Source organism: Lissotriton helveticus, chromosome 1_1, assembly GCF_964261635.1.
Source record: "Lissotriton helveticus chromosome 1_1, aLisHel1.1, whole genome shotgun sequence".
In the NCBI taxonomy this organism is placed as follows: domain Eukaryota; kingdom Metazoa; phylum Chordata; class Amphibia; order Caudata; family Salamandridae; genus Lissotriton; species Lissotriton helveticus.
The window spans coordinates 2,006,042,809-2,007,196,241 of NC_136057.1; the positions used below are offsets into that span (position 1 = coordinate 2,006,042,809).

General features: G+C 43.3%; 1 protein-coding gene across 2 annotated transcripts; it reads right to left on the minus strand.

Annotated features, from left to right (window-relative positions):
• Positions 1-90,313: 90,313 nt before the first annotated feature.
• On the minus strand, positions 90,314-714,342 carry OLFM3 (olfactomedin 3). Of its 2 annotated transcripts, none has more exons than XM_078659258.1 (6): positions 714,076-714,342; positions 368,095-368,241; positions 289,493-289,648; positions 207,704-207,923; positions 109,126-109,232; positions 90,314-91,764 (listed from the first exon to the last, which is right to left on the minus strand). In XM_078659258.1, the coding sequence occupies exons 1-6, from the start codon at positions 714,136-714,138 to the stop codon at positions 91,087-91,089; spliced, it is 1,371 nt and encodes a 456-aa protein (XP_078515384.1). In that variant the 5' UTR covers positions 714,139-714,342; the 3' UTR covers positions 90,314-91,086. The 2 variants fall into 2 exon arrangements, with proteins under 2 accessions (XP_078515384.1, XP_078515383.1); XM_078659257.1 differs by lacking the exon at positions 714,076-714,342 and adding an exon at positions 432,134-432,259.
• Positions 714,343-1,153,433: the final 439,091 nt, after the last annotated feature.

Here is a 1,153,433-nt window from a genome sequence, read left to right on the forward strand (position 1 = left end):
ACTTTGGTGTGTGTGTATGTTTGGAATGTATTATCATCCGCATTTACTGCAGGAAACGTAACCCAAGAGTCGAAAAGCTCAAAGGGGAAAGCTGCATCGGCACTCACTACAAAGATTACCGCCATACCATCATCAGGCACTTCAAATTGCATCAGACGATGCCGGAGCGGTGCGCGACTATGCTGAGCTATGTCAATATCACACTTTCTGTGTCCTCAAGCACAGTGGCTCCACCTCCGGGCTTCCGGGCTTCTGCTGTCTCCGCCGGCCTCCCAGTAAACAACTCCATCAAGGTAGGCTGCCGCAGTGTGGTTTCCCTGGTTCTGCCCGCATCTTGTCCGAATGGCGCCGGCAGAGTCTTTTTTACCGCCAGTCACAGCGATCCCGCTTCAGCCTTATGGCTCATCCAGCTTTTTAGTGATCACCCTGCTCGACTGCCCTGTGCCTCGCAAAGACGAGACCTGGACCATCGCTGCCGTGTCCTTCGGCGTTTCTGAATCCTTCTTGTCTTTCTGTTCTTTCAATTGTTTGGGACCCCTCAGCGCCATACTACCCTTGGCTCTCCACCGCTGTACCAGTCCCAATGCACGGCCAAGATTATAGTGCACAAAAATCACCAGTGAAGCAATCGAGTGAGGAAACCGCCACAGTACATCGTATTCCTGTGCCTGACCAGACGATCAGTAAATACGAGTAGGGACTAGCATCATTCTTTATTTCACCATCAGAACGTAGAAAGGGGGGAGGAGAGATCAGCGACTTCTCGCTATGGCCGGTCAGTGGCCATCTTGCCCCCAGCTCATTTTGGATCTTCAGCATTTAAACTTCTAATGCGCTTATGCTAACATAGCAATGTGTGCAGTCAGACCTCTGTCTTCACTACAGCCTATGTGGTGAGTTTGCTGCCCCTGGTCATTTTTGCTTGACCTCAGCAGTCAGCTTGTTGCTGTTGCCTCCTGCCCTACATTGCCGATCTTTGTGCCTCTGCCCCTCCCTCCTGCCTTCCATGGCATGTTGCCTATCTTTGTGCCCCTTCCCATGCAGGCCTGCCCCCCATAGGCAGCTTGCTGCCCCTATCGTTCACCCCTCTCCCGACCCTCCTTTCTCAATGTGTGTGCCCTTAATCCCTGCCTCCTGTCCTCTGTGATCCATTGTGCTTTCCCTGCCTATGCTGGCCAATTCTCCCTATTTACCGTTCTGCCCTGTATCCCTTCACCTGCCCACCATTCTCTATTTGCCCCTCCCACCTTCGGTCTTGCTGTCTGTGGTCAGCTTGCAGCCCTTGTTCTTGCAAGCTTTGCTTCTTTGGTCAGTCTGTTGACCCTGCTCTTTCCCTCCCGTCTGCCCTTCCATCTCCAATGCATGCCCCATCCCCTTCTGCCTGCCCCCAAAGCTTGTTGGCCCTGCTGATACCAGACTGCCCTTTGTGGTCAGTAAGCTGCCCCTTCCCCATCCCTGTGGACTCCATTCTCTACATGTTATGTTAAAGTAGTTGTATAGCGCATGGCTGCCCCAGCATCGGGGCATCCCAGCCCTAAAGTTGAACACAGAGTGAGGAGACAAAAATAAAAAAATTAACAGTGGGAGAAAAGGTAGGTCTTCACTAGCATTGTGAAGGTAAGGTGATGAAGGTTGCTACGGATGTGGAGAGGGAGGGAGTTCTAAAGGGTAGGAGCCAACAGCTTGAATGATCGACCACCCTCTCTGGCCCTCCGTATCCATGGGACTCTGGCCATGAGCAGATCTGCTGAGCGCGCGCTCGATTGGGTACATTGTAAGAACATAAATCACTCAAGATTCTTGGGCCGATGCCCAAGAGAATCTTATGAGTGATACACAGTGTTTTGAAATGCACTCTTTGTTCTAGAGGTAGCCAATGTAGGTGGCAGAGGAGTTTGGAGATATGACAGTGTTTAGGAAGAGAGAAGATAGCACAGGCAGCAGCATTCTGAATGCACTGCAACCTTTTGATCACAAATGTGTTGGCACCCAGAAATAGCATGTTGCAATAGTCCAATCTGGCCAGGATGGATGATTGAATGATCAGCTGCGGAGTTTGAGAATCAAAGAGACCTAGTATTGACTTTTGGCCACTCAACAGTCCAAAACATTTCCCTGCCACTGATTTGGCATGGGCCTCAAAGTTGAGATCTTTATCCATCATTCCTCTTAAATTCTTCACCACAGGTTTGGGTATGGAGGGCATTCCAATAGCAGGAGGCCACCACTAATTGCCCCAGAGATGGGAATCCCTGCCTACCAGAAGGATCTTGGATTTGGCTGAGTATAGCTGCAAATAATTAGCAGCCATCCACCCCGAGATGGCTGTTGGGTCCTCTTTACATTTTGCTGAGTCCTTGCTGAGATTGTTGAAAAAGGCGATCACCAGCTGGGTGTCATCTGCATATGACACCAGGGAGATGCCCCAGGCTTTGGCCAGCAGAGCCAACAGAGTCACATAAACATTGAATAAGGTAGCGCTCAATGCTGACCCCTGGGGCACCCCACAGCATAATGGGTGAGTACTGGAGAAGAAAAAGAGTCAGTAACTCGAAAGGTCCGACCGTTTAGAAAGGACAAAAGCAGGAGAGGGCTTTGTCATTGACACCAATCTCCTCCAGATGCTGTAGCAGGATCACATGGCAGACTGTGTCAAAGGTCGCGCTGAGATCCAGCAGAATTAATGCTGTAGTTCAACCTGCATCCAAGGAGGACCTTAGCTGTTCTATGACCACCAGCTAAGTGGACTCGGTACTATGCCGAGGCCGGAACCCGTTTTGAGATGTATCTAGTATTGAGTTTTCTTCCAGGTAATGTTATTCTGTGATTTTTGATAGGAACGGGAGCAGTGAGATTGGTCGGAAGTTTTCTGGCTTGGACACGTCTAAGTTTGTTCAGTAGGGAAACTACCTTGGCGTGCCTCCAGGGCTTAGGGACCACCACCAAGGATAGGGATAAGCATTAAGGCAGGAGACACTGTTGGAATTTCAAAAAGCATTGGGTTTAGAGGGGTAATTTGGAGACCCTGATTTTACTTTGACAAACAGTGATTCCATAGCTTTAAGGGAGATAGGGGCAGCGAGGTGAGTGAGTAGGTCTCAGAGCCCACAGACGCATTCCTCCCAGTGCCACGGGAGCTTTCACCAGGGTCTAAGTTACTATTGATGCGTTCCACCTTCTCCAGAAAGAGTTTTGCCAGTACTTTGCACTGCAGACTAGAGGATGTGAGACTGTCCCAAGCAGAGGGGGGCTTTACTACATCCCTCAAAAGAGAGAATATGGTTTTAGTAGGGTTAGTACTTGTGGTGATCAGGCTGGGGTAGTGTGCTGCTCTAGTCTTGCGGCCCTTTTTGTGGTAAGCCGCAACTTTTATGATGCGTCGAGCGGCCCCCGGCCATCCAACGTCACGGTGGAGGACTAGCCCCAAAGATGCACTGACTGCAATGAGTAGGGCAAACCGCCGGGGCCCACCTGTGTTCCCCACATGCCGCCTCACCTTGCAGAGCGACCAAAGCTTTACAGGAATAAACTCGTCTTTGAGAAAAGGGTGGAGCAGAATGCCTGGCTCCTGGCAACGTTCCGGCACGGTTAGACACTCACCTGCAGACATGCATGCGCCTCCCTCTAGCGTTCAAAGGTCCAATATACTGCTACTGCCCATGTCGGCCGGCCCTCCATGGACTGCTTGCAACTTCTCACCTCTGTTCTGCCCTCAGTTCTCTTTTTGCATGCCCCTGTCCCTTCACCTCCTACCCTCCATGGTACATTTTACTGCCCTTGCCATTGAAGTCCTACCCTGTGTAGTCAGCATAATGTCCCTGCCCCACTCTTGCCTGCCCTATGTTCAGCGTCAGTATTGTAGTGTAGCTCCTATTTTCCCAATAGGCTCTGCGCATTGGAATAGTACCTACAGCAGTAAAGGCCTAGGCCAGACGTTAACTAGGTCTACTACTGTCGATACTAGACTTAATTTTTGGGTTTGCCAGCTAAGCTCAGAGTTCGCTAGAAACTTTCTCGAATGTTCAAGGAAGGAATTAACTCCCCTGATTAGACAAGAAGGGATTTAGTTTCTGACAACCATAGAACATGACAACTTTGCTCTCCCCTAATCAAGAGTCAATCTCGAGAGTCGTGTGAGCACAAGGCAATTATTTTACTCAGTCAGTACGTGCATTCTTAGTCTTCATCAGAATGTAGAGAAAAGGAAGAGACGGGCGTGTTCAATAAAAAGGTGTTATTTATTGATCAGTCTCTTTTCTCATACATGAGAAATGGATCGATATTATTGCAATACTTATAGTTAAGTAAAGTGCATACATTAAAAGCAATAGTATAAAATAATACTGTAAAAACATTGATATGGTTTCTGAGCCATATGATGTTTGAAAATGATTAAAATATATTTACATACACATATACATTTGACTAAACGTACTCAACTGGTGTTTCTAAATACGCCTACCCCGTGTACCTGACCTAAGTCTAATGCGTGGGCGGGAATAGAAAGTTACAGTTTAAGTTAAGTTTGTTTTTGCCAAGTGAATAACTAAAGAATTCTCTGTGAGGGGTTATTCAGTTCTGTACCTGGAAGTTAGGATGAATGAGGAATGGTATCTCTTTCTCTGCTCTCGATATTCCAGGCTGCCTGCGAGGGCTGCCCAGAAACGCCGGTGCTGGGTCTCTCGGCTTGAGATAGCAGCGCGTCTCTCAGCGCGTCAGGAAGGCGGGGCTGCTGCCAGCGGGGTCTGCTTCTGCTCTCGGCTTCGGCAAGTATGGCTGCTCCGTCTTGTCACCACGCGTGTGTTTGCATAGGGCAAGATCGGCAATATTTATACCTTAAAGGTGCCGAGATTGACGTAAGGATGGACATAGATACGTCAATAAAGATGTCATACGACTTGCTCGTTAGCACATTCTTTACTAAAGTTCTCTGTGAAATCAAAACAATGGCCGCACGGATTTTCCAGGTTGTCATAGGTTTGATTTGTTATGAGAACGTCGTATGCCTTATCAGGGGCTGGAGGAATGTCGCTTGTCTAATTAGATCTCAAGCGTTATGACCTAATCAGATAACACGTTCCTGTGCCGTAGTGTGACTGCGTCAGATAACGGTATCTGCATCATGGGGGCTTTTCTTGCCTCATGGGCTGATTGTTAGTTAACTTGATAGTTAGTTTAACCAGAATAGGGTCAGGAATAGGGGGACTGATTCAGAACCTATAGAAATACACGACACCCACTCCACGCTAACTATGGTCATATCTACTAATCTATGCATAGTATAACATAGTACAACATACTATAGAGTATAGTGTATACCTTACCACCCCAAAATACATAAATGCATTTTGAAATTTTCAAATATACTGAAAAATTGCAGTCATATATATTGTATGCACTTAAGCTATGGTTTAAATGCAAAAGTAAACACGCATTTGTATGCATTATTGCTTATTGGTATATGAGAAATACACATGAAATGGCTCTTAATATGGCTATACAGAAAGGAAGTTCGAGACCATTTCATCACATAATAAAATATTTGTGAACATCCCAGTGGGCAACTAAAGTTTATAAAGTATCTAAAAATAGAAATCTTAGTTCTCTAGGAATAGTTTCTTACTTTAAGCAGAAGATAAGTGTCCCGAAAAATTTGTGAAAAATAATTTGGGGCTGCTAAAAAATTGTTGTCCGTGAACTGGTGGGAAGAATTGTTCATGTGACTTTATTTTTAAAGTTGAAGGCCGAATTCAGGGAACGCCGTGTGCGAGTTTACTCAAAAAGTCTCTATTTCTGTTCTGGAGAGAACATCATATCATTCAGGCTTTCGAAAAAACTGTCAACAGCTTCATGGGAAAGTCCCACTAAGTCGGAAATAGGTGTAACCATGCATTCGTGCGCATGATTGTCTGCATTGACATTCTGTATCGCATTGCTGACAGAAGGTCGTACCTGTTCGATGCTGCTTTCATCTTGAACTTCACTACTCTTCAATCGCAGTGGTGAAGATTCCAGGAATGCCGTCATCAGGATTGGCAGCCTTTGAGGGCAGCACAAAGCGTGAACCTTGGTAGGAACCAACAGTGTATCTGCATCCACTGGCGCATCCGATTGTAGCGTCAGACAGGTGTCTAACACGCATTCTTCTCCGCATAGCAGACACCTTAGTACAGGTAAAACACACCTTTGCCACATTGGTCGAAATGATAGAAACCAAGTCATGTTTAGGTCTCTAAGCCGGGAGAGTCCCAGGATTTTTGATATCCGGTCCCGGTATCCAATGGCTAGGATCGTATCTTCCATTGTCGCGAGAGTTTGATCTGTGACATGGGTTGCCATAACGAAAAATAAGGACTAGGAATAGGATTCCTGCAATTAGTCCCAGGATCAGGGGAAGTCCGCCAAAAATCGAATGGACGAAATCTGGAAAAATACCCAGTATGGCTTTGAATGGTGTTAATGCCATCGAAAATACTGTCTTAAATACCCCTGAGATCCCATTGGTATCAGAAATATTTAAGATTTCGCTCAGGATTTCCGCGAAATGTACGGGGGAATTAGTTGATAATAATGTATGTATCTCTGCAGTCGTCCTTGCGACTTGTAGATCATACGTTTCTTTTGATGACGTGAGCCTTGTAGGCGTCTGAAGAAGCACTGTTTTCATTCTGCTTAAAGTATCTATTCGAATAGAAGTAATTTTCAAATTGGGCCATGCCCTTGCCTCCCTGTCTGGAAAGGAGCTGGGGAATAAAGAACGTCCACAGCACTTGACCTTCGCCGTTGTAGTTACTAGATAAGGAGTCCCGGGCATAAGACTACAACATCTGTGGTCTACAATAAGAATGTAACTCCCATTATAGAGTCTTTGAAAGAATGGTTCTATTTCAGTTGCAGGTGCGCCTTGCTGGTGACATGAAAGGTTGTATGAATTCCCTTCACAGGCTCCATGCAAACTAATTCCGTTACACAGAAGCGTGCCGCTTAGTGACATAGCACAATTGTTGCCACTAAGAAACACTTTCTGTCCTTTATTACTGACACATGCATGTGAATAGGGCAGGTTCCAAGTTGTTTTAAGGTACCCCTTTCCCAATTTCTCGTACATGCCAGCCTGTATATATTTTTGGCAGTATTGAAACCTGAAGGTTGAGATTGGAATATTTATGATTCCGTGGATTATCCATTCACTGACAGGTCGTTCTGACATTGTCATTGGTAATCTTTCTAGTTTTTCAATGCTCAAGATTGTATAATCAGCACCCTTTTGCGCCATACCGATTCGTCTATCAGTAAGGTTAAAGATTTGGAATAGTGACGTTGTGTTGATTAAACGCCAAGGCACGTAGCCTGAACGCAGATTTTGTAACGTCCAGCCAAGCTGTACAATGGAACGCAATTGTGACTGACCATGTTGTAATACCAGTAAGTCTTGCAATAATATATCGATTGCTGAAGACACAATGCTGTCCAATGAAAAAATTCAGGAGGACAGAGTCATTAACCCATTGTCCACTACAGAAAGTGATTTTTCCAAATTGATACGGTCAATTTCCCGTATTCTTTCTGCTGTCTCAATTTGAGTAACCTTCCAGGCCTCATTGTATGCTGCATATACAGAGGCTGCTATGAAACGCTTTTGACGCTGTTTGCGTGGTCCCAGTATGAAGTCACGCAAGTCAGCACCATCAGTAAGTAAAGTTAGGTGTTGCTTAATTTCAGGCAGTGTGGAAGTTTGTAGCCATTGAAGGCATAATTTGCCCACACTGTAGGTTGTTATTATCCCTGGGTGATGTCTTTGGGGATATCTAGGGTCTGGCCTGGTCATTTTGAAACCCTGTGTTTTATTCAGGAATCTATCTTGACAGTAATTTGTATCTGTGGGCCAGATCAACCATTGTTTCCAATCAGGATGTGTTCTGTTTTGGTTTAATATATGGTTTACGTCTATTTCTTCATCTGTATCAGAGCTATTGCTAAACATTGTTGGCTTTGGAATAGACGGTTTAATTAAATCTTTGATTTTGGCTAAGCCAAGACAGGTGGTTTGTTGAACAGTGTAATTTAAAAATATCATTTGTTCTGGGATCATGCAGGCTCTAAACAAAGCTTCTATACCCTGTACTTGCCATTCTTTTGTACCCCAAACACTTTTCAGATCAACATTTTTGTCCCAATAATCAAATCCAAATGTATTCATTTTTTCAAAGAATGAATCTGAATATATCAATTTTGTGTTGGTTATCATGGTTTTCATCCCTGTCTTGTTTGACAATTTAAAATAAAATGTTTCAGCATTACTTATGTTAAAACCTGAAAAATATGAATATTTGTCATAAACGGTTCTTGAGCTCCCTTTTGGAGGTGTAGCACAATGTTCCCATTGATTATAATTTAAAACATTTCTAGGTTGTGCAGATTTATGCAAAAAATGGTTACCATAATGGTTATAGCAATACATACTATCATAATTTGTAGAACCTTGCAAATAATCATGTTTTGTAAATTTAGCAGACATTACTAAGTCAGACATCATGTTGTTAATACTTTCGAAGTCCCAATCATCAGCAAATGAGTTCGGTTTTGCAAAGTCACTCAAGGAGATCTTGATTTGGTGTGGATATTTCAGGATCTCGACCGGACCATAAATTTCATAGTCAGTGTTGTCCCAGGCTACCCCACCAGGTATAGGATTGGCTGTGAAGTTGGCTGAAGAAAGTTCTGAAGAAAGTTCTCTTTTCTTGACGTGTGAAGATGTGTGTGGTTTGAGGACCAGGTTGATGTTCTGACTTGCTGTGTCCATTTTAGCATATTTTCCCTCAATGAAGCGTCCCAAAGTAAATACCATGATGAGCCAAAGTATGAGGATAAATGCACCAAAACCCACCCAAAATTCAATCCATGGAGAAACCAGATATGTTTCTTTCAGTTGTTTCAAAAGTTCCTTAGCTTTGTCTTTAAAGGATTTTGATGATGGCTGTGTCTTTGATTCACTGAAGCCGTCAGAGGAATCATCGAAGTTGATGAAGTAACCGGATGCAGTTCTGTCAATTGTTCCAATTGGTTCATGATTTCTGTTTTTTGCATTTTCACTTGGTACTTCAGTATAGATTGGTGTGTCTCTGCTAAATGTCTTTATTTGGGTTTTCAGAGGTCTGAGTTCTATTGCATTGTTGCATAGTCCTTCTTGTTCTTCTTTAGGCGTTTCGAATGTGATGAGCCTTTTTGTTAGGACCTCTGTGCTGGTAGCAAACCTTGGTGTTCTGCTACTTATTGGGAGTCCACTTGGCCTACTGTTTGTTATCGGCCACATGTTGTGGTTTTACCAGGTCGATGGATACAACTCGGTTCTCCTTTTTACCAGCAAGTGGCGGTAGTACAACTGATCTTGTCCCGTTGACAGACAAGACAGGAACTGCTTTTCTGTAAGAAGGCCCAAATTCCTTCTTTTCCGCGATCTTCTCCCTGACTAGATCCCCGACTTTTGGAATCCAGACAGGTCTTGCTGGGACAGGTGGTGATTCTTCAGTGGTCGTTGGCTGTTGTTTCAACTGTATGTTGCTCAGGTCTTTTCTTGTTTTGTTTAAGTCCTGCAAAATAGCCAAACGGTCTTTGACATCAAAGGTTTTTTCTATTACCACTGAAGTCTGACTATCAAGGTCAGAGATCAACATCCTAGTTCCGAATAATAATTCGTACGGACTGAATCCCTTCAGAGAATTTCTTGGCAAGTTATTTAGACTACGTTGGACACTTATTAGATGTTTGACCCACCCAGCTCCCGAACCTAATACCTTTGCCGTTATAGATTGCTTTATGTCACGTTTTTTTCTTTCAACAATTCCGTTCCCCTCAGGGTGAAATGGACAAGAGTACCGCAATTGCACGCCCATGCTGACCATGGCCTCCTTATAAGCCCGAGAGCTAAAAGTAGGACCATTGTCCGAATGAGGCATGCCAATTGCGTATGTGCCGATAAAGACTCGCAAATCTTTTATAACAGTTCTGGCGTCAGCCGTTCGCTGGGGCCACATCCATATGAATCTCGTGCATGAATCCACTGTGACCAAGATATATTTATAGTTACTATCCCTTTGTAAGGGACCGCAGTGGTCTAGATAAACACAGGCTAATGGTTTATCCGAGATTAGAAGGGGCGTCTGTGCTGGACGTCTCACCGTTGATACTTTCATTTTTTGACATATTTCACATGCTAGAACATAGTTCCTTGTTTGTCTTCTCATTTGTGGCCACCAGTATCTTTGTTTTAATAATGATACTGTGGCTGAGACGCCAGCATGGATAGAAGCAAGCCCTTCGTGTGCCGCTATTATTAGTCCCAACCTATGTTCCATTGTTGGAATTGCCCTATCCCCCACTCCAGGGATTCGAGCAAAAGGAACATTGTTTGCATCAGTTATGTATGAGTATTTTACTGGAAAGCCTTTAGGGAGTGGTTCTATCGAATCCTTTTCTGAAGCGCTGACAGCTTGTAATATTTCGCTGTCTATTTTTGTTTTTGACCGGGTGACGGCAGCTACGGAAGCCGTTTGCACAGCTGCCTTCGCGGCCTCATCAGCCAATGAATTCCCTGCAACGTGAACGCCATCACGTTGATGACTCAGTGTATGTATCACGTGAGTCTTTGGTAGTTCTTTTTGTAAAAGAGCTACTTGTTCCCAGAGCATTTTATGCTTGATTGTGCCACCTTTCGCATCCTTGAAACCGTTCTGAAGCCAGATCTGCAAGTATTCATTATAAGACTGAACGCAATAATACGAATCGCACACTATGAGTGTGGGGAATTCTCGATCGGTATTTTCAAGCGCCATCTTGAATGCTAGTAGTTCAGCTCGCTGAGCTGTACAATCTCCTAGGGATTGTGTTTTAGTGAGGGTTGGTTTAAATTTCCCTTCGTGCCAACGACCTTTAACAATCGCGCACGCAGCACTGTAAGCTTGTTTACCCCCTACTGCGGGTTGTGCTGATCCGTCTGTATATATTATACAGCCGTAGTGATCTAGAGGCAGAATTTCGGTTGGCGGAGGACATTCAAATTCATATTGGAGATTGATTGTTATGTTTTAGGGCGCCATCAAATAAGAGCAAATGCTCTTGGAATTTGAGTGGTACTTCCACCTCCTCGAAAGGAGTGTATGTTTCAGGAGGTTCCTCTACTTTGTAATAGTGGAAGTACTTTGTTACAGCATTTGCTGCCGGAAAATGTATCCATGAATAGTATACCTCTGTCTGCCGATATTCGTGTGCCTCAATTACGAATATGACTGTGCCACCTCTAGGTGTCAGTCCATTTTCTATAAGTTTTAAGGTTATAGATCTCCTTTTAATGACCGGAATGAGTGTTATATTCGGGTCTGCTGCTTGCATGGTAGCATCAGCATCTGCGAGTTCAGTTGCTAATCTAACTGCCTCTCTTTCTTCATCACTGTCTCCCATTTTACAGACAGGATGGTATTATGTCTATTTGCAGATCAGGTTTCTTTATGGAACAAAGATTAGATGCACAATATTTTGGAACTGTTTATCCTTCAACGTTGACTATACCAAGAACCATACATAGGAGTTCCCTCCTGCGAGGTTTTGGAGGATATAACCTTTCACCCACTCCAGACGTCTTTGGAGTATTTGGGAAAAGGGGTCTGAGTGAGAAAGCACGACTGAGTTACTCTAAATGTCTTACGTTAGTTTTATCGCCCTTTCCAAACGCGTTGGGCGCCATGTAGTGTAGCTCCTATTTTCCCAATAGGCTCTGCGCATTGGAATAGTACCTACAGCAGTAAAGGCCTAGGCCAGACGTTAACTAGGTCTACTACTGTCGATACTAGACTTAATTTTTGGGTTTGCCAGCTAAGCTCAGAGTTCGCTAGAAACTTTCTCGAATGTTCAAGGAAGGAATTAACTCCCCTGATTAGACAAGAAGGGATTTAGTTTCTGACAACCATAGAACATGACAACTTTGCTCTCCCCTAATCAAGAGTCAATCTCGAGAGTCGTGTGAGCACAAGGCAATTATTTTACTCAGTCAGTACGTGCATTCTTAGTCTTCATCAGAATGTAGAGAAAAGGAAGAGACGGGCGTGTTCAATAAAAAGGTGTTATTTATTGATCAGTCTCTTTTCTCATACATGAGAAATGGATCGATATTATTGCAATACTTATAGTTAAGTAAAGTGCATACATTAAAAGCAATAGTATAAAATAATACTGTAAAAACATTGATATGGTTTCTGAGCCATATGATGTTTGAAAATGATTAAAATATATTTACATACACATATACATTTGACTAAACGTACTCAACTGGTGTTTCTAAATACGCCTACCCCGTGTACCTGACCTAAGTCTAATGCGTGGGCGGGAATAGAAAGTTACAGTTTAAGTTAAGTTTGTTTTTGCCAAGTGAATAACTAAAGAATTCTCTGTGAGGGGTTATTCAGTTCTGTACCTGGAAGTTAGGATGAATGAGGAATGGTATCTCTTTCTCTGCTCTCGATATTCCAGGCTGCCTGCGAGGGCTGCCCAGAAACGCCGGTGCTGGGTCTCTCGGCTTGAGATAGCAGCGCGTCTCTCAGCGCGTCAGGAAGGCGGGGCTGCTGCCAGCGCGGTCTGCTTCTGCTCTCGGCTTCGGCAAGTATGGCTGCTCCGTCTTGTCACCACGCGTGTGTTTGCATAGGGCAAGATCGGCAATATTTATACCTTAAAGGTGCCGAGATTGACGTAAGGATGGACATAGATACGTCAATAAAGATGTCATACGACTTGCTCGTTAGCACATTCTTTACTAAAGTTCTCTGTGAAATCAAAACAATGGCCGCACGGATTTTCCAGGTTGTCATAGGTTTGATTTGTTATGAGAACGTCGTATGCCTTATCAGGGGCTGGAGGAATGTCGCTTGTCTAATTAGATCTCAAGCGTTATGACCTAATCAGATAACACGTTCCTGTGCCGTAGTGTGATTGCGTCAGATAACGGTATCTGCATCATGGGGGCTTTTCTTGCCTCATGGGCTGATTGTTAGTTAACTTGATAGTTAGTTTAACCAGAATAGGGTCAGGAATAGGGGGACTGATTCAGAACCTATAGAAATACACGACAGTATGCCCCCGCACCTTCTATCCTGCCCTTCGTGATCAGCTAACTGCCCCAGCCAGCCTGCCCTCCATGGTCAAATTGCTACCCTTGCCCCCTCCCTATTGCCCTCCATTCTCTGTGCACCTACCTATGTTCCCTCCATTCAGCCCTCTGTGGTCCATTGTGCTGCTGTTTCCCATGCTGGCCGACCCCCTTGGTTAGCTTGCTAAGCCTGCCCCATGCACCCTGTGCTCTCTTCTATGTATGCGTGCCCCTGGTTCCTTCTGCCTGCCCTTTATGGTCAGCTTGATACCTGTGCCCATGCCGGCCTGCCCCTGCACCCTTCCCTACCCTGGCTCGGGTGTAAATGTGTCGCTGCTTCATCCAATCTGCTCTCTGCGGTCTATTGTTCTGCCACTGACTCATCCATGGGCCCTGCTTGGTAGGCATGCTGCCCTTACTCTCTTCCCCCCTATCCTCTATTATCCATGTATGTGCCCTTGCCCCCTTCCACCTGCCCCCTTGCTAAGCCAGCCCCATGCACACTGTGTTCTCTTCTATGTCTGGGTGCCCCTGTTCTCTTCTGCCTGCCCTTTACAATCAGCTTGCTACATGTGCCCATGACGGCCTGCCTTCTGTGGCCAGATTGCTGCACCAGCAGCCTTCCACCCTTCTCTTCATTGGCAGCATTGTCCATGTACATGCCCCTGCCTCATCCTTACTGCCATCTGCTTTCTGTTTTACTGACATTGTTCCTCTAGCCTGCCCTGTATGATCATCTTGCAGCCATGACCCTCACCCTAACCCCTGTTGTCCCTATGTGAGCCCCTGCCCCCTCCATCCTGCTCTCTCTGGTCTGTTATGCTCCCACTGCACTGTGCCCTGCAATGTCAGCTTTTTGCCCCTGCAACCTTCTGTTGCCTCTGTGCATGCCCCTGCCATCTCCCTCCTACCCTTAATGGTACGCTGTGCTGCCACTGCTCCTGTTGACTGCTGTGCCTGGTTGGCTTGCTGCCCCAGCTCATTCCCCATGCCATTTGTTGTCTCTGTGCATGCCTGCTTGCTCCTGTCCTATTCCTCTTGCCTTCTGTGGTCCTTTGTACTGCCATTGCCCCTGATGCCTGCGCTGCCTATTCATCTTGCATCCGCTGTCCCTCTCCATCCTGTCATCCATGTATTTGCCCTTGCCCTCTCTCTCATGGTCTCCACAGTACAGTGTGCTTCTACTGCCACGTCTGCCTAGCCTTCCTTTTCAGTGTGCTGTCCCTGCTCCTTTATCCACCCCACAACCTTAGTTATGTCATCAAGCATTTAATTTGAGCTATCATCAGGGATCTCATCAATGATGTCATTGACGTTATCAGTGATGTAAAATGTGAGGTCATAAGAAGTGCAATATGGGAGGGGGTGCATGTTATAGTTAGGTCACTGAACTATAACTGGCATATTTCAGTGTTTGTTCTGGTTTGAAATGCAGCAATATGACTGACATTGGCACCTAACTACAATGTCTCCTTAACCTGAGTTTTTTCAGCACATTTCTGTGTTTATTTTTTAATGTAGTTTAATGCAATTGTGGTGGGACCTCTGTACAGCAGTTTCTCCTTGCAGGGGTTCCGCCACAGGTGTGAGACCTACCGCTACTGAGAGGCCTCTGCAGTGGCTGGGGAGGCCGTTTGTGAATCAGGCTCAATGTCTTTTTTTAATACTTAACTATATTGCCACTTTGAGCTTTGTTTTTTTGTGAATTTCAAGTTTTTTTTAAAATGTAAAGTAAGATCCTATTACAAATATTAAGTCCACAGTTGTCTCCTTAGTGAGAACCAAACACCCACTGTATCACTTAGACTCCTAGGGCAGTGAAACAGAGCAGTCCAAGGCTACTCATGGTAGGTGGTGAGGGCTAGCTATTCTAAGACATGGAACTGCCTTTGGTGGCCCCCTCAAATCACATTAGATGTGAAGTGGATAATGACTCCCATAATAAAAAAAATCCCCAACTATATCAGACTCAACATCACAATATAAAAGGTATCATTTAAAAAAAGCCAGACCTACTGTCTTTGTCAAGGGATCAGGGTATCAATATATAAAAAGCAGGAACATTGACTTTATCAAGTAATCCCACATTAACATTTATAAATCAGACCTCTTGTATTTGTCAAAGGGTCACAAAATTAATTAATTATTCATCTACATGTCATAATGTACCATTAAAACCAATTAAATCATTATTAGGGCTCCTAGTTGAAAAGTATTTTTTTTTAACATTTCGGTCTGTATTTATCCATATTTATTTTTTACTAATTTTATCTGTATTTAGCCATATTTGTTTTGGGTTTTATGGAACAATGAAGCTGAAATTAGTGTATTTCCATATTTTTACCTAACCATTAAATATGCACTCTTGCTTTAATGTTATGTTATGTTATGTTATGTTATTTATTCTTTTGTATAGCGCAACGGTTACTCAAAAAGAGTGTCCCGGCGCTTTAGGTAAGGAGAACTACTTCACCATAACATAACACAGTAAAAGAAGGGAATACAAAAACAAACACAGTAAAAAGGGACTACTGAGAGGCCTACTGGGTAAACAACCAGGTTTTAAGACCTCTCCTAAAATCAAGAAGACTAGTGGCCCCGCGGAGTGGGAGCGGAAGCGAGTTCCACATCTGTGGAGCCAACAAGCCGAAGGAACGGCCACCCAGGCGCGCTCTCTTCACACGGGGAACAACCGCCAAGAATAAAGATTCTGACCTCAAAGAGCGAGCCGGATGGTAAAAGGCAAGTCTCTTTTGGAGGTACTTTGCTCCCACCGCATGGAGAGCCTTATAGGCCAGCGTCATAGCCTTAAAGGCAATCCGTTTGCGGATGGGTAGCCAGTGCAGCGTCAGCAATAGACCCGAAGCGCTGGCCCGTCTATTTAGACCAAAGATGGCCCTGGCCGCCGCATTCTGCGCGACTTGGAGCCGCTGCAACAGGTACTCTGGCAAGCCCAGGTAAAGAATGTTGGCGTAATCTAACCTGGAGCCTATCAGAGCCTGCACGGTCAGCTTCCTGTGTTCCTCCGACAACAGAGGTAAGAACCTCCGCAGCATCTTTAATACCCGAAACAGGTACCCGTCACCCCAAGGATCTGGGCTTTCATCGTCAGCCCCTTGTCCATCTTGACCCCCAAGTTTTTAGCCATTGGGGAGTAACAAGACGGAGGGAACATATCGATGGGCCACCAGGCCTGCCAGCTGGGCTCCGTGTCGCACCCAAAGAAGAGTACCTCGGACTTATCGGAATTGCACTTGAGGCTGTTCAGTTGGAACCATTTAAAAACAGCCCCAAGGCAATCCCGGATACTCTCCCCGTCAAAGTCTGCCTCTCTCTTACAAGAAAAGAGGAGCTGAGTGTCGTCGGCATAAGATACGATCCGGGCACCAAACGACTCCGCCACCGCCGCCAAGGGGGTCATGAAGATGTTAAAGAGGGTCGGGCTCAATATAGAGCCCTGAGGGACCCCAACTCCCAAAGGCGGCATCACGGCGGTGTCAGGAGATGTCCAGACCGTTTGCCGGCGGCCAGCTAGAAAGGAAGAAAACCAGCTGAGCACCGTCCCCCGAAGGCCAATCTCATAGAGTCTTGCGAGAAGGCCATCATGGGGGACGGTGTCAAAAGCCGCCGACAAGTCCAACAACACCAGCATGACTTTGCCCCCGGTATCCAACACCCCTTTGATGGTTTCAGAAACCTCAAGGAGCGCGGTCTCGGTGCTGAGATTTGAACGGAAGCCAGACTGGGTGTCATGCAGGATCTCGTGGGTCTCCAAAAAGTTGGAGAGCACCGACTGAACGTGCTTCTCCAAAATTTTTACGAGAGCCGGCAGCAAAGAAATCGGCCTGTAGTTGGCTGGGACCTTCGGGTCAAGACCCGGTTTTTTAAGCAGCGGGATGACCATTGCCTGCTTCCAGGCTGGCGGAACCACTCCCTGACTCAAAGAGAGATTCAGAAGAGGGTTCGCCAGTGGATTGATCACTTCCGCGATCTTACCCAACAGCTTGGCTGGGCAAGGGTCCAGTGGCGACCCTGATTTCAAGTTGCCCATAAGCACTAAGGAGGCAGGGGCTGACAGGGATGGAAACACAGCCAACGTGGTGCCATGCGAGGCCAGAGGGAACATGTCAACCTCAGATTTAAACGGCCTAGCAGATGCTCCGGATGGAAAGGAGTCCTGTATGAGTTTTATCTTGCTTGTAAAAAAACAAGCGAGGTCCGCCGCCCAGGATTCTGAGGGCACCTCTTCCGATGTAATGGTCCGAGGAGAGATAAATTCTCTCACTATGGTGAAAATCTCCTTGCAGGAGTTGGAGGCCGCTTCAATCCTCCCTGCAAGATAGGCTTTTTTTCCAAGGCGAATGTCCCGGTGGTAAGCCTTAACCACCGCCTTGTAGGTCAACCTGTCCACGCTATCATAGTGTGCCCGCCAGACCCTTTCGGCTACCTTACACTGCTGCCGCTTAGCCCACAGTGCAGTGGTGAACCAGGGGGCCGAAACCCGCTTAGATGTCAAGCGGGGGGGCAACACCGGGGCAAGGTCGTTAAGCCTATCGGAAAGCCATGCTTTCAAGGACTCCAAATCTCTCTCCAGCTCACCGGAGAGAGGACAGGGATGATCCAAGGCAGCCTGAGCCAACATCTCCGGAGTCACTCTGTTGAACGCTCTGAATGCTCGTCCCCGTTGCTGTGGCGCAGAGATGGACGACCTGGCAATGCCACTGATCGCAAATTTGGCAAGCCGGTGATCAGACCACAGGACCGGGAGAATCTCGTTCACCACAAGGACGGATGTAGAAAAGACCTGGTCAAGAGTGTGCCCCTTAACATGAGTCGGCCCCTGCAAATAAGGGATAAGACCCAGCGGGGTCATAGCCTCGGAGAGCTTAATAGCAGCCGGGTCAGACGGATCATCCATCCGAAAGTTGAAGTCCCCCGCTACTATACAATGTTCTGCTCTCAGGGCCAGTCCCAACAAGACCGAGTCAAGATCTTCAAAGAACGTTCCAGGCGGGCCGGGAGGTCGATAGACTAGTAATCCCTTCACTGATTGGTGCGGCGCTAGGGTGATCGAAAAAGCAAGCGATTCAGAGCCGCGGATATCCTCCGCCGGCAGAATGGTACACTTCGTGCCCTTCTTCACCACCAGTGCGACCCCTCCGCCCCTTCCCTTGGCTCTATCCTTCCTGAAGATGTTATAATCAGGCGGGATTGCCATCGCCACGTCAGGGTTAGAGGAATCTCCCCACCAAGTCTCAGTCAACATTAAACAGAGTGGCCTCTCTGTGTCGAGAAGCTCAAAAATATCTTGCGCATGACTGCACGCCGATCTGGTGTTTAACAGCATTCAGGAATATTCTGCGCCAGCGATGTTACTAATGGAGACTGATGACAGTGCACGGTTGGGACGCCAGCCACAACAGGGGCAGCGAGACTTACCTCTGTGACGGCCGGGGAAGACAGAGCAACAGCGGCTCTCACAAAAATTAAGAGAGCACAGCTCCTCAGACGTGTAGCGCAGCATCGGTGCACCAGCTTTGCACATGCTGGAAAGCAGAGCCCCACCCGCCGACCCGAACGCCGCCGGGAGGCTGAGGGGCGCAGACGGGCAGGACTCTGGCTTGACTCAGGCGCGAGTCAGGCGCCACCGCTGCGCGTCTCCGCTGCGCGAGGGGAGCGAGCTTTAAGTACAGCCTCCTCGTTCTCCACACGGAGCACTAGAGCGCTGAGTCAGGTGGCGCGCTGCAAGGCAGCAGCCCCAATATGGCGGCCCGACTTCCTAACCACAATGATGCCGGTAACAGCACTCCGCTCTACTAGCGGTTGGGGGGCACAATTATGGTGCGAGTTTGTGGGCACAACAGCGATATTAAAATTGAGGTGAAAAATAAAATTTACACAAACATGCAAAACGAAGGTTATTTTAAAATTAAGAGCGCTGCGCGCCTACTGCAGCATAGAGGAGAGGCGCCGTAGCAAATGCAGGTAACTCCTTACCGAAATGCGTACCAAGTTTTAATGCTGTAAGCGCCCACAGCAGACAAATCAGTGTGGTTATAAAAAAATATGCAAATTTCAGTATTAACCTTGTGCATATCTACTGCTATTAAAGCCTCTTTACAAAAATTAATTTCTTTTTTAGCCCCCTTACCTATCAATCCACACAGCTATTGGCACCGGCAATCATGGCAGACAGTATTTAGAATTACTCAAAAAGCAACCCAATTTCCATTTTTATCCACATTTAAAAATAAATTCAGACAAAAAAATGGTTTCTGTCTGTATTTATGTGTAAAAATCAGTAAAAACGGAAAACAGGGAGTCTTAATCATTATACATAATCCAATGCATGTATTATTAACAGACATATTGCAATGTTTATTAATAGTAACTTTTATAAAAAATATTTCAAATAAAGACCTCTTAATAAAAAAAACATAAACATGTTTTCTGTCTTTCTTTAACACCCCTCAGGCCACATTATACAACCATAGAACCAACCACAAGGTGTCCCAGCAATCCAGCTAAAGATCATAGAGCTGCAGCTAGAAATCCTTCAGAAATGATGTAAAGCTCTCCTGGAGGCATGCATTCCATGACAGAGGAGAGTTGCTGAATATTTTCTTAAAATGTTCCTGAGGGTGCTATTCCTCACCCCACAGACCTCCAAAAACAATTAAATTAATGGTTGGGGGAGCCCCTGCCCCTCCTTGGGGCAAAGCGAGGAAGAAGAAAATACATAAACAAGACCTTACAGGGCATTATGGGGTGTTGCTCTCTGGAGCAGTGCTTAATTAATGAGAGGCTGTGCTCTCTTTCCCTGCAGCTTTGCATCACTGTCTTTCTTTTTTTCAATTAATTTTCTGAATGCTCCGCTCCCACTGAGGCACCCAAAACTGAGGCCCAATTGGGTATGTGGAAGGAAGACCAAGGCACCCTAAGACCCACCAGCTCTCCAGCCAAGTTCCATCCACATGTACTGTTGTGGGACTTGGCAACAGGTTTTATATATTTTTAATTTTTTGTTGGTGCCCCTGTCCCAACCAGACCACAACGGAGGGTATGTTTGAAGGTTGTGGGGGGAGGCCCGCTGCCCCAGGGCCCCACCAATTCCTCACTCATGACCCTACCTTGGGGGCTGGTGTGGGAGCCGACCACACTTGAATGTGTCCTGCCTGGCAGCAGCAGCCTATCTTTGCGTATTTGGCCACAGCAGAAGCAAACCAGTGTTCAGCAGGGAGGAAATAGGCCTGCCTCCCTGCGTGTCTCAGGGAATCGAGTACCAAGGGCCAATACTTTGCTCAGGATTCAGGCTACGTTCATGCCCCCTTTCCCAAGAAAATACAACCACCTCACCAATTTTGTCTCGTTCTGCTGTACTACCACAGGATAGAGTGCAGGCTTATCATTTTCATTTTGGATCCTGGGGTCCCTCTGGCACCTCACTGCAATGGGAAAGGGATGAAGATGCCCCAACCCCGCCTCTTATGTCCATTTAAAAAAAACTTTTTCAGGACAAAGGTACCAAGTTCAAGAGTCCCGTAATGGCAGTCGCAAAATTTCTATTCATATACGGCCAGCCAATCAGAGCACTTGCTCCAAAAAGCTCCCTCTTCCAATCAGAACGCTTGCATTTTGTAGTTCAAGCCCAACTGTCAACATAACTATATTTTTTTAACCTTCATTTCTCAAAAATGGATTTGCACCTGATCACAAAAAGAACACTTTCTGGGTAAAGATCTAACTTCCTGGCAATTTGGGATAATTCAGTCTGTGGGTTTGCCTGTTGGGGTGCTCAAAATTCTCTATGGAAATTGCATGCAGAAATTGTGTTTTGGGACTCCCCCTTTTTCTCTGTCCCCTTTAACCGATCATCCTGAATTTTTCCAAATAGAAGTTGAGCTGCACAGTGTTGTCAACAGCAATGTCATTTCATATCTCATCAGTGATCAATCAATCGATGACGTTATAGAACATGCCATGAATGTTGTAATATGTGAGGTCATAAGCAGTGCATGGTGAGGGTGTGAGTTATAGTTACTTCAGTTCAATATAACTGGTAAAGTTTGGTGTTTTTGTGAGTTTAAAATGTGACATTTTATTTGGCATGTTTACCTAATTTAACATCACTTTAACTTTTAAAGTTTTTTCTGTGAATTATAGAGGTTTGTTGATGCACTGAGTCCTAAAGGCACACTGTCTTCCGTTTATCTGCATCATTCATATTAGTGTACAATTTACTGAAATGGGCCTTCCAGTCCTGAGTTTGTACGCAAAAATCTAGTGCAGTTTTGTGGCCATTTAGAGAAACCGTGGATGTCCTCCAGAAGTTCCTATTATATTTGGTAGTCAGTACTTCATTTAGGGACATCCACATTGATATCTCCCAATCCCTTTTTGCTTGAGTCAGTACCTGCCGATAAAGAGACCTACGTCTTGCCATCTTTAATTAAGCATTTTATTTAATTGGCACTAGGAGCTCGCTTTTAGCTAATCTGCATGCTCCATTGTACCAAGCATCAGGTTTGGTTACTGGCATTCCCTTACATTTAGTTTGACCTATCAGCTTCCTTTTCTCAATAATATTCCAGTCCTACACTCAAGAGGTAGCTGAGATAATGATTCGACCTCCAGATTTACTCTTAGTTTTACTACCTCTAGGGCTGCAGGATATTTTCCACCCAATACCATCTGATGAATTTCCAGTTTTTCATATGCGAAAGGTCTCCCAGGTCCTTATTTCCCCAGCATACAGGTATTGGGACTGGATTATCAGAAGTGTCAGGCTAAGGGTGTTACGGTCCCTTTCTACTTAATCCTCCACTTCCATGTCCAGTATAAAAGGCCAGAGCTTGAAGCCAAGAAAGAGTAAATTCTACTAATACAACCAGGCCTGTTGTAGGTCATCTTGCTCTGATGATCAGAGCGGGTTCAACTGTTTGTAGCTCTAAGATCAAGATTCATTGTTAGTGCCAATACCTGGGCAGTTCTGGATGTCCATCTCACAGTCAGTAGATCAATGTGTGGGATTTCCCACTGTCTGTCCCAATCCTCAGTTAATTCAAGAAGGGTGTCAGCTAGTGGTTCGAAAGGTGAGTTAAAGTCTCCTGCCCCCAACAGTAAACCATTCCCTGAATGTTCGGAAAGAGCATGTTCTAGCACATTAGGTACCCTCGACTCAGCATTGCAAATTCCCTCTCAATTGAAGACATTAAAAATTGTTAGCGATAGAACAGAAGGGAGCACCAGCCGAACTGCTAATATATCAGGAGAGTCAATGGGAAAAATATTGATTTTACACCCGAGTGCAGTTTTGACTCAGATTCCAAGCCCTCCCAAAGGTCTGCCCCTTCCAGACTAGGTTGCATTCACAGAAAAAGATGGAAACCCACTCCTGTTAAAAGGGGTTAGGGACCATGCCTCCTGAAACAGGCAATTGAAGAATGTATAAATGAACTGGACCCATTTCATCTTAGATAACAACTTGGAAACCCCGGCTACATTCCAGGATGCAATTTCTATCAATGACTGATGAGGCAAACTAGTTTCTTTAGATATTGGTGGGAGTCAATGCCACCATTATGACTCCCCTCCATTGCACCGGCAAACGTTCACAGTTAAACCCTAGATAATTTCCCCATGCCTTGCACGAGGAACTAGACAACACTTGAGATGAAGTTACATGAGTTTGCCTGCCCTTCCCAAGAAACCTTTTGTCCTTGTCACAGCATGGAGGATCCTCTGGATTCAGTCAAGGGAAAACTCTACTAGTTCTGCTCCCATCTTCCTCCACCTTCTCACTAGCTCCACATTTGCTCAGCCCAGGTGATATAGTCAGGGACTGATATTTTAACAGTTTTCCAATATTTCAAAGGAAATAGTTTGGGAGTCAATCGCCATAAGGCTGTCTACCAGATCCTAATGTAAGAAAGAGACTCACACCCTATCATGTGATTTATCTGACAAGGTATCCCTTTTGCACTTGCAATGTCACTCCTGATGATTGAGTAGCAGTGCCTGACCTCTCGAAACTAGTGGATGACTTTATTGATTAGCGCGTCTTTAACTTCCCTAGTTCCCAGGGTCAGCATAGGGAAATGCGTGAGGTAAACCAGAGCTGGGATATCCCCCGCCTTTCTGGGGATATAGAGGCCATTATGAATTATCCTTCTGGTATATGACATGCGGTGTCTCTCTGTAGGGAGACTGCATGAACCCAGTTATCCCCTCCCTCATCCTGAACCTGCACTTGCAGCCTTCTCCAGCAAACCCCCACCTAGTGATGCTACCTTGAAAACATACCTGCCCTGCATTGATGCCTGAGCAGTGACAGGAAACAGGTGAAGCATGGGTAGTTTGAGTAGAGTTAACCAATAGTGGATGCTTTGGGGGGGGGGTTGTTGGGTAAAGAGAATTAGTGTACCCATATGTAATAAAGGACCCTGCACTGTCCCCTCCCACCCCTCAGGTCAATTAGATACCTGCCCTCTGCTGTTGCTCCGCTTGAAATGTTCCATTACATAAAGGATTTCCTTGATCTGCCAGATCCCTCTGCTCCCTAATTCTTGCCAACAAATTCTGCAGCATTAGTCCCTGATTTAGAAAGACTAGACGTTTCAACTTGGGGCATCTCTGTCAGAACATCTTCTGCAGCAAGAGCAGAATAACAGTTACAATTTTGTCCATGACCTGAATGGTTGATGATTTATCAGGGCTGGTGGTGAGGGGTAGTTTAGGCATTTTCCTCAAAGAGGGAGTGCAGATACAAGACTGGCATTTCTCAAACATTCTAGGATTACGCTTTGCAAGGTCAACTGAAGTGTGATTGGTGCTAATACTGCCCGGATGGGGGTTAAAATTGATAATATCTGCACATTCTGAAATAATCTTTCTATAACAAAGTTATCTCTTGTCTTAATTAAGATTTATTGGCTTTTGAAGCACCTGATGCCCCGTTCACAGCCTTTCTTTTGCCCATTTCTTTGACTTATCAATGTATATCAAGTAAAAAATAAAATGTTTGAGCACCCGGATGAACAATGTCATAAGGTTGTAATCAAACCAACCAGGTGCCTGTGGCAGCTAGAGGGTACAATTGTCCTGCCAGCTTTAGTCTACCACTCCAGAAGATGGTCTATATGTAGTCACCACTTATGTAAGAATAAAGTCCTTGCCTTCCCAGACACATGATCATAACTGAAGCAGAGAGAGTTCCAAATCTTCCTCCACACTCTGGCAGAAGCTGAACGAATTGATCACACAATGCCATCACAGTAATCCCACTTAGACTCTCCACACTTTAGAGCTTGGCATTAAAAATAGGAGCAAAGTAGAGAACTAAATTAACCAAAATAGGACTGGCCAAGATATCAGTGCAGGTCAGACCTGTGCAGAGCTAGTTGCAAGTCTTTCAGCATCCCCTCTCATAAGGAATATTAGCACAAATAAAGAAATTACAGTTGGAAAAAAACCAGGGGGCACCTCACACAGTCAAATCAGTTGCTTAAAAAGTAGCTGATTATGGATCCAGATGGAGGAAGCCTTTTATGTCCTTGTGGCTCTGAACAGGAAGCCAGCAAACTAGCCCTTGTGAGTTACTCTGGGGTCCTGGGATAGTTAAAGATTGAGTGCTTGTCCTCAAGTAGAAGGTAGCAGAGCAGCAGGACTAACAGGGTGCAATTGAGTCAGGTCAGCAGTCTTCTATAGCAGCCGTATAGCAGAGTGGCACTCTTCTCAGCTGCACAGCAGTACTTGTTTCTGGCAGGGTATCCACAGGTCCAGAAGTTTACTAAAGAGTTGGTGCCTGAGGTCCTACTTTTATACCCTGGTGGCCTGGTTCGGGGAGGAAGGAGAAGCTTCTTGACAGTGGATTTAGAGTGCATGGAATTTCCTGACAGGGCTGGGTTCTTTGGCCCTTTGTGTGAAGGCAAAGCACAGGCTATTCAGTTGCAAGTGGGGCTGCACTGAGCTCGGCCCTCCCATCCTGCCAACAGATGGCATATTGAGGCACACCTAATCCCTTTATTGGGGGATTGTTTCAGAGGAATTCACAAAGTATAACTGATAAATGTAAACAGACTGGTTAAAAAACGTCAAGTCTGTCATCCATTTCTATCCCCTGTTGCTCACACTTGAAAAGTAGAGGAAATGAATCCCCCTCCACTTCCGGGGATCGAGAGGGAGAGACAGCACAAGTTGTACGCATGCTGCACACGAGGTAGACGCGTCTTCTGAATGGAGTCTTCACGTCAAAACCGTAATGTACCAAGCAAATGCCGAATGTGACGTTTGTAATATATATTTGTTACCTTTTCCAGCAGGCATACCCACCTGTGATCACCCGACGAAGTCAGAAATTACTGACTAAAAGGTACGCTTTAGAGGGATAACAGGGGAGACCAACACATTACTATGGATCTCCTTTTGAGAACCACGCATCCACATTAAAACCGTTTGCCCACACTAGAATACCCAGATGCCGCAGATCTGTAGCGGCCATTGTTATATACCATTAAATTGATGGGGTTGCTTCGGAGGTTCCCCGTAAAGAGAATCCCCTGAGGCCACATACCGAAACCCTAGATCGAGTGAGTTACACTATCTTTTAGCGGCAATACAGCACCCAGGGCTATTTAACTAATAATTTCCATAGTCTCGTATGAGATCTCCCGTTAAGTACCATGCATCCACAGTTAATCCGGTTGCCTAACCTAAAACAACTAGATGCCGCAGTACAGCATAATTTCAAAAAATGCCCCGACATGTGAACTTCGTAATAACAGCCACTGTGATACATCACTTTATCGATGGGGTTGTATCGGAGGTTCCACGCTATAAAAGATTCCTCTTATAGCAGATACTAAACATGAAAATTAATGAGTTAAACCATCGATTTGCAGCAATACAGCACTCCAAGCATTTTACCGAATAAAGTCTAAAGTATTTTACGAGATATGACTACGGGGGCACATGATAACCATAGAACACAATCAGTTCGATTGTATATAATACTCATCACATATACAATTGAATATTACCAAATGTATAATGAGAGAATTTTTGCCATTAGGAATGAGTGAAATGTTGTCATGCCGAATATGTAGAGAATTGCCATTTTAAGTTTCTTTCTTTGTGCAGAATTTACCACTTACCGGTACAAATGCAGGACCTTACTAAAGGTACAACATTCTGACACCATCTATATATGTTTGAACGTCTTGTTTTCCTCCCCCTTATTACAGGTACTTACAGACCTAACCAAAAGAAAGGTTAATATACATGTTCAAAATAGAAATTCTAAAGGTCATTTTTTATACTTTTCACTAGCTCTTGGTCCTGATGAAAGCCTAACTGACCCCTCCTAGGTAAGCATGGGCGTAAAATCCGTTACGCTCGCGGATTTTTCGTATTTTCGGAGAATCCGCAATCCATGAACTCTCGCGGATGTGGCGAGAATACGCAAATCCGCGCGAAGCGGATTTTTTGTTTGTGTTCGCACTGCTCGCGGTCAATCTCGCAACAATCTCGCACTCGCGAAAGTACAAAAATTACAAGGGGAGGGGTAAAGGAAGTGGCCCAGTCTCCAACTTCCTGTTCCTGTCCAGCAAGCTCCTCCCATAGGGGTGGGGTGAAGGAAGTGCCCCAGTCTCCAACTTCCTGTTCCTGTCCAGCAAGCTCCTCCATTTCCTGGCCACTTTGATTTCGATCTTGACTGGGAAGGATTACTTTTTGTGGTTGCTGCTGGATATTTGGATTTGAGGCCTTTTGCATTACTTTTGGATTCGAAATTTGATTTCACAAACAAGTAAGTTGATGTTGTTTGTTTGTGGTGATTTTTGAGTGTGTTGCTTTTTTTTCGACTTTTTTGGGGGGAAAATCTGCTAGTTCGCGAGCTGAGGATGTTTTTGCTTGTGTTCGCACTGCTCGTGTCCCGCGCAGCAACAATCTCGCACTCGCGAAATTGTAACTAAAAATTACAATTCTGCACATGAATTGAAAACCACCAGGCTTAGTTATGGGTGCATGCATGATACAACTGTTTTGTTGAATTTTTTTTTTAACATGATTCTGGCCAGGGCATGGTGGCATTGGATTGTGGTGTTCTTTGTGTGTTTTACGACTTTTTGGGATGGTGTTGGGGGCTTGCTATGTGGGTGGGACCCATTTTATTGCCTGGTCCCGTGTGGGTGGGGGTCTAGGGGCCATTTTTAAGCCAGTTTGTGTGCTTTGTGCCATAGGCCTGCACCCAGTGTGCTCTGATGTCATCCATTATGCCCAGGGGGCCCAGAATCGGTCTGTTCGCGGATTTTGCAGTTTTTTCGCCACGTTCGCGCCGTGAAGCAACAATCTCGCACTCGCGAAATTGTAAAAATTGCAATTTTGCACCGGAAAACCACCAGCAGGCAGCATAAGCCTTCTGAAACTTGATGGATGGCATTGGATTGTGGTGATTTGATTTGTGTTGTGTTTTTTCACTTTTTGGAGTAGGGGTTGGGGGCTGGCTATGTTAGTGGTGGCCATTTTGAGGCATGGTCCTGGCCATGTGGATGGGGGGGTCAAGCGGCCATTTTGAAGGCAGGCAGTGAGCTTTGAGACATAGGCCTGCACCCATTGTGCCTTGCTTTCACCCATTGTGCCCAGGCGGAGTCAGGGGTACATGAAAGTACAACCCTCTCTGTGTGTGCTCTCTTGGATCAATGTTAAATTCCTGTTTCCCAAAAATTTAGCAAATCCTAATTTTGAAATTTCCATATTGTGTGGTGTGCACGTGTGTATTCATAAATGCCTACTTGCAAACTGTTTATTGAAGCGCTACATATGCAACATATATTTACTGATGTTCCTCTGTCTTCGTTTGCTTTTAGGTGCACAAAACTCCGCATCATCGTTGAGCATCAGTGCCAGGAAGAAGTCCTGCTGCGGCCTGTTGTTCCGACATCTGAAGAAGATGGCTCCAAAAAAAGGTGCCCGTAGGTCCTCTTGCAAGAAAGATGTCTCTACTAAGGAGAAGAAGAAGCAAGTGGCACCACTTACCAAGGAGACTGGTGGCTCAACCAATACATTTTTTGGGGAAAAACAACAAAAAAAAACAAAGGCCCACCATGAGTGCTGCACAGGTAACCTGTTTAGTTGTTGAATCACCAACGACCAGTGATGTTGGTTCATCGCAAGAAAGTAGCAGCACACCATCAACACAGGTTGTAACTCATCTCACAAGTACTATTCAACAACCAAAGCCGCAACAACAACTGCATGGGCTACTAGTACAAGCAGAAGTACATGCGCAAGGAGCTGTCCGAGAAGGAGCTGTCCGAGAAGGAGCTGTCCGAGAAGGAGCTGGCTGTGAAGGAGCTGGCTGTGAAGGAGCTGGCCGAGAAGGAGCTGGCCGAGAAGGAGAAGGCCGAGAAGGAGAAGGCCGAGAAGGAGAAGGAGAAGGCCGAGAAGGAGAAGGACGAGAAGGAGATGGCCGAGAAGGAGAAGGCCGAGAAGGAGAAGACCGAGAAGGAGAGGTCCGTGGAGACTTGCAAGTAGAGGTCAGTGAAGATGCCCATGTAGCGGCGCATGGAGCGGTGCAAGTGCCCACAATGGTTGTTCTTCCAGAAGTAGGGGCACAGGAGGAAATTGACTTTGGAGCCGGGGTATCATGTCAGGAAGACGAAGCCACTCCTCCTGATGATTCATTTTCTCCCAGCTTCCCAGCAAGGAAAAGATCAAGGAGGGTGTGTAGAAGTTCCTCTTCAAGCCCCGCTCCATCAGATGATGATCTGGATCTAGATTGGCAACCATCTCTGACGTCTGAGAGGGAGGCACACCATGAGCTGCGAAAGGTATCAAATGTTAAAAGGAAGGGCCCCGGAAAGCTCATACTTATGGATCCGAACGTCGGACTTGATGAAGTGGTGCATTCTGATGTTGTTGAACAGGATGACAGCAATGACCTAGTCATCACACATGTCAGTCCAGCCACACCGGCCATGCAGCAGACAGACATTTATACCCTATCCCGACGTCATGCTGAGCGTGACCCTGGCGACGTGCCACTGGTAGCACCACCAACGCAGTCAAGTAGTACAACAAGTTCAACAAAACCTACAGCTCCCATATTTTCTCCCCAGAGGGGGACTCCATCCAGCTCGACTCCCTCAAGTAAGGTTGCTGCAATAATTGCACAACCCAGTAGATGTCTGCAAGGCTCATCCACCACTGCTTCATCTGGCATTGGCAGCAGTATCACCTCGTGCGGCAAAACCAGAAGTTTCCAGTCCCCAGTTTGGAACTTTTTTAGTGTCCATGAAAAGTATGATAACATAGCCGTTTGTTGCATTGTAAGACTAGCGTTAGCCGTGGTAAGACTGGTACCAACTATGGAACCGGAGGCCAGATAGGTCATCTTGAAAGAAAGCACGCTGTCGAAAGGTTTCCGCACCTAGCAAACGTCAAGGGAAAGCGATCCCAAAGGGCAAGTGGCCAAAATATACCCATACTAGGTGTTTCATCTGAAGATGACGGGGAGGTAGAAGAAGCGACAGACATGTGTCCGGTTGCACCCAGCACCCCTGGCAGCACCACACCCTCCGGAACACATAGAAGGCACACTGAGAGTCTGGGAGACACACCAATGCGGAAAATGTCAACACTGATCAGAAGTGGGTCGAAGAAGGCATCAGCATCATCCCGTAAATTTGTCCAGCGCACCATTTCAGCCATGTTCTCCTCAGATGTGCAATTTCAACGCAACCACCCAACTGTACGCCTGTATAACACTAAGCTGGCTAAAATGCTAGCGGTGGACCTTCTCCCTTTTTCGTTTGTCGAAGGTGTGGGTTTCCTTGAACTCGTGGCAACACTGGCCCCTAAATGGAAGGTTCCTAGCCGGTTCTATTTTGCCAGGGTTGCTGTTCCAGCACTACATAAAGAGGTGCTTGAGTTGGTGGGGGCAGCTTTGCAGAAGAGTGCTGTTCACACTATACACCTGACAACAGACATGTGGACCAGTTGCCAAGCCCTTGATTACATGTGCATCACTGCACACTGGGTCTCTTTTTCAGGGGTTATAAAACAGATAAATGCAGGTGGTGACTTGGTCGAGATTTTTAAGGGTGCTCGTAAACATGCAACATTAGCCATGTTTGGCATGGAGAAAAGTCATACTGTAGTCAACATTTTGGCTGACTTTAACAAAAAGGTCACGCAATGGCTGCCCCCAAGAAATTGCAAGGTTGGTTATGTTTCTACAGATAATGGCAGCAATGTAGTTAGGGCCATGGAGGACGGTTTCTATTTCAGAGTGCCGTGTTTGGCGCACTGTATCAACCTTGTTGTGCAAAATTTTTTGAAAAAAGAACTTGCAGTCGACAAAACACTGACCATCTGCAGAAGAATATGCACACATTTCAACCATTCTTTTAAGGCCCGGAAGGAGCTGAGGCGCAAGCAAAATGAACGTAGAATGCCAGTGAAAGCACTTATCCAGGAGGTGGCAACACGTTGGAACTCAACCTTCTACATGCTTGAGCGTCTGCATGAGCTGTTTCCAGTAGTCAATGAGTATTTCTACAACCTGGGTGGTGATACGACAGAAATGATGCTAGCGGTGGAGCAATGGCAGCTAGTTAAAAGCCTGACAGACATGCTTCGTCCTTTTGAGGTCTTCACGCGTGACGTCAGCAGGGAGGACTGTTCTTTGAGCAAAGCTATCCCATTGTTGCTGAAGCTCGAGCACCAAGTCAAGGTGGTGTCTTCACAATTAAAGGACGTTGGAAAGAACGAAGCACATGAGTTGGCGCAGAGATTATTACAACGCCTAGTTAGCAATGAACGGCTTGTAAAAATCAAGAAACAACAGCACTACATTTGTGCTACTATTCTGGATCCACGTTACAAAAAGCCATTGTTTGGCAAAGTAATAATTCCTTTTGAAACATCGGATGTTACAGAGTACAAAGGTTGGCTAGCTCAGTCAGCCATTCGTTTTGAAAGAGAGCGGAAGGAAACTGTAGGAGAAGACAGTACTACTAGTGAATCAGCAGGCCATCAGGCGTCCCAAAAAAGCACTTCTGCATCTGTGCCTGTGGCAGAAGTGAGTGTCTTTTCCTCTGAGCCGTTAACCACACCAGCAACCGTATCATCTGCACCAGGCCCAGGCGATATGTCTGAAGCGGGTTGGCTAACTCAGCTAGGGTTTCCTTGTCCTAGAAAGGACACAGAAGTGCAAAGTACAGGAATCCGGGAGGACATTCTTTCAATGGTGCAGGCCTATCTGGATGACTCAACAGAGGTCAATATTACTGAAGACCCATTGGCGTATTGGCATGGGAAAAGAAAAATATGGCGAGAGCTCACCAACCTGGCTATCAATTACTTGTCTTGCCCACTCGCAAGCGTGTCCTCAGAACGTGTTTTTAGTTCTGCTGGTGGCATTGTGACTTCCAAAAGGTCCCGCCTCTTGCCCGCAAATGTGGAGCGGCTCACCTTGATAAAGATGAACCAGCACTTCATACCACCAGATTACAGAGTACGAGAATCCACGCAGGAAGAAGAGGACACCGACCTACCTGAGGAAAGTTCTCCTCAGTTACCAGAAGTAACCCCGACTGATGATTTAGCAGAGTATGAGGACGAGTTCTGCTTCCCTGACAGCGAGTTCTGAAAATGAGTCAATCATTCATTAATTGTAAATTTAGTCCTCCTTATTCACTTTTATTCCTGTGTGTCTGTCTTTCTTTAGCAAGTGCTTCATCACATTCCCAACAAAACTGTAATCAACCAATAATACAACAAGCCCATCAACAGAACTGTCTTGATTTTGATGCCGCAGCATTCCTCAGGTTCACAACAGTTAGTTGACAAGAACTCAGTCCTGGTCGTCTATCCTGAGTCCTCCTCCTCCAGACTCACCCTATCCATTACCCATAATGCTGATGCCTGGATTCTGCACAATGAAGAAACTTACGTTGACGAGTCCCCTAACGCCTTAGGACACTGTGAGTTCCAGGTGGAGGCAACCCTCAAACACAAATTACAGGTAAGATAAGCGTTTGGATGGGAGGTAGTATAATGGAGTGTTCGGAGAGGCGAGAGAGTGACAGTGGTACTAGCAGTAAAGTCAGAGGGCTCTTGAATTAACAAACTCTGTGACAGGCATTTACTTTAGAAAACATTTGGCCTATTACACGTGAACATTTAGGCGTTATTATTGCTCGCTTGCCTGTCTCAGGGGTGCTGTCTGTGGGGCTTCTAGGTTTTTGGGTTGTGTGAGCACCGCTGCCACATTTCTAATGTTGATTGCTTTTGTTTTGCAGAAAATCCACGCCGGGAAACTCCAGTTGGGGCCCTGCTGCAGAACGCCTTAGGACACTGTGAATTCCAGGTGGAGCCAGCCCTCAAACACAAATTACAGGTAAGATAAGCGTTTGGATGGGAGGTAGTATAATGGAGTATTAGGAGAGGCGAGAGAGTGACAGTGGTACTAGCAGTAAAGTCCTAGGGCTCTTGAATTAACAAACTCTGTGACAGGCATTTACTTTGGAAAACATTTGGCCTATTACACGTGAACGTTTAGGCGTTATTATTGCTCGCTTGCCTGTCTCAGGGGTGCTGTCTGTGGGGCTTCTAGGTTTTTGGGTTGTGTGAGCACCGCTGCCACATTTCTAATGTTGATTGCTTTTGTTTTGCAGAAAATCCACGCCGGGAAACTCCAGTTGGGGCCCTGCTGCAGAACGCCTTAGGACACTGTGAATTCCAGGTGGAGCCAGCCCTCAAACACAAATTACAGGTAAGATAAGCGTTTGGATGGGAGGTAGTATAATGGAGTATTAGGAGAGGCGAGAGAGTGACAGTGGTACTAGCAGTAAAGTCCTAGGGCTCTTGAATTAACAAACTCTGTGACAGGCATTTACTTTGGAAAACATTTGGCCTATTACACGTGAACGTTTAGGCGTTATTATTGCTCGCTTGCCTGTCTCAGGGGTGCTGTCTGTGGGGCTTCTAGGTTTTTGGGTTATGTGAGCACCGCTGCCACATTTCTAATGTTGATTGCTTTTGTTTTGCAGAAAATCCACGCCGGGAAACTCCAGTTGGGGCCCTGCTGCAGAACGCCTTAGGACACTGTGAATTCCAGGTGGAGCCAGCCCTCAAACACAAATTACAGGTAAGATAAGCGTTTGGATGGGAGGTAGTATAATGGAGTATTAGGAGAGGCGAGAGAGTGACAGTGGTACTAGCAGTAAAGTCCTAGGGCTCTTGAATTAACAAACTCTGTGACAGGCATTTACTTTGGAAAACATTTGGCCTATTACACGTGAACGTTTAGGCGTTATTATTGCTCGCTTGCCTGTCTCAGGGGTGCTGTCTGTGGGGCTTCTAGGTTTTTGGGTTGTGTGAGCACCGCTGCCACATTTCTAATGTTGATTGCTTTTGTTTTGCAGAAAATCCACGCCGGGAAACTCCAGTTGGGGCCCTGCTGCAGAACGCCTTAGGACACTGTGAATTCCAGGTGGAGCCAGCCCTCAAACACAAATTACAGGTAAGATAAGCGTTTGGATGGGAGGTAGTATAATGGAGTATTAGGAGAGGCGAGAGAGTGACAGTGGTACTAGCAGTAAAGTCCTAGGGCTCTTGAATTAACAAACTCTGTGACAGGCATTTACTTTGGAAAACATTTGGCCTATTACACGTGAACGTTTAGGCGTTATTATTGCTCGCTTGCCTGTCTCAGGGGTGCTGTCTGTGGGGCTTCTAGGTTTTTGGGTTGTGTGAGCACCGCTGCTACATTTCTAATGTTGATTGCTTTTGTTTTGCAGAAAATCCACGCCGGGAAACTCCAGTTGGGGCCCTGCTGCAGAACGCCTTAGGACACTGTGAATTCCAGGTGGAGCCAGCCCTCAAACACAAATTACAGGTAAGATAAGCGTTTGGATGGGAGGTAGTATAATGGAGTATTAGGAGAGGCGAGAGAGTGACAGTGGTACTAGCAGTAAAGTCCTAGGGCTCTTGAATTAACAAACTCTGTGACAGGCATTTACTTTGGAAAACATTTGGCCTATTACACGTGAACGTTTAGGCGTTATTATTGCTCGCTTGCCTGTCTCAGGGGTGCTGTCTGTGGGGCTTCTAGGTTTTTGGGTTGTGTGAGCACCGCTGCCACATTTCTAATGTTGATTGCTTTTGTTTTGCAAAAAATCCACGCCGGGAAACTCCAGTTGGGGCCCTGCTGCAGAACGCCTTAGGACACTGTGAATTCCAGGTGGAGCCAGCCCTCAAACACAAATTACAGGTAAGATAAGCGTTTGGATGGGAGGTAGTATAATGGAGTATTAGGAGAGGCGAGAGAGTGACAGTGGTACTAGCAGTAAAGTCCTAGGGCTCTTGAATTAACAAACTCTGTGACAGGCATTTACTTTGGAAAACATTTGGCCTATTACACGTGAACGTTTAGGCGTTATTATTGCTCGCTTGCCTGTCTCAGGGGTGCTGTCTGTGGGGCTTCTAGGTTTTTGGGTTGTGTGAGCACCGCTGCCACATTTCTAATGTTGATTGCTTTTGTTTTGCAGAAAATCCACGCCGGGAAACTCCAGTTGGGGCCCTGCTGCAGAACGCCTTAGGACACTGTGAATTCCAGGTGGAGCCAGCCCTCAAACACAAATTACAGGTAAGATAAGCGTTTGGATGGGAGGTAGTATAATGGAGTGTTCGGAGAGGCGAGAGAGTGACAGTGGTACTAGCAGTAAAGTCCTAGGGCTCTTGAATTAACAAACTCTGTGACAGGCATTTACTTTGGAAAACATTTGGCCTATTACACGTGAACCAACACGATGACAGTTTTCAGTAAAACGAACTTACTGCAAAACCACCACCCACCAGGCTCAAAAGTAGTAAAAAACAGGTATGCTCAGATAAAGTTTGAAAAAGTATATTTATATCCCTAACAAAATAATCTCCCGCAAGACCCTCCCTAACCCCAAATAAATAGTCCATCAAAAGTCCCCCAAAAACCCAACTCCCAATTCCCACCCCCCAAAAGTCTCTAAAAAAGGGACAAGGGACACTCTATGGATGCAGGTTGTTCACTTTGGCCTCCAGGGCATCATGCCTTAGGGCCAGGGCATCGTACTCCTCCCGGAGCATGGCGTGATCTAAGCGGAGGCCCTCCATCACCTTTTTGTACTCCTCCCATTTCTTGACCTCCGCCTCCAGGTTGGACACTCTGCGGAGTGCACGGCACAAGCGAGCCTTTACAGTACTGTGAGGAGGTGCAGCCTTTGCTGCTCGGCGGTGGCGTCTTCCAGCACGGCTCTGGTTGGCTGGAGCACTGCGCTTACCGGCAGAACGTGGGGTCACGGAGGAGGATGCAGAAGATGTAACATTTGATGCACTTGAGTGCGTGTCGTCCCCCTCCATTTCCACCAGCCGGCGATATTGCGCAACAGTGGCATCCAGCCTCCGTTGCCGGGCCAGTACAGCCAGCATACTCCTGCTCGGTTTTGCAGTTTTAGTATTACCAACTATATGAAGAAAGAAAGACATAATCTGTAACAAATGCTCTTTAAAAATATGATTAACACAAAATGATTCAGCAGGAAGTTGTGTCACAGTACAACTAGCAACTAGCCAGCGCAGTACAAATCTATTCAGGCCAGTATCATGGGCGTCTGCATGGAGGGGCAAGGTGGGGCGCTTATGGTTTGGTGCTCTTTCATATGAAAGAGATCTGGCAGAAGTGAGTGACTTTTCCTCTGAGCCGTTAACCACACCAGCAACCGTATCATCTGCACCAGGCCCAGGCGATATGTCTGTTTCCCTCTCTCTCTCTCGCTCTCTCTGTCTCCCTCTTTCTGTCTCCCTGTGTCTCCCTCTACCTCGCTGTCTCTCTCTCTCTGTCTCCCTTCCTCACCCTCCCTCTGGCTTCCTCCCTCTCTCTCTCTCTCCTTCTGTCTTCCTCTCTCTCTGCCTCTATCTGTCTGTCGGTCCCAGCCTGCTGTAATTACCATATTGTAATTTGTCACTGGGCCAGCACTGGATACACATCATATGCTATCTAAGAGTCAGATAGTACCATGATCCAGCTTACCTGTACTCACCACCACCACTGCCTGCTTCCTCACAGTCTGATTGTCCGCTGGCGCCGCATCCTCCACAGAGTAGTCCTCAGACTCGGAGTCGATCACGATCACGTCCGAGCTGGCCCCGCCACCAGATGTTCCACCTTAAAAATATATTTAAGACTGTTAGATTACACCACTCACTAGTATTTGGTTTAGGAAGGAAGAAATTTGAAAACAACAGAAAAAATAATTGACTGTCTACTCTAGTCTAAAGTAAAAATGTCCCTCCTTCCAGGGAAGGCTGTTGTCTTGCTGCTTTTTTTTGTCACAATTGATGAATGCTTGCTTAATTTTAACACACACCATTTTTCTCTGAACAGACAGACGCTGGACTTCTACGGACAAGAGCAACATCAACTAAACCAGGTGAAAGCTCGGCTCGACCACAAGAAATGTGTTCCAACTTCCATTACTCATCAACTCAGCACCAAGCACTTTTCCTTTTCCAGCTAACTTTATTTTAATATATGTGTTTACTTTTACTTTTAATAAAGCTTTTAAACTTGAATAGACTCTGTGGTTTTTGGTCCTCCAGACTAGAGTGACTGAGCGAAAGGTTTTGTAATTTTTGCAAGGAGGAGTCCATGCCGCTGACACTACCAGGTTTATACAGTGTGCCAAACACACCACTCTGAAATATTATGACTCTGGTCTTTGGTGTCCATAGTTTGGTTTGTGGAGAATTGTCCCTGCAACAGTAGTATTATTGATTTTGCTCCTATCTAAACACTGTTTCGAAAAAATTAAATTAGGAACGCTTGGACAACAATAGGTCCTCTATATTTAAATGAAAACTTACTGGGGCCAGCAAAGGAGCACTCGCCGCCCTGGCCTGCATCCTCCTCCTCCTTTGGAGCCACTGCATCCACTGTTTCTGTCCGCTTGCCCCTGGGCGGACCTGACGTACAACAAGAAAGAAAGAACAGAAAAAATTGATGATTGCTGCGTGTCGATGTCCTTGTCAACCAAATCAAACATTTAGAAAGAACAAGAACCAACTATTTCAGCCAAAAAGAGGGCTACAAAGGAAGGACTGCACCTGAGCCTCTACTCTAGGGGCAGATTTACAAGCCCCTTGCAGCTCTTTTGCTCCGTTCTTGCGTCACTTTTGTGACGCAGCGCCACAACAAGAGAGGCGCCATGGTGTGGCGTATATTAACAACGTGACGCATATGGGAGTTGCATCCCATTCTAAAGCCCTGCGCCATAAGGGAGCGTTCCAGCGCAAGGGAGGGCGTTCCTGCGCAGGAACGCATGCTAAAAGTGGCTATGGGGAATATATAAAATTTCAATCAGTCATTTAGGACAATGATGCGTCACTGAAACCCTGCGCCTGCATGAAGCAGACTTACGGCTTGACGCAGCATTGCTGGAGCTGCGCCATCGTTGCAACGCAACTCCATCAATGAGCCGCCTTTACGGCACCGATGCATAACGCTTCGGTGACGTTTTGGCACCATGGCGTGCCGCATTGAAAATACGGCGCACCATGGGTGGTGCTGGCATGCCTCACACTTTGCAGGGATGCGCAGGTAATTGCTAATCTGACACTTAGGGGCATACTTACGAGTTCTGAGCTGGACACCTCCAGATGTGCACCAGAACAAATGCGTAACGCAAAACTAACCGCAGATGCACCGCAATTACAATGCGGCAAACCCTGGCGCAAGGGTAGGCAGATGCGTGACGCATCTCGTGACGAAAGAGGGGTGCATCTCTAGAGTCGCGTCGCAGGCGCGATGCAACTATAGCAATGCTCAGGGCTGCCCAATACTCAACATACCGCATCAGTCCTTACGCCTGCTTCAAGCAAGCAGGCATAAAGAATTGACGTAGCAGCGTCGCGGAAGTGCCTGCGTTAAATCTTGTAGATTTCACGCAGGCACTTTTGCGAGGCACACATCTGCCTGACCGCCACCCCCCCTCCCCCTGCGTGGGAACGCTCCCATTGTGGCGCAGGCCCAGGTCTTAACGTGGCGCATCTCCCTAGATGCATCACGTACATGACTCGCAGGGATGCGCCACGTTTACGTCGCTGTGCGTCAGGTAAGGCAGCGTAAACGTGGCGCAAGGGGCTTGTAAATCTGCCCCTTTGTGTCTAGCATTACGCAGTTCTGTAAAGTACACTCATACATTACTCAGCCCAAATAAATGAACACAAAATAGAAAACAAATAAGCAGTGGCACCGCCACAGAGAAGGAGAGCAGTGCACCTGAAATGCACAGAAGATTTTGAAATATTAATTTACCTCTCCTATCAATGTAATCAGCAGCATTATTGCTCTTTGTAAAAAAGTTAAAGCAAACATTTGCAATATTATATAACACACAGAGCAGGAGAAAAAACAGAGTAGTGACGAGTGATGAAAAAATTGCTACTACTACTCACCAAGCCCGGGGACCTCCACTCCCAGCAGGTCGAGCAGGTCGTGCTCCCGGTCCAGGATATCGGTCCTGCGGTGGGTCACCTGATTATAGGTGCGCTGGACCCCCGTGATGTTAAAAAGGGCCCGGCACACCTGCCCCCACCGCTTCCGTCGCTCCTGGCTGTTGGTGTAACCGGCAGCGATCCTGCCGCCTGCCGCGATGGTCCTGGGGAGACGGCGCTGCACATAATAAACCAGTGAGCCCACCTCCTCAGGACTGAAGATCTCCCGGGGCACCACCATTTCCGCCCTCAAGCGGCCACACGGGAGCCGGGCACGGGCTGCAGCGCCCGTCTTGGGCAGCTTGACTGCTGTCTTCACCATGTTCTGGGCAGGTAAGGAGACAAAATGAAAAAGAATAAGAGTAGAAAAGAAGGAAATAAAAGTTTAAAAAAGTAGTTGAAAAGTAAACAAAAGTAGACTAAAACACAAAAATATAGACCTAGAAAACAAGAGGGATAGAAAAAAAGTTTAATAGATCAAAAAAAAAATAAAACAAGCAAAGGATGGCAGAGATATACAGAGGATAGAAACACCATGCCCAGACATATAGGAATGAATGAAAAACAAGATGGCCGCCCGAACACGTGCGTGTAAGTAAGTTCGCACGCGATTTCTCTCGCGAACTCGTGCGAACTTGTATTCGCAAGGCGCTTATCGCGCGAGATTACACATAGCGGGCGGAAACGGAAATACGTCACGCAAACAAAATGGCGGCGCCCATACTCAACCTTGGGGTAACTCGCACGAGTTCGCGGCTTCCACGGTCGATTTCGCACGACGCCGCGCCTCGCGAATAGGGCGAAATTACAGAAAAACGAGTTTTGCAAAAGCAAAACCAACGAGCAGGTGCAAAAGTTCGAGCTCATCATTTGTAACCATTTACCTGTAGTGCTTCCTGAAGGGGCCCTCCAGAATCCGGTTGCCTACTTGCAACTATTGTGTGACCCTGCTCTGACAGTCACAGAATAGTTACAAGTATGCCATTGCATCCTGTTAAAAAAAATGTACATTGCAACAAAAAGGAAAGGGAGCAGACAAGCAGGTGCCAGCCTTCATTAATGTCAGTTGTGGCAGGGTAGGTGTTGTTGTTTGCAAAACTTAAAGCACTTAGCAGGTGTGCTTTGCTTTGCCTCAATAATGTACACTCACTGGTCAATCAGAGGGTGTTGTGATGACACCGAGGGTGGCATGGGTGTGCCAGCCAGAGGGTGGCATGGGTGAACCAGAGTGCCAGTGTTGACAGAGGATGGCAGTGCTTTGCTTTGCCCCAATAATGTACAGAGGGTGCTGTGATGACACAGAGGGTAACATGGGTGAGCCAGAGGGTGGCATGGGTGACCAAAGAGAGTGCCAGTGGTGACAGAGGGTGGCAGTGATGAAGAAAGCCTTGCAAACAGGCTGGGCACGTAGAAACAACAAGTTCGCAAAACTGGCAACCCGACAAGTAAGTTCGCAATTTGCGAAATTGTACAAAACCCTCGCGAACTTGCAGAAACCCGTGCGAACACACCCCCTCCCAAAAAATACGCAAATCCGCGAGAATTCGTGGAATTTGCGAATTTTCGCAATCCGCAAATACGCAAATCCGCAAATTCGCGGATTGCGAATCCGCGAAATCCGCCCATGCTTACTCCTAGGCAACCACAGGCTGAAACATGTCAACCTTTTTTATGGACTAATACCAGTGCAGGAAGACCCCTAACCCCTCTTTCATTGCACGAATACAGCCTGAACCCAGACACAATAAATTCTCTTCCTAATCTGGCCACTCAGGCTTTTTAAAAATGTTTTCACTCACTTGTAATTCACTGTTTTTGATATCTGATCACTACTGGTTCAACCAGTGGTTAACCTCCGGGTGGATGAAGCATAACCACTAACCCAATGATGACGCTGCCACGTACCTTTTAAGGCGGAGAACCAAGATATACCGCATCCGAACCCTGGCACGTGATTGAGGGTTTTTTATCAGTACCGTGTAACGAAAGAACAAAGAAACCCTGATGACCCAGGACAAGTGATCCGTTCCCCACTCTTGATTTTTTGTAACTGTCAGTTACACCTAGTCATGTGACCCAGGCCAGGCTATAGGCGCAAAAGGTTTAAGGGCAGAACAATGGCAGCTTTATAATTGTGATCAAAAACCTGACTTTACCATTAAATATGGCTCTTCACCACAACTACAAAGACACAAAACATGACATAGCTACCAGCTCAAAATAGGAAATTACAGTTCATTAAATGTAATAAAGAATCCCAAATGTTTTTCTGTAGGAGGGGTAGGCCTCACAGTAGTGAAAAAGGAATTTAGGAGGTTTTCATTACCAGGACATGTCCATCCTTTTAATAACACAGCACGCTACCCTATGGTCTGCCCAGGGCCTACCTTAGGGTGACTTAGATGTACTAAAAGAAGAGTTTAAGGCTTGCCAAGTTGACATGGCAGTTTAAAACTGCATTGAGGCTGCCATGGCAGGCTTGGGACATGCTTCAAATGCTACCTTAGTGGTTGGAACAATACGTGCTGAAAGCCCACCGGTAGCATTTGATTTGCAGGCCCTGGGTATATGGCATACCACTCTACAAGGGACTTACAAGTAAAGTAGGTATGTCAATTTAAAAAGCCAGTGTAACCATGTTAAGGCGAGTAAGCACAAGCACTTCACCATTTGTTAGCAGTGATAAAGTGCACAGAGTCCTAAGACCAACAAAAATAAGTCCAGCAAAAAATGCAGGAGGTGAGGAAAAAAGTTTGGGAGAAGACCACCCTAAGGCAGACAGGTCTAACAACAACACTGAAATTAATGTATCCTTATTATATATGTTGAGATAAAATGTAGTTATAACATAATTGTTTCGCAATTGAATAGGCCTCCAATGTGCTCTTTCATGAAAATACTGCGTTGTCTGCTTATTTGCCACCACCTCTTCTTCTGTTACAGCCATTGCACTGATGTATGCCCTAGCCACTGATACCTTATGGGTGGCAGAGCCTAGTAGGTCTTCAGCAAGATCGATTGCAGTACATATTGGTGCATTCATTTTAGTATAATTATCAAATTATTCAATAGCTTAATAAACACCATGTTCAGCATGTGTCTATCAAATTAATTAGTGGGTAAAGTTCTATGTTCAATCTCTCAGTCCTTTAGTGGCTAGGTTATATCCTGTCTTTGAGCAACTTTATTGACAAGTATATATCGCTTATCATCAACACTGTGAACCGACATGCCCACTGCACACTATGATTGAGTGGTATGTTGTTTATCACAATACCTACCACTCTCTCACATCACATCAGCCTATGTTACATATAACAACTTCATTCCTTTAGCTGTAACCAAGGATACCTTAATGACAATGTATTAAATGGCCATCTTATGAGTAGTTTACCCCCTGGCCTTATTTCATTTTGCTGGTTCTAAAATTCTGTACACTTTACCCCTGTTAACCAGAGGTAAAGTGCCTGTGCTCCACCTTTTGTCAAGACAAAACTAGTACACTCCCAATTGGCACATATAACGTGTCTACAAGTCTCTTGTAAAAGGTACAAAGTGAACCTTACACCTGGAAGTTAGATGCCAACAGTGAACTGCAGCACCTATTTTGTCATCCACTGCAATGGCAGTACATAAATGACTTGAAACCTACCAGTGCAGCTTGATTGCCACACACAAATAACTGTAGTTTGACCTCTCAAAATAAACCCTTTTGATGGGATTAAACTTGCCTTCAAATATTACTAATTCATCACTATGTAGATGTTGTAGCCCATAAAGCAGGGTGCATAGTATTTCTCACGAATGACACGTAGAAGTGCAATGCTTACATTTTCTTATAGTTGCTAGCCCTCAAAAGCTATTTCACTATAGGACAACTTGCTGGTCAGGGCCGGACTGGCTACCAGGCAGTTTGGCATGCTGCTGAGCTGGGGGCTTATTTCGTTCATGAAGACCTGCGTATGCTAAATGAAATTTGTTTTGTTTTAATTATTTCAAAGCACACGCAGGTCTCCATGAACGAAATCAGCCACAACCGGAGTAAAATCAGCCCCCAGCTCGGCAGCATTCCCAACTGCCTGGTAGTCTGTCCGGCCCTGTTGCTGGTAAGCAACATTACATATTCATTCTGCAATATTAGGGCAGGAACTAGCTAGACATTTTATTCAACAACTATTTTTTCATATTTATCAAAACACAATTTATTGAAATGAGATAAATGTGAAGGAAAAAACTTTCAGAAGGCTATTCTTTTCATGTCCAGAGTCTCTGGAGGGTAATTGCAATAGCCTTCAGCTGCAGTCCTCCATGTGCTCAAGCCCTGAATGGGGTGGGAAAACTGCTCATAGAGCATTGTCAAAGGTGGGGATGTGTTGTTGTTCCTCTGGCATGATGATCATGTGGGCTTTTCCCAGGAACTTAAGTTACTTCAAAGGGCCCTCACCTTCCATGGGCAGATGAGGGTGATACCTGGGCAAGCTCCTTCTTTTATTCCCCCATGTCAGACTGGTACCAGTCCCAGTGGAAATGTGGCTCCCATCAGAACTAGTTTGAAGTGACCATACAGAGGAGAGGCTGTTCATTGCCCTAACCATGTCTATGGGTGGGTACACAGATCTTTCTGGGGAGAAAGGTTGTACAAACCTACATTTAGGGAGAGAGGGACACTGTGGTATTATTTGCAATAGGGCACACAGACACTGCTGCAAAAGTGGGCTGGGTAACCCCAGGGACAATTTACCCAATTAGTTAAGGAGATGCCAGGATTGATTCCCTACCCACAGGCCAGGCAAAAATGTGTCATCCACTGGCTCCCTCTTCAGAACACTTTTTGGGCCTGCTGAAGATCAAAAGAGGACTGAGTCTGCTATCAGAGGAGCCTTGAAGGACTGGACCTGCTCCATTTTGTACCCAGGACAAGGATCCACAGTTGACCTCCTCTAGCTACAGGAATACAACAAGTTACAGGAGGCCTTTTCCACAACTGCCCAGCTAACCAATGCCATTTGGACCTGCCCTGGACCCTGTGTTGGCATCCGCTAGAGTGAGTCCTGACCCCAATTGCTGTTCCTGAGGTCCTGGAACTCTTGGTCCTGGAGCCCTTGGCAGTGTCTGGCTCGACTTCCCCTATCCTCCCTGAAATCCTAAGAATGAACACTTTTTAAACTTCAGGGCCTCAAGAGGACCGAGATACACCTGGCAAGCTGGTCCGACTGAGATGTTTTGCTGTTGGGCTTTTAGATTCACGTTTTCCCGCTTGGCACTTCTCCACAGCAGCAAATCGAACACGCTGAGTAGGTATCTGGCCAAGTGAAGCCCATTTTTTACTACAGCCTGCAGACTTGACCCGCTGAAGGATTTTGAGTTCTGAAATGTGACTGAGTGTGAAAGACGAAATTCTTACTAGGCGAAGGAGCCAAATGTATCTGACCGGTGAGGTACCTTCCCTTGGTGCAACATTCAAATTTCTCCTGCTCAAAGCTTATGTGCCAAAAGCCAACAACTTCATCAGGCCCAGCATACCTCCTTGGTCACAGCCTGCTGTCTTGCTGTGCTGATGATTTTCAACTTCCATTTTTTAGACTGAGTTTCAAGGTAACCCCTCTCCCCCAATCGAACTTAGGACCTGATTTAGACATTGACGGATGGGTTGCTCCATCACAAACATGACAGATATCCCTTCCGTCATATTACAAGTGCTATTGGATGTTTTAATGTCATTTTATTTATATGCTGTTGTGATTTGACTTTGTTACAGTTTTGATACTGCAGAAATACTTTACATATTAGTGTAAATTAAGCCTGACTTCTCTGTGCCAAAGCTAGAAGGGGTTTGAGCTCTGGTTAATTTAGTGTCTTTGGGAATTCACCCTGACAAAGATTGTGATCATTTCTCAAAGTGGGCAGCCACCGCTCTCTTTACTAACAACCTAATGTCTTACAGTTGTGTTATGTTATCTTATGGTATGCTACTGTACGTTACGTTACACTACGCCACGTTACTTTATGTTATATTGTGTTAAATTGTGCATTCGCCTCTTTGTGCTGAGAATTGTCTTTATTACGTTAGTATGATGACAGCAACACTTAACTTTACATGCCTTTTATTCAACAATCATTCATTGTAAAGGTCTATGCAGTGTCAAAAAAGTTCTTTAGGTCGGCCTCAAAAGTTATTTAGGCGTTTCGCTATTATCGATATCAGCAACACATTTGAGTTTCATCCCTAATACCTAGGATAGTAGGACTTTACCAGTTAACTTCCAAATAACAGATGGATTGCCAATTGAGTTTTACTCTGCCCTTCATGCTATTTTTGTGCCTAAATTACTACAACTGTTTAATTCCTTCATTGCTGATGCTAAGGCCTCTGGCTCTTTCTTGGATGCCCTCATCGTCATAATTCCCAAACCGGATAAAGATCATTCCCAATGTAAAAATTATCGCCCTATTTCCTTGATCAATTATGATTGTAAAATTTTTGCCAAAATCCTCGCGTCCCGCCTTGATTCTATCATCCCACTTTTAATTAAAACAGACCAAGTTGGTTTTGTTAAAGGCCGACTTGCTGCTGACAACACCCGTATGTTTGCTAATGTCATTTCCCATAGTAAACACTTTAAAGCCCCTCTAGCTGCATTATCCTTAGATGCGGAAAAAGCTTTTGACCGCATTAACTGGCAATGTATGTTTCGCACCCTGCAATGGTTTGGTTTTGGTCCCTCTTTTATTTCTTTGGTCAAACTCCTATACTCAGCTCCCCGTGCCAGCATTTTTGTTAATAACCAATTTTCTAGATTCTTTCTCTTAGGTAGAGGAACGAGACAAGGATGTCCCCTATCCCCGTTACTTTTTATTCTCTGCCTTGAACCCTTTCTTGAGCGAATTCGCTCTAATCCCCAAATAACCGGATTTAGACTTTCCTCTGTTGAAACTAAATTATCTGCCTATGCTGATGATATTTTAGTCTACATGTCCAATCCTGTTACATCACTCCCCCCTTTCTTAGACGAAGTCCTCCTTTATTCCTCAATTTCTGGGTATAAACTCAATTTATCTAAAATTGAAGTACTACCTTTAAACTCTACTTGCTACCAATACATGTTTTCCTCCACTGACTTTGCATGGTGTCCCTCCAAAATTAAATACTTGGGCATTTGGTTCTCTCCCTCCCTTGTTGACACTCTTAAAGCCACATTTGCATCTCTCACTCAGAAAGTTCAATCCCTTCTCCAAAGTTGGTCCCCTTTATTTTTATCTTGGTGGGGCAGGCTTGATACCATCAAAATGATGATTACACCTCACATATTGTATACCGTTTCAATGCTCCCCATGAAAATTCCGAACTTTTATTCTACTCGTTTAAATTCCATTTGCTCTAAATTCCTGTGGAATAACAAGCACCCTCGTATTGCTTTACATAAACTCATACGCCCTAAAATGGAAGGCGGGGTTCGTTTTCCACATTTCAAGCTTTATCACTCCGCATTTCTCATTAAGCAATCCTTTTCGCTAGCATTTGATTTCCATGAATCCCCGATTCCTAAATGGATTGTCTTCGAACGGTCACTGTTACAAGGTTTTCCATTTCAACATACTGTTTTTATGTCTAACTGCTCGTTTTTATCTAAGCATACAGTTTTGAAATACTCACAAACTCTACTGCATGATATTTTTGCTAAAGATTTATCTCCACTCCAATGTTTTTTATCGTCCTGTGTCTGGTATAACAAATTTCTGAAATATAAGGGCAGATCTTTCTACTACAAATACTGGAAAGAAAAGGACATTATCTTTGTACATCAGATTTTCGCCAATAATGCCAATATTTCTTTTTCTGAACTGCAAGTTTTATATAACCTACCCATGTCTTTTCTCAAGGATTATATGATCATTACTAATGCTATAACTTCATACTTATCAACCTTTCCTCCCTCGGATTCTCTACCTTCATTTTCTCCTTCCTCCCCCTGTATCCTTTATTTTCCCTACATCAACCTAAAGCTGCCCTTGTCTATAAATTATTATATGCAAATGTTTTGGAACGGTCTAAGTCAGTAACTGAGCTTGCTTGGGAATCTGACTTGTCAGTTTCTCTTTCTGTAGATGAATGGAATTGTATATGGAGCAAATTGTTTAAGACTTCTGTTGCAGCCCGCATTACTCAATCATTATATTTTATCTATCATAGATCCATTCTCACCCCTCTCAGTATTGCCAAGTTCTCTCCGTCTTCTAATACTCTATGTTGGTCATGCTCTTCACTCACTGGTACACTCAAACATCAATTATATGAATGTCCCTTTGTTTTAGCTTTTTGGAACTCTGTATGGGTTATCTGCATGCGTATATTTCATTGTTCTGTTCCCTTATCATTCTTAAATGTGTTTTTAGGATCTGCTTCAGTTGATATTGATATTGCTCCTTCTAGTGTTAGTTAATGGATCTTTTTATTGCTATTGCGTTTAAAGTAATTTTATCTTGTTGGAAGGATAATTCCAAATTATCTGTTCATACTTGGTGGAACTTTGTATGTGATGAACATAGGATTTCTATTGCTTCCTCCTCTTCTGTCTCCTCTAAAATTAAATCTGATCTTCTTTGGCTCCCCTTCTCCAACTATCTTTCATCACCCCCTTCTCTGTGATTGCTGGGCCTGTATATCCACTGTTTCTCTTCCCCCCTTCTTCTTTCTTTCTCCTTTCTCCTTTCTTTTCCTCTATTTCCCTTCTCTTTTCTCTCTCTCCTTCTCTCTCTTGTTTCTCCCTATCTTTTCATTTTCTCTCTTTTACAAATGAACCATTATTTTATAGCTTTTTCGTTGTATCACATTGTATTACTTGGTTCTACTGTATTATTATGTTATCTTTGCTTTGTACTTTCTTTTAACAAAATAAAAATTTCTTAAACTGAAAAAAAACTTCCAAATAATATTTAAATACGGGCAAAGCTTTCTAGATGTACAGTGTTCCCGAAAGCACTTCTGTAATTGACATAAAGGACACATAAACATCATGCATTTAGAGAATACATAGAATTGTTTCACTTTCAGAATGATGTAATGCCCCCATTTTTTGTAATATGTTTTTTATTGCCTCTTAGGTTTCTGTTGTGAATATTGTTATGGGCTTTCAATGTTCCAAAATGGCAATAAAACAAGCTAGAAATAATAAAACATATGCATTAACAAGCATCACGCTACTTTCACTACAGAAAGGCTCATAAAGACATTTTATGATTCTCAGTTGAACTACAGTGCACAAATACACCCCCATTTACGGTAATAAAAACATTCTTGCTTTTCCCAAAATGTGAATTTATACTGACAAATGTGAGGTATTCACAAAGTTTTAGAAGACACATTTTAATTTTAGAAAAGTTATGAAATGTATTCCGGGTCAGGAGTGTAGTAAATCCTATCAAGGTTATGAAAGGGTAGAAAATGCCCGAAATATTTGTGTGCAGGGCTGGGGAAAACATTTTCCCTGTGGAGGAATGAAACAATAAATGTGTACACTTGTTAACTACTATTACATGTGGTCAAATTTAGAGAAAGATTTCTACCTTGAAGTAACCAGGAATTAAAAAAGAAATCCGAAACTTTACTGGGCATCTGTGGATCTCACTGCTTCACAAAATTACTCCTGAAATTTGCTGCTATTTCCCCCCCCAAAATCTAAAATTTACTCAAAATCTAAGCACAACCATGCAGCAGTAAATGTTCAGTATATATTTGAATGAATTGAATTGAGACATGGCAAAATAGTGGTCTCATATTCAAAATAACAAATCGGAAATTGCGATAAATACCGAGTTGCAATTTGGCGTTTCTTATTTGGAATGCATTATAATGAATTTGGTAGAAGTGTTCAGAATTTGAGCACGGACTGCACCAGTATTATGCAAAGCAACCAATGTATTTGGTTTAGAGGTTAGTCGCAAATTGTGACTGACTACAATTGGCAAGAGTCACAAGCATGGTGGCCGGCTGAAGTCAGCAGACGATCATGTTTGCAATTGCTTTTAAATAAAGCATTATTTTTTCAGTGCAGGTATCATTTTGCAACCATTTTCTAAGAGAAGACAGTCCTAGGGTCCACTGCCTGCTCCGATTTTTAATGCCCTAATTCTCAAAGAGTAAGAGATCCCATCCCATTTGCAAATGTTTAGCACCTCCTTTGACTTGTTGGTAAAACATTAATGTGTTGTGGTCAGGTTTCAGTCACATGACATTAATCCATAAATTGTGAAAATCGGTGACTGGAATGGACTCTTTTTCCACCACCCCTTCTAAATACCAATTCATGATGTACTTGCTGACCTAAATTGCTATTTGGTACAGTGTTAGCGAACTGCAATTCAATGCATTGAGCTGTTGGATGGTATGAACCAAACTCCTTGGAATAGAGAATGCAAAATAAACTCTCAAAAATATCTAAACACCGAAAGCTTCTGTTGGAAAGTTTAATTTCCAGTTTCTGATTATCCTGTGAATTTCATTTGCCAGAAGGGCCCTTATTGACTGTACCGTGATCCACACTTCTACCTGACACTTAGGGGCTCATTAGGATGGCGGACGGACCTGCGTCCGTCCGCCACCCTAGAGGAGGAGGGACCATCCGCAGGGGCAGCGGCGGTCCCTCCAGTGCAATTAGGATGTGACCACCAGCCTGGGGGTCACATCCTCAATATTTAACATTGCGGTGGGTGCTGCTTGAAGCAGCACCCGCCGCAAGGTTAAATATGCATGCTTAGCATTTGCATGCACAAAGCGGCAGGCACCGCCCACCCCCCCACTCACCCTGGGGGCCCGCAACCGTATGCCTTTCCACGGCGGAGAATCGGAAGGCGACGCGGCGGAAAATCTGCGGACCGATTTTAAGACCCACCGCCATCCTAATTTGGCGGTGGGTCTTTTGTGCCTCCCCAGCGGTTTTCCCACATCCTCTGGGCCGGCGGTGGCTTCCGCCGGCCCGGAGGATGCGGGAAAACCGCTATCCTAATCGGCTCCTTAGTTAGAGATGGCTGTTCATCTGAGATTGGAAAGCAACCATAATCCTTTGAAGAGGCATATATGTATTGCTTAAATCCAAACCCATCCACCCACCTGAGCCAATAATTGCAGATAGTATGAATTGAAGTAAACTTGGATTTCTGAAATGGTGCAGATTGGATACGCTACATACAGCCTTTATTGATCTTGAAAAGAATGCTCACCTAACTAGAAGTCTTCTCGAAATCTAGTAATTCCTTACGATGAGGTACATAAAACCTTTAGAGATTTAAAGGTTCATAAATTGTTAAAAAAAATTAATTAATCCCAGTACTGAGTAGAAAGTCCAAATATGCTCTTCTTCATATGAAAAGGCAAAAAAGAGAATCACAAATTATTAAAGGTAGAATCGGGAGCAAATGCCAATTAAATGAAATTTGCTACTGGACAAAAGAGGGTAAGAAAGGACACACATTGTTGATTACACAAAATAACTGATTATCCAGAGAAAGAGCTCTAAATGGCTTTTGGTATGCTACTGACAATAATAGTAATGGATTTTTGAATTAATTTTGATTGAGTAATAAATGAAAATGTTGCATGCTTTGATACTATGGGACCCACCTATCAATAATGCAGCTGGGGCAGCAAAACTAGAGCTCAGGAGTGAGAAGCATAACACCAACTCCTGCCATGCATACTCCAATAGGAGCGCTGTTGGGTGCAACATGAACTGGCTACAAAGCAACACAGATGTGCAGGATCCAGGGTGCAGAGCTCCTTGGCAAACAAAGAACAGGCCTCCAATTTGCCATTATTTGAATCTTTTGATATCAAAGGAGGAGGGATGTCTCTGTAACCAGATCATGCAGCTACCTGCGTTCTCACACTGGCATTCTGAACAGAAAGTATTTATTCATCAGATGTTTAAGGGCCTTATTATGAGTTTGGCGATCCGTTGAGATTAGCTTTGCGAAAACCTTGGCTGGGGTCGTGGTCATGGATGCCCGCTACCTTGGGCAGTAAACAGGCACCACACCATCTTTCGTATTCCGGGTTGACTTCCCAACGACCCGACTGCAGTGGTTAGACCGTCGCCTAAAAGCGGAAACAAAGGATATGAGGTGCATACTCACCCCTTTCCAGTTCTTCCCAGCAGGTTTCGACATTGGTCTCTTTCTCCCGGTCCCCTATACACAAGCATCTTCAGCCCAAAGAACACAACCCCGTTTTAGGTGAAATACAGGTAAGTGCTTTGGTACCATGTTATCATCAACGGGCCCGCCCACTTATGAGCGGACTCTTGCAATTGGTAGGTGGCATTTTTCCACATATATCATGCATATGTGTGCATTCAACACATATGCAGTCAGAATGTACACACAGGCAACAATATATATAGAAATACCTTGCCCACTGCCGGTCCGCCTCCAGAGCCACACCATCAGCCCATCGGTAAGTATGTAATTTCGGCGGTCGGAAGGCCACAGGCGCACCGGTCTCCTAGCGGTCGTGTACATGGTCCTTTGTTGGTCAGAACATCAGACTAGTATTAAGGCTCTTAGCATTTTCAGTGGCCATGTGCTAATGAGCATGGCAAGTGGATGTGCTCTTGATTAAAGTCTTCCAATAACTGGGCTGATAATTGTAAAACATGAATAGCTGAGGTGTTCGCCAGTTGCACATGGGTGCTAAATACATTACTAACTATGCTGGAGCCAAAGTCAAACCACAAACTGAGAGAGTTCATAATGGCAAGTGGCACCCAGCAGAGCCCAAGGTAAGTCACACACAAGGGATGCCCATGCCCGTGATTTGGGTCGCAAGCTTAGGCAGAGTTAAAATTATAAATGGTGGTCACGAAAATTATTTAGTGGCCTCCTTCACCTGCTCATAGCTCTTTGCCCACGCTTAGCCTCTATTGAAAACCTGCAGGAATGAGAATTTGAGACACATCTTGAAAATGTCAATGTCAATAGTTCAGTACAGTCATCACTTCACCACAAATTGATGGATGAGTGTGAAAGAAAAATGGAGAGCACAATAGTAAACAGAACAACATGTCCTCAGTGCACAGTGGAAAAGAATCCCGGAGAGAAAGGCAAATGGAAGAGCATACTGACACAAGATAAAATAAAGTAGCAAAACATGTTAAATAAAACTGCCATGAAAGAGCTGAGCAAAAACGGAGATAAAAAAATTGGTAAAGCCAATAGATCTTGATCTAAAATTGGAATTGCTAATGCTTGATGCCCCGAAACCAGTCCCAGGATGCTTGCTTCTAGCCCATGGAGGACATGTATTTGCAGTTTGGACTGGACTGTTCCCATCAGAGGCAGCATCAAGACTGATTTGCATATGACTGGCACCAAACTGGGGTGGCTTAGTGAGCAGAAGAACAATAGATTAAACCCACTACCTTGTGAGTGGGGTGAATGTTTGCTTTGTTCAGCATTATGTCCATCATTTGTTCATTTTGCTTTCAGCCAATGCAGTGCAGCAGCCAAAAATTCTGAGCTGTGTTGCATGACACAAAGGCAGCAGTGAAGCGCCATTTCTAAAGAGTTATGACTCTCTCTCCCCTCTCCCTAGTGACAGCAAAGAATGTTGCTGTCATGCACACACCTTTACACCATAGGGCAAGGATGTGTGCAAGAGTCTAGCATAGGTTTTGAACTGGGAGAGTTCTCTTTCAGTACAAAATACTATGCCTAGACAACATTTAAATCTTGTCCCACTTTGTTTGTGTGCTGTTCAGTGCAGCAGACATGGAAAGTCAGAAACGAAGGAAGAAATGAAAACATTTCTCCTTTGAACGCCAGGTTTCAAAAGCAGTTATTTTTTATGCAAAACCCTGTCTCACATTCTTGGTAGATAGGATTTTGTGTCAAAAGTTGTGGGTAGTTTTATGGGAATGTCCATGTAACACCCCCTTGAAGCTAACTATTTGCGCTGTGTTTTATTTAAAAAATAGTTTAAAAAATAGATGTTTAGGTAATTCCTAGTGCAAAACAAGTTTTGCGCTGGAAAGTAAATAATAGAAAAACATTTTATGCTGAATTACGTCACTTTTCTGATGCAAAGACATTACAAAATGCTAGTAAATCACCTCTCAATGTTTTGACCTTCAAAGGATGACATGTCGAGTTTGCGTCTATATATTTTTTATATGTGGGTTTAATATGGGGTAGCATATCTTCATAAAAATCTGCATGAACATGAAGAGTACCTGAACTGCTATACTGGGATATGCACGCATCACTATGCAAAGCTTCATACAGTACACTTTTCTGCTTATTGCACTGGCCATAGCTGTGAATAATTTAATAATTCTCCCTGGGGCTTTTATTTATTTTTTAAAAGTTTGTATATTCTATTAGTTCCCTTGAGGAGTTTAAACTGCTCTATGGCTCACATCACACTAGGTAGCAATCTTCCAGCTCTCCACAATTTTTCTTTAATTCACAAATCATGGCAGTGTCTTCTTGGGAATCAGACACATTTTAAGTAGGGGTAGTCAGTAAAGTCCACTCCTTCAGCAGAGTTCATGGAGTTTTGCCCACTCCATGCTCCTCTTGGAGTGCTCAGGTTCAAAAAGACTCTGACAACCACCATGTAATGGAGTTTTTTCTCGTTTTGCGGATCCCCAAATTTGGCAAGCACAAGCAAGAAAATCATGTGCTAGAATGCCTCCCAGCTAGATTTCTCAGTGTGGGCGGTTGCGGCAGGTCACTACCATTCACGTTGGGAAAGCTGCTGCTTGCATTGAGAAAAACTACTGTTCAAGTAGGAAATCTACTTTAGCGGCCGAAAGAAGTAGTGTCCTCTGGTGCACCAAGGGATGTTGTTCTCGGGACAAACTCCCAGTACTAAAAATCAGCACAAGCAGCGTGACATACTGAAATCCACCGCTTGCAAAACTCTGTGGAATCTCGCTGAGTTTTTAGGTAACTCTAAGGAATTCAATGGAGTGGAATTCAGAGAGTTACACCCACATCTAATTTTAAGGCATGGCTAATGTGGTAAAGTACCCAGACACACAAGCTTCCAGAGGTACTCCTGGCAAAGTGATAAGGTGTGCATGGAAACAAATTCATTTTTAATTTGACAGCTGGGCTACCAGGCTTGCTAACCATACCATCACTTTCCAAAGCAGTTGGCACAATTACATTAAAACAACCTCTCTGTCTCTTATTTCACCTTTGGCCTAACCCCTCTATATCTATCTCATTCTGTCACTACATCTCTACTCTCTATCTTAATTCTCTCTACCTCACATGTGTCTCCTAATTCCTCTCTCTCACAAAACACCTCTAACAACCCTGCAGTTCTCCAACACTCTCATGACATTACCTCTCTCCCCCACTGTCTGTGCACACCTATAAATCTCTACTTCTGTACTCAGTCTCTTTAACTCAAATCTCTCTCATCCTCATTGCTTAATTGTCTCCATCTTATGTTTGCATCTCTCCTATGTCTACATCACCACTCTCTCAAACTCTTACTGCTTTTTACATTAGCTCACTTTATCTACAACTCACCTCTCTCTTTCTATTGTCCTGGCTTCTCTAAACCTCAGGACTCTCTAGCTCAACTCTGTCAGCCTCATTTGTATCTCCATCTCATATGCAACCTCTTTTGTGCTTACTCTCTCTCTCATTACCTAGCCTCAAGATGGGCCTCATCATTCACTCACTATCACTTCTCTTCTACTTTTCTCTAAAGGTATATCACTGTTATGTCTGCCTCATCTATGTATCTTAGACTTTTCTCACTATCTCCTTTTCTGCCTACCTTTGCTTTCTGTAGCTTCCATCTACTTCTCAATTTCAATCTACTCTCTCCACTTCACCTTCTCTCTAGCTCACATCCACCCCACTCTCTCTATCTAATTATATCTGTATCAACCCAACTTCTCTTGCTCTGCATAGTTTCTGTACCTCTACTTCCCATCTTCTCTCTCTATGGGCCAGATGTACAAAGGCATTTTGAGGTCATGAATGTTGCGATTCACAGAATAGGTCCATTTGCGATCCCAAAAACGCTTATTTGAATGTGCAAAAGGCATTTCTGTACCTTGTTTACCGAATCCCAATTTGCAATAGCTATTCAGTATTTTGAAGGGGCGTGTTTTTGACTGTCCTTAAAAAAAATACTGATCACTAATAGTATGTATTAAAGTTTTGCTTCTAAATTCTGGTTGCAAACCATTAATACTTTACCACCAGTTGAAAAGTGGTTGTAACTCATTTGCAAATAGTAAGGGGCCCCCAGAGGATCCCTTTCCTTTTGAGAACATTAAAAAAATATTTTTTAGAGTAGGTAATGGTCCCATGGACCACTGCCTACTCTTAAAACATAACAGTAACATTTTTCTTTTTTGAAAGCATCCTGTGTTTCTGTAAGGAAAACAGGTTGCAGTTTAAAAAAAAAAGGGTTACGCCATTTAAAAAGCAATCACAGTTGGTCTGCTGACCACAGCAAGCCACATCCCTGTTATGGTTGTCGTTCCTAATGGATCACAAATTGTGACCTACCTAATTAATATTAATGAGGTAGGTTGATTTGTGACCCACTAGGAATCATATAGGAAATTCAAATTCCATTGATTTAGAATAGCAACTACAAAAATGTCGATTTGGAGAAAAATGCTACTTGGGAATTGCGATTCTAATGTCATGTATATCTGGCCATGAATCTCTTTTTTTGTACCCTTCAGCCCTTTACCTCTTTACCTTTCTCCGTGTCTCACTACTCTTTACCTGAGATATCTTTCCATGGCTCATCTCTTTGTACCTGTCTATCTATACTTAACCATTAATCCTATCTTGCATCTATCTTTACTTCTCTAACTGCCTCATCTCTCTACTTCTACCTACTTTTAACTCACCTCTCTTTCTACACTACCACTCTATATCTCTCTCTTCTTCCTTTCAATATACCTCGCCCATTTCCATTTCTCCACATTGCCTTCACCCAAACTATGAATCACTCTTCCTCACCCTAAAACCTTACCTATCCCTCTCCCTTTCTCTAGCTGCCATTTTGCTCATTCTGGTGTCTTTCTTTCTGGTGACCTCAACTTTCTCTGTTTACCTCACCTCTCCCTTAAACTCACCTATTTCTCTACCTATTCTCTAGCTCCGCCTACTTTCTGACTCTAATTCACTCCTCCCATTTTATAAGTTTGTATACCTCCATCCTTTTCCTGACTCCACCACTTCCATTCTGAAGTGACTGAGAGTGCAATGTCTATCAAGAGAAATGTAGTAGAGAGGTGGCCATTGTATGGGAAGAGAATTTAAGAGAAAAATATCTGATTTCATGTGATAGAATGGTGAACATTCTCAGACAAGAATTCAGATTTTTCACTGTGTATATGTCGTATGTTAATATTATAAATTAGTTCATTAACTATCCACCAAGTCACCCTTACTGTGGATTTCCTATTATGGGAGATATAGGTAGGTTAGACAAAGAATTTCACACTAAGCACTTTTGTTGCAAGGCAAAATTGATATTTAATTCCAAGTTGGTTTGAACTAGATGCTGCAAAGTATTTCTTGTCTGTGCCACCAACCTAAGATGGCACTGTTAGGGCTGGCAAGGCCATGTGCCCATGAATAGCCCCAAAGTGAATGAAGTCATTGCTACATTCTGTAAGACTACGAAATACAGCTTTACTGAAAGGCTCACCTCCACAGAAGTGTAGTAAAAGTTTTCTTACAACTGTAATTTCCTCTTGCAACTAGAGTAGGAAGGAATTAGAGCAGTTAAAAGACTTCCATTAGAAATTGGTGTATCAACAGAATATCGAGTTTTAAATATCGACATACACAAATATGAGTTAGAAATATCGTGATGCAGAAATATCAACAGCAAGAATACTTCGGTCAAGAATAAGGACTTTAAGAAAAGAAATATCGTTTTTGAAAATATCAAGTATTGCTCTTTTTTAAAATACATGTGTTACATTTTTAGTAGTTATTTATTTTATGTTAATTGTAGTGTAGTTCCTATATTCCCAATAGGCTCTGCGCATTGGAATAATATTTTCAGTAGTATAGACGTAGGACAGAGGTTAACTATGTCTTTTACTGACTATATTAGACTTAAGATTTGTGTGCCAGCTAGCTCAGAGTTCACTAGAAACTTTCTCGAATAGGCGAGGAGGAGTTTAACCTCCCTGGATAGACAAGAAGGGATTTAGTTTCTGACAACCATAAAACATGACAACTTTGCTCTCCCTGAATAAGAGTATATCTCTAGAGTTGTGTGAAAACAAAAGACAGCTATTTTACTCAGTCAATAAGTGCGTACTTAGTTTCACCAGATTGCAGAAAAAAAGAGAGACGGGCGTTTGCAATAAAAGGTGTTATTTATTGAGCAGTCTCTTTTCTCATACAAGAGAAATGAATTGCTACAATTGCAATACTTATAGTTAAGTAAAGTGCATACAGTAAAAGCAGGATTATGAAATAATACTGTAAAAGCATGGATATGGTTTCTTAGCCATATGATACTTTAAAATGGATAAAATAGATACATACATTTATACATTGACTAATCGTACTCAACTGGTGCTTCTAACTACGCCTACACCGGTGTACCTGACCTAAGCCTAATACATGGGAAGGAGTAAGTAAGTAGCAGTTTAAGTTAAGTTTGGTTTGCCAAGAACCTGACTCAAGAATTCTCTGTAAGGGTTTAGTCAGTTTAGTACCTGGGATTTAGAAGGCAGGAGGGCTGGTATCTCTTTCTCAGGACTCGGTATCCTAGTCACCCGCAAAGGTGGGCTGGAAACGCTGGAAGCTGGATTTCTCGGCAGGAGAAAAGACAGCGTCTCTTTCAGCACGTCAAAGGGGAGGGGCAGCGTCCGTGGGCTCTCGCATCAGCTGGGCTCTCCGGCAAGTAGTCGCTGCTCCAGGTTCATCACCACCGTGTGTTTGCTTAAGGCAACGTTGGTATATTTATACCTGAAAGGTGCCGGGTTCGACGTAAGGATGGACATAAGACGTCAATAAAGATGTCACTAAGAACTGGTTGTTCTTACAGTGCTCTACAGGAGTTCTCGAACGGAATCAAAACAATCGCAGGCGGGGATTTCCCAGGTTACTCGAGGTTTGGATTTGTTTAAGAACTCGGTGTGCTTCCTAGGGGGCTGGAGGAATAGTGCTTGCTTAATGTGACAGCATGCGCTATGACTAATATATGAAACGGGTTTCTGTGCCGTTGTAGGGATATTATTGATTTATAACCGGACAAGGGCCAAGAATAGGAATATCGATACAGGTACCTAGATAAACACACTACACCCACTCCACGAATTCATGTCCATAATTACTAATCTAAGCAATAGTAAACATATCTAATAATGCATGTGTATACCGATCCACCCCAAAATACATTATTTTGCATCAGAAATGGTATATGCGAGATACATGGAAAAAAACGAGTATAGGTACTGTATGCTTTCAAGCAGTGTAATCATTCATTAGAAGGATGCACATATATATCAGCATGAATGATTTGCGAAAATTACACATGAAACGCCTCTTAATACAGAAAAAAAATGCGAGACCGCTTCATCACATATAAATACAGTTATGTGTAAATATGCAAGAGGCTGAGGTAATGTATTGTCACTAAAGTTCCTAAAAATAGAAGCTCTGTTCGCTAAGAATAGTTCTACTTTAAGCAGAGGATGAGTGCCAAAAAAAGAGTAAATATTTTGGAATCGGGAAAAAAGTTTTTGTTTTCAGGGGAAGAAGAAAAAATAGTTCCAAATAGTCTCAGTAGCTTTGTTTTACGAAGCTGAAGGCCAAATTCAGAGTTCAGGGAACGCTGTGTGCTCGTTTGCTTAAAGTTATTCTTTCTGTTCGGGGGAAAACATCATTTCAGACAGATTTTCAAAAAAACAGTCTACTGCCTCAGGTGAAAGTTCTACCAAGTTGGAAAATGTCGCTACCATACAGTCGCGAGCATGATCGCTTTCATCGATGTTTTGATCAGCATTGCTTACAGAAGGTCGTACCTGGTTGATGCTGCTCTCGTCTTGTACTTCACTACCCTTTAATCGTAGAGGTGAAGTTTCCACGAATGCCGTCATCAGGATAGGTAACCGCTGGGGACAACACGATGCATGAGCCTTTACTGGACTTAGCAAAGTATCTGTATCCAATGGTACTTCTGATTGTAGTGAAAGACAGGTGTCGAACACGCATTCTTCTCCGCATAGCATACATCTTAACACAGGTAAGATACAATTCTGCAGATAGGTCGGAATGAAAGAAACCAGGTCATATTCAGATCTCTTAGCCGGGCTAAACCAAAGACTTTAGTTATGCGGTCCCGATAGCGTATAGCTAGGATTGTTTCTTCCATTGATGCTGGAGTCTTGCCTGTGACATAGCTTGCCATAACGAAGCAGGAGTAGCAAAAATAAGATGCCTGCTACGAGTCCCAACAGGAGTGGAAGTCCGCCAAAGACAGAATGGACAAAATTAGGAAAAATACACAGGACTGCTTTGAAGGGTGTTAACAGTCCCGAAAAAACGGTCTTAAATATACTAGCGATACCATTCGTATCAGAAATGTTTAAGATTTCGTTTAGCATTTCTGCGAAGTGTAGGGGGCAATTTGTTGATAATAATGCATGTATCTCTGTCGTTGTCCTTGCAACTTGGAGATCATACGTTTCTTTTGATGACGTCAAGTGCACTGGCGTCTTTAGAAGCACAGTCTTCATTCTGCTTAAAGTATCAATTCGAATAGAAGAGATATTCAAACTGGGCCAAATAATTCCCTCCCTGTCTGGAGTGTCGTTTGGGAACAATACTCGCTCACAGCAAGTGACCATGGAACTCACGCATACTAGATAAGTATTTCCTGGCAGCAGGCCACAACTTCTGTGATCCACAATTAGAATGTAGCTCCCGTTAGAAAGCCGTCTAAAGAATGGCTCTATTCGAGTTGCAGGTGTGCCAAGCTGGTGACATGAAAGGTTATTTGAAGTCCCCTCACAGGCCCCATGCAAATTAATACCCTGACACAGAAGTATACCACTTAGTGATTTTTTCTCAAGTATTACCACTAAGAAATACACTCTGTCCTTTTTCACTATAACATGTGTGTGTGTAAGGTAATTTCCATGTTGACTTAATGTATCCTTTACCCAACCTTTCATACTGGTCTGCCTGTATATACTTTTGGCAGTATCGAAATTGGAAAGTTGTTATCGGAATAGTTATGATTCCGTGTATTATCCATTCAATGACAGGTCGTTCTGACATTGTCAATGGTAATCTCTCAAGTTTTTCAATGCTCAGAATTGTATATTCTGCTCCCTTTTGTGCCAAGCTGATTTGTGTATCAGTAAGGTTAAAGATAGTGAATAATGACGTTGTGTTGATTAAACGCCAAGGCACATAGCCTGAACGCAGATTTTGTAACGTCTAGCCAAGCTGTACAATAGAACGCAATTGAGACTGACCATGTTGGAACATTAGTAAGTCCTGCTCTGTTATCTATTGCAGATGATACAATACTGTCCAGTGAATATATTCTGGAAGACAGAGTCATTAACCCATTGTCCACAACAGAAAGTGATTTTTCCAAATTAATACGGTCAATTTCCCGTATTTTCTCTGCTGTCTCAATTTGAGTTACTTTCCAAGCTTCGTTGTAAGCTGCATATATAGAGGCCGCTATGAAACGTTTTTGACGCTGTTTGCGTGGTCCCATAATGAAATCACGCAAGTCAGCACCCTCTTTAAGTAAAGTCAAGTGTTGCTTAATTTCTGCCAGTGTGGATGTTCGTAGCCATTCGAGGCAGAGTTTCCCTACACTGTATGCAGTTACAATCCCTGGATGTTGTCTCTGGGAGTATCTAGGGTCTGGCCTGGTCAATTTGAATCCCTATATTTTGTTCAGGAATCTGTTTTGACAGTTATTTGTGTCTGTGGGCCAGATCAACCATTTCTTCCAATCAGGATGTGTTCTGTTTTGGTTTAAAATATGGGATACGTCTATCTCAACATCTGTAGTGCTATCACTTTCATATGCTGGCTTTGGAATAGACGGTTTGTTTAAGTCTTTAATTTTGGCTAGGTCAAGACAGGTTGTCTGTTGAATTGTGTCATTCAGAAATATAATTCATCATGCAGGCTCTGAATAATGATTCTATACCTTGGACCTGCCAATCTCTTGTACCCCAGATGGTTTTTGTTTCAATATTATTGTTCCAGAAATCAAAACCAAATGTATTCATTTTTTCAAAAAATTTTACTGAATAGATTCATTTTGTGTTTGTCAGCATGGTTTTCATTCCTGTCTTATTTAACAGTTCGAAATAAAACGTTTCTGCATCACTTGTGTTAAACCCTGAGAAGTATGAAAATGTATCATAAAATGTTTTTGAACTGCCTTTTGGTGGAGTTGCACAATGTTCCCATTGATTATAATTAAAAACATTTCTAGGTTGAGCAGATTTATGCAAATAATGGTTAGCATAGTGGTTGTAACAGTACATCTGGTCATAATTAGTTGAACCCTGCAAATAATCATGTTCTGTAAATTTAGCTGACATAACTAGGTCTGAAATCATATCATTAATACTTTCAAAGTCCCAATCATCAGAAAATGTGCTCGATTTTACAAAGTCACTTAATGAAATCTTAAATTGGTGTGGATACTTCAGGAGCTCGACCGGGCCATATATATCGTAATCAGTATTGTCCCATGCTACCCCACCGGGTATAGGATCGGCTGTGAAGTTTACTGAAGAAAATTCTCTTTTCTCGATGTGTGAAGACTTGTGTGGTTTTAGGACTAAGTTGATTTTCTGACTTGCTGTGTCCATTGCAACATATTAACCTTCAATGAAATGTCCCAAGCATTGTACCATGATGAGCCAAAGTAGGAGGAAAAATACACCTAGTACCACCCAAAATTCAATCCATGGAGAAATCAGATAGGTTGCTTTTAGTTGATGAAAGAGTTCTTTGGCTTTGTCTTTAAAAGTCTTTTTTGCTGTCGGCTGTTCCTCAGGTTCGCTCGGATCCTCAGAAAAGTCATCGAAGTTGATGAAGTAGCCTGATGCACTTCTGTCAATTGTTGGAATCGCTTCTGGATTTCTTTGTGCTTTTGGAATTTTCTTTGTTTCATTAGCATAGTCTGTAGCTACATCATTGTAGATTGGTGTTTCTTGACGAATTGTAGTAATTTGGGTTTCAAGAGGCATAAGTTCCATAGCTTGGTTGCTTAGTCCTTGTCGATTCACTGTAGGTTTATAAAATGTGATTAGTCTCTCAGTTTGAACCTCTTGATTTGTAGCAAACTTTGGTGTTCTGCTATTTCTTGGGAGTCCACTTGGCCTACTACTTATTATCGGCCACATGATTGTGGTTTAACCAGGTCGATGGATACAACTCGGTTCTCCTTTTTACCAGCAAGGGGCGGTAGTACAACTGACCTTGTTCCGTTGACAGCTAAGACAGGTACTGCTTTTCTGTAAGAAGGCCCAAATTCCTTCTTCACCGCGATTTTCTCTCTGACCAGATCCCCAATCTTTGGAATCCAGACAGGCCTTGCTGGGACAGGTGGTTTCTCTTCAGTGGCTGTTGGCTGTTGTTTCAACTTTATGTTGCTCAGGTCTTTTCTTGTTTCATTTAAGTCCTGTAAAATAGCCAAATGATCTTTGATATCAAAGCATTTTCCTTTTACCACTGAAATTTAACTTTCGAGGTCCTGGGTTAGCATTCTAGTCCCGAACAATAGCTCGTACGGACTGAAACCTTTTAGAGAATTTCTTGGCAGATTATTAAGACTACGTTGGACACTTATTAAATGTTTGACCCACCCAGCCCCCGAACCTAATACCTTTACCGTTATAGATTGCTTTATGTCACGGTTTTTTCTTTCCACAAGCCCGTTTCCCTCAGGATGGAAGGGACAAGAGTACCGCAATGCAATGCCCATGCTGGTCATGGCCTCCTTATAAGCTTGAGAGCTAAAAGCAGGACCTTGGTCAGAATGTAACATGCCAATTGCGTATGTGCCGATAAAGACTCGCAAATCTTTTATAACAGTTCTGGCGTCAGCCGAACGCTGGGGCCACATCCAAATGAATCTCGTGCAGGAATCCACTGCGACCATGATATATTTATAGTTTCCATCCCTTTGTAAGGGACCGCAGTGGTCCAGGTAAACACACGCTAATGGTTTATCTGAGATTAGAAGGGGCGTCTGTGCTGGTCGTTTCACTGTTGATACCTTCATTCTTTTGCATATTTCACATTCTAGAACATAGTTCCTAGTTTGTCTTCTCATGTGTGGCCACCAGTATCTCTGTTTTAATAACAATACTGTGGCTGAAACACCAGCGTGTGCAGAAGCGAGCCCTTCGTGTGCCGCTATAATTAGTCCTAACCTATGTTCCATGTTTGGAATTGCCCTTTCCCCCACTCCAGGGATTCGAGCAAATGGAACGTTATTTTCATCAGTTATGTATGAGTACTTTACTGGAAAGCCTTTCGGCAGTGTTTCTATCGCATCTTTTACTGTAGCGCTGACAGCTTGTAATATTTCGCTATCTATTTTTGTTTTTGACTGGGTGATAGCAGCTACGGAAGCAGTTTGCACAGCTGCCTTCGCGGCCTCATCAGCCAATGAATTCCCTGCAACGTGAACGCCATCACGTTGATGACTCAGTGTATGTATCACATGAGTTTTTTGTAGTTCTTTTTGTAAAAGAACTACTTGTTCCCAAAGCGTTTTATGCTTGATTGTGCCACCTTTTGCATCTTTGAAACCGTTTAGAACCCAGTTCTGCAAGTATTTATTATAAGACTGAACGCAATAATATGAATCGCACACTATGAGTGTGGGGAATTCGCGATCGGTATTTTCAAGCGCTATCTTAAATGCTAGTAGTTCAGCTCGCTGAGCTGTACAATCTTATAGAGATTGTGTTTTAGTGACCAGTGGTCTAAATTTTCCTTCGTGCCAACGACCTTTAACAATCGCGCACGCAGCACTGTATGCTTATTTACCCCCAACTGCGGGCTGTGCTGATCCGTCTGTATATATTATACAGCCGTAGTGTTCTAGAGGCAGGATTTCGGTCGGCAGAGGACATTCAAATTCATATTGGAGAAATTCCTGTGTTTTTAAATTAGGATCAAATTCGTAGACCACGTCTGTTGCAGCAAGAGAATTAACCCATTGTATCCATCTCGGATGTAGTGCTTTAGCATTCGGAATGCTTGCCTTTGTTACCGCTTCTAGTGCTGGTACTGGCGTCACGATAATTATTCGTTTACCTTGTGCTAGGGCTCTTTCTTTTTCTACCGCAGTCTGAACCGCGGTTAGAATCTTTTCAGTTGAGCTAAATTTCATTTCAGCTTTTGTGTACAAATATGATTTGTATGCTATTGGTACCGTTTCTCCCTCATTAGAGGATATGTATGTGAATCCGCATCTTCCTGGGATGACCCGGATCACAAGGTTGCGTGTGTTATCGCGTGTTTGCAATTTTGTTTTAGCTAACATGTCTGTTTGCAATGATCTCAACATTTCTGTGTGTTTTGAGTCCAATTGATTGTTTTAAAATCTGGTTTTATTAGTTCATAGAGGGGTTTAACCCTCTCTGCATAATTTAGAATGTAAGTTCTTCCGAAATTCAGGAAGCCTAGAATTGATTGTAAGTTTTTCAGCGTTCTTGGTGCTTGGATTACAGCGCATTTCTCTAAGAAATTGTCTGCCAGGCTTTTGCCTTCACTTGATAATTCATATCCTAAAAACAGGACAGTTAGATGGGCAATTCGTGACTTTTTAAAGTTGAATTTGTAACCCTCTGCTGCGAACCCAAGTATTATGGTGTTCACTCTTTTCAAGTGAGTATCCAAGTCATCATCTGTTAGATAGATGTCATCGACATAAGATAATGCCTCATCATCATACATTTGTAGTAACTCTGTTACTCTCGCTGAGAATAATCCTGGGCTATTCTTGAACCCCTGTGGCAGCCGACAGAAATTTTCTGCGAGCCATTTATTGAGAAAGCGGTCAAATATCTGCTTTCAGGTGCTATATTTTGACAAAAGAATCCATTAGAGATGTCTAATGATGTTTTGTATTTTTTGCGCACGATGTTATTCATTAGTGCTGCACTGTGTGAGTTTTGTACTGCTAAAGTTTTGCAACATGAGTTTAGATGTCTGTAGTCCAAAAATAGACGATATGAATTGTCTGGCTTGGAGACAGGAAACAAAGGATTGTTCATTTGTGAGGTGCATGTTTCAATCACCCCCTGGTATTCAAGTTGATCTAAGATCTCCCTGACCTGTTTATTAGCTTCTTGCTTAATTGGGTACTGCCTTTGTGCAGTCGGTTGAGATTTTAACTGGATTTTGTAAGGAGAAGAGTCCTCATCCCATCCCACATGGTTTTTATATAATGCAGGAGCATGGGCTACTGCCCACTTTCTTCCAAGTGTATATTTTTTATGAATTGGAATGTGATTTGAGAAGGCAGGCATAATCATTTCTTCGCCATGAGGGCACTCCCTGACAAACTCCGGTGGCCAGTCTTTTTCAGCTAAAAGGATGTCATAGCCTTTGGAGAGGTTATCCCAAAATGGACCCCTTATTTTCCTAGTCTTATCCCCCTCTATACATAATGTTATTTCGTATATTGTATGAGGTTTGCTAACTCTGGTATCTGCAGTTTCCACCTGAATGTATTCATTCGTGTCCACTGTCTCCAGATGATTCATCAGGATCTTGTGAGCTATGCTCACTTCTGCTGCGCTGTCTAGCATTGTCTGAGCCCACTCTCCATTTTTCAGCTGTGTCCTCAGTATCCTCGGCATGTTTGATTATTTTAATACTGGCTACCTTCTTTTTCGGAAATTGTAATTTTTTACTTTGATGAGCAGGTTCCTTGTCTTTGGACTTGACATGCTCTTCCCTTTGTTCTGACAGTCCTCTTCTTTCCGATTTCTGCGAGGAAGTCTGAAAAGATCGAGAGGGACGTGTATCAATATCTTGATATCAATCAGGTTTCTTTAAATTATCCCTATTTCTAAGGTTGTATCTTTTCTCAGAGGGCTCCCTCTGGGGAGACTTGTGTCCTTGGTCCGGAGATCTTTCTCTCCGCCGAGGAGACATTCCTCTGGACTGGAATCTTTTTTCTTTGGGAGTGTATTGTTTATTTCCATCCCAGCTCTTTTTTGGAGTGTTTAGATTATTTTTAATAAATACTTTTTCAGGATTTTCAGTTAGTTGGGGTTTCACTGGTTTCCCACCCAAACTGTCTCTTCCTAATTCTTCATAGGATTTTTCTATGATTCTGGCAAGTTCAAATGGTTGTTCTGCTATATCTGTTTCTTTCAACTTCTGGCGGATCCCACAGATGCTGCTTCCCCTTTTATGTTGGCTAGTAATATAGCCGAGACCTGCTTGAAGTCTTTTAGTAGTTCCATACCCAGAGTTAAAGCAGGTTCTGGACCGTATTCATTTTGAATATGTCTTAGCACATCTGGTATTACCGCCATGGACGGAACACCATGTGTTTTTGTGTAGATGGAAGCAAAGACTGTGCCCCAAGTGTCACAGTCCTCCACATGTGGTGCGATCCCCATTGGAAGACAGATAGTCAGAATTCTGTGTTTCTCAACAGGTGTAGTATCCGGAAATACTGCCTCTATTTGAGTGATTTTTTGTGCTAACCAGAATGGAATTTGTTCCCGTTTTGCGGGTACTTTACCCAGACATGACTGTATGTTCTGTGGTGTAATTTTATTTGTGTTCCCTTGCTGAGGGGTCTGCTGTGGAATTTTAATCGCTGGTTGGACTGTTGAAGTCCGCATTACATATTGGACTAATTGTCTATGAATTTTAATCAGTTGTTTTAGTTGTGCTAAAAGTTCTGGTATTGAAATTTTTTCAATGTCTGGATGTGGTGTGTAGCTGGCTAGAACCGGCCACGTTGCTCCTGGTCTACCTAGAGGACCGAGCCTGGTGATGTGATTATTATGTTTTAGGGCGCCTTTAAACCAGAGCAGGTGCTCTTGGTAAGTTTAAGGAGTGTAGTCATCCGGAGGTTCCTCTATTTTATAATAGTGGAACTCTTTTGTGACAGCGTTTGCTGCTGGAAAGTTTATCCATGAATAGAATACCTCTGTCTGCCGATATTCGTGTGCCTCAATTATGAATATGACTGTACCACCTCTCGATGTCAGTCCATTTTCTATAAGTTTGAGTGTTATAGTTTTTCTTATGTTGACCGGGATGAGTATTGCACCCGGGTCAGTCTGCAGGAGACTTGTGTCATCCACTAGGAGTTGAGCTGCTATTCTAGCTGCCTCCTTTTCTCCTTCGCTGTCTGACATTTTACTGACAGGAAGGTTTTTTGTTGCAGATCAAGTTTCAAGGAAACAAAGATTAGGTGCACAATATTTTGGAACACTGTATCCTTCAACGTTGAATAAACCAAAAACTATACATAGAAATCTCTTTCTACTAAGTTCCGGCGGATTTTAACCTTTTACCCACTCCAGACGTCTTTGGAGTATTTACGGGAGAAAGGGTCTGTGTGAAAAAGCACGACTGAGTTACTCTAATGCCTTGCGTTAGATTTATCGCCTTACCAAACCGTTGGGCGCCATGTAGTGTAGTTCCTATATTCCCAATAGGCTCTGCGCATTGGAATAATATTTTCAGTAGTATAGACGTAGGACAGAGGTTAACTAGGTCTTTTACTGACTATATTAGACTTAAGTTTTGTGTGCCAGCTAGCTCAGAGTTCACTAGAAACTTTCTCTAATAGGCGAGGAGGAGTTTAACCTCCCTGGATAGACAAGAAGGGATTTAGTTTCTGACAACCATAAAACATGACAACTTTGCTCTCCCTGAATAGGAGTATATCTCTAGAGTCGTGTGAAAACAAAAGACAGCTATTTTACTCAGTCAATAAGTGCGTACTTAGTTTCACCAGATTGCAGAGAAAAAGAGAGACGGGCGTTTTCAATAAAAGGTGTTATTTATTGAGCAGTCTCTTTTCTCATACAAGAGAAATGAATTGCTACAATTGCAATACTTATAGTTAAGTAAAGTGCATACAGTAAAAGCAGGATTATGAAATAATACTGTAAAACCATGGATATGGTTTCTTAGCCATATGATACTTTAAAATGGATAAAATAGATACATACATTCATACATTGACTAATCGTACTCAACTGGTGCTTCTAACTACGCCTACACCGGTGTACCTGACCTAAGCCTAATACATGGGAAGGAGTAAGTAAGTAGCAGTTTAAGTTAAGTTTGGTTTGCCAAGAATCTGACTCAAGAATTCTCTGTAAGGGTTTAGTCAGTTTAGTACCTGGGATTTAGAAGGCAGGAGGGCTGGTATCTCTTTCTCAGGACTCGGTATCCCAGTCACCCGCAAAGGTGGGCTGGAAACGCTGGAAGCTGGATTTCTCGGCAGGAGAAAAGACAGCGTCTCTTTCAGCGCGTCAAAGGGGAGGGGCAGCGTCCGTGGCCTCTCGCATCAGCTGGGCTCTCCGGCAAGTAGTCGCTGCTCCAAGTTCATCACCACCGTGTGTTTGCTTAAGGCAACGTTGGTATATTTATACCTGAAAGGTGCCGGGTTTGACGTAAGGATGGACATAAGACGTCAATAAAGATGTCACTAAGAACTGGTCGTTCTTACAGTGCTCTACAGGAGTTCTCGAACGGAATCAAAACAAACGCAGGCGGGACTCGGTGTGCTTTCTACGGGGCTGGAGGAATAGTGCTTGCTTAATGTGACAGCATGCGCTATGACTAATATATGAAATGGGTTTCTGTGCCGTTGTAGGGATATTATTGATTTATAACCGGACAAGGGCCAAGAATAGGAATATCGATACAGGTACCTAGATAAACACACTACATAATAACATTTTGCGTTTTTTAGTTTTGTAGCAGGTTGTGGGTTTATAGGGGAATAGGGTGGGAAGTAATTTAATTTTAATAAAGACATTTATATTTTGTATTTATTATTACTTATTTAATTTAGATTTTATAGTGTTAATTGTGGGAATACATTTATTATTAGTTCACTATTAATTGGTTGGTAATTTTTACAAATTATTTCATTGGTAATTATGTTGATTTGTTTTTTAGGAGCGATTGTGGGTTTACAGGGGAATAGGATGGGGAGTAATTTAATCATAATTAAATTAATAATATTTTTAATGTATTAATAATTGTTTAATTTATATTTTACAATGTTACCTGTGGGAATTAATTTATTATTGAATATTTATTAATTGGTTGTTAATTATTAATTATTAATTGGTAATTATGTAAAATGTGTCATTTTTGTAGGAGCAGGTTGTGGATTTATAGGGGAATAGGGTGGAAGAAATGTATTTATAATTAATTGTTAATTAATGGTGAATAATTCATTAAAACATAAATTTGGCAATTGTGTAATTAATTTGAGATATGAGTTGTGGGGTTTATAGCGGTAAAGGTTGGGAAGTATATTATTTTTAATGAGTTGTTGTTAATGGATATTCATTTAATAATGTAAAACTTGTTATGGAAATTTTGTAATGATTTTTAGATGTGTTTTGGTGTTTATCAGGGTAGAGGGTGGAAAGTATTTTAGTTTTCATTAATTAATAATTAGGTGCTAATTAATATTCTTCATTAATTGATAATTATTTATGGTAATTTTTCTTTATTTTTTTTAGTGTGGATTTTTTTATAAACGGGTAACGTTTGATGAGAAAATTAATTTGTATCTGTTTTAGTTTGTTTTTATGAATATTTGTTTATTTGATAAATAATTATGTTAATTATTGAGGTACCATTTTTTAGTAATTTAGAAGTGTGTTGTGAATTGTGTGGTTTTATAGGGTAGGAAATCAAAAATATTGATTTCATGTAACAATTCATGTTTTTGTTTATAATTTATTTCTATTAAATATAGTTGTTTGTAAATACAAATTAAAGTAGTATTTGTAGGTATTATTTTTCACATTACAATATGCTTCTATCTTTTGTCATTTTAAATATTTTTATATATGTTTTCTTTTTTGTTTTTTAACATCTTTTGTATTGAAGTTGATATTTTGTTTGTTTTTAATTTTGAAATGACTTCAGTGGGAATATTAACTTTTACCCCTCCGCTATCCAACACTTTCCCTACTGTTGCACTCACTGGAATAGGAATAGGAATTTGTACCCCTCTACTATCCAAAACTTTACCTACTGTTGCACTCACTGTAGTGGGAATAGTAATTTTTACCCCACCACTATCCAACACTTTCCCTACTGTTGCAATCACTGGAGTGGGAATAGTAATTTGTACCCATCTGATATCCAGCACTTTCCCTACTGTTGCAGTCACTGGAGTGGGAATAGTAATTTTTTCCCCTCTGCTATTCAACACTTTCCCTACTGTTGCACTCACTGAACTGGGAACAGTAATTTTCATTATAAAGTCTGTTTATTGAAAAGAAAGCAAAAGCAAACAAATTGAGGATGCATGTCCCTGTGAGAGAAGTGTAAAAAATAAAGGCATATTCCATGGTTCACAGTGAATTACCATAATAGGAAGTCACAAAGAGCGTAGTCTAAACTATGCAAAACATCATCAAGTCTTCCATTATGTGATATATCAAAATTAGAGGAAAACAACGCATATTGCAACCCTCAAAAACAAGCAGCTTAAAAGAATATTTACTTCCAGGGGAGTACATAGAGAGAGAACTGGCAAAACAAAAGTTATTGTTAGACTGTTAGAACAATAGAGAACTATCAACAGTTTTATAAAAATAAAAAGACAAAAAAGATGAAAGATGAAAAGGAACGTCCTTCGAGGAAGGGGAAGGGAAAAAGGACGGTTGCGCAGTAAGGACCCATATCCCAGGTAGGCGACTAAAGGTACGTCGAGGGTACAGATGATAGGCCTGTTGATTCAGATGAGCCGTTCTAGAGAGTTCTGTTTCCGACCCAAAGAGAAAGGCTCCAGGGAATCTTCGAACAGTTGTAAGGCCCGTAATCTGGGGGGGGACCAACTGTGAGTGTCTTGTCATAGTAAAATAGTGGATATGTAGCTGCCATATATAGTCAAATTGGGCATCTGTGTGGTTGATGCGAGCTGTAAGCAGTTCTAGGGCTAAGACATCCCACAACTGAAGAAACCAGGTGGCTATACGGGTGGGGGGTGGTTCCTTCCAATATAGGTCAATTGACTGCCTAGAGGCTCCTAACAAATGGAGGATAAGTGCCATTCGTGTGTCATGGCAGTTAGTGTTGAGGGTTTAATGCCTAAAATTATAACTAGCGGGCAGGAAGGAATAGGGAAACCAACCACCTCTTTGATGTGATTAAGAACCTCCTTCCAGAACATTTTAGACTGGGGGACGCACACTAACTGTGAATGAAGTCCCCTCTATCCCTCTGACACCTCCAACAAGTTGGGGGGAGTTTGGGAACATCTGATGCAGACTAGTTGGTGTATAGTACCACCGTGTCATCACTTTGTATGCTGACTTGCATTGCGGTGTGCTCCGGAATACCCTTGGGATATCCCTCCACAATCGAGCCCACCCATCCAGAGGTATATCCTCTTCCAAGTCTATGGCCCACTGTGTCTGGTACCCGTGAGGCCTTACGAACTTACGAACCAGGGATTCAAAGGCGGTAAGCTGTTGGGTGGCTTCCTGAGTGTAAGTCTGAGAACTAAGCTAGTGCTGTAGCTGGTAGTATTGCATATGTGCTCCCTCCGAGAGATGGAATGTTTGCTTACATTGGTCAAACGTACGGAAGTCGTTGGTCTGAAAAAGATCTTGAATAACCTGCCATTCTCCCTCCAACCATGCACCTAATGCCTGATGTTGCAGGGCAGGGTGAAACAAGAGGTTACACGCTATAGGAGTGTTAGGAGAGGGAAACATTGTTAGGCCCAGTGAAATTGCCAACTTATCCCAGAACTCTAGTACCGTTCTCGTAGAGGTAGCTATGTAAGCACTATGGCACGAGCTCCTAGCTGCAACCAAGCCAGGTCCTACAGGAGTCTACAGGATACCGCCCGGACTAAATGGAACCAGTGATTTTCACTTTTGCGGAGTACCCATTTCCGATATAAACCAAAGGCAACAAGCCCAATAGTATTCCAGAAAGATGGGGTACACAAGCCCACTCGTGGCCCGGGGCAACATTAGGATCTTGTTAGAGAAGCATTGACGGGAATTCCCCCATATAAATTTAGTAAAGTTCCGCTGTAGGGTGAGAATATCAGCCTGTGGAATTGGGGTGGGGAGGGTTTGAAAAAGAATATAGGACTTTAGGGAGAAGGGACATTTTAATGGTATTGATGCATCCCAGCCATGCAAGAGGAAGGCCTTTTCATCTATGCAGTTCCTCCTGGATGGCTTTCCTATACCTAGGCCAATTGAATGACATCCAGGTCGAGAGTGTGTGGTCAAGTCAAGGCCCAGGTACCAAACCGACACGTCAGTCCGCTGTAGAGGGATCGGATCCTGCAATCCCTGAATGTCCAAGGCATGAAGAATAAGATTGAGAGGATGAGATTTAGTGAGACTGATCCAATAACCCATAGTGTCTTCAAAGGATCTTAGGAGCGTAACCACTGCTAGGAGGGAAGTAGATGGAGCGGACAGAGAAAGAAAGAAGTTATCAGCAAAGAGGAACGCTTTATGTTAATATCCACGCATAGGTATACCCTTTATAACCTGATCCCGATGAATGGCAATGGCCAGGGGGTCCCACCACTAGGGAGAATAGTAGAGGGGACAATTTAGATTTTTCACAGCCTAGTGGGCAGAAAATCTGGATTTTATTAAAGACACGGAGGCAATATTATGCGGCCATTTTAGAGAACTGGGATAAGTTAAGTATTTAGCATACAGCAGACATCTTAAAGCGTTGGGATATCACGAGCAAGTTATACTTGACAGTTTATTCACAAACAGCCGATCTATCGAACAAGCGACATAAGTTTCACGATCAGGTGACAGCTTTTTTCCTCATTTAGTACATTGTAGGGTTTTATTTATATAAACGATATTAACTAATATTTACCAAAATATAATTATTATTATTATTATTAAATCAGAACAAAATGTCTGAACCTCAAGTCAATATTGAGGATAAACTGGAAAATGTAATTAATAAAGCCCTTGAGAAGGCACTAGGCTCTCTTGATGAGACCATCAATACAAAAATAGAAGCCTTCTCCCTCAAATCCCCACGCCCTTCCACCAGTACCCACACCTTCTGAGGGACATTCTAAGGAAAGGGGACTGGCTAACAAGGCTAGATCTAAAAGATGCCTACCTAACAATCCCAATATGGGGACCTCACCAAAAATACTTCCAATATACCTGGCAGGGAAAACTTTATCAGTTCTGCAGCCTCCCCTTCGGTCTGTCATCCTCCCCTTGGTGTTTCACCAAAGTACTCCGACCCATAACTACCTGGCTCTGAGAAAGGGGCGTGAGGTTAATTATATACCTCGACGACATCCTTTTAATGGCCCAATCAAAAAATACGGTGTCTCTTCACACCGACCTCACAATCCAACTCTTAGAGCATCTCGGGTTCATCATAAACACAAAGAAATCTTGTATAATTCTGAGTCAACAGACTCAATTTCTGGTTTTCCTGGTAGATACTGTGAAAACAGAATTAAGACTTCCATCAGACAAAGTCAGGAAAGTCAGGAAGGAAATCCGAAAATTACTCAGTCTACACCTCTTCGCCTTGAGGCTTCTGGCAAAGATCCTAGGTTTACTCTCTTCAACAATTCAAGCAATATTTCCGGGACCCTTACATTACCGGGCACTTCAGAGACTGAAGGCCAGATCCCTGAGATTGAATCATTCTTACTCTCATCTGATCTCCCTAGATCTAGACTCGAAGACAGAACTCCTGTGGTGGTTGAAGAATATGCAAGTATGGAATGGCAGGGCCATTTTCGGGGAGACACCAGATCTAATAATAGAATCTGACGCGAGTTTACAAGGATGGGGAGCGAGATGTGGGAACTTATCTGCAGGAGGTCAATAGACTCCTTAAGAGAAGAGATTGCACATCAACTGTTTGGAGTTATTAGCCGGTTCATTTGCAATACGCTGTTTCACTCACAATTCAGCCAAATGCTGTGTAACACTTCGGATGGACAATGTCTCTGCAGTACGTTACGTCAGCAAACTAGGAGGTCCACATTCCAAGGGTTTATCGGACCTTGCAATAGGTTTCTGGGATTTCTATTTGAGCAAAGGAATTTCCGTAGTGGCGGAAAACATTCCTGGGTTGAACAATGGCGTAGCAGATTGGTTCTCGAGGAACTTCAGGGACTCCAGCAATTGGAAACTAGACAGACAAATTTTCTTAATTGTCCAATCTCATTGGGGTCCCTTTCAGATAGATCTATTTGCAGATCGTTTGAATACACAACGAACCAAATTTTTCAGCTGGAGACCGGACCCTCAAGCTCTCGCAGTGGACGCCTTTCTCCAAGATTGGACCGGTCTAGCCCCTAATGCCTTCCCGCCTTTTGCACTAATTCCACGCCTACTCTTTCATGCTTGTCGCTACAAACAGAGCATGGTCGTCATAACACCACTTTGGAGATCCCAAGCTTGATTTCCCATAATTCTCGAAATGGCTGTAGACTTCCCCATCCTGATCCCTCCCTTCAGGGAGATACTTCGGGGTCCAATAGGAGAGATCCATCCCCTGGTAGAGCAAGGTCTTCTTGTTCTGAAGGCATGGAAGATTTCAGGAGACAATGGCGGATCCCAGGACTTTTGTCAAATGCTCTCACTCTCATTTCAGAATCGTGGGCTTCCGGTACAAAGAAAGCTTATCGATCGGCATGGAGCAAATGGGTTCGCTGGTGCTTTCAACAACACTATGATCCCGTTTAAACTGATTTAGTTCACGTAGTTAATTACCTATTTGATCTCTTCACATCTGGTCTATCTTATAGAACAGTTAACGTTCATAGATCCGCAATTCATGCTGGCCACTCTCTTATTAATGGAATCTCTGTTGGTCAAACCTTACTAACTAAAAAGATTATGAGGAGCATGAGAGTCATCAACCCTCCTTCTGCTAAATACTCCGCCTTATGGGATGTCACCCTTGTTCTTAGAACTCTCTCCCCTTGGGGTGATAATTTCTCTCTTTCACTTAAACGCATCTCGTACAAACTTACTGTTTTGTTATGTTTGGTGTCTTTTAGAAGAACTTCTGATGTTAAAGCTTTGGATATCTTTAGTCCTGATGAAGGCATAGTGTGTATGTCGAAACGCGTCGACAGGAAACCGTCAACTTCTTACATATTAATTTTTATCGTGACTACATATGTATTAATACAATGTTATTTTATCAATTAGGATCAATGTATTGATTTTTATTATATGTCTGTACCATATTAAACATGTATATTTTTTCATATTGAATTGGTTGTGTGTTTGCCATTTGTCTATTGTGCCACTCTTTGATATTGTATGCCTGGGATTGTTATCTCACATATATGATATCTTTAGTAGGGCCTTCCAACCCGAGGGTGTTTGCTTCTACCTCAAGAAAAGAACTAAAACAATGTCTTCCTCTATCTTTTACCCTTTCTTTCCCCAGAATGAAAGACTATGTGTAGTTAAATGTTTGAAAGAGTATGAAAAGAAAACGAAAAATTTAAGAATGAATGAATGTCAACTTATGATTTCACATAGATTGCCTCACAAAGGTGTCTCTTCTCAGACCTTGGCAAGATGGGTTAAAGAGGTTATGCATGAAAGTGGTGTAGATATCTCTGTCTTTGGAGCTTCTTCCCACTATAAAGTCCACATTTGTAAAGCGCACAATCACCCGTAAGGGTCTCTAGGCGCTGGGGGCCGTCGGGAAGATTAAGTGAGCTAATGCCCAGAGTCACATGGTGCTGGGCTAACCTGCCGCCGGAGCCGGGGATCGAACCGTGGTCCCCAGATTGCAGTGTCAGTCGCCCTGGCCGCGGCGCCACACCTCTCAGAGGTGCTTCGGCTTCTAAGGCCTTTTTTATGGGAGGAAGTCAACAAGATATCCTTAGGGCAGCTGACTGGTCGAATGATAGCATGTTCAGGACTTGTTATTTCAGACCAATTTCGAATCCGATTGATAATGTTAATAATGCACTTTGAACTTGCATAATATGGCCTCCGTGCCGTGCCATAAAATTTTGATTTTTCACCGCCTGGTGGGTAGAAAATCTGGATTTTATTAAAGACACGGAGGCTAATATTATCCCTCCACTTATTATCCCTCCCATTGTGCATAAGATACTTGATAAGATACTGATCCCGATGAATGGCAATGGCCAGGGGGTACCACCACTAGGGAGAATAGTAGAGGGGACAATTGGCACCCCTGTCTGGTACAGCAGTAAATAAGAATAGGGGCTGTGAGACGACCATTAAAACAAATGCATGTCATGGGTTTTGAATAAGTTGCATTTAGTTTGGAGATCAACCCCGGACCCAGCCCTACTTTCAGTAAGACTTCTTCGAGAAAACCCCAGTCTACTTGATCCAATGCTTTCTCTGTGTCGAGAGACACCAGAAAGGCAGGAATAGTTCTGTAACACGTTTTTTCCACAAGGTGGGCTATCCAACAAATGTTGTCTGCTCCTTGACGATGGCGGATAAACCCCACTTGATCGGGGTCACCCAGAAGGTGAGGTTCCAAGCGGTTTGCTAAGATTTTTGTGTAAATCTTGGTGTCAGTGTTTAACAAGGCTATGGGGCGAAATGACGAGGGCAGGGTAAGGTCTTTCCCTGGCTTGGGAATCAGCACTATTTCTACCTCATTCATTGTTAGGGTGACTCCCGATCTGTCGGTGAAATTATTAAATAGATGGAGCATGTGGTCGCAAAGTTGCAGAAAAAAACACAGTAAAAAGTAACTGGCAAACTGCCAGGTCACGGGGTTTTACCAATTGGGAGTTGCTTCAGAGCTTTGGCAATTTCACCTTGAGTAATGGATTCATCCAACAATTTCGTAAAATGAGAATCAATCGGGTCCCAAAGGCAGGAATTAAGAAAAGCAGAGACAGCTTCTTGTTTACAGGGGATGCTTGCATAGAGATCCCTATAGAAATTCTCCAGCGCAAGTTTTGTATCTGCCTCCGAGATGACCCAGGTGTCTTCCGGGCGCTTGAGCTTAGCAATATGGGCTTGTGCAGTATGCGCTCGGAGTCATCATGCAAGACATGCCCCAACCTTGTCCCCCCATGTAGAATTTCTGCTTGAGGGTGAGTAGAAGTTTCTCCGCTTTATTAATGCGCTGTAAGTTCAACCGACCCTGTAGTTCAGCTAGGAGCCACTGATTGCTGAGGGATGGTCGCAAATAGTCCTTACGTTCTAAGGTTTTGATGTCTCTAGAAGGATTAGCTTCAACCAGCTGATCCTCACAGGTTTTGGTGATCAATATAGATGTGATGACCCCATGGATAGTAGTTTGAAGGCGCCCCTCCTAATGTCCTCAGAAGTATCAGAGAGGGTATTAGTAAGGAAGAAGTCCTTGATCACCTTTTGGATATCGGCCAGATCCACAGGGTTCCAGACTAAATTAAAATCCCCCCCCAAGGATAATAGGGGTTGTGGTTGCCTGCAGGAGTTTCATGAGATGTATACAAAGAAAAGCATCCTGATTTTGATTAGAAGCATATATGTTAATAAAGGTGTAGGACCCCTAACCCCAGGCCATGTGTGCTTTAATTAATGTCCCACCTTTGTATGTCATGGTTTTGGGAGTCACAGCTCACCAGCCTGGTTTGAAAAAGATAGCAACTCCCCTCGTTTTAGTAGAGGAGCAGGCCCAGTATTGAGTGGGGTATCTGGGGTGTGACATGAGGTGGGTGTCAGTAGGAAGCAAGCGAGTCTCCTGAATAAAAATCACATCAGGGTCATGGGGAAGCAAATATCGCTACACCTGATGTCGCTTGTTAGGGGAGTTCAAGCCTTTTACATTAAGGGAAAGAAACTTAATAGTGTTAGTCATAATACCTCAAAGAATGCATGTCCCCCGTAACCCTCACACAGCGTTGCAAGCCTTCCATCCCATCCCCACACTCACCCATCTCATCGGAAGGACAAGGTAGCCCTCACAAGACTCCAAACCAACAGAACATATTTGATCAGCCTCCAGCGAAACGTCCATGACTATTTGCATTTCCCCAGCCACCAAAATCAGCGCATCCGTGAGAGAAGAACAACCTGATATGAAAGACGGGAAAATAAAAAAGAAATGTAAGAACGGGTGGCCAACCTGGCCAAACAGTGTCAGAGTCTAACAGGAACAGCCCAGAGTCACTTAGGCGGGCCATATCGGAAAAGTCACTCTCCTGAGGGACTATAAGGAGGGCGGATGGGCGGCAGACACACAAGAATTCCAGGGTCTCCACCACCTGTGTCCCGTGGCAATACCGGATAAAGTAATGGTTGCTCTGACTGCCGGGCCACCCAAGGAGAACTGCTTAGATACCAAGGGAGACTCCCCCCGCTAGCGCAGGCACTCCGACAAGGAGGGCCTAGAGTACCCTCTCAAGCAACCAGTGGCCCAACACATAGACAGTACACATCCAAAGTCAGGTCCCATACCAGATAAGTGGGCGAGCACACAGTCCAGACTAGATGCAGTGGAATTCAGGACTAGCGCGAAGGGTGACATATCCAGTGTAGTGTTAATCCACATGATTTGTGGAATGCACTGGAAAAGAAGAGCCACTTAGTGAGCAAATGTGGCTGATAATGTCTTGTTTAGTTTGTGAGGATTCAAAATCCTGGATATAGGAGGCATAACAGTGGACCATAGTGGGCGGAGAGGATGTCACGTCCCTCCTATGAAGAAGGAAGGCCCTCTTCTTAGGCTCCAAAGGGAGTTGTAGAAGCTGTTTCATGCCCGCAGCAAACAAAGGACCCGCCTCTTGCCCTCCCAGGTGAACATCAGGGCAAAGGGATTGCCCCACTGAAACTTGATATTGAGATCACTCAGTTTGTGTATGACAGGCTTGAAATCTTTCTTCCGTCGAAGTGTAGCTGGCGCCAAGTCTTGAAAAACTTGCATCGAGAGGCCATTGTATGAAATGGCCTTGATCCCTCGCACTTTTTTTCAAAATGGCCTCTTTGTCTGCAAAGTGATGGAGTCTAGTAAGAATGTCAGGTATAAAGTCCGGCTGATTGCATGGCCCGAAGACCTGGTGGGCTCTGTCCAGCATAGGTGGTGAGGCTTCCTCATTCTCCCGATTGACCTGCAGGAGATCTGCTGTGTAAGCCAGAATGTCTTTACCCTCCGCTCCCAAGGGATTCCCCCTGATACAGTGATTGTTTCGCTTACTGCAATTTTTCAAGTCTTCTTGTTTCAATTGTAGGGTGATGTTCTGCTCTTCAATTTCCATCACTCTTTTCCAAAGGTTTTCATGATCTTCTGCCCTATTGTCCATAGTGCGTTCAAGATCATCAACCCTTCCAATGATTTTAGTGACCTCTTTACTTATGTCTTGGAGTCCAGCCTTGAAGTCTTGTCAAAGAGGTCTGGTCTCATCTTTAACTTCTTGCCATGAACGCCTGGGTGACTGGCGCTTCTGGCCTGGACTTCCCAGCCGCTGCTGCTTAAGAGTTAGAATCCTCCCGAAGCTTGGTTTTAGACCAGAGAGATGTGACCGGGTCTGTCCGTTAATACAGGTGTACAAAGCAGTGTGGGGTCAGACAAAGAAGCTCATAATATTTTGTCAGCATGGAGGCCAAAAGGAGGAGTGCAACAGCCACTCCAGCAAAAGTGCAGGGCAATCTGGGTCCTAGCCGGAGAAGCGAGAGAATATGAATCGGAGAGCCTGCTACCTCCCAATGAACGAGTGGTCCACACCAGAGAAGCTCCTTCTCAGGCCACAGTCTGTCTTTGCGAGCTCCACAAGTGAAGAGATGAACGATGAGATCACCCCAGCGCAGACCTCCATGCAGGGCACAATGGGGTGTGCAAGAGGGAGGGCATTCACCACATATTTGGAGTGGTCAAGATGACAAGCATTCAGGCGGATTCAGTCCTCTTCTCTGCGCGCCTCAGGACAGAGCAGTGCACTTCTCCTATTCTCTTTGCCCAACGTGGGGATGGTCAGAACAAATGTGCACTCTGCAGGTATCCCTCTCCAGGGCCACAAACCCACCATGTGCAAAAACAACAGTTGATGGACAGAATGCAGAACAATGTCATACATTCACCCCAGTACTGAGATCTGGGCCTAAATCCATCGTTTTTTTGCTCACCATGCCATTCCAGTTTGAACCCAGCCATATGCAAATCAGTCTTGACCCTGTGCCCCATGGGAACAGTCCAGCCCGAACTGCCAAGCCAGGTTCTCCCTCGACTGGAAACAAGCATCCTAAGACCAGTTTCGGGCTTTCAGCCCTCATCAGCCAGGGTAGCTTGATTCCAGTGGCATGTAGAGGACGGGACTCACGTCTGAGCATACCCATCCCACTCAGGTTGACAAATGTAACAACAACAGTTGATTGACAGAATGCAGAACAATGTCATACATTCACCTTAGTACAGAGATCTGGGCCTAAATCCATCGCTTTTCAGCTCACCATGCCATTCCAGAGTTAACCCAGCCATATGCAAATCAGTCTTGACCCTGTGCCCCATGGGAACAGTCGAGCCCGAACTGCCAAGCCAGGTCCTCACCGGACTGGAAACAAGCATCCTAGGACTGGTTTCGGGCTTTCAGCCCTCATCAGCCAGGATAGCTTGATTCCAGTGGCATGGAGAGCACGGGACTCACGTCTGAGCATACCCGTCCCACTCGGGGTGACAAATGCAAAAACAACAGTTGATTGGCAGAATGCAGAACAATGTCATATATTCACCCTAGTACAGAGATCTGGGCCTAAATCCATCGTTATTTTTGCTCACCATGCTATTCCAGTCTGAACCCAGCCATATGCAAATCAGTCTTGACCCTGTGCCCCATGGGAACAGTCCGGCCTGAACTGCCAGGCCAGGTCCTCCCTGGACTGGAAGCAAGCATCCTAGGACCAGTTTCGGGCTTTCAGTCAGTCAAACAGTTTGGGGGGAAATCCACCTCCCCTCCTGCGGGTTGATATAGCATCCAGCATGCCAGAGGGACCCCTGACTGGCAACAGGCAGCCACACTTTGAAGGGCCCTGGCACAGAGTGAGAACTCTCCTCCTTCCCACAGGGACCTGGAGGCAAAGCACTATTCCCCCACTCACCACAATCCTGGTGGCCAGCCATTGCCACCTGGGCAGACAGGTCTGGTTACTTGATTCAGGGCCAAATCATCTGCAAGCATCTATGGGGTGCGGGCCACCTTTGTAAACCAGGAGCAGTCTCAATGAGAGTGTAGGCCGGGCCTCCTCCAGCAGTCAACAATGATCCGGGGTTCAGGCATCAGCACAAGTATGCAACTCCCACGCGCCCGGTCACCAGGCCCGCAGATGCTGCGGCAGGATCCGGACCTCAAAGTGGGCACTAGGGAAGCCCCTTGAGCGAGCACCGGTGATCCCGGAGGACCCGAAGCCGCAGGGCGAGCTCCCCCAGGCTGGAGGATCACTGGGAATCATCAACACTGGTGCCTAGGGAAGGCGTCTCACTCTGGTCTTCCTCGGTCGCCACAGTCTCCACCGAGCTACTACATCTGTGGCCGCTGCGCTCCGCCGACTTGGTTCACTCCAACGGCACTCCCAGTGCAGAGTGGCCGGGCCAGCAGGCGACACCTCTGGGCAATGTTGGAACTCAAGTGGCCTATACAGGCTCTCCAGAAGCGTCACTTCCACGGGGGTCTAATGCTACTACGGGTTTGCAGCCACGCAGCCACTCAGCACTTTGCTTCTGGGGCCGCAGACCGCGGCCAGTGGCCTCTCCACCACTGAATTCATCTCCCCAAATGGCGGCTAAGGGAATCCTCGCGAAGGCTGTCGGAGTGTTCGGGCACTCAGGGGCCACAAAGCCGCTTTGCACCGGCCAGCATATCACCTCTGACGCCCTGGAAACACAACAGTCACCCTGCCCCAGTCAGCGGGCTTAGTGGCAGGGAGCAACAGCAATTATGGGACACGGCGGAGCGAAGACACGAAGAGACACGTCTCACTCCATTCGCGTCCTAGCCACGCCCCCAGGATAGTAATTTTTGCCTCTCCGCTATCCAACACTTTCCCTACTGTTTCACTCACTGGAGTGGGAATAGTAAATGTTTTCCCTTCCACTAGCCAAAACTTTCCCTACTGTTGCAGTAATTGGAGTGGGAATAGTAATTGTTACCCCTCCCCTACCCAACACTTTCCCTACTGTTGCACTCACTGGAGTGGGAATAGTAACTTTTACCCCTACGCTATCAAAAGGTTTCCCTACTGTTGCACTCAATGGAGTGCAAAATGTGTGTTAAAAAATCATTACATATTGTAATGTTTTAATTTATAATATAATTTTTTTATTAGATTTTATGTTATAGGTGTATATATATGGACTTGTTCACCATGCACAAAAATGCGCGAGTGCACTCCCTCCAAAGTAACACCAACTCCGGAATTAAGTTAGAATAGGATTTATTCAAAATCGCATTAAGCCAAGAAAAAAACACACTACACGTTTCGGCGAGAACCGCCTTGCTCAAGGGTAATTTGATGTTGGAACAAATCAAACATAAAAACAAACATAAAAGGTTACGTGCAACGTAATGTGCATAGACATAGGCAGTGGACTACAGTTACAAAAAAGCGTCGGCCATCGTGTAATGGTTTAAACTAATGTTGACAATTGTACAATCACCATTACTATCCAAAACAAATTATATATATATTTATATCGCACAGCAGTGGCCGTGTCTCATCACAAAAAACATTGTTTTCTCCCAAAGACAATTTTATAGTCATAACAACTTCAATATAAGCTCCGTTATCGCGGGCATCTCATTGTTGGACTGAGGTAGGCTATTTATTGTCCCGCCCATCGGACTGGGTAAATCGGCAAAATGCTGCACAGTAGCTTAGTTCATTGCACCCCCCCATGAAAAAATTCATATTTCAACAGGTAGTGGAAACACATACAAATCATAAGGAGTTGAATCTAAACACCTATACATATTTTGGATGTACATTTGGCACGTCTTGATTATTATTATGAGCTATCCACATAAGCCTGTAAAATAAATTAAAATCCCAAGTGGGTTAAACAATCTATTCCACATGAATCAAAAAACAACCTTCATCTTATGCCCCAGTGAGCACCCATAAAGTTCTTGAATAACAAAATTCACTGGTCTAAAGGAAAGCTCAATTCATAACTTCGCCCAAGTGGGCTTAGGTTCCATCTTCTCTCTCGTACCACAGACGATGAATATTTATGAGAGTATCAGCTCCATTTGTGACACCACCTAAATAGAAAAAGATGGGGGGAATGGGTAAATGAGGATGCTCTAAAGGCCAACCACACTCTTGGAACAAATAAGTAACTCATTGTGTGTGAATTAAAAAAGTGTAAAAATGGTACAGAGATATTACATAAGAGACTCATCAAAGGATCATTGCACAAGTAAACATTGTTCAGCTATAAACATAGCAAGGAAGGTAAACGGAAAAGCGGGAAAAGGGGGAAAAAAATTGGAAAGCTTGATAATCAAAGTACCCAAATGGCGCAGATACGCCCCATACACATAATGCCCTGTGATGTGAGGCTGGCAACAGCAGAACTGCTGCTTCCTCGCAGGCCGAACTCCAGGACACCAGGGAGAATGAGGTAACCAGTCCATTTGATAAGTGCTTATGTTTGTAGATTGGATTAACAGAGATAGAAGAGAGAAAGTATACTAAAAACATGGGCTAGACCCATGCTGCAACCATGCTTGCTGCTCACTGCAAGAATCTGTGGACAATCTAGGGGAAGAAGTATTGAGTGAAGCAACACAGAAAGCTAGGGGTGGGAGATAAGTGAAGAGTGAAGCAAAACATGGGAATGGGCAAGATGACACATGCTTACCCATGGAGTGCTTTAAGTACAAGAGATAAACTAAGCTCCTCAATTCAAGCAACAGCAGCGATGGAAGAATACAAGTCAACTGTGATAAGACATCTCTTTTTGCGTGGGCACTTTATTTTTTGTGGACTGATGCTACCTGTATACACTAAGGGCATCACTGTCCAGGTCACCGTCTAGGTGCTCTAACACTGGGGAAAGGAAGCCTTTATTAACTGGGTAATCTGTAGCCAACTTAGCACCAACCCAGTGGGAGGGGGAGCTGGTCACAGAACCAGTTTGGTGTAGTTGCAGAGGAAGGGACTGCTCTTTTCGCCAAACATACTCTTTGCTGGCACACCAAAAGCCTCCAAGAGTAAAATGATGCGGACATTTGCGATTTGCCTCAGAATAGTGCACTGTGGGGTATGCTGCACTAAGGCAAATAGGGTGTGCTCAAAAGTGGGAAGGGTTGCCTTTGGGAACATTTCATTATTGGTTAGTGAGTGTCCAGGAACCATCTCTCTCCACTGGCTTGTGAATCCTACAAACGTGGCACCACATTCACTCCTCATCAGAACACATCTTGACATGACTGGACATGTTGTCTGTGACTTGTGTGGAGACTTGACTGGCTGGACCAGCTTCCACTTGCACCCAGGTCCAAGAAGTGGACTCCATTGGTCAGTTGTCTGACCTGCTGCATGACTACAGGTATGCCAAAAACTGGGAGTGTCCCGCCGACCAGTAGAAGCAGGACCTGGACCTGACCCTTCTAGTCACCTCTGCTTGACTGAATCCCCATCACTAAGGGATGTCCCTTAAGTTCTCAGATCCTTAATAGGAACAAAGGCAAACTGCTCCAGAAAGTCACAAATGTTGGGAATTAGAATATATTTTGATTCTGAAGATCATTAGCTGGACCTCTCAGGCTTGCTCCATTGAGTTTGAGCTTCAAAAAAGAGACGATGGGTATGATTTATATTTAGGTAGATGCCTGCCATTTCAACATGGGGTTCGAGTAAATTACTCCATCTCCATGGTGGAGAGGCCATCCACCTAATTCATTTATAAGTGACCACCGAGCAGGCGGTCAATTATAAAGGCATTGGCTGGAACAGCCATCATGGTGGTTCCTGTTAATGCATTTCATGGCTATGTCAGAAGGACACAGCCCTGCAGCAAACAGTGTACTTTTTTTTTTTTCAAAAAGAAAATCCTGAAAAAAATTAATTCTCTCCTCGCCGTGAGAGGCTTTCCCCATGGTGAGGGGAAACATAGAATCATTTTACTTTTGCTTATTCCAGGTTATAACCAGTGGTAAAAAACAGTAAAAAATGACTACATGTCCACCCATCTAAATTGGGTGGGCAGACAAGTGGCAATTTCTCTGACAGCCTTTACCCAAAGGGCCATCGGAGAAGTGTGGCCAAACTTTAGGTCCACAAGCAAATATATTTGGTGGTCAGACAACTACTTTGGTTAGGAGTGAACTTCATCATCACTGCAATGAAATACCCTCTCCATCAATATATAAATCAGGTCCTGTCTGAAGTTAAAACTCTTAACCAGGCAAAGACGCATGAAATCTCCACCTCGAGAGAGAACTTAGTAAGCTGCAAAATTTGAATTTTCCTGATGGGTGCTGTTCCCGCCAAAACCATCTGCTTCTGTGGTGCCTCATCCACTGACTATAACTCCAAGCTTATCAGCTTCTGGAAGATTTCTGCAATGCCCTTTGTCACAGGGAAATGACAGGAATGCACAGTATTTATCAAATGTGCCACATTCCTGCACGTTTCCCTTGTGCTGGGTGCCTGTATTGTAGGCAAGATGTTTTTTGTGCATGAAGGGACACATTTCTGCACAAAACAATCCCGAAAAGCTTTTTTATCTTTCTGTGTGTGCTGAAGAATGCGGCACACAGAAGAAAAAAACAAGAAAAAAATGTATTCTCTTCTTTACTCCTCTTTTGAGGAAGCATATCTTTTTGGCATATTCCTATGTTTACAACTTATTGGAAATCTGGGAATGCATCAAAATCCATTGATGTTGTATGGGAACACCCAAACGACTCCCATGAAAAAGCCGCCTTGGTGCAGAGTAACGCAGTGATTTGCACTTTGTTACATTACTTGAGATTTATGAAGCCACTCAGGGCCACAAAAGGTAGCCGCATGGAATCTAATTTTTCATTTGTGTCTCACTTGCACCACGTTGCGTGTTGCAAGTACCTTGTTGCATGGTGTAAGACTGATGCAAAAGGGGCATGAATATACCGCAAAGTCTAGTCTGGAGGTAAAACGTTCATCTGCTTGGGTATCCAAACACTGCTCTATTACGGTTTCTTGACCAAAGTTGCACCAAAGTCCAGGTGAACCATCACGAGTGACCTCTAATTGGCTCTTTAGTTTTTCATGCTCTAAAACATTAGAAATTCATATCATCATTTCCACTCATTGAATTTCTATTTATTTTGGTGTCATTTGCCTTCTAAAATGTTTCTCTATGTTTGAAATCTGTTGTGGGGTTTGTATTTTGTTTTGTTTTGACTTTCCTAATTGTTTTTGTGTTGCTAAATACTTTTCCAATTTTTACTCAAGTTAAGTCTATCTGCTTTGTGCTAAAGCGCAGGTGTATTTATTGAACTTGAATGTTGGACCTCACATGATGTTAGACTTACTACAGGGGGAGGATTCACATCCTCCTGAACTAACAACCACATTTTTACATTAGTGTTTAGTGGTCTCATCCAGAACTTGTGTTTAGAAATGCTACTCAGTTTAAAATGTTGAAATTAAAAATTCCTAGACACGCTTAACAGCAGAAATAGATATTTTATTTTTCAGTGGAATAAGGCCTTAAATTGGGTAATTTTAGAATTGTTAACATATTCATTTTGAATCCAATTTTTCCACCTAACATTTTCCCGAACATTAAGGTATATCTGTGCAATACAGAGAGCTACTGCATTGGGGAGCTGAAACCCTGGGCAAGCTGATAGGGTTAAGCTATTTACCCATTTGCTTACCTCAACTAATCAGACCATTGTAACGCTGAAATTCTCCTTGATGGGACCAACACTAGAATAGGGAGAAAAGTTACTGACTCAAGAGGAATCATTTGAAGTCGACAGCAAAGCCATACAGTCATGAGTGACCCAAACTCCACTGTATGTCTAAGAGCTAAAGCTGTTTGTATCGTAGTTCTTCAAAGAGCAATTGATGAGACAACAACATGATAATGAAAATGTTAGAAAATATGCAACGATTCAGATAGAAAAGGAAGGAGGCACATTTTGGAATATAAAGGGGGTAGAGCTAGACCATTGGAACACAAAAATAATACAATACAATAATACAATAAAGGTGAAAAATTATAAAGGGAGACACATTGACAAGACCCAAATGAAAAATGCACAGAGAATGAAAGACATGGAAAAGAAAGAAAATACGTTAAGAGACAATGAACACATTCTTCATGCTGCATCTTGCAGGTTAAAATGTGAGTGAGAGCTCATGAGATTAGTATTCTTTCCTACTCTAAATTGTTTTATGTGGCATGTGGGTCACCCGCTCCGGTCCTTGTGTAATAGCTTAGAGGGTTTATATACTCTCTGTAGAGATATATTTGTAATCTATGGGTCACAGGATTTATCCCTAGTCAAAGAACTGTGAGCGCAGGCACTTATTACAGTTGTGTGTATGTGTGCGTGCGTGCATGTGTGCGTGCGTGCATGTGTGCGTGCGTGCATGTATGCGTGCGTGTCTGTGTGTGTACACGTGCCATGCAGATCAAGAATTCTAATTCCAGTCAGAAAGAAGGTCAGTGGGTCAATGTTTCCACTACACAGATGTGTGTGTAACATGTTGTTCACAGGTTTCAAGCATAGCAATATCAAACAGTCGGATGATGCAACTACTAAGGCAATTTGTGTTTACCATATGTATGTGTGACGTTTCTCATTCTTCGTGAAATAGATCCCATTCAACAGTGCACTGACATTACGAGCCTCTACATCAGGTGAGTTTTAGGCTTTAAAAGGAAACTTTAAAAAGACACTTAAACATTTACACGAAGAGCCCAAGGGTCACTCACAAGAACACCTTAAACTCCGACCACCATAAGATCCACCCAAAGTTCATCATGCCCCTTTGGGGGATCTATGACATTTGGCATTGTTATTTCCTTAATTCTGCCTCTGGGGAGACAGAGAAATATGACCTGAGGAATAACAGTTAGGTCAAAAGAGGTGGGAGATGACAGAAATAAAGGACTGCCACAGAAAAAAAAGCAAAAGGATAAAAGATTCAATTGAGAGAATGAGAAATAGAACAATGAAAGGTGGTCAAAGTACGCGAATGGAATTAAGGAGTGCAAGAGATGTTTGGGAAAGGGAAGACAATTTAAACAGGATAGAGATCCAGTAAGATAGGATGGAGCTGTTGGAGAGAGATGGAGTGGATTTTAAAGAGAGGAGGAAGGTAGATGTTAGAGCATATAATATTGCAAGAAAGAATGATTTTGGGGGAAAAACGCAATGTTAATGTAAGAAATGTGATACAACTGAGAAGATCGATATTGGAAAAGTAGGAATTTAATTTGTGCTGAGTGGTCCCAGTGTCACTGCATTAGCTCATTTTGAGCACTGTAGTAATTTTCAGGGAAACGCACAGGTTTGTTTTCACTTTCAGTGCCCCTAGAAAGCTTGGACTCCTTTCTCCTGGTCGCAGTCTACTTACTCTTTTTATCCTCTGCTCAGTTCAGAGAGAGGCAGCATCCAATATGTTGGTCAAATATGTGATGAAGTGCAGCGTTATAACATTGAGGAAATTAGACACATATGAGTTTTAAAGGGTCATTAGGCAGATATGTGTCGACTTGATCAGTAAATGCTTTACTGGATCATGTTCAAACAATGTGCATTACTGCAGCAATATGCAACCTAGACACTCATTGCTGGGGCATTGTTAAAATATGGTAAATGGTTGTTTTAACACAGCTTTAAAAAAAATAGATACATATATGCATTTCTGTCTGAATGTGGAGAATAAGCGAAAATTCCCGTAACTGCAGTAGTGCGGAAGCTAAATTAATATGACTGTGACTGAATCATGTCTGCACTCCCCCCAGATTGTGCATTACACCCATTACAAAGAATCGCACAAATGTCCGTTACTGTGTCAGTTGTGTAAATTGGGAAAATATGTGGAATCCATGGTATTCTTAGGATTTGGAAATAGTTTTTACGATCAGTCCTATGGCCTGCGGTGATACTCTCCCGGGTCGTTACTAGAGGGTCTCTGCAGCCTTGCTTGCACCCTTCTAGAGAGGACCCAGAAGTGGTGTGTTAATATATGCACCACCATCTGGTGGTGGCATACATTTTGTGTCCTCCCTGGGATTGTATACCGGTGGGCTTTGCTGGTGCAGCGCAGGGATGACCACCTGTTGTGTGCCCCCGCAGTGAATAGAGTGAACTCTTTTAACCTGATATTTGTCTGGGTTAATGATTCCTTATCAGAAAGTACAGCTCAGAGACATCGAGCAATGTTAGTCTCTCCTTTCTTTGAGCTGTACTGAATATCCTTCAATGCAGCAAACATCAATGAAGGGTAACCAGAGGCAGCAGTTGCTACACTTTACTTTCTGTTAACTAGCTCCCATACTGCCATAGCTGACCCTGATGTTAGTGATGAAAACTGTGCTGGGAGCAGAAACCAGAAATCAAGGTTTGAATAGAGTTGTTTACGCTCTGTGGTTTCTCCTCCATGCCATCCCCTTAGTTAGCACCTAAATGACAAAATGGAGGCTGTTGAGAGGCTCAGCGTGGAGCAAGATTTCAGTCCTATGATTTCATTAAAGGTTAAACATACAATACAAAGTGTCACTCCTGCTATCATGATATTTTGTCGAAAGCAAAATCCAAGCTCAACACTGTGGGGCATATTAACAAGGGCCTTCTCTCCGTTTTTTTGGCTTCAAAAGCCAAAAAGTGGAGATAATATTGCCCTATCTACAAGGGGATGCTAACATGCATTAGCGCATGTTAGCACCCGTATTCCTGATGCCTCGCTTTGCATCTCTAATGAGATGCAAAGTGGGCATCACTGGGCAGTACTGCTTATAAATTGTCGTTGATGTGCACATCGCCATTTTTACAAGGAGGCACACGCATTTTAGCTGATGTTAGTATTTGGGGGAAAACCGCAGTTTTCGCCAAAAACTGAGGTCTGTTCAAATGCTGACTTAGGTATACTTACCATTGGGGGTGGATTAAGCTGATACAACCACAGGGTCGTATCAGCAAGGTTGTTGCTGTTTTCCATGGAAAACATCGCTATCGCTGGAATAATTATCGCCATTGCGCTATGCGTTGTTAATACATCGCTAGCATGGAGATAATTATCAGCGATAGCCGATGATAAACATTTTCACGCTGAGGGCGGCCAGTGATAATTATCGCTGCTGCTTGATTATATGCCCCTGTGTTTAGATTCAATTTCCATGATCATCCTTCTGAAGGTACACTGCCATCCACTGGTCAAGAGTCATTCATTTATTATATAATAAGTAAGCAACACATAAAAAATAACAATTTAGATGACGCGATTAGCTTAAAAAAGTTACTATGAAGTTTATTTTTTTACACCTTCTCACTGCTTACTGTATTTTTTTCAGAATATCCTGCAAGTAATCGTGACACAGTACTGTCCCACTCATGATCTAACCCCACTTTAAAAGCCAATCCCAAACATGAGTGATATTTAATCTCTGATATATTTTATAAAAAATAGTACTTGGTTTACTTTCACAAAAGTGAAGCGATACAATTGAGCACTGGTGATTACAATGGTAGAAATACATATTATTGATAAACATGTGGGCTAGAGAATTAGAAACATGTTGTACTGCTTCCCTTTATATAATAGTGCTTTTGAAGTATGCAATGTGTAGGATATAGATACATCTTATTGAACTCAACATGTCAAAGTCTTTTTTTTCTTCAGAAAATGAACACATATGAAGCACAAAAGGCTAAATAACTGCAATCTGATTCTTCAAAAAACTGACAAAAGGCTAAAAAAGACATTCATGCATTAGAACTTGGTAAATCAGATTGTAAAATAAGGCAGGTCATATGTCTTTTTTTCGGGCCAGTTATTTTTTCTTGATACGATTGTGGCAGTCCATGGAGGTCAAAGACTAGTGATGTGGTTGTGATCCTAAAATGCTCTGGCTGATAGTTCCATTTCAATTAGGAAAACCTTGTAAAAAATTCTTATTTCTGACAAACAGATCAGAAAAAATTCCGAATGTGCCATAAAACAAAACCACAGGATGCAATCGAGTTTTTTGGGAGCAACTGATTTTCTTGAACTAGAAAAGGCATCTTATGCGTCATCATCAGTCTTAATAATGTGAAAAAGTGTAATATTGAACATGACTTGATGACCATTGTTCCAGGCATAAAGGGCGCGGTCTCTTGCGTTGTAGTCAAGCATGGATATATGGAAATATTGGTTATGAAAGGGAATGTCTGTGTATTCATATGTTGAAGATTTTGTTGAGTACGAGTAATATACCTTGGCTCCCGTTAAATGTGAGTTGGTGACGTATAAAGTGCCACAGATCATGAAGGATTCTCCGGCACTTCTTTTTGGGTAGCCTGTGGTCCAGCTCTTTGTTACTTCCAGGGTGTCTGGCTTCAGCTGACTGATAACGATGTTGCCTGCATTCTGGTTAGTAGCGTAGACGGCCCAGAGGCCAATTTCATCAGCCATTAGATCAATGTCTGAGAACCCACCCCATGTGTAAGGGTACACATTGTGGAACCCAGCGTTCTCAAGACTACGCTGAGCAAGCACGCGCCCCGTTTCAAAGTTGTATTTGCTAATGATGTTGCTTTGATACTTGTTGAAATAAAGAGAGCCATTGTAGACAACGTGATTGGTCCCAGCCCACTTGAAAGGCAAATTGTATGTCCTTGACTCAGCCCCACTGACAAAGTCAGCCATAGATTTGTATTCACGAACAATTTTATTGTTGGTATAGCTGTCCATGTACCATACCTAGGAAACAGAAGGCAACATAATATAGATCAGTAGGGCTCCTTAGAATGCATACATCAGATATGTTAAATGATAAACATAATTTTATAAAGGTAATGAAACACAGCTACAAAATTATTTAAAAAATACTTTGCTGTGAGTAGAAATGACTTTCTCTTGCAATATTCCTCTCTTACTCCTGATCTCCAGCAGGAAAGGAGTAGTGCTATAGTAGTAAATCACACTAAAACTTTGAGATCAGTACCAATGTAGCCTGGTTCAAACAGTAAAATAGAGTATCAGTGTCCCTAGGAATTACAGCCTGACTTCGGATCAGATTTACACCTTTTGGCAATTCATAAAAAACATTTGTGAATTGACGCATTAGTCTGTGTTTCAGCGTTGCTAATCCCATATTAACACTAATGTGCAATTAGGCTTGCTGCCAGCCGCGGCCGGTGGTGGGAATACCTGCGGGCGGTGACGTGGGGAGAGGAAGGGGCAGGGTGGGGGTTACTAATGTATGGATTACGGAGTTTAACAGGTAAGTAAACATATAAATAAATTAAACAAAATTTGTTGCGTGCACTGCATCGCATTTGGTGATGCAGTGCACGCAACGAAATTCGTTTTATTCATATATATATGTTAACTTACCTGTTAAACTCCGTAATCCATACATTACTACACTCCCCCTCCCTAGGTCACTGCCCACAGGTACTCCCACCACCGGCCGCGCCTGCTTGCTGCCATGCCATCACCTTTGTGCAATCATACCTTTTTTAATGCGGATTAAAGTCCCCTTCCTCTTACACCCTGAACATGACAGAAGCAAATACCCAACCATTTTAAGAGTGGGGAGAGGCTAGAGTGTTGTTTGTCAATGCCCCACAAATTGGGCCAAGTTCACAAAGATTTTGCTGTGACTTACACGTGTGCTGGCTATCTCCAAGAGTGACCTAGGAGTAAGCAAGGAGTACTGCTACCTTATTCCAGGAACTCAGGTGCAAGCCACCACTTCTACAATAATGACACCTACCCACAGCAAAACCATTTTGCAGAAGGCCCGTGCTGTTCTTACATATTCTTTGTGCCAACTGCTCTACTCCCTTTCTCAGACAGGCACATCTAGTAGTCAAACAGACTGAAAGAAAAGTGAGCCGCTTTACTGCCACAACTTCTCTCACAGTATTTGGGCACATCAATGTCAACAAATGGGACTCAATGCACCAATATCTATATATATAAAAACGAATGTATGTCTGTCTGTCTGTCTGTCTGTCTGTCTGTCCTTTATGCATTACTACGTCATTCATCAGATCGCCATGAAACTTTGGGAAGTTGTTGAGTACGCTCCCGTAAAGGTTTCTGGCATAATTATTTTTTAAATATCAGCCCCCCAGGGCCCTCATATTCTTTCGAATACTGATGTACGCACAAGACGGAAAAACAAAAAATCATGTATCCACAAGCACTCGAATAAATAAATGGAATTAAAACAGCATTCATCCGATCGCCAGTAAACTGTGGGAAGTTGTTGTGTACACTCCCGCGAAGGTTTCTTGCATACATTTTTTTTAAATATCGGCCCCCAGGGCTCTCATAATCTTTCGACTACTGATGTACACACCAGACCAAAAAACAAAAAATCGTGTATCCACAAACACTCAAATAAATAAATACAATTGAAACAACACTTTGAAATGATTTCCATATTAAAATGAATAAGTTTCAATAAAAATGACACAATGTAAATTGAATGTTATCATAACGAGATTCCTTGAATTTCCTTTCTTCGGAGATCGCAGCAACGCGCGACGGGTAAGCTAGTAATTCTATAAATAGTTTAGATTTACACTAGTAGTACCTCTAACTTACTCCTAATTTCCAAGAGTAATGCAGGGGTACACCTGATATATTACTGACTTACTTCTGGATTTCAGAATTAAGACAGGAAGAATCCAGTAATACACCAGGAGTAATTTGAGAGTATATCACAGCATAATTCTTTGAGTATGGCCCTTATAATTGACGTTATTCCTAAAGGTACATAGTGCAAACTTTCAGTCATAAAGAATCTGAAGTACTACACACATTTTGCTATGAGCAGGTGTGACTTATTCTAGTAATACCTTTAGCTAACTCCTGATTTCCTGGAGTGAAGCAAGTAAACTCCTGCCTTATTATTAGATCATTGGGGTTCAAAAATAAACTGCTAGTCTGCTGATGGTTTCTGGCTCAAACCAATGAAGTAATAATTTTCACTTTAGGAAATTAATTTCCTATCTCAGTGTAAGAAATTGGGTTACTGGTTGAGGGGGTGAAATTCTTCTCAGCAGCAATTCAATTCTTTTCAGGGTGAAGTCACAAGCAAACCCTAAACTAACCTGTGCTCAACCCTCGGTTAGCTTGGCACTGAGTTGTGAGACTTAAGTCAAAGGCAATGTGTAAAGTATTTGTGCAACACTTCAAACAGTAACACAGGGAAAATGCACCAAAAAGGGATCCTACAACAGGTTTAGAAACATAGAGTAATTTTTAATAAATAAAACAAGACCAAAAAAACAAAAATCCAATCAGTGGAACCAGAGATACTCAATGTTATAGATTTCGTCAACAAATAGTGCTAAAAGACGTAAATTGCCAACTGAGGGTATCTGGTAGCACCAGACTGGGACAAAGTCATACGTTTTAGGCTGACCGCGATGGAGCACAGGCCTGTTAGAGGGACCTAGTTAGGCCTTGTTAGAACTGGGGGTCTCTAGTTGGCAGAGGTAGGTACCACTGTCAAATAGGGACCCTTGCTTCTAGTCAGGGTAAGGAGGAACCACTCTTTAGATAACCCCTGCTCACCCCCTTGGTAGCTTGGCGCGAGCAGTCAGGCTTATCAAAGGCAATGTGTGACGTATTTTTACCAACACTCACAGTAACACAGTGAAAACACCACAAACTGACTCCACAACAGTTTAGAAAAATAAAGATATTTAATCTAAACTACACAAGACCAAAACAACAAAAATCCAAAATACACAGTTCATGAATATGGTTTCAAAAGTGTTCTTAAGGTTGCAGTAAAATAATCCACAGTTGCGTCACGTCTTAGACAACAGTACCTTTAGATGCAACAAAAGTTCCAAGTGAAAGCTGTAGCATTGAAAAGCAAGCGATGCGTCACTCCTGAGACCCTGGGGAGGCGATGCGACAACCCCGCGGGGCGCAGCGGGTGTGTTGCGGTGACTCCGGCCTGTATGGGGAGGGATGCGATACCTTGTGTGGATTCCGGTACACAAGTTTTGGTGGAAGCGGCTTGCAAAAGGTACGATGCGACGATCTTCGGGGCGGCGACGATCTCTGGTGAGGCGACGATGCGCGGCTCAGCAGCTCTCGCAGCGATGTGATGCGGTCTGCAAGCAAGTGGTGTGACAATCTCACCCAGTGACAACAGGCTCTGCAACGATACTCGAAGCAATGGTAATCTTCCCGCACCGGACTGGTGCGTCCTGCAAACGAAGGATGCGACGACTCTGATAGCGGCAACAGGCGCTGTGACGATCTCTGCCTTAGTAGGGGCGGGAATTTCCTCGCACTGACGGGGATGCGCTCCGCAAGCGAGAGATGCATTAAAACTTGCAGAAAGTCTTTAAAATCTTGGTTTCCAGCTTCCCAACACAGGTACAACTTCCAGAGGCACCACAACTGGCCCAAGCACTCTAGGAAGGACAGAACTCTCTCAGCAGAGTTAAGGGAAGCTGGGGGTGAAGTCCTTTTGTTCTTGGGACTTCTTAACAGGAAGTCAGCTCTTCTCAGGCCCTTGGAGATTCCTTCAAGCAAGGGGACACAGCACAAAGCAAAGTCCTTCCCCTCTTCTTGCCAGCAAAGCAACAGCAGGTCAGTCCAGCAGAGCAACAGCAGGACAGTCTTCCTTCTTCAGTTTAAGCTTTCTCCTTGGCAGAGGTTCCTTCTTGATTCCAGGATGATCTAATTTTCTGTAGTCAGGAATCCTGTATGTGTACCCCTAAAAGTCTTTGTTCCCTTTGTGCAGGAGAGCTCTAAGCCCGGTCTGAACCAGTTCTGGGTGTTCCATGAGCACTTTGTTTTCCTGTCCTCTCCTTTCCTTTCAGAGAGAGGGGTAGGGTCGTCAGCCGCCCAGCAGGAGGTGGAGCCAGCATTGTGGAAGGCAGGCACAACCCTATTCAGGCCCAGGTGCTACCCCCTCCCACCACTCTAGATGCATATGGAGCTATTCAGCCCAGGGATGACCCACTCAGCCTCTGGAAGCCACCCAGACCCTGTCACTCACAAACCAGACAGTCAATTCACAAACAGGCCAAGCCACACAGAAAGGTCAGACAAGAGAACAGCAACTTTCTAAAAGTGATGTTCTCAAACACAGGATTTAAAAACAACCTTTCCTAAAAGATGTGTTATTATATTCTGAGTTCAGGGGTACCAGACTTTTATGTCCTACCTTGCTCCTATGGGAAGATATGGCCACTGTAGCCAGCATTCCCCATGACAGCCTATGGGCAAGGTAGCCTTGCAATAGTGAAAAATGAAAATGGCTGTCATTCACTACCGGAGCATGTCACCTGCACTAGTGTACATGATCTACCTTTCATATACACTGCACCCTGCCCAAGGGGGTACCTTGGGCCTTCCATAGGGGTGACCAATGTGTACAGAAAAGTAAGGGTTAGGCCTGGTTAGTGGGGACATTGACCAGAAGCACATGGCAGTTCACAGACTGCACACAGGCACTGCGGTGGCAGGCCAGAGACACCATTTTAGGGCTACTCATGTGGGTGGCACAATCAGTGCTGCAGGCCCACTAGTAGCATTTGAATCACCTAGCCCTGGCACACCCAGTGCACTTTACTAGGGACTTCTTGGTGATACAAATATGCTAATCATGGATAATCAATTACAATAACAATTTACACAGGGAGCACTTGCACTTTGGCACTGATAAGTAGTGGCAAAGTGCCCAAAGCATCTAAACCAGCAAAAACGAAATCCAGCACAGCATCACAAATAAGGGAGGTAGAGGCAAAAAGACAGGGGAAACTGCGCCAAAGATGCCAGGTCTAACAGGCCTGCTGTACAGAGTACCTTAAATCCCTGTTTGCAGAGTGTTGTAAGGATCTTAGTTGAAGATGCGTTGCACATTCAAAGAGATGAGGAAGGGGTTGCCGTTCGAGGTCCTGATGTGTTGTTGTCAAAGATCCCATCAACGAGGTGTTGGCTGTGAAGACTGGAGTCGAGGATGCATCGACCAGTCTGGATGACACATTTTTTCTAAGGAGTTATGAGGCTGCGATGCGGAATCTGCTGTCAAGGCTGTCATCAAAGAGGGATGCAAGGGCCTGCACCAAGATGCATTGCGCAGTAGTGATTCTGATGTGGCAATGGGCTGCAATGCAATGCAGGTCTCTGCACCAGTCAAGATCCACTCAGCAATGGCGCTGCATCTGTTGTGATCGGGATTGCACAATGCAGCAGAGGATATTCATTGGTTCTGCTGGCTCTGGGGTGGCATCACTTGGCAGTCTAGACTCACAGATGGCAGAGTCAAAGATCTTGGTCAAGGTTGTTCAAACCTTCTGTCCCTAAGGCTTAAGTCAGGAGGCCAGCCTACTAGCCCTAGCATCGCTTTGGGGTCCATGTTCAAGGGATGCAGGTTCAGTACCTTTCACCCAAGCAAGAGGACAGCAGGCAGCAAGTCAGAAAAGCAAGGTAGCAGTCCAGCAGGGCAGCAGTCCAGCAAAGTGGAAGCCCTTCAGCAGCACAGCAGTCCTTCCTTTTGGCAGAGTATCAACACGTCCAGAAGAGTACTGAAGTATTGGTGTCTGAGGTGCAGTAGTTATTCTCAGTTCTGCCTTTTAAGTGGGGAGACGCTTCTAGATGTTTCCCTTTGAAGTCCCCAGGCATTCTGCCCTCCCTGTCCCTGCTCCAGACAAACTACAGGGGGTATGTGTCTCTCTGTGTGGAGGCAGGGTACCACCTATTCACATGTAAGTGGGGCTGTGCCTAGCTCCTCCCTCCCATCTTGCCAGTGAGGTCCACCCTGGAAGACCTAATCCCCCTGTTGTGACTGACTGTCTAGTAGGAATACATAAGGCCCAACTGGAAATGACACCCAGCCATTTGACCTAGGTACAGGCTACAGGCACTAAATGAGCTAAGGCAGGAAAATGCCAACTTTCTAAAACTTGATGCGTAATATGTGGCACACTGTATTTCTCTGTGTTTTGCTTCTTGTTTAACAAGTTAATATAATATGATTTACGTTTTTCGGGTGCCAGTGGTTAGCTCCCTCTGACCTTGGGGAGTTTGAAACTTAAGATAGCAAAGATGCAATGTCAACTGAATGACACTGTGCCCAGTTGGCACTCCTTTGGAGACGTGGCCTCACAGTAGTTCACCAATTTTTAATTCCACTTGTGAGAATAATAATGATACAGGAAACTCGTTTTTGTCCTCGTTTTGATTCAAATGTTCATCTTTAATTATATCAATTCCATTGTTGCTTCACAATGTTAATGATTTGGTCATATTTTTCTTTCTCTGCACAAATTATATCTCCTTTATGTGCATTGGTCTAATCCCAAAGAATACATCCCATCCCTATGCATTTCGGGACGACGCCCTTCATCAGGGAATTTACACTGAATCTGAAAAAATGAAAAAAAAAAGAGGACACTATGTTGTAACCAGGTCTGTCTACTCTTCCACAACACAGTACAAAACTGGGAAGTCACAATCTTGCGTATTGGTAGTGATTTTACATTTGACATTGCATCTTTGCTATTTTAACTTTCTAAAACTGCCATTTTCATAATTGTAATTTCATATCTGACTTAACTAAGTTAGGATTTTTCATTACAATTTCAAAGACAACAAACATGAAGTGGTTACCTACCCCATTTGGAAATTCAAGCTTATCAAATGTAATAAGGTAACTCCAATGTTATTCTGTGGAAGAGCTAGTCTTTGCAGTAGTAAAAAAGAATTGAAGAGTTTTTTGCTGTCAAGACATATAAAACTTAAAAGCACATGTCCTACCTTCTAAATACACTGCACCCTGCCCGCTGGTGTGTCAGGGCCTACCTTAGGGGTGACTTATATGTGTAAAAAGCAAAGGTTTGGGCCTGGCAAAAGGTGTAGTTTTCCAGTTTGACATGGCCATTTAAAACTGCGCAAACAGGCTGCAATGGCAGGCCTGAGACATGTTTAAAGTCTACTTAAGTGGGTGGCACAATCAGTGCTGCAGGCCACTGGTAGCATTTAATTTACAGGCCCTGGGCACATTTGTGCCACTTTACTAGGGAATTAAAAGCAAAATAAATATGCCAATTGTGCATAAGCCTTTAATACCATGTTTTAAGGAGTGAGCACATGCACTTTAGCACTGGTTAGCAACGGTATGGTGTGCTGAGTTCTAAGGCCAGGAAAAAGGAAATCACCAAAAATGGAGCAGGAGGGCAACATTTTTGCGGGGAACCCCACCCTAAGGATGACAGGTGTAGCACTCAACTACTATGATATCGATAAAAATAACATGTTTATAGTGCAAAGTACAATGCTAAAAGATTAACATTGTTCATTGAATAGTCAGTTATTGGCTAAACGAAGACAAAATCCCTCTAAGAAGAGACACATTGGACCTCTATTCTTAACCTATGGTGGATATGGTAATCTTTCAACTGAAAGCTCCAACTAACATAACCTGGAAGGGAGCCTCTGCTTATCGTCTTCCGGAAGGGAAAATATTTCAGTACCAAGGTGATCGAACATCTTGAACCCCATATTTTAGGGGCAGATAACTTTCTGCTGCTAGTAGACTTCAACTATCACATAGACAACCAAATGAATACTGACACTATGCAGCTATTAGCAGATATGGAGTCTCTCGGTCTCCATCAATGGGTATCCAGCCCTACCCATAGAGGAGGGCACACATTAGATCTAATCTTCACTGATGCAATGAACTTAGCAGGAGACACTCCCACTGAGCAGATATGGACTGACCACTTCCCTATTAACTTTTACTTGGATATCAAGTCCCATAACGATATTCGCAGCCATGGAACCAAGCTCATAAGACATTGGAGGAAGGTGGTACCTTCTGCCCTTCTCCCAGTCTTTATTCCTCCCTCCATCACTGGCCACAAAGATAATATTCTGATCCTGACTGACTTTAAAGCCTCACTCATAAATGCATTAGACTACCTAAAAAGTTACAGCAGGCCCACAGAATTTGACAAACTACAGACCTATCTCCCTTCTTTCTTTTGTCTCCAAAATTATAGAGTCCTCAGTAAATGCCCAACTAGTATCATACCTGGAATCTAACCATCTACTGGACCCCTCGCAATGAGGCTTTCGTGCCTTATATAGCACAAAGGCTGCACTAGTGGAAGTCATAGACACTATTAAACTGGCGTTATACCAGGGATCTTCAGCCATGTTGGTACTTCTAGACCTTTCAGCCACATTCAATACAATCTCCCATCAGATCTTAGCACAAAGACTTTGGGAATTTGGTATCAGAGGTAAAGCCCTCGAATGGCTGAATAACTTCTTGTCAGACCATACTAACTTGGTCCAGTTGGGCAAGCACACATTGGTACCCTCAATTCTAGATAAAGGGGTACCACAGGGCTCAATCTTGATCCCCACTCTATTTATTGTATATATGGCCCCCCTGGCACGACTCGTAAGATCATATGGCTTTGAAACCATTTCCTACGCCGATGACACACAACTGATCATCACTATTGACCATGACCATCTTTTGACCAAAGCGAGATTGAAAACATGCCTACTGACAATAGTCACATGGATGTCCAACAACTGTCTTCAACTGAACATGACCAAAACGGAGATCCTTCTGTTCATTAAAGCAAATGCAGCCTAGTTAGCCAACTGGTGGCCATCGGAGCTGGCCCCTTCACCTATTTCCAACAAAGGGAACCTAGAAATATTGATGGACGACAAGCTCACTATGAGTGAGCATGTCAAAACAGTCACTGGAACCTGTTTTGGCCTCATGCAAACCCTTAAAAAGGTCTTTCAATTGACTCTTCTCCATTCCAGGAAGTCTCTGGTACAAGCACTGATAATGAGCTGCCTGGACAACGGCAATGCCCTTCTGGTGGGTAGCAATGAAGGCCTCTTGTCAGATTTCAAGGTGGTGTAGAACTTGACTGCTTCTCTGATCCTTACCATTCCTCACGCTCCTCATTGGAGCCCTTTCTCCTCTCCTTTCACTGGCTCCCAATTAAAAAGCGTGCCCTCTTCACACTTCTCTGCCTGGAGTGTAAGAGCCTGCCTGGGAAGAATCCACTCTACCGTAGGCAGAAATTGTGGCCTAATATCCCGGCACATCAGCTTAGATTGAGTGATCTATTGAGTTCTATGCTCCAAACATATTAGAATGACTACGTTCGGAAGCTGCTCCTTTTTGTCATTGGAATCAGCTACCTTTATCCATTCGAGCACGCTCTGACTTCACCACATTAAAAAACTCTTGAAAACATCGCTTTTCACTCAGTAAGCTCTCACTTACAGTCTGCTCCCACACTGCAAAGGCACCTAGAGATCCCTTCGGGGATGATTTGTGTGCTTAACAAGTGGAATAAATAAATAAATCTATATATATATATAAACGAATGTATGTCTGTCTGTCTGTCTCTCTGTCTGTCTGTTTGTCCTTTATGCATTACTACACCATTCATCTGATCGCCATGAAACTTTGGGAAGTTGTTGAGTACACTCCCGCGAAGGTTTCTGGCATAATTTTCTTTTAAATATCGGCCCCCAGGGCCCTCATAATCTTTCGAATACTGATGTACGCACAAGACGGAAAAACAAAAAATCATGTATCCACAAGCACTCGAATAAATAAATGGAATTAAAACAGCATTCATCCGATCGCCAGGAAACTTTGGGAAGTTGTTGAATACACTCCCGCGAGGGTTTCTGGCATACATTTTTTGTAAATATCGGCCCCCAGGGCCCTCATAATCTTTAGAATACTGATGTACGCACCAGATGGAAAAACAACAAATCGTGCACCCACAAGCACTCGAATAAATAAATAAAATTAAAACACCATTCATCCGATCGATATGAAACTTTTGGAAGTTGTTGAGTACACTCCCGCGAAGGTTTCTGGCATAATATAGTTTTTAAATATCGGCATCCCAGGGCCCTCATAATCTTTCGAATACTGATGTACGCGCAAGACAGAAAAACAAAAAATTGTGTATCCACAAGCGCTCGAATAAATAAATAGAATTAAAACAGCATTCATCCGATCGCCAGGAAACTTTGCAAAGTTGTTGAGTACACTCCCGCGAAGGTTTCTGGCATAATTCTTTTTTAAATATCGGCCCCCCATGGCCCTCATAATCTTTCGAATACTGATGTACGCACCAGATGGAAAAACAAAAAATCGTGTATCGACAAGGACTCGAATAAATAAATAGAATTAAAACAACACTTTGAAATGTTTTCCATATTAAAATGAATAAGTTTCAATAAAAATGAGACAATGTAAATTGAATGTTATCATAATGAGTTTCCTTTAATTTCCTTTGTTCGGAGATCGCAGCAACGCGCGACGGGTAAGCTAGTTAATACATAAATAAATTAGTTATTGTTGGGAGAGCATGTGTTACCATAGAAAAATATTTGCTTTGTTTAAAAATGTTAAAACATAGCTTTTGCGTAAAGCTGCCTGTTTGGTGCTGTAACGATTTCCCTTGAGCATCGTGACTTGGTTGACATGGGGAACATTGGTGCTTAAGATAGGGCCATAGCTGGTGGTTCCTTGAATCTAAAAATATCTGCGCCACTCAGTTTTGCCCTTTTACTTAGGAATGTTGTTAGGGTATGTATATTGCGAAGGACAACCTACTGTGGTGCAGATTTACAAAGGTTTTTGTATGATGTTTTCTCCTAGTACTCTTGGCTTACCACTGGAGCAATATAACTTAGTGCCCATCCTTTTCACATGTAACGTATATACTCAACATATCCTTACCTGTATCAAATGTGTGTATTTTATTAATATTTGTAGTAAGTGGTTGTATAGTTCTTTTAGTGAGAGCTACTTGTATATATTGCTGAATTATAAATGTAATTTTTAAATTGCATTTGATATAACAACTTATGTAACCAGGCCTTAGTGCACGCATCACGTTTATAATACGTTTTGAAAAAGCCTCGTTTTCCCTTACTTTGCAGGTGTCTTATCTATGTTCTCGTTAGCTTAGAATAGGGTCATTGTTAGGGTCATTGTTCTTTGAATTAGACAAGCTGACTACTGGTTCTTTTATTAAATATTGGCCCAAGGTATGAAGACTGAGGCGGTGAGAGACACTAATCTGTTGAGGTGAATGAAACTGATTTTACTTCCAAGGTCGCCTGCACGATTGATGATGAGTTGAAGCCTTGTGGAAACTTCCTTAATGCTTTAATTGTGGTTTCTTTAAAATAGTAGATCAGACCCTATTTTGACTTTTGCTGAGAGAAGACTTCTTCTCACTGCGCTTATTTGCCGCTCCCAGAGCATTAAGGTTCATGCTTGAATACACTGACTGGATCTTTATATATTAAGCACATAGCACCCTGTTGTATTTGTGTATAGTGCATGATGGTTGTTGTAGGCTGGGACATTTATGATGTATTAGATTCTCCACGACTCTGATGGGCTTTCATTACGTACTCAAGTAGAATGGCAGTACAATTTGAAGCTGGTGCGTGACGATGCACCAGACAGTTTTAACCTACTATAAGTGACACTTTCAGATTTGTGATAGAAAATCAGACTTTACCATTAAAGAAGGTTTTTAATTGCAAATCTTTACAAACCAATATCAACTTGTCTACTTACTCCCAAAAGGAAATTAGAGCTTATTAAATGTAATAAAGTAACTCCAATGTACTCATGTGGGAGAGGTAGGCCCTGCAGTAGTAAAAGAAGCCTTAACAGGTTTTTCACTACCAGGACATGTAAAACGTATGAGTTCTTGTCGTACTCTTTTAAATACACTGGGCCCTAGCCTCTGAGCTGATCAGAGCCTACCCTATGGGAAACTTAAATGCATTGAAAAGGAAGGCTTAGGCCTGGCAAAAGGTTTATTTTGCAAGGTCAAAATGGCAGTCTGAAAACTGCACACACAGGCTGCAATAGTAGACCTAAGACAGGATTAAAGGGCTACTTAAGTAGGTGGCACAATAACTCCTTCCATGCTCATGACAAGATCAGCTCATCATGCAGTACACTGCTTGTATGCTTATGACGAGCTGAGCTCGTCATGAACAATGGGATTTAAGAGAGACCAGCACCCAGCGAAAATTGTTGTAGCATTCAAGGTGTTAATTACTGCAGGCCTAGTAGTAGCATTTAATTTACAGGTCCTGGGCACATGTAGTACTACTTTACTAGGAACTTAAAATAAAATTAAATAAGGCAAATGGGTGTAACTCAAATCTGCCATGACTAGAGGTTAGATAACAAGCACTTTAGCACTAGTAATCAGTGGTGAAGTTCAAAAAGTCCTAAGGCCAACTAAAGTGAATTCAGAAAAAAACAGAGGGCAAAGGCAAAACATCTTAAAACACAGGACAGAGAGACCCTAAAAACCATGTAAGGGGTCTGCTTAGAATGTTTGAGACAGGTATGAAGTGTGAGTAATTAGTCAGTCAATCAATCAATCAATCAATATTTAGCTTTATTCGACCATAATATTCACAGTCATAAAAGCAGATAAAACAATCAGTAAAATTTAAGTTAAAAAGGATTGTTACAATACATAAATTAAGAGGAATAAAATACAAGGCTCACGTTTAAAAGTTACATCAAATAGTATCCAACAGCATTTCATCTCACTATTCCACCTAGAAAGGGGCCTCCAAGGCCTCAAATAACATACTTTTCCTATGCCACAGGACCTTTTTCAAGAACTTGGAGACCCTCCAAGCCACATGCTCATTCTCTAGTAATTGTAGGCGAACAAGAGCTGGGCGGCATTGCCTAAGGCCTTGCTGTCTTAGTAGAGGTAGTAACCATACTTTCCTTAATACATAGAACAGCTTACAAAAAAGGAATAAGTGAATAGTGGACTGCTCTGAGTGGTAGAGGTCTTGACCAGTCATTCATCTTGGGTGTAGTCACTAGTCTGTGTACAGTGCCTAGTCTAAATCTGGTCAAAAGCATTCTATCATATCACTAGGGACAAAGCTTAAATAAGGTTCCATAGCCAGAGAAGTGAGTATTAGCTGATGTTGCATAACTGTCAGTTTAACGGCTTCATCGGCTACTCTTAATAATCCCAACATAGCAAGGCCCTCTTTCTTCAAAGTTTTTCTTGAGATTCCAGCCATAGAGCTAGGGTTTGTATAATAATCTGGGTGGCCAAGATCTATCATAAACCTGTGAACGAACCTGAGCCAGGGGATCTCATGCGCCCCATCCAACCCAATACAATCGCGCAGGATATCTCGATTTAAATGGGTCTGTTCGCTAACCCATATCCTGTGCCAAAGGAGGATAGGCTCCAGTTTAATGAGGTCCGTTAAGTACGGTAGGCCCAGGTCCTCATGACACACATATGAGGACGTGCCAGGAGGAACTGAAAGAATATACCTGAGGAAGGCGTTTTCCACGCTCTGTAGAGGGAAAGAATTAGCTAAACCCCAGACCCCGGTCCCATAAATCACCACGGATATACACTGCGCCTTATATATTTGCAGGAATTCGCCCGGTAGCTTCCTGCCCAACTTCTTTGCAAAGATGGCAAGGGCACTAGTGGATCTACTAAAGTCAAGTTTTTTCGACTCCATTGCACGGGTACAAGTATCGTTCTGATTGAAAAGGACACCAAGGTACGAGAAAGTTCTTGTTGATGCTAACTTCCTACCATCCAGACAAATGTCCCTGCCCTTATTCCTGCGTGTCCCTATACCACAACTCAATATAAAAGTCTTTGAGAAATCGATACATGAACCCAAATCAAGCATAAAAGCGTTAAAACTTTCCAGGACCCTTTGCAAGCCATTTTGCGTACGCGCCATTAGGACCGCGTCATCAGCATAAAGCAAGGCCGGATTCGGTCGCCCGCCCGCTTGAGGGATATCTTGTCCACTCTTTAGGAGTGCCTTGGCCAGCCTATTAGTGTATAGATTAAAAAGGAAGGGGGCCAGGACACACTCTTGCCTAACCTCTATACTTATAGGGAATATTTGTGTGCACTGACCCTCCAACCCATATCTGACCCTGGGCGACGCTCCCTCATAGAGTCGCTGCAGGAAGGTGATAATATAGGGGTCCACCCCTAAGTCTACAAAGATCTCCCAAAGCCTGACATGGATTACGGAATCGAACGCTGCTGGCAGATCCACAAAAACTAAATAGAGCCTCCCTTTTTTAGTTCTTGTGTATTTCCCTACGAAGATAGCCAGGTTTAAACTCTGTTCAGTTGTACCCAGCCCCTCCCGGAAACCATACTGAAAGTCTGACAGCACCTGATTTTCAGCTGTCCGTTCCTGTAAACGCTGTAGAACAACTCATCCTGCCACCTTCACCATAGAATCAAGGAGGGAAATTGGTCTGCAGCAGCCAGGATCTTGACGATTTCCCTTCTTGAATATCGCGACAATGATGGACTCTGTCCAAGTCTTTAAGAAGGTATTGGAATCGCTAGCGTTAACCAATTGAGTCAGGAGTTGGCCCCATAGCGCAACATTTGACTTGAATGTGACCCCATCAGGCCGAGGGCCTTACCCCCTGGTTACAAGCAAGAGCTCAGTGCTGCATCCCAGTCCATAGTTTTTTTTAGCCCAGATGCCTCCTCAGACACATATGAGTCCCTTTTCAAAACTTTTTGTTTTGAAGCCCTGAGTGCAATAGGTGTTCTGGCTGGTTCCTATGTGAGGTGGCATGGCATAGTGGGCAAACCAACGATGGACTGGAATGCGTCCCAGTGGCTGAGATTAAATAAAGCATTCCATTGAGAACTTTTTTGTGTAGCTCATTTCAGCAAATAATTTGCCATCCATTAGGAACGCAGTTACATCCCACCCTTTGCACTTTTAAAAGGCCTGTTCCTGTCATCACCTTTACACAGCCTGTGTGAAACATGGAGATGAAGTGACTTATAAAATGAAGTGATGCGTGAATTTCACGATATTAAAGTAGAACTTGTGCTAAATATGATGCTCGTAAATTAATCATGAGCATGTCCAATGTTTTGGACTAAACCATTGACCTTGACACATTATCACTGCTGAAGAAGGTACTTAATCCATGTAATACATAAACCTTTTACTGCTCCAAACTTTAAGGTTTTTCTAAACACCTATCTGATTCGTAAATCGTTTAAAGATGTATGTTTCAGGTGAAAATCTGGGTCTGATCTAAAATTTGGAAGTTCTGAAATATTCTACCCTTGACCCTTACAATTCCATTAGCAGATGCTTAAGCCTCATATAGACACATTTCATTGCTCCCATCACACATATTTTAAGAAGAATCTTTAGTCTTCAGACATGGTAGTGCGTCATCTTTGCAAGTCTTGAGCAACATTTCGAGTTTACTATTGTTCTAGAAATTTGAAATGATGAGAGGTACATTGAGGGCAAAGGAGTTTCACAGACCAATAATGTCTGGTAAGGAACTGTGTGCTCTAAGATTCTGGTGTTTTTTATTATGTTTGTACCTTTTTAATTTAGAAAATTCCAACACTCAATGGGTGGAATGTTCAAATAGTATTGTAGCACTTCTGCCTCGGGCACTGCTGTTCGTTTCCATTGTTATTCGCCCTTGCCTGAGCTCAGGCCATTACTCAATTTCACATCCTTTTCCAAATAGTATAGCTCTTGGTAGTGGGCTATAATACTAGATTATAGACTGCACTAATTCATTTTCTTGATATTATTGTAACACGTTCATGATGTAATACCAACAATTTCAGTGAAGTAAAGATTATTCTTTCCTGTGACTATCATATCATTCACATACAGGGGTGTGATGGGATGTTGCCTGTTAGCAGCAGAAGTAAGGCCTCTCTAACCTGATTGTACTCTTTCTTTTAGGACTCACTGACATTTAATGTGTGACACAAGTGCAACATGCAGCTGTCAGAAACTTTCACACTAACTTCTACAAAATAATGAATCTCCGTTAAATGTAATTGAAAAAGTGATTGGGACTCGGAGCTTGGCCAAATCAGTTCACTGAGCACTAAAATATTTTTTCTTTATCAGTCAAGTTGTGCTTATGATAGCAGGGCATAGTAATTTTAGAATGATCCGGCCATTAGCACACTTGACTGACAGTGATTTGGAAATCAAATGCACATGAAATATTCAGAAAGGTTTGGATTTTTTTGATTTTATAAGTCTTTATTAGGAATGTACATAACAGACGGTTGGCAGATAACCATGAGCTGAGAGTATTCTATACATAATGTGTGCACATAAAGATGCCTGTTTGTAGGTATAGATGATATTACATAGATAACATAGACCTGAACAATGAGTTATTGCCTCTGATGCACAACTGTAAGAAACAGAGTGGCAAGAATAGAAAGAAAATAGGAAAAATAGTGGGAGAGAAGACGAAAAGAAAAAAGGCCAGAGAGGTGATTACCCAGCGGTAGTTTGGAGACAGGGAACGGCGCCTGTCAAGATGCATGCAATGGTGCTGGTGATATAGCGCAGTAAGATGAGATACATACAGATAGGGACATGCGTGGTGATTTGTAAATGAGTTGGACAGGACAGTGTATACAAGTCTTCTCATGTGGGGTTGATTACCTCTAGGTAGCAGTCAGGTGGGCAACTAGACCCAAATTTCAGGTGGGGCTGAAAAATATTTGGGGGGGGAGGGCTAATTCTCCCAACCATAGACAGAGTGGCTGTAAGAAGGGGTGAACACACAACAAACGCTTCATTTACAAATAAATGGTCTTTTAAAGACCTGTTAAGTACTCGGGTGCGGCTGCAATTAGATGCTCGCCAGCCAACGACGCTGTCTCCGCCCGGGCTGACACACACGACGAGGGGGGCTGAAGCCCCGTGAGCCTAATGGGTGTTGCGTGCCTGGTAGCAGTCAACTTTGGCTCATAGGGCCTTGTGGGCCGAGATCCAGGGGTAATGTGTGGAGATAATAGAATGTGCGCCTCTAATATATCTCAACTATTCCCACCATGTGTTATAGGAGACATTACCCCATGATTTCGAAGAAGAGCGGACCAGAAAGGTTTGGATTTAAACGCTTAAATGAGTAAATCCCGTTTGGCAAAACCTATTTTTTTAAGCATTACATACAAACAGAAGTTAATATATACAAATATAGATAGTAAATAAACATACTCTGTTATTTTTTTCAGATGCTACAGGATCTGTCATCCAGGCTCCGAATCTAGTTCCAGACGTCTTGATGGTAATTGGGCCTGTAATTTTCATCAATTTCCCACACGCTGAAATTAGAAACAAAATGTTTATTGAAAATTACCCGCGATCTCAAAGAAATAGGGTACTATTCAGACTGTTATTGAAATAGTCATAACTTTCTCTGCTATGTATTAACTGTGAGGCATAATTTTGAACTGCACCAAATTAAGCAAATTAATGAATCATTTTATTGGAAAATATAACCAAGAAGCATAATGAAGACAGAAACATAAAAAGCTAATTCTTTCAAGCAGGACATCTAGCTACAGATTTCTTAACTTTTATAGTTCATTTTTGCCCAAATATTTTATGAAACTATATAAAAAACCTGCTCTTGCATCCTGCCCTCTATTTACGCATTGATAACAGAAAGGACAGTAATATCTGTATTACTGTCTGTAAGTCAGACACATATTGCACAGTGTGTTTGACAATTAGATCATACCGATGTAAATTATGTTGCACATATCAAGGAATAAATGTACTCAGAACAGAGGACCAATGTGGGCATCTCCAGCACATCTAGAATAGTATTCAAGCCCTTTGAAGCTTTGAGTGTATAATAAACTTCAATCACAAGTTAAAGGGGAAGACCCTGTACTGATCCAGGACCACCAACGTTTTTTGGTTGTTTTTTTTGCCATGTGAGTTTTTGACTCTGGTAAGCATTAGTAGGCTGAGTGAAGGCATATATTGAAGTATACTGCGTTGTCATTTCTTTAATACAAGTATGATCAATTTAAGTATATAATATTAAATGCCTTTAGTAAATTACGTTGAGATTCTTAAATAAGATGTGTAAGTTAATTAGTTTATTCCTAAAAGTGATTTCCAGTTTAGCTTCACTTTTGCTTAAGTATTTTTTTAATCATATTGTGAGATCATTTCCAATGATGTATTAGTGGATTCCGAAAATTGATTTGTGTATTGACCAGAAGAGGGTGGATATCTCTCCGCTAAGGATTATCAGTCCCCCCATTTTAGTAGCCGGACATGTGGCACCCCACACCCTTTTAAATTGCACATAGCTGTTGATACTTGTATGCAATGTGACAAAGATAACTACCACTTCATAAGGTCCTGTTGTGGAGAGAAGAATTCAACTAGTAACCAGGAGTGTTCAATATTTTCACAGACAAAGTTTGGCAAATCTACTGATTTTCATCCTTTTGCGAGTTTTCTAAGATTTCCAGTTTAGCTTCACTTTTGCTTAAGCAATGTTTTTTTCATTATTAAATCACATTGTGAGATCACTTTCAATGTAAGGCGAGATAATGTTCACTTTAATCATGCCTAATCCAGCTGGGAAATATTTACAGATTTTGTTTCTGAAAGTTTACTGTTTTGGTGATTTTTCCATGGACAATGCCATAAATGTGTACAGCAAAGTGTATCTTTTGCAAAACCATTTTGCTAGATTTACAAAAGGATATGTGTAAAATAAGTTGTTGAATAAGCTAAAATGTACATGCCGAAGTGGTGATGCTAACAAATTTCACAACTTTGTGAAGTTGGAAAACATTTTATAGACTTACTCAGGGGTTGGAAACCCACATTTTTCAACTTTGCACAACTTTGCACACAATTGGCTACAATGTTATACAGGGCAAATTGAAGGTAATTGATAGATCTATGATTTGAAGAAGTCTTACTAAAACACTGTCTCCCTCTAAGTTTCAGTTATCAAATTGACATTCAAAATCACCCAAAATTCGATACTTTTTGGGCATTCGCTTGCCTATCATCTGGAAAGCAGAATTGTACAAAAAACGGTCAGATCCCATGACAGGGAACACTATGAGTACTTCATTCTTACAATCGTATAAAATCTATTTGCTAATGCTTTCATGATACACAATCAGTTGCAGACTTTTAAACTCAGTGGCAAAAGTCTCTTCCTTTCCTCTAACCTGCAGACAATTCTGCATGTCATGTGCCTCTGAATAACATCCTAAGAAAAAATCTGATGTTTTGCTGATCCAGTTGGACTTCAGAGAAGTACTCGGAACTCATCAGAACAATGGTTGTGGATTAACTGTTCTTTCATTAAATGTAGTCGAGAAAGGACACACAGAAAGGAAAAGCTCCAAATCATGGATGATAATGTATCTCTTTCAAAACAAAACACTACAGTTGATACGTGATGTCATCTCAACCTAGCTAGCACCTTCTATCTAATGTTGAGCTGCTGACATTGTAACATGGGGACCAAGGTTCATATCCCAGCTTCTGTGGTGGAACATCATATGATTCTGGGCAAATCACTTAGGTACTGATTTAGAATTTGGTCGAGTACTCCATTGTACCCGCAACAAACCCCCGACCTCCTACCTAATTTACAGGCAGGCATTGGTGGAGCCTACTCCAGCTCTTCTGCTGCATACTCCTCTGGCGGCCCGATGGAGTACAGTCCATCGCAGGTTTACATTTAACACCATACATATGAATTAGATGATGAAAATGACTTGTATCGTGCACAGCTACTCCGAGGAGTGTCCCGGTACCCAGCACAGGTCAGTTGTGATTGAAGGTTCTGACGTCTTAATCCTGCACAAAAGGTTTTCAGCCTTTTTTTAAACACTTCAACTTAGTCTATTGAGTAGAGCTCGAGAGGGAGCTTATTCCAAGCTGCTGGTCCTACGTGGGCAAGTGACCGACCTCCCACTCTAACATATTAAATTCTGGAAGTCAAATTAGTTGGCAGACCTCAGGTTTCTTGAAGTTGCATAGAAACTGAACCTTGTTCTGAGGTAGACTGCAGCGGTCTGGTAAAGTGCCCCGTAAACAAGCACTAGAGCAGAACCACCACCGGAGGAAGATCCTTCACCTACCTTGCGGCCAAGACCTGGAACACCCTCCCCACCCACCTAAGACTCACCCAGGACCATCTCTCCTTCAGGAAGCAACTCAAGACCGGGCTTTTCGAGCAGTTGCAGCCCCCCCTCCCTCCCCGCCAGCGCCTTGAGACCCTAGCGGGTGAGTAGCGCGCTTTACAAATGTTCTTGATTGATTGATTGATTGATTGAACAATATTATTTTGCATATAGGAAGCCAGTGAAGAGTGCACTAATGAGGGGAAATACGCATTCTAACTGGCAGATTCAGAAGGAAATGAGCTGCCTCATTCTGGAATACCTGTGGCCTATCCAACAGGTGTTCAGGTAGACAAAAATAGAGGGCATCACCGTAGTCCAACCTTAAGGGTATCAGTTGGCAGTGAAGGACAGGCAGTGTAGGAACGTTTGTAGGGAGTGCAGTATACCAAAGCAGGCTAATTTGTGGCTTAAAGGACAGTCCACCACCACATTTGATCCCTAAGTTCTTGACTATGGCTCCTTGAGGGCCTTGAGGGTGGGGACATCTTCACGCCATAAAGTCTGCCAAGTTTCTGAAGAAGTATTGCCAAAGAAAACAAATGTCTGTTTTGTCAGCATTGCACTTAAGCTGGTGCATGGCCACCCAATGGAAGACTGCAGTCAAGCAGGTTTTAATCAGCATCCCTTGAATCGCTCCTCCCTTGCCACATGAGAACAACAGCTGAGTATTGTCAGTTTAGATATAACTGTTAAACCCAGGGCTTCTGCTATCTTAACAAGAGAAGTGAGATATGTATTAAATAGTGTTGGGCTCAAAGCAGAGCCCTGGGGAACTCCCACTATCAACTCATGCAGTTTTGAGGAGAAAGAAGGAGTCCAAACTTGTTGACTTCTGCCTTCCAAAAAAAGAGGCGAGCCAGTCCAAAGCTTGACCCACTATACAAATGGACTAAAGGTGCACCAGAAGTCTGGAGTGGGGCCTGTATCAAAGGCTGCTGATAGGTCTAACATGATCAGCATAACCTTTGCCCCATTATTTAAATTGCCTTTGTTGTATTCAGTTACCTCCACAAGCACTCGGTACTAAAGTAGGGGCTAAAGTCAGACTGGCTAAGATGGAGCAGGTTATTGGATTCAAGATATAAAGAGAGCTACTGATTCACGTGCTTCTTCAATACTTTGAATAGTGCCGGTAGCAAGGAGATAGGCCTGTAATTAGACTGTACTCCGGGGTCTGCAGATGGTTTTCTAACAGGAGCAGAATGGTGGCTTGTTTCCAAGAACTTGCTACCCTAGCTGTCGCTTGCTATGTATTAAGAACCTGGTTCACAAGAAGGTTGAGTACAAAGGCCCCTAAAGCTAAGAAGTTAGGGAGGCACAGGTCAGATGAAGAGCCTGATTTGATCTCTCCAGTGAAATAGATTTAAAATTGGAGAGCATGACATTGGCTGGGTAGACCAAACTGGCCTGCATGATGTCCAGTAGATCATGATTGGGCCGCGAGCTGGATGACAGACTGGCTTGAAGGGTCAAGATCTTAGTGAGGAAGTAAGTTGCCTGCTGTTCACACCATATCCTCTAAAATACTCTTGTTTAGCAATTTTAATTTCAACGTGATATTTCTTTAGAGCCGACTTGTATATTTTCTTATCAATAGTTTTATATTCTTTTCTCCACTGTCTTTCTAAGGCTTTGCACCGTTTCTTCTCTATCTTAAGGCTATCAGAAAACCAAGGAGTGGAGGGCCTAATTATTCTTTATCTTCGTAGAACAAGAAGCACCAATTTATCAGTACAGTCTCTAATCCAGTTGTAGAGCAGCATAACATCATTCTCGATTTGGTACCAGTAAACCTACTTGAAAAGCAGTTCTTTGACTGAAGCCGCTTGTGAGCACCCGCAACTGCCCTCGTTATAAAATGGTGCTGAGGACGCCAAATCTTGATTTTGTCCATAATTCTGGATCCTCAAGGGAAAGAATTCCGCCATGCAGCGACTGGCAGAATGGGAACCGACTGACCTCACGTTGGCAGTTCTGATGGCATCATTTAGATACAACCACACACAGTGTGGTCAAAAACATAAATTTTTCTATAGGAGCTTGTGCGGCAGGCAGAAAACACCTGCAGCATAAGCTCCCATAGAAAAATGGATGTTCCCACGTGGTGCACTGATGTTTAGGGGGTCACCATGCAGTGGGCCCTGCTAGGGGCCACCAACATCGCATTCCAATAGCCAATCAATGTGGCAAAGGCCAACATGGATTGGCTGTCTGAAACTGACATCATAATACCTATGGCGGAAACGCAGTCCTTAAGGGATAATGAGGCGTTTCCGAATGGCCGGTGGGCTCCTTGAGCCTGTTGGAACTGCGTCAGATTTCTGAGGTACTGGGTTTTTCAGAACCGGTACTGAACCGGTAACCCAGCGGTGCCAGGGACAACACCCAAAGACCTCGAGTACTTTCCTGATTCAGACACAGAAACTCAGAGTCTTCTAGGTGAAGTCAAAGATCGAATTTATTGGCTGCAACCAAGTAACAGGCGTCCTAGAAGTACGACAACACGGTGTGTATATTCTCAGGAGACAGCTCAATCTTACAAAGCCAGGCTTCTCTTTTTATACAAAATATTAAGCTTTAGGCAAACATTCTCTACATTTCATTAGACCATTCACATGTTTTCACTACAAAGAAAAAGCAGAGTCATGATGACAAGCCCACATTTCAGTTCGTCCACCCCACAATAAATTACTCGGCAAGGCCCAACATTCTCATCAGATATCGGTGGACCCCCAATAAAAACGGGCACCTCCTCCTCGTAAAGCAAGACATATGTGAAGAAACAGGGACAGGTGTGAGCAAGATTAGGCAGGGTGTGTGTGCGATGAAAAGGGTTTATGGCATGTTGTGCCTTGATGCTATCTTGCTCGGCCACTGGGAAAGGAATTGGCCGGGCAGGTTCGGCCTGGGGCAATGGTTTCAGCTTGCCCAGGTCACAGAGAAGTCAATTAAGGTGTACATGTCCTTTGGAATCGAATTTGGCTGTATTATAAGCCTATGTGAGGGCAACTCATAAAATGGCTGCCGTACACAAAATGGAAGCCAAGGGTTCAGGACGAAAATGACGATTTCGAGGTGAAATCGTTACTGGAATATGACGAAAATGCTTGTACATAGTGTACTAGCCATTCTCGGTCTTTTGATATAAAAATCGTCATGCTACGACAAAGTTTATTACACGAGTCCAGATTTTTCAGAACCACAAACCCTCCTTTTGCCCTTACATAGGCAATTAACCTATCCTCATGCTAATCTGAGTCCAGGTCTATATTCCTAAAGTCATTGAGATGTTGCTGTAACATCATCCTAGTACTTAGCTCGTCTCTTGATACAGGTTTCCTTACACATGATGTAGCACAGAGGCCACATATTGCAGGAGCACACTGCACGCACAGACAGAACAGGAAAAGAATGGCTAAGACCATCCCAATGACCATCAGAATTTTCCACCCCCAGGCGGATATCAGTTCCCAGAACCATCCCATTAACGACCAATCTCCTTTATCCACATGAATAGATACGGAAATCTTATGTAGTTTGGAGATGGCCTGGTACACTGTTGGAGCGTTATCTGGAATGAAAACACAGCAACTCGATTGGATCAATTTACATACCCCACCTCGGTCTGCAAGTATGACATCTAATGCGACCCTGTTCTGAAGGGTCATAAGACGATCCGACTGGAGCTCAGCAGTCAAGTTACTAAGGGCACCGGCAGTTTCAACTACGGTGGATTCAACCACCCTTGTCAATTGCCTTATGTTCCTGCTGTTAACCATTGGTTCCCAGAACGGCAGAAAACCCTTTACGAAGTCCCCAAATTCTTGTCCTGCAGTGTCTTCTTTACTCAAGACACCTCTAACTATCCTTGTCTTGTGGTAGTCTGCCGCTGCTGTGTAGGTGGGAGGCAGCAGGAACGAAACAAAACATGTGCCCGAAAAGTCAGGGGGCAACCATGTATAGGCTCTATCATGGCAGATGAAATAGGTACCCTTAGCTGCTAAAAACGAAGGGGAAGTCTGAGATGCAAAAACATACGTTTCAGTACAGACACTCTTCCCTAACTGAGCTCTGGGATTCTTGCCATTACCTTGCAGACACAGGTGACCCTGATGGGGTACAATCCAAATCGGGGAAGATCTCTTAGCTTGCTGTTTCTCACTCAGAGTAGCTCCATATCCAGTTACGTTCCATCCTATGTATACTAGTGTCTCATCTCTCGGGATAGTTTCATAGGAAATATCTTCCTTAATCATGTCTACTATACCCTTAACTAGAGCACTATTCTTAGGATTGTCTGTTACAGAACGCAGGGGGTAGATTTCATGTGCATATATGAACATTGTTCTGTATGCCCACACAGAACCATTATGGCTGAAAGGCAGGACCAGATAAGGGATACCTTTATCCGTTGTGTGAGGCATAAGACCACACACCCAACAGTTAGTCGTGTTCATTACTAGTTGGTGTTGGTGCAAAAGCTGAACAAAGGAGTTATTAATAAACTCTAATCTCCTAGCAAATTCATGTTCAGGAAGGGGCTGAAAAGAATGAGAGCAAACAGTAGAAAGAGGAGGTGTAGGCGATGTAGTGGGTGCAAATGTTACTCAAAAAGTGAATAAAACATATCCTATAAAAAACATCATCACACTGAATAACATGAAAATGCACAGTATCAAAAAGCTTTTCTTTGTCATCATTTTACATATTCTGCTTTTAAAGTTCGTTTCTTTGGCAGGTCTCTCCATCTCGAAAAACTCCATCCTCTCTAAAGTGCTGCTCGCGATGGTAGGTTGTTTCTGCTAAGGAATGCTTCTGTCAGTCTAGGGCAACTCCCTTAGACCAACCAGAACTGTCGACCTAACGTCGTCAGCTGCACCCCAAAGACTTTGGGCAATCGCGACCCTAGCAGCGGAACCCGGATGGCGGTTCGAAAAACAAAAATAAGCAAGTTTCTCAGATGGGAGAGCTGCGCTGTCAAAAATAGAGGAAAAAAAACGTTATTTGTCCATAGGTCTCGGCCTCAAATTATAGCGCTTCTTCCAGGTACTGTCTGGTCTCGGAACAAGAGTTCAGGCTCTGTAGTGTCCAATCGAACTGACGGTGATACAGCTGGTTGCAAAATATTGTCACTCTCTTTTTCAGTACTTGTTCCTTTCACACGTGCATCACTGAAAGGCAGAAAACGTGGCACAGTTTCAGTCTCTGAGTCGGCGACACCCTCCTGGACCCACCGGTCGTATGGCAGAGGCAAAGGGATCCGTTTGCAGTGGATCCCGTGGATCCAGTTTTTCTTCCCCTCCACTCGAACAGCTGATCTTGTTGAGAGAAGAACGAGATGCGGTCCGGTCCACCTGGGCTGATCGTTCTTTGTTCGCTGGAAGTTCTTTACTAGAACCCAGGATCCAGGGTCGATGGGATGACCTGGAGTTTCAGAGACCGGAGGCAGGGTGTCGTAGACCTGTTGGTGTAAAACACGCAATTAAGCCGTCAATTCGTACAAATAGTCAAGCAAAACAGGGTATTCGATTTCACTGAACTTTGTGGGCCTTGGCACTCCCCATATGTTGGCCGGTCGGCCGAAAACGATCTCGTAAGGACTAAGTCCCACTCGCGAATGCACAGTCATTCTGGTGGATAGGAGTGCTAAGGGCAGAGCGTCAGGCCATTTAAGACCAGTGCTCGGTTGAATTTTGATCAGTTTAAGTTTTAACGTGCCTTTGTAGCATTCTACTAGTCCAGCTGATTGGGGGTGATTTGCAGCGTGAAACTTCTGATGAATGCCTAGCCCTTCACATACTTTCTTCATCACTCGACCCACAAATTCACTCCCATTGTCGCTCCAGACTATTCTCGGCATTCCAAATCTAGGGAAGAACTCTTTCACAAGGGCTTTCGCTGTGGACAAGGCAGTATTGTCCTTTAGGGGATATGCTTCTACCCATCTTGAAAAGGCACAAACAACAACGAGTACGTATTTTAAATTGTTGCACCTCTCCATGTGGATGAAATCTAGCTGCAAAACCTCGAACGGATACCTAGGAGGTGCAAAATGGCCAGCTGGAGTTGGGGTTCCCCTACCAGGGTTGTATTTCAGACACACCATGCAATTCTTGACCACATTTTCTGCACACTTAGGAATTCCAGCATTTTACCATACTGGAGCCAACAACTTACAAATCCCTTTCACACTGATGTGAGCCATTCCATGGGCCATTGTAACCACTGCAAGCACATACGCATCGGGTAGCAACCATCTCTGATGCTCTGACAATTCAATCCAACAACCATTTGCATCCATTCTACCCGTACTTTCTCTCCACACACTCAACTCTTTCTCTGTAGCTTCAGCTTGGATCGATTTCACACTCTCTATCGTGTCTTCACACATTCCAACGTCACCAATCCATCTTGCAGGGCCTGCAACATACATTCGGCTCATCACATTCCTCGCTGTTTCTTTTGCGATTTCGTCAGCAAATGCATTTCCACGACCAACATCATCAGTCACCTTCTTGTGTGCACTACATTTCACAATCGCAACTTGCAACGGCAAGGTCAGTGACTCAAGAAGCTCATTCACCAACTGACCATGCTGTATCTTAGCTCCATGCGAAGTCAGGAACCCACGTTCTTTCCACAATCGTCCAAAACTGTGAGCCACTCCAAACGCATACTGGCTGTCGGTGTAGATGGTCACTTTCATTCCTTTCGACAACACACATGCTCGTGTAAGTGCAATCAACTCTGCTGCTTGAGCTGAATTATGTGGGATACGTGCAGCTTCAACAATCGTATGCAAAGTTGTGACAGCATATGCTGCAGTCGTATCACCATGCGGAAGCTTGAAGCATGAACCATCAACCCATAAGGTACCTTCACACTTTCCAAGAGGAGTGTCCCTAAGATCTATTCTCCCTTTTGTTTCTTCTTCTGTTCTAAGAAAACAATCATGCTGTTCTGAAGCATCTAATTCCTTTACACTCGGCAACAACGTAGCTGGGTTAAGAGTGTTGCATCTTTTTATGTGCACATGACTCGCTAACAATGTCAACTCATAACCCGACAGTCGAGCACTAGTTAAGTGCTGTGTCTTGGTTCTGTTTAACAACGTGTCCACTGCATGTGGAACCATCACAATTAACGTGTTATTCATCACTAAACCAGCAGACTGTCGAATAGAAACAGCTGCTGCCGCTGTTGCTCTTAAACAACTCAGCAATGCTTTAGCTACCGGATCCAAAGTCGACGAAAAATACGCACATGGACGCTGCTTGTCTCCAAACAACTGTGTCAACACTGATAATGCACAACCTCCTTTCTCATGGACATATAATGTAAAGAGCTTACTGTAGTCAGGGGTACCCAACACAGGAGCCGAACATAATGCTGTGCGCAATTCAGAAAAACTTTTCTGACACTCTTCAGACCAAGGAACGGGATTCGGTGTATCTTTACAAGTTAATGCCACCAAGGGCTTGGCCAGCAAGGAAAAATTTGGTATCCACTGTCTACAGTACGATGTAATGCCCAAGAAAGCACGCACTTCTCTCTGTGTTCTTGGCACACTCAATTTTGCTATTGCCTGAATTCTTTCTGGGGTCAGTTTCCTTCCCTCCTTCGATAAGAGATGACCTAAGTAGGTCACTTCTTGTCGACAATATTGCAATTTTGAGAGAGACACTTTGTGATGCAACTCACACAAATGACGCAACAATGACAATGTGGCTTCTTTACAGATTTCCTCAGTATCTGCAGCAACAAGCAAATCATCAACATACTGAATGAGGGTAGCACCATCAGGTAAAACAATTGTATCAAGCTGTGTTTTTAAAGCTTGACTATATATTGATGGGCTTTCACAGTAGCCCTGGGGAGCGCGTTTAAAGCAGAAGCTTCGACCTCCTAAACTGAAGCCAAAAATATCCCTACTCTCCTCGGCAATCGGGATGCTGAAGAAAGCATTCTTCAAGTCAATCACCGAAAACCAGGTTGCAGAAGCTGGAATCAAAATCAATAGGGCAGTAATGTCAGGAACAACTGGAAATTGTGGCACAACGATCTTATTGACCTCTCTAAGATCAATCACAAATCTGTAAACAGGTGGCTGGGAAGGGTCAGTTCGTTTCAAAACAGGCAGAACAGGACTATTGCAAACGTTTCCTCTTGTCTCTTCAATCACATCTTTTTCAATCAGATCGTAAATGATCGCTAACAACGCTTTTTCACCTTCACTAGAGATTTTGTATTGGGGAATTCGTGGCATTTTAACATTGGCTTTCAATGTCACAACATATGGTGGTATTTCCAAAAGACCCACATCATTAGGACCCGTAGCCCAAGGAATATCAGGAAGAAACGACAATTCTGTCGGAAGTTTATCCCTTGACAAATACATTGGAGAAACCACTTTTTTTACCCAGTGTAAGTTGTACTCCAGAGGGAGAACAGTACAAAGTCGCATACAATCTTTTTAACAGATCCAATCCCAATACGTTTTCACCACAACCTGTTGTCAGAATAAGGGGTGCTTCGAATTCACAAGGACCAACAGAAAGAGATATAGGACTAGAAACTGGGTTTCTAACCGGGGCGCCAGAAAAACCTACTGATACATTCGTTTCTCCAGACAAAGGTGCGCCAGGGAGTTTGGAGTGCATAATAGAACTCTTTGTAGCACCAGTATCCAACAGAAAAGGTTCTGACACACCTGATGTAATCACCTCAACGTAAGGTCCACTCTGATCTACTGGAACTGAAACAACTCCCTCTCTTTGTCTATGGCTGTCCTAGCAATCATTACCTTCCATATGTCCATCTTCTGCATAGTAATCATCAGCATAGTACTGAGCCGTCCTACCAGACGCGTTATTCTGCTGATCAAAACTATTCATTGAATTTTGAGACGGGAAGGAACGAGCGTTCTGGGGGAAATTTCCACGTCCTCTACCTCTAGGTGCTTGTTGAACACCTCGACCTCTTGAGCCAGAAACACCATTTGCGCGCTGTAACAGGATAGGGCAACTATACTTAAAATGACCCTCTTCCTTACAATATGAACACTGATTGGGACCTACAGGGACACGTGGTTGAGTATACTCGACTCTTTGCGAGTTTCTCTGATACTGTTGAGGCTGCTGATAAGTATTCTGATAGTTACTCTGACCACCATTATTTTGACCACCACGTGGCGGGTACACTTGCTGTAATAGAACCTTCGTTTTCAACTCTTTCGTTTTCTTCTCTGCTCTATCTTTCTCGTCCTTGTCCCTATTTTCGTAGTACTGGGCAGTAGCCAAAATCTGTGCTGAAGAGGAAACTGCCCAAGAACTCTCTGAATCTTTCAACTTTTTACACAACTCGGGAAGTAAATTGTGCACGAACTTATCGACGAATAACCGTTGACCACCTTCTGTACTCATATCTTGACCACTGTGGTCGACAAACGTCTCTTCAAACCTGCTGAAGAAATCTGACACTGTTTCATCTTTCTTCTGCTTACACGCAGACAATTTATCCCAATTTACTCGCATGGCAGGCATTAAAGTCTTCATTTAATCAATGATCTTACCAGGAAGTTCTGCTACTAAAGGCTCAGGTTTAGCACCACCAACTTGTCGGGCATCGACGGCAGTAATATTAGCCCATGAGTCACCTAACTCCTGATCATGGTCTGCATGACGAATCTTACCCCATAAAGGCTGTGGAACAACATTCCCAAACAACATGTCTATATCTGCTAAATTCATAATGCAAGACCCAGCAGTCTGTGACAACTCCTTGTAATACCCTGCAGGATTTTTACGGGGATCAGGCAATGTCTGCTTAAGGGCCAAAACTTCAGCTCGCTTCCAAGGAACATGTACCCACACATGCTGGAAATGAGCTGGCACAGCATCAACGTGATTAGCTAGATCAGCCGCAACAGCGTCTTTCCATACCGGAGGAACTTCTCTCATGGGATATTGTCTCGCCTTCTTCTTAACAGAAGAATCAGACTCAAACAATGACTTAGAAACACCTTCAGTCCTAAGCGACAACAATGTCGCAACTGCTTTCTTAACATCTGAACCCACAATCGCGCCTTTTGAAAACTCGAACCGTACATGGCTCAACTCGGGCGGATTAGAGTCCAAGTCATTGTCCTCCAAATCTTCACACAGAAAAGTACAAAAACGTATCTCTGCTTCGGTGCTTCCTACTGATGGAAGACATCCATAACACATTCTAAATCATATTTTTCCGGGTCAGTAACCCATTTATGTGCCAAACAATTCAACGTTTCCTTCTCCCTAGAATCAGGCAGTTGACTACGCAACTGCTTACGCTCAGAGGCAAGGGTTGCACTTGTTGCTCCAAAGAAAGGATGTAGGAGACTACTGACAGTGCTAGCCACTCTTTGTCGAACAGAAGGAGAAGTCGATGTAAAGACAAGCGGAAAAGCAGGGTGAGGCAAGGCAGATGCAGAAGCAGTGTCAGGAGGAATACCAGAAGTGGGAGTCGATATAGTAGTCAAAGTTGTAGGAAGTACAGGCAGAGCAGATGTCAAAGCCGGTGGCCCTTGAGGAGGCTGCACCGTAGAAGCAGGTGCCAACTGGAGAACAGCTGGTGGGTACTGTAGAGGAGCAGGAGGCAATGCAATCACAGGTTGCGCAGCTAAAGGCTGCGGAGGTGCCGTAGCATTTTGCTCATAAGGGGGTGGCGAACTCAACAAATGCGACATTAGGGGATCTTTTCCATGGTCTTTTGTTGCATCTTGCTGAAGAGGCGGCAAAACTGGATAGCATTTATCTATTACCATTTTACGTTGCCTGTGCAACTGCTCACTCATCTGTTCCTCTTCGTTATCTTTAAACTGCATAGCAGCTTGCATTATCGAAATACCCCTTTCTCTCTTATTTTTCTTCGCTAATTTAATTTCCTTCTGTTTGGCTTCCTTACGCCATAGGCGGAAAGAGTCAAGCATCGCCGGCCAGGCTTTCTTCTTAAAAAGTTTGACTTCAAGGTTATCTAAGATTTCCGTGTCAAAGCTACCATATTGGGGCCATTTTAAAACACCATCTTTTCTGGTGTATTTGATCCATACTTCATTATATGTGATGGGGCCTACTCCATGTTTCACATACAGTTCATACGTTGGAGTTCCAATCTGAGGAACCGGACACGAGTCCTCCAATCGGGAATCCCTATTACTACCACAACAAAACAAATTTCCAAGTCTGCTAAGACCAGGCATCTTCGCTCTCTAGTCTAGCTTCAAACTTCAAAGGATTATCGATTACGATATTCTTGTGAATACACGAGTCCTTCGGCTTTGGTACTTGCAAGTTCCAAATCAAAGATCCCGAAGGGATACCCAAAACTAAGAACCAACTCAGGACTGGGAGACGCTCCACTTATACTTAACTGAGATATCGATGACGTCACCAGAAGACTCGTCTATCGTTTCGCTCTACCAAACATCAAGGGTCCAAATCAGGGCGATAGCCAGGGCAGCAGTCCTTTCGTAGCCGTCGGGAAGCGGGGAACCTCGCAGCAAAGACTTTTGGATGACGTCGACATGCAGGGGTCGATGAAGTGGCGGCCTTCCTCCAGAATTTTCACACGAAGCTCCTCACGAACCTCTGGCTTGGACCAGTACCGTTGGTATCGACCCACATTGGGCGCCAGCTGAGGTACTGGGTTTTTCAGAACCGGTACTGAACCGGTAACCCAGCGGTGCCAGGGACAACACCCAAAGACCTCGAGTACTTTCCTGATTCAGACACAGAAACTCAGAGTCTTCTAGGTGAAGTCAAAGATCGACTTTATTGGCTGCAACCAAGTAACAGGCGTCCTAGAAGTACGACAACACGGTGTGTATATTCTCAGGAGACTGCTCAATCTTACAAAGCCAGGCTTCTCTTTTTATACAAAATATTAAGCTTTAGGCAAACATTCTCTACATTTCATTAGACCATTCACATGTTTTCACTACAAAGAAAAAGCAGAGTCATGATGACAAGCCCACATTGCAGTTCGTCCAGCCCACAATAAATTACTCGGCAAGGCCAACATTCTCATCAGATATCGGTGGACCCCCAATAAAAACGGGCACCTCCTCCTCGTAAAGCAAGACATATGTGAAGAAACAGGGACAGGTGTGAGCAAGATTAGGCAGGGTGTGTGTGGGATGAAAAGGGTTTATGGCATGTTATGCCTTGATGCTATCTTGTTCGGCCACTGGGAAAGGAACTGGCTGGGCAGGTTCGGCCTGGGGCAATGGTTTCAGCTTGCCCAGGTCACAGAGAAGTCAATTAAGGTGTACGTGTCCTTTGGAATCGAATTTGGCTGTATTAAAAGCCTATGTGAGGGCAACTCATAAAATGGCTGCCGTACACAAAATGGAAGCCAAGGGTTCAGGACGAAAATGACGATTTCGAGGTGAAATCGTTACGGGAATATGACGAAAATGCTTGTACATAGTGTACTAGCCATTCTCGGTCTTTTGATATAAAAATCGTCATGCTACGACAAAGTTTATTACACGAGTCCAGAATTTTCAGAACCACATTTCCCGGCTGGTTTAAACTCTGACCGCTGTCATCATAATAAGGCCGTCGGACTGTGTTTCATTCCAACTTCATCAAAAATATCGAGTAGTAGAACCTCCAAAAGCAAAGACTATTACTGCACCCTATGGTTTTTTCAAAAAGTGGGTTTAAGTACCAATTTAATTTGTTCAGATTAGAATTAGAGATTGTATTTGGCAAAAAGTTTGACCTCAGAGTAAAATGACATAATTTTCCTCACTCCTCCCAGTTTTTACTACACAGGTCTCTCTTAGTAATAGCGGGACGCATTTGCACAAGAAGCACACAGAGGCAGTCCATAATTTGCTCTGGACTCATGAACCAATATCGACCCAAAAACAATTTGCATCTATGTACTATTCACTGGCAGTAATGCTACTGGGGCGCACCTCATTAGACAATACAATCAGATTAGGCCATATATTTAGGGATTTGAAAAGTATAAATCATCACCAAAATTACATTTGGGGTTGGTGCCTCTCGGGAAAAAACACCCTACTACCTAGGTGCATACATATAGAGGGATATCAAAGATAGTCCCTAAGTAAGTCAAACAATATATTCCAATATCCCGGCACTCAGCTGTAACAATTTGATTCCTTAATTATTAAAGATTAAGACTTGTTCTCTACAAAAAATCCCAAGTATTTCATCCACAAGTAACAATTTTGATTCTTATCGATAACAAGATTTTATTAACACAGATTGGTAAGCATAATCAAAATGATACAAACATCAGACAAAGGATAATACAAAACTGATCAGGAAAGGATGGTAAACAAGGTGTACGGGACAATAGGTATTTAATGTGTCCTCCTTTTCCTGATCCACAAAAGACAACAGCCGACACTTGTTTCGTCACGTCATGTGACTTCCTCAAGGCTTCTGAATATTTACTTGGACGTGGTTGGCTGTATATGTCTTTGTACTTCTCGATGAACTTCAAGGTTTCAAAGTTCGTTTGATGAATGACTTTATCCAAATATTTGTGAAGTTCCTATTTACTGTGGTTCCTACGTCAGGCCCATATTCTACGTATTGATAATCTCAAAAGCACGGGTCCAAGGTTGCGCAAAAAATTATAATAATATTTTTATCAGAGTGCGTGAAGCAGACCACTGTAGGGTATTGGCAACTTAGGTCTAGATTCACCAGTAAAAAATATTTTCATATGCGATCGTTAACCCTGAGACCGGCTCTCATATTACTTCATTGTAATCCTTATTTTCTCTTTTCTTTGTTACATGAAATGATAACTTCAAACTCTTTATTCAGTTATGGGCTTGTATACTCCTTCAATGTTGGGAATATTTTCAATCATACGGCGTGGGAAAAGGGCTCTGATAAGCCGCGTATCTGAGCGTCCTCTCTGGAAGGATACCCGGTCCGCCTTGTTTACCATCCTTTCCTGATCAGTTTTGTATTATCCTTTGTCTGATGTTTGTATCATTTTGATTATGCTTACCAATCTGTGTTAATAAAATCTTGTTATCGATAAGAATCGAAATTGTTACTTGTGGATGAAATACTTGGGATTTTTTGTAGAGAACAAGTCTTAATCTTTAATAATTAAGGAATCAAACAATTTGCATCTGATTAATATAACCTACAACTCAGAATGAAGGCCTAAGTTAAATACTTAATTTGCCCCCTCCAATTAGTTAGCAACAGTATTTTATTACATAATCCACCTATGTATTATTTAAGCTCTTTCCCCTGATCATGACTCTTCATGGCTCTACTACTGTTGCCCGCAAGCATATGAATAATTTAAATGTTGTGTGGGTACCCGACTCTGCCATGCATTTAATGTAACATTGAATTGGTTTATTGTAGTGTGCAAAAATCACTAAAAGCCTTGCAGCTAGGCTTTGTGCATACAAGTGTTTATAAATAAAAATAAATATAAATTCATAAAATATAGCGATGAGACAATTATTCAAAGAAGGGCCTTGGCTTTGTATACCTGCAATGCTGGTTTTATTGGTTTGGTCATAGATTTTCTATGCTCTGCACCAAGAGCGCCAGCCATTTGTCTATGCCTTAATACAGCAATGTTGATGTGCTGGGTCCATCTGAGATCATTAGATACATGGATCCCCAAATACGTAAAGGCGTTTACTACCTCTAGAGGACGACCGTTCGTAGTTAATTTGGATCTAAAGCTACGATGGGGGTTCAAAACTATAAGTTTCGTTTTGGCCACATTGACTTCTAGGCCATGCTCCCCACAGAATTGGTCAAAGGTGGATAAAGCATGCTGTAGAGAACTCGGAGTCTTTGATAAAATCAACGTGTCGTCTGCAAACATTAAAATAGGTATTTTGGTACCAGCTAATGAAGGAGCGTCCACATTTGCAGACAACATGCGAGCAACAACCCCGTTAATATATAGTGGAAAAAGTATAGGAGCCATCGAACACCCTTGCCGGACACCCCGCTCCACCGGGAAGTCTGCAGTCGCAGTTCCCTGCCCACCCCACTGGATCTTAGCAAAATTTGCTTCATGAAGCCTCATTATCATTGTCAATAATTCTTCTTGTAGGTCCAGGTTCCTCAGTACCAGCCACAGCTTTGACCTTGGAACTAGGTCAAAGGCAGCCCGCAAGTCGACAAAAGCCGCATACAGGCTGCCCTTGCCCAGCAACACGGTCCTCCACTGTAGCAAAGTAAAGCGGAACACCTAATCCACCGTGCTAGTAGATTTTCGAAATCCCGCTTGGAATGGGGACAGAGCGTTGTTCTCCTCTGCCCAATCAAGGAGCCTGTTTACAACCATTCGCCCAACTACCTTTTGGATGGTGTCAATAAGGCTTATGGGCCTGTAGTTGCCCGGTTGAGATTGGTCTCCTTTCTTAAATACAGGTATTATGACTGCGCCTTGCCAGGATGTCGGTACAGTTGCACCCCATGCAATTGCATTGGCAAGAAGATGGATATACTTACATCAACGCTCTTTATCATTAATAAAGACGTCTGCCGGCACACCATCTAATCCGGGGCTCTGCCACTGGACACTGTACTAAGGGTCATCATTACTTCTTTGATACTAAAAGAGTTATCTTTATAATAAGCGGGCCGTAAGCCGACTGTCAGGGTGGCATGCTGTGTTTCGGCATACTGGGGCTTAAAATAGTTAACCCACTCCTCCTCAGGTACATTGTTATTGGGAGGGTCAGGTAATCCCTCTCTGCCCCACTTTACGATGTTCCAAAAGTACCTAGAATCTTTCCTATCGCTAGCTTCCTTTAACTCTTGCCAGTGGAGCTCATCCCATAATTTCTTTGCCTTAATTACACTTTCCTTATATTCTTTTCTGGCAGTACGAATGGTCATAGGTTATCTCCCCTTAATCGCAGTGCCTAGAGCTAATCGGGCATTCCTGCACTGGGTGTTATACCATTTTGCCTGCTTAATGGATCCCCCTCCACTATTCTTCACTGGTTTCAAGAAAGAGTTCTTGATGACAGAAAATAGGGTGTCATGAATTTCAGTCACGTTACTCGTTCCTGAGTTAGACGGGTTGATTTGCTCAATGGCCATTAATGCTTTGTCCGCTTCGGCATTTATATTATCAATGGCCTGTTGATTGGACACAACATGTGCCCATTTTAACCTGCGCATGTCATTGGGTAGGGACAATCGCGGGGGAGCTGGCCCCCTCGTAGTTTGGGGTCGCATTAGCAGATGTCCACCATTTGTCCTCTACGCACAGTGGATTGTGGTCGCTTTCGATCCTCCATTTAACCTCCATGTCACAAACCAGGGTCCATAGTTTCATGCTACATAAAACGTAATCAATTCTACTCCTATGGCGCCCATTATCGAAAGTGCAGGCCCCAACATTGTCACTCAGAGTCCTCCCATTTAGTGCTCTTAGACCCCTTTCGTAGCATATGGCATTCAGACAGATAACATCCTCGGACCAGCGAGAAACAGGTTTCAGATCTAATTTGGGGACACCCCATTGCCTATCCTCTTCATCCCCAGGGAAAATCCTCGTCAATAGCCAGGGGTTCGAAGAAGCAGTGCTTAAAGTAGTGGACTATTATTGTTACATATGTTGGAGGTATATCAGCTAGATTACTATATGGGAGGATGTTTTTTTTTATCCGAGGCTCCTTATTAATTCAGAAAAAATGCAAACTCATAATGCGGGGTGGAATCGAGAACTAAAGCACAATGTCAACTACCCTGTCTCAAGCGAGGCTAACATTAAATTCAATGTTGACCACACAAGGACTTTATATCTTTAATTGGAGCAATGATTGAAGCATAAGGTGAAGTCAGTGGCAGTTTTTTTTAGATGAAACGTACTACTGGATATTCTAGTACTATGAGTCATTTAACCTTTAATTGAAATAAGAGAGATGCATCAATGGCACATTCGTATTAAAGCCTTTCTCATATTGAAGAAGACCTGTGTGTGTTTTAGACTAGAGTTGCAGTTGAAACATTAACGGTTTTAAGTTTGGATTGCACTACGGGAGATGCATTTCTACTGCCTTAAAACAGAGTATATTTTTCAATGGCTTTCCCTTTCAATCCATTTTTATAGCAGCCAATCAATGTGTGATGTTCTATATCACATAGAGATTACTAACAATTAGAATAATAGTAAATGTTTATGGGTAAGTTAATAAAAAGAATTCCAAAACTAAGAATGCAATTTATTCAATTCCAATATAAAACTGTAGCGTTCAATTATTTAAAACAATGACATAATGATACTGCTGCATTTTCATCTGACAGTGTCCAATAACAAAGTAAATACTTTGAATAAAATACAAGCTAAATCTTTATTCCAGCGTAAATCAACAGCTGTTTTACAGGTCGGAATTATAAATATAGAGGCATAGAAGTCTCAACCACAATTGCTATGTTTCAGAAACTTACACAGATACTCTTTTTGTGAGGGATTCTAAAGATTTTAAACTAAATTTACATTGCTCAGAATTGTCAAGGAAATTATCAAATTATCTCACTGCCTTATAATTTGCCCTAAATGGTGTGAGTAAACTTAATTTTTCTACAACTTAATGCATGCCAAATCAGCACTTCCAAGTATTTCTGAGCCATTCTAGCCTTGTATGGTATATCAGGAAATATTTCTCTCTAGAAGTGCGTTATAGTTAGTCAAACTGGATTTTAAAATGCTTTGATTTGACAAATAGACTTTGACACAAGATAGTGTTTGTGGGCTACTCCAGGGCCTTTAGATCTTCAAAACATTTAATGCCAGTATCAGGTTTCTTTTTTTTTTGTTGAATTTTTTTATTGTTCATCATCAGATAATACAGTTCTAACAATTATTCCATTCCATATATATATATATATATATATATATATATATATCATACAGCCAATGCTCATCATAAACATTTACATTTCTCAAAACACATAATACAATGCAAAATATGACCAGAAAAGATATACCAAAGAAAAGAGGGGAGGAGTTAGAAGGACTAGCAACCGAAAAAAACAATTTATAATGCTGGATACATACCCAATTTAAACAATACAGGCGAATTTCCTATCTTTATGAAAGTGTCTTTTTCCCCGTTTTAACCCTCTACTTTTAGTTTCCATTGCTCTACCGGTGCCCAGACCCGTTTACCGATCTGCATCGCTTTACTCCCTTTTTTTTCATATAAAGCTTTCTCCAGAGTATACATAGCTAACATTTTTGAAAGCCATTGATGAAATGACGGAGGATTAGGGACCTTCCATAGAGTTGCTATGCAGAGTCTAATTAAAGCCATTGCGATAAATATAAATTCTTGATGCTGTATGTCCTGTCCATCACTTCCTACCCCCAAAATCATAACCTCATTTGTTAACCTAACAGAAATCCCCAATTCATCATTAAGAAATGTTACAATCGCCTGTTTAAGAGGGTCTAACTTTGGACAAGATGCAAACATATGAATTGTATCAGCCTGCAGGCTTTGGCATCTCGGGCAGGATATCCCACTCGTTCCCCCCCAATGTGCTATTCTGTGCGGTGTATAATACAATTCATAAAAAGTTTGATAACATTGTGCCTGTAGGTTTGCAACTTTAACAATAGAATTTGTAAGTTTTATTGATTTTTCCCCCTCATTTCCAACTAAATTTAATTTTATTCTCCATTTATCAAAACATTTTATCCTATCATCATCATTATGTTGACACAATACCCCATACAGTTGTGAGATTGAGCAACCCTTCTCGTATTGAATATATTCAAATCCACTCTTTTAAAATTACACTTCCCTGCCAGTTTCCTTTGCTTTACTGACCTTATCTGCAAGTATTTAAAAAAATCTCTACGATCTAACGTATATAATTGACATGCCCTTTCAAAAGAAATTAAACCAGAATCATCCGTGATATCTCCTATTGTGCCCACTCCAGAGTTATCCCATCGCTTCATCACTTGATCATGGAACACCTCCGGGAGAAGTTCATTCTTATATAAAGGGGTGTAGAAATTCATTCGCCCTAACTTAATTTTTTTCCGGACAGTGTACCAAACTGATATAGCAGCGCCGAGAACCTTAAACTTTGTTCTCTTATAATAGTTTAGCTCCTTAAATGTGAGCAATCCCTTATTAGAATCCCGAACCAATAAATCATATATGTTCGGAATAGCGCCCCCATCCCTCCAGTGTCAGGTTTCTAGCCAATTGATTGTCAATACTAGCCTATTCTTGGCATAAATAGTTCCATTTAAATGACTTTAAAAAATAGGCTCAACAATCAACATATATTTGTAAAGATTAATAAATGAATCCACCATTACAACATCTTGCATCATTAACCTGTAGTCAAGCCTCAGCTGTACTTGGATGGCTGAAAATCTTTCCATACATTTCACGCGGAACAGTATATAAACACAACCTCAACTTTTTATTTTTTTTAATTTTATTTATTTCGTCCAGTTGACATGTAATTTCGCAGTGGCATTTCAAAGAGTTACATCATATGTTATATAAATAGACACTTGATCTTCACATTTTACATCAGGTATTTCTCGGTGAGCACATAGGAGCATACAGTGTTATAATGATTATCGGTAATGCACATTAGGGTTCTCCATGATATATACATTCCAGCTTACCCACCGAGGCTTGGCCTGCATACAGAGACATAGATCAATGCAGCACTTACATTGTACATTTTGTTCCCTCTCTCTGAGACCCATCCCTCGGTCAGCTTTCCCCAACCATCTTCACGCATGATCCCTTTGCTTTAATCCTCAGTTGCTATGCTTAAGAGATATTGTTTTAGCGGGTCCCAGAAATCTTTGGGTCTCGATGCTTGCGGCAGTTCCTCCGCATAGACCTCCATAGTTTCCCTACAGTAGGACATGTCCACCAGTCAATCCTTGAATCTTGGGTGACGCTTGCTACCCCACCTGATACCTACTCTCCTCTTAGCCAGCAACAGGGACACCGCAAGGAATTAAACACAACCTCAACTTTGCAGTAAAGGCCTTAAGTCCTTATTTTGTTTACTTTGATTACTTTTGTAACAAAAGTTGCAGAGTAACTGTAAAATTTCACAGACAACCTGCAAATAGCAACAAGCAATGTCAAAGCCAATAGGCCTCCCCTTTTAGCTTTGCTAACACAAACCTGTTGACTCATCTCCTCTGTGGTGTGGCACAACCCTGAGTAGAACCAACACATCAACTTTGCTACAAAGTTTACTCACAATACAATGACTCCACATTGACCAATAAGCCCTTATCCAAACAGCCACTGTGTGAAGCTTACTGGAGCAGGTCCTCGCATCTCAAATTTGATGGCAGACTTGATGCCGATATAGGTTATTGAAGTGCAGTCTCACCATTATTCTGAACCGAGGCATCGCCCCACTGTAAGATGCATTCTCTACGCTGGACTTGCACAAGCATTCATCAACAGGATCCTCAATGAGGTAACAGAACCCCACATCGCTGCTTCACAGAGCCTCAGAACTAATGGATTATTCTAGCGACCTATGACCCTGCTCGCAGGCAGGTTGCTCCCCACGCTGCTGCACGGCTCTGCCTGCATTGTTTTTGCCTAATCTTGTATTTTTCCCCTGTGCCTAACTTGCTTTCTTGCCCAGACTTGTTTTATTCCCCTGTGCCTGTACTTGCTTTCTTGCCCAGACTTGTTTTTATTCCTCTGTGCCTGTACTTGTTTTCTTGCCTAATCTTGTTTTTCCTTCCTGTGCCCAGTTCTCCCGCAGCCCCCGCCCATTTTTCCCACCGCTGCGTCCGTGCGGCCCCGCCCACCTGCAATCCCATTCGCCGCCCCGCTCCCGCCTCCCAGCTGTTCCTCCCTCCCACATCCCCTCATATGGAAGCCGCTACGTGGCCGCACTCGGCAGGCACACCGCTGGTGTACCTAAGGCAAGCCCATCTGTGCCCGTCCATGCCTGGACCGCGCCCAGCGTCAGGACCCCTGGACACCACCAAAGCCACGACGCCCGACACCGCTACGATGCCAGAACCCTCCATGCGCTCAACACCGGACGATCACACACCTGCTCCCAGGCCGCCCCAAGGCGCACCCACTGTGCTTTCACCTGCCGGAACTGCAGCTTCACAAGCATCCGCCCCACCATGCTGCCGACCAAGAACCCAACCACCTCAGATGCATCCTTCTCAACACCCGCTCCACCCGAAAACATGCCGTTGAACTCTGGGACCTACTCGACTCAACCTCCCCAGAGGTTGCCTTCCTGACGGAGACCTGGCTGAACCCCGCCTCGGCACCCGACATAGCCACAGCCGTCCCGGAAGGCTACAAGATCACCCGCAAGGACCGCACCAACAGATCGGGAGGAAGAATCGCCATCGTCCTCAGGAACACTCTCAGAGTCTCGACCAACACCAACGACACCCTCAGCACCGCCGAACACCTGCACTTCCAGATCCACACCGACCCCAACACCACCCTCAAAGAAACCCTCATCTACATACCGCCTTGACCCCGACCACAGTTCAGCGACTCCATTGCCGACTTCGTCAGCATACACGCCCCCGCCTCCACGGACTACATCCTCCTCGGGGACCTGAACTTCCACCTCGAGAACAATGACGACACCAACTCCACCACCCTGATCGACAACCTAGCCAACCTCGGACAACTTGTCACAACACCCACCCACTCTGCCAGTCACATGCTTGACCCCATCTTCTTCGCAAGCCCCCATGTCTCCTTCACCCATACCACCGAACTCCACTGGACCGTCCACCGCTGCATCCACTTCACATTCAAGAAACCCACCACGCACCACCGCACCCAACAGATGCCTCACCGCTGCTGGAGCAAAGTCACCGAAGACCAGCTAACCACCACCCTCGCCCAGAGTCCACCCTCCGACCATACCGACACCGACGCCACACGCAACCTCAGACAGTGGATCAACAACTGCGCCAACACCCTCCCCTCGATCAAGAAACCCTACAACAATCATACCAACAAGAAAGCCAGCTGGTTCACTGAAGACCTCCGGGCCTCCAAGCAAACCTGCCGATAGCTGGAGAAGATCTGGCTCCGTGAACGAACACCGGACAGGTACGCCGCCCACAAGAATCCCACCCACAGACACCATCACCTCATCAGATCCGCCAAAAGGGCCTCCTTCAAAGACCGCACAACAGCAAAGAGCTCTTCAACATCGTGAAGGAACTCTCCAACCCCATCTCCAACACCAACAACCTCCCACCCTCGCAAGACCTGTTCGACTCGCTTTACACCTTCTTCCACCGCAAGATCACAGACATCCATGACAGTTTCAATGCCACGATCGCCCCGACAACCACTGAGACCACCGCCCCCATGACCACCATCCGCACCAACCGCCTGCTCTACTGGACCAACATCAACGACGATGACACCATCAAGATCATGAACACCATGCACTCCGGATCTCCGTCAGATCCATGCCCACACCACATCTTCAACAAAGCCAGCACATCCATTGCACCCCATCTCCGGAAAGTCATCAACACCTCCTTCGAGACGGCAACCTTCCCGGAGAGCTGGAAGCACGCCGGGATCAACGCCTTACTCAAGAAACCCAAGGCGGACCCCAAGGACCTCAAGAACTTCCAGCCCATCTCCCTGCTCCCGTTCCCAGCATAGGTCATCGAGAAGACCGTCAACGAACAACTGACCCGCTACCTCGAGGAGAACAACATCCTGGACCCTTCCCAGTCTGGGTTCCGCAGCACCCACAGCACCGAGACTGCCCTCATCGCCGCCACCGATGATATCAAGTCCCTGCAGGACAACGGAGAAACGGCGGCCCTCATCCTCCTGGACCTGTCAGCTGCCTTCGACACGGTCTGTCACCACACACTACGAACACGCCTCCACAACGCTGGTATCCAAGAGAAAGCCCTGGACTGGACCACCTCCTTCCTCTCTGGCAGAACACAGAGCGTCCGCCTTCCCCCTTTCCGCTCCGAAGCCACAGAGATCATCTGTGGCATACCCCAGGGCTCATCCCTCACCCCAACTCTGTTTAACATCTACATGGCACCGCTCGCCCACGTCGCCCTCGGCACGACCTCAACATCCTCTCCTACGCCGATGACACCCAGCTGATACTCTCCCTCACCAAGGACCCCCACACCGCCAAACCCAACCTTCACGAAGGAATGAAGGCCGTTGCTGAATGGATGAGGAACAGCCTACTGAAGCTGAACTCGGACAAGACGGAGGTCCTCATCCTCGGATCCAACCCTTCGGCCTGGGACGACTCCTGGTAGCCGACCGCACTGGGAACCGCTCCAACACCCACCGGCCACGCACACAACCTAGGGGTCATCCTCGACTCCACCCTCTCCATGACCAAACAGGTCAACGCTGTCTCCTCCTCCTGCTTCTACACCCTCTGCTTGCTCCGTAGAATCTACAAGTGGATCCCCACTGAAACGAGAAGAACAGTCACCCAGGCCCTTGTCAGCAGCAGGTTGGACTATGGAAACGCCCTCTACGCAGGAGCCTCGGCCAAACTCCTGAGACGGCTCCAACGCATCCAGAACACCTCTGCACGCCTGATCCTCGACATGCCTCGCCGCAGCCACATCACACCCCACCTGAGAGACCTGCACTGGCTCCCGGTCAACAAGAGGATAACCTTCAAGCTCCTCACCCATGCACACAAGGCACTCCACAACACCGGACTAACGTACCTCAACAGACGACTCAGCTTCTACACCCCCACCCGCCAACATCGCTCCACCGACCTCGCCCTCGCTACAGTCCCCCGCTTGCGAAGAGCGACCGCAGGCGGCATATCATTCTCCCACCTCGCCGCCAAGACCTGGAACACCCTCCCCATCCACCTATGGCAGACCCAAGACCTGCTGACCTTCAGAAAACTGCTCTTTACAAATGATATGATTGATTTATTGATTGATTGGCTGCACAAGGCATCCTCTGTAAAGTATCTCACAACACTCTGAACCCAGGATTTAAGGTACTCTTGCTCAGCAGGTCTACCTGGTTCCCTGTAGCTGGCTCACACTCCATTGTGGTCAGCCTGTACTTGTGAGTTTATCCCAGCCTGGCGCAACCAGGTGTGCTTTTTGGAGCTTTTTTCACAGTAATCTTAAAACCTGCATGTCTCCAGTTCTACTGATTGAATTTTTGTTTTTGTTTTATTTATTAAACAATACTCTATTTTTCTAATCTAATGTGGGATCATTTTCGTGGTGTTTTTCACTGTGTTACTGTTTGAAGTGTTGCACAAATACTTTACTCATTGCCTCTAAGTTACGCTCTGTGCCTAGCTACCAGAGGGGTGAGCATAGGTTAATTTGAGGTTTGGGTGTGCCTCACTCTGACAAGGATTGTGGTTGTTGCTTGAGTAGGGTTTTATCTGCCTCAACCAGGAACCCAATTTATTACAAAGGGCATTACCGGAATTTGGGAACCCCTAGTACTATATGCATGGGTTTCAAGTTTATTATAAAAATTTTATGAATAATTTCTACAATTGACAGGAACCATCATCACAGCAGTTCCTGCCAATGCATTGTAAGTTTGACTGATAGCTCTGCCAACACGATGGGTTGTACGTCAAACTTACAATGTTTTTCAATTTCTAAAAAGAAAAACCCAAATCAGGAACTTCTTTTTTTTAAAGAAAAAAACAAGCCCCATTTGCCAAGGGAGTTGTTGACAATGGGGAGGGGGGCATTTAGCACTTTTCAATGCTCCTTAGTGCCAGGTTTTTTTATGGGGGTGATGGGTGCTGAAAATCAGCTATATGTCTGCCCATCTAAATTAGGTGGCAACACATGCAGCCTAGTCCCTGATGGACTGATAGAGTAAAGGGTTTGACCATGGCAGATATGGAGTAGTCTCTGCCCTCGTCAAACCTACATCGGCTTGATTTTAAATTGGTAGGCAAACCATAATGATGTTGGGGAGGGAGTTCCATCACCACTGCCATGGAGCTCCCGCTTCACCAACATTTAAATCAGGCCCTAAGTCCCAAAGTAAAATCTCTGTCTGGAATGAATCTGCTTGGTGTAAACTACTCAAGCACCATCATTGTCAATGGCGACAATGGCCTATCGTTAGCACTTTACGTTTCCTTTCCGCCCTTTACATAAAATCTTCTAAAATTCATATCTCAGGTCCCCCTTATTGCATTTTATACATTTGGTGTAATTTGCTTTATAAAATGTTGCTTTATGTGAAGAATTGGGTTATTGATTGTGGGGGAATGAAACTCTACTCCAGCAACAACTACAATCCTTTCAGGGTCAAACCATAAATGGTCACTAAGTTATCCTATGCTTAACCTCTGGTAGCTTGGCACAAAAGTAGTCAGGGGCAATGTATAAAGTATTTACGGAACACTAAATCAGTAAAAAGTGAAAACACAAGACAAATAGCACACCAATCTAGAAAAATACATTTTAATAAATACAATTATACCAGAACAACAAACATCCAATCAGTAAAAGTGGAGATATGCAATTTCAAAGTCTTAGGTAAAAGTAGCGACAAAAAGTAAAAATCACCAATTGGGTTTATCTGTTCATGCCAGACTGTCTCAAAATCAAAAATTAAAGCCGACCACGGTAAAGGGCAGGCTTGGTACAGGATTGAGTTTGGCCCTTAGGTTTGTACTTGGACTGAGACGCAAGTTCTTGTGTCGCCCTGTGTCGAGTTGCATCGGTCTAGTTGGGCCTGCAGTCAGGAGCTGTGAGCTGCTGCGTGGAGTTGCACAGCATTGTGAGAGTTACGGTGAGGCTGCAGATCAGAGGCTGTGAGATGCTGTGCTGCAAGGTCCTACGTCAAGATTCATCATGATTAAGCCGCTGTTCAGGAGCTGCAAGGTGCTGTGATGCGCGGTCGTACATAGCACTGCGCTGAATAGCTTTGCGCTGCATCAGGTCTCTCTGAGGATAGCCAAGGGTCCAGGAACTGCGAGGAATCTCTTAGGGATCAAGACTCACTCCAGCAAAGCCCAGCTTCTGGGTACAGCAGTTGCGGCCCGATGAAGGAGTTCCTTGGGGCAGAAAGGCTGGGCAGGTGAGGGGCAGGGTGGGAGGTAGTAAACACCGGAATATGGATGATTGGAGGTGAGTAAACAATTAAATAAATAAAATGAATTTCATAGCGCCCGCTGCATCGCATTTTGCGATGCAGGGCGTACAATGAAATTCGTTTTATTTATGTAATTGTTTACTTTCCTCCAATCATCCATTTTCAAGTGTTTACAACCCCCCACCCTGCACCTCCCCCGCCCCGCCTTTCCGCCGCATGGAACTTCCTCCACGGGCCGCAACTGGGGTACAGGCAGGTCGATTTGAGTGTGGGCAGCTGGGCAGATGCAGGACAGGACTCCGGAACTTATTATGTCCTGGTAGCTCAGAACAGAAGACCTGTCAGCTATCGCTTGGAGTCACTGGGTTAAAGAGCAGAGCAGTCCTTCCAACAGCAGGGCAGCAGAACAGTCCTTCCTCTGAGTCTTACAGGGCCAGAAGTTATAATAAGAGTTGATCTGGGGTCCAATATTATAACTATAGACTAGCGTGAAGTCCTTTGTGAGTGTGCTAAGGCAGCCCTTTTGAAATGCAACATGGTAAGTGACAGCTCCACCCGCCCACTAGGTCTGGGTGGCCCATCCTGCCACCACCCAGTCCCCCTTTGTTATGCAGTCTGGGAGAAATGCAAAAATGCCAACTGACAATTGAATCAAGTCTTGCGAACCAGGACAAAGGCTGGAGGCACCTTGGGGCATATTCATCAAAGAGTTGCATTGTCCTAGCGTACCGCAACAGGTTGCAAGGGTGATGCAACAACTAAGTTAGATTTATCGAGCCATGCAAGGCCACCTTGCCTGGCCCTGTGTGGCTTAATAAATCTAGAGTAACGCAACACTTTTATGCTGTGTTGTGTTACTCTACCTCAGGGAGTCATTCCATGAGTGGAGTGTGGGTGTTCCCACACATCGACCCATGGATTTTGCAGCATGCCAAGTTTTACCAACACTTGTATTTATTTATTTATTTATTTTTCACATTTGTAAAGCGCACTGTTACCAGACGGTGTCCTGGCGCTGACTGACCACTCCTTAGCCTGACCTGAAGCTTATTGTTTAAAGAGCCAAGGCCCTCCGAAAGGACATCAGATCCGGTGCTAGTCTGAGGACCATTAGCAGGGCGGTCCAGGCTTTCGCTGCTCCCAGGGAGAAACTCCTTCCCCCCCAACGGGCTTTCCTGCCTCTTGGAACCATAATTGTCCCCTGGTCGGCTGATCTCAGCGATCTAGCTGGTTTTACCACTGGAGGAGCTGGGTCATACAATGATGGCCCACTCCTTTGAGTGCCTTAAATACTACACAGAGCGCTTTGAATATGATTCTTTTGCGCACAGGTAGCCAGTGTAGTTTCACCAGATCCCAGGCGACCGAGGCATATTTCGGTGTACCCGTAATCAGGCGGGCTGCCGCGCTTTGCAGGATTTGAAGTTTGTTGAGCAGCCCTTGTTGAGCATTAAGCAGCAAGCTGTTGCAGTAATCCAAGCGGGACATAATCAGTCCCGTCACCACTGTCTTCCTGCACTCGTCCGGAAGAAAAGGCAAGACTTTACGGACTGTTTTCAGAACGTAGTGGATTGCAGAGGACAGCGCATTTACTTGAGGCCTGAATGACAATGTTTCGTCCATCAGGATCCCAAGGTTTTTAACCTTAGCAACTGGGGTAGGTGGGATGCCCATTTGTAGACCTGAGAATGCATGAAAAGGCTATGCCTCCCTAAGTGTGGAGTAACAAGGAGAAATATCTTGATTTCTCTTCACTTTTTAAATTCCCAGAGGATTGCTTTTGTGCAGGAAGATTCCTGCACAAAACAATCCTGCTTACAACACAGACACGCTTGCCCCATAGTGCAAGGGTCCATGTATTGGCTCCAGGCAGCCATGAGTTCGCCAGTGCAAGGAACATATAGGAATGCACTGAATATTGTTAAATATGGCGCATTCCTGCCCTTTCCACATCATGCAGCACAGAAAGATGGCTTGCTGTGCTGCATGATTTCTTGATAAACATGCCCCCATATGTTTCTGACAGGAAAATACCAACTTTCTAAACGAGGCATTTTCAGAACTGTGAAAATTCAACTTTACAATTAAAGAGGGCTTTACATCAGAATTCATTTAGGACCCAACTTGGAATACCTACGTGATCCCAATCAAACGTTTATTTATTTATTTATTTATTTAACCACTTGGATGCTAGGGTCCCTGGAGGTTCTACATGTAAATTCCATTGAAATCAATGGAAACTCCATGACGAGTTACCCTTGTCATTAGCATCCAAGTGGTTAAAGAGTTTTATATAGCACTGGCTAGACCCGAAGGTATCAGAGTGCTTTACATGAGACTTAACAATGTAACAGAAAAAAAGATCAACAATTACACAATACATCAAAGAATAGGCAATACATTGGGAGAGGAGAGAAAGGAGAGAGAAAAGTAGTGGGGGGGGGGCAGGGGAGGTGAGAAGGGAGGATAAGGGAAGAGACAACAGGGAGAGACAAAAAGAAGTCTGTCTAAAGACCGACTGGGTAGGCGATGACCAAGGAGGGAATCCACGGCCTATCTCCCCTATAGCTAAGCCAGGTAGCTCCATCCGGCATCGGACAAAATAGTTCAGTCTCAGTACATTGAGAGAGGAGATAAGGAGAGGCATAAATAGAGGGTGGATGCGGGAAGAGACGACAAGAGAGACAAAAGGAAGTCTGTCTAAAAACCGACTGGGTAGGTGACATCCAAGGAGGGAATCCCCGGCCTGTCTCACCTATAGCTAAACCAGGTAGCTCCATCGGGCATCAGACAAAATAGTTAGATCTCAATTGACGTAGGAAAATTCACAGAATAAACAGGGTGGGGACTAAGTGCCAGGATAGGTGAGGTCAAAGGTCGGTAGTAGGAAAGTGGAGAAGAGTAGAGCGGAAAGGGCTAGGAAAAGGGAGGATAAGGGAAGAGACAACAAGGAGAGACGAAAGGAAGTCTGTCTAAAGACGACTGGGTAGGTGATGACCAAGGAGGGAATCCAAGGCCCATCTCCCCTATAGCTAAACCAGGTAGCTCCATCGTGCATCAGACAAAATAGTTCAGTCTCAGTACATTGAGAGAGGAGATAAGGAGAGACATCAATAGTGGGAGGATGCGGGAAGAGATGACCAGAGAGACGAAAAGAAGTCTGTCTAAAAACCGACTGGGTAGGTGACGTCCAAGGAGGGAATCCCCGGTCTGTCTCCCCTATAGCTAAACCATTAAAAGTTATCACTTAATGATTGTAATTATGTAACTCAATGTTATCCTATGGCAGAGGTAGGCCTTGCAGTAATGAAAATCAAATTGGGGTGTGTTATATGTCTTAAAAAGGACCGTTTAGGCCTCACAAAACGTTTATTTTGCAGATAGAAATGGCAGTTTAAAATTGTCCATGGGCTGCAATGTCAGGACTGAAACATGTTTAAACAGTATACCTGAGTGGGTGGTCCAATATGTGCTACAGGCCTACTAGAAGCATTCAATTTACAGGCCCTGTGTATAAGTAGTACCACTCTACTGGGGACTAAAACTAAGTTATATTTTTCATTTGGATGCAAGACAATACTGCCATGTTTTAGGGAGAGAGCACAAGCACTTTAGTACTGGTTAGCAGGTGTAAAGTCCACAGACTTCTAAAGCCAACAAATAGAAATTCAGCAAAACAGGAGAGATGAGGGCAAAAAGTTTGTGGGTCACGCTGCAAAGAGGGCCAGGTCCAACACTATATTATTCCAAACTGGCAATAAGAGAGTATAAGTGTGCCACATGTACAGTGATTCTTTTTTGAGTTATCAATTTCACTTCTTGCTGTATTTTGTGTAAACCATGTGTCAACACTCTGAATAAGAGCATGACAATTAGACATTCTGCATCCAGGTATTTATGCTGTAAAATTCTTGAAATTTCCGAATTTTCATGTTGCCAAAAAACCACCACATATTTCATAATTTTGCACTAGATGATTTCACATAACTTCTTTACCTTGTGGTAAAAAGGGTTGTGGGTTGGCAGCAGGAGACAGTTTGGCACAAAATGTCTTGCAAAAACACAGATAGGACAAACTTTTATATGGTAACAGATCAACTAACAATGCTGGATAAAGATTGCATAGACTTACCTTCCCATTTGCCAAGCTGTTGAACTCATAAATGTGTGAATGGTTGATGAATGCTTGGATTCAGGCCTAACATTAGATATCTCTCAGGTGTAAGAGATTTATAATATCCTAAGAGTAAACACGTATATTTAAATTTTCCAGTCATTTTGTGATCACCTGATATCCCACTTACAAATGCTTATAATCTTGCAAGAACCCCCAAAACTCCATTTATTTTACAATGACATTTCCCAGATGGATTCTAAATTACATGGCTCTAAGGAACACAGTGAACTATAATTACTCTGGCCAGCAACCAAATTGTGATGTTCCAAATTATTCCTGCTAAAGTATTTCGAGGACTGCTGAGAATACAGTGGAGGTAACACAAAGCTGTTAAATCCATTCACTCGGAGACAGCAAGAATACCTAATTTCAAACGCAATTGAGTGTGGTAAGTAGCTGTGCTTAATTAGAACAGAACACTTGTCAGGGGTTGATCAAAATCCAGTCAGAGGAACAAAAAAAAGCCAGAGATCAAAGAACACTGTAAAAGCTATTTGGGCCTCTTATACTTTTAACAGAGGTTTGAAAGTTCCACCTAAAAAAAATAATATTAAGCCTTCTGAGCCCTGAATATGTGTGAATAATTCAGATTCATTTGAAGAAATTTTATATAAGGATTCCAATTTAGGGTGGAATAATGGCAAGATATTTATTATACTTAATGCTATATTTTGCTCGATACCTTATGAGATACCATTATTTTTAAGTGTTCATTTTTAACATGTTAGTGGTATTATGTTCGGTCAATGAAGCCATTTGGAGTCCTATTGGAACTGGAATGTGATGCAGGGGGGTGGGGGGGCAGATCATGTACAAACGGATATATATATTTTTTTTTTTACGTACTTGGATATGGAGTTGTTTCTATAGTATATATATATTAAAAAACGACTGTTACAGGGATGTTACAGTTAGGAAGCAGAATTTAGAATTAATTCGAAATTCACTGAAAGAGACAAAGGTTACAGATACGTTATAGTTAGGGTCGAATATCACTCGTACAAAAACAATAGAAATTCAGCAGTTATAGTTACCTGAGTTAACTGCAACTTAATCCTCCGCAATATACTGCTTATGACATCACATATTACATCAATCATGACATGGTCAGTGCTATCACTGATAACATCCCTGATGACTTTGCAGATGATATAACTAATGACATCACTGATATCATCCATGGATTGTGAGTGCTTTCTAAATGTTTAACATATATACTAATGTATCACAAAAGTTAAAATAGTTTATTTTGTGTACTGTGTAACTGTGTGTCTCCATGCCTGAGTGGGTGTTTGTGGTGCTGTATGGGTAAATAGACTCTAATGATGAATGAGTGGTTTTGTGAGATTTTGTATGGGTGAGTGAATGGCTGTGTCACTGGCTGCATGAATGAGTGGCTGTGTGAGTCGCTGCATGGTTGACTGAGGGTGTGTGTAGGGGACTGTAAATGGAGAATGAGATGGTACATGAGTGACTTATGGGTGAGTGAGTGGGTGTGTGAGTAGCTGTAAATGGTGAATGAGAGTACATGAGTGGCTGTATGGGCGACTGAGCAGGTGAATGAGTGTCCTTATGGGTGAGTGTGTAGATGGGTGAGTGCCTGTATGGGTGAGTAAGTGAGTGTGAGGGAGGCTCTTTGGGAGACTATGTGGTTGTCTCAGTGATTGTTTGTGTGACTCGCAAAATAGGGTTAGTAAATAGAGCAGACCTATTTTGCGGTCGTAAATGGGCCAATTTCCCATTTGTGAGCACAAAAAATGTTCTTACATCTGCCCCTAAGTATGCCCCTAAGTATGTCAGTTTGAGCCACACTGTTGATCTGTCCACCATGGTGAAGCTGAACTAAAATGAACAAAGCAGCAGTATAGGCATTGGCTCTTCTTAGAAAAGGTGAACGTTGCCAACAAAGTCAATGCCACTATATGGTCAAAAATGAATTCATTTCTTCTAAAACCAGTCTGAATTCAAGTTACTAAGACATGCTAATCAATTATATATTCCAGTTCGTACAGACCCACCATTGCAAACAGCTTTCTTTCTGCTTCTTAGTGCAAAATGAATCTATAATTTGATCCTATATTCATTTTGTGGATAGGGATTAAACACACCCTTGCCATAACAAAGGAAAAACATATTTTGATATATATGTGTAGAGCAACTGCGTGCCACTAAAGCCGGATTTACATTAAATAAAGATTTTGGGGGTCCCACTTTGACCCAGAGAACAAGATTTTGTTCCACTCTAATCAGCCTAACTACACTTGTGATCTCATCTTGCTTTCTTCCCTCTGGGTTAAGCAACAGGTTCCGGTATTGCCAGGTGAATTATCTTTGTGAGCATTTGAAGCCTTGAATAAACATTAGTTCTAGGTAGACTCCATGTTATAATAAAGTTGCATTTTTAATGCATGGCCTATGCTGGTTCCCACCTCTGTGAAACTGTCAGTAGGCAGTTTGGTAATAACCCTGCTGTTCGAGTGGTGCTGGAACAATTTTCAGAGTGGGGGTGTTGCCATCAATGTTCTAAAGTCATAGGGATTGTGAAAAATCCAAGTGTCATACAACAAACAAGTGTAGCAAATATGTCACACCCATTCACCAAGAGAGTGTTAAGTGGTAGCAGAAGTGACATCACATGCCCTTTCACCTTCACTTTCACTCACACACATATGCTTGCATATACACATACATCCACACTTACACACAATCTCTCCCATGTAAACACACGCTCACCTGCAAGAACGCTTACAATATACATTTAAAAGCATTATTTTTACCTCACCTGCTAGGGAGCATCATATTCCAGGTAATTGTACTCCATGTTTTAGTACACTAATAGTAAATAATATACCTTTATTCACTATTAGTGTAATAAAATATTACAGAAAACAAAGAGGGTGGTTTCCCTACTGATGTCCTTAAAGATAAGCTGCCACTGTGTTCCTGGCACTGATTTTGCCACCTCTAAGCACAAAGTTGTCTGCAGTGTGACAGCATCAGTAGGCACCTGGGCACCTAGCTTGCCACTAGTCAGTGGCCTCCAGTTCCTGTGTATTCCAGCCTGATCCAGTTGCTGCCTTTTGACCGAATGTCACTGCTGCTGCCTGGGTGTTCCCGCCCAGGTTTTTTTGGGCTCACCATTCTTCCTGCCAAAAGAAACCACTCCCACCCTAGAACCTACTTAATGCAGGCATGCACAACCACATAAATATGCAACTGGGCACCTAGCTTGCCACTTACCAGTGGCCTACAGTTTCTGCTTGCTCCAGTCTGATCCAGTTGCCACTTCTAGACCAAATGACAACGCCAAGGCCCAGGCTGTCCCAAATGGGTTTTTCCTGCTCACCATTCTTCCCACCAACAGAAGCCCCGCCCACCCCAGGAGCTACTTAATGCAGGCTGCAGCATTGCAGAGCAGCATGCAAGCCACTGGCGTGCCGAAGACATGCCTAAGACAGGCCCGACCATGACCATCCAATGCAAAACCACAACCACAGTTGCCACCGGAGCCATCCATTGTGACCTCAATGACACAAACAAGCAAATATGCTGCTGACTCACATCCCCAGCACCATGGTAGGACCTTTCTCAGGCACCAATTGTGATTTCACCTGCAACACCTCAGACGCCAACACCACCTCCAACAAGTAACACATGCCACCGTACCAATTGTCATTCATGCTCCACAGCATCTGATCCCTTGACAAAAACTCCACTGAAATATGGGACCTACTCAACAGCAACACATCCAACCTCATCTTCCTGGCCGAAACATGACCCAACCCAGCCTCCAACCCGGAAATTGCCTTAGGCTTCCCTCTCCTCTACAAATTCATATACCAGGACCAATCCCACAAGCCAGGTGGAGAACTTGTGGCCATCTGCACAAACACGATTGACTGCTCCACAAACTTAGACACCAACCTCAAGGAACACCTCCACTTCAAACTGTGAACATATTACAGTGCCACCTTTAAGGAAACCCCCACCTACTGTCCCCTGGGTCCCCAGGTGGATTTTTGCAACCACATCTCAGACCTCATCGTTCAACTCTCCATCAAATCAACAAACTATATCCTGCTCTGGGACTTAAATTTAACTTGGAAGATACTACAGACCCTAACTTCACGTCCCTCGTCAACAGCTTCAGCAACCTCAAACTCACTCAGCTCATCCAAGGACCAACCCACACAGCAGGCATGCCCCAACCAACACAGCAGGCATGCCCTCAACCCTATTTTCTCCTCCAAAAACAGGATCACCACCACCGTTTATTACTCCTTAGCACACGTTTCGTTATTAAATGAAAATGTTAAATACACGTGTTTCCACAATACAGATCATCCATCAACAAAATAACATGTCTTAATCCTTTTGTTCAGGGTTTGTTGCTGTTTATTGAAGAAGACGTCACAGCCAACACGTGTTTCGTCGTACTGGGGAATGTAACCCCCGACTTTTTCAAGGCTGTTCAAAGAAAATGGTAATGTTGTAGCACATTACTTTAGGTCAAAACATTTGGTCTGTTATTTAAACATAACATTTAGGTGGTTCTTTACTTTTTTACAATTTAGGTGGTAGTGCCGTTTTCCATTTGCATTCTTAGTAAGCATGCTTGTACTGTGACATTATCCGTTCCCACTTTTAATACAAGCTTCATGATATTTGATAACGGTTCATTTGCAGTGTGATTATTCTTAACAACCTAGAAATTATGAGCCCATTATAAGGTATGGAGAGACCGGTGATGGTGTTCTTATCACTATTTTGGGGGTGACATGCAAGGTTCTCCTAATTGTGATTGTTTTTTGTGAAGTAAAAATGTGGGTTCATGCGTAACTAGGAACCATGCATTTTTGTACCTATCTTCTGTTGCTGTTTCACGTTCTGTGTGAGGAAATACGGAAGCATAATGTAAATCCTGTTTGGAACTTCTAGTACCATACCAGTGCTATTTGTTAGGGGATTTTGAACTTTTACTCACGTTAGTTGAGGTGATACTTCCAACCCTCAAGGGGTTCTGGTGTGGATATCGTGGGTGTTATTCCAGCTTTGATGAAATGAAGACCAAAATAATGGTTCTCTATCTGTAAATTATAATTCATATATCAGAATTATGCCTGTCCGGATCACCACCACCCACATGACCTCGCTCAAATTGTCCCACCACTACATCATACATTTCAAGATGCCTGCCCACCAAGGCATCCCACCAGAAAAAACTCAGAGCACTATCAAGACACTCAGGCAAAATATCCAAAGAAAACTGGACCAAGACCTTACAGGAGCACACACTCAACCGGGACCTCGATGTTGACACCAAGTTCTTCAATAAAAGGCTCACTGACTGTGCTCACTGCACCACTCTTAACAGAAACAAGACTTACAAAAACAATAAATGACCCAGCTAGTACACAAATGTCATCAGCGAGTGGAAGCGCCACTCCAAACCATGTGAGAGATAATAGATACTCGAAAGAAACACCGCCACAAGATCCGCATACAAAGCCATACTCAATCTCTACCACCAACAATTATCTGATGCAAAGAAAAGGCCCTAACTCTCAGCCCTAAAGACAGCTCCAACACTGGCAAATGACTCTTCACCATTGTTAAGGAGTTCTCAAGTTCCCCAGCTGCCAACAACATAATCCCATCCCAAGCACTCTGCAATGACCTCTCAAACTTATTCGAACAGAAGATTGCCAAGATTGACAACTCATTCAACCTACAGCATACTGAAACAAACTCCCCTGACCAGCTGGACACCTCCTTCATCACCAAACAGCAGCTAAGTAACTAAAAGTCCCCCTCAAAAGAAGAAACCACCATTCTGATGAATACTTCCCACTCAGGAGCCCCCTACTTCAAATACAACCTTGGAAAATCCATCATCTCCCCCACACTCATCACTATCATAAACCCCTCCATAACCACCTCCACCTTCCTGGCTAGGTGGAAAAATGCAGCAGTAAACACCTGTCAGACAATTGGGGTTTCTGTTTGGCAGAGGTATGCACCCTGTTCAAACAGGAACCACAATCCTATTCAGGGTAGGTCATACCACAACCTAAATTATGATGTGCTCACCGTTTGAGAGCTTGGCACAGAGCAGTCAGACAATGTGTAAAGTATTTGTGCACACTTCTTACAATGACGCAGTGAAAACACTACAAAGGAATCAACACCAGGCTAGAAAAATAGATTTTTTTATTAATAAAACAAGACCAAAATGACAAGATTCCATCCAGTAGAAGTTGAGATATGATATTTTTTTATTAAATGCAAAATAAAGCACTTAGAATCAAGTAGTGCCTAAAGAGTTAACTGGTTGCACTGGACTGGGACAAAATCAAGAGATCAGGCCGACCATGATGCAACGTGGGCTGGATACAGGACCCATGCAGGTCCCAGAGCAAAAGTACCTTGATCTTGGATGCAGTTGTGGGATTCATCGTTGATTCCCATGCATGTGAGGTGTTCTGCAGGACTTCTCCATGCAACTGCAGTGGTATGTCCGTTCCCTGAGCAAAGCATCAGTTCCAAAATGTGGTGGCTCCAAATGCAATGCGCCAGGTTTCGCCACGCTGTAGAGGTGAAGCTTCTATCTTCTCCACACAGTGGCGGCAATGTGTTAGTTCCAAAGAGGTGGTTCTGAGGGCAATACTGGGGGTGCGATGTGCCAGTTTTGTTCCCGCAAAAGCAGCGATGCATTGGTTCTGCTCTTGCATCAGAAGAAGCGTTGGTTCCATTGGAGCAAACCCCTAAATTGACTTCCAAGGGTCTTGGCCCCACTTGGTAGGATAGCCTAAAGGTTAGAACATGAGGGGTCCGTGTCTTTTTTGTGTCCCTGGGACAAATAGGCAGCAGGAGACAAGCCAGAAAGCCCTTGGAGTCACTCTGGATTCATGTGATGCAGGTCCAGTAAGGCTCACCCAGGCAGAGAAAGAGCAGCAGGCAGCAGAGCAAAACTGCAAGGCAAGAGTTCAGCAAACAGCAGTTCCAGCAGAATGGCAGTCCTTGAGCAGCACAGCAGATCCTTTTCTTCCTGGCAAAGTGGTCACAGGAACAGAAGTAGTGGCAGAGTTCCAGTACTAATACCCAGTGGTGCCTTTAAAGTGTGGTAGACTTCAAAGAAATATTTGAATTGCATAGAGGCACTCCCTTTCTGCCCTGGCTCCAAACACTTTACATGGGGTAGGCAATCCTTTGTTTGGGGAAAGGACAGAGTTAGCTCATCCCTCCCATCCTGTTTAGAATGGCCCATCTGCAGGCAGATGACCACTCAGGCACGCCTACCATCCTTTGTTTGTGACTGCCTACAGGGAATGCAGGAAGGTAGGTGTCACCCACCCCAGACATGTATTCCAGAGACAGGCAAAAGGCACTGAATAGCTAAAGTAAGTGAATGCCAACTTTCTAAAAGTGTCATTTTCTAAACAGGAGTTTAAATTCCAACTTCACCAAACGTTCAGTGACACTAAACTTGAAAAGTCCATCTCTTCACGATTGAGAGTTACACATTTAATGATGTAATAAGGTAATCCCAAAATTATCCTATGGAAGAGATAGGCCTTGCAGTAGTGAAAAACGAAATTAGGAGGTTTTCACTGCCAAGACATGTAAAGTTTTAAAGTGCATGCCCTGCCTTTTAAATACACAGCACACTGCCCTGTGAGTTATACAGGGCCTAACTTAGGGATGACTTATAAGCATAAAAAGGGAAGGTTTAGGTCTAGAAAGCGGGTTCACTTGCCAGGATGAAACTCTCCACGCAGGTTCTGAGGTGGTAGGCCTGAAACATGGTTAAGGTGCTACTTATGTGGGTAGCACAATCAGTTCTGCACGCCCACTAGTCGCAGTTAATTTACAGGCGCTGGGCACATGTAGTGAACTTTACTGGGGACTTTTAAGTGAATTAAATAATCCAATTGAGGATAAATTAATATTACCATATTGAGGGGAGAGAGCACAAGCACTTTAGCACTGGTTAGCGGTCCTAAAGCCAGCAAAAACATGGTCAGAAAATTGGAGGACGGTAGCCAGGAATTTGGAGGAAGACCACCATAAGGTTGTCAGGTCTAACAATTCCTATTGAAGAGACCAGCAGCGAATCCCAATACCCTCAGCAGCTACACACCCACCTCGCTCCTACCTCTTCCAGCTAAACTTATTGAGAAAGCTATCAATACCCAACTCGCAGACCACCTAGAACTCCATCACTCCTAGACAGCTCTCAACCAAGCTTTCACACTAACCACAGCATGGAGAAAGCCCTCATTGAGGCAACCAATGACATCAGAAGCCTCCTCGACTAATGATAAATGCCCCACGTATCCTCCTCAACCTCTCAGCAGCTTTCAATATGGTCTCTCACAAATCACTCATCACAAAGCTTCAGCACTTGGGTACCTGTGAGCCATCCCTCAAGTGGATATCCACATTCCTCATGGACATAACTCAACAAGTTAGACTTCTCCCCTATACCTCAGAACCCAAGAAACTCATCTGTGGAGTTCCTCATGGATCATCGCTCAGCCCATCCCTCTTCAATGTGTACAAGATGCCCCTTCCATACATATTTAATCTCTATGGCATCAACGTAGTATCCTACGCCAATGATGCACAGCTCGTCCCCTTCCTTACTGACTCAACCAGCACTGCCAAAGCAAACTTTGCCAACAGCATGAGAAATGTTGCTGCTTGGAAGAAAAACAACTGCTTCCAGCTCAAAACAGACAAAACCGAAGTCCTAATCTTCTGCAACAACCACTCCCTCAGGAACATCTCTTGGTGGCCCTTCAATCCTGGCCCCACTCCCATCCCTGGGGACCATGCCAAGAACCACAGAATCATCCTGGAATACAAACTTTTATTTTGCAGACAGATCAACGCTGTCTCCTCATCATGTTCCCACATCCTGCGCATGCTATGCAATATTTTCAAGTGGATCAGACTGAACATCAGACGAATGGACACTCAGGCTCTTATCACAAATAGACTTTATTACAGAAATGCCCTCTACATCGGAGTCCTACGCTACTCCAAACCACCCAGAACGCCACCACCAGTCTCATCCTGAACATCCTGCGAAATAACTACATCTCTCCATACCTCAACAATCCCCAATGACCCCCAGTCCAGGAAAGTTGTAAGTACAAGCTACTCACGTACGCCTACAAAGGTCTCCACAACCATGGTCCAGTTTACCTCAACCACGCCTCAACTTCTGCCACCCACCAGACACTGTAGATCTGGGTACCGCGCAAGAACACACCTCCCTCACGTCAAGAAAACAAGAAGCAGAGGATGCTCCTGCTTATACCTCACAGCCAAGACCTGGAACGACTTCCCATAATACCTCAGAACCTCCCTCTTCCTCATGGACTTCGAAGGATTCTCAAGACATGACTTCCAGAAAAAACAGGCATGATTTATTCCTCCCCCTCAGGCCTGCCCTACTCAGCACTTGGATACCCTCACGGGTGTTTATCTGAGCTCTACGAATTCGCATAACTTGACAGGAGACACAAAGATCAAGCCAGGGGTTGCAGCTGCGACCCCAGGTGACTCCGAAATTACATCCATGTGGTATGGTTATAGTATGAAGCCTCTGCTGCATTTTGGAGCATTGGTGTTGTAGTACACTTTCTTTTCAGACAGCAAGGTTTGCGTTGAAATGCATAGAAAGGCAAAATACTTGTAAAACTATATAGCGCGCAAACGATAATGTCTGGCAATTCCATGTAAGTAAATATTTATGGATTGCACTTCACCATGACAAGTTGCTTGATTTTTTTTTTATCCTAATAAAATCTTTGTTTTCATCACTACAGAATTACAAAAAAATATCTTTATTTGATCTTTCCTAATTGCTGATATATTTTGAAATATGTATATAGTTCATTTATAGCTATTTACAAGTATTTAAACGCAGTTGTGTGTTTAAAAAAACCAACAACAGCCTTCGTATCTCTTCCAGTAACAAACAACATTTTCATCTAGGTTTCTTTTACAAAACCCTCTCACTTTGAAGTCAGAGAAATAAAAGTAAACGCCAGTTTCCGAATAAGCAGCAATTTGTCAGAAGGCAAAGCCTGCCCTGTGACCTCAGTCTTTGAACTAACAGCAAATGTTACAAGATAAACATAACATTTAAAGACATCTTTATTGCTCATTCACCTTCTGAATTCCAGCATGATTAATTTTTGGGGTGGTGCAGCACCACACTCCTAATTCCAGTACTTTTGTCTTGTTCACAATGAAAGTTGCTGAACCGCAGGTAGTCTTTAACACACAACATCAAAGTGGATGAAAAAGGAAGGCTCTAGTGTGACTGATTTTATGGCCCTCACAGCGAGTGTCTCTCGTAACAGAGAGGGAGTTCAGAGCTATGGAAAAGCATATACAGACTCTGCCTAATTCCACTGCCTCTGCATTCCTCAAAGTCCTTTACAGTAAGTCACACACTGCAAATGTTTTTCAAATGTTCACCAAATCAACAAAAAAAAAAGATTCATGAGGGACCAGGCAGTAGCATTTGGACAGGGTTCAGTGCAAGTTAAGCTCGCTACGTCTAGTTTAATTGCTAGTATCATCCTTTTAGCAGCATCTCAGGAAGATCGAGAAAGACTAAAAACCACTACTTCATATTATAATTTTCAAAAAAAATGAGAAAGACTCATGTTTATGGTCAGTTTGCTTATTTTCTCCTGCATTTATATATAAATTGGCTATGTAGGGAAATGTGGGCCATGTACCAACCTTATCATACCACACATCTGGATCCAATGTCCATTTAGTAAAGAAAATGAAGGAAAGAGGTGCCAAATTATAGTAGTACAAATGCATGCGTTTTTTGCAGAATTTCGTTAAAAGTAGTTTTCCATTTCCCGTTTTGTAGCAAAATGAGGGTTGATGCTATCACATATCACTATTCCTACTTGAGCACACACCTGACATAAAATAATCTTGTCATATTTCATGGGGAGATTGGTTCGAGAAGTTATTTCAATAAATATGTGCCACGAAGACCTATTTTTCTTTTTAAAAGAGGAAACAAATTGCATCCATCCTACAACACTTATAGTATGATAGAATCAAGGACCATAATGCAAGTTAAACCACTTGTGTGACTCTGTAAATCATAGTTTACTCAACCCTGTGAGTACAGATTATTGCTATGATGACTACTCACTTTTGAGCTTGAGTTATCAGTAGGACCCAGGGTCAATAATCAAAAATGTGCGCATGGCTATGTTAATAAATTATTCTAATATGTTGCTGAAGTGATTTCAGTAACGATAGGCCTAAATACATTGTACTTACGACTACTAGCCTCAACACCTTTCAGAAGAAATCTTTAGCAAAGTTTCTAGCGTAGTATGCTTTAAAAATATGAATTCCAGTAATTTAAATTAATGAGTACGAATGAAAGGTTTTAATAGTGGTGAGGGTATAAGGTACATACTTTACATGTCAAAGGTTGAGAAGTTTATTAATTCCAACATTTGGGAACTGACAAGAGGGAAATTTAAAAAAACATTTAGAATGGAATTTAATTTTCCCATTTACCTGCTTGGAATTAGAGGAGAATGTTAGGGGTAGAAAGTTGAAAAAAATCAATTTTTGGTTCAAGAAACTGCTGTGTGGTCCTCCTGGATCCACAGTAGACATTTCTCATCTATCATGTGTCATTGTGATTAAGGCCAAGACTGGCAAAATAATTGCCAAACATTTTAGTCAGCAGCTTTTCTACTTTATGTTTCTCTGTATTTCCTGTGCTATTTTTAAGACTGGTATGCAAACCCATTGTACTAAAATGTCCCACACATTGTGATATCATTTCAGTTTCCATCTCTCACTTTTTTTTGTTCTGTGCTAGCTGTGGGCTTTGATTTGCTGGTTTGGTTTCTTGCAGCTTATTTTGACAAAACCCCCGGAAGACTGCCTTGGTGGAATCGTGAAAAAATGATATACACGTACTGATATAAACCTCTAAATTTAAAAGCTGCACCGAAATTATCAAGGCTGCTTGCGGTAGAGTAATGCGGCTCTGTCACTGCCAAAAGTAAATCGTCCTCTGCAAGGGGATTGTTGTCTCCTATACTAAAATCAATTTCAACAAGGAAGGAAAGATCCCTTAAAATGTTCTTGAAACTGAAGAGCTGGTGACATTGCAACAGATAAGATAGGATTCTGCTTGGCTCACCAGTGTTTGTTTGCTTTTTACCCAAAAATGTACTTGAAGATCTGACCACCCACAAATGTACTTGAAGATTGTCTAGATTAAAACTAGAGATGTTTTGTACCCCATTGAAACAGGATTGTAGAAGAGGATGTTCATCATGCACAGCATGACAGCAGATGTACACCTGACCAGTAAGTACATCTTTGAACAGGAGAATGGTGCTACTGCACAGTGTATTCATTGACTTCTCAGAGGTCTTTCCCTTCTGTCAAGAAATGGTCTGATTGTGCATGTTCCACTTAACCTAATTATCATCCTAGGGAAACTAACTAGTGCTAATTGCTTCTTGGTCTGCTCAATGGGCGACGACCCTATAACTATAAACACCTTGACTACATCTTTGGTCATTCAAGAATGTGTATTATCTCCCACATTATTCAACTTGTTTATGTGTAGCTTGGATCATTTGTAAGGTGCCATGCAGAATTTCTCCCTGAAATTTTAGATCAATACTACAACATATTTTATTACGTTGATGAAAGTCATCCTTAACACCCTCAAACACTATAACTCTCTGACACAAATGAAGATTAATAACCTACAAAATCTAAAATTATACTTTTTTGACACTCATGAATGCAAGGGGAAGTGGTTTACTGCTTATATCAAGTTAAACGTGTAGATAGCCAAAAGGAAGGTTTTTAGTACAAAAGAAGGGTTGGCGCTCAGCACATTTATGTACTGTGTATATGTGTGAACTGGGGAATGTGGTGCTAACCAGGAAGGTGAGACCCTTGCAACCCCTCAATGTGTGTACAGCAAAACAGTTTAGCAAGATCCTGGGCACACATACATGATAAAACAAGTTTATACAAGAGTAGACATAAACATATGTTATTTAAAACGGTCAAACGAAGGTAATGTGGGTGCTGAACACGTGTGTGTGTTCACATTCGCGTCCTGGCGGCACCGATTTTCCAGCTTAATTTCACATTTTCAAGGACATACAATTGGGCCCGAACTGCAAAGCCATGTCTTTCCTGGACCAGGAACAGGCATCCTGGCCTGGCAGGTCGGGTTGGACTGTTCCCATGAGGCATAGGGTCAAGACTGATTTGCATATAGCTGGGTCTGAACTGAGGTGGCAAAGTGAGCTAAAGAACGATGATGGCTTCAACCCAGATCTATGACTGGGGATGAGTGTCTGAAAAGTTTCACCACTCCGTCTATCATTTCCTTGTGTTTGCTTTGTTTGCCTTAAGTTGGCAGGGTATGCCCAGACGTGGGTCCCTTGCTCACTTTGCCACTGGATTAAAGCTAGCCGGGCTGATGAGTGGTGTTACTCTGAAACTGGTGCCAGGATGCTTGTTTCAGGTTCATGGAAGACCTGGCTTGGCAGTTTGGGCTGGACTGTTCCCATGAGGCTCAGGGTCAAGACTGATTTGCATATAACTGGGTCTCAACTGAAATGGCAAAGTGAGCTAAAGAACAGTGATGGATTCAACCCATATCTGTGACTGGAGGTGAGTGTCTGAAAAGTTGCTGTATTCCGTCCATCCTCTCCTTGTGTTTGCTGTATTAATTTGACTACCATATTTAAAGTCTTGTGAGTGACTGACAAATTCTTATTAGTGGACCCCTATGTAAAACATATACCTTATTGTACAGCCATCATCTATATTGGATAAAGTACTACTGAAATTCCCTTTAGTGATTAGGACATTTCTACAACCAAGACTTGGTTAAAGCTAATACCCCAGTTACTTTCTGGTAATCTTCATTACTCCAAGTCCTAGTCTTCCTCGCCACAGTAATTAACAGTGAGCATTCTGCTCCGACAGAAACTACAAGGAAAAAGCTAAATACTAGTCTCACTATCCCTCCAATATGGCCCCCAGTGGCAACCACCAATCAGATAAAAGGACACAAAAGCCCCAACACAACCTGAAAGACAGAGCTGTAGACATGAAGCCACTAAGAGGGCCGGGAGGGAAGGGAAACTATACAGTGGCGAGGAAGACTAGGACTCAGAGTAATGAAGTAACCGTGGCATTACCTCCTCGTCTGTCTTCCTCCCCACAGTAATGAACAGTGAGCCGATACCAAAGCAAGAACAGCTTCATGTAAGAAACACAACCCACACAAGTAATGCATTAGAAAAACACATACTTTAATGACAATAAGGGAAAGAGATACACATCTCACGAAGTCACAGAATGAAGGACTGAAGTAGCAAAGGCCAAGGAAGTCCCACCCCCAACCTCAAGCTGGTAATGAGACATGAAGGTACGAGGCGAAGACGAAGTGGCCGCCCTGTAGATATCCTCCATGGAAACACATTTAAATGCGGCCCAAGAAACAGCAACAGATCTAGTAGAACACCCCTGAACCGGATAAGAAGGAACCACAGAGAGAATCAAACGCCAAAAGAATTGTCTCAATAATCCACCAACTGAGAGTGGAAAGAGACGGCCCCTGCCCCTGTCTAGCCAAACCAAAAGCCACAAATAAGTTATCCACCTTACAAAAGGAAGAGGTGCGGGCCAAACAAATGACCAATGCACCTAATATCCAAAAGATGTAACAGAGATTCCTCCGGGGATGAAGGAATAGGAAAGAACACAGGGAGGACAACTGCAGCAGAACGATGAAAGAAAGATGCCACCTTAGGGACAAGAGTAGGATGAGCACGTAAAACCTCCCTACCAACCAGAATACATAAAAAAAGGAGCAGATCGTAGGAAGGCACCCAACACCCAAACACGCCTGGCAGAAGCAACGGCTACCAGAAACACCACTTTGAGGGTCAAATAGTGCAACTCCACCGACCCCAAAGGCTCAAAAGGAACCGACTGCAATGCCCCAAAACCAACAGGAGGTCCCACAGGGGAGGAGAAAGCATTGGGCGAGGATGCTGAAGGGCAAGAGACCAAAAAAGAAGAGCCACCAAGGGCCCCAGAGACACAGAAGGGAGCCCATGAAAAGCCCGAATGGCAGCCCACTGTGCACGGAGGGTAGAAAGGGCCAAGCCCAAATCAAAACCCTCCTTAAAAAAATCCAGCACACGAGCAGGATCCAAAGAGTCAACAGACCAACCATGGTGAAGACACCAATCAGCAAAGTTGACCCAATGTTTAGCATACGACTTTGAAGTCGAGGGACGCCTAGACCGTTGAATAAGTCCAGCAACCTCCACAGAACCACCACAATGAAACAGGGATTCCCTGCAGGCTCATGGATCTGAACACCGGAAGAGGAACCTGAGGACCCATCAAGGAGGTGGCTCGAACGGTAACAACCAACCCAGATGGACCGGCAACTTAAACAAGAGAGGAAACCACAGGCGGTGGCACAACCCGGGACCACCAGAAGAACCAACACCCTCACCCTCCTGAGCAACTGCCACACAGCCAGAATCAGGAGAACGGGCCAAAAAGCATACAACAGGCTCCATGGCCACAGAAAGGACATTGCATCAATCATCCATGCAGCTGGACAAGGTATAATCATGCAGAAAGAACAGATCATGGCAATGCCATAGACTCAAACAAGTCCACCACCGGACAGTCAAACATCCTCTGCAAAGTCCGGAACAGCAATTGGGTCAGAGACAAAAATCTCATGGAGGGAAAGACCCTGCCCAGACAGTCAGCAACAACATACCCCCGTCCCGGGAGATTAATTGCTGACAGAGACGCCAAGCTCGACCCAGCCCAAGAGCAATACAGGCGAACGAGGCAACAGAAGGAACGAACACTGCAACCCCACAATGATTGATATAAGATATGACCACCAGGTTGTCCGTCCGGAGCATAACATGAAGACTCCCCCAGCAGAGCAGAAAAATCCAAGATACCCAACCGAACAGCCTTCAGTACCCGGTAATTGGAGGAACAAGACACCAGAGCCCGCGATCACTTGCCCTGCACAGAAGAACTACCAGAGTAGCACCCTGCCCAAACGGCTGGCATAAGTAGTGATCACACGAGAGGGAACAATCAGAAACGGATGATTCCAGGACAGAAGACCAGTCACCAACCCATACCTGGGTGGACACAGGAACCCCCTGAACAAAACCGACCACTGGGGCGCCAATGAGACAAAATATGGATCACCGTAGGAGACAAATGGAGACGAGCCCAAGGAGCCATCAAAGGAAGATGACAACAGACCCTGGACTCCCAACCAAAGTCACATAGGAGGGAGAGACCCCGACAACAGTGACGGGATCAACGACATCAGAGACAACAACCGTGCATGAGGCACGAACATAAAACCCAATGGAGTCCTGAAGTGAGCCCCAATGTACATCAGAACCAGAGAAGGAACCAGGCAGTACATCCACTGAGTCAGCAGAAATCTGTGACCCACCAGGACCCAGCAAACCTCCTGGACATGGAGCATTGTCAAAGAGAAAGAAGAGGATGCCCAACTACTGAATTCAGAAGAGAACAGGCGCCTTCAGGACGGAATGGCCATAGGCCAGAAGCCAACAAATCATCCAGGAAGGAAAGAACTCAATCCCTTCCCATGTAAATGCCCAATCAGAGGGGCCAGTTGAAACCTCTTCAATACCCAAAGTAAAGACATGATGGGAGGAACACAGATCAATGGGTAACATCTGGAACTGAAAATGAAAACCCATCATACAGAGGCAGAGAAACATCAGAAAGATCAGAAAGACAGGGACACGTAGAGAAGCATACAGCAAGCCAAAGGAATCCAGAAAACCCAAAGACTGAACAGAGGCAGGTACATCCGCAAGGAAACCAACATGAACTGGACAGGAGCAACTAACTAAAACAACTAGTTCAGAACCACAACCGGTCAGAGGACCTCGGTGCGATACTCCACTAGGAATATAATATAGTACACTCCCAGCCTCTGCTGATCCACAGTCACCGAATGACAGTGCCATATCCCATAAAGGAACGGAGCGCACACAAAAGAGCCCCCAATCATAGAGCGTCCCTGGGATAAGGAGCGACGCAAACAGACAGGGGAGACTGGACGAACCCATGGCAAATCCAGTTGACCACAAGGAGAGACAGTCAAACCCTCACAGGACCCACTCCCGGATTAACCCTGACAAAAACAGGAGGGAGTAGAATAGGAGGAAGAGGAGGCAGGGAACCGGGATTCGACAGAGGAAGAAGCACCCCGGTCACGTCCACAAAGGGACGGATGAGCCTGCCATTGAAGAGCAGGACCAAGTGTAGAATCACTGACCATATCCTCCAAGGGAGTACTAGAAGGCATAACACCAGAAAAAAAAGGAACACACAGTAGCAAATACGTCAGTGCAGCAACCGTCCCTCAGAACGCCACCACAACATGCGATGAGCCTAAACAGAAGACCCCGCCGCAGATGCGGCAGCCGGCGAAGAAGTAAAAGAAATGGCAGAAAGGGGTCGCACCCGTAGAACCATCAGGGCGAGAGCGGGAGATACGTCCACACCCTGGACCGACAACTCAGTCACGGGCTGGAAGACCCATACAATGATCGTTAGGCAAGGAAATAGGTAGCAGTACCAAATAGAAAAAGCGGCATCAGCAAAGTGCGAATACACTGCTGCACCAACCCCAATATCAGCCGGGTCCGACAGGGAACATGTCACAGAATCCATCTCGACCAAGGCCTTAAATACAACAGTAAGACCCTTGTCATGAAAAACCTGGAAAAATTATTCCAATCAACAACATTTCATACAGATGTTAACACCAACAAGACAGAGGAGTGGAGCGGCAAGACCCCGGCTCATTTAACTGAGATGGGCAAAAGAAAAATGTGGCCACTACAGCAACCACAGAACCCGGAAACAATAGGCCAAAGCGAATGTGCAGAAGGACAACTCCAAGAACTGACCCCTGCACAAAAACGACCATAAGTCCCACTCCCCAGATCCAACAGAGGTATGGGAGGGACGAGGGACACATCTGACCCACCTAAGAGGGAGGAACAGAGTCCCCATCAGGCAAAGCCACAGACACAGCAGCCTGAACCATATGTGGGATGAAGTGTAGGGAAGGAACATCGTCGATCAAGCCAGAAGAAACCACAGTGGAAGAGGAATCCAACATAGCACCAGTACCCAGAATTGCCCAAACAAGAATGAACATCCAGGCTCCAGAGCGCGTCAAAAGTGTTACATCACCATGGGAACCACACAAAATGATTCAGGACGGCCATCTGCACACCTATAACAAAACGTCACCATCAGGGTTCCCCATAACATGTGTAGTAAACAACGCGTTGAATCATATGGTAAAGGAATAAGCCACGCCCCCATGTCGTCCGAACAACATGTACGCAGCCCAGCAGGATGAAGGATGAACCGGACACCACGAGAAAGAAGGGGGACCTCCGAACATTGCCGGAGCCCTGGAGCCACTGCAAGCATCTACCAAACATCCACCAAGCAAAGTAAGTGAAGCAGAGTCTGCTAAAGCAGGACTCGGCTAAAACCGAATGAGACAGGGCCTTCAGAAGGAATCACAAACCATTAAGGTCCACTAGAGCAGGACCCCGAGTCCGCCAAGCAGTACTCGACAGGAGCGCAACTACATTGCCCTGGAAGAAAATATAGGAGCACGGCAACTCCCGAAGTCCGCTAGAGCAGGACAAGGAGGACATCTAAAAAGTGGGCAAGAAGTGGGGGAAAAACAAGTCAGGATGGCCATCGGCCAAACACAAATGTACAAACAATAAATGTACAAACAACAACTCCCCCTTCATGAAACGGGGCAGCAGAGTCCGCTAAAGTAGGACCGATGCCCCCAACGTACCTGAACAACAGGAACATGAACAGCACTCGGAGTAGTGCAGAAACAAAAAAACAGGTCGTGTTGGGACTTTTGTGTCCTTTTATCTGACTGGTGGTTGCCACTGGGGGCCATATTGGAGGGATAGGGAGACTAGTATGTAGCTTTTTACTTAGAGTTTCTGTTGGAGCAGAATGCTCACTGTTAATTACTGTGGCGAGGAAGACGGACAAGGAGGTAATGTACATCACAACTGTAGGACTGGCAAATACTCCAGTTGGGTGTAGATACTATAGCAGTGAGAGTTGATAATGGAATATTTGAACACATTTTATTATAGTACCTATTCGTTTTTTTAAATGTAATATTACTTTTAAAAAGGATAATCACTTGGAAATCATGTACAGAATTATGAACAGTGATAATTTGAGCAATTCAATAGATATGGTATTTTGGGCACTTCGTTGTGAATATTTTATATTCCATTCAAGTTTATATTTAATACATTCAAAAGGCTGTCATCAACAGAAAAGTAAATATCACATTAAGGAAAGAAAGAAACATTAAATGTCTGCCTGTGTTGTGTATGGGGATTACATTCACAAAAAATACTCCAATTACACTCTTTTCGAGACCAGTTCTCGAACAGGGTATTTTGTAAGGATGAACATCTATTGTGGTATGGAATACGCACCTAACCACTTAGGGAGATGGGATCATGCTAATCATGTCCCTGCTGTATAAGGGTAAAAATCTAGTACTTTTTAGTTAGCCTCACACACCCTAGTGATGTCATGCTTCATCATCGGGTCTCCCCGACCCCTAAAAGTCGAGGTGGGCTCAACCACAGTGTTGGGTAGCTCTTAATTAGATGAAGGCAGGGGGACTTAAATAGAAGAAAACTAAATCTGACCCCTGGTTTCCCTTTATTCTTGGGTCAGATCGGGTTATTAAAAATTATAAAAAACGGGTCTCTTTGGATTTCGATGGTCCTAAGACCCTAGTGTAAGTGCCGATATATTTCAGTCCACGAGGGCCGTAAAGGTCCAGGACTTTCTTCAGGGCAGTTGTAGAATCCCCCTCTATGTGTAGGGAATATTAGGAAGGAAGTCCCTATCCAATTTGTCTTTCAAGGGAAGAGTAGCTTCTCCTTATTGGTGTATGAGTGTGTCTCTGTATTGCCAGGCTCCATCCAAATTTTGGGTGGCTTTGTGCCACTCAAAGGACCGAGGGTAGCGGTGTAGTGGTCTCAGTTCGAGGCCATACCGTCCTAGTAACCTTCGTTCCTCCCGGTCCCCGGCTGTGAGATGTATGGGGATTACCATCTTGAACACATAATCTTGAAAAAAAACATCAAAAGGCAAAAATATAATATAGATTTTTCATTCAATTTTCTAATCAGTTGAAAAAAACACCCTCTTCCTCGAATCTCACACCTCTCCTCTCTTTTTTCTTAATACTTTGACTATATTTGTCATGAGAAGTTATCCCTCATAAGGAAAAGGATCCAGTGATGATAGTACCTCCAATCCTAACGTAAGAGTGGCTCCTCAGTTACCCATAACTCAACAAGAGCTGCATTCGTTTTAGCAATTGTTTCCAGGTAGCAAATCCAGTTTTGAATATCGCTACACTCAATTAGAGATGCTAATTTAATTAGAATTGGAAGGAGCTCTCATTGGATCTTTTTCCATATGGATTCCTAACTAAGCCCGGGCAGTGAACTCTGCACCGTTCGCCGAGTTTTCCGCACTCGACGCTCTGCGGCGCCTTCAGAGTTCTGAAAAACATTGCTTGCTATGTTTTTTCCCTGGCTTGCGCTCCCCAACATTTGACGATTCTCTGATATCCCGTCCCCTAATTTACGCTTTGTATTTATGTATTTATGAAGAGATTCCTCACTTCAGTCATTCCTGACAGGCAACTTTCAGAAAAAAAAAAGATAACCCCCTTTCACTACTAAAGCGGAGCAAAACACCCAGTCCTCCTATTCTTTTCAGCTCGAGCATTCAAGACCTCTAGTATATATTTTAGTATAAACTTATGTGTGTATGTACTTTGTGGGCTCTGGAGATCAGCCCTAGGACTTGTCTGCTTCCGCTTAGGGACTTTTTTTCTGTTCAACTGCCTCTATTTAACAGTCTTGATATAAAACAACCAGCCGAGGTCAGTAAAATGCCAAAATCACTTTAGCATTCTCTAGATTCCAGTCCATAGAACTTGTCTTCAACGAGCACCCGTAGACAAAAATATTTTTTTCAAATCTTCTATTTTTAGTGATGTGACCACCGAAGGCCCTGATTTTATATTAAAAACAGAGCTTTAGACTATACTATTTCCCACTGAAAGGCAATATTTCTCTCCATGTGTTCGAACACCTGGCGTGTCACAAAGTTTGGTACTTACTTTCCCTCCATGTTAAAGAACAGTAGATGTTTTCAGCACCCAGGCTAATGTGCTGCATAGCTAAATACATATAAGGTCCCAAAGGCATGACAGATTGCATTGCAAATGCTTGTTTGTGTTTACTCCACGAGTACATGCTTCACATTGCTGAGACCTGTGCTTTACATTCTGTATTACGTTTCTCTTTATTAATTCTGGTCAAGCTCATATCGGGAAGAAATCTTTGCTTTCTACTTTGTCCTTTTGGAAAAAAAGGTAATTTCCATCTTTTATTCCAAAACCGATCTTGTGCCTCTAGGTTTTTTCCAGGTTTGGTAAATGCGTGGCTCGTGTTGCTGCAATCTGGGCCCCTTGGCCTAACATTATTGAGAATTGTAGGTTGAATTTAGCCCAGAATTAGATTTTGGTACAGTAGTTCTTAGTTTTAAATCTGGTCTACAGCTACAGTTGTTTTGGTAGAGGCGTGCTAGTTCTTTTTTGTTTATTGAATATTAAACAGATATATGTGTTGTGAATTCTGTCATAGGTAATTCATTTATGCCTGCTTGGGTTTTCCTGCATAGAGTAAGTAATGGGAAAAGGAATGGATGAGGTGGGATTATTTGGAGTACTTGCCGGTAATCTTGATTTCTTCAAATCCTTATTTCTCATCTCATTACTTGCATTCCCTCTGTCTATACCTTCTGATTTGGGGGTGTTTGTGGACGCTTGGTATCAGCAGGAGGACTGGAAGTCTTCTACCCCTTTGTGGATAAAGTCGGCGAGGTTTAGTTTCTTTTTTGGTTTGTTTTCTGAGAGTTGCTTGTTAGGGGGTGACTAAAGTGAGGATTCTCCTCAAAAATCCACAGGGTAAGTAATGGGACGAAGTATAAGGGGTCAGAGTAATGAAGATTACCAGTAGGTAATCCTACCCATCCTGTTGTTTTTAACCCATAACACAAGCTCTTGATTCTTCACATCGAATTTCTATGTTTGATCAAAGAATACCACGGTGGATAATAATCATGGCATCCTTTTTTGGATGAATTATGCTTCATTTCCAATAAGACATCTGGAATCGGACCGTAAGAATTATATAACGCATTCTGAAATATTCATTGTCAAGGAACCAGCATTTCACTCTCTGTCCCACTTGTGCACTTATGAAATGATGCACGTGTTTTCCACCAGACGGAGAGCACACACGGCCAGAAGATTGCATACAAGCGTCCCTTAGAGTTGGATGTTCAAGATAGCTGAATACAATTGTAAAGGTGAGACACCGAGCAGAGGCAACCCCCATCGCCACTGTGCAACAATGCCTGCTCTTTCAAAATGGAGCAAATTTTCACCAATATTTCCACGGAAAGTTGCACCGACATTTGAACCACCTGACATAGCAAAAATGACATCTGCACCATTTGACAATGTATACATCCTGGCCTCATACTCTTGCAAAATTGCAAAATGGCAAGCTAACTAATCAGGGACGATCATTACAAAGTTGCACGGCGACCATTCTCTTCTACATTTTCCGAGGTATTAGTCTGTCTTTGAATTGATTTCTGTTACATCAAGTAAAGCACAGTTGTTCGTACAAGGATGTGTTCGCTAATCGAGTAGTTATAGTATTCCTATATCTGAAAATATTTCTACAGTGAAGCATTGCCTAATAACCTTGAACAAGTAATTGACGTACTAAATCTGTTTAGATTGCTTTAAAAATCCTTCAAAACTAATCTTGTATTCTGGCACGGTCGTTTCATTTTAGCAGTAGAACAACATCTGAAAATTGTTATAACTCTCTAAGGATTGACACTTGATGTCAAAATATATTTGCTGCGCAAACCTTCAATTATAATTTAAGACATAAGTAAATTCCGTCAGTTGTCAAAAAAGTAAGTTATTCAATAGTTCCTGCAAAATTATTCCCTTAGGCTGTGAAAAACGTGTTAAGTGACACTCTACAAAACAGCTTGTTTTTGCACTGGAAATTAAAAATACAGTAAGAGTTCTGCAAACTTCAAGCTAGTTTTAAAAGGTGGAAAGAAAGCAAGGATTGTTTTCTTTCCATGTGCAGAGAGAGTTTTGGAGACTAGTGTTTGGGTTGCTGGTGACTGCTACTATGAGATTCATTGGTATGGTAGAGATAAGGATGCGAGGATGAAGAACGAGTGGACCAAAAATAGAGTTGAGCAAATATATAGTGGGGTGTTTCCTTGGGCCAAAGCTGTTCACAGCCCAAAAACTGTCGATTAATATGTCTTTCAATAAAGTGGTCCATAAATAAAGTTAAGCAAATATATATTGGGGTGTTTACTTGGACTAAAGCTGTTCACAACCCAGAGGCTGTCGAGGAATTTGTCTTTCAATAAAGCTCTTAAAAATCCTGTTGTGGCCGAAGTGGATTTTTAAGCCCCAATAAGAAATTCATTGATGACACAAACATAATATATTTGTTTGTGAATAGAATGGATTCATGACAAAAAGAGGGAACTTGATTAGAGGACAAAGACTAGGATTTCACAAGAATGAAGTTTGATTGTCGTGTACTATAAACCAATAAGACATTGCTGTAGCTCATGCAGGACATGCAGCATGTTAAGTGTATAGCAATAGCAACATTAAGTGACCACTTAGAATTACATTATTTCACATAAAGAAGGAAGGCAGTGATGAAAAAAGTACAAAAAAGATTTATTGAGAAGCCTCCAATCACTAACTGGTACATCGTAGAGAAAACATGGGTGGACAATGTATTTTTGCTTTATTCCCCACCAAAAATTAAAATAAAAGTAGCTTGATTAGAATGTACTGAGATTGTTTTAGCTATGGAAATGTTGGAAGGTGGGTTATTTCGAGGGGTAGGTAGTCACCTAACACGAGCTTCAAGGCCACCAACATGGTACTGGGTCCAAAATAGGGTCTCTATAAATGAGTCCCTTGCTCAACCCTTGGGAGTTGACAAATGGTCTTAGAGCAACTTTGTAGGACAGGTCAGTCATAAAAAATGTATTTTGCCAGGGCTCCGAAAACAGTTGAATCAGAGCTGCCTCCTGTTTAATGCTTACCATGACTGGTAGGCTTCCTGCTTGAAAGAAATTTTCTCTTTTTTCAGGTTTATTCCGATTTTACTCCACAAATACAACCCATCCGTTTCTAAAATAGGACCTTGCACATAAAGCAAACACAATAATATACTAAAAGTAATTTTCTTTTTTTAGGTTTATTACCATTTTGTCCACAATTACAATTCAGCAATATTTCAAATAAATCGTTGTACATCAAGCAAAAATAACAATGTTCTCATATCCCATCTGACTACCTTGCCATTCCAGTACCAACTTTTACACATTAGCATTTTGTTTTGTAGGTTTAAACTACTGACATTCTATAGTAGTTACTAGTATACTAGTGAAACAACGAGGACCGCTCGATGACTCTGAGACTGCTGATCCAGACCCGACTTTTGTTTTCGCTCGCAGCTGCTCAGCCGCTCCAGTCGAGGTAGCGAGGCAACGAGGGAGGACGTGAACGAGGCGACCAGGAGGAGCGAGCGTGGAGCGTGGTGCGCGGCGCGGCCGATAGGCGGGTGAGCCTGTACTGCCCGCAGCCCCCGGCACACCTCTCAGCCAGCCCGCGGCAGCCGGCTCCTTGCTGCCTCTTGCCGGTGCCCTACAGCTCCCGTCCCCCGTGACAAGCCGGCGCGGCTACCGGGACCTGAGCTGCTCTTCATCAGAGGGGGCAGTGGAGCCTTCCAGTCATCCAGTCTTCCAGCCTTCTAGCCTCCCAATTGGCACCGGCCAGGACTGGGATCCAGTGAGCAAGGTAGGCTGGGCGAGCACGGCCGTCATTAGTTGGCGGCCGGTAAGTGTGTGCCCGTGGCAGGTTCTGCTGAGGCGGCCCGACTAGGTCGGGAGTAGCCTGCGTTCTCCCATGCGTGCCCCACTCGTCTTCACTGCAGAAAAGACAGAATCCACATTCCCAGGAGCATATACCTCAGTGCGGCCTTCTGTGTGGTCACTTCCCCCTCTGAATCTGCATTGATAGCAGTGGGGGGCAGTTTCAGAGCATCGGGCACTTGGACATTGGGAATTTGGGGCAGCATTGGCTGCCAGACAATAGCTGGCCTGTGCTACGATCTAAAAAGAACAACAAGAACAATAAGCATTGCTTACCTTGTACAACATTACACCCCTTACCTCACCTGACAAGGCAGTCTATCTGCTTGCTCACCATGAGGTCAGGTCGGGTTCGGGTGAGCAGTCGCCCGAAGCCCGCAGCTCGGAGTAAAAAGGGCAAAGCAGGCCTCTCTTTGGACTCCTCCGATCGAAGCAGTGAGGAACCAGCTTTAATCTCGATAGAAAGCAACCCAAGTGCAGGAGAGACACAAAGAGCGAAGCCTAAAGCACCACTGGTTCAACCAAAAATATTTACAAAATTCAATTTCATAAAGGACGTAGGGGCCGCCCTGTACTCCAGTATTTACATGGAGAAAGGTCTTCAGACACCCTTATTTCCAGACCAAGCACCAGATCTTGTACCACCGCAAGGGCAGCTAAGCCAGTCAACTCTACAAATCCAGCAGAAGCAGCAAATTACTGCACAAGTGCACAATCAAGTTCATAATTACGCCGTGCCAGACAAATTGGAGACCCCCGCATTTCATTTAACAACTGTTCTGCACACTAATACAAACTCAGCTGTAAGGATGGTTTCTACAAATGAAGGGTCACCAGCCAAAATCAATACTGAGAAATTTTCAAAACAACATAAAACTGGAACCCTTGCAACCAACTCTTTAGCCAGTTCTTCAGTGCATCGCACTGCACAGTTTATACAATCTACAGGAGACGCAAAACCTATTGGTCCAACCCTAAGTGACCCTGAGGCATTAAAAAAGGCACTAGAACCCAAGGAGCCTCAGCCACCACTACAACTAGTAGTACAACACTCACTATCAGTAACCAGCGTCACACTGGCAACGACTTCACTGTTAACAGCAGAAACTCCTGAATCCATTCAGGCACGAAGCCCTCAATTGAAGAAGGTCAGCAACTGCCAATGGAAATAAACTTACAGGCTAACCAGAGAAAGCAGCCGGGTTGAGCACCTTTCAGTCTAGAAAACAAGCTGACTAAACAGGACACCCCTGTGGCCACTGAAGGGGTGGCCTCCTGCCACAAGGACTCCAAGGATCACAATAACGAAAGGAACTTTACAATCAGTGGCGACATCAGAACTACCACTGAAACTACCCAGAAGCCCACACCCCCGCCAGTCAACTCAAAACCTTTAATGCAGGAGGAAGATGCGGCCGCTTTGTCATACCTAGGAACTCAGGAATGGGAGGATATGCTGGCAGCATACTTCCCAGTCCAACACCAGGACCCTCTCTCGACGAAGCTGAAGCTGAACCACCCTCAGATTCGACTAGCAGACTCTCGGTCACCGGGGAGACGAGGGCTTTGAGGAGCGGGGGGGGCCCAAATGCGCAAAATGGAGGGGCTTGAGCCTCCCTCCTAAAAACTATGCAATTGTCAGTGGAGGCACTACAATATCAATCTGATAAGATGGACATACAGCTCACATTATTAAACACACTGGCAGTGTTTACATCAGGGATTGATGAAAAACTGGCGGATCTCAACTCATTAATAAGAAGGGCACAAACAGCATCATATCTCCAATACGGGTGCAGCCAATTTGTGGACAAGCTATCAACCCTTCTGGCAATGCTCTCTACCGTGCTCAATGAGCTGAAGGAAAAACCATCCGACACTGTTAGGGATAATAATGGCCCCACTAACGACAGCAACGCATTCCCGATAAAAATCGAGAAACCCTGCAAACGAATCGCTACTGGCTCACTGCAAAGGGTAAGCACTCTGAACAGCAGCGGCGACTCGCCAAAGGTGGCAACGGCAACTACGGGAGTGACTACATTGAACGTAAAACAACGCCGTCAGCTAAAAAGAAAAGGTCACAATCAGAAATTACTGCCACTCAAGCAAGCACAGACTTACCCAATCTCTACCACACAGACTTACCCAATCTTCACTAAACAGAGCCCACAATTAATTACAGCTTGCAAAGAGGACGGCAGGCAAGAAAAAACGACCCTCAGAGGTCTCCATCCTTACACAGCAGCATCCATTAACCAAGCCACCAAGCCAATGGGAACAAAGGAAGACCCTCCTAACCAAGAAGACACAGACCTAGGCTCAGCAAATGAAAAAACATCCAATTCAACTGGTTTTGGACCTCCGCTTCCTAACACCAGCTTCGAGATACATAGCCAAGCGGGTCTGCCTAGGCAAGTTGAACTAACACCCCAAGATGAGGAGTCTCCTCATATAAGCACCTGGCAAACAACTAGGCAAAAAATAATTCACTACCCAGTGGGCAATGAAGCAATGGGAGAGAAGAAGACTGGCACATTCCAGAGAGTGGCACCCGTATCAGAAGGGAACCAAGCAAGGACAACCTCAGATCTGCCGATTCAGCCCCCTTTCCTCATGCATGATCAGACTCAGCCGGGCACAACATCCGTACCAGCCGGAAACAATGAATCGGCAAAGAGAAAGCCCCGGATATCCCAAGCAGTGGCACTTCTTCCGGATGGGTTCCAAGCGAGGATAGACCCCGATCGACTATTACCGCCTGCTCTCCTTGGGCAAGCTCAGATACCTCTGGGAATTCCAACCTTGACAACATTCATAAGAAAAGGGCCCAATGACAAATGAGTAGCTGTGCATCAAGACCAGAAAGTGTATTACCATCCATCGCAGCTAAAAATCGCTGCCAACCAACCAGGGACACGGGAAAGTATAGTTTATACATTAAATGACCAGATGCTGTATCTGAGTTATTTATTGCTCAAACCAGAGTACACCACAAAAGGTCACCATGATTCCCTGAATCGTGGGAATATTTTAAAACTACTTCGGGCTATTCCCACCTTGAATGACTTAAATACTTCTGATCTGCTTGCAATTGCGTTCCTCCCTGCAGACAATCCAGCAAACCCAGAAACAACAAGGGCACTATGGAAATCAGCAGCTATAGCGCAAAGAGTATTAAACCACTATACCACCTTTAAAGACTGGGGCATCCAAATCAGTCCCTATCATTTGCCAGCTTAACCAGCACCACTACTAACCATGAACCCAAGACAAGCATCACAAAAATGCTCTCGTCCCTCCACTTCGGTACTAAAAGGGGCTCTCAGTTGTTCAGAGTCTAGAAGGGCGTTTAACTAAGCCAAACAATTTGCGCCTCTAAGGGCGGAACTTTCAAGCAGCCGGAACTCCGGGTTTGCCGATCAATGTGTAAGAACAATAACTCTTGAAACAGCGACCCAATGACACAATAACTACATAGCCCAGGATAAAGTTGCGTCGAAAGAAGCAATGATACGCCTTTGTTCGTGGAACGTAAATGGTTTGGCAACAAAAACCCAGGATGCAGACTTCCTTCAATATCTTAACAACTTTGACATCATCATGTTACAGGAAACATGGCTCACGGAACCACGGTACATCCACGGATTTCGCTTCTTCGTCCGCCCCGCCACCAAGGGCAGCAAAATGTGCCACGCTTTAGGAGGGCTGGCGACCTACATTTCAATAACATCCTTACCAACAGCGGAAGTGACGGGACCGGAAATGGATGTAGCACTAGCAGTTAAACTCACTCTCCCATGGGCAGAGGTAAAGATCGAAGTAATCCTGTTCAATGTCTACATCCATCCGAAACGTACAACAACTGACACAGCAATAATAATTGAACTAGTAACTTTGTATGCAGACTGCTCGGAAGCCTCAAACTTTATTCTATCAGGGGACATGAACCTATTCCTAATGGGGACATCCGAGTCAAAGGAAGTCTGTCTCCAATCAACACACTACAATCTACCTCAGCAAGGTTCCTTTATGCATGGGAGGCCGAACAAGCTAAACCGCTGCTTCCTGGAAGATCTGGAACACCTAAACCTGAGGGTCCTCAACGGAAGAACAGTCAATGACACTCCTGCAGCGGCAAGTTACCACACTGAGCTAGCAAGCTCACTTATAGACTATATGTTTGTCAGTCTTTCACTGCTGCAACACGTAACAGGCTTCAAAATGTGTGATATAGGGGATAGTGATCACCACCAACAGGAGGCTACTCTAGCAGGTACAGCTACGCATAGCATCTTTCCTGCTGTACAATTAGGCACAAGCTACACAACAAACTATAAGAGGATTAAGTTCTCAACAGAATCTATAAAGACCTTGACAGATACAGCAATCAATCTCATATCTGTCCAATTGCCTGGCAAGAACCAGATACATTCCTGGGAACGTTTTATAACCAATCTCAGCACCCAAAAGGCAACAGTTATAAAACCTAGGTCCTCTCTCGGACAGTCACAACAGAATAACCTATCTGCAGGTCAAAGAACACAACTCAAAGGACTTAAAAAATCAATAAATGGCTCGCTAAGATCCTTACGCCATAACAGAGGCAACTTATTGCTTATTTCTAATGTGCAGGAACAGAGAACCAAATTGAAGAGGTTGAAATGGACTTTTAACAACAACAATGAACAGGATCTCTGGGCTAAACTATTGCACAACATCAAGCATATTGCCAGTGACCGATTCTGGAAAACAGTAAACAAGATAATACATCCGAATCATGGGGGCCTCACATCCTTCATACTAGAGGAAACATGGGCAAGCTATCTAAAATCCCACTTTAATAGCCAAAGTGTCACTGACTCAATGCAGGGAGGAAGGTGATACCATCAATTGGAGCAGGGAAAGCAGTAGCTTCCCTCCTGTAACTCCCGAAACAGGTCTACGTTCAAAGGCAATCAGCACATCTCAACATGCCAGAGGAAAGCCACACAGCGACAAATGTTCACCCGCCACTGAACAGCTCTTAATCAAAAAACAGATCAAGAAGGGAAAAAAGGAGGGAGCACCACGGCCGAACGGAATTCCACCTGCAGTGTTTAAGGAAAAGCCGGAGGACTGGGCAAAAATACACTACTCACTATTTCTGGAAGTACGACATCTGGGCATAATTCCAGATTCATGGAAAGGGTCGATTATCGTCCCAATCCATAAAACGGGCAGCAAGAACTTACCAGCCAATTACCGGTTAATAGCCCTGATTGACAATGAAGCCAAATACTTCACAGGCACATTGTTGGAGGAGCTGTCAAGCGGGCAGAAAACAACAAAATAATTCCTCTAAACCAGACAGGATTCAGAAAAAGCTGCGGCACAATAAGCAATATCATGGCAATCTCAATGTTAATGGACTTGGCAAAACGCAGGAAAATTCAGCTCCATGCCTGTTTCATTGACTATAGCGCCGCGTTTGACAATGTGGAGAGGCCCAAACTATGGTCTAAGCTAGCCGGATGGGGCATCCCCAACAACCTTTTAACAATGATCATGCTCCTACATTCCGATACATGGGTTCAAGACAAACTGGGCTCAGGAACGCACCTCTCAAGAAAAATTAAAACATCGAAAGCTCTCAAACAGGGGTGCGTCCTGGCCCCCATGTTATTCAATCTATTCATGGCAGAGCTAACCCTGGCACTCAATAACTGCAATTTGCATGCACCTAGTTTAGGGGGAACCCCAATATCTAATTTACTTTACGCGGACAATGTTGTCCTACTCAGCCACACGGCAGTGGGCCTGCAACATCTCCTGAACTGCCTAGAGGTCTATGTAGAAGAAAACAGTCTCTCAATAAACTTAAGCAAAACGAGGACTATGACAATCAATAATAAACGAAAAAAGATCCACCACTGGTACCTGGGTAATAAATGCATCGAAACCGCAGAGGCTTACAAGTACCTGGGAATTTACATAGACAAACAAGGTTTATTCAGTCGCCAGCAAGAGGAGATCAAAAGGAAAGGGATGATCCTTGCACTTTCTTTGAACGGTTTATCTGCTAAACTGTGTTCACTCTTGATGGTAGCCCGGGCTAAAATACTACCTTCTATTACTTACGGTACTGAGGCACTATGTGGGAGAGCTAGCATACTCCTGGATAAAACACTTGCCAAAGCATATAGATCAATGTTCATCCTCCCTACCTACACCTCACCGGCACAAATTCGATTGAAGTTTGGTTTCATAAAGCAAACCTGGGCCAGCCATGGAACTTTTATCAACTGCTGGCATAAGATTAGATCAGCAAACCACAACACACTAAACCATCTTCTCTGGCAAGAAATCCAACAGAGGCAGAACTCAACCGCAGGTCAATATCTCCAGGAGGCTCTGACAACCACAGGCCTTTCCCCTCTATGGGACACACACTGCCTCCATTCAGCGTTTAAAAAAACAGTATGGAAGACGCTGAAGATACACTCTCTGCTAGAGGATAAGGCAACCTTTTCTGCCAGAGCGCACGCCTGGATGACCTTGGCCACATATAAATCCCTAGCCCCTCAACGCTACTTCAACTTGGGATACTCAAAAATACTGAAATTAAAATTCTTAAAGTTCCGGTTAAGAGTGTTACCAACTACGCAGCAGCTCCCTCCCTGGAAAAGGGCACAGGCTTTTAATCTATGCGGCCTCTGCAAAAAGGATCAGGGCGACATCACACACATCATCTGCACTGGCACGGAGATGTGTCAAGAAAGGAGGCAGCTGCTAAAAATTCCCCTTAATCAAAGAGGGATCAGGTCAAGGAGACAAGCAGTTTTGGCATGCTTTGATCCCTCAGCGCCACAATTGAACACAAGGCTAGTCAAATTCCTTGAAGCAGCTCGGGCAAAAATGCCAAATTGATCCTTAAGGTGCAGGGCATCTGCTCATGGGGGTAATCTTATTACAAGGTCGACTAATTGTGACAATGGATTGCATTTTCCTTAAAGGTTGCAAAGGCACAATCAGCTGGGACGCTATAACTGTAATTACACACAGAAGTGTTTTAGCCACTCATGCTGCGATGCTAATGAGGGAGCCCGAACATTTTAAACACGGTTTTTATTTTTTGTATGTATTGCAATGGTTTTAAACAACTATGCAAATAAAGTTTTACTTACTTACTGACATTCTATAATGATGATTCAGTATGTAAATTTAGAATGAAGGTAATTTCTTTGCAAAATTGCTAATCAGTTGTCTGACCACTTTTACAGTCGATAGATGGAGCTTCCCTCATAAATCTTTGGACAGAATGGCATTTGAGTGATTACTACATTTTATTCAAGACTTTTAACAGGTATACAATGTGGCACCTCTGACCTAGAGAAACACAAAGCAATTTTAATTTGCTGGAGGGAAAATATTTACTGAAAGATTTCAAGGTTTGGAAATCCAAAACCTCCTCTGCAGCAACTGGTCTTCTTGTGTTTTTTTCTAAGGAAAGCTTAACCTTCACATGTTTGTGAAGAAATAAATGGAGAATCCTTTAGAATTGTTTTAACTAAGTCTTAGGTATATCACTCAATTTAATTCGAACAGGATTTGTGAAAAGTGGCTGATCAACTGTGACGGTATCCAGGCACTGAGGTTATTGCTGCTTTAGTTGGGTTCGATTGAACAGCCAAGTCTTGCGTGCCTTTCGGAATTCCGTGAGAGAGACAGAGGTCCAAAGGTGCAGGGGGGTCATCCCAGGATTTTTCCATGAGGAAAGAGAAGCGTCCTCCACTGTAACTTCCACGGATATCGAGGGTGTGCGTAAGGAAGAAGGAGGTGGAGCACACTGGTCTGGATGGTTGGTAGAAGTTCAGTCGGGGGTTAATGTAGGCTGGTCCTTGGTTGTGCAGGGCCTTGAAGGTGTGGATAAGTCTGGCCATGGAGTTCTGTATGGTTTGCAGTCTCTTCAGGAGGTTAGGTGGGTTTCCTGTGTAGAGTGTATTGGTATAGTCCAGGTGGCTGGCGACTATGGGTTGAGTGACAGTACAACTGGTGTTGAAGGGGAGCCATTTCAGGATTTTCCAGAGCATGCGAAGAGTGGGGAAGCAGATGAGACTGTATTGATCTGGGTTTTCAAGGTGAATCTGCTGTCCAGGATGTAACAGAGATTCCAAACATTGTCTGTTGGAGTGGGAGAGGGTTCTAGCACTGTGGACCACCAGGAGTTGTTCAACAGGGATGTGATGTTACCAAAGACCAACACTTCTGTCTTGTCTGTGCTGACTTTCAGGAAGTTGTCTTTCATCCAGTAAGCGATGCTCGTCATATACCTGCGGAAGTTTGATCTTGTGGTGTTGGGTTCCTTTGAGGCCGAGAGGATGAGTTGGGTGTTGTCTGCATAGGGCATGTTTAATCTGTGGGCTCTGATGATGTTGGCCAAGGGGGCATGTAAGTGTTGAACAGAGTGGAGCTGAGGGATGAGCCTTGAGGCCACAGATGATGTTCTTGGGTTACGAGGTAAATGGATGTAGCCAGACTCTCTGGGCTCCCCAGGTGAGGAAGGAGGCAACCCACTTGAAGGTGTATCCTTTGATTCCAATGTGGTGATGGTATGGTGGGACAGAGTCTGAAACACTGCAGAGAGACCAGGGCTGCCACCTCTCCTGGACAAGGTGTGTTCTGAAGTCATCAGTGGCAGAGATTAGGGTAGTTTCAGTGCTGTGGTGGTGCGAAATTTGGCTTGGGATGTGTTGAGGGGATGGTTGTTCTCTAGGTGTTCAGGGGGTTGGCGGATGATGGCTTTTTCAAGTACTTTGATGGGGAAGGGGAGCAGAGAGATGGGATGGTAGTTTTTGAATACTCGGGGATCGGTGGATGGTTTCTTGAGAAGTGGCTTGACTTCTGTGCATTTCTATTCTTCAGGGAAGGTGGCAGTGGTGACGGAGGCATTAAAGAGGGTGGTGAGCTTGCAGCTATCTTCTTCCTCCATAGGTTGAAGATGTGGGGAGGACAGCGGTCGTTGGGGCTCCTGAGTGGATGGAGTTCATAATCCCTATGGTGTTCTGTGCGATAAGCTGATTACAGGTGGTGAGTGTGTAGTTGAGTCTTGCTTCAGTGGGTGTGAGATGGCTAAAGAGGTCCGAGTGGGGTGCTTGGCTTCAATTTTTTGTAGATAGTGGATATCTTGTTGTGGAGGAAGTCCGCTAGGGTGTTGCAAAGTTTCTGGGAATGGGTGTGTTGGACTTGGCCCTTTTGGCAGGTTCACCCTGAAACTTATTGCATTTGCCTAGTCTGTTTCTGTAACCTGGTGTTGGTGATTTTAGGCCTCTGCACACTTTTTCACTGTGGTCCAGTGTAAAGTGCGTGCACTCTCTGTGTATGTGTGGTGAGAGTGGCCTGCACTCCCGTAGTAATGCATGGGGATGTGTGTGTCCATGGTAGTTCCTGATGTGTGGGGAGTGCAGGGTCGAGTTTGATATGTGCGAACTCGTGAGATTAAATGCTGCGTGATGATGTGTGCAGATTTATTGTGTCTAGTGGACAAGTGCCAATTTTAGAAGTTGGCATGTCTGTGCAGTGAATGTGAATTGATTGTCTGGCTTGTGCTGGAGCTGGCTGCTGTGCCTGGCTCCAGGAGTCAGAATGGGTCTGCCCAGTGGAGAATGGGAGATCTGCATGATGATGGCAGGGAGGAGTTGCACCGGGGACCTGAATAGGGCGAGGACTTCCCTCCACAATGCTGGCTCCACCCCCTGTGGTTTGTCTGATGTCCCTGGCCTGTCCTGTGAATAGGGAGAGGGGCTGAGCAAAACAAAGTGCTCCAGAACCAGTTGCTTTTGGTTCGCCCCTTGCCTGTACCTTTGGAAACAAAGGAAATCTGTGTATAAAAGGAGGGGCTGTGACCCCATGAAAATGTTCTTGTGTTCAACTCGAATCTACCAGGGGAGTGCTGCTGCTGGGGCCCAGGGGAAGGCTTGCCTCCCTGGGCCATGCCCTGCCCCTGGATTCCTGATGGACTCTTTTGGACCTTTTTGCTCTTCATTTGCCTTGGCCCCAGGACTGTGGCTTCCTCTAGCACCTGGAAGTGCTATATTTTACTTGCCCTGCCAAGGAGGGGCGTGGGCTGCGCAGCGCGATGCTGCTGACCCTTGAGAGAGGCTTCCCCGGCGAGGTATTCCCCTGGGAGGCCGTGATCGAGCGGGTGCAGACCCCGCTGATTTGTTTAAACTTTGTGCGCAGGTCCCCACCCTGCGTCTTCAGTTTCCTTTGTTAAATTAATGTGGGTGCCCACCCCGCGTATCGAAGCCCTAGCGGGTGCCCAACCTGCATGTCAGCGTTATTTTTTATGTCGAGGGTGCCTAACCCTCATTTTAATGCGGCCGAAATTGCCCTGGGAGATTGCCGCCGTCGCCCGCGGCCCGCCTGTTTGTGGGCGGGGCTGCAGGACGGAAGCAGAAGGGCAGCCGGACGAAAAGGAGGAAGCTGGGCTGTGTGCGAGGAGGACGGGAGCCTACCCCGACTCCTCGAGTGCCAGTAGGAAGTCCCGAGGCTCCACGGAGGGGAGCCCGGGTGAAGAAGCGGGAGAGCCCCGCTCGCTGCCGCGCCGCCTCGAGAGAAGCGCGGCTGCTGCAGGAACAGGCGAGACCGGTCTACTGGGCTCTCGTGCTGCAGAGAGAGCCCTGGGTTGTGAGGACGGACGAGGAGTCCCCACCGGCGAAGGAAGAGCCGCCCCGACCAGAGCCGGTGAGTAGGGCTCAGTGGGGGCGGCGGCTCTTGAGTGTGATGGTGCCCGTGGGGGCACAGAGTCAGAGCGGCCCCGGCTGCCCAGTGGGCCGCTGCAACGTGGAGATGGCTACCCAGAGGGCCCCCTGCGGAGGTCCCAGTGTCCATGGACATATCGAGGCGCATGGTCCGTGCCAGGGTGGCCACGCTGACGAGAGGGCCTCCCCAACGACAGGGGGCACGTTTGTTTTAGGAGTCTAGGTGGCTCTCCCGCCCCCATTATTTTCGAGAGCCTAGAGGGCTCCCATGTTTGGTGCAGGTTTAGTTGATGGGCCTAGTGGGGTCCTCAGGGGCCCGTGTCCCCCCAGATCCAGCGCGCTCCGACCTTGGGGGCATATGATTATCTTTAGAGCCGGATGGCTTCAACGATTGGGCAAATTATTTTTAGAGTCAAGGGGCTCTTTGGGGGACATCTTTATTCACAGAGCCCCGTGTGGCTCCAGCCTTCACATATTTGTTCCTAGAGCCTAGGTGGCTCCAACGCTCCCCATGTTCGTATTCCAGAGCCAGATGGTTCCACCATGAGGCAAAATTCAGGAGAGAGGGCCAGAGGTGGCACAGAGGTGCCAGGCCTTATACAGCTGCGCAGCACTTAGTGCCAACTGCAGCGTTTAGGCCCCATGGGATGGTTCTCAGCTGCCCAGCAAGTAGTGGGCAGCTGCAACGTTTAGGTTTGCGCAGATGGCGCACCCATGACTGGCGCTGCCTAGGCAGCGCGCCCTGACATTCTGGACAGAGGGCCTTTGAGCCCCTTCTTGAGATGGCCAGTTGGCCAGGGGGACTGGTAGATGTATAGGGCGCAAGGCCCTAATGTGATTTATGTGCTGACGTGATTGTGGTGCTAGGCAATGTAATGCATTTAGTATGTTTTACACACCCTGTGTTTGATACTTCTAGATATGGTTTAGGCTTATGAGTTTGTTTTACCTATTTAGGTTTGTGTAAGTGAGTATGTTTCACTCTGTGATTTACGCCCCTAATGTGAGTTATACTCAGGAGGTAGGGTCTAAGGTGTTTAGACTAGTGAGGAGATTGCATAATGTGTTTATGCTGGTGAGGTTGGCGCAGGATGTAATTTGTGCCTGAGGTGACTGTGCATAATGTACTTTATGTTACAGGTTGAGGTGGAGTACAGTAATTACCAGTGGTTACTGGCTGAATGTTTATGACCTATGTTACTGTTACCAATTTCTGCTAAGTGCTAATCATGACAGTGTCCCACGTGGCCCTGTCCCTTGTAAATAATCCCTTGTGAATATTGCCCGTGCCAGTTGGCACAATGTATATTGTGTGATTACTGTCTAATGTGTTTTGAAAATACAAAGGCTATTTTTACATAACCTTGTGTGGAGTTCCTTTTGTTGTTTGCCTGGGATGTTGTTGCTGCGTGCGTGCGCAAATGCTTTACACATTGCCTCCTGGATAAACCTGACTGGCCGTGCCAAGCTTCCAAGGGGGTGAGCAGGGTTATCTTTGGCGTGTAACTCCCTTGCCCTGACTAGAGTGGTGATTTCTGCCTGGCTTTGGCGCACCCCTTAGCCAACCAGAAATCCCATTTCTAACATTAGTAATCAGCGGTGAGGATTTGGACTTGTGTTTGCACAGTACCACAGTGACAACTGGCTACATTACAAATCTCTGCATTTTAGATAGTGATATGTTGGGGATTATTGTTTATGATTTTGTGTTCTCCTCAAGAGTATCATTTTTAAATGGTGTTTCCTGCGCTTTATGTTTAGTGGCAGAAGACAGAAAATGACAGGGCGGGATGCCAGTAGGTGTGGAAGGTTCCCATAGACAGGGAGTCCCTTGCTGGGTCCAGTGCCCAATCCCTGAAGACTACCCTGTTCTAAGCCTCCCGCTCTCTGCTGATGATGCACTGCCCAGGGCTGAGATACCCCTTTGGGGGTGATTCAAGCGCTATACAAATAATTAATCGAATCTAATCTAATTAATCGTCTGTTCCTCTCTCCAGAGGTGTGGGTAGATAGGAGAGGGGGAGTGTGGAGGAGAAATAGCTAGCTCGGGAGGGTGGTTATCCCCAGAGGGTAGTGTGTATGTCTGGATTCCCCAGTGTGGTAGGATCCAGTGGTGGCAGCTAAAGTGTGTCCAGTGCGTGAATTCCCATTCCTAGTTCCCAGTGTATGGTGCCTGGTGCTCAGTAAGAGGGGTACAGGTTGAGAGTCAGGGGCAGTGAGGAGCTGTCTCTCCAGTCTGGAGGGGGCGTGTGTGAATGAGTGGTGTGTTGAACTGGAGGAGTTGGTGTGAATTCTTTTGGTGATAAAAGGAGCTTGCATGGGCGGGAGGTGTACCTCTGGTGGTGTGCAGGAGGTCCTGCAGATGCACTGGACGAGAAGGTGGACCACTGGCGGTGTGCTAGAAGTCTTGCAGAGGCATTGGGGAGTGATTCCAAAAGGAGTGGCTTGTGTATCTTCTGGTCCTGTGTGGGGGAAGAGGTTCATGTGTAGCCCAGCTAGGTCCCAGAAGAATGGGAAGGGTGTAGGGGCCCACGTCCTGTCTCTGAGGAGAAGAAGTGGGAGGAACTGTGTGTCTCCCTGTGCCCGAAACCCTGTCTCAGGGCCTGGAGGGTTCCCTAACGGAGCGCCAGGTCGGGGGCCTTAGGCTGTACTGGCAGGTCATTTGAGGAAGATCTTCCTGTGTCTAGAGGACAGGGAGTGTCTGTAACCAGAACTCCGGTGGTCCTGGTGTTGGGCAGTACCGCTCCTAAGTGGAGCGTGCAGAAGTCCTGCTAGAGGGGTGAGAGGGGGACAACCAACCCCAGTGGAAAAGCCAGTGGGTCAGGGGCCAGCCAGAAGGGCTGAGCCATCTGTGAGTGAGCATGGTGACGCCACTTCTGTTCTGAGAGACAGGCAGACTGTCACACGACACATTAGTAATGTGTCACCCTCGAGGGGGGCATGCGTGCTCCCTGTGAAGTCCTGGTTTGCTGGCCATTTGACCGCCCGGAGTGCTTGACTATTTGTGGGGCCTCTGGAGGTCGTTCCCCGAGGAGGGGAAGGCCAGGTTCGGGTTGTAGCCTGACCTGGAAGGCAGGGCATCTGTAACCAGTGTCCTGGCCGGGTTGCCTTCTAGGGGTACCCCTGTGAACACAGGAAGGACCCATCTGAAAGGAGAGGGAACCTGTGTTTCCCAGAAGGGGTGGTGCAGGCCTCGCCGGGATCCTTGGGTCCCTGGCTGACTATGGTAGTACTACCCTGAGAGCAGGTGCGGCCCATCTTAAAGGAGGGGGCCCGTGCTCTACAGTGGGAGGGTGCAGAACACTGGAAGGGAGCGCAGAGGGAGGGAGTCCTCACTCCTGACCCCGGAGCATCCGGTGAATGTAGATCCCAGGCGGTAGACCAGTGATGGAGAGAGGTCCTGAACTGGTGGGAGAGTTGTGTTCTGGAGGGTGCTCCCCTGGGAGGGTGAGGAACCCCAGAAGTTGAGGTAGGGTGGGGCATTCTTGCCCATGACCTCTGGTCAGACTGAGGGTGCGGACCCTAGGTTGAAGGATCAGTGGTAGTTTGGAACTACACTGAGAAGGAGAGTGGAGAATGGCTATTGTGTGCCAGGGGTTACTGCCCCCCTCTCTGTGGATTGGTCAGGACCCGTGACATCGGATGGCCTAGGGCCTGGTCCTGGCCGAGGACAACTAGAGAGTACCAGTGGGGTATCCTAGTTGGGCCGGAGAGTTCTTGTTGAGAGGAAACCATGTGGGTTCAGAGTGGCGTAGAACTAGAGGGTGTCCCTGCTGTGCAGGCCAGCATCCTTGTTCTATCGCCCAAAGCAGGATAGCCCATCAAGGGAATGATCGGTCTGCCCTGCGTTTTGGCTGGAAGGGGGTTGTGTTTGACTTGGCCGTTTTGGCAGGTTCACCCTGAAACTTTTTGCATTTGCCTAGCCTGTTTCTGTAACCTGGTGTTGGTAATTTTAGGCCTCTGCACACTTTTTTCACTGTGGTCCAGTGTAAAGTGTGTGCGCTCTCTGTGTATGTGTGGTGAGAGTGGCCTGCCCTCCCATAGGAATGCATGGGGATATGAAGTAGGGATTAATTACATTACAGACTTAGCGGCTTTGCGCCCTTTAACATTATGGCGATCCATCTGGGCAAAATCAGAAATGTTGTTCACACAACAAATAATACGAGATTGTTTAAAACTTGATTACTTTCTCCTCATACCATGGTTGAAATATATACACCACTGGTATCGTATTTTATTTAACAATGATATTCTACTACATCCAGACTTTGCCGCCTCTATCTCTAAGAAGGAATTAAAGGAGAAATTTCTATATTATAAGAAAGAGAATAGAGTGAGGGAATCTAGGACGCTACCATCGGTTGTTTTTTACCAAGAGCTTGATTTAAATAAAGGCTTCCAGTCTTATCTATCTGAGGTTACATTGAACTCACATCGATTTGTTTTAACGCGTCTTAGATTGGGTACTGTACATCACTTGGTGGCATTTCCTGTTATGAGAACTGGTTCAAAGTCTGTATGCCCCTGTGATGGAATCTCAAGACAAAGCTGCCGCCACTTTTTATTGTTCTGTAAATATTATCATTTTTTTTTAATTTGTTTTATTGATTTCATAAACAACAATAAGCATTACAGCATACAAGAAGCAGAGCAGACAAGGGAAGACATTGAGGCAGTTAGGTGCATGGATTCTGCAAAACAGGCAGACATCAGGTGATGCTCGATGTAACAATGGTGTGTTGCCAAGCTCGTAGATGTCCCTTGTAATGAGGTACTGAGATTGTATACGTAAACATCCCAACCAACTATTCCGCCCCAACCCCCAACCCCCTCCCCCTTTCCCGCCCAGTGTGCCAGATCCATGAAACTAACATAGCTGTGATCATATAACAGAGGGTGCCATCACCCAGATGTACTTGAGGAGTCATGCGTGTGCTCTGTGAGTCGCAGTATGCGGAGGTATCTAGGACATGTGTCCTCGTTGAATTCCCTGGATAATAGAGACAGCAATGGAAGCCATACCTTCCGATAAGCAGCCGTGGAATGTGTGAGCGTGGCCTGGATGCGCTCCTTCCCCAAAGTAAACCATATTTTATGCAGCCACCCCGTGTGAGTTGGTTTGGTATTGGAACCCCAGAGGGACAGAATGTGTTGCGTAGCTGCCTGCATGGCGATCCCCGTCTGGCGGCCTCTGGGGGATTTTAGGGGGAAAGTGAGTGCGTTGGGCAGACCCAAGACGGCGTAAGCTGGGAACCTAGGGATTTCAGTGTCAAATGTTGAGTCTATGTCGTCTAGGACTGCCTTCCAGTATTCCTGGATCTCCCTGCATTCCCAGAGGAGGTGAGTTAAGGTGCCAGGTTCTCCGCATCCTCTCCAGCATAGCGCGCAACGTGTGGGGTTACTTTTATGGAGCCGGGCTGGGGTAAGGTGCCAGTAGATAGCTAGCTTCGTCGCCGCTTCCCTGCTTGCAGTGTTTCGTGTAGTGTGAGAGGCTCTATAGTACACAGCGCTCCATTCCTTGGGTGATAGGGTCCGCCCCAGTTCCGCCTCCCACCTTTTTTGACCTGTCGTCTTGCCAGAGGGTGCGGGAGGTGTGAGCATCTTGTAAATTTCTGTGATAAGATGTTTGTCCGACTCTTTTGTTACGAGCCACTTTTCAAAGACAGTCATGGGCCTGCTGACCAGGGGAGTGACGTCGGGGTGTGTGAGCCAGTGTCTAATTTGGAAATATTGAAATAAGTGTGGGGAGGCAACGTCGTAGCCCTGAATTATGTCTGGTAGGGTAAGGAAACCTTGCAAGTCAAAGAAATGGCCGGCAGAGAGGCAACTGAAGCCGCGCCATTGCAAGAACGCCCGGGGGTGATTACCAGGCAGAAATTCAGGATTGTCCAAAATGGGGGTGAGTGGAGAGGGGAAAGTGGTAAGCCCTCTTTTGACCGCCACCGCATCCCAGATCCGCATGACAGTTCGAGTGATGGGGGATCGCAAGAGATATCGTGGTCTGTGCCGTCGGGACATGAATGGAACCTTCCAAAGGGATGTGCGGGCCATTGCTCTGTCTTTCTCGGACTCTGGTCGAAACCACTCCACCAGGTATCGAAGCTGAGCAGCCTGAAAGTATTGGAAAAGGTTAGGGATTCCAAGGCCTCCCTCGTCTGCGCTTCTGTAGGACAATTGTTTGTGTAAGCGCGCTCTCTTGCCCCCCCATATGAAATGGTGGAAGGCCGCCTGTAGAGTCGCGATGGTACCAGCTGGTGGGAGCACTGGGAGAGTCTGAAAAACGTACAGTATTTTAGGTAGGGCTGACATTTTTACTGCTGTGATGCGTCCCAGCAGAGAGAGAGGCTGCTTGGACCAGCGTGTGAGGTCTGACTGGATCTGGGAGGAGAGGGCCGCATAATTGAGAGTCAGTGTAGATTCTGTGGACGCGGTGAGAGTCACGCCTAGGTATGGGAGGCGCGCGGTCGATGACAGCCCCCCCCTGTAGGTGGGTGTAGGTGAATGTCGTTGGGCATTACTGCCCAGAGGCAGGATGAGGGATTTCCCTTTGTTTATCTTGAACCCTGAGACAACCTCAAAGGAATCTAGCTCTGCCAAAAAGGCTGGAATGGAGCGGTCCGGATGGTCTAACGCGGCTAGGATGTCATCGGCATATAAGCCTATCACATGAGGTTCCCGGCCAAAGGACATGCCGTGAATGACAGGGTTGTCGCGGATTTTTTGCGCCAGGGGTTCCACATAGAGGGCAAATAGGAGGGGCGATAAAGGGCATCTCTGCCTTGTGCCCCGTTGGATCTCAAAGGGGTTTGAACACAGACCGCCCAAGCGGACACGAGCTTGAGGGTGGTGATAGCAGCTCGCAATCCAGGCCTGGAATCGTTCGCCAACCCGGAAGCGCCGCAAGACCTGCTGGAGGTAGGTCCAATCTACCCGATCGAACGCTTTCTCCGCGTCGATCGCTAAGAGTGCAGAGTCCGAGCCCTGGAAGTGGGCCTTGTCAATCAGATGAAGTATCCTCTTAGTATTGTCGCTACATTGGCGGTTTGGAACGAAGCCCGACTGGTCAGGTTCCAGAATCCCAGGAAGGCATGGGCCTAGGCGCGTCGCCAGGACACCTGTGAAGATCTTCAAATCCAGGTTAAGTAGGGATATAGGCCGAAATGCTGAGCAACATGTGGGTTTTTTGCCCGGTTTGGGCAGCACAACTATCTCAGCTGCCAGCATGTCCGGGGGGATGGAGCTCGGACCCTCGAAGGAGTTGAAAAGCCGAGTGAGGATTGGGGCGAGCACCTGACCAAAGACCTTATAGAAACCGGCTGAAAAGCCATCAGGTCCCGGGGACTTAAGGGGGCGAAGGCGAGAAATAGCGGCGAGTACCTCATCCACGCGGATAGGGGCATCAAGAGTGTCCGCGTTGTCCTGCGACAACTCTATGACGTTCGATGAGTCCAGGTAAGCGTGGGCCTCCTCCGGTGAGACTGAGTCGGCTTTGTACAGGGTGGCATAAAATGTCTTAAATGCGTCTGCGATCTGGGGGTCGCCTGTGTTGTCCAGGCCATTGTCGTCAGTGAGGCTAGTGATTTTGGAACGCTGAATCTTCGCCTTCAGGGCGCTAGCAAGTAAGCGGCCCGTTTTGTTGCCACCCGTGTAGTATGAGTGACGCAAACGTAGTGCGGCAAGTTCGGCACGGTCCGTGTCTAAGCTAGCTAGTTGGGCCCTGGCAGCTTTGAGTTGCCTCCAAATTCGTGGGGCGCCTGTTCGGCTATGGGCCCTTTCTAATTCAGAGACCTGGGCAGTGAGGTCATCCCTCTTTGCCTTACGGTCCTTTGCCTCTGCTGACGCAATGGCAATAAGCTCGCCACGGACCACCGCCTTCAAGGCCCCCCATAGGGCAGACAGCGAGGTCCCGGGGACGTCATTAATGGCCAGGTAATTGGTGAGGCAGGCGCGGACCTGTTCGGTGACCTCCGGGCGCTGCAGGAGAGTCTCCCTCAGCCGCCACGTCCCCGGGGTCCGGACAGACGTAGGAACCTGTAGCGTCAGTTCTACTGCATCGTGGTCAGACAACGCCGCTGGAACAATGCTTACGTCTTTGAGAGTGGCTAGCAGCTCAGTAGAGCCTAGATAGTGGTCCAGCCTGGCGTATGTGTGATGAACATGTGAGTAGAATGTAAAGTGTGTCGTGTTGGGATGGGCGACTCTCCACAGATCTACCAGCCCCCTCTCTTGCAGCCATTCCCTACCGGCAGCAGTCATGGCACTGGTGTCCCCGTATCTGTGACCCGACCTATCCGCGTTCGTATCCATTACCAGGTTAAGGTCCCCCCCAAGGAGTAGGAGAGGGGCAGGGGATTGAAGCGATTCTGAGATGGCTTTTTTCAAAAACATTTCCTGCCCTGAGTTCGGGGCGTAGAGGTAAACAATCGTGAAGCGCTAGTTCCCCATAAGGAAGGTGTATGCTAGTAGTCTACCCTTGATCTCCCCCGCCTTGTCGCCTATGCTGCTGCGGAAGCGCCTGGAAACCAGAATAGCCACCCCGCTTTTTTTGTGGGTAATGAGGAGAAAAACTGCTGGGGAAAGGTGCGCACGCGCATCCTATGCCAATCTTTAGGTAGGAGGTGGGTCTCTTGTAAGAGGCATATGTCCGCCTCTGAATTCTCCAAGTATGAAAGCACGGTCCTACGCTTAATTGGATTGTTCAGGCCCTTCACATTGAGGGTTAGTACCTTTAAACTAGACTCCATCCCAAGAAGGTAAACGCGCCACAAGCCATAGGGATGCATAGCAAGGCAAACCTGCCTCCAGCAGCAAAAGTACATACCCCTGGTGCTTCTGACACTGAGTCAAAAAGCAGTACAGTCCCACAGGACCCCCTGGCACACTGAGCCCCTCCCTCAGTCCCTCCCCCCTGCCCCCCCAACAGTCCCCCTGTGAACCTCCCCAACTCCCCCAGCTCACCCCCCCCTCCCCCAAGGGACCAATCCGACACCCCAACTGTGGTCCCCCTCCCATCCCCTCCCCCCACCCCCCACCCCCACCCCCACCCCCATCCCCAACATCAACAGGAGCCCCAACCGTACCATAGTCCTGGGCCTACCCAGCCGTAGTTCAGGCCCACAGAGTCTTCTCCGCGTGGAGTGTGTGGTGATTTTGATCCCATCGCCCCTCCCTTCCCCCTCTGACCTGCTCATCCAGAAGCAAATGAACCCCCATGCACAATTGTGGCGAAGACCGGTGCTCCAGAGCAACATACGTGTCCTGCAGAATCATTCCGCTGTTGCCGTGTCTTTGGACACCTCTTGAATAGCCGCCGCTTGTTCCTGTGCCATAAGTTGGGGATCTGGTTTCAGGGACCTCTTAGGTCCTCTGCGACCTCTTACTCGTTGCCAGCCATCGTCCCAGGCCCGTGAGGGAGATCTGGGCGAGGACCGCCCCCGGTGCTCTCCCCCTCAGCGCTGCCAACCAGGGCGATCCCCAAAAGTGTACATGTGTCCTGCAGGGACCGAAGTTGCTGCAAGGCACCGTTCCATTTAAAGATTATCCGAAACGGGTGGCCCCACGAGTACGGGACCTCTTTGTCCCGCAGAAAGGCGGTTACTGGTCTGAAGGTTTTCCTCTTCTGTAGAGTGATGGCCGAGAGGTCTTGGAACAGTGACATCGAGTGGCCCCGATATTGGAGGGGCTGTATCTTACGGGCCGTCAACAAGATGCGTTCCTTCAGCTGGAAGTCTGGGAGGAATGCTAGGATGTCTGGTGGGGGGGCAGACGCACGTCTCGCCAGACCCACCCTGTGCGCCCTGTCAATGCGCACCTCGAAGTCCTCTTCCTCGTCCAGAACGTCCCTGAAGAGGCCTTGCAGGAAGAGAGTGACATCGTTTCCCTCCATTTTGAGTGGCACGCCCCGGACCCTTATGTTATTTCTTCGTGACCTGTTTTCCATGTCCTCTGCGTGGGCCTGGAGATCTACCTGTTGCTCTTTGAGGTGTACCACTTCTTGCTGCAGTTGCGCTATTTCCTCGCCCTTGGATAGGTCAGCTTCTTCCACTGCGGCCACTCGCTCCCCTAGGCTATCCACATCCCTGCGTATTTCTCTGACTTCCCCAGCCACATCTTGCTTCAAAGTTTGGAAGTCCTCCCTTAGGGTGTTGACGAGAGTCTCCAGGAAGGACTTATTGATGGGGGCGCCCTCCTCGTCTTGTCCCTTGGCAACCCTCGGGGGCACCGAGGGCGCCGGGATTTTGTCTCCCTTGGGGGCACCCTTCCCCAACATGTCCGGGATTGTGCGTCCCGCCCTGCGCTGCCTCGTCACCATAACGTCCAAGGGGGCATCCGCAGGGTGTCGAGAGTTCTCCCCGCTGGTGGGGGGTGGGGGTGGGGGGCAGGGGAGGGGGGCAGAGTCGAGGTGTCGCCCCACTGCGTTGGTGTAGGTCAGCCCACGAGTCCGGGCGCCAGATGCTGTGTAGGCTGCTGTGGTCGTCGATCCGTGCAAATGTACAATATCAAAGCCCACAGCACCGTGGTAATTGGGGCTTCACACTCGACCCCCCGGGCACCCAGCCGGCGTCTCCCGGATCCACGCATCTCCCCGTATTGTTCCCTGAGGCCGCACCTCAAGCGTCGCCGGTGCCAAGGGCCTTTGCCGGGCAACGTGTCACAGCGTAGTTCCTATAAAGTGGACATCCCCGGGACGCAGTCGCCAGCAGGAGGGGGCACCGTCATGCAGTGTCGCCAGTAGATTGCGCGGGTCTGCTGTCGTATCCCCTCGCAGCCGCAACACCAGGCCCAGACCAGCTTTCACTCACCGGGTCCTGCAGCCTGCTTCGCGCCACCGCTCAGGCCACCGCGCCACATAGGTAGATAGGGCTCCCTCGCCCCGGGGAATGTCGCCGCTCCGAGGTAGATTTGCTGTAGGCCGGCGTGTGTGTAGCCCACCGGCGGTCACCCCTCTCGGCGGCCGGAAAGCTGCAGGACACACCAAAGAAGGCTCACACCAAAGAAGGCTCTTCCGGGACAATCGTGGGATCGCGGCGTCTCGGCTAGCGTCGGGGCCCCAGGCCCAGACCCAGCAGCCGGGGGCTCGATTTCACTGGCGAGCCGGCGCCTGCACGGCTCGCTCGCGGAAGCTCCCACAGTGGCCGGAGAGCCGCGGGAAGCCGGGCACCTCTGCACAGCCTCGAAGCCGTCCACCGGCTGGCCGCCACACGCCAGGGTCCGTCGCCGCACCCACAGGGCTCCGGTCGCCTCCAGCGACCCCCACTCCTCCAGTGCAGGAAAATGGCGGGCCGAGCCCGTCACGGAGGAAGTCCCGCGTAAGGCAGCGGGATCACACCGGCTCCGGAGGCAGCGGGATTCGGCTGCTGAGGCCCTGGGCAGCAAGCGACCACTTTTCTGGGGTACCAACTGGGGTAGAGGCTATTAGGTGGTCAGGTAGGGGATTCGTGCTGGGAGCCTCACTCAGGAACGTCGGTCCCGGTCGCCATCTTGGCCACGCCCCCAATATTATAATTTTTTAAGGCTTTTTTACCTCAAACCAATATTTTTAAAATTCAACGCTCGATCCATAAACATTGCAATGAAGTTAATTATGCGTCTGGAAAATTCAGATATCTGCTTTGCTGTAGCTATATATATAATGAAATGTATCGATGCCAGGAAATCTATTATTGTCTAAACTGGTAAACCAGTACATAGTCAAAATACATGAACTGTGCATCCATCCTGCTGGAACACCGTTCCTTTTAAAAAAAATAATTTTTATATTTGTATATAGTTGATTGTTTTTAACATTTCTACTAAAACGTATTTAGGCCTTATACCCCTGAATTATATGTAGCACTTTTGTACTTTATGTATGCATTTATTGCACACGGAACTCAAGCAACCTTCGGGGGAGTTTGGTTTTGTACATATGTATTATACGTAAGTGAAATGTATTGGCTACCCTGTGTATCATTTTTACAAATTTTTTTGTTAGCCATAATGTGTTGTTGTGATTAATAACTATTGTAACTTGCTGTTTTGTTTTGTTTGTGCTTTCATGGATTGTTATGACAACCCGAATAAAAGCTTTTGAAATTGAAATTAAAATTGCATGGGGATATGTGTGTCCATGGTAGTTCCTGATGAGTGGGGAGTGCAGGGTGGAGTTTGGTATGTGCAAACTCGTGAGATTAAATGCTGCGCTATGATGTGCGCAGATTTATTGTGTCAAGTGGAGAAGTGCCACTTTTAGAAGTTGGCATGTCTGTGCAGTGAATCTGAATTGACTGTCTGGCTTGTGCTGGAGCTGGCTGGTGTGCCTGGCTCCAGGAGTCAGGATGGGTCTGCCCGGTGGAGAATGGGAGATCTGCATAATGATGGCAGAGAGGAGTTGCAGCTGGGACCTGAATAGGGCTAGGCCTTCCCTCCACAATGCTGGCTCCACCCCCTGTGGTTTGTCTGATGTCCCTGTCCTGTCCTGTGAATAGGGAGAGGGGCTGAGCAAAACAAAGTGCTCCAGAACCAGTTGCATCTGGTTGGCCCCTTGCCTGCACCTTTGGAAACAGAGGAAATCTGTGTATAAAAGAAGGGGCTGTGACCCCATGAAAATGTTCTTGTGTTCAACTCAAATCTACCCGGGGCGTGCTGCTGCTGGGACCCAGGGAAAGGCTTGCCTCCCTGGGCCCTGTCCTGCCCTTGGATACCTGATGGGCTTTGTCTTGGCCCCAGGACTGTGGCTTCCTCTAGCGCCTGGAAGTGCTATCTTTTACTTGCCCAGCCAAGGAGGGGCGTGGGCTGCGCTGCACGATGCTGCTGAACCTTGAGAGAGGCTTCCCCAGGGAGGGATTCACCTGGGATGCCGTGATCGAGCGGGTGCCCACCCCACTGATTTGTTTATACTTGGTGCGCAGGTGCCCACCCTGCATCTTCGGTTTCCTTTGTTAAATTATTGCGGGGGCCCACCCGGCGTATCGAAGCCCTAGTGGGTACCCACCCCGCATGCCAACGTTATTTTTTATGTCGAGGCTGCCTACCCCTCATTTTAATGCAGCTGAAATTGCCCCGGGAGATTGCCGTCACCGCTGCCCGCGGCCCGCCTAGTTGTGGGTGGGGCCGCAGGACGGAAATGGAAGTGTAGCCGTACGCAAAGGAGGAAGCTGGGCTGGGTGCGAGGAGGACAGGAACCTACCCTGCCTTTTCGAGTGCCGGTATGAAGTCCAGAGGCTCGGGTGAAGAAGTGGGAGAGCCCCACCCGCTGCTGCGCTGCCTCGAGAGAAGCACTGCTGCCGCAGGAAGAAGCAAGACCGGTCTACGGGGCTCTCATGCTGCAGAGAGAGACCCAGGTTGTGAGGACAGATGAGGAGCCCCCCGGCGAAGGAAGAGCCGCCCCGACCAGAGCCGTTGAGTAGGGCTCAGTGGGGGGTGGCGGCTCTTGAGTGTGATGGTGCACGTTGGGCACAGAATCAGAGCGGCTCCGGTTGCCCAGTGGGCCGCTCCCACGTGGAGATGGCTACCTAGAGGGCCCCCGCGGGGGACCCAGGGTGCATGGCCATATTGAGGCACATTGTCGGCTCCTGGGTGGCCCCGCTGGTGAGAGGGCCGCCCCAACGACAGGGGACATGTTTGTTTTAGGAGTCTAGGTGGCTCCCCCACCCCCATTATTTTCCAGAGCCTAGAGAGCTCCCATGTTTGGCGCAGGTTTAGTTAACGGGCCCAGTGGGGTCCTCAGGGGCCCGTGTCCCCCCAGATGCAGCGTGCTCCGACCTTTGGAGCATATGATTATCTTTAGATCCGGATGGCTCCAATGATTGGGCAGATTATTTTTAGAGCCAGGTTGCTCTTTGGGGGACATGTTTATTCACAGAGGCCCATGTGGCTCCAGCCTTCACATATTTGTTCCTAGAGCCTAGGTGGCTCCAACGCTCCCCATGTTTGTATTCCAGAGCCAGATGGCTCCATCGGGAGGCGAAATTCAGGAGAGAGCCCCTGAGAGGTCCAGAGGTGGCACAGAGGTGCCAGGCCTTACACAGCTGCGCAGCACTTAGTGCCAGCTACAGCTTTTAGGCCCCATGGGATGGTTCTCAACTGCCCAGCAAGTAGTGGGCAGCTGCAACGTTTAGGTTTGCGCAGATGGCGCACCCATGACTGCCACTGCCTAAGAAGCACGCCCCGACATTCTGGACACAAGGCATTTGAGCCCCTTCTTGAGATGGCGAGTTGGCCAGGAGGACAGGTAGATGTATAGGGCGCAAGGCCCTAATGTGATTTATGTGCTGAAGTGATTGTAGTGCTAGGCAATGTAATGCATTTAGTATGTTTTACGCACCCTGTGTTTGATAGCTATAGATATGGTTTAGGCTTATGAGGTTGTTTTACCTATTTAGGTTTGTGTAAGTGAGATTATGTTTCACTATGTGATTTATGCCCCTAATGTTAGTTATACTTAGGAGGTAGAATCTAAGATGTTTAGACTAGTGAGGAGATTCCATAATGTGTTCATGCTGGTGAGGTTGGCGCAGGATGTAATTCGCGCCTGAGGTGACTGTGCATAATGTAGATTATGTTACAGGTTGAGGTGGAATACAGTAATTACCAGTGGTTACTGTTTGGATGTTTATGACCTATGTTACTGTTACCAATTTCTGCTAAGTGCTGATCCTGACAGTGGCCATCGTGGCTCTGTCCTGTGTAAATAATCCCTTGTGAATTTTGCCCATGCCAGTTGGCACAATGTATATTGTGTTTACTATCTGATGTGTTTTGAGAATACAAAGGCTATTTTTACATAACCTTCTGTGGAGTTAGTTGTGTAGTGTGCCTGGGATGTTGTTACTGTGTGTGTGCGCAAATTCTTTACACATTTCCTCCGGGATAAGCCTGACTGCTCGTGCCAAGCTACCAAGGGGGTGAGCAGGGGTTATCTTTGGCGTGTATCTCCCTTGCCCTGACTAAAGTGGTGGTTCCTGCCTGGCTTTGGCGCAAGCCTTAGCAAACCAGAAATCCCATTTGTAACAGGGTGAGGATGTTTTCCAAGATTGAGGGGTTGGGGAACTCTTTGGTGATGTTAGAGAGTTCCTTGCTGTGGTTGGAGCTTCTTTGATGTGGTCCGCAAGTGCATTCTTTTCCATCTCCTTCAGGAGCTAGTGGTCGTGGTAGCGAGTTGTCTTGAAGGTGGCTCTGTCTGAGGATTCCTTGCTGGTGCGCCATTTTCTTTCTAGTTACCTGCACATGCGTTTTGCAATTCTGAGCTCTGTGGTGTACCATCAGGCCTGTTTGGTAGATCTTTTGCATTTGCTGGGCTTGAAGGCGGTGACTCTGTCAGAGCAGTTGGTGATCTATGCGGGAAATTCTTGACAGCTTGTTCTAGGTTGGATGTGTAGTCAGGGTGGGAAGTGTTGAGGGTTTCAGTCAACTGACTTTCTGACATTTTGTTCAAGCTGAGGTGGGGGACACTGGGTGGCTTAAGGGATGGTGCCAGCACAGGCTGGTGATGACAAAGTGGACAATGGAGTGGTCTGTCTAGTTGAGTTCAGTGACATGACTGTACTTCACTCTGTCACTGAACGTGAAGATGGGGTGAAGCGTGTGTCCTGCGTTGTGTTGGGCCTTGTGACTAGTTGTGAGAGGTCGATGCCGTTCATGTTTTTGAAGAGGTTGGCGGTGTTGGTGTTGTTGAGGTTGTCGAGGTGGAAATTGTGAACATCGAGGAAGATGCAGTCCTTGGAGTCAGGGGGGAGTGTGGAACTGAAGTTGGGAATGGTGTTGCAGAAGCTGGGACAAGGCCCAGGGTGTTTGAAATGAGGGTGCCACGATGGTGGAATTGCCATTTGTTTGGAGTTTGAAATTGACGTGTTCCTTGATGAGGTGTTGTCATCTGTTGTGGTGGTGGAGGGGATATTTTCCTTGTAGATGAAAGTCCAATTGGTCGCACACTGCTTGTCCTACCAGCGTGTTGCCCCAAAGCATTGTGGTCGATGAAGTAAGCATCAGCGGGTGTGCCTCTGCCAGAGTCTTGAACAAAAATTACTGTCGCATTGGACATCCCTGGACACGTGTTTCGAGGTTGTTACCTCTCGTCAGCAGGGAATAGGCATATATGTAGGGGTGCTGCGTAGGCTGCCAAAAAATATTCTCAGGTTCGGTACCGCTCGTGGCACGCAGGTGCGTAACCCGGGCTCGTCAGCCCCACCAGCTCAAGGGAGCTTGAATAAGACTCTGGCAGAGGCGCACCCGCTGATGCTTACTTCCTGGACCACAATGCTTTGGGGCAACATGCTGGTAGGACAAGCAGTGTGCGACCAATTGGACTTTCTTTTATATTCAAGCTCCCTTGAGCTGGTGGGGCTGACGAGCCCGGGTTACGCACCTGCGTGCCACGAGCGGTACCGGACCTGAGCTTATTTTTTGGCAGCCTACGCAGCACCCCTACATATATGCCTATTCCCTGCTGACGAGAGGTAACAACCTCGAAACACGTGTCCAGGGATGGCCAACGCGACAGTGATTTTTGCTCAAGACTCTGGCAGAGGCGCACCCGCTGATGCTTACTTCATGGACCACAATGCTTTGGGGCAACACGCTGGTAGGACAAGCATTGTGCGACCAATTGGACTTTCTTTTATATTCAAGCTCCCTTGAGCTGGTGGGGCTGACGAGCCCGGGTTACGCACCTGCGTGCCACGAGCGGTACCGGACCTGAGCTTATTTTTTGGCAGCCTACGCAGCACCCCTACATATATGCCTATTCCCTGCTGACGAGAGGTAACAACCTCGAAACACGTGTCCAGGGATGGCCAACGCGACAGTGATTTTTGCTCAAGACTCTGGCAGAGGCGCACCCGCTGATGCTTACTTCATGGACCACAATGCTTTGGGGCAACACACTGGTAGGACAAGCAGTGTGCGACCAATTGGAATTTCTTTTATATTCAAGCTCCCTTGAGCTGGTGGGGTTGACGAGCCCGGGTTACGCACCTGCGTGCCACGCGCGGTACCGGACCGGAGAATATTTTTTGGCAGCCTATGCAGAACCCCTACATATATGCCTATTCCCTGCTGACGAGAGGTAACAACCTCGAAACACGTGTCCAGGTATGGCCAACGCGACAGTGATTTTTGCTCAAGACTCTGGCAGAGGCGCACCCGCTGATGCTTACTTCATGGACCACAATGCTTTGGGGCAACACGCTGGTAGGACAAGCAGTGTGCGACCAATTGGACTTTCTTTTATATTCAGGCTCCCTTGAGCTGGTGGGGCTGACGAGCCCGGGTTACGCACCTGCATGCCACGAGCGGTACCGGACCTGACAATATTTTTTGGCAGCCTACGCAGCACCCCTACATATATACCTATTCCCTGCTGACGAGAGGTAACAACCTCGAAACACGTGTCCAGGTATGGTCAACGCGACAGTGATTTTTGCTCAAGACTCTGGCAGAGGCGCACCCGCTGATGCTTACTTCATGGACCACAATGCTTTGGGGCAACACGCTGGTAGGACAAGCAGTGTGCGACCAATTGGACTTTCTTTTATATTCAAGCTCCCTTGAGCTGGTGGGGCTGACGAGCCCGGGTTACGCACCTGCGTGCCACGAGCAGTACCGGACCTGAGAATAATTTTTGGCAGCCTACGCAGCACCCCTACATATATGCCTATTCCCTGCTGACGAGAGGTAACAACCTCGAAACACGTGTCCAGGGATGGCCAATGCGACAGTGATTTTTGCTCAAGACTCTGGCAGAGGCGTACCCGCTGATGCTTACTTTATGGACCACAATGCTTTGGGGCAACACGCTGGTAGGACAAGCAGTGTGCGACCAATTGGACTTTCTTTTATATTCAAGCTCCCTTGAGCTGGTGGGGCTGAGGAGCCCGGGTTATGCACCTGCGTGCCACGAGCGGTACCGGACCTGAGAATATTTTTTGGCGGCCTACACAGCACCCCTACATATATGCCTATTCCCTGCTGACGAGAGGTAACAACCTCGAAACACGTGTCCAGGGATGGCCAACGCGACAGTGATTTTTGCTCAAGACTCTGGCAGAGGCGCACCAGCTGATGCTTACTTCATGGACCACAATGCTTTGGGGCAACATGCTGGTAGGACAAGCAGTGTGAGACCAATTGGACTTTCTTTTATATTCAAGCTCCCTTGAGCTGGTGGGGCTGACGAGCCCGGGTTACGCACCTGCATGCTACGAGCGGTACCGGACCTGAGAATATTTTTTGGCAGCCTACGCAGCACCGCTACAAATATGCCTATTCCCTGCTGACGAGAGGAAAGAACCTCGAAACACGTGTCCAGGGATGGCCAACGGGACAGTGATTTTTGCTCAAGACTCTGGCAGAGGCGCACCCGCTGATGCTTACTTCATGGACCACAATGCTTTGGGGCAACACGCTGGTAGGACAAGCAGTGTGCGACCAATTGGACTTCCTTTTATATTCAAGCTCCCTTGAGCTGGTGGGGCTGACGAGCCCGGGTTACGCACCTGCATGCCACGAGGGCTACCGGACCTGAGAATATTTTTGGGTAGCCTACGCAGCACCCCTACATATATGCCTTTTCCCTGCTGACGAGAGGTATCAACCTCGAAACACGTGTCCACCGATGGCCAACGCGACAGTGATTTTTGCTCAAGACTCTGGCAGAGGCGCACCCGCTGATGCTAACTTAATGGACCACAATGCTTTGGGGCAACACGCTGGTAGGACAAGCAGTGTGCGACCAATTGGACTGTCTTTTATATTCAAGCTCCCTTGAGCTGGTGGGGCTGATGAGCCCGGGTTACGCACCTGCGTGCCACGAGCGGTAACGGACCTGAGAATATTTTTTGGCAGCCTACGCAGCACCGCTACATATATGCCTATTCCCTGCTGACGAGAGGTAACAACCTCGAAACACGTGTCCAGGGATGGCCAACGCGACAGTGATTTTTGCTCTAGACTCTGGCATAGGCGCACCCGCTGATGCTTACTTCATGGACCACAATGCTTTGTGGCAACACGCTGGTAGGACAAGCAGTGTGTGACCAATTGGACTATATTTTATATTCAAGCTCCCTTGAGCTGGTGGGGCTGACGAGCCCGGGTTACGCACCTGCGTGCCACGAGCGGTACCGGACCTGATAATATTTTTTGGCAGCCTACGCAGCACCCCTACATATATGCCTATTCCCTGCTGACGAGAGGTAACAACCTCGAAACACGTGTCCAGGGATGGCCAACGCGACAGTGATTTTTGCTCAAGACTCTGGCAGAGGCGCACCCGCTGATGCTTACTTCATGGACCACAATGCTTTGGGGCAACACGCTGGTAGGACAAGCAGTGTGAGACCAATTGGACTTTCTTTTATATTCAAGCTCCCTTGAGCTGGTGGGGCTGACGAGCCCGGGTTACGCACCTGCATGCTACGAGCGGTACCGGACCTGAGAATATTTTTTGGCAGCCTACGCAGCACCGCTACAAATATGCCTATTCCCTGCTGACGAGAGGAAAGAACCTCGAAACACGTGTCCAGAGATGGCCAACGGGACAGTGATTTTTGCTCAAGACTCTGGCAGAGGCGCACCCGCTGATGCTTACTTCATGGACCACAATGCTTTGGGGCAACACGCTGGTAGGACAAGCAGTGTGCGACCAATTGGACTTCCTTTTATATTCAAGCTCCCTTGAGCTGGTGGGGCTGACGAGCCCGGGTTACGCACCTGCATGCCACGAGGGCTACCGGACCTGAGAATATTTTTGGGTAGCCTACGCAGCACCCCTACATATATGCCTTTTCCCTGCTGACGAGAGGTATCAACCTCGAAACACGTGTCCAGCGATGGCCAACGCGACAGTGATTTTTGCTCAAGACTCTGGCAGAGGCGCACCCGCTGATGCTAACTTAATGGACCACAATGCTTTGGGGCAACACGCTGGTAGGACAAGCAGTGTGCGACCAATTGGACTGTCTTTTATATTCAAGCTCCCTTGAGCTGGTGGGGCTGATGAGCCCGGGTTACGCACCTGCGTGCCACGAGCGGTAACGGACCTGAGAATATTTTTTGGCAGCCTACGCAGCACCGCTACATATATGCCTATTTCCTGCTGACGAGAGGTAACAACCTCGAAACACGTGTCCAGGGATGGCCAACGCGACAGTGATTTTTGCTCAAGACTCTGGCATAGGCGCACCCGCTGATGCTTACTTCATGGACCACAATGCTTTGGGGCAACACGCTGGTAGGACAAGCAGTGTGTGACCAATTGGACTATATTTTATATTCAAGCTCCCTTGAGCTGGTGGGGCTGACGAGCCCGGGTTACGCACCTGCGTGCCACGAGCGGTACCGGACCTGATAATATTTTTTGGCAGCCTACGCAGCACCCCTACATATATGCCTATTCCCTGCTGACGAGAGGTAACAACCTCGAAACACGTGTCCAGGGATGGCCAACGCGACAGTGATTTTTGCTCAAGACTCTGACAGAGGCGCAACCGCTGATGCTTACTTCATGGACCACAATGCTTTGGGGCAACACGCTGGTAGGACAAGCAGTGTGCGACCAATTGGACTTTCTTTTATATTCAAGCTCCCTTGAGCTGGTGGGCTGACGAGCCCGGGTTACGCACCTGCGTGCCACGAGCGGTACCGGACCTGAGAATATTTTTTGGCGGCCTACGCAGCACCGCTACATATATGCCTATTCCCTGCTGACGAGAGGTAACAACCTCGAAACACGTGTCCAGGGATGGCCAACGCGACAGTGATTTTTGCTCAAGACTCTGGCAGAGGCGCACCCGCTGATGCTTACTTCATGGACTACAATGCTTTGGGGCAACACGCTGGTAGGACAAGCAGTGTGCGACCAATTGGACTTTCTATTTTGCTATTAGATTATGGCAATTCCTCCTACGTGTTTGTTTACATGGTCTTGGTGTGCTACCTTGTAACCATCAGGTTTTGCTTTTACAGAGTCGAGAGCAGATGCATGTGTGAGCTGGGCCTTGGTGAGGAAGTTAACATGGAGGTTGAGGGTGGTGATGATGTCCCAGATTTTGATGGCGTGGATGCTGAGTGATAGTGTGTGGAGGAGAAGGCATCTGAGTTGCTCAGACACAGTCGTGGTCGGCGTAGTGGTGGTCGTTGTGCATGCAGGTGCTCTGGTGTTGCAGGAGAAGAGAAAGTGCAGGTAGCGGAAACGTCCTACCATTGATCGAGAAGAGGTGTGGCAGCAGTTGTTGTTGTGGAGTCTGAGCTCATAGCTCAGCAGTGATGTATCTGCAGTGGGCGGGAGAGCCAAGGGTAATTTCACTGGGCACTGTACAAGCATGTATGGGTACGGACAGGCTTGCCTTTGCCGGGCTACGGCCTCCATTAAGTATGTTGTTGGAGGAGGGAGGGGTGCTGGGTGATGATGGCCAGGGGTGATGGAGGTGAGAAGTGGGAGCACATTGAGGGAGCAAACTGGGTGGGAGAAGCGGAAAAATAGAGAGGAAAAGATATAACAACCAGAAGAAAAACATGGCAAAAGGAGGAATTAAAGCAGAATCAAACCAGTACAAACGATCAGAGGGACACAATGATGCAAAAGCAGTGAAAGCAGTAGAAGGAGTCAAGAGGCTGAGCCAAAATTCAGACTCAAAGCAGAATCAAAGCAGTGGACAAATGATGAGACTGATAAAAGAAACAGGGCAAAAGCAGTGAAAAAAGCAGTAGTAGATGAAAGGACAGTGTAAAGGCAATGAATAAACGAGACAGGAGGCAGTGGAAAAGAAGCAATAGCAGCAGGAAATGCAGCGAAGGTGGGAGAATGAGGCAGAGGGATGAAGGCTCTCATACATGGGTTGGCGCGGGGCTAGAGTAGACCTGCTACTTGGGGCAGGAAGGGGGCACTGGGTCAAGGATTTACCCAGTTTTGGAAAAAATATAAATATTTTGGAAGGATCTTCATTTTAATAGGATTTGTTTTTCCTGTAATCAAGAATCAATTTTTACCATCTTGCAATGTCTAATTTGGTTAATTCCATAAATGAATACAATTTAGTGAATGTAGTTCTTGTAGATTTTGGTGCATGTTGTTCCCCAAATATCTTATAAAATCATCCTTTCACATCATGTCATAATAGTGAAGTCTTGTCAAGTCGAAACATAAGATTTGCTCCAGTTTATTTTATACCTAAATAAAGCAAGTCATGTTGATTTGAGCACAGACAGAGCTGGAATTGAGTTCTGAGGATCAGATAATATCAGTATCCTGTTTTCTCCATAACAGCAGTTAAATATGTATATATGCAAATGTGATTCCTAGGATCCTGTCGTACTTTTGTAATTGTAATTGCCAGAAGTTCCAGTGCTAGATCAAAGTGCAGTGGGGAGAAGTGACAATGTACCTTTGTTGTTTTATACTGAAATATATTTTCCTACAACATCTATTGATGCAAACTCCATTGAACCTTCTATGCTTCTCTAATGTTTTTTTCCAAAATTCATGTGATGAAGGGTGGCCCACACTTTTCAAAATGTCGCTCTGAGAACTTTAATTCTGGTCAGTGAGAAACATGTAATACATCTGACCATACAACAGCAATGGAGGGGGAAGAAGTGGCAATTTGCATTTTTTTGGAACTAATATGTTGATACCATATATTACACATATTTCAAAGACATCACTGTCCTTTTTTTTAAGGTGTAATAATTTCATTCTGAGTGGACATTTAATATTGCTGTTGCTGCACATTTAACAATGTTGTTTGTGCTTTCTGTGCTACAGCAAGGTCTTCTTGGGAAATGGTCCACTACGATCAACCTTCATTCTTGCACAAATTCCTAATCTTTCATTTGAGTGCTCTTATGCCCTCTAATGAAGTCCTCTCTGTTTTTATTGACACAAAAACGTATTATTGTTACGTCCTCAATTAATCACTTTTGGGGGCATAAAACTTCACTTTGGCCACAGAAGGATTTTTAACAGCTTTATTGAAAGATGCATTGTGTCAGGAGCGGCCCTTGCAGGCAAGGGCAGTGGCGTGGGGTGGGGGGATTCGACAGATGACGCAGAGGGAAAATTAAATAAATAATTAATTTTCCCTCATCGACGTCTGTCGAATTCCCCCCCGCACCCGTTCACACCCCTCTTACCTGGATGAGCAGCACCCATTAACTGTTTCTGGATTGTGAACGGCTCTGGGCCAAGGAAACACTTCACTATATACTACCACAACTCTATGTTTAGTGCATTCGTTCTTTATCCTTTTATCTTCGGAGGCTGATTGTTTTGGATCACACCTACTTGGGGCTTGAATTTAACCATACAAGATTACGGGGGTGGAGAATCTGGTTTAAATGGAGGTCACCAGTGAGATCACTTCTGTTCTAGTTACATTTAACGATCTTAGTACAATTTGTCCATTTGGTACGGGAGCGATGTACTAAGTATTTCTTTTTTTGGGGGGTGGGAAGTATGTCATTTTGTGTTTGCAGTAAATATGTTCTGAATAAGCTGAATGGAAAGCTTGGCTAGGTTTCCTAATGATGCTGTTGGTTGTGTGAGAAATGATTTATACAAGACCAAAAAGGAAGAACAAGCAATTAAATTGAGCAAAGTATACAAGAACAAAGAAACATGATGCCACTATTATTTAGTTGGTTTAGTTTAATGGCTGCATATTGTACGTGGAAATCTATTTCAAGCTATTTTGCAATATGTATAACCTCTGTACTTTGTATCCTGCGAGCATGCTGGACTAGACATCATAACATATTGCCAACACGTAAGGTAAGATAAATTCCTGTTTAGATGTCTTTTTACATCAAGAAGTCTAAATGCGATCTTCAAAGCCTTTTATATGGTTATCATGGAATTATGGCCCTGGGTAGCATATGTAGCCCGAGCATTTTCTGATTGAGAGATGAGAGGTTTTGTGATAACACTAAATGAAAATGGACTGATTTTTCCTGAATGAGACAATTAATTAATAGACCCTTTTCCAAGAATCGGGGCCACTGGAATTATGCAATTGTGTGGCTGTGGCGGTTTTTGCATAATTATGGATTTGCCGCATCTGCCACATAATCCATCATCTGCTGCAGGCAGATTTCACCAAATTATTGTTTTAACTCAAACGATTCAAAAGTTACTAAAACGCATGTTGCTGTGCAATGGATGGACTTTTGCAAAAGGTTGAACGGTCACCTTTATGTTGTTTATTGCTATGTCTGGGTGTTAGACTGGAACTAATGAGGTGCACGCCATGCCACACTGTGTTAACAAGTGTAAAAATGAGAAAATAATGAAGTAATACTATCACAGAATGTGCCGTGTTACAACGCATATTTTGCCCATTTCTTCCTGCATAATTTTAAAAAACCCTGCCACATAATTTGTCCTTCCCCTGCTGCATAATTCCAGTGGCCCTGACATTAATTGACATGTCTGGGTGAAGTTCACTTGGACTTTGAGAACACACAAACCCATGTGAACAGGGACAATGTACAAACACTGAGCTCAAGGTTTACACCACAAAAGTAGGATTCTACTGTGACACTATGAGACTGCTGAAGAGCAGATCTGTGGTTCCAAACATCCGACCAAGAAGCAGATCATTCCAGTTGATGACTGAATCTTTTTTCAGCGCCAGTTTACCCAGGGCCATTGCAGTAAACATTATCGCTGAAAGAGTCATTACCGGTAAAAAAAACATAAGCAATCTATCAGCACTGATTATTTACAGAATGCATAACTACTTGGAATATGTGTATTGTTTTGCAATGCTTAAGTACACCTGTATCTGCTGGCAATAAATGCAATCGGAAAATTACATGTAAATATTCCTGATTGAGTTGCCTTGTTGCACACAATTCTTTCTTTTATCCAGCACAAGTCACTGGATTAAGACAATGATTATGAGAGAAACATTATGGTTCTATTGAGGTGGGCAAATACGTCCAAACTACTCACCTAATTAGTAAGTCTTCACCTGTGTGGCAGGAGGGAAAAACAACGGCATTTGGTAACATCCTTTGGTAGATCCTGGAGAACCATTCCTAACCGTCCTGACTCTAATGACTTTTACATAATACTGGAGGGCATTAGCCAGATGGGTTCTAGATTCACTACAGAATCTAGTATATTAAGAATTTCAGATGCAATTGGAATTCATCAAACAATAAAGTGAAAAGAGGTCTCTAATTTGTGGCACAGATGGGTTAGAATCTGATGAAAATGGTGCAAGCCAGAAGTATACCTGCCTTGTTCTACAAACCTCCTACAAACTCCCAATTAGGTCGACACGAGTGGTACAATATGTTTCCTTTAGTGTTGAGATCTTTAAATGATGATCATCTTTGAAGCCACTGTTTATTTCCATTGAAAATGAAATTATCGTGAAATAGGCAAATCCATGTTTTACTGCTCCTCCATCATGTCTCAAGCAATCAAAATTAGGAATACCCTATAAGTGGGGTAAAACGTTGCTTCAGGTTTCAAACTGAACCCTAATTTAAAATACCTTTAGTGAGTTTTTCTACCAGGTGTAGACCCTTAGTGACACTTATTGAGGTGCAGTTAGCACAAAGGTTTAAGGAACTAGTCTCGGTTTAACAAATGGGTAAAGTACACTCTGTGACAGAAGTAAGATACCGGCATAACAATGAGTGTAACAACTTGTCCCATGATCCAAAATTCTATAATAGAACATGAACGATTTATCCAATCAGTATGTTAAACAATTTGCTGGTATGAGTGGTGATTGGTTCACTAATTGGATCAATTTTTTAGGCAAAACTCTTTTTGTTATACTTCCATTCACTTTCTTGAGTGATATATACGGTGATACAGGTGAAATATTTAAAGAAATCTATGCACAACCAATGATTTCTGGGAAAAAACTGCCTTCAAAACGCATTAGGCGCAAACCAAGCCCTGATATGTTTTTGAACTACAAAGATTAAGGAGAAATGAAAATTTGATTGAGGCAGCAAATTCCCAATTAAGTGTTGGCTCTCTATTTGAAAAATGGGAGAACAAGTGTTCTGATCGGAAGGAGCCGCTGCCTCATGAATGGATTCATCACTTTTATTTCACTTCCTCAAAATAGTATTTTATTCATAAATAAGCAGAATTTTGACTGAGCTTTCAATTGATTTTGCTGTTTTTCAAAACGAAATCTTTGCTGGAGGGAAGTGGCTATATTATTGTCACTTATATTTAATAGATTACTTGTAAATTTACCATTCTGCATTTTATATTCAAATTTATGGTTGGCAAAACAGATTCTGAATTTCTAAGTGGATCATTTATAACAGTCAAATATATAATATAACACATTTCTTTAAACTCTAACCCCATGTCTTAAGTTATATATGTTCTGTACAAAATGACACATGCAGTCCTGTCAAAACATGCAGATCTTAATTAAATAAATAATTGAAGATCTGTTCGTCCACTAGCCTAATCAATGAAATTCCTTTTAAACCGGGAACCCAGTGGGAACACTATTTGTCCATATTTCTGAATTACTCAGAATCCCGAGGGAAATACATAGAAGTCCTATATTATGCTGACACATTTCTTGAGAACAGTCAAAAGCTAAAACAGAATAAAGCACATAATTGCTCTATTACTTATTGGTACTCTTCATTTCTCCTGGTTCCATTGTCCCTGTCCCATTCATGACAAGTGAGATAATCCTATCTCACGTATAGAAAAAAAGAAAAAAGGAATGCTGGACCATACCCCATCCCACCTTCCACCAGGAGTAAATAAATGTACTTACCCAGCATTCCTCCTGAACTTCCAAGTACCCCACAAGAAGGCTGGCCGACAGGGAGGGAGGGAGGGGAGTCATGAATGGGATGCGGACAACAGGACCAGGAGTAATGAAGATTGTGGGTAAGTAATAGGGCATTACCCCCAGGTCCCTCCAGTCCCCGTCCCATTCAGGATAAGTGAGAAAACCCAAGCAGCACACCAGCATTCATCCACAACAAACCACCAGGAGACATAGAAACAGCAACAGTCAGGGATTTATTGGAATACGGAGACATGAAGTCAGGAGCACACAGCCTGCTATACTCCCAACCCAAAATTAGCATCATCACCAAGCAAATTCTGGATTCGATAATGCCTCACAAATATGTTAGAGGATGCCCAAGTAGCCGCTCTACAGATCTCAGACAGGGAAACCCGTTTCACATCAGCCCAGGAGGCCGCCATCTCACAAGTAGAATGACCTTGCACCCCAACAGGAGGAGGCGAACTGGACAGGAAGTAAGCCAACTCAATGACCTGCCACAACCAACGACCAATGGATGAAAAAGAAGCCTTCCTGCCTTGAGAGGCAACCCTAAAGGAAACAAACAGGGAGTCCAACTTCCAGAAATGACAATTCTGATCCAGGTAGATCCTCAAGGCACGACTGACATCCAACAAGGACCAAGAAAGATTACTATCAGACAACACCAACTCCTGAGAATAATAGAACTGGGAAGAAACCTTTGGAACAAAAGATGAATCTAAATGCAGGACCACCCAATTATCAGAACACAACAGGAAAGGCTCCCTTGCCATCAGAGCCCCCAATTCACTAGGGCATCTGGCCGAAATGATAGCCACCAAAAAAAAATACAACTTGAAGGTGACAAACTTAAGATCCACCTCAGCCAAAGGCTGAAATGGAGCAGCCACCAATGCACGAAACACAAGCGGAAGGTCCCACAAAAAGAATAAGGGCTTCACTACAGGACGGGACAATGAAAATCTCTGCAGCAATGGGAAACCAAGTCATCCCCATCCAGCAAATTCCCCCAAGGGGAATGAAATGCCTGAATGGCCGCCCACTGAGCCCACAAAGTGGGCACAGTCAAATGCTTCTCGGCCCTCTCCCAAAGAAATTGCTGTATCGCTGGCAGGGAACACTCGAGAGGAGACAATCCCAGAGCCTGACACCAACGCTGGAAATTCCCCCAATGTCTACCATAGGACTTCAGAGTCGAAGGCCAACGAGACTGTGAACAGCCATGCACCGTCCGACAAGCCCAGCAACCCAGGAGGCATGTTATGAGAAACCAGGAATCAACGATGCGGCCTGAGGGTAAACTGCAAAGTCTCCTTCCAAGCTCAGCATGGAGAGAGACAAGAACAGCAGCCAAGCCCCCACCCCTGGCAGCGGAGACGTCCCATCAGAAGCTCCCCGCTTCTGACTTGTTCCATTCTGACGAAGACATAAAAAAATAACAGGAGGAATGCTGGGTAAGTATGTTAATGTACTCCCAGTGGGAGGGGGGAAGGGGTAGGGTCCAGCATTCCTTATTTCTGTACATGAGATAGCATTATTTCACTTGTCGGGACAGGAGGGACCTGGGGGTAATGAGCTCTTGTTGTTGTAAATAACTGAATTATTGGAGAGAAATTTATTTTCCATTTTTAACCACATGAATTGTCAAAAATAACTGTTTCTCACTAAAAACACTTTTGTGACAACTTAGGGGTCCATTAGGATGGCGGGCGGACATCCCATCGGTAATCGGGACCCCCCGCCATAAGGGCGGGGGTCCCGCAGGGGGTATTAGGATACGTCCGCCACTGTGGCGGGCGCATCCTGTATTTTTAGCATTGTGGCATTGTGGCCGGCGGAGCTCTCAGCACCGCCCGCCACAATGCTAAAAATGCACTTTTACATTTGCATAAACAAAGCGGCAGCCACCGCGCGGTGCCTGCCGCTTTGTTTATGCAAATGCCCGTGTGCACCCCCCACCTCTCCTTCACTCTGGGGGCCCGCAGAGTGAAGACCCCATGCATCTCCCTAAGCCCATTGTAATATGTCGTGGAGTCCTGGGAAGGGGGTCGCAGATTCTGCAGAGTGCAGTTCCTGGCATTGGGCTGATCAAGGGTGTTCACGGTGGAGGCCTAATTCACACCGAGGTGTGAAAAACATCAACGCCTCATTAACAAGTAAAATGTCTTTTAAAGACCTGTCAAGTACTCGGGTGTGGCTGTGTGTGTGTCCCTGAAGCTGTTTCAGCCAGGCTCACATACACGAGCTGGGGGGGGGGCTGAGGGAGCAGGCTGTAGTGTAGCCCTTTGAGTTCAAAATATATATTTGTTGGGTGTCTCTTTAATGATTAAAGAGACACCCAACAAATATATATTTTCTGGACATTGAACAGCTAACGTTTTTGACATAAAGTATATATCTGTGCATCACTGTATTTATTTTATATTGTGGGTGAATATCAGTGTTATTTCTGTAGGTTATGTGCTGCATATTTTCCAGCAACATATGTTATAAAAATGCATAATAATTAGCAAGTAGGAAGGCCTTTCACAGAACATCAATGTCAATGGAGTATTAATAGGGAGCTTTCTTACTTAGCTTTTTCATGCAGTCCCTTAATCTGGTTTCCAAACCGAGCACCCTCTGATGGAGTTCCTCGTAGTCGTAGATCCCAATTTCCTCCTGAATGGCAGTGAGGACTGCAGATAGGTTTCGTATTTCCTCTTTGAACTCGGTTATTATCTTAGCATCCGTTTTGTACTGCTCCAGAACGGGGATCAATGGCAGAAGTTCATCCATCTTGTCCTTGAGGTCCTACAGAGAGCAAAGAAGTTCCACAATACATCACCCAAAGGTCACTAGCTTTTTGACAATAGCATGTCTTTTTATTAATGTTCAACCTGCCATCTAGTAAGGTCTCATTTAAAATGTGTATGTCTTAACAGTAAAGACTGACACCATGCTGAGATATTTAATTAGCTTTTTACTGGTACACACAGTAAGGTAACCTAGTACCAATGTATATAAATGTATCTAAAACGTTAACATCGTTCTTTGCAGAGATGGAAAAACCGCCATATAAAATTCACAGGTAAAAACATTTCTTCTGAGACAATTTACCTTGTATTACCTCCAGTGCAAGCCCTTATTTAGTTGATTAATCTTCTTTTACTATTGCTGTGACATTTCAACACTCACTCGGCTCAGAAGAATGTAAATTAGCCCCCCCAGCAAACTTGCTTGGGACAAGGAAGAGAATAAGACATTCCTGAAAGTTTGTTTTTATTTTAAGTGTCTTGATCCTGACTGCTCTACCAATCAATGAGACCACTAAGCAAACCAGGATCAGGTCTGTTACAGATCTTGGGCCCAGATGCATGAAGCTAAAAACCGCTCGCAAACGGTATTTTTCTATTTGGGATGCATCAATTGCAAATTGAGAATTCGCTAAATTGCGATTACTTGCATTTAAGGAATCTCAAATTGAGATTCCTTAAATGCAATGCATTAAAGTTTAAAAAATAGCGATTTCGCTAATAGGGCTCTCAAATTACCATGAAGTACAACTTTATGGTAATTTGCATGTGTGTGCGCAACATATGTTCACAGATCAATTTGAGGGGTCCAACAGGGTGCCCTTTGGACACCCCTGCACTCTTGAAATCGCAATCTCATTTTGCGATTCGCTAATTGCGATTCGCAAATTGAAAATCCTTCCCATTCATTCCTATGGGCCTCTAGGCCCATAGGAATGAATGGGAATTGCGAATCGCAATTAAGGAATTTAAAAAAATCGCTATTTTTAAAGTGATTTCTTCTTGCATACCATTTTGCTATTCCTTATTAGCGATTCCTTATTTTTCGCTAATAAGGAATTGCAAAATGGATGCTTGATGCATCTGGGGGTAAGTTCTCTATCTCGGGAGCCAACTACCAGCTTTTCTGTATCCTGAGAAAGTTAAATATTCCCCCCTCCCTCTGGTAGTAATGACCACCATGATTCCTCAACTTCTCTTTTAAATATAATTTCTGTTTCATTGACTCTAAATTCACCTGATTGTGTAACCAGGTGCATTGTTATTGAAGTATCCCATGAGTGCAGTAAACATTTAATCTACCCAAAGCACCTCAGTTCATTGTTGTTTACAAAGGGCCACATGCACTTGAATAGCACGCCAACAGCACCCATTCCATTGGTTTTAATTTACAGTTGTTCAGTGTTAAGTGGGAATTTGCATGTTAGCATAAGGCCATAGATCTCTGCATGGAGGCCTCATATTTCTTGTGCACTTGTATCAGGTTCCAGATGCAGGTACACAGTCAAAATGGCCATAAACGATGTGCTGTATACCACACTGAAAGTGTCACTCAATTGGTGCACCTCTAATAGCCCTAATTGGTAGAAGGCCACTCCTTAGGACCACTCGCAGAAGAGAATAATCACAGACTAGGAGACCGCTTGGAGAGTGGGGAGGACGGGAATTCGTTCTCCCTCTCCAGAGGCGGGCAACAGTTGTCCTTTCAAAATATGGACAGTGCAGCAAAAGGCACGGTAGTGTTGTTAGGCCGGAACATACGATACCAACACAATAAGTATTTTGGTGGGAGCTTGATTCTTACACCTCTTCCTTCTTACCCTCCCTGCTCCTTACTGTCCCCCTGACTCCACCTTCTTCTCCTCCCTGTGTCCTTCCCATATTACACGGGCTGGGTCGGCCCTAGTGCTCACCATATCTCACAACATTACATCTCCCCATTTCTTACGCAATTTGAAAACACCCATGAGATGTCTGTCCATATCAAGATAAACACCAAAAAAAAGAAAACATCATAGTTACAGTTCTTCAATGAGTCGAACAGGTCTTCGATGAAATTGTTGGGGTCGGGGAGCCACCTCTTGCTTCGCCATCTCCTATTCACCAGAAAACGTGGAAGGCCGATGCTCACTTCCTATCTCGGGTGCAGTCTCTATCAATGCACTATCAGGCACAATCAACCTTTCTCTAACAGTGGGCACGCATTTCTGAGAGTGCAACACATTCCTTGTGATCCTTTTATCCTCTGATTCAGCTGTGACCATAGTTACTTTTTGTTTGTTCACCAGCAGTGGGCAAGCATGATATCGACAGTCAGCTTTTCTTGATTGTTCTTGCCATAACAGCACCCAATCTCCTTCCTGAACAGATGGCTGTGCAGCTTTCCTCCGAATGTCCACATATTCTTTCATCTTCTCCTTTTTCAGTTGGTCTCTTGCGACTAACCCTTGGTGATCAGAATCTCTATGAGTACCACTAACTATGTCTTCCCAGGCTGGTATTCTTGTGCACACTGTACAACCCAACATTAAGGTTGCGGGACATCTGTCTGTGGTAGTATGTGGTGTGGTTCGATATGCTCATAACACATTTAAAGCCACTTGAACATCACACTTTGAAAGTTCTGATTGCTGGATGGATTTTTTTAGAGTGGAAATAAATGTTTCTCCCATCCCATTGGCCTGCGGCAACAGGGGAGTGATCTTCCGGTGCTTAAAGTTTAAATGACTGGCAAATGCAGCAAAGTCCTGTCCATTGAATTGCAGGCCATTATCTGTTTTCACCACCTTTGGTATGCCCCATGCTGCGAAGACTTCATCCAACAGAGGGATGGTGATGGCAGCTTTGGTTGACGAAATGAGGTGTGCAATTGGGAACAATGAGTACTCATCCATTATGACTAAGATGTATTTGCCAGATTGCATCCGGCCAAAGAAGTCTAGTGCGACATGTTGCCATACGCCATCGGTCAGTTCTGACATTTGTAAGGGCGCAGGTGGTTCCTCTCGACTTACTAGCTGACACTGCGGGCAATCTTTTAGTGTGATTTCAACCATTTGATCAAGCATAGGACACGCAGCGCACTCTTCATAGCTATGAAATTCCTCTATTCCCTTCATGCGCCAAGTTGATAACTCCTTGATGCAGCTGTTGTGGAATGATGATTCGGTTGTCTCGTAGTAATAGAGCATCTGAGGTGACGGACAGTTCATCCTTCACATGTCTAAAAGAGGACGGTTTGTGACTGTCAATTTGTTTGCTTTGTCCAGGCTCTTCCAGATGTCTACAGCTATTTGTCTGAATACGATGTTTGACATTTTGTAAGGTGGTATCCTCATTGGTGGCTTCATGAATGGCCTCTAGAGGGACTGCGGGTGATTTGGCTTGTGCCACTACATAGTGAATGTATTCCTCCCCTACTGACGTACTTGATTGGGCCGTTGACTTAGGATGCCTTGCTATGTAGTCAGCAGGATTTGCAGCTTTTCCAGGTTTATAGACAATGGTATAAGTATACTCTTGAAGACGGATGCCCCAACGCTCTATCCTGGTTGGCATTTTAGCTCGGGGATTTCCAAAGATGGTTAACATGGCCTGGTGGTCCGTGATTAGCAAAAAGTATTTGCCGTAGATGAAAATGTGAAAATGTTCACAGGCCCAGACTACCGCCAAGCTTTCCTTCTCAGGTTGAAAGTGCGCTCTCTCTTTGTATCAGTTAGGCTCCGGATAGCATATGCTATGATGTAACGTTTATCACCCTCTCTGTCATATTGAGCTTGTATAGCTCCAAGTCCCACGGGACTCACATCCACCGTGATTTCAGTTTTTCGCCTAGGGTTGAAATAAGCAAGGGTTTTGGCAGACTCAACAGAAGCTTTAATCAAGAGGAAGGCTTGATCACATCTCGTGGTCCACTGGAATGGGTGACCTTGTTTGGTCAGCTTTCTTAGAGGGTAACTGATAGCGGTGTAGTCCTTGATATAACATGCACAGTAGCTTGCCAAGCCTAGAAATGAGTGCACATCCCCAGCATCTCGAGGTCTGGGGGTATCATTCAATGCTGTGATCTTTTCAGGATCAGGTCTCATGCCTGCGCCTGAGAAAATGTGTCCAAAGAACTTCAATGTGGATTTGTGGAATTTGCATTTGTCTTTATTTAATGTGAGGTTGGCATCCAAAAGTGCGTGACACACCCGGTCCAGCGCTTTGTCATGTTCTTGTAATGTTGCTCCATACACGAGAATGTCATCACTGTAATTGAGAGTGTTGGGAATGTGATAAATTACTCATCTGATTGCCTCTTTAAAGATCTCCACAGCAGAAAAAACCCCAAAACTGAACCTTTTGTATCTGAACAGTCCTTGGTGAGCCGAATATGTGGTGATATATCTCGATTTTTAGTGAAGTTCAAGCTGATGATAGCCTTTATTGAGGTTTAATTTGGAGAATATTTTTGCCCCATTGAGATACGCAATCATGTCCCTGATATGTGGTCCTGGGTGTCTCTCTCTTTCGATCGCTGTATTGATTGCTCTCATATCAACACAGAGACGCACTTTGCCAGGGGAGCCTTTTTTCGGTACTACAACCCTGGAAAAACCGAGGGAGTGAGCCCTGATGTTCTCTCTATGATGTCAGACCGGATAGGATCCTGCAATTCGTCCTCTACGGACTGTTGAAGATGAAATGGAATTTTCCTGTGATGTTGCACTATGGGTGGCACACGTTCATTTATGTGCAAACAAACTTGACAATGAGCCATTTTTCCGAGCCCGGTGAATATTTTGGAAATTTGTGAACTATGTCAGGTTCGTCATCTACTCGGTACAATATTTCTACTAGTTGAAGTTGTTCCGCTGTGGACAGGCTGAGAATACAATCTGCTTCAGGACCATCAATGACATGAATGCAGGCTGGAATGGTCCTATCATTGTATGTAAGGTTAGTTTGGAATTGTCCTAGGGTTCCTTTGACATCCATTTGTATACTCGCATGGTAGCTTTGTGCAGGTTCGGTTGTAGCTCCATTTTATTGTATTCTGCAACTGAGATATAATTGAGGGATGCCCCACAGTCCAGTACAAATTTGGCCATGTGTGTGTCCATTTGTAGATGGGGTCGCAGGTATTTCTTCAGCCTATCAGGATCTGCGACCATGCATACATATTTTTCACTGTCTTGCGATACTGGTGATGGTGATCTCGACTCTCGAAATTGTGATTGTCGTGATTTGTATGTGCCATGAGAATGAACGCTGGATCCTGAGGAGCCAGAGGACGGATCTCTGCGGTCCCACACCACCTTGGCATGATGGCGAGTGTTGAATTGTCTGGATTGTCTGTACTTATTTCTGTGAGTGTCTTTGCGAAGTGCTTTGCAGATATTCTCAAAATGATTGTCCCTGCCACACTTCCAACATCTTTGGCCTAGCGCGGGGCAAGTGTCTGTGTGAGGCAAGTCATATCCACAGCGATAGCATTTAAGTTGGCGCTCCCGTCGCTTGTCAGTCCGACTGTGACTGCGACGACATTTGTACAGTGAGACTAACCCCCAGATGCATCAAGCATCCATTTTGCGATTCCTTATTAGAGAAAAATAAGGAATCGCTAATAAGGAATAGCAAAATGATATGCAAGAAGAAATCACTTTAAAAATAGCGATATCTTGAAATTCCTTAATTGCGATTCGCAAATTGCGAGTCTCAATTAAGCAATACCTCCCCATTCATTCCTATGGGTCTAGAGGCCCAAAGGAAAGAATGGGAAGAATCTTCAATTTGCGAATCTCAATTAGCGATTCGCAAAATGAGAATGCGATTTCAAGGGTGCAGGGGTGTCCAAAGGACACCCTGTTGCACCCCTGAAATTGATCTGTGCACATATGTTGCACACACACATGGCCTTAGGGCATGTGTGTGCGCAACATGAAACTTTGAAAAATGCAATTTAGTGCATTTTTCAACGTTTTTGCAAATTACCATGAAGTTGTATTTCATGGTAATTTGCGTGCCCTATTAGCGAAATCGCTATTTTTTAAACTTTAATGCATTGCATTTAAGGAATCTCAATTTGAGATTCCTTAAATGCAAGTAATCGCAATTTAGCGAATTATCAATTTGCGATTTTTGCATTTGGGATGATGCATTCCAGATGCAAAAATACCGGTCGCAAAGGGGCAGATTCTGAGAATCTGGCCCTTTGCGACCTGTTTTTTGCTTGATGCATCTGGGCCTTAAGTTTTGGATCTTGAGGATCATTGTTTTGCAGGGGAGTGCCTGTCTGTGTCAGGAGATTGGAGCCGGAAAGCCTGTTCTTGTTTTTTGCCTCTTCCAGCTTGCATTCGCTTCGCATGTTCTTCAGCCTGATCGTGGACTCGCGTCATTTCTTCAATCTCGTCAAGAGAATAACTTTTCTTTAAGAGGCATATTCGTAATGATTCGCATACTTCTATGATTCGTAGACAAAGAGCGTCTTCCGTTGTGAAAGAATCAGACTCACAGTAGCGAGCCAAAGTTCTGAAGCACGTGATGAATGTACTCATGGACTCATCCTTTTCTTGAGATGCCAGATTGAATGTGTACCTTTCATAATCGATGTTCTTCTTGTGAAGAGATTTCCTGTTTAGAGCATCAAACACATCTGCATAAGACGACGCACTCTCAGTCGGAAGTTCCTTTAAAATCTGACCAACCTCTTTCCCAATTAAATTGCATAGGGCAATGAGCTGCTGACCCTCATCAGTCACATATGAACCTTTCATGAAGTCCTCAAAATCTTCAAGCCAGTCTTGCTAGCGAAGGGCCATGCCACCCTCAGAGATGAGAACTAGGGATTCCGGCGGGCACAGAAATGGGACTCCGATCATGGCTAGTCTGATGCCTCCTGTCTGGGATGTTGATGTAGGGGACTCCGGCCTGGTGCTGGCGCCAGCAGAGGCATGACGCTGTCTCGACTGTGCAGACCCAGACATGCTGTATAGATGGGCAGTGCGCAGGTATGTATCTAATGAGCAAAGATATGTCTGACCACTGTAAACTGTGCAGCTCCTTGTCACTTGGTGCAGATGCGGTGAATTTTGTAATGTCAATATTTGGAGGAACATGTAGAAGCAGCAGAGAGAGACCTAGTAAATCATTGGTCGCAACAATTAGGAAAAACATGGATCTGGCATTATTAATATGAATGATCTTCAGATGGCTGCATCAAAACTGTGTAGCCCTCTCCATTATTTTAAATCAGTCTTTGTTTGCAGGCAAAGTATGCAAATGTTACTTCAGTGTGATTTTCGGCACTGGCCTGACTTCAATATGGTCACCGTACCCTCCTAGCAGTGGATTGGTGGAGGCCACTGACCTCAAGATTGCTGCCGGGGGAAATCTTGCTCCTCGTGAGATTATAGGCCAGAATTGGAGCGCCGGCAATGCGGGAACAGGCAGACACCGGGGACTCACTGGGATGTAGACAACAGGCTGCCTAGTCCACCACACATATCCCACAGGGCCCTTGGAAGCATATGCAGTCACAGGGCCCCAATACGGGCACTGAACAGGCAAAATCCTACGTGACCGGGGTGGGCTTCCGGCCGCGACTAGCAAGCAGCACTGCAGGAGGCACGCACAACCGGGGTGGGCTCCCGGTCACGTCTTTCAGTCAGTACCGCTAGAGGCACACACAACCGGGGTGAGCTCCCGGGTCGAGATATCGCAGAATAGCACCGGGGCCGCAAGGCACTCACCAGGCCAGCAGGGCAGGAGCAGCAGAAACAGACCGGGATGGGCTCCTGAATTGGAGGACAACGCAGTAGCTCCAGGACAGAGGAGAGCTCAGCGGGACACCCTGCCACCAGTCACTCACAGCCAGGGTCCACGAACACCTTCGTCGCCAGATGTAGTGTTGTTAGGCCGGAACAGACGACACCAACACAACAGGTATTTTGGTGGGAGCTTTATTCTTACACCTCTGTCTTCTTACTCTTCCTGCTTCTTACTATCCCCCTGACTCCTCCTCTTTTCTCCTCCCTGTGCCCTTCCCACATTACACGGGCTGGGCCGGTCCTAGTGATTGTCATATCCCACAACATTACAGTCACATTGTTGGTGTCTCTGCAAGTTGAATCAGCAGACAAGACTCTGCTGGGGGATCTTCCAGCTCTCATGATTGTTGAGGGTTGATGGAATCTGTGACTACACCCATATTGTGGGGGCCTTCAGGGACCCCAACACGGATTTTTCAATTCGAACCGCTGTCCCATGATTCTTTGCTGTATTCTCTCCAATGTATGCATTAACTTATAGGGTTAGTGCATATCAATGAAAATATTACATTTATTTTTCACGTTACATAATTGCTCCCTATCTGTGCTATACACACCTAGTGAGGATGAGCACAAGCACAGAGACTGTGCAACGAGCTCAGTAGTCTGTCCCACATCCCTGATTCTGGCAACCTATTTTCCTTGTGCTCTTCATTTCTTCTCTTTCTTAGGGTGTCATTACATGTTCCCAGTTAAAACCCTCAGTACTGCCACATATAGTAAATACCTAATCCATGGGGTGCAGTATTTACAGTGCAGTATCACAATGTCAACCTGATTTCTCCACATCACAGTGGGAGAAAGCACAATAATTGTGCATGGGTTCGCTGTTTTAAGGTGCGGAAGCTCAGAAAATGTGCGTTTGCCTGAATCGTGCCATGATTTCCTTGATGTAAATCATGCTGCAAAAAAAACTTGTGATTTGCAAACAAAGTTCCATTTTCACCCAAACTGAGCAAACTGTAACAAAAGGAATGATGCACTAAATGACATCCTCTTCTTCATTCTCCTTTCCTGTTCTGTGGCAATTCTAGTGGTTGTAAAAGGTCTTCTAGAATACTGCTTCCTACATTTCTTATTTCCAGAACCATATGTGGGTCCACGTCATCTATCCTCTTTACATCTAAACCACCATTGCATCCTATGTGATAAAGGCTTTGTCCATGTTCAGTACTGTTGCCACTTCCTTTGTATCCTCTTTGAGTTTCCTTATTGTTGCAAGATCGATTATCTGTCTTCTTCTGAGACACAGACGCTGATCTGGCAGAGTTGCAGCACCCCTTCCTATGGCTGCCCTTCTGTACGAGAAGTGGCGTTGCACCTTCTGCTCCCTGGATATAGATGAGTCCAGCACATTTCAAAAATGCACTTTGCACTTCCTCACTGCCAGTGTGTTCATCTCTGTGAACCATACTGAATTCCCTGTGCTAGGTCGACACCTCTGCTCACTGCACAAAGACTGCCCCATGTCCAGTTTGGGCTCATAACCATCTTCCACAATACCTTCTGCTCCCCTGGTTTAATCTTCATTCTTCCTACCTGGTGCCACTTCCTGCTCAGAATAAGGATACTAAAGAACATGATTACTGAAGACCACTAGCTAGAGAGAAAAGAAGATATTCTGTTGTGGTTGCACAGCTTTCAAGATTTATTTAGACCACGACTCTGTTCTCCCTCAGTTGCGAGTGTGCACTACATCCTGTCAAGACCGTTTTCAACACCTTTTGCGTCAAAAAGACCAAAAGCCTCATGGGAGAGGAAATAAATGTGAATATCGTCTCCCCCTTTTTTGTCTACATTTTATTAGTATATTCTGAAAAGAAAAGTGGTACACAAGAAGATAACAAAGAAATTACCCTAAACATAACATTGTTAGTCATTTATTCGGAAGCAGTCAGTGCCATAAAGGTATGTATTACCCATGTACTGACTACGCATTTGGGATCAGGTACCTCTGATGTACATTGTTTTGATTGTTCTGGTCACTGAGCAGTTATAAAACCCTTCAGAGACACAAGTCTTAAATTATATAAGCATTGGTAGTAGTGTTTTCCCTAAAAAAGGGAAAATCACGTTGAGGAATATACTCAGTCCCTCTATTGTTAAAAATAACAAGATGGGACAAATACAAAGTTGGTTGCCCAAAGAACCGTTAGGTTTCTTCAGGTGTAATACATATAACATTTGTCAGTTTTCCATGAATAAAACAAATAGTTTCAATTATAATACCGGGCTAACACACCAAATTTGCCACTTAATGAACTGCAACACTAAATTAAAAATGTACTGTATTATTTGCCTATGTGGCTTCTCCTGCCTTGGCAGCACAATCCGGCCTCTTAAGAAACTTGTTCAAAAACACATTAGGGCAATTCATAATAATAACATCAACTACCCAATAGCGGTACACTATCAGTGTGCACAACCCCTCAGAAATACTAAATATTAGATTTCATGGCCTTGCGCTAGCAGAGGAGAATCCCAGGGGTGGCAATCGAACTTTAGCTCCAAGCAAACGAGAAACTAGGTGGTTGTTTAAACTTAGGTCTGTAAACTTGGGTTTGAATATAGACAGAGAGCTTCATGTCTTTTTACAGGACTGAGAATGATTAGATGTACATCTCTACTGATGAAGCAAATATTGAAAAACAGATACAAAATACACCATACGAGAAGGAGTATATTTTGTTTCCTTGTTTCATTCTTAACTGTTTTTTACAGTATGTTTGCCTGGGCAGTAAAAATATGTTTTTTCGGATGCAATGAGATGGTATGACAAGATATGTTCTATTTAATGTTTCTGTTATGTCAGTTTGGCAAGATATGTAGAGTTTTTGGGGACTCATCTATCACTGGGCTTTCATAATGCTTACCTTTTGAATCATTATACTTTGCTGATTCATTTCATGGTTACAGAACAACAAGACATATGTACCTTATGGCGTGTTTTTCTGTCTGATAAATCTCAGGCATTAATGACTGTTACATAACTTTGAGCCATATAACATCGTATGTGCTCTTTCTTCTGTTTCATGTTTTCTTTTTTCTCACTCGCCTTTTTATATATCTTGTCTCTTTTTGGTGATGGGTTTGATGACAAAAAATGAAAAAGTAAATTTTTGTTTGTTTCCCTTACAGCAACAATATGACATTTTCAGATTATGTTTTAATCGTAACGCACAACTATATACTGCTTCAAAATGGCGTCACAAATCCATTTTCTGATATGCAGTATTTTGTCATTCTATGTACCTATGATTAACATTTTTTCACTTATCGAGTTAGGATATGTTGAATATAATTACAGGTTTTCGATTTTTTAGATAAACGACTTGATTCGCTAAGATATTAAGGTTTTAAAAGTTCTTTCTGGGTTTCCGTGTACTAGCACTTGCATTATTCTTTATTTCCAAGATAGCGACTGCTTTACAAACAATACAGATGATCGTAATGCCGGGGCAGACCAGATCACGTGACAAGTCATCTGGTCCCTTACGTTTTTAGACGTGTACATCATGTCTTGTATTTAAATTGTTAAAATGGCCGCAGCATTTTTGAACACGCCACAGCAAAGAGAACGTGAACTAGGTAGAGGACATATTTCGATCAAACTGCAGTGAGTCCCCATTTTCTACTATTCGGCCAGACATTTTTGCGGTCTCCAGTCCAGGTTATTTGTTCATATACTATGAACAAGGGAGTAAGTGGGGCACTGTTTTTACTTTCATTTAGGAGTGGAACTTATCAGGGTTTCTCATCTGCATTTTATTTAGTCACCTTTACAGATAGGAGAAGGACGAGGATTACCTCCTACCTAGGTTAGGTTCACATCAGGGTTTTCGGTTTTGTGAGCAGGCAGTGACGTATATTTACTGCTGTGTCCAACATGGTGTCGGACATATCAAAGGGAAAAAAATACTTTTTCTTTTTTCAGGACATTAACACACAGTCTTATTATATGATGGGTGCGCCTTCCTTACCAGAAGAGGGTTATGATATCCTTGGATGAAAAACAATCTCATGTTAAGGTATTCTTTGGCATGATTTATGCGTTTTCTTGCACATTTTGTTCTTAATAAGCATTACCCATTACTGATATAACTTATGCATTTTAATTTAGGGATGGAATTTGTTTGTTATTAGTTGCAAGGCTTTCTAATGATTTATTAATAACACTCACCTGATGGAAAGGGAGTGGTATATTTCTGTATCAATACATGTGTGCAATACAGGTACAGCAACCACAGATACTTCCTGTATGATTTCAATCTGTTTGACATTTGGCGAATTTTGTTTGGATTAGGTTGTTACCTAAACACTTGTGCAGTTTAAGATCAGGGTATCTTTTTATTTTATTTTCTTGCTTTATGTTTTTGGCTCCTCACCGATTGTGAGGGTTCTTAAAGATTTTTTGTATTACTCACCTGAAAGAAATTGTGTGTTTTTATCGTGTGAGTCTATATGCACCATACGAGTATAGAATTTGTATACAGCATACGTATGTTCTTGCCAGAATATAGGTTCCTTGATAATAATCCACGAGCATGTAGAATTAAGGTGTCAATAATTTCTTTTGTTAGATGGGACCTTTTCATATGTTTCGTGTTTTTCATCCATACAGCTTTGGATGCATACTTGACCGGGAGTGACATGCAACTTTGGTCCACATTTAATACGTTTGGATTACAAGCATTTTGCCAATCGGTGGGTTGATTGACTCTTTAGTCATTAGGCACAAAAAAAAATGTTGTTGGGCTAATGGAATTCATCACGCCTTTCTGGGTGCCCATTTCTGAGACACTGGGTGACTATTATGCTTTTTAGTATCTTTCAGAATAACTTTTAGAGGACCTTTTTAATTCTTTGTTTCTATTGTTATCTTTTCCTCTCTTCTTTCTTATAGATAAGTAGGGACACTTGGGAAAATCGTAATTTTGGGATTTTTCTTCTTTTTTTGGGCTCGCAAATGATTAAGTTTAAAACTGCATGAACAGTTCAATCATGACTTTGGTTGACTTTTTTGGTTGCAATGTTGGTTTAAAGTTGTTGAAAACCACTAGTGATATCTGTCAGGAATGTAACTACAACAATGTCCTGAAAGGTTTTGTTCCAGCCTTGATATAGTCTAAGGGGAGGTGAAACACGTGTTGGCATAGTGGCAGTCTTTTGTGCAGGATGTAACAACAACAAGAAAACAAAAAATTGCCAAATTGATGAATCTGAACAGTGTGGACTCTGTATATTTCGTGTGACTCAGGACATAGAATGATTTCTTTGAATAATACCACTGGTTAAGTGACATTATTCTGGTATTTGCGATCTAGAGCAATTTTACGTGTTCAATACTTGGGGTGACTTTAATTGCTGTAGGGTGTGCTTAAGTAGACTAGATCAATGTAGCTGGTTAGTGTTCTTGTGTGAAATGATCTATAATTTCTTTAAAGGAGCAGACCGAGTTCATTGAGATAGCTTGCGTTGTGTGAGGATATTTGCTTAGAGGAAGTACGTGCTCAAAGGATTGTGAAGGAGGGGTAGCCTCTGCAAGGGGTGATACTGACATCACAGTGTACCGCACTGGTATTGGTCAGTTGGTGTAACGCTGCGATGACATAGTTTGATTACATCATACTGTGCCACGCATAAATTAGTTGCGAAAGGCAAACAAGGAAGTGTAGGAGAACTTGATTTGTGGGAAATCATATATGAAACACAAAATGTATTTAAACAAAAATGAGAAGGCTGATGAATTTGAAAAGCTTGATGCAGGGAGGTGTGCCCGTACCTATAGGAGGGGGAGTACTAATACCACCTAAGGGTACACCAGCATTGCATATGTCATAAGAAAGAGGATATCATATATGTACATGCCTTGAAATTTGAATGAAATTCACTGAGAATGATGGTACCTTAGCCTTTCCACAATATGGAACCTTCCATGTTAGGATTCTTGAACGTTTGAGGAGACAAATGTATGAATTATTGCAACATCATCCACCACCTTATATTGAGGGTTAGCCCCCAAATTTGACTAGCTCATTTTTGGGAAAACATCCTGATGCACCTACTGTACCTATATACTGTACCTTTAGATCCCTTTCCATATACCCCTTCTACATCAATGGGAGGTAATACCAAAATGCCAAAAGCTATTAACCATTCTTTTCATAATGCGCCAGATGAAATAACTGTTCTAGGGACCATAGGTCCTGTAGTCCCTTTATACCAGTCGGGTAGAGGACGAGGCCAGGTACACACATTAGCTGTACGCTACTGGGATAAATGGTCCAACCTCTACTCCTGTTAATTGGAGTTTGAAGCAGTCTACACTGTTGGTTCCAACTCCAGTTGATGTTTCTAATGGAACAAATGCTGGTTCAAATGTACATTTGATCCATCTTAATTCCTCTACAAGGAGGTCAGAGCAAGCTCAACCTTTCTACCTACCTGAGAAAGGCAACTCCATGAGTAACTTCGAGTGTCATGGGAAATTCACATGGAAACGCTAGATTCTGATATGTCTCTTTTACATTCAACACCTATTGCAATGAAAGAGGATTGTCATTGGGACTTGTTTCTGAATACGCCAAAAGAACAACCAGGCCCATCTTCTCAAGAACTTGATGATTGTCTAATAGAGAAAATACTTCTGGATTGAATAAAACTAGATTCCTTGATGTAGCTAGACTCAAGATATAGTCGGATAAAATGATTATACGGACAATAAGCCTGGCCAGAATAGTTGCTTAGCAGAATGATAAGTTACTGTTCATCTGCAAAGACATTCCAGACATGCTCAGAGTACACATGAAAAATTATCTGACTTGGCCCAGAAGTACAGAGTGAACGTACAAAAGTCAAAACATTACAGAAACCCTACACATGAGATTTCAGTGTTAAAGATATTGAAAACATGAGACCTTCAGGAAAGAGATTGTAAATTAAGGAATTGTTAGCTGTCTTTACGAAATGGGAATAGTTAGAAAAATGGAAAGGCTGATGAAGAAAAAGGTTGCAAAAAGAGTCACGATGCAGATGCTCCTACCTTTCAAAGACGATGGGTGTGAGGAAATACGTTTTCTCCCTTTGAGAGAGGTGTTTGGGGCAGGATAAGTACACTTTCCCTGGACTATGCCAGATATATTATCATTTACAAATGAATTTCCGAAATTATGAGAGAATCATTTTTAAGGGTACAAGCAGGTCAAATGGTTTGTGAATGTTTCAAAGGTCTTGCTGACAGATTTTGACACTTTAATTGACATTGTAGTCCCAAGTGACTTGTGGGAAGTGTGTAAAATAGCGGTTGATTGGCCCGAAACAGAACAAGCTAGACATTCTCGTACAGGTGCACCATCCACAGAGGTGATGAAGAAATATAAATAAGCCATCCCCTATTTGAAAGGGAACATTTCCCCTAAGGGAATTGATTGGATGGAAAAAGATCAAACAACCCAAGAATTGAAAGAAACAGTGTACATCTACAATGAGAGATTGTTGCAGGCATTCAAGCAATACAGTGGCTGAGGAAGATATGGGGCAAACGGTTTATCAAATTCAGAATGTAGGACATGCACAATCAAAGGAAAATGGTATGGCACAGACACAATATGGTTATAGACATGGAAATCAAGTTCGAAATGTGCCACCAGCCTCAATGCCTCAAATGAATGGACTAGTTCAAATGTACAGTTCGAGTCACGGGTTTAACACAGAAAACCTTGTGAATCAAAATTTGTATCACCAATATTCTCTGATTCAGATAGATGATGTGAACTCAGACTTGTACCAATGACAGTGCCTGAGTGGGCAGGAGGAATGCATGCTTGGCGCATCTTTAGATTTAGACCGGAGTGGTCCCTATGTTGATGGCAAAGTAAATGGGACTCCCATCTCATTTTTTTGTGACAAACTGCTACCCGTTCTAATGTAAGAACAGTAGAAGTTCAAAACCTACCCCTCTCCTGAGAAAGAATCCAAGTTGTAGAAGAGGCAAACAAACAAATGTCAAATCCAGTTACAAAAAATGTGCCTGTAAAGAGACTTGCTATGCAAACTCAACTGTTCAATCTACTATACTCCAGTATACCAGTGATGAGGATGTTGTTTTTTAATTGGCTAAGCAGAACACAGAACCTGAAGGACTGTTCCCCTTGTTAACACATGATGACTTACCTCTGGAACTGAGAGATACTGCTTTACCAGAAGGGTTGGACTTTACAGTAAAAGATACTGGTTTGATCAAAGGTGTGGCTCCAGTAAAAATCACTGTAAATCCTTATGCTTATTTCCCACAAATTCTACAATATAATTTGAGTCCAGAAACCATTGCAGGAATTATTTTCTTGATTAATTTGATGATTGAGGATCCTGAAAGAAACAATGGGAAGTCCATGCAACTCTCCTATTATGGATTTACAGAAACCAAATGGTAAATACGGGTATGTTCAGGATTCGTACCCGATTAGTCAGATTGTGGTTTCATGTAGTCCTGTGGTACCGAATCCAGCTGTGATATTGTTTGAAATTCCTTGTGAGGATGAATAGTTTTCTGTCATTAATTTGTGCTAAGCCTTCTTTTCTAATACGTTGCACGTGGATAGCCTATATCTTTTTGATTTGTGTTTCGGCAGTCGTGTCTTAGCATGATGCAGAGTCCCACTAAGGTATATGGGAAGCCCCTCGATATTTAATCAGATATTGAAGAAAATTTTAGAGTCCCTAGTGATGCCAAATCATTCTGTCTTTGTCCAGTACTGTTGGTAGCGTCAAGTTCTCAAGAGGCTTGTACACGCAATACCATTGCTTTACTGAACCATTTGGCTAAGAATGGACATAAGTTGTTCCTGTATTAATTGCATTTTTGCTAAAAAGGCATCTGTTTCTGGAAATGGTTGGCTATTGTTGCCATTGGATTCCAAATTTTTCTCTAACTGCCAAATCTCTTCAGTGGTTGACACACAAAGATGTGTCTGAGAGGTACCTTTGGATGGTGATTGTATATACTCTTTTACTGAACTTCGAGAGAATCTTTGTCAAGCACCAGCCTCGGGAATGCCTGAATACATTCGGTTTACTCCTTTCTAGAGTGAGCGCAAAGGTTGTGCAATTCATTTTTAGGTTGTGCAATTCATTTTTAGCTCAAATGCATAGTACTGCATGCAGTCCAGTGGCTTATTTTTCAGCTAGTCTTGATCCTATAGACGCCGCATTGCCTGGATGTTTGAAAGCCTTTGTTGTAACATGTGTGAGTTTGGAACAGAGTGAGAGCATTGTCATGGAGGTGTTGCTTACTTGTACTCAAACGAAACATCTTACTAGCGGCTGTCTCACAAAGTATTAACAAATCATTTTGGTAGCTGAGAATGTTCATGGATCATGTTTGAGAGTTGGGGAAGGAGATTTGAAAGCTGCATATGACATTTGTGCAGGTGTGGTTGAAACGTCATGGTTACAAGGAGTATTTTGTGCACAGGTGGCCTAGTTGGTGGCTTTGAGACAAGCTTGTAACATCTCTGACCAAATGATCTCACTATCTTCACTGACAGTCTACATGGATTTGGCGTAGTACATGACTTCGGGCTATTGGGGTCACAGAGGTGGTTCATGACCTCATCTGATACCCCTTTCTGGAATGGAGAGAGTGTGCTGTTGTTGCAATTGCCTGGCAGAATTGCTGTGGTGAAGTGTGCTGCCCACTGGCAGTGCAAGGATTACATCACAGTCGGCAACTGCTATGTGGATGACTGCACACCTTTGACTCTATGGGGCAGATTTACAAGCCCCCTGTGCCACCGGTATGTCTCTTTTGGTGGCGCATTTTACTGCTCCACATTTGCAAGGGCAGGAAAAGCCACCCTGCGTGACTTTTCCTGTCCTCGTAAATACAGCCCCTTTACATGCAGCACTTTGCAGAAAAGGAGCGTTCCATGGGTGTTGCTGTGGGTGTTCCCACGTAACACCCATGGAACCAGACACATTTCCAGATTTACAAGGAATCGTAAATATGGAAATATGGAAATGCGTGCTAATGCTATGCCTCGCCAAGGAGATGTAGTGAGGTGCCACAAGGAGAAATCTTGATTTTTCCTCTTTCAATGCATGCTACATTCTACAGCATGCATTGAAAGAGGAAAATGCCTGTAGTGATTGTTTTTGTGCAGGAAGGTACCCCTTCCTGCACAAAAGCAATCTCCTGATGACACAGGCATCCTTACACCATGGTGCAAGGGTGCATGCTCCAGCGCATGGCAGCTGTTTGTGCACCAGCGCAAGAGAGAGCACAGGAATGCAACAAAATATTGTAAATATGTCTCATTCCTGTGCTTTGAATGTGCTGCAATGTGGTGCAGCCAAAGGGCTTGCGTTGTCGCGCTATAGTACATTCTTGTAAATCTGTCCATAAATTCTTACGTCTTCCCTCGAGATCCAATAGTCTGCAATCTGATGTCACAGATTGCAGACTGTTGTTATCCACTGCAGATAATGGTAGGAGGTAAAAGCATTGCAAACGGAGGTACCAGAGGTGGAGAACAGGGATGGATCAGAGCAGGTTGCATTAGGAAACAGGAGGATGAGGTATGGGTGTACACTGATGGAAGACATGTGTTGCTAGATAGGTTTCTGCCACCTAGCGCGCAATACAATCATGGTTCTGCACATATCGGGAGAGATGCTATGATGCGTGTCTTTCTTCAAACATGGTTTCTTCCAAAATTCAGATCATTTGCAGAAACGCCGTGTCAGTATGGTGTGTCAACAATAAAAGGCAGGTAAAAGGACACCAGTCACAATGAGTCATGCAGGGAGGTCAGGAGGTGCTTTTAATTGCATGCAGCTTGATTTAATTGAGATGCCCATCTGTAATGGTCTGAAAGATGTTCTTGTGATTGTGTGTATCTTATCACATTGATGGAAGCTTATCCGACAAGACAAAATGATAGTCTAACTTGTACAAAGCTATTGTTGATGGAGCTAATATCATGTTTCAGATTCCTGACTACTTTTGAATCAGACCGAGGAACTCCTTTTAATAATGATGTTAGCTGCAGCATTACAAATTGACCAAAACCTCCATTGTGCTAACCGCCCAGAGGTTTCTGGAATAGTGGAGCAAATAAAAGGGACACTCAATTCCAGGCTGGCGAAAGAGTGTCCTTCAAATTCTCAGAAATGGCCTGATGCATTGCCCCTTGTATTGATGAGTTTGAGAAATACCCCAGACAGAAGACCTGGACTATCCCTACACAAAATAATTATGGATAGGTCTATGAGAAAGCCTGCAGTCCCTGCCAATGCATTTGTGAATATTACAATTGACTTGGTACTCAATTACTATAAAGAACTGTCTGACGTGTTGCATTCTGTATCTCAGCAGATTGGGGAATCTGCAACATAACCTCAACAGGAGCAGTGCCATGACCTTAGTCCCGGTGACTGGGTCTTGGTGTAGAAGCATGTGCACAAATCATGCTTGGAGCCTCATTGGCGTTGGCTGTTCCAAGTGATTCTGGTAACCACAACTGCTGTTAAGTGTGATGGTCTCCATAACTGGGTGCACGTTGCACATACTAGCAGAGTCCCATGTTCTCTTGAAGATACAGCACCTGTTTTTTATGTACTTACTGGTGGTTGTAGAGAGACAATTGACTCAGATCAGCCAAGCTGTTGAGGGCATATATACTACTGGGATTCTGTACTCTGGTTCCGAGGGGGATCCATGAGAGTCAGCTCTTGTGGGTACCAAAGGGTCACAAGAGAAAGACCTGAATAGGTGAGAATTCAACCCCGTCTAAGGGAATAGTGCACTTGAACTGCGAGTAGTACCCGAAGACAGTTGGCCCAAAGGACCAGAAAAATTGGGATGCATTTTGATGGATGGAGAGAAAGTCTCCACAAACAATTGTAGAGGTCTCTAGTCAGTCTGTCCAAAGTGACAATGATGGTAAAGGACCTTCAGTAAGAAGGTTCAAAAGAGCTAGTATACCAAATCAAAGATACTCTGCACCTGAATGGACCTACTTGGTATTATGAATGACTGGGAAAATGCATATCATGCCTTGTGCTCCAAAAATTCAAGTTTTTAGAAAATGCTATGTTCTTGTTGAAACTTTAGACTGATCTATGGATAAAAATGGCATGAGTCAATTTGTGTTGGAGGGATTCAACAGCAAACAAGAACTGTGCAATTGTTAAGAAAATTCATTTACAAGGCTATAAGAAACATGAACTATGCCATAAAGAGTCTATATTGAAAGCCTCGCAAGGAAGTGTTTTGAACTTTACATATGTCTATGTATACTTTCTATTCTTTCCAATAATGCTTGTTATACCTCATATGGTTGTGAATATACCGCATCATCTGTACACAATAAAATCTGAGACTGCTTTTGTGTCTAGAATTCCATCATCCAACCAAGAAAGTCTAAGTGTTTCAGATGAGGAACTGTTACAGAGATATCTTTCTACTGGTGATTTTTCAATTCATGTTTTTTCTAAACTTTTATACGTAGAGACTATGGATGCTAGTAATTGCTATGTGTGCATACAGCTGCTTACATCAGTATCTGAAGATGTAACTTATCACAACCTTCCTGTGATCTATGGAATTTCCTGTAGTTTATTAACTGGTTTATTTTATGGCAAAGGACAAGTTCTGTATTATTAATCTAAATATAACCGAATATTTTCTGAAGTACCTGTGAGAAAACATTTGAATTCTGTGTGTAATAATAAAACAGCAGAAATGATTAGAGACCTTTTCAATCCTGCACAAAGAATAGATACAGCATTTGCATATTGACATAACTTAACATGTATTTTACACAAAGTAGAAAAAGAATTTGTAGAATCAGTAGAAGATAGACATAGAGAAATTATGAGCAAAGCTGCAAACCATTCTAAACTCCCTTCTTGGCGCTTAAAGAACCAGCAGTTTAAAGCAATGGGAAACCAAGCTGCTATAGCTTTAGACTGGTAACGTAAAGGAAAGCTGTGTATATTGTGACGCAAAACTGAAGCTAAAGTTACATTTGTTGGTTCCAGCGAATTTGACCGTAAGGCTTGGGTGGTGAACTCCACTGTGTTTGCCGAGTTTGCAGAGTTTTCAGCACTTCGCGCTCCATATAGCTCGTGGAATGGAGACAACTCCACTCCACATAATGAGGTGGAGTTTTTTACCCACTCGCGCTTGCCAACGGTAAGTTTGTGAATGCAAGCTGCCGTCCGGCTACAATTTTTACTTGAGTGGCAGGAAGATCAGTGTGAGTGTCAGTTAGTGCTGCACTCTGCCACTTGCAAATCTTTGCAGTTTTTTAGTCATTTCGCGGAGTTCAGCGTAGCAGAACTCTGCGAAGTCTGCCCACGCCTAGTGACCATACATTTCAAGTTTTGGGAAATTGTGGTTCGTTTCTGGGAGGTATAGATGCAGTGTTCCCTGGAAATTATTACATTTGTGGGGAAAATGCCTATTACAGGCAGCCTAAAAAATGATATGGATCCTGTTACATGGGATCATATTTTCTGAAAACGTATCATGTGCGTCAATCTGATGAATTTGATGAAACAAACAACAAAGTGATGCACAAAATAGTTAAGAGAGGTGCAACTATTAGTGAAGTAGTGGGAAATATTTTTGGAGCTTATATTATCATCTGCTGGAGTGATAGTAAATTCTCACAAGATCTGCAAGCTTTCTGCAGTTGTATACAAATTATCTACTGACACTGCTGCTGAATTCCTGTTGTAGTCCTGGTAATAGACACTGAAATGATTGTTATGAGATCTATGGGCTGTCAAAACCATCTTGCTTTAGGAGTCCTTCTCACAAAAGAAGCCGGAGTTTGAGATGTTGAAAGTGCAAAATTGTTGCACTTACATTCAAGACAAAAGTAAAGACGTGAAATGGTATAAGAAAAGCACACACTTTGAAAGAGAGTTGAAAAATGTAAAGGCTGATGGTGCCTGAACATCGATAGGGAAAGGAGTTTCCTCTATACGTAGATAGTTCGCCAATCTAGGAAATGGATTGTTGGGAAAAATCGTGTAGCCTATCTTGTGAATTTCTATCTGTATAGTTGTTTTTATTATCGTCTTTAAGATCTATAGGCATATGAAAACAAAAAAAGAAACAAGGAATAAAAACGAAAAGAGCTGACATAGAATTAGGGGATTGACAAAGTGGATAATATGATGAAATGAAGAGTCTAGATTAAAAATTATCAAAATTACAGAACTGTAATATATGACATCAGATTAGATAATTATGTGATTACTTAATTCTCCATCAGATGGGGGACTGATGTAGTTGATAAGCAGCTAGATCCTTTGATACATATCTAACCCAATTTTCAGACATCTTGGGTAGGAGACGAATAAAAATGCAGTAATAAAACACTTTAAACACTGGCTTCACATGGATTGACAAATGACAGGTGGGACCATTTGGGATCTCTTGTAGTTAAAGAAGCAACAAAGGGCCCCAAACACGTTCAGAAGCACCCCACGGCCACCACCCTGAGGGTTTGGGACCTACTCACAAAAACACTCACTTTGACAACTTTTCCCTCACCTTACACCCCCATACAATTCAATCCAGAATTCCCCCCAGCAATGCAAGGGGGGCCTTTCTTGCAATGGAGACGGGTGGCTGCCTCATGATTTGTGATGTGTGGAGTGGTGTGGCTCACTGGTTAGAGGCGGCAGACCCGTAAGCAGAGAACGGCCCGGGACCAGGGTTCAATTCCCGACGCGGCAGGTTCGTGGACCAGGGTCAAAACGGACTCGATAATTCTCACCTCGGTGCCTACTCTAACCAGGGAACACACTCGGCAACTCTGGGCATTAATCTTGCCTCATCTCTACAACGGCCCCCCACAGATGCCGGGGATGCCTGGTTTCACCTTGGAGATACCCAGAAAGGGACCATCTCACAGGGAAAACCAGGATGGGTTCCCCAGCGGTCTTCAGCGTCCGGATACTCCATGGAGTCGCAGTGCGCTTTACAAGTACACCCACATTTACATTTACATTTCACATCTATTTGACTAAGGGGAACTCCTAACCTTTGAGGAGTGCACCAAAGCTTTCAACCTGCAGCCAGCAAAGAGCTTCAACTACACTCAGCTTAAACATAGGGTGCAGTAACCCCGGGTGCGGTTGGCCGCAACCAGGGACCTGCTCCCAATCGAGATATTCGCTCAATCGGGATCAGCCTCCAAGGGGACCATCTCCTTTTTATACTCCCTTTTTATAGTAATGAGTCCTCAGTCGACTACAAGGCACAGGGCGTTCTGGGAGGCTGCTCTCGATAGACAAGTGGAGGAGAGACAATAGGTTCGCTTGTACAAGGATATCTCTAAACATAACCAATCTATGCACCTGCAAGAGGCACATTATGAAATAATGTAAGACTGGTACCTGCACCCCCAGAAATCACATAATATATTTTCCACCTTGACATATGTTGGAGGGTTTGCGGTTTGTTATGAGACTTCCAACACATCTGGTGGCACTGCTCCTCCATCCAGTCATTCTGGAATGAAATACTCTCACAGATAAAAATGATGTTAGGATACCCAATCCTGGATACCATTGAACATATCCTCCTGGGGCTTCGGGACCCAATTCTGAAGAGGTAAACGTATGGTGACCACTCCATCATGTGGCTATGCCTAGGAGCCGCTAAGATGGCTATCGCAGTGGCCTGGAAAAAGACAGAGGCCCCGTCCATTACGCAGTGGCATGCCAGACTGTGGCAAACATTAGTGCTTGAGTGCCTGATAGACATCACGGAGGACTCTAGAAAGGGGTTTAAATACATCAGGTATCCACATATTTGTCCTTATTTGCTTGTAGCCCCAGACTGCTGGCACTCCACCTGCTCCATATCTAACTGAAGGAGGAAGAGCCTTGGGAATATACATTGGCCCTGGCCCCCGCCCGTAGGCACCCCCTCACCTTGGAGCCCGAATTGGAGCTTGTTCACCATGATACACCTGTTTGGTTTACACCCAGTTTTTCTTTTCTTCTTTGTTACTTGTTGGTTCCTAGGACTTCTCTTCTGGCACACCCAACTTAGGGTTTACAGGCTGGGTGGGACACACGAGTACACCCGAGAACGGGTTCCACATCAAGGCAGTTTGTTAAAGGCAGCCTTATATGACACTAATGGTGGGTGATGGGACGTAGAAGCACAGATAACTATGAGGGTGAATACTTGTTAACACGCTGTGTGTACCTGGTAGAGAACTGTAACACTTAGCCTGAAAGATGTACTTGCTGTGACTGCCCTATTCTTTATTTTTAATTGATATAAACTCAATAAAAAGATTTAAAATAATCACACAGTAAAGAGTCATGAAATTTGAAATGTGAGAAAACGTAGTTACTGCATCATAAAAGCATGCAGATACATTGTAGTACAGATGAAATCATATATATGATATAATATAGTTCATAGTTATAACCAGCTTTAGTTGCTATTTAAATGTGTATTTAAAAGTTATTGTGTTGTACTCACATGTTATCAGATTCCTAACCATTCTTATTGAACAAATGATGGTCATGAAGAATTAATGAAGCCTAACACGATTTAGATATTTTTATGTGTGATATTAAAGGGTTTCATTCTGAATTTCGTCATTGCATATGTGAAAATGTCCACCAAAGTGACAAGAGAGAGGTGCTGCATACTCATATCTAGTGTTATTGTTCTGAAACCTTCAAGTTATGATCTTTATATATGTACTAATGTAAATCACTTGAAACAGTATTAATAGTTTATGATTTGATTTTTTTTTACAGGTTAGTACTTTGAACATGCAGTAATATGCCATACTTACATATGATCCCTGCAATCCAACAAATAACAATAATCTATGTGCCTTTCACCATCTTTCTACCAATTGTTTCTTCTTTATGTCTTGCGACATTCATCCTACATAAATTGACCAATGGGACTGAGTGGTCCGATACGAGTGGTGACTAAGGCTGTGTCATCAATGAAACTAGATGGTTGTAATATACATTGATGGAAGGTGAGTAGGGCAGATGATCTTGTGGATTATGAAAGGAACTCTCCTGGCCAGATACTGTCTTTGGGAACTTTGCAGACTCTATGTGCTTACTTTTCAGACTCACACACACGCTGAGTGCGCCATTTGTGGACTCCTTCTCCATTGGACCCTGCTTTGAGCTGTTCTGGCTCATGGCCTTGCTGAACTTTCCTAAACTTTTATCATCCTATTGCAACTCTAACTAATTAAATTGACTGGCACTCCTTAGATCGTATGTTCATTAATGATGTACTACTTTTGAATATCTTTGATAAATTTTACGTTCAACTAAATCTTAGACTTTGAGTTTTGTCATGACTCGTCTCCTAAAAGTTGATTGAGCATTCCAATTATTGATTAATGACAGTGAAAGATCAATATAGGGAGATCTCTAATCATGAGGTACTAATGTTAATTTTTTGTATTCCCCTAATCAAGCTATTGGTTTGAATAATTTTTGTCAGGCTAAATTTCTTTAGAAAATTCAGACATGCAGTTATAATTCTATATTTATTTAGTTGGTATTGAGAGTCTTATACATGAATGTAATTGTTAATTTGTGAGTCGCATATCCAATTCCTGATCCTCATTGGCTATTAGGATGCTAGATCTCCTATTTTCAACAACTCAGTGGCACAATACTGGATCCATCGAAGGATCAAATGAGTGTCCTAAGAATTTAAATAGATGATTAGAATTGAGAAAACATATTAGGCCCAAAAACAAAAATTCAGCTGCAACATGCTTACTCAACTGAAGAATGTATTTGTAACAAGAAAATAATTCACAGGGTATTACTTATGAGAAAAGTACCCTCTTCAGTATATTATAAGGATATTGAAAGACACTGAAGAGTTCTGAGACCATATAGAGGAATAAGTTTGACAGCCAAGCTGCTTTATAAGGTCATGGAGCTCCAAAGTCTGGTAACCACTTAAATCCTTGGTGTTCTAGTCTTTCATATTAACACCTTCCATGCTCATGACGTGCTAAGCTCGTCATGCAGCACAGTGCTCCTGTGCTCATGACGAGCTGAGCTTGTCATGACCACACCCGTATTTATTGCTGTCCAGCACAGCAGGGTATCTCTCTACCAGTGATGCGGTTAAAGAGAAACTATGGTTGCAGACATGAAAAATAAAAGGGAATCTAGTGTCAGCATTAAATGCATCACAAAACAGTTAGTAATTTGCGGCACATCAGTTTAATGTAAGACAGATCAATAACGTTTTGAGGATCACAATGTGTAGAAAAAACACAGAGTGGTTCTATTTTATTTTTCCTTTAATAACATTTAGTGTGCAAAAATTACAATCCATTTTTGTTTAGACTACAGCCGCAAGTATGCTCTGTGGCCTGCCTTTCACTTTAGCTGCTGACTCTAACAGCAAGCATTGTGATATCACAACTTAATATCTTATTACAGTAGAGTAGCTATGTCATTTCATTATTACAGGTGACTAGAAACGTCAGAAGTAATAAAGAAATCAGAGCTGGGCTTTTATACCGGAGTTTCCTTCTCCCATGTAACTACATTATGGTATCCCTATTATACTGTTTTTGAAGTTGTAAATGTATCCCCCTAGTATTTCTTCATATGAGAGACAACAACAATTATTAAAGTGAAAATAAGCTACCCTTTGTACAATCAGTACAGGAAGTTGAATATTTGTGTGGTATTGCCAGATTCATATGTTACCAGAGCAAAACATTTCAGATAGAGCAGAACTGAGGCTGGGTTTCAGGTTACCCTTATCTACTCACATGTATGTGTCCTTTACTGCTGAGGTTTTGGTTGCTGAAAATATGGCACATATCAGGTACTAACACAAACCAGTTTTGGTGTGTCTAGCATTATGTTTTCCAGTGTTATTCGGTACCCTTTTAATTTTCTGTTTTGCTAAAGTTATCATAGAATTAGTCAATACAGTCACGCATGAACCAGGATGTGAATGATGGGAACAATAAATGTTGGAAAACATGCAGTGTACTAGTTATCTTTCCCCACACATGGGTGGAGTGCATTTCTACTTACACCTGGGTACCGCATTGAGGTTATATTATTGTTTAATGCAGGAAGTATCTCCTCCTTTCCTTTTGGGGTTCACACAGTAGCATCTTTGAAGAACAGTGGAATAAATTAGGAGAGAGGACCACAAGGTTCGCAAAGAGGGTACTCTATCATCATCACTCTAGGTGAAGGAGTACTATCTCCACCAAACTCCAATCAGTGCTTTAATTTGAAAATGAATAAAGCCCTGGACTCAAAGATTTGCTCAGAAGACCACAGCCTGCGCTCTCAATGTCGGAGTGCTGAATATCACAGTTGTGTAGTCTTGATTCTCCCTCATACCTTTTAATCCACCACCAGCCACTCTCTGTCTCTTTATCTCACTTCTGCAGGATAGTTCAACCCTGCCTTCTGCCTTTGCCCTTGTTTTCTTTCTCTTCGTCCTGCTTTCCTTCTTTTGTGTTTTTCTCTCACATGCACTGGACAATGTTTGTTGAGGAAAAATATATGCTGGTCCCAAATTATCAGTGCTGCTGAGCTTAACCTGCGACCGCTGGCTCAAAGTAATCACTGGACAAGACACAAAGATCAAGGGAAGTGATGCTCCAATGTTTGGCTCTATGAAAATATTAGAGAGGATGTCTGGCATAAGAGTGCATAGACCACCGGTTGGTCAGGGGTCAAAAATGCACCATTCACAAAAATATTCACCTCCAGCATTTCACAAGCGTGCAGGGTACTTAGGGACTTGGATGTTGTAATCGTCATGAATTATTCTTACTTACAATTTGTCATAACTGCAAGCACACCCGCTTAAAGGTGATGGTAAGCAACAACTACCTCCTACCAAGGTAGAGAAATTAGCACTTAGCATTCAGCTGTATCATCTTTAAGGGCATTGAGAGAGCGCCATGTTATCTTAAATTTTTTAGGGGTGCATTATAATCGTGAGTAGTCAGCACCCGCATATTTAGAGGACTTACTAATGTGCGCTTTTAGAAATCTAACAGTAGGCCGGGGATCAGTGCAATATGTAAAAGTGTATTCATAGCGTTTGTAGATTAATGTAGAGCCTTAGCAGGAGTGTGATGCTTTATATAATGTAGAAATTTTATTAAACGTGTGTATTGCTAAATTAGTAAACATGCCATATTAAGAGTTGCACGTGTAGGAGACAGAATGTGACGCTTTAACATGGAAAAGAGCTACGTCTAGAGTTGAAATGTAATGTTGTTTTGTAATGGAATAAAGTGCATTGCTTATAATGTAGAATCATTTAGAAATGCATTTAAACGTGTAAAGGCCTGGGACATAGAGAAGCAAGTAGAGGCCTAACTGCGATTTCTTTACTTAGCTTTGGTTATCCTTGTGAAATAATTTCTTGATGGAAAGGGTGCTGTTCTCAGAGAATATTGAATTGTAACTTTGAATGCGCACAAGATTGCTTCTCACGTATTTCAGTTGCATGTGCAAGGCCACAGACCTTGTTAGGTAGAATGATCCATTGTTTAGAAGTTAGGCCGGTAGGAGTGTGGACGAGTAATTGCCAGAGTAATGTCCATCTGCAACATTTGGCAGGGAAGGTGCCTGGGATCCAAGGATACCTCAACATATGCTGGATGGAAGAATGCCATGCTGGAAAAATCCGAAAACTGATACCTGACAAGAGGGGTGTGCCTTGGGGCGTACCTACAATTTTGGGAGTTTTGTATTAGTGACAGTACCTAAGGGTGGAGAGCAAAATGTCTTAGAAGGTTGCCAGAGCAGGATGTAGGCAATCCTAGATAGCACTTGAGGGAACTTATGGCAGAGTGGGGTGAAGGAATGAGCAACTTAGAACGAGCTCAGTAGTTTAGACTACTTACCTAAGAAACGTGAATGTACTTCTTAGGAAGTCTTCACGGATGACACCTTTACTCTTGCATGAAGGGAATTGTTAAGTAGGGATGTCACCTTAGAGTTAGTGTAGGGACAGATTAATCTTTTCCTGTTCTTTTTGTAAATGCTGTCCAGACTTCAAGTAGGGACTGTTATTGGATGCCTGATGTTTCTTGAACTGACTTTGCTTTTTATTCTGAGTCGTCTGAGACTCCTTTGTAGGATTATATTTGTATTGGTTCCAGTTTACCTTTTGAACCTCTTGCTGAGGTGTCTGTATGTCCAATTATTTTTGGCTTTGTAATACATTCTTAAACTTCAGTTCGTAGTCAGTGGTACTTTAAATTTACAAAGTTGTTTTAATCATGTCGTTTGGAAACGTCCCCTCTACACTTCTTAGCAATCAAATAGGTCCAGTTGACCTGTCCGGGGATTCTGGAGAATTGATAAGGTAAAAATCTAGATAAGAATCCCAGCTCCTTCAGCATCAAAGTCTCCTTGTAACATTGTGCGTACCAGGAGCTGCAGAACCAGTGGTCTCCATGATCTGATCTGCAAATAAAGCTGATGTGATCTCCAGGTTTACCCTCTTGCCATCCCAGCCCCTGCAGAGGTACATGTGGTAATACAGAGCTGTGTACCACATACACCAATCACAATAGGGGAACTGATGCTGTGCGTCCCTCCCTTGGAGTATTTGTGCCCAGAATGGCTCTTGCAAAAGTTTTCTCTGTCATTGCACCCGAAGTCCAACCACTGTGAGACCAGGTGCTGGGTTGGTAGACGGGTGCCCAGGAGCAGCATGGGCACCATTCCTAGCACTGCTAACAACCTGTTCAGACAGTCAGGAGGAAGGGTACCTGCAGACCTCTGAGGAGTGACTGTCCCATCAGGACCCCAAGAGATGTGGCATGATGATAATGACGGAAAAGTCATCGTCTGACAGCACAGAGCCCATTTTTCATGCCACACTATAAAACTAAGCAATATTAAATGTGGCCACCATGAGCACTCATACCATTAGCACCAGACCAACTATAAGCAGAGTATAACTTCAGCCTGGCAAAGACAGTGCTCATATTGAATGCTTTTTAATAACTAAAAGAGAACACAAGGTAGCCAAGCGACGCCATCTTGAAAGCTGTAGCCACTTTATCATATTATAGCCTTTTGTCAGCACCAGGCACGTTGTAGCTGCGGCATCCTGAATGCTGATGAACTCTTCTCTTTTATACCTCACCACAGCATCGCTCTGAGAAAGTCTTTGCATAAAATCTTCAGTCCTCCACTCTGCGTGATCCAGCAGCAGCATCTTATGGGTTATTTTCAGTCAGAATGTTCCTACTTATTCGAAGCCGCACTGAAACTTAACAAAGGCATTCGATATCTTCATCTTTTTTGCACATTTGAAAAGTATCAAGAACAGCACTGCCACTACAGCATCTCCTGGAAGTCAGGGGTCTACCCGAACTTGTTCTCTTTTGTGCCTGTCATGGAACAAGTATAAAGCGCTGCGGTGCCATTTTCCGCAGACCAGCGACATTGAGAACCTATTGCCATTTATTGCCTCCATACAACAGAGAGAACATTTTTCTGACAGCAAACCGGTCTTTCGCTACTTCAGCATAATTAAGAAGGGTGCTTTCCTGGGTCTCATCATCCAGATAATAAAACATTTTAAATTGTACCTTTATCCATCACTATCATTCGCCACATGCAAGCCAAAAAGGTATTTTTACAAAAACTTGGCACATGTCCACTTATGTACCTGTGCATGATCATGCATTGCACCCCAGAACAATCCGAAGCATGATCTTTGTCTTATAACTGTCCATTTCCCATCCAGATCACAATGCTGACACCTTTTCCCAGATAAACAAGGTACACTGACTAGCACTTACAGGTCAATGCAAGGGGAAGCAGTAGCACTTTACTCGCTTCTGGCAGGAAGCTGGGAGACCTTTATATGGGAGGCAGTCCGTGAGCCTATCACTCTGGAGTCTATCCATCCTGAGACTATCTCACGTCTATCCAGGCGACACTTAAGGACTGAAATTCTAAATAGCACAAAACTAAAACAAATGTGAGGGTGGTCTTAAGATTGTACTGCACGGGTAGGCAGGCACAGAATGCTTGTGGTTCCATTGCTCCACTTAAACTCTGCTACACGAGTGCCATGATCTAACCAATTCAATACAATTCACAATCGTTGATACAATGGCAGGCTATGTCTTTGCACATTAGGGACATGGGTAGCAGGAATATTAGGGACCGGGCTCGATTTCGTCCCGTAGCCTACTGGTGCCGACTCTGGACGACTCCCGAGCTGGCACAGTATGCAGAGGCCTTGAGCAAAGTGAAGTCTTTGAACACCTCTGATAAGGTCCCGTGGTTCAGGGAGCTCAAGTCAACCTTAGTAGCCATGGGCATGAGGAGCTTGTGGGATTCTCCATCCTCAGTGGTCTTCCCCTTCGAGAAGATACTAAAAGAAGCTTATTGGAACCTAATAGAGCAACGGCGACTATCCCAGAGTAATAATTCCCTAACCACTGAATTCTTAGAGTTCAAGATGACCTCGACCCTAGAGCCATATTGGGATACTATTACCAGCACTCTGGAAAGAAAACTGTAACATCAGTTTAGGGTGGGTTCCCTACCTTTAGAGTTCCATATGCTTAGTTGGAAACGGGGATGTGGAGGCCACTGTCGGTTCTGTCCAGAGGTGTTGGAAACAACTGCACACTTCTTTTTTATATGCCCCTCCTACAGAAACCCCAGACTAAAATGATTGAACCCTATATGTACAAATTTGGGTTTCAGGGTAGCCATGGCAGCTCTGAGGGTTCTTAGGACTGACACGGAACAAGCTATTGTGATAGCAGTGGCAAAGTTCTTGGGATGGGCCTGGGTGATAAGAGCTAATAAGCTGAGACTTTCCCATTAGCTCTTTTCTTGAAAAGTCCCTCTTACCCCTTCCTCTAGGAAACCTGCTGTCTTGTATATATTTTAAATTCTGTTTTTCGGTTTTTAATGGTTTTTATCTTGCATAAATATTGCTGGCTCATTCTGTTTCAAATGTTGTCACGAACTGTCTTTTTATACTGATGTCTTTTATGATTTTTCTAAAAATCGAAATAAAGACTTTGAAATTTGAATTTGACACAAGAAAGTAGTCTCTACATACCCTTGGTATACACAATCTATTCCCTCCACATAGCACACCTCAGAAACACTATCAGCACAGTTACAAAACAGGCACAGCACACTAAATGTTACCCTGCAAAATTAGTAATGTTAGATCAACCACCAAACAAAGCCATGGCATACACAATCACTGACAACAACCTCATTCTCCTTTTCATGGCGACCTTGTTTACAAACGTATCCACCCCAGATATTTTAGATCATGGTACCCCCTTAATCACTGTTTGTTTCCTCTGTATGTAGCAATGAATGGTACTTGTCGAACCACGTGCCCCCATGATATGCAGCAACTTACTATGTGTGTGGGGGCATCATCAAGGCTACCAAAATAAGTGGCTACTTCAAGGGTTAATTATTTTTTTAATGAAAAATTTGATTTTGGTTTACATTTGTATGCATGTAGTCATCTCTACTCGTCTCTTTTGAGCAGCTTCATCTTTCCCATTCACTGTCTTGGATCCTAATCCTTTCAAAGTGGCATGACAAAACCTGTAATTCAGAGAAGCGGGCACCCACCCAGCACCACTGTAAGTAAAAGACCCGAGGCAACAATGACACTTATCTTCCTTCATTCATATGTGCCTTAATTAGCTGCTAATTAGTGCTCGTTGTTGGCCATCTGATGGGCACCAAAGACTGCTTTTATAAAGAATTCCAAACCTCCCTTTGTGCCTTCTCAAGCACTGATCTGTGCCCTTCTTTGATAAGAGGATTAGAGATGGTTTTGGGTGCCTGCGAAATTAACAAACACACCAGCATCCCATCTCACAACTACTAACAAGTATTAATTTTGATTGTATTTTATCTTTAAATCAATTACATTCTTGTTTCATGTGACAAGCGAGTTTACCACAGTAGCGACCGATTGGTTAATATAGTTATTTCAGATGATTGACATGCAGCATTTGTGTGTTTGGGTGGGAGAGGCCTATAATGCATTGTCCATCGGCTGGGTGAAGCCTACAGACTAGGAGCCACATGCAGGTAGGTAGCTATGGATTTGCTTTTAGGAAATTGCAAACAGCTATGTACTACAGTGTGTTTCACAAATGACCGAACTCATTATCATTCATGAGGTAGGTCGCAATTTGTGACCCATTGGGAATAGCTAAAAAACACAGGGATGGTGGCCTGCTCGGGTCAGCAGACCACCATGTCTGTGTTTGCTTTTAAATAATCAACTTTTTTTTAAATGCATCCCGTTTTCCAAACAAATAAAAATAAAACGTATTCATTTCATTTTTTAGGAGTAGGCAGTGGTCGGTGGGACCACTACCTGCTCTTAAAAAAAGATTGGCATGCATTCACAAAGAGAAATGGGTCCCTGGGTCACCTTACCGTTTGCGAATGACTTAGCACCATATTGAATCTTGTGTTAAAAAGCGAATGTTTTGCGACCGCATTTAAATCGCAAAACATTTATACATAGCACTACAAGTCGTTGTTAGGAAGGGATCCCCTTAACACACCCCTTCTTATACAGAATCGCGAACCCATTTTGTGACTTGGTAATAGGTTACTGAATCACAAAATAGGGTTTTGTACATACAAAGGAAAATGCTTTTTTGTCACAAACAGCCCAATTCTGAGAACCGTGCCACTTGCGACCAAGAAAAAGCTACGTACATGTGGACCAAAGTGCACAATGAAATGAAAACCTTGGGCCCATCATCTGCTCGTGGCACACAGGTAGCATCTCCTCTGGTGTGAAACACTGTGGAAAGGTGAATACGAACTGTAAATCCTACATTGGCACTGCAGCATGGCTACATCAGAGCTAAGAATGTGTCTACGCCGAACTACCATTTCATCATGAGCAGAAAAAAGCTACGTACTTACGAGGGAGATAAGGAAACACTAAAGTTGTGTCCAACCTTCACATCACTCCCCCTGCCCCCCCACCCCCCCCGCACTTTTTTGTTTTTTGTTTTTGCTACTGCCCCAGCAAAGCAAAGGTAGCCTCTGGAAAGGCATCTGTTAACCGAGTTCTCATCAGAGCAGAAACGATAAGGTTACTGTCTGTCTAGAATTACAAATTGTACATTATTTCACCGTGGCGCTCTTCTTTGGCGACTTATCAAATAGATGTGATGAGAGGCTGCTGGTCCTCAGCTACATATTTCTGGAAAAAATCCATTTGATAACAAAAGCGGCACACATCTCTGTAATGTTGCTCTCACTGTGGGATCGACAGCTAATTATTCATTCCCGCAGACCCTCGTGCCCAGGAGCAGAGAAAGTGCCAGAAAGGGCTTGTGGAGTAGATGCAGTAAGTGGTTCACGATATAACACTTGTACATGCCTTGCAGTGCAGACAATTGGATTTGGGAGTAATCATGGAGAAATTGGACATGATTTAGAGAGCTTCCCGCTCTGTACTTGTGCTGGACCACACCATATAATACTAAACTTCCCCTCATCAGTCAGCTTCTTCAGGTGTCTTTTACCCTCCCAGACATCATCCGGCCATAGAAATACAGATATAACACAAAGTGCTTTTGGCATCATAAAAATAAATTGCAAGAAACTTTCCAACTACTCTTCCGGCAATTTCCCAAAAACGAGGTCCGCAGAGCTTTCAGAAAACACTTCCCTAGCTCTCAAAACAAAGTTAAGCGTCCGCATGACGTACATTTCATCTAATTCTGTTTTATTAATTCTGTAGTGCCGGATACATTTTAGGGCCCTACAGCATCTTCAAAAGGGATGGAGAGTATTTTATGGGGGCTTTTAGTAAGTATAATAATTGAGTTACCGAAAATGCAGTAGTGCAGTAAAAAACAGGTGCACTACCTCACCCAAATCTCTAATACACAGAATAGTAATAAACTACTTATAGAACCAAGATGCTGTTGTTTGTCTGCACACTGAGGACTGAGGTACATTAAAGAACAAACTACAGATCCGCACGTCTACTAATCACTATTGCAAGGACAACCTCGCAACAATAACTTTTTCTGTTGTAGGGCAAGGAGATTAAACAAACTATAAACAATATCAAGGCGCAGACCACATAAATTGGTCTTTCACGTGTCCTGTGGTTACTCCTGAAATTAATCTCGCTTTACGTATGACGACCTTGTTTCCGTATATGATTATACCACGATTTCAGTTACCACGCATGGCTTTACCACGCGAATTTTACCTCGCAAGTGGCTTTACCACGCTGGTATTTACAACGTAGCATTTTACTACGCGTTGCAACGTCTTACCTTCACGTCTTTCTCCACGAGCCCTTACTTCCATCCTCCTTTGAAACAAGCGTCAAAACACGTATACCAAAATAAAAAAAGGACTGCTTTTTTGACGTACACGGCACGTCTTTGGGGGAGGCTCTTTCCTCTTTCTTTTAAATTTATGTTCGTTTTTTTGTTAAAGTAACCTGCTTGTTATTTTTGGGGGGGGGAGACCCCCCCAGCCCCCCTCCGAGCCCCCCCCTCCCTCTGCCCCCCCATGCCCACGCAGATCGACTTGAAGGAATACCACGTCTCCCCCCTAGCCCGTGGTAAAGACGTCGTGGAAGGTACCCTGCGTGGAAGGCACCCTGCGTGGTAAGTGTCACGTGGTAAACGTGAGTAGTGGTAATGCCTTCGTGGTAAATGATGTTTCCCATCATGCACTACTAATACCACAAAATTGTGCAGCCACCAGCCATAAACTAATCAGAATGGCGAGCTGCAGAAACACGGCATACGTATGCAACCATTATGCACTTACCCCAGGATAATATAGAGGAAACTCCATGGCATTGTCAGCCCCTGTCAATGTCACTCAAACCTGCAACTGTCACAATCAAGACATGAAAGATACTTGTACCACGGCCCATAAACAGGACAGCATCTGAGACGTTCAATATATTATTGTACATTCAATTCTTAGACGGTTAATAATAATAATAATAATAATAATAATCCACATTTGTAAAGCGCACAATCACCCGTAAGGGTCTCTAGGCGCTGGGGGGCCGTCGGGAAGATTAAGCAAGCTATTGCCCAGAGTCACATGGTGCTGGGCTAACCTGCCGCCGGAGCCGGGGATCGAACTCTGATACCCAGATTCCAGCGTCAGTCGCCCTGGCCGCGGCGCCACACCTTCTAATAAATGTAAACATCTCTAAAATCTGACCACCGCAACAATGGCAGTAATAGCAAAAGCTAGCCAATACTCAAACCATTTCAGTAACTTATTTTCTGATAGAAGAATGGCAACACGTTCATATACAATCAGTGGCGGCTCGCCGAGAGAGTACTGTGGGCCAGTGGCGCAGGGCAGGGGTGGGGCAGGGTGGGAGGCAGTGGAGTCCGACATACGACGGATAGGATTAAGATAAATAATTAAATAAATAAAACAATCTACCTTTTGCGAGCTGCATCACTAACTCGGCGCAGCTGCGCGCACAAGGTAAATTGTTTTATTTTTTTAATTACTTACCGTACTTCTGTCTGTCGTATGTCAGACTCCACTATCCCCCCACCCTGTCCCTCACCCGCTCCACTGCCCCACAGCACTCCCTCGGCGAGCCGCCACTGCATACAATGCAACAATTCACCACCCAGTTGCACGATGTCATAGGTGATCAAGACTATGACAATGGTCTCCGCTTGCGACCCCGTTCATCAAACAGTGACAACCGGATGGCTGTACCTACGAAGAGCATGATAATGAGATGGGGTCTACATGTGCACAAGTCTGGTTCTTCATTATCAATGGTTGTGATATTAGGGGTGTATGCAGGTATTGCTGCACTGCTTCCTTCGTTTATGTTTGTTTCTGTTGTTTGCAATGTTCATGTATGCAATATATATATTTATTTTCATGTGTGCTCTGTTCAGAATAAGCCATTTTTAATGTTAAAGCCTACCAGACAGTGCAGCTGTCTGGTTTGCTAAGACATCTTGGGGACATTCGGAAAGCTTCTCTGGGAATGCATTGCCTACAATTTTCTTGGTGGTTTGCAACTCATATTTGCCTGCCTTCTATACCCGGGGTCTATTTGTTTTAGGCTGTCCAGCTTGAGTTTGTCCCTTCCACAAACCTTATTTACTGTATTCTTCCACCTGCCATGGATTTCTGAAAACAGGTCTTTAAATCTTGTACTTATCTTGTCACATTTGCTGTGCATTCAAAGACAGAGATCAAATATCAGTCTCTGTATTCCAGGGAGCTTGGTGTTTACTTTTCTTTCACAGAGTTTAAAGGGAGAGGATTTATGTGATAATCATACTGGCTACTGGGGGTGTGCTTGAGGATTTCTCTACGATGTAATTTTGCTTTCTAGCACTCCACAAAATTTGAAGGTCTGTAAATGAACTGTACCAATATTTCAGAATATGTCTGAAAAAGAAAAGCATAAATGAAGCACATTTTTTGATAATTGTCAAGTGTGGTGGAAACAAAATTCTGATATGATCAAAACAAATCAATACACTAGGTGATTGCATTTCCACACATTATATTTTGTGAGCTGTATGCTTTGATCAGTAAGACTGTGTGTCTCTGCATATGTCATTTCAATTGATGATGTGCTGTCTCTAATGGCAGTGCACTACCACATCATGCATTGTTCACTTTACCCCACTCGTTTACTCTGCACAACTCCACACTACACCACTCCACGCCAGGCCACTCCAGACTGCATCACGGCACTCTACTCTGTGCCACTCCACTCTGCGCCACTTCACTTTATGAATCTCTACTATACACCGCTGTACTCTATGCCAATGTACTCCACTACAAACTATTCTACTATGCAACACAGGGCTCTTCGCTAATGCAGTCTCTGCCACTTCACTCTGCAATACTCCACTCTAAGCCACCGTACTCCTCGCCACTCTACTCTGCAACATTTCACTCTATGCCACTTCACTTTGCACCAATGCACTGTACTCTATTCCTCTCCACACCAATGCCTCCATGCCAATCCACTCTATGCCACTTTAATCCAATCTGCACTCTACGCCACTGTACTCTACCATGCAACACTCCACTCTACATTACTTCACTCGGCTCGACTTGACTCTAAATCTCTTTATTCTGTGCCACTGCACTCTATGCCACTGCTCTCTTCACCGCTGAGCTCTACACTGTACCACTCCACTCTACTCTGCACCACTCCACTCTTTGCCAGTTCACTCTACACCATTCGCTCTGCAACACTGCACTCCCTGCCACTTAACTCTATGCCACTCTTCTGTGCACCACTGTACACTATGCCACTGCACTCTACTCTACACCACTCTACTGTACTGTATGCCACTGCACTGTATGCCACTACACTCTCTGCCACTCTACTCTGCAGTGCTCCATTCTACAACACTCTAATCTGCTTCATGCCACTGCACTCTATGATATTGCACTCTACAACACTGCTGTCTACTCTGAAACAATCTACTCTACGACAATGCACTCTACAGCACTCTATTCCACTCTGTGCCATTCCACTCTATGCCACCCATCTCCATGCTACTGAAATCTACTCTATGCTGCTCTACTCTATTTTACACCACTGCACTCTACTTCTCTGCACTCAAAGCCAATGCACTCTACACCACTTTACTCAAAACCAATACACTCTTCGCCACTGCGCTCTATGCTAATCTACTCTGAACCATTGCACTGTACGCCGCTATACTCTACTCTGCACCACTCTGCTCTATGTCACTGGTCTCTATGCCACTCTGCACCACATTATTCTATGTCACTTTACTCTACACCATTGCACTGTTCAACACTCTACTCTGTAACTCTGCACTTTCTGCCACTCTATTCTTCCCTACCCTACCCTACTCGGCATCGCTGCACTCTATGCCACTGCACTCTACTTTATGCCACTCTACTGTACTCTAATTCAATGCACTCTACACCGATACACTCTATGTCAGTACACTCTACCCTACTCTACTGTGCATCACTGCACTCAATGACACTGTACTTCACTCTATGAGTCTTTACTTTACTCTGCACCATTCTATTCTATGCCAGTGCACTCTACCCCACTCTACTATGCACCACTGCATTCTTCTCCACTACACTCTGCACCACTCTAGTCTAGGCCATTCCACTTTGTTCTGCACCACTCCACTCAACACCAATCTACTCAATGCCACTCTACTCTGCAACACAGCACTATATACCACTGCACTGTAGGCCGATGCACTCTACTCTATGCCATTTCACTCTACCCTGAAACAATCTGCTCTATGTTAATACACGCTATGCCACTGTTTTCTACGCCACTCTACTCCACTCTGCAGCACTCCATGCCACTGCACTTTATGCTGTGCCAACCAATGCCACTATACTCGTCTCTGCACCACTCTACTCTATGCTAATGCCCTCTACACCTTTCTATTCTAAACCACGACCCTCTACGCCATTCTACTATAAACCATTGTACACTATCCCAATGTACTCAACAGCACTTTACTCAGAATCAACACACTCTATGCCATTGCACTCTTTGCCAACTACTCTGCACCACTGTACTCTATGCCACTATATCTAATCCACAACACTCTGCATCACTAAAACACTACACTATTGTACGCTATCCCACTCTATTTTCCTCTGAACCACTGTACTCTATGTCACTGCTCTCCACACCACTCTCCTCAGCGACACTACTCTGTGTGACTCTATTCTGCACCACTGCACTCTGCACCACTGCACTCTACGCGACTCTACTCTGCAAGACTGTACTTTCTGCTACTCAACTCAACTCCACTCTACTGTGCACCACTACACTCCACACCACTGCACACTGCGCCACTGCATGCCACACCACTCTACACCATTGCACTCTATATCACTGCACTCTTCACCAGTGCTCCCTGCGCCACTCTACTCTATGCTGATTTAATCTGTGGCACTCTACTCTGAGCAACTCTAATCTGCACCACTTCACTTTAGGACATGCTATGCAGCAAGACTGCACTCTCTGCCAATCAACTCAACGCTACTCAGCTCTGCACCACTGCACTGTATGCCACTGCATGCTACACCACTCTACTTCATTGCACTGTATGTCACTGCATTCTACGATGCTCTATTCTACTCTGCACCACATACCCCTAGTTGAGCAAACAAGGCGATCGTGTGGCAGGATGTGCTCTATCGGGCATAGAGATACACAGAGTGAGGGATATGAAAACTAATAGGAAAGACAATATGAGTTTGTGTTATACATTGATATTAAAAAGTCACATTCAGCAAAGTATTGCACAGAGCATCCTTTAGCCAAGGCCCAGTATTTTAGTTGCTCGTTGAGAAATCCTGATCAAAAAGCTTTACTTTTCAACAAATAAAAGCACTAAATCTAATAAATGATTGCACAAAGAGGATTAGAGAATGTACGGTGACTTTATTTTATAAGTTATCGGAATATATAAAACAGCAGTTACAATGCCATTCCATTGTACCATAAAAATAAATACATCAAAAAACAAAACCTGTGTCTCCTAAATTCAAGCTACAAATAATGGTGCATCTGTAGTTTAGAAAAATGTCTACTTGGTCCTATTACCAAAATCTAATGAAGTTACAAATGAGAGGATAGAAGCATCCTTAAAATGGCATGATCTTGCCCTCGCCTGGATTGAGTCCTTCCTGAGTGACAGGGCTCAGGCGGTCCACCTAGCTGGTTTCAGGGCCCCCCCCCCGTAAGGTTGCTTGCGGGGTCCCCCAAGGTTCTTCACTTTCCCCTCTTTTGTTTAATTTATACATCTACCCCCTCATTTTTATGTTACAGCAGCTCGAGGTCACGGTGTTTAACTACGCCGATGACCTCCAGCTAATCTTTAACCTTTCTCACTCCCCTTCATCCTCCCAGAATGTCCAGTCTGTTATGCTGTTCATACAAGATTGGATGAACTGCAACCACCTCAAACTCAATCCGGACAAGACGGAGTTAGTCTTGACCGGAGGTGGTTGCAGTCCCTGGTCCCCTTCCCACTGGCCATCTTCACTCGGTGTTCCCCCGCTTCCCGTTCCTAAGGTCAAAACCCTTGGTATCTTTCTTAATTCTTCACTTTCTGTTTACTCACAGGTGAATTCGGTTGTTTCTTCTTGCTTTTTTTCTCTTAGAACTATCAGGAAGATCTCTCGCTTTTTCTCCCTACCTGCCTTAAAGATCATAGTGATGGCCATGGTGCTCTCGCGCCTTGATTATGGCAATATCATCTATAACGGCGCTCCGGCCTATGCCATCCACCGGCTGCAGCTAGTGCAGAACCAGGCTGCCCGCCTGATTCACGGCCTGCCTAAATATCACCGCTCCACCCCTCTATTGCAGGCACTGCAATGGCTGCCAGTGAGAAAGCTAGCCTTATTTAAGCTTGGTTGTCTTACCTTCCAGGCTAAAATGGGCACTGCCCCGGAGTTTATCTGCTCCGCTGTTAAACCCTATGTACCGGGCAGAGAGCTTCGCTCTACCCATCAGGCACTCCTCACCACTCACCGGTTTAGGAAAAAAAAGGCGGGTGGAACCAAATTTGCAGTCCTTGCCCCTATGTTTTGGAACTCCCTCCCCGCGGAACTTCGCATGACATCCCTTAACACTGAGTTCCGTAAAGGCCTCAAAACTCTGCTTTTTTCCCGAGCCCACGTTGTTTAAAACCTTCTCCGCTCCTGCTGCCTTCTCGCAATCTAAAAGCGCCAAGAAACCGCGTGGTAAATGTGCGCTATATAAATGTTTTTAAATTCAAATTCAAATTCAAATGATCTTGCAGATAACCCATTCAAGCTACAGCTAATCAGGACCGAAACAAAAAAAAAAAAATGACTGAAAAGGGCTCTGAGCTGAAGCCTGATCTCTATATACTTCTTTATTTTTCTTTTTATATCAATTGATGACAGGATCTGTCACAAATCTGTCTGTAGTGAGATCTAAAAAAGGGACAGAAACTGAATCGTGTTCACTTGGACATTCCTTTGGTAATCTACTTTTTATTACAGGTTTGAGACCTATTAATGAATACCTAGAATAAAGAGCTCATTCACAAACATATTTAAATTTAAGAGCGCATGAAATAAAACTCTAGTAGAGAACATTTCGTATAGCCTCTGTTCGTTTCTATTTTTTGGGCGTTTTATAGAGTGCAAACTAGACCCGAAAATATTGGAGCGCATTACATGTGCACCAGTTGCATTACACAAGGAAACATTCATTTTGTTAATTTTTAGGAGCGGACGATTAAGTCATTTTCCCAGAATCACAAGCTATTAAACCGACGCCGAGACTCGAACCTTATTCCACAGTTTCAAAGCCGTCAGCTTCGATGTAGGGCCGCATCCCCTCAAAATGGGAAACAGCTCTAGCAATCAAACCTGGATATCGATTCTGAAACATTGCACCGGGGCAGAGCCGTATTGCAGTATCGTTTGCACCGGAAAAGCAACATATTGCATTTTGGCACCAACAGGTATTTGTAAAACAGAAGACCAATTGCACCAGTCCAATTTTATGTGTACTTCCATGCAACTTTTTTTATGGCAGTAATGAAGTGTGTGACACTTGGCAGTTCAAGACGCGTCTCGCTCAATTGTCACTTTGCCATCCTCTCTTTGGCTACCTACCAGCTTTGAGATTCCCCTCACAAAAAATATTTTAGACGAAAGTGAAGGGGGAGACGATATACTTAAAAGATAATTTTCCTACGAGAGCAGTGACTGGAAAAGGCATTTGCTACCTTACTCATTGTTCGGGGCTGGAAACACAGCATCCGGCCCTAAAACTTAATAGCTTTATAATGCCAACTCCTCTGCTGTCCCTGTGCGCCTTACCCTGAAAATGCCTCCGATGAAGAGCTCTCAGTCACACCCTGGTGTGTGCGCGAGCTCATCTTCGTGGCTTAAGAAGCACGTGCAAGCGTTTGAGATTCATCAAGATGTTCCGGCGTCTGAGTGATGGCGCATTACAACTCCCCAGTGTTTGCACGCGCTTTCCTGTGGTCCTTAGGCCTTCCGTGAGTGCTTATAACTCATCCAGCCGCTCTGAGCCTTAAGCGAGTCTCATTACAGAGAGAACGCCGACACTGACATGATGGATGCGTGGTATTACAGTTGTTTAACTCTCACAATCCTTTGTCAAAGCTGCCTGCCTCCAGATAGCCGCCAGCCCATGGTAAGTGGTAACTCGGTTCCATACAAGTTACAGGAGGTGGGTAACTAGAGTGGGTAATACCAACAGATGCCATGCCATCTGGGTAGATTCATGGAACCACCGGACTGTGGTGTAAGACAAAGTGAAGGGCGTCCCATGCAGGTTATGAATAGGGGCCCTTGAATATACCATTTCTCACAAGTATTGATTGGACTTTGGCATCATGGAGGCACCCTTTAAGACTGGGGACCCCCTGCGCCATATGGGCCGCAGGGGCCTGCGTAATGCCCCTTCCACTCCTTGAACTTCAGAGCAGATCGTTAATAAGGAACCTGTATCTCTCCAGATCCCCAACACCATACCTGTATCTGAACAACAATCATAAAACATCAAAAGTTAATAACATCAGTAATGATCATCATGTTGCAGGTAGCATAAAATAGACAGCTTGTGCTAATTTACAAACTAGCAGTCTTGAACACCCAGGTAAACATCGTCTAGATGTACAACAATGCTTTATTTCTCCTTTTGGTAGTCACTGATGTTTTGCTGCAATAAATATCAACATTATGCACATTGATTTATGCTGCTGGAAAACATCACTGACCCTCACAAAACACTTGAGGCCAAAGGTGCTCATTTTAACACCCTGCAACTTGAACATAGGTACAAATTAGAATCCCACAGGCAGAGTATGTAGTGCCATCAGAGACACTATGGGCTCGATTCTGATGCGGTTTGGAAATCTTCCTGAATGAATGGGTTTGGGAATGGTTTCAGACCGACTCGGATCAGGAGAGTTCGACCGACCAAGTATGATGCATCCGGATGCTTCTAGACACAATTTGGTCAGACTCCCACTCACTTCAATGGGAGCCTATGTTCCCCCCAAATGTATAGGCTCCCATTGAAGAAAGGGGTGGCTGAGGAAACTCGGGCATCCTGTGGCGGACACCCACTGATGCCTGCTACACTGTGCATGGCTGGTAAGGAGGGACCCATGGGTACCCCCACATGCCTGATTGGGAAGGCTCTGGATGCAGGGAGCCCTATATGGGCCCCCAAAGTCTGATTCCGACTGCCAATTTGATTCAGACAGCACAATTCGGAAAAGCTGTTCTAATCCAGCACCGCACTCGGTCAATCTGATACGTGGCCCATAGAGACGTACGATTCTGCTCTGCATGGCTCGGTCATTCTGAATAGTCGGGTTCGGATTTAACTCCCATTGTACTCAGTCGGTCAGAAAGCTCTTTCAGTCGGTTGGAAAGACAAATTCCTGATCCGATTTGGACGGAGCAAATGCTGTTAGGAGGCCTTCATAACATCATCGGAATCCGGCCCTTCTTGTAGAAGTCACAGAATTTTACTGAAATAAGGAGAACAATGATCAGCTGGGGATAATTTTCAAGATACCCTCTACAGATCTGAGAACAAATTACTTAATACGACTTTTCATTAATTTTTCAGTTTTTTCCTTTCTCGAGAGGCCCATATCTTGCTTCCTTGCAGAGCCAGTGGACCACAAAGTCAGAGAATTACTGCAGAGTATACTAAGCACTATAGACCTGATTCTAAAAGAATGTTAACCATTGTTTGTAAATGTCTGCATGGACTCACTGTTGTGCTTTTTCGGATATTAGAAAACGACAAGGCTGGGCTTGGAAAATCGCACCAGTCAGTTTTCCATGCGTAACTGTGTAAGCGGTTTGACTACTTTGTGCGATACAATTCCCAGATGTTGAGTTGCGTGCACAGCACAATCCCATATTTTATAAAGGCAATGTTTGGGGCTAAATGCACATTTCTTTTTAAATCCATGAGAAAAATAAATTTTAGTGAAGACACCCCTTCCAAACAACCCTAAAGTTTAGGAGTGTTCCTTTACTTTCCCACATTGGAAAGGAATTTACTTTAGCCCTGGCTCGTACAAATCCCTATCCATTTTCATGGCGGGGGAGATAGGTAGGAGTGGATGTTGCGAATTTTTAAAATTGGATGTCTTGTCGGCTTTCAAAAACTTTTAGGGCAAAACATACTTTGAGCAGCCCATTACCGACCATTGTGTGGGATTTTTTGCTGCATAATATTGACTGAACATGGGGTAATATTAGTGCTAATAAATGGATCTATGCAAGATCAACTTTTGTAAATGCCCTGTTGCCGTAGAACTGACCAAATGTGCAAATGATTGTATTCTATGTGCAAAACTATCTCTTCTCTTCATCTGCCTGGACAAGAAGCATACTTTCCTACCTTGAAACAGTTTGCAGCTATTTTATAAATGTGCTGCTGCTCAAGGTGTTCCGCAAATATATATCTTTACAGTGCTATCAGCATAATTTACATTAATCTGATTTCATCATTTGTGCGACAAGTCACTTTAGAAGCACCACCTGTGTCATCTCTGCAGCTATTCATTTCAGAAACATCATCTGAATCATCTCTCCAGTGATACACTTCAGAAATATCACCTGAATCAAATGTGTCTCAAAATACAGTGAATCCTTCTCTCAGTACTTAAAGGTCACTATAATTCTAGGGTAGTCACACATTTTTTTCCGCGGTCCAAAAGGTTTGGGCTATAGTCTGACTAAGGGCCGCACTGAGACCAAGAGGGTAGTGTATGGGTAGGGGCAGGGAGTTCAGGGGGTGGAGATGAGGAGGGTGAGCGTAGGGGAAGCAAAGCATGTACGTCTACTGGCTGAATTGAATTAAACAATGTAGAACCAGAAAACCTTGGATCAATCCCGGCTTACCCACTTTACTAGAGTGTGTGATCCCAGGCAATTGTTTTATTTCACTTTCCCTCTTTTTTCTTCATTATCACATAAAAGATGACCTCAAAATATGTGGTTGCAGGATGTATGCTATACAAAGTCTTCCCCTGTGTTTGATTTAATAAACTATAATGTTGTCCATGTATAATATCAACCCCGGCCACCCAAGGGTGCACATAACAACTGATTTGTCTCTTAGTTCATTTTTGGCATTGCTGTCATGGGGGGAGCACAAACATTTCTAAATTAATGTTTTTGAAAACTATCACTTTTAAAAGACTACTTCTAATGCACTGTCTTAATCTGATTTATTAATGTGAAAGTGTTCTTCATGTTAATAAAATACACTTTTGGGATTTTGTAGTAACTTTTTCATATTTTTACAAGTTTGCTGCAAGATTTCTTTGAAAATTAAGGTGTTCCTACAGTTAAGAGGTGCATGTGACCCTTGTTATTTCGTTCTGTCGATTCAAATAATCTCTAAATAAATGTATGCCTATGTTATTAACATCTTTTTAATGCTAGTGCTGAGTTGAGAAAACAACAGCTAAGTGCTGCTGTTGACTAAAAGCCCCATGAAAAGGTCTAAAGCAGGGACTTCATTGTCTCAAAATAGGATTGATGGTGCTTTGGGATATACTTGATGACTCCTGTTTCATTTCACACCTGTCAATTGAAGTAATATTTCATCAGGGAAGACCATTAATATTTAATTGAAGTCCTTTTAACACGTTTTTCCACATTTAGGGTCTAAATATTTTAAACTACAACTTGGGGATAATATAAAGTTTGGAAATCCATTGACAGTAATTACAGTATATTTCTCGATCTAAAATATGAGCCCAATGGTGCATTGCAAATGAATGCAATGGTGCTGGAGAATTATGGGTAGTTAATCTTAATGCAAACGAGCTCCGACCAGAGCAATAATACATCAGAACAATCTTGCCCCAACAACTCATTTTGTATCACAATGGTCTTGATAAATGTTAAAGTGCATGATGGAAAAAACTCCTTTTTGCTTGGTCATCCCAACGTTTTGCTATGTTTTATTGTTGTTTATTGGACTCCGAACACTGGGTCACTGACTCACTGTTCTGACTTTTTCCGGATTCGCCGAAGCATGAGAGGCAGAGCTGCACGCAGCAAGTGAGAGAGCTTTCTCCTGGAGCCGCAAGAGCCACCCAACGCGGTAGGAGCCGCTAGAGCCGTCCATCGTGCCTAAACACCGGTCAAGGCTTGACACGCTGTTCTGTCAATCTGCTGCTATTCTACTAAGAGCGGGTGTCGAACGGGTGCCGAGAGTGCGGAGGGTGCAGAGGTTGCCGCGGGTGCGACCCGGTATTGACGAGGCAGCCTACGTAGCCCACTCCCGGCGGTCCGATACACCCAATTACCGGAAGCAGTAGGGGAGGCTGCGACATGGGTGCCTTGGTGCCGCGGGTTCCAGGAGTGCCGCGAGTGCCGCAGGTGGCCACCATACAGCGGAAAAATATCGGAAAAATCGTGAATTTGCAATTTGAGTGCATGCCAGCACAGTGGGAAACAGTGGAAAACAGCGGAGTGGTTGCAAAGATTGCTGTGAGAGCCTGGGAGCTTGAGAACAGAGCTTGACAGCCTGAGAGCCCGAGAGCAGGGAAGAAGAGGCTCCACTCCTGTGCTGCCCCGTGCTTCGAGGAAGCTTTGGTACTGGTACCCCTGCAGGACGGACGAAGCAAACCGAGAGGTTGCACATTGGATAATTGTGTGCCTGAACCACTTAATCTGTGGAAACTGTAAGTACCACTAGCCCTGTGTGGGAGCCGTGGAAGCGGGCATGGTGCTACGAGCGTGCTTCTGATCTCCAGGTCTGTCAGTCAACTAAGCAGCCAGCTAAGCTCGCCCAGCCAAAAAATTTAACAAGCATATACTCATTCTGAGGTGCAGGGGAGAGGACAGGAGTTCCCCCGCGGTTGCCATAGCTTTTGCAGGGGTACTAAGGATTTGAAGCAAGGCAACATAAGGCAAGGAAGCCTAAAGCAGTGTGATTTATGCAGCTAGCTAGCGTGACTGTGAGCAACCCAGGAGCAGGAGAGCGAGGCACGACAGGCACAACAGCCGCAAAACTTTAAGTTAAAAGCGGGAGTCGCAGCAATTTAAAACATCAGAAGCTCGGAAAAGCTATAACAAAAGTAGCAAAAATCGCTAATATTAATATTAAGGCAGAAGGAGCCGCTAACATAAATTAACACCAATCTTAAAGCGGCGGATGCAGCAGAGACCCAGGTTAAGTTAGTGGCAGGAGCCAATAATTCTACCAGAGGCATTTGAGAGCCAGACTATTTTTGTGACGGTGGGGAACTAGTAGTCTGCAGCCATAAGCAGTAGTCTTCAACTAGTATTATCACCTAGTAACAGCAAGCACCAGAGGCATTTGGGGTGGGAGCCCAAATCAGTGGGGAACTAGTAGCCTGCAGCTACAAGTAGTAGTCACCAACTAGTATCAGCAAGCACCAGAGATTTGGTGTGGGCGACCAATTGGAAAAAAAAAAAGAGGTCCGGGAGAACCAGAAAGCAATTAACACAAAAAGGGGGCAAGCAAGGTGGGAAGAAAGCCAAGGAGATGGACGAGTCACCAGAGATAACAATGCAAGAAAAGACAAGCCCATAGATTCCACTTCAATATTCAATATTTGGGAAACCGGTTACCAATAGGAAATTCATGTTTCTAAAAGACCCCGTGACAGCTATCTTCTCAGAAACAGGCAAATTGGAGGGCCTCCCGAACCCTCTAACACCTAAAAAAAATCATTTAATATCGGAGGACAATAACTTGGAGATCAATAATACACAGAACAAAAGTCACATAGTCATCCAAGCTCAAGTACATGTCCCTGATCACCCTGACTACGCACATTCTACACCAAAATCAGCATTGAATCTAGCACCTTTTAAACAAATGCCAGAAGAGATACAGCGGGAAACTTCAGTTAATCTCAATTCTGCAAACATTAAACAAAATAACTCATGGTTGCACTCAATTTCATTACCAAACAATACAGATCTCCTGCAGGATCTGGAAGCCGAGAATTACAACATTCCAGAGTATAGAAAGAACAGAAAATCAATAGGAAAAAGGATAGACTCCACGCATCCTATAATCGATATATCAAGTACATTGGAGGAGCCCCTTCAATCCCTGAAGCCCATTAAGCTTCAATATGGAAAAAAGCAATCATGATCTGACGGGACGGCCGCAACAAAGTGCCAACAGGACAAATCCTGTTCAGAATAACAGACTGATAGCAGATAAAGATTTGGAACAAGATAACAATGGAGATAGTAGCGGAGGAATGCCCGTATTGGAAATAAAAGATGGCATCCAGCAATCAGCATATGCGTCACTATTAAAAGTGCTAGAAACAACAATAACAGTACTCAATATGCAGTCAGACAAGCTAGATACCCAGATAGACCTGATGAATATAATCGCCTCATACATCGTAGGAATCAATACAAAATTGGAAACGCTAGCGGATCTGACCATTAAGGAGCATGAAAGAAATGTAGCAGTAGGCAAAGATTGTGTTTGTGGCCCAATAATTGACAAGCTAAGCAACGCTCCAGCAATTTTATTAAGTATTCTAAATGAAAGGAAAATGATCAATGATGGTGGGCAAATAAAACACAAATCGTATGAGTAAGACCTCAAAACTAATCTTACCAAGTCTCATAACTGGCGACACAAATGTATCATTTATGGCAGAAACATCAATAATCTCCGCTAAAGCCGAAAGTCTCAATAAGAAAAACAGTAATTCCGGGAAGGATCAGCCAATGAATAACAGTGAAGGGATAAGGATCTTAGACAAAAACCTGATCCATGAAAATGCAGAGCAGGCCTTACAAGATGGCTAAACCAAAACAGAGATATGTCGGCAAACAAAGAGGCAGAGAAAAAGAGCGAGGAAATCTAGGAAGAATAAGCCCATCGCAATCCAAGATACAAATACCAGTAGGAAATGGTTCCATATCTTTGAAACAAAAAATAAGACCAAAGGTCCACATTAGAGGAAGAATGTCAACAAGGAGACCACACCCTGCTGACTTCATTAAGTCATAATATACAAGCAGACGAATCACTTAATATCATGCAAAAAAATCAAAAACTAAGCCAACGTCCATTGGAAATGACTCTCGCAAAACGATCACCCGCTAGCAGGAATAATCCTGTACAATCAATGGGTTGCCCAGAGCTGGAGCAAGTATACCACCCACATGAGGTGGAAAAAAAGGTAAACCACACAATGAAAAGCAATAAATCAACATCTCAGGAAAGAAACAAAGAGAAGTATTAAACCCGATTCAAGAGAAGAGATCATTGGACATCAGGAGAAACGTAGTGGAAGGAAAGGGCATTACTGAGACGGGGTCAAGAAATTTCCCAATCCCAAAAGAAGAGGGGTTGAAAGAAAAATTGGTCATTAAAATTAATACACAAATAGGTGACAGTCATGGAAGCATTCAAAGAGAGATATCAGAATGTTCTCCAGTCAAGCAATCAGCTGATGACAGGATCAACCCAGCTCTAATAAAGGGCATCACAGAGAGGGAGCTCACAAAATCTTCAGCAGATGACGCACCCAAGGAAAAACTAACAATCAAAATTAATAAGCGACCAGGTGACAGACATAGAATCAGTCAAAGGGAGGTAGTTCCATGTTCAGCACCTTAAACCTTAAACCAACGGGAAACAATATAGAAAATATATTTGAACAAACAGATCATACTGACCCCCCACTATATCTCACAGGGGCGAAAAGTTCTACTCTATAGAGGTAACATATTAAGATTAATAGCTGAAATCTCCACCTTAAAGCATTTGACTACATCTGACCTGTTGTCAATCGAATTCATTGAGAAAGAAGAAAATAGTAGCATGGAAAAAACAATATCGACCTGGAAAAACGAGAAAATAGTAGCTATAATAATGAATGCCAGACAAGAGTTCGAAAGCTGGGGTATCACAATGAAAAGACCAACAATGAGACGTTACCCATCACCTCTACTAACGGTGCTAAAGAATTCTAAAGAAGAACGATGGAACGTCGCAGTATATCCAGTACTGCAAAATACTATAGAAAAAACAAACCCCGTCAAAGAGTCTACGGGGTGCACCATCAAACAGCAAGATGATAATGAATGGAATTGGATAGCAACAGCCTTAAATGTTCGGAAAGTGGAATGACTTCCCACAAGGGGTAAATGCGCCAATAATAGTACCGTAAAATTCCTCTCTTGGAATATTGCGGGTGCGAAAAAGGAAGTAGAGGAAGAGAATACACCAGCATATTGGGAACATTATGACATCATCGCACTCCAAGAAACATGGATGATGGAGTGTAAGGATGTGGCTAACTATACACTTCATCAAGTAAAGGCAACTAGAACACACAAATATGGAAGGCCGAAGGGTGGCTTAGCAATTAACTTTTCAAATGCTCTAAATCTAAAAACAGAACAACTACCGAGTACGACAGCAGCAGAAGTAATTAAAATGGTCCAGGGGATAAAAAATCAAACAACAGTAATACTAATAAATCTCTACCTTCATCCAAACGCGAGGAAAAAAGAGATTCAATCTGAACAACTGATGCAATTAGTCACGTCCATCAGATTTGAAAACCCAGTGTGGGAGATAATATTAAACGGGGACTTTAATTCAAATCTAATTTATAACCAGATGATGACGGCCAGCTCACAGCGGACAACGAGGAATGGTCTGTTCCCCCACAATCCTCCTCACTACTAAAGAGGCATGACTTAAATGGGCAAAAGATGGTCCTGACACTAGAACATCTAGGCTTGCGAGTCTTAAATGGGGGAACCGAAGACGATACTCCTCCGCGCTGGACCTATCAGGGTGCCCACGCGCAGTCAATCTTAGATTATACAATTTTAACGCTTCCTCTACTCGCTCGCGTGACGAAGTATCAGATCAAATATTACACCCGAAGTGATCACTCATATCAGGTATTCAAACTGGATACAGGACATAAAAAACATCATCTAGCTCCCATCGAGATGGATCAATTGACCACAATGAATTTGAAAAGAATAAGATGGTCAGCAGAAACCTTTCCAAAGCTAACAGCATTTGCAAAAGAAATATTTGAAGCTAAGATTACATCGGGTAAAAATCTAGTAGAGAGCTGGCCCATATTTGTTAACGCACTTTTGATTCATGCACCCAAAGTTAATTATGACCAGACTAGAAGGATCAAGCCCGATATTAAAATGTCCAGGAAGGCCTATGCGCTAAGAAAAGAGCTGAGAAAGATGGTGAGGAAAAACAACACACAGAAAGTCCCAAATCATATATGGCGGGATATAAAGACCATCAAGAAGCGGTATAAAAATCAAATCTGGAAGGATCCGGAAAGCGCAGCAGGAGACCGTCTGGACGAAGCTACTCTTTAGTAGCAATAAGATTAAAAAAAGTGATCAACAATGCCTCGGTATCAGAGAATGTATGGGCAGTCCATCTAAATAAAATATTTGAAGATCACACATCGTCCACGAAAGGTGCATTCAATGTTAATAGCAAAACCCTTATTACAGAACTATTAGGGAAGAAGCACCCACGATCCCAAGATGCCGGAACTATTATAGCCCTGGAAAGGCAATGCCACACAGTAGAAGATACTGCCAGAATAATAAGAAAGGGTCGTAACGACGGGGCCTCAGGCCCAAATGGCATCCCCCAGGCCATATTCAAGGCTAATCCCGACTATTGGGTAAAATTGTTCTCAGGTCTCTATAACGAAATCAGTTTAACAACGACCATCCCCACAGGGTGGGAAGGATCAATCATAAATCTGATCTTCAAGGGAGGTGATAGAGCTGATCCGGCAAATTATCGGTTAATTGCACTTATGGACGTGGAAGCGAAATATTTTGCCTCATTAATCCTGGAGGACCTGGTAGAATGGTCAAATACAAACGGGCTGATTCCATTAAATCAAACCGGATTCCGTAAAGGAAATTGGGAGAAAATATGCTGTGATTAAAACTTGATATAAACTGTGGCAGAATCGGTCCAATTTATTAAATGACGCCTTGTGGCAAGCCCAGGACGACCCAAACTCAAGTTATGGCTAATTTTTTTAAATAGCATTGAACGACACCTAGACGATGGATCTATGGGCGAAAAACCCTTCCTTCCAAGTCTTCCGTAGATTAACAAAAAAGGCAGCAAAACTACAATCACTACTGGAAGATAAAGGTACCCTAGCAAAAAGATCCCACGCCTTGATGGTTCTGCAATCTTACACATCACTCCGACCGGCGGAATATCTCGGCTCAACATACTCGCCCCACTTGAAACGCAAACTAATGGCAACTAGATTTGGGGTATTACCAAGCCTGGCTGAACAACCATCATGGAAGCATACCAGCGTCAAATCGTGTAGCCTATGTGGTGTAGCAAGGCAAGCTATCATCCATCTAATATGTATCTGCCCCTGCCCTAAAAATGAAACGCATTGCTCTACTGAACAAGGCTTTTAATGATAGAGGTATTCAAACTTGTAGATCTGCAATCATTGGAGGACTTGGCACTACAGACCCACAGCTGACTTGTAAATTGATGAAATTCATATTGTTTTATGAGAAAAATAATGTCACACTACAAGTAATCTAAAGGAACATAATAACAATGATCTTCAATTGCAATTTTATAAAAATGTTTAAAATGTTTTATACGTCATTTAGCAGCAAAAACCATAATTTGACAATAATATGATGTTGTAGAATTTTTAAACACATTTTTAAAGTGCCTCATGATAAGGACACTGCTATCGGTTTTTAGGTTTAAAATAATTAATACGTTTTTTAAACTTGTGTATACAGTTGATATGGATTCCATATTTGTACTATGATATTGTTATGGTTTTAAATAACTTAAACATTAAAGATTACTATCACTATCACTGGGTCACTGCTGTCCAGTGGCCAGAGTATGTTCCCTGAACCCTAAAAACATGTAACATTAGTATGCACCTAATTTGCATAACTAATTTACTTGTAGGTTTCTAGTATAAGGATCTATGTGTGGCCAGGGCATGTAAGTTAAATACCACTAGTGGACTGCAGCACTTATTGTGCCACTAAAGAGACATGGTAAAACATGTCTCTAGGCCTACCCCTGCAGCCTGAGGGTGCACTTTAAAACTTCCCTTTTGACCTGTCAAAGGGTGGGGGCGAGCCTCTTCCAGGGCTTCAAAAAATGCCTACACTGTCGCTGACAGAAGTACCTCACCCTGGTCCCCTGCCCGCCACCGCTATGACCCCAACACTCTCCTTGCACTTAAACCTGTACTGAACAACAACTGCCAGCTCTCGGCGCTGGGCAACACCCAAGGCCCAATCTCCCGCCGACACCACCACCACACCTTCACCCACCTCTAGACCCCAGCAGCAACCCCCAAGTACCGGACGCCCCTGCACACAAACCACTGAGCTGCATCCTCCTCAATATGCGCTCCCTGCACCGACATGTAGTGGAAATCTGGGACCCCAAACTCCTTCACCAACGTCATCTCTGACCTCATCACAACCAATGCCCTTTCCTCTACAGACTACATACTACTGGGAGGCCTGAACTTCCACCTAGACAACCACAGCAACCCCAACACCACCGCCCTCCTAGAGAACCTCACCAAGATAGGACTGAAACAGCTTGTCTCCACCCCTACTCACACAGCAGGACATACACTCGACCTCATTTTTGCCAGAGGAAACAACATTCAATTCAGCCACACCACGGAACTGCTCGGGACTGACCACCACTGCATCCATTTCTTTTTCACGAAACCCACCGCACACAAGCACACTCACCACCCCCATGCAGGAGCTAAAACAAAGTCTCCAAAGAACACCTCACCTCTACCCTCATCTGCACTCCACCCCAATTATGGCAGACACCAACACAGTAGCAAGAAACCTTCACCAATGGATCACCAACTGCACCAACACTCTTGCACCCCTCCAGAACACCACAAAACAACACAACAAGAAAGCCAACTGGTTCACCATGGATCTCCGAGAATCCAAGCTCTCCTGCCGATGACAGGATAAGAAGTGGAGAAACAGCAAAACTGAAGCATGCTCCCCCTACAAAACAACCATCACAGTACACCACCAACTTATCAAATCAACAAAGAAAATCTTTATCCAAGACAGAATCCTCAACAAAGCCCACAACTCCAAGGAACTCTTCACCATCATACGGGACTTTGCCAAACCCAACAGCGAAGCAACTGACATACCTCCCTCCCAAGACCTCTGCAACAAACTCAGTTCCTTCTTTCACTTCAAGGTAAAGATGCTTTCGATAACTTCAATGACCAAGACCACTGTACCGCCCCTTCCCCACCCCAGTGATGTCACCCAGCAGACCCTTCTCACATCGACCCCTGTCACCACAGAAGACACCTTAAAGACAATTAATAGCATCCACTCTAGAGCACCTTCTGACCCCTGTCTGCCACACATCTTCCACAGAGCCGTCACTACCATCACACCAGAGCTATGCAAATTTTCAACTGCTCTCTCGAGACAGCCACATTCCTTGACAACTGGAAGTGCTCTAAAGTCAACCCCCTCCTAAGGACGCCCTCTACAGACCCAACAGACCTCATGAACTTCAGGTACATTTCACTGTTTCCTTTTGCAGTCAAAGTCATCAAAAAGCCAACAAAAGCCACCAAGGGCACTTCATAGAAACCAGCAATACCCTAGACAGCTTCAATTTGATTCCACAGCAACCACAGCAAGAGACCACCCTCCTAGCTGCCACCAACAACATCTGCACCCTCCTTGACCAAGGCCATATGGCAGCCCTCATCCTACTGGACCTTTCAGCAGCCTTCAACACCATCTCCCACCGCACACTAGCCACCAGGCTCCATGACGCGGGCATTCAAAGAAATCCCTTACACTGGATACGAGCATTCCTCTCAGGCAAAACACAGAGAATAAGACCCCCGCCTTTCCTCTCAGAACTGACAGAGATCAGATGCGGAGTACCCCAAGGATCCTACCTCAGCCCAACACTCTTCAGCATCTACATGGCCCCCCTCACAAAACTCGTCAGAAACCATGGGTTCAACATCATCTCCTATGCCAGTGACACCCAGCCCATCCTCTCCCTCACCAAGGAACCCAACATCACTAGGCACAACTTCCAATAAGGGACGAAAGCTATTGCGACCTGGATGTGGAACAGTTGCCTGAAGCTGAACTCAGAGAAAACGGAAGTCCTCTTCCCCAGCTCCACCCCCTCTGCATGGGACAACACCTGGTTGCCCCCCACCCTTTGGCAACCCACTGGCCTCTACGGATCATGCATGCAACCTCAGCATCATACTCGACTCATCACTCACCATGAGACATCAACGCCCTATACTCCGCATGCTTCAACACCCTCCGCATACTTCGAAAGACCTTCAAGTGGATCCCTTCTGACTCCATGAAAACCGTCACTCATGCACTCATCACCAGCAGACTTGACTAGGCAATGTCCTCTATGCCAGAATCAGCTGAAAACTCCTCTGCAAACTCCGGACCATCCACAACATCACAGCCAGACTTATCCTTGATATCCCATGGCACAAAAACATGCACATGCTTATGCACACCTACAAGACCCTCCACAACACCGGACCCCAATACCTCAACGACCAAATCTCCATCTACGCCCCCAAAAGAAACTTCGCTCAGCCAGTCTCTCCCTAACCAACATCCCATGTTTCCTCAGGACCAGATCACGGGGAAGATCCTTCTCCTACCTCACAGCCAAGACCTGAAATTAACTCCCCCTTTACCTCTGAAGGAGCCCAACACTGCACCAATTCAGGAAGAACCTCAAGACCTGGCTTTTTGAATGACCCCAACGGAGCTGCTCACACTCACCCCCAGTGCCTGAGCCCATCATGGGTGAGTAGTGCGCACTAAAAAATCCTGATTGATTGATTGATCCCCCTTAAGGCAAGATTGTGCTTACATTACAATTTATAGCCAGTGATATAGCACAGCAAGTTAAGTGATCATGCCAGCTAACTTCCCTTTAACAACTGCAGTGCCGGCAAATAATGGCCAACACACCCACTGAACTGTATAGTTTTAAATTGGGGCCACTACCAACACCTGCAAATGAACAGCATAGCTGGAAACAAAGCGTTTTGTTAAATCTGAAATTAGTTGGTTACATATTGTGACTGTTGGACTTGGCCCTTTTTGCAGGGTCATCCCTAAACTTTTGCCTTTCTCCTACTTTTTTTCTGACATGGTGTTGGTGGGTTTAAAGGCCCTGGGTACTTTAGCACTGCTGTTCAGTGTAAAGTGAATGTACTCTCTTTGTTTAAGATGGTGAGATTGGTCTATACCTGTTTGGCCTATTTAATTTACCCGTCAGTCCCTTGTAAAGTGGTATCTCATATACCCTAGGCTGGTGAATTAAATTTCTACTGGTGGACTTGCAGGGCGGATTGCGCCAGCCACCAAAGTAGACTTTCAAACTTATTCAGACCTCTGCCATTGCAGGGCCTGGGCGCCCAATGTTACTGCCGCTGTGACTTGGCACCTAAAGTGTGTGTGACCCCCATTTAATGCAAGTCAGTCACCCCTAAGGTAGGCCTGCGCAAGCCCTACGGGAAGGGTGCATTGTAGGTAAAAGATAGGACATGTACCTTAAGTGTGTGACATGTCCTGGTAGTGACAAACATCCATTTTTGTTTCTCACTACTGTGGGGCTGCCCTCCCATAGGAAAGCATTGGGCTTTCCCTGATAAGCGTTTAAGTGGTAAGTCCTGATATGAGAGGTGCAGCATGGTCAAGTTTGGTATATTTGGAATAGTGATAATAAATGCTGGGCAATGGTGTGCGCAGATTTAGTATAACTATTTTTGAAATGCCCCTTTTAGAAGTTGTCATTTCTGTGTGCTATGTGTCTGCCTGCCTGATGTGAATTGCATGTCTGGCTTTTGAGTGAGAGGGGCTGGTGAGGTGTGTGTGGCTTCAGGAGGGGTAGGGTGAGGCATCACTAGGCTGAAGGGAACATCTGCATTTGGAGTAGTGGGAGGGGTAGTCCCTGGTCCCTGAATAGGCCTGTGCCTAGCCTGTACAATGCTGGCTCCAATTCTCCCCTGAACCAGTTTTAGCTGGTTCCCCCAAGCCCTGTTCCAGGGCAGGCAAAGGAATGTGGCTGTGACCCCATGAAAGGGTTGTGCTGTGCTTACTGGGACAGGAGGGGACGCCCTACCAGGAGACGACGACGGCGGGAGCCTAACCCACTGTATTTGTATTAGGGGAAAGTGCAGTGTCCGCACCCCCAAGTGTATTGTGGGCACTTCTCCATATCGTTTTTCTGCCTGCGAGTGGACTGGGGCCGATGGACAGCAAGAAGCAGCTGCCATCGCCAAGACGAAACCGGAAGTCAGGCATTGAAGGCCTGGTTGAGGGCGGGGCCTAAGGGCCTGATGTCAGGCAGGAGGGAACCCTGCGGCCGGCGAGGGAAACAGGCAACACGGTGCTGGATGCAAGGTGGGCTCCCGTATCAGTGAGGGAAGCCTCCCGTGCCACACGAAGACGAGAGCGGAGAATGAGGGTAGCAGCCTGTGTCCACCCAATCCTGAAGGGCCAGCCGGGTAAGTGTCATTTCCCCCCTGCACCGGTAGGAAGGTGCGTACCGAGAGGCAGCCCCATTGTGGATCCCCGCTAATTTTTGTTTGGTCTCCCGTGGTGGAGGGACCTGAGGGTCAGGTTTTGAGGAAACTCAGCAGGGATTACCCTGATACAGGAAGCACAAGACCAGGAGACGTCTTCAAGCATATTTGGTGCCTGCCTGTCCGGGAATGACGGCAAGTGCCAGTTGGGTGCCGGTGAAGGACTTCTTCTTGAAAGGGGCATTGCGGGGACACCCAAAACGGGCCTCCGAGAATAAGATTAGACGACCTGGGGTTAGCGCCTATGTGTAAGGTGGAACATAAAGCCAGGAGGTGCAGTATGTACCCCGCCAGTGACTACGGTGCCTCATGGGTGTGATGTATGCCTAATGCTTTTTCCTAAGGTGTGCCCTGACAATATTTTGTGCTGCTGGGCCAAAAACGTCCATTTGTCAGGAAGGAGCACCTGGGTGTGTTTATACTGCTGTTATAAGGTGTGCCCTCTAAGTGGGTACGTGGGTGCCCTGTTGCTAATGCTGTGTATGTGCAACAGTACCACGCCCAGTGTCTTTATTGGGGTTATGCCTAACGTGTGGGTGCTAAGTGAGCCCTTACTAGTAGCTACTGGTTACTTTGCTAGCAGGCACTGATGATGTAGGATGATGCCCGATGTGACTTAGGCCTAAGGTGATATTGCATAATGTGTTTATGCTCCTGAATCCTATTGCGTAATGTGTTTATGCTAAAAAGGTTTGGGCCTAATATATTTTATGCCTAATGTGTTATGCCTAAAGTCATGCTATGGTATGCTAGGATGGTGTCTAATGTGACTGTGATAATGCTTAGGTCATTATTGAACCAGTAGTTACTGGTTTTGGTTTATATTCACTTACCTGCTCTGATGGTTCTGACTGCGGCCTGATTGGCCTGGTCCTGTATATAATCAACAAGAACAAGCAAAGGTGGCTGGGTGATAATTGTGCTGGGTTATTTTCATAACAATAGTAATGTGACTCATACAAAAAGCTCAAAGGATAAGGTCTAGGCCACCCATCTATAACCAAATAGGCTTGATCAAGTCAATGCCTTACAAACATCAATACAATATATATCCTGAGCTATTAGAAACAAAAAGGTGTAAATAAACAGTTGACAAGTCGTATGTATCTTCTCTTCTTCTTTTTTATTACTTGTCACCTGTATATAATCCCCTGTGAATATTGTCTAGTGCCAGTTGTCACAGTGTAAATGTGTGATTATGTTTCTAATGTGTACAAAGGCTATTTTTGATATAACCTTGTGTGGAGTTTCTTTTGTGGGGTGCCTAGTGTGTTGCTGCTGTGTGTTTGTTGCGCAAACACTTTACACATTGCCTCTGAGATAAGCCTGACTGCTCGTGCCAAGCTACCAAGGGGGTGAGCAGGGGTTATCTTCAGCATGTAACTCCCTTGCCCTGACTAGAGTGGTGGTTTCTACCTGGCTTTGGCGCAAGCCTTAGCCAACCAGAAATCCAATTTCTAATAGTGACAAATGCATTATAATAATGATAATATGATAAATGCTGCTGTCACAGAATCACATTAATTTCATGACCCTCACTCCGGTCATTTCTTTCATCATTGATTTGTTCATGAAAGATAAACTTTATTATTGTATTTGCAATCCATGCCTAATACTGGCTGCAAATTGAAGAAAACAGCCCTTTCAAGTCAAATGACCCGGAATTAATATATTCATGTTGGTATCATAATAATAATAATGATGATGATGATGACGACGATAACATCAACAACAACAATAATAATAATAATAATCATCATAATACTAATAATAATATTTATTATTATCATAATTATTATAGCCATTATATTATGACCATGCCCCAGGCACCAGATCAAATATAACTTAAAGGAAAACGTACCCAACAATCACAATTGTATGTGAGCAACCTTAGCCCCTTACATGCGCTGCAAAATGTTCGCGCTATGCGGGCGATGTTAAAAGTGGTCGGGATTTGGACGGCCCCCGTCCATCATCAGCACACGCCCACCATGACGCATGACGTCCGGGGGCTGTCATGAGCATGCAAGGGGTTAAAACTGAAATTGATCATTATGATATAACCTTATACTTAAATGGAATGTTATACAGTTTTTATTGGGATTACATCTTTATGATGGCTCTGGCATAAAACCCTATGAGAGAATAAAATAGAATAAATCATTATAGAATAAAATGCAAATGTGCATGTGCGAACAAACATTTGAATGCTTGAACGCACAACATACACCGTAGAATGTTCTCCTAAAACTGACTATTGCAAAGGTTTGTATTTATGGCCTTGCTGCTCAGAGCTACTGGTCAGGTCTTGTTTAATAATCCTGTCAGAAATTTAGCTGGAGTGATATGCTACAGTATTTCCACAATCTGGTCGAGGCTAATCTGGTATTCAAACAAGGAAGCTGGACCCCAATAACAAGCCTTTTCTGTTTTCTGCTGATTAGGTGATGACCACGCCATGGTATATAACAGGAAAAATCCTGCTTGTACCCCTTTATACCAGTAATAATACCCAAAATGCCCCCTAGCGCCAGGGTAAATGCAAGATACATGCAATCTTACGTATGAATACTTATTTTGGTTAAGAAAGCGCAAGGTTTGGCTATTTATCCTACTGTCTGAGTTTATATACTAAAACCATCAGTGGAGATTGTATATGGTTTAATCTTTGGAAAAACTAAAATGTTGGTATGCATCTTCCAGGCAGATCTATCTAGCCCATTAACTCAGATAGATGTTACATTGCTCATTTGGGCGTTCTTATGACACACTTATGTCCTCATCTATTCTAGTGAGGCCATAAGTAGAGGTGTGAAAAATTTGCACATTTTGCTTTTGCTTAATAATGCAAAATGTTGGCAAATTTTGGGGAACTGTGCATAGTTATGCAAAAGCCAAATCCATCATTTTGAGGTATATTGTAGCTCGAAACGTATCCCTGTGTCAATTTTTGATACGAGGACATATTTTACACAACAAAGGTAAGTGAAAACAAAAGCAGCAAAAACAACAGCTGCTTGTATTATGTTGTTCCTTTGTGTTTGTGGTCAATTCATGCTGCAAATGGAGCATTTGCAGAAAGGGTTTACAGCAAAAGGCACGTAATTACACAAAGTGGAACAATGGAGCAATTTCATGAATGTTGTGCAAAAAGAATAATGTGAAGTTTTGAAAATTATGCTAATTTTCAAAGCACATATCACAACCAGATTTACTTTATGCAGAACCGTTGTATACAGACCACCAGGAACCAGTGCCAACTTCGCCAGAGGCATCAGAGATTTTGCTGCACCCCTCAACATTGACTCCAGCACCTTCCTCATCTGCACTGATCCAAATTCGATCTCCCTACTGGAAAATCTCAGGAACCTCCGTCTCACTCAGTACATTATTGGACCCACTCAATCAGTCAGACGCCTCCTGGACTCAGTTTTCACCTTCAAAATCATAGCTGACAGACCATACCCTTGTCAGCTATTCCCGTCTCAAGTCACAGGAGACCCACCACCTCTGGACCTGGCTGCCACCGCTGGAAAAACATCCCAGAGATAGACTGGGCTTCTGCCTTCTTCGCACTCTGACCCAAACACACCAGCAACCTGTTAGAAGAGTTCATCAATTTTAACAACTGGATCACCATGTGTGCCAACCCCATTGCCCCCCTCCATTGTGGCAAAACATTAGGAACACAAACACAAGTCAGCTGATACGCAGGGAAACTAGGTCTTGGTGAAATTATAATTATGCCGGTGTAATTGACATAATGTTGGTAATTGTTATGTAACAACATGTATGTAAAATTACCAAGATAATGCAATTACAACAAATTGGGCAATGTGGAAATACATTTTAACACAAGACATACAGCTTGGGTAATTTTTGAATGGCATTTCAAGTAGAATTTTTAATCCAAGTAAACCATTCAAGTTATTTTTGAGCAAGTACTAATGTTTTAAATGATGGCAGCAGTTCCTTTAAAATGGGTGGTTAACAAACAGTTCAGGCAAATTTTTTGCCCGAGTGAACCATTTGGGTAATTTTTGACTGAAAACTCCAAATCCGAATGTGAGCAACAAGAAGTCAACTCCAATTTACATTTTTGAGCTGTATTTTTACCTGAACCGTCCATTCAAGTTATTGTTTCAGTGCTAGATGCATGTCAGCATAATTGATGCATACTTTTGCATTATTTAGTGCTAATTTCATGTAATTATGCTCCAGCAAATTGCACAAGTTTCACACACCCCTGAGAAGAACTTAAGCTAATGAAAAAGCCCTGTAATCCACCGGAGTACAAGTACAGAACGAGCCAAGACTGCGCAGGCAAAGGTATGTTGGAATCCACCCTGAAAAGCTTCCACCAGCATATCTAGAAGATGAAGTGCACAGTTCTCACAGACTGCATCAACGCAGGGCCAAGAAACAACAAGGACAAATTCACCATCGTTAAAGAGTTCACTGTGCCTGCAGTCATTGCATTTCAAGATCTCTGTAATAATCTATCTGACTTTTTATGCAACATAATCACATCCCTATATGGCAGCATTGCCCTGCAACAGACTCCTTTGACCTAGCGGCAAGTATCCCCATCTCAGACAAAGAACAGACCCTAATTATTTGCCCCCCTCCATCGCTATAGATGAAACCATGAAGTCCGTCTACTCTGGAGCCCAGTTAGACCCCTAACACCACCTTGCCTTCAACAGGGGATTCATGTTATGTTATGTTAAGTTATGTTAAATGAATTTATATGGCTCAACGTATACCTGAGGGTGTCTTGGCGCGGTGTGTATCACTTACAACGCAACTTTTACGTCGTAATGCTGTTACAACGCAGCTATTACAACGCAGGATCCATTACATCGGATGCCATTACAACGCATGGCATTACATCGCAGATGCTATTACAACGCATACCATTACATCGTAAGTATTGGTAAGTATATACTTTTTTTTATTTTATTTAATATTATATAATTGATTTAATTATTATTAATTATAAATAAAAATAAATAAAAATATTTATTTATGTTTTTAAATATTATAAATTAAATTTATTAATTTAAGTAATTTTTTTAATAAGTATGAGTATAGGAGTATATGTTTTGGTGTACTGAGGTATATGTTTTGGGGTGTTTGGGTATTTTTATGTTTTAGGGCAGGGTTTGGGTTTTGGGGTACAGGGGTGTTTTTAGGTTTCAGGGCTAGGTTTGGGTTTTGGGGTACAGGGGTGTTTTTAGGTTTCAGGGTAGGGTTTGGGTTTTGGGGTACAGGGGTGTTTTTAGGTTTCAGGGTAGGGTTTGGGTTTTGAGGTACAGGGGTGTTTTTAGGTTTCAGGGTAGGGTTTGGGTTTTGGGGTACAGGGGTGTTTTTAGGTTTCAGGGTAGGGTTTGGGTTTTGGGGTACAGGGGTGTTTTTAGGTTTCAGGGTAGGGTTTGGGTTTTGGGGTACAGGGGTGTTTTTAGGTTTCAGGGTAGGGTTTGGGTTTTGGGGTACAGGGGTGTTTTTAAGTTTCAGGGTAGGGTTTGGGTTTTGGGGTACAGGGGTGTTTTTAGGGTTCAGGGTTGGGTTTGTGCTTAGGGCTAATTAAATTATATTTACCATTTATAAATTAATTAAAATATATTTATTAAATTAAATTAATTAAATTATATTAATTACATTTTTAATTAAATTAATTAAATTAAATAAATTATTTTAATTAATTTAATTTCATTACAATTTTAAACATATTTAAATTAAAATAATTTCATTATATTAATTAATTAAAATTAATTACAATTTGTATTAAAATTAAATTAAATAAATAGATTTAAATTTATTAAATTAAATTAATTACTATTTTAAAATGTATTTTAATTAAATTAAATAAATTAAATTAATTAAATTAACTTAATTACATTTTTTTTAAAAGTATACTTACCTATACTTACGATGTAATGCCATGCGTTGTAATAGCATCTGCGATGTAATGCCATGCGTTGTAATGGCATCCGATGTAATGGATCCTGCGTTGTAAAAATTCCGATGTAACGGAATGCGTTGTAAAAATCAGCGTTATAGTGACACCAATCCCTTGGCGCTGATAGCTAGGCATAGTATGGGAGCACGGGGTAAGAGACAAATTACAAGATAAAAAGCCAGGCTTTGAGAAGCTTTCTAAAAGCCAGCAGTGAAGATGTGGATCTGCTATGGTGGGGCAGAGTGTTCCAAAGTCTGGTGGCTCCTGCATGGAAGCTGCTGCCGCCACATCTAGTTTTCTTAAATCTAGATGGTGTGACTGTATTCAGAGATCTAAGGTTCCTGTTAGGAGTATACCATGATGTGGTATTTCTCAGAAATTCTGGACCTATGCCATACAGGGCCTTGAAAGTAAGACAGAGTTTTAAATGTTATGCGATTACTAACAGTAAGCCAGTGTAATTTTTTTATGGCCAGGGATACAGACTGATGTTTGGAATTTGAGCAGTGCCTCGGTGACTGAGTTCTGGAAAACCTGCAATTTATTGAGGTATTGTTTCGGCAGATTGATGTACAGACCATTACAGTAGTCTATTTTAGATAAAATGATGGAGGAGATTTCCAGGCGCTCACTGGAATATAAAGAAGAATCTTTCTTATGATTCCTAATGTATCATAAGAAGTGGATAGGGTGGAATTAACTTGTTTACTGAAATTAAGTTTGTCCTCCAGAATCCCATCTCTAGTGGCCAACAGTCGGGAGTCCAAAAGCAAGAATTATTTCCAAAGAACATCACCTCCGTCTTCTCTGAATTTAGCTAAAGGCAATGCGTGTCCATCCAGGTGCGGATTTCTTTCATGCACATGTGAAGCCTAAACCCCGTATTATTGGCCTTCTTTGCCACAGAGACCGCAATTTGTTTGTCATCTGTGTGTGACGTGGAAGAGAGACCAAACGATTGAATCAGCTGGACAAGCTTTGCCACATATAGGTTGAATAGAGAGGGGATTAGGCTTATAAATTTGAGCTCTGAGGGAGGGCATGGATTGCTCGAGGATCCTGTTTTAGTAGACAGAATATGATGTTCTACTTGAGTTGGAGAGACTGAACTAAAACTGGTCATATCAGAGTGGGAGTCCTTAATAACTAAAGCTTGCTGCGACAGATGGTAATGATTCCCCAGTGCACAGAACATATTATAAATATGCTCCACCTTATTCCTGAAATAATGGGCGATGTTATTACAGGAGGTTTGACTACTGGTACATCCTCTGGCTACCGAGACTTTAGTGAGTTTGTTAATAACTTTAAAGAGTTCCCTGAGTTCATTATTGGACAATTCTATTAGCGCTTTAAGAGAGCTTGTTTTTTCTTTGACCAATAGGCTTTTATATTTGGCCAGAGAGTGTTTATACATTTCCTTTTCCGTTGTTTCATAGTTAAGCCTCCATCTTCTTTCCTGTTGTCTGCATTTTTGTTTTTCAAGTCTGAGCACCTTTGAGCACCAGGGCTCCAAGGGCTTGGTTCTCTTATGTTTGTTAAGTTTCCAAGGGGTGAATTTTGAGAGGGCTTGGTTAAGCCAGGTTAAATAGTCCTGAGTAGCCATTTTGGGATCAGGTGAAAGTGAAGGTAAGTCCTCCGAGAGTTGAGCTTGGAGTTGATTGAAGTTCATGCTGTTCCATGCTCGAAAGAGGGTATGACCATCTAGCGAGCTGGTAGTTGGGATTTCCTTGGTGTCTCTAAGCTCGAAGACAATGGCAGAGTGGTTGGACCAAGGGAGAAGTAAAACCTGGACTTGCAATCAGGTCATGGTTGCTAAAGATGGCATCCAGTGTGTGGCCAGTAATATGGGCAGGAGTCTGTATCAACTGGGTAAGCCCAAAGGTATTCATAGTCTCCAAAAGGTCCCTAGAGTCTATTAGTCTATTTCTTCATTTTGGTCAAGATGGAAGTGCAGGTCTTCCAAAATAGTCGATTCAGAGCTACAAATCAATCCTTTAAACCTTCAAGTAGTTCACTAATGGAATTGATAAAATCTATTTCTCGGACCAGGTGGGCGATAAATAAGTAGACCTCTATGGAATTATTTTTGGTTACTTCAAGCCAGTAAGAGGGCTTCACAGTCTTCATTTGATGAGGCGACTAATCTGGTTTTGATCTGGTCCCTGTAAACAACTCCATGTCCCCCTCCTCTTTTTAATGGTCAATCAAGTCTAAAGATGGTAAAGCCAGGAGGGACTGTGGATATATGATCAGGCATCGATGAGCAGTTAACCCAGCTTTCAGTAATAAACAAGATGTCAAGCTTCTGAGAATCAATAAGAATGGCCATTTCTGTGGCATGTTTGACCAAGGATTGGGCATTCACTAGTGCACAACGGTATAGCGGAGAAAAAAGGCATGGAGAATATTTAGTGTGAGAGTATAATGATCGGCCGAGTGTTAACGGAGAATAGCCACATACTTCACCACAAGCCATGTTACCCATCCAGCGAGACGACATATAAAAACTAGGGCACCCTTTGGTGCAATCCTTAAGGTCATGTAACTCCATACTTGTATAGATGATGTTCTTCTGCTGTTCTGAGCTAAAACTTTGGCATGCCAGCGGTGCACCCGCTGCGCATGTCGGCTGCATGACCGGCAGAGCATTCCAACTTTATAGCCAGGGTCGAAAGAAACACTGGACTGCAATCCAACTGAATGCCATCAGTGAAACCTTCACTCCAATCCACAACTTCTCCATCATCTCAGCCGCCTTCCTGGAAGTTTACAAACACGCTAGAGTCACCACCATGTTCAAGAAACCCTTAGTAGACGCAACCAAGCTCATCAACTACAGGTCAAACTCCCTCTAGTGGATCAGGGCCTTTTTTGATGTAAGGAACTCAAACAGTCAGACCAACACCATATACCTAGGAAGCCAGTAAACACATCTGCAGAGTGCCTCTGGGTTCATCCCTCATCCATAACCTCTTCAAAACATATGCAACTCCACTAGACAAAGACATCAACATTCTCTCATATGCTGAAGACACACAACTCATACTGTGCTTCTCAGACCAAACCCCCAACACAAGAAATAAGTTATGAAAAAACTCCTCATCCTGGGGATGTACGTTGTTACAATGCATGCTTTTACTACGCATGCCTTTACAACGCAGGTTTTTCAACGCAAGTCGTTACAACGACTTGCGTTGGGGGGTGCTGGATAGTGAATAGTTTAATTTACTATTTCAACTCCAGTCCACGTGGATATTAGGGAAGGTGTTGGATAGTAAATTAAACTATTACCTATCCTAGAGCGCCCCCCAGCGCAATTCGTTGTAATGACTTGCGTTGAAAAACCTGCGTTGTAAAGGCACTGCATGGTAAAAGTTGCGTCGTAAAGGATGTTTCCCATCCTGGGACTCCTCCTGAAGGCTGGCCAACTTTGGATGCATAGCTACCGCCACCTCCATCCCGGGAACCTCAAGATCATCACTAACATCAAGCTGGACATATCTGCACATGTCAACAACATCATAGCTTCCTGCTTCCACAACAATTGGATACTGCGGAAGATGTTCAAATGGCTCTTGAGCAATACCAGAACATTCATTAAACATATTCATCACCAGCAGGCTGGACTATTGAAAACTCTCTATGCCAGAATCACTAAGCAACTCACCTGAAGACTACAAGACATCCACAACTTGGCAGCAAGACTCATCCTCAATCTTCTCCTCAAGACTCACATCACACTACACCTTAGGGAGCACCACTCAGTCCCAATACACAGGCACGCTCAGTTCAAACTCCTCAGGTACACATTAAAAGCACTATGCAACACAGGCCTAGATTATTAGAACAGTTGCATCGCCTTCCATAAACTAGCCAAACACCTTCCCTCAGCCAAACTCCTACTTACACACATCCCATGCATCCACAGAAATAGATACAAAGGTCAAACCTTCGCATATGCCACTCCTAAACCTTGAAATGATCTGCCACTACACACCAGATCCTCCTCCTCTCAGCTTGAGTTTCGCAAGAAGCAAATGGCTTTGCTGTTCGAGAAGCACCTACCCTTGAGACGAGTCCCATACACCAGGTCAGCACTCGAATACCCTCATGAGTGAGTGAGGGTTTTTCAAATGACCACATTATAACACAACATTCAGAGCCCAAGCTCACCACAGGGTGATACTTATGCACCTGTTGCTTCCTTGTATTCCCTACATGCCTCATGACCAAGATGAACACAGTACTCCATATAAAAGCTTCCCACATTTTGGTACCTTAAATGCACACAGTAAATGTCTGGCAGACCTCTTATGCTTCATATGGTTTACAAGGTATGTGTAAGGCAGTTTGCAGAGCATGCAGCAATCCACATTTGTTGATTGTATGTACAATGCTACATTATCTCCTTGTATTTCCTTTAAAAAAGGAGATTTGACATTCTAATAGTTTTGTGGAAATGCTATCAACAATGTGCAGCACTTTCTAAAATTGTTGCATTTAGACCATTTCTAACAGTTATAGTTTCTGATGGCGTTAAACAGCTCGGGTACTAGGGAATGTCAACACAACGCATTTACATCACTTGTAGCGACATTGATACTACCTGCAAGAGAACATTTCAGCGGGAGACAGTGATTAATAGCAGTCTATACTGGGAGATGGCATCCACTGCAAATCTCGCTTGCTTTATCTTTGTATTTTGCTTTTCTTTTGTTAGTTGTTTGATGGCACCACAAGGCCCACTCTTGTGATTGTAGGTTGGCTGCCTGCAGGCATTTGACTAACTACCCTGCTAATACAAAGCTAACCAAACTAGAAGTTGACACTCATATACAATTGTTCTCCCCTCTGTGTATTGTGCTTTTGGCATGCAGTTAAAGTGCAGGATTAGTTGTGTACTTGTGTGAATGGAGAGTGAGCAAGGCGCCGATGAGTGTGAAGTGAGTGGTGTGCCTCTGTCATTCCAGAGAGTGTGAAGTGAGTGTAGGATGAGCGGTGTACCCAGGTGGGTGTAGGGTGAAAGTTTGCTTGAGGAAATAAAGGAGGAATGGAACACCTGTGTGAGTGCAGTGTGAAACGTGTATCCAAGTGAGTGCAGGGTACATTGCTCCAAATGTTTAGATAAGATTCATTTTCAAAGAGACCACTTTCTTGTCTAGTGTGATACATATGAGCGTTGTCATATATGCCTTTAAAATGTAGGACAGCGTGTGACCAAGTCACAAAAATGTTTATGAGAATGGGAGATCATATTTCAGGAGTAATCTTTTGTATATTAGCCTTTGTGTTTCATCCCCGACACATCCACCTCTCTATTATTAAAAGTGCAAAGAGGTCACAGTGCTCTCTATTTGTACTAAATGTATTCTCATTTTATTCCTGTGTTGAATGTTTTGGGGCCAAGGTATGAAAGAGTACTTGGAAGAATACTGTATCAGTACCATAATAGTACTCTAAAATGTCTCTGTGAGTAAATCCTAAATGTTATGATTCGCCATTTTTCCTGGCATCCCAGCAATCTCCTCAGTTCTGTGATGCTTTTGACAATTCAGTGTCTGCTAAAGTCATCTTCCACATAAAAGAGAAAGTGAGTGTTGGAGGATTTGCCACTCGCTCTTGTGAAAACATGATGCATGGTTGAATTAAATATAGAAATAGTATCAAATGATAAAACTCATATTCCTCATCTATGTTTAACACATGAAGATAGTAACAAGACTTGTGGAATTGAAGTATTCCATTTGAAAACAGTCAAAACCCTTAGAGCACATATTCTAGTCCCTACATTTTGAAAAGGGACCAGGTTCACTTTTATGGTCTTAATTATCAATAAAAAACGTACTCAAATAGGAAATTATGCTTCTGGTGAAGTAAGTCTATTTAACAGGAAGACAGCAAGACAGCACCACTTAAGTGCTTCAGTTCTGCTAAAATGTAGAACTTTAATAGTAACAAGAATTTGCAATACAATTAGTCTAGCATTTGTGAATGCTAGAGCTTTTGGCGTAGTAAATGCTTTTTACTTTTCTTATTTTATTTGGTTTAGTTGGGGGATCAGGTGGGCTTTGTCTTTCAACTGCAGATACTGTGTTATAAATGTGATGACGGTATAATAATGGGTAAAAGAAATCCTCCCTGGGGCCAGTCCTCTCAGTACGCCTGTGGTGTTGAGGGAGAGTATGATTAGTTCAAAGTAGGAGAACCAAGAATAAAAAGCAGTATTAGTTGCTCTCAATACTGCAACTTTCTTAGTATTGCACATCTCAGCTACTAGATTGTGAGACTGAGTACTGTCTCCCCAAAGGAAATATACAATTTTTTTTGCAGTCTGACTTTTTAATACACAAATACTAACAATGATTAGGCCTGATTTCAAGTATTAACAAACTTGACAAAAATTGGCAGCAGATGAAGAAGTCCGAAGAGGTAAGGCACTAGAGTACCAAACGTGACTGCTCAGAGAGGCCGAGATCAAATCCCATGTTTTCGGGTTACAGTTTCCATCTGTCAACTAGACCACAAAGTAGGCTGGGTGGTAATGAATGCGAAGCTGTGATGTTGAACCTTATAGGGAAATACCACTCTGTTAGGGGAGGGGTCTAAACACACTCTTAATTCAATGTTTATTACATGAACATTGTGTTAAAGATGTGCAGCCAAGCTTAGATGTCATGTCTTGGAGGTCCATAGCTAAAGCATATCCATCAAACCAAATATATTAGCGTTGCTGATGAACTGCCCACGTAGTTTGCGAACTGTCAATGTCTTTTAAGCACTCACAACCTGAAAATAGCCATTTCAAGGCACTTCAAATGCCTGCAATAAAGGAATAATAAAAACGAAATGTATATGACATTTTCTTGGGTCCTGGGAAGTAGGTGGATGCTCTGCAGTGGCCATGGAGGATATTGTTGGCCAGTGGTGTCCCAGACCCCAAGATACAATGTGATTCCAACAGAATAGCTGAGTTATTCATTCTGTACACTTTTGTCTTGGGTGGAGGATGCCTCATTATTTGCTTTTTTAACTCATAGTTATAATCAACAACAATGGCTGCTCACAAGCAGTCAAAGGTTATTCCAGGAGATAGAGGGGCTGAACCTAAATACAGTATGACCCATTAATCATGCCTGATAAAACTCAATATCAGAACAATATTTCGTGAAAATAATATAGGACTGATTTAAATAAGTGCATTATGCAATTAAATTCTAAAAATGTGTTTCTGGTAATTTACTTCTCAAAGTAATGCTTTTGATGTCTCTGTACGAACAAAGGGGCACATTAGGATGGCGGGCGGATTGCCCCCGCCAGACCAGCGGTAGCCACCGCCGGCCTGGCGGGGGCGATCCTCCAGCCATCTGTGCCCGAATGACCCCCCCGCCATATTAGTATGGCTGGGGGGTCCGCGGCAGACGGAAACAGCGTCCGCCGCTTTTGGTGGCGGTGTCTATCAGACACCGCCTGCCATATTAGGATGGACATTTAGCAATGCCTTTCTGTGGCGGCAATACCGCCACAGAAAGGCATGCAGAGTCCACTTTGGGGGCCCATTGCGGGCCCCCAAGGACTCCGGGGGGGTGCACATGGGGGGTACCTATGGTACCCCCAGAAGTTCCATGGACAACATGGCAGGCACCATGCGGTGCCTGCCATGTTGTGCATGGAAGTGCACAGCATGCCTTCCTGTCATTGTGGCGGGCGGTGCTGAGTGCACCGCCATCCACAATGGTAGGAATGCTGGATGCACCCGCCACTGTGGCGGGCGCATCCTAATGCCACCATTGGGACCCCCGCCCTTATGGCGGGCGGTCCCTTTTTCCAATGGGATGGCGGGCGGACTTTGTCCACCCGTCATCCTAATGGGGGCCAAAGTGTTTCCCAGGAGTAACATGCCAAGTACAGTGGCAAAGAAAGGCTACCCACTCTTGCCCCTATGCATAAGTGTCCTACTACTGTTTATTGCTCCTCTTACCATGGTTTGCCCCTCGTCTTCCTATCCATTCTCCAGGTCCTTATATCAATCTGATGCTAAGACTACTGGTCATCATATGGTATCCATGATTAGCAGCAGAATACCCCTGGTTCGGGTACTTGTGCTTTCCCCTGCCTCCTAATTCTCAGTATGAGACCACCAATGCTTCTTTTGGTCTTTTTACCTTAAGAAGCCACATTCCTGTATTATATTTGCCTCGAGTAAGGTTCACTTCCCAGCTTTTCTCTGCCATGGTCATAGTGTTATGTGGTAGGTGGGTTGTTGTTCCAGGAAAGCACACATTCAGACAGGTTTCTGTTCTCCAGGTAGGTGTTACGATGTTGTCTGAGTGAGTCTCTCAAGCACCAGCACTTGAGTATGCGACTTAAAGATAAAGTTTTTTTTTAATTTAGGAAAGAACCTAAAGAAAGAAGAATACAGAGGCTAGCTATATTCCACATTACCCATGTACCTTGCATATTGAAGAAACAAAAAGTGTATTCAAATCCCTAGTGAAGGAAAAGTCCAGCCTAACTGATATGGAGTATTTGAGACAAAAAGAGTCTGTGCAATTTTTGATTAATAGTTGGAGGAATGAAAAATGGTATCCTTACCTAGATACCCTACCAAATCAATGGCTCAGAATGGAACATTTAAGAATGAGAGTAGGCATTAACCCCGCTCGAGCCAATGATAAAATAAAAGGAATACTGGTGGGCCATGATGGCAGGTGTAAATGTGGGATGGGTATGAAATGTAATTGCTTACACATTCTGATAGATTGCAAAAAATTGCTAGACAAACGAAAATTGTTCCTACGTCCAGTATTTTTAAAGTATGGGATTGGGTCACGGATGCAAGCAATTGAGCTCCTCATGGACATGCAGTTCCTTGATATCGCAATAGCAGTGGCGAAGTATATCAAGGCTGTTAAAAGGTTACTTATGGCATAGGGAATGGAGGAGTTGTCCGTGCATTGACAAAAATAACTTATAAATAGGGCAATTTTAATTGGTTTAAATAAAAAATTAAAATGTTTAGATTATATAGGTGTTTTAGATTGTGCTCATAAATTGAGCATGTATTTGTTTTAACAAAACTAAGGGTGATGATAGGATAATTATGTTATCTGTTGTAAGAAGACAATGAATTTGTAATAATCCCTTTGTATTTTAATAATGGCTCTTTTACAATTTTAATCAAAGGTTGTGTTTTAATGTTTTTATGCTGTTTAATGACTGATGGTCAAAATAAACTTACCTTTTGAACTGAACTGAACTACCCATGTACCAATACGTGGTATAAAATAACTCGTATTTAATATTAGTTAAACAAAAAACATATTACACACATTAATAGTGGCACCAATACAGTTACACAAACAATGTTATAATTATAAACAATTACAAGTGTAAACTAATGGGTAGTGGCTGAAGAAAGATACATACAACAGGTTTCAAAATAAAACACAAATACACAATACAATAATTGTGTCCTCTTTTATTTATGCCACATTACTGGTGTCGCCGACGTTTCGACCCAAGGGTACTTTAAGGGTCATCATCAGGACAAAAGCATCATATCTGGGAGCGTCCAATGTTTCAAATAAATCTAAGAATAAAATATATGTACATTGGTTCAAAAGATTAATATAGAATTTTAGTTAGCACCAAAAACGTGACAAAGATCAAAGACAGAGACTCAAACAGAAAAAGACCAACTAAATAAGACTATTTAAAATAATGCCCAAGAGAAAAGAGAAGGAGAAGTCAAGAGAAAGGACTAAATAAATCTATAAGGTAAATGATAATCACCTCAATGAACACGGGCAATAATTCAACGTAAGTTGTGCATCAGGCACTAGAACTTGAGATAGAATCTTTTTTTTTTATAACCAAATGTAAACAACTGCACTCCTTAATCTCGCCCCTAATCGATGAAAGAGACTCAAAGCAGACACACACCTGTCGGTATGTATGAAAAAATTCTCAGAAATATCCTCCATTTCAATCTTGTGAGGATATATGCCAGAAATGGCTGTCAAATCCAGGTCAGTGTCCAACTGTTGAAGGTCCCAAGCGGCAAGTAAATTCAAGGGATCACGATCAGTAATTATGCTGCTGAAAATTAAAAAAATAAACAAAATAATAAAATTCCCAAACATAACAATAGGCCAGGGCCATAAAGAAAAGCCGCAAAGTGCTCGACATTCGCTAATTAGTAGGTGCAAAAACAATTTTATATCACCATCGTCCAGTAACACGAATAAGGTACATAACAGACAGGTGAGGGGAAGGTAATGAATTATATCCCTACCCAACTTCAGAATATATTGTAAGGAAGGCAGCATAACCATAGTGAAAGAGAGCCGCTATACCCAAATTATCACTAGTCGCCGTCGTAAGAACGTGTCAACAAATATAAATTTAGCGGAATTTCGCTACTGTTGGCCCATGGCCAAATGCCGTATTTAAAGACATCTACGTGGCAGAACAAAATAAACATTATATCAATGATTAATGGTCGGCCGCTTAACTCCAAAACCGACCTCCATAAAAATGGCACATAAGCCTATGGAAAGGGCAGGTTAAGCTAACAGCAATTACTTTTACAGTGATTGTTAAGTATGACTCGGCATACCGGCTCCGGAAAAAATCACCCTGATGTAGCAAATGTGGAGCAACGGCATGCTCATCTTATAGCGTGCCGTTCAAAGAACTGGAAATAGGACTGGTCTGGTGAAAGTTATCGACCTTCCAAAACATTAACTATTGAGGCAATCTCAGACACTCTTTCATCACACTATCAGTAGTCCCGTTCTACACTTACTGGGACTGTGAAAAATAATTTTTTGTATTTACAATCACCCGAATTAAATCAGTTAAAAAACAATCTGGGATCACGGTGGCCATGTTGGAATGGTAAAAAATTCAGAAGAAATTAAAGGAAAGAACCCCATTACTGAAAATCAAAGAAAATTCAATAAATGCAAAGGAAGACCAGATCCCACGGGATCAGAATTTATACATAATCTATCTTAAAGTTACTTTATATTCTATTTTATAGACAATACCATCGTCAGCAATTGTGAATGGCTATTTTCACAATGTATAGTTAACAAACAGTCAACATCACAATTGTAATCTCAAATCCAAGTCAGTGCAGGACATTTACATATTTAGAAAATAGTCAATGTTGTATGTTCAATCAATCAATCAATCAATCAATCAAGGCATTTATAGAGCGCACTACTCACCCGGAGGGTCTCAAGGCGCTTGGGGGGGGGGGGGGTGCCGCTACTGCTCGAACAGCCAGGTCTTGAGCTTCTTCCTGAAGGAGAGGAAGTCTTGGGTCAGGCGAAGGTCGGCAGGGAGGGTGTTCCAGGTCTTGGCGGCCAGGTAGGAGAAGGACCTACCTCCTGTTGTCGCTCTTCGGATGCGGGGGACGGCGGCGAGGGCGTGAGTGGTCGATCAGAGGTGGCGTTTGGGAGCGTAGAAGTTGAGGCGGTTGTTGAGGTAGCTCGGGCCTTGGTCGTGTAGGGCTTTGTGTGCATGGGTGAGGAGACGGAAGGTGATTCTCTTGTTGACGGGGAGCCAGTGCAGGTCTCTCAGATGCCCGGAGATGTGGCTGCGTCTCGGGACGTCGAGGATGAGTCTGGCTGAGGCGTTCTGGATTCGCTGGAGTCTCTTCTGGAGCTTGGCGGTGGTTCCGGCGTAGAGGGCGCTGCCGTAGTCCAGTCGGCTGGTGACGAGGGCCTGGGTGACCGTCTTCCTGGTCTTGGTGGGGATCCACCAGAAGATCTTCCGTAGCATGTGCAGGATGTTGAAACAGGACGAGGAGACGGCGTTGACTTGTCTGGTCATGGAGAGGGAGGTGTCCAGGATGAAGCCCAGGTTGCGTGCGTGGTCTGTCGGTTTGGGTGCGGTGCCCAGGGCGGAGGGCCACCAGGAGTTGTCCCAGGCGGATGGTGAGGAGCCCAGGATGAGGACTTCCTTCTTGTCTGAGTTCAGTTTCAGGCGGCTGGTCGTCATCCACTCGGCTACGGCTTTCATCCCTTCGTGGAGGTTGGTTCTGGCGGCGGCGGGGTCGTTGGTCAGGGAGAGGATCAGCTGGGTGTCGTCGGCGTAGGAGATGATGTTGAGGTTGTGTTGGCGTGCGATGGCCGCAAGGGGGCTCATGTAGATGTTGAAGAGGGTGGGGCTGAGCGAGGAGCCCTGAGGAACGCCGCAGATGACTTTCGTGGCTGCAGATCTGAACGGTGGAAGGCGGACTCTCTGTGTCCTTCCAGCGAGGAAGGAGATGATCCACTCCAGTGCCTTCTCCTGGATTCCGATGTTGCTGAGACGCTGCACTAGGGTACGGTGGCAGACAGTGTCGAACGCCGCGGAGAGGTCTAGGAGGATGAGGGCCGCTGTTTCTCCGTTGTCCAGCAGGGCTCGGATGTCATCGGTGGCAGCGATGAGGGCGGTCTCGGTGCTGTGGTTGGCTCGGAAGCCAGACTGTGAGGGGTCGAGGGATCCATTCGTCTCGAGGAAGGCGGCAAGCTGCTTGTTGACGGTCTTCTCAATGACCTTGGCTGGAAACGGGAGGAGCGAGATGGGGCGGTAATTCTTGAGTTCGGTGGGGTCCGCTGTTGGTTTCTTTAGCAGGGCGCTGAGTTCGGTGTGCTTCCAGCTCTCAGGGAAGGTGGCGGTGTCGAAGGAGGTGTTGCATGTACAGCATCATCATTAACACTTGTAAATGGCTATTTCCACAGTGTATATTTCACAAACAATCAGCATCATGATAATATTATCGAATACAAGTCATTGTAAATGTTTTATTACCAATAATTATAATTACATTTTTTTTCCAACAGAGAACATATGGCAGTGTTTTCTGGAAGCATTAATGGTTACTGACCTATATGAAGAGTCATAGTACAAGATGTACTACTACAAGATGAAGACCTGTAACAAGTTCAAAAGCATTCCACTGAGCTCTAAATCAAAAAGATAGCATCAAACACATTACTATATGTGGATTTTGGTACACACCTATTTCATACAGATGCCGTCATTACAGTAACAAACTTATGATCACTTTGATAAAGGGAGATTCAGACAGATTGAGACAACATAGATTGAAAAAGTGCCACAGTCCGAATACCAAAAGATAAATCATATTGGAGTATTGAACACCAATCAACTGAACAATACATCTGTGCATTCTTCCAAACTGTTAAGCTCATTGTTGATGCTATCAAAACAGAATATCCAATGGCATTCGGTTCGGTTTAGAAGATTCGCAATGAACTCACCCCGCCGTGGATTTTTTACCAAGTTGATCACTTGCCATTTCAAATCAGAGGGTCTGTGATTGGGTTCCACAAAGTGGGTAACCAGAGGTGTGTGCTCATTTCTACACCTAATTCGGCTTTTATGCTGGGAGAGACAATTTTTTATGCGTTGTGTCGTCTGTCTCACATAAATGAGATTGCAAGGACACCAAATGGCGTAAACCACGTTCTGAGAGTTGTAGTTGGTATGGTCACGTAAGTCATATTTTATGTTGCCATGTATAAACTGTTAGGTATTCAGAGTAGAGTCACACATAACGTAATTTACAGATCGAAAATGGCCTACAATTTTGTTAAGGCCCCATACAGTAGTCAGATCAGGTGAACTCTTGGCAGGCAAAGCAGCACGGACTAGATGGTCACGTATATTTTTCCCCCGTTTAAAGGAGAAAAGAGGCAGCTCCTTTGTAATCCCAATGGCCCGCACCAATCGTCGATGTCATTTATTAATCTTAATGATCTGATTACTTTGCGTGCCAAAGGTAGTGACACAAGGTACAGGTACAGATGTCTTGGGGCACAAGGGGTCGATAAAAACCAAGGCCACATCAATGAGCGTTTGATTAATTGCTTTGGATAACCATGATGTTCTAATTTTTTGACGAGCACATCAGCCTCTAGGAAGTAGTCCTCCCGAAATTGGCAGTTCCTGCGAATACACAAGAATTGACCAAAAGGGAGGCCATCTTTGATGCCCCTTGGGTGGTAGCTTGTGTATTCCCAAAGAGTATTTCGTGCTGTGGGTTTTGTGTAGAGCTTGGTGGCTAACTTCCCATCATATGGGATACTTGTCAAGTCAAGAAAGTGAGCACTCTCACTGCTGGCTTGTGAAGTAAAATTAAGATCCTGGGAACAGGTACTCAATCACTTTAGAAAATCATTCAAAATAGCGGTGTCCCCAGTCAAAATAAATGGAAAGAAATTTCATCAATATATCGGCGCCAATTGCGCACATTCTGGAAGTAAGGGTTATTGACCTGTTCATAGATATACGTCTGTTCAAAGTTGTCATCATACAGAATCGCAAGATTGGGGGCATAAGAAGCCCCCATTAATGTCATCTTAATTTGTAGTTAGAAAACTCCATCAAACTCAAAATAATTTCGAGTCAGGTAGATCATTAATAACTAAAAAATAAAGTCAGTGGGTACCGTTACTGGACCCGGTCGAGTCTCCAATGCATGTCTGATGACCTCTATGCCTTCCAGTTGCAGTATATTAGTTTATAAGGACTCAATGTCCAAACACAATAATAACTCATATTGTGGGTCAAATTCCATCTGTTCTAACTGCTAGATGATATTGCCACTGTCTTGTGCATACCTCCTAGTCAGAAGGGCCAGATCTTTGATGAATACATCAACGTATTTCCACAGAGGCTCCAAGACCAACCCACAGCCAGAGACTATGGGTTGGCCAGGATACAAATATTGGTGCTTGGGTAATGTGGAATATAGCTAGTCTCTGTCCTTTTTCTTTCTTTAGGTTCTTTCCTAAATTTAAAAATAACAAACTTTATCTTTAAGTTTGGCTCACGAACCATTGTTTGGATTATAGGGTCTATTACCCCAGGTTCTTGTTCTAGGGTTGCCCTTATTGTTTGAAAATAGATTTTGAGTACAGCCTCTGTGGCCCTAGACATTGAAGAAGGATGAGTATGAATGTACTCAAATGTATTTCAAGTGTAAAAGTAGAATTGGAATAAAACCACCCAATGCTATATTATTCTCCTCAAATTAAGGATGAATAAAGCTCATGTATACATATATTTAAATATTTTTGGGAACTGATGCAATCACAAATGATGACCTTAAGAGTTTGAATCTTTAGTGATCCTATTGTTGTGTCTAAAATGAGGAATAATTATAACATTTTAAACAGTTGCACAATTTTAATTGTTGCAAAAACATTGACATATGTATATGTCTATTGGTTTTTCTTGAACATTTGAACAGACCTAATCAGTTGCCATCCCAAGATGGCAGTCCCATTTACATGCTGCAAATGACAGTACGAATAGCATTTTAAGTTTTAAAGTGGTGTGCAGCTGTACAGTGGTCCAAAGAACAGCAAGTCTTCCAAAAGAAAGGATCGTCATACGATCCGAAACATACTTTGTGATTGTATGGTATTATTATTTGTATAGCGATTTCTTACCTCTTGCGAGGCCCAAAATGCTGTTCAGTTTTTATAATGCACTATTCATTGGCAACTATGCGAGTGACCAGCCGCAATCCGTTCAGGTAAGAGCGGTGGTGTGGCGGGGCCAAGTGTGGGGGGATTTCAAGAGACAACCACAAAGGAAAATACATTATTTATGTAAGTTTCCCTCGTAGTCATCTGTCGAAATCCCCCCAACCCAGCCCCCCTCTCTTACCTGCACAGACCGCGGCTGGAAGTGACGCTTTACATGAAACAATCTTAATGATGTGCTGTTTGTTTTTAAATTGAAACATGAGGATTTAATAAAATGGTTATACAAAAGAATGTCAGCCACATGGGAGGAACTGGGAGAGTAGAATGCTGCAATGAAATGTAAGCAGCTACAGGCCTGAGCACCCACATTGTAACACAAGGTGAAAAAAATAAAGAAATAGTCCCCTCTCAAACTGATATACACAACAAAGTGTAATGATATTGTGCTTAGTCCTTTCTCCTGGGAGGAATAAGGAGGGACAAAGAGGCAGGACTAGCCAATAGCACGCAAGGACATTGAAAAATGAGAAGTAGAAGGATGGCTTTAAGCACACAGAGATGTATACTAAAGTATACTAGAGGTCGTACGCTTACGCTCGAGCTAAAAAAGAGACTCTGTTATAAAGATTTGAAAAGTATGCGAATACTGGAGCATTACCATTCATACATGTTACGCTGTTAACACATGATAAGTGCATGCATGTACATTATAGACTAAGGTATCAGAAGTATGAACATTGTGTGCATTCACAAATACTCCAATTTGGTTTTGCGGCAGGAAAAATTGGTTTCAGTAAAAGAAGCTCATTTTAGAACGTGGTAATTACTGACTCCCACAATGTATTTCCTGAAATGTATTACTTGAAATTTAGTTACTGAATCGCAAACTGTAAGGGACATGCTGTTTACTTTACTTCCAAATTGCTATTCAGTACCATATATATCAGTGGTTTGCGACCGGAATTCTGTTTACAAACCATTATAACGTTATGGACTCCCAAGCTGGAGTGGTAGCCTATTGGCAAACTGGAAGGGGTCCCCATTAGACTCTTTCTTTGTTTGTGAAATGAGGTAAAACATTTAGGGGGAGGAGGCAGTGGTCCAGAAGACAAGTGCAAACTCTTGCCAAAATGTTTCAAAAAAAGTTTTTGTTTAAAGCAACTCCAATTCCTTTAAGAAAATTGGACTGCTGAAAACAAGTTACTTTTTTAAAGTTAATCACAGACATAATGGTCTGATGACCCTGGCATACCACTATGTCTATGATACTGACCAATGGAAGTGAAGTGAGTCACAACTTGGGGTCTACCTAATGTTTCCAACTTGGTTCGAGCCCTTATTTTGTAAACCATCCAATTAGTACATATATCGGTTTCCAAAAATAGGATCTGGTTGCAAAAGACTAGTCGCAATTTGCAACCACTTTTTGAGACCAGAAGTGTAGTACATAATGGTCTCGATTGTCCACTGTTAGTGTTGAAACAAAATCCTACCTGAAAGTGCTTTGTCATTAAAGTCTTTCGATCATCCTCAATCTGTCGAAACTTGGCTTTCAACCCTTTCATTTGTGTTTCCATTTTTAAGACATACTGGAAATCTCGTTGTGTCCGGAGATTCAAGACCTCAATGGACTGAGACATATTCTGGACCTGCGAAGGAAGAAACATGTCTTCATTAGCTTTTTTTGCTGCAAGAAAATGCTCAGTTTGAACTTTGCTTGTCCCTTTCAAGGCAGAGTTTGTAAGCATAACTGCTCAACAGGACAACTTTCTCCGGACACATAAACCTGGTCATAAATTCGGATAAAGCCATAAATGTTAACTAATACTTTTATAGACGTTTAAAAACGTTCTGGGAAAAGTAATAACGCTTTACCGATCAACTTTGCAATTTTTATTTCATACTTTCAGCTTATTTGTATTTCCAGAGTTAAAGCAAAACATTAACACATAATTAAGAAGACGAAATTCGAGTGCTATAACAAAAGGTATATTAACATTGCAGAATATTTTATGGCATCATCATTTGCTCAATACCACGCTGAATTGTTAAATATGGAGTTGTGTGGCAAAAGTGAACACCTCAGAATGGGCGTAGTCTGAATCAGTACATTTTCAAAACCAAACACGTGTACTTCCATATTGAGAACTTTTCAAAGGCATACAACACCATTAATGTCCCTTATAAAATAGGGAACTAGTTGAGGAGGTCGTACAATTACATATCCCTTATTTCAATAACATAAATAATATTTTTCAAGACTAATACCATTTTAGAACACTGACTTTTCCTGCTTGGCAGTCAATACCTCAAGGTTGGTATTGCATCTTGCATTCTCAGGGGAAAGTGCAGATTCCCAGAGTTGGTTCCTAGTCAGAGTAGAACTAAGAGTGCTAATCAAAAGGTGCTCAAGATTCGAGGACAGGTGCAACACCATAAAGTCAAACTTCCCCCAAAGGGCATCAATCTCCATATCATCTGGTGGACACGCAAGCGTACACCTTGTGTGTCTTATTTCATTGATTCAGGTACTTTGATTGATGGGAGTCTGGAGACGATTTAGTAACTGTACCATTTCAGGTTCCTTTGGAGATATTGTGAAAGGGATAATCAATCAATCAATCAATCACAGCATTTATATAGCGCACTACTCACCCGGAGGGTCTCAAGGCGCTGGGGGAGGGGGGGGTCCGCTACTGCTCGAACAGCCAGGTCTTGAGCTGCTTCCTGAAGGCGAGGTGGTCCTGGGTCAGGCGGAGGTGGGTGGGGAGGGAGTTCCAAGTCTTGGCGGCCAGGTAGGAGAAGGACCTTCCTCCTGTGGTGGCTCTTCGGATCCGGGGGACGGCGGCGAGGGCGTGGCTGGTTGATCGCAGATGGCGTGTGGGGGCATAGAAGTTGAGGCGGCTGTTGAGGTATGCTGGTCCTTGGTTGTGCAGGGCTTTGTGTGCGTGGGTGAGGAGACGGAAGGTGATTCTTTTGTTGACCGGGAGCCAGTGCAGATCTCTTAGGTGTCCGGAGAGGTGGCTGCGGCGGGGGATGTCCAGGATGAGTCTTGCTGAGGCGTTCTGGATCCGCTGGAGTCTCTTCTGCAGTTTGGCGGTGGTTCCGGCGTAGAGGGAGTTGCCGTAGTCCAGCCGGCTGGTGACGAGGGCCTGGGTGACCGTCTTCCTGGTCTCGGTGGGGATCCACCGGAAGATCTTACGTAGCATGCGCAGGATGTTGAAGCACGACGAGGAGACGGGGTTGACTTGTCTGGTCATGGAGAGGGAGGAGTCCAGGATGAAGCCTAGGTTGCGTGCGTGGTCTGTTGGTTTGGGTGCGCTGCCCAGGGCGGGGGGCCACCAGGAGTCGTCCCAGGCGGAGGGTGAAGATCCCAGGATGAGGACTTCCGTCTTGTCCGAGTTCAGTTTCAGGCGGCTGCTCATCATCCACTTGGCTACGTCTGTCATCCCTTCATGTAGGTTCGTTCTGGCGGTGGCGGGGTCGTTGGTGAGGGAGAGGATCAGCTGGGTGTCGTCGGCGTAGGAGATGATGTTGAGGTTGTGTTGGCGTGCGATGTCTCCGAGGGGGCTCATGTAGGCGTTGAAGAGGGTTGGGCTGAGCGAGGCGCCTTGAGGGACACCGCAGATGACTTCGGTGGCTTCTGATCTGAACGGGGGGAGGCGGACTCTCTGTGTCCTTCCGGCGAGGAACGAGGTGATCCATTCCAGTGCCTTCTCCTGGATTCCGACGTTGCTGAGGCGCTGTACTAGGGTACGGTGGCAGACAGTGTTGAAGGCCGCGGAGAGGTCTAGGAGGATGAGGGCCGCTGTTTCTCCGTTGTCGAGCAGGGCTCGAATGTCATCGGTGGCTGCGATCAGGGCGGTCTCGGTGCTGTGGTTGGCCCGAAAGCCAGACTGCGAGGGGTCGAGGGATCCATTCGTCTCGAGGAAGGCAGCCAGCTGCTTGTTGACGGTCTTCTCGATGACTTTGGCAGGAAACGGGAGCAGCGAGATGGGGCGGTAGTTCTTGAGGTCGGTGGGGTCGGCTGATGGCTTCTTTAGTAGAGCGGTGAGTTCGGCGTGCTTCCAGCTCTCCGGGAAGGTGGCGGTGTCGAAGGAGGTGTTGATGATGTCCCGCAGGTGGGGTGCGATGACAGCGTCGGCCTTGTTGAATACGTGGTGAGGGCAGGGGTCGGTCGGAGATCCGGAGTGGATGGAGTTCATCGTGCGGATGGTGTCTTCGGTGCTGATCGGGGTCCAGGCGCGGAGGGTGGTGGTGGGGGCGGTGGTTCAGTCGTGGCATGCGTCGGATGAGAGCTGAAGCTGTTGTGTATGTCCGCGATCTTGTTGTGGAAGTAGGAGGCGAGGGAGTTGCAGAGGTCTTGTGAGGGGGTGATGTCGTTGTTTCCGGCATTGGGGTTGGAGAGCTCTTTCACGATGTTGAAGAGTTCCTTGCTGTTGTGAGCGTTGTTGTCCAGTCGTTCCTTGAATGCCATTTTCTTGGTGGCGTGGATCAGTTGGTGGTGTTTTCGGGTGGCGAGCTTGAGGGCAGTCATGTTGTTTGGTGTTGGGTCTCTGCGCCAGGCTTTTTCGAGGGCTCGGCAGTTCTTCTTGGAGCTCTTGAGTTCGTCGGTGAACCATGGGGCTTTCTTGCTGCCGGGTCTGCTAGGCGGGGTCTTCAGGGGGGCGAGGTCGTCTGCGCAGTTGCTGATCCACTTCGCGAGGTTGGTGGCCGCCTGGCTTGGGTTCGTTGCGCTGGTGGGAGGGTTCATGCTCAGGGAGGTCGCGAGCTGGTCGGCTGTGATCTTGTTCCAGCTTCTGCGTGCAACCTGTTGCTGGTGGTGGTGGATCGTGGTCCTACTGAAGCTGAAGTGGACGCAGCTGTGGTCCGTCCAGTGGAGTCCGGTGGCGTGGCTGAAGGCGATGTCCTTGCTGGATGAGAAGACGGGGTCGAGTGTGTGTCCGGCGTAGTGGGTGGGGGTGGTCACCCTTGCCCTCTGCCCTTGATGAAAATTACATTGTAATAGGCACTGTTATACGATCTCCTAGAGGAGCCCTTACGTGGGAATTATTCAGTTATATTGTTCATCCATTCATACATTGTGGTGACTTTAGCAGCCCATCCACGTTCAAGGGGTGGGAATTTTAAGGCTCACAGTGTAGGGCAGCTGGGAGGGGGGTGTTATTGGGGTTACTAAGAACATTTTTGTTTGTTTTTTGCTACAAGGATGCATCAATACAGAAAGATACATTTGGGAAAAATGGAAGTGGAGGGATGTCCCTCTTGGGGTCCCTGTGATCAGGACTGCTTATGGGTGCTCTCGGGGAGACACGATTTTCACCTATACAACATCTATGTCGTAATGGACAGCACTCACAAAGATATCTGAATATATGGGTGTTTAATGGCAATGGGTTGGGACACAAGATTAAACGAACATAAGTCCTACAAATATTGCTACAGCAAACCCCTGATGTGGTTCTGATCTAGGGAATGTACCTTAAAGCCATGGAAAATTGGGCCCTTGATAGCTTTAGTTACACATTGATGCCATATTCATGCTACACCACTGATTCAAGGGGGGTGGAAATATTGCTCAAGAATTCAGTGCACTTTACCAAACAGTGTTTATGGAATGATCTGCAAGGTAGATATGTGTCAGTTACTGGTATGTGGGAGGGCTACACGTTTAACCTATGATCCCTTTACATCCCGCTTCATCCTCATGCTGGGACCCTTCCAGACAGAAGCACTCTTCTACTAGCCTTGCCTATCGGAACGCTAGTGAATGATGTTATGGATCCAAAGAACGATAAAATTAGCAGGGCTGCAGCTACGGGTGGAAGGAGCCCACCGTCCTCCTTTGCAGAAGCAATGGGGCTAACAGATATTTGGAGGCAACATAACCCAGCTACAAGCCAGTATACAGGACACACACCTGTCAAAAACCTGGTTCGGGGGATTACAACTACTCCTAAATCGATTTCAAAACTTCTGACATCCTGGGCCCGAGATACACACATAGAAAACAAAATGTATGACCCTACATCCCCACAAATCATATAGGGGTAGGCCTCCTCTGGGAGGGGCACCACTGGAAAAAGTAAGCACATTTGACTATTTAGGTGTTAAATATCTGAGAAAATGTACTGGAATTGTCACTTGACAAAGATGGCACTTAAATACAAGCAAATAACTGGGGCCTTATGGAAAGAAAACTGTTCCTCCTTCAGTAGACCGGTAGCCACAGTATTGCGAAACTATGACGCAAAAGCAGTTAGTTCTGCCTTGTATGGGTTATAATTGTGAACCTTCAACCAAATAGAGGAGCTCATTAGATCAGAGCACACATGTTTAAGAAATCTAGTCATGTTGCCCCAGATCACTCCACTTCATACCCTAATGGTAGATATGGGACAACAATCCATTACTGACATAGCCAAGCTCCGCCCACTTTTAATCTAGGCCGGAATTAGGATGACCCCAGAACTGGCACCATATGCCAAAGCCATGACGGAAGTAAACTGCCTAGATAACTGCATATGATTGGTTGGTTTAGCAATATGAGGAGGGGAGGCTTTTTTCGGATATAGGGCTTCGGGAAGCCTGGGAAAGCTCCAATCGATCCCTGCTCCAAGAAAATACAGTAAAGAGGCACTATTGAGATTGGGTTACACAAATTGACTACTGCAGGACCAATTGGGGGAAACTAACAACATAATTCATGCTCCACAAACAGGCTAGCTCCCTCGAGCCTTATCTTGATCTTGTTCAAATTCATGTTAGAAAGCTGTACATACAGTTTGGGTTTGGTACTCTCCCCTTGAATGACCTTCTTGGTAAATGGCATAGTAAAGTACAAACACCAAATATTTTCCCCTGCTAAAAGGCACTTACGGAATCTGTAGCCCATGTTATGTTAGCCTGTCCAGCTTATGCATGCCCCTGATCAAAATGGATAAACCAATCTGTAAACAAATGGGAACAAGTAACTTTCAGGATGCAAAGTCTTAAATCAGATAACAGACCAGTTTTTGTGTGTGCAGTTTCCAAGTCCCTTGGCCACATGTGGAGCATCAGGATAAAGGCACAGGAAGGGGGCTGGTTCTTCTTGTTTATAAAGTCCTTTTGCCTCAATGTGGTTCTGTAACAATTTTGCACCAATTATAAGTAACAGAACTAGGAGGAGGCAAACAAGAGCCCTCCATCGAGCAACAGGTAGCATTGACTAAATTTGAGTATTGACAACATGATGAGGGTTTGGGCCATCAGTTGTGACTTGAATAGGATGCGGAGCACAGAGTGAGAATTAATGCACTGGAGATACAGCATCGCGATTATGATGTAGGCGATAATGTCAGCAAGTTGTTGGCCTGATTAGAAAGAAGAGACGAGGCCAATTCGTGGGTCCTTGAGGGAGTTGATGAAATGTGAATGCTGCAGAAGGCCATCGCAGCATTTGCTATCTATCACAAGGATATATACTCCTCCGTAACACCTAGGACTGACACTAACTGTACTGATTTTTAATATTGACCTGCTGACACTCATGCAGGAAGAAAGGGATACGTTGGACTCTGATCTAATTGAAGAGGAAGTGACGCTGCCCTTCAGGACTTGCAATTTAGTTATATGAAATATGTGTGGCCGTGGAGGCTAAGCCTATATTAGACATGTTTCTGGCTGTGCACAAGGAGTGCTGACTGTCAAGAGACCAGTAACTTGTGTCACTGTGGTTCTCCACAAGATGGGCTAATCTACAACATAATCTAGTGACTATAGACCCTTGTCTCTCCTCAATATTGAAGGCCCTGACAACTAGATTACAAGGGGTGATCACCTCACTGGTGCACCCAGACGAGTCTGGCTTCATCCTGCACAGGAGCACTCGTCTGAACTTAAGGTGCTTATATGGGATGCTAGAGTGGCTTTTGATAGTATAACATGGAATTTTATTTTTGACGTATTGGCCAGGATGGGCTTTGACCTGAATTATTGTAGATGGGTCAGGCTCCTATATCAAGCTTCCCTGCCGAGAGCCAGAGTTAATGGAGTGGAGTCCCAGGTAATCTCCCTGCATAACGGGACACAAAAAGGTTGGCCCCTTTCAGCAATGATTTTTGCACTGGCGCTCAAATGTGGGTACGCCAGGACCCACTAATAAAGGGGTTGAGGACAGCCAGAGGTGGGGAGGAATGCAAATCTCTTTATGCAGATGATGTTCTCTTGTACATAATTCCACCATACTGCAAGTATTTAATGAGTTTTGTTACTCTAGTTACTTGATTAGTTGGTTCAAGTCAGTAGTTTTCCCTCTAGCAGGAGGGATGCCTCAGCTTCCCTCAAACTGTGCAGCGCCAGTGGTGCTGGGCAGTTTTATGTGTGTTGGTGTACATACCACCCAGGACTCAAAGGAAATTCTCCATATGAATGTGCCTCCCCAGATGGAGAGACTACAGGGAGATGTGGGATATTGGTGGAGCTTGTCACTTTTGCTGATGGGAAGGGTACCTGTATATAAAATACTGACCCTCCCACAATTATTATATGTATCGCAAAAACCTCCCATACACTCATTTTGAATGGCTATACCCCCCAGAATTGCGCTGTGTAAACTACAGAGGGAAGTTCATGAGGGACCTCTGGGAGTCCTGGACAATCAAATGTATTACTGGGTGACACATTTAATAGTGGTTAATTATTGGGTCTTCTCAGACCAACAGAAACCTGCCTACCGCACAGATAGGTATGCGATGGGTCAGGGGCAATACAAAGCTATCCTCTACCAGTGAAAAAGAGCAAGGAGTCTGCCCTCTCACACACAGGCTGCCATTATTGCCTGGAGGGAGGTCACACACATTTTAGGATAGTGAGACAGATCGGACCCCCCTGTGGCACAGTGACCTGCTGAGGGAGGGTGGGGGCCTAACAGTTTTCTCAAGATGGAAGCTAATTGGGATAGAACAATTGGATGGTGTATGGAGGGCATAGGCATTGATATCCTTTACTGAGCTATGTCTGGAATAAGACAGGGCTGAAATAGACCGCTGCACATATATGCAATTTGGCCATGCCATTAGAGGCCATCTAATGAAAGGAGACAGGTTACCTGAGACATATCCCCTTGAAGATCAACTTTTAGCAGATTCTATGCTTAACAAATGCATTGCTTGCTTTAGTATTTAGGAAGCTACTTAATAACTCCCCAGATTTGTTGATGAAATTAAGAGACAAATTGTCGGGTGATCTGGGGGACATAGATGATGATGATAGGACTGAAGTGATACAAATCCCCAGAGAAATTACTATCAGGACTAGATTTCATCTGGTCCCATTGCAGATCTTGCATAGATTGTATTATTCCAGGACAGTTATGTTTAGGATTGGGAGAGCAGCAGCGCTTCTATGGGTCAGAGGATGTGGCCCAGAGGGCACCTTTTTACATATACTTTGGTACTGTTAAAATATCAACCAACAATCTCCTGGACTAACATTCATCAGACATTGGAAAGGAATGTAGCACAGAAACAGCTACACTAAATATAGCAGAGGACTTTTACAAATCTCTGGATTCTGGACAATACTGCCTGCTCATCCTTCTATATATATCAGCGGCATTCGACACGGTCGACCACAAGCTTCTTCTAAAATCCATTAAAACAACGGTTTGTAGCTGACAGCCTGGTTCTACAATGGTTCACATCATTTCTTCATAACCACTCTCAACAAATATAAATAAACAACTCAACGTCGATACCTCTGCAATAACCAGAGTTTTTCCCCAAGGCTCTATTCTCTCACCTATACTCTTCAAAATATACATGGAGCTCCTCTCTACCATACTCAAACAAGCAAACATTCTCTTACACCTCTATGCAGATGACATCTAGCTCTACCTGGAAATATCCTTTCTAAATGACATATGCCAATTAAATGATATGCTAACAAAAACCCCAAACTGCCTATGACACAACCACCTGAAACTCAACCAAGAAAAGATGGAAATTATTCTCCTTTTCAACAATGGACAGGCCAACCAGGTCCAAGAGTGGCTAAAGCTTATCAACTCTCTAAAAGGCAATCTCTTCTTGGCTGGTTCCACCAAATCACTGGGAAATCACACTGGACCCAAGCCTGAGCATGAGCTCATACATAAAGGATTCCACGAGGAGTGCCTTCTACAATCTAATACTCCTTAATAATATCAAGTCCTCCCTCCCTCTGAATGATCTCAAAAACTCAGCACATGCCCTGGTTCTGTCCAGACTAGACTACGGGAATGCTACCCTTACAGGCACAGCGAAGTCCCGCTTAGCTCCCCTGAGAACCACTCTGAATGCAGCTGCATGGATCGTCACTGGAGTCAAAAGACACAATCACATCTTCCACTCCCTGAAAGATCAGAAGTGTCTCCCAATTGAAGATTGCTGTCACATCGAAACTGCTTGTCTCACTCACAAAGTCCTTTACACTGGTAAACCAGCCTACCTGGTGGCCAAACTCACCAAGTCAGGCACTTTGAGTAGCCGTATGAAGCACCAACCTCCTGCTTCTCATCCCCCCCAAAAGAAACATAAACAAAAAGCCCTGGCTTGCTCCTTCTCAGGCAATGCCCCCAAAATCTCGAGCTCCCTCCCATTAGATCTCAGGACCAATGCATCCTTCATGATCTTTAAAAGACTACTGAAGGATCTCCTCCTCAACTGGCACCTTAACCCTCTGGACACTAAAGAATAGTGCCTATTTGTAATCTGCTCTCTGACTAGATTGTTGTGTTTCTCTCTCCACCAATCTGGATCCAATGCTCAACTCTGTTATTTTCTTTTACTTATTGCTGTCTGATATTCTTACCTGTGTCAATGTTGTAAAGCACCAGCGCTATATAAAACTCTCTAAACAAAAAAATAAAATAAAGATCCAATCAATCAATGAATCAGTCAATCATTTGTAAAGCGCACTACATACCTGCGAGCTCTCAAGGCGCTGAGCCTATAGGAAGCAGATAGCGGGAGTGTTGGCCCGAGTGATGTCCAGCACTGTTCTGCTGGGCGCAAAAGTCCTTATGCTAAATATATTGGGGGGGGCCTAGGCCTAGATATCAAGGCATTTGGATGGCACTAGCGGCCAGAGTAGCCAAGCGAAAAATAGCCAGAGCATGGGGAAAGACGGAACCCTCGAGCTTAGAGGAGTGGATGTCAGAGAGCAGAACAGGTGGTGTATCAAGGAAGAGGATGCCCTTAAAAATGGGAGATGGTATGGGAGCTTTGCAGAATTTCTGGGGGTTCTAAAGAGCAGCCTTGGAGTGAGAGGTAGGGGGTAAGTATACCACATGGAGGTTTCTTCACCTAAGGATAATGTATTGATATATATAATGAGCCATAAATGTGTTGATCAATTGAAAACTCATTGATACCTTGCAGATGACATTCAGAACTGTTCCTATTACTATGTGTATCTACCAACTGTGTATGCTGTATGATGCAAAAGGTAATAAAAAGATTTGCAAAAAAACCTCTGGATTGGGAGCAGATGGAAATATATTTTTAACACTAAAATGAATTGTAATTTAAAATCCTCGTTAGTCAGATTTTAGGTCACAATTCTAAAAATTCCACTTTCAGAAAGTTGCCATTTTCTTTTCCTAACCATATGTTTCTTCTGCCAGTGTCCTGAGTCACATAACTGTGAATGGCTCTGCTGCTGGAGTTTGTGTATTGCTTCCAGACAGTAACACAAAGGGGGCTTAGCTGTTGACAGGATGAGCAATCCTGGCTCGTTGATTGGGAGGGGCTGTATCCATCCCCACTTATATTTCAAAGGGCTTTGCCACCTACACAAATAAAGGAATCTGACAGTAGGCCTACTCAGTCCTTTGCCACATCAGACAGTTTTAAGCCTTGACAGGGGAAGGTTAATAGGTTTCCAGAATCAGATATGGGGTGGGATGGGGAATCCTCCCATCCAAAGGATTACCCTGCTATATGAAGGAATTACTCAATGTCCAAGAAAGAAGACTGGACCTGCTTGTCTTCATCCCAAGCCAACCAAAGTGACTTCATGGGTCAGTTGGCTGAATCCCTGTGTGAACTACAGGGACACAACAAGCTCCAAAGGCCTCACTGCAGCTGCGCAGCCAACCACTGGACCTGACTGGACCTGTAAATGGACCTCCCTGAGCCCTGCTGCTGGCCTCTGCCTAGAGTGAGTCCTGAGCCCTAACAGGTACACCCCGGTCCTGAACTCTTGGCTAGAATTGGAGTGTACTCCTTCCTGCCTAACTGTGGGCTAGATCAAATCCAGCGCAATGTGATGCAGCTTATTGCTGGATCTTGCATCACTGTATCGTGCAGCTCAGCTTGATGGCCTTATCAGAGCCAACACAGCGTGACCTACCTCAAAGCAGCACTTCATATCATAGCAATGACAAATGACGCAAAGCCTTGCATCAAGGACATAAGATACAGCTCTGAGTGGGACTAACCTGGTCCCTGTATCCGGTCCACAGTACATCGCTGTCAGTCCGAACTTGTAACATTGTCCCTTTCCAGCATGACCAGAAAACTACAGTCGGCGCTTTGTGCTTATTGGTGGTATTTCTACTTAAGATGTTAAAATTGAATATCTCTAGTCTTACTGATTGGAGTTTTGCTGTTTTAGTACCGTTTTATATAATACAGTTTAATCTATTTTTCACAATTTGTGTGGAATTTTCTTGTGTTGTGTTTTCACGTTATTTCTGTTGCATAAAGACTTTACACATTGCCTCTAGGTTAAGCCTGACTGCTTTATGTCAAGCAACCAGAGGGCTAAGCAAAGGTTAATTTAGCGAATTTTGGGGTCATCCTGACTAAGATTGTGCTTCCCTGGGATATTGGCATTATTGGTATTACTGATATAGCCACATTTGATGTGTGGGTCTGGTTTACACTAGGTAAACATGGCCTACAATCACAAACGATACCAATAGAGAACAGTTTAAAGCAAACGTATGTGTTGGCTCAGTTCAGACTGTATACTGAAGACTTCTGCAAGGCCCTTGAGGATGTGTTAGCCTTGTCAGGCATAGGGTGATCTTCCTCCCAACTTTTTGACCTCTTCCTTAATTCTTTCTGATATCTTTTTGCTGGCCTTAGGACTCTGTGCTCTTTCCACTGCTAACCACTGTTGAAGTGCTTGTTCTCTCAATCCTGACCATGGTAATATTAGCTTAACCCCAATTGGCATATTTAATTTACTTCTAAGTCCATAGTAAATTGGTACTACGTTTAGCCAGTGTCTGTAAATGAAATGCTACTAGTGGACTTGCAGCACTGAGAGCACCACCCACTTAAGTAAGCCTTTAAAACATCAGGCTTGCCATTGAATCCTGTATGTGCAGTTTCTAACTGCACATACAGTGGCAAAATAAATAGTTCAAAGGCACAATCCTTCCCTTTAAATACATATAGGCCACCCCTAGGGTAGGCCCTGGACATCCCAGAGGGCAGGGTGCACTGTATTTAACAGGTTATACATGTACTCTAAGTTTTACATGTACTGTTAGTGAAAACACATTTTTCACTTCTGCAAGGCCTACCTGCCTCATAGGCTAACATTGAAGTTAAATTATTACATTTTATAAGCTAATGTTTAAATGGGAACTGGGAACAGGTAACCAGTTCAGTTAATATTTGGTGTATCTGGAATTGGAATTAAAAATCCTAACTTATGGTGAAGTTGGATTTTAAATTACAATTAACATGTTGTCATTTTCCTGCATTATCCATTTAGTGCCTGTAGCCTGTCTCTAGTCACATGACTGGGTGCAGCTGACAGTTGGGCTTTGGTGTGCTTGTATGGCCATCACTGACGGGATGAGAGGGAGGAGTTGGGCACAGCCCTAGTTACACCTGAATAAGCTATGTCCGGGATCCATACAAAGGGCTGCATGTTCCCCGCAAGTTAGTCTAGATTCATAGCAGGGAAGGACTTCAAAGGGAAGCTTCTCCCCCACTTCAAATGCACAACTGGGTATGCATACTAGACGTCAGGCACCACCACTTCTGTACACTTCAGGACCTGTGGATACTCTGCTGTGCTGCTGAAGGATTGACACTCTGATGAACTGCACTCTGCTGGACTACTGCCTTGTGGTTCTGCTGCTTTGCTGTGCTCACCTGCTGCCTGCCCCCCTGCCTGGGTGATAAGGACCAGTCCTACTGCTCTTGAACCCAGACCCTAGAGGGACTCCAAGGGAAGGATGACTGGCCTCCTAATGTGAAACCTCAGGGACATAACAGGTTTCCAAGAACCTTACATAGCAAACGCAAAGAAATGATGGACGGAGCGCTGAAACTTTTCAGATTCTCACCCACAGTCATAGATCTGGGTTGAATCCATCATTGTTCTTTCCCAACAACCTTGCATCTGCACTTGGACTCTGCCCTCTGTGAGTCAACCATGCCAATTTGTGCCACCCCAGTTCTCACCCCTTAAAAGGGGGCTTAATATGCTTTGCTAGTCTCTGTGGATCTAGCAGAACAACGCATCTCCTCTGCAGCATGGTGCAACACCGAGCAGTACCAATGCATCTCTCCTGCTGCATGAATTGGACCCTTCGCAAAGACTTGCATCATTTCCACAGCCTACATCACATTTGGGACTACCACTGCTCAACGCATCATCGACTTCAGCCCTCACCTCTCTCATCGACAGTAGCCTCCACAATGACGTCAGACTTCTCATCGCAGCCTTGCAGCTCCTCGAAAACAATGCATTGCTTCGAATGCTGGATGCATTCCCAATTTTGGACTTCCCATTGCATGCTCTTTCCAACAAGATCTTTGACGATGACCCAACAGGACAGCAAACTACAGCCTCACAGCATCTCGGTACTGATGCACTGCTTCGGATGCGTGGCACATCTTCGACGTGGATCCACGCAATGCTCCATAAACCAGGATTGAAGGGACTTTGTTCAGTGGACCTACCTGGGTCTCTATAGCTAGCCCGTGCTTCATCGTGGTCGGCTTGAACTTGCGACTTTGTCCCGGTCTGGACGACCAGATATTCACAGTGGCACTTTATGCCTTTTGGAGCTATTTTTACTAAAATCTTTAAAATTGAATATCTCCGGTTTTACTGATTATTTTTTTTTTATCATTTTGGCCCTGTTTTATTGATTAAAAAGCACACAATTTTTCTGTGTTGGGCTTCTTTTGTAGCGTGTTTTCACTGTGGTACAGTTTGAGGCTTTGCACAGATATTTTAGTAATTACCTTTGAGTTAAGTCTGACTGCTCTGTGCCAAGGGGTTAAGCACAGGTCGATGTAAAGTTTGCTTGTGACTTCACCCTGAGAAAATCTGTGGTTGCTGCTTGAGAATGGTTTCACCACCCCCTGAACCAGTAACCCAAATGTGTACAGGATACCTTTAGCTCCTTCCTAAAGTATTGAACAGCTCAAAGGGTATTTATTCAAAAGCAGAAGACAACCATATTGTGCAATGATGTTTTTCAGTAATACATTCCTACAAATCATTATTGAAGATCAAAACATCTAAAACGGTGGTGATGACTTCAAGGCACAACAAATATTATTTCTCTGGCCTATTTCAAGGCAGCTTTAGTCAGCATGTAAAAGAGTGTCTGTACCTGAGCACTTACTTTAGCACAAAGATAGAACGGAGGGTTTGTTTCAAACATCAACAAGTCTGAGTTAAGAAAAGATACTGGGCAATTTAACATGTTTATGCAGAATGTGAAGGTATTTTAACTATCTTCTGAAAAATATTTTAATTCTAATTTATGGAGCTGGACAATGGGTAACGGGCAAACACAACACTAGCTATTAGTGTCATACATTAGTTGCTGCACCAGGCACCTGACACAACACGCCCGCTGTTCACGGATTCTGTGTGAATACAGTTGGGTCCTTGCATAAAAAGACACAATGGCTGCAATAATTTGCATGATTTCAAAATAGATATACTGTGTGTAGGTGTGCCTGCTAATCGAGACATTTCTGCCTTCCTGACACCGGGTGTTTTCCTTGCCGTCTTGCAACCCACGCCTCACGGCCCCCGCTTCGCGGGAGCCGTTCGAGGCTCTGTCATCACCGGATTGCCTGAATCGAGAGGTGACCGCCTAGGGAACAGCGCAGGAATAGGGACTGCGAGGACCAGCGGGCGTTGCGGTAACAAACTCGCCTCAGCTGGCCCTCTTCCCGCCCCCTCCCTCCGGACTTCAAGAGTGGAGGATTGTTCTTACCTTGTGTGCCTGCTAATCGAGACATTTCTGCCTTCCTGACACCGGGTGTTTTCCTTGCCGTCTTGCAACCCACGCCTCACGGCCCCCGCTTCGCGGGATCCGTTCGAGGCTCTGTCATCACCGGATTGCCTGAATCGAGAGGTGACCGCCGAGGGAACAGCGCAGGAATAGGGACTGCGAGGACCAGCGTGCGTTGCGGTAACAAACTCGCCTCAGCTGGCCCTCTTCCCGCCCCCTCGTAATATAATCAGACAGACAAAGACGCGCTAGCGGGACGCGCGCGGAGCGAAGCCCGGGCAAAGGGCGGGCCCTCTGAGGCCCTCAGAGAACTGAGGAGAACTGGACTGGACATTACCCCCTGGTATTTTATTTTCATAGTATAAGTATTGGTTAAATTTTGTTGGGCTTTTGTAATCCTTGTTTCGTACCAACAGATTAGAACATTCATCATGTCTGACAAGCAGGGAGGGTTGTTAAACAAAACTCTTGATGACTACTTTACCAAGGCTTCCTCAGACATCCCTCTGGAAATTGCCTTAGCAGAGCGCAGAGCTGAACGCCGTCGCTCTGTGGAAAGCATGAAAAATTGCCCACTCTCACCATTATTCTTAGACCCTGCCTGCACTAATGAAAATCCTCAGTTAGGTAACATTATTGTACACATATCAGACAGTCAGCCACTAGAAGCAATTAATATTACACCGTCCTTAATTGCTTCCCCTGAACTGGTTACAAATGGCATTCCTTCAACTATCCATATGAGCACCCCTAATGTCACAAAGCCATCTGCCCTTATACCAACCAAAATAATGCGTAATAGGGGAAATAAACCCATGCCAGTTCCAAGGATTCATGGACCCCCTCCTTGCAAGAGGAGGCGTAAAGGGGGGAACGCACAACAACCTAAGTTAAGTCATGCTGACTTTGGGAAAAAGGCGAAGAATCCTGTTAATAACACTGATAATCCATCAGTAGCTACAGTAGGGGTTACTATTACACCACCGCTACCACCTAATATGTCTATAGATATAGAGGGCGACATGGAAGCCTCTATGATGGACCAAGTGCCTCAAGTAAATCGTGACCCTGTTACCTTAGATACTCTAGAAAGTTTAATTAAAACCTACTCTGCTTCAATTCTAGAGAGGCTGATTGAAGTGGAACTTAGACTAAGTACAATCGAGCGGGCACTGGGAAACAAGGCTGTTGATAACATCTTAACTCCCAATATAGCAAAGCATAAGATCGTTACTCAAGCTGAATCTATCCCAGTAGCTCCAGCTCCTACAGTTAATTCTACCTCGTTGGCAAAACCTTCCACTTCTATGTCTAAAGGGAACAAAACTACTGTTCAGTTAATTCCATCATCTAATAATCCACACAATAAACCAGATTCTATGCCGGTTAACTTAATGACTAAGGTGCCAAATGGTACGGTTAACATTACCCAGGAAAAAACTACGGCAGAGGCGGGGGGCCCGAAGCCCAGTTGGGGGAGACCCAAACAGGCTCCCATTCCTGAATTACCACCAGAGGCAGTGCCCTTTGTGGTAGTTCTAACAGGGGTCCCTGTGTTACAACCCAACAGACGGGAGGGTTTTGCACAATTAAAAAATAAGATCATGCATTGGCTAAGTCTTTATAGGCCAATAGCAAACCATATAAATGGCGAAATTGTGCATGTTCGTCGTCTTCAATGGCTGGGAGGTAGACCCAAAAACATTGAGGGCGACGTGGTGGTTGTGAATTTTAGGGACCCCAATGCTGTACAATTTATACTAAACTGGCCGCCAGGCACTACCAGCAATTGCATAATCCCTAGACCACTGACATATTTTTATCCTAGGTCAGTGGTATTCCCTCTCCAACACCAACCACCCCCGCATATAGCACCCCAAACCCAGCTCAGCTGTTATCCACCATTTATACAGAGGGCTGGTAACACTCAACATACACTGCAACCGCCAATTAGACAAAATCCTGGGGACTTCTACTACCCGCTAAACCCCGTGTCCGTACCTGATCCCCTTGGTTGGAATTGTGTTCCTTACAGACCCTTCAAACCTAACAGCAGAAGAATGGACCATCTGAAGCCTTTCACACCTCTAGAAACCACTAATAGATTCGATATATTTAGTGGACTAGATGATTGTGATTGATGCCATATGTCCTTTGGGAGTGGGGGAAATGCATTTGAAATTGTCAACTTGGGTGGGGAGGGGGTTGTGGGAAAAGAACTTAGTATCTTGAGAGTTGGTGGTATCGCTAATGAAACTGAACCTATGGTGATTACAGGATCCCTACCCATGGCTGTACTAACAATTGGGGATAGTTATACATCAAATGAAAGTGTTATTCACCCAAATGATCTATTGCCTCCCCAGGATGATTTGATCAGACCAGAAGGGTCTTTAGTTGAGCAACTTGAGATTTTCCACAATTGCAATGAGGTGGAAAAAGTTTCCTTGGTAAAGGCACCAGAAATAAGACAACCATTTAAACTGGTCTCTTGGAACATAGCAGGGGTCTTAAAAAATCTAAGGGACCCAGAATGGGCAAGTTTTATTGATTCCTTTGACTTCTGCATGTTGCAAGAGACCTGGTCAGTCGAAATCAAACATAGACTAGGGTACAAATCATATGGAATCGGTGCTATTCCATCCAGGTGCGGAAGACCATCGGGCGGGCTGATAACCTGGGTGAAAGTTAGCTTAAGGGTGAATATCGAGGTAGTGGATGTTAACTCACCAGATATACTGGTCTTAAAAATTACTGTACGAGAAGGGAAAAAACTTTTCCTAGTAAACATCTACAATAGGCCATCACCCATAACAAGAGAATCCGCAACACTTTCTTATCTAGATACCCTCTTGAGTAAGCTGGATATCAGGGAGGACCTTATTATCGTGGCTGGCGATTTTAATAGCAATTACGAGCCAGTCGTGGGACTTAGTGATATCTTTTTAGAAGAAGATGAGGCTAATAAAATCCCTGCTTTAGGCAATATCAAACCAGTTAAATGTTGTACTATGGCCCTCCAAATGACGAAAATATGTACAGAATATTGCCTTAGGGCCTGTAATGGACGTTTACCGTCGGATACCTTGAAGAAGCCTACCTTCTTTAGGGGGAACTACAAAAGTAATATAGACTTTGTCATTGCCTCCATACCAACTTGGGCATACCTCCTTGACATGGAGATAATAGAAAGATTAGAAAGCGATCACTTCCCTCTAGACCTCAAAATAGAGGCCTCGCTGTTAGAAGCTACAGCTTCCTTCAGGTCTTATGAAGGAACTAATGGTGACGACAACGAAACCCACATTAGCAACAACAGACGATCTTTAAAATGGCCGTTTATATTGGACAATGGCGAAATTGTCGCAGAAATATATACTCTTTTCGCATGTACTTTTGGCCCATACTTAAATCACTCATTAGACGAGGAAAATAATAGCCACTTCAAGGTGTTACACCAAAAATTCTTTGATGCTTTAAAGTTGCTAGTCACCAAGATGCCCAAGAAAAGTCAGCAGAAGACACACAATTTGTCTCATAGCAAACCCTGGTACAACAAAGCTTGTAGGGAGTCCAAAAGGGCACTTATAACTGCGATCAAATCCAAGGCACTTTTAGATATTAAATCAGCTAGGAATAATTATAAGTTGGTTCAAAAGACATCCAAATTAGTTTGGGAAGAAGAGAAATGGGCTGATTTGCTCCATGCAGCAAAATCACGTGACAACGTAGCTTTCTGGAGGCTAGTAGCGAATGGAAATCACAAAGGGAGAGTGGCCAAGGACGTCTATTTGGACGAACAGACCTGGGTAAACCACTTCACTAGCCTTTATAAAAGATATGAAGAACTCCCCACTGATATGGTTGTCTTAAGCAATACTCTTCCAACAGATTATCTGAACTTTACGCTAGGAGAGACAGAACTGGCAATAAGCCAAATTAAACCTGGCAAAGCCCCTGGGTTAGACAAGATTCCGGGAGACTTGTACAAACACGATCTAAAAATATGGGCACCCTACATTAATTATTTGTGCAATGAGTTAACCCGAAATCTAGACTTCCCAGAGAGCTGGAAGGGAGCTGAAATTGTTTTAATTTTTAAAAAAGGAGACAGGATGGACCCCTCAAATTACCGGCCAATAAGTTTAATGGACATACTCCAGAAAATCTATGCACGACATATTTTATTTCGTGTTAATGACTGGCTGGATGAAAAGGCAATTTTGACTAGATATCAAGCGGGATTCAGACCCAAAGTAAGCACAATAGATCAAATCTTCCGATTCTGTTGCCTCTACTGGAAATATATTAAGATCAAAAAGGGCCAAATATATGTTGCGTTTGTCGATCTAAGGGCAGCATTCGATTTAGTGCCGCGCAAATTACTATGGGAAGCATTGAGTGTAGCAGGGATGCCAACCACCCTAATAGTGCAAATTAAAGAGCTCCATAGAAACAACTTTGCGAGAATTCGTTGGGGCGCAAACGGAGAACTAACCCCAAAAATTCCTATCGAGCGTGGTGTGCGACAGGGGTGTGTCCTGGCCCCTACACTCTTTTCCCTTTTCGTGAATGATATTCCATCATATTTAGAGGGATGTAAAAATGATTCCCCCAAGCTTAATGGAGAAAAGGTAACTTCCCTATTATTCGCTGACGACACTATTCTGATTTCCCAGACAAAAAAAGGTCTTCAAGCTCTCCTAAATTCCTTCAGCGAGTATTGTAGCATGAAAGGATTGGAGATAAATGGGAAAAAGACTAAGGGCCAGATGTAGGTAGGCATTTACCGGTCGGTAACGGCCGAATTCGGCCGTTACCAACCGGTAAATGCAATTTGAGATGTAGGGCCCTGTATTTTACAGACTCGGTAAATTTACCGATAGGTAAATTTACCGAATATGTAAAATACCGAGTCGGTATTTTTACGGAATAGGGAAAATTGATATGTAGGTGGGACTCTTCTGAGTCCCACAAGCATTAAAAAATCAGTATTTTACCATCAAATACTATTTGATGGTAAAATACCGATTCTGGTGTGCTTGCACATGTGTGCATGCACACCTATGCCATATGACAGGCAGACCTGCCCTTAGGGCAGGTATGCCTGCCACATGGCACCCGAGCCTCTTTTGGGGGTGCCAGAGGGTGTCAAAGTGACACCCCCTGCACCCTTGTGATAAATCGGTATTTACCAATGCGGTAAATACCGACCGGTAAATGCCCAATCATTCCTATGGGCTTCAAAGCCCATAGGAATGCATGGGCATTTACCGGTCGGTATTTACCGCATCGGTAAATACCGATTGTTTCCGAATCGGTAAATGCACATCTGTATTTACCTATATCTCGGTACTTTTATTTTACCACTTCTTAAATACCGAGTCGGTATGATGCGGTATTTAAGAGGTGGTAAAATAAAATTTACCTACATCTGGCCCTAAGTGTATGGCCCTAAATCCAACTAAAACAGACAAAGGCTGTTTAACCCTTAATGGTTTAAAATTAGAATCGGTTCCTTACTTTGCTTATTTAGGGGTGACACTGGATTCCAAATTTTCTTGGAAGGCCCAATTGGAAAAAAGCAAGATGACATTTTACCAGAATGTAAAACCCATTCTCAGGGAACAAAGTCTGAGTACCAGCAAAGCCGTGTCTCCTGCGGTTGAACTTTTTAAATTCAAAGTCCAGCCAGCAGTGCTTTACGGCTCAGAAATCTGGGGCCCCGGGTTGAAAGGCACTTTTAGTGTCCTAGATAACAACTTTCTGAGAAGTCTGGTCAGGGTTCCTAGAAGTACCCCCCTGGTGCCTCTTCAATTGGACCTACATTTTCGAAGAACGGACCACCATATTATTTTACGCCCTCTACTGCTATGGATAAGGCTATGGCAGGTACCAGAATTACAAGACTACAGAAATGGGCTTAAAGAAATTATGGAGCTCGATAACTTCAAAGTAATACCGTGGTTCAAACATGTCAAAACTTGGATTCACAATTTAGGCCTGAAACACTATTGGGAAAACCCGGACCTATTACCACCTAACTCAAAAAAATAGCAAAAAGGGCTTTCTGGTCATACATCATAGACATGACCAAAAGTGTTTCATCTAGTGGGACACTAGTAACAAAGTTCCTCACCTTTAAAGATGAACCAACTTTCGAGACCTTTTTGGATGAAATAGAACCACCGCTTGCAAAAACTCTATTTTTAAAATTTAGATATGGTAACCTCCAAATAGGCTCCACATTGGCTCGTTGGACCGGTGGTACAAATACCCCAAATCAAGTGGTAGATGAATTCTGCCCCATGTGTGGAAGTCACCAAAAAGAAAACGAGCAACATATCCTCTTTTTCTGCCCACTATATGCCCAGGCCAGGAAAAGATGGATTAGACCAATATGCCTAGTGTTAGGTGTGAGATCATGTACTCAGGCTTTGAGAATCCTTTCTACCAACACAAGCCAACCCATAATATTTAGTGTCAGTAGATTTTTGCATTCTATCTTTTTCCAAAGAAAAAAATTGGGCTATCAATTGTAAATAGGTAGAAATGTCAAAATTCCCTTTCAATTAATTAATTAGGGGCCAACTGCAGAATCATAATGCTGTTGTCTACAATTGTCTCCTATACAAATGAATTGTTCTTAATAAATGGTTTTATGTTCCACGCTGTACAGTTTTTAATATGCTTTTGTTGTATGCATTTGAATTGCTTCTTTTATGGCATTTATGCCGAAATAAAGATTCTTTGAATTGAATTGAATTCATCGAGTAGTACTTGTAAGAACTTCATCCCGCAAGACAGCGACACTGGAGTTGCAGAGTACCAGACTAATATTGACGGTCTGATATCAAAATACAATAAAACTGCAGTGTGGTACAATGGCGAGGGCTCACAGAGTCCATCCAAGGCTGGCGTTACAAACTTCACTGCATTTCACAAGGACCTTATTAGACAGCAAACTAGGTGCCAGTGGTACCACAGTGCATTTTTAGTGCTAGCCCTTCAGGGATGGAAGGCAGGCGTGCAACGTCCATTTCAATAAAAGGGCTTCAGTCCCCCTGTCGTGTGCTGCAGCCTGGGCTCAGTTTAGTTGGGTAGCGGGTGTCAGGGAAAAAAATGTTTCTTTGGGGAGTCACGTTCAGCTTCTCGTGGCACTAGACAGTGTCATCAAAGAAAGAGTGGAGGTCACTGGCGATTCTAAATATTCTAATTCACAGATCCATGGTCCATGTGCTGTACCATGTGCTTCAGCATTCCTCATTGTTTTAAAGGTGATACAACGGTTGTCCATTATAATGCAAGACTGAGACAGCATCTGCAATTGGAAGGCAATTTCTGCCCTGTTTCCTACCAGACTGTTAACCTGATTCCATCCAAGCAAAAAAGACACTAAGCACAAATTACATATATGTAATTGCATTAATATAGGACTTACTACCCATGGCAAGGAGTAGCAAGTGCTATATACCTCCAAAGCTTTTTTTTTCTTTTTGTAAATGGAAATAGTGTTGCAGTGATTCAGTGTCCATCAAGCAGTCCAGCATTTATTACTAACAGCATTTCGCATTTGTGGGTCAGGTTTGGGGGCGGTTTTGCTTCTAAAAATTCCAATACTGTCTAAAAACTAAGACGCAGATGTAATATTATTTCATGCAATGCAATGAAGAAATGCAGCTTGCTGCATAGAGTGTAAGGGAGAGAGCCAAAATCCGCCATATTTACAAAGATATGATATGGTGCATGTTGGAACTGGCCCTTTTTGCAGGGTCATCCTCAAACTTTTTGCTTCTTCCTCCCTTATTTTTCCTGACCCGTGGCTGTTGGCAATAGGACTCTGCGCACTTTACCACTGCTGATCAGTGCTAAAGTGCATATGCTCTCTGTGTAAATTGTTATTCTGATTGGATATACATGTTTGGCATATTTGTATCACCATGAAGTCCCTAGTAAAGTGCACTGGGAGTGCCAGGGCTGGTGATGACAAATGCTACTAGTCGGCCTACAGCACTGATTGTGCCACCCACATGAGTAGCCCTACAATGGTGTCTCAGGCCTGCCACTGCAGTGCCTATGGGCAGTTTAGAACTGCCATGTCCTCCTGGTCAGTGTCCCCACTGACCAGGCCTAACCCTTCCCTTTTAGTGCACATCAGTCACCCCTATGGAAGGCCCAAGGTACCCCCCTGGGCAGGGTGCAGTGTATGTGAAAGGTAGAACATGTACTGGTGCAGGTACCATGTTCTGGTAGTGAATTACAGCCATTTTCGTTTTTCAATATTGTAAGGCTATCTTGCTCCAAAGATTAACATGGGGGATGCTGGCTACAGTGGTTAACAGCATTTCTTCCCATAGGAACAAGATAGGACATAAGTATCTAGTATTCCTGAACTCAGAATTTAATAACACATCTTTTAGGAAAGGTTGTTTTTAAATCCTGTGTTTGAGGACAGCACTTTTAGAAAGTTGCTGTTCTCTTGTCTGACCCTTCCGTGTGCCTGGGCCTGTTTGTGTATTGACTGTCTGGTTTGTGAGTGACAGGGGCTGGGGAATTCCCCAGCAGGATGGATGAGTCAGCACTAGGCTGAATGACTGCAGTTGCAACTGGAGTGGTGGGAGGAGTTAGCACCTGGGCTGAATAGGGCTGTGCCTGCCTTCCACAATGCTGGCTCCACCCCCCTGCTGGGCGGCTGAGGACCCTGCTCCTCACTCTGAAAGGAAAGATGCAGCCAGCAAAACAAAGTGCTCAGGATCCACCCAGAACTGGTTCAGACCGGGCACAGGGCCCACATGCACCAAGAGAACAAAGACTTTAGGGGTATAAGTACAGGACCCCTGACAACAGAAAATTAGATCATCCTGGAAATCAAGAAGGAACCTCTGCCAAGGAGAAAGCTGAAACTGAAGAAGGAAGATTGTCCTGCTGTTGCTCTGCTGGACTGACCTGTTGCTTTGCTGCCAAGGAGAGGGGAAGGACTTTGCTGTGTGCTGTGTCCCCTGTCTTGAAGGAATCTCCAAGGGCCTGAGAAGAGCTGGCTCCCTGTTTTGAAGTCCCAGGAACAAAAGGACTTCACCCCCAGCTTCCCTGAACTCTGCTGAGAGAGTTCTGTCCCTCCTAGAGTGCTTGATCCAGTTGTGGGGCCTCTGGAGGTTGTACCTGTGCTGGGAAGCTTGAAACTAAGCCTGAGTGACTTTTGAAACTGAAAAGTGTCGCATCGCTCGCTTGCGGAGCGCATCCCCGACAGTGCGAGAAGTTTCCCGCTGCTACGGAGGTCGAGATCGTCGCAGCGCCTGACGCCGTTGCCAGAGACGTCGCATCCTTCGTTTGCGGGACGCACCAGAACGGTGCGGGAGAATCGAACATCGCTGCGAATATCGTCGCAGAGCCTGTCGTCGCTGGGTGAGAACGCCGCACCGCTTGCTTGCGGACCGCATCACGTCGTTGCGAGTGTCGTCGCAGAATCATCGCATCGAGGAGCTGCGAGAGAAAGGATCGCCGCTGGACCGCGCATCGTCGCCCCGGAGATCGTCGCAGCACCTACGAGATCGTCGCATCGTGCCTTTGCGAGAACAGACTTCCTACGGAACCTACGCACCGGAATCCATACAAGTGGCCTTCCTCCCCATACAGACCGGACTCGTCGCAACACGCCCGCTGCTGCAGCGGGGCTGTCGCATCGCCTCCCCAGGGTCTCAGGTGCAACGCATCGCTTGTTTTCCACCGCACCAGCTTCTGCTTTTGGAACTTTGTTGCAACTAAAGGTACTGTGAGTAAACGTGACGCAACTGTGAACTTTTCACGCATCTGTGGTTTATTTTACCGCAACTTGAAGAATTTTAACGCAACCTTAAGAACTCATTTTGAAACCATATTTGAACTGTGTATGTTGGATTTTTATCGTTTTGGTCTTGTGTAGTTTTAGATTAAATACCTTTATTTTTCTAAACTGTTGTGGAATCAGTTTGTGGTGTTTTCACTGTGTTACTGTGAGTGTTGGTACAAATACTTTACGCATTGCCTCTGGTTAGCCTAGACTGCTCGTGCCAAGCTACCTAGAGGGTGAGCGGAGGTTATCTCAGAGGGTCATCTCCTTGCCCTGACTAGAAGCAAGGGTCCCTATTTGGACAGTGGTACCTACCTCTGCCAACTAGAGACCCCCAGATCTAAAATTGGTGGTCAGGCGGTGGGATTTGAACTTGTATTTGTACTTGACCCACAGTAATGGGTGTACATCACTAGTGAGTGCAGACCATTACGCCACCGCATACTACTGGTTTTTGGTTTTGATTTTTTCTATTTTTGAGTAACTCTTCCAAGCATCATGTCTGTGAAAGGAAAGGCACCCAGTCAGGAGGCAGAAGAAGAATTAGAGTTTTGCATTGAAGATTTGTGTTCATACAAAGTTGAGCAACTTAGGAAATTCTGCCTTGAGTTTGAGTGCCCCATAAAAAGCGCCTACAGAAAGGAGGAGCTGCAGAAAATCTTGAGGGCCCATTGGGAGGCTCAAGAGGGAGATGATGTTGTGGATGTGGAAAACAGTTTTCACAGCAAGGATCTGCCAGTGGGCAGAGTAGGCTCAGGAGCTGGCAGCAACCACTCCGGTAGGGGCCTCACCCCAGAAGAGTTACAAGAAAATCAGAGAATGAGAGAATATGACTTGGAAGTCATGAAAATAGAAAGGGCGGCGGAGGAGAGCAAACATGCCCGTGCCCTAGAGGAATTGAAATTTACCTTGGCCCATGAATTAAGAATGAGGAAACTTGAGTTGGAGCTCAAGAGGCGTGAGGCCATTAGGGTCTCAGCTGCAGAAGAAACATGGGTAGCTCAAGAGGTGAGCTTTGCTGAGTTGGAGGTGGAGTCCAGCTCAGATGGTGGCAGCATGTTTATGATATCTAGTGCTGAGAGAAAGGTACAAACACCCAGAGATGTGGCGCCTGACTTGAGGGAGGGGGTCGACATACACCAGGGGGTTCAGGTTTATGATGTAGTTCCAGTGGAGTGCAGTGTCCCTTAAGTAGATTGGGGGAATGGCACAGGGGACCATATTCCTAGTGGTGGGAGGGACACTCTACTGACTCTAGATGAGAGGTACAGGGAGAGGGGTTCCCCCATGGTAGAAACCTTGGTGTGTGTGTGTGAAGACCAGCCAGAAGAGTGTGGGTTGTGTGACAGAGGCAGTCAGATACTGTCTTGCCAGTCTCAAGAGAGTGGTGTGGGGTACTTGTGTGAGGCACTGGAGGGTGAGGCAAAGGGTAGCGTGGTTAACAACTGTGGGGGGCTGTGTGATTCATTTGTTGGAGAGCATATTTTAAGTCCCTGTTTTCCAGAGCTATGCCAACACCCGGTGGAGTGTGAGTTCTCTGACCCCAGAGAGCTTGCGTTGGAGGCAGACCTCTTGGTGGATTCCAGAGAGTCTGAGGAGGCATTGGGGAGTGATCCCAAAAGGAGTGGCTTGGATATCTTCCAGACCTGTGAGGTGGAAGAGGTTCAGTGTATCCCGGTTAGGTCCCAGTGTAGTGGGAGGGGTGTAGGGGCTCATGTCCAGTCTCAGTGGAGAAGGAATGAGTGTGGGACGGTTTGTCTCACGGTGCCCGAAACCCAGTCTCAGGGCTTGGAGGGTTCCTCGAGGGAACACCAGGTTGGGGGCCTAGACTGTACTTGTAGGCCATTTGAGGAAGATTTCCTAGTGTCTGGTGAACGGGGAGTGCCTGTAACCAGGCCTCCATCAGTTCTGGTGTCTGGCAGTGCCGCTCCATTTGGGAGGGTACAGAAGTCCAGACTGAGGGGTGAGAGGGGGAAGGAGTCCCCCGTGGGAGAACCAGTGGGTCAGGGACCAGTCGGAAGGGCTGAGTCCCCAGTGAATGACCATGGTGACCTCACTTCTGTCCTGGGGGATCTTCCCGCGCTGTCAGGTGGACAGGGGTCGGGAGATCTGCGCCAGGCAGACTGTCACAGGACACATGAGTTGTGTGTCACCCTCAAGGGCGTACTATGCGAGTCCCCAGAAGTCCTGGCGTGCCAGGCAAATGCACAACCGCAGGTTTTGGTCCCTGGGTTGGGAGACCAGGTTCAGGATTTGCCTGACCTGGAAGGAAGGACATCTGTAACCAGTGTCCTGACCAATATGGTTCCCAGGGGTACCCCTCCAGTAGGGAGGGTGCAGCGCTCTGGAAGGGGGTGCAGAGGGAGGGAGTCCTCGCCCCTGACCCCGGTACAACCTGAGGGGTTAAACCCTAGGTTGGGAGACCAGTTGCTGGAGGGAGGTCCTGAACTGGTAGGAAAGTTGTGTTCTTGGTTATCTTGGTGGACAGGGTTTCCCCTGGAAGGAGGGCAGGAGTCTCACCCTGGGGGTGGACTGGGCCATACCGTTGTGTTGGCCAGGTGGGTACTGTCTACCAGTATAGGCACCTCAGTGAGTGAAGTCCTGATGCACCAGGCAAGTGTTCTACTGCAGGGGTTAGTCCCTGGGTGGGGAAGCCAGGTTCAGGGGGTGTCTGACCTGGAGGCTTTGGAGCCTAGGTTTGAGGGCCAGGTCTGGGGTGTCCCCCTGACCTGGAATACCAGTTGCTGGATAGCACTCCTGACCTGGTGGGTGAATGGTGCAGGACACCTGCCACAGGTGCCCTGGCTATTCTAGAAGGGGGTACCGTTCCAGGTGGGAGGGTACAGAGCCCCAAGGAAGAGGAGGACCTGGTGTGGGGAAGCCCACCCCAGCCTCCTGTCCAGCAGGCGGATACAGGTCCGGGACTGGTGGGTCAGTGCCAGGATGTTAGGCCTGACATGACAAGAGAGGGAGTGGACAAAGGGTGCCAAGCACCTGGGGCTACTGCCCCCCACCGTCTGATGCCACAGGGGTTGGAGAGCCATGAGAGGCATGAGGCCTGGGTCTCATCCCTGAGCACTGTTGGTGGTCACTGTGGCTTGCTGTCTGTCTATTGGGACACACCTGTGAGTAAATTAAGGTTAGGTGCTGCACAAGTGGTGTCCACAGGTGAGAAGAAGGGTTCCACATGGATTGGCATGGTGGACCCTGAGAGTATGGATAGAGTGATCCAACTGGGTTTAGGACGGCGTAGAACAGGACTGCCCTGCTGTGTGGGCCAGTTTCCGTGTTCTATCGCCTTAAGCAGGGAATACCATTGAGGTATCGTTTGGTCTACCCTGGCTTTAGGCTGGAAGGGGGTTGTGTTGGAACTGGCCCTTTTTGCAGGGTCATCCTCAAACTTTTTGCTTCTTCCTCCCTTATTTTTCCTGACCCGTGGCTGTTGGCAATAGGACTCTGCGCACTTTACCACTGCTGATCAGTGCTAAAGTGCATATGCTCTCTGTGTAAATTGTTATTCTGATTGGATATACATGTTTGGCATATTTGTTTAACCATGAAGTCCCTAGTAAAGTGTACTGGGAGTGCCAGGGCTGGTAATGACAAATGCTACTAGTGGGCCTGCAGCACTGATTGTGCCACCCACATGAGTAGCCCTACAATGGTCTCTCAGGCCTGCCACTGCAGTGCCTATGGGCAGTTTAGAACTACCATGTCCTCCTGGTCAGTTTCCCCACTGACCAGGCCTATCCCTTCCCTTTTAGTGCACATCAGTCACCCCTATGGAAGGCCCAAGGTACCCCCCTGGGCAGGGTGCAGTGTATGTGAAAGGTAGAACATGTACTGGTGCAGGTACCATGTTCTGGTAGTGAATTACAGCCATTTTCGTTTTTCACTATTGTAAGGCTATCTTGCTCCATAGATTAACATGGGGGATGCTGGCTACAGTGGTTAACAGCATTTCTTCCCATAGGAACAAGATAGGACATAAGTATCTAGTATCCCTGAACTCAGAATTTAATAACACATCTTTTAGGAAAGGTTGTTTTTAAATCCTGTGTTTGAGAACAGCACTTTTAGAAAGTTGCTGTTCTCTTGTCTGACCCTTCTGTGTGCCTGGGCCTGTTTGTGTATTGACTGTCTGGTTTGTGAGTGACAGGGGCTGGGGAATTCCCCAGCAGGATGGATGAGTCAGCACTAGGCTGAATGACTGCAGTTGCAACTGGAGTGGTGGGAGGAGTTAGCACCTGGGCTGAATAGGGCTGTGCCTGCCTTCCACAATGCTTGCTCCACCCCCCTGCTGGGCGGCTGAGGACCCTGCCCCTCACTCTGAAAGGAAAGATGCAGCCAGCAAAACAAAGTGCTCAGGATCCACCCAGAACTGGTTCAGACCGGGCACAGGGCCCACATGCACCAAGAGAACAAAGACTTTAGGGGTATAAGTACAGGACCCCTGACAACAGAAAATTAGATCATCCTGGAAATCAAGAAGAAACCTCTGCCAAGGAGAAAGCTGAAACTGAAGAAGGAAGATTGTCCTGCTGTTGCTCTTCTGGACTGACCTGTTGCTTTGCTGCCAAGGAGAGGGGAAGGACTTTGCTGTGTGCTGTGTCCCCTGTCTTGAAGGAATCTCCAAGGGCCTGAGAAGAGCTGGCTCCCTGTTTTGAAGTCCCAGGAACAAAAGGACTTCACCCCCAGCTTCCCTGAACTCTGCTGAGAGAGTTCTGTCCCTCATAGAGTGCTTGATCCAGTTGTGGGGCCTCTGGAGGTTGTACCTGTGCTGAGAAGCTTGAAACTAAGCTTGAGTGACTTTTGAAACTGAAAAGTGTCGCATCGCTCGCTTGCGGAGCGCATCCCCGACAGTGCGAGAAGTTTCCCGCCGCTACGGAGGTCGAGATCGTCGCAGCGCCTGACGCCGTTGCCAGAGACGTCGCATCCTTCGTTTGCGGGACGCACCAGAACGGTGCGGGAGAATCGAACATCGCTGCGAATATCGTCGCAGAGCCTGTCGTCGCTGGGTGAGAACGCCGCACCGCTTGCTTGCGGACCGCATCACGTCGCTGCGAGTGTCGTCGCAGAATCATCGCATCGAGGAGCTGCGAGAGAAAGGATCGCCGCTGGACCGCGCATCATCGCCCCGGAGATCGTCGCAGCACCTACGAGATCGTCGCATCGTGCCTTTGCGAGAACAGACTTCCTACGGAACCTACGCACCGGAATCCATACAAGTGGCCTTCCTCCCCATACAGACCGGACTCGTCGCAACACGCCCGCTGCTGCAGCGGGGCTGTCGCATCGCCTCCCCAGGGTCTCAGGAGCAACGCATCGCTTGTTTTCCACCGCACCAGCTTCTGCTTTTGGAACTTTGTTGCAACTAAAGGTACTGTGAGTAAACGTGACGCAACTGTGAACTTTTCACGCATCTGTGGTTTATTTTACCGCAACTTGAAGAATTTTAACGCAACCTTAAGAACTCTTTTTGAAACCATATTTGAACTGTGTATGTTGGATTTTTATCGTTTTGGTCTTGTGTAGTTTTAGATTAAATACCTTTATTTTTCTAAACTGTTGTGGAATCAGTTTGTGGTGTTTTCACTGTGTTACTGTGAGTGTTGGTACAAATACTTTACGCATTGCCTCTGGTTAGCCTAGACTGCTCGCGCCAAGCTACCTAGAGGGTGAGCGGAGGTTATCTCAGAGGGTCATCTCCTTGCCCTGACTAGAAGCAAGGGTCCCTATTTAGACAGTGGTACCTACCTCTGCCAACTAGAGACCCCCAGATCTAACATTGGTGGTCAGGCGGTGGGATTTGAACTTGTATTTGTACTTGACCCACAGTAACGGGTGTACATCACTAGTGAGTGCAGACCACTACGCCACCGCATACTACTGGTTTTTGGTTTTGATTTTTTCTATTTTTGAGTAACTCTTCCAAGCATCATGTCTGTGAAAGGAAAGGCACCCAGTCAGGAGGCAGAAGAAGAATTAGAGTTTTGCATTGAAGATTTGTGTTCATACAAAGTTGAGCAACTTAGGAAATTCTGCCTTGAGTTTGAGTGCCCCATAAAAAGCGCCTACAGAAAGGAGGAGCTGCAGAAAATCTTGAGGGCCCATTGGGAGGCTCAAGAGGGAGATGATGTTGTGGATGTGGAAAACAGTTTTCACAGCAAGGATCTGCCAGTGGGCAGAGTAGGCTCAGGAGCTGGCAGCAACCACTCCGGTAGGGGCCTCACCCCAGAAGAGTTACAAGAAAATCAGAGAATGAGAGAATATGACTTGGAAGTCATGAAAATAGAAAGGGCGGCGGAGGAGAGCAAACATGCCCGTGCCCTAGAGGAATTGAAATTTACCTTGGCCCATGAATTAAGAATGAGGAAACTTGAGTTGGAGCTCAAGAGGCGTGAGGCCATGAGGGTCTCAGCTGCAGAAGAAACATGGGTAGCTCAAGAGGTGAGCTTTGCTGAGTTGGAGGTGGAGTCCAGCTCAGATGGTGGCAGCATGTTTATGATATCTAGTGCTGAGAGAAAGGTACAAACACCCAGAGATGTGGGGCCTGACTTGAGGGAGGGGGTCGACATACACCAGGGGGTTCAGGTTTATGATGTAGTTCCAGTGGAGTGCAGTGTCCCTGAAGTAGATTGGGGGACTGGCACAGGGGACCATATTCCTACTGGTGGGAGGGACACTCTACTGACTCTAGATGAGAGGTACAGGGAGAGGGGTTCCCCCATGGTAGAAACCTTGGTGTGTGTGTGTGAAGACCAGCCAGAAGAGTGTGGGTTGTGTGACAGAGGCAGTCAGATACTGTCTTGCCAGTCTCAAGAGAGTGGTGTTGGGTACTTGTGTGAGGCACTGGAGGGTGAGGCAAAGGGTAGCGTGGTTAACAACTGTGGGGGGCTGTGTGATTCATTTGTTGGAGAGCATATTTTAAGTCCCTGTTTTCCAGAGCTATGCCAACACCCGGTGGAGTGTGAGTTCTCTGACCCCAGAGAGCTTGCGTTGGAGGCAGACCTCTTGGTGGATTCCAGAGAGTCTGAGGAGGCATTGGGGAGTGATCCCAAAAGGAGTGGCTTGGATATCTTCCAGACCTGTGAGGTGGAAGAGGTTCAGTGTATCCCGGTTAGGTCCCAGTGTAGTGGGAGGGGTGTAGGGGCTCATGTCCAGTCTCAGTGGAGAAGGAATGAGTGTGGAACGGTGTGTCTCACGGTGCCCGAAACCCAGTCTCAGGGCTTGGAGGGTTCCTCGAGGGAACACCAGGTTGGGGGCCTAGACTGTACTTGTAGGCCATTTGAGGAAGATCTCCTAGTGTCTGGTGAACGGGGAGTGCCTGTAACCAGGCCTCCATCAGTTCTGGTGTCTGGCAGTGCCGCTCCATTTGGGAGGGTACAGAAGTCCAGACTGAGGGGTGAGAGGGGGAAGGAGTCCCCCGTGGGAGAACCAGTGGGTCAGGGACCAGTCGGAAGGGCTGAGTCCCCAGTGAATGACCATGGTGACCTCACTTCTGTCCTGGGGGATCTTCCCGCGCTGTCAGGTGGACAGGGGTCGGGAGATCTGCGCCAGGCAGACTGTCACAGGACACATGAGTTGTGTGTCACCCTCAAGGGCGTACTATGCGAGTCCCCAGAAGTCCTGGCGTGCCAGGCAAATGCACAACCGAAGGTTTTGGTCCCTGGGTTGGGAGACCAGGTTCAGGATTTGCCTGACCTGGAAGGAAGGACATCTGTAACCAGTGTCCTGACCAATATGGTTCCCAGGGGTACCCCTCCAGTAGGGAGGGCGCAGCGCTCTGGAAGGGGGTGCAGAGGGAGGGAGTCCTCGCCCCTGACCCCGGTACAACCTGAGGGGTTAAACCCTAGGTTGGGAGAGCAGTTGCTGGAGGGAGGTCCTAAACTGGTAGGAAAGTTGTGTTCTTGGTTATCTTGGTGGACAGGGTTTCCCCTGGAAGGAGGGCAGGAGTCTCACCCTGGGGGTGGACTGGGCCATACCGTTGTGTTGGCCAGGTGGGTACTGTCTACCAGTATAGGCACCTCAGTGAGTGAAGTCCTGATGCACCAGGCAAGTGTTCCACTGCAGGGGTTAGTCCCTGGGTGGGGAAGCCAGGTTCAGGGGGTGTCTGACCTGGAGGCTTTGGAGCCTAGGTTTGAGGGCCAGGTCTGGGGTGTCCCCCCTGACCTGGAATACCAGTTGCAGGATAGCACCCCTGACCTGGTGGGTGAATGGTGCAGGACACCTGCCACAGGTGCCCTGGCTATTCTAGAAGGGGGTACCGCTCCAGGTGGGAGGGTACAGAGCCCCAAGGAAGAGGAGGACCTGGTGTGGGGAAGCCCACCCCAGCCTCCTGTCCAGCCGCCGGATACAGGTCCGGGACTGGTGGGTCAGTGCCAGGATGTTAGGCCTGACATGACAAGAGAGGGAGTGGACAAAGGGTGCCAAGCACCTGGGGCTACTGCCCCCCACCGTCTGATGCCACAGGGGTTGGAGAGCCATGAGAGGCATGAGGCCTGGGTCTCATCCCTGAGCACTGTTGGTGGTCACTGTGGCTTGCTGTCTGTCTATTGGGACACACCTGTGAGTAAATTAAGGTTAGGTGCTGCACAAGTGGTGTCCACAGGTGAGAAGAAGGGTTCCACATGGATTGGCATGGTGGACCCTGAAAGTATGGATAGAGTGATCCAACTAGGTTTAGGACGGCGTAGAACAGGACTGCCCTGCTGTGTGGGCCAGTTTCCGTGTTCTATCGCCTTAAGCAGGGAATACCATCGAGGTATCGTTTGGTCTACCCTGGCTTTAGGCTGGAAGGGGTTGTGTTGGAACTGGCCCTTTTTGCAGGGTCATCCTCAAACTTTTTGCTTCTTCCTCCCTTATTTTTCCTGACCCGTGGCTGTTGGCAATAGGACTCTGCGCACTTTACCACTGCTGATCAGTGCTAAAGTGCATATGCTCTCTGTGTAAATTGTTATTCTGATTGGATATACATGTTTGGCATATTTGTATCACCATGAAGTCCCTAGTAAAGTGCACTGGGAGTGCCAGGGCTGGTGATGACAAATGCTACTAGTGGGCCTGCAGCACTGATTGTGCCACCCACATGAGTAGCCCTACAATGGTGTCTCAGGCCTGCCACTGCAGTGCCTATGGGCAGTTTAGAACTGCCATGTCCTCCTGGTCAGTGTCCCCACTGACCAGGCCTAACCCTTCCCTTTTAGTGCACATCAGTCACCCCTATGGAAGGCCCAAGGTACCCCCCTGGGCAGGGTGCAGTGTATGTGAAAGGTAGAACATGTACTGGTGCAGGTACCATGTTCTGGTAGTGAATTACAGCCATTTTCGTTTTTCACTATTGTAAGGATATCTTGCTCCATAGATTAACATGGGGGATGCTGGCTACAGTGGTTAACAGCATTTCTTCCCATAGGAACAAGATAGGACATAAGTATCTAGTATCCCTGAACTCAGAATTTAATAACACATCTTTTAGGAAAGGTTGTTTTTTAAATCCTGTGTTTGAGAACAGCACTTTTAGAAAGTTGCTGTTCTCTTGTCTGACCCTTCTGTGTGCCTGGGCCTGTTTGTGTATTGACTGTCTGGTTTGTGAGTGACAGGGGCTGGGGAATTCACCAGCAGGATGGATGAGTCAGCACTAGGCTGAATGACTGCAGTTGCAACTGGAGTGGTGGGAGGAGTTAGCACCTGGCCTGAATAGGGCTGTGCCTGCCTTCCACAATGCTGGCTCCACCCCCCTGCTGGGCGGCTGAGGACCCTGCCCCTCACTCTGAAAGGAAAGATGCAGCCAGCAAAACAAAGTGCTCAGGATCCACCCAGAACTGGTTCAGACCGGGCACAGGGCCCACATGCACCAAGAGAACAAAGACTTTAGGGGTATAAGTACAGGACCCCTGACAACAGAAAATTAGATCATCCTGGAAATCAAGAAGGAACCTCTGCCAAGGAGAAAGCTGAAACTGAAGAAGGAAGATTGTCCTGCTGTTGCTCTGCTGGACTGACCTGTTGCTTTGCTGCCAAGGAGAGGGGAAGGACTTTGCTGTGTGCTGTGTCCCCTGTCTTGAAGGAATCTCCAAGGGCCTGAGAAGAGCTGGCTCCCTGTTTTGAAGTCCCAGGAACAAAAGGACTTCACCCCCAGCTTCCCTGAACTCTGCTGAGAGAGTTCTGTCCCTCCTAGAGTGCTTGATCCAGTTGTGGGGCCTCTGGAGGTTGTACCTGTGCTGGGAAGCTTGAAACTAAGCTTGAGTGACTTTTGAAACTGAAAAGTGTCGCATCGCTCGCTTGTGGAGCGCATCCCCGACAGTGCGAGAAGTTTCCCGCCGCTACGGAGGTCGAGATCGTCGCAGCGCCTGACGCCGTTGCCAGAGACGTCGCATCCTTCGTTTGCGGGACGCACCAGAACGGTGCGGGAGAATCGAACATCGCTGCGAATATCGTCGCAGAGCCTGTCGTCGCTGGGTGAGAACGCCGCACCGCTTGCTTGCGGACCGCATCACGTCGCTGCGAGTGTCGTCGCAGAATCATCGCATCGAGGAGCTGCGAGAGAAAGGATCGCCGCTGGACCGCGCATCGTCGCCCCGGAGATCGTCGCAGCACCTACGAGATCGTCGCATCGTGCCTCTGCGAGAACAGACTTCCTACAGAACCTACGCACCGGAATCCATACAAGTGGCCTTCCTCCCCATACAGACCGGACTCGTCGCAACACGCCCGCTGCTGCAGCGGGGCTGTCGCATCGCCTCCCCAGGGTCTCAGGAGCAACGCATCGCTTGTTTTCCACCGCACCAGCTTCTGCTTTTGGAACTTTGTTGCAACTAAAGGTACTGTGAGTAAACGTGACGCAACTGTGAACTTTTCACGCATCTGTGGTTTATTTTACCGCAACTTGAAGAATTTAAACGTAACCTTAAGGTTGGCAGGTACATGGCGACTTTCAGAATGTAATAAAAAGTTATATTAGAGGTGATGACACATTTGAGGGTAGAATTAACAACATCTGAGATGCTCTAAAATTATTCCTCTGGGGTCACATGATAGCAACATTTTCAGAGGGCAAACAACTGAGGAAAAAACATGACTGAACTTTGAGGCACCGCTTAAAGACATTGAGGAAATTCACAGTAGAACTGGTTTGTGAAATGCTGGAGCTGCATACTCACATTGAGGCCACAACTTCGAGCCCTAGATAGGTATTAAGACAGAATATCGAGTTGGAAATGTTGTGACACAGAAATAGGTCCTAGGATGCTTGATTCCGGTCCAGGAAAGACATGGCTTGGCAGTTCGGACTGGACTGTTCCCATGAGGCACAGGGTCAAGACTGATTTGCATATGGCCCTGTCTGAACTGGGGTGGCTTGGTCAGGAAAATAACGATGGATTAAACCCAGATCTGTGACTGGGGGTGAATGTTTTGCCGTTGTGCAACATTCCGTCCATCATCTTGTGTGTTTTGCTCTTCACCCTATGTGGAAAGGGTATGCCCAGACGTGGGTCCCGTGCTCACTACGCCACTGGAGTCAGGCTATCCTGGCTGAAGACGGCTGATAGCCAGAACCGGTCCTAGGATGCTTGATTCCGGTCCAGGAAAGACATGGCTTGGCAGTTCGGGCTGGACTGTTCCCCTGAGGCACAGGGTCGAGACTGATTTGCATATGGCCCTGTCTGAACTGGGGTGGCTTGGTCAGCAAAATAACAATGGATTAAACCCAGATCTGTGACTGGGGGTGAATGTTTTGCCATTGTGCAACATTCCGTCCATCATCTTGTGTGTTTTGCTGTTCACCCTATGTGGAAAGGGTTTGCCCAGACGTGGGTCCCGTGCTCACTACGCCCCTGGAGTCAGGCTATCCTGGCTGAAGACGGCTGATAGCCAGAAACCGGTCCTAGGATGCTTGATTCCGGTCCAGGAAAGACATGGCTTGGCAGTTCGGGCTGGACTGTTCCCATGAGGCATAGGGTCAAGACTGATTTGAATATGGCCATGTCTGAACTTGGGTGGCTTGGTCAGCAAAATAACGATGGATTAAACCCACATCTGTGACTGGGGGTGAATGTTTTGCCATTGTGCAACATTCCATCCATCATCTTGTGTGTTTTGCTGTTCACCCTATGTGGAAAGGGTATGCCCAGACGTGGGCCCCGTGCTCACTACGCCACTGTAGTCAGGCTATCCTGGCTGAAGACAGCTGATAGCCAGAAACCGGTCCTAGGATGCTTGATTCCGGTCTAGCAAAGACATGGCTTGGCAGTTCGGGCTGGACTGTTCCCATGAGGCACAGGGTAAAGACTGATTTGCATTTGGCCCTGTCTGAACTGGGGTGGCTTGGTCAGCAAAATAACGATGGATTAAACCCAGATCTATGACTGATGGTGAATGTTTTGCCATTGTGCAACATTCTGTCCATCATCTTGTGTGTTTTGCTGTTCACCCTATGTGGAAAGGGTATGCCCAGACGTGGGTCCCGTGCTCACTACGCCACTGGAGTCAGGCTATCCTGGCTGAAGACGGCTGATAGCCAGAAACCGGTCCTAGGATGCTTGATTCCGGTCCAGGAAATACATGGCTTGGCAGTTCGGGCTGGACTGTTCCCATGAGGCACAGTGTCAAGACTGATTTGCATATGGCCCTGTCTGAACTGGGGTGGCTTGGTCAGCAAAATAACAATGGATTAAACCCAGATCTGTGACTGGGGGTGAATGTTTTGCCGTTGTGCAACATTCCGTCCATCATCTTGTGTGTTTTGCTGTTCACCCTATGTGTAAAGGATATGCCCAGACGTGGGTCCCGTGCTCACTACGCCACTGGAGTCAGGCTATCCTGGCTGAAGACGGCTGATAGCCAGAAACCGGATGTATGGCGTTACGACGCATACTTTTACAACGCCTACCTTTACAACGCAATTTTTACAACGCAGGATCCATTACAACGAACTACCATTACAACGCATGTTTTTACATCGCAGATGCCTTTACAACGCATGCCATTACAACGTAAGTATTGGTAAGTATATAATATTTTTTTAATGTAAATTAATTAAAATTAATATAATTTAATTTAATTTAATTTAATTGAATTGAATTTAATTTAATTTAAATTTAATTATACTTTATTTTTACCCTGTACCCCTGTACCCCAAAACCTAAACCTAGCTCTAAACCCTAAAAATACCCCTGTACCCAAAAACCCAAACCTAGCCCTGAACCCTAAAAATACCCCTGTACCCAAAAACACTAACCTAGACCTAAACCCTAAAAATACCCCTGTACCCAAAAACCCAAACCTAGCCCTGAACCCTAAAAATACCCCTGTACCCCAAAACCCAAACCTAGCCCTGAACCCTAAAAATACCCCTGTACCCAAAAACCCAAACCAAGCCCTAAACCCTAAAAATACCCCTGTACCCAAAAACCCAAACCTAGCCCTGAACCCTAAAAAATACCCCTGTACCCCAAAATCCAAACCTAGCCCTGAACCCTAAAAATACCCCTGTACCCAAAAACCCAAACCTAGCCCTGAACCCTAAAAATACCCCTGTACCCAAACACCCAAACCTAGCCCTGAACCCTAAAAATACCCCTGTACCCAAAAACCCAAACCTAGCCCTGAACCCTAAAAATACCCCTGTAACCCAAAACCCAAACCTAGCCCTGAACCCTAAAAATACCCCTGTACCCAAAAACCCAAACCTAGCCCTGAACCCTAAAAATACCCCTGTACCCAAAAACCCAAACCTAGCCCTGAACCCTAAAAATACCCCTGTACCCAAAAACCGAAACCTAGCCCTGAACCCTAAAAATACCCCTGTACCCAAAAACCCAAACCTAGCCCTAAACCCTAAAAATACCCCTGTACCCAAAAACCCAAACCTAGCCCTGAACCCTAAAAATACCCCTGTACCCCAAAACCAAAACCTAGCCCTGAACCCTAAAAATACCCCTGTACCCAAAAACACTAACCTACACCTAAACCCTAAAAATACCCCTGTACCCAAAAACCCAAACCTAGCCCTGAACCCTAAAAATACCCCTGTACCCCAAAACCCAAACCTAGCCCTGAACCCTAAAAATACCCCTGTACCCAAAAACCCAAACCAAGCCCTAAACCCTAAAAATACCCCTGTACCCAAAAACCCAAACCTAGCCCTGAACCCTAAAAAATACCCCTGTACCCCAAAACCCAAACCTAGCCCTGAACCCTAAAAATACCCCTGTACCCAAAAACCCAAACCTAGCCCTGAACCCTAAAAATACCCATGTACCCAAAAACCCAAACCTAGCCCTGAACTCTAAAAATACCCCTGTACCCAAACACCCAAACCCAAACCTAGCCCTGAACCCTAAAAATACCCCTGTACCCAAAAACCCAAACCTAGCCCTGAACCCTAAAAATACCCCTGTAACCCAAAACCCAAACCTAGCCCTGAACCCTAAAAATACCCCTGTACCCAAAAACCCAAACCTAGCCCTGAACCCTAAAAATACCCCTGTACCCAAAAACCCAAACCTAGCCCTGAACCCTAAAAATACCCCTGTACCCAAAAACCCAAACCTAGCCCTGAACCCTAAAAATACCCCTGTACCTAAAAACCCAAACCTAGCCCTGAACCCTAAAAATACCCCTTTACCCAAAAACCCAATCCTATAACATTTTTACTATAATTATATACTTACCTATATTTACGTTGTAATGGTATGCGTTGTAAAAAAATGCGTTGTAATGGTACTTCGTTGTAATGGATCCTGCGTTGTAAAAGTTGCGTTGTAAAAGTAGTCCGTTGTAAAAGTTGCGTTGTAACGGTTACATACCCCAGAAACCAGTCCTAGGATGCTTGGTTCCGGTCCAGGAAAGACATGGCTTGGCATTTCGGGCTGGACTGTTCCCATGAGGCACAGGGTCAAGACTGATTTGCATTTGGCCATGTCTGAACTGGGGTGGCTTGGTCAGCAAAATAACGATGGATTAAACCCAGATCTTAGACTGGGGGTGAATGTTTTGCCATTGTGCAACATTCCGTCCATCATCTTGTGTGTTTTGCTGTTCACCCTATGTGGAAAGGGTATGCCCAGACGTGGGTCCCGTGCTCACTACGCCACTGGAGTCAGGCTTTCCTGGCTGAAGATGGCTGATAGCCAGAAACCGGTCCTAGGGTGCTTGATTCCGGTCCAGGAAAGACATGGCTTGGCAGTTCGGGCTGGACTGTTCCCATGAGGCACAGGGTCAAGACTGATTTGCAAATGGCCATGTCTGAACTGGGGTGGCTTGGTCAGCAAAATAACAATGGATTAAACCCAGATCTGTGACTGGGGGTGAATGTTTTGCCATTGTGCAACATTCCGTCCATCATCTTGTGTGTTTTGCTGTTCACCCTATGTGGAAAGGGTATGCCCAGACGTGGGTCCCGTGCTCACTACGCCACTGGAGTCAGGCTATCCTGGCTGAAGACGGCTGATAGCCAGAAACCGGTCCCAGGATGCTTGATTCCGGTCCAGGAAAGACATGGCTTGGCAGTTCGGGCTGGACTGTTCCCATGAGGCACAGGGTCAAGACTGATTTGCATATGGCCATGTCTGAACTCGGGTGGCTTGGTCAGCAAAATAAAGATGGATTAAACCCAGATCTGTGACTGGGGGTGAATGTTTTGACATTGTGCAACATTCCGTCCATCATCTTGTGTGTTTTGCTGTTCACCCTATGTGGAAAGGGTATGCCCAGACGTGGATCCCGTGCTCACTACGCCACTGGAGTCAGGCTATCCTGGCTGAAGACGGCTGATAGCCAGAAACCGGTCCTAGGATGCTTGATTCCGGTCCGGGTAAGACATGGCTTGGCAGTTCCGGCTGGACTGTTCCCATGAGGCACAGGGTCAAGACTGATTTGCATATGGCCATGTCTGAACTGGGGTGGCTTGGTCAGCAAAATAACGATGGATTAAACCCAGATCTGTGACTGGGGTGAATGTTTTGCCATTGTGCAACATTCCGTCCATCATCTTGTGTGTTTTGCTGTTCACCCTATGTGGAAAGGGTATGCCCAGACGTGGGTCCCGTGCTCACTACGCCACTGGAGTCAGGCTATCCTGGCTGAAGATGGCTGATAGCCAGAAACCGGTCCTAGGATGCTTGAATCCGGTACAGGAAAGACATGGCTTGGCAGTTCGGGCTGGACTGTTCCCATGAGGCACAGGGTCAACACTGATTTGCATATGGCCCTGTCTGAACTGGTGTGGCTTGGTCAGCAAAATAATGATGGATTAAACCCAGATCTGTGACTGGGGGTGAATGTTTTGCCATTGTGCAACATTCCGTCCATCATCTTGTGTGTTTTGCTGTTCACTCTATGTGGAAAGGGAATGCCCAGACGTGGGTCCCGTGCTCACTACGCCACTGGAGTAAGGCTATCCTGGCTGAAGACGGCTGATAGCCAGAAACCAGTCCTAGGATGTTTGATTCCGGTCGAGGAAAGACATGGCTTGCCAGTTCGGGATGGACTGTTCCCATGAGGCACAGGGTCAAGACTGATTTGCATATGGCCCTGTCTGAACTGGGGTGGCTTGGTCAGCAAAATAACAATGGATTAAACCCAGATATGTGACTGGGGGTGAATGTTTTGCCATTGTGCAACATTCCGTCCATCATCTTGTGTGTTTTGCTGTTCACCCATGTGGAAAGGGTATGCCCAGACGTGGGTCCCGTGCTCACTACGCCACTGGAGTCAGGCTATCCTGGCTGAAGACGGCTGATAGCCAGAAACCGGTCCTAGGATGCTTGATTCCGGTCCAGGAAAGACATGGCTTGGCAGTTCGGGCTTGACTGTTCCCATGAGGCACAGGGTCAAGACTGATTTGCATATGGCCATGTCTGAACTGGGGTGGCTTGGTCAGCAAAATAACGATGGATTAAACACAGATCTGTGACTGGGGGTGAATGTTTTGCCATTGTGTAACATTCCGTCCATCATCTTGTGTGTTTTGCTGTTCACCCTATGTGGAAAGGGTATGCCCAGACGTGGGTCCCGTGCTCACTACACCACTGGAGTCAAGCTATCCTGGCTGAAGACGGCTGATAGCCAGAAACCGGTCCTAGGATGCTTGATTCCGGTCCAGGAAAGACATGGCTTGGCAGTTCGGGCTGGACTGTTCCCATGAGGCACAGGGTCAAGACTGATTTGCATATGACCATGTCTGAACTGGGGTGGCTTGGTCAGCAAAATAACAATGGATTAAACCCAGATCTGTAACTGGGGGTGAATGTTTTGCCATTGTGCAACATTCCGTCCATCATCTTGTGTGTTTTGCTGTTCACCCTATGTGGAAAGGGTATGCCCAGACGTGGGTCCCGTGCTCACTACGCCACTGGAGTCAGGCTATCCTTTCTGAAGACGGCTGATAGCCAGAAACCGGTCCTAGGATGCTTGATTCCTTTCCAGGAAAGACATGGCTTGGCAGTTCGGGCTTGACTGTTCCCATGAGGCACAGGGTCAAGACTGATTTGCATATGGCCATGTCTGAACTGGGGTGGCTTGGTCAGCAAAATAATGATGGATTAAACCCAGATCTGTGACTGGGGGTGAATGTTTTGCCATTGTACAACATTCCGTCCATCATCTTGTGTGTTTTGCATGTACACCCTATGTGGAAAGGGTATGCCCAGACGTGGGTCCCGTGCTCACTACTCCACTGGAGTCAGGCTATCCTGGCTGAAGACGGCTGATAGCCAGAAACCGGTCCTAGGATGCTTGATTCTGGTCCAGAAAAGACATGGCTTGGCAGTTCGGGCTGGACTGTTCCCACGAGGCACAGGGTCAAGACTGATTTGCATATGGCCATGTCTGAACTGGGGTGGCTTGGTCAGCAAAATAACAATGGATTAAACCCAGATCTGTAACTGGGGGTGAATGTTTTGCCATTGTGCAACATTCTGTCCATCATCTTGTGTGTTTTGCTGTTCACCCTATGTGGAAAGGGTATGCCCAGACGTGGGTCCCGTGCTCACTACGCCACTGGAGTCAGGCTATCCTGGCTGAAGACGGCTGATAGCCAGAAACCGGTCCTAGGATGCTTGATTCCGGTCCAGGAAATACATGGCTTGGCAGTTCGGGCTGGACTGTTCCCATGAGGCACAGTGTCAAGACTGATTTGCATATGGCCCTGTCTGAACTGGGGTGGCTTGGTCAGCAAAATAACAATGGATTAAACCCAAATCTGTGACTGGTGGTGAATTTTCTGCCATTGTGCAACATTCCCTCCATCATCTTGTGTGTTTTGCTGTTCACCCTATGTGGAAAGGGTATGCCCAGACGTGGGTCCCGTGCTCACTACGCCACTGGAGTCAGGCTATCCTGGCTGAAGACGGCTGATAGCCAGAAACCGGTCCTAGGATGCTTGATTCCGGTCCAGGAAAGACATGGCTTGGCAGTTCGGGCTGGACTGTTCCCATGAGGCACAGGGTCAAGACTGATTTGCATATGGCCATGTCTGAACTGGGGTGGCTTGGTCAGCAAAATAACAATGGATTAAACCCAGATCTGTGACTGGGGGTGAATGTTTTGTCATTGTGTAACATTCCGTCCATCATCTTGTGTGTTTTGCTGTTCACCCTATGTGGAAAGGATATGCCCAGACGTGGGTCCCGTGCTCACTACGCCACTGGAGTTAGGCTATCCTGGCTGAAGACGGCTGATAGCCAGAAACCGGATGTATGGCGTTACGACGCATACTTTTACAACGCCTACCTTTACAACGCAATTTTTACAACGCAGGATCCATTACAACGAACTACCATTACAACGCATGTTTTTACATCGCAGATGCCTTTACAACGCATGCCATTACAACGTAAGTATTGGTAAGTATATAATATTTTTTTAATGTAAATTAATTAAAATTAATATAATTTAATTTAATTTAATTTAAATTTAATTATACTTTATTTTTACCCTGTACCCCTGTACCCCAAAACCTAAACCTAGCTCTAAACCCTAAAAATACCCCTGTACCCAAAAACCCAAACCTAGCCCTGAACCCTAAAAATACCCCTGTACCCAAAAACACTAACCTAGACCTAAACCCTAAAAATACCCCTGTACCCAAAAACCCAAACCTAGCCCTGAACCCTAAAAATACCCCTGTACCCCAAAACCCAAACCTAGCCCTGAACCCTAAAAATACCCCTGTACCCAAAAACCCAAACCAAGCCCTAAACCCTAAAAATACCCCTGTACCCAAAAACCCAAACCTAGCCCTGAACCCTAAAAAATACCCCTGTACCCCAAAACCCAAACCTAGCCCTGAACCCTAAAAATACCCCTGTACCCAAAAACCCAAACCTAGCCCTGAACCCTAAAAATACCCCTGTACCCAAACACCCAAACCTAGCCCTGAACCCTAAAAATACCCCTGTACCCAAAAACCCAAACCTAGCCCTGAACCCTAAAAATACCCCTGTAACCCAAAACCCAAACCTAGCCCTGAACCCTAAAAATACCCCTGTACCCAAAAACCCAAACCTAGCCCTGAACCCTAAAAATACCCCTGTACCCAAAAACCCAAACCTAGCCCTGAACCCTAAAAATACCCCTGTACCCAAAAACCGAAACCTAGCCCTGAACCCTAAAAATACCCCTGTACCCAAAAACCCAAACCTAGCCCTAAACCCTAAAAATACCCCTGTACCCAAAAACCCAAACCTAGCCCTGAACCCTAAAAATACCCCTGTACCCCAAAACCAAAACCTAGTCCTGAACCCTAAAAATACCCCTGTACCCAAAAACACTAACCTAGACCTAAACCCTAAAAATACCCCTGTACCCAAAAACCCAAACCTAGCCCTGAACCCTAAAAATACCCCTGTACCCCAAAACCCAAACCTAGCCCTGAACCCTAAAAATACCCCTGTACCCAAAAACCCAAACCAAGCCCTAAACCCTAAAAATACCCCTGTACCCAAAAACCCAAACCTAGCCCTGAACCCTAAAAAATACCCCTGTACCCCAAAACCCAAACCTAGCCCTGAACCCTAAAAATACCCCTGTACCCAAAAACCCAAACCTAGCCCTGAACCCTAAAAATACCCCTGTACCCAAAAACCCAAACCTAGCCCTGAACTCTAAAAATACCCCTGTACCCAAACACCCAAACCTAGCCCTGAACCCTAAAAATACCCCTGTACCCAAAAACCCAAACCTAGCCCTGAACCCTAAAAATACCCCTGTACCCAAAAACCCAAACCTAGCCCTGAACCCTAAAAATACCCCTGTACCCAAAAACCCAAACCTAGCCCTGAACCCTAAAAATACCCCTGTACCTAAAAACCCAAACCTAGCCCTGAACCCTAAAAATACCCCTTTACCCAAAAACCCAATCCTATAACATTTTTACTATAATTATATACTTACCTATATTTACGTTGTAATGGTATGCGTTGTAAAAAAATGCGTTGTAATGGTACTTCGTTGTAATGGATCCTGCGTTGTAAAAGTTGCGTTGTAAAAGTAGTCCGTTGTAAAAGTTGTGTTGTAACGGTTACATACCCCAGAAACCAGTCCTAGGATGCTTGGTTCCGGTCCAGGAAAGACATGGCTTGGCATTTCGGGCTGGACTGTTCCCATGAGGCACAGGGTCAAGACTGATTTGCATATGGCCATGTCTGAACTGGGGTGGCTTGGTCAGCAAAATAACGATGGATTAAACCCAGATCTTAGACTGGGGTGAAAGTTTTGCCATTGTGCAACATTCCGTCCATCATCTTGTGTGTTTTGCTGTTCACCCTATGTGGAAAGGGTATGCCCAGACGTGGGTCCCGTGCTCACTACGCCACTGGAGTCAGGCTTTCCTGGCTGAAGATGGCTGATAGCCAGAAACCGGTCCTAGGGTGCTTGATTCCGGTCCAGGAAAGACATGGCTTGGCAGTTCGGGCTGGACTGTTCCCATGAGGCACAGGGTCAAGACTGATTTGCATATGGCCATGTCTGAACTGGGGTGGCTTGGTCAGCAAAATAACAATGGATTAAACCCAGATCTGTGACTGAGGGTGAATGTTTTGCCATTGTGCAACATTCCGTCCATCATCTTGTGTGTTTTGCTGTTCACCCTATGTGGAAAGGGTATGCCCAGACGTGGGTCCCGTGCTCACTACGCCACTGGAGTCAGGCTATCCTGGCTGAAGACGGCTGATAGCCAGAAACCGGTCCCAGGATGCTTGATTCCGGTCCAGGAAAGACATGGCTTGGCAGTTTGGGCTGGACTGTTCCCATGAGGCACAGGGTCAAGACTGATTTGATTATGGCCATGTCTGAACTCGGGTGGCTTGGTCAGCAAAATAAAGATGGATTAAACCCAGATCTGTGACTGGGGGTGAATGTTTTGACATTGTGCAACATTCCGTCCATCATCTTGTGTGTTTTGCTGTTCACCCTATGTGGAAAGGGTATGCCCAGACGTGGATCCCGTGCTCACTACGCCACTGGAGTCAGGCTATCCTGGCTGAAGACGGCTGATAGCCAGAAACCGGTCCTAGGATGCTTGATTCCGGTCCGGGTAAGACATGGCTTGGCAGTTCCGGCTGGACTGTTCCCATGAGGCACAGGGTCAAGACTGATTTGCATATGGCCATGTCTTAACTGGGGTGGCTTGGTCAGCAAAATAACGATGGATTAAACCCAGATCTGTGACTGGGGTGAATGTTTTGCCATTGTGCAACATTCCGTCCATCATCTTGTGTGTTTTGCTGTTCACCCTATGTGGAAAGGGTATGCCCAGACGTGGGTCCCGTGCTCACTACGCCACTGGAGTCAGGCTATCCTGGCTGAAGATGGCTGATAGCCAGAAACCGGTCCTAGGATGCTTGAATCCGGTACAGGAAAGACATGGCTTGGCAGTTCGGGCTGGACTGTTCCCATGAGGCACAGGGTCAACACTGATTTGCATATGGCCCTGTCTGAACTGGTGTGGCTTGGTCAGCAAAATAATGATGGATTAAACCCAGATCTGTGACTGGGGGTGAATGTTTTGCCATTGTGCAACATTCCGTCCATCATCTTGTGTGTTTTGCTGTTCACTCTATGTGGAAAGGGAATGCCCAGACGTGGGTCCCATGCTCACTACGCCACTGGAGTAAGGCTATCCTGGCTGAAGACGGCTGATAGCCAGAAACCAGTCCTAGGATGTTTGATTCCGGTCGAGGAAAGACATGGCTTGCCAGTTCGAGATGGACTGTTCCCATGAGGCACAGGGTCAAGACTGATTTGCATATGGCCCTGTCTGAACTGGGGTGGCTTGGTCAGCAAAATGACAATGGATTAAACCCAGATATGTGACTGGGGGTGAATGTTTTGCCATTGTGCAACATTCCGTCCATCATCTTGTGTGTTTTGCTGTTCACCCATGTGGAAAGGGTATGCCCAGACGTGGGTCCCGTGCTCACTACGCCACTGGAGTCAGGCTATCCTGGCTGAAGACGGCTGATAGCCAGAAACCGGTCCTAGGATGCTTGATTCCGGTCCAGGAAAGACATGGCTTGGCAGTTCGGGCTTGACTGTTCACATGAGGCACAGGGTCAAGACTGATTTGCATATGGCCATGTCTGAACTGGGGTGGCTTGGTCAGCAAAATAACGATGGATTAAACACAGATCTGTGACTGGGGGTGAATGTTTTGCCATTGTGTAACATTCCGTCCATCATCTTGTGTGTTTTGCTGTTCACCCTATGTGGAAAGGGTATGCCCAGACGTGGGTCCCGTGCTCACTACACCACTGGAGTCAAGCTATCCTGGCTGAAGACGGCTGATAGCCAGAAACCGGTCCTAGGATGCTTGATTCCGGTCCAGGAAAGACATGGCTTGGCAGTTCGGGCTGGACTGTTCCCATGAGGCACAGGGTCAAGACTGATTTGCATATGACCATGTCTGAACTGGGGTGGCTTGGTCAGCAAAATAACAATGGATTAAACCCAGATCTGTAACTGGGGGTGAATGTTTTGCCATTGTGCAACATTCCGTCCATCATCTTGTGTGTTTTGATGTTCACCCTATGTGGAAAGGGTATGCCCAGACGTGGGTCCCGTGCTCACTACGCCACTGGAGTCAGGCTATCCTTTCTGAAGACGGCTGATAGCCAGAAACCGGTCCTAGGATGCTTGATTCCTTTCCAGGAAAGACATGGCTTGGCAGTTCGGGCTGGACTGTTCCCATGAGGCACAGGGTCAAGACTGATTTGCATATGGCCATGTCTGAACTGGGGTGGCTTGGTCAGCAAAATAATGATGGATTAAACCCAGATCTGTGACTGGGGGTGAATGTTTTGCCATTGTACAACATTCCGTCCATCATCTTGTGTGTTTTGCTGTTCACCCTATGTGGAAAGGGTATGCCCAGACGTGGGTCCCGTGCTCACTACTCCACTGGAGTCAGGCTATCCTGGCTGAAGACGGCTGATAGCCAGAAACCGGTCCTAGGATGCTTGATTCTGGTCCAGAAAAGACATGGCTTGGCAGTTCGGGCTGGACTGTTCCCACGAGGCACAGGGTCAAGACTGATTTGCATATGGTATGTCTGAACTGGGGTGGCTTGGTCAGCAAAATAACAATGGATTAAACCCAGATCTGTAACTGGGGGTGAATGTTTTGCCATTGTGCAACATTCCGTCCATCATCTTGTGTGTTTTGCTGTTCACCCTATGTGGAAAGGGTATGCCCAGACGTGGGTCCCGTGCTCACTACTCCACTGGAGTCAGGCTATCCTGGCTGAAGAGGGCTGATAGCCAGAAACCGGTCCTAGGATGCTTGATTCTGGTCCAGGAAAGACATGGCTTGGCAGTTCGGGCTGGACTGTTCCCATGAGGCACAGGGTCAAGACTGATTTGCATATGGCCATGTCTGAACTGGGGTGGCTTGGTCAGCAAAATAACAATGGATTAAACCCAGATCTGTAACTGGGGTTGAATATTTTGCCATTGTGCAACATTCCGTCCATCATCTTGTGTGTTTTGCTGTTCACCCTATGTGGAAAGGGTATGCCCAGACGTGGGTCCCGTGCTCACTACGCCACTGGAGTTAGGCCATCCTGGCTGAAGACGGCTGATAGCCAGAAACCGGTCCTAGGATGCTTCATTCCGGTCCAGGAAAGACATGGCTTGGCAGTTCGGGCTGTACCGTTCCCATGAGGCACAGGGTCAAGACTGATTTGCATATGGCCATGTCTGAACTGGGGTGGCTTGGTCAGCAAAATAACAATGGATTAAACCCAGATCTGTCACTGGGGGTGAATGTTTTGCCATTGTGCAACATTCCGTCCATCATCTTGTGTGTTTTGCTGTTCACCCATGTGGAAAGGGTATGCCCAGACGTGGGTCCCGTGCTCACTACGCCACTGGAGTCAGGCTATCCTGGCTGAAGACGGCTGATAGCCAGAAACCGGTCCTAGGATGCTTGATTCCGGTCCAGGAAAGACATGGCTTGGCAGTTCGGGCTGCACTGTTCCCATGAGGCACAGGGTCAAGACTGATTTGCATATGGCCATGTCTGAACTGGGGTGGCTTGGTCAGCAAAATAACGAAGGATTAAACCCAGATCTGTGACTGGGGCTGAATGTTTTGCCATTGTGTAACATTCCGTCCATCATCTTGTATGTTTTGCTGTTCACCCTATGTGGAAAGGGTATGCCCAGACGTGGGCCCCGTGCTCACTACACCACTGGAGTCAGGCTATCCTGGCTGAAGACGGCTGATAGCCAGAAACCGGTCCTAGGATGCTTGATTCTGGTCCAGAAAAGACATGGCTTGGCAGTTCGGGCTGGACTGTTCCCACGAGGCACAGGGTCAAGACTGATTTGCATATGGCCATGTCTGAACTGGGGTGGCTTGGTCAGCAAAATAACAATGGATTAAACCCAGATCTGTAACTGGGGGTGAATGTTTTGCCATTGTGCAACATTCCGTCCATCATCTTGTGTGTTTTGCTGTTCACCCTATGTGGAAAGGGTATGCCCAGACGTGGGTCCCGTGCTCACTACTCCACTGGAGTCAGGCTATCCTGGCTGAAGAGGGCTGATAGCCAGAAACCGGTCCTAGGATGCTTGATTCTGGTCCAGGAAAGACATGGCTTGGCAGTTCGGGCTGGACTGTTCCCATGAGGCACAGGGTCAAGACTGATTTGCATATGGCCATGTCTGAACTGGGGTGGCTTGGTCAGCAAAATAACAATGGATTAAACCCAGATCTGTAACTCGGGTTGAATGTTTTGCCATTGTGCAACATTCCGTCCATCATCTTGTGTGTTTTGCTGTTCACCCTATGTGGAAAGGGTATGCCCAGACGTGGGTCCCGTGCTCACTACGCCACTGGAGTTAGGCCATCCTGGCTGAAGACGGCTGATAGCCAGAAACCGGTCCTAGGATGCTTCATTCCGGTCCAGGAAAGACATGGCTTGGCAGTTCGGGCTGTACCGTTCCCATGAGGCACAGGGTCAAGACTGATTTGCATATGGCCATGTCTGAACTGGGGTGGCTTGGTCAGCAAAATAACAATGGATTAAACCCAGATCTGTCACTGGGGGTGAATGTTTTGCCATTGTGCAACATTCCGTCCATCATCTTGTGTGTTTTGCTGTTCACCCATGTGTAAAGGGTATGCCCAGACGTGGGTCCCGTGCTCACTACGCCACTGGAGTCAGGCTATCCTGGCTGAAGACGGCTGATAGCCTGAAACCGGTCCTAGGATGCTTGATTCCGGTCCAGGAAAGACATGGCTTGGCAGTTCGGGCTGGACTGTTCCCATGAGGCACAGGGTCAAGACTGATTTGCATATGGCCATGTCTGAACTGGGGTGGCTTGGTCAGCAAAATAACGAAGGATTAAACCCAGATCTGTGACTGGGGCTGAATGTTTTGCCATTGTGTAACATTCCGTCCATCATCTTGTATGATTTGCTGTTCACCCTATGTGGAAAGGGTATGCCCAGACGTGGGCCCCGTGCTCACTAAACCACTGGAGTCAGGCTATCCTGGCTGAAGACGGCTGATAGCCAGAAACCGGTCCTAGGATGCTTGATTCCGGTCCAGGAAAGACATGGCTTGGCAGTTCGGGCTGGACTGTTCCCATGAGGCACAGGGTCAAGACTGATTTGCATATGGCCATGTCTGAACTGGGGTGGCTTGGTCAGCAAAATAACAATGGATTAAACCCAGATCTGTAACTGGGGGTGAATGTTTTGCCATTTTGCAACATTCCGTCCATCATCTTGTGTGTTTTGCTGTTCACCCTATGTGGAAAGGGTATGCCCAGACGTGGGTCCCGTGCTCACTACGCCACTGGAGTTAGGCCATCCTGGCTGAAGACGGCTGATAGCCAGAAATCGGTCCTAGGATGCTTGATTCCGGTCCAGGAAAGACATGGCTTGGCAGTTCGGGCTGTACCGTTCCCATGAGGCACAGGGTCAAGACTGATTTGCATATGGCCATGTCTGAACTGGGGTGGCTTGGTCAGCAAAATAACGATGGATTAAACCCAGATCTGTGACTGGGGGTGAATGTTTTGCCATTGTGCAACATTCCGTCCATCATCTTGTGTGTTTTGCTGTTCACCCTATTTGGAAAGGGTATGCCCAGACGTGGGTCCCTTGCTCACTACGCCACTGGAGTCAGGCTATCCTTTCTGAAGACGGCTGATAGCCAGAAACCGGTCCTAGGATGCTTGATTCCTTTCCAGGAAAGACATGGCTTGGCAGTTCGGGCTGGACTGTTCCCATGAGGCACAGGGTCAAGACTGATTTGCATATGGCCATGTCTGAACTGGGGTCGCTTGGTCAGCAAAATAATGATGGATTAAACCCAGATCTGTGACTGGGGGTGAATGTTTTGCCATTGTACAACATTCCGTCCATCATCTTGTGTGTTTTGCTGTTCACCCTATGTGGAAAGGGTATGCCCAGACGTGGGTCCCGTGCTCACTACTCCACTGGAGTCAGGCTATCCGGGCTGAAGACGGCTGATAGCCAGAAACCGGTCCTAGGATGCTTGATTCTGGTCCAGGAAAGACATGGCTTGGCAGTTCGGGCTGGACTGTTCCCATGAGGCACAGGGTCAAGACTGATTTGCATATGGCCATGTCTGAACTGGGGTGGCTTGGTCAGCAAAATAACGATGGATTAAACCCAGATCTGTGACTGGGGGTGAATGTTTTGCCATTGTGCAACATTCCGTCCATCATCTTGTGTGTTTTGCTGTTCACAGAAATATCGACAGCACGAATATCATGGTCAATAATATCGAATTTAAGGTAAGAAATAATGTTTTTAAAAATATAGAAGTCTTTATAATCCTATGCAAAAAAATAGTTGTTTAAAATATCGATTTTTAATTAGTGTTATGTATTTTAGTTTATATTTGAAATGTATGTAATGTATGCTTTTTGTATAAGTATTGTTTATGATTTTTTAATATATGTATTATATTTTCAGTAGTTTTCAATTTTATTTTAATACATTTTGCGTTTTCTAGTTCTGTAGCAGGTTGTGGCTTTATAGGGGAACAGGGTGGGAAGTAATTTCAATATAATAAATTAATGAATATTTTGTATGTATTCATATTTATTTAATTGATTTATTTAATGAGATTTACCATTAATTGGGGGAAGTAATGTATTTGTAATGAATTATTAATTGGTGGTTAATTAATATTATTATTAATTGACAATTAATTATGATAATTGTTTAATTTTAATTAGATGTGGTTTGTGGGGTTCATAGGGGTAAAGGGTGGGAAGCCATTTATTTTTGAATACCTAATATTCATTATTTATTTATATTAATTCATTGATTGTAAATTAAATATGGAAATTGTGTAAGTAATTTTAGGTGCCGGTTGTGGGGTTTATAGGGGTAAAGAGTGGGAAGTTATTTATATTTAATTATTTTATAATTAGTTGATCATAAATACTAATTAATTCATTCATATATATTTAGGGTTATTGTTTATATTTTTTTTGTGTGGGTTTTACTTTTATAGGGGCAAATGGTGAGGAGTAAATTACTTTTACTTACTTTACAATTAGTTGTTAAATACTGTTAGTTTTTTAATGGCAAATACGTTTTACTTGCGTAATTAATTATTTTACAGTTTGATCTTAGCTGTGGTTTGTGGGGATCATAGGAGTAAAGTCTGGGAAGTTTATTCATTTTTATGAATTTTAATTTGTTTTTTTAATTAATAATATTTCTTTCATTGGTAATTAAGATGTGGGTTGTGAATTGTGTGGTGTTAGAATGCAGGAAATATAAAATAATGTTATATGTAATAATTAAAGTTTTTTTCTAAATAATGAAACATATGTATTTGTTTGAAAATAATGTTTTATTTTATTTAATATAAAATGTGTAGTTATTTGTCCTATGTATTTAACATTAAGATATGTTTTTCAATTTTGTTTATATTAAATATATTTGTATTTTAATTGTTAACATATTTATATCTTATTTTATATATTTTGTTTTTTAAATATTGTTATTGATAATTTTTGTTTGTTTTAAATTTTGAACTGACTGGAGTGAGAATATGACATTTATACCTCTGCTATCTAACACTTCCCCTACCTTCGCACTCACTGGAGTGGGAATAGTCATTATGACCCCTTTGCTATCCAACACTTCCCCTATTGTTGCAATCAATGCAGTGGGAATGGTAATTTGTACCCCTCTGCTATCTAAAACTTTCCCTACTGTTGCATTGACTGGAGTGGGAATAGTGAATTGTACCCCTCCGATATCCAACACTTTCTCTGCTTGCATTCACAGCAGTGGGAATAGTATTTATTTCCCTCCATTATCCAACACTTTCCCTATTGTTGCACTCACTGCAGTGGGAATAGTAATTTTTACCCCTCTGCTATCTAACAATTTCCTTACTGTTGTACTAACTGAGGTGGGAATATTAAATGTTATCCCTCCACTATCCAAAGCTTTCCCTACTGTTATACTCACTGGAGTCGGAATAGTAATTTTTACCCCTCTGCTATCCAACACTTTCCTTATTGTTGCACTCACTGGAGTGGTACATTTAAGTTTACAGAGTTTTAAATAATGTTTGTATTTATAACAGAATGTTTTTTTCTAGATTTATATATGTATATATATGTACATTTTTATATAATTTTAAAATTAAAAAATAAATTAAAATTATTAGTTTATTGTTTTAAAGTAAATATATACATTAACTATGTGTGTGTGTTTAACTTTTTAAAATTAGGTTTATTTGTAATATTTGTTATAATGTATATTACATCTGCTTTATTTAAAAAAAAAGCATTTTAATATGTAATATCTTTAACATGTATTATTTTTGATATATATACACACATTTCTAACAGCAATATTTTTCTCTGATATTTGTGTACTTACCTCTCTAAGCTTAGGAAGTCGATATTTTTGCATTCTATATTTTTTCATTGATATTTTTTACATTAATGTTATGTCAGTGAACCCCCTAGATTGTGTCACAGCATAATACTCCCTTCTGAAAACCGAGCAGAAAAATTACACTGGGAAGACAAAGTGGAGCAGCAACTGGCCTCTAAGCTAAGAACTAAAATCAAAACTGATATGGTAAATGAGGTTATGGACCAAGAGAGCATATTCAAGAAGAAGACAAAGCTAAAATGCTTTTTCCCTTTTTATGAACATCTTTTTTCGGCAGAGGGCTATCTTCGTCATTATGTAACATAATACCTGGATACCTCCGCTCTCAAGAATAGGTTGTCTATCTCTACTGTCTGAATGTGGTGGAAGAAGTCATACTAAGTATAAAGAAAATGAAGATAGAGAAGGCCTCTGGCCCAGACAGTTTTATCTCAAGATTCTTCCAAAATGTTTGCAAAATACTGATGCCCATTGTAATGAAGACATAACTCCTTTTCCTCCACATGCCAGAAACCTCATTGATAAAAAAGGACATGATAACAGTCATCTTGACCTAGATAAGGAGCAAATAATTTGCATTTCTTTTAGACACAACCTGATCCTAAACATTGACACAAAGATGCTCGTGCTATAGTGGCAGCCTTGTTGAATTCTATAATACTCAGGCTGAGAGAGCCCAACCTATTGGGCTTTATTCAAGGAAAAAGCAGAGGTGGTCACCAAGAAAATTAGCATATCATTGATAGATCTGCCTTGCACAGAACCAAGAAGCAGTCCATTGATTGCATTAAATGCTGATAAGGTGTCCAGCTGGGTGAGTTGGTGATTCATCGGTCAGATCCTGGAGGCTTTTGGTTTTAACATAGAACTTCAGAAGTAGAAAATGGTGGATAACAGGAAACTGACAGTGTTCATTAGAGGTTTAATGCCCTCTATTCAGTAGCCTTCCAGTTATAGAAAGACACTATTTAGGGTGTCCACTCTCCACCCCACTATTTTCCTTGACGGTGGAAACACTTGCGGACCTGTGTAACTGGTTTCTGAAGATGGGCACATCTGGATGTTGTGGAGTGGGTATTGATTTGTCTTTTCATTGTTATACGTTGGACATCAATATTGTGCAGTGTAATTGACACCCTCCTTCTCCCCGCTGGATATAAGAAAAGTAAATGAGCAATGACAACGCTAACTAAAAGAATTGATTCTAAAAAAAAGCGATTTACTTGAACGAAAAATGAAATTCAGAAACATTACATATTTAATGAAAATATATATAAAAATTCATGTACGGAAATGTTAGGAGCAAATGAAAAACATTCACACCGAATTTAGAATTCTATTACGGAGGCAAAAGTTTAGTAAAAGTGATAACAGTTTCACAGTTTACAAGGACAATTTGTCAATATAACTTTATTATGATACAGAACTCCTACCACAGTCCACAATATCTACAGCAGATAATAAACCAGTTAAGCTTTTTCAGTGCCTTTTTGTAATGCTTTTTTTAAACATTGGAAAAATCTCTAACTTAGCTTTCCAGGAGAGGAGCACTGGTCCAAATACCCAAACAACATATTTAGACATAGCTCTTCATTTACAAAATTGCAAGCATTTTCTGGGTGAGGATACTGATGTAGTGGTATGCTAGCTTGGACAGAAGCATCTCCAGACCCCGCTAACAGCATAATCTTCTTCGAATTGTGTCTCACAAAATTAACCTTAAAGGAATTTACTGCTGACTTTTTCTTGGAAAGGCCAATCTTGTTTGTATTCTGCACTTGAAATTAAATTGGAGTCATAATTTCCAATACATGGTCTGAACTTAACACAGTAAAATCCAATAAAGACAACAAAGAGAATAAGATCTTTTGATGCAAAATATAATATCTTATGAGGCACCCTCCTTTCAATTGACATTATGAACTGCGTGCTCAGAAGAAAAACGGCATGATCTAACTAAGAAGGTGAACCCTCCAAGCGAGTTAAACTGCAATATGGAAGAGCATAGATGGATGCTGAGAGGGGGAATTAAATTAAGCACACTCACTTTTTCCAATGTTTTCAGCAAGGCATCACAAGTGTGGGGGCCTCACCTACCCTCCATGTGCCTATCAATGCCAATGTATGGGAGAGTGAAATATTCCCCAATCATCGCCTATTTATGAGCAGATGTGACGATGTGAACACTGGTTTAATTTCACAAAAGTTCATCCAAAACAGAGCCTATGCAAATCCCCCATGAGCACCCTCCATAATTTTTGGGGGGAGAACATCAGTCTTTCAAAGTCCTATCGAAGAGATTGTGGGGCATTGCCAGAGTAGCAGTGGATAATTTCACAACCGTTGCTGAAAAGACAGTGGAAGATAGATGGACCAATCCCTAATGAGCACCTCCAAACATCAGACCCCCTTCCCCAGGGACAGCATAGTCCCTCTTAAGACATTCATAGCCCAGAGTAAAGGAGATAGCTAAACGTGATGAAACAGCAAAATCATGACTAGAATCGTCTGTCACTACTTCAGAGGCAGTTCTGAACAAGAACACAGTAATAGGTTGATTGAATGCAAAATATTGTTGCCGAGAGCTTCTAGCACTGAGAAATAGTTTCCTTACTTTCTGGTTTTGCCTAAGAGGAGTATAAATTACTCGCCCACAGCACAATTTCTGCAAAGTCATCATAATCACATGCCACTTGCACAAACAGGGCCTCTGACTGAGAGTTTGATGACAGCTGAACAGTCCAAGGAAATACTGCTCTCAAGCACACTACTCGAGGGCCTATACAGTTAACTGCACCCCAGTGCCACTGAGGCCACTAGATGACCTGCTTCAGCTGTACCACTGCCTAGGCTTCAGAAAATGAAGAAAGACAACCAAGAGAAAAGCAGTTGACAAGCAGTGGGCAAACAATGAATGAACAGTTGAATATGTGTGCACAAAGCAGGCTCTCCTATAGGAGCACAAGCTGTACCGACCCAATGATGGCTGCCTCTACCAAATGAGCCATGCTGTTCTGCTCTGAGCCAGGCTCCATACTCCGCTTGACTTGGTGTGGCCAGAAGAGTTCAAAAAGCCGGGCCTGGGCAAAAACAGGAGGCCAATGCTTATAGCCACTGGCAAGAGCCAAAGCGGCAGCACCTCGCCGGAATTTAGAATGTGTGATGCCAGTATGTCAGCATCAAATGCAGTTATAAGGCAAATAATCCAGGAAAAGCTCTTAAATGTTTCCCAAAAATGCATACTGTACTGAATCTCAAAATATGCTTATATTCGGAAGCACAACAGTACATTTCATGTAAGCACTGGCTGACGAACAATTGTGTGTCCACATTTTCAGGAGCAGTTCTTTTCCATCCAACAGAGATTTCTCTGCCAAGGCTGTTTAGAGATGAATTGCGTGCACTGAAGAAGACGTATTCAGGATAATAACGCTTTTATTATGAATTAGCAATAAGCTAAAATAATATTCACGTACACAGAACATCCTTCCACCTAGAAGAATGAATAGTCAATTGAGAAAAAATGAGCATAGAATTCTCCAGTACTCTAGCATTTCAACCAATGTTTGAACTTGTTTCTTCCAGTGGAGGCATCCCAACAAGATTTCACTATAACTTGATCCATTTGAGGAAACCAGCATTCAGGGGTATAACACTATCCATAAATTTGATTGTCATCAATGTGGGCGTCATGAGTTGAGGTAGCAATGTTATAGATCATTATTGGTTTAAGAATGTGAATGTATGTAGTGATTTCGTGCAGCCTTTTGGCATGTGCAGGGTGTGAAGCATCATCAATAAATTGCAACGGCAATGTAGCGGAATGAAGACCTAATTCAAAACTCTGTTTTTGAATCCTAAAAAAAGATGCTCAAATGGAAACAAGCTCCATGTTCACTTATGTTCAACAGTATTTGAAGGAACTGTATGGACGGCGAAAATGTTTTGTATACATTAACAACATTTCACAACGGTACAAGGTAAGGAAGCTAAAGTTTCACTTACTATAAGACAACAAACTTGCTTTTCTAAAACAGCAATGAGAAGTCATAAATATGTTTTTTTTTGCCAAAATATGCAGCGAAAAAGGAACATGGTTTAAAAGTCTTTGTTTTCAAATTAAAATGTTAGGATAGTAAAAAAAATGCATATTTACTATTGTACAAATTTTAACCCAACTGTTTATATGGCATACATTTTCTTTAAATGAACTTTAAGATATCCTTATGGCACTTTTTAATGTCTTGATATCAAATAAAGAATTGTCAGACCTAATGGTTTTGCCAGTGGTTGTTGATTCATTGCACCATGGTGCGAGATTTCCCGGTTTTTATGTAAGTTGTGACGGAGTTCCCCCACTGTACCTTTGGCAACTTGGACTGAGCATTCAAGTTAACGAAATAACATCTTAAGATACACGCAAGGTTTTCATAAATGGATGTAAATATTAAAAAGAACTCAAAACCAAAATAAAGAAAATCAAAGAAGGTATTAAAAAGTATGCAAAATTTAAATTGTTCGGTTTTTAGTTTTAGTTACTTTAGCAATCATTGGGAATTTGTTAAAGTGGCAATATTGCTGGAGGCTCGGGGCTTGATAGGGAGCAAATGCTTAAAGGGGTTGTATGGAAATCCATTGGGAAATGGAGAAATAATTACACATGCCTAAGTTTCATACACTAAGCTCATCAATTCCATTGTTTATCAACTGACTGAAGATGCTGATTGAGCTGAGTAAATATTTCTAAGTTTGCATTTACAAAATATCTCTAAGGTTGCATTTATAAATATTTTAGCTGCAAGAAAATTTTAAGTGTGATGATACCTAACCTCCAGATTAATTGAATACACAGTGTAGACAGGGCTCCAGAAGAGGGGGTTACAAAATGTAGGAGCCTTCAATAAATACTGGTATTTATGTAGAAAGCCTCAGAGTGGCAAAAGGAGACCAAGGGATGTTGATCAGCAAGTACATACAGAAAAAGTGGATGTAGATGTTTACTGTGCACACATATGTAAATAAAACTAACTTAATAAAAAAACAAATGAAGAAAAATGTAAAGAGAGTCAAAGATTATGAGAAAGTGGACCAGGCGACTATTGGAGATAAATGGGAAAAACCATTGCACTAAAAGTTATTGGAAAATAGAAAAATACTGTAAATATGACTATGTCCTCCAGAGGTTTGATTAGGACCTAATCACACTAAGGGATTGATTCATAAGTGCAGACAGTTAAATTGAACTAGGTTGTTTGACTAAAGGAATGTTTTTACTTTTAGATACAAACAAAATAATAAAGCAAAAAAATACATTTCAATCAAGTTAGCTTGGTAGCTCTATCTTACTAGTGCTCCAGTATCTTGTGGGATTCATCATCTACCCAGAAAGTATAGTTTAAAAATTCCTGACAAGATACAGGAACAAAGTGAAGTTAATCAAAGAGTGTATGAACTATTTAGATTTGGTGATACCCTTGATGTATATTTAATTTTCTTTCAAACCTTGAAACGTTTATAAAACCTGAACCTATTAAATCATACAATATAAGTGGTGAGTGCCCCAGGAGATCTGATTGGCTTCACAGAAGAATATTGCAAAATGCTTTTGCGGGACTACCATAAACTTTGAGCACGAAGAGGTTGTGTGGCCATTCTAACAAGTTGCATCTATGTCTAAAATAGGCTAGTAGTTGATCTATGTCATCAACCTAAAAAACAGGCACAATAACCCATGATTGTGGTTTTCAGTTTTAATAACCAATTTATTTTGATTTATTCCCAGCAATCTTCAGTTCAAGGGTCAGTGACCTAAGTAATCATGGCTAAAATTCTTCAGGGTCCTTCCTCCACTGGACATATTTCCACATAGTCCTCCCAGTACAACTATTAACAGGTATTTATCAATATGAGCCAAGTGACTCCTCTATTAAAGTGCTTTCCCAAATGTTGCAATTTTGGAAGCAAGTGTCAAAGGAAGTCCCAGCAGTTCACAGCAGACCCAATGCCCCCACATGATACGTACACGAGTTTAACATCCACCCACTAACAAACCAGTTACAGGAGTATTCTTCCAAAGGGTGAGCAACTGCCTATGGAAAAACATTTTAAGTGTAAGTACCCAGATACCCAGGAGTAAAGTTTGACTACTGGCGGATAATCTGAATTCAGTAGACCTGTACCTATTTTGCCCCATGAATCAGCTTGGAGTATGTCTACCTTTGGTCTGAAACAGATCACTAGTGGAAGCATTCAAGCCATACTTGATCTCTTACAGTTGTGCTTTAAAAGGTAAATCCTAAGGGGCATATTATCAAGGGGGTTTATCTCCGCTTTTTTGGCTTTAAAAGCCAAGAAAGCGGAGATAAAATTATCTCCCTATTACCTAGCTGTCGCTAACACCAGTTAGCGACAGCTAGTAGGAGATAGCGACCATCTTGGGCCCCACTTTGCATGTCAGTGATATTTATCACTAATGACATGCAAAGTGGGCGTGCCAAGATGTTAGCGACTGGAAACAGTCGCTAACATCGCTATCTCCTATTACCAACTTTTGGAGATATTCGCGCTAAGCGCGAATATCTCCAAAAGCTAACACCTGCCCTGAGCAGTTCTTAGCCATGTTACCAATGGGAGGTGTATAACATGGCTAAGAGCATTAGCTCGGTAATGCATGAATATCGCGGACTTTTCAGCGATATTCATGAATTGCGGCCGTTTTTTATCGCATTTGCGATAAACCTTGATAATAGCAAGGTTTATCTGCGATAATTTCTGGCGATGCTTAGCGTTAAAAAATTTGTTGCTAAGCTTCGTTAGCGATAAATATCGCTTTACGTTGGTAATATGCCCCTAAGTTTTATCATACGTGGCAGGTTTCAAGTAAGTCCTTATCATCTTTTCCTATTCAATATTTTTTCTTCAATGAAAGTCTGCTTAACTGGTACTCTTAAAGTGAAATTTTAAAATGCTGTTGCTGTGGGTCCCTAGCCAAATCACAAGCATGATTCCAAGTCCATTCTCTCACTTTTTCTACAGTATGAATCCTTCTCAACAGGCCAGGGTTCTCCCTATGCTATAGAACCTCCCCTTAAAAACCAAACCAATGCTTTTCCAAAATAACTAAGCCATTTCTTACTTCTGTGGGAAAACTCAAAGCAGACAATTTTACAGAGAGCTGAAGACACACAGCCTGGAAAGGCAGCAACCCTGTGTATGGTGGATGATAGAAATCAATTCAATATTGCTTGTCGAGAATATGAAATAGGTTTGAATTAATATCACAGAAAGGGATCAAAGGAATCATAATGGGAGAATATAGGTAATGCAGGATAAAGAGACAGTTCATACTACAGCTCCTAGAGACATCCGCATGGAACAGCTCGCAGGTTTATATGGCTGTTTGGAAGTAGTAGAGAATTGGTCCATGATATTTAAGCCCACCACATCCTCTAAACCAAAAGGCAATCTGGAAACTATTTATGCAGTACAAAAACAGTAATAACGTCAACATGCGAAGAAAGTTACAAAATAAAGTAACCTTGAAACGTTTATAAAACCTGAACCTACTAAATCACACAATATGAGTGGTGAGTGCCCCAGGAGATCTGATTGGCTTCACAGAAGAAAATTGCAAAATGCTTTTGCGGGACAACCATAAACTTGGAGCACGAAGAGGCTGTGTGGCCATTCTATCAAGTTGCACCTATGTCTAAAATAGGCTAGTAGTTCATCTAGGTCATCAACCTAAAAAACAGGCACAATAACCCATGATTGAGTTTTTTTTTAGTTTTAATAACCAATTTATTATGATTTATTCCCAGCAATCTTCAGTTCAAGGGTCAGTGACCCAAGTAATCATGGCTAAAATTCTTCAGGGTCCTTCCTCCACTGGACATATTTCCACATAGTCCTCCCAGTACAACTATTAACAGGTATTTATCAATATGAGCCAAGTGACTCCTCTATTAAAGTGCTTTCTCAAATGTTGCAATTTTGGAAGCAAGTGTCAAAGGAAGTCCCAGCAGTTCACAGCAGACCCAATGACCCCACATGATAGGTACATGAGTTTAACATCCACCCACTAACAAACCAGTTACAGGAGTATTCTTCCAAATGGTGAGCAACTGCCTATGGAAAAACATTTTAAGTGTAAGTACCCAGATACCCAGGAGTAAAGTTTGACTACTGGCGGATAATCTGAATTCAGTAGACCTGTACCTAATATGAATCAGCTAGGAGTATGTCTACCATTGGTCTGAAACAGATCGCTAGTTGAAGCATTCAAGCCATACTTGATCTCCTACAGTTGTGCTTTAAAAGGTAAATCCTAAGTTTTTTCATACTTGGCAGGTTTCAAGTAAGTCCTTATCATCTTTTCCAATTCAATATTTTTTCTTCAATGAAAGTCTGCTCAACAGGTACTCTTAAAGTGAAATTTTAAAATGCTGCTGCTGTTGGTCCCTAGCCAAATCACAAGCATGATTCCAAGTCCGATCTCTCACTTTTTCTATAGTATGAATCCTTCAGGTCAGGGCTCTCCCTATGCTATAGAATCTCCCCTTAAAACCAAACCAATGCTTTTCCAAAAGAACTACGCCATTTCTTACTTCTGTGGGAAAACTCTAAGCAGACACTTTTACAGAGAGCTGAAGACACACAGCCTGGAAAGGCAGCAACCCTGTGTATGGTGATGATAGAAATCAATTCAATGTTGCTTGTCGAGAATATGAAATAGGTTTGAATTAATATCACAGAAAGGGATCAAAGGAATCATAATGGGAGAATATAGGTAATGCAGGATAAAGAGACAGTTCATACTACAGCTCCTAGAGACACCCGCATGGAACAGCTTGCAGGTTTATATCGCTATTTTGAAGTAATAGAGAATTGGTCTATGAAATTTAAGCCCACCACATCCTCTAAACCTAAAGGCAATCTGGAAACTATTTATGCAGTACTAAAACAGTAATAACGTCAACATGCGAAGAAAGTTACAAAATAAAGTAACATTTTATAAATAAAATGACAACAAAATGATAAAAATGCAATAAGGGGAGTATGAGACATGAATAGTTAAGGTTTTAAGTTCAAATAGCGCCAAGAAGAACAAAGTGTCAATGATAGTCAATTGCTTCGGTAGAACAGGACCTAGAGACAATTTGATGCTAACCAGGAATTAGCACTGGTCAGATACATCAACAAGTTGCATCCTAGGCAAAAAATTTACATTCTGACTTTATTAATATATTTTTTTTTTACAGAGTTTTATATAGAGCAAACTTGACCCAAATCGGGTCTAAGAGCGCTTTACATTGCACCAGTTGCATTACATGAAGACACATTCATTTTTTGTTAGGCATCGGGAGACTAAGCGATTTGCCCAGAATCACAGGATGTTCAGCATCACTGCTTAGACTCGAACCCAGTTCCTCAGATTCGAGGTTGACAGCCCCAGCCGTTAGGTGAACTCCTCTTACCACTTTAGTCCTTTAAGTCCCCATCCACCACAGGAGTACACTTCTGAGGCCCCCAGGACCAAAGAGTAGGCATTTAGAGATGAAATGCTAATCTTTGAAAAACATGACCTGCCAAGTTTCTTAGTACCTTTGTTCTGACTAGCAAGGGAAAGTATGCAGAGTTCTATGGCCAACAAAATAATCAAGACAAAAATCTTGGGGAACACCACGCAAAAGATAGAAGTTTTAAACAGGGATGCTTTATCATGCAAATGGCAAAGTAGATGAACTTTCAGGAGCAAGAACTATTTTTCAATGTAATTAACTTGTTGCACGAATTGCACCTAAATAAAAATGTGCATTGAAGAACCCTCTATCATCTATGCACAAGGGACATAACTGTGGAGGAGCTGTGTAAATCACCTGGAGTGCAATCGTGCTCCGATAATCATGAATAGTCTGCACCCCTATATATAGTCCTTTGTTGTGTTGACATTTGACCATAAGAAGTGTTCAGTATTAACATGTGAAAATGTAAATGGAAGGAAAAAGTGTTGTGCCATGTAAAAGAGACAACATAGCATTCATGTTCAATGTTGTAATCCACAGTATTTGATATAATTTGCCTAACAAAATTGTTTGTATGATTTAAACGTACACCGTATTAAAGTTGCACATAGAAGTGACTAATTGCATTTAACATGTAGGATTTCATAAGCTGATTGCAATAGAAAAACATTGATGTGCTTTTGTAGTGTAATGTTAAAAAAAGGCCTAAGTGAAAATGTTCACTAATGTGTGTATTTGAAAGGCCTATGCATTTTACTCTTATGTTGTCCGATATCTGTTCGCCTGAAATATATTTTCCCAGGGGGCTCTGGAGTAGGGTAGTTAGAAACTCCATCTGCACGTAGAATTTGGTCTGTTCTCACATTTCTGTTACAGGCCGAGCAAGTCATCTTTGTTAGTTAGAATAACGTCTTTTGTTTAAGAGGGTTAGGCTCCGGAGGATGTGATACAAATGTGCGTGGACCACTGATAATTGGGAGACGATGTTCTTTCTCATTCTGGCAGGCCTGGGAATCAAGATCATCGAGTCAGGAGCTGGAAGCTCCGAGATCACGTGAAAAATCACCTAGGGGAAGTGTCCAGCAGGATGAGGTGATTGTGGGCATGTTCTACGTTTCTGTGTTTTGTATTAGGGATAGTGTCCCGGGGTGGATACAGGAGAAGGGGTGAGGAGAGAGAGAGAGAAGAAGCATCTTAGAACGAGCTCTGTAGCTTTGGCTACTTGACCCATACAATGTAACTGTACTTCTTAACAAGTCTTCTCGTGCTGACATCTCTTTCTGGTCTTGCCTGGGAAATACAAAGTAGGGATGTCACAGTAGTGGTAGTGTAGGGAAAGACTAATGCTTTTTTATTCATTCAGTGCAGATGAAGACCGAACTTGACGTGGGGGTAATCATTGCCTGTGTTCTGCCTATGGAGATCGTCATTCTCGTTATTATTCATTGTATGAAGCTAGCCTGTAGGTTTGGATTTGTATTAGTTCCCATGTACTGAGATGCTTGTACATTCAGTTGTTTTTGGCTTTGTAATAAACCCCCTAAATTGGAGTTCTGAGTCTGTAGTTCTTTAGAGTCATGTCCTTATAGACTTTGGAATCGCTTTGATGTTTTATTTCTCTTCTCTACACTTCTCAGCAGGTAACAAAAGTTCTGTTGACCCAGAGTTCCAAAGTAAATTTTGTAGGGAGGAACTCAACCCTATCATACCTCTACATAAGGGGCAGATTTATCAAAATGTCACACAACACAGCACAGCAAGACACCTTGCTGCGGTGTGTTGCGTGACAGGGAGAGGTGCAAGGATGCCTGCTTTGCAAGAGTTATGCAGTAAGGGACACCTTCCTACACAAAAACAATCTTCAGAGGAATTTTCCTTTTTCTATTTGTGCCACAGAATGTAAAAAAATACATACTTTTTCTTGTTACGCCTCTCCTGGAAAGGTGTAGCATTTTGATGCATTTCCAGGTCTAATACTCATGGTAAATTTGGGAATGCGGCAAATCCATGGGTGGACGTTTGGGAACACTCACCCTCCACCCATGGAATGTCTCCCTGGGGCAGAGTAACAGAAAATATAGAGGGACCCACTTGTTTGCAGTGAATTACCAAGACAAATGCTTTCTTTGCACAGTTACTGGCTCGCTATTCCAAATCATGTCAGAGTTATGGGTGAGGCTATGATTTAATTATGTATACATTTAAAACACATGATAAAGTTGCCCAACAGTTTCTTTGATTTTCGTATCATTTGACAATGACATGAATTAAAGGATACAAGTTGCAAGAAGCCACTTTCTTTAAAACTTATTTTATTTTAGCTTTAAACTGTGGGAATTTGAGCCAATTATAATTGATGCCAATTAAGTCTGCCAATCAATGCACTGACTATTTTGAAAATACCAATAGAACAAAAGGTGTTTACTTGTAGATAAAGAAAGCATGCTATGCTTGGATGAATAATGAGCAGTGTACTGTGAAGGAAACAGGTCTTTTTTCACTTTGATTTATCCCCCCTCTTGCAATCCCCACTGGCCGCCCCACATTTCTTTCTGAATATCAATAATAAACACTGCCTTGTGCCCTGAATCTTATATTCTCTCCCAGATTGTTATTTCCTCACCCACTTCATCAAAAATGTACCATTCATGTCATTCATTCACATTAACACATATTTTCAATTTAACTGTAACACTTTGATGACCCTACAGCTCTGGAATAGTCAATTTCAGGTCAAAGATATGAATATGCAGCCCCGGTCCGTACAGGTAACAGCGGTGGGGCGGTGAGGCCGGGTAGCGGGGATTTCGAGGGACGATGCAGAGGGAAAACTAATTATTTATTTAATTTTCCCTCTGCATCGTCCCTCGAAATCTCCCCTTGCCCGGCCCCACCGCTCCACCGCTGTTACTTACATGGAGCGCAGCTTTGAATATGTACATTACCACTGGAATGTGGGTGACTTTACTACTCGAGATATGCATGTACGAATTATAAGGAAACTGTTTGATTGGAATAATTATAGTTGGGTAAGTAATTCATTAAATAACTATTATTAATAGAAATTTTAAATTATCAATTGCATAGTGCTAGACCTGTCAGCCTATGCGTGACCTTCCCGCTTACTTTTTGGGGAGATATTTGTAACACGGGATGTCGTGGGCGGTCAGAAGGCTGACGCTCAAGTCGAAGATGTACTCGAGCGGCAACAAAATCAACTCAAGTAGCTGTGCCGTCTGGCGTGCCTCGTGGTACCGTTCACACTGACTTTTCAGCGCAAAATGCACGCCCGGCACTAAATCACAGCTCGAGCAAGGTCTATTGGCAGAACACAGTTTTTATGCAGCTCTGAAGAATTCCGCACAGTCAAATTCCGTGAGTTCCACCTGCCCCTACAATTTAGTGCCTTCCCTTGGTGTCACATATTTGTATTATAAAGGAAGGGTTACACCTGGCAAAAGGTTGATTTTGAAAGGGCGAAGTGGCAGTTTAACTCTGCACACAGGCTGCAATGGATGGCATGAGACATGTTTAAAGGGCTACTTAAGGTGGTGGCACAATAAAAGCAGACCCACTATCAGTGTTTAATTTACAAGCCCTGGCTACATGTAGCACCACTTTACAACGAACGTTAACGTAAATGAAATATGCAAATTGCGTGGAAGCCAATTTTACCATTTTTAGCGGGAGCACTCACACTTTAGCACTGATTAGCAGAGGTAAAGTGCACAGATTTCTTATGCCCCATAAAACGGGATCAGCAAAAGGCCACAACCACCTCGGTCGGGCACAGTAACCCATGCATGCCCTGGGGTCCTCTGAACGGGGTTATAACACAGTCATACACTGTTAATTCTCTCTTTGGAAATGACATGGTGATTATGCCTGTGTTTGGAGGAAATCTGGGAATAAAGAAATAGTAGTGCATGCATGTCAAAGCCAATGAGATATTACTGGAATAGAAAATACACAAAGAATACCCATAGTCCATAAAACACGTTCTAATTTTCTCTTTAATTGAGTCCAATTGAGATCATGAAATTCTGCGAGGTGCCTTTAGAACACAGCACTCACTGCACAGTGCTGCAAGGGTAGTGCATGCTTTAAAGTCTGGAGTCATTGGTTAAGCCATCATATAAAAGTCCCTGAATGAGGGGAGACTGTCTACATCCTCATGATAGCACAATGTACACATTTAGGAAAGGGAGACATCTGGAAGGGAGGAATGAGAGAATCATGTAACATTAGCTGCAGATCAATGATGTATTGTGGCAGCTTTAACGATTAGTGCAAAAAAGGCTCGGCGGCATGTGGGATTTGGAATTAAGAATGTATGAGTAAAAATCTCCCCTACAAACCCTAAATGGAATGCAGTATTTCCGTTGGTTGGGTTATTCATAGAGACGTTACCTCCAACGCTGCCATTAGTTGCTACATTAAATCACTTATAATCGGAAAGCAACCACTAGAGCATTAATGCCCTGGGAAAACAGTGCTAGTAGAATCATGTTAATAAATAATGCTATTAAATTTAAACAGACATATTTGTTTTCAGCTGACCGGTGTCTCTCGCACATCAGTTATTAAACAAATGATTGCATCAGTATTATGCATACACACCTGCCAGCTTTCTCACTGAAAATCTCCTTGCATTAATGATCTGCGTGTTATGATTGGTAAATTTCAACCGATAACATTTTAATTTGGTCCTTCCATGAAAAAAAGTTTCCATCTCTCAGAAACCTAGGCTTGTGTGCATGTGGTTAAAAACTGTTTCTTTTTATTACTTTTCGATTACTTACGTATTAAAAAAGTGGTAGGATTTGGTACACTATATATTGATACATTTGTACTGGTTTACATTGTATCCGACTTTTTCACTCTGGCTCTAATCTAGAGTTCTTTGGAAGTGAAAAATTTGTGGAAAGTGGATTTCCGTGCATTTGAGGTAATTTTCTATTTACAAAAACATGGTGTTACTTCATCAGAAAATACATTAACCCAACCTCTCTTCCTCTGCACCTTATGATAACACTACAATTTGCCTGAACTACATACATACCGGACGTTAGAGGTGTGTTGAGGCAGTGCAAGGTAAATTGATATTAAATTGCCACAAATAATCAAGGGTAGGGGCCAAGAGATCAGTTTGCTACTTAGCCATAGGAACAAAGCAGGGTCATCCAGCACCAGGCCATATATTGAACAGAGAGTAAAGCAATTGGAGCTAGGCCTAAATTCCGCAATGACCCAGCACCTGAGATTATCTGAGCAGGACTGAGGAAAATCACTGATTCCGTTTCTGCACAGAATGGCTACCCCATTGGTGCGAGTTCCCTGCATTGTGGAACAAACCAGCTGATACCCAAGGCCGTCACAAACATGTTTACGAGAGCTCTCGATATGGGTATCTTGTAAGCATAGTATATCAGATTTCAACATTTTTAAGTCAATAGCAATCTTTGCTGCTCCCGATAATCATGAAGCCAACAAATGTTCATAGGAGCAATGCAGACTTTACTCCTTTAAAAAGGAGAAGAAAAGTCAGAAAAAAGCAAACTGCGAATGATAAGTTCGGAAAAAATCAGTTACTAAAGCATGGGATTTAGATCCTGCAATACAATTACATTTTTTGCTAATTTTACATTTCCAACAAGTTCTGTTTTGTTCTCCATTCCTCCTACTCCCCATTGCCCCCTGGTCACCATCCCTCAACGAAGAACCCAGACCCCCACCCCAACCCTGATCCCCCAACTGGAGCAGCGGGTCACCAAGGACCCCAATGATGGCTCCTACAAAATCGGACCAACCTACCCCGTCAGGCACCGTAGAAAAGAAACCAGACCTGGAAAGAGGGAGAGAAGAAAAGAGCAAGGAAAAGAAAAAAAACAACCCCCCCCCCCCCCCGGGCGAATGAGAAAAAAGAACAAAGAGGCATCTTGACCAGTATATTCCCTATATGAGACCCAAAACACGGGCATTGACAATAACAATGAGAAAAAGAAACAGAGAGAACAGCAACAGCTATATTAAGGGCAGCCCTCTGTTTTCAGCTCATTTGTTTTTTAACCAATGTGTCCCCCTTTAGAATCCCTTGGATGAGCACGGTCTGCACAGATTTCGTCCAGGAATTCTTGTCATTTTACTTTGGATCTGAAGGAGCATGTCCTGCCCTTAAAGAAGACTTTCAGTCTGGCTGGATTAAGGAGAAACATCTGACAGCCAAGATTCTGCAATGGGGTAAAAATCTGCTGGGGGCGCCATCTCCTTTCCACAGTCGTGTGGCTGAAGTCAGGCCTCACAAAAAAGGAGTGGCCCTCGAATGAGCGTCTTGCGTGGCGGCAAGCTTTTTCAAAAATAGCTTGATGCAGCAAAAAATTCCCCCAAAACACCAAAATTGCTCTTGGCTTATCCAGTAGGCCCCCCTGTACATTCTGTATGGTAAGAGGCAATCTGTGTGCCCTTTAAATCTCAGTCCAGTTCTAGTCAACCAAATTGGGGAACGCACCTTTAAGTATCCTGATGATGAATACAGTGACATCGTGGCCCTCAGCGTTTTCCACAATGCCAAGAAAACGTAAGTTATTCTGCCCCTGGCGGTTTTCAAACTTGCAAAGCACATCAATCAACTGTGAGTTCTGGCTCTCCACCTGAGTTTCCAGTGCGCAAGTGGACTCTCGACGGACACTGTACGATTTTCCAAAGCCACTAGCCTCTCTGTCATATCTGAGCAGCTTTTAGTAACCTGAATATTTTTTGCAGCCAAGTGAGCCTTATGAATCTCGGCTCGAACTCCCCCTGTAGCTGTATTAACGTAGAGTAAATCAAACTCATAGTGGGAGCTTCAGGAGATGCAGGGCCCGGAGTAGCTTGGGCTCCTGTGTCTTCATAAAACTGTTGGGTCATCCAGTAATCCCATGTCAATTGAGAAGGAGCTGCCATGGCAACATAATTAGTATGCATAAGTGGGGGGCATATTCTGGGAAGGCTATTCTGGTCTTCCTACTTTTTGTAAGGCTTTTTTGGGTACTAGGGAAGGAAAGGGCATCAAGTCTGCTTCTGTTAGAGACCCCAGAGTGAGCCCCATCCTTGGAGGGATACTCCTTGATAGCTGAGCCATCCAAGTCATCGTGAGTGAGAAAAGCTTATACCCCTGGTCTGGGGAGGGCAGCTCATTCAATGTAAGACTGTCTTGTGGCAAGGACAATGCTGAAGCAGAATTGCCTACTGGGTACACCACCTGGCCAGGCAGGGCCGGGGTGGGGGTAGTAGCAATATCTACAGTTATTTGAGTCTTGACCAGCAGCCCCCCTTCAGCTCCCGGGTTCCCTTTTATCATATGCCCCCCAGCCTGTTTACATTTCCTTCCCACAGAAATAGGATTGGGGATGGGCCCCGTGTTGTGCCCAACAACATAGAGATGTCAATTGCCTCAGTTCTCACAGGCAGGCAGCTCGCAGTAACCTGAATACCTTCTCCTGCTCTAGCTCCAACATTTCCCTCAGCGTGAGCAGGGCAACGAGTGGAGGAACTGAAATTGGAAGGAATAACTGCCTGTTTCCACTCGACCTTTGTGAGTCTGCCCTCGATGACCCGGAACTCCTTTGTTGCCCTGGAGGACTCAGTTGGATTAGCAGAAAGGGAGCCAGCTTTTCATGTCCCTCTACCTTCTGTTTCAAACTCGTACCCCTTCTTCTTAATTTCCGTAGCACTGCGAGCAGTAGATGGAGGAGGCGGGCCCCTCCTGTTGCTCCTTCTCCTTTTCTTAACCTGCTTGGTGCGAGGAGGCATTGTGGAGTCCCGAGAAGCAGTGCTATTTCAGGACGGGTACCCTGTCAGCTGGGTAAGTAGGAATGTGATTGTTCTCTGCACTTCCCTTGTCTGTGCTAGGAGTCCTAGAAGCAAATGAAGCCTCACCCAGGCATATCTAGTCACTCCTCTCCGCCATCAAATAAAAAGAAACTGTATTTGCCTGTGCGAGACACGGGTAAGTGTTGTGGCGTTCTAGGCCATCTTGCTCCTGAACTCCGAGCCCTTTCCAAAAATAACCTTTGAAAACAATGCATTAAAGACACTTTTTTAAATTAACAGTACATCTTTATATGAAATATAATTGTTTAAGTCTAAATTAAAATGAACTTATAATTTAAAATAAAACTATACTTAATGTTAAAATAATCTATTTTTTTCTACATATTTTCCTTTTAATATACATAGCCAATAATATACATACAGTAATGTAATATAGACATAAAATGAAATAAAGATTAATTTATTTTTTATAAAATGTTAGAAATATGGTACTTTAAAACAAAAATGTGTAACTTAATTCATTAAATTATTAGCAGTAACTACAAACACTAGAAAAACATGTTTTAACTTTAGATGTATATTTAACATTTTACATTTCTAAATTTTAACATTTATAAATCCAACTTTAAAAAAAATTACTTCAATAAATACAATATTCACTCGTACTCTAAGAATCTCCTACACTTTTCCTCTATAAACCCACATGTCTAAAGCATATTTGTATGTAAAGAGTTTAAATTAAAAACAATAAAACTTGCAATAACTTTTTAATATACATATGCATATCAAACAATTTTTAAACTAAAAACTTAGCATAAACTTTACAAGTAACACAGAAAATAATCAAAAATAATGTGAAAATATTATAAACATAGCAATTAATACAACAATATTTTAGAAACTATACTTTATAACATTCTCAAAAACAAGACTAAAATCTATATAGTTACCAAGGTTTATGGTACACTACTTTAGACATCGCGATATTCCTATGACAATATCATTTTCATTTTGTTATTTGTTTCTGATATTCCGTTCAAACACCCCCTGGAAGGATAGTTCTTTCATCTTCTGTTTAGTGGTAGTTGAAACTCAAGTCCTCATTCTTTGTATTAACAGATAATGTCAAGAATAGGGAGGAAGAAAGAGTAATGCCAGGAATATTACATGGAATATGCCCAAAAAAATATGTATAGAATATATTGGGTTCTTTTTCATAGGACAAGCTAATTTTTCAGCAAATGAAATTATCCCCAATAAAGCAAAAAATAACGGATGGAAGTCTCTTTAACTATACACTAGAATCACTTCACCATAGAATGTGTGTTTGTCAACTATTGAACAACAAGGGCAATAAGTTGATAATGGTCTAATAGTAAGGGAATGTGAATATGTTGTAGTGCAGTATTGCACTATTTAAAGCGGCTGTGGTGCCACTATGTTACATGATCTGAATAGCCACCTGCAAAAATATACTATGTCTTCCAAAGTAAGTAGATATGGAGTTAATAATAGTATACCTATATTTCTATATATTTAATTATGATTTGGTGATAGTTAATAATAAGGCTCTAATATTTTTATAGGTCAGTAGCTCCAACCGGAATCCAGTGCCAACATTTGCTCATCAAGGGCAGTATTACGGTATGGGCTAATTTCCCTTTTTAGGGCTTGGTGCACCTTTCACAAGGAGGATTAGAGATCCCCTTCCAGACTTGTGCAGTGAGTGATTGCACATGCCTGCAAGGGGATGTCTGGGGGGGGGGATGTCCATGGGAACCCCTGTCCCACCTCCACGGGGCTGCTATCAGGGGGCACATTGAAAGTGCACAACGCCTCCTGACAGCTTCCTTGCCTCAGCGACCACGTCTGTAATATGGTGTGGGCACAGAGGCAAAGGAATTCCATCATTTGCATGGGGGCACGCCCCCATGTAAATGAGGGAACACCTTCTGATGATAGCATTGGCCTATTATATGCACCATCGCTGTCGTTATTACTGAAGGGGACACACGAGCATCTACGGCCCCTTCTGTAATACCAAAGTGCCCAGGGGGCTGGCAAAGTAGGCGCAAATGCCTGTTGCACCCCCAGGGCACTCCAATAATGAGGCTCAAGGTTTATTATACTTTTGGAGGTAACAATGAGTCTACATCTATGTATCTGATTAACCCTGCTTAAGACCAAGTGGTGGGTATTATGTGATGACTAAGGTAGTTTCAATAATATTATATCAAGGACAAGGTTGAGAATAAGGTTATAGGAATACTTTTATCTGCATTGCTCTGCATTATCCAATTGACTAATGATTTTCTTTGCTTTTGTTAACAGAGTCTGAACATTGGAAATAATGTGCTTTGTTACGCTTTTAAATCAATGTTTGTTTTGTAATGGTTTAATTAACCAACATACAAAATATGTATTTACTTACAGTTATTGAATGACTGACGAATGAATCAGCCTACTAAACTGAGAAAATTCAGTTCATCTGCAAAATGATACTTTACATTTCAGAAATAACCTTGCAGAGCTCTCTAGGAAATTAGCAACACTGGATTAAACAGTTTTTAAGTAGAATAGAAATGATACAGTGATAGACATGACAGGAAAACACAATACGTTAAAGTAATACTTCCTCTTTATATCTAACTGGGGAAATACAAACATTTGAAGATGTCATGTTGTTAGCTTTAGAGAAGATTGAAAATAAACCGGATTATAGCTGCTATAACATCGCCACTTTTCTAATTCAAATCCTGAAGGAACTTTCTTTCAATAGTCAGATTTTAGTCTAACCATGTGAGAGGTATATAGTCACTACAAATGAGGATTATGAGGCAGGGTTCAAATAGTAACTGTACATACCCAGTTACTACATGGTGTTACAACAATGCACAGTAAGAAATTGCAAACATAAACACCGCTCTTAACCCCTTCCTCGCTCATGACGAGCTCAGCTCGTCATGAGTTACGCCTGTCGTACACTCATGACGAGCTGAGCTCGTCATGCAACGCGGTTTTCCGCAAAAGTCAGCGCACAGCGGGAAAACCGCTAGCGCGCATGCGGTTAAACAATCAGGTCAGGGAAAATATTGTGTCAGAAAAATTAGAACAAAAGTCAAACTCCCTGTACCAAAACCACCTGGTTCACAGATAAAATCTTCTGATGGGCTGTGGTCTTTCAATTAGTGGAAATGTATCTATATTTATATTTATTTATTTGACCATTTTGAAAAGAACAGAAAAATATTTGAGAGATAGCTCAGCAATGATCACCACTCTTTGTGGTTTTATTAGTGAATCCTCAAAGTGATGTACTAGTGATGGAGAACACTGTTTCATTGTTTACGAACATTACAAAGAAGGGTCTGCTAATTATCATTAATAACACTTTAGAAAAACATATACATCCCATATCAGTTCTGGCTGCAGAGTAGGATCTAAAAAGAACAATTTCTATTGTCAAATTAAAGAATTGTAATGGGCGCTATTTCTGCTCTATGACAGTCAATACTTCTCTCTTTTGAAAACAAATGTGTTTGTACTTTGAGAAAATGTCCCTTTTTGCTTGCCTGTCCCCATTTTGAACTCATTTGCTGCTGTGTTTTTGACTCTGTGATCTAGGGCACTGCTGTCCAGTGTCTAACGTATGTCCTCTGAGCCCTAAAATATGCAAAAATTGACTAATCCCTGTTTGGCATACTTAACTTGACTGTAAGGCCATACTATATAACTATGCCTATGGCATAGAACAGTGTTTCCCAATCTGTGGGTCGCAACCAACAGGTGGGTCCCGGGCCTATTTTTGGTGGGTTGAGAATTTCCAAGCAATAAATGAGGATGCCTTTAAATTCTGTGTTTATCTTGTCACATTTGCTGCTCTTCAAAGAGTGAAAGGCTATGTCTTTCCGACAAATTGTTTCTTATTTCTTTAACACAGGGATTGGCATTTACAAATTCCTCTCACTTTGTAGTCACAGTAAGGAAAGGTAATTTGTTGACAATCATGCTGGTTTACACAGAGTCTGAAAGGAAAGGCTGTAGGATCGGGATGATATATTTTGTAACACACAAAAAATTGTTGCCCGTAAATGAACTCTACACATTCAAAAGTTAGGAAGAAAAAATTAAGCACATGTTTTTGCAGTTCCGAAGTGTGATTGAACCAAAGATTTTACTAGAATCAATACAGATCAATGAACTTTACTTGGTGATGCGCTAATGACAAATATAGGTCTGTACAAATTTAGAGGCTATTTTAATGGAAAATGTGCTATCTGTAAACGAGTGTGCTAGAACACAAGGCTTTCGTTACATAAGAGAATCACTCACTGTATGTCCTTTAAAGCTAGGTTGGTGACAAAAGTTTGTCGATCTCAAACTTGGATTGTGCTTCTAAAAATGTTGGCATGCACTAGTATACAAATGTAAATATCACTTGTGGACTGCACTGTGCCATCTACTTGTGCCGCACTAGTGGGTGACCGGACTGCTCCCAGGGGATTAGGACCAACCACCCAAGCCAATCCACCCAAGGAGTGACTACTCTGGGCTGAAGAAACACATTTCTCTCTAATCTAAGTGCATCCAGGTCAAATGGTTTTTCCATGGAAATTTGCTATCCTGGTGCTAATCAGAGGCCAATGTGCTTAAGGTGATTTCCTGAATATCACAGATTCCAGAATGCATTTCCATTTATTCTAGAGAAGGGTTTGTAACAGAGATCTTTAAAATCAGTTCTACGGTAATTAACCAAAAGGCTTAAGGTAGAAGGTTCCCTTGGCAGAGGTGCATAATGTAATATTCTAAATCGCCAGATATAGATTTACTGCACGTCCAAAGAAAAATACTTGGTACTAAATGGGAGAGTTTTACTTAACACTATCCAAATAGTATGACATGCAATAGAAAAGTGTGTCCTCCCAGTCTTAATACTTCTCAGAATCTTTCCCAAATTAAGAAATATTCATTCAAGTGCATTGGCACCTATGTATCGTGTATTCTTAGCAGTGATGTAAACCACAGATAATTCACTGCTGCTGATTGAGACTGCAGCTATTATTTTAACATGCAAGGAGACCTGTCAAAATAATCCTTTTTCACGGGGTAAAAACTCCCATTTTAACATTAATAAGTCATCCATAGTTAGGCAATGTAGCACACAAGGATACATGGTATTTAAAAGTGGGACATGCAGAAATGTACTGTTACCATTTCCTTAAAGTGACAAGGCCCCAAATGCTAGCTGCACTGTAAGAAGGAACAGATAGAAAAATAGTTCAGCCCCTCATTTGGAATGTTCAATAAAAGTTATATGTTTACTATATTTTAATGTAGGTAACTTTAGTAAAAGTTCATGTTTTCCTTCCTGAAACCCCTGGAGAATAAGTTGCATTAGCCTCCTAGCAGCTGGCATGTTAGTGCCTGACCTCACTGAGTTGTGAACACTACTCCTAGATCGGGGACAATGACCTTGATGTGGGGAGGTGTTTTTCTTCCCGTGCTGGAAGACCAGTTAGGGTGGCTCTAGGAACTTTATTAACTTGTAAGAGGGTCTGCTTTTTATCAGTGAATCTAAGGTGAGACCAGTAGAAGGCAATCCTTTGTTCCCCACAGCCAGATAGGCACCAAGCCCAGTGGGAGGGTATCTACCTGAGAACTGAAGTTAAGTTACCACAGAGGAAGGGACTTCCTATTTCCTTGGCCACATCTTTGGGTAGGTATGCAGGATCAGTAGAAAGGAAGAAGGGGCCCCCCATTTTGAATTTTCGAAATAGATTGCACTGTAGGATTGTCTCCAGTAGGGAAAACGGGAACTGCTACAAATGTGAGTGGAGTTGCACCTGGGAACTTTTACCTAATTGTTTAGGGAAGAACCAGGAGTAACCCCACTCACTAGCTGGTGCCAACCATAATTGTGGCTCCTCAAGGACCCTTCTCAGAACACTCTCTGAACCTGAGGAAGAACAGAAGATGGGCTGCATCTACTGATTATACCTGTGAGTAGACTTGTGGGACAAAACTGCCTTCCACAAATCAATTTCCTTGCTCTATGTGGCCTTAATCATACTCATTGCGTCTAGTTATATTTCATGAGTGGGATGCAGTGGGAAGGCTGCTGGTTGTTTATATTGGTGTGAACTCTGCACATTATTTCTCATACTGCTCTTCACAACCTATTAGTGGCTTTAGTAGAGTGTGAAGCCGACTATATCTCTATTGCTTTTTTTGGTCCTGTCTGTCAACTGCTATTAGTACATGACTTTAATATTTTTAATATTGTCCCATTTGTTCTCTCCTCTTCAACTGCGACTATCTTGTTTTGGGACAACATCTTTAGGTCTGGCCAATAGACACATTTAACTGCCTCACTTGGACCTGTTCCCACCTGTGCTTAGGACAAAGAAATGGACTCCAGGGTCAGTTGGACTTCCTGTGTAAACTAAAGGGCCACAACACACTGCAAACAGCCTTTTTCCTGAAGTGTCCAGCAGACCAATAGCAAGTGGACCTGAAATACACCCTGCTGGTGGTCTTTGGCAGAGTGAGCATTGATCGCAAAGTGCTGTTACTGAGGTTCTAGGACCCTTGGCTGTGTCTAACTGGATTTCACACAACAGCTCTGAAACATTGGAACTTAGAAGTTGTTGCAAGGTCCAGATTTCCAGGGGATTAGGACCAACCACTCAAGCCACTCCGCCCAAGGAGCGACTTCCCTGGGCTGAAGAAAAACATTTCTCCCTAATACATGCATCCACATCAAATGACTTTTCCAAGATAATATGCCATCCTGGTGCTAAAGTGATTACGGTGATTTATTGAATATCACAGATTCCAGTATGCAATACCATTCATTCTAGAGACTGGATTTTAATTGAGGCATTTTAAAATCAGCTCCATAATAATTAAATAATACATTTAAAAAGAATGTTCCCATGGCAGAGGAGCATAATGTAATATACTAAACCTCTGGATATGCCTGTACTGCATAAACAAAGATTAAACAAAAACGTTTAAGATTACACTTGGTAAAAAATGGGACCCACGTAGTACGAGATTCAATACAAGGTGCTTCTTCTCAGCATTGATACTTCTTAGAACCTTTCGAGTTAAGACATTTTCATGTAAGTGCATTGGCATCCATGTATCATGTACTCTTAGCAGAGATGTAAATCACAAATACCTCACTGTGGCTGATTGAACATACAATATAACTATTATGTATTTATGAATACAATTGGCGAAATATAACAAAACTGGAGTTCAAGATTAGCAAAATTACCTTCTCTAATAATTGCTTCAGCTGCTTGCTTTTGGCATCCCTGGAGCATAGATTTTGTTCTGGTGCAACCACGGTGCAAATACATCTCCCATCCGAATCTTGTGCAGAACTGTAAACTTGCCACCCCTCCTTTGGACTCACTTGTGCCTGTTTGAGAAAAACAAAAATGTGTCAAATCTGCACACCTTGTATGGTATGATTTATTTTCTGCATTCGTTCCATGATATATATATATTTTAAATCTACTACGCATATTCCTGAAGTCATATGTGTATACAACCTGATAAGGAACTCCAAGCACATTTAGGGACATGTTAGGGGCAGTCGACTACACAATGATGAATGTTAATGTGGGTGAGTTCCCCCAAAAGGAATCCACCATGGTGCAACAGCACTACCTGTCACTGTCAGCACTATGCTCACTGTGGAACAAATGAGGCTCACTTAATTCCCTACCTGGTACAAACACAAAGCTTGAGACATAGTTATGAGCCCTCTTGCGCTGCTAGTGCACTACTCAATGTGGTGCAAGAGCGACACAACTCAAAAAAGATATTGATGAAGGCATGCAAGGCCACCTTGCGTGGCCCTGGGTGGCTTCAGGTAAAGCCTTGCAGAGCAAATAGCTGCCTTTTTCTTACTCTGTGCCAGGGATGCATTATATGGGCATTGCGTGTTTCCATGCAACTCACATGGTTTTTGATGCATTCCCAGATTGACCAGAACTGGCAACCCTGGGAATGCATCAAAAAGGTACACCTCCCTAGGTGAGGCATAACAAGGAGAAATATCTTTATTTTTCCTAGTTACTTCCTCTTTCTATGTATGCAGCACACATAAAAAGATGAATTTGCCTCTCAGGATTGCTTTTGTGCAGGAAGGGGTTCCTCCCTGCACAAAATCATCCCTGAATGCAATGCAGGCACCCCTACACCATGGTGCAAGGGTGCCTGCGTTGGTGCTAGGCAGCCAAACAGCGTCAGCGCAGGGATAAGGGCAGCAATGCATCGTATTCTTTTAAATACATTGCATTCCTGCCCTTTGCCTGTAATGCAGCGCAGTAAGAAGGCTTGCCGTGCTGTGTTGAGTTACTTTGCCATAAATATGGCCCTTTGTATTTAGAGATGGGCTGCGGATGAAGAAAAAGGCATATCAACATTTAGCTAGTCTATCTTAGGTCGATCTTCAGATGCTTTCAGCCATAAAGAGAGGACTGGACAGGCCCATTTTTCCTGCCATCGTTTTCATTATGAAATCCATTTCTACTTATGATTTAAGACCAGACAGAACCACCTACAGCTCTAATTGACGGAGGTGAATATATAACATAATCAGGGCGTGGAACCTATATGTAAAATTCGTAAAGCAACATAACATTGGTCGACGTTTCGAATTTTCACTATGTTCACCATGTGGTGGCCTATTAATAGATATTTAATTTTTTGACAGCATATTTTATTAGCACCATCTGCAACACCCTCACAGCAGTTTCCTTAGAAACAACTGGTAAGTGCCTAATTAGGCTTTAGAATTTATCTGATGAAGCACTGTAAAAATGTAGCAAAATGAAAGTAACGAGTAAAATGCCAGGTGTTATTAGTTTGCTACAAATCCTTTATGGAAATCTTTTGGTGCTGCGCTTAGAAACCGAATTAATGAGGTTTATTGTAGGAATAAAGTACTTGTACTTAAGAATAATTTAGAATATAGTGAGCACCTTACAAATAGCGGAATTTCATTGGAAAAAGGCTTCTGGAAGTTGTTGCGGCCCTGTTCCGGGTTAGGGTATCACTCATGGCTGATTGGCTGCGATTGAGTACTCACTCTGGGTGGGGTGCCACCCTAATGCACACGAGGTCAGTTAACTTATGACCAGATATAAAAAGAATAGAAAAATGAAGACATCTTTTCCTTTGCATAACCAGGCCCTGCCAACATTTTCAAATATAAATCCAGACTTTCCAAATGACACTGTGCTAACAAGTGGACAACATGATGATTATGCTATCCGACTTAATTAAAATGTCGGTCTAGTACAGAGCATTCTTTTATAATGGCTGTTGTGGAAAATGTTTCGCTGTGTTTCCCAATTATGTTGGTTAAACTTACATTTGATTGGACATTCCTATTTTCCAAATCACTTCCAAAAGAAGATATACAACCACATTGGCAGCCTGAACCTTTAATTTGGACAACATTGGCAACTTCAAAATAACCACCAACAGCACATTGTCTTAATTATCCTCATCTCGTCTAGTTATAATTTATGAGTGGGATGCAGTGGGAAGGCTGATGGTGCTACCATATATGTTCTTGAAACTATCCTGTATTTCTTACACTGCTCTCTACATCATGTTCCCGGTTCTTGTAGAGTTTGAAGCGCACTACATCTCTATTTCTTGTTTTGGTACAATTTGCCAATTATTCTTAATTCCTGTCATAAGTGTTTTGAAGATTGTCCCATTTCTTCTGTGCTCTTCAATTGGTACTCTCTTGTTTAGGGATATCAATTTTAGGTCTGGCCTACAGACAGTTTTAACTATGTTGCATGCCTTGTACATTAAAAATTAATAACTAGAAATGCATTAAAACATATTTTCATATGGAGTTAGGGCGAGCCTTTATATCTGTATGTTAAATTGCCATTTACAGTGTGCTTCCTCTCACCAGTACCTACAACTTGCGACAATGGGTCAGCCCACTTCAGTCGTCGTCTCTCCTGCACTACAAGTGAAGACATTTAGCTTGATTGCATGTGCACTTATGATAGTCTTCCGAGAGTAGTGTGATGCCACCTCGCAGGGACGATATTAAAAATCCTATAAAAGAAGAAAACTCAAAGGAGTGGACCTGGATGCCATACTTTCCTTTTTCATGTGTGAGAGGACGCTATGCTAATTGACTTCTTAACTATCCTTTGCATTTGAAGCTACAGTCAGAAGCTGATGGACTGATACTACTCTTAAGATCATTTTTTATTTCTTTTCCCATTCTAATAGACCTGCCCTTAATGGACGTTAATTGTTAACCCTATCCCCATCTTCATAGTATTCGAGCTGTTGGACAATGAACTATGCATCTGCCTGAATGGTGGTAGGACTCCTAACTCTGTGGTACTGATTCTAAGAATAACCATCTAAGAAAGCCTGCTTAAATGTTTGGCATTGTGATGCAAGCTGTTATACTGTTAACTGAACTCCTGAACAAAATACTTATGGCAATTAATTTTGAATGTTTAATACAATAACCAAATTAATCAATTATATGTCTGAGTTTATTGAGTCATGTTGATTTTCTATTCAATCTGTGCCATTTGACTTAATTTGTTGTAGGGAGAATCATCTAGGACTGACAGAACATCAAGTGTTAGTTATTTTGCATTGCAGAGCTTTTGGTCTGCATTATCCTAACTCGACTTCTTTAGGTGATTGGGTCTTCCTGTTGCAATTCTTTATTTCTAAAGCATAGTTTGGAGAGCAGTGTATCTAAATCTGATCTCTAATTTGTGTAGTCGCTTGTCAATTAATGGTCCCCATTAGAAAGCTAATGTGGAGTTTGGTCACTCTAATTTCCACTCTTCCTATCGGCGGAGAAATATTCATCAGAGGATCATTGCCTCTGTGGGAAATGGAAACGCCTCAGATTGCCTAACTGTAAAGGGCCCAGTACAGTTAGAGTAGAAAGGAGTGTAATCATATAATAAATATTTTTACCACGATTTACGCTGCACCATACATAAAACACCTTACATCCCTCAACCTCTATCCATCTACCACCCTTAACCCTAATCAATCCTTCCCCCTTTAGCCTTACACTCTTTACATCTACCTACTCATAAACCCTAAAACGCCCCTTTTCCCTTACTCACCCCTTCACTCCTTAATCCTAAAATAATCTTTACCACCTTTATCTCTACCCACTCCTCAACCCTAAATTCCCTCCTACCTGTATAGTAAAGTCTGTGAAGTGAAGACATACAGGCAGGTGATTTAAACATTAGGTTAGATCTTCATTTAGACCAATCTTTTTTGCAACAATCAAGTCAAAAGGCAAAACTATTCTATGAAGTAGCTTAGTGTTTGCTTAAGGTGATAATTCTGTAATTTGAGCTAAAAGACTTATGGCATAAGTGATATACCCTTCCTGGGAAGTATTTTATTATCGAAATAAACTTAGAGACTATTCACTAATTATTTTAGGCTTCTGGTGCCATTTTTGATGCAAATAATTAAAGTATGAATCCTACTGATGTTTTGGACATACCTAACATCAATTGCAAAGCCATGGAAGATGGTGCTAGGCCTTTCATTGGATAGCAGTTTCACAGAAGATATTAAATATCGGCCTGCTGAATGAAGAACAAACGCTTCAATAAAGAAGGTTTACTGAATTTGCCAGGCATGTAGAAGGAACTTACTGGATAGTATACCAAAGTGAATGACGCGAGTATACCTTTAAGCTTTTGGATGTTTGTGATTAAAAAGCATAAAATGCTACTATTTCACACCCACCAAACCTACGGCACATTTAACCAGGCAGGGTGGTCTGTAAATGACAGCCAATTTATAATGAACTATTCGTTATCATTTAGGCATGTGCTACTCATAGGCTACTTATCTGGCAGAATACCAATATTTACCCATGTAAACAATGTCTTGAAAAAGAAACACATTTCAGAAAAGCATATAGTAGTTGAGGCAAATTTAGGGGCCGATTAGGATGGCGGACGGACTTGCGTCCGTCCGCCACCCCTGAGTAGGAGGGACCGTCCGCATGGGCAGCGGCGGTCCCTCCATGGCAATTAGGATGTGACCGCCAGGGTGGCGGTCACATCCTCTATTTTTAACATTGCGGCGGGTGCAGCTTCAAGCTGCACCCGCCGCAATGTTAAAAATGCATGTGTTGCATTTACATGCACAAAGCGGCAGGCACCGCACGGTGCCTGCTGCTTTGTGTACGCAAATGCAGGGGGGTACCATAGGTACCCCCCATGTGCACCCCCCACCCCCCATTCACCCAGGGGGCCCGCAACGGGCCCCCAAAGTGAATGTCCGTATGCTTTTCCATGGCGGAAAAGCCGCCGTGGAAAAGCATATTTACACCAACATCATAATATGGCGGACGGTGTCTCATAGACACCGCCTGCCATGTTATAGCTTTTCCGCCGCGGTCGGAAGCCGACCGCGGCGGAAAAGCGGCGGACGGAATTCCAGACCCACCAGCCATCCTAATTTGGCGGTGGGTCTTTGGAGTCTCCGCCGCGGTTTTTCCGCATCCTCCAGGCCGGCGGACACTTCCGCCGGCCCGGAGGATGCGGAAAAACCGCCATCCTAATCGGCCCCATAGTACGCCCTGGACTATATCAAAAGTAGAACAACAGTGTGTCTAAAGGAAACAACTCTGGAGAATACAGTGGAAATATGGAATTTCTAGTTGATAATGTTTGTGTTCTGCCCATAACGTGCTAAAGTGAACAAAAATGTGATAGGATTGGTGTGTTGCTTTAGCACTAGTAATAAGTGAATCTGGAACTATTGTAGAACAATTTCCCACCAAGTGAGTTAGGAATCCTGAGCTCACGCACCTATGCAGGCTGAATTGGAATTATTTCCAAAATACTACCGGCTGCATCGACTACTTACTATCACTGTAAGAAAAAGCTTAGCTGATTATGAGTTCTGAATTATGCTTCTCTCCACCATGCACAATCAATTCATCCGAAGAGAGTACATAATAAACGTCTACTGTATATTAACACTATTTAAATATCTATTAAAAAAATTGTGACTTAATTGACCCCAGTGGAGTGCCCATGACCAACAAGTGAATAAAGCTAAAGTGACTTTTTTTTACTAAACAAAGGGTTGGTTATTGGAGTTAAAAGGATGTTTTTTTAGGTTTCAGAATAAATCATGGCTCCCAGAGTGTGTTTAAGTGTTCTTCGGACTACCCTTTATCAATTGCCGACGATGTTTCAACCCTCTACCGTTATCGGTTCTCTTCAGGACAGAGATTCTGGGGACTACAGCACTCTTACCATATACTGTAGTTGCAATTAAAAAGCACTTGCTTTGGCTGAAGTGAGTGCTGAATAAGAATTTCTTTTGGGGTGCTTTCTCTCCAGTCACATGTTTCTCTCTAAAGTCATAAACTAAATAGAGCTTAAAAGAAAGTTATATGTGTTTGAACATATTGACTGTATCAATTGCTAACTTCACTTAAATCGTTGCAAGATATTAGGAACGTGCTCAAAATATCAAATTTTGATTGAAATGAGTTTCTTGTGAACAATTGTGCTGAAGCTGACTCTCTCCACCATGCAGCTTCAGTTGTCTCAGAATGCATGCGTTCTGAAGCTGTCATTGTGCAACATTGTAAGAAATATCAGGGTGGGAAAAGTCAACTTGAAAATAACTAATACCACCATTAGGTGTCACGTACATCACTGTCCCTAGGGCATCCTTCATTAACTAATAGCACAAGTAGGTGTCAAATACCCCACTGTCCCTAGGGCATCCCTCTTTAACTAATAGCACCAGTGGGTGTCAAATACCCCACTGTCCCTAGGGCATCCTTCTTTAACTAATAGCACCAGTGGGTGTTAGATACACCACTGTCCCTGGGGTATCCCTCTTTAACTAAAAGCACCAGTGGGTGTCAGATACACCACTGACCCTAGGGAATCCTTCTTTAACTAATAGCACTAATGGGTGTCAGATACACCACTGATCCTAGGGAATCCTTCTTTAACTAATAGCACCAATGGGTGTCAGATACACCACTGACCCTAGGGAATCCTTCTTTAACTAATAGCACCAATGGGTGTCAGATACACCACTGTCCCTAAGGCATCCCTCTAATAGCCCCAATGGGTGTCAGATACACCACTGACCCTAGGGAATCCTTCTTTAAATAATAGCACCAATGGGTGTCAGATACACCACGGTCCCTAAGGCATCCCTCTAATAGCACAAATGGGTGTCAGATACACCACTGTCACAAGGACATCTCTCTTTAACAAATAGTACCAATGGGTGTCAGATACACCACTGACCCTAGGGTATCGCTCTTTAACTAATAGCACCAATGGGTGTCAGATACACCACGGTCCCTAAGGCATCCCTCTAATAGCACCAATGGGTGTCAGATACACCACTGTCACAAGGACATCTCTTTTTAACAAATAGTACCAATGGGTGTCAGATACACCACTGACCCTAGGGAATCCTTCTTTAAATAATAGCACCAATGGGTGTCAGATACACCACGGTCCCTAAGGCATCCCTCTAATAGCACAAATGGGTGTCAGATACACCACTGTCACAAGGACATCTCTCTTTAACAAATAGCACCAATGGGTGTCAGATACACCACGGTCCCTAAGGCATCCCTCTAATAGCACCAATGGGTGTCAGATACACCACTGTCACAAGGACATCTCTCTTTAATAAATAGTACCAATGGGTGTCAGATACACCACTGACCCTAGGGCATCCCTCTTCAACTAATAGCACCAGTGGGTGTCAAATACCCCACTGTCCCTAGGGCATCCTTCTTTAACAAACAGCCCCAGTGGGTGTCACATACACCACTGTCCCTAGGGCATCCTTCTGTAACGAGTAGCACCAATGGCTGTCGGATACACCACTGACGCCAGGGAATCTCTCTTTAACTAACAGCACCAATGGGTGTCAGATACACCACAGTCCCTAAGGCATCCCTCATTAACTAATAGCACCAATGGGTGTCAGATACACCACTGTCTCGAGGACATCTCGCTTTAACAAATAGCACCAATGGGTGTCAGATACACCACTGACCCTAGGGCATCCCTCTTTATTGAATAGCCCAAGTGGGTGTCAGATACACCATCGTCACTTGAACATGCCTCTTTAACAAATAGCACCAGTGGGTGTCAGATACCCTAGGGAATCCCTCTGTCACGAGTAGCACCAGTGGGTTTCATATACACAACTATCCCTAGGCATCCCTCTTTAACTAATAGCGCCAATGGGTGCCAAATATATCACTGTCCCTAGGGCATCCCTCGTTAACTAATAGCATCAATGGGTGCCAGATAAACCACTGGCCCCAGGGCATCCCTTTTTAATGAATAGCACCTTGTGGGGGTCTGTTACAGCACTGTCCCTGGGCCATCCCTCTTTGACGAATAGCATCAGTGGGTGTCAGATACTCCACTGTCCCTAGGGCACCCCTCTCTGAGTCCCAGGTAGCTGCTGTCAATGAATAACTGCTGCAGCACTGAGACCTTTGCATGCTGGAGTGCATGTGAAGAACACACAAATGCTCTGGAAATTGATAGACCGTTACCATCAATTACAGCCCATTTCTGCATCACAAATATTTATATATTTCACAATTCAATGCAACTCAGTCAATGATGTCAGCCACGAATTGGGAAACCATTCAACTAAATTGATCTTTAGTATGAAATTTCAGTAGGGCTATTTTCCAGGACCTATGCCTTTCATATACCTTTGCATATGTTTCCATTGCACTGGTAATAATAAATCACATTTTTATTCGGAAACTATACAATACAAATAAAATGCATGTAAAACCGACTGGTATTTTTAATTTGTATTGCACAATAAAGTAATGTAGAGAACAACCTTCACGCTACCCATAGATTGCCCCCATATCTGAAATGGCATGGTCCTTACTTAACAAATTAATTAACAAATAGATATTTTTAAAATCAACATAAGAATAAATAAATAATGCATTTTTATTGCCTAAGTAAGGCTAAATATCATAGTACAGAACATCTCACCAAAGCTACAAATTAGTGACTTTTCCTGGTACGATTTATTAAATATGATGCATGCATTAAACAAGTTTAATAACATATCCTGTTTTTGCCAGGCAGCCAAATACAGCTTATGATAAACGAGGTAAAGAGAAACAAGTACAAATAAATGTAGCATAATTTATATTCATAAACATTGGGTTTCTATTAATAATGATCAGAGTCTTAGCAACCTTTTGGTCCTTTCTAGTACAATAATCACTGGCCGTTAGTCTTCCAAGGCTTAGAAGCAAATGAATGACACTGTAGTGATTCAGATTTTGCAGGATAAGGAAAGCACTAATTATGTCATAACTATGTATTTAAGGGTTTTATAAAAGCCCACAGAAGGGCCTCGTGATTACTGATCTTCCTAAGCATTTATTGCATTGCAGAAAGGATAAGTAAGAAGATAAGTAATGTTTATAATAGGAATGAGCACAATATGCATATAATCTCCTACTCTGTTGTACTTTAATGTGTTTATATTTTAATCGAAGCCATGGTGTCCTTGGGCAGTTAGTATATGCATATATTTCCATAAAAGTTTAACAATACATATTGTAATTATAATAATTTCCACAACAGCAACCGTAATACAATTGTTTAAGGCGTCCATTGGGAAAATGTATCTGTAAGTTGTATTTATATAGCGCGAACTTCCCCATACAAGGCCTTGAAGCACCTTGTGGGGAGTAACAATGGCACAGAATGCTGGATCGATAACCTGGGTATTCGCTGCTGCAACGTAACAGCAGTCAGAAATGAGCTTTGCTTTCCATTGCTTTAGCATGCAATGATCAGGCAAGCTCTAAATGAACTGCCGCACCATCATTCTGTGGACTCAAAGGAGGCGAGTACCAGCCAATGGCAGTCTGCCATATAATCCTTCTACTTGCTAGGAATGCCAGAGACTTGAGGGAGGTGGTGGAAGGCACCAGGAGCTCTGATTTTGCCAACTGATGGCATACAGTAGTTCTTCATGTGCATTTGCTCTCTGCTCTTACACTGAAATCAGACAACATGGCCCTCACTTCAGGAGGTGTGGGACATCTTATAAGCAGTTGTGTTAGAATATCATGTATGATTTTCTCTTTTATAAGTGGGCACCGAGTGAGGATGGGGTGGATGGCAGGATACCTAAAGGATTTGTCAAGTCACAAATGTGGAATTCCATGGGTAATATAACCTGATATGACATTAACTGTCAATATTTTGGCCCAGATCCAGTTATCGGATTGCCAAGTAAAAGTAAAACATCTTTATTGCCTGATTACCTAAAATCTTTTACAAGAGGCAATATCATAAAAAGAGACCAAATATCAAAATATAAAGGAAGATGTAATCAGATTGGATCATATCATATTGGTTCATAAGGATCAAACAGGATTTGAGGGAAGCCTTCACTGAACCGATAACCGGCATCGTCATTTTGATGTCAAACACTTTGGTTCAAAGAAAATTGCCATAATTATATGTTATAAAGGCGTTCATTAAAGTCAGATGGAAGTTTCTGTTCAGTAAGTTAGAATAATTCAATAAGTTTTGTCTAGTCCAGTTAATGTTTCACCTCCTATATAGAGAAACTAACATCAAATACCTCACCAATGGTTTTAGATCAGCACTATGCATCTGGCACTCGAAGATAAGACTAAGCTTTCCAATTGCCTCTGTTTTTTATGCATTGGTTGTTGAGCCTGTCCATGCAATGAGAGGGTAGTAACCATACATATGGAATCACTAATGTATGCCAGATAATTCACTATCCAATGGTGTTTCATTGATTCCATTGTTTTCTACAGTTCAGGAATCACATGAAACTGTGCCAGGGAATGAAGTGAATCTAGCTAAAAAAGAATAGTTTCCTTTTTAGTGGTTTTCTATTGCATATGAAGTTAATGTCTAATGCCAAGGATGGGCTGACAGTGTTCCACAATATGTAGGCCTTTTGCTTCCATAGACCCCATGTTCCAGCCATTTACCGCTGTTGGTTTAGTTTTCCATCAAACAAGCAGAGTGTGTAGTGTGCTGATATTTTGAACCTTTTTCCCAGTAGATTTATAGGGCCTTGAATTTGATAATGAGCTCAGGTGGTAGCTGGGTGAATGTTTTCAGCAGCCAGGGGGAGCAATCGTGCATCAAAACGCATGCCCTAGTTTCCCAAGTTTCTGGCTTGAAGAGTTGTTTATGATAAGGTTTCAAAGCCTGAAGGCCTGTCAAAGGCTAGTGAGAAGGACTAACATCACAGGGATCTCAGTCTTGGTTCCATTCATCTTATCTCTCCTTCATTCACTGCAGAAAGTTCTCTAGAATCGAAGCTGTCAAGTTTCACAGGTCCGTGCGTGATGTGCTGCTCCAGGCCAGGTTTTTTCCTTTAAATTCTGAGAATTGCAGTCCTGTTTTATAATTAAATAAACAAGATTACATGTCTTAGAAATGAAAGAAAAGAACTGGACTGCAGCAGCACATCACGCCTAGTCCTGGGAAACATGGTAGGGCTGTAGAGAGGAGGCAATGGTATTAGACTTATTTAGATTGCTGGAAGTGATTTTGAGCCAATATAGGGCAGTGTCCGATGTTTTCACCTACTTTTGTAACACTTGAAAAAGAACGATTAGGTCAATGATTGTACACAGCTGTAAAAAAATTGATAAAAATAAAAAAAAGTCTTTACAAGCACTCCCAACTACCTACAAAATGTTCACTTACTTATTCGGGGAGTTCACTTGCACTCCAAAATAGTCAGACAGGTCTGGTGCCCTACTACTTTCAAAATCCACCAGCTGCCACTTCATGGGACATTACTGCCAATAGCTACATCCATATATCATTCATCACCCACCTCGTTCATCGGATCGGTCGAGAGCCCAGGTTTAGTGTATATGTGCATTAAGGGACTATAGCCATTATTATTATTATGTTTTTAACGGGCAAAATGTAAAACCAAGAACGAATTCATATCACTGTACATACAGCAGGAAATTAAAAGACATGTTGACAAGACAAGAACCTGAAAAGGATTTTGGAAAGAAAAAAAATAACGATGCAAGCATTTTTAATTCACAAGGTATGAAATATCCGCATAGAAGGCTAAACTATAATCCCAAATTTAAGTTAATAAATAGGCACAAAAAAAGGGATAGTGTGGGAGGGGTGCAGAGCGCATAAAGGGAAGTACACCCATTGTGAGGTGGAAAGCCGGGAGCCTTTTCTTTTAAATCGGTGTGTTTTTACCTAAATTGCTTTTAACCTTGCACTTTCATTTGGGCTGACATCACATACCTTCTCAGTCGATCAGGCACTGAGCAGGGATACTGGGAACACCTGGGACCACCGCCGCCATCTTAGAGGTAGCGGAGCGGGTAGCGTTCTAGTTGTAGGACACAGGGAGGCTTAAAAGACGTCCCTCGTGTGTTGCGCGTACTTTTGCTCACCAGTTCGTGACTCCTGAGGCGGAAAGCCGGGAGCCTTTTCTTTTAAATCTGTGTCTTTTCGCCTAAATTGCTTTTAACCTTGCACTTTCATTTGGGCTGACATCACATTTCTTCTCAGTCGATCAGGCACTGAGCAGGGACACTGAGAACACCCGGGACCACCGCCGCCATCTTAGAGGTAGCGAAGCGGGTAGCGTTCTAGTTGTTGGACACAGGGAGGCTTAAAAGACGCCCCTCTGTGTGTTGCGCATACTTTTGCTCACCAGTTCGTGACTCCTGAGGCGGAAAGCCGGGAGCCTTTTCTTTTAAATCTGTGTGTTTTTGCCTAAATTGCTTTTAACCTGTCACTTTCATTTGGGCTGACATCACATACCTTCTCAGTCGATCAGGCACTGAGCAGGGACACTGGGAACACCCGGGACCACCACCGCCATCTTAGAGGTAGCAGAGCGGGTAGCGTTCTAGTTGTTGGACACAGGGAGGATTAAAATGGTGCCCTTAGAAAGGACGCGCAGCGGACGAGCGCAGCGGACGAGCGCAGCGGGCGCGCCGACGGCTAGCCGAAGGCGCGCCAAAGGCAAGCCCGTCTGCGCCCGTCCGCGCCTGTACGTCGCCTCTCGCCAAGACCCCTGGGCGGAAACAGACTGGTCCGCTATGCTATAGCAGGGAGGACCTCCTGGCACTGAACCCAGGAACTAGGGTATGTGGTAAGTGTTAGAAGCGGATGTCTCTAGTTGGCAGAGGTATACACTTTTGACAAATAGGGACACACCTTTCCTAGTCAGGGCAAGGGGATCACACACTTAGATAACTCCTGCTCACCCCCTTGGTAGCTTGGCAAAGCAGACAGGCTTATCTCAGAGGCAGTGCGTTAAGCATTTATGACCACATACAGTAATAAAGTGAATACACTACAAATGGTCACGACACAGTAGTATTATAAAAATAAGGTTGTTTATATAAGGCTTAGCACGAGACCAAATAACGACAAAAATATACCACAATCTTAATAAATATTCTTGGAAGGAAAGATAATAGTTCAACTGTAGTTTCTTCTTAGCCCAAACTCTTTAGTTACAAAAGCAACTCTTCTTCTTTAAATCACAATTCTTGGCAACAATGTAACCCCCACATTAGTCACACGACGTCGAGGCAAAGTTAATCCAAAGGTTCGGCGTCGACTGCGAGGAGCGCTACGTCGAGCCCGGAGTTGAAACAGACCCCCCACAACATAGTACCTTGGAAAAGTGAAGCGCACGATGATCAGCGGCGACGAGATGTCCGGCATCGCATCTTCGGCGTCGATCGGGCCTCGGAGCCGGGGGGATCTGCAGCGGCGTCGACAGATGTCAGGCAGGAGCAGCGCTCACGAGGCGAAGCAGGATACGGCGTCGTCGTAGATGTCGATGATGATGTTGCAAGAGTGAGCAGCGGTCACGGCGTCGAGAGGGCTCGTTGTCGAGGCGTCCTTAGCGGCGTCGCTACTAGCGTCGATCGGGCCCGGCGGCCGGTGTCGAAGGTGCAGGACACGGGAGCTGCACTCACGATGTCGAGCTGGATTCGGCGGCGTCCGTCGGCGTCGAGATTGCTGGATTCTTCAGAGGTGCTGGATTTTCAGGTTCCAGCAACAAGCACTTTCAGCAAATGATGAAGTCCTTTAACCCTGTGACTTCAACAGGAGGCTGGCACTCTTCCAACCCTTGGAGATTTCCTTGGCAAAGCTTGAGAGTACACACTCAGTTCCTCTTTCCTGGTGTCTTGGCAAAAATAAAGAAGAAACTGCAGGATTCCCCAACAAACAGCACACTGGCAGAAGGGGTAGGCAAGTCCTTGGATCAGCAGGCTTCTTGTCCTTGGTTCAGGTTTCCTTGTCAGAAGTGTTCTAAATTCTTAGTTCAGGGGTCCTTCTCTTATACCCCTTTTCTGCTTTGATCCCTTTGTCCATGCAGGGGAATTTCCCCCCATCCTGGGTTTGTTGTGGGTGTTGCCAGACCGAGGCACCTGGGCTATTCACTGTGCAGGGCAGAGTCTTCAGCCGCCCAGCAGGAAGTGGAGCCAGCATTGTCACTGGCAGGGGCAGGGCCATCAGTCGCCCTGTAGGAGGTGGGGCCAGGATTGTCCCTGGCAGGCATAGAGCCATCAGTCGCCTGGCAGGAGGTGGAGCCAGCATTGTGTCAGGCAGGGCAGGCTATCAGGAGCTACTCTTCCCCTACTCTCAATGCAAATGCCTCACTCACCCCACACTGACTCATTCAGACCTCTGGAGCCACCCAGCTCCTGTCACACGCACACCAAACCAGTAGAGACCAGTAGACAGTCAGACAAGAAAATGGCCACTTTCTAAAAGTGCTATTTTCAAACACAGAGTCCAAAAACCATCCACCCAAACGGATGCGTTATTAAACTCTGAGTTCAGGGATACCAAACTCGACATTGCACCATGTTCCCCGAGCCCGCTAGGATTATACCATTAATAATCCTGGCAGCCCATTCTAACTTATGGAGAGCAGGTAACCTTACAATAGTGAAAAACGAATATGGCTGTAATTCACTATTAGGACATGCCAACCTCATCAGGCTTGTCCTACCTTATGCTTACAATGCACCCTGCCCTTGGGCCTACCATAGGGGTGACTAACATGAAGTTAAGGGAAGGTTTAGGGACTGGCAAGTAGGTGTACTTGCGCAGCCTGCGTGACAGTACCAGACTGCACGTAGGTCTAGCAATGGCAGACCTTTAGACATATTTTAACAGGCTGCTTCTGTGGGTGGCACAACACGTGCTGCAAGCCCACTAGCAGCATTTGTATTTACAAGCCCTGGCACTCCTGGTGCACTCTACTAGGGACTGACAGTAAACCAAATAAGCCAAACATGGAATCCAATTAATACATCAATTTCACATAGGGAGCACTTGCACTGTGGCACTGGTCAGCAGTGGCACAGTGCCCAAAGCAATATACCAGCAAAAACATCGTAAACAGAGGAGGCAAACAGAAAAAATAGAGGAGAGACTCATGCCAATGATGCCAGGTCTAACACGTGTCCCCTTCAGCTGAAATGTGGGGAGAACTACCCTTACCCTAGGGAGTCCTCATCACTAAGGCGGAAAAATCTGGACAGACCATCAGCATTGGCGTGATCTGTACCAGGGCGCTGTTCCACTGTGAAGTCCATCCCCTGTAGGGAAATGGACCACCTCAACAGCTTTGGATTCTCACCCCTCATCTGCATCAACCATCTGAGGGGCTTGTGGTCTGTCTGAACCCGGAAGTGAGTCCCAAACAGGTAGGGTCTTAGCTTCTTCAGCGCCCAGACCACAGCAAATGCTTCTCGCTCTATCGCACTCCACCTCTGTTCCCTGGGAAGTAACCTCCTACTGATGAAGGCTACAGGTAAGTCTCGTCCCTCTTCATTCACCTGGGCTAGAACAGCCCCCACGCCATGTTCTGAAGCGTCCGTCTGGACAACAAATTCTTTTGAAAAGTCGGGTGCTGTGCACATTGCAGTTTTCAGGGTGTCAAAGGCCGTCTGACAGGCGTCAGGCCAGATCACAAGTCTTGGCTGCTTCCTGGAAGTCAGCGAAGTCAAGGGGTGCACAATGTTCCCATAATCCTTGACAAACCTCCTGTAGTAACCCGTGAGACCTAAGAAGGCTCTCACCTGAGTCTGGGTTTTGGGCGGTGCCCAAGCCAGGATGGTATCAATCTTGGGTTGCAGGGGGGCCACCATGCCGCTCCCTACTTGGTGCCCCAAGTACACCACTGAACCCTGCCCAATCTGGCACTTACTGGCTTTGATTGTGAGGCCTGCTCTGTGCAGGGCCAACAACACTTCCTGGAGGTGGCGCAAGTGTTCCTCCCAGCTGGCGCTGAACACTGCTATGTCGTCCAGGTAGGCGGCACTGAAATCCTCCAGTCCAGCCAATACCTGGTTGACCAACCTCTGGAAGGTGGCAGGGGCATTCTTCATCCCAAAGGGCATAACCCGGAACTGGTAGTGCCCATCTGGTGTGGAGAATGCTGACCTCTCTTTTGCCCCATCAGTCAAGGCGATCTGCCAGTACCCGGATGTTAGATCAAACGTACTAAGGTACCGGGCAGCCCCTAACCGATCTATGAGCTCATCAGCTCTGGGGATGGGGTGCGCGTCAGTCTTGTTGACTGAATTGAGTCCTCGGTAATCCACACAGAACCGAAGTTCTGGTGAAGCACCAGGCGCAGCAGCCTTCGGGGCCAAGACCACTGGGCTGGCCCAAGGACTGCTAGAGGACTCAACCAGAACGATCCAGGCCTCCTTCTCTGCAGAGTCTGTGGATGGGGCTGTTGGCATCGGGGGGGACGTGCTCCATCGGCTACGTCAGAGGTACTTCTGGCTGAGTTTCCGCCGGTCTCCCCAGATGCTTCCCTTGCACTTCTGGCCACGCTCAAGTCTGGGTCGCCACTCGATCCCTGCCCGGCCAAATTTTTGGCCAGGATGGAGCCGTTGATGAACCCCTTGGTGAATCCTCTCCTGAACTCATCTTTGAAAGAGGGCCGGCTCCCTCTGTCCTGGAAAAGGGCGATGGTGATCCCCCTCCTCAAAAAGCCGGGATTGGATCCCGGGGTTCCGGCTAATTACCGGCCAATCTCTCTTCTGCCGGCTCTTGCGAAGCTCACGGAGAAGCATGTGCATGGCGTGCTCTCGGGTTTCCTCGAGTCAAATGATCTCCTGCATCCCTCGCAATCCGGCTTTCGGCCTAACCTGAGTACGGAGACGGCACTTCTTGAGGTGTCAGAGATCATCCGCGAGACTCTGGATGCAGGGGGGAAGGCTGTGCTGGTCATGTTGGACTTGTCGGCGGCCTTCGACACCGTCCCCCATGAGGCTTTACTCACCAGACTCTATGACATCTTCTGAGGGGGACGGTGCTCAAATGGTTTACATCGTTTTTGGAGGACCGTCGACAAACGGTCTGGGCTTCCTCGAGCTCCGCTGAGATGCCGCCACTGGGAGTCGGGGTCCCACAGGGCTCTGTGTTGAGCCCGACCCTTTTTAACATCTTTATGACCCCTCTGGCGGCACTCGTGGAGACTTCGGGGCCCAGATCGTGTCCTATGCGGACGACACGCAGCTTCTCTTCACTTGCAGGAAAGATCAGTCATTTGACGGGGAGATCATCCAGGGATGTCTGAAGAGGGTCTTTGACTGGTTTCAGCAGAATGGTCTTAAGGCCAACTCTAGTAAATCTGAGGTTCTGCTATTTGGGTGTGCTTCGGAACCGGAATGGCGTGACTGGTGGCCGGTTGATATGTGCCCCCCCGCCCAGCCATCTGTGGCGGCCAAAAATCTGGGTGTCAAGGTCGATAATGACCTCACGTTCAGATCGCACATTCTTGGTCTGACGGGCACCTGTTTTGGCATCCTCAAGATGCTCCGGAAGTTCCTACCCCTGCTTACAGAGGAGCACAGGAAGATCATTGTCCAAGCTCTCATAGGATCTAGACTGGACTACGCGAATGCACTTTATTTAGGGCTTCCGGAGTATCTGATCCAAAGGCTGCAAGTGGCGCAGAACTCTGCGGCTCACGCCATATACGGCCTTCATAGGCGGGCAAGAACATCTGGGGTGCTACAGTCACTTCACTGGTTCCCTATCCGAAAGCTGATAATGTTTAAAACGCTCACGCTGGTGCATAAGGCACTTTCTGGCTCCGGTGCTAAGTATCTGCAGCGCAGACTGGCCTTTTACCGCCCGGCCCGCTCCCTGCGGTCGGAATCTTTGTTCATGGCCGTGGTGCCCCGTGTGAGGAAGGCTCGCATCGGGGGTCGTTCTTTCAGCTTTAAGGCCCCCCAGCTGTGGAACTCTTTGCCCCTCGCTTTACGCAGCATTCGTAGTTTGCTCCTGTTTAGGAAAAACCTGAAGACCTGGCTTTTTAATCTTTAGGCTGTTTCTTTTACTTCACTCTTTCTTCTCTGTTTGTTGACTGTTATGTTTTTTAACTGCTGAGTCGCCCCTGAAAGCGCCGGGACACTCTTGTTGAGTAGCCGTGCGCTATACAAATAAAACCTTAACATAACATAACATAACATAACATAACCCCCCCTAAGGCAAACATTTTGGAGACCTCCTCCTTGATGTATGCTCTGACCTGTCAGTCACTCTGTAGGCCTTGTGCTTCACAGGAGTGCTGTCCCCGGTGTCCACATCATGGACACACCACTGAGTGACACGAGGAATCAAGGAGAACAGATCAGGGAATTGTCCCAACAGTTGGTGACAATTTTGCTGCATCTTGCTCTTTTGCATACAGGAGGTCAGGAAGAGGCTCGTTCTCCTCCTCCATTCCAGCATCTGTAGCTAGGAGCATGCCCACTTCGGACCTTTCTAAGTGGGGCTTTAAACGGTTGACATGCAGGACCCGCAAGGGGTTCCTGGGAGATTTCAAGTCCACCATGTAGGTGACATCGCTCTTTTTCTCCACAACCTCAAACGGTCCAGTCCACCTGTCCTTGAGCGCACAAGGTTCCACAGGGGACATGACCCAAACTTTCTGACCAGGCTGAAGCTCCACCAGAGTGGCATTCCGGTCGTACCACCGCTTCATCTCTTCCTGGCTGGCCTCCAGATTTGCCTGAACAAGATCTCTGAAGCGCCGAGTCTGATTCCTAAAGGCCAGCATGTAACTGTATACATCCCGGGGAGGTTTCCTGGGAGATTGCTCCCAGCCTTCTTTGACCAGACTCAAAGGTCCTCTTACCGGGTGTCCATACAAAAGCTCAAAGGGGCTGTACCCTAGAGACTTCTGTGACACCTCACGGTAAGCAAACAGCAGGCATGGCAAGAGGACGTCCCATTTACGCCTCATTGGTTCTTCAAGACCCATAATCATGCCTTTAAGGGTACGATTGAATTTCTCAACCAACCCATTACCTCGAGGGTGGTAAGGAGTGGGGATCTTGTAATTTACCCCACACTCCTTCCACAGAGACTTCATATAATTGGAAATGAAGTTGGTGCCCCGGTCTGACACCACCTCTCTGGGGAACCCCATACGGGAGAAAACACCCATCAGTGCCCGTCCCACCACGGGGGGCGTCACTGTTCTGAGAGGGATGGCTTCCGGGTACCGTGTGGCATGGTCCACCAAGACCAGGATGAACTTGTTGCCCAGGGCTGTCTTGGGGTCCAGGGGCCCAACAATGTCAATCCCCACCCGGTCAAAGGGGGTACTGACCACGGGAAAAGGTTGGAGGGGAGCCTTCTGCTTCCGCCCGCTTTTCCCACTTGCCTGGCAAGTTTGAAAGGTTTTGCAATGGATATCTGTATCCCTTCTCATCTGAGGCCAATAATAAAAATGTGTGACAAGCCTGTCATAGGTCTTGTCCTGCCCCAGATGTCCAGCTAACGGAACGTCATGAGCAGCCGCGGGCCGTGGAGGGAGTTACGGTGGGGCAGGGAGGCGGGGAGGGGGAGGGGCAGGGTACAGAGAGCTAAAATCCGGCACCTGGATAATTACAGGTAAGTAAACAATTTAATTAATATAACGAATTTCATAGCGCGCACTGCATCGCATTTTGCAATGCAGGGCGCGCTACGAAATTCGTTTTATTATTGAAATTGTTTACGTACCTGAAATTATCCATATACCGGTTTTTAGCCCTCTCCACCCTGCCCCTCCCCCTCCCCGCCTCCCTGCCCCACCGTAACTCCCTCCACGGCCCGTGGCTGGTCATGAGCCAAACCCAGTAGGAAGGCTCTGAAGCGCTGGGGTACCACCAGCACACGGGCTGACCCAGGCTCGCTATACAGGAGATCGTTCTCCCAGTAGACCAAATGTGACCCTGACTGATCACCTGTTGTCTGGGCTGAGGCCTGCTGCCTCATACCCACAAGAGAAGGGCACGCTTTTTGTTCTGCACAAAATTCTTCCCTGGAGGGACCACCATCCTGCTGCCAGTGGGTCAGCTCGGGCAGGTCTCCCAGTTTAGCTACTTGTTCCCCTGTGGGTTTCAGGGCATCCCCCTCAAGGTCTGCCTCCTCCTGGACCACGGGGACTATGGTGGCCGGTTTCCCGCGCCTCCTGCCTCTTCTCTTCACAGCTGGGTCCTGGGCCATACTTTCAGGCTCCTGGACCCCATCAACACCCTTACTTGCTGTCATCGATCGAGTGGTTGCACACACCCACTCTGGCACACCCAACATTTTCAAATGTGTCTCCCTCTCCACCCTAGTCCAGGGGGAGTTCTCCAAATCATTGCCCAGGAGACAATCAATAGGCATGGCGGGCCTTACAGCAACCTGAAGAGTACCTGAAACCCCCCCATTCAAAGGGAACCTGAGCTACCTCACACTCTCTCTGGGAGTTGTCAGCAGCTATAACGGGGTAGAATGCATGAGGGACCACCTGCTCTCTGGACACCAAGTGACACTTGACAGCTGTCACACTCGCTCCGGTGTCTCTGAGAGATTCGACCCTATGGCCATTAATGGTCACCCACTGCCTATATTTCTTAGTGTTACTAGGCAGAGGGGGTGGAGGGACCATTTCCATGTCTCCTAAAGAGACCAGGGACCTCTCTGCGGGACCCTCCCCACCAGGGGCAACCATCTCCTCCCCTCCCAAGGCTACACTTGCCAACTGACGGGGGTGCACGTGGTGGTGCATTAGAGTTCTTCAGGGGACACTGAGGATCATAAAAACGGTGTCGCACTTGCTTACAAGCGTAGCAGGTCATTGGGCCCCTATGAACATATTTACCTGTCTTGGCCTCTGACTTCTTCCCTGGGTGAGGCTGAGAACCCTTCCCTTGGTTCCCTTGGGGATTACTTTGGGGCCCTTTCTGGAACTCCCTCTGTTTACCCTTGTCCCCCCCACTCTTCTGCTGGGGACCCTGCCCACCTTTGGCTGAGTCTCCCACTGGACCCTTGTGGACCCTGGTACTGACCCAGCGGTCCGCCTCCTCAGCAAATTTTCTAGGGCTAGATTCTTGCTATCAATAAGGTGCTGGTGCAGCTCTGGAAAACAGTTATTAGACAAGTGCTCCCAAGCAAACAAATCATAAAGAGCATCCTAACTTTCCACTTTGCTGCCCTTTACCCAACCATCCATGGGTCTGCAAAAGAATGACACATATTCAACCCACGTAGTACCAGACAATTTCTTACAATCTCTAAAGGCTTGTCTGTACTTTTCTGGGGTTAGGCCATACCTTAACATTAAAGCGTCTTTCATATGAGCATAAGACATCCTATCCTCAACAGGCATGTCCAACAGGGTATCTCTTCCCTCATTCCCCACAAAGCGACCCCACAACCCCGCTCCCCAATCCTTCTCAGGGACCCGGTGGGCCAACAATGCTAACTCATATGCTTTAAACCATTGGCCAATATCTTCATTCTTATGAAAATCTTTGATAACATCTTTGGGAAAATAAAACCTACTTTCTGCAGGCACAGATGGGATGCTGCCACCAGAGGGATTCAATTCTAAATTCTTAGCTTTGAGCTCCATTTCCCTCACCATTTTCTCACGCTCAAAAGCTAACTTTTCTCTTTCAAAATCTAACCTTTTGCTCTCCATTTCAGCTTCTCTCCTGCTTCTTGCATTCTCAAACTCCAACTGCCCTCCTAATTTAAGTTTTGCCATTTCTAGCTGGTGCTCTCGTTCCTTTGCCCTGTCTTCTAATTCTTCAGGAGAAAGACCCTTGGAGGAAACACTGCTGACGGGAGAGGCCCCAGGCCCATTCACGGGCTCTGCCTCTTCCCCTTCCTCTGGCGGTACCACCACCACATCAGAGGGATCTCTGGCCTCTAACCAGGCCTCTAATGCTTTGCGAAATTCTTCCTTATATTTGAGGCCTGTTGTAGGAACTTTAAACTGCTTGCAAAGTTTTTCCAGCTGCTTTTTCTTGTAATCCTTTAGCAAATTTTCATCAAATTCCTCCACAACAACAGGGGTAGTGACTCCGGCATCACTCATGGTCAAAACTGGCAGTGTTAAAAAATCAAGCTTCAGGAAAGCGGAGAACAAAAAGAGAATATCCAACCAAAATAGATTGTGGCTGCGCTATGGTCTGCTTTCACTATGTAGCGCACACTAATCACTGCACATGGGTCATAAATGCAAAGTTCAAATCCTCACCGCTGACCTACCAATGTTAGAAGCGGCTGTCTCTAGTTGGCAGAGGTATACACTTCTGACAAATAGGGACACACCTTTTCTAGTCAGGGCAAGGGGATCACACACTTAGATAACCCCTGCTCACCCCCTTGGTAGCTTGGCAAAGCAGAAAGGCTTATCTCAGAGGCAGTGCGTTAAGCATTTATGACCACATACAGTAATAAAGTGAATACACTACAAATGGACACAACACAGTAGTATTATAAAAATAAGGTTGTTTATATAAGGCTTAGCACAAGACCAAATAACGACAAAAATATACCACAATCTTAATAAATACTCTTGGAAGGAAAAATAAAAGTTCAAGTGTAGTTTCTTCTTAGCCCAAAGTCTTTAGTAACAAAAGCAACTCTTCTTCTTTAAATCACAGTTCTTGGCAACAATGTAACCCCCACAGGAGTCACACGACGCCGAGGGAAAGTTAATCCAAAGGTTCGGCGTCGACCGCGAGGTGCGCTACGTCGAGCCCGGAGTCGAAACAGACCCCCCACAACACAGTACCTTGGAAAAGTGAAGCGCACAATGATCAGCGGCGTCGAGATGTCCGGCGTCGCGTCTTCGGCGTCCATCGGGCCTCGGAATCGGGGCGATCTGCAGCGGCGTCGACAGATGTCAGGCAGGAGCAGCGCTCACGAGGCGAAGAAGGATACGGCGTCGTCGTCGATGATGATGTTGCAAGAGTGAGCAGCGCTCACGGCGTCGAGAGGGCTCGGTGTCGAGTCCTCGGTAGCGGCGTCGCTACTAGCGTCAATCGGGCCCGGCGGCCGGCGTCGAAGGTGCGGGACACGGGAGCTGCACTCACGATGTCGAGCTGGATTCGGCGGCGTCCGTCGGCATCGAGATTGCTGGATTCTTCAGAGGTGCTGGATTTTCCGGTTCCAGCAACAAGCACTTTCAGCAAATGATGAAGTCCTTTAACCCTGTGACTTCAACAGGAGGCTGGCACTCTTCTAACACTTGGAGATTTCCTTGGCAAAGCTTGAGAGTACACACTCAGTTCCTCTCTCCTGGTTCCTTGGCAAAAATAAAGAAGCAACTGCAGGATTCCCCCAACAAACAGCACACTGGCAGAAGGGGTAGGCAAGTCCTTGGATCAGCAGGCTTCTTGTCCTTGGTTCAGGTTTCCTTGTCAGAAGTGATCTAAATTCTTAGTTCAGGGGTCCTTCTCTTATACCCCTTTTCTGCTTTGATCCCTTTGTCCATGCAGAGGAATTTCCCCCCATCCTGGGTTTTTTGTGGGTGTTGCCAGGCCGAGGCAACTGGCCTATTCACTGTGCAGGGCAGGGTCTTCAGCCGCCCAGCAGGTAGTGGAGCCAGCATTATCACTGGTAGGGGCAGGGCACTCAGTCGCCCGGTAGGAGGTGGGGCCAGGATCGTCCCTGGCAGGCATAGAGCCATCAGTCGCCTGGCAGGAGGTAGAGCCAGCATTGTGTCAGGCAGGGCAGGCTATCAGGAGCTACTCTTCCCCTACTCTCAATGCAAATGCCTCACTCACCCCACACTGACTCATTCAGACCTCTGGAGCCACCCAACTCCTGTCACATGCACACCAAACCAGCAGAGACAGGTAGACAGTCAGACAAGAAAATAGCCACTTTCTAAAAGTGCTATTTTCAAACACAGAGTCCAAAAACCATCCACCCAAACGGATGCGTTATTAAACTCTGAGTTCAGGGATACCAAACTCGACATTGCACCATGCTCCCCGAGCCCGCTAGGATTATACCATTAATAATCCTGGCAGCCCATTCTAACTTATGGAGAGCAGGGAACCTTACAATAGTGAAAAACGAATATGGCTGTAATTCACTATTAGGACATGCCAACCTCACCAGGCTTGTCTACCTATGCTTACAATGCACCCTGCCCTTGGGCCTACCATAGGGGTGACTAACATGAAGTTACGGGAAGGTTTAGGGACTGGCTAGTAGGTATACTTGCGCAGCCTGCGTGACAGTACCAGACTGCACGTAGGTCTAGCAATGGCAGACCTTTATACATATTTTAACAGGCTGCTTCTGTGGGTGGCACAACACGTGCTGAAAGCCCACTAGCAGCATTTGTATTTACAAGCCCTGGCACTCCTGGTGCACTCTACTAGGGACTGACAGTAAACCAAATATGCCAAACATGGAATCCAATCAATACATCAATTTCACATAGGGAGCACTTGCACAGTGGCACTGATCAGCAGTGGCACAGTGCCCAAAGCAATATACCAGCAAAAACATCGTAAACAGAGGAGGCAAACAGAAATAATGGAGGAGAGACTTATGCCAATGATGCCAGGTCTAACAGTAAGCCACCTTTTATCGCGGGGTGCACAAAACTGAAATGTTCAGCGTGTAGTTTGAGCATTCCTGCCCCCGGCCTCTCTCGGTTAGTAATGGATAAGCATTCTCAAGTCCAGCTTAAAATATTTCAACTGAATGTGAGGTCACTGGTCAAACATTATACGGAAATCTATGACCTCGTCTCAGAGGAGTGCCCGGACATATTTTTTCTATGTGAAACTTGGCTGAGGGATGATATGACAGCAGTTTCTACTCTCTCTCTCGGGTTATTCTATTTGTACTATAAATAGGGACTCCAGGGGTGGGGGCATTGCGATAATCTATACATCTCAATATTCCTGCGTACTCATTAAGGAAGATATGGCGGACTGTGAATGCGCCCGCTTTACGATGACTATAGGCCCGCACTTGACTCTCTCTGGACTTTTTGTCTATCGCCCTCCAGGGCCTGCTTCCAAGTTTATAGATGCTTTTCTTGAGACTGTTAGCGCACTTGTTGTAGGATCCGCGAATTTTACTATCTTGGGAGACCTTAATCTCCACTTTGATCTTACTCATCACAGTGCCATTTGCAGTCTATTAGCTGACCTGAATGCTCTACAGCTGGAGCAACTAGTGTCTGGTCCCACGCACGTAGCCGGCATTTACTAGACCCTGTTTTTTCTAACTTACAATCCATGAAGATCAAAATGCCTAAACCCATGGGATGGACCGATCATTCCTTAATAGAAATGTCGCTACTGGTCTCAGAACCTCGCAAATTAGATACAGGCAAACCGATCTTTAGACGTCCATGGCATAAATTGAGGCTAGAAGATCTTCGTGCCTTCTTTATTGCCAACCCCCTGGGAGACTTGTCGGATCCCGAGGTGGCCTATAATGCATTTTGCGACTGGATCTTAAAGGGCTTGGACACCTTTATTACTGCAAAATGGATCAAGGGGCGCACCTCTAACACCAGTCCCTGGTATAGTGATTCGCTGAGAATTCTTAGGAAAGCTTTAAGAAAGCGGAACGTGACTGGAGAAGGGACTATGCATGTGAGAAAAAAGTAATTTATCTCTCTCAAATCAAGCTCTACCACAAATGTATCTGCTCTGCTCGCGCAGCCTTTTATGCAAATTGAAATAAGGTCAAGTTCTAATCCAGCAAAATGCATTTTTAAAATCTTTAAAGATCTTAGGAGTAAAAAAGCGGCTATGCCTAGTGTAGTGTCCGCGCAGCAATGTGGTGAGCTTGCGACTTTTTTTGTGGAAAAAGTCCAAATGACTTATCAATCCTTTCCACATACTTCTTCTTATCCTATCCCCTCGTCCTTTTGCGATGAGACTCGTCCGATCTTATCGGTAATCCCGGACATCTCCGAGGATGAATTTACCAGATTGAGTGGTAGAATTAAATCAGGCTCACCTTCCGATCCTCTGAGACCCTCCCAATTTATTGAGTCGCTCCCAATTTCCGGCAGCCGGTTTGTCAAATACTAAACTCATAATTCTCTACTGCTACCGTTCCGGGCGCTTGGAAACAGGCCTCGGTGTCACCTATTATTAAGAAGCCCACGCTAGACTCTTCCAAACCCGAGAATTATAGAGCTATATCTCTTCTCCCTTGGGTGGCCAAGATTGCAGAAGCCCATGTTAATAATGTTCTATCTCAATTCCTGAGCTCCAATAACATTCTGGACCCATGGCAGAATGGATTCCGACCGGGCCATAGCACGGAAACAGCTCTGTTGGCTACCACTGAACATCTTCGGTCAATTCTTGATGCCGGTCAAAGTGCAGCACTGTTTCTGTTAGATCTGAGTGCTGACTTTGTTATGGTGTCACATGACATCCTTCTCCATCGATTAGAGGTAGCGGGGGTCACTGGGGCGGCACTAGAATGGTTCAGATCGTTCTTGACAGAGAGATCTTTTTGTGTGTCCGCCCTCCCGTTCCTCTCCCAGTCCCACTCCATCGGACAGGGGTCCCGCATGGCTCAGCATTGAGCCTGTCGCTGTTTAACCTCTATTTCCAACCTCTAGCTCCTGTCGCTAAACAGTGGGACCTTACTATGGTCTCTTATGCTGACGACACGCAGCTTGTTGTCACCTTAGCTGAGGGGCCCTCTACAACGGCTACCAGATTCAGAGATGGGATGACGGCGGTGGCCGAATGGATGGCCAATAATTGTTTGCAATTAAATGCAAGCAAAACAGAGGTTCTCCTGGTGGGAAAAAATGCTGCTCTGTGGAAGGAACACTGGTGGCCATCGCTCTTCGGAGTTATGCCCATGCCCAAGACAGTGGTAAAGAACCTTGGGGTTTGGATGAATTCTACTCTTAGTTTCCAGACCTACACAAAGAAAGTTGCTTCTCCTTGTGTCGGCCTGTTACAAGGCCGTAAACCTCTTGAAATTTTTTGACCCGTCAGTACGACAGTTAATTGTGCAGACAACTATACTATCGCGCTTGGATTATGCTAGCTCCCTGCTCCTAGGGTAAAATAAAGCAGAGATACTTTGGCTACAACGGGTTCAAAACTCTGCAGCTAGAATACTGGTGGGTCTCCCTCGCTCTTGTCATGTGGGGGTGAAAGGGCGAGATTTTGATCGATACCTTATATCTATTGATCCAAACCTCGTTCTGGTCGACTGAACCTTTATTGCCTGTCTTGGAAGGAAACAGTACACCTATCTGCAAATTAGTTCACCCAAGAAAGGACTCTACTCTCAAAGATCACGGACAACTTCTAGGTTTCAAAAGTTTATTGTAAAGATATAATGAGCTGCAAATACAAGCATCTCAGAATGAGATTCACGAGATACACAGGTCCAATTACATACATGTGCTCTCGGAAAGCCCTCAGACGAGCAACAGAAATCACTAACACAAGTTCTAAAAATAGCAAAGCTATAAGCATAGACGCATATCTCTCCTTCATTTAGGTTGGAGGAAAACAAACACAGGTTAGGCGTCCCTACCCTGTTCTAGATGGTATCCCTACTTAACCAAATCCCAACCTAACAAAGGTGTCAGCAATGAATGACCCCCAAGGGAAGTCACCCACTCTAAGTCTCTTGGTGAAAACCTAAAGTTCTCCAGTCATGACCCCTCACTGCCTACCCATCCGCTCTCTAAAGGGTCCTCAGGTCTCTGCTCTAACTCCACCCAGGGGTGCTGTCCCTAATACAAACAGTCAACAACATTTGAGACGCCCCTTGCGAAACGCCTCTCACGTGGTGCAACTTCAGGCTTTTTCCATGATGCTTTGTATTGGGCCTCAGACGTTAGAGTTGACCTTGCTTCTCAGTCTCTTCTCCGGCCCGCTGATACCCCTTAAACATTCCAGAACCCTCCTCCATGTCTGGGCCGTCTACTGAACAGACCTCTATTCATTCACTTATAATTGGATCCCCCCTTTCCTGTTGCAGACAGATATCTGCCGCCAAGAACCCAACTCTCATAGACTTCTAAAAAGGCTTGCAACATTTCTCAGCCCAGACATGCACGTGTAAATCACTGCTAAAACATTTCAGGCCTACAATATTTCACATTATGATTATAGCATTCTATTTCTTCATTTAATTAAAGCATGTTAAAACTCTTATTCTATTATTTAGAAAACATTACTCTAAATCATAGCCCATTAATGCAATGACCAAAAACGTTAAACAATCTGTGTCGTGAAAAGAAACACCTTCCCTTTTAGCTCCAGCTCTGGCCCTGAGGCCTACCACGTTCTGCGTTTTACCACAGACCATCTTATATGTTAACAGCTACACGACATAGATTCAAAATAATCACGTCTAATAAAATCATATAATGTCACACATTTCTGTATTAGTTCCACTTCTACTTAAATCTCTATATTAGCTATACATTTAGAATATAATTTCAGATACTATTAGCACTCATGGCATTTCTCATCATGACTTGTGCTTACTATAGGTAAGTGTGATGTACTCATACATTTATATCAGTTTGCGCTCTCTCAGTTCCCCCCTTTGATGACCTCTCGGGGTCATCACTAACATTTAAACTGCAGTTATTGCTGGCATTCTCTGCGCTTCCAGAGCTCTCAGGCTCCTGTACTGATTATCTTGTATGGCAGCCAATCTCTGCAACTGTTCTCTTTGGGCCCTTTCTGACCTTCTTGCTCTGTACCATTTGAATACCCTCACCAATCCCCACAATATTATCCCACAGATCAATATTATGATGATAGGCTTTAGGATATACCAAATAAAGCTTTTGCCTAAGGTGGAAAACCACCCTCCAACTGTACTCATTCCATGGCCCACCTTTTCCCAGACATTTTCTCTACTCAAGTCTTCGATCTCTTTGTGTATATTAGTTATGTTCTTAATAACTTTCTCAAGGGGTTTTGAAAGGTCTGGAATGTAAGTGCAACATTCCTGAACCTTCAAAGCCTTACAGACTCCGCCCTCTTTCGCTAATAAGACATCTAATGCAAGCCGATTTTGAAGAACCATAGCCCTTATCGATTGCATCTCTCCTTCTACCAGCATTAAGGACTGAGCAGTGCTGGCAGACAACCTGTCGACAACTGTTGCCAGTCGTCTAATTTTAACATCATTAAGGATTATTCCCAGAAGAGGGAACATAGCTCCAAAGACATCTCCAACCATTTCTGCATCGCCTAAATCTCTCCTTCCCCTCGATGATGTCTGGCCCTCAATGATCAATAAGTCTTGTGCATGATATATTTTGGGGAAGACAATTGCCAAGTAACATGATCCATACCAGTTGTCAGGTAGTCTCACGTAAGCATTTCTTCCACATACAAAATACACATTTGGAATTACTTGCATTCCCTTCAGGAAATCCTTAGTGTAGTACTCTAAATTAAAAGCATGTTCACAGTCAACTTCACCCACGTATACATTTTCATAATACGTTTTGGCTCGGTGAAGACATAACTTTCCTTTCTGCGCTTTATCTAAAGCTATTGGACCACTACTACCCTTTCTCTTTGCAAAAAAAGTTCTTTTCCTTTCGTTCCTTTACAGTCTCTTTCAATCCTCTTTTGTCTTTAGAATCCACACAGCTGGAGACTGACAGCCTTTTTCGCAAAAAGTCCTTTCACAGTTCAAAAAGACAACCCTAGCCCTTCTCCATCCACTCAAGGTGTTCCCTATAATTCTCTGCTTCCTGGGCGCTAGGTAATCTTCTTTTCTTCTGCTTGCTTTATTTACAAAGTCCTTTAACAATCGACTATTAGATTTGTGGTTGCAGCTTCAATAGCATAGTTCAATATTTCCATGCGAAGAGTATGCTCTTCATGTGCTGTTATCGTGGTACCAAAGTCGGGGAATTTCAATTCTGTAAGAAACATGTGTTTTAACTTGCTGAGGCGGGGAGGTCTGGGGAGCACGAATGTTAGTGACCCTTCTTGTTCGACACCGGGTACCAACAGTTGTATTTCCACGGTGATAATGGGCTCAGAACTGGACACCACCACCGCTCGGATCCTCCCTGTCTCCGGTTTCACAGACATTTGTCGCCAGATATGTCCACTCAGGTGTGGAGTATCTTCTGTTAGGCACACGCACTCTTCTTGACCTCCTTCGGTCTGGTGCTTCAGCGCCCTGAGCACCTTCTTCTGGGTCTGAGTCTTCTGATATCGGAGGAAGGGTTGCTTCTGGAGTTGACCTCAGGCTAGAACTTCTTCTTTGCGGCCAATTTGCTTCTCCACGTGCCCTTCTACTCCTTCTCCTTCTGGTCTGTTCTCGCTCTCTTTCAGACCTGTCAGGGTCAGACTCGTACTCCCAGCTGTCTTCTCCTTCTGTAGCGTCTTCTGTTTCGCTGTTGTACTGACCGTCCTCAGCTTGGTCAGACTCGTTCCCTGCTTCCACTGGCACCTCTACAGCTTGGCTAGCCCCCTCTATGGCTTCTTGGTCCTCAGCTGGACGTCCATCCGAGAGAGGAGCTGTTTCCAGAGGTGCTGGAACCCTTTTCGTATGCGACGCGTGTATCCAGTTGGGCAGGCCTCCCACCTTTACAGCTGTACTTGTGATCAGGATAACCTGGTAGGGCCCACGCCAACGAATATCCAAGCAGCTTCTTCTCACATGTTTCTTCACCAGGACCCAGTCCCCAGGATACAGGTCATGGCAAGGGCCCTGGCACGCTGGAACCTCTGCAGCCTGCACCTGAAGGGACACAGAACGCATGGCGTCAGACAGCCCCTTACAATAGTCCAGGATCATATCATCTGTGATATTTAACAGTGCAGTAGCTGGAATAGATGGCAGTCTCATTGCTCTCCCCATTAACACCTCATGTGGTGACAACCCTGTTCTTCTGTCTGGGGTACTACGAAGGCTCATGAGTACCAACGGCAGGGCATCAGGCCAACTCAGGGTCGTTGAGGAGCAAACTTTCGCTATTCTGGACTTGATCGTGCCATTAATTTGTTCCACAATTCCTGAGGCTTCTGGTCGGTAACTGCAATGGAGCTTCTGGTCTATATTCAGTGCAACACAAATCATCTTCACAAGCTCGCTGTTAAAATGTGTTCCCCTATCTGATTCCAAAAAGGCCGGCACCCCGAACCGAGGGATAAGTTCTCTAAGCAGTAACTTAGCCACTGTGAGGGTGTCGCACCTACGTGTAGGGTATGCCTCAACCCACCTGGAGAACACACAAACAACCACCAGGACATAGCGGAGGCGGTTGCATCTTGGCATTTCAATGAAATCTATCTGCATTCTGTTGAATGGACCTCCAGACCTTCCTATGTGACTTAGTGCAACTGGTGTTCTTTTCCCTACATTCAGCTGCTGGCAGGTCACACAACGCTGGCACACTGCTTCTGCTGCTATTCTAAACTTAGGATTGTACCAAGTCTGTCTAAACACTCTCAGCATAGCATCTCTCCCTAAGTGTACGGGACCATGTATGAGTCTAGCCATTGGACTCACCATCTCATTGGGCAACACTGCTCTGCCGTCTGCTGAGACCCAAAAATGAGTCTCACCCATTACACATCCTGCCTTTTCCCATGTTTCCTTTTCTGAATCAGGAGCATTTTCTTGCATGGTTGACAGTTCATCCCAAGTATCAACAGTTTCCAGTATCATGGCTAATTCAGTTCTCACATTTATTCCACCCACATCCACCTCTGTGAAAGAGTAACCTTGTTCTGCGCAATACCGCGCAACTTCATCAGCATATCTATTGCCTTTCGAAACAAAGTCCTCATTTTTGCTATGTGCGATGCACTTTACAACTGCGATACTTGCTGGACATTGCAATGCTTCTAACAACAAGCGCACAAACTCTCCATTGCGAATGGGAGAGCCTGAAGAAGTCATGAACCCTCTTTGAGACCATAACTGCCCGTAATCATGAACTACCCCAAACCCGTATTGGCTGTCGGTGTAGATGGTGACTCGAATTTGATTGCCTGCTAAGCAAGCACGTGTTAGGGCAATAATCTCGGCTACCTGAGCGGAGTGTACTCCTTCCAGGCACCCAGCTTCCACAACTCCTTCAATTGTACAAACAGCATAAGCTGCTCTCAACTGCCCAACTTCGTCTCTTACACATGAGCCATCGACAAAGAAAACTTCATCTGGGTCCGTCAGTGGCTCATCCACAATGTCGGGTCTGGGTTTGGTGCATAGTTCAGTCACATCGAGACAGTCATGGTCTGTATATTCATCATCATCATCAATATCATTTGGAAGTGGCATTAAGGTAGCAGGGTTCAAAACAGAGCATCTCTTGAGGGTCACGTTCTCTGCAGCAAGAATAACTTGCTCATAGCGCGTGAGCCTGCTATTGGTCAGATGCTGTGTTTTGGTCCTGGTCATCAACAGTTCAACAGAATGTGGCACGCACACCTCTAACGGGTGCCCCATAACAATATTTTCACATCTCTCAATGCTGACACCCGTTGCAGCAACGGATTTGAGACATCCGGGCAACGCTGCGGCTACTGGGTCTAAAGTAGCCGAGAAATAAGCAACTGGTCTACGGGCATTCCCATGGATTTGGACCAACACAGACAACGCACAACCTTCTCTCTCACAACAGTAAAGAAAGAATTGTTTATTGTAATCAGGCATTCCCAATGCCGGAGCACGACACAGGTCCTCTCGCAACTGTAGGAACGCCATCAAACAGTCTTTGTCCCATGGTACCGGATCACTCACCTCTTTGTGCGTCAGTTTTTGCAAGGGCTTTGCTTTCAGTGAAAAGTTCACGATCCACTGTCGGCAATAACCCACCATCCCTAGGAACATCCTGACCTCTCTCTGTGTCTGAGGCGCGTTCATTTTCATGATCGCCTCTATCCTGTCTGGTGACACCTTTCGTTTGCCTTTCTCAATTCTGTGTCCCAAGTACTGCACTTCTGTCAGGCAGTACTGCAATTTTCCCGGGGATACCTTATGCCCATTGGCAGCTAGGTGATTTAACAAAGCAATGGAATCTTCCCTGCAAGCTTCTTCTGTTTCTGACGCCACAAGGAGGTCGTCTATGTACTGGACCAGAACTGACTTCTGGGGCAGCACTAGACTTTCAAGATTTTTCTTCAGAAGCTGGTTAAAGATCGATGGACTCTCTGTATACCCCTGAGGGATACGACACCATGTTAGGACGCGATTTTCCAGCTTAAATGCGAAAAGAAAATGGCTATCTTCGTCCAAAGGGATCGAAAAGAAAGCCTGACAAAGATCTATCACAGTGAACCACTCAGCTTGGAATGGAATCTGAAACAGTATCACTGATGGATTCGGTACCACTGGACAACATGAAACGACTATGTTATTAATCTTTCGAAGGTCCTGCACTATCCGAAATTTCCCATTTGGTTTCTGCAGACCCATAATCGGGGAGTTACATGGACTACCCACGATTTCTTTCAGTATTCCCTGTTTAATCATGGACTCGATCACGGGTTTTATGCCTGCAATCGTTTCTGGAGTCAATTTATACTGGGGTGTTCTTGGGAACTCAGCATGCGGTTTCACTACAATTTTCACTGGGTCCACCCCTTTGACTAATCCAATCTCTTCCCCAGTGAAATCCCATACCTCTGATGCCACTGTCTCTCTCAAATCCCAGGGAAGCTCGTCTACTGTCAAAGTAGGGTACAGCTCCACACATATTCTTGAGTTTGCAACTTTGAAATCTGCATCATCATCATTAGTCAATACCTCCACTCCCTGGGGTGTACAATATATAGTACAATTCAATTTGCACAACAGGTCTCTTCCTAGCAGACACACAGGGCTTGAATCGCAAACTACAAATTGGTGCTCATCGCTGTACTTCCCTATTTTCACCTGTACCGGTTCTGTCAATTGGCTGGTTATTCTCCTGTTTGCGACCCCTACCACCTGTATGGTCTCTCCAGACATGGGCAGGTCTGGAACTGCAGCTGATCTGATCGTGGATCTAGTGGCTCCTGTGTCCACCAGAAATGTCGTAGGGCACCCTGCTACTTCTGCTTCAACATAGGGTCCCCTCTGATCTACCTCTAAGGCTGCCCCAAGGGTGCAGTCTTCTCTTTCCACTCTCTGTCCGGTTAATGGGTCCACATAATAGCACTCTTCACCTTCCACAAACAGGGGCATTTGTCTATAGGTCTTACCCATACTCCCTACTCGAGGAGGTTGCGGGAACTGGGCTCGGGGAGGAGCCCCCCCCCCTTTGAGCACCTTTCCTTGGTATGGCGTCGCCCCTCTCATAGGTGCGCTCTGGACCTCTTCCTCCTCTATCTCTTGCTCTCCGATCTCTACATTGTAAGGGCACTCGCGTTTCCAATGCCCCAACTCGTTGCACTGGTGGCACCTAGTCGTTTTCTTCAAGGTAGCTATGTCTACTCTGGGTCTGAAGGTAGTACTCTCCTCATTACCCTTGTTCTGACTGTACTGCTTCTTACCTCCTGTACCTGTCCCTTGCTGCTGTTGTTGCGGTCCCCCCTTTCCTGCTGCCTGCAATTGTACCACCATCAGCTTCTCTTTTAGTTTCTTAGCCTTGGAGTCTACCTCATCGCAGCAGTACCTGGCATATCTCAGTATTTCATCTAGGGGTCTACTTTGCCAACAAATCGAGTGTTGCTGAATCATTAAACTAATATCCGGTCTCAGTCCCAGGACGAACTTGGACACGAATTGCCCTATGTCCTTTGGATCCATTACATCCAAGCCGCTATACTGTTTAAACGCCTTCAGCAATCTCTCGTAATATTCATGGACTGTCTCTTTGGGTTCTTGTCTCGTTCTGTCTATTCTGACCCAATCTATGTCTTGCATTGGCACCTTCTCTTTCAGCCAAGTCATCACTCTCTCGAATTTTGCCATCACGATCTCGGACGGCCCATTAGTCCTAGCATCTCTCTCTGGCTCCGTTGTGGGCCACTCAGCGCTAACCTTGCATGCTGTCCACAGATCTCCTGGTACTACAATGTCAAACAGCGTGTTCAGATCTATCCATAGGACTTTTGAGATCTTTACAAACCTCTCGACTTGCTTGTACCACTCCACGGGGCTCTCTCGTAACTTGGGGAAAGATGTGGTAAAAGCAGCTAAATCTCCCCTACTCCAAGGGACATGTACATAGCTCCCATTGGCAACTTCACGCAAAGGGTAAGCTTCTATTCCCTGCTGTCCTGGTGTTATACCAATCATGCTTCTTCTGCCGGTCCCTTTCTTGGACCACCTCTCTTCCCATTTATCTAGTGCCCTCCATGTCCTTATTCCAGTAATCAGTTCCCTTATGTGTGTTTTCAGCCCAATCGTTCTCCTCTCATCTAGATCTCGATCTGAGTAATGTAGCCTGTGGTTACCCTGTAATGCTTTGGTTCTTGACAAGTCCACCATATATTTGCCTGCTAGTTCGACTAACTTCTCATGGACTGCTCTCGCCTTTCGTGTGATGTCCTTTGCCATATACAGTATTTCATCCTGTTCATACATTTCCATTCTTTCTAAAGGCAGGGTACCATCTACCATGTCATCCAGATCTGACCTTAAGCTGGAGACATCAAGTCTCTTGGCTTTTATCTCAGCTCGCAATATGTCTTTTGAAGGGGGCTCACTGGTCTCCCTCCCATCCCAACTTCGAGCTCTGCGTTTGGGCTCAGGAGAATTAATGGGTGGCCTCCCTTGCTCCCATCTCTCCAGGTCCCATGCTCGGCCATCCAATCTTGGAAGGTGATGGAACACGGGCCTTTTATCCCTACTCTCTCTCTGCCCACTCTCTTCTTCTTCTCTCCTCTCACCGCACATCTCTCTGTTATTTTCCCTCTGGTCGGTACACTCCCTTTGCCTCGTATCGCTCAGTATCCGATACGATCCTTCCTGGTTCCCCATATTCCCTGGGCTGCGCTCATTTCTGTCATCACAGGGACTATGGTGCGACCTCTCACAACTCCCATTCTGTTCTCTGGTGGCAGGCACACAGTGTGGACACTTAAAGCTGTTCCTGTACTCTTGCGCTCTCCTCTCCCCTTCACTGAGTATTGGGCACGCCACCCCTTCACTCCCGGGGCCCCCGTTTTCCAGGTCTGTTCTACCTCCATTCCGGGCCCAATGGGTGACTCCCCTACTCCCTCTACAGTCCCACTCCGGGCTACTCTCCCCAGCCCCGCAGTGAGTTCGTGCTCTGCTGTCCTGACTTTCCCTTTCTGCTTCTGCAGCATTGATGCACTTTTGAGCCTTCACTGCCTCATCCCACTGCTTCATGTACTCATTTAGCTCTTGAAAGGATTTTCGTCCAGATCCCCTCAGATCCATTGGCCATCTAGGGCCCCCAGGATCTCCTCCTGGGTCCCCTGCTGTGTGCATCGGGGTGCTCCACTCTCTGGGTATCGGCATCTGACTTGGGGAATTAGTGGTATCGTTCCTCCTTGCCTGCTCTGCTCTTTCTCTGTCTTTCCGTTTCCGTTCTTCCCCTTTTGCTCTCTCTTGGTCATATATCGATATTATAGGACCTATGGTAACAGGTACCTGTAGTGCATCTGGTAATGGGTAGGATGTGGCGCTTTCCGTTTCCGGCGCTCTTTGTACCACAAACCTACCGACCACCTGTTGCACCTGACTAGGCTGGAGCAACTCTTTCTTTGGCTCAGGATCCCACTCTGAACTGGGAAGCGGTCTATGCTCTCCTGCATTGCCCCCCTTTCCTCCTTCAGTATTCTCGACCTCTCCCCCTGCTCTATTATACGGGGGTGGCCTGTCTGTCAGTAATCTGTTTATCAGGCTGTCCTCTGTTTCGCTCTCGTCATCTTCTTCTATGGGGCTTTTATTTACTGGCGCCTCTAACACTGGGTACAGTTTATTTATTTCCAAATTATGCACTCTCCATCTTTTAGCATCCGCATCCCACCTGGCATCCTGTACTGCCCTTACCGAGCGTTTCACCCTTTCTTGCCGTCTGTTCATATTCCTTTCATGCGCTGCCCTAAGCCATGCTTCAAGGGCTTCAAACTGGGTTGGTCTAGGCAAGGGTCTCTTTGAGGTCATGACTGATTTCAATCGATGTAACACCTCTAATCTGAACGTCCCGTACTTCGGGAACGTCAGTTCCTCATTTCCTTCAGTAATCTTACTCCACTCTGATATCCAAAGGATCGTATGCAACCCAACATTTACTGCCATATAACGAGCTGGCGTACCCTCCGGCGGGGCTTCTTCCCCTTCATACGATCCTCGCCTCTCTTTCTTAAACAGTGCTTTCAACCATTTAAAACACTTCATAATTATGCGCACAAAATCCAGCCTCGCTACTCTGTTTACTTCCTGATGACAATCCACCAATCCTGTCGCGGCTTTGCTAGCTTGGCCTATCACAGCGCGGTCTTTCTCCTGTTGGCCAATCACGTCGCGACCCTGTATGACGTGTTCGCTAGCTGGCCTATCACAGCGCGGTCTTTCTCCTGTCAGCCAATCGCTGCGCGACACCACCTGACGTCTCTTTTCTCCGCTTCGCAGCAGCACCCCTCCTTTCTCAACTCGTCTCCCGGTTATGCATGCGTCCCATTCATACACTGAAAAATGACTACTTCCGACCAAGCGGTCACTTCTCTCGACTGTACGTCCACAGTCTATCTGTAATTGTCAACACAACTGACGAGATGTCTATCGTCTTTCTGATAGGTTACTTACACACACAGTAACTTCCGACCAGCGTCCGTTACTCACGCACTCACTCTTACGTTCCCCCTATCTCGGTCTCTCGGGTGATCAATGGTACCTCATGACCCCCTTCACACTAGTTGACAATTACTCTGGGTGTCCGATACACCCGAACCACTTAAGCTCTCCTTGAACTTAAGATTTCCACCGGTTGCGCGCGCTCACAACCTGTTCCACAGTCACTCTACAGACATTCAACTCCGCCAAACATTACAACATAGATACAATACAAAAACACCGCAATCTAACACGCATAACCCTTTATACTCACTCTCTCTGATACTGCTGCTTTTTCTGTCTCACGTCATCCGGATCTTCATCTGCGGGCTGTTCTTCCGATCATCGATTTCTAGGGGCCTTGGGGTAAGCTAACCTGGCCTAGGTCACCGTCCTCAAGAAGGCAACCATCCTCTATAGCTACCAACTGAAAGGGCGAGATTTTGATCGATACCTTATATCTATTGATCCAAACCTCGTTCTGGTCGACTGAACCTTTATTGCCTGTCTTGGAAGGAAACAGTACACCTATCTGCAAATTAGTTCACCCAAGAAAGGACTCTACTCTCAAAGATCACGGACAACTTCTAGGTTTCAAAAGTTTATTGTAAAGATATAATGAGCTGCAAATACAAGCATCTCAGAATGAGATTCACGAGATACACAGGTCCAATTACATACATGTGCTCTCGGAAAGCCCTCAGACGAGCAACAGAAATCACTAACACAAGTTCTAAAAATAGCAAAGCTATAAGCATAGACGCATATCTCTCCTTCATTTAGGTTGGAGGAAAACAAACACAGGTTAGGCGTCCCTACCCTGTTCTAGATGGTATCCCTACTTAACCAAATCCCAACCTAACAAAGGTGTCAGCAATGAATGACCCCCAAGGGAAGTCACCCACTCTAAGTCTCTTGGTGAAAACCTAAAGTTCTCCAGTCATGACCCCTCACTGCCTACCCATCCGCTCTCTAAAGGGTCCTCAGGTCTCTGCTCTAACTCCACCCAGGGGTGCTGTCCCTAATACAAACAGTCAACAACATTTGAGACGCCCCTTGCGAAACGCCTCTCACGTGGTGCAACTTCAGGCTTTTTCCATGATGCTTTGTATTGGGCCTCAGACGTTAGAGTTGACCTTGCTTCTCAGTCTCTTCTCCGGCCCGCTGATACCCCTTAAACATTCCAGAACCCTCCTCCATGTCTGGGCCGTCTACTGAACAGACCTCTATTCATTCACTTATAATTGGATCCCCCCTTTCCTGTTGCAGACAGATATCTGCCGCCAAGAACCCAACTCTCATAGACTTCTAAAAAGGCTTGCAACATTTCTCAGCCCAGACATGCACGTGTAAATCACTGCTAAAACATTTCAGGCCTACAATATTTCACATTATGATTATAGCATTCTATTTCTTCATTTAATTAAAGCATGTTAAAACTCTTATTCTATTATTTAGAAAACATTACTCTAAATCATAGCCCATTAATGCAATGACCAAAAACGTTAAACAATCTGTGTCGTGAAAAGAAACACCTTCCCTTTTAGCTCCAGCTCTGGCCCTGAGGCCTACCACGTTCTGCGTTTTACCACAGACCATCTTATATGTTAACAGCTACACGACATAGATTCAAAATAATCACGTCTAATAAAATCATATAATGTCACACATTTCTGTATTAGTTCCACTTCTACTTAAATCTCTATATTAGCTATACATTTAGAATATAATTTCAGATACTATTAGCACTCATGGCATTTCTCATCATGACTTGTGCTTACTATAGGTAAGTGTGATGTACTCATACATTTATATCAGTTTGCGCTCTCTCAGGGGCTACTATTCGAGGGCTACACTGTCTTCCGATGGAGAAGTGGATCCATTTTAAAGCACTATGTATATCCTTTAAGATCTTAAAAGCTGCCAGCCAGGCGCTTTTGGGAGACCTCTTGATCCCGTATGTCCCCCCTCGACAGCTGCATTCGCTGGGGCAACACTTGGTGATTGTCCCTCGGATCAAACTTTTCCGGGCAGGAGGGCGTTCATTTCGCTGTCTGGCCCCCAAGTTATGGAATTCGATGCCTGTACATATTCGTGCTATGAACGGCCAGCTCTCCTTCAGGAAAGCCATCAAAACTTTCCTCTTCCCCTCAGTGTAGTGATTGGTCTTGTGACTCCTGTTACGACCTTTGCTGCAGTGTGTGCTATTCGATCCTTTGCAGCGCCGGGACGCCCCTTTGCTGGGGCAGCTGTGCGCTAGAAAAATGGGTAACATAACATAACATAACATTTGGCAGAGGAAAGTGACCGAGAGAAACCCTCAGAGTAGAGATTCGTCCACAGAGTTCTATAAATTCTTCACAGATAGATTTGTATCCGTCTAATTTTACCTTTTGACACATCAGAGCATTGGCAGGTACGGTATTTTTGTGGCCCTGTGCAAGACATGTTTCTGGAAGCCCTTGTACGGAACAAATTTAAACGTATTACCCATTTCCTGCTAATTCAAGCGGACCTGATGCCAAACAATTCTGAAATATATGTTAAACTTTAATAGGGTCACACAAAACAGCTACACATCAAGAGACTCCAACATTATGCCAGAGACCCCCTAAAATTTTTGGGATGACACGGGAGAGCTACAGGGAGACAGGGGTACATTTAGGCAGAGATGGAGAGTTTTGGTGGCAGAAATAGAATTGACAGAGGTTTAATAAAAAATAATATTTACTTCACTGGGAGGCCCCTTGGGAGGTGGGGCCCTGGGCAATGGCACGCTTTGACCATGCCTTAGAACTACCATTACCCCGTCTTCCATTACTGACGGGTTCTAAGGTCACTAATGGTATTGTATACGAATATATCTGCCATGTTATTCCTTCATTTGCTGCTCCCGCCATCTCTCACTCGCTCTGTAAGATATTCCATCTCATTCCTTTGCCGGCTTATCATTGCCACATCCCAGCAGTGCCAGTACTTTTTATTACTTGTGCGAAAAGAGAAAAAAAAAATGAAATGAGGGCTCTGAGAGAACATTATATACAGGATCTTCGCTAGTAGTCGTGAATTGCATTTTAAGTATAGTTATCTCACTTACACAAAATGTAAAAAATGTCCTAAGGGTTATTATTTCAAGAGCAGACCAAGATAGGGGACCTACTGGTAGCAAATAAAAAGGAGACATGCCAAGCGCTGGCCCCTGTTATATATATGCGGTTAAGCAGATCCTACTTTGGCAGACCTCCAAGTTTCAATAAATGAAAAAGCGAACCTAGTAAAAATGGTAATATTTCCCTAAAGGTTGCACTAATAAATATTTTTCACAAGCTACTATTTCCTATTATTTTTTACCTGCTAGATCTTGTCATATAGTTCTGTTTTTTTAAAGAAATTCTTCCATATCCTGGGAAAATATTGGCATGCGTGTAAAGGAGTGGATAGAAGCCTTTGCATTACTGACTAAATATTTCAGCCTGATGTGCTGATTGGTTTTGAATTTGGAAAGCTTTTATTTCTACATCAAACGCAGAACGAAAAAAGACAGAACACACTCATGGTGTGCACCTGTTTCACTATAGGGCCATGACTGTGACCCGTGTGGGGATGATTTTGCCTCCAATAAAAAGTCTGACTCCCAAGAGTTCTGAATTTGTTTGATGCGATAATATTTCTTATTTTGTCTTATGGGGGAATAATATGGGGGCATATTACCAAGGGCCTTATCGCCGCTTTAGCGGGAATTTTTCCCGCTAAAGCGGCGATAATTTTATCGCCCTATTACCGAGCTGTCGCTAACACCAGTTAGCGACAGCTAGCAGGAGATAGCGATCATCTTGGGGCCCAATTTGCATGTCAGCGATAATTATCGCTAATGACATGCAAAGTGGGCGTGCCAAGATGTTAGCGACTGGAAACAGTCGCTAACATCGCTATCTCCTATTACCTACTTTTGGAAAAAATCGCGCTAAGCGCGATTATCTCCAAAAGCTAACGCCTGCCCAGAGCCGTTCTTAGCCAGTTATCCAATTAAAGGTGGATAACATGGCTAAGAGCATTGTCATGGTAATGCATGAATATCGCTGATTTTCAAGCGATATTCATGCATTTCGCAGGTTTTTTACCGCTTTTGAGATAAACCTTGATAATATCAAGGTATCTCAGCGGTAAAAATCGTCTGAGCACGGCGATAATATTATAGCCGCTAACCATGCATAGCGATAATTTTCGCTATTGCTTGGTTATATGCCCCATGGACTTTGGCGTTGCCGCATCTAAAGCCACATGTCACAGTACACACCACTCATGTTTCCCCTTTTAAATTGTGGAAGCTTTCGCCTGCAAAAATGTAAGGCTGGGCTTTATCTAACCAGGTAATTACCAGGGTTGGTAATACTGCACAATGTTAGAATTCAGAGCCCTGCGCCAACAAGGTTTTGCGCACCAGTCTCAGAAACATCTAAACCACTCATAATTAGGGCCTAAAACTTAATTCAGATTAAGTGAACTGCACGTCCATGCAGAATAGTGCAAGACATTCTACAAAAGAAGTTGGTTGTAATATTTATTTTTTTGTGCACGCAAAATGTTAAGCTTTTGCGAGCACTGGTGATCTGCTCATTATGGGAAGTTGGAACTTTGTGGATATGTGTACATTGATAGGGAAAATGTTCACTACTGTAAGATACGGCTTCTGCATTCTACAGTTCTGATGTTCTCTTTGTTTTGGGATTTCTGGGATTAGATCTTAAATGATGTGCATTTATTCTGCTTTGCTGGACATGTTAGTCTAGGACTGGCATGGCTGCCTGTGGCTCCCTTTCAGATGTTCTGACTGAAACTTCTGAACACGTTGATACCTAGGCCATTATACTGAAACAGTAAAAGTGCAGGATATCTTGCCTTTTACACCTGCCCTGTACAGTATATTTAGTCCCATATTTCAAAATGGATGTCATACGGCTTAGAAAGCTCAACTGAAACCAAACATCTATGTTGCAGGCTCCTAAAGACGCATATACATTATGTTTTTATTTGAATGTTGACAGATGGTATGGATGTTTGTATGTGGTATTTTTTATAGTGCAAACCTAGCTGAAAGGCAGCAAAGTGCTGTAGAGGTTCCAAGTCAAAGACAAAGTCAACTGTGACTAGGGAGTTAGCCCCGTTCTAAGAGTGAATGTGCATTGTAATAGGATCATATTATGTCATGCTAGCATCACTCAATATAGCTCAGCTAATCATACGCGGGCGGAATATCTTGGCACTTATCAAAACTACGTAAAACAACCATGTTTCCATGCTTTGTACACAAACTGATTTGTAGAGGAAGTTTGTTTCAGTAGAGGGGGGGGCAAGATAAGAAAAAAAAAAATACTGCCACATTTAGAGGTACAGATCTGCATTCTGATCGAGTGATAGTGTTAGCCTTTTTTGGAAGGAAGATGGAGTGCTGCCACTTAGGGATTCATGGGTAAGGCAACACAGCTTGAAAATTAGCCTTTTCCTGCTAGGTAGCCAATGCAGAGTTTAGAATTGAAGCAGAAAAAGAGCCAGATGGAAGCTTGCAAACTAATCTGGCTGCGTCCTTCTGCACCACATGCAGTTTAGATAGCAAAGTGTCATTGGCAGCTACAAGTAAAGCATTTCTGTAATCAAGGAGACCCGTGATTGGCTTGAACTAGGATTTTTTTAGAAGTAGGTGGAAGAAGAGAAAATACTTTTTTCAGTAATTGCATAGTGGTAAGACAGGTTCCACAGATAGCCGAGATGTGTTCCTTCATGGATAAATCAGCATTTACCTTGACAGCAATGTTTTTTACCACTTTTTTGCGGGACAGGCTGGTCCCAGTACAGATGGCCGGGCTTTCGTCTGATCCCCCTCGGCTCAGGATCAGTCCAGGGGTACCGACGGACAGAGCGGGGCCTCCAACCCTGAGCAGTGGCCAGGAAGAGGTGAGGCTTTCTCCCAAGAATTTTTGGGAAAGAATCCTAAATACTTTATGAAACAGACATCCCCCGTCTGGAAAATCCAATGTACGGTAGGATGTTTGGTATCATTTATTTGTGTTAATTTTTGTTTTTTTCACTAAGCTTAGGTTAAGTTTATTTGTAGTAGTGTTCAAGAGGTCCTGACGAAAGCCCGGTAGGCTTAACTTTCCTACAATGTCTGAAACATGTTGACCAAATACCATCCTTAATAGACAGTTATTGTGTCAAACTGTCTCACACTCATTTTAATTTTGACACCATGATTTTCCCTAATAAAGTTTTCCTTAAATCATGGTAGCCAATTTTACATCTCACTTTTTGATTCTTTTTGCACACATTTTTTCTCACTGCAATTTAACATCCCACACCATTCCAAACTGATTTGATTTTTGGTATGATCCATCACTGGTGGTTCCTTGGGATTGGAGAAGCACATAATTCCAACAGGTTTGTGGCTCCCTAACCGGACCATCTTTGGTTCTATCCCAGATGATGAAGCTCTGCCATATGGGTGGGCTGATGGGATTCATTTCCTTTTTGTTGTACACACTTTACAGGTAGACACAGAGTCTGTCACATTTTTCTTTGCCCCCATAAGGTGTACAGACCATTGACAGTCCTTTTGTGTTGTTACACAAAATCATACTCAATTCTGGTAACTCTTGAGCCTAATTCACATCTGTTGCAGTACTAGAAAACCCACAAACTCTACAACCTCTCTTTTTATATTGAGAAAATTAGATAGATGGTGCAGTCTAGAACATACTTTATTAACGATGTATGTTAACTAAAGAATCAATTGCCACTATTACCAATGGATATTGTTGTTGAAAAGAAAATAGTAGGGTAGGTCACAACATGTGTCTCTCTTAAGTGTGTGCTGCCTAACAAAGCTCTGTCAATGTTCTCTGTGAAACAGATAATTGTTTTGAAAAATACGGGTAGCCTACAAATCACATCTCGGTTTATGTTTCTGCTTTTGACAACATATTATTTTGTGCTAGCAAAGGGCTCTCTTTTTAACAGGATGCCCTCAAAAAGCACACTCTGAAGATTGAATTATCCAATGCATTACTCGCTAATTTAAAAAGGCAACTGAATGTTTTTTCATTTAAATTGGTAAGCATCTGGGTGTATCTCTTTCAAACTTGAACTTGCATCCTTGCCCCTGGCTACTAACTCTGGGAAATCATCATCTTGCTTGCATAATGCAGCATTAATGCTACAATATATACTTTCCTAATTTCTTTACAGTAAAGCTGAGCCTCAGCCACTGGGTAAAACTAAGCCATTCACCTACAACCACACATATACATGAATAATTTCTTTCCTTAAATAGGTCTTCTCAATTGTTTTTCTAAAAGATAACAAGCCACCATTCTTTCTTTGAAATGGCACTGGCCACAAGGCAGACAAGCAGCCTTTTATAGTATCAGAAATTACCAAATAATGATGAAGCTTACGACCATTATATATCATGCAACTGTTTTTACGGTCTTTATATCTCTTTATTTTAAATGTATTCCAGTTTAATAGTTGTGTAGAAGATTGGAACTACTGCATTAAATGATACAGGTTTCAGTCTAAAACAAGTGTAATCATTTATGACAATACAGATTATACAAGAGGCTGTGAGTCTGTTATCATATTTAGTAATCAAAGTAATGTGCAGGATGACACTGTATTAAAAGTGTTCATTTTTTATTTGTTTGGTGTTTTTGAGTTTTGTTGGGGCATGACAACACTGGCAATTTGGAGAGGGGCATACCTGTGAATAATTGTTATATGCTGCATTGATTAAAGTACACCACACATTACATGTGATCAGGTAATTGAAAATGTCTCAATATATATTCACAATATGAAGTCTTCTATCTCTACAATGTCATGGTACTTATCAGTGAAGCTCAATTTTATATTTATATGTCTTTGATGTAGTTGCTAATTTTACTTGCACACAGAGACGACATTCAACATACACTCCTGATACTGACTATGGTTCCGTAATGCAGAGATGTGATTGGTCCACATGGAATCTATTTGTGTTCTTCATAAACACCCAGTTGCATGATTAGTAAATATGAGGCTTTGTTCTGAGCATTTCTTGGGTGCCAGACAGGGGTGTTCCTTTTCACACCTGTTTTTTGCACTTTAGTTGGTGCAACTTCACTTCCATCTAAATAGAGATCAGGATATCTCTCTCATAATGTTTATTGACAGCAAGAGAAGGACATCTGCTGACATCCCCAGGATGACCATGCTAGGATATATGATGATGATATCAACAATAATATTGCATCCAGTGCATCGCCTTTCCGATACATCATTGTGTTAAATATAGTTTTATTTATTCATTGAAAAAAAAACCACAAAGTTTAAAGTGACTGTATACTTAGGTATGGGAGCTAGGTAAAGTACTAAGAGTGTAGCTTACATATTAAAATAAACCGTAGAACATCATAGAAAAAACAAGCATTAAAATGACATAATAATTAGGCTGTGTGACAAATTAAAAAGTATTGTAAAAAAAAACATTGCAATTCAACTGTTATAATTTACTGAGCAAACTATAGCTTGCATGCTGGCATGCACTGCTTTTGACCTCACGTATTACATCCTGACACATAACTGATAAATATCAGTGTTTTTTTGTTTAAAAACAATTGCTTTTATATTATCATAAGGTCTAACTATAGCGTCACATTAACCTTGGTATTTTTCAGTGATTTTCTAGAGCTTTTTTTATGTAAGGTGAAATCTTAGTAGCTTTCATAACTATAATGTCACTTTAACCTTTGCTGTTTTAAGTGAATTTCTGAAGTTTTTTTTATCATAATGTAAGTTATCCTTACCACTCAACTAACAGTTACATCCAAATCATAAGTAATGGCTCTTATGGCTATTTTAATCACTAAACTTAGGGCCTGATTTAGATTTTGGCAGACAAGTTACTCTGTCACAACGGTGATGGATATCCTATCTGCCAAAATATAAATCCCACAGGATATTATGGGATTTTCATTTTGATAGACGAGATATCCGTCACCATTGTGACAGAGTAACCTCTGTGCTAAAATCTAAATCAGGCCCTTTGTATTGCCAAATGTGGACTGGACAAAGTGTTGTAACAGAAAACAATGATAGTTTCTTAGGTTTGCAGGGTCAAATACTGGTAGGATATGATTAGGGATGTCACCGGTAGTGATTAATTTTTTTATTTGGATGGATGTGTATAGCTAACCCTGGTCAGAGAAGGTATATTTAAACTCCTTTTTCTATCGTGTTTATTTTAATTTGCCTACTGCTTATAAAGGATTACTAATATGTATTGCTTTTTTACTGCTTTGTCCAACAAAATAAATGACTAACGGCCACATGCATCATTGTAGGATTTTGCGATTCCTAAATTGCGAAAATTAAGGAATGGCAATTTAGGAATTGCAAAATCCTATGCATCAAGAAATCTTAAAAGTTTTTGGGATTTCTTAATTTTCGGTATTTGCGATTCCTTAATTGCGAATCGCAATTAAGGAATGGCATTACATTGATTCCTATGGGCCTAGAGGCCCATAGGAATCAATGCCTTTTTGCAATTTTTTTTTGCGAATCTTAATTTGTTGATGCATTTCAAGGGTGCTGAGGGGGGTCCAAAGGACCCCCCCTGCACCCTTGAAATGTTTTTTTAAGTGCAAGTTTCAAACAAACATGTCCAAAGAACAAGTGTGTGTGTAACAGGACACTTTCAAAAATGCGATTCCCTAAATGCAATCGCATTTTTAGGAATTGCAAAAAATTGCGGTTTGTTTCATGCATACCAAAAAGTGGTTTTGGAATCGCAAACGGCCAAAATTTCCGATTCGCACCGTTTGCGACTCCAAAATCGTTTGATGCATGTGGCCGTTAGTATCATTGACTTTAAATTACCACTTATATATGCCTATATATTGCACTTAAAAGCCTCAGAATGTGTGCATTATGCCCTTGAAAATAACACAATCTGAATAAGAATTGTCACATAGAGCAAGCTAAGAAATGTATATGTTACATAGATCCTATATTATTTACATACCAACATGTTTATTAGGAATGAGTGAAATGTTAACTTTGCAGGTGAAAATCACCATGGGCCACATGCATCACACATTTTACTGGTAGCAAACTGGCTGATTTGCAGAATCGTCCGGTTTGCTACTGGTAAAATGCCTTTTCAGATGCATCAAAGGCATTGCATTTGCAAAATAGGTAATCGCAATTAATTGTGATTACCTAAATTGCGAATGATTTTAGGGAATCGCAAATTGCGATTGTCTATTTGGGATGCAACAAGCCTTTCCTAAATGCAACTTCACATTTAGGAAAAGCTAATTACCATCAACTGCAAGTTGATGGAAATTTGCAAAAAAAGTGCCATGTGGAGCACACGCAAGACCTTGGGGCATATGTGTGCGCCACATGTGCACACACACCAATTTTGGGGGTACATCAGGGTGCCTTCTGCCCCCCTGGCACCCATGCGCAATTTTTTGATTACACCTTGGGACCATCCATGCCGTTACTTTGATGCGGACGAGGAAACTCTATTAGGTTCACTACTTTTGAACCAATACTTGAATGTGGAAGAAGGAATGAATAAGGTTTCCTTCACCGGAATCTCAATCATCGGAGCGTGACACGTCACCAATAGGGGATTTTTCACAATTATACTGTGAGGTTCTGCTGAGGTCCACGAACAATTTAAGGTGGAATTTAAGTACTTATACACAGCACTACCGAACCAACAGGATAACTAGGGATCCAAGCAAGGAGGCAAGGAACTTTCTTTACGACTATTGAGGATCTGAGCATGCGCTACCAGTTTAAACATTACTCACCCTGAAGAAACTCCTTGGTAGGGAGTGAAACGCGTTGGCTGATTCTGTTGCAAATTGCACTGTGACTGCTTTTAAAAGAATGAATAATACCAAATAAAGAAACTTTTCATATATTCAAAATTAACAGTTTTTTCTTGGACTTCTTTTCTGTGTGCCCCCATACGAGCCTAACAAAGTACCTGTGATCTGGATAACACAGCGACGCCAATTAGCAGCTGACGTCGAGGGTAGCTGCACAGAAACTTACAAAAAACTCTTTGGAACTGGGTTTTAGGTGCAGCACTGCAAGGTCCGCTGCTACATCTTTTGTGCATTGCAATTTTTTGATTACCTATGGTAATGGCAAATTGCCTCTAGGTCCATAGGAATGGAAATGCCTTCTATAATAGCGAATCACAATTTGCTATTCACTAAAAGGGAACGTGTAGGAATCACAATTTCTTTAGCATTTCCTACATGCATAAGGAATTACAAGTCCTTAATAGCAATTCCTTAAAATTCGCTATTTAGGAAATGCAATTCCTTGCTTTGGTGCATGGGCTCTCATATTTCCAAAAGTAAGGTTACATATAATCTTAAAAACGTACGTTTTCCTTTACTTAATCTCTTATGATGTGCAACATGTTGCATGTACCATTTTTGCATTATTGACACTCTTGGACATATAGGTTGTTTTTGTCTATAACTAGAGGCTTTGGAACAGATTCAAGTCCTCCACAACCCCTTTTCTACAGGTCTCTTGCTTTGGAATGCCGGTCTAAATTTTAACTCATTGTTGGACTTGGCCCTTTTTGCAGGGTCATCCCTGAACTTTCTGCCTTCCTCCTGTATTTGTCTGACCTGTTTTTTTTGGTTTTCTGACTCTGGGCACTTTGCCACTGCTGATCAGTGCTAAAGAGCATATGCTCTCCCTATTGTAAATTGATGTATGGATTAGTGCTTCCATGATTGGCTTGTTTGGTTTACTTGTCAGACCCCTGAGTGTGCCCGGGGCTTGTAAACCAAATGCTACTAGTGGGCTGTGCCACCCACAGAAGCAACCTGTAAAAGAGCGTCTAAGGCCTGCAATTGCAGAGCCTTTGTGCAGTCTGGTACTGCCATGCTGACTAGGCAAGTGCACCCACTTGCCAGTCCCTAAACCTTCCCTTTTCTTCATATCAGACACCCCTATGGTAGGCGCAAGGGCAGTGTGCATTTTAAGTATAAGGTAGGACATGCCCTGGTGTGTGTCGCATGTCCTAATAGTGAATTACAGCCATTTTCGTTTTTCACTATTGCAAGGCTACCTGTTCTCCATAGGCCAGAATGGGCAGTTAGATTATTAGATTTTATAATCCTAACTGACTCAGAGAACATGGTAGAAATTCGAGTTCAGTATGCCTGAACCTAGAATGATAAAATACATAGTTTAGTGAAGTTGATTTTAACATTCTGTGTTTGAAAATACCACTTTTAGAAAGTATGTATTTTCTTGTCTAACTATCCAGGCCTGCCTCTGCTAGGTTGTGTATTCCTTGTCTGGAGTTTGAGTGACAGGGCTTGGGGATTCCAGGAGACAGAATGAGTCAGCCCAGTGGTGAATAGACAGATCTGCATCTAGATGGGTGGGAGGAGTTGCACCTGGGACCTGAATAGGACTGTGCATGCCCCCCACAGTGCTGGCTCCACCCCCTGTGGTGCGTCTGATGTCTCTGTCCTGCACTGTGAAAGGAGAAAGGGAGTCATGTCCACAGAGTGCTCCAGGGCTGTGCCTTCCCTCCACAATGCCGGCTCCATCTCCTGGGGTACTGCTGATGTCTCTGCCCTGCACTGTGAAATAAGAGAAGAAATCATGTCAACAAAGTGCCCCAGGGCTGTGCTTTCCCTCCACAATGCTGGCTCCACTTCCTGTGGTGTGTCTTATGTTTCTGCCCTGCACTGTGAAAGGAAAGAAGGAGTCATGTACACAGAGTGTTCCAGAACTGGTTTGGACTGGGCAAAGGCCCCTCTGCCCTCAGAGGACAAAGGATTTTGGGGTTTAAATAATGGGTTCCTGATCCCAAGAATTTAGATCCCTTTTGGACTACAAGAAGAAACCTTTGCTGAGGAGAGGAACCTAAAGAACTGAGGAGAGACTATCCCTAAGCTGAAGTGCTGCCTGGGGGATTGGCCTGCAGTGGTTGCCTGACTTCCAAAGAAAGGTGAGAGGAACTTTGTGTGTACTTTCATCAACTTGTGTAAGGATCTCCAAGGGCTTGGAACAGAGCATGCCTCCTGGTGAAGTCTCAGGGACAACAGACTTCACCCACCAGCTCCTCAAGAGACCTCCTGAAGTGCCTACAGTTGTGTTGGACTTTTTGGGGACTTGCGTGTCGCAAGGAGCTGGAAGCGCGACTCAAGATCGAGAAGTGTGTCGCAGAACCGCCACTGCCGATTCGCAGCACGAAGCGTGTTGCATCGCCGGAGGAGAGGATCGACGTCACTGCAGATGCCGGCGCATCACCGTGAAGCATGTAACAGGAGTAGAGGATTGATGACGCATCAGATGCCGCAGCATCTCCGAGAAGCGTGTCGCAGGGCCTGTCACGGCTCATCGCCGGAGAAGAGGATCGACGTCCCCGCAGACTCCGCCGTATCACCGGGAGGAGTGTCACAGGGCCTGTCGTGGCTCGCATTGTTGTGGAAGCAACTTGCATCTCCAGGAGAGAGAATCGACGTTACCCCAGAGGCTGACGCATCACTGGGAAGCGTGCTGCAGGGCCTGTCACGGCTCGCATCGTGTCAAGCATCTCGCATCGCTGGGGGAGAGGATCAACGTTGCTGCAGACACCACCCCCTCAGCGGGAAGCATGTCGCATCAAGGAGAAAGTGCCATCTTTATTTCTTTGCGCCACATCTTTGCCGCATTTCCATCGTTGCAACACTTTCGTTGCCATGCTTGTTGCATCTTAGAGTACATTGACTCAAAGTGTTGCATTTTAAGAACTAAAGAGAACTAAGCTAAAACTACCATCTTAAGTATAGTATTGTGTAATGTTGTTGTTTGTGGTCTTGTGATAAGTCTACATAAAGAATACTTATTTTTGATATAAAACCTGTGTGGTGTCAATCTGTAGTGTTGTCACTTGATTATTGTATGTGTTCACAAATGCTTTACACACTGCCTCTGAGATAACCCTGTCTGCTCATGCCAAACTACCAAGGGGATGAGCAGGGGTTATTTTAGGAGTGTACCCCCTTTCCCTGACTAGAAGCAAGGGTCCCTGTGTGTCACAAGTACCTACCTGTGCCAACTAGAGACCCCCAAATCTAACAATCATCTATAGATGTTTTCTTTTGTTTGCACAATATTTTTGAAGTGAAGATCACCTAATTTCAAACAGAAATTCAATACCTGAAGGTATGCACCGCTAACAGTCACATCATTTATCAATGTCTGGCAAAATTGCTTCAGTATGAATACCAGGGGATGGAAAGGATATGAGTTCTGCATATTGCTACCTTTGGAAAGGATAATAATGTGTCATTTCTACATTCCACGCTGATCATAGCTTGTGAAAAATGATTGACTACAGATTCTCCTTAGCAAGTGATAAAAAAAAACAAATGCAAGAATCTATTTCTAAGTCGGATTGTTAACGTTGAGGAGCTACATCTCCAAGGTGTTAGAGTAACTCACCTTTACAATCTGACACAAGCCCAATTCAAACAATAATATACAATTTGATTTTGCTTTGAGCCTAAACTAGCAACCAAATTTCAACTGTGCTTTGATTATCCATATTTTTCTTTTTCCTCGTTTATCAAAGCAGCTTCATAACTCATTCACACTTTCCCTTTTGTGATGTTTCGACATCTTTTCAGCTCCTGCTATGATCTAATTAGGAACAGCATTGTAATTGCATCTAATTGTACTCAATGCTACTCAATGAAAATCGAATTGAAACCTTCCTGATGTATGACATGTTGCATGTGCTTGAATCATTACTCTGTGATGCTAGCTTCTGGAATAAGCCTCTGCAAAGATACAATATTAAACTAAGGATGACATTTACGATAATTTAGGCACTAACATGCAGAATCGTTTTGACTATAAACAAGGAGAGCCGCTTTACCTTGAATTTAACAGCCAAACCTTACAAATGACCTTAATTAATTAATTAGTTATCCAAAGTAAATATGTATCCCACATAAAACGTAAATTACAAAAATAGTATTACTTTGCTGAAGATAATAATGTAAAATCTAAGACCAGTCAGGCAACATTTTATAAATGCTATTTGGGACACAATAATATGTCAAACGATCTTTCTGTAGAAGGTGTTCTGACATCCAACCAATTAGCATCACATCTTACATAAAGAAATAGATATGACTTGGAACAATTTGGGATAATAACATTATATAAATATATTAGAACCAAGAGTATTGCAACAACATGGCTTGAGCCCATATTAGCAGTGGGAAAATAAGCAAAATGTTACTGCAATCAAATATTGCACATCTAGGCAAAGAGCAAACACGATTTTGCAGTCTCGCTGCAGACAGCATCAATCTGTCCCAGACAGCACCGTAACCATACGTTAACTTTTACTTTCAATGGGTTTTCGCTTGAAAGGCATTCCAATCTACTCTTGTATTTGTTCTGCCCCTGGAGCATTTAGATCTCACTCTGATTTTTGACTGTATCCTTCCACTGTTGATGGAACGAGGGAACTATTATTCTTTTTGCTTTTTTGAGTGGCAGTTGTGATTTACCACTTGATTGGAGAGTATGCCCTGCTCATTCCTCTCTCCCTCCTTCTCTGTTAACCCCTTCGCTGCGGGGGTAATTCCCCCGCTGTGCTGGGGGGCGGGGGGCACGCACAGCGCCCCCATGTCCATGACAAGCTCAGCTCGTCATGAGGCACAGTGCTCCTGTGCTCATGACGAGCTAAGCTCGTCACGGCCGCACCCGTTTTCGTGGAACGTTGAGCTCGTCATGAACATGCAAGGTGTTAACTGCCCACTCTCGTCCCTTTCCCCTAACCACCAATATCTCTCTCTCTACGCACCACTACAGTCATCTGTGGTTTTCCAGTTGCCCCTTAATACCTAATTTTTTACTCCTTCTGTGTGTGTATGTATATACATTAAATGTGTATATATAGTCATGTACATTATGCACACAGAAATAAAGTTCAATTAAATTACAGATAACTTGGCATGAAACTAGAACTTTACTCAGAGTAGTGCTTTGCTTGGTTTTCTTTTAATCTGTTTAGTAGTTTTTAAGAAATTAGCATTACAAAAAGGTGCTACATGGGCTTCTAAAGTGGCTGGCTGCAAAAGAAGAAATTATGTTAAGGCCAACATTGGAGGATGCTGAGCACTTAAGGGGACACCATGCGCACACCCTGACCACTAGTCATTTTTGGTGAGGCCCCAATTAGAAAATTAAAGAAAGAATACGTTTAATTTGTTATTTTCTTGACTTTAAAATGTTTGCTTTTGCTTGACCTTAGCACACATTGCTGTTGGGTATTGCATTCACAAATGACATAGCTACCATCCTGGGAGCAGGCTTTCTCATTGAACAGTGTTGTGACCTTACCAGAGTGTATTTATTGAGCTAAATATTAATCTACTTTTTGGCACCCTGGGATGCTGATTAGGGCCACAATTATATGCTGCAGGCATAAACTGTCACATATTTCTATGAAAGGTATAACATTCAATATCTGTTCTTCCTTTTCAACTAGTGTCATAAAACAATGCTTATGTTTCAAGAAGATGACACTGAGGAAGCATGTTTTGTGGTTGATTGGAGTTTAGGGAATTTGCACCTTTAATCTGCTGTAATCCTACATACCATCACCTTCTAAGATTCTTCACAGTCAGCTATTGCAAGTGCTGAGTCTTTACACCTCACCTGTTTTTCTACAATAATTTAGATTCCTAAACGTGGATAACCACACAAGGAGACCAACAAGGTGACACAACAAACCTTCAGTCACGTGTCTATCATTTTAATAGATAGGGGGTTCATCCACTTGATGCATGTGTCCACACATATAGAGAAGCATGGAGTTGATGTCATAATTTTCAACTACAACCTTCATTTTCAATTACTTAGCTCACTCTCAATGATCATTTCTGTAAATGAGTATTTCTGCACCAACTAAAGATCATGCCACACCATTCTAAGTAACTTAGGGGTATATTATCAACAACTAGCGATAATTTTTGTCTCTAACTTGTTTAGAGACAAAAATTATCGCCGCACATCGGCGATTTTTATCGCAGATAAACCTTGCTATTAGCAAGGTTTATCGCAAATGCGATAAAAAACGCCCGCAATGCATGAATATCGCTGAAAAGTCAGCGATATTCATGCATTATCGAGCAAATGCTCTTAGCCATGTTATCCACCTCCCATTGGATAACATGGCTAAGAACTGCTCAGGGCAGGTGTTAGCTTTTGGAGATATTCGCCCTTAGCGCAAATATCTCCAAAAGTTGGTAATAGGAGATAGCGATGTTAGCGACTGTTTCCAGTCGCTAACATCTTGGCACGCCCACTTTACATATCATTAGTGATAAATATCACTGACATGCAAAGTGGGGCCCATGATGGTCGCTATCTCCTATTAGCTGTCGCTAACTGGTGTTAGCGACAGCTTGGTAATAGGGAGATAATTTTATCTCCGCTTGCTTGGCTTTTAAAGCCAAAAAAGCGGAGATAAAACCCCTTGATAATATACCCCTTAGATTTTATCTCATTCTTTTTATTGGCGTTTCTCTTGCATGCCCACAAATGCAGCACTGCTGTAAACAATCAATCTGTTGCTCTCATAACCAGAAAGACCAGAGTGCAGCCCCACAACACACCCTAGAATACCCTGAAAATATGAAGCTAAACAGACTAACTAGATGTGAATATAGCAAGAGAAATAAAAAACAAATGTCCCACGACAAAGAATTCTATAGTCTCCTTCAAAAAATCCAAGAAAGCCATTGATACATCTACAAATCAATATTCAACCAATGGAGTGTGATAGCACAAAGACCCACTAAGAAATAGATACACTCACATAAACACTGTCACCATGATGGTGTGTCAACGAAATAAAGAGTTGAAATATAAGAGAAACCCAATTAATAGACGTGTATGCCTTACCAACTATTTCTTAGCCACACTGTTTGCATACAGATTGAGTTCAATGCTCATCCTTATCCTACGTTTAAAATGCATAATTATTGTTTGTCTTTTATGCTAAAACAAATCAGGTTGAATATTTTCTCTTTATCGTAATATTTGGGTCATGGTATAGCCAATCTAATGTTTCACACAACCTCCTTTGAGTTAGATTTCAACTGCTTGAGCAAGGTACCAGGAGACATGAAGAGTATTTGAAGGCCATCACCTCCCTCCCCCCCCTCCTGCAAACCAAGTATCTAGTGTCCTGGTTAGAAGGAGACACTAGCAATCTCACTTTTGACATTATTTCTGCAACCTAAAGGATCATGAAAAAAGCCTCATAACTGATATCTCTATGCTAAAAGTTCTGATGAGTCTTCAATGATGTACCTGCCAATGAGTGACTCTAGAAGAGATCTGCCCTCTCTCCCATATATCACACAAATATCCCAGGTGTGCCACAACACACCACCTTGTAGGAGGTGGCTCAAGTGGCATGGACTGGGCTGACCAATGTGTCAAAATAAGTTGATCAGAATCTCAAAGCATCAAATGTAAATACCTGTCATATAGAATCTCTTTCCACAATGTTGCATGTGCACTAAATAAAGTTTGAAAGTTTATGTCACAAATGGAATTAATTAAATTAAGTTCAAACTCCCCAATGAAGTCAATATTTTACATGAAAAACAGACTGAACATACCAAAACAAATGTTCTAATTTTAACTGCATTCTGTGTTATTTCCCACCCTACATAATTACATGAAGAGAAGAAGGAAACATTAACATCTTGTGAGTTTTAGGTAAATAATATGTGCAAACCTCCATATCTACTTATATATTATCACACTGATACAAATAAACAGAATGTGCTCTTAATCTACCCCAAACCTGTCACTGAACACAAAAACACTGCTGGTGCCTCTAAGATGCACTCATGTACATAACTGTTTTCTAGGTACATTTCCATGAATGAGGCTTTGGTAAATGTTTGTTTGAAACATAACTGGGAAAATGTAGCTTTAATTGAATTTCACATGCTAAGACGTGTACTTCTTAACCATAATACCACAATCTGACAATGTGACGTTGGGAGCCCCATCAGACAATTAGCCAGATGCAACACAGGTTTGAAGACTCTGTCCCCTCCCCCATGTAGCTGCAGGAAAACAGCTTAGCTGGTTTCTCCTTCCACCAACACATGCAACACATCAAACTGGATGGGGTCTCCATACATATGTCACAAATTGATCTATTTAAGTTCAAGTGGGCATCCCCTACATCAGTATTCTGCAGGAGTTATTGATATTCAAGACCCTCAGGCCGAAAGGGCAGTATACGCTCTCATGCCTCACACTGAACTACAACAAGGAAGGGTGAATGGTATCCAGAAAGCTCATTTAAAAAACTTGCTACATGTACTTAGAGATGGTCATACCACTTTCAACTAAAGACATACCTCTGCTATTGAAAAGTGTGTGTTAAAAGTAATCAAATAACAAACACTATAACTTATTAAAGATACATTGCATATCACTCACTCCCAACACCAAAAGAAAAGACAAATGCTGCAAGCACATCTAATTCATATCTAGATGGTGTTCGGCCTTGCTGGTCTTTTTCCATCAGAATGATGTTGCAAATCCTCTACTATCAAATAAAAGACAGAATACATGTGTTTCAGCTACAGACTTATAATTAGATACGCTCACATTTGGTTTTATTTCTAAAAGCATTTTTTGTCCGAATCAACCTTTATGAAAACTAATATTTGCAGAAAAATGTTTGCTACCAACTAATTTGGAAAATTCAGCACTAGCACTCCATTCACTGCCCAGTCTGCCAACAATTATTATTTATATCACTACATGTCTCTCTAACTCTAGTTTCCAACCCAAACTTCTTAAGCCAAAATTGTCAAAACGTTAAAAAAAATGTGCCCCTGATTCAGATTAGGAAAAGTTTGAAAGAAGTTGGGTGCTAAGAATCAAACAAGTAGAGTAACAATGGGAAAAAAAAACAAATATTATTCTGCAGTGATCCATTTTGTGAAGGCGAAACATGAAAAAACAGGTAAAAAAAAGATATTTCTACTTGTTACACCTCTCCTAGGAAGGTGTGGCATTTTGAAAAATTCCAAGGTCTACCACTCATGGTAAATTTGGCAATGTGGCAATATTCATAGGTGGATGAGTGGGAACATTCATACTCACAATGGAATGCCTCCATGGGGCAGAGTAACATAAAATCTAGAGGGAAAATCCAGAGAGGAACCCACTGGGTTGCAGTGGCCTACCAAGACAAATGCTTTCTTTACACTGCTACTGGTTGGCTGTTCCAAATCAAGTCATTCTTATTGGTCAGGATATTGCGTTAGCTGTCGTGGTGTAGCAGCTCAACTTCTATTCTTGTTTCTGCATCCGTGTTTGGTTGAATTATGTACACATTTTAACAAACATGATACACTTGACTGACTGATTTCTTGGTTTTTCTTATAATTTGACGACAACGTGAATAAAAGGATGCAAGTTGCAGGCCGCTAATATATTTTAGACTTACAGTGTGGGAATTTATACCAATTATAATGTATACCAATTAAGTCTGCCGATCAATGCACTGAACATTTTGAAAATACCAATGGAACTAAAGGTTTCTACTAGTAGAACAAGAAAGCATGCTATACATAGATGAATATTGTGCAGCACACTGTAACTGAAACTGGGCTTTTTTCACTTTGAATAATCCCCCCTTGTTTTCCCCACCGCCCGCCAGCATTTCTTTCTTGAATATTAATAATGAACACTGCCTGGTACGGTGTCCTGAATGTTAGGTTTTGTTTACTTCTAAAGTCTTCCGACATGTTTTTTTGCCCAGAAGGAAGTCTGGGGAGACTATACAACTAGGGATCAGTATCAGTGATCCCTGGTCACATTTAGTAACCCCAAATTAAACCCTGGCTTATAGCCAGAAGGATGCTTTTCCTGACCTACAATGGTCCCCAATGGTGGTGCTTTTTGACTTGTTTACTCTAATGGATAGTAACCATGGATTTATTAATGTGATTATATATTATTTCTAGTTTTATACTGTGCTGTACTCCGCCTTGTGGCTACTTTAGTATGCTTTATGTAAGAGTCTGAGTGTTGTGTTGATGATGAATCCATTCAGTGTTGAGAGCCTCCTTGCAGAGTCATATTTTATGCTTTCTGGTTCAATACCGTTGTGAGGCCTTTTATCAATCACATGTAATCAGGTGTTGCCCTCACTCTTGGATTCATTGACTTCTACAGTTGGGACTCAGGATTTCCAATGATCTCCTATGTTTTTGGCGTTTTGAATGACTGATGGTGGTTTTTTTTTTGTAAAGTGGAGGATTCTGTGAAAGGATTTGTTACTGTCCTGGTCTTTTCTACAAGTCTTGTAGAACGTTCAGAGGACTTACAACGTTATCCTCGCATCCACAAGGGAATAATATAGCTTGTTCAAGGCTGTTTAAAAGGTTTATGTGTTCGTAATATCAGGTACCTTCTGGCTGCCTAATTTTTCAGAATCTGCTGCCAGACTATGTAGCCTTCCAGTCTTCTCTGATGGACATTTCATAGAAGATCGAGTATCCTTCATCGGGCACAGTGGATGGGGTAGATTATGGCAGCTTTATAATCTCTGATTTAGACAATTCTTAGAAATTTCAGAAAGTATATCTGGTGAATCATATTGTAATCCGGGCATAGCAGTATGAAAAGCAGCGTTCCTTTCGCGAACATGCTTCTCACACAAGAACTCATTGCTTTTCTAGTTCCACCTCATTGAATGTTTCTACTGAGGAAATGATCACATCTGGCCATTACTGGAAAACGGCTATCTGGGGATAATTTTATGAGAAGAAATGTGGCTTATAATGAAGCTATTATTCAAATATTCTGATATAAGGCAGGTGGCGTATTTTTTTACTCGTTTCCTTCCAAATTAATTTTAGTTATGGTTCACAGGAATTTTTCAGCAGGGATACTTTACAATGGGCAAAGAGGTCATTAGCCAATAATTCAATGAGAAGACATAAAATGCCATCTTTTTTGGTTTTGTTTGAGAAGATTTAAAGCCTTGATGGACTTTATTTTTCCAAAGCACTTGTCCATGCTTTTCCTGCAGGGTAATAGGCTGCTCTGACTCTTTTTGCAAAGTATGTGTGCTCAGTCTCTTTCTGATAATGCAGTTATGTAGCTTGTAGGAACCACAGTGTAACGCCCAGTAGATGTATCTGTGGCTCGAAACCAAAGGCCTGTTCAGTGTAGGTTTGCTGTGAGTTGGAATAAATTACTCTGGTCGTGTATACCTGCTTGCTCCTCAAATTCAGAATTAAGCGCTTGATTTAGTGGACGACATTGAATCAGGGCCTAACTCATGAATAATCACTACTTCAAAGCAATCATAGACTAGAATGCTACTGACAAAGGTTGGGTTAATTGAGCAACCCTATATTAAAGTTTAGACAGGCCTTCGGTATAATCACTAAGTTTATGTTTGAGGACAAATAATATACAATGAAGTTCAGTGTGAACTATGCGCGTGCTTATTGGTATTTCTGAAATCCCAGAAGAATGGTAATATTTCGTGTCTGTTCAAGTCCAAGTAACATCAACCTTTGCTTGCAATTTATTATTTATCTAAGGAGAAAGGTGGCAGCACGGTTGAGAAAGTTAACAAAAATGTGGTTTAAGCGAATCTCTCTTCCCTAGGAGAAACTAATATATGTTCAAGTTTCTCATTGTTCTCATAGAAGGGAGTCACCTGCTATCTGCATGATTGTCAGCCGAAATTCGCAGGTTTGCCTTGCGTTTACTTAAGTATTTTGGCTAACACCCATATAGGTACCCTCCTTGAGACCAGTGGGATTCAACTGAAAACATCTTTTGGAGCATCTAAAACTGTTCCTACAACGAACACATTAACACAGGTCTCCTACAGAACTAAATTATGCGTGTTTCATCCCAGTAGAGCACTCTGGATAACTCAAGAGCTAATTTTCTAGAGAGGGAGTCAGTTACAATCTGGCACACAACAACCAACCTACTAATTTCAAAACCTCTTTCTGTATTCATTGTGAATGAAAATAACACAGTCTAGACACAATGCTGAAGTTTCTGCTTTCTCAGAAAAAAATACAACATTGTCAAACTGTTAACTAACTGCTCAAGCGTCACTCAAGCATAAATACATACATACATTAGTGTGTGGCTTTACTCTGTGGCAGCAAGCGAGTAATCTTATCCTCTTTGTACACAACCTCATCTGCACGTCCTTCCAGAACGCAGAACTTTCAAAAAAGTTAATTCTGGTTCAATATAATTATATGATATCGACCCCACCGTACACAAAAGAAATTGTGGTAAAAAAAGACTTTTGAAAGGCTGCACTATTTGCTATAGCACCTGGAAACATGTCATAGGTAACCCATGAATAAATTAGAGAATGTTTTTTATTCAGATGTCTATGGAAAGCAACTCAGTCAAATAATGTATTTGTTCTCCTGAAAGACACTGAGCTGGCGGAAACCCATAAGTGGGTGTCTTCAGAGAAAACATGGCTGCCTGACTGTACAATGTTGATACAATTCCACAATTTAGTAACCTCTTAATCAGCAGCGGTCGGTAGTAGGTGTTCCTGCAGGGCGGTGACGTGGGGAGGGGGAGAGGCAGGGTGGGGGGTAGTAATCTATGGATTACGGAGCTTTACAGGTAAGTAGACATATAAATAAATAAAACGAATTTCATTGTGTACACTGCATCGCATTTTGTAATGCAGTGCACGCAATTAAATTCGTTTTATTTATTTTTATGTTTACTTACCTGTTAAAGTCCGTAATCCATAGATTACTACCCCCACCCTGCCCCTCCACCTCCCCACGTCACCGCCCTGCAGGAACACCTACTACCGACCGCTCCTTCTCTTAATTCCTATCTCACTCTGCGTGTGAAAGTAGAAATAGCATACACTGGTATCTCTACAGGAGGACCAGGTGGGGCCCGTGCCCAAGCTCCATTTGTCTTAGTTGCCCCATGGGCACCAACACCACAGCCATTAAATGTGCCAGGAGGTGACTGGGGATCGGTATAAATGGTGTTATTGTCTCTAGCGTAATTACTCATAATTACAGCAAAATTACTTGTAATTATGCTAATTATGTGAAAAGAGTAATTTAGCATTTCACACAATTTTCTTAGTGCATAATGCACTGTTTGTATCCATAATGGGCATAAGGGTGCATTTTGTGCTAAGAAAATAGCACTGAGGGGCTGATTACGAGTTGAGGCATTATTTAGCACCCCTGACAGATAACAATACCATGGGGTATGTTACTTATTGGCTGAGATACATAGCACCTAATATGAGTATATGCGAAATAATTTGCAGATTTCGGTATTTAACACACCAAAAACCGTGTGATATGGTAAATACTGTATATTTTCCCCTGTTAAATTCCAGCAGGTTTGACCTGTCAACATTAAATGAATGTTAGTTTATTAAATGCATCCGTTGCGTTAAATAAAACCAAACTCGTAATTAAGCTTCATGCACAAAGCGTAATTTTCGTACTTTCATATCACAAGAGTAATGCTTAATTACTAAAATTACTCTAATTACTCTGCCGTAATTTAAATTTCGCCCAGGCCTAGGGTGACCCAGAAAATGAAACATCACACTTTGCTGCACTCATTCAAATGCCCAGCTGCCTTTAACTCCAAAGCAGCGTTATTTTGCTTAAAATGGCTAAATCTGACTTTGTATTCATGTATATCTCTGTAAAGGTATATTTAGAAATACAAGTACACATATACAAGTCAGATTCAAAAATGTTAAACAAACATATATACACATGCACACAAACACGCACTTTATGATTTACTTTTGTAGGCGGCCCCACCAGTTATATCTATGGTCCTTTGTATGCCCCCAAAAATTATATTCTACAGACTCAACTGGCAGCATATGCACACCATCTTTATTGTGAACAAGAGGCACCTGAAAGCTCGCCGCCTATAGAAACTATGTTGTTGCATTACATTCAACTGGTCAATCTGTGCAGAAAGTAGGACATGGTTCATGACTATAAATGCAACAAAAAAACTTGATGGATCAGTTGCAGGCATAGACAAAGGTACGACAGATTCACAATAAATGGAAACTATACAGCAACAAGCAATGTACTGCCAGCATCGAAGATACTCCAACACGTCAAACGTGCTTAGTATTTACTGCTTTGAATATAAGGCAATTTATCAGGGGCCTCTCTATTATTTTTTGTCAAAAGCAAGCAACAATTTGAGGCTGATCTCTTCTCCTTACCCTACATCACCAAAGGCATCACTTGTTCATACCTGACTGATGCCTGCTGCTCGAGCACTGCGTGGGTCTCTTCGTGAAGTTCACCATAAAGTGTGAATTTCTAAGGTAGTTATAGTTTAGCTGTGCCACTGCGTCTACGTCGTTGAGTAAAGTTTAGGATTCTGTCCGCACTTAAAGAACGATAGAAAAGAACAATATTTTCCTGTCATAATACAGCATTTAACCGTCAATTTTTAAAAACTGGGATGAGTCTCCAGGTTTTGGGGTTTTTGGAATTGTGACAGAAATCCATAACAGAATTGACTAATAAAGGTGACCCGTGGCTCATTTCTGGACGACTCCATAAGGGCAATGAAGACAAAGTTCACCTGCCTGTTGTCGACGACTTAATTCAGTCTTGCTGAATACACTGTACTGATTCGCATACTTAAATGCCGATACGTTTCCTCCAACTTTACATTTTATTTTCAAACGTCACAATGATATGTTAATTAATTTCGGAAAAAAATAAGCACACCAGGGAGGGAAGCCAGTTTAGAATACCATCTTCTAGCGAAAACTAGTTCTCAGAAGCAGCACATCTGCCTGCCGTTTGGGTAAATGGCACTGAAAAATGCATGACTCTTAAGAGAAACATCCCTGACATATTTTATGAAAATCTGTGCCTCTTTGTCCCTCCAGACAATTGCCAGTTTTTGTACAAAACAGACACATGCAATTAGAAAGTTTGCGCAAGCGTGACGATATTGTACCTGCACTGCAGATTAACAGAACGACAACTAAAACTAGGTCAAGCTGTGAGAGGAGGAAAGACAACATCTACTTACAAGAGACTCGGAGGAAGACAGCCGGGTGCGGTTGAGTCCCACCAGTGAAGGGAGAGTTTGGGACATCCAGTTGGAGATCATGGCCATGGTACTCAGGACAGCACCCAGCTTGAGCAGCGGACTCATTGCTGTGCAGCTAATGATGTCTCATCATGACTGATTATCGTCCGAGCGCGCGCTGGCAGCGGGAGGCGTGACTGCAGCACGCGAGCAGAGCTGCCTCCCCAGATTCAATCATCCATACACAGACTCACTGCTTCCCACCCTCCTTGGAATAAAGTACATTAGGCTGGCCGCAGCATAAGTGATCCGCTTTACTTCCGTAATTGTAAGCACTTTTTTTTTCTAAATGAAATTTGACATGTTTCAGGGATTGCACAGGAGGGTAATTTGGCATCCGCCGGATGTATTCCCCGTGGTTCTCAGAATAGTTCCACTCAAGTGTTTGCTATTATGTAAAATCACATTTGTTAGGGATAAATACGAGTGTCTGTGTATGGCTTTATGTCCTAATTACCTTCGGTAAATGAGAAATAGGATTAGCGGGCAGGACATAAAATATGTAAAGCGGCTGGTATTTTCTTGGATTGTTACCAGCTACTGAATGGGCATTGATTAGTTCCCAGGAAGACAGGCACCAAGATTGGGAATAACTGCTATCTCCATTTTGTGAAGGTTATGAGCTACAATTGATTTAAGACTATTATTTTACATTGTGCACTGAGCATAGGTAGTTCACTGCAGATCAAATGCAATGCGTCATCTTTCTTGTTAGCAGAATTACATTGCTTGACAAAAGGCAATATGCAAGTCGTACATTGATGCACAATGACATAGGACCACTTTTTAGGCAGATGTTTTAATAGGCCATAAAGTGGTTGTCAAACGTAATTATTTCGGTCAGGTTTCAGATTTGCTTTTGATTGTTGAAATCAGTTTCTACTGAATAGAGGTATTTTATCTTAGGGAACATCAACAGCTGGCCATTTAAAAGATTACAACTTCATTCACAAATTCAAACAGTGTGTGACACAATGCTTGTCTGAATTTAATTTTCAAGACCAGTGAAAGGAAAATATAAAAAGTAAAATGTTTGTGATGTACCTTATCATTTGCACCGTGTGTCAGACTTACTGTCTATTTGCTCATTACCATGTTGGAGAGAATGCACTGCTTTTTGCATTTTACCTGAAAAAGTAATATCAAGAAAACATATCCTCAAGCAAAGGAATGATTCACGGTCACCATGAGAAGTGGCCGGGTAATGGGGTGGGGCAGGGTGGCGGGCTGAGAGACAAAGGGGTTGGATAAAGCTGTGCTGAGAAATCCCTGCTGGACTTTCCATGCAGATTTGTGGCTACCATTAGTGCACAGGTGCAGTGGCACGGGGCAAGGAGCCCGAAAGACCCTATTGACTCCAGACAATGCTGCATTTTACCCTCAATAGCAGTAAAATAGGACATTTCCTTTGCTAGCACCAGGTTCCATAGCATCATTGCAATGCTATTGTTTCCATGAAAGGAGCAGGACGCATCTAAAGGGGCACTTCTGAGGTGAGCTGTTTTTGATGGCAGACCCCTATAGAGTATAATACCTCTCAGCCGAGCACCTACAGAGGAACTTCCGGGTGCTACTTTCATAACCTCTGTGCATGTGGAAAAGGGAGGCTCTTTCCCTCTGGTCTAGTGGGCTCCATGATGTTTCTTCATCCCTGTGGGGTTGCTCTGAAGTTGTTGCCAATCGATTAAACACGGAAATAGCAGTTTCAGCTTAGCTCATCTTGACAGTAAAGATTCAACTGTTCACAACTTTTGAATCCTGGCATACCCAGTCTCATTGCATACCTCAGAACTAAAGAAAAGACCTGCGTTTAACAGGTTATTCCCACATTCCGAGGAGTGAAACTCAGAATGGTATGGTAATTGCACACCTAGTAAATAACGCACTCAGCAGAACGGCTATGTATTAGTTCCACAATTAAGACATACACTTACGAAGCTCTGAGAATGATCCCTTCCACATATATCTATATACACACACACATACACACGGACACCCATGGACACACACACATATATTATCTACTTCGCCAGTAGGTAGTAATAGTTAGGACCATGTTTCCCTAGAAAATGCATTTTTTGACCTGCCTATATCTTTGGCACCATTTCACGAATCTCCACAAAACATTCCCCAAAAAATGTGTGCCGGTGATTCTTGTTGTGCATAGAAAGTTTCGGGGCAATTTGTCAAGCAGGAACCAAGAAAAAGGGTATGTCAAAAAAGAGTTTATCCAATGTTAACTTCCATAGAGATTTTAGACACAACTACAACCCGAACTGCTCGACTGTATTACACCAAATTTGGCAGAAAGGTAGTTCTTGGTCAAGAACAAACCCTTTTTGTCCTTTGATGTAAATTGATTTCATAGTTTTTGAGATATTAAAGGAAAACCAAATGTGTCTATATAGGGACACGATGTTCCCATTAACCATCTCAATCTCACGCTGAGATCTGATTTGTTGCCAGTATTTTATCCAGAAAGTGTTGGCAGCCATCTTAGGATTCAGCTTCAGCTGACTCTCAGAAAAAATATTGAAAAAAAAGAGAAGGGGCCAGGGTAGCAATACCCTGTCCCCTAACGGTGGTCCTGGGTCCCCCGTGACCCTGACAGAGCCAAAAATAACTTTAAAAACAAAATGTTGCAGCAAAAATGCAACTGAAAATACGAATCCATGGCAAACTTTAAAAAAAACAAGCACAGGCTCCATCACTTGTTTTGAATAGAGCCCGGGGTGGGACAGGTCCTGGGGAATTTTTCTTTAAAAGGAGGGAGGTGCACGGGCCCCCTCCTTAGTCTCTTAGAGCCTCACTCCATAAAAGGAGCCTCAAATGGGACAGAAGGAAGAAGAACAGCACATAAAATAGTCAATCCCATCATTAATTTGAGCCTGAACATTTGCGGGCTCTAGTCCCTTAATGGCAGTGCAGCCCTACAATTATACCGGTAGATCAGCCCTAGCGCCACAGCAAAACGTGCCAGGATCAGCTGAGTGAATAAAAAAATAAAGCACCGATTCCAATTACAATGGATTCACAGTGCCACCTGCTACCGAAATACAGTAAAACCTCCCAAAAATTCAGACAATTTCGGCAATTATCCTGTGCGCTCATTGCCTGTGCAGATAAAAGCAGAATACTACAAAATTGCACCCTGTAAAAGAAGCATTGGCCCATGGCCCTCCCACTCAAAATCGTCCAAATACTGGGTGAAGCACCATGCCTGCTTCCTAGGACCGCCACAACTTACTTTGCTTCCTTGCACAGCAGCCGCACACTTGAGGATACAACGATGGGACTAGCTGTGCACTCAGATCCCCCTGCAAATTATGGGCAGGGGAGGTGCCACCAACACCACTACTGGAGTCCCCAGGTGGAGGCAACAGTCCTGCAAATCCACCAGTGCAAGGCAAAAAATTATAGTGAGGGCAAGAGAGTCCCAGGGGAGAGCAGGTGATGGGCAAAGCTACGAAGCAGTTCAAGCAAATAAAAATCTCCTTTAATATTAGGCCAAAGGAACATTTCCTACCCAATCGTCCTCGCTTTATTAGCCTATCCTATTTGAATTTTCATTTATTCTCAGCATTACAGAACTGTGTTTCCGCACTACGGTGTCTACCTATCGTTTGTGTGATGTCACCATAAAATATTTTATGTTTTTTCCCTTTCACTTCCATAGGGTTTCCACTCACGTGAGGTAGTTTTCTGCGCTATTCACTTTGGGATAGATAATGCCTTATGTATTTATATTTTTCAATACTGTACCATGTCTTTTTTTCTACCCCCAGCCCTGAAGAGTCACGGGCGCCTCGCCTGCATGACGAAACATGTTTCGGCTGGTTGTTTTCTTTGATGTTACACTTCCAGAAAGAAAGGTCCAATACAATTTTGAGAAAGAACCATTTATTTGTGTCTACCTTGTTTCATTTTTACAAATAGTTTTTCGCCTATTTACGATATTGATATATACCTTACATAACGTGTGCCCAGGACTTTTGTTGTATTACTGAGTGGGCTTTTGCCACTCTCTGCAGAGGTTTTGGGGTCTCATCTGATCTTGTAGCACCGTTCAATTACTGTTGCTTTTCACTTAAGACCTACCGTTACCAGTTAAGGTGCCGTACTTCCTGCACACGTGAAAACCCTCAACAGAACCCACAATGATAGGAAAAGAATGCCCCTTTTTGACCTGTACTGCTGCCCCTGTTGACTGGCCAGGTGACCCTTTGCCTCCAGGCAACCAATTGTTGCTGCCCGCTTGAAACCTGTAAAAATAAAAATGTTGCAGGCACTGTTGGGCCACTGACCTTGACTGGTCCGATCCAGCACCCACCTGTCTTTAGGGCACTTTGAGGGTGCGATGCCACCCCTTGTCCAATCTTGAAACACATGTCAATAGGGAACTTGCTGGCAAGCTTGATTGCTTTTTAATAAAATTTAAATTATGAAAGAAATATATTAGATGAAATGTCACCTTCAGTGCATTATTGATTAACCACTCTGAATTGTGATTCTCCAAAGAGGAATGTAGTTTCTATTTGCTGAGGGGCTCTGCTTTCACCTTTGTATGGATTGATATTTAACTGTTGCTGGCAACCGCTGTTTATGCAAGCACCACAGTCTTGAATTGTTTGCTGCCGTGACAAGCGTCACTCAATGGGGGTTAAAGTAATGCATATGTACAGTTGTCACCGCACTGAAATAAATGTCACCGAAATGTAAAATCACCCCTGATCTCACCCTAAAGTTGTTTGCTATATGCCGGACCAAGTTTCTTTCTTTTGGCACCATTTAGTTGCTCCCCCCTGTTGTATCTTTTCTGGGATTGACAAGAGGTTGCCGATTTGATTTGATTTGACGTTTGTAAAGCACCCAAATCACCCCATGAGGATTCTCTCTACGCTAGGTCTTTGCTTTTGTCGGCCAGGGAAGGGACCCACTTAAAACAGTGCCGTTTTAAGAAGCCTCCGGAACTGCAGGTGATAGGTGCACTCCCACAACCGGATGGGTAGTTGGTTCCAGTAGGTCGGGGCTAAATAAAAGAATGCTTTACCTCCCTGCTGGGATTTTTTGCAGTGAGGAACTACAAGAAGAGATTTGGAACCAGAGTGCCCTGGGACGCTGGCATTTTGGGAATTTGTCTGTCAGATAGCTGGTTGTGGAGGGTTACTAGATATATGCAAATGGGCCTAGTCCCCTACTTCCATCCTGATCTCTGACACATTATTGGACCAGGCCATATGATGCAAATTGAGTTAGGAACTAGTCACTTACTACCAACTATGAATCACTGTATCTGATAGGCTGGCTTTTCAAAAACATTCAGTAAAATAAACAAAAAAAACAAAATCAAGTTCTTGAAACTCAGTACCGTCCATGATTTATCTGCCAGCAGTTACAGTTTTAAACTGAATGAAGTGATAGCCACCATTCATCTTGCTCATCATCACCTGTGACGCCACACAGTTTAATGAGCCTTGAAGCATATATGCACTGTTTGTGTACGGGAAAGCTGGGTACTACGAGCTCACCACTTTGCACAGCTGCTGCTAGTAAATCATGAAAAAGCCCAGTCCCAGCTGCGTGACTTTGTTTTTTGCAATGTGACATTCAACCAATGCCCCATCTTCTATAGACATTTTCCCCCCTAAGTTTCCTTCTCATTTTCTTACATCCTCATTATCATGTCAGGCGCTAGATTACGTCTGACAGGGTGAGTGACAATCTAAAGCTTCTTCAAACAGCTGAAATTCAGTTTTAATAGGAAAGATTGGAATCCGAATATTTCTTAGACTGGATTTGTATCCTTCATCATCGGTTCAAGGAGCCTCCAGAGTGCTTTAGAGAACAACAGTATTTGATATTTCTCACTCTGTGATAACAGACATGATTTAATTTTCTATTTTTTTATGTATATTGCTATCTAAAATTAGTGGTGTCAGGGCTTTGTACAACAGGAAAGGAGACTGACAAAAATAGCAACACATGCTCTTTACAGTGCCTATAGGAACAGTTACTTAAGCGTGAGTAGCCATAGGTCAAAAAACACTTTTCCTTTGGGAACATGGTCCTATCTATAACTACCTACAATTGACCGGCAGTAGGTAATATATATATATAAAAAGTATACATATAAATATATATATTTATATAGTTTATACATCAGTACATTCATAATCATCAATCAATCAATCTCTCTCTCTCTCTCTCTCTCTCCCTCTCTCTCTCTCTCTTATATATATATATATATATATATATATATATATATATAGATATATATATATATATACATATATATATATATCTATATATATATATATATATATATATAGATATATATAGATATATTTCAGAAACCAATGTCAGACGACAAAGAAGCTGCGCACTAGGGCTTAATGCATGGATTTCATTTATTCCAGCGTACGCCCGGAATCAGAAAGCGCTAATACACGCGTTCCGGCCACCTGGCCTTCGCCAGTGTTAGTTTTTACACAATTCATCAACCTTTACATAACGCTCGATTTCTTTCATTAAAACATGTTTACCAAAAACAAACAGAGGACTTCAAAAGTGAATGTTCATCAACGTTATTGCAGCAGCCATTTTAGCCTGTCTTGATGCTCCTATTGCCTACTGTCTACATTCAATAAAGTAAATTTTAAATGGACTATTTCCACATTTACCACCAAGGAGCCATGGAAGTATTTCTATACACAGACAGCGTGTTCTATACCAGACATTCTCTTATATTCACCACCCACTTATTTAATTGTGAAATTGAAAAGATGGGTGAATTGTTTTTTGGGAAAAAAATGGTTAGTCCATAGATAGAAGACATTGTGTTGTGCTTAAAATATTGGAACGACTTGATGAAGTTGAATGAAAAATCACACAAAATATTTTTACTTTCATTACTACCTAGAAGTTTCTGTTCAAGTAATGAGTGGTACCCAACATGTGATTTCTCCGTTTTAACAGTAGTAGGACCCTGATTGGCCGTTTATTGTTTCTGGGGACTTGATAGAGGTTGGGGGGGAGGTGAACATTACTCAATGCAAGGGAAGTGGGGGATTTCCAGAGAGGTAAAGGATATTCTTCCCCATCTCCATCCAGAAAAGGCTTTACTTAGCTAAAGTTGCTGTAGGTAAAAATGCACTGTTTTCTTGTTAAGCAAAACAAATAGTATTGGGACAATGTAGGTAAGATCCTCTCCGAGCTCCTCAAACAGGAAATACAGGTAAGCGCCCAGTTGATATTATTTGGGGTGAAAATAGATGATACCGGGGGTTCTAGACTTAATAAAAGACTCAGAAATCTGTTATTTAGGTTGGTCCTAGTGGCCAGACGTGAGATCTGCATAAAGTGGGTTAACCCCAACACCCCTACAGTAGAAGAATGGTCGAACTCAGTCATCAGAATAAATAAATTGGATAAGGCTGGACCTTATAGCAAAAGGCTGGAATTTTGGAATAATTGGGAACAGTACTGGGTAGAAAGGGAATAAGTATCTTTGAGTTGGCATTTCACAAGGTCCTATGATTAAGCGCACCAACAGTTTTGGAGTATTGGTTACAGAATACAATCTCTGAGGAGTGGGCAAGCTGCTTAAGAGACGCCTAATAAGCCGCAGGATACCCATACGAAGATTAGGAAGCAATCTAAGTGCCGGGGAAGGGCTACGGAAAGTATAGTTAGCCAAAAAGGCTCTTATCAGGTGGCCAATTTTCTAAAACACTCTAATACTCAAAACTTTGCGTGATGAGGACTAAAATAAAAAAAAAATTAAAAAAATAGTGAAATTAAGGTATTTCAATAGCTTAAACCTAAACATCACACAGACCTAAACCATACACTAGTGTGTGCTGCCCACAGGGTTTGTACCAATCTTTAACACCACTTAGTATAGTTGCATGCTGGTATTAGATATAGCTGTATAAGATAATAAAATGCATTTGCTAGATTACTTAAAACTTTAGCCTCCACTATTGATTCAATACAGCCTTTCTGTTAGGTACCGCAGTACTTCCGTGGGAATTGTACAACAGGACCGTGCAAGCTTCACTGGGTGTATATAGCAAATACAGCTTCAAGCAGGCCCTATGGACAGTGCTCCATTGTTGAGTAAAATGTACTGAACACATTCTTGAGATGGGCATAAGTGCATCAACTTTACAGCTGTACTTAAAACAGCAGTATACGATAAATCACCTTTAAGTGGGACACCTTTACATTGTACAATATTCAAGTCTGCAATGCATCAAAATCCAACATTCTGAAAATTAACATGCAGTTTATACAAGTTTGAAACATCACTCAATTGCAACTCTAAATCTAAATGGGCAAATGCCTAGATATCCACTGGTGGATAATGTATCATTAGGGACAGCGTTGGCCGTTCTCACAGATTTGTTAGAACAGACTTTAGCTTTAAGCCACAACCTAGTTTCAAACAAACCCCTACAACCCACATCAGTAGCGCTTCTTTTTTACCTTGTTTAGCACAGAAAACATCGTCCAACCCAAAGTTGAGTGATATGTAAACGATGAACCATATATCTTTTTAAATTTGCAATTTATGGTTGTCTCAAGGGCTTACACTAGTCCCATGCTATCAATCAACAGGTGTATATACAGTAACTCTATGCTGTATATGACTATGGTGTTGTCAGTAATGTCATCAGTGATGCCACCAATGATGTCATTTGAGATTTCACTGATGTCATCAATGATGCCATTTAATAACATATCATGAGTGATATATTATGTGAGGTCATAAGCGGTGCAAGGCAGCAACACACATTTTAGTTAACTTAGTAAATTATACAGGGTGAATTTCAGTGGATTTTTGGTATAAACATAACTATAACATCACCTTAACCTTTGCTTTTTTAGTGAATATAGATATATATCTATATATAGTACCCAGTGGCAGTTGCCACTGGGTAGTTATAGTTAGGAGTCACTCTACATAGACAGGAAGTGTTATCATTTGGTAATTATTTTGGCGCATTTCAACAAATCTTCACAAAATTTTCCCAAACAAATAAAATCACCTCAGCGCCTTCCTGGAAAGTTCTGATTGATCGGTCAAGCAGGGGCTGAGAAAAAGTAGAGTCGCAAAAGCAAATTTCCACATGCATTTTCCATAGACTTCTTTAGACAATGTTCCTGAAAAACTGCTGAATGGAATTACCCTTAATTTGGTAGGAAGCTAGATAGTTGGTTGCAGATTGGGCCTTTTGTGATTTGGTTTAAATCCGCTTAGTAGTTTTTATCCGTTTAGTAGTTTTGAGAAATTAAGGCTAAAACATAATTGTATATCTGGAAAAATAGAGCTTTCTGATTGGCCGAGGGAGCTTTGTTTTGCTTGAGACAATTTGCTCCCAGGGGAGTTAGCGTTCAGTGGAAGGAAGCATTCTAATTGGCCACCAGCAATGTGAGACATTTGTTGCTGGCAGCCATTACAGGATTTGGGGACTTAGTAGTGGACTCTAAGGACCAGTTTGCTGACCTCCTTTGTGGCTACCTGCTACAAAATCTGCACAAGGCTTTTTCCTGAAGCTCTGAGCTACTGAATTGAGTCTTGATCCCCAAGTGCGGTTCGTGAAGTATTGGGACCCTTGGTTGTGCCTAAATGAACTTCTCCTACCACCTTTGAAAACCTGAGATTTGCAAACCTCCAGAGTACTTGGACAAACTACCCCATCCTGTTTGATCAAGGTTCAACTTTGCTGGGCTAAGAGTCAGTATTGTCCAACTCAGAGCTTTTCTGCAGCAGCAAATCTGGTTCAGAAAACCCAATTAAGAAGGTATACGGCCTAGCCGAACCCATCATCAGATATAGCTGTAGGCTTGCCCGGTATAGGGTTTCCGCACTCAAAAAAGATAGTAATTTCAGAGTAAAACTTTTAACTGTACAAAAGCACCTAAACTAGTTGACAATTGGGAGGACTTCCATGGGCACAAATTTTGAATTTCTCCTGCTAAGAGTTTTTCCTTTTAAAAACCAGTGGCTTCAGCGATAGCTTGCCCAATTCTTTATCTGTCTATGTGAAGACTTAGAACACTGAATTACTCTGCTGATGGATTTTGACTTCTACAAAAAAAGTTGAAGTCCCAACCGTCAAACCTGGTTGATGTACCCAACCCAGACTCCCATGTGGTCTGGCTTAAATCGTGCCTTGGTCCCGATTCACCGCAACCATTGACTACCATTCCTGCAATGTGATTTTTGATAATATTGCAGTTTAAATCTCTAAAAAATGATATATCTGGTTTCCCCTTATTAGATGTTTGTCATTTTGGTGAAATTGTATTTTCTAAATTGTACTTGATTTTTCAACTTTAGTCTGGGATTTTTCTTGCTTGGTGTTTTTGCTTTATTACTAACTGTCTAAAATATTTTAAATATTGCCCTACATTAATCCTGTCTACTCTGAGTCATATTTACCACAGGGCTGAGCTAGGGTTAATTTATAAACTAAGGGGGATCACCATGAGAAGGGTGGTTATCATTACTTAAAGTGGGCAGAAGCCCACACTAAGGGGCTCATTATGATCGCGGACGGACTTGAGTCCGTCCGCGACCATCGAGGAGGAGGGAACCTCCGCATGGCCTGCGGAGTTCCCTCCTCTCCAATTAGGATGTGACCGCCACCCTGGCGGTCACATCCTCTATTTTTAACATTGCGGCGGGTGCAGCTTCAAGCTGCACCCGACGCAATGTTAAAAATGCATACATTGCATTTGTATTCAGAAAGCGGCAGGCACCGCGCGGTGCCTGCCGATTACTGCATACAAATGCAGGGGGGTACCATAGGTACCCCCCATGTACACCCCCAACCCCCCCTTCACCCAGGGGGCCCGCATCGGGCCCCCGCAGTGAAGCTCCGTATGCTTTTCCACGGCGGAAAGCCCGCCGTAGAAAAGCATTTTTTTTGGGCATCCTAATATGGCTGGCGGTGTCTGAAAGACACCGCCACCATATTAGGGCTTTTCCGCCGCGGTTGTAAGCCAACCGCGGTCGAAAAGCTGCAGACGTAAACCTAGACCCACCAGCCATCCTAATGTGGCGGTGGGACTTTGGTGGGTCCGCTGCGGTTTTTCCGTATCCTCCGGGCCGGCGGAGGCTTCCGCCGGCCCGGAGGATACGGAAAAACCGGTATCCTAATCTGCCCCTTAGTATTAATCCAATATTTCACAGTGACATTATAGTTAGTTATGGTGATAAGACACTAGCTTATCTAAAAAACAACATAGAAATTCACTGAAAAACACAATGGTTGAAGGGATGGTATAATTAAGTTTGAAATGAGATACAAACTACTGTTCAAAAAACAAACACACTATTACATTTCACTAGTTATAGTTTATTGAGAAAACTATTATGTGTGCCCCTGCCATGCCTCAAATTTGACATCATCCATGGCATTCTAAATTACATCATTCATGACATCACTGTTGACATCTCAAATGACATATAGTGATTAAACAAAGAGCTTGCAATACATAGAAACATTGATGAATTGAGAAAAAATAAGGCACCTTGTTGCTAAGAAAGAAACAGGAAGTAATTAAAAAGCACAGGCAAGAAAGAGAGAGTAATTAACGGCCTGGGAAAGGGATAAAGAAAGATGGAAGTAAAGATGCAAGGAAGAGATTTATTTTTCTAATGCCAAATAAGTCAGAAATAGAAATATTAAGGAATGAATTCCCTCATCACCACTGAGCAAGCACAAGAATGAGATCAAATGTTTGCGACCTACTCTTAAAACCACACCCAGTTTCTGGCCAGCAGGTGGAGAAAATCAGACCACAAGGAAATCAGTCTTTCTCTCACTAAAGCTGATTTGACCAACACTCACTCCGATCCAGACAAAGCCTGAAAATGTGTAGTTATGTGCACAAATTTGGGTTTAAAACAGATGCTTTGTGGCATATGCAAAACTAGATGAAATTTTGATGGTGACTTTGCACTTATAAATGCTTGACTTGCTAACAGCACTCCCAACCACTGAGTAAGCACTGACCCAATTTTAGTTTAGACCCCATCAATGTGATACAAAAAAGGCTAAGCTGTTCCTCAGAACAAAAAGGAATGTACTGGTCGTGCCGGTATGTGAGGATGGTGTAGAATCTCAATGGGAACTACAGTTGGGCATCCATAGTGTTGGATGTAATGCCCTCACACACCCTTGCGAGTGTCATGCTTCATCATCTGGGCTGCTCCTCGTTGGGTCGGCGGTGCAATACCCAACGGGGGACACCTCAAAGAGGGGCACTTTGGAGGAAATCTTTTATCCAATTGCCATATGATGAAGTGGTGGTGTGGGGCCAGAATTACGTAGACTTGGTCTGTGAGTTTAAAATAGGGCAAGGAGTACCAAAATCAGGTTTCAGTCTCTTGGCTGAGTGTAGGAAGGAACATGGGAAATCATGCTAGCTGTGGTCTTACGTTAGGTAGATTGTCTAAGGATCTTTGCTAGTATAAAATGCATGTATCAGTGTGCAGAACCAGTTGTAACTGGTTCTGCACAGTCTTTATCCGATGTAAAGATCACCAGGTACTGTTGTTGCCTAGGTTCTCTAACCATTAGGTGAGTGTTCCAGTTACAACCACCTTCGAATAACTGCTGCTACTGCTTTTTAATTGTGTTTTTATAGAATGTGAGCTTGACTGAACCACCACACAGGCACGCTCACCACGCTGTTTCACATTGGTTTTAGTTCACATACGATTAGCGCTACACTTGGAATGTACAAGGTCACCCTGGTCAAGAGTTTCATACCTGTTGCATTGCTTTCTTTTCTCCCCATCCAGGTAGATGACGCGTAACACAGGTATAGACATTGTACTACACTCACTTTATTTGTTTAAATAGTCAAGGAACAATAGATCCTAGAACAGATCTCACCAACGTAGACAGTAATTAAAAAGAAAATATATTACTTAATATTCGGGGTCCTGAATAATCGCCAGTCACTAGACATAGGCGAGAAACATGTCGACCAACCAGAGCACATACTAAACCTAGACTCGAACAGGAAACATAATATTCCAACGAGTAACGGTTAGTTTTCCTTTTAATTAGAGCAGGGGACCCCCAGAATAAACCTGATCCTGGCACTCCTAGCCCTATTTTAAACTCACAGTCCAAGTCTACGTTATTCTGGCCCCACACCCCCACTTCATCATACGGCAGTTGGATAAAAGATCTCCGCCAAAGTGTCCCTCTTTGAGGTGTCGCCCGTTGGGTATTGCACCGCCGACCCAACAAGGAGCAGCCCAGATGATGAAGCATGACACCCGCAAGGGTGTGTGAGGGCATTACATTCAACACTATGGATGCCCAACTGTACTTCCCATTTAGATTTTACAACCTCCTCACATACCGGCACAACCAGTACATTCCTTTTTGTTCTGAGGAACAGCTCAGCCTTTTTTGTATCACATACATTTCAGGGCATACGCTGTAGCTGGACCTTCTACTCCTTCTGAGTAGTAACCGCCCTTACCTAATAATCTTTCTCCCTATTGTTGGAAAACTAGACCCCATCAATATCATGTCCATCAACTTCACAATATATAACAATACTAACATTCCAACACCAAATATCCTGTGTCATGTCCTCTTCTGACATTATTATTCATTAAACAATAATTTCCCACTACCTGAAGTTAATAAAAACTCTGAGAAGTAACTCTAGTCATTTACTTGTGAGATACGGGTCAGAAATGAACTTTGGTCAATTTGTAGGACAGTTAGTCACTAAATGGCTATAGTGACCAACCTGAATAGAAGAAATCATTACTTTTGCTAAGATGTACAAACCATTTTAACAGTTGCAAACAGTACATTGGGCCGTTTGCAACTGATAAAATGCATTTTGCCATGTTCAGAAGGCAAAATGTGACTCTGTAACTTGTTACCGAATCGCATTTTGCTTTTATGATTCGATTTTAGGAAGGTGCATTCCTTCCTAATACCAAATAGCACTGGTATGCATGAATGTTTTGCGACCGGGAATGTGGTGACAAAACATTTGCAGTTACCACCAACTTCAAGTGGGCCAACTGCCTGCTCTTAAAAAGGAAAAGGTAGCTTTTCATTTTTATTTTTAAAATACATCCTGTTTCCCTTTCTGGAAAACTGGTTGCCTTACAAAATAAATGTTGCTTTATTTAAAAAGCAATCACAGACATGGTGGTCTGCTGATCCCAGCAGGCCACCATCCCTGTCATTGTAGCCATTCACAATGGGTTGCGAATTGCGACCTGCCTCATGAATATTGCTGACGCAGGTCCAACCTACTGCAAATCCCTCACAGTGTCAAACACACTTTTGCATATGGCAGTTTTAGATTTCCTAATAGCAAATTACTAAAATTTGCTATTAGGAAAGCGTAAACACGTGATTTCATACATCTGCCCCAAAAAGACTTATCAAACAAAACAGAAACAATGATGGTTCCATGGATTTTAGGGTTTGTCTCATAGATCTCTGCATTTAGAATTCTACCCAGTATAACCATTTATTTAAGTTTAATACCTCAAAACCTGACATAGCCTACTTTCAGTCTCATGTCAGAGATTTTCTTTCCGGATAAAGTGCCACTTTTCTAGAAAATCTAGGCAATAGCATTTTAGATATTTTCCTTTTATCAGTGCTCGTTACTTCACATTTTCCTGCCAGGGAAGACATTATTTTATCTGATTAAAGCACTTACAAATATACAGAGTTAATAAAGCACACGGCATCCACCTAAACATTTGTGGTTTACTTCTCAGTATGGAATTTACTTCTATCACCTGTGGGGGTGACCAGTGTGTCCCCACAAGAGTGAGGTGGGTGCGATAGTCATCAAATGTATCCAACCTTGAGAGAGTCTGAAAAGTTTGTATCACAGAAATGGGAGGGCACAAAGATTTATGACTGTTCAGTATTCAATGTCCCATGTAATGGAACAAATCCAAAGGAGTATACTGTCCAGATGAAGGCTACAAGGTAATATATTGAAACCCCAGAACACCAAATGGCACTAGATGCATCTGCTCATAGAGAAAAAAGCCCCCTCCCAGGCAAAGGTGGCATGCTTCATCATTGGGCCTGCTCCTTATTGGGGTGGCACTGCAATGCAAGGTGGGCTCCTCGAGGGGCCACCTTGCCAGAGATCTTATGATTAACCTATAAAGAGCTGGGTATATAGGTGAGTCTCAGTGTCAATGTAGAAAGAATGGAATTAAGTGAGTAAAAATAACTATATACATTTTGTAGTCTGTAATTAGAGGATAAAAAGTCTTATGCCAAGATTAAAATGTGTGAGAAACTAGAAAGAATTATTCTTCCTGTTTCTACTATGAATAACCAGTCAGTGGTACTATACAAATGTGAGATTAAATCAGTAAAGGTGTAGGATCAACAGGTTTATGATCTTCATGCCTCTGCTCTCCTAAATGATCAAGTGGCATTTTATCAGGACCTATCAAAAAATACCAAATCTTCTCTGTGTATGGGGATCCTAATTGTGTGATGTAACGTGCCCCCACCTCTGTGAAGAACACTAGAAAAATTGCCACTGGGTTGATATTTCAGTGCTGGGACCTTCTTCCTAAATAAAGGAATGGCCCCTTGGAGTGCGTTGATGGCCCGGTTTCAGTATATTTTCTGAGAGCGATCAGGCGGCTGATTCACCTTGCCCTCATCTGTATCCCCAGAAATATAGGCAAATCAAAAGAACTCTGGCAAAGTGCCCTCTTAAATGGCCCGTTGGGCATTGCAAATCCAGCCCAATGAGGAGGAGGCCCTATGATGAAGCATGCTACCTTCAAATGCAAACTAATTCTAAAACCTACAAAACTAAAAAGACAAAGATGATATAATCAGTGTGGCACGTGAAAAGCATACACATTCACAGTTTACAAAAGTGCACACCAACATTTTCATCTTTTTAATATGCTGGGAGTGTGCAAACACCTAATCGTTAGCCACGGCAGCAACAGTGGAATTATATGGCATGTCATACCATACTGTGAGAAGTTTGGGCTTTACAAGTATTCACTTTACAGCCATAGAAAAGAAGGTTTTAAATTGGAATTCTCAAGAGAAAATTCAATTCAGGTCAAATGGTTTATCACATATTTGGCATGTTCTGTTTTTTAAATAGAGTAAGCATTAAGTCTGGGAAAATTATTTCTTCTAAAGGTGACACAAGATAGATATGTATTGGTTTAGACAATCACATTGACTTTAACATGAGCTAAATGGATAATGGTACTGCATTTGAAGCCAAGGTTAGTGTGCAACACACCTGTGGTGTTCCATACTGGAGAGGGTGTTCTGCTAACAGGGTAGGATTCTGTACCATCAGAGTAGTACGATGCTATGCTATCAGAGCTCCATCAGAATTGCCATAGCTGATCAACCAGCCCACCAACTGCCGCCATGCTTCACAGAGTACATCGAGGCCATTTCACAAAGCCTTTATCATCAATCACTACTTGTAATGTCTTTTTAAACACTTAATTGGTTTTCATTGACAATCAATTAACACAAAATAAACAACAACAATGTAATTACTGTGTGTAAAAATCATTTAGGCCATGCATTAATCATATGTTCAGGGAACCATATTACACTGTGTCCTTAATCAAAGCTTTGAGGCAAGTGAAAAAGCATTAACTAAGGCATGTTTAATTACTAGAGCAAAATAAACAATGTAGGTGAATAGCATTCAATTGATTATCAAAACTCTGGTGTTGAATGGGCAGAGTGAAATTCAAGTATTTAAAAAGATTTGCTTATTTTGAATCTGTATTCATAATTTTAAATGTTATTACTGATACATCTTAAGTAACCATTATAAAAAGACTGACGTCAAGTCAAGTCAAACTTTATTTTGCATTAATTAAAATACAAAAAGTACACATCAAATAATCAATATAATGAATAAAGTACATGATCTTCAATAAAAATCAATAATTTATCACATCCTTGGTACAAATCTATAAATGGTTTCACATCGCTCCCCTACCACCCACCTTATTCATCTATCTTGAGCTCCATATTTAACAATTTTTCCTAACTCCACTCTAGTTGGTTATTTAAAATAAGTACACAGAACTAAAAAAACACCAGGGATCTTGAAACCTTGAAATTCATATTTAGTTTTGAAAATGTAAAAGAATAACTATATCTAACCTCTAAAATCCAATTTGCAGCTATAATTGTGTTCCAAATCTGGGTCCCTGTACAGTTTATGTACATGTGCTTAGGCGATTAAAATATGAACAATCTAAATTAGTAAGTATGATAGGGGATTTGGCATTACTCTTCATCCTCTCCTTCCTCTTACTAAAACTATCGCTTTGATTCATGTGGTGCAACGGACTTTCAGTGCTGCCCATAGAAAAGATGCAAGTGTATAACATACAAAGGGATTTTCCAGTCACTGGAAAAATGTCAAAGCAATAACATACTGTCTAAAATTATATTTCGGTAGTAATGGAAACAAAAACGTTTTCTTCGGACTAATGTACAAAGAACAAAAAAACAATATATATGAGATGGACTGGGTGGACTGTACATCACATGGGCAAGGGGATAGATAACTGCTTATTTGAGTAAACATTTGCAGGATAACTTATCATTAGTGGGATGTACTTTAACCAAAACTTTGACAAGATAAACCTGCGCTGTTAATTCTCTACAAAAAGCAGATAAGAAGCGTCATATGAGGTAGGGACTGGTATACTCCTATTGCACTGTTAGCATTTGTTTAAAAACCATCTACCTGTTTTTGCTTTAATCACAAAAATATCCTTAAGCTTGGCCTTTTCGAATCTGGCACACAATTGAGGATTGTAATAAAGCTAATTTAGAGATGTTAGAGTAGTCTTTTCATAAAATAAACAAGGGATTCTGGGTGCATAGTCTAACTTCAAGATGTCACTCAATATTAACTGATTCAGTTTGACTGTCTCCGTCTTCCATATTGAGTGTCATAACAATATGGAGCCATTTTGATACATTCACCAATATACGGTAATTCCATTTCCTCATGACTAATTTAGTTTGAGCACGCTTGGGGTACTGCTAATAATCTTTTACAGAACAAGCCCTTAATACGGTGTAACACCTCGGTGTCTGCCAAATCCTAAATTGCAGCCCCATATGTAGCGATTCATTTGACCTTGGCTAGATACATCTTCACCATTTCGTGGATGGGTATAGAGCCTAGTTTTTTAGCAAATCTAAATGAAGCTGTTATGTTCTTTTCCAATTGATTGGTTCTGTTAAGATCCATTGCCTTCCAGTTTAGTTTATTGTCAAAAAGAACCCTCAGATATACATATTTCTCCACTACTTCTATCCTTTAATGTTTTTCTAGTATATCTTTTCGTATTTTTATTATGTCCCCCAGTGATGAGTGCAAATGTTTTAGTCTCATTAACAGGTAGATTCAAGCTGGCCATAAAAGACGTGTACTTCTCAAATGCAGACTCTGCAGAGCCAAAGGCGTTCTGGCCAATAGGACTGCATCATCTGCATAAAGAAGGATTGGAAGGGATCATGACTCAAAATACAGGGGGTCTTTTACATTTTCAGTCAATACATTCTCTAATTGGTTTGTGAAGAGGGCAAATAAAAAGGGGCGAGCACACAATCTTGTCTTACCCCCTTTTCAGTTTTAAAAGACTTAGAACATTCTCCTTGCATTCCATATTGCACACTTACCATTGCCCCAATGCATAATTGCTCAATAAAAACTTCTATCTCAAGTTCTACTCCCTTGGTCTCCTTTATGGCCCACAGCTCACTGTGGGACACATAGTCAAAGGCCGCCCATGAATCCCTAAATGCTATTCACAATTCGCCTTTCTAGACCAGTTAATATTTTGCTGCAATTAACATTAAACTGAGACATTGGTCAATTATTCCTTTGCCCTGTCTAAAACCATACTGTACATCTGAGAGGGTCTTCTTTTCTTCTACCCACTCTACAAGCCTATTCAATACCAGGCAGCCCCTTAGCTTAGCTGTTGAGTCAATTAGGGAAGTGGCTCTATAGTTGTTTGGATTAGAGCCATCCTCTTTTTAAAAACTGGGATAATTATGGAGTGATTCCAAGAAGTTGAGGGTCCAACTCTGGCTATGGAATTGAAGACGATTGTTAGCAGGGGAGCCCACAATTTATTGTTAGATAGGAAAATATTAACAGGCACCCTGTCTGGCCCAGGGGCCTTCTGGGAGGATGCCTGTTCAAGGGCTTGTTCTATCTCCAGAATAACGAAAGTCTGGTAAGGTTGAACTGTCAATGCCTGACTAGTCTCCTGCAGACAAGCTCCCGCGTTCGATTGGAAGATATTACCAGAATGTATGACCCAACGTCACAATATGCACATCTAAGGAAGGTTTCAAGTGCCTTTCATAAAAGGGGCGTTTACCACTTTGAAAAATTCTTTACTGTCATTTCTGACAGATGCTTGCTTTAAGTCCTCTCATGCACTATCTTTTAGCTACTTCTGCCTGTCTTTTCTGGCTTTTTTATACTGAATGCGTAAGGTCTGTATCAATCATTTATCACGCAGGGCTTCCTTCAAAGCTTTGCACAGTCTTCCTAATTAATTAGTGCATTTTTTATCAAACCAGGATATTATCCGGTGCTCCTTAGCCAATTCTGTGGTGTTAGATGTTGCTTATTATCAATTGGAATTTTTACAAAAGCCCCCAATACCTGAGAAGGGTTAGCAAGGTCATCCAAGCTCCACATGATTTCAGTATTTTTAGATAAAATAAAAGTCGTTATTAGATCACTCTCATCTCTATTCCATTTTAGGGTGTATATATTTTTCCTGGCTAGAATAGACTTTGGAATTATGTTCCTCCCCTGTTTGGTATTCCCTTCCCAACATAGATCATAGGTCAGTAGGGCATGGTCACTGAAATCTGTTGTTCGTACTTGCATGTTTTTAATACTATGTTACATGTTTTCTCATATGATGAGAAAATCAATAGTGGAACCACTACCTGACCTTTCAAATGTTTTATCCATTGCGCATGTCTGGGGATTTAGTTTGTTACTAATTGCTAAGCTCAGGTTACCAATAGTCTATTTAAGACATTCCCATAAGCGTTGTGAGTAAAGTGTGTGATAGGTTCCCCAACACAGTCTGTGACCTCACAAACTGAGACTTCTAGTATCTGACAGTTTGAAATATTGAAATCACCCATCCTGGTAATTTGTAATGGTTTACGGTTTCAACGTCTTCAGCCACTAGCACCATATTGCTGAACCAATTATTATTATTATAAAAATGTATAATTCCTAGATTCCTGCCCATTACGGATCACAATGTGAATATTGGGAGAACAGTCAATGAATTTTAAAATGGTAAAATTAGCATTTTTTGCTGCTAGGGTTAATAGGCAGTGCTGGAGTTTGATAAGATCGATACCCTGTTCTTCAAGGGGTTCTGAACCTCTCTCTTTGGAGTTGCACAGTTCCTTTATCTTGGAAACACTTAGTTGTAAAACCTCTACTGACAAAAATCATTTTTTGGCTACCTTGTTAGCAGAAAACTACCTGTCCATTTCCTTGATTTCTAGCCTGGGAAAGATCTTGGTGAGGCATGTGAATTAACAACTATCAGCATTGTTGGAGAGGAATGATTTGTTTCATCTATCACAATCTGGGTTCCATCCTGGTCACAGCACTGAGAACACTCTCTTTCTAGTCGTGGATGACCTCAAAATTACTTTGGACCAAAGTGGTTCAGCAGCTGCTATTCTGCTGATTCTGAGTGGATCATTCAATACTGTATCTCATGCAATTTTGTTGAAGAGATTATGGAGCTCAGGAGTAACTGATTTGGCATTAAAGTGGTGATCATTGTTTTTGGAGGATCGGAGCTTATAGGTTTATGACAAACGTTTTTATTCAGCCTCTTTTCCTCTTAAGTGTGGGATGTCACATGACTCCTCATTGAGCCCCACGCTGTTTAATCTGTATGTACGTCGGGTTGCAGAGATAGTTTCATTTGATTAGTTTCTGATGCAAACGACACTCAGATTGTAATCTCTTGTGCTCATGAAAAACATTCAAAAGCATCTCAACTTCAATCATGCTTGATGGAAGTTGTAAATTGGAAATGATTGGAAATATTATGACCCGCTTGCTGCCTGGCCTGATGAACTGGGATCACCACCTAACGTATTGAAGAAAGTAAAAACCTCAGAATGCCCATGGACACCAAGCTATCGATGAATGCCCAAGTGAATAAACTTGCAAGATCAAGCTTTGTTACTATAAACACTGTGTGACGAATCTTCCCCCATTTGGGATTTCCACACAAGGTCCAAGCTACCATCGCCCTTGTTTTGTCCGAACTTGATTAGGCCAATAGCCTCTGCCACAGATCACTTTTAACGACAATGAAAAGACTACAACGGATTCGGCTGCCAGACTACTCTTGCATATCAAACCGCAAGACCACATCTCCACTGTCTTGAAAGCCCTGCATTGGTTGCCAGTTGCCAGAAGATCCACGTTCAAGCTGCTTTGTATCACCCACAAAGCGATACATGGAATGGGAGCGTATTTCATCAGGAATAAAATCATCAAACACATTCATCATAGGAACCTCTGCTCTAGAGTGGCACCTCGCCTCAAAATCCCAAGATACAAGAAAAAAACCATGGGTGGCACATTCTTCTCTATTGAAGCAGCCAACATATGTAACTCTTTACCCCCAACATAAGATCCACAGACAACCACCTTATCTTCAGAAACCTACTCAAGAATTGGCTCTTCCCCACATAAGCATCATACGCAAACAGAAATATATTGCATAGCCTTCTGTATATAAACATGTATTTGTACTATAGATATGTACCTATATATGTGTATTGCTTTGTATAAACATATTGAATAATTATGTTGAAAAAAATTAATACATAAACATTTAAGTACAACACTTGCAAATCAGAAATTATTGAATGCATCTTGAATCTACTTGTACTTACTTCCTTTCTACATCTATCTACCTCCCATGTACTTGGATCTATGTATTTATAACATTCATCCATTAAAAAAAAGAAAAACAACATATTCAATGCACTACCCTATTTGTCACCCTATATCTCTATCAATATCTTTAATCTACATATACTTACTTCCTGTATGCATCTCTAAACAATCCATGTACTTATGGATCTATATATTTATTACTTTCTTCTAATTCAGCATATGCAATTCACTACCCTATTTCTCACCCTATACCTCCCTCAATATATCTTCTACCTCAACTCTCTGACTCATCTCAAACCTCCTTCTACTACTCTTTCCAATGCACCACCCTATTTCCCACCCTATACCCCTATCAATATATCCTTTACATCCACTCTCTCATTCATCTCAAACCTTATATAACTACTATGACCCCCAAAATAGCCATTTCTAGACTCTCCCCTACTCCACCCCTCCTTGCACCATCTGACACCTCTTTTACTATAGTGATCCTCCAAATCAAGCCTTTCTAAACTCTTCCCTCTGACTCTTCCCCTCCACATCCCTTTTTACTCACCCCAAGCCTCCCACTACTGCTATGACGCCCCTCCAAAAAGGTCCAAATCCTTCACTCTTCTGTTCCTCCCCTATCCTTTTTAATCAAAATAAGAAACTAACATATCCACTTCCCAAATTTCATATTTCAGCATACTAATTCACTGCTAATCCTTTATGGTATCCGAGTAGCGTGCTACTCGCCGAGAAAAAAGCACTTCAACATCTCAATAAGCGTAGCAAGCACTATATAAATGCAAACCTTGTTTCCCTCTTCTATCCCTCCAGTAGCCTTCTCAATCCAAATAACTGACTAATATTCACCACTCAAATTACTTTCATATTTCACTATACTAATACACCACTAATCCTTTAATGGGTTCCGGAGTAGCGTGCTACTCGCCTAAAAAGCGCTGAAACACCCCATCCGGGATAACAAGCGCTTTATATATATATATGCAAACCTCTGTCCCTCTTCTATCCCTCTGCTACCCTTCTCAATCCAAATAACTGCCTAACACATCATCCACCACTCAAATTACTTTCATATGTCACTATACTAATTCAAAAGTTATCCTTTAATGGGTTCCGGAGTAGCGTGCTACTCGCCAAAAAAGCCCTTCCACACCCCATCAGGGGTAACAAGCGCTATATAAATGCAAACCTTTTTCCCTCGTCTATCCCTCTGCTATCCTTCTCAATCCAATTAACTGATTAATATCAACCTCTCAAATTACTTTCATATTTCACTTAGTAATTCACCACTAATCCTTTATGGGTTCTGGAGTAGCATGCTACTCGACAAAAAAAGCGCTTCAACACCCCATCAGGGGTAACAAGCGCTATATAAATGCAAACCTTTTTCCCTCTTCTATCCTTCCGCTATCCTTCTGAATCCTAAGAACTGACTAATCTATCCACCACTCTAATTACTTTCATATTTCACTGTACTAATTCATCATTAATCCTTCTTGGGTTCCGGAGTAGAGAGCTACTTGCCTAAAAAGCAATTTGATGCCTTGTCAAGGGTAGTAAGTGCTATATTAATGCAATTACAATACAATACAAATTGAATGGCCTCTTGTTGTCTGAAGCTTAATGAGAAAAAACAGAAGTTATGGCTCAATTGTTGGTCACCAGTCTGTTGGCCAGAATCCTCATGTAGGCACACCTAAATGTAAGTGAGGGTAAAGAATTTAGGCATATGTCTGGATAATAATTCTGTTTTAGACCAAACTAGCTGCTTTGGTATTTTGAGAATGCTTAGAAATATTTAGAATATCATGCATAACTCAACAAGGAGGCCCATTGTCCAGGCCTTAGTTCTCTATTACCTGGAATAGGGGAACGCTCTCTATCTGGGATGTCTGCAAGATGTATGAAATGAATGCAGGTGATGCCAAATGCAGCAGCGTGTCTTCTCCAAAGAATAATTAGACATCATTCAGTTTCAGGGTCCTTGCCACTCTTCAACTGCTACCCATTAAACAGAGGATTCAAGTTAAAGTGCATCATATTGCCCATTGAGTTTATCATAAAAACGGCCCCAATCTTTTTTTTTTTTTTTTTTTTAAACCTTTATTTGTACAAAAAGGATATACAAATCTGGGCCTACAACCAGACCGGCCGGCCACGACACAATAGAGCTGTCAAGAAATACAGAAGAAAAATATACAGAAACAATCAGGATGATGTGCAATCAATACAGTTCAAAAAAGGAGAGGGGGGGAGAATCTGGACGGCCCACAAACAGGAATAAAGAAGGTTAATTTTATAATATTACAATAAGGAGTATAACAGGCTCGGATACAGCATAAATGAATCCAGGTTCCCAGAGCAAACCATTGGCCATAAGAAAACTAAAGGGCAGCAATGCGGAGAAGTGTCACTACAGCATATATCAGTACGAAAGCAGAGGCGGTTAACCCAAATCAACATACAATTAGACTCATCTTACGCACATCTACCACCCAGTAGTACATCGGAAACAGAACGAAGGAACCGGAATATTAACATCACTAGAGCTAACCCGTCATACTAACCTTTGGGAGAGAAAGAAGGAGAAGGGGAGGGGAAGGAAGAGGGGAAAAAGAAAAATACAGACTGAAAGAGAAGAGCGCCGCGCCGAAACAAGCATCCTGTAGCAAGGACACAGAAAAGAGCAGGAGTATTAGCAACAAGGAGGGGATGGGAGTCGTCATTGAAATGCAGCATAGCCACCAGAAGGAGAGCAGCGACGATACAGACCCCATCCCAATCATACCACCGGAGGCAGGGACAGTCGCGGCGCTCCTATAAAGAGACACAAAAGGGCCATAGAACTAAGGAAAATAAACCAGCAAATAAGACCCATCCCACCCATCCCACCCAGCACCCCTGCAGAAGGCTACGGCCTACCCCCCCAGCAGCGTGCCTGTCGCCCTAATCCCGAACCCGAAATGTAGTAGAGACAAGAAAGAGAAGAGGAATAAGGAGACAAAAAGAAGGGCATGAAGACAAAAGAAGTAGGAGGGAGGAGTAAAGGAGCAAAGACAAAACGGTCGGCCTCAGCCCTCCGCCCAACCAGTCAATCGTAATACGTGTAAACGAAAACGACACAATCCCGAGCGTCATAAAACTTACAAGGGGGTCACCCACCGCACTATGTATACGGGAAATCTCGCCACGGATATGTACACCAGCAATCCACCGGGAGCAATGTATCTCACCCCAGGCCTTTCTTAGCCACAATTAACTCCCACCATATGACAGCGAGAAGTGAGCAACTCGGTGCGGGGCAATCACACGAATGAAAAGTAGTCCGATGAAGACGTAGGCCAGGGAGGTCAATCCATAAGCAGGAGAACAAAAGTCCGGGTATGCAGTTCAAGTGTCCCAACAATGTTAACAAGGGCAGGAAAAGACAGGAGTTCAGTCTCGCCGTTCGGGAAAGCGAGGGTTCCCCTGCAGAACAGAAACACGACCTCATCAAGGCAAAGATATGTAGCAAGCCACCATGCTTCTCGGACACTCGAGTAGGATCGGACCCCAGCACGACATCCAGGCCCCCAAACTCCAAACATTGAAGCGCAGGAGGTTCCAAAGCCACTTGCTTGCATACCTGTCGACGGACAGCGGCAGTAGCCCTCATCGCGGCCGAGGGGGGTGAGGCAGAGGCATCACCGAGACGAGAGGAGACCGTGAGGAACCGGCCATCTAAGATGGCGGCGGACCGCACCGATCCCCCAGGGGCATCGGGGGTCAAGGCCGCATGCAAGGACCGCAGTGCTTCTAGAACGTCGCCAATTGTAGGCTCACGCACACATGTCCAGGCCCCCGTGCAGTCCGGCAATCCAGGTCCGCCGTCTGGAGGATATCCACGGCCTAGCTCGACGGCCGCCATTTTGTAGATTCAGCCTCGTCACCACCCCCTGTGACTCCCGGATCAGGCTCACAGATGCGGACCCCCTCAGAAACCAAGGGGGTCCCACTAATGCAGCCTTGGTGCAGAAAGGAGAGCCACCAAAGTCGGGGTTCAGCCTGCAATATCGTTGGCGTGTCCGATGAACAGATCCCGGGCGCGAGGCTCCAGGGTGGACGGACGGAGCAGCGGCAGGGGGACCCCTTCACACGATCAGCCCTCGGTGCACCGCGCCCCACACCAGCTTCACGGCCTCCAAGGCAAGCCCGGATCAGGACCACCGGGATGTTCGCACAACGGTCTCTCGCCAGCGGCTCACTCTCTCGGCCGGGGCCGACGTGTACATCAACGCCAGGCTGGGTCCAATAGGCGAGGCCCCGGTTTCATCACCGCGGAGGCCCCGGTTCCTCAGGGGGCACAACTTCGGAACCGCGGCACGCAGGAGCCTCCTGGTCAGACGGTGAGTAAGAGCAACACGTTGCGTTTCAATTTCTGCTCGAGTGTGTCGTCCCGGGGCAGGATATGCGGCAGGATATGCGAGTCAGGCCGGAAGGCTGACGGAGCCGAGCTACAGAGCGACCATTACGATCGCGAGCTTGGCTCCTCCCACGGCCCCAATCTTTTAAAGCATTTTATACAAGCCTATAATCTAACAAGAACTTTGAGATCCTCTACGTCCCATCGAGCAGTGATCCCTGTGATGCAGAAAATCAGAAAGGGCGGGCAACACTTTTTCTATCTAGTTTCATAATATGGAACTCCCTGCCTATTAGGCTACTGAAAATGGAAGATAAGATCAGTTATAGGAAGCATCGTAAGATCTGGCTATTTGTATGACTTGGTGAGTTCTGTGCCTGAACTTTTCCAGCACTGGGAGACCTGATTCGGGTAGCCAAGAGCTTTATAAGTTTCATAAAATAGAGTAGACTAGAATAGTATGGGTGTTAAATTTGCAACTTTATTTTTGATAATACCAATCTAACTGTTTTGTTAAGTATTGCTTTTCACACTGCAATGGCTGGTTGAAGTGCTCATTCAAGCAGGGTGTTGACATAGTCCATTCCAGAGTGCAGTAGAGCATGCGCTGATGATTTCAGTTTTTTTGTGAGGAAGTTTATTATTTGGAGCAGAGGAAGTTAATTGTTGATTCGGTGATTTTGTTAACATGAGCCTATAGGGAGAGTATGAACAGTAGCGAATATACTTCAAGAATTAGATTTCAAGGAAAATAATTTAACTTTAGGTCAAAGTGTAAAGCAGGGCCGAAGTTGCTATTGGGCTTTTACGATAAAAAGAGTAATTCTGCGCTTTGTACATTTCCTGACTTTCATTGTTGTATTTTTGTGGGATAGGATCGTAGAGTTTGGTTGCCATCTACAGATGTTTACTTTAGATAAAGCTATGTGTTGTTTTCATATGTATCATTGTATCTTTATCTTTCAATGTATCTTTAATACTCAATTTTACCGCGATCAATTGAGTAGTTTCAGATAAGTGTTAATTAAGTTTGGGAACAAGAATAGAGCCCTGAGGAAAATGACATAGCATATAAGATGCTTCAGATTTGTGCAACTCAACCTTGGCTATTTGTTTCCAAGCAGTCATGAATGATGTGAACTAGTTTAGCATTTGATTTCTAAAGCCCATTTTGCATTTTAGTACAATTCAAAACCAGTTGCAGTCGATGGCATTGAAAGAAGCTGAGAAGAGTAAAAAGACCAAAGAACAAGAGTTTACTTCATCTAGTGTCTGAGACGACGTCTAGGACTTCCAAGGGCATATTTTTAAAATATTCGCACATCGCAATGTAGCCAGTCACCATTCTGGGCTGCACTGCATAAAAGGGAGAGGCAGGAATGCACCATATTTTACATTATTCAGAACGTTCCTTCTCTCTGCCTGCACTGGCGCACACAGTGCTGCCCAGTGCCAACACAGGGTGCCTGCGTTGTAGGCAAGATTGTTTTTTGTGCTGTAAGAGACACCTTCCTGCACACAAAAATCCTCAGAGGCATTTCGCATTTTTGTTTGTGCTGCACACTGCAGCACACACAGAAAGATGAAAAAATGAGGAGAAATAAACATATTTATCCTCTTTACGCCTCCTTGGGGAGGCATAGCATTTTGACACAATTCCAGGTCTATCGTTAATGGTAAATGTAGGAATACGCCAAAACACTGGGTAGATGGGTAAGAACACCCAAGGTCCATCCATATAAGGTCTCCCTGCGGCAGAGCAACACAAAGCAGCGACTTGTGCTCCATTGTGTTACTCCTCATTACATGGCAGAAGGGCAACACAATCCCATGATAAATGCAGACCTCAGTGTTTCGCATTCAGTGCTAAAACCCGCTCGGCACTGTGAGTCATTTGGTAGTACGCTATTAGACTTTTTTCCTTGGCGTAGTTTAGTCAAATGGAGTCCCGCCCCCTTGAACTTGATATAGTTATTTAGTTGAATGGAGCCAGGCACCCAAAACCAGCATAAATTACTGGACCCATCAATGCAATAGGATCAAGCAAAGATTATCAAAGCAAACAAACATGCAGACTTTGAAACAAATAGAGAGGAATTTAAAAAGGAATTCTCTGAATGAGAGATAACATTGAATTTTAAAGGGAATTGAAGTCCTGGAATCTGATCAAACTGATAAAAACATTTACAATATAACCTAGAGTTGAAAAGTGGCTTTCTGAATCCAAAGAATATAGCACTTTCATAACAATTTTGGTGGAAAACGTGGCAATAAAAAAGAACAATATTTACACCAAATAACGTAGACTTCCAGGACAGGCTAACTTAAAGCTCACATTTTTGAAGCACCATGATTGTTATAGTTATTGTTGTTATAAATATTATTATTATTATTATTTGATTGTAGAGCACCATTAACCCATAAAGGCATCTCAGCTCTACAGGACAGGAATTCACATCTCAATGAACCCATCTGAAAGAGATAGATTTTCATCCGATCTCTAAACGGCCTTTGTGATTTGATAGGGGTTAATTACCCCCACAGATAGGTTGTTCTGTTTACAGGGAACATGCCTGGTAGGGAAATAATCTGCCTCTTCCCCAACTTTTTTTGATGCATAACATAATTGTTTTCCATTTTGTTGTAATAGTTAGATCATAATTGAACTGAACAAAAAAACAACTACAAAGAATCATATCATAATCTGAGAGTGTTTATTTTTTAGAAAAAGATACAATTCGCCAAAAAGGAACTCACTGAACAGACATTGTAGAATATGTTCTGTTCCAGGTCATGCCATGAGTCCTGCAGAGGTACACATTAGAAGAATGTAAATTAAAAACACAATGAACCGGGATTCATGGTATTATAATTGTTAACATGACAAACTGTGCAATGTAACCAAGAAAAAAACAGGCCGCTAAACAACATAGTCATGTCCAGAAATAGTTAAAGAGCGGAACAAAAAGTCTCTAATCAGAAATGTGATGAACTTTATAAAGGTCCATGAAAAAAATCAGAAGATTTTTTAACCGTTAGAAAAATAAGCACTAAGCCCAACAAATTCATAAGACTTAACCGCAATCACATACCCCCCAAAAAGTCGCATTGACAGTCAGATCAAACAAATTAAGCTAGTGGAAATACGAGATGGGCTGCAAAGTTGTGACTACGATTTGGCAATCCTTGCAGGCCCCTTCAGTTGAAGCAGGAGTCAGCTCCAAGGCAAGCAACCAGGTTACGAAGCCCATATTCTGCAGGGAACGTGACCAAAACACACATTGGAGTTGAAGGGTAACTAGGCAATCAGCTCTTGAGCCACATTAACAGTGATTTAAAAAAGAGCTGCATAATGGAAAACATTCTCAAAGTAGACACACCTCTCAATTGAAACCTAACCCAGACGTACACGTTCCCACCAGACCAATCCATGGAATTTTTTTAATGAGACTAGAAAGCCATTAACCCATGGACAAGTTGTGAACAATGGCTTATTAGTAAACCTAGCTGAAATGTAAGAAAGGCCTAGAGAACATAATATGGGAGGTTCCTTTGTTCCCAATTATCTTGCTTTTTTGATAAATCCAGAGGACACAATGGCCAGGTAACATGCAATATGAACAGTACTGTGATTCAGCAAGACACAAGGAAATTCTGCAAGAGAGTAAACGTTTTCCAGGGAATTCTTAGGAACATTAACAGCCTCTCAATAGTGAGTATTCGGCAAGGAACTGCTGATTGCAGAGACGATGAGCTAAGCTAAAAAAACTAGTACCAAAATCTGGAGCAGCACTATCATTGGATAAGGAAGATCTTAATCTAAAACAACATTTTGATATTTAAAAAAAAGAAAGTGTGACCTGCATTTGAACAGGTTAGTCTCTGTTTGAAGAAGCACAGGTAGACTTTCAAAAGATGTAACCACTAGACATCTGAGGCAGGTATTTACAAAGAAGTGGCACAATGCAGAGCAGCAAACAAAGTTACTGCACTGTGTTGCATTACTTGGACAGAGAACAACTGCACCATATCTTCAAAGAAATGGTGCAGCTCTCTGCTCTTCATGTGCTGGCACAGCATGGGCTGCCTAGCACGAACACCAGCATTCTTGTGCCATAGTGCAAGGGTGTCTGAATTGGGATGAGGATAGTCATTGTGCAGAAACCTTCCTGCACAATAACTAACTTTGAGACTATTTCTTATTTGTACGAGTTCAGCAGAATGCAGCACACATCCAAAGAGGAAAGAGGGAAGGGAAATAAAGATATTTCTCTTTGTAATGCCTGCCTCAAGTAGGTATGATCCTTTTATTATTACATACATACAATCTAGACCACAACAACAAAAATCCACTAAGTAGAAGTCAAGATATGAATTTTTAAAGAATAAAACTATAAAAAGCTCTTAGAAGCAATCAGTGCCTATGGGGGTTATCTGGTCATGCTGAACCAGGGCAATTTTAAGTGTAAAGGCCGACGGCAATGTAGCGCAGTCCGAGTATAGGAGCCACATAATGCTTGCTGAACAAAAGTACCTTGATACTGGTCGCAACAGCGAGATGAGTGGTGCAGCCTAGTGAGGCTTTGGTGTTGATCTCTCAGTTGAGGTGATGTGTCGATTTTCTCCACACAATGATGACGGTACACTGGTATCGAAGATAAGCTCCGGTTCTGAGTGCGATGTGCTGGATTTCTCCACAAAGTCGAGGGGATGTGTTGATCGTCTCTTATTGCAGTGGTGTACGATGCAGTAATTCTGATGTGATGGTTCCGATGGCAAAGCGCTGGTTCTAAGTGAGATGCACCAGTTCTGTTCTTGTAACAGTGGTGATGCATTAATTCTGCCTCACGCAGCAGAGGATGCATTGGTTCCACTGAAGCTAGCACCTGGATCCACTTCCAATGGACCAGGCACAGGAGCAGGGGGTAAGACTTTGTTATCCCTGAGTCTTAGAACAGGAGGCAAGCCAGCATGCCCTTGGAGATCACTCTGAGTTCAAGAAACAGTCCAGTTCTTCCTCATTGTATCAAAGGGTATCATACAGCAGGGCAGCAAAGAAGACAAAAAGTTCTACCAGAGCTGCAGTCCAGCAGAGTGGCAGTCCTTGTAGCAGCACCACAGTCCTTCCTCCTGGCAGAGTTTTTTCACAGGTCCAATAGTGCAGGGGTGGCTTGCATGGTTCACGGGTGGGGAGGGGCAGGCATGGGGGGGCACCGGCTGCTTTAAAAATAATAAAATAAAAGCGTACCTTGCCGCCAGGTCCCGTGTCTTCTCTCCTGCTCACCTGTGTCTGACTCAATGTTGGAACACGAAGCAGGCAGGCAGCCAGGCTACCACCCATAAGCCAATCACAATGCTCCAATGGATTGTGTTGTGATTGGTCTGAGTGCCGTGACACAGCATTCAGCCAGGGGCTGGAGGGGTGGGCATGTTCTCCATGCAGGCTGTAATGCAGCCTGCATGTAGAACAGGGGAGTGCCCATGACTATTTTGAGTCATTGCGCACAGTAACAGTAGTGTTCTACCACTCCTCCCCTGCAGCTCCACCCAGCCCTCTCACTCACTGCGACAGCAGAAGGAAAAAAGCAGAAGGAAAAAATAAAATGATAATAACATTCAGTTATTATCATTTTATATTTTCTTTTCTTTGCTGCTCCTGGCAGTTGGGTGAAGCTCCTCCTCCTTATCTGAGGAGCCGCTACGGGAATAGTGTCTGATTTGGTGCGGGTCAGAGACCAAGTACTTTTACTCAGATGTGCTTTTGAAGTAGAGGTGACTTCAAAGAGGGGCTTTGACGTGCTTATAGGTCCTTCCTCCCAGCTGTGGCTCCAGACTAACTACAGACCTTTGTGTGGGGACAGGGCACTACCTATTCAGGTGTAAGTGTTAGCTCCTTCCTCCCATCCAGCCCCGGATAACCCATTAGGGTGTGGTGGACGCTTCATCACACCTAACCTTCCTTTATGTGTGGCTTACTATAAGGAATGCACAAAGTCAAGCTGTAATCCACTTCAGATGGGTATTGGAGACAGGCTGCAGGCACACAGAGTGCAGAACAGAGAAATGCCATATTTCTAAAAGAGGCATTTCTAGTAATGATAAATTTAACTTTTCCAGCAGAGATGATTTATCATTACCATTTCAATTATATGAAACATGACAAAGCGGCTCCTTCTCAATCCTACCATTTCACCTTTTACATTGAGGAAAACAGTAGTTGGAGCCCTGGTATTGTCCCGCATTGACTATTGTAATGCTATGTATTTAGGAACTGGCGAAAAACAGATTGCAAAACTTCAGTCACTACAAAATGCGTCAGCCAGAGTGTTGCTAGATCTCCCCAAGTGTCAGCCGACATCTCACCCCATTCAACAACTCCATTGGCTCCCTGTTAGGTGAAGGGTGCAATTCAATGCCCTTTGTCTAGTCCATAAATCCCTCAATGGAAGGGGGCGGAGGACATGACAAACCTTTTTTCTCGTTATGTGCCATTAAGATCGGGTAGTCTGGGCCTGATTTGCTTGCCTAGAACAAAAAGAGTCCGATGGGGTGGCAAGTCTTTTTCCTACCAGGCAGCAAAACTATGGAACACCGTGCCCTCTGTGCTACGCTTTGATACAAACAAGACCCGATTTAGGAAAGCTCTGAAAACCTGGCTTTTTTCCATGGTCTAATTGGTAGTCCCGTCATCTTCCTCCTACAGCGCCAAGACACCCTTGGCATAAGTGCGCTTAATAAATAATTCAGTCAGTCAGTCAGTCAGTCAGGGAAGTGTTGATGGAACTGCGTAAGGCAGGCCTCATAATCAAGGTGAGTAAGTTCCAGATTGGGCAGGGATGCGTGGTGTACTTGGGGCACAAGGTAGGGAGTGGCCAGGTGGCGCCCCTGCAACCCAAGATTGATACGATCCTGGCAAGGGAACCCCCTAAGACTCAGACGCAGGTGAGAGCCTTTTTAGGACTCACAGGGTACTACAGGAGGTTTGTCAAGGGGTATGGCAACATTGTTGCACCCTTGATCGAGCTGAATTTCAGGAAGCAGCCCAAGAAAGTGAACTGGACAGACAGCTGTCAGAAGGCTTTTGATGCCCTGAAGACTGCCATGTGCTCAGCACCCGTGCTTTAGGCGTCCACCTTCTCCAAGGTATTCATTGTTCAAACAGACGCTTCTGAGCATGGTGTGGGGGCCGTTCTCTCACAGATTAATGGAGAGGGCCTAGACCAACATGTATCCTTCATCAGTAAGAGGTTACTTCCACAGGAACAGAGGTGGAGTGCAATTGAGCGTGAGGCATTTGCTGAGGTCTGGGCACTGAAGAAGTTGGGACCATACTTGTTTGGGACTCACTTCCTGGTTCACACCGACCACAGGCCCCTCAGATGGTTAATGCAAATGAGGGATGAGAACTCAAAGTTGTTGAGGTGGTCTATTTCCCTACAGGGGTTGGACTTTATGGTGGAACACCGCCTTGGTATAGACACGCCAATGCTGATGGTCTGTCGAGATTTTTCCACCTTAGTGAAGAGAACTCCCAAGGGGAAGGGTAGTTTTCCCCACATTTCAGCTGGAGGAGACATGTGTTAGACCTGGTATCATTGGCGTGAGTCTCCCTTCCATTTTTTAGTGATTGCCTCGTCTGTTTTTTATATGTTTTGCTGGTTATATACTTTGGGCACTGCCACTGCTATTCAATGCCACAGTGCAAGTGCTCCCTATGTTAAATTATTGTAGTAATTAGTGACTCCATGATTAGGTTATTTGATTTACTTGTCAGACCCTAGTACAGTGCACAATGTGTGCCCAGGGCTTGTAAATCAAATGCTGCCGGTGGGCTTCCATCACTGGTTGGGCCACCCACAGAAGCAGCTTGTAAAGTATGTGTCAGGCCTGCCTTTGCAGAGACTCTGTGTGCAGTCTGTGACTGCCGTTTCGACTTGACAACTGCTCCCACTTGCCAGTCCATAAACGTTCCCTTTTCTTCATATCAGACACCCCTAAGGTAGGCCCATGGGCAGGGTGCATTGTAAGTATAAGGTAGGACATGCATGGTGTATGTGGCATGTCCTAATAGTGTATCACAGCCATTTTCGTTTTTTCACTATTGCAAGGCTACCTGCTCCCCATAGGCCGGAATGGGCAGTTTGATTATTACATCTGATAATCCTAACTGACTCAGGGAACATGGTAGAATTTCGAGTTTAGTATGCCTGTACTCAGAATTATAAAATACATCTTTTAGTAAAGTTGGTTTTAACATTCTGTGTTTGAAAATCCCCTTTTAGAAAGTAGGTATTTTCTTGACTAACTATCCAAGCCTACCTCTGCTAGGTTGTGTATTCCTTGTCTGGAGTTTGAATGACAGCGGCTGGGGGATTCCAGGAGACAGGATAAGTCAGCACAGTGCTGAATAGAGAGATCTGCATCTAGATGGGTGGGAGGAGTTGCACCTGGGAACTGAATAGGGCTAGGCATTCCCTATACAATGCTGGCTCCACCTCCTGTGGTGTGTCGGATGTCCCTGGCCTACACTGTGAAAGGAAAGATGGAGACTTGTCAACAAAGTGCTCCAGGACTGCCCAGGACTGGTTTGGACTAGGCAGAGGCCTCTCTGCCTTCAGAGGACAAAGACATAAGTAGTATAAATATGGGGACCCAGGTCCCAAGACTTTAGATCACTTCTGGGAACAAGACAAACCTTTTGCCAAGGAGAAGAACCAAGGAAGCTTCAGGGGTTTGGACTGCCCCTTTGCCAGTGTGCTGTTTGTTGGGTTGGCCTGCAGTGGCCTCTTCATTGCCAAGGAAAGGAGAAGTAACTTTTAAAGAACTTCATCATCTTGCAAAATATTACTTCAAGTGCTTGATTTGAGCTTGCCTCCTGACTGAAGTCTCAGGGATACCAGACGTCACCCCCTTCTGTTTGCCTGCATCTAGAACTTGCTGCTCTAGTACTACAGAGGAAATCTGCAACACGGATGCCGACCAGGGAAGCCATAATCTGCAACTAAGTCGAGAGCGCTGCTCCGACTTGCGACGTGGACCTGACACAGGCCACCATGCCACATCGACGCCAGCGATAACTTCGTAAGCCTGCAATAGCTGTGAGCGCTGCTCCGACTTGCGACATCGCCCAACGCCGGCTGCTGTGCCGTATCGACTCCGAAGATGACATAATCGCGGAACCGATCGTCGAGGTGGGTATCCAAGAGTCCATCGACATTGTGACATCGTACGGAACCTTGGTTTTGGCGCCACCGTGAGGTCACCTCATCTCCGGCCTGGAACCGATGCCTCCCCTGCCTGCGCAGACATCCAGGTCCTGACACCTCATCTCCCCGACGCAAGGAACAGACGCCGCAATGCGCCAATGACGCCTCATCTCCCCGACGCCGTGAGGTGTCTTTGTTTTTGCTCTTTCAAGGTACTGTTATTCGTGGGTCTGTCTCGACTCCGGGCCCCACGCCGGGCACCTCGCTTTCGGCACCGTACTTTCAGATTTCTTTGACCTTGGCATCGTGTTAACTCCAGTTGGGGTTATTTGTTGCTAAAGACTGCTTTTAAGTGAATAACCTATTTTTGAACTATTCCTACCATTTTGAAGAATTCTTATTGAGTACAGTATTGTGGATTTTTGTCATTTATGGTCTTGTGATAAGTCTATATAAAGAATACTTATTTTTATAAAACCTGTGTTGTGTCGATCTGTAGTATTTTCACTGTAGTGCTGTATGTAGTCACAAATGTTTACACACTGCCTCTGAGATAAGCCTGACTGCTTGTGCCCTACTACCAAGGGGGTGAGCAGGGGTTATATAGGAGTGTAATTCCCTTATACTGACTTAGAAGCAAGGGTCCCTATTTGGACAAAGGCGCAAGCCATTACCAACTAGAGACCCCCAGTTCTAACACTTCCCAACTGCTTATGGGAGACCTTGGCCGTACTTACCTAACCTGTGTCACCAGCTTATTCTTTCCCCTTGTCTAGGCTGATACCCACGCCAACTATACCAACCTTCAATATTTTCTTCTCCCCACCATCAGTCCCTCATTTCTCATAACCTTGAAACTCTCCCTAACTGGCTGCAAGGTCTGTGTGGGAACCTGCCCCAAAGTCTCCAATAGATTCCTTTGTCTCCTTTTCTTGCAAATACAAAGCACAGGTCTCTGCCTTTTGTTGGATGAAATCCCATGCCTCCGCGGTGTAACCTCCTATGACGTCACCTCCAAACTTCTGCATTCAGTCATCCGCAATCTCAGCTTTTTCCACTGAAACATCATCCTTCAAATCCAACTCCATGCACAATATTTCTACCATGCACTGTCACTACTTCCTTGCTCGTACTTGCAATTACCCTATCAACAATGTCCAAAGAGTCCATTTGAAACATTTCTTGTGCCTTACTGGTCAGAGAGGACACTCCTGACTCCTTCTTCTCTTCAGCCCAGTGCCCACAAATTGATCCAGTTATGACTGGTGACAGGACCCTATTGCTGACCTCTTGCCCCAGCATTACTGATGCCTTTCAACTCAGTTATCCCGACCAAGTGTCATGTCACATCATTTGGCCTCACCAGCCCCTTGAAGCCATTTGTGACCATATATTTACTGACATCCACAATCTATACCCACTTGCCTGCCCTATGTTCTTTGCTGTGACTTGTCAAATGTTCTTGTTTATCTGGTAGTTGACCAATAACCTCAGTTGGAGTATTTACCCTATTCTCAACGTCCCACCTCCTCACTTTATTTCACATGAAACGCGGGAGCGCAGTGGACGCGCCGTTGGCGTGCCGCTGGCGCTACGAAGGCAAGCCCGTCTGCGCCCGTCCGTGCCTGGACGCTGCCGGCTGCCAGGAAGTGCTACCCGGGTGCAAAGACAGGATGACTACAGTCTCCTACACCAGAGAACAACTTCTGGCATTAAGGCAAGGATGTAGGTTAAGGAGCTTACAGACACTATAGGTCAGTGGGGGAGGCGTGGGAACAGGAGGGGTCGGAATCTCGGGGAAAGCCTGTAACCCATACGCCCTTAATCTTCCAGTCATTGAGGGAGGGAGGCTCCCCTTTGCCAGACAAGCATTTAGGTAAAGGAATGTTTCAGAGGTTATATGCGAATGTTAGATCGGTCTCCAAACATGCGGGAGAACTATGGGAACTTCTGTAAGAAGGGCAGCCCGACCTATGTCTTCTGATGGAGACCTGGTTTCATGACCACTCCTCCTCTGTGTTAGCAGTGGCATTCCCGGAAGAATATAAGGTTACTAGACTGGATAGAGTGTGTAAACGGGAAGGTGGGGTAGCAGTAGCTACGAGGCCGCCCCATCATATCAAGGTGATAGACTCAGTGCTTACATCTTTTTATGGAATTACTAGTGTTTCAGCTAAACTCTCTTAAAGACACCAGATGGATGGGGGCAGTAGTATACCATCCCCCAGGGGAAAGCAAGCAATTGTTCTGTGCCTCCCTTCTGGAAACACTCGCCCCTTATATTTTACAATCAGACTATTTTACATTAGTGGGGGACTTCAACCATCATCTGGAAGATCCCTCAAATATAGAAGCAAGGGCCCTTCTCTCAGCAATGGAATCATTGGGGCTACAATCTAGAGTACAGGATCCGACGAACATCCTGGACTGACCATTGGGACTTAAGGTTCTCCTTTACGCATCCAGAAAGGGAAATGAAGAACCGGGAAAGGAAGGGCGTGCGGAGGGCTTGGAGGAAAGTTACTCCTGAGGCATTTAGGGAGGCCTTCATAGCCCCGCCGCTAGAGGACAGGGACAGCAATAGAGCTTTGGAGAGGTAGGAAGGGGCGGTGGTAAAAGCCTTGGATAGTATTGCGCCGCAAAAACGGTGAAACTAAAGGAAAAGCAAGCACCTGCTCCATGGTACTCAGTGGAGCTGAAGGAGGAGAAAGCTCAGTGTAGAGGGCGGGAAAGAAAATGGATAAGAACTAAATGTGCAGTGGATAAGCAGGCATATACCGAGGCGCACAGAGCCTATTTGGGCCATTTTAAATCTGCTAGAAGGAAACACTTGAGCAGGAGGATTGGGGAAGCAAATAACTCCTCTAAGGAACTGTTTGCAATACTAATAGAATTTATGAACCCTTCTGTAAGCAGGTCAACGGTCCCACATATGCAGCGCGAGGATCCCCTCTCTACCTAAGCTGGACTCCTTTTCCACTATTACAACGGAGCAAATAAGAGTAGCCCTGGAAGCAATCAAGTCAGGAGCTGAATTAGATTGTGCTCCCCCTTTTGTTATGGCAGCCTTGGCCACTTCCTTGGCTCCTTCATTGAGGGATGTTTGTAACATTTCCCTATCTACAGCCATCTTCCCAGATAAGTGGAAGCACGCTCTGGTGAGACCGCTTTTAAAAAAGCCATCAGCTAACCCCTTGGAAATGAAGAACTGCAGGCCAATATCCCTGTTGCCATGTGGGGCTAAGGTGACGGAAAAGTTGATCAACCAACAACTAACAAGCCACCTGGAGCAGAGCAAACTATTAGATTCCACCCAATCTGGCTTCCGAGCCGGACATAGTACGGAGGCTGCCCTGATGGAAGTGACGGACATAATCAGAATGTCACTGGATAAAGGGACTCCTACTATGTTGGTCTTATTAGATCTATCGGCGGCTTTCAACACCATCTCCCATTCCATCCTGCTTTGCAGATTACAGGAGATTGTTGTCGAGGGGCAAGCTCTGGCATGATTGGAAAGCTTTTTGTTAAAGAGATCTCAGCAGGTCAAACTGGAGCAATTTTTCTCAGCACGCAACCTAGTGGACAAGGGGGTCCTGCAGGGTTCCATTTTGAGCCCAACGTTGTTCAAAATTTATGTGTCTCCATTGTCTGCAATTATAAAGGCATCTGGATTCGAGACGATTTCATACGCAGACGACACACAGGTGATTATCCCATTCGATCTGGATCCCGAGGTCACCAAAATAAAATTCAAGACCTGTATGTTGAACATTGCGGCTTGGATGAGGGACAATTTCCTCCAGTTGAACTCTAATAAGACTGAGATCCTCCTGTTCGGGAAGGCGGATGAACTATGGACTCCAGAGTGGTGGCCGGCGGAAGTGGGGGAGGGTCCCGTCCCAATGAGCAGGCCAGGAATCTGGGAATCCTGCTGGACAGCAACCAGTAGCGGTCCGTGGAGGGAGTTCCGTGGGGCGGTGAGGCGGGGCGGGGGAGGGGAAGGGTGGTGGGTAGTAAACACTGGAATATGGATGCACGGAGGTAAGTAAACATTTAAATGAATAAAACGAATTTCGTTGCGCGCGCTGCTTCGCAAAATGCAAAGCAGCGCGCGCAACAACATTTGTTTTATTCATTTAAATGTTTACTTACCTCCGTGCATCCAAATTCCAGTGTTTACTAACCCCCACCCTGCCCCTCCCCCGCCCTGCCACACCGCCCCACGGACCTCCCGCCACAAACCGCTACTGACAGCAACCTTTCTTCTGAAGAGCATGTAAAATCACTCTCTAGGTCTTGTTTTGGCATTTTTAAAATGTTAAGGAAAGTCTTTACTTGGATCCCTGTGGAGGAAAGAAAAACTCTCCCACAGGCGTAAATTGTGAGTAGGCTGGACTACGGAAATTCCCTACTAGTCGGGCCAGAGAAGATCTGTTCTCTAGGCTACAGGTACTGCAGAATACTGCAGCCAGAATGGTTTTGAATAAAGTGAGACGCACTCCATCTCGTCTTTTGCTCCAGTCTCTGCATTGGTTACCTGTGAAGAAGAGAGCCGTCTTTAAACTTTTGATCTTGGTGTTTAAGGCTAGGCAGGGCCTGGACCCGGCTTACCTAAAAAAGAAGGTAAGAGCATATGTGCCAGGACGTAAACTAAGATCCAGCAACCAAAATCTGTTGGCCCCGTGCAAAATCAAGAAAGTGAGAATAGGCAGGCGGGCTTTTTCTTATCTAGCCTAGACCTGGATGTTTTAGTATGCCTTGGCCGTCCAACGGGCCTGCTTTTCTGTATTGCCGGGCGCCGAGAGATCCCCTTGGGGATGATTCGTTGCGCCATAAAAATGTTAAATAAATAAATAAATAAAGTCCCCAGTCCCTTCTTCAGCATGTACCTCTCCTGAATCTGACATAGGAATCAGTACTTATTTCATGTAGCGGGGGGCAACATTTTGGTCCCTGCCAATGGACTTTCCTATAATACATGATGCACTGTCCCAGCTATTGGCAGTGCACCTGCCTTCTTATGATCATCACACCTCACCTCGCTCAAGCACGAGGGAGTAAGGCTAATCCCCACCCTTTCTCACTGATGTTTTCTCTAATGGACCTAGACCTCCTCTTTGGAAACACGCGCTGTACCGCATTGGCCCAGATCAAAGGCAGAGACCATTGAAGGTAAGGCCTCTGCATTGCACACACCCCTCAATTTGCTAATGGAGTACATTCCTGCCTCTCTTCGCTGTTAGGACCGGGGAATTCGTTTTTGCTCTGTATTTCTCAGATTTGAGTCATGACTGTGAACAAGCAATGCCCACTGCTGCAATCTCTTCAGCTGACGCCCATTTTGGGCAACGCGAATGTACCCAAGTTTGGTCCAGAACACCAACCTTCAATTGGTCTTCCAGTTCCATAGCATGAAGTACTTTTATTGCTGTGACCACCCTACTGACACTAACCATGAATCTAAAAGAACCATGTGAATTAGTGAAATAATGTAGTTGTAGAACCAATGGCGGCTCCTCCACTAAAGCAGGGGAGCATCGTCTCATTGCTGCTTTCTTTTCAATTGTACAGGGTTTCCGCTGGACGCACCACTCGCCCACAATTGCATGGTGGGGACCAGGCATGCCCAACTCCCCCGGACCCTCAATGATGTGGGCTTGCCTAAAGTTAATTGAATTCTGGTAAAGTGCATTTTCACATTTGGGTCCCCTATCTGAACTAGAAGTCATCAGGCATCCTTTTGAGGCCTTATTGTGCTTGAATCCAGGTCTGACTTGCCTCTGCAACAAAGTCTATGCATGGTTCCTTTGTAGCAGGAACATTGGTTACTCTGCTTTGGAAGGTGGATTCAACATCAATCCTTAGCTCGTGTATGAACTAGATGAAATATTATTTGACAAGGAAGGAGATGTACTTGAAGCCAACATTTTTTATTGAAATGTTATAAAACATCGCATCATTTATATAGCAATTATCATTAGCTTTGACTCTGAAAGTATTTGTCCTTTGGTTTCAAACCTCTCAACTGTAATTGTTCTTCCCATGGTTCATCGGTAGTATTCACGGAGGGTTGCCACTATTATTGACTAATAATCCATCCAGGAATAAAGGTGGATTGAGTATATGACAGAGTGTATATATAAATATAGAGATATATAGATAGGAAGGAGCCATGATTCACAAGAGGCAACAACTCGAATGGATCCCTGATGCCCCTCCCTCTATAATTCTAATAAATCACATAGTAAAACGCGCACATAAAATATATACCATTGAAAGCTGTGTTTGTGTGAGTGCAGACTTTATAACAAATGTATGTAAACAAAGCTAGTATACAAGGGTGAAATGTGGGCAGTGATCTGAAAGCAGAATAGCTCTACCTTGAGAGTATGGCCACAATGCATTATTTTGTAAAGCCATTCTAGAATGGAACATGTGAAGCACTAAGCACTGTTTTCTCATGGGGCACACAGGCAATCGTAAATCCGCACCAACAGAAGTACTATTCCTCAGGAGAGATTTATGAGTTTCCATTATTTACAAAAGTAGCAGAAATGGTTCTTGAAAACTGCACCAGGCTTCACTTTCCAAGCCAGGGATACTGCTGAAACTGTCATGTGATTTTTTTAAAGGCTGCTCTTTTCTTAATGTGTATTTTTCCACAGTGCAAAGGCACAGTATTTTCTTTTTTTCTCCAGGGGAAAAATAATTTCACCATGGAAAAACTCCATCCACTGCACCCCATCAGGACTGGTAGTTATTCATTCTCACTCTCACCGTAGAAGGGGAGTTAATTCAGCCCATTGTTGTTGTGAAGATCCAACCAATTCCCGAGTAGTAAGGAGTAGCATAGGAGTTTGAGAATGCTCACAAATTGACCCGTTTGTGGGTGATCACATGATGTTTAGTTCTACCCACTCCTGACTACTTGCATGGGACTTACTGCTACATAACTCTAATAGACAATTACCCAGTAGTTCAACCATGTGCAGCTGGCAGGTATCCTTTTGGGTAAGTCACTAAGGCTGTAAATGCTGGTTTACAGACATATATAGCTTTATGAATTGAGCCTCATAAGCCTAAATCAATTTATATTCCCATTCAGGGAAATGAACATGACCTTTAAATCCAAGCAAAATTTACACAGACTGCATTAATTTCCTTATGAAGGAAAAATCTTAAACTCCAACTGTACACGTAAGTGGTTAGTGAAAAAGGTAAGAGATGTAGACGGCTACTTTACAGTGCATTTAACAAAAAAAGTCCTTTTCTTTCCAAGCTGGTGGCAAGGCAACTATTGCACTATATTATGTCCTTTCATTACTCGCAAACTAAATTTAGTTGTGCGTTTCCCTTTTAGTGGCTTGAGAGGAATGCTCACAAATCGATGCAATGCTACACCTAATTATTTCTAAAGCAGCCCCTCCTATTTCTACTCTATGACCTGTGTTTTGAAACATGCTCTGACTCAGGGCTGTTGAATGAATTCCTTGGTTTTGAACTGCTGTGCCTTCCCCTTTCAGCTCTACTTGCACCAGCCCATATTGTTTTGCACTGGTTTTGGACAGGTCCATCGGTCACTCTGGCACTGCTAGTATGTTTAGCCTTTTTTTTGTTCTCATTGGTCGTGCCATGGCCAATTATAAATGCCCGCGCACTGGCCCTTTCTAGACGGCCCATCTGACAGTGCCAGAGTTTCTGGGTGCCTGGTAGGCCAGTCTAACACTGCTTCGCACCATGGTTGTAATAAACTCTTGATGTTGCACTATTTACCTTTTTTCCCCACGATGCTATCTTTTTGTATTCTAACGGCTAGCAACCTATTTAATCTGTCTGCTTTAAACCCTTTCCTACGGTAGACTCTGGCGTCCTTATTCAGCTGATATCTAACAAAGCTTTATTCCAAATTTATTTTTTTGCCACACTTTCTGGAAAAATAGGCAGGTGCTAAGAACCGAGGGGCATAATATCAAGCAAAGGCGATAAAATTATCGCCGCTTTAGTCCAGAACCTGGGCTGCTATGGGAATTCACAAGGACATATTATCAAGGCATTTATCGTCGCTTTAGCGGCAGTTTCCTGCCGATAAAGCAGCGATAATTTTATCGCCTTTGCTTGATAATATGCCCCCGAATTTCCACAATCTGCTAGTTGTAGGGACTTCACAAGCCCCTAAATAATGTCCCCCATGATAGCACTACGAAGCAGCTTCAGTCGCAAGGTAGCACTTTACAAAACAGTTATATAAATAAAGAGAGATGAAAGCAGAAGCTCGATGGGAGTACCTCGACATTTGCCTAGCATCCTGCCTGAAGTATGCTGCCCTACCACAGACGCAAGCAGGGAAGTGATTTGAAAGCACCGCAAATATAATGGGAAAAAAATCAGTTTGTAGCTAATGGAAACATAATTCAAAAGGGTGCATCAGAGATTGCCTGCAGTGACCTGCACTGAGTGAAATACAGCCCTCGGTTTCAATTAACTCTCGCAGCTTCATGTCCGCAGCTCACATTTAAAGTCAAGCTAGAATCTAGATGAGCCCTTTAATTATATGGTACTTTACCACACAGCGAACAAAATCAAATCAAGAAATGGCTGACCATTTTTTTGTTTAATTAGAAAATGTACGTTGTGGAATTACACCCTTCATTATTAGGCCGCGGAATATTACACTCCGTGAAAAACTCCTACGTGCAAATAACATTGCTGAATCTGGAAGAAATCATGTTCAGATAGAGGGCATTTGCCTCATAAATAAGAAGATTTGTTCTAGGTACCTTTGTTTGACACAGTACACGAAATAGAAACACCAGAAGCATTACCGGTGACAGTATCAGCCAATACATGTTAGGTAGCATCAGGGTTTTAAGAGAGATGAAAAAAGTGGGGGGGTCTCTCAAAGGGGCGTGGCCGATATAATTAGTACGTTGCTTAAAACACCTACCCCAAAAATCTGTGCTTAGCATAGTGTGCCGCCTGACTGATAATTTGCTTATGGCTGAGATACCCGCCACCCCCTCTCGACACAATCCCCAAAGGATGGGAAACCGAAACGGTTCTGAACTTTTGGAAGGCGGGAGGGAGTGACCCTCCCGGCCGTATTTATTAAAATATGAAACAAAATCAAAACATTAAAATAACAGTTTCATATTATGTACAATTTCATTTCCACATTACGATGTTTGGCTAACCTTAACAGATCTCTAATACAAAGATTCTCCTAGCCGATCCAACATCCTACAAAACATTTGACTTGAAATTGTACATCCTAACGTTAAGGGCCAACGGCAAGGTCGTAACCGGTGTCAGATCCCTAAACCATAAATACAACCCTCACTTGTGAGAGGACCAACCGCACAGAGGCGTACCTCAAGTGCATCTACCAATTTCCCTTGGACTTGACGGGGGCCCCAATAACTCGACGCCATTTAACGGTCGTCCGAGGACTCGTGTGAGGTGTCTAAGAGGTAGCGTAAACCCCCTCCCGAACCCCACACAACTTACCCATCTGCCGTCGCAGATGTCCTGGCCCCGGGAAATTCCCCAGGAGGGCCCGTAGCCCCTCCTATCCAGGAAGGGGCCTTGACCACCTTTCCTTTCCTTCCGGCGGCCTATCCTTAGACGGGACCGCCTCCCCGTTGAGGGGCCAATGGCCACCTCCCCCGAGCGCTCCCATCCGTAATGGGTGACGCCCCCCCATAGGGATCTTCCAATTACTGCTCACCGATCATGACCTTACCGCCACAGGCCGGATAGTTGACCGGCTATCCGGACCCCCCACAACAACTCCTGCCTAAAGGTCATGTTATAAACTCTTTAACCAAGCTATGAGGTCTCCTATGAGTAACTCATTCCCCACCCGGGACAAATGAACACCGTCCCCCAAATACATACTGTCCCCTCTGATACAACCATGCGAGATAGAATGCAGAGAACTTGAACGAAACAATCTACTCACTTTGTTATTTATTTTCCTTACCGAATGATTCAGAGCAGAAACAGAAATAGCCCCCCGCCACAATTTTCGTGGGATCATGTGGGACCATGCAATTGTGGACCCTGGAACTCTCCTTGCCAACCAACTTACTGTGGAAAGCATTGCCTCAAGAAGAAGTCGTCTACCAGTGGCCACCAAATCGTTGCCCCCAAGATGAACTATGATTATAGACGGCGGTGACCTTGTCCGCCCTAACAAACCCTCGAAAAAGGATTGAAACTGGTCAATACAGAGCCCGCCCTTTCCGTAGAAGGACACCCTGTACCCGTATTCCCCAGCCACGTGAATCATGTCACCTGCTTTGAATACGTCCGCGGCACGCCTCACGTATGAGTGGCCCACGACCCACACCTCCTTTTTCCCAGCCGGTGATGTCTGACCGCTGGTCCCCATGTGTCGGGTCGACTGCACAGTCCGCCCCGCCTCGTAGGCTTGCGCAACTGAAAACCAAACAAAACAAGAAGCGTGAGTACATCATTACAGCTTCATAACATGTGCAAGCGCACATACCTTTTATAACAGTTCGAGGACCAACGCCCTACACGTTTTACTTCTTCTACACTCAGACCCCTGGCTGTAGCCTCTGTAGCAGCCCCTATCCGAAAAGAATGGGTCCCAAACTCGCCGGGGTTCAAGCCCGCGGCCGAAATCGACATCGCAAGCACCCGCTGGAACTGAAACCTTGTCAGTGGGGTGGTGTCAGCGTGTCTCAAAAAGGTCCCCCCCCATGATGCCGCTCTCAGCGCTAAATATTCCTCTACGCAAACCACAGGGCACATGGGGGACCCGGGAATCCTCTGTATGATTATGCAGTCCCCAAACGCACCCTGATCGGTTTTGGACCTGACAAACGAGACGGTCATTGTCTCCCCCTTGACCTGAACGTGCTCTTGGCACAATCCCCCCATCGTATCCCGCTTGTTCCTCGCCACTAGTTCGCTTACCCGCATAGCCCCATGGAATGCTAGCGCAAAAGCGGCTCGGAATAACACTGTCTCATACTGTGATGAACAAGTTGCCGGGAGTACGGAAAATAACAGGGCCAACCTATCCAGACCTATCGGGCGCCTCTCATCTGCTTTGCGACCCTCTAGGCGTTGCCACCCCCGTAGCGCTTTCTGGACTACGAAAGACGCTGTCGGGTCCTGGATCCCATGAGCTCTTGCCATAAAGGAAATGGCGGCCCGATGCCTCTGGGCCGTAGCTACTGATTTGCCTGCCTGATGTAAAGACAGCAAAAATTTAACGACAAGCTCCTCCTGGCCCCAAAGCTCCCCCCTAGCAGAACCCAAAAAGGACCAATAGGAACGGAACGCCCCTTCGTATGCCTTCCTTGTCCTGGGCGCTAAACTCTCTCCCACGAGGTTTTGTAGTTCGGGGCACCGAGAGACCAGAGAGCTTCGGGAAAGGGTGCTGCCACCGGGTCCGCTGCGGGCAGGAAACCCCAGAAGGCCTGCATACGGAAACGAGAAAGCGCATCAGCCGCTTGATTCAATACCCCCGGGACATGTCTTGCCCTAAAGAGCACATTCAACTGCATGCACAACAACACAACTTCTTTAAGCAGTCTCAGCATCCATTTGCAACGTGCTGCCTGACCATTGATACACTCTACCACGGTCATGTTGTCAGACCAAAACACCACAGACTGATCCCGGAACCCCTCAGGCCAAGTTTTCAGGGCCACCAAAATAGGGAAAAGTTCGAGAAAAGCAATATTCCTCGTCAATCCGCACTCATGCCACCATGACGGCCATTTTTGAGCCGTCCATTGTGTGCCGAATATGGCGCCAAAACCTATACTCCCCGCCGAATCTGTCCACAGCCCCAGCTCCTCAGAGGACACCGCCGGTTTTATCCAGACAATTCGACCATTGAAATCCGCAAGAAATGCCAACCAAATGCGTATGTCCTGGCGAACCTCTGCCGAGAGCCTCGTGCGGTGATGACCCTCCTTCAGGCCGACCATGGCTTGTGCAATCGAGCGGGAAAAGGGGCGGGCCATCGGCATTACTCTCAGGGCAAAATTCAACTGGCCCACCACTTGTTGTAATTGATGCAGTTTTACTTTAGTCTCACTGATACATGTTTCAAGGGATGCCCTGAATTTCAAAACCTTTTCTCTTGGTAGTCGAAAACAACCCTCTACCGAGTCGAGCTCGATCCCCAGAAACTCGAGGGAAGTCGAGGGACCCACGGTCTTACCTGGCGCCAATGGCACACCAAATTGGTTCATCAAGACACAAAATTCATTTAAAGCCTGTCCACATTCTGGATCCCCGGCTGCCCCCAAGAACAAAAAATCATCGAGATAATGCATAACATGTTGAAAACCCGTCTTCTTTGTGAAGACCCATTGCAGAAAACAACTGAACATTTCAAAATAGGCACAAGATATAGAACATCCCATTGGCATACATCTATCCATGTAATAGCGACCCTGAAACCTAAAACCAAGGAGACGCTGATCGTCTGGGTGTACCGGGAGCAATCGGAACGCTGACTCGATATCTGATTTTGCCATCAGCGCCCCGGGCCCCAGGCGATGCAACATGGCGACGGCCTCATCGAAAGATGCGTACCGCACCGAACACACCTCCGGGTCTATCGCATCATTCACGGAAAGACCACGTGGGGCTGACAAGTTATGTATCAGCCGAAACTCACCCGGGTCCTTCTTGGGGACCACCCCTAGAGGGGAACAAACAAAATTATTAACCGGTGGCCAGTCAAATGGACCGGCGACGCGACCTCGAGTCACCTCCTTCCCAGTCTTTGCCTGTACCACAGCCGAATGCTGTAAGACCGATAGTTGATTCGTACAGTTAGCTACACCCTGAAAATCCCCCACTGGGATGCGGAAACCATATGAAAACCCATTCCGCAACACCCCAGCGGAAGCATGATCCGGGTATTCACTGAGCCAAGGAATCATTGCCATGGTATCAATCGGAGTAGGTAAAGTCGCCCCTCGGACTATTTCAGACCTGTTTGGCGCTTCCCTTACCACCGTTATCACCCGTTTTGGCTCTGCACATGGACTCAGGATGGGATGGCTGCCCACACCCCCCACATTCATGTCTGAACTTGCATGACCCCTGGGGCCTCGTACATTTACCTCTGTTAAAATTCCAACAAATCCCCCTTTTACCTGCGTTGCCACTCGTCTTTGAGTGGTACTCGCTACCTGCACCCGTCCGAAAGGACGTCCCAGAGTATTGGCGGGAAGATTCACCCCCGCTACTCCCTGACAATGGTACTTTTAACATTCCCGTACTCTCCATTTTTTGCCATGACACGGAGTCGTAACAATCCCAAGTCAAAACTGGGTCATGTTCCTTGGCTTTTCTAAAAATATTGTCATAGCAGAACCACTGATTGCCCCCATACGCTACGGAGTACTCCATGATACGTGATTGATAAATAGGCAACTCGGTCAGCAACTCGGGCCTGCGCTCACCCATGATGGAGGTAAAAATGCCCCACGCTCTGCCCCAAGTACCAATGTTTTCGTCAACCTTAAAGGCGGCCATTTTTGCGCGCCAAACACTCGGATGCATGAGCTCCTTTTGGCTCTTAACATGCTCCATCTCGTAATGGTCGGTAAGCAAAGAAAAAATATTAACATACTTATTCGCCCAAATCTTTTCCTTAATTTCCAGTGGAACATGCTGAGCCACCTTCTCCCTTCGTGAAGGTACGGACCCTTCCCCCGCGATCGGCAATGGCCGCTTACCTGAACAAGAAGCTGCATTTGCCGCCGAAACTGGCGGGGTAACAGAAGCTGGTGTCTTCGCAGCCTCCCTAGATTCCCGCAGTTGTCTCATTACTGCCCGGGCATCGTCAGCCGTGGTGCCCTCGTTATCTTTTCCCAGCCACGCTGCCAATTGTGCCGCCAACTCAGGAGGCATATCTTCCCTGGTCACGGGGGTGACCACCACGGGGATCGGATTCCCCCCCTTCGGCACCGGGGTTGGCTGCTCAAGTGGGGTATCAGGGACCGGAGTTTCACCCCCAAGCGCCCCCTTTCTGGACCTCTTGCCTCTCCCACCGGGGACTACTCCCGGCAAAGGCCGTTTCGGTCCTCCCTCCCCGTTCTTAGCCGCCATCTGCTTCTTCAAATCGATTTCCGACTTTCTTAGGCATTCCCGGACGGGATATCTGTAAGACAAAAAGAAAGATTACAACGCTCAAAATTGGCTCTTCGTTCCGTCCTGAGCTCACGTGCAGTGGGGAGGTGCAGCTTCAGAGCACAGGAACAAGAGGATGTTTTCCTGGCTTGTTGCTTCTTTTATCCGTCTTCGGGGCGGGCGTCAACCCGCCCCCGCCCGCCACTGAGGGCGTGGCCGAGTGCGTCAGTGTCTAGGACAACCCACTCCAGGGCGGGAAAAGGCGCGCCCCGGCTACGCCGCTTCGGGCATACCAGCCGAGACTCGCCTCCCGCCCAAGATGGCTTCCCGGGGGGATCGTGGTACTCCACCATACGTTCGGGGGGACCGAATGGTCGCCCCTTTCCAATTTCTGTCATTGCATCCAGATATATATTACAACAAGTAACATTACACCTACAACAAGCCAGGACTATTGACTTTGCAGATGGTTGCTAGTTGCATAAGATAAATAAGCAACAACTATGGCTTCGTTGTATAGAATATTGAGAAATGCTTTAATTCTGAAATGATGAGACTGAAAGAAGTATAAAGAGTCTCCTTGAAGATACTTCAAAGGCAGTAAAGAGTGGTACTGCTAAAGAATTTAAAAAAAATGTCATCCTGAGGATGAGGGCAAAAATGTAGAGCCTGATAGGGTCCCGTCTCAGCGCCTGATTTTTAGGCACCGGCAGGGCCGGACCCACCTAAAGGGGTAGAATAATATCATGTATGCTGGGATCAACCTTATTCAAGAGGTGAGCACTACCAGGTCAAGAATATCCAGCATATGGCAAGACTTTTCACCACAATGCTCTGGTCCCATTAGTCAGTAATGTGCATTCTCATGCAACGAATGTCTAGACTACGTCAGGAGTACATACCATTATGTCAGCTCCAGCTTTAGCCGGCAGGTGTTGTTAGATGAAGTTGACAGGACACGGTAAGGACCGTCAGAGAAAACATTTTTTTCGCCGTTCCTTAACTGTCACCGTAATTTGGAGTTTGTCAGATTGAGACGCTTAACAAATTATCCATTGCCTGTTTCTATTAAACAGTATTGGGAGATACATTCAGGACATTACCTTACAATTGAATACCGCTTGTATTGGGGAACAACGCTCATTTATGTGAATGTGGCCCTGCTGCTCAATCTTACTTCTTATCAAGTTATCTTAGGATCACCGTTTTCTTTAATATATTGACCTTGACGGGGAACAACGATCAGTAAGAAATTACACGCGCTACTGAAAACAACTGGATGGGCCTTTCCCACTTTATTCTTCTGGAACAATAACAAAGAAAAAAGAAATACAAGAAATATCAAAGAACTGTTGAATATGTACATTTGATTTGTCTTTGCTGTTAGAACCCCTGGGTGGTGCACCTTTGCTTTGTTTGAAAATTGACTGTGGTCCCGTTTGGGAACTAGTACTGTGGCGGTGGGTACTATACAGTGTGCACACCACTCCCACCAGAAATAGTGGGTAATTACCAATAGAGTAGACAATCCGGGTTAGGTGCTATTAGATAAGAGTTTCCATTGTCTGCACTTCTTTCTCTCCCTATGGAAGGAAATACATCCACTTCCCCTACAGATTAATTTCTGCAAAATTTAGAGATCACCAATGTCCCAGCTGTGACTTCTGTACATTGACAGGTACCACCATTAAGTAGGTTGCTGTCAAGAAAAAAGATGCCTGATTTACAAAGGAAAACTTAAACTTTCATGCATGTTTAAGATTGTTTGCAAGTCACAGAGTTATTTTACTTGTAGTATATTTACAACTCATGCTGATTCTACACAAATACTAATATAGGGCAGTCCTATATTTTTGCTGTAAAGAGACTCCGAACTTCCAAACATACTACTTGTAAAATACCTTTGTGAATAGCAAACAATCCTTAATTTACACAAAAGGGTAGGTTTACCTTTGTGAATCAGGCCTAAAACGTTTGGCGGATGGCTGCTATCAGGCTGTGATGGCCATTCACCAAATGTTTGCACACTTATTGGCAGGGCAGGTCGGGAGTTTGTAATTGAAAACACAAAAAATGAGCCACCTGCACACCCATTAAGTTTTTATCTGGGTTTGAGTCAATTATTTTGTTTTTGTTGGCCCCTCACTGCCAGGTTTAAACTGGAGGGGAAGGACATAAAAAAGGGCATCACAATGTTCCCCAAAGTAGGCGGGGGCTATAATGCCCTTCCTCTGATTGCCCCCACACCATCTGATGAAGCTTTCCCCCGACTGAGCACTTCTTTCAGGTGCTTTTTCAATCAAAAGCTAATTGCCTACGGGCCAAAATTAGGCTGTTCCCATTCAATGGTAACTGGCCCACTTGTCACTCAAGGAAATGACTCTTGGCCCTGTAGCCACACAGGTGGTCAACCAATTGACCACTGGAGTCCACGTCTTAGCCCTGGGTACAAGTGGGAGAAGGTCCAGTCCTTCAGGTCTCTAAAGAGGTTCTGCCACAGGTCCAGAAAGTGTTCTGAAGAGTTGAGTGTGAGTTGCTACTTTTGTCAATTCACTAGCCAGTGGGTAAGGGTTACTCAAGGACCTTACCTGACTAATAAGACATAATAATAGCACATCCTCTTTATCTCGCTGCAAACTATCCCACAACGCACAGTTCTCAGTAAAATCCAACAAGACAGAATCTATCTGCCCCTGAAGGAAGCTTGTGCCACACTAAGAGATTTGACTAAGGTATTAAGAGATTTGACTAAGGTAATGAGCAATGGTCTCCCATGTTGCAAGCTCCTCCACATATTTTTTAAATATTTAATCAAAAGGCCAACTTACAGGGGAAGTCAGATTTTTGGTAAATATTAAAGAAAATACACTTTTAGAAAGTTACCCAGGAGTCACTGTGGCCCACAAACTGGCGCCAGGCATAACTATGGCATCCCAGTACCCTCTTCAGAACATTACTGGACCTGAGGAAGATCAGAGGAGGACTGAACCTGCTGTCTGAGACCTGAGAGGTGCCCTGATGGACTGGACATGCTCCATTTGTACCCAGGACCAAGAAGTAGACGTCAAGGGTCATAAGGCTGACTTCTTTGTCGAGCTAAAGGGGCATGATATGCTTCAAGAGGTCTTTACCCACAACTGCCAAGCTAATTGGTTCCAACTACAACTACCATGGACCCTGTAGGTGACCTCTGCTGAAGTCAGTGGAGAAGTGCTGTGCTTCAAGTCCTGGAATCCTAGGTTGTATCTGGCTAGACTCTTCCTACCACCCCTGAAAACTCTGTATTCTTAAAGTTTTGAACTCCTAATACCTTCAGAGGACCCAGGATAAACTTGCAAGGCTGATCCACCGCATGTGTGTTGTCTCTGAGCTCAGGATTCTGGCCTCGCCCATTCTGATCTTTTTTCATGACGGCAATCCTCTGCAGCAGGACCCCACTGAGAGGGTATATGTCCACTGCTGGAGGAATATGAGCTCCAAAAAAGTGACAAGGGCTTTATTTAGTACTCTGGGTCTACTTTGTCACAACAGTGACGGATATCCCTTCTGCTGAAATATAAATCCCATTATTTCCTATGGGATTATGTCCAAAATGTCACAACCAGACTAGTCCTTCACATCCCTCACCACAGTCACATAACACAATACCTCCAACAACTCCACTGGCTCCCAATCAACAAGAGAATCCCCCTCAAGCCTCTCACACATGCCCACAAAGCTCACCACGATGCAGAACCCGAGTATAAAACTATACAGAAACCTTACACATTTCCTTACAATTCAACCTGCGCGGATTACTCAAGCCGGTCAACCTCAAATGACTACGACATATATCAGCCCACAAACGCTGAACGTGATTATGGGAAGAATGCTCACCGAACGTGAGGAAAATCCATTCTGGATAACACAGAAAATAGCCCAGCTTGAAGCAGTATTTCCCCATACTGGCCCACAGAAAAAATACAGACTACTGACAATGTGCTTTCCAATAGGGATAACTCCCCCGATAAAGGATAGTACCACTTGGGGTACAGTTTTCGTTGCAGTGTATACCGGGAATTCATGGTACCCCCTCAATAGCAGTTATATCAGATGTATTGAAACAAATACAGAATGAGTACGGGGCAGAACCTGCCCTGGACTTGGTGATTAAACTGATGGGCTTTTTTGCCCAGGTATCAGCAATTATGTTTGGTAACATAAAAGGGGAGGCAGAAGTGGTGGCTATACACCAACACCTGAGGGAAGTCACTCCTGCACAACAGGACCGAGAACTACTTAAGTATATCAAAAAAACTTATGCTTCGCTGGGTAGAGATAACTTGGGAGCTAGAACTTGGAAACCACTAATATGGGGTAATCCTGAAAAGTATAACTTGAAGCAAGCACCCGATTCTTCAAAAATAAATGGAATAACAATCAAAAAATAATAATCAAAATGCATCACAATCACAGGGTGGGTGTCCCTAAAAGGAGCCCTCCGAAAAAAGATATATTCTTAGAAACTGTGATAATATTAAAAAACATGACTGTTATCAGGATACTGAAACATGTTCCTCTTGTTCGCACTTCAGCCCACATTATCAAACAAGTAGATAAACTCAAAATGAAACCTCAATTTAAAAAGAAGAAGGTAGCTGGCCTTAAAATAAGAAATACCCAGGCTACAAAGGACTCTGCTTGTGAATGAGAAATGGGATCTGATTATGCTAGACAATGCAGCAGAAGTAACAATAGCTCAACAGAACCTGATGGAATTTCTGGTGACAGAAGCTTTAAATGAAGTGTCCCACATCGTTTATATGAAATTAGGCAGTAACCAATAAAACATGATGCAAAGAAACAAGTCAGGGAGATCTTAGATCAACTTGAGTATCAAGGTGTGGTTAAAAACTGCACCTCTTCCATGAATAATGCATTTTTTCCGATAATGAAACCTGACTATTCATACCATCTAGTTTTAGACTACAGGCATTTGAACACATGCACACGAACATTTGCACTACAAATGCACACAGTGCTGCATTAATGAATAACATTGTGCAGAACAAATTCAAAACAACACTATATATCTCAAATAGATACTTCTACCAAAATATAGTGCATGGAAGCAGGTATTTGACAGCATTCTCGACCCTCGGCTCTCCCTGCCAAATTTGCAGACTCCCCAAGGGTATGAGCATAGCCCTAGGTTGGACTCAGTAACAGTAACAGAGTTACTTCAAAATGGTGATGAGGAGGCATTATCCTATGTAGATGATATTTATCGGATGAACAATGAATTATTGGAACACTTGAATAGGGTGAACAACATAATTCTGGGTTTTGCCAATTTGGGCTGCAAATTTAACTTTAAAAAAATCAAAAATTACCCACTGCGATGTCCTATTTTTGGGCTATGAGCTATCAAGTGAAGGGAAAAGCCTGATAGCTAATCTTGTAGAAAAATGTGCTCTGCTCCAACCTCCAAAGACTCTGAAAGGTTTACAATCCATTTTAGGATGCCTAAATTTGGGCAGAACATACATTTTGGATTAAGCGGGAAGGGTTAAACCTTCCTAATCAGACCTGATATTTCAGTCCAATATTGGACACTGGAACACATAGAATTTCCCCGTTCCGTACAAGCTGACATGATAGCTTCCAAACACTTACACACACATAAAAATACCACTAATATAGTAATCCGTGTAGTTGCGGGTCAATCAGGGTACACTGACGGTACCCATAACATACAAATCAGATTTATACATGAGAGCTGAAATGCATTTTTCATCCACAGAAAAGATACTGACAGCAGTGCAAACTACTATAGTGAGAAAAAGCGCACTAGTACAGGTGAAATGCATAATTGCTGTGTACCAATCTTAGAGGCTGTTACCAAAGCAAGCATTCCAAATGCAAAAGCACTACATCCGCAATGGATACAATGGGCAAATTCTCTCATCGAAACAGATGTAGGCTACAAATTTTATTCAACATTAAAAACACATGCATTCCTGTAGTATGAACAACAAGAATATCCTCTCTTGAATTAAATCCTGCCTCTAGATCAGTATGAATACACTATTTATACTGACAGTTCTGCCCAGCCTGCTGTAGCAATACAGCACAACATTTGCGATTGTAAAGGGACGTATGCTATATAGCAGGTACACAGACAAAATATCGAAAATAAAATATCGGAAAGACAAAATATCGAAGTTTAAATATCGAGATACAAAAATATCGAAGGTAAGTAATATCGACAGTCTAAATATCGATATTGGCATGATATCAGTAATATCGAAGTTGTAAATATCGATGTTAATAATATCGAAATTAATAACTTTGATGTTACTAATATCAAGTTTTAAATAAATTTAGTGTATATTATATTGTATTTATTATGTTTTATTATTTATTTTTAATGTTATTTTATTAAATATTGTCTTTTACTACTGTAGCGGGTTGTGGGTTTATAGGGGAATAGGGTGGGAAGTAATTTAATTATGTTAAATTAATTATTAATTAGTAGGAATTATTAATTAATTAATTGAGAATTAATTTTTAATTATTTTTAATTAATTTATTAATAGATAAATATGTTCTGTAGCGGGTTATGGGTTTATAGGGGAATAGGGTGGGAAGTAATTTAATAATAATTAATTAATTGATATATGTTTGTACATATTTTAATTAATAATTAATTGGTCATTAATTTCTATTAATTAGTTAATTAATTATTATAATTTTTACATATTTATAATTATTAATTAGTTGGTAATTAATTATTATTAATTATTTAATTACATTAATTATAGTAATTTTTTATATATAATTTATTGTTATTCTTAATTAATTAATTGTGCAAAATAATATTAATTATTAAATTAAATTAATTACAGCAAATGTGATAATATATTTACTTTATTGTTATTGTTAATTAATAATTAATTGGTAATTAAATAATATTAATTAATTTTGGGTACAGGGGTATTTTTAGGGTTCAGGGTCAGTTTTCAGTTCATGGGTACAGGGGTATTTTTAGGGTTCTGGGTCAGTTTTCAGTTCATGGGTAAAGGGGTATTTTTAGGGTTCAGGGTCAGTTTTCAGTTTTTGGGTAAAGGTGTATTTTTAGGGTTTAGGGTCAGTTTTCAGTTTTTGGGTAAAGGGGTATTTTTAGGGTTCAGGGTCAGTTTTCAGTTCATGGGTAAAGGGGTATTTTTAGGGTTCAGGGTCAGTTTTCAGTTTTTGGGTAAAGGTGTATTTTTAGGGTTTAGGGTCAGTTTTCAGTTTTTGGGTAAAGGGGTATTTTTAGGGTTCAGGGTCAGTTTTCAGTTTTTGGGTAAAGGGGTATTTTTAGGGTTATGGGTCAGTTTGCAGTTCATGGGTAAAGGGGTATTTTTAGGGTTCAGGGTCAGTTTTCAGTTTTTGGGTAAAGGGGTATTTTTAGGGTTCTGGGTCAGTTTTCAGTTCATGGGTAAAGGGGTATTTTTAGGGTTCAGGGTCAGTTTTCAGTTCATGGGTGAAGGGGTATTTTTAGGGTTCAGGGTCAGTTTTGGGTTTTTGGGTAAAGGGGTATTTTTAGGGTTCAGGGTCAGTTTTGGGTTTTTGGGGTACAGTCGTACAGGGTAAAAATAAAATTAATTTAAATTAAATCAATTAAATGAAATTAAAAAATATAAAATTACATTACATTATTAAGTTTTTAATTTATTTTAAATGTATATGTATTAGTTTTAAATTTTTAATTATGTTTTAATATTTTTATTTAATATTTGTAACATTATATGTATTTTATAATTATTTTTACATTATTATTAATACATTTAAAAAAACGATATTTTTAAATACGATATTTTTGTACTACGATATTATTTTTTCGATATTTTTGTACTTACCTTGTTAGGGATAGGATTCCTATATTTTTGACTTCGATATTTTTGTCCCGATATTTTTGTATTTCGATATTTTTGATTTCGATATTTTGTCAGACATTCATATAGCAAGTTCCGTCCTAGCAATACACAGACGCAGTCGCTCGGAGATTGCATGGCACAGCTGGTAGAACTGAAAGCACTGATACTGGCAATAAGACATATGGATCGGGTATTCCCCACACTCATTGTGTGTGATTTGTTTTATTGTGTCCAGTCATACAATTAATATCTTCACTAATGGGGCCAAAATGGGTTTCGCATTTCCAAAGTTTGCACAATAAAGCACAAGCTGCTTTGGGAAAAGGTGGCAAAGCTGAAAAAATGCTTGCCACGGGCTCATGTAATTCACACATTGAGTCATCAGCGTGTTGGCGTGCACGTTGAAATGAATTCATTGGCTGATGAAGCCACCAAGGTGACAGTAGGAACTGCTGATATTGCTGCAATCACTCATTCCAGTTCCAGGACCGGCGGACAGATAATGATAGCTGTAAACTCTATGCTCAACAGCTCATCCTTGCCAAACATTTTTCCACTCAAATACGCATGCAAGTTAGATGCCGAAACATTCCATATGCTCAAATTCCAGGAGTGGGGGAATGAGTAATACCAAACATGGATCGCAGATTATGATTCATTCTAGCTGAACAAGAGGGCCTGGGTTCAGCACATGCAAATATCGTTCTGACTTTTTTTACTACTAAAGCAGCGTTATTGGTTGCCAGGTTTTACTAAGCAGACCAGTGCAGCATTGCGGTACTCCTCTCTGTATCATTATGAGGGAACTTTGATTGTGGAGAGAAAAAAACAGGACTTAAAGCAATCCTTAACAGCTAGGGTATTAGGTTTGGGTGGCAGTTGGGTCAATCACCTATATTGGGTCCACCAGAGGGCACTTAACTAGATGGCAAGAAAATTTCTGGGGGAGCCATAGTTCATATGAAGTCCTGTTCGGGATAAGAAAGTGGGTACCAGACCTCAATTGTGGCAGCACAGTGGCGGATGAAAAACAATTGAACATCACTGATTGTTTGGCTGTTTTACAGGAACTCACTGAATACTGGACATTAAAAAAGCAACGTCCAAGTAAAACGCAACGCCAATGGAGAAGTGAAAGCTGTTACCACAAGACCTGCCTGGGTCCCAAAGATTGGGGACCTGGTCAGAGAAAAGATAATAATAATACATGTACATTATTAAGAGAAGATATTGACCAGGCCTTGACATTATATAGTACCACTGAAGGTATTTTTGCAACATAAGCCGTTGAAAGAGATTGCACATCTCTCTTACCTTGTGCATTAGTAAAGTTAAGGTTGACCAAAATGTATAGACTCATTATAGAGAACTGAAGTAAACCATGAATATTCCAAGAGAGATTGTTAGTACAATTCACTCCCAGGCATGTGTAATATTTTACTACCTCATATCTTTCTCCATTATAGGACCAGGACCATGGTAAGTCAGGATCTCTTACACCCATTATCATATTTTTACTTTTCCTCTTATTAACTGAGAGTTTATGGGCTAGTGTGAATAAGGCTGAAATGTCAATCTGTTTCTGCAAACCTATGGAGTAAGGGAACATACAACAGCGTTGATACTTCCTTCATACCTAATTTTGGCAGATAAGTGATGACTTTTCCTAGTAAAGTGGGAAAATAAGATCCACATATAGAAAATAATGATAGAGCTAATATACAGCCTTGTTTTAATCCATTATTAACTCTAATTTTAAAAGAATAGTAATTCCCAGCACTGAGTAGAACTTTTAGCCAAGTTTGTGCCATAAACTTGCTCTATCTACAGAGTCAAAGAAGGTTCTGCCAAAATCTACATATGCACATATTTCTCAATCACCATAGTCAGACACATAAAATAATCTATTGTAGAGCTGGTCTTATAAAATCTAGATTTTTCAACTGGGAAAAGCTCTGATGAATTTGCTCAAGCAGTTAAACTATTTATTAAACATTTAGCAAAAGACTTTACAGTTACATCCAAGGCTGCAATTAGAGGAAAACTTTGAATCTGTATCCAGCAAACTTCTCTTGAAGCTGGAAAGCCAGCGGACGAGGTCCTGCTGAGGTCATTCTGAAGCTGTTAGTTTTGGAAAATGTCTGAGTGGGAAAATTCAAATTTTGTGGCCACCAAAGTCCTCTCATTGGGCAGATACTTTTTACACCTTCAACGGCCCAAGATCTTTACCTTCGGATTTAGGGCCAGATCTACAGTTTGGCAGACGGTACTCCAGCTGTCAGGGTATGGAAGGAAATACATCCACTTCCCCAACAGATTAATTTCTGCCAAATTTAGAGATCACCAATGGCCCAGCTGTGATTTCTGTACCTTGACAGGAACCACCATTGAGTAGGTTGCTGTCAAGAAAAAAGATGCCTGATTTACAAAGGTAAATTTAAACTTTCATGCATGAAGTGAAAGCTGTTACGGCAAGACCTGCCTGGGTCCCAAAGATTGGGGACCTGGTCAGAGAAAAGATAGTGGACAAAAAAGAATTTTGTCCATCTTACAGAGTAACTGTACCTGTCCAGACTGTCGAAGGAAGAAGAACAGTACTTCTCCTGCCCCTTGCCAGTTGCAAAGACTAGACATTTGTCTCAATTGAATTTGGTCCTGAAACCTTATGCATCATCACACTGTGAACAGAGGGACCTGTCTTTAGTAAACATTACAGCAGTTCCATTTCTGAAGGAATAGCTTGGGACAGAGTTTCATATGATGAGTATGGTCCTATTGAAGTTTTAAGAATACCTAATTTGTTAAACATTCTATTAGATGTATCATCATCTCTAGTCCTCTCTCTGATGATTGGGACATTGAAACTGTGCATGCTATGCTGTCTGATTGAGAACAATCTGCTGCATTTTCAAATGATGAATTCTATGATGATACATCTAATTTTAGCGACACGTTCTTTTATGACTATGGTCACCATTTTTTGCACAAAGAAAGTATATCACATAAGGTTTTCACTAACCATCAATGGAAACATTGCCCAACACTGCTGAAAGGTAGTTCAACAACATTTACACAGAGGTTTGCCTATTCGTCTTGGTTTAACACTTCGGACCCGGCCATGTATTACTGTATGCTTGCACCTACATCTACAATATGGAATATGCTTACTAACACTAAGCTAATGTATTCTGCTTCCTTTATTTCCCATATGTCTTTCCAGGGTTTCGACTTTTGGAGTGACACTGTAGACAAAAAAATCTGTCTTGGGGACTAAAGATTGGCAGGTTCAGGGAAGTGAGGCCCTTATTATAGCATGCCTCACACCACATCAAAGACTTTCAGTCTTGGGCTAGCCAAGATTAAGGATTGAACACACCTTGGATTCCCTCACTTACACACTTTGAGGGTTGGCAAAACTATACACTGCACAGTGAGAATACATTAGATGCCATGCTACACAATGGTTCTTACAGTTCATCAGACCCCAATTGGAAGGGATGGTTGGTTTGGCCTATTTACACAAATAGGTGTCAGTCAAGATTCAGGGGTACCACAGAAGGGTTCAGTATCCATAGGCCTGATCAGTGCTATGTGCAATCAGAACACTCGGGTGGTGTTATCTTACAGTGTTGGGAAATTATGCCTAGAGTAGCTAAAGACCTCAACACTGTCCCAAGTGAAGCAACACTTATTCCTTCTCTCAGATGATATGGATCTTAGGGATTCTTTGTTAGGTCCCCAGGGCCACATCAAAAGCACGTCTTGTATGCTATTTACAATGAGCTATGGAAAATCTCCTAACAAAAGACTCCTGAGAGGCTATGGGATATAGATAGGGTTGACCTTCAAAAGGCCCTGGCTGTGGTTGACAATGGTATGACAATACTATCATATAGAATGTATTCCCTGGGCAAAATTGTGTCTTCTGCAATAGATCGAATGGAACAGGATTTGTCTATTCTACAACATAGACAATTGAAAATTGCGGTTCATTATATTATTAAGCTAGATACTACATTCTTTGTATCCTGGCCACGTGCCCTGGTGTTACATCAACAGTATGACTCTGTTCTCTGTATACAATCTAGTGGAAAGACAGATGGTTATGGCATGCATAGATGTCAAATATACCATGATGCACATTGAAAAATTTGACTTTTCACCATGACTGAGTCACCTTCCATAGAATGATTAATCCATGGCTATATTACACTGCCAGTCACGACAATTTTAATACTGTCTCAAATACCATCAGGTAGGCAGATATGAAGCGCTAGGCAAAAGGTACATACAAAAGTACTGGGAATTACTGTACAGATTTAGATGTAGGAATGGGGAACCGGAAGCTTTTTCTCAGCAGTTCAAACTGTGAATGTGCTTTAAGTGGGTCCTTAGTTTGCAAGGACATTTCACTTCATGGGGCCTGTACTGCTTTGGTTACAAACTTTTCCTGTTACTTGAAGGGTTCCCCAGCTGCGGTGATTCATCCGGTGTTCGAGCTGCTCATGAATGGGAGCTATTTGATGCTGAATGATCAGGGCATTTGTGGGATGTTACTAGGCAACGCATATTTTGTCACAGTAAGTTCCAGGGTTACTTGTTGTATTGTTTCCGCCGGCCCACACAGTTAGGGGGGCAACGCTATGGCCTACATTAAATGTTTCCTCTATACTGTTTGATTCACTGAGCAGACTGAAAGCCAAGCATTTTAAGAAAGATGTGGCCTTAACCTCAGCCCAAGAGACATTTGATCTCCAGGTTGCAAGGTCTTCCTCTGAGATACATGCACTAGTCAGCACGAACTTCCAGCTCCATTTTGGAGAAATGGTTCATCGTATCTTTAACATGTCTGATACGAGGGGAATAGTGCACCTATTTAAACGTATAGATTCTGAACTGTTGAGCACCTTTCAGACACTCTTCGGAGTCATTTCAGCATTCATACACTTTGTATTGGGAAGCGTTTTTGGAGACCTTCCGCTGGTCCTACTACTTGTAGTGGGTATACTGGTTTTAGTTTTACTGCTTCTCAATGGATATCCCAGTTCATCAAGAGATGAAAAAAGCAATGCTAGAGCGATGTTGGTGCGAAGGCATGCTGCTCCATCTGGGTGCATCTCGGCTTCGGGAGCTAAGCTAGCATTGGCTCCTATCATTCAGACCAGTCCAGTCTGGTTTGGCTGCATCTTGCCTGTGTTCCGCTGCCTATTCTGCAGAAACAAATGTGCGTTGGACCTGTGTCTGACCCTTCCATCGATTGCACCACCGGACATAGACTTACTAGTAGACACCTTAAAGGACCACAAGTATCAGTGTCCTCAGCATATTCCCATGATAATGATGGCATTCTTAGAGCCTCCACAGAATGCTTCAGCTCCTGGCAGAACGGACAATGGCTCTACTACAGACTCACAGGTGTCGAGTGCTGTCTCAGTGGCTGCTGTGGCAACCGGAGGAGATCACCTCCTCCGGTTGCCACAGCAGATCAGGAGATAGGAGGAGGGGGGAGGGACAGTGCTAAGAGCTGTCTGTGTGGGGGTGTGGTGATGGGTTGTTGGCAGCCACTGGGTCTGGCCCTTCGGGTGTTTGGGCCCGTTGCACACCCTCCCGAGTATCCTCAGGGTCTGCAAGAGCCATTGGGGTACCACCCCCGCGTTTCCACCCCTGTCGCCATTTCTTGTGCAAAGGAGTGAAGTAGCATGGCCCAAGGCATGGAGAACGGATGTTTTCGGAGTCCCTGGACTTCCTCCCCCGTAGTATTCCCTCTTCCACTGCACCCCATTTCATGACCGCACCCACCCAGGCCGCCAGAGGAGGGCCGCCTCCTGTCTTCCAGTGCATAGTTATAGACCGTTTGGCCAGGAGGAGCACTAGGGAAGCAAAGCACATTTCTACTTTCATGTGCTTGTGACGCTTACAGATACTAAGGGTAGTATGGACAGTACACTAGTAGCTGTAGAGGGATGGACAGTTCCATAGCATGTGGGAAAATGAGGCGGCAGGCACCTGACATCTAGGGCAGGTGAAGGAGCCATCAGGGAAATACTTCTGGAGTTTTTCAGGACTGAGATATGCCTGATGCAGGATATGCAATTCCATGTGTTTGAAGCTGTAGTTTCGGGATTCCTTATTAGTGTATGCTAGTGCTTTGACCCATTCCCCATCATGTAAAGGCCTGCTAAAGTTGGTTTCCCATTGTTCCCTGAGGGATGCTAGTGTGGGCTACTTAAGGGATCACATGGCTAACTAGGTGTCACCCAGGGCCCATCTGGAGGATTGCGTGGAGGACCGGGTGTGTAGGGGGCTCCTCATTAATTGTGTGCCAATGTTGATGGCATTCATTTAAGAGCTTCCTGTGCAGCAAGAACTGTCCCCTAGGGAGCTCAAAGTCATTCATATGTGCCTCAAATGCCTGCAATTGTCTGTCAAAATAGATCGCCCCAACGTCCGTCAGGGCGTGTTCTGTCCATATGTGCAACATTCTCTTTGTGCACTGTGTGTGACCATTGGGAAGCCCTACTAGCAGCAGGAGAGGGGAGTATGGATGCGCCGCTCGATGCGTACTGTGGATGCATGCGATACAGGCACGTGCCATCATCAGCTGGAGTGGCATGGTTGGGGGGTGCAGCTCTTGGTAGTAGCAAATGGTGCATGGCGGGAGTTTGAAGTTGTCCTGCCGTGGTGGTCAGTTCTCTCTGCGCCCGGCCCGCTGTTCAGCGGGACACCCATTGTAGTTGGGCGGCTAGGAAATAGGCCTCGACGGATGGTGCAGCTAGTCCTCCTTGCTCAGGAGGCAGCTGCAATTTTGCCAGTGCGATTCGCCTGCAGCCAGATCCCAGATAAGGGTCCCAAGCAGGGTATCTAGTTCACTGAAAAACCAACGGGGGGAACCACTGGGAGGCTGGAGAAGAGGTATAAGAGTCTTGGGACTAGGATCATTTTGGCATTTGCTATCTTGTCTGTGACTATTAGTGGGAGATCTTTCCAGAAGTGTATGGATTATCTGATGCCCGCCATCAGCTTTCGATAGTTGCCTTCATAGATATCCTGCGGCGTATGATACATGCGGACTCCCAGGTACCGCACTGCCTGGCGGCTCCATGAGAGGTCAACGTTACTTAGCCTCAGCTGGCACTGGTGCATTGCCTGTACCAAGGGGTACACTGTGAATTTGGAACAGTTAACTCTGAGTCCAGCCACTTCCTCAAAGTCTTGCAAAATTCGCAGTACAGTGGTGAGGTCCGCCGCAATGTCCCGGACATATACGAGGACTTCATCGGCATAGAGTGACACCGCATTGGTGGAATTGGCAATAGGGATTCCCCACTCCCCACCCGTGGCACGGAGGCAGGCTGCCAAGGGTTCCAATGCCATGGCAAAAAGTAGGGGTGAGAGCGGGCAGCCCTGTCGAGTACCGCGGCGGACCGAAAAGGGGGCAGAGATGAGGGGGCCTATTCTCACTCTGGAGGTGGGCGTGAAGTATATGAGCCTAGTATGTGCCTGGAGGCGAGGTCCTATTCCCATATGTTGCAAGACCCGAAATAAGTATGCCCATGAGAGGGTATCAAAGGCTTTTTCAAGATCCAGGACCAGACACGCCGGACATGGGAAACAGTCACGGATCAGGTCCTGCGCGTGGAACAGCCGCCGGATATTGTAGGAAGTGTTCCTGCCTGGCACAAATCCATTTTGAAGGAGATGGATCAACTGCGGAAGGCATATCTGTCCGCCAGTATTTTCCCGTAGATTTTATAGGCCGCAGGCAGTAGGGCTATGGGCAGGTAAGAGCCCAGTTGATGGGGATCCCTGTCCGGTTTGAGAAGAGACACTATAAATGATTCACACATAGACTGGGGTAAGGTGCCCTCGTCAAGTGCAGCTCAGAATTGCCTCTCTAGTTGGGGGACTGATTGGGAGGCCAAAGTGCGGTAGAATTCTAGTGGAAGACCGTCTCTTCCAGGGGCTTTGTGGGTAACTAACGCCTTCATGGCGTGTCTGATTTTCGTCACTCGGATGGAGTCATCAAGGTCTCGGCGGGTGTCGCAGTCTATCTGGGGCAGCTGGTGGTGAGCCAAGAATTGGGAGAGGGCCACCTCAGACATCTGAGCAGGACTAGCGTATAAGGATGTGTGATGCTCTCGAAAGGCGTGCAGGATTGCGTCTTGGGAATATAATATGATACCTTGAGCATTGCGAATGTCCATAATTGGCAAGAGGGTTGAATCTTTCTTGACCAACCACGCCAGTAATGTGCCCGCCCTGTCACCTTCTTTGGGAACAAGTGCTGAGTGTGCCGCGAAGTTATACCTACGCAAGCTGATTAAAGCTTCTTCATATGCTGTTTTTGCTGCAGCAATTTGGGCCAGGGTGGCTTTTTCTGGGTTAGTCTCTTGTAAGATCGGCCAGTGCTTGCTCTGTGCGTTTTATGTCACGCTCCAAGATGCGACGGACTCCTGTGATGTGTCGAATACATTCGCCCCGTTTAACTATTTTAAAGGTGTTCCATTCTGTCGCAAACGTGGTGGCAGTGTCAGTGTTCTCTTGGAAGTACTGGCTAATATAGTACGCCTGAGTTTGTTTGAAAACTGGGTCGTCAAGGCATTCTCTGGGGAGACGCCATGTAGGGACATCATGAGCGTATGTGCTTCATGGTCTGATATGGTTCTGCCCAGGTAGTCCATATCTGAAATGAGAGGCATGATAGCGGAGGAGCAAAGGAAACTGTCCAAGCGCACTCTACGGTCATGTGGCACTGAGTGGAATCAATAAAGTCTAGTGGTGGGGTGCCTAGCGTGCCAGGCATCCATGAGGGACCAATGATGTGTCCATGTCCCAAATCACAGTGTTATCTTTTGGACGCAGTTGTAGTCCCTTCCAAAATTCCAGGGGACATGTGTGTATGTGTTCGGTGGGGTGGAAAGTGCATCCCAGAATTTACTTTGGTCAACATTGGGCCCATATATACTCCCCAATATTACTGCTTAGTCGTCCAGTCTTCCCTGTAAGAAACCGTATCAGCCTTCTGGGTCAACGGTGTGGTACTGTTCCTGGAATGGAACACCGGGGCGTACCCATATGAGGGTGCCTCGAGCAAAGGCTGAATATGTAGTAGCGCATATGATTCCCCTCCAACGCTTACACAGCTTCACCTCCCCCGCCGACAGGTGCGTTTCTTGCAAGAATGCAATCTGTGCGTGATGTCGCTCAATGTAAGCATAGACTGAATACCGTTTACGTGCAGTGTGCATTCTACGCACATTCAGGGTAAGGATGGTGAGGGTGCCGGTTTGTACCATCAGTAAATATGTATGAATCATTGGGTTTTGGAGGTCCCCAGGGGCGGCGCGCTGGGACACAATGGGCCTACTCGATGGAGAAGAACGCTGACCGCTCTGTGTCTGGTGTGAATGACTTGGTCCAGAACTCCATGTACTCCACTGCTGCCGCCTTTTCAAATCCTTCTGGCAGGCCAAGAACGCATATGTTGCAGCGTCTCAAGCGCCCTTCCAAGTCGTCGATTCGTTCTTCCATGGTGGACATACGGCCTATCAACGTTTGTATTGAGTCCTGATGAGCCTGTATCATAGGCTGGATTGAAGTGACTGCTTTTTCATTATCCGAGACCTTGTCAGATAATTTTCGGTGGTCATCGCAGAGAAGGCTAATGTCCCTTGTCAGAGTGCCCAGTTGCTGCTCCATAGAGAGCCTGGATTGCTCTATTTCCATTAGAACTCTATCCAGCTTGTCCGAGAGGGAGACATCCGTCGTTGTGGCATCATCCTTGGGGGGGCCCTGTGAAGTGATTATGGGTAGTGTCTGAGGTAGCCCCTTGGCCCGTTGTCGTCGCTCTTGGTTTGCCCATTCCTTCAGCTGGGACCACGCAAGCCCAACAGGCATTGGCGCCTGAGCAAATCGTTGGCTTGACCAACCGTGCATCTCCCGACGCCCGGAGTGGGCTATTGACAGGTGGCTGGGGTGGAGCTCTGTGGTAGGCAGTAGCGAATGTTCGAGCTCAGTGTGACTGATTCTGATTGGTGCCTGTCGTGGGTCTACCACCGCCCTGACTGTGGAGAAACTCACAGCGCCCCTTCGCCTGGTCGGTAACTTGGTAGTTGGCCCCTCCTGGTTTTGGGGACGTTGGCACAGAGTCTGTCACCCGGGACCTGCCGTGGTACGCCTCTGCAAGTACCGGTGGCATCAGCTGTCAACAGTTCCACCTTTGCTTGTCACAGCAGCGGGCTGTAATCAGGGCAATAGTCTCTTGAATTCAAACTGCCCCCAGGGAGCCTATGGATAACCCTCCCTGGTGCACTCAGGCTGGTGCTTTCTCTAATGTTGCTTGTGTGAAAAACCAGTTCTCACCAAGCATTAAGCTCTGGCAAACCCTGCTATGGACGCTGGCTGAGAGCGCTGGAGGGGGGGTCTCACTGCACACCGCGCTTCAGTGTGTCTCGGCAGTGCATGTCACATATGGCCGCCATTTTGAAGTCAGGCAGGCGGCCTAACAGTCGCGGCCTGCAGCATTGTCCTCAAGGTGCACAGGGCCTCCCACCAGCCCTTCAGCATCGTCCAACAGGCTCACCTGGGTGTCACCAGCAACCAAGGATTACAGGAAGGCTGCTGCATGGGTCTGCCACTCGGCCTGTCACCGGGGGACGTCCTGAACCGGTCGGATCGGCAGCGGCGTCCGCAAGTCCCCCACTTCTACCGGACCACCCGCGGTTTTATCCAGGCACTTCCCCTCGGCGACTACGGGCAGCAGGGATATCCACTCCCTTCTCAGGTGGGATATAGGTGAGGTCTGGGAGGCACTTCTCCTTGGTGACAGCGGGCACACAGGGAACCCAACTGGCTTCTTTGGTGGGAGATTGGTGAGGTCCGGGTGACGGGAGGCAGTCACTTCTGGGCCCTCAGCATTGGCGCCATACGAGCGCGCGGCGCTCTTACATTCTCTTTGGAAGGTCAATTCCCCCTCTTGTGGCCGCTGCTCAGTGGGTTCGATTTTATGGTGCCAGGACTTCTTCTGCGGGGCCTCGGGATTGCTGCAGGCTCCCTACAGCTTTCTCACCTCGGCGGGGGTCGTCCGAGAAGACGATCGCCAACTTGTGCTCCTCGCCTCTCCTCTGCCCCAAGGCCAAATTCCTGCCACAACAAGGCACCTCGGCAGTTGGAGGTGCCTGCATTGGATGCCCGGTGTGCTCCGGTGCCGCTGGACATCGCGGCGACCAACTGCGCTGCATGAAGAGGGTTGAGGTGAAAGCCCTCATGCAGAGCCTCAGCTAGGCACGTCTGCCGTGGTGGCCATCTCGACCACGCCCCCCTCAGTCAGTCTAATCATATATTGAATCATTAAATCATTAAATTAGTGGACTTGTAGAGCTCTTTTGGATTTTAATAGCATTCCTTTTACACATAACGTTTTTAGATGTTTTAATAATGCTTTTTAGTGGGCTTATTTTAGCATTAGTTGACCTTGTTGACCTTTAGATGAGGAGTGGGTGTTATGTTCCCTAACCTAGGACAAAGTAGCAAAGTGACCTTTTACCTACATTTGTCCTACCTTGCTCTGCATAACGGTTCTAGCACTGACCCCAGTTACCCAGTTATGTGCTGAATTGGTTTCCTTGAAACTAGCCTCATTTATTCTGCATGAAGATTCTTAGTAAAATCACCTGCAATTGACGAACATAACAGGATTAACATACTCTGTACAAAAGTCATTCCTATCTTCATCCAAGGGCGACAGGGCTACTTTGCATAGTTGCAATTATTGATTTAGGCTCCTCGACATATTTGTACTAACAACATATCGATTGTGGGAGAAGCCCAAGACTACCTTTTTGGTATAAAAGAATCACACCTTCACTAGGTGACTAGGGAAGATGCTTTCATGCTGACACAAGACAAGGAGGTCCCTGCATGCTGAAGCTTCAGCAAGCAGTGGTCAGACATCCCTTGCAGGCTGTCCAACTCGTGACCAAGGCAGGGACCTTCATTCTCTCTCATCAGGTAATTGGGTTGGCTCTTCCCTATGGGATTCTTGGCTTCACACCTACATATATGCAAGGTACACTTAGGTACAATTAGGTAGGGTTCATATCGTAGGAGTTCGCTTGATTACTGTCATGTTTATACGCCTGCATATATTCACTGTTTTAGCACCATGCTAGAATTCTACCTTTTATTCACTCTGTTGGTGCTTGCAATCTCTTTCGTTAGGTTCTGTCTATTGAATGTTGCAGAACACATTTTTTATACTAGAATGGCGCGGGTTCAATAAATGCTTATTGAAAACATCCTCAAAGTTTATTCTGAATATCTCTCTGAGACTAAGTGAGCAAGATTGACTGAGCAAAAGTACTGTACTGTTTCCATGATCAATGAAGGGTCAAGGTTTGTCATTTTCAATGGTTGCCAGAAACTATTCGCTCCTTTGTATGGTTCGGGGGCTTATAGTTGCACTGTGAGCTAGCTGGTCTATAGGCTGACATATCCTGTGGGGAGGGGGTCCAGAGTCAGTTTAGACACCATTCATTTAGTTTATGTTGTCCAACAAACGCTCAGATCCAATGTATTTTTAGTAACTGCACAACACTAGGGAGTGTGTGTGTTTGTGCTGCAGACCATTTTCGACTTTTCTTGTAGGAAACTGAATTTGTTTATTAGAATGGACTGATATTCCCTAGTGAAGGTATGAATCACAGAACAGTTAATAAAAGCTTGTCCTTGTATTACAAACGTTTCCTTCCAATTACAGGATCACATTTTACAGTGCCGTATCTACCCGGAATGAAAAATCACATTGCTAATAGAATAGGTTGCTATTATCTCTAAATAATTTAACGGTTGATGTGTGACAGGATCTCCAAGCTGCATGGGTAGATAAATATCCCTTAAATGCCATTAGTAAAGAAGAATGGGAAAAAGCATATGATGAGGATCTAATTTTCCAGAGTGTCAAATGTTTTCAGAAGGAAGGATAGACTGAGAAAAGGAACTAGGAGGATGGTTTGAAAGTTTTGGGAAGGTTGGTTTTGATAAAAATAATTGTAGAGTTATGCCAGGATTGATATCCAGAAGAATCAAAATATTGAATTGATGGCCAGGAATGGATCTCAAAATTGTCATTTAAATAAGGGATTGTTTTGAAAGCAATATTTCAGACAATACTAAATGTATTGTCTGTTCTCCTGATAAACGTCCCACTTTTCCATGGAATACTGATGGTGTTGATATCATGTGCCCACTCTAAGGGGAGTGGATTAGTGTAATAATGCGATTGTGTTAGTTGCTACTTTTCTAAACTAGTGAACATGTGTGTGATTAAGAAACCCGATTCAAATAAAATGTTGCAATTTGTGGATGATGTTTTTGTGAGGGAATGATTTTCTAAGACAGTAATTTTTGGTAATGTTACAAGATGGTCAAGGAATAGTTTACAATGAATGATATTCTGCATCAATCCATTTCTGCATATCATGCTGCCACCATATGGAAAGTGGAAAAATGTCATTTGATTGAAGGAATCATGATGCTAGCTTGGAAAATCATAAAATTGGATCCTAGAGGTGAAGAAGTTGTTATGGACCCACTGTACGATTCCATCATTGACCGGTTAAAGTACTTTTGTCATTGTGAGTGGTAACAAACCATTTACTAAAGATAATGTGTTATGAAAAGCAGTGAACAATGAAAGGGAATGGTCTCCTAAAGTGGTTTGGAAGAATATAAAAAAAGCTCAGTCCACTTACAAACAATATTATGGCAAGATTCGTGGATTTAGGAATCTTCAATTAGAAGTGGGACGGATAGTGTGGGTGGACATATTTCTGAGTGAGAGACAGCAAATTAATTGGATGCATGAGATCCAGAATGGAGAACATTTTGAAAAACACTGCCTGATGTGGTTATGGGATACTATGGAATATGAGTTGTTTAGCAACTGGCAATAGTGAAACTGTTGGGAAAGTTAGATCTTGTAGTCTTTGTTTTGATGATGATGATAATGAGTATGTAGACTATAGGGGTGGTGCACCATCAGAGTTTAATTTCAGATGTGTTTGTAGTGAGGACAATGGTTTTCAAAGGGAACGATTTTTATCATGAACCGTGAGAACATATCTGCAAGTAGTGGCATGAGTGAAGGATATGTCAGTGAATGTATTGCAGAAGAATTGAGAGAAATTATTGCAGAGGCCCTATGAGGGGGTAATCGAGTTGAAGAAGGTCATTGATGAGGTGAAATCCTTCCCAATCGAAAAATGTTCTTCGCCTCTGTTTGTGCTGTTATCAATGCTGTCTGGCAGAGAATTAGTTGGCTGTATCATTTGGTGGTATAGTCCTAGGCAGATTTGATTGTGCTCCTGTCTACACTGTCCTGTTCTGTTCTCAATTTGTGCTACAGTTGCTTGAAGTGGTGTTTCATCAGTTTGAGTTCCTCCATGTACCAATTGGCCCTGGGTCTACACCTTGTTGCATTGCTGTGCTTGTGCGAGGTGGCAGAGAGGCAACCCAATTGTTAGAATTCTTGATGGCATTGGGGAGGCTGTTGTTATGTTCAGGTAAATTGGTGCTGAAAGGGGTGTTTTAGTTCTTGTCAGTGATGCTCTTCCAGTTTTGCGTGCTATTCTAGTGGTGCTGCATGTATGTTAGACTGGGATGTGGATCCTGAACTTGATGAGGACATGGTCTGTCAAGGAGAGTGGCTTTGGCTTATCAACTTAGATGTTGTAGATGATGGTGAAAATAGGGTCTAGGAGGTCAGGCCCAGGAAAGGTCTTCAATTAGTATTTTTGAGTTGGGGTTGGCATGATCTTCCAGGTGAAAGTTAGGTTCTCACTTGGATGTAATTGCTAGCATCAATCGCGGTGACGTTGATGTATGGTCTCAGTGGTTTGTAGATGACAGTGTCACTTGGGGAGTTATTGACTGGGTCTTGTAGCTTGCACAACAGGAGTTCAGTGCTGGAGGATGACACGTCCATGGAGGTGATGCAGGTGATGGAGTTTTTTACATGATGGTGATTTCACCTCCAGGATTGTGAAGTCTGTCTTGCCTGGTGACCTTGTAGTCCAGGGGATGGCTGCGGTGATGCCAGGTACTGATACAGGCTTCAGCTAGGTATCCTGTCGGGTCATTGTAGTGCAGGAGGCCATTTAGCAGTTGTTACTACCCATTGAAAGCTGAAATTAACTACTGCTAACTCCCTGAGTAGAGGGCAGAAATGCTCATATGGCATTAATGTGTTCAATGCTGATTTATTGTCTGATGAGTTGGGACTCAGACTCTTACTCTACGTCAGTGGTATTACTAAATACAGATCTAAGGGCCTTATTATGATGGTGGTCGGTCAGACCGCCGACTGCCATCGTATCGGGCAGTAGACTGTCCCACAATGAGTTTGCTGTCCCACCCGCCCAATTTTGATGAGATCGCCAGCACGGCAGTCAGAAAGTGATTTTTCCTACTGCAGCATGTGCTGCGGCCCAGGAAGAGGGTGGCAGCACAAGCCACAGCAAGAAGAAGCACTTTGTGCACATTTGTGCACTGTGCACCAGGCATCAAGCACCTTGTGGCATGGTTGTGTGGGGGCAGTACATGTGTCCCCAAGGCCACTTTGTAGTAGCCCACGGGTGACGGGCCCTGCTTGTGTCCCCACAGTCTGTTTCCATCTTCCTTTTCATGGCGGTTAAACTGCCACGAAAGGGCAGTCAGAAAAGGACATCCTAATCCCTGAGGCACCACCACCATTGGAGGGATTGGATTCCGACCGCTGCCCCAATGGGATCCTTGAACCTGTTAGAGGTGGTGATCTTTCGCCCTGACTGCTGCGGTCCAAACATCTGCATTGTAATGCTGTGGTCAGACCGATGGCCTGTTTGTCGGTGGACCTCTACTGATGGCCTGTCGGTGGCGGTCCAGCCGACATCTCAATGAGGCCCTAAGTCTCCACTAATCACAGTGAGTCACTGCCTGAGATTGCAGTACTATAACTTCCAACTCATCTGTATTGGCTAGCTTTGGTCATTATTTTCGAATGGAATCTGTGACACAATGCACACCCTGTCTTCTCATAAATAATCCTAAAATGTCCTATCATTGCAGCACTGAATGAGGATATGATTTTTTCTATCTTTCCAATCATGGGGCTCTAAAATAAGAGAGATTTGCTTAACTCTACACTACCTGAGAGTAAATGAGTCTGTATTATATATAATGGGCACTATGATGTTAAATGTCGCTTCTGTTGCCACACCAGTGAAATATAAATTGTTACAAAAACAAAAAAATTAATTTCCTAACTAATATCACAGTGGATTACAGCATTTCTAATTAAATAAAGGAGGCTTTATAAGCTAATAACATTCCAATTTTCATTTCAGGCTGTAAAAAGCATTCATATTTGTTTTTGAATTAATATGCTTCAGCTACTGTTCTTTACCAAATAACAGCAATGTGGTAGAAAGAACACTTATGAATAAAAATACATCTGTAGCTTAGGCACTATTGAGTAATTCTCTGACTAGATACATCTATACAGAGGGATATTACTCATGTGAACAACCTGCATTATCTGAAGAGTGTACTGCATCAGACCTCATATAAGTTCCTGGTACAAAAAAGACAGGTTCCTCTAGGCCATAGGTTAGATAATTTTGACTGATACAGTAAGACTCCTTCGTTATTGCAATACAAGATATCACCTAGACCATTTTATTAGAGAACAGTCAGCCTTAGTTATCATAATTAGCTGCTCTGGTATTCAAGGATGGATGGATACATTTTTCAGCTTTAAAATGTGAAATAGCTCAGAAGGATGAGTGCACCTCTCACCAAATGAAAGTCCATAATTGTGATACACACTTTCATAATATGGGCCAAATGCAACAGCTCTCAGCTTTTAAAATGTATTGGCATCTGTGTGACTGTACTGGGACTTATAATACATGTTTCAAACCTTGCACACTGGGGCTCTACTGTTCCATTCCCACTTTATTTACTCTGACCCCTAAATTATAATAAAATGGACTAATCCTGAATTGGCACATTTAGCTTTCCATTAAGGCCATAGTATGTGGTGCAGGAAAATAGAACAATGGCTGAGAAGTTAAATATCATCTGTAGAATGCAGCACATCTTGTGCAATCTACTAAGCTGACAGAGAAAACATGGACTCAAGCCTACTGTGTAGGATGACTGCTGAAGATTTTTAAACTGCAAGCCAACCTGTCAAAATAACTCTTTTTGACAGTAAGAACTCTACATTTACATACAAAATAAGTCACCAATAAAGAGGCCTATATCTCACAAGGTTGGGTGTTTTGTATTTAAAAGGGGAACAGGTAAGAATCTTATGTTGGCATTTTCTATTGTGGCTAACCCAAAACCTCTTTTTCATTACAAAGGGCAGTAGTTGAACCTGCTCAAAGCTCAAAGAAAATACTATTTCTGCTAAATTTGATTTGGGATATTCTACAGACATGATACAGACACTACTTTTAGTATTTAACTATCCAATTCAATTGTAAAATTGAATTTTAATAAATACACAGCAAAATATCTTTGAAAAGTTAGACTTTGTCTTCCTGAAGCTCACATTGGCCAATTAGCATTAGCCTGGAAGCAACTGCCCCCTGTCAGAGCTTTCCCCTTAATTATGTATGAAAACTACTACAAGAGCAGAAATATTGGCTCAGGCTTTTTGTCTCCTCTCAGGAAGTACTGTTGGGAAGGGTTCTGTTTAGGAGCCTGAAAGGTACCAGGCTTGCCCATTCATAGTTGTATGAAAAGGGAGACCTGGGGAAAAGTAGCCCTTTGATTCCAGGGCCATCTGTAGCCATCTTGGCACAAGACTAGTGGAAGGGGGTGCTGATCTCAGAACCCATTTAGTGTGGCTGAGGAGGAGTGGATTGCTCATTTCCCTAGTAAACCCCTTGCTGGGACACCTACCACCTCCAAAGGCAGGAGGGTTCTGACACAGATTTATCTCAAAATAGTTCACTGTGGAATAGTTTGAAGTAAGGCAAATAGAGTATGCTGTAAAAAGTGGCAAGCTTTGCCATTGGGAACATTTTTTTCATTCATAAGGGAGTCACCATTCGTCACCCTGATGCAGTAACTAGTGAAAACCTCAAAAGCGGCACCTCAGCCCAAACTCATCAAAACACAACTGAAACTCAGGAAAAACAGAAGAGGATTATATCTGATTTCCCTCGCCTGTGTGGAGACCTGAAGGGCTGTTCCTGCTTCCATTTTTACCCTAGGCTGAGAAATAGGCTCCAAGAGTCTGTTTGCTCACAACGTGTGTGTCTACAAGGATACAACAAGCTGAAAGAGGCCTTTCTCATGTAGTGACAAGTAGCAACTGAACCAGTTGGTGACCTCTGCTACAGCGTGTCCTGACCCTAAGTGGCACCCCTGTGGTCTTGGGAGCTTTAGAAGAGACCCAGAGGAACTGCTCCAAAAAATCTAGAAAGTTACGTCTTGGAACATTTTAGGATTTCCAAGACTTTCTGAGCCTCAGCAAAACCTCATTCAATAGCCATGCAACTTGAACAGGATTGTACTGGATACAACCTTTATTCTTTCTTCAGCGAAGGAAAATGAGCACCAAAAAATTACTAATGACATGATTTAAACTTTGGTGGTGTGGGTTGCGATGGAGGATCTCCTCTTCCAAAGGGAAATTCTTCATGTCTCATTTAGAGTCGAGCATAACTTCCATATGTAGACAGCAGAGTTCACTCTGTGCCCACTCTTACTCTTTCCGTAGACACCTACATACTTGTCCTTTGGCCCAAAGGAGTAAAGGCCACCGGAGTTTTGGCCATGTGTTTGTCCACCCTATTTAGAGTGGGCAAACACATGCCAGTTTTAACTGTTCATCACTTCCAGATAAAACCGGGCAGTGAAAGCTGCAAAATGACCCCATGCCATCGGAGGAATCTTCCATGGCGAGCAGGTCATTGTTTTTTTTATTTAAAAGGGAAAAGCCTGCCTTGGGATTTTGTTTTTAAAAGATGAACGTTTGATGTACGGTGTTGGTGGAGCCATTCATAAAACTTTCAATGCATTTACCAGAATCTTAGTGATGGCGGTTTCTATAAATGCAGGAGGTGGCGAGTCAGTGAGTGGGTAGCCCCTCAGGGAGGCAGAGTATTTTACTATGTCACCCTGATGGAATAAATTCCTGTCTGCCAAACTCTAAACCAGACACTAAGTCCAAAGGTAGAATTCTTGACTGGCCCGAACCACATGGCATATTGGACATCCACTACACCATGATTAGCCTGTTGTTGCACCTGGGCCCTGGTCAACTATGAACTGTGTCTTCCCACTGGCACTTTACTTTTTATATTTTATTGTGGGAATCATATTTCTTGCACCCCTTATTGAATTTAATGTTTTTTGTGTAAATTTCTAAACACAATGTTCTTTGTTTTTAGAAATATGTGGATTTTTATTTAGTTGCTTTTAGACTTTGTAATTGTTTTAGTACTCTTAAATGTTTTACACGCTTTTCCTTAAGCTAAGCCTCTTTGCTCTGTGCCATAACTATCAAGGGTTGAATCCAGTTTCATTTTACTGAACTTGTGTGTTGAACCTGACCTATTAATAGTCCATTGTATTACAGTTGCCTAAAACTGTGAATAAAAAACACACACAAGATTGAGTCATTTGTTACAGTTCAGTTTCCATTAACGTCTGTTTTAAGAATATTTCACAGTAGAAGAGAGTTGTATAAAATATTTGCCGGTATCCCTGAAGCAAAGATTTCAGCGAAACATGTATTATATGTCTATTATAATACATAATATTTTGACGAAAAGGAATATTTTTAGAAAAATATGACCTCATTTAAAACACTGCTGGCTGCATTATTAAAAGTACCCAAGCCACAGGAGGGGAGTGATACTTCTTGTGTTCGCTATTCCCTCCTTAGTCACAAAAATTGCAACAGTTATCTGTGGAAGACAATGTTTGAAATGGACCACATGTGGTGACCTCTAGCTGACAGGTAAAAGCTGCACAGTTCAGCTTGGTAAATCATTGCCTCTTACTTTTTATTGACTAGCGATGGCAGGTTATACATATAACAAAAACACAATCATAACATGAACCGGGAACACAAGAAGTTTATGTTTTTTTAATAAATGAAGATGAATGTCTCAAATATTAAACAAAACAAGCTGACCACCCAGTGCATTGGTTTCGATCGCAAGTTGTTATATTCCCAGTAGATTTAATTGAAGGCGACAAAATAAGATATTGTGGATAATTTTAGAAGGGGATCTATCCAATAATGACTATCCAAAAATAAGATGAGAGATTGTAATTCATTTAGTGCTACAGAGGAGGAATCCTGCTTGGAAATTTAGCACCATATCCTTTGACACTTTCGATAAAAACTGTGAGCCAGATTTATAAAATTGTCACTCAGTGCAGAACAGAAAATCACCTTGCTTAGCTGCACTGCTAGACAGGGAAAGGGCAGGAATGTACATTGTTTATTCGAATACGGTGCATTCCTGCCTTCTTCCCTCTGCTGGTGTCATTTTGGCTGCCTAGGAGCAACGCAGATACCCTTGCACCATGGTACAAATGTGTCTGCATTGTAGTATGAATATTTTTTGCGCAGGAAGGGGCACCTTCCTGCACAAACTCAATCCCCTGAGGCACTTTCCTCTTTCTATGTCTGCTGCAGGTTTTTGGCACATTCCCAGCTCTACCACTTCTGGTAAATCTAGGAATCCATCAAGATGCTTGTATGTTCTGTAGGAATACTCATGCAACACCAATGGAACAACACCCTGGCGCAGAGTAAGGCAGCACAGCAATTTGTGCTACATTGCTTTCCTCAAGATTTATGAAGACACTCTGGGCCAACAAAGGGGGCATTGCGTGGATTTATTAATCTCATTTTGGAGTTGGCTTACTCTTGCACCCTGTTGCGTGGTGCAAGAGCTACATGAAGGGGTTTGTAAATATGCCCGCGAGTGTTTAGGAGAGAGGTAGTGTTTCAGGACCAAATGCACAACTCTTTACCAGGTTTGTTACCAATAACAATATCTACACTTCTTGTGGTAAATATGTTAACGGTGTACCGCAGGAGACACGTTGTCGAGAATAAGGGCCTAATATTTACCTCTTAACAATGTTTTCTTCAATGCATGTAAACAAGCTTAAATCCGGAGCAGTTAATGAGAGTTGCATTAAAAGATACCTCATGACTTCAGAACTATTGGATAGGTGCTCTTCTCATATCAATGAGCAAAAGCAGCATACATTAGCTAATAGCAAATCTGTGAATAGCTACACATGGAATACATAGTCATAAGCTTTGTTTGAATTAATAATTAAACTTATGCTCAAACATTGCTAGTCACAAGGTAAAAAAGGTGCATAGATATTTGAACTATTTGGAGTTCCGTGTAAAAATCATACAATGAGAGCATTGTTTCTGCCTGATCAGGCATGGTATGTATTAGCCCAAACCACAACCTAAGGCCTGCAAGAATGGAGGTAAATCCCAGGCATGCAGAGAATGGAACTCTATGGCAGCCAAAACGTATCTATAAGAAATTGCATCTTCCTAAAGAGCACCTGTGTAACTTGTTTTTTCTTTTCAAATCTTACATTTTTAACCTCTAGTGTAGTGTTAACTGACGGTCATGCCATAGTCAAATATGGCCAATTTCAACAGCATCCTATCCTGCACTGAGTATATACTGTCTCTAGTAACATGAGTCTGAGAAAATGAGGCTGTTTCTGACGCATGTCAAATATTAATATCTAGCACAGTGAAAGTTAAATGTAGGACCATTTAGAAAAACAAGGTAATTTAAATGTTTCCTTAAGTCCCTCTGGATGAATATTCTGCAGAACATAATACATAATAAAACAAATACAGCAACATACTTTTGGCAAACGTTCACAGATTTCTACTCTCAAGAGTAATTCAACTAGTTCACCAACCTCATCTCACAATTTTGTTGACATCATAGTCATTTAAAAAATTCTCATCATACTGGCACAATCTGATATTAAAATTTTGTTCATTAATTATTTTACTATGGGCCTTACAATGTGACGCTTCCATGGATTTCCACAAGTACATTTTGAGACGTACATGATGTGTTGCAATTGAAGTCCCTTGTATCATAATATCTGTTACTGATGTTTTAAAACCAATCAATGGATGGAGGAATTACAATCTGAACAGTTAAACATGGATAATTACCTATTGGCTGAAGTCCCTTGGTCAATGCTATTAATGCCACCAGTGTTTTAGCTATACAAACCAGCATGGTTTTAGATTATTACTATTGCGTTTATCAATTAATCAATCAGAGTTTAAGGGTCTCAAGGCGCTGGGGGGAGGAAGGGGAGACAACATCGGATAAGTGGAAGAGCCAAGTCTTGAGGTCCTTCCTGAACGTGTGCAGGGTCGGGGAGCATCTGATGTTCACAGGGAGCTCATTCCAGGTCTTGGCTACGCTGTGGGAGAAGGCTCTCCCACCAGTTCTGTTTCTGTGGATTTCGGGAGACCTCTGCCAGGGCGTGGTCAGCAGATCGGAGGTTCCTCTTGGGTATGTGGAACAATAATCTCTCTTTGAGGTATTTGGATCCAATGTTGTTGAGTGATTTGTAGGCGTGGGTTAGGAATTTGTAGGTGACCCTCTTCTCGACAGGGAGTCAGTGGAGGTCTCTTAGGTGTTGGGTCATGTGTTTGTGACGTGGTGTCCCGAGGATGAGTCTGGCTGCGGCGTTCTGCATGGTTTGGGGTTTGTGTAGAAGGGTTCTGTTGATACCGGTGTATAGGGCATTGGCGTAGTCCAGTCTGCTGGTTATGGGTTATGTTATGTTATGTTATGTTATGTTACTGTGACTTATAGAGCACCACAGCTGCCCCACAAAGGAGCGTCCCAGCTCTGACACCAAGAAAAACTTACACATGCAGATGGAACAGACAAAAGGACTTTGGTGCAGGGAAAAGGTGAGTCTTGATGACTTTCCTGAATTCTACGTAATTACTAAAGCCACGGATATGCGCAGGAAGTGCGTTCCGAAGGATGGGCACTCTACTGCGAAAAGAGTGACCTCCAGCACAAACTCTTCTTGTCCGGGGGACCACCACCAGTTGCTGACCCTGTGAGCGGCAATGTCATGAGGGGACATATGGCGAAATTAGATTTGCCTGAATAGTGGGGGTCGTCAGTTTCAAGACCTTGAAGGAGATACATAGGGCTTTAAATTTAATTCGCCTGGCCACCTGCAACCATTGAAGACGACGGATGGCCTTGGACACCGGAAAACACCTGCTCAAACTTAAAAGGGTTCTTGCTGCCGCGTTCTGTGCCCTTTGCAGCCTCAGAACCTCCGCCTTATTGGACCCCAGATATAAAGAGCAGGCATAAACTAGTCTAGACAATACAGACGCCTGAATGATAACCTGATGCGTGGGTGCATCAAAGAAGCCCAATAGGGGTCTACGCCCCGTAGAAGTCCAAAACAGGTAAATACTTTTTGGTTTGAACTCTTCTGCAGTCAGGGGGGATCCATATGAAGATCTTGCAGAGGATGCGTAGACAGTTAAAGCTGGTAGAAGCAACATCATTGATCTGGCGTTTCATGGAGGAGGATGATGCCATGGTTTTGTCTGTGGTCTGTGGGGCTGAGTGGGCTCCCGAGGGTGGGGGGCCACCATGTGTTGTCCCAGGCGGACGTGCAGGGTTCGAGGATGAGAACCTCGGTCTTCTCAGAGTTGAGCTTCAAACAGCTGTCTTTCATCCAGGCCGCCATAGTCTTCATTCCTTCCTGGGAACAGAGTCTGGTGTATTCGGGCTTCTTCGTGAGTGAGAGGATGAGCTGGGTGCTGTTGGCGTAGGATACAATGCTGAGCCCATGCTGACTGACGATGGTGGAGAGGGGGGCCATGGAGATGTTGAAGAGCGAGGGGCTGAGTGATGATCCTTCGGGTACACCACAGATGAGGTTGGTGGGTTCGCAGAGGAAGGAAGGGAGTCTGATCCTCTGGGTTCAGCCGAAAAGGAAGGATTGTATCCAGTCGAGGGTGGTTCGTTGTATCCCCGCTTCGTGAAGTCCGGCTGTGAGTGTGCGATGTGAGATGGTGTAGAAGGCTGCAGGAAGGTCCAGAAGAATGAGCACCGCGGTGTGTCCCTGGTCGAGTAGCATGCGTATGGCATCAGTTGCGGCGAGGAGGGCAGTCGCTGGTGCTGTAGAATCCAGACTGGGAGGTGTCAAGGATGGAGTTCTCTTCGATGAAGGTGGTCAGTTGGGTGTTTACGAGCCTCTTGGTGACTCTGGCAGCAAAGGGGAGGAGAGAGATGGGCCGGTAGTTTTTCAGGTCCATTGGGTCGGCCGTTGGTTTCTTGAGGAGGGTTTTAATCTCCGCCTGCTTTTAGTTGTCTGCGAAGATGCCAGACCTGAAGAAGGTTTTGATGGTCCGCCTAGTTCGGTTGCGATGGCAGCGTTGGCCCTGTGGGATATGTGCAGTGGGTAGGGGTCTATTGGGGCTCCTGAATGGGTTTTCTCCATGGTCGCTGTGATGTGTTCTATGGTGGCGGCATTACTTATTTTTTACCAATTCCTTTAAATCGTTCATCATTTTCTAAAATGTTCGAATGTTTTAAAACATTTCTTGTTTTGTAAATTCTTTTACTTTGCCTCCTGAACGGGACAAATTGATAAATTCTTTCAATGAATGTAATTTTTCTTACTTAATTCGTGTAGCTGACCCATTGATCTTATCAAGTGAAGTTGTGGTGCTGAAAAAATACATAAGAAAAAAAACTTCTTGCTTGAAATTACCTTGATAATTGATCCCATCTTTGCTTGTTGATGCCTTATTTTGTACCATTCTTTGAACTCACAGCAGTTAGCTATTCAGAAGAGTGTCGACAATTAACTGTTGCTCAAAGCTCATTGAAAGGAAAACATTACTTCTACCAGTACTTCTCAAAGATAAATCAGTTAAAATGTTCTTATAAAATATGTGCAATTTATTGTAATCAGACAAATGCTATGTTTGCAAAGTAGTGACAACTTTTCCAGTGAGCATCACTAGGGGGCACATGCATCACAACACAGTCAGCTGCCTGCACAAGCTTGCCATTCTTTTTTAACTTTTAAAACAATTAGAAAAATTGTATTTTGTTTATCGTTTATTGTTATTACATTTTCGCCGATTTTTAAAAACTTGATTGGGGCAGACTTGGGGGAGTTTTGAGATTGCTACCTTATGTTGTGACTAACCTCTTTCTCTGCTGGGCATAAGGGGCGCTTGTTTGAGACTGCTAAAGACGGGGCTCCACGAAATACATTAGGGCCTCCAGCGTATGCTCCCCGGTCCACCACAGCGGTTGCTGATTGAGTGGAGGGAGCGCCACGCCACAGTCTACCCACTTCCGGTGGGACAGTTTAGGCCGCCATCTTAGCGGAAGAGACGGTCTAGTCTTTAGTTGCACTCGTAATAAATGGGGGAGTGGATGCGGAGGCGCAGCGGACACGCGCAGCGCCAAAGCAAAGCCCGTCTGCGCCCGTCCGTGCTCCTGCCGCGATCAGCGCCAGCCACCATGCCTGTTTAGATTCAGGTATGAGATTCTCTACTGGACAGCTACTCGATTTAAACTCTGGAATTGGGTGCAACCACTCTCAGGATGTGGGTAGGATCTTGGGCCCATGGACATGCTTGAAATGTAGGACTCAGATTCCTTTCAAGGCTACAAAGGAGAGAGTTGAAACAGCTATAGGAGAAGGTTCCCAAAATATTATTAAAGGTGGTCTGATAAACGCGCGTTCATTAGGCAGCCATGCCCTCGATGTCAGGGATTTGATTATGGAGCACGACTTGGACTTCTTGGGCATAACGGAATCGTGGTTAACTGAAGACTCAAACCCGGATATTGCAGTTGCCCTGGCGCCAGATTTCACCATATGTAGGGTGGATAGGGAAAGTGGAAGAGGGGGGGGGTCACGGTGTTTCATAAGAAAATATTGCCTTGGAAAACTTTTTCGCTCCCAGGGATTAGTGGAGCTGAACATATGGGATTCTGCTGTAGCATTACTCATACTTTCTCCCTATCAGGAGTTTTGGTGTACAGACCTCCAGGTAACAGTAAAGCCTTCCTGGACTCCCTCAGTGAATCACTTAGCGAGGCGATGCTTAGGTACGCAAATCTCACCCTCTTAGGTGATGTCAACTTTCAAGTGGAATCAAGGAATAGTCCTGGTGTCCTTTCTTTTGTAGAAACAATCCAACTGCTAGGGATGGAACAAATGGTCCAAGGGCCTACCCATAGGGCAGGTCACACACTGGACGTAGTCTGTACCAATCTCAGTACTCTTCAGACTGGAAAGCCACTCCCACAGATTTGGACTGATCACAGTTTCATCCCACTATATATCCCAATTCCACGGAAGGCGCTTAGACAGGGGAAGCTAGTGGCAGGGCCTCCCAGGAAAGAGTGGCAGCGTTTGTACACAAATAACCAGCTACATACAGTGGCTAAAGAAAAGGTTCCCATCCTTACTGGAGACCCTATGGAGGATTCCAGTAGGTTTCAGGCCTGGATGATGGAGATTGGGGAGGAACTGGTCCCAGCCGGTCCAATGGGATTAAAACAAAGTAAAAGGAAAACACATAAAGACCCCTGGTTTTCTAAAGAACTAGAGAAACTCCACCTGCAATCCAAGAAATTGGAGCGCAGATGGAGAAGAGGGTATGATGATTCCAACCGTCTGATTTTTAAAAAGTTCAGGAAAACCTATCACGTGGCCATTAAGTCAGCAAAAAAGACTTATTTGTTTGAAAAAATCGCTACGGCAAAACACAATCAAAAAGACATCTTTGCGATTGTAAAATCATTTATTGATCCAAATGGACTGCACGTTGAAATTCCTTGTTCTCAAAAATTATGTGATGATATTGCAGTCCACTTCGATCAAAAAATTAAAATGATTCAAAAGAACTTTGTGAATCATGACCATTTGGACTCCTTGGAGGCACAGGGGACCTTTAATAGGCCCATAGGAATCAATGTAATGCGATTCCTTAATTGCGATTCGCACCTTTGAAATTGCATTCTCATTTTGCGATTCCTTAATTGCGAATCGCAAAATGAGAATGCCTTCCAATTGATTCCTATGGGCCTCTAGGCCCATAGGAATCAATGTAAAGGGATTCCTTATTTGCGATTCGCAAAATTGGGAATCGCAAATAAGGAAAAATAATGAATCGCAAAAAGAAATGCGAATTTTTAATGCATAGGTATTTGCGATTCCTAAATTGCGATTCCTTAATTTTCGCAATTTAGGAATCGCAAATACCAACAATGATGCATGTGGGGGTATGTGCTTATAGGACGAGTTGTTATACTACTACAGTGGGACACTATCTGGCATGAAGGAAATCTATTATACTCGACAACAATTCAAAGTATCAGAAGTAACAGACTACGTGATTGGGTGTAGGCCTGTGTGAACTGATTCAGAGGAACACTGGGCCTTTTACTGCTATGGCCAATTTCGAGATTCATAGAGAATGACAAGATTTTGAAGATTCATCAAAAGGACTGATGTCGGCAATATAAGAAAACAAGAGCTGCAGCATTTCAAGAGTCTATGAAAGTTTGTTGATGTGGGAAGCTTACTGGAGAATCCAGGGGTGTAAAACAGAGACAGTCTTTGAAGTATGCAGGAGGCAGAGTAGTATTTTTAAATGAATTCGAAAGAATTAATGGAAAGCTTTGATAAATAACTAGACAACCTTTAATAGGACATAGCGAGAGAGCTTTTTACGTGAGTTTTACCAGCATAGTCTAAAACCGTTTTTATATATTTATAATTGATCAATTGTGGGTCTCGCGTGACTTGCATTAAATCGTAATGTCTAATGTGTCTAAAAATAAAACAGAATAATGTCCTCGAGACACAGCTGCACTTATTGACATCGCACAAATAGTCAATGTACACTTATATTATACTGTCAGAAACATAAAACAATATGAGCCCTGCAGTTGCTCTGTTCTGCCTCTAATGCAATTCATACACACATGAAAGAAATCATTTTCTGAGAGAATGAGATGAAAGGCATAGAAAAGGGCGCCTTGCGTCTGGGCGACAACATTGTGTAGCTACACAAATGTTTAGCTTAGATGCGTGCCTATGCATAATTTGATCTAAAGCAATGAAAATGCAAAAGTCGGAAAGAGGTCAAAATAGTGAAATCACACATGCCTTTCAGGGCAAATATTTGCTGGCCAGTGTGAGTGAAGGAAGCTCGTGGTGCATTGCGAGTTTGTAAATTCACATAGGTATTTATTATTTATTTATTGATAGAAGGAGGATGCTGCTCTCACCAGGGCTTTCTGGCACAGAGTCTCCCGTCCAAGATAGGGATAGCAGAAAGGGATTAGCGTTAAGAGATTTCCCTAAAAAGGGGGAGCTCTTTAAATGTAGGAGCATGAAGATTTTAGTGTTTGGCATAGGGTATGATAGAACCAAAGTGCAGGTCTTCTTTTAACAGTCTAATCTTCAATCTCAGCTCAGGCGGTCGGTAGGTAATTGGGATAGTAAAAATATACTTAAGGTGTTTACCAAAGATTTTTCTAACATTTTGCTCACCAGGTCTTCAAAACAAAGTGTTAATTCTAAAAGTAAGAGCGTTGCAGGCCCGGACTGGTGAGTCTGGGCACCGGGCAATCCCTCGGTCAGCTGGAGGGGTTGGGGGGCCGGTTTTCGAAAAGGGGGCTGGATTTGTGGCTGGGGGCCGATTTTCAGTCCGACCGTCACAGCCTGTGTTTAGGGACATCACCAGACTTCCAAGTTACGACTGAGGCAGTTCCTGAGCAGAATAGCAGTAGCGCCAGCAAGCCTGATTGACCGGTGCACGTGCATTGCTGAATGATGTTTTGTATTGTGCAAGTGCAACCTAACCCCAACGACGGAGGAGGAGGTGCCTCTGCGCGCAGTGCGATGATTTGTCTTCTCCTCTACCGCATCTCTGCGCGCCTCCGGGGTGCGGCCGGGGGGGGGGGGTGTAATTCCCGCATGCGCATTGCAATTACTGTGCGCGTGACTGCCGGGAGTGACGAGAGCGAGGAGCGGTGAGTCGGCCACATAAGTTATAGCAACATAATTGTGTAGGCTAGCGCCGCCTAGCCCGACCCCTCTTGTGTCTGTAGTATAGTCAGCAGGCCTGAGGTGAGTCCGTTTTTCCGCCCCCACCCCCCAGACTCTGTAAGCAAGCAGCGCGACGGACCGCGACGTGACTATGTACCCCTGATAAGTTATAACCTGACCAGGCCTGGTTAAAACCTCCCGGCCCGAGAGGTTATAACTTATCATCAGGTACATAGTCAGCTGCAGGCAGCTGAATGATGTTATGTGCAAGTGCAACCTAACCCGTCCGCAACGACGGAGGAGGAGTAGCCCGACCCCCCCTGTGTCTAGTAGTCACTACTAGTCAGCAGGCCCGCCTGAGAAGGTAGTCGTGCACAGTCAGTTACCGTAGCTCCAAGAAGATACGGGTGTGCATCTATCTGCACTTAGACATTAGGCAGCAGGAGGCGGTCCTTGATGGGCTGCCCCTGGAGCTGGGGGAGACACCGAGGGCAGGGAGCGGCTGTTCGTTGAACGGGGAAAACAGTTTGCGATGCTAGAGCGATTGCAGTAATGTTACTACAGGGCTTATATAGCAAGGGCTCACGTGGAGAGGGCTAAGTCGGGGAGCATGTTAGCCTGGCTTCTCCAGGACAAAACGAGGGGGCACACTGTTTTTCATATTCGTGATTCAGTTGGCCAGGAGGAGGAAATTAATATTACATTTATGCACTACTATTGCCAGTTCTACTCTGTGGGCACTGAAGTTAGTTCAAGTTCAAGTTCAGAAATTTGTATAGCGCCTACTCACCCGTAGGGTCTCAAGGCGCTTGTGGGAGGGGGAGCATTATTTATCGAAAAGCCAGGTTTTAAGTTCCTTTCTGAAGGAAATATGGTTCTGTGTGAGGCGGAGTTGAGTGGGGAGAGAGTTCCAGGTCTTGGCCGCCAAGTAGGAGAAGGATCTTCCTCCCATGGTGGATCTGTGGATGCGCGGAACTGCGGCAAGCGCTTGGTTGGAGGATCTTAGTTGGTGGGTGGGTGTGTAGAAGGACAGTCGTGTGTTGAGGCATTCGGGTCCTAGTTTGTAGAGGGCCTTGTGAGCGTGGGTGAGGAGACGGAATGTTATTCTCTTGTTGACGGGAAGCCAGTGGAGGTCTTTTAGGTGGCCGGTAATGTGAGCTTGGCGAGGGATGTCCAATATGAGTCTGGCCGATGCATTTTGGATGCGTTGGAGTTTTTTCTGTAGTTTGGCTGTGGTTCCGGCGTAAAGGGTGTTTCCATAGTCCAGTCGGCTAGTGACCAGTGCGTGGGTGACCGTCTTTCTTGTTTCGGTGGGGATCCAACGGAAGATTTTTTTGAGCATACGGAGTACGTTGAAGCAAGAGGATGAGACGGCGTTAACTTGTCTGGTCATCGAGAGGGAGGAGTCTAGGATGAAGCCCAGGTTGCGTGCGTGGTCTGTGGGTATAGGTGCTGTGCCCAGGGCCAATGGCCACCAAGAGTCGTCCCAGGCAGAGGGGGATGATCCTAAGATGAGGACTTCCGTTTTGTCTGAGTTGAGTTTTAGGCGGCTGTTTTTCATCCATTCGGCTACTTCCTTCATGCCTTCATGAAGATTGGTTTTGGCGGTGTTAGGGTCTTTAGTGAGGGAGAGGATCAGCTGGGTGTCGTCTGCGTAGGAGATGATGTTGAGGTTGTGTTGTCGTGCGATGGATGCTAGGGGGCTCATGTACACATTGAAGAGGGTGGGACTGAGTGATGATCCTTGTGGGACTCCGCAGATGGCTTCGGTGGCCTCTGATTTGAAAGGGGGGAGTCGGACTCTCTGGGTTCTCCCCGCGAGGAACGAGATGATCCAATCTAATGCTTTTCCTTGTATTCCGACGTTGCTGAGGCGTTGTATGAGGGTGCTATGACAGACTGTGTCGAAGGCGGCGGAGAGGTCGAGTAGGATGAGGGCAGCTGTTTCTCCGTTGTCCAGTAGCATTCGGATGTCGTCTGTCGCTGCAATGAGGGCGGTTTCGGTGCTATGGTTGGTTCGAAAGCCGGACTGTGAGGGGGTCGAGGGAGTTGATGGATTCAAGGAAGGCGGCGAGCTGGCTATTGACGGCTTTCTCAATGACTTTGGCCGGGAAAGGGAGGAGGGAAATGGGGCGGTAGCTCTTAAGTTCAGAGGGGTCAGCTGTGGGCTTCTTCAGGAGGGCAGTGAGTTCGGCGTGTTTCCAGCTTTCTGGGAAGGTAGCGGAGTTGAAGGAGCAGTTGATGGCGTCACGGAGATGGGGTGCGATGATGGAGTCTGCTTTGTTGAAGATGTGGTGGGGACAGGGGTCGGTTGGCGAACCTGAATGGATGGAGTTCATTAGGCGGATGGTGTCTTCAGTGGTGATTGGGTTCCAGGCGTTAAGGTTGTTAGAGAGCGGTTTGGTTTTGGAAGTGGGTGGGGTGGGCTGTTCTTTCTAAATGTTCTTAAAGCTGTTGTGTATGTCGGCGATTTTGTTGTAGAAGAAAGAGGATAATGAGTCGCAGAGGTCTTGGGAGGGAGTGATGTCGTTTGTGGCTGCAGTGGGGTTGGTAAATTCTTTGGCGATGTTGAATAGTTCCTTGCTGTTATGGGCGCTGTTGTTTAGTCGATCCTTGAATGCTGATTTCTTGGTGGCGCGGATCAATTGGTGGTGTTTGCGGGTGGCTACCTTGAAGGTGGTCAGGTTGTCAGTGGTTGTTTTTTTTTTCCATGTTTTTTCGAGAGTACGGCATAGTTTCTTGGAAGTCTTAAGGTCATCGTTGAACCAGGGGGACTTTTTGCTACCTTGTTTGATCTGGTGGTTTTTCAGAGGTGCTAGTTCGTCAGCGCTGTGAGTGATCCATTGTTTGAGTTTGGTGGCAGCTTCGTTTGGGTCTGATGAGAGGGCGGGAGTGTTATGGTTGAGCGATGTGAGGAGTTGGTCGGTGGTGATTTTGTTCCAGTTTCTTCGAGGAATAGGTTGTGGGGGGTTGTGACTTGTGGTAGTTTTGTAGTTGAAGTGAACACAGCTGTGGTCCGTCCAATGGAGAGCTGTGGTATGATTGAAGGAGATGTGTTTGCTGGAGGTGAAGATAGGGTCAAGCGTGTGTCCGGCTAAGTGGGTGGGGGTGTCAACAAGTTGTTTGAGTCCGAGATTGGCCATGTTGTCCAGAAGGGTGGTGGTGTTGCAGTCATTTTTCTTTTCCAGGTGGAAGTTGAAGTCTCCCAGTAGAATGTAGTTTTCGGAGGGGAGGGCATGTGGGCTGATGAAGTCAGTGATGTCTTCGCAGAATTGTTTACGGGTTCCTGGTGATCTGTAGATGAGGGTGCCTCTAAGTGTGGTCCTGGGGTCGGTGTGGATCTGGAAGTGGAGGTGTTCGGCGGGTGTAAGGTTATCGTCGAAGCTGGTCGTGATTCTGATGGTGTTCTTATGAACGATGGCGATGCCGCCTCCTGTTTGGTTGGTGCGGTCTTTTCGGATGATCTTGTACGCGTCCGGGATGGCTATGGCGATGTCGGGTGCTGATGATGCGTTCATCCACGTTTCTGTAAGGAAGGCGATGTCCGGTGAAGTAGTGTTGAGTAGGTCCCAGAGTTCTGTGGCGTGTTTGTGGATCGAGCGGGTGTTTAGCAGGATGCATTTTAGGTGGTTAGAGTCGGAGCTGTGTTTGGAGGTCGTGGATTTGGTGTGGGTCTTGATGCGGGCGAACTTGCAGGAGTGGCAGGCGAAGGGACCGTGGGTACGTCCTGGGGCAGCTTCGTAGCATTGTGGTGTGCGTCCGGGGTGAAGGGCTAGGAGGGTGGCGGCGTCATACGTAATGCGGGTGTAGTGGGTTTTTGCGAGGGCCAGGGGGTCTGGCGCTGGGCGCGGTCCAGGCGCGGACGGGCATAGACGGGCTTACCTTTGGCGCACCTTCAGCGCGCATGGGGCGCGACCGCTGCGCGTGAATGCTGTGCGGAAAGAGCATCTGTCATATGTGGACAGTGAAAGGGGAGGGGCGAGGGAGGGGCAGCTGGGAGGCGGGAGGCGGGGTGGAGAGCCGGGGAGGGCAAAAACAACAACAAACAAAGTAAAATGGCAGACAGCCAAAAGCGATGCAGGGTTGGGAGACAAGAGGGTGAAAACGCTAATGTAATGACACAGGCAGGCACACAGTGAAAATAAAGGCAGCACAGATTACAGGAGCGTTGCAGCGCGCTATGGGCGACTCGCGCTACGGTGATATGCTAATTAGTCAAATGTAACACGTTTAAGGCGATGTCTGGCGATCTGGCGTATGATGCGGAATACAATATTATAATATGCGTCTACAATGCAGGCGGAGGGCTTGTAATTACGATACCAGTCTGGAGTCAGGTCAGGGAGCAGCGTGAGGAGGAGCGACCGTGTCTGGGGCAAGCAGGACGGTCACAGAGGACTCGTGGGAGAGCGGAGCCTGATGATCTGTGGGAGGGAGGGGCAGCTGGGAGGCGGGAGGCGGGGTGGAGAGCCGGGGAGGGCAAAAACAACAACCAACAAAGTAAAATGGCAGACAGCCAAAAGCGATGCAGGGTTGGGAGACAAGATGGTGAAAACGCTAATGTAATGACACAGACAGGCACACAGTGAAAATAAAGGCAGCACAGATTACAGGAGCGTTGCAGCGCGCTATGGGCGACTCGCGCTACGGTGATATGCTAATTAGTCAAATGTAACACGTTTAAGGCGATGTCTGGCGATCTGGCGTATGATGCTGAATACAATATTATAATATGCGTCTACAATGCAGGCGGAGGGCTTGTAATTACGATACCAGTCTGGAGTCAGGTCAGGGAGCAGCGTGAGGAGGAGCGACCGTGTCTGGGGCAAGCAGGACGGTCACAGAGGACTCGTGGGAGAGCGAAGCCTGATGATCTGTGGGAGGGAGGGGCAGCTGGGAGGCGGGAGGCGGGGTGGAGAGCCGGGGAGGGCAAAAACAACAACAAACAAAGTAAAATGGCAGACAGCCAAAAGCGATGCAGGGTTGGGAGACAAGATGGTGAAAACGCTAATGTAATGACACAGGCAGGCACACAGTGAAAATAAAGGCAGCACAGATTACAGGAGCGTTGCAGCGTGCTATGGGCGACTCGCGCTACGGTGATATGCTAATTCGTCAAATGTAACACGTTTAAGGCGATTTCTGGCGATCTGGCGTATGATGCTGAATACAATATTATAATATGCGTCTACAATGCAGGCGGAGGGCTTGTAATTACGATACCAGTCTGGAGTCAGGTCAGGGAGCAGCGTGAGGAGGAGCGACCGTGTCTGGGGCAAGCAGGACGGTCACAGAGGACTCGTGGGAGAGCGGAGCCTGATGATCTGTGGGAGGGAGGGGCAGCTGGGAGGCAGGCGGGGCGGAGAGCCGGGGAGGGCAAAAACAACAACAAACAAAGTAAAATGGCAGACAGCCAAAAGCGATGCAGGGTTGGGAGACAAGATGGTGAAAACGCTAATGTAATGACACAGGCAGGCACACAGTGAAAATAAAGGCAGCACAGATTACAGGAGCGTTGCAGCGTGCTATGGGCGACTCGCGCTACGGTGATATGCTAATTAGTCAAATGTAACACGTTTAAGGCGATTTCTGGCGATCTGGCGTATGATGCTGAATACAATATTATAATATGCGTCTACAATGCAGGCGGAGGGCTTGTAATTACGATACCAGTCTGGAGTCAGGTCAGGGAGCAGCGTGAGGAGGAGCGACCGTGTCTGGGGCAAGCAGGACGGTCAAATTAGTGAGTTAAACGTACTGCGTTTCATCACATGTTCCTCCCTGTCGGTCCTAGATCCCTCTGTAGCGAAGCAACTGGGTGCTGATATTACTGTGCAGGGCGTGTGATGAGCGTTTAAGGAGATGTCTTGGGGCAAGGTCCCCGGTTTCGATGGGTTGCTCACAGGAATTCTACTCCACTTTCTCTGCTGCCGTTGTCCCTAAGCTTGTGTACTTTTTTAATGGAGCACGGCAGCAAGGACTTCTGCCCTCTCTGTGTAAGATTCAAAAAAGAACAATTTATGGACAGAATGCAGAACAATGTCCTACATTCACCCCAGTACAGAGATCTGGGCCTAAATCCATTGTTTTTTTGCTCACCATGCCATTCCAGGTTGGACCCAGTAATATGCAAATCAGTCTTGACCCTGCGCCCAATGGGAACAGTCCAGCCCGAACTGCCAGGCAAGGTCAGTCCATCAGTTGTGTGTCTTTTGCACTCTGTGTAAGGCCACAATTGTGTCACTGCCCAAGAAGAGCAATGCCCTGGTGTTAATTGATTCCTACTGCCCTCTCTCTATGCTTAACCTGGATTATAAAATCCTGAGTAAGAATCTGGCAAACATGGTTTTGACTCATATGAACAATTTGATTCACCCCAACCAGACAGGTTTCATACCTACCTGTAGTACCTTGCCTAATATCCGCCAGCGGATTCATATCTTGGGCATGCAGGAAGCCTCCCATCGGACTCGCTAGCATTATCTGTTGATCTCCGGAAAGCATTTGTCTCCCATTGCTGGGAGTTCTTGTATGCCACCCTTCTCAGGATGCAGGAGAGTCTCCCACCAGACTCGCTAGCATTATCTGTTGATATCCGTAAAGCATTTTATTCCCTTTGCTGGCAGTTCTTGTATGCCACCCTTCTCAGGATGATGTTTTGGGTAGCCTCCGTCAAATAGACCCAGGCGTTGTATACCAACTGGTGGCAAGGGTTAAAATTGGGTCTGTAATATCAGATGCGTGCGAGGTGGGGTGGGGCCCCTTGTCCCCTCTATTGTTTGCTCTAGCTTAAGAGACCTTTGTTCTTACTATATGGCAGGGTGGGACTATGGCGCACTGCAGTTATTGGGAGGCTGCCTATATATTTCTTTGTATGCGGACAACATGCTGCTGTATATGCGTGACAAGCCCTCTGACTTGGAGGGAGTGGTGGTGGCTTTGTCAACTTTCAGGCAACTGCCTGGCCTGGAGGTTAACTGGCACAAGTCCTGCACCTACCCACTTCGACCTGCTCAGGGCCGTGTCGGCGCTGTGCTGGGAGTCAGTTACCATTCTCTACTTGGGGGTAGATGTCTATAAATCTGCTAGGCTGCTCTTTGAAGGTAACTTTGCCCGGGCCCTGTCTGCCATCAACAGTTGGTGTCCTTTTCGAGTACCATGCCTATATCAGTCAGTGGTTGGATAGTCATTTCTAATATGATATTTCTATTGCAGATTCCCTATCTGTATGCAGCTTGCTGGTGGAACTAGCTAAAGCGTTCTACCAGAAACCGGATAGCATCCTTCTTACATTATATTAGGGTACCTCGAGGCGCAGGGTGGCTTTTCAGAAATTACTATTGATGGTGGACGAGGATGGTGTGGCTGCTCTCGATATTGAGCTTTATTATCTCACCGCCCAGTTATTGTGGGTGGCATGGTAGTGTTCGGTGCTTTGGGATACTGAGTCCGTTCCCCCCCCCGAGACTCTGTAAGAAGCAAGCAGCGGCAGCGCGACCGCGACGTGACTATGTACCCCTGATAAGTTATAACCTGACCAGGCCTGGTTAAAAACCTCCCGGCCCGAGAGGTTATAACTTATCATCAGGTACATAGTCAGCGCTGCTTGCTTGCTTCTTTGAAATAGAACTGTGCAATTAGGTTCGCACTCGTCTCGCAACTCGCAAGCTGCCTAAGTTATAACCTGACCAGGCCTGGTTAAAAAACCTCCTGCCGGTTACACGGTGTCCTGCCGCGGCGTGACTATAGATTAGTCTCTAGGTCTAGGAGGATATATGCAAACAGGGGTTTCTGGTTATGGTAATTGCTGTGACAGAAGTTAAATGAAATGGACGTCAAAGTGTTGCTGTGTGGAGGTTCTGATGTGTTTTAAGAAGCTCGTGTTTGGTATAAACCATTTAAGTTGGATTGAATTAATGTAACTACTTTGTATGATGGTCATTATTATTGTGTGTTTCTTAATAAATATCCCAAACAGTAAATGTAGGAACATTAGGTCTTAAATACTGGAAATGGAACTGAGGTGGGGGTAGGGGGGAGGGGGTGGCAGCGACAGAGCGGGAAAGCCAGTCCTGAAAGGTGGATGCAGTCTCAGCCTATGGTGTCCCAGGACATATTTATTCTTTTTTTTCACAAGCTCTGCCCTCATGTCAATTCACAGGTCTACCTTTGTTAGTAGGTAGGACTTTACATCAAAACCCTTGGGTGGTTGCTTGGGGACTTGCTCCGACATCTCATCTGCGAAACACTCTCTTGACACAAATGAAGGCAAAGTGCAATTGAATATAACACTTGTTTGAGAAGAAGCATGTTGTTATGTTTTATAGTATATAATATCATATTAAGGATTTGCTACTACAGGCAGGTCATGTTAGCTGTCTACAATGTCAATATACCTAGTCCTAATGTTGTGCACTGTTGCACTTTACATGAGATCCTTTATTTAAGCACTGTTTACAAAACTCAGGATATAAAAATCATTTAATGTTTGCACATTGTCTTGTACACTTTTTACTCTGAACATTTGCACACTTGTTTGAAGTTCAGTGTGTTTTTAAATGTCTTTATGCTATTTTATATGAAGAATGAATTGGTTATATTTAAATTCATGTTTCATGCTTGACATTTCATTTTTTAGTGTTCACTGTAGCAATGTCTGTGATTTATGATTGGGTATCCTGGTGCTCTATAAGGTAATCATTTACTATGCTTTAAAAGTTAATACATTCTAATATGTAATGAAAAATGTGTTGAACAATGCTTTGTTTTAGCCTTTCTCTCTCCCAAATTTTCTTGGGCGGTAGAAGTTCAACCCCCCCAAACTCCCCCTAGTCGTTGCTCACAACGCTTGCTCGCTACACACCATGTGGGGGTTGGTCTCACTTTTACTTTGTTCTCTCTGATTCACTACTTGTGTCTATTTTTGGTGCTCTCTGAAAGAATGCCCATGAATACATATGACTGGGTGGGTAACCTGATGTTCTTTAAGGTCATCATCTACTGTTTACTGTGCTTTGAAAGTTGATACAATTTGAATATGTAATGAAAAATGTGCTGTAAAATTCACCATTTTGGTCTGTCGTTTTTCAAAATTTTCTAGGGGGGAGACCCCTCCAAACCCCCCTAGTGGCTGTCGGGCTCGCTCGCTGCGCTCACTCGCTATGCGCTGGACAGTGGGCTGGATCGCTACGCACCGGGCGTGGGCTGGTCTGCCAAAATTTGCCAGGGCTGCTTTCAGTTCCCAGTCCGGCCCTGGAGCGTTGCATTCAGTATCAATAATATAGACTTCGCGGGTTTCAAGTATAACTTTCCTTACTGAATACTGCAAGCACGTTGCTAATATTTTCTCTACATTCTACTGAGTTTTGGATATAGCTTGCTAAACTTGCAAGACTCCCAGATAATTTTAGGAGGTAATTGTAGCTATTTTCTCACGTCCCAGGTTTCAGTTAAAGGCACTATTCAATCGACCATAAGCTATTATTCTGATTATATTGATATTCATCATTAGATTGTTTACTTGGTTATATTAATTTACTTCAGTCAACTCTCTTTGTAAGCATATCAAATTTGTATCCAAAATCAAAGAGTCATAGGTGTATTGTAACAGGGATATGTACCCGTCACTCAGTATGGAGACGTAGATTTCTAATTTCTTGTAGGGAATCCCTAACATAGTATATAGACTGAAAAGTAATACATTTCTTTTTAGTGCTTTTGTACACTTCTTTGTGTTGCCCTAAGTGAGACGGTTATGCCCAGATGTTGGTCACGTGCACACTGTACCACTGGAACCAAGCTATACCTGCTGCCAAGCTGTAATAGAAGCAAAAAGGGTCTTGGATTGCTTGTGTTCTGGTTCAAGGAGGATCTGATCTGGCAGTTCATGCTGGACGTTTCCCACTGAAGCAGGGTCAAGACTGATTTGATTACATCTGGGTCCAAAATTATATGGTATGGTGTCCAAAATAAAGATGGCTAGGATGAGGCCCTCAGTAATCGCCAGTGACTGAGATTAATTCAATAACACAATAGAAAAATGTTCCTGAAGGAATCATTCAATGTTATTTTTTCAATTTTCAAATTTGTCACAACAGTGAACATAAATTTCACAATGCTCAAGAGAAATATATACAATGCATAAATTATTTTATTGAATCATATTCTTTTTCATTTGCATGAGTGTAAATCATATGTCCATCCATATACGGCAACCTAAATATGTACTGCTACTCAGTTTCTTAACATGTGCAGTACCTTATGACACTTTTGTGCAAAATATGGACAATATTTAGATATCTACCATATATGCATCATTCGGCAATTCTATACACAATTACGATTCAATAATTGATGATACTATTTACAAAGAAGTGTCGTATCGTCGACGTTTCGGTCTCATATAGTACAATTCATCGAGACCGTCATCAGGACACGTGTTGCGCCATGAACTTATCACAAAACAATATACATGCAATCAAAGCTCTGTATATAAACACTCTTGATAACATGATCTCAATCGTCTGCCCACACCAAACTAAGTGGTGTGATCTAGTGTATTAATAAACCAATTGTGCCAAAATATTAAAACCTTCATATTTACACCTATATATACATATTGTGGTCATGCCCCAAATTGACATGCACCCACACCTCAAGTGTCAATGTGAAATACATCCAAAAAAGTACTCACAACAATTACCATTGTAACTTATTTATTCCTACATGGAACAGAGGTAGGAAACCATTAGCTAAAAGAATGTCCAAGTCACTATACAACAAACATAGAAGCACCCACCGGTGATTTTATCTTACCTTCTGCCTCTTTTAATTGAAACTCCTAAATAAATAGTGGAATATATTTAGTCCACTACTCGTTCACATCCAGTGTATTCATTAATCCATTGCACAGGAAATCGTACTTACTTAAAGTTCAAGGGCAATCACAGAAGTACAATCAATCTGCTTCTTCGGGTCTGTATAAAGACAGAACAACGAAGTAACATTAGGAAGCTGCTTCCATGTATATTAGCTGGTAGCGCCTTCCAATCTATTACTAGCGTAAAGCACAAGGGTTACTTGTAGGGGAATAAATCACCGCTCCGTAAACCTCACTCGTCGGGAAACCGCAAGCCGCTGGCGGCATTATCCCGTCATTCTAAGTTCTCAATCGCGATCACGTGAGCATCCGTACGACGTGATGCATCGGCCATCATCTTGGGATACAAGATACAGCCTGACTATTCATTCACTTGTGAGTAACAAGGAGAGAGGTAGGGAGAGTACACTGACACTCTTGTTCCCCGGTCAGTAATCAATAATCAAAAGAAGAGTGTCTATGGAGAGGGCTAAGCCGTTCTAGGGAGCACAAAAAACAACCACACTGGGATGTTGAAGAAAGCCCTCACTCACCACCTAGTGATGACATGCTTCATCATCGGGCCCCACCAAAGAGACCGAGTGTCTCTTTGGTGTGCTGCAACGCCAGGATTACTGCGGAGCGGGATGGTGAGTTTAGGGCGTGTTGAGAGCAAATGTGAACTAGTGAATGATGGGGGTATTTAAAATGGTCAGTAGTGTATCTGAGGTAATAATTTTATTAAATGATCACTAAAGACAAGAGATATTAAAAATATGTGAGGGAACAGTCCACTTTAATTGAGTGGTGGGTTCCTAAAGGGTAGTCGACATGTTTCTTGCCATCGAAACGGTGTTAATTTACCCGGCAATTCATCAAGACTGTGTGTGATAAACCCTGGCGGTATGGGCACTCTAAGGCCCACCCTTACCTAGGGACGTGAGTGTGAAAATGTAAATAAAAGTGAAAAAGGGCAAAAAAATTAGGAATGATTGAACTATTCCTAATTACTCCTGGTTTAGGAGGCTTCTACTTATCGTTTCTGCACCTGGAAGATAAAAGGACAGAGACATACAAGTAGGACAGAACAAACACTTAGAATGTCTCCTGGTTGTTACTGGTTGTTGTTGTAAATACCGTAAATATCGTGCTCCAAAGGTGAAAATCATTCTAGCTGTGGTCGAATAGCGTTATGGTTAACACCACCTATTAGCCCCGGGTTCAGATGAGCTATGAGAGGTGCGGTGTACTAATCGTGGTACAGACTAGTAGTGACTAAGGAATAAAAAGGTGAAAATCTTCACAGAAGATCGTCAACTAAGCGATCAATATAAATGTTAAAAAAGATCGCAATCAAGTTAAAAATGTCTCACTTTGTAGGTGTTAGGGATGAACACCATGGGTCTCAGGAGGGGGGTGGAAGCGTATTCGGCACACCCTGTCGAATGGCAAATCATGGGAGAAAGGAAAAAGGCATAAAAACAATGTAAGGCCCCTTAGTAAAACGGAGCGAGATCTGTACTTAGCTTGGGACTGGTAGCTGGTTTCCACTTACGCCCTTGACGCTCAGCACCCGCAGTCTACCTACGTCGCCCTCGAACCGGACCCCGACGATGCTGAAGCGGGCTCGGTTTACTGATTAAAAGCAAAGTAGCGAGACGGTGCTTGCTTCCGGGTGGGCGTGGTTTCGTGACCCGGCACGCCGTCAGACTCGCGCTGCCAATCGGAGCGCTCTGGAGGAAATGACGATCGGTCACAAGGGATGTTGGTTGCCTAGTGACCTCAACAAACATTCTGCGCACTGAACGCGGAAGTGTTGGTTAGCGCGGCAAAGACGCATTACAAATTAGAGCATTCGGGGAAAAGACGATTCATCTCAAGAAATGTTAATTGCTTAGTGAGGTATATAGTATTAACACTGAAGTGTTTGAGAAGCACAAGCAGCCGTTTTGGGATCTCAACTGTTAGTGCTTTTTATAGATATCTGTTGACAGTAAATAGAAGACTGTGGGATCTCAACTGTTAGTGCTTTTTTATGGATATCTATTGACAGATGGTAAATAGAAGACTCCAACTAAAAGGGGTGGAAGAAGAGAAGGTTGCCATATGGTTATGGTAGTAAGGGGTAATTAGCCATAGGTAAACAACCCAGGGTACCGCCAGTCACCTGTCAGGGGCTTACATTGTAGAGAGCCTATAGTTAAAATAATCATATTGATTCATAGAGTAGGAAAACGTTTGACTCCATTCTGGTTCACTTCATCACAATTACAGGCCTTTCTAGTTTGGATTAATACACTAGACACCAACCTGAAATTCACCTCTGAACTGAGTAAAACAGAGGTCACTTTTTTGGACGTGAGGATCCAGGTCTCTGAGACCAAACTAACAACAAAAACTTACCAAAAACCCACCGCTCGCAATAACCTACTTGAATTCACAAGTTTCCACCTTAGGCCCCTCAAAGAAAACCTTCCTTACGGACAATATTTGCGAATAAGACGCAATTGTTCTGATCTCCAAGATTTCAAGATCCAGTCTGCTGATTTAACCGATAAACTCAAATCTCGAGGCTACCCTACCCAGATATTGAATAAAGGTTACAAGAGGGCTCGTAACCAACCACGAGAATCTCTCCTTGAGGACAGGTTTACCGATAACAAGACCATACCACTGACCTGTGTAACCATGTACAGTACAATGTCTAACTACATGAAAAAATCAATCAATAAAAATTGGCGCATTGTATCCAGTATAAAAACAGATTGGGAAAAACCTTTGTTCTCTTTTAAAAAAGGACGCAGCCTGAGGGACTCCCTCGTGCATACCCGACCCAGAATTGAGGCATCTACCATGGAAAGATCGATCACAGAAAGTTGGGGTCTTCCGAAAATTATTGGACATTTTCCTTGCACCAACTGCAGTGTGTGTCACCTCACGACACACACCAAAACCCTTGAGCTTGAGCCAGGCAAAGTATGGACACAGAAAGGTCATACAAATTGTAACACCCAAAATGTCATTTACCTGATCACCTGTCCCTGCGACCTACGTTATGCAGGAATGACGACCCGCAAAGTTAAGCAGAGGATAGGTGAACACCGCTCCAATATCAGGTGTAAGAAACTGACCACCAAATTGAGCCGCCATTACTTGGACCAAAACCACACTCCCAATGACATGCGATGGACTGTCATCGAGCAAGTGATTGGTGGCACGAACATCTCTAACCTTCTTTTTGAAAAAGAACAAAGGTGGGTATACAGGCTGGCTACCCACCTTTTAAGTCTTAACGATGATATTCCTTGGAATACTGTGATGAAGTGAACCAGAATGGAGTCAAACGTTTTCCTACTCTATGAATCAATATGATTATTTTAACTATAGGCTCTCTACAATGTAAGCCCCTGACAGGTGACTGGCGGTACCCTGGGTTGTTTACCTATGGCTAATTACCCCTTACTACCAAAACCATATGGCAACCTTCTCTTCTTCCACCCCTTTTAGTTGGAGTCTTCTATTTACCATCTGTCAATAGATATCCATAAAAAAGCACTAACAGTTGAGATCCCACAGTCTTCTATTTACTGTCAACAGATATCTATAAAAAGCACTAACAGTTGAGATCCCAAAACGGCTGCTTGTGCTTCTCAAACACTTCCGTGTTAATACTATATACCTCACTAAGCAATTAACATTTCTTGAGATGAATCGTCTTTTCCCCGAATGCTCTAATTTGTAATGCGTCTTTGCCGCGCTAACCAACACTTCCGCGTTCAGTGCGCAGAATGTTTGTTGAGGTCACTAGGCAACCAACATCCCTTGTGACCGATCGTCATTGCCTCCAGAGCGCTCCGATTGGCAGCGCGAGTCTGACGGCGTGCCGGGTCACGAAACCACGCCCACCCGGAAGCAAGCACTGTCTCGCTACTTTGCTTTTAATCAGTAAACCGAGCCCGCTTCAGCATCGTCGGGGTCCGGTTCGAGGGCGACGTAGGTAGACTGCGGGTGCTGAGCATCAAGGGCGTAAGTGGAAACCAGCTACCAGTCCCAAGCTAAGTACAGATCTCGCTCCGTTTTACTAAGGGGCCTTACATTGTTTTTATGCCTTTTTCCTTTCTCCCATGATTTGCCATTCGACAGGGTGTGCCGAATACGCTTCCACCCCCCTCCTGAGACCCATGGTGTTCATCCCTAACACCTACAAAGTGAGACATTTTTAACTTGATTGCGATCTTTTTTAACATTTATATTGATCGCTTAGTTGACGATCTTCTGTGAAGATTTTCACCTTTTTATTCCTTAGTCACTACTAGTCTGTACCACGAATAGTACACCGCACCTCTCATAGCTCATCTGAACCCGGGGCTAATAGGTGGTGTTAACCATAACGCTATTCGACCACAGCTAGAATGATTTTCACCTTTGGAGCACGATATTTACGATATTTACAACAACAACCAGTAACAACCAGGAGAAATTCTAAGTGTTTGTTCTGTCCTACTTGTATGTCTCTGTCCTTTTATCTTCCAGGTGCAGAAACGATAAGTAGAAGCCTCCTAAACCAGGAGTAATTAGGAATAGTTCAATCATTCCTAATTTTTTTACACTTTTTCACTTTTATTTAAATTTTCACACTCACGTCCCTAGGTAAGGGTGGGCCTTAGAGTGCCCATACCGCCAGGGTTTATCACACACAGTCCTGATGAATTGCCGGGTAAATTAACACCGTTTCGATGGCAAGAAACATGTCGACTACCCTTTAGGAACCCACCACTCAATTAAAGTGGACTGTTCCCTCACATATTTTTAATATCTCTTGTCTTTAGTGATCATTTAATAAAATTATTACCTCAGATACACTACTGACCATTTTAAATACCCCCATCATTCACTAGTTCACATTTGCTCTCAACACGCCCTAAACTCACCATCCCGCTCCGCAGTAATCCTGGCGTTGCAGCACACCAAAGAGACACTCGGTCTCTTTGGTGGGGCCCGATGATGAAGCATGTCATCACTAGGTGGTGAGTGAGGGCTTTCTTCAACATCCCAGTGTGGTTGTTTTTTGTGCTCCCTAGAACGGCTTAGCCTTCTCCATAGACACTCTTCTTTTGATTATTGTATTCATTCACTTGACCATATGGGTCAGACAACCAAAACGAAAAATGGAACATAGTGAGTCCTTAGTGAAATGAAACTGACTACAAAATCTTATCAAGGATAACTTACAGTGAATTCAAAACGCGTACTCAACAGTCAGCCAAGGGATTGGTTTACACCATAGACAAACCCAGATTGATATCAAAAGGTCGGCAGACATAGGCTGAGCTTACCCCTTCTCTGCCAGCACTGTGGAGCCTTGGTGGGCTTAGGTACTCCATCAGGTTGTGAATCTGGATGCTGCTGTGCCGTGATTTCACTGTCAAAGTGCACTGCGCTGGGCTCTCCAGGAGTACGAAGCTGATCCTTGTGGTGCAGGGGGTGCACAAACTGCGAGCTGGGCAGCCCATCCACGGTCCCCCCCCAGGTAATATAATGGACCATTTTGTGGGGCGGCACTATCCTAGAGGATCTGGACCTCCCATCGGACGAGTGGACCACCATTGCTGGTAATCGTTGGCAGCCTATTATACATGTTGGAGGTGCACCGGACAGCCACGCACGATTCACACAACCCACTTTTGGTAGCTGCTCCGGGCCTGCAGCCCTACCCACGAAACCGGATGCTACTCCACACCAATTATGGGTAAGGCAGACACCAGGCAACCCCAGCTGACTTTTGAAGCTATAAGGTTGGTCGCACTGAGCGGGGGGAACGGAGAGGATGCCCTCACAGAAATGTGCCCCCCAAAGGAGGATGATATGAAATATTTGCTTATAGAGGTGCGCCAGAGCCTCACCACCATTGCAGAAAAAATGGATGCCATGACTAATCATATGGATGCCATCATCCACAAGTTGGATGGACACGATGAACGCATTAAAGAAACTGAGCGCCACGTTTCGGACGTAGAGGACAGTGCCTCCAGTATGCAGACCCATGTGGCCCAAATGGATAAGTTGCTCAAGATAATTGCAGCAAAATAATGAGGACCTGGAGGAGCGCAGTCGTAGAAATAATATACACGTCCTGGTATTCCGGAGAGTACCAACACGGGAAGAATGGAGTACATTGAGAGGCTACTGACAGACACCATTGGCGCTAAATCCTTCTCCTCATCGAACCAGGCCGCTACTGGGAGGCACGCCGCACCCTATAATAGCGCGCCTTCTAAATTATCGCAACAGCGATGTCGCCCTCAAGATAGCACGGAAAAAGCGCCAACTTGTTTATGAAGGCAAAAAATTTGTTATCTACCCAGATTTTATGAGTGCAGTGCAGGAGGAACGACGCAAGTTTAACCCCGCCAAAGGGAAGTTGTGCCAGGCCCAGATAGAATACGCTCTTCTCTACCCTTCAAAAAGCTGAGTCACACACCAGAGCAAACAATCCTTTTTCACCAACCCCCAGCAGGTAGATGACTTCCTGAAATTATTGAAACAACCAAATAACATTTCCTCTACCTGGACATATATCCTAGTAAAAAGGACACAGACTAACTGGCGGGAGTGTAAGTAGGGGTATGGATTTTCCCGCAAACTCTCGGATTTATTTGCAATTAGCACTGGAGTACTTTCTACTGGCTAATCAAGTAAGTGCTACCTTGTTGGGTAAATGTATAGTGCTTTTCCTACACTGCAGCCGCGTAAAGGGCCAGATGATTTGTCTCAACTGACCATGTGTGCCTGTAACTTTGCCACCATGTCAAAAGGCGCCGAGGTCCCTTGAGAGAGCTGTCCATCATAGTTGGGAAAGGGCGGGAAGACATTTGATACCACTAGTGTGTGGTGCTGGGCCAAACGGGGGGCTTCTATGCGTGTCAACATGCCTCTTGTGTATAAAGGGTCAGAGAGTGAGCAGGGCAGCAGGTGAGGAGAAAGCAGCCTCCTGGTTACAGGAACTACACGGGGATTGCGCTCGAGAAACTCATGGATTCAAAGACCTCCCTCGAGTATTACAGTTAATTTTCTACGGCAGATATGGGGTTAAAGCACACTTGCCCAGCCTCGACCATGCTTACTAATGTTTTGGGCTTATTAAAACGTTACTGAATTTGAGCTTCAACTCGGGTACCTGCTTTATTTATATCTGTAAGTGCTGCCTGTTGAGGTTTAATTTTTGTGACAGGAGCCTCAGGCCAGAATGAATCCTACCCTGCATAGTTATCCACGAAGATGCCACCGTTTTGTCATGTTCAATACCTCTTCTCAACTGGAGTACTTTCTACTGGGTAATCAGTAAGTGCTTCCTCGTTGGGTAAATGTATAGTACTTTTCCTACACTGCAGCAGCGTAAAGGGCCAGAAGATTTGCCTCCAGTGACCTTTTGTGCCTGTAACTTTGGTCCCTTGAGTGAGCTGGCCATAAAAAAAAGAAGGAAATCCGCCCGCGAGCGAATTTGCGAATTTTGCGGCAATTCCGCGAGATTCGCGGATCGCGAAATTGCCGAAAATTCGCAAATTTCGCAAGCCGAACGGATTTTGTGCCCATACTTACGGGAGTGACACATAACCAAAGTCCTCATGTCCTGGGGAAATGTATCCCTATTTTATCTGATGAACCGGATGAACTGCTCAGGACGAATTGGTTGCCTGATGGGACTTATCAGGTTAATATGGTACAAGAGCAAGCTACTTCACATACCAAACCCTCCACATCGAGAGACATGATAGCTCCACCGTCCCATCACTCTGAGCGCGGGGAGGAACCATGCTTGCCCCTAGAAGTTCCCCTCAAAGGGTGTACCCCCCTTGGCTCTTGTTGCAGATTAATCTGCAGAGGTTACTTGCTGGTTATGGGGTGTTGGGAGGGGGAGGGAATGCACTTACTGGCATGTTTTGGATGCTTCAGTGGGAGTGGGGAATAGGGTTGTTAATGGGGTTATTTTAGTACATAAGACATGCTATATCAGACAGACAAGGTTTAGATTCTCAACACAACGAACAATAATTTTTACGTTCTCATCTTCAAAGTCTAAATGTCTTCACCTGGAATGTTAGGGGGCTGGGTGACCTGAGAAAAAGATGGAGGGTTTTGTCATACTTAGATTGCCATCAGACACAAATTGTGATGTTTTAAGAAACCCATCTCAACCCTCACCCCAACAACACATTTGCATCCAAATGGGTGGATCGTTGAACATTTTCATCCTATTCATCATACTCTAGAGGGACGGCCATACTCATAAAAAAGAACACCCCCTTTGTGGTCGCTGGCACAGCAAGTGATCAGCAGGGTTGCTACTGCATGTTATGGGCAAGACTGGGCCCCGAATCGGTCACCCTGACGTGCTGTTATGGCCCTAACATTGATGCCCCAGAGTTCTTTGCCATGCTGTGGGGAAAAATACTAGAAATTGGCTCCACCCACATAATAAGGGGTGGAGATTTCAACTTTGCTCTGAATCTGAAAAGGGAAGTTTTGCAAAACAAAGAGATACATCAGTTCCTGAGTCCTTGGAGAGGTGATGCAACTGTTCTACTGCATGCAGGAGAAGTGATGTGTCAGATCCGGACTGTAGGGGGTAGTGATGTGTCAACTCCATGATGGTGCTGGTCTGCAGGTGACACTTTGGGAAAACTTGCTGCACTGTTGCGCTGCGTGGAAATACGGAATGTATCAGTAATAGATGGTACTGGGTCGGTCTTTTCAGTACGATCACACAATGCGCCAGTTCCTGCAGTCGCAACAGGGGCTGCATCATCTCTGCAGTGGTGGTATGTAGAGATTATTGTCGCACGGCAGTGCTACATCAGGAAAAACATCCACAAGAAGGGTGATGAGCTAATTTTCTCAGTTCTTTATGTTTCTTCCAGCTCCCAATAGCAGGAACAACCTCCAGAGGCCCAGATTTGGAAAAGGCACCTTCTGGCAGGTCAGAACTCTTAGCAGCAGCATCCAGGGGAAGCTGGGTGTTAAGTCTTTGTGTCCCTGAGACTTCAGAACTGGAGGCCAGCACACACAGGCCCTTGGAGATTCTTCTTTAAGCAAGGTTCACAGCAAAGTTCCAGTCTTTGTCTTTTCCTTGGCAGAAACAGCAGCAGCAGGCCAACCCCACACAGCACATAGAAAAGGAGCAGCACTCCTCCTCACAGCTCTTCATCTCTTCTCCTGGGCAAAGGTTCCTATTGAGTCTAGACGTTATATAAAGTTCTGGGGTTTAAGGTCTATTACTTACACCCCATTTTGTCTTTATTCTCTTTTACAAGGGTCTCTGAGCTCAGTCCAAGGTTTGTCCTTACTGGTGCAGTACAACCACAGGGGATGGAGACAGCATTGTGCAGGAGAGACAGGTCCTATTTAGGTGCAAGTAAATCTCCTCCCACTACTCCAAATGCAGCCAAGCCCCATTTAACTCAGCTCCGATTCATCCAGGAAAGGCCATGCACACCTGATCCCTCCCACCAGTGGCTGTCTACATTGAATGCACATCCCCAGCCCCTGTCACTCCAAAATCAGACAGTATATCCACAAACAGACAGAGGTACACCAAATGGTTAAACAAGAAAATGGCTACTTTCTAAAAGTGCCATTTTCAAAAACACAATTTAAAAGGCATGTTTACTACAAGATGTGTTATTACATTCTTAGTTCAGAGAGGCTAACCTTTATTTCTCCATCCTATCCCAGTGGGAAGTTATACTTGTAAGATGTTACAACATATCTCACATTCTATCCTAAGGGGCAGGTTGCCATTCAATAGTGAAAAACAAAATTGGCAGCATATCACCATCAGGAAATGTCACACACACCAGTACATGTCCTTCATTTCACATGCACTGCACCCTGCCCATGGGGGTACCTTGGGCCTACCATAAGGGTGCCTTAAGGGTAAGAAAGGGAAAGTTAGGGCCTTGAAAGTGGGTGCACATACCATGTCAACAGGCTAGTTTAAAACTGCGCACAGACACTGCAGCGGCAGGTCTGAGATATCTTTATAGGGCTACTTAGGTGGGTGGCACAATCAGTGCTGCCGGTCCACTTGTAGGATTTGATTTACAAGCCCTGGCACACTCAGTGCACATTACTAGGGTTTTACCAGTAAATCAAATATGCTAATCAGGGAGAACCAATTGTAATAACAATTTACACAGGCAGCACTTGCACTTTGACACTGATCAGCTGTGACAAAGTGCCCAAAGCACCTAAGCCAACAAAAATAAAATCCAGCACAGCATCATAAATACAGGAGGTAGAGGCAAACATTCAGTGGAAACCACGCCAAAGATACCAAATCTAACATGTGTCCACTCCAGCTGAATGGTGTGAAGAACTACTCACCCTCTGAGTTCTCATCACTAAGGTCGTAGAATCTGGACAGGACAACAGCATTGGCGATGTAGGAAGATGGACCATCTCAACAGTTTTGGCTTCTCACCCATCTTTTGCATCAATGATCTCTGCGGCCTGTGCTCTGCCTGACCCTAGAAGTGAGTCCCTAACCTCTGGGATTATTTCAAACATTCCATGTATCACTTTTTGTACACTTGAAAATTCCTGTTACAACATAAAAAAGTTTGAACATATGCTGCCTTTCAGGTGCCATCTACCACTTTAATGCTAACTCACACATTCCAAAATTCCAATTGTATGGATCTCAGCAAAGTAGGAGAACTCTGACATATGGAGGGTTCCTTCATACTTCAGCATTGTGGACCCAATCAGATTATGCAGAATAGTTTAGGAAGCAGGTATAAAGCCTGTTTCCCTGCACATTCACTGTGCGATATTTCACAAAAATGGTAATGAGAATTTCACAGCCTTTTGTAAAACTCACAAGAGAGAATGATAAAGTCTAGTTCCTTACACGCAAAATTACAATTCTTTGACTGGATTTGTTTCACAGTGCTTTGTCTCTGGATTTAACTGCAATCAGAGACAACATATCGTAGATACTCAGTATCTATCAGTGAAATGAGCCTATGATCTCACAGCTCACTAGGCTCCCCTTTCTTGAAAATTGGACATAACATTGAGCCAACCCATGAGTGAAGAATCACGTCACAATGTCAAAAGATTCCTTTTTTTTTAAATCATTTTTTATTTGCCAGAACCAGAGAAAACAGGTACAAACAGAAAAAGGAGTCCAAATACAATAATATTGTACAATAAACAATTACTTTCATGTATGATTCGTTTTCATTCTCATATTGAGAGGGTGAGTGAAATAAAAAAAATGGAAAAGAAAAGAAAAAGGGGCAATGAATAAACATATAAAAATAAATATTAGAGTAATTCATTATCACACTATCACACTGGGCTAAGCCTCCGCCTCCAATTAGTGATGGGTTGCCAGATCGCCATGCCACGCTTAGCGGATCTTAGCCCTCTGGTGGCATAAATGGCACTCTCCTGATTAAAGACCCCGAGCAGGCGTGCTAACCACATTTGAAAGCTCGGTGGATCTGAGTCTTTCCACCGTGCTGCTAGTATTACCCGGAGGACTGCCGAGCTTATAAAGAGCATGTCCTCTTCTTCCCTGCTCAGGTTTAGTGTATTATCAGTGCCTAGCAGATATAATGTAGGGGAGTCGGGTATTTTATGGCCAAACACTTCTTCCCAGAATTCAATCAATCAATCAATCAATCAATGACACTTGTAAAGCGCGCTACATACCCGTAGGGTCTCAAGGCGCTGGGGGGGGGGGGGGGGGGGGGGGGTGCCGCTACTGCTCGAACAGCCAGGTCTTCAGCTTCCTCCTGAAGGAGAGGTGGTCTTGGGTCAGGCGCAGGTCGGGAGGGAGGGAGTTCCAGGTCTTGGCAGCCAGGTAGGAGAAGGACCTTCCTCCTGTAGTCGCTCTTCGGATGCGGGGGACGGCGGCGAGGGCGTGGTTGGCTGATCGGAGGTGGCGTTTGGGAGCGTAGAAGTTGACTCGGCTGTTGAGGTAGCTCGGGCCTTGGTCGTGTAGGGCTTTGTGTGCGTGGGTGAGGAGGCGGAAGGTGATTCTTTTGCTGACGGGGAGCCAGTGAAGGTCTCTGAGATGTCCGGAGATGTGACTGGTTCGTGGGATGTCGAGGATGAGTCTGGCTGAGGCGTTCTGGATCCGCTGGAGTCTCTTCTGGAGCTTGGCGGTGGTACCGGCGTAGAGGGCGTTGCCGTAGTCCAGTCGGCTGGTGACGAGGGCCTGGGTGACGGTCCTCCTGGTCTCGGTGGGGATCCACCAGAAGATCTTCCGTAGCATGCGTAGGGTGTTGAAGCACGCCGAGGAGACGTTGTTGACTTGCCTGGTCATGGAGAGGGAGGAGTCCAGGATGAAGCCCAGGTTGCGTGCATGGTCTGTTGGTTTGGGTGCGGAGCCCAGGGCGGGAGGCCACCAGGAGTCGTCCCAGGCGGAGGGTGAGGGTCCCAGGATGAGGACCTCCGTCTTGTCCGAGTTCAGTTTTAGGCGGCTGGTCGTCATCCACTCGGCTACCTCCTTCATCCCTTCGTGCAGGTTGGCTCTGGCGGCGGCGGGGTCGTTGGTCAGGGAGAGGATCAGCTGGGTGTCGTCGGCGTAGGAGATTATGCTGAGGTTGTGTTTGCGTACGATGGCCGCGAGGGGGCTCATGTAGACGTTGAAGAGGGTGGGGCTCAGAGATGATCCTTGAGGGACGCCGCAGATGACTTCGGAGGCCTCTGACTTGTACGGTGGTAGGCGGACTCTCTGTGTTCTTCCGTCGAGGAAGGAGATGATCCATTCCAGCGCCTTGTCCTGGATTCCGATGTTGCTGAGGCGCCGTACTAGGGTGCGGTGGCAGACCGTGTCGAATGCCGCGGAGAGGTCTAGGAGGATGAGGGCCGCTGTTTCTCCATTGTCCATCAGGGCTCGGATGTCATCGGTGGCGGCGATGAGGGCGGTCTCGGTGCTGTGGTTGGCTCGGAAGCCGGACTGTGAGGGGTCGAGGGATCCGTTCGTCTCGAGGAAGGCGGCCATCTGCTTGTTGACGGTCTTCTCGATGACTTTGGCTGGAAACGGGAGGAGCGAGATGGGGCGGTAGTTCTTGAGGTCGGTGGGGTCCGCTGTTGGTTTCTTGAGTAGAGCGCTGAGTTCGGCGTGTTTCCAGCTCTCAGGGAAGATGGTGGTGTCGAAGGATGTGTTGATGATGTCTCGCAGGTGGGGTGCGATGACAGCGTCGGCCTTGTTGAAGACGTGGTGAGGGCAGGGGTCGGTCGGAGATCCGGAGTGGATGGAGTTCATCGTGCGGATGGTGTCTTCGGTGCTGATCGGGGTCCAGGCGTGGAGGGTGGTAGTGGGGGGTGGTTGTTCGGTCATGGTGTGCGTTGGTTGGTTGTTGAAGCTGTTGTGTATGTCCGCGATCTTGTTGTGGAAGTATGAGGCGAGGGAGTTGCAGAGGTCTTGCGATGGGGTGATGTCGTTGTTTCCTGCGCTGGGGTTGGAGAGCTCTTTCACGATGTTGAAGAGTTCCTTGCTGTTGTGTGCGTTGTTGTCCAGCCTGTCCTTGAATGCTGTTTTCTTGGCGGCGCGGATCAGCTGGTGGTGTTTCCGGGTGGCAAGCTTGAAGGAGGTCCTGTTGTCCGGTGTCGGATCCCTTCTCCAGACTTTCTCGAGGGCTCGGCAGTTCTTCTTGGAGCTCTTGAGTTCGTCGGTGAACCAAAGGGCCTTCTTGCTGCCGGGTCTGCTGGGCGGGGTCCTCAGTGGGGCGAGTTCGTCCGCGCAGTTGCTGATCCACTTCGTGAGGTTGTCGGCGGCCTGGCTGGGGTCTGCTGAGCTGGCAGGAGGGTGCTGGCTCAGGGAGGTGGCGAGCTGGTCTGCTGTGATCTTGTTCCAGCTTCTGCGGGCGGCCTGTTGTTGGTGGTGGTGGGTCGTCGTTTTCTTGAAGGTGAAGTGGACGCAGCTGTGGTCCGTCCATTGAAGTTCTGTGGCGTGGCTGAAGTCGATGTCTGCGCTGGAGGAGAAGACTGCGTCGAGTGTGTGTCCGGCGAGGTGGGTGGGGGTGGACACCAGTTGCTTGAGTCCCAGGTTGGCGAGGTTGTCGAGCAGGGTGCTGGTGTTGCGGTCGTTGTTGTACTCCAGATGGAAGTTGAGGTCTCCCAGGAGGATGTAGTCAGCGGAGGGGAGGGCATGCGGGCTGACGAAGTCGGCGATGTCCTCGCTGAATTGTGTGCGTGGTCCAGGGGGTCGGTAGATCAGGGTGCCTCTGAGGGTGGTGTTCGGGTTGGTGTGGATCTGGAAATGCAGGTGTTCGGCGCTGGTCAGGGTGTTGTCGGTGCTGGTCGTGAGACGGATGGTGTTCCTGTGGATGATGGCAATGCCTCCTCCCATCTGGTTGGCGTTTCGGTCCCTCCGGACGATCTTGTAGCCCTCTGGGATGGCGATGGCGATGTCGGGCGCTGAGGAGGCGTTCATCCAGGTCTCCGTGAGGAAGGCAACGTCAGGGGCTGTGGCGTCTAGGAGGTTCCAGAGTTCGATGGCGTGTCTGTGGACGGAGCGGGTGTTGAGCAGGATGCACTTGAGGTGGGTGCTGCTGGTGTTCGACTTGGCGGGTGCTGGTGCGAGGCTGGTCCGGATGCAGGAGAACTTGCAGGCGTGGCAGCTGAAAGGTCCGTGGGTACGTCGTGGAGTGGCTTGATGGCATTCTGGGAGTCGGCCGGTGTTGAGAGCGGTGAGGGTGGCGGCGGAGTACGTCAGGCGGGTCGGTCGGGCTCTTCGGGGGCCAGGGGTCCTGGCACTGGGCGCGGTCCAGGCGCGGACGGGCGCAGACGGGCTTACCTTTGGCGCGCCTTCGGCGCACAATCGGCGCACCCGCTGCGCGTGACCGCTGCGCGTTCGCACGGTCGCCATTTAAGGCAAAGTGCGCGGGTGGGCGGAGCAGCTGGGAGGCGGGAGCGGGGAGGGAAACAGAAGAGAAAAGGGGCGGGGCTAATGGCGGTGGCGGGAAGCGGGAGCGGAGGGCGGCGAGGTAGGCGGGGAAGCAGGAAGGAGACAGGCACAATGTACAGAGGAGTTCAAAACACGACGAGAAAACGGCACATACAAAAAACAGGCAACAATTCAAGTCAAAAACGGGGGAAAAAACAGTAAGCACACGATCTTGGGCACAGGAAGAAACAAGCACAAATTACTGACAAAAACGGGCGAAAACCAAAGGAGAGCGCTCAGGGCGGCAGCGAGGCCGGCGCTGAGGCAGAGGCAGGCACTGGGGGCACACGCAGCAGCTGGTGGCCGTGCGGCGCGGGGGTGTCCCACAAGTGGGTCACACTCACCTGCGTCGCACGGTCGCCATTTAAGGCCAAGTGCGCGGGTGGGCGGAGCAGCTGGGAGGCGGGAGCGGGGAGGGAAACAGAAGAGAAAAGGGGCGGGGCTAATGGCGGTGGCGGGAAGCGGGAGCGGAGGGCGGCGAGGTAGGCGGGGAAGCAGGAAGGAGACAGGCACAATGTACAGAGGAGTTCAAAACACGACGAGAAAACGGCACATACAAAAAACAGGCAACAATTCAAGTCAAAAACGGGGGAAAAAACAGTAAGCACACGATCTTGGGCACAGGAAGAAACAAGCACAAATTACTGACAAAAACGGGCGAAAACCAAAGGAGAGCGCTCAGGGCGGCAGCGAGGCCGGCGCTGAGGCAGAGGCAGGCACTGGGGGCACACGCAGCAGCTGGTGGCCGTGCGGCGCGGGGGTGTCCCACAAGTGGGTCACACTCACCTGCGTCGCACGGTCGCCATTTAAGGCCAAGTGCGCGGGTGGGCGGAGCAGCTGGGAGGCGGGAGCGGGGAGGGAAACAGAAGAGAAAAGGGGCGGGGCTAATGGCGGTGGCGGGAAGCGGGAGCGGAGGGCGGCGAGGTAGGCGGGGAAGCAGGAAGGAGACAGGCACAATGTACAGAGGAGTTCAAAACACGACGAGAAAACGGCACATACAAAAAACAGGCAACAATTCAAGTCAAAAACGGGGGAAAAAACAGTAAGCACACGATCTTGGGCACAGGAAGAAACAAGCACAAATTACTGACAAAAACGGGCGAAAACCAAAGGAGAGCGCTCAGGGCGGCAGCGAGGCCGGCGCTGAGGCAGAGGCAGGCACTGGGGGCACACGCAGCAGCTGGTGGCCGTGCGGCGCGGGGGTGTCCCACAAGTGGGTCACACTCACCTGCGTCGCACGGTCGCCATTTAAGGCCAAGTGCGCGGGTGGGCGGAGCAGCTGGGAGGCGGGAGCGGGGAGGGAAACAGAAGAGAAAAGGGGCGGGGCTAATGGCGGTGGCGGGAAGCGGGAGCGGAGGGCGGCGAGGTAGGCGGGGAAGCAGGAAGGAGACAGGCACAATGTACAGAGGAGTTCAAAACACGACGAGAAAACGGCACATACAAAAAACAGGCAACAATTCAAGTCAAAAACGGGGGAAAAAACAGTAAGCACACGATCTTGGGCACAGGAAGAAACAAGCACAAATTACTGACAAAAACGGGCGAAAACCAAAGGAGAGCGCTCAGGGCGGCAGCGAGGCCGGCGCTGAGGCAGAGGCAGGCACTGGGGGCACACGCAGCAGCTGGTGGCCGTGCGGCGCGGGGGTGTCCCACAAGTGGGTCACACTCACCTGCGTCGCACGGTCGCCATTTAAGGCCAAGTGCGCGGGTGGGCGGAGCAGCTGGGAGGCGGGAGCGGGGAGGGAAACAGAAGAGAAAAGGGGCGGGGCTAATGGCGGTGGCGGGAAGCGGGAGCGGAGGGCGGCGAGGTAGGCGGGGAAGCAGGAAGGAGACAGGCACAATGTACAGAGGAGTTCAAAACACGACGAGAAAACGGCACATACAAAAAACAGGCAACAATTCAAGTCAAAAACGGGGGAAAAAACAGTAAGCACACGATCTTGGGCACAGGAAGAAACAAGCACAAATTACTGACAAAAACGGGCGAAAACCAAAGGAGAGCGCTCAGGGCGGCAGCGAGGCCGGCGCTGAGGCAGAGGCAGGCACTGGGGGCACACGCAGCAGCTGGTGGCCGTGCGGCGCGGGGGTGTCCCACAAGTGGGTCACACTCACCTGCGTCGCACGGTCGCCATTTAAGGCCAAGTGCGCGGGTGGGCGGAGCAGCTGGGAGGCGGGAGCGGGGAGGGAAACAGAAGAGAAAAGGGGCGGGGCTAATGGCGGTGGCGGGAAGCGGGAGCGGAGGGCGGCGAGGTAGGCGGGGAAGCAGGAAGGAGACAGGCACAATGTACAGAGGAGTTCAAAACACGACGAGAAAACGGCACATACAAAAAACAGGCAACAATTCAAGTCAAAAACGGGGGAAAAAACAGTAAGCACACGATCTTGGGCACAGGAAGAAACAAGCACAAATTACTGACAAAAACGGGCGAAAACCAAAGGAGAGCGCTCAGGGCGGCAGCGAGGCCGGCGCTGAGGCAGAGGCAGGCACTGGGGGCACACGCAGCAGCTGGTGGCCGTGCGGCGCGGGGGTGTCACAGATAATTTTTTTAATAAGTGTTAATTGGTCGCATTCACAGAACATGTGAATAAGCGTTGCCGGGCCTTTAAGACATCTGGGACAGTGATCGTTCTCTCTTTTCCCCAGGCATATAATTTGGCCGGAGTATAGTATAGATTATAGATAGTTTTATAGGTCTGGGCTTTTAAACTAGCTGACATAAGTAGTCGTGATGATAGGCAGAGACTCATGTCAATATCTACATTCGGATTGTCAAGTCTGTCTGCCCACGCTGTTTCTGTATGTTCTAAATCATCTTGTACTTTATCCAATAGTTGATCATAGATTGTACCTATTCTTGCTGTTTTTTTAGCGATGGTATCGATAATTTCAATTTTCTCTGAGTTAATATTAGGGTCCTTATGTTTGAGCATAGTATGAATCTGCAAATATTTAAAGTAGTCCCCATGTGAAAGATGACATTTTTGTTGTAGATCTGTAAAGGTATAAGCCTCATTCGCACCCAAAAGGTCGCCAACTGAGGTAATTCCTACAGAACGCCATTTCTTTGCGATGACATCGCTCCCTAGTTCGGGAAAAAGGTTAGAATGCCATAGTGGCGAATACCTATTAACCTTTGGGATGTGCATATACTTCGTTGTCCTTAACCAGATTGTCCAGGCACTCGTGATAACTTTAAATTTGTTTTTCTTGTAATAACTTCTCTCAACTTGTCTCAGAAAAAGACCTTTAGCTTTTTCCCCAATGGATAACTCGTATATAGATGGAATAGGTGCATTCTCCATGGTCTCTAAGCTGGGTTTCTCATAAAGAAGAGGGGCCATCTGTTGGAGGAATGAAGCCCAGAGATATAGCAGAATGTTTGGAACTGCTAGTCCACCTTTGATCTGTGGTAGTGACAGAAGCTTCAAGGATCTTCTAGTTTTGCCCTGTTGCCACATACATTTGGACATAAGAGAGTCTAGTATTTTGAGGACCTTTTCCTCAGGCATCAATAGAATAGCCCGAAAAAGATAAAGCACCCTTGGCAAGATATTCATTTTTAAAAAGTTTCCTCTGCCAATTATCGACAACTGTAAACTATTAACCCGATCTAGGTCTTTCTTTACAGTGTTTAGTAATGGCTCATAATTGAGTTGAGAGATTTGTATGACATCCGGGCTTATGCTAACACCTAGGTATGTAGCAATATTAGTTTTCCTATGATCATTACAAATAATGTTATCCGTACATAGGATGATCGTTTTCTCTTTATTCAGAGAATATCCAGAGCAGCGTCCATAGGCTTGTGTTACTGCCTCTATTTCTGATATTGCCACGGAAGGATTAGGTGTTAGTACCGCAATGTCATCGGCATAGGCCAATACTTTAGTTTCAAATTTATTAACAACTATAGGTGTGATTAGTGGGTTCTCTAAAAGTTTCAAAATTAAAGGATTTATATACAGGGCAAATAATATTGGAGAACAGGGACAGCCTTGGCGTGTGCCTCTGGATATTCTAATTATACTTGATTCAGAGCCCATTATTTGTAATTTTGCTATTGGTGTAGAATACATAGCCATTATAGATTTGACAAATTTGGGGCCGAAATTATACTGCGTCAGGGCAGCCCATAAGAAATTCCAGGTCACCCGGTCAAAGGCCTTCTCGGCATCCAGAAGGATCATCGACATCTGGCCTCCTGTTGCAGACATTACATCAAGCAGGGAAATTGCTCTCCGAGTATGGTCGGTCGTACCTTTGCCGGGAATAAACCCGTGCTGCCATGGGGAGACCAGATGTTCGGCGACCCGTCCGAGCCGGGTGGCCATTATTTTAGCATATAATTTGGAGTCAGAATTGATTAGGGAAATCGGGCGATATGATGATAATTGATCCTGAGGTTTGCCCTATTTTGAAAAGATAATTATATTTGTTTCTCTCCATGAGGTGGGTGGGATACCACTCCATTGGATCCCTAAAAATAAATCGTATAATAGTGGGCCCAGGATATGACTGAGAATTGTATATAGTTCCAGAGGTATTTTATCGGGACCTGCCGCTTTCCCAGAAGCCAGTGAAGACAATGCAAGTTGGACTTCTATAACGGTAATTTCTTTCTCAAGCTCTTCTCTGGTATTATCATCTAAAGTCTTGTTTACCTCTGGTTGCTCAAGAAGATCTTTTAAAAACAAATCTGCATCTACTCTGCTGGTTTTGTTATCATCCTGGTAGAGGGTCTGATAGTATTGTTGAAATGCATCAATTATTTCTGGTGTTTGTGTGAACGTCTGCCCTCGTGATTGTATCTTTGTGATGGCATTATGGGACATTTGTTGGCGTGTATGTAATGCGAGATGTTTGCCAACTTTTTCCCCGTTCTCGTACACTTCTTTCCGATGTGCTTTATATGTCTCAGCAGCTTTCTGAGTCAAGCCAGAGTTAAGCTCGGTTTTTAACACTAGCAGGCGGTGCATAGCTAGTTTCCCATTCTCGCGTTGAGCTATTTGTGCAATGTGCTCTTCCTCGGCTCTAGTCAGATCAGCCAATTGTTGATGATATCCCAAATTGTTTTGCTTCCGTATTCTAGCTTGATAGCTCGTAGTTTCGCCTCTTAGAGCCACTTTAAAGCTATCCCATACAACAACCCTAGAGGCACTATATCTGTTTATATCAAAAAACTCTTGGGCCCAGCTAGTAATGTGGGTAATGTAATCTTTGTTAGCTAACAACTTCCTATCAAATGTCCAAATTCTACGTTCCCTCTTAATGGATCTAAGAATTGTTCTGGGTGCAGTGGTTGTCGTAGGAACATGGCGTCGGAGTGAGAGGACGTACCGGCGGCTTGCTCCGTGAGCTCTGATCTACATCTGCATCATGAAATCTCTCCTAACAGTGCTGGAATAAGCTCTGCCAGTTGCCGCTTTGGTCATCGTACTGATTTTCCTGCTGGCAGTTGCTGACGAGTCTGATGGAAATGAAAAGATGGAAATGAAAAGACTCTGATACTGCGGGTACTGGCACTGAGAGTAATATGCAGTACGGTTGGAATGCAGCAGTGATGGTGGTGATAGCGCTTTGAGATTCTAAACTGTGAAAAAATAAAGAAAAGAAAAGATAGAAAATATCCTTTCCTTCGCCTTTCATCTGGCTTTCTTTCCGGGGGTCTGCAGAGGTGCTGCATGGCGAGGAAGGTGCAGTATTGCGGAGTTCGATCATGATAAGTGGAAAGTGGAAAGTGGGAAGATAAAGATTAACCGGATACTAATGACCCTGCCTTGAACTCTCACAACTCTCAAACTCGGACTTGGCTGGGATTTGGTTTGGGCTTGGACGAGGCTGTGGATGTAGGTATCGGGATCGAGAGGGGCTGAGACACTCCAGGACACCTCAGAGCCGGTGTAAGTATAGCTGCATGTAAAACCCTGCACCCTCCATCGTGCTCTTTTCCGGCCGAGCGAGGCTTGCTCCCGCTGTCCCTGCTCCTCCTAGCGCTTCATATTCCACCTACCTACTTGCTTTCACCCAACTTTCACAAACTTTTCTTGTCTGCGGAGCAGCCTGAAGGGCGGCCTGAAGGATCACGGCAAGTCTGAGAGTCACGGCATCTAGCGTGGGGCTTTGCGAGGAATCAAGCTCTCATTGAATCTCCAGTTAAGCATTTGTAGCTCCGTGGCTCCCTGCTCCCTGCGTACGCACTGAGGAGCTGATTAACCTCTCGAGTGTCCCAGGCAGATTGTTCACGTCATCTGCGGAGTCTGAGATGCTATGCTTTAAAGGCTTTAAGGATTAAAGGGCCCCTGACTCTTTTGCTTATGCAGTACAAAATTTCGAAAGACTTAGTGGTATTCAGGGGGGATTCAGAGCCATTCAGTGGCTTTCAGTGGCAATCCGTGACATCTCCACTCTCACCCTCACCCTCAGTAACTGTTCTTTAATTTTTCTTTAATTTTCATCGTTAATTAGCCTAGGCCTACGTGACAAAAAGCTGGAAAAAGCCGGGGAGGATAAAAACTGAGACCACACAGGTCACACAGACTGGGCAGATCGACAGACAAGAGCAAAAAACAAAGGCAAAGCAAAACCGATACAAAATTAAGTAAAGTAACAAAAATAGAACCGAGGCCAGTTAAGGGGAAAAAAATAGCAAAAGTATAACCACTGCATGCACTCTTCAATACTATCGATGCTATTCTGCTGTTCTCGTTACTGTGCTATATATGTGCTGTATATGTGCTGTATATCTGCCAGTATATGTGCCAATGTGCCACTACCTCTGAGCTACTTCTGCACTACTTCTGAGCTATTCTGAGGGTCTACAGTGCTGCTGCTCTGCTCTGCTCTGCTGATTGATTATCTGACTGGGTACTGCTCTAGGCATTTGAGACTTGGCAAAGAGGCAAGAAAGACCACCCTAAAAATAACTTAAAAACAATCAAGGCTGGTAGACTGAGCAACCAACTAAGCAACCAAAACAACCAAACGCCCAAAAACGAAAAACTAAGAAACTAAGCAACTAACTCCACCCCACACCAGAATTACTGGTGGATGACTTTTTGAAGGATTGTTGAGGCTTGTTGAGGTAGAGTGCAGGTTCATTTCGATAAACTGGGGGGGACAGCTTGGCTCAAAGAACAGGCACTCGGGAGTCTGTGAAGTTTAAAAGACAGACGGTTCAGCCGAACGCTTATGCCAAACTCCAACCAGTTAGGTGTGCACCGTATTACCACCGCCGAATGCCAAGTGACAGAAACACCATAAGAGGGTGGTCTGCGCGAGATCCACAATCACTTCTAAATCATAAGGGAGGGGCATCAGCGGCATTAGTGGTCTTGGAGGCAGTGGTAGCAAAGGGGTCAAAATTCTTTAAATTCCCCACTATAACCATTATAGCTTCTATAACACTTGCCCTAAGAACACAAAAACGAACTCAGGCACAGCTGAGCGGGCAAGCTGCAGGCCAAAGCCTGACTCAGGCACAGAGGATATACAACATGGCAGATTTTGCTCGGGCAGAGGGACAGGCATCTGAGCAAATATTCAAAAAAATATCTGAACATTTAACCGAATCAAACACCCACCTAAGTGAGCCAGAAGAGCCAGAAGGGCCAGAAGTTCCAGAAGAACCTAGAAAAGCCACTTTAGAGACACAAAACACCAACAATGTCCAAAAAGCAAAAGATGGGCAACGACGACCTGAAACCAGAGTTTCCAAGGCTAAAGAAAACCCAGATGAGAAAAGCAACGCTAGCAGCGGTAATGTGGAGAAAAATAAAAACTAGGACAAAAACAAAAATAAAACGACGGGAAAAAACACAGACAAGGCCTTGGATATAAAACCGGAAAAAAACACTGATAAAGATAACGACAAAGACAAGAACAAAAATGAAGGCAATGATAAAGTAAAGGAAGAGGATAGAGTAATCCTAACTAAAGAACAAAGCAACGACAATGAGAATCTAGAGTTGATAGCCAAAAAGGCAAGGAGGTTGCAAACTATAAAGAACCTGAAAGCGGCAGCCAAAAATACAGGCCAACAGGTAGACTCCAAGCCCAGGATCTCTAATATTTTTACGCCATTATCCAAGGAAGGGCAGAACAAACTTACAGCAAACTCAAACGCAAATACGAGTAAAAATATTATCTCTTCCGCAAATACAAGTGATGCGACTGACCTTTTGCCTATACTCTCAGTTGAACCCCTGAGACTTGAACACTCTTCGGCCATGGCCATGGTACAAACATCGACTGATGGTGGTGAACTATTCCCCGAGCCTAAAGTACCCGCCGTAGACGTAGACTCTGACTCTGACATCTATGAGAGAGGAGTATCTATTTCTAGCGCGACAAGTGATTCAAGCGAGGCAGGTGAGGAAGATAATCCAAAAGAAAGAAGCTCAAGCCTCAAATTGGTAGAAACAACGCTGGAGGTCTCTGATATCAGAGGCGAAGGGAAATCAGGAGCAGCGTGTCAAAATCCCACTCCCAAAAAGAAGCTGGAAAAAAAATAAATAGACATAGAAGACACCGCAAACTATCATATGATGAAACCACTGACCCCGGGAGCAATACGGAACATGCTAAAGAAAGACCTAACCACACCCAGAACGACTCATCATTTAAAAACCCCGGAGAACCCGAATCAGACATGTGCTCTAATGGGGTTCCATTGAAAATGGCCTCGGCACAAAATGGAAAGTACAACGACAGACATGAAAATACAAATGAACCATCTCTGAGCGAAGTACTCAACTCCATCAAACTTTTCCATAAGGATGTCAAAATGGACAGCAACAGGAATCATGCGGCTATACAAAAACTTCAAGATGCTGTACAAAAAGTAGACCGAACTTGCTCCGAAATATCTAATCGAATGGCCTCGGTCGAAACCCGCACTGAAAATCTCGAGCTCGATGTCACAAAACTCCAAACCCAGGAAAAAGAACATGACGGTGTTATTAAAGACTTGATGCAAAAGGTTGAAGACCTTGAGAACCGAGGTAGGAGAAACAATCTGCGCTTTCTCGGCATCCCCGAGGGAAATGATCCAAGGGGCTTCATGGCTAATCTTCTGAAAACATCTTTTCCCGAACTCCAAACTTGGAACCTGAATAACGAGATCCAACGCGCACATCGCTTCCCCTTGGTACTCCCCAAACATAACCACCAAACCCCACAGTACCCGAGAGCCATGTTGGTTTACTTCGGAAACTTCATCTTAAGGGAAAAAATCTATGATATTGCCAGGCCCTCAAATAAAAAAGAATTCAAGGGATTTACTTTTTTTGCACGCCCTGATTTCGCTCACGTGACAGCAGAACGCAGATGGCGAATGAGGCAACTGTTCGCACCATTTGAACAAACTGGAGCAACAGTGTACCTACAAAACCCGGCGCGTCTTAAAATCATCTACAAAGTGACAACTAAAAATGTCACAAGTGAGATCCAGGCAGAAGCCTATCTAAGAGAAATTACTGAGAAAAACAAGCAGAACACTGGAAAATAATCAAAAGGCATCCTGTAACAGTCTTAACCATTAAAGTATTACACTTTATTGAACATATACGCCAGCGGATCACACACCGGCAGCTCATTGGGGGGGGGGGGAAGAAAGGACTGAGATAAAGAAGGAGAGCATCTCAATTTTGTCAAAATTTGGGTTGGGAAGACAACAAAGTGAAGTAACTTATATGTATTTTATGTACCCAAAATGGATACATTTTTGATCAGGCCACGGTGCGTGAGTGCTGGGGCGTTCTGTCCCTGACGACGGCCACACCTGGGCGCCCTATGACCCAGGACGTCTCGCAGGGAGGGGGGGGTTAGGGGGAGGGGAGGGGAGGCTGGGGGAGGGAAGTGGGGGATGGGGGAGCATCTAAAAGAAATTTAAAAAACAGAACCAGAGTCAATCCAAGTTTTACTTTTTATTCAATATTACTCTCATGGACTAGGGCAATCGAAATCAAGTCAGATCAAACACACTATCAATATGAGCTGATGGCATTGGCAGATAATGGCTCGCTAAACATAGGACCATGGGGAAGTTAACTGTACGAACTTGGAATGTTTCAGGACTCTTAAATAGTGATAAACGCCAACGGCTGGGAGAGATAATTTACCGAAACCCAGCAGATATCATCTGCCTTCAAGAGACGCACCTGCCCTGGCTGAAAAGACACCTTCTCAAAATCAGGGGATGTAATCTATTAGCATGTACCACACAAACCTCCAATATTAGGGGGGTAGCAGTGCTTGCTAAAACTTTTCTGGGACGGGCCACCCATAAAATAGTAGATACTCATGGCAGATAGGTAATTATCAAACTGGGCATTGGTATCACTATTTGCTCTATCTACGGATCTAATCAGGAGGATCCAACTATATTTGAGACACTTGAGCTCGAGCTAGCACCTATACAGGGCCCAGTTATATTATGTGGTGATCTAAACATATCGTTGGGCCCTCGATTCAGTAGTCATACATACCCTCACTATATTGGCCGTAAGCCACAAGTCTTTAAAGCTCTTAGTAAACTTTGCGATAGCTTTGGGTTAGGCGATGTATGGGACCTAAAAAACTATCCGGACCCTGGCTACACTTATTATTCCTTCCCCCATAGCAAATATGTCAGGATTGACTATATATTTGCTACTAGTGATTTGGCTGACAATGCTACAATTATAAAGGAATCTAAAATTATCTCGGACCATAGTGCTCTAACTCTCACTATTAAACTTAGATCCATTAAGAGGGAACGTCAAAAGATTCCTAATGTCATTTTCTTCTAAGATTTGTTTAATTCCTGCTGCATTCCATTAAATTAAGAAGAAGGTTAATCACTTGAAACTCATGGGCATCTGGGACAGTTACTATTTTATGTACCTAATCCATTGGACAGTCAAGACCAGTCCTGCACCAACTTTAGCTGTGAATCAGTGTTCTGGGTAACAATGTTACATCGCATCTTGAAAAAACGTGGATTATTTTGTCTTCAGTGATAGTGTAAGTTCTATATGCTAATAGTAGCTGTCTCACTCTTGGAGCCTCATTTATGAGGTTTTAAAGTAGGGCAGCACAGCAGGATTACTGCTACACTGATCTACGGTAAAAGAAAAGGGCAGGAATGCACTGTATCTATCAGATATGGTGCATTCCTGTCCTTTCCTCTTGTCCCAGCGCACAATGGGCTGTTGTGAGCCAATAATAACAATAAGATGAAGAAAGGGTCACAGGGGAGTTTAAAGACCTAGCCTAGGTTAAACCCCCTAGTCAATAACTTTTATCACAAAGAAACCTAGGGGTCTAGTGCAGAGGGATATATGAAAACCTCAGTCCATAACAAGCTGAATGGATATAACAAACATTAGGAGTGAGATAAGCAATAACCTGAACCGGAGGAAGTGTCAGTGGTTGTGAACAGAACCCGCTCGGTTCTTAGGATACCCATCAAACTATTGCATGATCAATTTTATCATCTGGTCATCCTACAGTGGTAATACGTCTCTAGATCATTGAGACCAAATCTTACCCTGTTGGAGAGCGGGATCACTGCCCACAAGCACTAGGTGACCAGTGAAAAACAAAAGATGGGTAAAAGTGCAGTGCAAAAAAGTCGTGTGGTGAATATAAAATAGGATAGAGGACAGAGCAGTCATTTTATTAGGAATATACCCTCTTCCTAATTAAAAACAAAACGAACAGTGCAAGGATGCAGTATGGAAACAAATCACTGCATTAATGGCCAACATGTTTCAGCCTCTATGGGAATGACCCAAGGCTTTCATCAGGACCTCTGTTCATAACATTGCTACTGCCAAGTGAATATACAAAAAAATGATGAAAAATTTGTAATACAAATAAAAGGATACAATGTATTAGTTACAGCTCCTCCAAGTAGATAGATCCATTGCGTGATCTATAAAAACACAAACACAAACCACCATGTTCAAGAAACAGGCGAAAGAAAGAGGTAATTAATCACTCCATGTTTACAAAGTATAAAGGCAAATAACCCACTCACCCAGCTCTACCGGGGAGAAGACCTCACCTCGCCTGGACTCAAACTCAGGGAAAAATGAGGCCACGCTCTAGGGGAAATAAGGAGAACACACACTAGAAAGCCAGCTTTTGAGCACCATGTTATCAATACTAGCATTCTATAACAATGAATATGTGATCCTTAATTCGGTTGCACTTCACAAACGCGCAACTCAAAATACACCCAATTCTACCTTAAGAAACAATCTTAACTCTAGACTCTTTGGTATAGTCATATTACAAATAATGAGAATGTTTATATATTAAAAACTAAGCCACTCAATCATGTTATCAGAGCGGAGATTAGTCAGTCAATGGCGAACGTTTTGAACAAAGGGCGCTGCTTAGCTCTAAAAAAACGCTGTTTAAATGCTCCCACTAACCTCTCCGTCGTTGCCTCAAGCAGTACCCGAGAAAGGGGGAGGCAACGAATTCGGCGGGTGAGGGATATTTATGCTTCAAACTTAGACACACCCTATCAAGCGTAAACGTTACTCGGCTCGAAAGGGAGTGTCTAACTAAGGACTTAAGCGTCTTATAGTTGAGAAACCCCTCTGAAACAAACAATATGTGCCCCTACTTAGTAGTTAATAGTCGATGATGATATGTTAATCGACTCACCTAATCATACGATTATCTTGCTATCAGGGAACGTAAGCATTGACTTCAAGCAAACGCGTAATACAAGCGCTGATGCAAAATCTTGCGATGTCTATTGGAAACTACATAATGACGTAAGTCACGTTCGAATTGGAGTTCATTATGGGTAGTGATGCACCCATCAAGCGTGAGGATCGGTTTATGCTCGTAAATGTAGTGACGATCTAAAAACCCTCCTGGTAAAAGGTGGAAATTTAAGAAAATAGTCACGCTATAAGGAGGCACGTTAAACCTCAGTAGTGCGTGCCTTATTCTCCATGTAAAATACTAGCTCTGCAGTAGTAAAAATGGGTAACTGTTACGGATCAAGGTGGTGAGTGATAGAGCTGTTAATACCCATTTGATACTTCAACTTTTGGCACCGCCTGAGGAAAAAGGCAAAGATTGCAAAACTTGCAATGTCATAAGTATGTACATATTCATACTTCCACGCTATCATTTGAACATTTTGGAAAAAAGACATACAATGTTCATAACAATGCCCGGGTCACAGGACACTGCCACTCCCTCAAAGAGTGGTCCAGGGTATTTCGTCGTTGAGTCCTTGGCTGTCCAACCGTAAACGGTAAATCCATTTCTGTACTTTCTGGAAAAGGAACTTAGTCAGATCCCTAACAAAATCCGGAATGTGTGGTTTCTCCAATACGGTCCAACTGAACTCAGTCTCTTTGTGATTATGTTCCAAGAAGTGTTTCGTCAATTTAGACACACTTTTTTACACTTAAAAGAGCTCTTATGTTCTAACATGCGGGTCCGGACCTTCCGGGTTGTCATCCCGACATACCTTTCGTTGCATGGGCAGGTCATTATGTATATAACATTCGAACTATTGCAGTTCGAAAAATGTTTAAGTATCCATGGGCGACCTGTCCCTATGTCTATTTGTGTAGTTTTACGAGTTAGTGCACACATAGAGCATCCACCACATGGGTGATGTCCCTGTACTTGTGGTAAATCCCATAAAGTCTCATTAGTCTCTTTGGAACCCTCTTTCGGACGGGTGTGTATCAAACAGTCCTTCAAGTTCCTAGAGCGCTTAAAGGCAAACAGTGGTTGCTCTATCTTATCATTAGTGCAATTGAGGATTCGCCAATGACGTCTTACAATTTTCTGAACTAAATTCGATTTCGTACTGAAAGTACTTACAAAAGTCAATCTTGTGAGGGGTGGCTTCTCCACAGATACTTCTAAGAGGGCATCGCGGTTGTTGTTACTAGCTCGTTTCAGGGAGCGTTTGATCAAACGTTTCGGGTAATGTCTGGCTTGTAATGGATTAGAGAGATTCACAGAATGTTTAATGTAAGTTTCTTTGGTAGAACAGTTTCTGCGAACCCGAAGGAATTGCCCATACGGTAAATTCTCCCGAAGTGACTTAGGATGTTGGCTCTCAAATAACAAGAGAGAGTTCCTTGCCATGGGTTTGCGAAAAAGTTCACTTTGAAGTCCATCAGGAGTGACAAATATAGAGAGGTCCAAAAGCGCTCTAGGAACTTGAAGGACTGTTTGATACACACCCGTCCGAAAGAGGGTTCCAAAGAGACTAATGAGACTTTATGGGATTTACCACAAGTACAGGGACATCACCCATGTGGTGGATGCTCTATGTGTGCACTAACTCGTAAAACTACACAAATAGACATAGGGACAGGTCGCCCATGGATACTTAAACATTTTTCGTACTGCAATAGTTCGAATGTTATATACATAATGACCTGCCCATGCAACGAAAGGTATGTCGGGATGACAACCCGGAAGGTCCGGACCCGCATGTTAGAACATAAGAGCTCTTTTAAGTGTAAAAAAAGTGTGTCTAAATTGACGAAGCACTTCTTGGAACATAATCACAAAGAGACTGAGTTCAGTAGGGCCGTGTTGGAGAAACCACACATTCCGGATTTTGTTGGGGATCTGACTAAGTTCCTTTTCCAGAAAGAACAGAAATGGATTTACCGTTTACGGTTGGACAGCCAAGGACTCAACGACGAAATACCCTGGACCACTCTTTGAGGGAGTGGGAGTGTCCTGTGACCCGGGCATTGTTATGAACATTATATCTCTTTTTTCCAAAATGTTCAAATGATAGCGTGGAAGTATGAATATGCACATACTTATGACATTGCAAGTTTTGCAATCTTTGCCTTTTTCCTCAGGCGGTGCCAAAAGTTGAAGTATCAAATGGGTATTAACAGCTCTATCACTCACCACCTTGGTCCGTAACAGTTGCCCATTTTTACTACTGCAGAGCTAGTATTTTACATGGAGAATTAGGCACGCACTACTGAGGTTTAACGTGCCTCCTTATAGCGTGACTATTTTCTTAAATTCCCACCTTTTATCAGGAGGGTTTATAGATCGTCACTACATTTACGAGCATAAACCGATCCTCACGCTTGATGGGTGCATCACTACCCATAATGAACTACAATTCGAACGTGACTTGCCTCCCCCTTTCTCGGGTACTGCTTGAGGCAAAGACGGAGAGGTGAGTGGGAGCATTTAAACAGCGTTTTTTAGAGCTAAGCAGCGCCCTTTGTTCAAAACGTTCGCCATTGACTGACTAATCTCCGCTCTGATAACATGATTGAGTTGCTTAGTTTTTAATATATAAACATTCTCATTATTTGTAATATGACTATACCAAAGAGTCTAGAGTTAAGATTGTTTCTTAAGGTAGAATTGGGTGTATTTTGAGTTGCGCGTTTGTGAAGTGCAACCAAATTAAGGATCACATATTCATTGTTATAGAATGCAAGTATTGATAACATGGTGCTCAAAAGCTGGCTTTCTAGTGTGTGTTCTCCTTATTTCCCCTAGAGCGTGGCCTCTTTTTTCCCTGAGTTTGAGTCCAGGCGAGGGGAGGTCTTCTCCCCGGTAGAGCTGGGTGAGTGGGTTATTTGCCTTTATACTTTGTAAACATGGAGTGATTAATTACCTCTTTCTTTCGTCCATTTCTTGAACATGGTGGTTTGTGTTTGTGTTTTTATAGATCACGCAATGGATCTATCTACTTGGAGGAGCTGTAACTAATACATTGTATCCTTTTATTTGTATCACAAATTTTTCATCATTTTTTTGTATATTCACTTGGCAGTAGCAATGTTATGAACAGAGGTCCTGATGAAAGCCTTGGGTCATTCCCATAGAGGCTGAAACATGTTGGCCATTAATGCAGTGATTTGTTTCCATACTGCATCCTTGCACTGTTCATTTTGTTTTTAATTAGGAAGAGGGTATATTCCTAATAAAATGACTGCTCTGTCCTCTAGCCTATTTTATATTCACCAGACAACTTTTTTGCACTGCACTTTTACCCATCTTTTGTTTTTCACTGGTCACCTAGTGCTTGTGGGCAGTGATCCCGCTCTCCAACAGGGTAAGATTTGGTCTCAATGATCTAGAGATGTATTACCACTGTAGGATGACCAGATGATAAAATTGATCATGCAATAGTTTGATGGGTATCCTAAGAACCGAGCAGGTTCTATTCACAACCACTGACACTTCCTCCGGTTCAGGTTATTGCTTATCTCACTCCTAATGTTTGGTATATCCATTCAGCTTGTTATGGACTGAGGTTTTCATATATCCCTTTGCACTAGACCCCTAGGTTTCTTTGTGATAAAAAAAAAACTGTTATAAGCCAATGCAGGCACCTTTGCACCATGGTGCCTGCGTTGCAGGGATGAATATTTCTGTGCTGGAAGAGAAACCTTCTTACGCAGAAACACTCAGAAGAGGCTTTTCCTCTTTCTATTCTGTAGAACACATAGAAAAAGGAAAAACGAGGAGCCATAAAGGAATTTCTCCTCTTTCAGCCTCCTCTACACCTTCCCTTGGAAGGCATACTTTTTTGGCGCTGCATCAGATTTACGTTTTCTCGTAAATCTGGGGCACTGTCAAAAAGCTGTGGATGTTGCTGGGAACGCCCCCAGTAACACACGTTGCACGACCCTTTAACACAAAAACTGTGTTAAAAGGGGCATATTTACATGACAGCATTAAGCCCAAAAAAGTGGCTTAGTGCTGCCACGTAAATATGGAGCAGGTTCCTGTGCAACAGAACGTCACAAAAGGTGAAGTTCCAGTTATTTATTTATTTATTTATTTATGCATTTTTATATAGCGCAGACTTTACCCGAAGGTGTCAGAGCGCTTCACAATAGGAACAGAACTGATACATGAGAACATTACAAGTGAACAAAATACAAAAGCCAACGTTACATTAAATGAAGCAAAAATGACAATTGTGAGCCAACAAAATACAAGAGGTAAAAATGACAATCGTGTGCCAGCAAAATACAAGAGGTAGCAAATGGTGCATTACAAAAGTGATAATCGTGAGCCAACAAAATACAAGAGATAGCAAACGGTGCATTAGAGGAGGAAAAAGTGACGTGTGCCGGTTACAAAAGCGTACAAAATAAACATAGAGGTATAACACTGCAATATAAGGAGGACACTCAAGCACAAGAACAAACGTTACGTAGGCACTGGTGGCACTTGTGCAGGTATTGAAAACAACCAAATGTAAGAGGTAGAAAACAGTGTGTTACAAGAGAAAGTGACGGGTGCATGTTACACACGAGTACAAAACATAGGTAGAAGGATAATACTGCAAAATATGGCAGACTCTCAGACCACAGGAACACACTGGGAAGACACTTCCATAGTCAAGTTAGTAGATTTTCTAAATGGAAGGGTTTCCTTCAGATAATAGAGAGGGCATGGATTGCGGCGTGGACAGTGGCGCAAGAGGCCTCATAAATGAGGTATTTCGTTTCTACAGAGACTAGGTTTTTTAAGCTCGTTTTTCAAATTTGAGTCTTTCAACTAATTGACTTTGGGGTTGTTACCAGCCCCCAAACATCACCAGTAACGTAGTGTGTAAAGAGCCCAATTAATTATTTGGGGTAGTGAAGGAGCAGTGACCATTGGGACCCATGTCCACAGGACTGGTGAATGATTAACCAAATTATTTGTCAAACAATTCACCAGATCAAAAGCTGTCCCTCCCTTGGAGTATTTCTGATTGTTTCTCCAACTTTCCTAATTGAAATTGCAAGGTATTAATTTTAGCAAATATGACATTCTGATAAGGGTTAAGAGAGAGCATAATTCTATTGAAACTACCAGACCAGGAACCCAACTTAAAACCATATTCAGGAAATCTAGTTGCTCGGGAAAAAATCGTTTTCCCTCGTTATTAGATTTCTGATACTGCCGCTTTAAACATGTTTAGGCCAGTATTTGGTGCCTGAGTTTCCAACAAAATTCTCGCAAGAGGGATTTAAGGCCTAGAAATACAAAATGGAGTCGACAGAAAGATGTGTCTGTCTTCTTTTAATCGGAGAGATATGCGCTTTTTAACAAAGACGATGTCTTTGCAAATCTTAAAATATATTTATCATTACATAAAAACAAGGTAAACTACGGTAGGTCGGTGTGATCCATCCAAATGGTGGCCTAGTAGAGCCAAAATAACGCACGTATTCATGCGTTTCCCAACACTGATGGGAACATTTTGCCACTTACAGCATATCAATCAAAATGCATTTGCTATAATAACGTTATCATACTTTACAGCACTTGAGGCTTTTTTAATCTTCTGTAGGAGAGTTGCAAAATGTTGACTTGCCAAAGGCTGCCATTTTATGGCTAATATTGGGACCAGCCAATGTATGTATGTATAATTTAGAATTCCTTAATATAATGATTATACACTGCATTTATCATTATGAGAGACACAGAACCTCCAGGTGTTATTTTGAAGCAGGATTTGCCATCAATAAGGTTTATATTTATACGATATGGGACAGTTCTTCGTATTTGATAATTTTACAATGTCACTGCGCCGGCGAAGTTGAATATGGCATGCAGTGATTTGTGGGAACATTTCACGCAAATACTCACAGATGGAATGACGCTTTTATCATCTCTTGTAATTGCACATAACATTATTTAGGCAAATAATGATAAATATGTCATAAGCACATTCTTCATTTCTCCTAATAGTTCATTTGGTAGAGTAATGAGGACCTGTCACACTATGCGTCTACAATTCAACACAACTGTTTTTGGTTCCTCTTTGTGCCCTTCATTGCAGTTTGGAGGTTTTGAAATGTAAAGCCTGTTAGTGTGACTACTGGGCTTAAAACCACAATATAGCCAACTAGGCTCAAAAGTACAGAGGACTTTAAAACCACAATATCGCCAACAACTGAAGTGAATAATAATTCGTCAAGTGTGATAGGTCAGCTAACAGGCAGCATTTATCAATGGATCGGTGGCCACTTGCAACCCAGTGTCCCGTTCAAATGAATTGGAAAGCAGTAAACTAAAATAATAATGACATGAAAACTATCGATGATACAATATTTAAACTAAGAAGTCTAAAAGGAGCTATTTCACACAACTGTATATAAAATACAACACATTTTGTTGAACAAGAAAAAACAAAATCACAAATATGACACATGGAAAATGGTAACAGGGCTCAAAGCTTCAACAAAATTGTTCTCCCAATGTGAAATTGTTGCCAGTCTGATTCATATTGTTCTTTAGAATTGTTTAGCCTCATACCATTTCATTCACCACGCCTCTCGGTTTTTGAGCTTCAAAACCCTATTAGTATTCCACCATTTTATTGAACCTGCTTTCACAGTAGGCATGGAAACCTCCTCTGTTTTCTATAGACCATAATACCACCGCGTATTCACACATGTTTTCCTCTTGACTTGGACCGGGCTTTTCATCCAGCTCCTTATCACGTGCAACTTGCACTATTTCAACTTGATTTTCATTTAGTACACTCATTGCACTTTCTTCTCAAATTTGTCATGGGTAACTAATTCAGATTCGGCACTGTATGGGCTCTGTGGCCTGTCAGAGCCTTAGAGGTGCCGCCCACTGAATGTATGTGGTGTAGATTCACCCACAGCCACTCCCTTATAGAATCTTTCAATACCAAACCAGTGCTGCTGCCACTCATATACAGCTTCCCACTGATTTGCCACCTCTTGCAATCATGGAATTCCCTGGGGATGATACAAGCTGGGACTTGAGATTGTACCCATTAGTTCAGAAAATATCCATTTTGATAGACAAGATATACAATGGTCTGAAATTAACCCTGGGCAAAGCACTATGCTACGCTTGCGTAGTTTGTGAAGTTTGCGCTACTTCGCAGTACGTAACCTGCACGTAGCACAGTGCAAACATGCGTAGCATAGCGTAGTGCAGTGGTCATTTTTTGCTTGTTCGCAGTCCTCAACGTCAAGTTGGTGACTGCGAGCAAGCAAATTGACATCCCGGAGAGACTTTTTCCTCTTTTGCGATCAGCAACATCAAGTTGCCAATCGAGAGGGTGGAAAATAAACCTCCCTGCGAGATTTTCAACCCTGGGAGGTAAGGTTTCTCATTGCGAGTGGTTACTTATACTCACAACCGCCCGCAATGAGAAACTACCAGTCTGCGTTGAGAAAGCTGTCGCTCGAGAAAAAATCTACTTGAGCGGCAGAAAACTACAGCTCGCACTGTACAAGATGGCATTTTCAATGATTGCACAGTGTTGGATGGTTGTCCGCAATATGCAATCATTGAAAATGGCATCTTGCACAGTGCGAACAGGGTACTATGCAGTGTGCGTAGTGCTACGCATAGGTCGCTTAGTGCGAAGTGCACTCTGCGTAGCTTCGCGTAGCGCTACTTCGCAAACTACTCCCAGCCCTATCTGAAATGATGTTTTCAGAGATACCCTCTAGAGAGAAACACATCATTAAGAAATGTAATCCCTGCTTTGGTGTTTGATGCTCTGAAAAATGTTCCTTCTCTCCCTCTAAAAGGAATAATCCATCAAAACTAGTGCGCAACAAATATCTCTCATAACATCTTGTATGGGACTTAGGAAGTCAATCCTCAAATTCGCAAAAAGGTTATGTGGAAGTTCATTCCCACCATCAATGTCTTACTCCAACTCATTATTTTCTGATAAATAATACATTTCACACCTCTTAATTTTTGTATTCTACTTCTCTAATTATTATAGCCATAAATACACCCACTGCTCGATGTCGTGCCCCAAAGACTATGATGCAATAACTCCACTAACTTGCCTACAAACTGGGATGCAAATTTGCCCCCTTCATTGATGATTCCCAATCCAAACTTAACTCAAACAACACTTTGATGTAGGAAAAAAATCACATTTGATAAACATATCTCCTGTATTGTGATGTATTCCTATAGGTTCTGGGTCGATCCCCCTATTCCTGACCCTATTCTGGTTAACAAACTAACAAGTTAACTAGCAGCCATCCCATGAGGCAGAAAACCCCCATGATGCAGGAACCGTTATCTGATAAAGCCACACTACGGCACAGGAGCGTGTTATCTGATTAGGTCATAACGCTTGCCATCTAATTAGACAAGCGATATTCCTCCAGACCCTGATAAGGCATACGGAGTTCTCAAAACAAATCAAACCTATGACAACCTGGGAAAAACCCTGCGGCCATTGTTTTGATTTCACCGAGAACTTCAGCAAAAGAATGTGCTAACGACCTGGTCGTATGACATCCTTATTGACGTATCTATGTCCATCCTTACGTCAATCTCGCCACCTTAAAGGTATAAATATTACCGATATTGCCCTATGCAAACACACGCGGTGGTGACGAGATCGGAGCAGCCAGACTTGCCGAAGCCCAGAGCAGAGCAGACCCCGCTGGCGCAGCCCCGCCTTTCCTGACGCGCTGAGAACGAGACGCTGCTTTCTCCTGCCGAGAAATCCAGCTCCGGCGCTTCCGGGTAGCCCTCGCAGGCAGCCTGGAATATCGAGACCAGAGACGAGAGATACCATCCCTCATCCATCCTCGATTCCAGGTACAGAACTGAATAACCCCTCACAGAGAATTCTTTAGTCAGTCACTTGGCAAAACAAACTTAACTTAAACTGTAACTTTCTATTCCCGCCCACGCATTAGACTTAGGTCAGGTACACGGGGTAGGCGTAGTTAGAAACACCAGTTGCGTACGATTAGTCAAATGTATATGTGTATGTAATATATCTTAATCATTTTAAACCTTCATATGGCTTAGAAACCATATCAATGTTTTTACAGTATTATTTTATACTTCTGCTTTTAATGTATGCACTTTACTTAACCATAAGTATTGCAATAATATCGATCCATTTCTCTTGTATGAGAAAAGAGACTGATCAATAAATAACATCTTTTATTGAACACGCCCGTCTCTTCCTTTTCTCTACAATCTGATGAGACTAAGAATGCACGTACTGACTGAGTAAAATAAATTGCCTTTTGTTTTCACACGACTCTCGAGATACACTCTTGATTAGGGGAGAGCAAAGTTGTCATGTTCTATGGTTGTCAGAAACTAAATCCCTTCTTGTCTATCCAGGGAGGTTCAACTCCTCCTTGCCTATTCGAGAAAGTTTCTAGTGAACTCTGAGCTAGCTGGCAAACCCAAAACTTTAAGTCTAATATCGACAGTAGTAGACCTAGTTAACGTCTGGTCTAGGACTATACTATTGAAGGTATTATTCCAATGCGCAGAGCCTATTGGGATAATAGGAACTACACTACAGTATCCCTCCTGACGTAATATAACCAAGTATATATAGTTATATTGTCCCTCATACTTGGCGATGCGTCAATTCCACGGAGCTGCGAGGTCATGCATCATTGTCAAGGATCCCGTTGATGAGGGATTTAGAAGCTTCGAGTGGTTTCCCATTGAAGTCCACAGACTTCCTGCCTTACCTGCCCTGACGTCGGACTAGCTATGGGGGTATTCTTCCCTTTTTTGGAGGCAGGACACAGCCTACTAAAGTGTAAGTGGGTCTGTGCTCAGCCCCACGCATATCCTTACAGTTTAGGCACACCAAAGCTCTCTATTGTGTGTGGCTGTCTAGGAGGAATACATAAAGCCCTAACTGTCAGCTACATGCAATCATGCGACCCAGAGACAGGCTGCTGGCACTAAATGGCTGAAATGGCATTTTCAAAATTGGAATGTGAAAATCAACATTACCATGAGAGAGGCTTTTTCATTACAAATCCAAAGACACCAAACAAGCATTTGATTAATTTGTAGGTATCATGGTGAATTAATTTTTTGGTGGAGGGGTTACATGCCAAAATTTAGGAGGCGCACATTATCCATGTGAAATTAACATAATGAAGTGTTCAATCGATTTTTATTCATCGAAGATATGTTGGTGTTTGGTGGTTCTGTCTTTTTTATATATTCTAGTAACCACTTACGAAGGGCCTAGCCCAAAATGCATTAGATTTATACCATTGTGGTTACTCATATTGAATTGTGAACTGCTACATGCTGCAGAGATAAGCATGGTTTGCTATTTCTTGTGTGTTTTGTTTAGTGGAATCTCTATGGAGAGGATTACGATTCTGATCGAATCAACTGTCTGACCGCCGTGGCTGGATTCCGATCACTGACGCTGCGGTTTCACCCCGCCATATTATGATGCATGCAAGGTGACTCTGCATGGATCACAATGGTCAGAAAGGGTGCCGATACAGACTCCGATGCTGCCCTGGCTGTGGTTCCACCGGTGAGAAGATTATGATACATCCAATACCTTGGTGGTTTCATGTCAGTTGTTACACCTCATTGCAAGACGGCCACAAAGCACCACAACACTAACCATTGTATGGATAGAAAACACTACACTGCTGATGTAATTTGGCAAAGGGGACACACCTATAATTCAAAATATAAAACCCATTCCATCCCAGACAATAACAAACTTCACCAGTTAAAGTTAGCAGGACTTACTATAAGTTCCGCCCCTGCCTTGCACTGCTTATGACCTCACAAATGACATCACTCGTGACATGCTCTATGATGTCATTCATGACATCACTGATGACATCTCAAATGACATCATTCATTACATCACTGATGACATCACCCAATGAGTGTGTAAGTTTGTTTTATAATTTACATAGTGGAGGGTAACTACTGTATTACTTTTTTGCCTAATTTTGTGCAGCCTCTATCCAGCTAATAGGTATGTGTTTACAAAACACATATGCTCCCAATGCACCATAAATGTGTAGAGGTAGTGGACATGTTATAAATATTTGTTTTGAAAGGTATTTCTGCATGCAGGTGAGAATTGAATGGTGTTCACTGTGTTCTACACAAGTTTTTTTGCACTGCAGAAAAAGTTTCTAGCAGGGAAAACATTCTACATATTATATACTACAGTTACTGGACAGAACTGTCACATCATGACAATTTCTACTTAACATAGAAATCTGTGTGCACCAGTTAGAAACCTATGTATATGTGCTTGTTTTGCTTCAGAAAATGGGTATTCGGTACCATTTTCACCATCATATGAAGGCTGCAGATAGTATGATCTTTACCACCTTCAGATGATTGTTATTTTAATGGAATAGTTGCTCTTTGTCTGGATTTTGCATAGTGTACACTACTTCTAGTGGATACTTTTAATACTCTGTGCTGTATTTCTCAGTTTTACTGTTTGCAAACATTGTCGTGCAGAGCAAACTCTAGCCATAGAGTAAACATTGTTAGCAGTACCCACTTTTCAATTCATATCCACTTTATTTCTCAATGTAGGTTTAGTGACTAGCATGGGTTTGATGCAGGTAAAGAGGGTCTGTAGTAGTAGCGCCTCCTGACAGCCTCTTTGCCTCTGCACCCACATCTATTATATGGCATGTGGGCAGAGGCAAAGGGATTCCCTCATTTGCATTGGGGCCATGTCCATATGCAAGTCAGGGAATGCCCTCTGATGATAGCTCCGGCGCATTATGTGCTCGAGCGCAATCAGTATTACAGAAGGGGACACACAAGCATCTGCAGCCCCTTCTGTAATACCAAAGTGCACCGGGGGTAAGCAAAGTGGGCCCTAACCTTGTTGTGCCCCCAGAGCACTTCCGTAATATGGCACCAAATAGGCAAAGTTAGAGCAACTTCATGTTTTGTGTATAGATGGTTGTATCTCACAAACTACTGTTGCACCGTCCTCATTCAACCATAAAACTTTTGAAAAATCCTTTGAAATATTTATTCCACCTTCTTCTACCTCATCAGTTTGGAAGGATCTTTCTCTTCTCCTTTGGCTACTCTGGGGCACGTAGTAGAAATTTCATCATGACTTGTACTCACTGTCTACAAAAAGTCTAATAGTTTTTACCAAAAGGATAAAAAAGTGATGAAGTAATAAAACGACAATCTGAAATATATATGTGTTAGGGCAGTCCAAGATTTCCACCGCTGTATCAAATCTAAACCCCCTGTGAGGATGTTCATGCCACAACTGTGTGCCCTCTTTTGAGCAATGACTTTTCTGAAATATTTTGGAAATGTCTATACTATTTCTGGGACGTTAGACTTTTGAAGTGTTCTTAACGTTTCAAGTTGAATCTATATACTTTTTCATTATTATTTTAACCCATTTATTAGTGGAAATGAGCGCATTTTTATTTACCTGCACTCGGCAGCCGAAAGTGGGGTTCCAGATGCACTAAAAAGGAAGGTTTTGTGCAAGGTCTGATTGTGTCCCATTCATGTTTGAGAGAGCAGTGCCTGCTAAACCTGATTAACATAATCATGTGTGAGCGCTTCCTTTTTCGTTTAAGATGAGAGGGAGTAGAAATACTCTACAAACAAAAACGTGAAAAATTAAATATAAATTAATAATCAGCTACTGAGGCTCATTAATGAAATGATTCACCAACTGCCTTACGGTATTGAGACAGAGCAGACATATTAATATTGCTGAACAGGAAGATAGAAATTACCATCTGTTTTTACTGGAAAAATGCCACATTGCCACAATATCTATGCAAATTTAAACTGTAACCAATATAATTACTTCTAGATTTAGTTCACTTATATAAAAACCATATGGCTGTTTTGTCTATTCTCGCGAAATGTACAATAATATTACAGGGAATAAAAATTGAAAAGCCCCATGCATGTAATGCACAAATCACTTTCAATAATTTGGGTCTGTCCGATGTCCATAAACACAGCACACCACAGCCATTTATTTATGAAATATATGCAAAATGTTACAGCAATTGTACTTATACTTTAGTCACATTTCTGCTTTCATGAAACAACTCATTACGACAGTCAAAACATTTCCTTGGCAGTCAAAACATTTCATCTATGCTGCTTGCATCCATCTCTTTTCTTTGGCACATATAAAACCACTTATTCGAGGCACCAGCTATATTCTTTCATTACCATGGTTACATTTTAGTCAAGGTGAACAACCTACAGTTTTCAACCAGAAAATCTCTAGACTTGTAACTGTGTTTTCTTTATTGTTTTACCATTTCCAGTGATTACATTCTTCTTGATTGAATCGTTTGTTGATATTTACCTCTTATGATTGAACTGATGGTTTAATTGATGTTATATTGACTCTAAGAATACCTAAGCTGTATGTAAATTATTTTTTGCAGAAACATCAGGTTAAACTCATAAATAGTCCAATGAGCAAGTGCATGCTTATCACAGGACTGTGAAATATTTTATATAAGGGACAGGCATAAACACTCACTACTTCCTCTGTTTTTTATGATTCCTAAGCATCATCATGACCATCTTCGAGGCAGAAGTCCATATTTATTAAAAATTTACAGAGTGACTCAAACTGATGCAAACTGTTTTTTTGGGATTTATCTTCCAGCACAAAACTAAGGTGCAAAGGTGTGAGTGCGGAAGGTGCAAGTTAACCAAAACTGTGAAAGAGTTAGGTCAGAGAGCAGCAGCACTATGGGCCATATGTATCAAGCAAATTCGCATTCGCAGAATGCAAATTTGCTAAATGGAATGTATTAAGCAAAATGTGGTGCAAAATAAGGAATCACAAAATTGGGGATTCCTTATTTTGCGATTGCATTTAAGGAATCGCAAAATTTGCGATTCCTTAAATGCAATGTATGATGAAAAAAAAATTGCTAATTGTCCCTAAGGAATCGCAAATTACCACCAACTTCAAGTTGGTGGTAATTTGCGAATTTCTTGAAAAATGCCAATATTTGCATTTTTTAAATTGCCATGTGATGCACATACATGCCCTTAGGGCATGTATGTGCACCACATGTGTACCCATGCTTATTTCAGGGGTGCAACAGGGTGTCCTTTGGATACCCCTGCACCCTTGAAATTATTCTCAATTTGCGATTAGCAAATTGTGAATCGCAAATTGAGAATAATTTCACATTCATTCCTATTTGCCTCCTGGCCCATAGAACTGAATGGGAAATAATTCCTTAATTGTGATTAGCAATTTGCTAATCTCAATTAAGGAATTTTAAGAAATCGCAAAAAAAAGCGATTTTCTACATACATACCATTTTGCGATTTCTAAATAGCGATTCCTTAAAAATCGCTTTTAAGAAATCGCAAAAGGGTATGTTGATACATATGGCCCTATATCTTTTATTTCACATAATGCGTGACTTCTTACTTACCTTGCCCAACATTGTCAGTGTCAGGAAATAATAAAATCTCCTGACCTGATCAATCCACCTCCATCAGATTGCTAAAATTCCAAATCTACCATCACAAATTTACGCAAATTGTTCCAGTCAAACTTGATATCTGGTAAAGAAAATCTAATGCTCAAATCTTTCTCTCCTAAAGATATCTATTAGAATTCTTGTAAATGATCCTCTTCTTGAAACACACAGATATCTTGAGAATAGAATAAAAGTAAAAACAAACCTTCTCATCTTTTCACTTGGCTAATTCAGATCCTCAGGATTTGCCAAACATTTGTACCAATAATGATTAGCATCAGGAAAAAGAAAATATGGGTATTATTGATGCTGATTTGCACTGGCAAAAAAGTGTGATGATGTGTAAGTGCGCACACATTATCACTAATACGCGTGTATGCATTATGAAGCTGTCGTAGGCCAGCATGATGAAGTATTTGCGTGCATGCACCTCCACACATGCGCATCCATATATCATGATATGGGCGTAATTTTTTTTGTTATTGCCCAAGACAGTGAACGCCCACATCCGAGCAGTAAAATAAAAACAAAAAACAAGGATTAGACAGCAGCAAAGTGCAGCTACTTCGCCATTCAAAAAAAAAAAAAGAAATTAAATGCACAGTGACGTGTGCAATAGTCAGGTGGGAGGGAATTAAAGAATACATAGCAGCAAAAGCAACAGGGATCTAGGGTGGAGTGAGAGAAGGATGAGGGGAGGATTAAAAAACAGAGAAAAGGTAGCAAGCCAATGAGGGGCGTGGCAGTTAGAGGAATTAGCTTGGGGACAACGGTGAGAGCAAAGGATGGAGATGTGAGGGGAGAGTGTGCAAGAAAACACTGTCAAAACCAAAAGAAAGAAGTACTTCTTTGAATGTGAGCAGTGGAACAATAGATGAGACCAACCAAATAGATGGTAAAGAAGCTATTCTCTATTGGAGGGAGGAACACTGTTGGAAGTAGAGGTCCCTGTCGCTTACCCCCGCCACCAAATGCTGGAGGTGTGCGCCCCTGACCCCTCGCTTCAACGTTTAGCTATCCTATGGACCAAATCTATTCCTTGGGTCATCCTCATCCACCTCACCATCACCTGTCTCTTGGGCCTCTTTGACTTCCCACCAGGCCCTAAAGGCCACCTGCAGCTCCTCCTTCTTGGCCCTACTCTTCATGGGACATCCCAAGCCCTGCAGAATTTCCTCAACTGATCAACCTTGTAGGTACACAGTGCCTCAATGTCAAACTCTAATTCTGCAATCTCAGCCTCGCCGGCTATTTGGCTCTCTCCCTGAGACATGATGTGTGAATTAAAGGATACACAACACTAGAACCACCAAATCAAAAACCATATGTTGTTGTGTCGTGGTCTGCACTCAATTTATGATGAACACCAATTACTGTGAGTGATTAGAATCAAATCCCACCGCTCTGCACCAACTGTTGGAAGTGGAAGTCCCTGTCGGTTACTGCCGCCACCAAATGCTGAAGGCGTGTGTCTCTGACCTCTCGCTTTAATGTTAGGCCAAGTAAGGACACCGTCTGAGATAGCCCTGCTCACCCCCTTAGTAGATTTGCACAAGAAGCCAGGCTTATCTCTAAGGCATGAGTGTTCAAAATGTGCCACGCTCACAGTAGCCCCATGATGTCATCACAAATAGACTCCACACGAGTATTGTGAAAAATGAGTATAATCTTTATATGAGCAATTATATGCTCCAATCACACAATACAAAATCAACATATAAGAATGGGTAGTTTTCTTTCCGGTGGGTTGGTAGGTTCAAATCCCAACCACCACTTCTTAACCAACAGTTAAGCTCACTTCTAACCGTTTCCCAAAAGGCTAGGCAAGTCGTATTACTAGAATCACACATGTTGCAAAAGGAAACAATACTGCAATGTGTAACGATATTCTCTTATACTGCGCGACAGAAGAACAATGCCATATGTAGCGTAACACTATCAGCATGCTTTGTACCAGGAAGAAACAAAGCAATGCGCCATGCTACAATCCTGTGTGGTGCAATAAGAAATCATACACTGTGCCATTTTATACTCAGATACTGTGCACTGAAGAAATAATGCAACGGGCCACGTTACAGTCAAGTAATATGTAAGGGAAAAATAACATAGTGCGTAGCGCACCAAGCACAAAGTTCGGAAGGCACAAATGTGGTCAGGCATCATATGACAGTTCAATAGTTCATTTGCAGCAATTATGCATAGTGTAATCCAACAGTTTTACATGCTCTGTTAACAGTGCACTCGTTATGGATCAAATGTTGACACACAAAAAGTAACGCTTCTCACTCCTGAACGAGTACTGCCCCGTCCTGGGTCTTCACGGGCTGGGATCCGAGCTGAAGCATCGGCTCACGCCGCTGACAGAAGCCGGAGGCCGAGAGAGTGTCCCTCCGGGACCGCAACCCACCCCAGGTGTTGATCCATGTTACCTGGGGGGAAACGATAACACTTTCCTCTCTGACGTTAGTGACTTGGGCCTTGATCTAGAACTCCGTCATGGGTTGCGGCAGACTCGGGCCAGTGGCTCAGTTCATCTGTGGCTGCTAGTCCAGGCTGCTGCTGAGTGACTCCGAGGACCGAATGACTTGGCCCTCACTCCAGCGGTCTCAGTCCACACCAAGACCCACCCTCAGCACTGTGGAGACTTCACTTCAATTCTGTACACACCCGAACCCGGCACTAATCACCAGCACCTTCAGGTTGCACTTCAGCACGCACACCGCACGTCCGAGACTCCCCTCTTCTTTGGCGCTCTTCACCAACACTCCGCTCACACCTCCACACGCACCCTGCGTGTTTGAGCCTCTCCTCTTCTCCCGGTGCACAAGATGTCCAGGCGCTCTTCCCCAACCCCCTGGCTGCACCATGACACGCACTCCTGCATGTCTGAGTCTCTTCTCCTCTCCCGGTGCACACGATATCCTGGCGCTCTTCCCTAATGCCCTGGCTGCACCACGACATCCACTCCTGCACGTCGAAGACTCACTTCTTCTTTCGGTGCCTACGAGGCCCCAGCGCTCTTCAAGAACACCCAGGCTGCAACCGGACACGCACCCAGTACGTCCGAGACTCACTTCTTCCGGTGGTGCACACGATGTGCAGGCGCTCTTCACCAATGCCGTGGCTGCACCACGACACGCACACTGCACGTCCGAGTCTCGCTTCTTCCTTGCTGCACACGAGGCCCAGGCGCTCCTCACCAAGAATCGGGCTGCACCATGGCACTCTCCCAGTCCGGGTTTTCCTTGATACTCCAGGTCCCCAAGATCCCAGGGCACAACTTGCGAAGGTCTCAGGCTAGACAGAGCACACGCACCCACGGCGTATCTGAGAGTCTTCACTGGAAACTTTTATATTACTCTGTTTCCAAAACAAGGAGCCAGCTCACCTCGGGCCCTTGGGGTTACAAGACACAGCACAAAGCACAGTATTCTTCAAGCAGGGGGACCCTGCGCCTCCAAGCACATTCCCAACAGCCTCTTCCTTAATTAGAACAGCAAACTCCAGACCCCCCCCAGATAACAAAGCAAAGATTGGTCTATCTGCAGCAGTCTCTTCAGTTGCTTCTTCTTTAGCAGAGGCTTCTCTTGACCACAGAATGGGGCTAAGCCTTTTCAGTCTCAATCCATATCTGTTTTATGCCAACATTCAGGAGTTTCAGCTCTCATAATTATACCCCTTATTGTCTTTGAAGTTTGTGTGTGCTCATGGGTCCCTGACCCCTCCCTAAATCAGTTCCGTGTGTCTACCTCCCAGTTAGCAATGGTAAGCCTCTATTATCCTAAAACTTTTAGTCTCATATATTTTGCTGAGCCAGGATCACATTACATCAGATATTTTAATATGATTAGACACTAGTGGGCATATTTACAGGGGCTTGTCCCAAAGTTCCAGGGGCGATAAGCCTGTCACCTTATTTACAAGGCGGCATTGAGTCACTTAACGTGGCTTAACACTGCCTTGTGAATAGGACCCCCTTCATGCAGCACTTAGCTTGAAAGGGGTGGGCAATAGTTGTTGCGGTGGACAATCTGTCTCAACACCCTTTGCTTTTTGACACTGCACCCTATTTACAAGGATGGCATAAATATGGGGCAGCAGTAAAAATAAGATCAGGGAAAACCTGGTCTTACCCTGGTGAAACGAGGAGACATGATTAATTTCTCCTCGCTTTTGCTGTTTTTATTTGTGCTGCGGAATGCAGCACACATAGAAACAGCAAATCGCCATTAGTGATTGTTCATGTGCAGGATGGTGTCCCTTCCTTTACATGAACAATCATTATTAAATGACGAGTTGCAACTTCTATATGTGCTTCATTCCGCAGCACACATAGACATTACAATTTGCCATTAGTGATTGTTTATGTGCAGGAAGGGATACGTTCCTGCACATAAACAATCATTCCCTGCAATGCAAGCACCCTTAGACTATGGTGCAAGTGTCCCAGCTTTAGCGCTAGACACCTGAATTTTGCGCCAGTGCTAGGAAAAACACAGTGGTGTGCCGTATTATTGTAAATATGGTGCATACCTGCATTTCCACACTGGTGGAACGTGGCATTAGCCACAGGCGGGTTTGAAGTGCACACGCACTTAGCAGGATTAGCGGTTACATGGATAGTAGGGGTATCCTGGGCAGGGGGGCAATTATATTCTGACAGTCTAATCAGCCACTAGGAAGAGCAATATATAGGAAGCAGGGGGAGCCTCAACACAATGTAAGTATCACCCATCCAGACGTTAATATGGCAAATAGTAACTAATGCTTCGAAGTTGTTATAAACTGCATTTCAAGTAAATTAATATTTTCCTCCAAGGATCAAATGAAATTCATTTCAATTAAAAGTCTGTTCAGTGGGTGGACTGCATGGATTATTCAGAAAAAGTGAGAAACAAGCTGTAAAAACTAGCAAGTCTGAATCAAATGCTTGAGAAGAATGAACTGTAATCTCATAATGTCGAACTTTTGAAAGTGCAGTGAGTTAGTTTAATTTAAAAAGGAATTTGTGTTAGTTTTTGATATTAACAGTTTCTTTTCTTTAGTAACATGACCAATGAAACTGGAGAGCCTGTGGTGAGGACACTTGACCAAGTGTGTTTAAAATAGAGGATCGCCTAACACTCAAAGTAACCTGCTTTAAGATTGTGATGGCTAATGAAAAGTAAACTATTTATGTAAAAGCACTGAAGGTTATCTAATTGACACCCCACTGTTCAGTGAGGAGAAGGCTTGCAACCAGCAGCGGTCGGTAGTAGGTGTTTCTGCAGGGCGGTGACATTAACAGGGGGAGGGGCAGGGTGGGGGGTAGTAATCTGTGGATTACAGAGCTTTACAGGTAAGTAAACATATAAATAAATAAAACGAATTTCGTTGCGTGCACTGCATCGCATTTTGTAATGCAGTGCAATCAACGAAATTCGTTTTATTTATTTTTATGTTTACTTACCTGTTAAAGGCCGTAATCCATAGATTACTACCCCCCACCCTGCCCCTCCCCCTCCCAACGTCACCGCCCTGCAGGAACACCTACTACCGGCCGCTGCTGCTTGCAACTTACATATAAAGAGATCTGAAAGGTCACGAGTTGCATCTGGCACAGCAGGATCAGCCTTTCAACCTTCAGTTGATAAATGGAGTATCATCGCTTGATTAATAATATCATCTGTTGTTTACTAGCTCATTTACAAATTTGGATTAAAGAGCTGTTGCAGATCCAAGTTCGACCGTTTTACAGCAATAATCCCTTGCTAAATCAAAATCTCAACACATCTTTTCAGCGAGACAAAATATTGAGGGCCTTTTTGATGGGGCCTTACAGCAGTTTTGCACCATCTGTGTGTCACTTTTTGTGACGTATCCATGGCTTAAAAGATGCGCCATGTTGCGCACTATTCACAAAGTGGCGCATCTAGGCAGATGCCTCACTTTGCAAACCCCTGCGCCACAATAATGATTGCAGGGTGGGCGTTCCCCCGCCTAATGCCTCTTAGAAGTGGTGCATCAAAATCTATGAGATGTCAGTTTGCCAATTCTAGGACGCTATTAAGTCAATATCTGACGCCTGTCTCACAGCAGGCGTAAGACGGATGCAGTGCTATAATCATAGCGCTCTGCCCTGCATTGCTGGAGTTTTGTTATAGTTCCGACACAACTCAAGCAAAAGCTCAGTTTTGTGCCAATAGATGTGTCAGTAAACTGATGTATCTGTCATTCCTTGCAACATGATTCCTCATACAGTAAATATGATGCATCCATCATGTCGCAAGGAGGGTGCAGTGAAAACTATTGCATTGCTGTTTTCACGCAGCAATGTAATACTTTTCATAAATAAGCCACTTATTTTTTAGACTACTGAAGTCATAGGTGCCCATTTAGAATTTGAAGAGTGGCTGAACTCCGCTAACGTGATGGTTCGACCACCCTACCTAACTTGCAGTAGCCTACCTCATATAGTGCAAGATTTTGAAGAGTTTCTAAAGGCAGAGCCTCAGATGCCTATTCTTGGGTCAGTTGAAACTACTGATCTGTAAGGCCATCTGCCGCAAGGCGTCCAGGTTATGGAGATGGTTTCATCACCCTAAAGGGCCGGCAACCATCACAAGTCTCCCTTGCAGGAAACAACTATGAAAACCATGACCGTCCTGGGCACTAAAATCAAACAACGACACTGATGCACAGTGAGAAGCTCCATGTACCAAAGCCATTTTTTCAACTTGCCACAGCCTCCACCGACAAAGTGGAATGGCACACCACAAGCTTGTATCAAAAAAAGTCAAAGTCATTCTGAAGACAAGCTCATTTTGGCAATTCCTAAATACTATGCTTTTTGTCAATATTCTGCAATAAAAGTAGCACAGCAATTATTTTTCTTACTCTGGTGGCAGCTAGTCACAAGCGAAACTAGTAATATCTAAAAAAAAACTCATTCTTGAAACAATGGTTAACTTGTGGTGTCTAGTGTTAGTGTAGTGTGGCAGTGTCAGAAGCAAATCTGGAAGGAAGCATCAGAGAAACAACGTTAACTGGGTGGTAATCATCCTGTCCAGAAAACCCATTTCAAGCACTCAATGTATTTGAACAAAAATAGGGGTTTTTGAAAAATGTATTCTCTAATATATCTAAAGTAAAGACAGATGGGACCACCCAGTGGCAGTTGCATACGTGGAACGAATTTCAGACATTAGCCAAGTACTTGACATCAGTGTTTATCCTCTTAATGCACCACAGCTGGTCTTTGTGCCCATTTAAGAAGAGTTGCGTACCACAAGACAACATGAAAATGACAATTGTTAATTCACTTGCTGTGTTTGTGTCCCTTGTCATTGCTGTAAAAGATCACGGATTACAGGATTACAACATCATTAGAAAGCAATTTTATTTCTGGCGTGTGCACTTAGTTGGTACTTACTGCAACTACCACCAATGTATCAGTGTTTCATACTTCCCTGCTAGATCATCTCACCTCAGCGAGAGGAGAATCAGGAACAACTCTTCAGCTCTTTAGTACTATTGTAAAAAAAGAATCGAAGCAAAAGACTGCTCTTTAATTTACTTTCCCTAGTGATGTCCTTCTGGGTAATCCCTTTCATCATCTGATTTACATCTTAATTCCTTGATTGAATTCATCAAGTGCCATAATTTTGCTTACCACTCTGAAAATGAGACCAAGAACTTTATTTAATCAATAGTGTGGACAAACAACCCTTGTGCATGCAGCATTAGTAAAACAGCATTGTATGGAAAGTAGAAATTCAAGGCCCATTGCTGGGCCCCTGGGCTAGTTTTGATGCGAAATAGTTAAATATTTTGGAAAACATCAGTCTAAAAATATTCTTAAATAATTGTCAATTGAAACAACAAATTGTAGAACAGTAGGGCAAAGGAAGTATCTACTTTTCAAAGACTAAAGCATTTGCTATGTTGCCAGAAAAAGTTAGTCACCTTGCAAACAAAATTACTCAGGATGACGATATATTTTGAGTTCAGTCTTGCACAAAACTTCACGAATTAAGCTCAAGGGTGTCTAAAGTCGCAGGATACAACAGCAAAGGTATCTGGATAAAAGATAGAAATAGTAAGGTGGCGTGAAAGCAAGCAATGTGATCTCCTTTTAAAGGCACTTTCCCTCTCCATCATTTTTCAGATGTCCTGTCACCACCAGAGCCCCTTCCCCTAGAACATTACCACAATTCACTGTGAAGATTATTTTACCACTATTAAAAAATATTCACTTTAAAGTGATCTGCTGCTCATACAGCTTGATGCACACTAGAACAGACACCTGAAAAAATATGCCATACTTCGATTAAATATTAAAATATTCGATTGGAATTCTATAACGCATATTAGCAAGCCCATTATTGCCATTTTAGCGGTAGTATCCTGCCGCTAAAATGGCGATAATTTTAACGAGGTTCTTGCTAACATGCCCCTTAGTTCACTCTTGTGGCACAATGCATTTAAAACACGCACACTAACATAGCTATTTCTAGGAATAGCTATAAACTCAAATTGGGATGTGTTCATTTAGTTCCAAATTATGAAATGTATAATCACCCTCCCTTTTAGAGAGTGCATTGTCTCTTTGTTATGTTATGTTATGTTATTTTAATTTATATAGCACACAGCTACTCGGAAGTGTCCCGGCGCTTACAACAAAAAGGCAGAACAAATGCACAATTATCCAATTAAAACAGCCGGGTTTTTAAGGTTTTCCTGAACAGAAGAGGATCCTGGATGGCCCTCAAAGCCAAGGGCAGCGTATTCCAGGCCAGACAAGCTTTGCGCGCAAAGGAGTTTCCCCCCAGTCGCTGACGCTTAAACTTAGGAGTCTGCATCAGCAGCTGAGAAGACGAACGCAGTTGTTTCCTGCCGCTAAAACGACGATAATTTTAACAAGGTTCTTGCTAATATGCCCCTAAATTCTATAAGATACATGCTTCTTCTTCTTTGGCTCATGATATTGTTGCCGGAAGGCCAAAAGCAATGTCCTCATATATATCATCTAGTCCTACCTCTATATTGTTAATTTTATAAATCACTCCGTTCTTGACCAAACAATGTATGATTATTTTGTATAGTTCAGCCACCATCTTAGAATGGAAATTTAACACAGCCTAATGATATAGAATGCATACAGCAATAAAACGCACATATCTGGATTCGAATTTCATATATTGATAAAAAGAACAATGTCTTTCATTATAACCATGTCGGTTAGAACTATTCAATAAGGAAATCTGCCATTGTAAAAAAAAAATTCTAGATGTCACTACCATTTTTGTAATTTAGAAAGCACTTCACCATTATTCAAGCGAATTTGAAGCGTGTTATAATCTTTCCCTAGATAGTGTTTGGCCACATACAATTTCTTATCCCTTTTTTTAATAATTGATTTATGTTTGTTAGAACTAACCTTTCATGATATCAAGCACGTATACCACGATAAGCTATGTCTGCAGAGCCCCGTATTATTTTGATGCATATAAAAAATTGTACCATTTCCTAGTCAGCTTATTAATTCTTGTTTATGTCTCTTTTACCTTGATATATATTGCTCTGTGTGTTATGTATATTTAACATTGACTTGCCCAAACAAAAAATATCATTTAAACAATAATCAACCCATGAAACACAATTTCTGTGGGGGAGTCTAGCAAAAGCTTGCATGGCATCGGGGAATGCGACCTACAATGGGGTAAGTTAAAATAAATGACAAATAAAATAAAACCACTTACCTTGCACTCAGCGCATCACCAACTCAACGATGTGGCAAGTGCAAGGTAATTGGTTTTATAAAAAAATGTTTTATTTAACTTATCCTGTCATATGACGATTTCCCGGACCCCATGCCGCCCCATCCCCTCCCTGCACCCGCCCCGCCCCAACTCACTGCTTCACCACTCTTAACTGTGCTGGCCCCCACTTCCCTTAGGTATAGTTTGTCACCATCCCTTACATTATCAACCTTGCAAACATCTGTTAGTGGCCTCAGTGATGGTTCTTCAACCTTTAAGTGCTCTTCACTTTGACAATGACATTGGCTAGTTGTCCGGGGGTTCTGAGTGTGTTGCTGTACAAATCCTCTTTCCTCAGTTTCCTCAAAGACATCAAGTTCTTTCCATGCAACTGTTTTATTTCCAAATCCTTTTAGGTCATCAGTAAAATAGTACAGTATCAATGAACGAATCAACAAGACTCCATATTAGACTCAGGCGGGAATTAAATAATGTGGTTGTTGTATTAAAGATTCAAAATTCATAACAATAAGCAATCTTTGAGAATTCCAGTTAGGAATATCACAGCTTGCATTAAAGCATCAAACATGTTGGCGCAGCTTTATTGGATGATTATTATTAACATTAGTTTACATAGTTAAAAGTCCCACTTCTGTTAAACACAGAAGGATAGTTACTTTGTCTCACAGCTCGAATGCAGAAGGGGAAAGGGTTCAGAATTAAAGGCCATTGGGGTGAGTCAATTAGCATAGAACGAAAGAATTAAAGGAAAATGAAATGGTTCAGCAAAATGATTTTGGTCCATAGGCTATCGACTGTAGCATCAGCAAAGTAGTCCAAAAGTAAGAGGATAGTTCTTAGTAATCATCAAAATTTGATAAGCTTAGCAATCAGTTCTTAGAGTTGAACAAATCTGATTGGCATTTCCCCTCCTTTGGGGTTAAATTCTCTAACAAAGTCCCAGTGACGACTTTCACATAATATCACCTAGGACACTCACAACTGTAAGATTCTAACCCATGCTGGTCATGAGACAGAACAGATTCAAAAGTCCACGTAGGTCTAACATCGGTGCAAAAGAAATACAAAGTATCAGTCTGCAGTAACAGCTGATATCCTGCTCACACAGGAATTTTTCAGTGTTTACATTAAAGAAACATTTAGGAATGTCGAAAGTTACACATGTCCTGAACAAATAAAACAACATTTCACTATTTGAAAAAAAGGACCATTGTATTGGGTCAGGTCAAAAAATCAGTATTTCAGAAAGAGCATTTTCAGAAAAGCCTTTAAAATGGCATTATACAGTTCAAATGAATTTAACTCTAAAACATTATCAAATAGGGAATATATAAACCCTTCACCAGACATTGTTACATGGAAATAAATAAATGTTAGAAAAACCCTATTACCACAACTTTTCTCATTATTCATATAAATATGTCATTTTCTAAAATTATTTTTTCACTTTTTGTAAACTATGGAATCTTTAGTATTATTATGTGAAATTTCAAAATCGTACCTAGTTTCTACACATTTTTGTGTCAACTTTTCTAAATGATGCATTTTAACAGTAGGCATTAGAAACACCAGGCCACTGTATTAATAGCACAATTTTCATCAGTAAATGATAATAGTCAACATTTTCAGACAAAAATCTCATTAGTGTAACTCATTTATATGTATCAGTAGTATGTTTTTTATATCTTACTCCGTAGGAAAATCCTCCTCATCTGCATCGTCCCCAGGTTTCTTTTCACCTATTACTGTTGATCATTTTGTTGTTTTTTAACTTTCTATACGTTACACCTGCTAAACAGGAGATCCCCTTTAATCATCGGTTAATTAGCTTACTCCCTGATCTACATATTTAACTTGCCTATAAGTCCATAGTATAAAGTGTAGGAAATGCACCCCTTTAAAATATATTTAGTAAAATAAAGTTTTTTACCTTTATTTTGCATCCCAGAAGTTCCTGGAAGCGAATGTCTATTAGGCGTTCTACCGCTGCCCAGCAAGTGTGTGGCTTTAATGAGGTGAGGAAACTACTCCCAGAGCAGAACAATGGGTTAGGTCTGGTGGCATGATTGAATGCCTGTGGGTCATGTGATCCCTATCAACAACAACAACAATTCTGGTGGACCATGGAACTTCATTAACTTGAAAGTGACTGAGGTGAGGCCTGCCTATTCATATCTTAGTTTAAGGGACGATCTGAAGAAGGAAAGGGCTAGGCCCTCACTAGCTAGGCTAGATCTTAACCCAGTGGGAGGGAAGCTACTGGCTGAACTGGTTCGGGGTGCGCCCAGGAGAGAGGACTGCTCATTTTCCTGGCAGCACCTTTAGGTAGACATAAGAGCTCTGCATTAGTTAGAAAGGGTTTCCTGTTCTTCAATTTCAGAAGTGAGGGGTACAATGGGACTGTTTGCAGTAGAACTTAAAAGAACTGCTCAAAATGTGAATAGGGATACCAATAGATTATTTATCCCATTGGTTAGGAGTCATCCACCCTATTTCTAGTGCCAGACAAGAATGCAGCGTCCTCCTCTGAACACTATCTGGAATTGTCGAATATCAGAAGAGGATTGCATCTGCTGTCTTTGACCTAGGTAGAGCCCTGAAGAGATGGATCTGTTCACTATTGTACCCAGGACAAAGGGTGGATTCTAAGGGCCAGTTGGATGACCTCCTATGCGGCTGCCGGGACTCAACAAGCTGCAAGAAACCTTTCTCCAGAGGTGACTGGCTGACTAGTATTATCTCAATCTGGACCGCACCTTCCTGGTAGTCTCTACTTGAGTGAGTCCTGGCCCCTATTTGCTGTCTCTGAGGTGCTGTGAGGTTGAGCAGATACCCAGAGAGGCTACACCAGAAAACCTTTGGTAAAAAGTTTGGGACTACCAAAACATATGGAGCTGTCAAGGGAAACCCATAGCAAAGGTGTCTGATTTTGAGATAATTTGATTGGATACAGCTCAAGGGTTGCCTCACTGAAGGATTCAAGCTCCACAAAAAAAGATGCTTGGTGCACCCTAACTGTGCTTCATTGCAGCTGGCCTCAAATTGCGCCTAGGTCCAGAATGCACAAAGTGCCTTAAATCGTGTTTGCATAGCTTTGAAAAGAGGAGAAGCTTCTAGAGGCAGGTCTTTGATGTGTGCCTTCTTGGCCCTGGCTCCTGACTAACTACAGGGGGTATATAGCCCTTTGTGTGGAGGCAGGGCAAAGCCAATTCAAAGTGTAAGTGAGGCTTTAGCCAGCTCCTCCAACCCAACCTGCCAGTGATTACCTAGCCAGGCACACCTAGGCTCCCTGTTGCATGTGGCTGTCCATGAGGACTACACAAAACCCAACTATTAACTATACCCTATCATATGACCCAAATTGAGGCTGCTGCCACCAAATGGCTATGGCAGGGAAGATGCCAACTTTCTAAAAGTGGTATTTTCCAAATTTGAATTTAAAGGCGGACTTTACTAAACAATAGGATTTTCTATTACAGTTTTAAAGAGACCAAACATGTACTGCTTACCTGCTCCCACTTGGAAAAACAGCATATGCAATATAATAAGGTAACACCAATGTTATCCTAAGGGAGAGGTAGGCCTTACAGAAATGACAAAAAAATGCAAAAGTTTGACACTACCAGTCCTACCATCTAAATACATTGCACCCTTTACTCTGGACTGTCCAGGGCCTACCCTGGGAGTGAAATATTCATTAAAAAGGAATGTTTGGGCCTGGCAAAAGGTTTGTTTAGACAGGTCAAAATGGCACTCACAGGCTGCAAAGGCAGGCCTGAGAAATGTTTAAAGTGCTATTTAAATGAGTGGAACAACCAAGAGCTGCAGGCCCTCAGGTAGCTTTTTAATTTACAGGCTCCGGGCACAGGTAAAATAAATATGCCAATTGGATGTAAACTGATTTATCCATGTTTTAAGGAGAGAGCACAAGCACTTAAGCATGGTTAGCAGAGGTAAAGTGTGCAGAGTCCTAAAAGCCAATATAAAGGGTTAAAAAAACAAGAGTGAAGGCCAAGTTCAACATTTTGTTTATTACATTTTACTCTATTTATCTAAACTGGATTGGGATTTTTATTGATTGATGTTTTAATGTTACCTAAATACTTTACACATTGCCCTAAATTAAGCCTGCCGTCTCTGTGCCATATCTACAAGGGAGTTGACCTCAGGTTAATTTAGTGCAGTTCACCCTGACTGTTGTTACTCCTTGAGGTGGGTAACCGCCCACTCCAAATAGTAATCCCATTTCTTGCACCCTCTGTAGGTACTAAGGGGCATTCACATTATAACTTCATCGGTAGCTGTAATTGCCCATCAACACTTTGGTGATCATTGAAAGTTTGAAGCTACTCATACTGTTTATTTCACTGAGAATGTTATCACTCATATGAAGTAGATCAACCACTGCATCTCCGTGCTTAGTTTGATCTATAAATAGATTTTTTTTAACATTTCTAATGTATTTATTTTATTATTTACCACACTAGAGGGCATGAGTTGCAACTTCAATGTATATGTGTTTTAATGGCCTGATAATTCATCAACGACTTCTTAATTAGCTCAATGATATAACACTGTTTGCAGAGACATTCCTGAATTAAAAAAGGTGCAATAGTAATAATGTTTACATTGACAGTCTCTCTTCAGGGCGGTATTTTATTTTGTTTTCCAGCATACTCATTGTTTACCATCCTCCAACATTATTCATATTTTACATCGTAAAAGTATGAATTCAAATATTGGTGATCTGAGACGCAATCCCATGACGTTTGCAAGTACAATTGTATATTTCTTCTTTTTCTTTCCAATTCTGCAGTGTTAATAAGAAGTTCCTTTCTATGTACTTCTTCAGCAGTGTTAATAAGAAATCACTCATAGCTCCCACTCTACACATTATAAGCTGAAAGGCAACACCCTGAAGAATATTAAACATTAATAGTTTTTTATACAATCTTAAAACTGTCACTCTAAATCACAAAACACTATCAGATCTTAGATGCCCAAAGGGTACAAACACAGAAATGCTAGCCAGCTCTTGAGTGATCTAAACAGAATGCCGATAACATCAATATTTCTTCAGCATAACTGTTTCAAGATCACTTTTCTGGGCTTTTCTGCTGTCAAACGCTAAAATAAAATTGAGAAATGCTTAAATTGTACTGCTTTGCAGAGTTTGCAATTAGTTCATTGATTTGCCAACGTGCTTATTTGTTATCACTGTGAGAGGCTGGCTCAAAGGAATGAGTTTTAAAACAAGAGGTATGCTGCTACTTCAGAGGGAGAGGAGGTATGGTCCTGACCGTGGGGGCAACCGCTGGGAAAGCTCCTATAAGGAGCTAGACCCTAATACACCTCGAGGGATGTCATGCTTCATCATCGAGCAGCTCTTTGTAGGGCCGGAGCTGCATGACCAATGGGACCCGCATGGGGGCTCTTTGCCAGAGATCTTTTACCTGTGATCTTGGCCAATGATGAAGCAGATGTATATGGTGTGGTGGTATCTTTAACTCTTTCTAGCTGTGCCGTGGAATGGAGGAAAAGAGAATAATTTTTTTGTAGGAAGATGTTCCTTCCTGCACAAACACAATATTGTTTGCAGCGCAGACATCCATGCACCACAGCGCAAGGGTGCCTGCATTGGTGCTAGGCAGCCAAAAGGGCACCAATGCAAGGAAGGACAGGAATGTGTTGTATTATATTATATACAGCATATTCCTACACTTTACCTTTCACGCAGTGCAGCAACATGTTTGCTATGCTAGGCTTTACTGTGCTGCACTGCGTGAAAGCTTCACTAATATGCCCTTGATTTACAAAGACATGGGGACATGGTATTGGGACAAAACATAGAGTTAAAAATATCGTGTGCAAAAATATAGTAGAAAAAACGATCGATCCTGAAGAAACCTACAGCGGACCACACCGATCTCAAAAACTTCCGCCCCATCTCGCTCCTCCCTTTTCCTGCTAAAGTCATCGAGAAGATCGTCAACAGACAGCTGACCGCCTTCCTCGAGACGAACGGATCCCTCGACCCCTCGCAGTCCGGCTTCAGAGCCAACCACAGCACCGAGACCGCCCTCATCGCAGCCACCGACGACATCTGGACCCTGCTCGGCAAGGGGGAAACAGTGGCCCTCATCCTCATGGACCTCTCCGCTGCGTTCGACACGGTCTGCCACCGCACCCTAGTCCAGCGCCTCAGCAACATCGGTATCCAAGAGAAGGCACTGGAGTGGATCATCTCGTTCCTCGCCGGAAGAACACAAAGAGTCCGCCTCCCCCCGTTTCGCTCCGAGGCCACCGAAGTCATCTGCGGCGTCCCGCAAGGATCTTCACTCAGCCCCACCCTCTTCAACATCTACATGAAACCTCTGGCAGCCATCGCACGCCAGCACAACCTCAACATCATCTCTTACGCCGATGACACCCAGCTGATCCTCTCCCTCACCAGAAACCCCGACACCGCCAGAACCTGCCTACACAAAGGGATGAAAGACGTCGCCGAGAGGATGAAGGACAGCCGCCTGAAACTGAACTCGGACAAGACGGAAGTCCTCATCCTGGGATCTTCGCCCTCCGCCTGGGACAACTCCTGGTGGCCCCCAGCCCTGGGCACCGCACCCAAGCCAACCGACCACGCACGCAACCTGGGCTTCATCCTGGACCCCTCCCTCTCGATGACCGGACAAGTCAACGCCGTCTCCTCATCGTGCTTCAACACCCTGCGTATGCTTCGCAAGATCTTTCGCTGGATCCCGACCGAGACCAGGAAGACTGTCACCCAGGCACTCGTCACCAGCCGACTGGACTACGGAAACGCCCTCTACGCCAGAACCACAGCCAAGCTACAGAAAAGACTCCAGCGCATCCAGAACGCCTCCGCCCGACTCATCCTGGATGTCCCCAGACGCAGCCACATCTCCAGCCACCTGAGGAACCTGCACTGGCTCCCCGTCGACAAGAGGATCACGTTCCGGCTCCTCACCCACGCACACAAGTCTCTCCACGACCTGGGCCCCAAGTACCTCAACGACCGCCTGACCTTCTACACGCCCACCCGCCAGCTACGGTCCACCAGCCTCGCCCTCGCAGCCGTACCATGCATCCGAAGAGCCACCGCCGGAGGAAGATCCTTCTCTTACCTGGCTGCCAAGACTTGGAACTCCCTCCCCATCCACCTTCGGCTGACCCAGGACCATCTGGCCTTCAGGAAACAACTCAAGACCTGGCTGTTCGAGCAGTAGCAAACCCCTCCCCCCAAGCGCCTTGAGACCCTCCCGGGTGAGTAGTGCGCTATACAAATGGCATGATTGATTGAAGGTAAGAATTGTTGCTTTTAAGTTTCTTTATGTCTTTAAATAATATTTTAATTGTATATGTTTTATATTGTTTGTGTAATTGTTGGTAATGTTTTTAAATATAGTTTATAGTTGTAGGTTATTTATCATTTTAAATATATAATTGTAAAATAGTAATTTATAGTGTTGAAGCGGGTTGTTGTAACGGGACAGTGTTGAAAGTTAATTAAGTATAATTATGATAAATAATTATGCAAATTATGTAATTAGTATTATTTAAGTTATAATTTAGGTGCAGGTTGTTGGGTTTGTAGGGGTATAGGGTGGGAAGTTAATAAAATAATAAATGATTCATTATTAAGTTATTCATTGTTAATAAATTATTTAAATTGTGCAATTATAACTGTTCTAATTATATTCTAAGGGTGAATTATTGGGTTTGTAGGGGCATAAGGTGGGAAGTTAATTAAGTAATAATTGTTTGTAATTAATTATTTATTTGTAAGTTTTTATTTGATAATTATGCAAACTGTGTTATTAATATTTAATACATTATATTTTAGGAGTAGGTTGTTGAGTTTGTAGGGGCATAGGGGGGAGTTAATTAAGTAATAATGTATTTGTAATTAATTACTTATTTATTGGTCATTATTTAATTGGTAATCATGAAAATTGTGTAATAATTAAAAAAAAATTATGTTTTAGATGTGGGTTGTTGGGTTTGTAGGGGCATTGGGTGGGAATTCAAGTAATAATTTATTATATATATATATATATATATATATATATATATATATATATATATATATATATATATATATATATATATATATATATATATATATATATATATATCCACTCGATCCTCCCGCTGAACGAAGGGACGACAAGCCACACCAGCCAGGTACGATTTAGAATTTCTTTATTGGGCACAAAAACAGACGCGTTTCGAGCACACGGGCTCTTGGTCACATCTGTATATATATATGTATATATTTTTAATGGGTAATTAATTATGTCAATTTTGTATTTAATATATTTATTTATAAAGTTTTTTATAGCGCGAACAAGATCACAAGGGATATCATAGCTCTTTACAATATGATGGGAGGAAGGACAAAATGCAATAACCATATCAAGTAGGAGAGAGACAAAAAAGCCACAGGAATGGTTGTAGATTACAGTTCAATTGCACCCAGGAGGGTAATACAATAAACACTTGTAAGCAGGCAACAAGGGGGGTCACTGTATGCAGTAAAGAAGAGCTGTATCATATGGAAGTACAATGGTAGTAGGAACAATGTCAACAGGCACTTGAGCCTATTCCTGTTAGGGTAAGAATTTGTTAATTAGGAATCTTTTGGCTTCCAATTTCGGTGAAGAGTTCTGCATACTTCCTGTGGAAGAGAGTTCCATGACTTTGGGGCAGCACCGGAGAAGGCTCTGTGACAACTTCTCTTTTTGTTAAGGATGAGTGGTTTCAAGAGGAGGGAAGAGGCGCTTCTTGAGGCTTGACGCACTTACACCGGTACGTACCAAGGTGTGAAAGTGAAGGACTTTGTGCGTCAGAAAAGCAATCATTAAGTGAATTCATGCTTCGTAGGGCAGCTATTTGAGGGATTTTAGGACTGGGTAAACTTGTTAGTTTCGTTTGGTGTTTGTAACCAGTCCAGCTGCAGCATACAGTGATGCCCTTAGTCGAGCCATGGCGTATTTGGCAAGGCCACAGAGGGTAGCACCGCCGTAGTCTAGCATTGACAAGACAAGCGCTTGGACCACCTGCTTGAAATTATTTAGAGGAAGGAAAGGTTTGATATTTCTGAGAAACCTCATCAAGTGGTTTGCTACTCTACATACGTTGCTGTTATGGCTTTTCATATTCAGGTGCCTGTCCATGCTGACTCCAAGAGACTTGGCTGAGTGTACGATGAGAGGACTGCAGTTGAAAACAGTGAGGTGACTCAGCCAGAGGTCTAGCTTGGGGATGTGGTTCGGAGAGGAGATGAGCAAGAATTCTGTTTTGGAAGTGTTCAGCAGGAGATGGTTCTCCGTTATCCAGTTTTGAGTAAACAATAGGGTAGTGTTAAGTGAGATGAAGTTTTCCGGGGGAAACATCCTTTACGACGCAACTTTTACCACGCAGTGCCTTTACAACGCAGGATTTACAACGCAAGTCATTACAATGAATTGCGCTGGGGGCGCTCTAGGATAGGTAATAGTTTAATTTACTATCCAACACCTTCCCTACTATCCACGGGGACTGGAGTTGGAATAGTAAATTAAACTATTCACTATCCAGCACCCCCAACGCAAGTCGTTGTAACGACTTGCGTTGTAAATCCTGCATTGTAAAGGCATGCATAGTAAAAGCATTCGTTGTAACAACGTACATCCGTTTTCCGGGGATGAGATTTTCAGATATAGATGTGTGTCGTCCGCATACATGTGGAAGTGAATGTCCATGGAATTTAGTGAGTTAGCAAGAGGTTCTAAGAAAAGGTTGAAGATGATAGGAGATAGAGCGGACCCTTGGGGGACACCCATGTGTACAGGAGAGGGCTGGGTGATAGAGTTGTTTGCCTTGACTCTTTGTGATCTGTGATGTGTGAAGGATGAAATCTATTGAAATACCTGATCAGAAAAACCCATTCTGTTTTGCAGGATGGATAGGAGGTTGTCATGATTAACCGTGTGGAATGCGGTGGAAAGGTCAAGGAGGATCAGGAGGCAGGATTCGTTTTGGTTAAGCATTTGTAAAATGTCTTCTATAACGTGAGTGAGAGCTGATTCGGTGCTCTGCCCCTTCCTAAAGCCTGAGTGATGCTGGCATAGGAGGTCATTCTCTATGTGAGCACAAAGTTGGGATTGCACACATTTTTCTAGGAGTTTCACTAAGGTGGGGATGTTGGAAATGTTGGAAATGGGGCGGAAGGTATTGAGTTCAGATTTGTCAGTGTTTTTTTAGTATAGGTGTTCCCTAGCAGCTTTTAGGCAGTCGGGGATCATGCCTTGTGATAGGGAAGCATTTACAATCCTTGTCCTTGAGTGCATTCTTGATTTATTTGAAGATGGAGGGGGTAACGGGTCACTGAAGGAGTTGGAATGGTTGATATTCTGAAGAATCTTGTTGATGTCATTTTCACTAAATGGGGTAAAGGTGCCCCATGATGCATTGTTTTTGCTGTTCGTGGAGGTTGATTTACGCTTTTCAAAGAAATCAATGGGTGAGGCGGCGCTGGAAGAAGGTAATAGGCCTTCTTAGAGGCGAGTTCAGTGGAGATGAGTCTTGATTTCTCAGTGAAGAAAGCGACCAGCTCATTACATTCGGGTGGGTTGCCACCAGGATCAGAGTAGTTAGAACCAATGACTAATTGTTGTTTGACCAATTCAAAACATTTCTTTGGGCGGTTTGCCACTTGATCCAGTTGGTATCTGAAGTAGGCAGCCTTAGTACTCTTGATCTGTTTGTTGCAGAGGCTTCTGGCATCTCAAAGGAGTTTTAGTTGGTCTGAGGAGGGATTTGCTCACCAGGAACGTTCAACTGTCCTAGGTTTGTGGCGCTCCGTGTTTAAGTTTTCGTTATACCACGGTTTGGATATTTTTGTTGAAGAGTTTTTTGAGTGGAGCAGTAATATCCATGATGTTGGAGATGGTAGAATTGTAGGCATCTGTGACTGAATGTACCTCGACCAGGTCAACTTGGGAGGAGAGGGGCGAATTACAGTGGGCAGCTAGTTCGTCAATTTATTGATCTGAGGTCCCTTTTCCATATCTTTGATTTCAATGGTTGAGCCCTTTAGAAATGATGAGGTCTAAAGTTTCTCCTTTAATATGAGTTAGTTGGTCAAAGTGCTGAGTCAGCTCTTGATCATTTGAGAAGGATTTAAGGCAAGACTCAGCGGGGTCGTTGTTGTTAGATCAGTGAAGGTTGAAATCACCAAGGAAGATTTGGGACACCGATGAGTCGACATTGCTAGAGATCATTTCAATTAGTTGCTCAATGAAAAGGAGATTGTCTCCCGGGGTGGTAAAAGCTGTGAAGTTTGCAAACTGGTAGGTTCATACTTGATATGCTGATGCAGAGGTATTCACAGGAGGAGGGCGATGAGGACTCTAACAGAGAAATCGAGAGTGTGCTCCTGTGAATACAGCCTAGGCCACCACCCAACTTCAAAGCTCTGTCTAGCCTAATTTTGTCACAAGTGGGAGGTACTAGTAGGTCTATGATAGGAGTGGAGGCAGGATTTAGCCAAGTTTCAGTGAGGATGATAATGTCTAAATCTTTGTGTTGGATGAGGTCGAAGATATAGGAGGCATATTTTCTGGCTGATCTGCAATTAAGTAGTACGCATTTAAGTCTGAGTGATGTTCAAATGGGTGAGGTTGTCAGCAGTGCTGCATCTAAGATTGTGAGGTTCTCAGTGCTTTAAGTTTTATTTTAGGAGTGTGTTGTTTTGGAAGGGTAGGATGGAAAGCTATTTAAGTGATAATTAATAAAAAATCATTATTAGTTTATTAGTAATTAATTTTTGTATTACTTAATATGTTACTGGCGGTATGTTTTTGCAATTTGAATATATGTTAAATGTGGGCTGCTTGGTATGTGGGAGTATGGTGTGGGAATATAATGAAAAAAGTAGTAAACATCATTTTTTTAATTCATTATTTTAAAAGATTATAAATATTTAAATTGTTTAATTGTTTTTCTAGATTTTACATTTTATGTTAATAGTTTTATAATTTAAAAAAAACTATACATGTGGTAAAATATGGTATGTGTTTCAATTTAAGTAATTTCCCAACTGTTGAGCTGACTAGAGTAGGAGTAGTAAAGCTTGCCCCTCCTAAGTCCAACACTTTCCCTGCTGTTGCACAGAATGAAGTGGGAATAGTTCATTTTACCCCTCCTGAGTGCAATGCTTTCCCTACTGTTGCACTGACTGCAGTGGGAATAATACATTTTCCCCATCTGAGTCCAATGTCTTCCCTGCTGTTACACCAACTGGAGTGGGAATTGTATATTTTACCCCTCCTGAGTCCAACACTTTCCCTACTGTCACACAGATTGGACTGGGATTAGTACATATTATTCCTCCTGAGTCTAACGCTTTCCCTACTGTTGCATAAACTAGAGTGGGAATAGTAGATTTTACCCATCCTTAGTACACTGCTTTCCCCACTGTTGCACTAAGTGGAGTGGAAATAGTAAATGTTACCCATTCATAGTCTAACACTTTCCCTACTGTTGCACAGACGGAAGAGGGAATAGTTAATTTGACCCCTCCTGAGTCCAATATGTTCCCTACTGTTTTAACTGACTGGAGAGGGAATAATACATTTTCCCCATCTGAGTCCAATGTCTTCCCTGCTGTTACACCAACTAGAGTGGGAATTGTATATTTTACCCCTTCTGAGTCCAGCATTTTCCCTACTGATTCACCGACTGAAGTGGCAATTGTAAATGTTATCCCTAAAAGTTCAACACTTTCCCTACTGTTGCACAGACTGGAGTGGGATTAGTAAATCTTACCCTTCCTGAGTTCCATGCTTTCTCTACTGTTGAACAGACCGGAGTATTAATAGTATATTTATTATTCCTAGAATGTAATAGTTTTGTTATTATTCTTTAAAATTATAATATTAATATGTTTTAGTGTATTTAAAATAATATTTTTTATACAGTAAATGTTGTAATATATAATATATTTTGTAGTAAAATGGATTTTGTTATATGGTTTAGGTTATATGTCTGATTAAATTGTGATTTCTTTAGAAATGTTCCAGCTAATTTTCTATTTTTTTCATTTATTTTGTATATATATATATATATATATATATATATATATATATATATATATATATATATATATATATTCACTGAAAAAACCATAGGTTATAGACCATATATAGTTAGGAATTAGCATTTAAAAAACCTTATTTTACTCACACAAAACCATTGAAATTCCATATATAGTTAGTTGCACTAACTATATATCGCGCACCCGCAATCCACTGCTGATCATGTCACATATTACATCATTCATGACATGGTCAGTGACATCACTGATGACATCACTGATGACATCTCAAATGACATCACTGATGAGATCACTGATGACGTCATCCAGTGACTGTGTGTTTCTGTAAAGTTTAAATATGTTTTACATATTGAAGAATGAGTAGATGTATAAGTGTCTGGACGAAGGATTTAGTAGGTGCATGACTGAATGTATGAGTGAGTGATTAAATGTGTCTCACTGAGTGCATGGGTTAGTGACTAAACTGTCTTAATTTGTGCATCATTATGTCTGTTGTTCTGTAAACTGCTGCATGTGTTGATCAGTAGCTATATGATTAACTATATGGGTTATTGATTGATTGTCCAAGTATTTGTATGGGAGACTGAGTGTGTGTGTGGCTGGCTGGGAGGTGTGTGACTCTGTGCAGATCAATGTGTACTTGTATCAATGATTGTATAAGAAAGTAAGTATGTGTTAGTATATGTTTGAAAATGTAAGGTGCTCTATGTTTAACTGTATAGACAAGAAAATGGAAGTGTGATTGATTCTTTACAGGACTGACTAGGTGTGTGATTAACTCCATGGATGAGTGGCAGAGTGTGAGTGTCTGTATAGGTGTATGAGTGCACATGATAGTGTTGTAAAGATGAGTGATTGTATGTATGAATGATTGTATGGGTGAATGAGTGAATGTGTGTGTAGACGTAGGAATCAGTGAGTACGTATGTAGTAACTAGTATTGGTGTGTCAATGGTTTCAAAAATTATACTCTGTATTTAACACTGGGTGAAACAGAGGTTATATTAAAATGTGAGGAGATGCATTGTATTGTCACATGAATGATATCATCAGTGATGTGGTCATTGATGTCAAATGAGATGTCATCAGTGATGTCATCAGTGATGTCATTTGAGATGTCATCAGTGATGTCATCAGTGATGTCACTGACCATGTCATGAATGATGTAATATGTGACATGATCAGCAGTGGATTGCGGGTGCGCGATATATAGTTAGTGCAACTAACTATATATGGAATTTCAATGGTTTTGTGTGAGTAAAATAAGGTTTTTTAAATGCTAATTCCTAACTATATATGGTCTATAACCTATGGTTTTTTCAGTGAATTTTCAAGGTTTTGTAAATGCTAATTCCTAACTATATATGGTCTATAACCTATGGTTTTTTCAGAGAATTTCAATGGTTTTTTAATAGCAAATATCATAAGCTGTCGAATGTCAAGTACGTGGTAAGTGAAAACATTTTCGTGTTTATGCACACTGATCTGCTTTGAATGGTGCCCCCCCCCCTCATTTCTATTAGGAGTACTCTCTCTTTGCAGATAGTGAAAGGTAGTTAACGCAGGCCTTTGCCCCCGTTGTAATCCGTCGTGTCTGCTTCTCTCTCCATTTGATTGATTGTTATCCAAGTATTTACTGTTTTAGAATTAGTTCTCTTTGGTTCATTCTCTATTTACAAACAAACACAGAGTCGCAATACTCTGTTTAGTCTTTGCAGATAACGAAAAATCGTGTAAAAAAAAAGAAAAGGAATCGAGCAAAATCAGTAGGCCACTAATGGGATCTCTTTTTGACCTCGCTAAAATAGAAACATTAGGAACAACCCCTCATGACAAATACAAAACTAGTGAGATGAACTGAACTCCACACAATGATGGCTGCAAAACAGCTCGGCTCCGCCACCCACCCCGCCCAAAATAACGATAAAGAGCGGCTGCCATGATTGGTTGCGGAATGGCCACAACGGAGCTACGAAATGGTGCTGCTCTCATGCTAACCCCAGCTTCGGTCTGAAACATCCAGAAACACTGTAGACTACCAATTCGATCAGTTCCGGTAGCGCCCCAATGTAACCCGGTAGAGAAGAACTAGCCCTCCCCTCTTTGACTGATGGTTCTTGTTGCCTGTCCCTTCTGTTGTCATTTAACAGAACTATTTAGCCTGCTGAAAGGGGTTGTGTTTCGACCGCTGGTTGGTGGAGACATTTTGACTATATTCTGGACCTGCGTTGTCGCGTAATGCGTCATATGACGCACCGCGTTAGCGCATCCGGAAGTCATCCGGGGCGCGCAGCGCGTAACGTAAGCATAACAAGTCATGTGACTTGTTAATAAAACTTTTCATTGGTTCATTTTACTTTTCTTATTCTAATGATGAAAGCCTTGGTCATATCACCTAAAAATTACGCTTTTAATTACTTCCGAACATTATTTTCTCTTAAATATATGTTATAATGTTCCAGGCTAATGTACTTTCCCGGAAATTTTACAACTGTCCTGCAAGTAAAATATATTCTTTTTTCGAGAAAAAGAGCTTTTCTTCGTCCCATGACGGAGCCGTTGAGCAAAAGAGGGTCGACCTGCTGTCTTAGTCGCCGATACGCCTGAATATGAGATTCTTATCGATCACTTTATGTTGCAGGAATAGAAAACACAACAGCCCTTGACCATTTATCTTTACTGCGTTCCTTCGTATTATACCTTTTACCCTTCATGTAATTGGTCTGCTTTATTTCACTTGCCTTTTAATGATTCTAAAACAGTGACTATTATTAAAAACTTTACCAATGTATACACTACTACCATGTTTTCTTTTAAAAACCTTTATTGTGAAAATTTCATTATACAAATACGAGCCTATAACCACGTGGGCCTGCCACGGAGCAAACTGTAATCGTATATGATGAATAGACATTTACACTGTAGAGGAACGTAACGGGCGGGCCATTAGGTTGCAAAAACTAAGGTGTCTAACAGTTACGGAATCGGTGGACGTACATTTTATAATTAAAATACGACAGGGCCAGTTACAATAAAATTATCTAGATATACATTTGCGGGCAAGTACCATGGGTGACGTTAATTCGAATTTTCAACAGTACAGTAATCAATAACACATCAGAACTTAATATCAATAGGGATGTCGAAATATTCAATCAATTCTCGTCCCCGCCCGCCATGTGCTTCAAAACTGCATACGTATCTCGTGATTTCAAGGTTCTGCAACCAGTACACAACAAGGAGTTACGAGTCCCATTTATTCCGGCGCCATTTTGGGCGAGGACGGGCAGGTCCAGGATATAGTCAAAATGTCTCTACCAACCATCGACTATGATGATGTTCATATGCTGTATTTATTAGAGTAACACTCATCTGCCCACATGAAATTAATTTACCACAATCTAAACATGTAATTTTAATCTTTCCAAAGTTCTTCTAAATATTTGGGACCGTTTCCCTTGCCTCTGAAGCTCTCAGTGCCACTTCTTTGATGAATGTACTAGCAGGTCAGGGGTTCTCCTCCAAATCTCTCTTTTATGCAGCACTATAATTAATTGGTGCCACCTCTCCATATGACGATGCATGGTATAGTTACCACAACTATATTTTTTTTCGGTTCCTCTGGAGAGTTCATCGTGGCAGATGAAGCGTGTAACATACCGGGCATTTATCTTTTTTTTCATGTACAGGAAAGGAAAAAAAAATCGAGCGTCCGAGTTCTAAGGTGTCCCAGGGCCATTTTAGTGGACCAGGCCCAAATCCAAAGAACAGGCCGCCATTTTGAGAGTCCTCTTGCAGCCGCCTGTCGCTGTAGCATCAAGAGCAGCCGAAACTCAGCTGAATGGCAACTGAAACGGTAAATGGGCGCCCCACTACATTTCAGCATTGTAGGATGACCACACCAGTACAGCAACTTGCTAGACATCACCTCGGTGCCATCCGGATCTCGGCGCCCCACTGCAGATGAAGTGCCTCTCAACTATGAAACCACCAAGGTGACATCCGGATCTTGGCGCGTTGTGCTGCCTTCGGCCTATTCGCACATCGGTCCGCTACTGACGCCATCTCACAGGCTAATGGGGTGACCCACGCCGAGTTTCAGCATTGTAGGATGACCACACCAACTTGCTAGACATCACCTCGGTGCCATCCGAATCTTGGCATCTCAACGCCTAGTGGTATCTTCCATACAGAAAATATTGTTACGCTGCCTTTGGCCCCATTCGCACATCAGTCCGCAACTTAGACATCACCTCGATGCCATCCGGATCTTGGCATCTCAGCGCCTTGTGGTGTCAGTCAGAAAATATTGTTGCGCTGCCTTTGGCCCCATTCGCACATCAGTCCGCTACTGACACCATCTCACAGGCCAATAGGGCGCCCCACGCCGACTTTTACCATTGTACGATGGCCACACCAGTGGCACAACTTGCTAGACATCACCTCGGTGCCATCCGAATCTTGGCATCTCAACGCCTAGTGGTATCTTCCATACAGAAAATCTTGTTACGCTACCTTTGGCCCCATTCGCACATCGGTCCGCAACTTAGACATCACCTCGGTGCCATCCGGATCTTGGCATCTCAGCGCCTTGGGGTGTATTCTCTTCAGAAAATATTGTTGAGCTGCCTTTGGCCCCATTCGCACATCGGTCCGCAACTTACACATCACCTCGGTGCCATCCGGATCTTGGCATCTCAGCGCCTTGTGGTGTCTTCTACTCCGAAAATATAGTAGAAAATATTGTTGCGCTGCCTTTGGCCCCATTCACACATCAGTCCGCTACTGACACCATCTCACAGGCCAACAGGGCGCCCCACGCCGACTTTTACCATTGTACGATGGCCACACCAGTGCCACAACTTGCTAGACACCACCTCGGTGCCATCCGGATCTTGGCATCTCAGCGCCTTGTGGTGTCTTCAAATCAGAAAATATTGTTGCGCTGCCTTTGGCCCCATTCGCACATCGGTCCGCTACTGACGCCATCTCACAGGCCAACGGGGCGCCCCACGCCGACTTTCAGCATTGTAGGATGGCCACACCAGTGCGGCAACTTACTAGACACCACCTCGGTGCCATCCGGATCTTGGGGCGTTGTGCTGCCTTCGGCCTATTCGCACATCGGTCCGCTACTGACGCAAACTCACAGGCCAACGGGGCGCCCCACGCCGACTTTCAGCATTGTAGGATGGCCACACCAGTGCGGCAACTTACTAGACACCACCTCGGTGCCATCCGGATCTTGGCGCGTTGTGCTGCCTTCGGCCTATTCGCACATCGGTCCGCTACTGACGCAAACTCACAGGCCAACGGGGCGCCCCACGCCGACTTTCAGCATTGTTGGATGGCCACACCAGTGCGGCAACTTACTAGACACCACCTCGGTGCCATCCGGATCTTGGCGCGTTGTGCTGCCTTCGGCCTATTCGCACATCGGTCCGCTACTGACGCAAACTCACAGGCCAACGGGGCGCCCCACGCCGACTTTCAGCATTGTTGGATAGCCACACCAGTGCGGCAACTTACTAGACACCACCTCGGTGCCATCCGGATCTTGGCGCGTTGTGCTGCCTTCGGCCTATTCGCACATCGGTCCGCTACTGACGCAAAATCACAGGCCAACGGGGCGCCCCACGCCGACTTTCAGCATTGTAGGATGGCCACACCAGTGCTGCAACTTGCTGGACACCACCTCGGTGCCATCCGGATCTTGGCGCGTTGTGTTGCCTTCGGCCTATTCGCACATCGGTCCGCTACTGACGCCGCCTCACGTGCCAACGTATTTTCTCCGCATTTTACACCCTATGCCGCATAACAGGTCATGTGACTTGTTTATAAAACTTTTCATTGGTTCATTTTACTTTTGGTTTCCTAATGATGGAAGGCTTGATCATGTGACCTAAAAACAACACTTTTCATAGGATGAAAACTTTTTTTTTTTCCCAAACGATGAAAGCCCCACCTTGTTTCTGGATGTTTCAGACTGAAGCTGGCGTCAGCATGAAAGCACCACCATCTCGTAGCTCAGTCGTGGTCATTCCGCGAGCAATCATGGCAGCCGCTCCCCACCAGAAGCCTGCAGGAGTCGGAGCCCCCAAACCTTTTGATGAATTCTCAAGGCGGAGGGGACGCTTTCGAGAATGGGGTCCAAGACCTAGCAGACAAGCGTCCGATTTCCAAGGTGTCCCAGGGCCATTTCAGTGGACCAGGCCCAAAAAGGAAACAGCCTGCCGCCATTTTGAGAGTCCTGTGACAGCCGCCTATCGCTGCACCGCAAGAGTGGGCGCAACTCAGCTGAATTGCGGCTTTTGACACAGTGGACCAAAAACGGACGGAATGGCAACTGAAACGGTAAAGGGGCGCCCCACTACAACAGATGACACTCCACCTGGAGAGGCCCGTTCACGCCGCCTCCCCCGGGGCGCTCCACGCCGTTATTCGGAGCAGCATTGTAGGATACCAAAACCAGTGCGGCAACTTACTGGACATCACCTTGGTGCCATCGTTCTGCTGCCTTGGAACTATTCGCGCAACAGTTTGCTACTGATGACCCACCCCCCGCGACGCCCCATGCCGTTATTTGCTGGGTGGCAACTTACTAGACATCACTTTCGTGTCATCTAGATTTCGGCGCGTTCTGCTGCCTTGGAACTATTCGCACAACAGTTTGCTACTGATGACCCACCCCCCGCGACACCCCACGCCGGAAATCTGGACGTTGTGCTGCGTTGGGACTATTCGCACAGCCGACCGCTACTTCGTTGTTTTTCCCTAAAAATGTTTATATGTTATTACTATTTTTGTTTTCTTGTATATATTTATAAATTATTAAAGTTTTATAATCTTACTACTTTGTCGGAGTGCTATATATTTTTAATGTGACACATAATTGTAAAAACTTTGATGTACAAACAGTCATCCCTGGAATCTTCCGCTTCAGGCTCGGTCCCCTCCCCAATCACAATACAGGATGGTTTTCAGATAATAGCAACGCTTCTGCTGTGACGGATCTCATCGAGTGTGGGCCTTGATCTACTATAACTCCTTTGAAGAGGGGTGATTCTTTACAGCTGTGGCCATAAACTACATCTGCAGGGCTAGCTGATACCCTAGGACCAGCCTGGACAATCGGACACAGAGGAAAAGGAGTGTCAGAGGGTGCGGTAGTGAATAGGGCGAAAGGGAGGTGTCGGGCGGGCACAGGGTGTGATTCTCAGGGAACAGCAGCGCAGATGGGGGAGGTTTATTACCCATGCATAAGACAGAGAGCGGGGGTGACTACTGCCTGGGGGAGATGCTTGCGAGGGTGGGGAGCCATGCTAAGGATCGACAGCGTGCACAGAGTGGGTCTGGTCAAGGCATCTAAAATGGCTGCCGTGCATGACAAAAGTGTGGCATTTGAAAAAAGACAAGATGGCGCAGACAATGTTTTTCAACACTTCCTGATTTCCTTCGAATCGAACGTTAACAGACGTTGGGGCATATTACCAAAGTTAAGCGATATTTATCCCTAACAATGCTTAGCAACGATTTTTTTACCGTCAGAAATTATCGCAGATAAACCTTGCTATTATCAAGGTTTATCGGAAATACGATAAAAAACGACCGCAATGCATTAATATCGCTGAAAACTCAGCGATATTCATGCATTACCGAGCTAATGCTCTTAGCCATGTTATCCACCTCCCATTGGATAACATGGCTAAGAACTGCTCAGGGCAGGTGGTAGCTTTTGGAGATATTCGCCCTTATCTCGAATATTTCCAAAAGTTGATAATAGGAGATAGCGATGTTAGCGACTGTTTCCAGTCGCTAACATCTTGGCATGCCCACTTTGCATGTCATTAGTGATAAATATCACTCACATGCAAAGTGGGGCCCAAGATGGTCGCTATCTTCTACTAGCCGTCGCTAACTGGTGTTAGCAACAGCTAGGTAATACACATATAATTTTATCTCCGCGAAGCGGAGCGCTGTTACAGATATATATCTTGTTTCTGAACGTTAATTTCTCAAAATGCACTGAAGCACATATATTGAGACCTAGCAAAGGCACATCGGGCTACCAGTCCCTACAATTTTGCCAAGTTTCGTGCAAATCCATTCAGCTGTTCGATCCTACCGAGAGACAAGATGGCGGCCGCTACGGACTGTTTGGAATGTTTACAGACACCGGAGAGCCAATCAGCTTCGCTTCGCAAAGCTCCGTAACGCGAAAAGTACGCGAAGCGGTGCGCTGTTACAGATATATACCTTTTTTTGAACGTTAATTTCTCAAAATCCACTGGAGCACATATATTGAGATCTAGCAAAGGCACATCGGGCTACCAGTCCCTACAATTTTGCCAAGTTTCGCGCAAATCCATTCAGCTGTTCGATTATTATTATTTTTATTTTTTTTTGCCCCGCGGGGCCCATTTAAAACCTCCACATCAAACCTAGGGGGTGAGCGACAATGTACTATGCCCCCTTATGGTCATTTGCCCCTTCGCTTTGGCCTCCTCTTGTCTCTCGATCCTACCGAGAGACAAGATGGCGGCCGCTACGGACTGTTTGGAATGTTGACAGACGCCGGAGAACCAATCAGCTTCGCTTCACAAAGCTCCGTTGCGCGAAAAGTACGCGTAGCGGAGCGCTGCCCAGTCCGCTGTTACAGATATATATCTTTTTTTGAACATTAATTTCTCAAAATCCACTGAAGCACATATATTGAGACCTACAAAAGGCACATCGGGCTACCAGTCCCTACAATTTTGCCAAGTTTCGTGCAAATCCATTCAGCCGTTCGGGCTAAAAGTGAGGCCAACCGCCCTATGGAAATTAACATGGGAAAAACGCGTTTTGGGACCCCCCTTTTTTCTCGGCCCCCCCTTGACGAACCCCCCCAAAATTTTCAGGGGCTGCTCAGAAACAAAATGTGCCATTTTCCTGAAAATTTCAGCCAATTCCGTCCACAAACGCCAAAGTTATTAGACATAGAATTTTCAAAAAACCCATAGAGAAAAAATCCTAACTATATATACCTACTGGCGACCGCCAGTAGGTAATATCTATATAGATATATATGTATATCTATATAGATATATATATATCTATATAGATATATATATATATATATACAAAATAAATGAGCTCTTTGGTCCTTCTGGAACTCAAGGACCCATGGGAATTGGTGCGCATGCCTGCAGAGCACACCGGCTATCACAACATCCACAAAGTTCAGTACACGCACTCTCAGGATACAGCACAATCAACACCAAGTTGTTGCGGGAAACTGTTTAATTACACTACGTGTTTCGGCTGTCCAGCAGCCTTGGTCACAAGTGCTATAACCACCACTATGGTGTCGTTAAAAATGCACGATCAGGGGGTCATAAGAGGATCAAATGTGTCGGCCCCATTGGAATGAAGTCAAAACTACTAAAAAAGTAGGTATTTATCCACTCGGTAGTGCATACATAACTATTACAAAAACAAACCTTCGCGATTGCCACATATGAACATAGAATGATTATGTAACACCAAAATCGTGGTGTGACTGTGGCATCTGAAAGAATGAATGAATGAATGAGTGCGATTCTTATATAGCGCAGACTGTCACCCTACGGGTATCCTGGCGCTTTAGACTGAAAAACAATGACCAGAGTGTAGATAGTCAGTGTAGCGAAAAAGGAAGGTAAGAACCTGGGAAAGAGCCAAGTTTTAAGACTCTTTCGGAACTCAACCAGAGAATTAGCTTGTCTAATATTCTGGAGTAACTCGTTCCATAGACGGGCACCAACCACATTAAGTGCCCTTCCTCCCATCCTAGAACGTTTGAATCTAGGAATCAACAGTAAGCTAGCACTTGAGGAGCAAAGCTGCCTCTTGGGCTGGTAGCAGGTAAATGTTCCCTGTAGTGGGACTGGACCCAGCTCATGCACCGCTTTGAACACCAGGCAGAGTGATTTAAAATGGACCCGTTCCCTGACAGGCAGCCAGTGTAAATCTCTCAAGGCCAGGGTGGTAGTTGGACGATGCTGCCTATTTAGCACCAGTTTTGCTGCTGCAGATTAAACCCTCTGCAACCCCTGAAAGATGTACTGTGGTGCTCCCAGATACAGGGAGTTGCAATAGTCCAGCATGTTTATCTCTGTGCTTCTCACTACCAGAGAGCGAGACTCTTTTGGTAATAGTGGAAGTATCTGGCGGAGCATGCGCATTAGGGAGAAGCACACACTGGCGGTCTTATTTGCCTGTGACTCCATCTGAAGATTGTCATCAATCAGAACCCCCAAATTGCGCACCTTGCTGACAGGAGTCAGCGGTTCCTCCTCCGGGGTAAGCCAAAACTCCACTGGTACATGTTTAAACATCCTGACAGAGGAGCAATACACCACCTCCGTCTTCCCACCATTTAACTGTAGGGAATTTCTTCGGAGCCAGCCAGCCATCGAACACATACACTGCTGGAAGATGTCCAAGGAGACTGCATGTTCTCCTTCAAAGGAGAACGCCAGCTGTGTATCGTCGGCATAATTGACCAGGTCGACTCCAAATTAATTAATGATGGGGAACAAGGGCTGCAGATAGACATTGAAGAGAACAGGCACCCAATGAACTACCGGGGTTTTGCTGGAGGAAAACGGTACCAAGGTTACCACCTGCTGTCTCCCCGATAGATAAGAATGTAGCCATTGCAGCGCCCGTCCCTTTCCCCCTATCTTTTCCAGTCTCTCAACTAAGATTGAATGGCTCACCATGTCGAACGCGGCCAACATATCGAGAAGCACTAAAACAGTGGCATTCCCATTGTTGGCTCACATACGTACTATGTCCATCATGGTGGCCAAAGCTGTTTCAGTCCCATGACCTGGGCGGAACTCAAATTGATCTCTGTCAAGTAGATGATTATCCTGTAAACAGCACGATAGAGTCCTGCTAACTGCCTTTTTCAGGATTTTAACCGGATATGGCAGAAGAGAGATGGGTCTAAAGCTTGCAGGGATTGTCGGGTCCAGTGAGGGCTTTTTAATCAGTGGTGTTACCACCGCCTGCTTCCAACCCTCTGGAACAGTTCCCTCCTCTAAGGACTGATTACAGATCTGCTGCAGCCAGGGGAGAGTCTCTTGGCCAGAAGTCTTCCAGATTTTATGGGTAAGGGAGTCCAGGGGGGAGCCTGAGGACACACTATGCGTCAGACTGTTAAAAGCGGCATCAGTGAGGGTCTGAAATGTATCCAGAGTCGCTGGCTGTTGTAAGTCTTCATTCATCATCTGATCAGAATGATCTTGATCATCGATATTATTAGGATGGAGAGCACCGACAATTTTGGCAATCTCGTCTTGAAAATGAAAGGCAATGTCGTCACACAGTTTTTGCGATGCCGCCACTTCATTACTCAGACAAGTAGGGGAGGAGAGATCCTTGACGATCCTAAAAAGGGCTTTTGTCCGATTAGGCGCTTGTGTAATAGATTTTGCATAGAAGTCAGCCTTAGACCTGAGGATGAGCTCCTTGTATTTCTTATCGTCCTCAAGGTATCTCTTTCTCCACTTCCTCTCTGCCTTCTTGCAGAGCATGCACAGCTGTTTCATTTCTCTGTTGTACCAGGGGGCCATAGTTTTGTTCCTATTTTTTAGCTTCTTTACCAGGACTACCTGATCGAGGATGTCAGTTGTATAGGTATAGTAGATTTTATAATTTTCCTCTACTGACGCAGTGGGTACAAAATGATTAGCATTTGGGAGGGTCACCTGAGTTCTAGTTTTACCTAATTTTGCCCATTCCCTGCCTCTCCGATAGGTTGCTACGTAACTGGTATTAACCTCTGGACAAGGTAACCTGATATTAAAATGAATTAGATGATGATCAGTCCAGTTCTGTGATATTATATTTAACACTGTAGTTGTAGATTGATTAGCAAACAGCAAGTCAAGAATATGTCCCCGCTGATGGGTAGGATGTTCCACCAATTGTGATAGGTTGAGATTTGCACATGTGTGCCTCAATTCTCTCAGATGGCTACTTGAACTCCCATCCTCCCTCATATTAAAGTCTCCCAATATAATTGTTCTGGAGTGTGCCAAAGTTAGGTTAGTGATAGTGTCTAAGAAGGTTTGATATTGCGTAGTACATCCTGGGGGTCTATAGAATACCAATCCTGAAAGTAAGCTGCCTCTGGGTGCCTGCAGCGAGAAGCCCATAAGTTCTATCCCCACAACCTCATCTATCGCCAGGGACACAAAATTCAGCTCCTCCTTGAAAATCACTCCCACTCCTCCTCCCCTACCCGTTGCTCTTGGTTTGTGAAGGATTTATATCCATTGGGACAGGCCAGGCCTATTTCCACCACAGACACCACACTAGTCCATGTCTCTGTTAAAAACAGTGCATCCAGCTTCAGATCTTCAATCAGACCCGATGCCTCTGCATAATGTTTAACTAGTGACCGGCAATCCACAGATAAGGAACTTTTCCACCATTCCCTTAATAGCCAGCGGGTAAATATCTTTACATTCTTTCTTACCAATATTCATCAGCTGTTCCCTGGAATAGGTTATGCGCCCTTGGTCGCCGTTAAAACGGGCAGCATGGCTGGCGCTGAGCGCGTTCGGGGCGCGGACAGGCGCAGATGGGCTTGCCTCTGGCGCGCCTCCGGCGCACCATCGGCGTACATGCTGCGCGCTTGCATTTTCCTGCTTAAATATACAGGCAGGTTCAGTCAGCCCAACCCCTAGAGCGCCTCGCAACATGGCGCAGAGAAATGGCAAGTAGTCTTGCACTCCCTCACCCACTATGGCGCTAGAAAGTAGAAATGAGTGATTTAAGCCCCACTCGAGCAGCGGGTGAAGAGCGGGGCTTATGAGGTGTGAGGTTATGTGGATAAGGGCATTACACAGGCAACCCATGAAGGCAGAGGCATATTGCCCATTCAATACTGTGTAACTGACTCATAACACTAGTGTTCGGCAAGTGCCCGGGCTTAGTCTGACTCAGGTTATGGCATGATGTGCAAGGGTCCTCAAATGATAATCAAAATCATGCACAGTTTGTCTTACCTGTGATGACATCCCAGGAGTGACAATGAAGAAAAGGGTAGGGAACCCGTGATGGTGAGTGACGTGATGATGGGTCACTACTTTTCCTCCTGTAAAGAAGAAACACAAAAGAAAGACTACATCTGGGCACATGCCCAACACTAGTGGTGTTGCTACACTGAGTATTCCCTTTCTTTCAATCCAGGCAGTATAGTATTTTAGCCTGGACGTCCTACAACGTAAGAGCCTATGAGTACGTTCATATGTGGCAATCTCAAATGTTTGTTTTTTGTAAAGATTATGTAGGCACAACTGTGTGGATTTGTACATAGTTTCTGACTAGATTTTAAACCATTCCAATATGGCCGACACGTTAGATTTTCCTATGTCCCCCTTCTCTATGTTTACCATGCATTTTTAAGGACACCTTGGTGGTGGTTATAGCCCATGTAACCAAGGCTGCCAGGCAGCCGAAACGCGTTGTGTGATTAAACAGTTTCCTGCAACAGCTTGGTGTTGATTGTGCTTCATGCTGAGGGCACGCATACTGAAATTGTGGATATACATATATCATGTGATCAAGGCCGGTCACAGTCGAAACGCGTTATGGCGGATTTGTGTGAGCAATAAACATTTGCACAGAATTTGGGTCTGCACTCGTTATTCTTCTCAGAGGAGATTGAAGTGGCGAGGTCTTTGGATATATCTATATATATACACGTGTTATATTATTAACCCAAAAATATTAGAAAATTATAATACAAATTAAGATCATTATTTCAAAAAATTATATTATATGTGTACTTAATCATACATTCATACATATATGTGTGTGTGTTTGTTTGAATACGTATATATTGATATATATTTATATATTATTTAAATATATTTAATTTACATTATATTACCATTACATGTTAATATATTTAGACCCTAATTCCAAGTCGATCGGAAGCAAAGGACAGAAGAGAAAGAGTACACACTCCTGTGAAGTTCCAAACAACCTCGGAACATCATCCAGCTGCCCCCAAAAAATGAATTTTTAAACATTGCATCCACCAAGTGAGGTCAAAACAATTTCTTTTGGGAGCTGCAACACAAGCGAAGCCTATATAACGGACAAAATTAAACAGCAAGTTCAACTTTTCTGTCTTTCAGAAAATGTGAATTCCTTTAAAGCAAGCCAAAAGCAGTATTTCAGAATAGCTGGCTCATGCCCTGCTCCTTCATTGCTTATTGAACTATTAGCACACTGATACACTCGGAAATGGAAAAAGCTGTAATGCCACAATAAACACACAGCTGGAGAGCTCAAAAGGTTCAATAGGAAGCACTAGAAACACATGAAACACTAAAACAGGTCAAACTAAATAAAGAAACTCTTGAACAATAAGTAAAGGCTCAGATTACACTGAGACAATTTGCCCTGAACAAAATTCCTAGATAAAACAGGGATAGGAAACGCGTTGGCACCTTTTTTTAAACACCGTGAGGGTAGCTTATGTAATATAGCCCTAGAGGCAAGATAGGGATTATTACCTGATAATATATCCTGCACAGTCCTAGAGCTTAGCCCCATGGTTAAGGAACTCCAAGTAAATTAATGAAAAAAAATATTTTTGTATGGAGTTCCTATGAGTTATGAACTTTGACAAATTGTGGTATAATGTGATTATTGCACAGTATACATTTTTGTGATTTATGTATTTTTCCAATTAAATATTCTTTTTTTTATGTAATGATTGCTTATGAGTATGAACTGTACCGTTTTATGTTTTTGCACGTATTTAATGTTATAAACAATTTCTAAAAATGCTTAATAATTCGCCATGAGATAGCCAGGACCGAGACAAAGTGTTTCCATTGGTCCTTAATCTGCTAAATAAATAGCAAGAATTGAAATAGGGTGGTCAGATCTTCTTTTTCGTAAAGCATTCTCTATGCCCTATCTAGCCATCAAAATTGGGCGTAATCCCTAATCATTAAACTAATTCCAAGTTTGGCAGTCCGACTGCCAGACCACTGTTGCGGTGGTCGAGAGAGCCAAGCTGGCAGTGTTGCGTCAGCGGTACCACGGCAGTGGCATGTTTTGCCTCATATGAGCCTCAAGCATATGCCGCCACCATGGAAGCACAACTTGCACGTCAGTGCACTGTGTACCATGCACCATGTTGTGCGTGGCACATAGTGCACACCCGACAGTGCAAGCGGAGGGGGCACAACATGTGCCCTCATGCACAGCCCCTTGGGCTAGAACACTGGCAGGCCCTGTTTGGGGACCCTGACCTGCCTTTCCGCCGACCTTATCAGGCCGGGGTCACTGCCATGAAAAGGTCAGCGGTAAGGGAGGTGCCTAATACCTCTGAGATTTGGCAAGATGACCCTCGCAATCCTTCAGTGTGCGGATGACAAAGTGATCATGGATCATACCAGGATGGGACTCCAAAGAGCTCTAAAGAGTCTAGAACTGTATAATAAGGAAAACAGCCTGCAAATTAATGAGAATAAGACAAAGATAATAATCTTTGGCAGATATCCTCACAAAAAGCAAGCATCCTGTTCGCTGGGTGACCACAGATTCAGGACAGCCACATCCTAACACTATTTGGGGGTATGGTTAACAGAGAGGGTAACAGCAGCTAAACACATAAAGGAGCTAACTCTGAAAATCAATAGAATAATTCTCTCACTTTGACATCTGAGCCATCGCCTAGCGAGTCCTTCTCCAGAGTCCATGTTGACAGTTCTCAGGGCAAAATTAATTCCAGCAATTACTTAAGGCCACTTAGCCTTCCAAAGTGCACTAGAATAATCCATCACTGCAGCCCAGGTAAAAGCTTACAAGATCGTGCTACAGGTGCCCAGACAAGCAAGGAACACCAGTTTAAGGTTGGATATAGGACTAAATAGACTGGACTTGACACTACAGGGGGGCCAAAAAAAGTATGATTTCACTGTGCTTAAAACCCCTGAAACTACGCTCAAACACTTTCTGAAAATGATTTTCAGGGCAGCGGGATGCCCATGGCACTCTTAGCTGGAACAAGCAACACTCTCACTGAAAAAAGAGGCAGAGAGCATGTCCTTACATGAAATTCCATACACTGCCAGGGCTAATGCTGTGAAGCACCAAGTCCAGACTATCTCGTTTGCACTGGATCGTTCCTCACTCCGTGAACGAGCAAAAAATGCCACCTACGCTATGTGTTTTTGCACTGTGCTACGTGCAATTCCCGTAGCATGTAGTTGCGCAAACTATACAAACTACTCGAGCGTAGCTTAGTTTTCCGCCCAGGCCTAATGCTGACCAGTGATCGCCATCGCTTGCTATGCCCGGTCCTAAGGGAGAAGGGCTTTAGAACCTGCAGGGAAGCTTCAGATAGGTGCTTCTCAAAAACTACTAACTGCTTACTTACAAGAGCAGGCAAGTTTATTCATCAAATCTCAATCGCAATTGACTTCCAGCAACAGGCAGCAGATCCCAGGGTCGCATTTAAATAGCAATTAACCCAGCCAGCGCTCTAGCTTTGACAGACATTTTTCAATCCAGGGGCTCTCTCACATGGACAACAGGATCATAAAGAATGAGTGGGGACCAGTAGGAAGCATAACAAGAATTTCTATTAAAGACAACCTATGAACCTAACAGGACTGAGCAAAAACTGGCACAAACGACCATTATAAAGGAGTGGATCCCTCATGTTTAATCATTTTTAAATCTGCAGTCTTAAAAGGCCACAGAGTAGCAAAAGAGCATATGCAAGCATGGTGCATTTTTATTTGATTGCTGGGAAGCCCGAAAGGGGAGGGTGGTTTCTAATGTGTTTTAAACTGTAAGGATTTTAAGTAATCGTACGGTTAGTACAGAAATTAATTCTGGTGAATCTCAGAACAGACACATCGCTTCAGCTGCTCACCACATCGTTGACTTGGATCCAATCAACGTTCTGCAAACCAGGATTGAAGGTACTTTTATTCAGTGGACCTAACTGGGTCCCTGAAGCCAGCCCATGCTTCATTGCTGGCGGCCTGAACTTCTGACTTTGTCCTGGTCTGGCACGATCAAATATCCATAATTGATGCTTTACGCCTTTTGGCGCTATTTTCTCTAAACAATTTAAAATGTAATATTTCCTATTCTACAAATCTAGGTCCTTTTGGTCTTGTTTTATTTATTAAAACTAAGTTCTATTTTTCTAACTTGGTGTGGGGTCCTTTTTTCCGTGGTGTTTTTCACTTTATTACTGTTTGTAGTGTTGCACAAGTACATTAAACATTGCCTCTAAGCTATGCCTGACTGTTCTGTGCCAAGCTATCAGGGGGTTGAGCACAGGTTCATTTGGGAGTTACTTGTGCCTCACCCTAAAAAGGATTGTGGTTGCTGCTTGACCAGGACTCACATCCCAGCTAACCATTAACCCAATTTCTTACAATGCAGAACAAAACCTTAGAAGATAAAATCATGAATTTGCAGTCTACTTATTGGGGATGCTGAGGAAAGATGAGATAAAGGAATTCAGTATATACGTTATCTCCAGAGAACAGCAGTTCAAATGGGCTTAAGGGACTAATCACGAAATAGGCAGAATAGATGTGCTTTCAGGTGTTTGTAGAATGTGAGGAAGGTAGTTGAGGTTCTGCCATTTATAGGCAGTGGATTCCAGGCCGATACTGCAACTCCAGACAAACAATTGTTCTGGGCAAAGGAGTTTCTGACTTTAGGAATTTCATTCTGAGGTTAGTTCCATTGAGTAGGTGCCTCTGTCCCTTAGACATGCACAGTAGACTAGAAAGATAGGGATTGCTGGCATGTAAGGCATTGTACCAAGATTGAAGTTTATTCTAGCTCTTAGCGGTAGCCAGTGTAATTCATGTAGGATTAAACAAATTTGGTCAAGTTTCCTCAATTATGTAACTAGCCTGTTTGAGAAGTGGACTGTGGCTTTTATGGGGTTAGGTGAGATTAGGAAAGTCCTGTTAGGATGGAGTTGCAGAGGTCCAGATACAAAATTATAAGAGTGTGAACTGCTGTTTTCGTTTGAACTTTGAATATGATCACAAGTGTGGGGAGAATCAAGGACGTTGAGGAATCCAACGTAAAGTCAAGAGATATTTGGTTGGTCTGATTGTGGGAGTAAAGCCATTGAGGTTTAGCTACTCACAAAGGCTAGACTTAGATTTGCTTATTCATGATGGAAAGAAGAGTAGAAATTCTTTCTTATTTGTATTTAGTAGAAAAATAATGTGTTATCATCCAACTCTACATCATGAGTAGGCAGTTTCTGAGAAGGCTGATTTCCGTGATGATGGATGTTTTTATTCTGTATGCCCTAGGGTGATAGGCCAACCCCATGCATATCTCCTCTACATACTTCTGCATAATCTATTGTGCATGTTGCTTCAAGTGTTTCAAAGCTATGCTAACAATTACATCCCAAATTCTCCCCTTTCACTCGACCATTATCCCTTCCAAATTAGATGACTTACAGACAGGGAGACGCAGTGACCATCCTAACAATAGTTAGTACTGGTCGCAAAGTGGCAGCAGCTTCCCAATTAAAACACTGAACTGTGGCGTTTCTGTTTTTATTATAAATTAAGCACTGGCACAAATCTCATAAAAGTTCAACTTTGGTGCACCAAAAATACCATGAGAATATGTAATCAATCCCTAAATGTGGAAAATCGCTGAAAAAGCCCTAGGTTATCGAACTACTTCGGATCATCATTGCATAGCAGTGGCCTGTCCCTGTAACTTCAGGGCACCTGTCACTTAGTCCTGATGTTTAGGCAACAACAACTCTGCAGAGACATGTAGGGTTGTATGGCAATATACGTCAAGGTCAACAATATTCGCCTACAAAGATATTGCATCCACTACATGGCCTACCATGGCTTACCACTATATTGTCAAGGTATGTATATATTTACTATTCTTTATTCCATACCTACTTATCTTGATGTAGTTGTGGTTCAGAAAGCGGATCCGATATTTTTGTAATGTCATATCTAATGATATTTTTTTTTTAAAGAAAAGAAAACCACATCGGCTTTCCACCAGTGGCGCTGCCTATTTTTACCACTGATGCCTTTCAAGGATGAGCTGAGCGCTCTCTCAACATCCTCAACAGGGATCATCAGAGCATGTTTAGAAAATATGGTCTAATTTAGGAAAATGGGCCTTATCTCGTAGACAGCGTTAGTGGGGAGTGGGACATTCATGCCCCTGCATATGTGTACCACTGTCCATGCGGAACTAATGACAGCTAAATCACTAATTTTGTATGCTAGGTAATCTGGCACCACTGTTGTACCTGTTGAGTGTCTATTTAAATTCGCACAGTTGTTTTCTATGCTTTATTTGTTGACAGTGCTTCAAGTAAGAATAGGTTATCTGTACAAATCCAGAAAATGACTACAATTCATTTCTTGGCGTTATAGAAAACATGGTTTTACTGATTCCTCTTTTGATAGCCACAGCAAGAATTGGGAAATCAGATAAGACTAGAAAGAGACAGTGTTGTTACTGACACATTTTGAACACTTCAGTGACCTTTGTCATTCTGCTCCATTTATTTCAGCCTCTGCTTTGTATTTCCAAAAGCAGTGGCTGAAATAATCGGAGCAGGGCGACAAAGATCTACGAACTCTAATAGGAACTGTCATTAGCAGCACGTCCTCTCCAACTCTCGTATTTATTCAGAGCAATTGTCTCTATCTTTTTTTTTAAATGTGATACTAAATGAGTTCTGGTCACATCAATTAAGGGCAGGTGGGGCCCACCAGCAGCCGCCTGTAGCAATTCAGGAGAGATGTATCATTATTTCATGCAACGCCGCATCGAAGGCTAAGGGCAGGAATGTGTCATATTTACCATTATACATCACAATTCTTTCCTTTCCTTGTAATGACACACAATGTGCAGAATGCAGAACACACGGAAAGAGGAAAAAATGAGGAGAAATAAAGAAATTTTCCTCGTTGCTCCTCACCTGGGAAGGCACAGCATTTTGACGCATTCCCAAGTCTACCAGTAATGGCAAATCTAGGAATGCGTCAAAAACCATGAGTGGATGCATGGGAGCGCATGCTCCACCCAGAGAACACCTCTTTGGGGCAGAGTAACTCAATGCAGTGACTTGGACTGCGTTGTGTTACTCTAGATTTATCAAGCCAGACAAGGACAATCAAGGTGCCCTTGCTTGGGTTGATAAATCTGACTTAATAGTGAGTCGCCCTTGTGCCCCCTTGCATAGAGCAAGGGCGAAGGAATGCAGTGATAAATGTGGCTGTAAGTACTGCTTCTATGCAATCGGACATGTGTAGTTCCCAATCTATAATGGGCAGTCCTAGACCATTAGTATTCCCACCATTGTAAAAAAAAACTAGACCAGTTGATTTGACATTATGGAAAATGGAAAAATGAGAGCTAAGAGAATAGGTTTAATTTCTTTGTTAATTGACAATTCCTAAATTGTCATGGTTCTCTGTTCAGTTCAAAGATGTTTGTAACTCTGGGAGGATGTCACTTGTAGGTGCAACTAAATGGCATGGCTGGGATTAATAACAAAAACATGTTTCTCAATTTAGGAGTCTACTTCACATAACCATCTGAAAGGAAAATTATTTCAAGGTGTTTATACCACAATATAAAAGGTATTGTTTTTAAATAAGTTCAGCAAATTACATAGTAAACGTCCGTACGATTTGTATCCATCCATCTGAGTCGCGAATTACGATCCGTATTCCGTGAATCCGTCTGAATCGTCGGAATCCGTACGTATTGCAAGGCTGAAACCGTGAACTGTACGACTCGTACACATGCCGTACGACTCGTACACATGCCGTATGACCCGACGAGTATGATCCGGACTGGGGTATGATGACACAATTCATACGGTCCACGTCAGGTAAGGGTGAGTCGTATGGAAAAGCACACAAACACATACACACCGTACTGTCCGTACACCCCATGATCGCAGGGGTACGGTGCATACCCCTGCGATCATGGGGTGTACGTACCCTACCCCATGTACGCAGGGTGTACGCACCATACCCCAGGCACGTTGGGTGTACGCACCATACCCCATGTACTCTGGGTGTACAGTGCGTACACCCAGCGTACATTGGGTACTGTGCGTACACCGGGCGTACATGGGGTACGGTGCGTACACCCAGCATACATGGGGTATGGTGCGTACCCCTGCGATCATGGGGTACGGTGCGTACCCCTGCAATCATGGGGTACGGTGCGTACACCTGCGATCATGGGGTACGGTGCGTACCCCTGCGATCATGGGGTACGGTGTGTACACCTGCGATCATGGGGTACGGTGCGTACCCCTGCGATCATGGGGGGTACGCACCGTACCAGGGGGGGCGTTCCGTACCTGTTCTGGCGCGAACTCTGCTTTTACAGCTGTTTTCAGCTCCCATAGAAAAAGGGTCGTACGGAGTGTATCCGACACGTATCGTACTTGCTGGGTTGTAAAAACCAGCTGCGAACCGTACAGATGTCGCGCACAGCGGGTGCCGAGGGAGATTCGGACGGGGATTTGATTCGTACGGTCTCTGTACGACTCGTACGGAGTACGGCTCCTGGTACGAATCGTACTTCGTCGTACGTACGGGGGATGTTGCAGGGTACGATTCGTACGGGAAAACCGCTCCGAACGGCTATTCGGAGCATTTTTTCCCAAATTGGAATTGGCCCCTTTGTGTTTTGTAGACCACCATTGAAATATTATTGGAAGCAGGGGACCCTAGCCTAAATACTTTCTGCTATTTGAATCTCAAAGCAGTATATAAAAATAAAGAAACAAGTATACATCCAGCCGCGGTCGGCAGTAGGAGTTCCTGTCGGGCGGTGACGTAGGGAAGGGTAAGTGCAGGGTGGGGAGTAGTAATGTATGGATTAAAGAGTTTAACAGGTAAGTAAACATATAAATAAATAAAATGAATTTCGTTGCATGCACTGCATCGCATTTGATGATACAGTGCACACAACAAAATTAGTTTTATTTATTTATATGTTTACTTACCTGTTAAACTCCGTAATCCATACATTACTACCCCCCACCCTACCCCTCCCCCTCCCCACGTCACCGCCCTGCAGAAACTCCTACAGCCGACCGCGGCTGTATACATCCAAGAAATACACATATTATGAACTATATATTTTATACAAAATATTGAAAAATCTAAATTGTAAGTTTGATGGAAATGTTGAAGCGTTTCTGAATTTATTTTATTTTTGAAAGTTGAAGCAATGTGATATACTAAAATATCACGATATGTTTTTGCTCCTAAAGCATGCTCTGAATTGCATATGGCTACGTCCGAACTGAGGTGGCATGTAGAGCAAAAGAAAAATGGGTTGGAATGCTACCAGAGCTATTGCCAGTGGTTAGACTTTTTGCAAGCAGCCTCCCATCACCTTTTGTGTGCTACATGAACTGTCCTAAGTGGGATGGGTATGCCCAGACGTGGGCATCATGCTCACTGTGTCACTGGAAGCAAGCTGTACCCTGCTGATGAGCCAGTAACTAGGGGGATACATGTAATGCGTTGCTTGTGTGCTGGTTCAGGGAGAACCTGACTTGGCAGTTAAGGCTTGACTGTTCATGTTAGAAATTGGGCCCACTTGATTACAGAGGAGTGCACCCTATCCAAGCAGGAACCACAATCCTAGTCAGGGTAGGTCACAATCATACCATAACTTAACCTCTGCTCACCCTCTGGTAGAATGGCACACAGTGGTCAGGGCTAAGTCGGGAGGTAATGTGTAAAGTATGTTTACAATACATCAAGCAGCAGCACAGTGAAAACACCACAACAAGACTGTACACCAGTTTACAAAATAGAGAATAATTTTGGAAATGAAACAAGACCAACACCACAGAAATTCAATAAATAGAAGTCGAGAGCTGCATTTTTAAAGAATAAATGTAAAAATAGCACTCAGAAGCAGTTAGAGCTTAAAGCGATAATTGGTCACACTTGACTGGTGAAAAGTCAAGAGTTGAGGCAGAGAGTACCTTGGTCCTGGTCACAAACAGCGAGCTGCGGGGTACAGCCAAGCGATGCATCAGTGATCCCACACATTTGGGTTGAAGTACTGGATTTCTTCACATAATGGTAGTCATGCATCAGTTCCAAGCCAGTTCTGAGGTGTGGCGTTCCAAATACAACCCATCAATCGGATTCCTGCAATGGTGGCCAAGCAGCAGTTCCAATCGGCATAATGGTGTTGATGCGTAGGTTTTGGCAGGTGCACACTTTGTACTCACTTCCAAGGGCCCAGGACTGGGTTGGCACCACTTGGCAGAACAAGAGTTGAAGAGAAGTCTTTGATATACCTTGGGGACAGTTAGGTTCTGGGATGTAGAGATGCAGGGCCAGTCCTTTTCACTCCCAGGCAAGAGAGCAGCAGGCCTGAACAACAAAGCAGTCCGGCAGAATGGCAGCCCCTTCAGCAGCACAGCAGTCCTTCTTTCTGGAAGAATGTCCTTGGTTCCAGAAGTGTTCTGTGTTGGTAGTGTCACAGGTCCAGTACTTATACCCATTTGGGTCTTTGAAGAGGGGGACTTCAAAGAGATGCCTTTGAAGTGCACAAGTCCCTGCCTTTATTGCCCTGGCTACAGACTCACCAAAATGAGTGGGGGGGGGACAGAACACAGCCTTTTTAGGTGTAAGTGTCAGCTCATCCCTTCCATCCTACCCAGGATGGCTTATCAGGATGTGGATGGTCCATTAGTCACACCTAAGCTCCCTTTGTATGTGGCTGTCAAGCGTGAATGCACCCAGCCAGCTGTCACCCTCCCCAAACGTGTATTCAGAGACAAGCAGAAGGCAGCAAATGGTTCCAGGAAGAAAATGCCAACTTTCTAAAAGAGGCATTTTCAGAATTGCAATTTAAAATCCAACTTCCTCTTAAGATGTATTTTCAAATTGTGATTCCAGCGACACCAAATGTGAGGGTTCCATCTCCTCTCAAATAGAAGTTACACTAGAAAACATAAAAAGGCAATTACAATATTATCTATAGGGGAGATAGGCCTCGCAGTAGTCAAAAACAAATTAAATATTATTTCACTACCAGGACATATAAAACGTAAAAAGTCCACACCCTCATTTTTAAATACACTGCACCCTTTCCATTGGCTGTCCAGATCCTACCTTAGGGGTGACTTAGATGTAATAAAAAAGGAGGTTAGGGCCTGGCAAGTTCTTTTACTTAACTTTGAAATGGTGTGTACAAACCCTGTCACACTCTTCAAAGTGCACACCACATGTCCCTAAGGTTCAACGATTAAGTAAACTTTCATAGCCAATATTTCAAGACTTTTTTTTACAATTTATTGGGTTTTTTGATTCTCAACCATTTTCTCCAATGAAATTGTTTTCAACAACAGCTAGTCAACAATATAAAAGATCTGTAGCATACAATGCTCATGTTACAGTATTCTCATTACATTATATTACAAACAAATGACCATCATGGTGTTTCCAATGCAATTTGGGAAGTCCCTTCATGAAGGGAACTCTGTAAATAACAGATAATGTCTCTGTTCAAACATAATGAAAAACAAGAAGCTTTTAAGAACATAACAGACTTTCCAATCACCTGTTGGTTTGTGCGTGATATCTAATGGAGTTGTTCAAGATTATCTGTGTCTTCAAAGCAATTTCCTGTGCCACCTTGCTGCTGCTGTGTTAGTGCACTCTCAATAAAGTGTCCTAATAAATCTAGAATAGCCGAGCTGTGCTATTTGAGTTAAACATGCAGTTGTTGCCAAAAATCTGCACCTCTCATAACCCAAGGGAAAACAGTGTCTCCCAATATGCTGCCACCTGGTGTAAAGACACCTGGTTCAAGAAAAGATTCCAATCCTACCTAGGCATCACACAGCTTTACTGATTGAAATGTTGTCAATTCCTCAGTAATAAAGCCAAGTATACCCATCAGTGTAACCGTTAAACATGCAAAACTTCTATATGAATCATATAAAATATAAACGTACTTAATCTACAACCGTCCAAATGTGCGTTAACAGTGAATATTTGCGTCCACGGTACTGCAAGTTCCTGAATAGGAAACCAAATGCCGAATTTAATACCGTTACTCAACTGACCATACATTCAATAGTCTGTCACAAAACTGTGGATTAAAACATTACCACACTTCTCTCCCTGCCGCCAATGTGAGTTGTAACAGAGGCCCGACTTCTGTTCAATAAGATTCTCAGGGGTTTACATGAATACGTAGGTGTCGGCGTTGGGCGATGCACAATAAACAAAGACAACAGACTCAACTGGGTACTGTGTGATTGTACTGCAGTGTATTTCCAACTCTTGTTAGGTTCAAATACTAATCCTGAGTGTTTATGTAAGTACCTACGCGTTGACGTTATACGATAAACCATAAACAAAGACAATAGACTCAATTGGGTTCCGTGCAAATGTACAACTGGACATCTGGAAGGTTCCTGTAACATGATAACCTAGAGATCAAAAGCCAGATGAAATATTTGGATAAACCCACATTTTCCTAATGTATGGCCTATATTCTGTGTGTGGACAAACTTGTACCCCACTACCCTTGCAGTTGGCATCAATAATTTTGATCAACCCTATTCTGAATCATCAAACTATAATTAGAGAGAAAAGTTCACAAATACATAAAAGTTAATTTATATTACTGGAGCCATGCTACCACAGTGCTCAAGGACTCTATTTCCAAGTTGGTGATACTTGCAAAAGCAGTAATAGGATCCTATTCAGAATATCAATTCAAAACACAATATAACAATGCTTTCGTGAGTTCAAAGAAAACAAACCATTTCTAGTTTATCATTTAACCAATGCGGTATAAGGATATTTAAGCGTTTCACTCAGACAAATTCTATCTGCGCTAACAGTTGGTTGGTGTCTCTATGTGATGTAGAGAATATCTTGTCTAGAATTGTAAACGTAGCGTAAATGTAATCGAGCGCTAGACCACCTGCCGGCAAGACCGCTGATGTTGAGAAAGCTCCCACTCACATTGGGAAAGCTGCCACTCCAATCAAAAATCTACTTGTGGGTCAGAAAGAAGCAGGGCCCTGTGGTATGCTGCATAATGCTGTGTGCACTGATTTTACAGCATGGGTCAAGTTCCTGGTGGAAAAAATCAGTACAAGCTAAGTGACGTACCGAATTTCGCTGCTCATGGAACTTCGTGGAATCTTGCATACTTTTTAGGTAACTTCACGAAAGTGCGGAATGAAACTCCGAGAGTGCTGTCTAATGCCTAAGTAGGGCTGTGCCCAGCTCCTCCCTCCCATCCAGCCAGCGATGGCCCATCTAGACATAAATAAGCTCCGTATTGTGTGTGGCTGTCTGGAAGGAATACACAAAGCGCAACTGTCAACCACTCCTGTTACCAAGAGACAGGGTGCAGGCACCAAATGGCTAAGACAGGGAAATGCCATCTTTCTTAAAGTGGTATTTTCAAACATTGTAATTTAATAACCGACTTCACCTTAAGTACAGAATTCCCATTACAATTTTAAAGACGCCAAACATAAACTGGTTACCTATACCCATTTAGAGGTTCCAGCTTATTAAATGTAATAATGTAACCCTAATGCTATCCTATGGGAGAGTTAGGCCTTGTAGTATTGAAAAACTAATTTATTACTACCAGGACATGTAAAACATAAAACGTACATGTCCCACTTTTTAATTACACTGCACCCTGCCCTCTGAGCTGTCAAGGGCCTACACTAGTGGTGACATACATGCATTAAAAAGAACGATTTGGGCCATGCAAAAGGTTTAATTTGCCAGGTTGAAATGGCAGTTTAAAGCTATACACACAGGTTGTAGTGGCAGGCCTGAGACATATTTTAAGTGCTACTTAAGTGGCTGGCACAAACAGTGCTGCAGGCCCACTAGTAGCATTTAATTTACGGGCCAAGGGCACAGGTAGTACCACTTTACTAGGGACATGCAAGTAAAATAATTATGCCAGTTTGGCATAAACCAGTTTTAAGGAGAGTGCACAAGCACTTTAACATTAGTTAGCAACAGTAGACTGCGCAGAAACTTAAAGCCAGCAAAAGCGAAGTCAGCAAAAAGGAAGGTGGAAGGCAAAATGTTTGTGGAAAACGACGCCAAGGATGCCAGGACCCAGATTTCATTTGAATTGAACCAAGAGTACATCTCACAGAATATGTTCCATGGTTGACTAAAACCCTAGTATCTAGGTGTGTTAACCTTAGGCATACTTAATGCAGTGGATGAAAAGAAAGCAATGGCTGAGAGTTGTTATTATGACATGCACTAATTATCAACTTCAGGAATTTGTGGAAAGAATACCACAACTCAGATGTTTGACTTCACTTGGTGTCTATTATGTTGATCGTACTTCTGGAGCTATTTTCCTACCTGTGCATAAGCAATATGACCTACTTAATAGCTCAGGAGCTTGATAACTTCACTTGCAGTTTCATGTAACAAATGATACATATGTTTCTAATAGACTTAGTAGTCCATAAGGAAATTTAGGTCACTAGCAACACATATTTTGGGGACTACTATTTGGAAAAACTTTGAATTTATCGCTGATGTTCGGTTTATGTAAGCCCTTGTGATGACAAACAATACTTAATTCGAATTGTAGCCAATATTTCTAAGAAGAGTGTGTGAAATCACATAATTATACTCACAACATTCTGTCAAATGCAATAGAAATTTAGTGAAATTACCCTTTTAGAGTTAAATGAGGTTTGCCATTATCTTGTGTGACTTTTTTCAAGTTAGTGCAAACTTTGGGTACAAAAATTGTTCAAGCAAAAAATGTCTTTTGTCAAGATATTTACCGTGTGCAAGTATATTTGGGAATTTCGCATAGTCCGAAATGTAAAAATGGCTCCAGGGCAATTAGAATGTTTCCAAAGATCACAAAATAAATCCTCCTTCATAATTGGAATTCTCCCAGCAATTGTGAAAATCCAAGCATTTTTCTGAGGATTTTCACCAGTCCATGAAGTGAAGTTTGAAATCTTTCTACTTAATTGTCTTTCCCTTGCCCGTCCCTCCTGTCTTCTGTCTAAGTGCATTCTTCTCTGGCTATATAGTGACAAGTCCTAGCCTGCTTAGGTTACCATAGTACTCTATGTCACTTGGACACAATTTCACCAGTTCTGTTTTTTACTTTTACAAATCACTGTTTTCTTAGATGTGAAATTGAATTGGTTTATTTGAATGGAACCAAAACTACATCTCCCAGGATGTGTTCATTTGTAGATTAGAACCCTATGATCTCTAGCGTTGCTGAATGAGAAAAATAGGAGGGGCAAGAAACAGGAGGACTGAGAACTGATGAGAACCTCAATGTAAGAAAATGCCTCTTTTTGCATGATCACCCCCATTTTCTTAAAAGATGATTTTGGGTTTGAAACTCTGTAAGCTGGGGCACTGCTAAATATGTCCATGTGCATGTGGTCTGACACCCTAAAAACTTGTCCCTTTCACATGGTAATCGGGGTCCCAGGGATGGTAATGTAAAGGTCACAAGTGGACTGCAGCAACTATTGTGCCAACACTAAAGTAACAATGGAAACCATGTCTTCAGGCCTGCCACTACAGCCTGAATCTTCAGTTTTAAAACTGCAGATTCAACCTGGCAAGTAAAGCCTTTACAAGGCCTAAACCTTCCTTTCAATATTAATAAGTCACCGCTAAGGTATGCCCTAAATGCACATTTGGCACGGTGAATGTTAGTTACACTTATAATATATAACTTCAATTTGGGAATAGCTAGAACAATGATTCAAGAATCAAATTAATAGTGATTTAAAATCCAATCTAATGGTCAAATCAGATTTTAAATTGATATTTTGGAAATTCCACTTTTTGAAATTTGCCATTTTCCTGCCTGAACCAAATGTGCGTTTCTGCCAGTGCGTCATCTGATTGTAATGGTTCTCCTGTGGTGAGATGTGTATTGCTTTCAGACAATGGACAAAAGGCATTGATTTTGGGGAGATACTTTCCCTTGACAGGATGGTAAACTGAATTGTGGCCAGGAACTTAATTAAACTTCAAAATGTGGGGGCATGGCCAGCAAAATGTACGAACGGCAGCACTAAACACACACTCCAGCCCAGAACGTGAGATCCTGCTATCCCTGACCCTCCACCGTGCCCGAAAGCACGCCTACATAGTGGAGTGCATGCAGTGATGTTGTGACAGGGACCTCCCATGTACCACTGTAGCTGTGCTGTCTACTATGAGCATTGTGGCCTGGAAGCCCGTATTTGTCTGGTTGGTGCCTGCATAAGTGAGGAGGCCAGAGGCAGGGCCAGGAGCTCTGTGAAGCTGCTCCTGTGGCAGGCTCTGGTAGTGAAGTGGGAGTGATAGCCAGTAACATCAGGTTCAGTGAGGGCAGGTACTGGTGCTGAAGTGGAGGGCTCTTTGCCTTGTAGCTCCACTGCCCCCGCAGTGAGAGAGGAACAGGTGAGTCTCAACCCCTGCCCCGCACGGGGCTGGGCAAAAGTGGCAATGCTGATTATGTGGGGCCCCCTTATGATGTCTCCTGCACCTGTCGACCCGTCCTTCCTCCATGTGGAGGGGCCGTGAGCTCGGTGGAGACATTGCTGGCGGAAGACCCCACTTTCCCCCTCGGCTGGTGAGTCAGAGATGGATTGCAGCCTGTGCCTGAGCTGGGAACTGTCGACACTAGGTGTGTGATGTGCACGGGCCAAGGTGCTGCCGTCTCTGCACTGGCGCTTGCCCGCGAAGCATGAGGAGGGTAAAATGGCATTGAAGTCACCAGAGGCCCAAAGGAGCATCCAGGCCACGTCGAGAAGGCTTCATTGCTTGAGGACCCAAAGAGCTGTAAGGCTGACTCTGGTGCAGACGGCAGTGGAATGTGACAGCAACCTGGGAATAATGTGTAGGCACAAAGCGCTCCCTCCCAGATGTGAATATAGAGGCTGACTGCCTCCCAGCGGAGAGCATCTTGAGTTAAGGTGCACGTGATGGTAGGGGCTACATAAGGGAACAGAGGTACTGGATGACACAGGAGGACTACCACGTTGTGGTTTAAGCTGACTTTGGGTTGGGAGAGCTCCCCCCTACATTGGGATCATGTCTGCACTGCTAGCTTTGTGGGTTTTCTACCCTGCCTTTCGGCACATTTCCTGTTATGCATTATTCTACTGCTGCGTTGGATGGCCTGGGGGGGTGGCAGATGGGACTTAGATGAACCACCCCGCCCTTTGACAGAGTGTGAACTGAACTGAGGTGGGTAGTGTGCATATTGCCTCATAAATCAATATTCACCTGAACTACTTGTCATTGACAGTGGCTACTGTTGACCCCTGGCCACCCTGTCTACACGGGCAGTGGAGAACTGCTTCTAGCTTGAGGTCCCTTGCTGGGAGCAATCCTTACTTGAGTCACGGTCATCTGGAGTCTTGATCACTAGCTGACACTGGAGGGCCAGTAGGTATGGCCAGAGGGGCCCAAAAGACCACTTACACTGGCGGCTGTGGTGCAGCTGGCGGTAGCTGGTCAGTGGAGGTAGGTTTCAGCTGTGTCGCATATGACCAGAACACCTCCCATCGCAATATGGGCATAGATAGACCAACAAGGGGCACCCAACAAACAAAAATGGACCAATTTACTGTCCCAGGTATGAGTGGAAGATTGCAGTCTGTGGAAGGTGATTCCCTGTGGAACACTAATGTGCCATCAGGGGCTCAGATCCTGGTTGTTATTGAAGATTTGGGCCTAGTGGTGCAGGCAAAGATTGAGGCCATGGCACTCGACATGAACCTGCCCAGGACTGACCTGTGCAAAGTGGCAGAAAGATCAGTAAAAACAAAGATCCAGGTCACCGAGATGTGAGAGGAGGTCTCCCAGCTGAAGGCTGTGGTAGCCCTGCTCAAAGCCCGCTGAAGTAAAATGGAGACCCAGCTACAAGATGCAGTGGGGCTCTCCTGTGGGTATAATCTCAGGCTTGTGGGATTCCCCGAGGGTGCAGAGGGAGGCAGCCCAGAGGTCTTCCTGGAGGAGTGGATAAATACTGTACTCCTGAATGCAAACCTGTTGAAGTTGGCGAGGGCACATAAATTCTTGGCTCCGCTGCCACAGCTGGTAGCTCCTCCAAGAACTGTCATAGCTATGTTCCTCAACTACAGAGACCACAACAAAGTCTTACATTTGGTCCGCAAACTGCGAGATTCGAACTTTGAGAATTGCATCATACACACCTTCCCATAACACACCAGGGCTGTCCAACTGCAGGGACAATCCTTCAGCGGCATCAAGACCAACTGAAAATGATGGGGTTAATGTACATGTTACTGTATCCCACCAAGTTGAAATTAATCGTAAACAGCCGCTCTCACTTCTTTTTGACTCCTGAAGTGACATGGGATTGGTTGGAGATCCAGGCCGTGACCTAATCCTGGCAACGCAAGCAGAACAGCTAAGAGATAGGATCCGGCGAGGGGGAGGCCTGGGGTTCATACTCTGGAGGAGAAGCAGGTACATGTGACATTCACAGTCTGGTGGGAGGGTGGTGTTGTGGCTAGATGGTATCCTGAATCTCAAGACTCAAAATCAGGAGCGAGAGAAGGACAGAGTGCTGGTTGAAATGCCACCTCAACTGCATCCTCCTGGACTGACTTAGTTCTGCTGGATGATCTTGGCTGCTCATTTGGGAAAACTGCCTTGACCTGAGGTGCACAGGGGTGCAGTTCCCGATACTTGGAAAGAATGCTTAGACCACAATCTCCTGAAGGGGGTGCAGAAACTTTCTGTGTCGGGGTGGATAACAGACAAGGTACTGTGTTGAGTCAAGGGTGCCCGACGAAGCTGAATGTTCGAAATGGGATGCTGGGGTTCTTGGGGTCACTGGTCCATTGCTGGGTACTACTGACAGCGATGGTGGGGTACTTGAGGGCAGCATTATACACAGAACCTTAATGCACACTGATGGTATTGACCTCCCCCCTCTCTTTCCTATTGGTGTTTTTGGAATAAAACCTCTCCCACTCTTTTCTTTCCTATTTCCTTGTTCATCTCCCCTCTTTCGTGGTGTGAGCATGACTGTGTGAGGTGTCCTGGAGCTCATAGGGCACACAAGAGCAGAGCGTCAAACAAGACACGCACTCAGGGGCCTTTAACTTGACCGTTCTTGTTCCTTAGCGATAGTTCAAGTTCAACACCAAATATTGCCTCCACCTTAAACCTTGGTCTCACTGACGCCATCTGGATGATCGTCAATGAGTCGCTGCCTGCACCATGTCGTGAGGGCACCTCACCCTGCACCGCTACCATTTTGCAACGTGATCGCAACGGTTGCCCCCGACCGACTCACACCAACGTGTCGGCCACAACAAGAAAGGTACTGTTCACAAGTCTGTCAACGCTTTGGCTGGCCCGTATCAACACGGCCGGTTCAAACTGTTAGACTCTGTTGTTTTCAGCATTGCGTTAGCACCGGGCTGAGCTACCGACTTAGAATAACTGCGTTTTCAGCTATTTCTGCAATTTAAAGGCTATCTTGCAAAGTAACTATTTTTACAGTATTGTATGTTGGATTTTTGTCGTGTTTGGTCTTGGTTGTCTAGATAAAGTTTTGCCTATTTTTCTAAACTGGTGTGGTTTCCATTTGTAGTGTTTTCACTGTGTTACTGTAATTATGCACACATGCTTTACACACTGCCTCTGAGATAAACCTGTCTGCTCATGACAAGCTACTAAGGGGGTGAGCAGGGGTTATTATAGAAGTGTATCCCCCTTACCCTGACTAGGAAGAAGGCTCCCTACTTGGACAATGGTGCAAACAATTGCCAATTAGAGACCCCCATTTCTGACATGGACCAACTAGACTACCATGTCCTGAGGTACTATAGGCAGCCCCATCAAAGAGAGGGTGATAAGTTAGGCCGCATGTTGGTCTGGCTGCTTAAACAAGAACGTCCCCCACCGTTTATTTTTGTCCTCCATTGGCCTGATGGCTGGGTCGTTATGGGTCAGGCAGTAATTAACCAGTTACTATGAGATCACCTTGTTGAGATGTACACTGCCCCTGCACATGTGGAAGCCCCCAGGGTCGAGGGTTTCCTGACTCAGTTAGCCATACCACAGTTGATGGAGGCTCAGGCAGAGGCCAGGTGGTCTCCCGGTTGAATATTATCAGGCAAATGCCACCACCGTGCTCCCTGTGCTCCTCAAGCCTTTCCTTAAGGCACGCAAAGCTGGCAAAGAAATGGGCAGAAAAGTGATACAACTGGCACCCAGACCTCAGATCACGTCCAAACTGGAAAACGGATCCATGAAGGACTGCCTTATCATTCCCTTAATCCAGCTAAGAGAGTCTGCACCAAAGACTGGACTGCACCTGGTGAATGTTCGTCTAGCAAAGAAAGAACTGTACCCACTACAGTGGGAGCCCCAACCCTACTGTTCTACAGTCAATGCACTCAGAACATGAAGATGCAACAACTGCATCGTGATTCTGAACTTTGCAAGAGCAAAACATATTTACTGTACATCCGTACTTCCGTCAAACCCAACATATTCCCTTCCCAACCTATGTAGAACCCGATAGTACGGATTTGCAGTACACTGTAACGTTACTTCTGATGACAACTTTTGCTCTCCTTGTTTACCTTGCCGTCGTTTCACTTTAAAACAACTGATGTAATTCATATCAGGGGCAGATGTTTTAATTTTGTACAATGAATGTCATGTATATTTTACACTGCCCTCAACAGAAGCAGATTGCCAGCTCTCTGATGAAAAGGAAACACCACTCTCATCAGACAAGCAGGTGTGGTTCGTATTTGATTTTGCATCCAAGGAACATAGGGCCAGATGTAGGAGGCCAAATACCGGTCGGTAACGGCCGATTTCGGCCGTTACCGACCGGTATTTGGAGTTTCAGATGTAGGGGGCCTTCAATTTACCGATTCGGTAAATTTACAGATTCGGTAAATTTACCGATTCTGTAAATTACCGAATCGGTAAATATACCGAATCGCTAATTTGTGATGTAGGTGGCACTGAAAACAGTGCCACCGGCCCTTCAGAATTCGTTATTTACCATCAAATACTATTTGATGGTAAATAACGAATTCCTGTGTACATGCACATCTGTGCATGTACACCTGTGCCATGTGGCACACATACATGTCCTAAGGGCATGTATGTGTGTCACATGGCACACAAGCCTGAATCAGGGGTGCAACAGGATGTCAAATTGACACCCTGTCCCCCTTATAAATTCGGTAATTTTACTGAATCGGTATTTACCGATTTGGTAATTGCCATTGGTTCCTATGGGCCTCAAGGCCCATAGGAACCAATGGCAATTACCGAATCTGTAAATACCGATTCGGTAATTACCGAATGTTACAGATTCAGTAAATGAATCGGTAAAAATACCTACATAGCATTTACCGATTTGTAAATACCGAATCGGTAAAATTCGGTATTTACGAATCGGTAAATACTAATTACCTACATCGGGCCCATAGCTACTTACTCAAGCACATACCTGTTTACATATAGAGTTTTCTTCCAAGAAGATGTTTCTTGCTCAATATGATGTATAATGGAACCGTGAATGCATTTTACAAGTGAGAAAATCAATAAAGGTTGATGCTGGATCAAAAACTTTTCAAACATATTATATATTATAAAATATGCACTGACTGTTCCCCTGGTTGTGAGATACCTATAACCCATGCTCAAATCAATTTTCTTTCTGTAGGACAGAATCTAGGGTGTAAGTGAACTATTTTTCCATTGTGCAGCAATTGAGCAGGTTATCATGATGTTTTCAGAAATATTTCGTTCAAGCACCGCAAATGCAATAAATCGAGACATTAGTCCCATTCTCTGTGTATGTGGACTCTGAGGCACAATGCTAGTTTGAGCCACACCTTTTAGTAGTTAAGTGGTTTTGCTTGAGGAGATTATGAGACTGTTCTATATGTTTTTTCTTGCAGGATCACAATCTAAAATTTTCAGAATAGATATTAGAAAACAAGGGCAGATTTAACGTTTGACAAATACGAGATAGCTGCACAAATCTGGCTAAATATTCTCTTCACCCTAGAGTCCATAGTCAGGTGTACACTCCAATTTGGTCAAGCTGGACACGCTCCACATTTGGCACATGTCCGACATCGACAACTCTATATAATCCATTTTAGTCTGGTCTCTATCCCTTTTAGGGCAGAGAGATGCAAGCACTGGTCACTGTCAGAAGAACATTTTCATAACATAGAACCATTTGGAAATGCTTCAGACAGTGACACTTTCCATCAGGGTATTGGAACGCGTGTAGGTTTGGGGAGCATGAGATTCTACGGTCTCTGTGCCTGACAGAACGCATCAAGTGTATTTCTTTGAAACAATGTAAGTTCTCATTAGTCCTCCTTGGGAGTTTCTTTGGGAGATTGAAGAGTCTCCCTTAATGTTGGAAACAGGGGCCAGTTGACTAGGTAGTGTTGGAACCAATGTCTCACCTCACAAAGTAGGAACTGGTTATCAAAGTACTGTAACAGGAGCACCCGTTATGCGTTCTCTGCGGGAAGGGTTGTCAAGTCCTGGCTTGTATGTATAATTTTAGTGTATGTATATACACACACACATGTGTATATATCCATTTCAAATCTCTCGACACATGAGAAAGAATGGGCACTCCAGGCAAGGCAAGAATAAATTCATTTATTTTTGACAGCCTTTCAGGTCCCTAGTGCGTTTCAGCCGATCCCAGCCTTTTTCAAAATTATACTTATATATATATCATGGTGCGTAGGACCAGTGGAGTGGACAGATCTAACAAGAAGATCTGATTGGCTGTCACTACATCAAAAGAGATGTTGTGGCAGACATTTTAGAACTCAGAGACTTACGCCTCTATCTTGAGAAAAAAAGTTAAAACAAATATAGGGGCATGGTAGGGCTACCCTGCCCCCCAGGCCTGGTGGGGGTGGCCAAAATCGTAATTTGTTTTTGAAACAGGAGGGTCACTGGGTCCGCAATCTAGTTTAAAAATAAGCACTTCAAAAAAAGTACCACAGAGTGGTTTAGGGCCTGGAGGTCAGCCCAAGATGTTGTTTTCCTAAGCCTTAATTAGGCCCAAAGACCCCCTTCTCTGGGGCCAATTTATTTTTAATGGGAAAGGAAGGTGTGGTCCCCTCCCAAAGCATTTTTACTCACTGGGAACCCAGTGCCCAGGGCCCAATTTTTTTTTATGAGGAGGGAGGTATGAGACCCCCTACCCAGGACATTGAAAGGCCCCTGGGATCCCATCCATCGCAGCCATATCATTTTTTTAATTGTGAGCGGGTTATAGGGTCCCCTAACTGCAAACCATTGTATGGCCATGAGGAACCAATCCCCCAGGGTTTGAGGGCAGCATTGTCCAGGAGACCCCATCTCCTGGGAAACTGCTGTGTTCCCTGCCCTGTCCTCATTCTACTGGGCAGGGAGCACAACTTTGCTCCTGCTTAGGTGGGGGCACAGAAAAACATTGTTCCTCCCCTGGTAGGAGCCAAGTATTGTAGTCAACTGCAGTTGGAACCCAGTATGGATGTGCAGGCAAGAAAGCCAGCAGGGGACGTGGGAGCCATGGGGCTCGTCTTGTGGCTCTGAATGATTTCTCTGTTGTGGCTGCCCTGAGTGGGCACCCACTGAAATATAGTGTTTGGTTCCTGCTGGAAGCCAGAATGGGAGCTAGGTGGGTAGCTGGCAGGGGCCCTGCGTTCCCCCCACCATTACATTTTTTTAAATAAAAATGGTGGGTATCCCTGTTGGAACCGGGACACCCAAAAGAATAAATAATAATAATAATAAATCAGCTACAGGAATTGTTAATTTATTTTTCATTATATATTACACCCACGCACACATTATCATGGACAATTGTTTTTCAATTGAAAAAGACAATCAAGCACAACAGCCAAGGGCATTGCAATTGCGCCTGTTGTGCCCTCCTGACATCGGAGCAGTTGCTGCCCCCTGAGGGACTTTGCAGCAAGGGGACTTTGCCTGCCATTCTCGAGGAGGCCGATTCTGCCGATTCTGCCAAGCTGCTCACCGCACGGGACTCCAGTGACCAGGAGTCCGTGCGTGCTTGCAGCTGAGAGGAGCCCCGCCCCCCGCACTCTGGGGCTTTATTACACCTTGCCGGACCCGCTGGCGTGGGTCCCGCTGCGCCTGTTGTGCCCTCCTGACATCGCAGCTGTTGCTGCCCCCGGAGGGGCTTTGTAGCAAGGGGACTTTGCCTGCCATTCTCGAGGGGGCCGATTCTGCCGATTCTACCAAGCTGCTCGCCGCACGGGACTCGAGTGACCAGGAGTTCGTGCGTGCTTGCAGCTGAGAGGAGCCCCACCCCCCCGCACACCGGGGCTTTATTACACCTTGCCGGACCCGCTGGTGCGGGTCCCGCTGCGCTTGTTGTGCCCTCCTGACATCAGAGCCGTTGCTGCCCCCGGAGGGGCTTTGTAGCAAGGGGACTTTGCCTGCCGTTCTCGAGGGGGCCGATTCTGCCGATTCTGCCAAGCTGCTCGCCGCACGGGACTCGAGTGACCAGGAGTCCGTGCGTGCTTGCAGCTGAGAGGAGCCCCGCCCCCTCGCACAACAGAAGATACAGTTACTCCCGAATGCCGCAGCGCGGGACGCGCGCGGGACGAGCCGGACGAAGCCCGGACAAAGGGCTGACAGTCTGAGGCAGTCCGGGACAGGAGGAGGCAGGGCAGGGACAGAGACTCTGAATCGTGTCCGATATCATTCCCACAAGTTAAGTGGACCCTTTTATCTCGTTGTCTATAACGTTATTTTTGCTTTGTGTTTAGTCATACCTCCGTGCTCCCAATTTGTGACTTACTGTTACTAGTGATTAATACCCAACATCATATAAGCCCCAGATATAATGGCCAAGCAGATATCTACAATGGATAATTATCTAGTTAAAGTCGTAAGCAAGATAAACAATGACCGGAGAAAATCGCTGGGATTGGAAATGCCTTCTGCGCCATTCACGGAGCCTCCTATTGTGGATACTGTGTTGATTCAGGAATTTCCTTGTACCCCTGATACTGTGCGGATGGAAATACCAGTACCTATTATGCCAAGACAGGATTTAACCACACAGGATTCCCAGGATGTCTCCTATGAAACCCCACCACGGCGCTCTCCTGCTAAGAGAGCTGTGAGGGCTTGCAGGAAAGTACAAATCAAACGCGGTGGTAATCATCATAAAAAAAGGGTGGAAATAACCCCGAAGAGCCCTGTTCGGGTCATGGAGACTTCTACTAATAACAGTGGATCCAACATGAATCCGGAGCAATTTGATCTTTTAATGAACATGTTTCAGGCAAGGTTTGAAATACTTGTTAAACCTTTAGTTGACAAGATTGATTTTCTGACATCGGAAGTGTCGAGACTAGGTAGTCTTTTGGCTACCAACATTGATAAAAATGATAGTTCTATGACGCATGAGAGTGTAGCATCGGGTAGCACTAGTATTTTAAAGCCTTCCCATGGGAGTTCAATTATTATCAATTCTGGTGGGGTTGGCGGAGCGGGCAGTCTGATGGTACAGACCCCAGCTATTCCCGCCAGTACCGGGGGGGGTACCATCATCTATATATAGGAGAACCCGTTCTACTAATCTCCCACCAGACTGTGCCCCTTATGTAGTAGTGCTCTCTAATGTTCCACCTTTAGACTCAAATCTGACTCAACCTACACAGGAAACACACGAGGCATTTAAAAATAAAACAGTCTCTTGGCTGAACAAGCATTGTGGGTTTCCAACTAATTATTCAGACAAGATACTTACCACCAGAAGGGTAAATTGGATTGGGAGTGCTAGGAAAAATTGTAGGGGCGAATTTGTTATTGTGAACTTTTGGCACCCCCAAGACGTTGCAACCGTTCTTCTTAGAGCTGCGTCTTTGACACCAGGAGAGAATGATTTATGAGATTCCAACACAGAATAGGTATCAAGCCTTAAGTACACTAGACCAGAATGATTGACTTTCGAAGGTCAGTGATCCCAGTGTGAGTGTAATCCCAAACTCATAGGTTAGTAATTGGAACAGGATTAACACAGATCTTAGGTTATCCTTGGCCGTTAACCCCATACTCAACTCTGGAACCGGAATAGAACAAGTGAACGGGGGAAAGAGGGAGGTAAATATAGCGATCCAAATGTGTGGCAAGGATCCTAATGTAGATCTACATGAGGTTGGGCCTTGTGAAGGCAATGGTACCTGTGGTCCAGTAGAGGTTATGTCTCGTGTGGGTGAGGGCACACGTGGCAATGCCCTGGGCCAAGTAAAAAATAACCCTATAGAGGACTTATCCATTGTGAGCTGGAATATAGCCGGTTGGGTGTCAAAAGGGGAAAAGCCGGGATGGGTGAATACGATTAGGACTCATGATATTTTATGCTTTCAAGAAACCTGGTGTATTTTTAAACCCAGCTTTGAGGGGTATGTGTGTTATAGTATTGATTAGGTATAAAGTGTGCTACAGCAGTGTAGGCACATCCCTGTGTGGAGCACACTGGTGTGGTCTCAGGCACCCTGTGCCGTAGAGTTCCAATTGAATGTTCAACAAGAAAAATGATTTTTCAAACGTAGTTTATTCCATAAAGTTCATATTTTTTCATATGGTCTGAAGGAATGACGTTAATGTCATGGTATTATACAGTGCTCCGATGCATTTCGGACGTTCTGTCCTTTGTCAAGGAGCTCTACAAGAGATGCAACAAAACATAGAGTCAAGAAAACAGCCTTCACGAGAAAAATGAAAAGTTTTTCTCGTGAAGGCTGTTTTCTTGACTCTATGTTTTGTTGCATCTCTTGTAGAGCTCCTTGACAAAGGACAGAACGTCCGAAATGCATCGGAGCACTGTATAATACTATGACATTAACGTCATTCCTTCAGACCATATGAAAAAATATGAACTTTATGGAATAAACTACGTTTGAAAAATCATTTTTCTTGTTGAACATTCAATTGGAACTCTACGGCACAGGGTGCCTGAGACCACACCAGTGTGCTCCACACAGGGATGTGCCTACACTGCTGTAGCACACTTTATACCTAGTCATTTGAAGTCGCACTGAACGGATGCGACACCTGCGGAGCACCTGAAAAATACCTCTACCTGTGAAAAATATTCACCTTCGTCATAACCTTACTGTGCGCCAAGCCCCATTTCACATTGTTATAGTATTGATGCCACAGAGTCACGACATGGTAGGGCTAAGGGTGGTCTACTTGTGTTGGTGGCCGTGGATTTATTATTGACTGTGGTTTAGCATGTCACAGTAGGAAATCATTCTCAAATTTTATGGGTACACCAGAAGGATGGTCCAGAGGTACTTCTAATTAATTTTTATAATAATATTTTTGGTAATTTACGGCACAAGGTTATTGAGGAACTAGAAAGTGCCCTCATGAAGCTTGCATCTGATGCCAAATGCATTTTTACTTATATTTGGTTGGGTGATTTTAATTCATTAATCTGCCCATTGTCGGCCTCCAGGGCTTGTGGTGTGTTAAATAATAATGATGAGAACATATCACATTTTCCACACAATACATACGGGGAGGCTATTAATAATATCCTTATAACATTCGACCTTGAACTACTCCAGCCAGCAACAGACAGTAGGGGCCATATTATTCCGACATTTACTGGGAGAAATACAAGCTCTAATATTGACCACGTTATGGTCTCATCCAGTCTTGTGCCACACTGTAAAACCATGGTTATCGAGGATCCCTCTCTAAGCGATCATAATTATATCGTACTAAGAGTTGAGACCTGGAAGCGTATAACACAAGGTGTGTCAAGAACCCTAGTTAATGCTGAGCCGCATAGGACAAACGGAGTTAGACTAAGGTGGAAAGGGGAAAAATCCTCAGTGGTAATACCCATGATTGTATCAAAAGCCCTGGAAGATATTAATTGCATCCTGACGACAGGAAGTACGCCTGTTGTCATTATGAATAACTTTATAAATATCAGTAAAATTATTGATTTTATATTTACGGGCCGTATTATGGGTAATACTACACACAAAAAGGGTTGGTTCGATCATACTTGTTCAGCCCTGCTTACTCAACTCAGGCAGGCGTTAACTTTTAAGCCAAGGGACCAGAACCAAGTTACGCTTCTGAGACGTGATTATAAATTGTCACTCTCGAGAAGGAAGAGCGACTTGAGACAGGAAGCATGGGATAGCTTAACCCGTGCTGAGGAGACATCTGATAGCTCCCTGTTTTGGTCCACGGTCAATTCGCCCTTTCTCCAGGATGAGAAAGCCCCCCACCTTGCATCCAATGTAAGTAGTGAGACTTGGGTGACCAATTTTTTGGCTATTTTATATGATGGAGGACCCAAAGAGGGAGAGCACAGGTGCTGACCTGTAGCCCCATTGGATATTACCCTCAATGAGGTCGAAAGTAGTATAAAGGCCAGTAAAGGGGGTAAAGCACAAGGGCCTGACGGAGTCCCCATTGACGTGTATAGGGACGTCCCACTGCTGTGGGGACCTATTTTCACTCTGGTCCTAAACGCAGCGGTGACGGACCAGATGCCGCCAACTTGGGGAGACTCTATCATTGTCCCTATCTATAAAAAGGGGGATAAGTCTGCAGCAAGCAACTATCGTCCAATTAGTCTGCTCGACTCATCAGTAAAAGTCATGAGTAGAGTGCTATTGTATAGGTTGGAAGCTTGGGCAGAGGAGAAGGGGGTTATTGTGAACTCCCAATATGGTTTCAGAAGGAGTAGAGGGACGATAGATCAATGGCTAAATTTAGAACTTTTAATCGGTAAATATACAAGGGCGAAGTCGGGTAAATTGTATCTATGCTTTGCAGACTTGAGTAGCGCATTTGACCTGGTTGACCACGCTATTTTGTTGTCTGTCCTGTTAGAATTAGGGGCCCTGGAGCCGATAATCTTCTTCTTGGCTAGACTATATGAAAAGCTGCAAGCCTGTGTGCGTTATGGGGTAAACGGAGAGTGCACTCCCAATTTTAATGTAAAGCGCGGAATTAGGCAGGGATGTGTTCTCGCCTCTTTTTTGTTTACTCTTTTTGTTAATGCTGTAGATATCATTTTAAAGCAAGTAGAGGCGGATGTCCCACAGGTCAACGGATTAGGTGTGCCAGTCCTGCTTTACGCGGATGACGCTGTCCTATTATCACGAACTCCGGTGGGCCTTCAACGCCTAATGGACAGTTTCTCTGCTTATATCAGGGAAATAAAGTTAGTGATTAACAAGAGTAAGACGCATACGATGACCTGTGGTGCCAAAAATAGTAAAAAGCATGCCTTTTTTATCGATGGGGTTAAAGTGCAGCAAGTCGAAACTTTTTGCTATCTGGGTGTGACATTTACGAGTAGTGGGAGCTGGACCCAAGAACTATTAAGTGTGAGGACTAAAATGGCAAAGAGTGCAAACGGTATATTTAAATTTGCTTCTAAGATTGGGGAGAGGTGGATCAGGGACATGATGATGATCTATAAGGCTAGAACTGTTTCAATTGCGCTATATGGGGCTAGTATGTGGGGTTACACCAATATAGATCTTGTGCAAAGGGAAGAAAATGTATTCCTTAAGAAGCTTCTATGCCTACCCACCTCTGCCCAACTGATTTGATTCACAGGGAATTGGGTGCCGCTTATCTAGGTGACCTTATTTCACTGAGGCCACTAATGATATGTCGTGCAATCTGGAGGAAGGAAGAGACAGCCTTTAATCAAAATGTAATCAAGGATTGTCTCGATCTTGATAAATTTAACTGGATACCCTGGCTCAAGTATGTAGTAGACAGTTTCTGTGATATTTTTGGACTTGACATTTTGTCAGGACCTGGTTCGGCTGGAGATATTCCTAAACAGGAGATGAAAAATATTTGTATACAATATAAAGCCCAGAAACGTCTAGCAGCTAACTGTCGACTTAATACAGTATGTCTTTATAATAAATACATAGAAGGGGATGGGCTTCAGTTGTATCTGACTACGGTCACTAGACCTAGTCATAGGTTTGTCTTAACCAGGCTTAGATTTGGAACAGCCCATGTCTTGGTGGCCTTTCCCCAATTCAAGAAACATCCTGTTGGGCCATGTCCATGCGATGGGCGTTCCAAGCAGAGTACCTTGCACTTTATGTTAATTTGTACTCTCTTTTTGAATGTTAGGGTGGTTTATCTGAAACCTATGTTTGTAAAGTATGGTATCAGTGGTGTGGAGGACGCCATGAAGCTGATTTATAATGTGGACTCACCTGACAAATGTTTTTATATTGCATCCTTTTTATGTAAATCTATACAGCACAGAAAAAGTATGTTTTTTTAAGTTATTTATTCAATTAACCTGTAACTGTATTGTATTTTATAATGCATTTTGCTTGTGTGCTTTTATGGACATTGTTTACATGTGCCGAATAAAGCTTCATGAAATGAGTGAATCTGTGGCTTTGGCATTTTTCTCCATAATTATACAGATTTTTTGCTTTCAGCAGAAACGATAAAATACTACTAAATAAGTTCCACTCATGGTGGCAAAGCTTTTGCAAAGGTGAAATAGTTACTTTTAGTTGCTATATGAAGGTGTTACGATGGTGAAATATTGTAAACTGTTGCCACAAAACGGGCCACATTTATACGCATAGTATTCTTTGTCTTGTTGCATGATTTTTTTTCAACCCTGCTGCTGAATTTGGTCCGCCACAGCTGAATAATTCCAGTCAGCCTCACCATAACTTAGCACTAATTTAAGAAGACACTCTACGTACAGCACAAGAGGAATTTAGGGAATGTAACTGTCAAAAGCTCCTAAAATCTGTGAATTAAGTGTCAGTCTTTTCTAGAGGGACTGAATTTCTTGCGTATAAATATTTTGTTTCAACTAAGAGCTAAAATGACTCTAGGATGCTACCAACCTTCACTTTTCTTATAGCTCGTTCAGAAGCAGAATCCACCATGTTCTAAACCACAGTCACATTGGGGCATATTATCAAGGGGGGCGATAGGAAATTATCGACGCTTTAGCGGCCATTTTTGGCCGCTAAGCGGCGATAATTCTATCGCCCTATGAGCAAGCTGTCGCTAACAGTAGTTAGCGAAAGCTTGTAGGCGATAGCGAGTGGTTTGGGGCCCGCTTTGCATGTCAGCGATAGTTATCACTAATGACATGCAAAGTGGGCGTAGCCAGCCTGTTAGCGACTGAAAGCAGTCATAGCATCGCTATTGCCTATTACCAACACAGGTGTGGCGATGGAAATATTCATGCTAAGCGCGAAATATCTCCAAAAACTAACGCCTGCTCAGACCAGATCTTAGCCATTATATCCAATGGTTGGTGGATATAATGACTAAGACCCTGTTAGCGATAATGCGTGAATATCGCTGTATTCTCAGCGATTTTCACGGATTTTGCCGCTATCGCTGGGAATTTTATTGCTTTTTGAGATAAACTTTGCTAATAGCACGTTATCTCAGCGATAAAATCCGGTGGTTCTCGGCCATAAAAAAATTGCCACTAAGCCTACTTAGCGATAAATATCGCTATTTGTTGATAATATGCCCCATTGTTCTGCTAAAAACAGATCAGGGACCTGGAACGACCAAGGTCCGTTGACTTTTAATCTCATTATTCCAAACAGGTGTTTTAACATTTTGCTTAATTTGCTTGTTTGCTTGCAAGTAATGCTAAGTAACTAGGCCTAAGCCTTGGACTGAGAACTTGAGGCTTATTTAAAAGCACCTTGTGCTGCTGGTGCAGCACTTTTCATACAGGAAAAAATTACATACCGGCTGCACAAGAGGCTTGTAAATAAGACCCATTGTGTGTCACAAGTTGATCTAGGTCGATCCAGGAATCCAAATATGTGTAGCAAATAGAACTTGTCTTCCACTTGACTATTACAAGTCAGTGAAGTTGCATGTGAAATACATTCAGAACAATGATAAGATGGGTCCTGCACCTATGGAATTTTGCTATTCATGGGTCCAGCTGTCTGTGTGCCATAAACTCAAGGTTTAAACATATAGGGGCTTATTTACAAGCTCTTTGCACCACCAGGGCGTCACTTTTAACATGGAAAAGAGTGACATATGGGCGGCGCAAGGGGATTGTCAACAAACCCCATAACTTCTGCTGAGTAGTCAGTATGAGCATGTTTTGGCATATTCCATAGGGGACCACGATCTATGGTACTGACATGGGAGAGGACTAATGAAGGTACCATGGGTGTACCTTAGCAACAGGGTGCAAGGTGTGCAGTTGATACATAAAATAAACACTACTGCAGTTTTAGGTAGCATAATGTTTTGCCCCCTTAGACAGTTGTGGTTAGGCACTGCGCTTTCACAGACCATGCATGCTACCCTGTATCATATTTTGAACTGCCAGTGTGAGATAATGAAACCTGAATTTCAATGCAAAGATGCAGATCCAAACGATTCTGACTGTCTTTGCTGACCCTTGCCCGATGGATGTCAATATATCATGCAGGCGAAGCCAGCACAGGTAACCACGGTGGGGCAGTGGGGCGGGGAAGTGGGGGGGGAGTTGGCAATGCAGCGAGCGCAAGGTAACTGTTTTTATTTATTTTGCTTTCCCTATCTCGTCGTCTGTCCACTTCCCCCTACCCTGCCTTGCCCTGCCCCACCGTCCCTCTGCTGTTACCCGTGCGGGCTGAGCCTGATATCAGAGCAGAAACGCCAACCATCACCGTGCATGACACTCCAAGCACCCAGTGATTGTCCAGTGAGCGCACCAGAAGTGTGACTGATACTGCCAAAAAGCTAGTGCCTGAAGGAAACACGCTCACTGCCCAACTTTTAGTATACTAAATGTGTCACAACCACAATGTGAATGACACTTTAACAAAGCAATTGCAGAAAAAGGCAGGCACAAAAGCCTTCTCTGTTTATAAATAGAGAAGGCCTTTGTGCCGGCCTTTTATGTGATGGAGTATTTATATGTATTGCACAACATCTGGAAAGACAGCTAAAGCTGCTTTTAACTCTATGCTATTGTGATCCTTTGACCCAGCATGAAATAAACAAGAGATAATTTGGCCAATTCTTGGCTTAACCCTTAAGGGAGAGTAAGTTGGAATCCTTATATTTCTATAGGGGGACTTCCTTACTGAAACATGGATGAATGCATCTTCTGCCCCCGACATCGCCATAGCCATACCGGACACTTACAAGATCATTCGAAAAGACCGCACCAATAAAAAAAAACTGGAGGAGGCATCGCCATCGTCCATAGAAACACCATCAAAATTACAACCAGCTCTGACGTCAATCTTGCAACCGCCGAACACCTCCACTTTCAGATCCACACCGACCCCAGGACCACACTTAGAGGAACACTCATTTACAGGCCCCCAGGCACCCGATCTCAATTCAGTGACGACATCACTGACTTCATCAGCCCGCACGCCCTCGCCTCCGAGAACTACATTCTTCTAGGAGACCTCAACTACCACCTTGACAACATTCACGACAACAACACCACCACCCTTCTGGACAACCTGTCCAATCTCGGACTCATACAACTTGTTGACACCCCCACTCACATAGCCGGACACACGCTCGACCCTATCTTCACCTCCAGAAAGCACATCTCCTTCGATCATACTACAGCCCTCCACTGGACGGATCATAGCTGTGTTCACTTCAGCTACAAAACAACCCTGACCCACAACCGTCTACAACCCATTCCCCGAAGAAAATGGAACAAAATCTCCACCGAACAACTCCTCAGATCACTCAGCCAAAACATTCCCACCCTGGCAACGGACCCAGACCTAGCGGCCACCAACCTCAGGCAATGGATTACCCACAGTGCGGACGAACTAGCACCCCTGAAAAAAAAACAGTCGAAATCATCCAGCAAAAAAGCTCCCTGGTTCAATGATGACCTTAAAAAATCCAAGAAGACATGCCGCACCCTGGAGAAGAATTGGAGAAAAGAACCAACTTCAGACAACATGGACTCCCTCAAGACAGCCACCCGCAAACACCACCAACTGATCCGATCCGCCAAGAAATCAGCACTTAAGAACCGTCTCGACAACAATTCTCATAACAGCAAGGAACTCTTCAATATCGTCAAAGAATTCACCAACCCTCCCGCAGCATCCAACGACATCACTAACTCCCAAGACCTCTGCGATGCGCTATCCTCCTTCTTCTACAACAAAATTGCCGACATCCACAACAGCTTCAAGAATACTCCCAATGACCAACTCACCCCACCCACTTCAGATCCCACCCCTCCTACTAACTACCTCAACTCCTGGAACCCAATCACCATTGATGACACCATTCGCCTCATGAACTCAATCCACTCTGGCTCACCTTCTGACCCCTGCCCCCACTTCATCTTCAACAAAGCTGACTCCATCATCGCTCCCCAACTCCGCGATGTCATCAACTGCTCCTTCGACTCCGCCACCTTTCCAGAAATATGGAAACACGCCGAACTCAGCGCCCTTCTGAAAAAACCAACAGCAGACCCCTCAGATCTGAAAAACTACCGACCCATTTCCCTACTCCCTTTCCCGGCCAAAGTCATCGAGAAAGCCGTCAATAGCCAACTAGCAGCCTTCCTTGAATCCAACAACTCCCTGGATCCCTCACAGAACGGCTTTCGAGCCAAACACAGCACCGAAACCGCCCTCATTGCGGCGACCGACGACATCCGAGCACTCCTGGACAACGGTGAAACAGTGGCCCTCATTCTACTCGACCTCTCCGCCGCCTTCGACACTGTCTGTCACAACACCCTCATACAACGCCTCAACAACATCGGCATACAAGGAAAAGCCTTGGACTGGATCATCTCATTCCTAGCCGGGAGAACACAGAGAGTCCGACTCCCCCCATTCCACTCAGAGCCCACCGAAGTCATCTGCGGCGTACCTCAAGGCTCCTCACTCAGTCCCACCCTCTTCAACGTCTACATGAGTCCCCTCGCCTCCATCGCACGTCAACACAACCTCAACATCATCTCCTACGCCGACGACACCCAGCTAATCCTTTCCCTCACCAAAGACCCCAACACCGCCAAAAACAACCTTCACGAAGGTATGAAAGAAGTAGCCGAATGGATGAAACAGAGCCGCTTAAAACTCAACTCAGACAAGACGGAGGTGCTCATCCTAGGATCCTCCCCCTCAGCTTGGGACGACTCCTGGTGGCCTTCCGCTTTGGGTTCTGCGCCCACACCCACAGACCATGCACGTAACCTTGGCTTCATTCCAGACTCCTCCCTCTCAATGTCCAGACAAGTCAACGCCGTATCGTCCTCCTGCTTCAACGTCCTTCGCATTCTCAAAAAGATCTTCCGCTGGATCCCCCTCGAAACAAGAAAGACTGTCACCCATGCACTGGTCACGAGTCGACTGGACTATGGCAACACACTCTACGCCGGAATTACAACAAAATTGCAGAAAAAACTCCAGCGCATCCAAAACGCATCAGCGAGACTCATATTAGACATCCCGCGCCAAGAGCACATCACCGGTCACTTAAAAAACCTCCACTGGCTTCCCGTCAACAAAAGAATTACTTTCCGCCTCCTTACCCACGCACACAAGTCCCTTTATAATCTAGGACCCGAATGCCTCAACACCCGACTGTCCTTCTACTATCCCACCCGCCAACTAAGATCATCCAATCAAGCCCTCGCCGCAGTCCCGCGCATCCGAAAAACCACCATGGGTGGCAGATCCTTCTCCTTCCTGGCTGCCAAGACCTGGAACTCACTCCCCACCCACCTCCGCCTTACTCAGAATCACATCTCCTTCAGAAAAGAACTGAAAACATGGCTATTCGATAAAAAGTAAACCCCTCCCTCCAGCGCCTTGAGACCCTCTGGGTGAGTAGTGCGCTTTATAAATACCTGAACTTGAACTTGAACTGTCTTTTATACTGGACCTACAAATGCTGAACATACTATTGATCTGACAGGTTCCTTCAGTACAATCTATTTTCATTATGTGGATACTTGACTAAAACATTTCTTCAACAAACACCTGGGAAACAGATTCCTTTGATCTTGCATAGTCATGTGCTTGAAGGCATCTGAATCACAGGAGCAAAGTAGGCTCCGAATGGCACTTATTTTTAGGCCTAGCCTATCAGTTGGTGCAAGCTATCTGATGTAAACAACTTTTGGGGGGCTTACCAAGCACTTGCCGAGGCATACAGCCTGCCCATTACTTAAAATTGGTTGACTTGACAGTCTCTCTCATTTGCTTGCTTTGTATTCAATGGCTTTCCTTGCACTGTCTTGCCCATCTTGTGTTAGTCCCTCCCATGAAGCACAGCCTGTTTACATCTCTCTGACTGGCTGGCTTCTTTCCTTCCACTGGTGACATTGAGGGAACGATTTTTTTTCTTTTTGCTAGCACTCGATGAGAATGTACGTTTGTCCAACACTCTCGGTCATCTAATAGTAATTGTCCCAACTTTCTTTGCTACCCTCTCTATCATGTTGCATGCTCTCTTTTGGGTGATTCAACCCCGTCAAACTCCTTCCCTCTGCCACACTCTGCGTTGCTTTTTCACTTGTGTGCTTCTCCCCCACCACCCATGTTACCCTGAGCCATGTACTGCTTTCCACCTCCCCCGACCTGGCCCAAGCCCATGCCTTGCCCTTGCCTTGCTCCTCCATTGACCACAATGAGAGTGAATGTTTTTTAAGCTCTGTCCTTCATGCACCAAATACCAACTCTGCACTGTGTTGCTGTCTTCCTCATGTTTCAAGATCTCTTTCGTCTTCTTTAGTTTGCTTCATCCCTGACAAACCTCTTGCCTCTGCTGCACTCCTTGTTGCTATCTCTCTTGTGCTGATTTTCACGACTCTCACTCACGCTCCAACCCAATCTTCTAATGCCCCCATGAATCTCCAGGCAGGAAATTGCTGCCAATCCTGCCACCTTAAAAAAAGCATTTTCGCACTGTTTCTTTTTCATTTTTTTTATAAAAGAATCACACCAGATTGCTGAAAAGAAACATTGTGTCTTTGTGTGCTTGACCAGGAGAAAGTCAAAAGTTTTGGCCAACCGTGGCAAGCATGAGATGGACACAGGGTTCAAATTAATCCCAGCCAAAAGTTTTACCTGTGAGCTTAGTCCCTGAAATAGGAGTTGCAGAACAACGACCTAGTGAACATTCATTGGGCAAGTCACAATTTGCAACACTCTTCGAATCGCTTCACAGAAATCAAGTCCTAAAAGGGTCAGAAAACCACCATGTCCGTTATTGTCTTTGAATAAAGAAAACCTATTTTTTTTAAAATGCAGTCCATTTACCATAAACTAAACAGAATTGCTTAAAAAATGGTTTTGCTAAGAGGTTACACTGATAGCTGGCAGTTTGTCAACTGTACCTAAACAATTTATGAAAATTCACAAATGGTATGGGGTCAAAGGGGACAAAACCCAGTTTGGGAATCAGATACCACCCTATTCAAGGTCTTAGTTTAGTTAGTATCTGACCAATTGTTGCAACCGCAATTGCGGTCACAAACCATTGATATATTCCTTTACAGCTTGGAAACTGGTCATTTGACAGCTAGGGACTATTTACCTTAGCATGGTTAGCAAAGTGGGATGACACCACTGTAATGACATACAGCGCTCTGCGAAAATGCTAATTAATAAGGAGACTATCGCTAAATGAATCAGATTACATTTATATAAAACAACACACCCTGGAGATTTAATTTAGATGCCATTTCAAATATCTTCCTTTTCCCTTAAGGCAATGGATCTGTCTTGGGCAGTATTGCTAATCATGACTAGCTGTGAAGAACTGCATTCTATCACGGGTGTGAAGCGGTCAATAATAATTACACACAGAATGAATAATGCCCATTTTCTCTGAGTATGAACTTATTTAATATTGACAATTGTAAGGTTGATTAATGAATGTATGGTATTTGTTGCATGGCCCTGCAGCAATCAAAACCTCGACCATGTTTTAATTGGCACAAATCTGCTAAGTTTCCAAATGTTACCCATCTCTAATTGATATGACAGCTTGAAAAGAGAGTTTGTTGATACTCGACACCGAATCCATCTCTTCTAATTCGCTGCTCTCACAATCCAATATTGGTAGCCTTGATTCGAAATCACCCGACAATCAAAACACTCTAATGAGGTTAATTAATTTCCAGCGCCTTCATAACCAATTCATGACATCCTGATGAGCTTGCAAAGCTTTTTCAAGGGTAAATACATATAATAACTGTAATTGGCGAGATGCAGACAGGTCTCTATAACATTTCTTGTTTACTCAAGCTACCATATTAAGGATCCATAGCAAGAGTTTGAGATACCAGATGCAATTTGCTGCTTGGACACTTTTAATAGCTGCCAGATCTCCAGGTTGCTTATGTGTGACCTTTCCATGGTTTCGTTTGGCTTATCTGTGACCTTCCATTGCATTTGTGAGACACTTCAAAGCATTGTAAAATCAAGCAGGGAAACGCGCGTGCGATAAATATCAGCAGCTACCCCTTTCTGCACAAGGTAAATGGCACTGAAACAGCTGAAATGCTCCTGAGCTTCTTATAGAACATCAGTAACGTGGCTGCTGGTGAAACCATGATGATTCTGGGGGCACAGACAGGTAACACTTCTTTGTCATACCAAAGCTTCTAGGTGGTACCAGTGTTTAACACTGCTGTGTGGTGCAGACACAGAAAGAGCCAACCTCTGAGACGGTTGGTCTGCATCATAATCACTGTAACCTGCAGTGCGTGAAGTGACTTGCTGTGTGCAATGGGCAAGTGCTGAGAAAAGGGATTGTGGGTGACAAAGTTATTGCCGAGGAGACCAGTTTTGGAATGTCAGCATAGGGCAGAGTCATTCTCTCAAAGAAGTGAATTAAGGGACAAGGTAGGTGTAAGGACCTCAGGCAAACTAGTCAGACTATGTCGAAGTCTGATTGTCAGAGTATGTCGAAGGCACATCTAAGGCAAGCACGTCTCCGCCGCTCTGTGCCTAGACGATGTCAGGGTCCAGGACCCCTGATCATTGGGAGCCAAGCATCAGGCGCTATACTTCCAGGGAATTATTACAATTCGCACCTACTACGGGAAGAAATTGTTGTCACTCACTGGAAGTTTCTCAAGAACCAGTGGGTTGTGGTAAGTGTGGATTTACGTATTTGACCTACAACAATAGCACCAAGGGGAAGTAAAACTATGTCATTTTCTTCTACAGAACGTTGTTATTTGCTCAGATTCTGCTCACTAGCTAAACATAAATTCGACCTATTTGACCTCCTGGTTCATCAACAACCAGATGCCCTGCTTCTATCTGAGACTTGGAGAACGGAACGCTCGGCACCTGATATTCTTTCCGCTATCCCTTATGGTTATGTGATTGGTTAGATAGATGAAACAAAGATAACCCATGTAGACTCTGAGGCAACTTTCTTTACTCTTCCTCTATCGAATAACCTCACTCTAGCTGGGCTATTGATCAATCGCCCACCAGACTCAACTTCCAACTTCACAGCTGCCCTAGGAGACATTCATTCTGCCTTCATTCTCCTTGTGATACAACAACTTTATAGTTATAGGTGATCTCTATCTTCACCTGGAGGATGCAATGTGTCGACCGGCTGCCGCACTAGTTGCGATCTGGAAGCCCTTCAGTTTACACAGCTGGTACGTTCTCCCACACGCAGTAAGGGCCACACGCTTGAAATATTTTTTTTATTCTATGAGATTAGTAGCAAATCCACCTATCCCTCTGATATGGTCAGAACATTATGTCATACCTTTTTAGGTTTCTCTGACCACCTCAATACAAATCTTAACTATAGGTAAACAGGTCAAGTCACAGGAATGGACAAAGTCCTTCACTGAGGTGCTAGTAACTGATCGCCCTATTTTAATTGATTGCATACACACTGCGAATACACAACTAGAGGACTGGATAACAGGGGTGTTAGATAAAATCGTACATATGATGGGCCATATGGTTAGCTATAAACCCTCGGCAAAATGGTACAATGAGGAGCTGTTCCTGCTAAAAAACAAGACACGTAAATGCCTAGAATAAGTCTGGTGCAGAAATTTCAGCACCATTGACAGAGATAAATATCATAGGGCCCTGAAGAAATACCACAAGCTGATTAGGTCCATGAGCTTCCATTTATATGCCGGAAAAATTGAGAAAGCTCAAAACTCCTCTCTAGAGCTGGTTTCCGTTTTGAAATTGCTATGCTCTTCGGATCGCATTTCAGCATCTGTTACTTCCTCAGTGGAAGGCTGCAATTTGATCACTAAATTTTTCTCTGACAAGGTCACTGATATTTATGCTACCTTCCCGGAAGCAGCTAGAAATGCTCCCTGTCTTGATGCCTGATTTAAACAATCTGCTACTAAAGCAGGACTTTCAAGTTTCAACTCCATAACCACGGAGGAGTTGCTCCCTCCGTTGACTAAGGTCAAATCAGGCTCACTTAGGGACCCTGCCTCGACCATGATCTTGGATCAAGGAAAGGAGATCATTTTGCCTGTGCTGTGTGATTTGCTCAATAAGTCCTTTGAGCAAAGTCAGATCCTTATGAATTGGAAACACGTTTCTATAATAGCACTTCTTTAAAAAGCCTCTGTTAGACCTGACAAAGCTGGAGAATATTATTGAAATTTCCCTGCTCCTGTTCTTCTCAAAAGTGGATTAGAAACATGTACATTTACAGCTATCAAGCTTCATGAGGGCAGAAGAGCTGCTTAATGAGACCAGGTCGGTCGGGCTTTCACCCACAGTTCAGTAAAGAGTCTGTGCTGCCCTTAGCCTCTGAATCTCATAGGCAGATTGTTGACAGTGGCAACAACGCTGCACTAATAATGCTGGCATGGCCTTTGATACCTTGTCCCACGACCTTCTGATTAAACAACTGTGGAACTACGGTATCAGTGATACTGCTCTGTGGTGGCTAGCCTCCTTCCTACAGAACCACACGTTTTTTGTGTTTTTCAAAGCATTGTTCATTGGAGGTCCTTTGGCAGCAAAGGGGGGTGCCACAGGGCACTGCATTGATCCCCACCATATTCAATATCTATATGCACCCCCTAGCAGATCATCAAGTGCTACAACTTTAACATCGTGTTGAATGCTGATAACACGCAGCTTATTATTACCCTGTCCCAGGATGAAGGAGACACTGCGGTTCGGTTTAGATCCTGTCTGTCTGAACTAGCTGAGTGGATGGACTGTAGTTGCCTCAACTTAAATACAGGAAAAACTGGGGTTCCTGTGTCTTGTCTTAGGAAAGCAACCATCTATCTGGTTCACTGCTTAGTGGCCAGATTCACTTGGGCTGCTACCAAACCCCGAGCCGAAAGTTTAAAATCACAGCATTTGGTTGGTTGCTAGTATGTCATTTGACAGAGCACCATTCTTGCGGGGAAATTTTGGGGGATTTAAAAAACTTTGAAGAAGATCCTGGATTTGCTTCCAGATGCCACCTGAAAGTTAGTAGTCCATGCTCTAGTAATATCCAGACTGGACTATTACAATGTGCTGCATCTAGGAATCTCAGAGTTCAGATTGAGGAGGCTTCAGAGGATGCAGAACAGCCGCGGTCGGTAGTGGGAGTAACCGCCGGGCGGTTACGTGGGGAGGAGCAGGGTGGGGGGTAGGAATCTATGGATTACGGACCTTTACAGGTAAGTAAACATATAAATAAATAAAATGAATTTTGAGGGCGTATACTGCATCGCATTTGGGGATGCAGCTCTAGTCAAATTACACTGGCTGCGTTTGAGCAAGAGAGTGTCTTTCAAAGCTATGTGCTTCTCTCATAGGATCTTGAATGGGAAAAGGCCTCTGTATCTGCACTCTCTTGTGACGCCTTTTCTACATGGCATAACCTGAGGTCAGCAGGGGCCTCTCTAGCTGTGATTCAGATGGAGAAAAGAATATGCATGAGAGGATGCTCTTTTAGCCTATTAGCCTCCAAATTATGGGACACCATGCCCCTGGCTCTTAAAAAGAAATGTTCTGAACTAGCCTTTTGAAAGAAGCTTAAACCCTGGCTGTTTAGACAAACTTAAAGGTCATTTTGAGCGTGATGCATAGATTCCGTATCTTTGAGAGAAATTTTAGCGTGGGTACACTTCGGCTGAAGGAACCATGTTCTGTATACATCAGTTTGTATTATTATTTATAATTATTATGTGCTCTAGACAGGGGATATGAGGACTTGAGGGAAAGTGGTGCACTGTGTTGGATCCCAACCAGCGCCATATAAAGTAGCGCTACTGAAATTTTCTTCAAATTTACGTATTTGCTCTGAGGTATTTAGCAAGAAAGAGTCAGCTCTTTGCCTTGCCACTAACATTTTTCAGGCTTCTATCTGAATGAATGAGAAGAATCGGAGTGAGTTATTTAATGAGCTGATCTTTCTCTGTGGCCTAAGCAGTACTTAATTTGAGTCAGTAGTTTCTGATGCTCGGCACCGGCACTTAATTGTCAACACGGGCACTTACGACAGTCTGCCACATGGTGGAACTGTTTGTCTGATTCAGAGATGAGCACAACAACAATGTTTTATTAGTTCAATATACATTAAAAAGGACTAATACCTGCCTGCTAAGTTATTTTTATAACGTTGGGGGACTGGAATAGTCTGGAATGTCACACTTCTAGGAGTGTGATGGTCAGTAGTTGTGTTGGTACAGTCATTGGCAGTGCTGTCTGGGGCAATTTGTGTTGCAAGCTGTAGTGGCTTCCTGATTGGACACTGGCACAAATTAAGCACTGGAAGGCTGTGGCAGCTGCCTTCTCTCGCTTTTTGACTCTTCATAGCGGTTGTGCCACCAGTCAGCATGAGTCACGTGATGGAACGTCTCATCTGTACAACGCAGCTGTCTGCTTGGGCAGCGCTCAGATAAGGCGAAGTGCTGTCATAATCAGTGATGGCTGTTCAGATGTCTGGATGTCACCCCTCTCCACAGCACATGGAGGTGTGGCACTAGCCGCACTTGGCGGCACAGGTAGGAGTATGGTCAAGGTTTCCTACAGCAGAGATCATCCCAGTCACAGGTCAGAAGGTGATGAGGGAGCCTGCCCAGAACCCAACCACGTGATTGCAAGAAGCCAAACCATTACCACTGCAACCAGACCTCTCATCCGCCCCTCCCCCGATTGCCTGTGTCTCTGGCAGCAATGCAGGCAAAAAGCAGAGCTTGTGATGCCTCACGCAGCTGCAGGGAAACCTTACAAATCAGTTACATATTGCGGGCAACATCAGCCTTGTTCTTGAGTTTATTTCATTCCGGTGCTGTGATATTTTCTGTCCTTCGAGCAATGCAGCGCTGCAATTTTTCACCCAGCGTTCCACTGCGTGAAAGAAAGTAAATCTCATACCACATAACAGAAACATTGTGCTACACGTCTCACACTTTAGTATACACGTTAGTACACAGATTCATTTGCTGAATGCTATAATTCTACAAAACATAACACGATTTAGAGTCACATACTTGGATTTAAGAACGTTCAATGTGAAATTATATCTCTAAAATTATATATAAAATACCATTTCGATTATTTCTAAATTATTAGCACTACATTCCAAGGCGTCTGTGATCCTCTTTTTATATTTATAGTGTTATTTACTGTCTATCTATCGATAGTGTAAAAACCCAGGCCTCCTACTCTGGAGGCGAATTTCTTTTAGGTTAGAATTTTTTTTTTTTTTTTTGCTCTTTTCAGAATTGTGTTTGGTCTGACAGCGCACGCTGTATATGACTAAAGTCGCAGAAGTTGTAATTACTCGACCTTTTCCTTTTCATAGATAGGACAAAACAACACATTTTGGCACCTGCAGCTGTTGTTCTGCTTTCCACACTGTTACTGTTTACTAACCACCCCAAAACTGACTCCCACTAGACCTGAATTCAGTCTCTATTGGCATATGTAAGCTCTATGGGCTAACCACAAATTGGTTTAATACACGCAAATCAGATTCATAAATATACTTATATTTTGCTTATTTCGAATTTTTTGTCATTTTACCAAATGTTTGGTAAATGAAAAACCTTTCTGTACATACAAATAAGTTTAATCAATTCAAAGTACACATGTCGTATACAATGTAATACATTTACTTTAGATTGAATACAATAAACACAAATTGGAACTATACAATCATATAGAGACAGTCAATGGCATATAGAGACAGTTTATGGTACATATCTCAATTGAGGTAATATGGCGAGCCCCCATCCTTTCGGAAACATGTCTGCTAGAAATGTGGCAAGAAGTACGCGAGGATTACGTCAATTGCAGGGTCCAAAAAAAGAGCGGTCCAGCACAGCATGGACTCCCCGCTCTGTGGAAATGGCCGCCCGGTTAGGAGTTTGCATGACAGAGTAAACACCGGCGGTATGACTTAAGTCTTCTTCTTAAACCTCACTGATAATTTGGATTTCTCTTACATCCCGAACTGTTTACGACTGGGCATATATGAGCTAAGAGATATCCCCAAAATATCGACCAGTCTTGACACCTGTACATAGGTGGTCCTGAAGTATGGGGATCCAATTCAAAAACCTGATCAAAACGTGCATTGACCAGATGTCACAAGGTCCCAATTTACAACACAACAACAGCTAACTTGAAGTTTTTCTACTTTGTATTCACCTGTGCATATAATCTGTGGTTGGGAAGGGTATGAATGAGATGCGTATGTGATTGTGTGCTATCGTCTGTAAGGAGAGAGTGGGTATGTGTGGTTGTTGGTCGTGGGACAGATTAAGATGTGTGCCATAAGCGGTCTCTATATAATTTGTATAGTTCCAATGTTTTAAAAGGTTCTTTTTTGATCTAAAGTCAATATAGTACATTTTATAAGAATTGTTGAAAATAATTTGTATATACAGAAAGGTTTTTAATACAACAAACACTTTAAACAATTCAAAATAGAGAAATAAGTGAAATATAAGTATGAATTTGATTTGAATGTATAAAATCAATTGGTGGTTAGCCCATAGAGCTTACATAGGCCAATAGAGAGGAAATACAGGTCTCGTGGGAGTCCGTTTTGTATTCAATTCCCCCCCCCCCCCCCCTGTTCCCAGACCTAAAACATTCTTTGGGGGTACCTTCTTTTTACAGTGTTCTAGAATTGTATTTGTACATGAAGTCATACATTAAGCCATGCTTGTAAACAGATATCACTAGGCAGTGATTGAAAAAATCTACCTCCCAATCCTAAATATATCTTGTAGTCATTCCGTCATTTTTTTGCAGCTCTCCTTCTTTGTCTTCTTCTATTGTTAGTCAGGATCCCCTGTTTCAATATGAAAAGGACCCAGCTGCCACCAGACAGGACTTATTTTCATATTCTTGGCCGCTTTCCTATTTGACACGGTCTGTTTTACCTTCTAATGTGGAGGGCCTTAGGGGATGAACGGCATCCCTGAGTCAAAACAGTCATTCTAAAGCTGCCTTTTTTCTACCAATTGTTTCTTTCCACTGTCCACTCCCAGATAATTATTCCCTGCTAAGTAGACAGCAGTTAACACCATTTGGCCTCTTTCTGGGCTCAGAGGCCAGCCATCATCCTCTGAACTAGTGTTGTTTGCTCTCCCAAGCAAGGACATATATTCTATCTCTCGAGCTCGAGTTTTAAGGCAGTTCTAGCTAAGGCAGCCCTAAAGTACATTTTACAAAGTTAATTGTCTGGTCAAGTTATCAAAATTCTACTTTCGTCATTGTCAGTTTTTAAAAACGAAGCATTTTTCAAGCCATTTTCTAAAGGGGGGGTGGAAAACACACATATGCCTATAAGGGATATGCCCAGCCACATGTGAGTGAACACTAGTCCAAATAAGTAGTCAGTCATATTGATATACGAGGTGCAATTTAGGCACCATGTCCAAAGGATGTATGGGAAAGGTAATGCAGCCAAATGGAGAGAGACAATATACAGCGTGTTTTAATGTGGACGCATAGACACTTTACTGTAGTTTAGAATGCATGCATTCTTGGTGCTGTGTGCATTCTATGACCCCTCTATTCTTTTTCTCTCAGCAGGTTATATTTATTATGGTGGCACTTTTAAGGATGGTGGTACTTTTCACACAGTTTGTTGTCGGTTATACAAATAGGGGCATATTATCAAGGGGGTTTATCTCCGCTTTTTTGGCTTTAAAAGCCAAGAAAGCGGAGATACAATTATCTCCCTATTACCTAGCTGTTGCTAACACCAGTTAGAGACAGCTAGTAGGAGATAGCGACCATCTTGGGCCCCGCTTTGCATGTCAGTGAAATTGATCACTAATGACATGCAAAGTGGGCGTGCCAAGATGTTAGCAACTGGAAACAGTCGCTAACATCGCTATCTCCTATTACCAACTTTTGGAGATATTCGCGCTAAGCGCGAATATCTCCAAAAGCTAACACCTGCCCCTGAGCAGTTCTTAGCCATGTTATCCAATGGTAGGTGACTTATCAGCGATATTCATGCATTTCGGCCGATTTTTATCGCTTAGGAGATAAACCTTGATAATAGCAAGGTTCCTAAGCGATAAAAATTGCCGCAGCACGGCGATAAAAATATTGCCGCTAAGCCAACATAGCGATAATTATCGCTAGTTGTTGGTAATATGCCCCATAGTCTCCACATTCAGGACAGGCAACTTGTGTTTAGCTACCATGAGGCTCTCAGGCTAGGGATTTTTCAAACCTGAAAATATGTTACAGCAATAATCAGAGTAAATAACATGTAATATAAATTATGTAAATGTCAACTCTGATGTATACTTTATGACTCGTGAATCGAAGGAGATTTGTGGTCTACACTGGTTCTCCACAGCACACAATATGCACACTAAAGCATGAAAATTGAAGTGATGAACATGATATTGTATTGTGTACTAATATTATTCAGTAAAACAAACTTATCAATGTATAAAAATGTAATTTTGAAAAAAATATTTACAATTAACTCTGATATTCGGATACACTGAGGGGCCTTTTTAAGAGCCCCTTTGCCTCGCTTTTGCACCACACAGCATGGTGCAAGAGTGACATAAATTAAAAATGAGACTTATGAAGCCATGCAAGGCCACCTTGCATGGTCCAAAATGGTTTCATAAATCTCGCGTAATGCAACCCAGCACAAATTGATGCGTTGCATTGCTCTGCCCCAGGGAGGCATTTTCAAGGGCGTTGCGTGCATGTTCCTATGCAACATACATGGATTTTGATGCATTCCCAGATGTACTAGAAGTGGCAGACCCGGGAATGCGCCAAAAACCTACTCTACTCTAGGTGAGGCGTAATGAGGAGAAATATGTTTATTTCTCCTTGTTTTTTCTTCTTTCATTCTGCAACACACATAGAAAGACGAAAAAAGCCTCAAGGTGTGGTTTTGTGCAGGAAGGCCCCAATTCCTGCACAAAACAATGCAACTTACAATGCAGGCATCAGTGTGCAATGATGCACTCATTGCTGCTAGGCATCTAAAAGGACACCAGTGCAGGGAAAATACAGGAATGCGCCATTTTGATTTAAATATGGCGCATCCCTGCCCTTTCCCTGGCACGCAGTGCAGTGCAGCAAGTAGATTGGGCCATGAATATGTCTCTATGTTAATTTATGACCATTTCATATTTCAACATCTTTTCCAAACAGAAAACAAAAAACACATTTTTTTAATGTTCTTATAATGTTGTAATGTGTACAACAGGGTGGTGCATTAACATTCTTATTTAGGCTACTGTATAACGGGTTTCAGTTTAAAAGAGCACAGTTACATTTCAGAATCTACCCAATAAATAAAGCAGACATGGCCTCCTCTGTATTATTGTTACAGCAAACAAATGATGGTTGGAATGCTGACAATGCAGACATTCTACCCCAGTCAAAAGATCTGGGTTGAATCCATTGTTCTTTTGCCCACTAGGCCACCCCAGTTTGGACCCAGCCATATGCAAATCAGTCTTGACCCTGTGCTCCATGGGAACAGTCCAGAACGAACTGCCAGGCCAGGCCTCCCTGAACCGGAAAGAAGCATCCTGGGACCAGTTTCAGGGTACGTCACCCTTTTTTAGCCGGCTAGCTTGAATCCAGTGGCACAGTGAGCAAGAGACCCATGTCTGGGCATGCCCATCCCCCTTATGGCAAAAAGTGTTACAGCAAACAAATGATGGACGGAATGCTGACAATGCAAACATTCTCCCCCAGTCAAAAATGTGGGTTAAATCCATTGTTCTTTTGCCCACTAGACCAACCCAGTTTGGACCCAGCCATATGCAAATCAGTCTTGACCCTGTACCCCTTGGGGACAGTCCAGACTGAACTGCCAGGCCAGGTCCTCCCTGGACCGGAAACAAGCATCTTGGGACCGGTTTCAGGGTATGTCGCCCTTCTTCAGCCAGGCTAGCTTGAATCCAGTGGCACGGCGAGCAAGGGACCCACATCTGGGCATTCCCATCCCACTTATGGTGAAAAGTGTTACATCAAACACATTATGGACGGAATGCTGACAATGCAAACATTCTCCTCCAGTCAAAAGATCTGGGTTAAATCCATCGTTCTTTTGCTCACTAGGCCACCCCAGCTTAGACCCAGCCACATGCAAATCAGTCTCGACCCTGTGCCCCATGTGCCCTCTGTATTATTGTCACAGGAATCCATTCTTGCCATATATTCTGAATATGCCAGGAAATCTGGTAAGTTACCCGCAACAAGAGTGTTTCCAATGTCTTTTTCCACATATGTCATCCAACTACTAAATGTCACTGGAGGAGATTGGTAAAAGTACTAAGAACTTAGTAGTATTACTAAAAATGTCTCCTAGCGTGGTAACTGAAAGTTTTCAATCACCATGATATATGGGTTCAGAATCTAAATTTGAATGGCAATGTGCACTTAATCTCTAAAGTTTATAAAAGAATAAGCACATATAAAAAAAATGTATGATAAAGCTTTGGGATAGATTACATTAGTTCACACTCATAAATTGCTCAACACTCCTTGGAATGGATACAGTCACTTTTTCACACCAACCCTGCTAAACAAGCAATCCAAACTGAGAGATTGGAATCCCCACAGCATGATGCTGCCAAGGTCAAAAGCTTTTTAAAAACTGCTGCAAACTCAATTTGATGCATTGTATATCCTGGAAGGCAATTATAATGACATCAGTTGTTTTAACACACCAGTTGTTGGCAGCAGAGATCCATGCAGGTATGTGCAGTGGGGCGGGTGGAGGGGAGAGTTGACAGATGACAGAATATGAAAATTAAATAAATAAATAAATAATTCCTATTCCATCGTCTGTCGTCTTCCACCATGCAGTTACCTGTATGGACCACCACTGGTTGTTGCTTTCAATTGATCATTTTCATCAATCAGCCAAATTTTCTTTGGGCTCCATCACATAAACTGTGCACTGATGCAAAAAATAGCAAATCCACGTGCAGCATCTTTCTCCTTTTATTATTCATTCATTCATTTCAATCTTTATTTCGATCTATTTAGATCATAAAAGAAATGAAAACAGTTTACAATCAATTTAAAATAATACCCAATGAAACAAGAATTAAAAAGCATTACGATAAGCCTGTTAAAATCTATTACTGTATGTTACATTTAAAAATCATCAGTGCAGTTCATTTATCCCGAATCTACCTCAGACTTTATGTGGCGGGTGCGGGTGTGCCACATCGCTGTTAAGAATTTTGCCACCGCAAACACAATCGGGAGTGAAAGATCCGTCTTTAAAATTCTGTAAGCTGGGAGGTATTGACTGAAACCTAAATTTTTAAGAAGAGGGAAAAGCCAATATTTCCTAGATCTTTGATAAGCATTGCAGAAAAATATGATGTGCAGGTCGTTTTCCTGGTGGTATGAGCATGACGGGCACTGTTCTCTAGTCAATGACTGGGCCCAGCGGTTAGTAAATGCCCTAATAGGGAGTGTACCGTAACGCCACTGCATAAATAGTTTTCTGGTCAGAACGGGAGTAATACCATCGAGCACCTGCTCTAGATAGTATAAATCTTTGGATTTAATTAACAGATTTGTAAGGGACCCCTCCCGTGTGCTCCCCGTTAAGGCCAGTAACTTCAGCTCATACAAATCCCTCAAGAGGAGTTTGCGTGGGATCCTAGTGCATGCATTTCCTGGATCTAACCATAATTCTGGTCTTCCTAGGCTCTCACATGTTTGTTTTATATATCTCAGCCATGGGATTTGTGTTGCATTCAGCAGGCGTAGGATCTCTTGGAGCTCAGTCCTGTAGTTCATAAGTTCTGGCGTGCTCCAGATAAGGCGCCAAAAGGTTATTGGTCTTAGTCCCAGCTCTTCCGTGATTGGTCTAAGACCCAGGACAAGTCTCATCGGGAGGAGCGGGGTGCTTGCTGGTAAGGCCGCCAACTGTCTGATGAATTTATTTTCGGTAGTAAGCAAATTTTGGGCAGGAATGTGACCCCACAGTTCCCCTCCATATAAAACTGCCCCTCTTGCCTGCATTTTATAAATTTGAAGCACGGGACCAAAAGGTTTATAGGTCGACCTACTTGCCATCCTGCAAATGCCACCCGTTAACTGGACCAATTTCATATTAGCCTTGGTCCCGTGCGTGTCCCATGTCATATCCTGGTTGATAGTTATCCCCAGGTATTCAAAAGTGAGAACCCTCTCAAGTCTTAGTGCACCTACGGTAGGGTTGGGGCGTGTTGAGGGGGGGGGGGGTTGAGAATCATGAATTTGGTTTTTAAGGCATTGATCTCAAGCCCCCGCTCCACACAAAAAGCTGAAAACCCTTCCAGGATCAGTTGTATTCCCATGGGAGACTTGGACAGCAGCAGGGTGTCATCCGCGAACATAATAGCGGGCACCCTGCTGCCGTTTAACTTGGGAGTGTCAATGTCACCCATCCTGGTCAGATGGGCGATTACCCCGTTGATTAAGAGGCAGAACAGGGTCGGCGCGAGCACACAACCCTGTCTCACCCCCCTGTCAACGGGGAACCTTCCAGAAAGTGCCCCATTTCTGCCGCACCTGACACGTGCAAAATTTCCCTGGTGTAATCTTATCAGAATGGTCAGGATGTCAGCCGGAATACCCAGCTCCGCCAATACGGTCCATAGTCTATCTCTTGGTACTAAGTCGAAGGCGGCTCGCAAGTCCACAAATACCGTGTACAAGCTGCCGCCCTCGATTGCCGCGGTCTTCCAGAACAGAAGATTCAGACGGAAGATCTGGTCCATAGTTGATACCCCTCTTCTGAATCCCGCCTGGTAGGGACTAAGAATGTTTAATTCCTCTATCCAATTTTGGAGGCGATCTAGTATCAGCCTACCAAATAATTTCTGGGGTACATCTATGAGGCTGATGGGCCTGTAGTTGGCTGGGAGCAGAGGTGATCCCTTCTTAAATATGGGAAAAATCTCTGCGCCCAGCCAAGTACAGGGGACCTCCATACCCCTCAGGACAGCGTTGAATATCAGCACCAAGTAGGGGGCCCATACATCACGCTCCTGTTTGAATAAGTCGCCCGGCAAGCCATCCAATCCCGGCGTTTTGCCTGATGCCAGCCCTGCAATGGCTGCTCGTACCTCCTTCTCTGTGAAGGGATCCCCTTCCACTAATACGCTGGTGATAGGTGGAGGGTCATTGGGGACCTCGTCAGCAACCCTGTAAAGGGACTGGAAGTGATCTTGCCAGGTATTGGCTGAGATATTAGGTTCAATAGCCGAGGCTAGCTCCTCGGACCCCGTGTTGACAATACGCCAAAATTTACGAGAGTCCCTGCTAGCTAGTAATGTAGTGAGGTTTGCCCATTTTCCCTGTTCCCATTCACTTTTGGCATGGGTGATCAGGCACTTATAGTCCCTTCTCCTGGCCTGTATCTCAGATCTATCTGTACCTTCCTTAATCGAGGTCAGGATATCTATTTTGGCCTTGCGGCACACCTGATTGTACCAAGTGGGGCGGTTGTAACGACCACCCCCACTCTTTCTTGTGGAAAAAAGGACTTCGTCCACGGACTTGATGAGGTCCTCATGCGCCAACCACAATTCCTTGTGTGTGCCCTGGGAGGTGGGGTGCTCCATTATTGCACACACCTTTTCAAGAGTAGGAATGAGCCGGGCGTATAGCCCAGAAACCTTCTCTGGATTTGAGGCTAGCTTCTCCCACCTCACTCTCCGTCTATTGTTTGTCAGCGCCAGCCCTGGGGAAGCATCGTCTGCCACAGCACCTCTATCTTCTAGGCCGGGAAGGGCGTATTCCAGTTCGAGCGCATTTATGGTCACTGTCTTCCCTAAGTATCACCCGGAAATCAGTGATATGCGACCACAGAGAGAGTTGGACCAGAATATAGTCCAAACTGGACTCCCTGCCCTCTCTATGGTATGTACATTTGGGGGGGATGTCTGAGCTTATACGCCCATTGCAAGCCCGCACGCCGTGTTTCAGAGTTAGGGCGGTAATTTGGACAGCTAGAGGAGTCCAGGCTCTAGGGGGGGAGCTACCGAAGGGGGTACCAACCACGCGGCATCCTCCTCCTGGGATAATCCATCCAGTAGACCTAAGTGGGACTCAAAGTGACAGTTAAAATCACCTCCTACCAAAAAGGGTGTGCCCTGTGGGATGTCACTGAGAAAGACTGAGAGTTCCTCGATGGTATGTGACTCTTGTGTGATGTTTACCGGCCTGGAATATACATTTACCACGACCAGTCTACTCAAGTTCGGCCACTCCAACAAAACACCAAGGATATCTTCTGAAGCTGAGGGGAGAAGTGTGGCCTCACAGCCCAGGTCGACAGCCACCCAGGGTGCGAGACCTCTGACGGATGCCCCTTACCCCCCCACTTCGCTGAAATTGAGAATACCGCGAAACCTGTGCGGGAGACAACCTCTCTTGCCCAGGTTTCTTTGAACAGGCATATGTCTTTGGCCTCAATAAACAAACTCCAGTCCGTGCAATTCAGTTTATTCCCCAGGCCAGCCACATTCCAGGACAATATCTTGAAATAGGGTGGTCTAGGATTCAAGATAGGAAGAGGAGGTGTGACCGTGTCAGTTAAACTCGTCAATGGTTTAGCGATATGCAGTCGTTCCCCTAGTTCGACTATGGGTTCCTTCATGGGGGTCCATTAGTGTTTGGGTGAGCCACTTTACTATTGTTTTACCCCTCCCAATGATCCTGCTCCAAGGGTTTGACAAGGCATACAGTAGGGGGGGTAGTATTTCCTTCTTTGGGGCCCCCCCCCTTTCCCCAGTTCTGTCAATCCACCATATCCAGACAGCTATACCTATCGAATGTTGCAAAATAGTCAGGCTGCTGGAATCTGGGACGGTGGAAATCACCTCTGATTCTATCGCCCCAGCCGCTCCCCCTCCTAGGGATTGTGTCCCAACCCTCCTCCTCGCGTGGATTAAACAATGGTGGGTATAAAAAGGATAGGGGTAGGGACTAATCCCGGGCGTAGTTTGCGTAGCAGCACTACATGTAGCTTCACATAGTATACTTTAAACTTTGTGTAGTGCACGTAGTCTGCGTAGCATAGCTGAAGACACTGTGTACTTGTCTGTACTGTGCTGTGCTAAAATTGCAAAAAGCTTCCTGTACATGACCAGCTATGACAAAATAAGCTTCCTATTTTTATATGCTAAAGTGCATATAGTACTTTTCACAATAGTGAAATTGAAAAATTGGCAAGCAGTGGGAGATGTGATGATTTTGGGATCCTCCCTAACCTAGGGAGAGTACCAAACAGATGCCTTGAAAACAAAAAGGCACATCTTATTGAACGATTTAGTTGTGGTCCCATCCTCTTAGGACAAACCCAAACACAGTTATTGGCAAAAAACATTCCCAACCAAAGGCCCTGCAAAGCATTATGGGATGAAATTAGCAGTGGGCAGTGAATATTATATAGTATACGATATCAAAAGAATTCTACAAAGAGCTGCAGTTCTACTGGCCGTCCCTAGATGTCCCTCACGAGTCAAATGCAAATGCTTGATGAAAGGATTTCAATGGTTTTGCATTTGACTTGTGGGGGACATATAGGGACGACCAGTGGAACTGCAGCTTGATGTAAGAATAATTTCAATGCTTTGCATTTGACTTGTGAGGGACATCTAGGGACGACCAATGGACCTGCAGCTCTTTGTAGAATTATTTTGATATTGGATACTATAATATTCACTGCCACTGCTAATCTTGTCTCATAATGCTTTGCAGGGCCTTTGGTTGGGATTGTTTTTTGCCAATAACTGTGCTTGGGGTGATCCTAAAATGATGGGATCACCACTGAAGTTCAACTAAATGTGCTTTTTGTTTATGCTCTTTGTGTTCAAGGCATCTGCTTGGTGCTCCCCCTAGGTTAAGGGGGGAAAAATCATCAGCTCTCTCATTACCTAATAGTTTCAGTGTAAAAGTTCATTTTTGTGAATTGGTTATATGCTGTTAAGCGTGTAAAATTGCTTTTCAAAGCATCTGAGAATAATGATGCTACGCTACGTGAATAAGCACAGTTTTGGTACTGTACTATGTGCAAGTTGTGAAGTGTGAATTAGTGCAAGCTTTGCATGCTCCGTCAGCGTAGCGAAGTTTAAAGCCCAGGGTTAGTAGGGACTGGATAGATGTCCCCTGCTCAGGGTGTGACCAACTGCATATGTGGGAAACAGTCCTAGGATTCCTGAAGTTTATTAGGACACAATCTCCATTGATTGATTTCCTTGTGTTGCCCAACCATGGGACTCTCCTTACCATAAGAACCTCACTCGATATTATGGTAAGCCAGTTAGCCTTACTTTTCAGAGCAGAGACAGATTCTTTAGAATCGGATTTCAACTCTGGTACACCGGCCAGAATGACGGTGTACGGGCTCGCCTCTGGCGGCAGGTTCATTGGCCTAGGATTTTTAGTGATAGCATGTGCTCCCTGCGTGCCTGTAGCTTTCTTTTCTGGGAGGCTAGATACAGAAGTACGATCAGTCGCCTGAAGGGTAGCAGTGTGTGATATAGGCGGCTGCGTTTGCGATATCTTGGGAGCTAAACTAGCATCCTTCGTTATGGGCGCTGGTATAACTTTCTTATTCCTATGCTCGGCCCCACCTCTAACTACATTGTTATTTATTTTAAAAGTGTCAGCAAGCTGGGCAGTTGCTTTTTCTATAGTCACTAGCCTGGCTTCAATCTTTAGTAGGCGTGCTTCTAGAGGGCTTAATAATGTCTTGAAAAGTGCGTCAATGTTGGAGAGAGTAAGGTCATTGACGTCTGTATTTACCCTGGGAGGTGGAATTGTCGTATCTGTTATCTGCGGAGGTGGATTATCAGTAAATGGTACCGAGATTTTATCCAATGATGTGGGTCATTTTTTGCTTGGTCCTTGTCCATTACCCTCCACTGTGCAGTTGTGCTTTGCGATTTTAGCCTTACGCCCCCCAGGATTTTGTACCCCTCTTTTCCTTTTTGGTACGGCTCCTTCCCTTTCTCCCTGCGTTGGGCAGCTAACACTATCGTTTATGTCATCCGAGTTAGCCGTGGTAACAATAGGTAGGGGGAGGGTGGGCTGCGCATGAGTCTGGGGTAGGGGTAAAAGACTAAACTCATCGGGGGCACTAATATCATTGTCAATGTTACAAAAGGTAGAATTGGTTAAGTTAGATAGAGCTAGCGTCCCACTACCCACATTTTCCCCGTTGTCTGAAACAATGCGCTCCAGTCTATTTTCCGGAGTCTTTCCGTGCGCTATGGGGACCATAGAGGATCTTCTAACCCATTCTATTTCTTGGGATATGCGCCTTTCAAGTATCGTAATTTCATCAATCAAAAGAGACCCTGCTTTAGCAAAATAAGTGTCCAAAGTACCTTTTGCTGCTCCAGCGGCCACTTGCTCCTTGTTTATTATACAGATACAAACAAATCTGGTCAATTCTATATCACAAAAATAGCTAAATGATTTGTGAAGCCACATACAACAAATTTGCACTTGAATACATTGCCCTAAGTGAGTTATTGGGATCTTAACAGTTACATCTAAATCCTCAAATACCCGGTAATTGGTTTTGCACCACTTTGTGCGATGCATGAAATACAGGAACAAAAGTATGTTTCCTCAAAAAGTCTGATATTTATTTCATACTTGAGAAAACTAGAGAATGTTTTCCTTCCACTTTCTTTTATGTAAACAGCAAAACAGCCAGAAATCGGTCTGCTCATTATTTTCTATTGGCCTCGGGTATGTTTCATGGTCCAATGTAAAGCATTATGGTCGATACGCAAATCAATTGTAGCATCACTGGATGGAATAGAAGTCATTTACCACAATGCTTTGCGAGGGATGAGAGTTCCATCGCTGAATATTTTCTAGGGTGAGGAAATCTAATTATTTGACCAATGCTGATAGACCTCAACTTTTCAGTTTTTTTCATGGCTAGGAGAACTGCAAACGTTTGCTAGAACTGAGAGAGCAGTACCTCTGAATTTTGACTGTGTCTGTTATATTGCAATACAATGACATCTTAAGATTCCAGAAGTTTTTCCAGCATGCCAAGAGCTAGAAAACTTAAGTTCACACCCATTATAAAAGTTGATTTGCCTGTTCCCTAGTGGGTTACTTATAGTACATAGGTGGGAGTATTTGGCTAGCAAAAAGCGAGCACCAGTGATAGTGTGTTCTTTCATTAATGGTGTGTTCCACCTAAGAACAGCCATTTGTAGCCTGTTACTGATTGCATGATATATTTAGGTGAAATTAAAAGCATTGGCAGTTATGCTTGAAAACTTTAGTCCCTTAAATTTCAGGCGATGTTTAAAAACATTAAAGCGCAGTTCTTTATTGAGTGTTAAATCCCAAAGAAGTCCCGTTACGGAAGAGGGGATACAAAATATTACTTTTAAAAACAATTATCATGTTTATCTGACTCAGTTGGCTGCAATAAAGTGTTCTGGAATAATCAAAACATTTAGCTAAAAAATACATTGTGATTGCCTGCTTCAGGCCGATGTTAATATTAGCATGGCAACAATGTCTTTCAGTGGGGTAATTGAGCAGCTTATTAAAACACATTTTTTAAAGGGATTTATTTGCTTAAGTGAACTATATTTAATATAGTCAACAATCCATAAATGACGGATTTACAATCCAAAAAATAGCAGTTCATTAATATAGTAAAATTGTCAGTTGTAAAATCATGAACTCACAACGAATTACTTTAGAGCACATACAGTTTTAATGGAAAGTTAATTCTTCAAAAGAAAATCTATATGCAATTCATAGGTATAGATGATGCAAAACCCTGAATGAATTTATAAATGAATGAAAACAAATCATGTCTCCATGGAGAGTAACAGTAAAAATAAAAAAAGCTAGGTGAGTTTAAGAATTTTACTCAAGCTAAATATTGCAAATCTTAGTTTGTTTTGCACTGGCCAGTTCTATAAGGAAGCTGATATAAAAGGAGTGTCTGCTGAAATCACTAACAGTCAAATGCAGCTCAGAATATTGACATTTGTGTTTTCCTATACTGTGGAACAAGTCAATACTTCCACATGGAGTTGAAGAGCAAAGAAATTGGACTATTTTGCGGTCATCACAGGTGCCTAAGTCGAATGCTTCAGTAGACTTGGGCCCTTGCACAGAATATTGTTTAGTAGGAAATATGCTTGGCAAAGAGCAAGCATCCAGCGCGCAGCGTACTTACACTGAAAGTACACTCTGGCTACATTATCATGCTAGGAAGTCTCAAAGTATGTGCTGCCAACCAATATTCAGTTATGAATCTGTAGTAGTTTCTCATTAACATGTTGTTCTGCCATACACTTAGTCCTATGATGTCACTGTCATGGCAATGGAATGTCATTGTTTGAATCTAGGAGGTTGTCATTTCCTGGAAGCAGTGGAGATGAACAGTCAATAAAGTATGTGCTCTTACACGTACCTTGTCTGGTGTAATCACTGCAGAATCTTAGAGAATTATGCAACATTTGTGGTGATGGATCCCTAGAACCTCAAAAGGTGGGAAATATTTAATTTAGAAACTCTATTTTTTGCAGACATTAGCCACCCTGTTCAACATGTCTGTAATATATTACAAAATAAGCGTCAATAGAGATTGGTCTAGACAAGAACACAGTACTCAGCTAGCTTACAAGGTCAGAGTATGATTAGAAACATGCACCCTTAGCTACTCATAGCGAAACGTTTTTCAGCGGATAAACTGCATTGTACTTTTGCCTATGCGTTTGCTGTATAGTGCACGTATTCACACCTTGGCATTACAGACAGTAATGGCTTCTGAAATAGTCCAGAATCAATAGATTAACAGGTCGCTCTTGTCGAGTCCACTGATTGAAATTGCAATATGTGCAGCATGCAACCCTTGAACAGAACTAACTGTATGTCATATGAGAACTATGTGTAAGGCGACATTGCCGCCAAAGAAGGCCCATCATGTGACCATAACTGGTCAAGCTTGGTACCCAATACCTTGCCCATCCTTATAAAAATTAGTCCACACAATAGTTAATAAATATATAAATGTACATTACTGTAGCTTACAAACCCACCAAGTAATAAATTAGGAACTGTGAGACTTCTAGCATGGAACAGCACCAGTGAAGTCTTTGAAGATCCAGCATTAACGCTATCCATTTAAGCAAGAAAAGCATTTTCTTTAATCACCCTTTAGACTTTTCTGGAAGACGATGACCGATGTTGGGATATCCTGCAAAGGCTTCTAAAGCAGTTATTTATTTGGAGTTATTTTATGTTACGTAGATTTTCTTGGTCACCTTATCCCCTGTGAGGGTATCCAGGCACTGGAGCTGGAACGTAGGCCTATAGGCCAAGCAGTTCTCCTATTTGAACAGCCACATCTTCAGTTCCTTGTGAAAATTGAGAAGTGCGGTGGTAGTACTGATGTGTTGAGGAAGTTAGTTCCAGGTTTTCGTGGTGATGAAGGAGGAGGCACTCCCTCCTGACTTGCTTCCATGAATGCAGGGGACTTGTGCAAGAGAGAGCGAGGTGGAGCATATCTGTCAGGAAAGTTGGCAGAGTTGGAGTCTGTCATTGAGTTGTGCGGGTCCTGGGTTGTAGATGGCTTTGTAGGCATGGATGCTTCAATTCACAAAGTTTCTGGATGGGTAGCTAGTGTAGTTCATTGTGGTAGGGAGTGATGTGAGTGCATTTGGGGATGTCTAGGATGAGTCTGACAGCAGTCTTGTGGATGGTGTGGAGTATTTGCATGAGCTGGTTGCCTATGCAGATGTAGAGTGTAGTCAAGTCCGCTTGTTATTAGGGCCTAGGTGACCTTGAGTCTTATTTGCATGGAGAAACATTTGAAAATCTTGCTATGCATTCTGAGGCTGTAGCAACAGGATGTGATAAGACCATAGACATTTTTGCTGAACAAGAGACTGTCATCAAGGATGATGCTGAGGTTTCTGGTCTCGTCTGTGGGGCTGGGCATGGGATGTTAATCGGGTGGCCAACAAGGGGAGTCCCAAGAGGAGCTCTTGTTTCCAAAAATCAGATCTGTGTTTTGTCCGTGTTGAGTTTGAGTAACTTCTCACGCATCCAGTTGGCCACATTAGACATGCAGGCAGTGAAATTTGTTTGGGTGGTGTTGTTAAGGTCAACGAGGGAGTGGATGAGTTAGTTGACTGTTGTTGATGCAGGAGACAATGTTGAAGCTGTGGGTTCTTATGATGCTGGTGAGAATTGCTATGTACCAGTTGAATAGGGTTGGGCTGAGAGAGGAGCCCTGGGGGCCTTCACAGTTGAGTTTCATTTGTGTGTAGGTGAACGTGGATAATGGAGTCAGTAAACTGCAGCTTGGGGGAACACTACAACAGGCTTGTTCAATTAATTGCCTTGCTTTGAGAGGTGTTCTGGATTTAACTGAAAGTGGAATATTTAGGTAGTGTAGCATCAGAGTGGCACAATTGTCCATAATTTTGAAATTTGCTGTGCTTCATCAAAAGGGGAGAGGAGTTGGCCTAACGGCTAGGGCGCTCGACCTCGGACCTGGGGGATCTGGGTTCGAGTCTCGGTAACGACGCCAAAAAAAACACAAAAAAAACCTCCTGTGAATCTGGGCAAATCACTTATTCTCCCCGTGCCTAAAATGAATGTGTGTTCGTCCTCATGTAACGTAACTGGTGCTATGTAAAGCGCTCTGATACCTGATTCGGTTCGGGTCTAGTTCGCGCTATATAAAACTCTGCACAAAAAATTAAAAAAAACAAAAAACTAATTTAGATCTTTAGAGTGCTTCTTTGTCTTCCCTTGGTAGAGGTACTGTAGTGTAGAGTCCACACAGTAGTGAATTAATTAAAAGGATTTATTGTAGGAAAAGTACAGGAGCAAGGTAGGGAACAACCTACACAGGACTTCTTCCCCAGCAACTGTCAGTACAGAGACTGGAGAAGAATCCTGTGACAACAAGAATGTTACAGGAGCACAGTTCTATGTAAAACATTAAAGGGCCAACACGACACATCTTCTTCCTTATAAAACAAAAAAAAAACAATTCAATCACAAATAAAATCTTGTAACCAAATAGGTTTAGAACAAACACGTTTTTTCCCAATGACGGTATTCTCAGAGCAATTGGAATTTCTAACAATAGTGTTGTTGGAGTTTTGACTTGAAGGACAAACTTCACCTGTAAGGTGAGTATCACTAATATTGTTAGTGGAAATTAAACTGCCCTTGTTGGCTACATCAGAAGTAGTTGCATTGTCTATACAACCAGGAACGTCACCATCAGGAACAGATACATTTTTAAATCCTGAAATAGACTCATTGTTAATGCCATCAGAAATTACAACATTAGATGTACCAATAGGAGCAGAAACATTTTCAGAAACATTTTCAGAAAAAAGAAAACCACCATGATCTCTATCATGAATAATTTGAGAATCAAGAGTAACATTAGAAAATGTCCCTGAATTGTTGGAACTAGAACATAGATCTTTATTTCCTTTGTAAATAGCTATTCTCTTTAAATTCCATACTTTCCCATCACTAAGAAGGACAGCATTTTGCAAAACTTTTTTTACCATCAAGGGAGTGGAAAATTGAGAACCACCTTTGCGAACCTTCCAAGGTAATTTCACTTTCACCAACATTCCAGCTTCAACATTTATAGAACCAGAAGCATATTTATTGTCAAAACTCTTCTTATATTGGAGATGTTTCTCCATTATATTGTTTTTGATTTCACTCATGCGGATGTCAACACAATCCTTCTTATGTAACCAATCAGGATTGTATTTAGTCCTAGCGACACGACCCCTCATGATCTCAAAAGGTGACCTTTTCAAAGCATCATGGATGTTGGTTCTGTAGGACCAAACAGCTTTATGTACACAAACCTCCCAATCTTCTTTTTTTTAATTTGGCAATTTGGATAGCATTTTTAAGGACTTTGTTAAACCTTTCACATAAACCATTACCACTCGGATTATATAGTGAAGTGGTTCTGTGAGTGATGCCTGTTCTATCAAAATAAGATTTAGCCAATTTAGACAAAAATTGAACACCATTATCACTAATGATTTGGGTGGGTAAGCCTTCTTCCATAAAAACCTTATCAATAAATTCTAAGACAGTGGTCGAGTCAACTTTGTCTACTACAGTGATGCAAGGCCATCTAGAGAAAATATCAATGACAGAAATGATAAATCTGTGACTGTCTCCAACAGGTCCCATAATATCTATAGCAACAGTATGCCAAGGGCCATCAGGAACTATAGGTACACACATCTCAGGTTTTAACGTATTAAGGACTTTATCTGAATTAGAACAAACTACACAATCACGTACCATTCTCTCCGTCATGACATCAATACCCGGCCACCAGTACCACAACTTAATATTCTGCTTGGTTTTGACAATTCCACAGTGATCTTTGTGGCATAAACTTAAGATAGAGTCTCTTAAGGATAAAGGAGGAATAGCTTTGTCACCCCGAAAAATAGTATTGTCCAAGACAGTAAGTTCATTCCTAACTTCCCAAAAAGGTTTAAGGTCGGAAGCCAATTTGCTTTTCTCTAGCCAACCTTCACGAATAGAGGAAACAACCAAGGTCAGCAGCTTATCTTTTACATACTCCTCCATCCAAACTTTTTTTTTAATACAAAATGGATTTTCATCATGAATAAGGGCCACTTGAAAGGAATCCCATTCATTTACTGTACACTCTTGTAAATCAGAGGGCATGCGTGACAAGAAATCCGCAATAACATTACTCTTTCCTGGAAAATATTCAATTTTAACAATAAAGTCTTGTAAACGCATAGTCATCCTAGCAATTCTAGCAGTGGCATTGTAGAGACCTTCAGTGGAAAGCAATTTGGTAAGTGGTTTGTGATCAGTTCTAACTACACACCTCTTTCCCCATATAAAACTCCGAAAATGTTCTAATGACCAAACAACAGCAAGAGTTTCCTTCTCAATAACTGAGAATTTACTCTCAGGAACGGAAAGAGCTCTAGACGCAAAAGCAACAATGTGTTCTTTCCCAGAATTGTCAATTTGCGAAAGAACGCCTCCCAGACCTTTATTGCTGGCATCTACAGTAATAACAGAATTAAGGTCCACATCGAAAGGAGATAGAACCGGAGCATTAATGATGTCAGATTTAATCCCATTAAATTCATTCTCACAAAGAGCAGACCACTCAAATTTGACTTTACTTTTCAAAAGTTTTCTAATGTTAAACACTTTACTGGAGAACCCTTTAACGAATTTAGAATAAAATTCAACCATGCCCAGGAATGAACGAACATCATCCTTACTAGTCGGAGAAGGTGCATCTTTGATAGCATCTACTAGCTTGGGTTTAGTTGAAACACCATCAGAACATAAAAAATGACCTAAATAAGTTACAGATTTCACCCCGAAGTGACATTTTGAAAATTCAATAGTTAAACCTTTCTCTTCAAGAATAGTAAGAACCTTTTCAAGAATAGAATTGTGTTCAACTTCATCTTTTCCATAAATTAATATGTCGTCCTGAAAAAATCTAATTTTGGGGTGTTTGCTAAAAAGTTGGTGCATAATGCGTTGGAAAATGGCAGCAGCAGAGGCTAAACCAAAGGGCATCCTCTTGAATTGAAAACAACCCAAGGGTGTAATAAATGCTGTGAGATGTTTACTGCCATCGTCTAAGGAAATCTGATGGTAAGCAGCAGAGAGGTCTAAGGTCGAGAAAAGGGAGGCATCTTTAACTGAAGACAGCATTTCAGAAATTTTAGGTAATGGGAATTTATCGACAACTATGTTTTCATTCAAATGGCGAAGATCTACACATAGCCGAATCTTGCCATTAGAACGTCTGGCGATTACTACAGGAGAAATCCATTCAGAAGATTCTATTGCCTCAATTATGTCTTCTCTGACTAATTTCTCCAGTTCTTTTTCCACATCATTTCGTACTAAAATGGGGATGTTTCTAGCTTTAAAAATTTTGGGTTTCGCATCATTCTTCAAAACAATGCGATGAGAAAATCCCTGAAAATTCCCAATCTTGCCATTGAAGACAGTGGGAATTTTTTTTAACATGGAAATACCAATCTTTTCACCATCATTAATTACCAAAACTGGTTCAGGGCTATTAGGATTGAGAATGATGTCCAAATCCCATCGATCCTTCCATCCCAGAACAGAAGGACCCCGTTTAGACACATAGAGCTTCCCTAAAGAATCTCTATCTTTAAATCTAAATCTTAAAGGTTTGAAACCCACGATCTCAATTTTTTCCCCCAAAAATCCTTCAGGAGAAATGTCAGAAGGGTAAAACTCATTCCCTAAATGTTGTGCAAATTCCGAACTCCATACCTTTTCGTTAACTATGGTATAAGGAGAACCAGAATCAGCATAGATATTAGTTGGAACACCACCAATTAACATGTTACAAATAGGTTTCTTAAGAATATTCCTTTTACAAGAGTCATTAATATTGAAAATATAAACTTTCTCAAGTGGTTTCTGAATACACTCATCTTCCATGGAGCAATGAGTGACTTTTTTAATGCATTCATCCTCGACAGAACAATGTAGAACTTTTCTAACAATATCCTCGTCTTCACTAGAAGAGGAATTGCAAATCACTTTAACTTTTTTATTCTTAGACCTATGACAGGCTCTAGAATAATGTCCAATTAGACCACAATTGGAACATTTTTCTTTAATGGCCGGACACAATTTAAAGTTAGCCAAATGTGAACTACTACTACATCTGAAGCATTTGAGTTTCTCAGAACTTTTGACTTCATTAGGTTTAGTTTTAACTTGGTATTTCTGTTTATAATTAGATTTGCCCTGAACTTTAGAAATAGTATGTTCTGAAACAATATTAAAATCAGTAGATTTATCATTAACTTTGATAGCTTTAGCACTACGGCCAGAAAGTTCAGCCTTTCTAACGATAGCTAAAACATCCTTAAGATCTGAATCGCCATTAATCCACAGTCTATCTTGGATTGAAGGATCAGAAGCATGCATCACAACTTGATCCCTTATGAATTGTTCTTGAAGGTGATCAAACTTACAGTCATCCGCAATCTTCTTCAGTTCAGAAATATAAACGTCTATTGTTTCACCAGGCTGTTGTTTCCTGTGGAAAAACTTATATCTAGTAATACCAATACATACTTTAGGGGAAAAGTGATTATCAAAATCCTTCAATACATCATCAAAAACATTGGATTCCCCACCACCAGTACATTTTGACATTTCCTCATAGATTTTCAAACCACCAGCGCCAAGAGAATGTAAGAATAACTTCTTTTTTCTTTCAGGTTTCATTTTCCCTTCTTCGTCGATGGTATCAATAAAATTTAAAAAATAAGCCTTCCATTGAAGCCATTTCATGCAAGGTTCTGTGCCAGAAGGCCAAAATGCCTGAGGTGATTGAATGGTAAAATTTTGGGTAGCCATAGTTAGATTATGAGGTCCCAAAACAGTCAATGAAAGTAATTATCAAATGTAGTAAATAGTCTAGGAAGGAGAGAGAAAAAATTACTGACTGTGCTGGAGAGCTGGAACAGTAATAATTTGTGGAAAAATGAATCACTATAATAAAGGAGAATGGATTAATAATTAAATATTAAGCGCTGTTAAAATTAGTCCAAACGACACTGTCGATCGATTTCTCCAATGATGAATGTCGAGAAGTTAACAGCGTTACACTGTGTTGTCATGGAGATTCATAAGATGGCCGCCGGCGTCCTACGTCATCATGCGACGTGCGTGATACATCACGAAGACAGAACGTCACGAAGGAGGAAGTCAGGGCGTTCGCGAGTGAGTTGGAGTAAGAACGCTCACTACGACGGAGAATGGAGGCTCTCGAGAAGATGGAGGGTTCAGAACGCAAGCGCTCGCTCCATTAAGGTAACCGCCTTCCAAGTCTCTGTCAGTAACCGCCTCCCAAGTTCTTGCCGTTGAAAGATGCACTAGTGTGTTCAGTAGGAGTATGGCCAAATTGGACTTAGAGCGTTAAAAAAAAACAAATCCCCAAAGTGGTGTGCAGGGTAAGAGTTAGTGAGCTCCCCCAAAAATTTTTTACTCACACGATGTAGGGGAAACACTCAAACTCGTCTTTTACTTCCACGGTGTTCATAAAACGGCAAGAAAGAAGAGCCAAGGCAGGTGTCAAACACGGCGTTCTTTAAGAAATAATTACGGGGACATCAGAGAAGTCACTTTCACACGAAGGGTTGGTTCCTTGTTAATAGGTGGAAAATTCAAAATCTTTGAAGTTGCAGTCATCAGGGTTCGGGGTTTTCCTGGTGCTTCCTGGACCTCGTCGACAAAATTGTAGTGTAGAGTCCACACAGTAGTGAATTAATTAAAAGGATTTATTGTAGGAAAAGCACAGGAGCAAGGTAGGGAACAACCTACACAGGACTTCTTCCCCAGCAACTGTCAGTACAGAGACTGGAGAAGAATCCTGAGACAACAAAGAATGTTACAGGAGCACAGTTCTATGTAAAACATTAAAGGGCCAACACGACAGGTACTCTTGTCATATTTCATTAAATGGATCTTAATCTGCGGTAGCATGAACACACAAATTAGCATGCAAATCATGAGATTGGAAAACAATGGCCCAGCCACAGCGTAAATAAATCAAGGGGAAAAAATGTACACCAATGTATGTTCATTTTCCAAGCATACATATCAATTTTAGAGATGATATGATTTAGTTGAATTGATAACATTCCTGTGTCTATTTACAGTTTTTATTCCAAGGTCAATCACTTAATGTGATTGCTTATAGAATGGTGGTCAACCTGCCAGTCTGCCAGGTCATCGAATATGCAGGCCTTACTCCATTCACCATATGCAGACCCCTTCCTGCCTTTTGTGGACCTCTCATATTGTAATGTGCATCTGCTAGTACAACGATAGAGTGTTGGCAGGGCAGAATGACATGTGGCCACCATCTGTTTTTTCAACTACTCAAAAAACCCAAAGTATAAAATGAAATCAATGGCCCTGACACACAGTAATGGCCAGCTATTCAAATTAACCTGGGGAGAGCACCCATGTGTCCTGGCATCTAAGTCACACACACGCCATCAGGTCAAGGGTTCTCTCGCAGAGTCAACTGAGGCTTCTCTGTCAGAAGCCTTGTGGTCTCACACCTTTAAATGTGTCAGTGGAACCACGAGGTTGGCACATAAGGTGCTCATCATATGTTGGCACATGCCCTGCACCCAACCTCATATTGAGGCACTTAGTGGTACAAATTAAGTTCCAGTTTACTTAATGTAGTCACAAAATATATGTGCATTCAGAATTCAAATTCTACCACTTCTACAAGCATAACTTTCCTATGTGTTGCAATGGGAGCTACCTCAATGGCTGTTTACCTTGGTAATGTTCTAGATCAAATCAAATCATTTTCAGAGATTCCATAACTCTGAAATGAAAATGAATTTTGTAAAAATGTATCTGCTTTAGGCTACTTTCATGAAAGGCATAATACCTCATAATCAGTATGTGTGCACCCCATTTTGTTAATCACAGTAGCATGTAATTAATATGACCCAAGAAGGTTTTGTAGCAATGGGAAACCTTAAAAATGTTCCCATCTGACTAACGAAAAATACTTGAATTGCTTTAGTAAGTGCATACAGAGTCTGCACGATTATCACCTTTCAGACAACAAAGAAAGAGTCTTACATGTCACCATGTTGCACATTATAACAACCACTAAACTGCTGTGGTTCATACAGAAGAAAATCATAAAATACGTAAGTACATACGTAGATGATCAAGTGAGCATCAATTGGGCACAATAGCTCCATTTATGTTACACTAGTGTGTGTGAAGCTGCCTTCTATGTGTTCACAAAGTGCCGTAATGTGGATGGAAGGGTTAGGGCTTGATTCAATGATTCATAGCTTTGTACAATCCACCAATGTCCCGTAGAAGCAGTAAATATGCCATCTGTGGCATCACCCCTGCAGAATTTACTACCGCCTTGTTTTAGTATGGCAGTGGTAATTCTGACACTGGCTGATTTAAGACAGCCACTTCAATTGGTTTCATTTACAACGCCCTGTGCCTCCAAATCACGCACTCCATAGCTGGGATCCTACATTGTTACACACGTCCTTGTAGGGCATTTAATGCATTATTAATAACTTCTTAATTGATGTATGAGGCACCTTTCCTTCTCACTTAGCACATTATTGCTCTATTGATGCAACTAGTGCTAAAAATCACATTCATCTCTAAAATGATTTCCTATCTTTTATCCACTCTTTCATACAATATAAATAAAGTCCTGAACACAACCAAAATAGCTGTTCGGAAATAACAGACAAATATTCCTGCCTATGTTTACCGCATTAGTCAACTGGGGCTGCTGTGTCTTGTTTTAATGGGAAGGCGACCAATTATTTGCCGGTAGAAAAAGTGCAACAGCCTTTTGTTTTGCTGCACTGTGCTGTGTCTGACCTTTAGATCTTTATTACAAATTTTTGTCAATCGGAAGGGATCAATCACACACTTCGCTTTTAATTTTCAGCACCTCCTTCAATAAGTACACCAGTAATTGAGCAATGTCCAAACTTGGCTTAAGAAGAAGCTCAGCTGTAAATACTATTTTATCCATCTTTCAGACTGCTGTACCCTTCCAAAAAGAACACATTGCTTTTCTCTTGAATATAACACATTTTAGTGTTCCCTCCAGGCTAATAAATATTCAAATTTGGTTAGGGTTCATCTCGGTTAAGAATTGCTCATAGTTCCCTGATGTCCTTTTATTTCTTTTTAAAATAAGGATGCTTTCTTTCTTCATGTTTAACATTGCTTAATTTATATTTCCTCTTTATAGCTCTGAAAGATATGAACCGTATTATTACAAAACATTTTGGTTCTGGGATAATGCCATATACTCTTATTACCATATAATACTAAATTATGATAACAACTTCATTTTGCATATCATAATAGAGCACTTCCCTTTACACATTAGAAAATCAAAGCATGTGCGAGAACGTCCCTCTCAAATAAGACTTTGATTAAGAGAACCGTTAGGATATCTCTCATTTATCTTGAAGGAGATTGTTTGTGATGTATAAAAGCTTTTGTGTTCCAAAGTGTTCTGTGATTGGGAAAAAGAAATGTCAAGAACAGTGAGGTTTGAAGAAACAATCCACGCACAAATAAAAATATAGAAAATGCTCTGGCCAAAAGGAACAGTTTAAAATTGCTCAACGGTATTGAGCAATTTATTTAATATTACAGAATTATAGCAAGCAATGTCTTTAGTATACATTGACTGCATTTGAATTAATTCCATGAAACTCAGATCTAAAAATTCCAAACATGTGATAACTGTAAAACTCAAAGGTATGTGTAAATATGGTTTGAAGACTGTCACACAAACCTATCTCAGGAACATTGAATTTTATATTGAATGTAAGAAATCGGGTGACTGTTTGATGGGGGTGGAACTCTTCTCAAGCAGCAACCACAGTTCTTCTAAGGGTGAAGTAACAAGCAAACCCTAAATCAACCTGTGCTTACTGTCGGGTGGCTTGGAACAGAGCAGTCAGGCTTAACTCAGAGGCAATGTGTAAAGTATTTGTGCAACACCTCAAAGAGTAAAGTGAACACACCATGTAAAGATCACACAACTGTTTTAGAAGAATAGTGTATTTTTTTTATAAATAAAGCAAGGCCAAAACTACAAAAATCCAATCAGTACAACCGAGGATATTCAATTTGAAAGATTTTGGTAAAAATAGTGCCAAAATGCGTTAAGTGCCAACTGTGGGTATCCGGGCAGGCCGACCGCGATGGAGAGCAGGTCGGATACAAGGACCCAGTTAGGCCTGCTGAATAGTACACCTTAAATCCTGGTTTGTGGAGCATTATGAGGATCCATATCAAAGATGCGTCGCTCAGCTGGTCCGACAATCTGCTATAGTACTGATTTGTATACATAGCAATGTTCACATTTATTTACATGAATAAAATACATTCCCACTTTGAAATCTGCAAGAGAAATCTTTTGATTTTAGCCATACAATATTCCCTCCAGCCAGTGACTTCAGTCAATATAATTTCTTTTTTATGTTAGTTTGGTGCTTTTTTACCCCACAAAAATATTTCAGATAGGTGCAAGGAGACATGGAGCAATGACCATCCCTTGTCCAAGTGGTTCTTTTGTGAATGCCAAATCAGGGCATGATTTAAAGTTTGGCAGATACAGTACTCTACAGCATTTGTCTGCCAAACCTTCAGTCCACCTGCCTCATTTAGAGTCTGATGCACCTGTAAGTATTCAGTTGACAGATTCCTCCTTTTGGGGCTCATTACAATAGAGGTGAATCCGCCACCGGTAGCCTGCTGGTGGCAGATTCACTGCCAAATTGAAGTTATTCTCCACCTGCCATATTATGATGGCATGCAGTTTGCTGGCGGATGGCAATTCCGTCCGCCACGCGTCCGCCACAGACCCGGAAAGCATACGCAGAATGGTGGTGGTGCCTAGCAGGTACCGTCTGCCATATTAGGATGCTTCATCTCTGCCAGCGGTGGATGGCAGTTCAACCGCCGTTCACAGGCTGGTGGAGTTTGACTTCGGGGCCTGTTGTATTAGGGAGGTGTGGGTGCACTGGGGGGTACCCCCTTTATTTCCCTGCACCAAGTGGCAGGCACAGCATGGTGTCTGCAACATAGTGCAGGGAAATGCAAGACCGTCATGTTTACCATTGCAGCGGGTGCTGCAGCCTGCAGCACCCACCACAATGGCGAACATGCCCAATGCAACCGCCATTGCAGCGGTCCCATTGTAATTCCATGGTTGGGACCGCCGCCATATAGGCAGACAGTCTATCACCACCAGGAAAAAACTGGTGTTAAGTGTTAGAAATGTGGTTCTCTAGTTGGCAGAGGTATGCACCCTGCCCAAGTAGGGACCACAATCCTAGTCAGGGTAAGTCAGTCACACACCATAAATTATCCTGTGCTCACCCTCTGGTAGCTTGGTGCTGAGGAGGCAGACCTAACTTACAAAGTAATGTGTAAAGTAATTGCCATAAACAACACACAGCAACACAATGAAAACACCAAAAAGACTTTGCACCTGGCTAGACAAATAGATATCATTTTTATGGATTTTTTTAGATACAAGAAGACCAAACCAATAAAACTACAATAAGTAGTAGTTGAGATATGAATTTAAAAAAAATTAAAAGTGAAAATAGTGCTTATTAGCAATAGACACCAATGGGGGTTATCTGCTTGTGTTCAGGCCGACCACAATGGAATGCGGGCTGGATACAGGATCCTAGCAGGCCCACTAAACAAAGTACCTTGATCCCGGTCGTAACAGTGATGTGTTGGTTTCAATCCCACAGTCGAAATATTGTGCCAATTTTCTTCACGCAGTGGCCGCGTCTCATCAGTTCTGAAGACGATATGCCGAGTCGAGAGGCACTGGCTTTGTAGACAATGCACTAGGTTTATCAAGGGAATGCATTTATATTCCCACACTGCAGATACAGCAATGCGTAGGCCCCAATGCATCGGTTCTTTAAGGTGATACGCTAGTTCCAACAGTGATACAGTGATTCTGCTCCTGCAACAGAGGTGATGCACCGGTTCTGCTACACATAGACTGGAGATGTGCATATTTCACTGGAGAAAGCACCTTGTTCCATTTCCAATGGACCAGGCATAGGAGCAGGTGATGAGTTTTTGATATCCCACAGTTTCAAGCAACAGCAGGCAAGCCAATAAGCCCTTAGATATCACTCTGGGCTCAAGGCAGAATCCAACTCTCCCTCAGCAGGGTCAAAGAGCAGCAGGTAGCAGGACAGCACAGTAGACAAGCAGTTCTTCCCAGGCAGCAGTCCAGCAGAGTGACAGTCCTTGTAGCAGAACAGCAGTTTTTCTGACAGAGGTTCTTTTCAGGTGCAGAAGTGTGTGAATTGGTGGGGGTCTGGGACACAGTACTTTTACCCACCTGAGCCTTTGAAGTAGGGGTGACTTCAAAGAAAAGCACAGAGGTCCTTTCTTTCCCGTCCCAGCTCCAGACTCACTACAGTGGGGTAACGAACACTTTGTGAGGGGACAGCACACTGCTACTTCAGGTGCATCAGTCCTCTCTCCCATTCTGTCCAGCATGAGCCATTAGGATGCAGGTGGGCAATTGGACACACCTAAACTTCTTTTGTATGTAGCTGTCTAGAGGAGTGCATAAAGATAAGCTGTCACTTACCCCAGACATGTACTAGAGAAATGGTGCAGGCACACTAAGCTTTAGGAGAAGAGGAATGAGCACAATCTAAAAGCGGCATTTCTAAAATAGTAATGTCAAAGTAAAATTTTACATTGATGAGGATTTTACATTACTCTTCGAAAGATACAGCACATGACAGAGCTACTTCTTTCTAATAAGGAATTACAGCTTAAACGTCTAATGAGGAATTTCCAATGTTAACCTATGAGATTAGTAGGCCTAATAGTAGTCAGAAATGAATTACTGTGTTTTGCACTACCAGGACATGCAAAACTTAAAAGTCCATGTCCTACCTTTTACATACACAGCACCTTGCCCTATGGGCTACCTAGTGCCTACCTTAGGGGTGACATGTGTTATGAAAAAGGAGTTTAAGGATTGGCAATTGATTTTAAATGCCAGGTCAAAATTTCTGTAAAACTGCACACAGAGGCTCTGCAAAGGCAGGCCTGAGGCATGTTTAAATAGCTACTTGTGTGCGTGGCAAAATAAATGCTGCAGGCCGAACTAGTAGCATTTAATTTACAGGACCTGGGCACAGGTAGTGCACTCTACTAGGAACTTATGGTTACAATAAATATCCCAAATATTTGGATATACTGAATGTAACCATGGTTATGGGAGAAGCACATGCACTTCAGCATTGGCCAGTAGTGGTAAAGTGCTTAGAGTCCTAAGACCAACAAAAACAAGCAGCAAAAAGAGAAGGTAAGCAGGCAAAGGTTTTGGAGGAAAACCACCCTAAGGTTGATAGGTCTAACAATAATGAAATCTCCCAGGGTGTGGGAATATTACTTTTTTATTTTTCAAAACAAACTCCTGCTTTGTGAGTTATTCTTTAAGAAAAATAAAAACTTTGATGACTGGCTGTCATGGCTGGTGATACCATTCTTCAAATATTTCCTACATTGACAAGAACTCCCTTGACAGCAGTTCCTGTTGATGTGGAGAGTTGTCTGCGTGGCTGTTGGATAACACTAAATTTAGTTGGTGCAGGTACTTGGGATGGTAGAGGTATTGTCCCCCACCATCCTTACAGAGTACACTCAGTTCTCCTAGATCACGCCCATATTTCAGATGTGTGCTGCACAACCTGCAGTATCTGGTTACTGACAAGTAATATATGTTCACAGGACAAGTTACAATATTAGCATCTTAAATAATTAAACAGCAATCATGTGATAAATGTATATGAGTATGTTTTCAAATTTGTGTTCTCACACGTAGGGCCTGATTATGAATGTGGCAGCCCTCCCGTAGAACTGCTACTATTGCGCTCACAGGAGGACCGCCAAGCCTGTGGTGCCCCCCTGCCAGATTCCCTATCAACTTAAGGGTCGGTGGGTGGTGCCACCATGGTCTCACAGCAGCAGCATGCTTTGACTGAGGATTTCTGCCAGCAGTCATGCCACCTCTGTGGGACTGCTACCATGGTGTTTGCACTGTGTGGCATGCACCATGTCGTGCATGCCCCAGAGTGCACGCAGGAGCATGGTCCTGTATGGGGGCAAATCTTATGCCCCCTTTCCCACCCCATAGACAGATTTGCCAGTGGGCCCTGTTGGGAGGCCCATTTCCCTACTTTTCTGCCAAGCATTTCATGCCAAGCTCACTGTCATGAAATGTTTGGTGGAAAGGCACGTTGTAATTCGGCCTCCAATACACACTTTCACAGGATCCTTAGATCCTGGCTGGGATAGCGGTCCTGGAGCAGTAGACTTGAAAGGTTAGATTACGTGTAATTTCCTAGAATGTCAGGTTGTATTGAGCTTGGGAGTATATGGTTAATTATGTAAAGTGAATTGAAAATTATTTTGTTGATAAACACATACACCTGATAAAAATTATAAGATTTGTATTTGACATACCAATCAAATTATTATGTGTTTGCACAATTTGCGTCCAATCCTACATTGTTTCTTTTGTACTTTTGATTTAGATTTTGTTCTACCTCAGTTCAATTCAGCTTATTTACTTTTGCTCAAGTCAATCAAAATCAGTTAGTTTAAATTCACATATATTCATTAAGATAATAAAAAGGAAACAAACAACTACTCCCAGTCTGATTCTGCCCCTTAATCTACTTTCTCCAGTCTCACACTGTCACTTTTTCATCTGACAATAATCTTTATGTAAACCAGGTACACCTCTAACAATTTACGTTTTTCTAGAAATTTCAATGACTGTATTATATCACAACAATCCTCCTTGTTTTCAAGTGTGTACGATTTCATATTACATATGAGTGGCTAATTGTTGTGTGGAAACCCACTGTTTCAGACACATTCTAAAATAAAATAATTTTCTACTTCCAAGTGAATAAGACATTCACTGCATTAAGTATATTAAAGTTTTACGAGTGCCATGATTAAGTACAATGTGGTCACATAACTAAAAGCGTACTTTGTTTGCTTTATGTACGGTTAAGATGCTTCTCTCGAATGTTAAAGTACTTTGTCACATGCAAAGCTCATTGCTTATAGCTCTTTAGAGCAGCAATGGATTACTTTGCACCTAGTCTTTTCTTCCTCTAAGACCTGTAATTGGTTGTTCTCAGGGCTTTCTCCACAGACTGTGAACTAAATAGTTCTACTTTTTGACACATTTGAAAGCAGACCAAAACACACAAAGGGTTTGACTAGCTACAGTCTTTTTTTAAACATTTGTGCTCAGGATTCTGTCAATGGTGTACACTTTTGCAGTGTGAGGTTCCACTGCCTTTTGGCGGTATTTAGTCAACTTATCAATAACACAAATATCGCAGGACAAAATTATCGAGTAAAAAATATTGAGGACAAGATTATTGTGAAGGTAAGTTTCTATAGATAAGTAAAGTTTTACTATATATCTCATAAATGTACCTTGATGATATCTCTATATATATATTCAAGGTACATAGATGTGGAGTTAAGAATAGTAAATCTATAGTTAGCTATTTGCAATTACCCTCTCGATATTTTGGTCCTCGGTACTTATGACACGATATTCTGTACTCACAATATTTGTGTTTTCAATATTCTGTCAGTGATCCCCTTTTGGCTAAGTTCCCACTATAGCAATAACATATAAATAACTACATAGATATAGGTTGATCACCTTTTCATGTTTTAAGAATCAGTAAGGAATTGTTTGTATCACTTTTTTTGTGGTTCATGCTAATGAATTGGCAGTGGGTACAAAGAAATATCATCTTATGGTTGAAATATATTGATGAAGTGTTTGCAAACATTAAAAGAAAACATTGATAAACTGAACAAGATTCAACCTTCAATTCACGCATGAAATGTTTACATTTTTCTCAAGTGACTAGGATGTCAAAAGTGAGACTGTCGGGGTAACTGAAGACGGGCATTTTTTTTTTTTTTTAAACAGCCACAAAGAGCATTTCTAAAGAAGCTATCCCAAATCGCTTATACAGATACCCCATGTGGAGAACTACACATGACAAAACGACATAGTCTACCAGAGGAATCTTTTGAGAAGAAAAACTCAGGGGAATCTTTTGATAAGGCAGCTAAAGATACAATATAGCAATTCATCAACAGATGTTATCCATTGTCAGTGGAACTCGAAAATGTAAACAAAAAACAGGATCCAAATACTAGTCACAACACAAGAGAAGAAACCGAATGCAGAGTGCAACACCTTGCATATCGTTGGAAGATTACGGTGTTTAGGAAGACCAGGTCATGCTTGGAGATCTTATTAAAAAACAAAGATATAGCAGGTTCATTCTGTTCAAGGACGCACCTTCTTTAGTAAAAAGGAGAAAACTTTAGTGGCTCTAGCCTAGATTGCCTTCCATAGTGATATAAGAAATGTAAACCTTGTTAAGAGAAATGAAAATGTATATATTATAATTATAAATGGATAAATACAAAATATAGAAAGGCAATTAGGGCCATAAGCTGTCAAATATATATAAATGCACCAACTAGGTTATGCAAAGCTAAAGAGTGTGTGTGTGTACATGCATGGGTGTGTGCATGCGTGCATACGTTTGTGTGTGTGCTTCCTTATGGAGGAGGATGTGTCCTGTGGTGCATTGCAAGAACCCTGTGAATATTTGAAAAATGTCAATACAGGATGCAAGTCAGTGTGGAAGTGCTTGGTAAGAGTTCTGCCAATATCTCACTACAAGGATAGCAGTGTTTTATGTATGACAATGGTGAGGGACCTTGTGAAGCAGTTATTGGATTTAAAATGCGTAATGATGAATACTGTAATTGAATGACTGTGGATTATTGCAATGTTGAATTCAAGCATCGCTTCATTTAAAACAATAGAAAGAAAAAAACTTTGGGCTGTAGGTAAACTGAATTTTGAAAAATTTGAGCAGTAGCTCAGCCCAGCTGACTTGCACATTTCAATAGTAAAAAGAAAGAAAATACAGCCTCGACTTGACACGGATTTCCAGGTAGGCTTCAATGTAAGACCAGAGTCTACCAGTATATATACTGTTATTAAGAAACATGATTATATTATTTGCATTAAAGAAAAACATTTATTTTGCTTAGTGATTCAGTCACCGGGGCTATGAAAATGGATGCCCCAGTAACAACCAGGCATCTCAGGGAATGGCCCAGCACTATTGCCTTAATCACCTGTCCTAATTATACTCGTTTGGTGATCACAATAAAGAAATCAAAGCATGTGCACAGGAAAACAAAAGAGAATTAGTGTGTGAAATTGGGTGGAAGACAGGCAAGGAAACAGATGCTCTGACATTTATGTTTTCTAATTATTTACCCTGGAAATAAATGTTAAAGAATTACTCATCAACGAATAGTAAACATAGTGAAAGAAATGTTAATTCAGTCTATTTCCAAATGGGGAATGAAGCTAAAATAGCTATTTAAGTTCCTAAAGCGCGTTGGGGACAGAGTTGATCAGTACTATGTGATGATTAGATGGAAGCATGCTAGATAAGGACCACCAGCAATCAGTCTTCACCTAGGGCCATATGTATCAACATACCCTTTTGCGATTTCTTAATAGCGATTTTTAAGGAATCGCTATTTAGAAATCGCAAAATGGTATGTATGTAGAAAATCGTTTTTTTTAGCAATTTCTTAAAATTCCTTAATTGCGATTAGCAAATTGCTAATCGCCAGGAGGCCCATAAGAATGAATGTGAAATTATTCTCAATTTGAGATTCGCAATTTGCTAATCGCAAATTGAGAATAATTTCACGGGTGCAGGGGTGTCTCAAGAACACGCTGCTGCACCCCTGAAAATGACATGTGTGCGCTTATGGCACACATACATGCCCTAAGGGCATGTATGAGCATCACATGGCACCTTTGGATTTTAAAAAAAATGCTTTTTTAAGAGAATTTGCAACTTACCACCAACTAGAAGTTGGTGGTAATTTGCGATTCCTTAAGGGCATTTTGGATTTTTTTTTCCTTGATACATTGCTTAAATGTAATCGCAAAATAAGGAATGGCAAATTTTGTGATTCCTTATTTTGCACCCAAATTGTTTCATACATACCATTTTGCGCAAATGGGTTCGCAAACGCCGAAATTTCGGCGTTTGCGAACCCATTTGGCCTTGATACATATGGCCCTTAGACAGTTATGGCTAAGGATAGGAGAGGCCCCATTTCGCAAATCGGTAGTGCAGTGAGGTAGCCCAGATCCAAATTAGCTGACCTCACTTAGGCAGCAGAGAAACTGATTGGATTTGGAGCAAAGTACAAGAGAGATGAACATACTTAGTTGCTCAAAAAATATAATAGATGGGCATTTTAATGGCTAAGGTAATTGGTTTGAATTTTATTATAGAATTAGATAAACGAACTACACAACCTGTGGTTTGCTCAGATTTTACTAGGCCATAAAATGGAAGAACAAGACAATACAATATGTTAGAGTAATTCCTTTGGAAAAAGAGGGAGTTGCGATCAATAGGTGAGCGTGACTTGTTTGTCAAGATTTAAATACAAGAGGGTGAATTTTCGCTACTAATTTTGTGAAAGTTTGCAACTGAGGATTGGGCTTTAGCCCACATTCTAGCCAATCAATTATATCATTGTCTAAAAAAGGCAAAAAAGAATTAAGAAAATCATGTTTGCCACTCTATCAGACAGGTGTATGAATTATTTTACCTGTTGCAAATGACATATTGAGACTGGTGACCGATAAAATTAATTTTGCCATGTACAAAAGGCAAAATGTGACTCGGTAACTTGTTACTGAATCTCAGTTTGCTTTTGCGATTTATTTCTAGGAAGGGGCGTGTTTAAGGCATCCCTTCCTAATTCCTAAAACCACGGATTTGTTTGAATGCTTTGCAGCCAGAATGCGGTTGCAAACCATTCATAATTTACCGACTCGGAAGAGGAGGAAGTAACCCATTCGCAAACAGGAAGGGGTCCCTAAGATACCCATTCACGATTGCGAATGTGGGTGAAAAATAATTTAATGAGCAGGCAGTGGTCCTAAGGACTACTGCCTGCTCTTAAAAAATGAAAATAAAACTTTTTCTTTTTCTTTTTGTAATGCATACCATTTTCTTTTAAGGAATACGTGCTCCATTACCAAAAAAAAATATTGCTTTATTTAAAAAGCATTCACAGACATGGTAGTCTGCTGACCCTAGCAGGCCACCATCACTGTGGTTGTAGCCATTCCCAATGGAGAGCATATTGTATCCTGCCTTATGAATATTGATGAGGTAGGCTCATTTGCGACACATTGAGAATCACAAACAGTTTCTGAGACACTGTTGTACATCGCAGTTTGCAATTTCCTAATTGCGAATTGCAAACATTGGCAATTATGAAATCACAAACTGACTTTGGGGCATGTTTACAAGCCCCTATTGCCACCACAATGTCACTTTTAAGGACGTTGTGGTGGTGATTGGGGATTCACCTTATTGACAAGACCGCATTAAGCCACTTAACGTGGCTTAATGCGGCCTTGTAAATAAGGCTCCTTTTAACACTATACTTAGCGTGAAAGGGGAGGGAAATGGGTGTTTCTGTGGGCGTTTCACCGTAACACCCATTTATTTTTATGCTGCCCCATATTTACAAGGGTGGTGAAAATATGGGGCAGCACCAAAATTAAGACAAGGGAAAATCTGGTCTTACCCTGGTGAAACAAGGAGAAATGTCTAATTTCTCCTTGATTTGGCTGTTTCCATGTGTGTTGCACACATGGAAACAGAAAAAAGCCAATGATTGTTTATGTGCAGGACTGTGTACCTTCCTGCACTTAAACATTCATTTTTTTAAAAAATGAAGTTTTGCAACTTCTTTGTGTGCTGCAAAGTGGCATTTCCATTTCTACGCACATAAACAATCTTCCCGTGCAATGCAGACCCCCTTTCACTAGTGGTGAATTTCGATCGAATGTGCATCTTTAGTGCGTCGACCTCTAATATGACGCTGTGACCTTAATGTAGACAAATGTGATAAGAATTATAGAGGGAAATCGTTGGTATATTCCTTGCATTTTAGGGATTTTTGTCCACGGGACAGCCACCATCACTGTGGAGTTTTAGATGCTGCATTTTACTTACCTAGAGAATATACCAAGATAGAACAGTCGGATTTATTTGCACACTCAGAGCTTTATTGTACAATACTGTACCGCCATCTGATCTGCTTGCTCAGTGCTTATAATATAACTGTACTCCACAAGAGAATATCCATCAGTTTGAATCATCCTCTATTCTCAGGTTCTATTCATAACACATGGCTTCCTGATGAAGGCTGCCTAGCCGAAACACACGTAGGAGATGAGGAGATGGGAATAATTAGCCATGATGAATAAGAGGAATTAACCTATATACATTTCAAATTTTGAAATGCTAACAAGGAAATTGCATATTTGTGAAGTGTACAAATTTGTTATTTGATGAAAAACAGAAGAATCATTCTCAGTGTGGAATATAAACCTTAAAAATATGTGCAATACTGAAACACTGTATTATATATAAAAAGTTTTAAAAAAATAAAAAAGCATAGAAGGATGAGTGAGATAGTATGAATGTTTGAAAGGTCCATATTTTTTCATAGTATTGAACAATCATCAATTTTTAACTGAATTATACATAGATTGAAACGTATATTTATATATCATTTTCCTTTTTGATACAATAAAATTATCAATATCTATTCATTACTTTGGTTTTGGTTTTCGGTTTTGTATTTGTGTTTTGGATGTCTCTATTTTGACTAAAGATATAGTTACCTAAGTATTTTTTGTGTACAATTACTATGGTGCAAGGGTGCATGCATTGGCACTATGCAGCTAAATGTATTGCCCGCTCAGGGGGGAACACAGGGCTGCACCATATTCTTGTAAATATGGTGCAGCCCTGCATCTCTAAAGTGACAGAGCGTGTTGTTAGCCTTCTTGGCTTCTCGACACGCTTTGGCACCTAACTATTAAATACTCCGCTTTGTTTGTACATCTGGACACATATGCTTCTGCAAATTAGCAAAAATTGTGTGGAATGTGCTTTTGTGATGCAAGAAACATGGAATATAAAACACAATTGAATGAATGCCTCTTTAATAGAACGGGACAAATTATGATGTAAAACTGAGTAATCATCCCTCCACAGTATGTTTCATAGAAATACCTGTGAATAATTTTGGTGATGGTGAAAACAAAAGCAAGTCATGTTTTCATGGCTTATAAGATGAAAGAGAACTCTAGTTATGGTGAAGTACAGTTTCGAGCGCTTGCGGTATCAAATTCTCCAGCAAGACTTGCCCATGCGCCGCCAGTACGTCACTTTTAATATGGGAAAATGTCACTTACAAACGGATCAAGGGGCTTGTTAATAATTCCCAGAAAGAGAAAAGAACAAAATCAACATTAACAATAACCAACATTTTCCTCATTTCCCTCCAGCAAAAGAAATCTCAGTAAATGGTATCTGCATAATTTGGGGCTTACGCATGGTTTCCGACACAGCTCCCACATCCAATCAAAGTGTGCCCCTGTGCTGTATCGATGCGCATATAATCTGAATAAAAAGGTATCCATTCACGGTGAACATAAGTAATGGCAAAGTAATGCTCTGTTGTTTCTCAAGATCACTGCGGGACTCATATTTACACTCTTTTGTTTGTTGGTGCGCTAGGATTCTGGTTATTGGCCTAGTTCATGGAATTTGGTGCTTTCCTATGTTTATGGACTTGTGCAATTTTTCTTAGCAACTTGCCAATATTTTCTTGCGAATGCCTGCCACAAATTGGCTTGGCATTGTTTTACACGTTAATGTTAAAATGATTTCCTTGTGACTTTTAATGCTGAAACAATGCTAATGAGCTATTTTTTCTCAGAACAACTTAAAAGGGGAGCACAAATCCCAATTTTATTATTAAATTCCACTTGCAGAAAACTTTGATAACTACTGGTTGTATTAATATTATTTGAAGGAATTATGGTTGTGTTACAAAAACTCAACTTTGCACTTCTTAAGTTGAGAAAAGTCTGTTTTATTTTGCATGAAAAAAGTGTGTGTTCTTTAGATTTGAACGAACACCCTCTTGTCTCCCTCTATAAATTGTTTCCACTCCTTAATGCAATATAGTTATATTCATTCCTATTTAAACAAATTATCAATACGTACCACAACAGTTGAAATGTAAGGATATTTATTTTACTTCAGATTTCTGCGATAAATACTAAGCATTCAGCATGTTGACTTGTGCTTCATATGGCACCAAACTCTACAAAAACGTTTGTTCCCATTTATATTATTTGATTGGGTCCACCCGTATAACCTCCCATCTCCTAGTCACGATGACTTTTAACCCCTACCGCGCTACCGCGTTTTTCCCGCTGTGCGCTAAAATAAAAAAAAAGGCTTGTTTATGACAAAGCCAGCTCGTCATCCGCGCAGCGCAGGTAACGTTGATGACGAGCTGGCTTTGTCATCAGCGCCGAAGGGGTTAAAAGGCAAATCAAAGAGTCCTTGAAAGTATCCTTGACAACTGTGAAACGGCCTTTATAGTGTTGCTTCCTGGCAAGTGGAACACCACTTGGCTTATCCACGCATATGTCTTAACCATGCACATGCGTGGCTAAGGCAGTCACTGTTCTAGCTGTCTGAGAAGATGGGTGGGGAGAGGAACCGGAAGGATCGCGCCAGGAAGAAGGACCAGGACGCAGCTTGGTAAGTGAGGCTTGGTCTGGGGGTAGGTGGGGGTAGGATTTAGTGATGGGGGCTGGCTCAGAGTGGGGGCTTGGGTAGTGATATTTTTGGCCAGGGGCGAATTTCAGGGCTCAGGCAGTGGGGGAAGGGGCAGTTTTCAGGGCTGGGCAGTTTCTAGGGCCCAGGGAAGGGGTACTGGGGTCAAGGAATTTTTTTGGGGGCTAGGGGCCAGGTTTTATGGCTCAGGGTAGTGGGTGGGGAGATTCATAGGGCTGGGGTAAGTAGATTACAACACAGGAAATTTTAGGGCATAGGGCAGGGGGGCTGAGGTGGGATCTTTACCACATATTTACCTTTACCAATCATGCCTTTAGAACAAAATTAGTTGTAAAGGTATGCGTGGTAAAGGCATGTGTGGTAAAGACACAGTTGTTGTAAAGACCACGTGGTTAAGGTGGGCAAGGTTGTGTCCTACAACCTTGACTGACTCATCAGTAGTGTAGGTAGAGCTATAGTGTCCAATTAAATTCAGTAAACGAAAATGTGAAAAAAAAATATTTGGAGGCACGCTAATCCATGACAATGTTGAACAACAAATATGTCTAATACAAACAAAAATATTAAAAAAACAACAATAAAAAGGGTCCTTTTTGAATAAATACATTGAAAACCTTTAACCATTTTCTAAGCGTTTCAAATGAAAGGGAGTAGATCATAAATAGGTTTCATCAACTGCTTTTACAACAGGTACTCAGCATGACAATGTATTTACTAATGCTTGTGGGGTTGGGTCAAATTGTGGTAAAATTGTTATATAAAATACAATACATATACAGTAGTCCTCTTTAGCAATATTGTGGGTCTTCAAAGTTTATTCTGGCCTTTAAGATTAAGGTAGGTGCTCTATAACTTTAAAAAGGACCGTGCAATTCATCTGTACCACGTTGAACTTGTCATGGTTTGTATGTCTTTAGGTCATTCTCACCAAATTACTTAAGATGCTAAATGGACGGTCTCACCTGCGAGGAAGGCAATACTATTGCCACAAACCCAAACTAAGTAAACTAAAGATTGTGCTTCTTTCACAATCCTGGGCAGAGACTACTTTATACTTTTATGCACCTTCTGCCTCTAAATCCCAGTGGCAAAGTACAGAACAACTTGATTTTTCCTGCCTTAGTCTAGATCCTGGTAACCTCATTACCCATTATTTGATCCCAGATAAATATTGATTGTATAAGCTCTTTAGGAAACATTACATTATTTGTTAAGGTTGCATTGTCCCACACATGTTGTTTTCCCTTTATATAATGGTCATGTGAAGGGAACCATTGCTCCCAGAGTCAATCCAGTAAGCCTTGTCTTTCTGCGATACTTATTGTGAGGAACTGTTTGCTGGGGAAGGGATCTGGCCATGGTGAGACATGGCTAAGCCAAATTCTCCTCCCCTGTCTGCTTCTTTGATGATGTGATTCTTGTGAGCCCTTTTGAACGATTGTATATGGGTGTTCTTCCTGGCTCTGTGATCGTGGTTTATCAGTCACACGGGTGCAGGGTCACGGCAGCTGTTGCAGACACGTACGTACTTTAAATTCAATTCTCTCTTCTTTGCAGAATCAAATGTCACTAATGGGTTCTGGCAAGATGAAGGTCTGAAAGTGCAAGGACAAGTGGTGGAATGTATGATGCTTGCTTTGTTTGCCTTAAGTTGACAGGGTGTACCTAGACCTGGGTCCCTTACTCAGTTTACCACTGGATTCAAGCTAGCCTGGCTGATAAGGGGTGTAACCCCCAAACCGGTCCCAGGATGCTTGTTTCCAGTCCAGGGAAGACCTGGCTTGGCTGTTCTGGCTTGACTGTTCCCAGGAGGAACAGGGTTAAGGCTGATTTGCATATAGATGGGTCTGAACTGGGGTGGTGAGTGAACTAATGGTTTCATCTCAGTTCTGTGACTGGAGATGAGTGTCTGAAAAGTGTCACCGCTCCATCCATTATCTCCTTATTTTGCCTTAAGTTTGCAGGGTATGCACAGATGTGGGTTCCTTGCTTACTTGGTCACTAGATTCAAGCTAGCCTGGCTGATGAGGGGTGTTACCCCGAAACTGGTCCCAGGATGCTTGTTTCCTGTCCAGGGGAGTACTGGCTTGGCAGTACGGGCTGGACTGTTCCCATGAGGAACAGGGTCAAGATTTTTTTGCATATAGCTGGGTCTGAACTGGGTGGCAAAGTGAGCTAAAGAACGATGATGGATTCAACACAGATTTGTGACTAGGGTGAGTGTCTGAAAAGTTTCACCACTCGGCCCATCATCTCCTTGTGTTTGGAATGTATGATATCCCATCAGTGTCACCTGGACGTCATGCTAAAGAACTTTAACTTTTATATGAGGATTACCAGGAGAGAGTTGATTCACTTGTAGATTCTGCCTCCTGTGTTTGGGAGGATGCTAAACAACCTCACCAGGATTGGGTGTCTTATGATATGTTGATGAGATGAAGCCAGAGCCGCACAAGGAATACATTTTTTCAGGAGCTCAGATGCAAGACTTAGTGCAGCTCTTTGGGGAGAAACTGGAATTCTATTAGTCACATAATGCTGGTGGCCTAAAAGAGTTCTTTGGAATATACAGTCCTGCAAAGCCAGATGTGGAAAGATATTGATTAATCTGTCTTGCCTCATTATCTGGCTTGCAAATATCTTGTGAAGAGAATTTGTCCCACAAGTTCAATTCCCTAATTGCCAGAATGTCTTCAACTGTAGCAGCTAATGACTGACCCAGTGGACAAATAGACAGACGGCATCAGAAACAGGCTTAGACGTCCTACAATTTTTCATTGCAGACTGATACAGATGTTATTTATGTCGGACAAGCACTTTGTAAACACTTCCAAACACTATGTGGAGTTCCAGGGAGATGTTGGGGATCATGGAGATTCTGCCTGACAAGCATCAAGGGTCTTTGTGCAGATGTTTCAACTACTGAGGCTTACACCTTTTGCCACAGGCTTATTTGGATGTTTCCTTGGACATTTGATGTCTCCCAAAGTCCTTCTTTATGACCGCCCCATTCATGGGTGCTAGTTTGTTTGAACACCGGCTGTATGATTTACTGAAGCTGTCAATGTAATTCAAGAAACTACTTCAGTCTTTCAAGAGACAGATGTCATGCTTCTTTTCCTTCTTGGCCCAACAGCAGATACACCGGAATCAACAACAGCAACAGCTGGAACATGATAGGAGGCATGTTTGTTGATGGGCTCTGTTGGTGCATGGTTTTGTCACAGGATATTTGCAAGTTAGGAAATAAGGGAAGCAAAAGTAATCAAAGTCTTTCCATTCACAACTCAAAAAAACTCAAACTACCTTGTTATTCAGCATACCATCTGGCTAAGCAAGGCTGTAGGTGCCAAATAATGCATCAAGATCACCAACATTTTCTGGCAAAGAGAACTCCAGTTCCTCCCTTAGGATGCTCCTAAGCACAGGAGACAGAAACTAACGCCAGGCAACTATCTCCAGAAAATCCTCATGGAAACGGGAAAGTTCATTGGCAGGATGTTCAGGCTCAGCCGAGGGAGATTATACGTGCTACCACTTATCGATACACTTCCAGACCTCCATCCTGCTAGAACCCATCAGCAACATTTAGCATGTGAAGTAGTGAGAATTTAATTTAAACCACACATCTACAACAGCTGTGGTGTCTTGAATGAGATTCTCTGGCAAAGTATGTCACTCGTTCTCCTCCTACCTTTGCAACCAACTCTAGCATGTTCACGTGTAAACAGCCAAGTCACAAAAGAGTCCTATCACCTGTTGAATCTCCAGGGTTATATACTGTATCCTGTCATCTTTAACATTTCTATGGAGTGACTTGGTACTATGCTCACAGATAACAGCATCAAGATTTAACAATATGCAGATGATACATAACTCTGCTTAATAGTCTCCTCTGCTTCAGACATCCAATTCCTCAAACACTGCTTGCATATCTTACAGACCTGGATTTACAGCGCCTATCTCAAGCTCAGGCTAACCAATCCAGACTTCCAGTTATTTCCCAAGAGCAACAAACAAGATATAGTACAAACCTGGCTCAATGACATGAGCCTCGACAACTTTAAACCCCAACTTTTACTGAAAGCAAAGTTACTTGTTGTCACCCTGGACATTAACCTCACCCTCAAGGAACACATTGCCAAAAAAGGAAAAACAATACCATCTGGTACCGGGTTGCTCTTCTAAATAAGATCAAACTCATCCAGAAAATAACTGCTGTTCAAGCCCTCATACTCTTGCATCTAAAAATTGTGATCTTCAGAAAGAGCACATTACTGTTGGATTCCACCTCATTACTAACAGAGCAAAGACTGACACCCACCTCCAACAACCTATGCCAAGAACCTTGGGATCATCATCAACAGCAAACTCAACATGACTACCCAAGTCAATGATATCACTACATCATGCTTTCATACTATGAGGAAGATTTTTAAATAGCTCCCAATCAGAACCTGGAAAACTGTCACACAAACCCTGGTCGCAAGTAAGCTGGACTATGCCAGGATCAACAAAAAACTCACAAGAAGACTGCAGACCATTCAGAACTCTGTGGCCAGAATTACTCTCACCTCCCATGCTGCACTTACATCACACCATACCCAAATCAGCTTCACTGGCTACCCATTCACAACCAAGTACAATTGAAACTCATCACCCAAAGTTTCAAGGCACTATCTGGCAATGGCCCAGCATACCTCAACAACCACATCTGCTTTCCCAAGCCTTCCAGACACTTCCACTTGTCTAGACTCCTACTTACACAAGTCCCACTCATAGGGGAAAGCTGGATCTTGCAGAAGGACCTTCTCTGACATTGCCCCCAAAGCGTGAAGCGACCAACTGCAAAACATAAGAGCTTTTTCCTTACTTTTTAAATTCCAGAAGAAGCTGAAGACCTGGCTTTTGAATAGTTCTTCTAGGCCCTAGGTGTGCTAGGACTCACACCTGCTCAGTGCCAAGAAACTTCCTCGGTGATGTGAAGAGGTGTTTTCCTCTTTCTATGCGGCTGCAGATTGCAGCAGAGATGGAAAGAGGAAAAGAAGAGGAGACATAGGGATATTCCTCCTCATTATACCTTGCTAACACCACCCCAGGGGTTGCGTTACAATCTGATTTATTCCCAGGTTTACAATTCCTCACACATCTGGTAATGCTTCATATTCCATGGATGTTGAGTGGGAACACCCGCAGCAACACCCATGGAACGCCCCTTTCACGCAGTGTCCTGAATGAAAGGACACATATTTACAAAGCCATGTAAAGACAAGCAAAGTGACTTTGCGTGGCCTCATAGATATGCTGCGACACATTTAGCCAACGGAGCGTCAAACAATTGACACTCGGGCGGCACAAAAGTGCTGATAGGGGCCTGTTAAATGAGGCCCTAAGTATTTACAGTAGCATGCGCCAGAAAACCATGTTGTTGGAAAACTAACATGCTGCACAATTGCCCTTTCCTATTAGATATAACTACACACGTTATCAAGTAAATGATAACAATTATGAGAAGACAACATAATGTGTCTGAGGTAGAAGAGCAGGTGGATCCGAGATAAAATAAATCATTTCTCCTTCTGTACTACCTCAGAACATAATGTGTTATACTACAGACATTTGTTCCACAAAGAACGTACTGCATGGAGTTTTATTTTCAGTGCAATCTGTAAAACGTGTTTCCACTATAAGTACATGAAAGACAGTCAATAAATCAACAAGAGCACAAACTCTGATGACCTATTAGCTCAACCCAAGCAAGCTAGTAGTGCCGGGTATTCCTAAATATCCATCTATATTGCAGTATACCGTGGAATACAATATTTTGGCTTGAACAACATAAAATGTCACTTAGTCTCAAACAAACCATAGGGGACCGGGGTTTTGAAGCATCGCTCATCAAACACTAAAACGGTTCCATAACGTTTTAAAAAACCGATGCTTTTATTTGACAAGACATTCCTTTGTCTGCGCTAATGTTCACGAGACTGAAGTAAAATGGGCTTTCAGGGAAATATTTCATTCTACTGTATAACTTGAAGCAAAAAAATAAAATATAGCGCTGCACAGCCAATTAAAAGTAACAATATTGCGCACCGAAGAATAGAATTACTAATTCTCAGTCCTCTTTGATTTTAAAGTCGTGGGAGAAAAACGGTTGAGAATATCTGGTCAATGTATTTTTTTTTTATTCCTTTGAGATTAAATCTTAAAGGAACATGTTATTGTCCAAGCAAAAGCTTAAAAAAAAGAAACGACTTTGTTAACATTTAATTTGGCAGGAAAATAGTCAAATAGAGCAATTTCTGACAGCAAAACGTGTGCTTGGCATAATTTTATTTAACAGCATGTTGGCTTTTTTTATTTAAGTGCTATTGGAGTATTTTAGGAGAATTGTTTTTCCACACAAATTATACATTTCAATTGAACTCACAGAGCCGCACAACACCATAGTGTATGGACCTGACGATACTTCTTAAACGCCCATGCACGAACAAAATTCAGATAATTATATATCATAGTACAATGGGTTATTTGTACGCTTGAAATTTATGTACAAAAAACGAAAATAAAAATTCCAGGTGAGCACCGAGATTTAGAGAATTTAAAAGCATCTTACTAAACCTAGTATTATTGAAGGCAGGTCCATCAGAATATTGGCTGTGCTCAAATCCCTCTGCCACTCTTTATGGGATGATTGCAGGCAAATGTTCTATCCTAGTTGTACCACCCTAGATGTGCCCCGATGTACTCTGGACTATAAGGTTCACCAACAGAAAGTCTTTGGTGTGAGTCCCACAAATTTAAAAAGTAAAGTCCCCCTATGTCCACATCTCAATCCACACCATGAAAACATACCCAAACTGTTAATAGTAATAAATTGCAATCTCAAGAATGACAAATTCATTAAAGAGTGATAATACTCCACCAAACCCCTCATTCGACCTAAAGGGTGAGGCAAAGGACAATACATCATTCTATCTCTAGCAAGACAAAAAAAAAGACAATCAGCAATTGACTACATTACAGGGGCTGAAATGTTGCGTAAAATGAGTTTTGTGAATAGCACTAGCAGTCTGCCAATATCAAAGAACTGAGAATGAGTGGAACTGGTCCTCCTCTAAACTTTTTGCCTTACTCATTGCTGCTTTTTTGTTGGCCTTGCTAACCAGTACTAAAGTGCGTGTGGTCACTCCTTAAACCATGGTAACATTGGCTTATCCCAAATTGGCATTTTTAATTTACTTATAAGTTCCTAGTATATTGGTACTATTTATACCCAGAGCTTGTAAATTAAATGCTACTAGTGGGCCTGCAACACTTGGTGTGCCACCCAATGAAGTAGCCTTGTAAATCTATCTCAGGCATGCCATTCCAGCCTGCGTGGGCAGTTTTAAACTACCATTTCGACCAGGAAAAACAAACCTTTTGCCAGGCTCAAACCTGACTTTTTAATACATATAATTCACCCTTAGAGTGGACCCTAAACAGTCCACAGGCCGTGATATATTTTAAAAGCAGTACATGTAATTTTAAGTTTTATATGTCCTGCTAGTGAAAAACTCTTAAATTAGTTTTTCACAACTAAAGGACTAACTCTCCCATATGATAACATTGGAGTTACCTCATTACATGTCATAAGCTGTAACTTCCAAATGGGAACATGTAAACAGTTCATGTTTGGTGTCTTGGGAATCTTAATTTTAAAAAAAACTTATTTTATGGTGCAGTTGGATTTTTGGTTGAAACTTTGAAAATGCCTCTTTTAGAAAGTTGAGTATCAAATGGGCGGTTACATCCGTACGGGTGGCCTGGTGGGACGTGCTGAAGTTTAAAGAAATAAAAGGTACCTGGCTGCCATTTTTAACAGTGGGAGCCCGCCACAGAGAAGTAACTACATTCCAAATGCTGAACGTGACTGCACCGATCAGCTCCTGTAATCAGGAATAAATGCAACCCAAAATACAAGTTTTCTAAACAAACCTGAAACTTGAATAAAGGCAATTCACGCTTCACCAAGTCCATAGTGGAATAAGGAGGCTCACTCACTTTCTTTTTTCTACTCAAACGGACTCACAGTCCTTCAAAAAGACCAACACTATTTCTAAATGGTACATTGAAGAAAATTCACTACGCAGTTAGGAAAACCGCTTCTCAAATTTCATATTACACCATGCGGCTGCCCTGACGAAAATCCCTCAAGTGCAACAGGTATTGGAAATGCGTCGGCATTTCCTCTCATCCATGGGGGTGTTTAATTTAATTGACTACAGATTCTGGAGAGGGATTTCGCATAATGATTGATCCCTATAGACATTAATTTCTTCCCCCATGGAGAGCATCTCTCCAGAAGAAGCTAACTACGGGGATTTATGAGAGTGCTCATTGTTTGATTTAGTGCGTTAAAGACATACTGGTTTAATTTTTCACATATGATTGTAATGCATTGAAATTCACGTTTCACCATTTTCCTTCATTTTTTCACAACTATCTGTTTAATGTATATTTGCAATTTTACTTTGTACTCAATAATGTATCTTTGAATGTCTCAGGCATAATTTAAATGTTTTAAAAAGTGTTTTCTGAATATGTTAATCATGGCGAAATGATTAAGCCAGGTCCAAAGACTACATATATTGGCCCTTAGTCTGCTGAAATAAATAACAGCATGTTAAAAATGGCAGCCAGGTACCTTTGTTTCTTTAAACTTTTAGAAAGTTGGCATTTCCCTGCCTTAACAATATAGTGCTTGCAGGCTGTCTCTGGGTCACATGACTTGTCTTAGTTGGCAATTTGTCTTTCTGCATCCCTCCTAGACAGCCAACAGAATAGATGCGACTGGATCGCAGAGCCTGCTCTACGCATCCCGCTCTGGGATGTCTCAGATACCTAATGAATGATGTTACAACTCTAGATTGTACATTCGGAAGCTGTTGTAGCTTACCTTGAAAAATCCCTTGGCCGCTGGCTATTTGGGCAAAACACGTGGCAGCTTTTTTTCTGTTCACTTGCATTCCACTAAAGATGAAAATACTATACTTCTTTCATCCTGGTTGCCCCTACCTGATTGCTGCTGGGGGCTCTGCTGTACTGCTGCGGTTCCCGCCATAGTGCCCCGAATCTACCGCCACTCCAGCCACATAAGGACTACATCTCCCAGTGTGCCTGGGGCCGCGCACATTGAGGACGTCACCGCAAGTGCCCGGAGGTGCTTAACACAGCGCTGCGCTTCCCGCAGCGCGGGACGCTCGCGGGCGAAGCCCGGGCCAAAGTCGGGCCCGGCCTGTGCCCGTCAGAGGCCGGAAGAGGCCGGGCAGGGCCACGCCACTGACATTTAACTTTCCACATACAGTAAGCGTTTATTTATTGTTGGTCTCTTAGCCTTGAAGGTCACTGGGGGCTGCTTTTGTGCGGTTATTTTAGATAACTCATTGCCATGAGTAAAAGGAAAGTTGGGGACAGGGTGGTGAGTACTTTGGACGCCTTTTTAAATAGAGCCAAATCTGTTTTAATACATGAGATTCAGGCAACTGAGCGCAGGCTTTCGCTAGAACCCTTTCCATCCAGTGAGGCTCCCTGCCTAGTGCTCAGATACCCCTTCTGCAGTCTAATACTGAAGTAGATTCCGCAAGTGACCTAATATCACCTAGGGTATCATGTGTGTTGTCAATTACTCCGACCCAGGGCTCCCCGCAACTTCAGCGCAGTGTAAGGAGCCCTGTTATGGTGAAGACAAGAGGGAAGAAGGCCTTGGGAGGTACTGGCGCAGAACCACCAACAAAAAAAAGGAAAGGTCGTGGTACAAACAAACAAAACCCATTGCCTGGTATTAGTGAATCAAGTGGGGTCTTTGTTTTTGGTAATTCAAGTGGTAATACCTCAGATTCTATCCCCACGGTTTGCACTAATGCCCAGTTGAATCAAGGAGATCTGCGCTCCCTACTAAGCGAACAACTAGCTGCCTTTATGGACCCTATTATGATAAGACTAGACTCAGTTGACGCTAGGCTTAACAAGATCGAAGAATCCCTAGCTCTTTTGTCTCAAAGGAACCCTGTACAACCTATCACACAGGCAAATGGGGGGGGTCCAACCTATCAGCTTGGGGGAAATACACAAGTAACAGCAGGGAAATACGGTGAATGCTCAGATAACTGTGGACCGGGTACAACCAGTAGGGAGGGTAGTGTGTCCACCCCTAACTAGTGTTAGTAATGTCCTCTCCGCCCCACAGTTGCTGCAAGTTAGGGCTGAAGGAAATAGGAGGTTGGATGAGCCTGGTATTGAAAGGGGTTTAGATAGGACACCTAATCTTCACCTCCCACCAGAAGCAGCACCATATACGGTTATCCTTGCGAATGTGCCTCCCCTCTCTCCGGGAACTCAAGAGCATTGGTCCACACTTAAAAACAAGGCACTTCACTTCTTGAGCAAGAAGACAGGCATTGGTTTTGATTTATTCCATGAATTTAAAATGGTCCGACGCATTAAATAGGTCAGACATTCATCTAAATCAATGCCGGGCGATTGTGTGGTACTGAGCTTTAGGTCACCCCCACTGGTTCGTTATATTTTTGAGATGCCCGGACATTTTCCCTCTATTGCAGATGGGATTAGATTACTCCCCCTTGGATTCTTTTATAATCAGCATATGCCGCCTAGAAATATGGACTACCGGGTACCCCATGAGAACCACAATTGGTCGAACTTCCCCATTCAGATCAACAATCGCTTTGAGGTATTTTCATCAGTTAAAGACATTGATTGACTGGAAATGAATGGTAATGTACAGTGGGGTTTAGGTAACTGGGATAAGAAGATGGGTGCCAAGTCTCTCTCAAGTGTAGGGTGTACTGTCCAAGCTGTTTCTGAGGTCCAATTTCCCCCTAGATCCCCTATTTTATGCCATTTACCAGCATCAGAAATTAGTATAAGCGAGGTTGGGACCCTCACTGGGAGCGGTGGTCCTAGTGCAACAAGGCATGACTGACTATCTCCTCCTGGAATATAGCGGGTCTGGAATCTAAACTATCATCTGTGGATTGGTCCTCATATATAGAGTGTTCAGATTTATGGGTCTTTCAAGAGACATGGTCCATGGAAGGAGCTTTTCATGATGGCTACTTAAATTTCTTCAAACCAGCAACAAGGGGACACAGGGGCAGCTCGGTGGGTGGCCTGACCTGTTGGGTAAGGCAATTTGAGGGGCTAAGGGTGGACAAAGTTTTTATTGATAGCCCAGACTTTATGGTCATAAGGGTGAGTTCAAAGAGTGGCCTTGATATAAGTCTTTATAATGTATACGCAAGGGGACAACCTGGTGGAAGGAGCTCTCCCGTCATTACGACTCTAGAAAGTCACTTGTCACAAGAGGTTGTCAATGGTAATTTGATTATCGCTGGTGATTTTAATACCTGTTTTGAACCAATAGATTCGGAAGACGGAAGGCTTAGTGAAGATGTTCATGCTCTCTGGGGGTCCCCAACCTGGATCTCCAGCCTATTAGAAAATGGACTGAGGCTGCACTTCAAGTGAAGGGGTTGTGTCTTGAAAGTGGTCTGAGGGCAGTTAATGGTAGGACAAAGTCTGACAGTAAGGGTGCGGTCACTTTTGATAATGGTAGGTCTAAAAGCCGCATTGATTATATCCTTGTGAATGTGGAGCTTTGGTCTGCAGTTATAGATATGGAAGTACAATGTCGACCTGAAAGTGATCATAACCCCTTGGTCCTTAAAATTGATGATAGTAGCTTCTCTAGTCCCTTACAGATGGAAGGTGATACCTGTCCCAACTTGTTAACCGTTACTAATTATCTAAGAAGGGTTCGGTGGGTACGGGTAGCTACAGACGAAAGGAATGTGGCGGAGATAAGGACCTTAGTAACAGGGTCTCTAATGAAACTGTCCGAATGTGACCCCCAGGAGGCGCTAAATACCAATTTATTGGGGATCCATAATGATCTTTTTAGTGGGCTGAAAAGGTTTTTTATAAATGCAAAGCCATCTAAAAAGATTGGTTTGCTGAAGCCAACATGTGGTACAATAACACGTGCAGATTAGCCCATAAAGCTTTGGTGGAAGCTATAAAATCTAGATCCCATAGCAATATTAAGCTGTGTAGAGCAACATATAAATTAGCCTTAAGACAAGCTAAGAGAGGCTGGGAAGAGGATTATTGGAAAGATTTGTTACATGCATGTAAGGGTAGAAATATGATCCAATTTTGGGATCTACTTAAATGGGGGAATGGGCAGCAGTCAAAAACCCTGAATAATCATGTTGACCCTCAGCAATGGGGAGTCTTTTTTGAAGCACAGTTCTAAACAAGCCCGGATAGTATCGGGGTAGCAACGCTTATTAAGGCTGAAGACCCTTTGGTGTTTACTGATAGAGAGGTTCAGTCAGTGTTGAAGTCCATCCCGTGTGGTAAGGCACCGGGGCCAGATTGTATTCCGGCAGATCTATTCAAGCAGGATTACGATCTTTGGGTCCCTTACCTCAAAATTCTAGTCAATACAATAGCTGGTGGAGCACCCATTTCTGTATCTTGGTTCGGAGCAGAGATTATACCGATCTACAAGAAGGGTGATCGCTCTGCTTCGGCCAATTACAGACCCATCAGCTTAATCGATGCAGTGCAAAAGATTGCTGCACGATTGTTACTGGGTAGGATACAGGGTTGGATGACTGATGCTGACATTTTAACACCCCTGCAGGCAGGGTTCCGGTCTCATATAGGGACCCTTGACCAAGCCTTTAGATTCGTTTGTATTTATTGGAAGGAGGTCTTTTTTGGGTGGGGGGTATGCTCTTTGCGGCATTTGTGGACTTAAAATCCGTTTTTGACCTTGTCCCAAGGGCAAAATTGTGGGAAGTTCTATTGAAAATAGGGATGCCAAAAGAGATAGTCTCCTTCTTGGTTAAACTCCACGAATATACCTATCCCCAGGTTCGCTGGGGTAAACCAGGTGAGGTCACTGAAAAGTTTGAGGTAAGAAAAGGTGTTCGACAAGGGTGTGTGCTGGCGCCCACCCTGTTCGCTTTATTTATTAATGGGGTGGTGCAGTATTTTGTACACCAACCCAACGGATGCGCCAATGTTAGCTGGACTGAAAGTGCCCTTGCTCATGTTCGCGGATGACACCTTGTTATTATCCAAGACGAGACAGGGTTTGCAGTTGGCACTGTCTCGTTTTGAGGTGTTTTGCCGCGAACATGAGCTTGTGCTTAATGTAGGGAAAACAAAGTTTATGGTGCTTCATGGGTCTATGCCTGTCAAAGCGTGAATGTCCATGGGAGGCGAACTCCTGGAGCAGACCAATGTTTTTACCCACTTAGGGGTCACTTTTGGCTACAAGTTGAGTTGGAACCCTCAAGTTAAGATCTTAGCGCTGAAACACGCCCAGTTAGCTGGAGCACTGATTAAGGAGCATAGGTTGTCGCTAACTAAGCCCATAGCCCCTGTTGTTAAAATCTACTCAACGAAAATCACCCCTGCTATTCTATACGATGCTGAAATTTGGGGGTTTTGTAACTTAACCCCATTGTCCACTGCTCAGAACAAATTTATGAGATCGCTTGTGGGGTTGCCCCAATCATCCCGTCGTATCCCATTGCTCCTTGACCTTAGCTGTCATACAATTGAGGACGCTGCACGATATAGGCCGCTGGCATTCTGGAGGCACCTCTGGATTACTCCGGAGCTCCACCTTTAGTCTAGGGCACTGTTGGAAGTAAGAGGATTAGGGCGCTCATATAGGATCCCATGGTTGATCGGAATTAAATCTTTGCTGATCAATATGGGGATGAGGGAACTTTGGGATAGCCCAGAGACTGCAGAATTTCCTTCAAAAAAATCTTATAGAGCAGCATATTGGGAGCTGATTAAAGTTAGGAGATTTTCCTCCCATATCAGCTCATCCCTGTCGATGGACTACCTTGAGATAAAAGATGAACCCCTTTTGGAAAGCTACTGGGGCCTCATAACGAAGCCTCAAGATCGTAAGCTTTACTATCAGTTCAGGGTAGGGACATTACCCCTTCGTTGGCTAACAAGTAAATGGAACCGGGATATCAGTAATAAGTGCCCATTTTGTCATGATCATATAGAAAATATTGATCATATCTTATTTGTTTGCCTGTCCTACCAAAAACCAAGAAGTATCTGGTTGAAATCAGTATGCCGGTCCCTGGGAACCAGCTCTGCGATTGTCACAAAGAGAATACTGAAATTTGGTCTAGTCGACATCGCAGTAATAGGAGTTGCTAAGTTCCTGAGTTGCGTTTGGGTATTACGGGAGAAAAATGGGGGGGGGGGTGAAATAGCCATATTAGCTCAATGTTTGGTCCTTGAATTTAGTGTGTGGCGTTGGGCATTTTTTAATGGCCTTTTAACCGTGATGTGTCTTAAGTCTATGTGCGTGCTACACATTTATTCCTTTTTTATGACTTGATTTTAAATTGTAAATATATGGATTCATTAATTAACTTTGTAGATATATTCGTAAATTTAGATTCTTGCTCAATTTATGGTGTATTTATGGTTGTAACCTGTTGTAATGAATTGTCTGTCCTGTCTTTTAAGATGAATAATCGCAATAAAGACTTTTTGATTGATTGATTGATAGAAAATACTATATGAATACAGTATTCTACTTCCTGTATCCACAACGCCAATCCAGAATTTGGGATTTCATTACCCTAGGATTTTATATACTTACCTTGGGCACATACCTATCACATTATCTTACACCAGGTGGTCCCTTGGTGAAATCACCTGATAGGTTCATGCCATACCAATGATTGGGTCCTGTCTAATTGTGTGTAAACCATAGTAGCACCCTCTACCTGGAGGCGCTTTCCAAACAGAATAGAGAGCTTTGGTGGGCCTGGATGAGCAGTTACTTGAGCATGGGAGGGCAGAGTTAAGCACAGCTCCACTTACACCTGAATAGGCTGTGTCCTGCCTTCACACAAAGGATTGCCTACTCTCTGTAGTCAGTTTAGAGCCTGGTCAGGGTAGGCAGGAAATTAGTGCAGTTCAAAGGGAAAACTCTAACATCTTCTTCCTCTTCAAAGAAGACCTCAGGTGTAAATATTGAACCTCAGACTCCAACTCTTCATTACACTTTTGGATGTGTGCCAAGAAAAGGGACTGCTGTGCTGCTGAAAGGTATGCCATTCTGCTGGGTTGCTGCCTTTAAAGACTGAAACTTGCTGAGCAGGCCTGCTACCCTCCTGCCTGAGTGAGAAGGACTGAGCCTGTTACCTGAACTCAGTACCACTAGAGTGACTCCAAGGGCTAGTCTCCTATCCCCAGCACCTGGACTCTGAAACTCAGAGTCCTTTTCTGCCAAGTGGTGCCACCCCAGTCCTGGACCCTTGGAAATGGCCCCAAAGGTGCTCTGCCAGCCCATCTGTGGATTCAGCAGAACTGATGCTTCACCTCTGCTGTGCCGCGCAAACCCAAGCAAGAACCGGTGCATCGCCTCTGCTGTGAGGATTCTTCCAGTGCAAGAACACTGCATTGACCGCACAACCCACAGCCTCATCAGACCCACCGCTGCATGATGCATCCCCAACCCAGGCCCTCGTATTGCAAACCTCTTGTGTACGGCAGCCTCGATGATTACACAAAACTTACTATTAGCAGAGCTATAGTGGCTTGGGCAGTAGCATCTCCTAATTCAGCAGTACATCTGCACAGTATAGCTGGGTCACAGTGATGGTTGACAACCCCTAGATTACTTCCATTCATTTTCCTGGGCAGAGGAAATGTTAGACAACACATTCACACACACACATGGAAAATACTTCTGTGCTATGAGACCATTTACTTTATGCTTGGAGAAAACAGAATCCTCATTTGGGAATTTGATTTATCTAAACAAACAACATTGGCTAAGTGGGCATTTTAAACATGGTGACCACATGCCAAACTTCCATACGGCAGCTTCCTTTACAACAGAGAGTTCCTCACCAGGCTAGTGGGGATTTCTAAATGAGGCTGGTGGCACTCTACTGGGGAAGCAGAGGACAGCCCTCAAAATACCCGAAGAAATACCAGGCTACCCGCCGATGGTTTTTAAGGCCCTTATAGTTCTCATTAGTCCACAGCAGCCTTTGTTATTAATCCAAAACACCCCTAACTTGAAGAGAAACTACGTTTGAAATTGAATTGTAGATAATCAGCATTATTGTGATTAAAGGATGAGTATACAGCATGTGGGAGTCTATCTGAGTGGAGACCACACCAGACACTATTAAAAATTGCACTCTTAAAAATATCCATAACATATAAACAGTTGGCATTTGTATTTACTAATAAACTAAGTAGAGATGCATAATTTGAATTACGCAGCATGCAGGATATATTCTGCAAGTGGCATGCTATTCCTGAAGACCAGTGTTAACCATGGAAGTTGTGCCTTTAGAAAGATTATGATTGTTGTTCCAAATGTATTTTATAACCAATGCTGTGCAAGCCTCTGTGTCTGCTATAATGGGCTCTTACAAGGAAGCAAACGTCTCGCTTCTTAGAACCAGCATCGGTTGTGAGTATCTATATATTAGTTATTAGGACCATATTAGAAGCCTCCAAACTTTGAGCTACACAATGAAGTATTTTATGAGTAAAGGGCGTTTTAGTCTAAGTATAACACGTCCTCTGAAGAAGCTACTGAGTCCATTCTGTACTGGTTCTGACATTTGATAGAAAAGAAATAAACATGGATGCTGAATCATTCAGAAGCATTTACAAAATTCAGCAGCACCATTTTCTGATGGTGACAGAATTTCTACTGAACAATAATGAGGTTGCATAGATATATTGAATTTCTGAAAAGCCTGCATTACATTTCTGGTAAGTTAGAAATGCCTTGGAAAATGAATGGCCTGTCTTTCTCTCCACAGCTGGGACTCGCTTGTGTATGGTAGGCATCAGACTTCTGTCTCTATTGAAAACCCAAGGCTATAGAAATAAAAAGCATATTTTAAAACGTGCCGACAGACAAAAGATAAATCTTGAGGAAAACAACTAACAAGGTTGAAAAATGTCAGCGGTTTCTGGGTGGCATGCTTTATGTCTGGCTACAGACAGCTTTAGCTGTCTGACACGGTTTATGCGCTCAACACCCAATATACACACACAAAGAAAATGTCCTCAAACATTACTTGTTTTATTTGTCAGGGCTTCTCAATAAGTGGAGAGGGCATGTTTCAGTGTTCCATCCCTGGCTTGCTGTGCATAAAGGCTTTAGTTAAATCTCACCAACGAGGCAGAAAGGCATCTGGAGGTGTCTGTAGTCATTAGCAAAGTGGGAGTAAGCTAGCAGCTCTACTCAGACAGCTCCTTTTGGACTGGACTGCCATGATGAAGAGGTCACTCCCCTTCTATTGAGAAGCAGGCATGCCACAGAATAACTGATAAGGGACCCTAGCTATTTCATAATAGACATCTCATCATCATCCATAAACCATTCTGTCAGTCTAGAATACTCCTCCAAATGTCAACTTGTATGGCACACCTTCTACAGCTACCTACAATGTACCTGGACAGAGCAGCACTGAAGACACCATCCGCACAATGAACTCCATCCATTCCGGATCTCCGACTGACCCCTGTCCTCACCACGTCTTCAACAAGGCCGACGCTGTCATCGCACCCCACCTGCGGGACATCATCAACACCTCCTTCGACACCGCCACCTTCCCTGAGAGCTGGAAGCACGCCGAACTCAGCGCTCTTCTCAAGAAACCCACAGCAGACCCCACCGACCTCAAGAACTACCGTCCCATCTCGCTCCTCCCGTTCCCGGCCAAAGTCATCGAGAAGACCGTCAACAAACAGCTGGCCGCCTTCCTCGAGACGAATGGATCCCTCGACCCCTCACAGTCGGGCTTCCGAGCGAACCACAGCACCGAGACGGCCCTCATCGCTGCCACCGATGACATTCGAACTCTGATGGACAACGGAGAAACAGCGGCCCTCATCCTCCTGGACCTCTCCGCGGCTTTCGACACTGTCTGCCACCGCACCCTAGTACAGCGCCTCGGCAACATCGGAATCCAGGACAAGGCACTGGAATGGATCACCTCCTTCCTCGACGGAAGAACACAGAGAGTCCGCCTACCACCGTACAAGTCAGAGGCCACCGAAGTCATCTGCGGCGTCCCTCAAGGATCGTCACTGAGCCCCACCCTCTTCAACGTCTACATGAGCCCCCTCGCGGCCATCGCACGCCAACACAACCTCAACATAATCTCCTACGCCGACGACACCCAGCTGATCCTCTCCCTGACCAACGACCCCGCCAGAGCCAACCTGCACGAAGGGATGAGAAATGTAGCCGAATGGATGACGACCAGCCGCCTGAAACTGAACTCGGACAAGACGGAGGTCCTCATCCTGGGCTCCTCGCCCTCCGCCTGGGACGACTCCTGGTGGCCCCCCGCTCTGGGCACCGCACCCAAACCGACGGACCACGCACGCAACCTAGGCTTCATCCTGGACTCCTCCCTCTCCATGACCAGACAAGTAAACGCCGTCTCCTCGTCTTGCTTCAACATCCTGCGCATGCTACGGAAGATCTTCCGGTGGATCCCCATCGAGACAAGGCAGACGGTCACCCAAGCCCTCGTCACCAGCCGACTGGACTACGGCAACGCCCTCTACGCCGGAACAACCGCCAAGCTCCAGAAGAGACTACAGCGGATCCAGAACGCCTCGGCCAGACTCATCCTCGACATCCCCCGTCGCAGCCACATCTCCGGACACCTGAGAGATCTGCACTGGCTCCCGATCAACAAGAGAATCACCTTCCGGCTCCTCACCCACGCACACAAAGCCCTACACGACCAAGGCCCGAGCTACCTCAACAACCGGATCAACTTCTACACTCCCAAGCGCCTCCTCAGATCAACCAGCCTCGCCCTCGCCGCCGTCCCCCGCATCCGAAGAGCGACAACAGGAGGAAGGTCCTTCTCCTACCTGGCCGCCAAGACCTGGAACTCACTGCCGACCGACCTGCGCCTGACCCAAGACCACCTCTCCTTCAGGAAGAAGCTCAAGACCTGGCTGTTCGAGCAGTAACGGCACCCCCCCCCCCCCCACCCAGCGCCTTGAGACCCTACGGGTGAGTAGTGCGCTCTATAAATGACCTGATTGATTGATTGATTGAGCAGGGGTAAATGTGTTGAAAACCAAACGGTACATTTTGTTTTCTGAGACAATACAAGAAATGAACACCATTCTATTTTTCAGGAAATCGAGTATGCCTTTCCTCTTAAGATCTATAGTGTCCTGGACTACTTTTAGCGCTCGGGTGTGCCAAGTGGGTTTCTTTAGCACCCTATAGGAATCATGGTGTTAAGGATAATAGTTGTGAGGTATTCCAGACGTTTGGAAGCATTATCCCAACCCACTTACACCATACATTAATCTATGTGGATTCTGCCTAAATGAATCTGCCATCTCCAAATGTTGTGCTCTAAGTTTGAGTATCCTACGTGGAGTGGGTGTGTCCAGACGTATCTTCTTACAGCTGCACCTAAAGATTCAAGCTACGGTGAAGAGGCCCAGAGAGGCAGAAAATGCACAAAGAATTGAAAGGGTACTTACTGCAGGATATCTCAAACCAGATTAAACTGAGCACTGTACCTGCTACTTCTACCTACCTTTCACTAATGTTCTTTGGTTTCATACCTGCTAAATATCCAATTCTCCTGGGGATAGGCTTGCTGACTCCTATGAATTCTCCACCTCTGAACTAATTGCTCGTCTACCTTTCTTTGACCTCTAAAGACTCAGGGGCATATTACCAAGCAATAGCGATAATTATCGCTATTGCTTGGTTAGCGATAAAAATGTATCGCCGAGCTGCGACGATTTTTATCGCAGATAAACCTTGCTATTAGCAAGGTTTATCTCTGAAACGATAAAAATCGGCCGAAATGCATGAATATTGCTGTGAAGTCAGCGATATTCATGCATTACCGAGCGAATGCTCTTAGCCATGTTATCCACCTCCCTTTGGATAACATGGCTAAGAACTGCTCAGGGCAGGTGTTAGCTTTTGGAGTTAGCGCGAATATCTCCATAAGTTGGTAATAGAAGATAGCGATGTTAGCGACTATCTTGGCATGCCCACTTTGCATGTCATTAGTGATAAATTTCTCTGACATGCAAAGCGGGGCCCAAGATGGTCGCTATCTCCTACTAGCTGTCGCTAACTGGTGTTAGCGACAGCTAGGTAATAGGGAGATAATTTTATCTCCGCTTTCTTGGCTTGGAAGCCAAAAAAGCGGAGATAAATCCCTTGATAATATGCCCCTCAGTTTTTGTGGGTTCCAACTTATCCTTGTTGGTGAGTCACCCTGATACTTCTCGAATAAAGTAGGGATCAAATAGGCGGCTCTGTGGGTTATTGGTTTTGCTTTTATTTTTACCTTTTTCCTCACACGAAAAGGCTTGTTTGTTGTTATGTCTGAAATGTGTACATATCCCAGCCAAAGAGACCCGAAAACGTTCAATCGTCCACCCACTGTGTATATTTGTCTTCATGTGTATAGGTTTGTAATAGGTTCTTCAATTAGTTAAACTCATAAATTCACTGTGCAGTGCGATTGCCTCTTGATTTGTTTGCCTGGTTTTAATGTGGGCTGCAGTGTGTGACGATAATATATCAAGTTGCGCAAACCTGGCTTATTAAAAACATATTAGCGTAGACAGCCTGTCTGTGTTTTTTTTTTACGGGATCCGAGAAAGCATCCCTAGTTTCCCTAGTTACACAGCACAGCAATGCCACCTAGCAGCAGCTATCAGGAAGTTCAAAAAGTAGCCTCCTGTGAATACATGAGGGTCGATATAGGCGTTTGGCGGGTCTTGCTTATCTTTTTTTAAGTTTGTGATATTAAGTTCATTAAAATTCATCTTTCAGAGAAATACAAATGCATACAGCTGTATACGATTTTATGGCCAAACATGCCTGTGCCAATAAAATTCACTTAGAAAGCCAAATAAATCTATTTAAAAGGCAGAAATTCAACGTTTTTGAGATTTGTAAACAAAAAAGGGTATTCAACAGATAAATACACAGTCGTATGTTTCTGCTTTTCTATGCTATGGTCCATCAATAAAGTATTGAATATCGAACAGATATAGAAGTTAATAATTCCAGTTTAATCAGTTGGTGACAGTGGTATGAAATTATTACTCAATTTCAAATAATCATTTTTACCACAGGATGGTGACAAATAGACTTGATTTTTGTACAGAAATGTGTGCACGCCATACAGATTTATGTTGGCTTTGCTCCACTGAAACAATATTCCAAATGTAGCTGCCAATTACAAACACTATTGTTTTACTATGAACAGATGCAGAATGTTAACTGGTGTGAAGTTATTTTAATGACGCCGAACATTTTAAATACAGAAATTAGAAAGGAAAAAAGTCGATTGCAAACAATTTTCCCTTATGCTGTAGTGTTATTAGTCTCACCAATTGGTATTTCTCAGGTAATGTGTGTATGTATTCTTTGCAATCTTGCTGCTAATAAAGCTTACTAAACATAAAGAAAAAAAGGTCAAATGTTATAAAGATTAAGCAATCCCAACTGTGTGGAGAATGTTTTTTTGTGCAATATCCTTGTAGTTGAAGCTAAAGGTACAGCTGGTGGCGGCGTTTAAGAGCCTACATTGGATTCTATTGTTGTTATTACTGTCATGGTGATTGAGCTAGAGAGGAGAGTGCAGGCTTTACTACACGGTTTTAGACATCAATACGATGTCGCTCTTTGAGACAGAGGTGGCTTCGGCTACTCCAGCAAAACTACTCAACTACTCCTGTGCCTGCCTGAGTGAAAGGCGGTTTGGGAATTCAGACCATAAACCCAAATATTTGTAGACAGACATTCCTATTACGACCAAAAACGTGCTATGAAGTGGGCTTAAAACAGCAGATTATCAGAGAGCAGAGAGTGTCCTTTCAGAAATCACAAGCACTGCAGAGCACCCACCCTCATATCCACCTCACTCTTGTGTAGCTGCAGGTTGGCACACATTCAATTGGCAATGCCAGTTTGTGGCATACCTTTAGCTTGGGACATAGCTGTTTTTCATTAGGAGCAATGAAGAAAGGCAAGATCCCATGGACTGATTGTGCCAAAGAGACTCACTAGGGACATACGGAGTTGAAGGGTAGCAGACGTGCCAGCCAGACTTACGCCATGACAGCATTATAACACTTTCCAAATGGGTCCGCCTAAAAAATGAATTATCAGATATATACATTGATATGGAAAGAGTACTGACCAGGGGGAAAAAAGATGCCGATTGCATCTAAATTCCCATATTTTTACATTTGTATACATAAAAATAAAATAAATGGGGCCCAATTAAATATGTTATTGGAAACAGGTAAACCAGAATGCTAACAAATGTACATTCAATTGGGCAAAATTACAGTGCAAATATCAAATCGCGATTTATTATCACAGTTTTGGATATAACCTTATGTGGCCAGGGTCTGTTTAAATACCGTTGATAACTTCTACACACTGAAAGGTAACAGGACATAGACCATGCATGCAGATGCGCGGAAATACATATGTTATGTCTTACCATTGTTGGGGGTGGAAGACAACATGCTCCACTCCTGCTTCGACCCCCGTGGTTAATGCCCACCCTCAACAATGGTAATAAAAATGCTCCATTAAATTAGGTGCACCTGCATATACATCACGTGTGTGTGTGGTTGTGCATAGGTGACACATATATAAGAGAGAGGGGTGTGATAGCTGACAGATGATGTATGCGTCTTAGCAAATGATAATCACATGGATGTTTCTAACGGGTTGCATTAAAATATTGAGCAATATGGTTCTCTGAATGGCACATCTGAACACTTTCTGTAAAACAACACGAGCACAGGTTTTGCATGTTTCACTTCAGCTGTTCAGCACGGTATTACCTAAATGCATATTATATGTGTTTCAAAATGATGTCTGCTCCTAGAGGAACGAGTAAAATCCCATTCATATATGTCTTGCATACAGGGGTGGTGCGCTGCAAGTTTTTAACATTTACGTTCAACAGCCTTTCCAGCAAGAATTGTATAGCCTATTTATGATGCAATAACGACAAACAGCACATTCTATCTTTAATGCTAAGACTACAAGGAGGCCCGTGTGGCAGACAGGGTTATTGTAAACCTCTCCTCACTGGTGCACATGTGTGGGCCATGCGCCTTTCGTCCTCGTGAATTGTCGTATCTGAGTGTTGAAATTAGAGTAGTTTATCAACGAAACATTCACCAAGAACTGAGTGTAAGTGCTTTTAAAGTTTTCACCTGATAAAAGTGGCACACAACAGACAGCATGTATTCGATTTTTGTTACCCAGGCTCCAGAAACGTTAGTGGTGGAGCTCAGAAGACCCCTGGCTTTAAAATCACACTAGGGTGTGTTTGTGCTGTTTCGGTCCAAGTGACCAATTGGCACAATTCAGAGTTATTCTCCAACCCCTCTGTCTAGGCAGTGAACTGCGCTCCATGGGTGGCGCGCTTTCTTTAACTGATTGATTGCCGTGGTCTCCTACGGTGGCAGGTTGGTGCTGTCCATTGATTCTGAAACGGGGAAACAATTCGCCCACCCTTTTAGTCCCTGTACCGTGCTAAGTACACCACACGTACGCAGCAGGCGGCCGCCTCACCTGCAGCCTGACCGCTGGAAGCCTGCATCCGGGATATCGATCAACAGAGTCTGACAGGTCCGTGCAATAAAGCCAGCCTAGGATTGCTGTGCAGAGAGCGGTCGCCACACTGTCCGCCCGGTAATGTAACCACATTTGCATGCCAATCTAATAAAAAAAAGACCACACACTGACAGCAGAGAGCGCCGCAGTGTCTGCAGAGCCTGTTGTTGTGTTCTAGGGGCAGGCAGTCCGCTTTACCGGGGCGCTTTTTATTTATTTTATTTTAACATTGCGGTAGGGTTAATAGAAACCGCAAGCTAACTCCGTGCCACACAAGGCAATACAAAAATGGTTGCGCTGCGGAGCTGTCGTGCCTACCTGTGAAGGGTCCAGGGCAGCCAGCAGCAGCAGGAGGCTGATAGCTCTGGGGGTCGCCTGCATACTGAAGCCGGTCTGGTACTACTACACTCCAGCGGATCCTCATTTACTCCATCCTCCTCCCTCGGCGCGGGGAGCTGGGAACTTCACTCTCTGCTGCCTCCGGGGCTACTGACGGGAAGGGCAGGGTGGGCACTGCAGCAGCAGCCCGTCCGAGCTGGCATCCTAGGGCTGGAGGAGCGGCTGGGCGCTGTCCCTGGTGCTGAACCGCGCCTGCCCGCTCACCTCGGCAAAAGTTTTCACCCAGATACGAAGCGGGGAGAAGAGAGACCTGGGAGGAAGGCTGTGGTGGGAGACGAGCCGTCGCTGGACAGCGGATGTGACATCACACGCGAGATGCGGGGGGCCAGGGGATGTGTTAAGCACACAAGGGCTGGCGGTGGGGTCTCCCCCTGCGAGACACTGGGAGCGCTAGACACAGCGTGGGTGGGTGTGAGAGCGCGATTAACTCTTTATGAGGGGAATCCCAGTAAGGGCGGCAGACTGAAACGCCTCACAAACAGGGAAAAGGGCGCCGCCTAAAAATATCCTTTCAACTTTCACAAAATGTGTCTTCTACGCTAGAATAAATAAGTACTTCTGTCGCACCGCATCTGTCAGTTAAGAGGTTGTGCTCTGTCCTTTGTACTTAGATGCTTATTTGAAACGTTGTTTACGCCAAATATTGAAACACTTGTTCGCAATCTTCCTTCAACAAGTGAATATTCGAACAGATCTATGAGACGTGACGTCATTTGGCCACAGTCACATCATTTCGAAAAGCAGTGACGTCATGATTCGAACCTAGCTCAGCCGACTGCCATGTTTGCAAATGGACACCAAAATAAGCATTTTGAAGCAACCAGATGCCTGCCGTGGCACCTTCATGACGTGTTTCTTTGGCGGCTTCTTTGCCGGCGGCGCTAATACTGTTAGAACGGGAACAGGTAGGCGGACAGGCCGTTTCTTTGCCCGTCTACGAGCGTGTGAGACGACGGAGGGTGTTTTCCCTTCCTGCCTGTACGCAGACTGAGGGAGGCGATGTGCCCACGCGTAATTGGTACTTGGCTTGCACTAGAGAGCCAGTGACAGATACTATTACTGGGGAGGAGCTGGTGCCACAAAGGATTTGCCTGATGACGGGAAAGGGGATGTGAAGGTGGGGAGAAGAGAAGTATCGAGCGTCGTGAGCCAGTACGCAATACAGGAAGCACATGTGTGTGTGTGTGTGTGTGGGGGGGGGGCGTGGGGGGGGGAACACAGTAAAATAGTTAAATCGAGCGTGCTGAACGCATCTGGAGGTGTGCGAGCGAGTGGAAGCTGTAATTAGCGAAAACACAGGAGCGAACATGCACAAAATAGATTCGTTTTTGTCAGTCAAATCACCCAGGCAATTCCTTCTAGCCTTCCTACAGACCAGAACTTCCAGAACTGTCAGTCGCCATACATACTGGTACTGTACTTAATAAATACTGTGCTCTTCTAGTGTGCATGCCATCAATACATTAACCACCAAATTCTAGGCAGGGCGATTGGAATCTGTTGCAATGTGGAATATTAGGTGCTAAGTAGCCCTGGGTGGTAAATTCCGTTCCGCTCGCGGAATTTGAGGAATTTTGGCAATTCTGCAATCCACAGAGAACGCAGAATTGCCGAAAATTCCGCGATCTGTGATGTAGCAGAATTTTTTTCTTGTTTGCGCTTTCAAAATGCATGTTCGGCGTGCAGGAGCGAATTACCGGTATCCCTCTGTTTGCGATGAGTTCTCCTATCCGTTTGCGTCCAGCCGCCCGATCCTGCAAGAGTGTGCAATCGCGAACACGTCAATTGGACACGCCACTGGACATCTGCGTTTGCGAACAGGAAACACGCATCGCGAGCGGGCAGGACAAGTGAAACCAGATGGCCACGCCAATTGGCAACCGGATGGCTACGTTTGCGATATATTTCCCTCTGAGCACGCAAACAGCATCCCCAAGCAGGAAAAACGCATCGTGTATGGGCGGTACGAGCAATTTTGCATGCTCACCGAATTCTGCGAATGTTGCAGAGATTTTTTACTGTTTAGCGGTTTTAACGGTAAAAAATCTCTGCAAGCTTCGCAGAATTACTTTGCGTAACGTGACTACGCAAATTGCACCCACTCTTAGTGGTAAGGCTGGGAGACCTTACTATTCAATATTCTCACAATACACAGAGATGATCCTTGAGTTCAACATTAATAATCCTTTTATCCTTCGTGGTAGTGTGGCAAAGAGCAGCCTGGCAGGACTGGAGGCACATGTTAAGCATTTTAGAGTACCATTATGGTGCATAAGTAATTGCAACATCTCAAAACAAATCGGTCACTAATTTATAAAAATAGAGCTTATTTTTATACAAATATAGACATCAATATGAACTTTGTATCCTTCATACAACTGGTGTTGTGGATTTTGGAGTGTTAAAAAATAACTAAGTAAATCTTTCAAACTGGTGCCATTGAAACGAATTGATGAAAATACTGTTGACACTCAGTCAGGGTGAGTTCAAACAAACCATCTTGTGGATAAGACCATTTGGGTCTCTAGACCAAGTTCCAACTGTTGTTACTACGTTACCTTGCCTGGGAGTCCGGCTGCAGAGGTGACTTGCCTGTCATTGGTACTGAATGGGATCTGCGGGAGCGGTCAAACTTGTAGCACTTGACAAAACCACACATGAGATGAAGTACCTCTTTACCCTTGGAGATAAGAGGCCTTTGGAGTCCCTCTTGCGGGGAGCAACAAGCTTTTGCTACGGACACATGATAAACACATGGTTACTGTGTATAATCTTTTCATGAATCTTAAGTATCCTCTCTTTGCGCTGCAACAGAGTCTAAAGTCCTCTTGTTGGTGACGGGGTCTTCTTTGTGTCTTTTCTCAGACTCAAAGTCAGAACTGAGGTTCAGGTGTCAGGAGAGCCCCTTAAACCCTAGTTAAGGAAACATTAATGGTGTGATGGACTGTTGCTATTGGGCTACTGGTCCCCGTGGATAATCTTCCCTTAAAGTGACAACACCCTATGGGTTTACATAACTTTTCTATCCAGAGTCCTCTAATTTAGGGTCTTCCAACATGGCAGAACCCTTCCTTGGCTGTACAGACCTCCTAACCCACCCTAAATGTGTGGCCAGCCTTTTGGATGTGTAGGGCTCTTGAATAAATAATTTTCGTGCCTGTCGGTCTGGACAGGGTGGGGAGGGCTTTGTCCTCGCGTGGGGGACAAAGTAATTACACATCAAGGGTGGAGAAAGCTTTTGAGGCTCTTCGCCTTGTTGACTGTAAATACTAGCCATCCTTAGAGGGAAGAGGTGTGACCTCCTTACTACCCAAGCCCTTGTCTCTATCCTGGGGGAGTGCTAGCACATCCCAACAGGAGAGCTGACTCTTGTCTTGGCAGCAAATGGCTCGGGGAAGCCTGCCAAGGTATTGACTGACTGTACCCTAGAGGGGCATCAACTCAGGGTGGCACCCCTGTGCAAAAAGTTCACCCTCAACATGATAATTGTGGTGGGGGTGAAAAGGCACAGTGTTTGACACCAAACATGATAGAATTCGTTCATTCCATAATGGAGCTAGTTATCTCAAGTTTTCTAGGTAGCCAGTCCATGTTAGTCTATGGACTACAGGTCATTAACAGTAGTTCCATCCATTATTGTAGGGATATATATATATAAATATATATTTACATACCTCTAATGTAATGCACCCTACCTCCTGGGCTTAAGAGGACAATCTTAAGAGTGACTTACTTACATTAAGATAGTGATGTGGCTCTGCGACACATGGTGTGTGCAGAGTCACTCTCGAGTAGACAAGCTGTTCATGGAGTGCTGCAATGGCAGACCTGCACACACATTATTACTTGGGTCACACAAGGTGACACAACCTGTGCTGCAGCTATGGTGACCCTTTTAGCACTCTTGCTCTGTATACCACTGGTACCATAAACTAAGGACTAATAAGGGGGCAAAGTACTTTGCCAATTGGGTGTAACAATTCACATCACTTTTATGGGAAACAGCACAAGCACTGGGGCATGGTTAGCAGGTCCGAGTGCATTATTAGAGTGAAAAACCAGCATCTAGCAGTCTAAAATGGGGCAAAAAGTGGGGTCATCTGCAAAGAAGCCCAGTTTCTAACAGAATCGGTCTACAATTGCATAATAGGAGCCAAAGTGGTACCGTATTCCTGGAAAAGTTTGGTTATCAACTCAATTTATAAAGGAGGCAACAGTGCACAAGGAAGATTTGCAGACTGATTGCCCTGCTGGATAATGAGGCCAAATATATTGCCACACCTGCTAGTAAACACAATATAATACAGATTAATCAAACGGACTTCAACAAAGTTGTGGGAACTGTGACAAATATCATACTCTTACTTAATATGGACCAACAAATGTGAAAAAGTGGAACAATACACCTCTGTTTTTGTGCACAGTGGGAGAGGATGTGGGCTTAACTAGTGAGTTGGAAAATACCATCTCAACTACCAAGGCAGTTCTAAATACTACACAAAACACTTGGGTAATGATCAAAATTGGAGATGTAACACACATATGAAGGAAAATCAACACATACTCAGGGTTGAAGCAGGGATGTGTGCTGGCACCCATATCATTTAACCTATACTTAGCAGATATGATATCGTAACTGAATAAGGTAAGCTCCCACCCCCCAAAAGTAGGAGCACTCTAGCTATCTAACCTGCTTTAGGCGTTCGGTTTGATCTTGATGACCAGAACCAAAGCTGTTCTTCAGAAACTGATAGACTCTTTGAGCTAATATACAAAATAAAATTGAAAGAAAATAAATCTGACAAAAACTAAAGTCATGATATTGTGTAAGAAATGAAAAACAAACAAAAATGGTTCTTGGGAGGAACTCAGATAGAAACCGCAAAAAAATACAAGTATCTTGGTGTTCTATTCCGTTCATCTCCCATTTCTCTTGAACTCCAGAGGCTGCAGCAGCTTCTCCCTGAGCTTACACAGGCTGTGGGCTGGCCCATTGTCATTCGGATTAAGGCTGATTACCCCCTTTTGAATGACAATGCGCCCACCCTCTGCCTTTAGCATGTCATGTGCCAGTGATATCAGAGTTAGTGATTACAGAGGAGGTTCCCCATACAGAGTACTGTGGGGAACTTGCCCCCTTGTGTAATTTGTCAATGTTGTACACAGAGTAAACAGGGCAGGAGCAGTGATGGGACAGAAGAGACGGCAGGAAAGGAGAGGTGATGGGGCAGGAGAGGTGACCGAGCAGAATTAACGGGGCGGAGAAGTGACGGGGCAGGAGCAGTGATGGGACAGGAGCAGCGACGGGGCAGAAGAGGCGACAGGAAAGGAGAAGTGATGGGGAAGGAGAGGTGATGGGGAAGGAGAGGTGATGGGGCAGGAGAAGTGACGGGGCAGGAGAAGTGACGGGGAAGGAGCAGTGACGGGACGGGAATAGTGAGCGGGAAGAAGAGGCGACAGGAAAGGAGAGGTGATGGGGCTGGAGAGGTGACTGGCAAGAGAAGTAACAGGCAGGAGATGTGATGGGGCAGGAAAAGTGAGAGGGTCGGAGCGATGGCAGGGCAGGAGAGGTGACGGGGCAGGAGAGGTGACCAGACAGGAGAAGTTACGGGCAGAAGAAGTGACGGGGCAGGAGCGGTGACGGGGCAGGAGCGGTGACAGGACAGGAGAGGCGACAGGAAAGGAGAGGTGACGGGGCAGGAGAAGTTATGGGGCAGGAGAAGGGACGGGGCAGGAGCGGTGATTAGGCAGGAGCAGTAACCAGGCAGGTGCACTGAATGGATAGGAGCAGTGAACGGGGCAGAAGAACTGATGAGACAGGAGAAGTGATGGGGCAGGAGGGGTGATTGGGCAGGTGTGCTGACCAGACAGGATTAGTGAATGGGCAGGAGCGATGATGGGGCAGGAAAAGTGACGGGGCAGGAAAAGTGATGGGGCAGGAGCAGTGACAAGGCAGGAGAGGCAACAGGAAAGGAGAGGTAACTGGGCAGGAGAGGTAAATGGGCAGGAGAGGTGACTGGGCAGGAGTGGTGACTGGGCAGGAGTTGGGACCGGGCAGGAGAAGTGACGGGCAAGAGAAGTGATAGGGCAGGAGAGGTGACAGGGCAGAAGAGGTGACAGGAAAGGAGAGGTGATGCGGCTTCAGAGGTGACCAGGCAAGAGAAGTTACAGGGAGGAGATGTGATGGGGCAGGAAAAGTGAGAGGGTCGAAGAGATGACGGGGCAGGAGAGGTGACGGGGAAGGAACAGTGACGGGACAGGAGAGGCGACAGGAAAGGAGAGGTGACGGGGCAGGAGAGGTGACCAGGCAGGAGAAGTAACGGGCAGAAGAAGTGACGGGGCAGGAGAAGTGACGGGGCAGGAGTGATGACGGGACAGGAGAGGCGACAGAAAAGGAGGGGTGACCGGGCAGGAGAAGTGATGAGGCAGGAAAAATGATGGGCCTGGAGCGGTGACGGGGCAGGAGCGGTGATTACGCATGAGCAGAAGTCATCACCGGGCAGGTACAGTGAACGGATAGGGGCAGTAAGCAGATAGGAGCAGTGAACGGGGCAGGAGAACTGATGGGACAGGAGAAGTGATGGAGTAGGAGGGGTGAACGGGCAGGAGTGCTGACCAGACAGGAGCAGTGGACGTGCAGGAGCAGTGAATGGGCAGGAGCGGTGATGGAGCAGGAAAAGTGACGGGGCAGGAAAAGGGATGGGGCAGGAGCAGGAGCAGGAGCAGTGACAGGGCAGGAGAGGAAACAGGAAAGGAGAGGTAACTGGGCAGGTGAGGTGACTGGGCAGGAGAGGAGACTGGGCAGGAGAGGTGACTGGGCAGGAGTAGTGACTGGGCAGGAGAAGTGACGGGCAGTTGAAGTGACAGGGCAGGAGAAGTGATGGGGCAGGGGAGGTGACGGGGCAGGAGAGGTGACGGGGCAGAAGCAGTGATTAGACATGAGCAGGAGCAGTGACCGGGCAGGAGCGGTGAACAGACAGGAGCGGTGAATGGACAGGAGAGGTGAACGGACAGGAGCGGAGAACACACAAATGATGGATTTAGGGCCAGATCTCTGTACTGGGGTGAATGTATGACATTGTTTTGCATTCTGCCCATCAGTTGTTCTTTTTGCTTTTGACACACCGACTGGAACAGTTATGCCCAGACGTGGGTCCCGTGTTCTCCATGCCACTGAAATCAAGCTATCCTGACTGATGAGAGCTGAAAGCCCAAAACCGGTCCTAGGGTGTTTGTTTCCAGTCCTGGGAGGACCTGGCCTGGCAGTTTGGGATGGACTGTTCCCATTGGGCGCAGGATCAAGATTGATTTGCATATGGCAGGGTCCAAACTGAAAGGCATAGTGAGTAAAAAAACGATGAATTTAGGCCCAGATCTCTGTACTTGGGTAAATGTATGACATTGTTCTGCATTCTGCCCATAAGTTGTTCTTTTTGCTTTTGTCACCCTGAGTGGGACTTGTTAGAACTGGGGGTCTCTAGTTGGCAGAGGTAGGTACCACTGTCCAAATAGGGACCCTTGCTTCTAGTCAGGGTAAGGAGGAAACCCTCTGAGATAACCCCTGCTCACCCTCTAGATAGCTTGGCACGAGCAGTCAAGGCTAATCAGAAGGCAATGTGTAAAGTATTTGCACCAACACTCACAGTAACACAGTGAAAACACCACAAACTGACTCCACAACAGTTTAGAAAAATAAAGGTATTTAATCTAAACTACACAAGACCAAAACGACAAAAATCCAACACACACAGTTCAAGAATATGGTTGCAAAAGAGTTCTTAATGTTAGTGATAACTTTAGCCACAGTTGTGTCACGTTTTAGCCACAGTATCTTTGTTAGCGATAAAAAGTTCCAAGCACAGAAGCTGTAGCGATGAAAAACAAGTGATGCGTTGCTCCTGAGAACCTGGGGAGGCATTAGCGACAGCCCCTGTGAAAAGGTAGAGCCGATGTCGACCAAGAACCTTCAGTGTTTGCCCGGCGTTAGCCGCCTCTCATACCATCCGATATTACCAAACAAAGAGGCAGGCGCTGGAGACAGGAAGGCAGGAAACAGGAGTTTATTCCGACGGAGCAGAACACGTCAAATCAGACAACAGGGTATCTTCTCGAGGTGCTCCAACCGCATCTCTGAGGCCTGGCCTCTTATACACAGGTTTATGGCTTTATTACATACACTACATCCGTAATGTTTCTTTGAAGGACAGAAAAGACATCCTCGGAATCCCCGGTCCAGGCCCGTTCCCACACACATCTACAGTAGAGTTCCCACCCTGATATCAGCATGTGGTGGTTATCGCGCAGCTGGACATTCCGCTGGGAACGGGGATGTGTGTGATCAGTCGTATCTTCGTGGTGCGAAAGCATTGATTAATCCCCGCTCCTTTGATGTGAGGTGAGGTCCTACTGTAGGGGGCAATAAACTGCATCTGTTGGGCTAGGTGATGGCCTGGGATCAGGCCGGACAATCGGGCAGGGAGGAAGAGGTTATCAATAGGGCCTGTTCTTTGAATGAGATGAAAGAGCGAAGGGGTTCAGCACGGGATGTGGCTCGGAGACAGGGTCGCATTAGAGGTGCGTTTATGGCCCAAGCAGGAGAGACCGGGGGCTGTTGGGGCGCGGGGGAATGCTTGCGAGGCCGGGGAGTGAGGGGGAGAGACGCGCAGGCTATTGGCAGTGGGCAGAGAGGCCACGACACACAAAATGGCTGCCTAAAAGGGACAAGATGGCGTGGCCACTGTTTCACGATTTTCACTTTACTTTCAACAGTGGCTGTGGTGAACATAAATGAACGCCGCTTATATATACCTCATTTTAGTCATTTTCCACAGTCCCCAGTTTTTATCATAAGTTAGTTAATTCCTGTTCATGTCACGGGTGAGGATGCACAAGCTGACATTAGTTATACAATTCGCTTTGGTAGCCCATATGCATTACAGGTAGATGGAAATAATTCTGCTATCAATTCAGACAGAATCGCACATAACCATATGTAGTCAATGTGATGGGCGGGGAGACAGTGCATACAAAATTACATTAGCTGCGTCATACGTTAGACCTTGGAGGCGGGGACATTACTTTAGACGATGTAGGAGATTCGTTCGAATACAAACATGATGTCATACAAAAAATGTTGTGGCAGGATAAGGGCTATTATCACTTGAGGTCTGGACTCCATGGGGGTCAAAACTAGACAGCATGTTCATGTGCATAACTGGTGTTCTACAATCATCAAGATACAGAGTTAACGCCTTCTTAGTTATCCATGTACAGTTGAAAGTGACCGATGTAAGGTTTCGAAAGCTCAATTGGGTGGTAATCAATACAAAGCGGTTGGGAGAGGAATTCAACTTAATACAAGGGACAGTCAAGGGGTGGCAATGTTCAAAAAAAGGGTTCGTCTTTCCAGTGTCTTATTACAGCGAGCCATCACTGGTAGGCTCTCATTGTTTTTCTTCTTTCGTTGGCACTGTTGAGCACCGACGGTGGAACTATGCGTCCAGCTCGGATTCAGATTTCACGTTGCAGGGTGTGGCCAGTCTTTGCTCTCGGACCACAGTCCTGTTTGTCCTGTTACCTAACTAATCTACCATAGGTACTTTAGTCGGGGTACCCGTATTCCGTTCTTCTTTCGGGACAAACCCTATTCTATCTTTTGTGCTGTGTTTTTTTTCTTTAAGTCAAGTTCAAAAACTCCATATGGAAAAAGGGGTGATGGGGGCGTGCTTTGGGAGGCCAAGGGAAAAGAGGGTGGAGTGGGATCAGGTCTGAAACGGACCAAGGAGGGCAGAAATCTCAAGCAAGTGGGCCCATCAATCGGGCACAATGGGCTGGGACTTTCGGCACGAGCTCATCAACATGCAGGGGCTTCTGGACAGCCCTTCTTTCCTTCACTTTCCACGTTGAGAATGGTGCCTTGTCCCGCAACTCTTTGCTATGTGGCTCCACCTTGGTCGAGGTCATAGATATTCCCCGATCTACAGCCAGGCTGTGCGTCACGTCCGGCCGCTCTCCTCCGACGACCGCACGTTATCTTTAAATGAGTACAAAAAACAAGTCTTAGAGAACTGGCAGGGGAAGAGGTTTACACACTTTAATTTCTCTCCCAACCCCAAGTAGTTGGGGAAACGTTTATTGGTCACGATATGGTGGATGCTTAGTAATCCTTACATCGGTGTATGCTGTTAACTCATGCATCATTGCTGTGGTGCAGGTCTGCAAGTATCTTTCTATTTTCAAACATCATGTCTGTCTGGTGTTTATTCCTGTTATATTCGCGAGCGTGGCAAGAAGTCTGATATCCAACAATTACATGGTGCATCGAATTCAAACCGGCTCCTCCAGTAGAGACTTGTGTTTTTCTAAAACAAATCCTGTTGAGCTATATTTTTCTTCAAGGTCTGCTAATTCATAAAAAGTGTGAAGTGCTTATTATCATGGGCTTACAGCTACTTTTTCCAGGGAAGGACATACGTTAAGCATTTTTTTTTCTTTCTTTTCTGACAGCAACGGCTAACTTTTATCAGTTTTTGGACGATTTATCTTTAAAAACAAGGTCATCAGCTACAGTCTTTAAGATTTTCTGGGATGGCTGGTTACAGAACTGGGACCATTCTGGAAAAACGGGGACGTTTCGGACATTCTACTTTTGTGCAATGGGCGGTGGTAATCCGAATGATGAGGGTGGTGTTACTAAAGCACTAAAACAAAAGCCACTGACATATAGTTCCCTTATAAGGGCCAGATTAGGGGACATCATTCATCTTACCTGTCCTTTCTTTCTCAGCCAATTAAGTTTCATCATTTTACAGAAAGGAGAGGTAGTAATATGGCAAGATACGATCGTTTTGTTTCTGTCAATTTGTTCAAACACTGTCGTGTCTAAAGCCAATTATACCTGTACCGGCGAGGTACAGTGTCGTCATTTATTAAAAAGGGAGCAAGGGAGCCCTCAGAGGGAGAGAGTGTCGTGTGCACCAAATAGGCTATTAGTACACGTACAACATAAAGAGAGAGAGAGAGAGAGAAACGTGTATAATAATAGGTTATTCAGTGCACACACATATAGAACAGTACGGGTCGGTTTCACGTATAAAACACAAGCTGAGGGAAAACATAAATTCATAGTTTACGTACACACAAATACCAGATAGGGTGCGACAGTACATACATCAAGTACGGAAACCTAAGACAGAACACAGAGCTATTTTGGGCAAAAGGACTTTGTCATGCATGTTGCGTATTCTCAGTATTCCCTTTAATTCATTCTGGGGGTCGAGCTCTTTGTTCTCCTTCCTTCCTAATAGTAGACAATTTTTGTTGGTAACCTCGCTTCAAAAATACGTACTCCTTTTTAATTGGTCGGACACTAGTCCAGTCACGCTTATACTCACGGTGGGGTCTTCCAACATCTAGCAAATGATGATCCAAGCTGAGGTAAAGGAGGGGTGTCAGTCGGACGTGCGGTGGTACAATTCTGACTTTTCTATGAGGGTGGAAGAAGAAGGGGTAAATTTAAAAAATAATAATATCCCATATATCTGGGCTGTGGGGGATTTTGGATGAACCCCAACCCGGGGTACTCTTAACCTTTCTTATTTAGTCAGCACATAAATTGACTCACTGGTGCGCATTATTTTGGGTGTACATTTGGGATATCGGTTGGGGTTGGGTTCGTCGTACTGAAATAAGCCTTCGAGTTTCTGGTGTAGGCCACTCTCCCATTCGCTAGCTCCAGAGAGAGTCATTCCTAAGTAAGGAAAGTGCTATATTTTTATTCGTCTTTCACAAGCAGGTACCATGTTCAGGCTTAATCTTCCTATCCCATTAACCGTTCGATCAACGCCTCAATCATACAAAAAGCATTCTTTTATTGACCCAGACGTGCGCCACACATACGCATTCATACCGTACAAATCAGGGCCCATGCACACATTCATACCATACAATTTTTCACGCTCCCAGAGATAGCTCCTACATATAATGTACCGTCTCACAGAGCTAGCCTATTTTCCTCGCGTGGAACACGATGCGGTTTTAGGTCTTCTCCATACTTCAGCTGAAATTCCGATGTCACCTGCAAAAAAGAAAAAGAGGGGGGGGGCAGCGTTCAAAGCACATCAGCGCGCATAAACACGAAAATGTTTTTACCTACCACGTACTTGACTTATCTCTCTGGGATGCAGTCCCTTATGTCTCGGCATTGAAGCCCAGAGGAACTGGTAGTGCGGCAAAGATAACCAATGGTAGTCTGTTCATTACATAGATCGCCCGAGGGCAGTAGTACAGACCGCGTGTAGGAGAGGGTCAAAGGCCAGAGGTATTCAGTATAAGGTGGGGGGGTGACGGATTCATGTTTTCATTCGAGGAAAAGAAATGGTTTACGGTGGTATAGGGTTGTTCCTGTTCGCAGAGCATGGTATTTTAAAAAAGACAACCCTATCAATCTAAATGACTGTTATGATGCTAGTTACATATATATTTTTATTTTAAAACCTTGATTGTAAAAATGTCAGCATTCAAATACGGGCCTCCAACCATACAGGCCGGCCACGGTGCAGACGGGAAACGCATGAGGTAAGGAGAGATTACACTGTAGTATAGGAGTACGTAACGAGCGAGCCATTTAATTGGAAAAAACTAAATGTGACAAACGGTTGCAGGATCAGTGAAGGTTGATTTTATAATTGAAAGTATAACAGGATCAGTTACAATAAAATCGTCCATACGCACACCATGGGCGAGTATCATGAGTAACATTACTTCGGAGCTTTAATAATACAATAATCAATAGTAAAAAAACCTGACATCAATAGGGTTGTCCGCATGCCCAGTCAGTACACTTCCCCGCCCGCCATGTGCACAAAGACCGCATACATCCGCCATAACATCAAGGCTAAGTAACTAGAATCGTCATAAGGAGTTGCAAGTCCCGCCCATACTGGCGCCATTTTGGTCGAGGCCAGGCGGGTCCAGAGTATAGTTCAAATGCCTCCAATAACTAGCGGCCGGACCAGAATCCCTTTCGGCAGTTCAAAAAAATTCCGTTAACGCCAGCAGAAGGGACAGGCGGCATGAACCGCGACTTAAAGGCGAGGAAGGCAAAATCTTCCCTACCGGGTCACGCTGAGGTCCCACCAGAACTGATCGAGTTGGCAGTCTACAGTGTCTCTTAGTAATTCGGACAAAAGCTGGTGTCAGCATGAGAGCATCACCATCTTGTGACAACGTTGTGGCCACTCCGGAGAGCGGGACAGTAGGCGTATCCCTCCACAGATGCGCTGAATCAGTCTTTCCTACAGCACCAGATGTGGATAAGGCGGCGGTCGCCCGGGGCAGCGGCATATCCATGGGGGATAGTCGAGCAACAGTGGCGGTTGCCCCCACCGGAAGCCCGCGGGAGTCGAGGGCCAACGACTCTCGTGGAATCTTTAAAACTGAGAGGACGTCTTCAAGAGTGGGGCTCATGCCCGAGCAGGCAAGCATCCGAGTTCCATGGTAGCCCAGAGCCATCCTAGTGGACCAGGCCCAAATCCGGGGAGCCGCCATCTTGAGAGTCCCCTACCTCCCGCAGCTGTCCTTCACCACAGCCACCAGAGCGGGTCCCCCGGCCAGTCAACCGCGGGGGCTCGTTGAGTGGAACGCTAATGGCAATCTTAGTGCGGGAGAGGAACCTCCACCTGGGGGGGGGAGAGGGGGCTCCTCCAGTAGAGACTTGTGTTTTTCTAAAACAAATCCTGTTGAGCTATATTTTTCTTCAAGGTCTGCTAATTCATTAAAAGTGTGAAGTGCTTATTATCATGGGCTTACAGCTACTTTTTCCAGGGAAGGACATACGTTAAGCATTTTTTTTTTCTTTCTTTTCTGACAGCAACGGCTAACTTATATCAGTTTTTGGACGATTTATCTTTAAAAACAAGGTCATCAGCTACAGTCTTTAAGATTTTCTGGGACGGCTGGTTACAGAACTGGGACCATTCTGGAAAAACGGGGACGTTTCGGACATTCTACTTTTGTGCAATGGGCGGTGGTAATCCGAATGATGAGGGTGGTGTTACTAAAGCACTAAAACAAAAGCCACTGACATATAGTTCCCTTATAAGGGCCAGATTAGGGGACATCATTCGTCTTACCTGTCCTTTCTTTCTCAGCCAATTAAGTTTCATCATTTTACAGAAAGGAGAGGTAGTAATATGGCAAGATACGATTGTTTTGTTTCTGTCAATTTGTTCAAACACTGTCGTGTCTAAAGCCAATTATACCTGTACCGGCGAGGTACAGTGTCGTCATTTATTCAAAAGGGAGCAAGGGAGCCCTCAGAGGGAGAGAGTGTCGTGTGCACCAAATAGGCTATTAGTACACGTACAACATAAAGAGAGAGAGAGAGAGAGAAACGTGTATAATAATAGGTTATTCAGTGCACACACATATAGAACAGTACGGGTCGGTTTCACGTATAAAACACAAGCTGAGGGAAAACATAAATTCATAGTTTACGTACACACAAATACCAGATAGAGTGCGACAGTACATACATCAAGTACGGAAACCTAAGACAGAACACAGAGCTATTTTGGGCAAAAGGACTTTGTCATGCATGTTGCGTATTCTCAGTATTCCCTTTAATTCATTCTGGGGGTCGAGCTCTTTGTTCTCCTTCCTTCCTAATAGTAGACAATTTTTGTTGGTAACCTCGCTTCAAAAATACGTACTCCTTTTTAATTGGTCGGACACTAGTCCAGTCACGCTTATACTCACGGTGGGGTCTTCCAACATCTAGCAAATGATGATCCAAGCTGAGGTAAAGGAGGGGTGTCAGTCGGACGTGCGGTGGTACAATTCTGACTTTTCTATGAGGGTGGAAGAAGAAGGGGTAAATCTAAAAAATAACAATATCCCTAATATCTGGGCTGAGGGGGATTTTGGATGAACCCCAACCCGGGGTACTCTTAACCTTTCTTATTTAGTCAGCACATAAATTGACTCACTGGTGCGCATTATTTTGGGTGTACATTTGGGATATCGGTTGGGGTTGGGTTCGTCGTACTGAAATAAGCCTTCGAGTTTCTGGTGTAGGCCACTCTCCCATTCGCTAGCTCCAGAGAGAGTCATTCCTAAGTAAGGAAAGTGCTATATTTTTATTCGTCTTTCACAAGCAGGTACCATGTTCAGGCTTAATCTTCCTATCCCATTAACCGTTCGATCAACGCCTCAATCATACAAAAAGCATTCTTTTATTGACCCAGACGTGCGCCACACATACGCATTCATACCGTACAAATCAGGGCCCATGCACACATTCATACCATACAATTTTTCACGCTCCCAGAGATAGCTCCTACATATAATGTACCGTCTCACAGAGCTAGCCTATTTTCCTCGCGTGGAACACGATGCGGTTTTAGGTCTTCTCCATACTTCAGCTGAAATTCCGATGTCACCTGCAAAAAAGAAAAAGAGGGGGGGGGCAGCGTTCAAAGCACATCAGCGCGCATAAACACGAAAATGTTTTTACCTACCACGTACTTGACTTATCTCTCGGGGATGCAGTCCCTTATGTCTCGGCATTGAAGCCCAGAGGAACTGGTAGTGCGGCAAAGATAACCAATGGTAGTCTGTTCATTACATAGATCGCCCGAGGGCAGTAGTACAGACCGCGTGTAGGAGAGGGTCAAAGGCCAGAGGTATTCAGTATAAGGTGGGGGGGTGACGGATTCATGTTTTCATTCGAGGAAAAGAAATGGTTTACGGTGGTATAGGGTTGTTCCTGTTCGCAGAGCATGGTATTTTAAAAAAGACAACCCTATCAATCTAAATGACTGTTATGATGCTAGTTACATATATATTTTTATTTTAAAACCTTGATTGTAAAAATGTCAGCATTCAAATACGGGCCTCCAACCATACAGGCCGGCCACGGTGCAGACGGGAAACGCATGAGGTAAGGAGAGATTACACTGTAGTATAGGAGTACGTAACGAGCGAGCCATTTAATTGGAAAAAACTAAATGTGACAAACGGTTGCAGGATCAGTGAAGGTTGATTTTATAATTGAAAGTATAACAGGATCAGTTACAATAAAATCGTCCATACGCACACCATGGGCGAGTATCATGAGTAACATTACTTCGGAGCTTTAATAATACAATAATCAATAGTAAAAAAACCTGACATCAATAGGGTTGTCCGCATGCCCAGTCAGTACACTTCCCCGCCCGCCATGTGCACAAAGACCGCATACATCCGCCATAACATCAAGGCTAAGTAACTAAAATCGTCATAAGGAGTTGCAAGTCCCGCCCATACTGGCGCCATTTTGGTCGAGGCCAGGCGGGTCCAGAGTATAGTTCAAATGCCTCCAATAACTAGCGGCCGGACCAGAATCCCTTTCGGCAGTTCAAAAAAATTCCGTTAACGCCAGCAGAAGGGACAGGCGGCATGAACCGCGACTTAAAGGCGAGGAAGGCAAAATCTTCCCTACCGGGTCACGCTGAGGTCCCACCAGAACTGATCGAGTTGGCAGTCTACAGTGTCTCTTAGTAATTCGGACAAAAGCTGGTGTCAGCATGAGAGCATCACCATCTTGTGACAATGTTGTGGCCACTCCGGAGAGCGGGACAGTAGGCGTATCCCTCCACAGATGCGCTGAATCAGTCTTTCCTACAGCACCAGATGTGGATAAGGCGGCGGTCGCCCGGGGCAGCGGCATATCCATGGGGGATAGTCGAGCAACAGTGGCGGTTGCCCCCACCGGAAGCCCGCGGGAGTCGAGGGCCAACGACTCTCGTGGAATCTTTAAAACTGAGAGGACGTCTTCAAGAGTGGGGCTCATGCCCGAGCAGGCAAGCATCCGAGTTCCATGGTAGCCCAGAGCCATCCTAGTGGACCAGGCCCAAATCCGGGGAGCCGCCATCTTGAGAGTCCCCTACCTCCCGCAGCTGTCCTTCACCACAGCTACCAGAGCGGGTCCCCCGGCCAGTCAACCGCGGGGGCTCGTTGAGTGGAACGCTAATGGCAATCTTAGTGCGGGAGAGGAACCTCCACCTGGGGGGGGGGGAGGGGGCTCCTCCAGTAGAGACTTGTGTTTTTCTAAAACAAATCCTGTTGAGCTATATTTTTCTTCAAGGTCTGCTAATTCATAAAAAGTGTGAAGTGCTTATTATCATGGGCTTACAGCTACTTTTTCCAGGGAAGGACATACGTTAAGCATTTTTTTTTTCTTTCTTTTCTGACAGCACCGGCTAACTTTTATCAGTTTTTGGACGATTTATCTTAAAAAACAAGGTCATCAGCTACAGTCTTTAAGATTTTCTGGGACGGCTGGTTACAGAACTGGGACCATTCTGGAAAAACGGGGACGTTTCGGACATTCTACTTTTGTGCAATGGGCGGTGGTAATCCGAATGATGAGGGTGGTGTTACTAAAGCACTAAAACAAAAGCCACTGACATATAGTTCCCTTATAAGGGCCAGATTAGGGGACATCATTCGTCTTACCTGTCCTTTCTTTCTCAGCCAATTAAGTTTCATCATTTTACAGAAAGGAGAGGTAGTAATATGGCAAGATACGATTGTTTTGTTTCTGTCAATTTGTTCAAACACTGTCGTGTCTAAAGCCAATTATACCTGTACCGGCGAGGTACAGTGTCGTCATTTATTCAAAAGGGAGCAAGGGAGCCCTCAGAGGGAGAGAGTGTCGTGTGCACCAAATAGGCTATTAGTACACGTACAACATAAAGAGAGAGAGAGAGAGAGAAACGTGTATAATAATAGGTTATTCAGTGCACACACATATAGAACAGTACGGGTCGGTTTCACGTATAAAACACAAGCTGAGGGAAAACATAAATTCATAGTTTACGTACACACAAATACCAGATAGGGTGCGACAGTACATACATCAAGTACGGAAACCTAAGACAGAACACAGAGCTATTTTGGGCAAAAGGACTTTGTCATGCATGTTGCGTATTCTCAGTATTCCCTTTAATTCATTCTGGGGGTCGAGCTCTTTGTTCTCCTTCCTTCCTAATAGTAGACAATTTTTGTTGGTAACCTCGCTTCAAAAATACGTACTCCTTTTTAATTGGTCGGACACTAGTCCAGTCACGCTTATACTCACGGTGGGGTCTTCCAACATCTAGCAAATGATGATCCAAGCTGAGGTAAAGGAGGGGTGTCAGTCGGACGTGCGGTGGTACAATTCTGACTTTTCTATGAGGGTGGAAGAAGAAGGGGTAAATCTAAAAAATAACAATATCCCTAATATCTGGGCTGAGGGGGATTTTGGATGAACCCCAACCCGGGGTACTCTTAACCTTTCTTATTTAGTCAGCACATAAATTGACTCACTGGTGCGCATTATTTTGGGTGTACATTTGGGATATCGGTTGGGGTTGGGTTCGTCGTACTGAAATAAGCCTTCGAGTTTCTGGTGTAGGCCACTCTCCCATTCGCTAGCTCCAGAGAGAGTCATTCCTAAGTAAGGAAAGTGCTATATTTTTATTCGTCTTTCACAAGCAGGTACCATGTTCAGGCTTAATCTTCCTATCCCATTAACCGTTCGATCAACGCCTCAATCATACAAAAAGCATTCTTTTATTGACCCAGACGTGCGCCACACATACGCATTCATACCGTACAAATCAGGGCCCATGCACACATTCATACCATACAATTTTTCACGCTCCCAGAGATAGCTCCTACATATAATGTACCGTCTCACAGAGCTAGCCTATTTTCCTCGCGTGGAACACGATGCGGTTTTAGGTCTTCTCCATACTTCAGCTGAAATTCCGATGTCACCTGCAAAAAAGAAAAAGAGGGGGGGGGCAGCGTTCAAAGCACATCAGCGCGCATAAACACGAAAATGTTTTTACCTACCACGTACTTGACTTATCTCTCGGGGATGCAGTCCCTTATGTCTCGGCATTGAAGCCCAGAGGAACTGGTAGTGCGGCAAAGATAACCAATGGTAGTCTGTTCATTACATAGATCGCCCGAGGGCAGTAGTACAGACCGCGTGTAGGAGAGGGTCAAAGGCCAGAGGTATTCAGTATAAGGTGGGGGGGTGACGGATTCATGTTTTCATTCGAGGAAAAGAAATGGTTTACGGTGGTATAGGGTTGTTTCTGTTCGCAGAGCATGGTATTTTAAAAAAGACAACCCTATCAATCTAAATGACTGTTATGATGCTAGTTACATATATATTTTTATTTTAAAACCTTGATTGTAAAAATGTCAGCATTCAAATACGGGCCTCCAACCATACAGGCCGGCCACGGTGCAGACGGGAAACGCATGAGGTAAGGAGAGATTACACTGTAGTATAGGAGTACGTAACGAGCGAGCCATTTAATTGGAAAAAACTAAATGTGACAAACGGTTGCAGGATCAGTGAAGGTTGATTTTATAATTGAAAGTATAACAGGATCAGTTACAATAAAATCGTCCATACGCACACCATGGGCGAGTATCATGAGTAACATTACTTCGGAGCTTTAATAATACAATAATCAATAGTAAAAAAACCTGACATCAATAGGGTTGTCCGCATGCCCAGTCAGTACACTTCCCCGCCCGCCATGTGCACAAAGACCGCATACATCCGCCATAACATCAAGGCTAAGTAACTAAAATCGTCATAAGGAGTTGCAAGTCCCGCCCATACTGGCGCCATTTTGGTCGAGGCCAGGCGGGTCCAGAGTATAGTTCAAATGCCTCCAATAACTAGCGGCCGGACCAGAATCCCTTTCGGCAGTTCAAAAAAATTCCGTTAACGCCAGCAGAAGGGACAGGCGGCATGAACCGCGACTTAAAGGCGAGGAAGGCAAAATCTTCCCTACCGGGTCACGCTGAGGTCCCACCAGAACTGATCGAGTTGGCAGTCTACAGTGTCTCTTAGTAATTCGGACAAAAGCTGGTGTCAGCATGAGAGCATCACCATCTTGTGACAATGTTGTGGCCACTCCGGAGAGCGGGACAGTAGGCGTATCCCTCCACAGATGCGCTGAATCAGTCTTTCCTACAGCACCAGATGTGGATAAGGCGGCGGTCGCCCGGGGCAGCGGCATATCCATGGGGGATAGTCGAGCAACAGTGGCGGTTGCCCCCACCGGAAGCCCGCGGGAGTCGAGGGCCAACGACTCTCGTGGAATCTTTAAAACTGAGAGGACGTCTTCAAGAGTGGGGCTCATGCCCGAGCAGGCAAGCATCCGAGTTCCATGGTAGCCCAGAGCCATCCTAGTGGACCAGGCCCAAATCCGGGGAGCCGCCATCTTGAGAGTCCCCTACCTCCCGCAGCTGTCCTTCACCACAGCTACCAGAGCGGGTCCCCCGGCCAGTCAACCGCGGGGGCTCGTTGAGTGGAACGCTAATGGCAATCTTAGTGCGGGAGAGGAACCTCCACCTGGGGGGGGGGGAGGGGGCTCCTCCAGTAGAGACTTGTGTTTTTCTAAAACAAATCCTGTTGAGCTATATTTTTCTTCAAGGTCTGCTAATTCATAAAAAGTGTGAAGTGCTTATTATCATGGGCTTACAGCTACTTTTTCCAGGGAAGGACATACGTTAAGCATTTTTTTTTTCTTTCTTTTCTGACAGCACCGGCTAACTTTTATCAGTTTTTGGACGATTTATCTTAAAAAACAAGGTCATCAGCTACAGTCTTTAAGATTTTCTGGGACGGCTGGTTACAGAACTGGGACCATTCTGGAAAAACGGGGACGTTTCGGACATTCTACTTTTGTGCAATGGGCGGTGGTAATCCGAATGATGAGGGTGGTGTTACTAAAGCACTAAAACAAAAGCCACTGACATATAGTTCCCTTATAAGGGCCAGATTAGGGGACATCATTCGTCTTACCTGTCCTTTCTTTCTCAGCCAATTAAGTTTCATCATTTTACAGAAAGGAGAGGTAGTAATATGGCAAGATACGATTGTTTTGTTTCTGTCAATTTGTTCAAACACTGTCGTGTCTAAAGCCAATTATACCTGTACCGGCGAGGTACAGTGTCGTCATTTATTCAAAAGGGAGCAAGGGAGCCCTCAGAGGGAGAGAGTGTCGTGTGCACCAAATAGGCTATTAGTACACGTACAACATAAAGAGAGAGAGAGAGAGAGAAACGTGTATAATAATAGGTTATTCAGTGCACACACATATAGAACAGTACGGGTCGGTTTCACGTATAAAACACAAGCTGAGGGAAAACATAAATTCATAGTTTACGTACACACAAATACCAGATAGGGTGCGACAGTACATACATCAAGTACGGAAACCTAAGACAGAACACAGAGCTATTTTGGGCAAAAGGACTTTGTCATGCATGTTGCGTATTCTCAGTATTCCCTTTAATTCATTCTGGGGGTCGAGCTCTTTGTTCTCCTTCCTTCCTAATAGTAGACAATTTTTGTTGGTAACCTCTCTTCAAAAATACTTACTCCTTTTTAATTGGTCGGACACTAGTCCAGTCGCGCTTATACTCACGGTGGGGTCTTCCAACATCTAGCAAATGATGATCCAAGCTGAGGTAAAGGAGGGGTGTCAGTCGGACGTGCGGTGGTACAATTCTGACTTTTCTATGAGGGTGGAAGAAGAAGGGGTAAATCTAAAAAATAACAATATCCCTAATATCTGGGCTGAGGGGGATTTTGGATGAACCCCAACACGGGGTACTCTTAACCTTTCTTATTTAGTCAGCACATAAATTGACTCACTGGTGCGCATTATTTTGGGTGTACATTTGGGATATCGGTTGGGGTTGGGTCCGTCGTACTGAAATAAGCCTTCGAGTTTCTGGTGTAGGCCACTCTCCCATTCGCTAGCTCCAGAGAGAGTCATTCCTAAGTAAGGAAAGTGCTATATTTTTATTCGTCTTTCACAAGCAGGTACCATGTTCGGGCTTAATCTTCCTATCCCATTAACCATTCGATCAACGCCTCAATCATACAAAAAGTATTCTTTTATTGACCCAGATGTGCGCCACACATACGCATTCATACCGTACAAATCAGGGCCCATGCGCACATTCATACCATACAATTTTTCACGCTCCCAGAGATAGCTCCTACATATAATGTACCATCTCACAGAGCTAGCCTATTTTCCTCGCGTGGAACACGATGCGGTTTTAGGTCTTCTCCATACTTCAGCTGAAATTCCGTTGTAACCTGCAAAAAAGAAAAAGAGGGGGGGGCAGCGTTCAAAGCACATCAGCGCGCATAAACACGAAAATGTTTTTACCTACCACGTACTTGACTTATCTCTCTGGGATGCAGTCCCTTATGTCTCGGCATTGAAGCCCAGAGGAACTGGTAGTGCGGCAAAGATAACCAATGGTAGTCTGTTCATTACATAGATCGCCCGAGGGCAGTAGTACAGACCGCGTGTAGGAGAGGGTCAAAGGCCAGAGGTATTCAGTATAAGGTGGGGGGGTGACGGATTCATGTTTTCATTCGAGGAAAAGAAATTGTTTACGGTGGTATAGGGTCATTCCTGTTCGCAGAGCATGGTATTTTAAAAAAGACAACCCTATCAATCTAAATGACTGTTATGATGCTAGTTACATATATATTTTTATTTTAAAACCTTGATTGTAAAAATGTCAGCATTCAAATACGGGCCTCCAACCATACAGGCCGGCCACGGTGCAGACGGGAAACGCATGAGGTAAGGAGAGATTACACTGTAGTATAGGAGTACGTAACGAGCGAGCCATTTAATTGGAAAAAACTAAACGTGACAAACGGTTGCAGGATCAGTGAAGGTTGATTTTATAATTGAAAGTATAACAGGATCAGTTACAATAAAATCGTCCATACGCACACCATGGGCGAGTATCATGAGTAACATTACTTTGGAGCTTTAATAATACAATAATCAATAGTAAAAAAAAACGACATCAATAGGGTTGTCCGCATGCCCAGTCAGTACACTTCCCCGCCCGTCATGTGCACAAAGACCGCATACATCCCCCATAACATCAAGGCTAAGTAACTAGAATCGTCATAAGGAGTTGCAAGTCCCGCCCATACTGGCGCCATTTTGGTCGAGGCCAGGCGGGTCCAGAGTATAGTTAAAATGCCTCCAATAACTAGCGGCCTGACCAGAATCCCTTTCGGCAGTTCAAAAAAATTCCGTTAACGCCAGCAGAAGGGACAGGCGGCATGAACCGCGACTTAAAGGCGAGGAAGGCAAAATCTTCCCTACCGGGTCACGCTGAGGTCCCACCGGAACTGATCGAGTTGGCAGTCTACAGTGTCTCTTAGTAATTCGGACAAAAGCTGGTGTCAGCATGAGAGCATCACCATCTTGTGACAACGTTGTGGCCACTCCGGAGAGCGGGACAGTAGGCGTATCCCTCCACAGATGCGCTGAATCAGTCTTTCCTACAGCACCAGATGTGGATAAGGCGGCGGTCGCCCGGGGCAGCGGCATATCCATGGGGGATAGTCGAGCAACAGTGGCCGTTGCCCCCACCGGAAGCCCGCGGAGTCGAGGGCCAACGACTCTCGTGGAATCTTTAAAACTGAGAGGACGTCTTCAAGAGTGGGGCTCATGCCCGAGCAGGCAAGCATCCGAGTTCCATGGTTGCCCAGAGCCATCCTAGTGGACCAGGCCCAAATCCGGGGAGCCGGCCGCCATCTTGAGAGTCCCCTACCTCCCGCAGCTGTCCTTCACCACAGCCACCGGAGCGGGTCCCCCAGCCAGTCAACCGCGGGAGCTCGTTGAGTGGAACGCTAATGGCAATCTTAGTGCGGGAGAGGAACCTCCACCTGGGGGGGGGGAGAGGGGGCCGTCCGCGCCGCCTCTCCGCGGGTGCCCCGGGCCATCGCTTGGCGTAGATATACAAAATGGCTGAACCAGGCAACAAAGGGGGGAGCCTTCAGCAGGGCATCCCCCGCACACAACTTGCTGGACACCACCTCTGGACGATCTGGGGACGGGCCTCGGCGCGTGGTGTTGCTTCCGGCCTATTCGCACAACGGTCCTCCACCCCAGGCCGCCACCGACGCTACCTCGCCGGCTGATGGCTTTTGTAGACTTTCTATAGCCCAAAGCCAACTAAAAAGTAGCCCAAAGTAGCCCAACATTGCTACTTTAAGGAAGGAGGGACAGGAACAGCGTCAAGCAGACGGCGAATGCATTGGGATTGATGTTGCAGCCGGCTGCCATGTAAATATTTTTATAATAAAACGTTTTAACATATTACTTTGCTGGAGTGTTGTATATATTTATAATATTTGCATAGGGTTTGTCGTTATTTGGGCGGGGTGGGCGGCGGAGCCGAGCTGTCTTGCGGCCATCATGGCGTCGAGCTCGGCTCTTCTCACTAGTTTCATATTTCTCATGAGGGGTTGTTCCTAATGTTTCTATTTTAGCGGGGTCAAAAAGATCCCATCAGTGGCCTACTGATTTTGCTCGATTCCTTTTGTTTTTCCTAACGATTTTTATGTTATAGTTTGCTAGCACGATACAGCGGCTAATCCGTATCTTTATATACATGTCCTTTTTATTAGGGGTGTCCTCCGGTGGAGCCGGATGATCTACCTCTAATAACGGTCCGGGCTGAACCAACTACTGAACAATGGGGAGAAGATAGGCATGACGGGTTACAATGGGGACAAAAGTCTGCACTACCTATCCTTCACTACTTTGCGGAGACTAGGCAGAATATTTATATTCTACAGTATTCGCAAATAGGGAATACCCAAAGAGAGAACTAATTCCAAACAGTCAATGTTCGGACAAACAATCAATCAAATGAGGGATAAAAATAGGCACGACGGATTACAACGAGGGCAAAAGCCTGCGTTACCTATCCTTCACTATCTGCAAAGACTAAACAGAGTATTGCGACTCTGTGCTTGTTTGCAAATAGAGAATGATCCAAAGAGAACCAATTCCAAAACAGTAAATGCTTGGATAACAATCAATCAAATGGAGAGGGAAGCAGGCACGACAGATTACAACGGGGGCAAAGGCCTGCGTTACCTACCCTTCACTATCTGCAAAGAGAGAATACTCCTATTCTTCCCTGTTTGCAGACAGAGAATCTCTCAGAAACAATCAAATGAGTAATACTAGTATTTTCAAACAATCAAACAATCAATTCGCAATTCGTCGTGTTACACGACCTTACCTGGACCGTATGGACAGTTTCTCGTCTTCCGCTTCCAGCGCCTGATCGTCCTCTATTCTCCGTAATTGCTGTGGCACTCCTGATGGTTCCCAGTCAGGACCGTAGATCACTCGAGAGAGGTCTGCTCGGAACCAGTGAAGTTCGGATGATCGGCTGCCAGACGAGGGTCTATCGGGCAGGTGCACTTCCCGATCGTTGCAGTCGTTCACTCTGTCGTTGGGACCTCTCCCACTGGATCCACGTGTCGCTGATGGGCCTCACGTTTGGGACGCCAATTGTGAAAAGGTAGAGCCGATGTCGACCAAGAACCTTCAGTGTTTGCCCGGCGTTAGCCGCCTCTCATACCATCCGATATTACCAAACAAAGAGGCAGGCGCTGGAGACAGAAAGGCAGGAAACAGGAGTTTATTCCGACGGAGCAGAACACGTCAAATCAGACAACAGGGTATCTTCTCGAGGTGCTCTAACCGCATCTCTGAGGCCTGGCCTCTTATACACAGGTTTATGGCTTTATTACATACACTGCATCCGTAATGTTTCTTTGAAGGACAGAAAAGACATCCTCGGAATCCCCGGTCCAGGCCCGTTCCCACACACATCTACAGTAGAGTTCCCACCCTGATCTCAGCATGTGGTGGTTATCGCGCAGCTGGACATTCCGCTGGGAACGGGGATGTGTGTGATCAGTCGGATCTTCGGGGTGCGAAAGCATTGATTAATCCCCGCTCCTTTGATGTGAGGCGAGGTCCTACTGTAGGGGGCAATAAACTGCATCCGTTGGGCTAGGTGATGGCCTGGGATCAGGCCGGACAATCGGGCAGGGAGGAAGAGGTTATCAATAGGGCCTGTTCTTTGAATGAGATGAAAGAGCGAGGGGGTTCAGCACGGATGTGGCTCGGAGACAGGGTCGCGTTAGAGGTGCGTTTATGGCCCAAGCAGGAGAGACCGGGGGCTGTCGGAGCGCGGGGGAATGCTTGCGAGGCCAGGGAGTGAGGGGGAGAGACGCGCAGGCTATTGGCAGTGGGCAGAGAGGCCACGACACACAAAATGGCTGCCACTTACGTGCATGATGGGGCCTAAAAGGGACAAGATGGCGTGGCCACTGTTTCACGATTTTCACTTTACTTTCAACAGTGGCTGTGGTGAACATAAATGATCGCCGCTTATATATACCTAATTTTAGTCATTTTCCACACCCCGCTGCAGTAGCGGGCGTGTTGCGACGAATCCTGCCTGTATGCGGAGGAAGGCCATTTGTATGGATTCCGGTGCATAGGTTCTGTAGGAAGTTTTCTCCCGCAAAGGCACGATGCGGCGATTCTCGGGTGTTGTGACGATCTCAGGGGCGATGATGCGCGGTCCTGCGGTGATCTTTCTCTCGCAGCTCCTCTTTGCGGTGGCTGTGCGACGATTCTCGCAGCGACGTGATGCGATGGGTTCACCCAGCAGCAGCAGGCCCTGCGACGATGTTCGCAGCGGCGGAAATCTTCCCGCTAATGAAGGATGCTGCGTCTTTGGGCAGCGCTGCAGGCACTGTGACAATCTCGATCTTCGTAACGGCGAGAATTTTCACGCTCGGCCGGGTTTGCGATAGATTTTCTGTAGCAAAGTCTTTAAAAGCGTGATTTCCAGCTCCCCTCCACAGGTACAACTTTCAGAGGCGCCACACATGGGCCAAGCACTCCAGGAAGGACAGAGCTCTCTCAGCAGAACTCTGGGAAGCTGGGGGTGAAATCCTTTTGTTCCTGGGACTTCAAAAACAGAGAGCCAGCTCTTCTCAGGCTCTTGGAGATTCCTTCAAGACAGGGGACACAGCACAACAGCAAAGTCCTTCCCCTCTCCTTGGCAGCAAAGCAACAGCAAGACAATCCAGCAGAGCAACAGCTGGACAATCTTCCTTCTTCAGTTTCAGCTTTCTCCTTGGCAGAGGTTCCTTCTTGATTCCAGGATGATCTAATTTTCTGTTGTCAGGGGTCCTGTACTTATACCCCTAAAAGTCTTTGTTCTCTTTGTGCAAATGGGCCCTGAGCCTGGTCTGAACCAGTTCTGGGTGTTTCTTGAGCACTTTGTTTTCCTGGCTTCTCCTTTCCTTTCAGAGTAAGGGGCAGGGTCGTCAGCCACCCATCAGGAGGTGGAGCCAGCATTGTGGAAGGTAGGCACAGCCCTATTCAGGCCCAAGTGCTATCTCCTCCCACCACTCAAGTTGCAATTGCAGTCATTCAGCCTAGGGCTGACTCAGCCAGCCTCCTGGGAAATCCCCAGCCCCTGTCACTCTCAAACCAGACAGTCAATACACAAACAGGCCAAGGCACACAGGAAGGTCAGACAAGAGAACAGCAACTTTCTAAAAGTTCTTTTCTCAAACACAGGATTCAAAAACAACCTTTCCGAAAAGATGTGTTATTAAATTCTAAGTTCAGGGATACTAGACTCTTATGTCCTATCTTGTTCCTATGGGAAGATATGCTGGTAGCCACTGTAGCCAGCATCCCCAATATTAACCTATGGAGCAAGATAGCCTTACAATACTGAAACACGAAAATGGCTGTAATTCACTACCAGAGCATATCACCTGCACCAGTACATGCTCTACATTTCACATACACTGCACCCTGCCCAGGGGGGGGGGGAGGTGTACCTTGGGCCTTTCATAGGGTTGACCAATATGCACAAAAAGGGAAGGGTTAGGCCTGGTCAGTGGGGACACTGACCAGGAGGACATGGCAGTTCACAGACTGCACACAGGCACTGCGGTGGTAGGCCTGAGACACCATTTTGGGGCTACTCATGTGGGTGGCACAATCAGTCCTGCAGGCCCACTAGTAGCATTTGTCATCACCACCCCTGGCACACCCAGTGCACTTTACTAGGGACTTTTTGGTGATACAAATATGCCAATCATGTATATCCAATCATCATAAGATATGATAGCACTCTGGTTGCTCTTGGTTGCTGAGCTGAGAGGGGACCCTTGGAGCGTCCGCACCAAGATAGTCGGTGCCGGGAACGCTGCAGAGCGGAAAGCCCATTTTGCAGGTTGCGGTTTTTAAAAATTGTTAGGTTTTTTAAAAAATCACTTGCTTTTAACCCGCATACTTGCACATAAAAGAAATTTGCATACCTGCTGCTTGAGCAGGATCCATTGCTTTCTCCACTTTGGCTAGCGCCATCTTGGGGGAGGATTAGCCACTTGACGGCACCATCTTGGTGAGCGCACTAGTGGCAAGGGGAGAGCACGCTTAGTGCCTATTTAAACCTGGGCAATGAGAGCGCACAGCTGACAGATACGATAGGGCTCTGGTTGCTCTTGGTTTCTGAGCTTAGAGGGGACCCTTGGAGCGTCCGCACCAAGATAGTCGGTGCCGGGAACGCTGCAGAGCGGAAAGCCCATTTTGCAGATCACGGTTTATAAAAATTGTTAGGTTTATTAAAAAATCACTTGCTTTTAACCCGTATACTTGCACATAAAAGAAATTTGCACACCTGCTGCTTGAGCGGGATCCATTTCTTTCTCCACTTCGGCTAGCGCCATCTTAGGGGAGGATTAGCCACTTGACGGCGCCATCTTGGTGAGCGCACTAGTGGCAAGGGGGGAACACGCTTCGTGCCTATTTAAACTTGGGCAATGCAAGAGCGCAGCGTGCGCGCCGATGGCGCGCCGGAGGTGCGCCAGAGGCAATCCCGTCTGCACCCGCCCGCGCCTCGGACGTGCCTAGTGCCAGTCACGCTGGCCATTTAGGTAGCGACAGGACCCGCATCGTATATACCAGGAAACAGCTAATGGAACTAGGTAAGAGAGAAGACTCTGACATTACTTATCAGGGCTCCCATGAGAAAGAAGCAAGTAATGCTAGGAACAACATGCTGAGTTGTGGGCTGATCAACAGTTGGTCGTTGTTTAAGCACCACATGGAAATCTCCATGCTGATTGAAGGTATGAACTTGGATGCCTGATTCTTAACAGAAACTTGGATCCGAGCCGAGTCTGTGGTAGAAATTGGAGTCACCTGCCTGGAGGGGTTTAAAATTTTGCACAACCCAAGAATAGAGGGCAGAGGAGGAGGGGTTGGAGTGATTTATAGAGAGGAGTTGAATTTTGCCCCTCTAAAAGTGGATGAGATCACTGGGATGGAGCTCATGGGATTTTCACTGCAGGAACCGAAAGGCAGCCAACTTACGGGTCTGGTCTGCTACAGACCCTCAGGGAGCGCCACTCAGTATCAATCTTTTTTAGACACTATCACCAATCTTTCCCTTACGCACTCCAGAATGATTATCCTGGGTGACTTTAACCTGTGGGAGAGTGCTACCCTGGGTAATCATCTGTGAGATTTGAATCACACTTGTGCAAATTTGAGTCTGCAACAGCTAGTAAAGCTCCCGACCCATCAAGGAGGACATATTCTCGACCTGCTCTTTGCCAATGGTATGGACTTAGAGGTACTGGATATTATACCTCAAAATTGGACGACCACCATCTAGTTCATTTTCAAATCACACTACCTGGCCAGAGGGACCATTTTAAGAGGTCTGTCTATCGGGTAGGGAGGGAATGGGCGAAGTTGGGCAGACTGGGTACCTTATTTACTCCACCATCCGACAATCTCTTCTGTGCTTCCGCCACAATTGAGACAGACTATAACACCTATCAGGAATTTATCAGGGAGGCCCTGGATCAATTAATCCTGGTAAAGAAAATGAGAACTAGAAAAAAAATGTCAGCTCCATGGTACAACGAGGAACTGAAACATTTACGCCTGCTATGCAAAAAGGCGGAGAGGAAATGGAGGAAGGGATACTCAGTGGGGGATAAGTTAGAGCTGAGGGCAGCACATATCACGTATAAGCTACGGATCCTCGAATGTAAAGCTCTTTTTTATGCCAATTCCATCCTACACGCCCCAAACGGAACCAAAAAACTTTTTAAGATAGTTAGAGAAATATCAGCTCCTATATGCCTGAGCAACAAAGTCGTGGCCTCCCAGGAATTATGCGATAATATTGCTTTGCATTTCCTGGATAAAGTGGGGAAGATCGTCAGCTCCTTTATGGAGACCAATACCATCTCCCAGGCTCCTGATCCACAGGAGACGGAGGGGGGCCCGGGTCAGCTATATACTCTTGATAGTTTTCAGGCCCTTACTGACCTAGCTTTTAATATTGTGGCACAAAGTATATCTTCAGGGTCCCCACTCGACCCCTTGACACAGAAAATATGGAGAACCTACGGCCAAACGACCTTCTCTTGGCTAAGACAGATCTGCAACCAGTCCCTGGAAGAAGGCACCGTCCCGGGGGGCTGGAAGCAGGCGGTGGTGACTCCCCTGATTAAGAAGCCCACCTTGGACCCGACAAACACAGTTTACTTTCGTCCAATCTCTCTGCTCCCTTTTCCTATTAAAATCCTGGAAAAGGTTGTAAGCAGATCCCTATCCGGATACTTTGAGGAACATCCATTGCTGGATAGGGATCAGTTCGGGTTCCGGCCGGGGGATGGGACAGAGTCTGCTCTGTCCACTATGATGGACAATTTACGAATGCGGGCTGATAACGGGAATGACACAGTGTTGATGCTTCTCAATATGTCGGCAGCGTTCGACACAGTGAGCCACATAATCCTTCTAGAGAGACTGGAGAAAATAGGGGTGAAGGGACGGGCCTTGCAATGGCTACGGTCTTACTTGACAGGGAGAGAGCAGACAGTTACCTTGGCACCATTTACATCTTGCAAATCATCTGTCACCCACGGGGTCCCCCACAGCTCTTTCATCAGCCCTGTCCTTTTTAATGTATATCTGCAGCCGCTCTTTCCTGTCATTGAATCGTTCAGGGTTGACTTGGTCAACTACGCAGACGATATGCAGCTGGCATTCTCTTTGGAGGGAAAACAGGCAGTCTCCTTGGACCAGTTCCAAGAGTGCATGCGGCAGACCGCAGACTGGCTGCCAAGGAACTCACTGCAGTTCAATGGTGGAAAGACCGAGGTGCTATACTGCTCTCCGGTGAGGCTGCCTACGCACGCTCAATGGAGTTCAGGCTTACCCTGGAGGAGGAGCCACTGATCCCGGCCAGCACGGTGCGGAATCTGGGGGCCCTAATAGATAAGAACCTCCAGATGGAGTCACAGGCAACCAAGACAGCTAATGTCTGCTTTGGTCTGCTACGCCTGTTACGCCGGATACTTCCGATACTACCAAAAGACTTGCGCCCATTGGTAGTAAGCGGTACAAAAGGGGGTGGTGATGGACGGAGCATCTGAACCAATCAAACACTCACACCCAGTCAAAAGATCTGGGTTTGATCCATCACCGTTCTTTATCCCACTCTGCCACCCCAGTTCAGACATGGCTATATGCAAATCAGTCTGACCCTGTGCCTCATGGGAACAGTCCAGCCCGAACTGCCAAGCCATGCCTTCCCTGGACCGGAAAGAAGCTTCCGAGGACCGGTTTCTGGCATTACAGCCGTCTTCAGCCCGGCTTGCTTGAATCCAGTGGCAAAGTGAGCAAGGGACTCACGTCTGAGCATACCCTGCCACACTTATGGCGGCCAAAGCGGTACAAAAGGGGGTGGTGATGGACGGAGCATCTGAACCAATCAAACACTCACACCCAGTCAAAAGATCTGGATTTGATCCATCACCGTTCTTTAGCCCACTCTGCAAACCCCAGTTCAGACATGGCTATACGCAAATCAGTCTGACCCTGTGCCTCATGGGACCAGTCCAGCCCTAACTGCCAAGCCATGCCTTCCCTGGACCGGAAACAAGCTTCTGAGGACTGGTTTCTGGCATTACAGCCGTCTTCAGCCCGGCTTGCTTGATTCCAGTGGCAAAGTGAGCAAGGGACTCACGTCTGAGCATACCCTGCCACACTTATGGAGGCCAAAGCGGTACAAAAGGGGGTGGTGATGGACGGAGCATCTGACCCAATAAAACACTCACACCCAGTCAAAAGATCTGGGTTTGATCCATCACCGTTCTTTAGCCCACTCTGCCACCCCAGTTCAGACATGGCTATATGCAATTCAGTCTGACCCTGTGCCTCATGGGAACAGTCCAGCCCGAACTGCCAAGCCATGCCTTCCCTGGACCGGAAACAAGCTTCCGAGGACCGGTTTCTGGCATTACAGCCGTCTTCAACCCGGCTTGCATGAATCCAGTGGCAAAGTGAGCAAGGGACTTACGTCTGAGCATACCCTGCCACACTTATGGCGGCCAAAGCGGTACAAAAGGGGGTGGTGATGGACGGAGCATCTGAACCAATCAAACACTCACACCCAGTCAAAAGATCTGGGTTTGATCCATCACCATTCTTTAGCCCACTCTGCCACCCCAGTTCAGACATGGCTATATGCAAATCAGTCTGACCCTGTGCCTCATGGGAACAGTCCAGCCTGAACTGCCAAGCCATGCCTTCCCTGGACCAGAAACAAGCTACCGAGAACCGGTTTCTGGCATTACAGCCGTCTTTAACCCGGCTTGCTTGAATCCAGTGGCAAAGTGAGCAAGGGACTCACGTCTGAGCATACCCTGCCACACTTATGGCGGCCAAAGCGGTACAAAAGGGGGTGGTGATTGACGGAGCATCTGAACCAATCAAACACTCACACCCAGTCAAAAGATCTGGGTTTGATCCATCACCGTTCTTTAGCCCACTCTGCCACCCCAGTTCAGACATGGCTCTATGCAAATCAGTCCCTTGCTCACTTTTCCACTGGAGTCAAGCAAGCCCGGCTGAAGACGGCTGTAATGCCAGAAACCGGTCCTGGGAAGCTTGATTCCGGTCCAGGGAAGACCTGGCTTGGCAGTTCGGGCTGGACTGTTCCCATGAGGCACAGGGTCAGACTGCTTTGCATATGGCCATGTCTGATCTGGGGTGGCGGTGTGAGCTAAAGAACGGTGATGGATTAAACCCAGATCAGTTGACTGGGGGTGAGTGTTTGTATAGTCAACGCTCCGTCCATCATCACCTTTGTTTTTTCTTTGTTCGCCCTAAGCTGGCAGGGTATGCTCAGGCGTGAGTCCCTTGCTCACTTTGCCACTGGAGTCAAGCAAGTCTGGCTGAAGACGGCTGTAATGCCAGAAACCGGTCCTGGGAAGCTTGATTCCTGTCCAGGGAAGACATGGCTTGGCAGTTCGGGCTGGACTGTTCCCATGAGGCACAGGGTCAGACTGTTTTGCATATGGCCATGTCTGAACTGGGGTGGCGGAGTGAGCTAAAGAACGGTGATGGATTAAACCCAGATCAGTTGACTGGGGGTGAGTGTTTGTATTGTCAACGCTCCGTCCATCATCACCTTTGGTTTTTCTTTGTTCGCCCTAAGTTGGCAGGGTATGCTCAGACGTGAGTCCCTTGCTCACTTTGCCACTGGAGTCAAGCAAGCCCGGCTGAAGACGGCTGTAATGCCAGAAACCGGTCCTGGGAAGCTTGATTCCGGTCCAGGGAAGACATGGCTTGGCAGTTCGAGCTGGACTGTTCCCATGAGGCACAGTGTGGAAAAGTAAATTTTGCCATGTTCTGTGTCCCTACGCGTCATCCATCATATGTTATGTGTGCATGATTAATATGCATATGTATTCCCCATGTTTGATTAAAGACGCAATTATAGTTGTGTCCACCTCTAGTATGTCAGTTTCCAGTTCTCGTGAATACTACGAATATCAGGCCTATGTAAAGTTACGTTGCCTGGACATGGTCCGGTTGGTTCTGGAATATAGTTTCCGCCTGGGGATGGAAAGTCTTGTCCTTTCTAGGTATTGCAGTAGCGATCATATTCAGCTGCTGCCTCTGTATACAATGTGGCCCTGCGATTTGCGGCATTTGTGCTACCTCTTGTATTCCTAGTCCCAAGCCCCGTTCTAAATCCCGTTCCAGGATAATTCGAGACGAGCAAATGGTACTGTATGAAATGATAGATGGTATCATGAATATTGATGTTTCCTGATGGAAATGTAGTGACAAGGAGGGAATGTGGAAAAGTAAATTTTGCCATGTTCTGTGTCCCTACGCGTCATCCATCATATGTTATGTGTGCATGATTAATATGCATATGTATTCCCCATGTTTGATTAAAGACGCAATTATAGTTGTGTCCACCTCTAGTATGTCAGTTTCCAGTTCTCGTGAATACTACGAATATCAGGCCTATGTAAAGTTACGTTGCCACGTTTCTCAGTGTGCACGTTATTGCATGTAAAGTCCCCGTTTCTAGGCCTCAAAAGGGCCTGGACACCAGATTCAGCTCCTGTCTCCTGAAGCCTCGCTGAGGAGCGATACAGCCCCCACCTGTATCCTCGACCCTTCACTTATTTCCTGCCTCGCAGTGCCCGGCTCACCCTGGCTCTGCCTCTGAGTCTGCCAAGAGTATGTTATGATTCCAGTTATCAGTTCAGTCCTCCTTCTCTGCATTCCTAAGCTACTGAATCGCATCAATAGTTTCCGTCATTGTCTAGCTTTTACGTCTCCATGTAAGAGAAATACTGCATTTAATGGTTATTTAATATTCTTCATCACACACTACATGTAGAATAATGCATGCTCCAGTCTTAGAATCAAGTTAGCTTTTCCCCTCCTGACTTCTAGTTTATATCAACATGTTCTCTAAACATCAGATACTAGATAGGGTTTAGGTACATGTCGCCCTGACTCTCCAGACTTCAGTCTCTGCTCCTAGCACAGAGTTCATAGCCCCCAGTTTCTCCTAGTAACACGTTGTTGCCAGTTTGCGCGCACCACCAGGTTAGAGGTCCCGGCTCCTTAGGTAGCCCCCTCCATGGGTTACACCCCATTCATGACATATTCTGTTACGTTTGCATCACATGTCCATGTATACGCCCTGTTACACCCATTTTCACCCTTATCTTTCGCGACTGTTACGCGTCACGCCTTCTGCTCCACCCACTGCTACGCCTATTGCAATGTAATGCTATGTGTTTGCGTTATGTATATATGCTCGTGTACTGTTATTAAAAAGTCATCCTTTTCCTGCTTTTTGCCCGATCCTGACCCCGGCAGCGCTGTCGGGCCCTGTCATCCTATTCCTGTGCAGGTCGTCCTGTTCCTGTCCTTATGCTGTATTAAACCTGCAAACCTCCTACTACCTCGAATCTTGACTCTTATTTATTGAGCTATCTGTTATTCATTTATTCATTCAAAAATAGGGTATTATTTATTTATTTACCACATAATGGCGCCCGAACAGGAACTTGCCCTTTCCCCACGCGTCGGTGAAGCCACGCCGACCCCCTGACCCTCTGCAGTCGTGACGGAACTCTTCTGCGCACCGGCAGATATTTCTGCTTTAAGTATCCCTCAGGCCCACGGAGGAGACGGAGGAGGCGGTCCAGCATCCAGACGAGACGGTGGAGGAACGCGGCGAGTCCCGACCAGAGCCCAAGCCGAGAGTCCAAGGTCCGAGGTATCCGGAGGCCCACCCGTAACAGAAGTCCGAAGTTCGTCCGTCCGACGTCGAAGCAGTCCAGTCCAGTCCGAGGCTTTCCGTTCTTGCTGCCCGGTGAGTACCGTTACTGGGGTAGTATCTAGACAGGGTCAATTTAATTGACTCTGGTCCGTGGGTTGGTGGTACACAGACCCACAAACGAAGTGTCCACTTCGGTGGATGCGGGTCCTGACGTATCTCTTTATGAGGCCGGTAAGTTTCGTACTGTTTCAGCAGTGCATCTAGTTTCTGTTCCAGTCAGTTCTGTTCTCGAGAAAATTCATGTATTCTGTTTTCCGTATTCCAGGTAGTATTCTGTTCGAACTGTTATTTTAAATGTTCTTCATGTATTTTAATGTCGTGGTATGAATGGGGAATAAGTATCGTGTTCATTGTGTATTGTATTGTGTCTAGATTACAGTCCAGTCATGCCTTTGTTTTCTAAGTTACGTCAGTTAAAAACTAGAAAGGGTCTGCTGGAAGCAGCAGTTCCAGTTCCGCCTAGGGACAGTCCAGGTCATTTTATGTATCAGAAGCATGGCATAAGTGCCATACTATATCTAGATTTATGGGTAGAGTATACCAAACAGTTAGAAGAAAAGTATAGATGGCCCGTATCGGGTACATGGGATGCCGAGTGCATCATGAGAGTAGAAGAGGCATTATGGAAAAAGAAAGCCAGACAGTCACAGAAAGATGCCATCGAGTTATGGCGCAAAGAAGCTCATAAAAGAACCGAAAAAGAAATCAGAAAGTCAGAATTAAGTAGAGAATCCTTAGAACGAGCACAAGAAAAAGAACTAATCGAGATAGGTGAACAAGTTAAAGCCGAACAGTCAGACAGACAGAGGCATGCCCTTATTAAGGGTATGTATCCTCTCCTTGCCGAGGGCTTGCCAAAAGCGACCCCAGAGGCATCCAGTAATTTCCCGCCACCATTAGTTCCGACCAAGCTACGTCACAAACAGACCGCAGCTGATATTTTTATTTCGTCCTATTTGGACGACACAGTCCCAGAATATGCAAATCCTGTTCGCGCTCCGCCAGTCCCTGTAAATCAGGCACTTCCCGTTCCTCCAGACACCGGGGCACCCCTTGCAGTACCTGTTACGGTCTCCCCGGTCCAGCCCGCCATACCAGTTCAGCCCGCATTTCAATTTCCTGCCACACTAGTACGAAGAGGATCAGTAGACGACTCTAGTTTAGGGGCCGCAGGAGGAGGTCCTCCTCAAACCCCGCCGCCACACAAGCGTTTAACGACAGCCGAATTACATATGCAAGCGTCACAGCGTACGCCCAGGTATCAGTCTGTTGCAAAATAAGAAAAGCCCTTAACGAATGTGGCTATGATCCAGTCCCAGGCGAGGATAGTATGGTTTTATATTCATTACGCGTAAGAAAGGTGACCGAGTATCTAGTCACCCTACCAGATATGAAAGAAGATCTAGACAGAATATATCGTTTCATCCGTACAGGGGATGATCCAGAAAGCATTGGCGAAGTCATGTCTCAAAGAAAAGCTGAAGTCCAGCTCATGCTATTAAAGTTTCTGATTAATTGTCTAATACGAGAACAAGATTACCCGTCCAAAGATCAAGCCGAAATGAGAACCCTGACAAAGTGGAGTGATAATATAGCCGAGGGTAAGCACAAGACTATCGGTGCTATAGAGAGTATGTATAAGAAAATCCGTAAAGAAATAATAAAGATACACGAACAACGTAAAGCAGCACAAGTAAGCGAGAAAGAAAGTAACTCTGATACTGAAGAGGTTGAGGACGAGAATCCCGCCAGAATAGCGTATGTAGGAAAATCTAGATTCCCAGATCGCCATTTACGCCTAGAACACAAGCCAGCTTTTCATCATCCAGCACCAGAACAAGGTTCTCTAGAACAAGTATTCCAAGCTACCGATCACATTCTGAAATCACGAATCGGTTATAGCGAGTTAAGTACTATGCATGAACAAGAACTAGTCCGATCAGCAGTCCGATGGATTACTGATTCTACCACTTTTCCAGACGAAATAGTGGCACAAATGTTTCTGAAACTGCCCCCAGCCGAGCAACGACTGGCGGGTATGTATATGATTCAGCACCTCATTACATTGTATGAGGGTCAGCACTCTGATCCAGGCCCGTTACATAATATCCTGAACGAGTTACTCCAGTATAGATGGAAAGGTTTAGGTACCGATTTAATTAGTGTCATTCTAGAACAGCGTCACAAATATAGAACGTTTTTGAATCCGCATTTTGTTCATGTCTCACCCCCAGAAAGTAAACCATTTTACATAGAGAGACAGAATCCGTTACGAGAAGTCCACCCAGTTAGAGGAACGGGTGGCGAACTAGAACGAGTGTTTGTTTACACTCCGATTACAAAGATGGAACTCCTAGAGATGAAGAAATTAATTCCCTGTCATGATAAAGATCCAGCAGGGTTCCACCGAGAATTAAAAGACATGCTCCGTATGGGAGAATACACGTATCCAGACATAATTAAAATGTTGAAAGTTCTGTTGCCCGCAGGGGTGTATGAAAAGCTCAAGGAAAAAGAATGGGAGGTGGGAGAGAAAAAGATCGATTGGGCAGTTCTAGAAGCTGAAGATAAGGCACGAGTACCAGGTACTGGTCTTGGAGCGAAATGTAAAGAATTACCGGAATTATTAATACACGTTTTACCCAGATTATTGACAACTAGAAAAGAAGACTGGGATGCAATCTCAGCCTGTAAACAGAAACAAGACGAAGACATTAGTGATTTTTATTCTAGATTTGAGAAATGTTTTAGCATCAACAGTGGCCTCAAGACAAGTAGTGAGTCATACCCTCATCTTTTTGTTACTAAATTAGTCGAGAATTCAAGTCCACCAATTAAAAATCGAGTTTTGAAAGTCGAAAGTACCTGGCAAGCTAATACTCCGTCCCAGATGTTACAAATGCTCCAATACCACCAGAACAGAATCAGAGAAGAGCAAGAACACGAGAGAAAACGTATGAAAGACACGAAGATGAAAGTACTAGTTGCACAATCTGTTCCTCAAGACAGTCAGAAGAGGGGTCCGAATCAAGCCAGTCATCCTGCAGCTCCCGTTAAAGGGAACTGCAATTATTGTAAACACTCTAATAAAAGAGAGAGGGACCCCAAAACCAAAGGGATAGGGTACCACAAATGACGCTAGTCAGACAAAAATTCCCTTTGGGTGAAATAGCAACAGTACTTAAGTACTCACAAGCATACAGACAACAATTTACATCGAAGCAATGTAGATAAACAGGATACAACCACTCTATGTGAAAACACTCTCAAAGCAATTCAAATTATAAAAACAATTTATTAAAAAACATCACATTAGATAAAAACAGAGATTTGGGAAACATATAGGGACGGTGTAATAATCAATAAAGACAACAACATTCAATAAAAAAGGAGTGTGCAGGAAAATAAGGATAGAAACCATTCATAGAAAGACAAATTTGGTTTCCCCCTTCATGTATATTCCTAGATTCACTCCTTAGGCGTCGACGCGTTTCGGCGGTGTGAGCATATTAATCCGCCTTCATCAGGACAATGAACAATACAGTTTCCCAAATAGATTCTGCAATTATAATAAAAACCAATTTTAGGTTTACCAAGTTCATGACATATGGTAATCAAAAAATCACAATTCTAAACAACTCTAATGTAATTAAATCATTGCACCAACATATTTACATTGCTTCTAAGACACATTACATAAAAACAACTCATCAGACTACATAGCCTACATTGTTGAGTACCCGCAACTCAAGAATTCCAATTTCACTATAGCAACCCTCGGATTCATTAGTATATATACTTCGGGCTTGATGTAGAATTCAGGAACTTTTGCCCATCATTTGGATTGCAATGATCCCAGATATTAAAGTGACAAAGGTGGTTTAAGTTGAAGAACATTGGTACATCACCTACCTCAGACATATGGAGAGTATGGCCTATATTGCATGGGGTGTTCTGCCTCCTATGCGTCAAACCGAGGAATTCGTCCAGCGAATTCTTTTAAATATGCGTTCCAATGCGCATTAGGGAGCCTATTAATAAAGAAACAATTTACAGAATGAAGGTGAGTGGCCATTTTCAAGGCTGTATTCCAAAAGTCACAGGGGCCTATGATAGTTAGCTGCCTTATTCCATCTCGCCATTTGCGCTTTGCTTTATGCATTTTGGGCTTTGTGTTGCGCAACGAAATTATTGAGCGCTGTGCCTGTTAGTTTCTTACATCCGTAATTGCTAATAAGATAGTTATTTTTTGGTTCCAGATTAACTAGGACAAATTTATCTATTTATTATCAACGAGTTATTCACAGGTCTTATTGTTTAGCCAATAATCGTGTGCATGGCGGGTTCATTCATTTAGGCCGGACAGGTTTTTTCAGGTACTTACTATATACTGTTGTAAGGCGTAATTACGTCTTTATGGTAATATAGTTCTTCAGTTGGATGACTGTACACTGTAAAGAAGTTATACACATAAATAAATTACCCACGTATCTCCAGTTGTTATTAGTATTAGAAACGCGGAGTAGTGTGAGCGGGATACTTACAATTGATTAAAATTGCTCGTGCGTGAGCTCGCAGTAAATGGGGAATTACACTTTATGCTTCGGTCATGATCCTCCGCAATTTATCTACAGCGTGGGTCCCGGGATTTACACACAGATACCCGCTGTGTAAGGAGAATCTTCTCAAAGATCCCTCTGTAGTTAAACAAGGAAAAAGAAGAAGAAAGAGAAATGCCGATTTTAAAAAAACGTGCTGCTTTTTTTAAAAAAGCGTTGTCGGCATATAGCGTAACCCCTTCTAACGGTATGCATACCTTGGGTTTAGGATCGTCAGACGTCCTGCGTACTCCTCTTCGAATCACCGGCTAGCAACGTATAAAGGAAACATACGAGTTTAAATACCCTGCCTTTCGCGGGTGTTTGGTGGTGACGCGTCACGAAAAGGGTAGAATGGGAAAAAAGACTACCCGTTATTAATGATCGCAGAAACTAATTTCAGTACTGGCTCGTTCAGTTGAAATTTGAAAAATATTTAAACTACTCTTAATGCTCCTACGAGAATTGTATTTTAAAGTTTATATATGAAGAACCCTTTTCGTTCTGCGCAAGCGGTACCAAACTTGATAGAACGCGAGAAAAAGACCATTGAATTAGCGTTAGCAAGTGGGCAAGCCTATACTCTTTTTCACCACTTATTTTTATGCATTAAGAGGGCAGTCTATTTTTCTTAATTGTATCTACTAACCAGCTTCAAGGATTAGTAGTTGAGTTTTTTGATTTATCAGGTCGAAGGTTCTAAAAATAGATATACTGAAGATATGGTAATTTGGTTATTATGTGCAGTAAGGTTCGTTGGGAGAATAAAGATAATTCAAAGATTAGTTCAGAAATTAGTTCAAAAATTATGGGCAGTGAGGTTATATATGAAAGTGCTTTCACGTGTTGAAGTGCATATGGTTGACACTTTCATATATTTGTGCTCTGAGTAGATTAACAGGAACCAACGGAGCCCAAGGAATCCTATATAGCTCCAATGATCTTTTCCCATTCCTCTCTAGAATTGAGCCCTCTCTTCACAGTGTCTAAAAAGGAAATGTACCATTGCTCCCTCTCTTTTCTCCTAGCTACCAAATTGCCTCCTCGTTTTCCAATTTTTATCTTTTCTAGTATCATCCAGCCAAAATCTGAGTCTTTGTGGCCCTTTTCAATAAAATGCGCTACAATTGGGGCAGTGATTTTTTTCGTTCTAACTGCTGACCTGTGTTCCTGAAGTCTGATTCGAACCTCTCTCCCAGTTTCTCCAACATAGGATAGGTCACAGGGGCACTTCAATAGATATATAACATTCCTGCTTCTACAGTTGTTGTGAGTTTTACATGTGATTTTTTTCGAATTACAGGTAACATCTGAACCCACAATACACTGGTTACACATGTTACAGTTTCCACATTTTGTAGTACCAATAACCAGTGTTCCATCAATGGTTCTTTGTTTTTCAACAGATTCATACTTACAAAGATTGTGGGTTCAGATGTTACCTGTAATTCGAAAAAAATCACATGTAAAACTCACAACAACTGTAGAAGCAGGAATGTTATATATCTATTGAAGTGCCCCTGTGACCTATCCTATGTTGGAGAAACTGGGAGAGAGGTTCGAATCAGACTTCAGGAACACAGGTCAGCAGTTAGAACGAAAAAAATCACTGCCCCAATTGTAGCGCATTTTATTGAAAAGGGCCACAAAGACTCAGATTTTGGCTGGATGATACTAGAAAAGATAAAAATTGGAAAACGAGGAGGCAATTTGGTAGCTAGGAGAAAAGAGAGGGAGCAATGGTACATTTCCTTTTTAGACACTGTGAAGAGAGGGCTCAATTCTAGAGAGGAATGGGAAAAGATCATTGGAGCTATATAGGATTCCTTGGGCTCCGTTGGTTCCTGTTAATCTACTCAGAGCACAAATATATGAAAGTGTCAACCATATGCACTTCAACACGTGAAAGCACTTTCATATATAACCTCACTGCCCATAATTTTTGAACTAATTTCTGAACTAATCTTTGAATTATCTTTATTCTCCCAACGAACCTTACTGCACATAATAACCAAATTACCATATCTTCAGTATATCTATTTTTAGAACCTTCGACCTGATAAATCAAAAAACTCAACTACTAATCCTTGAAGCTGGTTAGTAGATACAATTAAGAAAAATAGACTGCCCTCTTAATGCATAAAAATAAGTGGTGAAAAAGAGTATAGGCTTGCCCACTTGCTAACGCTAATTCAATGGTCTTTTTCTCGCGTTCTATCAAGTTTGGTACCGCTTGCGCAGAACGAAAAGGGTTCTTCATATATAAACTTTAAAATACAATTCTCGTAGGAGCATTAAGAGTAGTTTAAATATTTTTCAAATTTCAACTGAACGAGCCAGTACTGAAATTAGTTTCTGCGATCATTAATAACGGGTAGTCTTTTTTCCCATTCTACCCTTTTCGTGACGCGTCACCACCAAACACCCGCGAAAGGCGGGGTATTTAAACTCGTATGTTTCCTTTATACGTTGCTAGCCGGTGATTCGAAGAGGAGTACGCAGGACGTCTGACGATCCTAAACCCAAGGTATGCATACCGTTAGAAGGGGTTACGCTATATGCCGACAACGCTTTTTTAAAAAAAGCAGCACGTTTTTTTAAAATCGGCATTTCTCTTTCTTCTTCTTTTTCCTTGTTTAACTACAGAGGGATCTTTGAGAAGATTCTCCTTACACAGCGGGTATCTGTGTGTAAATCCCGGGACCCACGCTGTAGATAAATTGCGGAGGATCATGACCGAAGCATAAAGTGTAATTCCCCATTTACTGCGAGCTCACGCACGAGCAATTTTAATCAATTGTAAGTATCCCGCTCACACTACTCCGCGTTTCTAATACTAATAACAACTGGAGATACGTGGGTAATTTATTTATGTGTATAACTTCTTTACAGTGTACAGTCATCCAACTGAAGAACTATATTACCATAAAGACGTAATTACGCCTTACAACAGTATATAGTAAGTACCTGAAAAAACCTGTCCGGCCTAAATGAATGAACCCGCCATGCACACGATTATTGGCTAAACAATAAGACCTGTGAATAACTCGTTGATAATAAATAGATAAATTTGTCCTAGTTAATCTGGAACCAAAAAATAACTATCTTATTAGCAATTACGGATGTAAGAAACTAACAGGCACAGCGCTCAATAATTTCGTTGCGCAACACAAAGCCCAAAATGCATAAAGCAAAGCGCAAATGGCGAGATGGAATAAGGCAGCTAACTATCATAGGCCCCTGTGACTTTTGGAATACAGCCTTGAAAATGGCCACTCACCTTCATTCTGTAAATTGTTTCTTTATTAATAGGCTCCCTAATGCGCATTGGAACGCATATTTAAAAGAATTCGCTGGACGAATTCCTCGGTTTGACGCATAGGAGGCAGAACACCCCATGCAATATAGGCCATACTCTCCATATGTCTGAGGTAGGTGATGTACCAATGTTCTTCAACTTAAACCACCTTTGTCACTTTAATATCTGGGATCATTGCAATCCAAATGATGGCCAAAAGTTCCTGAATTCTACATCAAGCCCGAAGTATATATACTAATGAATCCGAGGGTTGCTATAGTGAAATTGGAATTCTTGAGTTGCGGGTACTCAACAATGTAGGCTATGTAGTCTGATGAGTTGTTTTTATGTAATGTGTCTTAGAAGCAATGTAAATATGTTGGTGCAATGATTTAATTACATTAGAGTTGTTTAGAATTGTGATTTTTTGATTACCATATGTCATGAACTTGGTAAACCTAAAATTGGTTTTTATTATAATTGCAGAATCTATTTGGGAAACTGTATTGTTCATTGTCCTGATGAAGGCGGATTAATATGCTCACACCGCCGAAACGCGTCGACGCCTAAGGAGTGAATCTAGGAATATACATGAAGGGGGAAACCAAATTTGTCTTTCTATGAATGGTTTCTATCCTTATTTTCCTGCACACTCCTTTTTTATTGAATGTTGTTGTCTTTATTGATTATTACACCGTCCCTATATGTTTCCCAAATCTCTGTTTTTATCTAATGTGATGTTTTTTAATAAATTGTTTTTATAATTTGAATTGCTTTGAGAGTGTTTTCACATAGAGTGGTTGTATCCTGTTTATCTACATTGCTTCGATGTAAATTGTTGTCTGTATGCTTGTGAGTACTTAAGTACTGTTGCTATTTCACCCAAAGGGAATTTTTGTCTGACTAGCATTATTGTAAACAGCCAGGTCATTTTATAAACGAGTGTGCAGTTCTGAAACACAACATAGCTACTGGTAAGACTAAAGAAAGACCACGTCCGCCTAGACAAGAACAAGTTTCACAGATTCCTCAGCCACAGAATGCACCACAGACAGTTACAGCACCGCAGCCCATTGCTGCAACACAGCACGTTACACAGCAGATGTACCAGTATGCACAGTCCGAGTATCCAGAGTACCAGCAGTATTCATGAAACAGCCTAGAGAGGGAGGTAGGCTTGTCTCTCATCGAGATACCTGTAGATCAAGAAGGTCCCTATGTTCACAGTCAAGTATTAGGGAAAGACAGAAAGTTTCTGATTGATACAGGGGCAAGTAGGACCACAATTAGCCACGCCGAAGTTCCAGGGGCTCCGCTCTCAGGCTCAAGAAATGTTTCCCTTGGATTTTCAGGAAAGCCTATCGTAAATGAAATTTCAAAGCCAGTTACCCTAGAAGTAGGTCCATTGTCCCGTACTACTGATCTGTTACTTACTAAGTCATGTCCAGAGAATCTATTAGGTATTAAAACACTGAAAGAATTAGGTGCAGTTATATGCTGTTCCCCAGAGGGAATACGATTGTTCCTACGTGACTTCAAGGGTCACTATGTATTACGAGATTTTGATCCTAGATTGTCTAATGTTCCGCAGCATTTATGGGCGCAAGGTCCAACCGATGTAGGGTATATGCAAATCACACCCTATCGTGTGACTCTCAAGCCAGGTGTAGTCCTGCCACGAATCAGACAGTACAGATTGCCACCTGAGGCTGTAGCAGCCTTATCCAAAATTATTGACGAGCTCATCGCTCAAGGAGTGGTTGTAGAAACTGACTCCAATGTATGCAATTCTCCGATCATTCCAGTCATGAAACGTACTGATCCAAATGCACCCCCAGTATATCGATTAGTGATTGATCTCCGAGAACTTAATAAATGTATTATTCCCCAGTATCCAGTTGTCCCAGATATCTCTTCCCTATTAACAGCTATTGATTCCGAAGCTTCATTCTTTACTGTAATCGACCTCAAGAACGCGTTTTTCAGTGTCCCCATTCATCCAGACAGCCAGTTTCTTTTCGGATTTTGTTTAAATGGAAGGAGCTATAAATTCACACGAGCTCCTCAAGGTTTCACAGAAAGTCCTAGTATTTACAGTCAAGCACTTAAGAGACAACTAGACAACATTCACATGCCAACTGACACTGCCCTGCTCCAGTATGTCGATGATCTACTGATCACAGCCCGTTCGGAACGTGACTGCGAGCGAGCGTCACTGACGGTTCTGTATTTCCTAGCCAAGATGGGGCACAAGGTGTCCCCTTCGAAGCTTCAATTCTGTGTCCAGCAAGTGGTCTACTTAGGACACTTACTGTCCAAGAGGGGTAGGCTACACCTGACACCTGACCGTATTCAGTTAATAGCGAGTCTTCCTCAGCCCAAGACCCAGAAGGAGGTACGTGCCTTTCTCGGCCTTACTTCTTATTGCAGACAATGGATTCCTCAGTATGCATTTCTAGCTAAACCGCTGATACAGTTAACGACACAGGAGGCAGCCGTATCGACTGTCCTCCCTTGGACATCTGAACATACATTTAGTTTCAATGAGTTAAAGAAAGCCCTATGCCAAGCTCCAGTTCTAGCTACACCAAACTACAGTAAGCCTTTTACACTTTTCGTCACTGAACGCGAAGGTACAGCATTATCTGTTCTCACACAAGATCAAGCAGGACAATACAAGCCTTGTGCTTATTTTTCGAGCACATTAGATCCTGTAGCCCAGGCTCTCCCTGCGTGCCTCAAGTCAGTTGCAGCCACAGCACTAGCTATCAGACAAAGTGATTCCATAGTCTTAGGACATTCCCTGACAGTACAAGTTCCACACTCCGTGGAAGTTCTTTTAAACCGAACACAGACTCAGCACTTGACAATTGCACGTTTAACAGGTTATGAATTGACACTGTTCCAGCCACACATAGAAATCAGACGCTGCAACGTTTTAAATCCTGCTACACTGTTACCATCAGTTACTTCGAATTCTGCCACACACGACTGTGTGGAAGTAGTTAACATTATGACAAAACCAAGACAAGATCTGACAGATATTCCGTTACCAGATCCCGACCTGACACTTTATGTGGATGGTTCATGTATGAGAACAAGTACAGGAGAACTAGTCGCCGCGTATGCAGTGACTACCGACACCGAAGTTATTGAGACACACCGTATTGACACCCTGTCCGCTCAAGCAGCAGAGCTAGTTGCTCTGACACAAGCCTGTATACACGCCAAGAACTTGAAAGTTAATGTTTACACAGATTCACGCTACGCATTTGGAGTCGTACACGACTTCGGAGTGCTCTGGCAAGAGAGAGGTTTCATGACTTCTCATGGAACCAAGATTCAGCATGGTCTCCTTGTTCAAGCTCTGTTAGATGCCATACATTTACCGACATCCATTGCTATCATGAAGTGCAAAGCACATACGAAAGTTACTGACACTATTTCTCAAGGTAACGATCTAGCAGATCGCACAGCCAAGCTTACAGCACAGACTCCAGACATTCCAGTTAATCCGACACAGACACACACTCCAGATCCGACTACATGCATGACAGTTAAAGACCCTACTCAAGATGTCATAGATATCCAGTTACATGCTACTCCCGAAGAAATCAAGAAATGGTCCGAACAAGGAGGGGTCCAGACAGATCAAGGATGGTTAACGAAAGGAAAAGCCACATGCTTTCTCCCCGACTCTATGGTTCAAGTCATTATTAATACCGCACATAGTCCAGCACATTTAGGAGAAAAAGCTATGTTAGACAGTATCCAGAACATTTGGTTCAACAAGCATTTACGAGCTGCAGCCAAGCAGAAAGTCCGTACCTGTATGATATGTTGTCAGTTTAATCCAGGTAAAAGTGTCCCGGTGGAACAAGGTGGATTCCAGCCCCCTGACCACCCTTTTGAAGTCCTCCAGATGGATTATATTCAAATGGAGCGATGTCGAGGTTTTAAGTATGTCCTTGTAGTTGTATGCGCTTTGTCCAGGTGGACAGAAGCATATCCAGTCCCAGATTACACCGCCGCGACCACTGCCAAGCAGCTGGTTCGTGAGTTCTTCCCCCGTTATGGACTCCCTAGAGTCGTATATTCTGACAATGGCCAGCCATTCTCATCAGAGTTAATGAAGCACGTTTCCCTGTTGTTAGGGTACCAGTGGAAGTTTCATTGTGTGCGCCATCCTGAAGCAGCCGGTCTCGTAGAGAGACATAACCAGACCCTGAAAATCCGTATTGCCAAAGTATGTCAAGAGAAAGGTGTAGACTGGCTAGTAGCTCTGCCAGTTGCTTTGTTCTATATGCGTATGGTCGCACATTCCAGATCAGGTCTGTCCCCGTATGAGGTCGTTTTCGGCCGCCCCCCTAACATGTGGGGTACTCCTAGACCCCGAAGTATTACCGATGTTTCAAGTAATATGCTGACAGATTACCTAGCTTCCTTGATGTCTGCCCTCAACTCTTGTCGTTCACAGGTTGCCGCCGCATTTCCAGACAATACCGAGGTGGCACCGCATGAAATCGTTCCAGGATCCATGGTTCTTGTCCGCAATTTTGACCGCTCAAGTCCGCTAGAGCCTCGCTGGAAGGAGCCCCGACAGGTCCTCCTCGCCACCCGTACAGCCGTGAAGTTGGAGGGTCGCAAAGGCTGGGTGCACCTTTCGCACATAAAGAAGTTTTATGGACTGAAACCCGTCTCAAAGAACATTTCCCAGGATTTGAAGGATTGCCAAAGTACTATTCTCAAGGACTGTCCCGCAAAGAACAATGATACTGCACCCTCCCCGTTAGAGAAAACTCCGCAACAGGAGTATAAGTTGAAACTCCGGTCTAGTAAAATAAGTCAGCCAGTTTGATTGTCTAAGTCCTCCCCTAGGTGAAACGGTTAGACTGTTTCTGACATGTATAAAATAGACCCCCATACTGAGAGAGTTAGTCAAAACTCAATCCGATGTATCGTTTTTCTAAGTTTCATATTATTTCTCAGCATTATGACTTCCTGCACCAGTTATGCATTTTATCTGTATTTTTCAGTTTCTCATGTAAATAAGTCTGCTAATGCTACAGTAGAGCATACGTTTAGTGATCTACCTCCTCATGAACTCTCTTACCGCCTCGCTATGCGTAATAATTCTTTCATCCGCATGTTACATTACTCACATCAGACCAGCAATGCCACTAATTGTTGGGTGTGTGGTCGACTCCCCCCTTTCCAGACACCGAAGGGAGTTCTGCCACTCTTCCCTTATCCTTTTTCACATAATGGTTCGTGTGGAGCATGGTCCACGTTAACGTCATCCTCAACAGATATGTCTTTTCTTAACAGTACATGTTTTCCAGACAAGCAAGGTCTCCCCCACAGAACCGGGTTAGATCTAGAAAATGAAGTGTATAATTTAGGTAACTATTCTTCGAATTTCATGGTCCTGAATGTTCAGTCTGATACTACTCCAGACTTACCTGCTATTTCAGTACTACCAGTCAAAGGCGAATTATGTGTCCGAAATAATGGTTCCGTACACGTAGGACATAGTGATTGTACTACTATTGTCAAGTATAGTGACAGTGGGAAATCTATTTTCAAAGCTTCACGTCATTCTTATTTTATTTGTGGTCAAACTGCATATGTTCGTCTGCCCCTCGATTGGGAGGGAACCTGTTACATTGCCTTCCTACTGCCACCTGTTTTCCTAGCCCCACCTGATTATCATAGAAACACACATCTAGTACACTTTAGACATAGAAGGGAGATCGAGTCCCCCATTGTCGATTATACTGAAACTGCTCTAGAACAGTACACAGATTTCAATAGAGGTTTCTTCTTCTTTATAGGACCTATCCAGAATAGTAAGCTGATCCGTAGGTTAACAAGAACCCTCGAAGCTGTAGTACATGAGACTGCCTCTGCCCTAGGTAACTTAACCGAAGAGCAATCTGCTATGAGATTTGTCGTTTTACAGAATCGTCTCGTCCTTGACGTCATATTGGCCGATAGGGGCGGGGCCTGTAGAGTCATCGGATCTAGTTGCTGCATTTTTATTCCAAATAACGCGCCGTCTGTTTATTCAGCTATAACCAGACTCCATAAAATTGCCCATCTGTTACACCAAGATCCAGGCACCTGGACATGGTCCGGTTGGTTCTGGAATATAGTTTCCGCCTGGGGATGGAAAGTCTTGTCCTTTCTAGGTATTGCAGTAGCGATCATATTCAGCTGCTGCCTCTGTATACAATGTGGCCCTGCGATTTGCGGCATTTGTGCTACCTCTTGTATTCCTAGTCCCAAGCCCCGTTTTAAATCCCGTTCCAGGATAATTCGAGACGAGCAAATGGTACTGTATGAAATGATAGATGGTATCATGAATATTGATGTTTCCTGATGGAAATGTAGTGACAAGGAGGGAATGTGGAAAAGTAAATTTTGCCATGTTCTGTGTCCCTACGCGTCATCCATCATATGTTATGTGTGCATGATTAATATGCATATGTATTCCCCATGTTTGATTAAAGACGCAATTATAGTTGTGTCCACCTCTAGTATGTCAGTTTCCAGTTCTCGTGAATACTACGAATATCAGGCCTATGTAAAGTTACGTTGCCACGTTTCTCAGTGTGCACGTTATTGCATGTAAAGTCCCCGTTTCTAGGCCTCAAAAGGGCCTGGACACCAGATTCAGCTCCTGTCTCCTGAAGCCTCGCTGAGGAGCGATACAGCCCCCACCTGTATCCTCGACCCTTCACTTATTTCCTGCCTCGCAGTGCCCGGCTCACCCTGGCTCTGCCTCTGAGTCTGCCAAGAGTATGTTATGATTCCAGTTATCAGTTCAGTCCTCCTTCTCTGCATTCCTAAGCTACTGAATCGCATCAATAGTTTCCGTCATTGTCTAGCTTTTACGTCTCCATGTAAGAGAAATACTGCATTTAATGGTTATTTAATATTCTTCATCACACACTACATGTAGAATAATGCATGCTCCAGTCTTAGAATCAAGTTAGCTTTTCCCCTCCTGACTTCTAGTTTATATCAACATGTTCTCTAAACATCAGATACTAGATAGGGTTTAGGTACATGTCGCCCTGACTCTCCAGACTTCAGTCTCTGCTCCTAGCACAGAGTTCATAGCCCCCAGTTTCTCCTAGTAACACGTCGTTGCCAGTTTGCGCGCACCACCAGGTTAGAGGTCCCGGCTCCTTAGGTAGCCCCCTCCATGGGTTACACCCCATTCATGACATATTCTGTTACGTTTGCATCACATGTCCATGTATACGCCCTGTTACACCCATTTTCACCCTTATCTTTCGCGACTGTTACGCGTCACGCCTTCTGCTCCACCCACTGCTACGCCTATTGCAATGTAATGCTATGTGTTTGCGTTATGTATATATGCTTGTGTACTGTTATTAAAAAGTCATCCTTTTCCTGCTTTTTGCCCGATCCTGACCCCGGCAGCGCTGTCGGGCCCTGTCATCCTATTCCTGTGCAGGTCGTCCTGTTCCTGTCCTTATGCTGTATTAAACCTGCAAACCTCCTACTACCTCGAATCTTGACTCTTATTTATTGAGCTATCTGTTATTCATTTATTCATTCAAAAATAGGGTATTATTTATTTATTTACCACAACAGGGTCAGACTGATTTGCATATGGCCATGTCTGAACTGGGGTGGCGGAGTGAGCTAAAGAACGGTGATGGATTAAACCCAGATCAGTTGACTGGGGGTGAGTGTTTGTATTGTCAACGCTCCGTCCATCATCACCTTTGTTTTTTCTTCATTGGTAGTAAGCGGCACAGTGATGAGCAGACTGGACTATTGTAACTCTTTGTATCTAGGGGCCCCTCAGCACATCTTCCAGGGGCTGCAAAGAGTCCAATCTGCAGCAGCAAGACTGGTGCTGAATTTGAAGCGTAATTCATCCTCTACCTCTGCAATACGAGAGATCCATTGGCTTCCAGTTAAGGAAAGGGTTCTTTTTAAATCACTCTGACAGGTGTTCAGAGCATCTCATGGGATGGGCCCAATCCCTTTGCGGGAAAAGTTCTCCTGGTACCTTCCTCAGAGACAGCTCCAGTCCTCTGGTGCCAGTTTACTGGCAACCACAAGATTCAAACGCTCCCGGATGGGGGGGAGGGCTTTCAGAGTGGTAGGGGCCCAGCTGTGGAATGAGTTGCCACAAAGGATCAGACAGATTGACTCTCTAACTGAATTCAGAAAGAGCCTAAAAACCTGGCTGCTTCCAAAGGTCTGATCCATACTGTCCTTCTCTCTACTCGCCATCATGCTGACCAAGTGTTCTGATATCTGAAGTGCCAGGATACCCAGAGGGTGGCAGTAGCGCTATACAAGCACAGATACAATACAATACAATAACAATTTATACAGGGAGCACTTACACTCTGGCACTGATCAGCAGTGGCAGAGTTTCCAAAGCATCTAAACCAGCAAAATTGAAATCTAGCACAGCATCAAAAATACACAAGGTAGAGGCCAAAAAGACAGGGGCAACCACGCCAAAGATGCCAGGTCTAACACGTGTCCCCTCCAGCTGAAAGTGGGGGGAACTGCCCACCATCTTGGGAGTTCTCTTCACTAAGGCGGAAAAATCTGGACAGACCATCAGCGTTGGCGTGTTCTGTACCAGGACGGTGTTCCACCGTAAAGTCCATTCCCTGTAGGGAGATGGACCACCTCAACAGTTTTGGGTTCTCCCCCCTCATCTGCATCAACCACGTGAGGGGCCTGTGGTCGGTCTGAACACGGAAGTGAGTCCCAAACAGGTAGGGCCCCAGCTTCATCAGGGTCCAGACCACAACAAAACCTTCCCTCTCAATTGCACTCTACCTCTGTTCCCTGGGGAGTAGTCTCCTACTAATGAAAGCCACAGGTTGGTCCCCGTCCTCCTCAGTGATCTGTGAGAGTACTGCTCCCACACCATGCTCTGAAGCGTCTGTCTGCACTATGAACTCACTGGAGAAATCAGGTGCCTTGAGCACCGGTGCTGTGCACATGGCGGTCTTCAGGGTATCAAAAGCAGTCTGGCAGGCTTCAGTCCAGTTCACTCTTTTGGGCAACTTCTTAGAAGTCAGTTCGGTCAAGGGGGCAACAATGGTGCCATATCCCTTGATAAACCATCTGTAATACCCGGTGAGAACTAAAAATGCTCTCACCTCTGTCTGGGTCTTGGGGGGCTCCCAAGCCAGAATGGTATCAATCTTTGCCTGTAGGGGCGCCACCTCGCCGCTCCCCACCTGGTGTCCCAAATACACCACAGATCCCTGCCATATCTGGCACTTGCTTACCTTGATAGTGAGGCCTGCCCTTTGCAGAACCTTCAACACTTCACAGAGGTGTTGCCGGTGTTCCTCCCACGTGGAGCTGAACACCGCAATGTCATCCAGGTATGCGGCGCTGAATTCCTCCAGCCCGGTCAGTACCTGGTTAACCAGTCTCTGGAAGGTGGCAGGGGCATTCTTCAACCCAAAAGGCATGACTCGGAACTCAAGTGCCCCTCTGGCGTGGAGAATGCTGACCTCTCCTTGGCCCCATCAGTTAAGGCAATCTGGCAGTATCCAGATGTTAAATCAGACGTACTGAGGTACTGGGCAGCTCCCAACTGATCCACGAGCTCATCAGCTCTGGGGATGGGGTGTGCGTCAGTCTTCATGACCGCATTGAGCCCACGGTAGTCCATGGATAACCTGAGTTCTTGAGTGGCACCGGGCGCAGCCGCTTTTGGCACTAAGACCACTGGGCTGGCCCAGGGGCTGCTGGAGGGCTCAATCACCTCTAGCGCCAACATCTTGGAAACTTCTTCCTTGATGCTGGCCCTGACCTTGTCAGCTACCATGTAAAACTTTTGTTTCACAGGTAAACTATCTCCAGTGTCCACATCATGGATGCACCAATTGGTGATACCTGGGGTCAGAGAGAACAGGGGGGCAAACTGATCCAGCACCTGGTGACAGTCCCTCTGCTGTTCCGGGGTCAGGTTGGGCGAGAGGACCACACCACCCACTGACCCGTCTTGCTCCTTAGCTGACAGGAAATCAGGGAGAGGATCACTATCCTCTTCCCCTCCAGCATCTGTAGCCATGAGCATTGTCACTTCAGACCTCTCAAAGTTGGCTTGAGACGGTCCACGTGCAGGACCCTCATGGGTTGCCTGGGGGTCCTCAAGTTAACCAGGTAGGTTACTTCACTTTTCCTTTCCACCATCTCATATGGCCCAGTCCACTTGTCTTGGAACGCACAAGCCTCCACTGGCGCCATCACCCACACTTTCTGCCCAGGTTGAAATTCGACCAGAGTGGTATTCTGGTCGTACCATCTTTTCATTTCTTCCTGGCTAGCCTCCAGGTTCTCCTGAGCGGGCTTCCTGAAGCGTTGTGTCTGGTTGCGGATGGCCAACCCATAGCTGAACACATCCTGGGGGGTTTTCCCACAGGATTTCTCCCCCCCCTCCTTCACCAGTGCGAGAGGTCCTCTAACAGGGTGGCCATACAGGAGTTCAAAGGGACTGAACCCTAAGGAGTTCTGAGGCACCTCCGTGTAGGCAAACAACAGACATGGTAACAAGACGTCCAACTACCGTCTCATGGGCTCTTCAAGGCCCATAATCATACCCTTCAGGGTGCGGTTGAACCTTTCAACCAACCCATTTCCTTGAGGGTGGTAAGGAGTGGTGAACTTGTAAGTTGCTCCACACTCCTCCCACAGAGACTTCATGTACCTAGAGATGAAGTTGGTTCCCCGGTCGGAGACCACCTCTCTAGGGAACCCCAGCAATGCACTGCCTACCACAGGTGCTGTGATTGTCCTGGGAGGGACTGCTTCCGGGTACCGGGTAGCATGGTCCACCAAGACCAGGATGAATCTGTTGCCTAAGGCTGTCTTGGGGTCCAGGGGCCCCACGATGTCGATGCCCAACTGCTCTAAAGGGGGTGCTTACCACAGGTAAGGGTTGGAGGGGTGCCTTGCACTTCACTCCAGTCTTGCCACTGGCCTGACATGTTTGGCAAGACCTACAAAAGGAACCAACATGCTTCCTCATCTGGGGCCAGTGGAAGTGGGTGACAAGCCGGTTTAGGATCTTGTCTTGCCCCAGATGTCCTGCGAGAGGCACGTCATGAGCCAGACCCATTAGGAAGCTCCTGAAGTGCGCGGGTACCACCAGCACACGGGCTGCACAGGGCTCAGCAAACTTAGGCTCGCTATATAACAAGTCATCTTCCCAGTAGATGAAGTGATCTCTGGCTGCTCCACCTGCTGCCTGGTCTGCAGCCTGTTGCCGCATACCCATGAGAGAAGGGCACTCTTTCTGCTCCTGGCAGAATTCCTCCCTGGAGGGCGCACCTTCTTGCTGCCAATGGGTCAGCTCAGGTAGGTCGCCCAGTTCGGCCACCTGTTCCCCTGTAGGTTCCAGGGCATCCCTCTCAGGGTCTGCTTCCTCCTAGACCGTGGGAACGGCGGGGGCTGGTTTCCCGCGCCCTCTGCCCCTTCCTCTCCTGGCAGGTCTCTGGGCCACTGTTTCAGCCTCCAGTTCTGCTGAATCACCCCTACTGGCTGCCATAGCAAGCGTGGTCACACAGATCCACGCAGGCAACCCCAACATCTCCAAATCAGTTCTGTGTTCTACATCCTTCCATGGAGAACTCTCCAGTCGTTACTTAGCAGACAGTCTACAGGCAAGGCATCACTGACAACAACTTCCAAAAGACCAGAGACTACCCCACTCAAAGGGAACACGTGCTACTTTGCAGAGGCGCGCTGTACTGTCAGCTGCTACTACAGGGCGGAGTACATTAGGGATACACTGCTCTTCAGACAGCCACTGACACCTCACGGATGTCACACTTGCCCCTGTGTCTCTCAGAGCCTCTATCTCCCTCCCATAGACGGTCACCTTCTGCCCATATTTCTTAGTGTTCAGGGGCAGTAAGGTTTCCTGGGCCATCTCTTGGTCTCCTAAAGAGACAAGGGACATAACTGCTAGCCCCACCTCCCCACTAGAAACCAAACCCCCCCCGAAGTTACACTTGCTAACCCTGGGGCTGGAGCACCAGTGGGTGCTGGGGGTCAATTGGGGCACTGGTTGATAACGTTTCCCACCTCATTGCAGTGAAAGCAGGTAGGGGGACCTCTGTTGTCTCTGGGGTCTCTGTAGTCCCGCCTGCCCCTAGGGGGCCATGGCTGTCTAGGTCCGGGGGGGTTGGGATTCCTTCTCCTGGGAACTATTTTGTGGCCCTTGCGAGGACTCCTTTTGGTTGCCCTTGTCCCCCCTACTCTTCTGCTGGGGACCCTGCCCACCTTTGGCTGTGGTACCCGCAATTCCTCTGTGGACCCTGGTACTGGTCCAGCGGTCCACCTCCTTAGCAAACTCAATGTGGTCTGTCAGCTTACTGTCTAAGATGCTGGTGCATCTATGGAGCACAAAGACTACTCAAGTGCTCCCAACTAATTAAATATAACAACCCCTTATAATCAGTTACTTTGCTCTTTCTCTCGCAGCTCCTCGCTGAGGTGGCTCTGCGATGATTCTCGCAGCGACGTGATGTGATGGTTTCACCCAGCAGCAGCAGGCTCTGCGGCGATGTTCGCAGCGGTGAAAATCTTCCCGCTAACAAAGGATGCGGCGTCTTTGGGCAGCGCGGCAGGCGCTGTGACAATCTCAATCTTCGTAGCGGCGGGAATTTTCACGCTCGGCTGGGCTTGCGATAGATTTTCTGTAGCAAAGTCTTTAAAAGCATGATTTCCAGCTCCCCTCCACAGGTGCAACTTCCGGAGGCGCCACACATGGGCCAAGCACTCCAGGAAGGACAGAGCTCTCTCATCAGAAGTCAGGGAACCTTTGGCTGTGGTACCCGCAATTCCTCTGTGGACCCTGGTACTGGTCCAGCGGTCCACCTCCTTAGCAAACTCAATGTGGTCTGTCAGCTTACTGTCTAAGATGCTGGTGCATCTATGGAACACAAAGACTACTCAAGTGCTCCCAACTAATTAAATATAACAACCCCTTATAATCAGTTACTTTGCTGCCCTTCATCCGACCTTCCAGTGCACACGAGTACAAATTCACACACTCCATCCAAGTCTCAGATTCTTGATTTTTAGAATTTCTAAACTGCAGTCTATACTGCTCTGGAGTAAGTCCATACCTGAGACATAGGGCCTCCTTCATTTTGAGGTAGGTCATCATACCTGCTAATTCTAAGGGCTTTAGAGCACTCCTCCCAGAAGCCTCAAAATGTTTCCACAGGTCTGCCCCCCAATGCTGTTCAGGCACACCATTCATCCTCAATGCAATCTCATAGGAAGTAAACCAGGCATAAATATCCTTACTCCTATTGTAATTCTGTACCAGATCCTTGGGAATATATACTTTACCCCCATGCACTGGCTGCGCGCTGCCACCATTTGAACTAGCATCCACCTCCTTGGCTTTGAGATCCAGTCTTCTCATGCTCAACTCATGAGCCAAAAGCAATTTCTTCTCCTCTATGGCACGGGCATCTTTCTTGTCTTCCACCGCCCTTTCTTTCTCCATTTCCAAATGCTTCATTTTCAATTTCAGAACTTCTAAGTCATGTTCTCTCACTCTTTGATTCTCTTCTAACTCTTCTTGGGTGAAACCCCTACCGGAATGGTTACTGCCAGCCCTTGAGCCTACTCTGCCCACGGGCAGATCTGTGATTTGAAAACCATTCCCTGTATTCACATCATCATTTCCCTCTTGTGCCTCCCAATGGGCCTTCAAGATTCTCTGCAGCTCATCCTTCATGTAGGCGGTCTTTATGGGGCACTCAACCGCATGGCAGAATTTGCTAAGTTCCTCAACTTTGTAGGAATACAAATCCTCAATGACAAATTCCAACTCTACTTCTGCCTCCTTACTGGGTGCCTTCCCATTCTCAGACATGATGCTTTGAAGACTTACTCATAAATAGAATCCAAAATAAAAAACAGTAGTATGCGGTGGCGTAGTGGTCTGCACTCACTAGTAATGTACACCAATCACTGTGGGTCTAGTACAAATACAAGTTCAAATCCTCACCACTGACAAACAATGTCAGAAATGGGGGTCTCTAGTTGGCAGAGGTAGGTACCACTGTCCAAAAAGGGACCCTTGCTTCTAGTCAGGGTAAGGAGGAAACCCTCTGAGATAACGCCTGCTCACCCTCTAGGTAGCTTGGCATGAGCAGTCAAGGCTAATCAGAAGGCAATATATAAAGTATTTGTACCAACACTCACAGTAACACAGTGAAAACACCACAAACTGACTCCACAACAGTTTAGAAAAATAAAGGTATTTAATCTAAACTACACAAGACCAAAACAACAAAAATCCAACATACACAGTTCAAGTATATGGTTGCAAAAGATTTCTCAATGTTAGCGATAACTTTATCCACAGTTGTGTCACGTTTTAGCCACAGTACCTTTGTTAGCGATAAAAAGTTCCAAGCACAGAAGCTGTAGCGGTGAAAAACAAGCGATGCGTTGCTCCTGAGACCCTGGGGAGATGTTAGTGACAGCCCCGCTGCAGCAGCGGGCGTGTTGCGATGAATCCGGTCTGTATGGGGAGGAAGGCCACTTGTATGGATTCCAGTGCGTAGGTTCTGTAGGAAGTTTTCTCCTGCAAAGGCACGATGCGACGATTCTCGGGTGTTGCGACGATCTCCGGGGCAACGATGCGCGGTCCAGCGGCGATCTCTCTCTCGCAGCTCCTCGCTGAGGTGGCTCTGCGATGATTCTCGCAGCGACGTGATGTGATGGTTTCACCCAGCAGCAGCAGGCTCTGCGGCGATGTTCGCAGCGGTGAAAATCTTCCCGCTAACAAAGGATGCGGCGTCTTTGGGCAGCGCGGCAGGCGCTGTGACAATCTCAATCTTCGTAGCGGCGGGAATTTTCATGCTCGGCTGGGCTTGCGATAGATGTTCTGTAGCAAAGTCTTTAAAAGCATGATTTCCAGCTCCCCTCCACAGGTGCAACTTCCGGAGGCGCCACACATGGGCCAAGCACTCCAGGAAGGACAGAGCTCTCTCATCAGAAGTCAGGGAAGCTGGAGGTGAAGTCCTTTTGTTCCTGGGACTTCAAAAACAGGGAGCCAGCTCTTCTCAGGCCCTTGGAGATTACTTCAAGACAGGGTACACAGCACAACAGCAAAGTCCTTCCCTTCTCCTTGGCAGCAAAACAACAGCAGGGCAATCCAGCAGAGCAACAGCTGGACAATCTTCCTTTTTCAGTTTCAGCTTTCTCCTTGGCAGAGGTTCCTTCTCGATTCCAGGATGATCTAATTTTCTGTTGTCAGGGGTCCTGTACTTATACCCCTAAAAGTCTTTGTTCTCTTTGTGCAAGTGGGCCCTGAGCCCGGTCCGAATCAGATCTGGGTGTTTCTTGAGAACTTTGTTTTCCTGGCTTCTCCTTTCCTTTCAGAGTGAGGGGCAGGGTCGTCAGCCGCCCAGCAGGAGGTGGAGCCAGCATTGTGGAAAGCAGGCACAGCCCTATTCAGACCCAGGTGCTATCTCCTCTCACCACTCAAGTTGCAAATGCAGTCATTCAGCCTAGGGCTGACTCAGCCAGCCTCCTGGGGAATCCCCAGCCCCTGTCACTCTCAAACCAGACAGTCGATACACAAACAGGCCAAGGCACACAGGAAGGTCATACAAGAGAACAGCAACTTTCTAAAAGTGCTGTTCTCAAACACAGGATTCAAAAACAACCTTTCCTAAAAGATGTGTTATTAAATTCTGAGTTCAGGGATACTAGACTCTTATGTCCTATCTTGTTCCTATGGGAACATATGCTGGTAGCCATTGTAGCCAGTATCCCCCATGTTAACCTATGAAGCAAGTTAGCCTTAAAATACTGAACAACGAAAATGGCTGTAATTCACTACCAGAGCATGTCACCTGCACCAGTACATGCTCTACATTTCACATACACTGCACCCTGCCTAGGGGGGTACCTTGGGCCTTCCGTAGGGGTGACCAATGTGCACAAAAAGGGAAGGGTTAGGCCTGGTCAATGGGGACACTGAACATGAGGACATGGCAGTTAACGGACTGCACACAGGCACTGCGGTGGCAGGCCTGAGACACCATTTTGGGGCTACTCATGTGGGTGGCACAATCAGTGCTGCAGGCCCACTAGTAGCATTTTTCATCACCAGCCCTGGCACACCCAGTGCACTTTACTAGGGACTTCTTAGTGATACAAATATGCCAATCATGTATATCCAATCGTCATAAGATACAATAGCGCTCTGGTTGCTCTTGGTTGCTGAGCTGAGAGGGGACCCTTGGAGTGTCCGCACCAAGATAGTCGGTGCCGGGAACAATGTAGAGCGGAAAGCCCATTTTTCAGATAGCGGTTTTTAAAAATTGTTAGGTTTATTAAAAAATCACTTGCTTTTAACCAGCATACTTGCACATAAAAGAAATTTGCACACCTGCTGCTTGAGCGGGATCCATTGCTTTCTCCACTTCGGCTAGCGCCATCTTGGGGGAGAATTAGCCACTTGACGGCGCCAACTTGGTGAGCGCACTAGTGGCAAGGTGGAACACGCTTAGTGCCTATTTAAACTTGGCCAATGCAAGCGTGCAGCGCGCACGCCGATGGCGCGCCGGAGGCGTGCCACAGGCATGCCCATCTGCACCCGTCCGCGCCTCGGACGTGACTTGTGCCAGTCAGGCTGCCCATTTAGATAGCGACGGGACCCGCATCGTATATACCAGGAAACAGCTAATGGAACTAGGTAAGAGGGAGACTCTGACATTACTTATCAGGGCTCCCATGAGGAAGAAGCAAGTAATGCTAGGAACAACATGCTGAGTTGTGGGCTGCTCAACAGTTGGTTGTTGTTTAAGCACCACATGGAAAGCTCCATGCTAATTGAAGGTATGAACTTGGATGCATTATTCTAACAAAAACTTGGATCCGATTTGAGTCTGTGGTAGAAATAAGACTCGCCTTCCCGGAGGGGTTTAAAATTTTGCACAACCCAAGAATAGAGGGCAGAGGAGGAGGGGTTGGAGTGATTTACACAGAGGAGTTGAATTTTGCCCCTCTAAAAGTGGATGAGATCACCATTTTGGGGCTACTCATGTGGGTGGCACAATCAGTGCGCATTGCCCACTAGTAGCATTTGTCATCACCAGCCCTGGAACACCCAGTGCACTTTACTAGGGACTTCTTGGTGATACAAATATGCCAATCATGTATATCCAATCATCATAACAATTTACACAGGGAGCACTTACACTCTGGCACTGATCAGCAGTGGCAGAGTGTCCAAAGCATCTAAACCAGCAAACGAAATCCAGCACAGCATCAAAAAAACAGGATGTAGAGGCCAAAAAGACAGGTGAAACCACGCCAAAGATGCAAGGTCTAACAGGACCGGTATGTCAGACGTGGGTCCCGTGCTCTCCATGCCACTGGAATCAAGCCATCCTGGCTGATGAGGGCTGAAAGCCGGAAACCGGTCCTAGGATGCTTGTTTCCAGTCCAGGGAGGACCTGGCCTGGCAGTTCGGGCTGAACTGTTCCCTTTGGGTGCTGGATCAAGATTGATTTGAATATGGCTGGGTCCAAACTGGAATGACATGGTGAGCAAACAAACTATGGATTTAGGCCCAGATCTCTGTACAGGGGTGAACGTATGACATTGTTCTGCATTCTGTCCACCAGTTATTCTTTTTTTGTTATATTATGATCGAGCTGCTAGTTGGCTGACATGAATATGATGAAGCCTTTGTGGGTTTCCGTGAGTCTAGATTCTTCTTTTCTCTTCTGAGCCCTGCATAACACATGTGTACAGGAGGAGCACTGTTATCATGTCCTCAATGTTTGAGACAAAAAATACTCGTGGATTTCTGAACAATGAGAGTAAAAGCATTAATTTAACATGTTGTTCCTGCTTATATTTTGCACGCTTTCCATAAACCTGTATTTCCTATGAGTGTATGCTTTTTTCTGAATTAAACCTCAAATAAACATGTCTATCCATTGTTTGAATTAAATAACATTATAAGCTGTAACTGGTCAGTGAAATGCGAAATGTTCATAAAATTGGTATGTTTTGCTATTTCTAGCCACACCCCTGACTCCGTCCACTGATCCAATCTTCGGTTAATCACGCCCCCCGATTCCCCACCCACAGTTCCCCTACATTTTTTCCCCACTTCGACCACTGTGCTTAATGATACCTCGTGACCTCGCGTGGTGTGTCACTGTCAACCCCATTCCTTAATCACCCTTTGCTTTATCCCATTCACATAGTCGAGTCTCTGTCTGCTCGACCTGAGTGCTGGGCTCAACCAAAGTGAGGTCTCTCCACCCCAGTCATCGAGATCGATCAGGCCTCCGCCCAATCAGTCACCACCTGCCAGCTGCTCATATTATATGATCATAGGTCTGTGGTGTCACTCCTGGCAGGGTCGGTGAGTCGGGCCCTCTCAACCATAGACTGGTGGAGTCATCTTCATTTAGTGATTTCGCTGATTTTGTGTCATAACTGCATGTCTGGTCATGGATTGCTGCCGCCACAGGAAGGACCTCATGGCGCTCTATTAATATTTGCTCCAGGTTGGGGACAGCCTTTGGTGCGACCAGTCGGGCCGCCCCCTTGCTCTTGGCTCTTCTGTGGTTCTCTTTGCCCTCGCACAGTTCCATCTGAGTCCCTGGTAATATGCGCCCAGTCACAAGCCCCATCCCTCTACCCAGTCCCAAGAGTCAGATGGTGAATCGAAGAAGCGGGAGTCACTTTCACACCAACTGGAGCCTAGCAGGGAACAGCAGGGAGTTGTGCATGTCTATTTCACTTAGGGGGTGATTCACTGACTGGAAGGAGCTCTGACGTCTTTCCACTTGTGCTGTATAGTCAGGGAGCAGCATGAGAGAATTTATCTTCAGCCAGCTTGTGTGTTTCCCGCTGGACAGCATACTTGTCTCTATAGTTCCGTCGCCGGAACAGAAACGGCCTAAGATTTACACCTGGTGGTGGTCCACCGGCCGGTACCCCGTGCTTGCGCTCTACCAAAAGTTAGGGCTGCAGAGTTTTTTGGGCAGCAGTTCCTTCAGCCAATTTTCCACATTAGAGACTGCATCTTGGCCTTCCTCACCTTCCAGGAGGCTCACCACTGGCACACTGTCCCAACGCGATTGGCCTTCTGCATCTTCCGCCCTTTTTTCCAAAGAGCTCACCTTGTCAAGTAGATTTTGCAGTGTGGTGGTGTTTGATCGTGTCATCGAGGCAGTTCTGCCAAGCTAGCGGTGATCAGCGATCAAGAGCATACAATCCATTTAGATTTTGTCAATTTTGGCTTTCACGGATCTGTGCATTTGGTTAAGGGTTGTGCCTAGTTGTTCAACCGCACTCAGCACGCACAGTATCTAATTTGGCAGCCAATGTTAGCTTTGGGGTTGCATGGTTTGCGCCCTCTTCTGCCTGGGAAGCTCTATCCACGCTAGGGTGGGCATTGTCTGTGGTGTAGTTGATCAGAGACGGCTCAAACTGACCTCTGGGGCTCCAGCAGGTCTCCACAAAGACAGGGCCAAGACGGTCGAGGCAGCGGGTCGTGCCCCACTCATCCCGTGCAGTCAGTACTCTGTGTTACGGGCCTGGCTATGCAGCATTGTTTTCAGGACAATACTCTGGGCTTGGTCTCCCAATGGTGACAACCGTTCTGTCTCTGCTCGCTGCTTCTTTGCCCCTGGCCCACCTCATAAAACATATTTTTCACGTCCAATCGGCTGTTGCAAAGTTAGTTTGGTTTCTTCCACGCGGCCGTTCCACCACAGCCACTTTGGACTCCCTTCACCGGCTTCCTGTTGCAAAGCAAATTCAGAATTAAATTGCTTTGCATACCTTTAAGAACTTTACATCATGTTGGTCTGGCTCTTCAGGATAAACTTGTACTCAATATGCCCCCAAGAATTCTACGTTCCACTAATGCCAGTCTTTTTAAAGTGCCAAAGTTCAAGAAGGCTTGAGCAGGAGGGGGGGGGGCGCTTTTTTTTGGTACAGGCCACAATAGAGTGGAACAGCTTGACTCTCTCTCTTTGCGTAATGAGACATCTCCATGCTTTTAGGAAGGACCATAATGCCTGGCCTTACACCAAGTTAACTTTTCTGGACTACTTAGCTTGTTGTTGTCCCTTTTCTAAAGAATAGCCAGAGCCAGGATACCTTTCACTGGAAACGGTAGTGCTTTATAAGTTCTTTGATAATAACAATAATAATAATAATATTAATCATAATAATCAGTAGAATTCATGGAAAACACTGGTCACTTTTTCAAGCCTACTACTTCTAAAGTTAAAAAGAAGAACATTTGCGTCCATTCAAGGAGTACTTTTATGGGTGCTAATTTACTGCTTTTTTTGGTAAACCGGTACTATACACATTTAAGTTCCAAGATCCAAACTATGAACATGGTAAAACCTCTTAGTAAAATGAGAATGACAAGAAAAACCAACACTGACATATACTTATAGACGTTCGTAAACAAAAGTCGATCCTCTTACTCAAGACAAATGGTGTATTACATCCTTCCCAGACTGGCTTTAGACCAAGCCGAAGCAAAGAAATTGCTCTGCTTGCAGGCACAGAAGAACTTAGAAACCATCCTTGATCATGGTGATTCAGCTACCCTAATTCTAGTGGATCACAGCTCCTCCTTTGATACCATTTCACATCCTGTTTTGGTTTAAAGGCTGGTAGAAGCTGATATTGCTGTGCTCGTCATTAGCTCCCACTCTTTTTAACCTATATGTTTGCCCAATGGGCAAGATTGTGAAAACGTGTGTCTCAATCATTTTTTACACATGTGCACACACATTGTCGAAATCCTCTCCCCAAACCGAAAAGACCTCCAATCAGCTCAACAACTTCTTAAAGCTGTTAGTAGACTGGATGTCTTCAAGCAATTTGGAATTAAATGGAGACAGGGGAAAGTCCTGGTGGTAGGAAATAATTTGGTCCAGTGGGTGGAGTTGAACTGATCAGATTTTCTCGGCACTCGGCCTAGTCCTTAAGCTGCAGTCAAGAGTTTGGGCCTTTGGGCCTTTGCATCAGCAGAAACCTCTCCATTGAAGTACAGGGTTAGAAATTGTCCTCAACTGTCTTGGCTTACAGTACACTAAGAACACTTTTAAGACATTTGACTGAACTGTCATGTTAAGTGGTTTTACAAGGTCTAGTAATATCAAGGCTGGATTATAATAATTGTCTCTACCTGGGCAGGCCCAACTCTGTCATAAGAAGACTCCAGGTGATCCAAAACGCTGCAGCTGGATTCTTTGAAAAATTGCTAAACATCAATCAGCCACAAGAGCCCTGGCAACCCTGCACAGGATCCTGTGTTTAAGAGATCTCAGTTCAAGGCATTCTTTTTTACTCATCTGACAATCTACTAAAGGAGCCCATGGCTGATACAAAGAGGGAAGATCCCATAAGAATGCTTCATTCTACAAACCAGAAACTGTTTGAAGTCCCGAAGAATAAAAAATCATCCAGGGGAGGAGAATGCTAATGTTCCTTCTTTACTCCTAAACTAGGGACGGTTGTTCCACTGGAATTAAGAAAAACCGAGTCTGAATTAAGATTTAGAAAACTTTTGAAAATGTCCCTGTTTAGCTAAACTTTGCAAAACTACTCATTCAACGAACAAGTAAGCACAAGGCTTTGTTACAGAAACAATGTCTCAGTTCTGGGAGGCCCTTCTGGGTAGCCATGCGCTTTAGAAATCTACTAGAATAGAACTAGAATGTAACAGAATAGAATAGAATATCATAGCAGACGTGACTCAGAGTCCCGAAACCCAACTATCATCCCAAGAATTCTGTTATTTGAAGGGGGAGAGGGTTCACACCCGAAATACCTCCCATCGAAGATAGCTACAACCCAGTCTGCGGATGTGTATCTGTAGCTGCAAATTTTATTAAAGGCAATGCTAACAGAACCCTGCTGTTCGGTTCTACTTATGTTATCTTCAAGCATTCACCTACATCACTGAATCATGGTGGTGTGTTATTTAGGTGGGGGTGTGACGTTGTCTTTGATCCCATATCCAAGGTTAGGTAAGTTACGCAAATAGAAAGAAAGTAACAAAAAAGTCAAATGAAGGAGGGAAGGCGGAAGGAACAATACACAAACACTAGGAAAAACTATAGTTAATGTAAACAACAATTGGGTAAGGAAGATGGAAAAGCAAGAAAGGAGTAAGGATATAACCAGGGAAGGACTGGGTAATGATAGGGAGGACAATGAGGTAGGAAAGAACAAAGGTAGGGAATCAAGGATAGAACTATGGAAAAATGGAAGAAACCGGTCAATATAGTATGGATGACTAAGAGAAGATAAGGAAGAGAGAGATGGGAAAACAAGAATACAGTAAACTAGAATTGTAAGATGTTTAAGGAGACAGGGTAGGAGGAAGGAAGAAGGCGTGGGTAAAAAACGGCTGGAGTATTAACAATGTGAAACGGAGGAAAGCATATGGGAACAAGATAAGAATGGGGCTAGCACAGGGAGAAGAAAGAAATGAAGGACTTGACAGAAGAAAGGGAGGACATAAGAAGGAAGGAAAAGAGAAATGAACGTGGTAGGATAGAAAGAACTAAAAATGAATCCAAGTAAGGAAGCACAATAAGGAGTACAGTGCTGGAGGGTAAGAAAGGAAGGAGCAGCAGAAATGAGGATGACCAAGAAATAATCTGCAATTAGGGTATAAAAGGAAGACATTCTTATATCAAAGAAGAAGGAAAGCAGAGGCTGGATGTAATAAACTAAATACGGAAGGAAAGATGCAACGACAAAAGGGAGGTAGTTAAATAAAATAGGTTAAAAGAAAAGTTCGGCAAACAGCAAGAAAGGCAGTGGAAGAAGCAAATGAAGGAAGTAGAGTAGAAGAGAAAACGTTATGGACAGTGAGCTAGAAGAGAAGGAGGAAAGGTATAGAGAGAAATAAGAACAGGCAGGAATGCGTATGATACTATATTAATGTCGATTATATTATCTACTATGAGATCTCACACACTACATCCCTTACCAGCACATCATCAAGGTAAGTAGATAATGAATGCTCTTTCCTTGTCAGGTGCTTACCCAGACTAACGTTGCAATGTTGGGATTAGGTCGCTGGGGTGGATGTGATATTATTGTTGTGTGATACAACGCAAGCAGTAGAGTGGAATATACCGATAGGAAGGAAGACAAACCGTTGCTACATTATTTGTTGGATTTCGGTGTCTTATGCTCAAACTTCCAATATGACTAACTTGAGTTGAAATTTTGAAATGTTTCAATATATTGTACATATTTTGGCTGCTTCTCTATAATTACAGATGTTTTAATACGGTTACTTAATAATTTCAATACACTGCTGAAACCGCCTTCTCTTGCATGAAAGCACAGAAAAAAATGATTGTCTTTGGAGTTGAAAGCTTCTGATGAAATACATTGTCTATCATTCGCCTCGTGCGCCTTAGCTGAATGAAAATTGGGCCCAGCACGTGGAACACGTTCCTTCCTTTGAAGCAGGGGAAAGGAAACATCAAATGCAGGTTTTAAAACAATGCTCCATTATTTTCAGGCGGCTGCAGGGATATCTATCACGCCAATTGCCTCTGTATATATGGGAGGTAGTGCAATAAAAACAACAGAGCATGTTTTCATTTCCATGTAAAACTGTTCAAAATACAGCAGAAAATACAAATATTCTTGAGGGTAGACAAACAATATAAGTTTATTATACAGCTGTGCTCTCGCAACTACAATAGAGTGTTACACAATTGATTACAATAGACAAGTATCAATAATGAAATAGAAGCAGATTCTTTGGTGTGTTTCTTGTCCCAGCAGGGTGGAGATTTATTGTATCCAGACTTGAGGAATATCACAATATGCCGACACGTGTTTCGTCGTGTGCCGTTGAGTCAACACGACTCTTCAGGGCTGGTGGTACAAAACATAGTGTGTACATATTTAGTGGTACGTCATATCACAGAAATAGGCTGCATGTGGTGACATAAAGTGCATCACGCATGCAGTAGTGGTGTGCGTAACTAATTGCACGAAGTGGGTGTGATGGGTGATGACGTTCAAAATACTGAGAGTGTAACACTCTAAGGAAGTGAGTGGTTTTCCTTGAGTGATGGTGCCCTGGGTGTGAGGTTTGCTGATATTAAGTGAAAAAAATGTTTTTGTAAATTTTTTTTTTTTTTTTTTTTTTTGTGGCAAGCGTTCACGTACACACGGTGGTCCTGCATGCCTAGGGTTACAGAGTGTCAGGATATCTTTGTGAAGGCAAGCTGAAGTGAAATATAAAGAAAGAGTTTATGGGTGACAAGTTCAAACCGGAGTGTGAGGATATAGTTTGAAGTCTAAGAAACTTGGTGATGTCTATAGTGAAATAATGAGATACATGCTCTCTCTACGAGGTTCAGTTATTACCTTCAGACTCAACTCCTGGATGTGGGTTGAGAATAGTCTGGAAATTATGGTAATGTTTCACGTGGGTGAATTAGAGAGAGACTAAAAGGGCGAGAGGAGAAGAGAAAACATCATCAGGAAAGCATAAAATGAGGAAAGTGCGAGAGCCTCTTGGTAGATGGCTAAGTTAAAATTATGAGATCAACCAGGATACTATATTGAAAGTATCCTTACCACTAGGATTGTTTACATTCAAAACTGTTGTTGCCCCCCCTGATGTTGAGGGGAATCATGTCGATTCCAAAAACACGCACTTTGATGTCATCCTGTAGAGGTTGGCACTCGGCTACGTGTAGGGCTACTGGGTACCTCGGATCTCTTTTTTGTATAGCCCTCATGTGTTCTGCGACTCTTTCTTTGAGTGCCCTGATGGTACTGCCAACATAAATTTTACCACATTTACATTCGATTATGTAGACAACAAATTTGGTCAGGCAAGTAATGTTGTGTTTAATTTTATACACTGTCCCTTCCGGACCCTTGAAAGTTGTGGTGCCATGTTTCCCCCAGATACACATGGAACAAAAACCACATTTATGAAAGCCCAGACCTCTTGTGGATAGCCAATCTCGTGCCGTAGTACTCGAGGGAACTGTGGGGCTCAATTTATTTCTCAGAGTGAAACCCTTTCTGTACGTGATGGCAGGTCTGTCTGGAAGGAACTCCTTAAGTACGGGATCCTCCGTTAACAGTTTCCAATGTTTATTGAAGCTCTTTTTGGTGGTGTGGTTAAGTGCATTGAATTCTGTTATTAATCTGATTTGTCCGGAGGACTCTGTCTCCGTGCGTGTCTTTAGACAATCAGATCTCGGGATGGTTCTGGTTTTTTGTTCTGCTATTTTGAGGGATGTGTTGGAGTACCCTCTATTAATAAATCTGTCTTTCATATTCGAGATACATTTCTCGAACTCATTGGATTCACTGCAGTTGCGTTTGGCTCTTAGGAATTCTCCATATGGGATAGAACGTAACTGGTGTTCAGGGTGAAAACTGGAGGCATGGAGTATAGAGTTACAGGACGTAGGTTTCCTGAAAAGTTTGGAGTGTATTAGGTTGTCCTTTACGTAGAATTCCAAATCTAAGAACTCCATACTAGTGAGGCTGTGTTTCATGGTGAAGCTCATTTCCCATGTATTATTGTTTAGGTGTTCAAAAAAGGATTGGAGTAGTTCTTCAGAGCCTGACCATAGTAAAAAGCAATCGTCAATGTATCGACCCCAAAACACTATGGAGTCGATGTATTGGATTCCCTTGGTGCCCCAAATCAAGTCAGCCTCCAGGGCCCCCATGAAGAGATTAGCAAAGGAGGGTGAGAATTTGGAGCCCATGGCTACTCCCTTCTTTTGTCGATACCATTTTCGATCAAAAATGAAAAAGTTGTTTTCTAGAATGATCTTTATCATGTGTAGTAGCATGTTAGTGTGTGCCCATAGAGAAGCCGGTCGGTTAGATAAGAGTTTAGTGATGGCTGCTAAACCTAGTTCCGGATTAATGCTGGTGTAGAGAGACACCACATCCAAGGTCACTAATATGGTGTCTTGTTGCCACTCCATGTCTGCCATGATGCTCAATATGTGTTTAGAGTCTTGTACATAAGACGGAAGATTTTTGACCAGAGGCCCCAAGAAAAGATCCACATACTCTGCGATTCTTTCGGTGGGACCTCCAATCCCCGATACTATCGGTCTTCCTGGAGGAAAAGGTAGATTTTTGTGGACTTTGGGTAACGTATACAACCACGGATACGTGGGTCTGAAGACTTTGAGGTATAGGTACTCGTTGTCATCCAGAAGACCAGATTGTTTCCAGGTGAGTAAGAGTCCATTGATTAAAAGTGTTAGTTGACCAATGGGGTTGTGACTGAGTAACTCATAGCATGAGTCATCGTTGAGTTGGCCTTGAATCTCATTGTTGTAGTCAATCAGATCCATGACCACCACATTGCCCCCTTTGTCCGCCTCCCTGATGATGATGTTGGGATTGTCACTTAAAGCGGAAAATGCTAACCGTTCCCCTTTGGTTAGGTTGTCTTTGTATTTGAACTTCGTGTTTAAGTTCTTGGTATTGGTTCTATTCAGGTCCTCAAGAACATGCCTGTGAAAATTGAAAATTGCATTACCCCCTGGTAACGTGGGTGTCCATTTAGATTTACTTTTCAAGCCACTAGCCATGCTGTAGTCAGTTTCAACATCAAGATCCTCTAGTAATCTTTCCATTTCAAGAGGACTGTCTTCCCTATCTGTCAAAGAAAGAAGCAAGTGTGTGGATTGCACATCTTTAATGGTCAAAGAAACATCATCAAAAACATTTGTTCAACCTTTTTTTTAGAAATGGAACGTGTGAGAAAAGGCAGCAGGACACAGCCACCAAGAACCGCTATAGACCCAAACCCCACAGGGGCAAACGCGGGAACAAGCGAGGACTATCGCAGGAAACTGAGGTCAGGGACACAGAAGAATTAGCTACACTAAGTGACAAAGTACAAGTCATCAATTTGTCCTCATTTCCCTTGACACCAGATATGGTCTCCTTACTTAGTAGAGGCCTTAACTTTAATCCCTATGCCACCGGTGATATGTGCCAGACCAAGATAGATGTCTTTAAATTCATTCGTAACCTCAAACTAAAAAAACATTTTGCTGGATTACAGAACAGACAGAGTCAACATAGACACATTCCAAATGTTTTTGATGATGTTTCTTTGACCATTAAAGATGTGCAATCCACACACTTGCTTCTTTCTTTGACAGATAGGGAAGACAGTCCTCTTGAAATGGAAAGATTACTAGAGGATCTTGATGTTGAAACTGACTACAGCATGGCTAGTGGCTTGAAAAGTAAATCTAAATGGACACCCACGTTACCAGGGGGTAATGCAATTGACAATTTTTACAGGCATGTTCTGAGGACCTGAATAGAACCAATACCAAGAACTTAAACACGAAGTTCAAATACAAAGACAACCTAACCAAAGGGGAACGGTTAGCATTTTCCGCTTTAAGTGACAATCCCAACATCATCATCAGGGAGGCGGACAAAGGGGGCAATGTGGTGGTCATGGATCTGATTGACTACAACAATGAGATTCAAGGCCAACTCAACGATGACTCATCCTATGAGTTACTCAGTCACAACCCCATTGGTCAACTAACACTTTTAATCAATGGACTCTTACTCACCTGGAAACAATCTGGTCTTCTGGATGACAACGAGTACCTATACCTCAAAGTCTTCAGACCCACGTATCCGTGGTTGTATACGTTACCCAAAGTCCACAAAAATCTACCTTTTCCTCCAGGAAGACCGATAGTATCGGGGATTGGAGGTCCCACCGAAAGAATCGCAGAGTATGTGGATCTTTTCTTGGGGCCTCTGGTCAAAAATCTTCCGTCTTATGTACAAGACTCTAAACACATATTGAGCATCATGGCAGACATGGAGTGGCAACAAGACACCATATTAGTGACCTTGGATGTGGTGTCTCTCTACACCAGCATTAATCCGGAACTAGGTTTAGCAGCCATCACTAAACTCTTATCTAACCGACCGGCTTCTCTATGGGCACACACTAACATGCTACTACACATGATAAAGATCATTCTAGAAAACAACTTTTTCATTTTTGATCGAAAATGGTATCGACAAAAGAAGGGAGTAGCCATGGGCTCCAAATTCTCACCCTCCTTTGCTAATCTCTTCATGGGGGCCCTGGAGGCTGACTCGATTTGGGGCACCAAGGGAATCCAATACATCGACTCCATAGTGTTTTGGGGTCGATACATTGACGATTGCTTTTTACTATGGTCAGGCTCTGAAGAACTACTCCAATCCTTTTTTGAACACCTAAACAATAATACATGGGAAATGAGCTTCACCATGAAACACAGCCTCACTAGTATGGAGTTCTTAGATTTGGAATTCTACGTAAAGGACAACCTAATACACTCCAAACTTTTCAGGAAACCTACGTCCTGTAACTCTATACTCCATGCCTCCAGTTTTCACCCTGAACACCAGTTACGTTCTATCCCATATGGAGAATTCCTAAGAGCCAAACGCAACTGCAGTGAATCCAATGAGTTCGAGAAATGTATCTCGAATATGAAAGACAGATTTATTAATAGAGGGTACTCCAACACATCCCTCAAAATAGCAGAACAAAAAACCAGAACCATCCCGAGATCTGATTGTCTAAAGACACGCACGGAGACAGAGTCCTCCGGACAAATCAGATTAATAACAGAATTCAATGCACTTAACCACACCACCAAAAAGAGCTTCAATAAACATTGGAAACTGTTAACGGAGGATCCCGTACTTAAGGAGTTCCTTCCAGACAGACCTGCCATCACGTACAGAAAGGGTTTCACTCTGAGAAATAAATTGAGCCCCACAGTTCCCTCGAGTACTACGGCACGAGATTGGCTATCCACAAGAGGTCTGGGCTTTCATAAATGTGGTTTTTGTTCCATGTGTATCTGGGGGAAACATGGCACCACAACTTTCAAGGGTCCGGAAGGGACAGTGTATAAAATTAAACACAACATTACTTGCCTGACCAAATTTGTTGTCTACATAATCGAATGTAAATGTGGTAAAATTTATGTTGGCAGTACCATCAGGGCACTCAAAGAAAGAGTCACAGAACACATGAGGGCTATACAAAAAAGAGATCCGAGGTACCCAGTAGCCCTACACGTAGCCGAGTGCCAACCTCTAGAGGATGACATCAAAGTGCGTGTTTTTGGAATCGACATGATTCCCCTCAACATCAGGGGGGGCAACAACAGTTTTGAATGTAAACAATCCTAGTGGTAAGGATACTTTCAATATAGTATCCTGGTTGATCTCATAATTTTAACTTAGCCATCTACCAAGAGGCTCTCGCACTTTCCTCATTTTATGCTTTCCTGATGATGTTTTCTCTTCTCCTCTCGCCCTTTTAGTCTCTCTCTAATTCACCCACGTGAAACATTACCATAATTTCCAGACTATTCTCAACCCACATCCAGGAGTTGAGTCTGAAGGTAATAACTGAACCTCGTAGAGAGAGCATGTATCTCATTATTTCACTATAGACATCACCAAGTTTCTTAGACTTCAAACTATATCCTCACACTCCGGTTTGAACTTGTCACCCATAAACTCTTTCTTTATATTTCACTTCAGCTTGCCTTCACAAAGATATCCTGACACTCTGTAACCCTAGGCATGCAGGACCACCATGTGTACGTGAACGCTTGCCACAAAAAAAAAAAAAAAAAAAATAATTGACAAAATTTTTTTTTTCACTTAACCCCTTCGACGCTCATGACGAGCTGGGCTCCTCATGGCGTAGCCTCCTCGCACGCTCATGACGAGCCCAGCTCGTCATGCAAAGTGCGCTTTCGCAAAACCCAGCGTACGGGCGGAATTCGCCCCGCATGCATGCGGTTAATATCAGCAAACCTCACACCCAGGGCACCATCACTCAAGGAAAACCACTCACTTCCTTAGAGTGTTACACTCTCAGTATTTTGAACGTCATCACCCATCACACCCACTTCGTGCAATTAGTTACGCACACCACTACTGCATGCGTGATGCACTTTATGTCACCACATGCAGCCTATTTCTGTGATATGACGTACCACTAAATATGTACACACTATGTTTTGTACCACCAGCCCTGAAGAGTCGTGTTGACTCAACGGCACACGACGAAACACGTGTCGGCATATTGTGATATTCCTCAAGTCTGGATACAATAAATCTCCACCCTGCTGGGACAAGAAACACACCAAAGAATCTGCTTCTATTTCATTATTGATACTTGTCTATTGTAATCAATTGTGTAACACTCTATTGTAGTTGCGAGAGCACAGCTGTATAATTATCGTAGAGTCTCTGACTTGTTAGACGGTTAAGGGTGTTTTTCCGTCTGCTCTTAACGCACTACACAGCTACCAATTTCGAACTACACACATTAACGTAAGATTTGAGGCAGTGCGCCCCTGATATCTGAACTCTAAAAATACCCCCAAGCAGTATACTTTAATCTCTTCAGATAGGGTGCCTCCACGTTACCAATATAATTTTTGCCCTTACCCCGAGTTTCTTACCTGTCCGTCACACTATGGACAGAGATAAGGCAGCAGCGGACCTCTTTGAAAACCTGGCCAAAGGCTTGCCCACACACCAGGCATCGGCCATGGCAGGCCCTGCGCGCATAGAGGGTTTAAGAGACAAGTTCTTCAAATTGGAGAAACTTAAGAAACAAGAAAACTCCCGTTGGTGGGACGGAGCAACTCTAAAACACTATCTAAAGCTCAAATTAGTCCCTAGAGGTCTAAGGTCCCAAATTTTTCCGACCTACGATGATCTAGACAGAGATCTTATGATTAAATGGGAAGACTCACTGAATCAGAATTCCATTACACTCATGGACATTCTCATCGAAAGTGCTGACCGCAAAACCGCGAAATTACAGACAGAAATCTCTATTGTTGAACAGGAGATAAAAGATTTGAATAAACCTGAAGCCACAGTCAAAAATTACACCTTACTAGATGAGATTCTTCTCAAGCATCAGACAGAAATAAAAAACAGAAAGGCACGTCAAATCAAAAGGGACGAGGCAGATTATAAAAATGGTAGAATCTATACCTTTGATCGCAAATACGATTCCCTGATCCCTAAACCCAAAGCAGGCCCACAGTCTGGCAGAACCACAACCACCAGTTCCGTTAATTCCAGCACCACCTCCCTGAGCTCTACTGGGCTCAGTGACATTGAAAATGAAATTCTAGCGAATGCAGAACCCCACAGTTCAACCTTTTTTTTTAGAAATGGAACGTGTGAGAAAAGGCAGCAGGACACAGCCACCAAGAACCGCTATAGACCCAAACCCCACAGGGGCAAACGCGGGAACAAGCGAGGACTATCGCAGGAAACTGAGGTCAGGGACACAGAAGAATTAGCTACACTAAGTGACAAAGTACAAGTCATCAATTTGTCCTCATTTCCCTTGACACCAGATATGGTCTCCTTACTTAGTAGAGGCCTTAACTTTAATCCCTATGCCACCGGTGATATGTGCCAGACCAAGATAGATGTCTTTAAATTCATTCGTAACCTCAAACTAAAAAAACATTTTGCTGGATTACAGAACAGACAGAGTCAACATAGACACATTCCAAATGTTTTTGATGATGTTTCTTTGACCATTAAAGATGTGCAATCCACACACTTGCTTCTTTCTTTGACAGATAGGGAAGACAGTCCTCTTGAAATGGAAAGATTACTAGAGGATCTTGATGTTGAAACTGACTACAGCATGGCTAGTGGCTTGAAAAGTAAATCTAAATGGACACCCACGTTACCAGGGGGTAATGCAATTGACAATTTTCACAGGCATGTTCTTGAGGACCTGAATAGAACCAATACCAAGAACTTAAACACGAAGTTCAAATACAAAGACAACCTAACCAAAGGGGAACGGTTAGCATTTTCCGCTTTAAGTGACAATCCCAACATCATCATCAGGGAGGCGGACAAAGGGGGCAATGTGGTGGTCATGGATCTGATTGACTACAACAATGAGATTCAAGGCCAACTCAACGATGACTCATGCTATGAGTTACTCAGTCACAACCCCATTGGTCAACTAACACTTTTAATCAATGGACTCTTACTCACCTGGAAACAATCTGGTCTTCTGGATGACAACGAGTACCTATACCTCAAAGTCTTCAGACCCACGTATCCGTGGTTGTATACGTTACCCAAAGTCCACAAAAATCTACCTTTTCCTCCAGGAAGACCGATAGTATCGGGGATTGGAGGTCCCACCGAAAGAATCGCAGAGTATGTGGATCTTTTCTTGGGGCCTCTGGTCAAAAATCTTCCGTCTTATGTACAAGACTCTAAACACATATTGAGCATCATGGCAGACATGGAGTGGCAACAAGACACCATATTAGTGACCTTGGATGTGGTGTCTCTCTACACCAGCATTAATCCGGAACTAGGTTTAGCAGCCATCACTAAACTCTTATCTAACCGACCGGCTTCTCTATGGGCACACACTAACATGCTACTACACATGATAAAGATCATTCTAGAAAACAACTTTTTCATTTTTGATCGAAAATGGTATCGACAAAAGAAGGGAGTAGCCATGGGCTCCAAATTCTCACCCTCCTTTGCTAATCTCTTCATGGGGGCCCTGGAGGCTGACTTGATTTGGGGCACCAAGGGAATCCAATACATCGACTCCATAGTGTTTTGGGGTCGATACATTGACGATTGCTTTTTACTATGGTCAGGCTCTGAAGAACTACTCCAATCCTTTTTTGAACACCTAAACAATAATACATGGGAAATGAGCTTCACCATGAAACACAGCCTCACTAGTATGGAGTTCTTAGATTTGGAATTCTACGTAAAGGACAACCTAATACACTCCAAACTTTTCAGGAAACCTACGTCCTGTAACTCTATACTCCATGCCTCCAGTTTTCACCCTGAACACCAGTTACGTTCTATCCCATATGGAGAATTCCTAAGAGCCAAACGCAACTGCAGTGAATCCAATGAGTTCGAGAAATGTATCTCGAATATGAAAGACAGATTTATTAATAGAGGGTACTCCAACACATCCCTCAAAATAGCAGAACAAAAAACCAGAACCATCCCGAGATCTGATTGTCTAAAGACACGCACGGAGACAGAGTCCTCCGGACAAATCAGATTAATAACAGAATTCAATGCACTTAACCACACCACCAAAAAGAGCTTCAATAAACATTGGAAACTGTTAACGGAGGATCCCGTACTTAAGGAGTTCCTTCCAGACAGACCTGCCATCACGTACAGAAAGGGTTTCACTCTGAGAAATAAATTGAGCCCCACAGTTCCCTCGAGTACTACGGCACGAGATTGGCTATCCACAAGAGGTCTGGGCTTTCATAAATGTGGTTTTTGTTCCATGTGTATCTGGGGGAAACATGGCACCACAACTTTCAAGGGTCCGGAAGGGACAGTGTATAAAATTAAACACAACATTACTTGCCTGACCAAATTTGTTGTCTACATAATCGAATGTAAATGTGGTAAAATTTATGTTGGCAGTACCATCAGGGCACTCAAAGAAAGAGTCGCAGAACACATGAGGGCTATACAAAAAAGAGATCCGAGGTACCCAGTAGCCCTACACGTAGCCGAGTGCCAACCTCTAGAGGATGACATCAAAGTGCGTGTTTTTGGAATCGACATGATTCCCCTCAACATCAGGGGGGGCAACAACAGTTTTGAATGTAAACAATCCTAGTGGTAAGGATACTTTCAATATAGTATCCTGGTTGATCTCATAATTTTAACTTAGCCATCTACCAAGAGGCTCTCGCACTTTCCTCATTTTATGCTTTCCTGATGATGTTTTCTCTTCTCCTCTCGCCCTTTTAGTCTCTCTCTAATTCACCCACGTGAAACATTACCATAATTTCCAGACTATTCTCAACCCACATCCAGGAGTTGAGTCTGAAGGTAATAACTGAACCTCGTAGAGAGAGCATGTATCTCATTATTTCACTATAGACATCACCAAGTTTCTTAGACTTCAAACTATATCCTCACACTCCGGTTTGAACTTGTCACCCATAAACTCTTTCTTTATATTTCACTTCAGCTTGCCTTCACAAAGATATCCTGACACTCTGTAACCCTAGGCATGCAGGACCACCGTGTGTACGTGAACGCTTGCCACAAAAAAACAAATTTTTTTTACAAATTTTTTTTTTTCACTTAATATCAGCAAACCTCACACCCAGGGCACCATCACTCAAGGAAAACCACTCACTTCCTTAGAGTGTTACACTCTCAGTATTTTGAACGTCATCACCCATCACACCCACTTCGTGCAATTAGTTACGCACACCACTACTGCATGCGTGATGCACTTTATGTCACCACATGCAGCCTATTTCTGTGATATGACGTACCACTAAATATGTACACACTATGTTTTGTACCACCAGCCCTGAAGAGTCGTGTTGACTCAACGGCACACGACGAAACACGTGTCGGCATATTGTGATATTCCTCAAGTCTGGATACAATACATCTTCACCCTGCTGGGACAAGAAACACACCAAAGAATCTGCTTCTATTTCATTATTGATACTTGTCTATTGTAATCAATTGTGTAACACTCTATTGTAGTTGCGAGAGCACAGCTGTATAATTATCGTAGAGTCTCTGACTTTTTAGACGGTTAAGGGTGTTTTTCCGTCTGCTCTTAACGCACTACACAGCTACCAATTTCGAACTACACACATTAACGTAAGATTTGAGGCAGTGCGCCCCTGATATCTGAACTCTAAAAATACCCCCAAGCAGTATAATATAAGTTTATTATATCGAACCACATATGGCGTTGAACACAGAGATTGAATAAATGATACACTGCACTACTACAGAAATTGTGGCCTATTCTGAGTGCAATTACAGATATTATAATTGTTTAAGGAATAATTGCTCCTGGCAATGAAAAACGAGCCATATTACCAAGGTGAAGTATCGTCGCTTTTTTCAGCGAATTGCGCCGAGAAAGCGGCGATACTTCTAGCGCCCTATTAACAAGGGCATGCTAACGCCTGCCTCAAACCCACTTTGCATGTCAGCAAGAAACATCGCTAATGACATGCAAAGTGGGCGCTCCCACGTCCAACCACATGTAAAATGTGGTTGTAGGTAGTAACAACCTATTACCAAGGCAGGCGTTGGGAGAAGGAGACCTGTGATAAACTCCTGCTCTGATCAGGTGTTAGGCATTGATAACATGGGGTTGTGGATCATAAAGCTGAATCCACCCCCTCATATTATCAAGGCACACATTAGCGCGTGACAACAATGCTTGTTTTCACGCGCTAATGTTCCCTATCGCCGGATTTAATATCGCCTATGTGTTGCGCGTTGATAATGACGCGCTAACACGGTGATAAAATCCGGCGATAGCCAAATGTGCGATGTGTGTTTTTTAACGCATATCTTGGTAATATTGCCCAACATTCTTATAACTTAAGAAATGATGACTGTCAATTATACACATAGAAATACATTTGCAAACAGCAGCATTTAATAGAATCCCTAGGAAGCATTTCAGCTGGCAAACCCCAGATTGATTAGCAAGCCATGTTTTCGTCCTTAGCCAGAAGGCATGAATGGTTAAAAAAGATAATAATTGAACATTCATACTTGTACGCCAATCTGAAAGTCTCCCTGCTCTGGTTGGAATTTGCCATGTTTCCGAAGGAAGTGCACCCGCTGGCTCTGTAGTGGAAACCCTACACCAAGGGACAGAGGCCGTCAGTGTAGGTGCTCCGATTTACTTTTTTTCACTTCGGGATCAACAGAAAACAAGTATTTGCAATGCGATAGGTCTCACATTACTAAAAGTTTGAGCTATAGTCGTTGCATTGTAAATTGCAACGGCAATAGCTCAAACTTTGTATGCGAGACCTATTGCATTGCAAAAGCGAGTTTACTTATTCTCTTCCCATCCTAACACACATGCATGCCTACCTGTAGTTTAAGTAATTTTTACACTTTTCATGTTGATTGACATATTATGTATAACAAATACATTTTAAAATCGCAGTAGGCTTCTCAAGGCCAGACCATCTGGCTTTGCCCATTTTTTGGGGGGAGGTGGGGTTTTGTAATATGTAATTGTTCCACAAATACTTCACTTAAAAGCATTCACAACCAAAATGTTGCTCTTCATACCACTGTAATCTTGACAGAGTAAGGAGTGGGAGAACGGGACCATGTACTATAGCTCATAATTCTGTGAAATATATGATACAGGCTGTGGTAAGTGTTTGGATGGAAGATGTTAAGTAGCGAACCACAGTTCATGGAAGTCACCAAAAGTTGTGACTCACCAGCATCTCCCCACAGACCTTATGAGGGGAGTTTGAGGCACATAAAAGAACGCTGAGGCAACAGTGGGCATGGAAAGAGAAAGAGGACTAACACTGACTTTTAAATATGGTGAAGACAGTGCTGGTGTATATTTCAATAGTGTGCAGCACAACAGCCATCTAATCTTATAAAAATAATTGCATGATAAATCAGAATAAACTCATAGAAAACACCCATGTGCAACTTTGTCCTTAATTGCATAATTGTTTTTCTCGTACCTTTGCAGGAATTTAAATCCAAGCAGAGGGACCCAAGTAAATACAGTTCTGCTATGCAAGTACTGAATACTGCACCACAAAAATACTTAGGTACCATGTGCAAATTTACCGCAAATTTGCCTATGCAGTAACATGTCCCTTGACTGAAGACATCAACTATTACATTTTGACTGACACATTTTTAGGGTTTCCTTAGCTCTACAGATCTTTGGTGTTTCGAGAAAACAGACGCATCCTACACAGTTATTTTCTTGCTGGCAGAGCTTTGTAAACAGTGCACATATAACATAGTTTCCAATCCAATATGATGCATTTTCTACTATTCTGTTCTTTTTTTATGGATTACGTGCCCAAGGTTGCACTTGTTCCTAGATGATGATGGGTTTTGGGTGCTGTTAGCTGATCTGTTCACTCCCAGATTCTCAGTAGCAGGGCACTATACACTGAGAAAATGCCACGTTCCTGTGTTCAAGAGAAGAACAATCTACCAGACTTCATCTCGTACTTTCTTTGGCCCCTTTGCTGCAACCATGCCCATCTGTCTTTGGCCTTGGTCTAACCCTCCTAAGTCATCCAACATCTAAAACAAGAAAGAAGAGAGTGGACAGTCGGGGTTCAGGTGTGCTGCCCACACTCTTAAATACATTAGGTTTATAAAACAGAGAGAGGGCGTTTTCAACTGCATTTAACTTTTAAAAAACAGCAAATATCCAATGAAAGTTAGAGATGAAGGTCACTGCATATGAAAATATTCGAAAACACAAAAAACATGAAAACAGATTTCGTATTGTACTGTAAAAACAAATTAATGTACTTAAAGTTGGAACCAAGTTATTTACTTGTTGTAGTAGTTCTGCAGATTTGACTAATATGGTTTTCTTTGCATGTCATTATTTTTCCATCTTGTGGCCAGACTCGTAAAAATAATCTGCTTCTCAATAAACCTAAAATGTGAGCATCAGCCATAGGCAAGACTTGGGTGAGATCATCATAAAGTGCCTAAGAAGGCCCTTTCCGTAGAACTGAAATAGGATCGACTAATACAATTATTGAGACTTGTGTGAAACTTGTTGGTTACAGATTAGTACCATCAGTGGAGCATGCTCCGCCTTTCATACATCCTTCTGAGATAGATGTGAGGCATGCCAAGAGGTAACATTAACTTAATTTTTACATTTAAATAAAGCAAAACTACAATTTGGTAACAAACGCTTCTATAAAAAAACAAAGTTTTGTCACCAGTGGGCTAACAACGCATGAAATTTGTGACCTCCAATCTTATCCCCTGGGGTGCAGTACTTCCTTTCCAGTTCAGTTCAGGAAAAGAGATGCACTCCTGGTCGTCAGTGTTTCATCCATCTTTTGATCTGTGTTGTATTTTCGCAGCGTGCATTCACCTGCTTATGTGCTTCGCCTCAGTGCGCTGTATAGAAATATCATTTACAAAGAATCTCCTTTTCCGATTCCGTCAGGTTGCACAGCTCATCTTATTAATTGAATCAATTGAATCAATTGAATCAATATTTTCTCCGCTTTTCTCTTACTCATTCTTCATTAATTTAACTATTTTAATTTGTTTCTTCACTTGTGTTATCAATTCATTTTACTCAATAGTTCGGTGAACAAAATTATTTCACAAAAGCTCAGGAGTCCAATGTGGGTTCCACATCCCATAGTGTTTATTAACACGGCCCAATGCATTTCGGAAAGTACTTTTCCTTCTTCAGGGGCCTCTATAAATATAAAAAACAATTTTAACTGACCGGTTCAATTTTGTTAAATGCTCATTACAAATATCAATCATTTTTAAAACCAATTATGACATTAGTTGTTCTCGTGTTTCTACATCTTCCCTCTTACATTTCATCTTTGATATTCGTACTTTCTAACCCCGCAATTCTATCCCCCTCAGTTCTACGCAACCTTAAGTGCTGTTTTGCGCTTACCATGGTAAATGGGTCCCCAGGGTGCTTAAAATCCCGTCTTACTTCATACTTTAATAGCGTGTACACACGCCTCTGATGCAAATAAAGTTTCCTTGCTTCGAAGTTCTTTTCCAACATGGCCCCACCCATTATTAGCGTCACAAAGTAATAAATTTCTTTCATGTGTGCACCTCCTGCCTTCGCGTAAACATTATTAAGGGACTAAAGTAGTCATTCGTCGATCGCTTTCACATTAAGACACTACATTTCCCAGAATACCGTTTAAAAGGTACAATGTTTTGCTATGTGCAATGTTCAACCTTCTCTAATTACATTACTTTTAAGAACAATTACTATGTTAGCCATTGTCTGATTGTCAATTTGATTTACTCGATGTCAGTTTAAAATGTTCCCACTTCGGGGAGAAACCCAGGTCCTGTGCTCGTCGTTCTTGCTGATGTTGATTTTCAAAATTTTTTGTTTCGTTTTCCTTCTGCATGCTGTAATTTACACAATGTCATATTGGGTGCGATCTCGATGTGAGACGAATTAGAAATAATACTATTCAGTTCAGGAAAAGAGATGCACTCCTGGTTGTCAGTTTTTCATCCATCTTTTGATCTGTGTTGTATTTTCGCAGCGTGCATTCACCTGCTTATGCGCTTCGCCTCAGGGCGCTGTATAGAAATATCATTTACAAAGATTCTCCTTTTCCGATTCCGTCAGGTTGCACAGCTCATCTTATTAATTGAATCAATTGAATCAATATTTTCTCCGCTTTTCTCTTACTCATTCTTCATTAATTTAACTATTTTAATTTGTTTCTTCACTTGTGCTATCAATTCATTTTACTCAATAGTTTGGTGAACAAAATTATTTCACAAAAGCTCAGGTGTCCAATGTGGGTTCCACATACCATAGTGTTTAATAAAACGGCCCAATGCATTTCGGAAAGTACTTTTCCTTCTTCAGGGGCATCTATAAATATAAAAAACAATTTTAACTGACCGGTTCAATTTTGTTAAATGCTTCATTACAAACATCAATCCTTTTTAAAACCAATTATGACATTAGTTGTTCTCGTGTTTCTACATCTTCCCTCTTACATTTCATCTTTGATATTCGTACTTTCTAACCCCGCAATTATATCCCCCTCAGTTCTACGCAACCTTAAGTGCTGTTTTGTGCTTACCATGGTAAATGGGTCCCCAGGGTGCTTAAAATCCCGTCTTACTTCATACTTTAATAGCGTGTACACACACCTCTGATGCAAATGAAGTTTCCTTGCTTCGAAGTTCTTTTCTAACATGGCCCCACCCATATTCAGCGTCACAAAGTAATACATTTCTTTCATGTGTGCACCTCCTGCCTTCGCGTAAACATTAATAAGGGACTAAACTATATCCCCCTGGACTCCCCACAATGGCTGCTTTTCTGAAATGTGTGTGATTGATAGGTTTCCCTAGATGGCCACTGAGCCTGGGATCAAAAACCCAGGCTTGGATAACCCCCTTGCAAAACGAGATCGGTTTGTGACAGGTGATGTTGATGCTTCCATAATACGTTTTGGGCCCTTGCCTGTTGTGGGAACTAGGCCTAACCACGCAAGTGAGGCACCATTTTTTTGGGGAAGACTTTGGGGAATGCGGGGTGGGTGGAATTTTGTGGACCCAAGCAGATTCCAAAACTTTCCACCACAGAAATGCGAGGAAAATGTGGTTTTGTTTACAAAGTTTTAGGTTTGCAAGGGATTCTGGGTAACAATACCTGGTGAGAGCCAGACAATTCACCCGATCCTGGATTCCCATGTGTGTCTAGTTTTCAAAAATGTATATGTTTGCTAGGTTTCCCTAGGTGCAGGCAGAGCTAGGGTTCAAAATCTACAGCTAGGCATTTGCAAAAAAAGAGTGAGCTTTTACTATAAAAATGTGGTGTCTCAACATTGTGTTGTGGGCCGTTTCCAGTCTCGGGCACTAGGCCTACCCACGCAAGTGAGAGACCATTTTTATCAGAAGACTTTGGGGAATGCGGGGTGGGTGGGATTTGGTGGATCCAATCAGAATCTAGAACTTTCCACCACAGAAATATAAGGATTCTATTTTTTGTACAAAGTTTGATGTTTGCAAGGGATTCTGGGTAACAGAACCTGGTAAGAGCCAGACAAGTCACCCCATAGTGTATTCCCAGTTGTGTCTAGTTTTGAAAAATGTATAGGTTTGCTAGGTTTCCCTAGGTGCAGGCAGAGCTATGGTTCATAATCTACAGCTAGACACTTTTGAAAAAAGCGTCAGTTTTCACTGTAAAAATGTGGCGGCTTATTTACAAGGCACTTGCACCACTTTTGCATCATTTTTAATATGGGAAATGTAACGCAAAATTGGCACAAGGGGCTTGTGAATCTGACCGTGGTGTGTCCACATTGCATTTTGGTTCCTTTCGTTTTGTGGGCACTGCACAAGTGAGGTACCATTTTTATCGGGCGACTTAAGGGAACACAGAATTGTAGAGCACCTGTTATTGCCTTTCTGCCTTCCAAATGAAAGACAATGTGTAAAAAAGAAGTCACTTTGAAAAATGTCCTATAATTCACATGCTAATATGGGTACCCACCATTTCGGAGATGTGAAAATAGAGACTGTTTCTAAACTCTATATTTTATTCCCATTTCATAAACACAGAGGTGTCTTTCAGAACAATTTTTCACTATTTATATTTTTCCAAATTAATTGCGTTATACCCAGTACACAATAAAAAACAAGTGCAAGATGCTGCTCAGTTATTGGCTCTGGTTTTCTCGGGTTCTTGGTGAACCTACAAGTCATATATACCTCCACAGCCACAAGGGATCAGCAGATGTAACAGTATATTGCTTTAAAAAAATCTGTCATACTTGGATGAAGTTACAGGTGAAAACGTTGGCACAAATGGCTGTCTTTTTCAACTTAAGTAAATTTTTTCCTATTTCAACTGTTAGTTTCAATAAGAAAATCTTAAAGGATCTACACAAATAACCACTTGCTAAATTCAGAATTGTGTCCATTTTTCAGAAATGTATAGCTTTTCAGGATACATCTTTGCTTTCATACATATTTTTACCATTAACTGGATGAGGTTGAAAGCATAAAAAATAGCAAAAATAGGCTATGTCCCAGGAAAATGCCAAAACTGTGTAAATATGTTTGGTTTCTGACAAATGTCTGTCAGTCCATGAAAGTTTGGAAGTTGGTGATTTTAACACCACAAATCCTTTGTTGATACCATTTGCAGTGAAAAAAACCACAGCGCAGGACGCAAGCGGGCCACTCTGGGGCACAGCCTGTCGTGTTGGTGGCCGTTCTTTTTGACTACTTGCAGCCAAATTGTGGAATTCTTTGCCTGTATCTATTCGTTGCATTGACAAATTATTATTATTCCTGAAAGCCATTAAGACTTTTCTTTTTCCTCTGAACTAGGGTTTCATCTTTTCAGCATACTATGTCTCCTGTACAATTGAACGGTCAGCGCCGGGACGCCCCTTAACTGGGACAGCTGCGCGCTTCAACAAATTTTAACATAACAACATAACATAACAGGATGAAGCAGGGCAGGGACCCCTCTCTAACACCCTCATCCCTGATCCATAAAGCCTAACTTTGGACATTTTTCCCACCCTGACCTTTATTATTGAGCCATGAATTCCATCGGGTAAGGCGACGTCTCAATGAGCAAGAGGAAGGTGAAAGGCAGCCTCCATCGGGTGCCAAAAATGGATGCAAAATCTCTGGGCACTAATGGGGCAATGAATTGTGTGGTAGATGACATTGAAGTTTTACTAGAGGAGGTGGAGGCTTTGCTTAGTGGCTCAACTTCACTTAAGCCCCCCAAATCTAGCAGTAAGGTGTCAGATATTTAAAAAACATAAGAATCCTTCGCCCTGGAAACCATTGACTACACCACTCAGTCATATGGATGGTAACGAAAGGGGCAATACAGCGAAAGAAGGAGATGTTTTGGGGATGGGTACATTTGAAGTAGCATCACAATGGCATGGAACTGCAGTGCTTCTCATGTAAACTTGCTAACTGTGGGTGTATTACCTGAAATTGCATGTCCTAATCTATATAGCTCGTTATCCCTCTTAATTGATGGTAACAAGGATGCTGATGTGGGAAAATCTTTTGTACCGGGGACTCAAAGGGAAACCTTTCAGAAACAATCAGATGCTATTTGTACATACCAAACAGTAGTTGGTCCTCTTAAAGAAGTGGTTAAAAATCTTGTTAGTGAGGTCCCGATAATGCGATTAATAATTCAGAAGCTTGTTGATAAAATTTACGTTATACACTTAATACAAGAAAGCAAAGAAAGTATTGGCCACAGAGGAACAGGGGGAGCAACCTGTCAGGACATCTTGTATACAGCATCAGATAATGACAGGGGAGGTCACAAGGGAGAGAGTAGACCACAGCCAAAGTCCCTACAATCCCCATTTCTAATTGGTTTAATGCAATGGTCGATCAGACAAATGTTCTTCTGGACCTCCATGTGAGATATATCACTACCCCCTCATGATTTGGGTACTGAGAAGAGGGCTGAGAGGTTATGTCCATATCAATTCAACTCACAAGGTGGCAGATCAAGATCCAACCCCCGAAAGGAGCAACTATCCTAAAGAATGAACATTGGCCACAAGTCTGAAATGAATTATTATGGCCATTTGCGCCAAGGGAAGGTAATAGTTGCAGAATACATATGATAAATGTTCCTAATATTTCACCAGTAGCACGAGAACATAGAGAGACATTAATCCACTAGGTTATCCATTGACTGAGACAGATAAGAAACTGTCAGTCTACAATTAGATCAGACATCCTAGCTGCCTATCATCAGCAATACTACAGAACTAGCTAATGATGCTCTTGGGGCTGGTCTTGTGAACCTGGACCAATGTGCTTCTCCTCGTAAAGGGTGAATGATCCAGTGCAAGTTTAACTTTCCTGAGACAAGATCAGCACAGTCCCTCATCTGTTTTGGGCGTAAACCTAATTTAGTGGAAGCAGGGTAGGATGAAACTAGACAGCATAAACCCATAGGAGAAAGGGACGTTGTATGGGCATGATGGTAGGAGGGATTGCGTCCCCAACCTAAGAAAAACAGGTTGAACAAAGTGGACATCCACGTTGAAAGATTGGAAAGCACTAACCTATCGACCACCATATGGGAGATCTGATCAAACTCCCACTAGTAAGGAAAACAACATCTTAAACATCTGTCCTGGAATCTTGCAGGTCTCAAATCAAACCTCAACTGTGAAGAATGAGGACATTTTATTGTGGTTTTGATATGTGCATTTTTTAGGAAACCTGGGCCTCAGATTCACCTATTGGGTGGGTTTTGCAAATTTTAGCACTGAGTAGTCCCCCTACTACAGTCGGTAGGGCTGCCAGGGGTCTTATTATCTGGATCAAAACACACCTGAATTGATACATCAATAAATGTAACTCAAAATCTAAAGATCTCCTGACTTTGAGTCTCCCAACTGTTAAGGGAAATAGTATATTCTCTGGGAAAATATATAGAATAGGTTCTCTGCTTAGACCCATGATTCACCTACCATTCTAGTCCTGGACAAGTTTCTGGAAATGTTGGTGATGATAGTTGAGTTACCTGCTAGGGACTTAATGTTATCTATGAATCCCTTAAAATACTATCAAACTTCACAGAGGAAAAGGGGGGATCCCTCATTTAACCCAGGTTAGTTTTGCCAGAAATACCAAAGTGGCTTTGCAATTAACATTGCTTGCTTTAAAATAATGCCTAAAAGCCTGCAACAGATATACTAATTCCAATATAGATCTGAGTCATACCTACAAAGGGATAAATGCCCAACAAGGATTGACTATTTCCTGATGGATAAATTATAATGGAATCTTCTTATTGGCATGCAGGTTTCAGACTGATCAGTTAGCGAACATATCGCTTTGGCAGTAGAACTGGAGCATATTTTCAATCCACCACATGTGCTAACAGTGGGAAATAATCTTGACCCCAATAGTGCTGAGTAATAGCAGGAGAAAGGTTACGTGGTCTATGATTGAGGGCAACACAGCAACTTTAACACAAATTCATACTGCTGTACTCCAACCGCTGTATGACTTTAAAACGTATATAGAGGAAGCCCACAGCATAATCAGGTAGTTTAAATGTTTTTGTGGGGAAATAAAAACGAACTCTTCTATAAAGAGAAAAGGGGTCAGGTCATTAGTAGTTCCAAAGTGGAATGATACAACAAACATAGTAAGGCTTGCAGGGGAAAGCTAATGGCTGCTGTAAACAATGCTCATCGGAATTTAGTGGTTGACAATAGGAAAAAATATCAAGCATTGCAAAAATGGCTAAAAGAACCTGGGAAGAGGTCCTTTAAAGATATATTTTCTGTGCTGAAAAATTAAAGGAAAGTAAGCAGGTCTGGCACATGATAGCCAAGGGATCCAAAAACAAAATAATTTAAGAAATGTATTGTATCCAACAGCATTTATGGGTAAATAACTTTAGCACACTTTACACAAGTCAGCCTGATTTCCAGTTAGGGGAAAATTACAGATTGCTCAGGGAAATTTGGGGACATGAACATTGTTGATCTGGTTCTTTTCAGCTGAGATGAAATGAGGATGTCCCCACGACAAAAGAATAAAGCCCCACCTTGGTCCGTGATACAATTCCGGGTGAACTCTACCTTTCAGAACTAATAATCTGGAGATGTAGGGCCTTATTATGCCAGACTCAAGGTTGTGGTCTCCCGACTACCCTATTATGACTCATGAGGTCAGGCCGCCCTGGGACCGCTGCAACCCTCACAACAGCCAGGAAGCTGCTGTTCCCTGATGATTGCGCAGGGGTCCTGAGGCTGCAATATGCTTGGTGGGACTACCATGCTCCCGTTAAGCATATTACGAGTTTCCTCTTTGTCACTGTTTTCATGTCGGTGAGCGTGCAAAGAAAATCGTGGCAGTAAGGAAACAGAGGGGGGCCCTAGATGGCCCCTGGTGCCTCACCCATGTGAATGCACTGTGCCCCCCTGTGTGTATGCACCCCAGTATGTGCACTGCATGGACTGCAGCAGTCCATGGCATGCAGGTACTGCCTTTGACGTTCCAATTGCTGTGCTTATTTCATAGATACTGCTCTGGGAATGCCAATGAACAACCTGCCAGATGAGGAGAAAACTCCTGATCCGTCAGGCGGTTCGAACATGGGTTTGGTGGTGTGGGAGTCAGGCGGTTACGCTCCCACACCTCCAAACTCGTAGCAAATTCCCTAGTCTTAATCAAAGCTTTTATAAAACTTTAAAGGGGGTACAGAAGTAGGTGCTGAGGTGGTACCTGTCTTTAAAAATGGAATTAGAGGGACTCACCAAATTACAAGCCTTTCAGCCTTATTGATGTTTCACAGAAGTTGTTCTCTAGGCACTAGCTAGAGAGATTGCAAGTCTAGATCCACAAGGAAAATAAACTATCATTATTACAAGCTGGGTTCAGAGAAAACACGAGTACTATTGCCCACATTTTTAGGTTTCTCTTAATTTTTTGGAAGTATGTGACTATTAAAAGAGAACACATGTACATAGTATTTGCTGATTTACACACAGTCTTTGAACTCATGCCTAGAGGGAAAATGTGGATAGCCCTAGACTGAATGGGAGTTCCCAAAAACCTAATGCATATTATGATAAGGCTCCATTCTAACAATTATGCCTAAGCAAGATGGGGCCAAAATGACGAAGTGACTGAATGTATCACTGTGGACACTGGAGTATGCCGAGGATGTGTTCTGACACCAACTCAGTTCACCCTATACATTATTGGGATGATGGATTAATTGACTGATTGCTCTGGTGATCCTCCCATGATTTCTCGACAGAAGATATGGTCACTGCTCTTCACTGATGATAGCTTATTAATCTTAAAATATCCCATGGGGTTACAGAATCTACTGAATCATTTTTACTAGCCAGTGAGAAATGTGGGCTAGAAGTAAAAGTGGATAATACCAAATACATGACTTTTAACCTCCATAGGTCCTTCAAAGGCAAGATTAAATTTGGCAATACATATTTGGAGCAAGTGAAACAATTTCTTTATTTGGGGGTCAGACTCACTAACACTCTATCATGGTCCCCACAAATAGCCAAAAGCCAGGTGGCATTACAACATGTGATCTCTGCTATATCCAAAAAGCTGTAGGCTTCAAATTTTAGGCATGTACTATCATTTATTTAAATCTACTGGGCAAATGGTCTTGCAGCAGCCCTGTAGGGTGCTGAACTATGGGGTTTGAACAACACAGAGGGTATTGGAAGAACAAAGAATAGTTTTATGAAATCTGTGCTTCCACCTCCTCGTAATGCGTCCATAACCCCTATTTATCTGTCTCTCAGCCTTGGCTTTTTGGATTAGAGTATGGACCAATCACTCACCAATCCTCCTACGAGATTCAGTTGCTGAGATTATTGCATTAAATTCCAAAGGAAACATATCTTAATTTAAGCATATTAAGAAGTGGATATTTAGTCTAGGGATGCCTGAGTTGTGGACCAACCTTAAGCGATACAGAAAAAATCTTTAATTAGTCTAAAGAAGTGATTATTGTTATTATTGTGCAATTTATAGAGCACACAGCTACCTCCAACAGAGGTTTCCCGGCGTTGGGTTGCAGATTCACAGTGAGGAAAGTTAAAGGGAGAGCTATGGAAGGTTTAAAAGCCAGGTTTTCAGTGCTCTTCTGAAGGCCGGTTCTGACTCAATCATGCGGAGGTGGAGAGGCATAGCATTCCAGAGTGACGCAACTGTCACTGAAAATGCTCTGCCTCCTATCCTAGCTTTAAGGAAGCGAGGAACCCTGAGAAATTTCAGGTGATCTGATCTCAGAACCCAGTCTTGATGGTAGTTCTGAAATCTATGTCTCAGATAGCACGAGACCGATCTCTGGTAGCTTTATAGGCAAGAGTGAGTGCCTTAAACTCAATCCTCTTATTGATGACTAGCCAATGGAGGCACTGCAAGTGCGGGAAAATGTGATGGCGGAACGGCACTTTCCTAATAAATCTGACCACTGAATTTTGTATTATTTGCAGCCTGCAGACTAGATAGGCTGGTAGTCCTAGTATGCAATGCATGGACCACTGTCTTCCTGCAATCTATCAGAAGGAAGTGAAGGAATTTTGGTAAAGCTCTCAACTTCCAGAAGCATGTGGAGGAGACCTGGCGAACCTGGGTCTTACAAGAGAGATCATTGTCAAATTTAAAACCAAGATTTTGGGCTGAATCAACCAGGATCGGTGGGGGTTTTGGCTCAGGGGGCCACCAGAACACAGAAGGAGGAGGTGTTGGTTGGTTGAAGAATAGGACCTCTGTTTTCTCAGTGTTTAGTTTCAAACATTTCTCATTCATTCAGGCCAAGATGTTAATCAGGCAGTGCTTACATTTGCCAAAGACAGGCTCAGAGTGAAGGAGAACACCAGTTGAGTGTCATCAGCATTGAAGATCACTCTCAATCTCCATTTCTAGACTTTGCGAGGGGGGGTAGGCAAACATTAAACAGTAGAGGGCTTAGAGCCGAGCCATGGGGAACCACGCAAGCAAAGGGTTTCTGGGAGGAGACATAAGGGCGGAGTAATATTTGTTGTGAGCGGATCTCTAAGAACAACTGGAGCCAAGACAGACTAGTCCCCCTCACTCACAAGTGTTTTAGTGTCTCCAAGAGAATCAGGTGAGCCACAGTGTTAAATGCTGCAGAGAGGTCCAGCAGCACCAACATTGCTGAGCAGCCCTGGTCCACAGCTTCATGCACATTTTGAGCAACTTCCAAAAGTGCTGTCTTCGTGCTATATATCCCGTTCTAAAACCAGATTGTGCATCATGGAAACAATTGTTTGATTATAGGAATTCAGACAGTTGTTTCTGAACATCCTTCTCTAGAATTTTAGATGGAGCAGGTAAAAGTGAAATGGGCCTAAAATTCTTGTGTTCTGCTGGGCCAGCGTCCGGTTTCTTAAGTATAGGCAGTAGGTAGGTCTGTTTCCATGTGACTGGTTAGATACCAGTCGTCAGGTAGGAGCTCCAAATCTGATTCAGGTAAACATTGAGCCAAGGGGCAAGTTGTTTAAAAAACTGAGCCGGGCAGGGGTTCTACCGGCGATCTTGATTAACATTTATACAACTCTCTGGGAGACACTTCGAGAGACAGTAGGCAAAATTCAGACCAGATGCCATGGAGATCAGAGGTTAGATTTTGCACAGGGGAGGGCATAGAAGAGGGGAAAGCTAAGTAGATCGTTTGGATTTTCTCCTGAAAATAGTCCAATACATCAGCACAGAGTGCAAGAGAGGGCGTAATTTTGCTGTCTAAAGCCATAGGTTTGGTAAAACATTGGACAATTTTAAATACTTCTTTGACCAAGTTGTCTGATAGTTTAATTTGGTTAGCAAAGTAATCTCTCATGGTGCTGCGCTTAAGCCTGTGGAAACTTTTCAAAGCCACTCTATTTGCCACCGGATCACTGGATTTTCTCCAGAAGCATTCAAGTTTCTTGCAAAGACTTTTCGCTGCTCGTAAATCCATGGAGAACCAAGGGGCTGAGGGTTTTTTCCTGGAGGATGTCACTGATCTGAGGTGGAGGTGACCCAGTGGTTAAAGGTGGATACATCACTGCTCGGGACACCCGTCATCTGGGGGGGCATTTTGGAGCACAGGTCTCATAGTTTCAAGGGTGACCTTCCTCCAGTTCCTCCATTTGTCAGAGATTAACTTGGAACTACCATCTAAACATTCAAGTTTAAAGCTGAATGAGACTAATAGGTGGTCTGACCAGGTCAGTGAGTGGAAGCGGGGCCTCTACTCTAAGGTTAGGATAATTGGAGAAGATAAGGTCCAGCATATGACCCACCATATGGGTAGGGGGCAAAGGCCCTTTGCATTAGGGTTAGACCCTCGAGGGTTTCTGCCAGCTGAGAAGCCTTAAAACATTTTTTATTATCCATGTGGATATTGAAGTCACCTAAAATCGTGAAATTGGAGTACTTCAGCGAGAGATCCGCGATAATATCGCATAGCTCTAACAGGTGGCAAGATGGAGTGTTAGGAGGTCTGTACGCTAGGATCCCAGCCTCCAATGAGAGGGAGGAATTCTGATGCAGTAGGACAGAGCCTCAATGATCTCAAAGTGCTCTATTTTTCTACAGGTGATCTCCCAACCATCCCTCATGATAATAGCCACACCACCTCCTAGCTTGTTGCCACCTCAATTGGCACAAGACATCCAAAAGCCCTCAGGTACCACCAAAATCAGGTTTGGGTTAGAGCCCTCCATCAATGATTAGTAATGGGAGATGCACACCTCAATATATAGTTTAATGAAAATGTATCATTAGCTTCAACACAAGCGTGCTGCGGAGGATAACGCAATGTCCAGATTGCGATGAGTCACATATGTATCAGACAACAACAGGCGAACCTGCTGAGCCTCTGCGCACTGTTGCTATCCACAGTGGATCTCTAAATCAAATACATTCCAATAATAATTCCAATAAAAATTCTTAAACAACAAAAGAGCTGCGTTTCATGTGTGTTTTTTATATAAACGCAATGATAAACTGATTAAATCTCAGTGTGATTGTAGATATGATCAATACATGTAAATAAGTGAGTTCACTTGTTCGTCTGAACACGAAAAAACACATAATTGTAAAGCCATATCATAATTTATACATTCCTTCAATGCCCGTGCGGCCTGTTATATGTGGGTAAAACAGAAAGAAAAATTAAAACCCGCATTTCTGAGCACAAAAGTACAATCCGGAACAAAAATCCCAACAGCAGTTTGGCAACCCATTGGGATAAAAATAAACACTCGATTGCACAGATAAAGTTCCAGGTTCTGGAAATGGTGACGCCCACCCCAGGAAGAAATCACACCAAAAAACTCTTACAAAGAGAGATCTTTTGGATCAAACGTCTTAACACTCAAGATCCCGACGGGATCAATGATCGAGTGGACTTAAGTTGTTATTTGTAATATTGCACCAAAAAATGTACGCTGCAGGATTTGTTGAAATTTTTTTTTCATGTTCATACATTTTTTTTTTATATATATATATTATCATGTCTGTATATGGGTATAAGTGGGAACAATTTTTCTTGGCCCCTCATTTTTTACACTTCTTGTACATAGGTTCCAGCACACTAACGGATTTTTTTTACTCAATCCGTCGTTACATTTTATCGAGCACTTGGTGCTCAAACCACTCCCTCTAGTCTGATCGGCACTTTGGTCCGTCCTTGATGTTTAGTTTCCCTGACCGACGTCATCACATAAGGCCGTTGCGCCTCGTACCGAATTTGAACCACCGCCGCCACTTGGGGTTGCTTGGACGGAGGGTCGGAAGCCGTGTTGGAGCACAGATGGTCGTATAGAGGTAATTGTTAGCAAGGTCCCCTGAGGTTAGGACGAGCTTTACGGGGTAGAGCCTGCTTTAATCACCATGCGCTACCGTGTCTTACAGGTCAGGTTGTTTTTCTGATGGGTGCGTCGAGTTTTGCTCACGAAAGAAGCAAGTAAAGATACAGAGGTTAGTTCCGGGAGTATCCGATCACGGTTTTGTAATGCTTGAAGAGCAACACGTATTGAGATGGCGCAGTTCACTTTGGATATTAACAATTGAAAACATATGGCTGCGTAGAACTTTATATACATCATAGTTTCACGGACATTTATTTTCCGGGTTTGCTGTTTTACAGATTGGAACCATTTCTATTTGGCGCATTGCCCCGAAACCTCCGCCGCTCCCAAATATCCGCTCCCCACCAACAGGCTTATTATTATCAGCCCTCCCTGGGAAATGTAAGCTCATTGACTTTTTTCACCGTTCTGGTATAAACACGCACACTGTTTCAATACATTTATTCATTATTTCCCGCTTTTTTTCACAGAACATTGTGATTCCCCGCATTTCCTATATTGTCAACCCAGACTGATGTTTTGAGTATCTATTGAATTATTACATTCTGAACTATTTCAAGTGAGTTTATTTTTTCTCATAGTGACTTAGAAGTAAATGCAAGGCATTATTATTATTTCTGTAAAAGTTGTTCTTTAAAACTGTGGCAAGTCTATGAATCTTGTGTTTTGAAGGTTAAATGCAGTTTTACTTACAATAGGATTACCATCGACTTTTTCTTCATTTTTGTTTGCAGGTACCGCCCCTGAAGAAGGGCCGGGGGGCCCGAAATGCATTGGGCAGGGCAAACTCGTTAAAAGAAATTGAAGGAATGTATAAATTATGATATGGCTTTACAATTATGTGTTTTTTCGTGTTCAGACGAACAAGTGAACTCAATTATTTACATGTATTGATCATATCTACAATCACACTGAGATTTAATCAGTTTATCATTGCGTTTATATAAAAAACACACATGAAACGCAGCTCTTTTGTTGTTTAAGAATTTTTATTGGAATTATTATTGGAATGTATTTGATTTAGAGATCCACTGTGGATAGCAACAGTGCGCAGAGGCTCAGCAGGTTCGCCTGTTGTTGTCTGATACATATGTGACTCATCGCAATCTGGACATTGCGTTATCCTCCGCAGCACGCTTGTGTTGAAGCTAATGATACATTTTCATTAAACTATATATTGAGGTGTGCATCTCCCATTACTAATCATTGTTTTGTACCCTGTCCACAGGGAGGTAGCACCCGTGAAAAATGTCTTCTTTTGATGCCATCACAGGCTTAACTGATAATCGAGCCAGCACCCTGGCGTATACTAATGATCAAGCAGCAGAAATTTATTCATTAATACAAGATGTGAAATCCTTCAATGTGCAAGGAAGCAGCTTGCCACAGCAGTTAAAACAACTTGAGTTTCTAACAAAAAGACAATTAAATCAACGCCTGCATGCGTCCACACTGGTGCAATATCATCGCGCAAAGAGAATCCCCAGAGGGTTAAGAATGCCAATTAAACCCATGCTTTTTCGATTTCACATGAAGAAAGATTTTATGGACCGCTGGTATGCAGTTCTCAATAAGTGTTCCTTGGACCTTATTTTACTATTGGTAGAAGAACTGGCAGTAGTCATTAAAGAGATCACAGAGGAGATAGCTACAATTGAAACTGATCTTGAATCCAGAATGGATGCAGAGGACTGGTCGAAATTTCTTGAGGAGATGAATGTGAGGATGGACAAACACACTAAGGAGATACAAGAGGGAAAACTCAGGAAATATAAACGAGACACTTTGGACTACAAGCTAAATGAGGTGTACACGTGGGCAGAAGTCTATGCCCAAAGGAGAACATTCACAAAAAAAACCACCAACACTTCCTCACAAGAGAGTATGGCATCTGAAGGAGATACTACTGTGAACAGACCACCACCAATAGTAGTGGAAACTGGAGCAGGAGAAAAAGAGATGCCGACTACAGCAGGGGCCTCTACCTCCAAAACGTCTTTTTCCGCCCAGGACGCGGACACAACACAACCGCCAGGCAAACCCAAAGGAAAACAAGGAGAAGCAAAAGAGGTAACCAAACCAAACCTGAGGAGTACCCGTCTAACTTGATTATCAACATTTCTAGTCAACAACTTTCAAACCAACAACAACAGGTTTTGAACAAGGGTTTCAACTTTGTGCCAACTTATCAAACCAACATGCTAGAGATGGAAGTAGATTTCTTCAAATTCATGAGATCACTCCGTTTGAAATACTTCTTCTTGAATTTTTCTGATCAAACCACTGAACCACAACCCGCAGAGTACTCTCAATTCAAACCTAAATCCACCTTTCAGGCACCAACTTCCCACAAAATTTTGGATGCTTTTGAGAATCTTGTATTGAAAGACTTAAAACAAATTAACATCAAGAAAAAATGCTACTGGAATCTTTCAAAACATGAAAAAATGATATTGAAAGGGTTGGCGGAGAATTCAGAAATTCACATTCAACAAGCCGATAAAGGCGGCGCCATTGTGGTTATGGATCGATCATATTATGAATCAAAAGTAGAGGAACATGTATCGGACACCAACACATATTTGAAACTTGATCGTGATCCTATAAAAGAACTTAAATCCACCTTGGATATTATACTGGACCAAGCAGAAGAAATGAAATGGATTAACACTAAAACCCGTCAATTTCTCACAGTATCGTTTCCCAAGCAGCCAGGAATCTACATGCTGCCAAAAGTCCACAAAAATCTTTCTAACCCACCTTTCCGCCCAATTGTCACTGGGTGTGGGACCATTTTCGAACCACTGGGACAATATATAGATCAATTCCTCCAACCTTTCGTGCAGTCATGGTATTCCTATACAAAAGACACCACACATTTTTTGCAAAAACTGATGCAAGTAACTATTCGCCCTAACATGTTGATGTGCACCTTAGATGTCAAAGCCCTCTATACCTCAATTCCGCATGACGCAGGAATAGAGGCAGTAGAATGGGCTTTACTGAAGCAGGAAGAACTACCAGTGAACAAAGTTTTCTTGCTAGAACTCTTGCATTTTAGCTTACGACATAGTTACTTTAAGTGGAAAGATGCTTTCTTTTTGCAAAACAAGGGGACCTCCATGGGTTTTTCTGGAGCCCCAGCATACGCGAATACCTACATGGCAAGATTCGAAGAAACATTTTTGATGACTGACAAAGACTGGATGGAGAATACGACTATGTATTGTCGTTACATAGATGACATCTTTTTGATATGGCACAGCTCCAGAACTATGTTGGAACAGAAAATATCACAAATTAACCATCATGACGAGAATATACAGTTCACACATCACATCAGTGAGGTTGCGATTCCATTTTTGGATGTAATGGTCAAAATCGAGAACAACACATTGGAAACGGAAGTGTATCACAAAGATACTGATAAAAATACAGCACTTCAGTACAACAGTTTTCATTCAAGGAAACTCATTGATAATTTGCCGTATTCTTTAATGCTCAGAGCAAAAAGGATCTGTTCACAAGAGGAGACCTTGCAAACCAATCTCAAGACAATTACTTCTAAGTACTTATCCAAAAAATACCCCATTGAGACAATTGAAACAGCCAGGAATAAAACTGATAACATTTCAAGGGAAATTTTGTTAAAAAAGAGCACAAAAGAACCACGTCATCGGCAGGTATTTGTCAGTAAATATTCCACAAGCTCTTTGAATATAAAAAAGATCATCAATCGTCATTGGGATTTGTTAAGGTACGAGACTGACTTCAAGGATTTATTCACCAACAGACCTATTTTTGCATACAAGAGATCACAGAATATCAAAGAATTACTCAAACCAAGAACTGTTTCTGAAAACACTGTTTACAAAGGAATGAAAAAATGTACCAACTGCGTACATTGCAACAATGTCATGATAACGACCACGGTGAGACATCCACACACAGGAGAACTGATCCCAACTAAAATTAGTGCAGACTGTAACTCCACCAACGTGATATATGCTATCAAGTGCCCGTGCGGCCTGTTATATGTGGGTAAAACAGAAAGAAAAATTAAAACCCGCATTTCTGAGCACAAAAGTACAATCCGGAACAAAAATCCCAACAGCAGTTTGGCAACCCATTGGGATAAAAATAAACACTCGATTGCACAGATAAAGTTCCAGGTTCTGGAAATGGTGACGCCCACCCCAGGAAGAAATCACACCAAAAAACTCTTACAAAGAGAGATCTTTTGGATCAAACGTCTTAACACTCAAGATCCCGACGGGATCAATGATCGAGTGGACTTAAGTTGTTATTTGTAATATTGCACCAAAAAATGTACGCTGCAGGATTTGTTGAAAATTTTTTTTTCATGTTCATACATTTTTTTTATATATATATATTATCATGTCTGTATATGGGTATAAGTGGGAACAATTTTTCTTGGCCCCTCATTTTTTACACTTCTTGTACATAGGTTCCAGCACACTAACGGATTTTTTTTACTCAATCCGTCGTTACATTTTATCGAGCACTTGGTGCTCAAACCACTCCCTCTAGTCTGATCGGCACTTTGGTCCGTCCTTGATGTTTAGTTTCCCTGACCGACGTCATCACATAAGGCCGTTGCGCCTCGTACCGAATTTGAACCACCGCCGCCACTTGGGGTTGCTTGGATGGAGGGTCGGAAGCCGTGTTGGAGCACAGATGGTCGTATAGAGGTAATTGTTAGCAAGGTCCCCTGAGGTTAGGACGAGCTTTACGGGGTAGAGCCTGCTTTAATCACCATGCGCTACCGTGTCTTACAGGTCAGGTTGTTTTTCTGATGGGTGCGTCGAGTTTTGCTCACGAAAGAAGCAAGTAAAGATACAGAGGTTAGTTCCGGGAGTATCCGATCACGGTTTTGTAATGCTTGAAGAGCAACACGTATTGAGATGGCGCAGTTCACTTTGGATATTAACAATTGAAAACATATGGCTGCGTAGAACTTTATATACATCATAGTTTCACGGACATTTATTTTCCGGGTTTGCTGTTTTACAGATTGGAACCATTTCTATTTGGCGCATTGCCCCGAAACCTCCGCCGCTCCCAAATATCCGCTCCCCACCAACAGGCTTATTATTATCAGCCCTCCCTGGGAAATGTAAGCTCATTGACTTTTTTCACCGTTCTGGTATAAACACGCACACTGTTTCAATACATTTATTCATTATTTCCCGCTTTTTTTCACAGAACATTGTGATTCCCCGCATTTCCTATATTGTCAACCCAGACTGATGTTTTGAGTATCTATTGAATTATTACATTCTGAACTATTTCAAGTGAGTTTATTTTTTCTCATAGTGACTTAGAAGTAAATGCAAGGCATTATTATTATTTCTGTAAAAGTTGTTCTTTAAAACTGTGGCAAGTCTATGAATCTTGTGTTTTGAAGGTTAAATGCAGTTTTACTTACAATAGGATTACCATCGACTTTTTCTTCATTTTTGTTTGCAGGTACCGCCCCTGAAGAAGGGCCGGGGGGCCCGAAATGCATTGGGCAGGGCAAACTCGTTAAAAGAAATTGAAGGAATGTATAAATTATGATATGGCTTTACAATTATGTGTTTTTTCGTGTTCAGACGAACAAGTGAACTCAATTATTTACATGTATTGATCATATCTACAATCACACTGAGATTTAATCAGTTTATCATTGCGTTTATATAAAAAACACACATGAAACGCAGCTCTTTTGTTGTTTAAGAATTTTTATTGGAATTATTATTGGAATGTATTTGATTTAGAGATCCACTGTGGATAGCAACAGTGCGCAGAGGCTCAGCAGGTTCGCCTGTTGTTGTCTGATACATATTAGAGCCCTCCATCAGCCATGTTTCAGTTCAAAACATGTTATCCCAGGAGTTTGACTCCAGAGCGAGCCATTTGTCCTCTGAGCGTTTGGGAAGGGATCTACAATTGATCAGGCAAGCCTTAATGTTGGTACTAGTGGCCATGGGGTGTATTGTGGTGGGCTTTAGTAAGGTCAAACAGTCATCCACCCTCCCTTCTCTGACCACCAGCAGGAAGAGACATGAGTTACAGCAGTACTCATGGCTAATCGTCCCCAGGTCGATCTTGGCCTTACCTGCACGGGCCACTTTGTTAATTTTTAGGAGTTGATCTCTGGACCAGGCAATATTGGTCAAGGTGGTAAAATGGACAGCATGGCTGGCGCTGGCTGCTGTCCAGACGCGGAAGGACTTCCTCCTTTGGTGCGCCTTTGGCTCACCAGCGCACCTGCTGTCCACGTCTCGACTCCCATTAAATAAGAGTTTTGAGGGCGGCCAGTCGACAACTAGACCGATGACCCAAGATGGCCCAAGAGATGTCCTAAGTGGAATGGCTGAAAATGGCCACACCAACATGGCACCCTGGTGAGCAAAGAGCCTCTCTTCACCTGTGTTGCCCAGGTGAGAGTGCTAGTGTAAATAAGGAATGCGAGGCAACTTGTTAAAACTCCTGCAACCCTGCAACTCACCGCAGTGCATGAGTCACACTCACATCCCAATAAAATCTTTCCCCTGTAGTGACACACACACACATAGATTGTCAAAGTGTTAAAATCAGATTCAGCAGTGATTTTAAAAAGTGATTTTAAAATTTACAGTAGCAGGAGATTGAAACAAGGGTGCAGCACAGCCCATAAAGTGATATTTGGACCATATAATCAATCACTGGTTATGCCGCACTAATGCTGGTGAGTTAACTGGCAGATTTCTGGACTTTAAGGACAGACTAAACTTTGCAACTATTTCCTGAATTGCACAGAACCACTAAAGGCCAGATCCCTGTACTTAAATTTCATATATGGCCTTTTATCACTGTATTAGTCCCATAGTATATGGATGGGAAGTACTAGTTCCCCAAATTGTCTTTTTTGCTTGTCTATTCCTGAAATCCTTTCATAATTTTCATTTTTTTTCTCCCAGATATATTTCCATTATGAAAACTTGTCTGATCCTGATCTGTCGTACCCTATCCTGGAGGCATTTAAAGGAGGCTGCCAGAATCCTAAAGAGTGACACCATACAATGGTTAGTGTTTGTCTAGATATTTGTTCTATGCCTGATGGCTAAGATCCAAAAATGTTCCCTAATCCCAGGGATATAAATTTGATCCCTTGATTGGATGAACTATAATACTTTTCTTCTTTTCTGTTTACAAGGGAATTTTCATCTATAGACAGTAGTGGCCTGTGGTGGGAGTGCTGCTGGGGGCTGACATGGGGCGGGGGAGGGGCAGAGTGGGAGGTAGTAAACTAGGGATTACGAACGATTAGAGGGAAGTCAAATATGAATAAATAGAACAAATTTTGTTGCGTGCGCTGCATCGCATTTGTACTACGTTAGTATTTGGTGTTTCATTAGTGACATAACTCATTCTTTCACTGGTTACCTCATTAGTATTGTACAAAGACAGTTAATAATAAACACATAAAGATTAATAGCAAGATACTACATAAGCAAACTTTAATGCACCTACGTTTTAGACTAGATTTTGGAAGTTCAGTCATGTCTGCTTCAGCCATTTTGCTTTCTATAAAAAATAAAAATCTATCTATACCTGCGAATTCTATTTTTCATTTCAAATCCTAAAAATATTAGTATAATCCCACACTTCAAGGCTTTCTTCTCTACCGCCTTCTTTATTTTTTTCCATGCTCTGAGCCTTTATTTCATTTTCTTTTCGGTCAGCAAGGTTGCACCTTAATTTGTCACAGTTCTTTTAAGGGGGTCTTAATTTGCTTTCATCAACTTTCTCAATGTCAGAATTGTCTCTTTCTTCACTTTGATCTGAGCTTTCAATTTCTTCCAATATGACGTATGTCCATTCAGGTGCTCTGTACTCCCTGCTTGGAATTCTTAATCTTCTTGTTTTTCGTACTAATTCTTCTCCTGACTCTTCTTGTTCTGTTTGACTTGAGACCTAATTACTTTGTTCTCGCCTTTTTCTTAACCTTCTCTTCACAATAGTGTTCTTTAGTCTTTTAACTCCACTTGGCCAATTATCAGATTTTATTGGTTTCTTTGCTTTGACCTCTTTAACACTTTCTACATCTGATTCACAGGTTCTTTTATTTGCCCTTTCTCCTGACTCTTCTCCTTCTTGATTTTCAGTTTCTGTGGGTTCTTCTGATTCAACAATAACTTCTCTTTTAACTGTGAACTCACTTCCTTCTGGTTCAAAAACAGTCTAATCTGTTTCCTGTTTAGCTAGGAAATAACTTTCTTCTGGAACAACAGTGAACTCACTTCTTTCTGGCTCAACAGCAGTCTCTTGAATTCTAGATTCTGGTGCTCCCTCTAATCGACTTGTGCTCGGCTGTTCACCATCCGTTGGTTCATCAGAATATGTCACCCTAGATTCATGAACTTCAGCCACTGCTCTTTGTTTTGATTCACCAGTTGTTGCTCCTTTGGTCATTCAAGTGTATCTAGGGTTTGTTTAATATGGATCATATGAATCCAATTTGGCAAGCCAGCACACTTCACTGCCGTTGTCGTCACCAGAATGATAACTGGCCTCAATACACGATTTTCTTATGTGCTTCTTGATGAAAACCCATTCACCAGTACTCAGATCATGAGCTAGATTGCGATGTATTGTTGTGACATCTTCTCCAACCTGGTAAGGCACAGAACATACCAGTTTAGCCAATCCTCTGCAACAGTCAAGCAATAGATCATCAGATATACTCATCAGTTTGTTTGCTGGTATATATACTTGTCTCATTGCTCTTCCCATGAGAATTTCATGGGGACTCCCATCCAGTCTTTTTGTCAGGAATACTTCTTAGACTCAGCAGCACAAGGGATAGGGCATCAGGCCATTACAGTGATGTGGATGCACACACGTTCCCTAACCTGGATTTTATAGAGCCATTGCTTTTCTTAACTACTCCAGATGCTTCTGGTCGATAGGCACAATGCAGCTTCTGATCAGTTTTAAATGCTGCACCAACCAGCCATATTATCTCATTGTTGAAATGGGTTCCTCTATCTGTCTCTAAAGGGACGGGAATTCCAAATCTAGGAATCAGTTCTCTCAACAGCGGTTTAGCTACAGTGAGGCTGTCATTCCTTCTCGTGGGATAGGCCTTCACCCAGTGAGACAACAAGCAGACAATGATTAGTATGTATTTCAGCCCATTGCAAGGGGAAAGTACAATAAAATCAATCTGAAGTCGGGTTAATGGACATCCTGATCTTCCAATTTGTCCCAACGAACAACCGTCTTTCCGCCTGTATTCTGCTGCTGACAAATACCACCCCTTTGGCAAAGGCTTTCTGCAATGACCCTCAACTTCAGATTATACCATGACTGCTTGAAGAGTCTAATCATTGCATCTCTTCCAATGTGTGCAAGTCCATGGTAAACCCTGGCCATGTGGGAAAGTAAAGAGTCTGGTAAAACTGGTCTTTCATCAAGATAAACCCACATTTCGTCCTCTGCTCTCTTTCTACAACCTGAGCTTCTCCACTTTTCCTTTTCCTCATCACTTGCCTCTTCTTGCATCTGCCTATCTTCATACCAAGTTTCAAATGTAACATAAGATGGCATTTGGTATTTCCCCATTCAATTGATCTGTTTAAAGCCATTGTATTTTGTGCACAGTATCGTGCTAATTGGTTTCCATATTTGTTGCCTTTCGCCTCATAATCATCTCTTGATTTATGTGCGGCACTTTTGACTACTGCAAGTCTTTTGGGCAATCAGAAGGCATCCAATAATTCTTTTACAGTTTTACGATTTCTAATAGGGGTACCTAAAGAAGTCAGAAATCCCCTTTGCATCCATAGCTCGACCGCTCACTAGCGAACCGATAGGAGCCAAGGAACTCCATTTAACTTTAATTATGTGCTCTGTGACACTGACTCTGATCAAGAAAACTTATTGGATACTCGTCTTGTTTGATCTGCACCCTCCATGTTTCCTTCTGCTCGATCACTCCTTTGTTCGATTTGTATCGGTCGCGAACCCTTATGTTCTACTATAATCTCTGTACTGCCTGTTTGCATATAAGTTACTTGCTGTGAAGTGCTCCGATACCCTTGGGTCCAGCTGGCGTTATCTAAAACGCCTAAAATAAAATAAATAGCTGGCCAAAATCATGGACAATTCCAAATCCGTATTGGCTGACTGTGAATATTGTTACTTTCAGACTTTTGGCGATTTTGTAAGCTCTAATCAGCGCAATTAGCTCAGATATTTGGGTGAAGTTTACTCCTTTTAGAAAGGATGCTTCAAGAACTCCTTCTATGGTGCAAACAGCATAGGCAGTGCATAAATCACCTTTTTCATTTCTCAGACATGATCCATCAACAAACATCTCACGGTCTGATTCTTCCAATGGACTATCGTCAATGTCAGGCCTAGGTTTGGTGCATAATTCTGTCACCTCCAAACAATCATGATCCGCTTCCTCTCTCACTTCCTCACAACGAGAATTAGGCAAAAGAGTTTCCGGAATTACAGAATTGTACATTACCACAGTCACCTTTTCAGCACCCAGATTCACTCTTTCGTACTTAGTCAGCTGACTAGAAGTTAGGTATTGGGTCCTACTATGTGTCAAAAGAATCTCAACAGAATGTGGCACATACACTTTGACTGGATACCACATCACAATCAGTTCACTCTGTTCCAGACTCATGCAAGTAGCTGCTACTGCTTTCAAACATCCTGGCAACGCTGCAGCCACGGAATCTAAAGTAGCTGAAAAATATGCTAATGGACATCGTGCCATTCCATATTTCTGAGTTAGAATTGAAAGTGCACATCCATCTTTCTCTCACAACAGTACAACACAAATTCCTTTGTATAATCAGGCATTCCCAATACAGACTGCTTCTCAATTTTTTAAAGGCATCCATTCTTTCATCAGCCAGAACAATTGGATCTTTTACATCTTTCACATCTTTTCAAGTTAACCTTTGTAGAGGTTTTGCAATCAGTGAGAAACCACAGATCCATTGTCAACAGTATCCAACCATTCCCAAAAACATTCATAGTTATTTCTGAGTTTTGGGTGGAATCATCTGTTCGATCACACAGATTCTTTCTGAGGTTACTTTTGTACCTCTTTTTCTCTTTTGTGTCCAAGGTACTGTACTTCCTGTTTACAAAATTGTAATTTTGCTGGGGACACATAGGGGCCGATTCTGATCTGGGCCGGAAAGCTCTCCGACGGAGCCGGATTGTTTTCCGACCTAGTCCTGTATTACGACCGAACAAGTACGATGCGGCCGCATGCTGCCAGACTCGGTTCGGTTGGACTCCCATAGAAGTCAATGGGAGTCGGTCGTACGACGCGTACATGGGCTCCCATTGACTGAATTGGTACGTCTCGCACAAGAGGTACGCGTCGGTGCCATCTGCACCGTACATGCCTGTGCCTGTGTCCGAGTCGTAAGGCTGTGGTTGACAGGGGGTCCGCGCAACATTTTGCGAACCGGACACTTCGCCTCGCACTGGCTGTCTGACGTGTGCATCATACTGGCTCGGTCGTAAATCGCATCCATTGCACAACACGGTTTACTTACGGACGAGACGTATGGAGCGGTTCGGACCCAGAAACCACTCGGTCGGTGAATTTCACGTTGCCCGCGTCGTAATTGCTCACTCGTACAGCTGTACGAGTCGGGCGGAAAACACGCGTACGGCTCATACTTTTTCCGTCCGGATCGTGTTCGGTGCCCTTCCGAGTGAGATCGGAATCGACCCCTTAGTGTCCTCCTTCTGTCAAATGGTTCAATAGGGCAACTGTGTCTGTCACACATGCCCTTCGTGTCTTTGATGACACAAATTGGTCATCAATATATGGAACCAAAACCGAATTACATGGCATAACTAAGGTCTCAAGACATTTTTTCAAGATTTGATTAAAGATTGATGGACTCTCAGTGTACTCGGCACCATGCCAACACACAGTCTCTGAACTGAAAAGCAAGTAAATAATGGCTTTCTGGATGCAAAGGAATTGAGAAAAATGCTTGCCACAAATCAATCACTGTGTACCATTCAGCATCACAAGGAATTTGATAAAGGATCACTGCTGGATTTGGTACCACTGGACAACATGGGCTTAAAATTTAATTAATTTAAAGCAAATCCTGCACTATCCTATATTTTCCACTACGCTTTTTAATTACAATAATAAGCAAATTACAAGGACTGCTCAGAATTTCTTTCACTACTGGACTCATTTTGTATAAAAGTGTTTGGATATACAGCACCATCCTTCACTACTACTTGAATTGGATGTACGTTTGTCATTAGGCCAATTTCTTTTCCTGAAAAATCCCACACATCAGATCTTACTGCTCTTTTTAATTCAGCAGGCATATTATCTTCTGTGAGAAGTGAAAACAACTCATACACTTCTGTCCCTTGCTTTGCTAGCATCCTTTTATATGCAACATCCCCATCAGGTGTTTGAGATGCAATACCATCTGGTGTACAATAGACGGTGCAGTTCATTTTGCATACCAAATCCCTGCCAAAGAGATTCACTGGGCATCGAGTCACATACCCCAAACCGATGCATGTTTCTGAAGTTTCCAATATGAACTTCTATTGTATTTGTGACCGGCGTTCTAATATGTTTATTCGAGACTCCTACATCTTGGAAAATTTCTCCAGAGAGGGGTAGGTTCAGAAATTCTACTGCTCTCACAGCAGAATGGGTAGCACCAGTATCCACTAGGAATGTAATGTCATTATCTTCCACCTTTCCATCAACAAATGGACGTGACTGATCTACCACACTTGTAAAAAACAAGGGTTCCCTGGGAGGAGGATAAATATAACCCCTATATATAGAACATACCTAAGGAAAGAGCTTTGAAATATGCTTTGATGAAGATAACTATGTCCTAGATTGTAAGGTGGATGATGGACACTTGGGGAGCGTAGATTGCGCTGGTGGAACAGATGCAAATTGTATACATTCATACCAATGAGCCTTATTATAGGCTACGAGTATGAATTAAAATCATGACATAGAGGGTGAGTCATGGCTGATTCGAGCATATATCGACCATACAGGTATCATATTACTCACTTATATAATTTAGCTAGTATAAGGAACATGAAAAATATCTTCATTTTAAATTGTTAATCTTTTCTGTTTTTAAACGAATTCCTAAATAAATAGGTAATTCTAAGATATAATGACGCTACAGGTGAAATAGTGAAAGGTAAATGATATTCCGAGAACAAAATCGATCATTGGCAACACACTTATGAATGGCGACCTAATTTTGTCGACATTTAGATGAACCGTGAAGCGTAGGCAGAAATTGAGTCTGTTTTCTATGTCTATCTATACCATGGCGGTCTCGATTGTTGAAAAACAACCGCGAATTGGGAGAACAGGCTGAGGTATTAACAAAACTGGCAGCGCTGAATCGGCGGTGAAGCTATGGACAACGTTTTTTTGAGATAAGGAGGTAAGAACTGTACATACCGAACATGCTCGCTTAGGAGCTTGTCGGAGGGTAACTTTTCACGGGAGAGGCTAACGTTTACTGGCGCCAAACATTTATGAGACCGGGTATTTGTTACTAAAAAATGGTAGTCGATAATCCCTCGTGCTGCACTTACTACCTTTCTAAAATATCAAGTGGCAGAGGGTAACGCTCACTGGCGCATAATATAGGTACGACCGGGCATTTTCAGAACCAAAAAACTGTAGTTGTTAACTTATCGTGTTGCACCGATTTCTGTCCCATAATATTAAAATGAGAGGACTAGTAATACAATCATACTAATCTAGCCCCTCTATCTTTCTGTTTCCCCCTTTTTCTTCACGGCATTTTGGGCCGGCAGACGGTGGGGATCTATCAAAATCCGACGTCGACCTGATGTCACTCATGACGAGACTTCATTAACAAGCCAATATCGAAACAATGATGTTACACCTCGACTTTTTCACCTAACGAAGATTTAGATATACTTTTAATGGTAAGGATATATATTTTTTGTAGTTATAAATAAGGGAATTGTTATAACCAGTGGCAACTATGATGGACAGTCTTTGCCGCAATAATTAATACATCGTTAGGAAAACAGGTTTTTATCTTATAAAATATACGATTATTGAACGTGTACCCTATATATTGGTACTGTATTTTTGATACACATTCACCTGTCTTGAACAAACCCAGAGATACCCGAACAGATAGAGAACTAGACTGTGTTTTATATATTACGGATTTTATGTTGGACTAATAGAATATCAATATCCTTACAGATATTATCTGAAAAGATCAACAGCTATTGTTGAACCAGAAGTACGTTTTTGGATATAGTGGAACTGCCAGTTACATTTCGGGGATACAAATCTGCGCAGTTTTTACCACTATTTGGTCTAGTAGTGACTACGCGAAGGTGAGACCGAACTCAGGAAAAGTCTCGGATTTTCCACATAGGGTGATTGACAAAGTACACTTCTGTGGTCACAGCTAATATCTAATAAATAATCAATTCTCGCCTAGTCACAGGTGCTGTTTGCACATAAGGCACTGACGACGCACTTTTTTCTAAGTTCCACCGGCACAATTAGACGATCTCCAAGAGACCACACTCACTAGGGTGTTCTCTTCTCTCGTCTCTATCTTCTCTTTCTTCTTTCTTTCTTTTTGTATCACAATTTTTTATATATGTATAAATTCGGCCGATTATATCTTATTCACAAGCTAATTTGCATGCCAGTTAAGACGAATGAAATGTTTCAACTTGATTGAAACTAATACAGTGTCTGACAGACATGTATATACATCTTATTTACAGCCTTGAAAAAGCCCTGTGGGTGAAATGTGCGTCGGCTGCTATGGTTCTTCTTGTGAATTGTGGAAATTAAACAAAACCTCAAGACAGAAGATTGGATTGGACTATTTGTTTTCTCATTTGTGAACTATATTAAGACACATATATGTGTATAGGATACAGGGTGGGAGAAAGAAAGTGTATATCAGTGTAAAGTAATACTCTTATGCACTCCTATTCAAAAATAACATTAATGGTGTGCTTAGGTATGTTGTATATTTATGTGTGACCTGGGATTCATTTGAATCCAAGGACCAATTGACGCCTCGGTGGGTAGGTGTCAGATACCTTGATAGCACCCCGGCCATAGTCGCCAGGAGTAACATTGGATTCTATTTGACAATTGGCATTAATTTGAGATGTGCGGTTCAATTCAAGCAAACCCGCAATCTGTGTTCATTAAAATATAACCCCTAGGTCAGGGAAAAACAGTGTGAGAGTAACAACCCAGGCGATTAATGGGGACTTGTCCACATAATAGTGATAAGACACGGCAACACTTCCGTAAGAGAGGACAACAGCTTTTATTTAACAATATTTAAAAAAGGGGGGAACAAAATAACAACATAAAACTTTAAAAAGCATGGGTTACATGCATATTCAATCAAACAATGAGAAAAATGACAATAAAATGAATTATACACCAAAAACACAATTTCATTAAAACTGTACAATAATCACAAGGATCCGCCAAGTATGCACTCTTCCTCCCTCTCAGGCACCATCATTGAGATGAGTCTGAATCACTCCCATTGCACTGCACCCAATACTGCAGAATAACACCTTGATTCTTACCAATCTGATCACCTCTGTGATATCCAGTACTCGTACTGTACCTCTGCACCTGAACATTCACATTGTTTGTCATGGGAGCTCGTGGCACCTGTAACTGTGAGGTAACTATCTGCTGCTGATGCTGTTGATTTACACCCACATCATTCTGCATCTGTGGATTTAATTTTGATTTGTCCCATTGCACTTTTTAGCAGCTCTACACTTGTTCTTCCAATGTCCATGTTTTCCGCACAAATGACAAGGAAATTAGTTCATAGCTTCTTCTCTTCTCATTTTACCTCTACATCCACCGGATACCTGACCATTCTAATTCTGACCATTCATCTGATTACCTGCTTAATTATTACTGTTTTCTTGCTGCTCTGCCTTCACTTGCGCCCACATCATTTTATCCTTCAATTTTGTATGTCTTGATTCAATATCATCACTACCATACTCTGCATACCTCAAAATGTTGTCTTTCGTTTTGCTCTGCCAGCAAATCAAATGCCGTTGAATCATTTTACTAAAATTACATGAAATGTCCCATAACCTTGTCTCCAATATTTTCAAATCCACTATACGGTTTAAATACCTGCAACAACCTTTCATAGTAGGCTTGTACCGACTCTTTTGGCTCCTGGGTAGTTCTGTCAATTTTAACCCAATCTGTTTCCTTAGGAGAAATTTTCCCTTTCAGAAACGTGAGTACCTGATTGTACTTTTTCATAACTTCCTCTGATGGTGCACCTGTTTTAGCGTCTCTAGGATAATCATCTTTTGGCCAATCAACAGTGATCTTACACTCTGTCCATAAATCAGCTGGAGTGACAATCTCAAACAACCCATTTAAGTCCTTTAGCAGAACCTTCGAGACCTTCACAAACTGTTCTACTTGTTTATACCATTCAACTGGTTTCTCTACCAATCTGGGAAAATCGTTTGTTAAAGACAATATATCCTGTCTTGACCATGGAACATGGACATATCCACCACCTGGTACTTCTCTCATCCAACATACCCTTTCAGCCTGTTCGGTCTCCTTAAATGAAACAAAGATGCTCCTTTACTAGCGGCGTCTTCCTTCCTTTTCGTCCATCTATTTTTCCATCTACCTACAACTCCCCATTTCTTCAGGATGTTCATTAATTCTTTTATCTGTAATCTTTTTCCTGATGCATTCAAACTCTCTAAGTCCTTGTCAGTGAAAGGCAATCTACATGGTTTTTGCAATACTTTCGACTTCTCTATGTCTACTCCATACTCACTAGCAGCTTCAGATATTTTCCCATGTAAAATATTTGCTCTCCAGGTAATACTTTTGCATAAAAACAACAGTTCATCATTCTCGATAAGTTCCTAATCTGTCTGGACTTATTGTACCAATAATCATTTCTTCCAAATCTACTTTCAACTGACTCACATTTATACTCTGTGGTTGAAGTTTCGGCTTTGCCATTTCTTTTATCCAATTATCTAATTCTTCCGGTGATGGACCTGCTGAGCTCCCGTCTACTGGAGTAACATTCAACCCTCTTTTCCTTGGGTCTAATTCTATCCCTCTTTGAGGGGTCTCCATTATCAACTCACAAACCGGAAGATCTAACAAGGTATTATTTGCATTTGCCTGTCCATCCTCAACCTCACCACTCCTGATACTACTTCCTGGAACACCCAATGCATGCACTTTGGATGCATTTTGTCTTTCTCCATACAACAGAATTACAGGACCAATTATTAGCGGTACCGTCAAAGCATCTGCATTCAAACTCAACTGATTCATTTTCCGGACCTGTTCCAACCTCGCCTTGTTTAACAGATTTGCTTCATTTTCCCTCACTATTTTCGCTATGTCTGAGACTTGTGTAGTTAATGGAGTTCTAATTGGTAGTGCACTTGGAGTCACCACCCCTAAATTCTCTTCATAAAGCGGAGGTCTATTGTTCATAATGACCTCTATCAATTTATTGTCCTCCAAATTGTTCATATCACCTCTTATACTTGCAGTCTCTATAGTGTTCCTCTTCTCTTTACATTTACCTCCAGTCTGCTCATCAACTGTTAACACTGGGTACAACCCTTCAGTTACCACAGCTTTCCTCCAAATTTTCAGCTCTTCTTCCCTGTTCTCAAAAGGATAACCAGGCCTCCAACTCCTGTATCTTCCGTACCCTCCTCTATATTTCTCTCTTTCAAATGCCTCAACTTCCCATTCTTCCACTGCTTCGTACTGTGTCAATCTAGGATTGGGTTCAAATTAATTAATTTGATTTCTCAAATTCTTCAATATTCTTACATTGAACGTTCCACGTTGCGGAAAAGCTATGACACCATCAACCTTTGTATACTCAATCCAATTTTCCAACCACACATACGTATGATATCCTTGTTCCAACATATAAAGAAAGCAGGCCTTTTTGGAGGTGGAATCGGAATTCCCTCGCTAGTCACAATTGGTTTGTCCTTTTTAAAGAAATTCTTTATATTGTACATCAACTTCATTTTCTGACTCCTTCCGCTAATGGGTCTTATCATAAATAAACAAACAACCTTTCTGTAATCTTACTTGTTCTATTGGTCAACTTTCGTCCTATACTAGCACGACTCACACCAACCATCTAATCACAGCTCTCTACGTATCTGTTATCTCAACCAATACCAGCGCAGCTCACAACAACCAACCAATCAGAGCTCAGGACATGCCCACTGCCTGACCAATACCAGCGCAGCTTTTTCAGTCCATCAGTATTACTCCTTCTACTGACCCTCCCTTTACAAAATATTACAGCAATATTTCTCTGTGTTCTCTTTAATCAAAACTCAGTTAGTAACAACATAAAACAATGCTACCTTGTCTGCTCCACTAAACAAAGAGATAGTCTTCAACTTTTCAAAACATTTTCCTTACACTGCAAGTTATAATAATGACCAGCATTATCTCACTTATCTGACAAGCTCAGGGAGGACCCCTTACTCATCTAGGGATAAGGCCAAAATTTCACAAGAGGACTCTGGTGTGAAAAGAGGTCTTGCAAGATTCCTGGGGATAAGGCTAGAGTTTTGGAAGTGGACCCTTTGCTATTTCAAACACTCTTCTTACATACAAAATCTCCCTAATATAACACCAATAGCCCTCCGTAGCTTTTAGGTATTATTACAACAGACAAAGTACTTCTGCAGTATGGCTTCTCTACTACACTCTTCTTCTGCCTACATCAGGCTAAATTCCATTCCTGGGATTCCTTAGGTACCTTCGTACCTGTACTTCTAGACTACACAGAACATGACACTAACTTTTCGTGTTAAGAACATATAATCAATAATCATTACCACACTAATCAATAATTACACTGTCCTCTGCTACCAAGAAACTGATCCAGCGTGACACCAATAATTGATCAGGGATCAATAATCAATAACATCATATTTCAATGGCCCATACACATATACCCAGAATCCCTGATGCTTTGGGGTCATTTTATACGTACGTTCAATTCTTTCCCTTTTATTGATTTAAATGTGATCTCATAACAAATTTTTACATCAACTTTCCTTCTAATTGGTGATGGACCTATTAGTTGAATAGTTAATGGCAATGATAACTACTATCTTACTAATCATTTAGTCAATTAAATGATCACAGACTCTCGGTAAAGTTAATAATGAATTTTATCTCAAATATAAAGGGTTAATGCTCAACTGCATTTGGTCACAAAAATACAAAAATTGAATCTCACAAAAGGAGAAATTATATATGCAAACTTCAATGAATACAAACTCATCCAACAAAACAATGACTTTATGCAATGAAGGAGAGGTTAGAGTAAGAGACAAAAGTTTCAGCACAATTGTATGCAAAACATAATACACCTAACGGAGGGGATAGTGAAGAGACAATATTTTCATCTAAATAACACATATCAATATCCCATTGACGGAGTGGATAGGTAAAGAGACAAAAGTTTCAGAAACAAAATACATCTATAAGTAAAATTCTGAGAACGAGTAAGGTAAAATATAAACTATCGGTCTAGAAAAACCACCCCCTCGGCCTAGGAGATGGTGGAGGGTTCCCCTAAATAGGAACAGGGAATGAAGGGTAAAAGGACAGGAACAGGACAGGTCAGGAACAGCTGGGCCTCTCTGCAGACCGACGGAGAGCGACACATCTCCGCTCTTTGTCACCTGCCAGCCTAAGCTAAAACCACACCCCTAAAGGCACCCCAATTATACCCTAAAACTAACATGCCCATCCCACAATTGTTGCAACCTTTCATAAAACTCACAAGGGGATTGGTGGGCTTGGAGGTAATGTTGTCACACCACTGTGACTTCACCTCAAATTCATCTAAATTAGTGTTCTATATTAGTTCCCAGGGTTTGGATCTTAGTTTGTTCTCACATTCACTTCACATGATACAAAATGTAACATTTTCTATTAATTATTTAACATCATCTGCAGAATGAATTTCCGGTCCCACAGCTGGGCACTTCACTTGGCAGTCGTTCGACACTCTGGCCTTCAACCTTCTCATGTCATCTGCGGTGCAGAGCACATTCGATCTTGCTTCTGTCAGAGCGAACTTACTCCTCGAATTACCCCCTCCCACTTTAGCCAACTTTAGGAAGATGGCGGATTCACCCAGCACACTAAAGTAAATGAAAATTAACATTTATTAATCATATGATAATGAAACCTTCACTGTTTACCACCCACTTTGCACTATTGCCCATTCATGTAATCTAGCATTACCTTAGTGCAAAAAAGCGGCATTAATTATTATTTCAAAGGAGCCTGCAATCTGCAATTACTGATGCACATGCAGCATAGTCATGCAATATTTCTCGTTTCTTCCAAAACACAAACGTTATTACAAATTTGAGCTCTTTCATATATTATTTCATGTTAGTTCATTCATGTACAAAGCAATTTCCCCTGTTTTTATGTTGGGTGTTTGTTAGTTTTTCTCTAACTAATTACTGTTAGTACGTATTATGGGGGTATAAATTTGAGCAGGTTTCTTTTCACGAAACCCTGCTCCATCAAGGGCGGCTATAGACAAATGTTTGGTAGTTCCTCTAAATGCACAAGCACTTTAGAGATCTACAGTGGCATCAATGTGGGTCTTTTTCCTATTGCTTATTATTTTCAACTATGACCATTTTAATTTACCAAATAGTTAATCTAGACCACTGAAAACTGTGACTAATCAATTAGAGGTATCCACCACACAAGCCTCATTGCAGGTGAATCATGGCCCACAATAAATCCATCAAGCCCCAGTGGGGTTGTTCACTAGATGCCCCTCTGTATAAATATTAGTGCATCAGAGTTTTTATGACCAGTTGATTGTGTTCTTAGTAGCATGAAGTAAAATCTATGCGTTAAGTGTTTTTATAAATTTTAAGATTTCTAGGGTGATTGTACTTTTTTTTACGTACTTTTATGGTTTCTAATTAAAACCGAATAACAAATATGACTGCATATATTGACATATAAGTCTGTACAAATTTCCATGTGATTCTTCACTCACTGCATAAGATGAAAACACATTCACATGGTTCTCCCACAAAACAGTACAAGAAGGAAGGCTTCAGCTCTCAGAGAGGTGCACATTCTTGAATTCGAAGACTTTGTCACTGCAAGGACAATGGCTTGTAACCCAGTTTTTGCTATACTGCTATATTCTACATTTTTATGTTGCAGACTTTTTTAGATGTTAATTAATATTAGAAAAGGAAATTAATTTGCTGCATCACCAATTTCAAGGAGGTCGCTACCACTGTGAGAACTGCAAGTCCCAGGGGGCTTGAGGAGTTAGTCCGCATCTGAGCCTGCTTGCCCTGATTGTGCTACTTACTTGGTGCCTCGCCGCTCCTGCAAAGCGGGAGCTGCATCGCCAGTTTCAAGGAGGACGCTACCACTGTGAGGACTGCAAGTACCAGGGGGCTTGAGGAGTTAGCCAGCACCTGAGCCTGCTTGCCCTGATTGTGTCGCTTACTTAGCGCCTCGCCGCTCCCGCTTAGCGAGAGCTGCATCGCCAGTTTCAAGGAGGACGCTGCCACTGTGAGGACTGCAAGTCCCAGGGGGCTTGAGGAGTTAGCCTGCATCTGAGCCTGGCTTGCCCTGATTGTGCCGCTTACTTAGCGCTGTGCTGCTCCCGCTTCGCGGAACGCACGCGGGCGCGTGCCCGGCAAAGCCCAAGCCAATGGCGGGCCCATCTGAACCTATCCGAGACTGGAGGAGACTGGACTGGGCCACCCCATTGATAATGTAATTTGCGTAAGCTGTCCCACTGTTGTTGGTATTTATTTTTTGTATTTGCAGTTGCTTTCCCACGTCTGCTGTTTACATATTTTGGGGCTATGAGCAGAAAAAATCAAAGGGGAGAAGGGGGGCCTGGCATAGTGGGTACACTGGATGTGTTCCTGTCGTGGGCAGAATCAGTCTTAATTCATGAGATTCAGTTGAAGGAAAGAAGACTCTCTTTAGAGCCCCAGAGTCTCTATGGTAGCACCATACCAATTGTAACACTTTCTGCACCTGACCATACTGATGCTAATGATTGTCCCCCCCCACTGAGGTTAACCCTGGAGTGTCAGCACAAAGAACCACCCATGTTAGATTGCTCAGCCAGCACACATCCAACTCCCTTATCTCCAAGTAATTCCATTGCTAGTACTCTTACACATCAGTTACGGAGTTCTGTAGGATTGGGGGGCACTTAATCAGAAAAAAAAGGAAAGCGTGCGCCCTTCCCAAATCTACACAACAGGCTTACAAAATGGTGAAAAGGAAGCCTGCACCACGGGGGCGCGAGGGAGGCTCGAACGAAGCATTAACTCCAGATGCCCAGGGGACATATAGTTCATGTAAGCAAGCAGTATTAATGAAAATGAGTTTTTAAAGAGAGTCGAGGAGAAATTCATGGCCCTTTTATATCCATTGATCACAAAAATGGACAGTATAGATAAGAGACTGGCCTCTATAGAGCGGCACCTATTCAGTGCACCCCCTCCTTCCAGTAAAAAAGGACGAGGACAAGTGGGTAGGGTAGAGGCCAGACAGGAGAGGACTGATGATGTTGGACCTTCCTCAAGTGTAGCTATTACAACTCCCCTTGTTGAAGAAAGGGTGTCCAGGACCAATATCTCAGTACCTTCAATTTCCTACACTAATATAATCAATAGAGGGAGCTTAGATGGTACTCAGGCTCCAATGCATCCACAGGGTGGGTGTGAATGCTTGAATGTTCTTGCACCTTCCTCCTGAAGCAACACCCTATACAGTTGTATTGGCAAATGTACCGCCGCTCCCTCCGAATAAACAGGAGCACTGGTCATCGCTTAAGAACAAGGCCTGACACCTGTTAAATACAAGATTAGGGGTTGGGAATGCAATATTCGGTGAATTTAAAATGGTGTGAAGAATTCCCTGTGTCGGTAAATCTCCAAAGGCACTTATGGGAGATTGTGTAGTCTTAAGTTTCAGGTCCCCCGACTGGCCCAGGAAATTTTGGAAAGGGCGGGGACTGTTCGCCTATCAAAGGATGATATCAATATACTCCCCTTGGGTTTCTTCTATCAACCGCATGGTAACCTTGCTAGAGGTAGGGGAGCCCAGATGGATGTTTTTTGTAAACAAGGCCCCTATATCTACGTGGTTCCTACATGTTATAGGTTTGCAGTATTCACAACGTTAGAGGATACCGATTGACTTGGACGCAAATCTAGTGCCATCAGTTACCCAGTTTTTACAATCACCCGCACCTTAGCATCACATATTAACTGTGTACCACCACCAATGCCAGTTTGTAAAAATAGATTGGATAGATCCCTGGGCATCAGCACGGTGTGTGAAAAAGGGAGTAGTGGTTTGTCGCACCAGAGCATTATGGCAGGAGAGGGGGTCAGGAGAGGGGGCAGGAGAGGGGGTCCCTGGGAATGTTCACGCACACCAATCAGGGTCTTTGGTGTGCAAAGTAAATAAGTCTCATTGTGGTCCCGTTTTGAAATTAGTCTCCAGGGTTATGTTCTAAGTTAACTTCAGAGACATGATATAATGGCCTTCCTGGAAACTTGGGCAACGGACAATGATTTTCGACAGGGTTTTATAAACTCCAAACCGGCACAAGGAGGACAGAGGGGAAGTCCTGTGGGGGGCCTATCAACATGGGTAAGGCAGTCTGACCGATATAGGGTGGATGAACTCTCCATTATTAGCAGGGACATCCTAATAATAAGAATACAGATGGCAGCCGTCCCTGATTTGTTGCTTATCAATGTTTATGCAAGTGGCATGCAAGGCGGGAAAGCCTCCCCCACTGTGGCTCTCTTAGATATGTTTTTAAATGATTATAAGGGTATAATTAACATGTTAATAGCCGGTGACTTTAATTGCTCATTTGAGCCCCTTGAAGATAATGATGTTAACCTCAGTTATGAGGAGGATGCATTGTGGAATCTTCTGGTAATTTCTCCCATAAAAAAATGGACTGGGGCAGCCGTACAGTTAAAAGTGTTCTGCTTGGAACAAGGGGTAAGGGCTGTAAATGGAAGATCTCTTTCTGATAGACAGGGTTCACATACTTTTAATAATGGGTTGTCTAGTAGTCGCCTTGACTTCATCTTCCTTAATAAGGAATTCTGGCCCTCCCTAGTAGATATGGTAGTTCGGGAACGGGCTGAGAACGACCATAACCCATTAGTACTCTCTATGCAGCTCAAAGGCATTCCTATTATCGATAAGCAGGTGCCGGGAACTGCTTATGTAGAAGTCCACACAACTAATGATGCTACGAGGGTTAAATGGTAGAAGGTTATTAACAACACAGAGCATATACAACAGATGAGGGATCCAGTGATGTGTGCATTGGCTACTCTCCAGAGCTGTGCTACTCAAGAAGAGGTGAACTCAAAGGAAGTACGGGTCCACAGTGAATTGTTCAGCAAGCTTAAAGGCTTTTTTCATCAGTTTGGTAAAACAATCTAAGAGCCGATCCGGCGCTAAGGCTGCCAGCTGACATGGAGAATCATGCAGAGTAGCCTATAGACTTTTAGCCAGGGCCATTAGATCTAAAAACCGGGAGGACATAAGAAAGGCAAGGGAAGGATACAAGTCGGTCCAATTGAAAGCAAAAAGGGAATGGGAAGACCAATATTGGGAAGAGTTGCTTAAGGCTTGTACAGGGAGAAGCATGACTGATTTTTGGCATCTTGTGAAATGGGGCAGGGGAGATTTGAACCGGTGCCAGAAAACCATGTACCTCCCACGCTTTGGGTATCCCATTTTAAGACCCAGTTTGCAAATACAAACCCCTGCCCGGAAATATTCAAATTGCCTTTATACGAATCCTTCCTGTACTTTACCAAACAAGAGGTGAAAATAGCACTTAAATCAGTCCCAAGAGACAGGGCACCCGTATTAGACGGTATTCTGCCGGATCTGTTCCTCCACGATACGGATACCTGGGCATCCTATATCCAGCTCCTTGCGAATGCTACCACTAGTGGGGCAACTATGCCCGATACTTGGTCGGGAGCAGAAATCCACCTGATTTTTAAGAAGGTGGATCGCTCTAACCCGGGTAACTACAGGCCTATAAGCCTTATTGACTGTATTCAGAAAGTTACAGCTAGAATGGTACTATGCCAAATTCAAACCTGGATGGAGGAATTTGACATTTTGTCACCACTCCAGGCGGGATTCCGCTCATGTACCAGCACCATCGATCAGGTTTTTAGGTTTATATGGTTTACTGGCGTGTAATAACTCTAGGTGGGGGTACAATTTATGCTGCATTCGTTGACCTTAAGTAGGCTTTTGCTCTTGTTCCCCATCCCAAAATGTGGAGAACATTTTTAGAACCAGGTATGCCACTTGAGATTTTGGCTTTCTTAGTTACTCTGCAGGAAGCAAATTATGCGCAGGTACATTGGGACTCTCAAGGTAGGGTTACGCAAAGGTTTCCTATAGCAAAAGGGGTTCGGCAAGGGAGTGTTCTCGCATCAACCCTTTTCTCATTGTACATTAACAGGGTAGTCCAGTAATTCCAGAATTTCCCCACTGATGCTCCTATGTTAGCAGGCCTGAAAATCCCACTGCTTATGTTCGCAGATGACACCCTCATACTTTCCAAAGCTCAAAAGGGTTTACAGTTAGCCCCGGGAAGATTCGAGGAGTTTTGTCATGGACCATGACCTCCTAGCGAACGTGGAGAAAACATTTAGGGTCCTACATAGGCAAAAGGTGAATAATGGCAGAGTAGAAATGAAGGAAGGTATTCTGGAGCAGACCCAGTCTTAAACTTATTTGGGGGTAACAATTGGCAGTAAACTTTGTTGGAAGCCCCAGATCAATCTTTTAACTCTTAGGCATGCTCAGCTGTCAGGTGTCCTGCTGAAAGAGCATGGACTTTCATACACCAAAACTATCGCTCCAGTTTTAAAAATGTATAACACCAAAATGAGTGCTTCGGTCTTGTATGGGGCCGAACTGCGGGGCTTTGAGAATCTTGCCCCCCCTTATAACAGCTCAAAATAAATTTCTGAGGTTATTGACTGGTCTCCCTCAGTCAACCCCTATACTACCTCTGTTCTTAGATCTTGGCTGTTATTCTGTTGAAGATACTGCGCACTTTAGACCAGTAGTGTACTGGAGAAGACTCTGGGTTACTCCGGAACTTTCCCAGTATGCACAAGCACTATTGGAGGTCAGGGACGCTGATAGCATGCATAAAATTCCATGGCTGAGACGAGTTAAAATTATTCTGGCTGAAATGGGATTGACTAGTCTGTGGCTAAATCCCATGGAAAACTCCTTTCCTTCTAAGAGTGAATATAAGGCAGCCTTTTGGAACATGATCAGAATGAAATGCTTCTCTTTCGTAACAATATCATCTTAATCCCATGACTTTTTAGAAATTAAACACAAAGTAAAGTAAGAAAAGTACTGAGATTTCATCACTTCCAAACAGGAGAGGTAACTCTATAAACAATTTAGGGTGGGATCTTTTCCCACCAAATTATTCACTAGCAAATGTAATGGTTTGACCAACAACAAATGTCCGTTTTGCCCCACACTGAATGAATCATTGGCACCTATTTTATTTGCATGTCCGGCTTACAAAGTCCCAAGGCATAGATGGTTAACGCCTGTCTGTCTGAACCTAGGGACTAGGTTAGACAGCGAAGCCTTTAGGATTCTAAAAAGTGAATAGTATTATTTATTGTTTTAATTACATTCTAACTATGGACCGGTTATTTTCTGTTCATCTCCTCTTAATGAATATTTTTCTTTTTCTTGCTAAACATCCATGATCTTCGAAATGTTATAGGAACTGTTAATGTCAAATTCAGATGTATTTTGTGTTTTTTTTATTTTTAACAAGGATTTAAATGGGATTGTCTTTTATGATATTTTATCGAAATAAAGACTACAGCTATAACTGCCATATATCTTACTACTATTTGAAATATACTCAGTAATATGTAGGCATGTATGTGTTATTTACATAGTGCAAATGTTTTGAAAGGCAGCGGAGCACTGTACAGGGTGACAGACACAGATATAATCAACAAGCTATTCGCAATGTAGCTGGTTTATAGACGGTTACTGCATAATGTTATAATGTTCATTAAGGAGGTTTCTCTTCAACTCTTTTCTGAATTAGAATTGGGTTTGGGGAGGTTCTGTTGGATGCAGGTATGTTGCTTCAGATTCTGGGTGCAAAGATGAAAATACATGTTATAGTGTTTATTCTGTTTAACACTTCTTTGTGTCCAGAATAAAGGTTTCCTCACCGTTAATGTGCTGAGAGCCCCCGAAGATGATGAGTATGTCAGCAAGATAGTCATGGTGCATGTCAGGATGTAAATGAGACAGCTGATCTCAATGTGGAGCAGGTTGGAAGGTGAGCCAATGGAGTTCCATCTGAATGGGGTTGATATGGTCTCATTTCTTCAGGCCCAGGATAAGTTGTACTGGAGTGTAGGATAGGCTTAAAGGGGGCAAGTTGGAGTTTGGGAGGCATTGAAGCAGAGCATTTACTTCATTCAGATGCAAGAGGAGGAGGGTTTGAGCAGCATTTCTGAAGTCTCTATCAGCTAAGTAATGATTTTACTTTTTTCAGTAAAAAGAACTGTTATCTGTCACTCTTTCATTTCTTAGCAATGTGAAGTTTGTGTACATAGTGAATCCAAGTGACTTGGCTGTTGGAATTCAAAGCTGTCAATGCTCATGTTATTGCATGTAATATTCGGCGCTTGCTATTCTTGTCAGATAACAGAAACTGTCTTGGTGAGTTTTGGATCTGGCCCTTTTTGCAGGGTTATCCCCAAACTTCTTTAATCTCTCCACCTATTTTTCAGACCATCATTTTGTTGGTTTTTAGATTCTGAGCACGTCACACTGCTAAACAGTACTAAAGTGCAGGTGTTCTCACTTCTATGCATGGTATGATTGGTTTACACTTGTTTGGCATACTTGATTTGCTTGTAAGACACATGTAAAATGGGATACCGTATACCTAGGGCCTGTAAATTAAATGCCACCAGTGGGCCAGCAGCACTGATTGTACCACACACAGAAGTACCCTTTCAAACCTGTCTCAAGCCTGCCACTGCAGGGCCTGTGTGTGCAGTATATACTACCACTCCAACTTGGCATTTAAAACTACTCACCTGGCCTTAAACTCCCCTTTTATTACACATAGGTCACAAAAAAGGTAGTCCCTAAGTAGCCCTATGGGAAGGGTGCAGTGTAAATAAAATGTTATGTTTTGCATGTCCTGGTAGTGACAAACAGCCTATTTTGTTTTTCACTGTTGTGAGGCCAACTCCTTTTATAAGCCGGCTTAGGGAACTCCTTTATACACTTCTAAGCTGTGATACCTGTTCAGAGAGGGGTAGCTTTTTCATGTTTCAAATGTCTGGAATGGTAGTGATAAATCTTTCTCGCTGGCTAGCATTAGGAATTCCACTTATATACTTTTAAGTGGTAATTCCTGATCAGAAAGGAGTGGCATTGCAATGTTTGGTACATTTAGAACAACCAATTTCTCACATGTGTGTCTGACACGGCTGCTTGAGTAGAGTATACCAAAGGAGTACGCAGGAGAATAGAGCTGTTTTTCCTTCTGTGCTTCAGATGATAGCCATTCTCTGCTCCCAGTGTGCTCTCTGTTTACCCCTGTATCTATTCTTAGTTGGTAAGAATTGTGGATGGACCAGGAATTATGAATTTAGTCCTTGCAAGGAAAATTCCGAGTGGCTGTTCAGCTCCCAGCATTCCTTACAGGGTATTTCCTAGTTGTCTTCAGCATTCTTATTTCTCTATGTTACAATTTATAATTGTAAAATCATTTTCTTAACATTATTTCATCAGGTAATTTGTTGGAAGGACAAGGCTTTAATTCAACTCCAAATCAACCTAACCAGTTCCTCATACGTCTCTATTACATTTGGACTAGTCTCTATTTGTATTTTTTGAGATCTTCATTTGACAAATTATCCATGATGAGACTTCGAAGTCTTGTTAATCGTTATTTTACTATTATAATCAACTTACAACATCAGAGATTATTTCTCATCTATTTGGTGCTGAAACATTGATTTTTGTCACCACGAATACAACAAAATAAACATAGGAGCTTATATAGGAGAGTGTTGGGCTGCCAGAGCGTCACTTCTTTTTTAGGATCTGGCAGTGCACGCCTCTCAATCATATATATGATGAGTCCCCTCGCATCCATCGCGCGACAACACAACCTCAACATCATCTCCTACGCCGACGATACCCAGCTGATCCTCTCCCTCACCAAAGACCCAAACACCGCCAAAACCAATCTACACGAAGGTATGAAAGAAGTAGCCGAATGGATGAAGAACAGCCGTTTAAAACTAAACTCGGACAAAACGGAAGTCCTCATAGTAGGATCATCTCCCTCTGCCTGGGACAACTCATGGTGGCCACCAGCCCTGCGTACAGCACCCATACCCACAGACCATGCACGTAACCTGGGCTTCATCCTAGACTCCTCCCTCTCGATGACCAGACAAGTCAACGCCGTCTCGTCTTCATGCTTCAACATCCTACGTATGGTCAAAAAAATCTTCCGTTGGATCCCCATCGAAACAAGAAAGACATTCACCCACGCACTGGTCACCAGCCGACTGGATTATGGAAATACCCTTTACGCCGGAACCACAGCAAAACTTCAGAAAAAACTCCAACGCATCCAAAACGCCTCAGCCAGACTCATACTGGACATCCCCCGTCAAGATCACATTTCCGGTCACCTGAAAGACCTCCACTGGCTCCCCGTCAACAAGAGAGTAACATTCCGTCTCCTCACCCACGCACACAAGGCCCTCTATAACCTAGGACCCGAATGCCTCAACACGCGACTGTCCTTCTACACACCCAGCCGCCATCTACGCTCATCCAATCAAGCCCTCGCCGCAACTCCGCGCATCCAAAGATCCACCATGGGAGGAAGATCCTTCTCCTACTTAGCAGCCAAGACCTGGAATTCTCTCCCCCCCCACCTTCGCCTTACACAGAACCACCTCTCCTTCAGAAAGCAGCTAAAAACCTGGCTATTCGATAAGTAATGCACCCTCCCTCCCTCAAGCGCCTTGAGACCCTCTGGGTGAGTAGTGCGCTATACAAATTCGTGAACTTGAACTTGAACTTGAACTAGGCTATGGAAAACCACTCTAAGTGACTTTGCATCGCCTCATAGAAATGGAGTAAGACAAAGCAATGCAAGTCACTGTCTTGTCTTCCTCTGCATCAAGAGTCATTCTATGGGCGTTGGTGTACATACTCCCACGCAGCACCCATGGATTTTGACGCTACCCCAGATTTGCTTAATCACGTAAACCTGGAGCTGTGCCAAAACCTTACCCCTTACCAAGGGAGGCGTAACAAGGAGATATATTTTTATTTCTTCTCGGTTTTTTTCTCTTTCCATGTGTGCTGTATACTGCAAGAAAGGAAAATTCCTCTTGCAGAAAAGTGGCCCTTCCTCACAAAAACAATCCTGCCTGCAATGGAGGCACCATTATACAATGGTGCAAGGCTGCCTACATTGGCGCTAGGCAGCAAATTGTGCGCCAGCGAGGTAAAAGCACAGGAATGCACAGTATTTTGTAACTACTGTGCATGCCTGCTCTTTCATATTGGTATAGGGCTTGCGGTGCTAATTTCCCATAAATAAGGCCCATAAAATGTAAGTTGAGCTACAACTGTAACGATAAAGATTTGAGGAACAAATATAGAAGCATTTGATGACAAAGGCGTAGGGAACAACGAGAACATGAATCCCATAACTGAGTAAAAGTATTGTTCTCTAGACAACAATGAACAGATAGCCAATGCATTTACAATATTTTTGTAAAACAGAGCTGTACCAGTGAAAGGAATCAACAAAGGTTTAGTGGGATTGTACTCGGGAGAGTTGTTTATTGTATTTATTTCATGTTCACTGCGAGGAGTGCACATTTATTGCTGTCCTCCATCCAAGTCGGGTGACATTATGTTCATTCTTACTTGTTCGGCATGCTGTTGTTGCAGCTCGCATTTTTTACTGGAGAAACTCAGTTACTAAAGCTGTGATGGCAAATGAGAAAAAATAACTCATGCTTTACATAAACTCTAGGAAAGGTAGCTTATGCACTGCTCTGTTTCATGTGCCCATTGTAGGAGGGATAAGGAATTAATTATGAGTTCGACGTTTGAGACTTTGGTGCATTTAATATATATGGTAATGTGTTTAGTTCTGTACATGTATTTTTATGCGGGGCAAGGAGTTCTCCTTTGTATATTCCTATTCACTCTTGTATCCTTTTCATAGGCACTTTGATGTTGAAACAAACGTAGCATTCTGCATATTAAGTGTGTTCTTCCTTAAATGCCTTCCCGCAGAAACTTTACAGATAAGCCAATGCTTAGAATGCAAAATATGTAGAAAGGATGCTAGGCTTTTGTTAGGAATAAAAATATACATGACAATTATACATCCATTGTGAGTGCTTAGATCAGTGTGCTTTCCAGTGGATGCATTGATTGATTCCGACTGCACTGTGTAGTGCCCGAGAATAGGCAAATAATACAGCACATACACAAGAGAGAAGGGATCTTCACGAGAAGCATGATAGGCTTTTAAAGGAAGCCAAATACTTGAGACAGGTTAAAACGACCAGTTTAACCTTTTTACTGCCATAGTGTTTACCCTCGTCTGCGCTATGTGTTTTTTAAAACGTTCCTGGTAGGATGCCTACCTCTTTTAGCTTGTGCTGGATGAAAAAAACGAACATGATTTTTAACAGGTAGAAGATCATTTCTCAGTGCAGTTTCTATACATCCAATAAGGTATGGAACATATGGAGTAGTTCTTCATAGTTGTTTTAATGGATGAATAGTTTGCTTGATTTATCAAATAGATAAACATATATCCTGGAATGATAACTTACGATACACACCCATGAGGCCCTGAGTCTTGCAAGGAGAAATAGGCATCCGTTTTATAGGGTCGTGCACAGGCACAGGTTAAATAATATTAGCTTTTATCACAAAATGACAACGTTGTTCAATTGACCAACACTTTGACAATAGGGCATTATGAAACCTTCACATTTCCCAAGCAATTACCACACACTAGCTGATATCCACATTGATGGCCTCGAGAATCCAAAGCTTGGCAGCACCATTGTGATCGTTACAAGTAAAGAGCAATGGTTTTGGAGGAGGGGGGGGGGGTACTGACTTGAACATACATCTTCAACCTGTAAGAGTGTTTCTGTGGGGATTTGGCTATGGTTATTTCAGATCTCTCACTATATTTCCTGTAGATCCCTTTCTGTTGCTTCCCAATACTCTATTAAAGACCTTCACCTTAGCCTACAGAGACAAATTCCAGCCCTACTATACTACCCAGAATACCAACACCCACCATATACATGACCTTGCAGTGCGCATTACAGCTATTGCTCATTTAGAAGTTTTCTATTGTCTATTATTTGCTTAAATGTTTTGTATTCGTTTATATTTGAGTACAACATGCATAATAATGTTTATGTATTTGTTAGCTAGTGTAATGAGTTTGAAGGGCTGCTCAAGACAACTGATACATGGTGATGTATGTAACAGCAAAGCCACTTTTACATCTCTTCTTTGTTACTTGATTGCTCACCACTGTACAGGGTATTGCCCTTGAATGGAAAACATACTAAGGGAAAACACCTCTTTTGGAATAACCAGCCCCATTGTTTTGGACTTATGATGTTGTTTTTTTTCACTCTGTACATTGTGACTCAGCTAATCAGGCTCAGTGAATGTGTTGTGACCCCTAGAACATGTTGAAATTGGCCAAATTTATAACTGGCATTTTTAACTTACTTGTTAGTTCCTACTACATGGTCCAAAATTCACCCAGGGCTGTGACTTAAATGTCAGTAGTAGACTGAAGCACCCAGTGTGCCACCTGCTACAATGCAAACATGACTGCAGGCCTAGCACTGCAGCTTGTCTGTACAGTTTCAAAACTACAAATTTACCCTGCCGAACTAACCCTTTTTGATAGGCCTAAACCCTCTTCTTGGACTTTTTGTGAGTCCTGCAGAAATAGGTACGTTTAGAAAGTAACATTTTCTGTGCCTAAAGACTATAGAAGGCCATTTACATGAGCTCCAACTGTCACTCAAGAGCTGAATTGCACCCTAGATGAGCTGAGGCAAAGTATTGTGTGTGGAGAAGTGTTCTGTTCCTCTGACAGAATGACCATCTGGGCTGTGCCTAGGAATTTGATTAACTTTAAATGTTAAATTTTAAATGTTAAATGTCGTATACTTGTAAAGCGCACAGCTGCCCCAGCAAAGGGGCGTCCCGGCGCTGTATACCACTGGGGAACCCATCCTGGCTTTCCCTGTGAGATGGTCCCTCCTGGGCATCTCCAAGGTGAAGACAAGCATCCCCGGCGCTGATGGGGCCGTTAGTGGAGATTAAGCAAGCTATTGCCCAGAGTTGCTGAGTGGGACCCATGGTTAGAGTAGGCACCGAGGCGAGAATTATCAAGTCCGCTGACCTTGGCCCAAGACCCTGCCGCGTTGGGAATCGAACCCTGGTCCCGGGACAACCTCTGCTTCCGGGTCTGCCGCCTCTAACCAGTGAGCCACACCATACCTATCTTGTCAAAGGCAAATGTTAACTGGGGGCCCTCTTTTGTGAACCCAGTTAGGCGGGCAGCTATCCCACTAAGAGAAGAGCTGCTCCCCAAACTGGTATGAAGTGCTCAATTCTGACCTCAGAACCCTTTCTAATTTGTAATGCACCTTTGTCCACTCTCTATTCCATGTCTGGACTGTCCTCTTTTTTTCCAGTGAGTGCCTTGGGTCTCTTGCTCATCTATCTTGTGTCATGCTCACTTCTCTCACCTGTCTTGTGACTCTGTGCGCTCTACTTCCTTTAACACACATGGGCTCCTTTAAAAAAAGGCCAGTTTAGGAATACGAAGATATAAATGCAGGGATGGTAGTACACTGTTTCTTCCAGATCATAATTCCAGTGTTTGTAGACAATCATAGGGAGTAGCAACAAGAACCACTTTCACTGGAGATTTTGCGATGCAACCAATTTGTATGAAGGTCAATCGCATAATCAGACACAGGTCGCAAAAAGTTGGTGCACAATTTGTGGCCACTTTTGGTGACCTGTCTCTTGATCCCATTAGTATCTCACACCAAAATGTCTTGAATGGTAACCCAGCCCTCCCATCCAGCAGAGGTCAATGCTGCCTTCATCTATACAGCTTGTGCCAATTTTACAGCTCTCATTAGTTTTGTGACTCACCCCTATTCTCAACAGTCATCTTACTTGGTCTCCCCTCTTATCCAGATTGTGTTATGGACTACTCTTTCTTTTACTGCAATGGTTCTCTCAAATATCCAGCTTGCAAATTGTTGCCCTCTCATATTTTCTGTATTTATAGCTAGTCATTTGTTAACTGTATAAATAAGTCAACTCTTTTACTCATCTTTCATCATTGAGTTTATGCCCGACTTCCCTTCACTCTTCTAGCTTTTGACTAGTGTACATCTAATCTGTCCTTCATTCTTCTCTCTCTCGCATACTGTGTCTTGATCTTGTTTTTCCATCATCAATTACCTTAGTGTCACTCTTTTTTTCACCTTTGGCCTTGTTCCTTCAATCCCCCTTCCGTTGCTTTCTATCTCTCAATATTCTGCCTTTTTCCACTCTCACATCTGTATCATTTGTTGATTCCTACACACATTCACATTGACCTTCAACCCACTCTTTCATATATTTCCAGCATTATTCCTCCCTCTCATGCATCATGAGTCATACTACCCTTTTTTATACAGCTTGCTTAATTATCCCCATGGTCATTTAATTTGCGTTATTTATCCATGAGCTCTTTTACTCTCTCAGATACTCTTGGTCCCCTTCTTTACTTCCTTTTGCACTCAGTCTTCATTTTCATGCATCATGTGCCCTAGTCCCCTCTCACAAACCATTCATCTAAAATAGCCACAAATGATGAACTATTGTAGTTGATTCAATCATTTAAATCCTTTATTCGATCTTACACATAAGATCATAAAAGTATTTATAGTCACAGTTTAAAAAAAGATATAGATAAAGATAGCATAAGTACTGATACTTAATAAATCGGCTAACATCCAATTTGGTTAAAATCCATTTCATCTATATACATATACAAATACAATAAGAGTTTGAAAACCAGTCCTAATTCGTCTTATGAGCCGACCTGCTTCCTCTTTTTCAAACAAGCCCATAAAAACGATGCTAGCGAGAAACACACAAAAGGATTCTGCAAGGATTTGAGAAAAAACAATGCTATGTGACAAAATTTAAAATTGTAACGCTTACAAATAGGTACAATAAAATTATATTTTTCCGGGTGGTAAAGACCACAAACGAATAAAAGATGGAGATCATTTTGTGGGGATAACTTACCTGGATATTCAACCATCAGTGGTATCAAAATTAGGCGAAATCTTAAAAAAATATATTTGTGATGTGGCAATGTAACATCAGCCGAATAAAAGTAGCATCCCTCCTTCAGCACTGGGGTTAATTCATACAGATGAGCTGACTGAGTGTGGACATTGTTTTCTCTTCTTAAATATTCGGCTCTCCGAGTGAATATCTCAATTACTATCTGCTTTGTAATGGAGTTACAGGTGGATAGATCTTTAAAAAGGCGACTTAGACCAATTGCAGTTAGTTCTGACTCCACGTACTTTATCCACTTAATCCTGCTGTAGTTGTCTGATTTTAAAATAGTTGTTATTGAATTTTGGTTAAGGGGGACTGTGTCCCTATGCCATATAGAATGCCACAACAGGAGTGGTGCCATTTTGATAGAATCCATAATGTATGGTAGAGTCAGTTCCATATGAAGCACATAATTCGAGTGTGACTGGGGTAGGGAAGTAAAAGACTTAAAAAATGTATTCTCAATGGATTGCAGAGAATCACTTGGAGCCATTCCCCATACTGCTGCCCCATACACCGCTGCCGCCTTTGTTTTTGCATGATAGATTTTTTTCATAGGAATTAGAGGTTTGGCTCCCAATCTTTTAGAAAACATTTTCAGTGCCACTAGACTTCTCTGTATACCCATTGCTCTTCCCTCTAGCAATTTGGACAATGATTGATTTTTATCAAAGAGAACACCTAAATAGGGAAACAAGTCCACCACCTCAATTTTACCGGAGCCCATAAAGAAATATGGTGGTCTTTCTCGGGATCACTGACATAATATCGATGTCACAAATATCGAGATACACAAATATCGAGTGAAAAATATCGAGTGACAAAATATCGACTCCCTATCTACAAACAGGTAAGTACCAAAATATCGACTCCAAAATATCGACTTACAAAAATATAGACTGTCAAAATATCGATTTTTTTAAATGTCTTAAAATTAAGTTAAAACTAATATAGTAATACATATATTTAATATAAACTTAGAAATAATTATTTTAAAATTTTAATTTTAATAAATAATTTCTATAATTAAAAAAATTATATCACCAAAAATAATACATATATATATATATATATATATATATATATATATATATATATATATATATATATATATATATATTCACTGAAAAAACCATAGGTTATAGACCATATATAGTTAGGAATTAGCATTTAAAAAACCTTATTTTACTCACACAAAACCATTGAAATTCCATATATAGTTAGTAGCACTAACTATATATCGCGCACCCGCAATCCACTGCTGATGATGTCACATATTACATCATTCATGACATGGTCAGTGACATCACTGATGACATCACTGATGACATCACTGATGACATCATCCAGTGACTGTGTGTTTCTGTAAAGTTTAAATATGTTAGATATATTGAAGAATGAGTGGATGTATAAGTGTCTCGATGAAGGATTTAGTAGGTGCGTGACTGACTGTATGAGTGAGTGAATAAATGTGTCGTACTAAATGCATGGGTTAGTGACTAAACTGTCTGAATGTTTGCTTCAGTATGTCTGTTGTGATGTAAACTGCTGCATGCGTGGATCATTAGCTATACGAGAGGCTACATATGTTATTGATTGGTTGCCCAAGTATTTGTATGGGAGATTGAGTTTGTGTGGGGGTGGCTGGGAGGTGTGTGACTCTGTGCATAGATGTGTGAGCAGTTGATTCACTAGGTGTATGAGTTCAAGAGTACATGTGGAAACAGCTACATGGGCGGTTGACTGTGTGCATGAGTGTATTGATGAGTGAATGGATATGTCAATGCTACATGTCATAGTAAGTACATATGTAAAACACAGTACATGTGAGAGTTGGCATATATAAATAACTGCATGAGAGCCACTGAATGTGTGAGTGGCTGTATGGATCATTGTGAACTTGTATCAGGGATTGTATAAGAGAGTAAATATGTGTTAGTATATGTTTGAATAAGTAAGGTGTGTATAACTGTATAGTTGAGGAAATAGAGGTGTGATTGATTCTTTGCATGACTGACTAGGTGTGTGAGTAACTCCATGGATGAGTAACAGTGTGTGAGTGTCTGTATACACTGAGTGTATCTAAGGTTTTATTAGAGTCTGAAGAGGTTTATCGTATTAGCACAAGAATTATGTCAAATGAGATGTCATCAGTGATGTCATCAGTGATGTCATTTGAGATGTCATCAGTGATGTCATCAGTGATGTCACTGACCATGTCATGAATGATGTAATATGTGACATCATCAGCAGTGGATTGCGGGTGCGCGATATATAGTTAGTGCAACTAACTATATATGGAATTTCAATGGTTTTGTGTGAGTAAAATAAGGTTTTTTAAATGCTAATTCCTAACTATATATGGTCTATAACCTATGGTTTTTTCAGTGAATTTTCAAGGTTTTGTAAATGCTAATTCCTAACTATATATGGTCTATAACCTATGGTTTTTTCAGTGAATTTCATTGGTTTTTTAAAAGCTAATATCTGTAGCTGTAAAATGTATTCTTCTTTAAATCCAAAAATATATTTGATATGTTTATTAATAATTTTTTTTAAAAATATTTTTTTTTCTTCCCTCCCGCTTCGCGAATCGGGAAGCTTCCCGTTAGCTGACCTTGATGCCGCGAAATAGTCCGCAATCCGGTAAACGTTCCTTTAACGCAACTGCCGCGTTAGAAAACATCGTGACGCCTCGCGTCCGCATGACGTTTCACGTTGTCGCGTGATACGTCATATGACGTGCTACGTTAGCGAACTGGTACGCGAAGCGAGGTGCGAAGCGCAGGTTCCCAGAAGCAAACTGGGAGGCGGCGCAAAGCGCGTAACGTAAACACAGCAGGTCATGTGACTTGGTAATAACACTTTTCATTGGTTCATTTCACTTTTGGTTTCCTAATGATGTAACACTGGGTCATGTAATATAAAATTAACACTTTTCATTGGTTGAGAACTATTGTTTTTCCCAAATGATGAAAACCCCTCCTTCTTTCCTCACTCTGACTTTCATCTTTGTGAGAGAAAGACCCTTTGTTACCAGTGAGCAATGGCTTCTTTAGTAGCTTCAGCTGGTGCTTCCCCACCACCTCCACCACATCCAAGGAAGAGAGGACCACCTGCTGAAGTTATCATTCAGCAAGAGGAGGAAGAAGAGGAAGAAGAGGAAGAGGAGGAAGAGCAGGAAGAGAGGCAGTTTTTGCCTGAGGAGCCCAGGAGGTCTCACCGGAAAGAAAACTTCATTTGGCAATTTTTTAAATTTCCCAAAGGCGAGAAAAAAGTAAATGCAAGATACGTAACTTGCCTTATATGTCAAGATAGACTGTCCAGAGGGACCGAGAAGAAATACAGTTACGGAAACTACACAATGCATCGCCATATGACTAGGTGGCATCCTAACAACTACAGTGCTGCACAGTTTCGTAACGAACTAGATAATCCCCCTATTATGGCCAGAAGATCTGTTGTACCCGAAGTGACGGGACCAGAGGGCAGGGAGATGGTGCCAAATATACAACTGAGATTTGGGGAAGTAAAACAAGTCTGCGTACTTTGCAATGGATTCATTTGCTACAGAGAAAGTAGCATCACTCTGATCAACAGAGCTATTGACTATCATCTTCCAATTTGTCCGAAACGCCGCAAACAATAAATTCTTTTTTTTTGTTGCTCCTGTTGAGCCCTTTACAATGAATCGTTTTCGTTTCCCCCCCCCCAAAAAAACCAAAAAAAATATAAAACCGTTCAGAAAAATTCAAAAAAAGTAAAAAAATGTTCAGAAAAAAATAAAAAAAATATAAAACAACAAAAACAATAAAAAAAAAGTTCTTTTCAGAACTACCTCCCCATTATTAAAAAATTGGTAGAATATTTGGAACTCTGCCAACCTCTATTTCTCTTAGTTCGCTTCCCAGTTTGCTCGCCGGTACGCGAACCAGGAGCGAACCAAAAAAAAAATTTAAAAAAAAAAGAACAGTAAGTATAAGGGAAGGAAACAGACAGTTATGTTAAAAGAAAGACAGCTATAGGGGAGTAAACTAGAGATACTATTACCTGTAATCCACTGCTGATGATGTCACATATTACATCATTCATGACATGGTCAGTGACATCATCAGCAGAGGATTGCAGGTAACAGTATCCCTAGTTTACTCCCTATAGCTGTCTTTCTTTTAACATAACTGTCTGTTTCCTTCCCTTATACTTACTGTTCTTTTTAAAAAAAAATTTTTAGATCAGTCAGAAACAGTGAAAGTAATAGAGACAGAGTGAGTGACCAAGAGTGAAGAAGTATGAGAAGAGAGGGACTAAGAAAAATAGTGAAGGACTAGAGTAATTAAGTAATAGACAAAGGAATGAGCGAAGTAGCAAAGGTAGGAAAGTGATTCTTAAAGAAATAAAGCAGTGGAACTAATAGAAGTTAAATGTGATAGAAATATAACAAAAAGAGTACAAAACATTTACCTTATAATTGTCGTTAAGTTACTCATTTGTTCTTTTTATACTAAAAAATCTGTGAAAGAGAGAACAAACATTTGAAAAATATTAAAACATGTTTTTAATAAATTAGAAAAAACAAGGGAAAAGATTGAAGGAAAAATAGTTTTTCAAGAACTTTGACACTTACAGAAGCCTCTGCTTCTCCATGCCCCTACACAGTCCTAAAAATATACATTTTAAACTAATAGTATCTTGATGCAGATGAAGTGAGTCCTATCTTGCAACATTGTGCATCTTTTGCATGACTGCTGCATCGGTTTCATGTGGCATTGTTTTTTTACAGCATGACACATCTGCCTAGATTCATCATTTTATAATTTTGTCGCCTCATACCAAATCTTTTCAACCGCGACTGCGTCACAAAAGTGACGCACAGTGGCGCAAAAGAGTCATACACCTATCATAAATCTGTCCCTAACATGTTAAATAATTGATTCAGGATGACAATAAGGTGTGGCCTATCCAGACGTTTGTTTAAGGTGAGGCCTACTCAGGGTTGCAGATCAAATTTACACTTATTGAAGAATACAGAGAAGAAAATACATGTGCAGGCCTACCAACCAAGTGTGTCATGTCGACTGCACTCTTGGACAAATGTTAGACCTCCTCTGTCTCCAGGAACAGGCCTAAACCTCATCTACACAATGTGATGTGTAATGTTAAGAAACACAGGTAATATAATTGAAAAACGTGCAATTTTTTTTCCTCATTCCACAATCATATCACCTGTGTTTCCTTTGCTTAGGTATCTCATTGTGGAAATGTAGTCTATCATATGAAAGACTACGTAGAATATGAGCACTGTATGCAACAACTTTGACACTTACAGAAGCCTCACCTTCTCCATGCCTCCTACACAGTTCTACATGTACATCATAAATGCAAACAGAACAGAATTAATTATACATATTAAATGGTTTATTTTAGCTGTTCTCAGAATGTATCAAATTTCACTAAAAACAGTGACTTGAAGGTATTCATCATATAACAGCGGGGAAAAAAAAACACAATCAAAATGATTGTGTTTAAAAAACCCATACAACATAACAAATCAGAATTCAGAACTCCTTAAAGTTAACTTACTTTCCATGACGGCGAAGGATGTCCTATGAACAGCTTACACTCTGTTGTGCTGTTATTACTTTCAACCCGCCACTTTCTGAAAGAAAACCTCCATTGTTTTCAAAAACATGTTACCTACAATAAATGACTTCTCGCTCTCTACCACACGTTTCCACAAGGCCAAATCGTGTCTGAGCCATTTATAACTCTTAGAATTCTTGTAAGCCAATCCCGTCATGTTGTATTTCCGCAACTTTCACAATTAAAATGTTCAAGATCATTTTCACAATCCTGGACTAGTAATATCTTCCCCTTCTTGCTCACTCATGTTCTACATTTCCTATGACACTGATACTGCTTACTATGAAGCAGACTTACACTACCTTTATGACTACTACAATTATTTAATTCTCTACATCACTTTTAATCACAAAGCAATGTAAAACAGTAGACAGCATTGCAGACTTACATTCCCTCTACTCCATGTTTTGATTGGCTGCTTCAATTAGCTTATAAAAAGAAACAGTTTTTCTGAACTCATTCAAAGTGCACATATTTCTCCATGACGTCCAGTGTTATGGTAAGAAGTTATGTCTCTGTACTACACTTATCCTCAAGGCCAAATCGTGTAGGAGCCATTAGAACTTCTTGAAATTCCTCAGACCACATCCCGAGATTCTTTCCCTAAAATTTTGGTTTTAAAAACACCAGGTAAGAGTTTTTAAGGTCATACGGCAATTTTTTTTTGAAAATTAAAACAGAATCATTGCAGAATGACCAGCCATTTCTAGACTTTAAATAAGCTGTGTAATGTCCTGATGTTATTGAAGGACCGTCATGATATATAATTGCTACAGTTACAAAAGTCCTTCCTGATATTGACAACTGTGAAGCCACAAATTTTTTAATTAAAGTTGTCAATTTTGTTCCATCAGACCTACATCGTTGGAACATTAAAATGACATACTGGCCTTATGTTCGTATAAATAATGTGGACATCATTTCAGATTTACATTGGCTACACTCCATGTTGTGATCAGCTCCTTTTACTAGCTTATTAAAAGAGACTGATTTACTGTCTGGCAAAGTTAAATATATAAATCTTTCTGAGTCTACACTAGTAGTACTTGATACCCTACAGTTCTCGCAGTCATGCTGCCATTGATAAGAAAGCCCAAACAGGTGATCTACATCTACACCTTCATCATGCAATATATCAAGCATATACATTAAAAACTCCTGACAATCTTGCTGACTATTTTGAGAGAATTGTGTTTGGCCTGAACATCTGTCTAACAGATTTCGAATTTCAGACACACTTTCTATGTTTGTTCTATCAGTGCTACATTTCTCTAACACAGAATTTAACAAACTGCAAAATCTTTGATCAGAATTGACCACAATCTCTTCTTTTACATTTTCTAGAGAAAACAAAACATTAACCACTACATTAGCATAGCAGTTGACACCAGAACTGTTTTCAAATTGAAAACCAACAACATCTTCAACAGAATCCTTTTTGTTTCTGCTTATAATTTCAGGTTCATCGACTTTTCGTCTTTTTGCTACAACCTCCCCAATATTGGTCACATTTCTTCGTTTCCGGCCTACCACACGTTTCTCAAACAAAGGATACTGAGGCAAATGTGGCGCATACTCTCTTCTTAACCTATTGTATTCCTTAACACAATCTAGATCGGCACAAATGTTTGTGACATCACACTCAATCAAGTACAATCCCGATAAAGTTCTAACTCGTGACAATGCCACATATGCCATACCCTCCTTGAACACAGAACTGCCAATATTCACCAATGCACTGTCTACACTTAAACCTTGCGATTTATGGATTGTCACCGCATATGCCAAGCAAACAGGAAACTGCTTACGACGAACATATAAGTCTTTTACAAGCAAAAATCTAGCAGAACAACGACCAATTAGCTGTACTTCCTCAATGCCATCAAATTTAATTTTTAAAAATTCAATTCCATCTCTATTTCTGTATTTCACAAAATCAACAACATTACCCATTGATCCATTTACCAGACCTCTTTCAACATGTAAATTCCTTCTTAAAATTATACGGCAGTTCAAGCACACATTCAGAGTCTTTTCAAAACCTGCAGTTTTAGATATACTCTTCTCTAATGAATCCAATTTTGTTTTCAGATTCTCAGACAAAATAATTGTTGATCCCATATGCTCTACTCTGTCAATAGCTTCCAGTTTCACAATCTCTTGCTTTTCTAAATGCAACATTTTGTTGTTGAATTTGGCACATTCTGCAAGAGTTGGCATCAAACATATTCCAGATTTCTTCTCAGTAATTTTCTGAAAAATATTCTCAGGCACAACATCTTGGTCTGGATATAAATTTGTCAGTAATCGTGCATGTAAAGCTTCTTTCCCATGCTCGGTCACTTTTCCAATTCTAACATCTTGTAGAATAGTCTTGTAAACTTCATCCTTCGCCTGACGCATATTTTCATGCAGTTCAGCATAATTGAAGTTTAACCATATATTGACGTTGCCAATGCTCCCTAGGCACTTCCTGGTATCTTCATGCGTGAGCATTTTGAACACAGGTTGCCCTTTCACTGGTGTCAGCTGCAGAAGATCTCCGAAAACAATGATGTGTTTGCCACCAAATAACACATCATACTCTGTTTTGAGAACTTCTTGCATTCTCAAATGCACAAAGGCAAGCATGACATTAGAAACCATGCTTACTTCGTCAATGATAAGAAGTTTCATTTTCCTCAAGACTCTTGAAACTTCAAAACAAGCATCTCCCGATAGCTTGTGATATTGTAATTTGTTGTCATGCTCCACTGGCAGCATCAGTAAACGATGTAAAGTAATCCCTTTAATGTTATGTGCTGCCAGTCCAGTTGGAGCGGTGACAACACAAGACATCGATGACTCTGTCCTTTCCTGCAAATAACATGAAATTGCTTTAATAAGGAAACTTTTTCCAGTTCCCGCTTCTCCACTCACGTACAGTCGAACAGGCTTCAACGACGTACATGAGCACTCTTTCTTGTCATGACTTAATCCATGATCAATTTGCATGGTAACTTCGTCATATATTTTCCTCTGCTCAACGTTGAGTTGTCTTTCCAACTCTTCTAAGTTAACCGCATCCTCCTGAGCATGTGCCATTGCTCTTTCCCCTTCATTCATAGCAGTGGCAGCTTCATTTTCGATAACAGGTCCTCCTGGATCCTGACTCAATGAAGCAGAACTCTGACTGTCCTGAGAACTGTCTCTGGCAATCTCCGCTGCAATCGTTGCTTCCTGCTCAATTTCCACATTCAACATTTCTACATATTTTGGAAAAGCAGGACATTCTATGGTCTCCTTGGCAGCATTGAAAGAGTCTTCATAACAGAGGAAATCTCCAAGCAGTTCCTCTTCTGCACGCCAAGGCTTAAAAAGTTGCAAAAGTGCTAAATAGAAAAACTCCTTTTTTTCAGGAGATTCGCCACTCAATTTTCGATGGTTTATCAAGTGGCATTTTCTTTGCTTCACCAGACATCCCTCACTTCCTATTACAGCATACACTCCTTTCTCAGTATCTTCTTTGATGTTCCTCTTGAATATGTAATTTTGCAGAACCTCATACAGACAAACATTCTCGAGGTGACTGCTTCGATTTGGATAATATGTATCCAACATGTTGCTCTTCAAAATGTCGGTACTGTTTGGCTCCTTTTCCGCCAAATACTCAATTTCCCGCACAGGTTTGAGAACTCGATTACGCGTTGCAGCAAGACCAAGACTCGCCCAAACGATACTCCTGGACTTGGCATAGAGACTTGCTGAAGACAACCGGTCAGAACATTCGTAAGCTCCGATTTCTCGATGCGACAACATCTTCAGACTGAAACTGTACAACTTCTTGCTGAGGCTCTTTTCATGGGAAATGTCCTCCCACATATCCTTCAATTCTGTCTTCTCTTTTTTGGTGATGTAAGATGTCACATACCGAGCCACAGCCATACAGTTATCAGCCACAAACTGTATATCCATGTTAGCATTCCACATGGACAAAATCACCGGGTTGTAGTCGTTGATGTACTTAGACTCTTCGTTCCTCTTCAAATTGTATGTGTTTTTAGGTGATTTCTTCATCACATTATGTCGCAGCGAAGACATCAAACTGTTCACTCTTCCTTTAGAAATCACCGGTCGTGGAAAGCCGAAACGACATTTGGTGTAGAACTTGTCTTTGTTTCGGAATTTACGACGACAGTACTTTCCACATCGATGGCTTTGGAAACGTAGAACTTTTTCTCTTAGGCTTTTTTTCTCCTTTGCGTTTGGAACAGCACACGTAGAATACTGTTCTTCTGGATCCGTTCCAAATGTAGGTGCATCCTTGATCCACAGCAACATATGTATATGAGGAGCACCTCTTGCTTGGTACTCCTTTCTCCAGAAGAAATCCAACACCTCTCCAAGAGGTGGATTCTTCTTATTCATGATGAAAGACATCATACCTTCAAATCTATGATTAAAGTACCTACATACATTGACTGGATCCAAAGAGCACAGTTCTCCGGGTGTCTTGAATTCGATGTTTTCTACGTTAGCATTTGCCTCTCGTAGAAATTCAAGTAAGTCTTCCCAGCCATACTCAGCACAGCTCAGAGTGAGGAACCATGTGGGAGTTCCTAAGTTCCTCAGCATACATTTTAAATCACCATGACGACGGTACCAGTACTCATTAGTACCACGCTGACACACCATGAGATTAATCAGGTGAGAATCCAAAATACTATCTTGGACATTGACTTTATCCATAAAGTCACTTGCCGAGATATTTTGCATGTGTATACCACTTTTCAAGATGTGGTTCACTGCATATGACAGTCCAGACAGATCGCTTTCAAACAGGAGATGAAACAAATAAGGAATGCATTGTCGAAACCTAGCATCTCCTGCATACAATCGCAAAGTCCGGTATTCAGAAGCAGGAATTTGATGAGGTCGCTCATCATATCTTCCTCCCTGACCTGTTGGAAAAAGCTGTGGGAAACACCGAGCTTCCAAACTTTCCTCCCAAACACTAATGGGACTCCCTTTGGCTTGTTTCATTTGAAACAACTCAATAGCATTCCCCATGACTTCCTTGGAATGCAAAGGATGAACACTATAATGTTCATATATTTCTTCACTAGTACAGGGTTCTACTTTCTCAATTTGACCACCACACAAATCGCTATCCTCTTCCTCACTTACTTCCTCTTCTGCAACATATACATTTTTATAGTATTTATTATTTTTTTTCAAATACAATATTGCCCTTTTGACTTTCCTAACATCTACTAAATCTTGCCATATTTTCTTATTCTTTGTCGGAACCCCATTAACTAAGATAACCAGAGGTTCCTCTTCCACTTTTTCTACTCCAATTGTGTTAATGTTTTTCTTGAAATCTAGAGGCAAATAAACAACTCTTCCCTTTAATCCTCTCTGTAAATCTGATGAAGGCAATTTCCCTGTCTTTGGCTCCATTCTTACAATAGCCTGAAAGGGATGGATACTTTGAATCAAAATAGATTCATAAGTATTTAAATCCTTCAATTCAGAAGGAATCTCAACCAATTCCAGATTATTATGAACTGCTCTAGCAGGCATCTGGTTTTGATTTAATTTGTTACAACAATAAGTACACACACGTTGATCCAATCCCAAATCAAAACAATTTTCTACCATCAAGTATGTTGTAAAATCCTTCCATTCACTATTATTTTCCCTTTCACTTTTTGCATATAAATCCACTAACTTAGTCTGATTCTTATAATAAGTGCGTCGACAACACACACAACTGAAATTTGGCCTCTCACTTGATTTCACCTCAAACGTCGCAATTTCCCTCTGGAAATTATCTGTACTGGAAACCTGTACACTATCTTCCACATTACTCTCTTCTTCTTGGTCAATTTCAACATTCTCCTCTTTACTTCCAAAGTAACAAAACTCAATTTCTTCACATATATTCTTCACATCTATTTCAGAACCATGCAAAAGAGCAGCGCATAATTGTTTAAGCATAATTGCTGGACTCTTAGCATAATACAACATTCTAACTAATTTCCTCACTTTATTATGATGCACTGCTAGCATCCTGAAATGATGAAAAACACTCTGGCATACTCTCCTGGAAAGACAAGCCAGTGAATGACCATGCAAACCTATCACTTCTCTCACTCTGCAAGGATCTAATTCTTGCAACAACTTCATTTTCTGCTTCAAACTTTTCTTATTAAATGACCGTATAAAATCACAAAGCAAATTGATGGAATCCTGTCGTACACTGCAAATACTACTACACTTCCAGGTGTACACAGGACCCTTAGGACGTCTCCCTAAAACCTCATTACCTAACACCTCTTCTATCTCTGTTGTCACAAGTTTTTCTTTTTCAACTGGACAACCATCTTTCACTTCATAAGCTCGACCACTGGTGTCAACTGCATGCACCAAATCATTATCCTGGAAATAACTCTCCTCATTAAAAAATGCCTCAGAGCTTGAACTATGCATCCATTCTCCAGAAAAAACTTCACAAAAATTACTACGATTAACTATTCTCTTCCATCTACTATTTCTTTTGAAATCATAAATTGCCTTGTATAGCTTCCTAATTCTATTGATTGTCAAAATAAATAACTTACGTTTAATTTCAAATGCCTGATCAATAACTTTCTCAACTATTTTTTTTCTCTTATAAAAAACCACTTTCTGTTGACCTTTCTTAATATTTTTTAACAAATTGCCAATTATCCTGTTGCTGAACATTCGTTTACGAATGTCCCTAAACTGTTGTTTCCTTCTACTTTCATGCATAGAGTTATCTCTTACTCTAGCAGTAACATTTTTCATTGGCCTTTCCATTCCGTTTGAATTGCTTCTCCTTTTCTGGACTGAAACATTTTCTGTAGTAATATTTTTTTTACCACAGATATTTCTTATGAATGTTTTTGTACTCTTACCCGGTGCTTTCTTGGTGACTTGACAAATCTTTTTGTTAGAGGACTGCTGCTTTTTTTCATTCAGCTGCTGTCTTTGACGTTTTGCAGCCTTTCTCACTCTTTCTTTGGTTGGCATGCTGAAATCTTGAAATGATCTGCAGTTGAATCTGTGGTAAAATATAATAAAAAATGTTATTAACCACTATTACCCAACAGTAAATCAATAACAGTCATCAAAAACTTAACACATTACTTAACATTTTTACATAGAAGATTTTTTTGTGCATGGCAAATTTAGAATACAGAAATAGCAGAAAAGAAATGGAATTTATATTCATTTTACCTGTGCTGTTTTATATGTGAATCTGATCTAATTTTATGAGCATATTTTAATATTTTATTGAAGACACTACACATAACCTGTTTTTGAAGGTGTCTTTATTTTTAAATTAAACGGTTTACATTTTTACTTTTTATTTATTATACATTTATAAAATAAATGTTTATAGTTCCATAGGCTCAAGCACGTCAGCTTCCCATCCTATGTCATACAATTCTGACAAATCTGCATCCTCATCACGTTCTTCTTCATCCTCAGGATTTAAATCATCCAAAGGATCAACATCCACTGATGTTTCAATTACGAGTTCAATGATGAGGTCGAAATCAATTAATTGCTGATTGTCGCTCATGTTGATGTTGTCTTTATCTTTAAAGAAAGATAACAACAATGAGATGTTGCAGAGTAAGAGACAAATCTCAGAGATTATAATAGTAAAATTGTTTAACAAGAGTAACATTTTGCAGCTATTATTTAACCATGTCCAGCGATGCTGAGGAGGCAGCCGCGGGCTGTGGAGGAAGTTAAGGTGGGGCAGGGAGGCGGGAAGGGGGAGGGGCAGGGTGGAGGGACCTAAAAACTGGCATATGGATAATTGCAGATAAGTACACAATTTAATTATTCAAACGAATTTCGTAGCGCACACTGCATCGCAAAATGCGATGCTGTGCGCGCTACGAATTTCGTTTGAATAATTAAATTGTGTACTTACCTGCAATTATCCATATGCCAGTTTTTAGGTCCCTCCACCCTGCCCCTCCCCCTCCCCGCCTCCCTGCCCCATCGTAACTCCCTCCACGGCCCGCGGCTGTGAGGAGGTGAAGCCTATGTCCAATTTTTCAGTGAACAGGACTCATCTCTTCTTAACCTTGGATAAACCTCACCGACTCTGTGTCCCCTGCACATAATTAATAATAAAAGGGGCAGATTTATGTTAACTAGCACATCCCCAGGGATGCACCAGTTAACGTGCACCGCTGCTCTGCCACCCATGGTGTGCCGCATTTGCAATCAGATAGGACAAAGCTGCGTCAAAACCCTGCGCCTGCTTGAAGCAGGCATAGATCTTGACGCAGGTAGACTGAAAGCTAAAGCAACAACTAAGTGTCGTGTGCAGAAGTTGCAAAAAAGGAAAAATGGCGTTTAAACCGGTAATGAGCCCATGCTAACTTAACACAGTGTAAAGATATCCAGGATCTACATCAGTTTGGGGTTCACGAACCTGGCAGGTACAAGGCACTGAGGCTTTGCACCGTGCATGTCTCATCCCAAATCATATGTTGTTTGTGAATGAAGCAATTTCCCAGACCAAATGCTTTGGATTGGCTACTTCTAAACAATTAAACACCCCTACTATCCCGGAGTTAGAGGAATATGATGGTTGGAGTCATTTTACTCGGTTGTCCATTAGTGATTTACAGGCCCTACTCCGTAATTCTTCCTTTAACATTTCCAGTATAAATCCAAAAGGTTGGCTGCTTTGGCAACGTGCCTTATCCACGGTTTAATAACGCTGCCTTTTGCTTTATATAAGTTTTCAAATTGTATGAAATATATACCAATAGGTCGTTATGAACCTTTAGGTAGTGGTTTTCTTCATGAGATCTGGTCGCTTCCATACACATACAGATGTTTCAAAGATGATCAAGAAGTTTATCTGAATGGAGAGGAATGCACTGAGACGCCAGATCATTCACTAATGTGTACGCACATACAGTTACACGGTTCATGCAACAAAGACCGACCAAATATGGCTTGCGTGTTGCAAGGCACGCCAGTTCCTGCTATCATCCCCACGTTCAAGTTGTTGGAAAATGGTAGTTATTTGATGCTCAATAATGAAGATTGTTCTGGGTTAATTAAAAGTATTCCTTTTATCGTAACAGTAAGTGAACGGGTTATTTGCTGCAGAAATGTTCTATTTCCTCCCACACATGAACATAGGGAGTTTTCAATCTGGCCACAAATACCAACCTTGGGAGCAGATTTCAACAGCATGGCAAGAATAAGGGCTCTTTTGTCTCAGAGAGAGGTGGCCTTGAGTTCGGCCCGTGAAACTTTCGTGCTTCACATAGCGAACACCCGTACAGAGGTGCAGGCCCTTTTAAATACTGATTCACCTTTGCATTTCAGCGAGATAGTTCGGACTATCTTTAACGCGTCCTCCACAAAGGTCCTGGCGCATTTTTTTAAAGTTGTTAGCAGTGGTCTCGTGACTTCATTTGAGAAAATCTTTGGAGTCATCCCTGCTTTCTTTCATTCTATTTTTTCCACTTTGTTTGGTGGATTCCCAGTTTTACTTGCATTAGCACCGGACGCTCTTGTGCTTTTTTACATTTTTAAATATGGATGTCCCTCCTGTGCAAGGTCCCGCCCTGCAGCTGCTAACGCTGTTCCGCAATCTCATGCTTGAATATTATGGCACAATGCCGTTGGCGATATTAAGCACGGCATATGGATTATCTTTTCGATTCTCCTACTTCACCTGTGTCCAGCCTGTATTTCACTGCCTGACCTGTGATTTCGATTGGGCCATTAATTTGTGTCTCTGCGGACCGGTTTCTCCTGACGTCGACTTTAATCAGCTGAAGAGTCCTATCATTGCTCACGAGTTGGTTTGTCCTGGCGAAAGGATTATGGCTGTGGCATTGATGCATGGACTAATTGGTCCCTGGAATTTACTGGCGGCAACACAGTCTTTCTTGGAACAGAGCTTTCTTGAAAACCCACCGAGCTGTCCTCTGATGGTGATAGAGGATCCGGTGCTGGGAGAGCACGTATGTTCTTTTCCGCTTTTAAATTGGATGGCTGAACTCTTTTCGGATGAAGACGGTGACTTCCTATTGGAGGCTGTTGCAGCTTATTTTGCATACACAATTATGTCATAGACCTTTTTCATGTTTGATATGCTGAGTACTAGCATTTCATTGACAATTCATTGACTTATTTGTCAAGTTTTTATTATTTAGCTTGCCTATTGGCTTAAGCCTCGATAAACTAGTTGACTGTTTTATTTTTTCTTAGCATTAAATTTTGCTAGTTTTTAATGTTTTACCTTGCGGACCGTGCACATATAAAGTTGCAATCTGCTCTCATGAGATGGCACTTCTATTACCTTATTTTGTTCGTTTCCGGATCATGGAGGGGTGTCATGTAGATCCTGGATATCTTTACACCGTGTTAAGTTAACATGGGCTCATTACCGGTTTAAACGCCATTTTTCCTTTTTTGCAACTTCTGCACACGACACTTAGTTGTTGCTTTAGCTTTCAACCTAGTAGTTCATCATGGTTTACATGACAATAATATGTTATTGCTCTACTATCTGCTTTGCTTCTTAAACTATATCTGTACAGCGAGTGCTGAAGTTTCAAGAACAACACGATACAGAATTGTTATGAGGTCTGATCTCCACGACTTCATAGTCATAACATAAGTGCAGCTTCTGCCAATTCTGGGCATGAGGCGGGTTTTCTATTGCTCTACCGAACACACACATACACAACACTTGATGCGGTTCACATGAAGAGAGAGCTGGTGTATGCTGATGTGATACCTTCAAATCTAGGACACTAAAGTATAGGCACGCCCTAAACTAACCCAAAGAGACCTTCTTAGCAAATAATATAATATGTGTATTAGGCAGGGTGAGATATAAGTGTTGCTAACTCTTATTCATTTACAGCATGTTAACATACTGTCACCATTCGCTTTTTATGTACTAGTAACTATGCTGGTAATTTTGCTACTGATAATTGTGGTAGCGTTCTAGTGTTCCTGCACAGGAACAGGATTTGGGGAAACAGAAAGCGGAAGGCGGCCATATTGTTTGCTTGGCGCCGACCGTTGAGCAACAGCTTAGCCCCGGCGCTCCGGAATAAAGATAACTAAAAAACATTTAAAGACGTACGTTCTCACATTATTACAATGGCGACGAAGATGTGTACTTGTATTATCTAAGATACTACGCCTGAGAAGACGGCATTAGTAAATAAACATTTCAAATACACATGTGTTCTTCTTAACTCCATGTTCTGGTTTGTAATGAATATATAACGACCGAGTGTTCATGAGTTCCACGTATCCTGAGGTACTGTAAGTTCATATTCTGGATTGTCTAAACATTGAGAGTTTGTTATATCCAATGTGACACTGTAGCTAGCTTGCTAAGGGGTTTTTCGGTACTAAGGTGAGTTTTGGGGCACCCTAATTCGCCGAGGTTCCAATCCTCTGTGCACAGTTCTGTGTGAGAACAGAAACCCTGCGACAGGGGCACCCCTGAGCCTTGCTGGAGCTTCATCACACTTGCGATACAACTCCAGCAATGCGCCACCTTTACGGCACAGATGCGTCACGCATCTATGCTGTTTTTACCCCATGATGCGCCGCATTGTAAATGCAGCACACCATGGGTGGCGGAACAGCGGCACAGGATGACTGCAGCCGCGGGCCGTGGAGGAAGTTACGGTGGGGCAGGGAGGCGGGAAGGGGGAGGGGCAGGGTGGAGGGACCTAAAAACTGGCATATGGATAATTGCAGGTAAGTACACAATTTAATTATTCAAACGAATTTCGTAGCGCGCACTGCATCGCAAAATGGGATGCTGTGCGCGCTACGAATTTCGTTTGAATAATTAAATTGTGTACTTACCTGCAATTATCCATATGCCCGTTTTTAGGTCCCTCCACCCTGCCCCTCCCCCTCCCCGCCTCTCTGCCCCACCGTAACTCCCTCCACGGCCCGCGATTGGATGACTGGCACATCCCTGATGATACGCCAGTCATCATAAATCTATCCCTAAGCTTCTTATCTTGTTAGAGATGAACCGCCATATGTATCATCAAAGTTTTTTACATTTCCTAAATAGCGAACTTTAAGGAATAAATAGCGATTCTTTACCATTCCTAGTTTGCGATGAGCTATTTGCTAATTACAAATTACCCATTCATTTCCATGGAGCAGGAGGCCCATAGGAATGAACGTGCAATTTGCGATTAGCAATTAGCTCATCGCAAATTACGAATTTTTTCGAGGGTGCAGGGGTGTCTCAAGAACACCCTGCTGCACCCCTGAAAAAGAAATTTGGGGGCATATGGCGCACATAAATTTTAAAAACATTCCTTTACCTCAAAAACGATTTTTAACTCATAATTTGAAAACACTGCCCACGGGGAAATGACTTAAAATGTCCTCAAGACACATGAAAATGTTTTTTTAAAGCCTTTGCAACTTTTTTGGGTCACTTTTAACATGGCTAAGTAACTCAAACAGTCAAAATCTAAATTTACCATGCACAGGTGGGAGCATATTTACAAGGAATTTGCTCCACGGAGAAAGGTCTTTTAATTTAATATTGCAAAAATAACATCAGAGACACTGAAATGCCTTATAAAGAAGCATACACCATTATGTCCTTGTCATAAATTTTAAAAGCATTCATTTTCCCCAAAAACGATTTTCAAGTCATAATTTAAAAACACTCCACATGGGGAAATGACTTAAAATGTCCTTAAGACACATGAAAGCATTTTTTGATTGCCTTTTCAGCATGTTTCGGTCACCTTTAACATGCCTATGTAACGCAAACATTCAAAATCTAAATTTGCCATGCACAGGTGGGAGCATATTTACAAGCAATTTGCTCCACAGGGAAACGTCTTACATTAAAATGGGAAAAATAACATCAGAGACACTCAATTGCCTTATAAAGAAGCATACACCATTATGTCCTTGTCATAAGTATTAAAACCATTCCTTTTCCTCAAAAACGATTTACAAATCATAATTTGAAAACACTCCACAGCTCCTATGCACATAAAAACCCTGTCAGTACTAATACTTCACATTTTCTCCAATTACAATTTCTCAAAGAAACAAAATCTATTTGTAAAACACTTGAGACAAAGCAACATTTGAAAAACACAACTTTCTTCATAATTTTCTCCTTAAAGCACACTATTTTCTATCTAAATTAAAGAAATCTTTTCTCACCTTAGCAAATACTTTGAGTTTCAAAACAGTCTCAGAAACACACCAATTTGTCTTCAGCAGAGCAAAAGGTATGCACTCCAGAGTCTGCAGCTATCAAAAGCACAGAAATGCTGTAATTCTTCACACATATCTCTCATGTCACCCAATCAAAACTCTTCCCTCACTTTTTTTCAAATCAAAACCCTTCCCCACTCTGCCCTCTCTGCTTTTTTGCATAGCAACCACCTCTTGCAAGACCTCTGGTGTTTGCAAGTTCACACAACAATGTTGCAATTGAACTCTTAACTCTCAGTGCACCTGCATATCCAGTGCATTCTTCCATTTAATGATTTTTTCTTCGCCACTCAAAATACATCTTTCAACGAACTCATCCATGCACCCTAACTTTCTGTTTTCAGCAATCAAAATCCACCAATCACTGTTACTGCTTCATTAACACAGAAACTCCACAGTTTTTTTCATTTTAAACTCTTATTTTTTCAACTGCCATTTCATTGCCACACTTCATCTGACTGCAGCAGAACCTTCTCTCACCATGTTTTCTGTCTGGATTGTTGGACATAGTTACATCTATTGGGCTCAGAGGTACGCTGAAAACAGGAATTTACCTAACCTCAATTTACAAGATGTGGAAATTAAGTGGTTTGGCCAGAGAGGATTAAAATGTCACCAATTGATACCATTGGTGAAAACCTTTATGCATTTGCCAAAACCTGACCTGTTAATTGTGCACTGTGGAGGTAATGACTTGGGCACTTTGACTGGGGTAGGTCTGGAAATGCTTTTAAAGGACACCTTTGAGCAATTGATGGCACTTTTTCCTCAGACTGCCTTGGTATATTCAAATATATGCCAAAGACAGAAATGGAGGTGGTCGAACCAATTTTGTCCACAAATTGAGAAGTCGAGGAAGCATGTAAACAAATCTGTTTCAGCTTACATGAGAGACCATGGAATGGGCTCCTTGTACAACAATAACTTGCGTTACTACATGCAAGATATCTACAGAGGAGATGGAGTTCACTTCTCAGATGAGGGCAACAGAATTTTCATTCTGAATTTAAGACTGTGCATTGGTACCTACTTGTAAGTACCTAAATGTACCATAAACCCAAAAGCTCTTCTCAGAGCTACCCTACATCTGATCACTCACAATTATTATTTTACTCTAACTTTTTTCACTAATTTTCAAGAAAGTACGCTCCCCAGAACGCTTCCCGGTTCGCGAACCGGGCGCTCCCCACGCAAAAGAACTAAAAAAACGATATTTTTTTTTTTGCCCTGCGAGGCCCTTTTAAAGCCTCCACATCAAACCTAGGGGGTCAGGGAGGATCTACTATGCCCCCTTATGGTCATTTGCCCCTTCGCTTTGACCTCCTCTTGTCTCTCGATCCTACCGAGAGACAAGATGGCGGCCGCTACGGACTGTTTGGAATGTTTACAGACGCCGGAGAACCAATCAGCTTCGCTTCATAAAGCTCCGTAACGCGAAAAGTCCGCGAACCGGAGCGCTGTTACAGATATATATCTTTTTTTGAACGTTAATTTCTCAAAATCCACTGGAGCACATATATTGAGACCTAGCAAAGGCACATCGGGCTACCAGTACCTACAATTTCCCCAAGTTTCGTGCAAATCCATTCAGCCGTTCGATTATTATTATTTTTATTTTTTTTTGCCCCGCGGGGCCCTTTTAAAACCTCCACATCAAACCTAGGGGGTCAGGGAGGATCTACTATGCCCCCTTATGGTCATTTGCCCCTTCGCTTTGGCCTCCTCTTGTCTCTCGATCCTACCAAGAGACAAGATGGTGGCCGCTACGGACTGTTTTGGAATGTTTACAGACGCCGGAGAACCAATCAGCTTCGCTTCACAAAGCTCCGTAACGCGAAAAGTCCGCGAACCGGAGCGCTGCCCGGTCCGCTGTTACAGATATATATCTTTTTTTGAACGTTAATTTCTCAAAATCCAATGGAGCACATATATTGAGACCTACAAAAGGCACATCGGGCTACCAGTCCCTACAATTTTGCCAAGTTTCGTGCAAATCCATTCAGCCGTTCGGGCTAAAAGTGAGGCCAACCGCCCTATGGAAAACTCAATGTTAAAAACACGTTTTGGGACCCCCCTTTTTTCTCGGCCCCCCCTTGACGAAACCCCCCCAAATTTTCGGGGGCTGCTCAGAAACAAAATGTTCCATTTTCCTGAAAATTTCAGCCAATTCCGTCCACAAACGCCAAAGGTATTAGACATAGAATTTTCAAAAATCCCATAGAGAAAAAATCCTAACTATATATACCTACTGGCGACCGCCAGTAGGTAATATATATATATAAAAACATATTATTAAATAAACATATATAAAATTTTTAGCGTAGCATAGAAAATGGTTAAAATTTATTGTAACAACTATAGTGAGTTCAACATTAGCAAAAGTGTTGGATAGCGTAGAGGTAAAATTTACTATTCCCACTCCAGTGGGTGCAACAGTAGGGAAAGTGCTGGATAGCGTAGGGGTTAAAATTACTATTCCCACTCCACTCAAAGCTTATGGCCTGTACTGATCATTATCTGATCGAAACGCACATTACTATCAATATCCCTCCAGCCAATAATAACTTGCCTAAGATTCTTAAGCGTCCTTGGAGAAACTTGAACCTAGAGCACTTTCATCATCTTCTGCTGCAGCATCATCCCCAACCTCCTGAGGAAGTTTCCCGTGGTTATGACAACTTTTGCAAGTGGCTTGAGCATTCTCTGGATACCCTTATACCAGCTAGGTGGAGCAAGGCCAGGTCTAGCCCCCCCAGTCCCTGGTATGATGAATCCCTTAAATTGTTGAAATCATCTTGTAAAAAAGCAGAACGTGCGTGGCGCAGAAACTATGATACTGATCTTAAAGCAGCCTACAGATCCTGCACCAGAACGTACCATAGGGCCATATGTTCAGCCAGGGCTGCCTTTTATTCACAGGAGATAAAAAATAGTACGAACCCCACCAAGACCATTTTTAGGGTGTGCAAAGACCTCACTAATAAAAGAACTGCCTCCACGTTCATTGCTTCTATGACACATTGCGAAGATTTGGCTTCGTTTTTCGTCGAAAAAGTGGAGGCCATATACAGGTCGTTTGCTCTGCCTTTTGTCAGGGAAATTAATAGTGCCCCTCTGGTCTCTAAATCCCTGCTAGCCATTCCAGGTCCCACTCAAGAGGAGTTTATAACTCTGACGATCAAAGTTAAATCTGGGTCTCCGGATGATCCTATGAGACCCATGCAATTCCGCGATTTCGCCGACTGCTGTTACCCGGCGATGCAGAGCTTGATTGATCTATCTTTTAGAACTGGTAGTGTTCCTACTGCTTGGAAGCAGGCTACTATTATACCAATCCTTAAAAAACCTTCTCTTGACCCTTCCAAATCAGAGCACTACCGACCTATTTCCCTCCTTCCTTGGATGGCTAAAATAGCCGAAGCTCACGCCAATAGGATTTTATCCTCCCACCTGCAAGAAGCAAACATACTGGACAACTCCCAGAATGGGTTTCGCACCGGCCATAGTACCGAGACTGCCCTCTTGGCTGTGGTGGAACACATTAGAAAAATATTAGACCAAGGTCAGACGGCGGCACTGATCCTATTGGATCTAAGTGCCGCCTTCGACACGGTCTCTCATTCGATCCTTCTACATCGCCTCGTGGAGGCAGGAGTTGGAGAACAAGCACTTGAATGGTTTCGATCATTTCTCACGGATCGAACCTTTAAAGTTTCTACGCCTCCCTATATTTCTGCCCCACGCCCCATTCTGCAGGGAGTCCCACAGGGTTCGGCTCTCAGCCCCACCCTTTTTAATTTGTATGTTGCACCGCTGGCGCAGGTAGCTGCCAGTTTTGGTCTCACAATGGTGTCATACGCCGATGACACTCAGTTGGCTGTGTCACTTAATGGCGATTCCAGCATGAACGCCCCTACCTTTCAGGCAGCCCTTAAAGCTGTGGCCGGATGGATGGCGAATAATCGTCTACAACTTAACGCCACCAAGACGGAGGTCATTATCTTCGGTAGAGACAGCGGGCTCTGGGGAGACCAATGGTGGCCTTCTGAACTGGGTCCTGCTCCCACTCCTGTAGCCGAAGTCAGAAATCTGGGCGTATGGCTTGATGATACACTGTCCTTTATTCCTCACATCAAGCGTGTTGCTGGAACATGTTTCGGCGCTCTACAGTGCCTACGGCCCATTTTTAAATTCTTTGACGCGGACACCAGGCAGATTATAGTCCAAGCTCTGGTGTTGACCAGATTGGACTATGCTAGCTCCTTGTTTCTGGGTGTGAATCAAGCTGAGCTAGCCCGCCTTCAGCGGGTACAAAACGCGGCGGCCAGGATGCTGGTCGGCCTTCCTAAATTTGTTTCTGCTCGCCGCACTATCCACGACCTTCACTGGCTCCCAGTAGGCCAAAGAATTAAGTTTAAGGCTTTGTGCCTTACTTTTAAAATTCTTAAATTGGCCTCCCCTCCTATTCTCACCCAGACTATTTTCCACTATGTCCCCTCAAGAGCTCTTCGGTCTGCAGGGTCTAACTTAGCCATTATTCCTCGCTTTAAAAAGTCCAGAATGGGTGGACGTTCCTTTTCGGTGATGGCGGCTACACTGTGGAATTCTTTGCCTGCATCACTTCGTTCCATCCCAGATCTGTTTCAGTTTAGGAAACTATTAAAAACTCATTTATTCTCCTCTGCTTAGCTTTACTGCTACCTGGTTTTCTCTGTTGTGTTGTGTGCTTCATCTCCAAAAGCGCCGGGACGCCTCTTGGCTGCGGCATCTGTGCGCTATATAAAATAAAATAACATAACATAACATAACATGTATGACGTTACAACGCATACTTTTACAACACCTACCATTACATCAAAACTTTTACAACACAAAAAGTTTTACAACTCATACATTTACAACGCAAGATTTTACAACGCATATACCTTTACAACGCATACCATTACAACGTAAGTATTGGTAAGTATATAATATTTTTTTTAATATAAATTAATTTAAAATAATATAATATAATTTAATTTTATTTAATTGTATTTAATTAATGTAATTTAAATGTAATTTTACTTTATTTTTACAAAGTACCCCTGTACCCCAAAAACCCTAAACTGACCTGAACCCTAAAAATACCCCTTTACCCAAAAACTGAAAACTGACCCTGACCCCTAAAAATACCCCTTTACCCCAAAAACTGAAAACTGACCCTGAACCCTAAAAATACCCCTTTACCCAAAAACTGAAATCTGACCCTGAACCCTAAAAATACCCCTTTACCCCAGAAACTGAAAACTGACCCTGAACCCTAAAAATACCCCTTTACCCAAAAACTGAAAACTGACCCTGAACCCTAAATATACCCCTTTACCCCAAAAACTGAAAACTGACCCTGAACCCTAAAAATACCCCTTTACCCAAAAACTGAAAACTGACCCTGAACCCTACAAATACCCCTTTACCCAAAAACTGAAAACTGACCCTGAACCCTGAAAATACCCCTTAACCCAAAAACTGAAAACTGACCCTGAACCCTAAAAATACCCCTTTACCCAAAAACTGAAAACTGACCCTGAACCCTAAAAATACCCCTTTACCCCAGAAACTGAAAACTGACCCTGAACACTAAAAATACCCCTTTACCCAAAAACTGAAAACTGACCATGAACTCTAAAAATACCCCTTTACCCAAAAACTGAAAACTGACCCTGAACCCTAAAAATACCCCTTTACCCAAATACTGAAAACTGACCCTGAACCCTAAAAATACCCCTTTACCCAAAAACCCAAACATATAACATTTTAAAAATAATTATATACTTAGCAATACTTACGTTGTAATGGTATGCGTTGTAAAGGTATCTGCGTTGTAAAAACATGCTTTGTAAATGTATGCGTTGTAAAAGTTTTTGCGTTGTAAAAGTTTCATTGTAATGGTAGTGCATAGTAAAAGTTGCGTTGTAAACGTTGCATACCCACTCCAGTGGGTGCAACATTAGGGAAAGTGTTGTATAGCGTAGGGGTTAAAATTACTATTCCAACTTCAGAGAGTGCAATAATAGGGAAAGTAAATACTTCACAAATAGATATAAATAACATAAATAGTAATACCAATTACAAATAAATAAAATATTGTACTTGTGTATAAAAAATATTACATATTTATTTATAAATACAAAATAAAATTATTTAATTATAAAAATTGCCTACTCATACTAATTAATTACCTATTAACAATAAATTAATTTACAATTTCAAAATTAATAAATTAATTTTAATTACCAATTATATTTTAATTAATTACCTATTAAAAATTAATTAACAATTAATTCAAAATAAATACCAATAATTTAAATGACATATTTAATTAATGAGAATTAAATTATTTCCCACCCTATTCCCCTATAAACCCACAACCCGCTACAGAAAATAAATGAATGAAATTAACATATTTATCAATTAATCAATTAAAATTATTTAGCAATCATATTTTTATTAATTACCAATTATTATTTAATTAACAATGTATTCCAAATAATTAAGAATAAATAAATTAACATATTTAATTAATTATAATTAAATTACTTCCCACCCTATTCCCCTATAAACCCACAACCCGCTACAGAAAATAATTTAATAAAATTAACATATTTATCAATTAATCAATTATAATTAATTACCAATTATATTTTAATTAATTACCAATTAATACATAATAAACAATTAATTATAAATAAATATCAATAAATAATTTAAAAAATGTAATTAATTATAATTAAACTACTTCCCACCCTATTCCCCTATAAACCCACAACCCGCTACAGAAAATAAATTACTAAAATTAAAATATTTATCAATTAATCAATTATAATTAATTACCAATTATATTTTAATTAATTACCAATTAATAATTAATTAACAATTAATTCTACATAAATATCAATAAATAAATTAACATTAATTTACTGGACTACAACATCCACAAGACACTGCGGCATAAAGCCCAGCCTGCAAATTAGGCGTGTCATATAAAATGGATTTGTTTGCTTTTATTTCAAAGTACTGCTCGTCTTTTCCCTGAAGAAGAAGGCAAGATCCTTCGAAACGCGTCGGACTGCACACAAGACGAACTTTGGCCCCTGAATACATCAGAGACCTTCTCCCGTGCCTGTAAGCTATTGTGCATGCTGCTGCCATTAAATCACTAACCTGGTAACCCCCGTGAGTGAGGTGCGTTCTTCGAACGAGGGAGCTTCCATATTCAAACGGACCCACCGCCGTTTTCACCGCACCCGCCCTGAAGAGTGCAGAAGGCGCCTCGGTGGACAAAAGGAGCTCAGCAGTAGGACTGCATGCGCCCAGCACCGCCATAGAGACACCCTGACACGGAGCCGGGAAACGGCAGCCATCCAGGCTGTTAGGTTTGCGCGAATGGTCCGCTCCTACTCCGACCGCCAGGATGCCGCGTGGTTGGCGAGGGGGTGCCCTGGGAGTGATTGAAGACAGCGGCTTAGGGCATTCACGGGAGACACCACATGTATAATTGATTACTGGACTACAACATCCACAAGACACTGCGGCATAAAGCCCAGCCTGCAAATTAGGCGTGTCATATAAAATGGATTTGTTTGCTTTTATTTCAAAGTACTGCTCGTCTTTTCCCTGAAGAAGAAGGCAAGATCCTTCGAAACGCGTCGGACTGCACACAAGACGAACTTTGGCCCCTGAATACATCAGAGACCTTCTCCCGTGCCTGTAAGCTATCGTGCATGCTGCTGCCATTAAATCTCTAACCTGGTAACCCCCGTGAGTGAGGTGCGTTCTTCGAACGAGGGAGCTTCCATATTCAAACGGACCCACCGCCGTTTTCACCGCACCCGCCCTGAAGAGTGCAGAAGGCGCCTCGTGGACAAAAGGAGCTCAGCAGTAGGACTGCATGCGCCCAGCACCGCCATAGAGACACCCTGACACGGAGCCGGGAAACGGCAGCCATCCAGGCTGTTAGGTTTGCGCGAATGGTCCGCTCCTACTCCGACCGCCAGGATGCCGCGTGGTTGGCGAGGGGGTGCCCTGGGAGTGATTGAAGACAGCGGCTTAGGGCATTCGCGGGAGACACCACATGTATAATTGATTACTGAACTACAACATCCACAAGACACTGCGGCATAAAGCCCAGCCTGCAAATTAGGCGTGTCATATAAAATGGATTTGTTTGCTTTTATTTCAAAGTACTGCTCGTCTTTTCCCTGAAGAAGAAGGCAAGATCCTTCGAAACGCGTCGGACTGCACACAAGACGAACTTTGGCCCCTGAATACATCAGAGACCTTCTCCCGTGCCTGTAAGCTATCGTGCATGCTGCTGCCATTAAATCACTAACCTGGTAACCCCCGTGAGTGAGGTGCGTTCTTCGAACGAGGGAGCTTCCATATTCAAACGGACCCACCGCCGTTTTCACCGCACCCGCCCTGAAGAGTGCAGAAGGCGCCTCGGTGGACAAAAGGAGCTCAGCAGTAGGACTGCATGCGCCCAGCACCGCCATAGAGACACCCTGACACAGAGCCGGGAAACGGCAGCCATCCAGGCTGTTAGGTTTGCGCGAATGGTCCGCTCCTACTCCGACCGCCAGGATGCCGCGTGGTTGGCGAGGGGGTGCCCTGGGAGTGATTGAAGACAGCGGCTTAGGGCATTCGCGGGAGACACCACATGTATAATTGATTACTGGACTACAAAATCCACAAGACACTGCGGCATAAAGCCCAGCCTGCAAATTAGGCGTGTCATATAAAATGGATTTGTTTGCTTTTATTTCAAAGTACTGCTCGTCTTTTCCCTGAAGAAGAAGGCAAGATCCTTCGAAACGCGTCGGACTGCACACAAGACGAACTTTGGCCCCTGAATACATCAGAGACCTTCTCCCGTGCCTGTAACCTATCGTGCATGCTGCTGCCATTAAATCACTAACCTGGTAACCCCCGTGAGTGAGGTGCGTTCTTCGAACGAGGGAGCTTCCATATTCAAACGGACCCACCGCCGTTTTCACTGCACCCGCCCTGAAGAGTGCAGAAGGCGCCTCGGTGGACAAAAGGAGCTCAGCAGTAGGACTGCATGCGCCCAGCACCGCCATAGAGACACCCTGACACGGAGCCGGGAAACGGCAGCCATCCAGGCTGTTAGGTTTGCGCGAATGGTCCGCTCCTACTCCGACCGCTAGGATGCCGCGTGGTTGGCGAGGGGGTGCCCTGGGAGTGATTGAAGACAGCGGCTTAGGGCATTCGCGGGAGACACCACATGTATAATTGATTACTGGACTACAACATCCACAAGACACTGCGGCATAAAGCCCAGCCTGCAAATTAGGCGTGTCATATAAAATGGATTTGTTTGCTTTTATTTCAAAGTACTGCTCGTCTTTTCCCTGAAGAAGAAGGCAAGATCCTTCGAAACGCGTCGGACTGCACACAAGACGAACTTTGGCCCCTGAATACATCAGAGACCTTCTCCCGTGCCTGTAAGCTATCGTGCATGCTGCTGCCATTAAATCACTAACCTGGTAACCCCCGTGAGTGAGGTGCGTTCTTCGAACGAGGGAGCTTCCATATTCAAACGGACCCACCGCCGTTTTCACCGCACCCACCCTGAAGAGTGCAGAAGGCGCTTCGGTGGACAAAAGGAGCTCAGCAGTAGGACTGCATGCGCCCAGCACCGCCATAGAGACACCCTGACACGGAGCCGGGAAACGGCAGCCATCCAGGCTGTTAGGTTTGCGCGAATGGTCCGCTCCTACTCCGACCGCCAGGATGCCGCGTGGTTGGCGAGGGGGTGCCCTGGGAGTGATTGAAGACAGCGGCTTAGGGCATTCGCGGGAGACACCACATGTATAATTGATTACTGGACTACAACATCCACAAGACACTGCGGCATAAAGCCCAGCCTGCAAATTAGGCGTGTCATATAAAATGGATTTGTTTGCTTTTATTTCAAAGTACTGCTCGTCTTTTCCCTGAAGAAGAAGGCAAGATCCTTCGAAACGCGTCGGACTGCACACAAGACAAACTTTGGCCCCTGAATACATCAGAGACCTTCTCTCGTGCCTGTAAGCTATCATGCATGCTGCTGCCATTAAATCACTAACCTGGTAACCCCCGTGAGTGAGGTGCGTTCTTCGAACGAGGGAGATTCCATATTCAAACGGACCCACCGCCGTTTTCACCGCACCCGCCCTGAAGAGTGCAGAAGGCGCCTCGGTGGACAAAAGGAGCTCAGCAGTAGGACTGCATGCGCCCAGCACCGCCATAGAGACACCCTGACATGGAGCCGGGAAACGGCAGCCATCCAGGCTGTTAGGTTTGCGCGAATGGTCCGCTCGATCTCCGACCGCCAGGATGCCGCGTGGTTGGCGAGGGGGTGCCCTGGAAGTGATTGAAGACAGCGGCTTAGGGCATTCGCGGGAGACACCACATGTATAATTGATTACTGGACTACAACATCCACAAGACACTGCGGCATAAAGCCCAGCCTGCAAATTAGGCGTGTCATATAAAATGGATTTGTTTGCTTTTATTTCAAAGTACTGCTCGTCTTTTCCCTGAAGAAGAAGGCAAGATCCTTCGAAACGCGTCAGACTGCACACAAGACGATCTTTGGCCCCTGAATACATCAGAGACCTTCTCCCGTGTCTGTAAGCTATCGTGCATGCTGCTGCCATTAAATCACTAACCTGGTAACCCCCGTGAGTGAGGTGCGTTCTTCGAACGAGGGAGCTTCCATATTCAAACGGACCCACCGCCGTTTTCACCGCATCCGCCCTGAAGAGTGCAGAAGGTGCCTCGGTGGACAAAAGGAGCTCAGCAGTAGGACTGCATGCGCCCAGCACCGCCATAGAGACACCCTGACACGGAGCCGGGAAACGGCAGCCATCCAGGCTGTTAGGTTTGCGCGAATGGTCCGCTCCTACTCCGACCGCCAGGATGCCGCGTGGTTGGCGAGGGGGTGCCCTGGGAGTGATTGAAGACAGCGGCTTAGGGCATTCGCGGGAGACACCACATGTATAATTGATTACTGGACTACAACATCCACAAGACACTGCTGCATAAAGCCCAGCCTGCAAATTAGGCGTGTCATATAAAATGGATTTGTTTGCTTTTATTTCAAAGTACTGCTCGTCTTTTCCCTGAAGAAGAAGGCAAGATCCTTCGAAACGCGTCGGACTGCACACAAGACGAACTTTGGCCCCTGAATACATCAGAGACCTTCTCCCGTGCCTGTAAGCTATCGTGCATGCTGCTGCCATTAAATCACTAACCTGGTAACCCCCGTGAGTGAGGTGCGTTCTTCGAACGAGGGAGCTTCCAAATAAATTAACATATTTAATTAATTATAATTAAATTACTTCCCACCCTATTCCCCTATAAACCCACAACCCGCTACAGAAAATAAATTACTAAAATTAAAATATTTATCAATTAATCAATTATAATTAATTACCAATTATATTTTAATTAATTACCAATTAATAATTAATTAACAATTAATTCTAAATAAATATCAATAAATAAATTAACATACTTAATTAATTATAATTAAATTACTTCCCACCCTATTCCCCTATAAACCCACAACCCGCTACAGACTTATATTACACAAAAAATAAAAATTAATATTAACTTACCTTAAATTCGATATTTTTGTTGGCTATATTATGTCTAGTCGATATTATGTGCATTCTATATTTTTGATTCGATATTATGTCCATTCTATTCGATATTAATTTTCTCTAGTCGATATTTTTGTTGTCTATATTATGTCTAGTCGATATTATGTCCATTCTATATTTTTTACTCGATATTCTGTCCAGTCGAAATAAAAGACTCGATATTATGACTGCCCACCCTTTCTCGTTTCCCTGCCCCAGCAATAATTATAAAAGATTTGGTCTGATTGACCTTTAAATCTAGTGAATTCATAAAAAACGTGTAGGCTGATATAAGATGCTGGAGCCCCATCCCAGTTCGGGCCATCAGAATGGCGTCATTAGCATTCACCAAGATCGGTAACCGCTGATGGTTGGAGAGCACATGAACATCGAAGGCTGCGCCCTCAAGATGTTTTCCCATGCCGTTGGTATAGATGAAGAATAAAAACAGTGCCAGTACGCAGCCTTGCCTTACCCCTCTTAAGATCTTAAATGATCGGGTACATGATTGTAGTTCAATTATAAACAAAAATACAAAAATACAAAAATGTTTTTTAATGTAGGGGTTGAGCTTTGCTAAATTCAATTAAGTCCACCCATCTTCCACACTATACTTGATTTTCTTGCTTGGATCCCATTAATCAGTTTTAAGTTTTAGCTTACAAAATCAAATTCCGTCATATTTACAGAACATTTTTAAAATTTTTAAATTTCAAATTTAGCTTCTTTATTTATATATACTTTATTCATCTTTTTATATTATTTAAATTTCCAAGCAGTTATGGACCACCTGAGTATGGGATTCCTGACCACCTGGGGTCCGAAGACCACAGAATAAGATCTGCTACTCTAGACACTAGCTTTCCTATCCTCTCCCATCCAACTAGCCAAATAACTTGATTGCATGCATTAAAATTGCTAAAGAGTTCTGGAAACAGTATTGGCTTCCATTAGCCAACCCTATACACCAGCTACAGAGCCAACCCTGATTTAGGACTCGAGAGAGCAAGGGCATCCCTCTCCCAATATGTGAATGACCTGGCAATAACATCCCATGCATATCAATTAAACACACAGAAGCAAGCCCTTGACTCTTTCATTAGTACATATGCCAAAGACCATAAATGCATTGAGGAACATCAAACATCCTTAAAAAGTAGAAATACACATAGATCGAATTGGAGTCTAGGTGCACACTCATATGATAAGTCTATATTTCACAAGTACTATTGAGGGGTTAGCACAGGACATGAGATAGCAAGCCGCCACCCTGTCAGGTCCAGGCTGTATACAGAAATACTCTAACATATCATCCATACCAGTCACAAGAGAGGGCAATGTATGTAACTGAAAGGTTCTGAAGCTTGTTATGGGATGTCAAAAGGTGTGTGTTTGGTAGTGCTGTTATTACTATTATTAATATTATTGTTATGATGCTTTTTAGTGCCATAGGCAGTCTATATGCCTGGTTTAAGGTGTTGTTTGAGCAGGAGCACTGAAAGAAATGAGAGGAATAGTAGAAGAACAATTATCACAATGTATTTATCTTCATGTCTCAACAAGCGCACAGTATTGGAATTCATAGAGAGATAGAACCCTAGCAGTCAAGGAACGAGATAACTGGAGGTGGGATGATGAGGTGTTTGGTATAATGTTATCTGGGTAGGGTCTGCAGTTAGCATGTCATATACCGAGAATAATGTGAGTACACAGATTAGGTTGCTAATTGTACTATAATAAGTATCACTTGTTCAGTAACCGCCTCAGATGCGCGAATGCGCCAGCACAAAATTCATCATAGATTGATACCATTCTTGGGAGTCTATTAACTAAGATTTAACACCGTGCTTGCGGCACAAAGGCGACACAAAACTACACTAAATATTTGTTACCTATTTACTTTCCAGCGTAAAACCCTTGAAAGTAATGAAAAGCAGCGCTCAGCGCTGCTTTGCATTACTTAGGCCAAGGGGGCGTACCATGGGTGGTGCATGCACGTTCCTAGGCAACTACCCAATGCTTCTGACACTAAACTATATTTTCTTAAAAGGTAGACAAGGTTTAGTGTCAGAAAATTGCGCCCATTTTTGATAAGCACAGCAAAGGAGAAATGCTTTTTTTCTCCTTTATTATCCGACTTTACTGCACTGTACAGCAAACATACAAAGTGGCCAAATTTGTAAACTTAGTCTAAGGATAGTATTTTGTGCTGGAAGAACATCCTTCCAGCAAAAAACCTATGCTAGACTCACAGAGATACATTTGCGCTAAGGTCCAAAGATGTGTGTGTGGTGCGCGGTTGCACATTTCCACGCCAACGTTTGGGAGAGGGGAGGAGTGTTCCATATTTTTGTAAATATAGTGATTTCCTGCTCTCTCCTTCTTATTCAACAACACCAAAAACGTTGCCTAGCCACCTACATTTAAATCCACATTTTATGGAAAGTTGAAAACGCTCACTGTCAAATTCAACAAGGTACTTTTATTTATACCAAACAATTTTTTCAATTTTATCAAAATTTGTCGAAGGAGACACATCAAAGCACACAAAGACACTTATCTATTATACATATTTACACTCTACAAAAATATGTGACATGTGATCATTAACAAATGAATTTATACAACAAAACAGAACAATATTGACATGTATAAAAAACAATAATGTATTAAATGAATAAACCATAGAGGGAAATGGTGAAGAAAGAAAAAGAACACAGACAAATTATGAATATTTCTGCCGCCAGCAGTTGCTGATCAAAAGGACTAATTTCCAATCTTATACTTTCTAACTAGCCGACGCGTTTCGAATCCAGTGCACGACTTTCTGGAGTCTAATCAGGGCATAATTAGTCTGTCTGTTGGGGACAATTGGAAAAAGGAATGTAAGTTATTTTGACTGCTGAACTCGCCTTCTCATTGTGTGGCACTCATACTGGAATGAAACCTACCAAAATTAAAGACGGAGTTGATTCAGGGGACAAGGCACGCTGAGTCTGGCTATGTGGGACTGGGCTTGGGCATCTGAGGGTACAGTCAAGAAAAGACCAAAGGCCACCTGAAAAAATCAGAACAATAAGCAACTACCGGCGTATGTATCTGCGCACAATATTTAAGAGATTTATGGGCAAAATACCTTCATTGATTTGAAGGGGGGGCCCTGGCGACGATCGCTGTTCTAGCTTGGTGTCCTGTCTAATGTTCTCAGGAGAAAAGGGTCGTCAGCGCTGAAACCAGAAGAGAACAAGAAAAAGGGTTTTGATATATTTTCTCTTTATAAAAAGAAACCCTAAAAGGGCGAGTTTTGAGTCGTGGCATACCTTATATTAGCGCCGTTCGCAAGTGGCTTCTTCACGTGTCGAGCTTGCAAGAGATTGATTGCTCTAGCTCCCGTTAGTTGACGTTTCCGCTGTAAATAAATGCGGAACAGTAATCTTTCTAAGATTCTTTAAGCGCGCGTGTGTTTGTCGACAAAGCTGAGCGCGGCAGATTCCACGTACCTGTCTCAGCCTCAGTCCCAGTCTGCGGTGTTCTGCAGATGGACAATGCAGGACCCGGAAGTCTTAGCCCGGGTAGTTGACTCGTTGGAGTAGCTATTACTTGTGGGAATTGTAGTTTATTGTATCAGCAAATGCCGATAGTGCAAAACCCGGAATGAAATTTACGCAGATGGATTAAAATTGTACTACTTGGGTGTCTAGTACAGAAATTGGTTGAAAGAGACAGTTAGAGACGAGCAAAGCGACCCCGGCCGCTGCAAGGCGCCAAGGCAATGGACGTTATTCACAATATAGCAATTTCAGAAAGACTATTAAGTCCCTTCTGTACACTATTGAATTTCAGGATCAAATATGCCTCTTTTTTAAGAAGCATTTTGTCTATATCCACATTACGGTTTGAGGGGCGGATGGTGTGTAACACAGTCCATCTCAAGTCGTTTTCGTCATGTTTTGCTGTTAGGAAATGTTCGACCATTGGAGCAGTCATAATCTTATTTTTTATTCTTGACCTGTGTTGGCATATCCGAGTGTTAACCTGTTGCATAGTTTTACCGATATAAATCTTTTCGCAAGGGCATTGGACCAGGTAAACCACATTTTTGGTCTTACAGTTTGAAAAATCTGTGTGCTTCCATCTTGCGTCACCCTGTTGGAACTCACTACACTCGATAGTGTTAGGGCATACCATACAGGTACCGCACTTGTGGTGCCCCGTGATCGGTTTCAAATTCCATTGACTCAATAAGTCGTTCTTCTTTTTCGGTAGAGATACATCAGCCCTCATGATTTGTTCGCCTATGTTTTGGTTTTTCTTGTAAGCGAACAAGGGGCGTGGAAAGGGGCATTCAAGATTGTCCAGTAGATGCCAATTACTCAACACTGATTTCCTAAGCTTATGAGTATCTGGTCCAAATGTGGTGACACAGACCAGCCTCTCCAGTGTGGATTTCGGTCGAGCTTGTAATAAGGTTTCTCGGGGAGTAAAGCGCGCCCTTTTGCAGGAGTGCTTTAATAGCTTTTTTGGATAACCTCTTTCTTTCATTTCACTACTAAAGATGTGTGCATTGGATGAAAAATCTTCCAAGTCGGTACAGTTTCTCCTGATGCGCAATAGCTGTCCATAAGGGAGATTGGACTTCAAGTTACGAGGATGCGCACTCTTATAATGCAGGATAGTATGATGTAGATGTGGATAATGCCCTGCGGGAGTCTTGTTGGGTGTAATAATCCTCCTTAAGAAAAGGGTACACCTGTTCGATTTTGAACGATTTTACGTCCCTTTCGTATTTAAATGTTTTGTCATTAATAGTGTTGTCTTTGAAACTGCTGATTTCTTTGTCTATTTTCTCCAATAGTGCCTTGGCGTCTGCCACAACGGGGCTGCTCTTGATCGTCTCAACCAGTGCCTCAATCTCTTTTTCTTCTTCCGAACACAGTCTCTGGGCAGTTTCTATGGTGTGAACCATAAGGTCTCGGCTGCATTTAGTATTTATAAAACTAAAGCCCTTTTTATATTCAGCTTCTTCAATAAATATTACAGGGACATTTTTAACCTGTAGGCCCCAGGGGATAGTGCCTCCCTTAAGGTGCCACTTAGAGATGAGAGAAAGACCGCATCGTGTTCCCACTGCTTTCATTCTAAAGTTGGCCGAGGTTGCACTGAAGAAAAATTATTTCTCATTCAATGGGGCATTTTACATGCAAGTTAAGGGCACCGCTATGGGGTGCCCTTATGCGCCGGAAATGGCCGTATTATATATGGCACAATATGAGGAACGATTTATCGAAGAAAACAACCCATACAAACAACACATTGTGCAGTGGTACCGATATATTGACGACGTCTGGCTCCTGTGGCAGGGGAGCCAGACCAGTTTGTTGGCCTTCCATGATTGGTTGAACAACAGACATGAAGACATTAAATTCTCAATTGCACATAGCAACAAAAAGATGACTTTCTTGGATGTGGAAATAGCATGCACTAGAGGAGTTTTAAAATATTCCCTTTACAAAAAGGATACGGATAGAAATACTATCCTGCATTATAAGAGTGCGCATCCTCGTAACTTGAAGTCCAATCTCCCTTATGGACAGCTATTGCGCATCAGGAGAAACTGTACCGACTTGGAAGATTTTTCATCCAATGCACACATCTTTAGTAGTGAAATGAAAGAAAGAGGTTATCCAAAAAAGCTATTAAAGCACTCCTACAAAAGGGCGCGCTTTACTCCCCGAGAAACCTTATTACAAGCTCGACCGAAATCCACACTGGAGAGGCTGGTCTGTGTCACCACATTTGGACCAGATACTCATAAGCTTAGGAAATCAGTGTTGAGTAATTGGCATCTACTGGACAATCTTGAATGTCCCTTTCCACGCCCCTTGTTCGCTTACAAGAAAAACCAAAACATAGGCGAACAAATCATGAGGGCTGATGTATCTCTACCGAAAAAGAAGAACGACTTATTGAGTCAATGGAATTTGAAACCGATCACGGGGCACCACAAGTGCGGTACCTGTGTGGTATGCCCTAACACTATCGAGGGTAGTGAGTTCCAACAGGGTGACGCAAGATGGAAGCACACAGATTTTTCAAACTGTAATACCAAAAATGTGGTTTACCTGGTCCAATGCCCTTGCGAAAAGATTTATATCGGTAAAACTATGCAACAGGTTAACACTCGGATATGCCAACACAGGTCAAGAATAAAAAATAAGATTATGACTGCTCCAATGGTCGAACATTTCCTAACAGCAAAACATGACGAAAACGACTTGAGATGGACTGTGTTACACACCATCCGCCCCTCAAACCGTAATGTGGATATAGACAAAATGCTTCTTAAAAAAGAGGCATATTTGATCCTGAAATTCAATAGTGTACAGAAGGGACTTAATAGTCTTTCTGAAATTGCTATATTGTGAATAACGTCCATTGCCTTGGCGCCTTGCAGCGGCCGGGGTCGCTTTGCTCGTCTCTAACTGTCTCTTTCAACCAATTTCTGTACTAGACACCCAAGTAGTACAATTTTAATCCATCTGCGTAAATTCCATTCCGGGTTTTGCACTATCGGCATTTGCTGATACAATAAACTACAATTCCCACAAGTAATAGCTACTCCAACGAGTCAACTACCCGGGCTAAGACTTCCGGGTCCTGCATTGTCCATCTGCAGAACACCGCAGACTGGGACTGAGGCTGAGACAGGTACGTGGAATCTGCCGCGCTCAGCTTTGTCGACAAACACACACGCGCCTAAAGAATCTTAGAAAGATTACTGTTCCGCATTTATTTACAGCGGAAACGTCAACTAACGGGAGCTAGAGCAATCAATCTCTTGCAAGCTCGACACGTGAAGAAGCCACTTGCGAACGGCGCTAATATAAGGTATGCCACGACTCAAAACCCGCCCTTTTATGGTTTCTTTTTATAAAGAGAAAATATATCAAAACCCTTTTTCTTGTTCTCTTCTGGTTTCAGCGCTGACGACCCTTTTCTCCTGAGAACATTAGACAGGACACCAAGCTAGAACGGCGATCATCGCCAGGGCCCCCCCTTCAAATCAATGAAGGTATTTTGCCCATAAATCTCTTAAATATTGTGCGCAGATACATACGCCGGTAGTTGCTTATTGTTCTGATTTTTTCAGGTGGCCTTTGGTCTTTTCTTGACTGTACCCTCAGATGCCCAAGCCCAGTCCCACATAGCCAGACTCAGCGTGCCTTGTCCCCTGAATCAACTCCGTCTTTAATTTTGGTAGGTTTCATTCCAGTATGAGTGCCACACAATGAGAAGGCGAGTTCAGCAGTCAAAATAACTTACATTCCTTTTTCCAATTGTCCCCAACAGACAGACTAATTATGCCCTGATGAGACTCCAGAAAGTCGTGCACTGGATTCGAAACGCGTCGGCTAGTTAGAAAGGATAAGATTGGAAATTAGTCCTTTTGATGAGCAACTGCTGGCGGCAGAAATATTCATAAATTGTCTGTGTTCTTTTTCTTTCTTCACCATTTCCCTCTATGGTTTATTCATTTAATACATTATTGTTTTTTATACATGTCAATATTGTTCTGTTTTGTTGTATAAATTCATTTGTTAATGATCACATGTCACATATTTTTGTAGAGTGTAAATATGTATAATAGATAAGTGTCTTTGTGTGCTTTGATGTGTCTCCTTCGACAAATTTTGATAAAATTGAAAAAATTGTTTGGTATAAATAAAAGTACCTTGTTGAATTTGACAGTGAGCGTTTTCAACTTTCCATAAAATGTGGATTTAAATGTAGGTGGCTAGGCAAAGTTTTTGGTGTTGTTGTTTAAATAAGGTCCAGCCTTCCCACCTGTCCTTATGGGCCTAACTCCTTTTGTTTCCCTCTCCTTCTTATTCAGCACATCATCTGCGGCTGCTGCACTCCGCTGCGGGAGGAACTGGTAAACCTGGCCTTAAGAGTGCAGTATTTGTATGCACAGGAAACTATATCAGTACATGTGGGTATGTTAGGGCCACACAAGTTAGCAGAGGGTCGTCAAATTTCTTAACCTAAGAGAGAAATGTATGTTTACAGACGGTGAACTACCACTAATCGAGAGAGCATTATCATATGTTATAGGGAGCTAAAACTCTCACACAGTGGTTTCCACTATTTTTGCAGGAGACTTTAATGATGATGAATGCATTACAGGGAACTCTCTCTGTGGTCCATCCTTTACATCTCTCATTGTACTGGAGCCAGACACAAGGCTGGAAAAAAAGCAACAAACCCTACACCAAATTACAGGAAGATGGTCAAGTGGCCGTCCTTCACCAGCACAGGGTATGATGTGTTGCTCTCTTTAGAGTCCTACCTGAAAGCCTATTATGGACCTGATTGTAAAGAATGTAATAAAACATATTAAACTGTGCGATTACTTAAAATCTTTACAGTATAAAACACAGGAACATCCCCTCCCTCCCCCCCAGCAGGCCAATAAAACCATGTGTGCAATATTAAAATAAAGTACTTACTGTTTTTACCACTTTTGTCCAATCAAAGTACTATTAAAAGAGAAAAAAGTTTTTATGTATTCCTTAACTTCACGCCTTCTAGAGACTAGGGGAAGTGTGGAAGTTCGGCATGGTCATTCACACTGCACAGCCAGTTGACAGTGGATGGATTCTTCTAGGAGAAGTGTGGAAGTTCCACGTAGTCGTACACATTGCACAGCCAGATCACAGTGGATGGGTTCTTCATTGGGCCCTTATCCAAGCCTGATTTAATTCCTGGGTCCAGTACGTCCAGTTACTTTACGAGAACACCCTGAGTTAACTGTAAGCTGACATCATTGGGGCTCCAGATGGCGCTCCTTACACAGTGTAGGGACCCTTAGGATCGGTGGCCTTTTGATGGAGGTCGAGAGCCCTTTTGACTTGGTGGGTGAACTTGCCGACCCTAGCTAATAGACAGGTCGTAGTTTCTAAGAAGCACCAGTCCGAGGCCTCTCTGCATGTTCTATGGCCTAGATTCCGTAAGGCCGGGCGCAACAAGCGATGGCGGTCGCTAGCCAACTTTGTACAGCAACACAGCAGGTGTAACCAAGACTCTCTGTGGTTGTTGCATAATCGGCAGGCGATGGCAGCATCCATCCGTGCCCATTTTAGGTTGAAGTCCGTGATCATGAGGGCCAGGAGGCGCAGATACAGGATTTTCTTTCTCGCATGAGTTGTTAGTGCGTCTTGCAGATATGGTTGGGGTTTGCCAGGGATGTAAGACTTATCCAGGGCCAAAGGAAATGGATTGTGCCGTAGCGATAAAAGATCAAGCTCGAACGAAATGGACTGAACTTGGCGCTTTACGGCTTGGGCCCAGGCAGAGTATGGAATTTCATGAAGGGGCAAACTCTTACCCTCGATTTTCAATAGCACAATGCCTTGTGCCACCTTAGAGTGCCATGGGGAGCCCACTTCACCAAATATAGTTTTTAAGGCATGCTTTAGGGTGTTTTCAGGAGCTTTCAGTGCTCTGATGTAGTATTTTATCAGGTCCCCCAGTAGTACCAACTCTGGTTGTTTCAGGCCTATTTCAAGCCTTAGCCTGTTATTCCTGGCCTGTCTAGTGGCCTGTAGTACCAACTTATACGCTTTCGCCTTGGCCGCGTTGACCATTTTCTCGAGTGCACCAGGGTAGGCAATGTGGCCATATGTAATGGAGGGAATAAGTTTTGCTCTAGGTACTGTCAGCATCGGTTCTACTGAGGGGCTGGCCAAGCGGTAGCTTAAGCGTCTTAAAGACACAATTATTTTGTCTATTCTTGGTTTTAGCTCCTTTAGGTGTTTGGCTGCAGAGGCCCTCTCAGACACCCAGACTCCCAGATAGTTATAAGATGAGGCAGTAATGATACGGTGCTCCTCCAGGGACCATGTTGCTTCTTTTTTAATCTGGGTGTTTGCCGAAGATTACTATCTTGGTTTTACTCACGTTGATTCGTAGGTCATTTTCCTTGTTGTAGATTGCCAGGCTGTTTAAATCTCTTTGAAGACCCACCCTGGTGTGGTCCATAACCACCGTATAGTCAGCATACTGGAGCGTGCCCAAGACCAGCTTCCCCAATCTTGGAGGTACTGAGTTGGCATCTTTCAGGGCTTGCCCCATGTCCGCTGTGTACAGGTTGAAAAGTAGGGGGGCCAAGACGCACCCCTGCTTAAGTCCAGAGTTGGTGTTAATTCTTGCTGTTGTAATTGTGGGACTTAATTTCACCTGGACCCATGTTCCCTCATAGAGTGCCTTTATGGCTTTTAGCAGGACTTGGGGGAGCCCCCAGGACTCGAGTTTTGCCCATAGTCGACTTCTGTTCACTCGATCGAATGCCGTAGAGTAGTCTTTAAAACAGCAATACAATGGCGGCTTATTCCTCATGTTGGCCTTCTTCGCAAGGTACGAAAGCGCAATGATGTTATACAGGGTGGAACTATTAGCCCTGAATCCGGTCTGTGAGGGCGGGAGAATGCTGCTTTTATCCACCCAGGCCTCCAAGTCCCTTAGTAGAAGACGGGCGTATACCTTGGCTTCTATGTCTAAAAGGGCTATGAGCCTGTAGTTGGCCGGGTTCAAGTGGTCACCCTTCTTATGAATGGGAAATAGGACTGAGCCTTTCCAGGAGGTTGGCAGGGTTGCAGTAGCGAATGAGTGATTGAATAGTGGGGTAAGTGTGGTGGCAAAAAAGGTTGAGGCGGTTTTAAAAACCTGGTCAGGAATTCTGTTTGGGCCGGGGGCTCCATCGGTTCTGATGACCTAATGTACTTTAAAACCTCCTCCTCTGTGTACTTAGCGGGTCGGCTCTGTCTAGGGACTTCAATTGGCACGCTTTGAGTATCGATGGTTACAGCTGCCGCCTTGGACCACTCTAGACTGCCGGGGTAAGCTCGGTTTGGCTCGCAGGTGTACAGCCCCTTGGCATACTGTTCCCACACAATCCCTGAAACACTGTTTTCCTTGTGTGCTCCACTAGGGGTCAGGCTGTTGATGTAACGCCATAACTTACTGTTATTTTTTTCTTTAATTAGTGAAAACACTGTAAGCCAGTTTTATTCTGTCCGCTGCCTTTTCAGCTTCCAGACTTTCTTTTTATAGTTGGATCGCAGGGCAGAGATGGCAGACCTCCCTGGCAAATGAATGCCTTTCTTTTTTGCTCTGATTGCCATGTTGAGTGCGCGCTTGCTTTGTGTCAAACTCCGCGAATTTTGGCGTCTTGGGCTGGTGTTATTTTGGCAGCTTCTTGGTTGGTTGGTGTTACCCAGGCACTTCAATAAATCCTTGGTCAGAATTTCCCAAAAGTGTGTGATGTTCTCTATATATTGTGACCTGAGTACTGCCTCCCTGCTGGCTACGGAATCTGACAATCTATGGCTAAGATTGATCGTCCATTTTATTCTTTTGAGAACTAGATGATGTTCCTCGCCTGTGGTTGCTCCGATTATTTCCTGGGATACCACCTGTTCCCGTGCCAGATTAAATGTGGCCCGGAGAGGCCTGTGGTCGCTTTCATCTCTGTCGTCCAATGTGAAGTCCCAAAGTTTATGGGCCAGCCCTTCATTAGTAAAGATGTAGTCTATGGTGGAGACATTTCTAAAGGTCGGTTTGGCGGTCCATGTGGGATGGCTCATTTTCTGTGTTCCGTGAGTTGATTGCAGTTTAAAATTTGAGAGAAATTCAACCAAAGGGCGGTGCAACGGGGGTCAGACCCAAGCCTCTTATGTTGAAGTCACCCGCAATTATTACATCATGGTGCGCTAGGCTTATGAGTAGATCTTCCAGTGCGGTAGTGAGTGGTTCCATAGCCTGAGGCGTTTGATATTTGGTCGGATTGATGTAACAATTGATTAATAGAAGGGGGCGGGTCTTTTGACCCAATTTCAACCCCTCTATTATGATAGCTTGCAGGTCAGGTAGCACCAGTTTTAGTTCAGTGATCTTAAATTTACAAGTGTGGCTTACAAAGATGGAAAGGCCCCCTGACGGGCGTCCAAAGATAGTCCTTTTGGTAGCTGATTTAAAGTGTTCGTAGAAACCGCCTATTGGGGTGGTTGTCCTCGCCCAGGTCTCCTGAAAGCACAGCATGTCCCGCCGGGGCCAGGTAATCATGAGTGGCCGTGTCGCTAAAGATATTACTTAGCCTGGCTGTATTCCATGAAATGATGGTTAGCTTGCGATCTTGACCCCTAAGTGGGTTTAAGCATACACTGTTTCCTTGGGTGTATATTTGGTTAGGGACCCTGTCTCCATGGAGCCACTGTGTTGTCCAGTCCTTGCTGGGGTTGCTGCACACACCGCTGCCTGTCGTTTTGCAGTATATTTATTTTTAGCGGGTTCATCGTCTCCCAATTTTCGTACCCCCAACTAGGCTGATGGGCCTTGTACCTTTGAGGACAGAAGTATGTTCTTGAAGGCCCTGTATGGGCGTGAGGACGTGTGGGTATTTTAGTGCCCTGAGGACAGTGACCTCAATGCCCCATTCTGCGAGTTGTGTTGCTTCCTTGAGGACAGCCTGTTGGACTTGCTGTTCTACAAATCCGACTAAGGTGGAGTCACCGTGGATGTCTGTCTCCAGACTCTTGAACATCACCCACTCAATCTTCTCAGAAGTAATATATGCCAACGAATCAATGTGCCCAAGGAGGCGGACGATGTTAGACCTGTTTAGAATGTCGTGGGAGCCTTTAGCTAAGTATCTGGGAGTGAGCAGCACCTCATAAGTTTCTAATTGATTTTTGTGTTGAGTGGAGCACCGAGTCTGCCGTTCTCCCAAGAAGATATGCCTCTGATAATTTTGGTTTAGAAGGTTTTTGTGGGAGTCTCCCGGCTGCTGTCTATTTGACACCTCGTTCGGTAGACCTTCCTCACTAGGCAGTCCTTGCCACTCGCCCTGGTTTAGATTGATATTTGGAAGATTGTTGTATGTGTCACCTGGCTGATGTCTGCCTAGCGCCTCATTTGGTAGTCCTTCCGCACTCGGCAGTCCTTGCTGCACGCCCTGATTTAAGTTAGGGTTTGTTTCTATCTTGTGTAGGAGCACCCAGCCTGAGGCGCTAGGTTGTACACCGGCTTACACATGTGCTGTCCTCAGGTGAGCCTCCTTGTTGGTTTGACCCTCCCAATGGAGGATCTGATGTCTTTGGGCCTCTCCTAGGATGGGAGGTGCTTCTCTGGGCTTTCTGGCCTTGGTTTCCTGTTTGGGGATGAAAATGGGAAAGAGTGGTTTTTGGCTGCTTTTAATTTCTATGGCCCAAGAGGTTTGTGTTGCCGATGGTATATGTCTGCTTTTGGCTTTGGATTTCTTCAGTTGTTTCTTTAATCTTTTTTTGGCCCTCCTTGACAGCGGAGCTTTTGCGCCTGCCGGTGCGCCTTCAGCCTTTGCCGCCGGAGGAGCCGCGACGAGTAAGTCGTCGCTTGTGGAGTCGAGATCCAAAGCCTCACAGTCCCCGTTCCCTGCCCTGGTGATATTATTGCTAGGCCCATCCAGTGGCCCCTTTGGTGAGCTGCTGACCGCAGTGCAATAGTTGGTCGTTTCGCCGTGCACTGTCGTTGGGGCTGATAACTTATGTGGGTCATGTTCTTGAGGAATCATCTCTCCTTGACCCTTGGCTAATGCCAGCATGTCCTTGAGAACTTCAGGTAAACTTGCCCATTTTTCTATAATGGCAGCACAGGAGTTGATATTGGCCGCGTTGACATTATGGGCGTCGAGAAGAACCTCTATTTTTGCCAACTTGTCATCTTGGCGCACCAGGTGCTGGGCAATTGAGTACAGCAGGTCGATTTGTACTTTCATCTTCGTGGACTGCAATAACAGCGCCCTAGCCATTGTATCCTGAACTTCTCTTATAGCAGACAGGTTTAAATCTTTGAAGATGACTTCTTCGGTTACGTTTTGCTGATATGTTCGGCCCAGCGGGCTCCATCCCTCCGTTTGTGGTGTTCTCGGGATATCAGTTCTTCCTGGATTTATAGGTGTTGCATTGAGTGTTCGTTCAATGGACTGTTCTAATTTTTGCAGAAATAATTTTGTTAGTGCATCCAATCCCGGGGAGGTTGTCTTCTGTCTTACCTGGGGTGTCTCCGTTGTGTTCAAACGCTTGCCTGTGCTCCTTGGAGAAATAGCTGCGAATACCTCGGTATGTTCCACAGTGTCTTTCGCCTCATTCGCCCCCACTGTGGGTCTCACGTGTATGTCGGCTGTAATCATGATCGGGTTCTTCGCCCTGAGGGCAGGCTGAAGAGATGCGTCGGGACTCCCGGTTTTCTCTGTGATGGCACACTCGCTAGAATTAAGATCCCTCTGGTCCTGATTGGTCTTTGGTGGCCCCAGTGTGGCGACACTCTCAGACTCCCGTTGTCTCTCGTCCCGAGCAGTTGGGCCACTGGAGGCCAGAAAAAAGTGAGTAATGAGTCCTTGAGGGAGAGAATTACCATTAACTGTTTCCAGGGTTTTATGAGAGCTTATGCTCCTTGTTATCCTTCTTTGTGCCGAGCATACAGAGTTCACCTCCGCCTCCTCCTCCATACTAGAACGGGTCTTTTTAAGCGTCATCCTTAGGTGCCGTTAACTGGGGCTCTGTGCGGTGTGGTTCAATGCTTGTGAGCCTCGTTGTTGGAGTATGTCACCTATATTTGAGTTGTAAGACTTGCGTAAGTGTCTGGCTCTACGCACACTCACAGTTGGCAAGGGGCGCTACCGCGCCCAGAGTCTTTGTGACTTTGTTTCGGCACGTCGTCGCCTGTATCTAGAGGCGATTTTCGTGGGGTAGCTGCCCAGACTTTATGTATAGGTATGAACACTCAACTCTTCACTTGACAAAAGGGGTTCAGGGGCTTCGGGGGCTTCAGGGGTCCTTGAGGGGGTCAGTTTTAAGGGCAGCGGTAAGCAGGCCTGAAAGGGGTGACTGTTGAGGCGGCTGGGGCACTGTTAATGTTAATGCTATTGATACTGTTGATACTGTTAATACTGCTGGTGAGCCGCAAGAATTGCAAGGAGTGTCACTGTAGATCTATGCAAGATAGTGCAGTGCCAAGGGCGGGTTTTATAAGATTTTTAAATGAATTTTTGTAGTTGTTAACACCTCTTGAGGGGGGAGGGGGGCAAGCGGGGCACACGGGGGAACCGCAGGCTGAGAGACCTAGTCGGACAGCCCCACAGTCCACTCCCCGGGCTCTTACTTCGCAGCCGCCTCTATCGGCAGCCGCGCTCGCCTCCGCCACTTACCTCCCACGTAGTGAGGCGCTGGGCTGCTCCAGAAACTTCTCGATGGGCTCTCGGTGGCCAGCCGTGTGAATGTAGTTTCTCAGGTGCGCTTTACTGGCGGCTGAAATTTCGACACACCCCAATGGCTGATCCGGTTTCGTGAAACCAGGTGGACATTCGTTTGTTTTTACTCATCCGGAAAGAACCCCAACACGTCCAACGGGTTCACTTGGGCTCTGCTCTGACCGCCACACCGCCGCTGGTCTTCCCGCCGGACCGCTCAACTGCACGGCCGTCCAAGGAGAAGTTCAAGGGAGGTTCAAGGAAAGTCAGAGAGGCCTGGTAGACTGGTAGGCTGGGGCAGGTCCACGCCGCTCCCCACACCCTGCACACGCTGCACGCCACTCGTCTCACCGCAGTTTTGCACCGTGATCCCCGTGGTCTACTCGCCACTCGCCGGGCACCTGCTCTACCGTCTCGGTGGTACAGTGGTGTAGTGGTGCTAACCACGGCGTAATTGGCACGGGTCTACGCACGGGTCTGCGGGTCACGGCTCACGGCTCACGGCCTCCCGAACAGTCCTGGTGGGGCCCGGGACTCGGCTGCTGCTGCTCTCTACACACCGTCCTGGCTCTCACTCCACACCGTCCGGGACCTTATGAGTAAGCCCTCTTACATCTGCTACAAAGCTGACACCAAGATGTTTGGAATTGGTAAGGTGCAATATTTTTTTTTATTTTACTGAACCCAAATCGGCAAGCCCCATTAAATTCTGTGCCTTTTCCCCTAATTAAATTCTAAGAGGTATGACCTGCCTCAGCTGCCTTAATTTGTTGACGAGTGCACTCTTTATTGAACCTAGAAATTACAGGGGCAATTAAATTCACACCACTTGTAATTTTGATTTCTATGGAAATAGGTGTTTCAGTACAAATCTCAACTTAATGGACCAATTGTAATCATACTCTTTAAGTCATCCTTCATGAACCACAAACCAGGTTGACCCCCAACCACAGCAAAGCAAGACACCGTAACTCCCTGAGGAATTGGTGTGCATAGATCTTAACTTACCCAACAAAAAATTGCACTTACAAAAATCCAACATTTGTAATTGACTTTCGCAATATCCGAAATGAAAGTGGGAAATAACAGGATGTGCACTAACAGGCATGCTGTGTGATGTCCGGGACCTAGAGTGGTACATAATGTAATGCTTACCTAGGGATTTATTTGTTCAATAAAGATAAAAGGTGCCAGAAACGTACCGGCCACAGACTAGCACTGTAGTATACAAAAAAGTCATGAATGAAATGCTTGAATTGATCTCTACCACTCTTAATTAATAGGGCTGCATCCCAGTTTATGGTGCCATCTGAGTTTGAAGCAACCTATAAGCAAATCAGTCTTGACCCAGCTCCAATATGAAGCGTTCAGCCCGATCTGGCAGATCTGATCCTCCCTGAATAGAAACACAAGTAAACCAATTTCAGCTTCTCCCTGACTGGGGCTCTTCAGTGGGATGTAGCTTAGTTCCAAGGGCACATTGAGCATGGGCCCCATATATGTGCATACACTTTGCACTTAGGTTGTTGCACTAAAGTATACTAAATGGTGATGGGTGGAATGCTTGAATAAATGACAGCCACTGGTAATTACTCCCTTCAGACACTGGTAATTGCTCTCTCAAGCAATTACAAGTGGCTGAAAATAATCCAAGCAGTCCAATTATACCATCCATCCCCTTACTCGGTGTATGCAGTTTGAGGCCTTTCCTCATTTCAGGCACACATACCGATTGAGCATCTTTTGTTTCTATCCAACTATGGCCATCCCCTTTGAGGATTAACCTTCACATGCACTGATCTTTACACATTTAACACGGAAAGGTTAGTTTCCATAAGTGACGGGACAAATAATGCTTAATTGGAGTGATGAGGGTTACAGATAAGTAACCTAAGCATTACCTTCCACATCCATTTCCTCATCTCAAACATCACTATTTGCATGTCCCAAAGCAAAAGCATTCTAAGGAAAAAACAGGACTATGACACAAACCATACTGCCCACAAATGTATTTGAATGAACAAAAAACCCTCAAAAACAATTTTTGATACATTTCTTGCATTCCTCAGAACCTTAGTATCAAACTGTAACTCAGAATCTTGGGCCATACCTAGCCTATTATGAATGACAAAAAGTAGCTTGACATTTAATAGTACTTCTTATGTTTTTGTACTCTGATGTACCTAAGTTGTCATTTTTTATGAGCTTTTGTGGTTGTATATATGCCCGAATAAAGTATTATTGAAATTTATATTGATTAGCCCAAGTCCTAGATGCAGAATGTCAGTGATGGATACATCACCCGACTTGGCATTCCACATCAATCTAGCAAACCTGAATTGGTCCTGGAAGCTACCAACGAGATTTCAAATATGAAATTGAAATTGGCTCCTTGATTCAATGGCTCAAGGTAGATGAAGAGGAATATATTCCATTATTAGACGTGACTAAAATGAATAAACAATGAGACACCCTTTCTGTACTCGGTTTCTAGAAAGATAGCTCTTAATAACTGTTACATCATCAATGGATTTCTCATGACTTGAGCCATCACCAGGATATAAATCTGGATAAATCTCCAACTATCCGTGAAAAGTGAAATTCACCGCAGGAATATATTGTGGTCCCAGTCTCAGAAATATGTGCTCTTCAAAAATTCTAAGAGGACACAACATCATTGCTGTCAGTTCTCTTATTCTTCTAGCTATAACTATGGCTACCAACAATACCACATTGAAAGTCAGAAATGTAAGGCAAATCTCATCTAAATGTTCAAACAAAGCCTTTTGTAAGGTCTCCTATCAGCACAAGATCACAGATTGGAAAAACATCTCTTTAAAAAACCTTTAATAAACCTAGAGACTCAATTCTCAATTTCAGAAAGAGAAACCCAAGGAGAATGGACATTTTTTGTGGTAGCCTACTGCTGCTTCAAAGGTGAATTAGACCAGCCCTTGTCAAAACTAAATTGTACAAACTGCAGTTTTCCTTAAGAAACACAGAACAGGAGAGAAGTCCCTGTCCTCACTGTACCTTGAAAGTGAGGCCCAACAATGGTTATATGCTTGCAAATTATTGCCACCATGCAAAGAATTAAAGGAATGAGAGGGAATGCATATATCAGTTTTCCTCAACTTCAACATGGTACTTCATCCATACCATGGTAGATCTTTTCTGCTACCTTGAGAAAAGATGAGGCAGGAGAAAATTGCGGGGCAAGTCTAACCACATACTTACAAACCTCCAACAAAAGTCTTTAGAACTATGAACTGAGAGTCTCAGATTTTGAAATGAGGAGAACACTCTGAACAGGATAACTTCTACTTGAATGAATTCCCTTTTCCATGAATCACACTGAGGGATACTGTAGCAAATCTGCAAATTCTACTTGGTTACCTCATATTTCTTGCCATTTTCTGGACCCTATTTTTGCTGTTTTTAAATGATGTGCTCTTTATACCTGCTAAACAAGAGTGCAATGCCTATGCTCCCTTTTCAAATATAAGTATATTGGCTTATCCCAGACTGACATATTTAACTTTCCTATAAGTCTCTATAATATGGTATATGAAATACAGCCAGGGCCTGAAAGTTAAATGCCAACTGTGTACTACAGCGCCTATGAAGGAATCCACATGGTTGGCATGCAAAACATGGATTCAGGCCTACCTTGTTTAGCCTGACTGCAATAGCGTAAAATCTGCTGTTTACACATGTCAAAATAACCCTTTTGAACACTAAGTATGCCTTCTCACCAACATTTGTGATATTAAAATAGTCATGTTCCTTCAGTGATTAGGCCCAAAAAGGTATTTTTACTGGCAGGGTGGTAGCTGAATCCTAGAAAATATCAAAACACAGATTATACACTTTAATCTGTAATTTCCGACTGGAAACAGCTACAAAAGTCTTCAATTACTATTTTTAATATTTAGTAAAATTATACTTTAATATATATTCAGATTTTAATAAATATTTCAGAAAATAAACTTTGAGGAATGTTACCTTTTACTTGCCTGAATATGCATTAGGACATTTGATCATATGATCAAAGCAAGGGCTTGCCAAAGCAGGTTCGGAGATTTGCTGCCTGAATGTAAATTTACTAATAAATAACCTAGTGCACACCAGTTATCAAAGTTATAGCAGTCACCACTGGGTAGTTAAAGTTAGGATCATGTTTCATGGGAAAATCATTTTTAGTTAGCTTAAAACCTTTGCACCATTTGCTCAATGTTCAAAAATCTAAAAAAAAAATGTTCTTCCTCTGTATCTCTTTTCTGGAATGTTTCGGGGTGATCCATCAAGCAGGGGCTGAGGAAAAGGGGGTTTCCAAAATGCATTTACCAATTTATTTTTCCTTAGTAACTTTAGTCACAGCTATAGCCCTAACAACTGAAGGAATATACATCAAATTATGCAGAAAGCTAGCTCTTTAAAAGGGTGCTTTTTGCGACTAAGGGTAAATCCATTCAGTTTTTTCTGAGTAATTTGGGCTCTCAAAAATTGTATATATCTTACTGTGGAGAGCCCATGGACCTGATAGATCTAATGGTGAGATCTGATTGGCTGCCACTACATCAACAAAGATGTGGCAGCAGACATCTTATGACTCTGGATCAGTTCTGAGTCCTAAAAAAGGTTAAAAAAGCATAGGGGGCAGGATAGGTGCTCCCTGAATCCTTAGGCCGGGTGGGAGGCCTGGGGCAATAAATGCTTTTGAAAAAATTGCGCTGCAAATTTGCAAAAGATCCACGCATTTGCGGAAAATTTAAAATAAAGCAGCGCTAATATAGAAAAAAAACCAGGTTGGGCCAGGGCCCGGGGGACAGCACAACACATTCTTTTGGGGAGGAGTGCACATGGCCCCCTTCCCCAAGCCTCCGAGGGGCTGGGGAACTCATCTGCTGGGGTATCCTGCAAAGTAGGGGAGGTGTGCACATGACTCGTCTCCTCGAACCTCAATAAACGCCAGGGACCCCATCAACTCAAGCCGAATACCACTGTAAAGGTAATGGGGCATGTGACCCGCTCCTCGAGCTTCAATAGGCCCAGGGACCCCATCACTTAGACCAAATTCTATTAAAAAGCAAAGAGGTGTGCGGCACACGAGTCCAAATCTTAATAGGCCCTGGGGACTCCTTCTCCAGGGGTTGATATCTCCTTGAAGGGGAGATGGACATAATACTTCCCTGTTCCTGTACCTGTGAATGCCCTGGAGACCCCATCCACTGGGGCCAAGTCAATTACTGTTTCTCAGGGAGCCCTCATCAGGACACAGTAGTTTTACCTGTCCACGATGACGTGGGCATAGAATCATATGTCTATTTCCATTTTGCGGGAGAATTTTTAAATCTTCCTTTGGTGGGAGCAGACATGCCTTACCTGTCCACAGGAACACAAGCAGGTGAGTCTGCTCTTATACAGCGGGAGTTTACAAAATGTTCCCACTGGGTGGGAGCAGAGCTTTATTTCGCATCCTGTGATCTTGCTGGCAGAGAAACACACATTGCACACAACCAGCAGGAGCAAACTAAAACAGCTACTCCCACCATATTGGAGCAATGCCAACTTCCGCAGCATCCAGGATGGGTGCATGAGAGGTGCTGGGTGGGGCCATGATGCCCTGGGGCATCCCTGTAACCCCTAACTTACTGTTTGGTGGGTGCCTTGGTTGGGCATTGTGGCACATACCAACCAACAAAAACCTAAGGCCCCAGGGGATGGGCTCCCTAGGGCCTTTGTAGGCCCTGGATGGGGGGCTGCATTTTCCCTCCCTTTCAAGTTAAGTTTTGCCCTGTGGGATGGCATCCCAGGGGCATATCAGGGCTTGGGGGGGCTGAGTGCCACTCCCCTTAAAATATATGTTTTGCGCTGGGGGATGTGATCCCTGGAGCCACCATTGGCTTAGGGAAGGGTACTGTGTGCTTCTTACCTTTAGAAATATATTTTTGTCCCTGGGAATAGGGTGTCCAAGACCAATATTGGCTCGGGAGGGGGCCATGCTCCTATTCCCCTTATTAAAAAAACAATGGGTTCAGTTTGGCATATAGTTGGGAAATCATAAGAGAGAGAGAGAGTCCCCCTCAAGTTATTGTTTGTGAACGGCATCATTTGACTAATAAAATTCAATTCGTAAGCATGTGTGTGTGTGTGTGTGTGTCTGTGTGTGTGTGTAAATGTGTGCATGCAGGGGACTATTTGAAAATGTGGGGATCTCAACCCAGGTTCAGAGTTTCGAGTCTCCCTTCTCTCCCTAAAATGAAAGGGGTGAGATTCCTATAACCACATATATGAAGATAAAGTCTAACATTATGCCTGTTTAGAGAGTTCTGTGCCATGGGGAAAGGAATAAGGAAACTGCAACATAAATCAAAACTCACATAACTTACATACACTAAGCATAAATACATTAAAACTAACAACCATGCCAAATCCTCTTCCCTTAGAACTACCTCACTAATAGGATACAACACAGAAGCTTCAGATTCTAAAATTCATCCGAGACCACTTAAGAGGAATTTCACTGAGGAGGAGAGAGACCATGTAGTTACCTTTATTTTTGATCAGTACAGGTAAGTATACGATCTTCCCACTTTTAATCTCAATGGATTACATATGTTGCAGTAGTGTTCAGGTGTTTCAGTAAGTGGTGCATGTTAAATCGTTCCCCCTTATATTCAATCAATCAATCAAACAGCATTTGTGTAGTGCAGCACTTTCACCCCAGGGGCATATGGGCGCTGAGGGTGCCCTGTCTTACTTGTCCAAAAGCCAGGTCTTGAGCTTCTTTCTGAAGTCCGTCAGGGAGGGTGTTGCTCAGAGGTGGAGGGGAAGGTATTTCCAGGTTTTGGCATCAAGGTAGTAGAAGGCATGGCCCCCGCTGTGACAGACATGTGCCTGTGTGCGAAGTCAAGTGACGAGGAGCTGAGGTGTCTTGTGGGAAAATGGAGGTTGAGCCTATGGTTGATGTAGGACGGTCCTGTAAGTTGATGGCTTTTCTCAAGTACTTTGGCTGGGTAGGGTAGCAGGGAGATCTGTTTGGCAATTTTTTAGATAGATGGGGTCATAAGAAGGCTTCTTTAGGAGCTGTCTGGCCTCTGCATGTTTCCATCTATCAGGGAAGGTTGCAGTGGGATGGAGGTGTTGAGAATTCTGGTGAGTTCCGTTCTGATTTGCTCAGTTCGGAGGATAAAGAGTTAGTGGTGGCAGGGGTCGATGGGCGCTCGGGAGTGGATTGATGACATGATGGATGTTGGTCCGAGTGGTAAGCAGGGACCAGGCAGTGATGGTCCAGATGGCATTGGCTGGTTGGTTGAGGCTGTTAAACTTCAGAACTGTGGGTTGGGAGTTGAATTTGTTATCAATTTGTTTTTTTTACAAATTAGAGAGGCAAGAAATGCTTATATGTGCATTGACAATCAGCACTACACATACCTCTTTAAGTCCTTGTGGCAATTACCAATCAAACTTCGGTCAGTAGTTTCCTCCTTGACAGCCCTGGCATCACAAAGTCAAAGTGATGTCAAAGGAGATAGGACACAACCCGGATTGTGAAGTACACTGCCGTAATTGATACCTCTTGAGCCTCATGGCGAGGTGACAGCTGCTGTAGTTGTGGGTTTTGTTTGTTGGGAAACATGCTCTGGACACAGTTTATGGGAATTGGCTATGGATTGGACCACGAGGACTGTCTTTTATTGGGTCAGTTTGACTTTGCAATGCCAGGGCTATCACAGAGGAACCTACTGACCGAAGTTTGATTATTAACTGCCACAAGGATTTAAAGTTACATTACTGTTACATTGGACTTTGTTCTTTGTTCCTCACATAAAAGATTTTTGATAACACAAGTGGATCAATTTCATTGCCCTCAGGGAGCCTTTGTAAGGTGAGATGCGTTGGCTACACTGTCTGAGAACCATAATAAAGAAACAACTACATTTGTAACAAAGATCTAGGAGTTATGTCTAGTGCTGATTGTCAATTTTGATGTATGGCCAATGAGCAGCTAGCCATTTGAGATGGGAAACCGGGATATGTCGAAACAGTGATTACTTCAGGTGGTGCGGCATTGAGCTCCCTGGCTGCCCTTTGTTTGTTGTAGATGCTGGAAATCGTGCTGTGGAAGTAATCCAAGAATGTGTTGCAGAGTTGTTGGGAGGGGTGGATGGTGTTCTCTGTGGCTGTCTGGCTGGAAAACTCCTTGACTATTTTGAAGAATTCCTTCCTGTGGTTGGACGCTGTATCAATGCGGGCAGTGAGGGCTGCTCTCTTGGCTTCCTTGATGAGCTAGTGATAGTTGCTAAGGGAATCTTTGTGGGTGGCTCTGTCAGAGGAGTTCTTGGGGGCGCACCATTGCTTTTCAAGTTGGTAGCAGTTGCGCTTGGTGGTTTTGAGCTGCAGGGTGTACCAGCTGGCTTGTTTGGAGGTTTTGTTGTTTTTTGCTGGTTTCATTGGGGTGACTCTGTAGGTGATTTGTTGATCCTGGCAGGGAAGTTCTGGTTAGCCTGGTCGAGGTATACCAAGGCTTCGGGTTGGTTGGTGCTTAGGTCCTGTGTCCACTGGGTGCTGGTTACCTTGCTCCAGTTACGTTGCCCGGTGTGATAAATGTCTATGAGGTCTAAGTGCAATAAGTGTATTACATTACTTATACATTATTTTGTATTTATTTTTTCTTAAGTAACATGTATTCAAATGGATTGTTATTATTAGATGTATATTTTTGTAATAGGTTCCTTTCCCCCTTGCAGTATAACGTACGTTGAATATGTCTGAAGGTGATTTTAAGATGTGAGTTATATTACTTGTACATTAATAATGTATTTCTAATGGGTACGCTACTTGTACACTATACATCCATTTTAATGGGCACACTAAAAGTATATTAAAATATGTATCATAAAGTAAAATATCACAAAATATTAAATAAGACAATTCAAATAAAAGTATATGTCGCCTTACAAAATATAACTTTTAAAGTTATCTAAATAATTGCTTAGTTTAATTGACATTTATAAAAATATTCTGATTTGATTACGTTGAACTGTCAAATAAATGACTTTACATGTTCACTATGTGGTGTTAGTGTTACTCCCTGCCATTACTGATTCCTAGGAGCATTCATTGCATTACCTCTTTTCGCCATGTGTAAGACTTGATTTACTCCAAGGCTTGGCTGGAGTACAGTTGAGCCTATTTTGTGATTAATCGATTTTGGAGTAACATTTACTGTATTGCCTTTGTCTTATTCATTTGTTAATGTATTTTGTATACTTACATGTGCTTCCTTGAACACTCCTTGGAGTTCTCTACATATTTTGTAGTAATTATTCCCCATTTTCTAACCACTCCGCTTCTCTGTCCTATTTTGACAAGGGAATGGTGGTCTCTTGCCTGAGGTTCATGAATAGCGTTTATGAATCAGTGAAGTAGTACTACTGGAATAACAATTTATGTATTCATAAGTGTTTCTGTCAATAGGTTCCATAGTGCCTCGACCACACACACCAGGAGGAATATGTGTTCCATAGTGTGAAAAGTATTGCCCTGTTTACATTATCATAGCTTTTCCCTTTTATCTATATCCAGCATGGCTGGGACAACCAAGTACAGTATGATAGAATCCACATGAGAAACCAGTATTTTCTTGTATAATATGAATCGATATTAACAAGATATGTGTGAGCTGGAAGTCGTTTTCTAGTGTCTAACAATATTCCTATTGCCATTTCAGTCATGGTTTGTATTATTTGTCCAGTAGTATCTCTGACTACATTGAACACCTTTGTCAATGGTTCCCAAAGTGCTGTTACCATTTTGTAATACAACTAGTTGAAATGATGATGTTGTCCTGGGGCTTGAATTATTTTTATGACTTGATTGTTTTCCATACTTTTTCCTGTATAAGGTTCAAGATTTCTTTTAGAGATTAATATTTTAAAATGAGATCTACAATTTATTACAACATTTCAAATTCATCAAATAATATAGCTGTAAAAAGGAGCTAATAACAATTATACTACACCACATTAATTCATTCACAGAATAATTTATCATCTCCAGCAATGCTTTAGCAGTTGCAATTCCATATTTTTTTAAAAGTTGAATTAAAAATCTTTTTGGGTAGACCCTTAAAACAGAACAGACAAAAATAACATGTTCGATAGTCTGAACACCATTATAACACAGAAGGCAGAGTCCTCAGTTCGCTTCGCTGCGCTAGTGCTCTGGTGTTGCATTTGGAAATCTTGCTTGGAACTTAGAAATATTATTTTAAAAATGGCACCAATTGATTTTAAAATTTGCACTTGTACCTACTTGCCACACGCTCGCTGACTTCCCGGTCCACCACAGCAACTCCTATGCTGGTTGTGTGGTGGGAGATACAGAGCACATCACTTCCTGGTTGAGACAGTAGCGGGCGGCCATCTTGGCAGGGTGACGCTCCAGCTCTCCAGGCGACCTTTACTATTTAGAGCACCAGGGGCGCCGACACGCAGGTAACAGAAGGCAGAGTACTCAGTTTGCTTCGCTGCGCTAGCGCTCTGCAGTTGCATTTGGAAATCTAGCTTGGAACTTAGAAATATTGTTTTAAAATTGTCACCAATTGATTTTAAAATGTGCACTTGTACTTACTTGCCACGCGCTCGCTGACTCCCCGGTCCACCACAGCAACTCCTATGCTGGTTGTGTGGAGGGAGATACAGAGCACATCACTTCCTGGTTGAGCCAGTAGCGGGCAGCCATCTTGGCAGGGTGACGCACCAGCTCTCCAGGCGATCCTATCTATATCAGGGCGAATGTTGCTAACGCGCAGCGGACGCACGCAGCGGGCGCACCGACGGCGTGCCAAAGATGCGCTAAATGCACGCCCGTCTGCGCCCGACCGGGCCCAGGGACCACAAACCCTGGTCCGATCACGGGGGACCCATTAACCTACACCTCGTCACATCTACATGAGCTGAGACGAAAAGGTAACCCCGACTGTCTCCACTCATTTAATCCCACCAATCCCCCTGTACTCTGTCCTCATTGTAATTTGAAGCTGCTACCTAGAGGACACCCGAGACCCCCCGCCACTACTCCTCGGAAGATGTTTCTTCTAAACTGCAGGTCGCTGCCTAAACAGTGCAATGAAATAGGACTATTAGTGGAAGAGCTTGAGTCAGATGTTCTTTTCTTAAGGAAAACCTGGCTCCAGATTGAGACAGATCCCACCATTGTTCAAGCACTCCCCCAAGGCTACTTAATAAACAGAGTCGACCGTACCTCAGGCAGAGGCGGTGGCTGGCCATTATTTACAAAGACTTATTTAACTGTCGAACCCTACCTACTATGACAACAGACTACGAAAGCATGGCTTTCTCGGTAGAGTTCACACCAACAATCACCTTCTCTGGCTTGCTAATTTATTGCCCCCCGGGAGCATTAGGTCAGTACATCTCAAAACTCTCAAATATAGTCGCCAGTTCAGCACTGGTCTCGGCCAATTTTACGATGCTGGGCGATTTCAACATCCATCCATCTAAACGATCCATCTAACCATGTAGCCAGCGGGTTACTTTCAACTTTCCAGGCGATCGATTTCAAGCAAAAGGGTTTTCTCTCCACGCACTATAAGGGTCATGTCCTTGATCATATCTTCAGCAACTTAGACGGCCTGGAAACTGAGATCCCCACTCCTTTTCCCTGGACAGACCATTCCCTAATCCCTCTAACCTGGGATACTGTCACACCCCTGCCCACCCTGGAACCAACAACTGCCTGGGTAGGAAATGGTTAAGACTCCCCTCCAATACGTGGAAGGAAGAATTGGAAGCCTCAAAACTTTCTAGGGCTGATAACCCTAATCTGGCCAGCAGTAACTTTAACAGCTGGATTCAAGACTCCCTCGATCCAGTACTCGCCAAAGAATCTATCCACTATAAAAAACAGGCAGAAATATGCCCCATGGTTTTCCCCCTAATTGAGGGACTCAAAACAATCATGTTGAAGACTAGAAAGGAGCTAAAGACAAAATCTCTCACCTAGTAGGAAAGAGAAATACAGGAAAGCAATTAGACAATATTAAACCAAGATCAAAACTGCCCAAGCACTTTTTATGAGATGAAAATTAACACAGCTGCAAATTCCCCCAAGGAAATCTTTCACATAGCAAAATCACTTATCACTCCCCCTAAAAAAAAAACAACATCTGAGGGAGCGCTCACGCGTTGTAATAACTTAGCGATCTTCATCCATCAAAAGATTCAAATGATCTATTCATCTTTTCCGATTGTAATGCCAAAGACAGGGATAGTGACGACAAACAGCCCTACTTCACTACCCAATTGCACGTTAGAACAGTTCTATCTTTTAAACACATAATCACTGGACCGGATAGTTTCTAAAGTGACTTCAGGCTCCCCACTGGATCCTACCCCTCCCCAATACCTTGTCCTGGTCATCAATTCTATCCGCCCAGTTGTCCTGGAGGTGCTGAACTCCTCGATCACCTCTGGCATAGGACCCACATCTTGGAAATGTGCAATGGTCAGGGCTCTCCTGAAGAAACCCAGTTTAGACCAGTCTAATCAGTCCAATTATTGCCCAATTTTCCTTCTTCCATGGCTGAGCAAACTGATCAAAAAACATATTAATAACATCCTGGTTGAATATTTAGAATCAAAAAATCTGTTGGACACCTCTCAAACAGGTTTCCGTCCTCTGCATGGGATGGAAACATCCCTGCTCAAGGTGATGGAAGAAGCAAGAAGGCTGCTGGACCAAGGAGGAACGACCGCCATCATCCTCCTGGACCTCAGCGCCGCGTTCGATACGGTCAACCATACCATCTTGGCCGACCGACTTAGAAATCTGGGAGTGTCAGGCGCGGTGCTAACCTGGTTCCTATCCTTCCTCTGTGACTGATTTTTTCAGGCCTTTGAGGGGGACGTGGTATCCACCAAGCTACCTCTTAGCTGTGGGGTGCCTCAGGGCTCTGCGTGTCTGATCTAGTCAGGGAAAAGTGCTGACGTGCAGATAATATATTACTTAAAAATAAATAGGCCTTTATAGTGCATAGGAGACACTTGATGGCCATAAGATTTCTGTGATTCCATTGTATAATGGTGGCTAGTTCTCTTATGTAAGTGCTCTCCAATCCCAATTCTAGCCTTAGCGCTTCTACCGAGACCATGGAATTTAAAGTGCAAACAGTACAAAGAATTTTCCCCTCCAACATATGCATCTTGTCATTGCTTAATGATGTTTGTCTTTAGCATAGAAAAGGGTCATTTTGTATACTGTTAGGAGATGATTAAAGTGTCTAAGACCCGTTGCTCCCTAAAGTGACTATAGTGTGTTTCCATGAGCATGTGCCTTATTTGGTTAGTGTGGTATATGTTCAGTATTGACCAAATTTGCAGATATAATTCTTCCAAGATAAGTGTAATACTTTACTACCTCTATGGTAGATTTGTTATGGAACCACTTATAATTTGTATTGACCTCACAATTTTGGTTTTGTTTGTATTAAACTTCGACAACTGCTCATCTGACAGATTATCAAGACGTTCCTGGAGGCCTTTGGAGGTCAGTTCAAGAAGAGCATTATCGTCAGCATAAAGGAAAGTTCCTAAAGGATAAGTGTCTAATTTTGTGGCATCATCAGCAGCCTTGCTTAGCAGATCGGGCAGGTTGCCATATAAAGAGAAAAAAGCAGAAGAGCAAACAGGCATCCCTGCTTCAAACCATTAAGTTTCAGGATTCTTAGAGTCATAACCTACCTGCCTCCTACATATCATGACACCAGGTAGCTGTGTGAAGAGCAGTAATGAGTTTTAGGAGACCCCCTGGTATTCCTAGGGAACTCAACTTTTTCCACAGGGTCAGCTAGTCCACATGGTCAAAAGAAGTTGAAAAATCTATGAAGGCAGCATAGACAGTCATTCCTGTTTGTTTCACATTTTTGTCCAATACAATATGTATTACCATTATTGTATCCAATGTTGTGCGCAGCTCTAAACCCTGGCTGCTCCAAAGGGATAATATTATTTTCCTCCACCGAATCTAATCAATTAGATAAAACACATTTGTAGAAAATCTTTTCTGTGCCATCCAACAGGGTGATCTGCTTATAAATGCAAGGTAAGTTAAAATGGTCTTTTCTATATCAACAGCAAGATAATACTGCCCCACCATGACATAGGGACCACCCCAGTAAAGAAACAATAAAAAAAGGACCACTAAATGAGTGGCCCACAAGTCCAAATCTAATTTTAGGATGGAAACATGTAGTTTGTGTGGACCTCTCATCACGGTATTCCTATCAGCTTTAAGATAGTGCAACACTTCCTGTTTAGTGGATAGGAACAGGGGTGCAACTACCAGCTGCTCCCTCATTTTCGTGTTCTATACGGCTCTTAATGGTATCTGTTATTACAGTTAGTCAATGTCATTGGTTACACCCATGCGAATACTGACTTAGCGTAATGCAATCACAGAAGCTCACACAACAGCCCAGTAACTGTAGTTTACTGTTTTCTAGTTGCCTTAATTTATGTCTGCTTTGCTCTTGCCATAACGTAATTGTTGTTTATTTGATTAATTTTTTCAGAATTTTCATTTATTTTATTTTACAAATGAAGTATCTAATAATGCACATTGTTAATAGGCAGCATATTTAATTGCAATCTAAATAGGGTTCATTACATATAAATACATCTCGATACGGTTTTGTTATGCTTAATGTCCACAGACTTAACTTTTTCTTTCGATTTTGCTTCTGTCATCTTCCTTGGTTAAAAAAAAAATCTCTATTTAATGGTATTACATACAACAACATAAGCCGTAATAGCAAGGAAAGCAGGAAAAGCAGAAACATCAGCATTTGTCCACCATATGTAGGCTTGACCCACATTATTGCAAATCATAACACTCTCAGTGCCGTCGTAGACCAAGGTAATTCTTTGTGATGTGAACACTATCCTGTGGTAGCATAGGAATACTAATGGCTCCTTTGGTGCTAATGCAAGCAAAGAAAATGGGTTCCTAATACTCCCCAGGGGATTGTAAAATATACAAAGGAGTGTACCATCAGAATAAGAGAAGAGCAAGCATGATGAAAGTCACAGTGAGAATCTATTGTTGAGAAAAACCCATTTGTTTTTTAGAAAAGCCCTCACTCACCAACCTAGTTGATGACATGCTTCATCATCGGGCCCTACAAGGAGTGGCCGAATGCCACCCTAGTGTGCTGCAATGCCACTTTACTGTGGAGCTAGTAATAGGTGTTCAGTGAAAAGTGAATTGTGAGTTTAGAAATGTCTAGACTGTGTCCAAAAAATCAATGTATTCGTTTTGCCAATCAGACATGGATAAAATATCTATAGTGTGGGATAAAGAACTAAATTAAAAGTTCAGTTTTATCCTTAGGGGTGAGGTCAACATGTTTCTGCCTATTTGTGATCATTAATCAAGCTTAAGGCAGGACCAAAGGTGTAGTGGTGAAGCCCAGCGGTATGTGCGCACCAAGCCCACCCTAAACAGGGGTTGCTAGTGTTAAAAATAGAGAGGAACTGAGGTGAATTTTTATTCTGGTTGAAAAGTGACAGACAATGACAGGCAAACACAAAGAACAAAGAAAGGCAAAGAAAGTTTTGTCAGTATGCTCCTAGAGGTTGTCAAAATTGAGAAACCATGCAAACGTGCTCTTCGTGGTGCACTTTATAAACAGTATCAAGTTCACATGTGCTGCTATTAGTGAACTCGCACACATAAAGGACTACAGTCAGAATCCTTGTAAGGTAAGGTAAGGTAAATTCTTTATTGCTTGATTAATAAAAATCTTTGCAATTGTTCTTAAAAGTTCTTAATGAACACCATTCAAAGTACATAAAAACTAGATATAAAAATTAGACATTTCATACAATCACATTAGTATAAAAACATTTCTTAATTTGCAATATTAATAAATATGAAATAGAATCAGTGTGTGCAAAAGTACATCTTGTGAAAAAAGGGGACAGCCTCTTACGGGCAATATTTGCGGGTAAAGAGAAACTGCAGCCATCTGGAAGACTTTCAGAAACAGTCTTCGGACCTGACTGTCAAACTCAAAAATCGGGGTTATCCTATTTCTGTCCTTAGCAAAGGTTACAAAAGGGCGAGGAACCAACCCAAAGAAGCACTCCTTGAGGAGTCTCCGAAAGAGCCTACCGATATTCCTTTGACATGTGTCACTACTTTTAGTACAGCTTCTGACGTAGTCAAGAAAACCATCAATAGACACTGGCGGATCATTAACAGCAACAATAGAAAATAGGAGAAACCCCTGTTTTCTTTCAACAAAGTGCATAGTCTTTGGGACTCTCTGGTAAACACCCACCCTAAAGACAAACCTATCATGGGCCCTCCATCTATTACCGATGCTTGGGGTCTACCCAAAGTAACACGTCATTATCCCTGTTCTAATTGCAGTGTCTGCCACCTCAAGACACATACAAAAACCTTGGATCTCGAACCCAACAAAGTGTGGACACAGAAGGCCCACACTAACTGCAACTGCACAAACATGGTATATTTGATAACATGCCCATGTGGTTTACAGTATGTGGGTATGACCACACGTAAAGTTAAATTACGTGTGTGTGAACATCGAAGCAACATCAGATGTGGTTGGGCTACCACCAAACTTAGCCAACACTTCTTGCAACTCAATCACACAACCAATGATTTGAGATGGACAGTTATCAAACAGATTACCACTCAAATAAATGTTCAGATGATTCTGTATGAAAAGGAGCAGAGGTGGGTTTATCAGCTTGGAACATACCAACAAGGATTGAATGATAACATCCCTTGGGCAACCGTTCTACAGAGATAACCAATTATCTAATCTCTCTGTTTGTTCTGCTCTGACCTGATTACTGGCTGAGTCTCAACTTACAACTGAGCCACTTAACTTCCTTGATGGATGTTCATTTCCGGGTGTACTTCTCCAGCCCATCTTAGTCACGTGTCACCTATACTGAGTACCCAGTCTTGACCATTAATGATCTTCCCTATAATGTTGTTCCCAACTGGACCTAACCACCGAGTGATTCCCTACCCTTTCAGGGCATGTACATATCTCCGTTGGATTTTGTCTGCCCCCCAGTCCTTCTTAAAATATACAACTTGTCTTCACTAGCCTACACCACCTAATAGAGGTATACTTTCTGTGCAGCCAAGCAGTATTTTTGCATACAGGTTCTGCCTTATGGAATCCTACCAATTGTGCCTTTCGCACATGCTGCGCATGTGTGAATGTTCAATGTAGCATATCCTATTGTGCCTTTTTAATAAGCCTGTTAATATGCTTTCTCAGTCTGTGTAACACAGTATTTCCCGCGGTTCTCATCCATGTGCCTTCCTAGTACATTCAGGTTTCATAGTGGCCTACTAGCACACCCACTGACTTTGTGGTGTTCTTCCCCATGTCAACCTTTCTTTCTTTTCACCCCTGGGAATGGGGGTCACAGTATCCTGTGAAGTACCTGCAAGCCCCATTGGTCTTCTTTAGGCCCCGTCATCAACACTTCCGTGTTGATGCTTAGCACTGTCCTGATGCTTTCTACTGATTTTCTCTCACATAGAACCCTTCGTCCACATTTCGGCTCACGGAACATGAGCGCCGATGATTGGCCTTTTTCCCGCAGCTCTAATCCACGTCATCTTAATGCAGCAGTTTCTCATTAGTCACCGCCCATCATCAGGATCGGGTTTTAAAACAGCCACTGGACTACCGTCTCATTACCATCGGGGTCTGGTTGACAGAGGGAGCTCTCAGGTTCCTAGCGGGTGCGTGGTGTCATGGGTGTGAGTCAAATCATCCACCAGAAGCTAAGTACCTACTTCCTCTAAATTTGACCACGTTATTTATCTCACCTTTCCTATTTCTAGGGTGTGCCATATCGCCACCACCCCCCTCCCGTGACCCATGGTACAATAAACAATTGTACTGTTTGTAAGAACTTTACATTGTTTTTCCCACCTACCATTTGCCCAGCAGCACGATCGTGTTTGTGTGAACTGAACTTATGTTTTTTTCCCCTCGGTCTGCCTGTTATCTAGTACGCTATACGGGCATTATGGACACCTTTTTGCCCTTCAGTCGCTTATCTATACAATCACCTTGTATGAGTTAGGCAGGAGACAGCTGTCCCCTTTTTTCACATGGATTCTGACTGTAGTCCTTTATGTGCACGAGTTCACTAATAGCAGCACCTGTGAACTTGATACTGTTTATAAAGTGCACCAGGAAGAGCACATTTGCATGGTTTGTCAATTTTGACAACCTCTAGAAGCATACTGACAAAACATTCTTTGTCTTTTTTTGTTCTTTGTGTTTGTCTGTCATTGTCTGTCACTTTTTGGGCAAAATAAACTCGGTTCCTCTCTACTCCCGAGGGAATCTGTGCTCTTAGTGTTTTTTAATATTTTTAACACGAGCAACCCCTGGTTAGGGTGGGCCTTAGCGTGCCCATACCGTCGGGGTTCACCACTACACCTTTGGTCCTGACGAAAGCCTGATTAATGATCACACATAGGCAGAAACATGTTGACCACACCCCCAGGGATAAAACTGAACTTTTAAGTTAGTTCTTTATCCCACACTATAGATATTTTATCCTAGTCTGATTGGCAAAACGAATAAATTGATTTTTTTGACACAGTCTAGACATTTTTAAACTCACAATTCGCTTTTCACTGAACACCTATTACCAGCTCTGCAGTAAACTGGCGTTGCAGCACACTAGGGTGGTATTCGACCACTCCTGGCGGGGCCCGATGATGAAGCATGTCACCAACTAGGTTGGTGAGTGAGGGCTTTTCTAAAAACCAAATGGGTTTTTCTCAACTGTAGATTCTCACTGTGACTTTCATCATGCTTGCTCTTTTCTTATTCTGATGGTACACTCCTTTGTTGATTTCATGATTTAATTCGAGGGGAATAGGAGTGCTCCTGATTTGTTCCCTTCCTCTCTCATTCATTCCTATATAGGTCGTAAAATATCGCCATGAATTGGGTTGCAGAGGTCCCGTCACATACTTGGGATGGGGTGGCAAAGATCTTTCCAAATTTCCATTGGGACCCCTTACCATCACAGACCAATTTGCCAGTCAGTATGAAACTATTCATACATCACAAGCATTTTCTTCAATCCAGAGGTTCAGTTTCCTTGCATTGAGAACAATGTCTCTTGTGGTCACTATCATACTAATAGATAAATGTTCTTAAAATACTGAGGCACAACCAAAGGTCTAGCCCCAAAGAACCCCTGTAACACTAACACCCAATGAACCAAGGGTCAAAAATCACCCCAAACCCAAAATCATCCCATATAGCATATCTTCGGACTTCTTCCAAAAAAACTTCCTGACCAGATTATCCTAAACATAGTGTGGCAATGTTCCATCCACACTCCCACATTTCCAGTACAAATATCAATTACCCATCTTTTCTTGAACACCCTAGCTTGTTTATAATTCAGTAGATTGAACTTTACAAGGTAAGTTGAAAACTCATTTTTATCGCTATCTCGTGGTGAAACATTCAGGTTTCTCAGACAGTTGAATACTTGCCAGATTCATAATTGTACACCTCACTGTTGCTTTCAAACTATGTTTTGGTTTGAGTCTTTTATGAGACATAAATTGTGATGTCCGATGTATAGGCATCATTTAAATGCCATGATCTGAGATAGCAATGAGGCCTCAGTCATTTTGTTTTCCATCATAATATTTGTGCTCATATAGTTCATTCTGTGGACATGAAATTTGAATGTAAGACCCTTATACTGCTACCTACAGGTTCTTCAGGAGTAAATAAGTACTCTTCCTCCGACAGAAGCTAATCAGAATGAATAGTGAAAGGGCTATGTAGACAGTGTGAATGCTTATAGGCCACCAATTTAGCAATGGTGCTTTTACCAGTGGCTATACTTGGAGGCTTATATAGGCAATCTGGGAATATATGGAGGCTATTAATGCAGATTTATAGTTCAGAGTGATGACGATGTATGGAAGATGGTAGTAGGAGTAGAAGAATAAGCTAAAACTGGAAGAGAGAGGACGGATGCACTGAGGCTGCCAATAGGCTAAGACATCTCCATCAAGGTAGGGAAGTGGGATGCACAGTGGTTGGTAGCAGTGAAATAGCACTGAAGAACTGAGTATTTCAGAAGTTCAACTTTTCCCATCCGACCTACTGCCTTCTTCACTCCTTTGCTTTTTCTCCTTCTATTTCTCCATCCATGCCTAATGATTCCTGTTTTTGCCTCTTTTTAAACATATTTCCTCATTTCCTGTAACGTCTTCCTCTCCCATTCCCCACCTCTTTCCTCAAATTGTATCTTCCCAAGCAGCCCTTAAACTTCAGAAAGAAAAGGGGAGTTGTTTATTACCACTGAGTAGTTCTAGCTAGGATTGTGTTTCTATAGGAAATGCCTTTTTTGGTTTGCTAATAACTTTGTCTCTATTAAAAAAGTGCTATTGTTTTACCAGTTTGTGCATGGAAGGTTTCGAGGTGATCAGTCAAGCAGAGACAGAGAAAAATGAGGGGGTGGGTCCCAAAACTTGTTTTCCCATTCATCTTTGCATAGGAACGTTAGATACAACTACAGCCCAACCCACTGAACGAATTTACAACAGATTTGGCAGAAAGCTAGATCTTGGTCCTGAAAGAGTGCTTTTTAAAAAAAATTTGTAAATCCATTCAGTCATTTTTGAGCAATTAATGCCCAAAACCTTGTATCGTTCATGCTGTGTAGGATCCACACATTTTTGGGAGAGATCAAATTGGTTGCCACCAAATTAACAAGGATGTGATGGCAGCCATCTCAGGACTCAACTCAGTTCCGAGTCCCAAAACAAAGGTGAAAAATAGACATGGGGCAAATTATGGATCTCTTGAGATACTAGGCCTGGGGGTGGGGTCCCACAGGGACCATGCTTAGAGGCAAATACTTTTTTTTCAGCAGGGTAGGCAAGGATCTGGGGGAAAAGGCCGATTTTTGAGTGGGAAAGGGGTGTGTAGCCCCTCCCTGAGTCTTGGTGAGGCCCAAGGGACCCCATCACTTAGGACTGAGGCAGAATATGAAGGTAGGTGAAACATGCAGCTCCCCTCCTAGAGCTTCTAGTGGCCCTGTGGACCCCATGTCCTCGGGCAGTAGTGTAATTAAAAGAGAAGGGGGCCACATGCCCCCTACTTGAGCTTTAAAAGGCCAAGAAGATGCCATCCCTGGGCAGTAGGGAAATTAAAAGAGAAGGGGGGCACCCCCCCTTCCTGAGTTTTAAAAGGTGTTGAGGACCCCTTTCTCTGGGGCAGGCATACCTGGGACATAGAGGTCTCACTGCTCGGGTAGGGACATATGTTTGCCCCCACCTGAGGCCCCCTTTCCCTTTTATAATGATATGCATCGCCGATGAATGGGTTCCTCAGGCCTATTAAGGCTCATGGATGAATGTGCACAGCTGTGCATGGTCTTACGTATGGTAACAAAATATTTCTTTACATTAAAAAAACTAGCGGCTGAAATACCCTTATACTTAGGTGAGAATGTCAGTGACAATGCAACATTTTAAACATAAAAAACACTGAAATTCACCAGTTATAGTTAGCTCTGGTAACTATAACATGTGCTCTAAAGTAACTATAACTCGCGGCCTTGCCATGCACTGCTATTACCCCACATATTACATCACTGATTACATCTTAGAATACATCATTAAAATTATCAGTGCAACATTTGCAATACAATTATTTATGAGGAATCTGTGCATGGTGGAGGAAAGAGTAACAGAAACATTAGGGCACAAGTTATAGTTAGCAGGTGTAAATATTACTGGTGAACTCTAGTGGTTCTGTACATGTAAAATGTTACAATGTCACTGAAATTCTCACCTAAATATAGAGTTAATTAAACCCTCATTTTTTTCAGTGAATAGCATAATATATCTGTTACATGTGATTATATTGTGCAACTTGCTGTTCCTCCAATTGTACCCCAAGCAGCTGCCCAAACTACTCATTCCACTGGACAGATTTGGCTTAAAACCACCCATACTTCCTATGTGTGGTAGTGGAGATCACACCCACCCTCTTTTTAAGTGGGTGGGTCAAACATTTAATTTCAAGTGTCATCAATGACTAGCACTTTCTTTGCGTTCTTTTCTTTGTGCTTTTTTAGTACCATCTCAAAAATGATCTTTTTGCTAATATTTTACATTCAGCTTTTTTAATCGTACCTGCTAACCCGAATTGAATGATATCATAAACCGGGAGTATTTTAAGTTTTCATCTGATTCTATAGTGAAATAACTATAAATCGATGGTTGTTATGTTTACTGTATTATTTTATTATGATTGAAAGTGATTACAGTTCATAGTATTGATAAGGTTTACTAGATATACCTTGCCAGAACTGTACACGTGTAATAGGACCATAAATAATTGTAATACTCACAAATGAGAAGCACCGAACTCATGGGTTAGAAGGATGGTTGTAAATCTCCTATCCTAATGTAGTAAGACACTACTCTATTTTCTTCGCTCCTGAAAGATATGCTGAATGCACGTCAAATGCACATTTCATGATGCTTCAGGCTGTACTGGCGCTCAGCCCATCTCCTCAAATAAAAACAGCATTGCTTCCCTGCAGCGCCATCAATCACCCAGTGGCTTTAAGATGTTTTCATTGTCAATAAAGCTGATAGCATTGATATAGTCTACTTTTTTAATATTTTAGGATTTGGCAAGTACTTCAATTAAAAAAAAAATCTATTTAATATTTTACATGTTTCCATTTCATTCTTCAAACACTGCTTCTTACCTAAGAATCCCGCGAAATCAAGCATTTCTAACTAATCTTCAGATTTTTTTTTGTTAGGTACTGGCTACTTCTCTTAGCGTAGTCTTTGCAGTGCAATAATATACATTGGATCAATCGACATTGTAATAAAAAATGTGTTTATGGAACTTGCTGTACACCAGAAAACCTGCTAATCGCAGAAGAAAAACAAACACCTCCCTGTGCAAACGTGTCTTATGGTGGTGAATAGACAGCGATACCATTTTGTCTACTCTATGCTTCCATGGGTTATATGTTTGAAACTTCCATTTTGCATTTCCTAAATAGTGAATACTAAGACATAGTTATTGAGGAAATGCAAAATGGAATGTACTAAAAGTTTGAGCTCCTAATAGCGATTCCTACAGGGTCGTAATTGCTGTTAGGAAATCACTTTTTTAGAAATGCTAAAGCAAACATAACTATGGGCCTATGCCCCCCTTTACATTAAAAAAAAAGTGGTACACGTGTAACGCACTACAATTACCTCGGGGCAAGTGCGTGCACGTGGTAATGCAAAAAGTGCTTTTTAGTTGCCTTTTCCCATTTTGCACATGGTTACAATTGAATTGTATTTGATGGTAATAGTATTTCCTAAATGTCCATTTCACTTGAAGGAAATGCTTGGTACATGTGCTTTGGAAATGGCATATATGAAATCCCTATTTTGGCGATATCATATTTTGGTAATCACAAAATGTGATTCCAACGGGGTAGGAATAGCGATTTGGGGCCAGATGTAGGAGAGCAAATACCGGTCGGTAACGGCCGAATTCGGCCGTTACCGACCGGTATTTGGGTTTTCAGACGTAAGGGCCATTATTTTACAGAATCGGTAAATTTACTGATTCTGTAAAATACAGAATCGGTAATTTTACCGATTCGGTAAATCCAAATGTAGGTGACACTCCTGAGAGTGTCACAGGCCCTTAAGAGTCGGTATTTTACCACACAATCCTATTGTGTGGTAAAATACTGAATCCAGGTGTGCATGCACACTATGCAATGTGACACACAGACATGCCCTTAGGGCATGTATGTGTGCCACATGTCACACATGCCTTTACTTCGGGTGCTAGAGGGTGTCAAAATGACCCCCCCTGCTCCCTTGCAACATTCGGTATTTACCGATTCGGTAAATACCGATTCGGTATTTCCCATTGATTCCTATGGGCTTCACAGCCCATAGGAATCAATGGGAAATACTGATTCGGTATTTACCGAATCGGTAAATACCGAATGTTACCGATTCGGTATTTCTAATTTAAAAATTAGCTACATCTCCCTGCTTCATATTTACCGATTCATAAATACCGAATCGGTAAAATTCGGTATTTATGAGTCGGTAAATGTCCCTCTCCTACATCTGGCCCTAGGTCCATTAAGAAATGCTAAATGGGTTCGTACATATAGGGCTAAAGGGCCAATTTGGTTAGACATTTCCCAATTTGCGATTTCCTAATAGCCAAAGGAATTGATATTGGAAAATTGCAAATTTTACACTTTCCAATTTGCATTTCCTGAATAGCGATTTCTTAGGATTCTCTATTTAGGGATCTACAGAAAGGGCCTTCCAATGAGCCTAGACTGCATTTAACATCCAAGTAAGTGGTAAATGTTTGCAGATTTGTGCAAGATATTTCCCCCTTAAGAAGGGTGAAACACAAGGATTTGGATCTAGTATGCCCTGATCTGCAAAATATTGCTCATCAAGGAGATTGGTGATTCCTGCTTTCCGGAAACCCCACAAGTAAATCCAATGAACTCATAATGTATTTCCAATGGGGTCATCTAGATATAGTGGTATGTGACAAAGCAGTGGATGCCCTGTCTTCTAACATTGTGGTTGTCCCACTCCGTTTAGGGATGGGAAGCTGCTGAGTTTCAACCAGCAGAGATTCAATTCACTCGGCCGTTGGAAACCCTTGACCTAACGACCGGGCCACAATGGGGTTGACAGGTCATAATAAGAAGAGTCATGCACTATTTAAGGTCAAACTGGTACAACTGACTTTCCCGCTCAGTTATGCCATGTTAAACACGGTAGACCTATTCAGAGAATATAAAAATGTCCTTGATGTGTAGAGAGCACATTCCCTGCACATCAAGTACATTTACATTTTTGCGTCTGAAAATAACCCTAGTTCTGGGAGTTTTGATAAACCAAAAATGAATGCCAAGCAGTAAACTTAATGATAGTGCCCTTGTGTCGATCATTTTAACCTTCTGTGCATCAACTGCACTGGTGTATCCACTGAAGATACAAGTGCGTAAGGTTAACTTGTGCTGATGCCGCATGTCAGTGCAAGGATGAAGCTCACACACACACACACACACACAAATCTGGTAGCACAAACAGTAAGTGCATGAATCCCACAGCGCTCAAATTGTCTATTTTTGTGATGTTTGCTCATGTGGAACAGTTGGAGACCTCTGCTAGAGGAAACTTAGAGATTCACAACATGTCAGACCAATGGCTTGGTCTGTGTACAAAACATTCCTAGAAAACTTTAGAAAAACAAAGATCATCTCAAGGGCGAAACATGAGCATATTTAAAAAAACAAATAGCCAAAACCATATGTCTTATGTTCAAACAGATTCAGCCAGGTGTTGTGCTGTTAGGCTACAATGTCTCTATATTTTTGAGATGGGGGGAATGTGGTCTTAGAGCATAGGAATGGCTTCCACGCTGGGCTTGAATTACAGAGGATTGAAAGCCATTACTAGCCAATGCGCACCAGCATTTGAGGAACGTCAGGCTTTGTGCTGTCTGGAGTGGCATTCAAACTTTCATTAGTCTTGCCAGTTTTGGCATGGATGGCCCACCTTTCCAAAACATCAGTGTACTTTAGTAATGAGGACTTAACCATGGACTGTGCCCCACAGAGCTTCTTATACCATGATACATTGCAAGTGATTAAGGTGTCTCTACGGAGTGCCAACACAATGGCCCCTTTTATTTGGGTCTCTTTCCATGGCAGTGGGTCAACTGGAAGATTACACGTGCTGCTTACCATTTTGTCTCCTAACAGTATGAAATCACAAACTCTCAAGTCCCTATGTTTGGCTCAGTGTCTGCAGCTTACTTGTTGGCTTGGATTTTCTCCTCTCATGGTACTGGACTTGTCCTGGGCATCAGGGACCCCATGAGTGGCACAGAATAGAATTGAGGAGTAGCCTTCCAAACATCACATGGGCAGGTGCATATCTTGTACATGTGTGGTACATTGTGTGGTATTCTCTTAGAAAGTTGTATAGTGCACATTCAAGACTGTCCTTCTCCTTGTCCAATATGGGATTGCTTTGTTCAGTTTGCACATTAATCCTTCAAACTTGTTTTACAATGCCTAGTGACCAATTATTTGAGGCATCTGCAGAACTCTTAACTTTCAAATGGCGGACCATTGTTAGTGCATATTTCATGTGGAAAGCTGTGAGTCGCAAAACAATTTTTTACCTTAAGAACTGTAGCTTTGGCAGCTGTGTCCTGAATACATTCAATTTCCAAGATCTTGCTAAAATCATATACAGTGACCAACAGATGTTGCCCATCAGGTAAGCTGGCAAAATATATGCTGATTGAAATCTATGGAGTATCTGGTGATTCTTATCACATAATCAGGCTAGGAGGATCCGATGACCTAGTTGCTTGGCAGGCAAGAGGCCACCAATTGTTGTTATTGATAGGCAGCTTCTGGGAACCACACTTTCCAGTGTATCTTGAAATTAACAATTCCCTGATTTCCACATTGTGCCAGCCCTTGAATGATAGGAACTAGAGTGTTTATGTTTGTATTTAACAATTTGCCTCCCTCTAAGGAACAGGCCATTGCAAGCCAGGTGCAAATTGACTTGCAACTGGTGAAGAGATCATAGACATGTTTCAGAGTCCACTGTCCAGTATTAACCCCTTCCATGCTGGTGACGGAACCGTTCCGTCATCAGTCACGGCTGAGCTGTGCTGATGACGGAACGGTTCCGTCACGACCGCGCCCTGTTCTGGAATGTCCAGCACAGGGCGCGGCTTCGGCGCCGCGGTCAAGGTGTTAAAAAGTAGTCATGAGCAACCTCACCCCATAGGAAATATTTATTGTGTAACTAGTCATAAGAATTCATTATTGTGAGGGGATGTTGTCTCTTCTGTTGTCACTGGGCTGGGGCGTATCTCCTCAATGACCAAACAAACACATTCTTTTGTTTCTTATGTTTGGTTTACTTCAGTGCCTGGCTGGGTTCTCTTGACCTGACCAATACAAATTTTCAAACGTGTCAAACGTGTACTACTGAAGAAGTAGGATCCACTTCTTGATGTGAGGCTGTTATTTGGAAGTAATTCTTTTTAATAGGAGAGTGAGTGGTTCGTGAATGATTCTTATTGGGAATTTATGCCAACATCTGTACATATGAAAATGTTGACACCTCCCATACATTAGCTATCACCTTCTTTTCAAAATGAGAGTATCTTTGTTCAGTCTTCATAAAGGACCTAATGGCACAGACTACTGCCATCTACTGGTCTGTGTTCTGTAACCGTAGCAGGGCATTATCTAACCTCATGGGACTAGAATTGAGTAGAAACGCGAAGGGTGTGTCTGAGTTATAATACGTCATGGTTGTGCTCACACACAAAGCCTCTTTAGTGCTCTGGATGCCTCTTGATGTTCAACTGCCCATGCCCCTGTTTTGGATTGCTCATAACCTTGGTGATGGTGGTCAGGGTGGGGAGAAAACAGCCACAATAAATGATCATGCCTATGAAGCTCCTGACCTCCATGCTGATTTTAGTAGCAGCTGCCATTCTGACATCTTGTGCTTTATTTGGGTCAAGGGCTACCCCCTCAACTGTGAAATAGTACCTAAAGAAATCAATTATTTGCTTTATGAATTCACACATTCTGTGATGCAAGGTTAGTCAACTTTCTCTGTTACTAGTCAGGATGGCTTTTAAGCTGCAATTGTGCTCCTCTGCATTGTTGGCACATTGAGCGAACTAAGGAGTCCTGCCAGCTCTTCTCAGATTCACTCTTCAAACATACCGGCTACACTGGAGATTCCAAAATTGGGGCACAGTAGTATTAGAGCCCAACATGTATGGAGAATCTGATGACCTATCACAATGTCCTGTGAAGTTTTAGTTATTGGCATCTAGATCGGACATCAATGTCAAGATCCACATGGCTCTATTGACGTCAGCCACAATATTGTCCACTTTCAGGATAATGTCATGTTCCCATTTTGATGGAAATGTGGGTTACTTCATGTCCACACATATTCTCATCTCTCTAGGCTGTGTGAGCTTTTTGGATATTACACTAGGGAAGACTGAAAGAGTCGCCCCCTCTACTTTCTCAGTTAGGCCAGTGGCTTGTAATGTTTCCAGCCGTTTTTCTACTTACACTCTTATGTGAATGGAATTCAGCTGTTGTACAGTGGCACTGGCCACACAAAATGGTCAGTATGTCATTTTATGCTTTAACTCCTTAACTCCTCAGCCATTCTATGCTTTCAAATAGGAAGGCAACCTCTTGTAACATGTTGTCTAGTATGCTTTCTTCTTCCTTGAAGTTGAAGGCATTGAAATACAGAGCTTCCACTGCTCAGCACCTAATAAGGGGTGTTTGGCCACCAGATGTGGTAACAAAGAACTGAGCTGTTCTAGCCACTGTGGATTGCACCACCTCACATAAGTAACACTAGATGATATTTCCTTTATCTGGACAGGCTTAGAATCGGATCTCTTGGATTTTATATCCTGGCTAAATTTGTCTGAAAACATTTTTAAATTCATTTGCAACTACTCTGCGGATCAAGTGAAATTTCTAGACATATGGATCAAGGGCAGAGAAGGACAACTGAAAGTAAGTCTTTTTTAGAAAACCTACAGCCAAAAATACGATTTTGGAACACAGTAGCTTCCGTCCATCATTCCAAAAAGATTCATACCCTTTGGGGAATTCTTAAGAATCAGAAGAAATTGCACCAAAATTAAACATTGTATGATCCATGCAGAACAGCTGCAAAAACGTCTCATACTGAGAGGATATCCTAAAAGACTGGTTCGCCGATCACTAAAACAAGCAAAGTACTATAACAGAGATGCCCTTATTAACAACAACCCTAAGGAAACTCTAGAAAAATTGGTCTGCGTGGAAGATCATTCCAGTATAAATTATAAAATCAAGCATATACTGGATACAAATTGGAAGATACTCACTGTGAATGAAGGAGAAGACACAATGCAGAAACCTTTGGTGGCATATAGAAGAAATCCCAACCTTAGGGACAAACTGGTGCATAATAGATTCAAGCCCCAGGAAAACTCTAAACAAACCACCATAGATGGCTTACCACTACCGTTGGGCAATCACAGATGTGGCAATTGCCACGCTTGTGACTCAGCTATCACCACTCAGATGTGGACATATGGAGATAAATCAGGAACAATCAAACACATGGGAAACTGTAGAAGTTCCAATGTTGTTTACTTGATATTATGTCCATGCGGACTAGGATACATCGGGCAAACCTTGAGAGAGAGTTCCGTGTTAGATGCTCGGAACACAAGTCTGCAATTAGAACTAATAAGCAGCAGGCACCACTGGTTAGCCACTTCCGCAGTCAACAACACACAGAAAATGATACAAAGTGGTTGATTTTAGAGCGCGTGAAAATAACACCAGGTAAAGATCCGGTCAAAACACTAAAACAAAGAGAAACCTATTGTACTTTTTCCTTAGACACAGTTCGGAAAGGCCTGAATGAGGAAATAATTTGGGTGGTTACAACCTGAAGCATAATGCAAACATTGTTGTTCCTATGTTCTGGACAGCTAGTAACAATAGTCCTACTGATGATACTCCCTCTCTACAATGCAGACTATGAAAGGCCAACAGATTCTTCCTCAGTTTACTTGCATTGTTGTCCTGATCCATACAGGACTATCAGCTTGGTAACTTTTTTCTTTTTTCTTTTTGGCTACAAAGGGTACCGTGAATTTTGATACCCAGCACCAAGTCCGGACATTCTAACAGTTAGTATAAATAACACCCATCTGGTTATAACAACTGCTTAGTCTTCAGTTTCCTTCTAAAGTCTGATTTTCAATTTTTTTCTATGCATATTACAAACATGCCTTTCTGTACAGATTGTAACACCAGGTAGGACCCTGTGACCATTTCACATAAATTCTAAAGCACAGTTAGTTTCACTCTGTGCGGGTTTTTTTTAAGTACAGTGCCATCTATCCCACATGGTATTGACCTTTGACTATCGCTATATGGCAGTTGTATTACACCTGAATATTTTCATATAGCCCTTAGGTAAACAATGTGGAGACATATCAGTATCAAGAAAAAAGTTTTTGAGTTCTTCATTACTAACCCCTAGACACCATGCTCACATGATAATATATGCGCAGGGTGCATTATACCACTAAATAGCGGATGCTTTTTTCGCTTAACTCGTTTATACTCTTTACCAAATTAAAAAAGAGGAACAAATAGTGGATGCTTTTTGGTCTAACTTGTTTGTATACTCTAACAAGTTAAAAATAAACTTTATCCGGGAAAACATTACACTTTTGGAACTAGCAGTGTTTCATAAGGATCCACTTTCTGAATCTACTTTTACCACATCATAAGGATGATTTTTTAATGGTTACTAAACAATGCTGGTGGGTATTCATACTTTATTGCACAATCTAAAGTTAGGAGCATCTTTTCCAAGATGACGCCCACCGAGGCAAGATGTTTGTTTACAAGGCATAGTATCGTGATCACACCCCTGAACTCACACGACAGAACGCCATGAAACCGAATGCAGGCAAGGCACCGTCTCTGGCAGAGTTGTTCCGGACGTTTGTAGACCTTGGGCGTGAGCAAAGGACTCTGGTAAGTTATACTTCCCCGTGCCCTCTATTGGTCGGGGTTTTTGGTGCTATTAGAATCTACTAGCCACTATTTATATGTTTTAACTTCTTTCCGCACCAATCCCTAATTGCAAAACGCCTGTTAGTTAGAAGAGAGACAAACCATACTTAAACCGAGGGCCACGTCTTTTTATTACTTAGACAAGTTTGTCCACTTCCGATACAATCTCCATGCCTATCGGAAAGGCTAATCACCGGAAAATTAGCCACATGCAGTTAGTACAATAGCTTTGCACTGATATCAATTCGTAATATCGGATGCAATCCTCTTTGGATCCTGATATGCCGCTTTCTTAGTCAGCCATGCACATTCATTTTGGTTTTTTCGCCGCATTAAACTAGACATGCTAACATTTGTTTAGTCCCGAGGATTATGTTCAATTTTTCTATATTCCATTAGCGGTTTGAAAGCATTTGGGTGCTATACGGTGATAGAGCGCGCAGGTCATCCGACTATAAAATTTACCAAATACTCACCTAGGCCCATATTTAAATTAATGACAGTTTCTTGGATCAGGTAACCTGGGCACTGACTATCAGATATTTGTACTTCCTAGGTCCTATACCCTTGACTTACTCTCCTGGTCATCGGTACCTGTGAACCTATGGGATCAGGGAGTCTAGCATAATGGGTATGGTAGCAATATGACAATATGCACTCATATAATAAACACAGACTCGAGAAGTTTGAAAACCTTTATCTAATCTTCATCAAAAGTCATAAGCCAAAGTTTTACAGCAAGCAAGCTATCAATAATCAAAATCATGAACAGCGTATAACTATGCAAAAGATATATTATGCCAACCATTTAGAATTCTAAAGGGAAGGTAGGAACAAGGAAAATACTGAAATGAACTTATAGATATCAGACTTGCAATGGTATTTTCTAAAGGACGGGAAAAATATGGGACATGCTAGAAATCACAGTTTAATCGGTTTCAAGAGGGTGGGGAAAAAGAGGGAACACAAATTATAATGACGAAACTGATTTAACCATGTAGCTATAGGAAGGGTAAGAAAATGGAACACGCTAATAATTCAGAATAACCACTTTAGCTTCTTCAAAGGGAGGGTAAAGAAGAGAAACATCTATATTCTCATGAACAGTTCTTTATCTTCAATTTCTAAAGCAGGGAGAAAATGGATCATGCTAAAATAGCAAGAATCACGATTTTAATATTTATCACAAAGGAGGGGAGAAAAGGAACATATGCAATTAAGACTTTAGCAAACTTCAGTTTAGGTAAGAAAAAGGACGAAATTGACACTATTTGTTACCCACACAGATTTATATTTACCTAGACGGAGTGAAGACCAACCCTGGCCACAGGTCAGTTAAGGACAGAAACCCTGAAAGTTGCAAACGCCAGTAGGCCAGCAAGTGCAGGTCAGAATCAGGACAGGAAAGCCAGATTTGGATCAGAACCGGACCACCGACGTTGAGACCAGCACCCGCAGTTCAGTTGCAACGCCTGTGCTACTCCCTCTCTGCAGCTATCAGTCAGAACCCCGATTGGGTTATCGAATTTCCCAGCAAAGTGCTTTGCCAGCACTTCAGGTTCCAGAACCCCGATTGGTACAGCGAGTCTTCTGACAGAGTGCTTCGCAGTACCTCTGTTCTCGATCAGCTATTGAGAGCATTGGGTCAGTGACAGGTCAGCTATTCGGACAAGTCGGACACATTCTGTAGCTAACCCTAGGTTAGTTATACTATTTTCCAGGTCAGTGTACCACCCCCCAATGTTGCAAGTGTAGGTATCCCCAATTTCAATTGGACAAGAGAGGAGGAGAGGTCGACACACCACCTAAATATTTGATACTTCAGCATTGAATATACATTTTTACATTCCCGCCCATCAATTTCTGGTTCACATTACATGGGTGATTCACGTAATAATGGTCGCTTTATTAAGAAATACATTGTAATTCAACAGGTACATTCTGGCTTCTTCGACCAAGGGGAGAGGTCAGCTTCCCAGGCGCATCTTGGCTGTGATCGTCTTGGCTGGGTTTCAAAGAAAAATGACTTCAGCCCTCCTCTTGTAGAGTGCCGTGTGCAGAAGGATTTTCAAAATGGAGTATTGCCGTCCCTCAGGCCCACAGATTACGTTACATGAAAAGTAAAAGGAAACAGTTTTAGAACACAGAATAAATGATTTCACTGTATACCATGAACTTCTACTCTATACCCATTACCTTACTTTAAACTATAGCATTAGGATTAAGCAGAACAAACAGCTTAGCAAAAGCAGCAGTGCAAGCTTCTCGCATGTGAGTACACAAGCAGCCATCTTAGCTCTAGTGCGCAGAAGCAACAGATTCCCTCCAAAGCTGCAAGTACGTTTTGTCACGTGGATATGACAGACGCATGCGCAGTAGAAATTCCCGCGTAGCAGCGGCCATTTTATTTGTAAGCGTATTAGGATTAGAAAACACATAAGCAAGCTTCTCTCAGACACCCGGTATGTACGGGAAAAGGTAAATTTGGTAGGAAAAAACATGTTGGTTACTTATTAATACTGTCAAAGTCAAAGTCAAAGAAACTTTATTCGAATGTTCATAATAACATCCATAAAAGCACATTTCGATAAAATTTTATAATTAATACATATGTAACTAAAAGTCACAAAAAGTAAAGTAAAAGTTTACAGGCAGAATACACAATTAAAAAGAAACATTTAAATATAAAAAATGAGACTGATTAAAAGAGAAACTCTCGACAAAAACACAAATTATCCCTCCATGCTTTTCCTGAATTTGATCGCAAGTTTCAAGAAACTACATACAAACAAAGTGCAATCACTACTTAATAATTGGAGATAATAAAGTGCTGGTCGAATTTGTGCAAAATTCAGCTGTTTGAGTATTGGTTTTAGATATAATTTCCGTGGTACCAAATAAAAAGGGCAGATGAATAAAAAGTGTGCCAAATCTTGCGGAGACTTAGCGTCGCAGCCGCAAGATGGCAACACATTGGCCTCGGTGGGCCCCCCCTTGGTACTGCCAATAGAAGGTGAAATAGGTCTAGGCAAAACCTCGTGAGTAAAAAACGATCATAGCTTGGCGGGGGCCATGACAGGTACGGTTCCATGTGTACAGAGGTTTTTACAAGTACATGTTTCCGTACACTGTCTTTCTTTAATTCGGCCTCCTCCCGAGCTAGGTACCTGGAAGAAAGAAATAACTTCTTCACAGTGGTTACATCAATTTTTCTAGTGGTTTCCGGGGTTATAAAAAGGTCAGGGCGCCCTAGTTCAGTTAGACACTTTCTAATATTTGAGCCAAGGGACTTTAGATCCATTTTCCCAAGTTATTGCTTCTTTTAAAATTTGTTGGGTTAGGGGTATTTCAGTATTTGTCCAGCAGTTCAGCCAGCAAAGTATAGGATTTACGGCTAAACTGTCGCTCAGGTATGCCATACCTAATTCTTCATGGACGGTGAAATTACCAGTGGCCCTTGGTGCCCTCAGAACAGGTTTTAGGAAGTTATTTTCTGCGACTTCTAGACCTCTGGAGGAAGTAAACCCCCATAGCTCACTGCCGTAACATGCAATAGATATACTTTTTGCTTTATAAAGTTGGAGCAATGCAGCCACTGGGGTGTTACCCATTTTCCTTGCAAAATCAAGTATGGCTGCATTAGCCCTTGTTACCTCTCCCACTTTCCTCTGTACAGCGGGTCCCCAATTTAACTGATGATCCAAGAGGACACCCAGATAGGAAAATGTCTTTGTCACAGGATTTTTTTTCCCATTAACACTAAAGGTATTTGGTTTTTTATACCCAGAGCCTACCTTCATGACATAGTATTTTGAGTTATTAATACTCAAGTCCCGTAAATGCATGAAGTCATAAAATGCTTTTAACAGGGTCTGTAGGCCAGCTGCTGTCCTAGAAATCAGGACTGCATCGTCCGCATAAAGCAGTACCGGCAGTCCTTTGCGGCCTACATAGGGGTAATCGACTCCAGTGTCTAAGAGATACTGTTCTAAGTCATTAATGTACAGGTTAAAGAGGAATGGTGCTAGAATACACCCTTGGCGAACGCCACGATGTATTCCAAATTCCTTTGCTACTTTTAAATCTTGTGTATATCTGACGTTTGCTCGTGTGTCAGAATGCATGTCAGCTAGAAAATTAATCAGGTTCTGCTCTATGCCTATTTTTGCCATGACATCCCATAGTCTACCTCGGTCTACGCAGTCGAAAGCCGACGATAAATCCATGAATGCCATATGGATTGTACCTTCTCTGGCTAAAGTATATTTTCCTATGATCATATATAGGTTCAGGCATTGGGTAATCGTTGAATGACCAGGCCTGAAGCCATATTGAATTGGGGAAATTATATTGTTTTCATCTGCCCAGGTTGTTAGTCTGTTTAAAATTACGCCCCCTACCACTTTTGCTATGGAGTTAATTAAAGATATTGGCCTGTAGCAAAGTGGACTACTGCGATCACCTTTTTTAAATACAGGTACTATAGTAGAAATCCCCCATGAAGTTGGGCAGCCAGACGACGCTGCCGCATTTATTACAGCGGTTAGGACTGGGGCCTAAAGTGATGGCAGGTATTTAAAAAGGTCCGGGGGGAGGCCGTCAGGCCCGGGGGCCTTGTTGCAAGTTAGGCCTTGAATACCTATTTCAATCTCATTAGCTGTAAAGTGCAATAAGTTCTCCATAGGAGTAATAGAGGAATATTCTGCCTGAGGCTTATTACTTTTAAAAATGGCGCTGAAGTGAGTGACCCAGTCTTCCTCAGGAATATTTGTGCCAAGTGCCATAATACTTGGGTCGTCAAACAAGGGTTTATTGATGATTTCCCAGAACTTGGCACTGTTACCCAGAATTTTTGGGTCTAAAAGAGACTCCCAAGTACTTGCCTTAACCTCTTTTTTCCGGTTTGCGAGACATTTTTTATATTGTATAGGCATGGCTTTAATACATGCCGGGTCTTTAGGTCTAGCTTTTAGGGCTGTCTTGAGGTCTCTATTGGCCTTAGAGCAAGAATGATCAAACCATTTTGGATTGTTTCCAATACTCCCTCTTACTGGCACAGTTAATAAAGACCCCACTGTTGCAACGACCCCCTCAAAAGCAGACAAAGTTTGACCAGGAGATGATGTAGGTAACACACAGGTTGAAAGATCCGAACTGCAAAGATTATTTATCAATGTATACAGGTTATCACAGTTCACCATAGTCCATTTTAAGTGGCGCTTTCCATTTATAGATTTTATAATACCACAGGTTTCAATGTTCTTTCGCAATTCAAGAATACCTCCACCAACATTAATAGAAATCGGATTATGATCACTGTGGTTATTCCATTGGATGCGAAAATCCGAGACAAAGTTCACAAGATCTGTGGATAATAAAATGTGATCTATATAAGAGCCTTTTGAGTTACCTTTAAACGTAGGAACTTGAAAAAGTGTATGCTCCGCTGTCTCGGACATGGCAGCAACTACATTATTTTTGTCCATTATGTTGTTAAGCTGTGTTCCGCGCCGCGAGTGGTCAAAGTGAAATCCTTTTATGCTGTTGCACCCTAAATGTCCCATGGGTGTCTCTCCAGGATTCCTACAGGGGTGTGTGTTAAAGTCTCCGGCGATCAACAATTTGCTCAACAGTTTCTCCTTGTTGTCGCTCAAAAAGTCACTCAAGCGTAATAGATTGCATTCTCCAAACTGGTTTGATGCATTATAAAAGTTAATCCAGGTCAGAGTGGATTTACCCCTTTTAAGCTCAAGTACTTGTAGATTCCTGTTACCTGTGTGACGGATGGTTTTATGATGTGTAAAAGCCAGACTTATATAAATGGCCAGACCCCCCTTTGCTCTCCCACTATTTGAGGGTTCAGCTTGATAGAAAAAACTTTGGTATCCCTCGATGTGGGCAAATTTGTTATCTACCAGCCAGGTCTCTTGCAGGCATATCACTGCATATTTTTTAACAAAAGATAGCCAGGTGGGGTCATAAATTTTATCGGCCAAGCCTGCCGTGTTCCATGATACCAGACTTGTAACATTTGAGTCTGAGTTTGGGATTACGGCTGAAACAGTTTTTAGAGGAATAGGCTCAGCTGCCTGTTCTTTAAATACATTATGCTGTTGTTTTGCATTGGATGGTTCGTAGCTAGAAACTTCTTCGTAATCTGTAGTCAGCTCTGATCTATTTTGTAAGGGTGAACTCTCAACTGGGGTTCTTATATCTATACCCATTTGCTCGGTTGTTGGGAAGCTATTAGTAATCTCAGAAACATTTAGACCCTTTATACTGTTTCTTTTGTCGAGTATCAACTCGGAATTATCCGTAACCTTGATCGCGCTAGAAGTTTGTAATTCGGGTAGTCAGTCAACCCCCTCCAAATCACACTGGTCATAAAAAGCATGAAATCTATTGGAAATAGGAACATTATATTGGGTATTTATATTAGACAAGTAGGGATATTCCTGGTGGTGTACCTGATATGAACCTTCCCTACTCTCTGGGTACATTGCAGAATAGTCTGTAGTTCTATGATTCCAAGGTAAGGCCCGGCCTGGATATAATTGGTCATCTATATTATAGTAGCTGTTTTTGTTTATATTTTGCCAGTTTTGATGTTGATTAGTGTGAGTATAAGACCCTCTCTGTTCCCCAGGAGGATGGGGATCCCTGATGTTTGGCCCAAGACCATTTGAGGGGTAGAAATAACTGAGATCCTTCGTACGGATCAAACTATTTGTAGAACTATCCCTCCATCTGGTAATGTACCTTGCTATTCTAGTGTCGTTAAAGGTGACAATAATGCAGTCTCCTTCTGTGGATTTAAATCTGTGTCCCACCCAGTCTACCCTCCTAACATGAGCTATGCGGCCATCAAGGTGTCGGTGGAGTGGCCTGTGGGTAGTTAGCCAATGAGACACTTTATTTTTTAACTCCCCGTATGTTTCTGTCTTTCCCTCACTCAGTTTGGGGACACCAATCATAACCATTGTGTATGGGTGAGACTCTGGGGAAAGATTAGTATGTATTGGTTTTTTAGGCGACTTTCGAGATAAATTTACAGTGTCATTTATTGGCACCTTTTGTACTACCAGGGACCTTGAGAATCCATGCTGGTCAGTTTGCTTGTCCAGACAAAGGCCCTCGGCTGCCCATTCGCTCTCATCGTTTTCAGCTAGAGGGGACTCAGGAGTAGCATTTGTATCTAAGATTACTACGGGGACACTATTATTATTGTCGGCAGTGGAGTTATTATTGGAAACATCTGAAACAGTACCTGTCAACAACAGAGATGTTGTCAGTTTAACATTACTAGTGACAGGAGGATTTTTTGTTTGTACAGTCATTTTATTAGACGATTTGGATGGACATTTAACTACCGTCTCTTTTGCTGATAAAAAATCAAGTTTCTCCAGTACTAGTGCTGTGTTTTTATTATGTGTAAAGTTGGATTTCTCAGTCATTTCTTCCAGCTTAATAAGTCTTTCTCTTATTGGTAACAAAAGAGACCTTATTAGATATTCTATATGGTCCAAGGATATAATGGCGTCTGAAGGTGATGGGACAGTTTGACATGACCGATCAACGCTTCCTGGTATATTATCTGGTGGAAAAGACTGATAGGTATTTATATTTTTTGTCAGTTTAGTTAATCTGAAAGTAGACCAAACATCTTTTACTGAGGATTTATGTCTACAAATAGGTCGTGAAATTAACCTCCTATTTATTTTTAACTTTTTCCTGTACCAGTTTCTAGATTTGATTATTGGGCTGTCCTTTACACTCACTAGGGTGTTCGGAGATGGTAATCCCCCTGAATTTGCTTCACTCATTACTGTTAGAGGTATGTCCTTCATTGAGGGAGAAATACCTCGGAGTGTATGTGGGCTACTATTTGTAGGTATGCTACTTTCTGCACTATTACAGATTATTGGTGTATCTGTATCTAGACTGAAATTTCTCTTGCCTGGGTGTTAGGCAGACCTGTGAAAGATTGCATTAGGAGTGAATCCTGTGAATTTGTGCTAAGATCCAGGGTGTTAGTAACAGGGGTATTATGTTGTGATAAGTTAGGAAAGCATAGGTTAGGAGTTAGAGAAAGACGTCTCTCTGTACTTTGAATGGCATCAGCCACAACATTTATGGTTTTCTGCAACATTATATCGATTGCAGTGAGAGTGGGCAGAGGTGTAGTAGGGATCACTTTGTTCCTAGTGGAAGATCTAGTAGCGATCGGTGTCTTTTTGTCTTTCATCATGCTGTGGTTGGATAATCCTTAGACAATCAATGTATCTACAGCAGTATGGTGCAGAAGCCTTTGCCTCAGATCGTGGGTATCAGTCACTGTACGAACAGGCTGGTAATATGATGAAGTCTCTTACCTTATACAGAGGAAGAATCAAAGGGGGGTAGCCCGTCCCGACCTCCTTGGGCCTCAGAGGGCCACAGAGGGCCCGCCCTTTGCCCGGGTTTAGCCCCGGGCGCTCCCGCGTGCTCCCGCAATGCGGGGATGACGCGGTCTTTATGCGCCGCCTGGCGGGATGTTAGTGGCCTCTCCCTCCGCTAAGCAGTGCGGGAAATGTAGTCCTGTGCCCCCCTCCGCTCGGCGGCTGCTCTTAGTTGTCAATTACGGCGGCGGGAGGGGGACAGTAACAGGCAGGCACCAGGGTCCACGGGAAGCGCTGGAGGCAAGGTAGGCTCTCTCTCGATTTAGGGGTCCTGTATACTCTTGGCAGTGCTTACTCCGCGTCACCCGCTCCACCGGGGTGACGGGTCTTTATGCGCCGCCTGGCGCGATGTTAGTGGCGTCTCCCGCCGCTAAGCAGTGCGGGAAACGTAGTCCTGTGCCCCCCTCCGCTCGGCGGCCGCTCTTAGTTGTCAATTGCGGCGGCGGGAGGGGGACGGTAACAGGCAGGCACCAGGGTCCACGGGAAGCACTGGAGGCAAGGTAGGCTCTCTCTCGATTTAGGGGTCCTGTATACTCTTGGCAGTGCTTACTCAGCGTCACCCGCTCCACCGGGGTGACGCGGTCTTTATGCGCCGCCTGGCGCGATGTTAGTGGCGTCTCCCGCCGCTAAGCAGTGCGGGAAACGTAGTCCTGTGCCCCCCTCCGCTCGGCGGCCGCTCTTAGTTGTCAATTGCGGCGGCGGGAGGGGGACGGTAACAGACAGGCACCAGGGTCCACGGGAAGCACTGGAGGCAAGGTAGGCTCTCTCTCGATTTAGGGGTCCTGTATACTCTTGGCAGTGCTTACTCAGCGTCACCCGCTCCACCGGGGTGACGCGGTCTTTATGCGCCGCCTGGCGCGATGTTAGTGGCGTCTCCCGCCGCTAAGCAGTGCGGGAAACGTAGTCCTGTGCCCCCCTCCGCTCGGCGGCCGCTCTTAGTTGTCAATTGCGGTGGCGGGAGGGGGACGGTAACAGGCAGGCACCAGGGTCCACGGGAAGCGCTGGAGGCAAGGTAGGCTCTCTCACGATTTAGGGGTCCTGTATACTCTTGGCAGTGCTTACTCAGCGTCACCAGCTACACCGGGGTGACGCGGTCTTTATGCGCCGCCTGGCGCGATGTTAGTGGCGTCTCCCGCCGCTAAGCAGTGCAAGGTAGGCTCTCTCTCGATTTAGGGGTCCTGTTTACTCTTGGCAGTGCTTACTCAGCGTAACACAGAATAAATGATTTCACTGTATACCATGAACTTCTACTCTATACCCATTACCTTACTTTAAACTATAGCATTAGGATTAAGCAGAACAAACAGCTTAGCAAAAGCAGCAGTGCAAGCTTCTCGCATGTGAGTACACAAGCAGCCATCTCAGCTCTAGTGCGCAGAAGCAACAGATTCCCTCCAAAGCTGCAAGTACGTCATGTCACGTGGATATGACAGACGCATGCGCAGTAGAAATTCCCTCGTAGCAGCGGCCATTTTATTTGTAAGCGTATTAGGATTAGAAAACACATAAGCAAGCTTCTCTCGGACACCCGGTATGTACGGGAAAAGGTAAATTTGGTAGGAAAAAACATGTTGGTTACTTATTAATACTGTTATTCGAGGTTCTTGAGAACAAACAAGTCGCTTTACGTGTGAATCCTTGCTCCATCAACGAAAAGGTATTCTGATTATGAGAACTAGCTGATGGTTAGTCAGATCGTTAACATCATTCCGTTAGGATAATTAGAGACCACGTGCAAAACTTAGAAAGCCTTTATTAAAATCCTGCTCTCTGTTAAGCAATAGGCAACATGATCTAATGGCACTATCTAACAGCCAAGATGTTAGACATCCAGCCCATCCCGGATTATAGGCAATTATTTCTTAAATATATGCTGATTTCATGGCAATAATTATTACAGTATACTCATGTAAATATGCTAATTATTGTAGATTGGCTCTCTGCCAATATTAAATCCAGGATGTTTAAATCTTTCAAAGACAAATGCAGTTATTACTATGATATCGAGACACCATCAGACTACGTTTTATATTAGGTAAGATTTTTTTAGGAATCACTGTTTCTAAAGGGTCTTAGTACATAATACACCTAATAATCATTAGACAATTCATTAGACAATTCCTATGTTACAGGTTGCAGACAAAGCCACTGCAACCCCATTCTATGGATGAATAACATTGATTGAAATTTCTCCTATACTGGTACCACAGATTCTTGTCTTATATAGAAGATTAAATCTATCAAGGGTAAGCTGGTCTTATCCAGTGCCCAGTCTTCTATGATAGGTACAAACAAAAGTCTCTACAAACAGATTCATCTTTGCATCTAAAAACCGTGTGGACTGCTCTATACTTTTGAGGATTTAAAACACTTTCAGCCTTTCGAGAGACATGTAGGTTCAACATTACTTCTTACTTTCCGTTTAACTTGGTGCAGGTATCTCCTATCACATTTTGTTTTGAATAGTTTTAGTAGTGAGCTCTGCCACTAATATGTTGATTCCCCACACTAATAGATTTGCACCACTAAGGGGCCTGAACAGTGTGGATTGACAGCCAATACTCGCCAGAAAGAGCACAATCGTCTAGTCCACCCGACTCACTATGTGTCAAAGTGACTGATCCTCTGCTATGTAATTTTATGACATGGAATATTGCTGGCCTGAAGACAAAAAAAGATAATGATCAGTGGTCAGCAGTAATAAGGACGGCCAATGTTGTTGCACTTCAATAAACCTGGGATACCGCTGACTCTTTTGTAATGGAATGGTTTTGCCCCTTTCTTTAAATCTGCATCACCTTTGACTGCTTGAAGAGCGAAGGGTGGTTTGCTCACCCTAATTTTGCTCGAACTATTTTATACCATGAACAGTCTCCCTAGGAAAACTCCTCAACTTTTAGCTATAGAATTGAACTTTGTAAGTGGGGTAATTTTGGTGATCATACATTTTTACAACTCATTTTGTAGGGATTCCGAGAGTGAACATCTGACTGGTCTTGATGTCTTTTTAGAGGAACTTGCTCAGGAGAGACATATGCCTTACAAATTAGTTATAATAGGGGACTTTAATATACATAGATGTAAATCAAACTGTACATTAGCCGGGGAGATTTATGAAGATATACCATCTAGGACCCATTTTGAACATTCCACCCAAGGTTCCCGGCTCAATAGCCTAGTAGCAAACAACAATTTATATTGTCTAGAGCCTACGGAGGAAGCAGTGGTGATACCATCTTTTTTTGGTAGAGAATACAGTTCTATAATAGATTACATTGTAATTTCAGCCTCCTTATAGCAACATATGCGGGAGGTCAGGGTGGTTCAAACTGGTTTTAGTGACCATAATCCCATCACAGTGGAAACTAAAGGTTTTTTGGTCTTTCGGGGAGCGGAGTTAAAAAACTTGGCAAATTTGGATTTTCGGCCAATGGCCCAGGATCAAAAAATAAGATGGGAGAAAAATTGTGCCGGAGATCTTTTTAGCTGAGTTATATACTGACGGCAAAGAGGAAATTGAGTGTTGCCTAAATGTACACATGAGCCAATAGAAGTACTAGAGGCTTATGATAAATGAAGTAAGCTTATTCGTGAAAAGTTAACTAGCAAACTTACCAAGGGAAGAACTAATGAAGCAAAGTGGTTTAATGCCGATTGCTCTAAAGACCATAAAGCCCTTATGCTTGCTATAAAAACCACACTGAGAGATCCTGACCTGATTAAAACCCATAGAAAAGCATATGATTTAGCATTAACATTAAGGAAGGCCGCTATAAGGGAGCAGGCATGGGTCGATTTAATACAAGCCAGTGCACAAGCTGATACTGCAAAAAATTTGGTTTTCGCAAAGGCAGGAATACAATAGAACAATGTATGAACTTACTTATGATTACCAGTAAATATACCCTGGCAAAAAAGGACATATGTCAGTGGCTTTTATGGACTTAACATCCGCTTTCGATAGGGTAAATAGGTCTAAGTTTTGGTATTTGCTAGTAGAAATAGGAATGGACAAGAATTTATGTTTTTTGCACTGGTCCCATCTTAATCTAACTGCCTCTGCAAGATATAATTTGGATGGCTGCTTATCCAATGCGTGGAAGGTAAAAAGAGGGGTAAGGCAGGGGTGTATTCTTGCCCCAGTGTTATTTATATTGTATATAAATAATAAAAATGTTAGGCTAGATTATGTTTTTCTTTTGGAGCAGGTGGCAGCTGTCTCTTCTACTTTTTTCCCCTCCCCGGATCCTTTCGGATCACAATCCACTGATAGCTGAATGTCCGTGGCCACGGACCAGAAGACCTCCTCGTGAGTGGACATTTGAAAGGAAGTTATTATTAGATGAGGCTTATTGTGCTCATATTAGAAAATGGCTAGTGGAATTTTTAAATATCAATAGGGGCACTGCAATAGACCAGATAGTCTGGGAAACTTTGAAAGCGGGTTTGCGTGGAGAGACCAAAAGCTTTTCCTCATACAGGTGGAAGACAAAGCAAGAGCAGATTAAGAGCCAAATGAAAGAGGTAAGGGACGCGGAAGTAGAACTTGCTCTTAAAATCAAGCAGGGTCATAATATAGAGTCTAGCCAACAGGAAGTAGCAATAATAAAAGCTAGACTGCTGGAGTCTTTCGGACAGGACCTGGCCAAGAAGTATCTGCAATAAAAACAGAGATGTTTGAGTTTGGTGAGAACTCCAACAGGGTTCTTGCCAAGAGAATCCACCAGAGAATTGTACAGAGTTGCGTTATAAAAATTCAAGACCAAATGGAATAGTACATGACGCTCAGGAGGGTGTTAATGAAGTGTTTTTAAGTTATTATACCAACCTGTATAGGGAGGATATTTTTAAGCCCGAGACAGAATTAGCAGTGGAGGATTTTTTAGTAGGGGTTGATACTCCGGAGCAGTGCGAATGTTTGTCTGCTCCTATTCAATGGGATGAGGTGGAACTTGTGGTGAAGTCTTTAGCGAATGGTAAGGCCTGTGGCCCAAATGCAGTCCCACTTGAGTTCTATAAGGCATTTTTGGGTGAGATTCGGCAGGATTTGCTTGAAGTATTTAGGGCTGCGCAGAAGGGTATAGTGCCAGAATCAGGGCGAGATACTATTATAGTTTTGTTTAAAAAAAAAGGGCAAACCTGAGCTGCTGCCATCATCTTTTCGACCAATTTCACTAATAAATAGTGATTCTAAAATCTATTAAAAAATGTTGGCAGCCAGGCTAGCTCAGGTGATTACGCCTTTGGTTTCCTTGCATTAGCACGGATTTATTCCGGGGCGGGACACGGCAGATCATGTTAGACGTGTCATTGCATTATTAGACTGGGCACAAGTCACGGCCTCTCCCCTCGGGGTGATCCTGTTGGACGCCAAAAAGGCGTTCAACAGGGTCTCCTGGGGGTTCTTGTAGGCTGTGCTCCAGTGGAAGGGATTTCCTATGGAATTTATACAGGTGATTCCGGCGCTGTATTCCTCTCCAAAAGCTGCACTTCGTATCTCTGGCCAACAGACTATTTCTTTTTCTATAGGTAGGGGCGGCAAGGGTGTCCTTGTTCACCCTTGCTGTTTGCTCTATATATAGATCAATTTTTGAGCAAAATAGAGGCTAACCAGGGCATAGTACCGATAAGGGCTAGCGATACTCTTTATCGTATATTGGCATATGCAGACGATATAGTCGTCTTAACTTCTGACGATTCGTCTTCATTTAGTGCGCTTAAGGATTTGGCCGAGCAATTTGGGGCATTGTCGGGGTACAAGCTAAATGTATCCAAAACACAGGTGGTTCAGACACCTGATATGCTATTGTCAGATGCTCCGGTGGTCACAGAAGCCACGTATTTGGGGTTTGTATAACTGCCGCAGTTGAAACCATTCCGGATTTAAACATCCTTCCGGTGGTAGCGGCGGTGAATACTAAATTAGAGCGGCTAGACCACCTGCACCTTTCTCTTTATGGACGATGTAGTGTTCTTAAAATGTTAATACTCCCTAAGTTTTTATATTTATTTAGGTCTATTCCTTTTATTATTATCTCAAAGCAGTTTGATTAAAGCAGATAGGGTCTGTTATAGGTTTCTGTGGGGGTATAGGCGCCCTTGCAGGGCAGCCAAGTGGATGTGCCTTCGGCGGGATAGTGGGGGCTGGTCTGTTCCAAATCTGGTTCTATACTACTGGGCAGTGATTGCTCAGTCACTGGGAGTACTACTTCTTGGAGATAAAGCTGAGGTGGCAATATGCAATCGCCCTACTATTTTTGAGATAGGCTTGGGTTCTGAGGTTAAGGGTATTCTGTTGGAGCTGCTCGTGCCAAGCTATTATAAAAGAACTAGATTCAAGGTCACTATGGCAGAGTTCACTATCTGGCAGAAAATAAGGCGGAAATTATGTATCCCAAATCTCAATATATATACTCCTGTCAAAGCTGCTCGACTTTTGCCTGGTATATTTCATGATCAAACTATGCTTAGATGGCAAATGCAGGGAGTGCGGGTGATAGGGGATTTGGTTGGGCATGGCCTAGTGTTACCATATGTCCTTATTAAGGACAAATTTCAGTTGTTATCACGGGACTTTTTAAAAATATTTACAGATTCAAAGTTCTTTTCATAAACATTTGAAGGTTACACCCTCTATGTTAGACAAATTGCCTATTATTGAATTGATCCAAAAAAGAGGCAGAATAGGAATGCTCTATCAGTATCTACTATCTGTTCTCCCTGACAATCTGTTGGGCCAAAGCACTAAGGGCTAGATGTAGGTAATAGCAAATTACTGAATGGTAAATATTGAATTTTACCGATTCGGTATTTACTAATCGGTAATTGCTATGTAGTTACAGAATCGGTATTTGTCATTGATTCCTATGGGCCTTGAAGGCCATAGGAATCAATGGCAAATACCGATTCGGTAATTATCGAATCTGTAAAATTACCGATTTGACAAGGGGGACAGGGTGTCACTTTGACACCCTGTTGCACCCCTGTTTCTGGCTTGTGTGCCATGTGACACACATACATGCCTTTAGGGCCCTTAGGGCATGTATGTGTGCCACATGGCACAGGTGTACATGCACAGATGTGCATGTACTCTAGAATTCGTTATTTACCATGCAATAGTATTACATGGTAAATAACGAATCGGTAATGGCCTGTGGCACTGTTTTCAGTGCCACCTACATCTGTATTTACCGATTCGGTAAATTTACTGATTCGGTATTTTACAGAATCGGTAAATTTACCGAATCGGTAAATATACCGATTCTGTATGTTTTGAGGCCCATACATCTCCTTTGGCAAATACCGGTCGGTAACGGCTGAAATCAGCCGTTACCGACCGGTATTTGCTGACCTACATCTGGCCCTAAATGGGAAGATAAGCTTGGAAAGACCGGCAATGACTTAATACCAGTGCTAGAGCTTGCCAGTGAGGCGATGGTGTCCGGGACACTTAGAATTCAAAGCTATATGGCATTGCTGGATTTATATTATACTCTGGCAAAAATTTCAAAATGGGGCAGTAGAAAGGGAGACTCTTGTGCAAGGTGTGGGCTATTTGCGGCTGACGCTATTCATATGTTTTTTTCTTGCCCATCCCTTTCTAGTTTCTTGGCAGATATTGAGCGTTTTATCAATACTACACTTAAGATTAGGTGCACTTTAACTCTAGAACTGGTGATATTTGGCTATGATGTTGGGAATAATGAAGATGTTAGAAATACGCGATATCTATTAGCTTTTTTTGTTTATAGCTATGTCCAAGGTTCGGTTGTGTATAACTTCCCTTGGCTGTCCCCTGAAGCTCCTACTTTTCTGAATTGGAGAGCTAGATTGCTAGCTATTCATAGGCTCGAATCTTCAGTTTTTTCTTTTAAGGGTGGGAGGAGGAGACAGATGGCATCTAGGATCTGGGCACCGGTTGAAGAATGGATTAATTGAAATGAATGGATATCTCTTTCTATTCTCCTCTAAGTGTATTATTTCCTCTCCTGCCTGAGGATCAGTATCTTTGTGCTTTTTCCATGTGTCTTTTATAAAATGTGTCCGTTTGTGTCTCTTTTGTTCATTTTCTAAAATGAATGTAATACTGATTGTTGTAAGGAATGTAAACCTATTTTTTCGATTGTATTAATGCCATTTCTGCATTACTTGGTTGTAATTCTCTGTCAATAAAAAAAAAAAAAAGTATATAAATAATTTGGGGGTAGTGCTGTCTAACACTTGTCTAAATATTCCTAGAGTTGGTTCTAAATCAATCCCAGCACTTTATATGTGGATGATGCAGTTTTAATTGTCAGGACCCCAAATGCATCGAAATCTCTAGTTAATGCTTTTATTGATTTTATGGTAGCTCTTGAACTTGCGGTCAATTTGAATAAATCCCACATAATGTCAATTGGTTACCTAAAAGGGGGGAATACATCCCTTCCTTGTAATGGAGGAGTGCTAACCAGTGTGCCCATCTGTCCATATTTGGGTGTATTGTTTGATGATAGGGGCACTTGGGTAGCACAGCGTGCTCCAAAGAAACCTACTTTGGCAAGAGTAGCTTGGGCATCATTGGATTTCACTAGAAGACTTGGGAGTAAACCTATGCAACCACTGTTGAAAATCTACAATGAGAAATGCGTCGCTATGACAGCGTATGGTAGTGTTGTTTGGGGCTACAAGGATTGTAGCGAACTTCAAGGGGTAGAAAATCAACATTTACGGAAACTCCTAGCTGCCTCCTCCAATATTCCAGCTTTTATTATACATGAGAAAACTAAGGCAGGATTACAGATCAGATAATATTGCTGCAGCACCGATGATATGGTGGCTAAAAATTTGGTGAAGAGAAAAGCCAAATGTAAATCAGATTATTTTAGCTGACTGAATGAGTTTGGATAAAGCTGTAGAAATTCCTTGGTTAAAATATATTTCAAGACAGCTTTCAGCTCTCAGGCAACCAGAGCTTTTTAATCGACCCAGAGAGCTGCATGTAGAAACAGTGAAAACTATTAAAATACATTTTTTACAGAGGAGACAGTTGGATAGCGAAGGTAATGAACTTATGAAACCTACCTGTAGACATTTTATGATTTTAAGTCCTGATATTTTATCTCAACCATTCTGGTCTTTTGTTAATAATCTGCATCAACGTTTTATTTTATCTAGATTTCGTTTTAATTGTATTCATTGGCTCTTAACTGTAACTAAAGGTTTTTCTAAGTTAGGTTCCTTGCAACCATGTGCATGTGACAACTTTTCTGAATAAGACCTATTGCACTTTATGTTTTTTTGTGATTTTTATACCAACCTGTGAGGTAAATATACCCTACCACTTTTAAGAAATTGCCAATTTGCACAAGTTAGGCCAGCATTGATATACTTACAAATGTTTTCCTCCCCATTTGTTTGTTATGGGGTTGCACGTTTCTTATCAGGGGCAATTTGTAAAAGAAACAATATGGGGGGCTAATAATTATGACACAGATTGTTAGAACATGTCTTTTATCATGAAAATATTTTTATCTTGTGGATTTTAATCTAAAATGTACGTGCTTTTATGTAAAATTTACTTTTATGACCAGAACTTGGCAGAATAAAGTTTTTATTGACTTGACTTGACATTGGTGGTCATGTTTATCTGTATGAGCTGAGATTTCAGTGAAGCATATTCACATTTGAGACGACAAAGTGGTTATGAGTGATGCTTCAAATGACCATCATTTCTGATTGCTGAGATGAGATTGCTGTTTTCCACTTCATAGTCATACTTACTGCCTGTATCTTTGTGTTGATTAGTCTCAGGCTTGGAGTCTAGGTGCTTTGGTAACTTTTGCTATGATTGGGTCTGTGGGTGCCAGCACCCTCTGGTTTTGATGTTTTTTTTAAAAAATGAAAGTATTCTCACAGCTCCAGTCACTTCAGCCACATAGTCGGGGGGGGGGGTGCAACTTATTTGGCACGCAAATAGTCTTTGATACATACAGACCATGATCGAATCAACTTGTAGGATCTGGCTAATGTGAGCAATGTTAGCAGCAGCATTTTAACTTGCCTCAAAATGTTCCTTTTGAGCTGAATAGCATCTATGAACAATCTGATCTTTGTTCCTTTTTTCCTGTATTTGTGAAGTCACACTTATTTGTGAATCCTCAGAGGCGGGCACGCAAAACTGTCAATTGGCTTCTTTGGGCCTTGCTTGGCCTAACTTAAAATTAAACATTTGTAATCCCTGTTAGTTTGTGTGCTACATTGTGCATTAAGCATGGTGAAGGCAGCATAATGTTAATTGGGTTTATCTGCTAGGGTCTAAAACGTCTTATGGAGTTCAGCACCAGAACACTGGAGGAACATGGCACTCTTCAATGTGGAGTCAGTTTCCTTAGTTGCTGCCAAGTATTTCTCTTATCTTGTGACCCAGGATGTCCAACATGCTGCAGTGGAAGAGTGAAAAGAGACAATGTCAAAGGTTGAGTAGCATAGTTCAGAATATTCTGGTGCTACAGTGTTCAGTTAGGCCCGGGTGGTGGGGTAGCCATTGTGACAGTCGTAGGATGAATTGGCATTGACAAGTTATGGCAGGATTTTATGAAATTGCAGCTGAAATACCACTTGCTACTAGAAGGCACTAACCTCCAACATCAATATAGTATAGTATAGTATCTGGTACCTGTAACAACACACAGTATGCCTTCAATGTGGATCAAGGAGTTGTTTCCATCTTGGTCATTTTGTTTTTTGCTCATCTTTCTTGGGGTTGGAGGAACAGTGTCACCCAGTGGGGAGGAGGCACATGAAGTTCTCATCAGTGGGCCACTGGAGCAGTGATGGTTAGGGCTGTCGGCAGCAGGTAGCAAGCATGACTGTGAGTAGCCTACTTCATCGACAACTTGCTATGTTGTGCCAGTGCTGCATGTCAGCCGAAGGATGTGGCACACTCGCACATACATCTTGTGACACAAGCAGGAAGTGCACAAATCCCATGGCGTTGACCTTGTCTTTATTTTGTACCATTTGCTGATGTGGACCAGGTGAGAACCAGTGCTGTGTGAAATGCAGAGATCATCCCACTTTCACACCAGGCAAATGGATTGATCTTGTAAATAACAAATATCTCTATTTATGGTGCATGGCCCACCAGCAGGAGCTGACCGGGCAGGCTGGTGAGGCAACCACTAGAATGTAAATGACACCCTCTATGCTTTGATTAGTAATATATTTTGCATGACTGTGCCTACATATGTATGAAAACTACAAATGTGAGGAAAACACACTGGCATTCTACTCTAACATGAGGCTAATATCTTAATATATACTATACTGCCAAATGTGTTATAGAATTACCATACATTCATGTAGTTCTATAAGATGAAACTTACCTACCTAGCATAGTATGGTTCATTAGTGAGTTCCATATCTAGCGCTGTAAACAACCAAGTGTACTACAGTGCCATTGTTGTTCAATGTCCTAGTTATGGTAAGGGTATTTCCCTTATGTCAACATATATGTTCTCTTTTTGTTAAACTCTCAAATCTATATAAGAGTTGTGTGTGGTTGAGCTAACATGCTTTTTACTGGTGTCTTAATGCCTCAAGATTAAAAGCAAAGGCTAGAGCAAGGCACCCTGTTTCTCTTTTCTGCCAATATGTTATGTTGCTCAAATATTGTTCTTTTGGAGACAGGAATTTTCTCATGACTACAGGTATCTCACATCAAATATTGTGGAAAAGTCCCTGCTTATAGGGCATGCTGTTCAAGTGTATTCTATATATCCTTTTTAATTCATAAGCAGTGGCAGCATCTTAATTCTGCAGTGGAGACACCCCTTCTTCATTGAACAGGTACACCTGGGGCAGAAATTGAGAAGGCATCCCTCATTCAGAGGACAAATATAGTTAGGACAGCAGCAGTGCAATCGTTCTTCATCTGCTTTCCAAAACACACTTATTGGATGTTATGGTGTGGAGAGACTATACCTAAAGGCCTGGGAATTCATATTATTTGCTTTTAAAGAGAGGGTTGACATATATCCTGCCTGTAAGGCTGGATATACACAGAGTATTGCTGCAGGGCTGCATGTGCATAATCTAAATTCATTGCTCGTAGTACCACACAATATGGCCCAGATTTATTAACTTTCACATTGCAGCTGTGCATTGTACAAATGATAACATAATACATCATATGATTTAGCATGACTCATAAACCCAATGATATAGAACTCTACTTGCGAGTTTTTGGCGCTTCGGAAATCTAACTCCTCAATTGCTTCTTGCACAATATTCCGGTCTGGATGTCCAGCACCTACCTGAATTTCAACCCAACTGTTAGACCTGACAGCCTTAGGGTGGTCTTCCACCCAAAATTGTGCCTACCTCCTCCATTTTCCTGAGCTTGTTTTTGCTGTCTTTAGGACTGTGTGCACTTTTGCATGGCATATTTAACTTATAAGTACCTTGTAAAGTGTAACGCCTTGCACACAGTTCATGTATATTAAATGCTACTAGTTGGCATGCAGTAGCCCTTTAACCATGTCTAAGGCCTGCTGCTGTGGAGCCTGTATGTGCAGTTTAACACTGCCATGTCAACTTGACAAAATATCCCTTTTGCCAGGCAAAGATCTTCCCTTTTTATACAAACAAGTCACCCCTTAGATAGGCCCTGAATAACCCAGAAGGCAGGTTGCAATATATTTGAAAGGCAGGGCATGAAATGTTAAGTTTCACTCGCCCTGGTAGTGAAAAACTCCCAAAGTAATTTTTCACTACTGCAAGACTTATCTCTGCCGTAGGATAACATTGGATTACCTTATTACATTTGTAAATGAAATTTCCAATTGGTAAGAGATAAGACCCCCACGTCTGGTGTCTCTTGATACCTACTTTAAAATCCTAACTTATGGTGAAGTCAAATTCTAAATAGCAATTTCAGTAATTACATTTTAGAAAGTTGGCATTTGGTGCCTGCTGCCAGTCCTTGATCAGTGAGGGCTGGGTGACAGCTGGGCTTTGAGTATTCCCCCTAGTCAGCCACACACAAAGGAGCTTAGGTTTGACTTGATGGGCCACACTGGGAGTATGGTAGGGAAGAGCTGGACCATATCTCACTTACACATGAATAGGTTGTGTCCTGTCCCCACACAAACAGCTGCATACCCCCTTTAGTAAGTCTGGAGCTAGAGCAGAAAGGGAGGACCTATTTGCACTTCAAAGACCTATCTTTAAAGTGTCCCCGCTTCAAAGGCCCAACTGGGTATAAGTACTAGACCTTTAACACCATCACTTCAGGACTTGTGTAGTCTCTGCAAAGAAGAAAAGGCCTGCTGTGCTGGTAAGGGACTGCCACGCTGCTGGTCTGCTTCTTTGCTGGCTCCTGTGTTGTTGTGTAGCCCTGCTGCCTCCTGTTCCCCTGCCTGGGCGAGAAGGACTGGACCTGCATCACTTGAACCCAGAGTGTCACCAAGTGCTAGCTGGCTGGCCTCCTGATCATAAGTCTCAGGGACATAGAAGACTCAACTTACATGCTTCTTCACCTGTACTCTGCAGAATGTGAGTTTGCCCTGTCAAGTAGTGCCAACCCAGTCCTTGACCCTTAATCTATTAGCAAAACATCAGTTGCAGTTTACCATCTAAATGCATTGACCTTCACCTCCATAATATTAAGGCAATGTCAGAATGGCCACATAGGTCAAGATATGTCATATAGCTAGAGGTACAGCCAATAATCCTCATTAACTTGCATGTAGGTAAACACAACAAAACACGGTTCTTGACAACTATTCTTTCTAACCAAGCAGCAGAACCAACTTCATTTTATAATAACCAAAAAAAGCAATATCTTGAGAGGCAGATAACAACAGGCATGCACATTATATCTACTAAGAGCATACCTCACTTTATTAATCCTTGATATTGTAGTCAATGTGTACACATGTGCTTCTCATTCATGCCTTACTTAAATGTCTTAGTCCTGAGTAGACCCTAAACACAAGGGGGGTAAAAACAAGTTCATATTCCGAAAAGAGAGGCTGGGTAATGAAAAGACTATGACAGATGTTTTGGGCAAAGAAGGAGAATACTTGGGAGGCCAAATCTAGACTTCTGTAATGATCTGTCTCTTCAGTTCTCAATTAATGAATCGGGCGGACCCATTAATTGTTCAATACTGAACAATATTGATTTGAGGGCACATTATTACTGAAATTAATAATCAGAGACCCATTATTAGTCATTCCAAAATTGTGCAAATCAAAGAAAGTAAGAAAAGTTGTATTTAAAATGTTTGTTAGCAATACTTGCTTATACAGTCATATTAATAGCTGTTTTATTTAGCACTTCACATAGCACTGCTGAAGTTTCAAAGAGGTGCAACAAGCGGGTATGATTATTGTCCAGTTTAGTATATGCAATTTTTGGACCTCAGAAGAATGAGCTTGCCTTGTCCGTTATTCAAGCACATATAAATAGGGAGATGTTATGTCACAGAGACATCATAAATGTTTTTAACACTTCAGTATCTAAGCTAGGGCTGGTTTTGGAAAGCAATACACAGTCAGCTCACACTGCTGTTGAGATTCCATTGCAGGCAATAGTGGGACAGGAGTAACATTAACAACACCTACTATCAACTGGCAAGATTATTGAAAAAGCAGCCTATGTCCAACTCCAAAATCACAATAATGATACCTATCTCCTGCATGGTTGCCAATCTGGCTTAAGATCACACTGCAGTATGTAGACCACTACCTTACACATTGTGAATGATGCCCTACTGACTACATATAAAGAGGACCACTGCCTTATGATATTGCTGTCCTTCATTGTTTTCTTCCTATCATTCCAATGACACCAGATTGTTCACATGGGCACCTCCCGGTGCCAAACGATGTCTATCACCTATGAAGATTCCCAGTGTGCAATACTGTAAATCATCTTCAACCTCTACATGGAGTCACTTGGTGGTCAACGCATAGATACCAGCATCTCCTGCTTCAGCCAACCAACAGCTGCCTACATATCATCCAGACCTGAATGGCCAATGCCAGAATGTGTCTCTTTTTTGTGGACTGATGCTGCTGGTTATTTCACTTTTGTGTTTATTCTCTGACCCCTAAAACATGTTAAAATTGTCTAACACCTAATTGGTATATTTAAAGTTCTTATAAGACCAGGGTATATGGGCCCCACAATATACTTGCGGCACGGAGAGTTAAATGTCACCTTTGTAATACAGTACTACTATGCTATTCAAAGAGAGACCAGGCAAACATGACTCCTGGCCTGCCACTCAAGCGTGCAAGCTGCAGTTTTAAACCTACAGACTGCCCTGTCAAGACAACCATTTCAGACAGGAGAAATTCTTCCTTTTTTTATTTTTTTATTTTTTTTATTTTTTTTATTATTCTTTAAAATGCACATTGTATTACACATCATACTTTTACGCATTTTACAAAATTAACATCAAATACTTTTACATATCTCTGGATTGAAGTTTTCAAAACAGTTTAAGCACTATAAAGGTATCGCAAAACACCATTTAAGATTCATTATTTTCCCCACATTGTCTTATAATGCCATCCTTTCTTTCCATTTGGTTATTGGTTCCCAAATTTTCAACCCAAGCCTTCTTCCCTTTTTCCCCCTCCGTGCATATATAGCTTTCTCAAGGTTATAGCTGGCTAATAAGTTTGCCAACCAAACTTGCATTCCAGGGAGTAGCTTGTCTAGCCATACTCTTGCTATTGTCAGTCTCAAAACTGCAGAAGCTATAAACATAAATTCTTTTTGTTCAAATCCATCTTGATTATCTATCCCAAACAATATCATCCTAGGTGTCAATTTAATTCCTATGTCAAGAGTGTTACTGAGGAAATCTTCTATGCCTTTAATCAAGGTGTAAAGTTGAGGGCAGGTAGCGAACATGTGAATGATGTCTGCATCTCCTGCATTACAGCGTGGACATGTAGTGCCAGAGGTGCCTCCCCATTTAGCTATTCTAGCGGGGGTATGATACAACGAGAATAACGTCTTATAATGCTGCGATTGCAGGGGACCTGAACACAAAATACTGCATCCCAAATCCAAGGATTCTTGAAAGCTTCCAGGCTCCCCCCCCAGTTTTCCAGCCCATTTATTACTAACTTTCTCCAAGTCATCCATCTTCCCTTTTGCTAAACTCGCATAGAAAGATCTAATTGTACAGTCCCCTCCTAATTTAATTTTTTCCATTATTTCGTTACTGCTAAACCCCAAGCTACCACCTTGCTTGTGACAAAGGAAACTCCTTACTTGAAGGTATTTGAAGAAGTCCTTCCTCTCGATTCCATACTTGACAGAAAGGTCTGCAAACTGGGCTATCCCGTCCCCATCCATCAAATCCCCGATCTGTTCTATCCCCTTCCGTGTCCAGCCTAGCATTATTGAATCTGCAAAGACTTCTGCCGGGAATTATTCGTTCTTATAAAGTCTAGTGTACCTATTATATCTTCCCAGCCCCATTTTTTTAAGGAATACATTCCATATCCTGCATGCTGCCACTACAGTCTTGAATCTGGTCCTTTTGTGGTATCCAAACTCAACCCTATTTAAAAAATTGTTTTCTGCCTCCGCCCCTAGTACAATTGCATAGAGTTCTGTGGACGTAGTCGTAACCCATATGTCGCTTCCTCCACCCCCAATTAGCCCCTGCATATACTGTAGTGCTGCGGCCATCTGATACAGCCTGAAGTCGGGGGCCCCCCACCCCCCTCTCTCTCTTGGTAGAGTCATGTATCTGTAAGCTCTTCTGGTTTTTCCATGTGCCCATATAAATCTATTGAGCACCCTTTCCAACACGTTAAACCATTTAGCCTCAAATACTAATGGGATAGTGCGAAAAAAATACAGAAATTTAGGCAAAATTAACATCTTGATAACGTTCGTACATCCCATGAGGGAGAGGTGCAAATTGTTCATCCTCTCTAGATCTTTTTGGACTTTGTCTATTAGAGGGGCCAGATTCATCTCTACTATCCTATCCAAGTTCACCGTTAATAACACCCCTAAATATATGGCTGAGTCAACCACCCTGTCATCAGTGCATACAGTATATCTGTTCTTAATAATCTGAGTTTTTGCTCTATTTAAACTGTACCCTGATATCTTACCGAACCTCTGAGCCTCTGACTCTACCACTAATATAGCTGAAGTAGGACTAGGTGTTAAAATTGCTATATCGTCTGCGTAGGCTAAGGACTTCACCACGCAGCCATTTATCCTCATTGGTGGTATCTGTTCATTAACTTCCAGTCTTCGCAACAATGGTTCCAAATATAACGCAAACAGCAGGGGAGAGGAGGGACACCCCTGTCTGGTACCCCTAGCAATTATTACTTTGTCCGAGAGCCCTCCATTCACTCTTATTCTTGCTGATGGGTTGTTGTACAGTACCTGTATAGCTTTTATGAAAGGTTCTCCCATCCCGGACCACCTCATAAGATGCCAAAGATACTCCCAGGCGACCCTGTCAAATGCCTTCTCGGCATCAAGGAAGAGTGCAGCGACAGGGTCCCCTGAGACATCTGCAGAATCAAGCATCGTAATCACTGTCCTTACATGTTGCGTAGTCCCTTTTCCGGGGATGAATCCATGCTGGGTAGGGGTTACTAACTGCTCTATAATCCCAGCCAATCTCTTTGCTAGAATTTTAGAATATATTTTGACATCCGAATTCATTAATGTGATTGGTCTATATGACCCCGGTATTTCTGATGGCTTTCCCTTTTTCAAAATAACTATTATATCAGCCCCTCCCCATGACTCCGGACTGGGTTCCCCTGTCTGTACTTGTTGCATTAATAGAAACATATCTCCCAGGAGCACATTTTTAAATATTTGGTAAAATTCGAGAGGGATTTGATCTGGTCCTGCCGCTTTACCTGCCGGCAAGCTACCCAGAGCTTCCTCCAATTCGTCTAGCTGTATCGGTCTATCCAGTGTTTCCCTATCCTCTTCTGATAGCGTCGGTGGGTATATATCACTCAAATATTTATCAATCTCTGCTAGGTTCGGTGGATCTTCTGGAGTATATAAGTCTACATAAAATTCCCTAAAGACATCTCTTATTAAGTTAGACTCTGTAACCAAATCCCCATGTGCGTCCCTTATTTCTTTCACTCCTGCTACGGCTGCTCTCTGCCTAGTTCTAATTGCCAATACGCGACCCACCTGCTCGCTAAGCTCGTATGTTTTTTCCTTTTTGGTCAGGAAATTATCTGCCACCTGCCTAGCCAGTCCTTCAAGTGCTTCAGCTTTTAGAGCTATAATTCTGAGCAGACACTCCTCTAGAGGTAAATTGTGTCTTATAGCCCTACTTAAATTCCCTTCCTCTATTAATAGTCTATGCTCTGCCATCTCTCTCTTTTCTTTTTCTCTTTTCAATCTTCCCAGGACAAAGCTAGTTGTTTCTCCCCTTATTCCCGCCTTGAGCGTGTCCCATACTATTCCTGAGGCTGCTGTCCCCCTATTTATATCCAGAAACCATTTAATCCACTCTGTCATGTGTTCCTTGTATATAGGATCCCTTAACAGACCTCTCTCGAAAGTCCACTGTGTGGGTATTCTTGATGTTTGATTAATTTTTATGGTAAGAATCACTGGACTGTGATCTGAGATCATCCTAGGAAGCTTCTCTATTTGTGCCACAGATAATAAAGAACTAGTTATCAGGAAGTAGTCAAGTCTGACCAGTATTTTATGTGGGGCAGAGAAGAAGGTGCTCCCATCAAGATGAGGATGTTGTTTTACCCATGGGTCAATCAAGGCATTATGCTGAACCATATCTGCCAGAGCCCTAAACACTTTCCTTTTCCTCCCTCTATAAACTGCATCTTTTCGTGCGAATGAGCTTTCGAGGTCGTGAATATTAAAATCTCCACAACAGACTATAGGTTCAGGCCACTGGGACAGCTCTGCATCAAGAAACTGAAATACCTCTGGGTCATCTTCGGTAGATCCATAGATTGTAACTAATGTGAATTTCTGACCCCTATAGCATATTTCTGCGATAGCCCACCTTCCCCATTTATCCCCCTTCTTGTTCCCCACTACCACATCTCTCTGTCTGCCCAAAATTGCTACGCCTCTAGTTCTAGTTTCTTGCTTGGAGCTAGCCAATAGCCTGAACCCCAGTTGCTCCAAGAGATTTATCCTACTTAGCTCTATATGAGTTTCTTGCAGACATATCAAGTCGAGCCGTAGAGTTTTTAAATACGCAGCCACTCTCATCCTCTTATTTGGGTCATTTAACCCACATATATTGATTGATGCTATCCTGCATGCCATTGTATTAGTACTACTGAGTTCCATACATGATGAACATTATTTATCGTCAACAAACCAACCTGTGTGCTTTCAGTGCCACTCAAAAACATAACAACGTGCATGATCCTGAACATAAAGAAACTGTTGCCGTTCCGGCCCCCCTCCCCTCCTCCCTCCCTCCCTCTCCTCCCCTGCTCTGCCCCTCCCCTCCCCTTTACAGGCAAATAGGTCAGCAGACCTATGTGTGCCCGCCTTGTGTTGTGCAAGTCGCTTTCCCTCCCCCAATCAATTTCCTTGCCGTGCCACCCATAGATCCCTCTATCTCCTAACTGGATTCATTATATATGCCTGTACTTCTTACCCCCCTTTCTGCTTCCTCATCTCTTCTAGAAAGAGCTCTGCTTTGATCTCGGAGGAGAACACCCAGACTTTCCCTTTCACAATTACTTTAAGCCTGGCAGGATAGAGTAGATACGCCTCCATACCGAGGGTCTGAAAAGGTACAATCATCTGCCTCAGCTTCCACCTCCTTTCTACTGTGAAGTGACAGAAGTCGGGCCTGGCAAAGAAGGTGAAGCCTTCATAAGACCTCCTGCTCTCCGGCCTTGCTTTGCTCAGAATCTCTTCTCTGAGCAAAAAATTCCCAATGTACACTAGTATTGCCCTCGGGTGATTTTTCTGCCCGTCTCCTCCTACTCCACCTCCACCTGTACCCCCCATTTTCCTTACTGTGAAGGGGAACCTATGGGCCCTCTGGATTTCCGTTTCCCACTGCCACTGGGTATCTGGAAATGCCCCCCTCAGTAAATTTATCACGAACTGCCTGACATCCTGCCCTTCTGACCCTTCCGCCACACCCAACAAGCGAACATTGTTTCTCCTCTGTCTATTTTCGAAGTCCTCCAACTTCCAACGCGTGTCCTCCGCCATTTTCTCCTGCTCCGACTTAAATGTCTGCCATCTCACAACATCATCTTCCAGCTTGCCAGTGCGCTCCTCAACCTCTGTTACCCGATCTACCAGCCCATCATACAATTTATTAACCTTCCTTAGACTGTTCTGGATTTTCTTTGACGCTTGCCTGGCTCTGCGGCTCTCTGCTCTTGCTTCGCTTTGCATCTGTTTGAGGGTCACAAATAAAGTATGGAAAGGGTCTCGCTGGGAGGAGATATTAACCGCCGTTGCTCCCTCTGCCATGCTTGCCTGTGCATCCTCCTCCGAGTATACTTGTGAAGTCGCTGAGTAGTCCCATAAGAGTCGTTTCTCTACTTTGGCATGCTTCTTCCTCATTGTAGACTCCTTGCCAGACATACTTGTGCCTGATTCAGTGCCCTCATCCTCCTCTGTGTTAGATCCTGGCGATGATACTGAGTCTGAATCCTCATTCACCGAATAAAACTCGCCTTCCCCCCCTATGGAGGTACAGTCTCCCCCCCCCTGGGGATGTTTGTTGCTTTCTGTTTCACTCAGGAGGTTTTGCCCTGCTATACTTTCTCGGCTGCCCCATGAGGTAGTCTTTTCTTTTGAGTCGTTTATTTCTTTCTCCACTTGCATCAGAGCGCCAAGCATATCCGCTGTAGTCCCCTTGCCAGTGCCCATGCCGTGCCCCCACTCGCTCTCCCCTTTACCTCCATCTCTGGCCAGCTGCTCTACTCCGGCGTGCGCTCCGTCAGTCTGTGCTACTGCAGTACACTGACTTGCTCTCCGCGCTGACTCAGCCTGTTGCCCGGCAACCGCTCTCACCGCGTCTTCTCCGTCAGCGTCCTCGAGGACGTTCCCAGCAACCAGAGTGACAGCGTCTGTTTCACGGAGGGAATCCAGCATCGCCGCTGCTGCCGCTGCTTCAGGGAGTTTCGCTGACAGGATCTCCGTCATGGTAGGCTGGCGCAGCCCCGCTTCCCGAGACTTTTGCTCGTCTCCTTTCGCTGAGCTGGTTTTGCTCGCAGATCGGCTTTCACCTGCATTGCTTGATTTGGGGGCCGCATTCGGCTTCCGCGCTTCTCCCTTCCTCCCTTTCTCCGCCGGGGGGGGGATTATCTTTCTTATTGCACCAGTATTCTTTCCTATAAGGGCATCCACCTTTAGGCTCCCGGCCGCTCCTGCCTTCAGCGTCCCAGGGATGTCAGGTAACTTCTTGCCCCTCTCGCTACCTTTTTCCATGTTAACCACGCGGGTGGGTGGTTTAGGAGCCATATGGAAATGCTTGAAGGCAAGTCTTACTACTGCTTCCCTTATTCGAGCCCTTATTCGAATCCAAGCCTGCCCAAGCCGCAAAACCTGCTTCTTAGGGGATACTTTTTCAAACAAACTGAGTCCGATCTCCATTAAGAGAAGCCTCCTTCACGGGTAGCACGGCGTTTCTCTCAATTACTTCATCTCCTTGTGGGGGAGAGGAAATATGCGACCTCTCAGCACAACGCTGCAGCGGCCATCTTGCCCTGATTCAGGAGAAATTCTTCCTAATAAATCTTAATAAGTAACCTCTTGTAAGCCTTTCAGCCCACAAGGCAGAGTGAAGGACATTTAGACATTAAACGTTAACATGTGGCTATAGTGGCTTGCACCCAAAAGCTATTTTCACTTTAACAAGGCTGGCTGGCCCACAGAGAAACAATGTAAAGTAGGATAACATAAGAACTTTGATATCTCTTGATTGGGAACAGCTAGTAATATGAATAAACCTCTCTTATTTATATCTATAAAAAACCCAATTTAAAGGTGGAGTCAGATTTATTATAAATATTAAGGACAATTATCTTTTAGAATATTACCTTTTCCCTGACCGAAGCTCCTGGAGGCCAATAGACATTAGTTCTCCAACTATAGTCCAACCAGTGAGTAGACCATGATAAGGTATGACAAATGGTCAAAGAGCAGAGACAAAGGCTTGGGTATACAGCCTCCCCTGCACAAGAAATTGTTAAATAACACCTGCTATTGTCTTCCCCATCAGGCAGGCACCAAACCCAGTGGGGAAGAATGCCACCACCAGAACTGGTTCAAAGTGACCAGGGAGGAAGGCATTACTTATTAACCTGTCCCTACCTCCCGGGGGTCACATAGGCTTTGCACAAGGGGAGAAGGGTATCTCCATTTTAGTTTTTGAGATTAAGAGGCACTGTGTGATTGTAGTAGGGCAAACAGTGTTGCAAAAGTTACCCCAGGGAACTGTTACCCCATTGGTTAGGGACAGGGAAGGGGACACCTTCCACCCTCTAGCTAGAGTCAGGCATAAATATGGCATCCCTAGAAACCCCCAAGACCAAGTCCTAAGGAGAACTCCCAAGCAGGACAGGGTTTGGAACACGTTGGCTTTTTGCTCACGGGGGAAACAGCTGGGTATGCCATGAGAAAATATTTACTTCTTTTTTTCCCAACAAGGAAAACACCCTTTTGAAATGATTATTCCCTGAGCTTTCCACATAGGCAGGACAGGGGGAAGGACCCTTTGTGACGAACTTTGAGTGTCTGCTAGGTGTATTTGTAAAACGAGGATTGGTTACTTATACTTGTATTAATGTATATGCACTGTTTTCTGTATTGTAGTGTGAATTGTACTGTGTAATATGTTGTGTTGAATTATGAGTTATTTTTGAATGTTTGAAATTCTGAAACTTTCAAAGAATATGTGTTGCCGGACAAGATGATAGGCGAATAATGGTCTAATCTTGTTTAAAAAAAAAAAAGTATAAACAGAAGTGAAATAAAAACACACGGGCATTCAAACAGAGCTCTGAAGTTCAGTTTGATTCAGTATAAAATGATCTTATCTGGACACTTAGTATGTTTTTATATAGCACACTAATCACCTGAATGGAGAATCCAAGCGCTTGGTCAAGGTGTGTAGGTGTGTGGTCCCCCAGTACTTATATGTAGTGCCAGGTCTTCAGCCTCTTGTAGAGCGCAAGTGAGGTGAAGGAGGTTGTTCCACGTCTTAGGTGTAATAAGTGGCCTCTAGTGTTGCTTTAGCAAATATAGAGAGAGTGTGTTAGGAAAAATAAGGCAGAGCATAGGTGTCTGGTGTGTTGGTGAACGTCAATGCAATTGTTCAGGTATTCTGGTCCTGTTTTGTGTAGGGCTTTGTATGTGTGGGTTTGAGAAGTTTGAATGGGCTGAGCTTATGAATGGGGAACCATTGAAGATTCCCGAAGTGTGTGTGATGTGGGTGCAGCATGGGACGTCGAGTATGAGTCTTGCTGCTCCATTGTGAATGGTCTGGAGTCTATGTAGGAGTTGTTTGGAGAGCCCAGCATACAGAGTGTAGTTGTAGTCCAGCCTACTGTTGATGAGCACTGTTGTGATGGTCCGCCTGGTGTTCTAAGGCAACCATTTGACTTGAGACGCATCTTGAGCTTGTCATCTAGGATGATCCCTAGATTTCTTGTGTGGTCCGGGGGGGAGGGGGGTGTTGGTCCTAGCTCTGACACACTTTAATGGAATCCCATGGGGAGGTCTTATTGACGAAAATCAGTACTTCTGTCTTTTCTTAGGTGAGCCTTCAAGCAGTTAGTTCTAATCTAGTCTGCTACCATGGTCATGCCGTTGTTGAAGTTCGCTCTGGTGGAGTTTCTCTTGTCCATTAAGGAGATGATGAGTTGGGTGTCATCAGCGTAGGAGATTATGGTGATTTCTTGTGATCAGATGATGTTGGTGAGCGGTATCATGCATGTATTGAAAACAGAAAGGCTTAGGGTCAATCCCTATGGGACACTGCATATCAGTTACTTGGTCTATCATATGAAGGGTGGCAGCCTAACCCTTTGGGTTCTTCCCATGAGGAAGGAACAGATTCATTTGAGAGCGGATCCTTGTATGCCAATCTCATACAGTCTTGTGATGAAAAGTGGAAGGTTGATGGTTGATTCCTGTGGGACACCGTCTATCAGTTTCCTGGTCTTTGATATGAAGGGAGGCAGCCTAACCCTTTGGGTTTTTTCCATGAGGTAGGAACAGATCAATTTGAGAGCGGATCACTGTATGCCAATCTTGTGGAGTCTTATGATGAGTGTTAGATTTGGGGGTCTCTAGTAGGCATAGGTAGGTACTTGTGACAAATAGGGACCCTTGCCTCTAGTTAGAGTAAGGGGGTGCACTCCTAAAATAACCCCTGCTCACCCCCTTGGTAGCTTGGCACGAGCAGACAGGCTTATCTCAGAGGCAGTGTGTGTAAAGCATTTGTGAACACCTACAGTAATCCAGTGCCAACACTACAAATGGAGCCCACACAAGTTTTATATCAAAAATAAGAATTCTTTAGATAGATTTACCAGAAGACCACAAACAACAAAAACCCACAATACTGTACTCAAAATGGTAGTTTTAGCTTAGTTCTCTTTAGTTCTTAAAAGGTGACACTTTGAGTCAATGTACTTTAAGATGTGACACGCAGGGCAACAAAAGTTTTGCAAAGATGGTGAGGCATTGAAATTTTGGTGCAAAGAAATAAAGATGTTGTCTTCTTGTTATTGCGGCACGCTTCTCCAATGATGCAAGAAGTCTCGACTCGATGCGTCAGCTGCAGCGGCAACACTCTTGTTCCGTGATGCGACGACAACAGCTTAGGCGGCGACACTCTTCTCCGGCGAGATGCTTCTGGCCAATGCGACAACTGCATCGGCGACACTCTTGTTCTGTGATGCGACGACAGCAGCTCCGATGGCGCACGCTTCTCCGTGGATGCGAGGCGCTTCTCTTGATGCAGTGCAATATGACTGATACAGCGTCGACATCCACAATGCGATGGCAGCAGCAACGATGGTAACCCGCTTCTCCTTCGTTGCGAGATGCTTCTCTCGAGGCGGTGCAATACGACAGCTACAGCGGCAACATACAAGATGCGACGGCAGGAGCAGCGATGGCGACACTCTACTTCTACGTTGCAAGACGCTTCTCTCGATGCAGTGCAATACAACAGCTACAGCGGCGACATCCAAGATGCGACGGCAGCAGCAGCGATATCGACACGCTCAGACGTCAGTCCCTTGCTCACTTTGCCACTGGATTCAAGCAAGCCGGGCTGAAGACGGCTGGAATGCCAGAAACCGGTCCTTGGAAGCTTGTTTCCGGTCCAGGGAAGGCATGGCTTGGCAGTTCGGGCTGGACTGTTCCCATGAGGCACAGGGTCAGACTGATTTGCATATAGCCATGTCTGAACTGGGGTGGCAGAGTGGGCTAAAGAACGGTGATGGATCAAACCCAGATCTTTTGACTGGGTGTGAGTGTTTGATTGGTTCAGATGCTCCGTCCATCACCACCCCCTTTTGTACCGCTTGTTCCTTCTTCAGGCACCTCACTCATTCCACTGTGTGTTGTCCTTGTCCCCTGCTTGTCACCCGCTTTTTTCTTCCATTGTGCATGCTACTTACTCTTTGTTGGGCTACGTATATATTTTTTCTTTAGAGAGTAACTGCTGTCTGTACTGCCTTTAATAGTTCTCATTTTGATCGACCACAAACAGGGACAATGCTGTTCCAGTGTCAAAGGAGCCTTCATGTTATCGCTTTCTTTTTATGTCGTAGAATTTAAAGAAGGATGTAATGAATTATTCTGTTATCCGACCTTTATTTAATAGAAAAACAAATGCAGGGCTATATTAAAAGCAAGGGTGATTTACAGAATAAGATTAATTTATTTCTCAAATTGGTCGGGCTTTAATGTGCTTTAATTGCGCGCATTAGCACTTTAAATCCAGACATGTTGGTTTGGCCAATGTGCGTTTCCATTTGTGTTCACTTTTTCCATCACTACAACTCCTGTGGTAACGTCCTGTCAAGTGCAATTTGCATTATTTCTAAATACGTTTATAGAAATCCATGTCATCCTCCTTATGCTGAGATTCTAAAGAGTCATACAAAGCTCGTATACAGCTGGGCTTTTTGTGTCGATGCCAGAGTCTACACGCCTAATAAACTTTGAAGTATGTCATTGTGCATTGTCAACTAACCGAAAGTACCAATCAATCAAACCCACATTTTTATCACATTTTGAAACTTAAAATCAACAAGGTTAATATAACAGCACACAGCATTGTTTGCTCTCACATTTCCAATTGGGCTAAGCCAATTGCATTTTGCTTTCCAATAACACTATTTTTCTATTTTTACTGTGTTGTCCATGACATCGAGAGGACAGCTGCCAGGGTAATTAGGAGTGTTTGAACTCTCTGTAGCCTCTGAAATTGGCTTTTATGTAGCTGTGATTTCTATGTGTTTGGTTGACATAGAAACACATTGATGATGCCAAACAACTCTTTGTTTCATACCATCCTTCCCTATCTGCTCTGCTCTGATAGAAGCCGACACATCCCCAGAGCGATGCGCTGGGCGGAGGATGGATGTGGCTTCCCTCATTTCCTCCCTCTGATCTGTTCACACTACTAACTTAATTGCTTGTTGTTTTGCCCGCACTGACACCAGGAAACTAGGTTTTGTTCAACTGCAGGTATTGATTTTGAACTCTAAACGTGTGAATTTATGAATAAGAGCCTGTTTTGGAAGTGGCTTAAATGTTGTGCCCCCCCTTTCTTTAATGGTTGATAAACATTATTTCACAGGTATCTTTGTTACAAGAAGCACTGTTTAATATTTGTTCTTCTTACTGTAATTGTATTATTTTTTAATACGTTCTAGCACGTTTAATTTAGCCCAGAAATATTTCAGGGCATTACACATTACACATTCCAGTGCAAACATGAAGAAAGTATTTGACTAATGTGATTAAACCCTGTCAGAAATTGGATTATTAATATGGGACCATGACCATTTTAATAAACACATTGTGGTGAGGCCACAACGCAGTTCTAAAAGAATTTCTGCTCTGTGAGCATAGCTGAGTCACCAGCCGAGATAACTGCCTGCTGGAGCGGGGTTTTCTATATCTCAGTCTTCAAGTGCAATCAATAAATAACCTCAGCCACTGGTCATGTTGACCTTTGCTGGTTGATAAAGAGAAATGACGAGCAGTAATCTACATAATCAATACATCATTTAGGGCCTGATTACGAATTTGGCGGTCCCAAGACCGCCGTCACGTCTGCGGCGAATTCAGTGTCGCTGACTAGGTGGTCTGCCCTCCGTATTACAAGTTTGACGGTTTGCTGAACAGAAGACTGCCAGAGCACTGCTGACATCAGCAATCATTCACCGACCACTACAACGGCATTTGGGGAAAAACAGCTATCATACGGCGTTACAGAGAGGTTCACTGCCATCCGAATTATGAGTAGGCTTCCTGATGAGCCGACAGTGGCGGTGGGACTGCCTGCTTCGAGTCAGCCAAATCAAAGGATTTGGGCTCATACTCACCCATTTCCATTTCCCCCCTTCAGTCACCAATGTGGATACTTTCCTCCAGGGCTCCCTTCCACAGCATCATCTTAACCTTGACGAAAACAACCCTGTTGGTGCCGAAATCCAGGTAAGTCTATTTTTAGACATTGACTAGACTGGGCAGGTATGGTCCAGACTCCAGCAATGTAAAGTACTGGTAGTAGGCATTTTTTCACATGTTTCATTCCTATGTGTATACTGCAGTTAAATAATACACACCTGCATCGAGACATATGAAAAAATAGATATCGCCATCAGAAACAATGCCAGCCTACCGTAATACGGTGGATGGAAGACCACCACCTCTGCGGTCACCTAGGGACTGCTGGCACCATAGCACGGGTGGGCAAACCACCAAGCTTGCACTCAGGCCTTAAGACTTTAGATTTCAGTCAATAAAGAGAGATCATGTGAGTTTAAGGGTTATCTTTTCAAATCTTTTAGTTTTTCATCTATTTATTTAGTAAGCATTATTCTTTATATTTCATCTTTAAAAGTTAATTCAATCCATCAATCGATATTCAATTATAAAGTAGAACAAAATATTCGTTAAAATCACAGTCAGTATAGTAACAATGCAACAAGCATGTTCCATATAGGAAACTCCCTATTCAAAATAAATTGGTATAATGAGAGAAAAGGTGTCAATTTAGAAACACAATGAAGAATTCTGATGAGAGAGATCAAAACACAAGCATAAAGTCTTTGCAAATAAGACTGGAAATTATTCACAGCCATAAATCCGCAAACATCTAGAATTTAGGTAAATACCCTCTCATGTAGAGAAGTCAAGGGTATCTAGTCAGAATATCGGGGAAAGGAATCTGCTCTACTTTAAGAACGCACACTAAGATAAACACACAAATTCTATGCTGCCATGTTATTTTCTTTCATCTTCTTCATCCACCAAAAGAATATCAGTAGGCTCCTGAGAACAAGTTCACTCCCCATTCTCCAACCAGAACATAATAACCTTTCAGCCATTTGTCCTTGAAAAGTTACAACTTTGTTTTCTTGTGGTCCAAAATCTTCTTCCCATGAATCATTCTTTCTGTCATTTCTTCTTTTCCCAGTGAGAACCTTACCATCAGTTATCCAATGGCAAACAAGGGTCTATTCACTAATTAAGAGAAGACATCTTCAGCAAAGAGAAGAAAAACGTATTGAACAAACAACAATTCAATGTGAAAAGCAGGCCTTTTACCTTCAACGCATTATTTAACATTTGGCATGGCATCAACAGTAAGGCTAACTTAATTCAGCACTTTATTTACATGCAGGCCTGTTACATTTAGAACGGATTAACTACTACAGATTTTACATTTTGCATATGATTATTTGAATATGAAGCTTGTGCACTTATTGATTTAAGTGAATTTTAATATCAGAAAAACATTACAGCAGCAGTTTCTACATGCACAGCTCTGCACTCACAGCTTAGAATATGTTTCTTTCCTGTGTTTACATTCATCATCCAAAGGTGAGTCAATGACCAAATATTGCTCTGGCCCGGGAACTCGACTGTGAAAAGTGCCCTGGAATGTTGGCTGCATGCCCCACTGCAGCCCCCCTGTAATGGGACAGAGACTGACTAATGCTGGAGAATAGCATAACTAAGTTTCATGCTGTGACTGTAGTCCCTAAGGGAGGATGCCCCATGGCAGGTGAGAGTGACAACAGGGTTACCAAAGCCAGGTATGCTGAGGGCTGCGTGGAAGGACACCACCAGGAGGCTAAATATCTTGCCACCGGATGGGAGGATGGTCTACTAAACCATATAATGGGTGCCACTTTGGGAGTAACAGGCTCCAAACAAGGCAAGCTTACTTTCCAGCAAGTGATGTCTGCTAGGAATGGCGGTTATCTCCCTGAAGCCAGCAATCCTGCAAAACCAGAAAGCACCATTGCAGACACACACATGATATAAGATTTAATTCATTATAAAGCTCGAGAAAGAGAATAAAGCAGCCTAAAACCAATTGATGATAAAATTAGGTTTCACATAGGGCTCTTGGACCAAATGAGAGGGAATCTAGATAAATAGAACTTGACCTGAAAACTGTAGAAGTCAGAATTTCCCACCTTGAGTATGGGTCAGTAGCCTGAAATAAAACCATGTTGCTCATAGATAAAGTGCTCAATGTAATTAAGGCTATGAAGGAAGATCTTGATTCACACTCCAGAAAGAAAAATATTAGGATGCTTGGAATAGCTGAGCCCACAGAGATGAGGAAACCAGTAATGTTTGTTGTTTTGAGGCCAGTGATTGCGGGATTTTCGAACAAATGAGACCTAAAAGCAGCGCTGTAAATGGTCGGGGAGAAGGTAAATTGGACTACCAAAACACCACATTATCCATTTTCTCAACTAAATGGCCGCAGTTCAGGAGGCTATCCGGCTATCCTGGCCTTCCTTAAAGTAAGAAAACTGCTCTGCGGTCTAATATTCGAATATGTATTGCTCAACTGAGCAAGGCTGCTTTACCAGTACTATAAAAAAGTTCACATCTTCATCTTGCTGAAAGTTGCTACCAAACTCATAAAAGATAACTTCACAGAGTAGTAGGTAGTAAGACATAGCACCCACCACCCTAGAGTCAGCCAGGTGCCCGAGCAATGAACACAAAATCATACATGGCATTGATGGATAATACAAGAGGGACTTCCATTGCATCCAGTACCTTATTTTGTGTTCTGCTCTGTTGGGATGTATGAAACATGACAAGAACAAAGAACAATTTTGAAATAGATCTTGTTTTCAGAATTGGGGTGAAAAGGTTGACATTGTTTGAAAAGCTACTTTAAATTTCTAAAATGCTACTTGAAGAAGACAAAGCGATACAAAAGGGGATGATGGACAGAGCGTTTGAGCAAATCAAACACTCACCCCCAGTCAACTGATCTGGGTTTAATCCATCACCATTCTTTAGCCCACTCAGCCACCCCATTTCAGACATGGCTATATGTGTTACAGTCCAGCCCGAACTGCCAAGCCATGTCTTCCATGGACCGGAAACAAGCATCCTGGGACCGGTTTCGGATTCATAATCCTCATCAGTCAGGCTATCTTGAATCCAGTGGCCAAGTGAGCAAGGGACTCACGTCTGAGCATACCCTGCCACACTTAGGGCGAACAAAGCGATACAAAAGGGGATGAATTAGAAGACAAGGCACTGCTCCCCTTTTGATATTTCTTTTGTAACAGCCAGCGAGTAGATGACTACCTTGGGTGTATGATGGTTGGTTATTATAGGCCAGGGTGGGGTCGTACACTGATTGTTCTGGGGGCTCAGTATGGCAGTAGAGATATCAGCTTGACTTTTCATTGTTTCACCAACAGTTCTGTGAGCAAGAAACATGTCACTATTTAAACAACATAACCACACTTATCCTATCTCAGATGACGCATGAAGGCTAGACGTCTCTCCTGTAATAGCCAAAGTTTAAAAATTGCCAGGAAGGCTAGATGTGTGTTGGCTTACCTAGATCTCCACAAATTTCAAATATCACTTTTACAAGAGACCTGTCTTGATTCCAAGACTCCCACATTTGTCTCTATATGGGGCACAAATAGGTACTTCTATTCATATGCAAGACACATTGCAGCATTGATGAGAAAATCAGTGGATTTTAAACTGTGAAGTGTACATCCTGACTGTGAGTATATAGTACTGTGTATATAAGGTACACTGTTTCATGCGACAACAAAATATTGTCCTTTCTGTGTTTCTATATCTTGATGTGACAACTGTCATCAGGTTAATACTGAACCATAGTAAGTCTATTTAGAGAATCTAGCAACATGTGAGTTAGTAATAGTTATTTATTATTCATTTGATAGCGACAAGTTAAAACCATACAAATCATAATACATTGGCGACAATTAAAACTGCATAATACTAAATTGATACAAATCAGTCCCAAATTTCAATGAAACATAATCTCAAACGATTTTCTAATTCAGAGACTTTTTACAATAATTGTTCCAATCACAAAAAACATTGGTCTGTACACATTTCATACACAACTTTACAAAATCTCAGTGAAAACTTTAAACAACATCATATATTATTGTCCTTATGTCGACGCGTTTCGGTGTAACCGGTAGTTTGAAAACACCTTCCTCAGGACCAGGTACATTAAAACCATCTATTCTTGACTATGACAGCCAACATATCTAAAAATAAATACATCAAATTAAACATTTGTCATACATGTGCTAGATTTACAATTATATACTCCTGCTCACTGTTCAGTCTATACAGATATTGTATTATATTCTTTAAAACATTAGTACAACTCTAAATCTTCAATGTACTACCACTAGTGGATAATCTTTTTAATCACACTCATTTTTAGCCATTCTTATCACTGTTAGTCCCATTGACTAAACAAAAAAACACATATTGTAAGGGCCAGATATCTGGTCTCCTGATTTGATGCCATCTTGTGCTTGCTTGGGCCAATTTAAATCCTCATTTCACCACCTCTAGCGAATAATATTTTTATACTCACACTGGTTACCTTCTTATCGCTGTTAGTCCTATTAACTAATCAGGAAAGTACATATTATAGAGACAGGTATCTGGTCTGCTGATTGAATATCATCTTGAACTCACTGAGGCCATATCCAGTACTACCTCAAGGTTCACTGTTATCTATTGCAGGCCTATTGCACTCAGATTTAAATTAACAATGTACCATAGTGCTTACCTGTCTTGATTGGCTGATACTCAACAGCAAATCTTCGCTTGATCGAAGACAAATATATTTCTTCAATCTCCAAGTGTAATTGGTCTCAAGGTTTTATTGTTGAAATCTGTTGGCATTAACATTAGAGAGAGGTATAACTACACTTGCCCTATTATCTTAGTTATAGTCCCTTGGGTGTAGTCATAGTTGTTTCTTTTTATACTCACATTAAATGGGCTGTATGTAATTCCCACTTTTCATATTAGGTGATGCTGGTAGGTCTTTTAGTAATACCACCCTTCAATTCTGGCAGATATTATTGGATCTCTTTTCCAGCCTACAGTATAAATATACATATAATTATTAACTTCTTCTTAACATCAAGATGTTGATGATATCTATCTGATTAGGCAAGGAACACTTACCAATTGTGAAAATCACTGGTAATCTTGTTAATTCCCTCGTAGGTTTAATGGTAAAAACTGGGAGCCTGTTCAGTATCCCACTTGATAAAAAACATCCACCGTCTTTTTAATTGTAGCGTGGCATTCGTTCCTATTGGGGAAATAAAGGACCCATGATCTTATATTTCAGGTATCCTGTACAGAGATTCTAGCTCAGTAACCCAAATCTTTACTCAATATTTTACTGTCTATCTATATTATGATATCGCGTTAAAAAAGTACAAAACCCGCGTCCTCTTGGAGTCGGGATATCACAACTAGCACCAGAGTGCCTTCTTTCTATATGGCCAGATGAGTGCACCCCTTAAAGTATTTCACAATGGGATCCACACTTGTTCTGGAGGGCTACCATCCGTAACTGTACCCGCGTGTTAGTCTTTACAGTGCACAAGCTGAACACATTACGGAGACACCGTTTCCTTTTAACCTCGCGCTCGGCTTGTTGCAAAGTGCAACTATAATGCAAACGGACTATCCGTCCTTACTGGCTACGATTCAAAATACTCTAGTACCCAGATAAACATTATAGCTAAAAATTGTTGCGCTTTGTCTACTAACCTAGCGTCTGCTCGTCTCCCCACCACTTTCTCACCTTGTTAGCGTGTAGCATCAGCCGACAAAGGAATTCTATTCATTAGCGGGAAAACTGATCTATCTGAGTTTCCGGTATTTATAATCCCGCGCATGATCAGTCCTACGTGATTACGACATTAGTCCGCCATTTTAGTAGTTTTTATACGGCATTTGCACACACATTTATCTAATTCAACCTTTAAAGCAGTGTATGTAAACTAAATACTGTCGAAATCTTGCATTTGATCATCAGTTCAGCAATGGGCAAATACCCAAATGATACAGATATTTTTGAAGAATCTATACAATTTAATTTCTGTTACTACTTCTTTCTTTTTTTCAAAAAACTTTATTGATATAATTATGTTCTTTGAATCAGAGTAAACGGCCAGTGCATCCCGCATATTTCACCCTCTTGGGATCCAAAAAGGGGTTGGGTATCATGCGCCCGCCTAGCATAATAAATATAATTTGCATTCTTATTTAGCGTTGGCAACAGATTAAATTTCACGTTCTATTGATGCCTACCGCCTCAGTGGTGGATGTACGATACTGTCTTTTAAGTCAAGCTCCACTATTATTAAGAGATGTAATTCCTGTTAATGATAATACTGTACATTGATAGTGTCTGAATAATTTCTCCACCTTAATTCTAGGGTCATATGGGGTCCTTTATATATAGATGTTATTACATGTGTCCTCATATCCCTGCACGTTCACTACACATGTGCCTACAATTAACACTCAATTATGCGATTATGCAACGAGTCCTCATCCCTATCTACATGTAATTATGGTTAGTGGCCCTACCCAAGATCTATACTGGGGGTCACACTGTTTGATGCTCCACTCAAGTTAATTAACATCAATGCCCCTAAAACTGAGTCCACAGATTTTTTGTGGATGTTCTTTACTTTTGCAAACACATGATTGCATCTGAGAAAAGTTTCTATTTGACTTTGAAGTCATTGGCAAACTATTCTGGAGTTCATGATGGATGGGGAACAATGGATATGAGAGTCTTGCTTCTAGTTCTAGATATATTTGAGCTGGCCATTATGTAGCAAAAGAAATGTCTTATTATAACGTTCACAACTCTTGATCCTAGATCCACAACTGCTTGTTATCCAGTGACTTGCTCCCTGGGTTAACAACACATCCTATTTGCCTTGCACAGTTTCTGTTTACCAGTTAGAATAGCAAGGCTACAGCATTGGAGATTCTCTTAGAGGGGCTACTAGATTCACTGTTTTAAAAAAAGGATGGATACAGCAGTAGTGGAGTCTTAAAAATCCTTACGATGCATATGCTGGCTCTGCATCTCCTGCTGGTATACAATAAGGATTTGGAGTCGGTTAAACTACACCAGGTAAACAGAGAGACAGTCATCACAACATTAGTAAATTCCTAAGTTCTGTTGCTCCTATGGACCCCTCTACCTTTTGGATATCAGCACTAAGATACTACCCAAGGTTATCACCCGAAGACTTCACCTGCTGATGAACAAGCTGGTCTTCCCGATTTGTTCCAGGCAGATCAACAATGTATTAGCAATGGACACTCTTTTCGTTAATACACTAAATCAGAACTGAAGTTATTGCTGTCTATGTGTTTCAAGATGAGGAGATCCCTACGGTGGGATGGCCATTAATTTTTTGCTTCTGGAATTTGTTTATGGAATATAAACACATTTCGTGGATGGCTGTCAAAACCAACAGCAGCTGTCCAACAGACTGTTTCTAAATTGAAAGTAATTACCATCATGTCTTGGCAAGCCGTCATCTGTAAATATGATGGATGGTAGTCCATCAGGGTGGCTGAGTTAACGTCTGATGGACTGAGTACCATCAATCAAATTCTAAAAGATGTCCTTAGCTTCTGACATGCAGGTCTAAATCCTGCAGTGGGTCAAGGTCCAGACCAAGATCAGCATGGTTTCTTCTGAACCAGCTACGTCAGTATTAGGCCGAAGCCATTAGTGGTAGTGCTAAAACCTCTGAGATGGACAAAGCTAGATTTCATACACACAAAGGTTGCTTCACAGGTTATACAGAGTTACTGCCTTGCCCCTGTCCAAGATTTACTTTCAAATGAGTTGCTTTTTTTAAATCCTCCATTGGGGCGAGGCTGTATGCTTTAGCCAGGCTAGGGTCCATGTGGCCAGTTTTCTTTACTTCAAGGTCTAGCTGAACATATTTACAGCAGCAAAAAGCACAAAGATGGACAAGTCTTTTTTTTGCATTCCTTGAGTGCAACGTGCATGTTAGTGCCTCTGCACTTTGTACCAGTCCTCCAAAGTGCAGAATACAATTATTAGGTCTCACTTTTGTCTAGTTGTAGGAACTATTTCTGGACAGTCATCCACCTACCTCCAGGTCCTCAGGCCAGGCATCCTGGTGCTAGAGCTCTTTACAGACAGGGTACGTGCTGAGTCCATAGCTGGAATGTAACTCCTTGGCTGGGAGAATTACTGACACTAGCCCCAAAAACATAACTTTTATGATCAAGTGAGCGTGGATCCTGTAACCCCTTACAATAAACTCTGGTTGCGTACATGGCCAGGGACTGTAGATAGGTATGTTAGTTATTTTTGCTGGCCCTGGGTCAACAAACTGAAGTGGAGCCTCAGTTAGGAGAATACCTCATTTTTAAGTTTCAACTAATGTCTTGTAGGGAAAGTAGAAATGCAGAAATGCAGCACAGCCAACATCTGTCATGGTCTAAGGGAATTAGTCATGTTACTGGTCTTCTCATTCATAAAGAAGACAGTTTTGCTTTATTATCTATAAATGTTTGCTGGGTGAGCTTTGGGACCTCAAGACGAGTGGGCCTGAAAAATAATGACCCTTCTGCCTCTCTCTTCTGATCAGCTTGACTGCACAGCCATAAAATCCATATATCTTGTCTGAGATTGATGTGTTTTCTAGCATCCTACATCGGAGGGATAGTATACCAATGGCAGACTGGGCACTATTAAAAAATGAATAGCAAAACATAAAATAGTTATGAGATGACTTTGACGATAACTAAGAGCTGCATTTCAGTCCTTCATTTTGTACCCACTATGTCACTCCAGACAGAGAGCAGCTATATCCAAATCTACCTTGGTCCTGTTCCAACATGAAGAGTCTAGCCCAAACTAGCATACCAATTCTCTGCTGAATGGGAACATAAGTGATCTCAGATCTATTCGGACCTAATTTGGCCCCATCCATAAGCTATTACTTGAGTACATGTAACAGTGAGTGAATGGACATGTTTAAGTAGACTTGTTGCATTAGGCGGAAACGGTGTGAGGTTACTTGAGTTCCCATCTGAAGGGGACTCGACCTAGTAGTTTGAGCTGAACTGTTCCTGTTGGAATAGGACCAAAACTGATTTGTGTACGGCTATCATGGTCTGTATTGTGGCCTTGAGTGATCTTGAGGAAGGTAAATGAATTCCTTCTACTAGTTATTGTTTGCTGTTGAGGGAAAATATGTCATCTTAAAAGAGGGAAAGCATTAAAGCATAAAGGCACAATTGTATATTTTTCACAAGGCACATATGCTTGCATTTATGCATACAATCATGCAAACCTCCTGCAATGGATTTAAAAAAGATTTGAAACAAACAAAACTATATGTTTTATCACACAGCAGATACAAAGTCAGGCTATCACAGCATTTGATAGGGACTACACATTCATGTTGAAGCTGACTACTTCTAGGAACAGGTACATAAAATATGGGTGGTCTGAACAGTTGTAGAATTGTTGTGGGCATGTTTTGATGGATTGATGAACTGCGCTGATTATGGATACAGATGAGATCAGGCTTGTAGATAATGGCTGGTGTGCCAGATCCATCAGCAGCCTTCCACATGGTCAACCGCAGGTTGTTGGTTGAATATTTCAAGAGTATTGGGATCAATGTTTCCACTCTATCATTCCTGAGATCCTTCTTTAGTGGAAGGGAAAAAACAGTATCCTTGAAGAAGGTCAAGTCTGAACCATTTTTCTTGCCTTGTGGAGTTCCCTAGGGGCCCTTTTAGGTCCCACTCTATTTAACATTTAGGTGACACCCCTGGAAGCCTTAATCAAATCATACAGCTTTTCTTTAACATCTTTCACTGATGACGCACAAATTGTTGTTTGCTTTTCTGACTTATTAAACAGTACCGCCACAATTTCCACAACAGCATGCTAGCTATCAATGGCTGGATGTTCAAAATTATGTAAAATAAAATTCCAGCAAAACAGAAGTTATTTTCTTTCTGAAGGACACTTTTTTGGATGCCATCCTGTGGCCACAAGAATTAGGACCTCTACTTTCTCCAGCTAGCAAGGTAAAGAACTTGGGAATCCTAATAGATAACAAGCTTGCTCTGGTAGATCAGGTGAATGCAACTATATCCGCATTCCTCTAAATACTTAAGATAATTAAGAGGATTCAGAATTTTCTACCTCCTACCCTTAGTCATGTCAAAACTTGACTGTTGTAATGACCTTTAACCCAATGTGCAATTGAGGTAAGCCAACAACTTCCAGGTCCTCCAGAACACAGCAGCTAGGCCGTTTCTAGGAATCACCCAATTTCAATCAGCAAAATCTGCCCTATGGAAGCTTCATTGGCGTCCAGTCAAGCAAGAGTGAGAATCAAAGCCTTATGCTTCACCTTCAGGGCACTACATGATTCTGGTCCGAAATACTTCCAAATCAGGCTTACATGGTACCAGCCAGAGAGGTAACTGAACTCCAGCACAGCTAGAAATGTGAATGTCCCCAGGTTTAAACTTTCCTCCAGGGGTGGAAGAAGATTTGTGGTGGGGGCATTCAATCCAAAATTTCTTTATTTCAGTTGAGGACCATAAAAGATTACAAAAGTGTACAAGATATAAAAACAGATGAAAACTGCTAAACTCATGATAAAATGAATACAAGGGCGGTTAAAGAAGTCAATCAACATTTAGTCCATTACTGGTTCCTAAAAAAACATTTGCGCCTACCACATAAAGGTTAAAAAAATGAGATACAGCGTAGACAATTAGTAATTGGGTATTGTACATCGGGAGTCATCTCCAGCCTCCTTGTTCTGCAAACTCGCCAAAAACTTGGTTTCCTTGTAATGCGATGAGTTTGCTGTTGCTCTTTTTTTGTGTAGGTTTCAGCGTATGTTGACTGCAGCCAGACACCACTCTATTGTGGGTAAAAAAGTGGAGCCAAGGGAGGGGATGAACGAGGGGGGCTGCCCCTAAACCCTGCTCGAACCCTCTTTTCTTTCAGTACTGCCCCTAATCACCCCGATCTACTTGATCAGTGCTTGCAGCTGGTACCTGGTTCACGATGTCCACCGGCAGTTTCATGGTGGCGGTGCTGTTGTAGGTTGGCTGGTTGTGGGCTGCCCGCCTCTCACTTTCCCAGGCAGCTCCCTCGCTGTGGCTGTAATGGCGGTAAGGCAGCAGACAATCAGGCTGCTGTGTGCCTGAACGCCAGGCTCACCAGGCTCGCCACGTGCTGCTCACTTGCAGCTCTCCACCCCGTCCCACCTCAGCTGTAGCTGTGTCTGTATCTGTGGGTCTCAAGCCGCACTGTTCGCCCACCGCGGCTCTCCCTGCGTCCCGCCTCAGTTGCGGATCTCAAGCCGCGGGTCTCGGCCTGAGGCTCCTGCCGCAGATCCCAGCGGCTCTCCTCTGTGTCTCGCTTCAGCTGCCTCTCCCGATGTGGCTCTCAGCGGCTCTCCCCGTGTCCCGCCTCAGCTGCAGGTCTCAAGCTGCCAGTCTCGGCCTGTGGCTACTGCCGTGGCTCTCAGCGGTTCTCCCCCGCGTCCCGCTTCAGCTGCATCTCCTGCCGTGGCTCTCAGCGGCTCTCCCCATGTACTGCCTCCGCTGCGGGTCTCAAGCCACTAGTTTCGGCCTGCTGTTCCTGCCGCAGCTCTCAGCAGCTCTCCCCGCGTCCCACCTCAGCTGCGGGTCTCAAGCAACGAGTCTCGGCGGCTCTCCCCGCGTCCCGCATCAGCTGCGTGTTTTTGCCACTCTACTCGCCTGCCGCGGCTCTCAGCTCGGCAGCGCGGCAGGCGGCAGCGGCTCTTCTGCTCTCGGGTCGGCAGCTTGGGTCGGCGGCTCTGATGCTTGCTTGCTACAGACTGCTATTGTACTCGCAGACTCCAGTTGCTTACCACCCCAATTTGGCAATCATTACTTCTTGCAACTGCCATTAGTGGGGCAACAGTAGCCGGTGAGAGAGCGCAAACTGATATAAATGTATGAGTACATCACACTTATCTATAGTAAGCACAAGTCATGATGAGAAATGCCATGAGTGCTAATAGTATCTGAAATTATATTCTAAAGGTATAGCTAATATAGAGATTTAAGTAGAAGTGGAACTAATACAGAAATGTGTGACATTATATGATTTTATTAGACGTGATTATTTTGAATCTATGTCGTGTAGCTGTTAACATATAGGATGGTCTGTGGTAAAACGCAGAACGTGGTAGGCCACAGGGCCAGAGCTGGAGCTAAAAGGGAAGGTGTTTCTTTTCACGACACAGATTGTTTAACGTTTTCGGTCATTGCATTAATGGGCCATGATTTATAGTAATGTTTTCTAAATAATAGAATAAGAGTTTTAACATGCTTTAATTAAATGAAGAAGTTGAATGCTATAATCATAATGTGAAATATTGTAGGCCTGAAATGTTTTAGCATTGATTTACACGTACATGTCTGGGCTGAGAAATGTTGCAAGCCTTTTTAGAAGTCTATGAGAGTTGGGTTCTTGGCGGCAGATATCTGTCTGCAACAGGAAAGGGGGGATCCAATTATAAATGAATGAATAGAGGTCTGTTCAGTAGACGGCCCAGACATGGAGGAGGGTTCTGGAATGTTTAAGGGGTATCAGCGGGCCGGAGAAGAATCTGAGAAGCAAGGTCAACTCTAACGTCTGAGGCCCAAGACAAAGCATCATGGAAAAAGCCTGAAGTTGCACCACGTGAGAGGCGTTTCGCAAGGGGCGTCTCAAATGTTGTTGACTGTTTTGTATTAGGGACAGCACCCCTGGGTGGAGTTAGAGCAGAGACCTGAGGACCCCTAAGAGAGTGGATGGGTAGGCAGAGAGGGGTCATGACTGGAGAACTTTAGGTTTTCACCAAGAGACTTAGAGTGGGTGACTTCCCTTGGGGGTCATTCACTGCTGACACCTTTGTTAGGTTGGGATTTGGTTAAGTAGGGATACCATCTAGAACAGGGTAGGGACGCCTAACCTGTGTTTGTTTTCCTCCAACCTAAATGAAGGAGAGATATGCGTCTATGCTTATAGCTTTGCTATTTTTAGAACTTGTGTTAGTGATTTCTGTTGCTCGTCTGAGGGCTTTTCGAGAGCACATGTATGTAATTGGACCTGTGTATCTCGTGAATCTCATTCTGAGATGCTTGTATTTGCAGCTCATTATATCTTTACAATAAACTTTTGAAACCTAGAAGTTGTCCGTGATCTTTAAGAGTAGAGTCCTTTATTGGGTGAACTAACTTGCAGATAGGTGTACTGTTTTCTTCCAAGACAGGCAACAAAGGTTCAGTCGACCAGATCGAGGTTTGGATCAATAGATATAAGGTATCGATCAAAATCTCGCCCTTTCAGTTGGTAGCTATAGAGGATGGTTGCCTTCTTGAGGACGGTGACCTAGGCCAGGTTAGCTTACCCCAAGGCCCCTAGAAATCGATGATCGGAAGAACAGCCCGCAGATGAAGATCCGGATGACGTGAGACAGAAAAAGCAGCAGTATCGGTTGAGAGTGAGTATAAAGGGTTATGCGTGTTAGATTGCGGTGTTTTTGTATTGTATCTATGTTGTAATGTCTGGCGGAGTTGAATGTCTGTAGAGTGACTGTGGAACAGGTTGTGAGCGCGCGCAACCGGTGGAAATCTTAAGTTCAAGGAGAGCTTAAGTGGTTCGGGTGTATCGGACACCCAGAGTAATTGTCAACTAGTGTGAAGGGGGTCATGAGGTACCATTGATCACCCGAGAGACCGAGATAGGGGGAACGTAAGAGTGAGTGCGTGAGTAACGGACGCTGGTCGGAAGTTACTGTGTGTGTAAGCAACCTATCAGAGAGACGATAGACATCTCGTCAGTTGTGTTGACAATTACAGATAGACTGTGGACGTACAGTCGAGAGAAGTGACCGCTTGGTCGGAAGTAGTCATTTTTCAGTGTATGAATGGGACGCATGCATAACCGGGAGACGAGTTGAGAAAGGAGGGGTGCTGCTGCGAAGCGGAGAAAAGAGACGTCAGGTGGTGTCGCGCAGTGATTGGCTGACAGGAGAAAGACCGCGCTGTGATAGGCCAGCTAGCGAACACGTCACACAGGGTCGCGACGTGATTGGCCGACAGGAGAAAAACCGCGCTGTGATAGGCCAAGCTAGCAAAGCCGCGACAGGATTGGTGGAGTGTCATCAGGAAGTAAACAGAGTAGCGAGGCTGGATTTTGTGCGCATAATTATGAAGTGTTTTAAATGGTTGAAAGCGCTGTTTAAGAAAGAGAAGGGAGGATCGTATGAAGGGGAAGAAGCCCCGCCGGAGGGTACGCCAGCTCGTTACATGGCAGTAAATGTTGGGTTGCATACGATCCTTTGGATATCAGAGTGGAGTAAGATTACTGAAGGAAATGAGGAACTGACGTTCCCGAAGTACGGGACGTTCAGATTAGAGGTGTTACATCGATTGAAATCAGTCATGACCTCAAAGAGACCCTTGCCTAGACCAACCCAGTTCGAAGCCCTTGATGCCTGGCTTAGGGCAGCGCATGAAAGGAATATGAACAGACGACAAGAAAGGGTGAAACGCTCGGTAAGGGCAGTGCAGGATGCCAGGTGGGATGCGGATGCTAAAAGATGGAGAGTGCATAATTTGGAAATAAATAAACTGTACCCAGTATTAGAGGCGCCAGTAAATAAAAGTCCCCTAGAAGAAGATGATGAGAGCGAAACAGAGGACAGCCTGATAAACAGATTACTGACAGACAGGCCACCCCCGTATAATAGAGCAGGGGGAGAGGTCGAGAATACTGAAGGAACAAAGGGGGGCAATGCAGGAGAGCATAGACCGCTTCCCAGTTCAGAGTGGGATCCTGAGCCAAAGAAAGAGTTGCTCCAGCCTAGTCAGGTGCAACAGGTGGTCGGTAGGTTTGTGGTACAAAGAGCGCCGGAAACGGAAAGCGCCACATCCTACCCATTACCAGATGCACTACAGGTACCTGTTACCATAGGTCCTATAATATCGATATATGACCAAGAGAGAGCAAAAGGGGAAGAACGGAAACGGAAAGACAGAGAAAGAGCAGAGCAGGCAAGGAGGAACGATACCACTAATTCCCCAAGTCAGATGCCGATACCCAGAGAGTGGAGCACCCCGATGCACACAGTAGGGGACCCAGGAGGAGATCCTGGGGGCCCCAGATGGCCAATGGATCTGAGGGGATCTGGACGAAAATCCTTCCAAGAGCTAAATGAGTACATGAAGCAGTGGGACGAGGCAGTGAAGGCTCAAAAGTGCATCAATGCTGCAGAAGCAGAAAGGGAAAGTCAGGACAGCCGAGCACGGACTCACTGCGGGGCTGGGGAGAGTAGCCCGGAGTGGGACTGTAGAGGGAGTAGGGGAGTCACCCATTGGGCCCGGAATGGAGGTAGAACAGACCTGGAAAACGGGGGCCCCGGGAGTGAAGGGGTGGCGCGCCCAATACTCAGTGAAGGGGAGAGGAGAGCACAAGAGTACAGAAACAGCTTTAAATGTCCACACTGTGTGCCTGGCACCAGAGAACAGAATGGGAGTTGTGAGAGGTCGCACCATAGTCCCTGTGATGACAGAAATGAGCGCAGCCCAGGGAATATGGGGAACCAGGAAGGATCGTATCGGATACTGAGCGATACGAGGCAAAGGGAGTGTAGCGACCAGAGGGAAAATAACAGAGAGATGTGCGGTGAGAGGAGAGAAGAAGACGAGAGTGGGCAGAGAGAGAGTAGGGATAACAGGCCCGTGTTCCATCACCTTCCAAGATCGGATGGCCGAGCATGGGACCTGGAGAGATGGGAGCAAGGGAGGCCACCCATTAATTCTCCTGAGCCCAAACGCAGAGCTCGAAGTTGGGATGGTAGGGAGACCAGTGAGCCCCCTTCAAAAGACATATTGCGAGCTGAGATAAAAGCCAAGAGACTTGATGTCTCCAGCTTAAGGTCAGATCTGGATGACATGGTAGATGGTACCCTGCCTTTAGAAAGAATGGAAATGTATGAACAGGATGAAATACTGTATATGGCAAAGGACATCACACGAAAGGCGAGAGCAGTCCATGAGAAGTTAGTCGAACTAGCAGGCAAATATATGGTGGACTTGTCAAGAACCAAAGCATTACAGGGTAACCACAGGCTACATTACTCAGATCGAGATCTAGATGAGAGGAGAACGATTGGGCTGAAAACACACATAAGGGAACTGATTACTGGAATAAGGACATGGAGGGCACTAGATAAATGGGAAGAGAGGTGGTCCAAGAAAGGGACCGGCAGGAGAAGCATGATTGGTATGACACCAGGACAGCAGGGAATAGAAGCTTACCCTTTGCGTGAAGTTGCCAATGGGAGCTATGTACATGTCCCTTGGAGTAGGGGAGATTTAGCTGCTTTTACCACATCTTTCCCCAAGTTACGAGAGAGCCCCGTGGAGTGGTACAAGCAAGTCGAGAGGTTTGTAAAGATCTCAAAAGTCCTATGGATAGATCTGAACACGCTGTTTGACATTGTAGTACCAGGAGATCTGTGGACAGCATGCAAGGTTAGCGCTGAGTGGCCCACAACGGAGCCAGAGAGAGATGCTAGGACTAATGGGCCGTCCGAGATCGTGATGGCAAAATTCGAGAGAGTGATGACCTGGCTGAAAGAAAAAGTGCCAATGCAAGACATAGATTGGGTCAGAATAGACAGAACGAGACAGGAACCCAAAGAGACAGTTCACGAATATTACGAGAGATTGCTGAAAGCGTTTAAACAGTATAGCGGCTTGGATGTAATGGATCCAAAAGATATAGGGCAATTTGTGTCCAAGTTCGTCCTGGGACTGAGACCGGATATTAGTTTAATGATTCAGCAACACTCGATTTGTTGGCAAAGTAAACCCCTAGATGAAATACTGAGATATGCCAGGTACTGCTGTGATGAGGTAGACTCCAAGGCTAAGAAACTAAAAGAAAAGCTGATGGTGGTACAATTGCAGACAGCAGGAAAGGGGGGACCGCAACAACAGCAGCAAGGGACAGGTACAGGAGGTAAGAAGCAGTACAGTCAGAACAAGGGTAATGAGGAGAGTACTACCTTTAGACCCAGAGTAGACATAGCTACCTTGAAGAAAACGACTAGGTGCCACCAGTGCAACGAGTTGGGGCATTGGAAACGCGAGTGCCCTTACAATGTAGAGATAGGAGAGCAAGAGATAGAGGAGGAAGAGGTCCAGAGCGCACCTATGAGAGGGGCGACGCAATACCAAGGAAAGGTGCTCAAAGGGGGGGGGGGCTCCTCCCCGAGCCCAGTTCCCGCAACCTCCTCGAGTAGGGAGTATGGGTAAGACCTATAGACAAATGCCCCTGTTTGTGGAAGGTGAAGAGTGCTATTATGTGGACCCATTAACTGGACAGAGAGTGGAAAGAGAAGACTGCACCCTCGGGGCAGCTTTAGAGGTAGATCAGAGGGGACCCTATGTGGAAGCAGAAGTAGCAGGGTGCCCTACGACATTTCTGGTGGACACAGGAGCCACTAGATCCACGATCAGATCAGCTGCAGTTCCAGACCTGCCCATGTCTGGAGAGACCATACAGGTGGTAGGGGTCGCAAACAGGAGAATAACCAGCCAATTGACAGAACCGGTACAGGTGAAAATAGGGAAGTACAGCGATGAGCACCAATTTGTGGTTTGCGATTCAAGCCCTGTGTGTCTGCTAGGAAGAGACCTGTTGTGCAAATTGAATTGTACTATATACTGTACACCTCAGGGAGTGGAGGTATTGACTAATGATGATGATGCAGATTTCAAAGTTGCAAACTCAAGAATATGTGTGGAGCTGTACCCTACTTTGACAGTGGATGAGCTTCCCTGGGACTTGAGAGAGACAGTGGCATCAGAAGTATGGGATTTCACTGGGGAAGAAATTGGATTGGTCAAAGGGGTGGACCCAGTGAAAATTGTAGTGAAACCGCATGCTGAGTTCCCAAGAACACCCCAGTATAAATTGACTCCAGAAACGATTGCAGGCATAAAACCCGTGATTGAGTCCATGATTAAACAGGGAATACTGAAGGAAATCGTGGGTAGTCCATGTAACTCCCCGATTATGGGTCTGCAGAAACCAAATGGGAAATTTCGGATAGTGCAGGACCTTCGAAAGATTAATAACATAGTCGTTTCATGTTGTCCAGTGGTACCGAATCCATCAGTGATACTGTTTCAGATTCCATTCCAAGCAGAGTGGTTCACAGTGATCGATCTTTGTCAGGCTTTCTTTTCGATCCCTTTGGACGAAGATAGCCATTTTCTTTTCGCATTTAAGCTGGAAAATCGCGTCCTAACATGGTGTCGTATCCCTCAGGGGTATACAGAGAGTCCATCGATCTTTAACCAGCTTCTGAAGAAAAATCTTGAAAGTCTAGTGCTGCCCCAGAAGTCAGTTCTGGTCCAGTACATAGACGACCTCCTTGTGGCGTCAGAAACAGAAGAAGCTTGCAGGGAAGACTCCATTGCTTTGTTAAATCACCTAGCTGCCAATGGGCACAAGGTGTCCCCGGGAAAATTGCAGTACTGCCTGACAGAAGTACAGTACTTGGGACACAGAATTGAGAAAGGCAAACGAAAGGTGTCACCAGACAGGATAGAGGCGATCATGAAAATGAATGCGCCTCAGACACAGAGAGAGGTCAGGATGTTCCTAGGGATGGTGGGTTATTGCCGACAGTGGATCGTGAACTTTTCACTGAAAGCAAAGCCCTTGCAAAAACTGACGCACAAAGAGGTGAGTGATCCGGTACCATGGGACAAAGACTGTTTGATGGCATTCTTACAGCTGAGAGAGGACCTGTGTCGTGCTCCGGCATTGGGAATGCCTGATTACAATAAACAATTCTTTCTTTACTGTTGTGAGAGAGAAGGTTGTGCGTTGTCTGTGTTGGTCCAAATCCATGGGAATGCCCGTAGACCAGTTGCTTATTTCTCGGCTACTTTAGACCCAGTAGCCGCAGCGTTGCCCGGATGTCTCAAATCCGTTGCTGCAACGGGTGTCAGCATTGAGAGATGTGAAAATATCGTCATGGGGCACCCGTTAGAGGTGTGCGTGCCACATTCTGTTGAACTGTTGATGACCAGGACCAAAACACAGCATCTGACCAATAGCAGGCTCACGCGCTATGAGCAAGTTATTCTTGCTGCAGAGAACGTGACCCTCAAGAGATGCTCTGTTTTGAACCCTGCTACCTTAATGCCACTTCCAAATGATATTGATGATGATGATGAATATACAGACCATGACTGTCTCGATGTGACTGAACTATGCACCAAACCCAGACCCGACATCGTAGATGAGCCACTGACCGACCCAGACGAAGTTTTCTTTGTCGATGGCTCATGTGTAAGAGACGAAGTTGGGCAGTTGAGAGCAGCTTATGCTGTTTGTACAATTGAAGGAGTTGTGGAAGCTGGGTGCCTGGAAGGAGTAAACTCCGCTCAGGTAGCCGAGATTATTGCCCTGACACGTGCTTGCTTAGCAGGCAATCAAATTCGAGTCACCATCTACACCGACAGCCAATACGGGTTTGGGGTAGTTCATGATTACGGGCAGTTATGGTCTCAAAGAGGGTTCATGACTTCTTCAGGCTCTCCCATTCGCAATGGAGAGTTTGTGCGCCTGTTGTTAGAAGCATTGCAATGTCCAGCAAGTATCGCAGTTGTAAAGTGCATCGCACATACCAAAAATGAGGACTTTGTTTCGAAAGGCAATAGATATGCAGATGAAGTTGCGCGGTATTGCGCAGAACAAGGTTACTCTTTCACAGAGGTGGATGTGGGTGGAATAAATGTAAGAACCGAATTAGCCATGATACTGGAAACTGTTGATACTTGGGATGAATTGTCAACCATGCAAGAAAATGCTCCTGATTCAGAAAAGGAAACATGGGAAAAGGCAGGATGTGTAATGGGTGAGACTCATTTTTGGGTCTCAGCAGACGGCAGAGCAGTGTTACCCAATGAGATGGTGAGTCCAATGGCTAGACTCATACATGGTCCCGTACACTTAGGGAGAGATGCTATGCTGAGAGTGTTTAGACAGACTTGGTACAATCCTAAGTTTAGAATAGCAGCAGAAGCAGTGTGCCAGCGTTGTGTGACCTGCCAGCAGCTGAACGTAGGGAAAAGAACACCAGTTGCACTAAGTCACATAGGAAGGTCTGGAGGTCCATTCAATAGAATGCAGATAGATTTCATTGAAATGCCAAGATGCAACCGCCTCCGCTATGTCCTGGTGGTTGTTTGTGTGTTCTCCAGATGGGTTGAGGCATACCCTACACGTAGGTGCGACACCCTCACAGTGGCTAAGTTACTGCTTAGAGAACTTATCCCTCGTTTCGGGGTGCCGGCCTTTTTGGAATCAGATAGGGGAACACATTTTAACAGCGAGCTTGTGAAGATGATTTGTGTTGCACTAAATATTGACCAAAAGCTCCATTGCAGTTACCGACCAGAAGCCTCAGGAATTGTGGAACAAATTAATGGCACGATCAAGTCCAGAATAGCGAAAGTGTGCTCCTCAACGACCCTGAGTTGGCCTGATGCCCTGCCATTAGTACTCATGAGCCTTCGTAGTACTCCAGACAGAAGAACAGGGTTGTCACCACATGAAGTGTTAATGGGGAGAGCAATGAGGCTGCCATCTATTCCAGCTACTGCATTGTTAAATATCACAGATGATATGATCCTGGACTATTGTAAGGGGCTGTCTGACGCCATGCGTTCTGTGTCCCTTCAGGTGCAGGCTGCAGAGGTTCCAGCGTGCCAGGGCCCTTGCCATGACCTGTATCCTGGGGACTGGGTCCTGGTGAAGAAACATGTGAGAAGAAGCTGCTTGGATATTCGTTGGCGTGGGCCCTACCAGGTCATCCTGATCACAAGTACAGCTGTAAAGGTGGGAGGCCTGCCCAATTGGATACACGCGTCACATACGAAAAGGGTTCCAGCACCTCTGGAAACAGCTCCTCTCTCGGATGGACGTCCAGCTGAGGACCAAGAAGCCATAGAGGGGGCTAGCCAAGCTGTAGAGGTGCCAGTGGAAGCAGGGAACGAGTCTGACCAAGCTGAGGACGGTCAGTACAACAGCGAAACAGAAGACGCTACAGAAGGAGAAGACAGCTGGGAGTACGAGTCTGACCCTGACAGGTCTGAAAGAGAGCGAGAACAGACCAGAAGGAGAAGGAGTAGAAGGGCACGTGGAGAAGCAATTTGGCCGCAAAGAAGAAGTTCTAGCCTGAGGTCAACTCCAGAAGCAACCCTTCCTCCGATATCAGAAGACTCAGACCCAGAAGAAGGTGCTCAGGGCGCTGAAGCACCAGACCGAAGGAGGTCAAGAAGAGTGCGTGTGCCTAACAGAAGATACTCCACACCTGAGTGGACATATCTGGCGACAAATGTCTGTGAAACCGGAGACAGGGAGGATCCGAGCGGTGGTGGTGTCCAGTTCTGAGCCCATTATCACCGTGGAAATACAACTGTTGGTACCCGGTGTCGAACAAGAAGGGTCACTAACATTCGTGCTCCCCAGACCTCCCCGCCTCAGCAAGTTAAAACACATGTTTCTTACAGAATTGAAATTCCCCGACTTTGGTACAACGATAACAGCACATGAAGAGCATACTCTTCGCATGGAAATATTGAACTATGCTATTGAAGCTGCAACCACAAATCTAATAGTCGATTGTTAAAGGACTTTGTAGATAAAGCAAGCAGAAGAAAAGAAGATTACCTAGCGCCCAGGAAGCAGAGAATTTTAGGGAACCCCTTGAGTGGATGGAGAAGGGCTAGGGTTGTCTTTTTGAACTGTGAAAGGACTTTTGCGAAAAAGGCTGTCAGCCTCCAGCTGTGTGGATTCTAAAGACAAAAAAGGATTGAAAGAGACTGTAAAGGAACGAGAGGAAAAGAACTTTTTTTGCAAAGAGAAAGGGAAAAGCTAGATTGTCTGACGAAATGGAGGCCGGCACCCCGAACCGCAGAGCTAAATGTATAATAGGTACACTAATAGTAGGAGTGATAATATTAATAGCTTTAGTGGTAACAATTTCTTATGTAAAGGGACATGAGGAAGAGGTAAAGGTAACTGATGCGAATTCTGTAGTAACACTTACACCCACTGTTGCTGGTGAGAAAAGGGAAAACACTCAAGAGAAAGCGTTATTGGCTGCAGAAGCCCGCAGGTTACATGTAGACGAGTCCCAAGGAGACTTTAGGTCGAATGCTTATGCTAAACTTTTGTATGAATACGTGGATGCCATGGAGGTTAAGGATTGCTACGTCTGCATGCAGTTGCCTGCGTCTGTAGATGAAGGAATTCGCTATCATCACCTCCCTCTGACATATGGCATTACATGTAGCTTATTGCTTAGTATATTTTATGAGAGAGATAGTTTTGAATACTATTTCTCCAATTATGATTCTGTGTTGCCAGAAGTCCCGAATTATAAGCAGATGAATAAATGGGATTACTGGAAGAGTGAAGACAGATTGGCCAAGTTCTTCATTCCTTGGATTACCTTAGATACTTCACATGCCCGTAGAAATAATCTGACATGCAAGGTGTCAGAAGTCGAGAAAAAGTTCATAGGGCAGGTGGATGATCGTTACAGGAGACAAAAGATTTTGAAAAAATCAGGACAAGGGAAAATAGATTGGACCGAGGAAGAGAAGTCACATAAGAGAAAGGGTAGTAGTGGTCCAATAGCTTTAGATAAAACGCAGAGAGGAAAGTTATGTCTTCACCGAGCCAAAACGTATTATGAAAATGTATACGTGGGTGAAGTTGACTGTGAGCATGCTTTTAATTTAGAGTACTACACTAAGGATTTCCTGAAGGGAATGCAAGTGATTCCAAATGTGTATTTTGTATGTGGAAGAAATGCTTACGTGAGACTACCTGACAACTGGTATGGATCATGTTACTTGGCAATTGTCTTCCCCAAAATATATCATGCACAAGACTTAGTGATCATTGAGGGTCAGACATCATCGAGGGGAAGGAGAGATGTAGGTGATGCCGAAATGGTTGGAGATGTCTTTGGAGCTATGTTCCCTCTTTTGGGAATAATCCTTAATGATGTTAAAATTAGACGACTGGCAACAGTTGTCGACAGGTTGTCTGCCAGCACTGCTCAGTCCTTAATGCTGGTAGAAGGAGAGATGCAATCGATAAGGGCTATGGTTCTTCAAAATCGGCTTGCATTAGATGTCTTATTAGCAAAAGAGGGCGGAGTCTGTAAGGCTTTGAAGGTCCAGGAATGTTGCACTTACATTCCAGACCTTTCAAAACCCCTTGAGAAGGTTATTAAGAACATAACTAATATACACAAAGAGATCGAAGACTTGAGTAGAGAAAATGTCTGGGAAAAGGTGGGCCACGGAATGAGTACAGTTGGAGGGTGGTTTTCCACCTTAGGCAAAAGCTTTATATGGTATATCCTAAAGCCTATCATCATAATATTGATCTGTGGGATAATATTGTGGGGATTGGTGAGGGTATTCAAATGGTACAGAGCAAGAAGGTCAGAAAGGGCCCAAAGAGAACAGTTGCAGAGATTGGCTGCCATACAAGATAATCAGTACAGGAGTCTGAGAGCTCTGGAAGCGCAGAGAATGCCAGCAATAACTGCAGTTTAAATGTTAGTGATGACCCCGAGAGGTCATCAAAGGGGGGAACTGAGAGAGCGCAAACTGATATAAATGTATGAGTACATCACACTTATCTATAGTAAGCACAAGTCATGATGAGAAATGCCATGAGTGCTAATAGTATCTGAAATTATATTCTAAAGGTATAGCTAATATAGAGATTTAAGTAGAAGTGGAACTAATACAGAAATGTGTGACATTATATGATTTTATTAGACGTGATTATTTTGAATCTATGTCGTGTAGCTGTTAACATATAGGATGGTCTGTGGTAAAACGCAGAACGTGGTAGGCCACAGGGCCAGAGCTGGAGCTAAAAGGGAAGGTGTTTCTTTTCACGACACAGATTGTTTAACGTTTTCGGTCATTGCATTAATGGGCCATGATTTATAGTAATGTTTTCTAAATAATAGAATAAGAGTTTTAACATGCTTTAATTAAATGAAGAAGTTGAATGCTATAATCATAATGTGAAATATTGTAGGCCTGAAATGTTTTAGCATTGATTTACACGTACATGTCTGGGCTGAGAAATGTTGCAAGCCTTTTTAGAAGTCTATGAGAGTTGGGTTCTTGGCGGCAGATATCTGTCTGCAACAGGAAAGGGGGGATCCAATTATAAATGAATGAATAGAGGTCTGTTCAGTAGACGGCCCAGACATGGAGGAGGGTTCTGGAATGTTTAAGGGGTATCAGCGGGCCGGAGAAGAATCTGAGAAGCAAGGTCAACTCTAACGTCTGAGGCCCAAGACAAAGCATCATGGAAAAAGCCTGAAGTTGCACCACGTGAGAGGCGTTTCGCAAGGGGCGTCTCAAATGTTGTTGACTGTTTTGTATTAGGGACAGCACCCCTGGGTGGAGTTAGAGCAGAGACCTGAGGACCCCTAAGAGAGTGGATGGGTAGGCAGAGAGGGGTCATGACTGGAGAACTTTAGGTTTTCACCAAGAGACTTAGAGTGGGTGACTTCCCTTGGGGGTCATTCACTGCTGACACCTTTGTTAGGTTGGGATTTGGTTAAGTAGGGATACCATCTAGAACAGGGTAGGGACGCCTAACCTGTGTTTGTTTTCCTCCAACCTAAATGAAGGAGAGATATGCGTCTATGCTTATAGCTTTGCTATTTTTAGAACTTGTGTTAGTGATTTCTGTTGCTCGTCTGAGGGCTTTTCGAGAGCACATGTATGTAATTGGACCTGTGTATCTCGTGAATCTCATTCTGAGATGCTTGTATTTGCAGCTCATTATATCTTTACAATAAACTTTTGAAACCTAGAAGTTGTCCGTGATCTTTAAGAGTAGAGTCCTTTATTGGGTGAACTAACTTGCAGATAGGTGTACTGTTTTCTTCCAAGACAGGCAACAAAGGTTCAGTCGACCAGATCGAGGTTTGGATCAATAGATATAAGGTATCGATCAAAATCTCGCCCTTTCACCGGTATGGACGAAAGTTTTGCTAGTTCCATAAGGGTTGGTAGAATGGATTCATACAGGGAGGCTGTTCTTTTGGTCTATTGATCGGTCCAAGTCCATCTTAATTTAATTTAATTTATATAGCGCTGGCTACACCTGAAGGTATCAGAGCGCTTTACATAAGGTCACACATAGTTGCATACTTACATCAATTACAAGTTACCAAAGATACCAGTAACAACATTTATGGAGCATAGAAGAAAAGAAAAATGGGGTGGGGAAGGGAGAGGGTGTAAAGGAAATAGGGGTAGGGTATAGATATGACAGAGAGACGAATGGGAAGTTTGCCCAAGGTCCGGCTGGGTTGGTGACGGCCGAGGGGGAATCCGCAGCCCATCTCCTTTTCAGCTATCAGGTAGCTCACCCGGGAATTGGTCAAATAGCTAGGTCTCACCAGAAACACATTAAAGGGAGCGTAGAACGGGAAGGGGGTAGGGGTAGGGTGAACGGGTAGGAGGGGGTACAACAGAGAGATGACGGAATGTCTGCCCAAAGTCCGGCTGGGTAGGTGACGGCCGAGGGGTAATCCACAGCCCATCTCCTCTTTAGCTAACAAGTAGCTCCACCGGGCATCGGCCAAATAGCAGGGTCTCCATGGTCGAGGGAAAGTTCAAAGAGAACATGTCCTGGAGGGAGAGCAGGCTCCAGGTCATGTGAGGGATGTGGTTAAGATCAGGTCAATGACCAGTTCTATTGTCCAGGAGTGGTAGAGCATCATGGAGAGACCAACTGAGGCGGCCAACTTGAGGTCAGGCAGGGGCGTTGTGGCCTTGGTGTTAAGTTCAGTCTTGAAGTACGTCAGGGACGTTAACAGGTCTTCCTTGGTCAGCGTCATTCTGGATTCAACACTCTCCTGGTCGCCCACCTGTTTTTTCTCCGCTGGTGTAGTAGTTTGACACCTTGGTTAGGGCTATTTTAGGTGGCATAGATGCGTATTAAAGCATATTAAAAGTTACCTCTGACAAATGGGTTAGCAATGCAAATCCTCACAGCAGGGCAATATCACTAAACAGGTAAAGGGTGGATGTTTGAAGGGGAATGTCAACTGAACCATTAAAGCATCAATAAGCTCATCATCGTGCTTTCTTTTCTCCATCAGCGTTACGATTCGGCTCTACAGTGTTTCACCTCATTAGTTAAAACCCTGTTCCTGGCTTTCGAAGCATCCAACTTTTTTTTTAATGTCTTCATGATCTTTCAGAACAGCTTCATGTTCACCAGTAAGCTTTGTTTCAAGGCACGTTCAGGAGCTTCCGCGGTCTCAGGCGCAGGCCTCCCGACTACGGCGTTGAATGTGCCCGCCACCTTCATCAATTACCCAATGTGTTCCCCGGCACTCTCCACTGTTGCTGGAGAGACAAACTGTGGCTGTGGCTCACAGGTCTTCCCCTTCGCTCGGAAACTCTGCTGTCACTCCAGCGCAGTGATGTCGGGTAGAGGACCCCCTGACAGGCTCACCTCGAACGTAGTGTCTTGGCTCCCCGGGGGTCTTCAGTGCTCCGCCACCCCCGATGCTACAGCAGGTCCTCCACGTCGCCCCCGCAATTGGCCCTCCATCTACGTCCTCACCAACGCCATCACCTATCATTAGTAAGTCATAGTCTGTCATCTGTCATTATGGAAGGGTCCGGATTCTCTCCAGAGTCTAACTTCTGCAGTTCCAGGGTTAGGGCATTGTGGTCTCTGTCATGCCGTGGTAAGACAATGAAGTCAACAACCCTGTCCCACATCTTAGTTTCAATCAAGATATAGTCTAGGATGGAAGAATAGCCAACCCTGTTAAAGGTGTGTTTCCCGGGGGAAACAGAACTGGTTCGGCCATTGCAGGCTCACAGAGAGTGATTTAAGGTGAGCACCTTTTGGAGGGCCAGTGGTGTCTATGCCCCGAATGGAGAAATATTATGATTGAGGATAGCCCAGAGCGCATCCTCCTCTGTGGGTGTTTTATCATAAAGATATTACGTTGGCTCACATTGGCAATTAAAATCACCCCCTATGACTACCATAGAATTTTTGATGAATCTATGAATTAAACAACATAATTGATTTAGGGTGGAGGATTCTTGACTGATCCTCATGGGCCTTAAATAGACGTTGACCAAAACCATTTTGAGGTTTGGCAATGAAGTAAGGATGACACAAAGGCTATCTTTAGAAGAGAGCTCCAGTTTAGGCGCTGTAGAACGTTAATGGGAACCTACCCAAATACACAACCCCCATGCATCAACAAAGTCCCCCATTCAGTATCACTCAATTTGCTCTTGAAACCTGCAACATTCCAGGAGAGTATCCTTGTTCTATTAGATTAATTTTGTCTGGCAAGGGTGTCTCTCACAGTTTCAGGCTCCATTTATGGGGCTTTCCCTATCAGGTCTGTATAACATGTACTTCTATTACCCGTATGGGGTTTCTGTATCATCTTGTTGGTTTCAGGGTTTGGATGTTCTAGTGTTCCAAGGGTATTAATCAGAATATGAGGGCTTGCAGAACTAGAGTTGGCTTTTTCCTGAGGGGGCCACGTTCGAACTGGTGCTTTGGTTGTCTGATGGTCCTGGTATGTTGGTCTGTGCGTGTAAGTTGGTAGAGCTAGATTGTATATTCGCAAGGTTGTCACGAAGACACAGGCTTGTAACACCCTTAACCCTGTTCCACGTGATCTCACTCGTTCGCTCCTTCTCTTTGTCCCTCTCAGTCCCATATAGGACAACCAGTTTGTGCAGGGAACTTGACCATGAATACCATATGTACCTCCCACTGGATCGGGCTAGAATTTAATATGAGTCAATCAACCTCCTCCAGGATCCCATATCTGTTTACCACAGGCACCTTGAAAATGAGAGGTCTCAGGTGTTGATACCCTTGTCCCATTGGAGGCTGATTTTGATGAAACTCACCCTGTATTGGGTTTTTGTTTGCCCTGGTTTGAAACGTGTGTCTTGGAATATAAAGGAGGGTGAGAGGGAGAGGCCTAATTGTTGGACAAGAATCCTTGGTTTTATGTTTTGATTACAAAATATGCTGTATCATCCTTGGATAAATTGATTACAACACAGTCCCCACGTAGATCTTTTGGTTGATTGCCCACCCAGCTAACCCTACGAGTCATAAGAATTTTGCATGTATGTGTGTAAATGAACTGGTGGTACCTTGCCAGCCATTGGAGGCATTTATTTTTTAGTTCTAGCTGAGTTTCCCTCTGCTCTACTATGGTTCCAGATACTCTTGCCAGTATGATAACATATGGGGATGAAGCAGGCGGGAGATTTATTGTTGGAAAGTAATCCGCCCCCTCACACAAGAGCCCGGGTTTGTCCATGCTGTTCTTCTGGATACATTTACTTGGAACCGCCCTCTCCCCTTGCTTAGGTCCATAGCCTGTTCTACCATCAACTTGGGGCAGGATAAAAGGATGTGCCTTCCATGATGCTTTGGGCCTTTCCACATCCTTTATAGCACCAGAGTCTATATGGTGGGAGGGATTAGATTCACTACCTCCAGCCAGTGTGGGTACTACAGGTGTTTTCCCACATCTGCTATCACACAGGGTTGGCCAACTTATCAACGCGAGTCCCCAGAAGGGCGAGCTCGTCTCTCATGATGCTTCTGATCTAGCCTCATAACTCCTCCATCAGGGTGGCCACCCAGGGCTGAAATATCATGTCAGGTTGTGCGCCTTGGCCATTGTCCGAAACCTGGTTGCTCTGTATGTCCCTAATGACAGACATCCAAACTCTGGAACTCTTTTCCTCTGTACATCAAGCTGTCGTAAGATATATTATCTTTCAGAAAGCTCTCAAAACCTGGCTTTTTCAAAACTAGATGGGCTAATTACTCTTGATATTACTGCAGCGCCTACATGCCTTCAGGTGAGAGTTTTGCTTAGCCAGAATATTTAACTTAACATAACATATATATTTTGTATTATCAAGGCCATTATTTACTTAGACTTGTTCTTATCACATATAGGATACAGGCAGGCTAGATATGATAAGGCTTTTATAAGATATGCAGTTCTTTGATGTAATCTGTGAGGTGGGAAGGTTTGTATTGGTTGTTATGACTTAGGAAGATTTTTGTGTAATTTAAATGTTGAATGCAATCAAGATATATTTAACTGTTTAATAAGTCATGGTCTTAATAATGAAATCTTATACAACTTTTCTACTTAGTTCTGCATACAAGTAGGACCAGGCAAAGCCCTTCAGGGTTTCACACAGGTCTCAAACAAAATGTCCATCCTTCTTTTGTTCTTCCACAGATCCAGAGAGTGCTCTGATGGGTAAGATGCAACTTTTGTAGGAATTTGTAGCCAGTAGGTTGGGGTGACTCCTAGACTTTCATTAACAAATGGAAAATTAGTAAACCTTCCCATTTTTTCAGCTCATCTTGTTTGCCTTACTGCAAGGTATTGCACTGTGCACCATGATAAGTGAAATCCATGATTTTCTGCCCTTGTAGGTGCCATTCAGGGTTGTGATTAGGGAAATGAGTGGCCCCTGGCACCTCAGCTGCACCAAACTGGTTCTGGACCTAGCTCCCCCCTCCCATTGGCTGGTGTGAAACTAGGTACCCAGAAAAAGGGCTTATATTCTGAAGGTCTCCTTTACTTCTATGGGTCTGGTCTCACCCTGCTCCTGTTAAACCTGGATTCCTTGGTGTGGATTCCCCAGTCTTTTTGCTTCTGCCACTTATATTTTTGCTGTGTGAGGTATTTCGTTTTTGCTGGTCTAGATGCTTTGGGCACCTTGCCACTGCTGATTAGTGCCAAAGTGCAAATGCTCCCTATGTAAATTGTGTTAGTGGATTGATGTTTACATGGTTTACCTATTTGATTTACTGGTAAGTACCTAGTACAGTGCACTGTGTGTGCCTATGGCCTGTAAATCAAATGCTGCTAGAGGGACTGCAGCACTGATTGTGCCAACCACACAAGCTGTCTTTCAAGGGGTTCTCAGACCTGCCACTGTAGGGTATTGATGCAGTTTTACACTGCCATAACGACCATGGCAAGTGCACCCACTTGAAATGAAATGAAATGAAATGAAATGAAATGAAAAAGAAACTTAATTAAGCGCACTGTGGCCAAGCGGCTTCCTGGCGCTGGGGGGTAGGGGGGAGAGGAGGGAGGGGGGGAGGGGATGGGGGGGAGGGGAAAACAAAAAGTAAACGGGTTCGACACTGCAAACAATGGGACTAACCAAGGAAGCCTGACGAAAAAGAAAAGTTTTTAGTGCTTTTCGGAAAGCCGGGTAGGTGGAAATTGATCGAATAGAAAATGGAAGACTATTCCAATACTGGGGGGCCAGCACCGAGAAACGGGTGCCGCCCATGCGAGCTTTACGGAAGCGGGGGACTTGAAGAAGAAGTTGAGAGGACGAACGAAGAGTGCGAGAGGGGGTGTAGGGAGTGATCAAAGAAACAATAAACAGAGGGGCAGAGTGGGTGAAAGCTAGAAAGGCTAGACATGCTAATTTGAAAGAAGAACGAAAACGTACAGGAAGCCAGTGAAGGGACTTGAGGACAGGCGTGATGTGAGAGAATTTGGGAAGATGAAAGATGAGCCGGGCGGCCTGGTTCTGAATGGCCTGAAGCCGGCGCATTTCATAGCCGGGGATGCCGGAATAGAGGGCATTCCCGTAATCGAGGCGGGAGGTGATGAGGGCTGAAATGATGAAACTTGCTAGGCCGTGACGTTCCCTTTTCTTAGATGTTAGTCACCCCAAAGTAGGCCCAAGGTACCCCCATCGGTAGGGGGTAGTGTATGTGAAAGGTAGGACATGAACTGGGTGTGTAACATGTCCTGATAGTGAAAGACTCTGCATTTCGTTGTTCACTAATGCAAGGCCATCTGTCTCATAGGATCGCATGCAAGATACTTTGTCACATCTAAGTATAACTTCCCATGAGGACAAGATGGGAAGATGGAGTTTAAGTTCTCTGAACTCAGAATTTAAAAAGACATCTTTTAGTAAAGATGTTTTTTAAATTGTGAGTTTGAAAATGCCACCTTAGAAAGCATTTTCTTCTTTAGCCATCCTATGTGCCTCTGCTGAGTTGTGGAGTAACAGTGGCTGGGGTTGTGCATTCACTGCAGACAGCCACTAAGGGGGGGGGTGAGTTGTGTCCTCCCTTCCTTGGATGACTCAGAGCAGTGTTGAATTGATCTGGGCTGCATTTAGAGTAGTGGGAGGAGATTTCCTTGTACCTGAATGGGCCCTGTCACCTGTTTACAATGCTGTCTACACCTCCTACCAGGTAGCTGGACTAGAGAGGACAGAACTGGTTTGAACTGAGATAAGAAACTCTCTGCCACAAGAGAACAAAGGAAAATGTGGTATACATATTGGGACCCATACCCTAGAAATGTAGATTACATCTGGACTCAAGAGGAACCTCTGCTAAGGAGAAAAGTTGTGCTGTGTGGGGTCGGCCTGCAGTGGCTGTTTCTGTCAAGGAGAGGACAAAGACTGAACTGTGCAGTGAATCCCGATTGAAGAAGATCAACACCGGCTTGGAGTAGAACTTGCCTCTTGTTCTGAAGTGTCAGGGACACAAATACTTAATTTCCCCTGTCCTCTTGCACCTGGAACTGCTGTTTCAGCTGCCACAGAGGGAAATAGCGACACTGATGCCAGCAACCAATGCTGCGGCCTCCAAGGAAGCCATGGGCATCACTTATGATGCTCACGATGCACCACCCTGTCTCGCAGAGCAGCCCCAACCTTACTTACCCTAGTGCCTCTTCCTCGCGGAGCTGATACCTGACATGGGTGACCTCCCGAATTCATCAACCATGCATCGTCGTAAGAAACTGACATCATGGCGCCACCTCGAAGTTCCCTCCCAGGCAATGGTAAGGATCTGACACCTTATCTCCCCTGCATCGACTCCTCACATCCCCTGAGGGCACAAGGAATCAACTCTGTGAACTCTACACTCTCCCCTGCACTATACAGCCTATTTGGGAAGACGGAGCAGCAGGAGGAGTAGGCGCCCCCACACCGAACATCGCCAGTGGGTGGATCAGTGAGAGCAGTGCAAGGGGGGGCCAAAGCAGGAGAGCCTTCACCTCCTCTATTGAGAGGAAACTACGTGACCCCCGTGGCTGGCCAGAGTGAGCAGTGAGAGTGGAGCGGAGCACCAAAAGAGAAGGAGTGTGCTGCACAGCAAGTCCGGACTAGAGGGCTGAAGGTGAGAGAGGGGAGAGCAAATCTTTCATAGGATGGGCTGAAACTGGGCAGACACTGATACTGAAGGCACTGGAGGCACCGGGTAGACACAGAAGGGGTCATACAATAGTAATGTGATCTGTAAACTGTGAAGCTGCTAACCGCTAGCCCCAAGACACTCCCATCTGCTGTTACTTGAAAAAGAAATAACCATAGCTAGCTCCGTGTCCTGTATGGCGCCCAATATTTATAAAACACAAACAACCTAAACATTTGAGGTTTGCAACTGGCGCTCAAAAAGGGGGACACCCACCACTTATAAAGGTCTCATTTATTGAATAGCAAAACGATTTCTAGCATCCTTTGTTCAGTCACTGCTCTGGCACCACTGCAGACCACGCAGAGTCACTGAGTGGAGTACGGAGGTTTACTGCAACTGTCAAAACTTTCTAAAGTGCTTGAATTACTGCTTGCTCCTCCCTGGTTCTTTGCTCTTGGATCTTGGCTCATGGAGCCCATATCTGCCTGCCCGCCCGGCCTGCCTTGCCCAGACCTGACCAGACTGGGCGAGGGAGCTTTACCCCGGAGGCCGGGGCGAGTATCGCAGCGAGGGAGCTATAACCGGAAGTCAGGGGCAAAGACTGCAGCCCTTTGACTCTAAGGCGCCCAGCCTTAGGTTGGTGTGCTGTGTGTGTACATCATAACACAACACAATACAATATGAGGTCTGGAACCAATGGAACATCATAATAATTAATGGGGGTCCATAACAGATCTGGAACTAATTACATTTAGAGAAAAATCCCCATTCGCGACAGAATGCCCACATGAGGTGCCTGATACTTCATTCTGGCAAAAAGCGGTATTACAATGCACCAGCGCCAAGGCTCAACAACCAACAGAGGCCCAGGCAAAAACTCTTAACCAAACTCCTAACCAAATAACAAAGCAAGCAAATGATGAGGAAGCAGATCAGAACATGAAAGCTCCTGGGCAAAAAGGACAGGAATATTTTACCAGCACCAAAGCTCAACAACCAATAGAGGTCCAGGTAACAATTCTTAACAACATATCCAAGCAAGCGCACCATGAGGAAGCAGACCAGAACATCAAAGCACTAGAAGCAACCTCACAATCCGTAAAATCATCTCCAAGCAAAAAATCTCCCAAAGGAGCAAATATTAACCATAGCTTTGAGACCCACGAGCCAGCACTAACAGCTAAAATAGCATCATCAACCGACTCAGAGACATATTCTTCAAAACATCACAACTCACCTTGGAGGCACTAAACTACCACTCAAACAAGAGGGATCTTCAAGTCGATCTGTTAAACATCATGGCCAATTCAATTTCAGGGATTGACCAAAAACTGGTTGATCTCAACTCTTTAATCAAGCGAGCTCAGGCCTACGCAACCACATTAAAGGTGGAATGTGCCTGCTGCCCAACAATTGACAAACTGGCAACTATTCCGGAAATTCTGACTTCCCTCATTGAGGACCTAAAAACGGTTGCAATCAAAGACAATAAGCCCGATAATATTCTAGTATGTCCTGAGAAAAACAACAGAGAAGATGAACCAAACAAAGTAAGCGTAGTCACTGACTCAGTACAGCACAATCAATTGATAGTTACCATAGAAAATTTAAATCTGGAGGAAAAAGAAGGAGTTTCAACCCAATCAACACAATTAAACATGACCAGACGTATGAAAAAAAAAACTAAAGAAACAAAAAAAAGGTGAGAAGACAACCCAATTAAATATAAGCTGGGGACAGACATCACATGGCTCAAACGAACCAGCAACAACATTTAAACAGAAACAGGACCAGCAATCAAATAAAAAACTATACTCAATTTTCTCCAAACAGACAAAAGTAAACACAAAATCAGGTAACGAGCAGGTGATGGCGAATAGTTCAATTGAACCAGCGATTAGAGAAAAGCAGAAGAAAGTTGAACATCTGGCCATCAGAGAAACTCAGAAGAAATTCGAGCAAGAAGAGGCAGCAACGAGGACACAACAACAATGAGCCTGGATAAAACACCTAAAGAACATCTTAAAAACAAAATGGGGGGATGGAAAAACCCAACTACAAGTTTAACATCTAAGACTTTAGTTGAGACTAAGCTCGAGGTAATTAAATCCCTGCGCAACATAACTATCAACAATTCATGCCTGGCCGATAGAAGAGACGCACGTCGAAGTGTTTTCCAGCCATCTTATCAATCAAAAGGCAGACACGACATCATAAATAGGAGCAATCTACTAAGGCTCCTACAACACATTCCTTCGTTGTCAAACATAACAAGTGCGGATATGAAGAGTGTTCATTTCGAATCAAGGGATGAAAACCCAAACCAGGAAAACGCGGTAGTGATGTGGATAAATCATTACATCACCCAAGCCTTCCTCTTGGAAATAGAAACCTTCAAAAATTGGGGTATAGCAGTTACGCACCTGAGCAAGAAAAATACCCGCAAACTTCAATTGAAATACCAAACATGGCTAATGACAGAAAGAAAGTAAAGCAACACCCGCGCAGTATACTGAAAGGCACCTCTAACAAACAATTAGAACAGAAATATATTAACCTAAGCATCATTGTAGGTACCCAGGGGGAAGCAACTACATATAGAACTATAAAAGAAGAGGCACCCCAAACAACCCAATGGAGGGAGAATACAATAGAAATTAAAGAGACACTGAGAGTTCCACTCACTATACCTGATGCCACAAAATACAAGGAGGACTCTTCGGGGGCTTTTAAAGCTAAGTCCAGAACAAACCCGTCAACTGAGGGAAACACCAGCAAACAAGGTCAAAAAACACACCAAAGTCTCAAAGTTGTCTCCTGGTATGTGACTGGTCTACAGCAAATCCTTAAACAAGTGTCAGCAAAAAATAAATTGCTAGAGGGCAACATCTTATGCCTACAAGAAACCTGGGCCATCGAACCGGTACACTTGGAAGGATATGCGGGTTTCCACCAACCTGCAACCAAACTCAACCGCTATGGAAGACCATCAGGTGGAATCTTAACCTATGTTAAGCATGAAAAACAACTAACTGTCAGGAATATAAACACCAACTCAAATATGTTACAAGCACTGTTATTAGAAGAAAATAGCGGGAAGGAAAACATTGCTTATAATTAATGTATATTTAAATACATCAACCCAATGGAAACTAAAGACTACACAACAGATGATTACAACAATGCAGGAAATTCTGTGCACACATCGGACGCCGGCGAAATTGCTTGCGGGTGATTTCAACCTGCACCACTTAGGAATAACCCAGCCCGAAAGGAACAACCTAACTAGAGCCGAAAGAATTTTTAATAACTTTTTACTAGATTACGAACTTACTTCAGTTGAATATTTACACAAAAGGTCAGAACTAAACATTCAAATGAGAACTACATTTAAGAACAGCTCCACAATTGATTACATATTTCTATCTGGCCAGCTAGTCTCTAAAATTGAGGACTTTGAAATGAAGACAGACGACACAAGCGATCACTCATTACTCCTGGTAGAGCTCAATGTCACTATCAAAGAACGAGAAAAATTTACAACGGTCTCCAAATCAACGGGCGCCGAAGAACATGTCCTGGTGAGAAGAATAAAATGGACCACCAGTCAGGTGACGGCCCTAAAACATTGGAAAGAAAAACTAGAGCACATAGGAAACAATCCAGGGGTAGCACCAAATATGGAAAATTGGGCAGAGTGGACAAATGACCTGAAAACATGCCTGAAGAAAGCTGAGCCCAACCCTAAGGAGAAGATCATTTCACAATCCATGGTCAATAATAAAAAGTTGGCTGAAACAACTCGAAATTTAAGAAGGGCAAAAAGAGCATATAAGATAGTTGGCTCTAAAAATACACGGGATAAGTATAAATAACTACACAAAGAAGTGAGACACCTGCTCTGGACAATCAAGCAAAATAGGCTAGATGAAGAGTGGATCAAAATCCACGAATTAACTAAACCTCACAAACAACGACAACTCTGGCAATATATAGCAGAGCTTGACAATAATAGAGTAGCTCGGAGTAACGCCGTCCACGCCAACGCATGGGTGAGACACATAGAAACAACATACGCAGACAAGGAAGAAAGCATTAAATTCACAAGCGCTATGGTGTATACAGAGAACACAAACATAAACAAAGAGGCAGAACCCACAAATCCCACAAACACAGCCATCCTCAAAGACCAGGGCGTGACAGCCGTCGAAAAAGTGATTAAAAAGATAAGGAAAGGTGGGGCCCCAGGACCCAACAGTGTCCCGGCCGCAATGTTCAGGGAAGATCCAAATTACTGGGGGATAGTTCTATCCGGCTTATACACTGAATGCCGATTACAGGGCAAAGTGCCAGACTCATTGCACAGGTCAATCCTACAGCCCATATTTAAGAAGGGCGACAACACTCAACCAAAAAACTATAGATTAATTGCCCTGCTAGACATTGAAGGGAAAGCCTACGCAAACACCTTGTTGACAGAATTAACCAGAATGGTTGAAGACAATGAAACCCTCGCTTTCTACCAAACAGGCTTCAGCAAAGGCTGCTCGACTATTGACAACATTATGGCAATATCTTATTTAGGTCAGCAAGCCAATTGCAGGGAAAATAAACCTGTCTACGCTTGCTTCATAGATTATTCAGCAGCGTTTGACGGAGTGCCGCGTGAAAAGCTTTGGTCCAAATTGCACAACTGGCAAATTCCTTCTGGCCTACTTAATGCAATTGTTTCACTATATAGTAATACTTGGATCAGAGTTAAACTGGCAATCAACATCACAACAAAAAAGTGTTTCACAAATAGGGGCTTAAAACAGGGATGCGTACTTGCCCCAACACTTTTTAATTTATACACTGCGGATCTGGGCAAGGTCATACAAAGCGCAAACCTAGCAGTCCCGAAAATAGGTGTCAGCAAAATTCAAATCTTACAATATGCTGATGACCTTGTTGTGATGGATCATACGAAAATAGGCTTACAAAAGGCCCTAGTGCTCTAGAATCCTATAATCTGAGCAATGAATTAAAGATAAACCCAGAAAAGACCAAAGTTCTTATCTTCGGTAATTGTAAAAGAAAAACAATTCTAAAATGGCACCTGGGAAAGGAGACAATAGCTGTATCAAAGTTCTACAACTACCTTGGGTGCTGGTTGTGCGACTCAGGAAAAGCCAATATGCACTTACATAAAATGGAATCGAAGGCTGAATCAACAATATATACGCTTTGTGCAAACTACAGGAAAAAATGCAGAGCCCCACCACCTTTCCAATCAGAAAAGTAGTAGAAGCAAAAATAAGGGCAGTTGTGGGAGACGCCCTGCAGGCCTTCCCAGGCAAAATGAGTTCTATGATGGATAAAGCACTGTAGTGTGTTTTATCTAGGTACCTGAATCGATATTCCTATTCTTTGCCCTTGTCCGGTTATAAATCAATAATGTCCCTACAACGGCATAGAAACTCTTTTTCATAATTCAGTCATAGCGCATGCTGTCACATTAAGCAAGCCTATTCCTCCAGCCCCCTAGAAAGCACACCAAGTTCTTAAACAAATCCAAGCCTCCAGCAACCTGGGAAATCCCCGCTGCTTTGTTTTGATTTCATCCGAGAACTCCTGTAAAGCACTGTAAGAACGACCAGTTCTTAATGACATCTTTATTGACGTCTTATGTCCAGCCTTACGTCAAACCCGGCACCTTTCAGGTATAAATATACCAAAGTTGCCTTAAGCAAACACACGGTGGTGATGAATCTGGAGCAGCTACTTCTTGCCCGAGAGCCCAGCTGATGCGAGAGCCCACGGACGCTGCCCCTCCCTTTTGACGCGCTGAGAAAGACGCTGTCTTTTCTCCTGCCGAGAAATCCAGCCTCCGGCGTTTCCAGCTTACATTTGCGGGTGACTGGGATACCGAGTCCTGAGAGAGAGATACCAGCCCTCCTGCCTTCTAATACCCAGGTACTGAACTGACTAAACCCTTACAGAGAATTCTTCAGTCAGATTCTTGGCAAAACAAACTTAACTTAAACTGCTACTTACTTATTCCCTCCCATGTATTAGGCTTAGGTCAGGTACACCGGGGTAGGCGTAATTAGAAGCACCAGTTGAGTACGATTAGTCAATGTATATATGTATGTATCTATTTTATCCATTTTAAACTATCATATGGCTAAGAAACCATATCAATGCTTTTACAGTATTATTTCATAATCCTGCTTTTACTGTATGCACTTTACTTAACTATAAGTATTGCAATTGTAGCAATTCATTTCTCTTGTATGAGGAAAGAGACTGCTCAATAAATAACACCTTTTATTGAAAACGCCCGTCTCTCTTTTTCTCTGCAATCTGGGGAAACTAAGTACGCACCTTTGACTGAGTGAAATAGCTGTCTTTTGTTTTCACACGACTCTATAGATATACTCTTATTCAGGGAGAGCAAGGTTGTCATGTTTTATGGTTGTCAGAAACTAAATCCCTTCTTGTCTATCCAGGGAGGTTAAACTCCTCCTCGCTTATTCGGGAAAGTTTCTAGTGAACTCTGAGCTAGCTGGCAAAAAACTTAAGTCTAATATAGTCAGTAGAGACCTAGATAACCTCAGTCCTACGTCTACACTACTGAAGATATTATTCCAATGCGCAGAGCCTATTGGGACTATAGGAACTACACTACATGGCGCCCAACGTTTGGTAAGGCGATAAATCTAACGCAAGACGTTAGAGTAACTCAGTCGTGCTTTTTCACACAGACCCTTTCTCCCGTAAATACTCCAAAGACGTCTGGAGTGGGTAAAAGGCTAAAATCCGCCGGAACTTAGTAGGAAGAGATTTCTATGTATAGTTTTTGGTTTATTCAACGTTGAAGGATACAGTGTTCCGAAATATTGTGCACCTAATCTTTGTTTCCTTGAAAACCTGATCTGCAACAAAAAACCTTCCTGTCAGTAAAATGTCAGACGGTGAAGGAGACGGGGAGGCAGCTAGAATAGCAGCTCGTCTCCTGGAGGATGACAATAGTCTCCTGCAGACTGACCCGGATGCAATACTGATCCCGGTCAACATAAGAAAAACTATAACTATTAAACTAATAGAAAATGGACTGACATCAAGTGGTGGTACAGTCATATTCGTAATTGAGGCACATGAATATCGGCAGACAGAGGTATTCTATTCATGGATAAACTTTCCAGCAGCAAACGCTGTCACACATGAATTCCACTATTACAAAATAGAGGAACCTCCGGAAGAGTACACCCCTTTCGAGGAGGTGGAAATCCCATTAAAATACCACAAGCACCTGCTCTGGTTTAAAGGCGCCCTAAAACATAATAATCACATCACCAGTCTCGGTCCACTAGGTAGACCAGGAGCAACGTGGCCGGTTCTAGCCAGCTACACACCACATCCAGACATCGAAAAAATGTCAGTACCAGAACTTTTAGTACAGCTAAAACAACTGGTTAAAATTCATAGACAATTAGTCCAATATGTAATGCGGACTTCAACAGTCCAAACAGCCATTAACATTCCAAAGCTGACCCCTCATCAGGGCAATACAAATAAAATAACACCACAGAACATACAGTCATGTCTGGGTGAAGTACCCATAAAACGGGAACAAATTCCATTCTGGTTAGCACAAAAAATCACTCAAATAGAGGCAGTATTTCCGGATACTACCCTTACTGAAAAACACAGAATTCTGACTATCTGTCTTCCAATGGGGATCGCACCACATGTGGTGGACTGTGACACTTGGGGCACAGTCTTTGCTTCCATTTACACAAAAACACATGGTGTTCCGTCCATGGCGGTAATACCGGATGTGCTAAGACAGATTCAAAATGAATACGGTCCAGAACCTGCTTTAACTCTGGGTATGAAATTACTAAAAGACTTCAAGCAGGTCTCAGCTTTATTATTATCTAACATAAAAGGAGAAGCAGCATCTGTGGCGATCCGCCAGAAATGGAAAGAAACAGATATTTGAACTTGCCAGAATCATAGAAAAATCCTATGAAGAGCTAGAAAGAGATAGTTTGGTTGGGAAACCAGTAAAACCCCAGCTAACTGAAAATCCTGAAAAGATATTTATTAAAAATAATCTAAACACTCCAAAAAAGAGCTGGGGTGGAAATAAACAATCCACTCCCAAAGAAAAAAGATTCCAGTCCAGAGGAAAGTCTCCTCGGCGGAGAGAAAGATCTCCGGACCAAGGACACAAGTCTCCCCAGAGGGAGCCCTCTGAGAAAAGATACAAACTTAATTTGAAGAAACCTGATAGATATCAAGATATTGATACACGTCCCTCTCAATCTTTTCAGACTTCCTCGCAGAAATCGGAAAGAAGAGGACGGTCAGAACACAGGGAAGAGCACGTCAAGTCCAAAGACAAGGAACCTGCTCATCAAAGTAAAAAAACATAATTTCCCAAAAAGAAGGTAGCCAGCATTAAAATAATCAAACATGCCGAAGATCCTGAGGACACAGCTGAAAAACGGAGAGTGGGCTCAGACAATGCTAGACAGCGCAGCAGAAGTGAGCATAGCTCGCAAGATCCTGATGAATCATCTGGAGACAGTGGACACGAATGAATACATTCAGGTGGAAACTGCAGACACCAGAGTTAGCAAACCTCATAAAATATACGAAATAACATTACGTATAGAGGGAGATAAGACTAGGAAAATAAAGGGTCTGTTTTGGGATAACCTCTCCAAACGCTATGACATCCTTTTAGCTGAAAAAGACTGGCCACCGGAGTTTGTCAGAGAGTGCCCTCATGGCGAAGAAATGATTATGCCCGCCTTCTCAAATCATATTCCAATTCATAAAAAATATACACTTGCAAGAAAGTGGGCAGTAGCCCAAGCTCCTGCCTTAAATAAAAACCATGTTGGATGGGATGAGGACTCTCCTCCTCACAAAATCCAGTCAAAATATCAACCAACTGCACAGAGGCAGTACCCAATTAGGCAAGAAGCTAAAAAACAGGTCAGGGAGATCTTAGATCAACTTGAATACCAGGGGGTGATTGAAACATGCACCTCACAAATGAACAATCCTTTGTTTCCTGTCTCCAAGCCAGACGTTTCATATCGTCTAGTTTTGGACTACAGACACCTTAACTCATGTTGCAAAACCTTTGCAGTACAAAACTCACACAGTGCAGCACTAATGAATAACATCGTGCACAAAAAATACAAAACAACATTAGACATCTCAAATGGATTCTTTTGTCAAAATATAGCACCTGAAAGCAGGTATTTGACCGCTTTCTCAATAATCGGCTCGCAGAAAAAATTCTGTCGACTCACACAGGGGTTCAAGAACAGCCCAGGATTATTCTCAGCAAGAGTAACAGAGTTACTACAACTGTATGATGATGAGGCATTATCTTATGTCGATGACATCTATCTAACAGATGATGACTTGGATACTCACTTGAAAAGAGTGAACACCATAATACTTGGGTTCGCAGCAGAGGGTTACAAATTCAACTTTAAAAAGTCAAGAATTGCCCATCTAACTGTCCTGTTTTTAGGATATGAATTATCAAGTGAAGGCAAAAGCCTGGCAGACAATTTCTTAGAGAAATGCGCTGTAATCCAAGCACCAAGAACGCTGAAAAACTTACAATCAATTCTAGGTTTCCTGAATTTCGGAAGAACTTACATTCTAACTTATGCAGAGAGGGTTAAACCTCTCTATGAACTAATTAAAACAATCAATTGGACTCAAAAACACACAGAAATTTTGAGATCATTGCAAACAGACATGTTAGCTAAAACAAAACTGCAAACACGCGATAACACTCGCAACCTTGTAATCCGAGTCATCCCAGGAAGATGCGGATTCACATACCTGACCTCTAATGAGGGAGAAACAGTACCAATAGCATACAAATCACATTTGTACACAAAAGCTGAAATGAAATTTAGCTCAACGGAGAAAATCCTAACTGCGGTTCAGACTGCGATAGCAAAAGAAAGAGCCCTAGCACAAGGTAAACGAATAATCATCGTTACACCAATACCAGCTCTAGAAGCGGTAACAAAGGTAAGCATTCCAAATGCTAAAGCGCTACATCCTAGATGGATCCAATGGGTTAATGCTCTTGCTGCAACAGACGTGGGGCCAGATGTAGGTAAATATATTTTACCGACTCATAAATACCGAATTTTACCGATTCGGTATTTATGAATCGGTAAAATATAAGGAGGGAGATGTAGGTAAATCCAGATGTGGATTTACCGAATCTGTAAAAGTCGGTATTTACCGATTCGGTAAATACCGCCCGGTAATGCCCATTCATTCCTATGGGCTTTGAAGCCCATAGGAATGAATGGGTATTACCGATTCGGTATTTACCGAATCGGTAAATACCGAATTTCACAAGGGTACAGGGGGTGTCACTTTGACACCCTCTAGCACCCCCAAAACAGGTTCGGTGCCATGTGGCAGACATACCTGCCCTAAGGGCAGGTCTGCCTGTCATATGGCACAGGTGTGCATGCACACATGTGCATGCACACCGGAATCGGTATTTTACCATCAAATTGAATTTGATGGTAAAATACCGATTCGGTAAGGCTTGTGGGACTCAGAAGAGTCCCACCTACATATCAAATTTACAGAATCGGTAAAAATACCGATTCGGTATTTTACAGAATCGGTAAATTTACCGATCGGTAAATTTACAGATTCTGTAAAAATATGCATCTCAAATTCCATTTACCGGTCGGTAATGGCCGAATTCGGCCGTTACCGACCGGTAAATGCCTACCTACATCTGGCCCCATGTCTACGAATTTGATCCTAATTTAAAAACACAAGAATTTCTCCAATATGAATTTGAATGTCCTCTGCCAACCGGAATCCTGCCTCTTGAACACTACGGCTGTATAATATATACAGACGGATCAGCACAGCCCGCAGTTGGGGGTAAACAATCTTACAGTGCTGCGTGCGCGATTGTTAAAGGTCGCTGGCACGAGGGAAAATTTAGACCACTGGTCACTAAAACACAATCTCTAGGAGATTGTACAGCTCAGCGAGCTGAACTACTGGCTTTTAAGATGGTGCTTGAAAATACCGATCGCGAATTCCCCACACTCATAGTGTGGGATTCATATTATTGCGTTCAGTCTTATAATGAATACTTGCAGAATTGGGTTCTAAATGGTTTCAAAGATGCGAAGCGTGGCACAATCAAGCATAAAACGCTATGGGAACAAGTAGTTATTTTACAAAAAGAACTACAAAAGACTCATGTGATACATACACTGAGTCATCAATGTGATGGCGTTCACGTTGCGGGGAATTCATTGGCTGATGAGGCCGCGAAGGCAGCTGTGCAAACGGCTTCCGTAGCTGCTATCACCCGGTCAAAAACAAAAATAGACAGCGAGATATTACAAGCTGTCAGCGCTACAGTAAATAATGCGATAAAAACACTCCCGAAAGGCTTTCCAGTAAAGTACTCATACATAGCTGATGCGAATATTGTTCCATTTGCTCGAATCCCTGGAGTGGGGGATAGGGCAATTCCAAACATGGAACACAGGTTAGGACTAATTATAGCGGCACACGAAGGGCTCGCCTCTGCACATGCTGGTGTTTCGGCCACGTTATCATTATTAAAACGGAGATACTGGTGGCCACAAATGAGAAGACAAACTAGGAACTATGTTCTAGATTGTGAAATATGCCAAAAAATTAACGTTTCAACGGTAAAAAGACCAGCACAGACGCCCCTTCTGATCTCAGACAAACCATTAGCGTGTGTTTACTTGGACCACTGTGGTCCCTTACAAAGGGATGGCAACTATAAATACATCATGGTCGCAGTGGACTCCTGCACGAGATTCATTTGGATGTGGCCCCAGCGCTCGGCTGACGCCAGAACGGTTATAAAAGATTTGCGAGTCTTTATCGGCACATACTAAATTGGCATGCTACACTCTGACCAGGGTCCTGCTTTTAGCTCTCGAGCTTATAAGGAGGCCATGACCAGCATGGGCATTGCATTGCGGTATTCTTGTCCCTTCCATCCTGAGGGAAACAGGCTTGTGGAAAGAAAAAACCGAGACATAAAGCAATCTATAACGGCAAAGGTATTAGGTTCGGGGGTTGGGTGGGTCAAACATTTAATAAGTGTCCAACGTAGGCTTAACAATCTGCCAAGAAATTCTCTAAAAGGTTTCAGTCCGTATGAACTATTGTTCGGGACTAGAATGCATATCCAGGATCTCGATAGTCAAACTTCAGTGGTAAAAGGAAAATGCTTTGATATCAAAGATCGTTTGGCTATTTTACAGGACTTAAATGAAACAAGAAAAGACCTGAGCAACATAAAGTTGAAATAACAGCCAACAGCCACTGAAGAGAAACCACCTGTCCCAGCAAGGCCTGTCTGGATTCCAAAGATTGGGGATCTGGTCAGAGAGAAAATCGCGGTAAAGAAGGAATTTGGGCCTTCTTACAGAAAAGCAGTACCTGTCTTAGCTGTCAACGGAACAAGATCAGTTGTACTACCGCCCCTTGCTGGTAAAAAGGAGAACCGAGTTGTATCCATCGACCTGGTTAAACCACAATCATGTGGCCAATAATAAGTAGTAGGCCAAGTGGACTCCCAAGAAGTAGCAAAACACCAAAGTTTGCTACAAAACAAGAGGTTCCAACTGAGAGACTAATCACATTTGATAAACCAAGAACTATGCAACAAAGCCATGGAACTAATGCCTCTTGAAACCCAAATTACAACAATTCGTCAAGTAACACCTGTCTACAACGATGTAGCCACAGACTATACTAATGAAACAAAGAAAAATCCAGAAGCAATTCCCGTAATTGACAGAACTGCATCAGGCTACTTCGTCAATTTCGATGACTTATCTGAGGATCCGAGTGAACCTGAGGAACAGCCAACAACAACAAAAACCTTTAAAGACAAGACTAAGGAACTCTTTCATCAACTAAAAGAAACCTATCTGATTTCCCCATGGATTGAATTTCGGGTGGTGCTAGGTGTACTTTGGCTCATCATGGTGCTATGCTTGGGACACCTTATTGAGGGAAAATATGTTGCAATGGACACAGCAAGCCAGAATATCAACCTGGTCCTAAAGCCACACAAGTCTTCACACATCGAGAAAAGAGAACTTTCTTCAGTAAACTTCACAGCCAATCCGATACCCGGTGGGGTAGCATGGGACAAAACAGATTACGATATATATGGCCCGGTCGAGCTCTTGAAGTATCCTCATCCATTTAAGGTTTCATTAAGTGACTTTGTAAAACCGAGTACATTCTCTTATGATTGGGATTTTGAAAGTATTAATGATATGATGTCAGACTTAGTTATGTCAGCAAAATTTACAGAACATGATTATTTACAGGGTTCATCAAATAATGATCAGATGTACTGCTACAACCATTATGGTAACCATTATTTGCATAAATCTGCTCAACCTAGAAATGTTTTAAATTATAATCAATGGGAACATTGTGCAACTCCACCAAAGGTAGTTCAAAAACATTTTATGAGAAATTCCCATACTTCTCAGGGTTTAACGCAAGTGAAGCAGAAACATTTTATTTCAAACTGTTAAATAAGACAGGAATGAAAACCATGCTGACAAATACAAAATTAATCTACTCAGAATAATTTTTTGAAAAAATGAATACATTTGGTTTTGATTTTTGGGAAAATAACATTGAGACAAAAACCATCTGGGGTACTAAAGATTGGCAAGTGCAAGGTATAGAATCATTATTCAGAGCCTGCATGATCCCAGAACAAATTATATTTTTGAATGACACCATTCAACAAACAACCTGTCTTGGCCTAGCCAAAATTAAAAACTTAAACAAACCGTCTATTCCATAGCCAACTCCTAACAGTAATAGCACTACAGAGGTTGAGATAGACGTTTCCCATATTTTAAACCAAAACAGAACACATCCTGATTGGGAAAAATGGTTGATCTGGCCCACAGACACAAATAACTATCAAGATAGATTCCTGAACAAAATACAGGGGTTCAAAATGACCAGGCCAGACCCTAGATACTCCCAGCGACAACATCCAGGGATAGTAACAGCATACAGTGTAGGAAAACTCTGCCTTGAATGGCTACATATATCCACACTGGCAGAAATTAAGCAACACTTAACTTTACTAAAAGAAGGTGCTGACTTGCGTGATTTCATTATGGGACCACGCAAACAGCGTCAAAAACATTTCATAGCGGCCTCTATATATGCAGCTTATAACGAAGTTTGGAAAGAAACTCAAATTGAAACAGCAGAGAAAATATGGGAAATTGACCGTATTAATTTAGAAATATCACTTTCTGTTGTGGACAATGGGTTAATGACTCTGTCTTCCAGAATATATTCACTGGACAGTATTGTATCATCTGCAATCGATATAATAGAGCAGGACATGCTAATGTTACAACATGGTCAGTCCCAATTGCGTTCTATTGTACAGGTTGGCTGGACGTTACAAAACCTGCGTTCAGGCTACGTGCCTTGGCGTTTAATCAACACAACGTCACTATTCTCTATCTTTAACCTTACTGATATACAAATCAGCTTGGCACAAAAAGGAGCAGAATATACAATTCTGAGCATTGAAAAACTCGAGAGATTACCATTGACAATGTCAGAACGACCTGTCATTGAATGGATAATACACGGAATCATAACTATTCCGATAACAACTTTCCAATTTCGATACTGCCAAAAGTATATACAGGCAGGCCAGTATGAAAGGTTGGGTAAAGGATACATCAAGTCATCATGGAAATTACCTTACACTCACACATGTTATAGTGAAAAAGGACAGAATGTATTTCTTAGTGGTGATAATTGTGAAAAATCACTAAGTGGTATACTTCTGTGTCAGGCTATAAATATACATGGGGTCTGTGAGGGGACTTCAAATAACCTTTCATGTCACCAACTTGGCACACCTGCAACTCGAATAGAGCCTTTCTTTAGACGGCTATCGAACGGGAGCTACATTCTAATAGTGAACCACAGATGTTGTGGCCTGGTGCCAGGAAAAGCTTATCTGGTAAGCGTTTCGTCCAGGGTCACTTGCTGTATGCAAGTATTGTATCCAAACGACACTCCAGACAGGGAGGGAAAAATTTGGCCCAGTTTGAAAATCCCTTCTATTCGAATTGATACTTTAAGCAGAATGAAGTCTGTTCTTCTACAGACGCCAGTGCACTTGACATCATCAAAAGAAACGTATCATCTCCAAGTTGCAAGGAGAACGGCAGAGATACATAACCTTTTATCAACAAATTGCCCCCTACACTTCGCAGAAATGCTAAACGAAATCTTAAACATTTCTGATACGAATAGTATCGCGAGTGTATTTAAGACAATTTTTTCGGGACTGTTGACACCTTTCAAAGCAGTCCTGGGCATCTTTCCTAATTTTGTCCATTCACTCTTTGGCGGCCTTCCACTCCTGTTGGGACTCGTAGCAGGCATTTTATTTTTGATACTACTGCTTCGTTATGGCAAGCCATGTCACAGACAAGACTCCAGCAACAATGGAAGAAACTATCCTAGCTATACGCTATCGGGACCGCATAACTAAATTCCTTGGATTAGCCCGGCTAAGAGATCTGAATATGACCTGGTTTCTTTCATTCAGACCCATCTGGCAGAATTGTATCTTACCTGTGTTAAGATGTATGCTGTGCGGAGAAGAATGCGTGTTAGACGTCTGTCTCACACTACAATCAGAAGTACCTTTGGATACAGATACTTTGCTGAGTCCAGTAAAAGCTCATGCATCGTGTTGTCCCCAGCGGTTACCCATCCTGATGACGGCATTCGTTGAGACTTCACCACTACGATTGAAGGGTAGTGAAGTGCAAGATGAGAGCAGCATCAACCAGGTACGACCTTCTGTGAGCACTGCTGATCATGTCATTGATGATAGCAATCATTCTCATGACTGCACAGTTGCGGCATTTTCCAACTTGGTCGAACTTTCACCTGAAGCGGTAAACTGCTTTTTTGAAAGTCTGTCTGAAATGATGTTCTCCCCTGAACAGAAAGAATAAACTTCTAAGCAAACGAGCACTCAGCGTTCCCTGAACTCTGAATTCGGCCTTCAGCTTTGAAAAACAAAAGCTTCTGAAAACATTTGGAACTGTTTTGACTTCTTCCCTTGAAAAACGAAATTATTTTTTTCCACGATTCCAAAATATTTACCTTTTTTTGGCACTCATCCTCTGCTTAAAGTAGAACTATTCTTAGAGAACAGAGCTTCTATTTTTAGGAACTCTAGAGACAATATATTACCTCAGCCTCTAGCATATTTACTAATAACTGTATTTATATGTGATGAAATGGTCTCGCACTTTTCTTTTCTGTATCAAGAGCCATTTTCATGTGTAATTTTCGCAAATCATTCATGCTGATATATATGTGCATCCTTTTACTGAATGATTACACTGCTTGAAAGCGTACAGTACCTTTACTCATTTTTCGTGTATTTCGCATATGCCATTTCAGATGCAAAATAATGTATTTTGGGGTGGATCGGTATACACATGCACCGTTAGATATGTTTACTATTGCTTAGTTTAGTAATTATGGACATGAATTCGTGGAGTGGGTGTAGTGTGTTTTATCTGGGTACCTGAATCGATATTCCTATTCTTTGCCCTTGTCCGGTTATAAATCAATAATGTCCCTACAACGGCATAGAAACCCTTTTTCATAATTCAGTCATAGCGCATGCTGTCACATTAAGCAAGCCTATTCCTCCAGCCCCCTAGAAAGCACACCGAGTTCTTAAACAAATCCAAGCCTCCAGCAACCTGGGAAATCCCTGCTGCTTTGTTTTGATTTCGTCCGAGAACTCCTGTAAAGCACTGTAAGAACGACCAGTTCTTAATGACATCTTTATTGACGTCTTATGTCCAGCCTTACGTCAAACCCGGCACCTTTCCGGTATAAGTATACCAACGTTCCCTTAAGCAAACACACGGTGGTGATGAATCTGGAGCAGCTACTACTTGCCCGAGAGCCCAGCTGATGCGAGAGCCCACGGACGCTGCCCCTCCCTTTTGATGCGCTGAGAAAGACGCTGTCTTTTCTCCTGCCAAGAAATCCAGCCTCCGGCGTTTCCAGCTTACCCTTGCGGGTGACTGGGATACTGAGTCCTGAGAGAGAGATACCAGCCCTCCTGCCTTCTAATACCCAGGTACTGAACTGACTAAACCCTTACAGAGAATTCTTGAGTCAGATTCTTGGCAAAACAAACTTAACTTAAACTGCTACTTACGTACTCCCTCCCATGTATTAGGCTTAGGTCAGGTACACCGGGGTAGGCGTAATTAGAAGCACCAGTTCAGTACGATTAGTCAATGTATATATGTATGTATCTATTTTATCCATTTTAAAGTATCATATGGCTAAGAAACCATATCAATGCTTTTACAGTATTATTTTATAATCCTGCTTTTACTGTATGCACTTTACTTAACTATAAGTATTGCAATTGTAGCAATTCATTTCTCTTGTATGAGGAAAGAGACTGCTCAATAAATAACACCTTTTATTGAAAACGCCCGTCTCTCTTTTTCTCTGCAATCTGGTGAAACTAAGTACGCACCTTTGACTGAGTGAAATAGCTGTCTTTTGTTTTCACACGACTCTAGAGATATACTCTTATTCAGGGAGAGCAGAGTTGTCATGTTTTATGGTTGTCAGAAACTAAATCCCTTCTTGTCTATCCAGGGAGGTTAAACTCCTCCTCGCTTATTCGAGAAAGTTTCTAGTGAACTCTGAGCTAGCTGGCAAAAAACTTAAGTCTAATATAGTCAGTAGAGACCTAGATAACCTCAGTCCTACGTCTATACTACTGAAGATATTATTCCAATGCGCAGAGCCTATTGGGACTATAGGAACTACACTACAGCACAGTGTCGGGCATATAAACATATTTTCAATTTACCAAAATACACACGCAATAGTGGGATTCACCTGGAATTTGGCCTGGTGCAACAGAGCAAAGAATGCCTAGGTGCACATGCAAAATACTATTATTCGGTATTTAAAGCGCCGGACGGGAGCTTGAAGAGCAGGTTAAAAACCATCTATGATGGCCCAACCAATCCATGGCAGGCTTATCTGCAGGAAGCAGTGGAAGTTTTAGGCTTGGCAATCCAAAATTGGAGCCAGGGAGGCCTAACCTATCCGATTATTAAAAATGCAATAAACAAGCAGTGCTATCGATTGTCAAGAGAAATCGATTGAACAAATCTGGAAAAAGGAAGAGGACAACCTGGGGTGATAACAACCTACAAGGAATACAAACTCCAGCCCTATCTTGATCAAGCACTTGGGAGAAAGGCCCTAAAAACATCCAGTGGGCCAGACTTGTACCTCTCCCTATAAAAGAGCTAAAGCAGAGTTGGAAAACCTTGGAAAAAAAGAATCGATGCAGAATATGTGATTTCAAAATGGAATCGCTGCTACATTGTTATGCTGTTGCACGGGGCTCTTACAATCCCGGCTGAAACTACTAAAACCCATATGGTTACGCAAAGGTGTTCGAATGACAAAAGAGGCAGTTACAGCCATATTTGATTGCACACTAACAACTGATCTGGCCAGAATAGGGAGATACATGCAGGAAGTCCGCTCAATACTGGATAAAGCTAATAAATCAGACAATTGCATATGTATACACTCGATCTGTACAAAAGAAGTGACAACTCAGCGACAATGTTTTTTAAATTAATTAATTATCTAACTTTTAAATTGTTTTATGTTTGGTTACAGAAAGAAAAGATTTATAACTGTCATTTAATCAATCCCTTGCATTTTAAAGTGTAATGTATTGCAAATGGTTTTAAGTAACTGTGCAATAAATACATTTTTGACTTTAAAACTCCCCCTGGTGCCAACGAAGCATCACCTCCCCAACGCTGTGTACCACCTTTGTTTTCATCGTTTGCCACGGTACTGTTCTTTGGGGGTCCATGTCAATACAGGCCTGATGCCACGCACCTCACTGCCAGCGCTGTACTTTGAGATTTTCATCTGTCACGATGTAATGATAGCCCCACATGGAGCTATTTTTTGCTACAAGCTTTATTTTTGTGAATAACCTATTTTTGGTGATATCTTGATATATGTATGGTCATTTTGGTCTTGTGTTTAAAGATTTCCTATTTTTCTAAACTGCTGTGGTGTCCATTTGTAGTGTTTTCACGGTGTTACTGTATGTGTACACAAATGCTTTACACACTGCCTCTGAGATATTCCTGTCTGCTCATGTCTAGCTACCAAGGGGGTGAGGAGAGGTTGTCTAAGGGCACAACTCTCTTACCCTGACTATAAACAAATGTTCCTACTTGTTCAAAGGTGCAAACCATTGCCAACAAGAGACTCCCATTTCTAACAGGTCCCTTTCACCTTAAAGAAGTTTCTGAGCTCTAGACACCTGCCATTCTTGAGGTGATATCTGTGAAATAAGTCACACTCATGTCTTCCTGTCAAATGGCATAAGACAATGTTTCTGTTCTGTGAACAAGTTTCACACCTCATTAGGGAAAATCACTGACAGGCCAACTGCAGGCAGGCTAATGCTTATTAGTGAATTGGATTTTGAATAAACATTCAAAATAATGTTTGGATTAATCGAGAAACTTGAAGTTAAGTTTTCCTCATGGTACAGCTACTGCCTTTTTCAGTAAAAATAGCTTTTGGGGCTAGTCACCGTAGGAACAAGCCAACACTTAATTCTTGTCTTGGCAGCTTTAAATAAAAGGCAGCCTACCTGGAGGACTACTATGACTATTTAGGGAAAACTTATTTAATATTTTAATAGGGTTCTTTCCAGACAAAAAGTGTCATTTTGACAGATTAGCTTGCAGGTTATAAAGCTGCAGTAGTCAAGCTACCCAGGTGGGCTTGAAGCCATGTTTTCATTTCACTCTAGTGGAAGGCACTATGAGTGCTGAAGCCCACAAGTGACATATAATTTTTAATGCCATTTGTGTATTTTCCTGCACCATATGCTATAACTTTATAGCAAAGATGAACATGTCAGTCAGGAATTGTAAATGTTACCATGTTTTAGTGGTCAGGGTACATGCACTTGGGACAGCAATGTCCCATTGTGCAGATTTAAAAAAAAAAACATTGTAATACCAATTAGCAAAAAAGTCATATGACCACACAAGCTTTTACAATAGTGGCATTTGTGTCCGGTGCAATGTGTGAATGTGTGTGACATATATTGGGCTATAAAGAACTGTTCAGATTATGTTTTTGAGATAAGGTGGATGCCATATAAATGGACAGAATGCAAGGTCATCAAGCCCAGCAATGTTGAGAATACTGTTCCTGCACACTCTGAATTAATAGCTGGTTTTACTGAACTTGGGGATAATTTTTTCAAACAATTTTGCCTTTTGAGGACAACTGTGTTTTCTTTACATGTACTGATTTCCTGTGTATCTGCTGTTAGTTCTGTTGTTCTCTCCTCCATATGCTGCTGCCATTAAACTTTCAGAGGTAGATACCTGGTCCTGGTATAAGGAAGCAATGCTACTGCTTTGATGGTCCAATCACTGCATGTAGAGGAAGGAGGTGCCAGAGGTCAAAATAAACATTAGCCATCATGCTGTCCACGGGCAGTTAATGAGTACCTGGTAAACAGACCCTCCACATACAGATGTTTTTTCAGAGCCAGTAATATATTCTCAATAGTAAAAAGAAGCCAATGTGAGAAGTTTATAAAGGATTCTGGCATAAGCTTTGACGTTTGATTGAATCTAATTGCTTTGGTTTACTTAGGAAGTAATTTATATCAACGGGTGAACTTACAATAACAAGGAGGTGGATAAAGACTTGTTTACAGTGAATGACTTGTTGATTGGTCCTTCGAGATCTGTGCCAGGCAGGGCATTACGCTGGCCATGCAAACTGTGATGTAAGGACATGTCAAGAGCAAGCTCTGTTTGAGCAGAGGCTTCTGTCTCTTGTTCTCTCTGAAACTGAGATTATTGAGCTGTGGTTTCTGCATGGCTAGAGTGCTTTTCAGTGTTTCTCTGAGTCACTAACAGCTGACTGGCCTCTGGGTATTCCTTCTTCCTCATCACTAAAACAAGTAAATATGTGAATTTGTTTGGATGCCAGACATGTGTGCTCCTATAGCCAATTCATGGGAAAGGATGTGAACATGTATTTGCTGCCTTCGTCTAAAAAATCCTAATTTTTTTCCCATTGACCACAGAACTGAGCTGCCACCATGAATACAATGTCATAATTACTGTCTATAAAGCATACTGGAGGAAAGCTCTGCTAGCCTGTATAAATTGAAACTTACTATGTCCTGGAGACTTCTGCTGAATGTTCAATCTTCTGATTAACCAAGGATCCTGTAAGCAGGATAAAACTTAGTGGTCAATCATTGGGAGTACAATGTCAATGAAAAAAATGGGAGATATAAACTTAAGTGCCAGCAGATTGGGAAACAATTTAAAAGTGTGCTACACAGACTTTCCCAATCTGAATAATTAACTTGTATTGTTGTTGCAGCAAGTCCTTTGAAATATCCAAAAGATGAAACATGGCCATTTAGCAAACTATGAAAAAACAAAAAGAGTACACTAAGGGCCACATGCATCAACCTATTTAGGAAGTGCAAACGGTGCGAATCGGTAAATTCGGCCGTTTGCGATTCCTAAATAAGTTTTTGGGATGCATCATACATTTTTGTGAAATTCGCTATTTTTAGTGATTTCCAAAAATGTGATTGCTTTTAAGAAATCGCAAATTTGCGATTCCTTAAAAGCAATGCATGATTGTTTTTCAAATTGCGAATTAGCAATTAGGGGGTGCAAATTACCACGAGGTTGAACCTCGTGGTAATTTGCGAAAAGTTATGAAAATGCTCAAAAATGCATTTTTTAAACTTTCATGTTACAGACACACATGTCCTTAGGACATGTGTGTGAAACATGCACTTTAAAATACATTTCAGAGGTGCAGGGGGGGATCCTTTGAACCCCCCTCTGCACCATCGCAATGCATCAAACAAATGGGATTTGCAAAATAAAAAAGTGCAAAACGGCATTGATTCCTATGGACCTCTAGGCCCATAGGAATCAATGTAATGCCATTCCTTAATTGCGATTCGCAATTAAGGAATCGCTAATACCGAAAATTAAGAAATCCTAAAAACTTTTAGGATTTCTTGATGCATAGGATTTTGCAATTCCTAAATTGCGATTCCTTAATTTTCGCAATTTAGGAAATGCAAAATCCTACATTGATGCATGTGGCCCCAAGAATTTACAAAATAAAATGCTAACCTTACAAAAAGTGACTAAACCCAAGTGAACCATTTGGTTACTAGCGTGGGAAAGCAATAATGTTTTTTAAAGTAACCCTCACCCACCAAAAGGTCCCTGGTGGCATGCTTCATCATCAGGTTCTTCCCGCCCGCTGCGATACAGGCGTGCTACGACCGACGAATACGTGGGAGCACTTTGGAGTGAAGTAATCTATGTGTATTGGTGTGAGTAGGAAGGGTCAGGAATGTTGAAAAAGTACGTGGCTTTATGGAAACACTCAACTTTAATGCTCCCTATAGCTGGTACTGAAAAAGAACGGGGAAAGAAAGGAGGAAAAAAAGCTTTAATGAGCAGCTCCCTCGCTGGTAGACATCTTTCGAAACCTACCGCTAATCTTCTTCGTCAGGACCAAATACAACGATCCCTGTTACTACTCTGACTAATGCCAAGTGCTGTTAGTCTATTAGGTGTTTCGGATGAATATACTTCGGTGCAAGACATTTGTTCGCTACCTACTTAGTAATATTTTTTAATAGAGTGAATATACAATTTCTTAATTTTGACAATCTGGAAGGATAGACGCAAAACAAATTAGTAGTCTAGGTACTCTTTGATATTATCACTACATATCTTCACCCTAATTGTGTGAGGAAAGAATTGTGATATATTTTTCACTTCATGCACGATATCGCGTAAATCATGTGATTTGTGCTGGCCTGTTTAAAAAAATGACGTACAAGACATAACGATACATATAACTTTGAAGCAAACACACACTCTTGCATTTTCATCAGTTGTGCAAAATTGTAAGGCAGTGAAGGTGGTTTTTTACTCCTCAATATTGATGAAAGAAAATGGTAGAGAAACATACATTGGACCCCATGAGCATTTAGCAAACTACTCAGTAAATAGAACTCTCTGCTTAACTGTGGTAGAGTGCACAGACTGTACATAAAAAACATGTAGTTGAAAGTAATTAACTGGGTCATGCTCAAAGAAGGTTATAGAGTAAAATAAGATAGCAACACTTTAATAGGCTGTAACAAAATAGCATCTCACTTGAGTAAAATATCTGCTACAATATGTACAGATGGAAGGAGGATTTGCCCTAGAGGTACCTATTCTCTATCAAAGTCATAGCAGGCCCTGGATTGTTAAGTAGGAAGAGGGTATCAGTCCTGCAACCTGAGAAATGGGGAGAAAAATATGGTTCACACATATGAGTATGCAGTTTGAATTAGGGGTGGAAGGGATGTTTCCACCTGTGGAAATGGCCGGAATTTGGCCAAATCCCACCATCACTGTGGGTCAGAATTGTTTTCCTCTGAGGCTCCAGAATTGAGAGATGGGTAGCGCAAGTAAGATTTGGCGTTCCCTAGTATGATTTCCTAGCATGGGCAGTCGTGGTGGTCATGAGCGGTTATGGTCAGAGGTATGCTTCTCAGTAAATTTCTCGCTGTTAACGCTAGTGCCGCTAAATCACGATCACCATGCCATGTATATTTTCCACCTGTTCGTGGAACTCTGCAGAATCTCACTGAGTTTTTATGTAACTCAGCAGAATCTTTCGGAGTGAAACTCCATGAGTTTTGCCTATCCCTGATCATTTTCCGGCAGATTTCTCTGGGAATATATTCAAAGTTTGTGTCTGTAGGTAACTCCTCATTTAATCCTTTAAGATTGATGGTGACTCAGATAACATGCTTATCTGGGACTTTTAATTGCCTATTCATTAGAAAAGAATGTCCTGTGGATAAGTATTCTGTGTTATAGAGATTTTTATGTGTGGTTTTATTGGGAGATTTTGAGATATATTAATTGTAACCAATGTTTTGTATATTTTCTCTAAAGCCATTTTAGTTACATTTAAAAATAATTTGAAATTGTTTACAATATTTTTATTTGTAATGAGTGATTACTTTACATGGGTGTGTGTAGAGAATGTGGACCCCAAAAATATATGCACTTTCCTCATTATTTGTTAGATTGGAGTCCAAATACTAAGAGCCTGATTTAGAGTTTGGCAGACACAGTATATCCAACGGTACATGTAATAAGGTGGATAGGACATCTGCTACATTTCTGACAGAGTAACCCTTCCACTGAACTCTAAAGCAGGCCCTAAGTCTGCCAACTCCAATGTGCACATTTTCCCCAAAGTCTTTCCTCTGGAGTTTGAATCACACATCTTATCACCCTCCCCTCTGCATTGTATGCATTTTTCACAATGTTTGTTCGGCTGGAGTTATAAAAGCACTTCTGACTCCACATTATATGCATATTCCCCAATGTTTTGTAAACTGGAGCTAGAATAGTACATCTCACACTGACCTGTGTGTACTTTACACAATATTTGTTAGATTAATAAACCTCCTCTACCCAGTCAATCTATACAGATTCCCCAATTTTTGTTGTATTGGAATTACACTATTACATCTAATTGAAATGTATGCACTGAATTAAATGTTTGTTAGACTAAGATTAGAATAGTAAATCTGCCCTTCAATGTAAATATTGTCCTTATCTTTGTTGGATTTGAATGAGGATAGTAAATTTAAACCCAACCTCCGATGTCTACACATTTACCAATGTTTGTTAGTCTTGAGTTAGAACAGTAAATCTTACCCCAAAATGTATATACTTTCCTAGAGTTAGAATGAAAAATCTTCCCCCCACATATGCATATTCCCCACAGTTTGTTGGACAGGAGTCAGAATCGTAAATCTGACCCCCTCAATGTATGCACTTTTTTCAATGTTTGTTAGTCTACTGCTAGAATAGTAAATATGCCACCCCATGCGTAAAATCATTTGGATGCTTCCCCTGGACACTCAGAAGACCGTGGTCCAGGCCCTTATTACGTCTAGACTGGACTACGGGAACATCCTTCTTCTGGGAGCCAGTAAAGAGGTGACGCGTAAGTTGCAGACTGTCCAGAACATGGCAGTACGACTTCTCTGCAAATGACCTTACACCTCTTCTACCTCCAATGCCATACGCTCTTTGCACTGGCTCCGAATTGAAAATCGAACAAAATTCAAGGCCCTCTGTATCATCCATAAAATAAACTCTGGTCTAGCCCCCTCTTACCTAAACCCCTTGGCACAGCTATATCATCCCCCTCATAATTTACGATCTTCTAATCAATACTTACTTTCCGTTCCCAGAATCAAAAAAGCCACAATGGGTGGCCGCTCATTTGCCTGGCTGGCTCCCTCGCTCTGGAATTCTCTTCCCCTCCAGATACGTACTGAACCCAACTATCTCAGGTTCCGTAGGCAGGTAAAAACCTGGCTATTTAACATCTAACAGCCCTATTCCGACTTTCCCCCCTCACCTTTTTTTTCGATTTAGCGCCAGGAAACCTATGGGTAGCTGTTGCGCTTTAGAAGTTTAATTATAATAATAATAATAATAATCTACACATTTTCCCTAACTTTTGTTGGATTGAAGTTAGAATAGTAAATTGACCCCTGCTGAACCCAATTTTAATACATTCTCCAATGTTTTTTATACTGGAGGTGGAATAGTGCAAATCTACAGAGTGTGTCTGATGAGTAAGTCCTGCATTGCTGATATAGGAATATTTAGCCTTTGCTAATTCAGATTTAGACTAACAAACTCAAAGGATCCCAGACGTAGAGCAATGGTCATCAGTTGTGATCCCTAGATGCTTTTTGTACAAGGCAACATTGTTATGTATGAGGTCATAGAGGGTCATCCTGGGCCTTGAAGTTGCAGCCAAGCTGATTGATGGATAACGAAATATTAATGTCCTACAGGCAATGTTCTGCAAGTTACAACATGGTGGGAGGATCCCCATGATGTCATTTAAGGATGTTGAGTGACTACAGTTTTGGACATATACAGAGACACAGATTGGATCATACAATTAATCAAGAATACACAAATAAAATATGTTCTCTCTTTAGAGGCATTAAGGCAATGAGATTTTGCTATGTGCTGTCAAATGTGACAGGTGTTGACAATATAATGCTCTTTTGTTAGATTTTAGACAGGATCCAGAATATCACAGTGTCACATTGACTGGTATCTGGTTTAACAATATGTGGTTTAACAGTTGATAGAGTTAAATCATGACATGCTAGCAATATTGAGGTTGATTAATTTCAGTCACTGGATATCTTAATTTGTGTGGGACCTCATCACGGGTAGTAAGTGCTGTATAAAAACAATTCCAATTCAATTTAAAATAGTTTGACAATGCAGGCATATATGTGCTTAGCATATTTTCAAGTTTAATCAGTCATACACAGGGTCCACACATTGAAAATACCAGCTTGAGAACACCCTGACACACACACAGAGTGATGTGTGCTGTGAGGGGTAATTGGCATCAGTCATGGATAACATATTGGTCGGCAGATGTGCAAGGGAAATGTTGACACTAGACCTCCAAGTACACTTGTAACAATTCAGTTGTTGATACAGGGTCAAATTGATCAACAATTTGTGTGGGGTTTGTATCACAAGAGTTAAATAAACTGGAGCAAAGTGTTGATTTAGAATTTACTTTTCAGCACGAAACACGTTTTGCACTAGAAATGAGACACAACGTAGTCCCAAAGTAATGCAAAGTAATTTGCACTACTTTTTATCAAGGGGCGTTCCCTGGATTGTACATAGGCATTCCCATGAAAGGGTAAGGGCCAGATAGGCATAGCGAGAAGCCACTACTTTGATGAATGCTTGACTAATCGGAGGGTTTTTCTCCTACCCCTGTGGGGCCACATATGAGTTCATTGGGGAATACCTCCTGACTAATTGTAGACTAACTATACATATATGCAAATGTGTGCAAGGTATGTGGGATTATGACCTACCTTACATGAACCATTGCTGGGTTCACTATATTAAACCGATCAAGGACTTTGTCTTTTTGGGTCCGGATGAAGGCCGATTGACCTGAAAGACAGATGACAGCTGTAACATGTAAACTAGATGCAGTAAGCACTTTATCATTTAGAAGCATCCATTTGTACAGTTTTACCCTTATCCGAAGACCTCAGGATAAAAGGATAGTTTATTGGGATATCAAACAAGGTCAACTTAATTTGTTTTGGCCCAAGGTTCTGTAGACCTCCTTCAAGGTTGAGCCCATTTCAGATACTATCTCTCTTGAATGAGAAATTTGTAATGTAGCAAGAACTAATGTAGGGGAGAGTCCTTTTGTCAAAACATATGGCATTCTATGAACAAAGGATTAGACGGACAACCAAAGCATTAGTAATCCATGCGGTTCTGTGATTTTGAAACATAGGAATGTTTTTTTTTCTGCATTGCTAGCTATGTCCCCATGAAAACACCTGTCGGTTTTGATACAAATTCCTACCTCCTAGCTTTAGAAGACAGGGATTTGCATCAAAAATATATGCCTCCTCGAGGCAGGCTTAACATTAAGGAACTGTTTTCTTTTCTCAAATCTTTTCAAACTTTGCATGTATAATGGTCTGTACAACACAAAAAGTTATACACATTTTAAATATGTTTAAGCACTGTATTTTGTCCATGAAAGTTCCCCTTCCAATATGAATCCTGTGCTTGACATCACACGCACACACCCTTACACTATGCTGTAATGGTGTGTGCATTTGCGCAAGGCCATCTGGCCCACAGTGTGAATCATTTGTGAGGAGCCTTACAGAACACATGGGGTTGGCGAACTACTATAACAGACATGCATGTCAACTAGGTTAAATATGATGGCTAACATTTAAAAAGGCAATGTTATCCATCCAGTCTGTGTGAGCAGTCCAATTAACACCATAGGATAGACAACACCTGTGGTGATGCTGTGATCTTTCTCTGTGACTTTGTTTTGAGTAGCAGGGTCACTGGGCCTTGCATATCCTATTGGGATAAATGTATGGTTTATGGGTAGAATGCTTTTTGAGGGCAGATTTAACATTACCTGTTTTAACTTGGAAATACCATGTATTGATCTTATTCATCCCAGGAACTCTTCTAAACAGTCAGGCTCCAGACACAGAAGGAGAGAAAACCAGGTTGAGCCTTTCAGGTAGGAATATGGCCAAAATATGTTTCTATGACATTAATTGGTGACAAAAATATCACAGTACTAAATAGTGCCAAAACATATTAAGGACACGAATATATTCTTTACACACATGCTTTGAAAAATGCTGACTACAAACATAGAGTGGGTCAAAATATTGTCATTACATAGGTAATTATGTAGAATTTAAAATAGTTAGGTATTTGATTTCGAGGGGAGGGACAATTTTCAATATTGTAAACATGCTTACGAAGCCAGAAGACCGATAAATAAGGGCACCTGAGAGGAAACAAGTGTGGCAAGCACAAATGGAGAAATGTGCCTATTCCATCTCCTAATCAGTAATGTTAGGTCAGTGAACAATGGCAATTCCTCTGCCTTGGTGTTTTTGTCAGTCTCGATGGACAAGGTTATACCATTCAGGGATAGCAAGGACAAACAACAGAAGATAGCTCATCCAGAAGCAACTCTCAGACAAGAAAAGTTGGTAATGAGTGTTGGAAGAAATAAAATATTACATTGTGATGTTTAGGTAGGGACCTGACATTTATATTAAAACATTATAAAGGTGTGGATTTAGAATTGGGGGTATTGTCCACAAGAGGAGTAGAAAAAAGATTTTTCAGTTACTAAGGCTGAGGAATATGGATCGATGATAAACCAAATGAGGCCTAAAAGCTTATGGAGGAAAAAAGACCAATTGGTTGTAGGTAATGTGCTTTAATGGTACACTTACTTCGCAGTTTCTATAGTGTTTGTCATCAGTACTATGGTGTTGTACAGCATCGGAGGTGCAAGAGCCACTGGGTTATGGTGCAGGCCACTATCAGAGTGCAGATGGGCACAGGTGGACTTGTATTTAGTGTGCTGCCAGTATGCCCTCTGCACATATTAGCTGTGCAGTAATGCTGTCTGTCCTTGTAAATCAACTTTCATTGGTCCTGGGAGTGTATCCAAGTAGGCTACTGGAGTGATCAGTCTTCATGGTAAAATCCAAGAGGGGGCAAAAGAAACTTGAACTGGAGCTCAGCTGCTCCTCCTGAACCAATAGGATCACCTACTGGTGGTAGGTTACTGAGTATGAAAGTTAAAATAAAAATAACATTGTGAAGATCAAACCATACATTAACTGTTTTGAAGCATTTTAATATGGCCAACAATATGGTATGGATGGTCCCAGCTGGATCCACGCTCCTCCAAAAATATATATATGGAAATCAAGTGTGACCAAAAAGTGAAGTTCAGTAAGACAGGCTGTGAATTTAGTACTATAAAATGTAATATTTTATAAAATACATAAAATAATGAATTGTATTACTATAAAACAATTAAATATTGTCATAATTAATGATCCATTCACCACTTAGATATTAAAAAATAATTACCAATTTTAATTAAAAAAATTCTAACAAAGTGTTTGCCAATAAAATAATTGACATACTTAGGGGTTGATTCTGATTCGGGAAAAACCGCTCCGAATAGCCGTACGGAGCGTTTTTCCCATACGAATCGTACCCTGCAACGTCCCCCGTACGTACGACAAAGTACGATTCGTACCAGGAGCTGGAATCCGTACGAATCGTACAGGACCGTACGAATCAAATCCCCGCACGAATCTCCCTCGGAACCCACGGAACCTCCATCCGTACGGTTCGCGGCTGTTTTTTACGACCCAGCAAGTACGATTCGTGTCGGGTACGCACCGTACGACTCTTTTGCTACGGGAGCCAAAAACATCCGGAGAAGCAGAGTTCAACTCGAAACAGGTATGGAACGGGCCCCCCGGGTACGATGCATACACCCCATGATCGCAGGGGTACACACCGTACCCCTGCGATCATGGGGTGTATGGACCATACCCTGCGATCATGAGGTGTACGCACCATACCCCATGTTCGCTGGGTGTACGGTGCGTACACCCTGCGATCACGGGGTACGGTGCGTACACCCGATGATCGCAGGGGTACGCACCGTACCTCTGTGATCATGGGGTATACGTACCATACGGTGCGTATGTGATTGTGTGCTTTTCCATACGAATCGCCCTTACCTGACGTGGACTGTACGGATCGTCGGGTCTTATGGCTTGTTTACGATACGTACAGAGAGGGCTCCAGATACGAATCGTACAGACGTTTTTTTCCAGGATCGGAATCGACCCCTTAGTAATCAAATTAATGAATTAATCAAAATTTATCAAATAAATAATCTACTATATAACAAGATATACTTCAGAAACACACTACTATCTTACAAACCCAACAACCCACGAAAAATGTATTAAAATAATACTGGAAATCATTGCATATTTTACAATTATTGAACACGATTAATAATTGCAACATTGATTAAATAATTATTTAAGCACTTAAACAATTCACGTGATTCATATTCAAATTATTGATAAACAACTGGGCCGGACCTGTCCAGAAGTTTATCCGACACTGCAGTGCCTGGCACTGCAAGGGTTTTGTAGAAGAACCCTCACAAACCAACCTAGTTGGTGTCATGCTTCACCTTCCTTTTCCCGTGGAGACCGGAGTAGGTACATATGGGGGTGAGCTCCTCTTAAGAAAGAGTGAAATAGGGGTTCCCCCCTCCTGGAACCAGAGTTACTTTGTATTTTTGTGAACAAACGTACTCTTACAGATGTGGACGCAAATTACAGGCTGTCCACTGAGCATAATTTAGCACACCTTAGCGCATGTGCTACAAAATGCATGTATACGTGGCTTAAACTATTTTTGCCAGTCACTTTTCACTTTTTCACTTATACCACTATTTTAGTTCACTGTGAGAAAGGTCCTGATGAAAGCCCTACCAATTTTTTACACAGGCTCAAACATGTCGACCTAGCTGATAACTAAGACACAACTAATAGTCTTTTTTGTTATGCACTCGTCTATTTTTTAAATATACCCTTGACCACTTGGAAATAAAGTATTTATCAGTTTGAGACCCAGAGGCATTTTAACACACCACTTCATCACATGTACACACAAAAAAACCCAGCTCCATTTTAGTGAGGTGTCGCAGCACAGCTGAGTAGCATTCAGCTCCTCAGCTGGGAACCCGATGATGAAGCATGATACCAATTAGGTTGGTGTGTGAGGGTTCTTCTACAAAACCCTTGTGGTGCCAGGCCCTGCAGTGTCGGACAAACTGCTAGACAGGTCCGTCCCAGTTGATTATCAATATTTACCGATGGACAAGGACGGCTCACACAAGGTCCTAGCTCTCCCATTTGTTTATCCTCATATTCAAATTAGTCAATTAACCATGTAAAATAAATACAGTATTTTTTAACATTTATAAAACAGATGCGAGAGAACGTCTATCCTTCTTCCTTACAAACCCAACCTGCCAATAAAAAAATTAAAATAAAAAATCTTAACATTAATTAAGAAACTAAGATAAAATAAACTTTACTAAAATAAATTTTTAAATAAATAAAAGTAAAATTAAATCTAAGACAAAAAGTAGAAAAACCCAACAAAATATTGGAAAACATTATTTAATATAACGTAGCAAGCCACTTAAAAAATGATATTCTCATCTGCAATATTCTATCCCACCATATTCTTGACATTCCAATATTTGTAACACAATATTTATGCCCAACAATGTTTTTGCACCAATATTATGGTTGTGCACCCAAGATGCTAAAAACAGGTCTGTCTGGTGGTAGCAAGGTCCTGCCTCACTGAAACAGTGGGTCCTGGAAGAATTTACAGCAGGACAAAGAAGAGAAACTGGAAAAGGAGGTGGGACGATTGTGAGAATATTGATAGGATTTGTTGGTTTATTTTGTTCATTCACTAGATATTGCACAAGATAAATCTGGCAGCTAAACTGTCACCTCCTCAGAACATTCCTGAACCTGAGAAGACTCCAACTGAAGAAGGAGACCCTCCTAGAAGAAAATTCCTGACTTTTGACTCCAGCTGTATGAAGAAGACTCACATACAGACTCAAGAACTCCTGGATCCTGCTGTTTACCAGATTCAGTAACACAAAAATCAGAAGGACACCTGACTCCTCGAGGACCCAGCTTACTAAAGAAAACTAGACACTACAGCATACCTGGTTTGGGAGATGCCTGGTTCCCACAAGCCTGTCCTGAGGAGGTAGGCTCTTCAGGACTGACCAGTAGAAGCTTTCTCAGCAGTTGGAAATTAAGGGCCTGATTATGACTTTAGCAGACAGAGTTACTCCATCATAAAAGTGACAGCTATCCCATCCACCAAATTATAATTCCATTATATCCTATGGAACTTGTAATATGGCGATCAGAATATCTGAGACTTTTGTAATGGAGTATCCCATCCGCCAAACTCAAAATCATGCCCTAGGTCTGAAGGTAAAACCTTTGCTTGGGGCAATCCATTTGGTGTATTCAAACTCATTCTGAAATTGTGCCCAGATCTTTAGGTCCACAAATCATATATATATATATATATATATATATATATATATATATTACCTACTGGCGGTCGCCAGTAGGTGTATATAGTTAGGATTTTTTCCCTATGGGATTTTTGAAAATTCTATGTCTAATAACTTTGGCGTTTGTGGACGGAATTGGCTGAAATTTTCAGGAAAATGGAACATATTGTTTCTGAGCAGCCCCTGGAAATTTGGGAGGGGTTCGTCAAGGGGTGGCCGAGAAAAAAGGGGGGTCCCAAAACGTGTTTTTCCCATGTTAATTTCCATAGGGCGGTTGGCCTCACTTTTAGGCCGAACGGCTGAATGGATTTGCACGAAACTTGGCAAAATTGTAGGGACTGTTAGCCCGATGTGCCTTTGCTAGGTCTCAATATATGTGCTCCAGTGGATTTTGAGAAATTAACGTTCAAAAAAAGATATATATCTGTAAGCGCGCTCCAGGCAGCGCTCCGGTTCGCGTACTTGACGCGTAACGGAACTTCGCGTAGCGAAGCTGATTGGCTCTCCGGTGTCTGTCAACATTCTAAACAGTCCGGAGCGGCCGCCATCTTGTCTCTTGGTAGGATCGAGAGACAAGAGGAGGCCAAAACAAAGGGGGAAATGACCATAAGGGGGCATAGTAGATCCTCCCAGACCCCCTAGGTTTGATGTGGAGGCTTTAAAAGGGCCCCGCAGGACAAAAAAAAAAAAAATGTTTTTGTTTTTTTGCGTGGGGAGCGCCCGGTCCACGAACCGGGAAGCGTTCTGGGGAGCGTACTATGAGGAAAAAAGAATGATAGACTTTTCAAATACTGTATGTTAATTGATTGTTGGTTTTGTTGATTATTTTTTAATTTCTTTATTTTTTTAGCAATTATTTATTATTGTGATTGTGTTTCAAAATTTAATAACATTTCTAACATTTCACTGTCTGAAATGTCGTTATTTTCATTGAACATAGCTTGTAATCTCTAAGTGTGTAAAATGTCCTCATTTTGAAGGAGGTCATCTACTGCTTGCACACATTGCAGTAGTTCTTGGTCCCAAGTTTCATCCATAAATTCTATATAATTTGGATCAATTAATTCTTGGCTGCTCTCTTGCAGGACAATTTGAAATGAAACTTTCTGTTCGCCTTCCATGTTGCCTGAAATTTGGATAAAAAAAATATATATTAGTAGAGATAGGGCACTGTTGGGATTAATTTTAGATAGGCAGTTTTTATCAGTGAATTTATCTTTGGGCAGTGTATAGTATCAGAGTGGAAGTAGGAATATAAAAAAGTGTATGTGATTTAACGTAAGTAAATTCATAATTATACAAGAGAAACCTAACTCCATCCATAACTATAACAGAGAAGTCTATCTAAATCTATAACTACTACAGAGGGATAGTATATAACTATCAGAAAAAGTTTACCATATTAACTGATAGTGCACAATATACTTCAGTTTTTAAAATAACAACTTACCTTTACAAAGAAGTTGAAGTGATTAGTGAAAATCCAATTGAAATGTACACCAGGAAGTAGTAGTCAAAATGGCTGTGTTCCCTTCTCTTCCTTTAAATATATTCAGGTATATAACGAATCAAATGTCAGGTAAAAAAAGTAGAAAATGAAAGTAGCATTTTCATTGGTTGTCAATTCCAACACTTCAGATGTGTTCTGTGAAGTAATTTACCTCACGGTATTTAGAAAGGTCTACAGGCTAAATGGCTAAATGGAATTTCAATCAAATTTGTGAAAATGGTAGGGATTGGTATGTAGTATGAGCTAATCTATATTTGGTGAAAGTTTCTCCAGTCGTTTTTCTGTAAATCACTTTCCCACCTTTTTTGATGGAGCGCTTCCCGGGGAGCGCCCCCGTACGCAAACTGGCGAGCGCCCCGGTACGCGAACCTGAAGCGTTACGGGAGTCCACCATTTTGTGTTTCGGTCGAATTAAGATACAAGATGGAGGGCAAATAATGTTCAGAATGGGTAGAAGGGGGCACGGTAGACTTATCTTGACCCCCTAGTTTTTCTGAGGGTGGCTGAGGAGGCCCATATGTGCGAAAAAAAAACATTTTTTTAAAAAATTTCGCGAGGTTAGCTTCCGGTTCGCGTACCGGGTAGCGCCCCGGGGAGCGTACTTTGTTGAAAATTTGTGAAAAAAGTTAGAGTAAAATAATAATTGTGAGTGATCAGATGTAGGGTAGCTCTGAGAAGAGCTTTTGGGTTTATGGTACATTTAGGTACTTATAAGTAGGTACCAATGCACATTTTTAAATTCAGAATGAAAACTCTGTTCCCTTCATCTGAGAAGTGAACTCCATCTCCTCTGTAGATATCTTGCATGTAGTAACGCAAGTTATTGTTGTACACGGAGCCCATTCCATGGTCTCTCATGTAAGCTGAAACAGATTTGTTTACATGCTTCCTCGACTTCTCAATTTGTGGACAAAATTGGTTCGACCACCTCCATTTCTGTCTTTGGCATATATTTGAATATACCAAGGCAGTTTGAGGAAAAAGTGCCATTAATTGCTCAAAGGTGTCCTTTAAAAGCATTTCCAGACCTACTCCAGTCAAAGTGCCCAAATCATTACCTCCACAGTGCACAATTAACAGGTCAGGTTTTGGCAAATGCATAAAGGTTTTCACCAATGGTATCAATTGGTGACATTTTAATCCTCTGTGGCCAAACCACTTAATTTCCACATCTTGTAAATTGAGGTTAGGTAAATTTCTGTTCTCAGCATACCTCTGAGCCCAATAGATGTAACTATGTCCAACAATCCAGACAGAAAACATGGTGAGAGAAGGTTCTGCTGCAGTCAGATGAAGTGTGGCAATGAAATGGCAGTTGAAAAAATAAGAGTTTAAAATGAAAAAAAAATGTGGAGTTTCTGTGTTAATGAAGCAGTAACAGTGATTGGTGGATTTTGATTGCTGAAAACAGAAAGTTAGGGTGCATGGATGAGTTCTTTGAAAGATGTAATTTGAATGGTCAAGCAAAAATCATTTAATGAAAGATTGCACTGGATACGCAGGTGCACTGAGAGTTCAGAGTTCAATTGAAACATTGTTGTGTGAACTTGCAAACACCAGAGGTCTTCCAGGAGGTGGTTGCTATGCAAAAAAGGCAGAGAGGGCAGAGGGGGGAAGGGTTTTGATTTGAAAAAAGTGAGGGAAGAGTTTTGTTTGGGTGACATGAGAGATATGTGTGAAGAATTACAGCATTTCTGTGCTTTCTATAGCTGCAGCCTCTGGAGTGCATACCCTTTGTTCTGCTGAAGACAAATTGGTGTATTTCTGAGACTGTTTTGAAACTTATAAAGTATTTGCTAAGGTGAGAAAAGATTTATTTAATTTAGATAGAGAATAGTGTGCTTTAAGGAGAAAATTATGAAGAAAGTTGTGTTTTTAAAATGTTGCTTTGTCTCGTGTTTTACAAATAGATTTTGTTTCTTTGAGAAATTGTAATTGGAGAAAATGTGAAGTATTAGTACTGACAGGGTGTTTTTGTGCATAGGAGCTGTGCAGTGTTTTCAAATTATGACTTGAAAATCGTTTTTGATGAAAAGGAATGCTTTCAAAATTTATGACAAGGACATAATGGTGTCTGCTTCTTTATAAGGCATTTGAGTGTCTCTGATGTTATTTTTCCCATTTTAATTTAAGACCTTTCCCCGAGGTGCAAATTCCTTGTAAATATGCTCGCACCTGTGCTTGGAAAATTTAGATTTTGATTGTTTGAGTTACATAGCCATGTTAAAAGTGACCCAAAAATGCTGCAAAGGCAATCAAAAAACGCTTTCATGTGTCTTAAGGACATTTTCAGTCATTTCCCCATGTGCAGTGTTTTCAAATTATGACTTGAAAATCGTTTTTGAGGTAAAGGAATGCTTTTAAAATTTATGACAAGGACATAATGGTGTATGCTTCTTTATAAGGCATTTGAGTGTCTCTGGTGTTATTTTTCCCATTTTAATGTAAGACCTTTCCCCATGGTGCAAATTCCTTGTAAATATGCTCGCACCTGTGCTTGGAAAATTTAGATTTTGATTGTTTGAGTTACATAGCCATGTTAAAAGTGACCCAAAAATGCTGCAAAGGCAATCAAAAAACGCTTAAATGTGTCTTAAGGACATTTTCAGTCATTTCCCCATGTGCAGTGTTTTCAAATTAAGACTTGAAAATCGTTTTTGAGGAAAAGGAATGCTTTTAAAATTTATGACAAGGACATAATGGTGTATGCTTCTTTATAAGGCATTTGAGTGTCTCTGGTGTTATTTTTCCCATTTTAATGTAAGACCTTTCCCCGTGGTGCAAATTCCTTGTAAATATGCTCGCACCTGTGCTTGGAAAATTTAGATTTTGATTGTTTGAGTTACATAGCCATGTTAAAAGTGACCCAAAAATGCTGCAAAGGCAATCAAAAAACGCTTTCATGTGTCTTAAGGACATTTTCAGTCATTTCCCCATGTGCAGTGTTTTCAAATTAAGACTTGAAAATCGTTTTTGAGGAAAAGGAATGCTTTTAAAATTTATGACAAGGACATAATGGTGTATGCTTCTTTATAAGGCATTTGAGTGTCTCTGGTGTTATTTTTCCCATTTTAATGTAAGACCTTTCCCCGTGGTGCAAATTCCTTGTAAATATGCTCGCACCTGTGCTTGGAAAATTTAGATTTTGATTGTTTGAGTTACATAGCCATGTTAAAAGTGACCCAAAAATGCTGCAAAGGCAATCAAAAAACGCTTTCATGTGTCTTAAGGACATTTTCAGTCATTTCCCCATGTGCAGTGTTTTCAAATTATGACTTGAAAATCGTTTTTGAGGTAAAGGAATGCTTTTAAAATTTATGACAAGGACATAATGGTGTCTGCTTCTTTATAAGGCATTTCAGTGTCTCTGATAATATTTTTCCCATTTTAAATTAAAAGACCTTTCCCCGTGGTGCAAATTCCTTGTAAATATGCTCCCACCTGTGCTTGGCAAATTTAGATTTTGATTGTTTGAGTTACATAGCCATGTTAAAAGTGACCCAAAAATGCTGCAAAGGCTTTAAAAAATGCTTTCATGTGTCTTAAGGACATTTTAAGTCATTTCCCCATGAATGTAGGTAGGCCTCACCTTAAACAAACCTCTGGATAGGCCACACCTTATCGTCATCCTGAATTAATCATTTAAAATGCTAGGGACAGATTTATGATAGGTGTATGCCTCTTTTGCGCCACTGTGCGTCACTTTTGTGACGCAGTGGCGGTGCAAAAGATTTGCTATGTGGCGATAAAATTACAAATTGATGCATCTAGGAAGATGTGTCATGCTGTAAAAAAAACGTGCCACATGAAACCGATGCAGCAGTGATGCAAAAGATGCACCATGTTGCAAGACAGGCCTCACTTCATCTCCAACAAGATAAGAAGCTTAGGGATAGATTTATGATGACTGGTGCATCCCCAGGGATGTGCCAGTCATCCTGCGCCGCTGTTCCGCCACCCATGGTGCACTGCATTTACAATGCGGCGCACCATGGGGCAAAAACGGCACAGATGCGTGACGCATCTGTGCCGTAAAGGTGGCGCATTGCTGGAGCTGCATCGCAAGTGCGATGCAGCTCCAGCAAGGCTCAGGGGTGCCCCATCTCCATTTAATCTGCAACCCTGAGTAGGCCTCACCTTAAACAAACCTCTGGATAGGCCACACCTTATCGTCATCCTGAATCAATCATTTAACATGTTAGGGACAGATTTATGATAGCCGTGTGCCTCTTTTGTGCCGCTGTGCGTCACTTTTGTGACGCAGCGGCGGTGCAAAAGATTGGCTATGTGGCGACATATTTAAAAATTGATGCATCTAGGCAGATGTGTCATGCTGTAAAGTCCTGTGCCACATGAAACCTGCGTCAGGTTTCATATAGGTGTTTTGTTGCAGGGTGGGCATTCATTTGCAAGAAAGCCCTGTAAAACTAACACAGTGAAATTTAGAAGATTTCACTGACTCAGCTTTATAGCATTGCTGAATCAAATCATTACGCCTGTTTGAAACAGGCATAAGGAGTGATGCACCATGCAATGTGTGGCTTGCTCCTGTGCATTGCAGTAGACATGTTGCGCTTACGACGTGATTCCTGCAATGTGCTGCTTTTGCGGCACAGATGCGTGACGCATCTGTGCTGTTTTCACTCAATGGTGCTCCACATTGTAAATGCGGCACACCATGGGTGGCAGAGCAGCGGTGCACATTAACTGGTGCATCCCTGGGAATGCGTCAGTTAACATAAATCTGCCCCTTTACATTTAAGTATGAGCAGGGGACACAGAGTTGGTGAGGCTTATCCAAGGTTAAGAAGAGATGAGTCCTGTTCACTGAAAACTTGGACATAGGCCTTACCTCCTCAGCATCGCTGGTCATGGCTAAATAATAGCTGCAAAATGTTACTCTTGTTAAACAATTTTACTATTATAATCTCTGAGATTTGTCTCTTACTCTGCAACATCTCATTGTTGTTCTCTTTCTTTAAAGATAACGACAACATCAACCATGAGTGACAATCAGCAATCAGTTGATTATGACATTATCATTGAACTTGTAATTGAAACGTCAGTGGAAGTAGATCCATTGGATGATTTAAATTCTCAGGATGATGAAGAACATGATGAGGATGCCGATTTGTCAGAATTGTATGACATAGGTTGGGAAGCTGACGTGCTTGAGCCTATGGAACTATAAACATTTATTTTTAAAATTTATCATAAATGAAAAGTAAAAATGTAAACCGTTTGATTTATAATTAAAAACACCTTTAAAAACAGGTTATGTCTAGTGTCTTCAATAAAATATTAAAATATGCTCATAAAATTAGATCAGAATCACATATAAAATAGTAGAGGTAAAATGAAGAAGAATTCTATTTCTTTTCTGCTATTTGTGTATTATATATTTGCCAAAGCACTAAAAAATGTTCTATGTAAAAATGTGAAGTAGTGTGTTAAGTTTTTGATGACTGTTATTGATTTACTGTTTGGTAATAGTGGTTAATAACATTTTTTATTATATTTTACCACAGATTCAACTGCATATCATTTCAAGATTTCAGCATGCCAACCAAGGATAGACTTAAAAAGGCTGCAAAACGTCAAAGACAGCAGGTACATGAAATAATGCAGCAGTCCTCTACCCAAAAAACTTGTCAAGTCACCAAGAAAGCACCGGGTAAGAGCACAAAAACATTCATAAGAAATATTTGTAGTAAAAAAAATATTACTACAGAAAATGTTTCAGTCCAGAAAAAGAGAAGCATTTTAAACGGAAAGGAAAGGCCAATCAAAAATGTTACTGCTAGAGCAAGAGATAACTCTGTGCATGATAGTAGAAGGAAACAACAGTTTAGGGACATTCGTAATCCGCAACAGGATAATTGGCAATTTGTTAAAAAATATTAAGAAAGGTCAACAGAAAGTGGTTTTTTATAAGAGAAAAAAAAAGTTGAGAAAGTTATTGATCAGGCATTTGAAATTAAACGTAAGTTATTTATTTTGATAATCAATAGAATTAGGAAGCTAAACAAGGCAATTTATGATTTCAAAAGAAATAGTAGATGGAAGAGAATAGTTAATCGTAGTAATTTTTGTGAAGTTTTTTCCGGAGAATGGATGCATAGTTCAAGTTGTGAGGCATTTTTTAATGAGGAGAGTTGTTTCCAGGATAATGATTTGGTGCATGCAGTTGACACCAGTGGTCGAGCTTATGAAGTGAAAGATGGTTGTCCAGTTGAAAAAGAAAAACTTGTGACAACAGAGACAGAAGAGGTGTTAGGTAATGAGGTTTTAGGAAGACGTCCTAAGGGTCCTGTGTACACCTGGAAGTGTAGTAGTATTTGCAGTGTGCGACAGGATTCCATAAATTTGCTTTGTGATTTTGTACGGACATTTAATAAGAAAAGTTTGAAGCAGAAAATGAAGTTGTTGCAAGAATTAGATCCTTGCAGAGTGAGAGAAGTGACAGGTTTGCATTGTCATTCACTGGCTTGTCTTTCCAGGAGAGTATGCCAGAGTGTTTTTCATCATTTCAGGATGCTAGCAGTGCATCATAATAAAGTGAGGAAATTAGTTAGAATGTTGTATTATGCTAAGAGTCCAGCAATTATGCTTAAACAATTATGCGCTGCTCTTTTGCATGGTTCTGAAATAGATGTGAAGAATATTTGTGAAGAAATTGAGTTTTGTTACTTTGGAAGTAAAGAGGAGAATGTTGAAATTGACCAAGAAGAAGAAGGTAATGTGGAAGATAGTGTACAGGTTTCCAGTACAGATAATTTTCAGAGGGAAATTGCGACGTTTCAGGTGAAATCAAGTGAGAGGCCTAATTTCACTTGTGTGTGTTGTCGACGCACTTATTATAAGAATCAGACTAAGTTAGTGGATTTATATGCAAAAAGTGAAAGGGAAAATAATAGTGAATGGAATGATTTCACAACATACTTGATGGTAGAAAATTGTTTTGATTTGGGATCGGATCAACTTTTGTGTACTTATTGTTATAACAAATTAAATCAAAACCAGATGCCTGCTAGAGCAGTTCATAATAATCTGGAATTGGTTGAGATTCCTTCTGAATTGAAGGATTTAAATACTTATGAATCTATTTTGATTCAAAGTATCCATCCCTTTCAGGCTATTGTAAGAATGGAGCCAAAGACAGGGAAATTGCCTCCATCAGATTTACAGAGAGGATTAAAGGGAAGAGTTGTTTATTTGCCTCTAGATTTGAAGAAAAACATTAACACAATTGGAGTAGAAAAAGTGGAAGAGGACCCTCTGATTATCTTAGTTAATGGGGTTCCGACAAAGAATAAGAAAATATGGCAAGATTTAGTGGATGTTAGGAAAGTCAAAAAGGCAACATTGTATTTGGAAAAAAATAATAAGTACTATAAGAATATATATGTTGCAGAAGAGGAAGTAAGTGAGGAAGAGGATAGCGATTTGTGTGCTGGTCAAATTGAGAAATTAGAACCCTCTACTAGTGAAGAAATATATGAACATTATAGTGTTCATCCTTTGCATTCCAAGGAAGTCATGGGGAATGCTATTGAGTTGTTTCAAATGAAACAAGCCAAAGGGAGTCCCATTAGTGTTTGGGAGGAAAGTTTGGACGCTCGGTGTTTCCCACAGCTTTTTCCAACAGGTCAGGGAGGAAGATATGATGAGCGACCTCATCAAATTCCTGCTTCTGAATACCGGACTTTGCGATTGTATGCAGGAGATGCTAGGTTTCGACAATGGATTCCCTATTTGTTTCATCTCCTGTTTGAAAGCGATCTGTCTGGACTGTCATATGCAGTGAACCACATCTTGAAAAGTGGTATACACATGCAAAACATCTCGGCAAGTGACTTTATGGATAAAGTCAATGTCCAAGACAGTATTTTGGATTCTCACCTGATTAATCTCATGGCGTGTCAGCGTGGTACTAATGAGTACTGGTACCGTCGTCATGGTGATTTAAAATATATGCTGAGGAACTTAGGAACTCCCACATGGTTCCTCACTCTGAGCTGTGCCGAGTATGGCTAGGAAGACTTACTTGAATTTCTACGAGAGGCAAATGGAAACATCGAAAACATCGAATTCAAGACACCCGGAGAACTGTGTTCTTTGGATCCAGTCAATGTATGCCGGTACTTCAATCATAGATTTGAAGCTATGATGTCTTTCATCATGAATAAGAAGAATCCACCTCTTGGAGAGGTGTTGGATTTCTTCTGGAGAAAGGAGTACCAAGCAAGAGGTGCTCCTCACATACATATGCTGTTGTGGATCAAGGATGCACCTAAATTTGGAACGGATCCAGAAGACTCAATGATGAGTTTCATACAACAGTATTCTACGTGTGCTGTTCCAAACGCAAAGGAGAAGAAAAGCCTAAGAGAAAAAGTTCTACGTTTCCAAAGCCATCGTTGTGGAAAGTACTGTCGTCGTAAATTCCGAAACAAGGACAAGTTCTACACCAAATGTCGTTTCGGGTTTCCACGACCGGTGATTTCTAAAGGAAGAGTAAACAGTTTGATGTCTTCGCTGCGACATAATGTGATGAAGAAATCACCGAAAAACACATACAATTTGAAGAGGAACGAAGAGTCCAAGTACATCAACGACTACAACCCAGTGATTTTGTCCATGTGGAATGCTAACATGGATATACAGTTTGTGGCTGATAACTGTATGGCTGTGGCTCGGTATGTGACATCTTACATAACCAAAAAAGAGAAGACAGAATTGAAGGATATGTGGGAGGACATTTCCCATGAAAAGAGCCTCAGTAAGAAGTTGTACAGTTTCAGTCTGAAGATGTTGTCGCATCGAGAAATCGTAGCTTACGAATGTTCTGACCGGTTGTCTTCAGCAAGTCTCTATGCCAAATCTAGGAGTATCGTTTGGGCGATTCTTGGTCTTGCTGCAACGCGTAATCGAGTTCTGAAACCTGTGCGGGAAATTGAGTATTTGGCGGAAAAGGAGCCAAACAGTACCGACATTTTGAAGACCAACATGTTGGATACATATTATCCAAATCGAAGCAGTCACCTCGAGAATGTTTTTCTGTATGTGGTTCTTCAAAATTACATATTCAAGAGGAACATCAAAGAAGATACTGAGAAAGGAGTGTATGCTGTAATTGGAAGTGAGGGATGTCTGGTCAAGCAAAGAAAATGCCACTTGGTAAACCATCGAAAATTGAGTGGCGAATCTCCTGAAAAAAAGGAGTTTTTCTATTTAGCACTTTTGCAACTTTTCAAGCCTTGGCGTGCAGAAGAGGAACTGCTTGGAGATTTCCTCTGTTACGAAGACTCTTTCACTGCCGCCAAGCAGACCATAGAATGTCATGCTTTTGCCAAATATGTAGAAATGTTGAATGCGGAAATCGAGCAGGAAGCAACGATTGCAGCCGAGATTGCCAGAGACAGTTCTCAGGACAGTCAGAGTTCTGCTTCATTGAGTCAGGATCCACTAGGAGGACCTGTTATCGAAAATGAAGCTGCCACTGCCATGAATGAAGTGGAGAGAGCCATGGCACATGCTCAGGAGGATGCGGTTAACTTAGAAGACTTGGAAAGACAACTCAACGTTGAGCAGAGGAAAATATATGACGAAGTTACCATGCAATTTGATCATGGATTAAGTCATGAGAAGAAAGAGTGCTCATGTACGTCGTTGAAGCCTGTCCGACTGTACATGAGTGGAGAAGCGGGAACTGGAAAAAGTTTCCTCATTAAAGCAATTTCATGTTATTTGCAGGAAAGGACTGAGTCATCGCTGTCTTGTGTTGTCACCGCTCCAACTGGACTGGCAGCACATAACATTAAAGGGATTACTTGACATCGTTTACTGATGCTGCCAGTGGAGCATGACAACAAATTACAATATCACAAGCTATCTGGAGATGCTTGTTGTGAAGTTTCAAGAATCTTGAGGAAAATGAAACTTCTTATCATTGACGAAGTAAGCATGGTTTCCAATGTCATGCTTGCCTTCGTGCATTTGAGAATGCAAGAAGTTCTCAAAACAGAGTATGATGTGTTATTTGGTGGCAAACACATCATTGTTTTCGGAGATCTTCTGCAGCTGACACCAGTGAAAGGGCAACCTGTGTTCAAAATGCTCACGCATGAAGATACCAGGAAGTGCCTAGGGAGCATTGGCAATGTCAATATATGGTTAAACTTCAATTATGCTGAACTGCATGAAAATATGCGTCAGGCGAAGGATGAAGTTTACAAGAATATTCTACAAGATGTTAGAATTGGAAAAGTGACCGAGCATGGGAAAGAAGCTTTACATGCACGATTACTGTCAAATTTATATCCAGAACAAGATGTTGTGCCTGAGAATATTTTTCAGAAAATTAGTGAGAAGAAATCTGGAATATGTTTGATGCCAACTCTTGCAGAATGTGCCATCTTCAACAACAAAATGTTGCATTTAGAAAAGCAAGAGATTGTGAAACTGGAAGCTATTGACAGAGTAGAGCATATGGGATCAACAATTATTTTGTCTGAGAATTTGAAATCCAAATTGGATTCATTAGAGAAGACTATATCTAAAACTGCAGGTTTTGAAAAGACTCTGAATGTGTGCTTAAACTGCCGTATAATTTTAAGAAGGAATTTACATGTTGAAAGAGGTCTGGTAAATGGATCAATGGGTAATGTTGTTGATTTTGTGAAATACAGAAATAGAGATGGAATTGAATTTTAAAAAATTAAATTTGATGGCATTGAGGAAGTACAGCTAATTGGTCGTTGTTCTGATAGATTTTTGCTTGTAAAAGACTTATATGTTCGCCGTGAGCAGTATTTGTTTGCTTGGCATATGCGGTGACAATCCATAAATCGCAAGGTTTAAGTGTAGACAGTGCATTGGTGAATATTGGCAGTTCTGTGTTCAAGGAGGGTATGGCATATGTGGCATTGTCAAGAGTTAGAACTTTATCGGGATTGTACTTGATTGAGTGTGATGTCACAAACATTTGTGCGGATCTAGATTGTGTTAAGGAATACAATAGGTTGAGAAGAGAGTATGCGCCACATTTGCCTCAATATCCTTTGTTTGAGAAACGTGTGGTAGGCCGGAAACGAAGAAATGTGACCAATACTAGGGAGGTTGAAGCAAAAAGACGAAAAGTCGATGAACCTGAAATTATAAGCAGAAACAAAAAGGATTCTGTTGAAGATGTTGTTGGTTTTCAATTTGAAAACAGTTCTGGTGTCAACTGCTATGCTAATGTAGTGGTTAATGTTTTGTTTTCTCTAGAAAATGTAAAAGAAGAGATTGTGGTCAATTCTGATCAAAGATTTTGCAGTTTGTTAAATTCTGTGTTAGAGAAATGTAGCACTGATAGAACAAAAATAGAAAGTGTGTCTGAAATTCGAAATCTGTTAGACAGATGTTCAGGCCAAACACAATTCTCTCAAAATATTCAGCAAGATTGTCAGGAGTTTTTAATGTATATGCTTGATGTATTGCATGCTGAAGGTGTAGATGTAGATCACCTGTTTGGGCTTTTTTATCAATGGCAGCATGACTGTGAGAACTGTAGGGTATCAAGTACTACTAGTGTAGACTCAGAACGATTTATAAATTTAACTTTGCCAGACAGTAAATCAGTCTCCTTTAATAAGCTAGTAAAAGCAGCTGATCATAACATGGAATGTAGCCAATGTAAATCTGAAATGATGTCAACATTATTTATACGAACATATGGCCACTATGTCATTTTAATGTTCCAACGATGTAGGCCTGATGGAACAAAATTGACAACTTTAATTAAAAATTTTGTGGCTTCACAGTTGTCAATATCAGGAAGGACTTTTGTAACTGTAGCAATTATATATCATGACGGTCCTTCAATAACATCAAGACATTACACAGCTTATTTAAAGTCTAGAAATGGCTGGTCATTCTGCAACGATTCTGTTTTAATTTTCACAAAAAAATTGCCGTATGACCTTAAAAATTCTTACCTGGTGTTTTTAAAACCAAAATTTTAGGGAAAGAATCTCGGGATGTGCTCTGAGGAATTTGAAGAAGTTCTAATGGCTCCTACACGATTTGGCCTTGAGGATAAGTGTAGTACAGAGACATAACTTCTTACCATAACACTGGACGTCCTGGAAAAATAACTGCACTTTGAATGAGTTCAGAAAAACTATTTCTTTTTATAAGCTAATTCAAGCAGCCAATCAAAACATGGAGTAGAGGGAATGTAAGTCTGCAATGCTGTCTACTGTTTTATATTGCTTTGTGATTAAAAGTGATGTAGAGAATTAAATAATTGTAGTAGTCATAGAGGTAGTGTAAGTCTGCTTCATAGTAAGCAGTATCAGTGTCATAGGAAATGTAGAACATGAGTGAGCAAGAAGGGTAAGATATTAGTAGTCCAGGATTGTGAAAATGATCTTCAACATTTTAATTCTGAAAGTTGCGGAAATACAACATGACGGGATTGGCTTACAAGAATTCCAAGAGTTATAAATGGCTCTGACATGATTTGACCTTGTGGAAACGTGTGGTAGAGAGCGAGAAGTCATTTATTGTATGTAACATATTTTTCAAAACGATGGAGGTTTTCTTTCAGAAAGTGGCGGGCTGAAAGTAATAACAGCACAACAGAGTGTAAGCTGTTCATAGGACATCCTTCGACGTCATGGAAAGTAAGTTAACTTTAAGGAGTTCTGAATTCTGATTTGTTATGTTGTATGGGTTTTTTAAACACAATCATTTTGATTGTGTTTTTTTTTCCCCGCTGTTATATGATGAATACCTTCAATTCACTGTTTTTAGTGAAATTTGATACATTCTGAGAACAGCAAAAATAAACCATTTAACATGTATAATTAATTCTGTACTGTTTGCATTTATGATGTACATGTAGAACTGTGTAGGAGGCATGGAGAAGGTGAGGCTTCTGTAAGTGTCAAAGTTGTTGCATACAATGCTCATATTCTACGTAGTCTTTCATATGATAGACTACATTTCCACAATGAGATACCTAAGCAAAGGAAACACAGGTGATATGATTGTGGAATGAGCAAAAAAAATTGCACGTTTTTCAATTATATTACCTGTGTTTCCTATCATTACACATCACATTGTGTAGATGAGGTTTAGGCCTGTTCCTGGAGACAGAGGAGGTCTGACATTTGTTCAAGAGTGCAGTGGACATGACTCACTTCGTTGGTAGGCCTGCACATGTATTATCTCCTCTGTATTCTTCAACAAACCTAAATTTCATCTGCAACTCTGAGTAGGACTTACCTGAAACAAATCTGTGGATAGGTTACACCTTATCGGCATCTTGAAACAATCATTTAAAATGTTAGGGTCAGATTTATGATGGCCGTGCGCCTCTTTTGCTCCGCTGTGGGTCACTTTTTGTGTAAAAGATGCACCATGTTGCAAGATAGCTTTCAGTTCATCTCCAGCAAGATACCATCAGTTTAAAATGTATATAATTAGCACTGTGTAGGGGGCATGCAGAAGCTGAAGCTTTTGTAAGTGTCAAAGTTGTTGCATGCAGTGCTGCACTTCTGGGTACTGTTTCATATGCTGGACTACATCTGCACTATGAGATACCTAAGCAAAGGCAACACAGGTGATGTGATTGTGAAATGAGGAAAAGAAACTCCACATTTTTCAATTACATCACCTGTGTTTCCTAAGTTTACGAATGACATTGTGCAGATGAAGTTTAGGTCTGTCCACGGACATAGAAGAGCTCTGGCCTTTGTTCAAGAGTGAAGTGGACATGACTTACTTCATTGGTAGGCCTTCACATGTATTATCTCATCTGTATTCTTCAACAAGCATAAATTTGATATGCAATCCTGAGTAGGCCTCACCTTAAACAAACCTCTGGAGAGGCCACACCTTATCGTCATCCTGAATCAATCATTTCAAATGTTAGGGACAGATTTATGATAGGTGTATGCCTCTTTTGCGCCACTGTGCGTCACTTTTGTGATGCAGCGGCGGTGCAAAAGATTTGCTATGAGGCGACAAAATTACAAATTGATGCATCTAGGCAGATGTGTCATGCTGTAAAAAACCCGTGCCACATGAAACCGATGCAGCAGTGATGCAAAAGATGCACCATGTTGCAAGACAGGCCTGACTTCATCTCCAACAAGATAAGAAGCTAAGTCTTCTGTAAATGTCAAAATTGTTGTATATACTGCTCAACTTCTATGTACTCTTTGATATGCTAGACTCCATCTGCACTATGAGATACCTAACCAAAGGCAACACAGGTGATGTGATTGTGAAATGAGGAAAAGAAACTCCACATTTTTCAATTACATCACCTGTGTTTCCTAAGTTTATGAATGACATTGTGCAGATGAAGTTTAGGTCTGTCCACGGACACAGAAGAGGTCTGGCCTTTGTTCAAGAGTGAAGTGGACATGACTTACTTCATTGGTAGGCCTTCACATGTATTATGTCCTCTGTTCTCTTCAACAACTCGAAATTTCATTTGGAACCCTGAGTAGGCCTCACCTCAAACAAACCTCTGGATAGGACACATCTTATTGGCATCCTGAAACAATCATTTAAAATGTTAGTGTCTTGCGACACTTTTGTGAGACAACAGCAGTGCAAAAGATGCACCATGTTTTAAGATAGGCCTCACTTCATCTGCATCAAGATACTGTTAGTTTAAAATGTATATCTTTAGGACTGTGTAGGGGGCCTGGAGAAGCAGAAGCTTCTGTAAGTGTCAAAGTTGTTGAAAAACTGTTTGTCCTTCAATCTTTTCCCTTGTCTTTTCTAATTTTTAAATACATGTTTTAATATTTTTCAAATGTTTGTTCTCTCTTTCACAGATTGAAAGTATAAAAATAAAAAGTGAGTAAGTTAACGACAATTATAAGGTAAATGTTTTGTACTCTTTTCGTTACATTTCTATCACATTCACCTACTATTAGTTCCACAGCTTCATTTCTTTAACCCTCAGTTTCCTGCCTTTGCTACTTTCCTCATTCCTTTCTCTATTACCTACTTACTCAACTCCTTCCACTCTTTTTCTCAGTCCCTCTCTTCTCATAGTTCCTCACTCTTGTTCACTCACTCCGTCTCTATTACTCTTAGTGTCTTTGACTGATCACTCTTTCACTACTTGTTCATAATGCTTTCTCTGTGTAGTTGATGCACACTAAGGGGCATATTATGAACACAGCCAATTAAATTATTGCTGTTTTTATTGGCAGAAAACTGCTGCAAAAGTGGTTTTAGCGGCAGTTTTCTGCTGCAAAAGCGGCTTTAGCGACACATTTCTGCCGATAAAAGCTGCAAAACTTTTATTGGCTATGTTGATGATATGGCTCTATGTTATTTACATTTCTTTGCTGTTTCAATTAATCTTTTTCTGTTATTTTTTCTTTTCTGTTTTCTGTTTTTTCTCTCTGTTATTCCACATGTTTTAATCTTATTTTGAACATTCACTCACATTCTCCAAGAAACTCTTCTTTGTTATTGTTCTACTCTCTTTTTTTTCTTTCACTTCCTTATCTATTTTGTTTTTCACAATTATACCCTCTTCCATCTTTTCTTCGGTAAATAGATCTATTAAACAGTATCTCTGGTTTACTCCCTATAGCTGTCTTTCTTTTAACATTACTCTCTGTTTACTTCCCTTATACTTACTCTTCTTTTTTTTTTTTAAAGTTTTTTTTTGGTTCGCGAACCGGTTCGCGAACCGGGAAGCGAACAGGGAAGCGAACCAAAAGAAATAGAGCTTGCCAGAGTGCTAAACATTCTAGCAATTTTTTTTGAAAGGGGAGGTAGTTCTGAAAAGAACTTTTTTTTTAATGTTTTTGTTGTTTTATATATATATTTTTTTTTCTGAACATTTTTAGTTTTTTTTGTATTTTTTGAACAGTTTTATGTTTTTTTTTTATTTTGATGGAGGGGAAACAACAAAAAACAGGCATTGGAAAGGGCTCAACAGGAGCAAAAAAAAAAATTACTGTCTGGGACGTTTACGGCAATTGTGATTTTCATAAGCTAGGTTGATTAAGGTAATGCTCATATTGCCACATGACAGTAATGCACCGCAATACAAACAGGTAAACTTCATATGGACAAAGTTGTCCTGAATGTTTGGCACGGTTTCCCGTGCCTCTGCTCCTGTCAAAGATATCTGTGATGATGACCTGGCCACAGGAGTTGGTGGGTTGTCCTGCAGGTCACGCATCTCTGCCCGGCTGTAGTTTAATGGATGCCACCTGCTCATATGACGATGCATGGTGTAGTTACCGAAGCTATACTTTTTTAAGGTGCCTCTAGATAACTTCTCTATACATATGAGGCAGGTGACATATCTAGCATTAACTTTCTTCTGCCCTTCAGGGATTGAAAAAAACTGCCAAATAAAACTGGTTTTCCGATGAGAAACCCGGGGCTGCTCTTGTAAAAACTGTGGTCCTTCTGTCTCCTCTTCCTCTTGATCATCCTCTTCCTCCTCTGTGTTGCTGATGAACTGGGGAGGTGGTCCTCTCTTCCCATGAGGAGGTGGTGGTGGTGGTGGGGGTCCACCAGCTGAAGCTACCAATGAAGCCATTGCTCAAATATCAAAAAAGGTCTTCCTCTCACAAAGATGAAAGTCAGAGTGAGGAAAGAAGGAGGGGTTTTCATCATTTGGGAAAAACAATAGTTCTAAACCAATGAAAAGTGTTATTTTTAGGTCACCTGACCTAGCCTTACATCATTATGAAACCAAAAGTGAAATGAACCAATGAAAAGTTTTATTAACAAGTCACATGACCTGTTACGCTTATGTTACGCGCTGCGGAACGCGTCCCGGATCGCTTCCGGGTCGCTGCGCTTCGCGCCTCGGTTCGGCTCCGGAGCACTTCCGGGTGCGCTAACACGGCGCGTCATAAGACGCATTACGCGGCAACGCGATATGTCGCGCTTTCGCGACGCGCCCCTGATCGCTTCCGGGGAGCTGCGCTTCGCGTCTCAGTTTGCGTACCGGAGCACTTCCGGGTGCGCTAACGCGGCGCGTCATAAGACGCATTACGCGACAACGCGATACGTCGCGCTTCCGCGACGCATCACGATGTTGATTTCTAACGCGGCAGTTGCGCAAACGGAACGTTTACTGGTTCGCGGACCGGGTCGCGGCATCAAATTGAGCTAACGGGAAGATTCCCGGTTCGCGAACCGGGAGCGAACAAAAAAAAATATTTAAAAAAAAATGATTAATAAACATACAAAATATATTTTTGGATTTAAAGAAGAATACATTTTACAGCTACAGATATTACCTTTTAAAAAACCAATGAAATTCACTGAAAAAACCATAGGTTATAGACCATATATAGTTAGGAATTAGCATTTACAAAACCTTGAAAATTCACTGAAAAAACCATAGGTTATAGACCATATATAGTTAGGAATTAGCATTTAAAAAACCTTATTTTACTCACACAAAACCATTGAAATTCCATATATAGTTAGTTGTACTAACTATATATCGCGCACCCGCAATCCACTGCTGATCATGTCACATATTACATCATTCATGACATGGTCAGTGACATCACTGATGTCATCACTGATGACATCTCAAATGACATCACTGATGACATCACTGATGACATCTCAAATGACATCACTGATGACATCACTGATGACATCACTGATGTCATCTCAAATGACATCACTAATGACATCACTGATGACATCACTGATGACATCTCAAATGACATCTCAAATGACATCACTGATGACATCTCATTTGACATTACTGATCACATCACTGATGACATCATTCATGTGATATTATGATGAACCTCTTCAGACTCTTATATAACCTTAGATACACTCAGTATAAACATACACTCACAGACTGTCACTCATCCATGGAGTTACTCACACACCTAGTCAGTCATGCAAAGAATCAATCACACCTCCATTTCCTCAACTATACAGTTATACACACATTACTTATTCAAACATATACTAAAACATATTTACTCACTTATACAATCCTGGATACAAGTTCACAATGATCCATACAGCCACTCACACATTCACTGGCTCTTATGCACAGTTATTTATATATGTCAACTCTAACATGTACTGTATTTTACATATGTACTTACTTTGACATGTAGCACTGAGATATCCATTCACTCACCAATACACTCATGCACACAGTCAACCGCCCATACAGCTGTTTCCACATGCACTTTTGAACCCATACATCTAGTGAATCAACTGCTCACACATCTATGCACAGAGTCATACAACTCCCAGCCACCCACACACACACTCAGTCTCCCATACAAATGCTTGGGCAACCAATCAATAACCCATATAGTTAATCATATAGCTACTGATCAACACATGCAGCAGTTTACAGAACAACAGACATAATGATGCACAAATTAAGACAGTTTAGTCACTAACCCATGCACTCAGTGAGACACATTTAATCAGTCACTCATACAGTCAGTCATGCCCCTACTAAATCCTTCATCCAGACACTTATACATCCACTCATTCTTCAATATGTAAGACATATTTTAACTTTACAGAAACATACAGTCACTGGATGTTGTCATCAGTGATGTCATCAATGATGTCATTTGAGATGTCATCAGTGATGTCATCAGTGATGTCATTTGAGATGTCATCAGTGATGTCATCAGTGATGTCACTGACCATGTCATGAATGATGTAATATGTGACATGATCAGCAGTGGATTGCGGGTGCGCGATATATAGTTAGTACAACTAACTATATATGGAATTTCAATGGTTTTGTGTGAGTAAAATAAGGTTTTTTAAATGCTAATTCCTAACTATATATGGTCTATAACCTATGTTTTTTTCAGTGAAAATATATATATATATATATATATATATATATATATATATATATATATATATATGAAGTTCCACAAGGTGCCCAAAAAGCAGAGTGCGCTCCCTGCTTGCCTTCTCCAGTAAGGGGGGGTTTACAGATGCAATCAGCGCCAGCAGAGCCTGACGCGTTTCGAGTTATCCACTTGATTGAGACAACTGCAAGCAGCCCACTGGGGTATTATTGAAGACTACCAGTCCCAGCACACACTATGTTGATAATGTTCACTTGTGAAGAAAAGAATCAGGTGATCTCTATGGTGCATAATGGCAATAAATAAGGGACTAAAATACTGCTTTGTTTTTTGCTTGCAGTTACTCAATTTGCAGACAGCCTATGAGGAAGAGTGGATAACTCGAAACGCGTCAGGCTCTGCTGGCGCTGATTGCATCTGTAAACCCCCCCTTACTGGAGAAGGCAAGCATGGAGTGCACTCTGCTTTTTGGGCACCTTGTGGAACTTCATATTTACGGCCGACCCGGCCGGGGAGAGCACCGCCGTACATTAGAATGGTTCTGCTGCTGGTACAACTATCGGCAGGGCGGATCTGGTTGCCGATAATTTGAACGGGGAGGTTATCATGCAAGTGCTTTCGTGACTATGAACTATTTGATTGAGACAACTGCAAGCAGCCCACTGGGGTATTATTGAAAGACTACCAGTCCCAGCACACACTATGTTGATAATGTTCACTTGTGAAGAAAAGAATCAGGTGATCTCTATGGTGCATAATGGCAATAAATAAGGGACTAAAATACTGGTTTGTTTTTTGCTTGCAGTTACTCAATTTGCAGACAGCCTATGAGGAAGAGTGGATAACTCGAAACGCGTCAGGCTCTGCTGGCGCTGATTGCATCTGTAAACCCCCCCTTACTGGAGAAGGCAAGCAGGGAGTGCACTCTGCTTTTTGGGCACCTTGTGGAACTTCATATTTAAGGCCGACCCGGCCGGGGAGAGCACCGCCGTACATTGGAATGGTTCCGCTGCTGGTACAACTATCGGCAGGGCGGATCTGGTTGCCGATAATTTGAACGGGGAGGTTATCATGCAAGTGCTTTCGTGACTATGAACTATTTGATTGAGACAACTGCAAGCAGCCCACTGGGGTATTATTGAAAGACTACCAGTCCCAGCACACACTATGTTGATAATGTTCACTTGTGAAGAAAAGAATCAGGTGATCTCTATGGTGCATAATGGCAATAAATAAGGGACTAAAATACTGGTTTGTTTTTTGCTTGCAGTTACTCAATTTGCAGACAGCCTATGAGGAAGAGTGGATAACTCGAAACGCGTCAGGCTCTGCTGGCGCTGATTGCATCTGTAAACCCCCCCTTACTGGAGAAGGCAAGCAGGGAGTGCACTCTGCTTTTTGGGCACCTTGTGGAACTTCATATTTACGGCCGACCCGGCCGGGGAGAGCACCGCCGTACATTGGAATGGTTCCGCTGCTGGTACAACTATCGGCAGGGCGGATCTGGTTGCCGATAATTTGAACGGGGAGGTTATCATGCAAGTGCTTTCGTGACTATGAACTATTTGATTGAGACAACTGCAAGCAGCCCACTGGGGTATTATTGAAAGACTACCAGTCCCAGCACACACTATGTTGATAATGTTCACTTGTGAAGAAAAGAATCAGGTGATCTCTATGGTGCATAATGGCAATAAATAAGGGACTAAAATACTGGTTTGTTTTCTGCTTGCAGTTACTCAATTTGCAGACAGCCTTTGAGGAAGAGTGGATAACTCGAAACGCGTCAGGCTCTGCTGGCGCTGATTGCATCTGTAAACCCCCCCTTACTGGAGAAGGCAAACAGGGAGTGCACTCTGCTTTTTGGGCACCTTGTGGAACTTCATATTTACGGCCGACCCGGCCGGGGAGAGCACCGCCGTACATTGGAATGGTTCCGCTGCTGGTACAACTATCGGCAGGGTGGATCTGGTTGCCGATAATTTGAACGGGGAGGTTATCATGCAAGTGCTTTCGTGACTATGAACTATTTGATTGAGACAACTGCAAGCAGCCCACTGGAGTATTATTGAAAGACTACCAGTCCCAGCACACACTATGTTGATAATGTTCACTTGTGAAGAAAAGAATCAGGTGATCTCTATGGTGCATAATGGCAATAAATAAGGGACTAAAATACTGGTTTGTTTTTTGCTTGCAGTTACTCAATTTGCAGACAGCCTATGAGGAAGAGTGGATAACTCGAAACGCGTCAGGCTCTGCTGGTGCTGATTGCACCTGTAAACCCCCCCTTACTGGAGAAGGCAAGCAGGGAGTGCACTCTGCTTTTTGGGCACCTTGTGGAACTTCATATTTACGGCCGACCCGGCCGGGGAGAGCACCGCCGTACATTGGAATGGTTCAGCTGCTGGTACAACTATCGGCAGGGCGGATCTGGTTGCCGATAATTTGAACGGGGAGGTTATCATGCAAGTGCTTTCGTGACTATGAACTATTTGATTGAGACAACTGCAAGCAGCCCACTGGGGTATTATTGAAAGACTACCAGTCCCAGCACACACTATGTTGATAATGTTCACTTGTGAAGAAAAGAATCAGGTGATCTCTATGGTGCATAATGGCAATAAATAAGGGACTAAAATACTGGTTTGTTTTTTGCTTGCAGTTACTCAATTTGCAGACAGCCTATGAGGAAGAGTGGATAACTCGAAACGCGTCAGGCTCTGCTGGCGCTGATTGCATCTGTAAACCCCCCCCTACTGGAGAAGGCAAGCAGGGAGTGCACTCTGCTTTTTGGGAACCTTGTGGAACTTCATATTTACGGCCGACCAGGCCGGGGAGAGCACCGCCGTACATTGGAATGGTTCCGCTGCTGGTACAACTATCGGCAGGGCGGATCTGGTTGCCGATAATTTGAACGGGGAGGTTATCATGCAAGTGCTTTCGTGACTATGAACTATTTGATTGAGACAACTGCAAGCAGCCCAATGGGGTATTATTGAAAGACTACCAGTCCCAGCACACACTATGTTGATAATGTTCACTTGTGAAAAAAATAATCAGGTGATCTCTATGGTGCATAATGGCAATAAATAAGGGACTAAAATACTGGTTTGTTTTTTGCTTGCAGTTACTCAATTTGCAGACAGCCTATGAGGAAGAGTGGATAACTCGAAACGCGTCAGGCTCTGCTGGCGCTGATTGCATCTGTAAACCCCCCCTTACTGGAGAAGGCAAGCAGGGAGTGCACTCTGCTTTTTGGGCACCTTGTGGAACTTCATATTTACGGCCGACCCGGCCGGGGAGAGCACCGCCGTACATTGGAATGGTTCCGCTGCTGGTACAACTATCGGCAGGGCGGATCTGGTTGCCGATAATTTGAACGGGGAGGTTATCATGCAAGTGCTTTCGTGACTATGAACTATTTGATTGAGACAACTGCAAGCAGCCCACTGGGGTATTATTGAAAGACTACCAGTCCCAGCACACACTATGTTGATAATGTTCACTTGTGAAGAAAAGAATCAGGTGATCTCTATGGTGCATAATGGCAATAAATAAGGGACTAAAATACTGGTTTGTTTTTTGCTTGCAGTTACTCAATTTGCAGACAGCCTATGAGGAAGAGTGGATAACTCGAAACGCGTCAGGCTCTGCTGGCGCTGATTGCATCTGTGAACCCCCCCTTACTGGAGAAGGCAAGCAGGGAGTGCACTCTGCTTTTTGGGCACCTTGTGGAACTTCATATATATATATATATATATATGTATAAATATATATATATATATAAATATATATCGCCACATCTCTCCCAACGAAAAGATCAGAGGCCAAAGGGGATTTCAGTGAGGAAACTCGCTTTATTTGGAACATAGCAGCATCAGCGAATGCATTTCAGCAATAAGCCTTCCTCCGCGCCTTGACTGCATGGAGTTCTGCTTCAAATGTGCCCAATCCTGCTCAAAATATGTTGACACGTCCTGTTACTCCTCCCCCAATTGAAAGTTCATTTTCGCACACCTGTTGTTTGTTGCGCCAAATACAACAACTACAATTCCCAGAATGTATCATGATTATGCACCTGGGTTGGCGGCATGGGGAGCAGTGAAACACATTGGTGCGGGCGTGTGATACATCTGCAGGTAGGTGATGCTTATCCCCACATGAAGTCCAACATCCACGGCACCTCACTGAGTCCCCTCGTACTGCTGCTAGCAAAATGGATGTGACCGCAGTAGAGTAGGGGCCGTCACTCCGACAATCAAGCACCCCCATGTAGGTAGAGATCCCATATGCAAGCCGCATTCAAATTTGGTCGTCTCCGGACATCCCGGTCCCCCGAGTCTTCATACGTTGTGAAACAACGTGGTGCCAGTAGCAAGTCCGGGTCGCTTGTGCAGCAGGGCCATCTGTTCTGCGCTCCTGGCCGGTGCAGCAAATATATCGCCACATCTCTCCCAACGAAAAGATCAGAGGCCAAAGGGGATTTCAGTGAGGAAACTCGCTTTATTTGGAACATAGCAGCATCAGCGAATGCATTTCAGCAATAAGCCTTCCTCAGCGCCTTGACTGCATGGAGTTCTGCTTCAAATGTGCCCAATCCTGCTCAAAATATGTTGACACGTCCTGATTACTCCTCCCCCAATTGAAAGTTCATTTTCGCACACCTGTTGTTCGTCGCGCCAAATAAAACAACTACAATTCCCAGAACGCATCATGATTATGCACCTGAGTTGGCGGCATGGGGAGCAGTGAAACACATTGGTGCGGGCGTGTGATACATCTGCAGGTAGGTGATGCTTATCCCCACATGAAGTCAAACATCCACGGCACCTCACTGAGTCCCCTCGTACTGCTGCTAGCAAAATGGATGTGACCGCAGTAGAGTAGGGGCCGTCACTCCGACAATCAAGCACCCCCATGTAGGTAGAATACCTCAGATCCCATATGCAAGCCGCATTCGAATTTGGTGGTCTCCGGACATCTCGGTCCCCGAGTCTTCATACGCTGTGAAACAACGTGGTGCCAGTAGCAAGTCCGGGTCGCTTGTGCAGCAGGGCCATCTGTTCTGCACCCCTGGCCGGCACAGCAAATATATCGCCACATCTCTCCCAACGAAAAGATCAGGGGCCAAAGGGGATTTCAGTGAGTAAACTCACTTTATTTGGAACATAGCAGCATCAGCGAATGCATTTCAGCAATAAGCCTTCCTCAGCGCCTTGACTGCATGGAGTTCTGCTTCAAATGTGCCCAATCCTTCTCAAAATATGTTGACATGTCCTGATTACTCCTCCCCCAATTGAAAGTTCATTTTCGCACACCTGTTGTTCGTTGCGCCAAATACAACAACTACAATTCCCAGAATGCATCATGATTATGCACCTGGGTTGGCGGCATGGGAAGCAGTGAAACACATTGGTGCGGGCGTGTGATACATCTGCAGGTAGGTGATGCTTATCCCCACATGAAGTCCAACATCCACGGCACCTCACTGAGTCCCCTCGTACTGCTGCTACCAAAATGGATGTGACCGTAGTAGAGTAGTAGTATATATTACCTACTGGCGGTCGCCAGTAGGTATATATAGTTAGGATTTTTTCTCTATGGGATTTTTGAAAATTCTATGTCTAATAACTTTGCCGTTTGTGGACGGAATTGGCTGAAATTTTCAGGAAAATGGCACATTTTGTTTCTGAGCAGCCTTTGAAAATTTGGGGGGGGTTCGTCAAGGGGGGGCCGAGAAAAAAGGGGGGTCCCAAAACGCGTTTTTCCCATGTTAATTTCCATAGGGCGGTTGGCCTCACTTTTAGACCGAACGGCTGAATGGATTTGCACGAAACTTGGCAAAATTGTAGGGACTGGTAGCCCGATGTGCCTTTTGTAGGTCTCAATATATGTGCTCCAGTGGATTTTGAGAAATTAACGTTTAAAAAAAGATATATATCTGTAAGCGCGGACCGGGCAGCGGCCTAGGACGCGTACTTTTCGCGCAACGGAGCTTTGTGAAGCGAAGCTGATTGGTTCTCCGGCGTCTGTCAACATTCCAAACAGTCCGTAGTGGCCGCAAACAGTCCGTAGTGGCCGCCATCTTGTCTCTCGGTAGGATCGAGAGACAAGAGGAGGCCAAAGCGAAGGGGTAAATGACCATAAGGGGGAATAGTAGATCCTCGCTGACCCCCTAGGTTTGATGTGGAGGTTTTAAAAGGGCCCCGCGGGGCAAAAAAAAAAAATTATAATAATAATCTTACGGCTGAATGGATTTGCACGAAACTTGGCAAAATTGTAGGGACTGGTAGCCCGATGTGCCTTTGCTAGGTCTCAATATATGTGCTTCAGTGGATTTTGAGAAATTAACGTTCAAAAAAAGATATATATCTGTAACAGCGCACCGCTTCGCGTACTTTTCGCGTTACGGAGCTTTGCGAAGCGAAGCTGATTGGCTCTCCGGTGTCTGTAAACATTCCAAACAGTCCGTAGCGGCCGCCATCTTGTCTCTCGGTAGGATCGAGAGACAAGAGGAGGCCAAAGCGAAGGGGCAAATGACCATAAGGGGGCATAGTAGATCCTCGCTGATCCCCTAGGTTTGATGTGGAGGTTTTAAAAGGGCCCCGCGGGGCAAAAAAAATAAATAATAATAATAATCGAACGGCTGAATGGATTTGCACGAAACTTGGTAAAATATTAGGGACTGGTAGCCCGATGTGCCTTTGCTAGGTCTCAATATATGTGCTTCAGTGCATTTTGAGAAATTAACGTTCAAAAACAAGATATATATCTGTAACAGCGCTCCGCTTCGCGGAGATAAAATTATATCTGTATTACCTAGCTGTTGCTAACACCAGTTAGCGACGGCTAGTAGGAGATAGCGACCATCTTGGGCCCCACTTTGCATGTGAGTGATATTTATCACTAATGACATGCAAAGTGGGCATGCCAAGATGTTAGCGACTGGAAACAGTCGCTAACATCGCTATCTCCTATTATCAACTTTTGGAAATATTCGAGATAAGCGCGAATATCTCCAAAAAGTAACATCTGCCCTGAGCAGTTCTTAGCCATGTTATCCTATGGGAGGTGGATAACATGGCTAAGAGGATTAGCTCGGTAATGCATGAATATCGCTGAGTTTTCAGCGATATTAATGCATTGCGGTCGGTTTTTATCGTATTTGCGATAAACTTTGATAATAGCAAGGTTTATCTGCGATAATTTCTGACGGTAAAAAAATCTTTGCAATGCATCGTTAGGGATAAATATCGCTTAACTTTGGTAATATGCCCCAACGTCTGTTAACGTTCGATTCGAAGGAAATCAGGAAGTGTTGAAAAACATTGTCTGCGCCATCTTGTCTTTTTTCAAATGCCACACTTTTGTCGTGCACGGCAGCCATTTTAGATGCCTTGACCAGACCCACTCTGTGCACGCTGTCGATCCTTAGCATGGCTCCCCACCCTCGCAAGCATCTCCCCCAGGCAGTGGTCACCCCCGCTCTCTGTCTTATGCATGGGTAATAAACCTCCCCCCATCTGCGCTGCTCTTTCCTGAGAATCACACCCTGTGCCCGCCCGACACCTCCCTTTCGCCCTATTCACTACTGCACCCTCTGACACTCCTTTTCCTCTGTGTCCGATTGTCCAGGCTGGTCCTAGGGTATCAGCTAGCCCTGCAGATGTAGTTTATGACCACAGCTGTAAAGATTCACCCCTCTTCAAAGGAGTTATAGTAGATCAAGGCCCACACTCGATGAGATCCGTCACAGCAGAAGCGTTGCTATTATCTGAAAACCATCCTGTATTGTGATTGGGGAGGGGACCGAGCGTGAAGCGGAAGATTCCAGGGATGACTCTTTGTACATCAAAGTTTTTACAATTATGTGTCACATTAAAAATATATAGCACTCCGACAAAGTAGTAAGATTATAAAACTTTAATAATTTATAAATATATACAAGAAAACAAAAATAGTAATAACATATAAACATTTTTAGGGAAAAACAACGAAGTAGCGGTCGGCTGTGCGAATAGTCCCAACGCAGCACAACGTCCAGATTTCCGGCGTGGGGCGGGTCATCAGTAGCAAACTGTTGTGCGAATAGTTCCAAGGCAGCAGAACGCGCTGAAATCTAGATGACACGAAAGTGATGTCTAGTAAGTTGCCACCCAGCAAATAACGGCGTGGGGCGTCGCGGGGGGTGGGTCTTCAGTAGCAAACTGTTGTGCGAATAGTTCCAAGGCAGCAGAACGATGGCACCAAGGTGATGTCCAGTAAGTTGCCGCACTGGTTTTGGTATCCTACAATGCTGCTCCGAATAACGGCGTGGGGCGCCCCGGGGGAGGCGGCGTGAACGGGCCTCTCCAGGTGGAGTGTCATCTGTTGTAGTGGGGCGCCCCTTTACCGTTTCAGTTGCCATTCCGTCCGTTTTTGGTCCACTGTGTCAAAAGCCGCAATTCAGCTGAGTTGCGCCCACTCTTGCGGTGCAGCGATAGGCGGCTGTCACAGGACTCTCAAAATGGCGGCAGGCTCTTTCCTTTTTGGGCCTGGTCCACTGAAATGGCCCTGGGACACCTTGGAAATCGGACGCTTGTCTGCTAGGTCTTGGACCCCATTCTCGAAAGCGTCCCCTCCGCCTTGAGAATTCATCAAAAGTTTTGGGGGCCCCGACTCCTGCAGGCTTCTGGTGGGGAGCGGCTGCCATGATTGCTCGCGGAATGACTACGACGGAGCTACGAGATGGTGGTGCTCTCATGCTGACGCCAGCTTCAGTCTGAAACATCCAGAAACAGGGTGGGGCTTTCATCGTTTGGAAAAAAAAAAAGTTTTCATCCAATGAAAAGTGTTGTTTTTAGGTCATATGATCAAGCCTTCCATCATTAGGAAACCAAAAGTAAAATGAACCAATGAAAAGTTTTATAAACAAGTCACATGACCTGTTATGCGGCATAGGGTATAAAATGCGGAGAAAATATGTTGGCACGTGAGGCGGCGTCAGTAGCGGACCGATGTGCGAATAGGCCGAAGGCAGCACAACGCGCCAAGATCCGGATGGCACCGAGGTGGTGTCCAGCAAGTTGCAGCACTGGTGTGGCCATCCTACAATGTTGAAAGTCGGCGTGGGGCGCCCCGTTGGCCTGTGAGTTTGCGTCAGTAGCGGACCGATGTGCGAATAGGCCGAAGGCAGCACAACGCGCCAAGATCCGGATGGCACCGAGGTGGTGTCTAGTAAGTTGCCGCACTGGTGTGGCCATCCTACAATGCTGAAAGTCGGCGTGGGGCGCCCTGTTGGCCTGTGAGATGGTGTCAGTAGCGGACTGATGTGCGAATGGGGCCAAAGGCAGCGCAACAATATTTTCTGACGAGAAGACACCACAAGGCGCTGAGATGCCAAGATCCGGATGGCACCGAGGTGATGTCTAAGTTGCGGACTGATGTGCGAATGGGGCCAAAGGTAGCGTAACAATATTTTCTGTATGGAAGATACCACTAGGCGTTGAGATGCCAAGATTCGGATGGCACCGAGGTGATGTCTAGCAAGTTGGTGTGGTCATCCTACAATGCTGAAACTCGGCGTGGGTCGCCCCATTAGCCTGTGAGATGGCGTCAGTAGCGGACCGATGTGCGAATAGGCCGAAGGCAGCACAACGCGCCAAGATCCGGATGTCACAGTGGTGGTTTCATAGTTGAGAGGCACTTCATCTGCAGTGGGGCGCCGAGATCCGGATGGCACCGAGGTGATGTCTAGCAAGTTGCTGTACTGGTGTGGTCATCCTACAATGCTGAAAGTCGGCGTGGGGCGCCCCATTAGCCTGTGAGATGGCGTCAGTAGCGGACTGATGTGCGAATGGGGCCAAAGGCAGCACAACGCGCCAAGATCCGGATGGCACCGAGGTGGTGTCCAGCAACTTGCCGCACTGGTGTGGCCATCCTACAATGCTGCGCCGAAAGTCGGCGTGGGGCGCCCCGTTGGCCTGTGAGTTCGCGTCAGTCAGTGGGGGCTGTTTGAGGATCTGACTGCATTGGAAAGCAATGTGATGCTGTGCGTCGCCCCCAAGATGGAGGTTCCTCGGCTGCAGTGGGGCGCCCCTTGGTGTTTCACTCGCTATGCAGCTGAGTTGCGTGCGCACTTGTGGCGAATAGGCCGAAGGCAGCACAACTCGCCGAGATCTGGATGGCACCGAGGTGGTGTCCAGCAATTTGCCGCACTGGTGTGGCCATCCTACAATGCTGCGCCGAAAGTCGGCGTGGGGTGCCCCGTTGGCCTGTGAGGTGGCGTCAGTAGCGGACCGATGTGTGAATAGGCCGGAACCAGCACAAGGCGCCAAGATCCGGATGGCACCGAGGTGGTGTCATAGTTGAGAGTTCTGAGCAGCGCTTGTAACACTGTCTGAAGCTTATTTGCACCTGCTGCAGCTTCACTATTGCCCTGGTGTGGCCTAAGATCGCCCATGACATAGGCGGCCACCTCCCGGGGTCCGGCGGAACTTTTTTCCTTTTCCTTTCTGCATCTTGTCCCAAATTCGTTTGACCTGAAGACACGACCAGGTCCCTGAATGTGTGCAGGGGGACGCTATTGATTGAATCAAAATGGCGGCTTCACACAAAGCTGACTCAAGCGTTTTCTGGTGGTTTCATAGTTGAGAGGCACTTCATCTGCAGTGGGGCGCCGAGATCCGGATGGCACCGAGGTGATGTCTAGCAAGTTGCTGTACTTGTGTGGTCATCCTACAATGCTGAAACTCGGCGTGGGTCGCCCCATTAGCCTGTGAGATAGCTGTTCTTTGGATTTGGGCCTGGTCCACTAAAATGGCCCTGGGACACCTAAGAACTCGAACGCTCGATTTTTTTTTCCTTTCCTGTACATGCAAAAAAAGGTAAATGCCCGGTATGTTACACGCTTCATCTGCCACGATGAACTCTCCAGAGGAAACGAAAAAATATATAGTTGTGGTAACTATACCATGCATCGTCATATGGAGAGGTGGCACCAATTAATTATAGTGCTGCATAAAAGAGAGATTTGGAGGAGAACCCCTGACCTGCTAGTACATTCATCAAAGAAGTGGCACTGAGAGCTTCAGAGGCAAGGGAAACGGTCCCAAATATTTAGAAGAACTTTGGAAAGATTAAAATGACATGTTTAGATTGTGGTAAATTAATTTCATGTGGGCAGATGAGTGTTACTCTAATAAATACAGCATATGAACATCATCATAGTCGATGGTTGGTAGAGACATTTTGACTATATCCTGGACCTGCCCGTCCTCGCCCAAAATGGCGCCGGAATAAATGGGACTCGTAACTCCTTGTTGTGTACTGGTTGCAGAACCTTGAAATCACGAGATACGTATGCAGTTTTGAAGCACATGGCGGGCGGGGACGAGAATTGATTGAATATTTCGACATCCCTATTGATATTAAGTTCTGATGTGTTATTGATTACTGTACTGTTGAAAGTTCGAATTAACGTCACCCATGGTACTTGCCCGCAAATGTATATCTAGATAATTTTATTGTAACTGGCCCTGTCGTATTTTAATTATAAAATGTACGTCCACCGATTCCATAACTGTTAGACACCTTAGTTCTTGCAACCTAATGGCCCGCCCGTTACGTTCCTCTACAGTTTAAATGTCTACTCATCACATACGATTACAGTTTGCTCCGTGGCCGGCCCACGTGGTTATAGGCTCGTATTTGTATAATGAAATTTTCACAATAAAGGTTTTTAAAAGAAAACATGGTAGTAGTATATACATTGGTAAAGTTTGTAATAATAGTCACTGTTTTAGAATCATTAAAAGGCAAGTGAAATAAAGCAGACCAATTACATGAAGGGTAAAAGGTATAATACGAAGGAACGCAGTAAAGATAAATGGTCAAGGGCTGTTGTGTTTTCTATTCCTGCAACATAAAGTGATCGATAAGAATCTCATATTCAGGCGTATCGGCGACTAAGACAGCAGGTCGACCCTCTTTTGCTCAACGGCTCCATCATGGGACGAAGAAACGCTCTTTTTCTCGAAAAAAGAATATATTTTACTTGCAGGACAGTTGTAAAATTTCCGGGAAAGTACATTAGCCTGGAACATTATAACATATATTTAAGAAAAAATAATGTTCGGAAGTAATGAAAAGCGTAATTTTTAGGTCATATGAGCAAGCCTTTCATCATTACAATAAGAAAAGTAAAATGAACCAATGAAAAGTTTTATTAACAAGTCACATGACTTGTTATGCTTACGTTACGCGCTGCGCGCCCCGGATGACTTCCGGATGCGCTAACGCGGCGCGTCATATGACGCATTACGCGACAACGCAGGTCCAGAATATAGTCAAAATGTCTCCACCAACCAGCGGTCGGAACACAACCCCTTTCAGCAGGCTAAATAGTTCTGTTAAATGAGAACAGAAGGGACAGGCAACAAGAACCATCAGTGAAAGAGGGGAGGGCTAGTTCTTCTCTACCGGGTTACATTGGGGCGCTACCGGAACTGATCGAATTGGTAGTCTACAGTGTTTCTGGATGTTTCAGACTGAAGCTGGGGTTAGCATGAGAGCAGCATCATTTCGTAGCTCCGTCGTGGCCATTCCGCAACCAATCATGGCAGCCGCTCTTTATCGTTATTTTGGGCGGGGTGGGTGGCGGAGCCGAGCTGTTTTGCAGCCATCATTGTGTGGAGTTCAGTTCATCTCACTAGTTTTGTATTTGTCATGAGGGGTTGTTCCTAATGTTTCTATTTTAGCGAGGTCAAAAAGAGATCCCATTAGTGGCCTACTGATTTTGCTCGATTCCTTTTCTTTTTTTTTACACGATTTTTCGTTATCTGCAAAGACTAAACAGAGTATTGCGACTCTGTGTTTGTTTGTAAATAGAGAATGAACCAAAGAGAACTAATTCTAAAACAGTAAATACTTGGATAACAATCAATCAAATGGAGAGAGAAGCAGGCACGACGGATTACAACGGGGGCAAAGGCCTGCGTTAACTACCTTTCACTATCTGCAAAGAGAGAGTACTCCTAATAGAAATGAGGGGGGGGGGGCACCATTCAAAGCAGATCAGTGTGCATAAACACGAAAATGTTTTCACTTACCACGTACTTGACATTCGACAGCTTATGATATTTGCTATTAAAAAACCATTGAAATTCACTGAAAAAACCATAGGTTATAGACCATATATAGTTAGGAATTAGCATTTACAAAACCTTGAAAATTCACTGAAAAAACCATAGGTTATAGACCATATATAGTTAGGAATTAGCATTTAAAAAACCTTATTTTACTCACACAAAACCATTGAAATTACATATATAGTTAGTTGCACTAACTATATATCGCGCACCTGCAATCCACTGCTGATGATGTCACATATTACATCATTCATGACATGGTCAGTGACATCACTGATGACATCACTGATGACATCTCAAATGACATCACTGATGACATCACTGATGACAACATCCAGTGACTGTATGTTTCTGTAAAGTTAAAATGTGTCTTACATATTGAAGAATGAGTGGAAGTATAAGTGTCTGGACAAAGGATTTAGTAGGTGCATGACTGAATGCATGAGTGAGTGATTAAATGTGTCTCACTGAGTGCATGGGTTAGTGACTAAAGTGTCTTAATTTGTGCATCATTATGTCTGTTGTTCTGTAAACTGCTGCATGTTTTGATCAGTAGCTATATAATTAACTATATGGGTTACTGATTGATTGTCCAAGTATTTGTATGGGAGACTGAGTGTGTGTGTGGCTGGCTGGGAGGTGTGTGACTCTGTGCAGATCAATGTGTACTTGTATCAATGATTGTATAACAAGGTAAGTATGTGTTAGTATATGTTTGAAAATGTAAGGTGCTCTATGTTTAACTGTATAGACAAGAAAATGGAAGTGTCATTGATTCTTTACAGGACTGACTAGGTGTGTGAGTAACTCCATGGATGAGTGGCAGACTGTGAGTGTCTGTATAGGTGTATGAGTGCATATGATAGTGTTGTAAAGATGAGTGATTGTATGTATGAATGATAGTATGGGTGAATGAGTGAAGGTGTGTGTAGACGTAGGAATCAGTGAGTGCGTATGTAGTAACTAGTATTGGTGTGTCAATGGTTTCAAAAATTATATTCTGTATTTAACACTGGGTGAAACAGAGGTTATATTAAAATGTGAGGAGATGCATTGTATTGTCATATGAATGATATCATCAGTGATGTGGTCATTGATGTCAAATGAGATGTCATCAGTGATGTCATCAGTGATGTCATTTGAGATGTCATCAGTGATGTCATCAGTGATGTCACTGACCATGTCATGAATGATGTAATATGTGACATCATCAGCAGTGGATTGCAGGTGCGCGATATATAGTTAGTGCAACTAACTATATATGTAATTTCAATGGTTTTGTGTGAGTAAAATAAGGTTTTTTAAATGCTAATTCCTAACTATATATGGTCTATAACCTATGGTTTTTTCAGTGAATTTTCAAGGTTTTGTAAATGCTAATTCCTAACTATATATGGTCTATAACCTATGGTTTTTTCAGTGAATATATATATATACGAATCCTGAAAGGCACCACTCCTCCATGGCGTGGAAAACAGGTACGGACCACTCAGAGGACATAGTCGATAATTGAAGTGCTTTTATTTATTCATTTTGGCAGCCAGTCAGTCCTGGCCAGTGCCCCAGCATGACGCATTTCGACAGAAAGAATCTGTCTTGTTCAAATGACACGTCACTAACCCAATGATCATTAACCTCTTCGCTGCGGCGGCTATTCCACAGCAGTGCTAAGGGGGTGGGGGGTCGTGCGGCACGCCCATGTTGGTGACAGAACCGCTCCGTCACCAGCCTCGGGTGAGCTGTGCTGATGACGGAGCGGTTCCGTCATGGTCCTGCCCGCTCAATAGAACACGCTGCGCAGGCACGTCGGGCGGGCCATAACGGAACCGCTCCGTCATCAGCACAGCGCCACTGCGGCTGATGACGGAGCAGTTCCGTCATCAGCATGGAAAGAGTTAATAGGCTAAAGCAATGCACCTGTGTAAGCATTCAAATTTATGTTTCTGAAGTGAATGTGATTATCTGTTTACATGTGTCTGCTTCTGTTTACGTGTGCCCAACCTCAGTGACAGGCTTTATGAGCATTAAGTCCCTGCGTGTAGTGCTGCTATCCTGTGGTCTTTATGTTTTAACCATGTGGCTAGAGCTATTCTACAAATCATATATATATATATTCACTGAAAAAACCATAGGTTTTACACACGTTATAGTTAGGAAGTAGCATTTACAAAACCTATGAAATTCACTGAAAAAACCATAGGTTTGACACCAGTTATAGTTAGCTGGAAATTTTACTGATATAAAACCAATGAAATTCCACGTTATAGTTAGTTGGACTCACTATAACTTGCGCGTGTAATGCACTGCTGATGACGTCACATATTACACCACTCATGACATCACTGATGACACCATCCAGTGAATGTGTGTCTTTCTGAAAAATAAATATGTGTTATATATGTATATATTATTGAATATCTTAGTGAATACATATATTAGTGAGTAATGCTTAAATATTTAAATATATGTATTAGTGTTTCACTTTGTGTATAAGTGGCTGCATGGGTTGATGAGTAGGTACATGTGTATGTATATAGGTTATTAGATGTTTTTCTTAGTATCAGTATGAGTATTTGCATGCTTTGGTGGGAGTATTACTTAGTACATAGATGCAAGAATGACTGAGTCTCTGTTTGTATGTGTTTTGAAGACAGCATATGTGCAGGACTGTATGGGTGGATGAGTGTGTATATGTCTGTGTTAGTGAGTGAATGACTGTCTTATTAGTGTCTTTATCAGTAACTACATATGTTTTAATCTAGTATATGTGAATATTGATGTATATAAGTGAGTATACGTGAGAGTGAGGGATTGTAAGAGTTCCTGTTTAAATTAGTATGTGTTTCTATAAGTGATTTTTTAAGAGAGTAAGTATGTGTAAGTTTCCTTAGAAGTAAAGTGGTAGTGTGTGTATAGCTGTTTATGCAAATAAATGGATGTTCAATAGTTTATTTGCATGTGTGAGTATGTGTGTGAATAACTTTTGGATGACTGTCGGTGTGTAACAGGATGTGTAGGTGTATCACTACATATGATTAGTGAATATATGTATGAGTGACTATATAGAACTGTTGGTGAATTAGTGCATGTGTATATAGATGATGGAATTATTGAATTGGTTGTTGTAACTGGTATGGGTATCTCCATTTTTTTGAAAATTTTAGTTTCTATTTTTGAATATGTGTTTCAAGGGTTAGATTACAGTGAAAGGAGGTCTGTCACTGTGTCACAAGGATGGTGTCATCAGTGATGTCATGAGTGATGTAATATGTGACGTCATCAGCAGTGCATTACACGCGCAAGTTATAGTGAGTCCAACTAACTATAACGTGGAATTTCATTGGTTTTATATCAGTAAAATTTCCAGCTAACTATAACTGGTGTCAAACCTATGGTTTTTTCAGTGAATCTCATAGGTTTTGTAAATGCTACTTCCTAACTATAACGTGTGTAAAACGCTAATTCAGAAATATCTTGTGTATACAACCTATACTTTTGTCAATAAAGTTCTGGCAATATTTTTTTCGGAAACAAGCCGTTTTCTTCACTGTTCAAGTTGCATAGAGACTCCTTGTAAAGCGATACAGAATTAGAAAGTCTGTACCTTGCCTTTTTTTCAACGCATTAAAATTTGCCTGTAAATAAAAATAGCCTTTCTAAACTTTCGTGCACGACCCGGTGTGCGCACTCTCGGCAACAGTTCTCAATAAAATGGATAGCGCATTTCCAGGCTTTCGTGCGCGACCGACTGCGCGCACCCGCCTATATATTTCGTGAAAACTTTGCAATCTGAACTTATTGAATTTCTTCATAGACCCATCAAAGAACTTATACTACGTCAAAGAGACTAAACCTAGGCTTCTTTTTTAATATTATGAAAATTTTCATTAAATGGAGCCGAATGTCTTTTTAAACTTTCGTGTGTGACCGAATGTACACACCTTGGTATTTTAAAAAAATATATAAAAGGTTTTATACTTTAACAATTGTATGCTTGAATCGAGCTCAGAAGATATATTAAATCCGGATATGTTTGGATTTACTCCTTTTCACCTTTTGAAACTTTGCTGAATTAGACCGCTACTTCCAAATGGCGTACGTGACCAGATACTATCACCGCGTACACGTCCTGAGACGCGCATGTGAAGTCATGTGACTTGAAAACAACACTTCCAATTGGTTCTTAGTAGTTTCTATTCTGCAATTTACACGGAGCACTCCACCCACTTCTCTCACTATCTTTTCTACTCTCAAAAGAGAACGACGTTCAACACCCTTCGGAAGACTTTGCTGAAATGGCTGCCGCCCCGCATTCATCTTCCGAATCTGAAGGAAATGAGCGACTACCTTTAAAAAGAAAAAAGGAATCTTTTATTTGGCAATTTTTCACTTATCCTGAAGAACAAAAGAAAGTGAATGCGCCAAAAGTTACCTGCACAATATGCAATTCAGTTCTCTCAAGAGGAAATCCAAGAAAAAAATATTCCTTTTCCGTACATACCATGGTGCGGCATGTCAAACAAGTGCACCCTGTGGAATTTGCAAAGGCATCGACAAGAGCCCTGGCCACGCTATTACCATCAGAGGTGGCCAGCACATCTTCTGGTGGACGACCTGTATCTCCATCGAGTGCTGTGATGGACTTGAGACCATATCTTGCAAAGGTGCACATGAAATGCAACGAGTGTGGAGAAATTCTTCTGTATGGAGAGCAGAGCCTCATTCTTACTAAACTAAAAATTGAGAGTCATAAATGCCCCGAGAAAAGATAAATTTCTTCATTTCATTTTGATCCTGTGTCACACATGAAAATGTTGTTGCAAGTTTAAAAAATCAAAAACAACATAACACTTGTTTTAAAAAAACAAAACAAAAAAAAAACGTTATTTTCAGAACTAACTCATTCTTTTTTATTATTATGAAAATTTTCATTAAATGGAGCCGAATGTCTTTTTAAACTTTCGTGCGTGACCGAATGTACACACCTTGGTATTTTTAAAAAAAATATATAAAAGGTTTTATACTTTAACAATTGTATGCTTGAATCGAGCTCAGAAGATATATTAAATCCGGATGTGTTTGGATTTACTCCTTTTCACGTTTTGAAACTTCGCTGAATTAGACCGCTACTTCCAAATGGCGTACGTGACCAGATACTATCACCGCGTGCACGTCCTGAGACGCGCAGGTGAAGTCATGTGACTTGAAAACAACACTTCCAATTGGTTCTTAGTAGTTTCTATTCTGCAATTTACACGGAGCACTCCACCCACTTCTCTCACTATCTTTTCTACTCTCAAAAGAGAACAACTTTCAACATCTTTCGAAAGACTTTCTTTTCACGCGATAATGTGAAATACTGAGATTGTTACAGGATTTTCTATCAGATATGTGTTCCCATTTCTGTTGAAGCACTAACACCGTGGAAAAATCCACCGATAGCAGTGATATTTTTAACGCCCAGCACCAGCGATTTTTATCACTTAGAAGCCTTCCTATTATGAAGGTTTATCTCCTAAGCCTCTGATTCTCAAACTGTGCAACACGGCTCCCCTGTGTGCCATAATGAAGTGCTAGGGGCGCCGCCCACACTCTAGTGTGACTAACCATCTATAAATTCCACAGACATCTCTACCCTGTTATCTGCAATTGTGAGCATCAAAAGGAGCTGCGCTACGCCCCTGTGAGAGGCCTCACTCCCACTGCTGCAACGGCTTGGCAGTCCTCCAGATGCACAGGAACAGCCCCTCCGATCCATAGAAGTTCTCTGTCGTGAGAGGCCTCACTCCCACTGCTGCAACGGCTTGGCAGTCCTCCAGATGCACAGGAACAGCCCCTCCAATCCATTGAAGTTCTGTGTCGGTCTCAATACCACTTACGAGATGAAAATAAGCATTGAAGAATATTCAAGCATGTAGTACTCCTCCTGCTACAGCATACAGAATGCATTGTATTACCTATAAAAAAGTGAAACACCCACGCTACAATCATATAGAATACTTCCTCTAAAGAAGCCTGTGAATAACTTTAAAACATCAGGTTAACCTTTTTTTACTCTCTCATCATTGTTAAAGATAAGTATTTACAATACTATATTAAACAATGCCATGGTTGTTGCTTTTTAATTTTTAAAATCTTGCAATCTTTCACAAACCCAATACTCATGGCTTCTTTTTCGTGACAAAAATATTGCAATATTACATACCTACATAGAATAACAGAAAAAAACATAAAACTACAAAGGCCAAACAGTCTACTAAACGCGGATTTGTAACCTATGGGGCAGATTTATGTTAACTACTTCATACCCAGATATGCACCAGTTAATGTGCACCACAGTATGCTAGTGCTCCGTTACCCATGGTGTGCCACATTTGAAATGTGGCGCACCATGGTACAAAAACACCATACATGCGTAACACATCTGTGCTGAAAAAGTAATACATTGCTAGAGTTGCATCGCAACTGTGATGCAGCTCCAGCAAGGCTCACCAATGCACTATATTCACAATGCTGCGTCAATACCTACGCCTGCTTCAAGCACATGCACAGTTTTGAAACAGCATGGGCCTGAAAGTCACTGAGTGAAATATCATACATTACAGTCAGCCACTTTCAAGACGCATTCCTTCAGAGGAACACTTACCGTTTATTAGAGGTAGATCGTCCGACTCCACCGGAGGACACCCCTAATAAAAAAGACATATATATAAAATGCGGACTAGCCGCTGTATCATGCTAGCAAACTTTAACTTAAAAATCGTTAGAAAAAACAAAAGGAATCGAGCAAAATCAGTAGGCCACTGATAGGATCTCTTTTTGACCTCGCTAAAATAGAAACATTAGGAACAACCCCTCATGAGAAATATGAAACTAGTAAGAGAAACCGAGCTCGACGCCATGATGGCTGCAACATAGCTCGGCTCCGCCGCCCACCCCGCCCAAAATAACGACAAACCCTATGCAAATATTATAAATAAATACAACACACCAGCAAAGTAACAGGTAAAACGTTTTATTAAATAACTATTTACATGGCAGCCTGCTGCAACATGAAAACAACACTTCCAATTGGTTCTTACTAGTTTCTATTCTGGAATTTACACGCAGCACTCCACCCACTTCTCTCACTATCTTTTCTACTCTCAAGAGAGAACAACGTCCTACATTTTTCGGAAGACTTTGGTGAAATGGCTACCGTATCTCATTCATCTTCCGAATCTGAACAAAATGATCAACTACCTTTAAGAAGAAAAAAAGAATCTTTCATCTGGCAATTTTTCACTTATCCTGAAGATCAAAAGAAAGTAAATGCACCAAAAGTAACCTGCACGATATGTGACTCGTTTCTCTCAAGAGGAAATCCAACAAAAAAATATTCCTTTTCCATACATACCATGGTGCGGCATGTCAAACAAGTGCACCCTGTGCAATTTGCAGAGGCATCGACAAAAGCCCTGGCCACGCTATTACCATTAGAGGTGGCCAGCACATTTTCTGACCGACGACCTGTATCTCCATCGAGTGCACAGATGGACTTGAGATATTTAACTATATATGGTCTATAACCTATGGTTTTTTAGTGAATTTTCAAGGTTTTGTAAATGCTAATTCCTAACTATATATGGTCTATAACCTATGGTTTTTTCAGTGAATTTGCTCCGCCGCCCACCCCGCCCAAAATAACGAAAAACCCTATGCAAATATTATAAATATATACAACACACCAACAAAGTAACAGGGTAAAACGTTTCATTAAATAACTATTTACATGGCAGCCTGCTGCAACATCGATCCAAATGCATGACACTGTTCCTGTCAAGGTAGCATAGCTGGCGGCCTAGGGGTAGAGGACCGTTGTGCAAATACCCCGGGGAGGACTCTGGATATGCTTGGTCCCTGAGATTCTTCGATGTCACTGCCTTCCACAAATGGCATAAGTCCTGGATGTTCGGTGCCATACTTGAGGGTTTGACCTAAAGACACGTCCTGCGGTGCCCTGGTCCAACCATCACATATACCTGCGCCAGGAGACGGCGTGGGGTGCACTGGAAGGGAGAGGCGGCGCGAACGAGCCTCCCCCACCTCCCCAGGTGGAGGTTTCTCAGCTACACCCCTAAAGACACGTCCTGCGGTGCCCTGGTCCAACCATCACATATACCTGCGCCAGGAGACGGCAACATCCACAACTTATGCCATTTGTGGAAGGCAGTGACATCGAAGAATTTCAGGGACCAAGCATATCCAGAGTCGTGGATGTTGGGTGCCATAGTTGAGGGTTTGACCTAAAGACACGTCCTGCGGTGCCCTGGTCCAACCATCACATATACCTGCGCCAGGAGACGGCGTGGGGTGCACTGGAAGGGAGAGGCGGCGCAAACAAGCCTCCCCCACCTCCCCAGTGGAGGTTTCTCAGCTACACCCCTAAAGACACGTCCTGCGGTGCCCTAACCAACCATCACATATACCTGCGCCAGGAGACGGCGTGGGGTGCACTGGAAGGGAGAGGTGGCGCGAACGAGCCTCCCCCACCTCCCCAGGTGGAGGTTTCTCAGCTACACCCCAGCGCTTCACTGATCTCCTTGTCCTCAGTCAAGCATCAATAGTAAGATTTTCATAGGTGAGTGTAGGTTCATAGTTTGCCATCCACAGACTAAAAGCCTGGAGTGGGAGTGAAAAAACCATAACTAGGTAAGAAGGAACGCAGAGGCTGTAGGAAGGACTCTGGATATGCTTGGTCCCTGAGATGCTTCGATGTCACTACCTTCCACAAATGGCATAAGTCCTGGATGTTGGGTGCCATAGTTGAGGGTTTCACCTAAAGACACGTCCTGCGGTGCCCTGGTCCAACCATCACATATACCTGCGCCAGGAGACGGCGTGGGGTGCACTGGAAGGGAGAGGCGGCGCAAACAAGCCTCCCCCACCTCCCCAGGTGGAGGTTTCTCAGCTACACCCCTAAAGACACGTCCTGCGGTGCCCTGGTCCAACCATCACATATACCTGCGCCAGGAGACGGCGTGGGGTGCACTGGAAGGGAGAGGCGACACGAACGAGCCTCCCCCACCTCCCCAGGTGGAGGTTTCTCAGCTGCACCCCAGCGCTTCACTCGACAAGATGAGTTGCGCCCGCTCCTGCGGCACATTGCCTCGCTCGGCCAGATCAATTACTCCTGCTCTTGCTATTACAGCGTCTCACCCGCCATCCGGCTGAATTGCACCCACTCTTGCGGTATAGCGACAGGCGGCTGCCACGGAGCTCAGGAAATGGCGGTCGGCTCCACAGACTTGGGCCTGGCCTGCAAGGATGGCTCTGGACAACCCTGGAACTCGGACGCTTGACTGCTACGGCATGGGCCCCATTCCCAAAAGCGTCCCATCAGCCTTGAAGATTCTACAAGAGTCACCGGGGCCCCCGACTCCCGCAGAGTTCCGGTGGGGAGCTTCTGCCATGATTGCTCGCAGAATGGCCACGACGTAGCCATGGGGTGCTCTCATGCTGACGCCAGCTTCAGTCTGAAACTTCCAGAAACACTGTAGACTACCAATTCAATCAGTTCCGGTGGAGCCCCAACGACGTATCGCGTTGTTGCATAATGCGTCATATGACACGCCGCGTTAGTGCACCCGAAAATGCTCTGGTGCGCGAGGCGCGAAGCGCAGCTTCCCGGAAGCAATCCGGGGCGCGGCGCGGAGCGCGTAACGTAAGCATAACAGGTCATGTGACTTGTTAATAAAACTTTTCATTGGTTTAGAATTTTTTTTTGTCCCGAATGATGAAAACCCCTCCTTGTTTCCTCTTGGCTCCTGCCCCCTCCCCAAGTCTTGCTCGGCCAGCTGAGTTTCGCCCACTCTTGCGTCCTACGACATGGATACGCCGGGGCGTTATGGATCAGTATGAGCAAATATACACTTGGGGATTCACAAGCAACAACAAGCCTTTGTATTTGGGGCTCTAAATCAACAACAGTGACAGAGAACAGAACCGAACTAAGCACTCAGGGGCTACGTTTAAACGTAACATCATCTCCCCAGAGTTACATCACCTTACACACACATCCACTCTGATCTCCTTGGCCTCAGTCAAGCATCAATAGTATGATTTTCATAGGTGAGTCTAGGTTCATGGATTTCCATCCACAGACTAAAAGCCTGGAGTGGGAGTGAAAAAACCATAACTAAGTAAGAAGGTAGGCAGAAACAGAATCTTCCTCTGCAACATCCGGCTCTGCATCGCTACTTACTTATAAATGCAGAAAAAACTCAATTAACACAAGGGCTCTTTTCAGAGCCACCTTATATCAAAGCACTGAAACTTCTGATTTATCTCCATTTTCACACTCTTGTAAATAGCTGTGCGTGCCCGAGTGCGCGCACCCCGCAACTTTTTAAAAAAATATATATATATTTTCGCCTTTAAGGACCTTACTGCACACCCTGAGAAAACCTACGCGGCAAAACCATCTCTACCTTCTCCCCTTTCCATGTTCCAACGCTTTGAAATGAACAATATATTTACTCGCAGTGACAAAATGGCGGTCAACACTTCCTGATTTCCTTCGAATCGAACGTTAACAGACGTCACGCAGCAAAAAAAAAATTCCGCTCGCGCGCAGCCGCTTGAGTGCGCGCACCCGTGCGCGCGTATAGATATACACTTGACTTTAACTTTAATTTTCTCAGCAACTACTCAACGGATTTACACCATTCCAAAAAAAGCGTAATCTGCGAGCCGGACTCTACAGTTTTGCCAAATTTCTTATAAATCCATTCAGCCGTTCGACCTGTAGCCGTGTCTAAACGTCCTATGGAAAATAACATGGAGAAAACACGTTTTGGGACCCCCCTTTTATCTCAGCCCCCACTTCACCAATCCCCCCCAAACTGTCAGGGAAGGAGCGCAGCGGACCGAGCCATCTTCTTTGAGAAATTCGCAAAGATTCATCCACCAGGGCCAAGGTTAATCCAAATAGAATGTTGAGGATTTCCTATGGAAACTAGGTCCTAACTATAACTACCTACTGGCGACCGCCAGTAGGTAATATATATATTCACTGAAAAAACCATAGGTTTCACACCAGTTATAGTTAGCTGAACATTTTACTCATACAAAACCATTGAAATTCCCACGTTATAGTTAGTTGGACTCACTATAACTTGCGCGCCCGCAATCCACTGCTGATGATGTCACATATTATATCATTCATGACATGGTCAGTGACATCACTGATGACATCACTGATGACATCTCAAATGACATCACTGATGACATCACTGATGACAAACGTGCAGCCGGTCTTTGCAGGTCTCAAATTTGTCTGCAAGGACTGCGACAAACTGCTTTGCTATGGGGAGCCGAGCATAGAACTTATTATTCGGAGAAAAGAAGAACACCGCTGCTCCACCCACCACTAATTTTTCTTCTTTTTTTTGCTCCTGTTGAGCAGTTTTGGATTCCCTGGTTTTGTTTTCCTCCCCAAAAAAAACAAAAAAAGAGCTATATTCCTTATATATTGTGTTATTCTTCTTTTCAATGAATGTGCACTGCATAAATGAATGGATAAAATGACTGAATGAAGGGTAGAAAGTGACTGAGGGAACAAATGACAGAAGGGGAGTGAGTGAGGGTGAGTTGATGACAGTGAGGGTTGGAAGGTGAGTGAGGGTGAGTGAAGGGGGAGTCACAGAGTGAGGGGATGGAGGGAGTGAGGGTAATATAGGAGGGTAATATAGAGCGAGTGAGGTAAGAGGAGTGAGGAAGTGAGAGGACAGAGGGACTGAGAAAAGGAGTAAGTGAAGTGGAGTACGGTGAGAGAGGAAAGGAAAATGAGTGAGGGAGCGAAGGAAGGGAAGAGAGGGGAAGGGAAGTGAAGCAGGGGGACTGAAAGAAGGTGAGTGTGGGAGGAGAGTGAGGGGAAGGGGAGTGAACATGGGGAATGAGGATAAGTGAGGGAAGCGGAGTAAGGGAACGGGGGTGAGGGAGGGTAAGAGAAGAGCAGTGAGGTTGAGGAAAGAGTGGTGATAGAGGGTGGATAAAGGCAAGTGAGCGTGAGACAAGGGGAGTGAGGGAGTGAGGAGACAGAGGGAGTGAAGGAAAGAGTGAGAGAAGGGGACTGAGTCAGGGAGCATAGAAAGGTAAGTGAGGGAGTGTAGGTGAGTTAAAGGGAGTGAGCATGAGGGAAGGGGACTGAGAGAGTGAGGGGACGGACGTAGTGAAGCTAAAAGAGAAGGAGTGAGGGAAGGAGAGTGAGGATGTGAGAGGACAGAGGGAGTGAGAGAAGGAGTGAGTGGAGTGGACTAAGGAGAGTGAGGGAAGGGGAATGAGTGAGGGAGCAAAGGAAAGGAATAGAGGGGAAGAGGACTGAAGCATAGGTACTGAGAGAAAGTGAGTCGGGGATGAAAGTAAAGGGAAGGGGAGTGAAGGATGGGGAATGAGGGGTAGTGAGGGAACCGGAATAAGGGAACGGGGATGAGGGAGGGTGAGAGAAGGGCAGTGAGCGTGAGTAAAGAGGGGTGAAAGAGGGTGGATAAAAGTAAGTGAGGGTAAGACAAGGGGAGTGAGAGAGTGAGGGGATAGAGGGAGTGAAGGAAGGAGTGACAGAAAGGGACTGAGTAAGGGAGGAAAGAAAGGTAAGTGAGGGAGTGTGGGTGAATTATAGGGAGTGAGCGTGACAGAAGAGAAGTGAAAGAGTGAGAGGACGGAGAGAGTGAGGCTAAGAGAGAGAGAGTGAGGGAAGGGGAGTGAGGAAGTGAGAGGACAGTAGGAGTGAGAGAAGGAGTGAGTGAAGTGGAGTACGGTGAGTAAGGGAAGGGGAATGAGTAAAGGAGCGAAGGAAAGGAAGAGAGGGGAAGGGAAGTAAAGCAGGGGGTCTGAAAGAAGGTGAGTGTGGGAGGGAAGTGAGGGAAAGGGGAGTAAACATGGGGAATGAGAATAAGTGAGGGAAGCGGAGTAAGGGAACGGGGGTGAGGGAGGGTGAGAGAAGAGTAGTGAGGTTAAGGAAAAGAGTGATGAGAAAGTACATTTTGTTTGTCAAACTTACCTTATAAGTAATGTAAACTTAAAGACATATTTTTAATAAATGTAATATCTGTGAAAGAGGAAAAAAAAATGTTATAATGTTTATAATATATATTTTAAAATACAAGAGACAAGGCAGGAGATTAAAAGTCATAAAAGGGTACTAAGAGATAAAGTAGGAGTGAAGGACACAGAAAGGGAAACAAGGGAATGGTGAAGGACAGAGAGAGGGAAAAAGAAATAGAGGGAGAGCAAATTACTAAGAGGATAATGAGGCGGATAGATTCAGTGACAGAGAGGAAGAGAGGGAGAGAGAAATTAACTGAAGGTGAGTAAGATACTAAAGGAATGTGAGTTATCAAAACTAAATGAGGAAAGGGGAGTAAGGAAAGGGGAGTGAGTGACAGGGAAGGGGGAGTGAGTGAGGGTGCATTCACGACAATGAGGGATGGAAGGTGAGTGAAGGTGAGTGAAGGGGCGTGAGAGAGTGAGGTGACAATGGGAGTGAGGGTAACAGAGAGGGAGAGAGGGGTGAGGAGTGAGGAAGTGAGAGGACAGAGCGAGTGAGAGAAGGAGTGAGTAAAGTGGAGTAAGGTGAGTGAGGGAAGGGGAATTATTGAGGGAGCAAAGGAAGGAAAGAAGGTCGAAGGGGAGTGAAGCAGAGGGACTGGGAAAAGGTGAGTGCGTGAAGAGAGAAAGGAGAAGGGGAGTTAAGGATGAGTAATGAGGATAAGTGAGGGAACCCGAGTAAGGGAACGGGGGTGAGGGAGGGTGAGAGAAGGACAGTGAGGTTGAGGAAAGAGGGATGATAGAGGGTGGATAAAGGCGAGTGAGCGTAAGACAAGGGGAGTGAGGGAGTGAGGACATAGAGGTAGTGAAGGAAGGAGTGAGAGAAATGGACTGAGTAAGGGAGCAAAGAAAGGTAAGTGAGGGAGTGTGGGTAAACTTAATGACATATTTTTAATACATTTAATATCTGTGGAAGAGGGGGAAAAAATAAGTTATAATTTTTATAATATATATTTCAAAATACAAGAGACAAGGCAGGAGATTAAAAGTCATAAAATGGTACTAAGAGATAAAGTAGGAGTGAAGTACACAGAAAGGGAAACGAAGGAATGGTGAAGGAACAAGAAATAGAGGGAGAGCAAATTACTAAGAGGATAATGAGGTGGATAGATTCAGAGACAGAAAGGAAGGGAGGGAGAGAGAAATGAACTGAAGGTGAGTAAGATACTAAAGGAATGTGAGTTAGCAAAACTAAATGAGGAAAGGGGAGTAAGGAAAGGGGAGTGAGAGAGAGGGAAGGGGGAGTGAGTGAGGGTGCATTCATGACAATGAGGGATGGAAGGTGAGTGAGGGTGAGTGAAGGGGCGTGAGAGAGTGAGGGGACAATGGGAGTGAGGGTAAAGAGAGGGAGTGAGGGAAGAGGAGTGAGGAAGTGAGAAGACAGAGGGAGTGAGTAAAGCGGAGTAAGGTGAGTGAGGGAAGGGGATTTATTGAGGGAGCAAAGAAAGGAAAGAAGGGGAAGGGGAGTGAAGCAGAGGGACAGGGAAAAGGTGAGTGCGTGAGGAGAGAAAGGGGAAGGGGAGTTAAGGATGGGTAATGAGGATAAGCGAGGGAACCGGTGTAAGGGAACGGGGGTGAGGGAGGGTTAGAGAAGGGCAGTGAGGTTGAGGAAAGAGGGATGATAGAGGGTGGATAAAGGCGAGTAAGCGTAAGACAAGGGGAGTGAGGGAGTGAGGACATAGAGGTAGTGCAGGAAGGAGTGAGAGAAATGGACTAAGTGAGGGAGCATAGAATGATAAGTGAGGGAGTGTTGGTGAGTTAAAGGGAGTGAGGGTGATGGAAGGGGGAGTGACAAAGTGAGGGGATGGAGGGGGTGAGGGTAAGAGAGAGGGAGTGAGGGAAGGGGAGTGAGGATGTGAGAGGACAGAGGGAGTGAGAGAAGGAGTGAGTGAAGTGGAGTAAGGTGAGTGAGGAAAGGGGAATTACTGAGGGAGCAAAGAAAGGAAAGAAGGGGAAGGGGAGTGAAGCAGAGAGACTGAGAGCTGGAAAATGGTTGAGGGGAGAGAGGGGAAGGGGAGTGAAGGAATGGAGAATGAGGGGTAGTGAGGGAAGTGGAGTAAGTGAACAGGGGTGAAGGAGGGTTAGAGAAGGGCAGTGAGGGTGAGTAAAGAGGGGTGATAGAGGGTGGGTAAAGGTGAGTGAGCCTGAGACAAGGGGAGTATAATACATATTTCACAATACAAAATACAAAATAACTTGTACAACATGTTATATGGTTTATTTTTGCTGTTCTCAGAATATATTGAATTTCATTAAAAACAGTGAGTTCAATAGTACTCATCATATGACAGCGGGCAAAAAAAACACAATCAAAATGATTGTGTTTAAAAAACCCATACAACGTTTCAATAAATAATGTAAAACTTAGAAAAAAACATATCTTAAACGTTTTCTTCCAAACTACAATTTCTTACGTACATAGCAATTATCACAAATTAATAAAACATTAGTATGTTAATATTATACTCTCAAAGTAAAGTAATATAGAAACATAAATTAACAACATTTACCCGAAATACAAATTTTTGATTCATCTACTTTTCCACGAGGCCAAATAGTATATGAAAAGTCCTTTCTTTGGAAATTACTTAATAGTACTTTTAAACTTCCATTTACCCGACTTTCTGAATGAAAAGCTCCAACATCTATTCGATCATCTAACAATAGTTATATTTCTACCTCTGGCTCACTCATAATCAACATTTCCTATAATACTGATATGGCTCACTATGTGATACACTTACACTACCTCTATGAGAACTACAAGTTTTTTATTATCTTGATCACTCTCACTCACAAAGCAATTTTGAACAGCAGACTAACTTTTATTAACTGCTCTAATCTTCCTAGGCCAATTACATTTCCTAAAATTTTAGTTGTAAGAACACTAGGTAAGAATTTTGTAAGTCAGAAGGCAAACGTTGTTTGAATTGAGTATCGTTACAATAAGTCCAGCCTTTTTGACGTTGTAAATAAGCTGTGTAATGTCCTGATGTTGTAGAAGGACCATCATGGAAAATAATTGCTGCAGTTACAAAGGTTCTTCATGAAATTGATAATTGAGAAGCCACATATTTTTTAATTAAAGTTGTCAATTTAGTTCCATCAGGTCTACATCGTTGGAACATTAAAATTATATATTGTCCATATCTTTGTATATATAATGTTGATAACATTGCAGAGTTACATTGGGTACAGACCATGTTTTGATTTGCTTCTCTAACGAGATTATTAAAAGATACTGATTTGGAGTCTGGTAAAGTCAAATATATAAATCTTTCAGAGTCTATTGCAGTACTACTTGAAAAGGAACAATTGTCGCAGTCATGCTGCCATTTATAAGAAAGGCCGAAATGATTTTCAATATCTATACCTTCATCTTGCAATACAACAAGCATATACATTAGAAATTCCTGACAATCTTGCTGAATATTCTGTGAAAATTGATTTAGACCAGAACACGTCTAAAACATTTCGAATATCAGAAACACTTTCTATTTTTGTTTTATCACTGCCACATTTCTCAAACAAAGTATTAAACAAACATCAAAATCTTTGACCCTGATTTTCTACAATCTGCTCTTGTAAAGTTTGGAGAAAAAAAACAACATTAACCACTACATTAGCATAGCAGTTGACACCAGAACTGTTTTCAAACTGAAATCCAACAACATCTTCAACAGAATCCTTTTCCTTTCTGCTTACAATTACTGGTTCATCTATTTTTTTTCTTTTTGCTACAACCTCGCTACAGTTTTTCTCATTTCTTCTTTTTCGGCCTACCAAATAAAGGATATTGAGGTAAATTTGGAGCATATTCTCTTCTTAACCTATTATACTCTTTCACACAATTTAGATCTGCACTAATCTTTGACTCATCAAAATCAATCAAGTATAATCCAGATAAAGTTCTGACTCAAGATAAAGCAACATATGTCATACCCACCTTGAACACAGAACTTCCAAAATTCACCAAAGCACTATCTACACTTAAACCTTGAGATTTATGAATAGTGACCGCATATGCCAAACAAACAGGAAACTGTTTTTGGCGGACATACAAATCTTTTACAAGCAAAAACCGAGCAGAACAACGACTCAATTGTTGTACTTCTTCAATTCCATAAAATTTAATTTTCAAAAATTCAATTTCATCTCTATTTTGGTAATTCACAAAATCAACAACATGACCCATTGCTCCATTTACTAAACCTCTTTCCACATCTAAATTCCGTCGTAAAATTATACGACAATTTAAACATGCATATAGACTCTTTTCAAAGCCAGCAGTTTTAGATATTGTCTTTTCTAAAGGATCCAATTTTGATTATAACTTTTCTGACAAAATAATAGTAGCTCCTTCATTCACTATCTTATCAATAGCTTCCAGTTTTACAATCTCTTGATTTTCTAACTTTAACATTTTGTTGTTGAAGATTGAACATTCTTGCAGAGTTGGCATCAAGCATATGACAGATTTGGGAGAATATTTTCCTTTGGAAACAGATTTGAAATTAATCGTCCATGTAAAGCTTCTTTGCCATGCTCAGTTAGTTTCCCAATTCTTACATCTTGATAATCTTCATCCTTTGCCTGTCGCATATTTTGAAGTAGTTCTGCATATTTGAAATTTAACCATATGTTAACATTTCCATTGCTTCCTAAGCACTTCCTGGTATCTTCATGCGTAAGCATTTTAAACACTGGCTGTCCTTTCACTGGAGTTAGTTGCAGTAGATCTCCAAAAACAATGATGTGTTTGCCTCCAAATAACACATCATACTCTGTTTTAAGAATGTGTTGCATTCTTAAATGCACAAAAGCAAGCTTTACATTTGATACCATGCTTACCTCATCAATGATAAGAAGTTTCATTTTCTTCAGGACTCGGGAAACTTCACAACAAGCTTCTCCAGATAGCTTGTGGTATTGTAATTTATTATCATGCTCTACTGGCAGCATCAATAATGTTATGTGCTGCCAACCCAGTTGGAGCGGTAACAACACAAGAGAGCGATGATTCAGTTCTTTTCTGTAGATAAGTTGCAATTCCTTTAATTAGAAAACTTTTTTTAGTTCCTGCTTCTCCACTCACGTACAGTCGGACAGGTTTAAATGACGTACATGAGCACTCTTTTTTCTCATGACATAAACAATGCTCAATCTGTTCTATGACTTCGTCATATATTTGTTTCTGCTCAACGTTTAGTTGTTTTTCCAATTCTTCTAAGTTTACTACATTCTCCTGATTGTGTTCCATTGCTCTTTCCACCTCATCCATGGCAGTGGCAGATTCATTTTGGATAATTGGTCCTCCGAGTGGATCCTGACTCAACGAAGCAGAACTCTGACTGTCTTGAGAACTGTCTCTAGCAATCTCTGCTGCAATTGTAGCTTCTTTCTGTATTTCATCGTAAACATTTGCAGATAATTAGTGAAAGCAGGATATTCTATAGTATTTTTGCTTGCATTGAAAGAATCTTCATAACTGAGAAAATCTCCAAGTAGTTCCTCTTCTGTACGCCATGGCTTAAAGAGTTGCAAAAGAGCTAAATAGTAAAATTCCCTTTTGTCATGAGATTCGCAACTCAATTTTCGATGATTAATCAAATGTCCGTTTCACCAGACATCCTTCACATCCAATTACAGCATATACTCCTTTATTGATATCTTCTGTAATATTCCTCTTAAAAGTATAGCTTTGCAGTACTTCATAGAGACAAACATTGTCAAGATGAGTACTTCTATTTGGATAGTTTGTATCCAACATGTTTGTCTTCAAAATATCTGTACTGGTTAGTACTTTCTCTGCCACATACTCAATTTCTTGTACAGATTTCAAAACTCGGTTTCGTGTTGCAGCAAGTCCTAGACTCACCCAAATGATTGTTCTAGATTTGGCATATAGACTTGCTGATGATAACCGATCTGAACATTTGTATGCCCCAATTTCTCGATGCGACAACATCTTCAGACTGTAGCTGTACAATTTCTTACTTAAGCTATTTTCATGAGATATTTCTTCCCACATTTCCTTTAGTTATGTCTTTTCTGAGTTTGTTATGTAAGACGTTACATATCGAGCCACAACAATAGAGTTGTCAGCAACATATTGAATATCCATGTTAGCATTCCACATGCACAAAATGACTGGGTTATAGTGATTTATGTATTTGAGGTCTTCATTTCTTTTTAAGTTGTATGCATTTCTTGGTGATTTTCTTGTCACAGCATGTCGTAAAGATGACATCAAATTGTTCACTCTTCCTTTCGATGTTACTGGACGTGGAAATGCAAAACGACATTTTATGTAGAACTTGTCCTTAGATTTGTATTTTCGACTACAGTATTTTCCACAACTATGGGTTTGAAATCGTAACACTTGTTGTCTTAAATTGATTTCTTCTGTACTTTTTGGTACAGCACATGTAGCATATTGTTCAATAAAACTCATCACTGTCTCATCTGAATCTGTTCTGAATTTGGGGGCATATTTGATCCATAGCAGCATATGTATGTGAGCAGCACCTCTTGCTTGATACTCCTTTCTCCAAAAGAAAACCAGAACCTCTCCAAGAGGAGGATTTTTTTAGTTTGTGATAAAAGACATCATAGCTTCAAATCTATGATTGAAATACCTGCATACATTAACTGGATCCAAAGAGCACAGTTCTCCAGGTGTCTTGTATTCTATATTTGCTATGTTTGCATTTGCCTCTTGAAGAAATTGAAGTAAGTCTTCCCAAGCATACTCAGCACAGCTAAGAGTAAGGAACCATGTAGGAGTTCCTAAGTTTCTTAGCATAAATTTCAGTTCCCCATGACGACGGTACCAATACTCGTTGGTACCACGCTGACATGTCATGAGATTAATTAGCTGAGACTCCAAAATAGTGTCTTGCTGTTGGACTTTATCCATAAAGTCCCTTGCCGAAACATTTTGCAGATGTACTCCACTTTTCCGTAAATGGTTCACTGCATAAGAAAGTCCAGACAAGTCACTCTCAAACAGAAGATGAAACAAATATGGAATACATTGGCGAAACCTTGGATCTTCTGCATATAATCTTAAAGTCCGGTATTCAGATGGAGGAATTTGAACAGATCGGTCATCATATCGACCACCTTGACCTGTTGGAAATAACTGAGGAAAACAACGAGCTTCCAAGCTTTCTTCCCATACACTAATGGGACTTCCTTTTGCTTCTTTCATTTGGAACAAGTCAATAGCATTCCCCATTACTTCTTTGGAATGCAGAGGATGAACACTATAATGTTCATAAATGTGTTCACTTCTGGACACATCCACTTTTTCAATTTGCCCAGCTGGCAAATCACTATCCTCTTCTACAGTTGTTTCCTCTTCCCCTACATATTCATTTTTGTAGTACTGATTGTTTTTTACCAAATACAACGTTGCCTTTTTAACTTTCCTAACATCCACTAAATCTTGCCAGATTTTCTTACTCTTTGTAGGAACGCCATTAACTAGAATAACCAGAGGTTCCTCTTTAACTTTTTCAACACCAATTGTATCAATATTTTTCTTTCAATCTAGAGGCAAATAAACAACTCTTCCCTTTAATCCTCTCCGTAAATCTGAAGGAGGCAATTTCCCTGTCTAAGGCTCCATGCGAACAATAGCATGAAATGGATGCACACATTGAATCAGAATAGACTCATAAGTATTTAAATCCATCAATTCAGAAGGAATGTTTACCAACTCAAGATTATTACGTACAGCTCCAGCAGGCATTTTGTTTTCATTTAATTTATTATAACAATATTTACAAATACGCAGATCAGAACCCAAATCAAAACAATTCACTACCAACAAATAAGTTGCAAAATCCTTCCACTCATTATTATTTTCCTTTTCACTTTTTACATATAAATCAACTAACGTAGTCTGATTCTTATAATGAGTTCGTCAACAACACACACAAGAAAAATTTGGCCTTTCACTTGAAATGACCTTAAACTTTGTAATTTCATGGTCAAAGTTTTCTGTACATTCTCTTCCACATTACCTTCTATTACTGTATCAGTTTCTGCACTGCCCTCTTTTTCACCAAAGTAACTTAACTCAATTTCTTCACAAATGTTGTTTAAATCTAATACACATCCATGCAAAAGAGCACTGTTCAACTTTATTAACATTAGTGCTGGACTTTTTGCATAATACAACCTTCTCACTAATTTCCTCACTTTAGTATGATGTACTGCTAACATCCTAAAATGATGAAAAAAACTCTGACATACTTTTCTGGAAAGACAAGCCAGTGAATGCCCATGCAAACCTGTTTTTTCTCTGACTCTGCAAGGATCTAACTCTTGCAACATTTTAATTTTTTGTTTTAGACTTTTCTTAGTATATATACGTAAGAACTTGCGAAACAAATCAATTGAATCCTGTCTCACACTACAAATACTACTACAATTCCAAGTGTACACTGGAGCCTTAGGATGTCTCCCTACAACTTCATCAGCTAACACCTCTTCTGCATTTCTAGGCACAATTTTTTCTTTTTCAACCGGACAACCGTCCTTTACCTAATATCCTCGGCCACTGGTGTCAACTGCATGCACCAAATCATTATCCTGAAAATAACTCTCTTCATTAAAAAATGGCTTACAACTTGAACTATGCTTCCATTCTCCATAAAAAACATCACAAAAATGAGTCCGATTAATTTCTCTTTTCCACTTACTTTTTGTTTTCAAAACATTGATTATATTGTCTAGTGTACGAATTCTATTGATTACTAAAATAAATAAAAAAAATTCATTTCAAAAGCCTGATCAACTATCCTCTCTATACTTTTTTTTTCTTATATAAATCAGTATTCCTTTTGCAATTTTTAACATTTTTTAATAAATTTAAAACAATTCTGTTATAAAACATTCGCCTACGAATGTCAATGAACTGATTTTTACGTCTATTAATATAGACAATATCATCTCCATAAACTTTTTCTTCATTTTTGCTGGGATTTTGCTTTTTCTTTGTAGTTGCCGAAACATTTTTTTTTCTTTTGTGCATTATCTTGACTTTTTTTACATTGAGTTAATTTCCGTATGAAATGCTTAGTTGCCTTACCAGGAACATTCTTCTTTTTCTCCGTATTTTGTTTTTTACATACATCTTGTAATTGCGTTTTCTTGGAAAAGGAAGTTTTCTTAAATTTTTTTTTTTTTACGAGATATTGTCAGCATTTTGCTTCTTCTTTTTCTTGATAATTACAATCTGTTGTAAAGAAAAAATAACATATTATAGATCACGACTAACATACTGCATAGCAATTACAATAACTGAATGATATAAACACTAGTTTACAACATAAGTAATTTATCGCACAGCGACTGTGTCTCACCAGAGTAGGAAATCATGCAGTGAGTGCTGTTTCTCACTTTATGGCAGTACAGAACAGGTTCAACATTAATGTCACTCTCTGACTGCACTATCTCTCTCTTTGCGTGTGTCATCTCACTCTCTGCCTGCGCCATCTCTCTCTTTGCGTGTCATCTCTCTCTTTGCGTATGTCATCTCACTCTCTGCCTGCACCATCTCTCTCTTTGCATGTGTCATCTTTCTCTTTGCGTGTGTCATCTCACTCTCTGCCTGCGCCATCTATCTCTTTGCGTATGTCATCTCTCTCTTTGTGTGTGACATCTCACTCTCTGCCTGCACCATGTCTATCTTTGCATGTGTCATCTTACTCTCTGCCTGCACCATCTCCCCTCTGCCTGCATCATGTCTTCCTCCACCTACGTTATCTCTCTCTTTGTGTGTGTCATCTCATTCTCTGCCTGCACCATCTCTCTCTTTGCGTGTGTCATCTCACTCTTTGCCTGAACCATCTCTCTCTTTGTGTGTGTCATCTCACAGAGAGAGAGATGCCAGAGGCACAGGGAGCATCTCTCTCTTTACATGTGTCATCTCACTCTCTACCTGCACCATCTCTCTCTTTGCGTGTGTCATCTCACTCTCTACCTGCGTCATCTCTCTCTTTGCGTGTGTCATCTCACTATCTGCCTGCACCATCTCTCTTTTTGTATGTCTCATCTCTCTCTGCCTGCGCTATCTCACCCTCTGCCTGCCTCACGTCTCTCACCACCTGCATCATCTCTCTCTTTGTGTGTGTCATCACACTTTCTGCCTGTATCATCTCTCTCTTTGCGTGTGTCATCTTACTCTCTGCCTGCGCCATCTCTCTTTTTCTGTGTGTCATTTCACAGAGAGAGAGATGCCACAGGCACAGGGAACATCTTTCTCTTTGTGTGTGTTACCTCACTCTCTGCCTGCATCATCTCTCTCTTTGCGTGTGTCATCTCTCTCTGCCTGCGGTATCTCACCCTCTGCCTGCATCATGTCTCTCACCGCCTGCATCATCTCTCTCTTTGTGTGTGTTATCTCACTTTCTGCCAGCGCCATTTCTCTCTTTGCATGTGTCACCTCTCTCTTTGTGTTTGAGATAGCGCAGGCAGAGATTTACATGTAATCTACAAGGTCTGTCTCTGACTCCACTATGTGTGTCTGTGCTCATAGTATCTCACTGTCTCTACTGGCAAAAAACAGACCATATATATATACAAGCAAAACATAACTTTCCCTTTTCATTTCAACAGCACACCCTGGATCTTTATTGCACAGCTTAGAGCCTATTTGGGAACTAAGAGGCGTGACAGACATGCCGCCTAAGATTCTCTACTAGTACATATCCTAAAGCCTAACTGACTTCAAGAATACATGTATTCCCATATTTTTAAACACATCAACTAAGCAAATTATTCACCCAGATACATTTAAAATCAAGCTTAACTCACAGTGTGATCTTAGACACATGACCAGGATGTTACATGTAATCTACCATGTCTGTCTCTGCATGCACTATGTGTGTCTCTGCTTATACCATCTCACCGTCTCTCTGCACCATCTTTACAGATTAAAGAAAAACGTGCAAATATAATTCTTTCACTCAGACACTCTCTGTGATCCTGGTCAAAATAGTCTGACACTTATACTAGAGAAGTAGGTGCATTCTGTTAGTTAGGCTCTTCTGGGCATGTGAGAAGTGGAGTATGTTAAACATAGTAGGTCTCTACACAGGCTACAAAGACCGTTAACAGAAAGGTAGGAGAGAGCACATGGAAAAGAAAATGGCTGCCAGAAATACAAAATGGCTTCCAGCTCATGCCAACAAATCTGTCTAATATTCAACACATGGGCTGAGTTATCTGTCTTAAAGAAATGACTGTGAAAAATGGTTTTAGTAAAATGAGCACTTTTAAAATTTTTCACCAGGATTTTACATGTAATCTACCATGTCTGTCTCTGCCTCCACTATGTGTGTCTGTGCTCATACTATCTCACTGTCTCTACTGGCAAAAAACAGACCATATATATATATATGCCAGACATAACATTCCTTATTCATTTCAACAGCACACCCTGGATCTTTATTGCACAGCTTAGAGCCTATTTGTGAACTAAGAGGCCTGACAGACAGGCTGCCTAAGATTCTCTACTAGTACATATCCTAAAGCCTAACTGACTTCAAGAATACATGTATTCCCATATTTTTAAACACATCAACTAAGCAAATTATTCACCCAGATACATTTAAAATCAAGCTTGACTCACAGTGTGATCTTAGACACATGACCAGGATGTTACATGTAATCTACCATGTCTGTCTCTGCATGCACTATGTGTGTCTCTGCTTATACCATCTCACCGTCTCTCTGCACCATCTTTACAGATTAAAGAAAAACGTGCAAATATAATTCTTTCACTCAGACACTCTCTGTGATCCTGGTCAAAATAGTCTGACACTTATACTAGAGAAGTAGGTGCATTCTGTTAGTTAGGCCCTTCTGGGCATGTGAGAAGTGGAGTATGTTAAACATAGTTTGTCTCTACACAGGCTACAAAGACCGTTAACAGAAAGGTAGGAGAGAGCACATGGAAAGAAAATGGCTGCCTGAAATACAAAATGGCTTCCAGCTCATGCCAACAAATCTGTCTAATATTCAACACATGGGCTGAGTTCTCTGTCTTAAAGAAATGACTGAAAAATGGTTTTAGTAAAATGAGCACTTTTAAAATTTTTCACCAGGATTTTACATGTAATCTACCATGTCTGTCTCTGCCTCCACTATGTGTGTCTGTGCTCATACTATCTCACTGTCTCTACTGGCAAAAAACAGACCATATATATATATAAGCCAGGCATAACATTCCTTATTCATTTCAACAGCACACCCTGGATCTTTATTGCACAGCTTAGAGCCTATTTGTGAACTAAGAGGCCTGACAGACATGCTGCCTAAGATTCTCTACTAGTACATATCCTAAAGCCTAACTGACTTCAAGAATACATGTATTCCCATATTTTTAAACACATCAACTAAGCAAATTATTCACCCAGATTCATTTAAAATCAAGCTTGACTCACAGTGTGATCTTAGACACATAACCAGGATGTTACATGTAATCTACCATGTCTGTCTCTGCCTCAACTATGTGTGTCTGTGCTCATACTATCTCACTGTCTCTACTGGCAAATAACAGACCATATATATATATAAGCCAGACATAACATTCCTTATTCATTTCAACAGCACACCCTGGATCTGTATTGCACAGCTTAGAGCCTATTTGTGAACTAAGAGGCCTGACAGACATGCTGCCTAAGATTCTCTACTAGTACATATCCTAAAGCCTAACTGACTTCAAGAATACATGTATTCCCAAATTTTTAAACACATCAACTAAGCAAATTATTCACCCAGATTAATTTAAAATCAAACTTGACTCACAGTGTGATCTTAGACACATGACCAGGATGTTACATGTAATCTACCATGTCTGTCTCTGCCTCCACTATGTGTGTCTGTGCTCATACTATCTCACTGTCTCTACTGGCCAAAAAACGACCATATATATATATACAAGCAAGACATAACATTCCTTTTTCATTTGAACAGCACACCCTGGATCTTTATTGCACAACTTAGAGTCTATTTGGGAACTAAGAGGCCTGACAGACATGTGATCCTAGTCAAAAATGTTAAAGCCATAAATTTTACGAAAAAATATTTAGCATAGTAAATCGTTTAAGACATAGAGCACAGCCCATATCAATTACAATGCAGAAACCTGACTCATTTCCACAATACATTTCCAATATGCACCATTCATTTTTTGCCAGCATTACATACAAACATGAGACACAATGCATAAAGAAACAGTACCCTATAAGCAAACAGATGCAAAATGTGAGGAGACACGGGGTCACACTCTGCGACTCTGGGCAATAGCTTGCTTAATCTCCACATCGGCCCCTCGCAGCGGGATGCCTGGCTTTCACCTTGTGGATACCCTGCCGGGGTTTCTCACAGGGGAATACCAGGACGGGTTCCCTAAGCAAGCGCGGAGATGCCCCAGGGTAAGTCCTGCGCTATATAAGTTTCATACATTTACATTTACATTTACATTTACATTATAAAAAAAATGTGCAAATATAATTCTTTAATTTACACAGACACTCAGTGTGATCCTAGTTAAAAATGTTAAAAACAATCATTTTACCTAAAAACATGTACCACAATAAATCATTTAAAAGACAGAGCACAGCCCATATAAATAAGCAATACATTACAGTGCAGAAACCTGACTCATTTCCAATATGCACCATTAGTAGTTTTCTATCCTTACAAAAACATGAGAAACAATGCAAGAATAAAGAAGCCCAATATGCTTGTTAATCTTCCCCATAGTGTATACAGCACTCTATCTATATTAAATGAATCATTACTCACCTTTAAAAATGCTTTTGAAGATTTAGAACATTGGCAGTCACAAACCAGATATTCTTATGCAGAATCTCTGAATAATGCTTCTTTCACTGCAGCCTCAGAATAATGGCACAGATTCCCTCTGATTTCAGACCCATTTTCATGTACATAACCAATGAAATTTCTTCCCACACAAATTCAAAACCAAACTAAGATTTTAATTGGTTCTACATTTCAACACTTTGAAACTCACATAATATTCACTAATCCCCCTACTGCTCTTTCTGCCTGTTACCATGGTAACACTCCACACATCTCCTAACTGAGCACACAGGTGAAAAGTTCATGATACTATGTTGCAAATGAACCAAGCAAGGGTGTTTGACTTCTCAATATAGCAGAAACATTGCACAGGATAACTGTGCAATGTTTCTTTCAATGACTTTTTCTCAACCATTAGAATTACGTCTTTCAAAAAACAGAAGCATGCACCCTAATTTTCAGTGGAGAATTTTAAGAAACCACCAATCATTTCTTTTTCAAGTGCACTGAATCTCAACCACTTTTTTTCATAACTCTTACTTTCAAACTGCCATTTCATTTCCACAACTCATCTGAATACAATCAAATCTACCTTCAAGATGCCTTATGTCTGGATTGTGGGTCATAGCTTTGTTCACTGGAGTGAAAAGTATGCAGCAAACAGAGGTATTCCCAACCTTGATTTACCAAATGTGGATATTATGTAGATTGGCAAGAGAGGATTGAGATGTCACCAATTGATACCATTGGTAAAATCCTTTATGCATCTACCACACCCTGACCTCATAATTGTGCACTGTGGTGGCAATGACCTGGGCACTTTGACTGGGGTAGGTCTGGAAATGCTTTTAAAGGACAGCTTTGGGCAATTGATGTCACTTTGTCCAAAAACTGCCTTGGTATATTCTAATATATGCCAAAGGCAAAAATGGAACTGGTCCAACCAATTTTGTCCACAGATTGAGAAAGCAAGGAAACATGTGAATAAATCTGTTTCTGCTTTCCTCAGAGACTATGGTATGGGTTCTATATACCACAACAACTTGCGTTACAACATGTAAGGCATCTAAATGAGAGATGGTGTACATTTTACAGATGAGGGGAATAGAGTCTTCCTCTTCAATTTTAGACTCTGCATCGGTACCTACTTGTAGTTTTACAATATTTATTGAAACGCTGTATGGGTTTTTTAAAAACAATCTTTTTGATTGTGTTTTTTTTTGCCCGCTGTCATATGATGAGTAGTATTGAACTCACTGTTTAAAGTGAAATTCAATATATTCTGAGAACAGCAAAAATAAACCGTATAACATGTTGTACAAGTTATTTTGTATTTTGTATTGTGAAATATATATTATAGTCCCCTTGTCTCACGCTCACTCACCTTTTTCCACCCTCTATCACACCTGTTTACTCACCCTCACTGCCCTTCTCTCAGTCTCCTTCACCCCGTTCCCTTACTCCACTTCCCTCACTACCCCTCATTCCCCATTCCTTTACTCCCCTTTCCCTCTCTCCCCTCCACCACTTTCCAGCTCTCAGTCACTCTACTTCACTCCCCTTCCCCTTCTTTCCTTGCTTTGCTCCCTCAATAATTCCCCATCCCTCACTCGCCTTACTCCACTTCTCTCACTCCCTCTGTCCTCTCACATCCTCACTTCCCTTCCCTCACTCTCTCACTCTTACCCTCACTCCCTCCATCCCCTCTCTTTGTTACTCCCCCTTCCCTCACACTCACTCCCTTTAACTCACCAACACCCCCTCATTTACCTTTCTATGCTCCCTCACTTTGGGGCCTATTAGGATTGCGGTTTTTCCGCATCCTCCAGGCCGGCGGAAGCCACCACCGGCCCGGAGGATGCGGAAAAACCGCAGCGGACCCACCAAAGACCCACCGCCACATTAGGATGGCTGGTGGGTCCTGGTTTCCGTCCGCAGCTTTTCCGCCGCGGTTGGCTTACAGCCGCGGCGGAAAAGCACTAATATGGTGGCGGTGTCTCTCAGACACCGTCCGCCATATTAGGAAGGGCTTTAAAAAATGCTTTTCCGCTGTGGGTTTCCGCCGTGGAAAAGCATGTGTAACTTCACTGCGGGGGCCCGTTGCGGGCCCCCTAGGTGAAGGGGGGGTGGGGGGTGCACATGGGGGGTACCTATGGTACCCCCCTGCATTTGTATGCAGAAATCGGCAGGCACCGCACGGTGCCTGTCGCTTTCTGCATACAAATGCAATGTGTGCATTTTTACCATTGCGGCGGCTGCAGCTTGAAGCCGCACCCGCCGCAATGGTAAAAATAGAGGATGTGACCGCCAGGGTGGCGGTCACATCCTAATTGCACATGAGGGAACCCCGCAGGCAATGCGGATGCTCCGTCCTGCTCTATGGTGGCAGACGGACTCAGGTCCGTCCGCCATCATAATCGGCCCCTTAGTCTCCTTCTGTCACTCCTTCCTTCACTACCTCTATGTCCTCACTCCCTCACTCCCCTTGTCTCACGCTCATTCACCTTTATCCACCCTCTATCACTCTTCTTTCCTCAACCTCACTGCCCTTCTCTCACCCTCCCTCACCCCCGTTCCCTTACTCCACTTCCCTCACTTATCCTCATTCCCCATCCTTAACTCCCCTTACCCTCACTCTTCTCTTGCAGTCACCTTTTCCCAGTCCCTCTGCTTCACTCCCCGTCCCCTTATTTTCTTCCTTTGCTCCCTCAGTCATTCCGCTTCACTCACTCACCTAACTCCACTTTACTCACTCCTTCTCTCACTCCCTCTGTTCTCTCACTTCCTCACTCCTCTTCCCTCACTCCCTCTCTGTTACCCTCACTCCCATTGTCCCCTTACTCTCTTACGCCCCTACACTCACCCTCACTCACCTTCCATCCCTCATTGTCGTGAATGCACCCTCACTCACTCCCCCTTCCCTGTCACTCACTCCCCTTTCCTTACTCTCCTGACTCCATGTCACTTTCTCCTTCTCTCACTCCCTCTGTCCTCTCACTTCCTCACTACCCTTCCCTCACTCCCTCTCTCTCTTAGCCTCACTCTCTCCGTCCCTTCACTCTCTCACTCCTCTTCCATCACACTCACTCCCTATTACTCACCCACACTCCCTCACTTACCTTTCTTTGCTCCCTTACTCAGTCCTTTTCTCTCACTCTTTCCTTCACTACCTCTATGTCCTCACTCCCTGAGTCCCCTTGTCTTATACTCACTCGCCTTCATCCATCCTCTATCATCCCTCTTTCCTCAACCTCACTGCCCTTCTCTCACCCTCCCTCACCCCTGTTCCCTTACTCCGGTTCCCTCACTTATCCTCATTCCCCATACTTAACTCCCCTTCCCCTTTCTCTCCTCACACACTCACCTTTTCCCAGTCCCTCTGCTTCCCTCCCCTTCCCCTTCTTTCCTTCCTTTGCTCCCTCAGTCATTCCCCTACCCTCACTCACCTTACTCCCCTTTACTCACTCCTCCTCTGAATATATATATATATATATATATATATTCACTGAAAAAAACAGGTTTCAGGCCTGATATAGTTAACAATTAGCATTTAAAAAACCTTTTAAATTCACTGAAAAAAACATAGGTTTCAGGCCTGATATAGTTAGGAATTAGCATTTAAAAAACCTTAGAAATTCACTGAAAAAACTGTATATTTTAGGGGTGTTATAGTTAGCTGGACATTTCACTCATACAAAACCATTGAAATTCCTCCGATATAGTTAGTTGTACTAACTATATCTCGCTTGCTCGCAATCCACTGCTGATGATGTCACATATTACATCATTCATGACATGGTCAGTGACATCACTGATGACATCTCAAATGACATCACTGATGACATCATACAGTGAATGTGGTTTGCTTTGTTATTTAAATATGTATTATATATATAGCAATTTGCATTGAAGAATGAGTGGATATATAAATATAAATATCTGGATGGAGGATTTAGTAGCAGTGTGATTGACTGTTTACTTGACTAATTTAAAGTGTCTCTCTAAATATATTGGATAGTGACTAAACTGTGTGAACATCTGTATCACTTTGTCAGTTGTTGTAAATACTACTTCTCCAGTTGGTTACTAGCTACATGAAAGTCTATATTAGTTATTGATTAGTTAACTAAGTATTTGTATGGGGGAGTGAATGTGTGTGTGGTTTGGTGGGAGGTGTGTGACTGCCCAAAGATGAGTGAATAGTTGTTTTAGTAGGTATATGATGTTAAGACTACATGTTATAACAGTTGTTTGGGTGAGTGAATATCTTTATGGGTGTGGTGATGAGCAAATATCTCTCTTAATGGTACATGTCCAACAAAGTAGAAAAATAAAAGGCAATGTATGTGTCAGTTGTTGTTTATAAATAAGTATACGTAAGACTCACTGATTGTAGGCGTGACTATATAGATAACTGTATACTTGTAATAGTGATTTTATAACACACTAAGTATAATTTACTATCTATATGAATAGATAAAGTGGTGTTTGTATAAGTGTATAGCTAAGTAAATGTAAGTATGATCCATTGTTTGCATAAGTGAATAGGATGACTTTATAAGTGAATAGGATGTGTGCTGGTGTTTAATGTCGATATAGGTGTATAAGTATGTTTGATAGTGTTCTATTGATCATTGACTGCATGTATGAGTGAATCTGTAGGTAAGTGATTAGATGTGTGTATAGATCTAGGAATCACTGAGTGGATTTTTTAGAAACTTGTGTCGGTGTGTCAATGGATTTAAATATGGTACTTTGTATTTTACAGTGAGTGACGAAAGGTTATACTAGTGTATGATGAGGTGTATAGTCACGTGGATGATGTCATCAGTGATGTCATTTGAGATGTCATCAGTGATGTCACTGACCATGTCATGAATGATGTAATATGTGACATCATCCGCAGTGGATTACGGGCGCGCGATATATAGTTAGTACAACTAACTATATCGGAGGAATTTCAATGGTTTTGTATGAGTTACATTTCCAGCTAAATATACCACCCCTAAAATCTACAGTTTTTCAGTGAATTTCTAAAGTTTTTTAAATGCTAATTCCTAACTATGGGGCCAATTATGATTGCGGTGAATCCGCATCCTCCGGATCGGCGGAAGCCACCGCCGGCCTGTAGGATGCGGATTCACCGCTGCGGTGTGTGTGCAGACCCCCCGCCAGATTAGGATGGCTGGGGGGTCATCGGCAGACGGGGAGACCCTCCGCCGCTTTTCCGCCGCGAGACCTCGGCGTAAAAGCTCTAATATTGTGGCGTGTCTATCAGACACCGCCAGCCATATTAGCATTTGCCCTGGGACATGCCTTTCGGCGGCGGTAATGCCACCACGAAAAGGCATACGGTCATTTCTTTGGGGGCCCGTTGCGGGCCCCCAGGGTGAAGGCGGGGGTGGGGGGGCACATGGGGGGTACATGCATTTGCATGCATGAAGCGGCAGGCACCGCGCGGTGCCTGCCGCTTTGTGCATGCGAATGCACTGCTTGCAGTTTTAACATTGCGACGGGTGCTGCTTCAAGCAGCACCCGCCGCAATGTTAAAAATACAGGATGTGACTGCCTGGGTGGAGGTCACATCCTAATTCGCACGGAGGTGCCGCCGCTGCCCCTGCGGACAGTCCCTCCAGCTCTGGGGTGGCGGACGGACGCAGGTCCCTCCGCCATCCTAATAGGCCCCTATATCAGGCCTGAAACCTATGGATTTTTCAGTGAATTTCAAAGGTTTTTTAAATGCTAATTCCTAACTATATCAGGCCTGAATCCTATGTTTTTTTCAGTGAATTTGCAAGGTTTTTTTAATACTAATTCCTAACTATAACGTGTGTGAAAACTATGGTTTTTTAAGTGAATTTCAAAGGTTTTTAAAATGCTAATTTGTGTATCAATTTTTATATTTTTTATATATTTATTTTTCAACAAACTGCCTTTGTATATTGTAATACATTGACTGTATCCTATATTATGCAACAGCACAGCTAGTTTTTATGATTTGTATAAAGTTGAATAGTATAGTCTACATCTTCAATCAAAATATAAACAGTCAAATTTGTCAATTAATTTTTTTTTTTAATTCCCAACGTGTGCGCATCGTGCGCACACCTCATGTTTTATTTTTTTATTTTTTTTTCCTCCGGGGTCCTTCAGGGACCCCCTGAGAAAGCCTAGGGGGTCAGGAAGTCTCTACCCTGCCCCTTTTCCATGTTCTCCACTATTGTTTTTCACACTCTTGTGCCTCGGGGGTACGTGCACCATGCGTGCAACTCGCAATTTTCTTTTTTTTAAAATTTTTTTTTTGCCCTTCAGGGTCCTTTAGGGACCCCCTGTGAAAGCCTAGGGGGTCAGGGAGTCTTTACCCTGCTCCTGTTCCACGTTCTCCACTATTGTTTTCACACTCTTGTAGCTCGGGGGTGCGTGCACCATGCGCGCACCTCGCGACTTTTTTTTTTAAAATGTTTTTTTTTGCCCTTCGGGGTCCTTCAGGGACCCCATGAGAAGGCCTAGGGGGTCAGGGAGTCTCCTCCCTGCCTCCTTTTCACGTTTTACGAAAATTGGGTAAAACACCATTTATATCCGACGGTCGCGCAACGTGTGCGCACCCATGCGCGCACCCGTGCGCGCACGTAAAGTCATGTGACTTGAAAACAACACTTTTGATTGGTTAATAGTAGTTTCTGTTCCAGAATCTTAAAAAACCCCACCCACTTCCCTCACTATCTATTTCACTTTCTTGGGAGAAGGACCTTTGCAGCTTTGTTCCAGCTTCGGAGTTTGCTTCCAGGATTTGAATTGAAAAGATGGCAGAGAGACAGCAGCCACAGGATTCCTCCTCTTCTGAGTCAGATGTGGAGCAACAACAGCCACCTGCCAAGAAGTCAAAGGAGTGCTTCATTTGGAAGTTCTTCACTTATCCTGAGGGGCAGAAGAAGGTCAATGCGCCAAAGGTATCCTGCACCATCTGTGGGAGAGTGCTGTCGAGGGGAAACCCTCAGAAGAAATATTCATTAAGTATACACACCATGTTGCGGCATGTGAGGAATGTGCACCCTCACCAATATGCACAGGCTTCCACAAGAGCCCTGGCACCACAACTTCCACCTGCTGTCCCCAGCACTACAACTGCAGGAGCATCTCCTTCTTCGTCAGCTCTCACTATCCGGCCACTTTTCAGCAAGGTCTACCTCCGTTGCAACATGTGCAATGAAATTCTTTGCTATGATGAGCAAAGTCTAAACTTAATGGAGCTGAAGATTTTGCAGCACATATGCTCCTGCCAATAATTGTTTTCATTTAATAATTTTTGTTCCTGTTGAGCAGTTTTTTGTTACCTGTTTTTTATGACTGGATTATAGTCATTTATGTATTTTGACTCTTCATTTCTTTTTAAGTTGAATGTATTTTTCGGTGATTTTCTTGTGACAGTATGTCACAAAGATGACATAAAATTGTTCACTCTTCCTTTTGATAATACTGGACGTGGAAATGCAAATTGACATTTTGTGTAGAACTTATCCTTATATTTTTACTTTCGACTACAGTATTTTCCACAACAATGGGTTTGAAACCGTAAGACTTGATGTCTTAAATTCTTTTCTACTGTACTTTTGGGTACAGCACATGTAGAATATTGTTCAATAAAACTCATCACTGTCTCATCTGAATCTGTTCCAAATTTGGGGGCATCTTTGATCCATAGCAGCATATGTATGTAAGGAGCACCTCTTGCTTGATACTCCTTTCTCCAAAAGAAATCGAGAACCTCTCCAAGAGGAGGATTTTTTTTGTTTGTGATAAAAGACATCATAGCTTCAAATCTATGATTGAAATAACTGCATACATTAACTGGATCCAAAGAGCACAGTTCTCCAGGTGTCTTATATTCTATATTTTCTATGTTAGCATTTGCCTCTAGAAGAAATTGAAGTAAATCTTCCCAAGCATACTCTGCACAGCTTAGAGTAAGGAACAATGTAGGAGTTCCTAAGTTTCTTAGCATACATTTCAATTCCCCATGACGACGGTACCAATACTCATTACTACCATGCTGACATGCCATGAGATTAATTAGGTGAGATTCCAAAACAGTATCTTACTGTTGGACTTTATCCATAAAGTCCTTTGCCGAAACATTTTGCAAATGTACTCCACTTTTTAGTATATGGTTCACTCAATAAGAAGTCCAGACAAGTCACTCTCAAACAGAAGATGAAACAAATATGGAATACATTGGCGAAACCTTGGATCTTCTGCATATAATCTTGAAGTCCGGTATTCAGATGCAGGAATCTGCACAGGTCGTTCATCATATCGTCCATCTATGCCTGTTGGAAATAACTGAGGGAAGCAATGAGCTTCCAAGCTTTCTTCCCATACACTAATGGGACTTCCTTTCGCTTCTTTCATTTGAAATAACTCAATAGTATTTCCCATCACTTCTTTAGAGTGAAATGGATGCACACTATAATGTTCATAAATTTCTTCAGTTCTGGGCACATCCATTTTTTCAATTTGTGCAGTTGGCAAATCACTCTCCTCTTCTACAGTTGTTTCATCTTCTCCTGCATACATATTTTTATAGTATTGATCATTTTTTACCAAATACAACGTTGCCTTTTTCACTTTCCTAACATCCACTAATTCTTGCCAGATTGTCTTACTCTTCGTAGGAACGCCATTAACTAGAATAACTAGAGGTTCCTCTTCCACATTTTCTACACCAATTGTTTCAGTATCTTTCTCTAAATTTAGAGGCAAATATACAACTCTTTCCTTTAATCCTCTCTGTAAATCTGAAGGAGGCAATTTCCCTGTCTTAGGCTCCATGCGAACAATAGCCTGAGATGGATGCACACATTGAAGGAGAATAGACTCATAAGTATTTAAATCCATCAGTTCAGAAGAAATATTTACCAACTCAAGATTACTATGAACAGCTCTAGAAGGCATCTTATTCTTATCGAATTTATTATAACAATATTTACAAATACATTGATCAGAACCCAAATCAAAACAATTCTCTACCAACAAATACGTTGCAAATTCCTTCCACTCATTAATATTCTCCTTTTCTCTTTTTAAATATAGATCAACTAACCTGGTCTGATTTTTATAATGAATTCGTCTACAACAAATACAAGAAAAGTTTGGCCTTTCACCTGAAATGACCTTAAACCTTGTAATTTCTTGCTCAAAAACCCAGGATCTTTTTCACACAGCATGAAGACTTTTTGGGAATTTAATTATAGCACTAACTGTCATAAGGAATGACTTACTCCATGACTACATCTTTTGCCATATTTTAAAACACATCAAGTAAGCAAATTGTTCTGCCACATGTTTCTGCAATGAAGGCTGACTCACACTGTGATCATAGACACATGGCAGTATGCCTTGCAATTCAGCAAAATGATTACTACAGTGAAAAAACAGTCTAGCTAGGAGTGCTGTTTCACATTTTTGGTCAGTGCAGTGTAGTACAGGCAATGCAAGGGCTCAAGGTGGGACTAAGAATGTAGAAATGAGAATTCACTGACATAATTTGTACATGCTACTGATAAAGGTGGTATGCAATTTCTACAGCACACCCAAGATCTTTATCACACAGCATGGAGACTATTTGGGAATTCAGAGGCCTGACACTCATGCTGCATTCCAATTTATAGCACTAACTGTTATAAGGAATGACCATTTCCATGACTACATCTTTTGCCATATTTTAAAACACATCAATAAAGCAAATTGTTCTGCCACATGTTTCTGCAATAAAGGCTGACTCACACTGTGATCTTAGACACATGAAAGTATGCCTTGCAATTCAGCAGAATGATTACTACAGTGAAAGAGGCTCTTACATCATTTTTAACAACAGCACTGTACTGCAAAGAAATATCTACTCAAACACATCAACATACCAAATACTCCTTTCACAATATTTTTTCCGAAAGCAGCCAAATTCAAAATTACATTTTTTCAGTTTAACTTAAACTGCACAACATAGACCCCCTTTAAAATTAACAACTCACCTTTAAAAATGCTTTTGTAGTTTTAGAACAGTGTCAATCACACAGCAGATTTTCTTAAGCAGAATTTCTGAACAGTGCAGCAGTGACAGCAAGCACAACAGGGCATAGTTTCTCTCTCATTTTACACTCTAATCTTGAAGATAAACAATCAAATATCTTCCCACAGAAGTTAAAAAAAACTAACATTTTAATTGGTTGTACATTGAAACACTTTCAATCTCTCACAAAAGTCAACCTTCCCCCACTGCTCTCTCTGCCTGTTACCATGGTAACACTCCATAGACACCTAACTGAACACACAGGTGAAAATTTCATCTGAAAAACTAACCAGCAAGGGTGTTTGACTTTTGAAAACAGCAGCGAATCCTGTGCAATGTTCCTTTCAATCACTTTCTCTCAACCATTAGCATTTCTCCTTAAAAAAACAGTAGCATGCACCCTAGTTTTCAATGTTGAATTTACAGAAACCACCAATCATTTATTTTTTTTCAAGTGCACTGAATCTCATCCACATTTTATTTTAAATTCCTACTTTTCAAACTGCCATTTCGTTCCACAGCCCATCTGAGTACAACCAGATCTCCCTTCAAGATGCTTAGAGTGTGGATTGTAGGACACAGCTATATTTACTGGAGTGAAAGGTATGCTGCAAATAGATGCTTTCTCAACCTTGATTTACCAAATGTGGATAGTATGTGGATTAGAGAGAGAGGATTGAGATATCACTAATTGATGTCATCGGTAAAATCCTTTTTGCATCTCCCACACCCTGACCTCATAATTGTGCACTGTGGTGGAAATGACCTAGGCACTTTGACTCGGGTAGGTGTGGAAATGCTTTTAAAGGACAACCAATATTGCCAACAGATTGAGAAAGCAAGGAAACATGTGAATACGTCTGTTTCTGCTTTCCTCAGAGACTATGGTATGGGTTCTATATACCACAACAACTTGCGTTACAACATGCAAGGCATTTATAGAGGAGATGGTGTACATTTCACAGATGAGGGAAACAGAATCTTCCTCTTGAATTTTAGACTCTGCATCGGTACTTACTTGTAGGTACAAAAAACACTCAATGTACACAACGGCTCTTTTTAGAGCCAACCAACATCTAAACACTCAAACTTGTAATTTAACTGTATTTTTTTTTTACGTGCGTGCAACATGCGCGCACCTCGCGAATTATTGCCTCGAGGGTGCGTGCAACGTGCACGCACCTCGCGAATTATTGCCTCGAGGGTGCAAGCAACGTGCGCGCACATCGCGATTTAAAAATAAAAAAAATGTTTTTTTTTACCTTCGGGGTCCTTCAGGGACCCCCCGAGAAAACCGAGGGGGTCAGGAAGTCTCTACCCTGCCCTCTTTTCACATTCTTCACTTTTGATTTTGACTCTCTTCTGCCTCGAGGGTGCTTGTACCGTGCGCGCACCTCGCGGGTTCCCCCCCCCAAAAAAATCTTGGGGGCCTTCAGGGGTCCTTCAGGGACCCCCTGAGAAGACCTAGGGGGTCAGGGAGTCTCTACCCTGCCCCCTTTTCATGTTCTCCACTTTTGATTTTGAATCTCTTCTGCCTCGAGGGTGCAGCATCGTGCCCGCACCTCGCTTTCCCCCCCCCAAAAAAAAATTTGGGGGGCCTTCAGGGGTCCTTCAGGGATCCCCTGAGAAGACCTAGGGGGTCAGTGAGTCTGTACCCTGCCCCCTTTTCACATTCTCTACTTTTGATTTTGACTCTCTTCTGCCTCGAGGGGCCGTGCATCGTGCGAGCACCTCGAGTTCCCCCCCCCAAAATAAGAAATTGGCCTTCAGGGGTCCTTCAGGAACCCCCTGAGAAGACCTAGGGGGTCAGGGAGTCTCTACCCTGCCCCCTTTTTACATTATCCACTTTTGATTTTGACTCTCTTCTGCCTCAAGGGTGGGTGCACCGTGCGTGCACCTCACGTTTTTTTCCCCCAAAAAATAAAACATTTTTGGCCTTCAGGGGTATTTTAGGGACCCCATAGAAGACCTATGGGGTCAAGGAGTCTCTACCCTGCCCTCTTTTCACGTTCTCCACTTTTGATTTTGACTCTCTTCTACCTCGCGGTTTTAAAAAAAAACCAAAAAAACATTTTGGGGGCCTTCAGGGGTCCTTCAGGGACCCCCTGAGAAGATCTAGGGGGTCAGGGAGTCTCTACCCTGCCCCCTTTTCATGTTTTCCACTTTTGTTTTCCACTCTCTTCTGTCTCAGGCACAAAATGGCGGCCAGCACTTCCTGATTTCGACCAATTGGAATGTTGATAGACATCTACCAGCAAATCAGAATTCCACTCGCGCGCACCCGATTCGCGCTTATAGATATGTATATTTTTTTTCTTATGATTTTCTCAGGAACTACTGGAGGGATTTAAACCATTTGAGCAAAAGCGTGATCTGCGAATCAGACTCTACCATTTTGCCAAATTTCTTGTAATTCCGTTCAGCCGTTCGGGCTGTAGCCGTGTCTAAAGGTCTTATGGAAAATAACATGGGGAAAACACGTTTTGGGACCCCCTTTTTTCTCAGCTCCCACTTGACGAATCCCCCCAAAACTTTCAGGGAAGGAGCGGAGCGGGCCATCTTCTTTGAGAAATTTGCGAAGATTCATCAACCGGCGCCAAAGTTATTCCCAATAGAATGTTGCGGATTTCCTATGGAAACTAGGTCCTAACTATATCTACCTACTGGCGACCGCCAGTAGGTAATATATATAAATATCTATATATATATATATATATTTAAAATGTACAGAAACACACAGTCACTGGATGATGTCATCAGTGATGTCATTTGAGATGTCATCAGTGATGTCATCAGTGATGTCATTTGAGATGTCATCAGTGATAGTGATGTCACTGACCATGTCATGAATGATGTAATATGTGACGTCATCAGCAGTGGATTGCGGGCGCGCGAGTTATAGTGAGTCCAACTAACTATAACGTGGGAATTTCAATGGTTTTGTATAAGTAAATGTTCGGCTAACTATAACTGGTGTGAAACCTATGTTTTTTCAGTGAATTTCAAAAGTTTTTTAAAAGCTAATTCCTTGCTATATCGAGTTTGTAACCTCCGATTTTTAAAGTGAATTATAAAAAAATTTTAGCAGCTGTTTTTTATACCTATTAATTATTATTCTTTTTTTTTCTTCTAAAATTAATTTTTCAATGTATTTTTCATGTGTTTTTTTTTAAATCATTTTGTCTCGGAGCGCTCAGGGTGCGCACACCGGTAAGCTCACCCGAGAGCGCAGCGAGAGCGCAAAAAAAAGTTTGGATTTAAAGTAAAACATAATGCAAGACATTTAGTGCATACTTATAAAAGTAGTATTTTTGATTTTAAATACTCGTATTTTAACTTTAAATGTATTTCCGATAAGCTAGCAAAACGTAATTTAGGCGCACAGCGTAAGCGCCCACCGGAAGCGCCTATATTCATGCCGCGTAAGCTCCCCCGGAAGCGCACCGGTGCGCGCAGCATAAGCGCGTCAAGTCATGTGACCTTAAAATAACACTTTTCATTGGTTGTTAACAGTTTTTTTTACAACTAATGAAAACCCCACCCATTTCCTTCACTACCTCTTTCACTTTGGAGGGAGCAAGACCTATTCTCTTCTGCTCTTCAATTCAGTGGGAAGAATTGCTGCAAGACCACCAAGCAGCAGTGAGGACTCTGATGAGTTTCTTCAAGAGGACCCGCCTCAGCCAAAGGTAAAGGAGAACTTTATCTGGACATTTTTTACTATTCCACCAGGAGAGAAAAAGGTTAATGCTCCAAAGGTGGAGTGCAAAATTTGCCAAACTGTTCTTTCACGGGGTGACCCTAGAAGAAAATATAGTGTTGGAAATTCAACAATGATTAGGCATGTGCAAAGGAGGCATCCCCAGAACTATGCCCGGGAGAGTGTCAGGGACCTGGCACGTAATCCCCCCAGAGATGGTGCCTCAACTTCCACCGGAGGACCAACAACATCCATGAGAGGAAGACAAGTGGAGTTAATTCCCAATATTCAACCTGTTTCTACGGACATCACAATTAAGTGTAAGCAGTGTGATGAACTGCTTTGTTACGGAGAGCAGAGTATTCTGCTAATTGTATGTAAAAGGGAAGAACATCGCTGCCCTCCTCAACCCTAATTTTTCACCTTTTTTTGCTCCTGTTGAGCAGGTTGGCATTCCCTATTTTTTTTTTTGTTCTGAAAAAAATACCCCAAAAATTTAAAAACGTTCGGAAAAAAAAAAAAAAAAAAAAGAAGAAAACTGTTCTTTTTAGAACTACCTCCAATTCTCCAAAAAGAGCTGTATTCTTGACAAATTCAAAAGAAGTGAGTGAAGTGGAGTGCAGTGAGAGAGGAAAGGAAAATGAGTGAGGGTGCAAAGAAAGGGACGAGAGGGGAAGGGAAGTGAAGTAGGGAGACTGAAAGAAGGTGAGTGTGGGAGGTGAGTGAGGGGAAGGGGAGTGAATATGGGGAATGAGGATAAGTGAGGAAAGCGGAGTAAGGGAACGGGGGTGAGGAAGGGTAAGAGAAGAGCAGTGAGGTTGAAGAAAGAGTGGTGATAGAGAGTGGATAAAGGCAAGTGAGCGTGAGACAAGGGGAGTGAGGGAGTGAGGAGACAGAGGAAGTGAAGGAAAGAGTGAGAGAAGAGGACTGAGTGAGGGAGCAAAGAAAGATATGTGAGGGAGTGTGGCTGAGTTATAGGGCGTGAGTGTAACAGAAGAGGAGTAAGGGACTAGGAGGACAGAGAGAATGGGGGTAACAGAGAGAGAGTGACGGAAGGGGAGTGAGTAAGTAAGAGGACAGAGGGATAGAGAGAAGGAGTTTTTGAAGTGGAGTAAGGAGAGTAACAGAGGGGAAAAGAGTGAAGGACCGAAGGAAGGAAAGAGACAGGAAGGGAAGTAAAACAGGAGAGCTGAAAGAAAGTGAGTGTGGGAGTCTGCCTGAGTTTTAGGGAGTGAGTGTGACAGAAGAGGAGTGAGAGACTAAGAGGACGCAGAGAATGAGGCTAACAGAGAGAGAATGAGAGAAGGGGAGTGTAGAAGTAAGAGGACAAAGGGAGTAAGAGAAGGAGTTAGTGAAGTGGAGTAAGGAGAGTAAGGGAAGGGAAAAGAGTGAAGGAGCGAAGGAAAGGAAGAGAAAGGAAGAGAAATGAAGGAAAAGGTCTGAAAGAAGGTGTGTGTCGGAGGGGAGTGAGGAAAAGGGGAGTAAACATGGGGATTGAGAATAAGTGAGGGAAGCGCAGTAAGGGAACGGGGGTGTGGGTGGGTGAGAGAAGAGTAGTGAGGTTAAGGAAAAGAGTGTTGAGACACTAAATTATGTACGTCAAACTTACCTTATAAGTAATGTAAACTTACTTACATATTTTCAGTAAATTTAATATCTGTGGAAGAAAAAGTAAGTTATAATATTTATAATATATATTTCACAATACAAGAGAGAAAGCAGGAGATTAAAAGTCATAAAAGGGTAGTAAGAGATAAAGTAGGAGTGAAGAACTCAGAAAGGAAAACAAAGGAATGGTGAAGGTCAGAGAGAGTGAAAAAGAAATAGAGGGAGAGCAAATTAATAAGAGGATAATGACATGGATACATTCAATGACAGAGAACAAGTGAAGGAGAGAGAAATAAAGTGAAAGTGAGTAAGATACTAAAGGAATGTGCATTAGGAAAACTAAGGAAAGAAAGGGAGTAAAGAAAGGAGAGTGAGTGACAGGGAAGCAGGAGTGAGTGATGGTGGATTATTGACATTGAGGGATGGAAGGTGAGTGAGGGTGAATGTAGTGTCGTAAGACAGTGAGGGGACAATGGGAATGAGGGTAACAGAGAGGGAGTGAGGGAAGACAAGTGAGAGTATGAGAGAATAGAGGGAGTGAGAAAAAGAGTGAGTAAAGGGGAGTTAGGTGAGTGAGGGACGGGGAATGACCGAGGGAGCAAAGGAAGGAAAGAAGGGGAAGAGAAGTGAAGCAAAGAGACTGGGAAAAGGCGAGTGCTTGAGGAGAGAAAGAGGAAGGGGAGTTAAGGATGATGAATGAGGATAACTGAGGGAACCGGAGTTAGGGAACAAGGATGAGAAAGGGTAAGTGATGAGCAGTGAGGTTGAGGAAAGAGGGAAGATAGAGGGAGGATAAAGGCAAGTGAGCATGAGACAAGGGGAGTGAAGGAGTGAGGACACAGAGGTAGTGAAAGAAAGAGAGACAGAAAGGGACTAAGTGAGAGAACAAAGAAAGGTAAGTGAGGGAGTGTGGGTGAGTTATAGGGAGTAAGCGTGACAGAAGAGGAGTGAGAGAGTGAGGGGATGGAGGTAGTGAAGCTAAGAGAGAGGGACTGAAGGAAGGAGAATGAGGATGTGACAGGACAGAGGTAGTGAGAGAACGAGTGAGTGAAGTGGAGTTTGGTAAGTGAGGTAAGGGGAATGAGTGACTAAGCAAATGAAGGGAATAGAGGGGAAGAGGACTGAAGCGTAGGTACTGAGGGAAGGTGAGTGGGGATGAAAGTAAAGGGAAAGGGAGAGAAAGACAGGGAATGAGGGGTAGTGAGGGAACCAGACTAAGAGAATAGGAGTGAAAGAACGGCAGAGAGCATGAGTAAAGAGGGATGAAAGAGGGTGGATAAAAGTGAGTGAGGGTAAGACAAAGGGAGTGAGGAAGTGAGGGGATAGAGGTACTGAAGGAAAGAGTGACAGTAAGGGACTGAGTGAGGGAGCAAAGAAAGATAAGTGAGGGAGTGTGGCTGAGTTATAGGGACTGAGTGTGGCAGAAGAGGAGTGAGAGACTAAGAGGACAGAGAGAATGGGGTAAGAGAGAGAGTGAGGGAAGGGGAGTGAGGAAGTAAGACGACAGAGGGAGTGAGAGAAGGAGATAGTGAAGTGGACTAAGGAGAGTAACAGAAGGGAAAGAGTGAAGGAGCGAAGGAAGGGAAGAGAGAGGAAGGGAAGTGAAACAGGAGATCTGAAAGAAAGTGAGTGTGGGAGTGTGGCTAACTTATAGGGAGTGAGCGCGACAGAAGAGGAGTGAGAAACTAAGAGGACGGAGAGAATGACACTAACAGAGAGAGAATAAGGGAAGGGGAGTGTAGAAGTAAGAGGACAGAGGGAGTAAGAGAAGGAGTTAGTGAAGTGGAGTAAGGAGAGTAAGGGAAGAGAAAAGAGTAAAGGAGCAAAGGAAGGGAAGAGAAAGGAAGAGAAATGAAGGAGAAGGTCTGAAAGAAGGTGAGTGTGGGAGGGGAGTGAGGAAAAGGGGAGTAAACATGGGAATTGAGAATAAGTGAGGGAAGCGCAGTAAGGGAATGGGGGTGTGGGTGGGTAAGAGAAGAGTAGTGAGGTTAAGGAAAAGACTGTTGAGAAACTAAATTTTGTATGTCAAACTTACCTTATAAGTAATGTAAACTTACTTACATATTTTCAGTAAATGTAATATCTGTGGAAGAGAAAAAAAAGTAAGTTATAATAATTATAATATATATTTTACAATACAAGAGAGAAAGCAGGCGATTAAAAGTCATAAAAGGGTAGTAAGAGATAAAGTAGGAGTGAAGGACAAAGGAATGGTGAAAGTTAGAGAGAGCGAAAAAGAAAAAGAGGGAGAGCAAATTACTAAGAGGATAATGTCATGGATACATTCAGTGACAGAGATCAAGAGAAGGAGAGAGAAATGAAGTGAAAGTGAGTAAGATACTAAAGGGATGTGCATTAGGAAAACTAAAGAAAGAAAGGGGAGTAAAGAAAGGGGAGTGAGTGACAGGAAAGCAGGAGTGAGTGATGGTGGATTATTGACATTGAGGGATGGAAGGTGAGTGAGGGTGAATGTAGGGTCGTAAGACAGCGAGGGGACAATGGGAATGAAGGTAACAGAGAGGGAGTGAGGGAAGACAAGTGAGAATATGAGAGAATAGAGGGAGTGAGAAAAAGAGTGAGTAAAGAGAAGTTAGGTGAGTGAGGGAAGGGGAATGACTGAGGGAGCAAAGGAAGGAAAGAAGGGGAAGAGAAGTGAAGCAAAGGGACTGGGAAAAGGTGAGTGCTTGAGGAGATAAAGAGGAAGGGGAGTTAAGGATGATGAATGAGGATAACTTAGGGAAGCGGAGTAAGGGAACAAGGGTGAGTGAAGAGGATTGAGGTTGAGGAAAGAGGGAAGATAGAGGGAGGATAAAGGCAAGTGAGCATGAGACAAGGGAAGTGAAGTAGTGAGGACATAGAGGTAGTGAAAGAAAGAGAAACAGAAAGGGACTGAGTGAGAGAGCAAAGAAAGGTAAGTGAGGGAGTGTGGGTGAGTTATAGGGAGTGAGTGAGAAAAAAGAGAAGTGAGAGACTGAAGGGACGGAGAAAGTAAGGCTAAAAGAGAGGGACTGAGGAAAGGGAACTGAGGAAGTGAGAGGACAGAGGGAGTGACTTAATGAGTGAGAGAATTTGAGTAAGGTGAGTAAATGAAGACGAATGAGTGAGGGAGCAAAGGAAAGAAAGAGAGGGGAAGGGAAGTGAAGAAGGGAGACTGAAAGAAGTTGAGTGTGGGAGGGAAGTTAGGGAAAGGGCAGTAAACATGAGGAATGAAAATAACTGAGGGAAGTGGAGTAAGGGAACGGGGGTGAAGTAGACTGAAAGAAGGGCAGTGAGGTTAAGGAAAGAGGAGTGATAGAGGGTGGATAAAGGCGAGTGATTGTAAGAGAAGGGGACTAAGGGAGTGAAGACATAGAGGTAGTGAAGGAAAGAGTGAGAGAAAAGGACTGAGTAAGGGAGCAAAGAAAGGTAAGTGAGGGAGTGTGGGTGAGTTATAGGGAGTGAGTGAGAAAAAAGAGAAGTGAGAGACTGAAGGGACGGAGAAAGTAAGGCTAAAAGAGAGGGACTGAGGAAAAGGGACTGAGGAAGTGAGAGGACAGAGGGAGTGACTTAAGGAGTGAGAGAATTTGAGTAAGGTGAGTAAAGGAAGACAAATGAGTGAGTGTGCAAAGGAAAGAAAGAGAGGGGAAGGGAAGTGAAGAAGGGAGACTGAAAGAAGTTGAGTGTGGGAGGGAAGTTAAGGAAAGGGCAGTAAACATGAGGAATGAAAATAACTGAGGGAAGTGGAGTAAGGGAACGGGTGTGAAGTAGACTGAAAGAAGCGCAGTGAGGTTATGGAAAGAGGAGTGATAGAGGGTGGATAAAGGCGAGTGATTGTAAGAGAAGGGGACTAAGGGAGTGAAGACATAGAGGTAGTGAAGGAAAGAGTGAGAGAAAAGGACTGAGTAAGGGAGCAAAGAAAGGTAAGTGAGGGAGTGTGGGTGAGTTATAGGGAGTGAGCATGATGGAAGAGGAGTGAGAGAGTGAGGGGACCGAGAGAGTGAGGCTAAGAGAGAGGGAGTAAGGGAAGGGGAGTGTGGATGTGAGAGGACAGTGGGAGTAAAAGAAGGAGTGAGTGAAGTAGAGTAAGGTTACTGAGAGAACGGGAATTATTCATGGAGCAAAGAAAGGAAAGAAGGGGAGGGGGAGTGAAGTAGAGTGACTGAGAGCTGGAAAGTGGTGGATGGGAGAGTGGGAAAGGGCAGTGAAGAAATGGAGAATGAGGATAAGTGAGGAAAGTGGAATAAAGAAAGGGCGGTGAGGGAGAGTGAGAGAAGGCCAGTGAGGGTGAGTTAAGAGGAGTGATAGAGGGTGGAAAAAGGTGAGTGATCATAAGACAAGGGGATAATAATATATATTTGATAATCCAAAATACAAAATAATTTGTACAACATGTTATATGGTTTATTTTTGCTGTTCTCAGAATATATTGAATTTCACATAAAACAGTGACTTCAATACTACTCATCATATGACAGCGGGCAACACAATCAAAATGATTGTGTTTAAAAAACCCATACATCGTTTCAATAAATAATGTAAAATTTAGAAAAAACTTATCTTAAGTCACTTTTGATCCACGTACTTTTCCACGAGGCCAAATAGTATATGAAAAGTCCTTTTCTTTGGAAATTACTCGAGTATTCTTAATCTCCCATTCACCCGAGTTTCTGAAAGAAAAGCTCGAACATCTTTTACATTATGAAACAATAGTTTTATTTCCAATTCCTCGCTTACGTTTTATTAATATTTCCTACAATACTCACATCATACACTACGTGATACACTTATACTACCTCTATGACAACTACATGTTTGTTATTATCTTCATCATTCTCACTCGGAAAGTAATTTTGAACAACAAACTACATTTTATTAACTGCTACAATCTTCATAGGCCAATTACCTTCCCTAAAATTTCGGTTGTAAGAACACTAGGTAAGAATTTTCTAAGTCAGAAGGCAAACATTGTTTGAAAGTCAATTGAGTATCATTACAATTACTCCAGCCTTTTTGACATTTTAAACAAGCTGTGTAATGTCCTGATGTTGTTGAAGGACCATCATGGTAAATAATTGCTGCAGTTGCAAAGGTTCTTCCTGAAATTGATAATTGAGAAGCCACAAAATTTGTAATTAAAGTTGTCAATTTAGTTCCATCAGGTCTACATCCTTGGAACATTAAAATTACATACTGTCCATATCTTTGTATAAATAATGTTGATAGCATTGCAGATTTACATCGAGTACAGACCATGTTTTGATTTGCTTCTCTAACTAGAATATTAAAAGACACTGATTTGCAGTCTGGTAAAGTCAAATATATATATCTTTCAGTGTCTATTGTAGTACTACTTGAAAAGGAGCAATTGACGCAGTCATGTTGCCATTCATAAGAAAGGCCAAAAAGATTTTCTACATCTACACCTACATCTTGCAATACAACAAGCATATACATTAGAAATTACTGACAATCTTGCTGAATATTCTGTGAACATTTATTTAGACCAGAACATATGTCTAAAACATTTCGAATTTCAGAAACACTTTGTATTTTTGTTCTATCATTGCTACATTTCTCAAACACAGAATTCAACAAACAACAAAATCTTTGATCTCGATTTTCAGCAATCCGTTCTTGTACAGTTTGGAGAAAAAAACCATTAACCACTACATTAGCATAGCAGTTGACACCAGAACTGTTTTCAAACGGAAATCCAACAACATCTTTAACTGAATCGCTTTCCTTTCTGCTTACAATTACTGGTTCATCTACTTTTTTTCTTTTTGCTACAACTCCACTACAATTTTTCTCATTTCTTCTTTTTCGACCTACCACACGCTTTTCAAATAGAGGATATTGAGGTAAATTTGGAGCATACTCTCTTCTTAACCTATTATATTCTTTTACATATTTTAGATCTGCACTAATCTTTGTCTCATCCAAATCAATCAAGTACAATCCAGATAAAGTTCTGACTCGAGATAAAGCAACATATGCCATACCCTCCTTGAACACAGAACTTCCAATATTCACCAAAGCACTATCTACACTTAAACCTTGAGATTTATGAATAGTCACTGCATATGCCAAAGAAACAGGAAACTGTTTTCTGCGGACATATAAATCTTTCACAAGCAAAAATTGGGCAGAACAACTACTGATTTGTTGTACTTCTTCGATACCATCAAATTTAATTTTTATAAATTCAATTCCATCTCTATTTCGGTAATTCACAAAATCAGCAACATGACCCATTGCTCTATTTACTAAACCTCTTTCCACATGTAAATTACGTCGTAAAATTATACGACAATTTAAAGATGCATACAGAGTCTTTTCCAAACCAGCAGATTTAGATATTGTCTTCTCTAAAGAATCCAATTTTGATTTCAACTTTTCCGACTAAATAATAGTTGCTCCTTCATGTTCTATTTTATCAATAGCTTCCAGTTTCACAAACTCTTGATTTTCCACCTTTAACATTTTGTTGTTGAAGATTGAACATTCTTGCAGAGTTGGCATCAAGCATATGACAGATTTGTTTTCAGGAATTTTCTTAAAAATATTCTCTGGGAGAATATTTTCATTTGGAAACAAATTTGAAATTAATCGTCCATGTAAAGCTTCTTTGCTGTGCTCAGTTAGTTTTCCAATTCTTACATCTTGTAGAATATTTTTATAATCTTATCCTTTGCTTGTCGCATATTTTGAAGCAGTTCTGCATATTTGAAATTTAACCATATGTTAACATTTCCAATGCTTCCTAAGCACTTCCTGGTATCTTCATGCGTAAGATAGCTTGTGGTATTGTAATTTATTATCATGCTCTACTGGCAGTATCATTAAGCGATGTAAAGTAATCCCTTTAATGTTGTGTGCTGCCTACCTAGCTGGAGTGGTAACAACACAAGAGAGCGATGACTCTGGACTTTTCTGCAGATACGTTGCAATTGCTTTAATCAGGAAACTTTTTCCAGTTCCTGCTTCTACACTCACAGAGGACAGGTATAAATAATGTACATGAGCACTCTTTTTTCTCACGAGATAAACCATGCTCAATGTGTTCTGTGACTTCGTCATTTATTTGTCTCTGCTCAACGTTTAGTTCTTTTTCCAAATCTTCTAAGTTAACTACATCCTCCTGAGCTTGTTCCATGGCTCTTTCAACTTCATCCTTGGCAGTGGCAGCTTCATTTTGTATAATTGGTCCTCCTAGTAGATCCTGACTTAATGAAGCAGAACTCTGACTGTCTTGAGAACTGTCTCTAGCAATCTCTGCTGCAATTGTAGCTTCTTGCTGTATTTCCTCGTTCAACATTTGCAGATAATTTGAAAAAACAGGACATTCTATGGTATCCTTGGTTGCATTGAACGAATCGTCATAAGTAAGACAATCTCCAAGCAGTTTTTCTTCTGTACGCCAAGGCTTAAAGAGTTGCAAAAGAGCTAAGTAATAAAATTCCCTTTGGTCTGGAGATTCACAACTCAATTTTCGATGATTAATCAAATGGCCTTTTCTTTGTTTCACCAGACAGCCTTCACATCCAATTACAGCATATACAGATTTATTGATGTCTTCTGTGAAGTTCCTCTTAAAAGTATAGGTTTGCAGAACTTCATAGAGACAAACGTTCTCAAGATGACAACTTCTATTTGGATAGTATGTATCCAACATGTTTGTCTCCAAAATATCTGTACTGTCTGGTTCTTTCTCCGCCAAATACTCTATTTCTTATACAGATTTCAAAACTCGGTTTTGTGTTGCAGCAAGAACTAGACTAACCCACATGATGGTTCTAGATTTGGCATATAGACTTGCTGATGATAACCAATCAGAACATTCATATACTCCAATTTCTCGATGCGACAACATCTTCAGACTGTAACTGTATCATTTCTTGCTTAGACTCTTTTCATGTGAAATTTCTTCCCACATTTCCTTCAGTTCTGTCTTTTCTGATTTTGTGATGTAAGACGTCACATATCGAGCCACAGCAATAGAGTTGTCAGCAACATACTGAATATCCATGTTAGCATTCCACATGGACAAAATGACTGGGTTGTAGTCATTTATGTATTTGGACTCCTCATTTTTTCTTATGTTGTATGTATTTTTAGGTGATTTTCTTGTCACAGTATGTCGCAGAGAAAACATAAAATTGTTCACCCTTTCGATGTTACTGGACGTGGAAATGCAAAACGGCATTCCGTGTAGAACTTGTCCTTGGATTTGTATTTTCGACGACAGTATTTTCCACAACGATGGGTTTGAAAGCTTAAAACTTGATGTCTTAAATTGTTTTCTTCTGTACTTTTCGGAACAGCACATGTAGAATACTGCTCAATGCAACTCATCACTTTCTCATCTGAATCTGTTCCAAATTTTGGTGCATCTTTAATCCAGAGCAGCATATGTATGTGAGGAGCACCTCTTGCTTGATACTCCTTTCTCCAAAAGAAATCCAACACCTCTCCAAGCGGAGGATTTTTTTTGTTTGTAATAAAAGACATCATAGCTTCAAACCTATGATTGAAATACCTGCATACATTAACTGGATCCAAAGAGCACAGTTCACCAGGTGTCTTGTATTCAATATTTTTAATGTTTTTATTTGCCTCTCGTAGAAATTCAAGTAAGTCTTCCCCAGCAGACTCAGCACAGCTAAGAGTGAGGAACCATGTAGGAGTTCCTAAGTTTCTTAGTATACATTTCAATCCCCCATGACGACGGTACCAATACTCGTTAGTACCACGCTGACATGCCATGAGATTAATTAGCTGAGATTCCTAAACACTGTCTTGCAGTTTCATTTTATCCATAAAGTCCTTTGCCGAAACATTTTGTAGATGTGCTCCACTTTTCAGTATATGGTTCACTGCATAAGAAAGTCCAGACAAGTCACTCTCAAACAGTAGATGGAACAAATATGGAATGCATCGTCGAAACCTTGGATCTTCTGCATATAATCTTGCAGTCCGGTATTCAGATGCAGGAATTTGAACAGGTCGGTCGTCATATCGTCCACATTCACCTTTTGGAAATAACTGTGGAAAACAACGAGCTTCCAAACTTTCTTCCCATACACTAATGGGACTTCCTTTTGCTTCTTTCATTTGAAACAAGTCAATAGCATTCCCCATTACTTCTTTGGAATGCAATGGATGAACACTATAATGTTCATAAATTTCTTCACTTCTGTAGACATCAACTTTTTCAATTTGCCCAGCTGAGAAATCACTGTCCTCTTCTACAGTTGTTTCCTCTTCTCCCACATACACATTTTTATAGTACTGATTATTTTTTACCGGATACAACGTTGCCTTTTTGACTTTCCTAACATCCACTAATTCTTGCCAGATTTTCTAACTCTTTGTCGGAACACCATTAACTAGAATAACCAGAGGTTCTTCCTCTACTTTTTCTACACCAATTGTATCAATATTTTTCCATATTTTTAAAGACATCAACTAAGCATATTATTCACCCAGATCCATTTAAAATCAAGCTTGACTCACAGTGTGATCTTAGGCACGTGACCAGGATGTTACATGTAATCTACCATGTCTGTCTCTGCATGCAATACGTGTGTTTGTGCTCATACTATCTCACTGTCTCTACTGGCAAAAAACAGACCACATATATATAAGCAAGACATAACATTCCTTTTTCATTTTAAAGGCACACCCTGCATCTTGATTGCACAGCTTAGAGCCTATTTCTGAAGTAATAGGCCTAACAGACATGCTGCCTAAGATTCCCTACTAGTACATATTCTAAAGCCCAACTGACTTTAAAAAAACATGTACTTCCATATTTTTAAAGACATCAACTAAGCATATTATTCACCCAAATCCATTTAAAATCAAGCTTGATTCACAGTGTGATCTTAGGCACATGACCAGGATGTTACATGTAATCTACCATGTCTGTCTCTGCATGAAATATATGTGTGTGTCTGCTCATACTATTTCACTGCCTCTACTGGCAAAAAACAGACCACATATATATATAAGCAAGACATAACATTCCTTTTTCATTTCAAAGGCACACCCTGGATCTTGATTGCACAGCTTAGAGCCTATTTCTGAAGTAAGAGGCCTAACAGACATGCTGCCTAAGATTCCCTACTAGTTTATATACTAAAGCCTAACTGACTTTAAAAAAACATGTACTTCCATATTTTTAAAGACATCAACTAAGCATATTATTCACCCAGATCCATTTAAAATCAAGCTTGACTCACAGTGTGATCTTAGGCACATGACCAGGATGTTACATGTAATCTACCATGTCTGTCTCTGCATGCAATATGTGTGTTTGTGCTAATAGTAACTCACTGTCTCTACTGGCAAAAAACAGACCACATATATATAAGCAAGACATAACATTCCCTTTTCATTTCAAAGGCACACCCTGGATCTTGATTGCACAGCTTAGAGCCTATTTCTGAAGTAAGAGGCCTAACAGACATGCTGCCTAAGATTCCCTACTAGTACATATACTAAAGCCCAACTGACTTTAAAAAAACATGTACTTCCATATTTTTAAAGACATCAACTAAGCATATTATTCACCCAGATCCATTTAAAATCAAGCTTGACTCACAGTGTGATCTTAGGCACATGACCAGGATGTTACATGTAATCTACCATGTCTGTCTCTGCATGCAATTTGTGTGTCTCTGCTCATACTATTTCACTGTGTGTACTGGCAAAAAACAAACCACATATATATAAGCAAGACATAACATTCCTTTTTCATTTCAAAGGCACACCCTGGATCTTGATTGCACAGCTTAGTGCCTATTTCTGAAGTAAGAGGCCTAACAGACATGCTGCCTAAGATTCCCTACTAGTACATATGGTAAAGCCTAAATGACTTTAAAAAAACATGTACTTCCATATTTTTAAAGACATCAACTAAGCATATTATTCACCTAGATCCATTTAAAATCAAGCTTGACTCACAGTGTGATCTTAGGCACATGAGACACATGTCATGACACACACACAAAGAGAGAAATGAGACACAGAAAAAGAGAGATTATGCACGTGCAAAGTGACATGAGACACAGACACAGAGTACCCTTTAAGCTAAGAGAGGCAAACTGTTAGAAGGCACAGGTGACATTATTGAAAAATGTGAAAATTTAATTCCTTATTTCAAACAGACACTTAGGGGTCGATTCCGAATCGGGGAAAAAAACGTCCGTACGATTTGTATCCGCAGCCCTCTCCGTACGAATCGTACCCGTCCGTCCGAGTCGCCAAGTACGATCCGCATTCCGTGAATCCATCCGAATCGTCGCGATCCGTACGTATTGCAAGGCTGAAACTGTGAACCGTACGACTCGTACACATGCCGTACAACCCGACGAGTACGATCCGGACCGGAGTATGAGGACGCGATTCGTACGGTCCACGTCAGGTAAGGGCGAGTCGTACGGAAAAGCACACAAATATATACACACCGTATGGTCCGTACCCCCCATGATCGCAGGGGTACGCACCGTACCCCTGCAATCATGGGGGGTACGAGCCATACCCCCATTGTACGATGGGTCTACGAGCCGTACCCCATTGTACGATGGGTGTACGAGCCGTACCTCCATTGTACGATCGGTGTACGAGCCGTACCCCATTGTTCGATCGGTGTACGAGCCGTACACCGATCATACGATGGGGCTACGGCACGTACACCGATCGTACAATGGGGGTATGGCTCGTACACCCATCGTACAATGGGGTACGGCTCGTACAATGGGGGTATGGCATGTACACCGATCGTACAATGGGGTACAGCTCGTACACCCCATGATCGCAGGGTACGGTGCGTACCCCTGCGATCATGGGGGGTACAAGCCGTACCCGGGGGCCGTTCCGTACCTGTTTCGGCGCGAACTCTGCTTTTACGGCTGTTTTCAGCTCCCGTAGAAAAAGGGTCGTACGGAGTGTCGTCAACACGGATCGTACTTCCTGGTTCGGAAATGGCTGCCAATTTACGTACGGACGTGGCGTACAGCGTCGGCCGGAGTGAATCCGTATGTACTTTTTATTTGTACGGTGTTTGGTACGAGTCGTACGGAGTGGCGCTTTGGGTTAGGATCGTACTTGCTAGTTCGTACGGGGACGTTGTAGGTGTACGATTCGTACGGGAAAAAGGCTCCATACAGCTAATCGGAGCGCTTTTTACCGGATCGGAATCGACCCCTTAGTGTGAACCTTGACCAAAATTTAAAAGCCAGACATTTTACCAGAAAACATTTTCCATAGTAAATCGTTTTTGACACAAAGCACAGCCCATTTAAATGACCACTTCAAAAACAAAGCAGAAACCTAATGCTAGAATTAAGAAGCACAATATGCTTCTTAATCTTCCCCATAGTACATACAGCAGTCTATCTTTATTAAAAGAATCATTACTCACCTTTAAAAATGCTTTGGAAGATGTAGAACAGTGTCAGTCACACACACCAGATTTTCTTAAGCAGAATCTCTGAATAATGCTTCTGTCACTGCAGCCTTACCATAATGGCACAGATTCCCTCTCATTTCAGACCCATATTCTTGTACATAACCAATCAAAATTCTTCCCACACAAATTCAAAACCAAACTGCATATTTTAATTGGTTGTACATTTCAACACTTTGAAACTCACATAATATTCACCCATCCCCCCAGTGCTCATTCAGCCTGTTACCATGGTAACTCCCACCTAACCCAGCACACAGTTTAAAAGTTCATCATAGTATGATGCAATAGAATCCAGCAAGGGTGTTTCACCTCTCAATGTACTAGCTAATCATGTGCAATGTTTCTTTAAATGACCTTTTCTCAACCATTAAAATGACTTCTTTAAAAAAAAAAGCATGCACCCTAATTTTCAGTGGTGAATTTTAAGAAAGCACCAATCATTTCTTGTTTTTCAAGTGTACTGAATCTCAACCACTTTTTTTCATAATTCCTACTTTCAAACTGCCATTTCATTTTCACAACTCATCTGAATAGAAGCACATCTACCTTCAAGATGCCAAAAGTCTGTTTTTTGGGTCATAGCTTTGTCTACTGGAGTGAAAAATTAAATTTGCAAGTAACAGAGGTATTTACAACCTTGATTTACCAAATGTGGACATTGTGTCGATTGGACAGAGAGGATTAAGAAGTCACCAATTGATACCATTGATAAAATCCTTTATGCATCTACCACAACCTGACCTCATAATTGTGCACTGTGGTGGCAATGACTTGGGCACTTTGACTGGGGTTGGTCTGGAAATGCTTTTAAAGGACATCTTTGGTCAATTGATGTCACTTTTTCCAAAAACCGCCTTGGTATTTTCTAATATATGCCAAAGGCAAAAATGGAACTGGTCAAATCAATTTTGTCCACAGATTGAGAAAGCAAGGAAACATGTGAATAAAACTGTTTCTGCTTTCCTCAGAGACTAGGGTATGGGTTCCATATACCACAACAACTTGCGTTACAACATGCAAGGCATCTATAGGAGAGATGGTGTACATTTTACAGATGAGGGGAATAGAGTCTTCCTCTTGAATTTGAGACTCTGCATTGGTACCTACTTGTAGGTACAAAAAACACCCACATAACACAACAGCTCTTTTCAGAGCTACCCTCACTCTAAGCACTCTAAATTTTTTTTTACTCTAATTTTTTACACTGTTTAATCCCGTGGTGCGCTCAGGGTGCACGTACCGGTAAGCGTACATGGGAACGCACCCAGCATTTACCCCGTGAAAATTAAAAAAAATAAAAAATAGTTTTTTTGCCCTTCAGGCTCCTTCTAGGGACCCCCTTAGAAAACCTAGGGGATCAGGGGGTGTCTACCCTGCCCCTTTTAATCATTTCCCCCTTTTTATTTTCACCTCTTGTGTCTCGATTCTACCAAGACACAAGATGGCGGACTCTCCGGACTGTTTAGAATGTTGACAGACATCCGACAGCCAATCAGCTTTCCGCCCGCTCACTCCCGTAGCGCGACGGGTGCGCTCCCGGTACGCGTACCGGACAGCGCTCGGAGAGCGCCTATAGATATATATGTGTTTTTGAAGTTAATTTTCGAAAAAACCACTGGAGCGATTTTCACCAAATATAGCAAAGGCACTTCTGCATACCAGTCCCTACAATTTTGCAAAGTTTGGTGTAATTCCGTTCAGCGGTTCGGGCTGTAGCCTTGTCAGATCGTCCCATGGAAATTAACATGGGGAAAACACGGTTTGTGACCCCCCTTTTTTCCTGGCCCCCACTTCACGAATCCCCCCGAAACTTGCAGGGAAGGAGCGGAGCGGAGCTGGCCAAAATTTTGGAAAATTAAATGCAAATTCCTCAACCGGCGCCAAAGTTATTCCCAATAGAATGTTGCGTATTTCCTATGGTAGCTAGGTCCTAACTATAACTACCTATTGGATACCGCCAGTAGGTAATGTATATACGAATCCTGAAAGGCACCACTCCTCCGCAGCGTGGAAAACAGGTACGGACCACTTAGGGGACATAGTCGATAATTGAAGTGCTTTTATTTATTCATTTTGGCAGCCAGTCAGTCCTGGCCAGTGCCCCAGCATGACGCATTTCTACAGAAAGAATCTGTCTTGTTCATATGACACGCCACTAACCCAATGATCATTAAATAGTGAGAGTAAACAAAGAAAGCTACAATAGGCTAAGGCAATGCACCTGTGTAAGCAATCAAATTTTGGTCAAATAGTCCTAGGCATAGAAGACATACTACACACACAGTTAAATGTCACAATGTATAACAGATATTTACAACAAGGGGTGGTGAGGGACAGAGTCTCTGAATTAAGCAGAATACTCTCACCCAGTCAAAAGATCAGGGCTAGATCCAACACCGTTTTTTAGCTCATTGCACCATCCCAGTTTCAGAACCTGGCTGTATGCAAATTAGTCTGTTCCTGTCCCAGTGCATGATGGGAACAGGGCAAACCAAACTACAAAAGCCAATTCTTACACTGGGAAGGAAACAAGCTTCCGGGGACCGGTTTCTGGCATTAAAGCCGTTTTCGGCCCGGCTTGCTTGAATCCTGATGGTGCAATGAGCAAGGGACTCATGTCTGAGTATACCCTTCCACGCTTAGGGTGGACAAAAATATTTACAACAAGGGGTGGTGAGGGACAGAGTCTCTGAATTAAGCAGAATACTCTCACCCAGTCAAAAGATCAGGGCTAGATCCAACACCGTTTTTTAGCTCATTGCACCATCCCAGTTTCAGAACCTGGCTGTATGCAAATTAGTCTGTTCCTCTCCCAGTGCATGATGGGAACAGGGCAAACCAAACTACAAAAGCCAATTCTTACACTGGGAAGGAAACAAGCTTCCGGGGACCGGTTTCTGGCATTACAGCCGTCTTAGGCCCGGCTTGCTTGAATCCTGATGGTGCAATGAGCAAGGGACTCATGTCTGAGTATACCCTTCCACGCTTAGGGTGGACAAAAATATTTACAACAAGGGGTGGTGAGGGACAGAGTCTCTGAATTAAGCAGAATACTCTCACCCAGTCAAAAGATCAGGGCTAGATCCAACACCGTTTTTTAGCTCATTGCACTATCCCAGTTTCAGAACCTGGCTGTATGCAAATTAGTCTGTTCCTGTCCCAGTGCATGATGGGAACAGGGCAAACCAAACTACAAAAGCCAATTCTTACACTGGGAAGGAAACAAGCTTCCGGGGACCGGTTTCTGGCATTACAGCCGTCTTCGGCCCGGCTTGCTTGAATCCTGATGGTGCAATGAGCAAGGGACTCATGTCTGAGTATACCCTTCCACGCTTAGGGTGGACAAAAATATTTACAACAAGGGGTGGTGAGGGACAGAGTCTCTGAATTAAGCAGAATACTCTCACCCAGTCAAAAGATCAGGGCTAGATCCAACACCGTTTTTTAGCTCATTGCACCATCCCAGTTTCAGAACCTGGCTGTATGCAAATTAGTCTGTTCCTGTCCCAGTGCATGATGGGAACAGGGCAAACCAAACTACAAAAGCCAATTCTTACACTGGGAAGGAAACAAGATTCCGGGGACCGGTTTCTGGCATTACAGCCGTCTTCGGCCCGGCTTGCTTGAACACTGATGGTGCAATGAGCAAGGGACTCATGTCTGAGTATACCCTTCCACGCTTAGGGTGGACAAAAATATTTACAACAAGGGGTGGTGAGGGACAGAGTCTCTGAATTAAGCAGAATACTCTCACCCAGTCAAAAGATCAGGGCTAGATCCAACACCGTTTTTTAGCTCATTGCACCATCCCAGTTTCAGAACCTGGCTGTATGCAAATTAGTCTGTTCCTGTCCAAGTGCATGATGGGAACAGGGCAAACCAAACTACAAAAGCCAATTCTTACACTGGGAAGGAAACAAACTTCCGGGGACCGGTTTCTGGCATTAAAGCCGTCTTCGGCCCGGCTTGCTTGAATCCTGATGGTGCAATGAGCAAGGGACTCATGTCTGAGTATACCCTTCCACGCTTAGGGTGGACAAAAATATTTACAACAAGGGGTGGTGAGGGACAGAGTCTCTGAATTAAGCAGAATACTCTCACCCAGTCAAAAGATCAGGGCTAGATCCAACACCGTTTTTTAGCTCATTGCACCATCCCAGTTTCAGAACCTGGCTGTATGCAAATTAGTCTGTTCCTGTCCCAGTGCATGATGGGAACAGGGCAAACCAAACTACAAAAGCCAATTCTTACACTGGGAAGGAAACAAGCTGCCGGGGACCGGTTTCTGGCATTACAGCCGTCTTCAGCCCGGCTTGCTTGAATCCTGATGGTGCAATGAGCAAGGGACTCATGTCTGAGTATACCCTTCCACGCTTAGGGTGGACAAAAATATTTACAACAAGGGGTGGTGAGGGACAGAGTCTCTGAATTAAGCAGAATACTCTCACCCAGTCAAAAGATCAGGGCCAGATCCAACACCGTTTTTTAGCTCATTGCACCATCCCAGTTTCAGAACCTGGCTGTATGCAAATTAGTCTGTTCCTGTCCCAGTGCATGATGGGAACAGGGCAAACCAAACTACAAAAGCCAATTCTTACACTGGGAAGGAAACAAGCTTCCGGGGACCGGTTTCTGGCATTACAGCCGTCTTCGGCCCGGCTTGCTTGAATCCTGATGGTGCAATGAGCAAGGGACTCATGTCTGAGTATACCCTTCCACGCTTAGGGTGGACAAAAATATTTACAACAAGGGGTGGTGAGGGACAGAGTCTCTGAATTAAGCAGAATACTCCCACCAAGTCAAAAGATCAGGGCTAGATCCAACACCGTTTTTTAGCTCATTGCACCATCCCAGTTTCAGAACCTGGCTGTATGCAAATTAGTCTGTTCCTGTCCCAGTGCATGATGGGAACAGGGCAAACCAAACTACAAAAGCCAATTCTTACACTGGGAAGGAAACAAGCTTCCGGGGACCGGTTTCTGGCATTACAGCCGTCTTCGGCCCGGCTTGCTTGAATCCTGATGGTGCAATGAGCAAGGGACTCATGTCTGAGTATACCCTTCCACGCTTAGGGTGGACAAAAATATTTACAACAAGGGGTGGTGAGGGACAGAGTCTCTGAATTAAGCAGAATACTCTTACCCAGTCAAAAGATCAGGGCTAGATCCAACACCGTTTTTTAGCTCATTGTACCATCCCAGTTTCAGAACCTGGCTGTATGCAAATTAGTCTGTTCCTGTCCCAGTGCATGATGGGAACAGGGCAAACCAAACTACAAAAGCCAATTCTTACACTGGGAAGGAAACAAGCTTCCGGGGACCGGTTTCTGGCATTACAGCCGTCTTCGGCCCGGCTTGCTTGAATCCTGATGGTGCAATGAGCAAGGGACTCATGTCTGAGTATACCCTTCCACGCTTAGGGTGGACAAAAATATTTACAACAAGGGGTGGTGAGGGACAGAGTCTCTGAATTAAGCAGAATACTCTCACCCAGTCAAAAGATCAGGGCTAGATCCAACACCGTTTTTTAGCTCATTGCACCATCCCAGTTTCAGAACCTGGCTGTATGCAAATTAGTCTGTTCCTGTCCCAGTGCATGATGGGAACAGGGCAAACCAAACTACAAAAGCCAATTCTTACACTGGGAAGGAAACAAGCTTCCGGGGACCGGTTTCTGGCATTACAGCCGTCTTCGGCCCGGCTTGCTTGAACACTGATGGTGCAATGAGCAAGGGACTCATGTCTGAGTATACCCTTCCACGCTTAGGGTGGACAAAAATATTTACAACAAGGGGTGGTGAGGGACAGAGTCTCTGAATTAAGCAGAATACTCTCACCCAGTCAAAAGATCAGGGCTAGATCCAACACCGTTTTTTAGCTCATTGCACCATCCCAGTTTCAGAACCTGGCTGTATGCAAATTAGTCTGTTCCTGTCCAAGTGCATGATGGGAACAGGGCAAACCAAACTACAAAAGCCAATTCTTACACTGGGAAGGAAACAAACTTCCGGGGACCGGTTTCTGGCATTAAAGCCGTCTTCGGCCCGGCTTGCTTGAATCCTGATGGTGCAATGAGCAAGGGACTCATGTCTGAGTATACCCTTCCACGCTTAGGGTGGACAAAAATATTTACAACAAGGGGTGGTGAGGGACAGAGTCTCTGAATTAAGCAGAATACTCTCACCCAGTCAAAAGATCAGGGCTAGATCCAACACCGTTTTTTAGCTCATTGCACCATCCCAGTTTCAGAACCTGGCTGTATGCAAATTAGTCTGTTCCTGTCCCAGTGCATGATGGGAACAGGGCAAACCAAACTACAAAAGCCAATTCTTACACTGGGAAGGAAACAAGCTGCCGGGGACCGGTTTCTGGCATTACAGCCGTCTTCAGCCCGGCTTGCTTGAATCCTGATGGTGCAATGAGCAAGGGACTCATGTCTGAGTATACCCTTCCACGCTTAGGGTGGACAAAAATATTTACAACAAGGGGTGGTGAGGGACAGAGTCTCTGAATTAAGCAGAATACTCTCACCCAGTCAAAAGATCAGGGCCAGATCCAACACCGTTTTTTAGCTCATTGCACCATCCCAGTTTCAGAACCTGGCTGTATGCAAATTAGTCTGTTCCTGTCCCAGTGCATGATGGGAACAGGGCAAACCAAACTACAAAAGCCAATTCTTACACTGGGAAGGAAACAAGCTTCCGGGGACCGGTTTCTGGCATTACAGCCGTCTTCGGCCCGGCTTGCTTGAATCCTGATGGTGCAATGAGCAAGGGACTCATGTCTGAGTATACCCTTCCACGCTTAGGGTGGACAAAAATATTTACAACAAGGGGTGGTGAGGGACAGAGTCTCTGAATTAAGCAGAATACTCCCACCAAGTCAAAAGATCAGGGCTAGATCCAACACCGTTTTTTAGCTCATTGCACCATCCCAGTTTCAGAACCTGGCTGTATGCAAATTAGTCTGTTCCTGTCCCAGTGCATGATGGGAACAGGGCAAACCAAACTACAAAAGCCAATTCTTACACTGGGAAGGAAACAAGCTTCCGGGGACCGGTTTCTGGCATTACAGCCGTCTTCGGCCCGGCTTGCTTGAATCCTGATGGTGCAATGAGCAAGGGACTCATGTCTGAGTATACCCTTCCACGCTTAGGGTGGACAAAAATATTTACAACAAGGGGTGGTGAGGGACAGAGTCTCTGAATTAAGCAGAATACTCTCACCCAGTCAAAAGATCAGGGCTAGATCCAACACCGTTTTTTAGCTCATTGCACCATCCCAGTTTCAGAACCTGGCTGTATGCAAATTAGTCTGTTCCTGTCCCAGTGCATGATGGGAACAGGGCAAACCAAACTACAAAAGCCAATTCTTACACTGGGAAGGAAACAAGCTTCCGGGGACCGGTTTCTGGCATTACAGCCGTCTTCGGCCCGGCTTGCTTGAATCCTGATGGTGCAATGAGCAAGGGACTCATGTCTGAGTATACCCTTCCACGCTTAGGGTGGACAAAAATATTTACAACAAGGGGTGGTGAGGGACAGAGTCTCTGAATTAAGCAGAATACTCTCACCCAGTCAAAAGATCAGGGCTAGATCCAACACCGTTTTTTAGCTCATTGCACCATCCCAGTTTCAGAACCTGGCTGTATGCAAATTAGTCTGTTCCTGTCCCAGTGCATGATGGGAACAGGGCAAACCAAACTACAAAAGCCAATTCTTACACTGGGAAGGAAACAAGCTTCCGGGGACCGGTTTCTGGCATTACAGCCGTCTTCGGCCCGGCTTGCTTGAATCCTGATGGTGCAATGAGCAAGGGACTCATGTCTGAGTATACCCTTCCACGCTTAGGGTGGACAAAAATATTTACAACAAGGGGTGGTGAGGGACAGAGTCTCTGAATTAAGCAGAATACTCTTACCCAGTCAAAAGATCAGGGCTAGATCCAACACCGTTTTTTAGCTCATTGTACCATCCCAGTTTCAGAACCTGGCTGTATGCAAATTAGTCTGTTCCTGTCCCAGTGCATGATGGGAACAGGGCAAACCAAACTACAAAAGCCAATTCTTACACTGGGAAGGAAACAAGCTTCCGGGGACCGGTTTCTGGCATTACAGCCGTGTTCGGCCCGGCTTGCTTGAATCCTGATGGTGCAATGAACAAGGGACTCATGTCTGAGTATACCCTTCCACGCTTAGGGTGGACAAAAATATTTACAACAAGGGGTGGTGAGGGACAGAGTCTCTGAATTAAGCAGAATACTCTCACCCAGTCAAAAGATCAGGGCTAGATCCAACACCGTTTTTTAGCTCATTGCACCATCCCAGTTTCAGAACCTGGCTGTATGCAAATTAGTCTGTTCCTGTCCCAGTGCATGATGGGAACAGGGCAAACCAAACTACAAAAGCCAATTCTTACACTGGGAAGGAAACAAGCTTCCGGGGACCGGTTTCTGGCATTACAGCCGTCTTCGGCCCGGCTTGCTTGAATCCTGATGGTGCAATGAGCAAGGGACTCATGTCTGAGTATACCCTTCCACGCTTAGGGTGGACAAAAATATTTACAACAAGGGGTGGTGAGGGACAGAGTCTCTGAATTAAGCAGAATACTCTCACCCAGTCAAAAGATCAGGGCTAGATCCAACACCGTTTTTTAGCTCATTGCACCATCCCAGTTTCAGAACCTGGCTGTATGCAAATTAGTCTGTTCCTGTCCCAGTGCATGATGGGAACAGGGCAAACCAAACTACAAAAGCCGATTCTTACACTGGGAAGGAAACAAGCTTCCGGGGACCGGTTTCTGGCATTACAGCCGTCTTCGGACCGGCTTGCTTGAATCCTGATGGTGCAATGAGCAAGGGACTCATGTCTGAGTATACCCTTCCACGCTTAGGGTGGACAAAAATATTTACAACAAGGGGTGGTGAGGGACAGAGTCTCTGAATTAAGCAGAATACTCTCACCCAGTCAAAAGATCAGGGCTAGATCCAACACCGTTTTTTAGCTCATTGCACCATCCCAGTTTCAGAACCTGGCTGTATGCAAATTAGTCTGTTCCTGTCCCAGTGCATGATGGGAACAGGGCAAACCAAACTACAATAGCCAATTCTTACACTGGGAAGGAAACAAGCTTCCGGGGACCGGTTTCTGGCATTACAGCCGTCTTCGGCCCGGCTTGCTTGAATCCTGATGGTGCAATGAGCAAGGGACTCATGTCTGAGTATACCCTTCCACGCTTAGGGTGGACACAAATATTTACAACAAGGGGTGGTGAGGGACAGAGTCTCTGAATTAAGCAGAATACTCTCACCCAGTCAAAAGATCAGGGCTAGATCCAACACCGTTTTTTAGCTCATTGCACCATCAGGTACGGACCACTTAGGGGACATAGTCGATAATTGAAGTGCTTTTATTTATTCATTTTGGCAGCCAGTCAGTCCTGGCCAGTGCCCCAGCATGACGCATTTCTACAGAAAGAATCTGTCTTGTTCATATGACTCGCCACTAACCCAATGATCATTAAATAGTGAGAGTAAACAAAGAAAGCTACAATAGGCTAAGGCAATGCACCTGTGTAAGCATTCAAATTTTGGTCAAATAGTCCTAGGCATAGAAGACATACTACACACAAAGTTAAATGACACAATGTATAACAGAGGCACAATGTGGATAGTAAGGTCTTTTGATTTAAAAAAAATCCCCATTATATATAAATAAACAAATAAATATTGTAAAATAAAACAATAAATATTTACAACCACATAATGATAAAACAGGAGGACTAAATATTGCCATTAAAAGATTGTCAATATGCAATGATGTTAAATTCTGATTTACTATTTTAATTTCATCCAATTAAAATATCCTGTTTAAAATGTGCAAATAACAATCTCTAGAGATAGAGGTGTCGCTGGGGTGACCATTTGACTATCCAGTGGTGTTCACAGACTTATAATTAAATTGCCTTAAGAACTAGGACATTTGTTTTTCTGTTGACTTACTGAGTGGAGGGCGTCCTAGTTCTGTCTTTCCCTCTTGACTCCTATTGCATGTGTCCATTCAAATCTGAGCCTGAGAGGTCGCGGAATATCCCCACGAGTCAATTAAAAATAAAGGACCATGCGTGAAGCCTTAAGGTGAAAATCAGGGCTTAAATGGTTTGTTTGCCCAGGAGAGAAATGTGTCAAGGAGTGTTAAAATAAATAAATCTGTATTTGTAAAGCACAAACTACTCACCCTTACTGGTCTCAAGGAACTGGGGACCATCGTGGAAATTAAGTGAGCTACCGCCCAGAGTCACATGGTGCTGAGCTGAGCTGCGACCAGAGCTGGGGATCGAACTGTGAACGTTGTGCTCCGAAGTCAGCAGCCCTGTCCGCTGAAAAACACCAGTGTTCGCTGCTGTAAATGCCCCTGTATTGTTTGCTTCAATACACCATATTGTATTAAAAGTGCCTGGAAGGATGCTACATCAAGGACAAAGGTAAGCGGCTACTGCATGGTGGTGTCAAAAATAGAATGCACAGAATGAGAGGGGTAGAAGGGGTGTGCTTAGGGGAGAGGTGCCTAAAGAGGTGCACAGTGGATTTTGTGGTGGTGTTCATAACCTGCAATAAAAATCCCCTCCAGTCCTTGAGACTCGTAGTTAAAAAGTATGTCATGTTTAAATACAGGAAACACGAGCATGAAAGTCAAAGGGAACACAAATACCCATTATGTGTTGACCTACAAAGCCTGACTCTGAATTAGGGTGACAAAAATATGCGTTTACCAATAAATGTATACCTGGCAAGTTGCAAATGACAGACATAGTTCTTACTGCTTAAATGCAAAGCCAAAGCATGTGAATTACTCCACTTGGAATAATCTTGGTAGAGACAAAGAATGCTCAAACACTCATGTGATACAAAAATAGAAACATGTCAAAGTCACCGATAAGGCAGGGTGTTCATCTGGTTCTCTAAATAGTTTGTATTAACTCAGTAAACTAGTGAAGAGTTCCTTCCCATCACTTTCTGTCAGCAGAGTTCTAATGTGGGACCATCAGATGTTACAATATATTGGGGATGGCATTAATCATTTATGTTTACCTCCCTTGCGCATGAATAAAAAGAAAACATTTAAAGTCTTATGACTGTGTTTCTGAAGTGAATGTGATAATCTGTTTACATGTGTCTGCTTCTAACGTGTGCCCAACCTCAGTGACAGGCTTTATGAGCACTTAGTGGAGAAGTGTGGCTCAATGGTTAGAGCGGCAGACCCTGATGCAGAGGTCTGGCCCGGGACCAGGGTTCAATTCCCGCCTCGGTGGGTCTTGGGCTCAAAATTCCACGGACCTGATAATTCTCGCCTCGGTGCCTATTCTAATCATGGAGTCCCACTCTGCAACTCTGGGCAATAGCTTGCTTAATCTCCACAACGGCCCCCACAACGCTAAGGATGCCTGGCCTCACCTTGGGGGTGCCCAGGAGTGGACACCTCACAGGGAAAGCCAGGATGGGTTCCACAGCGGTATTCGTACAAGCGCCTTGAGACCCTTGCGGGTGAGTAGTGCGCTATACAAGTATCAATTTACATTTACAATTTACATTTAGGTCCCTGCGTACAATGCTGCTAACCTGTGGTCTTTATGTTTTAACCATGTGGCTAGAGCTATTCAATAAATCATATATATATATTTATATAGATTTATATAGATATATATATAGATATAGATATAGATATAGATATATATATTCACTGAAAAAAATATAGGTTTCAGACATGTTATAGTTAGGAATTGGCATTTAAAAAACCTTAGAAATTCACTGAAAAAACCATAGGTTTCAGGCAGGTTACAGTTAGGAATTATCATTTAAAAACCTTAGAAATTCATTGAAAAACCATAGGTTTCAGGGGTGTTATAGTTAGATAGACATTTCACTCGTATAAAACCATTGAAATTCCCCTGTTATAGTTAGTTGCACTAACTATAACTCGCGAGCCCTCAATCCACTGCTAATGATGTCACATATTACATCATTCACGACATGGTCAGTGACATCACTAATGACATCTCAAGGGACATCACTGATGAGATCATTGAAGACATCATCCAGTGAATATGGTTTGCTTCGATATTTAAATAAGTTTTATATATATTTAGCAATCTGCCTTGAAGAGTGAGTGGGTGTATAAGTGTCTGAATGGAGGATTTAGTAGCAATGTGATTGTCTAAGTGACAAATTTAAACTGTCTCACTAAATATATGGGATAGTGATTAAACTGTGTGAATACCTGTATCACTCTATCTCTTGTTGTGGAAACTACTACATAAGTTGGTTACTAGCTATGTGAAAGTCTATATTAGTTATTAATTAGTTAAGTGAGTATTTGTATGGGATAGTGAATGAATGTGTGTGTGGTTGGGTGGGAGGTGTCTGACTGTCCAAAGATGTATAAATAGGTGATTTAGTATGTATATGAGGTTAAGAATGTATGTTTTTTGGGTGATTGAATCTCATTATGGGTGTGGTGATGAGTAAATATATTTCTCAATGATACGTGTTCAACAAACTACACATATGAAAGGCAGTGTATGTGACTGTTGTTGTATATAAATAAGTATACCTAAGACTCAGTGATTGCATGAGTGACTGTATGGATATTTGCATACTTGTAATAGTGATTTTATAACACACTAAGTATGACTTTCTAACTATATGAATAAATAAAGTGGTGTTTGTGTAAGTGTGTAGCTTAGTAAATGTAAGTATGATCAATTATTTGCATAAGTGAGTAGGGTGACTGCATAAGTGAATAGGATGTGTGCTAGTGTAATGTTGATGTAGATGTATAGGTATGTTTAATAGTGTTCTATTGATCTTTGTTAGCATGTATGAGTGAGTATATAGGTAAGTGTTTAGATGTGTGTGTAGATGTATGAATCACTAAGTGGGTTTTTAGAAACTTGTATTACTTTGTCAATGGTTTCACTCCTGATACTTTATATTTTATAATGAGTGTTGAAAGGTTATGCTACTGTATCATGAGGTATATCAGTTTGTCACGTGGATGATGTCATCAGTGATGTCATTTAAGATGTCATCAGTGATGTCATCAGTGATGACACTGACCATGTCATGAATGATGTAATATGTTACATCATCAGCAGTGGATTGCGAAGTGCGAGTTATAGTTAGTACAACTAACTATAACGGGGGAATTTCAATGGTTTTTTATGAATGAAATGTCTAGCTAACTATAACACCCCTGAAACCTATGGTTTTTCAATGAATTTCTAAGGTGTTTTAAATGATAATTCCTAACTATAACCTGCCTGAAATCTATGTTTTTTTCAGTGAATTTCTAAGGTTTTTTTAAATGATAATTTTAAAATATATTTATTGTTGTTTTTTTAAAATATTTTTAACTACATCTTTTCAATCTTTTTATTTTTAGATATGTTATTTTTAAAATTACATTTCACATATTTTTGTTAATTTTTTTACAATTTTTATTATTTTATATTGTGTATGATATAATTAAATTATATTTATTATTTTTTTTTCTTTTTCTTGGAGTCGCACACCTAAAGCCCACCCTACTCGTTTACTGCGCTAAACGTATCCGCCATTTTAGGATCGCTGTCTAAGATCCGCGTAGGGCTTGCGACAGATACGACTTCTCCAATGCGGTTGCTATGCAACTTGTGCGTGACTTCTGGCGCATACGGAAGATGTACGTACTACGCGACATGCCGGTCGTGGTGGATGCCCAACACCCGCGATTTTTTATGTTGAAAAACGTATTTATATATATTTAAAATAAATATTAAGACAAGAGATTATCTGAGGTTATTATAAAAATTATATTCTTTATCTTTCTTAAAAATTACATCACTTTTTAATGCAATTCCGCGAAGTCGCGCTGGGTGCGAGCACGGTGCAAGCAGGGTGCATGCTGAGTGTGAGCATCCTACGCACATTATACACGCACCCCATGTGACCTCAAAAAAGAGAATTGATTGGTTCATTACACTTCATATTGAAACTATTGAAGGACCTCACCCATTTCAATCACTCTTCTTAGAACTTTTCTTAGGGAAAGACCTCCAGAGAAGATCTGCTGCTCTTTCTTTTTTGAAGAAGAGATTCATTTAAAGATACAATGGCTGCTAATGCACCATCATCCGCTGATTCAGAGAACTCATCAGAGCAAGAATTTGTTCCTGAACCTCCACCAAAGGAAAAATATATCAGCATTGTCTGGAAATTTTTCACCTTTTCACCAGGCTTAAAAAAGGTGAATGCAACAAAAGTGACTTGCCGCATATGCAAGGAAGTGGTTTCAAGGGGAGACCCCAACAAAAAGTACTCATGCGGAAGCATTTGTAATCCAAGCATCCGGTCAACTTTGCAAGGGAGGAGTTAAGGAGATTGAAAGAGGCTCCTCCTGCTTCATCAGAAGGCTTGAGTACCAGTGGAGCAACACCAACAAGCTCTACCTCACAATTCGGGAAACTAAGAATGTAATGGTATAAAATGCGGACGCTTGATTGTACATGGGGAGCAGTCAGTGGATCTGGTGTGTCGAGTTGTTGACCACCACCATTGTTAGTTTTCTTTTCTCCTCTCCTACCAGTGTTTAGTTCTCTTTTCCCAGCTCACCTTTTTTCCCTGTTTAAAAAAAAATACATAATCGTTCAAAAAACAAAAAGAAAAAAAAAGTGTTTTAAGATCTAAATACTCTGGATAAAGAAAGAGCTAAACTAGTATGCTAGTGTGTGAAAGTTTAGATGAATGTATGTGTAGTATATATTTGACTGTAAAAATACATTTGTGATGTGTGTTGAATGTATAAGTACAGAATTATAAGGAAGTGCTGCAGCATGACAGTGTAAACTGTTTAACTACAGCGTGCTGTGGTACTTCCCAAGAACGAGGATGTAACATATGTACATACATATATTGCAACTCTGTGCTTCCCCCTGCACAGCTGCACAAACTGCAGCCATTTATTTATTTATTTATTTTTGAAATTTATTAAGCGCGAACGTTTGGCCGAGGGCGTCTTGGCGCTAAAAACTTAACTCATATCTCCTCCCATATGGTTACGACAGGATTTACTGGGCAAATAGCCAAGTCTTCACATCTTTCCGAAATGCGTAGAGGGAGTTGCTTTGTCTGATTGGAAGCGGGAGTGAGTTCCACAGTCTAGCTGCTGCGACTGGGAAACGCCTGTCACCCCAGTTGACAGTCCTGGTACGCGGTACCGTTAATTGGAGCAAGGTCGCAGATCTTAGTTGCCTTGCCGGGAGATAAAGTTGGAATTGACTCCTAAGAAACTGCGGGCCAGGTTGATGCAGTGCTTTAAACACCAGACATAATGGGGCCGATTAGGATGGCGGACGGACTTGCGTCCGTCCTCCACCCCTGAGTAGGAGGGACCGTCCGCATGGGCAGCGGCGGTCCCTCCATGGCAATTAGGATGTGACCGCCAGGGTGGTGGTCACATCCTCTATTATTAACATTGCGGCGGGTGCAGCTTCAAGCTGCACCCGCCGCAATGTTAAAAATGCATGTGTTGCATTTACATGCACAAAGCGGCAGGCACCGCACGGTGCCTGCTGCTTTGTGTACGCAAATGCTGGGGGGTACCATAGGTACCCCCCATGTGCACCCCCCATTCACCCAGGGGGCCCGCAACGGGCCCCCAAAGTGAATGTCCGTATGCTTTTCCATGGCGGAAAAGCCGCCGTGGAAAAGCATATTTACACAAACATCATAATATGGCGGACGGTGTCTCATAGACACCGCCTGCCATGTTATAGCTTTTCCGCCGCGGTCGGAAGCCGGAATTCCAGACCCACCAGCCATCCTAATTTGGCGGTGGGTCTTTGGAGTCTCCGCCGCGGTTTTTCCGCATCCTCCAGGCCGGCGGACACTTCCGCCGGCCCGGAGGATGCGGAAAAACCGCCATCCTAATCGGCCCCAATGTTTTGAATTTTATACGCATTTTTATTGGTAGCCAGTGGTAGTTCCGAATGATGTGAGCAATAGAATTGAATTTGGGTGTTTTGGATAATACTCTCGCTGCAGCGTTTTGAATTGATTGCATTTTGTTAACTACCCTCACTTGGGCATTGGCAAAAAGCCCGTTGCAGTAGTCAAGTGAGGATAGTACCAAAGTGCTAACCAAAGTTTTGCCTGCATTATCAGGCAGGAATGGCAGAATTTTTTTAATCATTTTTAATTTGTAGAAAGCTGTAGCTGCTGTCTGGTTAGCATGAGCGGAGAAGTTGAGATGTTCATCAAACATAACTCCCAAATTTCTGACCTTTGAGACAGGTTTGGGCAAGGTTCCAAATGATGCAGGCCACCAAACGGAAGACCAGCGAGGGGCAAGTTTTCCGAAGATAACCACCTCGGTCTTCTCGGAGTTCAATTTCAAACAGCTTGAGGACATCCATTCTCCTATTGCTTGCAGACCCTGCTGAAAACGCTTCGCTACCTCTTCCCCGTCGTTGTTAATGGCGAGGACTAGCTGGGTGTCATCAGCATAAGAGGTAAGGCCCATCCCATAATGCTTGATAACTCCAGCTAGGTCCGACACATAGATATTGAAAAGTGTCGGACTCAGGGATGAGCCTTGTGGAACCCCACAAGGTAATGTCAACTCAGCTGATTGAAATGGCCCAAGCGTAACTGTCTGAGTTCTGCCAGACAAAAAAGATGCTAGTAGGCTTAGGGCTCTCGATTAAATGCCCATCCTTCCGACACGGTCGATCAAAATGGAATGATCAACCGTGTCGAAAGCCGCAGAGAGATCCAGCAGTACAAGTACTGCTGTGCCCCCTTGGTCTCTAATGACCCTGATGTCATCGGCGGCTTTAATAAGGGCAGTTTCTGTTTTCCTTGGTATTTTCGGAAGCCCAACTGGGTGTTGTCAAATAGTTGATGTTCCTCCAGGTACTCGGACAGCTTCTGATTTATCGCTTTCTCGGCTACCTTGGCCAAAAACGGGAGACTGGCTATTGGTCTTAAGTTTTTCGGCTCGTCTATGACCAAATTCATGCTTTGTTAAAAGCGGCTTTACGAGAGTGTTCTTCAGAGCTTTAGGATAGCTCCCTGAGTTAAACATCCTATTACAAAGTTGTGTGACTATAGGAACTATTAAGTCCAGTACGGGTTGAAGAACTTTAGGAGGACAAGGGTCTAAGGCCGATCCTGTTTTTATAGATTTAATGACATCCATGGTTTGTTGCTCAGTTATTTCTTTGAATTGGGAGAGAAAGCTTTCAGATGGTATGAGACGAGTGGGAAGAGTGAGAGGATCGTCCTTGGCAGCAAAAGCTTCATAGATGTCACTAATTTTAGTGTAAAAGAAGTCGGCCAGTGCGTCACAGAACAGTTGGGACGGGGGCGGAGCCAAATCAGGTGTATTCCCGGTTAATTGTTTAACAACCTCAAATAGTTGTTTATTTGAGTTTTTTGCGGTCTCAATTTGGGTGCTGAAATAATTTATTTTCGCCTCGGTGATAATTTTTTTATAATTCGCCAGAGAAGCCTTATACCGCGATTTGTTTTCTGCGTCGTAGAGTTTACGCCAGACCCTCTCCCTATTCCTACAGATTTGTTTTTGCGCTCTTAACAGTTCCGAGAACCATGGAGCGGACGGAGTCGATCTATTTCTGGAAATGATTTTTTGGGGTACCAGTTGTTTTATGGCGTTGCCTAGCCAGTCAGTGTATTGGCTCATGGCAGTGTTAGGGTCATCTGCTATGATTGGGCAGGTATTATTTAATAGTTCTCTGAAATCTCCATTATTTAAATCACTACAGGCCTTAAAGGTGGTTTGGCACAAGTTATTTGGTCTGCCTGGTAAAGCCTCTTTGATTGTAATTTTACAAAGCACGGCGTGATGATCAGACCAGATAAACGGGAGAGTTTCTACTAGAGAGATCCCTTTGGAACTAGAAAAAATGCCGTCTAGAGTGTGACCTACTTCATGTGTGGTCGAAGTGACCAGTTGATGTAGCCCTAAGGTGTCCATATAAGATAGTACAACTTGTGTTTCACTGTCGTCACATTTTTCTAAATGGAAATTAAAATCACCCAGAACCGTAAAACAATCCTCCATAGCTAGTGATTCTAGTAATAGGTTCAAATTAGACAGAAATTGTGCACGCGCTCCTGGAGATCTATACAGGAGAATACCTTTAAAATTGTGTGAAGGCGTCAGCAGAATCGAGAAGTGAATAGCCTCAGCCATGTGGTGACAGGCCCCCTTGCACCATGGTGCAAGGATGTCTGTGTCGTGCAGAGATTGTTTTGTGCAGGAAGGGACACCTTCCTGCACAAAAACAATCAGTAAAGGCATTTCTCGCCTTCAATATATGCTGGGCATTACCGCATATATTGTAAGTGAAAAAATGAGGAGAAGTGAACACAATTTTCCTTGTTTTGCTTTGCTACACCAATAGCAAGATGGTGTAGTACTCACAAACATGTCCAGATTTATGATTTATGATAAATCTGGAGATGTGACTTGTTCTATGAGTGTTCTGTGCAAACACGCACAGCACAACCTATAGAACACCTTTTCAACGCAAAGTACTGTATATGATGAGATTATATTTACATGGAAAAGAAAAGGTATACAGAATGCCTTTTCCTCGCCTTATAAATGAGAAAGAGAGTTATTGGCTAGGCCAATTGTTATTATAGGAGTAGACTTGTGTACTGATAACAGAGAATAAGATACATTTACAACTACGTACGTTTTAGGGAACTGATAGGACATATGACATTTGGAAAAACACTGACTGATGTGGTTTAAGTTAAAGATTTTCATTTCTTTTAATTCTGAAATTACCAAGACCTGCAAAACAACCATATCAGTCTATTCTGTACTATACCATGTACCTTGCAGACAGGTGTTCTGAAGCTGTCCCCTATTTCATACCTATCTGCATTGCAAATTTCTGGCACAAATCTAGTCATCATGTTCCTTTTCTTGAACTGTGTGGAAACACAGTCCATTGTGCATTTTAAGACTTACTAAAACGTACCTCAACAGTAATACACGTAAACAACGGTACACATTTTATTTACTTGTTTTTTATAATGTAAATGGTGCTAAATGTGATATCTTAAAATTAAGATCTGTAAAAAAAAATAAAAAATAGTTATAACATGTAATAATAAATTTTTAACAGCACAGCATACTTTTAACATTTTACAAAGTCATTTCTTTGCCTTTTTTGCTGTTCTCAGAAATATTGAATTTCACTAGAAATAGTGATTTCAATTGTACTCATCACATAGCAGCGGGCAAAAAAAAAACCAATCAATTAGAGTGTTTAAAAAAAGAAAAATAGTTCATTTATAGTAAAATACTAGATAATACAAATCACACATATATAATAAGATTACTGCTAAGAAAATGTTATAACTTAAATTTATAAACACTATAAATGATGGCAGTTAAAATTATACACCGAGACAATGTGCAACAAAAAGTCCATAATTCAAAGAAATACATTTCCTTGAGGCCAAATTGTATTTTTGCAGTCATTTATATATAAATTGTCCAATGGTAATGCTGTTAAATCATAAAAATAAATTCCTCAGAGGCTGAAATATCTTCCTAAAACTTTGGCTTTAAAAATATTAGGTAGGAATTTGGTAATTCAGAAGGCAAACTTTGTTTGAAAACCAACTCAGCATCATTACAAAGGCTCCAGCCTTTCTCACTTTTTAAATAGGCAGTGTAATGTCCAGATGTTGTTGAAGGACCATCATGGAAAGTAAGTGCTACTGCTACAAAAGATCTTCCCGTCAGCAGTATAACATTGCATCATTAAAATTATATATTGTCCATATCTTTGTATAAATAATGTTGATAACATTTCTGATTTGCATTGGCTATACTCCATGTTTTGATTTACAGCTTTAACTAATTTATTGAAAGACACTGATTTACAGTAATGTCAAATATAAAAATCTTTCCGTGTCTACATTAGTGTTACATGTATACATACAATTCTCACAATAATGATCCCATTTATAACAAAGACCAAAAATACTCGCTATGTCTATACTTTAATTTTCCAAAACAGTAAGCTATACATTAAAAATACCTGAACATCTTGTTGGATATTTTGTGTAAATTATGTAGAACCAGAACATACATCCAAAAGATTATGAACATCAGAAACGCTTTGTATTTTACTTTTATCTGCAACAAGGAACAAAATCTTTTTTCTCGATTCGCCATAATTTGGTGTTTTAAACCCTCAAGAAAAAAAACAACATTGACCACTACATTAGCATAGCAGTTGACAACAGAACTATTTTCAAACTGATAACCAAAAATCTCTTCAACAGTGTCCTTTTTCTTTTTGCTTGCAATTACAACATTATCTTTTTTCCCCTTCTCTACACCTTCAGTACTGATATTCTCATACCTTCTTTCTCGACCAACCACACGCTTTTCAAATACAGGATATTGACCTAAATTAGGAGCATATGTTCTTCTTAACTTATTATAATCTTTGACACAGTTGGCATCTGCAGTAACCTTTGTATCATCAAAATCAATCAAAATCAAACCAGATAATTTTCTGACTCGCGACAAAGCATTATATGCCATACCCTCTTTAAACACAGTATTTCCAATGTTCGCCAAAGAACTGTCAACACTTAAACCTTGAGATCTATGAATAGTCACTGCATATGCCAGAAAAACTGGAAACTGTTTTCTATAGACATATAAATCTTTAACAAGCAAAAAACAAACCGAACTATGACCAATTTATTTAACTTCTTCAATATGATAACATTTTATTTTTAAGAGTTCAATACCATCTTTATTTTGATAATTAACAAAATCCACAACTTTGCTCCATTAACCCGTTCGGTGCTGATGACGGCTCCCGGCCGTCATGAGTTACGGTGGGCGTGTGCTGATGACGGCAGGGAGCCGTCATGATCACGCCCGCAATCGGAATGTGTCCTGCACAGGCGCAGAATTCCGGCCGCTGCCAGGGGGGTTAACTAAACCTTTTTCTACGTCCAAATTACGCCTTAAAATCACTCGACAGTTTCTACATACATATAGATTATTTTCCAAACCAGTAGTTTGAGATAAAGATTTTTCTAAAGAATCCAATTTTGTCTTCAATTTTTCGGTCAAACTAATAGTGATTCCTTCATGCTCTATTTTATCAATGGCTTCCATTTTTCTTATTTCATCATTTTCTAATTTCAAAAATTGTTCATTGAATATAGAACACTCACACAGTGTTGGCATTAAGCAGATTACAGATTTCTTTTTTGCAATTTCCATGTATATTTTCTCAGGTACTATATCTTTATTTGGAAACAAATTTGAAAGTAATCGACTCTGCAAATGATCAGTCAGAAGTCAAATTCTTATATCTTGGAGAATAGTTCCATAATCAACATCATTTGCCTGTCGCATATTTGTAATGAGTTCTTTGTATTCAAAATATGACCAAATGTTCACGTTTCCAACACTACCCAGAGACTTTCTAATGTCTTCATGCGCAAGTGTTTTAAATACTGGTTGCCCATTTACAGGAGTCAGTTGCAGTAGATCTCCAAAAACTATGACGTGTTTTCTAAATAACACGTCATACTCTATTTTAAGAATTTGCTGCATTCTTAAATGCACAAAGTCAATCATTAAGTTTGATACCATGCTTACCTCATCAATAATGAGAAGTTTCATTTTCTTCAAGACTCTTGAAACTTCACAACAAGCGTTTCCAGTTAGCTTGTGGTATTCCAATTTGTTTTCAGGCTCTGCTGGTAGCATTAGTAAACAATGTAATGTAATTCCTTTAATGTTGTGTGTTACCCAGTTGGAGAAGTGACAACACAACACAAATGTGACTCAGTTGTTTTCTGTAGATAACTTGTAATTACTTTAATAAAAAACGTTTTCCGGTTCCAGCTTGTCCACTTACGTACATTCGGATAGGTTGAAATGATGTGCATGAGCACTCTTTCTTTTCATGAAGTAATCCATGGTCATTCTGTTGTCTCACTTGCTCATATATTTGTTTTGCTCAACATTTAGTTGTTCTTCCAACTTTAATTAGTTTGTTACATCTTCTTGAGCTTGATGCATTACTGTTTTCACCTAATTCATGGCAATTTCTGCTTCATTTTCAACAATTGGTTGTCCTAGTGGATCTTGAGTCAGCGCAGGAGAACTTTGACTGTCTTGAGAACTGTCTCTAGCAATCTCAACTACAATTGTGGCTTCTTGATCAATTTCATCGTTCAACATTTTCACATAATTTGCAAAAGCACTGCATTGTATGCTATCTTTACAAGCATTAAAGGAATTGTCAAAGCTCTAGAAATCTCCAAGAAATTCCAGTTCTGAACGCCATGGTTTGAATAGTTGTAAAAGGGCTAAAAAGTAAAATTCCTTTTTATCAGCAGTGTTGCAACTCAGCTTCCTATGATTAATCAAATTTCCTTTCGTTTGTTTAACCAAACGTCCTTCGGAACCAATGACTTCATATTTTCCTTCATTGATGTTTTCCGTAGTATTTCTTTGAAAAGTGTAGTTTTGCAGCACTTCATAGAGACACATGTTCTCGAGATGATGACTTCTTTGTGGGTAATATGTGTCCAATATATTCGTTTTCCAAATATCTGAACTTTCTGCTAAATATTCAATTTCTTCTACAGATTTCAGTACTCAATTTCGCATTGCTGCAAGACCCAGACTCACATAAAAGATTCTTCTAGATTTGGAGTATAGACTTGCAGATGATAACCAATCTGAGCATTCATATGCTCCGATTTCTAGATGCGATAACATCTTCAAACTGAAACTGTATAATTTCTTACTTAGAGTCTTCTCGTGAGAAATCTCTTCCCACATTTCTTTCAATTCCGTCTTTTCTGATCTTGTAATATAAAATGTTACATATCAAGCAACAGCAATGGAATTGTCCGCAACATATTGAATATCCATGTTTGCATTCCACATGGACAAAATAACTGGGTTGTAGTCATTTATGTATTTTGACTCTTCATTTCTTCTTAATTTGAAGGTATTTTTTGGAGACTTTCTTGTGATAGTATGACGCAAAGATGACATAAAACTGTTCACTCTTCCTTTCGATAATACAAGACGTGGAAATCCAAAACGACATTTGGTGTAGAACTTGTCCTTAGATTTGTACTTTCGTCAACAGTATTTTCCACATCTGTGGCTTTGGAATCGTAACACTTGTGCTCTTAAGCTGTTTGCTTCTCTGCTTTTGGGTACAGCACATGTTGCATCTTGTTCAATAAAACTCAATACAGTAACATCCGCATCTGTTCCAAATTTGGGAGTGTCCTTAATCCATAACAGCATATGTATATGAGGAGCACCTCTTGCTTGATACTCCTTTCTCCAAAGAAATCCACAACTTGTCTAAGAGGAGGATATTTTTTATTGCAGATAAAAGACATGATAGCTTCAAATCTATGATTGAAATACCTGCATACAATAACAGGATCCAAAGAGCACAATTCTCCAGGCGTCTTGTATTCAATATTTTTTATATTAGAATTTCCTCTCGAAGAAATTCTAGTAAATGATACCAAACGTACGCAGCACAGCTTAGGGTAAGGAACCATGTTGGAGTTCCTAAGTTCTGTAGCATACATTTCAGTTCTCCATGACAACGGTACCAATATTCATTGCTGCCACGCTGACATACCATCAAATTAATGAGGCGAGATTCTACATGATCATCTCTCTGGTGCACTTTATCCATAACATCTTTTGCAGATACATTTTGCAGATGAATTCCAGATTTTAGAATATGGTTGACTGCATATGAAAGTCCAGACAAGTCACTTTCGAACAAAAGATGAAATATATAAGGGATACATTGTCGAAATCTTGGATCTTCTGCATATAATCTTGTTGTCCGATATTCAGATGCAGGAATTAGCACAGGACGTTCATCATATCGTCCTCCTTTTGCAGTTGGGAACAACTGTGGAAAACAACTAGCTTCCAAGCTCTCTTCCCATACACTCATTGGAGTTCCTTTTGCTTTTTTCATTTGGAACAAATCAATAGTGTTCCCCATCACTTCCTTTGAATGTAGTGGATGCACACTTTAATGTTCATAGATTTCTTCACATCTTAACATATCCACTTTTTCATTTGTTCTTCTCCCATATAAGCATCCTTATAGTATGTATTGTTCTTTATCAAATATAATGTTGCCTTTTGCACTTTCCTAACATCCACTAACTCCTGCCAGATTTTCTTATTCTTAATCAGCACACCATTAGCAAGAATAACTAGTGGTTCCCTTTCTACACTCTCCACACCAATAGTTTAAATATTTTTCTTTAAATCTAATGGTAAATACACAACTCTTTCTTTTAATCCTCTTTGTAAATCTGAAGGAGGCAATTTATCTGTTTTAGGCTCCACACGAATAATAGGTGTTTAAATCTATCAATTCTGGAGGAATAGCAACCAACTCTATATTATTATGAACAGCTCTAGCGGACATTTTATTCTCATCTAATTTGTTATAACAATATTTACAAATACGCTGATCAGAACCCAAATCAAAACAATTCTCTACCAACAAATAACTTGCAAATTCTTTCCACATATCATTATTTTCTTTTTCACCTTTTAAATACAGATCAACACTCCTAGTCTGATTTTTGTAGTGAGTTTGGCGACAACAAATACAAGAATAATTTGGTCTTTCACCTAAAATCACCTTAAACTTTGTAATTTCATTTTCAACATTTTTTTTACAAATATGTTCAACATTCTCTACAACATTTTTTTCTATAAATGTCTCAGTTTCTGCACTCTCTTGTTCAGCACCAAAGTAACAAAACTCAATATCATCACAAACCTTCTTCACATCTGATACTGACCCATGCAAAAGAGCACTGTTCAACTCATTTTACTTTAGTGCTGGACTTTTTGCATAATACAATCTTCTCACTAACTTCCGCATTTGAGTATGATGTACTGCCAACATCCTGAAATGGTGAAAAACACTTGGACATACTTTCCTAGAAAGACAAGCCAGAGATTGACCATGCAAACCAGTATATTTTCTCACTCTGCAAGGGTCTAGTCCTTGCAACAGCTTAATCTTTTGTTTAACACTTTTTTTACAATATGCATGTAAGACATTGCGTAATTTATCAATAAATTCTTGTTGTACACTACAAATACCACTACAATCCCAAGTGTACACTGGGGCTTTAGGACGTCTGCCTAGAACTTCATCAGCTATCACTTTTTCTGCATTTCTAGGAACCATTTGCTCCTTCTCAAGTGGACAACCATTTTTAACCACATAAGCTCGACCACTGGTGTCAACTGCATGCAACAAATTATTGCTCTTTAAATAACTCTCTTCATTAAAAAAATGCTCAGAACTTGAAGAGTGTTTCCATTCCCCTAAAAAAAAATCACAAAAATTACTTTGGTTAATTACTCTTTTCCTCTTACTTTTGGCCTTCATTAAGTGGATTGGTTTATCTAGTGATCGAATTCTGTTTATTACTAAAATAAAGTGTTTCCTCTTTACTTCAAAAGCCTTTTCCACAATGGATTCTATATGCTTCTTCTTTTTATAACATTGAGTTCTCTTTCTATATTTTTTTGTATGTTTTAATAAATTATGAACTACTCTGTTGTAAAATATTTTTTTGTGCAATTCTTTATATTGATTTTCTCTTCTTTTACTATAAGCTGTATCCTTTGATTTTTCATTGCTTCTTTCTGCTTTCCTATAGATGGCACTTTTTTATGCGTGGAACATTTCCACTGCCTTCCACATTAACATTTTTTTTTCTAAATCCAGTAATATTTTTTATGAAGTCTTTTGTGGTCTTAAGAGAAATTGTTCTCTTTTTAGCCACATTATGTTGGTCTTCCAATACTTGTGGTTGAGTTTTTATCAAGTAAGTATCTTTTTTCTGACCTTTTCTTCTTCTTTGTTTCTCTGGCATGATAACTTTATTTTAAGGATGATAAACAGTATCTGTAAAATATAAATCGGTATTTATTAACAACTTAAAAAAGTATACATTTGTATTACTATACAGACACTTTTCATATGAATTCTGACTAAAACATTGTAGCCCTGAAGCACAACTGTAAAGGTTGTTAGAGCACTACATACATAGTGCATAGCAGTTTGAAGCACTCCATAATACTAAAACCTGAAGCACTGTATAAGTACATGCATATTTACTAAAATATCACAATACTATAAGGCAAGACACTGAGTGAATTCATATTTTAATTCACTTTTACTTTAGTAAATACATTACTACATTACTACATAAGTCTGTACTGTTGCAAACCATAGTGACCTAAACAGTCACTATGGTTTTGCAACAGTACAGACTTATTTAGAGTAGTGCAGTGTTGTTTGTCTAGTGTAGGGAGTCGTGCTGAGGTACTGTTCTAGGGTACTGCAGTGGTATTTCAGTAGTGTAGGAGGTCGTGCTGGTGTAGATTTAAGGTTTAGGGTAGTGTAATAGTGTTTCAATAGTGTAGGGGATCATTCTAAGATAGTGTTTGAGAGTTTAGGATACTACACTGGTGTTTGAGTAGTATAACAGGTCGTGCTGGGATAGGGGGTAATGCTGGGATACTCTTCTAGGATAATGCAGTGGTGCAGTGGTGTTTATGTAGTGTATGGGGTCCTGCTACGGATAGTGTTTTAGGGTTTAAGGTAGTGCAGTGGTGTTTGTGTAGTATAGAGGGTCATGGTAGGGTAGTGCAGTGGTGTTTGAGTAGGGTAGTAGGTCGTGCTGTGGTAGTGTTCTAGGGTAGTGAAGTGGTGTTTACGTAGTGTATGGGGACATAGTAAGGATAGTGTTTTAGGGTTTAAGGTACTGCAGTGGTGTTTGTGTAGTGTATGGAGTGGTGCTGAGGTAACGTTTTAGGGTAGTTCAGTAGTGTTTGGGTAGAGTAAGAAGTCATACTGGGGTAGTGTTCTAGGATACTACAGTAATATTTGGGTAGTGTAGGAGGTCATGCTGAGGTAGATTTAAAGTTTATGCTAGTACAATGGTGTTTGAGTAGTGTAAAGGGTCATGCTGGGTAGTGTTTTACTGTTTACGGTAGTACAGTGGTGTTTGGGTAGTGTAGGACGTTGTACTGGGTTAGTGTTCTAGGGTAGTGTACTGGTGTTTATGTCATGTACAGGGTAAGGATATGGATAATGTTTAGGGTTCAAGGTAGAGCAGTGGTGTTTGTGTAGTGCAGGGGGTCGTGCTGGGGTAGTGTTCTAGGAAAGTACAGTGGTGTTTGGGTAGTGTAAGAGATTGTGCTCGGGTAGGTTTAAGGTTTAGGGTAGTGCACTGGTGTTTGGGTAGTATAGGGGGACATACTGGGATAGTGTTCTAAGGTAGTTCAATAGTGTTTTAGTACTGTAGACTGTCATGCTGTGGTCGATTTAACGTTTAAGATATTGCAATGGTGTTTGAGAAGTGTAGGGGATTGTGCTGGGGTAGTGTTTTACTATTTAGTTTAGTGCAGTAGTGAATGGGTACTGTAGGGCGTCGTGCTGGGGGTAGATTTAGGGTTTAAGGTTGTGCAGTTGTGTTTATGTACTGTGGAACATTGTGCTGAATTAGTCTTTTAAAGTAGTACAGTGGTACTTGTCTAGTATAGAGGGTTGTGCTGGAGCAATGTTCTAGGAAAGTACAGTGGTGTTTAGATAATATAGGAGGTTCTGCTGGGGTAGATTTAAAGTTCAGGGTAGTAAAGTCATGAATAGGTAGTGTAGGTGGTCATGCTGGAAGTAGATTATGATTTTACAGTAGTGCAGTGGTGTTTGGGTAGTGTAGGAAATCATTCTGGGGGTAGTGTCACTACAAGACTACATATACGTATTTATCTGCAAAAACATTAAGCATGTATTCCATATATTTCAGAACTGCATTTTACTATTAACATTAAACTCATTTTTGAAACACATAACCAATGACTATTTTCTAATTCTACCAAAATGTGAGAACACAATGTGTTTTGAACCAATTACATGTCGGGAAACATATAGACTACCAAAATACTTCTCTCAGAGTGATTTCTAAATGCACAGACTCACTGTCTGGTTCTACTCTAGCAACTATATCCCTTACCTTTTATCAAAACACATTTACCACTCTACAAGACGTTAGGTGACTCTACACATCGCACAAAATGTTCTACTAGACATTAGTATAGACTGCTTCTATCAGAATGATTCCTAAATGCACACAAGACTCACTGAGTTATTCTAGACAAACAACACTATCCATTGCATTTTACCAAAACACATTTCATAGTCTAGAATAAATACTGCATTTTAATGTAGAAACCTGATTAATTTTTTCAAATAAATAAAAACTAACTGGTTTCTAATTCTACCAAAACATGAGAAGAGCATACTTATCTGTCTGAAAGCACATAAAATACACAAATGTTTATCTCAGAATGCTTTTTAAAAGCACACACACTCACAATAAAATGATAGAGAAAAAAGTATTCCCTGCACTTTAGCAGGACAAACACATTAGTCTGATTAAAATTAAAATGCACCACATACATTCCCTCACAAATTAATAACTTACCTTTCAGATTGTTTTGTAGAATAACAAGTATATCAGTCACACATCAGATTTTCTTATACAGAATCTCTTTTTTAAACACCTCCGAAGAGAACAAAATAATGGCAAAGTTTCCCTCTCATTTTGAACACATATACAGCTTGACTTCAAATCACATTGCTTCCCGCATTAATTCAAAAGCAAACACACATTTCTATTGGTTACAGATTTCAACCCTTTCCAAACGACATACATTTCAACCCTACCCCCAAACTGCCTTCTGCCTGTTACCATAGAAACAGTTTATGGAACACTTAACTGAGCACACAGGTCAAAAGTTCATCACACAATGTTGCTGATCAAAACAACAAGTGTGCTTGACTTTTCAACATATCAGCTTATCTTATGTAACTTTCCTTTCAATCAGTAAGAATCATGCTTTTAAAAAACAGAAACATGCACCCTAGTTTTCAGTGTAGAATGTTTTCAAACAACCAATCATTTCCATTCTTTTTTCAAAACTGCATCTTATACACCATTTTAGAAAATCTTACTTTTCAAACTGCCATTTCATTTACAGAGACCATCTGAGTACATCCATACCTCCCTTCCAGATGCTTTGAGTGTGAATTGTGGGACACAGCTATAAGTTATAAGATTAGTAATATACTTTTATTTATGTTTATTTTTTACATATATTGTTTATCATCATTAATAAATTGATCATGTCTGAAAAAGGTCGAAAAAGAAAAAGAGAGCTAAAGGATATTTACTTAAAGAAAACTTAATGACAAGTATTGGATGAGCAACATAATGTGGCCAAAAAGAGAAAATCTTCTGGTAAGATTATTAAGAAGTTTATTAAAAATGATTCTAGACTGAAAAATAAGGTTAAAAATATTGAAAGCAGTGATGACGCTTCAACAAGAAAAAATATTGAAATAATAGGAAAAGGAAAAAATGCAAATGTAGAATCAAAATAATCGACTTTTGGTAAAAGAAGAGGAAATCAGAATTAAGAGATTCTAAATATATTTTATAATAGAGTAGTACATAATTTGCTGAAAGATTTGAGATATAGAAAAAGAGATCACTATTTTATAAAAAGAAGAAGCATATTGATCCATTGTTGAAAAGGCTTTTGAAGTAAAAAGAAAACTATTTATGTTAGTGTTAAACAGAATTCGATCCCTAGATAAACCAATCCATTCAATGAGGGCCAAAAGTAAGAGGAAATGAGTAATTAACAGAATTAATGTTTGTTATTTTTTTGGGTGAATGGAAACACAGTTCAAGTTCAGAGCCTTTTTTTTAATGAAGCGAGTTATTTTCAGACCGATGAATTGTTGCATGTAGTTGACACCAGTGGTCGAGCTTATGAGGTTAGAAATGGTTGTCCTATTGACAAAGAAAAAATGTTTTCCAGAAATGCAGAAGAAGTGATAGCTGATGAAGTTCTAGGCAGACGTGCTAAAGCCCCAATGTACACAAGGGATAGCAGTAGTATTTGTGGTATATCTATTGATCTTTTACGTAATTTCTTACGAGAATATAGTAAAAAAAAAGTGTTAAACAAAAGATTAAGATGTTGCAAGGACTAGACCCTTGCAGAGTGAGAAAAAATACTGGTTTCTAGAAAAGTTTTTCATCATTTCTAGATGTTGGCAGTACATCATACTCAAATGCGGAAGTTAGTCAGAATATTGTATTATGCAAAAAGTCCAGCACTAAAGTTAAATGAGTTGAACAGTGCTCTTTTGCGTGGGTCAGTTTCAGATGTGAAGAAGATTTGTGATGATTTGAGTTTTGTTACTTTGGTCTTGAACAAGAGAGTGAAGAAACTCAGACATGAACAGAAGAAAATGTTGAAGAGAATGTTGAATTGAACCACTAGTGATTCTAGTTAGTGGCATTCCTACTAAGAGTAAGAAAATCTGACAGGAGTTTGTGGATGTTAGGAAAGTGCAGAAGGCAACGTTGTATTTAATAAAAAATAATAACTATAAAAATGTGTATATCCGAGAAGAAGAAATAATTCTACAGAAGATACTGAAACGTCAAGTGGACAAATTGAAAAAGTGGATATGTCAAGAAGTGAAAAAATCTATGAACATTACAGTGTACATCCGCTTCATTCAAAAGAAGTGATGGGGAACACTATTGAGTTGTTTAAAATGAAAAAAGCAAGGGGAAGTCCCATGAGTGTATGGGAAGAGAGCTTGGAAGCTTGTTGTTTCCTGCAGTTGTTTCCAGCAGGAAAGAGGAGGACGATATGATGAACGACCTGTGCAAATTCCTGCATCTGAATATCGGACAACAAGATTATATGCAAAAGATCCAAGATTTAGACAATGTATCCCTTATATATTTGATCTGTGGTTTGAAAGTGACTTGTCTGGAATTTCATATGCAGTCAATCACATATTGAAAACAGGGGTACATCTGCAATATGTTTCTGCAGAGGATTTTATGGATAAAGTGCACCAGAGGGATGCTCATTTAGAATCTCAGCTGATTAATCTAATGGCATGTCAGCGTGACACTAATGAATATTGGTAACGTCGACATGGAGAACTGAAATGTATGCTATGGAACTTAGGAACTACTACATAGTTCCTTACCCTAAGATGTGCTGAGTACGCTCGGGATGATTTACTTGAATTTCTTTGAGGAGCAAATTCCAATATGAAAAATATTGAATACAAGACAGCTGGAGAATTGTGCTCTTTGGATCCTGTTAATGTATGCAGGTATTTTATTCATAGATTTGAAGCTATGATGTCTTTTATCTGCAATAAAAAAATCCTCCTTTTGGAGAAGTTGTGGACTTCTTTTGGAGAAAGGAGTATCAAGCAAGAGGTGCTCCTCATATACATATGCTATTATGGATCAAGGATGCCCCAAAATTCAGAACAGATTCTGATGATACAGTTTTGTCTTTTATTGAAGAATATGCCACATGTGCTGTACCCAAAAGTACAGAAGAAAACAACTTAAGACAACAAGTCTTATGCTTCCAAAGCCATTGATGTGGAAAATACTGCTGACGAAAGTACGAATCTAAGGATAAGTTCTATACCAAATGTCGTTTTGCATTTCCACGTCCTGAAATATCCAAAGGAAGAGTGAACAGTTTTATGCGACATGTCATCACAAGACAGTCCCCAAAAAATACCTACAATTTAAGAAGAAGCAAAGAGTCAAAATACATAAATGACTACAATCCGGTTATTCTGCCCATGTGGAATGCTAACATGGATATTCAGTACGTTGCGGACAATTCCATTGCTGTTGCTCGATATGTAACATCCTACATTACAAAATCAGAAAAGACGGAATTGAAAGAAATGTGGGAAGAGATTTCTTACGAAAAGAGTCTAAGTAAGAAATTATACAGTTTCAGTTTGAAGATGTTATCCCATCGAGAAATTGGAGCATATGAATGCTCGGATTGGTTATCATCTGGAAGTCTATACTCTAAATCTAAAATAATTATTTGGGTGAGTCTAGGTCTTGCTGCAATGCCAAATCGAGTACTGAAATCTGTTCAAGAAATCGAATATTTAGCAGAAAAAGATCCAGAAAGAACAGATATTTTGAAAACGAATATGTTGGACACATATTACCCAAACAGAAGTTGTCATCTTGAGAACATGTGTCTCTATGAAGTGCTGCAAAACTACACTTTAAACGGAATACTACTGAGAACATCAATGATGGAAAATAATGGAGTGATTGGTTCCGAAGGATGTTTGGTAAAACAAACGAAAGGAAATTTGATTAATCACAGGAAGTTGAGTTGCGACACTGCTGATAAAAGGGAATTTTTACTATTTAGCTCTTTTGCAACTGTTCAAACCGTGATGTTCAGAATTGGAATTACTTGGAGATTTTCAGAGCTATGAAGATTCCTTCAATGCTTGTAAAAATTGGTTAATTTTAAGGCGTAATTTGGATGTGGAAAAAGGTTTAGTTAATGGAGCAATGGGCAAAATTGTGGATTTTGTTAATTATCCGAATAAAGATGGTATTGAATTTTTAAAAATTAAATTTGATCAGATTAATGAAGTAAAACTATTTTTTTTTGTTGTTCAGTTCGTTTTTTACTTGTTAAAAATGTATATGTCCATAGAAAACAGTTTCCAGTTTCTCTGGCATATGCAGTGACTAATCATAAATCTCAAGGTTTAAGTGTAGAAAGTGCTTTGGTGAACATTGGAAATACTGTGTTTGAAGAGGGTATGGCATATGTTGCTTTGTCATGAGTCAAACCTTTATCTGGTTTGTTTTTGATTGATTTTGATGATACAAAGGTTATTTTATATGCAAACTGTGTAAAATAGTATAATCGGTTAAGAAGAGTTTATGCTCCTAAGTGAGGTCAATATCCTGTGTTTGAAAAGCGTGTATTAGGAAGAAAAATAACATATAGGAACATGTGTAGTGGAGGTATAGAGAAGGGAAAAGATAATGTTGTTGTGATTGCAAGCAAAAAGAAAAAGGACACTGTTGAAGAGATTGCTGGTTATCAGTTTGAAAATAGTTCTGATGTCAACTGCTATGCTAATGTAGTGGTCAATATTGGGGTTTTTTTCTTGAAGGTTTGCAACTGCAAATTATTGAGAATTGGGAAGAAAGGTTTTGTTTATTGTTGCATTGCATTTATGAAAAATTGAGAACTGATAAAAGTAAAAAAGAACGTGTCTGTGATATTCGTAATCTTTTGGATGTATGTTCTGGTTCTTCACAATTTACGCAAAATATCCAACAAGATGCTCAGGAATTTCTAATGTATATGCTTACCATATTGGAAAATGAAGGTAAACAAATTGAAAACCTTATTGGCCTTTGTTATAAATGGGAACATCATTGTGAAAATTGTATGTATACATGTAGCACCAACATAGATAGATACTGAAAGATTTATATATTTGACATTGCCAGACTGTAAATCAATGTCTTTCAATTAACTAGTTAAAGCAGCAAATCAGAACATGGAGTGCAGCCAATGCAAATCAGAAATTTTATCAACATTATTTATACAAAGATATGGACAATATATAATTTTAATGATGCAATGTTATACAGCTGATGGAAGAAAATTAGAAACTTTAATACAACATTTTGGAGCAAGTAAATTATCAATATCAGGAAGGACTTTTGTAGCAGTAGCAATCATTTTCCATGATGGTCCTCCCACAACATCTGGACATTACATTGCCTATCTAAAATGTGAAAAAGGCTAGATACTTTGTAATGATGCTCAGTAGGTTTTTAAACAACGTTTGGCAAACAAATGACCCAATTCCTACCTAATATTTTTAAAGCCAAAGTTTTAGGAACAAAATTCTGCATCTGAGGAATTTATTCATATGTATTATTACGATTACTGTTGCGAAATTTCAACATAACAGATTTCAAGAATACCATTTGGCCTTGAGGAAAGATGTTTATTTGAATTACGGACTTTTTCTTGCACATTGTCTCGGCGTATAGTTATAAGCAACAGCATTTACAATGTTTATAAATTTAAGTTATAAAATGTTCTTACCAACATTTAATATATGTGTGATTTATATTTTATGGTATTCTATTAAGGATGGATTTTTTTCTTTTTTTAAACAATCTTATTAGTTGTTTTTTGGCCGCTGTTATGTGATGAGTACGATTGAAATCACTGTTTCTAGTAAAATTCAATATATTCTGAGAACAGCAAAAAAGGCAAAGAAAATAATTTGTGAAATGTAAAAATGATTCTGTTTTCTAAAAAGAGTAGTACTATGTATTCTAACTGTATTTTTTCTTCTCTTTTATAGATTCTAATTCTAAATGATCAAATGTATTCAAATTTTTTTTTTTTTTAAAAGTCTAGCATTTTTTATTTATATTATTGTGCAGGTAAGTTTAACTATGTATTAAAATGCACATTAGTCTGTGTTTGCACACAGGTGAAGGAAAATGGAGAAGGACGTAGTAGATATATGTGGAAAGATGCTCTGTGGGTGTTTTAAGTTATAGGATAAAATTCACATGAATACTAAGGGGCAGATCTAGAAGAAAGTGCCGCAGCATGGCACTGCAAGCCCTTTGGCTGCGCCACGCTGAGGCACTTTTCAGAGCACCGAGCACAGGAATGAGACATATCTACAATGATATGTTGCATTCCTGTGCTCTCCCCTCTGCTGGCACAGAAACAGCTGCCAAGCGCTTGCACAGGCACCCTTGCTCCATGCCTGTTCCATGGGGAGATTGTTTTGTGCAGGAATGGGCACCTTCCTGCACAAAAACAATCACTAAAAGCTTTTTCCTCTTTCAATGCGTGCTATATAATACAGCACGCATTGAAAATAAACTAAACATGATACAGATATTCTTGTACCATGGTGTAAAGGTTCCTGTGTCACCACATGCATGTCGTTTAAGCAGCAGTGCAGAGAGAAGCACAGAGTTGCAATATATTTATGTTTATGTGTTGCATCCCTGTGGTTCGGAAGTACCTAAGCATGCTGAAGGATAAGAGCTTACAGTATCATGCTACAACACTTCCTTATAGTTCTGCAGTTATACATTCACCATATACCACAAATCCATTCTTTCACTCAATTATGTAGTACATATACATTCATATAAATGTTCATATACTAGCATACAAATTTAGCTCTTTCTTTAACCAGAGTAGTTAGTTCCGAAAATACGTTTTTTTAATTTTTTGTACTTTTATATATTTTTTTATATTTTTTTAATGTTTTCCACTTTTTTCATTTTTTTAAAAAGAAAAAAAGTCAACAGGATGAACAAAACCATGAACTTTGAAGGAATGAAAAAAAACCTAGCATTAATGGTTATCAATTACTCTGCAAACTAGGTCTCGTGACTGCTCCCCATAACAAATTAAAAAATTGCACTTCATGCAGTGCATTCTAACTTTCACAAATTGGGGACGTATGTCTGATGGTGACGTTGAAGGTGATGCTCCAGAGGTACTTGGTATTGCCGGTGGTGGAGGTGCATTTTGGTGCAGTCTTTCAAATTTTTTGTGAGTAAAGTTCACAAGATGCAGGTATTGGAGGTGCTTGCGCATACTAGCAGTGCCACAGGAGTATTTTTTATTAGGATCTCCTCTGGGCAGCACTGCCTGGCAAATCTTGCATGTCACCTTCGTGGCATTACATTTCTTTTGCCCCTTGGGAAAAGTAAAACATTTCCATACGATGGATGTGGACCTTGCGGGAGGGGGAGGTTCTGGTAGAAATTGTTCAGCAACGAAATCATCAGAATTAGATGATTGTCCCAGCAGTGTAGCCATTTTTTTCTCCAAAAAAGAAATTCAGATTTCCAATGAAGGAAAAGTGAGGTTCTTTTCAGAACAGGTCTTCTCCTAAGGAAGGTCTAAGAAGAGTAATTGAAATGGTTGGGGTTCTTCAATAGTTAGAACAGTAAGTGGTGTAAACTAATCAAATCTCTTTTTGTTGGTCACATGGGATCGGCGTTGGGTGCCTACACGCAACATGCACCTAGTGCGACTCTGCAAAATTGCATTTAAAAGTAATATAAGTTTATTACAACTAAACGAATATTATTTATTTGCCTTAATATTTATAATAAATACATACATATATCTTTTTGTGTTTCAAAAAATTTAGCGGAAGTCGCGCACCCACGGTGTTGAAGACGTAGATGACGTCATGCGAAAACGCGTGAGCGTGGCGTGAGACATATATGTCGCGTATGCGCTTGAAGTCGCGTACGGGTCGCATAGCGATCGCGCAAGAAAATAGGCACCCATCACACACCCTACGCGGATCCTACAGAACAATTGTTAAATGGCAGCTACGTTCCACGCAGTAATCGAGAGAGGTGCACTTTGGCTGAGGGACTGCTCAGGCAGATTATTGGCTTTAAGAACGAGACAAAAAAGTGTCCGAAATAATATACTAAAAATGCAAGATTCGGATGATGTATTGGTATCAGACCCGGAAAAGATCATTAGAATCTTCGAGGAATTTTATAAGAAACTTAACTAAGCAGAGCCCGCGTTTGGAGACCAAGGGGATCAAGCGGCTTTGGAAAATACAGATTGAACTGCATTGCCTATGATAAGTGATGAAACTTTTCAAGAATTAGAGCAGGAAATTACGGTAGAAGAGGTGCAGGCGGCACTGGCGTCTTTATCTTCTGGTAAGGCGGCCGGGCATGATAAAATCCTTATCAAACTGTATAAAATGCTTGCAACACAAATAGCACCTCTTGTACAGGATCTATTTCTGGATATTCAATGTCATGGAATACCCCCAATGTCATGGCAGGACACAGACGTTGTAGTGTTTTTAAAGAAAGGTAAACCCCCAGAGCTGCCTCGTCATATCGTCCGATTTCTCTCATGAATACGGATGCAAAAATTTACTCCAAAATCATGGCCACCCGATTACAAAAGAATATAGCAGCAATTATTTCACCATGGCAACACAGCTTTATTACCGGCTGGAGGACCACAGACCACACGTGGCGAGTAATTTCAATAATGGATATCGCCGAGGTAGAAAAAAAAGCGGAGGCTGTGGTCCTCCTGGACGCAGGGAAAGCTTTTGATCAGGTGGCCTGGGGTTATTTGTGGGATAAACTGACTGAGAGAGGCTTTTGTCCAGGACTTATCCGGGCGATACAGGCTATGTATCACAACCCTCATGCCAAGATCCAAATAATGGGATATACATCTAGGAGGCTGAAGATAGTAAGGGGTACACGTCAAGGGTGCCCTTGTTCCTCAACTTTGTTTGCATTTTTTTGGACCCCTTTATCTCCCTGATTTTGAATAATTCAATAATCATACCGGTAGTCATACGCTGATGATATTGCCCTATTAACTTCAGCTCCACAAGAGGCAATAACAGAAGTTGAAAAGATGGCAGACAAATTTGGGAGGAGATCAGGCTATCAGAATCAGAATCAGAATCAGAAAGTACTTTATTCGGTTAAAATCATTAACCATGAAAGTAACAACATGAACAATACACTATATACAAAAGCTAAATTAAAACACACATTATCATTATATTTCATTTACAGTAATAGTTTTCCGTAATTTCAGAACATGTTTAAAATAGCTTAAAAGTACCACATTTGCCTTCTGAGCATCACACCGCTCTTCTCGGGAGGCCATCTCCTTTGCCATCTCTCACAGCGCGCTGAACAGACGCTTGCTTGTTGTTTTCGATTGGTCTACCTGTTACATGTACTTTGTAATGCGATGCTTTACTACGCTTCTTGGCTCAATAAAATACATTTAACACTAAAAGTACCACAACAGTAAAAAAAGTATCCATTCTCTGACATTCTAGGAAAGCTAAACGGCATCTGTTTAAATTCATATCTTTAAGAAAGGGGATTAAGAATTTTCGGCGAGGAGTAAAATAAAATTTACAAAAAAATAAAATATGAATATCGGATTGGGACGAGGAATCATCACAGGGGCAGGTTGATAAATTTTGCGACCATAAGTTCATTTTTGGGAAGGACAGAAGTCTAAAAACAAGATTCAATCTAAAGCGGGTTAAAAGAAATCAATCATGATTTGACATCAACAGGGTCAAATAGGGCTGTACTTTTACTCCAGTCAATATTAAATTATGCGAAGCAACTGTCTTTTTACTGGCTTCTGCTCTTCTTCTTTTATCCTTGAGGTATTCCAAACTCAGTGTTTTCAAAGATCTTCTGGGTATAGTTCCCATAGATGATGGATCCTCATAATATTCGCAGTGTCCAATATCAGACATAAATTGCTTAATGTATGCTAGCCATTCGACATTGCCCGTATTTTCCATATTCAATATATCCTGTATCACAGCCCGATTAACTACGCATTCATTAGTAGTCCATACCCTGTGCCACAAGAGAATGGGATGTATTCTAATTAAATCTGATACGTGGGGTTGACCCAGCTCCATATGGCAAATATAAGTTGGAACACTCTGCGGTACAGCTAAAACATCCCGCATAAATTTGTTTTCAACAATTTGTAATGGGTCAATATTAGAAAAGCCCCAAAGTCCCGCACCATAAAGGGCTACGGATGTACATGTGGCATTGTATATGGTCAAGATTTCCTTTATTGGTTTATTTCCCAACTTTTTCAAAAAAGTCTTAAGGGCCATTATAGTTTTTTGGAACAAAAGAGTTCTAGCCTTTATAGCACTTAACCACCCCCCCCCCCGTTCATGAAACAAAATACCCAAATAGGGAAAAAACGAAATATTTTCCAAGGGAACGTTATTTAAAAACATACTTTTCAACTTTTTTCCAGATTTTGTACGCAGTTCATGGAGTATGTTTTACCACAGTTAATTTTCAGGTCTAAGCTCGACATGAACTTTTCAAAGGATAATAACAATTTCTGTAAGGCCAAGGGGGTTCGAGCCATTAGAACGGCATCGTCCGCGTACATGAACGCAGGGATCGACCTCTTCCCCACTCTAGGCACATCCCTGCACTCATGCAGGAGACGATGTTCAAGTCCATTAATGTAAAGAAGAAATAGAAACGGGGCCAGAACACAGCCCTGGCGTACTCCGCGTCCCACTCCAAATCTTCTAGTACATTCTCCCCCACGGCTGTATCTAACTGATGCTGTGGCACCTGAGTATAAATCTCTCAGGAAGCGAATTATGGCATCATCGACGCCTAGCCCTTTCAAAATATCCCACAATTTAGTATACGATACACAATCGAATGCCGAAGACAAATCAACGAACATAAGATATAACCGTTCCCCTTTAACCCTTGTATATTTTTGTTGGCTAATCATTAAATTTAAACATTGTTCGACGGTACCCATACCTTTCTGGAAACCGTACTGTAGGTCGCTCATTATTTCATTTTCCTCTGCCCAGTTCTGGAGTCTTGCCAAAATTATTCTACCGAGAATTTTTACAGATGAATCAAGAAGGGAGATTGGCCTATAACAAGCACAATTTTGTCTCTCACCCTTCTTGTAAATCGGCTCAATTATCGAGGTAAACCAGGATGAATGGAGACCATTTGCAAGAGCGGCATTAAAAAGCTGTACCAACATGGGACCCCAAATCTCTATGTTTGCTTTATATAAATCTGCAGGGATCCCGTCTGGGCCAGCAGCCTTGCCACCCTTCGTTGCCTTCAACCCGATTAAAACTTCCTCCAGGGATATCACCAACTTTTCCTCACCCTTTGCACCGTTCACAAATTTAAAAACATTTGTAGAGTAAGGAGCATCCTGCGAGCTATATGAAGTTAAAAAGTATTCCACCCATTCCTCTTCGGTAATCGCCGTCTCTATACGAGCCTTATGACCATCAAAGAGGAAGGGGGTGTTAACTGCCCTCCAAAAAGCGGATGCATCCTTAGACTGTGCAGCCTCGCAGAGTGCCTCAAGGGCCTCCTTTTTTATGGCATTTTTCCTACTTTTCAGGGCCTTGTTATAGGTTTTCCTTAACCCTCTTATTGCTAAGTGATCCCGGGTAGACCTATGGATAGCATATTTCAAGTCACCTAATGCCCTGGTACAAGCGGTATCAAACCAGCTTTTAGTACGCCTAGTCTTATTTTTTAGCTCCACCCACAGACTTTTCTTAATTTCGAGAGCTATTCTATCAAAATGCTCTAAGATCTGATTGGAGCAAGACGTCTCCCCTAGGCAAATAGAGAAACTATCTGAACAGGTATTTAACAGCTTTGCAAGAAACATTTCTGGCGTGACCTTGCCCCATTTTAGTGTATACCCATTTTGCCTTCTCAAAATCAAATCAGAGGCAATATATGGGGTGAGAGTATGTTCAGAATGTTCATAAAAAGGATTCTCAACCTCTAATGATAAGGGCAAATGATCACTTAGGGGTAACTCTAAAATCTCTAAGCTATTGTTCCTATAACTATAACATGGCTCCTCTGCCAATAAATGTAGGTTGAAAAGGAGTAGGGTTCTGAGCTATTTCATTTACAAAACCCAAATCATACATAAATATTAGTTCATTAAGTAAATCCCCGATCAAGGAATGATCAAAGTGTGTTAGGTTTAGATCTTGTTCTAACATTAGGCCACAAATCCCCTTTTTTCCCTTTGTACAGAGTGGACAGTTAAAATCTCCCCCCCATAAAATTACCATTTCCGTAGAAGTGCCATGGATTAAGCAGTGCACCATACCGGGTATATTGCATTGCACGCACTCTTTGATGAGGAGTCAGTCAAATTGGTAAAGGAGAACTATCAGCCTTAGTCTGTACACCTCCTGATGAAGAAAAACACATTTTACTGCTAATGTGCAAAGTAAATACTCTGATCGCAATGACTAAAAACTTAAACTTATATTAAATTGCTTTGTGGACATCTGGATTGCTCAGCTAAGCAGGTCGCCTTTCAGAAGTTTTCCATTTTATAGTATTAAATGGTGAACAGGTAAAGGACCTGGTTAGACAATGCCATGGATGATTGGAATCTGTGAACTCAATCCTACCTTCTATAATTTTAAAGGGGGAAAAAAGAGCAAAGTTTCTAAAAAATTAGAGAAGGTCATTATTTTTCAGATATGCTGTAACCGAAAAATATATATAACAAAGGAAATTATTCCACAGATGTTTTGAAGAGTGCAATAATTCAGCACATTTTCGAGGTCGCTCATTATTTCATTTTCCTCTGCCCAGTTCTGGAGTCTTGCCAAAATTATTCTACCGAGAATTTTTACAGATGAATCAAGAAGGGAGATTGGCCTATAACAAGCACAATTTTGTCTCTCACCCTTCTTGTAAATCGGCTCAATTATCGAGGTAAACCAGGATGAATGGAGACCATTTGCAAGAGCGGCATTAAAAAGCTGTACCAACATGGGACCCCAAATCTCTATGTTTGCTTTATATAAATCTGCAGGGATCCCGTCTGGGCCAGCAGCCTTGCCACCCTTCGTTGCCTTCAACCCGATTAAAACTTCCTCCAGGGATATCACCAACTTTTCCTCACCCATTGCACCGTTCACAAATTTAAAAACATTTGTAGAGTAAGGAGCATCCTGCGAGCTATATGAAGTTAAAAAGTATTCCACCCATTCCTCTTCGGTAATCGCCGTCTCTATACGAGCCTTATGACCATCAAAGAGGAAGGGGGTGTTAACTGCCCTCCAAAAAGCGGATGCATCCTTAGACTGTGCAGCCTCGCAGAGTGCCTCAAGGGCCTCCTTTTTTATGGCATTTTTCCTACTTTTCAGGGCCTTGTTATAGGTTTTCCTTAACCCTCTTATTGCTAAGTGATCCCGGGTAGACCTATGGATAGCATATTTCAAGTCACTTAATGCCCTGGTACAAGCGGTATCAAACCAGCTTTTAGTACGCCTAGTCTTATTTTTTAGCTCCACCCACAGACTTTTCTTAATTTCGAGAGCTATTCTATCAAAATGCTCTAAGATCTGATTGGAGCAAGACGTCTCCCCTAGGCAAATAGAGAAACTATCTGAACAGGTATTTAACAGCTTTGCAAGAAACATTTCTGGCGTGACCTTGCCCCATTTTAGTGTATACCCATTTTGCCTTCTCAAAATCAAATCAGAGGCAATATATGGGGTGAGAGTATGTTCAGAATGTTCATAAAAAGGATTCTCAACCTCTAATGATAAGGGCAAATGATCACTTAGGGGTAACTCTAAAATCTCTAAGCTATTGTTCCTATAACTATAACATGGCTCCTCTGCCAATAAATGTAGGTTGAAAAGGAGTAGGGTTCTGAGCTATTTCATTTACAAAACCCAAATCATACATAAATATTAGTTCATTAAGTAAATCCCCGATCAAGGAATGATCAAAGTGTGTTAGGTTTAGATCTTGTTCTAACATTAGGCCACAAATCCCCTTTTTTCCCTTTGTACAGAGTGGACAGTTAAAATCTCCCCCCCATAAAATTACCATTTCCTTATTTGATTTATCTATTTCATGTTGTATATTTTCCCTAAGTGTTCTTAAGGTATTCGATATTTCATCTTTCTGGATATTATTGTAGAAATGAATCAAAATTACAATAATTCCCTTTGTGCTTATGGTTATTAGTTGGTAATAATTTGAATTGGATTTAAAACATACTTTCTCGTATTTAAGCTTATTAGAAAGAAGTGTTATTAGGCCTCCCTTCGCACGTCCATGTTGACCCCCCTCAGCTGAAGTGAAGAAGGT

Bases quoted from the DNA above. Each gene is read 5' to 3' on its own strand.
- OLFM3 (XM_078659257.1), bottom strand. From the start codon at position 432,259: ATGAGTCCGCTGCTCAAGCTGGGTGCTGTCCTGAGTACCATGGCCATG. The intron at 289,649-368,094 runs GTAATTTTGCTA...CTTCCTTCGCAG, and splicing joins TGAAGCAATTATTAGAGAAG to GTCCAGAATATGTCTCAGTC. The intron at 91,765-109,125 runs GTATGTTTATTT...TCTGTTTCCTAG, and splicing joins CATCTGAAAAAAATAACAGA to GTATGGTACATGGACAGCTA.